Raw genomic sequence first — 1,153,433 nt, forward strand, 5'->3', positions numbered from 1 at the left:
TTCTTTCAAAACAAATCATAACATCTTCTTATACTCCAAATGGCTGACCTTGGTACCCTACCCCTTGGAAGCGAGTGCTTCTGAATATTTCTTTTACCTATAGCAATCCCATAGCATTTAGTGACTGCTTAGAATGGATCCAGAACTGAGCTAAGGCCTGCAAGTGGTATATTACATGCCTCATGATACATCTGAGCACTGCCATACCTGTTTTACCTGTGAGTTAACTGTGGTTTAGATGGATTAAGTGTCCACAGAAAACTTCCAGGGGCAAGCCTTCCAACTGGCCAGTCTGCATTCCAAAACTGTCCCTCTCTTCCATTGGCAACAAGACTGAAGGCTAGGTGACAGAGGCTCTCAGTCTCTGATTATCATCAATTCCCTAACAGAGCATTGGTTTCCTTGTCAGAAAACCTTAGGATTGGTCCCCTAGTTTTCACCACATAACCTGTAGTTCTGAGTAAAACCTGATTGATTTATATTTAATGAATTCTGTCTTGTTCCAAAATAATATTAGAAGAAGACATTTAAATATGGTCCTTGGGTTTCAAATATAGAGACCAAAATTATGTACATCATGGATTTTAGGCAGTGTGGGAAATGAAAGGAAACCCTGCTGTGTCACACTCAGGGACACATGCAGGCATGCATGATCAAACACACACATGTGTCAGATTAAACAATCTCACTGGTTCCACAGTTAAGATATGATACATTGTACCCCCTGATCAGAGACTTCAGCAAGTCAGAGGCATTGGATTCGAGCACTTGGGCACTGTCACACTTCATGCCTGCTAATCTTGAGAAAGATTGATTATCCTGGTACGGCTCTACAAAGACCACCACTGAGCTCAATCACTCTGTCCTGAGTTCTAAAATCAATGTTTCAATGTAACAGAACACAAGTCTGAAGTTTTAGAGGGGAAGTCATCTACACTTCTGGAAGGAGAAAGAATGCTGCTTGTGCATATGGGGAAAGGAGAGGGCAAGGGGAAGGCTGAGAGAAGCGGGTGGGGCGGGAATGAGCTTTCAGTGAAACAGGAATTGAAACAGATGTGAGAGTTTGTCAGACACCCTAGCCATGAAACTCTACTCAAGTGCCCTAGTCTGCCTTCTATGGTGAACTACTGGATGGAAGACTTTCCAAGAGACACTAAATATCTATTTTTCAGAGGCTGCAAAGGCATGTGGTAGGACAGTTCCTGAGGATAGAGGGGACATTTGGCGTGGGGGCAGACGAGTGAGGCAGGACAACAGGGTTGGGCAGCAGCAATAGAATTGCTAGAATGACGTTATTTGTGAGTTTTTCCTACATTTTCACATTGTTGACCTTTCATTCACTATCTCTACCACTCCTGAGGTTACTCTGGCTCATGATCTTTCCAAGATTCAGGACAGTGTTACGAAGGCAGAAAAAAGGGACACCTGTCTACCATCTCACAAGAGGCTGACTGCATATTTCTGAACCTTCTTGAAATTTCCTTATTCTTAGAATAAAGCCTTTTTAAATCCCATATTATATGTCCAAGCTATAAATTAGAAACAAGGACAACAAGATCATAAAATTGGCATCTAGCCCAACCCTTTCATTTTATAGAAGAAACATAGGCTCAGATATGAAGAGACTTATCTGAAGTCATGCAGCACACCAAAGTTTGGAGCCCAGGGTTCAATGATAAGCATTGACATTTAAAGTGCAAAGTTTCCTTATAAGATCAGAAATAAGTCTAAACATTTTCCTCCAAATGAGACTTCCCTTTGGCAGGAAGTAAATGCACAGTTGAAAATCTCTGGGTGCTAGAAAGGCAGAAGGAACAGAGAAGATTAGTGGGAATTTTAATTTTCCAGAAACATGTCACCCAAAATCAACTCCTCAAAACCCTACTATACATACATCACTCTCCTGCTCACACTTTATCATTGTCTGAATAATAAAAATCAAATTCCTTAATGGCACAAAACACAGCCCTAGTTTTCAAATATACTCTTCCCTGTGACAACTCTACCCTTAGTCAGTACCTACTTAGTGAAAACACAGGGGGAACAGAGTGGTAATGACCAAAGAAGATGACAAAGAGGAGCTGTCTCCCTAATAGAGAGCCAGGGTGGAGAGTGTGGCTGTCTACTTTCTCTGGAAGTGACATTTGAGCTGAGATCTGAAGTCATTGGTAGTCCAGTCCAAGGAAGAGCTAAAGAAAGAACTTCCTAGACAAAGGGAATTGCAATTCCCCAAGTGAGTGCCTGGTGCTCACTTGTTTGTGAATGCTGCTTACTGCTAGGGGTACCTTTCCCATTCATCTAAACTGGCTTGTCCTTTTGAAGCCATATGAACCGTGGTGGCAAGCCTGGACCCTGGGTGAGATGGGTGTGACTCTTTCTTTATCTAACAGCTGGGTGACCCTGGGCAAGTTATTTGACCTCTGTAAGGTTCAGTTTTCTCATCTTTAAAATGGAGATGATACTAAAACCTACTATAGGGGATCATTATGAAAATTAAGTAAAGTACTGAATATAAAATAAGTTAGTAAAAGGAAGGTGCAAAAAAATCAGTAAATATCAGTTATTACCTACTGTCCAAGACCCAGCTCAAATCACATCTTTTCTATGAATGTTTTGGACAAATACCGGTCCAAAAATGTATTGATTTCACTGGACTTCTGTTTCTGGACTGGAATCCACTTCCAACCCTGTACAACTTTGTGTGTCTTTTTTATTCATCTCCCTAATAGATTAAAACCCCTTCTCCCAATAATCCCTGTGGGGCTTACCCCATGCTGCCTTGCTCGTAATGTCACACTACATGTGTGTTCCAAGTGCCTGTGTATGGGTGGCAGAGAAGGAAGGAGAACGCAAGGAGAAGAGGTACATATCATAGGTATGTGATCACCCTTTGATGGAGGTGCCAGACTCCATGACTAGATTGTTTGAGTGTGACTTTCATCTTGCTACCTAACTATCCCCTCAACAAAGCCAGTGACCACAGTTTGGAGATGGCTGTACGGCAAGGACCTGAAGGTAACTTCTGGCCAGCAGCAAGCAAAGCAGTAAGTCATGCTAATAATCAAGCAAGAGAGCTCCAGTGAGGGTTCTTCCCCTCTCAGGTCTTCAAAGGAGATGCAGCCCTGCTTGGCACCATGTTTGCAGTCTTGTGAGGGTCCGTGAAGCAGAGGTCAGATAAATAATGCTTGTCTGCTCTCTGGTACTAGGGATCGAACCCACAGCTTTGACCATGATAATACATTGCTAAGCACATGTTCCACCACTGAGCCATGAAATTGCACTTGTATTTCTGACCCATGGAAACTGTGAGATAATAAATGTGTCACTCAAAGCCATTGGTGGGGATTTGTAATAAGGAAATGGTAATTTTTATGCAGCAAAAAATTATAAATATACTTGTTGAGTAAACTTGGGAAGACCACTTCATCTCTCCAAACTGTAGTCTTCTGGCTAAGGACCTTTTCCGTGCTGAGCACTGGAATTGGTATCAGGTCTATAGAAGTAAGAAAGACAGGCAGCATCCTGTCCCCATAGAGCCTCTAATCCAGCCTCAGGATATTGCTGTCACCTTGCTTGTTCACAGGGTACTTAAGCAGTTTTCTACCTTTCCTTTAGAAGGTCAACTGAAACACTAGGTAGAGAAACAAAAGCCAGATCCATTCTGGAAGTGGAAGCTTAGAAAATCAGATCAAACAGATGGGGGCTTTCAACATAAGCAGATGCATTTGAATTTTATTTTTATTTTTTTAAATTACTATGCTTTTAAAATCAAGAGAAATGTGGGGCTTATTCTAGGAAATGATTACATGACATGGAAATCATTCTGTAACCAATACACATTCAGACTGGAAGCCCTCCTGTTTTCTCAAGAGACAAATATATTATAGGTATTGATAATAGAACATTATCATACAGTGGAACTTGTTCTGGTCCATGGTAAGGTGTCCCTATTAAGGGTTCTGTTTCTTTCAACTAGCCCTGCGTCGACTGGGAGACCACTGTCGGGAAGGATGCCCCAGTACCCCAGCCTCTGGACCCCTGGGACCCTCTGTGTCTTTAACACATCTCCCCACTTCTTCCTCCAGGTGCCACTCCTCCCCATAAGCACTACTTTTAGTCTCACCCACAAAAGTGCTAACTCCACCTCTTGTCTTCTTCACCCATACTCAGCAGCCCACCTGAAAGGTGTCATAGTCCTTAAAAAACCACAACCCATTAATCTTCTTCTTTCAAGGCTCAGTAGAGGCCTATAAACCAGTGACCTGCTGCCCTTCCCTGGGAAGCAGCCACAGACTCCCCCTCTGTTCTGTGAGGTGCACACTCACATGTACTCCTAACACTTAGGAAGAATGAGCAGAAGCTTGTTTTCAGGAGTAGGACTTATAGTGTCCTTTGGCACTGCAGGATAACTGTGTTGAAAAGAGTTTATTGTAAAAAGAAATTCGAATATTCCCGACACAAAGGAGTGATAAATATCTGAGAAGGTGCCAGTGACCCTGACCTTTTCATTACTTATATACAGGTGTTGAAATGTCACACTGTATCACTGTATTCCACATATATGTACAATTACTATGTGTATATATATGTGGATATTTATGTTTCATATGTTTCAAATATATATATATACACATACATATATACATTTCATATATTTCAAATATATATATATATATATATGTTTGGAGAGAAAGAAATGCTCATTGGCTGGATTTATAATCCTAGCTCAGCCACTTATAGCTGTGTGACCTTTAATATGTTATTTATCCTCTCTGTTCTGTTTTTTAAATGGGGACAATAAGCACCATCTCACAAGACAGCATAAAGCCTTAGAATGGAACTTGGGATGTGGCAAGCACTTATAAATGTTAGCTACTACTATTAATATAGCAGAAGGAAAAACAACAAAAACAGGCTTTTTTATTTCCAATTATACTTAATTTATCAGGACTCAACTAGAAAAAATAAGGACAACTTAGCCTTTCCCTTTTGGGGCCAGCTGGGGAGTGGCTTGCCTTTGTCCTTGGAAATTTTGCTTTTGAGTCTGACCCTCCTGGACTCCTGTCCTTTCCCAGCTTCTCTATCTCCATTTCCCTCACCTGGGATCCCTCCTCCAAGCCTTAGATTCTCCTGTCCCACTTCCTTCTCTGTCACATCTCTCCTCTCCCATGTCCTTGTCCTTAGGGCTTTTGCTAGCATCTGATCAACTAATTTGTGCCAAAATGTTAATCACTCTTGGTTTAAATCAATCGTTCTCAGTTTTTTTAATGTATTTCCATACCATGCGTGTGAAATACATAATAATTCCCATTAGTAACACTGCCCTTCACTGCCTCTGTGATTCAGCTCAGTGTGGACAGGGGAAGCATCCTCTGGAGGAGTATCCCCACCCAACCTGCAGTGAGTGGGGTCTCACCCCACGCCTCATGCCACTGAGACTCACAATAAGTGCTGCCTCCCAGATGCAGTGACTTCACCCAAGCCACACCAAGTGTAAAGATGACAACTTCCACAGCAGAATCACATTTGAGTCCTGAAAGAGGTCATTGGGGGTGGGGGGATTTGAAGAACCTTTGATCACTTTTCAAATCATATATGTCACCTATTCTGTGTTTCCACCTCCAAGAAAGCAAGCAATTGTGGTCTTAGCTTCATTGCCTTCTGGCTTACAAGTAAAATACTTCAAGGCTGCCATGTGCTAGAACATTCAGAGCTGGACTTGGGAAGACTGATGCACCTGTGTGCCTGTAAGAATACAGAAATTCCACAGCCTAATTGTTCAAAGCACTGCATTGACAGTCTGGTAGGGGAAACCTTCTTGATATGGGGGCCTCTGACTCACTGACCTGGAGGGTAAAATTGGCAGAAAAGGTGACCCAGCTGTCTGCTCCTTTCCCTTAGCCAACAAAGGCAGAGTGACCACCATACCCTGTTGCTGGTGCCGTGTGCCAGGAAGTTCTTGATGCCTCCAAATCCCAATCTTCATTGTGTGTTTCTAAAATGCAAATTTGCTTGGGAAGAGATAGACTCCTTGGTGAAGCATAATAATTAAGTGGTACCTGGCTGTGGGAGATGAGTGAAAACCACCAGGTCAGATTCAATTTCAAGTGTTTTATTTCTACAAAAACATCTAAGATAGTTAACCTGTTAAGTCCCAGCATCCCCAGTGTGGGTCACCAATAAAAAATTAAATTGAAAAACAAATATACCACTTATGGTAACTTTTGTAATTTTGCTTTTGTCGTTTATTCTTTTGAAAAGTAATAGGTGACTGATTAGAGCATTTGAATATATGTGTATATATACTATATATATGAAAAAATATACAAAGGATATATGAGCTCTAGGTTTTCAACCTATTTTAATGTACCTGCATCATTTTGTTCAAACATTCACAGAATCGAAAACTTGAGATTTAATGGGTTAGTATTTCAGCATCAAAACACAATCTTTTAATTTGGTCTGGATGGTTACATGGGTGTTGCTTTAAGATACCCTGCTAATGGTATAATTTGTGTTGTGTGTGTGTGTGTGTGTGTGTGTGTGTGTGTGTGTGAGAATGGATGGACATGGTAAAAATCTATTAGATCAGTCTTTCTCAAACACTGTCATATATTCACATATTAGAGTCAAGTTACTTCCCAGACCAATTAAATGAGATTCCCTCAGCACTGGTATTTTTAAAGTTTCCCAGATAATTTCAATGTGCTTTCAGTTTGGAAACCAAGGACTAGAGGAAAAAGATCTGTTGAACAAAACAAAACACAAAAGATTTCAGTCCCATCGAAGGGGATCTTTTTTTCAGCTCTATGTTTCTATGATTAAATAAATATTTGTTGCTTTTCCAAAAAACGAACATCTTCCAGACTATCTCTTGCACCTGTCAATTGCAAAAAATATGAACAAACAAAAAATATATTTTGGTTCAGAAAACATAGCCCCTAGAAACCTGTGGCTTAGCCAAAGATGAGTTCAGGGAATTTCCCAATTTTCCTGGGGTCTGGTCCTGCCTTGTCTTATGCAGACATTCTTAGTGGTAAATTTGATTTCTCCAGGGAAGATATCCTAACATGGATAAGCAGAGATGCTAAAATCCAGAAACCAGGTAGAAACCAAATTCCCCAGCTACGCAGTCTGACCAGTTGCATTACTGTAGGTGGGAGGTCCGCGGACTCCATCTAGGCTGCCAGAGGCAACATTAATTTCAATTAGGTGGGAAGTCTTTGGAGTGAATTGCTCCAGTGACAGTCATTTCAGGGTGTTCTGCTTTGCAAGTGTGCAGGTAAGGTGTGTGTGTGTGTGTGTGTGTGTGTGTGTGTGTGTGTGGTTTGTTTTCCCAAGGATACCCTTGATGGAGTTTGAGGTCCTTTCATTTCAACAGAAGCTTTATTAAGTCTCCTCACGTCTCTGAGTACCTGTGGCTGCCCTGTTCCCTCTTAATTCATTTTCTGTGCCACATTCAAGAGTATTTGGAATCTCCACAAGAACAAATAAACCTCTGAACTCTGATACACGTGTAATCTGCCAAGGTCCACCCCACAATTCCAGACTGTCCCCAAACGCGGCTGAAACAACATCAGAAAGCATCAATGTTTCCTGTAATCCATTTGCCAAAGACAATGTACCAGACGAGTCACATTTCCTATTTCAGCAGTGACCAGCATTTCTTTCCCTCTGGTAACTGGGGCAAGAGGTCAAGGGAGACTCTCAAGGTGACAGATTTATTCAAGAAAAAATGCAGTCCCTTCAGCTCCCAGGACTCAGCACTCACTACGCAGTAATCTGCCTTCCCTTTTCTTCTGTGTTTTTACTCAGTAGCTGAATGAAGACCTTGTGGAGGATGGAGACTCAGTTGAAAATCTTTCCATTAATCAGCAATGAGAACTTAGGCCTCAGTTGCTGCCTCTGTAAAATAGTTGGTTCCTCAGAAAGTTCTAAATATCTCTTTTCTATTCTAATCAACGAAAGGGCTCTCTCTATCATTACAGGCACCCATCTGGCTAACTTTCTTGACAGTGAGCCTATGAACCTAAAATCACGCACATAGCTTTCTGAATACTGGACAGAGGATCCTGGCTTCATGGGGGCCCAGAGAGACCTAGAACCAGAGAGAGAAGTGCAACACACTCTTCCCACTTTCTTTGTAAACTCTCAGGAACCAGGAACACTGGGGACGCTTCTCCCTCTCATAATTACTTGGGAAGCAATGTCATAGCCTCCAGCATAATTAACAGCATTTTAATTCATTCTCTTTTTAGGCTGTTCGCATACTTGCTGTTGCAAGAATGAGCACAGCATTATGTGTGTTATCTTTGCAAAATGAGGCCAAAGACGTTGAACTATGGCCATCCCCACAAGGAACCTTGCTCTCAGCTCAAACCCAGGTTGGGGAAACCATTGTGAGGTCGCCTTGAAATGCAGTTGGCCTGCTATGATCTTGTGCTCCTCGAATGAGATACAAATAGCATTTAGTTATGCTTATCCTAGGAATCGCCTGCTCATTATCTAGCCAGCAGGGAAAGATTCCACAAATAAACCACCCACTGGCAAAGTTATACAGTAACTCCAGAGACTTTGTGAGGGCAGACCATGGGCTTGTGTTCCTTGCCCCTGTCCTCCTTACATCTAAGACCAGCCCACCTCCCTACCCACCATGGAGACCCATTGAACTTCTCCGGCCCAAATTTTAATGAAGAAAAAAAGTTCCTGTGTATTTGCTTTTGAAAGACACTGCATGTTATCTTCCAAAGTGGAATGTGATGATCTCTTTCCTTTAAATGTTTTTAGCCCCTCCTGGTAGTTTTCCTCCACTCACAACAAATGCACACTCACGCACACACGTGTGCACACATCAACTTCACAGAAGCAGCTCGTTCTGTCTTTTAATTTCATCCTCAATAGTACTGAGTTATTTCAAACAGAAGCAATAAAATGTGAAACTGACATTGGTTGAAATTTAGGGCATCCTGCTTTCCTATACATTATTCCTAGCTTCTAAAATATTCATAACCACTTAAGGATGATTTATAGATGTATATCTAGAATTGTAGCCTGATAATAAGTGCTTTACATATTTGTATTTCTCAGAATAGATATGTTTGGTAGCAATTGGAGACCAAAGTATAGTAAAATATTTGTATGTGTTAATTATGTAGTATAAATATACACACACACATATATACATATATATTGGCTAAAGCTCTACAATGAGAGATACCATGTCAAAAAGCAGTAAACTGTCAGGAATCTATGAATATAAATAGTTTTTAGCAATAGCATATTATCAAGGCCTTCTTAACTACATTTGGCATTTTTGGAGCAAGAAAAATGCTGGAGTTTCATTAAATTGCAACGCAAAGGAAATGGAGAATTTGGATCCTATATGGGGAATGTCCTTGAAATGCATAGAAATGCTGAAAGGTATGTTTATGCAAAATCAACCCCTTTTAAAAAAATTTCTCAATTTATTTTTATGTGCCCAGAAATTAGCAGGAAAAAATGTAGTAAATAATTAAGAGTATGTTTAAATGTCATATACAACATTATTCATGATGAAAGTGAAGTTCATAAAAGATTCATTTGTTTTCTTACTCATGTAAAATAACAAGATCAAATAGAGTGAAAAACTCTATTTTTGTGATCTATCTCGATCGTGCACATTCTTATTTGATTCTAAGACAGTTACAGATGATGGTTAGCTATTTACTTTAGAGAAAAATGTATTTTTTTCTATGAAAAAATAGCCAAAGATATATAGAAAATTGAAATTATAAATGATTCTTATTATGAAACACACAGGCAATATTTTTTCTGTCTATTGGGTGCCAGGATGTCACCCCAGGTACTTCATGTAAGCCAGCCAATCTTTGCTGTTCTCAGAAAAGAAGAATGCATTTCTGGGAAATTCGCCATTTGAAATTCCAATGGTTGCTTATCCCCTTCTGAGTCTAATGGTGCCAGTTGCTAAGAAAACAGGGCTTCTTGGCTGGCCTGAGGATGCAGTCTTTCTCTGTGTGGTACAGGATGGAGGATCAACTTTGAGACACTCATTGTCCCAGAAAATTAGTGCATTGTGAGTCTTCTCAAACTTGGCATCCAAGAAGTATAATCTGTGTTGCTTGTTTTTTGATCCCAGGGAAGGTGCTGATAACAGTTTGGATGGTTAGTGAGTGCTTGCTCCCAAGATGCTCATATTGTAAAGAATTTGAGGTTTGGCTGGCTTGTGGGAAGCCTTAAGGGAAGGATTTCTTAAGACAGAGCCAAAGAAGAGGGGCTGGCTATAGCTTCTGGTTGTTTTAATCATCCCCAGCCTTCTTTCTCTCCCAACCCAATGATAAGATACATCAATTTGGGGATACACCCTCTGTCTTGGGCTGAAACAAAATGGCTTGCTTGTCTCAAGACAAAACTCCAGGATGAGCTTCAGTGAGGCTACCAGGAGCCATTGTCAGATCTGTGGGCACCATTTTGAATCCACAGGATCTCATTTTCATTTATTAACTAAATGCTTTTTCCAAACCCTCCTGAATGGGAATTTCAAAGCCTTTCTTTCTAGAATTACTGACACAGAGAGTATGTACATGAAAAAGTTGAATTGAAACATTCTAGAACGAGACAATGATTTAAAAAGACCTGTGGGGTAAACAGTAAAGGAAAGCAGCGTGGACCAGGGTTCTGGACCTGAGACTTTGGCAACTAGATCGTAAACCCTAACCTGCTCTGCAGCTGCCATTGGCATTCTTCCTTCTCTGTGGCAGTGACTTTGTCTCCTATATCCCTCTTCCTCCTTTGCAAAATAGTAACATACATTTCCTCATTAATAATACTTATTAAGTATATATTATATGCCAGGCAGCATGTGTTTGCAATAATCCTCACATAGATTATTCGAGGGAGGTAAATTTTATCTTTTTTTTTTTTTTTTTTTTTTTTTTTACTAATAAGAAAACTAAGACTAAAAGAATTGAATATCTTACCCAAGACTACACAGCTAGTAGGTGGCACAGTTGGTTTCAAATCAAGTCTGTCTAGACTCAATCTGTACTCTTTCCATTTATTTGTACTCTAGCCTCATTAGTGACATGTGTAAAACCTTCGTCATTCTTGCATTCATTCTCCATTTCTCCTCAATAGTAGCAGCTAAGGATCCCCCCAGCCCGGGACCCCAAAATCCAGGTATGTCTGATGCCAGAGCCTCACCAGTTTTGACTAAATTTACTTCACTAGCCATGTGTGGTTTATAGAGCACTTCAATATGTGGCTACTCAAAACTGACACATGCTCTAACTATAAAGTATGAATTTCAAAGATTTAGTATAACATACAAAATGTAAAATATCTTAATTTCTGTATGGATTTGATGTTGAAATTAAAATGCTTTAATTATATTAGGTTAAACATAATTTAAATAAATATTACCTTTTTTAATATAACTCTTAAAAATTAGGTATCAGTTCATGCTGGATTTCTTTTGGGCTTAGATCATTCAGTGTTGGCAGGGGAGTGTTTAGGGAGAAGCTGCCAACCTGTTCCAGGAATGTTACTATTCCTGTTGCTCCAAGCCTTCCCCTACTTTAATATCCCAAAATATTGATCCCACAAAAAGATTGAGGGATCCTTGAGTATCCACAGAATCCCACAGTATGAAGGCTGAAAACAGATAATCTGGCATTTTTATCACCTCTTTTACATTATGGTCATTATGTTAGATGATGTCACTGTTCTAAAGTTCACTGACCCTTTAACCTCCCAATGATACAAACCCCAGGCAAAGGACTTGTGCCCCTCATTATGGGAAGATTATACACCCTCACCCTTATAAATGCAAGAATGGTCATGTGACTTGCTTTGGTCAGTTAATTATGTGAACCGACGTTATTCTGTACCATGGCTTGAAGACTTGGCTCTGGTTTGCAATAACTCTCTTTCTGCTCTGATGTGAGACTTGCAGTGCACTTGTAGTCTGAGGGCTTGCTTCTCTGTCTTCCTGGGCCTCCAAGAGAAGATGGTGAAGAAGAGAGTCATGACTGAACCATGATAGATGTATAAACTGAGTGACAGGAACCTCAGATATTGCAAGCCACTAAGGCTTTATTACTGTATCATAACTTAGGTACAGAACTATTTCCACCAAATCATCACACAATTATTTTTGAATCCCTCCAGTGACCAAAATTATTACTATTACTACAGGTAGAGCATCTCAACTTTGAACAGCCTATGATAAAGATCTTCACATTGCACCAAAATTTTCATCCTGAAACAAACTTCTCTCTGTGAAACAGAATAGACTTCCTTTCATCTGTCATTACAAGCAATGGCATAGTAAGCAGAGAACCATGTCTTGGCTAAGGTCAGATACCAGCAAAGGCATAAAAGGTCACTGAGATTCCCTCATAGAGTAGGAGTAAGCTACTTGGGAGTGAACCAAGGGACCACGTTCCCTTTAGGGGAGAAAATGGAAAACTGAGACCTTGAAACATGTTGAGCTCAGAGCCATGGGGGAAGAAGAGGCTAAAAAGTCAGAGAAAGGAGAAAATCCAGACACAGATGGCTTGCTAGAAATTGTCAGGATGACATGCTGGCATGACGGGGTCATTTATAGCTACTTCATTCCACAGTAAAGGCTCTGGCAACATGAAAGAACTTGTATTCTGAACCTTACATTGCCACCTTCAATCATTTGCCTGTTGGCTTCACCCCTGGAACCACAGTAAAAGGTTTTCTCCTCCTGCCACATGACCGTCCACCATAAATTTGTGCAGTGTTTCATTTGTCATCTGAGCAGACTGACATTGAGCCTAACTTTGTGATTCAGCTAGAAGGAGTATGGCAAAGTGCTTCAGAATCAGAATTTCAGAGTCAAGTTAGATCTGGGTTCAAATCCTGACCCCATTCATTGGTAGTTATATGACCTTCAGCAGTCTTGTAGTCTCTGTAAGCCTTGTTTATCTATAGAGTAAGAATACTCTAGACCTTACAGAGCTGGTGCTTTAAAGATTAAATGAAGCATCATGAAGTGCTTTCTATTGTATTTGCCTTTTGATAAACGGTAGTTTCATATTTTTCTCTGGCAAAACCAAAGAGAAAAAAAAAAAAAAAAACACAAGTCTCCATCGCAAGGTGGCAACGATGCTGAAGGCACATGGCATGCCTCTAAGGACTTCTTCAGGGTCTTGCAAAGGGTTCAGTAATGACATCAGCCCTTAAATCTTAGGACAGAAGCATCATCTGCAGGATCCCTTGAAGGTTCATTTGAGGTAATTCAGAAAAGGGATGCATTCCTTATTTCTATTTGTGTCCTATTTTCTGTTGTATTTCCTTATCTAATTTCTCCTTCCTTTCTATTGAAGTCAGTGCTGAGAATCAGCACCTTACAACAGCATTGCAACAAGGGAGTATAGGAATTCCACAGCCAATTTCATATAAATATTTGAAAGCACAAGAAGAAAAAGGTGAGGAGAACACTTATCATGCACCGTGCAGTCATAAACCATCAGAAACGCTGCAACAAGACTGGCCCAGCCATCCAGCCCACTCGGGATTCTGTCCCTGGCACACAAGACTGTCCTTCCCTGAGTCACCTTGGAAAGTTTGGGTCTGCCTCACACAATTTGCTTTCCCTAAATACTCTATGAAACCCATTAATGGGGCATAATTGTGGTTTTAAAAAAATTCTGATTCTGTGTGTGTGTGTGTGTGTGTGTGTGTGTGTGTGTAGAGAAAGAAAGTGCACGGAGTCTAGCACTGTGAGCAGGTAGCAGGGGCCTGGCTGTGACTGTCCATCCCTCAGTCCCTTCAGATGCCCTTTTCCAATTTTTATCAGAGTGGTTATGTTTTATGGAGGCCCCGTGATCTGAGTGGTGCCAGGTACTGGGGCACAGCGTGGTGCCTGAGTATGTCCTTTTTCTTTGGTTTCCAGGACCCACCTTTGCTGCTGCATTACCATCTTCATCTCGTAGCTTCAGTCTACAATGATTTGTACACAAATTATACACATACACAAATAAGGAAAACTTGGGTCCTCTAATTCTGTGAGTATACCAAGGATCATATATTTACATAATACATTTTGTAGTATATTTCCAAATTTCTAACCCACTTTCAAGTGTTTCAGAGATCACCATTTGTTAACGGAAGTTATTCCCCAATTACATTCTGCTTACCTTCAGGGGGTACAATAAAATAAAGTGCCTACATTTTTGTAAAATTAGGGTTTTTAATTCCCTTGTACCATCTTCAATTAGCCCATTTTCTGTCTTTATTCATTACAGACTTTTTAAACCCTGATGTATGTGTATCCTGAGTGGGAGATTTTGAGATGGTACTTTGCACTCTACTTCTGACTTGTAGTGATAAATTGGATGTGCCCAGTAAGCCCGCTCTCAATTTCCTATTAATTTTTAAAAAAATACATGTAAAGATAGAAACCAGTGACAGAATTATCAACTAAATTTGCCTTGGTTGGGGAATTTACATTAACTGAATCACAATGGAAATGAATCAAGAAACCCCTTGGAGGAGCACATAGGACAAACCACAAGTCCCACACTGTGCTCAGGTAATAAGTGATAGCAAGAAGGTAGGACTCACACCCACTATCTGGGCTTACCCAACATTGCTCCATCCTCCAAAATAGAAAGGCATGACCCCAAACACTGACTTCCACACCCAGAATCCACTTCTCCCTATCTCCATCAGTGGTGTTTTCAAACGCAATCAGTCACGATTAACTCAAAGCTTGCAATATGCCAGGAAGTAATAGCTCTTAGTGGTGTAAGGAAAAGTATCACAGATAAAAGTAAAGACACAAAGAGATTTATGAACAGTGGATGTCGTTTCAAACTGTGACTGATTCTCCATGTCATGTCAAAAAGCAAATATTAGATTAAGGCCCAACTGCACACACCCAGAATAGAGGATGGCTGTCTGCGGCCAATGGAGGGAGGGCAGTGGTAGCAAATGGAACTTCTGAGTGGGAGCTGCGGGCACCCAACTGGGCAGCAGGAAGTTCTGAGTGGGGCGGTCTAAGGACTCCACCTTCTCTGTCACTGAGACACTAGCCTTGGAGCATATTTTCTTTCTTTAAGAATGAATTAAAGAATAAAAAGAAGGAAGGAAAGGCAAGAGGAAGGAAGGGATTCTGGAGGAAATGTAGATATTATAGCATGAAGATATAAAGATATCTGGGTATAGACATAGATCTATACTTACAACAGATAGAACACAAAGGACACATTCTCTGACAACTCAGAGGAAGAGTTTACCTTTAAAGAGGAGATTACCTTTAAATGTTACCTTTCAAGACTACCTTTAAGTGTTTTTCTCTCTGAAAAGAAGTACAGAAGACACGACTTGTATGAAATAAGAGCAGATTGTCATAACAAATATGCCCACAGGATCTGGTCAAAACAAGAAAGACTATAAAGAAATCCAAATTTCAAACTCCTTTTTGTGAGCTGGGTTGGAGCTCAGTGGTAGAGTTTCTGCTGAGCATGTGTCAGGCTCTGGGTTCCATGCCTCATTGGAAGCTACCGAAACCCCAGCATCGATAACGTGGAAATAAATCGAATCATTGCTATGAAGACAAATGTAAATTTTAAAACATCCAGAATACCTATGGAAAGTCCAAGATAAAAATCAGTGAGTGAGAAGTTGTTCAATAGGCGGTCGGAAATTGGCATTGCAGTAAAAGAATTACAGGCAATTTTAAGGTTGAAATCAAAACAATGGAATCGGTAATAGTCATCAAAGATGTAACAGAGAGGAAATTTCCTGTGCCAAGCGATGAATTGAGAGGGTGTAGAAGCCTTTGAAAAATAAAACACAAATCACACTTTTGACTTATCCTAGCTATCTTTCTGCGTTTAAAAAAAAAAAAAACCCACAACACGTCAGAGAAGTACAAATGTTTCCTATAACTCAGGTTTATCTCAGGTTCCTCCTGCAAACAAAACAACCCCCCCCAAAAAAAAGCAGAAAGCAATTGAGAAATGCCCACAAAGTATTAAAAAGGAAGATTTGTGATGTATTTCCAAACCCAGAAATCTATTTATATGTGAAAGTAACAGAAAATTGTAGAGATACCTCTACAAATAAAAGTATACCACTTCTATCAAAACAAGAAACTCAAGAATTGGAAAGTTATAGAATAAGATGAATAATGCGAGACATGGAAACCACTTGGAGAGAGGGGGAATAAGTGCTCTCAATGTGAGTCCATAATTCTGAAATCATCAAACGAGTTCTTGCCCCCACTTCCGATCTCCTGAGTCAGACTTCTTGAGAGACAGAGCCCAGGCATTTGTGTTTTTTAAGAGCTCCTCAAAGGATTGAAGTGTACAGCCAAGTTTGAGAATCACTGTCATAAATGAACAATACCTTTTTAAAAATTTGCCTCCTTGATCAATGGTAAAGTTGAATCTCCATATTTTATTAGCTGTTTGTTTCATTTGTGAATTGTTTGTTGATGTTTTTATTTTGTTTCCATGAACAGGTCAATATTTAACTGGTCTGTACATCTTTTCTTACATGTAAGAACATTAAGCATTTACTATCAACGTTGCAAATATTTTCTCAGTTTGTCATTAGCCTTTGCACTTGAGTAAAAAGTCTTCACATTCATAATTATGGATTTTGACCATTTTAGACTCTCTGGATCCCTATGATACTTTTATTCTTGCATGTCTCTTTCCAGTGTCTGGTGCTTGTACATCAAGCAAGACAAATAAGAAAAACACAGACCATACAGAACAGCCATCAGCACTACGTAGGGAAATGTAGTATGTGTCATTGAGACAACAAGAAAATCAGTACATGCACATGGACTTTGAAGGCCATTCTGCATTGAGGAAACATCAAAACCCTGATCAAACACAGACAGAAAAGAAAGTAACCACCTTTAAGGTCATGATTCCATACAGCTCACCCAATTCTGACTGAGAACTTTTTTTTCCCCCCAAACCCTTGGAGGAGGATCCACTGATCTTTTCCTCTTGCTTTCTTCTCTGTTCAGAAAAGCTTTCTTCCACCAAAGATAATTTTTAAAATTGATCTGTATTGCTTCTAGCTTTCTGGATTGATTTTTCACCTTTAACTCATTAATTCATCTTTGCAATTGGTGCCTTAGTATCCTTTCCATTTTTCAGATGATAACATGAAAGCTCAGAAATGATTTTTAAAACTTGGCTCAAGGTCAGGTCTTCTGAGTCTAAATCAGCAGCCCATGTATGTGAACTCAATTTTCAACTGTGATAACCTGTCTACCTAGGACCTGGGCTATTGTCTGGCATGAGCCAAAAATACAAAGTGGTGAAATCCCTGACTTGTCTCTCCCACCTCAGTCCATATAACAACAGTGACTGAAGGGATTACTCTTCCCTGAGAAAGGGAAGCAAACTGTGATCTGACTTAAAGACCAAGTGGGACCTGCCATCACGTTCAAACTTCAGAAGGGATCCGTGGAATCTTCAAATATTTTACTTCTGATTGTTTATCTGTATACCTTAGCTTTTCAAGAAACAAATAAAACTAATGCACCTTTAAAAATATGAATTGTTTACACTAGGTACGAAAGAAACAAATCTATCTCCAAGGTGTGAATCCAATGTTTTCTTCTAGCGCTTGTTACGGTCTATTAAATAAAAAACAATTGGGTTTGGAAATGTGCTTATTTCAATGTTGGGAATTGTTGGGAAGCATTACACCATGAGAGAAAAATTGGTTAGCTGGTATCACAAGATTTCTGCCTTTTACAGCTTATCTTTAGTATCTCTGAAATGGGGATGCTCACAAGTGCCTCTGGCCTAAGGTGAACTTGATATTAAATGTGTCAATTTGTCATTATGAATGTTTACAAAAGGACTGAGGAAGGATTTTTGCATGTTGTCTGAAAAGTAGAATTTAAGATTCTAGTGAATAAATTCCTATTTGCTAGATTGAATTTTTATCAAGGAGAAAGAAAGTGATGCCAGTATTCAGCCTTAATTAAAACTCAGTTCTGGCTATTTTTTCTATCTTCCTATAAAATAGAAAAAGAGAAATCACTAAATGTATTAAAGACACCTTTATTTTTTTCCTGATAGCTCATTCATAAAAATACACTATTCTTTTTTTAGGGCATTGTAGTTTTACAAAATTTTGAGCTTCATTTTGACATATTCAAAAATGCATATAACAATTTCAATTCACAGTACTGCTGGCTTCCCTTCTCTCCTCCCTCCTTTGACCCCCATTGTCTACTCTGTTGATCTTTCTTCTATTAATTTCTCTTTTAACACTGGTGCATTATACTTATATAAAAGTGGAATTCATTGTGATATACTCGTAAATGCACATAGCATAGTTCAAATGCTCTATTCTTAAACAGCATGCTCATTTTACTGTGACTCCTTTTACTTTTCTATGGTAGAAGATAAACTGTAAATTACTTTGGACACTATTTCTTAACTACTCCCCTGTGAGCAAAGCATACTTCTGTGAGACAATTGAGCTAATTAAATTAGTAAGTTGTAATTTAACACAGCATGGGCAGTGTTGCATTTTTATATTCATGGTCTGCAAATCATTCATTCATTCGTCAAACACTTGGTGAGTATTTAGGTAAGTCAGGTATTCTACTAAACATTCAGAACACCAAAATGCTGATGACTACCCTCAAAGTACTCACAGGCTAATGAAGGACACTGATGAATGAAATGTGACATGACAAATGCTGTAACAGAAGCAAGTATAAAGAATAAGATGGAATAGAGGAGGGAGAGACCAATCTTCCTGGAGAAGATATTCAAGTTGTTTTAAAGAATGAAAGAGAATTTACCAGTTCTAGTAAAAGAATATGGGCTTTCAAGAAAGAGTAAACAATGCGTTCAGAAGCAAGCCATCTTAAAAGACCATGACATATTTGGAGAACAATCAGTCTGATTTTACAGCTTGGTGAACTTATACCTGGACAGACAGTACAGGACACAGAAAAATTGGATTAGTTCTAGATCAGGGTTGGTGAAGATTTTCTGTGGGGAGACCATGAGGCAGTCATAGACAACGTGTCAATGAATGGGTATGGCTGTGCTCCAATAAAATGTTATTTGGGAAAAGCATCGGTGGGCCAGATGTGTCCCACAGGGTATAGTTTGCCCACCTATAACCTAGAGTGTGAAGGATCTTTTAATGTCACATTTTAAGTTTAAGCCCTAACTCCCGGGATACCCAAGTATGGAATGAGCAACTTGTTTTCTAGGAGTTTCACTGTTGTGCTCTACTGGAGGCAAAATGGGTGTTAGGAACCCTTTACAATCCTCCCTTTGTGTATCTAGAGCTGAGAGAACACAGGAAATTGTGGGTTGGGCTAGTCAGTTTCCTTTTCTCCTCCTTTCTCTCTTATCTGGATCTAAGGACTGAGAGGGAGTCTGAGAAGGGGAAAGGATGGACTTTGAAGTAGTTTCAGGGTGAGAGGGACTGGTATTGAAGGCAGAGTTGGTGGAGGAAATCTAAGCTGACCCTACTCTGAAGTCCCACCCACCATGTGAAAGGATTGGTTCTTTCACTGCATTAGCCTAACTAACACTTTTTAAAAATATAAGATCAATGCACATAAATCTAAGGCATTTTTATACATAAGTGATGAATCTTCAGAAAGAGAAATCAGGAAAACTACCCCATTCACAATAGCATCGAAAAAAATAAAATACTTGGGAATCAATCTCAAAAAAGAGGTGAAAGACCTCTACAGTGAAAACTACAGAACACTAAAGAAAAAAATTAAAGAAAACCTCAAAAGATGGAAAGATCTCCCATGTTCTTGGATAGGAAGAATTAATATTGTCAAAATGGCCATACTACCAAAAGTGCTATACAGATTCAATGCAATTCCAATTAAAATCCCAATGATGTACCTTACAGAAATAGAGCAAGCAATTATGAAATTCATCTGGAAGAATAAAAAACCCAGAATAGCTAAAGCAATCCTTGGCAGAAAGAGTGAAGCAGGGGGTATCGCAATACCAGATCTTCAACTCTACTACAAAGCAATAGTAACAAAAACAGCATGGTATTGGTACCAAAATAGACAGGTAGATCAATGGTACAGAATAGAGGACATGGACACAAACCCAAATAAATACAATTTTCTCATACTAGACAAAGGGTCCAACAATATGCAATGGAGAAAAGATAGCCTCTTTAACAAATGGTGCTGGGAAAATTGGAAATCCATATGCAACAGAATGAAACTAAACCCATATCTCTCACCATGCACGAAACTAAACTCAAAATGGATTAAGGACCTCAAAATCAGACCAGAGATCTTGCATCTTATAGAAGAAAAAGTAGGTCCAGAGCTTCAACATGTTGGCTTAGGACCAGACTTCCTCAATAGGACTCCCATAGCACAAGAAATAAAAGCAAGAATCAATAACTGGGATAGATTCAAACTAAAAAGCTTTCTCTCAGCAAAGGAAACTATCAGCAATGCAAAGAAAGAGCCTACAGAGTGGGAGAAAATCTTTGCCAATCATACTTCAGATAGAGCACTAATCTCCAGAATCTATAAAGAACTCAAAAACTCTACACCAAGAATGCAAATAATCCAATCAACAAATGGACTAAGGAAATGAATAGACACTTCACAGAAGAAGATCTACAAGCAATCAACAAGCATATGGAAAAATGTTCAACATCTCTAGTAATAAGAGAAATGCAAATCAAAACCACCCTAAGATTCCATCTCACCCCAATTAGAATGGCGATTATCAAGAATACAAGCAACAACAGGTGTTGGCGGGGATGTGGGGAGAAAGGTACACTTATACATTGCTGGTGGGGCTGCAAATTAGTGCAGCCACTCTGGAAAGCAGTGTGGAGACTCCTTAGAAAACTTGGAATGGAAGCCACCATTTGACCCAGCTATCCCACTCCTTGGCCTATACCCAAAGGACTTAAAATCAGCATATTACAGAGATACAGCCACATCAATGTTCATAGCTGCTCAGTTCACAATAGCCAGATTGTGGAACCAACCTAGATGTCCTTCAATTGATGAATGGATAAAGAAACTGTGGTATATATATACAATGGAGTATTACTCAGTCATAAAGAATGATAAAATTATGGCATTTGCAGGCAAATGGATGAAATTGGAGAATATCATGCTAAGTGAGATAAGCCAATCTCAAAAAACCAAAGGATGAATGATATTGCTAATAAGTGGATGATGACACATAATGGGGGATGGGAGGGGTTAGTGTTAGGGTTAGAGTTAGGGTTAGGGAGGGGGGCAAGAACGGAGGAAGGAAGGACTGTATAGAGGGAAAAGAGGGGAGGGAGGGGTGGGGGGAAGGGAAAAAATAACAGAATGAATCAAACAACATTACCCTATGTAAATTTATGATTACACAAATGGTATGCCTTTACGCCATGTACAGAGAAACAACGTGTATCCCATTTGTTTACAATAAAAATATATATATATATTTTGAAGATGAAACTAGAAAATCAACCCCAAATATCTAAGTTATTGTCGCGCTCCCTGCCCACAGAGAGACGAGACACAAACCTGGTTCTTTTGAGCTCTTTATTTTGCGCGCTTACTTCCTCATAGCTCTTTCTTTGTTCTCCTTTTTTGAGGAACTTACACTCCAATATATACAGTACTGTAACCAATCAGCAACTCCAGCACGAGGGGAGAGCATCCACAGATACAGGCAGCAAAGGCAGGCATACAGTGGACCTGCACTGTCCATCAGGGAGCTCAGCCAATCCCTGGAACTTCCTCAAAATAATGTCAGTTGTTTATGCAAAAGCCAACCGCACTGGCAGCCTGCCAGGCGCCATCTTAGCCTTGCCACACCTAGGGCCAGGGGTCCGGCCGAAACCCCGACAAGTTATGAAGTTTTATTTGGGTTTAGGTCTCAGGTTTGAATGTAATAATCAAGCCCTAAGTTAGAATTCTTGACGTTGATGCTAGACATGGCCACTACCAAGACCTGAAAATCAGTACCCTTGCTAACTCCCTGACATAACACTGTTCTCTGAAAAGTCCTTGGAGATTTTGATATCTAAATATTTGGTATAAGAAAAAGATATTCATTTTTTTTCTCATTTACACTCTTGTTTCACATTCTTTTCATAGATGTTACATGTTGTAAATGGTTATATTTTGACTATGAGATGTCCAGAGTATACTGAAACTTAAAAATAAGTCACTACCATGACTCAGAATTGAAATTACCATATCATAAATTTCTTAGTAATCTGTCTGTCCCTGGGTACCTGGCCTTGTCACCTTCTGTTTAAATCCTGTGATTTACTGCTCACTCTCCTCTGCTCTCCACCCGGAACTTTCACGGTGAGAGACATGAGTTAACTCTTGTAGATGCAAAATTTTGGTTAAGCACAAAGGCTTTAGCTTAGTCTCAGAGACTCCACTCAGAGGTTTCCCAAAGAGGCAGCTTTTACAAATAGAGCTACTTAACTCTGGTCATTTTTTTCAAAACAAGACTTATCAGAGAAGCTCATTTGAAGATATTTCCTGTATCCTGGTCATGACCAATTGCTGGCTTTAGACCCTGCTGTCTTCTGTGTTCACTTCCATTGTGGGATCTTGTTTTGTGGGATTATTGAGAACCCAAGACTTCTCTGGCCTACCTGAAGGTACCTGATGATTCAGGTGACCCTGAGCTTTGTGGAGGTTCTGGTGAGGGTACTTGATTGGTGTGTCTTTTGTTCCTTAGAAAGTGCAGGTGACCTCACAGCTCCCACATACCTTAGGAACACTAAGTGATAAGTGAATCTAGATAGAATTAATATCCAGAAATCTGAACAGTGAAAAACGCAAGAAATTTTATTAGGCAGACAAGTAGTGTCTGCCCTGGAGAGAGAGAGAGAGAGAAAGAGAGGAGAGAGAGAGAGAGAAAGAGAGGAGAGAGAGAGAGAGAAAGAGAGAGAGAGGGGGAGGGGGAGAATATGGCGGTGGAGTCCTCTTAGGTAGTGGACTTTCGTGGGCTAATAACAACAGACCAATGACTGCTGAGAATGTTCCCAGGCTGCGGTGGGGGGGGCGGGGGGGGCAGAATACTGGCGGCAGCAAAATGGCAGATCTGATGCCAATAAAATCTTCCCTCTGAAAGTCATCTGCAAGCCAATAAGGCAATTGCAGCTCATGTGCTTACATATATGTGCTGTTTTCCTGATTGGATGTATTCAGTTTTCAAAATTAAGAAAAAAATATCAAACACATACTAGGCTGGATTTTTTTAATCGTTTAATTTGACTAAAATTTTCTATGTTAGAAAGACTTTTAGAACCATGCGCTAAAAATATTTCATAAGGAGTCATATATAATTAAAGCACAGACTTAGTAGTTAAGAGAAATAGGTTCTTGTTTTGATTACTACCCAAAATTGTGTGCTATGGTTAAGTAATTTCTTATTTGTAAAATAATGAGATTGAACTAGATAGTTAATGTCCCAACAAGCTTTGGAAACATTATATTTGTTTGGATATATAATTACAATAACTTTTAAAAACAGTAGTATTCTTAAGTAACTGTTTTTATTAAATGTGTGGCTAAGGTTTTCTAAAACTAAACCTGATTGAGGAATTCAACGTTAGGCTATAAAATTATTGTAAACTACTTGTCTTATGGATATAGGCATTCCCTAAAAGACTGTGCTATGTAAAAAACATGAGATGAGCCAGCAATTGTCCTCAGATTTTATGGCAGATTACATTCTTTCTTCTTTTCCTATTCCTAACATGGAGAAGCTATTTCAGCAATTGGACAACTAAGGTAAAGGAGAAGTATTCCTCACAGTATGACCCTAGGACCAAATACAAATCACCTATTTTTATTTTGTCTGTTGCGATTTGTGGATCCCATCTTAAATTGATAAAATCCCAATCTCTAAGAGAAGAGTTCAGAATTTTGCACATTTTAAACAAAAACTCCAGGATTTTTTTTTTTTTTTTTTTTTGACACTGGGGATTGATGCTTGGGGTGCTTTACCACTGAGCCACATCTCCAGCCCTTTTTACTTTTTATTGGGGTTTCACCAGTTGTTAAGGGTCTCTGCTAAGTTGCTGGGGCTGGCCTTGAACTTGCAAATCTCCTGCCTCAGCCTCCTGAATAACTGGGATTACAGCGTGCACCACTGTACCTGGCTCCAGATGATTTTTTTTTTTTTTTTGGTACAAATTTAATCTTTAAGAATCAGCAGCTCTATTGTGAAGGGGTGGAGTTATGTGATCAATAGGACTTTGGATTAATACAATGACAATAAAAATCAGCATCACATGTGTGGGAGGCATCATGTGACTGAGAGAGTAAGTACTGAGTATGTGATAGTTGTTAACGTCATCATCTTTTTTGTCTGAATTATTTAAATAGTTGATGCATTTCTCCATTTTTTAAATGAAGAAAGAACTTTGTTTTGTGTCTTGAATATTTATCATTCACAATGCTAATTTGGCACAGGTCTTATGACGATGCATCTTCTTTCAAGAGAAGTTACTGAACCTGGCTCTTTCATCATGTGGTCAGATGCGGAGGCAGGGATCCTGCTATCTACTGTCTGTGCAAAGGAGAGAGGGAGCCCCTCTCACTTCAGCCTACCTTCACTCCCCTCCCTTTGTGGATCAAGAGTTGAGAGAACACAGGAAATTCTGGGTTGGGTTAGTCTCTTCCCTTTTCTCCCTCCTTTCTCTCTCATCTGGAAATAAGGGGGATAGATTGCATGACCTCTTGTGCCTCTTCAAGTTTTGAAGCTCAAATTTATTATATAAACCAATATTATCGAAGCACAGTGTTGAAGAACTGGAGGAGAATTTAGAGATCAGATTCTCTGACTTTATGTGACATACTGTCTCTGTGAAGGTTGTTTAAACAGAGAGAAAATGAGGTTGACTTGGGAATATTGGAAAATATTGAATTTCTTACATCAGCAGCCCCTTCTTTCAGTCCATATATCCTACTGACCCACAGTGCTTTTACGATAATATAACTAGATATGGGTATATTCTCCTATCCTGTAGCAATGAAAAAGGATGTTTTCTCTTAGTAATAAGCTAGGTAGGGAACATGATGTTGACATTTGCTCAGTGTCTTGGTTGGGCTGTCAAGAGGCATATCTGAGCCATGTTCCTGGGGCAAGGGATTTATTGAGGGATTGCCCATAGTCAAATCTAAAGGAACTGAGATGATCTGGAGAAGGCAGGCAAAGCAGGGAGGAGAAGATTTGGGTTGAACTGAAGCCCAATTGCTGTTGACCCCACAGGGAGCTCTGCAATATGACTGGCACCCAGCGGCTCTCCTGCCCGAAAGTGGTGGAGCTGGCCTTCTTTACACCTGATTCTGTCATTGGCTGTGGCCACCTCCTCAGTCCCCTTGGTTTTCTTCTTGAACTTATCTCTCATCACCAACTATGTTTGACTTGGGTTTTAATACTGTTTCAAAGAACTCGTGGTATTTTCCTTTGGTTCCTAGTTTTCTAAGAATTTTACTTTATCATGGAAGTCTTTTGAATTTTATAAATGTATTTTCTATATCAAGATATTTATCTTTTCTCCTTTAAGTTGTTCATGGAGATTAATAGCTCTCCTTCTGTTAAACCATGCTTGCATTTCCAAGATAATGCTTTCTTAGGTATAATATTATTACTTTATACATTACATATATATATATATATATATATATATATACACATTTATATTTTGTTCTCAGGATATTTGCATTTTTGGATACTATGTATCTATTTTTATAAGTGAACTCAGCCTACTTGGTATCAAGATAGTACTGGAGTCATAACATGAGTTGCAAGCTTTGTCCTTTTTTCTATTATTTGTAAAGGTTTTTAAAACAACACTGGGATTTTCTATATATTTAGGCTGCTGTAACAAACTCCCACCACCTTGCTGGTCTAAGACAATAGGAATTAGAGTTCTGGAGGCCAGATACTTGAAATGCAGGTGTCAGCAGGGTCACGCTCTCTGCAGAGTTCTTTGCTTCCTCCAGTTTCTGGGGGCTATTGAGTATGTCACTCCAATCCACTATGACCTCCATAGCTAGGTCAGCTCCTCCTGGTCTCTGTGCCTTTCCTGTGTCTTTCGTAAAGACCAGGATGGTCTTCTCATTTTAAGATCCTTAAGGTAATTACATCTGCAAAGGTCCTTTCCTTCCTTCCTCCCTTCCCTCCCTCCCTCCCTCCTTCCTTCCTTCCTTCCTTCCTTCCTTCCTTCCTTCCTTCCTTTCTTTCTTTCTTCTTTCTTTCTTTCTTTCTTTCTTTCTTTCTTTCTTTCTTTCTTTTCTCTTCTTCTTCTTTTCTTTTCTTCTTTCTTTCTTTCTTTCTTTCTTTCTTCAGTATTAGGGATTGGACCAGGACTCAGCACTTTACCACTGAGCTACATGCTACATCCTCAGCTTTCTTATTTATTTATTTATTTTTAAATTTCGAGACAGAGTCTCACTGGGTTTCTGAGGTCAACCTCAAACTTGCAATCCTCCTGCTTCAGTCTCCCAAGTGACTGGGATTGCTGGTGTTGCTAATGCTCCCTGCCAGACTCAATTTTCTTCAATGATTTTAGGACTATTCATTATTTCTTCCTCAGTCTCTTTTGGTACATTTTTTTTTGTCTAAAAATGTTTTATTTTGTCCACATTTTTAAAAAATTGCTAACTTGAAGTTGTATTTTGAATTATCTTAAGGTGTTCTAAAGAAAACATGTAGTATTAAATACTTAAGTGATCCAGTGTATTCCTAATATTATCTGTGTATATATTTATATATATGAAATCTATTGTATTATTATAAAATACTTCTGACATCTATTTCAGTATTGATGTTGTTTTGGTGGCACTGTTGTTGAGTTTAATTCCTTTTTAAAAGCTATCTAATTGCATTTTTTTTCCCTTCAGTACTGAGGATTAAGTCTAGGGCTTTGTACAAACTAGGAAAGTGTTCTACCACTGACCTACAACTCCCCTTCTTAAATTTTTATTTTGGGGCAGGGTCTTGCTAAGTTGCTGAGTCTGGCCTCTAACTTGCAATTCTCCTGCCTCATTCTCCTAAGTAGCTGGGATTATAGCTGTGTGCCACCTGACAAATTTTATTCAGTTCTTAAAAGAACAAAAAAGTCACCCTTTGAGATGAACCCTAGCCATCCCCTCTGAGTTTTACCTCCTAGTCTCCATGCAATATTTATATTAAATTTCCTTAGCTTAGTTTTTGCCTATCTAGCATATCATACATTTTTATTTGTCCATCAGGATTATTATCTATCACCAAACTAGAATATAATTTCATAGGAGTAGAGGTTTTTATTCACTGGATTACTATAGACTCCTCAGTGCCTAGAACAATGTTTGTTGAATGAATGAACCAAAATCTATTTTAATGTGTCAGTCCCTATTATTACTGTTTTGTTTCATGAATTTCTGCTATTTTTTCTTGGTTGCCCTTCTTTTTCTTTACATCTCTGTGCTTTTTCTTACTTCCTAATTCCAGCATCTCGAGTTGAATACTGAGATCATTAAATCTTTGTAATCTTGTCTAATGGCAACCTTTTTTGGATACCTCTCTAGCATTATCCTGAAAGTTTGTATTTGGAGGATTTTCATTGCCTTCCAGTCCTGATGTTTTATAGTTTCTTTATTATTTCCTCTTTGGTCCATGAATAATTTAGCACTCTGTAGGTTATTTTTAAAGTTCTTAAAGAGAAACAACCATTATTTTGTTATTGATTTTAAATTTTTTTCATTCCAATGGAAAATGTGTTCCATGTATTAATTCACTGAAATGTGTTGAGAACTGCTTCATGGTACAGTAAGATGTAAATTTTTATAAATGTGCCATGTGTGTCTGTGGTATTTCTGATACAGTAGATTCTCTCTCACCTTATTCTCCCTGAACTGACTCATAATTCTCCTTAGTTACAATATTTGTATTTCAATTCTTATAAACATTCCCTCTTATCTTATGAACTTGTCTTCTAATTCCATAGTAATCACATTGCAATTTACCAAAATCTATGCACGTGAATAAAAAATAAAAGTTTTTTTTGCAACATACATGAAAGTTAAATTGTAATTGCATATTAGTCATCAGGCTATTGATGTCAATTGTATTAAATGTACTTAAACATGTCATACTTACATTTTAGAAAAAAAGTGCCTTGATCATTTTTATAACATATTCTGAAATATCCAAAAGTCTCTCCCTTACAGTGCCAATTGGAAAACATCTTGTAAATATTATTCCTTCTATTTGATACAACAGGAATTAAAAATGAAAAAGTTTGACTGTCTCTATAAGTACATACTGTTCCAACTTTTCAAAACTGTTTTGTACATTTAGGTTTCTAGGAGAAAGACATATGGTGAAATAAGAATTTTTAACCTCAAAGAACATTGCCTTCAATTTTAAAAATATTTATTATAATTCAGTGAGTCAAAATGAAATGTCCAAAACATTGAACATCAGTACTTGTCACAGTACCTAGTGAGCCAAAATGTGTTCACTTGAATATATGTTATATACTATGATATCCAAGACAGTACAAGCAAGCCTCAACACACACACATACAAAAATAAGTTCTGGTGTTCTCTTGCACAGTAAGGTGACTATACTTAACAGCAAAGTATTATGTATTTCAAATAGAGAGTATTTTGAATGTTCTCACCAATTAAAAATAAGATAAATGTTTAAGGTGTTGAATATACTAATACTATGATTTGATCATTATACAATGTATACATGTGTCAAAACATCACATTGTATCCCATAAGAAGTATAATTTGTCATCAAAAATAAGATATGACTAAAGAAAAAAAAATACAGATTACCAAAAAGAAAAAAAAATTAAAAGGCACCTTATTAAAAAGTTTCTTTATATATAGGTTTTTTAAACTTGAACCGCAGCAACCTTTAAGTAGTGTTAAAGGGTGAGATCTTAGGTGAGGCCCTGAGGAGCTATGGAATTCAAGTGCACCAGGACTACAGTACTATACTTAGCCACTGATAAAATAATGCTTCTAAATGATATTATGCCTGGAGTTTCACCCTGGGATGACAGGTGCCCACCTTCCTTTCAGCTGAGGCAGAGATTCCCCATCCTCTGCTGGCTCAGACTCAAGCTATTGGTGAGGGGCTGCTGAGCAAAATCACAAGAACCACAGGTTGCTGGTGGCTCCCTTCTGGGCCCCGCCATGATGCCCTTCCCTCTTCTTGTCTCTTCCCATTGCAAGTACTAATGCTGGCGGAAATAGCAATGCAGGCCAGGAAAAGGGAGCTTCATCTCCTAGTTGCACTCTTTCCTCTGCCCCTTGTCCATTGTCCTGTCTAGGTTTTTGATGCCCTCTTGGAACCAAAGGAGCCTTGTCATTGAATAGACTCTTGTACTATGCTTAGACCAGATACTTTTGATCCATCCTATTACTTTTTGAACTCTAATTCACTCCTTGTGAGTTTACTTTCTACCAGTTTATTTTGGTTAGCCCATGAATGCCAGATTTGTGAGAAGCAGATTTCATCAAATTCAGCCTGCTGCTCTTGCTTCTTGGACCTACCAAATGAGAGCAGCTCGTCCATGCTTCAATCAAACCCTGGAATATGTTTGTCGTCTTCAACTTTTGGAAGTAATGTTTTACCTCTTCAGACCAGTTCAAATTTGGAGAGTAAATCAGGGATACAATGTTTTTTATTTCTTTATCTCCCCAGTGCCAGTGTCTGACATAAAATAGTGATTATAGGTATCAGTTGACAATCATTTCTACTAGTAACAGAAAACCAGACTGCAGTTGCTGTCACAAATACTGGCTTGTTTTTCTCAGATAAGCAGTCCAGGGGTAGGCATCTGTCTGTGTTGGTTCAGCTGCTCAGCCATGCCACTGGGGATCAGGGCTTTTTCTCTCATTCCCCATAGCATATTGGATTTTTGTTCTCATACTTGTCAACCATGTCCACAAATGGACACCCTGAGGTCCTGGCATCCCATGGCAGCATGGTATTCCAAGCCCACCCTCATCTTCCTCCTGACATCCTGCAGAAAGCTCCAAGCCATCTCTTTCCTGTTTCTCTACCACCAATCCCCTGAATCCAATACTCAGGTAACAGCCAAGATGATTTTTTAAAAATATAAAGTCAGATATTATTTCTTCATTACTTAGAATACTCCAATGTCTTCTTAGTATATTAAGAAGCAAATCCAGATGTTTTCCCACAGGCTTCATGTTTCTAGAGATCCAGTCATGGTCCCTACTAGCATGCATCACCTGTCATTCACCCTTTCTCATTATTCTCTACTGCCCTGCTTTCTTGTTCACCCCAAACACCTTGCTCATTCTCACCCTAGAGCCATTGCACTTGTTAATTCCCTCTGCATTAAACCCTCCTGACCTTCTAAAACAAAAAGCAGTGCACCCTGCCCTCTACCTCCTTCCCACCATGTCATTCCCTTTTTCTGTGACTCCAGGGGTATTCAGTGATTTTTGCTTCATGATTCACATTTGAATCATCTGGGACACTTTTTAAAAATACCATATTCAGTCTTAGTTCATAGATTCTAGTTGGTCTATAATGGTCCTCAAACACTGATAGAATTATTCAAGTACCCCATGTGATTCTATTATGCGACTGGGACTGAGAACTATTGAGCCTGGTGGTTAAAGGTAAGAAACCATGAACGGTAATTTTGGATAATCCTATTTTTTTGTCTTGATAGGGCTTAACCTGATGAGGAGGAATTAGGATAATACTCATTTCTGGTATATATTCCCTGCAGGATGTGGTGGTATTTGTGTAGAATCAAAGCTTACAATAAAGAATTATTTTCTTACAAGAGAATGATCCAAATGAGAAAAATAGTGTCTGGTGTATGTGTATGTGTGTGTGTGTGTGTGTGTGTGTGTGTGTGTTCCCATAGGGAGCATGGTTTCTCAGCTTATCTCGCCCTCTGCACCCCTCTGCTAACTGCCTGTGAGCTGTCAGTCAGGTTTGGGGAGGTGGACTGTGGAGGCAGGGACCTCAGAGGCTCTCAGCGAGCATGGAGCTGGCCCAAGTGGTCTGTGAGATGAGAAGGCACGGGTCAGAGGCTGACAGATGGTCTTTCTGCCACACGAACTGCAGGCAGATGGCTCTGACAGTTTGGACAAGGCTGCAACTTTGGGCCGCCGAGGCGGAGCTCTGAAAAGATGCTCAGGAAGCTGCTGATGACATCCCTCTCTCTTGCAAAGAGCAGACAGTGAGCCTGAAGACTCACAGGAGGTGGGGAAGAGGAGGAGCAGTAGAATGAGGAAGGAGTATATTGATACTGGCTCCACAAAGCTTTGTACTCATTCTCGACTTTCTTGCTGCGGAGCCTGAAGGAGCGATAAGTCCACAGTTGGGGTAGTGGCTCAGTGCATGGGCTCTCATCATGCACAGCTGCCTCAAATTCCTGTTCTGCTGCTTACTACCTGCATAACTTTCAAAGGTTACCTAACATCTTTTAATTTTTTTTCTTCTTAATAGTTGAAGCATGACTTTGTGGGGCAACATTTGTAAAATACCCAGCATAGAGCCTGATCCTAGTACGTGAACCATGACTTGTGTGTGTGTATGCAGCCCGCAGCTAAAAAGGAAGTGAAGCCCAGTCATGCCTTCATTATTAAAACACATAACATTTTTGTTTCTGCTGTGTGGCACCAGTCTTCTCTTGTCTTACCATATGCTCTTATTTTAATTTACCAGTAGAGCTGGTTTCTACCCAAAACAGGAGGTGAGGTTCAGTGACAAAGAAGGAGTGTGGGGAGGTGGAAGGCTAATTCCATTTTACCTCCTTTTAGCAGGAGACCCTGGCTTGCTACTCAACCCCTATGCGGCAATTGCTTATATTGTGTAGGATTTCTTCACTTCCAATTATCTCTGTCAAGAGCCCAGATGAAGGTTTTTCTGCATCTCCCACTCTTGTCTGTAGGCACCTGGGAATGGTTGCTGCAGTAAGTACAATTGTCCTCTTGTCCCCACGTACCGGATGTTGCAAGGCCTCTTGGCACATGCCTACAGTAGACATTTAATTAACATAAAACACTATGTAACACTATTAAGACAGGAGTGAGATTGGGAAGCTGGCAATTCCCCAACCCCATGCAGCCAAATTCCCAGACACAGGTATGTCCTTCAACTTGCTCGCAGTGATTGGAGACGTGGAAGTTCTTTCCTGTTCCAGATCTGGCGCCTCTGAAGCTTCCCCCACCAGCACTTTCTGGCAGACACTTCTGCAGTAGAGGCTGAGCACTACTTTGCCCTCTCCTTCCACATACCATTTGGGACTCATTATCTCCTTTGCAGTCTCTGGGTCTCCATGGCTACATGCTGAACAACCTCTGAAGTCTGCAGGTCCAACCCAGAACACTGTGGATGTCAGTCTCATCATCTTTCCTTGCTTGTATCCATTTGTCCCCTTCCATCCCAAGTCCCCACTGTTAACTTTCACCTTCTGTTTCACCAGAGCCTGATGTCCCTTTGGAGGCCTTTATGTCACATCTAACTTGCATGTCCCACGTTATTCTCTAGTTTATTGGATCATCTGTATTTTAAGTCATGTTACTTGAAAAACAAGAACATGTTTGTCCATTTACTCAACAAGATGGAGTTGAGCTCTTGTTGTGTGTCAAGCAACTAAGAACACAGGGCTACAGAAGGAATGTGGCCCCGATGGGAGAACAGAGTTCAGGTCTGGTGAGAGATCGCACACGTTCACCTCTCTTCAGTGTGATGTAGGAACACCTATAAAATGCTCTGGAAGCAGAGACAAACAATTCTTCCAGATAGGAGTGACATGGAGCATCCAGAGAGAGCAAAAGATTCTGAAAGCAGCAGTGTCAGCAAAGGGCTCCACTCATCATACCCAGCCTCCTTTGTTCCAGCTGCTCGTCTCCGGCTTTGCAAACTTGTGGAGTGGAATGATTCAGGGTGTCAGGGAAGGACTTTCAGGAAATTGCCCTAAGTGGCCTGGCCTCAGACTGAGACATCAGCATGTGAGTTGTTCTATAATTGTCATCATTTAGGAACAAATCCTGCTTAAAGAAAAAAGTCCATTAACCTTACAAGATGCTATTGCTTTGGATTAATTTATCCTACTTTCCTTCTTTAGTTTTTCTTTGGTTGTTCCTTACCCCTAGAAGGCACTCTCACAAAAACTGTTTGGAATATAGATGTGTGCATAAAGGTTTGCTTACAGGTAAGCCTACATGACGGCAAATCTCCTTTTCTCTTTAATCAGTTGAGAAAGTTATGTAATTTTCCAAAAATCACTTTACTGGAAAGCCAGTGACTGTATTGGAGTGGTGGGTACGAGAGGAAACACAGCAAACAGAAGCACAAAATCAACACAACAAGTGGCTTTGACAGAGGCATGAGGTGGCAGGGACATGATGATGCTCAGCATTGGGAGGCTTGGGGTGAGTACTTGTCTAACTATTTACTGATTTGCTACTGTCACTGAGTTTTAATTTCCTCTTCTGCACTGTTTGCCTTTCAGGTTTTGCAGGTCAAATTCTCTACTGTTACATGAATGTCCACACTTTGAATGGACAAACATAACTTACATCATGGATCTTAATCAAAGTGTGGTCCATGGGTCAACAGCATGGGCCTTACGTGGAAGCTTGTAAGGATGCAGACTTGTAGGCCCCACACCCCAGAACTAATGAATCAGAATCTCTATTTTAACAAGATCCCAAGTGATTCATTTGCACATTTAAATTTGAAGAGCCCTGTTCTAGATCACTAGTTCTCTAACATGACTGAACATTAGAATCACTTAGGGAACTTTAAAAATCCTAAAGGCTGAAGTTCCTCTCACAGAGATTCTCATGTAGCTGGTATAGGTTTGGGCCAGGCATCCCAGTTTCTAAATGCTCCCCCACGGTTTTAAAGTGAAACAAATTCTGAGAACCATTGTCCTCTACTAATGCTTCTCAAAGTATCTGTGGGGAATGACTATTCTGTTTGAAAATTCCCCATCCATCTGGTTGTAAAATTTTAAAATATCACATGCCTTAGATTTAGCAACATTGTCAAATTTGTGTAAAGACTGATAAATACTCACTTTTAATTTGTTCTTTAGCTTGTCACAAATGCATAACAAAGGGTCCTAGGACCAACAATGATCCACAGGCCACACTCTGAGCTACATTGCTGAGTAGACCCCTCCACCCCTACCGAAATGCAGCCTTACCCCCTACGTCATACCCATTGGCCTCTCTCCATTAAGTGTTTGAGTAGATAGACCTTATTTTATTGAATACATACTTGTAGCACTTCTTTTAGGTCAGGTACCATTCTAAGTATATTAAAGAGTTCACTTTAGTCAATATTAAGCTAATTTTTCATTATCCCTTTTGCCTTTATGGGAGCAGAAGCAGATGCATGAAATGGTTAAGTAACTTGCCCAGAATCAGTGTTGATAAATGGCAGCAGCAGGATCTATAACCACGTCTTCAGACTCTTAACCACTATTATGCTGTTCCACCTGCAGGTACTTCTGGGAGAAAGAACTAGTCTCCCCCTCATACTATCTCCTTGCTCATCTGTCCTGTCCCTTGAATGCCTAAATCTATCTCCATTCCACTCCTCCCTCTCCATCCATTTACCTCCTCCCCACCCACCATCTCCCTGCTGGACCTCAGCATCTCTGTCTGCACTCTGTGATCATGTCACATTCCTGAGCCTCACACAACTGCCCTGCAACAGAGCTCCAGTCCCTCCTCCCACTCCAGCCATGCAGAACCACTCTGGTCATGAACTTTGCCTCAGCCTATCTTGGCTTAAGATATTTGTGCATATGGTTTCCTGGATGGACGGTCTCTGCCTAAAGCTTAACTCATACTCCAAGGTTTAACTGAAGTGTTGAATCCCTCAGGAATCCTTTCCTGAATCCTGCCTACCAGTCCTGTGGCTTCTCATTCCCAGTGAGGCTTCTCCCATGACATCCATGACACTGTTATCAGGGTTCCTAATTTCCGTACTAGCATCCTTCTTACCTCTGAGCATTTTACAGCAATGACTGGGAACTCTGTATCCCTAAAATAAGTACAGAGCCTGTGTAAATGAATGTGATAATCATTAGAGACATAGTAGATGCCCCCTTGGTCCTTCCCTCCCTTCCTTCCCCACTGCCTCATGTACTCCATCCCTTCTGCCTCTGACCAGGAAAGTTATAAGTCCTCCTCTGGCTTTGCTGGAGGCTGGCAGGCTTTGTCAGCATAAGGGATCTGCCACTTCTTCCTGAGAGTCTCTGCTGTTGGGCAGCCAGCACCAAATGGCGGTCTCTCTTCCTCTTATCGCTTCCTTGCTCTGTGTGCCCTGGAGAGAATATTAAATGTATACACAAAATACATGCTAAAATATTCATGAATACATTTGGAAAGTTTTTTGCTTAAGCCCCCTTTGTCTGAAAATAGAACAGAAGAGACAAATAGATAAATGCAAGACACAAAAGCATGGAGAGAAGTATACAATAAGCAATTAGTGGCAACTGATCGTCTTGCAAAAAGTTGTTTAAAGCCCAGTCTTACAGTATGCCACCTAAACTTCAGAGGAGACACGGCCATCCAGCACTGTGGGTCTAACTAGGATATTGGGAACTGTCACACTATTGCCCCACCTTTCTCCTCACTCTGCTAGTGTCTGTCCCACTGTTTCAGAAAGCCTTCGTGTGCATGAAAATTGAGTCAATATGTGGATGGCTTTGCCTCAGCTTGTCCGGTGTTTTGCATGAGAGGCCAAGGAGAGGCCGGGCAGGGAGCTAGGAGGCCACCAGGGCTGGTGCTATCAGGTGGCCTTAGACAGAAGCAGGGGTGGGCAGCCTCACTTAAATGGGGACAGAGGGTTCTCTGTCCTTATGAATATCCACTTGTATTTTCCACCTTGCTGCTTCCCACGGAGGGGTCCATTTCTTCACCAAAGCTTCTCAATAAGCTCGTCCCTGGGCCTTTCACACTCTAACCTCCTACAATGCTCATCGCTCTTACCATCTATTCCCTCTTCCCTTTCCCTCCCTCTTTTCCTTCCTTCCCTCTCTCTCCTAATACTTTCTCCCCTCCTTTTTCCCTTCCACCCTTCCCTAGCACAGAGTTTGACTTGGTGGAGATTCTAAGGCCCAGGGTAATTTCCATATTGGGGGATGACCTGCCCCAGGCAGGGAGAGACAATGCAGACCCCATGAAAGTTCTTAATAACTGTCATAATGGTCTGTTTAGCACATCTGTTTTCCTTATCTTTTGATGATTTCTCACTTAAAGTAGTCATTTGTCTCCATGACTAAGTGGGGAGCTACTAGGGAAAGGCCCCTGCCCCTTTGGGGGCCAGCAGAGTCCTCTCCCCTGACCAGGGGTGGGTGGAATGCACCTTGCCAAGCCAGGATCTGGTCTCAACAGAGTCAGTGGAAGCCAGTCGGTGGATGACAAGGATGCATGAGCAGTATTTAGGAATGAATGCAAGCATTCAGATCATGAGCTGTGAGAGGCAGGGTCTTAGGCAAACCCTCAGGTGTACTGATGCTCTTTAAGCAGGCTTATTTGCAGCACAAGGTCATCATGGACAGTCCTCCATCATTTGTGGTAAATATAGATTTGTCCCTGGATAACAGTAGCTCCAGCTTAAGGGAAGACAAAGCCTGATGCAGAGAAGGGTTTGAATTCCAGGCCTACCGCCTTAACTTCAAATACTAGGGTTTGAATTCCATTTCTACCACCTAACTTTATATGCTATACCTTAAAAATAATGATTTCAGTACATTACATAATGTTTCTGAGAATGAAAACATTATCAATAACATGGAGTAAGATGTTAAGTTAGTAGTAACAAAAGTAAAGATAGATGAAGCAAGTTAACCACAGTCCTGTATGTGTATTGTAGATGGTCCAGATGATCCTTGTCTATTAGATTTTTCCCCTTATATATGGCAGCTCCAGGACACCTGTCTCAAAGGCACACATCACTCTATTTTCACACCTGCACAAACTTCACAGTCTTTAATAGGGCAATACAGGTAGGTGCTGCTAACCCATGAAATTGGGATGAGAGAAGAATTTTGAATTTTGCTTATAAATCATACCATTTTAGCAAGTGCTTGGCTTCCATGCTAATTGCTGGACCTATTTCTAACCCTTTCAAGTATTATAGTCACTACAGTTTGAAGATCTCCTACTTTGGACACCTGGAGGCTGAGGAAAGCCCCTGAACTCTGTAGCCCAGCAGGAAAGAATTTCAGTGTTTGGTGTATGCAATGGCAGAAGTATGGCTAATGTCTTATGGAAGCATCAGCAGGGAGTAGAGGGAGACAGTCGGAATGTTTCCCAGAGAGGTAGCATCTGAGCTGAAACTTGAAGGAAAAATGAGAGTTGGCCAGGTAAAGGAGGGGTAGGGCATTAGAAAGTTAGGCATCTTACTGAGCAGAGAAACAGAAGGAAGGAACATAGTGTGTGCAGGTGTAGTAGGGACTACCAGAAGAATAATGTTGCTAGGGTATAAAATGCAAAGGAGAAAAGGAGGTTATAAAGGAGGTGAGTCATGGAAAGACTTACATTTTCTGTTAAGGAGCTAATAATTTCAGTCATAGACAGTGGGTAACCACAAAGGATGCTGACAGGGGCAAAGCATGATAACTTCTATCTTACATCTGGGGATGGTCATGTGGACTGGAAAGAGAAGACCTGGACAGGAAAATGAGTTAGAGAAGCTATTGCCATGGGGGTGGAGTAGGGAAGGGGGATCTGACAACTATTTAGGAGATAAAGCAAGGGGTGCCCAATTGACCAGCGGCACAGGAACATGTCTTGAAAGTAGAGAAACCATGAGAAGGCTCCAAGTTCCTGCCTCCTGAAGGTGATCAGTAAAAGGACATCGTCAGCAGAAACCAAGGCACCAAAGATGAACCTTCCTTTTCAATTTTGTTAACAGTGACCCTTGGGTTTAGGGCATCTGAAAGAAAGAGAATGGACAAACTTATCTGGAAACTCAGAAATCCGGAGAGAAATTTTTACTACATACAACAAGGGAAATTGAGAGTGGCATAGGATTATTATTTTGTGGCCAATAACCTGTCAGAATATGGTCTATATGATCACAGAGCACCAGATACATACTATTTACTTACATGGTAATTTTAGTGATAATTTTTTGTTATTGTTGTTGAGACTTAAGCTTTACCAAATCTGTCAGCATGATATTTTAGAACAACAGTCTGTTGTCGGATGAGGATACTCCTTCCAATCATCCCAGCAAGCTCAGTCTCTCCCTGATCAAGAAGAGAGGTGATACAGTCACTGTGTAGACCATTCGCCTGGCCACATTTTACCAGCACGCATGGCTACTGCCTCCTAAATGACAAAGGCAGGCCTCTCCTCTCCTCCTGCTCTTGCACTTACCTTTCTCCCTGTGGTTGAATTGTTAAGGCCCAGAACATCTTTTCTCCTTACTCTATCTCCATTAATAACCAGGAATGTGCTTTGCATATCACAAGGCATCATACTGATTCAAGCATTCCTGTTACATCAGAGAGAGAAAGCATAGGTTCTGGAAGGAAAGACTTAGGTGTAAATCTCTGCTCTGTTCCTATGAGTGACATGATCCTCAGTCACTCTCTCATTTTTCTGGATCTCTCCTCACTCACACATGAAAACTCAACTCGATAACTGTGTCTATCTTGCATGAGATAATATCTGCAAAAGAACTTTATAAAATAGAAACACCGGCATTTAAGACATGGGGCTCCTTAACTGAGGATCCTTTGTGCTTATGTTGTTGGGGGCTGGACTTTCCCTGTGAACTGGTGTCTGATGAGGGGGAATGCAGAGAAAGACCACTCAAATCCATGGTGTCCATGGGGTACTCAGATGATTCCAAAAGAGTGCCCTGGCCTTCTGAGCTCCCTCTGGATTTTGCTAAGTCATTTAGGAGTTACATGCCTGCCAAGGAGGTGCCAGAGGAGCGTAACTTGCTACACCGCTCTTGTGAGTGTGAACTACACTTCTCAGGTACGACAGGGCTGGCAGGACTATTATAATATTTGGTGTGATGTTGCCTTCTATTATCACCATCCTACCCTCTCCCCTCTCCCCAAGCTGTGAGAATGGGAGAGGTGCTATATGGTTCACATGACTGGGCTGTATTTGGGGGTTTGGAGAAAAGATATATGCAAGCATTGTATTTTAATAAATCATTTTTACTGTTCTTAGAGTCTTACACAGAGTTTGGTGGTACTGGGACCACTCACAATTTGCCAAAATACAGAATATATATTTGTTTGGGATTTTTTTTCCGTCTGAAGACAAATACTATTTGTGTCTCCAATAGGTATTCAATAAGTGCTGGACAAATTTTCCTTAGGTGGTCTTAGCCAGTTGACCATGCAAAGAGCAAGTCACATATCTGAAAATTGAGTCACTACTATAGAAAAATCACTGGTAGATGTTGATATTACTGAGTATAATGGTGGTTAACATTAATTAGAAGTCTTCAAACCAGTAATCCTCTACCCTGGCAGCACTGCACATCAACTGAAGACCTCTGAGAAGGTGACCATGCCCAGGTCCACTTCCAGAGATTCTGGTGTAATCTGTCTGGAGAAGGCTCTGAAACTTTTTCTAACTATCCACTGACGCTGAAGGCTTGGTTTTATCTAGAGCAGAGGTTCTCTGCATTGAATGTATCTTAGAAACCTGGGGAAACTTTAAAACCTACTGGGCCCTCTCCCCACCCCAAGGGTTCCATTTGATGATTCAGTGTGATCTGGGCTTCAGGAACTTTTAAATCTCCACACTTTTCCCCAAAGTCATCCAAGGTTTAGAACCAGTGACGTAGCAATACAAGCATCTGTGCATTTCCTAACCAAAGTATGGCTTGTAATTAAAATAGTCAAGTTTAATGCAAAGATATATAGCATTATGCTGTTCCTATGCTGTTCATGGTTCAATGTTCATTAAAGTATATTTATCAAAATGTCTAAAATAAATCAAATACCTTGACCTATGGCATAAATCCCAGCCCAGAATATAACCTTAATCTTTAATAAGTTGCTTCTTTCTTAACTTAAATCTTGGTTCAAACTCCAACTGTTATGACTCATGACTTCAGTCCAGTTTGTTGTCAAAAGTCTCTGGAAATTTATTCTCAATCTCCTGCTTCCACCACCTTCTCTTTTTGCCACAACCATAAAGAACCTACTGCCCCATCTCCCTATGGATTTATAGATACGTTCAAAGGCACCTTTTACCTTGCTCTCTGTCTGAACATCAGTTAGAAAAATCAATTATTCTGATTTCCTAGGGTACCCTCTCTCCATGCATCCAGGATACATAGTTCCCAATCATATGTATTTTGGTATCAACTTTTAAGTTCAACTCAAATTCCTGTCTGAATTGATTGGGATACATGGACAGTTTGGGAGAGAAGTGATATCTTTGCCATATGAAAAATTCTAATTGATAAAGTTCATATGTTTTTCCATTTATGTCTTTAATGTTATCCAATAAAGTTTTATATTTTTCTCTGAAAGATCTTGGACATCTTTCAGTATATACATTCCTAAGTACTCTATACTGCTGAGGCATAAATGTATCTTTTAAAAATTTATTTGCTGCTACTACATACACTGCTAGTAAATGATTTCTGTATACGCACACACACACACACACACACACACATTACCCAGTAAACTCACTATACTCTCTTATTAATTCAAATAATTTATCTGTAGGTTCTTTTGGAATTTTTAGAATATAAAATCATATAATCTGCAACAATGAAACAATTTTATTTCTTCTTCACCAATCATTATGCTTTTAGTTCTTTTTATTCTCTAGTTAAGCCCTCTGGTGTCCAATAAAAATGTCAAATAAAGTGGTAATGGAGACATTATGTGTTCCTTGTTCAAAGAGAAACTATGTAGAAGTCATGTCATAGTTACGTGTGTTGCTTGCTATAGATTATTGCTTATTTTATAAAATATCCTGTATCATTTAAAGGAAATTCCTTTCTATTTCTGAGTGATAAGTTGTATTACCATCCCTTTTTTTACTTTTCCTGTGTGACAAAATGTTACATTTTGTCATGTAACAATGCATCTCTTCCACTGGAGATGCATTATTTCCCTACCTTATTGACACTGAGCTTGGTTATGGACTACTTTGAACAATAGAACGTCCATGGAAATGACACTGTGCCAGTTCCAAGCTTAGACCTTGAGAGACCCCCTGTGTATCACTGACTCTTCGTACTTCTGCTATCACCTTGACAACATATCCCTTAAAACTAAATATGGACGTTCTTGACTCTAACCTGAAACTTAAAGCCAGACCTACCTGAATCCTGTGTAACTTAGCCAACCAGCATCTGAGCCAACATTTTGTTAAACTGTATTATTGTGTCAATAGCTTACAATGCATCTAAGGTCCTGATGGCATTTTAAACCATGAATAAATGTTGAATCATATCAAATATTGTCTCTTCTTTCTTTTTGGAGATGAGCATATGTTCCTCTCCCCTTTAATGTGTTAATATGCTGATTACATGAATTTAATTTTTCTCTAATATAAGTCAGTCTTGCATTATTGAAATAAATCCTACTTGGTCATGATGTATTCTCATTTCTATAAATTTCTTGATTTGGTTGGCTAATTTTGTTTAGAGCTTTTGCATCAATGTTTATGAATGAGATGCCCTGCAATTTTCTTTGCTTGAATTGCCATTGGCAAGCTTGGTAGCAAGGTTTTGGCAGTCTCATTCAATAAAAGATGGGACTATCCCCTCTTTTTTTTCTGTTCTTTAGAAGAGACAGTGTAACACTGAAATTATTTTTTCCTTGAATGTTTTTAAAACTTACCAGTGAAGAAACTGGGCCTGAAGTTCTTTTTGTGGGAAAAATTTGACTTTTGCTTTACCTTAAAAGAAAAGAAACTGTTGAATTTATTTGAGATTTACAATGAATCTGATGTTATAGGAAACTTATAAATGGTAGAATGATTATTATGGTGAAGCAGACTGATGTTATCTATTATCACACATACTTTTTTTAAAATAAAACAGCTAAAATCTACTTAACAGAAATCCCCAATGCAGTACAGAATTATTAGCTATAATCCTCAAGCTGTATATTAATCTCTAGACTTGTTCATCCTACATGTGTGTTACTATGTATCCCTTGACTCAGGTTTACATCTCTCCATTTCCTCCAACAACTCCTGCCCCAGTAACCACTGTTTCATTTTCTCTGGATTTGACCTTGTTTTTTATTTTTGTTTTAAATTCTACATTTAAGCAAAATCATGTAAAATTTTTGTCTGGTTTATTTCAGTTTACATGATGTCCTTCAAATCTATCCATGTTTAAGACTGAATAATATTTTAGTGTATACATAGATCACATTTCCTTTATCCATTCATCTTCAATGGACATGCAGGTTGTTTCCATATCTTAGCTATTGTAGTAGTGATTTCATCTCCTTTGGGTACATACCTAGAAGAGGAATCGCCAGGTCGTACAGTAGTTCTATTTTTGTTTTCTTTTGGAACCTCCATACTGTTTGTCCATAATGACTATGTCAAACTACATTCCCAGCAAGAGTGTATGAGGGCTTCCTTTTGTCCACGCCATCATCAATATATTTTATCTCTTGTCTTTTTGATAATAGCCATCCTAATGGATGTGAGATTATATATTATAATGTTTTAATTTATAGTTCCTTGGTGATCAGTGATGTTGAGCTCCTTTTCAGATATCTGTTCACCATTTTTATGTCTTTGGAAACATGTCTATTCAGGTCTTTTGGCAATTTTTAATTAAATTATTTGTCAGCTATTAAATATTGAATTATTTATAAATTTTGGGTATAACCTCTTATCAGATATGTGGTTTACAAATAATTTTTCCCCAGTGTGTATGTTGCCTTTTCATTTTGTTGACTGTGTCCTTTGCTATGCAGAACTTTTTAGTTTGATGCAGTTTCATTTACTTATATCTGCTTTTGTAGCCTGAGATTTTGGTGTACTGTCCAAAACATCATTGTCAAGGCCAATGTCAAGGAGCTTTTCTCCCTGTGTTCTATTCTGGAAGTTTCATGATTTTAGCTGTTACATTGAGGTCTTTTAGAAAATTTGAGTTGGTTTTTGTGTGTGGTGTATAATAAGGGTCCAGTTTCATCCTTTTTCACGTGAATATCCAGTTTTCTCATCACCATTTATTAAAGAGACTATCATTTCCTCATTGTATCCCTTTGGTGCCCCTGTATGTATGGATTTATTTCTGGGCTCTTAATTCCATTCCACTAATCTGTGTTTCTCTTTCTATGCCAATATGAAACTTTTTTGACTGATACAGCTTTGAAATATAATTTTGAACCAGGAAGTGGGATGCTTCCAATTTTGTTTTTCTTTCTCAGTATTGCTATGGCTCTTCAGTTGTGTGGTGTGTGTGTGTGTGTGTGTGTGTGTGTGTGTGTGTTTGACTCCATATAAATGATAGGGTTATATTTTCTATTTCTGTAAAGAACATCTTTGGAATTTTAAAAAAGTATTATATTGAATTTATATTGCTTTGGGTAGTGTGGACATTTTAACATATTAATTCTTCCAGTCTATTGATATGGGTTATCTTTTCACTTATTAATATCTTCAGTTTTTTCCATCAGTGTTGTGTAGTTTTAAGTATAGAAATATTTTACTTTCTTGGGTAAAAAATATATAATTTTTTTATGCTCTCACAAATGGTTTCTTTATTTCTTTCTAAATGAGGTCATTAATTGCATGTAGAAATGCATATGGATTTTATATCCTATAACTTTTCTGAATTTATTTCTTAGTTGTAACAGTCTGGTTTTTGTAGAATATTTTGAGTTCTCTACATATATAAGATCATGTCATCTGCAAATAGATATAATTTTACTTCTTCCTTTTTTTGATTTGTATGTCTTTTATTTCTTTTTCTTGTCTAATTCCTCTTGCTAGTACTTCTAGTAATATATTTAATAGGAGTGATGAGAGTGACTATTAGGCCTAATAGGAAGGACTATTTCATCTCTTTTACTTATGGATATGAAGTGTTATTAATCTTGAATCCATTTTATGTCATCTTTTTTATTCTTTTCATTTCAACCATCATACATTAATATGTTTTAGGTGTATATCTTGTAAATAGCATATAGTTTGTTTTTAAAAACTCATTCTTATTTTTTATCTTTTATTTGGAATATTTAGTTTATTTATATTTACTATAATTGCCAGTATTCTTACCATCTATTTATATGACTTTGCTTCCCATTAATTATTTTTTTCTTATTCAACTTTTCCTACCATTATTGACTGTTTTTGAATTTATGTTCTATGTTTATATTTTTAGTGGTGACTTGAGAGATTACATTAAGTATATAAAAGTATATAAAACATAACAAAGACTAAAATTTATACCTTTATCTTATCTCCAGATTAAAAAAAAAAAAAAAACAGTAGAGTTAAACCCTGTATCTACCCACATCTTTTCTCCAGTATTTATGCTATTGCTGTAATGGGTTCTAATTCAGTCTTCTCCCTTTAACATTTCAGTAAATTTACTAGTTTAATAATGCTAGGAGTCAGAACAAGTAAATTCTGAAATCTTGGTAGACTTGCTACAAATATTTATTCCTTACTCTTTTCCAGTTTAATGGGTAATATTTCTGGTTTGGTAACCTTGTATATGGTCATTTAGGGATTCAGGTTCTTTCCATTCTACCCTCCCTTTAGTTCCCGGAACACTCTCCACTAAGCCAGCAAATAGAGAAAGAGTATGGGAGAAGGTATACTTACGTCTTTATCTTTATTCCAGATGGGATCCATATTATTTTGCTCAAAACTTAATGACCAAAGGCAGTAACATGCACATACCTATTAGCAAGGCACCCTAAGAAAGGTAGCTTCCCTGCCTACTAGAATGGAAAGTAAACAAGCAAAGAGCAGTCTCTGCTGCATAAACATGTTTGGACATGGTACACACCCACCATGCACTTCATTCCCATGCCTTCTTACCACACAGAACTCTATCTGGAATCCTCTACCTCATCCTATAACATTTTCTCTTGTCTGCTGGTGGTAAAATATCTCAGTTTTTGAGTGTCTCAAATATCTTCATTTCATCCTAAATTGTGAGATATACTTTCATTGGGTATAAAGTTAAAGATCAAGGTTCTTTTTCTTAGCACAGTAAACATATTATTCCATGGTTTCCTACTTTCCATTGCTTATTGAAAAATTAGCTGTTAGTGTCACTCTTATTCTTTACTGGTAATCCATCTTTTCCTCTGGATAGCATTAAAATCTTATCTCTTTGTTTTTGTTGTTGTTGCTGCTGCTATTTGTTTTGTTTTGTTTTTACATTTCGTACTGCTGTGTCAAAGTATGGGGTTTTTTTTTATACTGCTTAGGATTGATTAGTTATTTTCAAACTATGGATTGATGTCTTTGAATCATTTCTGGAAATTTATCAGCTATTTCTTTTTCTATGATTTTCCTTTCTAATTTCCTGTTACCTTTATTTCTATAATTTATTTCATGGGGTGTTAAACATGATCCTTTGCTTTCCTTATGTTTAGTTTCATACTTTTGTTTGTCTCTCTGTGCTACATTCTGAATTATTTCTTTTAACATAAAGTTCACTTTGTTATTTTTAAGTTTTAATTTAACCATTAAATTAAATATTTATTTTTAATAATTATATTTTTATTTTAGAGGCATAATGTTGTGGTTTCAAACATCTACTTGAACATTCTTTAACATGTCTTTTTTAAGAAAATTAAGGGCTGGGAAGATAGCTCAGCTGGTAGAGTGCTTACCTCGCAAGCACAAGGCCCTGAGTTCGATCCCCAGTACCGTCAAAAAAAAAAAAAAAAGAAAATTAATATATGACATATATTATGTATTATAACATATATGTATTGTATTTATATACATAAACACACACATATATGCCACACAACACAACAAAATAACCACAGTTATATCAGTTTTCTGTGTAAGAATTCTAATTTTCAAATTCTCTGTGTCTGCTTCTATTGACTGTTGTTCCTGACTACTTTTGTTTATAGTGTTTTGTTTCCCTTTGATAATTTTTTGACTATTATATGATTATTTTTCTTGGAAAATTTTTTATGAGACACTTTTGAGGCTTAGGACAAATAGCAGTTGATCCATAATTTGCATTCATCTTGTTCAGGTACCTAGGGTACTTATTACCTATGTACCCTCTCAGTCCAATTCACAGTTTAATAATTTTGAACCATCTAGATGTGGTGGCACATGCTTGTAATCCCATCTACTCAAGGGACTAATGCAGGAGAATTTTAAGTTCAAGTCCAGCCTGGGCAACTTAGTGTCTCAAAATGAAAAATAAAAAGGACTGGGAATACATCTCAGGGGTAGAGGAATTGTCCATCATGCATGGAGCCCTGAGTTTGATCCCCAGTACCATACAAAAAAATTTTCTTTTCATCGCACTACCCATGTAATGTGAATCTTAGGGATGGCTCATAGTGACAGGATACTGGGATATTTGTTCATCTTTCACTGCTCAGTGTCAGTGCAACTTTTCTACAGTTGGTTAGGTTCAGAGGTGGGTTGGGTTTACCTTGAGATTTCCCTTTCATTAACTATGTAACTCTTGATGGTTTTGGCTTTATGGAGGGAAGCTTTCTGTGTGTCTCTTCACATGGAGGCTCAGGCTTTAAGAACTAAAACTCAAATTCTCCAGTATTTTTATTTTTTCTTTTGGTACTGGGGATTGGATCCATGGCACTTAATAATTAAGCCACATCCCCAAGTCCTTTTTATATTTTATTTAGAGACATGGTCTTGCTAAGCTGCTGAGGCTGGCTTTGAACTTACCATCCTCCTGCCTCAGCCTCTCCAGCCACTGGGATTACAGGTGTGCACCACTGTTCCTGGCTTGCTTTTGGTCTAAGTACTCCCAGGGCACAAGAACCTTAGAGCTATGATCATCTTTCTGAATTCTTATATTTACCTAAGACTAAGACCAAAAATATAAAAACAGAATCTAGATTTAGGGATTATTTTTGAAAATAGAACCCACAGGACTTACCAATAGGGTGAATCTTTATGTTGGGGGCCAGGATGTAAAAGAGAAGAGAGACATTAAGGATGTTTCTGAGGCTTTTGTTCTGAGTAACTGGGGGACTGGTGGTACCAATGACTGAGTTGGAAAAAACTAAGTGAGGAGGAGGCTTGAGTTCAGGAAAGCAGATCATATTAGATTCCATATGTTAAGTCTATAATGGCAACTAGATAATCAGCTGAAGGTGTTAGGTAGCGTTAGGTAGCCTGTTGTATATAGATGTCTGGAACTTGGGGTCTCTGAAGCCTGAATCTATGCAGTTGGTAGTCATTAGTGTATTTAAATGGTAGCACTGAAAAACTAAGTAACTAGATGAGAGCACCAAGGGATTGGGTGTAAAGGAAAGTGACCTACAGTCTCAGCTCTGGAACACACCAACATTTAGAAGTCAGGAAGAGAAGGGTAGTGTGACTCAAAAGGAGGGACAAGTAGCTAGTAAGGTGGGAGGAAAAGAGAGGATTGGATACACCAGAATGTTTCAACAAGGAAAATCCTTAAGAATCCTTCCAGAAAATGGTGAGAGCACTGAGAATTAATCATCCAACTTGAACATCAGGGCCTTGACAAGAGGTGTGCAGAGGCAGGTAGGGACAAGGGCCTGATGGAGTGGGAGATGATGGAGAAGAGATAGAGATCACAGATCACATTCCCAGAGGTTGACTATAAACAAATGCTAGAAATAGAGGGAATTTGGACTGAAAGGGGTTTTGTTGTGCTAAAGTTTGCAAATATGGAACAACATGTGTTTGCCTGTGAAAATCATCCAGGATAGAGGAAATTTTTTGGAGACAATGGGTAATTGCCAAAGCTGTACTTTTGAACTGACAAGTGAATGTGAGATCTGGGGCTGAGTGGAGTTTCAGGACTTAAAAATTTGGGAAGATAAAGAAAGTTCTTTTTGATTGAAAATCTCTGTCACTGGTATTAGAGGTAAGGTCATCAGTTAAGCCTAGGGATGGGGTGAGGAGATGGAGCTAAGGAAACTAAGAAAGGTCTAAAATGTTGTTTAGAAAAGAGAAAAAGTAAATGACTGAGGAAACATGTAAGATTTGTGGATTTACATTTAAAGTGCAACCAATCAGCCTGTTTCTTCTTCAGCCATGTTAAGTTTCTCAGGTGCAGATATGGAGTGGGAAAGCTGAATTTAACCAGAGTTGAAGACTTTTCAAGTAGCAAATAAAAGGAAAAAGGGGTAAAGGGTAGATGGGAGCATTGTGAGTGAGTGAGTGAGTTGGGCAAGGACACGAGAGGAATAATGAACAATGAAGAAGAGATTTAGATGATAGATTAGAGGCACAGGACAGTAAATGATGTTTAGAAGGGCCATACCAGAGGAACTGAGCTAGAAAGGCCATGGGGGTGGTATGATAGAGGGAGGTTTGAATTGAACCTTCTTAGGTAGTATGGTTATTGGTAATTATAAGGTCTAGGATTTGGTGACGTGAATAGGTTTGTGAGGTTAGAGGGAAGAACAGATAATAGATATTGAGGTCACCAGCATGTCAGGGTGATTCCAGAAGTGAAAAGGAAACCTGATACACCTGGGGTTCAGTCAGGAAGTCATTGTAATTAAAAGGGGTCATAGGTGGTGGCATCTGATGCCATATATTTAAGAGAACTAAATACATTTATAACACTGCTGGATCTCACTTACACATAGAATCTAAAAATGTTGACCTTTTAGAAGTAGAGAGTAGAAGGGGCTAGGAAATAGAGGGGCTTTGTGGAGATTTTGGTCCTAGGATATAAAATTTCAGTTAGACAGGAGGAATAAATTTAATAGATCTATTGTACAACTTGGAGAGTACAATTAATGATAAGGTATACTTGGAAATTATTGAGAGTAGATTTTAAGTTTTTCACCACAAAAAATTATGTGAGAGAATGTATGTTAATTAGCTTGATTTAGCCATCTCATAATGTATAGGTATTTCAAAACATATTGTACACCACAAATGTATGCAATTATTATTTGTTAATTTATAAATTAATTCATTTAAAGGTGAACGATGAGACAATAAATTTGTATAGTTTAAGCAAAAAACAAAAACAAACAAAGAACCAGTGCAGTGTATGGGGCAATAGAGGAAACACAGTTTCTAGCAGAGGCAGCTGACATGGGAGCTGGGTCTGGAGGGAGAAGCAGGCATCCGCAAGAAAGTGATGGAACATTCAGAGATGCATGTGGGAGATCTGTTTATTCTAGACTCTATTCCACAGATTGGACAATGGATAGAGCTGCATGGAATAAGAGTTCAAAAGGTCCAGTTGAAGAGGGCGTCTGAGAACTCTCACCTGGAAGGCAGTCTTCTGCTGAGTTGAAATTTCACAAGAATTAAATGTGTGGCAGGTCTCTTTGTCTCTTGTAGGAGGGGAAAAGTGGCCTTTTAGTCATAGCCTCTGTCTTGAGAATGATCCTTTAGGCGGGTTGCAGGGGTGCAGCGGCAGAGGGTGGTGGGTGAGGGGAAGGCCAGTGGAGCATAGCAGGGGCTCAGTGGTCACCACCCAGAGGCAGAGGAGCTCTTTTGGACCCTCTGACTCCAAGTAAAGAATATTTCCTATCTTTTTGCCTATAACAGATGCTCACTTAATATTAGTTGGGTGAGGAATTAATTTTAAAGTCAGATAAAGGAATTATATGGGATGGCAGCTAAGTGGCTTTGCTATATGGCTAATTATATGGCTACAGTGACTAAGAAATTGAAATCCCAGACACCTGACATCAAGTCCCTGTTGTACTCTGTTCTAACTGTGTAACAATGAGACATTTAACTCAGGTTCCTCACTATAGAATGGAGAGAAGAGTGGTAACTGCCTCACAGTAGATTTTTGAGCATAAAATTCAATATATTCATCTTTTAGCATGTTCAGGATTAACCTTTGTGCCAAGTACTGGGCTAACTGCATTATTTTTATCATATTGTGTAATCCTCACAACTTATGAAGTAGGAGCTAATTCATCTCCATCTTTCATATGAGGCAACCAAAGCTACAAGTAATGTGACCACCCAGCTGAGAAGTGACTGAAAGCTGCTGCTGTCCATCTGAATCTCTTGTTTCAGGACTAAGCACCTCCGGGAAGCCTTCACTCTCCCCTCCAGGACTTGTTTAGTTTCTTCTCCTATTTCCAGATCTAAACCATACTACTGCACTCCCATGAGCCACCTTGCATGATTTTCTATTTGTTCTATATGAATTAATGTTGTTTTCTCAACTAACTGGTAACTTCCCTAGATGGCAAGTACCACATCTATCTTACACTAATTTATTATCCCCAGGACAGAAAGCTCAGAACACCTCACATAGCAGGGTCCTAACGCCTGTTGCTGATAATGCCTGAGACTCTCTGTTCTTCTGTCTTTTCATCTTTCACAATTCTTAATACAGGCCCAGTGCCTACAGGATACTCCATAAATTGTGTTGATAGATGGATAAGTATATCTTTAAATGCAGGATTTACAAAATGTCAAGATGACTAAAGTAGAATGGACTAGAATGCCATTAATTAGTTTTATGATTGTGGATTTTAAATCCCTGGCTTCACTTTTCTCATCTGTAATACCAGGAATTGAACTCAGTACTGTCAATTCCTTTTGACTCTAAAATTCCAACATTTGTGAAATTTTGGGATAGTAAGCACACAAAGTTCTTATTATATGTGACCAGATACATTACATAATTAATTTATTTAATCCTCTCATCAAAACCTATGTGGTGAGTAATATCCTTGTCTTAGAGGTGACAAAATCAGAGCTCAGAGATACTAAATAACTTCCCTAAGGTCACACAGTTATTAAGTGGGAGAATTGGGAGTCATGTCAGGGTCCCACAGAAACCAAACCACATATTCTCCTTACTTTCCCACTCTGCCTCCTAAAACCTCTGCCTTAGCAGTAATGGAAGATTTTTATCAGATTTCCTTTAACGGCTTTTCCTCTAAATGGACTGTCTCAGGCTTAACCATATAAGAGAAAATCCTAAGGCTATTAGATCAGAAATCAGCCTCCAGTAGCCCCTCCTTGCTAGGTTCGTGTTTGGCTCACTTTAATTTGTCATTCATTAAGTCTGAAGGAGCAGAAGGAACAATATCTTTGACTTTGCCAGAGTCAGAAGAATAGTTATTACCTATTGTAAGCAGTCGGGGTTCATTTGGATTTGAGAGTATGGCAAAGGTTCAGAGCTCCTTCTTTTCTGTGAAGCCATTGCCCATTCCTGACAGGAGATGAGTAAATTTTGAAAGAGATTCCAGAGCTGATGGATGAGTCACAGACGCCCGGACTCCACTGAGCCTTGCTTGCACAAATGAAATGACCAGATAAGATCCTGTGGCTTCTTAGTGCTGTATGGACATTTGCCATCAAATGATATAGAACAGGGTTCCTAATGTTACTGGATGAGGGGACAGAAATTGTAAAAGGGACATTTAGAGACAAGTTTGGAGGATCTCCTGAGATTTCGCCCTGGCTGGGCGACACTTTAATATAGTGTCAAGAGCAGTTGAAAGGTTGAGGAGATGAATCCTTGCTCTACTGTGTAGTCACAAACTTGACCAGTGTGCCCAACTTCTCTGAGCTTCAGCTTTCTCAGATATAAAATAGTGATAATTTCACTAGGTTGGTCTGTCATGAAAGCAAAATGAGAGGAAATGCAGAGGAAGAGATTAATACTGTGTCTAGTACACAGTAAATACCCCAGAAACTGGAAGATTTATTTTAAATGTTAAAATATCAAGTCTGGAAAGCCTTTGAGAACACGCAGTTTCAATATCTTTTTAAGCGAGCCCAGGGGACTGGGAAAGAGGTGAAATTTGATCAGCAGAGCAGGTAACCACCTCTGTCCCTTGACACATGAAACATCTGTCCCTTCTGTCTTGATGGGCCTACTGGCAGAACCCCTCCAGCTTCTTTCCTTCCCTTGCTCTGGTCTGAGAGGGACAGAAGCAGGGAAGGGAGAAGAGCCACACAGCCTGGGTGTCCGGGCACCTGGACGACTCTGTCAGGCTGGGTGAGTCCGAACAACTGCCTGGTTACTTTATGAGACTTTGACTCATGGCTTCATACTGTTCATGGGTTGTTGTTTGAGTCCAGTAGAAAATGGGACTGTCACCATGCTCTGGGGGGACTTTGGGAGAGAGAGCCTCTTTGCAGTTGGTTGGCACCTGGTCTGCAGCACTCTACCTGAGTCTTGCAGGTGGCAGACCCTTTCAACCTGGAGCAGAGCAGAAAGGGAAGATGGGCTTATACTGGGAGAAACTGGCTTGAGTGGTCAGAACTCCACAGAAAACTGTCTTGACATTTCACTGAAGAATTGGAAGAAATACCATCAAATTCTTATTTTAGAAAATAAACAAAAAATAAAAAAGAAATTTCAAATGTTGGATTTGTTTTCAGACTTTCTATTCACAGTCTGGGTGCAAGCTGAGCCATCGCTTCAGGGCTGAGAAGACTGGCTCGTTATGTCAGGTTTGACTGCAACGAGGGGGCTCCACTGGCTGCCAGGAAGGCACCCTCCCCTCTCCACTCACAAAGGCCCTCTCAGGACATTGTCCCTTTTACTTTGCCTTCAGTGTCAAGGTAACCTCAAGAAAAGTACCAGGCACTTAATAAAAGGCTATCAATCAAAACATTGACCCCACCCATGAAGTACAAGAAATACAGGGATGATCTTCATTACAGTTGAGATCATGGCTTTATCAGTGGCCATCTCTCTGTGTGTCTATGCACTGAGACACACTGATGTGACATCAGTTCTGTATAGGTGTGTGTGTGTCTGTCCATCTTAAAGTTCACTCCAGGTCCATTTGTTATGCATTCCACTAGTATATATTGGAGTTACTATAATTAGGCACTGTTCTAGTCAGCCTGCTGCTGTCTGTTTTGCAGAAAATCAGGACCACAAAACTTCTTCCATGCCATCAGTTGGCAGAGAATTTTGAGAAAATATTAAATTCCTTTTAAATAAATTTAGTAGAAGGAGATTCTGTGCTGAAAGTGAGTATTTCCATTCATCAAGGAATGTTCCTTCTAGTGATAAGAACATTCTGTCCAAAGCAGTCTTCTTCATGAAAGGAACCTAAGGGGATGGTGTTTGTTCAGGTGGCAACAGCTAGATTGCTCATGATTGCCAATGTTCAGGTCATGGTATGGTAATTTTTCAAAAGGAATTCACTTCTCCAGATATCTACAGGCTCTTAAGAATTCTTTTAATGTTTGTAAGGGGACTTGATTAACTAAAGGAACTGATAAATTGTTGTTCCATAATGGAACTATAAATTTTGCACTGAAATATGTATTTGTTGGTTTTAAAAACAAAAAGGAATTTCTGAACTGTATATGTTAAAGCTTTTTAAAGAACAAAACTGTCAAATATTGCTAACCTTAAAAGAACTTTGTGGAATAAAAGAGGAATAAATGCTAGATAAATAAAAATGTTCATCACATTGCATGCTTTAACAAACTATTAACATAATTAATATAACTATTATTTATTGAACACTTATTATGTACCAGGTGCTGTGTGCTAAGTTCTTTGAATTCACTGATTAGCTTTAACTCTCACACTATCACAGTGAAATGGATATTGTTTCTGCTCCTGTGGAGCAGATGAGAAAAGTTAAGGATAGAGAAAGTAATTTGCCCATAGTCACATAGCTAATCAAGTGATAAAGCCAGGCAGTCTGTCTCTAGAGCCTGGTCTTTGTTAAACAGCAAGATGAAGCAGAGGAACACGGGCTATGGAGACACAGAGCACCTGGACTTAGAATTCTGACTCCACCACCTATTGGCTGTGTGACCTTGGGCCATACTATATATTCAGCACTGCTATGTTGCAGACTGCTTGGCGGGTGGACAACTCTATATTGATTAGGAATTATGCCAACTGAGTCACTGTGTGGTGCTGCATACAAGATACCTACATGAACTCACCAGTGAGGCCAAGGATGTGCTGAACGTCTAGTTATAAATGTTTGAACAAATGTTTATAAATGTTTGAACGTCTAGTTATAAAGAGATGCACGCAAATAACAGAAACTCACTCCAACACAACACCAAATTAGATTTCTTTGAATACTAAACACCATCTAAGTATCTTGGTGCATAGTTAAGATCTTAAGAGTGAGTGAGAACATCTACGTCAGACAAGTCATGTCAGGATCATGATACGATGTACTAACAAGCCCACAATGATGTTCATCACAGCATTACTCAAAACTTAGACACACGTTAGTAACATGAAGTAGGGGATTAATAGGCACTAAAATGCAATGCTGTAACACTCAAACATTAACCAGGATGTTTCCAATTTTGGATTAATGTGATCTATATGTAAAAATATTTTTATTACGATTACAGTCTACTGTCATAGATATATGTTCAAAAGATGGAATATTGTATTGAATAGACCTGTGAAATAGAAATACAAAGATGCAGCATAGGTAGGAGTAGCAAAACTGCCAAGCCAATGCCAAAGAACACTATAATATCTATGCTAAAAATGAAGAAAAAGTAGACCCAAATCTTGACCATGTCAGCCTAGGATCTGACTTCTTCAATAAGACTCCTAAAGCACAAGAAGTAAAATCGAGAATCAATAAATGGGATGGATTCAAACTAAAAAGCTTCTTCTCAGCAAAGGAAATAATCAATAATGTGAAGAGAGAGCCTACAGAATGGGAGGAAATCTTTACCACATACACCTCAGATACAGCACTAATCTCCAGAATATACAAAGAACTCAAAAAACTTAACACCAAAAAAAACAAAAAAAAAAAAACAATCAATAAGTAGACTAAGGAACTGAACAGACACTTCACAGAAGAAGAAATACAATTGACCAACAAATATATGAAAAAATGTTCAACAGCTCCAGTAATTAGAGAAATGCAAATCAAAACTATTTAGATATTATCTCACTCTAGTCAGAATGGCAATTATCAAGAATACAATCAACAATAAAAGTTGGTGAGGATATGGGGAAAAGGTGCACTCATACGTTGCTGGTGGGACTGCAAATTGGTGCAACCATTATGGAAAGTGGTATGGAGATTCTTCAGAAAACTTGGAATGGAACTACCATTTGACCCAGCTATCCCACTTCTCAGTTTATACCCAAAGGTCTTAAAATCAGCATATTATAGTGATGCAGTCACATGAATGTTTATAGCAGCTGAATTCACAGTAGCTAAACTATGATACCAATCTAGATGCCTTTCAACAGATGAATGGATAAAGAAAATGTGATATATATATATATATTTATATTTAAATACATCATGGAATATTACTCAGCCCTAAAGAAGAGTGAAATTATAGCATTTGTCAGTAAATGGTTGGAGCCGAAGAATATCATGCTAAGTGAAATAAACCAAATTCAAAAAACCAAAAGCTGAATGTTTTCTCTGATATGAGGATGCCAATTCACAATAAGGGGGTGGGGCTAGAGAAGAATAGAGTTACTTTAGATTAGGTAGAAAGAAGTGAAGGGAGGGCAGGGTCTATGGTGGTAGGAAGGATAGTAGAATGAATCAGATATTATCACCCTAAGTACATATATAACTTTATGACTAGTGGGATTCTCCATCAAGTATAACCAGAAGGACGAGAAATTATACTCCATTATATATGATGTATCAAAGAGCATTCTACTGTCATGTATAACTAATTAAAACAAATTTAAAAATTAGAATTTGGCCTATTGATAATATAAAAGATTTTTGTCATCACAACTAATGTTACTCAGATAATTACTGAGTAATACTGGTGAAGAATGACCAAATAAATAAAGAAAAAACTCTTAATACAATGTCTAGTCCTTAGTCAACGTTCAACACATGTTTTCTACAGTTATTATTGGGATAATTTATAGAATACCATAGGATAGACTATGGTAACTAGATAATTTTGCAGAAGTTACCTTGACATGAAAAGATATCTACAATGTATTTCAAAGTGGAAAAGTAGAGTCTGATCCCATTTTTGCAAAACATTAAGTGTTCAATTTTAGCCAGAAAGAAATGTCTGAAAAATGGTAATAGGTCTTCATAGATAGTATAATATTGGGGAATTTAAATTTCTTTATGCCTATAAAAATGCCCAAATTTTTCTAAAATGAACATCAATACATGTTTTGCTTAAATCTAAAAACAAAACATGCCTATGTAAGTGTCTTTTTCCTTGCTTCCCTAAGAGAAAAGTCCACACCTGTTCAGGTGACTCAGCAGCCAGCAGCCAGCGTGCCCTTTCCTCATTGGCTTTGTTGGGTGTTGGATGAGTGAGAACTAGACAGAGGACCTGGATGCTATGGTGAGTCCTTTACTACTCCCTTCAACTCCAAGACTGAAAAACAAAGCAGGCTCAGAGAATGGGAAAGAGCACTAGAAAAAGAAAGCATGAATGATTGTCTCAAATGCTTTTTGTCATTTTTTTACTTTTAAATTGTATCTTTATATAGATTCCTTTAGAGCACAAGTAGTTATTTTCCCTTTAATCCAGTCTCTCTTCTTTCAGTTGGAGTATTTAGAACACTTATATTTAATAAAGTTATTAGTATATTTATGTTTATATCTAACATTTTACTATTTGTTTATCCTTTCTTCCAGTTGATCTTTATTCCTTTTTTTGTTTTCCTATTTTGGGAACTAATTGAGATTTTTAATGATTTTATTTCACTATTGGCTAATCAATTGTAGTTCTTTGTTCTCTTTTTTATTTTAATGTTTGCTCTAAGATCTGCAAAATATATTTTAACTTATCATTATCTACTTTATACACCATTGAAGTTGAAAACAGAAATCTCCTACTCATCCTTTTAGGGGTATAGGTAGCATAAAGAAAAAGAATGGTGATTATCAAGAACACAAGCAACAATAGGTGTTGACGAGGATGTGGGGAAAAAGGAACACTCATACATTGCTGGTGGGGCTGCAAATTAGTGCAGCCACTCTGGAAAGCAGTGTGGAGATTCCTCAGAAAGCTTGGAATGGTACCACCATTTGACCCAGCTATCCCACTCCTTGGCCTATACCCAAAGGACTTAAAATCAGCATACTACAGAGATACAGCCACATCAATGTTCATTGCTGCTCAATTCACCATAGCCAGATTGTGGAACCAACCTAGATGCCCTTCAGTTGATGAATGGATAAAGAAACTGTGGCATATATATACAATGGAATATTATTCTGCAATGAAGAATGATAAAATATGGCATTTGCAGGCAAATGGATGAAATTGGAGAATATCATGCTAAGTAAGATAAGCCAATCTCAAAAAACTAAAGGACGAATGATCTCGCTGATAAGCGGATGAGGACATATAATGGGGGGTGGGAGGGGTTAGCATTAGGTTTAGGGTTAGGAATAAGGAGTGTGGTAAGAATGAAGGAAAGAAGGACTGTATAGAGAGAAAAGAGGGGTGGGAGGGGTGGGGGGGAAAGGAAAAAAATGAATCAAACATCATTGTCCTATGTAAACGTATGATTACACAAATGGTATGCCTTGACTCCATGTACAAATAGAGAAACAACATGTATTCCATTTGTATACAATAATAATAAAAAGAAAAAAAAAAGAAAACAGGTATATAAATCAATTAAAATTAAAGAGTAAGACATGACAAACAAAAATACTATCAATGGAGTCTGAGATAGACAATAGACTAACTTTTCATTGTGGGAATATCTGTACTGTCTCTGAATAAATACTCGGCACAATTTGTTATAAGACATTTTGTCCCTTTCCCTTTTGTTCCAATGGTTTCAATAAGCAGCACAATGTAATAGCAAGAACATGTGCTTTGGACTCAGGCTATCTAAGGTTACATATTCTAGGCAACTGCTTTTGGTTATGTGTCTTTGCACAGATTACTTAGAAGTTTTGAGCCTTCCTTTCCTGCTCCATAAAGAGTGGATAATAATATCCACTTTTCAGGAGCTTAAAAGGACTTAATGGTCTCATAGGTGTAAATACATTGGTAACAGAGAACACACATTTTGGGAATGATACTAGTTTTCAACTAGGAAGATATATACATCTTTATTTAGTAATTTTAAAAGAATTTCTTTTGGTCAAATTCATCTTGGAGTTAAAATGAATTTTGATTGTTCTTAACCCTTCTTCCCTCCTACCAGTTCACAAGGGGAAAAAAAAAAAGAGGCAGGCTTCAAATCCTGTCTCTGATGCTATATGAAATTGGGCAAATCAAATGTTTTTGAACCTTAGTCTCCTTTAAAAAATGGAGGTGAATTTGTCATAACTTTTTGAAAAAGTGACTGTGAGAATGAGTAAAACTCTCATTTTAAATGATTCTATACAACAGAATGTCATTACTTAAATCTAATGCATTAGCACTAAATGATGATGTTAATAATGATAAAGGCTGGAGTTTGTCACCATGTATTTAACCGAAATGTATGATGTGGATTTTTTCCTCAATGAATTTTCAGTGTAATTGGAGGGAAACGGTGCAAGTGTATCAGGTCACATGGAGCAATCACAGCATGCCATCGTGAGGTAAAGGACTCAAGCAGAAAGGACCCAAAGGTTTCAGAGGGAAGTGTGTAGACTTGAAGGACCAGAAAGGTTTCCATCTTCCACAGTAGGAAGATGAAGGTCTTTAAGGCCCATAAGACCCATTCAAGTAAAGGAGAGAGGAAGTGGCAAGGGTAGCAAAGAGGAAGTGAGGGATAGCAAAAGGGCAGCACCGAGGCAGGCAGAGGCTGCTCATTTCCAGATAACACACTGTGTGGTTGAGCAGGGTCCTGCTGCAGGAAGCAGGCCTGGGAAGGTACACCCAGGCTTTGAATTCCTCAATTAAAAGCCTAGATATCTTCCTGGATGCTAAATGGATTGGGATAGATATAGGGCAGAGAAGGAACTGGCCACAAGATGAGGAAAGAGGCGGTAAGTTTAGTTGGACATTATATTTGACCACATGGGAGAAAAAGACTGCCATTGCATTAAACTAAGATCTAGCAACCCAGAAACCCATTTTTAAAAATTTTTCAGTAATATTGCAAAGCAATGCTATAATATTATTTGGAATAGTCAACTAGTTTCATAGTAAATATACATAATTTACATAAGACAAAACAATATGTCTTTAAACGGTATTTGTTCTGCTTCATTGGAAATATCATGTAAGCACATGCTCTGTGGGGTTAGCATATGGGGACTGGGCACAAAGTTGCTGTTTTCACTGCCACTTTCTAATGAGCAACAGACCCTAGAAATGGATCACTCCAGAACAGGGTTTGGGCTTTGATTTAAAAGATGGCAGTGTTTCTCCATAGTTTTTGTTTGTTTGTTTGTTTGTTTCACTATTCTTTATTGACTAGTTTTCTCTTTATAAGGGAAAATGTGGTAGCAAAGTTTTGCAGGTGAAATAAAAGCTATTTTTAGCCTTTTTTTTTTATAAACTGCTGGGGAAAATTGCATTTCATTTACCATATGTCATGATGGCTTTTGGTAGAATGGAAAACTATTAGAACTGATTAACTTGAAGATCCAGGCCAGTAATATAAATTTTGTCAATTCAAATATATTCAAGGACAGCGCTCACTAGGATAACTATTTTACTTAAGTTATAACTAGTTTGGGTTACTTGACAGGCTTGGATTCAGCTGAAATTCAATTCAGTTTAAAAAACATGCATGCTGACAGGATTAACTAGTTATTTGACTAAATTGACTTGCAGTATGAAATCATGTGTCAGTCTAATCAGAATGTCCTAACTGGTCATGCATGCAGATGTAAGAGTAGACCAGAAAACACTCTTTCCTGGCTTATTCTTTGTTAAACAAATGATAAATGCAAAAACTTTCATAGGATGCAATATGAATAGCCAATTATATAATACGAGCCAGAAAGCAAGCAGTTTCTGTCCCAGGATTGGTACTCAGTAGTCTCACTCACAGAGTGTGGATCTTCTGCACACATTTGCTTAAATTCATATTCCATCCCAGGGCTTCCTGGTATCTTCTAAGCTGTTTCTCTTCACATCCCTGGACAGTCGAAAGGTTTTGAGGAGTTCCTCTGTTCTATTCATGCCCTTATACTTTACTGTTTGTGTGTATAAGACTACATTTTCCAATTAAGAGGGGGAAAGGAGAAGATCTATAATGTGACCTAACAAGGCACCAAATTATTTTTGCCTGAGATGCGTAACTGTGAAATTTTTGCATCAAAAAGAAAGGAAGGAAGGAAAAGGGAAGGAGGAAAGGAAGAAAAGAGACTGAGAGGAAAGGACAGAGAAAATAAATTCTTTGCAAATAAGACAAAAACATATGCAGTTTAATGGACACCAATGAAATGAGGAAGAAATTGAAGCAAATTAAGTTCAGCTCTTTTCTAACCCTAAGAATCTCTGGATCCCTACAACATAATCATTCCTTCGTATTCTCATTCTTCCCTCTTTTGCAACTTTTTATTTGGCTGCTATGGCGCGTCTTTTTTTAAGAAAAGGATGGATTTTTAAGAACGCAAGGTATATTCAACTGCACGCAGGACCCTCAAAAATATGAGTTCTGAATGTTGAGTTGTCTTTTGGGAAATGGGTTCAGAAGATGAGTTCTTATTGTGGAGAAAGAGAAAAGTTGAACAGTATGAAAACTTCTTAGCAGTGAAACTCCACTCTGAAGAGCCTTTGAGGTGAATGAAATGAATCAGAAACATATGGATTACATTTTGCTTTGAGTGCCTCAGGGCTCAGAGTGTTTGGCTAAGTACATTTTAGGATTTTCCCAATACAGAATTGAAAAAATACTATTGCCTGAAGCACTTTCCCAAGCCCAACTTGTACTAGGATTCAGCTCCTGGACCATCTTGCCCCTCTTCCATTAGAAATGCAAATGAGCCCTGAGCTTCACAATGCTCACTGGAATACTTGCCTGATTTGTAGACGGCAGCTGTATAGATGGCATCATTTATAAGAAGGAAGGAAGGAAGAAAGGAAAGAAAGAAAGAAGAAAGGGAGTGAGGGTGGGAGGGAGAAAAACACCCTCTCTTCAACTATCCAGATGATGAGTGATACAATTCAACTACTAGAAATTTCTTCGTTTGTGCTAAAGGATTATTTTTATCCTGCTTAAATGCCTCTTACAGTGAGGAAAGGCAGCTCCCAATGGTGCATTAATTCTCAAGTTTGAATGAGGGCATTAAATTCTCTCCAGTTCAGGTTACTGAAAAAAAAGATGGGTCTAGAGGATCACAACAGAAATCTCTGGGACCCTCCAAAAGAGAAAGGAAAAGAATTGTCCTGAAATGAATATGGGATATGTGTTCCCTCCCCATTTCAAGGGCATGGCGGTGTTGGGACTAGATTTCAGTTGATTAGTCTGGGATTCTATAGTAATAGTGATGTCAGAGACTTATCTTATATGGATAATCTACTTTCTATCAGTTGTGTGACCCCACTCCTAAATATTGTGATTTAATTTTCTGAGATATTACATGGATATTTAGTGTTCAAGGGGAGAACTCTCATCCCTTAGCACAAGGAAATATATTTGAAGTTTGTTAGGAGTTGCATTCTTTTGTAAATTAAAAAAAAAAAAAAAAAAAAAAACAACAACAACAACAACAATAAAACAAGCCTGAAGCAACCCAAGTGTTCCTAAGAAGCAAATTGGAAAAATTAAACTATACCATATTCATACAATAGAAATTTTCTACAATGTGAATTGGACTGTGGACGCAAGTTATGAACAAAAGCTTTGGAGTATCTCAGAAATATATTGAGTGTCTACTCCCATGGAAAAACCATCCCTTTCACCTGTGAAGGCCAGATATAGCTGTCATTGCTGTGACCTCCATCATCAAGACAGATTTTTGCCATCCTCCGGTGGGAGTGACTGACTGACAAACCTGATCTCTGGTGCAAGGCAGCCTGGGAAAGAGAATCTCTGTTACTTTCAAATGTTCTTGTGGTAGACAAGGTTTAGATGATAGGGTAGAAAGTTTTTCAGAATATAGGAAGGGAGATAAGATGCTGAGTAGTGGAAAAGAATAACAAATGTTACTTTACATACCTTATAGTCTCCAAGAGCAGGATCAGAGATACAAAAAACAGCAGTGGACCAGAAAACAAGTACTCTGTTAGATCTAAATAAGTTGTACAGACTCTCCCTGACTTCTAGTGGTTTGACTTATGATAGTTCATCTTAGGTTTTTTCATCTTTAAAATGGTGCAGAATCAATACTCTTTCAGCAGAAACTGGACTTCCATTTGAAATTTTGAACTATCCCCAGGCTTGAGATACGCTGTATAATACACTGTCAGGATGTCAGGAGCAGGTGCAGCTGCTCCCAGGCACCCACGCAGTTGTGCAGAGGAACAGTCAACCCTCTGGAGTACTGTGTTGCTAAGCTCTGAAGTTCGCCAGGGTAGGTGTACTAAATACATTTCCAAGTTGCAGTATTTTCTTTTCTTTCTAGCTCTCTAGTCTTTTTTTCTCTTCTTTTCTCATGGTGCTGGATAGAATCCAGGGCCTTGCAAATGCTAGGCAAGCACTCTGCCACTGAGCTAAACTCCCGACTGCTCAACTTTAAATACTTTCAGTTCATGGTGTTTTAATGGGACATAACCCCTTGTAAGTTGAGAAGCATCTATACTTGCTAATTTTAAAAACAGCAGTGACAATCTAGACTTTAATTCCCAGCTAGTAGCTCATGGGAGATAAGAGATAGGGAATCAAAAACATTCTAAATTTTTTTGTCCAGTTTAGAGAATAATACAGATCATAATTAACTCTAGGCATTGAAAGAAACATGTCTAAATATGCCATTAAGATCAAAGGACAGGCCAGGTGTGGTGGAACATGCCTGTAATCCCAGCATCTGAGGAGGCTAAGGCAGGAGGGTCTCAAGTTCAAAGTCAGCCTCAGCAAATTGAGGGGCTAAGCAAGTCAGTGAGACCCTGTCTCTAAATAAAATACAAAAAAGGGCTGGAGAATGTGGTTTAGTGGTTAAGCGACCCTGGGTTCAATCCCTGGTACCAAAAAAAAAAAAAAAAAAAAAATTCCAAGGACAGCTGGGCACGTTGGCACATGCCTGTAATTCCAGTGCCTTGGGAGGCTAAGGCAGGAGCATGGCAAGTTCAAAGCTAGCCTGAGCAATTTAGTGAGGTCCTAAGCAACTCAGCAAGAACCTGTCCCAAAACTTTAAAAACAAAAACAAAACAAAACAAAAAGGTGCTGGGGATGTGGCTCAGTGGTTAAGTACTGGGTTCAATTCCCAGTACCAAAAAAAAGATAACGAAAAGACACAAGAACAATTCCTTGGGTGGCACTACTTGGAAAGAGGTATAAGAAGGGCTTCAGTGATGCCAGTTTCTTATGCTAGCGACATCAATGTGCTCAGTATGTAAAGACTTGTCAAGCTGCACCCTTGTAATAAGTGAGACGCTCCCTTCTCACCTATATAGTACTGCTATAAAAGTTTTAAAATATTTATGAAAGAACAGTGCAGGTCCATGGTTAAAAAACATTTTCTTTAAGTGTAGAAAGATACAAGTAAGTCTCCTTCATATTTCAGACCCGTGACCTTCTCTGTCCCCCACTTAGAGGCGAGCCTGTACTAACTCCCCTCAAACCCTTCCAAAGATATTGTAGAATTATGTGTATTATGTTGGTGTGTGTATTTGTATTTATGAATAAATATGTATATTTTCTCTGTTTTGCATAGTCAGTATACTAGTTTGTGGTGTACCTTTTTTTATATTTTTAGCAGATTAGGTAGATTTGCCTCCTTCTAAGCATTATACAGAAATCATGAATTCTTCTACATGTTTATACCATAATTGATTTATCTATCCCATGGCTACTCAAAACAATATGGCAAGGAATATTTGTGTAAATATGTCATTTTATATATGTATGAATATATTGTATAGAAATATATGTGCAAGTGTATATATATATATGTATATGTGTATATATATATATCAACACATGAAATTGCTAGATCCAATTGTATGTTTCTTTCTAATTTTAAAAGATACTGATCTATGAAAACATTTTACCTTCTTGTATTCTACCAATAATAAATAAAGTATTGTTCTTCCATGATTTATCAGCACAATATATTATCAAACACTTTTGGTGTCCAATATGACAGGTGAAATTACCACTTTTAATTTTATAATTTAAGTCTATTTAAATTTTATATATTAGAATTTATTATTAAATGCAATCATATTATATGTAATTTATATAATTATAATACCTATTAAGTTTTATAATTTATAATTTTATAATTTGTAATTTTAATCTATATTTTTTAAATTTGTTTATTAGTTTAATTATTAGCCACTCATTTCATATGTTTAATAGCCATGTGTCTCTATTTTCCCGTATTTTCTTTTCTCCCATTTTTAAAGTGAGTTACCACTCGCTTATTTTTTAATTGTGGTATAGTGCACATAACATGGAGTCTACCATTTTAACCATTTTTAAGTTTACAATTTGCCAACATTAAGCAATTCACACTGATGTGCAACCATCAGCATTATCCATCTCCAGAACTTATTCATCATCCCAAACTGAAACTCTGTACCCATTAAACAATAACTCTCTATTTCCTTATTAATTTTATGAGCTTTTTATATATTAAGGTAATTTATGATTTGTCACATAAATCCTCACAATAATTCTGTGAGTAGGCAATTGCTTTTATGATTCACTGTGCTCAGGATTTTACCCCCAGCACTCTACTGAAACTGCTCTTCCCAAGGTCATCCTTGACCTCTACACTGCTAAATCCAATAATCAGGTTAGTTCTCATCTTACTTGCCCCATCAGCAGAACTTGACACAATTGATCACATCCTTCTTCTAGTGAGATTTTTTTTTTCCACTTGAAATCCAGGCTGTCACAATCTCAGGGTTTTTCTTTTACCACATTTACCATTCCAGGGAAGTCTCCTTGTCTACTCTTCCCCAGGTCTTCTCAACCTTCAAAATCCCAGTCCTTCAAAGCCTCAGTCCATGCGTTACTCCTCTTCTTTATCTGCGCTCACTCCTTTGGTGATCTCTTCCAGCCTGTAGCTTTGCATAGAATCTGAAAGCTGATGACTACCAAATTCACAGGCCTAGCTCAGATCTCTACTCCGAAAGCCACACTTGTATGTTAACTGCCTGTTCAATGTTTTCACATGAACGCTTAATAAACGTGTCAAACTTAACATGTTTAAAACTGAATTCCTGGTTCGGATCACAGTAGAACAACTTAGTTGGACTGTCTCCCTACAGATGGCAATTTTGACATCAGAACAAAATGTCTTTAAAACATGTGAAAGTGCAATGTAACCAAAGGTAGAAAGACACTTAGGGAAGGTGACCTTGAAATCCAGGAATTAGGCATGGTAATGTGTACATAATTTTGACTTTTTGCCTAAGGGCACCCAGCATTCCACATGGGGCAGGACCAAAGAAGTTACACACTTGCTGAATTTAGGTATCACAGGACAGACTTTTGGGTGGGCATAGTGGCTTGAAAATTGAAGAGAAGAGAAATACCAGAAATGAAGAAGTTGCAGAAATTTTGAACCCCCAAAATTGAAAGTAAGCTTTTTAATATTGAGTAGTCATTGAACGTGTTTATTCAAAGGTGGTTCCAGAGCCTCTGTCGAAATAGCACGTGGAAGCTCAGAGAACGGAGAGGGCATCCCAGCTTCTTCCCATTGCAGGGAAGACAGAGTTTGGTGTTGAAGTCAATACTGTTCGTCGAAAGATAATGAAATCCAGAATTTCTATGATATATTACCACATTGTCCAGGATTCAATGACATAATCACTGACAAATGAAACAGATATGAGACCCAATTCAAGAAATAAAGTGATCAACAGAATGACCCAGAGATGTTTTTAGATTTTGATATGAGCAAACTTTAAAATATATATGTATAAGCATATGTATGATATATACGTATGTGTTTGAATATACATGTACATGTCATATATGTATACATATATACATGCATTCATTTATGAGTTAAGAGAAGCTATGTTCATAATGAATAAATAGGTGAGAAATAGGTAGAGTGATTTCAACAATTAAAAAGAAATCAGAAGAAAATTTAAAATTTAAAAGAATGAAAATATTATTCTAAAACTAAAACATACAAAATAATAAAATTTTGTAAAATGGACTTAAAAGTATATTGCAGATGGCAGAAAGAATTAGTGAACATGATGATGGATCTGTGGAAGTTAGTTAATTTTAAAAACAGAGAGAAAAATCACTCAAACAAAATTAATAATATTTTATTAATCTACAAGATTATACCAGGCAATCTAATACACATGTAACTAGAGTTCCAAAAGAAAATAGAGAACAGTACAGAAGAAAAAACTTGAAGAAATATAAAATAAAATGTCTAAAAGTTCACAAAATAATACTAAACTTTTAGATCCAATAAGCTGCATAGACTTCAGGATACATAGAAAGAAATTGCACTGTAGCATGCCATAGTAAACCTTCTGAAAACCAAAGAAAAGAGAAAATCTTGAACAGAGCAAAAGAAGAATGACATTGAAAATAAAGAAACAATGTTACAAATGACAACTGATTTCTATTTAGAAAAAAGACAAGGCAGTTGACAATGAGATAATATCCTCAAAGTATTAAAAGCAAAAACCAGTGACCCAGATTTTTATATTCAATAAAGTTATCCCTTTAAAACAAAGCAAAATGAACACACCTTTACAGGAATAAAAACAGCAGAAATGCACTATAAGAAATGCTAAAGGAAGTTCTTCTAAATGAAGGAAAATGATAATAGATGGAAATTTAGGTGTGCAGGAAGGAAGGAAAAACATCAGCAGTGGTAAATATAAGGGAAATGTAAAAGTGTAAATATTTTCTTTTATTTACTTTAGAGACACATGATCATTTAAAAGATTAATTTATTTAAAGGTAAAATTATGGCATAATGTTATGAAATATAAGAGGAATGTAGATATTTATGTATTACAGCAATAGCACAAAGGACTGAGGATAAATGGAACCATGCTGCTATAAGATTTGTATATTTCATGTGAGATGGTATAGTGTAATCTCACCCACTAGCCTTATTTTTTCTTTGCAGTATTTATCACCTTCCAACATTCAATTAGTTATTTTTATATTTTCTCTCTTCCTACTAGATAGATCATCTTACAAGTCCAGGTATTTTTGATCACCGCTGCTCTTTCAGCACTTAGATTAGCATCTGATACACACTAAACACTTGGTATTTGTTGAGAAAATGATTGACTGGCCATATTGCAGATAAAGAAACAGAGATTCGAAATTCTTAAATGATTTGTCCATGATTGCATAGCTCATCAGCAACAGAGGTGCCATATGAACCCATTTTTACTGACTGCAGAATTCAAACTTTTAACCACTGAACAAAAATGTGAAAGACCTGACTCTATAACCTAAGCACTCCGTCTTCCATAGCACTGAAGATAAACTTTGCCTGCTTCCTGACTCAGCCCAGATTAAGGGTAGGTTAGTTTAGTGAGAAGATATACTCAAAGTCCGTTCATCCAGAGTCCTCATTTACATTAGGGGAAATAGATAAGGCCTTAGTGAGAGTTACGGTGTTGCCCACCAAACAAGCCCAATCTAGGAGCAATGGTTTTCTCAGTCATCAGAAGTTACTGGATTTTAGTTCAAATGCATCCTCTTTGTCATCAAAAACTCACCAATAACCTGGCAGGACTTGTTCACAATTCTAAGAAACTTCTTCATGAAGAGAAGAATGGAAGTCAGAGGTAGAAAGATGTCACATCTTGAAAAACAAAAATTAACATCAGAAGAAAGAACTACATGTTTGGCCGCCGATGACATTTTTTTAAGGCATTATTTTTAAAAAGTCATTTCTTTAATAATAGAAACTAGAGGGACTATTTGTGCCAAAGAAGAAGAAGAAATCAAAGCAAGATCCCTCCTTAGTAGAACCACAAAGCTAAAGACAACAGAAAGTAATAATACCAACAAAAGAGAAAAAAACTGGACATTTTGTTTAAAGCAATCAGGGGTTAGAGAAAGAAAAAGAAAAGAATATAAACAGTTTAGACATCATTCAAGTCCCTCGAGAATTAAATAAGGATCTAGAGATCCCTTAACCAGTTGAAGAACTGGTAGACATGTCATAGGTTATGACCCTGTGGAAGTGTGGGTTAGGGAAAACCTACTGGGGTTCCATGCAGTATCGAGGAGGGGGTTCCTGAGAGTTATGAGAAATTTTAGGCGCAGTCAGAGCTGGAGAAAAGAGTTGATCAAGCCAGCCAGAATTGTGGTCAAAGAGGATGTAAGATCTTAGTGAGGTGGAAAGTGCCCAAGATCAAGACTGAAAAGTCAAACCAGCCCAAAGGAGGAAGAATGAGCAGGGAACGTGGAAAGGCTTATCTTTCAAGGTATGTAGAAGTGACTGGGATGTGATCTTTAATGAGATGAGATACTAATGCAGAATTAAGGCTGCAAAACAGCAGTGAGGTAGTTTCCCCCATTGAGTGAGTGGGAAAGACATTTAACTGTAGAGATCCATGCAGTTATGAACAATTGATTGAGAAGTCACACACACACACACACACACACACACACACACACACACAGCCACGCACAAATAAACTGAACCTGGGGAACCTGCTGTAGTGACCATCTGTGTTTTGTCTGACTTACATCCCTTTCTTTGATGCCCATCCCCAAGTTCATTAGGACCTAAGAAGGTTGTTAATGATACCATCTATACCTTAGGACATAGAAAAAGACATGTGACACCTGTCTGCTTGGTCGTAGTATATATGACCCTTGACCATGGTGACTTCCTTAGGCATGCCACAGCAGAGAGTCCTGACTGGTAAATCCACCCTTCAAACATCCCTTTTGCCTATTTATCAAATGTGTTTGGACAGTGTGCTAAGCACTATAAAGAAGAAAAAAAAAGTGCAAAGAATCCACCTAGTCCTCGGGGAGTTTAAAATATTAAATATGAAATAATAAAGTTGTGATTCTAAGAATGTCCCACCATAGTTTGGTAAAGTTGAGGGTAGCTTTTTCATTGAGTCATTATTAGTAACTGGTTAATTCAAGTGGGCTCAAGAATAAGGCCTTTTCAAAGCTGAAGAGATAGCTCCTCTTGGAGCACACTCACCTAGCACACGCAAGGACCACGGTTCAAATTCCCGGACCCTCAGACGGGATGGGGACAAAAAGACTCTTTCGAATATGTCAAGAATAAGGCCTTTTCATTCCTAGCAGTGAAGTGGGACAAGGAATAAAGCTGATCAGATTAAGTCCAAGATAACTTGAGCTGACCTTCAGAGGGGCAATAAGCAGACCCTCTAAGGGGGCTGTATTTGGGACAGGTTCAATGTCAAGGAATTCCAATGTGAAAGTGAGGCAAAGAGACAGATATATGAATAGTGAATGAATCTGAGTCATAGGGGATAGGAGAGGGAGTGGTGTGGTTGATGGGAGGTGGTACCAAATCTCCATTGCCCAGGATTTGGTAGAGTCCTAGTCTAATAGTTGGTAGTTATGTATGGAGATCTGGTTTACCTTTTCTCTGTGGGCAACCATTCAAGGTTGGTGTAAGAGCCCAGAGCTCTGAATTCATGTCGACTCTGAGTTTTAACCCAAAGCCTGAAGAAAGTGAGCCTGACACTGAGTTTAAACTATAATCCAAGGAAGGATCAAGGGTCAAACCAGGAACCAAATTTCAGTATTCATATCTAAGAACTTGTGGGAAATCGAGAACTGGAAATGAAAAACGTGCAAAGAAGTCGAAGGCTGAAGAACCATGGGAACAAAGCAGGAACTGGGAGAAGAAATGAGGATGAAGTGAATGTTTCCAAAAAAAAATCTCCCAAAGTTTTGGGAATGCTCCCAATGTGTTTTTGGTAATGGAATGCCAGATGGATGTGTGTAGGTCAGCCTAATTTAAAGATGTGGGATCAGGTGCACATCAGAGAAAGAGAAGAGTCAGAGCCGAAACCAATGATGAGCACTGTGTAAACAGAAAGGCTCTAGGAAAGGGTATGTAAGTGAATGTGGAGATTCTCCACCTCATGCTGGATTTTAGGGTGAGGTACTGGCATGATTTACTCACTTATACTCAGGGTCCCAAGAATGACAGAATCCTGTTCTAATATCTGCCAACTATTTTGGTACTATCTCAGGATTATTATAATAACATGAATACACATTAAATACTGAAAACCATGCCTAGCAAGGATTAGCACTCAATGTTAGCAATTATTACTGCCTCTCAAGAGAGAAATATACAGGAACAGTAAGCAAATGCAAAATGAAGGACTGCTTTGTTTTCAGCTTGCAGAAGCACCTAAGAAGCCAAATGCAGCGCTCTCATGGGCTCCTAAGTGAAAATGGATTTAAAGTCTATGGGGTCTTCACCATTCCCTAAAGTATACATCCACATCTTAGATCTCACCAGTGTCTGGCCCAACTCATTTTTAAGAACTGAAGGGAATAGCAGTCATGCTTGGGAATGTATAAAGAGAGAAGAGAAAGACCTGAATCCACTTATTCACAACTGCACTGAAGAGAGGACAGCAAAATGGGTTGTGAGCCTGAGATCAGAGCATCAAGTGACAGTGCTCCCTAGTAAATATAGTCCAGTGAATGCCCCAGGGTGCTAGACAGTCATATTAATAGCATATTCCTACTTAGAGAGGTAGTACTTTGGAGCATGGGCTTGGAATGGACATAGGAAGTAGAGACAGGTCTCTGTAAAAAGAAAAGAGGAAGGTTGTAGATCACTGCTGCACATGGTTATATAGCCAACTATAGTAAAAGTGATTCCAGAATCCACAGCTGGTGGTTCTGAGCTTGTTTTAAAGACTAAACTCAAAAATAATTTTTAAAAAAAGTGTGAAGTCCCAGTATTCCAAACCTAGAAAGGTTTCACTGGAACTTTGATTTTAAAAAATAAAGTTTGAATAAATATAATTTATAAAATAAAATAAAAAATTAAACTCAGGATTTGTCCAGGAACTGGTTGGAATAAGAAGTCACTTGTCATAAGTGAAGCTTACTGGACAAAGACAATTGACTAGACCATCACCCCTAAACATGTTTGTGAAATGGTGCATAAACTTGATTTGGCATTTTACAAAATGATGAATTTATATTCGCTACATACTATTTTCATCTTTTAAAGAACTGGCTTTTATTACCAATAGGCTCAGTTGAAGTATTAAAAAGGGTGTAAGTAGTAGTTTCTTTCTTCGTAGTGTCCTGCAACAACTATTGAGTAACTCCTCCTGGGTCTTCGGAACTATTGCGAGCTGCTTTCAAACTTGTTATTTCTGCTGGCACTAAAGGCAGACACCAAGCAGAAATCATACAGAAATATGGCATTTCCTTGATCTGTATCCTAATTTGAAAGGATGAGAATGCACAGGAGAAAATGCATGAGGAAATCTTAAAAACTGTACACAAATAATATGCAAGTACATGATGAGATGGGGGCATCTACTAGAATTTAATGTTTGCAGCGGGGAGTGTTGTTACATGTGAATCCCAGTTTCCAGTCATTGTTGATAGATATGATTCTACAGAGAAGATTTGTGGCAGCTTTTATAGTGAAATGTTGCTGTTTAACCTGGGAAAGTAGAAGTTCTATTTTTTTCTATCTGATTTCTCTCTCACCCCAAAATAGTCTCTTTTGATTAGGTATGGACAAATTTCTCAGAATAATAACATTTCAACTCTGGAACCTATTTCTTTGCTCACTCAATTTTGTAGACATATTTTCTTTCCAGAATCATGTTTATTTTTCCCAGAGTTCATTCCTTTGATAATCCTTGAGTAAAGATCTATTATTGGTAAATCCAAATTTACCAGAACAGATTTTGCTTAATCTTAGGCACAGAAAGATAATTTTCTTGGGGATTAGACATGTAGAGAGAGATATAAATGGTTATTTTTTCTCATATTTAAAAAATATTAGCTGGGCATGGTGGCACACACCTGTAATTCCAGTGGCTCAGGAGGCTGAGGCAGAAGGATCAAAGCCAGCCTTAGCATAAACAAGGTGCTAAGCAACTCAGTGAGAGCCTGTCTCTAAATAAAATACAAAATAGGGCTGGGATGTGGCTCAGTTGTTGAGTGCCCTGAGTTCAATCCCAGTTACCCAAAAAAAGAAAAAAATTATTTCATGATACTATGATTTCATTGTCGGTATAAGGAATCTTATGTGAATTCAATTATTTATTTGAAGGTAATATTTTTTAAAGTTAATTTTATTGTTTTTTATTTACCTATTTTCTTCTGTAACTTTATTTCTAGATATAGATTTCTGTTTGGGCTCTGCTGTAGTTTCTGAATCTTAGAAATTGTGACTTTCATCAATTCTGAAAATTCTTATTATCATTCAAATAATACCTTCTTCTAATTTCTTTGATTAGGTGTTTGATATAACTTTGATAGATGTTTTCTAGATTTTTCTCTTTCAATCTTCCATGTTTCTTTATGCTATCATCTTTTCATTTTTCCTCTAAGCAGTAAGCAATTGCTTCAGTTATACGCTATACAATAAGTAATTTATTTAGAGAAGTCTTCCAATTTACTAATTCTCTCCTTAACTCGGCCTAGTCTATTCTTCAATTCATCCATTGAATTAATTATTTTAAAAGCAATGTGGCCTTTTTATTACTAGAGTTTTATTGTTTTAAGATGTCCTGGTATTTTTCATGATATATTATTCCTTGATCATATTTAATTTCCTTTTATCTTATTACACATTTTAAATGTCAACTGTGTAGTCTCTTTCTGGAAATTTCTGAGGAAGTACATGTGAGTTTAAATGTTTTCCTTGTGTTTTTGATGAACTCTAATGCATTTTAGTTTATTTTTTAGAATTTATAATTTTGGTTTCTCCACTCATTCATTTGAGTTATAACTGTGTGAATTCAGCAGAGGATAATTCTTTATAAGATTTGCTTTTGTTTCTGTCATGAACTTGTTCTGTGACCATTGTCAATTACTTGAGACTTCCTGGATATCCTAGGTAGTACAAAAATAAGCCTGAAATCCATGTGAGCACAGACCTGTGTTCACAAATTCTCAAGAGTTTTTTCTTCTCACAAGAATTTGCATCCCGATTAATAAGTCCCTTCTCTTGCCACAGGTTGTTTTAGAGATTGTCCTTTCATTGAAGTTAAATTCCTTTTAATACTGTTAACAGTGTATAGGAGTCTCAGTTTCTACTTGGTACCTTGCATAATCACAGGTTTTCTCTTGTCCTTATATGTAACCACTTAATCCCTAATTTCCAGGGACCAGAAAAAAGCCCTGAGACAGCCAGAGTCTCTGTATGAGTCTATCATTCTTGATTCCACTCTTTCATGGTTTTTAACCTCTAAAGATTTCCCTTTCCTTTTTGAAAATAGTCTATTGACATATTTTATCCTGTATTTCCAGGTTTTGGGGAGCAAGTGAGTTTTCAAACACTTTTAGTTTTTAATTATTCCCTAGTATGGATCTCAGGGCTACTTAGTTCAATCTGTTCTTTATAATAATGAAACTCTTGTTTCAAATGATTCAAAGAACCTCAGCATATAAGAATAAAATGAAATTAAAAATAGAACATCTTATTTGCTGGTAAATGGATGGAGTTGGAGAATATCATGTTAAGTGAAATAAGTCAAACCCCCCAAAAAAAGGCTGAATGTTTTCTCTGATATATAGATGTAAATTCACAATGGGGGGGGGGGGCGGCACTGGGGAAGAATGAAGTTACTTTAGATTAGGTAGAGAGGAGTGAAGGTAGAGAAAGAGGTAGGGAGTTAGGAAGGATAATAGAGTGAAACAGACATTACCTCATGTACATATACAACTACATGACTGATGTGATCCTACAATATGTACAATCAGAAAAATGAGAAATTATATTCCATTTATGTATGATATATTAAAGTGCATAAATGCATTCTACTGTCATGTATAACTGATTAGGACAAATGAAAAAAAAGTTAAAAGCAAAGGGAAAAAATTTTTAAAAAAGAACATCTCTGGATATAGTGAGAAAGTCCCAGAATTCTGTGTAGAGTTTTCCTCATTCCTTGTGGCAGCATCCAAGATACCTGCTGGGACCTATACAGGGCACACGTTGAAGAAAAGCCCAATTTAACCAAATATTTTATTTTAAAAAGAAAAAAAATCCTAAAATTCATAAAATTTGCCTTGGTCCGACTTCTTGCCTTGTTCCGACTTCTGTCCTTGGAGAGGTTCATGCCACTTACTGACATGAGGGACGATGATTAATTTGGGACAACTACTGAGGCATTCTCCCTGTTTATAAACAAAAAGGAACTTAAACCTAACCTCAAGGGTAATGTATTTATAACATTCTATTAAGTTTAAATGCAAGACCTTGACTTCTGGAATAGCTAGACCCATGAAATATTTGAAGTAAACCAAATCCTACATTCCCACTTATTGTAATATCAGAGCTGCATTGGCCCCAGGACCCAAAACTACCTTAAATAATGCAGAAAATCTATTATAAGGGCATATTAATTTAGGAGAAACAATCCCTTATGATAAAATGTTGTCTTTTCATAAAACATTAAGCAAAAAAATTGCAACAATGTAAATTAGATTATAAATGAGATAGAGAAGAAGTCTTGTTTCATTAATCAAGCACTCCAGGCTTTAAAAAATTATATTTATTATCTCCACAAACTCCATCCCATTGGAAGACAGTTGAACTGAGCATGCCCTGCCTGAAAGTCTGTGCTCAGTTTCTGGTTCATTTCTTTCTCAGATGTGTGAGGACAGATGAAAATAATGTGGAGTAAACAGAAACAGAACACCAACTCTCCAGTAGGATTGGGAAGTGCCAGATTTCTGTAACCAAGAGGCATTGTCAGTGGGAAGCCCCCACTCTCTCTGTCCTGGCCATGGTTGCAGGAGTCAGAGCCCCTCAAAATATTCATGGTTAGAAATGTTGGAAAAGTGAGATTGAGCGGAACAACCATAGGGCTTTGAGGTTTGTTTACTTCCTCGGCAGGACAGCAAGAGCAAAAGCAAAAGACATGAAAGTGAAGTAAGAAGGAGAGAAGCCAGACCAAAGCCAAACACGAAGCAAGATACAGGAAGCAAAGTGCCTTTCCTTGAGCAAACAGTAAAATGGAAGCAAGCGTTCTTCCAAACTCCCTCACCTAATGGCCATTATTTTCTGTCTTATCTTTCCTATTAAACTCTGGATTTCTTAAAAATAGGGCACCAATGATTATTGTCATATTTCTGTAGTACTTTAAAGTTTATAACATGATTCTTACATTACCTCATTTACTACTCAAATTAAAGGAGGCACTTATTAACATCATCTCCATTTTACAACTGAGGAAATTGAGTTTCAGAGAGAGGTTAAGAGATTCGCCCAGGATCATGTAGCTAGCAAATGAGAAAAGCAGGAGTTGGGTCAAAGTTTTCCGATCAGCATTCCTGTGTTCTTCCTACCAACCAACATCCATGTCTGGTTCATCCTGATTCATCTATCACATCTTCCATAGGACTTTAAATGTGAAGGATGTTTGTTTAATAAAGGCATGAGTGTTTCTAGAAGAACATTAACTTCATACTGAGAAGACTTGCAGAAGTCATTTCAAGTATTCATTTTAAATTATATCATGTCGAATTTGATTCTTCAGTTGTATTTCATCCAGTCTGTTATATGTGAATAATCTACACGCTTTGATATTTGGAATGTCTCCAGACCTTTCTCCCACAGAGGACAGCTGTAGGAATACAGTGTTGGGTTTTGTTTTGTTTTGTTTTGTTGGTACTGGGGATTGAATTCAGGGCACTTGACCACTGAGCCACATCTCCAGTGCTATTTTATATTTTATTTAGAGACAGGGTCTCACTGAGCTGCTTAGTGTCTTGTCGTTGCTGAGACTGCCATTGAAACCTCCATCCTCCTGCCTCAGCCTCTCAAGTCACTGGGATTAGAGGCATGCGCCACCATACCTGGCTACTGCCTCTTTTGGTAATAGCTTATACTTCAGGGTCTCTTCTGGAAGTCTAGATTTGGCTCACTCATACCATTGGGAGTCATGGTTAATCTGCTAGAACTAACATTTTAAGTCTTCTGGTAGGGGTCAAGTCACAAGCCGCAGACAGGAGAATAGCAACACACACTAAGGTTAGACTCACTCAGGAATTCAGCAAAAATCCTCTGGGAAGTCGCCCTATTCCAGTGGATTACAAGGTTAAAGGCTTCCACTGGGGAATTCCGTGAGCAACAAGATAGATGATTTCAGTGATTGTGGTAGGTGCTGTCTGAAAACCAAATCAAATATGCTATATTAGGGGGGTTCTGAGAAATGTCAAAATAAGACTTGGGATCCAGGAAGGCTTTGGGGAGAAAAGGATATTGAATCCAGTCTCTAAGGATGTTTGAAAGTTGCCTCTAAAAACACATTCATGGCAGGGGCTACAATATATGTAAGATTCACATAGCTCTTTGGACACGATGGATGTGCAACTGTAACTTCAAAAGGAATTAACAAATGAATAGATGGATGTTTGGCCAACTTGGCCAAATGCCAGGAGAGCTGAAACTTAAGGTGTGCTGTGCAGTATTTCTAAAGAAGTAACAAAGTTTGGGGGTGTCAAGCTGAGCAGCCTGGGGTAATAGGAAAGCATTGGAGGATTTTGACTAGGGTAGTTACATAAGATTTATGTGTTGTAAAGATCACTCCCATGGTAGCAATATGGAGCTTAAAGTAAGGAGGGCCCAGGCCTCAAGCAAGGAGAGGTTAAGAAGCTCTTGCAATAACATGGGAAGAGGTCATAAGAGGTTAAACATCTATGGCAAAAGAAAAGAAAAGAAACACAGACCCAAACAAACCAGTAACAGTGGAAATAGGAGGGGACCAAACAAAAAATTCTTTATACGAAAAATCTATAGGACTTGGGAATGATTGGATTTAAATCTGAAAGATCCCCAACCTGGGGTGGTGGGGATGGTGGTGGTATTTTCATTTACAGAAATTACCAACACGTGGAAGTGGCAGAAATAAGAAGGGGGGAGGATGGATTTAATGATGAACATATTGAATCTGAGACCTAGATGGAAAAATCAGAGAACACCTAGTTGAATAGGCAGGGCTGGAACTCAGGAGGAAAATCCCCCCAGAAATGTTTATTTGGAAGTAATCAATATATAGGTAGAATTTTAATCTGAACTGGGATGATATCCTCAAAAGATAGAAGTGGAAATCTACCATACAGCCCTAAGGGTACTGAATAAAGAGGTGAGAAGAAGAAAAACCCAAAGATCATGAAACATGAACCTCTACCTTACACTGTACAACTAATTCAAGATCTGTAGCTTTAGCTATAGTTTAGCTCTCTATAATTCATCTTGAATTAGATATACAGTGTAAGGTAGAGGTTCATGTTTCTTAAGGATACCCAGTGAGCCTAGCAAGTTTTTGAAAATTCATTTTTTTCCTCCTGGAATTGTTTTGGTCTCTTGTCAAAGAATATTTGACTGCATAAATGTGAATTTGTTTCTAGTCTCCATATTTCTTTTCTACCAATCAGTTTGCTGAGTAGAAGAATCCATTCATCAATATCCTTTTTTTCTTAAATATAACACATTATAGTTAGTCTTGAACTCTGGTTGTAAGTCTTTCAACTTGGTTCTAAATATTCACTTCTTTGTAAGTGGTTAGTTTGATTGTCTCTCCATAATTATGGGGACAGTTACCATTGTTTCATTATTTCATTCATTCATTTCTTCCAATAAATATTTATTGGATGCCAGACTTGTAACAGGTACTATGATTACAATAGAGAAACAACAATAAATTAAGCAAGCATGATTCCTGTCTTAAGCAACTACCATAGGGAAGGAGACACTTATAGAAACAAATAACTATTATACAGTGCACTAAAAGTAAACACGCTGTCAATAAATATTTATTGAGCACATACTACGGCTTGGCAATATGGAATGCTGAACTTATGTTGAATTTCATATTTGCCAACACAAGTGTGAACTCTTCTCAGCCTGATGTCGCCCACATAATATCTGTTCCAAGCTACACACTTATTGCTAATTAGTTGGATCCTTCTCTTTTGAACACTTTCCACCACAAAAGCATAATAACATGAATAGCAGTATCTTATGTTAGCATAGTGCTTTCAACTTTTCAATTAGTTTTACATCCATTATTTTGTTTTTTCTCATTTTTCTCTTGTGATTTAGGAAAAGTTAATATTATTTTTATTTAACAAAGAAATGTAGATGACAGAAATGTTAAGTGACTTGCTTGCCATCATTAAGGCAAGAACCCTCCCCCTTTCCCACCGTTCCCCCAATGCCCTTCCTCCTTCTTGTCCCATCTCTCTCTCTCTCTCTTTCCAGCACTTTATCAGTACCTACCACACTGGGAAGGCTTCCAATTTCAGGTACCATTTCTGGGTTCCAAGTTAAGCTGCCACAATGGCACCTGATGTTGAAAGACCACAATAGATTGTCAGTGTTATCTCCAAGTGCTGATGGAGATTTATGAATTGGGATGGAGAAAAGAATCATGATCATTTTCACTATTATAACTGCCTGCAGCAGATTCATAAAATTTCTGACACTTTTTTCATCCTTTTTACTAGGCATCAGCTGTCAGGGGAAGGTGGCCCCTTCCCACCCAGCCTGGGAATGAAGTGATAAATGTGTCAGAAAGCTCATGCAGAGTGCAGTCTTCTGCCTTGTAAACAGGGTTCATTGATACATACATTAAACTTTGCTTTCTTTTCTAAGCCCCCATAAAAGTGCTTGAAAAACAGCTCTGTCACTGATAAATGTCTCCTGCATCATGGGACTTTTAAGGATGGGGCCTGTTTAAACTATAAATAAAGATGTATAAGTGACTGAATATCTTGAGTCTTGTTGGGCACCAGTCTGACCAAGGTGTCAGGGCTGTTGTTTTTACATGAACAAATCTATACCTGAGTTCTGAATTTTCATGAGCTCATCCTCTTCTTCCAGTTCCTCTCTTTCCCCCCTCCCATATCTTCCTAAAACACTTATCAAAACTCTAAAGACATGGAAATATTGAATGCATTAACAAAATTTTTAGGTCAGTTTATTTTTTTCAGTGTTTAATGCAGAAAAGGGCCCTGTTTTGCATTCCCATCGGCAATGTAGACAGAGTGAGGAGTGTGTAATTGGGATCACGGCAGGAAGTATGCTAGGGACCAAGAAAAAGTTTTGCAAAATTAGACTATCAAGAGGGCAGGGGGGAAAACAAGGAATAATATTTCTTTGGGCAGAATGCAGTATACAAGTGTACATTTTTCAACAGAAGATGAAAGGGAGGCATTATCTCAACAAACTGAAAACAAAAAGCTAGCAAAAACATAACGCGACATGATAGTTACGTTTCAGGTATTCGGCTTTCATTATCATTATTGTTAATATTATTAAATTATGTATCATCCACCCATTAAATGCTGGTTGCCTATTCCCTTTTATCTATCCAGCCCCTATCCTGGTACTTGCTGTTTATTAACGGTTCATTGAAAGTTAAATGAAACAAATTCATCATTTGGTCATAATCCCCCTGAAATTTGGGTATTCCTTTTGATAAAAGGAATATTTCATCTCTCTATGCTCCAGTAAGAATAGAATATAATAGTTTCTTATTTAATACATGGTCCTGCTGAAATCAGGTCAGGATGAGGCCTTCTCTCTCTTGGAGCCTTCTTTCTATCAGGCATTATATTGAAAGACTTTAGTTTCCCTTCATATCCCCCTCCTTGTGCCTCTTATGGTTTCCCAAGTGAACTTGCTTCTTCTGGAAGCACAACTATGCTTTAGGAAATGTGCTTCAGTTTTTCTGTGAAAGCCCATTTTTAATCTGGACAGGCCGACTACTTTAAGAGTCTGGAAAGGTTGTTTTTCCTGGCCTCATCACCAGGCCTTATCTGATTACAAATAGGAGTCCCTAACCACTGTCCACTCCCCTGGCATGATTCCAAATCTAAGTTACTGCTTGTACTGGGTCAGGCAGACAAAAGTGAAGGTATACATTTAAATTGTCCTTGGAGAGGTGGTTGAAATCACAAGATGAACCTAGAACATCTGTGACACCACAAAAGAAGTGTTCACACACAAAAAATGGGAAAATCAGCATACTATAGTGACACTGCCACATCAACGTTTATAGCAGCTCAACTCACAATAGCTAAACTATGGAACCAACCTAGATGCCCTTCAACAGATGAATGGATAAAGAAAATGTGGTATATATACACAATGGAATATTGCTCAGTCTTATAAAAGAATGAAATTATGGCATTTGCTAATAAATGAGTGGAGCTGGAGAACATCATGCTAAGTGAAATAAGCCAAACCTACAACACCAAAAGCTGAATGTTTTCTCTGATATATGGATGCTAAACCACAATGGAGGGGCCACTAGGGAAGAATAAAGTTACTTTGGATTAGGCAGAAGGGAGTGAAGGGATTGGAGGGGGTATGGGATAGGAAGGACAGTAGAATGAATTGGACATTATTACCCTATGTGCATGTATGACTACAAGACTGGTGTGATTCTACATCATGTACAACCAGAAGAATGAGAAGTTATACTCCATTTCTGAATGATGTGTCAAAGTGCATTCTACTGTCATGTATAACTAATTATAACAAATTGTTTAAAAATTTTAAAAAAGGGAACATGTTAAAAGGCCAAAAGGGAATAGGTATTCTCAATGGCAAAAGCCAGAGAAAACTGAATGACCAAATACAAAATGATAATATTGGATGGCATTGCATAGGATAAAATAAATATTCATGAGACAGATAGACTAATTTATATTATACATAATTATATACAATTATGTATTTATTTACAATTATATTTATATAATTTTTGTATAATTATATTTATAAAAGTTATACAATTATATATATATTTATTCACAATTATATTTATAAAACACATAATTGAATAAATAAGTTCTTGGGATAAAAGGGGCATCTTTTCTTTTGTAGAAGAGTTCTAATTAATCACTATGCAAAGGATGTGGAAAATATAAAATCTCTAAGAGAACACCACAGTAGTATTCATTGCAGGCAGGATCCAACAACCAATGCTAAAGTTTAGTGGGCAAAAATTTGAGGAGAGACAGGGCATTTGTGAAGCCTAGAAGTAATTCTCCAAAGATATTTATTCATTTATTACAAAGGAAAAAAGAATAACTTTATAGTGGCAATCCCATTCCCAATCCCCAGGTGTTGTCTTCACCAAGTGACCAAGATCAAGCTGACATCACCAAGGTCAAGGTGACAACTCCTGATGTCACAGGCCATGATGCACTTGCCAAGATGGCAAGATGTGGCACATCTTGCCAACAGTGTGTGACCTCAATGGAATCATAATAGAACATCAACTAAGCCTAAACTGAGGGACAAAATGGTCGTCCAGTGCTCTGTAAAAGTGACAAGGTCATGGAAAACAAGAAACATTTGAAGTGCTGTCATAAGATCAAAGGAGGCTAGGGAGGCACAACAGCCCAATGCAGCATGGGATCCTGCATTAGACTGCGAAACAGATGGACGCAGATGGAAAGTCGGTGAAATTCAAATAAAATCTGGAGTTAGTTAATAGTATTCTACCCATATTCATTTCCTAGCTTCAGTCATTATATAACGCTTACTTAAGATGTTAACAGTAAGTTTGTATGGGAGCACCCTAACTATATTTGAAATTTTTATCTTAATATAAAATATTTCAAAATTTAAAAAAAATTAAATTTTAAGTAAACATGCAGCTACAACATTTTCTTTCACAGTAAAGTCTTAGGAATTGAAACTCGACTGATTGGAGCTCTAAAGTGATAGTGATTCTGTTCTCTTTAATTGTCTATTCATCAGAACACTTGACAAATAAGCTACTATCTAGGACTTAATCATAAAATTTACTTGGAAAATCCTGGGGTTAGTGCAGATCCAGGATAGCTACAGTCCTGGAGACTGAGGGTCCCCACCCATCCTCCTTTTCCAGCCTTGTCCTTGAGTAGCCCTATTTTGTAGCCTGTCTGAGTATCAGGTATTTGTACAACTACACCTTTTTCACATTCTTTCCTCAGCCAGAAATTGTCTTTCCCCTTCATCTATGCACAGCCTTTGGTAGTAATCATTATGTGAATATTTAGGTGTTTAGCACAGTAATTGAGTCATAGTGGATACTCTATAATGGTAGCTCTGTGTTTGCTTTATTTTTATCTATCTCTTTATTTTGAGACAGGATTGTGCTATGTTGCCCATGCTGGCCTTGAACTTCTGGGTTCAAAAGATCCTCCTGCCTCAGCCTCCCAAGTAGCTGGGATGACAGGCACTGCCACCACGTCCAGTCTTTGTGTTTAGTATTAATGATGGAAAGCTCAGTGATGTCACCTTGCCTGTGAAGTCTGATTCATGTTCATTAAGCAAAATTCTGCTGAAATGCACTTTGTGCCAGGTACCATGTATTTACTCATGCCTTAGAGATCTTGGAGATGCAGTAATCAACAATTCAGACTGCTCTCCCTGCCCTGCACAGCTTACAAAGTCTAATATAACAGGCAGGTATCAAACAAATCTTCCCAGGTGTGAGCAGTGCTAGAAGAGGGGAAATACTGATTTTGAACCTGCTCTGATGACATTGGTTTGAAACCTGTTGCTTCCTTCTCTGCCAAGGACAGATTCTTGATACTCTCTTATTTCCTGCATTTTAGACTGAGCAAGGGTAGATAAAATGGAGATAGATTATTTATAATTACATAAGAAATATTTCTCTGGAAATTTTCACCTAAATAGAAAGCACACCTCTCCTTCACTGAGTGATCTACTTGACTGAAAATTAACTTCAGTTCTTTATGGGTGCGGCTCCCTTCATCTGTGCATCTGACTGAAAACTCTTGGGACTTAGTTGGAGCCAGGTACTTTGTTGTTCACTATGGGGGTAGAAAAGCCATTGGCCGTGGTGAGTGCCTGGTAAAGTGGTTGACGTTGAGGTACATAAACACTACAATCCAATATAGTCAGTTAAAGCCCAGAGGAAGGGACATTAGTTTCTGCCTGTGGTGAGAGGGTCAGGGTAAGCCTGATCACAGGGGTGATATCAGTCTGGCTCTAAGGGGAAACAATAGGACTGCTGCCTCAGAAAGGAACAGGCTGTCCTCATGCAAAAGAGCAGAGAGGAGACCACAGAACCAAACAGTTCATTAAATGACCTGAAGTTTGTAGGTTGTGAGGCAAAGACCAGTTAGGGCCCTAAGGAGTACCCATGATGTTCTATGCTGGGGCCATATTGACTGCCAGATTTGGGCAAGGTATTATTATTTATTTTCATAATATTCACTGCAATTTGGAGCCATTCTATTCTTTGAGTTTTAAGCATCTTTTCAGTAATATCTGCATATAAGATATTCACCAACCTGCGTCTACTTGTTCATCAAATCTCTTTCAGTCATTTCCAAACACCTCTCCACGTCTCAGACATTTCCCTTCTGTGGGTGTCTGTACAGAAAACAGGTCCTCCCAGAAGCCTCAGCCTCCCATGTTTGCCTCCAAATGTATCCACAGCCTACCCTGTTAGGGCAGGAATCCCTGCCCTGGAAGATAAATCTCACCCACCGGGATGCTTGCCAGAGGTTCCGTAAATTTGGTTTCCCAGAAGAGTCAAACAATGCCAGCAAGGACACATATATTCTGCATCAGGAGTCTGGAGTCATTTTCAGTCTCTCTCTCTCTCTCTCTCTCTCTCTCTCAGCATACAATGGGGAAGCTACTGTTAAGGTTGTGGAGTTTTAACCTGAGAATCAGATGACTTGGATTAAGCCCCACTTCCATCTCCCACTAGGGAGTGTGAATAAGCTGCAACCTCTCCAAATGTCAATATCCTTCTCCACTGAATGGTGATAGCAATAATTGAATATGCCCATCTTCTTGTGAGAGTCAGGTGAGATAATGAATGTACTCTATAAACTGCAAAGAACTATACAAATTTAGCAAGGTATTATTAATTTCAATGATAACCTTAAATAATCCCAAATATAATAGAATGAGTCTTTGTTGATATTTTGAGACATTTACTATTAATCTGGACAGATTATTATGACAATCACTTATTTTTGGAAGAAGGATATTCTGATTTATCTGAGTTTTTATAGATAAATCAATATTTACTCTTCATATTGAGTTTGTAATATACTTCCAAAGTTCAACTCAACTGCAAAATTTTAGTAAGAGATGACATCAGTTGGATACTATTCCACCAGAGTTTGTCTCTGAAAGAAAAATGATGAGAAAGTAACATAACTAAGGCTGAGTTCAGGGCTGGGGAAATGGACAGACGAGGTTCAGATCCTGCCTGCAGATGGGTTACAGCAAGGTGACCCAGACACTATGTGACTTCTCTGGACTTCATGGAAGTACTAGAACTCCCTCACAGCTTAGTATGAATATAAAATACAAGAATGCATCTTTATAAACTGTTCAGTGCTTCAGATAAATTTTAGCTATTGTCAGTGGGTAAGAGACCTGGAATTCTTTTTTAGATTGACAGAAATCAATCATATCCATGAGCAATAAGGTATGGCTGACAGTCCCCTTTAGAGAAATGCATTAGAACATCACAGAAGAGCTGGGTGTGGTATTGCACTCCCGTAACCCCAGTGGCTCAGGGTGGTTTAGGCAGAAGGGATTGAGAGTTCAAAACCAGCCTGAGCAACAGGAAGGCACTAAACGACTTGGTGAGACCCTGTCTCTAAATAAAATACAAAAAAGGTTTGGGGATGTTGCTCAGTGGTAAGTGCCCCTGAGTTCAATCCCCAGTACCCGTCCCACTCCCCAAAAAAAAGAATACCACAGAAAAGCCCATGAAATATGATCACACTTTCTGAGTTAAAATCCTACATGGTTCTACTCTTACCAACTTGATGATTCCAGGCAAGTTATTCAACCTCTTTGTGCCACAGTCTTCTCGTTTTTAAATGGAAATGACAGTTATATCAACTTTATAGTGGTGTTACATGGGGAAAATGAGTAAGATATGAATGAAAGACTTGGCATGTAAAGGTTAATTCTTTACATTACTAAATATTGCCTGTGTCCAGTGTTTTTAAAGAGCTGCTCTGTTCATGGGTAGAATGGAGACGTCCTAAGGGAAGCCCTTCGCTGCTGTTAATGGGAGGCAATGCTACTGTCTAAGAAACTGCCTGATTTCTGTTGGCTGGTTTATTTTCACAGGCTTTCCATTTGAGAGGACTTGCTTTTCCTCAAGTCTCAGCCTCTGCCATCACAGACTGGAATAGCCAAAGGTGGCATTGAGATTTTCTTGGAAACCCACCATCATAGGATGCACAACTAAAAAGTTGGTTCATGTTTTGCTTAGACACTGTTGCTGTCGTGGATGGCAGAACCTTTCCTGGCAGTCACAGGGGTTCTGGTCCTGCTCTGCCACCAGCTTACAGGGGCCTTGAACAAGTCATGTCAGTTCCCTGGATGCCAGGGCTCTCCAGCACACAGAAAAGGAGACATCTGCTTTAAAGAGATTCTTCAATTACCAAAATACTTCCTTCCTACATGAATTTTTTTTTGTCTAAAATGTTATTTTTTTTTGTTTGGTGATTGTTTTTATGCCTATTTTGGAGCAGATTTCAAGCTGGGAATTCTTTATCATTATGAATATTTTCTTCAAATTCCAGTCTGAGAACCGCTGCACTAGGTCAGGGATCAGCCTGGCACCAGTTAGTTGTTCAGTGTTGGTTGCCTGAGAGTTCAGCCCCTGCCCTCTCTCTCCCACTGGAAGAAGGAAATTTTGGGGCTCCATTTTGTCATTATTCATCAGGAAAACCTAGGTTCCCCTGAGTCCTGCAGAGTTAATATTACCTGGGAACAGAGTGAACAAATATTAAATGTTTAACAAATATTACACACACACAAGGAATGGATTGCTGCTTTCCATTTTTCTTCCTTATCTCCTGATGCCAATCACACCTCACTGTCTATTGCATTTATTTGTCATCTCTTTGTCCACTTTAGACTGGAAGTACTTTTGAGGGGAGCAGGGATCAAGTCTGATTCCTCTCCAAGTCTCTAGTGACTAGTCCTCAATCTACCACATTGAAAGCGTTTAATAAATAGTTCAAACAAAGGAAAAATGGACATCCTTCCAAGATATTGCACCTTCTGACTCCTAAATCAAACTATTGGCTAATTTGTTTAAAGTAGTCTTTTTCATTACTCCTGGAATGGTTTCCTGCCTTTGGGGATACCATGAAAATATAATTTCTAAGCATGGGTCTCCTCCTCCCCCATATCCTATTTTTCAATGTGGTAACGGCCACTGGATTAAACAAATCAGAACAAGTCATGCATAGTTCCTGCCTTCATAGACCTTATAGTCTAAAGGAAAGATAATGAATGATAATTACCAAGTAGAAAATGTATTACATTATGGAAAAAGAGCTTGCATGAAGCAGAGGTGAAATGAGTGTTTCCTAAACTGGAAAAGTCTGAAAGTCCAGCTGAGATCTTTCAGGTGGGGTGGCATTCCAAGAGTTAAAGTCAGCTACGTTAAACACAGAGTAAAATGTTTCTCCTGGGACCATCCTTACTTACATTCATTTCTGCCAATCACAATGTCCTACTTACTCGAGTTTGCTTAGGCATTATCTCTGTCTCAGTAACGCAATCTCCTACCCTCTCCTACCTGTGCTGCCATCTTATTTTTATCCTAATGGATCACTTTCCTCCCTATCTGACTCATCATCTTGTTTAACTCCTTCACTCACCACCTCTCTGTCCTCCCTCCTCCTGTTTTCTAGTGTTGATAGTTCTGCTTTTGTATTGTGCCTCTCTCCCATGTGCTCTATTAGCTAATGAAAGGAAGCAGATTGGAGAGAAAAGACCCTGAGCTTTGAAGAAAGTCAGACTTGAGTTCAAAGTCTAGTTTTGCTAATCAATAATTATGTGACTCTGTGTGAGGAGTCAGTATTCCAAATGCCCAGAGAGGACAAATAAGAGGAGGAAACAGTTATAGAAACAATGTCTGCCCATAATTAGCATCTGATCTCGATGGGTTGAATGTTTTTTACAATGATATCCCTTGTGATGTATCAGGTGCTTTGAGTAATGCCTTACACACATTTTACTTATAAATTCTTTAAAATATTCCTATGAGATGGAACAGTAAAACAATAATAATCTTCATTCTCATCTCCATCCATGTTTTATATGGGAAAACCCAGAAGTACAGGGAGAAAAGTGCATGTCTCAGCATGTAACTGTCAGGAACAGACTTAAACCCTGGAGTGTCGCCCAGATCTGCACACTGGTGGTACCTCCCAGTTACCAATTATACTTTCAGTTTTCTCCCTTGTAAATAAGACTAATAATATATCCTTCTTGGAATTGTCACAAGAATTAAATAAGATAATGTATAGAAAACCCCTAATATTCTTTCAGTCATTCAGTAAGTAGTAAATGTTATTTGTGCCTCCTTCTGTGTTTATTATTTATTTTTGTGGTGTTGGGGATTGAGTCCAGGGCTTCTAACATGTCAGGCAAGTGTTCTGCCACTGAACTACATCCCTAGCCCTTAAGTGGCCATAATTTCTAGGATAGCCCCCCTTTTCCTTCAGAAATTTTAAGGTACTGTTCCATTATCTTCTAACTTCTACTATTCCTGATAAGCAGTTATCTGCCATTTTAATTCCTATCACTTAGTATACAACCCCGAACCCTCAAATCTTTTAGGACCCTCTATTCCTTCCAGCTGTCTGCAAATTCAGGTTGACGCATGCCTTGGTGGGTCTTAAAACTTCATTGCACTGGGTACCCAGGAGACGCTTTCAATATGGCTACTTAGGTCCTTCCACTTGGAGCTGGGCAGGATTGAACCATAGCCCAATCAAATCCAAGCCACAGCCAACTTGCAGACCACTGGGCAAAAAGAAATATTGCCATATGCCACTGAGTTTTGGAGTTTGTTTGTTGTCTTCTTGAAGTCTGGCAAATACTCTTTGGCTGTCATATGCATTTGAAAATGATGCATTCCAAGACTGGTTAGAAGCTGTGTGTGTGTGTGTGTGTGTGTGTGTGTGTGTGTGTGTGATTTGTGTGTGTTTCTCTGTGTGTGCAATGAATGTGATTGTGCAGGGGAGAAGGTTGGGCCTTATTGATTAGGGGTCCCCTACAGAGAGATTGGGCAAGTCCTGGCTGCGTCATGGGGTGCCTTCAAATATAAAACTTCTCTAGGGCAGACAACTTTTGCAGAGAAGCCTTGCCATTTCCTTCCTGAGTGGCAATCCACAGGCTGTCCGTGTTCTGGCAGCTGAGCTGAGGAGAAAGGTTGGGCTCTGGACGCAGATTTTAACTAACCCCTGGCTTTTAGGGCAGTGCCATACCCCTCCCTGCTCTGGGACTCCTGTTCCCAGATCTGGTGCTTCTTTGGTCCCATGCACTCATAGAATAAACCTCTGGCTCTTTATTGGAACGGAAAACAGAAGACACTTGGCTATGTTGACTCAGGAAGGGATGAGGGGTCATTGGGGGCATGGTTCTCAACTGGAGGAAATTTTGCTGCTGGAAAGATGTGATATCTGGAGACTTTTAGTATCTAGTGAGCTGAAGCCAGGAAGGCAGCTCGACCTCTTACGATGTGGATTGACACTGAAAAGAGGAGTGGGCTGTCCCAGATGTCAGTATGGCCCAGGTGGAGACCCTGCTTCAGACACAACTTCCAGCCCTTCTGCTGCCTTCCGAGAAACCTAGGGTCTCTAGTTGCCAAGATCTCCCAGGTCCCGAGTCAGTGGCTGCCCACTGGCATGTCTTTGTGAAGGTTGAGGATCTGGTCCTGATGGTCTGCAGGGTCCTCTGCAGCTCTGGAGCCCAAGCAGTTCCACTTCTGTGCCAACTGATCGTTATCCACTGGAGCCCCCACGCACCAGGTTTCCACCTTCCAGAACACTTGAAAGGACCCCTGCCCGCTGTCATCTCCTGTTCATTCTCCTAGTCTCTATAGGGTTAAACCTGTTTTATGGCTTTATGTCTTTTTAGTTGAGTTTTGAGAAAGAGTTAAAATTAATGGTTTTGTCCCGTTTGTCACATTGGCCTGGGAATCTGTAACCTTCTAAACTATTAAAGAATTGTTTCTGCGCTGTCTTTTATAACCTAGTGTCATGAACTATAGGCTGTTTTTGTGTTTATTATAAAGATTCTGGAGTCCACTGAGAAAGGTGAATTGTTATATAAGGAGGATGGATTCAGGGCCTTCCACTCATTTCTGAAAATGTGCTTGTGATATTAATAGAAATAGCAATCAACAGGCATAAGAGGTGAGAGTGCTTCGACTCCAGAGCTGCGGGGGCCTCAGTAGACCATCAAGACCAGTGTTCTCTACCTTCAGTCATGTCACTTAATGCTATGGTTTAGTCCTCAAATGTTCCCCAAAGTCTCATGTGTTAGTCTTGGCCCCCAGCGAGATGCTGGATGGTAGAACCTTTAAGAAGTGGAGCCCAGTGGGAGGTCTTCAAATCATTGCATCATGACCTTGAAGGGGATAGTGGGACCCTAGCTCCTTCCCCAGCTTCTTTATCCTTCTTTACTTCTCAGTTGTGAGGAGAGCAGGTTTGCTGTCCTAGGTGTTTCCCCCATGATGTACTGCCTTTCCAGAGACCCCCAAATTAAGAACTAAGCAATCATGAACTGGAATCTCTAAAACTGAGCCAAAACAACCCTTTTCTATTTATAAGTTTATTATTTCAGGTATTTTGTTATAGTAAGAGAAAGTTGACTAACATACTTGACTATTAATTATGTCTACTTGCCTTTATAAACAATAGTGCTCATGAAACATACTTTAAAATTTTAAATTCCATTTATTTTAAAAGAAAAGTTGCATTCATTCTATAAATGGACTAGCAGGACAATTTGCTGTAATTACGAGGTGACCTTAAAAATCAAATAGGCGATGGCCGTGGTGGGTGGGGGGTGAGTTTTCAATCCGATTAGACACTACTGCCCGCCAAAGGTTCTGAGTATGAGGTTTGTTCTATAAAGAAGGAAAATCAGTAAGGCATTAGAGAGGTGTTAAAAAAATCAGCACTAACTCACATTTTCTTGTGGTATAATGAAAGAAAAGCTCTGAAAGTAAGTTGGAAAAAGGACTGTTGTTACCAAATGATCACAAAGCTCAGATCAGCAATGTTAGGCTTCCTCTCTGAGAGGCTCTGACTTTGTCCAAACCTATGTATTCCTCAGATGGGGTCAAAGAATCAGGGGAAAATGCCCTTTGCAGTGCCCTCAGCTGGCCAGCTCTAGTGCTGGTACCTACCTCCAGATCTTAAGAACAAGTCTGTTTTCTCTCCCATAAGTCTTTAATTTCCTATAGAAACACAGATGTTAGGAGGCAGTACAGGAAGAACCAGTGGTGAAACTTTGTCAGAAAACATGAGGTTGTTCCCTTCCTCCTCCTCTGTTAACAAGCAATGACACCTAAGGATTGTTACCTTTACAGGAGTATGTCATGGTGGCCTTCTTTCCATCCCCACTCCTTTGGATCATTTTTCAGTTAAGGATTGTTTTTCCTTTAAAAATATGTTTTAGCTACTTTTTTTTTACAACATTATCCACACTTTACAGAAAGGAAGCTTATTAAAAGTTAAAAAGGAGCACAAAAAATAGCACCTATGTTGCCGGAGAACAAAAAAATACATATGGTGGAAAAACTGAGAATTCTGCCTTTATTAATTAAATGACAGTATAACAGGTTCCATTTTCATATACATTTTTAACCATACAGATTTAGAAATGGGTATTTGAACAGGCATGGTCCTGAAAATATAAATCATATTTTGACTTGAGGTTTTAAGAAAAAGAAAGAAAGAAAGACACATACCATACATAATTAATTCAACCCACCACATCTACAAGAGAGCTTTTTCACAAAGAAACAAAACCAAGGAAACGAAGTGATTCCCCTGAATTCCTGGGCTCTTTCATTTCTCTAGTCTTTATTTCTAGATGCATTTCAAAGCCTTCTTACAGTCCCATAATTAAGCTAATTTTTGCTAATTAGGATGCCCCACAATAGGGGAAGCTGAGGAGCATAACAATTATCGAACATGTTTTTGTGTAATGCTAGTAGGGTTTTAGTTTGTTTCTTAATGAAATAAGTTTCATCTAAATCTATAACCCAGTACATATTTTTTTCTATCTTGTTTTATTTGCTATTCACATGAACCCTAAGGTACCAGGCATGTTAGTTGGGTAATTAATGTCTCCAGAGTCACTTTGTATTCAACACCTGGAAACACCTCTGTCCAGGAAAGCAGGACTGTGTTGCTCTTTTCACAGAGGTGACCCCTGACTAAGTCATGGTGGTCATTTGACCTGAGAAAAGTCAAGAGTCAGTGACCTGCTGGGAAAAGCTTTTTCAATCTGGGCTGATAACCATGAGCTCATCCAATCAGACCATCTTCTTCTATAAGTTGGTACACAAAACAGAGCTGTAACAGACATCCAGAAATGGAAACAGTAAAAGAGAGAGAAACCATCCGGGCTAAAAAAGGTGTGGAGAAATTGGTGGACATGATTCTGAACAGTCTCTCACTTCTAGGCTACTCTTCATGTGTCCTTGTAGTAACTCACTTTTTCTCAGGGTGGAAGAACCTTCGAGAAAGTTGTTGCCAAATTAAAGAAAGTAAGTATTAGTAGGCCCATTTTATAGATGAAGATGCTGAGGCTAAGAGGTGGTCTATAAAAAAGTCACTCCTATAATTCAAATACCAAGCTGAGTGCTCTATCCTTCCATGCTACTTTCTGGATTCATGCTCTGAGACTCTCTTATCCCAGGATTTCATACAATTCCAGAGACACCCAAAAGAAGATAAAGGAGACCTCTGTGGTCCTGCCTGCAAAATACACCTTCTCACCTTCTACTTCTTTCTCATTTTTTAAAACCCTCAGTTTGAACCTGATACCAGCATCTTGCACTTCAAACAAGTGTACCTACCTGACTCTGATCTCTACCTTCTGCCCCTGTTTGAACTATTTTCCACACTGCAGAGAAGGCCTCAGGATGATGAATTGAGTCTATTCTCTCCTAATATACATTAGGCTTAGGAAGTATAGAATGAATATCTTTTTCTTTTTCAAGTTTAGATTACATAGAGGGAAATGAGAGGGAGGAGGGGGTGGGGGTATGAAAGATGGTGAAATGAGACAGACATCATCACCCTATGTACATGTATGATTACAGCAGTGGTATGAATCTACATCATGCACAACCATAGAAATGAAAAAATGTACCCCATTTGTGTACAATGAATCAAAATGCAGTCTGTAAAAATAAAAAAATAATTTAAAAAAAAGAATGTGAAATAGGAAGGTGTACCCTTAGCAGAGATTTTGATAAATTTCTAGAGGACTGTAAGGTGGATGGAACTGTGTTAACTGTTAAACCAGGGGGATGGAGACCCAAGTTGAAAAGGCTGAAGGGAAGGCAGAATCTGCTCTTTACATGGAGTCTCTGTGTGTATCTGGACAGAAGGCAACAGGTCCATCTTCATTCTGATGAAAGAAACCCAGAGAGGCAGTTGGAGTTCACAAGTCTGCAGAGATAGCTAAGATCAGATACTCAGTGTGGTTCTTCATTTATGAAACATAGTAAGGTGAGTATGGACTACCAGATAGCTGAGAAAATCCAGCAGCAGAAAGATTAGGACCACAACACACAACCCAAATGGTAAAGAGGGAATCTGAGGAAGAGAAGCAAACCTTTAAAAATCTTACTACTATTTTTATAGAAAGTTAATAACATATTTCAGCATAAAGATGAACAGGTCAAAGAACAAAAAAAATTTATGGAAAGGAAAAAATTGCCAACAAACTCATTTAAACAACTACTAGAAAACATTGAGGAGTTTCTCTAAAATAAAATATGCAAACAAACAAAAAAGACAAAAAGAGAACAGGGAAAATATGAGATACACAAATGTAAAATATAAGTCAACCAAAAAAAAAAAAAAAAAACAACATCCATTAAAAGAAAGAACAGAACTGGAGGAAGAATAATTTTAAAAATCATATGAAAATTTTTCCTAGTACTAGAGAGATACAAATACAGAATGAAAGCCTTCACTAAACCTCAGTAAGAAAGAATGGGAAAGAGGGAAAGACCCATAGGAAGATTCATCCTTGCACAGTTTCAGAATATTAAGAATGAAAAGAGATCCCAAGAAAAGGTAAAAACTTCCAAATAAAAATAAACAAGACATCACAAAGCAACTCAGCAAATACCAAAAAAATAGAGATACTACCCTGCATTCTATTAGATCATAATGGAATGAAATTAGAAATCAATGATAAAGTAAAAAATAGAAGTTACTCCAACACCTGGAGACTAAATAATACACTATTGAATGACAAATGGATAGCAGAAGAAGTCAGGGATGAAATAAAAAAGATACTGAGAGGTAAATGAGAACACTGATAGAACATATCAAAATCTCTGGAACACTATGAAGATGGTGCTAAAGGGAAAGTTCACTGCATTGAGCTCATTCATTAAAAGAATAGAAAGTCAACAAATAAATGACCTAACATTACATCTCAAAGCCCTTTAAAAAGAAGAACAAATCAACACCAAATACAGCAGAAGACAGAAATAATTAAATCAGAGCTGAAATCAATGAAATTGAGACAAAAGAAACAATTTTAAAAATTGACAAAACAAAACTTGGTTCTGTGAAAAAATAAATAAAATTTATAAATCCTTAGCCACACTCACAAAGACAGAGAAAACTCAAATTACGTTTGTGTGAAAAAGGAAATATCACAATAGATACTACTGCAATGCAGAAGATAATTAGGAACTGTTTTGAAAATTTATACTCCAATAAAAAAGAAAATCTCAAAGACATCAACAAATTTCTAGAGACATATGACCTACCCAAACTGAATCAGGAGGACATACAGAATTTGAACAGATCAATTTCAAGCAATGGAATAAAAGACGCCATCAAAAGCCTATCAAAAAAGAAAAGCCCAGGACCAGACAGATTCTCAACTGAGGTTTACAAGACTTTCAGAGAAGAATTTACACCAATACTCCTCAAGTTATTCAGAAATAGAAAAGAGGGAAACCTTTCCAAACTCATTCTATGAGACTAGTATCACCCTGATACCAAAACCAAACAAAGACACATCAAGGAAAGAAAACTTCAGACTAATATCCCTGATGAACATAGATGCAAAAATTCTCAAAAATTTCTGGTAAATTGCATACAAAAACATATTTAAAAGATAGTGCATCAAAATTGAATGGGATTGATCCCAGGGATGCAAGTTTGGTTCAACATATGAAAATAAATAACATAATTCATTGAATCAATAGACTTAAAAACAAGAATCATATGAACAACTCAATAGATGCAGAAAAAGCATTTGACAAAATACAGCACACCTTCATGTTTAAAACTCTAGAAAAAGGAGGGATAGTAGGATTAGATCTCAACATTATAAAATCTATCTATGCTAAACCCAAGGCCAACATCATTCTAAATGGAGAAAAATTGAAAATATTCCCTCTAAAAACTGGAACAAGACAAGGATGCCCTCTATCACCACTTCTATTCAAAATATCCTTGATACCCCAGCCAGAGTAATTAGAAGAAAGAAATTAAAGGGATATGAAAATGAAAAGAAGAACTCAAACTGACACTGTTTGCTACTGACATGGTTGTATATTTAGAAGATTCAAAAAGTTCCACCAGAATACTTCTAGAAACAATAAATGAATTCAGAAAAGTAACAATAAAATCAATACCCATAAGTCAAATGTATTTCTCTACATCAGTGATGAATCCACTGAAAGAGAAATTAGGAAACCTACCCCGTTCACAATAGCTAAAAAACAAACAAACAAACAAAAAAAACAAAACAAAACAAAACAAAAAAAAAACGCAATACAATAAAATCTTGGGAATCAATCTAATGAAAAAGGTGAAAGGCCTCTACAATAAAAACTACAGAACACTAAGAAATCAAAGAAGATGGTAGAAGATGGAAAGATCTCACATGCTCTTAGATAGGCAGAATTAATATTGTCAAAATGGCCATACTACCAAAAGCTTTATACAGATTTAAAGCAATTCCTATTAAAATCCCAATGACATTCTTCATTGAACTAGAAAAAGCCATCATGAAATTCATTTGGAAAAATAAGAGACCCAGAATAGCCAAAGCAATCCTTAGCAAGAAAAGTGAAGCAGGAGGCATCACAATACCAGACCTTAAACTATACTACAAAGCCATAGTAACAAAAATGGCATGGTATTAGCACCAAAACAGACACATAGACCAATGGTATAGAATAGAAGATACAGAGACAAACCCACATAAATATAGTTATCTCATACTAGACAAAGGCAACAAAAACCTACATTGGAGAAAAGATAACCTCTTCAACAAATGGTAATGGGAAAATTGGAAATCCACATGTAACGAAATGAAATTAAACCCCTATCTGTCACCCTGCACAAAACTCAACTCAAAGTGTATCAAAGACTTAAGCACTAGAACAGAGAGCCTGCACCTAATAGAAGAAAAGGGAGGCCAAATCTTCCTCATGTCAGCTTAGGAACTGACTTGTTTTTACAAGATTCCTAAAGCACAAGAAGTAAAACCAAGAATCAATAAATGGAATGGCTTTAAACTAAAGGTTTCTTTTCATCAAAGGAAACAATAGTGTGAAGAGAGAACCTGCAGGGTGGGAGAAAATCTTTACCACATGCACCTCAGATAGAGCACTAATCTCCAGGATATATAAAGAACTCAGTAAACTTAACACCAAAAAAACTAATAACCCAATCAATAAATGGGCTAAGGAACTGCACAGACACTTCACAGGAGAAATATGATTGATCAACAAATATATGAAAAAATGTACAATAGCCCCAACATTTAGAGAAATGCAAATCAAAAATATTCTAAGATTTCACCTCACTCCAGTCAGAATGCCAATTATCAAGAATACAGCAACAATAAGTTTTGTCAAGGATGCGGAGGGAAAGGTACATTCATACACTGCTGGTGGGACTACAAATTGGTGCAACCACCATGGAAAGCAGTGTGGAGATTCCTCAGAAAACATGGAGTGGAACCACCTTTGACCCAGTTATCCCATTCATTGGTTTATACCCAAAGGACTTAAAATCAGCTTACTATAGTGACACAGCCACATCAGTGTTTATAGCAGCTCAATTCACAATAGCTCAACTATGGGACCAACCCAAGTGTCCTTCAAGTGATGAATGAATAAAGAAACTATAGCACATATACATAATGGATTGTTACTCAGCCTTAAAGAAGAATGAAATTATGACATTTGTTGATAAATGGATGGAGCTGGAGAATATCATGCTTAGCAAAATAAGCCTAACTTGAAAAAATCAAAGGTCAAATATTTTCTCTGATATGCAGACACTAATTCACAATAAGGGTGGTGGTTAGGGAAAAACAGAGGTATTTTGGTTTAGGCAGAGTGGAGTGAAGGGAGGGGAGGGGTATAGGGGTAGGAAGGATAATAGAATGACTCAGACATTATTATCCTATGTACATATATGCTTACATGACTAATGTGATTCTATAACATGTACAACCAGAAGAAAAAGAAAGTGTACTTTGTTTATGTATGATGTGTCAGAATGCATTCTACTGTCATGTGTAACTAATTAGAAAAAATAAAAAAACACATAATATACAGATAGGGCACTAGATAGAGCAACATCCTAAATATTTTCAAATGGAAATATGAATATGTGCTTGCATGTATCTGTGTATGTGCATGTGTATGCATCTGCACCTTTGTTACTCACAAGAGAACAATTTGATCTGCATCATACTTAGCAAAATTCAGTGTTGAGTATGATGGAATCATGTCTTTAAAATGGTGGCTTCTTCAGTATTTTATGTATCTTGTCTTGTCAGATCCTCACAACTCCAGGAGAAGGTGCCCAGTTTATACACAGCACCCAGAACAAAGGTGCCCAAGTTTCTACTCCCAATGACTATGGAAAATAATACCCAAGGCATCCTTTCTGTTCTAGGCACATATCAATAAAAACAGCAATTAAAAATGAAGAAACTATAAAGTCAGAGCTGGATTTCTGTAAGCTAGAAAGAGAAAAGGAATTCAAACTGATAAACAGTGAGGTTGAAGCCAGGCCAGATGGGGCTGCAGGGTCTTTTTCCAATGTGGGAAAACTAAAACTTAAATTGCTCTTTGCAAAGAAAGGGGGTCCAAAGCCAAACTCCTTTCTTAAAGCCTGGAACTGGTGAAGGTCATCCTTCCTACGTATGGGAGGAACCTGAAAGAAAAAAATGCTATCGACCACCACCTGGAGCTATTCATCTTTAGCAAACTAAAGATGTATAGATACTTGTATAGATACTGTATAGAATACTTGAATAGATACTGTATAGATACTTGTATAGATATTGTATAGAATAATTGTATAGATACTGTTCACAAATAGGATATGACCTGAGACCCTCCCTGGTTCCATGTTTGGATCTGTAGTCATCTCAATATTGCCTTGGTAAAGGATCCCTAAAATGCACAATTAGAATTTGGCCCAAACTGATGTATTAGTCAGGGTTCTCTAAAGGAACAGAATCAACAGCAAGTATGATCATAAAAAGGGGATTTGTTAGATTGGCTTATAGGACCAGAAGCTGGATAGTCCACAATGGTCATCTGCAGCTAGAGAGCTGTAAGAACCCGCAGCTGCACAGTCCAAGACGCGAAAGCCCGAACAAGAAAGATAAACAGTGCTACCCTAGTACAAGACCAAGGCTTCTGGAAACTACCTGGAGAATCATACTGGCAGAGTATGCTTTGGAAGAGTGAAGAAGTGAGAGTCTGACATCCTCAGAGGATCGAAGCAGCAATCAACAACCTGTTCAAGAAGAGCCGAGCTTGCATCTGCATCTGCTTCCTTGTTCTTCCAGCTTTTATTCATGCTTGTGGAGGGTCTCCACTTCAGTTCACTATCCCACATTCCAATTATTCCTAGACACCCCCTCATTGACACACCCAGAAACCTCTTAATCATTGGCATCTCTTAATCCAATCAAGTTGACAATTCAAATTAACCACTACAACTGAGAATATAGGAATCTAAGAAAAAGTCACTGGCAAAGGCTAGAAAGAAAGGGATACACACAAAGAAAGAAAGAGAAATACAAAATATATAAACCAAAAATTTCCCATTCAAAATGAGTATACAAAAAAAAATCTAAGAAAGTTATCAGAATCAATAGCCAACCATCAAAATATGACATCACTCTGAATAAAATTAGTTGTATGTGCAGAAATAAGAATGTTTATAAGGCTTAAAGACAAAGCATAAATAAGAATATATAACCTTAAAAATAAAAGAGTATTAAAATTGAAACACTACAGATAAAATTTAAATTAAACACAATTAAGGAAGAATTAATGAAAGAGATAAATGAATAGTCCTCAAATGGTTGAGATCCTAAAACATCAATGCTCCTCAGGTGGTCCTCAAATGGTTGAGATGAAAAAAATGCTCAAACTCATTAATTATCAGGGATTTGCAAATTAAAAGAATGGGATGCTATTTCACATTAATTCACTTGGTAAAAAATTTAAAGTTTCAAAATAATGTATGAGGATGAGAATAGAAGTGGGAACCATCATGTATTGCAGGAAAGTATAAATTGGCACAACCTCATTATTAAATATTTAGCAAGATCTAGTAAAGTTGAACATGGTTGTACCTTACAGCCTAGCAATTCCACTGCTTAGTATCCCAGATGGACGGTCAAACATGTGAACAGGAGAAATATATAAGATCCATTGCAGCATTGCTTGTGGTCACTAAATGTTGAAAACAAACTTAGTGCACATCATCATAAGGAATTGATTGAGATATAGCCAAACTGTTGAATAATTTATATTAGATAAAATAATTAACTACATTCATCCATGTATCAACATGCATAAATCTCAAAACCCTATTAAAATGTGAGTATAATCTTATTTAAAATTTTTGAAAAAGTGTGCAAACCAGTTATATGTTGTTTAAGACATGTATGTGTAGTAATACCATAATTAATGGGTAAGAATACTAAATTATGGAAGGGAGTGAAAACATTAAATTCAGCATTGAAATTACCACTGGGAAGGAAGGGATGAGGTTGTAATATCTATGGTTTAAAAAAATGTTGAAAGTTTGAAATATCTATAAAATAGTAAAATATCCTAACACCCAGCTTTAATAACTATCATTTTGCCAATCTCTCCACAAATACCTACTTTCTTTTCTGGAATTTTTAAGCAAATATCAAACATCATAGTATTTTACCATAAATACTTCAGAAGCATTGGAGGTCGTTCTAAAAACATAATTGCCATACCATTATTAAATTTAGCAAAATTATTGATAATTTGTGTGGAAAACTAAGAGTCCCCTCAGTCCCTACAAAGATGGCCACATACTAAATCCTAGAACCTCTGAATGTATTACCTTATGTGGTGCAGGGGCTTCGCAGGTGTGATTAAGTTATATTCTTGGGTGGAGAATAGCCTTATTTATCCAGGAGTGATCACAAGGGCAATTATAAGAAGAAGGCAGAAGGAAAAGTGCAGGTCACCTCCAGCAGGCAGGAAAATTGAAAAACAGAAAAGAAAAAAAAATTATCTCTCGAAGCTCCTGAAGGAATTTTGAAAGCCATTTCAGACTTCTGACCTCCAAAATGGAAAGATAAGAACTTTGTATTCTTTTAATTTCTGATCATCCATTACAGTTGAAATAGGAATCTTACACAATTCCTTAGTATTATGTAATGTGTTTTCAATATTTTTCCCAACTGTCTCATTACAGTATCTATGCCTAGTACTTTGATAGAAAACCAAAATTAAGTATGGGAGACCAAGATTTCTTATTATAGGACTTTGGGAAATTCGTTTACCCTCAATGCTGTTTTTGGTTTTATTTTTTAAATCTGTGTAATGGGGAGATTTAAGTCAGCATCCCTATTACAGGAAATAAGCTACCAAAAGTAAACTTTTTAAAAAAAAAAGGTTTAAGTACTAGAGTTCTTCTTGTATATAACAATAAGCTAACTCATGTAATTCCCATTATCCAAATAATATTTTGTAACTATCATGTTCAGGCCACCTCCTAGCATAGGTGGGCACCCATATGCAAAGGCTCTATTCAATTGAAAAGCAAGCTGAGGCCAAAGGAGGCAGTTGAAATAGTGGTAGCACAGGGTCTGAGTCAAACAGGTTCTACCCAAGTCCCATTTCTGCCTTGGTCTCTTGAAAGCAGGTGTTCTGGGGAAAGCTGCTTAAGCTCCAGAGCCCTGCATCCTTGGCAGGTTGATAGATCACTGAAGGTGTTAAGGCCTATAAAGTGCAGAGCATGTAAAATGGGCTCCAGATGAGCCAGTTTCTCTCCTGGGAGGCTTAGCAGCAAAATGAGCACTCCTCAGCTACATCATGACTCAGCAGGGTGAAGCCATGTAAAGGCTGTAGAAGTGGAAGGGTTTGGCTGTGCAGAGCGGGCAAGACCACTGTCCAATGAAGGCCCCGGATATCAGCAATCTGAAGACAGTGGGATTTGATCCAGGGCTCAAGAAAGCAAGGAGGAAGCTCTTCCAGGTTGGGGAGCACTGACGGGAGGCAACAGTGAGGAGGAAGAGCTGGGTGGCAGGGAGGGGATACAAAGATCAACAGCAGAAGATGAGACAGAAGCACACAGCCAGGTCACAGGAAGCCCTTTATTACCATTCCTGCATTCATTACACAAGTTTTAGAGCCTGCAATGTGCCATTATGAATCCTTCCCTTTCCTGCTGCTACCACTTCTACAAAGACCTTGTAGGCCCAGGTTTGTCTTGTCTTTTAAAGAATTCTGTAGTTTAAAAAAAATAATAAATCTAGTACAGGCAAAATTTACAAGTCCCAGACACAATGGCATCATGACAGAGAGCAGAACATACCGAGACTGCTGCCAGGAGTCATTTCACAATTCTGCTCTGAACCTTTCATTAATCCCCACTGTTTCCATTTAATTTGGAGGCTTGCACACAGTGTCCCACATAGAATTGTTTGCTGTCTTATTCACCTTCATCTCCGAGTTCCTGTTTGACCCTTACATCAGCATACATTACCCATTCCCATACCCTTCAGGGTTTCTACGGGAGGAAACCAACTTGTGGTAAAGACACTCCTGGGTCATGTGCCCAAAAGGAGTTGAGAGGTGGATGGAGGAAGGGGGAATTGTTTCTCCATGTTAAATGCTTCTTTCCTTCTTCCTTGCTGGCTGAAGTTCAGGAAACCACAGGAAGTGGTGTTATCAGTTAGGGTTAAAACACTACAGGAAACCAATATCTTGTGTATTTCCAAAATGAAGATATTCAATACAGGGAATTGCCTTACTGATCACCAGAAGTGCTGGAGGAGTGGTCAAAGTACTGCAGAAGTGACCCACCAGGGAGCCACCTTTTCTATCCCAATCAAGAGATTTTCCCTGAAGCTGAGGAACATTCTGTAGTCAGAGACCAGCCACAGAACATCACTGGCCCACTCCTGCAATCTGAAGACCCCACACTGTAGGTGAACACTGGAGTGATGCTGAGAAAGCGTTGCATATCCCCGGGCCTTATTGGCCAATAGAAATCAGCTAATCTGCCTCCTTTCCACGTTCCAAATCTCTCAGAGGTGCCAACAATTGGTAGAGCCCATTCTCAGGCAGAACCCTCCTCTCCACAAGATCAGCTCTGCGGGGAGCCAGAGCTAGAGCTGTGCCTCTGGTACAGTGGTGCCTGCTCAAATGAGGGATGCCCCTCACAACCTTCCTGGGCATCTCTTGTAACTCTGCACGCTAGCTCTTCCATTAAGCTGGTGACGGATCTTTTTTTTTTTTTTTTTTTTTTTATTGTAAACAAATGGGATACATGTTGTTTCTCTGTCTGTACATGGCGTAAAGGCATACCATTTGTGTAATCATAAATTTACATAGGGTAATGTTGTTTGATTCATTTTGCCATTTTTTCCCTTCCCCCCCTCCCCTCCCACCCTTCCCCTCCATCTATACAGTCCTTCCTTCCTCCATTCCTGCTCCCCTCCCTAAACCCAACTCCAACCCCAACACTAACCCTTCCCACCCCCCATTATGTGTCATCATCCACTTATTAGCGATATCATTCTTCCTTTGGTTTTTTGAGATTGGCTTATCTCACTTAGCATGATATTCTCCAGTTTCATCCATTTGCCTGCAAATGCCATAATTTTATCGTTCTTTATGGCTGAGTAATATTCCATTGTATATATATACCACATTTTCTTTATCCATTCATCAATTGAAGGACATCTAGGTTGGTTCCACAATCTGGCTATTGTGAACTGAGCAGCTATGAACATTGATGTGGTTGTATCTCTGTAATATGCTGATTTTAAGTCCTTTGGGTATAGGCCAAGGAGTGGGATAGCTGGGTCAAATGGTGTTTCCATTCCAAGTTTTCTAAGGAATCTCCACACTGCTTTCCAGAGTGGCTGCACTAATTTGCAGCCCCACCAGCAATGTAAGAGTGTACCTTTCTCCCCACATCCTCGCCAACACCTGTTGTTGGTTGTATTCTTGATAATTGCCATTCTAATTGGGGTGAGATGAATCTTAGGGTGGTTTTGATTTGCATTTCTCTTATTACTAGAGATGTTGAACATTTTTCCATATGTTTGTTGATTGCTTGTATATCTTCTTCTGTGAAGTGTCTGTTCATTTCCTTAGCCCATTTGTCAATTGGATTATTACATTCTGGTGTAGAGTTTTTTGAGTTCTTATAGATTCTGGAGATTAGCGCTCTATCTGAAGTATGATTGGCAAAGATTTTCTCCCACTCTGTAGGCTCTTCTTTGCATTGCTGATAGTTTCCTTTGCTGAGAGAAAGTTTTTTAGTTTGAATCTATCCCAGTTATTAATTCTTGCTTTTATTTCTTGTGCTATGGGAGTCCTGTTGAGGAAATCTGGTCCTAAGCCGACATGTTGAAGCTCTGGACCTACTTTTTCTTCTATAGATTGCAAGGTCTCTGGTCTGATTCCGAGATCCTTAATCCATTTTGAGTTTAGTTTCGTGCATGGTGAGAGATATGGGTTTAGTTTTCTTTCTGTTGCATATGGATTTCCAATTCTCCCAGCACCATTTTGTTGAAGAGGCTATCTTTTTTCCATTGCATATTTTTGGCCCCTTTGTCTAGTATGAGAAAATTGTATTTATTTGGGTTTGTGTCCGTGTCCTCTATTCTGTACCATTGATCCACCTTTCTATTTTGGTACCAATACCATGCCCGTTTTTGTTACTATTGCTTTGTAGTAGAGTTGAAGATCTGGTATTGCGATACCCCTGCTTCACTCTTTCTGCAAGGATTGCTTAGCTATTCTGGGTTTTTTTTATTCTTCCAGATGAATTTCATAAGTTGCTTACTCTATTCTGTAAGGTACATCATTGGGATTTTATTGGAATTGCTTGATCTGTATAGCACTTTAGGTAGTATGGCCATTTTGACAATATAATTGTTCCTATCCAAGAACATGGGAGATCTTTCCATCTTCTAAGGTGTTCTTGAAGTTCTTTCTTTAGTGTTCTGTAGTTCTCATTGTAGAGGTCTTTCCCCTCTTTTGTGAGATTGATTCCCAAATACTTTATTTTTTTCGAAGCTATTGTGAATGGGGTAGTTTTCCTAATTTCTCTTTCTGAAGTTTCATCGCTTATATTAAAAATGCCTTAGATTTATGTGCATTGATCTTATATCCCGCTACTTTACTGAATTCACTTATGAGATCTAAAAGTTTTCTGGTGGAATTTCCTGGTTCCTCTAAGTATACCATCATATCATCAGCAAATAGGGATAGTTTGAGTTCTTCTTTTCCTATTCGTATCCCTTTAATTTCTTTGGTCTGTCTAATTGCTCTGGCTAGAGTTTCAAGGACGATATTGAATAGAAGTGGTGAAAGAGGGCATCCCTGCCTTGTTCCAGTTTTTAGAGGGAATGCTTTCAGTTTTTCACCATTTAGAATGATATTAGCAATGGGTTTAGCGTAGATGGCCTTTACAATGTTAAGGAATGTTCCCACTATCCCTATTTTTTCTAGTGTTTTGAGCATGAAGGGGTGCTGTATTTTATCAAATGCTTTTTCTGCATCTATCGAAATAATCATGTGATTCTTGACTTTAAGTCTATTGATATGGTGAATGACATTTATTGATTTTCTGATGTTGAACCAACCTTGCATCCCTGGGATGAAACCCACTTGATCATGGTGCACTATCTTTTTAATATGTTTTTGTATGCGATTTGCTAAAATTTTGTTGAGAATTTTTGCGTCGATGTTCATTAAGGATATTGGTCTGAAATTTTCTTTCCTCGATGTGTCTCTGTCTGGTTTAGGAATCAGGGTAATATTGGCTTCATAGAATGAGTTTGGGAGAGTTCCCTCCTCTTCTATTTTCTGGAATACTTTGAGAAGTATTGGAATGAGTTCTTCTTTAAAAGTTTTGTAGAACTCGGCTGAGAACCCATCTGGTCCTGGACTTTTCTTTGTTGGAAGGCTTTTGATGACTTCTTCTATTTCATTACTTGAAATTGGTCTATTTAAATTGTGTATGTCCTCCTCGTTCAGTTTAGGCAATTCATATGTCTCTAGAAACCTGTTGATGTCTTCGAAATTTTCTATTTTGTTGGAGTATAGATTTTCAAAATAGCTTCTAATTATGTTTTGTATTTCGGTCGTGTCTGTTGTGATATTTCCTTGTTCATTCCGAATTTTAGTGATTTGGGTTTTCTCTCGTCTTCTCTTTGTTAGTGTGGCTAAAGGTTTATCAATTTTGTTTATTTTTTCAAAGAACCAACTATTTATTTTGTCAATTTTTGTATTGTTTCTTTCGTTTCAATTTCGTTGATTTCAGCTCTCAGTTTAACTATTTCCTGTCTTCTACTACTTTTGGTGTTGGTCTGTTCTTCTTTTTCTAGGGCTTTGAGCTGTAGTGTTAGGTCATTTATTTTTTGAGTTTTACTTCTTTTATTAAATGCGCTCCATGAAATAAATCTTCCTCTAAGTACCGCTTTCATAGTGTCCCAGAGATTTTGATATGATGTTTCTTTGTTCTCGTTTACCTCTAAGAATTTTTTAATTTCCTTCCTAATATCTTCTGTTATCCATTCATCATATAGTAGCATATTGTTTAATCTCCAGGTGTTGGAGTAGTTTCTGTTTTTTACTCTTTCATTAATTTGTAACTTCAATCCATTATGATCTGATAGAATACAAGGTAGTGTCTCTATCTTCTTGTATTTGCTGACATTAGCTTTGTGGCATAATATATGGTCTATTTTAGAGAAGGATCCATGTGCTGCTGAGAAGAAAGTGTATTCGCTCTTGGTTAGATGGTATATTCTATAAATGTCTGTTAAGTCTAAATTATTGATTGTGTTATTGAGATCTATGGTTTCTTTGTTCAATTTTTGTTTGGAAGATCTGTCCAGTGGTGAAAGAGGTGTGTTAAAATCACCTAGTATTATTGTGTTATGGTCTATTTGGTTTCTAAAATTGAGAAGGATTTGTTTAACATACATGGATGAGCCACTGTTTGGGGCATAGATGTTTATGATTGTTATATCTTGCTGATTTATGCTTCCCTTAAGCAGTATGAAATGTCCTTCTTTATCCCTTCTAACTAACATTGGCTTGAAGTCCACATTATCTGAAATGAGGATGGATACTCCAGCTTTTTTGCTGTGCCCATGTGCATGGTATGTTTTTCCCCATCCTTTCACCTTTAGTCTATGGGTATCTCTTTCTATGAGGTGAGTCTCTTGCAGGCAACATATTGTTGGATCTTTCTTTTTAATCCAATCTGCCAGTCTATGTCTTTTGATTGATGAATTCAGGCCATTAACATTCAGGGTTATTATTGAGATATGATTTGTATTCCCAGTCATTTGGTTCATATTTAAAATTTTTGACACATCTTGGTTCCTCCTTTATTTGTTAGTTCCTTTAGGATAATTCCTCCCTTTGCTGATTTGCTTCTTTGTTTTTTATCTCTTCCTCATGAAATATTTTGCTGAGAATGTTCTGTAATGCTGGCTTTCTTTTTGTAAATTCTTTTAGCTTTTGTTTATCATGGAATGATCTTATTTCATCGTCAAATTTGAAGGTAAGTTTTGCTGGGTATAAGATTCTTGGTTGGCATCCATTTTCTTTCAGAGCTTGAAAAATGTTGTTCCAGGCCCTTCTAGCTTTTAGGGTCTGGATTGAAAAATCTGCTGATATCCGTATTGGCTTCCCCCTGAATGTAATTTGGTTCTTTTCTCTCACAGCCTTTAAAATTCTGTCTTTATTTTGTATGTTTGGTATTTTCATTATAATGTGCCTTGGTGTGGGTCTGTTGTAATTTTGTGTATTTGGAGTCCTATAAGCCTCTTGGACTTGATTTTCCATTTCATTCTTCAGATTTGGGAAATTTTCTGATATTATTTCTTCAAATAGATTGTTCATTCCTTTGGTTTGTTTCTCTAAGTCTTCCTCAATCCCAATAATTCTCAAATTTGGCCTTTTCATGATATCCCATAGTTCTTGGAGATTCTGTTCATGATTTCTCACCATCTTCTCTGTTTGTTCAACTTTGTTTTCGAGGTTAAATATTTTGTCTTCAATATCTGAAGTTCTGTCTTCCAGCTGTTCTATCCTATTGGTTATGCTTTCTATGGAGTTCTTAATTTGGTTTATTGTTTCCTTCATTTCAAGGATTTCTGTTTGGTTTTTTTTCAATATCTCTAACTCTTTATTGAAATGATCTTTTGCTTCCTGAATTTGCTCTGTTAACTGTCGATTGGTGCGATCGTTCAATGCCTGCATTTGCTCTTTCATCTCATCGTTTGCTTCCCTAATCATTTTAATTATGTACATTCTGAACTCCCTTTCTGTCATTTCTTCTGCCATGCTGTCGTTGGATTTTATTGATGTAACATCTCGATTTGTTTGGGGCATTTTCTTCCCTTGTTTTCTCATATTGTTCAGGAATCAGTGGGTCATTAAGATATTGCAGATTTCCTCTATCAACTTATAATGTCCCTGAAGATTGCTAGTATATCCCCTCTTATCCTTCAGTAGCCTGAAGTCTTGGAGGAGGTTGATAATGCGGAGCTCCACGAAGAAGCTGCCTCTCTAGGTGTGGTAACCCTCAGGTGGCGTATATTCCCTGCTAGTGGGCAGAGGTGCCTCCACTTGTTGACCAATGGTCATCCAATGGGGAAGTAGACTGTGGGCTGAGGCAAGGCCTGTTTGTGCCTATGTCTCTGGCTTTACCGTCCCTGTGGGAAAACCTCCCCCGGCCGGGAAGAGTCACTCGGTGGGGACGTCTCGCTAGTCAGTTGCCCTCCTAGAGGTTCCCCTCAATCTACACCTACCACCTGGGCTGGGCTCTCTTCCTCTGCAACGATCCCAGGGGCCCGGACCTACGTCCTGGGCCTGGGAGCCTCACCCTTCGCAGGCGAGTCTCCTTAGACTGCCTCTCCCAGAGAATCTGCCGGCCGCCCTGGAAACTTTGCTCCGCCCCTAGGCATGTCTCTGTGTGGCTCTTCCAGCAAGAAGCCACCTAGCTCCTGGGACCCTGCTCTGCACCAATCGCCTGGCTATGCAGCCCCTCCCCTGAGCCACCACCTGGAGCCCCGTACAATAGCTCCGAGACACAGAGACCCGCCACACACCTCCTCCTCCGGACAGCCGCCCGGTTTCCGATGCAGTCACTAGGAATCCAAACAACTCACTTCGCGTCTCCTCCTCCCGCCAACCACCCGTAGCCCTAGGCAGTCACTCCAAGTCCAAGTGACCCGCCCTGTTCCTCCTCCTCCTCCTTGGGGTAGCCCCCCGGGTGTTCAGGAGCGGTGACTCCGAGACCAAGGTGACTCACCACGCTCCTCCTCCAGGCAGGCCACCGGTGTTCAGGAGCGGTCGCTTTTAGTCCAATCAGCTCACCACTCGCCTCCTCCTCTGGCAACCACCTGTGGTTCTGATGCAGTCACTCCCAGACTAAGCGTCCCACCGCTCTCCTCTTCCAGGCAGGCCACCGGTGTTCTGGAGCAGCTGCTCCAAGTTCAAACAGCTCGTCACGCAGCTCCTCCTCCGGCAACCGCCCGCAGCTCTGATGCAGTCACTCCCAGGTCAAGCAACACGCCGCGCTCCTCCTCCTCCTCCGGGCAACCTCCCGGCACTCAGGAGCGCTCGCTCTGAGTTCAAACAGCTCGTCACGCAGCTCCTCCTCTGGCAACCGCCTGTGGCTCCGATGCAGTCACTCCCAGACCAAGCGTCCCGCCGCGCTCCTCCTCTTCCTCCGGGCAGTCCCCCAGCGCTCAGGAGCGCCCACTCTGAGTTCAAACAGCTCACCACGCAGCTCCTCCTCTGGCAACCGCCCGTGGCTCTGATGCAGTCACTCCTAGACCAAGCGTCCCGCTGTGCTCCTCCTCTTCCTCCGGGCAACCCCCCGGTGTTCAGAAGCGGTTGTTCTGGGTCCAAACAGCTCGCCACACAGCTCCTCCCCAGGCAGCCGCCTGGAGCCCCAGCGGCTGCTCGAGTCCAAGCGCTATGCTGAGCTGCCTCCTCTACGATGATCCCAGTTGTCCGTGTTTACCGCTCCAGCGGGGGGAGGGGCGTCTCGCCGAGCACTCCACTTCACCAAATTCCCTGCGTTCTGGGGCTACCGCCCCATCCGGGACGCCTCCCCAACAGGAGAGACTCACCCGGCGGCTTTGAGTTGATCCCAAGTCTCTCACTATCTCCTCTTTTGAATCTTGCGTCCTGGAGCAGCGTGAAATGCAGCCGCCCTCTAGTCCGCCATCTTGGCCCCTGGTGACGGATCTTTTTAACGCTCTTAACATTTACTGGGAACTTAGACCTGGCCAGATACCAGGCTGCCTCTAGAGGAAATGGCAAGGATGAACTGGGATCATTCTCAGATTAGACAGGGAGGCAGATGTGTTATCAAAGTATACTTCAGTGTGTGATGGTGTAGCAAGAGGGATCCAGGGCTGGGGAGGGATGAGGGAAAGAGGGGATCCGTGTCCTGCCTGCTGAAGGAAGTGGGCACACTTCCCAGAATGGCCTCACCTTGGCCACCCTCACAGCTGCAGCCCATGGTGCACTTCCTCCCCGCTCACTCCTCTTGGCTTGTGGCACACTGCTTCCCTGAGCCCCCTCACTTCTCCTGTCTCCTCAACTCGAGCTCCAACTGTGGAGGCTCCAAGGACTCTCTATGATCTTCATCCTTTGTCCCCTGTAACTATCCCCACATCACTGCATTCCTTCCCAGGGTATAAATGCCCACGCCTCTTCTCTGAACCCATACACCAGACAGCCAACTTAGCATCTCCCCTCGGAGATCTGAAGAACATGGAAAATGTAGCATGTCTAAAGCAGAACTGACCCAATTCCTACCCCAAACCTGTCCCAGCACCCTCCACCTCCATAGTGGTACAACCATCCACCCTGCCCTTTGTCCTCCTCAACCTCACCTATGGCTCCTCCCATACCCTACCTATCACCAACTCCTGCAAGTTCAAACTTCGACCTTGACCTTAATCTCTAGGACTACTAAGTTTAGGTCACCATCATAAATAGCCTGGCCCATGCAATAGCTCCCTCTCTAGTCACCCTGCCTCCACTCCTGTCCTTCCCAGTTCATTCTCACAGAGTAATAAATATGGCCTTTTGAATATGAGAACTGCATATCAATCATCTGCTTAAAACTTTGAGCAGCTTATGTTTTAGTCAGCTTTTTCCCTGCTGTGATCAACGGACTTGACAAGAACAATTAGAGGACGAAAAGTTTATTCTGGGACTCACAGTTCCAGAGGTTTCAGAGTTCTCAGTCCATGAACGGCCAACTCCATTGCTCTGGGACCTTGGTGAGGCAGAACATCATGGCAGAAGGGTGTGGCAGAGGAAAGCAGCTAGGAACATGGCACAAGGACAGAGAGAGGGTAGGAGAGAGGGAGAGGGAAAGACAGCTTCCCTCACTACAAACAAAATATAAACCCAAGGGCACGTCTCCATGACTCACCTACTCCAGTCACATCTATAAACCTGCAGTTACCACCAGTTAATCCCTATCAGAGGATTAATGTACTCATTAGGTTAAGGTTCTCGTAACCCAATCATTTTACCTCTAAACTTTTTGCATGAGCTTTTGGGGAAAACATAATATTTAAACCATCACATTGAAAGAAAAGTCCAAATTTCTTCCCTTCCATGTACGAAGGCCTATATGATAGGTCCTTCTTCCCACTCTTATCCATTACCATAAAACTAGTAGTAAGAGAGAAGGTGCCTCATACTTAGATTGGGGAACGTGGCAGTGCTGTTGGACCAGTGAGCCAGAATGAGGAGTGGGAGTGGCCAGCTGCACAAAGGTATGATATGCTTGGTGCTCCCGGGCAAGGATGCCATGAGCCCATCCAGACCAGCAAGACTTGGATGCATGTCAGTGGAAACCAGTGCAGGATCTCCAGTGACTGAGTTGACATGTGGCCTCTGAGAGGTCAGAGCAAGCCCTGGCTCCTTTGATGACAGGCAAGCTAATTCCTGCACCCTGGTGCCATGGAAGGCGTAGGTAGGGGAGCCTACTTGTAAGGTGAGAGAAGTACTGATGGGAGTTTGAACTTTGAATTGATTGAATTCTTAGTATAAAGGGAAACTATTTAAGACACAGTATTACTTTAGTGGAAATGCTAATTTTTTCTGTTCTTTCTCTCTCTCTCTCATATTTTTTTTCTTTTTAACTCCATATCTTGGAATAGGGGTTCCAGTGCAAGGTGAAGACAATCCTAGTAAGTTTTAACAGTTACATATTTTGAACACAACTTATTTGTGAGTATACATTTATACCCATTCCTGGTATAAATGTAGATGTAAATGGGAAAGATGCTTACCAAAATGTTAACCATAGTCATACCTTGTATATGAGAGTACATCTTTTTGTTTTCCTTATATTTTCACCTTTCCAATTTTTCTACAATGATCATATTTGAAGTAGAATCAGAATAAAACAGTTAACATTTTTTTTGAGAGTTCAAGCATCTCTTCATCTGTGAAGACTTCCCTGTTCCCTGATTCCAAAGGAAAGACCTGAGAGCTCCTTTCCTGTCCCCATCCCCGCACTACCTTAGAGCACTCTTCTCACTGTATTGTAATTAGTTGGCTTCCTCACCGGGCTGTGAGCTTTTCCCACCAAGGACAGCATCGTTTTATCCATGTGTTCTCCGTACCACACAAGACACACAACCTGGGGCTGGGGTTGTGGCTCAGTGGTAGAGCACTTGCCTAGCATGCGTGAGGCACTGGGCTCCATCTCATCACCACATAAAATAAATAATAAGATAAAGGTATGTGTCCATCTACAACTAAAAATATATATATATTTTTAAAAAGACACACAACCTAGATGTTTAATATGTATTTATTGAGTGAACAATTAACTTTCCACCAAGAGAAATTCACTCTTTTGGCTTCTGACATTATGTTTTTAGGGCTCTTTCCTCCAGCCCCAATTGTCAATTTCTGAGAGGAAAACAATAATTAGTATTCAATATGGATTAACAGAGCAGGGTGTAGAAAAACAGACCATACACAGTAAAATTTCAAGTATGAATGAGAAGTCAGACATGGACTTGGGTCAGTAGGCCCCTTGAAATGAAGTCTCTTGGTTGAGGACAGGACCAGGGCTGAGGTTACGCAAGTGAGGTGCTTGTCCTGGGGTCAAAATTTCAGATGGCTTCAACTCAGTGGTCAAGATAATTTATATTTTAATGCAATATTTTAAAAATCAAAACGATATAACACTTTATAATGAATAAGATATCAAACTTTTGAAACAGCTCACTACTACTATTTTTTTCTTTTGTCTCAGTCCCCCTAAGCTCTGTGACTGACTTTACCTTTATAATTTTAGTATTTTATTCATCCTGGACTTTTTTTGATTGTTGTTTAACATTGCGTTAAAACATTTATTTTGACCATTGAAATTTGGGCACCACCTCAAATTTTGCATGGAGGTAAGGACCTTACCTGCCTGCCCTGGTCCTGGCCCTGGGTAACTGACAGCTATGGAGAGCTTGTGATCAAGCCCCACTTCTAGGGAAGGAAAAAGGGATCTTTCTTGGGCCTAACACCAAGTTTGTCTGCTCAGGCTGTCACTGTAGACTGTGGCTTAAAGAATGGAAATTTCTTTCCTCACAGTTCTGGAGGTTGGAAATCTAAGACCAGGGGTGGCAGCATGTTCAGGTCCTGGTGAGGGCCCTCTTCCTGGCTTATAGATGACTGCCTTCTCCCTGTGTCCTCACAGAGAAATAAGAGAGCAACAACTCTCTGCTGCCTCTTCTCATGGGGGAACTAATCCCATCATGAGAACCCACCTTATGATTTCAACCAACCCTGATACCTCTCAAAGGCCCCTTCCTCCTAGTACTATCACATTGGAGGTATAAAATTGGAGGGGACACAAATATCCATTCTGTAACACATTGTGAGCATAACTTCTAACAATGGTACCCCTAACAGGGGTACTCATAGTACTGTAATATCTCACTTAAAGCACTTCCAGATTTTACTCCTATTACCTCACTTAACATTTGCAAAATTGGCTTTGTTAGCCCATTAAGAGAATGAGGAAACTGAGTCGAATGCAAGTTGTCAATAGCAGAGGTGTTATTTGAACCTAGGGTTTCTGGTGCCAAAGCAATCTTCTTTCTGCTTGACCTAGGAAGGACATTTTTAAAAAAAAATCATATGCTTTAACTTCTGTTACCTCCTCTACAGTTCTACCAACCCTGCAAAATAATCAGGACATGGATTCTTGTCCCCAGTTTACAGATAAGGACACTGAGTATAAAGGCCATTTTACTAACTCAAGTCACAGAGCACCTAAGTAGGGGAGTCAGGTTTTAACTCCAGGTCCTCTGACCATGACCCCTCCCTGGCAGAGAAGCAGACCTGTATGTGTCCTGGCCCATGGTGACAGGTGACAGGTTGAAGGGTACAGGAGATCCTGCCTGCTTCTGGGCCTGGGCCCCTACATGAAGAGGCCCACTTTTAAACCTACCAATTAGGGAGGTCTTCCTGCCAAAACTCTATGGTACAGTTTTTGGCTTCCTGGGATAGTGGAATGAGCCGGCATGTAGGCAAGCTGTTCACATCCTGCTCCAGCCTTCGTGGAAGGTCCTGCCAGTGCCTCTGATGTTCACAGTCATCCTGTGGGCAATGGCAGGTCCCAGGCTCACAAAATGCAGATGGTCCCCAGGGCAGACTGGAGGAGAGCCAGGCTCAGTTCCCTCCTTTCAGCAGCACTGATCATCTGGCAGCAGCACAAGAGGCTTTCAGAGTCTTCCAGAAACCATACTCCCCAAAACAGGAGGAAACACATGGGCCCAGAACCCCATTGGGGACTACGAAAGTGCCAGCATGTGGCTAATGGACCACACGTCTTGAAATTCTATTATGGTGACAGGAGCAAAATACTGGAAAGAGAGTTAATCCCAGCCAAGGACACGGCATCAAAAGAAGAACAAAACGGAATCCCTGGAGGAAGACTTCGAGAGGTATCTTGAACAGGACACTGTACTTCAAAACCCAGGGAATCAATTGAAGGTCTTCATCTATTGAGTTGAGTAATAATGAGTCTTTAGAAAGACGGATGTTAGGTAAATGTGTCCGATTCAGAATAAAGATTTAATAGATGCCTCAAAAGTCTAATGGCCATAACCTTAAATATGAAGGACTGAGAATAAAGATGTCAGAGGCTGTTGATATGTTGGAAGTAGCCAACAGGACAGGAGCTCAGAGTCATTGTCTTCTTAGAAAGCATCTACCATGTGGCAATCAAAGTGGACCACGTCTTATCAAAGACACAAGATATCTGCCTCATCAGTCTCCCACCTCCCTCTTTCCTCCTCATTTTCTTTCCTTCATTACATTTTCTACCTTCTTTCATCTTATTCTCCTTCTCTTTCTTCCTTTTCCTTGTATATTCTGTCTCTGTCCCTCTTTCCTCTCTCAGTTTTATTTCCTGTTTATTCCTTTTTCCTCTTCCTCCTTTCTTCACTTTTCCCAGGAAGATTGTATGTTCCCAAATGCCTTTGGTTGTACGATCTGGGGCTACCTGGAAAACTCAGATGCCTTTGTAGTAATGAAAAGCCTGTACAAGAGGCTTCCTGGCCCACAACAGGAAAGCACGCATGCCTGGGCACCGCCGGTACAATTTCCAAACAAGAACGTTATGCAGCCATTAAAAATGATGGTCCTGAAAACTACGAAGTGGCACAAAAACAGCTTATCTGCTACATTTAAATGAAAAATTCATGATGCAAAATTTTATGTGCAGCATAATTACAATTGTGTATAAAAACCTGCCAAAACCTACGCATTGGGAAAGCCTGGAAGGAAATATGCCAAAACGTTAACAGCCATTTCTTCAAGTGGGGAGACTTTGGGGGATTGTTTTCCATTTTTCATTCTTTTCCAAGTTTTATTTAGTAAGCACATATTGCCTTTGTGATGATAAAATAAGCAGTCAACTGGTCTTGCCAAGAACTTGCTATCAGGGCACAGCCCACTCTATCACCTGAGGCCATGCTCGGCAACGGGCAGTGTGTGGTGCCAGCTGAGAGAGAGGCAGCTATGACGGACTCCATACAGTCCTTCTCACGATGCACGCCTCACAGACCCCTACTTGGCTTTTCAACCTCAAGGCAGGGAACTCATGTTTATTAGGTTGCCCTGCAAAGGAGGAGATGTGCTGTTAGAATCTTTGCATACCTTGTCATTATAGCCCTGTGAGAGAGTTGTTACCATCATCCCCATTCTATAGGGGGAAGACTCAGAAATATGGTATTTGTAGCATCACCAAGAAGTTCAGTCAGAACAATTTTAACTCAGTTTGATCTGAATTATCCATTACCCCAAGTGATCTCCAAGAAGGACAATGGTTTGAAAGCCCCAGATGGGGATGAAATCTCCACAGAGGTAGTGAAAAATTATAGAAACCAGTGAAGTTCAGGTCGGGAAAGAACTACTTCATTCTAGGGAGCTCATGTCCCTGAATGTTGAATGATACAAGCGCTCACTCCTGGTTTCTGAGAACACCTTTTCCTTGGGGTCTTAGGTCATAACGCTTTCCCATGTAACCAAACCATTATTAATAAGGACACTAGGAGTTCTGCCTTTGGGGTACTTTAACTGATGGGCCAAAAAAATCTGTTCTTAAAGATTTTTTTAGTTTATGTCATAACTTTCATTTACCATTAAGACAACTTTACATTATTTAAAGAAGGAAAAAAAAGATATAATCTAACTGCCCAACCATATCACGATGCATTTTTCATTATGCTCTGCAACTTTTCATATATACATAATCTTATATAGTTACCATCAAACTTTTGTAGAATTTTTGTCTGCTTTGTTTCTAATATTTTGTATATTCTTTTATACTTTCCACATTTTGCATTCATCATTGTCAGTAAGTACCTGATATCCATGGAATGAATCTGCCACAGTTCTCTTAATTCTCCATCACTGGGCATTTGGATTTTTTTACCATTTTAAATAATACTGCTATAAATATGTTCCACGTATTATTTATTTTCTTCTGTCAGAATTATTACCTTAGGACAAATTCCCAAGAGTCAGATTACTGGTACAAAATATATGAAAATAGTAATGACTCTAGATGTGTGTTGCTGAATTATAATCCAAAAGGATAGGCCAAGGTAGAGTACCTAGGCCTTAGTAGATGCTTAATAAATGTTTAATGAATACATGAATAAATGCCACCAGCAACATATGTAAATCTTCTTTGAATTTATAAACTGTTAAAGAGAGTTGGTTTTATTTTATTAAATGCATGTATTCTGGTCACATGGACTGAAAACAGGATTTCTGAGAATCAAATATTCTTTTCCCACTTAATTTAGTTTACTAAGTACAGATATCTAAGAGGGGGATATTGTCCAGGAGAACATCTTAGAATTCTTTGTGAGGGTAAAGGTTGGAATGAGCACCATCATGGTGACTCCTGGGAGCCGGGTCTGGATTAGAAGCATGTGGAACTTCCAGGACTCTTCAGCTTTTCCATATCCCCTTAGGCATCCCAGGACTATGGGTATTCCCCACCCTCTGCATCTCTGGAGTTCTTTCTGGTCTCCTCTCCTGAATCCACACTTGCCCACCTACCACAAAGAACCAAGTGAAAGCACCCAAAATGAAGAAATAAACCAATCAGAAGTCAGAACCATAGTCCCCAAACCAGTGTGCTTATTTGGGGAAGACAGGAGGGAGGCCTTGGAACAAATCCATGTAACAACTTTAGAGAGGAATAGAGAGCCAACAGGAACATGAAGAAGACACCAACATCAGCACAATCTCCCTAAACCCACAGAATCATCAAATATTAGATCTTTGGTAAAAATTAGGAAAATAAAAACTATATATGGGAGCTTTCAGAAATAGCAAAAGACAACACTGAACTTGTAAATGTGGTAAGAGAAGCCAAGACATCAATAGAGGACTTTCCATCAGCACTTAGAATTAATCATAGGCACAGAAGCACACCCAACCAAAATCCATAGCGCTGTCCCAATATTGGATGCAATTTGAAAGAGATTGAAAGACCTGAGCAAAAGAATGAGAAAAGTTTACAGCAAGAAATCCCAGACCATCAGCTCCAACAATGAAGAATGTAGAAAAAGGGTCAAGGTGAAGGGAGAGGTACTGTGGAGCATTTATGCTAAGAGTGTTCTCAGTAGCACTCTTTACTGACACACCAGTAGAAAATGACCTGTCAGAATTGAAGCTGAAAGGACAAAGAGCTTTTCTAAGTGATCAGATGCAAAATTAAGAATTATGTCACACTTCACCCATCCAAAGTTGGCCCAGAGCAGGGGCCCTTGGAGGGACATCCACACAGAGCTAAGAGAAGTGAAGCTTATACCGGTGCAGTTTCCTGCCAAGACTATTATTCTCCCTGGAAGCACACAGAGAATGTTCCAAGATCGGCCCAGAGGGCATGAAATGATTTGTCAACAATGTCCCACAGACACAAAGATCACTTTACAAAGTAATGAAGATTTAGAGCTCAGCAAAGGAAAATAAGGAATAGTTTAACATGGTTTTCTTGAGGTTATCCCCTAGTAATGGTCATTTTACTGAAATTTGCTGTCTCATGAGCGATGTTCTCTACCCTAAGCGCTTCTTGAGTTTACAGCTCTGGTTAACACGTGACGAAGCGTTGACCCTTCTTTTTCAATTAATCTTGGAAGGTCAAAACTTCACACTTGCTAAGATGAATTTATTTAAATGATGCATTCTTGTAACTTTAGAAACGGTGCTTAATGCCCTGCTCTGCACATTTTATGCACTTTAGAAGTGTTGATAATATGAAGAAGGCCTCTGTCAAAAAGGGAAAATTTGTTTTCAAAGAAGCTATAGCATCATGCTTGCTGAACTTGGATTTTTAAAATTAATATTTATTTTATCCAAGTAATACATTCACATAGTTTAAAAGTCAAATAGTTCTAAAAGGCTCATAAAAATTTCTAAGTATTTCCCTGTTCCACAGTCTTCTCCATCTCCCTTTCGAGGCAATGGTTTTGTACTTTTAGTGTTTTCTTCTGGCATTTAAGCACACACATTTCTAAATAATGTGTATATATTGCTTTTTTTGGATTAATGAATTTTAAATATTATCTTCTGACTTTTTGTTATGACAGATGAGGTTTTATCTCCTTCCTCTCAACTTTAGTGCCTGGCTCCATTATATTTGGGTTAATCAATATTCAGTTATTACTATAGTATTCCTATGCAAATATTATTTCCAACTTTGTACTACTGAAAACTGCGTTTGCTTTCTTCCTTGCCTTTTTGTCTTTTCAGAAGTGAATTGTCCTGTGGGATTTTTTTTATTATTACTAGTCCGTATCTATTGATAATTCTCTCCCACAAAAAAAAAAAAAAATTAAGTAAAATTTTCCACGGCCAACCACATCACGAAATTTAAAAATGTTTTTCCTTGGATGTATATCCATCTTGAATATCTCCATCTTTCCATTCCTTCATCTGAGTGCTGTCCATAAAAATGCCATGCCAGGAATTTTATTAGTTTTCTCCTGGTCATATTCTTAGCCCTCTGGTTTATTGTGATGCTGTTCAGAAGTCATGATCTCACACATATGTGAGATCTGCAGAAGTTGCCCTCCTAGATGTTAGGGACTAGAATACTGGTTTGCCGGACAATGGGGAAGGGTGGGAGGGAGAAAAGGAGGATGGGAAGAAATTCATCAGTGTGAACAAAATTAGAAGTAAGTTCTGGTGTTCCATTCCACAGTCGTGTGACTATGGTCAACAATATTGTATTGAATATTTCAGAATAGTTAGAAAAGAGTATTTTTCCTCACTACAAAGAAATGATAAGTATGTGAGGTGATAAATGTGTTAAACATCCTGATTTGGTTATTATACAATATACACATGTATCATAAATACTACCATACTCAACAAACATGTACAGGTAATATGTGTCAATTAAAAGCAAAATAAAAATAAACTTATTCCAATTTCACTTTGCATGCATCTGTTCATTCTTTCCAGCATTTTGTAGTTTCTTTTCTTGGAGCCAAGCACTGTGAGTTTTCACAACAGCCTACGTGGATGGGAGTCCATTCTCCCACTGCACCCCAGTGAGCCCTTTTAATCTAGAAACTCAATTCTCTCCACTGTAGGAAATATTCCTGAGTCATTTTATTGATTATTTCTTCTTAGATTAATCCTCTTCTTTCGATAACTACTATTTTTTGGATTTTGAAACACATTATTTGATTCTCTGGCTTTGAAAATCTTTTTAAAATGTTTCTGTTGAGTTTTTTACTTCTAACATCTGGTTTATAATCTCTATAAATGCTGTGTGTGTGTGTGTGTGTGTGTGTGTGTGTGTGTGTGTACATACATGCATGCACTTATTATTTCTGTTCTTTTTTAACAGCACTCTGCTCTAGTTTCATGGAGTTTATCTTCTCTTTTTTTCTGTTGCTAATGATGGTTGATCGTATATTTGTTGTTATGTTTTCCATATAATTTGCATCTATCTTCTATGTTCGAGTCTGTCCTCAGATGTTAGACAACTTTTATTTTTTCACAGTTGTGGGGAAGGAGATCGTTCATGGAATATCAGGTGCACTGTAGCATTCTTCTGGGTGAGCTGTTTAGGGGAACCTCTTATGTGACTCTTTTTATGTCTTTCCCCTGGGGTTTCACATAATCCAAGAAGCAATCTCTCTGCATCTCACCTGGAGGGCAAGTCTGGGCACTGACATTCTGGGAGTGGAACCACCCAGTAGAGTAGGACTCTCTTGGCATTGGGTACATGATTAGCCACTCACTGCCTCCACTGTGCCTGCCCACTCCACATCCAAAGACCTGTTTCAGCCTCACCCAAGACAAGTTTTCAATCTTTTCATGATATGAGGAACAGATAGTCGGTCAGGAATGAGAAATGGGGAAGGAGAAATCCTTCAAAAAGGTGACTTTTCCTACCCATTGGACTTTAGTTTCCTATCTCTTCATCCCTTTTTTTAAATTTTTCATTTTATTTTTAAATGTGTTCCAATTAGTTATACATGACAGTAGAAGGCATGTTGACACTTTGTACACAAATGGAGCACAATTTCTCATTCCTCTGGCTGTACATGGTACAGAGTCACACAGGTAGAGTAGTCATACATGTATATAGGGTAATAATGTCCACTATCCTTCCCACCACCACCCCCATCTCCTCTTCTTACTCTCCTCTGTCCAATCCAAAGTTCCTCTATTCTGCCCTACCCCACCCCATAATGGATCATCATCCCCTTAACAGAGAAAACATTTGGCCTTTGGTTTTTTGGGTTTGGCTTATTTCACTTAGCATGATATTCTCCAGTTCCATCCATTTACCTTTAAAAGCCATAATTTCATTCTTCTTTAAGGCTAAGTAATATTCCATTGTGTATATATACACCACAGTTTCTTTATTCATTCATCAGTTGAAGGGTACCTCGGTTGGTTCCATAGTTTAGCTATTGTGAATTGAGCTGCTATAAACACTGATGTGGCTGTGTCACTGTAGTATACTGATTTTAAGTCCTTTGGGTATAAACCAAGGAGTGGGATAACTGGGTCAAATGGTGGTTCCATTCCTAGTTTTTTGAGGAAACTCCATACCATTTTCGATAGTGTTTGCACCAATTTAAGTCCCACCACCAATATATGGCACCTCCTTGGCAAAACTTATTATTGTTTGTATTCTTAATAATTGCCATTCTGACTGGAGTGAGGTGAAATCTTAGAGTAGTTTTGATTTGCATTTCTCTAATTGCAGGAGCGGTTGTACATTTTTTCAAATATTTGTTGATTGATCATATTTCTCCTGTGAAGTGTGCATGCAGTCCCTTAGCCCATTTACTGATCGGGTTATTTTTTCTTTTTGGTGTTAAGTTTTTGAGTTCTTTATATATCCTAGAGATTGGTTCTCTCTCCTAGGTGCATGTGGTAAAGATTTCCTCCCATCCTGTAGGCTCTCTGTTCATGTTATTGATTGTTTCCTTGCTGAGAAAAAGCTTTTTAGTTTGAATCTATATCATTAATTGATTCTTGATTTTACTTCTAGCTTTTTAGAAGTCTTGTTAAACAAGTCAGTTCCTAAGCTGACATGATGAAGATTTGGGCCTGCTTTTTCTTCTATTAAGCACAGGCCCTCTGTTCTATGCCTAAGTTTAGATCCACTTTGAGTTGATCCACTTTGAGTTTTGTGCAGGGTGAGAGATATGAATTTAACTTCATTTTACTACATATGGATTTCCAGTTTCCCAGCACCGTTTGTTGACAAGGCTATATTTTCTCCAATGTATGTTGTTGTTGCCTTTGTCTAGAATGAGATAACTGTATTTATGTGGGTTTGTCTCTGTATCTTTGATTCTGTACCAATGGTCCACATGTCTGTTTTGGTGCTAATACCATGCCATTTTTGTTACTGTGGCTCTGTAGTATAGTTTAAATTCTCATATTGTGATGCCCTCCTTTTCTTGCTAAGGATTGCTTTGGCTATTCTGGGTCTCTTATTTTTCCAAATGAATTTCATGATTGCTTTTTATAGTTCAATGAAGAATGTCATTGGGATTTTAATAGGAATTGCATTAAATCTTTATAATGCTTTTGGTAGTATGGTCACTTTGACAATATTAATTCTGCCTATCTAAGAGCATGTGAGATCTTTCCATCTTCTAACATCTTCTTTGATTTCTTAGTGTTCTGTAATTTTCATTGTAGAGGCCTTTCACCTTTTTCATTAGATGGAGTCCTAAGATTTTATTGTATTGCGTTTTTTTTTTTTTTTTTAAGCTATTGTGAATGGGTTAGGTTTCTTAATTTCTCTTTCAGTGGATTCATCACTGATGTAGAGAAATACATTTGCCTTATGGGTATTGATTTTATATCCTGCTACTTTTCTGAATTCATTTATTGTTTCTAGTAGTTTTCTGGTGGAATTTTTGAATCTTCTAATATAGAATCATGTCATCAGCAAAGAGTGATAGTTTCAGTTCTTCTTTTCATTTTCATATCCCTTTAGTTTCTTTTTTCTGTCTAATTGCTCTGGTAGAATTTCAAGGATATGTTAAATAGAAGTGGTGATAGAGGGCATCCTTGTCTTGTTCCAGTTTTTAGAGGGAATATTTTCAATTTTTCTCCATTTAGAATGATGTTGGCCTTGGGTTTAGCATAGATAGCTTTTACAATGTTGAGGTCTGTTCCTGCTACCCCTAGTTTTTCTAGTGTTTTGAACATGAAGAGGTGCTGTATTTTGTCAAATGCTTTTTCTACATCTACTGACCATCTCTTCACTCTTCATTCCAGAGCTTTAAGTGCTAACAGTTGTTGGACCTTTAGAAGACTTCACAGTGTAACTTGGGTTGGGCCTTAGATTTCCTCACTCCATCTTATATTCAACTTTATTGCATCTAATCAGTTATCACTCATCTGCCTGCTTTTCAGCTTTTAAAGTTTTATACTGGTTTTTGCCTGTCCTGTGTCCCCTTTCTTATTGGTTTGTTTCAGCTGAAACAATCTATTTATCTTATTTTAATGGAATCATAGCAGGGAGTAGAATTATTATAAGTGTTGCAAACCACCAGAACTACATTCACTTTTTTATATTTGAGTCATATATAATTGCCACTTTTGTAGGCTATGAATTGGTCAGAAATTGACAATTTCATGTGATTTGACTGATTTGTGTTTTGTTTTCAATGTTTAAAGATCTCTTTTCATGGGATGGGAGAAATCATGATATATTTATTCCTAAGTGATGTCCCACATGAGAGTAAAAAGATCACCCTGAAAAACTGACTCAAGTATTTTTGATTGTGTAATACCTGTCCACATACTTTACACCACATTAATTGCTCCAGCAAGTAAGTTTCAGTGTCCTTTGTGAGGGTATAATAAGTCAAGCTTCAGTATATTTAAATGAACAATGTGTTGACATTCAAAGGACTAATTCTCACCACCTAGACTTACTCTCTGTATAATATTAGAGATTTTTTGAACTTAATTGCTTTCTTTCATAAGCCATGTATCTCTGGAGTTAAAGAGAAATGGTTTCACAAATTTGTTGGCTAGATAACCTTGGAAAGTCTTCATCTCTGAGTGAAAATGATAACAAACTATATCACAGGAGAACTAAAAGAGATAATGAAAGTAAAGTTCTTATCGTAGGACCTGTCAGGCAGTAAAGTCTCAAGGCAAGTATTATAATTATTTATTGTTAATAGTATTAATGATAACTTATTACTTGTTGATACATATTTTTATCTGTTCATTTCTTTTTCATCTTTATTGCTCTGTAGATGTAAGAATCAAATGACCTAATATACCTAAAATCTTTGTGTATGGGCTATCCATAGTCTGTCCATGTATTGAAGACCACTAATCAATACCTTCCAGGATTGGTTAACCCAAGGAAGCTGCACAGTGTTAAAGGTAACAGTATAATGCTTCTGCAAATCAGACAGATGTATTTTCTGTTGCCTTAGTGCCTTTCAGCCGTAGCTTTCCAGACCACTGGGATCCAAACTGAAATGACAAAAGTCGGGCAAATCAAACCTGTTCTATATCTAAATGTATTGTATAACCATTTCCCTTAAAACTTGCAGGAAAATTAATAATTGGGGGAAAATTAAGATAAAGTTTCTTTTCGCCGAATGTGATCTTTCCTATTTATTTTTGAGAAGAGTCACAAGTAATAGCAAAGAATGACCAAAGAATTGTTGTTCAACATGGATTTTAGTTGCATTTTAGTGAAACCTACTATAATCTTGTGCAGTTTTATGAAAAAGAAAGAATATGAAGAACCTGTAGAGGGTTGAAAAGACTGAAATATTTCCAAAATTATTTTCCCTTTGGTTTGGAACTCTTCCTATGGGTAAATCTTTACCAAGAATGTCAGTAATTTGTCATATTGATTTAGTGGAGTATAGTGGGAAGGCTGTCTTTGTAAGAGCTGCATAGTGATGTGTTATTATGACTGACTTGGTAGAAGTACATGTTGCAGAGAAAAAAAAAGTTCAAATCACCAATAGCCTAGTTTTTGGATTCAGAACAGTGGTTAGAGAGCAATCTAAGTAGGGAGCAAATTAATAGTTCTTGAGCACCTGTTCTTCTCAGCCTTCTAAGGAAGGGAAAGTGGAGACCATTATCTCTAACAAATAGAAGAGAAAACTCAGGCTCAGAGACCTTGTTATATGCCCCAAAACTCCAAATCGTGGTGCTAATGTACAAAAGCAAAAATGAATTTGTTCTGGTCTCAGGCTTTAATACAAAGTTAATGTAGAGAAGAGAGATGAGACTTGGTGTAAATGATGGGTGGTTCTGAGTCTCACCTGGGGACAATTTGCAGACAAGCTAGGCACCTAGACAACAGAGATTCCCGGTCATTTCTTGACTTGATAAGATGGGGTTAGTATGTGTCATCTTGTTACTTTTCTGATGTCTCCTAATTCACTAACAACAAGCATAACCACTTTCCAACAATGATAATGGGGCGTGATCATGAAAACCTACACTGTTTGATTTTATAAAAGGAAGCTAATTTATCTATAGGAATAAACCCTTTGAGGCCCCAGCATGATGATTTGGGCCATCATTTCACTAAGTCCACTCTAATCATTACACAGTCCACAGGACTGACTGTGGCAGATGACTTTAAATGAACCCCCTGAAAATGTTTTAAAGGGACATCCTTTACTGGTAGCTAATTACTGTACTTAATGCTAGGGTTGTTGTAAATTTTTGTTTTAAGTAACAGAATGTTTTCATGCTGTGAAAGAATTGCCTTACTAATGAGCTCCATGTTATAGTGTATTGAATACCAACTCTCCCTGTGTATGTATAAATGACAGGAAAATTATCATCAATGCAGGATTTTGAACTTTCTAAAATATTATAAGGGCAAAGAATAAATGATAGAAAGCTGTTTAATAGACCCATGGAGATTGCCAGCAAATAGAAAGGACCTGCAATGAAACTAGGATGGTTTTAATTTTAATTTTATTTAGTAAATTGTTAAAGTGTTTTTTTCAAATATGACATATATTTATATATGTGCTTTATATAAAAATTAACTGAAATGAAACAGGGTAATTTGATTAATCCATAGTAAAAAGATTTCAAATTTAGAGATACCCAAACTTGAGCAGAAATATTTGCCACTTAATTGTTGTGTTACCCTAACGACTGATAGAAATATTTGAACTATCTATAGAGTGGGGGTAACAATGCCTCCTCATGATACACTTAAGCACAGAGCTCTCAGATGAGTGCCTAGTGCCTTCTACAGATTGAATGATAACCCTCAATTCCTTCCTTGCCTATACTCCAAATCTTTGCTATATATCTTTGCAGTGCTTTTTCACTGTGAATAAGAGGTACCTCCTTATTTTCTGAATTGGGTTTGATCATGAGATTTTCTTTGGCCAAGAAAGTCAAGCAGATTATGACATTGTGCTGGTCCCTGGAGTAGTCCTCAAGATACTATGTATGTTTCTACTGTGTTTTTGTTCTTCTGCCATTACTATAAGAACACACTGGGCCAGCTTTCAAGACTCAGAAGAGGGTAAAAGACATGTGAAGTGAACCTGCTCTAGCTAATCTACCTTGGCCTAGGGCAAGGTCCACCACTCCCCTGCCCAGTCAAAAACAGACCCACGAGTAAGTCCACCAAGATGAAGAGAGGCACCAAGACAAGCCCAGCCTACACTTGCCATTTCCTAGCAAACCCCAGAAACATGAGCTATAATTGTTGTTGCTTATAAATTTATACAGTTGTTTTAAACCATGGAGCATTGTTATGATTTAGATATTAGATGTTCCCCAAAAAGTTCATGTGTGTGACAATCCAAGAAGGTTTAGAGGTGAAATAATTGGATCATGAGAATTTTAATCTAATCAGTGCATTTATCTCTTGAAAGGGATTAACTGGGTGATAACTGTAGGCAGGTATGGTGTGACTAGAGGAGGTAGGTCATTAGGGGCACACCTTTGGGGTATGTATTTTGGCCTTGGTGAGTGAGAGTTCTCTCTACTTCCTGTTTATCATGTCCTGAGATGCCTTCCTCCACTACACCTTTTAGCCATGATGTTCTGCCTCACTTCAGGTACAGAGCAAAGGAGCCAGCTGTCAATGGACTGAGACCTCTAAAACTGTGAACCCAAAATTAAACTTTTCCTCCTCTTACCATTCTTGTCAGGATTTTTCTTCACAGAAATGAAACAGCTGACTAAAACAAACATTAAGCCAGTTTGTTACACAGCAATTGCTAACCAATATATTCATAACAAGTACTTAATATGATCTTTTTGAATAGGATCCAGAGTTGTAAAACTACAGCGAATGGATCTCTCAACTGCATATCTGTTCATATTATAGTGGCCTCTTCACTTAGCCCTCTGTACATCCATGACTGAGGCTAAAGGCACCTGTAAAGTGTGATTGGAGGTTTCTTCCAAGATTTCAAATTTAGTTTCCAAACTCTGCATTCTTTAATAAGTTATCTTCAGGTTCCATTGCTTAGACTTAACCATGCACACTTGTATCTTGGTTGTTTAGATAGCTTGGCTCTTTATTTTGATAGCTGTGAGACACTCTCTGTAACACAGTATTCAGCTTTATGCCAGCAGTTCAGGGGTCTAAACTTATATCCCCACACTCATCTCAAGTTCTGGGACATGGGTTATGAATTCTCATTTGTCCAGGTAGACAGGCTGATCAAAATTTACCCAGTATAACAATAGCTCAAACACCACTCTCATTGTAACTTGTGATGGTGTGACTTGGCTAAATAATTCTTATTGTGGTATAACAGAAAAATGAGGCATTTGGTAGGAATGTCAAAATTCTCCTCTCAGATCAGCAAAAACCCAGAAAACTTGAATTTCAGAAGCTTTCAATGGACAGAGGACATAGTGAGACTGATCTCTGGGTCTACCGGGAATAGAAATCAAGATGATTGAAGAGTGAAATTGAAATCAAAAGTCAAGAATGCAGTTCAACCAAAATGCTGATGCATAGGACTTTGGTCATGAAGTATAATCTAGGGTTGAGGCAACTGCTCAGAAACTAGGTATCCCAGTACAAGTAAGATGAAAAGTATTCACTGGAGAAGGGAGTGGGTCCCAGGGTACATCCCTAAATTATTTGTGGTGCTTCTGAGAGCTCAGCTATGGGTGGCGGTAAAACTCCTTATGTCACATGCCAACTCCAACTGCACCTCCAGTGAACTACAAATCAATTAATTATTACAGTCAGAAGACCTCTAATGATTATTGGGCTGTGTGGATAACACATTCAAAAAGTAAGTCCCATCCAACCAGCCTCTTCTCAATTATCCAAATTGTTCCCCAGTAGAAGAGAGAACTAAGCATCTTTCCTAATTCACCACACCCTGGGGACAGCTCAGCTTTCTCATTTCATAGATATCCCATGGATGCAGGGAGATGTAGTTGACATTGGAAAGAAGTACTGTCTATATATGAAGAAAAGTGTTCATATCCACCCATGGCCATGTACCATCATAGAGTTTTAACACAGAAGTCAGAAGTGTAGGGAGAAGAGGGGAGGAACCAGAGAAATCTGGAAGGAATCCATTTTCCAGGAGGTTAAATTGGTAGAAACCTAGGGGTGGATGCCATTTAAAATGGAAATCCAGAGACAGTCTTGGAGGTTTAGATTCTAAATCCCTAAACCTCCTCCAGACTTTATTCTTGAAAATCTTCCTGGCTACCAAATCTGCTGCTGAACTCCCATGTCCTCCCCACCCACTGTCTTACATTTGGAGATACCATTTGGTTTGAACCATTGTCCTTTCTTCTTGACTAATTTTTTTCATTTCCTTAGTTGATTACTTACATGGACCTAACACCTTGCCTAGAATAAACCACTCTCCAGAATCCCTTCCTATACTGTTTCCTTTCTGCACCTCTTTCCAGGTCTTTCTGGATTCACAGGAGCAACATTAATGGAAAGAGATCTGCACTCTTAGGAAACCAGAATGTAAGGCCTTTTGGTAGCCTTTTGATCATAAGAAACTCATTAATCATCTCTGGACCTCAATTTTCTCATCTATAAAACTGGGATTACCTTTACTACTCAGTCTATGCATTCATATTTATTTGTTCATATCCCATATTTATTAAACAGTGTTCAAGGTAATGAGGATAGTGTAGTGAGCAAAACATAGGCACGGGCCTTCTCTCCACAGAGCAGAGTTCAAGGGGCATTCAGATATCAAACAAATAATATAAATAAGCATAAAAGGCATTAAATGACTTACAGTGAAAATAAAGAATCAACTGTGGTGGGTATGATGAAGAAGAATCACAAGATGGAGTCAGAGAAGACCGATTTTTTTCTGAGAAAGTGGAGCTTGAACTAGGGTTTGAAGAAAAAAATATAAGCAAACTAGACAAAGAGAGAAGCGCATCCTGGGGAAGTGGATTAGTATATTTAAAGTTCTCATGGCCCTGAGGAATATGCTGACCCATACGATACCCTTTGTCAATTTAGAAGAAGTCCCTCTTTTTTTCTGGACACTTTATTGTTATTGCCAGAAGACTGTTGAATTGACACGCTTGCACATTGTGCTGTGCAAAGTCTGCAGAACTATATAGGCAAACCCCATTTCAGAAATAAAAGAAGGTCTCCGTGGCCCCAGCGAGCAGAGAGTGAGCATGAGACAGAGTAAGTCTGGAGAGAAAGTTGGGGGCCGTGTGGAAACCACATGATCAGATTCACATTTTGCCAAGAGGACCAAGAGTACTGCCAAGGCACAATGGACCAGAGTAGAATCAAAGGCACTGCAGGCAGATGCCTTAGGAGGTTAATGCTTTCATTCAGAATATGATGAGGGGAGCTTAAACTGGGGCGGTGGTATATTAGAGAGATAATTATACAAATCAAGGCCATGTTTGCATGGTAAATTAAGAAGGTTTGATGTTGGAATGCTAGAAACATGGGAGATGAAGATGTCGTGTGAACTCCATGCTCTCTAGTGAATGAATACCTGCTGTTCTAAGCACTGTGTGGCTGTCAAGAGTTTATAACGGTTCTGAGATGTTATTTTACTTGAAAGTTAACAAGATAGTCTGCCACCATTTTATAGATTCTGGCAAAAGACACAAGACTTCTGGTTTAGAGACAAAGGGTTGATTACTCATGGCAAAGCAGGCAATGTGACCTCCTGTTTGTATCCATTTCCAATGCTCTCAAATCCCATGGAGGTTCACAGATTAGCCCAGATGGATGTACACAGTGACTTTCTTTGAATCACAGTGGAGGAACTCCAAGCTCAGAAAACACAAATCTTTTATAATGGGCTGAATGTAAACCTGGTCTTTGCCTTAGAAGAAGATATAATCATTGTAATACCGAATAGTAAACAAAACTGCTCTTTGTTCCAGAGGTGGGTGTTCACTATAGAAACATCCTTATTAAGACAGTCCACAAAAAATGCTATTAGTGCATCTGCTTGCAAGATGTGCAGAACCATGAGATATCCGTGGGAAATTGTTTCACAACGATAGAAAAACCCTGGAAAAGTCAATGAGAACTTATAGCTGCCATGGTGAATTTTATAAGGATCAAACAACATAATGTATACTGTATTAACTGCAAAGTATATAGAAATAACCATTAGTAACCAATACCACCACCCTGTTCTTAGTGAAGTCATGCTATCTGCTTCACTTGGAGCTTTGCAATCTATAAGAAGGAGAAAACAAAAAAGAAGATAATTGACATTGATAGCAGACTTTTTTGGGTATTTCCCACATGCCAGGTAAAAGCAAAAATACAGTATTTAGGTTTCATAATTACATTTTAAAGTTTATTCCCATTTTATGGATAAGGAAAGTGAGCTTTGGAGAGGTTAATAAACTTTCTTAAGGCTACTCATTAGGATACAGGTGAAGTAGACACTCAATTGAAGGTCTTTCTGATCCCAAGGTTAATGTTCTTTACCCCACATAACACCATACATCAATTCCCCCACTGCAAAGTGTGTTGCATTTTGCGTATGTAATTTCGTTTGCTCGTCACATTAACTGTATATGAAGTTAGATAGGCTGTCATACTCATTTTTTATTTTGTAAACACTGAGGTTTAGAGAGGTTGAGTAATTTGCTTTTTTTATGCAGGTAATTTATAGATTGTAAATAGAGAAATAAATGTTATGTATTAGTAAATTATGCAATATACCTTATATTACACATTATTATATGTTTATTATAATAGAAAATAATAATGACAAAGATACCATGGTTGAGTTTGTGTGAATTCTAGGTACATGATTGTTCATTTGTCTTTTTTCTGATTTTCTGATTTGTGCACCTTTTATAAATGCCTTTATGACTGGGGTTGTGGCTCAGTGGTAGAGTGCTTGCTAGTACATGTGAGGCACTGGGTTTCATCCTCAGCATCACATGAAAATAAATAAATAAAATAAAGGTATCGTGTCCATCTACAACTAGAAAAATATATTTAAACAAAATGACTCTATGCCTTTATGTGAGTAATACATGTAATATATGGACATTATGGAAACATAAAATACAAATAGGCATAAATAATCTCATTGTAACTGACATCAAGAAATAGCTGATATTTGTATATTATGTTGGGTGTGTCTAAAAACTAAAAGATAAGGAGAGGGATTGTGACATCCCATAGAGAGCAGATGGCATTTGCTTCTGTGACATGCACAGATCTGATGGCCTTCCCTCCCTAAATCCCAGTGATTAAAATGCCAATAAGTCAAGAGGAGGGTCCTGGTAAGTGGCTACCTGGCCTTGGTCAATAGGGGCAGAATCAATATTAATTGGCTCATTTAGGCTGCCTTGCTAATCAGTTTCATGAGTTTTAAATAAAACTTCTAGGAATGATGTCTTCTCTGATAACTCCTGGAAAATGTTAAATGGGCCATCATTGGGACTTTTGTTATTGTAAGACATTACATATAAGCCAAGTATCATCAATTGGACATTGACTAAATTATGGAATATTCTTGATATGAGATATTGTGCCAGATATTTAACAAAAGGTAGACATATAAGCACTAAATTGAAAATAGCTCCAATATATGAGTATGTGAAGAAAATCAAATAATGAAGCAATATTTATATTGCCTACATTTCTATAAGAAATAAAACCAAAATTTATATATCTTTTTATACACACACATATATAGAGAGAGACATATATATATTGACCAAGGCCAAGTAGCCACTTGCCAGGACCCTCATCCTACATGTAGGGAGATGGATTAGAAAGAGGATCAGAAGCCTGCAGCTGCACTTGGCACCAGTTAACTTGGTGGGGAAAATGTTTATGGGAAAGGAGGGGCTGGGAGGAATTTGTGGCATCCAGGGGGATCTTCACATTTTGTTTAATGCACTTGGGTATTGTTTGAATCTGTTACAGTAACGCTTTTCTATATCACTTGTGTAATTAAATGTAAAAGATAAAAAGAAAAATAACATAACTAGCAGTTATATTTGTCACTTCCAAGTGTCTTCCATGTGCTCAGCTTATGCCACAAGGACACATTTATGTTTATATTGCATCATCTACATTTAAACTGAGTGCTTGAATTCTGCATGTGCCCAGATACCTTTTAACATTGCCCCTGGAAGGACTGTCATTTAAAATATGTTTTGTACTGCTTTTGAAACACATTTAATCTTTCTCCATTAATCTGCTTTCCCTAAACCTTTCCCTAATTCTTCTCAAGGATTTCCCACCTGCTGTGCAGGATATACAACAGAGTGACTCTAATCATGTTTGGAATTATTTTTATCAATTTAATCCATATTTGGCAGTTATTTCCATTCCAAAGTCTGAGATGTTTCAGGCTATGTGCTGATCAATTTCTCAGTATTATGTGACATTGGCAACAGATAATAAATGGATAATTATCTTCTGAAAAATAATAGCACTTCACATAGGCTAAACTAAGCTTAGATCTAGCTGAATCTCTTTTCAACCTTCCAATTGTGGAAATTTTCTCCCACCCAAAATAACACCCTTTATTGGGTTATATACAAGTGGCATGCTTTTTAAAGTCCTTCTCGTGCAAGCATGCTTATAGGTTCATTATGCTTTTCTAATTTATGGACGACATTTTGATGCAAAAATCCATTTGAGACTTCAAACAAAAGAAGAGGTTCATATGACTTAACATTTGAAACTACACCTCCCTAGTTTGGTCCAGGACTCACTTTCGTCCTTCAGCCACTAGAGTCTGTGTCTCCTGATAGATCCCTTAGCTGCAGGTGCTGGACTCTGCCTTCTTTGATTTGTGTCCATGGGAAGCTTCTCCCTATATTTTCACAAAACAGCAGTTATTGAGAAAGTGGGAGGAAAGAAATGAGATTGGCTTCAGAAAGCACTTGCCAGGCACTGTGAGGTGTGTTGTTTGATGGGGTGTGTGTGTGTGTGTGTGTGTGTGTGTGTGTGTGTGTGTATGTGTTTACTATTTATTCTTTTGCAGGAATAAGAGTCATGAAATGATACTTGGTAGTTCAGATAGGATGCTCTGCATTTGGAACCACAGAGTTCATTACCAATTTGACCTGCTGTGTGATTTAGACCCTATCTGCATTCTCTCTGTGGCTGGGAATTCTGACTTTAATAAAATGGAAGTTATACTCAATGACCTTGTGCCAATACTGTCATAGAACGTTAAAAATCTTTTATATACGGTAAACCTCACTACCATGAAGCCTTTAGTAACCTTCAGTACCCAAGGTTTTCTGGGTCCAATCCTGACTCTCTGTAACTTTGGACAAGTAATTTAACCTCCTAAACCTTTGACTTCTTCATGACTGTGAAATGGACTTTCCTCATGAAATTGTCATGAGAATTAAATTCAATAAAATCATCAAACCCTAATTCTATGCTACCTCTAGACTCAACATCATGAAAAATAATAAATGTCCTTGTTGTTTAAAAGACATTACCTGGGGATTCTTCTACTGCAATCAAAAGCATTCTGACCACTATGCACAGTAACACAAGCCTATAATCCCAGCAACGCAGGAGGCTGAGGCAGGAGGATCACAAGTCCAAGAACAACCTCAGTAACTTAGTGAGACCCTGTCTCAAAATCTCAAAATTAAAAAAATAAATGAATAAAAAGGGCTGGGGATGTAGTTCAGTGGAAAAGCACCTGTGGGTTCAATCCCAGTACCAAAACAAACAAAAAAAGTATTCTGCCCAATATGCTAAGCTTCCAGCCCTGAAGTGTGCACTTCGCCCAGCACAGCCTGCACTCTCAGGACTCCTCCCTGCGGCAGTGGCATCCACAGATCCCTGTCCTTCTTTCTCTACATCCTGACAACAAACATCTGGTAGAATATTCAACTTTTCTAAATCTTAGATACCAGGCTTCTGATTTCTTACTGCTATTCCCTTTAACTGCTTCAAAGAGACAAACCCTTGACTCTTTTCGTTCAGCTATTCCACTTGGAATCCAAATCCTGGGGTTTGCTGAGTGTCTACCATATGTTTGTGTCTCAGATATGACATTCGGCTTCAAGTTCCTGTCCCCTGGTTTCCTTCACAGCTGGAGCTGTGGCTGTCCTGGTGGGCATCCTCTGCTTGCTAGACTATATTTTTCTGCAAGAAAGACTATGTTTTTACTAAACCTCTTTCAGCCAAACTTCACAATTTCTCCATAGCTCTATATGAGGAAGATACTGCTAGTTAAAAATTAAATGATTACATTTCCTCTTTCAGTTTCTTTTTTCCTATTTTCCTTCCCCCCCCAGTTATATATTAATGCCCTGATACTGATGAATATGAAACATCTAGATCTCAACTTTCTCAGATTTTTTTTAACCATTTTGTCAAATTTTCTCAAAGCTCCCCACTTTCTCATGAATACTCATTTGATAGGAGATTGTTGGAAATAATTTACCTGACCCTGAAGTACCTGCTTTAAACCACTGTATTGGCTGATGTAGTATCAATTTTCTTGACTACTGAATAGATGAATAGCCTGTCATTGCTTAACATGGTAGCTTTTAGCCATATGTGACTTTTAAATTTAACTTTACTATACTTAGATAAAAATTCCTTTAGTTCTTCAGTCCCACCATATTGGACAGCATGGATTATGGAACATTTCTGTCATTGCAGAAGGTTCTATTGGATGCTGCTGCTCTGGAGGGCAAAGTGTCAAATTTCAAAAGCTGAGTAACAAAATTCCAATGATGAAAGGGCTATGGGCTTAAATATGGTGGTGATTATGGAGCCTCAGACTCACGCTCTGCTTCATGGCCTACCTAACCATACTTCATTGCACTTTAGTTACTCTGGTGATAAAGTGTAGGAACTACTTCCCTGAACTGTTATATATGAAAGTGCTTATAAAACTCACATTGAATTTTGTAAGGGATGGTGAATTAAACATGTAATAGAAGTGACCACCCTGCATCTACTTCCAGCTCTTAAAATGGGGTGAATTTTTTTTAGGTTGCTATTCATAACAGATGGGGGGAGATGTGTGGCAGTGGCCAAAGCTCCCCTACCTTCTGGGACTGACAGATGTGTCAGATCCTCAACTTTGCCCTTGTACCAAGCAGCACTTAGGAACATACACTGATCATTCGACTATGTAATAAACATTTGGTCTAGGGCCACAACCTTATCAGACAGTTCTTATGCACTGTCTCACCATTGAAGGTTTGAGTAACACAGAATGGGCTCTGGTTCCATTTGGTGACTGACAATGACCTTCTCAAGACCAAAGGCATAAATTTCCTTTTTATTTTTGATGCAAGTGCAAATTGTCCAACATTCACCCTGGGATAATGTCTTCCTCTAGCATCATTGCAATGATTCTTAAATAATCTCATCACAAACAACGTGTAAAACCACTTGCAAAGTCCCACAATTTATGCCATTTTCCCATAGAGGAGGACATTAGACACTCAGCCCCATTTCATTATCCATTTGAATAACTTTTTCAATTTCGAGCTTGCTGCCTAACCATGAGGGCTGAATTATGACTACATTCTCCCTCCCCACAGTCCCTCTTCCTTTCACTCCCTGCCTAGTGGGAGCACTAAATAGATAAATAAAAATCACTGCAGAATAATTGTAGGTGCTGTGGGCTGGAAGCCAAACTGGGCCGATCCACAACCTCTGAGCCTTGTCTGTCTGGGTCTTTTTTATTTTATTTTTTTCTTGGCCCATCATTATAGGGGATTCAATTATCTCCATGAGCACAGTGGAAGTTTGCATACAGCAGCCCCGGGGCATTATTCATCACAATGCATTTTGAGAGCAAAAGTAAAAGAGAGAGAGAGATGTCTCTGGTTTTCCCTAAAGCTGTTATTTTTCATTTGGAGACTTGGTCAAATTTTTGCATGTTTAACCCTCCCTAAGTCCCCTTCTCAAGCATACTCAAGCATAAGCTATTCTCAGAGTGTTCTGCAAATTCTAGCAAATGCTAAATATGAAAGTGAGGTTTGTTGGCATTTGCTTGGGAGGGTCCTTTTCCCAAGAGGTCAAGCAAGCAGAAAGAAATTTATCTCCAGGAACTTTTCCATTTCCATACCTTGGAATGACCTTGGGGAAGGTTCTTACTGAAGGATAGACAACGAAATCTGTAAGTCTGCTTTCTCTGGTGCCCACAGCCTCTCCTAATAATGACAGTTGCCACTGAATGCTTCCTGCCAGCCAGGCTCTATCCTGAGTGCTCTAAAGGTGTTAACCCATTTAAGATTCACAGAACTTCCTTGAGGGAGATAATATAATTGTTCTCATTTTGCAGAGACAAATCTAGAGAATTTTTTTTTTTAATTCAATCCAGTTCACAGAGCCAATAAATGGCAGAGATCAGACACAAAATTTAGACAGTCTTGCTCTGGAGTCTGCTTTAGTTGCTGAACTTGTCTGGCTCATACATATTGCTTATTGCCCTTTGCCTTTTGTTTTCGGTGGCCTCGCCAAACCCCAGCCTACAGCTCCTGAGTTCCTAGGAAAGGAGACAAGTGCAGTAGGAAGACATTCAGGCCCTGTGGGCCAGGGCAAAAATCCAAGTGGAAGCCACGTACTGAATGTCCAATTATTTAAAAGTAATAAATCATGACTAAAAACTGTTAATTAAGTTTTACTCTCCTACTTTGAAAAATGTTGTCATCTACAGACTAGGGGTGAATTTGGAATCCTCACATCCCCAGGAGTTCTGCTCCAGAACTTGGGAGCACAGGAAAAACCCATCTCTGGGACCAGATCAGCCCGGACCTTTGTTTCTCATTTCTGGATCTTCCACATTATTAGGGACTACACTCACAATCCTGCCCACATGTCCATGCTTCACCCTACTCTTCCCAAACATCTTCCCATGGGTGGCCATTTCTCAGAATTTGGGTGTGCATATTGTGCCTACTGGTACTATGTCCGTGCTCAAGTCAATAACCTAAAAGATCCCATTTGTTCAGGGAGTTCCAGGGTCCCTAGTACCCAGAGCACAGTCTCTCAGAGAGGAACAGGCTTGGGCATATTACCTCATGGAGAGGGGTCAGAGGAGGCTCAGAACAGGGTATAATATGGGCCCAAGCAAATTTCAAACATACATTTCTCCAAAGAAGTTATGTAAATGAGTACTGTGCCCAAGGAAACATGCTGGACATTGCTAGTCATCCAGGAAATGCAAATTGAAATACAATGAGATACCACTTCACACATACTAGGGAGGTTATCATCAAAAGGGCCAATAATAACAAGGTTTGACAATGACATGGAAAATATTAGAACTCTCCTTTGCTGCTGGAAATGTAAAATGATGTAGCTGTTGTGGAAAACAATTTGGCAGTTCTTCAAATTATTAAACATGGAATTACCATATGAACCAACCATTTCCACTCCTCAGTATGTACCCAAAAGAAATGAAGACATGCTTCACACTAAAACTTATACATAAATGTTCATAGGAACATTATTGATAGTAGCCCAAAAATGGAAACCATGCAAATGAATAAGATGTAGTAATTCATACAATATCTTATGTGTTGATATTGCAAATGGATATTGATGTGTATGATAGAGCATAATAAAAAAATTATTTTCCAGGAAAAAAGTGTTATTGGTATGTGTTCTAGTATAGATAAACTTTGAAAACATTAAGTTAAGAAACCAGATACAGAAGACCACATATTCTATTATTCCATCTATTTGAAATATCCAGAATGTAAAAATTTATAGGGTTAGAAAGTAGATTAGTGGTTATCTAGGATTTGGAGTTTAGGGAGTAACTACCAGTGGGTATAGGATCTCTTTGGGGGTCAAGATCAGTTCTAAAATTGATTGTATTATTGGCTGAACAACTCTGTGAATATACTTAAAGTCACTGAATTGTACATTGTAAATGGTGAATTTTATGGTATGTGAATTATAACTCAATGAGGCTGTTAAAAAGAGTCTGAGCTCCAAGACAGAGGCTTCGCAGCCAGTGTGGGGGCTGAGTAGGTTTCAGAGTACTCATGTAGATGGACTGGGAGAAACCATTTGAGGCTGTCCTTTAACCCTAAGGCAGGGTAAAGACTCCAGATATCAACTCCAAGAAATTGGTTTAGCTTGCACTTGATGTGACCAAGCTCAGAGATCTGAGCCAAAAGGGTAAGGGTGGCACAGGGACAGTAGTCACTCCTGTTGTCCAGTCAGTGCCAGCATCATGGATCACAATGGTTCAAACAAGTCAAGACAGGGTCCAGATTTTCTGCTTACTGGAATTGGAGATGATTGTAATGCATGCATCAGAGCCAAGCTGATCCAGAAAACTGAACAGGGCTTACAAGACAAACTCCAATTCATACAGGTACCTCGAGAGAAAATGTGAGTCAAAGCTTACTGGCCATTCACAGTGGTTTCAGACACCTGTGGTAGGCAGTTTCTAAGAAAGCCCCTAATGATCCTTGCTTTCTGGCATTTACAACCTCTGAATCCTCTTCTTGATTGTGGTTGGGAATTGTGATTAGCTTCTAACCAGTGAAATAGAGGAAAGGTGATAGATGTCACTTCTAAAGTTAGGTTGTATAAGATAGCACCTTTGTTCTGCTATCAGATAGTTGTTGTTGCCTCCTTGATTTGTATGGTTTGATAAAGCAAGCTGCCAGTTCCTTTCCACAAGGCCCCTGTGGTAAGGAACTGAGGCAAGCTTCTGGCTAACACTCAGCATGCAACTGCCATGCACTCAGTCTGATAGCCCCCAAGGAGTGTCAATAGTCACACAGATTTGGAAGCAGTCCTTCCTAGTGAAGCCTCCAGGTGAGACCTTGCTTTACAACATTGTGAGAGATACCAAGGTAGAACTAAATTCTGCTCAGACTCCTGACCCACAGAAACAATGAAGTAATAAATTTGTGACCATGTATTTTGCAGCAATTGAGAACTAACACAACATCTAAGTCATATTCACCCTGGACATGCAGCACTATTCCATCATCCTCTGCCCAGAGGGAACAAGAAAGAATATAATACTACATATAAGAAGAATATAATACTAGACTTGGCTTCCTTTAGTTCAGATCTTGGGAAAAGTTAAATTTGCAGTCAGAGGTTATCATCATTGACAGCTGGGTGAACTGTTGATGCCTAGATCACCCCAGTAGACTCTACTCCTAAGGGGAGGAAGCAGGCATGTCCTATTCATCTCTGTGTTCTCCTCCGCAAAGTGGTTTGCACAGAACAGATAACCAAGTAGTGTATTTTAAACCAACACTGAACTCCAACACATGGCAAGCTCCTTTAAGAAGGGAATGGCCTGTCATTCTTGTTATTTATTGAATGAGAAAGAGAATGGGTAGATGAATGATTGAGTCAGTAGATCACCAACACCCAAGAACTGCTGATACGGGCAATGAATCCACAAAATAAGAGAGAGGAGCTGGCCACTCCTAGGCACAGTCTTTCTCCCTGGGATTCTTTAAACCCAACAGGTCCATATTAGTAATTAGGCTGCCTGATGGAATTACATAGACTTACTGCATCTGTTTATTCAAATCCCATTTACTTCATGATTCCTTCCACTTGAACAGACCTCACTAGGCTCACCAATGTCCCATCACTGAAGCCAGTGGACCTGATTCTCTCCTCTCCTCTGTCCCCCAGGACATCAGCAACAGCCTCACCCTCTGTAGAATACTCAGCCCACTTGGCTTCCACACACCTCCCTCTCTGGATTGCCTTCCTATCTCTCTGGTCATTCAGTCTTAATTTCCTTTTGCTTACTTTTTGAATGTGGCAGTTCCCTCAGGTTTCTTCCTCCCTTCCCTCATTTTGTTCTCTCTAGGGAATCTCCCTTACCTTAGCTTCAATTTGCCAGGTAGACACAGTGCCTCCTAATACACATCTGTAACCCCAGTCTCTCCTCTAGGCTTCAGACCTATGTATCCAGCTGCTCCATCTCCATTTGGATGTCTCCAAAGCACCTCAGCCCAACTGTCTGAAAATACCTCCCACCAAACTTGATCTCCAGCAATTTTTATCATACTATAGATAACCTCTGTTAACTTGGGGATCTAAGTTCAAATAACAGTTCCAGGAAAACCTGCCCTCTCCCCTCCTTTTGGCTCTGTTCTTTTCTTTCTTAAAACTTGTCACAACTGGTAACTACATTTTGGTGTGATCATTGAATCAATGTCTTTCTTCTCTACTAGAATCCACAAGAGTAGGGACCATGGTTGCTTTACTCAAAGTTCGTTTCCTTATGATTAGCACAGTGGCTGAAACTATAAACCATGGTGAAATGTATAAGTGCTAGCCAAATTGCCCCCTCTTTCTCCTTCACTACTTTATTTCATTGATTGATATGTGACTGAATATAGCCAAATTTATCTTACCTTCTATATACCAGAGCCGCCATGATTCTATTTTATATTTTGTTCTTTGTTAATTCCTTTAGAGGAATTTCACAAATAGGTGGCCTAGAGCCATTTCTATCCCAGTAAGGAACTATAGTTGAATAGTCTTCTCATCCCTTCCCTAAATGTTTTCCCATTATTTAGATAATAGCAGATTATTGGTGCTTGAATGTGTTTTAAAGTATGAAGTCTAATTACTTCATTTTATAGGTGAGGAATTTGAGGCCCAAGAGAATAACATGGTTACCCCAAGGTAATGCAATGTGTTAGTAGTAATGATAAGACCATAATTCATGTTTTCTTGGACAATATGCTTCAGTATACCATATGTGGTAACATGTGCAACCTGTCTAAACTCTCCCAGACAAGTTTTTAGTGCATAATCAAAAAGGTAGGTAGAGATTCATATAGTAGTAGAGTCCAAGCAACCCTCATCTGGAGTCTCCTTTCATGTACCTGTGAGAGAGGCTAGAGACCCTGATAGAACTGAGCACACAGAGCATCAGAGGGCACTGGTAATTTTAGGTCTGCAGTCAGGAACTGTCTTGAGTACCATATGTTTGTCATTATATATGTAGAAATTCACTTTTTCTTCTGTCATCCTGACTTTGTCTTATAAATAAGTTATGTCTCAAGTAGCTATCAAGGGCCATATTTGTGACCAGTTTGTGTATGTACCTCAAGAACCTTTATTTGGAACTTAGATACCAAGGTTTTGGAGCTAGAATTATTGAACAGAGAATTATTGATTAGAAATTTCCCATTTTCCCACTCTCTGCTCATCTGGGGTAGAGAAGTGTAAGAAGACATGTGCCCTGAAGGGAGCTAAGGTTCAAGGCTAAGAGGAACTCCTGTTTTGAATGGGAAGGCTAGTCTTCAAAATCAGTAGAAAGGCAGTAGTGACAAAGGAATGAGGAGTAGGTTTTGGGACATAGGAGCTCAAACTGGCCTAGATCTAAGCCCACAAACGTCCTCCATCCTTCTATGGGGCATTAAGGTGATGCTGCAGCAGCGTAAGACTGAGGCACAGTTGAGTCCACTGAAGGAGAACTGAGACCTGCCATGGAGGAAAAAAAATAGAGACTGAGGAATGGTGACATCAGCGCAATAATAGAAGGAAGCTAGAGCCAATTTCTGCAATAGTTGTAAGCAGATTTTTCCTACATCTGACAGGATCTGAGAGAATATGAAGACACCAGTGAAGGTTCTACTCTCGTGGGCTTCTTCAATTTATGAATTACTTGATACTGAGTGGGACTAGTAAGTTCAAAGACAGATGAATCAGTGACCAAGTGGACTCTTCTCCACTAGATAAAAGGAATACACTGGGGGAAATGATGAACTTAACAATATAGAAACAGAGATTTGTCATCCACATGACCGAGTGAACTAACATAGAAGGATCTAATTTCTGCTCAATATACATGAAAATGCTGGAAAAAAATTAACAAAACAGTGATAAAAAGGAGCTTAAATGTATAACTACATCTGTTCAAGCAGAGGAAGAGAATCACTAGGAGTGGTAGATATAATAAGGGATTTGTTATAATAATCTGTTAACATTATGTAATTGTTAAACAGTCACTTGAGACTTTGTTTCCGGTGCTTGAACCTGAGGTAAGAAGGACACCAGACAGGAAGGTAAGATACAAACAAATGGGGGAGAATGAGAACACACTGGAATCCATGAGAATGACCTGAATCCACCATGCCTTTCATGATAGCCAACACTCTAACCTCAGTGATACAGGAGTTTTGTAGGAGAAGGTGGTACCCTTTGTCACAGATCTAAACACCTATCTGACCCAAGACTTGGAGAAGCTGAAGAAGGATCCAATGGCAGCTGGAGAAGCTGCCACACACCAGTCAAGAGGAGACAGTGAAGGATTAAGTACATTAGCTTCAACAGAACCAGGTTCCTCTACTGCAACCCAAAATGTATTAATGTGGTGGATCAGATTCCTATTGCTTCTGTAACAAATTATCACAAACTCCATTCCTTTAAACAACTAAAATTTATAATCTTATGACTCCTGGGATCATAAATCCAAAATGAGTCTTACCAGACTAAAATCAAGGTGTTGGCAGGAGTGTGTGCCTTCTGGAGCTCTAGTGGAGAATCTATGTCCTTGCCTTTCTCAGCTTCTGGAGGCTCCCACATTCCTTGTCTTACATACAACCTTCTTTCTGCGTGCTATAGACTTTCAAAATTTTATAGCACAGGGTGGCAAGTGCTTCTCACACTGCCATCTCTCTGATTCTAACTATTTTCCTCTACCACTTCCACTTATGAAGGCTGGGGATAGAGCTCAGTGGTAGAGCACTTGCCTACATGCTCAAGGCCCTGGGTTCAATCCCAAATCGCAGGGGGGAATAAAAGAATTCCTTGTGATTTCTTTGTTCTTATATTGGACCCACATGGATAATCCAGGATAATCTACCTATTTTAAGATCAGCTGATTAGTAACCTTAATCCCATCTGTAACTTTAATTCCCCATTGCCACATAACTTAATATATTCTTGAATTCAAGGATTAATATGTGCATATCCTTGGGGCCATTACTCTGCCTAGCACACCCCATTCACCAAAAGAGGATACAATAACCCTTATCCATCTGTGCTGATTTTATTCTTCTACATGCATCATATTCCCTGTTTAATATCCTATAATTTAAATACTGAGATGAAAGTTTAACACTAACACATCCTAATTAGATGGTAAGAGATTTGGAGAAGAGAAAAAAAAATGGTGTGTGTGTGTGTGTGTGTGTGTGTGTGTGTGTGAATACACACAGACACACACAAACAAATATTTTCATATCAAAATAAGAAAGAACTGCTCAACATTACTATCATCTTCATGCCTGCATCTGCCTCTGATCAGGTGATTGTAACCACTATTTGTAACTATTTTCTTTATTACCCACTCATTCTATATTGTTTCTGTGCTCAGTGGGTGTGTTGGCTGGTGTGACTCCTTGCCTGGTGGAGCAATGCAAACCTTCATTCCAGAAGGCTCCTGGCCACAAACAGTCTACCTATATTGACTTACAGTTTTTCGTTTAGTTTCATTGTAGGACAGGGGAGGATTAAGAAACTCCTGGTGGGATTTCTTACATTCTACACTTATCCTTCCTTTTACTCATTGTATAGTAGCCACCCAATTGCTCTGGTAGTCAGGTTCAATCACCCAGTCAATACAATATCCCCCTTCTCTGCTTGTTGCTTCAGTGACTCGATGATCTCCAAGTGACTGGGTGGCACTTTCAGCTTCTGCTCTCAGAAAACCATTGTTGTGCCCCATGGGGAAAGCATTGTTGTTTGGAATGTAAAATCTTCAGAGTAGCATACTGCATGGTCGTGGGAATGGGATGCAAAATGTTTCTAGTGAATCCCTAGGGATGATAGTCAGAGGAGTCTCTGCCATTTACACTCATCACAGAACCATAAATCTTGTCCATGGGAGAATCACCACCCTATGTTTGTTGCTGATTAAGAAAATATACTGTCTCCTACAGGATATAGTCCCCATTCTGCAAGATTTTGCTACCCAGCTGACACTGAATCTGGCTTTAAAAACCATTGCACCAATATATCAGGCCAGATACTCTAGGGGTATTTGGGGATCATGGTTATAGCATGGGCATGAATCCAATGCTGTGGGTTCTGTATTTGCTATATAATGTCATCCTTGAGCAGATGCTAGGCTTTGTTGAATAGTATGATGGTGAACAAGGTATTCACAAGTCAATGAATGGGCAGAAATACACATAGAGAAGCAAATCACATCTGTATTCAGTGTCTTTTTCCAGTGAGCATACAACTCTGCCTCTGCTCCTTCCAGGGTGGAAGTGCTCCAAGGTAAACAACCTGCAACCAGTGACTGGCTTATCTATGCAGGAAATGATGCCATATCAGACACATAGCAGACTGTTGGCAGACCTGGTTGGTATTCTATAATACTGAGAGCCAGGTTGTACTTCATGAGTTGAAGACCATGTGCTTGAGCCCATGCATAACCTGCATCCATGTCACCATGGCTACATTGCTTGTGAATTCATTGGGCAAGGATGGATGTGGTGGAGGAAAAAAGAGTAACCTGTGGTCAAAGAAAAACTCTTCTTGTCCACCTGATTAAGTGTATGATAATATACGGTCATTCTGCGGATCTACATGTCTTTCTTCTGCATTGTTAAAGGAGGGTATGGTGGGGATTATCATGCCTACATCTTTCTAGTCCCTTGAGGATATCACTGTTCTGTTATCCCTCCAGAAATGGGGTATTGTTTGGCTTACTATTTTGGTAGGTAGGGAGAGTTTCTGTGATTTTTTTTCTTGGCCATTGCCATCATAATGACTTGTATTCCATGAACCATGGACCCAAGGTGAAAATTCTCCCAGTTCCTTACTATTTCTCTGTCAATTATGAGTTCCATGACTGAATATATAACTAGACCCAGTATGAGATGGAACAAAATGCAATTAACCACCTGGTGTTCAGAAATCCCTACTCTGACCAGACATCTACAATGATAGGATCTCCAGACATTTGTATCAATTCAGAGAAGGTGTCTAGTATTTCCTAAAAGTCTAATTAGTCTCCCTTCTCTAATTCACAATAACCCTGAAAATTTCCTATAGGTCTCTTTATGGATAGCAAACAATATTTACAGTGTAGATTTTTGATTGTATAGTGGGGGCTTCCCCTCAAGATGATCTTCTCCTTATGTGGAGTCCCTTTATGGTAGGCTCTAAAACAAGTCTAAATATATTTTGAAAAATGTAATCCTACATCCTTTGGTTTTTTTAGATTGGCAAAAATGCCCTAATATTTGGAAATAAAGAAACACTCTTTTAAATGCCTCATAAATTAAAGAAAATAGTATAATGGAAACTGGAATGTCAAGGTGAAGTATAATGAAAATACAATACATAAAAATCTGCAGCACACTTAGAGGAAAACTGGATTTAAGAGGATGTATTAGAACTGAAGAAAGGTATACAATCAATGATTTAATTTTCCTCCTTAAGAACCTAGAAATTAAGAGCAAATTAAACCCAAAATAACTAGAAGAAAGTAAATGATAAAATTAGCTGCAGGAGTCAATGAAAGAGAAAACAAAACAGAGAAAATTGACAAAGTCAAAGGTATTCCTTAGGCTGATGAGTGACTGTTCATAATATCTTGATTCATAATAGCCCCAAACAAGAAATATCATGAATTTCCATCAACAGATGATGGATAAGCAAATTGTGTTATGTGAAAACATGGAATGAACTATCAATATATGCAATAATCTACATAAACCTAAAAATTATACTGAGTGTTAAAAGTAAAACACAAAGGAAAAATTACTATACAATTCCTTTTATATACAATTTAGGATAGGCAAAACTAATCTATCAGCCTTTGTGTAAATCAGGGAACAGGACAAATGGGGATCAACTGCTGAGGAAATTTGGGGAGTGATAGAAAAGGCTCTAAATAGCAGAGTGATGCACCAACTGTTTACTTACAATGGGCATGTTCATTTTTAAACAGTTTTATTGAAGTCAAAACACCACACAGTTCTCTCTTTGATGATTTTTAGTAAATTAAACAGCTGTGCAACCAGCATGATCCAGCTTTAGAGCAATTCCATCACCCCTACAAGTTCCCTCTTTCCCATTTGTAGTAAATCCTCAATTATGTCCCCAGTCCTAAGCAACCACTGATTAGATTTTTGTCTCTAGAATTCTTCCTTTTCTTGCAATTTTATAGAAATAAAATCATACAATAGTTTTTTGTATGTGACATCTTTTGCTCAGGGTGATGTTTTTGAGGCTCATCTGTATTGTTGCACAAATCAGTAGCTACTATCTTTTCTTGTTGGGGAGTGTTCCATCAAATGAATATACCACATTTTATTTATCCATTCATCTGATAATGAACAGTCAGATTGTTTTCAGGTTTGAGATTTTACAAATAAGCTGCTATTAACATTCGTATATGTCTTTGTGTTAGTGTTAGAACCTAACAAACCTGAACTGACATCCCAACTCTGGTAGTTAGCAGTTGAATGACCCTGGAAAAGTTTCAACCAGTTTTATTGTCTGTAAATAAGGGTAAATGATTATATATTTTATCAGAGTTCTGAGAATTAAAAAAATGTTCATAAAGTGCCTAGTAAAATATAGAGAGAATGCATTCAGTAAAAGGTAACTTTTATGATGATGATAGATGGATAGATGGATAGATAGCTAGAAAGATAGATAGAAAAGACCTCACACTTTTGTTTTGGAGAATAGAGTTAGTATAATTAAAGAGTCCACTGTTCATGCCCATCTACCAGCTAGATCAAACAACAGATGCATGTGCTAAGGTTTTGCTTCTTTTTTTCTGGAACCTCATCTAGAATATTTATCAGCATTTATAGACAAGAGATCATAAGGTAAGAGAATAAAAACTAGGAAAACAACTATAGTCTTGTACTGTGATTAGGAGCAACTTCTGAGTGGTTTAGGTTCTCAGAGGCTGTCATATGAGAGAAACAGGAATGAAAATAGCATGTCCCATTCCCAAGTACACTTAAGGTAAAAATTATGCCTGTGCTCCTAAGGTGTGCTTACAATTAACTTTGAAAGGGGTTCAAGGGACTTGAAAGGGTGATAAGTGTTCTCCAGCTTCAAGAAACTTCCATCTCAGTAAGAAAATAAGCCTAACATCTAGTAAAAAAGTCAGCCTTCTATCCACACAAAATAGTTCATGGTCAGTTGTTCAATTTACACAGTCCAGGTCCATTTACTGTGGGAGTCTGGGGGAGAAAGGACTTACATAGGAATGATGGAGACCTCAGAGAATGCAGGGTTTCAGGTGAATGCCAAACATCTCCTCTTTTAAGACAGAACACTTTAATGAGGACTAAGAGAAGGGACATAGAAAATAGCAAACGAATGAAAGGTGAAAGGGTAGAGGTGGATGCTCTATTAAATGATTATTCAAGTCTTCTAAGTGTGACACTAAGACATGGACTGATACTAATACAGTCACTTAAAATGACTTAATGTCATTATAATTTTAAAAAATGTTTACATGTGTGGGCAAAATGGTTGTATCAAAGTCTTGCTCTGCATATTAAAACTCCTTCTTCCACCCCAAGGATGAGAACTAGGTCTCTTCAAACAATAAGTCCTTTAGTCACTTTGGGTCATAAAGCAGTTTGGTTCAGTAATTAGTGTTTAGCCCACAGTAAAAATCTAAACTTGCATCTTTACTTAAAGATAAAGCCCCCCTTCCCACTACCCCCACCACTTCCCTGCTCTCCGGCTTGGCCCCACAGAGGGTAGCTGCCTGCAGTGGGAAAGGAGGGCTTCTTGCTTATTCCTTCACCAGCCCTTCCACTCCTCTGACTTTCCCTCTTGGTTTCTGACACTGTGGCACTGGAGCAAGGGAAAGGGGAAAAAAAGACACATTCATGAAATTCTAGAACTATCTGAGACTAGATAGTTGTTCATTCACAGACCATTCCCTCCTCTTCCTGGTCACACAACTGGACAGTATTTCCCAGCTGGCCTTGCACTGAAGGACTCCCATGTGACTGACTCAGGTCCAGCTGAAACAATGTAGTGGATATGGCATGTGACACTTTCAGGCCTTCCAGGCCCATGGAATTCTTTTAGGTGTGATCCTTCTAGATTTTTCCTCTCCCCTCAGCCCATGTGGTAGAATTAAGCAATTTTGGAAGTCACATGTTGACAATGGTAAAATCACAATCGGAAAAGTTAAGTCCCTAAATCTTTAGACCCTAAATCTTGGTCTACCACCAAGGAGGAGCACTTACATATTATCTTAGTACATTTGGGATACCATAACAAAATACCTTGGACTGGGTAATATATAAGCAACAGAAAGTTATTGCTTATAGTTTTGGAGGCTGGATAATCCAAGATTAAGTCACCAGGATAGTGGGATCTGGTAAGGTCCTTCCTTCATTGATACACCTCCTATGTGTCCTCTGATGGTAGAATGTCAAAGAGCAAACAAGCTCCCTCAGGTCTCTTATGAGGTAACTAATCTCATTCACAAAGAATCTGCCCTAATGGCCTATCACCTGCTGAAGGCTGCACCTCTGAATAGTAACACATTGGAGATTAGATTTCAAAAATATAAATTTTGGAGAGACACCAATATTCCAACCATAGCACTTATGTTAGACTATGAGAATGAGAAATAATATCCATTTTAATAAGTCACAGATTTTATTGTTCCAACTGTACATAGTACCCTAATTAATGTACCCTTTTTATTGGGAGTATTTATTTTTTCTTAATGATTTGTAGGTACTCAATTCTTCTTATTAAATAGACAATATACAATTTTTATCACAAATCTTGCAAATCCCTCCCCAGCTTGCTACTTGCATTTGAAATAATCTTTGTAATGTTGAGTGCCCAAAATTAACTTTTATACAATGGCTGGCAATCACTACTTTTATGGTCTAAACCTTTTGCCATTATGTTTAGAAAAATATTTTGGAATGTCAGTAATTATAAATTTAATTACCAACCTCTCTCTGATATGCTGGGATTCCTAAAGACACATAATTTCTAGTTTGGAGACTGCTTGATTGGGTAATCTTACTCTAAGATTTCAAAATGATCATTCAAAACTCATTTTGAGTAAAGGGTTATTCAGCCAATGGTGGAGGAAGGGAATGTGCAACTGGCACCTGGTGAACAAGATTAAGGTCATACCATGAAAGAAAAATATCTAGTCAAAATTCACATGAGTGAAGTTTGACTTCAGAGTTTTGATGGTCTGTATAATCAGCCCCATCTCCTGCCACATACCTAATGCTCCAAGATAATATCTGGCTGGCTGGGAATCTTCAAGAAACTCCTTGTTATTCCTGCCCTCTTGAGCCATGATTCACACAATCAAGTTTCATGATACTACCCTCAAATTTTTCTCCTCTAAAAAGTTATTTTGACTTATATTCTACTTCTTTACATAACTTCAATGAAAACATCATCTGAATTAATGAGTCAGTTTTTTATACTTATATTGCCTATATCACAACCAAAGCAGCAAAGAATAGAATTTCCCTAAAACCAAGTTAACTATGGCACTCCCACTTCATTTATGGGTGGGCTGATTCAAATGCTCATAAATGAAGCTATTTAGCTCTAATAAAATCACGCTGAAAAAAAATTCAGAATCCATCAACCTTTTCAATGACTAAATTTCCAATGCCAGTATACTCAGATTTTCTTAAAATACTAAGTATTATTTAGGGAACACATTGCTTGTGGAATGCAGCTGCCTTCCTAGTGCTTAGTGTCTGGTATATAAGAATAAATGTGTATTAAATGAGTGAAAATTTTTGCTATCATAGAACACAAAGTGATTTGGTGAGTGATGTACAGGTATACCTCAGAAATAAGAGAAAACTAGAGAAAAATATCTCATATCTGGAAGCATGAGAACCTGAAGAGAATACAAACTTAGGGCATCAAAGCAACAAGGAGGAGAAATGGAAACACTCAAGCCAAGGGGGTGATCAGAAATCACTGCAGGGCTTGAGACAAGGGCTGTCCAAATAAATGGGGCCAGCTTAATGAACTCCCACTGTGAGAAACTGAAGGGGAAAGACTCTAAGAGAGAAACATGTACCAGGACACCACTCTCAAAATCTCATAGGACAGAAACAGAGAGGCCCCCAGCCCGTCTCTGCGCCTCATGAGAGGAACTATTACCACCAAAGGGCTCCAAGTTAACCTACAGCAGGACTCAGTCACTGCGCACCATTAAGTCACCATGCACACAGGCTTCTTCGCCCTCAACTCCTTGCTCAGTCACAATCCTGAGCACTTCTGTGAACAAAGAAAGAACAGCAAGAAAGAGAATCTTGGACACGGGAAGGGAATCCCCAAGGGCCATTTAACACCCTTCTCCTAAAAATGGAAAAATATAACCAGGGCACCTCTGACATAATTACACCCTTCCCTGAGGTAAGTCTACCCCCTTAGTGGGCTGCAAATGAAAGAACATGCATTTTTTTAAAAATTGGTGCATCTCAATTATACAGAACAGTGGGTTTCATTGTGGATGATTTGTACATGCACAAAAATACAATTTGATCAACTTTGCTCCCCAATACACCCCCAACCTCCCTTCCTTCCTCTCCCTATCATAACTTCTTTCAACCTTAATGATCTTTCTTGTATTTCCATGGGATCCTTTTGTCCTCCTGCTCTGTCTCTTTTGCTTCTACATATGTGAGCAAAATGCATAGCACTTTTCATTCTGACTTATTTTACTCAAAATTATAGTCTCAAGTTCCAACTATTTTCCTGCATATGACATAATTTCTTCCTTCTTTATGGTTGAATAAAAACCACTATGTTATATACATGCATATATATATATATATATATATATATATATATGAAATATAAAAAATCTCACATTATTCATTCATCTGCTAACAGACACCTAGGCTGATTCTATAACTTGGCTTTTGTGAACTGTGTTGTGATAAACATGAATATGCATGTATCTCTAAAATATACTGACTTTAATTCTTTTGGATAAATGCCAAGGAATGGTAGAGCTGGATTATATGGTAATTCTATTTTTAGCTTTTTGAGGAACTTCTACACCAATTTGCATAGTGACCATACTAATTTACATTCCCACCAACAGTATATAAGAGTTCCTTTAGTCCCCACATCCTCACCAGCATTTATTGTTATTTGCATTCTTGATTTCCAGTCAAACTAGAGTGAGGTGGAATGTCAGTGTAGTTTGATTTGCATTTCTCTGGTAGCTAAAGATGATAAGAATTTTTTTCATATAGTTTTGACCATTTGTACTAATTCTTTTAAGAAGTGTCTATTCAGTTCATCTGCCCATTTAATTATTGAGTTGTTATTTTAATGTTGAGTTTTTTGAGTTCTTTATATAAAGAATAGATTTCTGGATATTAATTCTGTTGGAAATATAACTGGCAAAGATCTTCTCCCAATCTGTCAGTTGTCTCTTTACTCTCTTTTTTTCTTTTGATTTTTAATTTGGTGGCATCCCATTTAGTGACTCTTCCTCTGAGCTATAGGGGTCTTATTCAGGAAACTTTTTTTTGCCTGTGTCTATATGAAGTTGAAATATTTCCCCCATCTTTTCTTCTAACAGCTATGAAGTTTCTCGTTTTATACTTAGGCTTTAATCCATTTTGAATTGACTTTTGTACAGGGTGAGATATAGGGATCTAGTTTCTGTCTTCTACCTATGAATATCCACTTTCCCTAGCACTACTTGTTAAGGAGGTCATCTTATCTCCATTGTATGTTTTTAGCACCTTTGTCAAGAATCAGATGATTGTAGCTGTGTGGTTTTTCTGTGTCTTCTATTCTGTTCCATTGCTCTACATGTCTGTTTTTGTGCAAGTTCCATGATGTTTTTGTTACTATGGTTCTGTAGTGTAATTTGACATCAGGTATTGTGATGCCTCCAACATTGCTCTTTGTGCTCAGGATTGCTTTGGTTGATCATGGTAGGTATTTTCATTTTCTGGTGTCTTCTTCAATATATTTCTTCATTGTTCCATAATTTTCATCATAAAGGTCTTTTACCTCCTTGGTTAGGTTTATTCCTCGGTGTTTTATTATACTTATATGAAATTGTTTTCCTGATTTCTTTCCCAATTGATTAATTATGTAAAAGTGTGACAGATGTCCTTGACTATTTATTATTACTACTAACTAAATTTATTATGGTTGTTATTATTTATTATCATCCCAAGTATTTATTCAGTTAGAAGAGTTTCTCAGATTATCAGTGAGCAAGAGTAGGAGGGCCAGTGGTCCAGGGAGCTCAACTCCCAAAAAGGAGCTGGAAAATGGGGTGGTCAGGGTATAGAACAGTGGTTCCCCAGAATATGGTCACCTGACTCAGAAGCATCAGCACCATCCAGGATCTTGGTTGAAATGCACATTATTGGACCCAGCCCCAGAGTTAGGGAATTGGAAACTTCAGAGGGTAGGCTTAGTAATCTGTTTTTAACATGCCCTCCACAGGATTCTAGTGCATGCTAAAGATTGTAAACCTCTGAGAACCATTGGTCTAAGGCAGAGAAAGTCAGACTCAGTGAGGTTCTTTGGTGAAAGTCACTAGATACTGATGGTACTGATCTACTAGACAGATGCCAGGAGGCCAAGGGGAACCATGGACAAAGAATACCTACTGCCCTTTTGCTTGTCATAGCATTCAGACCCAAATGTAAGCCAGGATATCCAACAGAATGCTTTCATAGCTCTAGATTTTAAATTTTAACTGGAAAAAGAGAGTGATTCTTAGAAAGGCAGCATGACCCAATGGCATGAATCTGGGTTCTGAAACTGAAGCCCTGGTTTATGGAATAATCTTGGGTACCTTATGTGACTTTTTAAAGCTTCTATTTCTCTCTATGTAAAAATAAGAAACATAAAAATACATTTTTAAGGTTGTTTAGATATTAGTTTGAACCATTATATTTGCAATTTGCCCAACAGGAACCCTGACACATAGTAAGTGTTCAATAAAAGAGTAGTGAGGCTGTAATGTGAGAGCTCTTATTATTATTATTATTACCATTAGGTTAAACCACATGGAGCAGATGATATTAGTCATCTGTATTCATGGGTTACATATCCATAGATTCAACCATCCACAGATAAGAAATTTCTTGGGGGTAGAGGGGGTGGGTGATACATCTTTATCAAATATGTACAGACTTTTTTTCTTGTCATTATTTCTAAACAATATAGTATGACAACTCAATAGCATTTATATTGTGCTAGGTATTATATATAGTCTAGGGATGATTTAAAGTATATTAGAGGATTGCATAGGTCACACAAGGCCATTATATATTTTTACTTTTAATTTATTGCAGTGCTGGAGATTAAACCCAGGGTCTTGTGTATGCTAAGCATGCACTCTACCACTAAGTTATATTCCCAGTACAAGGTCATTTTATACAAGAGACTTGGGCAACTGTGGATTTTGGTATCCACGGGAAGTCATGGAATCAATTTATTGACCTATAAAAATGAGAGTGGCATGTGAATTAACTAATATGTCCCTCTTCACAATTTGGGTGCAAGTACAATAACTGCTAGTACATCTGTCCCAAAACATATTGGCCTCATGAACAGGATTGTGGTTTACATATTTGAAATCACTGGACACTGTAGGGTCTAGTTTGCTTCGGGGACCCAGTGCCAGGCAGGAGAGCCACTTGAAGAGAACATGAAAGTGTTGTTACATAGCTTAGTTCAAACCCTGACAGATGGAACAATGGGCCCTATATTTGGGACAGAAAGAAAAGCCATTATCACTATCATCTGTCAGTAGACCTTTCACCGACCTTAATGAAGGCAAAGAGAAGTGGCGGAGTCCTTCAGGAGGAGACCCTGTGATGACACTCTGACTTATTTTTCTAATCTAACTTCTTCAAAGGACCACCTGGTCTCATAGCTGTGTAGAGAGCTGTACGAAGAAAACCGCAGGCTTTCCTCTAGAGTAGGGCTTCTCATGTACATATGAACCACCTCCAGTCTTCCTGCAATGCAGGTTCTGGTCCAATGGGGACAGTTAGGGCTCAAAACTGTCATTTCTAACCAATTTCCAGGTGATGGCAGTACTGCAGGTCAACCAACTACACTTTGAAAAAGAAGGCTTCAGAAGTTGTGCTGAGGAAATGTCTACCTAAACTTCCGTTTAAGTTAAATATTTTGAAATCAGTAGTAATGGTGTACATACAGTTTGGCATTACAATCCATATCATGAACATGTCTCCATGTTGCTCTGTAGTTTTCATAATCTTGATTTTATTCTATCAAATATACCCTCTAGGTTTACTTAATATTTGATGTATCATTGCAAATCCATGTTTTCTCTAATAGTTTACACTTTTAAATATTTGACATGATCATTTTTTGATAGAGTATATAGTTTTATTTTTTCCCCTATTTTGGACTATTTCCTTAGAATAATTTCTCAGGACTACAGTTTTGGTGCCAAAAGATGTAAATACCTTTAAGGCATATATATATATATATATATATATATATATATATATATATATAAAATTATGTATATATATCATTATATATATATATACACACATACATATATATATATGTATATATATATATTTATAAAGTACTCTCCAGAAGGATTATATCAATTTACATTTCTATCAGCAAAGAATAGCATGCTAATTTTACTACACACTTACCAGGAAAAAAAAAATCATTATATTTTCCTGGTTTGGGGATAAGTCTAAAGGATAATTAGGGTACAAATATAGGGGAGATTTAATCCTCATCCATGAACAGGAGTTTCTATTCTCTTTTCTTTCTTTGTATTTGAAACTTGAATATGAATCGACGTTGCCAATTTCCTCCATTGGACTAGAATAGACTAGAATCTTCTTATGACATTATTTGCACAGGAATAAGAATAAGGCATGTCTGATTTTAATAACATTGAAGAGTTTAGTTAATTTGGTTCTAAAAAGAACTCTCAATAACAACACCACTTAGAAGGTGCTACCAAGGTATGATCTCTGAAGTGTTAAATGAAGGTTTCAATATGGAAAGAAGAAAAATAAGAATAAGTCACATTCAGTCCTTATAGTCCCTCAAATTATATAAAACCTTTTTACTCAGCACTTTTATATCTGCTACTTCTCTTGTGCAAATAAATATCTCTGTAGGCAGAATATGCACTGTTATTCTATCTAAATCCCAAGAGGCTAAATAAAACAAAATGTAGGGACTTGCATAAAGTTACAGATATATTTATAGTAGAGATTTATCAGAAATTTGAATTTCTATTCACCTATCCATCCCCTCATCCATCCAGAGATAAATATTAATTGAGCATGCCGTGTTTGAATACAAAGCCCAAAGTTTGCAGCCTAGAAGAATATAGAAAAGGTCCTTGTCCACATACGGCTTGTTGTTAGACAATAGGAAAAATCCTGGAAAGCATTCAATTATGTAATATATCTTTCCATAATTGCATAAATTAAATTGTGGTACATAGTCTGGACAAAGGAAATGGTAAGAGAATGATGGGAGCTGTTTTACTTAGATAAGATGATCAGACAAGGCCTCTCTGGAGAAGTGGTGTATAAGCAGTAATCTAAATGATGTGTGTGTGTGTGTGTGTGTGTGTGTGAGAGAGAGAGAGAGAGAGAGAGAGAGAGAGATGTGAAGGGTATATTTCAGAAAGATCCAGATGTCTAAAGCCCCTGAGATGGAAATGTTCTTGACAGCCTTCTGAAACCAAAGAAACACCAGTGTGGCTTGTGTAATCTGCAATAAAATATACCAGTTGACAACCCTTAGCAAGCTCACAGAGATTGCAATCAGCTTTCATTAACTCTCTTTTAATTACAAGTATATAAGCAAGAAGAGCAGACATTTTAGGAACATCTCCAATATGAAAGAGAAGACTAAAAGAAACAAATAAAAGGGAGAAGGGGAATCCTCAAAATCAAATGATAATTAATCTTCTTCAGGTTGTAATAGGTGATATGATATTCTTCAAACAAGGATAGGATGCTGAGAAAGGAACAAAGAATAACTAAGAATGTTTTTGTTATAACCTGCCAATAACATTTTAAAAATCAATAGAAAAGATGGGAGATGAAGTAGAGGCGACCTCACAGATCATAGAACAACAACAGCAAATAAAGAATAGATAATAAGCAAGAAAAGATATTCACACCATTAATGAAAGAAAACATTTAGCTCACTTGATTTTATAAAAATTCCCTAAATTAAAAGACACATTTGTTTAGCTAAAAAGAGACAATTGAGTACTCAGCATAGTGAATGAAGAAAAGCCTTAACACATGGCACATTCCTTCATGAAATTTTAGAACTCAGAGATAGAAGAACCTAAAAGTTCCCAGAATGGAAGAAAAAACCACATACAAAGTGGAAGGAGTCAGGATAGCATTGGACTTATCAACAGTAACTATGAAAATTAGAAAAAAATATATAACACTGCTTCAAAATTCTGGATGGTCATGATCTTTGATATAAAATTGTATTTCTAAATAAATTATAAATCAAAGAGATGAAGAAATATGTATTTTCATATTTAAAATAGTCAAATGAATATACTCTTCCTTAGAAAGCAACTACAGGATGTCCTTCAGCAAAATAAGGTAATAAATCAAGAAAGAGAAAAGGATGTAGGTAAGACTTTGTGTGACACAAGGGAGTAGTGAAGGGAAGTCAGAGGATGTCAGCTGTGCAGGAGAACCAGGCTGGAGAGAAGTCAGAGGTAGAAGGCTAAGGGTATAGACTCCAGGAAAAGAAAAGGAACTTAAGATCTTCCAGTGTGTTCGATGTTTGGATAATAATAGCAATTGACTTATTTTTTCTCTTCTAAAGAAGCCCTTTCTTAAATTTAGAGCATTATAATTATGTACTAGTTGGGTTCATTTTGAGAAAATCATACATGTAAGAAATTTTATTTCAATCCCCATTCCTTTTTCACTTTTCCTTCCCCTCCCCTATTCTTCCTCTACTCTATTGGTCTTCCTTTCTTTCCTTTATTTATAAATTTTTTATTGGTACCTCATACATATACATAAAGGCAAAATTACCTTTGGTACCTTTATATATGCATATAACATGATTTCATTAAATTCAATTTATATTTTCTCCCCTTTCCCATCCTTCCTCCCTCCCTCCCTCTCAGGCACTACCTTCTGTTCCAATGAAATTCCCTGTATATTTATGATATTCAATCTCTCTTCCTCACTGTCATCTTTCCCTGATTTTGCTCTAGCTTCCAACATAAAAACATTTGACCCTTGATTTTCTGAATCTGGCTAATTTCACTTAGAATTTGTTTTTCACTTCTATGCATTTACCAATAGGCAACATTATTTCATTCTTCTTTATGGTTGAATAAGACTCCATTGTGTATATATATCACATTTTCTTAATCTATTCATCTATTGAAGGGCATCTAGACTACTTCCATAATCTGGCTATTGTGAATTGTACAGCCATAAACATTGAAATGGCTGTATCAATATTGTATGCTGTTTTTAGTTCTTTTGGATAAATACCAAGTTAGCTAATATGGTGATTCTATTCCTAGATTTTTTTTGGTATTGGAGATTGAAATCAGGGGCACTCAACCACTGAGCCACATCTCTAGCCTTATTTTGTATTTTTGTATTTTATTTAGAGACAGAGAGTCTCACTGAGTCACTTAGCACCTTGGCGCTACAGAGGCTGGTTTTGAACTCACGATCCTCCTGCCTCAGTCTCCAGGGCTGTTGGAATTACAGGTGTGTGCCACCACACCCAGCCTATTCCTAGATTTTTGAGGAATCTCTACATGGTTGTTCAGAGCAGTTATACTAATAAGCAGTCCCACCAACAATGTGTCAGTGTACCTTTCCCACCTCCTCACCATCATTTATCATCATATGTGTTTGAAGTAAATGCCATTCTGCCTGGAGTGAGATGAAATCTTATTGTAGTTTCGATTTGCATTTCTCTGATTGCTAGAGATGCCGAACATTTTTTTCATGTTTCTGTTGGCCATTTGTGTTTCTTCTTTTGAGAAATGTCTGTTTAGTTCTTTGTTCTTTATTTATTGGGTTATTTTAATTTTACTTTATTGGTGTTGAGGTTTTTTATTTCTTTATATATTCTGGATATTGATTCCCTGTCAGAAGAGCAGTTGTAAAAGAATTTCTCCCATTCTCTAGATTTCTTCTTCTTCTTCTTCTTTTTTTCTTTTATAATTTCCTTTGCTGTGCAGAAGCTTTGAAATATGTTGACATCCCACTTACTGATTCTTTTTTATTTTCTTAATTTTTAAATTTGTTCTAATTAGTTATACATGACAGTAGAAAGCATTTATACATTTTGATAGATCATACATAAATGGAGTGTAATTACTCACTTTTCTGATTATACATATTGTAGGATCACATCAATTACTGATTCTTGGTTTTATTCCTTAAACTTTATGGGTCTTGTTGAAAAAGTCAGTGCCTGTGCCTTTATGATAGAGTGCAGACTCTGTTTTTTTCTAGAACTTGCAAGCTTTCTGGTCTAATTCCTAAATCTTTGGTCCGTTTTGATTTGACTACTATGCAGGGTGAGATAGGAATCTAGTTTTGTTTTTCTACATATGAATATCCAGTTTTCCAGGCATCATTTAAAAAAAAAAAAAGCTATCTTTTCTCCAACATACTTTTGGCACGTTTGTCTAGTGTCAGCTGGCTGTAAATATGTGGGTTTGTCTCTGTGTCTTTTATTTTACTTCATTTGTCTTCATGTCTATTTCAATGCTGATACCATGCTGCTTTTATTACTGTGACTTTGGAGTATAATTTGAGATCTGGTATTGTGATGTTTCCTGCATCACTCTTCTTGCTCAGAATTTCTTTGGCTATTCTAGGTCTGTAATTCTTCCAAATGAATTTAAGGACTGTTTTTTCTAGTTCTATGAGGAATGTCATTGGTATTTTTGTGGGAACTGCATATGACAAACCCAAAGCCAACATCATTCTGAATGGAGAAAAATTGAAAGCTTTTCCTCTAAAATCAGGAACGAGACAAGGCTGTTCATACTCATTGCTTCTTTTCAACATAGTTCTCAAAACTCTAGCTGGAGCAATCAGGTAAGAGAAGGGAATTAAAAGGATACAAATAGAAAAAGAGAAGTCAAACAATCAGTGTTGCTGATGACATCATCCTATATGTAGAAGACCCCAAAAATTGTACCAGAAAACTTCTAGAGTTGGTAAAGGAATTCAGCAAAGTATCAGGATACAAGATCAATATTCACAAATCAACAGCTTTTTTATACTCCAACAGCAATTCAGCTGAGAAAGAAATCAGGAAAATCATCCCTTTCACAGCAACTTCAAAACAAAAAACAAAAAACCTGGAAATTAATCTAGTCAAGGAAATGAAAGACCTCTACAATGAAAACTAAAGAACACTGAAAAAGTAATTGAGGAAGATCTTAGAAAATGAAAAGACCTCCCATGTTCTTGGATAGGCACAATTAATATGGTCAAAAAGGCCATACTACCAAAAACAATAGACTTTTAGCAATATTATTAGCCATTTTCACTCTGCACAGACTCCCTTGATAAAAATGGAAATCAATTAGAAAAACAGTCAATGGACTGGTTATGATTATTCAGGGAGAAAGGAAAGCAGGCAAGACTAAGTCCTGAGAACATTTGAAAATGGAAGTCAGGTAAAGGAGAACTGGTGTCACTGGAATCAGGAGAAAGAGTCTAAAAGAAGGGCAATCAACTCCTGCTGAGATATGAAACAACATATGAAAGTTGATCATTAGATCTGGCATCCAGAAAGTCTTTGGAACCTTTGGCCTGCACATTTCCAGGAAAATCTCTATGGGTATCAGGGCCAAAGCCAAATCGAAGTGGGATAAGTGTGATTGTGAAGCCAGTGCACAGACAACTCTTTTTTGAGAAAGTGGGATATGAACGCAAGAAAAAGAGAAGAACACAAAGAGATGTAGGGTCAGGAGAGTTTGTGGTTTTTTTTCCTCTTAATAAATGTGGGAGAAGATAGAGCACATGTGTTTATTGGTGGCACTGATCCAGGAAGAATGAGAAGGACTTATTTTGTGGAAAGAGGAGTAACTGAAGTAGAGCAGTATTTGAGTGGTGAAGCCCAGGGTGTGCATGAAGGGACTGGACAGACAGGCGAGAGAGCACTTTTTCCATTTTAACCAGAGCAAAGAAGGAGAAAATGGACTCTGATGAAGATTGCAGGTTTGGTGAAGGGAAGATGATTTTTCAATTTTATCCATGAAATGAGAAGTCATCATCTAAGAGTAGAGGAAGGAATATAGGAGGTTTCAGGAGAAAAGAGGAGATATAAAATAGTCCTCTCAGAGAATAGAAAAGTAAGGCAACAAGAGAAAAGTCAGAGACCTGCTGGGCAGTTTTGAGTGCCCATTTGAGGCTGGAGATCATGAATTTAAAGCGAAGCAGACAGCACTGTTGCATTTTCTCTATCTACATCAAGCAGCTCAGGCCCAAGTTCAGAGAAGGCAGACAGAACTCTCCCAGAGCTAGAGTCTTGTGTGATGAATAAGATGGAGCCAGTCAGGAGCAGAGGCTTTTGCAAGGGATCCATAGGTCTGCAATTTCCAGGGAAAGTGGGCATTTAGATAGTATATTATGGTGCAGAGTGACTACTTTTGCTTGGGTACCTTTTGGTAGAATAGGGTCAAATGTTTGTCAAAAGAACCTGTGAGGTATTCCTTAAGGCTGGTGTTCCACGGGAAGTACTAAAAGTCGCAATTCGATTTTCTATCTTTCTTCCCCTTCCAAGTCTCAAGGAAAATACTTAAATAAAGTTTGATCCAGAGTTGACCACAACATCTCATCCAGCTCTAATAACCCAAGTGGCCTAGATGTAAAGGCCAAGATTGTGTACAAACTGGTGTTTCAAATCCTGAAGCTACTACTTCATGGAAGATGAGGGTTCAGAAAAGCTGCATAAATCACTTGAACTTGAGGAACACCCTGTGTATTTAATATTTCTTAAAACTCTGGTGTTCATTTTGAAAGAGAAGGATACAAATGTCCTAAAGTCATGTATCTCTTACACATGAATATGGTTGATTACATAAAACAAGGAAGGTCCAACTGATCTTGCTGAATAATTATTGCAAAGAGGAAGAAAAATGGATCGACTATTATGAAATTGAATATTTTGGTAGACATTTTCACCTATAACTGCATCATAAATACCAATGCTTTAAGATAGAACTATTTAGTTGCTATCTTCTAACTTGCATGCTAGTTCCATCACCAGGGGTTTTGCATCCAAAATGCTTTCCCCTTAATGCACCCAGATTTAGAACTTATTGGACGAGTCTCAGTGGAACATGGCCTGCACGGGAACGCTGGCCCTAGCCACCCTCTTTAATACTGTCCCAGTCCACTGCCCTTAATTCTATCTCATAGACAGACTCAAGTTATTTTCCCTTCTCGCATTAGTGCCTCTCATAATGGATGTGTTTATTTGTATGTCATTATCATCATATCCCCATTTATGGTACCCAACAGATGAAAGACATTAATATTAAATAGTTGACAAAACTGGAGGATCTTAATACTCAGGCATGGAGATTTTTGTGTGTGTGTGATTAGGTGGTTATGTGATAATGGGGTCTCCCACACTGGGAGCATGATTCTGTGTTTTGTTCCCAAGCATATGCTTAGTACATGACAGCTGCCCCCAGATACATACTGGCTCAAAAAAATGAATGAACAGATGAATAGCACACATTTCACAAATAATTTTTTTCTAAAAAAACATTGCTCAAATGTAAGTATTTTATAGACATTTCATTAAGATTTTATTTTAACCATGGTAAAGATTGGTTACATGGTCTTAACTGTTCTTTTTTTTTCAGGCTGTACCTATTTCATCCTTACCATATGAAGTATAACTTAAGGCTTTAATCATTCAGTTACCTAGATTCAGAAGAGCATTTTTGGAGCAGAGACCAATTCCTTCCCAGAATATTCCCTGAAGCTCAGTCATCTGAGAGTAGAGCTGAGATGGCTTTTATTCAAGTTGTGTCCTTGTTAAGCAACTGTGCCCAGTTTTCAGTTAACTCATTTGGGTCTCCACTCAACCAAAACTCCCTGCTGTTGAACAATCTCTAACTCACTGCTACTTAGCATCTTCAAAAGCTGAGCTTAGGAAAATGGAACTGAGGGATGGCCAGGAGGGAGAGGTTTCTTAAAGGACACCCATCCTGTCCAATTCTCCAAGCTGTCCAACATGCAGTTCTGAATCAAACCTGAGCATCCAGATGCTGGATTTAGACTATCACGCTCACCCCAGAAGGACAGCATGCCTGAATTAGGCTTGCTTTTGATGCATCAGTGTCCACCGAGGACTACTATACACAGAATCCCTGAAAGCCATTTTAGTCAATTAAGGCTAACTGTTTAAAATGTCATTTGTCACAGCACATGATAGATTCTGTAGGGAAATCCATAGGAGATACCTCTGCATGATCTAGGGATCAAGAAAGGTGTGATTTTTTAAAAGTGTTTGGTTTGTTTTTATTACATGATTACTGTGAAATGTTCAACTGGCCCACCACCACCACCGCTTTTGCTGGAAGGTTGAGGACCACCCATGGCTTGCCCCCCACAGACGGGCAGTGCTGTGTTTACCCAGAGCCACATTCCTAGCTCTATGCTGTTGGCGCTCGGCTATTTCTTTTTGTGCACACATTTATGCTTGTGCCCTCTTGTGTTAGATATTCTTGGAGGTTGCTCTAATTTACCACTGAAAATAGACTATGAATAACTAAAAATTAATAATGTCTATGTTGCTGAACTGTTCTTAGAATTTACCTGTAAAATATATACACAACTTAAAATATAGAAGGCATACAGCTAATGATACTGGTGTTGCTATTATTGCTGTCACTACTGCCTACGCGACATGATTTCCACCTTAAATTTCCTTACCTTACTAATCAAGTGTTGCCTGCAGCTTTAAATAGACCTTGGCTAGATTATTGTTTTAGCTTTAACTCTCAGTTCTCCCACACAATTACCCTAATGGCACATACTGGATAACAGCTGGAGAGTATTAGGGATGTCAGTCTGGTTTTAATTTCATTAAGAGCTACTTGGGACTGCTTCATAGATCTGGTCACTAAGTACTTAGTGGGAGAAGAGAAGGTACTGAGGTTTGCAAGAAGGTTCTATTCATAATCCAGTGAGTTATTTGGCAGTGTTAGGTGTCAGCTAGCAGTTTGCTACTCGGAGTGTGGTCAGCAAACCAGCAGCAGCAGCAGCACCTGGGCACTTGCCTCTGAGGCCCCACTCCAGACCTACTGAATCAGTATCTGCAGTTTAATAAGAGCCCCAGGTGATTTGTATGCACTTTGATGTTTGGGAAGCACTGAACTAGGACAAAGTGTGAGAGAGGCTGTCCCGGCAACCTGCATTAGCTGCTGGAGAAGTGCCATGATGGCAATGCATGAGGCAGAGTTTTGATGAGAGTGTGGGAAGAGCATGCACACTGTTTTCTGATGAGTGGTTCAGGGCTTACCTATACCACTGGCATGCTGTGCCACCTTGGACAACTTACTTGACCTCTCAGAACCTTAGCTTCTTCATCTGTTCAGTAAAGGAAAAATAACCCTTGCAAGCTAGCCAGGAGGATGGAATGAAATATGGTTTATTAAAATGCCCCAGAAGGAAATGAAAAATCATAAGTACGGCCATTTCTAAACATTGCCTGATGAAGACTGTCTGGCTGCAGTGAACCTGAAGGGCCCTGGGCATTGTGGGACATAGCTAGACCACAGCAGCTAGAGTGTGGACATCCATGGTCTGGCAGCCACGGTCCCCATGGGCACCATCTCTGCAAGTCTAGGACTCTCTAGACCATGGTATTTGCCTTTTGTCTCTTCAATAAGAGTTAGCCAGGACTCTCTTGCTTGATCCTACCCCAAGGAGAAACTGCCTGGGACAGAGAGAAATTATGAGTTCCATTTAATGGATACAGAAAACGAATGGACTGACCCACAACCCACAGCTGACATTCACAGACTTGTGTCTGATCACAGCTCCTTCAACCTGGTGCTCTTTCTATGATGAGTTTATTGTTGGGATTACATGGATACATTTAGGACTCCATCATCAACACTGGGAATTTAATAACACCAATCCAACAATGCCAATCCTGGGATAGGGTATTCTCCTTTTGAACATCATCCAGGGCACATTACATAATCCACTGGTCAAAATAAAGACCCACTTGATTAGATACTTCTGTAACACAAATGTCTCCTTGATCAAAAGTCCCTTCTATTCCCCCTGGCCGGGGCCTCTATACTGGTTTAATGGCTTCTGGTCCTTGCAATCAGGATCTTGTCTCATATTGAATTGTCTTTTTCCTTAAGAACGGTGGCCAGTGGTTTCCTGGAGCCTACCCTACATGATTAACTTGGTAATATTTTACCCACATCTTCCTCAGCTAAAAAGCACCAATATTTCACATCAGGACCTTGATTTACTAACCATCTGCTCAGAAGTGTGTCATCCACGGGGATGATTTCTTGCTCTCTCCAGACTGCAAGACTTTGCCAAGGTTCTAGTGAGTCAAGCCCTGACCTTGAAGGCAAAAGGCATGCAGTCCCTCATTCCTTAATTGGCTTAATTGTCTGCCTGTAAAGGCGGGCCATGAGCCCTTGTGATTTTCCTTGCCAAACTTCCTACATGTTGAAGACATGACCTTAAGGCAACCTCACACAGGTCTCTCTGAGGAATGTGTTCCCTACTGAGATTTCATCCTTAGGATCCTTGATTCTGTGATCTTTTAGTTGGAAGGAATAGAGATTCACTCAGGTACCTCTTGGAGGGAAATATGAGAGATTTAATGAAAAGATACACGTGTATGCCGACCCAGGAAAGGTTGAAGTGAGCAATAGCAAAGGCATGAACCAGGGTGTCTTTGGAGAATTGCTTTTCCTCTCTGGTTTGTTCTTTAACAAGGATGCCTGCTCTGTTTTCATTTCACCAGAATTTACCTTCCTGCTAACTTCATCCCACCTTCTGCATCATGGCTGACAGATCCCTCCAGTCCATGGATATTCTTCTGTACTCAGTTCTCACTAACTGATGATGACCATCTCCAAACAGCGCAAATGCTTCAAGAGAAATTAGATGGGTGCATTATGTTTTAACAAGTCAGACATTAGGCTGCGTTTGAATCAGGTGCTCTCCCTGATTCAATCTAACTGTGGCTCCCTTGTCTTCCTGTTCAGCAGGGATCATGAATGGGGCAGATCCTCTTAGGAGACATCATGGGCAGGACATGATCTTGACATTCCAGGGAACATCCTGCTTTCTGAAAATATTCCAATTTTTTGACCCAGTCTTTAGTCAAGGCAGAGCAAACATACACAAAGTCATCTCAGCCACAAGTACTATCTGTTAACACCCCTCTTCCCTGCCTAGTGATCTCAGAGACATCCAAATGCAGCAAGAACAAGAGGGAGGACAGAAAGCACACACCCACCACAGAAGGCCTCATCCTCTACAATGTGCCTTGGAGAATCAGCTGTGTACTCCAGGCACCTGTTCTGACCCTCCCAGTCTATGAGTTACTGTGTTTCTGCCTCTCCACTTTTTCCTGCTTCTGGTTAATCTTAACCTCTGACCCCACAGACTCCAGTCCAGATTTCATAGTTTTTAAGTTCTGATCTATAACTACTGGCCTCTGATGCTTGCGTCTTATACAAATTGTCTTCATTTTCATTTTCTCATTTTGAAAATCCAACTGAGGAATAAGATGCTATAGCATCTACCTTAATTATGGGCACCTAGAATGAGGATGGTTAGTGGAATGATGCTCATAAAAATAAATGGACTCTTCTAGAAATAATGTGATTGTGATGTCAACTTCATGAAATATCAAGTAGCCAGAAGCATTAAGAAAAATTATATGTAAAGAAAAATTTTAAGAGCATTAAGTAATAATATAGAATTATTCTTACACAATGAATATTATTATATAAAATATAAAGTATATAGATTAAGAGAGATGGAACAATTTAAAGAGAGGTAAGTGTTGTTCTGAGGTATGAGATCAAGGGTTCACTTTGTAGTTTTAAAAAATTTCTTCAGTTGTTTGCTCTATTGCTTTTACCTTTTATTTTTTTTTAAAGGTAGGGGTGGTAATAAGAGCATAAACCTACAGAACAATCAGAGGGAGAAGGAAGTGCTTTCTAAATTAGCCAGGTACAAGTGATTGTGCAAAGTGACCCTGAAGCTTCCTCTCTCTCCCTGGAACAGCAGAAGAAATGTTTCAAGGCACATCGCCAAAAGTGATCAATAATTTTTCTTTCAAGTTTGCTTTGTCAATCTAATGATTGAAAGGGTGCAAGGGACTAACAGAAGCATGGATATATTGTGGGGAATGCTACTTTTAGGGTCAGAGCTGGAGTTGGAGCTTATATTTAAAAAACAGAAGTATTCTGGGCATTTCTGGACAGGAAGAGTCAGCAGAATGAAGCAGAATGACCTCTGAGGGTGATGTGTTAGGAGGCTGCTGTGATGCCCAGAGAACACTCATAGGTCTCAGCTGGTGTTGAGGAGTGTGAGGGGCCCAGATCTCAGAGGCCCATGTGTTAACCAAAGCCCAGGTGACTAAGGGATAGCAAGCAGGGCAGGAAGTTAGTCCTCTCCAGCTAATGACTGTTCAGCTACCAAAGATATTAAAGCAGATTCAGCCAGCTGTGTGTAATGCCAAGGACAATCGCCTCGGGCCTCATTACTGGAAGCATCCCTGCACATCAGCTTTCCAGTGGGGTGCTACAGCTTCTTGCAGTGTGTTTGCACCGCTCCAAACAGCAGTTAACACAGGGAGAATGTGTTTGTTTTTATGCCACATAATAAATTTGGTCTCTATCATATATGAGTGAGTTTAACATTGACCTTATGTTGATGAAGGTCCTATGTCAAAATCCAGGGAACATTTCTGCATCTCCATGGGTTTCTGGTAGAGGTGGAGGATTCTGGGTGTTGATTGCCAGCCCTTTTACATTGGCAGTTGTATAGGTAACTGTCAGTGGCTCTTAGGTTGAGGCTGTTAGTATAACTGAGTTCTACTGCCCCGTGGATGCCCAACAAGTAAGGGTGAAAGGAAGATGAGAGATTAGCAAGAATGTTGAACTAAGAATTCAGGAATGGCATTCTCTGGGCAGCTCTGCAGCTCACTTGTGAACCTTCTGCAAATCAGTCACTCTTTCAGGATCTTTGAGTTTCTCTTCTAGCATATGGGAATAGCACCTGCATCTGAAATAAGATTTGTTTTAAGTTATGTTAACTATTGCCTGATTCAATTACTTTTACTTAAACCAGTCAACCTATCCTAGGTTTCTTAGCCAGAGTCAAATAATATCAAGCCCCTGAGCCCTTTATTTGAATCACATCTGCATTCTGGACATTCTCATCCTGTGTAGACTCTTTCTAACTCCTCACAGCTCAGGTCTTCTTGGTTTCTAACATCTTGTCTTCTGGAAATGATTACATAAACCCCTTGGGGAAGAAGATTAAGACCCCAGTCTACCTTCTCCCCACACATTCAACTCTTGGACTTGGCCTTCTAGACCCTCCCATAATAGCCTGGCCCATTAAATGCTCCATGACACCAGTTCCCCTTGCATCTGCCTGGTCCAATCAGAACAGGACAAGTAGTACTTACTTCTCAGTGATTTTATTCAGAATTCTGTATCAGTCAAAAAACATGTTGGTATAAGACGGGAAGTGGGCCTTTCTTCTTCTTCTCTTGTTGATTAATAAATATTCCTAAAAAAAATTACTATTTCACAGTTGTCCTAACTTGAGGACTGACTAGATTTTTAAAATATATAAAACAACAACCAAAAAACCCAAAACCAAAATCAAAAATACTCCAAATAGACCTTAAAACACTCATTCCAAAATTCATTACATATAAGGTGAGTCATAAGAGACTTAAAGATGTGTTCCATGAACAAAAAGTATCCTATGGACAAAACAATTGGAAAATGCTATTCCATGCATGAAAACATGACAGGCTCTGAGAAGTTCTATGTTAAGGAGTCCTCTTCGAATTGCCTTACTTGGAATTTACCACATGAACTTGACCAAGAATCTACATTCATTTGACCAGAAATACCTAGTTATACACATCAAGGCATCAGAGTTACCTAGACTGTATTTAAGGTAACACCACTTTAATGTACTTTCTCCATCTCAACATCACCATCATTATTATTCAATAAATCTTCAGTTGACTGCAGGTGATAACACATTAGTAACTGGGAGAAAAAGGGCAAGGCTACACAAATATTGTGTTTACACAATGACATCAGTGTATGGTGATGCACTGCATGTGTCACGATTACTTAACCATTACCCATAGACATGATGTCCTAGAAATATAAAGTGTATTAGAAATATTCTGGGGAAGTGACCAAAGTAAAAATACTTATGGGGTATTTATGATCAGCCTGGAAGAAAAACTACCATAGCTCATACAAAATACTTTGAGAAAATGACTTTTAAGAACTCAGTACCTGAATAGAGTAAATTACAAGAGATATTCAAGAAGAAAATGGTTATAATAAAATGGAATTAGTATTAGAAATAACCTGGAGACAAATGCAGGGAGAACTGTGGAATTCTGGAAGCTGGAAAGCACTTGGACTAGGTATAAAGAACTTAGCACCTAGAAAATGGATCCAAAATTTGCAAAAGAAACTTCTGGGAACCCATCTGAGTTCACAGAATCATTAAAGTCCACACCAGCTACCTCAGAAGCTAGAGTAAAGAGACCTTAGGTTGAAAATCTCAGGAGCATTTACCTCTCCAGGGTCTTTCTCTATTCCTGAGAGCCCAGCAACTTCCTTCCTTCACCCCATTAAAATACTTGAGAGTATAAAACAGAAATCTGTGATTTGGAGGCAGTCAATAGAATGGAGGATGGGGGTACTAGACTGAAGCAAGAAATTAAGAAAACATGGATGTATTCAATGCTGAGAGGGTTAGGACCCCCCCAGCCTTGCCCCAGACTCTTTCTAAAACAATGGCAGGGCAGAATAATGTGCATGATATAAAAAGTTCTGTTCTTGAGACTCTGAACTGTTCAAGAGGAAAGATCTAAATATAAAAGCAAGGTGACAATGAAGACAGAAGGCATTGAGGGAAAGCCTTTAAAATGACTGTTAAAGGCCAAAATAAAGAGAAATAAGCAATTTGTGACACAGAGGTTAAGCAGGGAGGAGAAAAATTCAAAATACTGTCATCTGAGTTAAAAGAAAGATTAGAAGATACTCCAACCCTGAAACAAGAACAGTGAGCTATTAAAAGATTGAAAGCCACCATTATTACCTCTTGAGAATTAAAATTAAATAGAAGGAACAAAACAATTTACAGGGATTCTCTAAATAAGTAAAGTAAAGAAAGAAAAATAGAAAAATAAAATTAGCCTGTCCAGGATGTCAGATGTCTGAAAATTCCAGAATAAAAAAAAATAATAAAAATGCAACAAAAGAAGTCATCAATAAGCATAATTCAAAACATTTTTTCCAAAGATGAAAAATTTGTTTCCATTTTGAAAGTGCCTGCCAAGAACCCAGAAAATGGATAGAAATATGCTCATGCAAAACACATCATTATGAGATGCCAACTTATTCTGAAGAGAAAAACTTCTAGGTGGGAAGAAAGGTCACATATGAAGAATTAGGTGTCAGAACAGTCTCATACTTCTCAGAATCAACATTGTTAAGTGTAAGGCCATGGAACAGTAACTTCTTTAAAATGTCTGAAGGAATATTGTTTCCAACCTAGGATTTTTAAATAAGTCATATTAACACTCAGAAAAGTATAATAGACATCCTTAGTCATGTATTATCTCAAAGCATGAACCTACCTCAAGGAAGTGTAAAACATGGAATGGATAAAAATGCAACATGGGAAAGGAGCAGGGGGGGACCCCAAGATAATGGAGACAGAAAACCCAGAATGGCAGCCCCCCCACCAGGTGTAGAGAACAGCCAGTCTGCTTTGCAGCAGGTCAGAAGCCTCCTGTGGAGGTCTTTTCAGCACATGAAACTGAGAGAAAGACCAGAGCATTGCATCTGATTGTTTTGAAAGGGGAAGTTTTAGATAATTGAGGAGTTTAGTTTGGGATTGAACTTGTGATAAAACATGACACAAAATAAGTAGGAGCACCATCATTATTTAAGAAGAACAAAGTACAGGAAGGAAAAAGGTCTCAATTTTGAGTAGTACTCACATAGTCTTCATAATAGAACCCTGATGTGGTCAGAACTAAACAACATTATGAGGGTGGAGAGACAGGAAGGGAATATCTGTGTGTAGTGGCAAGGGAAGGAAAGAGAGATAAAGCCTTGTCTTTGTGGCGGGAAGTCGGCACATCTCTAGACCTGCAAAATCAAGGGCAATGCAAGTGCAACTTCCAGTTATCTTGAAGTAAATGTCAAAACAATCAACTAAATGTTTTTGCCGTTGGGGAAAGAAAAATGGTAGCAAAGTCAGCGTTGGGGATGAATGAAGTTCTGTTTTCGTTTGACTTTTGGTTTGTTTGTGTTTTGGTTTTGGTAGAAAACCTAAAAAGAAATATTTTATTCTTTAAAATGTGTGCATTTATAATAGTCATTTAAGACAAAAAATTAAATAATAGTAACAAAGAAAAAATGAAGGGAATTTTGCAACTTATTCTGCAATGGTATTATAGCCTTGATATGGATGAAAATTAATTTATAGATCCATCTCAGTTATGAATATAGACATAGAAATATTGTACAACATATTAGTACATCTAATTTAGTAGTATTTTTAAAAATATGCCATCTGAACATGCTGAATCCCTGAAACTGAAAATTAAGTAAACATAAAAAATTGATCCATGTGCATGCTGATTTGACAAATTAAAAGAAAAACATGTGCCCACCTTAACAGCTTTAGAAAAATCATTTCATAAAATTCAATATTTGTTCAGGAAATAGCCTGTTAGCATACTAAATTTTGGAGAAAACTTCCCTAATCTGATAATAACTATTCAAAATCTACATCATGCAATATATCTGAGAAGAAAATTTAGGAGCAATTTCATTAAATGGAAAAACAACAAGAATGCCCACTATTAACATTTCTAATATTCTAGCCATTGCATTGTTTAAAAAAAAAAGAAGCATAAGAATTGAAGAGAGAGGAGAAATCTCTTCAATTATAGTGTTTGTTTATATAGAAAGCATCAAAATTTACAAAAAGTTCCATGATTAATAAGAAAAATCTGCATGATAATCACTATACTATACCAAAATAAGTAATTTTATATATATCAAGAAGAAACCATTTCAAAATGAAATGGAAATAAATTTCATTTACAATATTAATAAACCTCTAAAGTAGTTATTATTAAAATCGCAATGTGTATGTTTGTTATGGAGACAAATGCAAAACTTTATTGAAGTACATAAAAGATGGCATGTTCATTTGTTAGGAAATCATATCATATTAAGTTGGTTGTTAACCAAGTTAACCTATAAATGCAAAAATAACCCATCAGAATCCCAGGAATATTTTTAGAACATTACAGCCAGATTAAAGTTCATGGGTAATAGCAAAAAGCCCAAAGTAGCCTATATAAGATTGGAAAAAAAGGAATAAGTGTGATTGAAGGTACTGATTGCCCTATCAGATACCAAGATGATTTATAAAGTTAAGTAAGACAAAGCATCTCCTGGCATAAATACAGGCAGTGGACCAATAGGACAAATAGACAGTACAGAAGTAGAGCTATCAAAAATGGAAAATTAACATACATCAGAGACAGCATTATAAATCATGGGGTACCAAAGGACTATAAAAATACAATGCGGCAGGCACAACTGGCCATCCCTATGGAAAAGGATGAAATTGGATCTCTTTTCTCACATCACATATAAAGGAGTTCCACATGGGTTGAAGACTTAAATGGGGGCAAACAAAACTTTGTCTTCCAGAAGAAGATATATAAGAACATCAGTATGATCTGGAATAAGGAAAGATTTATAAACAAGACACAGATACACTCTATTGATAAATGTGACTACACTGAAGTTTTTTTTTTTTTAACTCTGTTAAAAAATAGAGTCAATGAAGATGAAGAAAACAAACCCCAGACTGGGAGATACTGTTTACAATCTATGTACACATCAGTTACAGAGAATTGATATCCAGAATCTATAAATAACTCTAGAAACAGTAAGACTAAGGCAAGCTACCATCTTTGGGAAACCATTCTTAGTAATGCAATGCAATATCTTGCCAACAACTCCATCCTGCCAAGAACAAGAATCACACCCCTCTGTCCATCATATCCACATTGTATGTGCTGCCCTCTTATTGTCACTCAGTAGCTGTCTCAGTAATCAGATCAATTGTCTTAGTAATGTAATGCTTGTGTTCAAATATCTTGTGCAAGCTACCCAATGGAAAAATGGCCAAGTAAATAACAGACATCCAGAGATGAGAAACCTCAAATGAAAAACAAATATAGTAATGCTCAGGACTACTAGTAATCAGAGCAATGCAAAGCAAGACAATTAGATACCATATCATACCAACCAGTGTGGCAAATATTAAAGGAACTGACAAAACCAAATGTTAGCAAAGATGTAAGGAAATAATATAAATTGGTACTGTTTCTTTAGAGGAAATTTGAAAATGACTACTAAGGTTGGAAATGTGTGTGTGTGTGCTTTACAACCCAAATCTTCTTAGTGTCAACAAAACAACAAATGTACACAAAGAACCATACATAAATGTTCATTCCAAAATCATTTGTAATAGTAAAAGACTGAAATATGATTGTTGTTACCAAAATGGTAATCATTGCCATGAACTTTTGGACAGAAACATTCATGCCATGAAGTATCCTGTGTGGCTACATTAGATATCTCCAACATAGTGGCTCAAGAATTTTATGGTCAGTCATTTCATGTCCAACATCATGTAGGCTATGTACACACTAAAAAAAAATCATTCTATTCCATGTCACAGCTCTGTGCCTGTTATCAAAACAAAGTCATATCATCATTTACAGCAGAGCACAGACACCTTAGAAGTGACTGGTTCAAAGTTGAATTACAACCAATTTAAGAAAATACCAAGGTAACCTTTCTGGAAATGAAAAAGAAACGATTGATGACTATGTTAATAAAATACTTGTAAACTAAAAATGTCTTTTGATTTTGTGTGTTTGTAGTTAGGAAAGCTACAGGCTCTACAAGTGTGAACATGGTTGGAAAGAATCAATATATGCGGAGGCCCTGATGATCAGTGGGCTCCTCTGAGCATCCCTGGTGACACATTGCTTTTGAACACTTAGTACTTTTGGCGAGAGCCACCACTTGGACCAGGCAGCTGTGCTTTCCAGAGGCTCTGAACATCTGTCCAAATTGTGGCACAAAACCTTCCTGTCCCAAATTGACCTCATTACTCATTTACAAACATACAAATAGATGATGGGGGGAGGATTATCCTCCTGTTCCACAAGAGACTGCTCATTACACTCTCCATCGATTCCGTTGCTGGCTTGCATTTCTGAGGAGACCTGGAGAGCTTTTCAAAGGCAGACTTAACAAACACTACATTACCACTTTGGATGCAGTGTAGACATAACAGGCCTGAAAGTAAAGGATAGTCTTTGTCCCTTCTATTCAGAGATGATTCATATATGTAACATGAACACATCGTCCAAAGAGCCTGCTCTTTGATTCTTGCTTCCTGTTTCCTCTTTTAATGAGCAGCCCAGGTTTCCCTGTGTTCTCTGGGCTTTGTGAGCCCCTAAATGGTTTCTAGGGAGCTTCCAGTAGCATTGGCTGGTTTGGTAAAGTATTTGGACACTTGCCCAGTTTCCACTTCACCTTCAGATGAGGAGGAACCCAGTTGGAAGCACTGATCAGACTCTGTGCTTCCTGTTGTTTTTTATAAAAGCCCAAGGGCAGCCTGAGAAGGATAAAATTTTTCTATTCAATTTTCAGATCAAATCCAAGTAACAGGAAATTAGTAATACTCGCTACTAAGCATGAGCTCCCTTTTGGTACAAAGGATGCTTTATTTTAGAGTTAATTTTTTTTCTTTTAAGACAAAAATGAACCCATTAGCAAATATTAAAACTCTTAAAGGTTACCTAGCACTGACCATGACAATGAAAGTGGTCAGTGGTGTGAATAGCCTGCATTTGAATTCTACCTTTCTCACTTCCCAACCAGGTCATCTCAAGGGATTTACTGAAACTCTTGGTCTCAGTTTCCTCATTTGTAAAATGGGAAGGATACTAATGACTACTTCATAGGATTGTTGTGAGAAATGAGTTAATGCCTACAAAGCACTTAGGACAATGCTGAACACATGGCAAATGTTCAATAAACGTTGGCTACTATGATTACCTAGCACTTTGCTACATATTTTGGGATAAAATTAATTGTATTGCACTGCTACTTCCCTCAAAGGTATTTAATTGGAAGAGACAAGTAATATTCACATGAGATAATTAGTGCACAAAACATTTTCTTTGTCAGAAGCATATGGTGAGGTCAGCTCCTAAATGGAACAATATAAACTAGTAGAAAATGGGATTGTTCTGAACATGGTGGTGCGTGCTGGTAACCCCAGCTACATGGAGGCTGAAGCAAGAGGATCTCAAGTGTAAGGGCAGCTTCAGCAACTTGGTGAGACCCTAGGTAACTTAGTGAGATCCTGTCTCAAAATAAAAACTAAAGAGGGCTGGGGACGAGGCTCAGTAGTTGAATGCTTCTGGGTTCAGTCTCCAGCACCACACACACATACAAAAGAGAAAATAGAATTGCAACTCTCCTGCCATTTAAGATGCAGGGTTCTCAAAGAGTTAACAGGATGACTAGATAGGCCTGAGAGCAATGGAAATATAAATAAAGTCTTGCAGTGAAAGTAGACCTTGAACTAGTCATGTGGAAGAGACCTGGCAAGACCATTTTAGAAGGACAATGAGAGAGAAGAGACAGATGGAATAAACTTGGCTTGTGAGGAAGCAGGAAGGCAGCCATTGGAAGTGGGATTTGGGTACCTCTTGTTCTTTGCAGTGTCACTTCTGCACACCTACAATGACCTTCATCTCTGCGTTACTAACCAACTATCAGATGCCCCGGCTCCTGTCCAAGCTGCTACTTCTCCCCTTTTTGGCCTTTCCTTTACCTAACAGACCTGGCATTTCCCCTTCCTAAATACAATAGGAATCATCTCCCAGCTGAGCAGCCTCTAGTCATTCTTATAAAAATCCCTCCCACCTTAACGTAGTCCCTGGTATCCATCCATTCCTCAGCATGGTCCTCCTATTGGATTTGACCCAGACCAACATCCAGGAAATTCGTTAACCAAACACCACAAATCCACCATCAGTTGCTTAGTGAACACACATGTCGGTATTAAACCCTTCTAAAATCCTCATTGTCTTTTCTTTACTTGGCAATATGTTCAAGTTATTGCTTAGAATCATCCTTAAATGCTCTTACAGAATTCTTTTTAATATTGTTTTAAAATAGCATCCCCAAATCCCCAGGTAAAAGATGAGGAAATTATCTAGCGGAGAACCCAAAATGAAAATCTAAACAAACAGAAAAGAACCTGAGCTCTCTTCAAAGCGTTCCCCTGCTTTCCTTTAATTGAAGATTTCATGTTGGTAGGTATCTTGTGTAAAACAAAAATCACCTGGAAACATTCAAGTAGGGGAGATAGTACAATGAAGAAGGTTCCTTTCCTTGGCACCCTAAAAACAAGCAGGAGCCTGTGGCGAAGCTCTTCTCCCATTCTGCAGGCTCTCTCTTCTCTTCACATTCTTAATTGTTTCCATTGCTGTGCAGAAGCTTTTTAATTTGATGCCATCCACTTATTGATTTTTGGGTTTATATCTTACACTTTAGGAGTCTTCTTAAGGGAATTGTTTCCTGTGCCAACATGTTGGAATGTTGGGCCTACATTTTAGCACTTGTAGTTTCTGGTCTAATTCCTAGGTCTTTGATTTGCTTTCAGTGGACTCTTACGTAGGGTGAGAGATAGGGTCAAGTTTCATTTTTCCTTAGGACATTAATATCGAAAATATATAAGTAACTCAAAAAATGCCAAAATACAAATAACCCAGTTAATAAATGGGCAAAATAACTAAACAAATACTTCTCAAAAGAAGAAAAACAAAAGGCCCACAAATATATGAAAAAATGTTCAACATCTCTAGCAATCAAGCAAATGCAAATTAAAACTCTGCTGAGATGTCATCTCACTACAGTCAGAGTGGCAATTATCAAGAATAAAAATAATAATAAATGTTGGCAAGGATGTGGGGGAAAAAAGTACACTATACATTGTTGGTGGGACTGCAAATTAAAGCAATCACTCTGGAAGGAAGTAGAAGATTACTCAAAAACTCTAGGAATGGACCAGGTGAGGTGGCACATGCCTATAATCCCAGTTACTAGGAAGGCTAAGGCATGAGAACTGCAAAGTTCAAGGCCAGCCTCAGCCACTTAACAAGGCTCTAAGCAACCTAGTGGGACACTGTCTCAAAATAAAAAATAGAAGGGCTGGGGATGTTACACAATGGTTAAGAACCTCAGGTTCAATCCCTGGTACCAAAAAAAAAAAAAAAAAAATTGAAGGAAAAGAAAAGAAAAAAAAAAAAAAAAAGGACTGGAATAACCATATGACCCAGTGATCTCACTCTTCAGTATGTATCCAAAAGATCTAAAATCAGTATACTTTAGAGATGTGTCACAACAAGATTTATGGGAGCACAATTCTTAATAGCCAAACTAAGGAACCAACCTAGGTAGGTGCCCTTCAACAGATGAATGGACAAAGAAAATGTGATATATATACACTGCGGAGTATCACTCAGTCATAGAAATTATGGCATTTGCCAGTAAATGAATGGAACTGGAGACTGTCATGCTAAGTGAAATAAGCCAGGTTCAGAAAGTCAAAGGTCAAATGTTTTCTCTGATATGCAGAAGCTAGTTCAAAATAAGGGAGGGGGATGAAAAGGGAAAGGAGATTCCGTCAAATATAAGAAATATTAGTGGAGTAGAGGAAGGGGATTGAGGAGGAGAGAGGAGATACAGGATAAGGGAAAAATAGTGGAATGAATCTGATCTAACTTTCCTGTGTACATATATAAATATACCAAGTGAATCTCACTTATGCATATCCAGAAGACACTCTTTTTTTTTTTTTTTTTTTTTTTGCAGTACTGGGGAATGAACCCAGGGCCTTGTGCTTGCAAGGCAAGCACTCTACCAACTGAGCTATCTCCCCAGTCCTTAAGACACCACTTAAAAAAAAAAACTATAAATATATAGAAAGATCAATAGAGTAGAGGGAAGGGTACAGGGAGGGAGGTGGGGAAGGAAAGAGGAAGGACTGAAAACTGAATTAGAGCAAATTATATTCCATGCTTTTAAAATTATGTCAAAATGAATCATGTTGTATATAACTAAAAAGAACCAATAAACGAGAGGGGAAAAACTACAAAACAATAAGAGCTTCCCTTTGTGAGTAGTGCTTCTGCATACATTGTCAAAACTCATTTATTCCAAATTGAAATACATGCTAAGACAGGAGAAAAAGTGATATTCCTGGTTGTTGTATCTCTTGATTTTAGGACTTCTCCAAGAAAATAATGTTTTACCTGTGTTTGCTTATGTCATGTAGATTTATGAATTTTGGCAATAAGAATTTGCTTGAGGCCACTTTGGTAATTAAACAATTTGTGTTTGATGTCTTTCTATTAGAAGATATGCTGTGTATTTAGTAATAAAATGATCAATAAAAAGTTTTTGAGAAAAATTGTTTTCAGAGTATATTTATATGTGAAATATATTCATGTACAAGAAGCAAAATAAAATTCATTGGTTAGCAAGTAAACACTTAAAATAGCATTAAAATTATTCTTGATACATTTATGCAGCTTACTGCTCAAATTATAAGGGTTCAGTAGTATTTCCTGAGGATTTCTTCAATATTTTATTAATAGGTTTAATTTTTCAAAAATTAATAGCATTTTTAAAATTTCAAATTGTGAATAAAGTTAAAACTTGTTTTTTAAAAGAAGTAAGCAGGAGATTTGCTTGATGGTCAGAGAGTGAGGCCTCATCTCTCAAGGGGACTTATCAGCACCTGCCTAGCATCACTTCCAAAGTGGTTTCCAATCACAAATCACCCTCACTAACAATAAGGCCTCTGAGTAAACAGGACCATTGAAATTGCTCTCTAGCCAGATCAGATGGACTACAGCCCTGGAGCATGCTCCTACCAGGCTAGTCTGCACCTTCCAAGCTCCAGGATTATGCTAGGAAAACTAGAAATTGTCAGAAGGAGACACTTTCCATCTAAATGCAAAGTTCTTCTTAAACCTCAGCAAGAGTATCTTGCTGCAAATCATCCTGCAATTGCTGCCTCACTCCTTATGAACCTAGTGGCATAGGATACACTGGTAACTGATCCAGAAAGGCAACAATAAAAGTGAAGATGTTTTGCCTTTCTATCACGGACCATTAGATGTGACGTGAAGCAAAACACAAGCATGGTCTGAGGCCACACGTGCAGGTCAAGCAGCCAGAACACAAGAAAGAGCACTGCAGTGGTCAGAGCACCTCAAGAGTGCTAGACTGGAAACTCCTCCAGTCCACAGACCTTAAGTTAGTGTCTCAGTATCAGCCAGGCTTCCTGCAGTGCCTGGCGCAGGTGAGAATCTACTAAATGAAAAGAACTACACATTAACAGCTCAGAGCATCTGAACAGAATCAACCGGAAGAGTAACAAAGAGTCATGGAGAATCATGAGGTTTAATGGGGCTATGATTATGTTTGTTTGTCCATAAGAGAGAAGACCTGCAGAATTTGTGTATTTACTAGGTCAATTTCATCTACACAAGATAGAGCCCAGTGATCCATAATCAGAATTTTCTTTAAACTCTTGTATTAATTTAAGAGGTACGTGCTGAGGGGTTTTGTGTGTGAGTATGGGTGTGATTCTATCAAATGACTGCCAAGTACACCTAACAGGTCCCTGGAATCTATAGTTGTCATGACATCTGTTTCCCCTACTTATTTCTATGTATGTGTTCTATGGAAGAAATTCTGTGCACAAATTTGAAGTCTCAAATTTTCTGAGGGTCTTCTGTGATTAAAGACATGTGCAGACAAGGAAGGAGGCATGTTCAGTGCTTTTCTGTAAAAGATCCAATGAAGACTAAAGGTCAAAAGTCACAGGAAGGACATTTCAACAGCCAGAGCAGGTTCTCTTCCTGGATAGCTTGATGATATTCAAAGGGGACTCTAGGAAGCAATTTTTTTAGTTTATGGTCAAGTAAAATCTATGACACTTCTCTTCCCTCTAGTACTTTGCACAGAGGCTAGCACAAAAAGGTCCTGGTGAAACCATAAAGTATTGCACTAGTAACGCTCTCAGATATCACTTTACCCAACCAGACCAGTAATTTATGAAGAAAAGGAACCCAACAATGGTTTGCTCAATGTCTCCCACTAAAAATGATAGAATTAGTGCTACAGCCCAAGTCTTCATTATTATTGTTATTATTTGCACATATTAATTGTACAAATTAATGAACTCCAGGGTACTCAACCACTGAGTCACATCCCCAGCCTTTTTTTTTTTTTGTATTTAGACACAAGGTCTTGCTGAGTCTCTAGGTCCTCGCTAAGTTGCTGAGACTGGTTTGAACTCACAATTCTCCTGCTTCAGCCTCCCGACCACTGGGATGACAGACATGAGCCACCAAGCCAGACCCCTTCCCATTCTTTAATAGTCCCTCTTCTACTTCCAAGTCATATTTTTGGTCAATTTCATATTTTTGGCGTTTTTTTTCCACACATGAAAGGAAACATGCAAAACTTGTCTTTTGATACAAAAGAAATTTTTGGTAAAAATTCATTTAACATGATGTCTTCCAGTTCTATTTTTCTGAAAATAGCACAATTTCATTCTTAATGACTGAATACTACTCCATTGTGTACATGTACCATATTTTCTTTATTCTTCATCTGTGGACAGCACGTAGACTGATTTCATATCTTGACTATTGTGAATAGTGCTGCAATAAACACAGGGATGCAGGTATCTCTTTGGTATGCTGACTTCATTTCCTTCAGATAAATATCAAAGAGTGGGCCCAAAACTTTAAATGCTATTCCAGCACTATTTTCAGCAGGAATACACTTCATATTTATGGTCGTAAAAATACTCTTGAATGTTAGCTATTTCCTTTAATTCCTTGAAAGAAAAGGTTGCTTTAGGACATGGTAAGCTGGAGTCATCCTTTCCATTCCCAGCTTCACCACGGCCTCACCATCTCCTTCTCAGCAGGGATTGATATGGCAGGACCTGAAAAGAGTACAGAGGGGATTTATTGCTCCCCAGGCTTAGAAACCTCATCTAAAGAGCTGGATCAAGAGCTCAGTTGGGAGGAAGTGGTCCCCCTCTTTTGTTGGACCTGAGTACATAGAGGAAATTCCACCAGTCATCCAACAAGCATTGCCAGCATCATTTATGTCCCAAGCACCACGCACTGTGGTTGTGTTGGAAGGGTACAAAGACAAGTGAAATGTTGATGCTGACTGCTATTCGCAAGGAGAGAGAAAACCACCTCCCTCACAGGAAACACATGTGCAGAGGGATGGAGGAAGCACTGGGGAAGCTCCAAAGAAGGAAGGAGCTCATTTCATGGGAGGTAATCCGCAAAGTCTTCCTGGTCTTTGAGAGATGAGTAAACATTTTAGATGTGGATTCAAGGTCATTCTAGGCAGAGGGGACTGAGTGGACTAAGCACAGAGACTGCACAGCTCTCATCTCTATGCAACTAAAGCAATCTGCCAGAAACAAAGTTTGTGAAGAAAAAAGGGAAAGCATGGATAAATTATCGCTGCTAAATTATCAGGACTCTGATATAGCCATTTAGAGTATTTAGGGAGGGATTAATGGTTGCTAGGTAGAGCAATGGCTGAGCAGTAATATGGCAGTGTTGAGCTGACCACATTGTGAAGGTCAGTGTGAACACTGTCTCTATTCTGCCAAATGCCCAGGTCCCCCCAGATTCCTTTTGCTATTTCTCTGTGTAACTTCTACCTTCCCAGATCTTGTATGCTTTTCCAAGAGCCCACAACTGTGACTTCATTCAGATGCCTGCCTTTGGGCTATAGGAGGCACTTTGACAAAACAAGCAAAGTGCTGAAAATGTTGGGAATTGACATCCCTTGGGGCAGCCCTTAGCCAATGATTGACAGTGTGGAGATATTAAAGCCCAGCTCCCTTGCCTCCAGTTGGCACAAACTCTGAGGTGCAATTTATATTCCAGAGCTGCTGCAGGATCAGGCTGATGCTGGGACTTTGCACAAAAGCTCCTTTCTATGTAGTCAGTTTTTTCCTCACCTGTCCCTTTCCAGTTTCTCTCAGAAGCACTTCCTTAGTATGTCAGCCCCTCATTATCTGCAGGGGATATGTTCCAAAATCACCAGTGGATGCTGGAGACCTTAATAGGTAACCCTATATATCCTATGTATGTTTTTCCTATATGTACATACCTATGATAAAGTTCAATTTATAAATTAGGGATGGTAAGAGATAGACAACAATAACTAAAACAAAATACAACAATTATAACAATATGTTGTAATAAAAGTTATATGGATGTGGTCTCTATCTCTCCTCAAAATATCTTACTATACTTAGGCTTCTTGTGATGTGATGTAGGATGCTGTAGTGCCTATGTGATGAGATACAATGAGAATAATGATGCAGGCATTGCAATGTAGCATTAGACTACTACTGACTTTCTCTATCCATCTTTGGGAAATGATTCTGAGTAATGTAATGAAATCTCTTGTCAACCATTTCACTTTGCCTAGGATAAGAATCACCCCCTCTGTCCATCATATCCATGCTGTATACTACCCTCTCATTAGTCACTTAGTAGCTGTCTCAATTATCAGATTGATTATCTTGGTAAAATAATGCTTGTGTTCAAGTAACTCTCAGAACAATGCTAAATTTGAAATTTATGAATTGTTTATTTCTGACTTTTTTCCATTTAATATTTCCAGATTTGAGTTGACTACAGGTAACTGAAATTACAAAAAAGCTTCAGCTTAAGGGGGACTATTGTACATTACTTGATCATATTCCTATTGTACATTACTTGATCATGATCTTCATCACAAGGTCTGCTTCTGAAGGTTAATAGGTTGGAAAGAGAAGAGTGTTAAAGACTATTTACAAAACTCTGGGCAAAAGTTCAGAGATCTGTGCAAGGACAGTGACGTGCAAGAAAGGCAGAAACAAGAGGCAAAATTTTTAGAATATGGAGTAGGGTAGGGAAATGTAGAAATCAAAGAAAATTCTATAATTTCAAGCCCAGGTAACAGAATAACAGAATTCTATTAAGAGTTGGAAGGTGCCAGAAGGAAAAACCTATTTGGGAGAGGAGACAGATTTAGCTTGGAGATGTTGCTTTTGCAGAAAGGAATATAATGCAAAATATGAATGCTAAGAAGTTAGCAGGATAGGTCATAAGTACTGGAACCATGAATTAGGAGAAACTTCCAGAATTTTGAATTTCAGGCCCACAGGTAGAAATTCTCTCCCCATCCCAAAGAAATCACTCTACCAAGCCCCAGACAACCAATTCCAACATGACAGTGGTCAAGACAAGGTCTGGGACGTACCAATTTCTACCCTTTAAAATACTCTCAGAGAGCACTGTATTGGGAATCAACCTCTACCCTTGTAGCCCTTTCCCTCTGAGAGGTAGCCTCGTGCACACCACAGAATAAGCCAAGGTAGTAAGCCAATCAGAAGATGACTTTGTCTTTTAGGACTTCATTGGGGGATTTTTTTAAAAAAAATGTTGTCATTTTAATCTAAAGAATTTTCACAAGATTTTAAGGCTGGAAGAGATCTGAGAAGTCAGCTAGTTCACTTCACGGATCAAATTGAGGCTGAGGTTTGCATGGTTATCATGACTGGGTCATGACCAAAGAACACATGCATCCTAAGTCCAGTACTGGGCTCTCTTTACCCACTAAAAGCAGGACCCAGCCTACTCCTGTGCTCCCCATTCCTGTCCTGGATTGCCATTTCCATCCTAAGCATTGGCTGCGAGTCTCTCAGCATACAGATATTTTCCCAAGTACTGAGTTCTGTCTACTGAAGCATCACTGTACATCACAGGACTACTTATTAATATAAAGGATGTGAAAATATTTTAATGTGATAGAATTCATTCAAGTGTCAAATGTTTCTACTTTCTGGCTCAGGTCCTATGTGATGATTAGAGGTGTAAAAAGGGATTAAGTGAAGCCACCAGACTTCTGAAGTACTGAACATCCTTCCTCCAGCTTTGCTCACATAGGACCCCAGTCAACCAAACAAGCAACATGTGTCTCTTAAGGGAAAATCAAGTTCAAACCCAAGCTCCTAGTTAATTAAGTCAAGCGGATGCTCCTGCTATGAAGTTATCAAGCATGTGAGCATATGCTGATCAACAAACCTGGCCTAGGTATTATAAGAAGTTCTAGAGTTAGAGAAGTAAATTACTAACTCTGCTGTCAGGAAGAAAGTCTAACTGGGTCAAAAACTTAGAAGGAAACAATCTAAATTCAGTATCATAAGTGCTATGATGGAGAATTGTGTAAGGTACCGTGGGAATGGAGCATTGTGGGAATGCTCATCGGGGAAGGGCTTGGTTTAGAGAGAGGTCAGTGCTTCACAGAACTTGGATGAGTTGGGGGTGAGGCAAGGCAGAGGATGAAGCCTATCACTCAGGAAAGTCTATGACCATAGCAATAGCAAGGCAGTGAGTAGGTAGGGCTTTCCCATGTACAAGAACTGTGAGAGTTTGGGCACCACAGTCATATATTTGCTGAATGAATGAAAGATCGAATGGTTAGTTTGTGGTAGCAATGGAAGATAGGTTTGTATGAGGAGAAAGCAGCCAGGTGATGGAGGGCCTTGTGTGCCCCAGGGACCTGCTGGCTTGAAACCCTCCAAGCCAGTGTTTCTCAAAATGTGGTGTCTGGGTCCAACCACAAATGACCACTTCCCCCATGCAATACTTCAGGAAATGAATAAATCATGTTCATTTTATAAACCTAGCACAAAAAATAGTTGTTTGATAAATACTGTTTATATTGAAAAAGTCAACCTAATACAAGGAAGGTGTTTCATAGGTAGAACACTGAGTCACCTCCAAATTACTAAGTTCTAGAAATGTTTTGTTATTTATTGTCTGTCCTACAATGCTTTGACATAATATTACTGGTTTGGAGTACATCATTTGATTTAATCCTTCTAATGATTTGTATTTTCTAAATATCATTTGTAAATAAACAAATTTGGGGTGAGACCTAGGAATCTGTTTGACAAGACCTTCTGGTGATTCTGATAATGTTCAAGTTAGGCCATCACTGTTCTAGGCACTAGAAGGAAAGAGTAAGTAGAAAGAATATTTTGTAGGGCTACAGTTACATTAATTCATTGGGGCGAAAAGGAAAAAAGAAAGCATTGACCTTTCTCTACAGAAATGCTAACTCCATCCTGCAGGAGTGCTCCGCCAGAGCCCTCTGGGGTCCTGCCTGCATCTTTCCTATCCAGTCCTCCTGTCTCATCAGGTGAGTAATCTTGTAGAAACAGCAGCTCATTACCCTCCATCGAATGAGCAGTGAGGAAGCACTTTTCATTTAAGAACTAGATGACTGAGAAGATTCGTCTGGACAATCGTAGTAGATGGCAGTGATTTAGGCTAAATTCAGTTCTGAAAGATAGCTGAGCTATGGGCAACCTGCGTGAAGTGTAGGATGAGGTATCAGCAGGAATGTTGAACAGGACACTCGTGCGAAATGGCAGGAATTAAGTTCACTCGTGGATCTTTTTCAGACCAATTTATATATTGAAAAAAAAAAAAAATGGAAGCCACACCTGGCTCCTGAGCTGAGAGTGAAGTCTGATCCACTAACTACAACTTGGTTGACTGGAAAAGCAGAAGTTCAACAGCCACTATCGCCCTCCCCTAACTAATGAAAACACTAATGAAAGAAAATGGAAAATCAGTAGAGAAGCCAAATGATTCATAAAAATCAATTTAAAGCAGCATGAGATAAGCAGAAAGCTTAAATCTGAAAAAAATACAGTGAGGACATCTGACAATTCCAAATGAAAATAAAATATCTTTAAACAAGACTGGGTAATCTTGCATAATTGTATTGGGCAGAATTTGACCACAAAATCTATGGTCAAGATCTAGAAAGATCTCCTTGGTCAGGGACACACTGTAACAGAAAAAAAACCAAAAAGGTATAAGAAGCAATTTGAGAGTCAGCACACTGATGAAGGGCTTGAGGGTCATGGTGTGGACAGGCTCAGAAGTGGCTCTGCTTCAGTACTGGAAGCTTCCACTTTCACCACGACACAGACTGCCCACCCTGCCCGACCCTGACAGCTGGAGCTGGTGTGGAAGTTGGCAAAGCACATAGTCAATAGGCAATTATAGTAATCGAATTTTGGAGGAAGTGACACAAGTGTAAATAGCCTACTCCCAGTTGGCCTGTGATTAACGTGACAACAACTTGGACGCACTTCCCTCCATGGAAGCAGGGCAGCCTTGTCACTTGGAATAAAACTGATAAAAATGTGTCCTATTCTATCCATTGTGCCCAAACTCTCAATTAGTACTGGCTGCAGAAGAAACCTAGGGAGAAAGGAATAGGTGGGTTCCCCTAGAAATAAAAGAAACACATCAGAATTGCCGAATATTTACAAAAGGCCTCACGTTTTTTCCTTTTTTGAAGCGGATATTAGCATGGACCCCATTTTCTGGCCCATTTCTGTCAAGGACACAGACGCAGAGTGGTGACAGTCTTGCTGAACATGCGGATAAGCAGCATGTAACATTTGAACTCATGAGTGTTCTGAACTTAGATCATAAACTCTTCTATCCACAGCAAGAGTAAGATGATTAACAGTGACCACAGGGGGACAAAGGGTGTATAAGCAAAGGAGAGTAACAAAAAGCTTACTGGATGCAACCTTAGGCATCGCACATGGCCCCAAAGTCAAAACCACCTCACTCTCAGTGGCTCTGTGCTCATGTGGGTACTCGGTGACATCAAGACTTTCCCGACCTTGATTAACATCATGTCCTAGAGGGAAAATTCACCTTGGATTCATTTTAGAATTCAGGAGGCAGTGGCAACAAACTAAGAGACATGGAGGGTGTGGTGGGGGAGCCTTGGTCTGTGGATACTCTTGAGGGGGTCTGTAACACCACTGCTGGCCCTCAGTCATAGGGACACAGCTTGTATATTAATGCTCAGTGAAACTGCAGGTGTCAGTGAGTGAGTGTGCAGTGAGGACCACTCTTTACCCATGAGTAACTAGTACCAGGGGAAAACAGCCCCAGAGAGGTCAAAAGCAAGCGCTCTCAGACCCATTAGGAGGGGTGATGAGGCTGGCACTCCATCTGAAATGGCCTAAGTCCCTCCAGCTATTGTTCATTTTACCTCTTTTCTGACCATCACCCCCTTGAGAGAACAGCCTACAATAACTTGTAGAGATAGGGAAGGTATTTTATTCTCTTTATTGGGAGAAGATCGGTAGGAGAAGATGGGTGGGAGGTGCTCTAATAAGCTGCTCACTGGTGATGTGAGCTAAGAGGCCAAAGTCCAACTCAAGTCACAAAAGATGACCATGAGCTGTGCTGAGAGGGGTCATCCTCCTAAACTTGTTTGTAAACATCATGATGATGTAGGAGGGGTAGGCTGGCAGAGAGTTGCATTGCTCTGCTTCCTTGAAATATGAAAGAGATTCAAGTTGGGAACAACGAAGAGAAGGCATCCAATGACACTGGGGATCTCTGATATACCTGGTTTGGGGATAAAAGATGTAGTCAAGAGGCCAAAGAGTGGTGCTGGGAAAATAGTAATGTTGCAGGAGGGATTTTGAGTTTTGCGCTATTAGGTGCAATGTGAACTTTCTCTTCTGTGTCCACTGCAAAATCTTCTCCCAACTCTAGTTGCTTATTGAGACTTTTCCACAGGTGAATTATCAGGGTGGTGGCATCTAGGAAAGAAGCTGAGTTCTACTGTTTTCAAGGACACAGGATCCTGGTGACATGGGGAACACATGGGTTACACATGGACCATCTCATTTAACATTTTCATCAACTTAACTATTATCACCACTTTGAAAGAGAGGAAGCCAAATCTGCAGGAAGTCTGGTAAATTGCCTAAGAAGCCTAGTCCAGGTTGCAACAAAATCTTAGCACCGTTGAAGCCACTCACTCCATCTCTGCATTATTGATTTTCAAAGCATGGTTCCCCAGGTCAGAAACATCAGCATCCCCTAAGAACTTCTTAGAAATGCAAACTCCCAGGTCGGATGTGCTGGTGAACATCAGTAACTCCAGTGTCTGGGGAGGCTGAAGCTAGAGGATCCCAAGTTCAAAACCAGCCTCAGCAAATTAGCAAGGCCCTAAGCAACTTAGACCCTATCTTAGAATAAAAAATAAAAAAGATTGGGGATGTGGTTCAGTGGTTAAGCACCTCTGAATTCAATCCTTGGTACCAAAAGAAAAGAAAAAAAAAAAAAAAAGAAAGAAAGAAATGCAAATGCCAAGTCCCCTACACCACCTACGGAACCAGGCCCAGCTTCTGTGCCTTGAGAGGCCTTTCAGATGATCCTGACACACTAAAACTGAGAACCATTGATCTGCACTATGGAGTCTTTTGGAAAGCCTGCTAGGCACTTCAGTTTGATGGGTCTGTGACTCATTGCTGGAGAGATGACATATCACTTGACAACCTGAGGTGCCTGAGTGAGCAAAACCTGCAGAGACACAAAATTCACTCACTTGGCTGTAAAATGAGATACAACCAAAAACCTCAAAGGAACTGATGGGATCCCAAGGGTAGGGAGCCAGCAGATGTAATGATAGCTGGTTTGAAAGTCAAGGGCACAAATGTTGAAAGTTTAACCAGGTCTTCCAACAGCACCCTGCCTCCAGGCCCCCTCTGTGGTTTCTGTGTTTGGATGTGGTTGGCTACCCTGAACTTTTTGTATTGTCGTATCTCAAGACTGTCTTAGAGTAGGTCTGTTGGCTTTTCATTATGCTGTGTTTGGCTCAGGAAAACTGAAGTAGGGGTAGAACCATCAGAGAAACAGCTAGCACAGGGAGTAACACCTGGCTTTTGAGTTTTTAAATTCAGATCTTAACTCTGCAGACCATTATCTTTGGATAGCCATTTTGGAAAGTGAGGCTAATGTAACTGCTTCTCGGAGTTTGTCCTAGGAATCAAAGATAATACATGAGGTGATGCTTTGTACAATGTAATATTTTATGTAATCATTATTTTAATTCCATTTCCCTACCCTTGGCTTTCAAACTCCACAAATATGTGCCTTGTTCCTTCAATTTTCCCTTTCTCTAGAGTGAACAATGGACAACAGGTGTTCATCTGATTGATGTGTCCTTGCCCTCCCAGGTAATCCAGTGAATTTACACAGATTGTGGTAGAGAGTTATGGGACATGACAAAAGGTGGATGGGAGGTTTCTGTCTTGGAAGCCTTTCAGCCAGTTTTCCTGAGAAGTCACCTTGGTTTGGAGTATGAACAGCAGCATTTGGAAGTCAGGGGTCCATTCTCACACCACCCACCCCTTTTATTTATAAACGAGGAAACAGAACCTGGAAAGGGAAGTGACCTGCCTAAGTAGCCTGTTTCTGTATTTGTGGGTCCTAAACTAGAGTGTCTTCAAGTAAGTGGCAGGCCCCGGCAGGAGGCACTGGGAGCAGCAACTGTCAGAATGACAGAGGTCTCACCCTTGGAGGATGTGCTGGTGTGAGAAGAGAGCACCTGTTGTGGGCAGTAACTTCAGACTGACCCACTTCCCTCCCCCAGTGCTGACACAGGCCATTCCTTGGCAGTGTTTATCTGTGACTAAAACCCGCTCCTAGCCATCAGCTTTTTCTAATTATATTGTATAACTCAAGAGTCTGCTAGATTGCAAGTTGACATGGAGACTGAGGAGAAAAATATACATTCAGGAAAAAAAAAAAAAAGAGAAAATTTTGAATAAGATATGGTTACAATATATTTGTGATTTCTGATCGGTGGTATAGTGGTAGAAAGAATGCTAGCCTTCAGAAATATGAAGACAGTCTAAAATTAAATATTAATCATCATCATAATTAACTTTTATTGGGTTCCTACCAAGCATAAGGTATTACACTAAGCACTTTCATGGATTATCCCATTTGTACACTTCAAGGAGTCCCATGGAGTAGGTCAAATATTATCCCCACTTTACAGACAAGAACACTGATGCTTAGGTAGAGGAGCTTAGGTAGATGATTTGACCAAGGTCAAGTGAGCTTGAAATGAACCAAGATATAAAACACACTTTTCTCAGTTCGCTATGCTGTCTGTAGAGGCCACTCTTTGCAAGTTGAGTCAGTTGGTTCACATCTCTGAATGTCATTGGAAAGTATCAATATAGTAGTTGTCTAGCAGACCTCAAAAGGTTATTGCAAGGATCAAAAAAGCACTTTAACTTGCTAGACACAAGTCTAATTAAAAATATTGGTAGCTTGCTTATGAAAAAAGAATCAAGGACACAGTAATTATGTGACAATAAAATGAGAATAAAGGATAGTACCAGAAGGCCTAAGGTAAAGTGAGTTACTACAACTGTCCCATGGGCAAATTAATTTGGAACTTCCCATATTCAAGACAAAAGAGAAGATACCTTTCATTACTCTCGCTAGTTCATAGAAGGAGGAATGACAGGTGATCAGGTAAAACCAACTTTTTTTTTGCACTACATCCTAAGGATAATTTATCACAGCTTATTTCATAGAGGATATTAAACAGCATGATAGAGTCTGCCTATGGCAGTGGTTGTGTAGAAGTTTCCAAGAAGTTTTTGGGGTGACATTTCTTATAAAAATTGAAGGCTTCGCTGTCATTATGTGAAGGTGATAAGTTAAAATAATGAGTGCTTTTAGCTAATTTTCTCCAAAAAGGGAACCTAGTGGTTCATCAGGCAGAGTGTAATGCCCTGGAATTGCTCAGAGAGTGGGATACACAAAAAAGATTATTTACTTCCCTTGGGGTTAATACTGCCACTACTACCACCACAACTACTATTCTTGGTCATAATGATTTTTAATATTTATTGAATATAAACAAGGGTATGCATGTCTCACTGTAGTATGATGACTTCAGTCCTGTAGGATAAACACCAATAAGTGGTATAGTTGAGTCATACAGTAGTTCCATGCCTAGTCTTTTGATTTCCATAGTGGCTGTACTAATCTACTCTTAAAGAAGGCAAATATCTTAACTTATTTTCTTTCTGAATATATGGAGGCATTTAACTTGATTTGGAGAGACTTCCTGATCCTGAAATAAGAAGAAAGAGCAATTTAGAGTGGGCAATTTCTTCAGAGATCATTCACCCTGACATGGAGGCCATTAGTGGTGTGAGGCCCAACACGTGCTGAGACCACAGGATGGGAGAAGTTTTACTCAGGCATAAAGAAGAATGAAATTGTCATTTGCAGGAAAATGGATGGAACTTGAGAACATTGTATGAAGCAAAATAAGCTAAACTCAGAAAGTCAAGGGTCATATTTTTTCTCTCATGTGTAAGCTAGAGAGGAGAAAGGAAAAGAAAGGTACAGAGGGATCTCATGAAAATTGAAGGAAGATCAGTAGAGTACAGAAAAGGGACCACGGGGAGGGAAGAAAGAAGGAAAAGGAGAAATATTGGGGAATAATATTGACCAAATTATATTGTTATATCATGTGATGTCTGAATATGTAACAATGAATCTCACCATTATGTACAATTAAAATAGACCCATTAAAATGTGGGACACAAGAGAGGTGCACATCAAGTCATGTGCAGAGGAAAGAGGTTTGTTCAGGAAAGGTGACCCAAACATCAGCAGAGAGACAATGAAGGAAGTGAGGCTCAATGAGGCAGATGAGATTGCAAGCTGGCAGAGTGACTGCCCGCAGAAATTCAGGTAGAAGGCATCAGCTTGGTTTCTGAAGACCCAAGGAACAGATCTAAAATGAATTAAATGGGATCTACCTATAGATTAGCTGATTTTATTAAAACATAAGGCCATAGTTATTCTGCACAAGATGGAGCTCTTGGGTTACCTTCTGAAAAGTTAACTTGTGTTCTGATTTTAATGGTTATCACCATTGACATGAGGGGATGGAGGCGGGCAAGGGAAAAGCACTAATTTGGAGGAAAGAGAAACATCATTCTCATTATTTTCCTCCATTGTTAGTGTTTGGAAATTAATACAACCCAGTGCTGAGAGTGTGGGCTCTGCCTCTAGACTCCCTGGGTTCACATCCAACTGCTTTGCTTACTGTGATGATGGTAATACTTATTGCTTAGAGTTGCTGATTGCTCTCTATGTAGAAGTCCCCTCCATTTCCACCCTTTACACCCTCAGTACACAAGAGGATGAAGTTTATGGATTGTATCACCTACCTCTCCAGTCCTCCCAGTTCCACTGGAGCTCATGCAAAGAAATTGAGAAGAGAAGGATGCAGTTTTCTACAACCACAGCTCCTGCCAGGACACTGCTTCCCTTCCACAAACCCAGCACTGGAGTCTGGGATCACTGTTCCTTCCTCCTGCTCTTTCCCATTGTTATGATGAGTAGTTAGATGCCCATTGCTGGTAGTCTCTGGGTGCTGCACCTTCCCCAGCTGGTTCTTTTGATTCAAACTACACATTTACAGGAGTAAATTATTTCTTCATTAAACTATCTTCAATTACTTGAAGATTTTTTTTTTTAGATTCTTTTTTTTTCTTTTTTTTATTGTAAACAAATGGGATACATGTTGTTTCTCTATTTGTACATGGTGTAAAGGCATACCATTTGTGTAATCATAAATTTACATAGGGTAATGTACTTGAAGATTATTAAATAAGCCATCTGTTTTCTTAGCAAGGACCCTGATGGATACAAGACTATAAGGAAGTTTATATTCCTGGATAGCACCTGATACATAGTAAGTGCTCAATAAATGTTAAAAATTATGACCAGAAACAGTTGTGGTGGTAATAGTGGCAGTATTTGCCCCAAGGGAAATAAATAATCTTTTTTGTGTATCCCACTATCTAAGCAATCCCAGGGCATTACACTCTGCCTGATGAACCACTGGGTTCTCTTTTTTGGAAAAAATTAGCCAAAAAACTAAATTAACTTGATTTGGAGAGACTTCCTGATCCTGAAGGAAGAAGAAAGGACAACTCAGAGTGGGCAACTTACTCAGAGATCATTCACCCTGACATGGAGTCCATCAGTGGTATGAGGCCCAACAAATGCTGAGGCCAGAGGATGGGAAGGTTGCTGGGAGGGAGTCCCCAGGAGCAGCCAGGAAAGGTTTCTCTGAAGCTGGTCCTGCATTTTGGGATGGGGTTCACACATCGTTAGTTCAATGGCAGTATATACCCCCTGCAATGCCCAAGGTCACTTGTGAGAAAAAGATGAGTTTATGTACAAGAAGACTATACACTCCTGTTTCTTGTGGAAGAACTTCTTACAGAATGAGCTGGCCCAGCAAAAACTGTGCAGCTTTGGAGATGTTTCCCCACTACTACAAGTGGGTAAGTATATAAGGGCCACCATTTCAGAGGAAGGCTGTGTCAGTCAGGGTCCTGGGAGGAAACAAATGGTGCTGTCAGAATGGGTAATCAATACAAAACTTTCTCAACTACCAACCAGTGCAGTTGAATAAAGAGACTATTTACAATGGTGTAGATAGGCTATTTAGAAGCGGTGGTATGTCCCAGCCAGCTCCTTTGGCCCACCAGAGTTAACTGTCCATGATCCTTCTGCCTGGAGTGACATCATGTGGAATTAACCATTGCAATTAACCATGGTAGCAGCAACTTGAAAATTATCATGGAAATCAGTAAATACTATAAATCTAGCTTTTGGTTTTGGTTTTGGAGGTCTGGTTTGACAGAATATTCATTTAAGAAGCATCCCAGACCTACTGACCTACTGAGTGATCTGTTACCACTCCTAGGCTTAAAGGAATAAGAGGAGGAAGCAGTTACTAGAAGCACCAGGGAAAGAGCCATGTGGGCAGGGCCTTCCAACAGGAACTGAGGCCTTTGGTAGAGAGATGAACATAACCCATGGTAACCTTCCAAGGAAGAAGCGAGGAAACATTCACCCAACTTCAGGGTCTTCCCTCCTATAGGGCACCCCAGTGGTCAAACCCAATGAGAAACAGAAGTCATGACACAAGTGGATATATCCACCTAGGTCCACCTCCTGGGCCCAGAGGGGAAGTGGTAGGCAGCAGACATAAACAGCAGTCATGGACTCCCTTGCTAGAGGAAATTCAAGATGGGGATTGGTTCTGGCGATTTTGAGCTGCTTGCAACCTATGATTCTGTGGTCAGAGAGCAGATTTGTCTGAGGTCTAAAGGTCAGGAGAGTGTTTAGATATTAGAGGTGAAGGGCAGGAAGCCATTCAAGTATGGATAGGAACCTAGCTGTATGGAAACCTGCTTGCCTCCCTCAGTCTAGTCCATCCCAGTGGGAATTTCACTAAGGGTCCTATCCACTGAAATCTCTGGAAACACAACGCTTGAACCTTGGGAATTCATAATAAAACCCTATTCTTTGGCCTCTGTTATTTAGCACATTTCAGACTAGAAGAGAACTATAAACATTTCCACACCACATCTAATGCAATTATAAGGTCATTACACATTCTGTAGCACAAAACAGCTGTTCCAAAGATCCTTATTAGAATTTAACAGAGTTTTATTTGTTTGGGACCAAAAAAAAAGGCCATTTTTTAAATTATGATTTAATGAGACTGCTAAATGTTCATCACCAAGTGGTTACTTTGGTTACTTATTAAAGCTGCATTGAGCTTAGCTCTTTGGGTTCATAAGAGGTTAACTGAACTTTTCTCCCCAACCCTACACACACACACACACACACACACACACACACACTCACATACACACATATTCACACAGGAACAAATCACATTTTAATCCACACCCTCCTTTCTTCCAAATTATGGCCTACTCTTTTAAAGACACACTTCATAAATCTAAATAAGTTTAAACTACAAATTTCTGTGATTCATAAGTCTAATTCACAAGGTCTGTATAAAAATGACTTGGCTTCTAAAATCTTCTTTCTGGCATCTTTAAAGAAGGTCAGGTTAGTATTGCAATTTACCAAATGATAAAATGTCTGTGACTAGGCCCAATTTTTTGATTCTACAAATATATATATATATATATATATATATATATATATATATATATATATATGTTCCAGCGAGTTCTGCATTATTTCTTACTGGGTTGAGAAATATTCCATACAGCTCTATTTTCTAGGAGATAATGGGGGTGGAAGTAAGGGAAGGATTTTGCCTGATGACCTACCAGTGATCTAATACAGATGTGTCATTTTGTCAGACTGCAATACTGTAGCAGTTAATCCACCAGCATTTATAATAATTGCTGTATCCTGCAGAAGCCGTACTGTGACACAATGTATCCCTGGAATTCATAAGTAGGTTGTTTAAATGCAAAATAATTATTAAGCACTCATTCTTGGAATTCATCCTGAGATAAGTAGCCCTTAAGAAAATGTCTAATACAAAATGACATTTGGGTTTTAGAATATATAACCTTTTGTATGAATGGTATCCCAAGGTGTTTTACATAGTAATTGGCTGGTAGTGTGGTAAGTATTTCAGTAAGTGAAACAACTCTTGGGACTGAAGTAGAGGTTTAGCTATTCTTGGATTTCAAGTTGGATTTCATTGACTATGGGGAGGTGTGGTGAGATGCCAGCCTGTTAAAAGTAACTCAAGACCCTCTTGAAATGTCATTGAAAATTTTAGGAAGGGGAAGGCCCTGGTCCAGAGGCAAAGAGAACAACCCCACCACTACCACTACTGTCCATAATAGATAAGGAACCCAGATGCAAAGGTGATAGAGGACCTGATAGGGATGGGAACCAGGCCCCAAGGAGGACCTGATATATATACTCTATCAGCTGTAATATATCCTAACTGGGTGACTTAATATTTTTAGGCTTTCATTTTCTTGTCTGCAAAATGAGAAAAACATCTGCTAGGCTTTGGATCAAGGTAAAAATGAAGGGACAAGTACTGTTGCTGGAACATAGTAGGTGCTTCTTAAATGGCCATGGTTTTGACTCCATGTTGCCAGAAATATTCCCTGTCTAAACATTTTTCAGTATCTATTTGCATCACTTATCATATTAATGCTGTTATGTTTTACAATTACAAGTTATAATTAGGCAAATATGACTCATCCAGCTTTACATGTCCAATTCTCAGTACTCCAACAGCACATCAAGAAACAAATCAAAATGCAATTAGATGCTGACTTGATGCTAAATAGAAAGTTTATAATTTATTGTCTCATGGAAGATCATATTGCAAAAGTGAATTGATCTCATGTCAGTAATGGAAGGGTTGAGACTAGGTCTGTGTCAACTATGAAGAAGATTAATGTAGATGCTAATTTGACATGTTTGGTGGGAGAATGCCTTAAATTACAATGGATGAGTGTTGAAAGGCATAACCACCCAGCAATAGGCTGAGAGAGAGACATTGCCTGACATAATTGTACACATAATATTTTGCATTGTATATGTATTAAAATATATACAGTATATTTTTATGTAGACCACTACCACTTGATTTAGACATATAGAAGTTCATATTTAACCTTCTTCCCAAATTAAGGATAATTATTAATTTTATCAAAGAAATAACAACCAGGAGTTTCTTTGAAAAAATCTCCCTGGTGCGAGTAAAGTATGATTTAACTCATTTTAAAAATCAATTTACAAGTAAATTTTTCAGGAACACATCTGCTAGGTAAAGCCAATTTTGCCAGTATCCTACAATAAAAGTGACGATAGTATGTTCAGTTTTTATAATGGATACAATCACGTGAGTGGAGAACATAATTACATATTTTAGAAAGCATGAAAGTACTTAAGACCTGGGCTTTAAAAATCACATTTTAAATTTCTAAGTCAGTGTATAAAACTATTAGGTGTCTACATGTTTCTCCAGATTAGCCGTCTTTGAGATACCAGGTAGCTCAACCCACAAATATTATAGAAAGCCTACTAATGGCTGTGCCCCAGAGGTTGCTAGAGAAGTGACAAAACATTGGCACACTGGGGAACTAATTTAATCCTTCAACAATCCAATGGACTTGTAGATCATTCTCCCTATTCTACTGATAAGAAAATTAAGGCTTATAAAATGCAACAATTTATACAAGGTTGAAGTTAATACATGGTAAGGGGGCCGACCTGAGCATTCCTTAAAACAAACCATTCCCTCATTCTTCTCCCCCTGCCTTGGTCCAGCACAGTAGTATCTCTCAACAGCAAGTGACAATGTCCTCCTCTTTCTTTCTCTGCCTCCAGCCTTGTTCCGGTCTGTACTTCACAGATTCAACCACGCCACTCTCCTCTCAAAGCCATCATGGCTGCTCATTACCAATGGATAAAATGTAAACTCTGTAACATAAAATTGAGATCTTCGCAATCTATCTCTCCATGTAGCTATCCGCCCTTATCCTCACTCCTCCCTGCTTTGTGGATATTAATTCCAGGCACAGAGTCTGATTGTGTCTCTGCAAATGCTAATAAGAATCGCCATTCATTTGTCCCTGTTGCCTCTTCTCTCAAAGATGCCTTTCTGCTCCTCATTACCTGACTCACTCTTGCTTATACTTCAGACCCTGGTTGAATATTACCTCCCAGAACTCTCTCCTGCTCTCCCCCAGTTCCCTTTAGATAGATTTGTTTTACCTCTCCCAGGTTTTTGTAACCCTTTATCATTACTTTTATGCATTATTTTACAGGAATGTAATTGACTGGACATGTCACTAGTCAGTGGCTCCTCCATGTCAGAGCAGGATCTTCATCTCCCTAGGACCTAGCTGGTCCACATTAGGGTGCCGCATAATTATGTATAAAGTAGACAAATGCATACAAATTAAATAATAAAACCCAGTCCAGGGCTCTCACATTAAGTCCAGTTCTTTTTTCTGTACATGAAAGCTAACTAAGAAGAGAGAAACTCTCCAGTTCTACTCAAGCTGTGAACTTATGTTGCTCCTAGACACTGTGGGCACAGGATACACAGACCCAGAACTCACAAAGAATACAGCCAAATGGTGCTGTGTCTGGAGCTTCAAGATTCCCTCTTGGTTTCTGGTGGGTCCCAGCACCCATTGGTTTTCTTGGCTTGTAGCTGACTCATTCCAGTCTCTGCCTGTATTTTCAGATGGACTTCTTCCCTATGAGTCTTTGCATAGTATTTTTATAAGGACACCAGTTATTGACTTGAAGGCCTATCCTAATCTAGTATGATCTCATTTTAACTAATTACATCTGAAAAGATATTATTTCCAAATAAGGGTACATTCTGTGGTTGCAGCAGACATGAATTTGGAGGAACAATATTCAACTCAGTACATGTGGAATCACCCAATCCTTCTCTAGATGATTTAATTTACAAAGTGGCTGCCATGTCTGCAGAACTTAGCTGAACTGGATGTCTTCCCATTGAATCCCCAGTTTTCCCTTGACCAAGATACCAATAACCAATTCCAGGCCTTCTTGACATTGACTCCCCTTTTGTGGAACACAGTCAGCTTCCTTTTACTGTTTGGATGCTAGTCTGAACTAAATACGGCAGTTTCACTGTGGATGTTTGTCTGACAGTAATTTGCATCCTCCTACTGTTGCTCTCTGAGGCAGGCTCCCACACCCAGAGTAACCTTCAAACTCAGAGCTCCACATACGTGCTTCCCAAGGCCTGCCTTAGCTCTGTGCCCTGACACCCAGCCCTGCCCCATCCTGAAGCTCCAACTGAATTCCCAATCCTTGCACTCTCTGGGCTATCCCTTCTCTCTTCTCAAAGCCCTGATTCTACTAAAGAAATACCATTTTACTGAAGGAATTTTTTCCTTCCTGCAGCCCCCTGGGGATGTTGTAGCTCTCATTTATAAACTGAAACAGTCCAGATGACAAATTCCAAATGTACTAACACTTTAACGTCATAACTTGTTAGAAGGGAAAATATTCTTGGTCGTCGTCTTCTCTCTTAGATGTTTCTGTTGATCCGTCTGTATGCTTCCCTCTAGGGCACCTCTTTAAAATACCTATAAAGCAAAGGCAGAGTCCTCAGCTATATTTGTGCAAGCTTTGCTGGCATGCTGTATGGGAGACGGATGTAAATTTCATCTTTCATTAGCACAGTACCTAGAGTCTTTTAAAAATGGACCTGCTTATGAATGTGAGGTATGAAATCCATCTGAATATACTCTTCACCTTAAAAAAAAAAAAAAGCAGCAATTTTCACACCAGTAACCTCCTCCTGTATCAGGCAATGGGGTGAGATGAGGTTTTGACAAAAATGGTAGTTATTACATAACACTCCCATCTTCTTACAGATGCGTGCGCAGCTTTAAAATAGAAACGGGAAAGCAGTACATTGTCTGCTGAAGCAAACTATGTGAGGGAGGATAAAAACATTCCCACTGCCCGCAAATATGAAATTAACAAATTAGAAAGGGAGGACAAAAGAACCCCCTGTTGGGGGCCTCCCTAAGAAATCTCCAAGAAAGGATGGTGGATGGCCACCATTTAGGAGAATTTAAGAGGTTACAGAAAGGGTTTCCATCACCTTGCGGGCCAGCTGTCATGGAGTAAGGAGAATCTGTACTTGTGCCGAGGAGCAGGGACTCAGTCACCACTTTGTAAACTGTATTGTCTGAACGAAGTGAGGCCACTTGTGCTGGATTGAATGTTGTCTCTTAAAACTTCAAGTCCACTGGAACCTCATCAGATTCATCAGAATATGACCTTATTTGAAAACAAGGTCCTTGCAGGTGCAATTAGTTGCAAGTAATTGAGGTCCTGCCAGATGAAGGTAGACCCTGAATCCAGGCACTGGTGTCCCTATGAGAAGGCATGTGGAAACTCAGAGGGAAGGCCTGTGACCATGGAGGCAGATTGGAGTGAAATACTGAACACCAAGGACCACCCAGGGTTTCTGGAAGCCACCAGAAAGGATTCCTCCCCAGAGCTTTAAGAGGGAGCATGGCACTGCTTACACCTCAAGGAGCCCTATCCTAGCTGTCTCTTACCCAGTGCCCCAAGCCCCAGCTTCCCATCCTCTGCTGCTCCTGCTGGCCAAGAGGAAGGGATCGCCCAGAAACAGCAGCCAGAATCAGCCTAGGCCCTGCTGAGGCCACCACCTCTCCTGGGAGTACAGCACTCTCAGTATTGCTCCCAGACTTCAGCGAAGAACTCCCCGCAAAGAGTTCATTGTGCAGGCCAGATCCTACTGCTTTCTTTCAGATAGTTCATACAACTTCTTCGAGTCTATCAGGAGTTCTCTTTATTTTCCAGTGTTGCTGTGATTTCTTCCTTTGTTAAACACCAAGTGGTTTTTTCCTCCCCCCTCCCCCATTGTTCCTAAGGATTTAGGTCAGAAAGGAGAAGTCACAGTGTGTACTCAATCTACCTACCACCTTGAACAGGAAGTCCCAGGAAATGTATTTAGCTGGTCTCATTAACCCTTTTGTTCATCTCCCAAATTAAAATAATACCTAAAACTTGCTATATGAATTAAATGAGATGATGCACAGTGTTCAGCGCAGTGCCCACACACAGAAGAGGTGGAGATATTATGACTGCAGAAGCTTTGCTGATCTCCTGACTTCTTTGAGTCTCAGGTTTCTCCCCTGTAAAATGGGGAGTCATAATAATGACTTTATATGATGACACCAGTATTTTTTGTCTCCTTCCACTTTTCTCCTGAAAAGCCCATAGTCCAGGCTTATGGGATCATTTGAAGGTCCTCAAACAGTTGGCTCATTTCCACACTTTTGACCTTAACTGAATTATATTCTTTTTCTCTAATAGTCTCATGGGGCCTGTACCTTCCTGCCTAGGGGGGTACTACTCATCCTCCAGCTTCCTCAAATCTCACATGCTCTGATAAGGCTCCTCTTTCATTCAGGCAGAGGATTCTCTGCCATTCAATCAGGAAAAATGTATTGAGGCTCACACTTAGGTTTTGAGGGGGAAGAGGGAGTTGGTTTGTTTTACTTTTTAAAATCTGTTCTAATTAGTTACACATGACAGTGGAATGCATTTTGACACATCATACATAAATGGAGTATAATTTCTCATTCTGGTTGTACATGATGTACCTATATGATCACACCGATCATATAATCATACATGCACATAGGGTAATGATAATGTCAGATTCATTCTACTATCCTTCCTACCCCCATACTGCTCCTACTCACTTTACTCCCATTTACCTAATCCAAAGTAACTCTATTCTTCCCTAGTTCCTCCCCCCACCATTGTGAATTACCATCCCCATATCAGAGAAAACATTCAGTCTTTGTTTTTTGGGGATTGGCTTATTTCGCTTAGCATGATATTCTCCAGCTCCATCCATTTACTGGCAAATGCCATAATTTCATTCTTTTTTAAAGCTAATAATATTCCATTGGGTTTATATACCACATTTCCAGTATCAATTCATCTGTTGAAATATACAAATCAAAACTATTCTAAGATTTCCTCCTACTCCAGTCAGAATGGCAAGTCTCAAGATTACAAGGAACAATAAATGTTGGTGAGGATGTGGGGAAAGGTACACTCATACATTGCTGGTGGCACTGCAAATTGGTGCAACCATATGGAAAGCAGTATAGAGATTCTTCAGAAAATTTGGAATAGGACCACCTTTTGACCCAGCTATCCCACTCCTCAGTTTACACTCCAAGGACTTAAAATCAGCATACTACAGTGACACAGTCACATCATTGTTTACAGCTGCTCAACTCGCAATATCTAAAGTATGGAACCAACTATGTGTTCTTCAAAGGTGAATGGATAAAGGGAGAGCTTTAGGTTCATGGTTCATTGAGCAGAAGGTCCAGAGACATCCCATGGAATTCTGCTCCCACAAATGCAGAACCTTCCCATTACCAAGATCCTACCCCAAGTGGTACATTTGTTGCAATGGATGAATCTACACTGATAGATCATTACCTTCCAAGTCTGTAGTTAACACTAGGATTCACTCGTAAATATCATGCATTCTATGTGTTTTAACAAATGTATAATGACCACTATGGTGTTATACATTATAGTATCAAAAAGAGGAGTTTCACTGACATATGTATGTTCTTTCACTTAGCAATATGCATTTAAGATTTCTCCATGTCTTTCCATGGCTTGATACTCATTTCATTTTTTAGCACTGAATAATATTCCATTGTATGTGCCTCTCTATCCATTCACTTAACAAAAACACATTTTCTTTATCCATTCATCTGTTGAAGGGCGCTTAGGTTGTTTCATAGTCTGGCTATTATGAATTGTGCTCCTATAAACAGTGATATGACTGTATTCCTCTTGGAGGCTGACTTTAGCTTCTTTGGTTATATAGCAAGGAGTGAGATAGCTGGTTGCTTCCGAATTTGGGCAATTATGAATACAGCTGTTATGGAAATGTGAAGATTTTGTATGGACATGGTTTTCAACTCCTTTGGATAAATACCAAGGCATATGATTGCTGGAATGTAAGGCAAAGGTTTGTGTAACTTTGTAACAAAGAGCCAAATTCTCTTCCAAAATGGCTGTACCATTTTGCATTCCTATCAGCAATAAATGAGACTCCCTGTTTTTCCATATTCTTACCAGAATTTGGTGAAGTCAATGCTCTGGATTTTAGCCATCCCAATAGGTTTGCAGTGGTATCATGTTTTTGTTTGAATTTGGATTTGCCTGATGACATAGGATGTGGAGCATCTTTTCACTGAAGTTAATGTTTTAAACCTGGCAACTTAGTTTCTCCTCTCTGCAACCACAAACCTGAGCACACCCTCTCTGGAAGCCCCTATAAGTTGATATCACTGTTTCCTCCTGCAGGCTAGGAAGCTTTGAAGCATGTCCTTGGATTTTCATTTTCCTTTTCCCCAGAGCCCTTGGCACACAGTAGGTATTCAATAAACATTTGAGATGCCTGCATATTGGGAGCTGGTCAAAATTTTAAGCAGGGCATTCGTCTTGAAAAGTTATTGCTATGGGCAAGAGCAAAGAAACACATAGCAGGATTGGTGAAGTAATATGCAACAGTGTTATGTCAGTGTCCAGATCAAGTGCCACTCTCAAAATTGCAAATTGACTTCTGGCCAGACCCTCTTGGGAGTCTCTCATTCTGTAAGTGCAGCTCTTTCTCCTGTTTGACAGGAGAAGGTATTGAACACTCCCAGATGGACCTCTTCCCAAGAAGGGTCCACTGAGGCCTAAATGAATCAAGTTGAAGGGGAGTGAGCAGAGTCAGCAGCAAGATAAAGAGTCAATTGCAAGGTCAACGCCTAGATGAAAACAGGCACAAAGGATGACAGACAGTTCTTCCTGGATCCTGGTACGAGGAAAAGTGTTGATGCGCACCTGCAATTGTTGATGCACGCCTGCTCACCGTGGAACTAAATAAAGCCCTCAGGACCGAGTCTGTGCATGCCACCCAAGACAGTCCTCAGGGAATGCTGGTGAAAGGCTGGCACCCAGTGTTGGAAGGTTCACGTTCCAGTCCTGGCACCACCCCAGACCCTTCTTGTGACCCTGGCCTCCAGATCGCTCTGCCTCAGCTGCCAAATAAAATGAATGTGGAATCTTTCTTTTGGATCTGCTATGATAAAGTATGGCAGTTCATCTGAAGTGCCTTGAAAACCTTCTACAAAAGTACTAATACTTTACTCTTAGAAGTTATTCTTCAAGAGACCCCTTGCCTAATCAGCATCTTGTCCTTTTCTCTGTCTCTACTGCAGTGCCTAAAACAATGACAAATTAAAAAAAAAAAAAAAAAAGAATACAGAATTAAGGGAACAAATAAAAGGAATCAATGGTACAACACAAGGACACCAAACAGTAGGTGATACCTGGCTTGGTTAGGGTTTTTTGTATCATTCAAAGTACATTCACTCCTTTATTATAGTCTCACTTAAGCAGGTCTTGTCTATCAACCAGGATTGACATCTGCTCCCATTCTAATGACAAACAAACTGAGGCCAAAAGAGGGTCAGAGACTGTTTGAAATCAACATAGTAGAGTAGAACCAGAATTAGAATACAGGCCTCCCCCATCCTAGCGTGGAGCTTCCCCCAGCACAGCACGCCAAGCTCAGGATGGGACAAGCACACCTAGGTACAGAGCCCCTGGACCTTAAAGGATCTCAAGAGCAAGGCCTGAGCTGCTGAAGTCTTAGGAGGCCACCTTGAAAGTTCTCTAAGACCATCTTCCAGAAGAGTACATGCGCCTCACTCTCAATTTTGCATGCAAGTGCAAAGATAAGCTTGAAGTCGATTTAAGAGTGTTTCTTTTGGGATAACTTAAAAGTATGCTCTCAGCAAAGATGCAAAATATCACTGACTATATAGGGGATAGCTGACACGTAACAGTTATTTGGGGTTTTTTTCCCCCTACATGTTATACCTCAACTAAATCAGACATTCAAGGAGCTGAGTTCGTGAACAGAAAAATAAAAAGCAGACGAGTTCAAGCAGACCCTTCCAAAGACTGCTAAAACTTCAGAAATACAAAGCCATATTTATAAATGCTTCAACATTGACCAAAGATGCTGTTGATTTTAGGAATTGCTATTATGACCAGGAATTTTATTGTTACCATTTCTGCAATTTTAGTGACTCTGTTTCCCTGAACCTCAGATTTTTTTTTTTTACCTAAAGAATTACTAGGGAGGGAAACTGAATGCAAAACAGGGAAATTTTCAAAACTTCTTGCTTGAAAAATGATCAACTAGTAGTTTCCTTTTACTTTTTTATATTTTTATTTATTTGTAGTTACACATAACAGTAGAATGTTTTTGGCATAGAGTATCATTTATTCTACTTAGGTTCCCACTCTTGTGGCCATACACGATGTGGGGTTGCCCTGCTCGGTCGTGTATATAAATACAAGGCCAGGAAAGTTATGTCCAATTAATTCTACTGTCTTTCCTATTGCCCTCCTTCTCCCTCCCCTTCATTTCCTTTTGTCCAGTCCTATGAATTTCTTTTATTTCCCTACCCAACCTCCCATCAACAAGTGTTTGTAGAGGTCAATGTCTACTTTCAAGAATAGTTTAGTCTCCAGTTTGTAAATCAACACCATGGCAGCTACTACTGTCACAATTTTTCCTACGAGAAGTTTAAGGGGCCACAGCCATTCCTTTAGGCCTTCAGTCCAAACATTTCTGTACCACTTTTAATATGAATCCACAAAAAGTAAATAAAACGCTGAGGAAAATCTTGGTTCAATGGTATCTGAATTTCATATGCAAAGACATGTTCAGCTTATTCAGTGTGAGATCTTTTTACTGGTAGAAATCCCTTAAAACTGAGTATTTTTAAAATCTTGTCCACAGTCAGCTCGTCCCTCACAGGATCAGTGTGCAGCCCCTCCCTGTTTTTACCTGTAACCTGGAAGTGCCCCCTGGAATCCTTCATTCAGAATATCTCAAGTCGCAGTCTCTTTTCCCTTCGAGACTTAGTTGTCCTCCTCCGGCACCATCGTCCATCCAGGTATGAAGTCAGAAACCTCTAAGGCACTTTGGGTGCTCCCCTCACCCCAGCCCACCCCCATTCATTTCAGCCAGCTGCAAGATCCTAAACAGTTCACCTTGCGTCCCCCCTCAGCTGACCCTGTCATCTTCAGTCTTGAGTAACTCGCCGAGCTCTTGCCTCGTCTGATGTTACTGGTTTTCCTGTATCTAATATCTAGACACTCCTTCTTCACTCCAAGTTTTGGAGAAATACCAACAAACAAACAAACGAGCAGCTGTTTGTGAACAGCATCTGTCTTCAAAACCTTCAAAGACTTTCCAAAATACATTCAAATTAGCAAGGCCTTCAGAGCACTCCAGGACCTTTCTCTCCAGACTTCTCCTCCTGTTAATGACAAGACTCCAAAGACTCTCATGCTTTCCTCTGCTCCCACCCTTTACTCTGTTAGAGGGTTTCCAAACTCAGCCCATTACAAGTTGTTCACTGGGCAAGGCACATAACCGCTGTGCCTCATGTTGATAAAGGGGCATACTAACGTGGGTGCTGCGAGGAGGACACGATTTAAGTATGTGAAGCAGCTGGCAGAGTACCAGGCACACAGGAAAATATCAGCAGTTGTCAACTATTATATTGACAACCAGAATGTGGGGTTTTTTTTTTTCTTGAATTCTTAGTTAAATTCATAGTATGTTTGAAGGCCAAACACAGATGTCACATTTCTTTTGAAAAATCTTCTCTTGTCCTCACAAAGTATAACCTTTATGTTTCTCAAAATTCAAACTTAGAAATATAATATGAGCCAGTAATCACATTTCTGAATATTTATCCAGAAGAATTGAAATCAAGATCTTAAAGAGATATTTATATGGCCATTGTCATTGCAGAATTATTTGTAACAGCCAAGAGGTGGCAACAACCTAAATGTCTATGGACAGATTGATGGATAGGAAAATGTGGCATATACATTCAATGGAATACTATTCACCTTTGAAATGGAAATCCTGAAGCAGCAAAAAACATAGATGAAATAAGCCAATCACAGAAGGACAAATACTATATGATACCATTTATATGAAGTATGTAAAATAGTCAAACATAAGGAAGCAGAGAGTAAAACGGTGGTTGCCAGGGTTCCAGTGGAGAGGAAGTTGGGAGTTACTATGTAATAGGTATGAAGTTTTGACTTTGCTGATGATTAAATTCTAGGTATTTGCTATACAACATTGTGCCTACAGTTAACAATACTGTACCATACACTTTTAAAACTTTGTTAAGAGCTGGGGACTACAGCTCAGTGCCTAGCAGGCACTAGATCCTGGGTTTGATGCCTAGTAGCACACACACACATTTTCATTAAGAGATTAGATGTCATGTTGAAGATTCTTATCACACAAAAACGTAATCTTTCTCCTCTGGACTATCTCATTGCACTCAAATCCACCTTCTTTGATATTATTTAACGTGTGTGTGTGTATGTATATACATACATATATATATTTGTATGCATACATTTTCTATGCTACTAAATTATAACACAATTTATCAATTCAATTAATATAATTGAGAGCCTACTGTGCACCAGGAACTGTGCACAAGATCAATGTCCCTCTTTCAAGCTTTACCAACATCTAGCATAGAAACATTGGCATTTATGAATATTTCTGTCAGAAATGGATAATTGTGCCCATTTTATTTATGATTAGGTAAGGATAAAAAATAATCTCTTTTTCTCCAAATCAGAAGAATGTCTGAGCTTCAGGAAGATAGACTTAGCAAGCTCACACTATAAAAACATCCTGTAATCCTAAGACCTTCTGTCTTTTTATATTTAAAAAATAATATTTTATTGAACAAAATTTCTAGTGTCTACTAGAACTTAAAAACAGGTACAGGTTTATGGAATAATACTTGGTGATACAAAAAGAAAGAGCTAAAAATATGAGCAACCATTTGGGTGGCCCTCAATGGCATTTTACTGAGTGAGAAGAGCCAGACTCAAAAGGCTGCATTCTGTGTGAGCCTGTTCACATAACGTTCTCAAAATAACAAGTTTATAGAGATGGAGAACAGATTGGTGGTTGCCAGGGATTGGGATGGTGAGGGGAAAGGGAGGTTGGGACTCTGAAGGAACTACACAGGTGATGTTGGTGGTGATGTGACCATTCTCACTGTTGGTCATGTTAGGAGGTACAGGAATCCCCCAAGTAATTCAATGACAGAACTGCACACACACGTAGTAATGTCAATTTGCTGGTTTTGATGCTATGCTTTGGTTACCTAAGGTGTCACCACTGGAGGAAACCAGGTAAGGGAATATAAAACTCTCCAAACAATCTTTGCAATTTGCTGTGAGACTATTCCAAAATTAAAAGTTAAAAACTTTCTAGGTTTGATTGTGTAGAGGGAAATAAGGGGAGAGGAGGGAGCAGGGATTGGAAAAGATGGTGGAATGAGACAAAGATCGTTACCCTATATATGTGTATGATTACATGAATGGTGTGACTCTACATCATGAACAACCAGAGAAATGAAAAGTTGTACCCCATTTGTGTACAATGAATCAAAATGCATTTTTCTGTCACGTATAACTAAATAGAATAAACAATAAATTTCTAGGTTTAATTCAGAAAGTGGCCTGGACTCTTGAGAAATTAAAGGAAATCACCAAGTTCTCCAAAGACCCAAAAAGACTGGGATCTCCTGGATGCTTCATGGGAGAGACTCCTCCTGGGTCCTGATGTCACTCCTGACATTAGGTGGTCTGCCCTCTTTATCCCTCCTCTGCTTCCTTTTGTACACATCTGCCTACAAGAGGCGTTCTCTTGATCCCTTCATCTCCGCTTCCTTTTGTACGCATCTGCCTACAAGAGGTGTTCTCTTGATCCCTTCATCTTCAACCTTGTTTATGTTTTAGGTGTGTTTCTCATAAAGTGCATTTTTTATTTGTTCTTAAGACCATTTGAGAATCTGTGCCTGCGACAGCATGAGTTTAATCCATTTACATAGATCAGTCAGGGTTTAACCAGAGAAACAGAACCAATAGGAGATATATATATTAAGAGATTTATTGCAAGGAATTGGATCATGCAATTATAAGGCTGGCTGGGTGAGTCTGAAATTGTAGGGCAGACTGTCAGCAAGGCACGCCGGACTCTCAGGAATGAGCTGATGTTGCAGTCCAGAGACTAAATTTCCTCTTTTTGAGGGAAGCTGCGGCTCTGATCTTAAGGCCTTTCAACAATCTGTGCCAGACCTTCCCAGTTGGTTCAGGATAATCTCCTTTAGGTAAAGTCGACTGATGATGGACTTTAATCACATCTATAAAACATCTTCACAGCATTATCTAGCTTAGGCTTTGAATAATGGGAACCCCAGCCAATTCACAATCATAAATAGTATGTTGTCACTTTAACACATATGGATAGATTCCAGCATCTTATTTGGATTTTTCTATTTATTATGGTGGTGTTTTTTTTTTTTGTTTGTTTGTTTGTTTGTTTTTTTGTTTTTTTTTTGTTTTTTTTGTTTTGTTTTTTTTTTTTGCTGCTGTTCATTCCTTTTCCCCTGATCCTTCTCTTCTTCCAAAGCCCATTCTCAATTTCCTGTCTTCTTTTGAACTGAGAGTTTCTCATTGGCCCTTTAGCTGTTTGTTCACAAGTTATAAGTTTCTTTTTATATTTTATGTGATTACTTTTAACCTTTTAGCATCCATATCTAACTTTACATTTATCTAATGAAGTCTAAAGCTAATTAGCATCTTTGACTCAGACAAGGGAAATAGAACATCTTACTTCTCTCTGAAGTACTCCCCATCCTAACAAAATAGTTCAGGTTCCATCATGCCTTATCTTTGCACTCTTGCATTCCTATTTTACACCATTTTTCTCATCATCAACCCCCATTTTCACTAATGATCATTCTAACGTCTTTATTCACCCTTGCCTCTTGGGTTCTGCTCTTCCTTTGTAGATTCCATCTCACTCATTAAAAAGTCATTTCACTGACTAATGAACTCTCTTTGTATGTCTGTCTTAAAATATCTTTATTTTGGCCAGGCACAGAGGTGCACACCTGTATTCCTAGTAGCTCAGGAGGCTGAAGCAGGAGGATTGAGAGTTCTAAGCTAACCTCAGCAAGAGCAAGGCATTGAGCAACTCACTGAGACTCTGTCTCTAAATAAAATACAAAAAAGGGGTGGGGATGTGGCTCAGTGGTTGAGTGTCCCTGAGTTCAATCCCTAGAACCAAAAGTAAATAAATAAATAAATAAATGTGTGTGTGTGTGTGTTTGTGTGTGTGTGTGTGTGTGTATCTTTATTTTACCCTCATTCTTGTAATAATTTAGGTAAGTTAGTGTTCTGGGCTTGTCGTTATGATTTTCTCCTGACACTTTAAAGACATTTTTCCTTTTTTTTTTTTTTGTTTGTTTGTTTGTTTTTGTTTTTGTTTTTGTTTTCCAATTTCCTCCTGTGGCTGATGAGAAATCTATTGTCAATTTGCATTTTACTCCTCATTGGTTCTCTGTCGTCTCTCTTGTGGTGGTTTTAAAGACTTCTCTGACATGTTCTGTGGAGCTGTACAATTATAAGAGCAGAGCTTTCCACTTCTGGAATACATGTTGACTCCGAAATCTGCTTACTCTGCTTACATAATGACTTCTAACATGGTGAGATCAGTGGATTCCTTTCTCTCTTTGAACATTTTTTTTAAGTATTTATTTTGAAGTCCTTTGGAAACTGCTCTATTTTCCTTCAGTTCCTCAACTGTGAGTTCTTTCATTTGTTCTCTCTTATGGGGTGGATTTCCTGACGAGCTCTATATCCCTTTGCTGTTAACTTCTTTTCAATAGTTGTCTTCCACCCTGATTTCTCAGTAATGCCCTGGTTTATGGAGGTGACCTCATCTGGCAGGGAAGCATTCTACAGGGGTCCTCCAGATTTACCAATTCTGGACATTTAAAATTGTTCTGTAATAAAATAGTTCAGACATATAAAAAAGGCACAAAGGATGGTATAATGGATGGCTGGGTAGCCAACACCCAGGTTAACAGATAAAATATTATAAATATGCCTGAGGCTTCCATGCATCTCTTTGCAGTTGCAGCCACCCTTCCTCTCCCACCTCCAGAGATAAAGGGGGCTGTATCTGGGGATTTTCAGTCCCCACATACATGTGCTTGTGTTCCTCCAAATAACATGCAATGTTGTTCGGTAAAATGGCATCCGGTGGTGTCCTTGTGCTACTTTCACTTTTCAATTAAAATTTTATTTAACTGTGTTGACACATAGATTCACTGACTTTCAGTTCTGTATTACATTCCATGGCATGAATGTTACGTAATTTAGTTATTTGTTCTTTTGTTTATATGTATTTAGGCTTTTCCTACTTTTTTATAATTATCATAAATACTAACTGATGCTTTCTTGTACACACCAACTTGTGTGCTTGTATAAGAATTTTTTCAAGGCAGGGGCTGTAGCTCAGTGGGAGAACACTTGCCTAGCACGTGTGAGGCAGTGGGTTTGATCCTTAGCATCACATAAAAATAAGCAAAATAAAGGCATTCTGTTCACTACAACTATAAAACTTTTTTTTAAAGAAAATAATTTTTTTTCAGAGAAAATATCTGAAAAAGGAATTGTTGGAAAATAGGAAAACTGTATTGTTGACTTAATTTTGTCAAACTGCTCACTAAATTTACATATAATTTACCCTTCCACCAGTTTAAAAATGTCATTTCATGCTGCCCTTCCTGTTTATCAGTTGCTGAGGTTATCTGCAGTTTAAATCATATTTCACGGTTTTCACTTGTGTTTTATTTCTCTAGTCCCATGTAAGATGTACCATCTTTTCAGGGTTTGTGGTTTTTTGTTTGTTTGTTTTGTTTTTTGACTTTTTTTTTTTCCATTTGAGTTTCTCTCTCATTCTGGTTATTTTCAAATTCTGTTTCTTCTTGATTTATAGGATGCTTTAGAATGAGCAGAATGCTAATTAATTCCCATAAAAATGCACTGTAAAACACTTTCTACCAGTCTGAGCCTTATCTTTCCCTTTTTTATAATTGGTAAATTTAGGTTTATAGAAGTTTTCATCTTAATATAGCCAAAGCTCTTAACATATTGGTTTAATATTTGTGTTTATTTTCCTTGTTAAGAAATCCTTCCATACTTTACCTGGAAAGCAGTGTGGGGAATCCTCAGAAAACTTGGAATGGACCCACCATTTGACCCAGCTATCCCACTCCTCGGTTTATACCCAAAGGACTTAAAATCAGCATGCTACAGTGATACACCACATCAATGTTTATAGCATCTCAATTCACAATAGCTAGATTGTGGAACCAACCTAGGTGCCCTTCAATAGATGAATGGATAAAGCAACTGTGGTGTATATACCTAACTTCTTTTAATTCAGACGTTTTGCTATTTGGTTTTAGTGCTTAACCTACCTACAATTTATTGTGTGTATGGTGTGAGATAGGCATTCATCTTCACTTTATCTTTTGTAGAGGAACAATTTATTGTATCTGTAATTTTATTAAATTTTCCTTTTTGCCTAACAATTCTTCATTTCCACCTCTTCATGTGTCCTGTTTGCATTTATGTACAGGACTGAATCTTGTCTTTCTGTTTCATTCATTTATCTGTCATCTCTCTGCTGATTCCACCTCACTTCACTTACCCCAGCTTCTTCAGAGGATTTAATACCTGATGGGATAAACTCCACTCAGTATTATTTTCTTCGAAGTTTTCTTGCTATGCATGGCACATTGCTACAAACTTTAGGACCAGCTGATCCAGCTCTATCAAAGAATTTGTCAATTTTTATTGATATTGCATTGAAATATGGGTATAAATTACACACCTTCGTGATCCTGAGACTTATAAGGTCTTGATACTCAGAGCTGGTTTGTAGACCAGAAGCAGGGACATGCAAAAACTCAAATCTCACCCCAGACCTGTTGAATCAAAACTGACCTTTGAACAAGATCTTGGGTGTTTCATATATACATTTACGTTTAGGAAGCCCTGTCTAATTCACAAACATGGTCATCCTCCCAATTACTGAGATCTTCACAAATTTTTCCATAAGGGCCATGTACCCATATTTTAGATTTCTTGCTAGAGGCATGTTTCCTTTCTTTCCTTTTTTCCCCCATTGTCAAAGACATACTTTATACTCCAGATATCACAGATGTATTTTATTTTTATGTATTTGAGCTTCTATGAAATGTGTTTTACTGACAAATTACTTATAATTCACTACTTTGTTCTTCTAACCCACTATTAAACTAATCTATTAAATTTAATATGAATCATTTCATTTTTCATATGAATCAACTTTCATTTTTAAAATTTCTGGTTCCTTTCTTTGTAAATTCTGTGATGCATCTTCTGATGAAGGGCTCACGTTTTCCTCTTATTTTTTTGGAATCATAGTGGGATCACCTATGGGAATATTTCTATTGTCCATTTGATTTTTAATTTTGTTTTGAGCCATTTGATTGTTTCTAGACTTCTGTGGTGATCTTTTATTAAATGTTTTATTAAATGTTTATTAAATGTTTAATAAAATGAACTTTTATTAAATGTTGGACATTATGTATAACAAAAGAGTAGGAAGTTGTTGGATGATTTTATCTTCCAACACAGAAGACCTATTTTTTTTCTGGAAAGTGAGTAGAATACAAGCAGATCCTCTTGATCCACTTGGGTTTGGGCTCCAGGTTTTACTGAGGGATGGGGTCTGTATTCACCAGAGCTTCTCTTTCTACATGGTGGTTGCCCACTTTCCATCTCTTTCTCTCCAACCAAAGCCTCCAGTCAAGCTTTGGTAGCCTGACAGATACTGTTTTCTGCTTCATTTCTTGGCACTTTACCCCATGCACATGCAATTCAGGAGCTGGGGGTTAGCTCTAAGGAAAACTGCAGGTGGATTTCAGACTCACTTCTCTGCAGTTCTTACCTCTCTGGGGTCTGAGCTCTTCAGGTCCTGCCCATCTTCCATCTCTCCAGCTCTGCCTTTTAACTTCAGGGTATAGCTTTGCCCAGCTCAAACTTTGCCTTTCCAGTTCAGTGGCAATCACAGGACTTACCTTCTCTTTGAGAACAGACCCTCAAATCCTGTCTACATTGATTGATCTTCAATGTCCTCAACAGTTCTGTTTTGGATTTTGCCAGTTTGTTTACCTATTCTTAGTTGGAGGAGTGATGTTACATAATCTTTTCCATCATAGAAAAGAATGGAAATCACCTTACTTCTTATTTTATTTCATTGTATTTTCTAATTTTGTTGAGGGGCATGCTTGGCTTATTGATATTTTAATTTTTTTCAAATAGAAGGATTTAAGGTACAAAGTTTGGTATATACACCCCTGGAGCTGCATCCTATATGTGTTTATGTATTATAGTTTCATTTGTATTTGTTTCTAAATATTTTAAACTGCCCAATATGATTTGTTCCTTGACCTGTGAGTTATTTAGGTAAAGAGTGTTTTATTTCTCAGTATTTGAGATTGATTTGTCTCTTTCATGGCGACTTCCACATTATTTGTAATTTATTTAGAAATACAATCTGTGTGATATCTTTTCTTCGGAATTTTTTGGCTTTGATTTATAAGACATACTTCATGATGAGTTTTTATAAATGACCTTTACATGCTTGACAAGAAATTATATTCCCCAATTGTTGGGTATTTCTATTCTTTCTACTAAACCTATTTTTCATATTGTTCAAATATTCTGTAGTCTTACTAAAGTCTATCTTCAGGAGGTATTATAGTAAGTTACAAATCAAAATCTCCTATAAAGACTGTGGATATTTCAATTTCTTCATGTAGTTTTCTTAATTTTGGTGTTAGAACTTAGAACTGTAGCTTTCTAATGAATTAGTGAGATTTTATCATTATGTATACAATACTTTTATCTCTAATAATGTTTTTGGTCTTAAAAATTTCTCCTGTCAGTTTTTAATAGGTTACTCAGCTTTTATGTGGTTAGTGTTTTCATGATAAAAACGTGTATATGTTTATTTATATCTGTATATATAAAGCATATATGTCACACATACTAATGTATACACATTTGTGTATTCTTTTGTTTTCTTATTTTCAATCCTTTTGTGTCCTTAAGCTTTAGGTGAATATAATTCTTACTTTTTAACCAATCCAAAACACTTAATTTAGATAATTTACACTTATAACTTGTATATTTGTGCTCATTTACACTCCATATTGTGTTTTTTATTGGTATATTATAAATACACATTATAGGGGGATTTGTTGTTACATATTCATACATGCACAAAATATAACAATATAATTTCATTACCTATTACCTCCCCTTTCACTCCGTCTTCCTTCCTCATGGCTCCCTTCTTCTATTTGTAGTCCTTCTATTTTCATGAGATTCCCATCCCTAACATTTTTTTTTCCTTTTTTCTTTCTAACTTCCTTATATGAGGGAAAATATATGACCCTTGACTCTCTGAGTTTGACTTATTTCATTTAGCCTAATGCTCTCCAGTTCCATTCATTTCCTGCAAATAATTTTATTCTTCTTTATGGCTTAATATAACTCCATTTTGTATATATGTCACATTTTTTTATCTATTCATCCATCGACAGCTAAACCAATTCTATAACAGCTGTTGTGAATTGTGCTGCTGTAAACATGGATATGCCTGTATCACTTTAGTATATTGACTTTAACTCATTTGAATGAATATCAAGAAGTGGTACAGCTGGATCATCTGATGTTTCTATGCCTAGTCTTTTGAGGGTCCTCCATAGTGATTTCCATAGTGGTTGTACTAAGTTAAAATGTAACCAATGGTGTATAAGTCTCGTGTTTTTAATTTACCTTTTAAAAATTTTTTTCATCTCATTCCAATTTGTTTGTAAATTTATCAAGGTTTTGGAGGGAATCCCCCACTCCGCATTTTCCCCTCTACTGGATGGAAAATTATGTGCTCTTTATTCTTCTAGGGATTCACTTAAAATTGTAGCAAAGTAATATTCTAATGATTATTTCTAGAAACAAATTTCCTCTACCAATTTTGAAGGTATTCCCTGTGCCTCTCAGGAAACATCAATTTGACCCCTGCCAGCATAGCAGCATAGAGTATACAAATCTATTTTCTTTCTCTCTGGGGCAAACGCTTTGTCATTCACAGCCCAAGGTGACTTGTGTGCCCCTGTGCCACTGCTCAGGCTACTGACCTGAGTTTTTTAGGGCAGTGGCCAGATGCTCAATGCTATCTGCCTGTGTCCAAGGCTTCTCTATCATCAGGCATGACATTCCTTATGCCATAGCTCCTGGTAGGTTTGATGGCCTACGCATCCCTAACTTATCTTTTCATAACTTTATTTTTTCTTCATTCTTGGCATTGCACTTTTTTACTTCTTGCTTTTATACTTAGTTACATATATTTTAAAATCTTAAATATCCTATTCATAATTAATCTTGTGTGGAATAGGAAGGTGATATCTAGGGCTAGCTCAATACACCCATCTGAATTTGTGCGGTGTATGGGAGGTAGTCATATGCTGAAACTAAAAATGTGGTCAATAAAGAGAGTAGTGTATAATATGTCTGGAAGTTAATGTCTTATTTCTACATCCATCACTAACTTTGCGACTTTGAATAAGTCATTTAATCTCTCTGGTATAAATGTTTTTTTTTCCTTCATTTAGTATATCTATTTCAAATAATTCCCTTGACTATTAAATGAAAGGTTAAAAGATCAAATTACATAAGTAAAAGTTCTTAAATTTTTTAAAATATCTATGGACAAGTAATTACTACTTTTATTGTCATTATTAATGACTATATATAGCATCAATAAGAGTTGAAATTGCTAGAAGGTAAAAACTGTATTTCAATTGCTCTACAGCTTCAAGCACAGTGCCATGAACAGAAAAGATACTTAAAAATTATGAATGGATCGATATGCAGCAAAGAATCCATGGCAAAATTTATAAACCAGTTTTATATTTATGTTGGAAAGTTAATGTGTTTAGCTTTAGACCCCATTGCATAATTTGAGGTGTTCGGTCAGGAAACATTGTCAGGGTATTGCTCCCTGGAGTAGAATTCAAGCAAATCTAAACATATTTTCAGTTATGGGTAGATACTTATGCTTTTAATAATGGGTAAAAAAAAAAAATCTCACTTAGAATGAATGATTGCCTCTGATAGCCAAAGTATAGTAAAGCCTTAAATAATACATTAACTAATTGCTTCTTCTCTCTGATGTTTGCTCCTAATGTTTTTTTAATTGTAACATATGAATTTCAATTCATTTGCCCCCAGAAACCAAAGAACAGTGAAGGTAAACATGGTGACTGCTACCAACCCCAGGAGCTAGTGAGGTACACTTTGCATTTCACCTGTTTAGATGATATAAATTGAATTCTCTGCATGAGACCCTCAGACAAGTTCTTTACAGCTGAAACCCAAAGTGAGAAAGTTGATTGCAGTAGCTATCCTGGGCAGTCTTTCAAACAAGCTACTGCCCAGTATTGTCAAAAATGCACTTGAGGAAACTCAATGTGGTTTTGGTCCCAGTGGGATAGTACAGACACAAGCTTTGTCTGCAGGAAAGGGGAGCAGTATTAAGATCTCCATTATATTTATGATTCTAACCAAAATGTGGAAAGTCATCAGGCAAGTCAAGCTCCAGCCATCACAAGTTCACCAGTGTCCACAAGTTACATTTTGGAGAGAATGTCAGAATCCCTTTTACCTGGGAAGTGAAGGAGGCTGTCACTCACCACCTGCTTTACTTGACTTGTTTTTACTCCATTCTGGTGAACCCAAGAAATGCTGTTTTCAGTTCACCAAGGTTTCCCTTCTTCTAGTTGTTCTCTGCGTTGGCATTATAACACCATTCCATACCAATCTCCTACTCAAAAATATTCAGGGCCTCCCCATTGCATAGCACCCAAACTCCTCATCCATACACAGAGTGATCCACTACGTGATTCTGATCTTGGTTCATCTCTCCCACATTAGCTCCCACTGTGGGCCCTTGTCCTGTCAATCTGGTTTTCATAGGGGCCCCCATGTACTCTTTTATTCCCTCTGTTGTGCCTGGCATTATTCTAGCAAAGGATTATTTCTCCCTCGCCTCTATTTATCTGAACCTCATTTTATGACTGAAGACAAGTCCTCCTCTGTCTGAAAAGTTTCCCATTTTTGACCAAACTCTAGCTTTTGAAGAGCTTAACCAGGAACCATGCAGAAGGGAGGACACCTTTCTAGCCATCTGGGCAAGACAAATCAATGTAAAACTCACAAAATGAAGGAGAGAAATCATATAAACATTTAAACAGTTGCAAAAAAAATAAAAAATAAAGCATTTGATAAAATTTAATTTCCTTTCATGATCAAGAAAACTGTCAAAAAATATAAAAGGAGTGAAATTAAACATAATAGAGGACATGTATACATGAATGGCAGACCTATCACTAATGTCGTTCTGAACTAAGAAAAGTTTAAAGCTTTTCTCTACAATCTGGAATGTGACAAGAATGCCCACTTTCATCACATCTATTCAACATAGTGCTGCAAGTCCTTGCCAGGGCACTTAGGCAAGAGAAAAAAAAAATCCAAATTGGAAGTTAAATTGTCCCTGTTTTCAGACTACATAATCTTTAAAACCCTAAATATTCTACCAAAAAATGTTAGATATAATAAATGAATTCAGCAAAGCTATGAGAGACAAAACTAGAAGCAAAAATCAATATCACTTCTATATGCTGATATAGAATTGAAAAAGAATACAATAAAAAAATCTCAATAGCTACAAAAATAAAATATTTAGAATAAATTTAACTAGGGAGGTGAAAGATCTTTATACTGAAAATGATAAAAAAAATTGGTGAAAGAAATTTAAGAAGACACAAATAAATTAAAAGATATCCCATGTTCATGGGTTGAGAGAATAAATATGGTTAAAAAAAAGCCCATACTACATAGAGTGATCTACGGATTTAATACAACCCCTCAAAATTACATTCTTCAAAGAACTAGAAAAGTCATAAAATTTGTATAGAACATTGACCTCAAATAGCCAAAGCACCCTTGAGCAAAACAAACTGAACTCATCATAATCCCTGAATATAAAATATCCTACAAAGCTGTAGTTACCAAGACAGAATGGTACTGGCATAAAAACTGACAAAAATCCACTCATTTGCAGCAACTCATTTTCAACAAGATGCTAAAAATACACAGTAGGGTAAAGAACAATCTCTTCAAATAAATGATGTTGAGAAAACTGATCATCTATATGCAGAAGAATGAAATAGACACTTATCTCTCACCATATGCAAAGATCAACACAAAATGAATTAAAGCCTTAAATGTAAGACCCCAAACTGTGAATCCACTAGAGAAAACATAAAGAAAAGGCTATATAGCAATGGTCTAGACATAGGTTTTTTGGATATGACCTTAGAAGCCAAAGGCAACAAAAACAGAAGTAGACAAATGGGATTATACCAAACTAAAGAGATTATGCACAGCAAAGGAAACAAAACAGAATGAAGATACAAGATATAGAAAAGGGGAAATTATTTGCAAACTCTATATCTGATAAGGGATGGATTTCCAAAGTGTATAAGGAATCTAAACAACTCAGTAGCAAGAAAACCCATAACCCTATTTTAAAATGAGCAAGAAACCTAAATGAACATTTTTCTAAAGACATACAAATGGCCAATAGGTATATGAAACAAAGTTCAACATCACTAATCATCAGGGAAATGCAAATCTAAACCACATTGCAATATTATCTCATACCTGTTAAAATGACTATTTTCAAAAAGATAAGTCATTTTAATGTTGATAGACTTGTATCAAAAAGAGACAAGTAATGAGTTCTGGCAGTGATGTGGTGAAAAAGGAATGAACCCTTGCACACTGTTGATGAGAATGGATGTGAATAGAATAGATATGAATGGAAAACAGTATGGAGACTCCTTGAAAGAATAAAAGGAGAACCACTGTATAGTACAACAAGCCTACTACTGGGTGAATATTTGAAGTTATAAAATCAGTACATCTAAGAGAAGCCTGCTCTTTCATGTTTATTGCGACACTATTCACAACAGTTTAGATTCATGAAATCAACCCAACCATCCATCAGCTGATAATTGAATAAAGATGGTGCAATTCAGACACTGAGAAAAAAAGGATAAAATCTTATCATTTGCAACGACATGGATGAACATAGAGGACAGAATGTTAAGTGACATAGGCCTAGAAAGACAAATACCACATAATCACACATAGCTGTGGAATCTCACAACAATTAATCTCACACAAGGGAAGAGTAGCATGGTGGTTACCAGAGGCTAGGGAGGTTAGGGAAGAGTGTGGGATGGGGGGATGTTGATCAAAGAATATGTATGACATCAAAGGGATATAAGAAAAAATGTCCAGAATAGGCCTATATATAGAGAGAGAGAGTAGGAAGTGATCTCCAGGGCCTGGAATGGAGGGAAGGGAGAAGATAGGTGACAGTGGAGCAAGAGAAGGATGACTAGAAATGGTTATGGAGTTTCTTTTTTGGGTGATGACGATGTTCTGAAATTGATTAAGTAATGGTTGCACAACTCTGTACACAAACGAAAAACCATTGGGTTATACACTTTAAATGGGTGATTTGTAGGATATGTGAGTTATATCTTAGTTTTAATAAGGAAGAAGGTGTATCTAGAAGTTGATATTCACATTATATTTTTGCCTTCAATTCAGGGGAAATGTATGGTGGATTTTAAGAAAAGGAGAACCATCATGGATGTTAGTGTTTATAAACAAAATGAACATTACTAGAAATCTCTCATGGTGACTCGGACAGCAAAAGAAGGAATGTAGTAATTTTTAGTAAGGTTAGAAATACTGTGAACAATACATCAAGGAGTCTTCAGTGGTTGTATATTTTTTACTCAGACACTTTGCAGCTGTGTTGGATGATCAAAGACATAAAGGTAATATCATGACAAAAAATTTAATTTAAAAAAGTAAAATTACCTTGGTGGTGGGTGTTGGAACCACATGCCATTCACATTCTGAAGTCTTCACCTCTTTGAATGCTAATTCAAATCCCACCTTTGCCAGCCCATTCAGTGGGCTCTCTCCTTCCTTTCAGTGGTTATGACTCTTCTAGATTTGAAGGTGTGGCAGTAGCTCAGTGGCAGAGCACTTTCATAGCATGAGTGAGACCCTGGGTCCAATCCCCAGTGTTGTAAATAACAATAATATTGATAATAATAATGATGATAATGATAGATCTTACAGATTTGAGATAAAACTGATAAAAGATAAAAACTTGTCTGTATCAGTATTTCCCAGACCTGAGAAAAATATCAAAATCTCTAGTGGGGAAAAGTTATCTTTTATTCTTAATATTAAATTGTTCTTACAATGATACTTAAAACATGCAAACATTAAATAAGGTAAAAATTCCTTATTTTTATGTTATAGAAAAAAAACTAAACAAAATATGGTGTAACCAAAATCAAGTTACCGCATGTCACACGTTTTACCAAAGTTTGAGTGTGTCTCTAAGCTCCCTAGTGGAGGTTTTCTGGTTTGGCCAGTCTGTCACCTGTTAATTGTGTAAGCGTGGGCAGATAACTTCTCTGAGCCTCAGTTTCCTCATCTGTAAAGTAGATCAGTGGTTGCATCATTAGGTTATTCTGGGACTTAAGTATGTTCAGAAAGCATTTGGTTGTATGCAGGATGATTATGAGAGATTAAATATGTTGTAAAGTACTCTGTAGAAGTCTGGCACATGGTAGATGTTGAAAACTAATATTATTATTGTTATTATTACAGTAAGATCATTATTCTAAATTCATATTTTAAAATCCTGAGTTTTAGTCAATTAAGCTACTGTCCTGGGGTAACACTAGTTTCTTTGTGTCCAAATTCCATGGTAAGGGCCTAAAGTATAGAGAGCAGACATTATGAATTTAAGTTTCTTTTCATTTGGATTGACTCAACTTGAATAATAATGCAAACACCACAGAGCATAATATTGATGTCACAACATATTTCATTTCATTTTTATAACTCCCAAACTTGTTTGTGAAAGCATTCAAGGCTTTCGTATGTACAATGCAAAGACATGATAAAATGAACTGAGAAGAAAAACAAAGAGAAGATAGTAAGAAAATAAGAGTTAATGCCAGAAGTGCTATCCATTTCAGTAGCATTGCTGAAAACAATGCCAATTTCCTGATTTCGATATTCTGATAGTTACCTAAGGTGTGGCTACTGGGGAAATTTGGGTGATGGCTAATGGGACCCCTTGTACAATCTCTGCATGTTTCTATGAAACTATGATTATTTCAAAATTAGAAGTTTAAAAATTCGCAGATTTCACTAAGGAAGTAGTCTGTGACTTTCAAAGAACTGAAGTATAAGGGGCGCTTCCTTCCAAGCATTCTCAAACAGCAATATGATTAGAGCAGTGTTGATTTGCACAGTGTTCCTGCAATGCTCCTGCATGAACAGTGTTCATGCAGATGCTAAGCCGTGTGTGTTCCCCGATGCAAGCCATTGGCATAGCGCCAGAGACCGAGTTAGCATACGTCTACTTCTGCATGAAGGTGGCCCAGCTTGTCCCTTGGCTGGTGTTGAGGGTCTGCTACCCTTCATGACATCCTCGGAATTATCTTTCAACTGAGTCTTTGATAAATATGAAATCATAGATTTTTTTAGGCTGATAAAGATTAAAAAAGTAACTGCACTTACAGTTGATTCCTATGGTCAGATCATCAGATGCTCCATATTCATTATCTCTAAGAGTAATGACTAATAGGTATTCAGTGGTTTCTTTGTGGCAAGTTCCGTGTGACTGTATAAATAGTAACTGTGATCCATCCTATGCTATCCTATTATACCATGAAGAAGCCAAGGCTGATAGAGGTCATTGCGCTTGTCTAGGGTCACAGAGCTAACAAGGAACAAAGCTGGGATTCTAATCCAGGCATGTCTAACCACAAGGCCGGTATTCCTAATCACCATTTCATATGGCTAGGGAGCAACAGCTCTTCTCTGTACTGCTGGGAGAGGACACGAGGGCAGGAGCAGGCTTTCCCCTGTAGGAGTGCAGTTGTGTTCTGTATATGTGCCTGGTGACCTGTATTACAGTAATGACTACAAACACTTGTTGAGCTTATTGTGTACCAAATACTGAGCACTTTAGTTTCAATTTCTCATGGAATTGATTACTCTGAAATTAGCAATATACTATTCTCTGCATTTTATAGATGAAGAAACTATGCAGTAATATTCCCTAATTTGTTCAGGATCACAGAGGCAATGTGCCAGAATTTAAAGTCAAGTCTGTTTTCAGAACTGATCCTATTGTGATGCATTATAGCACGGAAGTGAACTGAAGGCAGGGAGGTGATATTGTCATTGTACATCTTTATATTGCCTATGTCACATGGCTATGCACCTGTGGGTCATTGATTGAACCACCAGGGACATCATCATCAAGGGTTATGTGCTGACAGCTATATGCTAATGATGCATGTTATAGAAGGAGGTAAAAGATTATGGATGCAATGATAATTGATTGATAGGCAGGTTGAGCATATCTAATCCAGAAATTCCAAATGCTCCAAAGTACAAAACGTTTAGAGCAGTTACATAATGTCATAAGTAGAAAATTCCATACCTGGTCTCATGTATGGACTGTAGTCAAACTGTGGACGCACTAAAAACATTGTATAAAATTACCTTCAGTCTAAATATAAGGCGTATATGAAATGTAAATGAATTTCATGTTCAGACTTGGGTTTTATCCCCAAGATATGTCATTATATATATGCAAATAAACACTCCTGGTCCCAAGCATTTTGGATAAGGAGTACTCAACCTCCAGGGTGATTTTCAAGTGCAGTCTCTACTCAGCTGTTCTGTTATCAGGTACACCATATTCAGAATATCTAACCATCATGATTACTGACCACTTTGCCAAAACAGCATGCTCTTATGATTCAGCTAAAGAATATAGGTTTTTGTGTCAGTAATTTTGAGGAGAAAATTTTTTCATTTGCCTGAACAATTCAGGTTTTCATATATACATACATACATATATATATATATATATATATATATATATACTTTTTTTTTAATGAGGTCAAATGGAGGAAAATTACTTTTGGTGCTCGATTGATCAGGAAATTAGTCCCAGTTCCCCACGTCCCTTAGTAAGTATAGACCTGGCCAAGTTGTCCTCAAACATCCTCTCCCACCCCTGAATGCCAGCCAAGCTCCAGGGCAGAAGGTAACAGATTTCTGGAATGAAACTTTTCGGCACCAGCAGCCAATCACGTGGGAATGAAAGAGACGGCTCCCTCCTACAACTGAAACCACAGAGGATTTAGAACAGGAGGCAAGATAATTACCTACCTGGAGAACAGCCAGGGAAGCAGCCCGGGCTCTAGTGAAAACTGCCATGGGAAATGTAATGACCACATGTGGTAAGGAGGACCTCGGTTTCCTACCTGATCCAATAAGCAAGGTCAAGGCAGGACACAGCTCCCAGAGACAGAAGGGACTGGTATCTATTATTTATCTAACGCTTGCAGCCAGGTAGGCTCTGCATGATGCTGGGACCAAGCTGAGCTCCTAACCTAGGGCTCACATTTTTCCTCTGAGGACCTTCATTTCCTGTTCCCTGTTTTCTTATGCTAAACCATTGAAGGCCAGGGGTCTTCAGTGATCTTCAGTGGATGGGGCAAAGGCTTCACCACTGGAAGTTCATCCTGTATTCTCACATATTTATTTCCTTAGACTTCTCTTTCTCTCTCCTATGCATTGACGTGTTGCTCATCCTTTAGGACATAGCTGCAAGGTCTCTTCCCTGATCTCCCAAAAGTGGGTGAAAGAACTACCTCTGAGGATACTCTTGCACTTGGTAACATATTCTGCCATAGTACTCAATTCACTGGAGACTAAACTCCTATTTCTTTCTCTTATCTGCAAGTTTCTTTCAGTGGGAGACTACAATACTTGATTCACAGGTGGGATGCCTAATCTGTTCTTCTGTAGCACGTGCTGTCTGTAACACCAATTACTCTCATATCCAGTTCATAAACTGGGATATGATGCCAGCACAATGTGGAAGTCACATTGGTTCACAGGCGATTTGTAAGTATCTAACACCCTACTGTTTTGTTCTACTGAACAGCAACTGATGCAAATGAGCACAACTGACTCTGGCCAGCCACAAAGGAATCCAGTATTGAACACAATGCCCATTTGCCCCACTGTATACAGTCCCCATTTACCCACCAATAGACCATGTGGGTTTCCTGCCTGCATACTCTCAGCTTACCTACTTCTCCTGAGGTCACTTACAGAAGATTCCAGAACATTTCAGTCACTCTCTACATTTCTCCAACTGAGGGTATTCTTTGGCCTATAGGAGATAGTGTTTACCCTGTACATAGGACAAGAAGTGCTAAGGAATAAACACCCCAAGAGTGACCTGCACCACAACAGGTTCCTCTGGGGCTTAGTCCCCTTTGCCCACAGTGGTAATCTATTCATTGATTCTACTTAATAAAGTAAAGAGACTTTCCTTGGTGTTAAGTTTTTTGAGTTCTTTAAATACCCTGGATATTAACACCCTATCTGAGGAGCAGGAGATAAAGATCTTCTCCCATTCTGTAGACTGTCTTCATGTTCTTGTTTCCTTTTCTGTGCAGAAGTTTTTTAGTGTGATGCCATCCCATCTCTTGATTTTTAGTTTTATTTCTTGTGCTTTAGGGGTCTTAAGGAAATTGGAAATTGGACATATCCATATCCAGTTTCCCATTTGTTAAAAAGATTATCCTTTCTCTAACATATATTTTTGGCACCTTTGTCTAGTATCATGTAACTGCATTTATATGAGTATGTCTCTGTATCTTCTATTCCACTGGCCTTCATGTCTATTTTGGTGCTCTTTTTGTGACATTTACTGTATTTAGTAAACATTTACTATGGTATCCTTCTCTTAGAAATTTAACATGTCTTTAACTATTTTAGTGTCTTTTCTAAAAACTGTTATTTTATTTGGTGCTTGTATTTATGATCTAATTCTAAAATTGCATATTTTTCTCCAAGTTTTGTTATTTTTAAGTGCATGCTTTTTCAGAATGTGAGGTTTGGTGGGAATGTGTTATGTAATTCATAATGTAATACATTGTGTGTTAATGAATAATGCCAGTATTTAGCAGGGTGCCTGACATTTATAAGTTGATCAATAAGTATTTGGTGAATGAATGAATAGATGAATGAGTGAATGAATATCTAGTTGTCCCACTTTGACATTGAAGAAGTCACAATTTTCTGTGTGACAGAGCCTTCTATTTGCAAGTAGGACACCAGTCCATATGTCCATCAGAATTTTCAGCAATATTTTCATTACAATGATTACTTGGCTTATTGGATTTAATTATGTATCCTTCCAGTATTAGAAGACATTGTTAAATGCTTCAGGAAGGAGAATATCCAAACAAAAATTCCCTCCTAGAATTCAAATATATATAATACATTATCTGGAGTCTCATATTTATTTCCACAAAAGCAGCACAACCTGTAAATCTGGTGACAGCTATTTTGCTATCTACATGTAGGTAATGCTTATTCCTGCTATTTCTAAATTTTAAAAACATTATTCAGACAACATGCTATTATAAAGAGGACAATCAATTTATGCAATTTTAATAAATATATTTCAGCCAACAAGATTAAAATGATCCACTTAACTCTGTATAGCAGTCAATTAATCAGCACATGTGGAATTGATTAGGCATATTTTATGTGAAAGGCACTGTTCTATGATTCATAGGAAGGTACACAATAGTGTAAAATGACTAGGATTCTAGAATTCTAGGTTCTTCAGGGTTAGACTTCTACTTCTGGTACCCAGAAATACATGAGCCCCATCTTGGGATTTGGATGTGGTAAGGAAGTCATAATAAACCATATTCTCCACCTTTAATTTGAGCTCTTACTGGGAAAGATAGATAGACACATGTGGGAAGAACAATGAATTGAGATAACAATGCAAGTGGGCCAGATCAGTACCCCCCAAAACTATATTCCCCATGTGTCCTAAGGGACCTTTGGGAGATGAGAGCAGAGCTTTTGTGGGGATCTAGGACATCCCAGAGTTCTACTTCTCTTTTCTTTTTTTGGTGGGGAGTCAAGATACAGGGGATTGAACTTAGGGGGACTCAACCACTGAGCCACATCCCCAGCCTTATTTTGTATTTTTGTATTTAGAGAGAGGATCTCACTGAGTTGCTTATTAGAGACTGGGTCTCGCTGTTGCTGAGGCTGGCTTTGAACTCTCAATCCTTCTGCCTCAGCCTCCTGAGCTGCTGAGATTATAGGAGTGCCCCATTGTGCCCAGCTCTACTTTCTTTTTAAACTCAGCTTTCTGCAAAAATTTTAGGGCTTCTCTGGGTTTTGGGGTTTTTTTATTTTTAAATATTCCACTGCTCCGGGGAAAGTAGAGAATTACAAAACAAGCAATAAGACCAAAGATACAGGAGAAGGGGCTGGGGTTTCACTTTGTTAATAGACAACACTCACTTGAAGGGAACAGTCAAAATGGGTAGGATTCAGTCAGACATTCATGGGATGGAATCCTGTCTTTTGGCTAGGGTGGTGTGAGAAAGACTCTTGGGGGAGAATGAGAAGAGGGTCTTAAGTTGGCCTTGAAGGAATACTGAAACTGATATAAGTAAGAGAAGGAAAATATTAGGCCAACAATGAACCCCTTTTTTAAATGCCCACAAAAATGTAGAATAGAGGCACTAAGCAAGTTAGTGCTGCATGGCGCCTCAAACTAAACCGGTGAGCACACACACCTGTTACCTAAAATATATAGGTATCTGAAGCAAAACTTACTTAATCTGACCTTTCCAAAAGTTTTTACAAATTAAAAGCATTTCACTTTGTTAATAGACATCACATAGTCGAAAGGAACAGTCAAAAAGTGTAGACTTTGGGTCTGACATTCATGGGATGGAATCCTGTCTTTGAAACTTACCAGCCTCTCAACCTCTAGGACATTAGTTTTCTCATTTGTAAAATTCAGAAGTAGCACCTGATGCGTGGAAGAATTATGCACACCAACACTAAGTTCCATATTGGACAATAACAAAACTAACTCAGTATGTTGTAACTAAACTCTATGTCTTTAAATTTCTGACAACTCAACAGAATATAAGTCCTGCTAATTAAGAGTGATGTGGGTCTTCTTGCTTCCTGTTATGGGAAGAAGAATATCAATGCAAAAACAGTAACAAAGTGCAGGTAGTACTAAGGTTCTGTGTAATAGAAGACCAGTGATAAGTTTTTCACACAGAGATCACCACATTGTTTTGGTTACCTATACATTTCTTGTTTAAAATTCAGTATCATTATGTGTTTTTAAATTATGCAACATGATGTTATGGGTTGTTATGGCATTATAAATATATATATATATATATTATACATACATACACACATACATAAACACACATAGATACATATATGTATATGTATATATGCATACATATATATAATATACATAAATATTAAAAGATAATTAAAAAGATATCTGTAGTGAAGCAGATTAGCATACTTACTCCCTGCTCTAAAGTAAGGTCCCTCCTAGTCTGTTCTTGGTCTCTCCTAGACCTGGGCTTCTCAAACATTAGTGTACTTTTGAATCACCTGAAAATCTTATTAAAAAATGTAAAATCTGAGTCCCAAGGTCTGGAGTGCAACCTGAAACTGCATTTCCAGCAAACTCCCAGCTAATGCTGCTCTACAGATCACACTAGAAATAACAAGGCCCCATTTTCAGTCTTCAAAACCCAGGATCTTCCATCCAAAAAGCCTTTCCTGCCATTTCAATCTTTGGTAAAATGCTAAGCAATTAAAGCTTCAAGGCAAGTCCCTTACCACTGAATCCATAAATAAAATGCAGAATTCCCAGATAAATACAAATGTCCAATAAAGAACACTTGCTATATTGATGGAACATACTTAGGCTAAAAAAAAAAAAAAAAAAAAAAAAAAAAAAAAAAAAAAAAACTATTTGTCATTTATCTAAAATTCAAATTTACTTTGGTGCCCTGTAGTTTTATTTGCTAAATCTGGCAACCCTACCTATACCTACCACCTACTCATCTTGCTTCACTCCAGCATATGCAATTAGATTGCTACCCCTAAACTACCTCTTTTGTTTTTTGTTTGTTTGTTTGTTTGTTTGTTTTCATTGAGGGTTGAACTCCCAGCCCTCTTTTATATTTTATTTAGAGAGTCTCACTGAGTTGCTTGGGGCCTCTCTAAGGTACTGAGAGTGACTCTGAACTCATAATCCTCCTGCCTCAGCCTCCTAAACTGATGGGATTACAGACCTGCACCACCACACCAGACCCTAAACTTCTTTAAACAGAAATTCCAGAGCAGGCACTGTTTTAATGATCCCTTATTCATACCACCATGAGAACTTGAGACTACTTCTTATTTTCCACTAAGCTCACAGAAATGAGCTCATTTTGTTTACAGTTCTGTTTTCAGACTGTGAGCTCCTTGAGAGTAAGAGTTTCTTACTAGAAGATTTAAAGATACAGAATAAATAGAAGATTTAAAGATACAAAATAAATATTTGCCAAATTGAACTGAGCTGAATTAGCTCAGTTCCTGATTCAGCTGCTTTTGTTGATGGTAGAAAATGCCTTTGGCAGAGGTTGGAAGATCTTGAGGCTTTCGGACCAGGGGAAGGACTGGGGTCAAAAAGGAACATATTATTCTTTTTAGAAAAAAAAAAAAAAAAAAAGTTGATAAATCCAATCAAGGAATATCCATCTGCATATTATCACCAAGTTCTCTCTTAATTTCAGCTAGATTAAGTATATACTCTACCATGCCCAAAATAAATTGTCTACCTCCCCTCTGCTTATTATCTCCTTTCTCTTTATTTGCCTGAGGACTTACATTGCATTTACCTGGATTAATACTGTGTGATACTTATTTTTCTCTCATAGTGATTTGCATTGGAGATTGGATCAGACTTGATAGAATAAAACCAATTCAAGGATATAGGGACTTTAGATGCCCTCTGAGTGATGTTGACTGAAGTGGCTTTTACAAATTCCTTTCCAAATGCATATTTGAAAACTTCTCTGATAAATACTAAAAAAAAACCCATGAGCATGCTGTGAGAGAAGTAACCATTTCCAATCTGTGCTATCAAGATTCAGCAGCCATTCATCATACATCTGAGAGCCATTCCGAGGACCCTGTTCACATAAGAGTCACAAGTATCCAAGTGAAAATTCAGGTAGCCTGCAGGAAGGGGACATTCATGAAGGAATAGCCCCTACTTATCTCTGGCACTGCCTCACCTTTCAGTCAAATGGAATTGTGATGAGGTCATTGCTATGTGGCAACTCTGACATTCTCCTTCATGGAAGTTGACATAGGGGTTGCTGCCTCCAAAGCCACACTAAATCATAGAAGACCCGTCGCAAGCAGCAATTTCATTTTAATTCATTATTCAACATTTACACAAGCTTAGGCTTCATTTGGTATATGTAATAGCTAGCAAGCCAAGTTTCTTTTATGAAAACCGAGAATCCAAACACAGAGTAATTACTCTGAGGAGGGAAAAACCACCCTCGGTCAAATAGTGCCACTCTAAATATTGACACTGTATACTTTCCACTCCAGGTTAACCATTTGGATCCCACTGGACTCCAAGTGTAATGCTGCCTTTGGAACAACAACAACAAAAAAAAAACTGCATACAGAGAGGAAGGTATTAGATACAGAAAAAGAAGGGGGATTGAAAGTCTGCACAACAGCACAGGAAGGAGGAATGAAGCAGTAAATGTTATAAGAGGGGGGAAAGAAGAGTAGAGAGCACATTTATAAACTTCAATAATCCTAGCCATCAATTGCTGGAGCCTTCTAGCTGTCAGTCCCTGTGCTAAGTGGTTTATGTGTGTTAGATTATTTACTGCTCAGAAAAAAACTCTTTGGGAGGTTGCATGATGCCCATTTTACCCCATCATCCCTGAGATCTGCTTGAGCAGTGGTTAAAGTACAGCAATGTAGATCCTAGGAAATCAACTTCCAAATTTCCCTTGGTATGGATATCTCTATTATTCCACCTCCCAAAGTGGATCTCTGTTAACATTTGCTTTGCATTTTCTTTTCGCTTGTAACAATTTACATTGAGCATCTTTTCATGTCAAGAATTTCCATGTGAGAACAGTGAGTCTCTGGCTGAACCCAGGATGGAAGTACAGAATGCTTGTCCCCAAGGTCTTTCTGATCCTAGGTATGACTTTGGGTGAAAATAGTCACATGACTTCAAAATAATCAGTTCTGATTTTCTTGTTTTAAATCAGACCTCCTCCAACATGTTTATTCCAAGAAAAAACTTGGAAATCCTATACTCTGATCTCTACGTTGCACAGTAAAGAAACGGTGAAAAGGATGAGCAAGTCCATGTCACCAGTTGGCCTTGAACCTTGGCTGTGTCTTATTCATCATGCCAGTTTGCTAACTGGCTTCTCTTGTGAGGGCAATGGTAACTGGAGAGCCAGACCAGTATGAGCCTGCAAACCCAGGTACTATTTATTGACACCTTACCCTAAGCAAAAACGTGGACTTAGGAGTGCCCAGCTCTCACTCTCCTGCAGATGTAAAAATCCAAGTCACAAGGTCAAGGTCAAGTACCTTCTGCTCACTACTGAACAGACTTCCTTCTCCACTCACTACTGAGTTCTGGGAAGATCAACAGCAACACTTCACCTATTCATAATTATGTGCATCCTTCCATTGCCGGCATACAGGACACTTGAAACGTGGCCTTGTTAAAGGAAAGAAAGGTTTTTATTCTCTTCTAGCAACATAAATCTTATTAGAAATCATATGTGCTTTCTAAAATAAGAGGATAAGGATAATGAAATAAAATTTAAAATATCTAAAATCTCACCTCCCACAGATAGTCACCGTCAATATGTTTGTTCTCTTCCTTGGTATTTTTCTATGAACATATGTGCATGTGTGTATTTCTCTGTGTTTAAATATATTTCTCTTTTTGTTTTGGTTTTGGTACTAGGGATTGAACCCAGGGGCTCTTAATCACTGAGCCACCTCCCCAGTCCTTTGTTTTTTGTTTTTTGTTTTTTTAATTTTGAGACAGAGTCTCACTAAGTTGCTAGGCCTTGCTAGGTTGCTAACGCTGGCCTCAAATTTGCAATCTTCCTGCCTTAACCTCCCAAGTCACTGTGATTACAGGTGTGTACCACCATGCCCAGCTCAAATACATTTCTCTTACCAAAAAAAAGTAGGATTACATTTTCTATCTAATAATTTTTAGTGACAATAATAGAAAATTTATCCTCATATCAATAAATACACTTCAATACTTATTTTGGCAGATGCAGAGCATTTTATCATCATGCATTCACTTAATTTAACAAACATTTACTGAGGGCCTCCTTTGTCTAGAGTACTATATTATGTTCCAGGGTTACAGAGGTTCATAAAGCAGTCAGCCCACTAGTGACATACCCTCATGGAGTTAACATCACAACAGCCTAGTCTGCCTCCCAGGACCAGTCAAGGTTGAAGATTGAACTCTGAGGCCTGTGGAGCAGGGGTGATATCTGGTTTCTAAGATGTGGTGATGGTAGCCCAAGCAGAACAGTTACCCAAAGCAAAGAAACCTTTAGAATTGGTTTCCAGAGAATATAAGACTTCATCTTATCTCTCTTTCTCTTACCTTCTGATCCTGTTCTTACTGTACAGCCTGAGGCATATTAAGAATACAAAAAGGTTTTTATAGGGCAAATGAGTGACAGTTAGAATCCAATGGGCAAATCTTTTTTTAAAAAATAGATGTGTTTAAGACAATTTACTCCCAAGCAATTTAACATGAGGAGGCAGAGAACGTTTCACAGTTTACCTTGTTCTCTTTATATTATACTAACCTATTCAGTACTAAACAATGTTAATTTATACTATCTTATTCTATATTATGCTATATTATAGTTAGCATGCTTGTGAATAATTTGCCATATAGTTGCTTAACCTTTGTCCTAGCAATGATTCTACCAAAAAAACAATAAAATAAAATAAAATGCTTTTTCATTCACTAGACTTAGCAGGTAGGGTGGCATTAATCCCTTTTGGGTATGGAGAAAGTTAAGTTCAGAAACATTAGATTACCTGCTGAATATCCCTCACTAGCAGCTATTGGAGCCTGGGCTACAATATAGGACATTGCTTTGCTTCTTGCTCTAACTACCCAGCATTAGTAACAAAGCAAACTCAAAATCATAACAGCATGTGACAGTGGAGAAATGGATGACAGTACTCTCCAGAGTAGCAGAAAGAGATTTAGGATATAGGAAGGAGGTTCAGGTCCCACCTACACCATTTATAAGCTTTGTCCCTTAACAAGTTCTCAGCCTTTGAGACTTGTGTCCTGGCCTTCAAGCAAGGATTTGCACAGTTGTGAGGACTGAAGACGATGCATAATGTCATCACCATATCAGTACTGTGAGAAGGAGGATATTCCCTTCCCCAATCCTTTGTTAGAATTTCAGAAGATGAAGGAGTTTTGTACTGCTCATCTGCCATGGGGCTATGTTTACTCAAATGAAATGTAAAAACAGCTTCACTGCATCTTAAAGTGCTCATTACTTTAATTCAAACAGGACAGAGTTCCCCTCAAAATAAATGACTCTGTCCATCTGTTTACTTCCCTCTGCTAAACTAATTTCATGCTTTTTGGGGGCTGGTAAGGAACACTTTAAAGACTGCTGATATGGACTAAGTAAGGAAGTCTACAGGCCATATCACTGGACTCTCAGGGCCTCAGATGGCCTGGGAGGAGCAGGCACCAGCCATACTAACCCGGGTATGCAGGTCAGATGTCTACAGTCCTTAGGCACCACTATCTGAAGCCCACCTCGGGGAGGATTAATTTGATGCCACAATTTTCCCTTTTTACATCAATTTTATTTTTGATAAAATATGTTTAATTTGTATATGCCTGAATATAAATTTATTTTATATTTTAACCCTCCAGATAGTTACTGTCATAGAACACAATCTAAATTCATGTATCGATTATATGTTGAACCAAATGTATAATATGCATGTATATTATGCATAATGGTTTTATACAAAGGCCAAGAAAATGGATGTTATGGAATTGATCTATAATCATTTATAAAATATACGTTTCAGTATGTTTTCCTCTTCCAAGCATAGAAGGCCCCCAGAAGACTACCAGGAGGTTCAATAAATTTAAGTATCTTTGATAATTTTCCTATTTTCATATAAAAACCATAAATTTTTTACCTATTTTATGTTCTGCCATTCTTTAACAAAACATATTATTTGTGATTTCTTTACATATATAAAATCTATATATCTATATCTAGATATAGCTTATGTAGATACATACACAACATACCCATTCCTCCATTTATATTTTTGCCCAGGCCTGGCAAACTTTAAGGGCACACCTATTCTTGGTGTTTGGTAATTAGTGAAGGTGTGAATTTGGGTGCCTGAGGGGGCAAAATGTCAAACTGACCAAAAAGACTAGTAATCTCTTTCTTATATAGAGCTACTCCTTCTATTCTTCATAATGAATCTCAAAGAGAATGCACGGGTTTTTCAGACTGCTAAATTCTTAAGCACTATCAGTGTGAATTCAGCATTATACTGACTAATTCCTGTAGAGTTATATAACATATTTTCCTATATAAAGCAGAAAAAAATTACATAAAATCTTACTATTTTCACAAGTCACTTATTTTTCATATTGACTATCTTAGTACATTATCATTTTCATTCCTAAAATTAACAAATTTTTAATTCTAACATAATTAGAACCTTTATATTCTATTTTTTTTCTGTTTAATGTTATGGTATAAGTAATTATTTCCATGTTGCTGTAGAGTCATCATGAATTGCAACAAATTTCATCTATTTGACATAAACTATTTCATAAACCACTGTACACAATAAAACAGGCTATAAAAACATACATATTGTTGCAAGCACAAAACTCCCAATTTTGTAGTTGTGCTTATCTGAAATACCATGAGAGCAATCAAAGATAGATCTTTAGATGAATTTATCAGAAACCACGATGGGTCTCTCATAGGCAGTGACCCAGGGAGCTGAGATCTTGAGAAAGTTTATCTTTCACAAATGCACATGTACAAAAAGACATCTCTTCATTTAATGAAGATGTTTCAATTTTGTTATATATATGTGTAAAAATATGTATATGTACACATACACAGACTTGCACACAAGTCAATGTGATAATGTACCTTCACAAAGCTAAATTTGAAAAAATAATGATAAAGCAAATTATAACTCTCTAAATACAATTATACAAATTATAACTCTCTTTATACAATTTATATCTCCATTTAGAAATAATGCTAATATGAAACACAAAGCATACCAAATGTAAAAATAATGCCAACAATTTAAAGTAGTGGGGGAATAAACATTTAAAGGGGAAAGACAAAATCCTAAAGTATATTATGGAGTCAATTATGGACAGTTGTGCATAGGAGATCCACAAGCGCTCTCCCAAATTCATGATCATTAATTATATTTTGAAGTCTTGCATCATAATGAATAGCTGCTTTTTTTTCTTTCAGATTATGACTCTCCTCAGAGAATTCATTCATATGAATTCTCTATGTGGTGCCACTTTTTTTGAAATTCTTCTATGATCCAATGCATACCAGCATGCTCATTCCCTATTAAATTTTCCGCATCTTCTGGGTCGTGCTCTATGTTACTTTTGATACTCGGAAATCCATTCCACATGCACTCATATGCAGACCACAAAATTGGCAGGAACAATACTGGTGATCAAACAGCAACCCTGTTGCATAAGTGTCTTTTATCCTACCATGCACATAACTATTTTTGAGCTAGTCAGTAACTTTGCTGGCTTATTCAAGCAAATGTGGTTTTAATTCACTAAAAGCTCCTGGAATTTCATCAGCTGGAAGGAATGCCAATGCAGACAAATGATGCATTTTTAACCTGAAGTTTTTGTGGTTGCTATGTGACATGGCCAAATTCATCCCCAGAATTTGACTTTCCACTCCTCTCATCTTTTACTTGCACCCCTCCCATGGAAATTGAGATTTTTTTTTTTTTTTTTTTTTTTTTTTTTTTAGGACTTTTGCTTTTGGGATTTCAACATGCAGGATTTTAATATTTGGGATAGTAACTTTTGGGATTTTAAACTTTAGGAATTTTGATCTTTTGTGGCTTTAATATTCAGGATGTGGCATTCAGGACTGTGTCTTTTCAAATTATGATCAGCACCAATTTCATAAGAATTTCCATATGTTAAGGAACTATCCACTCTTTCATATTTTTCAAGAGTTGGCATTAAGAAAAGATGTTGAATTATATCAATTTTTTTCAAAATCTATGTATAAAATTTTATGGCTTTTATCCTTAAAAGCTATTAATATGGTATATTAATTTTGAAACAATCATATGGTTTTTATTTTTAGAGCTATTAATATGATGAATTATATTAATAGATTTTCTAATATTGAGCCATCCTTGCATTCTTGACATAATCTCTAATCAATTATAGTGAATCATTTTTGTAATGCTAGGTAGGCATCTGTTTGTAAATAATTTATTTAAGATTTTTAAATTAATATTTAAATATCATTTATAAATGTCATTATGTTATCTTTATTACTTTTAGATTATTGATGCTGTACTTCATAAAAACTTGAAAATGTTCATCATATTTTATAATCTAAAATAATCTATGAAATTTTGCAATTATACAGTTTCTAAAGTTTAGTCAATTTTTTTGTAAAATTATCTGAGCTTCATACTTTTAGGGGATGAGCAGTTCCTTGATGATCTTTTTTCTTACTTCTATGGGAACTTGTCTTTTGAAGTTTGCCATGACCACTAACATAAGTTTGTTAAACTACATTTGCCTAATGTATTATACATTTTCTCTTGTTTTTCACATTTCCTTGCATATAGGAATGCAAAGTATCTTTGGTTTAAAATTTTTTTCTCTATGTCAATAGTTATCTTGTAATTTTTTATTTCTGTTTTGCATTTCCTCTCTTTTTCCTTGATATGATTATCTGGCATTTTTCATTTTGTGAATTTTTTTCTGAAAAAGCATAATTTTTAATTATTAATAAAACATACTAATTTTCTGTTCTGCTTCAGTAATTACTGCTTTTAGTATTGTGATTTTGTTACATGTACCTTCTACATTTAGTTTATTTTCTTATTATTCTAGGTTTTACATTTTAGAATTTAGTACACTTATTTTCATTCTTTTAGTTTTTTATTGATATACATGTTTAGGGCTATGGATTTTCTTCTGATCACTGCTTTAAATGTAGTATGTATCCTCATATTTAGTGTTTTCAAAGTTATTATTTTTCAGGATTTCTGCACTTTGTATTTTCCCTTTAATCAATTGATTGTATAATTTATAGTTAAGGGGAATTTGGGGTTTTATTTAATTTTTCATTTCAAGCTTGAACATTTTCTGTCTTACTTGTAACTTACCTACTTTACCCATCTCATACTGAAGCTGCTGTTCTATTATTAGAATACATAGTGTTTCTGTTTCTCCTTGCATTCCTGTACTTTTTGTTATAAAAAAAGTAGATAGTCAAGTCTTTTATATCATCACTATGGAATGCAGCTTTAACATTATAAAATGTCCGTCTTCCACTTATTTAATGACTTTTGCCTTGAAATTCACAAACCCTGGTTTCTTATTTTTTCCATTTATTTAGTGAGTCATTGTCTTTTCCTTTTTTTAAAAAAAATACTTTGTTGAATATCTTCATTTTAAGAGTGTATTTTTTTTGAACAGCATAGAATTGATTTTACTTTATATGAAAGTTTGAAACACTTTTAATTGGCAAGATTAGTTCATTAATATTTATTTATGTGAATGTAATCTTTGATTTGCATTCCATCATGTAATTTTATTCATAATTATTGGATTATTATGTCATATTTACTGAGTTTCTCTATTTAAGGTAGTTCAAAGGTCCATATTTTTATTAGGGTTGATAAAACTTAGATTCCTTCTGAACTCACTTAAAATTTAAATGATGTCATTTGATTCTCATCTAAACCTATATAGCATTTATTTTATTCAATATTGTCCTTTTCCCTCCCTTCTATCACTTTTTTTGCAGTATTCTTTATTTATTTATTTTTTTTTTTAGAATATTTTTTTTTCTTTATTTTTTTTACGTTTACATAGGGTAATGATGTTTATTTTATTTTTCCCCTCCCCCCACCCCTCCCACCCCTCTTTTCCCTCTACACAGTCCTTCTTTCCTTCATTCTTACCGCTCTCCTTAGCCTAACTCTAAACCTAACCCTAAACCTAATATTAGCCCCTCCCACCCCCCATTATATGTCCTCATCTGCTTATCAGCGAGATCATTCGTCCTTTAGTTTTTTGAGATTGGCTTATCTCACTTAGCATGATATTTTCCAATTTCGACCATTTGCCTACAAATGCCATAATTTTATCATTCTTCATTGCGGAGTAATATTCCATTGTATAAATATGCCACAGTTTCTTTATCCATTCATCAACTGAAGGGCATCTAGGTTGGTTCCACAATCTGGCTATGGTGAATTGAGCAGCAATGAACATTGATGTGGCTGTATCTCTGTAGTATGCTGATTTTAAGTCCTTTGGGTATAGGCCAAGGAGTGGGATAGCTGGGTCAAATGGTGTTTCCATTCCAAGCTTTCTGAGGAATCTCCACACTGCTTTCCAGAGTGGTTGCACTAATTTGCAACCCCACCAGCAATGTATGAGTGTTCCTTTTTCACCACATCCTCGCCAACACCTATTGTTGCTTGTATTCTTGATAATCGCCATTCTAATTGGGGTGAGATGAAATCTTAGGGTAGTTTTGATTTGCATTTCCCTTATTACTAGGGATGTTGAACATTTTTTCATATATCTGTTGATTACTTGTACATCTTCTTCTGTGAAGTGTCTGTTCATTTCCTTAGCCCATTTGTTGATTGGATTATTTGTATTCTTCGTGTAGAGTTTTTTGAGTTCTTTATAGATTCTGGAAATTAGTGCTCTATCTGAGGTATGGTTGGCAAAGATATTCTCCCACTCTGTAGGCTCTCTCTTCACATTTCTGATAGTTTCCTTTGCTGAGAGAAAGCTTTTAAGTTTGAAGCTATCCCAGTTGTTGATTCTTGCTTTTATTTCTTGTGCTATGGGAGTCCTGTTAAGGAAGTCTGATCCTAAGCCAACAAGTTGAAGATTTGGACCTACTTTTTCTTCTATAAGATGCAGGGTCTCTGGTCTGATTCCGAGGTCCTTGATCCATTTTGAGTTGAGTTTTGTGTAGGGTGAGAGATAGGGGTTTAATTTCATTCTATTGCATATGGTTTTCCAGTTTTCCCAGCACCATTTGTTGAAGAGGCTATCTTTTCTCCATTGCATATTGTTGGAACCTTTGTCTAGTATGAGAAAATTGTATTTATTTGGGTTTGTGTCCATGTCCTCTATTCTGTACCATTGATCTACCTGTCTATTTTGGTACCAATACCATGCCGTTTTTGTTACTATTGCTTTGTAGTAGAGTTGAAGATCTGGTATTGCAATACCCCCTGCTTCGCTCTTGCTACTGAGGATTGCTTTAGCTATTCTAGGTTTTTTATTCTTCCAGATGAATTTCATAATTGCTTGCTCTATTTCTGCAAGGTACATCATTGGGATTTTAATTGGAATTGCATTGAATCTGTATAGCACTTTAGGTAGTATAGCCATTTTGACGATATTAATTCTGCCTATCCAGGAACATGGGAGATCTTTCCATCTTCTAAGGTTTTCTTGAATTTCTTTCTTTAGTGTTCTGTAGTTCTCATTGTAGAGGTCTTTCACCTCTTTTGTGAGATTGATTCCCAAATATTTTATTTTTTTCGAAGCTATTGTGAATGGGGTAGTTTTCCTAATTTCTCTTTCTGAAAATTCATCGCTTATGTATAAAAATGCCTTAGATTTATGTGCATTGATCTTATATCCCACTACTTTAGTGAATTCACTTATGAGATCTAAAAGTTTTCTGGTGGAATTTCCTGGTTCCTCTAAATATATAATCATGTCATCAGCGAACAGGGATAGTTTGAGTTCTTCATTTCCTATTCGTATCCCTTTAATTTCTTTGGTTTGTCTGATTGCTCTGGCTAGAGTCTCAAGGACGATGTTGAATAGAAGCCGGTGAAAGAGGGCATCCCTGCCTTGTTCCAGTTTTTAGGGGGAACGCTTTCAGTTTTTCACCATTTAGAATGATATTAGGCATGGGCTTAGCGTAGATTGCCTTTATAATGTTTAGGAATGTTCCCACTACTCCAATTTTTTCTAGTGTTTTGAGCATGAAGGGATGCTGTATTTTATCAAATGCTTTTTCTGCATCTATTGAAATAATCATGTGATTCTTAACTTTAAGTCTATTGATATGGTGAATGACATTTATTGATTTCCGAATGTTGAACCAACCTTGCATTCCTGGGATAAAACCCACTTGATCGTGGTGCACTATCTTTTTAATATATATTTGTATGCGATTTGCTAAAATTTTGTTGAGAATTTTTGCATCGATGTTCATTAAGGATATTGGTCTGAAATTTTCTTTCCTCAATGTGTCTCTGTCTGGTTTAGGTATCAGGGTGATATTGGCTTCATAGAACGAGTTTGGTAGGGTTCCCTCATCTTCTATTTCATGGAATAGTTTGAGGAGTATTGGAATGAGCTCTTCTTTAAAGGTTTTGTAGAACTCGGCTGAGAACCCATCTGGTCCTGGACTTTTCTTTGTTGGTAGGCTTTTGATGACCTCTTCTATTTCATTGCTTGAAATTGGTTTATTTAAGTTGTGTATGTCCTCCTCGTTCAGTTTAGGTAGTTCATATGTCTCTAGAAATTTGTTGATGTCTTCGAGGTTTTCTGTTTTGTTGTAGTATAGATTTTCGAAATAGCTTCTAATTATGTTTTGTATTTCACTCGTGTCTGTTGTGATGTTTCCCTGTTCATTCCGAATTTTAGTAATTTGAGTTTTCTCCCTCTTTGTTAGTGTGGCTAAGGGTTTATCAATTTTATTTATTTTTTCAAAGAACCAACTATTTATTTTGTTAATTTTCCCGATTGTTTCTTTTGTTTCGATTTCGTTGATTTCGGCTCTGATTTTAACTATTTCCTGTCTTCTACTACTTTTGGTATTGGTCTGCTCTTTTTTTTCTAGTGCTTTCAGCTGTAGTGTTAAGTCGTTTATTTGTTGATTTCTACTTCTTTTTTTGAATGCACCCCATGAAATAAATCTTCCTCTAAGTACTGCTTTCATAGTGTCCCAGAGATTTTGATATGATGTGTCTTTGTTCTCGTTTACTTCTAAGAATTTTTTTATTTCCCTCCTGATGTCTTCTGTTATCCATTCATCATATAATAGTGTATTATTTAGTCTCCAGGTATTGGAGAAGTTTCTGTTTTTTATTCTGTCATTTATTTCTAATTTCAATCCATTATGATCTGATAGAGTACAAGGTAGTATCTCTATCTTCTTGTATTTGCTAACTGTAGCTTTGTGGCATAAAATATGGTCTATTTTAGAGAAGGATCCATGTGCTGCTGAGAAGAAAGTGTATTCGTTCTTTGTTGGATGGTATATTCTATATATGTCCGTTAAGTCTAAATTGCTGATTGTGTTGTTGAGATCTATAGTTTCTTTATTCAATTTTTGTTTGGACGATCTATCCAGTGGTGAGAGAGGTGTGTTAAAATCGCCTAGTATTATTGTGTTGTGGTCTATTTGATTTCTGTAATTGAGAAGGATTTGTTTGATGTACGTGGATGAGCCAATGTTCGGGGCATAGATATTTATGATTGCTATGTCTTGCTGATTTATGCTTCCCTTAAGCAGCATGTAATGTCCTTCTTTATCCCTTCTGACTAGTTTTGGTTTGAAGTCCACATTATCTGAGATGAGGATGGATACTCCAGTTTTTTTGCTGTGTCCGTGTGCATGGTATGTTTTTCCCCATCCTTTCACCTTTAGTCTATGGGTGTCTCTTTCTATGAGATGAGTCTCTTGCAGGCAGCATATTGTTGGATTTTTCTTTTTAATCCAATCTGCCAGTCTGTGTCTTTTGATTGATGAATTCAGGCCATTAACATTCAGGGTTATTATTGTGATATGATTTGTATTCCCAGTCAATTGACTCATATTTGTTTTTGACATGATTTGGTTTCTCCTTTATTTGGCTATTCCTTTAGGCTAGCGCCTCCTGTTGCTGATTTGCATCATTGTTTTTCATCTCTTCCTCATGGAATATTTTGCTGAGAATGTTCTGTAATGCTGGCTTTCTTTTTGTAAATTCCTTTAGCTTTTGTTTATCATGGAAGGATCTTATTTCATCGTCAAATTTGAAGGTAAGTTTTGCTGGGTATAAGATTCTTGGTTGGCATCCGTTTTCTTTCAGGGCTTGGTATATGTTGTTCCAGGCCCTTCTAGCTTTTAGGGTCTGGATTGAAAAATCTGCTGATATTCTTATTGGTTTCCCTCTGAATGTAATTTGATTCTTTTCTCTCGTGGCCTTTAAAATTCTGTCTTTATTTTGTATGTTAGGTATTTTCATTATAATGTGCCTTGGTGTGGGTCTGTTGTAATTTTGTATGTTTGGAGTTCTATAAGCCTCTTGTACTTGGTTTTCCATTTCATTCTTCAGATTTGGGAAATTTTCTGTTATTATTTCATTGAATAGATTGTTCATTCCTTTGGTTTGTTTCTCTAAGCCTTCCTCAATCCCAATAATTCTTAAATTTGGCCTTTTCATGATATCCCATAATTCTTGTAGATTCTGTTCATGATTTCTTACCATCTTTTTTGTTTGGCCAACTTTGCTTTCAAGATTAAATAATTTGTCTTCAATGTCTGAGGTTCTGTCTTCCAGGTGTTCTATCCTATTGGTTATGCTTTCTATGGAGTTTTTAACTTGGTTTATTGTTTCCTTCATTTCAAGGATTTCAGTTTGGTTTTTTTTCAGTATCTCTAACTCTTTATTGAAATGATCTCTTGCTTCCCGTATTTGGTCTTTTAACTGTTGATTGGTGCGATCATTTAATGCCTGCATTTGCTCTTTCATCCCCTCCTTCAATGCCTGCATTTGCTCTTTCATCTCCTCATTAGCTTCCCTGATCATTTTAATTACGTACATTCTGAACTCCCTTTCTGACATTTCTTCTGCTGTGCTGTCATTGGGTTTTATTGATGTAGTATCTAGGTTTGTTTGGGACATTTTCTTCCCTTGTTTTCTCATATTGGTCAGTTGTCAGTGGGACCCTGAGATATTGCAGTTTTCCGCTATTGGCTTATAGTGTCCCGGTAGATTTCCAGTGTATCACCTCCCAGCCTTCAGTAGCCTGGTGTCTTGGAGGAATCTGATAAAGCAGCTCATCAGAAGAAAACTGCCCCTAGCCCCCTACTGGTTCCACGGTTTGGAACTGGCTCTGTGCGGAAATGCTCTCACTGTGGGCCTGCACCGTGCAGCTGGCCGTGTGGGAGGAGCCCACTGCCGGAGTGTGGAAGGCTACCTTGGGAAGACTCTAGCTGCCCTGCCCGGCTCCAATAAGCCACCTCTATCTGGGCCTGCCACCCGGGCCGAGCTTTACCCAGTGGGCAGACTCACCCATGGCTCTATTTCAGTCCGAGTCTCTCAATGCCTCCCCTTCTTAACTCCTGGGTTCTGGAGCGACTGGGGGTGCAATCCCCCTCTAGGCCGCCATCTTGGATCACCCCGTGAAGAGAGCCTGCAGCCGGAGTGGGCAGAGCCGCCTGAAGAGGTCTCTGGCTGCCCTGCCCTGGTCCCAGAGGCTGCTTACGGATGGAGGCTCTCCGCTGGTTCGTTGCCGGAGTACGCTGTGCTGCAGTGGCTCCGGGACTCGGAGCTTGTTCTGGTCAGAAAGGCTCTCACTAGCGGGCCAGTTCCTTTCCGAGAACCTGGAGAAGCTGGCTGTGTGGGCGGGGCCCACTGCTGGAGTGCGCAGGGCTGCCTGTGGATGACTCTAGCTGCCCTGCCCGGCTCCGATAAGCCACCTCTATCTGGGCCTGCCACCCAGGCCGAGCTTTACCCAGTTGGCAGACTCACCCGTGGCTCTATTTCAGTCCGAGTCTCTCAATGCCTCCCCTTCTTAACTCCTGGGTTCTGGAGCGACTGGGGGTGCAGTCTCCCTCTAGGCCGCCATCTCGTATCGCCCCGTGAAGAGAGCCTGCAGCCGGAGTGGGCAGAGCCGCCTGAAGAGGTCTCTGGCTGCCCTGCCCTAATCCCAGAGGCTGCTTGCAGATCGAGGCTCTCCGCTGGTTCGTTGCCGGAGTACGCTGCGCTGCAGTGGCTCCGGGACTTGGAGCTTGTTCTGGTCAGAAAGGCTCTCACTAGCGGGCCAGTTCCGTTCCGAGAACCGTATTCTTTCTATTCTATCAGAACATACAATGTTTATATATCAACCTTCAACCCATGATACACTCTTCTTCTAGTCTTAGATCTATAGTTAAACACATGAAAAATTCACTATCAGCTCTTTTCTAAAGTTGGCACATTTATCTTTTCATTGGATGATACATGTGCAGATTCAAGGGGGATAAATGATCTCATTTAATCCCTCTAGTAATCTTGTGGGGAACTTACTATGGTTATTCCATTGAACAGAAAAGGAAATGGAAACTTATAGAATAAGATGTCTAACAAGAAATTTTCAGTTAGAAACAAAATCAAAAACATCCAGGTAAGTTAAAAAAAGAAAAAGTTTCAAATTGCTTATATTCCCACCATTGTGAGTTTACTATCAACAAATTACTCTATTCCCTTTTTGTAAACGTACCAATATAAATATACAATCATACAGAATGGATGTTTTTAAGCTCTTTTTCCATTTAACATTTAGTAAAAATATTTTCTTTTCAAAATACGTGTCTATACTCATATATAAAACTGTGAAAATTCCCCATATGCATGGTGCATAATTTATTTAATTGCCCCTCTATTTTTCATCACTTAAGTTTTTGTTTGTTTGTCTATAAGTAATATTGTGATGAATTTTCCAAAAGGAATATATTTTTTTGAAACATGCCTTAATGAACTCCTTTGGATTTAATAATAAAGTTAAATTCTTTGAAGTAGTATGACTCTTTGAAAATATTTATTAAAAATTATATTTTCAATAATCCAACATGTTTCAGATCAGAATAATACTACTTCAAATTATAGTTTCATACTTCATCAATATGTTGAAATGTGAGGTCATAGAATACTACATCTATGTACATATTCACACTTCAAATGCAAAACAATTAACCACACATTTCTATTCAAAGAAACACTCCTGTAGACCAGCAATACCCAAAGTCAAATGGGAGCTGAAAACTTGGTCCTCCCAGAATCTTCAGAATAGAAGCCAACAAAAGCATGCCAGGGCCAGTCATGGTGGCACACACCTGTAATCCTGGTGGTTTGGGAGACTGAGGAAGGAAGGTCTCAAGTTCAAAGCCAACTTCAGCAATTTACCAAGCCCTAAGCAATTTACCAAGACCCTGTCTCAAAAATATTAAAAAATTTTTAAAATTTTAAAAATGGGTGTGGATGTGGCTTAGTGGTTAAGCATCCCTGGATTTAATCCCTGATACCAAAACAAAACAAAACAAAACAAAACAAGAAAAATGCATCTCAGGGTTCACTCCCAGGAGAAAGGGATCATCCATATCCACACCCATTCTCAGTGAGAGACCATACTGAGACTCACACTATGAAAGAGTTTCTAGGGTAAGGTTCTCCAGTGAATGGAGGCTGAAAAGAGTTCAAACTACTGCCTCAGTCCATGAGTGGTGTGGAGCTGAGTGGTTGGGTGATTAGAGGTAATAATTTCATGGAAGAAGAACTCAGGGGCTCCCGTTATAAGATTACTTTCTGAACTGAGATGCTACCTTGGGAGCCCTGAAGCCAACCAAAAAAACACCTAGATTTTCTCTTCCTCTTGAAACAATTATAAAATATGCATGGCTAAAATATGGAAAAATGTGACAAAAGAATTTTTCCATGTGAAACTCTAAGGATTTCAGTACATAGGTCAATTTCTCCAATTTTGGGACAACCTAGTACCACTTAAAGGCTATTTATCATACATTAAGACACTCGATTTAGGTTTAAATTTGTAAAGACTTATTTTTTAAAAAATGTGATAAAAGTTTGAACTAAAACATCAATGATAATTTTATGTGTCAATTCTATGTCAAGTTTGCATTGTTTGCAACCAATCACCAATTTATCTAAACCAAACCCACCATGATCTGCTCCAGATCTGTTTAGTCCTACTTACTTTGGTCCCTGGCCTAACCTCCTGGTCAAAGCTGTTGTCCTCACAGATCCCTCTATTCCCAAGATTCTAAAGCCCAGTTGTTGCAGGTCCTCTGTAAGGAGACTCTCTGTATGGGGTCAGCTGACAAGAAGGGAACTGTGCACCTATGATCTGGTTGCAGTGGATCCTTGGAGGCTTGGCGTCTCCACTGCTGCCTAGAGGATCTGGGTGATGCAACATAAAAGAGGGTGGCCAGCCTCTAGGTGGACTGCAAATGCTGGAAGGAGAAAGGCAAAAGGAATCCAGAAGATATATTGGTCAGCTTTTCTCCACTTCCATCCCCTATTCCTGCCCATCTCCCTTGCAGGGTTATTTTGAAACCGTCATGTGGTTTCAATGGTGATACCTCTCTAACAATGAACAAGTAAGCTGTGTTTGGTATGGAATCTGGTCATCTCAGTAATGCACTCCCTAGAATTTGATCTCTCTTCTTCCAGTAATCAATTCCCCCTTTCCCTTATCTTAATTCCCTTGGATTAAACCTCCCAATAAAGTGTTAACAGATAATCCGTTGCCTTAGGCTCTGTTTTCTAGGGAACCTAGGCTAAGAATGTTTTAATATCTGACAGATAACTTGAGCCACAGGTCATGCTTTGTATCCAATTTCTCTCATTACTCTTTATGTTCGCTATATTAGAAAATCCAAATTTATAGTCACAGGTTGTCAGGAGTGAAAACAAGTTTCTGGTGGTTCTGACAAGTGGCTCTGGGTTGAATATGGACATAGGAATTATGAAGGTATTTTCCACTGAGGACCATGTTCTTCATTCGGTCAGATGCTAAGTCAATGAACATATCATACTCAAAAGCCAGAAGGTTGAATATTTCAACATGAGAGATGGGAGAAATGGATTCCCAATTTTGCTCAATTGCATTTGATTTTGGAAAGTATTTCTGCATGTCCTTATGGTTCTCATTCTCTGATGAGTGCAGAAAATCAAGTGATGGAAAGCGTCAAATATATGATATATGTTATTTGCACCATACTTTAATCTTTGTAAGATAACCTAACATTTTATCTCTGACATTAAAGGGCATTTTAAAACACTGAAGTAAAATATACATCTTATTCAAAAGACTTAAACTATTACTAAGAAAAACCACATGATTAAACACCTAAGATCATGGAAGTCGTTCTTTGTGAGAATTAAGAAAGTCATAATTTTATTTCTTTTTATCAAAGCTTTTCTTTTTGGAACATGTGTTATGGTTTGGCTATGAGATGTCCCCCGAAAGCTCACATGTGAGACAATGCAGGAAGGTTCAGAGGAGAAATGACTGGGTAAGAGTCTTAACCCAATCAGTGAGTTAATCCCTGATGGGATTAATTGAAGTGGTGGTGTGTGGCTGGAGGAGGTGGGAATTGGGCTGTGGCTCTGGGGTGTATATTTTGTATCTGGAGAGTGGAGTCTCTCTCTCTCTCTCTGCTTCTTGATGATGTGAGCTGCTTTCCCTTGCCATGCTCTTCTGCCATGATGTTCAGCTTCACCTCAAGCCCCAAGAATGGAGCTGGCCTTCTATGAACTACGACCTCTGAAACTGTGAGCCCTCAAATAAACTTTTCCTCTTCTGTAATCATGCTGGTCAGATCATTTAGTCACAGCAGCAAAAAAGTTGACTAAAACACATGCTATGAACATTTTTAAACATACAGAAAAGTTGAAAGGATCGTACTGTAAATGAATTGTACTCACATGCTACCTAGGTCCTATAGTTAACATTTTATTATATTTCTTTATCATATATTTTTCCATCTAACTATCCATCCAGTCATCTTACTGTTAGGAATTTCAAAAACAACTGTAGCATGCGTATTATTAGGGTCCAAAACTTTCTATGGCTTTTCATTAAAAGTAAAATTCACTTACAGTATATGCACAGATTTTAAGAATACTTTTCCAAATCTTGACAAATCTAAACAATGCATAGAAAAGTCCTATCACCTAGCAAGTTTTCTTATATCTCTTCCCAGAAAATCCTTACCCCTAGCTTTCAGGAACTATCACATTCTGATTTTTATTCTCTATAGATAAATAAGGTCTGCTCTAGAGCTTCACAGAAGTGGAATCAAAGAGTATCCCTTATGCACTATTTTTTCTAAGACCTTTGTCTACATGGCATTATGCTTTCAAGAGTCATCCAAGCCATTGGATGCATCAGTCATCCATTCTTTCCTGTTGCAGTGCTTCATTACATTGTACAAATATATCACAGTTTATTTTAGCCATTCTCCTGTTTTTGGCTAAATCTGCTATCAACCTTCTTGTGCAAGTCATTTTGTGGAAATATGTTTTCATGTTTCTTGGGTAAATATCCATGAGTGGAATTTCTGGGTCCTAAGGTCAGTGTATATTTACTTTTATAAGAAACTGCTAGATCTTTTCCCAAAGTGATTGAAACAATTTATAGGTCATCAGCAATATTAGAGAGTTTCAATTGTTTCACATTCCTGCCAACATCTCTGGTTGTTAATTTCTTTTTAAATTTTAGACACTTCAGTGGTATGCAGTACTATGTTGTCATGGTTTTGATTTGCATTTACCTGATGATGGGTACATTTTCATATGCTCATTTTAATTTTCTATGTAAAATATTTCAGCAAATATTACAATCACTCATTTTACATGGAGTAATTTGTCCTTTTATTGTTGGAAATACAACAGTTCATTGTATATCCTGAATATCAGGTTTATACCAGATACATATTTTATGAATATTTTCTCCTAGTCCATGTTTTGTCTATTCATTTTCTTAACAGTGTCTATTGATAAGCAGAAAAATTTATTGTGATGATTTCTAATATCAGCATATCATTTTTCCTTTTATTGTTATTGCAAACTATGTCTTATCTAAGACAATTGTGTCTAATCCTAATTCACAAAAAAAATTATAGTACATTTTCTGTTATAAGTTTAAAGGTTCGTGCTTTTACATGAGTTTGTTACACTCCGCCTTGAATGACATTTTGTGTATTGTTTTAGGAAATGGTAGAAGTTCATTTCTTTTCTGTATGGATTTATAATTGTTTCATCACCATTTGCTCAAGACTTTGTTTAAAAGTCTTCCAATTTGAAAATTGGACTGTTTTATTGCCTTTGTCAAAAATCAATTGAACATCTATGAAATGCACCATGTAATAGCAGAATATACATTTTTCTCTATTGCATAAAGAGCATTTTCCAGATAGACCATTTGTTAGATCATAAAGCTATTCTCAATAGATTTAAATCATTGACATCATGAGAAGTATGTTCTCTAACAACAATGGAATGAATTTTAGACAAGAAAATTTAGAGAACTCACAAGTATATGAAAGTTACACAACACAATCCTAAGTAACCAATTGGTTATAAGAAAAAATGAGAACACTTTGAGATTCATGAACATAGCATATCAAAACTCGTGGGTCACAGAGAAAGCCATGCTCAGAGGGAAATTTGTATGGGAAAATTATACAGTTATATAAACTAACATTTAGAAAAATCTCATATTGATCTAACCTTTTACCTTAAAGAAGTAGAAAAAGGGGAAGAAACTAAACTGAAGGAAAGAGAAAGGCATAAAATAATATTACAAGTAAACAAAATAGAAAGTAGAAAAACAATAGAGTAAATCAACAAAGTCAAAAGCTGGTTCTTTGAAAAGTTCCACACAATCGGTCAATAAGCCTGTACATGAAGAGATGCTCCAGGTCATTAGCTTCTAAGCAACTGTATATTGAAACCATAATAGGTACTACTTCACATGCACCAAAATGGTTATAATCATATTTTAAGAGGAAAATAACAATTATTGACAAATATTTGGATAAATCGGAATCCTTTTATGTCGTTGCTGGAAATGTAAAATATGTAGATGCTATGGAAGAGTTTGGCAATTCCTCAAAAAGTTAAAGTTCCTGTATTACCCGGGAATTCCGCTTCTATATCCCAAAGAACTGAAAGACATGCTCACATGGAAACTTGCACACAAATGCTCATGGCACCATTATTCATAATAGTCAGACAATATAGAAATCATCCAAATGTCTACCACCAGATGAATGAATTAACAAAATGTAGAAATTCCAGATAGAGAAATGTCAGTCAGTCACGAAAAAGGAATAAAGAAGTAACAGTACACATGCAACATGGATGAACCTTGAAAACATTATGCTAGCTGAGGAAGCCAGATACCAAATCCACATATTATATGATTTCATGGATATGAAATATGTAGAGCAGCCAAAACTGTAGAGATTAGAAACTACATCGACGCAAAAATTCTCAACAAAATTTTAGCAAATCGCATACAAAAACATATTAAAAAGATAGTGCACCATGATCAAGTGGGTTTCATCCCAGGGATGCAAGGTTGGTTCAACATCAGGAAATCAATAAATGTCATTCACCATATCAATAGACTTAAAGTCAAGAATCACATGATTATTTCAATAGATGCAGAAAAAGCATTTGATAAAATACAGCACCCCTTCATGCTCAAAACACTAGAAAAAATAGGGATAGTGGGAACATTCCTTAACATTGTAAAGGCCATCTACGCTAAGCCCATGGCTAATATCATTCTAAATGGTGAAAAACTGAAAGCATTCCCTCTAAAAACTGGAACAAGGCAGGGATGCCCTCTTTCACCACTTCTATTCAATATTGTCCTTGAAACTCTAGCCAGAGCAATTAGACAGACCAAAGAAATTAAAGGGATACGAATAGGAAAAGAAGAACTCAAACTATCCCTATTTGCTGATGATATGATTGTATACTTAGAGGAACCAGGAAATTCCACCAGAAAACTTTTAGATCTCATAAGTGAATTCACTAAAGTAGCGGGATATAAGATCAATGCACATAAATCTAAGGCATTTTTATACATAAGCGATGAATTTTCAGAAAGAGAAATTAGGAAAACTACCCCATTCACAATAGCTTCGAAAAAAATAAAATATTGGGAATCAATCTCACAAAAGAGGTGAAAGACCTCTACAATGAGAACTACTGAACACTAAAGAAAGAAATTAAAGAAAATCTTAGAAGATGGAAAGATCTCCCATGTTCTTGGAGAGGAAGAATTAATATTGTCAAAATGGCCATACTACCAAAAGTGCTATACAGATTCAATGCAATTCCAATTAAAATCCCAATGATGTACCTTACAGAAATAGAGCAAGCAATTATGAAATTCATCTGGAAGAATAAAAAACCCAGAATCACTAAAGCAATCCTTGGCAGAAAGAGTGAAGCAGGGAGTATCGCAATACCAGATCTTCAACTCTACTACAAAGCAATAGTAACAAAAACGGCATGGTATTGGTACCAAAATAGAAAGGTGGATCAATGGTACAGAATAGAGGACACGGACACAAACCCAAATAAATACAATTTTCTCATACTAGACAAAGGGGCCAAAAATATGCAATGGAGAAAAGATAGACTCTTCAACAAATGGTGCTGGGAGAATTGGAAATCCATATGTAGCAGAATGAAACTAAACCCCTATCTCTCACCATGCACGAAACTAAACTCAAAATGGATTAAGGATCTTGGAATCAGACCAGAGACCTTGCACCTTATAGAAGAAAAAGTAGGTCCAGAGCTTCAACATGTCGGCTTAGGACCAGACTTCCTCAACAGGACTCCCATAGCACAAGAAATAAAAACAAGAATTAATAACTGGGATAGATTCAAACTAAAAAGCTTTCTCTCAGCAAAGGAAACTATCAGAAATGTGAAGAGAGAGCCTACAGAGTGGGAGAATATCTTTGCCAACCATACCTCAGATAGAGCACTAATCTCCAGAATCTATAAAGAACTCAAAAAACTCTACACCAAGAATGCAAATAATCCAATTGACAAATGGGCTAAGGAAATGAATAGACACTTCACAGAAGAAGATCTACAAGCAATCAACAAACATATGGAAAAATGTTCAACATCTCTAGTAATAAGAGAAATGCAAATCAAAACCACCCTAAGATTCCATCTCACCCCAATTAGAATGGCGATTATCAAGAATACAAGCAACAACAGGTGTTGGCGAGGATGTGGGGAGAAAGGTACACTCATACATTGCTGGTGGGGCTGCAAATTAGTGCAACCACTCTGGAAAGCAGTATGGAGACTCCTTAGAAAACTTGGAATGGAACCACCATTTGACCCAGCTATCCCACTCCTTGGCCTATACCCAAAGGACTTAAAATCAGCATACTACAGAGATACAGCCACATCAATGTTCATAGCTGCTCAGTTCACAATAGCCAGATTGTGGAACCAACCTAGATGTCCTTCAATTGATGAATGGATAAAGAAAATGTGGTATATATATATACAATGGAATATTACTCAGCCATAAAGAATGATAAAATTATGGTATTTGCAGGCAAATGGATGAAACTGGAGAATATCATGCTAAGTGAGATAAGCCAATCTCAAAAAACCAAAGGAAGAATGATATCGCTAATAAGTGGATGATGACACATAATGGGGGGTGGGAGGGGTTAGTGTTGGGGTTGGAGTTGGGTTTAGGGAGGGGGGCAGGAATGGAGGAAGGAAGGACTGTATAGAGGGAGGGGAGGGGTGGGAAGGGTGGGGGGGAAGGGAAAAAATGGCAGAATGAATCAAACAACATTACCCTATGTAAATTTATGATTACACAAATGGTATGCCTTTACGCCATGTACAGACAGAGAAACAACATGTATTTCATTTGTTTACAATAATAAAAAAAAAAAAAAAAAAAGAAACTAGATTGATCGTTGCCCAGGGATGGAGGAGGAGGGAGTGGGGACTTGAAAGCTAATAGTTAGAGGTTCTGTTCTGGAGTCTTGGAAATGTTCTAGAGTTAGGTAATGTGAGGGTTGCACAACATTGCCAGTGTACTAAAAATATATATTTTACAAAATTATATACTTTATAATCATGAATGTTATGCTATGTTAAAAATTAATTGATGATGTAAGTATGGGTCTATTTGTGGGCTTTCTAGTCTGTTCCATGATCTATTTTTACTTTTTATCAGTACCACACTGTCTTAATTACTGAAGATTTATTGTAAACTTTGAAGTCAGAGTACGTCTTCTCACTTGATTCTTCTTTTTTGATATTGCTTTGGATATTTTAACCTATATATCCTGCTTTTAAAAACTTTGGTGCATACCTATTTGTTCTGCAGTAAGCCTATGTCAGCATAGAAGAACATTCTTGTAGCTGCTGCCTTCGACACATTGCAAATTGAAAAAAAAAAAAAAAAAAAAAAAGTACACACCGTGCCTGTAATTTTCTTGGATTTAGAGGGCACTATTTCCTTTAACATTAAATCAAGATCAAAAGGAACCTTGCATACTCCCAATTGCCCATTTTGAGTGAATCAGCCTATAGATTGGTGTTCAGCTAAAACATCATTGTGTGTGCGGCAATGCCTTTCCTTCTTGTATACATGCTTGCTCTTCATCAGTGTTTATCACAAAGTACCTTTTTTAGTTTTAACTTAGGTAACAACACATCATTCCCTTAATTCCTAAGCATAGATGTTTCAGTGATCAACAAACAAAAGCCCATCAGCATATCCCCTCATGCATGCACCATAATATGCCAGCACCTGATTTGTGTGTTGCATAGCTTTGGTTTTTCTCCACTGCAAGCCTGAGACTGAGAGAGAAACTGCTCTTTCACATGGTGTGCCACTGTTGTGCTATGCCCATCTGTCAGATTCGATAAAGGAATTTCACCAATAGCTTGTCTTCTTTTTCTCCAAGCACACTATTTGTTATATTGGGGATCATTTCATAAGCTTCTTGGGAGTGACAGTTATTCCTTTTTTTGGCTGTAAGGAGAGTGACTTTGAAAGATGCTTCTGTAGTTTTGGTCTTTCCTTTGCCTTTAGCAATAGTGTTCATCAATTTCATGCAGGAAAACATTATTTTGTGCTTATTTTGGAAAATATAAATTTGTTGAGTGGAGATGTCACTGTGTTTAAAGAGGATTTTTTTTAATGTGGTGGTTTCACACCACTACTTGGCAGCTTCATATCAGACAAAACACTTAGAATTGAGAGTGAATAGCTGACTGGCTCAACAAAATCTAATTTTCAGATTCATTATATTTCTTCCTACTCCCTTTTTTCTTTTTCAACTGTGTAGGAAAGACATCACACTTGTAAATACACATGTCCCAGCACAGATATTCACATTTTTGCACTGAACCAGCTCACTAGTCATGTTCTACATGTTATTTTGAATTGTGTTACTTTATCACAATTCACATACTTCAGTCAGTGACTTCTGAATTACTGATATTTCATTTTATTGAAAACTTGACAGTGTATTAAGAGACATAAAAATGTTTTTACTAATATTAACTAAACTGATTATCTGAAATTAGCCAAGACAGAGTAACTAACATAATTCTAGTACTGCATAACCAACATTTAAGAATATACTGATTGCCAGGTGCCATGACTCATGCCTGTAATCCCAGTAGCTCTGGAGGCTGAGGCAGGAAGATTTTGAGTTCAAAGCCAGCCTCAGCAATTTATTGAGGCTCTAAGCAACTTAGTGAAACCCTGCCTTAAAATATAATAAGGCTATAATAAGGAATGTTACTCTATGGTTAAAACTCCCTGGGTTTAATCCCCAACACACACACACACACACACACACACACACACACAAATATATATACATATATATATATAAAAACCACTATAATTAGATTTCTAGAAAATCATAATCATAATTAAGTTCACCTGTCATATATAATATATACATTATTATTTGTAATATAATACATCATACATTATTATATATTATTATATACATATATATTAACAGAATTGCTTTAAATCTTTTCCCTCTGGAGCTATGAAAAGACTTGAAGAAGAACTGGCAGGATAGTAGGGGACACCAAGATGCTAAAACCCCTAGAGACATACTGGTTTATACACTCTCATCACTACTGTGACAGGCAACAAGAAAAGTTTAACTGTGACCAACTACCATGTCTATCTACTCGAAATACTTCATTAAATTGTTACCTAACTTTACCAACAATCTGTCCTCAACAGAGCTGCAATTTTCTTTATTTTGTGGCGATAAGGCGAGGGGTATTGGGGATTGAACTCAGGGGTACTAGACCACTGAGTCACATTCCCAGCCCTTTTTTGGATTTTATTTAGAGACAGGGTCTCACTGAGTTGCTTAGCACCTCATTTTTGCTGAGACTGGCTTTGAACTTGCAATCCTCTTGCCTCAACCTCCAAAGTCACTGGGATTACAGGCATGCGCCACTGCGCCCAGTTTCAGATGCAGTTTTCAAACACCTCCCACCCATTGGCTATCAAGAAAGTTCCTATCAACTTATATTTCCCATCAGCTGTGAGTGAGAAATTCTGTCTCCCCAATTCATCACTGACTCTGAATAAAGAGATGCTGTACTGCACGATATGCTTTAGATTTTTTAAGTGGGCACTTAAAGCAAAAACTCAGATATAGTCAAAATGACTCTTAAAGATCCTCAAATCTTCCTTCAAGTACAGAGACAGGAGATAGATCCCCTTTTTTGTTTCAAGTGCAATCTAGAGTATAGATTCATTGGGTAGAAGAGGGAGCAGAATATTCCCAATTATTTTCATTGTGATTTTTCTCTCCCTTTTCCATTTGTTATTTTTGACTGAATTATGTTTAAATTTGTATAAATTAAGTAACATTGTTTTGCAAATTGCTTTTTTCATTTTTCAATTAGGAGTGATCATCTTTTTCTTATTTTTAAGGTATTACTACTCTTTTATTATATACATGCACATACATACATATGCACATGAGTGTATTGTGTGTATATATATTTCCTAGTATGCTGTCTCTGCATAGTGTCATGTATATGTATATGCATATAATCTTTTTATGGTCCCCAACACCACTAGATTAAATACATAAAATTCTAAATTCAATTTCAGAATACATTGTTTTTTTTATATTTGAATTTTTAATCTTTATGGAATTCATTTTTATATACAGCATTAGGTAAAAATTTATTTTCCCCCAAAGAGTTTAAACAATTATCTCCTAGAAGAACATCTTTAAAATTCCTCTGATTTTTAAAAATATTTTATGTCCTGGTTTTCATACAAGATTTTCAGCAGTTATTAATCTGAATGGAAAAAACAATTAAAAGAAAATTTTCCTATCATACACTAGTGCCCAGTACATTTTCTTCCTCTTGGTGGAAAATGGTACTACTTCAGTGATTTGGTTATAAATATGACAATAGAAAAGAGGAGGAACATGAGCTATTCAATCCTGTGGCAAAGCCATTAATTACCCTCAGTACAAATTCTTACCTTCCTCCTTAGTAACAGAACTCCCAATTCTTTGCTGAGTACATGACCACTCACTATAAAGGCTACATAATTATTAAGCTTCCTGGGAGCTGGTAAGTATCTGGATTTTGTGAAATATCCTTAAAGAGAAAAAGCGTGTTCTTTCTTGCCCCTACTTCTTCAGTGGTAACAAGGATGTCTACATGATGACTGGGGTTAAAATCACCATGTTGGACTGTACAGCATCATGTAAAACAGATCAGAGCAATGGGACAGTAGTAGCCTGTGTCCCTGATTGCATGGAGTTGACAACCCCCCAAACAGAATTAACTTCCAACTAATGTAAAATATTGTTGTTTTGTATTGACTTTCTGTTATTTAGAGCTGAACCTGATCCTTAGTCATACAGAGCTGCAGGGAGAGCTTATGTTTTATTCAGAAAAATATTCACAGGACTTGATGCTGAACCTAGAACATAGTTAATAATGTTTGCACAAGGCCTATATTTCCATTTATAGGCATGATAGTGCCAATACTGAATTTTTCAGGCACTTAGATATTCAGATTTGGTCCTATGACTTTGAAACCTTAAAGGAAACATTGTAACTTCTCATCAATGTTTTCCATAATGATTTTTTTGTTCCTAGGCACCTCTTTAGAAGTACATCTTTTATTCGACTTTTAAGAATGGATAAATCTGGAAATGCCGGTCACCATTTTGATGCACTTTTTCTTGGAGCATACCATGAATGGGGAACGCTGAGTGCTCTAGAATAAATCCTAGCCAAGCTCTGGCACAGCCCTGACAGTTCTCTGCAAGGTTTATGCTCCTATTTAATTGCACTTACATCCTTTTCCATTCCCTAGGGGCCCATCTTTATGGAGAAATAGGCAGTTGGCCGAGGATGTTGGAATTGAACATTCCTTGCTAATTATTTAATTTTCATCTGGCACAATCTAAAGCCTCTTAAGTTTAGTGAGAACTATAAGTCAATTACCTTCCTTTGCTACCAAGGAGCCTACCCCTTATAACTAAAAACAAACACACAGCTTGATTTCTTACCCTTGTCCCCAACCCTGGCTGATGAATCTGTTTTTCTCATATACTTACTATGTATGGAATAATGGTGGTGAGCATCTCCAGCCTGTGATAAAACTGAGACTTTGGTAATAATGTAGTATAGACAAAAAGCACTGGCATCTCACACCTCCATTCCTTGTATGAGTTCAGACTTTCATTTATTGACTATGCAATAGACCATGACTTGGGATGAAATAGTCACAAGTTAGTGAGGAAGATGTCAGGAACTGAGGCTTTGAAAGGTGAATTACTCACCCAAGTCACCCAGCTAATAAGCAGCAAAGTGGGAATCTTGACCAAATTATGTTCTGATTCTGACTCAAATCCTGGACCATGGATTTATTACCTCAACTGATGAAAGGCCCTTAACTACTTATTTTCTTAAACTAAATCCTATCACCTTTCAAAACAGAATGTAGGATCTACTGTCTTCAGACTGAGCTCCCTTCTGTGTTCCTGTAGAAAGAAAAGAATTTTTGAGCATTGCATTTACTATGTGCTATGAATGTTTTACAGGGATTATCTACTTTAATTCTCATAAGCATTGTGATGGAAGCCACTATACTTATGGAAAATCCACGAGGAGGACACTTGAGTAGTTAGGACCAGGGTTGCAAATTCAGGTCTTTATTTATTCCAGAGACACTGCACTTAACCATCAGGGTAAAATGTTTGGTAGCAAATCTATTTATTAATTTGACTATCTACCTCATGGACTCTAAGATTGTTAATCTTAAGACCAGGGACAGTTTCTTTGTCATTTTGTACTCTCGGAATGCAAGATAGGATCTGACACATAACAAAAACTAGCTCATGTCAATGGGAATCTCCCTTTGCCTCTTGAATGGTTACTTCCACATGAGATGGGATTATTAAATTTTTGGAATAAACAGAACTCAAAATTGCACATATTATCAAAAAGAAAGAACTGTGGATTCACTTTCCTGTTGGGTCACACATTCATACCTACACTGGACATTCTTCCAAGGTCTCCCAGGTACATGATAGAAAACGCCTTTCCAAAGAAGTTCCCACACAAGAATGCTTCTTGTGTTCATCATTAGTGTTGATTTACCAAGTATTGCCATGTACCCTTCTGAAGACATGTTAGAATTTCCTTCCCTGCCCCTTTGAGGTAGGTGAGTCCATGGAAATTACTTTTGTCCATGCAATGTGGGCAGAAGTGACAAGTGTCACCTCCAAGCAGAAGCTATAAGAGCACACATGTGATTTCCCCCTGGTTCATTGACAAGCAGTGTTCAAATGTGACTGTGAAGAGCAGAGCCCCATTGCTGTCCTGCAGTGGAAATACTGTGAGTAAGACACAAGCCTTTGCTGTTGTGAGCTATTAATACTTGACAGTTGATTGCCACCACAGTGTCTGGAATGTAGTCTATCCTGATGGAGACACTACTGGAAGTATCCAGTAGAGTGATTCCTGGTGTTTTCATTTTACATAGAGGAATTAAGAGGAAAGTCATTAAGCTGGGACTTAGCTCCAAAAGCTTTAGACCCCACTAGAAGCTTAAGGACTCTTATTAAGCTTAAGAAATTTGTGAGTCAGAGGATAATTTAGGTCAACTATCCTCCATCTCCACTGGGATCTGAGAAGGTTAAAATAAGCCCAAATTATTGCCAAAGGAATTGAAGTGAGAAGAGCAGAAATATTCCAAAAGTCAAAGGGCGGATGGCATATGGAACCTCCTTCCTGATTCTCTGTTGAAATCAGCAGAACTGTCCACCTACCTGAGACTGAATGGTGTGCACCTGCCGGAAGAGGGGTCAGACCTGTTGCTCTCAGGGAGAGCTTCTGGCTTTATGATTTTATTATATCTTCAATCTTGGCTGGTTAGAAGATTCATTTATACATTTAACCAGATTTTCCCAGGGTATAAATTCCCCCTAGAGATAAATTAAACACTTTCAGGGATACAATCCGTCTGTGAGGCCACCAGGGTACCATTCAGTGCTTTGCAGCAGCAATTTACCAAATGGTACCCTGGTGACTGAGAAAGGGAGTGCACATCTGTAAGGAGCCTTTCTTCACATCCAGGGATGCATGCTCAGAACTCTCCCTGTAATGCATGGACAATTGAGGGGGCAGAATGGGGACAGCAAGATCTCCTCATTGCACTTATGTTCCCAGCACATCTATGCTGGTCTCATGTGTCAGTGAAAGAGAAGCCAAGGTCAATTAGTGAGGGAGGTGAATGAACAAAGTCCCTGGGTGGAAGCCTTTTCTCCTCTGTTTGAATTACTTCTCTTGAGGATCTTCACTCCCTAGGAGGCTTGCTCTATGGCCCGTTACTTTTCTGCTCAGGATCCCAATTGTCAAGGACTTTTCCTAGATCAAATTCCCATGAAATTTGCTCATGATATAGCCCTGCCTTTTCTCTCTCACTTCATCAACATATACTCATTATTTTTTCCTTCTGTTAATATCTTACATTTATTAACTAATTAATGCATTCAACAATTAGCAGCAACACATCCAAAATACAGTTTTAGTTGATTGTAAAGTTCTCTGGTTTAGATGGACCTGAGTTTAAATCTTGTCTCTGTTATTTATGGATCTTCCACCTTATACCTCACTTTGCCATTCTGTAAAATAGAGGTCCTAATATTATCTTCTTTATTATGTTACAGTAAAGATTAAATGAAACAATCCATGTAAAAAGTTCAATAAGTTGCTGAGCATAGCATAAATATTAGCTATTCTTCTTATTTACCATCTACTATATGTGTCTGTGTTATCCAGCTTTGCATCACTGTGACCAAAATACCTGACAAGAGCAACTTAGAGACGAAAAAGTTTATATGGGGATCAGTTTCCGAGGTTCAGTCCATGGTCCTCTGACTTATTGCTCTGGGCCTGAGGTGAAGTGGCACATCATGAGGGAAGTTGTGGTGAAAGAAATTTTCTTAGCTCATGGCAGCCAGGAAACAGAGAAAGGGAGGAATCAGAGACAAGATAAATTTCCCAAGGGTACACCCCCAAGGACCTATTTCCTCCAGCCATCTCCCCACTGCCTATAGTCACTACCTGTTAACCCATTCAAATTATCAACCCATCAAATAGATTAATCTGTTGACGAGGTTACAGCTCTCATAATCCAATCTTTTCACCTCTGCACACCTAACATTGCCTAATACATGAGATTTTTGAGAGTCACTCATATTCAAACCATAACTGCCAGACACAGAGGTAAGAAGCTCATGGTCTGCAGCAGGGATTCTCGAGGTGTGGTCTTGGTCCACCTGCAGAAGCAGCACCTGGGAACTCATTAGATGAGGAAATTCTCAGACCCCACTCAGACCCATTGAATGAGAAACTTTGAGGTTCAGCAATCTAACAAGTTCTCCAAAGTAACTTGGACTCTCATTGAATTTGAGATATTCTGCTTAATAGGATATTAGTACTTTACATCTATAAATATTTATCCCCTAAAGTATTTTCTTCCCATATTTTTCATTGGTGCATTATAGTTGTACATAATGGTGGCATTCATTGTTACATATTCATACATGCATACACTGTAACAATATAATTTGGCCAATATCATTCCCCAGTATTTCTCCTTTCCCTCCCCCCTCCCTTCCCCTGGTCCCTTTCCTCTTCTTGACTGATCTCCCTTCGATTTTCATGAGATCCCTTCACACCTTTCTTTTCCTTTTTCCTCTCCAGCTTCCATATATGAAAGAAAACATATGACTCTTGACTTTCTAAGGTTGTCTTACTTAGCTTAACATAATGTTATCAAGTTCACTCCATTTTTCCTGCAAATGACACAATTTCATTCTTCCTTATGGAAGAATAAAACTCCATTGTGTGTATATATACTGCGTTTTCTTTATCCATTTATCCATTGATGGACACCTAGGCTGGTTCCATATTTTGGCTACTGAATTGTGCTGCTAGAAACATAGGTATGACTGTATCACTGTAGGATGATGACTTTAATTTTTTTAGGATAAATACGGAGAAGGGGTATAGCTGAATCACATAGTGGTTCCTTGCATAGTCTTTGTAGAAACCCCCATACTGATTTCCACAGTAGTTGTACTAATTTACAATCCCACCAACAGTGTAAAAGTGTTCCTCTTTCTCCACATCCTGTCCAGCATTTGTTATTGTTAGCTTTCTTCATGGCTGCCATTCTAACTGGAATGAGATGAAATCTCAGTGTAGTTTTGATTTGTATTGCCCTAATTACTAATGATGTTGAGCATTTTTTCATGTATTTGTTAGCTGTTTGTATTTCTTCTTGTGAGAAGTATTTGCCCATTTGTTCATTGGGTTATTTGGATTCTTTGTAAATTTTTTTATAAGTTTACAAAATAATGCTACATGCTTATTAATGCTACCTCAAAAAAATAAAATACTTGAGAATTAATCTAACAAAAGAGGTGAAAGACCTCTACAATGAAAACTATGGAAAACTAAAGAAAGAAATTAAAAATTAGCTTAGAAGATAGAAAGATCTCCCATGTTCATGGATAGGCAGAATTAATATTGTCAAAATGGCCATACTACCAAAAGTGTTATACAGATTTGATGAAATTCCAATTAAAATCCCAATGACATTCCTCATAGAAATAAAGAAATCATGAAATTCATCTGGAAGAATAAGAGACTCCAAACAGTCAAAGCAATCCTGAGCAGAAAGAGTGAAGCAGGAGGTATCACAATATCAGACCTTAAACTACACTACAGAGCAATAGTAACAAAACAGCATGGTATCGGCACCAAAATAGACAGGTAGACCAATGGTACAGAATAGAAAACACAGAAATGAACCCACATAAATACAGTTACCTCATTCTAGACAAAGGTGCCAAAAAATACAATGGAGAAAAGATAGCTTCTTCAACAAATGGTGCTGGCAAAACTGGAAATCTATATGCAATAAAATGAAATTAAACCTCTACCTCTCTGCACAAAATTCAACTCAAAATGGATCAAGGACCTAGGAATTAGACCAGAGACCCTGCAACAAATAGAAGAAAATGTAGGCCCAAATCTTCATTATGTTGGCTTAGGACCAGACTTCCTTAACATGACTCCTAAAGTGCAAGAAATGAAAGAAAGGATCAATAAATGGGATGGATTCAAACTAAAAAGCTTTTTCTCAGCAAAGGATAAAATCAATAATGTGAAAAGAGAGCCTACAGGGTGGGAGAAAATCTTTTCCACATGCACTTCAGACAGAGCACTAATCTCCAAAATTTATAAAGAACTTACAAAACTTTACTCCAAAATTACAAAGAACCCAATCAATAAATGAGCTAAGGAACTGGGCAGACACTTTACAGAAGATATACAGGTGATTAGCGAATATATGAAAAAGAGTTCAACATCTTTAGTAATTAGAGAAATGCAAATTAAAACCACCCTAAGATTTTATCTACTCCAATTAGAATGGCTACTATCAAGAACACAAGCAATAGTAGGTGTTGGCATGGATGCGGGGAAAAGGGCACACTTGTTCATTGCTGGTAGAGTTGCAAATTGGTGCAGTCACTCTGGAGAGCAGTGTGGAGATTCGTCAGAAAACTTGGAATGGACCCATCTTTTGACCCAGTTATCCCACTCCTTGGTTTATATCCAAAGGATGTAAAATCAGCATACTAGAGTAATGCAGCACATCAATGGTTATAGCAGCTCAATTCACAATAGCTCAATTGTGGAACCACCCTAGATGTCCTTCAATAGATGAATGGGTAAAGAAACTGTGGTATATATATACAATGGAATATTATTCAGCCATAAAGAAAAATAAAATTATAGCATTTGTAGGTAAATGGATGGAATTGGAGAATATCTTGCTAAGTGAAATAAGCCAATCTCCAAAAACCAAAGGCTGAATGTTTTCTCTGATAAGTGAATGATGCTACATAACAGGGATGAGGGATAAGAGAAAAATGGAGGAACTTTGGATTACATAGATGAAAATGAGAGCGGGGAGGAGGCTGGGGTATGAAAGGTGTAGACTGAGACCGACATCATTACCCTATGCACATGTATGATTACATGAATGGTGTGAATTTATATCATGTACAACCATAGAAACAAAAAATTGTACCCCATTTGTGTACAATGAATTAAAAATGCAGTCTGTAAAAAAAAATATATATATATATACAGCGATTACAATTCACCAAAAAAAAAGAAAATATCATGTAAGACAAGGACCTTTTTTCCCTGCTTTGTCATATCTGAATTGCTGACCTACAGAACAATAGAATGACTATTGTTTTAAGCTATTTTTTAAAAATTCCCTATTTGCAACTGAGCAATTGAAGGTCTTGGCTTAGTAATTGATGCCTTTGTGCTTAGACACTCAGTCCATCAAAGAAAGTGACCTTCTAACTTTCAGGAATAATTTGCGGTGTGCCTAAACCAATGCTGATATTCTCAACCTCTTTTTAAGTGGTTAAGAGTGGATTTACAACTGGGTTCTGACCAACAGACATACATGAAAACCCACTAATGGTTTCTGAGAATTGTTCTCTTTCTTTAAAAAATAGTCAAGGACCAGATAGCCCTTTTCTGCTGTGCATGATACGAAGAGCAGTCGTAACCATATTGCATCCTGAGGGAGGTAGCATGAAACCCAGCGGACATTCAGAGACTGAGGAGTAGAAATGGGAAAGGCCCTTGTTAGTAACTTTGAGCTGCAAGATCAGCAAGCCCCAGGTCCATCTTACTTTATATAGTACCTCTTGTAGTGTGACAAACTTTCCATCTCCCTTTAGGTCATTTTGAGTTTTGTTTCCTGTTCAGGATTGTGTAATCCTGAACAGGATTACAATTTGACAGTCCTGTGCAGAGAAAAACTTGGCAGAAGTAACAGAATTGGCCATCTGAACTCATGTCCTGAGATTCAAAACCCTTGTCTTGTCTATAACACAGCTTTCTGATAGATGAAACATGTCGAGTGATGGGTCTGATGGATGGGGTCACATCAATACGTGAATTCTTGTATATAACTCCTATCACATCCCCATACCACCCTTCCACCCACACCAGCTGCCAATTTAAGCTAGGACTCTAGGTTGCCACATCCTTATCCTTAGAACCTAGTGAAATCCCTGGCATTTACTTGACACACAATAAATGGTAAATAATATGACTTGTATAAAGCTCTAAAAAAATCTGTAGATGCAGGAGTGTCCATATAATTGCATGAATAGACAAATGAGTGTCTATCGAAAGGTGGATAGTATATGCACTTAATATACTCCCTCTCTTAAAGAAGATATAGTTTAATAGTGGTTATATTCTGTGCCTTAACCCAGAAGAGTCCTTACTGTAAAAGCTTCACAGTTCAGTGGGGAAGGCACTATAAGGACAGAGAAAAACTTTTTTTTAGGGACTTACTCACCTGGGGGTCACAGAGGTGGCTGGATCAAAACTGGAATTTCGGTCTAGTTTGTTGTGCCCCACCCCCAGAACCCAAAGCTTGAACTTCCAGCTTTTCAGATCTCTCGGACCCCTGGAAGGTCAGGACCTTTGCTTTGAGAGATTCCTGCCCAAAGAAGACTCCTCCTGGACAGGAGCAGAGTTGGTCAGGAGCAGCACTAGGTCGGACCACATGGGGAAGGAGGTATGCTCCCCCCGCCATTGCTCTCTCTTCTTCTTCCTTCCCTTTCCCATGCTGGTCTTTCTAGTATTATTCTCGTGCATAGATTCAGCAAATGTTAGGCTTGGAAAAGACTCCACATATCCTCCATTCTGGCCTTCTTTTTTGATTGATGAAGCAGCTGATCTGCAGTGAGGGAAAGTGATTTACCCAGGAGCACCAAACAGTTATAGCAGATGCACAGAGTGGTCAAGCACCAACTGGGTGTCAGTCTGAAATTGGAGGAGGGGGTGTTGTCACATAGCTCTGCCCCTGTGAGTTGTAAGATCTTGGACACATTCCTCATCTTCTCTGTTTCTCAGTTTCCACAACCATAACATGGGAGTGATAACAGAAACTCCCTCAGTGCACTGGCCTGTGAGCCTGTATGTAACTTGCAGAAAATAAGTTTAAAGCACTTGAACAGTGAGCACTCAGTAGCTATCAGTTATGTAATAATATCTAATGTGAGAATGGAATGATGATCAAGAAGAAAGACTGGAATTTGTACCCAAGTTTTTAAATTATTGTTTATTTCTGTGAACCCATCTTTGTTACCATTTTCTTCTTTCTTTTCCCTAGTCTGAGATTTCACCCTCATTTTTGTTTTCATTTTATTACTGTTTGCATTTGATAGAAAATGTGTTGCATGAAGAACATGGGTGCAAGAATTAGACCTGTGTTGAGTGTCTACCTCAGTTGAATATTAACCATGAAGTTTTGGTCAGACTACTTAATACACCTGGGCTAAGTTTCTTTGTTAAAAAAACAAAACAGTAAAACAGTTCCCAGAAATGAGGATTACCTCTGATAATGTAAGTAACAGCCCTAGCATTATACTTCCTCCAAGGCTATAGTCCAGGAAACATAAAGATGAAGACTCCAAGTCCTAACCTCATCTCCTCTGGAAGCTTTGCTGGGGCATCCCTCAGGTTGAATAGTGGCACCACTTACCCAAATGGACCAAGTCAGTACAACCAGATTAACTTCAGTCCAGCCAGATGGTTAGGTCTGAGGCTGACTGCTCAACTTGTGCAATCACAAGGTTATGGTGTAGATGACAATGAACTTAAGAGTGGCCATACCAGGTTCACAGTCATCAGGATGATTCTGTCTCCCAACCTACAACTTCTGTCTGTCCTCAAAGATCTTTTTGCTAAGGCTAAAAGAAATGGTCATTTAAAATGATCTCTCTGTAGTCAAATGGTAAGAGCTGCTTATAAAGCTCAGCATGGCTAAACTTGAGCAGTGAAGCAGCTTCAGGAGAGAAAATGGTGCTAATGGAGATTTGGGAGTTTGAGCTCCTTATTTCATTTGGCCACCATGTAAGTGACCAAGTCCTCAACTGTTCTTATTTGGTTTCCTCCTGGTCCTTTGTGAAGGACCCTGCCTATTCTAAGTCCACAGTGTTCTTTCTTTCTTTCTTTTTTTTTTTTTTTTTTTTTTTTTTTTGCGGTGCTGGGGATTGAACTCAGGTTCTTGTGCTTGCAAGGCGAGCACTCTACCAACTGAGCTATCTCCCCAGCCCCACAGTGTTATTTCTTTCTAATAAATTTCCTCACCTCCAGATTATTCCACTATTATATCTTCCATAGTGAGCATCTCCTTTTGTCTATCTCTTCTATCATAGCTCCCTTTTGACACTATGTGTTTTGCAGTACCAAGTATTCTTTAGGCAATTAAATGGAATGGCAGAGGCGCCTTGGAAATCATCTAATCCATCCAATACATGCAAAAAGTTATCCCCAGAGATGTTCAGTAACTTCTCCAAAAGTCACACAACTTCTTGGAGGCAGTTCTAGGACTTCTGCCTTTGGCACCCTGTAATGAAAAGGTGGTTGCTGAGTGATGATACATGACTGCATCCTTTTTGATCATGTCATCATGGCATAAGTGTTAAGGGTAACAGCTGCGTGACCCAAGGCTTTATTTTCTTTATTATGACAACATGTAGCTGGGAGGAAAATTTTTGTGGATCTAACTTTTAGATATGAAGTAAGTGTCAAACTGAAATATTATTGACTCTATAGTGCTTCCTACCCTGATAAATGTATCCAATATGTTTCCAGTGACTCATGTACAGGGCGAATGTATCTTTTTTATCATCTTAAAACAGTGACAATTTTGTTGCTGTACCCAAAGCTCCCCCTAGATCTGCATATGCATTGATAATTAGCCACAGCATTATGGAATTTCATCCAAAAATTAATAATTTGATTGGTTATTCAAAACCTCAAGCATCCTGACAGCCAGCAATCAATTGATGGGGGAAATAATGTGCAAACTGATGATTTATCTTCTTTTTCCAACAAATGAGCTTGTCTATGAGCCAGACAACATATCGGGAAATTGTGGGAGGATGTTTTGCTTGAACACTGTATCTGGAAGATCCCTGAAGGATACAAAGGATTTTCTAAAACTTAGGTTGATCCTTAAATATTATATTTCTTAACACAGAAAAAAAATTAAAACAGAGATAGAAGACAATATTTTTGATTTCACATTGCCATAAAAAGATTTTAAAAGAGCCCAAACTGAAAACTATGAGAAAAAACTGGTGATGGAATACAGGACATGAGAACTTTAAGATCAAAAATATGGTGATCCTTAAGTGGCAAAAACTCTGCTGGGTACAAAGCACCGATTTTAATCAGTCCCAGGTATCTCTTTTCCAAAATACATGGCAAAACCCCCACCATCTTATAAGGGTTCTTCATATGGTCCTCAAAAACAATTATACAGTTATATGGTCATTTATTACATAAATGTATTTGTGGAACTTTGAATACCAACACACACACACACACACACACACACAGGAAATCATTCTCAAGATACATACATACAAAACATGTAAAAATAAGCAAAATTCAAAATAATAAATAAAATATGTGATTATATAGTACCCCGTGCCTTCAGAGGACAGATTCTATCTTCCAACAATACAGCAGTGTTCTCTACTCCTACCCAGCTTCTCTAATGTAGACAGCACCCACACCAGTATTTTCACTTAGCAAAAAATCATCAATTCATTAGAATTCAATACTAAGAAATTTTCTCACAACAACTTTTTATGACTCTGACCTGAGATTGCTCACTAGAGGGAACTGAAATTGCATCTGACACAGTAATGTGTTTCAATTGTAAAAGGTCTTAAAGGATGAGAAGATCCAAAATGATGGGGAAAGGGTCTTCCCCAAAGCAGTGGTCAAAAATATCTTTGTTTAATCAACAGCAGTTTGCTGAACAACAGTGATTCTCAGACTTGGTTGCTCATTAGAATCACCTGGGGAGCTTTTACTACAGCCAGCCTGGGCTGCACCCCAATCCAATTAAACCAGAATCTCTGGGGGTGGAACCCAGGCATCAGCACTTTGTAAAGCTCCCCAGGTGATTCCAGTGCGCAGTCAAGCTTGAGAACCTCTGACCTGGAGATGAGCCATCCTAGGTGACTGAGTGATTGGCCTCAATTGTTCAATCTCCTGTCTAATGTTGTGCATTCCCACCCTTGCAGTGGTCTATTGCTAGGAAGAAGATATTTGCCCACCCCTTTGACTTTGGATTTGTCCATGGTGACTTATTTTGATCACTGAGATGTTAGTAATGAGATGTGTGCACAGGTTTGATCTATGCTTGGAGGATGGCTGGCTTTCTTGTGCACCTGCTTTTTTGCTGTGAAAAGACTATGTTCCAGTCAACCATAGTCCCAAGAAGAATGGGAGACATGTAGAGCACAACCAAGCCAAATCAATGCCTGCAGCCAAGTCCAGTAAACTCTAGTCTGCTCATAGACATGAGAATGAGAAGGAAAAGATTATGACTATAAGCAAGTGAGTTTGAGGGTGGTTTGTTAGGCAGTATATTTTGTTGTTGTGTTTAAAAGGTAACTAACATACCTAAAAAAGAAAGAAATTATTTAATGAGATGTTCATCCACATTTTAAATAAATAAACATTTTTTGAGGCATGAGAGAGCTACAAGTTTTGACTTTGTCGAGAGGAAATCTTGACCCATAATATCTACCAAGATGTAGCTTTTGGGAACAGTGCTACCGTCTTTGTCACCCTTCCGATCTGTTAAGTAGAAAATATTTCCTGCTGATTTCTTACTCAGTTTCACACAGGGCCACCATCTAAATATCTGTCTTCACCAGGGCAGAACTGACATTCTGACTCATCAGTGCCCTAGGCTAGTTTGACAGCACTTTTTTTCTTTTCCTTCTTTTCTTCAATTTTCAAATTTAATCTCTCCCCAAGTTTTTCTAGAAGAACTGGGGGGGCGGTGAAAGACCCCTCTATGTAACTAATGTAACTACCACCAAAATGGTGAGGCATAGATAGATAGAATTAGTTCTAGTAGGTTCTTTACATGGTGCTGGGGATTCTGTGGTGCGCTTCAGTCATATGTCAAAACATTGTTAATTCATGAATATGAATCTTTTTCTCTCATAAGAAGAGCCCTCTTTCAGAGATTTTACGCTTTCACAAATCAGGTGATCTTGAATCTAGGACCTTGATTCTCAAATAGGAGCATGCATCAGAATCACCAGGATGGCTTGTTATAACACAGATTGCTAGAGTTTCTGACTAAGTCTGGTTGAGACCTGAGAATCTGCTTATCTAATAAGTCCCCAGGTGATGCTGATGCTGCTGGTCAGGGGACTGAACTTTGAGAACCATCATTGGGTGGGGCTGGGGGGTGGGATTCTCATGTATTTCCTAGATGGGAAAATGTTCCTGTACAACACCAAGAAAAGGTCTACCTGGAGAATATAGATAGCTTGCAACCTCAGCTCTCTTTATAAACAGCTCCTGTATTCCCATAACCACTTCTAAAATTTATATCTTTAGTCCAAACTCCAATGAAAACAACTGGAGAAATGCTTCCTTTTCAAAGAAGCTTCCTTGATTTCTCCAATAAGGATAATAGGTTTTCTCTGAGGTCCTTTACGAGAGCTCATTCTATGGCATTTGATGTTCCATAACTTAAACATGCTGACGGACATGTCTTAGGTCCTCATAAAGGATGAATGATCTACCTGATTTATCTTAGAATCCACAACAGTGTCTTTCATGTGACAGGAACAAAATAAATATTTATAGAATCTAAAATCTATGAATTAATATCTATGGGTGATTCAGAAGATCAAAAGAATAAAGTTTAAAATGAATGATCTGCTTTGTCAAATATAGTGACCATTAGCCACACCTGGCTATGTAACATTAAGTTAATTGAAGTTAAAATTTAAAATCCAGTTCCATGTTATAGTAATCAAGACAGTACAGTGTTTGTAAAAGAATAGACAAATAGATCAATGAAACAGAACAGACAGCGTGGAAATAGATATACAAAAATACAATCAACTAATCGTTGACAAAAGAGAAAAGGTAATATGTCATTAAATGCCTTTCTCTTCTTAAAGGCCACAGCTCTAGTTCCAGAAGCTTTCAAAGGGAATAGGACAGGGTCCTTCCTGGTACTTTCCCTGAGGAAGACTATTTGTTGATTTATGGAGGTCTTAAGGGAAGTTTAAGCCACATCCCTGAATGATTCTAAGACAAGCATGTAAAGCTGCCGAGTTTTAGTGTGCACATCTTACCTTCCCTATAAGAATCAATACTTTGTCTATTTTCCGTGGCACCTAACATATAGCAGAAGCACGATTAAGATTTTGTGAAATGACAAGATGGATGTTTAACTCTTGACTCAGGAGTGTCTCCAACTGAGCCTCAACAGTTACTCCTATTAAATTGTTAGACTACTTACCATGTGCCAGAGAGTTTCCACACTAACATGGTCCAATAGATACACAAAGTAAATGATGTAGTTATTTTAAATTTTCTAGCAAGATTTTTAAAAAGTTAAAAGAGATGAAATTAAATCAAATAATGTATCTTATTTAACTCCACATATCCAAACCATTGTTATTTTAACATGTACTCAATATAAAATTAACACCTCTGATTAATTGAGTGGCCATGAGCAAGTCACTTCTCTGCATTTTAGTGTCCTCATCTGTGTAATGGGCAGGCGTGGAGTGGATCATCCAGGATGGACACTGCTTGCTTTCAAATTCCTCTTTCCTTCTTAGTGCCTGGCAAGCCTGGTTCTCCTATTACCATCAGGACTTCTGATGTACACCATTCCTCTGATTTTGATGAAGCATTCTTCTGACCCTGGGCTTTCCTGTTTGGGGCAAGATGCAGCAAGAGATGTGCTGCATTTTCATTGGAGTTTCTTCTATTTTCAGCTTGTGGCCCAGTGTCAGCTTCTTGTTGCTTTTTTGAAAGAAAGGAAACTTGTTGTCTGGGTACCCAGTTTTAATTTTCTGTCTTCTTTGTTCTCATGCATGTTGTAGAAAGCTCCATGCTCCCAAGGAAATTCAACTATATATTTCCATCATTTCCTTTCTCTCTCTCCAAGAAATGCAAGAAAATAACTGTCAACTTTTTTGCATATATAAATTTTAACAGCCCATACATGTCAACTAATCTTTTATCCAGGAAGGAGAAGCTTATTTCAAGTGATTGAAAGTTGAAAAGCTTAGGTTTTCATTCTTGTTGTGTAATGGAATCACTGTGTGGACATGCTATTTTATGATTAGTTTATCAATCCCCCTCCCCTAACGCTAATGAGTGCCTACTATGTGCAAGGCCATAGTGTCTAGGGAGGATAAGGCAAATGTTCAGACAACCATAGCAAAAGTTATATGGGGCATATCCATTGTTTTGAGAGGAGTGTAAAGCACTAAATTCAAATATTTGGATTGGGGGGAACAAGAAAGGCTCCATAGAGGAGTCATCATAGAGAATGGATCTTGAAGAAAAAGTATCAGTAAACAGAGAAGACAGGGAGGTCACTGAGGTCTGAGAAAAGGCACTGACAACTATCCACATCATAGGGATGATACAGAGGAGGTGGGGGAGGAGGAAGAGAAGAGACCAGCATAGCATGTGGCACGACCAGAGAACAACACGTGAATTGCAGGGATTATGTAATTATCAACGGCAGTTTGGCAAACTCAGACTAATGGCAGTAGTGTCGCACTTCTTCCATCCATGGGAGACAGCTTAATGAGTCACAGCCCACACCTTTCCAACTAACCTTAGGAGCTCCTCCCCAAGATTAGACTGACTTGCCATTCTTGGTGTAGGAGTACAGCGTTAAGTGAGGTAGAGCCTTCAATACCGTGTTGACTAGTTAGTAGTTAATTGGATAGGCAATGGGGAGCCATTAAAGTCTTGTAAGCAGGGGAATGACATGGTAGGAAACGAGAGCTGTAGTTCAGGGTAATTAACTTGGCAGTGCTATCTCGAATGGATTAGAATAGACTGAAGGCCAGTTATTTGGAAGGTCACTGCAATGGTTTAGTGGCTGGAATTGAATGAACATAGGAGGGGGCAGGTATACAGAAGAAGAATTTATAGAACATGGCAAGTATGTTAGGACAGGGAGAACTGGGAGCAGGTCGAGAGAGAGGGACAGAGTCCCAGTAATTACTTTTAGAGTAGGAGAAATGTAGGGCTACCATCAGGAAAGGAGTCTGGGATTGACAAGGAGGCAGGGAGGGTCCTTGTGGGGGTGGGGAGAAAAACAAAACAAAACCCTGATTTGAGCTTATCTCTTCTACAAAGCAGTTTTTCTAAGCCATTGCCTGTCTGAAAACTCACTGCAAAGTAAAATAACCATTTTTGAGCAAACATTGTTACCCTTCCTCAATAAACAGATTCTAAGGAAGGTTCCCATCTCTCCAAATATTTGGAAAATTGGAAAGCCCTAATTAGTAATCAGGGAAGGGCCAGGAGGGAAGGAAAGAAATATAAGCCTAATCACTGTGCTTTTCAGGTTTGAAATGCTTTCCCAATTCAGGAAATTTACAGTTAGTAACAATGATTGACAGTCAAGGAATGTATCTAACTCACTTTTATTTTTCCCTTGGGGAAAGTACTTGAGTTCCCAATTGTTTTAAATTGCAGAAGCAGTAATTGTCTTAGAGAGTGAGGAGAAATGTTTTTTTTTGAGCTGGGATCTCTCTCTGAAGGGAACATAAAGCCTATCTTAACTGGTTAAGGTCAGTAGGGCTGCTTTTCTGGGAGATCTATCCAGAGTAACTAAATCCCACCTTAGTTAAATTAGAACAGTAAAGGAACCAGTTGAATACTCAGGGGAGCAGACTTAACCAAAAAATATTAACAAGTTGCTACTGATACCTAAAAGGAAGCCAGGGATACTTTTTGAACTACTTGCACTCTACATAGAATTATTGGTAAAATTTAATATAAAAATATACTTCTAAATATTCTTTAAAAATACAGTGCAGTTGGTATAGTTTGAGGTGCTCACTGTCCCAGAGGAAACTGTTGATTAAACTGTTCACTTTGATATATTTGTTTACTTAACAAAGTCAAGTGTGATCAGCTAGATCAATTGCAACAAGAACCTTATTAACAGGTTAACCAATGGTAAATGATGTGAAGGCTACTCTGGAAATCTGTGCTTTGATGTATGGTGAAACTCACACATCTGATTTGGGATAGAGGAGACAATCATGGCATTGTGTGTAGGCGCCAACAGACAGGCTAAAGCCAGGGATCCTTGCAGAGACTGGATTAAGGTATCAGAACTGTTCACATCTCATTTACATCACCCCAAAGAGTAGATCACAGGTTTGCTGATTAATACACAGGCCATGGCAAAGAGCATTGTGTATTTGAAATCAGATCAAGATCAGTAAGAGTAAATTAACCATGTGTGAAATTCGGCATATGGAAGTTCCTCTTAAGCTATTATCTAACAAGATTTTAACCCCCCTATTTTTTTAAAAAAGCATTTTTTCCAAACTAGGAAGTTAGCAAAAGCACAATGTTCCCCAATTCTCTCCCCCACCCCACCCCCTTAAACACATATTTATGCCACCTTCTGGTATATAATAATATTTTTATTGTCAAAATTTTTGAGCCTTGTGAAAGGAAGGTGGGGGTGTATGTTAAAAATGGACTGATTTCATCAGTGTATTTGCAGGCAAAAGGAAATGGTGGATTGATATTGAGGTAGAGAAATCAAGTTACTACCATTTGAATATTTCCATCCATCCAATTTGTATTGTTCCTTCATACTTAGTTTGAGGTGAAGGTTACATTGAGGTAATTTTAAGCATCCACTAGAGATGGGTGTGTTTCGAATGGAGGAGAATGGAGAATAATGCCTACAATGATGTGACTTATTGCGTGTCATTAATTATCTTAATTTTATCATCTAGACATTATTAATACCTCACCAGTATGTACCAGTATATCTGTCTTTTATGGACAAGACTACACTTAACAGTAAAAGTACCAGTGGGAATCGACAATGAGCGGTCACGCAGGAGTTAGATGCAGTGTGGCATATTTCCTCCAGTTTAGACAGTCATCCACCAAAAAGGCCAAAGTTTTCCTCAGTAAAAGTGCCCTGCCAAACGGTTTCTGGATTCTTCGCGGAGGAAAACAGCAAAGGAGCTGAAAGCGACCTCTTTCAACCACACCAGAAATTGGCTGTCCATGGCGATTCTAGACTCACAAAATCTGTTTCAGGCACACATACGTATCTAACCAAGATTGGAAACCCACTGGCTGTCCCGTTCCAAAGTAAAAAGTGCCACGTCCTCCATTCTCCTTCTTTGGGGTGTCAGCTCAGTTCTAATTCCTTCTTAGTTTCCACTCAGCCCTGGGTAGGGCTGGAAAGGGAGCTACCTGCGATTTCCCAATGTGGATAACCGGATTTTTCTTCTCCCAGGCTGACTGTGGATGGGGATGAGTTCTGTTCCCGAGAGAGTCTCAAAAGTAGACACAGAATCATCTCGCCGATTTTAATTTCTGTCCCTTGGCTGAGGAGAGGGGAGGATTGGGGCGCAGGAGGCACTCCCCTCCTCCTCCCCGCTTTTCCCCACCTCCCAAAATTGGCAGCCAGTCTGTGGCTCTCGGTCTGGGGTCTGGAGGGTGGGGAATGTGGGTGTGGGGGCCGGCTGGAGAAGCTCTCGCTAGCGCTGCCTGTGGCCAGACCCGCCTCCCATCCCCTCTCGGGCGCACACACACGTCCACCCAGACACTCCGCGCGCTCCCTCGCGCTCTCGCTCGCCGCCCGCCGCCGCCTGCTCTCTCCCTCTTGCTCTCGCCGGTCTCCTTCTCCTTTTTTTTTTTTTTTTTTTTTTTTTTTTTTTTTTTTTTTTTTTTTGGTACCATAGAGTTGCTCTGAAAACAGAAGATAGAGGGAGTCTCGGAGCTCGCCATCTCCAGCGATCTCTACATTGGGAAAAAACATGGAGTCAGCTCCGGCAGCCCCCGACCCCGCCGCCAGCGAGCCGGGCAGCAGCGGCGCGGACGCGGCCGCCGGCTCCAGGGAGACCCCGCTGAACCAGGAATCCGCCCACAAGAGTGAGCCGCCCGCCGCGGTGCGCAGACAGAGCTATTCCAGCACCAGCAGAGGTAGGAGGCTGGAGAGGGGCTGGGGAGGGGGCGGCGGAACCCGGGAGCGGAGCGGGGGGCGGCCCGGAGCGGGCGCCCGGGGCGCGGGGTCCCGCGGCCGAGCGCGAGCCTGCAGCTGCGCCCGAAGCCCGGAGCACCCCCCGCCCCTCCCCCCTCCGCCCCCCAGAAATGTTGCAAACTTTTGCAGCCCGTTCTCGGCTTGCGGGAGGAGAGGGGGGCGGGGGAGGCGGCGGGAGGGTTGACAGCCGGCGGACCCAACCCCTGGCTTTAATTTTTCTGCAAAGACAGGAGGAAAGCCGCGTTGCCGAAATGAAATACGCTCCCCAAAATACGGAGAACCCGGGAGTGGGGGCCCGGGAAAGAAACTTTTAAAGCGGCAGTGTCCTTTTAAGAAGGAAAAAAAAAAAAAATTCTGCTTATGGCCACCCTCCTCCTCCTTTACCTTTTCCCCTCTTGACAGTTTTGGCCCCAGCTGCTGGAGTCGGGGGTGTGTTTTCGGTCCCCCGCAGAGCTTGGGGGACGGAAGGAGTGAGGGACCGGGGAAGCCCTAGGGGTTAAGGAGAGGGGGCGCTCCTAGGTCTGGGGGCGATGCGGACACCCCTTCTGGAGCACGGCGATGGGTTTTTGCTTTGGAGGAAAGGCCAGAGGAAACAGGGTGCGGGCGCGCGAGGTGCTAGCCAAGTTGTGTGGCGCGAGCGGCGAGGGGAGATGCGCAAGTTTGCAGACCCGGGTTCGGAGCTCGGCGCCCAGGCTGGCGGGGGGCGTGTGCGCGCCAGCGCACCCAGGGCGGCGGTCCTGTGGGGCGCTCCACGCGCAGTCGGAGTCAGCCGCTACAAAGAAAACAAGCCGAACAAGAAAGCTCCATAGGCACCCAAACTTATTTCTGCCCTGGGAATCATTCCCTTTCTGAGGTTTCTAGTGTTTCTGCAATAACCTGGGGCTGGTCAGTGCAAGTTGAATGCTGGTTGGCTAGTGAGTGCTATTTTTCCCCTCCCTGGGCGATTCGTACACTTCATTTTGGTGTTTGGAGTGTGTGTGGGGGCCGATGAGGCGGGCTCCGATGCCCCTCCTGGCGTTTTCCTAGTTAAAGTAGGTTGTTGAGGAAAGCTTACTCTCTCTTAAAGGTGTCTGAACCTGATGTGTTTTTTTTTTCTTTTTCTTTTTCCCCTCGGGTGTGGGGGATTATTTATTTGAATGCGCATGGAGTTTTCAAAGAGCAGGAGGAAGCTACAGCTTTAATTACTGTTGTAAATAATGTATAAATCACGCCTGTCACTCCGGAGGAAGCGGGCTAGCTTGAGATGCCCGGGGTTGGGGACAGAGAGGATCTCTCCAACCCCTCCTTGGGCAGGGACCCAGCGCGCCCCCTCCTTTTGCCACTAGGCTTGAGGCGGCGAATGGGGAGGGCTGGGGAAAGGCGAACCCGGCCGGCCCTGGGAGCCGCTCCCTTCCTCTTCGATGTTATAGTTGGAGGTAGGAATATGGCTGATCATGTGCTGGCTGTTTTACAGTTACCCCCCCTTCGCCCCACCTTAGCCACACCCCCTGTCCGGGCGCTTTCCCATTCACGGAATTCGAGTACAGTAAAAGCCATCAGGATGACACACGCGAAAAACATTTAATTAAAGGCGATTTCTGAAGAGTGACCAAGCCGAACCGCGGTTTGAGCTAGAGGGGGCAGTGAGGACTGGGGCGAAAGGGAAGGGGATAAGGGCTGGGGGCCGGACCTGCAGCTAGATCGGTGAGTTTGTGTGCGGAAAGCATTTGGCTGCAAAGAGTATATTTAGACCCTGAGACGGTGGATTTGGAATGCGAGCGGGTTATGTAACAGGGTTAATCAGAAACACTGGAGAAAATCCCCTTCATGTGTTTCTGAGGCTGTTTTTTTTTTTTTTTTTCTTTCTTTCTTTTTTTTCCTTCTTCTTCTTCTTTTTAAGAAGGGGGAGTATAGTATATAGAAAGCGGCACTAATTTCTGGTTTGTGTTTTCACCCCCCCTTTTCACCCCTCCCCCCTGCGGTATGTTATTAGCATCTTCAGGTGTCATTCTTGCCAGAAGGTGTTCTTGCAAAAGATAGGGGTGGCAAGCTGCAGAACTGACTAGCAAATTCGTAACTTGCTGTTCTTGCAAATTATATAACGCTTGGGCATTCAGTACCACCAGCCCCCTAGGCTCAGCAAAAAGGGGAGAGGGACAGATTAGGAGTAGGATGCATCTTATGCAGCTGACCTGCTGACCTATATCCCTTTCCTCCTAGAGCCCCCCCCCCCCATTCTGTCCATCCCTGTCGATGGCTCTTAGGAGATTTAGTGGGAGGGGGGAGGTAAGGCCCAAACACTCAACTCACATCCTGCACGCAGGCACTAGGTTATATAACAGTCTGAATGGAAAAAGGAAGGTCAGAGATGGAGGCATCCTTTAGCTAACACAGCAGTAGTAATAGCTTCCAGAAATTATGTGCATTTGCAGACTTTAACCTCAGATGTATCGTCTGCTCCTCAGGGGTACCAATCTTTGTGTGTGAGCTGGGAGAAAAGGAGAGAATGTGTAAGTATGCCTGGTAGTTGAGAGTGATTTGAAAATGGGAAATGTTTGGGTTTTCAGATGATGTAATGGAGTTGGCAGAATATGCAAGTCGGTTCCCAGAGTGTAAGCAGTAAGAAAATTGGAGCTGGCATCCAGTATTAATGTTGCATAAATTACAATATCGGAAAGAAATTAACCTACACACTAGGTGATTACGCCTCTTAAATACTTAAAACATAAAGGCACACAACTGGAAAGGAAAAGCAAACATCATCACCTTGTAATTAGCATTTTCAACCTCAAGGAGGGTTGAGTGGAGTTCTTTGCATTGGGGGAAATGGGAAGCTTTCTGATTTGGGAAATGCTGTCCAAAGAGATAGCAGGTTAGTTTCCAGTCAGTGAGTGTTTGAAGTCCACAGAGAATGTGGTTTGGATTCTCATGACATTGAGGTGACCTCATGAGACATTACCTAGATAGACTTGAGGCTATTGCTGAATTCCTACCTCCTGGGAATTCAAGTGTGAATGGACTGTGTACCTTTAGCGCCTGAGCTTCCAAAATCAGATGTGTGACTTTGTAATCTGAAAGATGACCTCCCCCCATCTTTACAACTGCAGGGAACCTTAGCAGTTTTAATGAAACTCTTCCGTTTTCTAGGTGGTATTAATGATGACTGGTGTCATTCAGTCCCATCTTTACAGCACAATGAAAACTGGAAAAAAGACAGGCAAGAGGCAACATGGGAAGTAAGAATGAAGCAGAAAAAAACCACAGCGAATCTTTAATTTAACAAGGCTTTCAGAGACTTCAGGGAGCCATGAGCGTTGTGACATAACTGTTGTTAAAAACCCTTTTCTAGAATCTCGTTATTATATGCATGCCGGAAGCTTACATATTTTACTTCACTAAAGTTATCCTCACAGGGCTGTATTCCACGCACTGGGTTTGCAATATCAGTGCTGAAGGTTGAAGGTTTTTAGGGCAGGCCGACCTAAGGGAAAAATTGAAACCAAAGATGGGATTAACATTGAAAAAAAAAAAAAAAAACTCAGTTTGGTTGAGATCGAACCCCCTGGAAGCTCAGCTTAGATTGACTTAAAATCAGTTAACAGGGCCTACAGTTTATTTGTAGCCCTGAGGACTTCTAGAACCACAAAACTCATTGACTTTGAAAGTGTGTCCTCTCCACTCTTGCTTTTAGTCTCTGGTGAGTCACTTTCTAGTAGGTTCTCTCCCTTACCATGTATGTTAGCACCCTTTCTAGAGATGGATTCTCAGATCAACTTTTCTGGCATGAATCTGACTTCTCTACAGTGAATATACTTTGAAAGTGCTACTGGCCGGGAGAAATTCCTTTGCCAGAGGGATGAAGTGATTATTTCTTAAACCAAGGGACTTTAATTTTCCAGTAAATTGCTCATAAAAACATTTATAATTATACCCTTTAAAAATGTAATAGAATAATTTTAGAAAATGCATTTCATGATAGTTATGATAACCTTTTCTGTTACTTCCCCCTTCTTTCTTAAAAAGAATTGAATTATTAATCTAGAATTCAAGTCTTGAGTGGCTAAAACATTTATAGCAGACTCTTTTTATGTTAGTCACCTGCTGGAATTTTCCAAAACCTACAGGCGTGATAAGGCGCCCTTGGCTTTAGAAAATGTCTCGTTTCTGAAACTGAAGCTCTGATGAAGCCTGCACTGATGCCCCCTCAGGATGAGACCCTTCTGCTTGTGTGTTTGAGGCAGCAGAGGCGGGCGCACAGCATAAGCCTCTGGTTCCACCCAGACTCTTGGAGTGGGACTCAGGGAAGCATGAGAGTGTGAACTGTGACAGTCAGACCTCCCCACAAAAGTGGTCTGAGGAATCTGATGATAGCCTGATCTCTTCGGAAGCAAACTGAACACCCTCTGGAGCTGACCTGTGGAATGCGGTTGAGACCAACCCGTGGACAATCTTCTTGTCACTTCTGAGTTAAGATGTACATTTTTCTCCAAATTCTTTTTTTTTTTTTTTTTAATCTCCTATAGGAACTTGAAGTGTGATGTTAGAAGGACAGATTGAATTAGTTGTTATTGAAAATTCTGTTGGTGTGGTGTGGACTTTCTGGGCCACTTTTTTTTTTGTTTTTGTTTTTTTAGAGTACTTTAATTTTTCCCTCCATCTTCCTAGTCCACTTGAGGAATTGTGACTTTTTTTTAGCTTATGTATGTACTTCTGCATCTGAGGAAGCAAAATACCTAACTACACTTCAGACATCTGGGGAAAGAGATGTAATGTAACTGCCCTGTGTGTGCAGTGTGTGTGTGTGTTGGTGGGGGGGGATATAAATATATATCCTAATAGGACATCTTCTGCTCCCCTTCTTTGTCTTCCATGAGCCATGTGGAGGGACTTTGAGGTAGGCATCATCCACTCCCTCATGGAGACTCATAACCCATTGATCCCAGATTAGTGATAAATTCTTCCAGAGCAAAGAGTCTTTTTGAAAGGCCTTCAGCTGTTGGAGCAAACTCTTAGAATGTACAATCCTTTCTGAACAAGGAAATTGTCTTCCTTGCTTAGAATTTAGGAATAGTCTGCTTCTCTCTCTTTCCCCACTCCCCACATCACTTTTTTACATTTACCTTTTGTATCTAAATCACAATAGGGAGGGTTGCTTTGGAATTAAGCTGTTAAATTTTTCACCCATCTCTGTAGGCTGCAAAAAATAAAATTGTATCATTTTTGAATGAATGCTTAAAAACCCCAAATAATCAACATTCAGGTGTTGATTAATATTCAGTAAACCATGATTTTTCTGTGAGGGTACCAAGGCATTACTGATGAATTGATTTTTTTCTGACTAACAGTAGATTAACCTGAAATGTTTTTTGTCTTTTCCTTATTGAATGGTTTTCTTAAATGTGCTGGTCCCCTTTCCTACTCCAGAAAGAACATTGAGAATGTAATTGAATCTTTTCTTGAAGCTTGAGAATCTTAAGGTACCACAGGGTCACTGTTCTGAGTATGAATTCTGATTGTACATTACAGAACTGTAAATAGAGACAATGTCAGAGACTAGACTAATCTGTCTTGATCCCAGCGTGAAAATTGTTTTCTTTTTTCTTTCCTTTTTGTTAAATCCTCAGCAGGAGTATGTTTTGTTATTTGCTTCCCTTGTTTTCTAAGTTGCAAGCAGCAAATTAGAAATTTGATTAGTTGATTCCGGTTAATTGAGGTTGTTAATGTATAGGAAAATTTCATCTAGCATCTAGTCTCCTTAATTTTTTCTCTAGAATTATAGGAGATGCAAAACAGTTCTTAAATATTCAGGAAAGGCTCTTATATTTACAATAAGTTATATATTTACTATATTACCATAACATCTTGTAATTTTCCCCCTATGTAATGGCCCACTAATTTTGCCTCTTCTGTAGGAAAGTTAAAGGGGTATCTTAAGCAAAGGGAATCATGAGTCCTGAGTGTTAGAAAGTTCTAGGGTTCGAAGGAAGAATTGCAGGAATGTTGATAAAGAACATTTAGATTGTGTGGAAGGAAACTCTCCTTCTAAGCTCAGACCTGGGCTTTGGTTGGCACCACCAACGTGGAAAGCATCTTTGGAGCCACCCCACAGTCAGAGCCTCGCTTCCTTGGGCTTGTCTTACTTGACCTAAGGATAGTCTGTGACTATATCTTGGATGTCATAGCGTTGGGGAATTCAGCTGGGAATCTTGGTGTTCTTTTGTAACAACTGATTATTATTTGTTGTTGTTGTCATTGTTGTTGGAACAAAGGCATCAAGGAGATTGTGTCCAGAAATCCTTAGAGTGAAATGGGGTGTGGTGAGGAATGAATGTAGCACAGCTTATGGTTTAGGCAGAGTCGGCTTTTGCTTCAGCTTTTACATGCTAATGTTAAAAGGAATTACAGGTAACAATTCCCTTGTGTTCATGGAAGAACAGTTTTTTTCCCCCTAACAGATTTTTATGGCTTTAACTGACATGTCATCATTGTGAACTGTCTTCCTACATTACATGCTATGGCACATTAACAGTGGCATGGCACTGTGGGTTCCTAGTGATTGGCTTATCCACTGAACTGGGGCCCTGATGGCTGGCTGGGGAGCCTTGTGCAGTGCCCATTGATGCTGAGGCTACAGGTTTCATGCACCCCTGAACGTGGCGGAGGACTCCAGGCTGTTCCAGGGAGAGTTTCTATACCAGCAGTGTTTTCCCTGAAACTCCATCAGAGGTTGGGAAAGAGTAGGAAACATTAAGGTGTTAGGGGACTGATAATCCCCAGCCTTGAATCATCTTCATGTTAGCGGGTGTTGGCATTTTGATCATGAACTATCTTCAAGTTTTCTGAAACAATTAGGGAGTGTCTGCATGCATGCACAGACCACAATGGGTGAACTCATTTCGGGTGCGGGGAAATGAGCCACTTGGCATTGGATCCTCAAGCCAGCGCAAGAGGCAGTGCACTGTTAAAAATACCTAGCTTACTTCCGGGGAGGATTTGGCTGAATACTGATGAAGTTTATGAAATATGAATGTAGTGAAGTTGCTGTACGTAAGTGGTAGGCGTGTGTGAAAGGAGTAAGAAGAAATAAAATTGTGTATAAATGACACTCTGAAACTTGATGGAATTGTACACGTGACAAGAATGGTGACGTTTGGGTCTGTGCTTAACAGGGGGAAAGAAATAGGCTCAAAATCTATATGTCAGTCTACAAGTGGACTAAAAATTAGAGAATATAAAATCATCCAACTTGTTTTATAGGCAGAGAATGCTACCAAGGATAAACAGGCAGGTTGCAAAGACTAGAGATGAAATTTCCAGAGAAGGGGAAAAATGATAGCCAACATTTGAATCTATAATGAGGTATGGTAATCACTGTATTCCAGGCTATTAACCCTGGTGCTGTTAGACGGGGAATCAGTTAGAGCCAAACAAAAGGCATAACTAAGAATTTGAGGTTGTGTGGGAGAAATCCTTGTGATCCCCCAATGTGAATGTAGGTGCTGAGACGCCAGGCTGCACGTGATGTAATTTTTCCTGTCTCATCCTGATTAATTGACAGCCCACTGTATGCTTCTTTCCTGAAGGTGACTTTACAATCTCTAGACACAGACATTTCCCTCCGAAGTGGAGTGAAGGAAGGAGAACCACAAGCTAAAGTGTGTCTCACTGGGTGAAGTATTTGGGCGAAAGATAAGAGTGGTGTCAGGGGAAGGGAATAGTGCACACAGAGATTAAGAAGGCCTGTTTGGGGCTGGGGAGCGGGGGCTGTGGATGAAGGCAGGGGATCTCTAGAGGGTAAAGAGACTTCTGTGCAAAAGAAAATGAAATTAGCATTGACTCTGAAATGGCTGGGAATGTGACTTTCTAATTTTAAATTATCTTTAACAAGGGCAATGAAAAGAGGAAAGTTGACACTTTTGAGAAGTTATGACGAACTTGTCGAGAATGCCAATTGACAAAGGCAGGTAAGGGAATACTTGGAAAAACAGCAAGAACAGGTTGAAGGGCACGGTGATCTGCTTCCCGGTATGGTAAGGGAATTGGTGGGCATGTTTATTGACTCTTCCAATTAGTTTTAAAGAGACCTGAAGAAATGGACAGAGATGGAGAAAAGGCAACCAGATGTGATTCTGCCCTTCCAGAAGCAAAGAGGCTTATGTCAACCCATGTGATCGATGCCAGTCATGGCGAGGAGTGACTGTGGAAATTAATGGATTTTCAACATCCAATCACAGAGGAAATGTGTATATTTAGCAAGCCTAAAACCTCTTCAATAAACTGCATTGCTTTTCATTTTCACTTTCCAGTTATAAAACCAGTGGAAGATGAAAAGCCCACGTGACAATACAGCGTTCACTCCCGGGGACATTTGTGCGACAGGGGTATTATATCTGAAAGGACAGGGCAACTGGGAGGGCGAACTGCCCATAACTCTCAATTGTCCAGGTGATGAAGCATTGGAAAAGCGAAGGCAAATGAAATAATTTGATCATAAAAAGTGCTTTCTCTGTTAGTGACCTGATTAGCTAGCTGACTGATGCTGACAGGTGTGAAACTGCTGGAGTTGTACGTACATCTCTGGCACTCCTCACCTACCTCGGATGAGCGTGTGTACGTGGAAAGTAGGAACCAGCCAGGGCAGTTTCTATCGACCAGATTGTTGACCCAGAAGTTGTGAAGTTCCTCAGTGGAAGGGATGACAGTCAAAGATTAGTGAGGTTCCACAACTTTCTTGGGGCCCCACAGAGAGTCACTAGGAGAATTGATGCTATACTGAAGGGTTCTAGAATATTCTAGAGCTTGCCCCCCCCCCATCTTGGTACCAGGAATTGAACCCAGGGGTGCTTAACCACTTAGCCACATCCCCGACCCTTTTTTTTTTTTTTTTTAAGTTTTGAGACAGTGTCTTGCTAAATTCGTTAGGGCTATGCTAAGTTGCTGAGACTTGCTCTGAACTCGCAATGCACCTACATCAACCTTCTGAGCCACTGGGATTATAGATATGCACCTGGGTAAAACCTGCTTTTTAATCTGAGCTTGAGGGTATATGTTAGATATATGAGGTTCACTCATGGTGCTGCCACTGGTTCTGTTTTATTGGACTACAGTGTGTTAGAGCCAGAAAGGGACCTAAGAATCCTCTAGCCCAGCTCTCCATTTAAACCCTATCTCCCTGATGTCTAGTGGTGTATCTAAAACCATACCCCTTTAAGTAGCAAGGGTATGACAGGAATCCAGGTCAACTTTCTCAACTAATCTTCCTCCCACTTGTGTGCTATGCCAGGGTCCCTCAGAAGTTCCTTTCCTCCAGGAAACCCCTTGAGGGTGTTAAGATGGATGTAGAAATTAATCTAGCATTAGATAGTAGATGTATATATGAAAATAAGTGAGAGGCATTTTGGCTATGCTTCGGTAATAGATCATTGTCAGTAATTGTGATTTTCAAATCCCATTGGGCATTTCTATCATTAATTAAAAATTAACCAGTGAGCTTATAGCTACGTCAGTAAAGTCATTCTAAAGCATAGTGAAGATAGTGCTTGAGTCTCATGTCCTGATTTAGTAGAGAGGAAGAGACAGGATGTGGAGTTAAGCATCTTGCCCTTTGTGCTTGATGAGGTGACACAGCTGGAGACACAGTGAGCAAGTGTCTCTCTGGCCAGCTTCTTTCTTCAAAGTGAAGGCTGCAGTGAAAGCCGGTCTGTGGATGGAATATTACAAAGCCATTAACAGTCATGTTGCAGTGGGAAAGTACCTCTTACTGGGGAAAAAAGTTTCTGACCTGTTGCTAAATGAAAAGTAACAACTTTCATTGCAGTGTGCAGAGAATCACATCATATTTGTAAAAATATTCCAGTGTGTGTGCATGTATAGGTAAGAAATATTTTATAATTCTATCAATAAATTAACTTTGACTCATGCACCCAAAATGATGAAATAATAAAGTGGTTATCTACATATGGTGGGATTATGTGAGTTTTTTTTTTCTTTATACTTTTCTGTATTTTCTGAGTTTCCTGCATTATGTATGTATTACTTTCGTTTTAGAAAAATAAATCTTTTTTTCCCAAAAAATCATTGTTTGTGTGTTGTGAAGCTGGGGATGCTTTAAAGGAACTAATTCCAAACTTGGTGCTTTACTAGAATTTCTTGATGTTTCAGAATGGTCCAAGTTTACCAGCCCAAAGAGCAAAGAACAATACTGTTTTGTTTTTTTTTTTTTTTCTTTCTTTCTTTTTTGATACCAGATATTGAATCCAGGGTTGCTTAAAAACTGAGCCACATCCTAAGCCCTTTTATTTTTCATTTTGAGACAGGGTCTTGCTAAGTTGCTGAGACTGGCTTTGAACTTGTGATCTTCCTGCCTCAGAACTCCTAAGCCACTGGGATTACAGGTGTGCACCGCTGCCCAGCTAAGAGCAGTAACTTTCAACAGTCACGTTCAGCCAGGAAAACAAGAGTTATTCAGCTTGAATATTAAAAGAAGTGTCCTAATTTTGGAACTTCTTGACCTTCTAGAGTAATATCTTTGAAACATTCATACCCATTACAATTCACAATGAGAAAAATAGATACTGTGAGCCAATATACACATGTGCACATGCATCTGCACATACAGACAGGCACTCAAGAGTTAAGTAAACTTTTCACATGAAATATTTACCCTTTAGCTGTGCTGCGCTGTTATTTTTGCTCTATTATATAAATACAGATCATGAGCCATCAAATTGGTTTCTTGATCTATTTATGAGCTGCTCCTTGCAAATTTGAAAAACCCTATCCTGGGCATGGGGTAGAAGCAGCCCTTCAGGGGCCGGGGGCCTGGCAGTGGGAGGGAGGAAGGAAGCGTTTCCACAGTAACTGATGTTGAGCTCCAGGTGTTACTCATTATGATTCCAAGGAGGAGGTAGGGGAGGACAAATAATGTAAATACTTATTATTATAATCATACAGTATCTTTATACCACTTTTAGTGCTTGCTCATTAATATCCTATTTCATTTAGATATGCATCTGCCTTGAGTGGCTTAGAATATAAATACTAGGATCCCCCACCCCTTGCTTACAATATAAGTGTGCAAGAACCCAAGGATGGCATTTTTTCATTCAATCAATATTTACTGTATGCCAGGCACTGTCCTAGACTCTGGGGATAAGGAAGCACACACAAGAGGCCAGGTTCCTGCCTTCTTGAATCTTATGTTCTAGTGGTAGCTTTTTGCAGGGTAACCCACTGGGTCCAGACACTTCAGATGGTTCTCCTCTTAATGTGTCTTGAATTTGACCTTTTTCACCTCTATACCTTTCATGTGCCTTCAGCCTTCCTCCTCCAGCCCCCCAACCAATCTGTCCTCATCTCTCTTGGCTTATGTGAAATCCTACCATCAATTTAACTCCAGATAAGATCTACCCTGTTTTCTGAAGTTCCTAAATTCCCTTTTACAGTGGAAAGACACATAGGCCTTGCTCATGCAACAAACATGTAACTCTTCCTCTGCCAGTTCCTTTTACACTGCCTTATAGTGCTTTTTTCTGGGTGTCAGTCTGGTCTCCCTAAGACCAGGATCACAGATAAATGTTTTAATCACCACTCAGTTTTTGATTAAAGAAGGTGCTCATTAACTGTGCAGATAATCTTTCCCATGTTGCTGTGCAGAACTCTTTGCTTTCTAAAGAGACCCGCATGGCACTGCAACTTATGAACTCTGCAAACTTATCTCCAACTTGATTGTACTTCCACCTGGGCTTTGGGTTTGGACCCAGCTGCCCTTTTTTGTCCCATTTCTGCCTCTCCTGGATCCACCAGTCCCTCAATTGCACGCTCAGGCCTGCTCCGGTTTTGAGCAACTCAGACCAAGGCTGGACATGTTGGGAGAACAGTACATATATCTGGCTGTTAGAAGCCTCCTGGGAGTGGGAGAGAGACATGTGGCCCAGGTGTGCAGTTTGACCTTAGGTAAGTTCACTAACTTCTCAGTCTCTTTCCTCACCTGAAAGTTGGGGATGATGCAGATGAACTTTGGGAGGATCAGGTGTGCTAATGAATGCCAAGTGCTTGGCAAGTGGCCTGGCGAACATTCAGAGTAGCTCCAGCGATGGTGGTGTTGATGGAGCAGGTGGGGGGGGTGGAGCCCCCTTGCCGTCCTCCCCTTCTCCTCGTCACGTCTTCAGCTGCCTCTGCTTGGAGTATTCCTCCTTGATTCTGGTTGGTTGCTCTGTGAAATAAGCAGGAGTTTCAGGGCATTAGTGGAGGTTCTGACACTTTTCCTTTTACTGCCAGTTCCATTTCTGGGACCAGATCCAGCCCCCATCTCGCAGTTCAGTTACCCTGGGCTGGATCCTGCCAAGTGAGGACAGATCACTTAAGTTCCACCCATCCACCCCTTGTTGGGCTTCGCTGATGTTACCTGTCATGCCTTCAGCTGAACCAGAGGTGGCTGCTTGTGTCCTCCCTCCCTGCAACACCTACCATTCCTGTGCCCCGCCCCATGGCTCACTCCCCCAATTCAAGGCTGGGGTAGATCCCTCTTTCCCACCATGCTCCTGTGCTCTAAATTCTAGCATCTTATCATTCCTAGCCCTTCCTTCCCCTTCACTCACTTTCTCCTCCCTGCCAAAAAATCACATCAGAGAAACCTGTCTGCAAGGGTTCCATTCAACTTGTTCTACATTAATGCTCCACTATGGTGACCCACTGCTGAGTCTTTCACTTGTAATGTAATCTAATAATTTACATGCACTTTGCAACCAATACTCTCAGAGACTCACAACCTGTTCAAAATTACTCTGCTGTTACAGTATTTGAGCTGATGAGAGAGCAGCGTGAGAAAGAGTGGTTATTGGTACCACAATGGTTTGGGGTAAACCTGGGAAAATAATGTTAGCACAAGGATAGGGAGTGCTGATGGATTGGAATATCCTTTCTTAGAGAATCGATTAAACTTTTATGGACTTTTCTTGTAATTGGACTAGGATAGGTCAAAGTATAGAGAGGTAGAGGCTGAGCAAGCTGGAGGAAACGAACCAAGAGTAGAATCCTGTCTTTCTGGGATGCTCTGAAAATATTTTAGTTTTGATATACTGCATGACTTTTACAGAATTAATTGGCACTGTGATTAGGTGGTTTTATTTCTTCACTCAAACATGTTGGAAGCTGATTCTAATATGCAGCAATAATGAAAATAGAGTAATGCTGTAATAATAGTGCCATTGTAAAGCGAATTACACCATTAAGCATCTATTTTGTCTAATTTGTATTGTGATAATGTGGGTGATACACAGAGAGGCTTGAGTAACTGGTCTTTAAGAAATAGACTCTAGCTAAGAGGAGGGGGGTCCCAATCTTATAATATTGAACAGTCAGGAATGAAAATAAAGTGAATGTCATATATGAAAATATAGATACAGCATATGCACGTGTACAAAAGTGTGAGGCAGACCAAGAAAAAGATACATGGTGCTGGCATGAAACTGCTTGGCTCATGTTACCTTTTCATGAATAAGCTGAATGGGGGTGGGTGATCAGTTATGGTGGGTCAAGTCCATAATGTTATCAAGCCAGGCTTGAAAGCAAGGCTTCTTTGTTTCAGACTCTTCACGCTTATCATCATGCCTGAGAACCTCCATTCATTGCAGTTCTCAAGTTAGCAAAGAAGTGTTAAGGGTCCAGGAACACTGGTCATTTTCCTTGGTCATTTGTCTCCCAAGGAAAGATATTAGTAAAATAAGTTCTCTTATAGCAGAAAGATAGAGGCATATTTTTATGCCTTAAGTCATAACCCAACTCTAAGTGGCAGAAAAAAATGGGTTCTGCAAATGTCGCATCTAGCATGGTTGCTCCCAGTAGGACATGTAAATTTAAAAGCCCAAGAACATACTACACATTGACTAGGTTCCAATGACTGTATTACTTTTCCCTCCTGGAGACAGGCTTCTTTGGCCAGTGACTGAGGATATAGTTATTGTCCATGGGTTTCCAGTCAGTAGAAAGGTATCTCTAGGAGATTCTGAAAACTTCCCCAGTCCATGTTCCACTCTGGATTGCTGCTTCAGAGCCCCTCTCTCTGAGTTCTGTTCTGTTGGCATCTCAAAAGGACTTATTGGTGGCCTTCCATCTTTTCGCTGCTCTCACTCCAGGATTTTACTTCTGCAACCTTGTTGACAGCATCACTTGATAATCTGAAACCTCAGAAAGACTTTGTCCAAAGAATTGAGATTTTTATGCAGTTAAGAATATATTTAACATATATATATATATATATATGTAATATATATGTTACTTTGCTCTGATAGTCAAAATATTGAAAGTAAATTTGCTTCATAAACAACTGTGAACTTCCCTGTACCTGAAATCAACAATGTTGATTTTTTTTAAATGCCACAAAGATTTAAGGGGAGCAAAGACAGCACCAATGCCTGGCATCTGAATTAAGAATATATTTGGTGGAGAAATTTATTGCAATCCTGAAAGAAAAAAATATCAATATGATGTTGTGCTTAATAAAATGCTATAATGATAATTATCATGGCATTTGACAACATCCCTTTATTAATCGGTCTTTTCCATTATTATTTTTTTAGTCACAAACATACTCTGGTTTCCTCTCTCATTAGTTAGAGTCTTTATTGAATTCACATTCTGCTGCCTCAGCTGTGTTTATCTTCCCATTGGTCTCAGTTCCTCGAGGGCAGGGTTGTAGATTGTCTTCAGTGTTCTGTCTCATATCTCTCTGCCTTTTACTGAGACATTCAGTGAATGCCCTCCGGATGATAGTGACGGTGCAGCTTAGAATCAATATGTGAAAGTCGAGCCAGCTGAGGGAGAGTGGAATGAGGCAAGAAAACCTAATATTCTTCGAAAGCTTTAGCTGCTTGAAGGTGGTGTGATATGCTGTCTCCTTGCATTCACTCATCAAGTATTTATTGAGCACTTACTTTGTGCTGGGCCCCAAGTTGGTCAAGGGAGGGACAAAGTTGAATTAAGGGACTCAAAGGGAAGAAAAGGTAGATTAATTTGAAAATTGCATAGAGTGGTATAATAGACATACTAACAAAATATAGAGCGCACAGGAGATGGGGAGAACACTTTGAGAGGAGTCTGGGAAAGCTCATTGAGGCAATTATATCTGCCTGGGTTTTGGAAAAATGGGGAGATTCTTTAGGTAAAAGTGAGAGGGCATTCCAAGTTGAGGTACGAGTTGAAAGTTGATGGCATATTCAGGTCATGTGACTTGGCCTTAGCAAGGAGGGTGCTGGTGAGGACCAGGAGATGAGGTAGGCAGGGGTCAAGCTAAGTGTTTGGGGCCTTTTCCCCAAAGCCCCAAATTTTGAGCAAGTAAAAAAAAATTACCCGATTTCTTTTTGGTAAGGTACTGAAGTAAAAATACATGAGGTAAGGGGTGGAGAATTGACAGTGCAGACAATGAGCCCAGGAAAGAGACCTCCATGATGATTTTGGAGGGGAATACTGCAGGCCAGGACTTGACTGGAGTTGGGGGGTAGGTGGCGGGTGGGAGTGAACTCTGGGGTAGAATTTCTCAGGAGATGGAATCAGAAGTGCATGATGGAGGGACTAATAGGAGTCAACCCCAGAGCTGGGGCAGAATTATTGGCCGAGACAGTTTGCTGGGGTGGGAAGAAGGTGTGGGTTTAGATCTGGATGGGCTGAGTTGGAGGTGCCAGCTGGAAATGTGATCTGGCAGGCAGCATGTGACAGTATATTACATGAAGTATTAGGAAGGAAGAAAAAACGTTTAGCCAGGACCTGGGGCTGGACCTGGGTGGCTCGGCTGGAGACAGGGAGCCCCAACTCTGAGCGACACTTTTTTTGGTGGGGATACTGAGGATTCGACTCAGGGGCACTTGACCACTGAGTCACATCCCCGGCCCAATTTTGTATTTTATTTAGAGACAGGGTCTCACTGAGTTGCTGAATGCCTTGCTTTTGCTGAGGCTGGCTTTGAACTCTCTATCCTCCTGTCTCAGCCTCCTGAGCCACTGGGATTACAGACATGTGCCTCTGGGCCCGGCTCTGAGCAGCACATTTGACAGGGGATTGGAAGATTGAATTTGTATAATCATGAAGTTCTGTTCATGGATTTTGAAGTGATATCAGTGCAGGTGGGTGTGGTTGGGAAATTGAAGGGGATGAATGATGATGTGAGAGGAAAAAGAGTGCGTTCTGGAGATCCTACCTCTACTTAAGAAAACAAGGATGTGCATCCGTTGGTTCAGGTTATGGTATCCTGTGCTGCTTCAGGTTGCATTTGTGTTTTTTCCACTGTGGTGGGGATCCTTCCTTCCCAACATACCTAATGGATGAGTGAAGAGTTGCTGCCTTTTTTTTTTTTTTTTTTTTTAACTTTCTACACAGCCTACCATTGATTTATCCTGTCTCTGAAGGGAATCTGCCTCACAGTTGGCAGAACCTCAAGGCTGGAGAAATGGAATGAATAGTAGCTTTGGAGAGGTCTCTGCATTGCCCTGGGAGAAAGGCTGTGGGAGAGAAAGTTGAAAGAGGGTCTTGAGAAAGGGTGTGAGGCCTTCAAAGGATGGTCCAGGCATGGGAAACTAAATAGAGGGTTTTTTGTTTTTTAAGTTTACCAGGAAGACAAAAGGAATGCACAAGTGTTTGTTGGTGGAGCGGACAATGACATTGGTTATGATTATAGCAAGATGGCCACTGCTGTGTGTGTTGGGCTCTTACTGTTTTCAGGGGACTTTCATAGATGCAGCAGTCTCTGGAAGTCCTGGCAGGAAGCCGATAGTGTTGCAGCCCAGGAATGGACTGGGGAAGTGTTGTGTAATTAGGGGGACCTGTGGACTTAAAACAACATGGACACTAATAGTCGACCTTATCTTTAACTCCAGACTTGCCAGGAGGGGGCCTGCCCTGTTGGAAGAGCCATCTGTTAGCCCACCTTCTGAGGCCAGAGCTGGTTCTCCGCTCTCTTACGGGAGCTCAATGTTCACCCTGTCCGTAGCCCACTAATGTGTCATGTGAATTATTTGTGTTATCTCTGTGCTGTGAAATTAGAGGCCTGCACCCACCGTGTGGTAAGTGGATTAAAGTAAAAGCCTGTTTTTTATGGTGTGGGGGAAACCTGGCAAATATGAGGGAACTATTTTGTGTGTGTTTGATCTGACAGTGGGGAGGCCTTGGGATGCCAGTGTCTTCTAATACCTGAAAGCTGAGCTCCGGCTGGAGTTTTCTTCAAAGAGGTTTCTATTTTATCTGTTGGCACTTCTGCGGGAAGGAAGGTCTGGGGTGGGTGAATTTGTGATGATTCTTCTCTTGCTGTTGTTTTCTTCTCTCTTTCTAACTTTGCAGAAAGCCCTTCCGGTTATCCACTCAGACCCTGCTCAGGACATCGGTGGCCAAACAGTCTTCTTTTGTTAAGTGAGCGTCCTATTTTTGTTTCTCTTGAAAGGTGCCCTTCAGGACAGCACAGCCTTTATTTGAGCTGTTTATAATTGAGGACTGAAGAAACTTAAACAGAAATCATTCTAAACCCAGGCCAAGCACCTCCTTTGCCTAGCTAGGCAAAGCTAAACCCATGTGAGATGAAATCTAACCACTGGTTACCTGAGAACCACTTTGGGGAGCTCTGTGACTTGACTGCCCTCTCTTGGCCACCATCCCAAGAGCTGCAGAGGCCAAGGGCCAGGCCTGTCCGTACAGAGATGCTGGAAGAGTTGAGGCTCTTGGTGAAGGAGTTCAGGCTGGGTTATAATTTCAGAGGGTCCCACCTCTGTTTGAGAAATGTTGAAGATCTACAGGTATCCCGCAGAAAATGGTTTGGAGGCACATTTATGGCTCTCAGTATAGTTGTCTTAGAGTGCAGTAATTTAGAGGGAATTTTTCCTCTCTATGGCTCCAGGTTTCAATAAGTTACTTTACGTATTCTTTTTTAACTTCTGTGTACTTTGAAAAGAAAATGCTGTTCATAGCTATAGTTTTGAAATACTTCTATCATTCCTGTTCCTATTATCTTTGACAAATTAGGTAAACTGAGTCATTTGAGAAAATCCAGGCATATATAAGGATTTGATAATTTAGAGGTTGTGATTTGGGGATTACTTCACTTTATTCTGTTACAAATGGGTATGAAGTTAAACTTTGTGACTTTAAACAGAATCCTCATCCCCCAAGTCATCTGGTTTAGGGCTCAGATCAAACCTCATTGCCCACAAATACTGCAGTTCCTTTGGGAATTTTTTCTTTCCACTTTCAATACCAGCAGAAGGGTCATTTCGGGTTATTTAGGTGGAATGGAGAGAGAATGCTGGGCTTTGTCAGAGAAAGAAAGACCAACTAGAGAAGTTCTAATCCCTCAGGGCTGTTTGGAGCCTTCTTGAGCGTGAGGTCATCGGTATATTTAAATTCAGAACTTCCACAGTGCTGGTCAGCAAAGCTCTCCCAGCCTGCCTTGCGAACTGCAGATTTCTCCTGTATTTCTAGAGAAGGAGACACCTGCCTCTTGGGGGAACCTCTGACTTCACAGGAGTGTCTGCCCAACAGGCCCCTGTATACCTCAACAACTGAAAAGTGAAGCAATCTGTAGACAGGCATCATTGTGAGACTGAAGGACATTTTAGGAAGTTAGGGACTGGTTCTGTGACAGGGAAGTTGAGCTAAATATGCAGTTCTATTTTAATTTTCACTTTATGCCAAGGCAAAAGCACTGGGAGATAGGCTGTAAATGTGTAAGTAAGTCACTACAAGAATAGCCCCTTGCAAAATGCATATCAAGGGAGGCTAAATATTTTCTCACATAATTGAATGCATATGAAAAATAATGGCTGATCAGGTTCCTGAGAGAGGGATGCTGTAGAGTCACTTAGCCTTAGATCACTGTCATGAATTGCACCAAGGGCTACTTGACAATAAAGGAAGTCTCTGGTTGTCTGTCAGCTCTGACTGTTAAAACAAAATATCATGAACTGGGTGACCTAAACAACAGTTATTTATCTTCTCAGTTTGGAGCTTGAAAGTCAAGCTTTGGGGTCTGGCAGGCTTGGGCTTGGTAAGGGTCCTTTCCTGGCCTGCAGCCACCTTCTTACTGTACCCTCACAAGGTGGACAAAGAGAGACTCTGGTGTCTCTTGCTCTTCTTATCAGGGCTCAAATCATATCACAGGGCTCCACCTTCATGACCTTACCTAAACCTAATCACCTCCCAAAGTACCTACCTTCTAATACCATCACATTTGGGGTGAGAGCTTGAACATATAAATTTTAAGGAAACATAGACCTTCAGGCCACATTTTTGGTCAGTGCTGAAAGCATACTAATAATTTTCAGGATGGTCAATTGGTTTTTAAACAGTTGTTAAAAATTTACTTGTTTGAACAGTATCATGTTTTTCTATGTATATTTCATCACCATATTCCTGTACTGTGTGAAATCTATGGTAGTCAAATCCAAGGCAACTAAGGTTATGGTACCATTGTTTAAAATTAGAGAGCGTGGCTTATTTTTATTTGTTTTTTTTTTTGGCAATTAAAGAACAAATTCCTTCATATTTCTGCATAATTGGATCTCATTTTAATTTTGTGTCAAGTAAAGATCTATTTTACATTTCTATTAGAAAGACAAGCAGACCTCTGTGGCTGGGTCTGAATTAGGATTTTGCTGTTGGATGTACTAAAGCAGTGAGTCTGCAGAGTAGATTCAGTTTCTGTCAAACTCATCTGTGAATCTTTAGGGTAAGAAAGAAACTTCAATCTAGAGCTGATAAACAGTCATGGATTTTTGCCTAAAAACAAGTATCGAGTAGATAATAGAATGAAATATACAACCACCAAGACAATCAGAGAATAACTAAATCATGGGTTATTCACTATGGTTCATACACAAAGAACATATTGATCTTTCAGGCACGTCTGTTTGTGTATATATTCTATTATCTACATGGCTAATGCCCAGGATATTCACATAGAGCAAAATAATGAAGATGAACTATAAAGGGTAACCAGGGGACCAGGGTTCTGATCCCAGCTTGACTATTAATATTCAAAGCAGGTTGAGCAAGTGGCTATTACCCCAGAAGACTTACCTTCTCCATAGTGTAGGCAGGCACTGAGCCACGACTTCCTGACCGCTCTGACATTCTATAGCCCCATGGTTAAGGCCCACCTTTTTCTGTCTTAGTATTTTTAGTTGCAGGTAGTCACTTTAACTTTAGTTTCTTTCTTTCGTTTTTTTTTTAATGTGGTGCTGAGGACCGAACCCAGTGCCTCAGACATGCTAGGCAAGTGCTCTACCACTAATCCACAACCCCAGCCCAAGATTCAACTTTTTGAAGAACCTCCAAAGTATATGTTTTCTTTATTCTTTCTAGCTTAAAATTATTGAGGCATAATTTACATATCATTTATATTCACCTGTTTTAAGATTATAATTCAATAATTTAGTGAATTGATGGAGTTGTACCACTACCACCACAACCTAGGGTACATATCTATCACCCCCAAAAGTTCCCTCATGCCCATTTGCTGTTACATCTCCCCTCTACCCCCAGTTTAAAGCAACCATTGATCTACATTTGCCTTTACTAGATATTTCATTTAAATCGGATTATATGATATGTGGTCTTTTGTGTCTGGCTCCTTTCACTTAGCATGATATTGTAGCATATATCAATACAGGTTGAGAGTATCTCTTATCTAAAATGCTTAGAACCAGAAGTGTTGCAGATTTCAGAAGTTTTTGGATTTTGGAATGTTTCATAGACTTTTCTGGTTGGGCCTCCCTAATCTAAAAATGTCAGATATTTAGATTAGAGATGCTGAACCTGCATCTTTTTATTATTTAATAATATCCTACTATATGGATATGCCAGATTTGTGTATCCATTCACCAGCTGATGGACTCTGTTTTCTTCCTTCTTATTCTGTAGTGCAATTACTCTCACTGTAGTCTCCTCCATACCTAAAAAGAACAGATCTCTCTTAGAGCAATGCAAGATATTTATCTTAGGCCTTCTCCCACAGAAGAGGCTAGAGTTTTATGGACCAATCTGACTAGGTCATTGAAGATGTGATTAAGAAGTTCAGCAGCAACTCTCAGTAAATATAAAAGCATAAGTTGTGGATGCTTCCCTGTGACATATGCTGAATTTGAATGTGAAGCTTCCCCAGTAAGGTACTTGACCGTGGAGTTCTTCCAGCACAGGCTGCCTGTTGTTGTACACTGGTTTTACACATTGGGAGATGAAATACTTGGAAGCAAGAGTTAAGAACACTGGCTGTTAATCTGATTTAGTAATGTCACTTCCAACATTTTTCTCTTGAAGTCATCAGAATTGTCATCGATAACAACAAATCCACAGAGAGAAATAGTTGCATGCTTTGCTTTGCAGCTGTGAATCAAAAAGACTGCTAAAAGTAATGGTGAATAAAAGGTAGATAGACTGAGAAGAGAGATGAGTTCAATCTTTGGGCTGTTCATTTCTTTAAAGAGAAGTCATGAACTTGACAGCTCAAATGTGGTAATATTTGGTGTTCTCTTTGGGTTGTGAGTGAAGAGGGGCTGTGTATTTCCAATCGGTAACCTCCTGACTGATGAAGGGTAATAATTCAGTATTCTGGATGCTTCTCAAATGATTCTTCAGTTTAAAGTCTAGCTCTGGAAATGTGGTTTATCTGCAATAATGTTCCATATTTAGCTGCCCCAGGGCCGTCACATTTCCAGGACTCTATCCTTGGCGAGTGGATCATGTAGGTTGAAGGAGAAAGGCAACTGCTTTTGCCCTTGTCATCTTCCTAGAGTGGGTGTATTTTGCAATGATGCTGTCTTTGACATTTCAGGAAGGTGGACCCCAACAGTTAGTGTATGTGTGTATACATGTGTGTGTTTATATTTATACATGCACACATACAACTACACACTCTTCCAATTGCATAGCAAGGCTAAGCCTACGAAAGCCAGCAGCTTCTTTCAGTTTTATTTAGCATGCTAATTATAAACAGTATCAGTAATATCTTTGGGAATTTAGAAATTAGACTGTTCCCTATTCCCAGTGGTGGAAGTGGCGTTTAGCATATCACGCCCTGCCTCCTGGGTCCTGGGAAAGCTCAGCCTTGGTTGTGTCCATGTGGTAGGGTCGTTGCAGAGAAAGATAAGCCAGGACATTGTTTAGTAAACATCAGACCCTCTGTGGTCCCAACCCTGAGATCCAGTGGCTGCGGGCAGAGAGAGCTGTGTGCTGCTGGACCTTCCTGAGGCCCCATGGAGGCATGATCACATTTTTATTCCCTGCACAGCTTTAAACAGGGGTGTTTTTTCTTCTCCCTTCCAGAAAGGAACTAGTTAAAGGGGAAAAATGGCAGGTCTCTTTAGTGGTGGCAGCAGGGGAGAGAAGGTCAGGGTCCTGTCTTACTTGGACTCGCATTACCGTGTGGTCACATGGATCCTTCTGAGGATTGTTCCTCTCTAAGCTGTGAGAGCCTCGAGGACAAGAATGCTGTGGGGTGACCTTGTGTTTCCCTAACTTAGTGCTTTGCATACAGTGGGTACTCAACTATTATTTTTAAGTAAGTAGCTGATGAATAAAATTTTTCTATACAACAGACACTATCCGTGAAGATCTGGTGTTTGCAGTAGTGTCTGACACGCCCGAGCTACAGCAGGCAGAGCCCATCTCTTTGCCTCCCTGCTCCCTTGCTGCCCCTGTCCCCCTCGCTTCCTTCCCTGTACTCTGTACATGAGTGACTGAGGTTATGGAGGCAAAATAAAATATTATCTATGTTCTCAATGAGTTTGCAAGAACAATTATCCCAGTATTCGAGATGTGATCTGACAGTTTATAACAGTTAAGAGTGCTCACCTATTGCTCACACTGTTCTCAGTCTTTCTAATTCTCTCTGCAGTCTCAGGAGACAAGAATTATGATCCTCGCATTGCAGCTGAACGGCTGGGGCCTCGAGGAGCTGGGTAGTCCGAGTTTAGAATGTCACTCTAAGTCATGGCTCAAAGGTCCTGCCATGCCATCTTCCACTACTCCCTCTCCCCTTCCCCTAACTTTGTTAAATGTATCTACATATTAAACCAGTGCCCTGGGTTTCTTTCCATCTCTGATTATGCCCTTCTCCTCTGCAGAGATGGGAGGTTTCAGGGTAGGTGAGTGGAGCTCCTTGGAGTTGTACAGTGTTCGGTTCAGTCAGCTGATCATGGCTGCCCCTAGAGATTGTTTTTCTACTTACTCTTGCCCTCTGGCTGTTCCTGTAGCAGCTTCCTCACCCTTCTGGTTCTCAGTTTTCCTTTCATTCCTTAGGTGTTCTGTTGCCCTCCCTAGTCTGAGATGGCCTTGCCAGAGAACTCCTTGAGATTTAACTCTCTTCCTCACTGTCTTGGCTGACTTCCGACTGACTAGACAAAGCAAAAACTCCCATCTTGTGGGAGGAATTCCTGCATGCAATTCTGACAAGTAACTTGAACCAATTGTTGAGAACAACCTGCGATTGTGGCTTGGCAGACTTGTGAGCTGTGGACTATGAATATTAAAGACGCAGGGCTTCAGAGACGGCAGGGCCTGTGAACACAAGGACGGTGCATCCTCAGAAGCGCCCAGCTCCTCAGTGCTTTGCAGCCCTAACAGGAGCTGCTAACAGAGAAGCTGCTGAACTTGGCATTGACTGAGGAGAGGCTTTATTCAGCCAGACTCTTGTGGGCTTGCTGCCCCTTTCTGGAAGCTGTCCACACTAGGAGGGCCAGAATTATTACCATGGACCTGTCTCTGGTTCACTGCTTGTGCAAGAAGGGGGAAAAACTTAAACTTGATAAAAGTTCCTAAGGCTTGTTTGGGCCCACGTGTGACACGTTGATGTTTTGAAGCAGGATTTGGCCAAACAACATGAGAACAGCGGCAGTGCCGCCCGGCACATTGAAGCTTTTAGATTGAAAAGCCTGAACAGAATGTTCAGCTGGAGCTGGAGACGGATTCCCTTCCTATTCCAGCTCTGCCATAAGCCTTGGGCCTGATTGGAAAGCACACACTGCAGGAATTGGGCAGGCAGCATTTTAGGGTTTTTTTTCTTAGACCTGCGTATGCCCAGTCCCTCTGTCTCTGTCCCACCTTTGTCTCTCCCTATAGCTCTTTTTGCGTGGAAGTCTGAAAGCTGTGCATTGTATTACCAGTGAAGAAGAATTCTTTCCCCTTATAGAACAGTGCTAACTTCTCTGACATTGACACTAGGACCCAAGTGATATTTGAAAATGCAAATCTCACGTATCACTTCCTTGCTTAAAATCCTGCATGCGATTCCTATTGCTCTTAGAACATAATCCAAGTCCTTTAACAGGTCTAAAGCAGTCCCTGGGGCTTCCAGCTCATCTTTCACCTGGCCTCCTGTGCTCACACACATGCTCTCTCCTCTCAGGACTGAACTCTGGTCCTCAAACATGCCCCGCCTTCTCACTTCCACATCTTCCCCCCACACCTCAGCTCTTATCCCCTTGGTGCCTTATCCCATCATTCGTTTGAAAAGCATTTATGCAGAACCTCCTGAGTGCCAGGTACTGTTCCAAATCCTAGGGATACAATAGAAGGCAGATACACAAGGCCTTTGCTCTCCTGAGGTTGACAGTCTGCACTTGCTAACACCCATCCATGTGATGAGCCTCTACTCAGATTTGCTTCTTCCAGGGAGCTTTTCCTGACCTCTCCTCTGAATCAAATGTCATTCCTTTGCCCTCTAGAGCATCGTCACAGCACTTATTAAGGGAATCCAAAGTGTTGAGCTCCTTGAAAGCAGAGAAATTCCTTGCCCAGGCTGATGCTTAGTAGGTGCTCAATAAAAACCTGTTGCAGAACAAAGTGGTGAAGCATGCATTTAACACGAAAGATAACAGTGAAAAAATATGTTCTCTCCGCACTCATTTTGAACAAAACCATTCTCCACAGTCAACAGCTTGGCAATGGCCTTTGACCAGTAGGCGGCATCTGATGTTGCAGATGATAAGTTTGCTGTCAGTCAAACCATTGCTCCTTTATAGGTGATTTGTCTTTCTGCTTGCTTTTAAGATTTTCTCTTTCTTTGATATTCTGCTGGGTCGCTATGATATGCTTAGGTATAAGCGTAGATTTATTTATTTATTCTAGTCAAGAATTGATGTGCTTATTCATTTTGATAACTCATGTTTTCCTTTTATTCTGGAACATTCTTAGACATTTCTCTTTTCTCAATCTCTTTTTCTGAAACTCTGGTTGGACATGTAAGACATCTTATTTTATACTCTATTTCATTCCTCCTTCATATCTTTTATCTCCGTTTCTCTATGTCTATTGTGTTCTGGGCAATTTCCTTGGTTCTTTTCTTTGAGCCCACTTATCCTCTCTGTCTAATCTAGTGTTTAAGCTGCCTGTTGAATTTTTAAAATGATGGTTTAGTATACATGTAGCGAAGCGATGGTGCCTTTACTTGTGAGTACACTTGTGTAACTGTTATGCAAAAGAGAAAACATTTCTAGCTCCCCTGAACGGCCCCTCCATGCTTCATACTAAATTTCATATAAATGGAAACCTGTCATATATATTCTTTTATGTCACATTCTTTTAGTTTTTAATTTCTAAATGACTATATTTGTTCTTCCTTTTTTTTCCACCAAATTTGTGTGGTTTCTGGTCATAGTATTGTTATTTCATTCTATTTTCTGAGTCTTCTTTTCTTAAAACTTCTTAAATAATTTTAGACTTGCTTATTTTATAAAAACCTTCCATGAAGTCTTATATCAAGTTCGGTGGAACTAATTTTGTTACTTATAACTTGTATCCAGTGGATCTTTTTATGTGATTGTAATTTTTTATTGCAAATTCATCTTGATCAGGAATTTTTCCCTGCTGTATCTTGTGTATCTTGGATTGTGAAAGTGTCTCGTCCTGTGACACAAGGGTAATATAAATCCAAATCCTAGATATATTTGCATGTTCCATAGATTTAGGATTTTGTCTTCTCAGAAAAGCCTGTTTTTGTTTTTCTTTTTTGTTTGTCTTTTTCCTATGTAGAATATCAAGTAGATGACAAGTTTACTTTTTACTTCCCTTGGCAAAGAGTAGAGTTTTTCTAGTCCTTCTTTCACGAAGGGGGCAGTTTTCCATTGCCCTGAATACATATTTCAGTTCTAGCTTCTGGCCTAACAGTGATGCAAGGTTACCTCTCCCATTCCTGGGAGGGTGTGAACACCCCAGGCCACTCCCAATCTGGGGTGCATACGGATAGGGGTGTGTTTTCGTTTTCTTCCCCTCAGGATATCATTGCAGCATCTGTTGAATTTTTTTTTCTGATTCTTTTTTTGCATTGCTTCTAGACTCTCTTTTGACTTTTTTTTTTCTTTTTCTTTTTCTGCTTGGCCTCTCGTTAACTTGTGTAAAAGAACAGATTATAGAGTCCAGTACATTTAAACCTTTAGAAGAAGGAATCAAAAACTGCAATTTTTTATTAAATGCTCTAGGTGACAGTTAAGATCAGGCACGGTTGAGAAATACTAGAAACTAGAGAAGTAGAAATACTATATTGCATATATAAATATTACATAAGCTCTACTAGTAGGATCTCTTTAGCCTGCCGTATTATGAGGACCCACTTGTTCTTTCTCGCTTTCTGTCCATCTTTATCTTATCTCTAATATCACATCCCTACGAAAGCAGGCATTGAAATATTCAATCTATATATTCAGGCTAAAGTGAGTTGCTTTCATTCTGTTTTGAGTTTCATTGATCTTTGCTGCCCCTGATTGGAGAAGGCCCTGTGTTTCACTGGGTTCTGGCTTTGTGTCTCATCAGAAAGACAGTGATAATTAGGTGGTGTGCAAACCCAAAGAACAACAGAAAAAAGATTAACAAATACTCTTATTTATTCAGAAATATTTTCTGGAAATTTTTGAGTTAATGTGAAATATTTGAGAAACCTTTTGCAGGTAAGTGCCCATGAGACTCGGTCTATCTCAAGGCAAACCACCCAGTTTCTGGCAAGGAATGAAACCATGTTTACAGAGAAATTCTCAAAATTTCCTCCCCTGTCATTTCTTCTCCCCCTTTGCTTACAGCACAGTTGCATCACCTTGAGACCCTTGTTCCAGATTTCTCTCTTTGTGGATTTTTGGACCTGTCTTCCCCAGTCTTTCCAACCAACATGGCTACCATAGGATACAAGAAACAGGCTGAAATTCTTTCTCTTTATTTTTGAATAAGCAGCAGCTTTCCAGATGTGCCCACAAATGCACAGAGACTTTGACATTCACAATACTTGATAAGATTGGTCTCTGGTCTGACCCTGCTTGGGCTCCCAGGTCTATAAACAATAGCTACCCTTCCTTTGATTTGTGTGTGGTGCTTCCAAGAAATGCTTGAACATTCTGAACAAAAATCCAAATATAAATTAGGAGGTTGGCATGGAAGATAATAATTGTTGTGAAGCCTAATTTAGAAAAATCATTTTTCGTGCTACTCTAATCGCTGTGAAAAAATATGTAGTCTCTTGCATTTGTTAAAACAAGTCAGCTTCTGCTTTCTGGTCTCAAAACACACTTTGCATTTTTTTTTTTCCCTGGGAACGTCAATTTAATTCAGGAATGATCTAATTATGAGGAAGTGAATCCAGTTCTCTGGATGATAAGTGTTGACTACCCTGGGAGAAGCCCTGGCAGATGGTTAGTTCAGAGTGAATTTACCTTGGGATTGGGGCTTTAGACTGACAGCTTTTTTCACTCAATTAAGTGCAACAACTGCCAAAAGGACAGCATTGAACTTGATGCAAATCATCCCTGTCGCAGGCCTTGATAAAGTTTAAGCCCATGCCCCCAGTCAGCTGAATTTGTTAGGATGTTTCCAGGCACCACATTGTGAATCAAAACCAAAACCTAGTGATGCACAGAGAGGACCAGGAAGCCCCTCCTTTAAAATGCAGGTATTTATTTCCTTTTTCCAGGTCACTTGCTTTATTTAGGGCCTCTATTTTGGTGTCCTGTCAGTGATTCATTAGGTAACTCTCGCAGTTTGCTTTTGCTTTGGGCCCCGCCAATCCTGCAGTGACTATATGGTCCAGAAATGTAATTTATTGCTCTTCTATTTGGGGTACAACATGACCCCACTCTGCATGATTTTACCTCCCCTGGATGGCCTTTGGAAGCACTGAGTGACAGGGTCCAAAAAGTAGCCAGACGCTCTCAGCATTGTGCCGTTCCATACTCTTCCTCAGAAAGCCAGTTTAGGCCAGTAACTGCAGAGCCACTCTTCCCTGACACTTTTGTCCCGGAGGAGCTCTGATAGTCAGCAGTCCTCACCACAAAGTGCAAATTTGACTTCTGTGTCTGTTTCTACTTCCAAAGACTCTCCTCATCTCACTCTTTACTTTCTGCTCCCATTCTGTGGCGTGCAAGGTCAGAGCCCATTAAGATGTTTCTGAGCAGCCTGAGGAGACCCAGCGTCCTGCACCTTGTGGTCTCTGGGAAGTGCTCCCTCTGTCCCAGGCCTTCCTCAGCCTCCGCCTGGTGTGGGCAGCACCCGGTGTGGGCAGCGCCGCTCAGCTTCATCTGTGTGGTGATTTCCGTTTTACAAGCTTGGGGAGCATGAGCCTGAAATTCCCCCGTCAGGTAGATGCTGTTGTCAGCCTGTTATCAGTTTCTCGATTTACTGTGTAAGCAGTTTTGATAATCCCTGTCATATGTGATTACATTTCCCCCCCTTCCCATAACATCTCAGTGTAATTGGTTTGATAAACTCGACCTCAGTCCAGTAGTTTGCTTGGAATACACTTTCACCTTCTATCTGTGTGACTAAGATGGTTTTGAATTGCTCTGCTCCGGGAAATGAGGCTTTGAGCAGTGGGCCCTCAGCTGTGGAGACCAATCACCAGGAGGCAGCGTGGACCTGGGAGGCTGGGCACTATGGTTAAGCCTCAGACATCAAAATGGGATTTTTCTTTCCATTCCAGCTTGGGCGGAGAGCAGTGTGTGTTTCTGCATGTGGGTTTTTCAGGATATAGAGAACATTTATCTTGTGTATCTGTAGTTGATTCCTGGAATCACTGGACTGACTTCATGTCCATCTGAAGTTGAAAGTGTTATTTATTGCTTCATTGAATACCTGCTTCATTTTAGGGGGAGTAATTAAGGAAAAAGAACTTCCTGTCTTTCCACTTTTTCCTTTTCTTTCCTTCCCCTGTGGCTCTGCTTCTGGAGGCAGAGAAGGAGTCATCGATACATTTTGATAACAGGATGTATTTTTGACAAATTAAGCATTTTGGTTAATTTAGGGTTAAACTAAAATACCAAGCCTGCTTTAATTTGTCTGATAATTTAGCATCTACCAGAGCTCCGAGGCTTCACAGAGGAGGCAGTTTCAGAATCGAGACTGGAACTATGCATAATATTTAGGAAAGGAGAGATGGGTTGGGGGAGATGAGAGAGAACTTTTCTGCTACTGGGAGGGAACAAGCCTCAGCAGTGGCAGGAGGGCTTCAGGGAACATATCTGCTGGCTTAGGGATAGAAGAAAGGGGAATGGGTGGAGTCACAGGGATTAGTATAGAGAGTAAAGCTCTTCATTGCTGGGCTTTGGGATTTGAATTGAAGTCTATAGGTAGTTGGGAGCCTTGGAAGGTTTTTGAACTAGGATGGCATCATTAGAATTGCTCCTCCAGAGCAGCGTGTGTGTGTGTGTGTGTGTGTGTGTGTGTATATATATATATATATATATATATTTATATAAATATAAATATAACTATGTATATATAACTATGTATAAATAACTATACACACACACGCACGCATATATGCAGTACCAACATACAGAAAATCTTTTCTATTTAGAGGATAATATAATGCAGGCCAAAGCTTTGTCACTATTTACATACCAATTATTTTACAGAAATAGCATTTTAGAATAAACCTTTATTTTGGAGAATCTTTTCTTCCTGTGTGCACATTTTTTCTGTGGTCATCCTTAAGTATTTCTGTTCAGACTTGCCTGGGAAGAGGGGATACCTTCTTATTGGCACATGCCAACCATAGGATTCTGCAGTTAAGTGCTACGCATTTCTGGCCATCCATGATCAGAATGTTTAGCAAATGCAGATGTGGATATTTCAAAGATGACAATATGGATAACTCATCCACACTCATTTCCCCCAGTTAGTTTCTTAGCTCTATATTTAAAAGTGGCATCGGAAGATGTTACAATTGGCTCATTTTACACAAACCAGAGCAATTCATTTAAAAGAACCTGGCTGTCTGGTGCTTCCTAGGCTGCTGCTCTCTGTTTAAAATGTAGATAGTTTGCTCATCATGGGTTGTTTTTTTTTTTCACATTCATATTAATTTTAAACATATTGCACTAGAATATTATTTATCTTGACTGCTGAGTTCTTTGGCATTCCTTTAAATTCCGTGCCTAAGGCGAGCACCTCACCTAGTCTGGCCCTGTTGCATTTACAAAACAGAGTAGAAAATCTTTCAAATGCTGGGAGTCAGTTGAGCATCTTTTTGAATCTACTCTCATTTTTGCAAAATGTCCCTCACACTACACAGAACAGACAGCAACCAAACCAACCCAACTGTGAAGCCTGCCTTCAACTCCCTGGGGTGTCATCCCTCCAGTGTGTGGTTGTGGGCTCTTCCTCTGCTCTCCCCTCAACATAAGGATTTGAGATGTGCATGGGGTGACATCTTCTAGGTGGGAATCCCCTTGCATTGACTGACTTTGCCACTCCTTTTTGGATGGGGGCCAGGACCAACCTGCTTTGTAATGAATTCTGCTGGGTAGTGAAAAGGATTGGAGACGTGGTCCACTGGACTTATATATTTTGACATCTTGACAGTTTCTAGTGGATGTCCTCCTCTCAGCCTCCCCTGCCTGAGCCCAGCTGAGAATGAGAGGTTACCTACAGAGTTGTTTCTTGTAGGTAATGAATATAGATCTGCCAATGGAAGCAGAGGGAGAGATAGAAGATTTGGAAGGAAGTTCCAGGGAGTTAGCCCGCCTTCCTTATTTTGCAGTTGGCATGCCCGAGGAGCAGTGAGGACAATTTGACTCCTTTTGAGCTCGCAGTGCCTAGAACTCAGGCAGCGGGCAGGCTCCTGGCAGGCTTCTCTGCACCACGGAGCGCTGGAGCCTATCGCTGGAGACAGGGATCCACAGTGTTCCCCCTACCAGGCAACCCATTATTAAAGCCTCCTTGATCCTTGTTTTCAGCGCCTTCTCTTCCCAACTACATTAGGCCCCCTAAGTGCCTTTATCGCCGTGTAGAGAGAGGGAAAATGCAGACAGTTTTGTAATTGAACAACCATGCTCTTGTCAGTATTCATTGTTTTCAAACTGGCTATTACGGGGGCTAATGCCCTGGTGTGGCGCAGACAAGCCGCACCGGCCTTATGTGCCTTACTGCTCCCGGCTCCCCAACCAGCTCTCCCCTGCGGTCCACGGGGCAATGTGTCTTTAAATTTTAGTTGTTTTCTAAGTTCTGCTCTGGCAAGCAAGCTCTGCCTTCAACCTGCAGAGTTAAATTTACCCAGACTGACAACTGTATATGCAGGGTTTAGTTACATAACAGCAGTTGCTGCTTTTCACACCGTGCTAATCCAAACACGGTGCTCAAAGAGACCATGAAAAAGCAACCTTCCATTTGGGGCACTACACGGGTGACTGAATCATGTGTCTTTAAATTTTTTTTAAAAACAACACTGTAACAATTATCCCATTACCCTGACTTTGGTGCCATTAGGTGACTTTTTAAATATCTTAATTATTAAGTTAACAGATGCTGGGTGCACATGTGCAATTTGTTAATTTATGCTGTTTGAAATGAAATCCAGTTGTTCGTGGCCTATTTCATAACATTATGGTCAACTGAATTGTAGTGCTCCTGGAATTACAGAGCTGTTGGCAGGGAAAATGCATGTGTTAGCCTCCCATACTCTTTGACCATCAACTTGAGTGCTGCCTGTCCCTCCCCTGTGACTCCCACTCCCCTGTTTCCATCTGAGAAGCCAGTAGATCCTGGCATCCTGGAATGGGCAGGATCCCTCCAGAGCTGCAGGGATGCTAAAGAGGAAGGCTTTCCCGTCCCCACATGACCTGGTTTCTCAGCTGAACTGCTAATATGCTGTGAGGTCACACAGAAACTCAGGGGGTCTGAGGTCTGGAGATACATACTCCTGATTGGTTTACAGTTTCAGATTGCATATATTCAGCATGCTGCTCCTTGGCAATTTAAGTAACCCTTAAATATTTTTTGTGTAGTTATTGCACACAACATTGAATAGATGTGATACAATCTGGTGAAAATACATGACCCTTGGAGTCAGATCTGGATTTGAATTTTGGTTCAATGGCAATGAGGCCTTGGCGGGTCATTTTATTTCTTTAAGGCTCAGTTTCTACAAAGGAAATAGACATTTCTATCAACTAGACCTATTGGTCAAGATTATGCAGTGGCCAGCCTTGTGCTTGGCACATGTCAGGTAATAAATGGTGAAACCTTCCTTTTCCTGCTTTTGGACACTCATGTGGGATAACATGACACATGTGACCTAAGTAAATTGCATTCTAGTGGGAGAGGAAAAGAATTAATATGTGATAAGTTAAAGAAGGTTCCAAAGTAATAATATTAGAAATGTCACAAATGACTGTGACTCTTGGCTAGGCACAAGCATAGAGCTCAAATACAGTGAGTTCAAAGGAGGAGATAGAGCTTTAGTAAACTCCTTGAAGAGGTAAATTTTGACCAATCTTGAAGGAGGCAAAGAATTTACTTAGGTGCAAAGACCATTGGGATTCTGTGTGTGTATGTGTGTGGGGGTGTGTTGAGACCATTGGGATTCTGTGTGTGTATGTGTGTGGGGGTGTGTTGGTGGGGGACATTTTCTTATCAGTAGAGCGAATAGTGTGTGTAAAGGAACAGAGATGCAGAGGCCCAAGGCCCATTTGGGAAACAGTGAAATTATGCATTTGAGAGTGGTGATTTGTGTATGATAAATAGTAGGATAGGAGGTTAGAAATGTAGATCAGTACCCTGCTGTGGATTGCTCTGAGTACCAGGATTGCATTATCTGGTGTGATTTGGTTCATTAAAACATGGAGCTCTTGGGCAGACCTGCCGACCTCTGGGAAGCCCCCAACCCTTGCGTAAGGAAGCAGACCTCTAGTGGCCAAGAGAGTTACTGCATACTAATGGTAAGAATCTTGTTCAATGCACAACTCCCACAAGCTTAGCTATATTATAAATTGGAAGCAGAATGTAAATAACATCCAGGCTGACAGCAGTGTGGTTGACAACTTGAAATCTCACAGTTCAAAGAATTACAGAAAGCATTAAAAAAAGAGTAAAACAGCTGGGGTCTTTAAATGATAGATGTAAACCTGTTTATATAACTCTGTAGGTCCTAAAGAATCACTGTCTTACAAAAATCATAACTGGTGACATTAAAATGACATTAGCAACATTATTATTAGTATTAGTATTATCATTATCAACAGCAGCAAAAAGTTAAGGCTGAGATATAGCTCAGTGCTATGGCGCTTGCCTAATATGTGCCAGGCCCTGGGTTCAATCCCTAAAACTTCTGAAAAAAAAGAGAAAGCCTAATATTTTTTTCCTGGGAACTGTGCTAATCATTTTGCTTACATTGTCTTATTTAATTCTCACAGCATTTTCATAAAAATGTTATTGCATTTATTCCAGTATTACAGAAGTAAAAACTGTAGACACGAGAGGTTAATTAACTTGCCCAAGGTCACACAGTTGGAAATTGTGTAACTGGAATACAAACCTAGGCAGTATGGTTCTACCTGTTTAAGAAAATACTTTTCTGAGCTAATAACCTCCCTGCTCTAGGTCATGATGAAATAATATTTAAAAAACCCTTTCAACAACACACTAAAACGTACTATGTTGCATTTTAAAATACTACCCATAAGCAAGTAATTGTCTATGTAGGGAAACACTTCCTTTTCCACGTCTAAGTGAGACATTATTACACATTTTAAGTCAGTATAAGAAATTCATGAAGGCTGGCTCCTGTTTTCCACCCCACCCCTACTCCTAGCCACGTGTGTTTCTCTTTTTTTCTCTGGGAACTTGGAAGGTAGCACATCTCACATGGTGTCCAGTTTCCCTTCTGCTCTAGAACTTGAAGCAATTTCATTAGTGCTCTCAATGATTCACATTGGACCTATTGCACTTCCCACTGGCCATTCATTATCACAGCCTCGGCCTTGCTGCAGGGCAAGTGAAGGGCAGCTAGAGGTGCCACCTGTGAAAGCACACTCCGCAGGCCTGGAGGAAGTTGCTACAGAGCTACTCCAGCTAAGTCCATTTTGGGAAAAGGCCACGGTATGACCAACCACCCTTGCACACGTCCCTAGAGCCACCCACCCAGGCCAGCATCAGGGGTGGCATATGGAGGAAATGGAGCATTAAGTTGATGCCACCCCTCTTTACATGACCTCAGAGAAATTACTGACCCTCTCTTGAGTCTCAGCTTCCACAATTGTAAACATGGAGGATTTAAAAATGCTGTCTACGTAAAGCAGTTACCATAATGTTGCTTCACATTCAAATGGAACTGCTATTGCTAGTAGTGTTGGTCACAGTTCTTTTGAGTTTAGATGAGGAAAGTCAAACTCAAGCTATCTTGATCAAAAAATGGCAGATAGCTCTGTGTAACTTTGAAGTTTAAAAGGAAGATCAAAAACTTCCAGAAGGACTGGATCCAGGGAGTCAGGGGTTTCTGAGTTGGCCTTTTTCTGTTCACAAGCAGTTCCTCTCCAACAAGAGATCAAGGGGAAAGTACCTATTCTATATGAATCCTTAAACAGAGACTCATTGGCTCAGCCAGGTCACATGACCCCCATCTTCACCTTGCACTGGCAACTGTCTGGAGTAGAGGGAAGGCTGGAGTAGTCTACCCAGTCGCCAGTCTGGGTCTTGAACCTGTTCTTGTGAAACATGTACTAGGTTCTAATTATTGGGATATGAATGGACAAAATTTCAATAGGCTGAGATGAGATGAAGACAGCCTTTCCGAATAATAGGAATGAAAGTATAATGGGTAGAATTGGCATGTGTTCAAGAACTAATACAATAACATATGGTGGGAGTAGATGGTTCATGTTGAGAGGTTAGGAAGATGTCAGGTAAGAAGGAGAGTGTGGCCTGGGGAGGCATTGACTGTTCTTCTGGGGCTTCTGTTACTTACCTGACACAGAGTTGTTGAAGGATTCATGCAAAGGTGTTATGAGATAATAATAATAGCAAAATCTAGTATTTGCAGACACGGTTCCACTTGCTAGACACAGCCCTAGATACCTTGGCTGTTTGACCTCACAAGAGCCCCATGAGACTGGTGTTATCTTTTCTACAGATATGAAAATGCAGACTCTGAGAGGTGAAGAGGTTGCTCGAGCTCTGTGATAACCAGTTACAGAGCAGAGGTTGTCTTGAGTCTCTGCTCACCAGATCACATACTCTAAGGGAGGAATGTGGTGAGATGAGAGGTGAACTGGCAGCAGGCTGCACCATCATTCATTCATTCTTTCCATAAATCATGATTCAGTGCTAACCAAGGAAGCACAATAGACTGACTCACTGCCTGTCTGGCTTGGGTCTCAGGGAAGGGAAGACCCCAGTGGATCATGGCAGGCACCTATGTGTAGGGTACTTCCAGGTTGATTCAGCTGGGCCCAGTGCTGGGCTGCAGAGAAGTCTCCAGTTACTGAGCACTGTAGCCTTTATTTTTATGGTAGGTGTGCCCTTGTGGGTGAATGGGGTACTTGTGGGTCTTGGGGCGGTGAATATTGTCATCTTTTGCTGATCATTTTGAGTTCTTTCTCATTCCTGGGTAGGACATGCAGGATCCCTTGTAGCCTGGATAGAAAACTGGCAATCTGGAGTAATTTGCCTTTAAGCAGAAGCCAGTATAACATGTCACTTTTAAAATAAAACACATTAATTCACAGAATGACTGTTTTATGGTGAAGAGCAGCCTGTCTAAATGAGAGGAATTAAAGGCCAGTGGTCAAGTCCTCCACATTATTCACACTGCCCTCTTCGATAAATCACAATTGCTGAAACTGCAGGTTAACGCTTACTTAAATAGCAACGTGTTGGTTAAGGGTGACACATGCTGACATGACCTCTGTTTGCACACCCCCCAGAGCTGCACATATCCCTTGGCTATCAACCTAAGTACCTCGTGCACCACTGAACAAGGCTTAGATTGTGCCTGGACTGCAGTGGTAATCTTCATTCTCAGCATCCTTTTCCGAGATGTGAAGCTGGAGTGGCAGTAGCATTGGCATTCAGATCTGTAGTACTCTGCAGGCCTGATTTTTAAATACTCCTATTACCACCAGCTTTCAGAACAGATGAAGATTCTAGGATGTAGCAGAATCATCATGAGCCCGCTGGCACCTTGGGTCTTCCTGCAGCTGCCTTGATGAACAGGGTTGGACTTGGGGTTCCAAGGGTGTGTCCTGGGATCACTGGTGTGTGGCATCTTCAGGGGACCACTTCATTCTTTTATTGTTTGGAGACGGAGACCATTTGAGCAGTCACTGCCTTGGTTCCATTGGAAGGTGGAGGGGGAGATGAATATTTTAACAGTTGACATTGTGTTCATCTGCAAAGCACTGGCTTGACTAAAATGCTCTGGACACAGCCTAAAAAATATAGTGGCCAGCCTTGTGGTATCCTGGGACTCATCTAAATGATCAAGAAGGGGGCTGACTGGTGATATGTCATTTTCCCATTTCACTTTCACTCTCAACCATGAGATGTGCCCTTGACCAGAACCTATTTCTATTTTTTTTTTTTTTTTTTCTGCAAGAAAGATGACAGCCTAGATATGCTTTCTTTAAAAAAAAAAATCAGTGTGCAAAATACATGTAACAATTTCTGAACAGGTACTCTACCAAGAGTTACACGAGAGGCTTCATGTATAGTGTTTCCATCCTGCATGCTGATTGTGCAAGGAAGGTGCCACTATTCCTATTTTTAGATTAGGAAACAGGTTCAGAGCTTTTCCTAAAGCCACAGAGATGGACCTGTCATTTCAACAAAGGTCCCTTCTATTCTAAAGATTATGTTCTTTCCACCCCACAACACTGCTTCCCACATGAAAACCCAGAGATATGAAATATCTCCCTGATGCATTTAGCCTTTGTTTATAGATCATTACTTTCTCAGCTGAAAGGCTAAGAATCTTAGCTTATGAGCTATTGAAAATCAATCAGGTTTTTTTTAATAGAAGCCAATGGGGAAAAAAGGATTCATATAGCCAAAGTATTTAGACTTTATATAAGTTACACGTAAAATTACACACACATGTACACACATGCAAGCATTCGGTACTCTCCCCACTGGGTGATATGTATGCTTCCCCTTGAGTTCTTTCCGTAGCCAGTGGTTCATGACTTTATGTTTTAGTAAAGCATCTTCTGGGGTTTATCCATAGGCTTCACCTTATGTAGGAGGTGTTTCTGTAAAGCCCACCTCAGTTCAGTGTCTGTGTAGCATCACGTAATACCTATCTTGTAAAACACTCAATTTTAGTCCATCAGTGCCCTTGGATTAATGGGAAAATACCCTTTAAAGTGAGGTGTTACACCTATTTTTTTCTGTGTGTTTCCTAATTTGAGGTCTGAGCACACCAATGTTCTTAAAGAAAGATACACTGATTTTTTTTTTTTTTCTGGGTCAAATACTAATTGATAAAGAAAAACATTTCCATTGATATATATGAGAATAAGCTTTAACAGCCTTTTGGGGTTTGAGGAACAAGCTTAAATGTGTATCATGAACTTTACTTCAAGCTAATGGATTATAAATCTCATTTATTCTTTTTGTTAAAAATTGCATTTTCCATAGTTTAAACATACTTTGATGTATTCATTCCCCATTGATAACTGTGTAGTTTGTTTTCAGTTTGTGCTTTTTTATCATTAAAAATAATGTGGAGATAATAATGTGGGGATAATGATCTGTCTTTAGCGTCTGGGGCCCTCCTAGGCTCCTTCTTCTGCCGTCCTTTGATGGCCTACTGCAGAACTGCTAGGAGCTAGAAAACCAGAAGTGCAGGCTTGAGAAGATCCTCTGTAACACAGAAGTCCATAGAGGCAGTGCAGGAACCTGCAGATCAAGTGCCTGTGTATGGACACCGTGTATTATTTATGTCTTTCTCTCTTTATGTTCTCCTTTATGATACCATTAACCCTAGGAAGGTAAAGTTCATCTCATGTTCATTTTTAAATCTTTTATAACATCTAACCTGATTGTAAAAATGCATTCATTCAAGAAACATCTAAGGCTTATGCTAAACACTTAAGAATCACGGATTAAAAGATGTGGGTTTTGGACTCAGTGAGTTACTGCTTATCACTCATCGAGTTAGCAAGAGAAGCAGGATTTCCTTGCTCTTGTTTTCTTTCCCCATTGCTGTGCATCGTGTTCTAGAAAACGTGGGACTGGATTGGCAGTGCCTTTTGTACTAATGGGCTTATAAAATTTTTCTTTTCTCTGGGAATACTCACAATATTAACTGCTAATGTGGAGAAGGGGGGGAAGGCATTTTCACGGTGACCTGGTCACTCACATGTTAGGAGATGATCTACTTCATTGTGTTTTTAGCTACTTGAGAGAATCTCTGAGTCTTGTAGATGCATTTGCAACCCCTTGTTCACAGTCAGAAGAAACAGAAGCAGTGAGCAGTGAGCTGCTTTTATTACCTGGTTTCTCCCAGGCATGGACCTCATGTTTTGAAAGACTTTGCTCATCCAACTGTGTTTGTTAATGATTATTGTCCAATTTTTGTTACTCAGACAATGTGAGATAGGGACAGTGAAAGCAGGTCCTGGCGTGGTTTCTGCCAAGAGACTGGTCAGCCTGTGCTGCTGTGGAGAAGGCATCTATACCTTTTCTGTCAGAATTTTGAAATGCACCATCCAGTTTTTTATAGCTCATTAGTACATGGGTTCCTGAGTGGGCACTGCACCTGTGGAATAGGGCTCAGCCAACCCCAGCCCTCTGGCCAAGCCCAGCTTATCCACGGCCTATTTTTGTAAATAAAGTCTTATTGGAACATGGTCTGGGTCTGCTTTCAAATTACAAGGGCAGAGTGAAGTCGCTCTGACAGAGACCATATGGCCTGCAGAGGCTTAACTATCTACTATCTGGTATTTTATAGAAAAAGTGTCCTTTCCCCATCCCTGCTGGAGTTCAGAGGAAGGTGACCCTGGGGGATGTGGGGAGGAAAAACTCTTCAAAGCCTGGGCACTGAGGGTGGGGCTCTAGAGTATTCGAGGGAACCACAGGCAATATGCAAGCTGCTGAAAGAAAGTGGAAAGAAAGACATCACTCAGAGCCTGTCAGGGTCTTCTGGAGGGGAGAGGAGGAAGGCCCTGCAGGCTGGTAGGCTGGAGGCAAGGAGTTCCAAAGTATGTTGTGGGGCACAGTGTTGGGGAGGATTTCTTTTATTTCTGCCTTAGGCCAGGCACAGAAAGAAGTAGAAACTTGAACAGAGGAGTAGGACAGGACGGGGCCATTCCGTCCTCTCCAGCCCCCCAGGGTGCTTCTGGGGAAGCTACCAGATAAGCCACAGCTCCTGCCAGCAGTGCAGGCTTGTAAACTTTTTTCCCTTCCTTTTTATGCCTGTGGTGATAAACATATGCTTTGAAGCATGAGATTTGATTATCCTGTCTTAGTGCTTATAAATACAAATGTGATTAATGGTCATAAAAAACAGGTTGACAGTGTAAGACTAATTCTCAGCAAAGCAGCCCGGCATGCTTCTCTGTGGAATCGCCTGCTCCTGGCAAAGGCCTGGGGGTCCCGGGGACCTTGGGCCCTTCCCTCTCCCCTGCCACCCCTCCTCCACTCTTGGTTTTTCCCTCAGGCCTCCCCATTCTCCCTGTGGAGACTCTTCCTCCTTGATAATTAAAATTGGTGGATTTTCCCCTCAAGAGCTACCTGAGGTAAGTACCCGAGTCTCTTTGTCAGGCCATTAATAGTCCGGAACTCTGCAGAAAGGCATTTGGCCGCCTGTTCAGTTCCCGACTTGGGCCTGGCGGGCCGCCTGTACATGTTGGGGAACAACACAACCTAAATCTGGACAATTTGTATTTTAGTAGTGATGGGGATATTCTCTCTCTGCCTCTGTCATTTTGCATTAAGGACCTGCCACTAATAAAACTAATTAATAACTGCTGGCTCGATGTGGAATAGTTGGACTTCTTAAACCTGGCAGACTGCCACCGCTGCTTTTGAAAGAAGCACTTCATCTTTGTCATGGACAGGATGAATATTTCTCCACACTTCTAATTGGACAAAGTGCCTTTCAAACTCGCTGGCATTTCAGAGAGAGCAGATAAGTAGTCTGTGTGCTCTCCAGATGCAATCGCCTCTCAGCTGCCTCCCAGCCCAGGAGCTTGTCCCGGTCCCTGAGAGAAGCCAGCTCTGAGGGTTCTGAACTTTTACTTTAGTGACTCCTGAGCTCACCTTCGACCTCTGACTCCAGGGTAAGAGAGCTTCAGGGACAAGCAGGGCACAGGAACTCAGCAGACTCACAGCATAAAGGAGTGGTTCCTGTGTTTGGAGAGCCACCAGGCCAGCTGGCAGGAGCAGTCTGTTAGTGGAAAACGCAGATTTTTCTGGGACCCTCTGCAGGCCTTGTGAGTCAGAATCCACAGGGGGAAGTCCAGACATCTGGATTTTTAACAAGCTTCCTAGTCACTTGCAATGCACACCAGGGTTGGAGGACCACTGAGAATCCTGATGCCTTCATTTTCTGGTATAGGTTGACATTTATTCATTAGTCACTCAACTGGTACTTCTTTTTAAATGACCTGAGCATGCAGAGTGCTGGGCTAGGTGATGTGATCCAGGAGGACCCTGCAGTCTACTCGAAGACCCAACTCATGTGTACATGAAAACTTAATGAGTTGAATAATTACATTCAACAAATTGTGCTCTGCAGACAATTCATGAAATGGGCAATTCTCCACCTTCGAGGAGGGGCCAGCCACAGAACACACTTTCATATTAAACACTAAGGGTTGTAATGCATTCTCCTCAGGCCTGAGGGTTGGGGGGCAACCAGTGTGGCAGTAGAGCTGGGCAGCGAAGGATGTGTAACAGTTTGTAGGGGAAAGAGGATGCAGCATTCCAGGGAAGAGAAGCAGTAGGAATGCAGATCTGGGTCTGGCATTTCCAGGTACTTGTGTAGGAAGAGCCCAGCCCGCCTCCTCCTGGTGAAGGAGGGCTCTGGTGAAGAGCTGAGATTATGCTAAACTGGAGAGGTAGGTAGGAGTGGCCTGGAGTCAGGGTCACTGGCGAGGGCTTGTCCTCCTGCAGGTGGGTGATGATGAAGATTGCACTTGAGTCCTATCTACTGGAGTGAGGAGAAGAGTGGTGTTTCAGGTTACTTCCATTACTGATCAATAGTATGATCAATAGTTGATTAATAGCAATAGGTTTTACTTAGATGTGAATCCAAGGCAATTAGATATCAATGAATGACAAATCTCAGGTTTCTAGTTTGGAGGACCAGTAGGTTAGTGATTCAGCTCACCAAAAATTTAGAAGCCATCCTGTCTTTCCAACATCAAGGGCAATCAAGGACAGTCACTCCAATCAGAGTTGGCAGTGGTGAAATTTCTGATGAGAACATTCTGGGAAGATTTCAATTCTTTGTACTAGAGTAACTCAGTGTCAGTAGAGATCCTGCAGGTCTGGTTGCTTAAATTCATTTCCCATCCCTCTTATTGAGCATTAATGCTCACAGGGGAGGAAAAAAAAGATTGGATCAACAGGTCTGGAGGCTAAATATCATTTAGTTTGCTGCAGAAGCTCAGCGAAATCAGAGTGTCAGCAGATAATCACTTCATGCTTCATCAGTATGCCAGGGCTTCGTTCACAGAAGGACAGGAGTAAACCTACAAGCTCCCTGCCACAAGGCAGAGGACCTGTGAATGACTTTGTGGCCTTTGTTCATTTGTCCCAGGTAATACCTGTACATTCCACATTTCTACTACCTTGGAATCCTGGGTAGTAGGAGTCAGAGAATGGGAATAATAGTCTTCTTTGATGCAGCCAAATTTTATTGTATGGCTAACTGCAAGACACACTCAGGGGCTAAGTGTGTATGTCACTAAGGACATAACAATAAATAAAACAAAGCTGCTACTCTCAAGAAGCTCCTGTTGTAGTCAGGGAGATGGATGTGTACGTAGATAACTAAAATTGAGTGTTATAAGTGCTGGAACAGAATTACATATCAGATACCTAGGTCCTACAAGGCAGGAAGTGATTACTTCTGAGGAGGAGACTCGTGTAAGGTGAGGTTGAGGGGCTTCCAGAGAGGCTTCCTGGAGGAGGTGATGTGATGCGTGAAAACTGGGAAGATGACTGGACATTGTTCCAGCCCGAGAAGGAAAGGAAGTCTGAGGGAAGAGTATGGGGAAGTTCGAACAGCTTTTGTGTCTTCGTGTTCAGTCTGTAAGGGCAGCGTGCTGTGTTGGATGCCACAAAGAGATGGCGACGGGGTTGCAAACACTACGCCTGTGCTTTGACTTAGGGAGCAGGAAGATGAAATGCAGCAGAATGCATATAGCTCATCCTTGGTGCGTTGCTAACATGGGCTGTTAGAGCGGGTGGTGGAGGTGGGAACTGGGCTTCAGTGAGAGGGGTCTGTGTCAGTTCCACCCTAGATGAAGAGGGGCTCACTGTCTTGGGACACTGGGGTGTGAGCCAAGCACTGAGAGGCCTACACTTCTCTGTGAATTCCTAGGTTGGACAGGACTGGCCAGCCATGTGTGCCTGACATGGTTGCAGGGATGAGAGGCGTGAAGAGGGTGGGGACGTGGGTCTATGGATTATAACTCATTCATTCATTTGGCAGAGGTTTTTACTGAGCACTCACTTTGTGAAGAAACAGGCCTAGGTGTTCTTCACAGTGATAATGATTCCTCTGACTTTCTGCCATTAAAAGTTACCCTTTTTAAAAACATAGATACACCAATAATTCAAATAAAGAGAAAACAGAGCTCATGCAAACTGTTTTGAAAGAAAGCAGGATAAGGGGTTGAGAGAAGGGCAAGGCCTTCGGCTCTGTTTCCTGCCCATCCACGAGCCACTTATTTTCTCTGTAAATTTTGAAATGATTTTAGACTTGTAATGAAGTGCTGTAGCTGTACAAAGAGTGCTGCATATTCCTTACCCAACTTCCCCCAAAGTCAGCATCCCCCATAACCATGGGTACAGACATCAAAGCTCAGTATTGCCACCGTGCCACTACTGAAACTGTAGACCTCACTTAATCTCACCCATCTTTTCACCAACATCTGTTTTCTGCTCCAGACTCCAATCCGAGATTCCACATTGCATTTAGTTGTCTTATCTATCTAAGTCTCCTCCAACCTATGACAGTTCCTCGACTTTCCTTGTTTGTCATAACCCAGACCCTCGTGAAGAGCACTAGCCAGGTGCCTCATAGAAGTACCCCCACCTCATTATCTGGTGTTTTCTTCTTGTTAAACAGAGGCCATGGATTTTTGAAAGAATACCACAGAAACGAAGTACCCTTTGTAAACCATCATATCATTTGTACTTCATGTCACATCAGTCTGTCCCACATCTGGTAACATGGACCTCAATCCCCCACTTAAGGTAGTGTTTGTTGGACTTCTCTATTAAAAAGTCACTGTCCTTTTGTAATCAAGAGATACACTGGGGAGACATAGCAAGGCTAGGAAATGTCCCTCTTCTCCTTAAACTCACGCATGGGCCACTTTGCAAGTGCCTGGGCTCAGGCTCACCCTGACCCACCCCCCGAGCCCTCCCAGGAGCAGCATTCTTGCTTCATTGCCATGCTGTCTTCCGTCTTCCCGAAGATGGCTCCAGGGAATACTCACATACACCATGGATGCTCCCGGGGTGACGGTGGCAGGTGTAAAGCATTACTTTTATTTATATAGAGAGGAAATGGTGCTCAGGGCTAACAATTTGTCCAAACACATGTTTCCAAATGAGTATCTATACTGCTCTGCTTTGGAAACAGCACTGAGCCAGGGGAGGGAAGACCTGAGAACTGGTTGGTTCCTGACAAGGCTGAGCTGTGAATTTGAGTTCACATAAAAGGGATTTGAGTTCTCTGGACTTCAGTTTTCCTAAAGTGACAGGGTTAGATTAGTCAATTCCTGGGATGATTTTTAGCTTTCTGGTTCCATCGTGAGATTCCCCCCTGGGCTAAGACTCTACCTTTAATGAGGAAAACTGTTATAATAGGGTAAAGAAACGAGATTGGAAGAGTTATCTGGGTGTTATATGACCTTGGAGTCTTTCATAATTGAGACATCTGATAAGGGCGGTTTGAAATCAGTGTAATGAATGAGAAATAAATTGCTATTTTCAAAGTCTGACAAAAGGGTACACATCCAATTATGCTGGATGGTTGTAAGGATGGACAAGCTCTTTATGCCTCAAGACCTTTCCTTTCCATAGCTTTTCATGAGATTAGATTGCCTTTAGTTACCCGATCTCACATCTTCACTTGAGTGCCACTAATATTTCCTCCTTCTGCTGGAGTATACAGACATCTCTCTCATGTTAGATTCAGGGCAACATCTGAATCCTTACCATATGACCATATTTTTCAAGCTGAACATGGAAGTGACTTACTTTACCTATTTCTTTGAGAGAGCTAATACTTGGCATGCAAATTCTTCCTCTGCTCTGCTAATGAAAATGCTTATTCTTTGCTGATGGGCATGTCACTTTAAAGGTGGCAACAAAGTCTGATTGATTCTGGAACGTGAATTTCCAACCTTCTCTGATATTGCATAAGCATTCCAGATTGTCGCATTGTACCCCTCTTCCAGTCCTTTTCTGCTAATAGACTTATTCACTTTAGTATACTTTTTGTGCCATGTGAGTTTTTACCTATATCTAATTTATCATTTGAAATCCTTGCCTGTGCCATTTGCAATTTGTAGTCTTTCAAAAGGATGAAAGGAGACAAATGTTTTTCTAGGAGATAGGTTTTTTGGGGGGCCCTGAGTGAACTGCCCTTCATTCTCAGACATGGCAGGACTAACCAATGCTAGGACACTAATGCTGGGTGTTCAGTGGGGCAGTAAACAAATGGAATGCCATGGCCCCCTTAGTATACCATTGCCTTGGACTTAATTCTGGTGATGGTCTTATGCATGTTTCTATAAGGCGATTGACTAGAGTTGGTGTAGCTATTCATAATATTCCCCATGTTTTGTCACTGTGCTAGGTACTAAGCCACGAAGGGGACAAGGTATGACCCTGCCTTCAAGACCCTCATGGTTTACACAAATAATTTCAACAGAATTTGTTGCAGGTTGTCAGATCTGGGTGCAGTGTGTGCAGGTAAGACAGAGGAAGGAGTTTTTAATATCTGGAAAAGAAGAATTCAGAGAGATCTTTTGGAGCCAGTGTCTAGAGTACACTTTGCAAGATGAATGAAACATTACAAGGAAGAAAATCAGAAGAAAAGATGTGAGCACTATGGCCATGGGATACAGGTGAGATGATTGTGGGGTTATAGACTGAGCCGTGTAGGATGGTGCAGAGTTTAATTAGCTTGTGTTAAATCTCAACCCATATTTTAGAAGGATATGCCCTCTGAATTCATACAAGGTATTATTTCTCTGGAAAGGGAAAGAAGTGGTGATAGAATGGATAGGAAACCATTGATAATCAGAACCTATCACACCAATACTAGTGTCACTGATTGTCACACTTTTTCGTGTCAGGACTCCTTTATGTGCTTAAAAATTGTTGAGGACCTTACAGAGCTTTTGTTTATGTGAATTATGTTTATTGATATTTTCCATCTTAAAACTGAAAAAGGAGGAAATTTTTTAAATATATGTATTTAAAAATCAGAAACCCACTGCATTCTTACATAAATAACATATTGCAAAAAAAGTAACTATTTTCCAAAGCAAATACAGAAGAGTGGCATTCTTTTTTATTTTTGCAAACCTCCTTTATGTCTGACTTAATAGAAGACAGCTGGATCCTTGACTCTGCTTCTATGTTCAATCTGTTGTGATATCACACATCATGCAGCCTCTGGAAAACTTTACTTCTTGTGATAAGTATTTTTATAAAAATAGTTTTGACCTCACGGGTTCTCTTGCAAGAGTCTTGGAGACCCCCAAGGGACTATGAGCCACCCTTGTGGGAACTGCTGTGCAAAAGGCTACGTACCCTTGCTCTCCATGGAGCAGAGGTATTGAAACCTGGAGATGGCTTGAAAAGAACCCAGGGAGTCAGGTGCATGGCCTGATGACCTCTTGTGTATATTATACTCCTAGAAATAAGTCCACAATAGTTCATGTGACTATTTAGGTTTGAATTCATTTAAGGAAAAAAAAAACTGCACATGTTAAGATTTTTTTTGTACCAAAGGAAAACTATGTAAATGATAAGGGTGAGGCAAAAATATTAAGCAATGGGTTAGCTGAACCAAAACGCCTTCATCCCATTAGAAGATGTCTTGAAGGTTGCACAGAGCATACATGCTTCCCTATTCAAGGACTGTGTCATTAGATAGTTCTGTTTGTTGAACAGGTGTGTCTTGGTAGGTTATTGTTTCTCAGTTACGTGAAGGTTTGTTTTCCATCTTGACTAATTTTAATTAATTTACCAACTGTTTTTTTCCTAGCTAGATTTGTTCATGTATATTGGAAAAATGGCATCTTTTATAGTTTATTTATTTTTTTATATAGAAGCATTTTGAAATGATGAATGTATTTTAGAATTACATTTATCAAAATATCAAAAAGCTTTTTCTCTGATACTTTAGAAGCATTTTAATAGGCCCAGTACTACCAATATTTCCCAATATCCATAAAACAAATGGGTATGAGTATTCTGGATAAAATTGATATATTTATCCAGTCTCTTCAGCTCATAAAATGAAATTTGATCACTTTCAGATTGTATTTTGAAATATTTAGGGCAACCGTATTCAAAATGTTTTAAAAGTTAACTGGGGGAAAAAGATGAAAGATTTTTAATTTCCTTAGACTCAAATAATTCATGTTGAAAGCTTCTGTGTTCAGTTTTCCCAGCCTTCTGTTGGTTGGTGTGGGATTTTTCTTGGCTTTGGATTGAATATTTTGTGTCACTTTAGGAAACTCAGGATGTATCTAATGTTTAAAGTAATAACCCAGATTTATAGTTGCATGGATTTAGAATCAAAGGATTTTGAAAAACACACATTAGTTCATTGCTCTTTTATTTTTTCATGCCATTAACAGAGAATCGGAGTGTTTTGACACACTCTCCAGTAGAGCACTTGAAGTCTGTCTTAAGGCTAAGAATAAGAAAATGCAAGAAAGAGTGTTTCCCTCCCTTCTTCATTGTTCCTTTCTCCTTTCCCTCAGGTTTGCCTTTCTTTCTTGTTTTCATTTTTTAAAAAGTATCTTTATGCTGCACGCCCCTGCCCTGCCCGTATTTGCAATACTTAAATGCCTACTAAAGTGTAAAAGCAGTTGAGTGATGGGATGGGCCTTGGTGTTGACAACATATTTTTCACATCGTTGTGAACATGTGTACAACCACACATTAGTCTCGGGTTCACTTATTTGTAATACTAATTCAGTGATTTATGAGTTCCCCTTTCAAAACAAAATCTGGAGTGTGTAGCCCACACAAATTACAAACACATTTGAAGATGTAAAACATCTAGGGTTAAAAGCCCATGCTCCTCAGTATTTTTCAAAACAGATTTCTGGGAACATAAGTCCCCACTTATCCACTTTTCTGATTGTGTTTTCCTCCAGTTCCCCTTGGTTTCACTTGGGTTCTCTAACTTAGTTCTCTTCTCTGCTGGAAGCAGACTTACTTGTGCATGCTGGAGAGTTCTAGATCTAAACATCAGAACTCCTGTAATTTCACAGAAGGCCTATTATAAACACTGAAGGGCCCTTCCTGTTCTTTAAATCTTCAACTGCTGATGTCCATCTAAAGCTGACCAACACTGCTCCCTTCTTTACCTATGGGAGCAGGCGTTCAATAATGTGGGGTGAGGAATATTCCAGAGGCTGGTAACATGCTAATGAGAGGTCAAGATATAAAGCATGTACATTCACATGAAAACCTTTGTACCTCCTGATAGTGTATGAATGCCAGCCATTACTTCAGTAATGGTAATAATAGCCATTTTTATAAATGTTTACCGTTTGTCAGACATCATATGAGGTACTTTATATGTATCATCTCATTTAATTCTGAATCACACAACTAGTAAGGTAAATACTGGGTTTTTTTTTCCATTTCACAGATGAGAAAAACTGAAGCTTGCCCACATTCCCAGGGCTTAGTGAATAGGCATTTAAGTAGTTGACAGAAATATTTTATTTGTGCAGATTGGCTCACTGAAAAGGCTGATTGATACACAGGAGACTGAACCTACTGTCTGAAAATGAAGTGATTCCCCCTGCTGCTTTCATTTGGGAGACCAGGTTCTGATTTTTATCCATGCAAAACTGAATAAGATAGAAACCATACCTGTATTGGCAGAGTTCATAACTTTAATGGTAGTAGGATACATGCAGAAGGAACACCTAACAACAGTCTGACTATCTACCAAGAAGAGAAGGTTTAAACAGGTTGTATAACACACTGGTACTGTGGTGTGTTGGGCAGCATTTACTAAAGAAGAACTAGGTTTGTTTACCTGGAAATATATTCAACACAGGTTAAGTGATAAAATTTTTTAAGTAAGTAAATGTACATTCCATTTTTATAAAAGGAAGACTATCTTCATATGTTTGTAGGCATGTGTATGAATTTAGGAAATACATGATGATATTCATACCAAACAATGGATTTGGTGATCTTTGGGGGCAGATGCCTGGAGTTAGAGATAGAAGGAGACTTGCTTTTCACTATATATGCACTGTATGTCCATTAATGTTTCACTACTACAATGATCTTATTATGTTATTCAATATAAAAATTAAAAAAAAAAAAGATGAGCCTTACTCAGAGCAAGAAACATGAGTCAGAGTCTTAGCTTAGTGCTCATTACCTGCATGACCTGGGCAAGCAGCTTCTCTATGCCTCAATTTCCCCACCTTTAAAATGAAAGAATGAAAAGATGGGGTGGATATCTCTCAGTATCCTGGGCCCTTCAGTTTTGTGAAAATTTGTGAGTTGCTCTGCTTATGAGGCAGCTTGGGCCCTGTGCTCACTGGGGCTGAGGCTGGGCAGATGTCATTCTATTTCCTAAATTTGAGCCCAGGGTTTTCAGTACCACGGACACAGCCCTATGGGCTCTTCTGTTAGAAGTACTATCTGTGCCCTGAGGGACTTTTGCCTTGTGAGCTTGGGTGATGCAAAGATAGGTCTTCTGAAATAGAATTTTCCAGCAGTCAGAGCAGACTCAGAGCCTCCCTTTCCACTTATATTCTGATGTCATTGCTTTTACCCTGTAAAAACTATCTTCTTGCTGAAAAGTTAACAGGGTAGTTAAAACATAGGTTTTACAGTCAGGCAGATTTGGGTTCAAAACCCAACTTTGTTAGCTGTACAGCTGTGGGCAAGGTATTTAACCTCTCTGAGCTCAGTTTTCTCATCTAGAAAATGATGCAAATACCACCTCAGAGGGCTGTTGTGAGGAATAGATATTAGGCAGATAATTGAGACTCCAGTGCCTAGAGCTTAGTAAGTGCTCAAGGAACACTAGCTGGTAACTGTGGAACACATCCCGAGGAAAAGATGCACCACGGGAACATGCAGTAGAATGCCGAGTCTCACTGAGACCTGGGAAGGTGGAATCAGGCACAGGAGGCACCGAATGCATTTCAGATGTGAGTGCCTAATAATGACAAGTGCACTTATTAAAACATTTTGTTAGAGTTTGTCATGGGAAGTTTTCATCACAGTGATAGGCTGCTTCCCAAGAACCACGTGTGCATCATTAAGCCTGGATCACATTTTTTTTTTTGTTTAATATGCATATGTGCCCCCCCCTTCCTTTGCTTCCTCCCCTGCTTCTTGCCAGAGGCATTAACTGCCAGAGAGGGAAGAAACTTGTTTCCAGGACAGTGCTGACTCCCTGTTGCCAATAACAAGTTAAACCTGCTAATCCTTATTAAGAACCTTCCATGACCAGTGCCTTTGCTAAGAGCTGGAGGAGCAGACGTTAGTAAGAACCAGTCCTGTTATTAAAGAGCTTACTGTCTGCTGGGTGAGACTGGAGAACGCCCCCCCATGATAGAAGGCAGAATGTGAGTTGATTGCTTGGGGGCCGTGGGGAGTGACAAATTCTAACAGAAGACAGCAGGGCAGGCTGCCCAGAGGAGGCCTTTGGGCCAGGTCTGAGAGGAAAATATGGGACCTGCATTTCATGCTAGGAATGAGCACAAACCACAGCACAAAGCTGAGAGAGCAAGTAGATGCCTAGTAAATGGTGAGTCACCCTAGGAGATTAGAGTTGTCAAGTCTGTGAACAGCCATGAACAGAACGGAAGTGTTTCTCAAACCTCCTGCCGATAAAGGTCTCCCAGGGAGCTTGCTAAAAGCACAGTCTCAGCACTTCACCTATGGATTCAGACTCAGTGTGCATAACCCAGTTCTAGAAAATGGACCTGAAAAGAGAGTTAGGATTGGTATAAGAAAAGCCTTGAATGTCATTCAGTGTTTTGCCTTCATTTCACATCAAATCCCAGAGCATCAGACAATATTTTTAACGAGCTATTTTTGTGTGGACCTGAAAGATTCACATTGCAAATGATGTTCAGGTGGTTCCAGGTCAGTGATTCCTTAGGAGAGGTGCAGGGCAGCTAGTGGTCCATGAAGGCTTGGATGGGATTCCTGAAACTATTTTAGGCATTTTGGAAATACTTATGCAAGTTGTGCATTTATCTTTCATAAGTTTTTAACTACTTGAATGAGTTTGTTCTTTAATTTGGAACTGCATGAACATTGTAGGGTGACATGGATAAGCTCAGAGGGCACCATGCACGGACTTTGGGAGGCAGACCTGATTTTTAGACTCCTTCCACCTGCTTCCAGCTCCAAAATATGGAACAAATTCTTTCTCCCGTGTGACCTTACTTCCCTGTAGATAAAATGTGGGTACTGGTAGTGCACCCAGCTCATAGTCTGACGTGAGAATTACTTGAGAGAATCTAGGCACAGTGCTGGGTAGGAAGAAGATGTTCAGAAATGCTGTTAAGCTGCCTCATTATAAAATGATATATGACTGCATGTAATTTTGTTTGGTAGTGATACTTAGGAAAAATAATAACAAAGGAAGTTTGAAGGTGAAAACTTGGAAAGGTTTTTCAAAGGACTTGCTTGGACCCAGCATATAAAGCAGAGAGCAAAGACTTTCCTTTACTTAGTCTCCCTGGTCTGGGATATGTGCGCCTTAGAGGACCCTCTGACTTAAGCTCTGCCTCTGGAGCATGATTTATCCTGGAAATGGTTCTAACAGAAAATAATAGAAAATTACTTGCCAGGAGAAGAATCAAATGAGAGTGTGTATTTACTTTGGGCGCTTTTCCCATTGCACTGGGTTATATTGCCAAGAAGTTAAAAATAGTGGTGATAAGCAGTGTGTGAATTGGTCCCTCTTGGGGTGGTAGGGGTCAACCCAAAGAAGAATTGCTCCTCGGGGCCCCTGAGCAATCCACTGCATCTGCCTTGAACCCTGTGTGGAGAGCCCCTCTCGCAGCTTCTGTTGGCCGACTCCTGCCATCTGCATACATTGCCTGAGCGTCCCTCCTGTCTTATTAGTTCCTCAGACTTGTCTCAGAAGCCTATGTTAAACCAACCAGTTTTAGATGGGCTCATGGTTTAAATATGCTATTTTTAACCACTAATTTATGTTTTCATGATACTCATGTAGCAGCTGGTCTTTGTGCCACCCTAAGAAGGGAATAATGAAATACATGGTATTTATATGGGTGGCTGTAGTATTTGTCATTTTGTATATGGATTGCTATTGTAGGAGGCATGTAAAATTGCAAAGGGTATTTTTTTCTCTTAACGATAAGCCCCCAGTGTATTAAATATTCATCTGCTGTGGAAGAACACTATACCATCTTTTTGTCTCCTTCCTCCTTATTTTCTCATGGAAATATATTCAGATGTCTACAATATGTATTGTTCTCATAAAATGCTCCTCACCGCAACTGGTCCCCTGAGCAAAACTTAAAATCTTCATCAACAGCTGTTGCAAAATATGCTAATGTGCATGCCCTTCAGCCTATAGGGTCACATCTAAATAACACCAGCAGAGCACACTTGAGAGCTTGAACCCTGGCAAGCTGTGACTTGGAGCTGTGGGTGAGGAGTTGAGGATTGGTGGCCTGGGAAACCTCTACCCTTTTGAAGGAATCACCCTTGGCCCTGCCTCATTTCCAAAGGTGCTGTTCTGTGTCTCCTGTTGTGCCGCTTGGCTGACTTAAAGAGACTGAGAGGAGAGAAGCCTCTCTTCTAAATCTGTGACCAGTAAAGCTGAGGTCCCCACTGGGGCCACCTGGAGCAGCAGTGGAGTAAAGCAAGTCTGTACTGGGCAACTCTGTGGGAATCAAAAAGTGGGGAGAGTAGGTGGGAACTGGGAACAGTAATACTACACATCCGAGCAATTTTCTCTAGTGAATTTACTTCCACATGACCCTAGAACTGTGCTTGTCAAAGCATGGGCCTGGGCCAGCAGCATGGGCATCACCTGGGTACTTCTTGAAATGCACATGCGGACCTCCTGAGCTCTATGGGGGTGGGGGTTGAGCCAACTGATGTATCAGGTCCTCCAGGTGACTCTGGGGCATACTCAGGAGTGAGAGCCACTGCCCTGGGAGTGCTTACCCTGCTCACTGGGCTCTCCTGTTCCTAGCACAATCACAAGGACATGATCACTCATCTCCTGTGTGCCTATGGATGGGTACAGGATTTTAGAGGACACTAGGAAAGCATAAACCTGCTTTTGGCTCTGATATAGCAGGGCAGGCCTGGGATAACCCTGATGATCTGTATGTATGTAAGCTGGCCTATCACCAAGCCCTGGTCCCTGGAAAGAGGACAATCATTTGAGTCAGACAAAAAAGATCTGCTGGTCACTAGCCAAATAACCTAAACATATTGTGTAATCCAAGGCTCACCGTCTTCACCTATAAATAGGACTGTCATTCCACCACATAGGACTATTATCAGGGATCAAAGAACTGGTACCTTGTGGGCACCCAATGAATGTTTGGAAAATGAAGGGGGAAGATCTGAAACTATTACAGGATGTCTCTACCCATCATCCGGCTCCTATGTTGCTGCCTTTCACTTCCATTAAAATTTGAACCCAATGGCCCTGTTTTACCTCAGAAAGCATTAACCACTTCTCTTGATGCCACTTAATGCTAGTGTAAGGACCTAACCATAGAGATTAACGTATTTGGGGCACTTAGCACACTCAGGACTACATATACATTCTGTGTGATAGGCAAAAGAGTGGCCCCCAAAAGATGTCCACATCCTAATCCCCAGGACACAAGGAGATGCTCCCTTGTGTGGAAAGAGACTGCCCATGTGATTAAGTGAGGATCTGAGATGGGGAGATGATCTCGCCTCAGCTGGGTGATCCCAGTGTCCTCACAAGGCTTCTAAGTGGGAGGCAGGACAGTTCAAATAAAAGAAGGGGATTTGATGGCAAAGGCCGAGGAGATAAGGAGAGAAATAGGCAGATGCCGTGCTGTTGACTTTGAAGATGGAAGAAAGACCTCTAGAAAATGCAAGAGGCAAGAAAACAGATTTTCCCCTAGAACCCCCAGAAGGAATGCTAAGCTGCCAGCGTCCTGACGGGAAGACCACTGACCTGGAGAATGGTAAAATGATAAGTTCGTTGTCAATTCAAGCCACCAAGATTGTGTTAATTTGTTACAGCAGCAGCAAGGAACTCAAATACAAAGTCATACTGCTATACCCATTTGACAGATGAGAAAAGGGAAAGAGAAAGGCAGAGCAAGTCACCTTGGGGTCACACAGCTTGGAAGTTGTGCTGCAGGGAATCACACCCACATGGGATTTCGCTGCTCACACTTAGAATCATCACTTTAAGCACTGCCCCACCAGGGGAAGGTGTCCTGAATCCTAGAGCTGTTTTCTGTGCTGTCTTTTCAATTTTACCAGCCTGGCAGAGTTGGCCAAAAAGTCCACCCGGGAATTCTGCTCAGCCAATATCGGAACTCGGTGATGAAGTCGGATCGATTTTCCTCCTAGGTGTTGTGTACCATCAGCGTGTGCTGTTTTTCTTTTCTGAAGCAGTTTGTAAGGAAGACAGGTGCCAAGGGTGTTGTTGAAGGAAAAACAGAAGGTGGTTTCAGCATGCAGTACACAGCAGGCAGGCTCAAGTGGCCCTGTCCCCCTGAAGCTGCAGTGTTCATTCTCGCGGGAGGAAAGGGTGAGGGACTAGCACAGAAGACTGAGAGCAGACGCTGCTCTTCCCTTCTCTAGCAAGGCTGTCATCAGCCATCTGAGCTGAGGAGCCTGGAGAAGGAGAGCCAGAACTGGCCGCCAGGAGAGGAGCTACAGGGGAGGATGCCAGGCATAGAGGCATCGTCAGGACCCCAAAGAGCCAAGCTGCAGATTGAATGTTTTTGAACATCAAAGTCAAGCCAGTGCCCCAAAGAAGCCAGACTTTCTTTGAAGCTGTATATAGTGGGGATGGTGCTGGTTAAGTCTCAGGGAAGCCTGATGCTGAGTTCAGTTCAACAGATGCCTAGGGTGCCAACACCTGCAGGGTTACTGGGGAGCGTGTGCTAGGGGCTGGGGGTGGGCATGGGATAAGCCAGGCTCAGCCCTGCCTTCAAGGGCCTTCTCATGCCCAGCCAGGAAGAATACAGCAGTTTTGTGAATTCCTATAATATGAGATCCAGCAGGGTAAAGCCACAAGGAGGCACAGAATCCTGGGGGTTAGGAGAAGAAAGAAATCACATGGGCTATGGGGGTAGCTTAGCTCAGTGGTAGAAAGATGTATAGGATACTTGCCTAGCATGCCCAAGGTCCTGGATTCAAACTGCTGCACCACCAAAAAAAAGGAAAAAAGAAATCACGTGGATTCACTGGCAACAAAATGAATAGTTATTGAGAGGTCACTCTCTGCAGACTCCAAACTAGACACAGTCACATAAATTATCTCTTTAGGCTGTCAGAGGTTTTGGGAGATCAATATTACACTCTTCTATAGATTGAGGCTCTGAGAGGTTAAATAACTTGCCCAAACACAGCTAGTTCCTCCCAGAACTAGGACTGAGTCTCTGTGTTTTGATTTCAAGCCCAGTGTACTTTCCACCACACTGAGCGGATTCCTGGGGGAAATCATAAAACGCCTCATGTGTTATTTAATGGCATGGAAAGACGTTCAAGAGATACAGCTAAGTGGATAAGGAAGGTTATGTGATCCAACTCTTATTACATATACACACTTATTTATCCTAGAAATATTAAGATCAATGTATTTTCTCCCTTTGTGCTATCAGGTAACTACCTCTGAGTGTTAAAGCTGGGGGTGTTTTAAAATTCTTTTAACAAATCTATATTTTACAAGTTTTCTACAGGAAACAACACTTAACATATTCATGAATACTAATAGAATTCTGCACTTTTAAAACTCCTTTGGTGGAGTTTTGTCTGAACAACCATTTCAGAGTATTTTAGAGGTGCCTGAAAGGGGTGGGGGGCATAAGGGGATGTCTAGAAATCTCAGATGAACAAAAGCAAATGTATAGAAGCAGAAAGTGTTATAATTAGTTTTGTATCTGTATATGCAGGGGACACAATTTTAAGTGCCACTGTAACAGGAGGACCATGTAGGAGAGGAAGGCATTGGGGGTGAGTGTCGATAGCTGGGTTGGTGTTATCTTGGAGGGCCCTGATGCTAGGTTAAAGATTTTATGCCGAGTTCCATAGATTATGAAGGACCTAAACCAGAGGGGGTGGCCCTGGAGATGCTGTATTAAAGGTAATCTCTTCAGTACCCTCAGTAATTAAGTGAGGTCTGTGTTTAATTGGTTGCTTTTTCAGTATGGAAGCATAAGGGCAGTGCCCTTTTCCCTGCCTAGAAGGGCCTGGATTGTGGCACACTATCACCACCTAGTGGTCCCATGGCCAAATTGTAGGGCTAAAAAGTTCAGTCAAGGCCCTGGTTGTAGGATAATCACTCCAACACAGCCAAAAATCCTAGTTAGTTGTCAAATTATCTGCATAACCCTAAAGCTGTACAAGTTTATTAGTATCTGGATAAAGAGTCTGAATGACTCTAAAGTTGGGGACATAGCTTGTTTGAGTAACCCAAAATTGTTCAATCCCAGCAGATAGAGAAAAACCATTTTTATTTCCAGGCATATACAAATCTCCAGGTCCAGCAGGAGGTTGAGAAGACTCACTAGGTTTAAGACAAATTGAAGGGAAAAAGTCTTTCTTATTAATTCCTAGCAGGTTGACATTTAGAAGACTTAACTGTTGAGTATCAGGCAAGTAGTGATTTTTACAGAAGCTCTTATTTCAACTGATTCCCTGGCCTGATGAGATGTCATTACAAGAACTGGATTTTGGACGGAAGTGTTGGCGTGCTGCTGATTCTGTGATTTTTGTCACCTCATCTGATTCGAGACACCTTTTGGCAACTATACTCTCTTCTTTATCATCCTCTGTTGTAATTCCAGGGATGCCTGGTCTTGTGGTGAGCAGAGCTGGGCTCAGAGATCTTCATGTCAGTGAGGAGGTTGTGGAGACAAGGACAGAGATGGTCATGGAGATGTAAATGAGAGAAAGAGTCCACTACCGTGTTGGCCACAGGCAGGCCAAGTAGCCATGGGCAGCACAGGAAACATCTGTTCTGCCTCACTCGCTGTCATCTGTGGTGGGATGAGCACAGCTAGCAGTCCTGAGGGCAGGGTCCTACCCATGACTCTGCCTCTAACTAACTCTGTGACTTTGGGTAAAATGATCTCTCTAAGGTTACATGATCCTTTGCTGTAAAGCTTGGTTTTACATTTGCCCTCTCTTTGCTATCATGTTGCTGTGATATTAAAACAAAAAGCACTAAGTGAATATAAGACAGTGTAGTAGTTATCAGAGGATGTGCAACTTCTTTGGAAAAGTCCAAATGCTACATTAGGCATTCTTCTTATTCTCCTTCTTCTTTTCTTCTGCTCTCCCTCCCATTCCTGTTCCTGTTCTGTGTCTCCTATTCTTATTCCTGTTCCTGTCCCTGAGCTCCTCTCTGCTCAGATTTAGAGACTGACCTGGGGGATTATTCTGGCATCCCAAGTGTCTTTCCAGTTCTTGGGCATGGAGTAGGTATTCTGCAGAAACTTGGTTTAATAGGTCCTGAAATCTGTTGGTGTGATTCATGTCTCCTCACCAAGGTTCTCAGTAACCTCTTAAGGAAACAGTTCTCTGAAAGCTTCAGGCTTAAGCAGCAGTCTTTATGTTTGTGATGTTTCTCCTCAGTGTATCAGGATATCCTCCCTTGGTTCCACTCTTTAGTGATCCCTACACAGAGGAGTATGAGAACTTGCATCTGATGGCAGCCCAGCATGCCCCCTGGGTGAAGGTTTCAGAGTCCAACCTTCAGCTGGCATCAGGCTTTTGCCTCTTAGGATTGTGTGACCTTGGACAAGTTCCTTAACCTTCCCAACTTCACATTATTCATCTGTGACCCGAAAAATCTGTAAACCACAGAGTAGTTGTGGGGATTCAATAAGATGACTAAAAATGCCTGTTTTAAAGGGTAGATATTAACTTTCATAGCTTAACAAAGTGTTTAAGTTTAATATTTCCACCTGTCCTAGACTATTAAGAATGGTTTGGAGATTTTCAGCTTCAGGTTGAAGATGGGATGCTGTGTTCCTTCTTTCATTACAGAGTTCCTTTCCTCCAGTTTCATTCTTGCTTCCTCTCTAACATGATCTGCAGAACCCCAGGGTTCTCCAGGGTGGGGGGATGGTGGGACCTCTGCCTCTGATCTATTTTACACATTGGCATTTGGAATGGGACTTATTTTCCATAGAAAATAAATTTTGAAAACTACTGGCTTTGGTCTAGGATAAAGACACTGGATCAAAAATGGTAATTAGATAAAGAAGTAGACTTTGGTGGGGTGTAGTAGCTATAATATCACAGAAATTCTGTGGGAATACAGAGGGGAGTTGGATACACACAACCACTCTTGGACTGTGAACTCGATGGGTCTGTCATTCCCACAAGAAGGAAACTCCATGGATGACAGTGTGCATTGCATCCCTAATCAATTTTTCAATCGATGGCACGTTCCTAGTTAAAAACTGGTAGCAAGTTGACTGTAACACCCGGCACCTGGTGTGGTGTTGACGCAGAAGCTACTCCCTAGTCTGAAGCAGCAGGAAGGTGGAGAGAATGAAACTGTCTAGAGCACACAAATGCTATGTCTCAGTTACAACAGTTTCTTCTTTGGGGTTTGAGAGGAAGGTCTGGGGAGAGGAGCAGGATGCCCACTCCTTATAGGAGCTGCAGCAGGTGCAAAGGACATCAAGAGTGGGGTTGGAGGTGCAGTGCAGGGGGACTGGGGAAAAAGCTTTGAAAAGCTGGGGCAGGTGCAGTGGCACACAACTGTAATCCCAGTGACTTGGGAGGCTGAGGAAGGAGAAAGGCTCAAGTTTGAGGGCAGCTTCAGCAACTTAGCAAGAGCCTGTCTGAAAATAAAAATAACAGTGAAAAAAGACTGGGGATGTAGCTTAGTAGTAGAGCACCCCCGAGTTGGATCCCTGTAAAAAAAAAATATATATATATATATGTATATATATATAATTTTTTTTCCTCAGCTGTACATAAACAACATGGCATTCTCTGTGTTAATTGACATAAAACCATTGCACATATTCATAGGGTACAATGTAAAATTTCAACACATGTATGTAAGGAACAGTCTGGTATTCTTTGGTATTCAGGGGCATTTAGAATTTTGTGGTATTCTTGGAAAGTGCTCTATAATTACTTGGAACAGTTGTATGTCATTGTGATACTTCTGTATCTCTTAATTTTCCAAACATCAGCCTTTCAGCTTCCAGATTTCATTAGCCTTTAACAGGAACCCTCTATATAATCTGCAGATCTGGTACAGAAAGAAGTGTTAATTTAGGCCTTACTGATTCAGAATGTGTGATAACTATGTAAGAGATGGAGGGAAATGTAACTAGTACTGCTGAAGAGGAAAAGGCTTGCCAGAGCAGGTTCACACATGCTCACAGGATCTACCTAACAATGACAAAAGTGAGTAGGTATTTCAGAGCACACAAAGTGATATTCTAATTGCAACCCCTTCTTGCCTTTTCGTTGAAGCAGGACCTCCATTAAGTACTGGTTGAATTATTTAGGTTTGTATGACTCTGCTTGTTCTGGAATAATGATATGACACCTGATTGTTCTAGAAAAGCAAGCTTTTTCATTTTTAAAATTATTCTGCCCCTCCACTCCCAGTCTCCTCACTTGGTTTCAAGTCCTGGGTTCACCACACAGGAATGTGATCAGCTGCACAGCACTTGCTGTTGCTGTTGACTTTTGGGTTTGCAGATGGCAGGACGACAATAGAAGAGGGAAGGAGCTCTAAGGTTCTAATGAAACCTTTCCCGCAAAGTCAGGAAAGCTGCTTGTTGCTACATAATTATGAATATGACCTCCACATATTTTGATGTGAGAAAGGTCATGGCACCACCTGGGCTGGCAGACTGGCTGTTCCATGGATGCAGACACCTACACTAACTAGAGGATGAACTCTCCTCTAGTATGTGCTTTGGGTTTGGGTTGGTTTGGGGTTGCATACATATTTAAGCTGCCAAGCAATTTATTGAGCCAGCCTCAGTAATTTGATTGATTTAGATCAGATACCTCTGTTACTTACATGCTATATGGCCTTGGGCAAGTTATTTCATCTCAGCCAAGCCTCAATCCTTCTTGTGACTTATGGGGATAATAGCCTCTTTGGGGAGAAAGAAATGACAGGCAAAGAGTTTGGTGTGGTCCTTTATGTGTAAGTTCTCAGCGAATGTTAACTCTGATTGTTGGAGAGCTGGAGGGTAGTTTTGAGATGAGAGGATGGCACCAGATCTCTTATGACATACTCTATGGACATCTTTGTCCCAGAGCAAACCAGGAGCCATGATTTCTCCTTGTCCAGCTACCATGATTTTTATATCACCTGCGGGTTCAGCTTTCCACACGTCTGGTCTCCATTCTAGCTTCTCTCAGCAATTCTCCCTCCCCCTATAGGAAGTATGCATCTGGAATTGTTTTTATTTGAAGATTAGGCTCCTGGGTATGTGTAGTTTACTGTTGCTGTTTTCATGCCTTGTCTAATGTTTCAGATTCCAGAACCTTGTATGTGTCCTGCTGTCCAAGGCCTTTACCTTTCCAGGAGGAATTTTTGTGTTCTGGAATGCCAACTTGCCTCTGAATAGTCATGCATAGGTTCTCTGTCCTATCATGATGGTCTCTAGATGTCCTTGCCTGGAGGTCCTGGTGTCCACTGGAGCACTGATCTGCTTGGTTTCCCCTCTGGGCCCAGGCCCTTTGCCTGTCTAGTTCCTGTGCAGCCTTCCATGCTTTGGTGTCCCGATACTAAAGCATGTGAGATATACAGGCATATATACACACAAACAAATGGAGAAATAGATAATTTGAAAATAATAAGTAGAGTTTTGATAAAACTCCTCGGAAATAGGTGGAAAGAAGCCATGTTGTGTAACTGCTGATTGTGTGTCCATTGCTACTTGAAGTTGTTGGCATCAACTCTTACTAGTGGCCTTATCGCCCAACATTCATCAGGTCCCTGTGCCTTGTGAGCTGCTCTGCTGAGTGCAGAGAGACACATGGATGGGAAGACCTGCTCTGATCCTATTAAATGGAGCATACATCAATTCTATGTTTGGCCAAATTCCCTACTAATAGTGGCGTGTTTCTGGTTTTATCTTCAAGATTATAAGTAGCTGAAAACTGTATTAGAGAGTGCAGTTATCAGGCTGGCTAATGTAGCTTATAGATAAGTGAAGGAGGCCTGGATTCTGTATCTGCAGAATTAATTTATGGTCCAAGCTCTTTCACTAACAGTGGGGCTATCAGTAAAATCTGAGAAGGGTTCTTCTTCCTTCATTTTTTGTTTTGTTTTGTTTTTTTAGTGAAAGGTGGCAGCTGCTCTAGGTGAGCCATAGCTAGAATTCTGTTAAATCATAAAAATCATTTTTAAATGTCTGAATTAGCAGAGAAGCACATGCATTGCAGTCACCTTTCCTCTTGATGTTACAGTTGGTGGATCCCATGACAGAGACCACTCCACGTGAGGATTGGGACTGTTAGCAACAGAAATGCCCCCACTGGCAGCATCTCTCCTTCAGGAACATTCCAGCTATGAGGCTGGTTTTATGTGACAAGCTTTTGCCAGAATCGGCTTCTTTAAAAATACAGATTGACTTAGCTGTTTCTTCTGCTGCTACTTTTAAAATTTTTCAGTCCTTGCTAAATGAAAATCAGACATTTGGAACCATTACCACTCTAATGACCTAGGACCAAGGACTGTACCAAGTGATCATGAAGCACATTTTTCTGTGGGACTGAAGATGATCCAGGACACTTTTACATGTGTACATATGACAGGGGGAAAACTACACATTACCCAGCAAAGCAAATTCCCTAAAGCTGATGGAAGGTATGCCATTCCTACACCATGAGATATTTTTCAAGAGTACCTTTAATGTCCTTCTGATTACAAAAAATAAATAAATAAATAAATATATATATATATATATACATATTGTATATATATATACATATATATATGCTCATTTTGGAATAGAAAACAGCAATAAAATATCCTAGAAATGGCTACCTTCAATGTCTATGTACATATGCATACATTTCTATTTTTGAATATCTGCATTATGCCTTTGGCATCAAACATTATATTTTATGCATTTCTCATGTGATTTGAAATAGTTCAAATCATTATTTTCCATGGCCATATATACAGTCCATACTGGTTGTATCATATTTATTTAACTGTTGACACAAAATATCAGTGTATTTTTATTTAGACATCATGAGTTGGATTGTTTTAAATGACTTTGTGATAGAAGGACAAATATGTCTTTGGTCTAACAGGTTTGAAGTTCATATTGACTATGAGAAGAAATTGCCTGTAATTAGCATCTTCAAATTTTCTATTCTACTCACAATCTAAGTTGATGAATGTTTAAAGATTCAAATAATACATAGGACTTATTTTGGAGATTCAATTTTTGTAGTTATGTGTACCCAAACCAATAGTAGAGCTAAGAATAGTCGAAGCAATGCAACATTAAGAAATGGTAGGAAGGGAAGAATGCTGACATTTATGGAACACATGCTCTGTGGATGCTCATACATTATCTCATTAAGTTCTCACAACTAGTCCCCCAGATAAATGTTGTTTGTCCTGGTTTCACAGAAGACAATGCTGAACTCAGGGAGGTTCTGCACTTGCCTAGGTTTATACAGCTAGAAAGTGGCAGAACCAGCATTTGAATCCAGGTCTGTCAAATCTAAAATTCACATTTCTCCTGTATTAACCCATGCTGCCTAAATACAATTAACCTCCAGACTGAGGTTATTGCTGCCAACTTCCCTGCCCCTTATCACTATAAGGCTCTCAAAGAAATTCAGAAAGATAATCTTCGAGGTCAGTGTCTTCTGTTTTTTGGAACCACTTAGGGGCAGATACGGAATCCACCGTCCTTCCAACCCCAGCATCATCTCCCCTCCTACTCCCTCGACCACAGCAATTCAGCATTTTCCTGTTTTGTGTATTGGGCTTCTGAGTGCTTCACTGGAATGCAATTGACTTCCTGTAGAAACTTGACTCAAAGCAGATCTATTCTAACCCCACTGCAAAGTGGGCTTGTTAAATTGGTACTTTCCTCCAAACATCCTTCCCAGATTTCCAGTGGAAATCTTGATCCATTGAGCCAATTTTGTTGTTTGAGAGTTCAAGAAGAAATAAGAAGAATTTTCTTTCTGTTAACTCTGCATTGTACTTTTTATATCTCCCCTTAGAAAGATCATTTTCTTCATAACCCCTACTAATCCCCACTTGGAGGATTCCCTGTCTTTCCTATGATAGCTTTAAAATGGCATGTAGTCCTGGCACTGTCCATGTGGCACATCGTGGTTCTCATCACCTGTGCACCTTGGTCCCTGGGCCACGTATTTGTCAAGCAATTCCTGAGCTCAGGCCCTTATGAAAGTCTCAGCAATGTCTCTTTATCCGCCTTCATTTCATGCTTCACATTTACAGAATGCTGTTTTACAAGGATTTTTCGACATTTATTTAAAACACTAATAAGAATACACTTACTGAATATTAAAGCTCAATAATAAGACTCTACCTTGTGAAACGTGGCTCAACACTAAACAACAATGCTGTGTGAAAATGTGTAATGTAATGTGAACTTGCAAATTATAAAAAAGTTGTTTTATCACTTCATGGTTGCTTTACATATATACCTTAGGCTAAAGACTCAATGAGCTAGTGTCTATGAACAGGAAATACCTCTCCTGGCATCAGTAATTGGAGGTGCATTTATTGTACTGTGCCATTACTGTTCCAGCTAGGTCTTGTCCATTCTTAGTTAGCAATGCCTGTCAGTAACTTGAGGGCTCATGTGGTTTACTGATGTAAGTTTGCATGACACTTTCACATCCTTTCATTTATTCTTCCCAATAGCCTTTCACTGTAGGTATGGATTGCTGCTCCTACTTTATAGAGGCAACTGAGGTCACACCCTCCATGAGCATAAAGAAGAAACTGGATTGAATTGTCTTCAACCTCAGAGTCTGCTGCATAGTATTTGATTTTCAGAATTGAGTAGCAATTATGTCTTTTATATTATCTGGGTGTCCTTGTCTTCGTATCCTCACAAAATGAAAATTCTCAGTAAACATACATATTTACTTAAACAAGCATTTTGCATTCACAACCAAAAGCTAAACTTTGCAGTTTTGCAAAAACTAAAGCTAATCCCTCTTCATGGACAGCTGCCTATGCTGTAGAACATAGGTCCTACACCCACTGCCATACACGTGCCAACACAGTGTGGTCACCCCAAACACGGTTATCACTCTCTGTCAGTACCCTGCCTGAATGTATGAATGCAAGACAGTGTGGTATTTTGGAACATGATGTTAAGTTTCCTGATTGGAAATGTTCTCGAACTAAAATATCCTCCATGACAAGCTTTTTTTGTGGTTAAAAATAAAGATCAGCATCTCACAGGTTACCCACTCTGCTAATTACTTAGACTTCAGATCAGGTATTTGTGGTGAAATTAGCATGCAATAACCATCGGGTTTTGACCAGGGCTTCTGATAGAAGAAAGGGATAGCTGTAGGTGATAAACTGGTAAGAAAAAAAGCAGCACAGTTTTCAAGGTTAAATTTGATCTCCTAGGTTAAATGACGGCTTAAAGTCTTAATGATGTTCAGCCAGGGAGCTGGGTGAACAGGGGAGGCAAATCTGCTTCCTTCTCAGGGGAGGGCTATGTTGAAGGGTGTGACTTTTCATTCAAAGAGGCTGATGACTGGAACTACTGATGTAGGTTAAGTCCCCCCTTGCATCTCCTATAGGAGGCTCTGCAGGAACTGGTTATTTTCCAATTAACAAAGGGGAAGAGGTTGTTCTCGCATCAGAGGCTCTGACTTACCTTTTTGTATCTATCTAGCTCTGTAAATCTATGTCTCTCTCCATATGTTTATTTATGTTACTCTATGCTTATAGTTTCTGAGATCTAGTCCTAAAATAACTGAGGTTGAATCTGAGGAAAGACCCTCCTGTGTCTGAACACCTCTCCCTTTGGTGTCCTCTGTCTTTGGCTAAAGGTGTTATCTAAATGTGAACACAGTGTGGACACTACTTTTTCCTCTCCATCCTCCCCACTCCATCCCTGCTTCGATTCTTTAAATGGCATAGAATATGCTTCAGAATGACTCACCCTCCAAAAGGAATGGGGCCTTTTTATTCTCCAAAGTGCACTATCACAAAATATTGTTTCAACTGACATGGCAACACCCCCAACAATTCAACCAATTCAAGCCTCTTTGGGTCTCAGTGACCACATCTGCAAATTGGGGAAAGTAATAGTACCTTGTCAGAAGATTGGTTGAGGAGTGCATGTGTGGATATTTGTGAAGAGCTTAGAGGAGTAGCTGGTTCCCAGTAAGCTGTCAAAATTGTTCATTCAATAAAGTCAGAGGTTAACACCCAGGAGATAGTGAACTATGTAGCCATTAGTCATAAAGTAGATAAAAAACAATGTGCTTTTGGCCAATATTAGCTACCTTAGAGGAGGAATAGAAGGTTAGTGTCTACTGAATGCTGCAGCTTACCCAACCCCCGCTGACTCTAGGAAGTTGAGAACCCAGGACTTGCAAAAGCACCCTGGCTGGTCTCCAGTGGAGATGACACTTCAGGGAGGAGGAGACTGTCAGGCCTTCTTAAAGCCAAGTCAGATCATCACGTATTTGCCCACTGTCTGGAGGAGTGGAAAACTCCATGCTGTCACTTCAAGCACTCTGGGGATCACATCTGTCAAGGGTGGAATTGCTCATCCCATACTCTGGGGACAAGGACTTGGAATCCAAGTCTGACATGTGATCAACACTCTGTTTGGGACAGCAAACTCTTCTGGAAGGGAATTTGGTAAGATTTTCTGCAAGTCAGTGTGCAGCTGGGCCGGACTTTGGCACATCTCCTTTTGAATCGAACTGTGGCTTTCCATGCTCTCTAGGGTTTGGGACTTGGCTCCAGCCAAGGAACATACACATACCTCAAAGGCCTGATGCTGTTGCTCTTCATTTCTACATATTATGGAATTTTACTGATCTGGGTCTGAAGCATGGGCGATTATCCCAAAGTGCCTGCGTTCTCATCCATTCATTCCACAGGGTGTGCATTTGTTTATCCTTTTATTGAACTGTCTAATAATAGCCAACTGTGTGACAGTCAGTGAGGTAGGGCTAGTCACTAGATTAGATTGTAAAGAGAACCAAAAGCTTTTAAAACATATGCACATGTGGGAGAGATTTGTATAAAATTGATCACGAGAAATTTTTTATTTATCTCTTCTGTGAATACCCAGTGCCTTTTATAGCACCTAGCACATGGGTGTTGGGGTATCCCTTAAATCTTAGCTAATGGAGGACAGTGGGATAAGTGGCACAGCAAAGCTGAGGACAAAGCCCTGTGAGAACCAAATACATCATGCTTGTGTAGCACAAACACCTAATTGTGTTCAGTGATTTTAATTTTGCAGTTTGGTTTTATATTCACTGTGTTACTCATAAATAACATAAATAACTCATTAAATTTAATTTCTTATTTCCTTTATAGATGAAACAGAGGAGCTAACCACCTCCCCAGTATCACACACATCAAACTGTCTCTGGACTGAAACTCATCAAACTGTCTCTGGACTGAAACTCATGTGTACATTCATGGCATTCCTCTGTTTATGCCAAAGGGGCTATTGTTATTTCTGTAGGAGATGTCAAAACCTAATGTTTTGGATGTTATAATCTTCTCCCATTTGGCTAGAATGCCTGGATTTGGTCATTTATTTATCTACACACACATACTGAGTTCTACATGCCAGGTGCTAAGTTAATTAATTATCCTGCTTAAGATTTACTACATGTACTATGTGGGGTTTTCCAGTGTTCTAAAGTTTGGAAAAGGATAAATTGTCCTCTACCTTGACACCGTATTGATCACGCTATTGTTGGGCTGATTTAGAAGGAACAGGAGGCTCAGACAATACCCAGGCTCCTCAGCAGGAACATTCCTCTCACCAGTCCCTACACAAGATGAATGGTGTTGAGCTGAAGCTGCACCGTCCATCTTTACATCCTGGAAAATCCATCTAAAAAGTAAATCCTCCATAGGGCTAGCACTAAGCCATGGAAGCCTGATTTTGATAAGTTTATTCACCATTTCACCTCGGATTTAAGGTCATCTGTAGAATGGGGGACTGCATAAGAAGCCAATTCCTGAGGGTCTTTATCTTTCCAAGCCTTGGCTCTAGTCCATCTCCCTAACCTAAATGATGGCTTTTATAATGCCATAGCTACCAAAATTTCCCTTCTTCCTAGACCGCCTCTGCCTCCTAGGGTCTCAGGCTTCCTGTTTGCTTTTCACTCCCACAGATTCCTGCTGGGCTGTTTTTTGGCGCCATCTCTCTGGTCCCTGGGGAGGATAATGGAGAGGAGCTGAGAAGATTCTGTGGAGCTGGCTCTTCCTGGGCTATTTTATGACTCATGGACTGTAGGGGGTGCTGGCCTCAGGGCGGGAGAAGGGAAACTTGTCTTTGTTGCTTCCTTTCTGCTTCAAAGAAACAACTCAAGGACCTCCTGTCTCAGGCAGCCAGCTGCCTTTCCACAGAAGGTGGACCATTTGCAAAAGTGACAAAACAAATAGACAAACAAAAACCTCTAGAATTATCCTAAAAATGGTACCTGGGCAGATTTCTGAATATGTAATAAGTTACATCTCTTCTGACTCCGCACCCCTTTGTTTTTCCCTCTTTTCCTCTGCTTTACACCCTTTAAAAAAGAAAAAAAGTGACAAGGAACTGGCTTCTTCCCCAATCAAGAGTAGGAACAGTCCTTTGGCTTTTGAGCAGCTCATGAGATTTTTCTTCTGCATAAGTTTCAGGGAATGTCTTCCAGAAAAGTCATGAGCACGGAGGGTAAATGGTTGCAGCTGGATTAACACCCTGCCTTCTGGGTTCCAAGACAGTGGTGGCATCTTTCTCTGCACAGTTAGCCCTATTTTCTAGAACATAGTCTGGAATGCTCACTTGCCCTTTCCTGCTCCTGCTAAGTTAAAACATCAGGGTCTCCCTCTACCTTGAGTGTGGGGAGGAAAGTGATGCTGTTGCGAGGTGTCTGAATCCTTGGATCTGGGCCCAGTGATTCACCACATTTGCTGTTTCTAAACACATCATCTGCCTTTGTCAAGTTTCTGCTGTGGTTGGATAATTAATGTTATTGGAGGAAACGAGGAATATTTTTCCCCTCACAGCTGAAGATGAGACAATTTGTCAAGCATCACACAAGTGTATTTTGCTTAATCTTTCCCATTTGAACAGTCTCTGTTACTCAATAGGCCACAGATTCTTCCCAAGATCTTCCCATGCCTGAGGCCACAGCTCCCCAAGAGCCAGGATTCACTAGAAGAGGGCAAACAAGCAACTCTTCTAGCTTTACTCTGTAGCTTCCTCTTTTTCTCACTTTTTTTTCCTTCTCAATTTTGAAACGCTTTTCATCCCTTCTTGAGTTGGATTTGACTGCTTTTAAAGTTTGAGGATTGCATGTCTGAAGAGGATCCATTTCCTCCAACTTCTAAAGCCAGAGGAATGATAGTCTTCCACGTAGATCTCTGAGGTACCCAAAGACTCCTTGCCAGGGCTCACCTCCCATTTCTAGTGCCTGAAGCGGAGCAAGCATTGTTCCCATTTCTCAACAAGTGTTTTCTGCCATGACCAGCAGAACCAGTGACATTTCCACTCAGGACACACACCCTCACCGAGGCACAAACACAACAGTTGCCCCAGTTTCAGTACCATTTTCTTTTCCACTCAAAAAAATATACAGGGCTGTGAGGGGGGATTTGTTATGTGGTAACCTCGAATCTCTAATTTATGAAGTAAAAGCTTAATTGTTTGGAAACTTTAGAACTTGTACTATTCTTAGCCACAAATGGCGCATGACACATCTGGAATGATAGTTCACCTAGAGTCACTGAGAATGACTGCTTTTCACAACAGAGATTTTTCCATAGCCCTCTGACCCAGAAGCTGGGTTGATAATGGAGTCTGTGGCTCATGGTTTCTTAGTGAATTGTAAGACTTATGGATCTGAGAGACTTATAGACCAGTAATCGTTTGACGATCTTAGGAAGACTTAGGATATTTATTGCGTCAGTTTACCTGTGGATCTTTCTTTTTTAGCCCTTTTCTTCAGTATGCATTTCCATTTCATAAATAGGATATGTTAAGAGTAAAAATGACATTCAAAGATCCAAAGAGGAATTTTGTTGGTGGAAAACAATGCCTTCAAAATTAGCTGTGATCTTTCAGAAGGGTGACTTGGGCGTTGGAGAAGAAGTAGGTTCACACCTTGGAACTGGGAGATGGAGATGTGAAGAAAGGATTTGGTTAGGAGTGTGGGACATACATGCTTGAGACCCACGAATCAAGCAGAGCCACCAGCTTCCTGTCAACAAGCTCTGTGTGCTCACTACAGACAAGGTGTCTAAGTGACTAGAAGTGGGTTAGCTTTACAAAGTCTGTGCTTGATGAAAGATCGATAGATGCCATTGAACATGAGCGATAATGACTGTGTTCCGCTCTAGCCTGGGCCTCTATGTCATTGTGTGCCCTTGCATAACACTTTGCTCCTGAGGGTTCTTAGTGATTGAAGAGAGAGCCCATGCATGAAACCTATGATCCAGAATAACAAGGTCGTTACTGATGCATGTAGCTGTGGAGAAGAGTCATGGAGTTTTAGAGCCAGAAGAAAATTTAGAGTGTGTCATGCCCAAATCCCCTCATGCAAATCAATTAACAAAAATTATATAGCCAAACATTCAAGTTGATGCCCTGTAATTAGTAACTGAGTTTGAGGTACTCAACAAGGTAATAAAGCCCATTAACAGCCGTCAGACCCACTGAGTCTCTCTGGCACTGCTAGTGGGTTAACAGCTGCTCACTGGATGGAGTGGCTGAAAGGAAGAAAATGTTCTCTCTCTGGGTGTGTTGGGCTTCATCCAGCCTATGCCAGTCACACCCATATCTCCTTTTCTGTAATAATTAGCAAACTTTCAGCTACTTGTCTAGGATCTGGAAAAAGACCAGAGCATTGGGGGATAAACTTTAGTGCAAACCTATGTAAACAGGAAATGGATCTCTCATGCCCTTCTCCCAGGGTAATGGGCAAGCTCCAGGACACAGCATTCTGACCCAGCCTCTTAGAGTCCTGAGGTCCAAGCTCCTGGTGCTTGTGGATCTTTTGGTCCTGTCTGCACTCTCATGACACTTTTTTCTGATGTTGTACTCTGCTAGAACACCTTTCCTCCCTTAGTTTAGCTGGTATACCCTTATGCTCCAAAGGTTGCTTCAGCTGTGATTCCCATCTTCCACTTGAACCTGTGGCACATCAGTCACTCCTCTATCCACAACCATGCTTCGTCCTTGCCTCCATTAGTCTGTGAGTTGTTTGTTTATCTGTAAGTGCTTGGATCTAATGCTCTTAACTTTTTCTCAGTATAACCTAGAGCCTGGCTTTATATTTACCTAATAAATACCTTTGCATTTGAGTGGATGAAAGCATAAATAGATGTCCTAAAAACAAACAAACAAACAAACAAACAAGAAAACAGCTCTTTTGGTTTTATTTCTCCATAAAAAGTAAGCTCTGTGAGGGCAGCAATGCCTATTTTGTTCACTGAATGCCCCAGCAGCTAGAAAATTACATAGGAGATTTCAATAAGTATTTGTTTAATGAATGAATGGATGAACTTTTTAAAATTTTTAACTTAACAGATGTTAGACTTTTGTTCACAGACTTGATAGACTTAGAAGACAGTGTTAGACCCGTGATGATGCCTTTTCCAGTGTGGATTTGGGTGTTTCTCATCTTGCTTACTGCCGCTTCCTTCTGCAGCTTCTTATCATGGAGAGTTGGGCAGCAACTCAGCCATTCCCCCACTTTAGGAATTGGGGAAGCTCTAAGAGAATGTGTCTTAAGCATTGATTTCAGAAAAATGTTCACTTAACATGTGTGCTTATAATTTTACTTTGGTGCCACTGTCTTTCCTGGTTTATCATTCTCCACCAGGATATCTGGAAAAGGAGGCTGCAGGAGGTGCAGAGTTTGTTATTTTTAGTTTTGCTTATAGAGGAGAGGAGCTATGGAGTTGCAGAGAGTGAAATAGCATTGGAATTTTTCCCAAGTTACTCTTGCTGACCATTCGATGGAGAGAGATGAACAGCTCTGGTCCCTGATTCTGAAGCAGGGTGGGCCCTTTTAAGGTGAGACAGACCAGTTGCTGGGCAAGTGCACAGACTGGGTGGCATAATTCAGAACTCATGTTTTGTTTACTGGTTTCACCTTGCCCTATCATAGAATCCTGCTAATAGTAAGCATGTAATAAATAACTGAAGTTGAAAGTAAATGTTTGATAAACTTCATTGTCAGAAAGACCATCAGTGGTCAGATCTTTGAAACTTCCTGTTTACAAGATGAAGATGATGGTGCCAGAGAGGGGTTATGCAGCTTGAAGTGTCACAGTTCTCTAGTAGTGCTAAGCGCCAGTGTGCAGTGCTCATCCTGTGGGACATACCCTGTGGGCACTTGTGTTGTAAACATGAGATGCACGACTATGAGATGCTCCACTATTTAGAATCTGGGGGTGGGTTTCAGTCCTTTTATTTGCCTATTCAGCTCCACTTGGTACTCAAATGTTAGGACTTGATAATGATTATGAGCTTTGTTCCAGATATGTCGTCCACAAAATAAAGAATACAGGAGGAAGGTCCATTTATTCACGTAACGCATTTAATGGTCGCTTATTAAGCATATGACACTGCGCTTGGTGCCTGGTAAAAGAACACCAGATGAGGAGCTTCTAGTTCAGGGTGTAGTCCTGGCTCTGTTGCTTAACGACTGTGTTTCTTATCCAACGTGAAGTTTGGTGTCCTCTCCACATCAGGCTCAGCTGACATCACAGAATGCCAAAAACTCAGTTCATGTTCTATCAGCTGGTATCATCTGCCTGTGCTGCTGGGTTGTAAGTAAATCTAAGGGTACATTGAGTTTAAAGTAAAAGAATGCCGCCCATGGTTTGTGGGTGGGGTCTGCTGGGAGATGGGTAGTGAGTAGCATGTATTCAACTTCATTGCCTTCCTGGGTGAGATTATCCCTGAGGTTCCCACTCTTGTGTTCCATATTGCTCAAGATTCTTGAGTCTTTTGCTCTTAAGAATGTAAAACTTCCACAGATAAGGCATGGTTCTGTTTAATTTAATGTAAAAAAAAATGAAAGCAACAAAGCACAGCCAAAGCAATGGGATGATTACAAATGTCTATTTATAAGTAGAGAAATGGCAATTTTACTACAAACACCTTTTTTCTTTTCAGACCATTGGCCTTAAACAGAACAAAAGAAAGGTATGGTTTCCCTTGGTCAAATTAGGCTCCCTATACTGCAGTATGGAGTATTGAAAGGAATCCAAATCCACTGGTGGAATTCTGCCTGAGTTACTATTTAGCCTAAATGAAAGTTTAGTCATCTATGCCTCATTTCAGTGAAAACCTTGAATCTTTAAATAAGTCACATGAAGTTTAAAAATATAAGCAAGAGCCTTTTTGTATATTTTGGTCTAGGAGACAGATTTAACTCTAATTCGAAATTGTGTTTCATTAGGGATGTTTTCTTTTGAGTATGAGTTTAAATTAAGGTTGTTATACATAATCATGTTAGCATAGGGAGGGCCGAGCAAGGTCATAAAATGTGGACCAAATTTATGAGATGGTTTTGTTTATATGTACACATCATCTGTGTGTGCTCATATATGTGTAAATGATGGCTGTACAATAATTTTTAAAAAACTGTTTGCCCCATTTTAGAGAATGGCAATCACTGTAGAACTTTACAAGGTCAAAGAGGATCAAAAACAATAGGACCAGTAAATGCTTTGCCTGTGATTTTCCAATAGTACATTTCTTCTGCTTCTAAGAAATATGGTAGAATAGCCTTACCATATCATCCTTGTGGTTTATCACTACATAGAACCATAGATTGTTGAGTTTATGAAATATTTAACTTCCTAGTGTCAAACTTACAAGTTAATTTTTAGGAGTGTATTAGTATTAGTCCTGGATTGTCACATAAAGAAGAGTTTTGCCATGTATGATATTTCTGAACTCTTGGTTCTTTCCTTCCATCTCTCTGGAAAGCTGGGGCTATTTGCCTGCAGCCCCCTGGATAGTCACAACAGAGCTCAGAGCTTGGAATCACACCAGAATTCTTGATTCCTAGTCCAGTATTGTTCTGTCCTCAAATAATTAAGAGAATAAAGACAGAATTAACATAGTGTACAGACCAGTGGATATGAAAGAGAAGAAATGGGAGTTCTTATCCAATGATTTGGCCTTCCTGAATCATGCTTGGCAGGCTGCTCAAGATTTTCTCCTGGGGGTATTGGTATGTTTTGTCATCTCTGACAACAAGAAACAGGTAGCTTATCTTTAATAGTGCTTTCCCTTTGGTTGTGGCTGCCTGGAAGCTCCTGGCTAGTGTTCACATGGAATCTTGACAGTTGTATTAATCATTTTGAGGTTAGTATATTTGCTTCCTCTTTTCCTCAGCACTGATTTATAGCATATCTGTGCTTTGTTGTAATCTGCAAATCCTCTCTGGAGGGTGGTGGAAAGGCAATGAATAAATAAAAAGGAAGTGATTTACAGAGAATGGCATCTTCTTAGCAGCTGGACTAAGCTCTTTTTCTAGTAGTGATGGTAGGTTCCCTTGATGAGGAAGAAACTTGTCTGCTACTCTCTCCATAGGAAAGAAGGGATCCCTTGGGTGTTCAGGTTTCAAGGAACACTGGTGGGTTGTGAGGCACAGAGGGATGTGGGAGGAGACAGTCTGATGGGGACCACTTCCATGAACCCTCCGGGTCTTTGGTAAGGTGAAAAATCGTGATAGATGAGGGTTCCTTGACTTTCTAATGGAAACTGGTGATGAGGCTGCCTCTTCTGGAGAAGGTGGCACAGGAAGAGTCAGGGGACTGGGCAAAGTCCCTGATGCCTGGCTTACATTTGCTTGTGAAAGTCACACTTCAGCATTTGGAATCCCCAGATGTAACTTCTGTTCACTTGTTGGGAGCATCCTCAAGGGGAGCAAAGCAAGCTGTCTGATGTGAAGCTCAACAGAGCCAGAAAGGGAGCTCCCTTCTCAGAGATGTGCCTGCATGTAGTTCCTCTCCTCTCAGTGCTTCCTGTGTGGGGCTTGTGAGCTCCCTTCATTTAATCAGCTTTCAGAATCAGTGACTGGGTAGATTTTGCCCACATAGCAGATCATTTGAGCCTCCTTTCCTCCTGCACTAGTCCACGTGTTCCCATGATTATTTTGGATTAACTTCTGAGTAGGTTTCTAAGAACCTTGTAATAATATTGAGCATTTGGTCAGACTATCTGCATCACTTTTTGACCAGAACAAATTGGCCATGAAACAACAGCAGTGCTATTCCCATTGTTAGCAATCCCTCCCCACCCTCTTTATGTTATTCTTTGTTTTGGGGGAAAGTGTGATTTAAATGTATTTATTAGGCCCTTTGTTAGTACTTGATGGAAAGGGATCCATGGTGCTTCCTGCCTTGGTTGTGCTTCCAGAGACTAGCAAGAGATAATCTGAGAGTGAAGAAGGTGCTGTCATGACCCAGGTAAGAGATCACCTTTGACTGCCTTTGTCGTCTAGTAGACCCCTTAGTGTATGGGAAAGTGAGACCATAAGCCAAGAGACCAGTGCGGCCTTCTGAGCACCTCCATGTGGGTGTACTTTAGAAACCTGAAGTTCACTATCCAACATGTACAAAACTGACCTAGGGAGCACATTGCATCCTACCACTCTGTCTAAAGTTCCCTGGAATCTCTACATAGCCTTCCTGGTTAAGTGATTATTTCCTAAGGTGACTCCCATTAACTTGTCCTGACATGTTGCTGCCATTTCCTCCACATGATACGTAAGCCTTAAGCAGGTTGAGTTTACACAGGGAAGCAAAGAGATGAAACAACCTGAAGATCTTACATACACACACACACACACACACACACACACACACACAAAGAAAAAAAAAAAAAAAAAACACATGCACTTACAGACCTGTAATTCCTGAGATTGAAATCATGGGTAATCTCTACCTGGTACACTTGAACTTAGAAAGCAAAAGGGAGACCCACTTCCTTCTCAAACAATTCCATCTTTTTTCTTCTGCATCCAACCTGTTTTCTGAGAGGGGTAGAATTGGAACTGCCCAAGCCATTATTGGCTAGCTCTGAGCAAGGTGTGGAAACTTCCACTGCTCTTCAGTGCCCGTCCCACCTGTTGAGCTGCCCTCCACTCTCTTCCTGAAGTAAGCGTAGGGAGGGTGGCTGGGACTCTCTGTACCCAAGCAACTTGGCTGCCAGCAGGTGCTGGAAAAGCCAAGCTCAAGTGAGACCAGCCAGGGACCACAGAGGGCCAAAGTCACAGTTGCCCAACACAGGAGATCCTTTGGTGCCCCTCCTCATTCCCACAGTTCCCTCAGATGGTGAAAATGTCCACAGTTCTGTGTGATTCAAACTCTGGAGAATAAAATAAGACAGCCCGGAAATGGCCAGAAAGCATGAAGCATCTGCCAGAATTGGACTATTGTGATGTTGGCCTGCATGGTGCGTTCTAAGCGCTCAGGGGTGGCAGAGGAAATGGAATCCATTTAGTTCCCCCGTGACTGCCCCCCACCATGAATAGCCTGAAGAGGGTTTTCTTGTGAAAGCGTCTGCTTCAACCTTCTGTTTCTGTCCTGTGTTTTATTGTCTCCCCCTCCCTGGCTGCTGCTATTTTACTGCCTCTACCCTGACAAAGCACCAGGTTTATTCTCTCGCTCTGTGTGTTTGCCCGCTTGGGTGTCTAACCAATGTCTCAGCCTTAGCTAATACATTAGAATTTGAATAAATGTATAACAGCAGGTAGCAAGTGACTGGTGACAGGGTGACATATTGACTTAATATCTTGTGTAATGTGATATGAAGGATGTGCCTTTTGGTGTGTATTTTCATTTTAATTATTTTTTGTTGCTTTTCTTAGGCAGACACTTGTAGGCAGTTTTGAGTAATTGTCTGAAATCATTAACATGTTTATTAAATAAGGAAGCAGAGTGCATTATCTAGCGAATCAATTATGTAAATGCACAGAAAAGCATAAGAAATTGGTCTTTAACTGTTGCTGAACTGTATCCATTTTCTAAAGTATAGATGAAAGTTGCCATGTGTATGTATGTCCCTGATTGGGGGGATGGAGGCATTTGTAGATTGATTTCCCCTTCTCAGAGTTTTAAAGCAACAGCAATTAATTAGTGGCTTGCATTGGGAGGGGCCGTTTCTGAGGTGCAGCAACTAGTAGGGATTTATGTAGATCCTTCATGTCTATGACAACAGATGGTCGGCAGAGAAGCAGAGCCGTCGCTATTGAAGGGTCTGGGCAGGATGATGAACAGTGTCAGCGGAGCAGAAGCAATAGTTTCCCTCCTCTGGGTAACAGCAGTGCTGTCTAGGTGAAAACTCCTCAACAGATATTTGTATAAAACCAATCCATCATCCATTCTGATTTCTTATAATTAAAATTTTTTAGAAGATTTCTGCCATCCACTCAAGTCTAATTTTTGGCAGCATTGCCTGTTTTTATTTGGGAAGCAGTTACATGGGATATTTGGAAACTCACTCAAAGTCCTCCCTATCTTATAACACAATAATTAAATAAATAAATTTTTCTGACATTTGAGAGTTGAGAAAAATATTCTTTACTTATCTCCCCACTGTTTTTTTTTTTTTTTTTTTTTTAATCTCCAACTTTTGTGGGTCTTATTTCTCTTCACAGGTTCAACTCATTGATCCCAAAATAAGATTCCATTATGTGACATTGAGTCTAATGATTGAAAGGAAAGCAGTGGCCATGTCCTCTACTTCTTCTAGTTCCCCTGATCCTTCTGATGGCAGTCCAAAGAAGACTGGGATGGAGATGCCACCTACGTGGAATTGTGTTTTAGTGCAAGGTTTATAAGCAGATTAAAGGATACTCAAATGGAGATGAGAAAATGAAGACTAGCATTCTCGCATGCAAAATTTAGCTTTCTGGGCTAGGGAAAGACATTTTGTCTATTATCATTTCTTAGTCTGTGTTTCTTTAAAATGAACATTTTACCACTTACTTAAATTTACCAGTGGCTGCTTATAATCTCTTTTGGAAGTCAGTATAGTCGGGGAGGCAGGAGGATAGTGTAGAAAGTGGTATATATTTGCACAGGAACTGGACTCAGCCAAGTTGAGTTACATCACAGAGAACCTGTCTTCTAATCTCTTTGCACTCCATTTCCATATTATAAATTGGAATAAAACATAGCTCATAGGGTTGTTAGGATTAAATTAAATATTGTTTTAGAATGCCTGTTAGCATAATGAACACACAGGAGCCGTCAGTATCTATTCCAAAAGTTTTTAGAACTGCTAGGCTTTGAGTTAAATTGGAGTGCTTTGCTATGCAGAAGGTAAGTACATCTACAGGTCTTACACAAATTCCCTGTGCATAGGAATAAGTTTATAAAATTGAGTGTGAAAGAATTTAGGAGTCACTCTATGTAGCATGGAAATAAAGAGGGTTCTTAGAAACAGGTACAGGCATTGACCATAAAGATACCTTTATAGACAGATATTTCATGTTTGGATTTTCTTTTTGACTAATGTTTGAAAAAAATAACATATACAGGATAACAAAAATCCGAATAGTATAAAAAAGGCATGCAATGAAACTTAATCTCCTTTCACTTTCAGATGTATTACTGTGCCCCCAAAAGTAACCAGTGTCAAAAACTTTGGTGCATATTTTGGGTATAGGAATCTATCTGTAGGAATAATTCCTAGAAGTAGAGATTCTGGGTCAAAGGATATGTGCATTTTCAATTTAGGAAGATATGCCAAGTCGTCCTCCCAAAGGTCTTGGAGCTTCACATTCCTCGGCAATGTATTTGCCAATAGCAGTGTTAACAGCTCTGTGTTGGCAGCCCTTTTATCTTTGCTTATCTATAATAGGACAAATGACATTTTTTGTTTACATTTTGGTTTTCTTGAGTGAAACCGAGCATTGATTTCTTTGTCTACTAGCCATTTGCTTTTCTTCTGCGATTTTCCTCTTAACTCACAATGGGGGAAACTGTGCTTAGCTGCCTAGACCTTTCCTCAGGCTGCAGCTAATTCCCTCACCTGCTGTGCATGGGGACAGCACAAGGAATCCGAGATTCAGTGCCCTTCTGGGATTGTTTCAGCTGAGGTCAGCCCTCTAGCTGAAATTTTAACCTCTTCCTTAGAATATCCCACATCCAGGGATGAGTCAAGGTGAGACTAGAAAAGTTCAGCTCCCTTTCCACCAGTTTGAGACAAAAGCAAATGGCCACCCCAGTTCCAGAGTTGCAGATGGAGTCCGTCGCAGTCTTAGCTGTGATTTCACAACGTATAACTTCTGACTAGTCTTACTTCCTTCCTCCTCTAGGAACTCATCCTGAGAACTCTTCCAATAAACCTGTACACTGTTCTCCATCACTAAATCTGCTTCTCAGAGAGCCTAATGTAGGACACTCACCTTCCACATTTTTATACAGGATCTGTGTCCTGTTCACAATGATTTGAAGGCATTCTACTTAGGAGAAATTAGCCTTTTATGTAACATGTGAGTTGCAAAACATTTTTGCCTCTTTGTCTTTTGCTTTTCCCTTTGTTGTCGATATTCTTCGCCTTTCAAAAGTTTCAAATGCTAATGCAAATTTATAAGTTTTTCCCCTTTTATTCTGTCTTTTGATTTGTGGCATTTGGTTTTTGTCTCTTACCTAGTACAGCCTTCCTGTGCTTAGATTATTATTTTTTAAATATTCCCTTTTTTCTTCTAAGATCTTTATTTTTTGCATTTAAATTTTGGAGCCATCTGGGATTTATTTTGATGTAAGATATGAGAATGGAATCAGCATTATATACCCCCCAGTAACTGGCCAAATGTACCAACATATTTATTAGATAATTCATCTTTTTCCCACCTCTGAAATGCCAACTTTATTATGTAATAAATTTCTGTGTGTATTATGTGTTTCTGAACTATTTTTTGCACCAAACTATTCTAATTACCTTAGCTTTATAGTATGTTTTACTATCCAGTGGAATTAATAACCCCATATTTCAGAATTTTCCTGGCAGTTCTCACAGGTTAATTTTTCATGTACATTTTAGAATTGACTTTCCAAATTTCAAAGTATTCTTGTTGGCATTTTTATTGGGATCACATTAAATTTATAAAGCAATGTAGTAGAAAATAGCTTCCTTACAGTGAGTCTTTCTATCTCAGAACAAAGTATATCTTTCCATTAATTTGTCATCTTTTATGTGTCTCTGTAGGATTTTAAATGTTTTTCTTGTGAGTTCTATCTTTTTTAAATTTCTCTTGAAATATATGCCCTTTTTGCTCTTGTAAATAGTCTCTTTGTCTCTTTCTCCAGTATGTTTGTCTTTTGTTTATATAAAAAAGCATTTTTGTGTACTAGTTTTAAAATCATCAAGTGTACTTTTAATATTTCCATTCTTTTTCAGTTGTTTCTCTTTGGTTTTCTAGGTACATACACATATCATCTGCAAAAATAATAATTTTGCCTCCTCATTTTGACTCTGTGTGAGTAGTACTGATAGTGTGAAATTATAGTGTTGGTAATGACCATTCTTGTCTTAATGTTTCTTACACATTCAACATTAAATGTGATCTGGGTTTTTGAGTTATGATGTTTATATTTATATTTATATTTTCCATTTTAAAAAGTATTTGCAGATTGCTATTTTATTAAGAACTTATTATTAATAGAATGGATTTTGGTTCTTATAAAGTACATTTTTAGCACTGTAGATATCATTATACTTTTTACTTTAACTTATCATACTATAAATTGTAGAAGTAGAATTTCTGTTCTTGATCCTGGTATCCCTATCAGTAGCCCATTATTCTGTTATTATACTGGTAGATTCTGTTTGCTAATGTTTGAGTTAATATTTTATACCATTTATACCATTATTTATAAGTTAGATTGATCTGAATTTTCTTTCATGGGTTATTTTTGTTGGGTTTGAAATCAGTTTTATAATTGTTTGAGAAAAATAACCTGGGAGCTTTCTTTCCTAAACACACATTTAAACACTTTAATGTGAATCAGCACAAAGCTTCTTGTTGGCATCTCTGCAGTGCTTCTCTGAATGTTCTGAGATGAAAATATTTGATGAGTGATAGGTGATCATTGTCAAGGTTGGATCTGTCCTCAGCCAGCTGAAAAGGGAGGAGCAAGGCGCCAGCAGATATATTCCTGAGAAATTGAGAGATGCCAGAGAATCTAAGAAATGAGCCTGCAAGTGTTATGAGGAGGCAGGAGGCTGTGAGACTCAGCTGAAGCATGCTGGGAACGCATAGAAAAAATTGGGGAGCTATTGAAGGTAGCAATGATAACAAAAACTGATAAAGTTGTCCATATTCTGTGTATTATGAAATTATGAATTTTTAAATATTCACACGGTTATCCTGTGGCAAAATGTAAAAAGGGCAATTGCTGTCGTCATTTCCTTCTGCTTTCTTCTTTGTACTTTATTTGGAGACTTTACCCATTTCATCTTCTTGTCCCTCCTTGTTCCCACTCAGCCTAGGACCCACCCTGCACTGCTCACCTGTGCAGGCACCAGGATGCTTCTTCCCTGCCAAAGTCTCCCATTTGTGTGCAACTCCTTGCTAAGGGACCCTTGGTCCAACCCACGCTCAGGTGAAGGTTTGTAGGGCAATTTGACAATGCTTACACCCGAATCAGGTGGTCGTGACCTATCCGGCTAGCTCTCAGAACTTCTGTGTGCCTGATGGAGCCTCATTTCCAGCTCTGGCTGAGATGGGGTGAGTCTTGTCCTTGAAATCAAGCCATGATACCAGTTGATTCAACCTCCGCAGTCTTGCATCCCTGGAGGTGTTGGCTCCTTCCCCAAAGTCTTTCTGTGGAGTTTGCTCCAATACATTTCTAAAATTAAAAAAATAAAATAAAATAAATTGCATTTTTTTTCTAGTTTCTTTTTCTCATCTGGACAGTGAGACTAAATTGGATCATTTCATTGCTCTTTTAGATTTTCTTTTGCTCTCTCTGTTAACCCTGAACAACTGTGTTAGACTTTGAAACAGGGTAGATGATTACATAATAACGTGTATTGGCTTAAAATTGTTCCAGCCACAAATTGTCCTGATACATTCTTCCTTCCAAATTCTATACTGATTCCACACTTACCTGGTCATAAAAAATTTACTCCAAATAACAGGTTCAAAATTTTAATGCATAAGATAAACTTATGGATGTTGCATTAACTCCAGAAATTGAAATTGCACTTTTGTAAAGTCTATAACTATATCTCTGAACTATGAATCCAAATGTTTTTAAATATAGACAGAACTCCTTGATCAGGTTTTGACTGTAAAAATAAAGGGGATTTTTTTGGAGCCCAATTTACACTTTTCCATTCTGATACTAACAGATAAGGGTACTGCAAATAGAATGGAAGTCGGCAGAATTTAGGGTTCTGAAAGGAGGTTTCTTGCGTGAAAAACAGCTTTTCTTGACAAGCTGCTTGTCAAGGTTTTCAGCAGCCTCTCTTTTCATTTATTTATTTGGTTTGAGGGAGTTAGGAAGGTGTTTGGTGTATTTTGTGCTGGCAGCTTACACGTCAAAAACAGACTAAAAATATTCCCCAAATATGAATATACAGTAGTTTCTCCTTCTTCCTCTTCTCCAACCCACAGTACCCATGTTGAAACCCACACTAATGGCTGCCCCTGGTAACACAGCTGAGGGTGAGCCTTCTGCTCTGAGTTTTCTTTGTTCCTACACTTAACCTCCCACTGGCTATTCCATGCTAAGGTTTTGGGGTCCCCAGCATTTCTTTCTCTCATTAGCATCTCTTCCATGTGTTAGGACCTTTCTCATCATTTCTGGCCACCATTGGAACCTCTTTCCTGGTTCCATTGCTTTGGATCAAGGCATCATTTGGGAGTTGAAGTAGAGAACCATGAAAGGGTTCTATCCACGTGGGAATGTCATCAATCCTTTGTTGAAGGAGGTGACACACACATGGATCTTTAAAGATAAGTAGAATTTCCATAGGGCTAATTAATTAGGCACACCTGTGTTAGATGCTGACACACTAGGCTTCTACCAGGTGATATAATTCCTTAACCTACTTTAGAAGAACCTATATCCAAAGGTATTAAGGGAATTTTGGCATTGTTCAAAATTCTGGGTACTCTGTGTGGCCTTCTGTCTAAACATAAAACAAGTAAAACCAGAACAAACTTTTCTTCCTCTATCTTTGCATTTTTGGAAGTGGGTAGATATTGGTAAAATGAGGCAATTGACATGTTGAAGAAAAATTTTTTCTCTCTTGAAAAATAAATTCAACATTGTACATTCAGTGTACTGTGAATGTATGTGCATACCGGTGGTTACATTTATAGCAATACAACTGAGAATGTGCAAATGAAGTCTGAGAAGTGCTAAATGGTGTCCTCCAGCATTGAGCAGAACTTTTCTGGTGTGAAAGAAGCCTCCCATTAGGTAGAAGTTCCTCTCAGTTCAATTTCTTTAACTATATTTTTAAAGAAAAACCTAGGAAAAGGGACTAAATGGGGCTAGAGTTTTTGAAGGCACGAATTAAATGCTTCGAGAGAATGCATTTAAAATATTTTTTTTCTTGGTCCTTTTCCCCTATCAGATCTTAGATTTGCTCTGTCCTACCTGCTCTGGTGCCACCACTGAGGCAGGAAGGCAGGTGAATGTTATTTGGTGGTCTAATCTTTGGGTCCATTAAGAGCAGAAAACAAGGAGTTGACCTGAAAGAAAATAAATAAAACTTTGGATCATTCCTGGAAAAATGTGCTGATTCTTCTAATCTATTATGCTGTGTGTTTCCCAAACTCTGTTCTGTGGAACTCTGGTGATGGGTGAGGTAGTTACAGTTCTTGTGTGGAAAATATTTCTGTGATCAATTTAGTTTGGGTAAATACCACCTGCTGTTTATCTCCCTGTGTTGCATCTCAGTGCATATTAATATATTAAAGATGGAAAAATGTGTAGTTTTTTAAAAAAAATCAAAAGTTGTCAACTTTATTTAACCTCACATTTGCAGAACATCCCTACCCCAGCCCTGCAGAAACTTATAACTTCCTGAGGGGACAAGTGCTCCCTAGAATGTAGTCTAGACCACGTAGCATCAGACTCTCTACGCACTTGGTGTGAGTTTTGCTGTCTGTGGTTCACAAGCTTTTTACTAGTGGTAGCAGATTGTTCTGGAGGTAGGAAGGGACTTGGATTCCTTGTAATATAAAAGTTCGAACATTCTATCAAAGGACTCCCAAAGATCCGTGTTTAAAACAGGTAAGCATTGCATCTACAGCATTTCTAGAGTGGTCTTCTTCACCACAGGGGAGTAATGACAGCCAGCCTGGAGCAGTTTTCATATTATATGAAATCTGCTTTCTGAAAATTTTTATTCATGTATCATTCAGCATACACGAAATCATCTAGCTCCTTCCCACGTCTATGTGAGTCACTTTTTTTAAGTACTTCTTTTTAAAAAAATCTGCCTCATGCACATAGATAATTAGAGAGGAAAAAAAAAAAACCAAGTAAAAATAAATCATGTTGTTTAATTTAAAACCCAAATGAATCTTAAGTACCAAATACATATGTTTCTCACTTTCTTGGATTACCAAGAACTTACCACCTTTGTTCTGATCCTATTCCAAGCATGTGAGTTAGCATTTTTTACCATAAAATGAATGATATGGAAACAGCATGTCAAAATAGAGGTGATACTGTATTAAATTCTCCCAACTGGCTCAATATAAACAAAACTAGGAAAAGTATGCTGTAACCATATGCTTCAGGTTAACAGCCCCTTGTATGTCTCTTTCCAGGGTAATTATGTTGTCCTGATGGACAATAACTTTCTAATTTATATGCTCCTCTTTCAAGATTGTTGCCCAGGAAATGGGACGCTTAAAGTTATTCATTATTGTAGAGTGGATTTACTGATTGTATGATATTTATGTCAGAATTGGTAACCTGTTATTACCTATTATTTCGTCATTAAATTTAATGCATGAAATGTGTAATTTTATAGCTGTCCATTGCTATGTTAATTTAATGTAATGCAAATTGATTGTTCAGCAAGAGTGGCACGCATCTAAGCACACATTTTAAATTTAAAAATGTTAAATGCAGTTTAGCTCTGCTCTGAGTGCTGAGAGGAGGTATGTTTTGTGGCTCCAGAGAACATCTGCATTCGGAAAGCCATCAGGATGGCAGAAGCACTGTGATTTGCTGCCGCAGGCTAATGCCACTTTTAACTGCAAGCTGTATCAAGCTGTTGGGCAAACACTGCCAGAATAGGGCATTTTACAAATGAGGACATGCGTGTGCAATATGTTAATTTTGCAGGAAAGAACTTGAGGTCTGTTGCTTTAAGAAAGTCAGTGTTCAAAAACACAAAAGGAAATTCAGCTACCATCTCCAGGTTTGGGCTGATTTGGGTGCCAGAGAGAAAACATCTTTAAAAGTTGGAATTGCTCTTGCTGATATTTCCTGTATTGTGTGTGCTGCGGGCTTAATGATGAGGAGTCTGCAAAGAAATAAAACAAGTTGAAGTTTGTGATATTCAGAAGACAACTTTAGAGTAAACAGAGCTTGATTTTGTTGGGATCTTACTTTTTGTTTATGTTGGGAAAAGTTGGTCATGTTTATTTTGGTCTGGAGGGATAACTCCATCACCCCTCCCCACCTTCTGTTTTTGAATCTTCTCAGCTTTGGTCTCCACTCATTGGTTATTAGACCATCCCTTCTTGGAGTGGGTGGCATGAACATCCCAAATCCCGGGAAATATACAAAGCTGAGGTCATCTGGACCTTGGACTCAAGTGTGATATTCATAAGCCTAATTTTACCACAATAAACGTGAAGAAGAGATGGTATCCTGTGCATGAAAGCATTGTGAATAAAGTTTCGAATACTTTAGGATGGCAACCTGTTACCCTTGCTAGTGTTAAGATCAGCAAGTTCACTGCTGTGTTGATTGGTCAGTCCTCAGGTCAAAATTGCACTGATTGAAACCCTTTTCTTTGAAGAACTGCTTTTGACTTTGTGTCTGTTTATCTGTTTATTGTTTGTTTACAAGAAATAAAACCCCTTTTCTTCCTTAATTCTATCTTGTGGCAACAATATGCTTATGTGTTTTATCTCATTATAGCCTATTGTGTTTTTCTTTTTTGCTTTAATGAAAAAAATAATCACTACACTTTGAAAGGAAAAAGAAAACAGATGATTTTGAGTTGTTGATATTAACTGTAGATGGAATTCCAGACATTTCATACCAACCACAAATGTCTTCAACCCTGAACTTTACCACCAGTAAAATGGATCCATCTCTACTGTCAAGTGTAACAGCTGGTTAGCAGTGTTCATCAGTATCACATGACAGATTAGGAGAGAAAATGGAATATAAGAAGATAGTTTAGGTAATGAAAGTATACATTCTTAAAATGGTTTTGTGGACAACTCTCTGGTGGGGAGTAAGGCTTGTTGGGCAATAATGAGATTAACAACCTCTGTTTGCATGACAAGGAAATATTCCACTTTCAAGAATAGTGAGAAATAAATTCTGTAAGTGGCACATTAAATTTAAATCAGGATCAAGCTGGACATGATGGTACACACCTATAGACCCAGAGACTAGGGAGGCTGAGATAGGAGGAGAAAAATTCAAGGACAGCCTCAGCAAGTTCGTGAGACCCTGTCTCAGAATAAAAAATAAAAAGGGCTGGGATGTGGCTCAGTGGTAGAGTCCCCATGGGTTCAATCTCCAGTACCCCCCTCCCCAAAAATCAAGACAAGATCAATCCCTAAAAAGATGATAAAGATGATAAATGTAATGATGATCAAAGCAAATTCCATTTGGACCTTTGGGAACTGTTTCTCTTGAATTTTTTAGTAAACCATATCCAGGGGTCCATTTTGCTAGTATTTCAAAGGGGCAGAGAAATGGCCAGTTGGTAAGGATCTTAGTGTTCCTTACTTGACTGTCTATCTAGTTTAATCTGAGATGATGGGTCCTGTCTGACTCCCAGTGCAGCTTGGTATCTGTTAGCTATTCAAGTAATCACTGTGACCTCTCTTAGTATATCATTCCTGATTCTAATAGTTTTTCTCTCTGCTTTTCTGGTACCAAATAAAAGCATCGGTGCATAGGGCTAGGATTACTGGAATTGGAATTTTGTAGTCAAGTGTGTTAACCAACTTTTCATTACTGTCACAAAACACCTGAGTAAAACAACCTAGAGGAGGAAAGATTTATTTTGCCTAATAGTTTCAGAGGTTTCAGTCCATGATCAGTTGACTCCATTGCTACCACCTGTAGTGAGGCAGAGCATCATGGTAGAACAAAGCTGCTCACCTCATGGTAGCCAGGAACTGGGAAAGAGGGGAGGGCCCACAGACAAGATATCCCCTTCAAGGGCATGGCCCCAAGGACCTACTTCCTCCAACTGGACCTTACCTCTTATAGTTTCTACCACCTCCCAGTAATGCTATCAAATCATGAATCCATAAGTGGATTAATCCACTGATGAGATCAGAGCCCTCATGACCCAATCACTTCCTAAAAGCCTCATCTCTGAATATTGCTGCATTGGGGATCAACCTTCAACACTTGACAATTCAGAGGCCTTTCTAGATCCAAACCATAACAACATGGCTCTAGGATTTGGTGATAGGTAGGGGTGTGTGTGTGTGTGTGTGTGTATGTATGTGTGTGTGTGTGTGTGTATTAGCGTTTAATGTGAAAATACATGTCTCTGACGTTACAAATGTGAGAATAATATCGAAGTGTGAGAAAAACTCTCACACTTAGATATTCTTCTTCCACTTTGAGGAACAAAATAGACTTCATTGGTAGTTTGCATTTCTACTTGTTGCAAGTGGAATATATCATATTCCTCCAGAGTTATGATGTAAATAGATAGCAACATGAAAGTTTTGTTAAAGACAACAAATAGCTAAACATTTGCCAGAGACAAAACAATATACAGAATTTGAAAATGCAGTCATTGCTGTTGGAATAAAACAGGAGCAGAAGGTGCTCTTTGTATTTCACATAGATTCTTGACCTAGTCCTTCTGAACAGCTTGCCCCCAAGAAATGCATGGCAATACAGAGTTCTTCTGCAGAAGTGATGTAAATCCCTGTCGCAGGTGGCTTCTGACTGGATGGAGGAACTGGTGGCTTTGATCCAGGTACTATTGGTGTCATTCACTCCAAATTGAGTGAACAAGGGAATTTTTAAAATTATTTTAAAACTAGTAGATATTAAGGTTGAACAAAATGATTTTTGGTTCAGCCCAGAAATACAGGCATCCTGTCTAGACTTGAACTAATGTAAGTAAGCTAAGCATCTCCTCATCAATTCACAGTTTCTGGCAGCATACCAGCTCTGGTGTCCTTTAGTTTGCTTTCTGTTCCTCTGAAGTGTTCCCATCTTTAAAAGGAAGCTAATTATTAACCAAGAGTGTTGACTTTCATGTGCACTCTCCAAAGCCAAGGAGAGAAATCAGTAATTATATATGGATACCTAAAAATAAAAACACATTCCCTTTGATTAAACAGGTAGTTAAGACCAAAGGAAAAAGAATTATTTTATGTGTATTTCCTGAAAGACCAAATAATTGCTATGTGTCTGGTTCCTGGTACTCTCCTAAGTGGCTTGCTTGACTTTTTTTGCCCTACCTTGTAGAATTTGTGAGTTACTGTTTCATCTTCTGGTCTTGTCATAAGGGACTGAGGCACAGAAAGTGACCTAGAGCGGGCCATCAAACTCCAGTGCTATAGAGTCCATGTGCTTTGCTAGCACTAGACTAGATGTTCTTACGTAAGAAGGGAAATTTTGTTTATTTAAATCAAACCCAGTGAGAAACTCTACATTATGTGTTAACACTATGGGTCATCAGTATGCCCTAAAATTCTGCAAGTCATTTTCTACTTTCCAAGCTAATTTGAGAGTTTTTGGGGAGGACGGTGAAGTTTCAATGAGCCAAATGGCTAAATCAGGGTGCCCATTGTGGGTGCCAAAGAAGAGATCTGATACTGAAGGAAAGAAACCCAGGGATGCTCACTTAGTAAGTTGTGGTTCCAGACATCAATGACCTCCCTGCCTGAGTCAGCAAAACATCAGCCATATGGTAAAAGGAACCAGACAATGGTTGTAACAAAGAAACTTTGCCTTTCCTTTCAGTTGCATTCTGGCAAGATGTTCACAAGACTTTGTTTTCCTATGGAGGAATATAAATGTATTTTTTCACAGTTGGAGATTTGTTTCCATAGCACCTGATGAGGCAGTAGGAAGAAGGGTAGAGGTTAGGGAAGGTAAAAAAGGTGGTATCAAAGATTCCTGGAACTAAAAAGGAACCTTAAATGTGATGTTAGAGCAACCAGTCAATTTCAACAACTGACTGGCTTATTTCAGGAGAGTGGAAAAGATAAGTTTCTGGAATGAACATATCTGTGTGTGTACTCATGGCTAAGGGGACCACCACTGGAGCCAATGAATCTTCTGTCTGTCTGGACTCTCCTGGGCTACCCTAATTGGTGGTTTGCTCTCTCCCCTGGTCTTGCCCAGCATTACTGTGCCTGTTCACTGTCCCTAATCAATCAGATCTTTGATCATTCTCTGAATTTCTTCATCCTATTAGATGCTTCTCTAGATTCTTTTTGGTTTGGATCATTTTTGGTGTACATTGTTTGGTTTTTGTAATAAGATGGTTGTATAAACCTGCTGAAAGGGTAAATTTGTTTTGCTATTAACTACAATCATTGCTTTATGTCTTATGAGAGTTACACAATGCTAATTTGTAGAACTAACCTTATAGAGGGTTCAGGATGGTGTTAAGCACTGCTGTCTCTTTATACCCAGAGGACATTAGTAGGTACCATGTATAACCTTATATGTTATCGGATTAATTTACTTTATATACAAATTCATAATTGGGAAGATAATTCTATTTTTTCTTGAAGAAAACTTTTGTTTGAGGATAATGAACAAAGCATTTGTTTCCTTTATGCATTCTCTAGTATTTACAATTTTACTTTTAGAGAGTTTGCCTTTTGAAGCATACTTAGTTATTATTAAACTATTGTGTTCCCATAGTTGGGTGAATCTAATAAAAAGCAGGCTATTTTTATTAACTGCCAGATTTCACAACTGTGGAGTGTTCCATTTTGATACAAAGAGATATATAGCAGGATTTATTCAGCAAGTTCTTTGTGTTTATAAAAGTGTCAACAGTGAAAACAGCACACATTTATACAGGTCAATCATATAAACGTACCAAACAAATGGTGCTACCAAACTCCTGGGCTGCTTTTCCCTGCCAGCAGTACAGTTTGACCTTATTTATAGAACTGTAGGTAAAGTGGTGTTTGTTCTTCCAGCTGTTTGCATTTCTGACAGCAATACTGTTACAACAGACTTAGAATGTATCTAAAAGCCAAAGGAAATCCTATTTATGTTGATAATTGTTAAAGAACAAGCCCTGAATTATTGCACTTCATTTTTTTTTAGAATTGTAATTATAGTACATTGAAATTTATATTTTCATTATTCATCTTTTGACGTTATTTATTAGAGTATCATGAGATTGCTAATTAAAAATAAAATTGGAAAGAAGGAAAAAAGTCAGAACTGAGGTAGTCAATGCCTGTAAAATAGGGGCAAGAATAATTATACTTTCTTTACTATGAAAAAAATTTTAAACAGCAATGGCAATGTAGTAAATAAAGCACTTTGCTGAATGGCCATTGTTTTGCCATGATGGAGGTCATAGTTTATTGATCAAACCTCTGCAAAAATATAAAACATTAATAATTTTCTTGTTGACATGTATATGTGCTAGCATTTAGTGTGGTTATACTTTGGGGAAATTAAAATGAATTGAATTTATTTTTCTGAAATGGTATGGTTTCTGTAAACCACTCTGACTTATGCATTTCAATGAATTTCTACTTCCATTTTATACCAAGAATAGATAGATTAGTGAGTAAATTCTCTCTTTTTTAAAGACTTGAATGCAAATCTGATTTCTGTTTTAGAAACAGAGAAAGAGGAATGGAGGAGACTGAGGGAACCAGTGGTGAATTCCCAGAGGGGCATGAGTTCCTCCCGGCTATCCTACCTCCCCTGGTAATCCACCCCAGTTCCAGTTCCACACTAATTTTCCAAATGAAATGTTTCCTATTCACCAATGATGAAATTTTACAGATAAGGGGAACTGATTTGCCTGGAGTTATACATCCATGTGGTAGCAGAATAAGGAGCCACATTTCCTTTCTTTCAGTTGTGTCCCCAAAGCCATCTACCTGGGGATTTCTGCTCAGTGTGTTTCCACTGTACCAGGTCAAGCTCAGGTTTTGGCATATTGTCTTTCATTTCATAGTAAATGAGCAAGTACATAAGAAGAGCTCAGAACATGGTCTAACCAATGTTCAGTAATTTAGCACTTTGCAGTTAGTAATGTTCACTTTATAGCACGAGTAATTAGATCTGAGTTTCTCAAGCTTTCCAGTGAACTGCCAAAGCCCCACAGTCCTTCCCCAGTAAGCCTTCAGCTCCCACCCTACCTGGCACACAAGCAGCTTCCCAGGAGACTGAAGTGTGTCCCCTGGGAGAAAGCTAGTCACCTTACCCCAGCAAATACTGCTTCAATCCTCTCTTTGCCCAAAGAGTTTACACTTATTTTGTATAGATGATTCAAACACTCTTAAGATATTTACATGTTATTTTTAATGAATAAATATACAGATAAAGCATTTTGCAGTGTTATAAGTGGAATCAGGGTATTTGGAGAGTTATTTAAATAGCACTGATAAAAGCAAAGAGTCAGGAATGTTCGTGGCAAGGCACACCTGATGTTAGGAAGAGGGACATGGTAGCCACATGTAGAACCCTTTGTGAGGGGGAAGGCTCACAGAGTTTTGACACACTGGATATTACAGAGGGCTGATTAGTGGGTACACACTGAACAAGACATGTGCCTAGATTATTTATATGCATGGAGTATTGGGAAGACTTGCATTAGGAGTCCAGAGGTCTGGGCCTCAATGTTACTGGTGAGCTGTTTTGAAAACCAATAACTGGGTCTTAGCAATAATAAGACTAATTATGAGACTAGATGCTAGTCTTCTTTTCCTCATGTTTTGTTTTTGGAAATCCTAATTTTTAAAATTTTTGGGGGGTAGAACAACATTTTATCATGAACACTTACAAAATACAGAAATGTTGAAAGAAATATACTGGAAAAACCCACTCCAGAATGGATTTTAATAGTCATCAGCCACCATCATATCCTGCGTGCTCATGTTCCAAGTGCCATGTTAAGCCTTTTACCTCTACTTTACCTCTTAATAACTTTATGGCTAGGTATGTCTCTCTTCACTTTATGGATACGAAAATCAAGGCTGAAAAAGATTCAGTTGCAAATTTTGGCAAAACACAGTTTAAAACCAAGTCTGTGAGAGTTAACTCCTCAGCATCTAACCATGTACCCTATTGCCAAGACTTCTCACACCACTAACAAAGCACTCAGTGAATTCTTCCATTTTCATAGGATCAAAATCTTTAAAGCCCATCATAAAATATTGTTTTTCTCAGTTCTGTTTTTCACCTCTCCTTTTCTTCCACCTGTGAAATGAGTATATTATAGATTTTGAAGCGTCTTCTGACACTGAGATCATATAGAACCAAATACCACCATCAGTAATCAGATATGGATATGTCTCTTATCCCTTCCAAAACAAATGGGAGTTACCTCCATTTTGTGGAGCAGCAATCAGTCAATTAATATGCCAATATTATTATAACTGATACTATCATTGCTTCTTCAGAGCAATAAAAAGAAATTCCTCAGGTACTGAAGGTCCAAAATGAATCTTGTCATCTCTGTCTCCATTCCTTTTCCACTTCCTTTCCTCTCTTCCTGTCCAATGTGTTCAGTAGGAAACGAGACCTATCAGGGTGTAATTGTGCAGAGCCTGTTGTAGTGTTGCAGTACATCTCCAGTTTCCTATTGTTGCTGAACACCTTCAGGAAATGGAATACACAGGAAACTGTGCTAGCTGACTGGGTTGCTAATCCTTGCTTAGCTGGATTCTCCTTGAGGACTTTCCAGGCCAGATGGAAGGGAAAGGTGATAATCTGCCTCCTCCCTATTCTCTTCTCAGTCTTATGCCTTTTTCAATTGCAGACGGATCTCAGGAGTAGAAGGTTCATGTGGGAAACTATGTAGATGGAGGCATTGTCTTGTCTTCAGTCTCTCATGAATTCCTGGAAAGGTAACTGAGTACCCAGAGTATCTTAATTACCCTTTGATTTATCTCTCATATGCTCGGACCCAAAGTTTGAATTTCATCATTGAAAACACTCACTTTTTTTTAAATTGTAAAAGATATATAACATGAAATTCATTGTTTTAAAATGTTCAACACAGTGGCATTAAGCACATACTCAATATTGTGTAACTGTAAACTAGCTACCTTGTTCCTGGAACTTTTCACCCCCAAACAGAAAACCCTGTACCCAGCAGGAAGTCACTCCCTAACCTCCTCTCCCCAGTCCCTTGCAACCACTAATCTACTTTTTCTCTATGTATTTGCTTTTTCTATATATTTCCTATAAATGAAATTAGACAATACATGGCCTTTTGTATCTGGCTTCTTTCACTTAGCATAATGTTTTCCAGAGAATATTGCCAGTTCAAGCCCTCAGGTATTTTACTACTTTTTTTCTTTTGTTACCCTCAAATCAGCAATGGCACTTAGTTTATTAGCCTCTTGAAATACCTCATGTACCAAACTGAGAAGGACACTATCAAGATGTGAGGAAGGCATCTAGAAATAGGGAGGTGAATAAAGAGTAGCAGTATTTCTATCATCACTTATAAAATTGCCAAATGCAGATTTTGATTTTCTGCCCAGCTGGAAAGTCACTTAGTGTTAACAAGACATGTGAATTCTTAAATTATTCATTTAAAAAATTATTTTCAGCTATTTTAATTTATGACATGAAATTATCACTTTGTGAAGGGTTAGGGGTGTCTATGAAAGGGAATGGGACCAAAGCAGGCATGGACTGCAGTGGCCAGGGTTTCTTTTTGAGTGCCAGGTAAATTAATGTGCAGGTGGGTGGTTCTCATTCCCAGGCCACAGTGTGCTTGTGCTGACTGACTTTGGGTATCACTTGCCTTCCCATCTCTGTACGCATTGCCAGTGGTGGATTGTGCCCTGAGAGAAGGGATCCCTTGCGATCAGCCTTTACTCCCCTGAAGGAATTTCAGAAGTAGTTCTCTCCCCAACCCTGACAGGTATCACAGCATTCATGTGTCTCTGGCAGTTGAGAACTGGAGAAAGAACATTTCAACCCTTCTATAAAGCTGGAGAGATCAGCAGAGTGTATGTGACAAAATCGATTGCACACCCCAGGATTTCTCTCTCCCTGCATCCCTGAGTTATCTACCATAATCAGCAACCTCCTAGGTCTGTGCTCATGGTATCTGTAATTATATTCATTTGTATGGATGCCCAGGGAATTCCAGTAACTGGCCCTGTAAGTGGTTAGCAGCAAATCGGATCCTGCTGGAATTACAGCATCATTTGGGGTCTTGCACATTTCATGTGCATGATCTTAAGTTTACATGCCATTTGGATTTTTTCTTGCTTTATTTGCAGTTTAGAAAAATAAAGGTGAGCTAATAATTCTCATGTCAGTTTATCATTTTTTAGCACTTTTCAAATATGCCCCGGAGGGAAACAAACACACAGACACACACACATAGCAATTGTGATGTAGGAGAAACACACAAATCAATCCAACTTAAGTAGAAATGACAAGTAAGCTGACTCCTGAAATTATGTTTCAGTGTGAAACCAAAAGCGTTTTCCTTCCCCTTCCCATTTTTTCTTTCCTCCAGATTTAGAATCCTATGGGTAAGACTCTTCCACTGGCTGCATAATTAGGTAGATTAATTAGCACCTGTCCTATAGCTGTAAGAAGTTGGTGCATACAGCGTGGACTCAGAGTCTTTGCCAGACCACTTAAAAAGGAACAGTGGGGGTCCAATGACTGGCCCTTAGACATTTCCATAAATTAAAAATACCAAGAGCTGCCCCAGTCCTGCATCCTCACTGGAGAGTTGGGCAGTGAGTGGGTTGGGTCAGCTGGAGATCTGTCTGGATGGCCCATATTAATGATGACAGATGAGTTTAAGGACAACTGTTGAAAATATCGGAAGCCTGAGTTCTGTAGTTGAAATGTTCTATCAAATTAAAAGAAACTCTACTTAAATGCCAGCAGTGCAAATCTCCTAGAAGGCCACTGGAAGGAAATTCCTGGATCATCAGGAATGGGTTGAGCTTGAGATTACCATTCATTTGGTTTGTAAATCATGTAAGAAAAGAAAACCTCAGGTGTGGGAAATGGATTGCCCATTTCTTTGGATAAGTATTTGCTAGATGTTTCAAGTCAGAGAAATAACAAGATGTTTGAACAAAGGGCCAAAAATGTGTGAAGGCCACACCTGGATCTTTTCTGTGACCCTTTGTTTCCTGACCTCACATCTCTGTGTTTACTTTGTTTAATAATCTGCAAGAGGAAGATTTAATATTCCTTAGATATCATCCTCCAAAGTAAACTAGTAATAGTACTATTAAAGTTACTCCATCGTGAGACATAAATTGAGACCTTTCCCTCTCTGACAAAGGCTGCCAAGTATTGTTTAACACACACTCAAGGTCAGGGGGCACAGCCAGAAATACACATGGAAGCAGTTTGAAGATGGTGACATGCTGCCTTTCAGAGAAGGTCCCCTGCTGGATTCTTCCTGGGTAGATGTCTAATATAGTAATATATTTATAATTGGATTTTAATTGCAATCTGATTTTAGTGTGTGTATGTTTCAGTTTGCCTCTACTAGAAGGACAATGCTCCAAATGAAATTATACAATACCTCTCCCAGGGCAGTTTATTCTCTGCCAAAAATATATTGGAAGAATAAAATGCATGCAGTGTTGTTTGCCTTAGTTTATTGACTTAACAACCTAAGTCATTTGACTCTGGTGTTCTCTCTAGCTTTGTGGTTCACCCCAGCAGCACAGGATGGTGGAGAGAGCATAGACTCAGCATAATCTCTTTCTTATAGTGGCCAGAGTCCTTGGGCGAGAGCCTTAATGGCTGTAAGTCTCAGTTCTCTCATCTGTAGAATGGGGATAATCATATTTATCATGTTTATGTGGGAGGGTATGGAGATGTTCACCTGGGATATGACTTGAAAAGTGTCTGGCATCTAGAAAAGAAGGTAAAATTTGGTAATTTATTTTTTTTAATCACGACTGATTGTTGATCAATTTCTCATTTAATTCTCTTCACTGCCACCATACATTAGCTGTTTAAGGAGTCAGGGGAATAGGGAGGTTTTCAAAGGTGCCAGTTTCACTAGGATGCAGGAGTTCTGGGTATCTATCATACAGCATGGTGACTGTAGTTGATAATAATATATTGTAAATGTGAAATTGCTAACAGTAGGCTTTAATGATCTTGTCACACACACAAAAAAACTATGTGTGAGGCAGGCGATGTATGTATATGCAATTAGCTTGATTTAATCATTTTGTGATGTATCCATATATCAAAACATCATGATGTATGTTATGAATATGCACACTTTGTAATATGTCAATGATACCTGATAAAGCTGGTAGGAGACATTTGAGAACTTCAGTTGGTTAGAGGTTACAGAGATTCCAGGTCTGATTGTTGGCTGGTGGGGCTAATGTTTGCACAGGTTAATTCCTCCTGGTCTCAGAAAAGGTGATTTCTAAAGAAAAGTGACCAAAAGACTTCCCGGTGCTCATTACATAGCTGCACAACTATAATTCAAAGTAATATGAGATATCAAAGAGATCACAACATTAATATTGTGTCCATGGACAGTACAGCTTGCCAATGTGAAATTTTGTTTGTCTGGATTCTGTGCCCCAGTTCTTGTGGCTATTCCAATATTGCTCATAGTAATGGTGACAATTTTCCACTACTTTCAGCTCATTAATTTTTCTAAATGTATTCATGGAACTGATTGTTTTTCAAATCAAAAACATTTGGTATTAGGGCTTTGATGAAATATGGGAATTTTAGGTTCCTTCCTGTTGGCAGTTCTGAGTCAAAAGTGGGAGGACAAGGAAAAAAAATTATAACATATTTGCTAAACAAAAGAATAAGAAGCATTATCAATTTTAAAAGAATGAATCCATTCATAGAAAAATAATTGGAATAGTATAATAGAGTTGCTTTTGTTTTCTAATTTTTACAAAAGGGAACATTTGGGATCAAATACTATCGTAGAACACTTGCTGTGATCTTAGAGTGGTTTGATATGTCATTGAAATAAGCATGAATTCATGAATTCAACAAAATTAGTAGATTGTACCCATTTATTGGAATGCTATTGTGCTCTGTGGTAGAATAATAGAGTAGACGTATTTTATAATCTAATAATACCAAGAAGGAACCTAACAGCTTAGTAGGTAAACAATAGCAACAACCCTTGATTCTGTAATTTGATTCTGCTTCTTTACCTGAAATGCCAAGGATGCTATCAAGACTCCCCATGTGCATAAATATGGATCAGGCCTCTCATATCAGGTATTGTGTGTTCTCAGCCCTTTGCCCTCACAAGATGTGCTTTTGGCAACGATGTGATAATTAGCTTTTGATATGAACATTAATGTTAATGGATGTAAAATATGACATTTAATGGAAGAAAAGAGGCAGTTTTACATTTTATAGCCAGTTTATTTTCATCACCACAATAACAGGAGGATTGCTGATGAGAAATTTTAAACATTTTAAAAGTTCTATTGATTTCACCCCACCCCTAAAATGCACACTTTTTCTTTTTCTTGCAGGATGGACGGGGGGAGGGGGGTTGTATAAGAAAAGATAATGTCAATGCCTACCATGGGTTAGATTCTGGAGAGAAGGCCCAAAGAGTGTAATGGAATAAAAAAGAATGACAGTCGTAATCATGCAAGGGGAATGGAAGATTAGCAAAGTCTAATCTCCTTACCAAACAGAAACTGAGGCCCAGAGAGCCTCAGAGTCTTCCTCAGAGTTACAAGGCTCCTGGGCAGCAGAACCTGAGTAGGATCAGGGCTTTATCTCTTCCAGGAAGGATGTGAAGATTAAAGGAATTAGTGAAAAGTTATACTGAGGGGGGAAAAAAAAAAGGACGTTTTTAAAAAATGTTTGAATAAATACAGAAAAGAGGTTGCTTTTAAAGAATTACCTATGTCAGAAACCATGAGGTAATAAATAAGGTTGTTCTTCTCTGGAGATTCTCTACCTAAAGAGCTGTGCTCAAGTTCAGCCTTCTTCTACTCTGGATCTTTCTGAGCTTCCTTATAAGAAGTAAGACTGGTGGGGCCCGCTCTACTCTGCTCTTAAACGGGCAGAGAGGGTGCTGAATTGGCATCAAACGCAGGTCAGCAGCCTCCCCCACTGCCTCCAACTGCATCCGTTTTGTTCCTGCCTGGAGGTAGACTGCAGTCAGGATCCAAATATATAGGAAACAAAACCTACCAGCATGAATTATTATAAGCTGTACCCACTGGAATATAAAAATAGTATTTTCCTAGTGTTTGCATTATCTCTGAGCCCTGATAAGGAAATGGCTTAAAGGAAAAGGTGGTGATATCTAAATGGTGGGGGTGCTGGGCTGCATAATGAACTGAGAGGTAGAGGGCTGGCCTCGGGGAGCAGCTAGGGGAATATGTTTTGAAGGGAATCAGCAGAGAAGGTGTGGTGCTGAGTGCTTGGGGATAAGGACCCCTCCCACAGGCCTCTAATGTCTTCTGCCCTGGACTTATGGAAGGCTGAGGCTTGATAAGCATTTTGTACAGTAGGACAAGCAGAGACCTGGAGGACTTTGAAGCACTGGAAGTGAATGGTTCCTGCTTCTTACCACCTTTTAACCAGGAGGGGTCAAGTGGCTGGAGGGGTTTTCCCTGGGCTTGCAGCATAGTCACACTCTTCTTCTTCCTCCACAGTTAGGGACTTGGAGTGGGGAGACATTTTAGGCCAAGCTGTGTTGAGAAATCTGTCGTGGGCATATGCTATAGAAATGTCTCACAAAGTGGCCTGCATATTAGAATTCGTAGAAGGAGCAGTTAAAAGATCCCAGTGCCCAACCTGCTCCCCAGACCAATTACATGCAATTTCTGGAGGGACAGAGGAGCGTAAGCATCAATACTTTTTTAAAGACAACCTAGGTGCTCTCAATATGGAACACCAACCACTGGTCTAGAACATTCTCAATCTGCAGATAGTTTTATTTGAAGAATTTTGCAAGGAGTCATTGTCTTGAGTCACATGGAACTCTTGGGGGCTCTTCATAGCACCCTAAAGTGGTCGAAATGCTAGGGCTAGCTCAGGAGAATAAAGAGGGGATAGGACAAAATGGCGCCTGCTCTTTCATTATTTTGGGTAGTGTGCTCACAGGCTTTAGCTGCTCTGTTTTGACATATGTTGACTGGTGAGTCAATGAAAGCTCTGTTTCTCTCCCCTCCCAACCCTTACACTGACAGTTAACTCAGTTCTTGGTGCATTAAGGAAAATTCTTACTGCCCATGTAGGGCATTCCATCTCCCCCGAGAATAGGGCAGAGCTGAGACAGAAGAGTGAAGCCCCAGGAAAGAAGTTTCATCATGAGTCGATTAAAAATCCAGCCTCCTGACCTCCAATCATAAGTTCCTGGCCCTGGGAAATAGCTCTTTAATGGGCTTTAGGCGATAAAGCAACAAGGTTGAAATTGAGGTTACATTAAAGCCTAATTTTCTTATGAGGAAAAATGTGCAAATGAATATGAAAGTGATATACCTTTGTAATATAGCTTCTTGCCTGTGCCCAAACATCCTTAGCCTTTTGTCTCAATTTTCTCAGTACAGCATGTGCCTGAAGCTGCCCGAATATATTTTATTCAGTGATGCACAGGCAAGAAGCCTTATCTGGGATGTGGGCAGAGAGGAATGGTGAGCTACAGAGAGCTACATTTGGGACAAATGAGGACTAATGAAGCCTGGTAAAGGTATGGCCATCTTTGCTCACTTGCCATACACCTGGCATGTGGGTAATTTTCTGGGTTTCCAGAGAAGGATTGTGGACACCTGGCTTCAGGATCTGTCCCTTTCTATCTGCATACACTTAAAGAAAATGTCAGACTCTTTTAGCTTCAGTTATTTCATCTGAGAAAAGGAATACTTTTGATAGGGTATTTATGAGCTCATGTGTTGGAAAGGATTTTAAATGTTGTAAAACCATATATAAATGTAAGTATGTCTTTATCCATTCTTCCATAAGTTCAGTGGAACCTCTGGCAAATCACTAACCACCCTGAGTTCTGGTTTCCTCAGTTTTCACCTGGTAGGGGGGATTGGAGGGGACACTTCAGAATATATCCTCATTCTAGGGTCTTGTGTCTAGATTCTAAGGAAAGATGGTAAGTGTGCATTTTTCCAAACTGCCCTTTTTTGAATGCTCTTGTTACTTCCTAATGTCTTACACAGAGAAGGAGAGCCCTCCCCATTATCCACCTTGAGACTTCATAAATAGAATTGGAAAAGGAGGAATAACACAGAATAATGTGCTCCCTAACTTTTTAGCTCAACCGCAGAGCCTGGCTTAAGAAGTTTCCCAAGCACAGAGAACTGCTGAGATGCCATCCGGAAACACTGTTTACTTTCTTGCAAACAGCAAGAGAGGTGATCCAGAAATACCAAGTGGATATTTTTCCTCTTATATGCACTTCTTATTTCCCTAGTGTTTCTAGGCAGTATTAGCCTTATGCTTAAGCAACCTATCTTATATTGTCCAGGATTTCATACACACTGGACGACATTATGCTATTAGCCCTTTTAATGCTGCAATAATTTTTATAACCTGCAGTATGTATATGGATCCTTATTATAACTTCTACTTGGGCCTTTTTATAAGAAGGCATTTTTTTCTTTTGGCAGCTACATTGCTAAGGGCTTTGAGGATTTCCTTAATGCCGTCACTCAATGGTTGTGTGTTCTGAATTGTCATTTTCTGCTTTTGTGCAGTTTCTCCTGTTCCTATGAGCTTCGTTACCTGTTCATGAAGAATATAGTTCTTTGGAAGTCTGGGTTGCAGGCAGCCCCAGCGATGCCCAGAGTCTTGTTAGGAGGGTATTTCTTCTTGCCCTTGGCATGACAGATTTGAGATTCTGGTGCAGACAGAAGCTGAAACGAATTGCTGAGATGAGACCCTGAAGAAAAAGAGACATGCAAGTGCCCAAGTGTTTCAAGGGGCAATTTAATTATTGCTGACTTCAGACTTTTTGGTTTGCAGAATTGTTCCTGTAGTAGCAAAAGCTTCCTTTTTGAGAAGTTGTTAGAACCTGAGTCATAGCAGGTAGTGGAGCCCAAAGTCATTGGATGGTCTTTAGTAATTACCTTCAGAATCTATGTTTGGATCTCTCAGGAGAAATATACATCCCTGCATTGCTCACGCCTGCCCCCTAGTTCTGTTTCCTATGAGATGGGTGCCCCTGGGCAAGAGAGGAACATCTTTAAGCCTGAGTTTCCTCATTTGTAGAACAGGAACATGATGACTTAGTTTATTTTATAGGGTGGCATTAAAGATTAGAGATAATGCTTTTTAAATAAATTTTAGCTATTTTTATTAATTTCTCCATCACAAGTAGTGAAATATAAGACTTTGATTCTGGTTAAAGAGATATGCAGCCTTTAAATGATGATTAAAAGAAATTCTTCTTCTCCCGGATGATGGTCTAGCCTGCATGCTTATTAGATTCTGATTTAGTTAGCAGAGCATGGACTCTGGGGATTAGTATTTCAATTTTATTGAGGTATGACTCAAGATAGTAAAGTACACAAATCTTAAGTATATAGTTTAATGAATTTTGACATAGGAATACATCTACATATCCACTATCCATATCAAAATATAGGACATTTGGCATCTGTATTTTTTGTTCTCTAGATGATTCTAATGGACAGCTAGGACTGAGAATTATAGCCAAGCAGATGACTGTTCACACTGGATCTGACACTGTCTCTCCCCACCCTCCCCACCCTCCCCAGAATGCACCATGTGAGCTTACACCCATGTGCACATCAACTCTGTTTCACCAGACTCCTGTCCCTCCCCATCTGGTATCTGATGCCCCCTGCAGTTGCATGTGTGTCTTGTTGACCTCAGCATCTCTTACTAAATAGCAAGTGGGCAGACATGTGTCTCCTCCACTGAGCCACCAGCTTCTTCAGTGAAAAGCCTGGATTTCACTGACTTGTCACATCCCCAGGGCTTGTACACTGAGCATGCAGGGGACCAACCAGTCACCTCTGGTGTGCCCTGCCATGCTGCTGCCCTTTGCTTCACCCATGAGAATGACAGGTGATGGGTATTCTTGTCCTTGTCCCCTTGCTCACATCAACTACTCCACAGTGGCCACCCTCCTCCTCCTCTGTTCACTGAATCTTCCCAGACTCTGGAGTGCATCTGCAACCATCCCCTCTTCATAATGCCTTCCAAGGACCCCATGCGTTATGGACTCCTTTTGCATTTTCTTTATGTTTCCTCTTGCACTTGAATCTTGGTCGCTTGGCACAATCTGGTCAGTGTCACCTTCATTTGTATGTAGAGATGAACCAAGACTTGATTCCAGATCTGTCTGCCTGGGAAAACCATGGAGAAAACAGTTGTTCAAAAAAAAAAAAAAAAAAAAAGATTGGGGGGAGTTTGAAATGCAGGTTTGTTTCTCCCTGATTTGTTTATATGAAAGAAGAACATATAGAGGAAGCTTACTCCTTCCCCTTTTGGCCAGGGTGCTGTCGCCTTTGCAGAGAGTGAATGGAATGAAGATATTGCCTCCACATCAACATTACCCCCTGGTCCCTGAGCTGTCCCGCTAACCTCTGGCTGAGGCTTTTCCCCCTAGCAGTGTCTTCCCCAGCTCTCTGGGCTCTGCGTCTAAATTTCCCATCTATAGGATGGAGATATCTAATATAGCCCTTTCACTTTAAGTCCTTGATAAATACAAATAAGTTTGAGAAAATCAGCTAAGACTGGGTGTTTTTAAAACCCTCCTCCAAATCATGTTTGAATGTTTTTCTTAACAGCTAGAAATGCAAAAGAACTCATTTATTATGCTGTAGTTTTCCAGTTCTCACAGTGGAAAATAATCCTAGTACCATTCCTTTGTGCTTTAGTTCATAGGGGACTCTCCCAGGATTTTTATTAGGAGACCTCACAACTACCAGGTGAAGCCCAGACATGGCAGGTCTCAAGGCTCAGCTGAAGCATCATCTTCTTTACGAAAAGTTGAATCCCCTAGTCCCCAACCTTTTTCCTTCCTGGTACTCTGCATATCTTTATCAAGGGCAGCCACCACACTCCAGGATGAACTGTCTGTATGTCTTTCTCTCCCCTAGACTATAGGCTCTTTGAGGGTACAGATCATATGCTAAGCATTTCTCTATAGCCTATGCCCAGCACAGTACCTTATTGTCAAATTCAATATGTCTTTGTAGAATAAAGAAATGATAGAAAGAATAAATGAATAGATTGTAGAGTTATCAAGTAGGGAAGACAGCCTAGAACCCAGGAATCTTGAGACCAATTTGAAGTTATTTTATCCAACTCTTTATATGTTTTTTCTGGCTATTTTGTTGTGGTCTTCTGAAATCTTATCTTTTTATGTTAAAATGTGTTTATTGTTACTGCATTTTTACAGTATGAAATTTTTAGAATACTTAACATTCTTACTTTGATGAATATGATGCGTCAACATAGAAAATTTGGAATTTCAGAAGCCCCCTATCGTAACTAAACTGAAACTATTGATTCATTTTCTTTTGTCAGGCAATGACTTTGAAAGAGTCAAATGATTTCAAAACCTAACTTCCCGACGTCTGAGAGAGGATTCCTCAAACACACTTAGCCGTCAAAACAATTCTATGGAGGGTAAAAGATGAAGCGATGGCATTTCTATTTCAAATTAAAGTTGGCAATTTCTATAAACGAGAAAAGGTTGACTATTTGATGGCAAAACGTTTTTAACAGGAAAGAATTTACTTTGGGAGGTACTTAGGCATATTGTCTCATATTAATACTAATGTACAACAAATCTAGCAAGTTAATAAGCATAGAAGGAACCAGGATTGAAGTAAGGAACTATTTATACCTACATGTTAAAATGGAGACATGCCTGTGAATGCAAACTTAACCAAATCATGGTAGGGGAATTGCTATGTGAGTAGAATCTTTGGTTTTATTTTGGATTTACTTACTGCCACTAACGGAATTGTTGTGCCTGCAATCCAGTGGAGTTTTGTTTTTTTTTTAATCAGATTTGTTGGCGGAAGCAGTTTATATTGTTAAAAAAAAAATGTAACTTTTAACATCCAGCTGCTTTTCTGAGAATTACCCAACTATGAGAGGAAAAAAAAATAAGTGGCACCATTAACATTTATGAGAAACAGCCTTAACATTATCATAAATTATACAGTAAACTATCTTGGCCTCAGATTGAAAGGTGTGTGTTTGTCTTTGAAGCTGATGTATTTTGACAGCACACCAGGAGACAGCTCGCTTTGAATAACGGGCAAGATGAGAGCCTCTGAGGAAAGAAATCACTCCCGCAAGTGAGCGCAAACCAGACAGGGGGTAAATGAACTTCCCACCTGGACACATCGCAATTTTAGAAGCATTGATCACACAAGAAGTTAGTGCTAGCGGGGCCCTACCAGCCACTTAGTAATATCTTTTCTATTTACAAATGCAGAATCTGAAGCTCAGGAAAATTTTTATTTATTTATTTATTTTTTCTGGGCTTCATCCAGTGTTTCAGGGATGGAGCAAGAAGCAGAACTCACTCTGCACCATGGAATGCAGCTCTTGGAGCCCAGGGGAACCAGACGGACTCCTTCAGCCTTTGCTTCCTTCTCCATAAAAGGAGCACATTCTTTGAGCTGTACATCCTCTCTGCTTTGAAAACCACACATTTCAATGAAATTGGTAATTAGCTGAGTAATTATTTTATTACCTTCACCTCAAAAGGAATGACTCTTTGTCCAGAAATTGGGTGTCCTGGGGTCAGGTAACTACATATGAGGTCCCTAGGAGAAGGGGAAGATGGGGCTCCTTCAACTGCTGTTCTTCTGTTCTAGGGTACCAGTAGGTACTACTTTGGGTGGCAGAGTACATAGCCAACCTCTGTTGTATTTTCACTGCAACTAAAACCCTGAAATTGAGTCCATGGTTGGACAGTGGTTCTGATGAGTTGCTCAGAACTGCTGTCCCACCTGTGCCTATTAATTTACATTGTCTATTCACCAGCTTCACTCTGTCACTACCAAATCACACCTGAAGGTGTGATTACCCTCCTTGTCTTCCCAAATCATCTTGCCTATCATTGCTAAAATAGTCACCCTCCATTTTCTTTTTGAAAACGTGTTGAAGGACCAACAGTGAGTACCTGCAGGTCACCTCTATGTAACCTAGTCTACAAAGGCTGTTGTGCTAATGGTGGGTCTTAGATGCCGAACAACCCATTCAGTTTGTCTTGCCCTGTATATGGCATACTCTCTCCCCTGAGCCCCCAATCACTGGGCTCCGCTAGCCCAAAACCCAGCCCTTCACTCACCTCATCAAGGTGACCCCTGGGGCTCAGCCCCCCCACACTGATTACTTCATAGCTTTTTGTCTCTTGAGTCCTCCTTGTAGAATAATTACTGGATTGTTTGGTTCCGATGCCCACATTGTTGAGGGCCTCTTGGCTTCAGAAAAGTTGTGGTGCTGAAATTGCTTCTTCCTTCCCAAGACTCTGGGTGCCAGCTCGAGTGCCTCAAACCCTGCAGCGCCCTAACAGAGGCCTTTCCCTTCCTGCAGCACTCCTGTGCAAGGCAGCCGCCGAGACTGGGACCGCAGGATGGAAAAGGAGCCCATTTAGCCCCACCATGTCTCTCTAATAAAGAGAAACCTCACTTCACTCTGGAGCCACAGAAATGTGCTCTTGGCTCTCTTTGAGGGCGTGTGTTTTGGAAATTCCATGGTCAGAAGCAGCAGAGCTGCGGCAGGCAGGCCGTGTGGTGCAGCATGTCCAGGATCGAGTGTCCTGTCTTTCAAGTCAGCCAGGCTCCCTTTCAAACCGGTGGTTTGCCCAGAGATCTCATGTGGGTTTTCATTTTAAATGGTGCCCTTGAATGTGGCTCATATTTGCATTTTGTTGGGCTATCCATTACAAAGCCTTCATAGTTGAGCACCTCCCAGTAAAAGGAGCCAAATTAAAGGACATGGAAGCCAGTTCCCTCATACACTCCGGAGATGTGAAAGAGAGCAGTGTCCTCATTGGGCCAGACCCCAAATTCCAAACCCATGGGTGCTGAATCCTGCAACTTCTGGGTCTTCACTAAGGGATGGGAATCCCTCAACCTTCTACTACCAAACTATGCCCACCAACTGAACATATATCATTTTCTGTACTTTTATTTTTCTAATAAATACAGACATTCTTTGGATTTGTAAATGCTTACTTTAAATAGTTTGTCAGAGTTTTTAGTTAATGAGCTAAAATCATAACTTGAATGATGTGGGAGTATACATAATATTTTGATGTCAGAAAGGAATTCTCAGATCACATGAACAAAGAGCCAACATACAAAGCCCTGAGATTGTCCTATCCTGTGTCTATGTGGGCAAACATTGGCCATGACTCTAAATTAGAAGGGGTGAACTTGGCTGGACTGATGGACATGACAAGAACAAGGTATAGGGATGACTATTAATACTAAAAAGCCAGTTAAATAACCAATTTCATCCTGGAGAGTTGGTTCCCAGCATTTTGATAAACTACTTTGCAGGTGTAGCATTCATCTGTGAGAACTTATGCTTGAGGAATCTCTGCATATTTGCATTTGACTGCAAATCCTTTTGTATAACCAAAGTAATTGTTAATGCCTACTTTATTTTAGTCACAACAAATATTTTAATAAATATGGATTGAGTTAAAAAAATTGTGTGAAAAACCAGGCCTATCAACCATACATTTCTCTTCTAGAGATCATGCAATACAGGATTTTCCCCATTTCACGGAACAGATGCTGATGGGTTACATTATCTGGTCTTTTCCTCATCAAACTTTTTAAAGTGGAAACTTACCTGAGTACTAAATGTGTTTGGAAATCTATGCCAGCCATGGGATAAAGCTGAATTTTCAGCTTTTTGTCACTTTCTCCAGTGTTCACTTGGGTTTGGGGGAGAGGGAAGAGATGACATTGGATAGGCCAGGCAGTGACATCAGTCTCCTGGTGTTTAAAAGAAAAAAAATGTTTCTACAGTCGCCTCTGTGGTGAGCCAAATTTTCAGTTTCACAGTTAAGTCTAAACTTAAAGCCTCGTTGGCTGAAATAAGAACTCTGCGGAGTGACATTTCTGTTTTAAGGGCTTCTGTGGAGACCATATTGCTGGCGTAGGAATTTAGTTTCATGGAGCAGGAAATGGTTTGGGGCTGTAATGAATAATGTTCCCCTATTTCAGATGGAAAAACATTGAAAATCATGATTCTGGCCCTTACGGAACAGCTATTCGTGGCTGCCACGGTGAAGGCTGCCTCTAGTTTTACTTTGGCAACGAAGGCCAATTGACCACAATAACGGGGACTTTGATTTTATGGCACTTGACATCTTGAAAGTTGCTGAAGTGCTTCAGAAATTGGTAGGCAGGCCAGACCAAACATACCTTCTTATGTGAGAATCTCAAGAAAAGGTGGGAGTATGCGTGTGTGAATGTGTGCGTGTGTGTGATTTTTTTATTTTAATTTTTTGAACAGGCTCAGGAACTTTCTAGCCAAACATTTTAAGACCATGTCTGCAAAATGTGACTGCAGGCGTGAGAGGCACCTGGTTTAGGAAGAGCTGACTGTTATTTCAGCATTGTTTTTTTCTTTTATCCTCAAGAGGACCGTGACCTACGGCCACATGAGTAACTTTGTCATTTCCTACAATATTGTCCTGCTGAGCCAAAGAATGTTCATTGTGGAGGCAAAGAATGTCCCATATGATTTTTATGCTCCATCCATCTGCATTAGCTCCCCACTGTCCTCAGAATCAAAGTCCACATCCCAAGCCTGGAAGTCAGGACCTCCATCTATGTCCTGGTCCCTGCCTACTGTTCTGGCCTCGCTTCCTGCATCTCCGGAGGCGGTTAGGTCTGAGTTCCAGCCGTCTATACCAATCACGTCACACTTTCATAAAAGCAAGTGCAGCATTTCTGTAATAACTGGTAGGAGCAGAACACACATCTTGTAAGGTTAGATTAGGTCTATCTTTAATTCGTCAGAGGCATAGAATCTTACTTATTCAAGGGTGCTACTCATAGCAGGTGCCAGATGCAGCACAGCTCAGTGGAATTGTCCCCAGGTTTGCCAAGAAGGGGTCAGCAGTAATGTGGAGTCTCACCTGACCTGGGAAGCCCATGCTTGCTGTCTACCTGCTTATTCTCCTTGGGCTCACAGCACCATTCCGGAAGTATTTGCAGAATAAGATTATGCCTATTCTTTAGAGATAACATATACAAAGCCAACTCAGGCCTGGAAAGGCCACATCCTCATTAGAAGGGACAGATATTAGAGTAGTCCCTCAGGGACCTCAGTCTTCCATCTTCCTGTGCACCCAGAGCCCAATCCCCTGAGGTCCCTCTATCTCTGACTTAATATCTTTCATTTGTCTGGGATCCATTTTCACAAGGCTTACAGGTAGGTGCCAGGAACAAATGTGGTACCTCCCACCATGCTCTTTGCACAGGACTCAGCTTGCACTGTGTTCAATAAAGGTTAGCTACTATCATTATCATCATTATTCACCTGCCTTTTGCTATATTGTGTCTCAGATACACATTGAACCCTGTATAAACCCTTTATTCCTGCCCTCCACCTTTCTCTTTGCCACGGAAGGCTCTCTCCTGTCATTGCCTCCAAACCCTTTCTATCCTCTGAGACTTTGCTCAGATGCCACTCCCTCTGGGGATGCCTTTTCAGGTTGTTCCTTCCACAGCTTGGAAATGCCATGCTGTCTGATTAGCTAACTCTCCTGGCGCTAGACTGCTTCACCTTTCCTGGAGCAAGGCTTCTCAGACTCTCCATGGTCCAAGAACCAGTTTCCTCCTCCTCAGTCTACTGTGGGTCAATAATTGTCTAAATTTTTAAAAAGAAAGCAATTAAAAATACAAGCTGCATTTTTTTTATTACTAGAAACAGCAGATATAAAGTTACATTGTCAAATGTGTGTGAAAGATTTGAAAGGTTTACTCCTCTCAGTTCCGGTACTTCTTTTGCCCCAGTATGGCAATGTCCAGTTTGAGGACCAGTGCTGGGGCATGGAGCAGTCTGAATAGTGCAGGGTCACATCACCCTGCAACACTGGCATAGTTATGCAGGTACACATCTAATTAAGTCAATCCAACCTCTCACACCTGGCGGGAGCATTACAAAGAGGGTGTTTGATAGATTAGTTGAATTGACTGACTGACTGAATGCACAGTAAATATTAGTTGAATTGAATGAATGAATGAATAAATGATTGCCTGTACAGAGCATATTTAAAACCCATAATCCTGAGGATGAATTTTCTTAATGAACACTATGCCATAGGGATTATAATTTTTTATCTTTGCCTTTTATGAAATTCACTCATTTGCATTGCATATTAAGACCAATTCTTTTCCCTTATTTTTAAAAATTTTCCATCTCTGATAGTTAAATGGAAATATGATTTATGCTTTCACCAGTCTGTGGGCATACTTGATAATATTCTGAGCAACAAGACATAAATGAGAACCTTTAAAGAACACATACCTTATGCTATAGTAAGCATCAGAATTTCTGAATTTAATAATTACTAATTACAGAGGAGATTATATTCTTAAAAATATAAGAACTTCACAAGAATAGTTACATGTCAAGATCCATATCTGAATGAACCGAGGTGACAGGTTACTTTGTAGTGTTGTTTTCAATGATCCATCAATGTTGGGTATGAACCACCCAGGTGAGGTTCCCTTCCTCCTGAGGAGTGTACTCTGGTCACTGTCACCCCCAGGGAATGGAACCAGGAGACCAGCAAACATGGCACTTTTCCCTCATCTCTACTTGATCCCAACAGGAGAGAAAGCCCCGCTCCGCCTCCTTCGTAACCACTTACAGGAGGCTTGGAGGTTTGAGGATAAGCTGTATTCTTTGTTTTCCAGAACTCTCGTGCCCCTGTTGTTTCTTCACCTTAAAAAAAGAAAAATCAAGACCTGCAACCTCTCAGCCTTCTTCCTTTTCCTCTCTTGCTGTCTCTGGCAGTGCAACCAGTTCAAACCCACAGAACTCACTCCTTCCCGGGGGGGGGGGGGGGGGGGTTCCACACTGTGCTGTCGTTCGGTCCAGAAGCATTTCTGAAGGTCTCCTGTGTGTGAAGCAGGAATACCATTGTGAACGAGACACACATGTAAGCGCACGCAGGAGGGAAACACCTAACCAAGGAACTGCAGGTGTTGGGAGTGTGTGGATGTTGGAGGAGACAGATCTCAAGGGAGGATGGGGAGGTCAGAAAGGCAGCTCCAGGAAAGTGACATTTAAGCTCAGACATGAAGGGTGGGTAAAAATTTACCAAGGGAAGTACAGGGGAAGGAGCATTCTAGGATTCATTGATGACTCTTCCTAACCATCAGCCCTCCAACGCATGGGATTAAAATATGATGCTATTACTCATGAAGGTCTCAGGTGAGAGTTTCTTATTTTTCCAATAATAGAATTAAATGAATATAAGAATAAGTCACTCATAGGTAAATATTAATACTTGTTATGTGACAGCCACTGTTATGTGTAATAGCCCTCTATCTATTATAGTTAATACTATAATTTCCTCCCATTTACTGATGGGAGACTGAGGCACTGGGAGGTTAAATAACTGACCTAAGGTCATGTAGCAAGGACATGACAGAGTGGGGATGTGAACATGGGGTGGTCTTTTGGAGTTCACACTTTTAACAAGTACACTATTGTGTATGCCCTACAGGCAAAAAGCATGGGATTCTTCTTTTTAGGTTTGCAATTTCTAAAGCAGTGCTCAGTGAATCAACCCTCAATAAATGCTTAGACTAGATTTAGTTAGCCTACTGCCAAAGGTTCTTTATTTGATTGAAAACAAGATGGATGGAAAAGACTTTGCTTGCTCAACCATGTATTAATAGAGGGAGCAAGGTATGGAGAGAGTGAAGCCACCTGGTTTCAGCATCTGCTTGCAACTTTGCCTAATGCTACACAAACTCTGGTGGTGATTTGTTTTTGTTTGTTTTTGGTTCTGGGGATTGAACCTGGGCCTGCAGCATGCCAAACACTACCACTAGGCTGCCCCCAGCCTCCCCACCCGCCACCATGAGGTTTTTGTGAGAACTTTCATTCATTCATCAAACATTTATTGGGGAACTACTGTATTAGGCACTATTCTAAACTCCAAATGAGCCAAACAGACAAAATCCTGCCCTCACATAGCTTCATCATCACATAATCCTACATAACCAATTGGCATAGCGCCTATGGTATCTGTTGATTTTTATTACATGGTGCTGTTGTTTAGTGACTTTCACAAGCAGGTCTGACACAGTCCTTATTTTTTTGGTGGGTGTGTTATATGAGATGGCAAAACAGAATTTGTAGATGTTGTTGGCAAATTTAAGCCATACAACGCAGTGACCGTGGCTCTTTGGGGGTGTTCACAGTGGCCACCATTGAATTAATCACATCACTGTTGACTTCAGTTTTTAAGATAGCCATATGTTTCCTTTGGGCCTTACATTAGTAGTTTTGGAACTGTGCATTTTAGTGGTAATGTTCTGGTGTTAACACAAAGGTCTACAAACTTTTTCTGGATTTTTTGCTATAAAATGGCCAGAAAGTAAATGTTTTAGGGTTTGTGGGTACACAGTCTTTGTTGCAACTGCTCCACTCTGCCTACTGCTGTAGCAAGAAAGCAGCCAAGAGCAATGTGTCAGCCGTGGGCACATCTCTGTTCCAATAAAGCTTTATTTATACAAACAGGCATTCAGCCCACAGGTCAGTATGCCAACCTCTGTTCCAGAAGAAAAAAATTCTGTGAGTGATAACACCAGCTTTTTAAGAGAAAAGAAAACATGAATTAATATCACAAAATAATATTAACTCTGTTCAAACTCACAGACATTTGGATTCAAATCTCTGTGGTGCAAAAGTCCCTTTTTGTGACCTTTTTTCCTGGTTGGTTGAAGACCAAGGCCAGTGCAAGGGATCACTCAAGAAAGACATTTCCAGATCCCGGAAAGGACATCTTTCCTTGAATAGAAGTGGAGGAGATAAACTGTCCCAGGGGAGTTTGTGTCGGGTACAGGAAGAATTTTCAGCAGCGAAGTCTTTGCAGTATTGAAATAGATTACAAGGAGGTTTGTTACTGAGAAGGATTTTCTTTCTCTAGACATTTTAAATTCCAGAGAGGTTCCCACACAATTAATCATTCACTGATTAAAAATCTGACTTTCTCTTTATCTTGTATGGGGTAGTGAGGTCCTGATGCGGCCAGAAGCCTGATGGCAGATGGATTAAATGGATTGTATATTCTCTCTGGAATTTGGTGACCAGCCTTAGGATATTACCAAACCAGAGTGAGGTCTCACAAAATTACAGTCAGGGAGAGGAAGCCAATCTGAAACAGAGGAAAGGAAGCATTTTCTAATGCCCTTTTAAGAAATGAAATTTTATTCAAGAGGCCTAAAGTGCCACAGGGCAAGTGGGACCATGACCAGCAAACACCTAGCCTAGATAAAAGTAAATGTTAATTAACATATCAATGGTTTGCAGATCTTAGGTGCTTCTAAAGTGCTGGAGGGTGTTTGACAACTTTTTCTTCCCTTAAGCTCTTTTGCTTTCCCTTTGAAGAACTATTTTAAGCAAAGAGAACCCCTGTTCCAATCTATTTTGATCTCAAGGATGTCTGATTTAATATAATTTTCTCACGTTCCTACCAACTTGCCCAAGGTGAGGAATAATTTACATTGTTAGAGCAAAAGAACAAAGACATTTTTGGGAAATGGAAAATAGTGGACTTCGTTTAAAAATTAAAAAAAAAAAAAGACTGTAGTTCTGTACATATTGGCAAAACTGCTGTTCATCGTTCAAAAACTTTTGCATGTGGTAGTGGCATTTGAGGCCTTTCTGAATTTGTTCATATAGGCAGTCATGCAAAAGGAGACCATCTCTCAGTGGTCTCCTGTGTGTTTCGATTTTAGTTGATGGGTGTATGAGGAACAGGTGGAGCAGGGGTGATTCCAGCCCATTGGATACAGCAAGGAATTACTTCCCTGATTTTGGAAAAGCTAAATATACGCCCACTCAAGCAATGATTTTAGCTCGGGCCAGAGCAGGCAGATACTGGCTGTTCAGTGACCATGCTCAGGAAGATTTGGTAGGAGCGGAGGAAGAGTTCCAAGAAGACTCAGTACCTTCTTGAAAGGTTTCTTAGGACTCAAGTGGGCCCGAGGAGAGGACCCACACATAGCAGGTGTTCCATAATGGTCACCTCCCATCCTCACCCCCTCTCTCTGCTGAAGATGCTCGCAGGAAAACCTACTTTAATTCAAACAAAAACACATTTGTTTAAAACCCACTGCAGAAGATTCAAGGGCCCTGGGTCTCATAGCATTTATAAATAGATGGAGAGACATATGTCTCTGTGAAAAAAATGAAATGAGGGCTATGCAATGGGAGGACAGGCCAGTTTGACAGTATAGGCCAGGCAAATATGAGTGAGTGGCAAAATTCCATGACAAATAGGAAATTTTTGTAGGGTGGAGCTAGGGGAAGGTGGCAGTGGTCTGAGCTAAGGAAGCCTTCTGCGGAGGAGTAACTTGAACAAGGCCTTCATGGGCGAGTGGGATTGGTTGGATGTTGAGAAAGAGATGCTGGGAGGGAGAGTTACATGCTCCTGAAAAGCAACTGCTTGTGGTCTATTAACTCATTGTCCCATGCCTGCTAGTTGCTTAATAGATGCTACTGAATAAGCGACTGATTCTTCTGATTTTTTTCCTCCTCTGAATTTGGTGTATAGTACCACTGGAGAACTGCATTTGGAGCTGGGTCACTTTATGAGGCAGTTCTCTCTGACTGCACGCGGTGCTTTGTGGGAAAGGCCTGCATTTGGTATTTTTGCATCATAAAGCAGTAACCAAATGCCGAGTGAGTATGTAGCAGATGTGCCTAAACACGCTTCCTCATGGAATGAGATGACCAAAGACACCGGACGCCTTGATAAAAACTAGTGTCTTGTTGGGCACTTTGACAAAGAAATTCTTTGTCACTGAGGATTGCTTTGCTACCATGACAGCCCATCTCCTCTGGGGTCTGTGTGCCCCCAGTGGGAATGAACCCATGTACTTATTATGGGGCTGTCCTTGCCAGCTAGAGAAAATCATTGATGGTTCTGGCAGTTAATTCTGTGTATGAACTTGGGCCACTTCTACAGTATGTCAGCTTTTAGGCAAGTAGACTGGTTTGATCCAAGTTTAAGAATGGAAATGAACCTACGAGTTACCCAGTTTCTACCAGGCAATAAGCTTAGTGCTTTTAAAATGTCATCATACTTGACTTTCATGATAGCCTTGTAGATATGACTTTGTTTGAAAAGGTAAACATTCAGAGCATTAAATTGGGCAACATCACACAAAACATGGGTAGTGGAGGTAGAATCAAACCCAGGACTCGGATCCAGAGCTGTGCTTCTTCTGTCTGATTTGCTGCCTCATAGGACGCCGCTCCTTCATGGCTGACTAGACCTGTCCCAGAAGAGGGGAGAGGAGAGGCGGTTTCAGGACAGGGGCAGTGAGCTTGGCAGAAGAGGAAAGCACCTTTGAATTTTGGTGGTTGGGTGGGAAGGCTTCTCACTTAATGAAATGCCACAGGAGCTATTGGAAAAATTTTAACTAGAGGAATGAGATGATCCAGTTATTAATTATTGGGCAATTAAATACACTTATCAGGCTTAAATCATGTTCCATGTTCTGTGTTGGAGCAAGATACACATTGTTCCTGTTCTTTATTCTAGTGGGCAAGGTAAACCTTAGTGAAATAATCTTGTAAGTACTATATATAGTTACAACAGTGGAACATGCTTCAGAATGATTGCATAGGAAAAGGGTAAAGGTGAGACCCTCTCAAGTTTGAGGAAATAAATTTTAAGATCCAAAGAGACAAGTAAGGATTAACTAGGTGAAAAGAAAACTCCAAGCAGAGAAACAGTACATGCAAAGGCCCTGTGACAGAAGGAATTTGACCTATTCCAGGAATTGGAGGAGGCAAACTTTAGTGAAACTGAGCAGAGTGAAAGGGAGGTTAGGGAATGAAGATGGGGGAGAAGTAGGAAAAGTTAAAACTTGCAGGACCGTAGGATATCACCAATGTTGGTCTTTACCCAGTAGGTGCTCCTGAGGTGGCAGCGGGTAACGAAGGTAAGTGTAAGAGCTGGCATGACCCAACCCTCATACCTCTTCTATTTCAGGACCACAGGCAGGACTCAGCAGTGCCACCCTCCTGTTGTGTTTGCAAGCTGTTGACAGGACCTGGGCAGGTTAAGAGTTTTCAATGGACTTGTCAGGGGTTTGTGTTCTATGCAAACTGACAGAGCCTGTCAGCTGAGGGTCTAATTTTAATAGAAATAACCTAGGTGGGTTTGTTAATTTTCTTCACTCCCCCGATGACCTGTCTGCGTAGCGTGAAGGTGCTTTGATGTGACTGGGAGAACAGAAGGATATTTTGTGCATAGCCAACCATGAGAGGAATGCTGGTTTTGCACGGAGGAAGCATGGGTAGGTGACAGGTGAGTTGTGGGGAAGGGGGAGATGAGAACGCGCCCCGTGTGGCTTTCCCACCTCCCCACATGCAGCCTTGTTTATCTAAGATCCGTCTTTCTTCTACCAGAGAATCAACTTCTGTGAGCCCAGGATGTCTGCAGTTCTAGGAAATTAAACACATTGGCGGATTGTTTTGTGGTTGGCTTACATGTGAACCTCAGGGTAAGGGAAGAAACCCCCTCGCTTCCTTGGATTTAGTGAGAGCGTTATTTTCCCCCTTCGGTTTCATAACACTTGAGGTGCTTTCAGAGAGCCTTCTGAGTCCAAGCCGCAGGGCTCAATCTGCCTGTGTAAATGGACAGCATGGGGCAGGGCCTGTCCCGTGCATGCAAATAATCCTGGCATGGCTGTTTGTGGGGCTCTTTGTCTGCCGCTGCCATGTCTGGGATCCGTTCTGAGGGATGAGTTGCCAGGACAGTGTGAATGCCCTGGGAATGAGAATGGAGCCCGCAGGCATCTGCACACACTGCCTTTGGGGCTTTGAGATCTCCCCACGGTGGCGGGCGGTTTCCAGTGTCCTCGAGGCCAGACATTCAGGAGGGATGGGTGCTGACATGCTGTCTGTGATGTCCCAGTTGCAAAGTCAGCTCCACACGGAGAGAGCTGTGCTCCAGGGAGCTCCCGGTCCCTGTGAGGCCCTGGAGAAAGCCCTCAGCCCTGTGGTTTACCTCTGGAATGTGGAGGTCACTCCACCCTCAGCCCGTAACTGGGGAGGAGCAAAGAGGTTCTGGACACCCCAAATCTTCTCCAGTTAACTCTTTAACTCTCCAGGGGCGGATGGTCATCTACTTCATCCTGGTTCCAGCTCCTCACTGCCCACCTGGAAGCCAGCCCTTGTCTGCCAGATTCCTCAGCCCTGCCCAGGAGGGGAGGGGAGGGAAGGGAGGGAAGCGAGGGCCCAGCATGTTCTCCCCTGGGCTCTCAGCTCCTTGTGGGCCCCCCACCTCCCCAGAGCTTAAGTGCCAGCATACCCACCTACGATCAGTGGAAGGACCTAGGGAGCAGGGAGGGATGAGGATGTTTGCATAAAGACGTCTATGACACAGATATGTCTCTGCCAAGCTCATGTAGGCACTCAATATTTTTGTCTAGCTTTAACCCCACTGAGCATTCAAAATTAAGAGACATTCATATTCAAAGTATGGAATGGCTTCTAAATAAGGTCTCATGCTGGGGCTTTGAAAAGCCTCTGGTGGTCCCCCTTAGAAAAGCATCCAGTCCAATATCTGGGAGGAATATGATTTTGAAAAATACTGTCATGTGGAGAAGAGAGTGGCCAAGCAAGAAAAGGTAGAGGGGGATGTTGTGTAATTAAAGAAGAACAAGCAGGTGCCATCTTGCCATCGGGGGTGGGGTGGCCCTGGAGAAGAGCAGGGGATGAGGAGCATTCAATGCAGCAGTGGCCCTGAGACTTGTGAGCACAGCTGGGAGGTTGCGGGTACACAGAGGAAGAATTTGGTTTAGTTCTTCAGCAAGAAAACACAACTGTGCTTTTGACAGTAGGGGCCATATAAAAAGGAAATGGGATATCAAAGGATGTTTTAAGAAGAGCTCTGGATGTCCGGGACTGGAGCAGAGGGAATACGAGCAAAAACTAAAAGCTTGGGAGGCCAGAGGTCCTCAGCTGTGGCTCTGACGATTGGGGCAGCCAAGGCCAGAACTCACAGTGGGAAGCAGGCTTTTATTTTGTTATTTTTAAAGGAAGGCTGTTTACAGGCCACTCAAGGCAGAGAGGAGAGATTGGATTTCACTGTCTGTGTGGCAGGTCACAGTCCAGTCCTCAGAACCCTGAGAGGGGGAGGTCAGCAGGGTTGGGGAAGGGCTTCTTCTGGGAGGACCCCTTAGTGGGCGACCTGTGCTGCTCCAGGAGGCGGGCATGGACCCTCTCAGACACCCACTTTCTTCAGTGGAGCCGGGATGCGGACCAGGTTGCAGGTTCCAGGCTAAGTGCTGGGCGGAATGGGTGTGCAGCGTGGGCCGGCCCTAGGAACCAGAGGGCCAGCCTGGGGCTTGGTGTGGTGCATTCGCAACCAAAGCTGCTGCCCAGGTGCTTGCTTGGAAGATGGTGTGGGAGTCGGGCCTCCGCTGCTCCTCCTGGCAATCCAGGTTAGTTTCAAGCATGTGCAGCTCATGCACCTCCAACTCACCCCTGAGTGGAATCCAGCACTGCTTCCAGCACTCAGCTCAAACCCAGCCTCTGTCCCCACCGTGGTCCAGGCCCTGGTGCATTGATCCCCACTGGCCCTCTGCATGGTCCCCACCTGCACTCTCCCTCTCCACCTGCTTCTCCAGCACCACTCAGCAGCAAGAACGCTCTTGGGAAATGCAAAACTGGTTCTATCACTCTTACGCTCTGAAGGCTTTCTGTTATCCTGAGGACAAAATCAAAAACTCATCACCAGATTTACAAAGCTTTTCAAGACTTTTTTTTTTTTTTTAATTTTAAAGGGAATATGTTTACCAGAGACTCAAGGGAAGAAGAGAAATTAAATTTCAGAGAGATTAGATTCCCACAATCACTACCATTTTACCTTCCTGTTGCTGAATTCTAGACATACTGATCTACTTGTTTCTTTGAAGTATTGTGTTCTTTCCTACCCCAGGGCCTTTGCACAGCTGTTCCTAATACTTAGAAAATATGATCTTTTCATTTTTCTCTCCAGCTAATCTGTACTGACCTTTTTAATCTTGAACTAAATAATGCCTTCTTCAGTTTCTCATTATCTCTCATTACCCTTACTTTTCTTCCATTCACTTTGTTATCATTTGCAACTGGATATTCCCTTGTGTGTTTACTTGTTCAGGTTTTGTGTATAAACATCTTAAGAGCTGGAGCCATGTCTGTTTAGTTCATCTTGATGTCCACAGTGGACTCTAAATAAATATTGGTTGATTGAATGAATGAATGAATGAATGAATGAATGAATGAATAAATGAATGAATTTTGCATGTTTCTTGTTTGTATTTCTATGTAGGTGAATTTAAGCAGTTACTCCTCATTCCTTACTTTGTTCTACAAACATTTACTGAGAGGTTGGTGTGGGCAAGTCAAGGGTAAGACACATTTTCTGTTCTCAGGGTGATTGTGCTGAGACAAAGTAGGTATGCCAGGTGCAATGAGCGTACAGTCCCTCATGATGGTGTTCCAGGTAGATCATTTAGTATGATTCCCTGACATTAAAGCTGGTAAGAATCAACATAGCTGGATGTGATTAGCCATTCCCAAATCTCCTCCAAAAGACATTAACCTAAACTGTAAGGAGTGTAAGATAAGCTGTGATCTAGTTAATTATAACATGAGGGCATGTGTTGGTGATAGATAATGTGGAGGATGATAAGAAATATTGAAATTCAGAGCCACAGATAGCAGGTGTGTGCTATTGGTCCTCACCCTCCAGGAGACTGGAGACTTCCTGTAAATAAAAGACCCCTCTAACTATGGGTAGCCTTATACTAGAGAAGGCAGAGGGTTCTGCTTCTTTCATGAGAACCTATTCTTCTAACCTTTCAAAATGCTGTGATAAATTGAGAGAATATTTTTTTAAATTTGTCATTTTTCAGTTGGCATGGGTGGGTAGAGGACAGGAGGTAATGCTGGGTCTTTTGAATTCTGCTCCTAAAACTTAGGATGATTGATAATTTCCTTGAATTTATTCTCAAACTTATTTCCTTTTAAGACTATGTATGACAAAAAAAAAATAGTACGGAACCCAAGTTTACTATTTCAAGAACTATCTTTAATAACTAGAAAGAGGACCTTTAGATAGTTACTCTGAGAGAGTCTGGCCATTGAATTTCATTCACCTAAGGGTAGAAGGGTTTGAACTTTATTTCCTGAGTTGATGAGTATTTCATGATAAACCAGTTCTGGCCCATTAACTTCATTTCTCAAAACACAGGTTTTAAAAGAGTGTTTCCTGAAGGAGTTGCCACTAAAAAATGAAATGAATCCAACTTGCTAGAAATAAAAATGGTCAGAGTTGAACATGGTACAGTGTTCTTGAATATATTTTGTTCTTTTTTTCTCTGTAGAGAGAGAAAGAGAGTGTGTGTGTGTGTGTGTGTGTGTGTGTGTGTGTTTTGAAGTAATAAGAAATGTTTTAAAAATAACAACCACCATGTGTCTGATCAGCAGTGTGACATCCTATAGCTGTTAAGACTGAGTGAAGTATGAACCCACCTTTTCATTCTCCCTGTATTTTTCCTAATTTATCTAGAATATTAAACTGGGGTGGGGGGAGTTAATACTTCAAGGAAGCTGTCCTTCTCCCCTGCTGAGGATTTAGTGGGGAACAATACAGACTGACTCTCAGAAGATAATTAGAAGCTATATCTACAGGGACATCAAAGTCTATAGGTAGATTTATACAAAGCAAATTTGTTCAAACCTAGCACTGGAAGTAACAAATAAGGATCACATCACCCAATTCCATATTGTGGGTGTGGTCTCATCCAAGGAATGTCTGCAATTCCCATTTCAATTTTTTTTGTAATTCAACAAATATTTACCGAGGTCTGTTATGTGTTAGATACTGTTCCAGGCACCTGGGATACCTCAGAGAACAAAATAACGACCCTGCAGTGGTGGAGACCATAGTCCATAGTTTATTACCACTTCCCCTACATACTGCCTGTGACCTTGGCAAGTCACCACCCGTCTGTACCTCTGTCATCAGCTGCCCCACAAGGGAATAAGCAGGCCTCTGCTAAGATGTGGATAATGTACCTGGTATTCTGTAGATGCTGAACAGGACACCCACACCAGCCTATCACCCAAATAGCAGAGAAGATCAGAATTTGCTTTGGTTTTTCTTCCTTTTTATTTTATTTTATTTTATTTTTTTTATTTTCAAAGCTGGAGATTGAACTCAAGCCTCACATATGCTAGGCAAGCACTGAGGTACATCCCCAGCCCTTTCTAAAAAAAATTATTTTGAGACAGGCTATGGCTAAGTGGTTCAGGCTGACCTTGAACTTGTGATCCTCCTGCCTCAGCCTCCCGAGTAGCTGAGATTACAGACATGCTCCTCTGCACCCAGCTGGAAGTTGATTTTTAATAAAGAACATCTGGGAGAGCACAGAGGCTGCTGAGCACAGCCTCTGCTGTGCTGTGGTGGTGGCGAGGGTGCAGGCCTCTACCTGCATGTCACTGCTGCTGCTGTGTGCTGGTGGCGGTCTGCCAGTGGGGTTGCCCTTCCTAGTAGCTGCCCACGTCCTCTGTGCTGCCTTCTCCTTGGCTGCCTCAGTAAGTGTTTCCGAAGGGCCCTCACCTTGCAACCTGGCCACGATGTATTTGAAACCCCCGGTGGTCTTGGGCACGTTTTGCTTTTGAACCTGGTGAGGCCCAGTTCCTGAACAGCTCTGGAGAAGCTGGAGGAGCTGGGGGGATCCCAGGCGATCCCGTGAGCCCGGGTCAGGATCAGACGTCCGAACTCACACAGTACATGCCCGGTTCCTCTGCCACCATCAGCCGGGCGCAGTTGATGATCTAGGTGAAGGGGTCCGTGGTCCATGACGGGGCTACACGGGACAGCAGGTGTGTTCCTGCGTGACAACAGTGGCAGAACCCGCTCTGCCCAGCGGGGCTCCAGGTGTCTTGGTCCAGAGTCCCTCCCCGTGTACTATGCGTCCTGCCAAGATTGCTTTGCTACAGGGACTCAGGCACCGCTGGCGAACTTTTGGTCCCAGGAACTTGGGAGCGTACTCTGGCCCAGGAAACGCCTCGCCATGGCTCAGCTCGCAGCTGTCACCACCGCGCCGCGCCCAAGGTGCCACCGCCGGCTTCAGGACTTGTACCTCCTGTGACAGTGTGAGTAAACAGCCAGATAGGAGCATTCACTCGGGTAAACCATAATTAGGTATGTTCTTGAGGTTTTCAGAGGGATTCTTTCATACCTTTGTAAAATCGACAATACATGAATGATAAAATTTCCCCATAGATAGTTCAGCTAATTGCTCCTTCTAGGTAAAGAATGGCCCCGTTTCTTCGTCTGTCTGATGATGACTTTTCATTTTCCGCCGTAAATGAACCTAATTTGCAAATGAAAAATTCTACTGAAGCATTGGTTGCCTGCAAGGGAATTAGGGCCCTGAACCTTGGAAGTGTTCAGTAGCACACACACAATTGCATTTTAAACAAAAGCCTTATGATCTTAATTCACAGTTAAAGTAACAATTGCTCCTAAGTAGTACTTATTGTTTTAAAAAGTTTAAGCGTTACAATAACAGTAATCAGGAGGAGTTAAGTTCTCTTCAAAGCAAAGCAGATGAGGAGTAATTGTCAAAATTGCTTAGTATTTCCTGTTTGTAGGGTGTAGTTTTCCTCAGATCACCCCCCATTCCCGGGTGAATACATAGAAGGCATACATAGCTTCGTATCTAGAATAGGAACAGCAGTTCTTTGGTAGGCCCAGCATAACAGGCAGAAGACCTGGGTTCCAGTCTCAGTTCAACAGCTGTTGATTCTGTGATTCCCTTGAAGGTTCTTTGCCCCCAGTATCAGTTTTCTCAATTGCAAAGTAGAATTGAGATGACAAGGTGTTTTTGTGCAGACTGAAATGATCCTGTATTTTTAAGTGTAACAGTAGCTTGCGAATGAAAGCCAATGGTGTATCAGGCAATGCCAGTTATAATCCTTGTAGTTTAGGGCAGGTAAAGTCAGATATAACCCAGATATGTGTACCTTAAAAATGTAAAACATGCAGATACTATATTCAAGGAGAGATTCTGCAATTTTTCAGATTTTTTCTACTCTAGTTAGGGACTCTTATTTTATCTATTTATTTATTCCAAAGATACTAATGTGCTAGATATTGGGGATGAAACTATAAACAAGAATGGAGTTCATTCAGGTAAAGGGAACGTGACAAATGGAAGGCCCTGGAGCTTGGATAGCCTGGAGGGCAGGTGGCTGCAGGGAGGGGAGGGAGATGGATGGCTGGAGCTGAGATTGGAGAGAGCAGAAAGGCTGGAAATGGGGGGGGACTTGGCTTATCTTTGTGAAGGGGCTTGGGTTTTATTCCAGGTATGAGATAATCTATTTTAGTTACTTTGCATGCAGAAAGTCTATTAAATTGTAGATATTTAACCACTACTCCAGTGTATCAGAAAAGCAGACACAAAAGAGACTCCTCTCTCCTTTCACCCCCATGCTGCTAGTCAGAGTAACCCATCTTTCTGGACCTTGATCTGATCTCATTTCTACAAGCTCCTCCAGTCTTTCCATCTGGATCCCTTCCCTCCTCCTCCTCTGTGTTTTCCTTTCCATAGTACTACTCACATTCTGTCTTGCTTTAAAATTCTGTTGATCTTCTCGTAGTACAGGAGCCTCTGAGATGCCAAGACCTTATGTTACCCCCGACTTTTTTTTGTATCCACTGCCCTGCACATGTGCCTTCTATGTGGGAGATGCCTAATAAATATTTATTGAGTTGAAATAACTCAGATTCAGAGAGCAGGCTAGCAGAGAAGAGTTTTCCCAAGCATTGCCCCAGAGAAAAGCTGATCTGAGAGCACAATGGGAAATGTATCATGAGGACTCATAAAATGGTTTTATTATTTTGTCTTTACTTTTCAAGGAACCACGTGGGTCCATTATAGGTTATTTCATTTAGTAGATAGACTAGATAGCAAGGATTGTTAACCTGGCAACTTTCCAATCAAGTTCTGTATATATATGGCCTTTTAATCTATTTTTAAAATTAATAAACCTACTGTCAAAAATGCAAACATTTAACAAAATACACAAAAGGTAAAATTATGCATCATATCCACAGTGTTACTCTCTCTTTAGAGGTAATGATTCCTAAATAGTCCTTGTTCATTATTGTTTCAGAATTTTTTCACCTGATATTCCACTCATCTTTGTCTATGTTGGTTGTGCAGATCAATCTCTGATGAGTACATATTACTTACACATACTTCTTTTCAGGGCTATTTTGATTATTTCCAGTTCTTTCTTGCTATGTGCTTACATGCTTTGTACATATCACCATATTACTCTTAGTGGTAGATTTTACTGGATCAAAATATGAGTGCATTTTCCATTTTTTTAAACATACATTTTTGATTACTATGTGTCTGGCCCTTGACTTCCATAGTTTGATAGACCTCAGATCCATTAGGAGCATCTGAAGAAAGGTATTCTAGGACAAAGCACTAGCAATGGTTTGGCAGAAACATAGGATATTGGGAGAGGGGGAAAGAATAGAGATTGAATGAGTAGGCCAGAAGCAAATCATAGAAGACCTTATATGCTGTATTAAGGTATTTGTGAGAAAGAGCTTGCATTTTTCATGAGCTTCTTATACCACTGCATTTAGGGCAAATATGTAAGAGATTGCTGTATATTCAAATCCACATCATAAAGAGCTGTTTTGTTTTGGAAAATAGTTTCCTACTATTTCAAAGAAATCTTGCTAATAGGCCAGTTTCAGATCAGAAGTGGTAGGACTTATTCCTAAGATGTACCCTGGGTTCTGATCATCACATGGCTGGTCTGACGGTGTTCTTGCTTCCTCTCTGTACCCACCCTTCCCTCTTTCTCTGTGGCTGAGCATCTTTTTTGAATTCTGCACATAAACAGGACGGGTCCCCAAGGTTGTTGGCCTGGCCACCTTTAGAGTATAAAATCCATTTTAAAAGACACCAGGAATCAAAAAGAAAAAAAAGTTGGAAATAGTGCTTAGATGGAGTGGTTTATACAGTTATGGACTTTAATTTTTATTTCAAGAATACATGTAAGGTAAATTCTCCTGTGAAGTGCTTATAGAATTGCCATCCCATCAGCAAGAAAACCGCAGACCAGGGTGTAAGTACTGTGAATTTAAAGCAACCTTGGATTAAATTCCTCAGGTAAGCCTGCTAGTCATGTGTCCCCAGTGCATATTTATCCAGATGTCCTTTTGGGATGGGACAGGGCTGATTTTTAATAACTCTGAACCACCTTCCCTTGGCACACAGAAGGCTGTGTTTTGCTGAGTGTGGAAGCTCTTTGTGCAAGCCCCACACAGGACTGTGTGTAAGGAGAATCAGGCTCTCCCTTCAACCCTGGGAGACTGCACAAGTCAGTTTCCCCATCTCTGAAATGGGGATTATAACCTCTCTCACAAGGAATTTGTTGTGACTCAATTTTGTAGGACTATGTTTTTAAGAAAAAATATAGATTTATGGTATTAAAATATGTGTGTCTAAAATAGCTTTCAGTGCTGTTTGGCTGTCTTTGCCTGAATTTCACTATGCCTGTAAGTGAGATTCAGCATTTTCTTGTAGACTGTGAATTGTTGCTACTAAATGAGCTTGTCAGTCTCTGGTAAAGAACAAAATGTCCTTGGATTTACCCCATGCTGCACTGCTTTGCGTACATATACCAAAGCACTGGATGTGAAATGGACCCAAATCCAAATTTTCTCAAGAAGGTTGCAGCTCTGTGAAAGACAGTAGTACACACAGTTACTGCCCACAGCCACAGAGAGGCTCCAGGAACCTCCAATGGGCAAGGTACTGCCGGGACAGGGCCTTGATATCCTTATTTGCAGAATCTCAGCTTTGAAATCCACTAATAGGAGTTAGTCTCCTGCTAGTCTTCTTTCTCCCATTTATGGACTAAGTTTTTGGAGGGTTCCCTTTTGGCCCATGATTCATAATTTGGAAGCTCCTGGTGATTATGAAATTAACAGCATGGAGTAACAAAACAAGTCCTTTGAGGCATGTTCATCTTTCTGAGACCTAGGTCTTTGGTGTGAAAGATAGACCAGTGTAGAAGTTTTCCTGACTAGTCAGGAAAGTAGTTAGTGCCTCTGAGGCCTTGGGGTATTCGTTCAGGTTCCATATGAGCTGCCTCCCATGGCAAGGAAGGGACAGAAAATAATGAACCCAGGGGTCCCCAAGCATCCTTATTTGTTAACTGATTTGCCTATAGGATTTGTTAGATGATTTTGCTTAAGGAAAGGGTTCTGTTGCTACAAAAGCTTTTGAAACTCTAGCTTGTGTATTCTCAGATTCTATATCCTTGCACAACCTTGGCACTCTCTTATCTCATTCTTTGTGAAATTGGAAAACGTATTTGTCACCAGAGGCCCAGCCCCCAGACTGAGTTGATATTTACAAAGTAGCCAGGATTCCTCACATGGGCAACCGCTGACCTTGTTTAGTTGTATGCAGTCTTTTTATTATTAGTTTTATATGTGGCTTTCTTTAAAATTATTAGCGCACATTACTGAAAACTCTTTCTTTCCAGGAAAGCAAAGCTCTTTAAAGCATTATCCTTTTTTAAAAATAAATTATCTTAAAAATATCTCTTTGGTAAATGAATTTCTATTATAAGTATGTAAAATACTTCTGCATCTCCTTGCTCCTAATAACCTCTGAGTACCAAGATAAAAAACTCAGTAACTCCTAGTAATTACATTGCTGGCCTGCATCTGTAGGCATAGGAGATAATGCCCAGATAATCTGCCTTGTGGCCTTGGGCCTGTACCACTTGATTGGGCTGGTGCCCTTCAGAGATCCACACCTGAAGGCCACTTAGTGCCAGCCCTTGAGCTCTGTCTTAGGGAAGCTTGGAGTCTAGGATGGTCTCTTAAGGCACCAAGTGCATTCATAATGAAAGGAACAAATCATAGACAAGGAAACTTTCCTTTCTACTTGGGATTTAAGAAAACTATTAATGATGGAAGAATATTGCCCTTTTTTATTGTTCTTTTATTACTTGTGGGATAACTGAGTATTGTGACCTTAGTCCCATGAGAGACATATTTGCCATCATTCAAACCAGAGAATTGAAGTAAACATTAAAAGAGAAGTCTAGGGAAGGAGGTAGTTGTATTGATAGCAGGAAAAAAAAAAAAAGTGGCAGGAGAGAGTGGATTCTGGAGGAGGGGAGTGTGTCATCATTCCCTGACACTGTCACCTAAGTTGCTCTGGAGTTTTATCAGGAGAGGGGAACCGTGGAGAGCCCCGGGATCTCCAGAATGAATTCCCTTAACATATGGCTTCAAAGCCTCAGATGGTATCTGTTGACATGAGGGGAATGAAGTTTGACTGTGGTTAGTACTCACCATTCTTTGTCTAATGCCAACACCACCCAGGGCAGTTCCTAACATTTTAATTTCCTCATAAAATGTACTTTTATTTCATTTTACAATATGTAAGCCCATCAGATTGTAGCGATTTAAGTGAGTGGGGAGTGTTATTTAAATGGAATCTCATAGAAGACCCACCCAGTGATCATTTTCATTCATATTTTCCCATTTTCTTGGCAGCAATAATGTAGTATTTCTATTTTTCATTTTTATGTAGTGTTATGGGGCATATTCTTTGTGGGTTTAGATTCCAGAGTAGCATATCTGATTTATACTTGATAAAGCAGTGTTTGCCAAGTAATTTTGCTGAAAAGCAGCCACTTCGGCAGAAAGGGAAGAACCTACTATAAAAAGAACAGAGCATATTATGAAGCTGCGGTGGAGTTCATTGGGACTGAGAAATGTTGGCTACAAGAGGTCTAGAGACTAAAAGTTTTCTTGATTTGACTCAAGTTTAAATTTTATTTCACATTTTTTGACAGTCTGCCAGCCTTTAAGTTAAATGAGTTTCATATTTGCTTATCACCAAGATCCTTGGTTATTTTTTTCCCTATAGGAACAGTCACACAAAGCTAAACACTATAGATGATTATACATTTATTGTAACCATGGAAACCACTGTTGATGATTTATTAAGCATTCTTTTTCCTGATTCCAAACAATACATTGTGTTGGTCCAAGTTCCCTGGGGGATTGGGTTTGTCCTTATCTATAGACCAATGTTAGCTTTATTTATATTTTGGTTTGTTCAATTGTTTGACAATGGGGTTGGCTTTTTAAAACATGAAAGTCAGACTTATGACCACTAGCAGTTGTTTAAAAATGTTTTTTAAAAGTTTTTCAAAGTGTTTAGAAGGCACAATTTATACCATTGCAGAATAAATCAGGAAAAATTGAACCTAACTTTATCTTTTCTATTGGATATGGCTGTACAGAAACAGTACTTGCTTTCCATTAATGGATGGATATAGGATTACTTAGCAGTCTTCCGCACCTCTTGACACAGCACTGGTGTGGTTATTCTGCTTTTCCTGAGGTAATTCTTGTTATGTGGAGTTGCTTGTGGATTTGCTGGGAAATTGTGCAAATGCTTCCTTAGTTAATTTATTACAGTGTCAGACTGAAGAAGCTGGTGGGATAAATTATTCTGGCCCAGGACCCTCCTGTCAGGGGGTCTTGTAGTATCTTTTGCTAGAGCCCCATAGCTGAGTGCTGCTTCTGGAAAGTGGAAGTTTTTGTGTGCCAAGCCCCAGAGCGCACTGGGTTTCCTGCATTAGACAAGCACTTGAATCAGGCTCCGGCGGTGGCAGTATAGCAGCGCTGATGGACGCCCATTTTGATGGCAATTTGGCAGGGAGTCAAACTTTGGCCCTAAAGCAGAGGTGGTGCAATTAGACAGCTGAGATGCATTCTCTAAACACACACTTTTAATTGATTTCAGCTTGTTCAGTTCACAAAGATAGAGCTCTGACACACAGCAGCCTTCTTAGAGGGGCTTATTTTTACTTTTCCTTTATTCAGCAGCGTAATTCAACAGCAACAGAAGCAACAATAATGCAGAGCTCTAAAGAGCGTGTATTTGGCATGGCTTGGATACAAAAAGTATTATTAAGAACTAATGAGTGAGATAGTTAGATGTTAACCGGAAAAGCATTAATGAGCAGAAGAGAATTCTGGCATAAACATCTGTTTCTGAAGCAGATGTTACCTTGTAAATTTGCTGAAGAAAAGCCTGTGTAAATAGAACAGTGGACTTTTTTAGGTAGTAGGAGGAACAGAAAGAGATTACGAGGCTTTTGGATCCTCTTCCGCTTTTATGAGATTCACAAATGACTGTCTAGGCAGTGAATTTTGGGGGGTCTTTGGGGTGGCCAGGTATCAGGCAGGGGCGAGTGACAGTGGCAGATCACACAGCTTAACTGGATGACATGGTAGCTGGAGGCTTCTGGTTCCTGCTTCACAGGAAGTGATTTGGGATTCTCATTAACTAAATGGTTTTTCTCTTATCTTGTCTAGAGCTCCATAATCATTTCAGTATATATGGACTATGACTGCCATAATCTTCCTGGGCTAGAGATTAAGATCTGTTCTGCCCCTACACCAATTACCTACCCTTTGGTTGACTTATTGCATAGCTTACTTTATGTAGGTAACTGGAGGTCCGAAAATAAGTTAATAACCATGCCTTCCCAGATTAACACAATGAGCACATTTTAGTAGCTTTCAATCTTCTATTCGAAGGTGACAAAATTTGGGGGAATCTACAATTTTTTTGATATTCCTCAAATGACACAGTGTTGGTGACTGCCTTGTTCATCATTGCAGAGGGACAACTCCATTTGGGCTATTTTCACCTAGTATCATAGAACAAGCTTGGAGTGAGGAGGAAGAGTTAGGTCCATCTAGTTGATCCAAACACCTTAGTAAACATATGAAATTCTGAAGGTGCTTTGCCCAGCATGACCCGTGACGTACGTGTAAGGTCAGTCCCCAGGACCCAGATCAGAGCTCCTGGATGGATGCTGTCCCCACTTCTAGGATAGAAGTCTTACATCCTTCTGTTGCAAGCTCAAGAACGCAGAGTCCTCCTTCTCTTGGAGAAGAGTCTGCACCTGTCCTACTGGGTGCTTTGAAAATTAGAAGTGGGGTCTAGATATAGAGTGAATTCTGGCTCCCAGGTCATATAGCTATGTGTTGCCCTTGCATGGCTCATTTGTTTCGTTCTGTCTACCTTCAGAGTGTCCACTGGCATGGTTACAAGGAATGTTTGACCATCCATCCTTGGAATGCTGTGTTTATCAACATCTTGATAAGACAGTGATTCCCCAAGGGTATACGTGGAGCCCAGTACTTATCATCACTGGGTTGGGCAGCAGAGGAGCCTAGTAAACCAATCCCAGGACCTATGACCTCGACCACATACAAAAAAGGGTGACTCTGAAACCTTTAAAAGAGGATTTCTTTAAAAGGGAGATTGACACCATTTGGGACTGTATCAGAACTATCTTCATTGACCCCAGGGGCTTGTATCTGGAAACCAGGCCATCTAGTAGAGATAACCAATGATGGCCTGTGTTTTCAGACTACAAAAAGGTATTCTTTCCATCTTGCATCAAGGTGCACAAAGGTGTAGGTCCTGACCACATAGAAGAGATGATTTCTTTTCCTTTGTGTGTGTGTGTGCATGCACACAAGTGCACGTACATGTGCCTCTGTGCTTTGTTCATACATGCAAAAGCAAGGGACAAAACCACAGGATGATTTCCCATGTTAGCAAGGTCTGTGTGCTTCTATCAAGGTCTCTGTCCCAAGGAACTAAGGAAGGTCTTAGAGCAGGGTGGCCACTAATCTTTGACTTCCTCTAGATGGTGGGGATTTTCACATAATCACTAGGGACTTTTTAGTCCCTCAAAGAAAAACTGGAAAAGCTCCTGCTAACAGAAAAATCTAAATTAATTCCTTTCGTTAAGCTTGTGGTGCTGACTCATGTCTCTTGAAGGAATTTTTGCATCTGTTGTATAGCTCCTGGCATGTCAGAAGTAGATTTTGTGTCCTTTCCAGGGTGGGGGGTGTCTGTCCCACATCCCCAGTGGTATTGGGGACACATGCAGTGAAGAGAGCTTGTGTTGGGTTTAGACCTTGAAGAAGGTGTGAATTATATTTGTGATTCATCATTTCCATGGTTGCATCTCTTCATTTCTTTCACCTGCATGATGAGGACACACAGAAATGGGAGAGTAGAGGCTTCGTTGTGCCTTTAGGGATCTCCAGTAAATGACTTCTTCCTCCCTCATTATTCAGTGCTGATGGAAGAAGTCGTAGATAGAATTCTTAAAAAAAATAAATAAATAAATAAAAAACTTTTTAAATTTTTCTGAATAGAATGACTGTTTTTCCTCCCTGGTAGCTTTGTTGTTAGTTTACCAATTTACTAGCCCATTTTGCTCTTAGGACTTAGCTATTACCTGCCTTTATCCTCATATCAGTCCTGAGAGCTACTTGTTACTAAGGAGGCCTCTAGCATTTGTGGGGATTGAGCGAGTTACTCAAGGTCACACTACCAGTAGGCGACCAGAATTTAAGCTAGTATCTACCTCCTCCCAAGCCCACAGGCTTGCCACACTGTAGGGTTATGTCACCCGCCCTGCCACCATGTGCTTCATCAATACCAATTTAGACCTTCTAGAACAGATCCTCCTGTTTCTTGTTACTGTGCCTTTGCCCATGCATTTCCCTACATAAACAGCAGATGCACACATACACAGGCAAATAGGCAGAGACAGACATACAGACACATACATCTTTCTTTGCTTGTGTACCTTGTACTATTCTTTCACGATGTGGTTCAGACATGAGCTCCTGCGAGCACACTTCTATGGGCTCTTTGTCCTTGCCCCTGCCTGATAGGACTGGTGATCAGCTCTGTTATAGCACTTACCACATCACAGTATGTGGCCTGTCACTCTGGCCAACTTGCGAGTATCTTGAGGTCAAGGGCCTTGTCTCAGTGCCAGCCTAGCACCTGGCATATTGAGACCTTCGTACTCTCTGCAGATCTGAACTGAACCAAGTCCCTAGTGTGATTTCAAACCTGTGTGACTTTGATAATACAGATGACTGGAACTTTAGGAGTGGGCACAGGCTGTATCCCTGAGCAGGTCTAGAAATGACTTGCTAACAGAAGACATCTGTGTGTCTCTACTTTTCAAGCACTGTGACAATCTCCACAAGCAAAAGGTTTGAAGAACTATAACATTTATAGCTCCCTGGCCATAAATTCACTGCAGAGCACATAAAAAATGCCATTCCCACAGGGTTATGGCAGAGATTCAGTATTGCAAACATCTGCATATGAGCAGTAAAGCTAACCTCTGGTGTGCCACGCTCAACTGTTCCCGACATATATTAACATTAGTGACAATTGAATGTGATTATCTGAGATGGCATTTTATCTGCCAACGGCAGACTTATGGCTTCTAAAGACCCCATTTGCCCCCTTTCTTATGTGTTGTTTGTATATGACTCAAGTCACATGAAGGGATTCATGATTAGTGTGGCCCTGCTTTTATTTATTTATTTATTTTTGGTGGAAATGGAGTATATATAAATTTTCAGTACTTAAATTGATTTTAGCACTTTGGATAAAATGGGCTCTCAAAAGTTTGTTAAATTCAGCTGAGTGAATTGCAAAGCATTATTATTTTACATTTGAAGATCCTACTGAGAGTCAGGAGAAAGGAATAGATTTTGACATTGGCTGATAGGGTTTTGATCTAATAGGTATGTAATTAATTTATATGGTATTTATTTGGAATATGCATGTTAAGTATCACATATCAAGTTTTAAATTGCTGTCATTATTTTCTTTCTACTACTTAAACCAGGACTTGGCAAGGTTTTCTGGGAGGGTTAGATAATAAATATTTTAGGTTTTGCTTTCTATAGCAACTATTCAACTCTGCCATTATAAAGTAGAAGTACCATAGACAGTATGTAAGCAAATGACCATGGATGGTTCCAATAAAACTTTACTTACAAAAATAATCATCAGGCTCTACTTTGCTAACCCCCAGCTCAAACAAATGCAGATGTTTCAAACTATGGGGGAAATTTAGGAAGAAAACAGATTTTGAAGAACTTTTGGCTCCCCTTTCATTTGGTAATTTCAAAACTGGCTATATCAAATTTTAAGTTAAAGTGTAAAATTTTAAATCAGCATGTTGTTCTTTATCTTAGCACAATGGTTCTTACTATTGTTGATTTTCATTCATCAAATAACAATAAGGCATTCCTAACGATGGTGGCTCACTATGGCATACATTTTCAAAGAGGAAATGGGACTGAGAAACACTGGTCAAATAACATTATTGTTGGTTATTTTCTTTAAATTGATTTTAACACTTATGTCTTTAACTTACGTTTTAGCATGAGTTTTTACACTCACCTAAGTAAAATTTCAGATGGGCAAAAATACTTAGGCTTCTGAAACCAGGAGCTTAGAATCATAATTCCTTCTCAGACGTAATCCTGCATCCCCAGACCAGCACTTTCTCTCACACCAGACTCTATAGCTCTGTGAGAGTGGACCTGTGCAGGAATAGGCAAATATTTGATTGATAATATTCAGATTGCCCAACAGCAGAAAAGTTTTCTGGTTTTGCAGTCCAAAAAAGATTATAGAGCTAGGAACAAGGTAAATATCTAAGGGTATTCATGATAATACTTCTTTTACCCTTGCTTTGGAGTTATGTTGTGTGCTCTTTAAACAGTACACAAGATTAGAAATTCACATCCCACCATTCTAGGTTATTATGCAATTGGTAAAGTAGGACCAGAATAGCATGTAGGCAAATGAAACTGGTGGAATTTATTCTTATTCCTACTTTGCTGTGCTGTGTTGTTTCTGTCATATAACTTCAAATGCCCTTACAGGTCTAGCAACTGCTGGTAAATTAGATTTAAGCCAGTAGCTCTCCCCACCCGTATTTTTGCTGCTTATCTTTGCAATAAGTAAGCAGAAGATAGGGGCAAGAGGAAAACTGTGTAAATCTGAAAAAGCCCTATGACTTTGTGGAGTGTTTCAAATGATCAGGGCCAGATCATTCTGAGTACTATGTGTCAGGCTGGGGGTAGAGCAATGGACTGTTAGAGGTGAAAGTTACCTTGGACAGCCATGCACTGTGGCACAGGCCTATAATCCCAGTGACTTGGGAGACTGAGGCAGGAGAATCTCAAGTTCAAAGTCAGCCTTAGCAATTTAGGAAGACCCTGTCTCAAAATAAAAAATAAAAATGACTTGGAATGAGGCTCAGTGGTTATGTGCCCCTAGGTTCAATCCCCAGTACTAAATATATATATATATATATATATATATATATATATATATATATATATATATATATATATATAAAACCATTTCAATCCCACGTACTAAAGATATATATTTATCTTGGACCAGTGCTTCTCAAAGTGTGGTCTTACAGCATCATCAGTGCCAAGGGAGATATAAATTCCCAGGCTCTCCAATCAAGCTACTGAGCTAGAATCTTTCCTAGTGGGTTCAGGAATCTGTCTGAACAAAATCTCCAGATGATCACTATGCATAGTAAAGTTTGAGAAGCAATGCTTGACTCATTATCCAGTTAGACCCATCTAGTTCATTTCTTTTTATGATTGTGGAGATCAAGGACAAAAGAGGGCAGGTGACTTGCCCACCATGAAATAGCTATCTGGGGGCAGGGACCTGGATCTCTGATTCCCAAAAACGGAACTCTGCTAGTCACATTGCCAATGTGGGTGGACTCTGGGAAAGTCAAGAGTCTTGTCTTGGAAAACAGGACGAATTGGGGCCAGTGTCTGCATATTCTCAGGTGAGAGGAGAGATGGAACTCTGAGCTCTCCTTCTTCCCTGGGCAGCCTCTCCCCATTTATAAGTCCTATGACCCTGCTGTCAAAATTCCTCTTGAAGAATCTCCCTAGAGCATTCTTGGCTGAGCTTTGCAAAATGAGGGGAGGGAGGGAGCAGAGACAGGAGGAGAATGGTCTCCCCCTTATCATGCCAGTGCAATCATGGGGATTACATTTGAGGATTAAGAGTCACTTGGGGATAATTTAGCTAGGCTGGAGAGCGAAAAACACAAACACACAGGCACGTGCACACGCAGGCACACACAACATAAACAGATTGCTTAAACGCATGGCAGAAAACAAACAGCACTGGGGGAAGACAGGGGGATGGGTGGAACCAAAAGGGCCTGAATTTTGAATAGGTACATAGGTTCCAGAATGATCTGTTTCCCAAACACTTTTGGTGAAGTTGTATACACAGTGACTGGAGCGGAGCAGCTGCTTCCCCAACTCTGTGCATTGCTCTGTTTCAGAACTCCTAGCATCCCTCTCCTCCAGGCATCTGTTCCTGAGAACACTTGAAGGTTCTGCCAAGAGAACTCAGACTGGCAATAGAATGCTTGAAATTGAGAGAGAGACAGAAAGAGAGAGAGAGAGAGAGAGAGAGAGAGAGACAGAGACAGAGACAGAGAGAGAGAGATATTCCTTAGCATCTAAGAAGATTCAGAAAGTTCCAGGGGAAAGTGTTAGCTATTTTCCTGAGCTTAGACACCTTGAAAAAGGTCAAATATTAAATGACCCATCTCTTAGGGTCATGCTTGAGTTTAAACAGGAATCCTCAGCAAGTTAGTTAGTAAGTGGCTTTTCCAGGAGAGGAAGCAAGCTGCTCCCTCTTCTTGACTGAGTGTGTGGGTCAGGACCTAGGTTTTTTCCCCTGGCATTCCAATGAATGTCTCACAAGCATAGCTAATAGAGTCTAGAAGAATCTTGTGCTTTTCCAATGCACCCAGAAAGGGCTAAATAGACCAGAGTACTTTAAAGTAGAGAAAGAAAATAATTTGTCTGCCATCACCGAGAAGCTTGACAAGAAACTCAAGTGAGAGGAGTGGCAGAGAGGCCCCGTCTGTGGTGAGAAAGCTCCCTTCAGGCCTCACTTGTCTCACCCTTAGCTGCAAAGCAGTGACCTCTGTGAAAGGGAGCCCCTTGCCCACTTCCACTCAGCCAAGTCCTGGGTGGCAAATGTTGGTCCAACCTGAAAGGGGTAGAAACAGAGAGGCCTGGGCCTTCCAGCAAGGAGCTTCAGGGTCTGCAGGTGCTGAAGCCAACAGAAGTAACTCTCGAGTTACCCCTTATTCTTGTGTACTCCCTCCATTTCCCCTATGCATGTAGCCTTGATCATCAACAGAGGTCTATGTATTCCTGTCTTCTATTTGTCTCCTATGCATAATGAGGCCGCCTGTTTTCCTTTCCTGGGAAAGAGCCATCCCCATCAGGGAGAGGGTGCCTGGAGAGGTGGGTGGAAGTGTGAGCTGAGGGGGCTATTTTCCCTCTTCTAATTTTCCCCGTTAGTGCTAGAGAACTACAGGATCCTTTTCCAGATGAATAAACACTGCAACAGATGTGGTGTCGGCAACAGTGTGTTCTGGGGTTATTTGGGTCTGTTTAAATTGGGCTTTTCCTGCACCAAAGGATTTTGCAAAATATGTTAGGCTTTTGAACACAGAGAGATTTCCAGCCTCAGGTTTGTAGGGACTAAAAATTAATTACCCCATTCCAGTAAGTCAGTGGGTGTGGAGGTTTTGTGTTAGGAACTACCACCCTCATGCCCAAATGACCTAAAGGAACAAGTCTCCTCTTTTCTCTGATACCTTCCAGAATAAGGAACTGGATATTTTACAACCTTGATCTTCTGCTTTGGATTCTATCTGGCATTTTAAGAACATGATCACTATGAGTGAAGCCATAGGACCCATTCAGAGGCTCCCAGGGTGGGAAGGGAAGCCATGTCGCCCTCAGGGATGGAACATCCGTCCTGCCTGCCTATTGTGAAGGTTGAGAGGAAAATCCTGCAGCGAACAGTCAGGTGCAACCCTCTTCTGCCAGAAACAGCTCTCACAACAATTCCACACTTTTTGAGAGGGATGCTTTTGTGGTCTCAGAGTCTGGCTCATGTGGAAAGCTGAAAAGGAAGGTTTTGTTTAGCATGGAACACTGAGTGAGGAATCGGGAGCCCTTCTGTCTCAGCCTGGTTCTGTCACCCTCTCTGTCATCTGTGGGGGCTCACCTAGCCTGCCTCTCTCTCTACCTCCCCTTCCTCATCAAATGAGTGAGTTGGACTAAAATCAGATTCTTTCTAAGCTTCTCCTGTTGACAACACTTACCAATTCTTTGATTCAGTACTCAACTAACAAAATTAATGGTCTTTTACCTGTTATTTTGGGATCTTAGAATGGCCAAAGGAAACCTAAAGAAATAATTAATAGAGATTTATTTATAAATATTTCTTAACATTTAAAAAATATGTCGATAATAGCGCTTTTACCTGAAAGATCAACCCCATTGCCCTCCTATCCTCATGAGGAAATCAGCAGCAATCCTGTGACATGATTGGCATTATCCCTCTGTGTGGACAGTGATTAGGAAATGGTAAAACTGAAACCCTAAATATGGGTTTGCTGTCTCCCAATTTTCTAGAATTCCTGTTATTATGCCTAGGGCCAGTTCTAACTAATTAATGATTATATATCCTGGTTATTCTAATCATCAAGTAAGTTTTCAGTGCCAGCTATGGTTTTCTTTGAAAAGTAAAAGATAATGAAGCACAGGTATAATATACATTGAGAAATGATTACTCCAATCTGAATAAATATATTCTTACTACACACATATGTATATAATATACACACACACACATATGTGTGTGTATATGTGTGTGTGTGTGTGTGTGTGTGTGTGTGTGTGTGTGTCTCCCAGGCTTATAGACAATTTTTTAAATGACTCACTCACCCTCCTTCCTTTTTCTAAGCAGTATCTAGTTCATTTCCCTCTTCCAAATATAAATCCCTAAAGGTTAGGAGTACTCTTATTTTAAGGCAATAAGGAACAGACGAAGGTAGCCTTTTCAGGTATTCTCATGTCATCAGGTATTCAGTTCTCCAAGGGAGTGAGGATAAAGTGGCCCAGTGCCCTTGGGCCTTTAGAAAACATCTCATGGGGTCACTGCTTTGATTCCCAACCATGCCGGAGGTAACAGATATGAGGCTCTCCATGGTGCTTACCAGAAATATGTATGGACTGTGGGACAGAACAAGGGGCTTTGAAGATTGGAGAATTTGCCGGCCCTGTGACTGTTCACTTTATTGCTTTCTTCCTGTGCAAAATGTCTGCAGACCCAGAGGGAGAGGCACTGGCCAGACAGTGAGTCAAATGACAAGTTGACAAAATGGTTGTAATTCTAGAAGCTGCCGTTCCATCCCTGTCTCTTTATGTAGAGGTGGGGATGAAACCCAAATCTGAAACTGCTCCCAGGAGAGCAGGAAGATATTGTTACTAATGGTTGGACTGACCTGAATTCTTTCCACACTTATTTATGCCAGACGTTGGTGTAAGCATCTGAGTTGTGTCCACATTCACACCCACCTCTAGCAAAGGCACAGCCACACCACACCACTCAAAGCACTGTGTACCACAGTGTGCGGGACAGGCAACTGATGTTGTGGTAGAAAGACCTCAGCATGACACTGCAGCCATCTCTGCTTCTTACCCAGAGATTTTGTGACAGCAGGCACAAGATGGGCCAGCAGAATTTGATGCTGCGTTTGAGCCATGCCGTTTTTCACTGAGGGCAGATTTATGCCGTTTTAGACACAGTGTCTATTTGCATTCATCCATTCATCTTCTGAACAAATGGTTGTGGAACACCTGCTGCTGTCCACTATTTTACTCAGAGTTGGGGACATACTATGAACACAAAGCCCTGCCTTGGAGATTCTCACACTCTGGTAGGGAATGTAGGCAAGAAACTAGGGACTCTTAAAGGTGTTTGACAGGTGCTGAGATGCAAGCTAGCCTGGGTTGTGGGTGATCAGGTAGGAGTTGCAGGAAGAAGTGCAAATGGAGGTTTAGGCCAGGTTGAAGGAGGAGTAAAGGTTAACCAGGAGAGGCTTGCAGTAGTAGGGAAGGGACAGTTACAACTAAGGGAAGAGAGTTCAAGGTCCTGAACAAGAGAGAAGTGGTGCCAGCCAGCCAACTACCTTGGGTCCCATACCATACTAGGTCCTTGACACTAATGATCTATGCTACATGCTGTCCACATGTTGGCTTCTTTCTATCCATGATGTGCTCACTCCTCCTGCCTGCTAAATATTGTCTCTACATGTAGATTTGAAAACGGAGCCCTCAAGGATTTAAATGACTTGTTCATGGTTATACAGTAAATAAAGCAAGGGAGCCAGGTTTCAAGCCAGTTCTGACTCAAAACATGAGCTTTTCAGCACCACCATCCAGAAGTGCCCGGGCCAGCAGGAGTAAAGCTCATGGGACCTGAGTACTGTGAATGTCATCCTTCCCCAACTCCCTAGACATCTCCTTGAGGATAAGGACCAGGGTGAGTCTGTGGGTACTCAGTGCCTAAGAGAGATCAGGATACGTTATACCTTCTTAGTAAGTATTTGCTAACTGAAGCTGTACTTGGCCTCTGTTCCCTCTCTTTTATTTTAAAAAAAAATTTTTTAAATTTTTGATTCATTGTGCAGAAATGGGGTACAACTTTCATTTCTCTGGTTGTGCACGAAGTAGAGTCACACCGTTTGTATAATCATACATGTATGTGCTTGTCTCAATCCACTAGTATCTCATTTCCTTCCCCCTGCCCCCTCCCCACCCTTAATTTTCCTCCACACAATCCATCCTTTCTCCATTCTTGTCTTCTCCCCCACCCCCATTATGTATCATCATCCACTTATCAGAGAAATCATTCGGCCTTTTGTTTTTTGGGATTGACTTATTTCACTTAGCATGATATCCTCCAGCTCCATCTATTGACCTGCAAATGCCATAATTTTGTTCTTCTTTATGGCTGAATAATATTCCATTGTTTTCTATCCTTCTAATAAGAGTCTAGAAGAAATTTTTAAATGACATTGAAATTCTGTACATTTTTATATAATTTGGAAACTGACTCAGTAAATCAGTAGGAGATGAACTTGTTGATGTAACTACTGTTAAGAGACCCTTGAAATCCTTGTCTGATGCTTGATTATACAGTTGGGGTTTTAATTGTTCAAGGAAAGATCATATCCTGCCATCCAAGAAATAAAGTTAGGCTTTTGTCATGGAAAAAGGTTTATGAACTTGATGAAGTACATAGAACTGTATCTAAGATCTAGCAATGAAATAAACCACTTAAGTCTCCTTAATTGATCTATCAATAATATCACCATTATGAATTTATATTGATTTTTATGGTGATTTCCTTTAATATGAGAATTTTACAACAATGACAAATGAATTGGTGGCATCATTTATGATGCTCAGAACATATAAAATCTTTAGTGGTATGGTCCTGGATTAGAATTAGGTTTTTTTTTTTTTTTTTTTAACTCATTAGGAGAAGGATGGTATTCCACCTGTAATTGGTTTATTAACCAATGGAGGATCTTGGCCAAGTGGAGTCAGGAAGGCAAAGTTGGAACCATGTGGACTTTCTAGTTTAATCATTTTCACCTACCAATTGTGGTAACTTAGGCAACTTATTCACTCTTATTAACTCTGAGTTCCCTTGTCTATTAAAGAAGAATATAAAAAGCTCACCTTGTAGAGTTGTTACAAAGTTTTCAAATAGTTCAGGAAGAACAATTGGCTCATTGCCAAGCATATGTGGCCATTCAGACCCCTTTGTAACCTTCACTTTGACTTGTGCAATCCATTTATCCTTGTGGTGCATCACTTCTCTCTCTGTAAAATGGGGATTGTGATAGTGTCTACCCTGTAGTTATTATTGCATGAGAATATCTGTTTAAAGCCCTTAATATGGATTTATAAGTATTCAGGAGATACAAATTATAAGTTCCTTTTATCTTATCATTGGGTCATTGCTTCCCTAGAAAGTAGTATCAGCTTTTCCTAGTGCAAGAGCATTATTCTTGTCACTGGGACTTCCCCTGAAAGCATGGTTGCCATTCAGTGCTGTTGAGGACATGACCGAGTCACTCTGTGGAGAACTGAAGACAGAAGTGGAGCCCTCACTGTCCCCTGCCCTGGTGCAAGGATGTAGACAGTCTGTAAGGGTGGGTCTGCCGGGAGAGAATGAGGAACTCCCTGCCCAGGATAGTGCCGACATCTAAGGGAGGAAGGGTCCTCTGGGTGGAGTGGGATGGGGGGCTTAGAGAAGTGCCAGGCATTGATTTTTATTTCAGAAACCCAACAGCACAGAGAAGTAAAAAGGTACTTTTCTCAAAAGGAGAATTTTCTTGGAAGGCCCACATCTTTCTTAGGTAAACAGGGAGAGACATATTTACAAAAGGTTTGTAATTGGCAATAGGCTTCCAGCTCTGGGACTCTCTTTTCCAGTCCCTGAAGTCAGTGCTGGAGATGGCCATGGCTATGGGTAGAATGACCAGTGGACTGGAAAGTGGCAAAGCTGTTTCTGCCTCTTCATGTCCATAACAATTTCTAAGTACACACAATCTAAATGGAAGAAAATGGTTCCGAGTTCTTGAAGCATAGTGGTCTGTCTGCATGCATCTTTTTACATGGTTGTAGAAGAATGGTAAATGGCATAAGAATGAGTCTACAATGCTTGAGTTTCCTTAAACAGGGTCTTCATTAGGAACTTGAATCTGCTAGAGCATCCAAAATGTGGTATCCTAAATGGATTTTTATTCCTTCTCCCATTCAGTTCATTCCTCCTCTTACCACCCTCTGCCTTCCCCATGTCCCTAATAATATATTCCCCTAAATCACACCTGGTATCATCTCCAATTAAAGATTGCTTCCATTGCTGACAATACCTCCAGCTGTGCTTTAAGCAGACCTCACTCCACTTAAGAGTGTCCTGTGCCTGCTGATCCCACTGCAGTGTTCTCTCTGTTTAAGACATTGCCTCAACAAAATCTGTTTTAGTGTTTTCCTTGCTTCTCCATGCTGAATTACAGTCACAGTCAACGGCCCACTTGTGTGCAGTTCAAGAAGCAATTAAGGGCTTTTTGCCTTGAACAAGCAAGGGAGGGGGTAGAGTGAAAAATGATCATGATCCTGATGATTCCTCTGCTTAGCTGAACAGTTCAGGGATCTTTGATACCATGAGTCACCCACATTTAAACAGGTTTCTATAGCTGCCTTCTGCAGCCATGCCCGCCTGCCAGAGCCACTGGATGGCAGTTCAAGGACTCACTTGTGCCATTAGGTCGGAGCAATCCAATCTGACTTTAGATTTGTGATTAAATACAGTTGTAACATCTGCACAGTGATCCATGGCAGAATGATGGTATCTCTGAAAATTAAAAAGTGGAAACTTTGGAGACCTCCCAAGGAAACTTGCAGTCTGTATTGTAAGCCTTTTGTCTTATGCTGTGGGATTTATCCTAATCTGATGATGGTGGCCTTATCTTCCTATGCATGGCCACATGAATCGTGTCTGCCTTCAACTTCTCTGTTCCTAGAGGGCAGGCACTTTTATCTCACTTATACCACTGGGTCTAAGACAGAGCTAATGATAGAAGCTGCTTAAATATTTTTGTTGAGATGATCAAGGGGCACCCTCCTCAGTGTTTGCTCAATAAATACATCTGCTCCGTGTAGAGCAGTGAGGAAGTCTCTGGAAACGAATATGATTCGTTCTCCAAGTGTGGGCATTGAACCGGCAGCAACATCATCTCCTGGGAATATGTGAGAAATGCACATTCTCTGGCCCTGCCCTGCAGCTGGGGATCAGGCAGGCCCTTCCAGGTGTTTCTGAGGCATGCTCATGTTAGAGAATCACTGCATCCCTGCTGGACCATTAGCATCTTCTCAGACTTCCTTCTGTGAAGAGGAGAGAGACCTCCAGCAGTAACAAATCTACAGAGGTGGGAACTGGGAGCTTTATGGAGGTGACAGCAAGCTTTGACATAGCCTTCCTACTGCCTCAGCAGTGTAACTGCATGGTGACCTCCCTCCTTTCAATGTTTTAGGGCTGGCTGGCAGCTCCAGAATTCAAGTGATTCCACAAGACAACCTAGGGTTGGCGTGAAACAGGGGACAGTTCTTGCCTTGATGGGAATGTCCCCTTGTTCCTCCACTGAGTATGTCTGTTGAAGCAGAGAAGGGCACTAATTCTTACTCATAATCTAAGAGACTATGGAATAATGAGAGGAGGTTTAGACATGGAAGACTCAGGTCAGGGCAGGTCTCCTCGGGTAGCTTTGGGACTCCGGGAAAAAACATTAACCTCATTAAACTCAGCTGGACCTGAATTTTCCCACCTCAAAAACTGAGATAATTATATCTTCCCTGTTTCACATTCTGCTCAGTTGAGATAGGAGTGGGGATAGAGTTTTGAATTCCAAATCCAAACCCTCATTTCCCCACCCAGATTTCTTGCTGAAGGCGCCCCACCAACAAGCCCAGTGAGAGCAAGGTACTTGGTTGATTTAAGCTGATGTGCTTACAGACATGCATGTGTGCACACATGCACATGTGCCCTGCAGGGCTTCTCTAGGGAGGGCTGCTAGAACACAGGGTTGAGTCACACCAGCCCAAATGAGTCCTCCCCTCTCCTGCCAGGGCAGAGTCCACATCCAGTCTGAGCATGAGTGACTGGAACCCCAAGTGAGACCAAGGCCAGGGCAGGAGGACCCCATAAAGGCAAGAACCTGAAGAGCACCTGCCAAGTATAGATGCCAGAATAAGAAAGAGGTGAACCTAGAAGGCTGCACAGGACAGCAATTTTGCTACTATGATCATGGCCCAGTGATAGACAGGTCCCAGCCTGGTACACTGGGCTTGGCCTTTCCCTGGCAAGGAGCCATCAAGTCATAGAGGTGGATGTGCAAGTCTGAATCAATCCCTTCAAATGGGAAAGTGAATAGAAAGCCCCCTTCCCTATAGTACACACATTGGAAGAAGATGGGAGAAGTTCCTTCCATCCTTGGTCACTGGGAAGTCACACTGAAAATGCTAATGAGTTGTATGTGTGAGAATCTGTATTACTTCAGGACTCTTTCTCCAGTCCCTGAGTGCCAAGACCAGTAGCAAGCCCAGAGGACCCTTGGTGACCACCATGGCTCCTCCCTAACTACCTGGTAGGGATCAGGCTCATGGTAGGTGTGGATAGTTGGCCAGTTCGGCTTGGTGGGCTGGTGGTGCTGAGGCCAGTCCAAAGGGAGTGGGCAGAACAGAAGATAGTGTGGGAAGGCTGAGGACGAGAGGAAATACGCATGAGTCACCAAATAGGAAACAGCCTGCCTGGAAAGGAGGTGAGGTGGGGGCTCACGGAGAGATACTCAAAGGGGGTGGTTGTTTCAACTTACTTTTATGAGTCATCTATGGGTCTGTGGAACAGGTGGGTTTAAAGTGCCAGGGATATAACATATGTTGGCCTAAACTGGCAGCACCTCAGAAGCCCTAATCCCAGCACCAGGTGGACCTGAAGTGTGTCATGGGGCTAGTTCACCCCCAGTCCACAAACCATAGCCACTAAAACCTCTGTGTGTGTGTGTATATGTCTGGTTCCCCACCGCTGCCCTTCTACCTAAACTGTGATTACCTGTCCTCCACCCCAGCTTATCTAAGCAAGACCTGAGTGACCTCTCTGGTCCTTGCTAGTCTGACCCCATTCTCTCTTTGCTCCCTTGACCCCCATTTCTAATTTCTGGAAACCCAATGCTAACATCCAGTCAGTAATGAATATGACCATTGACTGGAGATATCCACACACACTATTGTGTTCCATCCATCACATGGGACTTTGGGTACTGAGCGGGGTGGCTGAATAAGACTGTGCAGGTTGCATACTAGACAACTTGAGAAGGTGCCTTTTATCCACTGGTCTCTTTATGTAGTGTATAAACATACCTTGCACCCTTGAGTGCCCTGGGTGAGCCCTAAGTTTGTCAAGGCTCTTTGCATATTATAATTTAAACAGACAAACTTAATTTGTTGAGATGGGGGTGGAGGCAGGACACCAAAAGTGTAATCAGAAACAACAATCAAGTCTCTAGACAGATTCTCTAATTCTTTCTTCTATTTTTTCACCCTGGAGGATATTTATAATTATTGTTTTTTAAATGCTCATGATGTCACAGATAAAGAACACCAATTGCTCCCAACAGAACTCTAACTACAGTATGTGTTTAGAAGAGCAAATTACTGTTTATACATGGACAGGATTGTAAATGAGGGGAAGAACATTACAAATTATATGTTACTGAAAGAAAGCCAAGGCATTTCCATTTCTTTCTTTTCATGAAAAGATATCATTACCTGTATCGTGCCCCCTTCTCTCTGTCCTCTCAATGGACTTTGGCATTGGTAAGCCTATAAGGAGTACCAAGTTTATGTTTTATGTTGTGACTTTAGAACATGGGATAATGCCAAAGGTGGTGGAGGCAAAACAAATTTCCATATTCCAGGCTACTCCAAGAGAGTTGGGGTATAAAGGTCGTAAGTATGTGTTGACATCATCTCTCTCAGGAACTGTGACTTTCAAATGAATCTATCCTACAAGGTCTACATTCAACCAAAAAAAAAAAAAAAAAAAAAAAAAAAGGAACCTTAAAAAGAACCTAAATGAAATTCTTCTAAGTTGGAATCTTTGTACATTTTGATTAGCAAAAGTTATTGTACATTACATTGTCTTTTATGAATGATAAATAATTCTTATTTTTCTTAAGTGTAGCCCTATTCTCTTGTGAATTAACTATTCTATCTGTGAACTATATTATTTGTGAACTAAAGGCAGTCAAGATATATGTACCCACATGCTCACATACACCATAGGCCCCTGGGAAGGACCATAGGAACATGCTATTTTGTTCATATCATCGGTTGTAATATTGTTTTGAAGAGTGAGTAGAGCCCATTTAAAAACTCAGAACAGGATATGGTCTACAAGGAAGGTGTTGAAATAATGTTAAGTGTTCAGAGTCAGTGTTTCCATGCTACTCGAGTTCTCAGAAAAACAGGTTCTAGGAATTTAGGTCTGGGCAGACTCAAGGTAATTTTATAGTAAAAGAAGATTTTGGAAAGATTGTTTCCTATTAACTACTCAGTGTCATCAAATGCATCCTTCTTTGATTCATTGCACAGAGGAAGTGGAACAAGAACAGGCTGTGCAGGTCTGCGCTGAAGTGCTGGCTGCAGGCTGGCCAAGGCCTCTTCCTTCTTCCGTGCTCCAGGTGGCTCCTCTGAGCAGGGTCTTGAGATTCATATACTGAAGGCTTGCATTGGATCATGAGGCAGAGGAGGCAGAGAGTAGGTGTACTGTGTAAGCAACAAGCTTCCTTATTGCTCCTGCTTTATTTAAAATCAAGACACTCAATGTGGGATCATTATCAGCACACATCTCAAAACCATGGACCCTCTCAGTTGGAGATGGCATTGGAGGTGGCCTAGGCCCATCTTCTTCACAGCACTGTCATTGGTGTTTCAAAGTCTCAGATGAGATGAATTGCCTAGGAATAGTGTCTCTGCTTATGTTGCAAAGTGTGACTTGCCTCAACCCCAGGGAGGTTCATGGACTTGGGCTTAGGAAATAAAGGGAAATGGACTTGGGCAAAGTTGAGAAAAACCCCAAAATGAAATTCTCATCTCAATCCTCAGTATCTGGTAAAAGTCAAGTAGGAACACACGAGTTTCCTTCTCAAGCTAATTCCTACATCATTGTGATTATGCGTTAGTCATTCTCAGATAAGGGACAGACTATACTAGGTAGACCCACTTTAAAAGGAAAAAAAATTCAGGTTTTCTGGAGTTAACACAATTTTCTCACCACAAATGCCAACAGTACTAAATGTTAAAAGTCATTCCCAGGTGTCAGACATTTGTTTTCCAGACTATCAAGAAGTTCACTTCAATGCACCTAAGATACATTTCCTGGTTTCTTACCACCAAACCTTTGCCTTACCATTCAATTGAGTTAAACCATAAAATGTGAGTGGCATGAAGTTCCAGTAGTTTTCTACTCAAGAACAATGCCAATTATCAAATGGAACTGTCAGGCAAATCCATAAGGGGGTACTTTGTTATCATTAGTGAAAAAGTTCACAGCATTCTTTTCCCCTCAAGACATGCCAACACACTATGATCTCATTTCACCTAAAAGGTCCTGGGACACTAAGCCTGTGACTTTATTTGCAGCCTTAACTGCAGTGCTGGATATATTTGTGCTACTTTGCAAACCTAAAAAATGAGACTAAAGAATGATAGGAGCAGTATCCATTAGAGAAATTACTTGAAGGTAAAAACTATCCACATGTCATCCATAAAGGAGTTATTAATTCAAACACATAGTTTGCACCTCCTCTATTCAAGATCTAGCCCTGAAGTAGCCAAAGTTTCACTAAGTACTACAACACAGATATAGGATATGAATAATCATTCTATATACATTATTTAAGAAGGAAACCATTGCTTCTTAACTAAACTACAGGCACACATCTGCAAATGGGTTCAAAGAGATTCTCACTATAAGCTTTATTATTATGCTCTAAAACTGATCTGAATGTTAATATCCTGGTAAGGAAATATACCATATCTGCCAATTACTTATAATTTATCAAAATTGCCTCTCTTCCTATAGGAATGAGTAAAAATTCTCATTATTTTACTGAACAGTTCCAGGGGAAAGTATCATGAAGATGATAGACCCTGAAAATGTTTCTCAGTGTTCTGGTTTCATCTCCTTTGAAAAATTAAGGCCATAATTCCCAAACTCTGAGCTGCAACAAATGCACACAAAAGCATTTGTTTAAAATTTCCAAGGCAACACAGCAACATCTGTCAGATTTAGCAGATATTACTGTTAAGTTCTTTCAGACTAACTACTGATATATGTAACTGGTGAGTATCTCTCTTCATCTAAGGGGACTGCGGAAAAAGTTACTTAAACATAAAGGCACCATGAACTAAGGAAGTTTGAGAACCATAGGAAGTTGGAAAGGAGACTTTCCATCAGACCTCAGAGTCCTCCTGCAACGGACTACCCTACCCACCCTGTTCACCTTAGTTGCTGAGGGTCTTGCTAGATTTTGTCACTGTATAACATGTCTCTACAAGTTTAGGAAGAGGAAATGGTCCTGCTGAATTAGAAGTCTTGGAGTGCTGTTCAATCATGTATGTACATATCATAGACAGTGACTGGCATGTAATAAAAGTGGTAGTATGTGTGCATTGGGGGTGATGATGGATTTCATTAATAATATCTCCTTTCACAGTTGTTGGCTTAAAATATGCAGTCTAAACCTATTCTTGTCTCATTTTTACCCAAGAGCAAATCTTTGCAATAAGCCACAAAGCTCAACAAAAGTGTATCTAATTTGTAATATGCAAAGAAATGACAAGCTCAGGTATTATCCATTTTCAAACCCCCCTCCTCCATCACGTACACACAAAAACACACATCTTTGAGAACTCAGTAGGGATGTTACTACTATTTGAAGAACTTTGTCTTTATTTCTGAAATAATTTCTTGCCATGATTAACTTTGATCTTCCAATTCTGAAATCTAAAGAATAAACCTATATTCCTTTGCATGGCACAGGGAATTGTGGGTTGTTTTTTGTTTGTTTCTTTCTTTTTTTTTTTTTTTTTCAAATCCAAGGATGTGCCAATAAAATCAAGGTTAGGATTTCTGTGAATGGTTTGAGTTGGAGAGAAGTAATCTCATACTGGTAATGTAGGTTTGTGTCATGAGACATATGAAAAAGTATGTGGAAGAAAAAAATATCAGTGCATGAAGGACATATTTCAGTTTGTAAAATTTGCAGTTCCAGAGTGGCTTTCCACTGAGGAGACCATTAGATTACTTATGGGATATTTACAGAGGAGGGAGCAAAAGTAGAATGGAATCTGAATATATAAACCGCTTATGTTCTTGAAGTCCAATTTTACTCAGTTTTTTTGTAACAGAATGCATTTCCCAGTAGGAACTATATTTTGCATGCTTTTGGGCTCTCTAGCTAGCTTATGAAAGCCTATGGCAAGTATACTGTACCAGTACATTTTTTTAAAAGAGCACAGAATTAGGTATGAGATAGTTTTGGTTGTGAGTACAAACCACAAGAACTATTTATATGACCCTGTGCAGGTCACTAAACTATTCTGAGTTTTGGTTGACTTGTGTGTAGTATTCAACATGTGAAAATTTTTTGTAAACTATACATTCCAGTGCTTTTCTTGGGTGCAACCTTCAATAAATGTTTGCTGAATGAATGAGCAAACAAATGCATTTTATTTCTGTGGGGAAAACTAGGGACTCCTACAACTTGTATAGCCTCAGATGGTGATTTCAGTCCAGGGACTACAGAAATGGAGACTTCTTGGGGAGTCTCCCATGGCCACTTGTATGGTGTTGGAGTCTCCTCTACAGTATCTGGTGGTTGAGTTTTTAATTGCCACAGCTTCAGAGGCAAGGTCAAGACTTTGACATGAGCCCTGTTGTCTTTGGATCAGAGGTTTCGCTGAACCACATGGGTATACGGGAACTCGTGGGGTCACACAAGTGTGCATGAACACCTTGTGGGAACCTCCTAAACCAACATACCAACAGTCTCACACATCAATGAAGTGTGGTCACCATTTGCATGTTTGACTCAGTCACAAGTGAGATATTTGCAAATGAAGGGCATTGTGAGTACTTCCACATCTGTGAAATAGAAAAAAAAAAAGTATTTTTAATATATATATATATATGTGTAAAATATATAAGTACATTTTATTGGCCCAAAAGGACTAGATTAATACATTGAAAACACATAAAAAAAATAAACATACTTGAAAGAAAATAAAATCTCAGTATAATTCCCAGAAGGGAGCAAAAAGACACAAGGTATTACAGTCTTGGAGGCAGTTATTGTGTTCTGAGTTTGGGAATGGACTGTGAGTTCATTTGATCGTGACCCTTCTTTTCTAATTATAGTGCGTTAGGCTCAAACAGACACGGGGTGGAGTCATTTTCAATCAATCTTCTGTTTCAGTAGGCATACCTTCTAAAAAAATCCCTAAAATTTCAAGAGGGGGTTTTCTTCTTCTTCTTCTTTTTTTTTTTTTTTCCCCCTTAAGCAATTGCTGTTTTTTGAGCTCCAAGGGCTGACAGCTGTTCTAGTTTTGCTTGGGGACTTTTTCACAATGTGGATTAATCAATGTTATGAACTGGGTCCGTGGGGTTTTGGGAATGTAATTGGTTTCAGATGACACTTTGCTAGTCAATCTGTGAAACAGCCGAATGTTGACACAGCTGAGCAATTCCAGCTGTTTCCACTCGCCCCTTCCTCTTCCCTGGACGCTACATCCTTTGCCTTTATTTTTGTCTGCCCTCTCTCATTGTGACTTTGCTAAACTAATTTGCTATCCTTTCTGAAATTTCTTTTCTGCTTCTCTCTCCTTTGGGATGCCATGACTCCCTGCTCGTTATATCCTCCACCCAAGTTTATTTTGCAAAACTTTTTTTTCTTGGCTAGTATAGTTTTTAAAAAAATGATAGTTTTACCATTCGAGTTCTTTTTATTTGTGGTGATCATCTAGTTTTAGGGCACGCAGCTACAAATTTAGGTTTTATATAAGTGCTTGGATTCTGTGAATATTTATTTGGTTTCACAACTGGCTGGTTAATCTTTTTACTTTTTAAAATTACTAGCAGCATACCACTGAATAAACAGTACAAGCTATTAGCTTTATTCAGCACTTAGCTGCTTTTGCTATTGTGCATTCCTCTGAAACAGTGAGAAAAAGAGATTCAGGTATCAGTAATGCTGCTACAAAAGTGTATGATTAGAAGGAAGAAATAAAAAAGAGACTGATCCTGAATTATGTACAGCATATTAAGAGTTTATATACTGTCAGGGGAATGGTTCATAAATTGCTTTCAGTGGTTTTTCATTATCAGACTAATTTCTCTTTGTTTTTCAAGAGTACTTGTTTCTGTATCTTACCCAGTGGAGGAATGGCTTTAACTGCTTGTGTGCCCAGTACAATTCTCGCTAATTTATTAAGTGATGTGTCACAGATCTTGAGCTAAATGAGCTAAGCAAGAACAGAGCTGTATATACACCAGTGGATGTGGTCATTCCCATATCTGAGGCTCCAAGTGGGAAAGGTACTCCCATCCTGCCCTGAGTGTCTTCGTTTACTAAATGGGTGACTTAAAATTATAGGACAACTGCACAGCCACCAACTGTGCCTAGCTTATATAGACTTAGATGCACAGAGCAATTAAATATTCTGAAGTCCGGTCTAAGATTGTCAAACAACATGAAAAACATGAAGAGTTAGCACAAGAATTTAAGAAATAAATGCAATGGACAGAGTGGATTTTTCCAGATATCTCCTCCCACTAAAATTGTTAATGAACCTAGTATAGAGGAAGCACGCTTATGGGTGGAGACTATCTTAGAGGCAGGAGACCATTGTTAGATATACAAAGTTATTTCTCTAAAAGAGAACTGTAAACAGTACAGACCTTTAGGCTTGGTTAGGACTGATTGAGTTTAACACTTCTGCATAATTAGAAATGTAGTGAAACCTCTTAATTTTTTTAAGGAGTGAAATACTAAACTGTCATGGGCCAAGGATGCTAAAAATTTAAAAAATAATAATAATAAAGGACAGAAGAGCATGTGTATGAACAAAGCCTGTGTCAAAAATAACTCCAATTGCAGTTGGTGATGAGCAACCGGAATTATTGGTGATAACCTAGTAAACGGGTTTATAAAGCATTGCAGACATTTCTCTAAAGACATTGACTAAAATGTGGTTTTGGTCTTGAAGGAAGACAATGCTGAGTGTAATGGGGAGTATTAGCCTCTAAACCAAAAGCAAGTCTCTGGCCATTCATCAGATATTCTACAGCTGAACCTATATGCCTTACCAGCAACCTGAAGAAGGAGGGGGCTGGAGGGGTAGAATAGCCAAGGGATTTGAGATATGACCATGAAGGCGAACCAACATATTTAGTACCCTTTATTTGGGAAGTTGAGAATAGGTGGAATGAAGGTATAAGAACACAGAGAATGGAATGGTATGAAGCTCAGCTTACCCCCCAAGTACAACAGCAGCATCCTTGTGAATGATTTGAGGGTGAACTCACAGTGCACTGAACAAGAACACTGATGTTCAAATCCTTATTCCACCATTTGTTTTTCTGACCATAGGTATTTTGCTTATCATTCTAATTCCTATTTTCTTATTGAAAATAACAACCTTAAAACAATTTTAAAACCAGTAAGTGAGATGTGAATGTGGAGCACTTATCTTAATCCTTAAAATTTAGAAAAGTGCTTTTAACATATGCCTACTATTACCCTCATTTTCATCAATGACATTGTCAGTAGTTTCTTGTTATAATAAAGCTTGACAAGGGCACTTTTAAATCAATTTGTTTAGGTTAAGAATTAAAGGAAGTTTATAAGTTTACTCTAATGCAAAGATGTCAAAAAAAAAAAAAACAAGTTTCTTCTGGTAAAATTTCAATTTTATGGCAAGTACTTACCATTCTCAGCCTTTTTCTAAAGTGTTACTAGGGCAAAGGAACATGTTGCCCTGTCCTGTCGGTTTCTGGTTCCACAGTACCTGTCTGCCACTATGGAGTCATTAACGTCTGTTTGTTTAAAGTAGATGGGCAGTAGGTGGAATTGGGAAGCTTGTGCTGGACTTGGAATGTGAGGAATACAGATGAATTTCTTCACAATGGGTCTTTACAACCAAAAATACACTAGACCTTAGTAAATTTCAAACAAGTAGACGTAAGTCAAAGGCCCAAATGCTTCTTTGTTAGAGGAGATTTGAGCAGGGAGTTTGGTCACTGCCTTTCCACTGGGATACTTCAGTCAAGCTGCAGTCATCCCTGAAGGGAATATCTACCATGGTACAGCAAGAACCTTCCTGCTTCCAGGGTAGAATAGAGGAGTCACTGGATAAGAGGAAATGGAGCCAGGCTGAAGAACAAGACCAGAGTCTTTCATGAAAGAAATGGCAATGGAAACAGTCTTAATAGATCATGGTTGTGCTCTGAGGTCCTTTCCCTCCTAATTTCACAGTCATATTTATAACACCAGGAGCTTTATGCTAAATTCCTTGAGATTAAGCATCTCCTTAGAGGTGGAACTCTCCAGATATCCTGCTGTGCCATAAATTCTCTCTCCAGCCTCTCCCAGAGGGACACCATTGTCTTCTGAGACCATTCACTCATTCAAGAGACATGGAGTAGTTTCCTTATATTAATCCCCTTGGCTGCTCTCACGAAGCCAGTAGGGGTCAGAGACATTGATCTCACAGTCACTGAAATACTTGGAAAATGGCAACATCATTAAGTGTAGCAAAAGAGAAGAAGGTGCCATGAATATCTACAGGAAGGAGGTTTGAGTAGGGGAAACCTCTCTTGGGGAAATGGTAGTTCAGATCAGATCAATAAGAATTAACCAGGTTGGGCAGAGGGGGTCTGAGGATTTGAAGTTGATATAGAAATGGCACCTAACTGCTAGGAGCACAGTCTAAATGAGACGGTTACAGTGCATTGCAGTGCTTGCTATTTTTGTTGAAAATTTTCATGACCATGTTATTGCCTAGGAGGGAAATCTAAAGCAGATTCTATGGAGAGCTTTTGTCCTCAAAGAAGGATTCCTGGAAGAAGTGACACTTGAGTTGATTTTTGAATGATAGCTTTACTGTTAGCTTGTGAAACTTCCCAGAGTCTTTAATGTAGGGATTTTGCTTTGTTTTGTTTTCCCTCTCAGATTCTCCACATTTGATGTACTGGCAACACAGTGTTTCTTGCTAGACTCCGGGTAGAGAGAGAAAAAATTGGGGGGCAAGCAGTGAAGCAGTTGGGTTTGAGGAGATAAGGCTGAGGGGAACTTGGGCAATGCATTGCTTTCCAGTCAGTCAGCTTACATGGTAAAATTCTAGAATTCTATTTCTACTCAGGGAAGGGGGAGGAAAAATTGGGTAGTACCTTTTCTTCCTACTTCATGACCGGAGAAGTAAAGAATCCTCAATTCAGGTCATGGTGGTGTCTCAGCCGCCTGCGTGGTTTCTACTAAAGCACTCCATGAGAGGATTTTTTTGTTGTTGTTATTGTTCTCCCATAGTGAGGACCATTAACTTGGATGTTGTTAACACAAATCCCAGCTGAGCACTGTGGTGCATGCCTATAATCTCAGCAATTTAGGAGGCATATGCAGGAGGATCGTAAGTTCAAAGCCAGCCTCAGCAACTTAAGTGAGATCCTGTCTCTAAATAAAGAATTAAAAGGGCTGGGGATGTGGCTCAGTGGTAAGTACCTCTGGGTTCAATCCCCAGTACCAAACAAACAAAAAACCAGCACATCCCTGGGCTCCACAACAGACCTGCAGAATCATATGGAGTGGGGAATGTCTGCATTTTTAATAAGCTTCTTAAGTATACTCCCAGCTTACTTGAATTACATACCACGTATAATGAGACACTAATATCATAAAGTCAATAAAAATGGGTCATGGAAGTGTGCCTTTGTATTGCAAAGTATTGCAAAAATAAAGTTATTCAAATATTTGGCACTCAGAAGGTATAAACTAAAGTTACCTAGACAAACTTTTTTTTTTTTTTTTTTTTTTTTTTTTAGTGCTAGGGATTGACCCCAGGGCCTCATGCTTGCAAGGCAAGCACTCTACCAACTGAGCTATATCTCCAGCCCCTTGGGCAAACTTTTTCGGTAGGAGCTTTGATTCAAGCAAATCATAGCTGTTTTTAATGGTGTGATGTGAGTTGGTGTCTTTCCCTTCAAAATGGGATTACGTAAACACACACAGGCACTCCCTGCCCAAATGCCAAGGGCTAATTACATAATGTGGCCAGTGGGCGCCATTGCCCTGACCTCTACTTATGGTGTATAAAATTTTCTGTGTTGACTTTTGCCTTCACAGCTGTCCTAGAGGTTGGCTCCAGAATGTCATGGCTGGAAGGGGCTTATGACATTACCCAGTACACACAGTGTTCACACTTTATTCTGAAATGAGAGAGAGGTCCAGCAGGCACAGTGACATGCCCCATGCACACAATCAGGTAGTTCAGGAACAGGGTTAGAACTGGCTTTCTAAGCACTTTTCTATTTTCAGTACCTAGGCCAAATATTCTCTACAATATCCTGCAATGCTGGCTCATTTTTCATGGGAAAGCTGGTCTTGGATTTTTTTTTTTTTTTTTTTTGGTTGAAAATCTGTCTTCAGTGTCCTTCTTCTTTTAGTTTCTTGAGCTCATATTATGTGCCAGGCAGTAAATACTTTATATACATTAGCCATGTAATTCTTAGCAGTTCCCATTAAAAATCTCCATTTTACAGTGGAAAAGACTGAGGTTTTAGAAACTTTCAAGAAATTGCCAAGGATTTTACTCTTTTATATTTTGCACATTATTGCACCGCTAGTTATTCATGCTAAGGTACAAAGACCCCTTTTGTATAGTTACAGGGTCAGGCAACCTTGAACTGCTCTATATTTAGAAAATACAGATAAAGTGTATTAAACATTAACTTTACACCAGGTTCTGGGGAAATTTTGCTTTATAAAGTTACACTTTTACATTCCAGTATGTTCTTACTGGGCAGTGACTGTCTTCTGTCTGCTTTTTCCCCCCTCTTTTTTTTTTTTTTTTTTTTTATAAACTGCCTTTTTATAGAATAAGATAAACCTCATTGAAGAGAATTCTTGTTTTCTGTGGAGCATAAAGTTTTAGTTGGGGACATCAGCAGCTCCATGATGGGAAGAGATCAATGCTGTTTATTCTCCAAGGGCAGAGGCCACACTGTTGGTGCCATGCGGAGGTGTGTGTGGACTCCGGGCCTCCCGGAGCCAGTCTGCTGCTGCAGGATGGTGGGCACACTGGGGAGCACATCTGGTCCGTCAGTCCTCACTCTCCACACTTTATAGTACCATCTTTTCTGGGTGCATGCTATGGATTTCAGTCTCGGGTAATGTATTCAAGCTGTAGAAATTCTGCCATTTCAGATTAACATAACAAACTAGAAAAAACAAGTAGGAAAGAGCTCACATAAAGTGGAATGCCTCATTTGACCATGCAGTTCACCTGAGAGCCTCTGTGGGGGTGTCTCCCTGAACCTCAATAGTGAGCATGTAACCACTCCCACTCCAAGATGCAGATCACTTGTCTGCTTGGATGCGGAGCCCCTGTTGTGCCCCTAAGCAGTTGGGAGAGGAGAGGGTGTAACCTCTGTCAGTTACTGTGGCTGTGAGTGCCATGTCCACACTGAATACATAAATTACTATACACATGGCATGCAAGCACTCTCCGGGGACTTCTCGCGGCCGCTTGCCTGAGAAGTGGTGGTCACAGACAGGCTAAGCCTTTTTCCAAGCGGTTCTCTCTGCCTGATACACTCTCCCTGCTCCTCTCTGCTGGGCTTGCTTCTTGTCATTCAGCACTCCTCTCCTCTGGAACCTGTTCCCTGGCTCCCCACTTCTACACCTTGACCGAGGGGCAGCCATGCCCCATGTGTGGGCACTGACCCTTGACCCCATGGAAGCACTTTCTGGCTTTCAGGGCAAAGATAACTGGGCAAGGAGGTGACAGTGCCCCTGTGGTGGAGCTGCTCGCTCTACCTGTAGCATTTCTTTTGCTCACTGGCATTTATTGAGCACCTACTGTATGCCAGGTTGTTAGCAGTAATACACTGTCCCCTTCCCTTTGCAGAACTTGTGTGCCTAACAGTTAGTACAGTTGTCTGAAATTCCTTTTTAGCTCTTGCAATTCGAGGGAGACTTGTAGATCTAAATTACTTTTAATAAACTTAGAGGTAAGTATGCCTTGAGATGAACCAGCAAGGACTTTGGGCTGCTACCTAAGAGTACTCGAAGTCTGGGGAGCATACTGTGCAAAGAGGGCTGAGACCTGAAGCTTGCCTGCTCTCGCACTAACCCTTTCCTGTGCCATCCATGCCTCACGCCAGCACACAGACAGGCCTGCCACCTGCACCAGCGCTACCTGCATGTCAGCACTGCCCACCTGCTCTGTGATGCCAGATTTCAAGGGGCAGGAACATCAAGTGGCTTCTCCATCCTAAAGACTTCGGGGATGCCTGCCTCCAGACTCGGGCATGACATTTTTACCTTGTCTTTGGTGCAGGATTCCAGCCATTTTGCTCCTCTCAATAAAAAGAACAAAGTGGTCCGACTACTGAAGCGTCCCAAGCTGCTTTCCCCACATGCTCCTTGGCGTGAGAAAGTACAAACTGCAGTGTGTAGTCTCCAGTTCCCCCGAGCAGCCAATGGTGGTCCAGGGCTCAAGAGCTATTCTCAGGTTGGCTGGGATCTCCTCCCTTCATCCCCTGCTGGGGACTGCAGGATCACCTGCACTCCCTCCTGCCCGGAGTTGTACTGGGGAAGGCCTACGTCAAGTGCCTGCTCCAAAGGGGTGTTGTCATGACAACCACTGGGGACCAGGCCAGGAAGAAGCCAGCTCCTGTAGTGCATTGACTTTAGATGGAGCAGAATGAGGAGGGGAAGGAAGGTGAGCCAAAGGGACATGTGAAATAGGAGTCTGGATGCCAAGGTACCATGGACATGTTTATCAGGTGTTCACTTTTGCATGGAGTAATGCCAAGTGTGGTGGGGATCCTGCAAGATGTGAAATCTGTCACTCCCCAGTTTACAATCTACTCACAAAGTGCTTACTGAACCACACCCTCCCTAGGTGATGAGGTTAAATCTTATAACAGACACCCTTCCACCTCTACACAACTAATAATTGGGTGACTCTTGTCATAAAGGCTTCCCCTGACCCCCTTCAAATGTGAAGCTGTGGTGTTTTGATCCATTTTTTACATTTTCTGAGTTATTTTATTATCAAAAATAACCAAATCCCTTTTTCTTGATTAGAGTTGTTGGCTGCCAAAACTAGAGCTTTGAATCCACTTTAATTTTTCTACTTGATACCATCTGTCCTTGTCCCAGCATTCAGGCTGATCCCTATTTAGGGACAAAACAGGTAAAGAAAATTGAGAAGAAGAATCATTTATTGTATCCCATAAGTAGCAGGAAATCCTGGGCTCTAATTTCCCAGTGGGAGAAAAGCTTCTGTTGATCTAAGTCACAATAGCATATCTCAAAGCAGATTGTATACGGAATAAGGAAGATTTCTACAAATCCCCGTTCCTCCAGAAATGTTTGCAATTGCTTAGACAATGGTCTTATAACAAATATGTCCATCCCAATAATTCTTTGGTTGACAGGGAGCATAGAGAGGACCGTCTTTCCAAGAGTGACAATTAAATATCATTACCTTCATCTGAGTAAACCTCACTGCATGCTATGCAGTGAACATCTTCTAAGGTTGTCTGCAGATGGTTCAGAGGGTCTACATTTTTTTTTTTATGTGTTCCATTCAGTAGGTAAAATTCTGACTCTACTGACTGTTAAAGCAACTGGGAATTATACTCCTCTTTCTCCTGTGGCTGCCTGGATGGTGGTCACTGGCTTCCAATTGTCTCTCCACTCTCTCTTGGAGACTATTCTGTCTTCAGAGCTGTAATACTCCAATGTACCCATTGGAAAGAAAAGGCTATCATTGAGAGACATCAGGAAAGAAGATGAGGCAGTGATGTAGATCATCAGGGGGTCTGTGGTGGTGGTCTGCAGTAAAGAAGTTGCAGACTTTGTCCTCATGTATTTTACAGTCAAATGGGCAGTATCAATAACTTGTAATATAATATGTTTTATCTGGTTAAAACCAAAGTAATTGGTCCTATAAAAAGGGACAAAGCACCCCTGCCCACATGAATTCCTTCACTAGGAATACTGTCCTCATTCTTCTGGTCCTCTCAGCATAAAAGACCTGATAACTGGGCAATTGTGTCCATTATTCCCTGGCCCACCGTATGATATCCAGTTAGTCTATAACTTTCCTGACATTCTTCCAGCTACTTTCCCTTCCTTCCTTCTGCCACCATCTACCTTGGTCCTTCTACCTCTTCCCTATATTATTTTCCTTGCTTCTTAAGCTGATTTCTTTGTTGCCTCTGAACTGACTTCCTTCAACTCCGTTCCAAGCACTTTAGCCAGATGAGAGTTCCCTGATGCATGTCTCCTGAGCTTGCCTCTCACCACATTCACTCACCAGCCAATGGTGAAGGGATGCTCAGTCACTCAGAAGATCCCACAATGTTGGGAATGAATCTCAAACCTCTAATCTTCTCCGGGCTGCCAGTGCACTCTCTTTCTGAACTGCATCTTTTCTCTTTGAATGTGACCTAGCAGTGCACTTTCCTTGCAGTCTCAAACAGGCCTTGCGTGTTCTTATTTTCTCCTTTGCCCCTGCTCTTCTCCCTACAGCACATCTAAATGCCCCACAGCAGTCTCATTGGAGTCTTCCTCTTTGTGAGGAAGACTGACCACTCCAGCGTGGAGAGGGCTGCTGCTGGGCAACAGAAAATACTCGTCCAGTCAAGAACAAGCCATGCTCATACAGCATGACCCAGGAGACCCCGAAATCCCTGGACCTATTGCCACATCACCAAAAAATAAATAAATAAATAAATAAGTTTCAGACCCAGACACCTGTCCTTCAAGCTTTTCCATCCATAGTGATTTATTACATAAAGTGTTTTTCCTAGAAGGATGGACCAGAATGAAGAGAGTTCCAAGTTGTCTTTTAGCTTGACCACGGTTCTTTAGTAAATCAGGGTGAAGTGTCCAAGGATAAGCAATGACTTTGACAGTGACCGCCAACAAAGGCCCATATTTTTGTGTGGTTTCTCCTTCTCCCAGTTCCCTAATTTAGGGAGAGGTGTAAGAGGCAAAAACACAAGAAGTTTCTAAAGGTGACTGTGCCCAAAGGTGAGTGTGGGGGTGCAGAAGGAGGGCACTTTGTGAGAAAGCATTCGTTGTTGTTCTCATTGTTATATGACAGCATTACCAACTGACACCAAATTTCATTGTGCTTTCAGTTTAAAAATGCTTCCTGACATCTAAAGAAATGCTGAAGGCACTTGCCTTCCCAACAGAAAATCCTAAACATGATTATTCTGAGAAACACTGGCAGGAAGATCACGTGCGAGTAGAGGGGCTAGAAGTCAAATGCTCATGTGTTTCTGCAGTTGGAGTCTTGACAGTCAGAAATAATATCCTCTGTCTTTTATCCTGTGTTTTTCTTTTATACCTGAATATTAAAAAGCCAGGCGTAATGAAGTGCATAAGATCGAATTAGAAGCGGGTTGGAATACCTTCATTTTATGCAGAATATCCAGCGAGCTTGCTCTTGCTTCTCTCCTCCCCCTTCCTCTGCCTGTCGTGTCTAAGGAGACCTGGCAGCCTGAGATACCCTTGGGTGTTCAGGGAGATGGTTGAAGGCAGGCGCCTTTGATGTGCTCACCCACCAAAAATGTCACATCACCACCGGTTCCGTTGTTTCACGTGGAACAGGAAAGATTCACTAAAAGGTTAATTCCAGGTCTTGTCAAGTATAGATCATTAAAGGCATCACCTTTCTGTGGCATGCCTCAAAGATCACCAGGGACCAAGAGCAAAAGTGGACGCAAAGGTTGAGTAGGCCAAACACTGTCTACCAAATGGACAACCACATCAGGGCATTTCATCTCTACCAGGCAGAAGTCGTGATTGGTGGCTATTTGTAGAAGTAACTGGATGGGCGTCTGCTTTTTATCACTAAAACAGGCCCTGTCTACTCTGGAACTGGTCTTGGTAACTATTTTTCATTCTTTGCTTTTATTCTAGAGTAGAGATAGCCCATATTTTTAAAAAGTGGTTTTTGTGTTTCTGTTTGTTTTGATTCCTGGGACTGTGTTTAGATGACAGAAACACCAGATTGAAAGATGGTCCATCTGGTATCTTTGGCTTTCATAAAAGCCAGTTTGAATCACATCATGGTTGATCCAGTGACTGGAAAACACATATTTACCCAAAATATGGTTAATTCCATGCCTCTGAACAAGCCTGGGTCTCATCTTCTTGGATGGGTCAGCTGTCTTCAATTATTCCTTTTTTTAAATTTTCTTCAGTTTGGGAGACACTGTGAATAATGGAAGGAACCTGGATTCTGGAGAGCCTCAGATAGGCCATTCTTGTTTTTCTGCTTGAGGGTGCTTCCCTTTGGACAAGTTACTTTGCCTTTCTGAACCTCGGTCTCTTCATGTGATGTAAGAATGTTAATGCCTACCTCCTAGGATGTAGGGGAGGGCTAAATGTGAAAGCCCACATGACAGTGCCCAGTGTAGGAGCTGAAAAATTAATCCCATGCACTCCAGGACTGGTGTCTACTTGGATATTGTCGTTTCTCTGTTTCTTCTTTTTTACATTAAAAAAAAGTTTTGTCCTAATCAGTTATACATGACAGTAGAATGCATTTATACATTTTGATAGATCATACATAAATGACGTGTAATCTCTCATTTCCCTGTTTCTTATTTCCTTCATTAGTTCTTTTTAACTTCATATTCACCTTTCAAAACATAGAAACACATGTATTTTTATGCATTGAACTGATGAATGATGAATTGGATAACAGTTATTTCATACTTATAAATAGCACGATTTTCCAAGACAATGTTTAAAGTCTGCTTTTCAAATAACAACACAGTTACCTTGAACAAACTATAGCTGCAAGCTCACAGGAAGGAATATTACCTGTCAGAAGACATTTACTTTGCCGAGTGAAGAATGGAGGAAGAGTGCCTGTTGTTAATTATTTAAAGCCACTTTTCTGAAAACATTTCTCAAATCTTAATGATTCCTTCTGTTGCCTTATAGACCTTAGCAGTGTTATTGTATGTTTTCATTGAGATAGTGCTAAAAATATAGGAAGGGAATGTTGGTGTGTGATAACAGGCCAGGGTAACCCTATTTTTCTGCCTTTGTACATTTTCTAAATATTACTTTACAAAAACAGCTGAAATCTTTGAAGCAGACTCTTTCTTTCTGAGATCATTTTGAATGGTGGGCCTAATGATGGGCTTGCTGGTGGCTCAGCCACCTAACCACCTTAAAAAGCTGAAGCACCTCCGAGGTGTCTTCAGCGAAGTGGTTCAGGCCGTAAGGCAGCCATGCTTTCTGTGGGAAAGCAAGTGATTTTCCCCAAATAGCTTAAGGTGCTGTGTAAACATTAGCCACAGAATAAATACCAGTCTCATCTGGTCACTTGGTGGAGGCGTGCTCACCTCGTGAATTGCTTGATGAGGGGTGAGGAAGAATCTGAACAAAAACCCACCTGTAAAGCCTATCAGTACCACACTTTGCTACAGAAAGTGCACATTCAGTTTGAAGAAGAGAAAAAACTGGGGAAGAGAAGAGGAGGGGCAGGCTGGTCTCGGTGGCATCCTTCGCCACCCTGTGGGTGCACTCAGATGAGTTCAGGACTATTTTATGTGCATGAAAGTTAAAGGGAGAAACAACCGTTACTTCACTGACGCCGCCCAGGGAAGTTGGCCCTTTTCCATAAACAGTGTCTTGTTTGATGATATCACTTAACCTGTATGGCTCATGCCCTTCTGGCTTCTGAAAAGTAGTTAGAGTGTTTAAAATTAAGAAACCTGACAAGAAATAAAGCAAAACATATAAGTTGAAGGGATTTGATTGGATGCTGATTATTGCTTGGAGCCCCGATGAGAAGGTGTTTCTTATATATCCAGATGCGAAACAGGGCTGTGGGTTCTAATCCTGACCCTTTTGCCTCCCTTACCCCTGCTCTCCTCAGGTTTCCTCTTCCCTGAGGGAAAACATCAGATATCATCTGGCACTTCCAAAGCAGAGTTTGACTGTGTCTGTTCTGTTGCAGCTACAGGAGAACATTTCTTTGGAAAATAAAAGTTTTTGTCGTATCTTTAGCTTCCTGCCTTATTCCGTAATTTTTTTTTTCTTTACTGGTACATAATAACTGAAGAACATGAAGAAAGAACCTGCAGGATGGGAGAAAAACCTTTTCCAGCTACTCCTCTGACAGAGGATTAATATCCAGATTATACAAATAACTCCTGCCTTAAGTATATATCCTTGTCTTCAGGAGAAACTGCGTACATGTAAGAGCAAAAATTCAGTGTGACATTGCTGAGTGAGTCCACCCACAAGCCATCCCATGTATCCGTCACCGTTCTTTTCACTTCATTCTCTCTTCATGATCAGTTCAAATGGGTTTGCTTGAGATAAAACTACAGCTCTCTAACTCGCACCTACCACCCAGCAGCTTTGGGATAAAAATATAATGTAGTTTTATTTTGAAAGGATTTCTTTTAGAGAAAAGGAAATATTCAGCTTCACAGAAAATAACCGAAATAAATGATCTGGACTCCCCCTTTTCCTGAAGTATTGAATTTTTTGAAGGAAAGCTTTCCTAAGGTAGGTGTGTGTGTGTGTGTGTGTGTGTGTGTGTGTGTGTGTATACACATGTATGAAACGTGTGTGTGTACAATGCCCTAGGAGTGCTACAGGAACAAATGAAGTCTAAGCACTCTTCATGCTGTTCTCTAGATACAAAAATAACTATCAGCTGTGTTGTCTCCCTGTCGCTCCTTGAACAGGGAGAAGCAAGAATTTTGTTTTCTCAAGGCATTCTCGAAGACTGTGCATCCCTGGCTTTGTTGCCAGACTTTGTCTCTCTCTCTCTGGGTCTCTGCTCTTTCCTGGACACCAGATTTAGAGCCAGTAGTGACCAAGGAATGAGGAAAGGCATCCTGACACCCACTCATGTGTGAACAATCAGAGCTGCATGGTGGCTTTCCCCGGGCTGTGGTCACAATGCAGTGGCCTCTCACTGAGCCTTTTCTGCTGCCCGAGGTGTTACCTGGGTAAGACCAAATTATGTCTGGACAGGGAGGGAACAAAGGGAACCCAGGGCCTCTGTCCTGTTCGTCAGTGTGAGTCAGTAGGCCACCATCCAGCCTCAGGGGAAGCGGGGGGAAAGCCAGATTTTTGTGTTAAAAAAAAATGTTTTCACAGCTGACAGCTGTATGCAAGCAGTAACAGTACTTCACCATGAGCATCTTAGAATATGAGGAATCAAGACTATTGGCTTTGGGTGAAAACCAAGTGATTCAGGGCCAAGTGATTGGTCATTACAGGGACAAAGGCAGGAGTGAGGTATTTTGCTAAAACTTTAAGCATTAAAATAAAGATTTTTGAATATAGAAACTCTTTTTCCCTTGTGTTCTGTTACATTGTAGCCCAAAAGGTACTTTTAGTGAATTAGAAAAAGGTGTTGCTCCTTCCATGACTGGAAGGCAGGATGACAAGTGTCCTTTCCAAAATTTTGTACCGTGTTCACAGCTGAGTAAGTCGGGTACAAGCTGGACACTTGCACAGGGCACAACCAAACCAACTGTCCATGGAGTGCTGCCCGAAGTCCTTCTCTTGGCCTTTCTCTTCCCTTTCCCCTTTTGTCTTATTGATGAACTATACAAAGACTACTGAGAACTCATGGTAATACACTATGATCCAGAATGGAAATAATCAGTAAGGGAACCAAGAACCCAGTCTCAAAATACACACTCAGAATATCTGGAATATTTCCCACAGAATGGGTGATGATGTGTAGAAACAGACTGTCTCTGATCTAATGAAGCAAATCCATTTTCAGAAACTACAATCTGATCAATGTCATTCCCCCTCCATTTCTGTCCTGGACCGAAGCCCGCCTGCCATAGGAAAGCAGATCTCATGGCTCAGGATATGAGCAAGGTCCCATTCTAGAACCACAGTTGAAAGCAGCGTTTGTGGAACTGCTGCTGTTTGCAGTCATCAGAAGGATGGAAAGTGTTACATGTGCCACTTTGCCATCCAGACTCCTGAATGTGAGCTACTCAGCAGACCAAGGGCTCTGAAGTGTAGAATGATGACAACAAAAATCAAACCATTTAGTCTAATTTGATCTGTCTCCCCTCAACATTGATAAGGCATGAAAGGCTCTTCCCTTCCCCACTGGTCCCTCCTAATGAAACACTCATCATTCTCTGTGTGCATACACTACACCTACATGGCACTCGTGATTGGCACCTCCAACTCTTGCCACTCTGGGATGGTGGACAGAGCCTCATCAAGCACCCCATGTCCCCTGTTTCTCATGGTTGGTCATAGCACCTCTGTTTATTTCAGGAAGCAGCAGTTTCTGTGTGCATAAAACTCCCAGGCTGCTCAATAATAATAATAACAACAACAACAACAGTTGATTGCATTCAGAAGAAGATATGGGCAACTCCACTGGAAGGCAGAGCGAGGGGTACCTGCTGTATACTCTTTGGTAATGCTTGTTTCAGAGTTGGACTGCTTCCTCTTAATGTGAGGTCACTCATGCCTCCCCAAGGCTCATGGGGGATGGTCAGTGCAGCCACAAGAAATGTTTTGCAGCCAAGACTGAGACTTCAGACTCTTCTGCTCATGGAAGTGTGGGCCAGAAATAGCCAACTCCAGGCTTCCCTGAAGCCTCTCCACAGGCTTTGGGATAAGAACAGTACATCTGAGCATCACTAGGTGGCATAGCTGCCCTGGTGTATTATTCTCATGAAGCATGTTTGTGACTGCTGTGGGCTGCTTTGATGTAACTGATAGGATCCCCACCCAGAAGGTGCCAGTACAGGCCATTCTGGTCAGGGAAGGACTGCAGGAGCGAGTGACTGGACTGACCCCAGGAGACAGAGGAGCTGGGCACCAGGGTCTGTCACCACGCGCGTCATTTGTCCTGCCAGCTTGCCGCAGAGGAGCTCAGCTTTCCCATTGTGATCAGTATGCCCCCGAAGGCTCGCCTGTCTCCCTCCCGCCTCCAGCCCCTACCTCCCACTCTCCAAAATATGTAGGTAATAAATATTTTCAAAATTCTTTCTAATTCTTTCCAAGTCGAGGATGTGGCAATATCACTTTTTATTTACCCCAGTGCCATGGGCTTTGTTCCCTTCTGACCTGCTGCCAGCCCCAGCTCCGAGGCAGCCTTCTGAAGGAGCACACCAGCTCACAGTAGCCTTCCCGCTCCCAGAAATATCTGCCATGGTATTCTCTGAGTGGTTCCTCAGTCAGCAGACAGGGCTGAGCGCCAGTGCTTAGGAATACTGCCTTCTCCTCTGCTTCTGCGAGATGGTTATGCCATGACACCCTGCCACCTCTGGGGAAGTGCAGAGGTTAAGTGGTCTCCCTTACAGGGAGCCACTACCACACAGTGCTCACCTGTCCAACATGCTTGTTTGGGTCCTTGTTCTCCTCTTTCTTGATACATGTTTTATTTTGGTGAGCTAATCAACCAAGTACTCAGTTTCCTGGGATGATAGTAGCACCTACCTCATTGTGATGAACATTCAAAGAAATTCTTCACGTAAAGCAATTGGGATGGTGCTTGGCACATAGCAAGTGCTCATAAAAACACTGTTACCACAGGAGAAAGTGTCACAGCCAAGACTGAACCCAACTCTTTTGGCCTAAACCCCATATGCGTTTGCATCCTCTGCATTCTTGTGTGCTTTCCACTGTGCTGCTGTGCTACCTGCCCTTTTAGCTTACAGTGCCTGTTGGCCATCACCTGTGCCTTGGGTTTTCTTTGTCACATATGTGCCTTCCACCTAGCTCATAAGTTCCCTGAAGACAGAGACCACATGAAATAGCACTGTCTTTTTACTTTATTGTCTAGATATTTTAAAAGAATTATTTGTTGTAGTTATTTTAAAACATTCTAACTATGGAAAGTTTTTCAATATTAAGAAACTTGTTAGAGAATTTATATTTCATTATTATTGGCAATCAAACCCGGGGACTTGTGCATGCTAAGCACGTGTCTTGTCACTGGGCTATACACCTAGCCCTCTATTAGAAATATTGACACCAGGGATGGAGTCGGTTTCCCAAAGTGTACCCCAAAGGCAGGGGCTGGCACAGTTCTTCTGCAGAAGGCCAGAGAGTGAACCGTCACAGGCTGTGTGAGCCCTGCAGCACCTGCCTCACTTCTCTCAGCTCTGCGGTTGTACCATGCAAACGCAATGGACAGTAGGTGGATGAGTGAGCTTAGCTGTGTGCCAGGGAAACTTAATTGACAGAGCAAGCAGTGACCTGGCTAAACCCCGTGGACAGTGGTTTTCCAAACCTAGCTATAAACAATGATAAAAAGCGTGGTTCTGGAAAACAGGTTTTGTTAGCAGATCCAGTGAGTTTTCTGGATACAGAGTTGACTAATTTAACTCCACAACACTGGTTACTGTATTAAAAACTCTGAGAAGTCCTGCAGTTAAGAAACACTTTAACTTTGTTTCAATACAATTGCTGCCTGTGGAACGAGTTCTTCATAGCACATCCTGCAGACCCATATTCTTCCCATCACCACTCAGAAATGCTGGCTTTTTTTTTTTAGTGTGGATTCACTAAAATCAAACCAACTGTATTTTTAAATGGTAGGGATTGCAACTTATGAAGTAGTCATTCGAGGACATGGACTTGTATGATAACTGACTTGTGCAATTTTGTGTTTGTCCACTGGAAGAATTTAGCAGCTCATCAGAACCAGGCTTGTGCATGAAGTGTGAACGGGAGGATGTTGGAGAAAGGTCTATCACAATGCCCATCTCTGTCGAGCCCCAAAGTGAGTGGGAGTTCTTAGGAGTCCTGTGGTTTAATACATCTGTCTCCTTGGCTGCTGTGCCAGTTTTCATGACAGTGCTTTCCATCATCTGAAACATGTAATTGCTTTTGACGACAACAGGAGAATTGTGGCAAGAGAACTCTCCGCCGTTTCTGAAAACACCCAGCCACCAGCATTGCAGGTCCAGTCAACTTCAGGAGATGTGGTTCTGGAACATGACGGTTTTCAGACCCTGAGGGGCACCCAGTGGGGGAACTACTTGGATGGGTTGCTTCATGGAATTATTTTGAATGTAAGGATTTGTGGGTGGAGGTTTGTCCACTTGGTGGAACTCTGATATGGAATTTGCTGTGGAGGAAGAGTCAGGTGGATCTGTGCTTGACAGCAGGATGGCTCATGGTTATATCTGGGGCCAGAAGCAGGTCTTGCCTCTCATGAAGTCCAAGGAATACCAGTGCCTGAAGAGTAGAGTCTTAAGTCAAAAAAACTGTAAGTAAGGAGCCCAGCTCCTATGTTCCTGCCAGTACCTCTTGAAAACTTCCTCCTGAGCTTCCCATCCAGACCAGAATTGTTCAGGAGCAATTCTAGATGGGCTGTGCTGGAACTGATGTCTAAGTCTTCATTCCCAAGCTTATGAAATTTCTAAAACTGCATGTGCCAGCAGAGCTTCCCTATCAAACAGAATAATCAGGAAGAGCCTGGCTGTTGGAGCCATGTTGCTCACGGGCTTTCAGGCAATGACCACCTGGAGGAGATTTGGGGCATGGACAGGAGGAGATCTGGGGACAAGGATCTGTTCTTCTTTCTGCGTGGCTCTTCACAGAGAATGGAGACCCTGCTTCTGGAGTATATGTGCCTCCCTCTCCTCTGCTACCTGGCCAAGTCACTGATGTCTCAGGTCCTGGCTCACCAGAAAGAGGAAACCAGGGTACCACGTTCAGCTTTCCTGGGATACAGTAGTTGCTGGGTGAGTGAAATTGAATGACCTGGGAACAAGTTATCAGGCTTGTAGAGAACACACCAAGTGGACCTGGACCAGAAACATGGCATAATCTTACTTTAAATTATTGTTGGTGTTTAGTTTTAAATAGAGTTTAAAGGGAAGAAGTCACGACGCTACAAGTGAGGAGATGGCTCTTTGTGCAATTTTGAGCACTGAGGTTGCACACTTGTTAGGGTGCCACCAGCAGCCCCTCTCAGTTGTGCTTTTTCCCAAAGCCACATCTAAATACCTGGTTAAATAAACCCATGAATCACTTCTGCCTCCTGGGGAGTTTTAAAGTTGCCCATTTCATCTCTCTTGGAACATATCTTGGCTCGGATTGTTCTGTCCTAGAAAAAGAGACAGAGGCCTCAGATTTTCATTGATTTTTTTTTTTTAACCATTCTCAACATCCTCATTCTGATTTATTTCTTGAGAACAAGGTGAGAGATACTCCAAGGAGATGTTCCATTTGCCGTTTGGAAGAAGTAGAGAACACATCAAGGCTGCTGTTTCCAAGCCCTCCAGAGGCACGTCTGTGGTCTTAATGTGTGTTATTCCTTTCTACTTGTAAAAACGTAAGCCCTGTTTTTACTCTTCTGGAAAAATGTGAGTATAAAATGAGAAAAGTTGTCTTCCTTTAAAAATCCTTTTAAAGTCAAGACACATTTCCATCCCCTGGTAAACCTGCCTTACTGCCTAGTCCTATATGAAAAAGTTTCCTGCTGGGGACCCAGGCCATGTACCTGTGTCTGGAAGAGAGAATGCTCAAGTCCTTGTGCTGGTCACCAGGATAGCCAGAGCCCATACACTAGTGGCATCAAAGAAGACCCTCTGTGCTGCCAGGGTAAGGTACGTGGTGCCACTTCTCAGCAGGCTGGAGAACTCCACACCTTCTGGAATGAAAAGAACATCCTCATGGGTGCCACACCAGAGGTGCCTAGAGTGGAACTGGCTGCCCCCTGGAAAGCATGTCACACTACCCCAGCAGTTGGGAACACGAGGGCTACCGTTCTGAGCTGCTCTCAGAGAAGGGTCTTGAGCTTGCAAATATCAATTGCACTTTGACAGAGTGTGCTTTTGGCAGGGGAGTGACTCTGAATTCCTCTGAGAGTCTTCATGTTTCATCCAGGCAGCCTCAAAGTCAGAATCACCTGAACTGGAGGTCACGCCGGAAGAGTTCACACCAACTTCCCTCTGTTGAAGGCCTGTTGGGGTCCCTTGGGCAGCAAGTCTGGCTTCCTTTCTTTGGTTCAGCACTGGGTCCTGCAGGGTAGTACCTCTCCCAGTCCAGCTGGGGTTTGTTGACTTGCTCATTGAGCAACAGCTGGCACAGGACCCCTGCTGGCATGGGGGGTTGGGGGCATCTTCCACGCAGCATGGATACCTTTGTTGGCTAACCTGGGCTCACACAGGTTAAACTGCAGGCTGCTCCACCATGGGAGCAAGCAGGATGACTGTGACATTGAGTTCCATATGCCCGAAGCCCACCTTCCTTTTCGTGAGACGCTTCCCAACTCACAGAAGACTGCTGGCTCTACCCCTGACCTCTCCTCGAGTCCTAGCCCCTGGGACAGTTGTCAGAGCTAAGAGCTGACAGTGTTTTGCCAGAATGGAGTAGAGGAAGTTGAGCTCACCTAAGGGCCATCCTGGTTTTCAATGCCCTCTGGCCAGACATAGACTCCTCTCCTTCCCTGTGCTAATTAAAAAGGGAATTTATTTAAGACACACCTTCATATTCTCCCCTTCTCCTCCCTCCCTCTCACATGCATGCAGTGTCTGATGGACCCTCCAGGACCTGGCTCTCTAGATATCTCCTGGACTATCCATGACTTCCATCTCCACAGTCCCTTCTGCCCTGGTGCCCCAGCCCTTTCTCTTTCTAGTCTGATGGCTTTGTGGGGGTTGTGGGTGCCTGGGGTTGAGTGTCAGGAGACAGAGACAATGCTGGGTCTGTTGTTCTCTGCATGCTGCGACATGCCATCTGCTTCCTTGAGTATTTGTTCCTGGACTAATAAATCAAAATTGGCTTATAAATGATTTTTTTTTCTGGGGGGAGGGTACCAGGGTTGAACCTAGTGTTGCTTAACCACTGAGTTACATCCCTGGCCCACTTTATTATTTTTTTTTTTCATTTTTTAAAAATTTTGAGATGGATATCACAGAGTTGCTTAGGATCTCACTAAGTTGCTGAGGTTGACTGTGAACTTGTGATCCTCCTACTCAGCCTTCTGAGCCACTGGCATTACAGGCTTGTACCACATGCCTGGCAACTTTATATGTATTTATAGCTGAAGTGATCAGACTTTCCATTTATGTTGAGGATTTTAGATTGATAAATGAATAAAATAGAGTGTTGGGTTCACACTCTCTCATGTCAGATCTTTGACTTGCCAGACCCTGCAATGTGTCTCAGGCCTGCCTTTCTCTAGCCCTGGCCTGTCCTGGCCTTATTCTCTGCTGTGCCTGTCCCGCTCTGACACCCATCTATACCTTCTGCTTTTCCTTGGACATGCAGAGTTCTTGTAATCCCAGCAGAAGCAGTTCTATCCAGAGTACCCTCCTTCTCCCCTTCTGTCCTGTTCTCAGCTTTTTTGCTCCCATATTGACTAAGGGACCTATCCCATACACCCTGATCTCTCAGTCACTGGTCTGCTTATGGGTCACCTGAAAGTCTATTTATAACTCAGTTGTGAATTAGTAGATCCTGAGGAGAGACCCAGGATTCAGGACTCTGAATTTCTAATCTGTTCCTTTGTGTTTTCAAGGACCACATTCTCCCAAGGTCTGATGCTATGGGTTTGCTAAGATGAAAGATGATTAATATGATAAGCACATCAGTATTAATGAGCTAAAGAAAAAGTTGGGGACAGGCCTTACCTTTCCCCAAGTGTCCCATGTGTGGTACCTTCCTAGACATAACTCATTTATTCATTTGCCAAATATTTCTCAAGTGCCTCCTTTGTGCCTAGCAAGGTTTTAAGCCTTAGGGCAGGGCTTCTGGAATGTCAGTGTGCAAAGCACCTGGGTGTCTTGTTAAAATGCAGATTCTGAGTCAGCAGGTGTGGGGGGAGTCTGAGATGCTGCTCGTGGTGTGAACTCCCTATTGATATGGACGCTCCTGGTCCATGGAGCACATCATAGCTGGCAAGGGTCAAGACCAGCGCTGTCCAGTGGAAATATGGCACGTGTTGAATACAAAAATTATTGAGCTGTTTGTGTGGTCTCCAGGTAGTGCTATTTTGCACTGACAGCACCTTTCAGGTGAACTTAGCCACCCTCCAAGTGCTCAGTGGCCACACGTGGCTGGGACTACTGCATTAAAAAATGGGGTCCAGGTGATGCCTCATGACTGTGTGACTCAGGGAAGTGACTCTTAGAGGAGCAGAAGGTGCCACTAAGGGACCTGGCACACCGGTGATGGGGCTGTGTGGTCTCCTTGCATGAGGAGCAACCTCAAAGACATGAATCTGAAACCAGCTAACTGCCCACTCTCTTGTGAAAAAATGGTATAAAAATCTCAGGACTTGAGCACAGGTTCTTTTATTATTATTATTATTATTTGTTCTTTTTAAATATACAGGACAATAGAGTGTATTTTGACATATCATACATACATGGAGTATAACTTCCCATTCTTCTGGTTGTACATCATCGATGTGGAGTTACATTGGTGTTGTATTCATATATGAACAGAGGAAAGTTATGTCCAATTCATTCTACTATCTTTCCCATTCCCACCCCTCTCCCTTTCCTTTATCCCCCACCCTGTTCAATCTGGTCAACCTCCACCCCTCCCTCAACCCTACTTGTTGTGAGTCAGCATCTGCATATCAGAAAGAACATTCAGCCTTTGGTTTTTTGGGATTGGCTTATTTCACTTAGCAATGATAACCTCCGGTTCCATCCATGTACTGGCAAGTTTCATTCTTATTTGTGGCTCAGTAATATTCCATTGTGTATATATACCACATTTTCTTTATCCATTCTTCTGTTGAAAGGCATCTAGGTTGGTCCCATGGCTTAGCTATTGTGAATTGATCAAGCACAGGTTCTTCCTATCTGAGGAAGCCATTTACTTTTGGGACACTCAGATTTCCTTTCTATCCCATCCTCCTTCATTAAAATGGAACCAATTTAGGCCCTGCGGGTGAGTTAGGAGGGCATGCTGAAGGAACCTCAACCCATTTTTGTGACTCCTTTCAGGTTTCTGATGTCAAACCCTTTGAACACAGCTTAGTTCTGGGAACCAATTCTTACTTGTGTGTTGTAGCATGTTCTCTTGATGCTCCAGGCTGTTACTGTACCAGGGACATGAGAACAAGAGACTAGAGCAGGGTGCAGGGTGCTCAAGTCACTGTGTCCACCCATGGTGCCAGCCAGTCAGAGAAAAGGGACCAGGTTATAGGACTTGGAGACACTCGAAACAATAACATTCCTTTGCTTCCTGGCTTCCTGTCCTCTTCCCTAGACCCCATCCCCTGTCTTTAGTGCTTCTATGAGTGTTTTAGGAGATACTCTGTCCTCATCCACAGGGCATTGGAGAGTGACAAATACAGCTGCTCCGCGAGGTTTATGATGTGCGCAACCTCAGCCACCGCACATTTCCGTGGTGAGCTGGAATTTGCCTGTATGCTGTGCCTGATGTCCAAGTATTAAATTGCTCTATTAGAGTAAAATGTGTTCTGGAATAGAGTTTAAGGACTCTTGTAGTGATGGCAGTTAATGCCTATATAGCATGACTTAGTTTACATAGTTTTTTGACCTTCTCTTATTCCATTTTTACAAAGTTCTTTACGGGTAAGTATTATCTGGAGAAGGAACATGGACTGAAAAGGAGTCTTCACCTGTGAGGTAAGCAGGGAGGTGTGGACCACTCCTGTCCCCTTTGTCTCACGTGCTGCCCTCTGGGTTTGGTGTGTGCCTTTGCATGTTCAGGTACCCTGGATGAAGTGCTGGCCCTGGGGTCAAATTACCTACTTTAGACTTTAGGCAGATTTTTTTGCAGTTTGTAAGTCTTAGTTTCTCTGTCTCTAAAATGGGAATTATAATTACACCAGCCACTTAAACCTGAGAAAATTGGGATTGCCTATTTAAAACCCCTATGGATTTCTTGGAAGTGTTACCATCACCATTACTAGGCCATGCAGCCCAACACCCTGTTTTCTGCATTGCTTTAAAGCAGAGAGTCAGAGCCTCTTTTCTAGTGTTTCTATTTCCAAAAAAAATGGTCCAGGAGGAAACCTGAAAACTGCAAGTTCACATTCCTTCAGGCAGGCAAAAACGAGGTGCAGACAGGCAGAGGTTGACCAGAAGCTCCCAAAGAAGCTGGCTGGGGAGGGCCAGTGTCAAGCGAGGGGAGGTGGGAAGCCTCCACTGAGAAGCTGCTGGTCCGTGCGCCGCTATTGAGCTATCACACGTCTGCCCAGCCGGCTACGTACAAATTAATCTCTTGTGGCTGACCAATTATGTACAGTCTTTGGGGAAAAAACAAGTTAAGAGAAATGTGTTAGGGAGAACAGCTCTTGGGGCGGGAAGAGAGATGGGCTCAGCCAGGGTCCAGGATTTAGTTTCACATCGGCAGCACAGCTGATCTTATCAGAACATGTCCGCAGCAACGGTGGCTAATCATGTGTATGCACAGCCATTAGGACCAGGGTGGCTGGGCATCCCTGCTTTGCTGGAATAGCTCCAGGTTGTGGCTGTTGACCTTGGGTCATCACAAAGAGTGCCCTCTTTCATTCCCAGATGAGGCTTGTTTTCCACAGTGAATCATATGGTCACCTTAATTGTGAACACATGGTGTCTGTGTTCATGACAATGGCACAGAAATTATAGTGCCAGAAAAAGAATCTAACAGGCTGTCGCTGGGGTTACCTTTTTTGTTTTCTTTAGAGAATAAAATCAAAATTGTACCCTGGAAAGGACATGACCTTTAGAGAAAGCCAACGTAGACCCTATTACAGGATGGTTGGATGTGGTAGTTAAGAGATTAGGGTGCAAAACTCTTCATCCAGCCTCCCACCCTAGCTCTTCCATTTACATGCTGTCACTCCTCAGATAAGTTACTTAGCCTCTCTGTGCTTGTACTGTGGGTTCAAAACAGGGAAGAGAGGCACCTACCTCATAAGGTTGAAATGAGAGTTCTGATCTGTTAATAGTTAACTCACATGTAACAGTGGCTGCCATTAAGCCCTTGGTCAATATTTGCTGTTACTTTAGTCCCAGCCTTATTGTTCTTTAGCTGTTTGGTCACTGGCATGGACCTTTCTGAGCCTTAATTCCCTCATCTATAAAATCAGCACACTAATTCCTGCCTCCTGGAAATGCAGTAAGCAGCAAATGGGGTACTGTGTGTGGAGAGTTCAGTGCAGCGCCAGGTTTTCATGGAACGCTCAACAAATGCTCTTCTCTTCTCCCTCCCTGCCTGCCTCCCCTTCTCCCTGCCTCCTTTCCTCTGACGAGATAGGAAACAGCTCTGCCGCTCACTGAGCTCTTCCCTTCTTAGTTGGCTTGTTTCATGGGAATTTTAAAGTTGCTTTCTTTGATATCATTGCCATGCGACCATGCAGCCCACCCGTGAGATAAGCAAACTTCCCAAGGATGCTGTGGCATCTGAATGACACACGGAAGCCCAGAGCCTGCCATGATGGTCATGATGACAGCAAGAGAGCGAGAGCTTTTCATAAGTGTCTGGAGGATCTGTCCCAGAATACCCTTGGCCAGGTGGTTTGGTTTTGTTTCATATGTGTGTGTGTGTGTGTGTGTGTGTGTGTGTGTGTGCGCACGCGCATGCATGTGTTTTACATTTCTATCCTTCTTCCTGATACCTCCTGGCCCTCCAATGTCTATCAGTTATTCTGGCTTCCAGGTATATTTCCATTTAAGTCATAACAAAAATGAAATGAGCTGCAGACTGCAAAGGAAAAACTGTCTGATAACTGGTGCTACAAAGCACGTTTAAAATACCGTATTTGCTTTTGGTTTCTGTGGAGTAAACAGCACCTAGCCAAGAGTTCTATCAATAAGAACAACCATGGACAAAAATGAGTGGTTGTGAGTTAACCCTCTACACGGTGGATCTTTTGAACTAACTTTATTCAGACAGCATCCAGGCAGCTGAGATTTTGTCTATCATCCAGTTGTCCTTTCATTCATTTTATTTATTGCACAAATATTTGTTGCATACTTACTAAGTCCCAGGCACCGCACCATGTTTGAGGGACACCATGGCAAAAAAAAAAGTAAAACGCTGCATCTGTCCTTTGTGTATGGTCCACCCCAAGTGCACCCAATATCCTTATTATCATTTACACATATTCCAAGGTCCATCGCATGTCCAGAAGCATGTAAGTCAAAGACGGAAATCAAGGCAAGAAGGAAAGGCAGGGAAAGGATCAGTTTTACTGACAAAAGGAACAGAAAGCCTTAGATGAGTCTTCTGCAAGAAGGTAACATAGACAGTTAGAGCAGAGGTCATGTGAGATGGAGCAATGGTTTCATGTTCAAGCTGCCAGAAGGCCTTGGGGCAATTTCTTGTCTCATCTCAAGCTTGAACCCATATCCTTGTTTTGCTTTTCTACCTCATTTGCCTTTGACCAACTTCAATGGGATAGATGAGGGTGCCCCACCTGCCACCTACTTTTAATACATAAAGCCTACTCACAGCTCATAGAAAATGGTCCTAAATGAATAAAAGCTTGTGATCATGGCCATTCCAATTATGTTCTTATGATACCGGTGCCACACACAAATTACGAAGTTGAAAGTGGTTGGGGAGGAATGTAATTGCAAAACCACCTTCCAAAAATGACCCAAGTCCTGTGCCAAATAGTGTTAGTTACCAAGGTTTTCCAAAGGTGGTTTGCAGAGAAAGTGCATTTGAATTCCTGGGCTCCTGGCTACCAAGGCAGATTCCTCCTCACCAACCCCAACTGCAGAGCGAGGACTCCAGAGATGGTGTCTGGGGATCCGAACTGTTAAGCACTCTCTGACATTTAGGAACCACCATATTTTACCAAGAAAGAATATAAATGTCTTCCTCAGAAAACTGTCTCTCTTAGAAATGGGTCAAACAATAGTACAGTACACAAGAAAAATGAAAGAACACTAACAAAGTTGCCCTTAAAGAAAATACAGAGGAATCTGGAGAGTACTTGGGACGTCCAGAACTAAACCTGTGTCTACATAGGATCATTAAACCAAATAACCTTCAGTCTCTTCAGAATTCTAAAATGCCCTCTCTGATAATTTAGAGTTGACAAGAGCCAAAATGTAGTTTTGAAAATTTTCCCTTTCAAATTCCACCTCTTCCTCCTGTGCATTTTTAGGGAAATTCAACCCATGTGTGTTTGATAATACTGCCCTAAACTCACTCATCAAAAATGTTACTTCAAGGGCTGGGGATATAGCTCGGCTGGTAGAGTGCTTGCCTTGAAAGCACAAGGCCCTGGGTTCAATCCCCAGCACCGCAAAAAAAAAAAAAAAAAAAAAAGTTACTTCATCATAATGATTTGGTAGCCTGGTAATATTTGAAAGACTCTTGTCCCCCCCTTAGAAACCAGAAGTTGTGTTCGACCAAGGAAAGACTAAACCCAAACTGCAAGAGGCTCAAGTTGACCCCAAAGCAAAGGTCCTAGCATCTCCTGTGAGTCTCCTACAGACTCTGAGCTCTCTGGTCAGAATTGGAACCTAACTTTCAAGGATTGCTATCCTCTTACCTCAAAAAAGAAGGCCTTGAATGACAACAGAATGACATCCTGGACGAGCTATGGACTGGAAGAAAACTCATGTGTTAGTCTGGGGTTTTCCACGAATTTGCTGTGCGGCTTTGGGCATCTTTTTACCCCTCTGGTGCTCTCTTTCTTTCTGATGGAGTGGATTAAACTATATGACCTGTGGGTCCAAAGTACTTCTCTGTCATCAGTACCATAACAATTATTGAAATTGTGGCCTAGAATATTCCGACTACCAACATATTTGGGTTGGCCTGTTTATTGCCTTTGCAAATACAATGTGTTGGGTGTCTTTGGCATTGTGCCGGGAAACACAAGCCAATTTGATCGTGTTGCTTCTGGATGTCAAAACATTCTCATCTGACCATGCCGCAGAAGAAGTTTGTTGAGAGTGTGACTGACTGACATAATGACTGATTGGCTGGTAACAGTGGTTGACAGTGATTGATTGAGTGTAAAATTATCTGCTCTCATTACTTCTGAAATTGAATTCAGATTGGTTCTATTGGAGGGTTTCCATGGAGACCAGAACTTGCTGTAGCAGGTGTTTGTGGATTCATTGGTTTATTGTGATCAATACCTGTTTCCTGTGCTGGTCTGAAGAAATTATTAGTAGTCAGGTAGAAAGAGGCCCACAGACTTCAGGGAGAAAATACTCTGCAGATTATCTTACTGCTACATAAAACAAATTACCACAGGACTTTTCAGGGTTCTGGTTTGGCCAACCACTCTGTGATACATCCGGGAATTTGCCATTCTGATTTTTTTCACTAACTTGGAAGGTTTGCTTTGGAAAAAAAATGTTCTAGGATTCTTTTTTCTCTGTGAAGAATATTGGAGTAGTAGATAAATGTTCATACTTATTTTTAAAAATGTGATATATTCCAGTTATATTCCAGTATTAAACCACAAGCATTTAATCAGATCTTAAGCACACTCATGTTAATGCAGAGGCAGGGATGGTCCCTCAGGCTTCTTCTGGGTTGTTTCCATGAATGAAAAAGTCATTAAACCATTTCATAGACCTGCCTTATTGATCTCTCGTGATGGCATGCTCTGTCCGCTCTTCAGGGAAGCCCTTCCTCCTGCCCCCTTCAGAGTTAATTACTGCCACCTCTGCTTTCACATGGTGCTCTTCTGTCTTCTATTACAGCATTCATCTCTGGCAACCTGGCCTTAAAATTGCTTGTGTCTCTTTCGCCCTCTAGATCGTGACCTCCTCGAGGACAGGGTCATTTTCTTGTTTCTCTTGGTATCTTCCTCAGCATCTGTTGGAGCTCCTGATGCATCACAGGGGTTCAATAAATGCTTGTTGAGTTGAATTAACTGGATCTGCATTGCAAGGTCATCTCTTCTTTGTGGGATTCCCACAAAGTGAGACCGTGGAGCTCAGTCACTTTGACTCTTGCCCTGAGCTGTGTCTGTGCCCGAGAGGGTTGTTAGGAAATACTGTGCTACAGGAGGTTCATATTGCATTGCGTGTCTATATGGCTTCTAGACATGCTGACCATGCTGAAATGATGGTGGGAGGAAACCTAATAAGAATTCAACTTTATGCATAGTGGCATTCATTCATTCATTTGTTTAGTTGGGATCTTCTTACCCCTCCTTCCAATTTTGGCTTAGTTTGAAGGCACTTCTGGATGAATCCAATTATTCTGGATGAATAATAGTTTTTGAGCCCTTACCACATGCCTGGTGCTGCAGTAAATACTTTACATATTTTCCAACTCTCACACATTGCTACCATTATCCAACTTTGAAGATAGGGAAACTGAACACAGAGAAGCTAAGTAATTTTTCTATGGTCGCACATCCAGGAAGTGGTAGGGCTGAAATTTGAACCCCTGTAGTCTGACTCCAAATCTCACTCTTAAACCATTTATCTTGTTGCCCCTTAACAAGTGGTTTTTCAAAGTTTAGTTCCTGAACCACCTATATCAAAATCACCTACAATGGGTTTTAAAAATGCAGACACCCCAAGATTGCTGATCACATTCTTTTGACTAAGGCCAACAAATCTGCACCAACATGGTCTTTTCTGCTCTGTAATTCAAGGGGCTTTGATGTTGGTTTCTTTTCTTGTTTTGAGAGTAGGAAGGACAAGTGATTTTAATGCCACAATTTTATAAATCTTTGCCCTAGGGAGACATTCCTTGAGTCAACTACCTCTAAGTCAAGGCTTTGGGATTTTTGTTTTATTTGTGCTTCTTAAGTTTAGATGGAACAGTTCAGGAAACTCATCTAAGATGTTCACTAAAAGGCACAGACCTGTTCCAGTTAAGGCCCAGGCAACGGTGTCAACCTAGAAGGGGCTGTTCAGAGGCATGCTCCATAGGACTCCCCTCCCCACCGAGTACAAGAGGCTTGCCTGTGGCTCCCAAAAGAACCCCATGACCTTGCACATGAGCTTCCTGAAGTGCTCATATTGCTTTGTCCTTCCCTCCATAGTAAATGCAAGTCAAGCTCTGAAGCAGCCTAATGGCCACAGACCGGTCATTGCTTCTTCTTCCTTCCTCTTTGCTGATATCTCCTACAGACCCTCCTCTTCTTGTCTTTCTAGCAGGATTCTGGCTGCTCCAAGTGCCTTCTTGCAGAAATTTTCCCCAACTGGTGCAGCCTCCATGGAGAGGAGCCACCTGAAAGTTTTAAGAGGCTTACCCTGCTGGGCTGATCCAGTCCTTGCTCTCACCTTGCTTTCTGTTCCCAGTCATCTTTCTATAACTTGTTTTCCAAACCACTCTGAAAGTCAGCAGCTGTCTCTGTTAAGCACTTGCATTCTCAACTCCTCTCCCTCATTCCAGCAGCCTGCCAGTGCTGCCTCTGCCTCTTGGTGTGCATTTCTATTCCATGCTTTTGTTGGTTTATCTTCTGCCTCCTACCATTACATTACTTGTGGAATTAATGAATGCTTGTTTATGAATGAGTTTTCTCCTCCCCCACCCCCATCCCACTTTCCCTTTCTCTCCCTAGTCCCTTAGAAATGCTGTTCTTATATGTTCTCCCACCTTCTATGGGGGAGTCATGGTCCTGGTCTTCATGCCATCAGTGGGGTCACAACTGTACGTATAGCATGACCATTGTGAAAAATGACATTGTATAGTGATTCAGATGCCTCTCATTCAGCGTATCTGCCTCAGCCTTTCAAGGTGAGCAGAAGGCCTCCGTATTGTTCTAGAAGCTTGTCATAGTGGAAGTCTCCAGGTGGTTGTTCCTGGGTCCCCAGACCACCAATCCAGGAATGCATCCTGCAACCCCAGCAGTGTGGATCAAGTAGAATTCTTAGGACTCTGAAGTGAAATGGGACAGAAAATCACATGATGCGTTTGCCACAAGGTACATTTAACTACTGCTCGGTTCCACATTACTCTTTCGATTAAGAACTCCCCTAACATTGTGTGGGTAAGTAAAAATTCTTTTTATTGTTGTTCCGTTGAAAAAAGAAAGAAAAAAACATCTAAGCATTGTCAAAATATTTGCTTAATCTTGCAGATTTGGGAAGTTGTATAGCCGCTCGCTCTGACAGACCAGAACAATGGTCATTAAATGAGAAGCAGATGCAATAAAGTATGCAGTAAAAGCCTTCTATTACGGGCTGTGAGGGGGAAAAAATTAGTTGTTAACAGAACACAGTAAGCGTTATGGAATAAATCAGAACAAAACCATTCCCAATTACTGTACAAAGATAATTAAAGTCTACAACGCTAATTAAGGTCTGTTTATATCTATTTCTGTTTGTGTACAAACATATGCACATAGTTAAATATTTTCTATTGTGTTTTAGGCAATGCTAGCTTCAGAGTTGAATTTTTCTGAATTTAACTTTTATTTTTATAACACCAGGAAGTACAATCTCCAGAAACTGAAACTCCAGCCTTCCTCCATGGTTTTGTTTTATTTTTCTTGACTGATTTCAGATACATTTTTTAAGGATGTAATACTGCTTCCTGGAGGGGACTTTTTTGGTCTATGTCTTTAGTGGAATCAACCAGGGGTCCCTCCCCCTAGCTTTTAAAATTAAAAGGCTCTTTTTCTTGAATTTGACCAATCTGCCAAATTATGTTCACACATTAGTGTTCTAAATGATTGCAAAGTATCCTTTAGATATGGATCTCAAGTAAATTTAAGCTTGAAAAATGAGAAATTGATAAATAACCCTCTCTACTGGCAGTTCCCCAGGGTTTTCTTCATAGACAATAAATATCACATAAATATTCCCTGACTGGTAAGCTATGATTTTTGGACAGATGTCAATGGTTTTAAGCCGGAGCGGCAGTGAGCTGTAGTTATCATTCACAAGTGATCAGCTGAGCGATTGGCGATGCAGGTTACTGCCAAGGTCCAAAGGAGCCTCTGCATATACTATACTTGGCAGCCTAGTGAATTAAGAAGAAACTGAATTTTAGCCTGCAACTGACATTCTTTTGAAACAATTTATGCCACCAAACACATCAAGAATCACATTTTAAAAAAATGCTTGATACTCCTTTTTTTTTTTTTTTTAACTTTACTCTTTCTTTCAATCCCACCTACTCTCTCGTTCTTCCCCCTAAATTTCAGTCTACCAAGGATTTAACACAGTTGCAATTTTAATACATTTCTTTCTAGGATTAAAAATACTGCCTATATGTGACTTCTAGAATTAAAACAAAAGCAATCTGTATATGATTTAGAATGTTAGCAGTCTTTAAGTAGTTTTGGCAAGGCTTCATTCCAGAATAGGCCTGTCCTATGGAACTGTACTGAAAAATTTTCTAATGACCACTTTAAAAAAAAAAAAAAAGTAAAAAGAAATAGGTGGAATTCTGATAATGCCTTTTTTAACCTACTATATCCAAAATATTTTTATTTCAATATATAGCCAATAGAATAATTATTAAGATATTTTACACTGTTATTACACTAAGTGTTTAAAATCTTGTATCTTACCGCACATTTGAATTCAGACTCACTACATCTCACATGGACTATAGCCATGTGGGTTGGTAGTGACCCAACTGGACAGCAGAACAAGTAAATAACACTTGGAGAAGACCTAGTATAAAATTAATAAACTCTGAAGGCTGAATATCTTGTTTATATGGAGCTATTATCTAGGTCACTTTGGAGTTAAAGAAAGAATCATCCTGTTTCTCACTTGGTTGGTGATGGATATAGAGAAAGAAAATGGCAGGGGGTCTTATAAATTTGAAGGGTCCAACCGAGAATATAACTTTGTTTTCTCAGCATTGAGCTATAAATTTTGGACTCTTAAGTTTAATTTGCAAGCGAGGACTGAGCTGGAAGCATCGTTGGGGAGAATCTGTCCTCTCTGAACCCTCTCAGGACACAAGGAACGCTGTGGACAAAGGAAGACTCAGCACTCCTAGGTGCACTTGCCTATTGTAGCTCCTGCTTCAGAGAAGGCTCTCATCCCTCCTCTGTCCTGTGTTGCACCCATAGACTGGAGTCCAAATCCATTCCAAGCTTAGTGATTGTCATGTGCATATTCCCTGGGATGGAACCAGAAGAGTAGGGACTTTTAGAATCTGATAGCCCTTGGTTTGAACAGCTGGGTGATAAGAAACAAACTGCAGATCTGAATGTGTTTCCTCCTTTATAACAGCAAAGCTCATTCTACCTTTTGGGTTGTTTGAGGAATTAGAACCATGGAATGTATAGAGTACCTGGCATCGTGCCTGACACGTAGTAGGCAGTTAGTAAATGATGACAGTTATCATAATATAAAGATGGTATAAATATGCCGCATTTTTATAGATATAAATGTAAGAAATGATTCTTTAATTATTATCCTAAGCTGGTGCTATGCCCTTTTGTGGAAGGATCCCTTGTATTGCTTTATGGTTCGTTAATGGAAATTGTTCCCTAGCATATGATCTTATGTGAAGACAATTCTTGGGGAAGCTGGGGGTAGGAATGCATAGATGTATGGACTACATAATAAAATTTCTGTGTTTGTTAAACTTAACTTCTGCCTCTTTTCATTTTTTGGAGTGACTTTAGCTGTACATGAAACATGTTTTTTAACATCCACTCTTGGTCTAACCTGGGTTATTATCATGTCCTTCTGGTTATCAACAGAAAGGATGAAACAGGCATATATTTTGGTCTACTGTGTTTACTAAATACAGGTGGAAGTCTTGATTTGTTTTTAGAGGTTTGTGGTTTTCTTGAAAACCAACTTTTTATTGTTCTACCCCAAATCAACTTCAAGGTTGCAAGGTTAGCCAAATCTCATATTGATGTATTCTCATGCCCAGAAAGGCACTGAGACATTATTTGCAGGATTCTGTTTTATGTGTGTGTGTCAGGGATGGCTTTGTTCTTCAGTTCAACACTATTTACTCTAGATTATGTTTGGGCCACAGTTTATAGCTTATTTTATGATCCATAAAAGTACTAACCACAATTGGTTAAAAGCGATAGGAGCTACTTGGAAGGGCTTTCTTTGTTATTCTGTATAGTTTCGGGCACTGTGCTTGTAATTTTGCCAACCACTCAGTTAACTGAAGTGTTCCTTATGGGCAGATCTTGTGTTGGATTTGATGTGTGCAGCTGATGTGGAATATGTCTGTGCTTTCCTGTGACACAGACTGACACTGCTTTAGAGACAGACCTTGCCAGGTAATCAGTGATAACACTACCCTTCCTGGCAGAATGAGGAGGAGGGAAAAACATCTTCCAGCCCTTCAAAAGGGAGGTAAGAACTGTCAAGAGCAAAATTATGAGCATCTTTATAGATTGCGCATGCACATCTGTATGGAATCTTTTACATGGAAAGGTCTCTAGCCATTCCTTTTGTTCTGCCTTCATCTTCTTGCTCCCTTCATCATGACAGAGCAGGGAATAACACACCTGTCTTCTTACACCTTTCCTTGCTGGTAGAGATGTGCAGATACATATATATAGGGTCTCACTCTCAGGAGGGAACTAGAATCATAGTATATGAATTTATATTTGTTTTCACTTAACAGTACATCATACACATACCTAAAAGTCAGTGGATATAGTCCTTACCCTGTCTCTCCCCTACACAGAATTTGCTAAGAAGTCTTTCACTGCCTCATACATACAAATCTAGAATATATACACGACCACACTTTATTTTATGACAGCTGGAAGCCTGCTGAACTAGTTCCATTCAAACATGCATCTGAGTTAAAACCATACCAAAAAAAGTGTTCACATTTGATATAGACAAGAAAATAAGTAATTTTTAAAAATTCACAAATTATCTCTTGTGAGCCTTATCTGTCCTCGATGAAGATGCATAAAATAAAGGCATCTCTCCCCTGGAGATCTAAGTAAGAAAGAATATAAATTACACTGTGAGAAATATCTTGTTTTGCTGAGTTTTGATATTTAGAAAGAATTTCTCTTTATATCATAATTGAGTGTTAGTTAATGACATTTTGGGTTTAATATTTTTATGTAATTGTTTTTCTTACCTTTTTCCATGCTCAAATACTATCAAGAGTCCAATAATTCATAAATAACCTCAGTTTAGTTCAGAAACTATGTATTAAATAGATACTAATGCTTATGGTGTTGGTCTTGAAGTAAGTGTTCTGAGGATGATATTTTAAATGAACTGTTTTTAAAAAATTATAATGAAATATATATTCATATACATATGTATATATAGGTTGAATATACCTTATCTAAAATGCTTGGGACCATACATGTTTCAGATTGGAGACTCTTTTTGGATTTTGGAATTTCTTCATATATATATATATATACATTTATATACACACACATATATATATTTCTTCATATTTATATATATATGATCTATATATATCTATAGATATCTTTATCTCTATCTGTAGATATAGATATATAGATATTGAAAGATAGAGGTATCTTGGGGATAGGATCCACGTCTAAACACAAAATTTGTTTATGTTTTATATACATCATATACACATAGTCTGAAGTCAGTTTTATACATTTTCAGTGTGCCTGCATTTTGGTGGTGACCCATCACCTATCACATGAGAGCAGTTGTGGAATTTCCACTTGTGACTGACATCATAATGTTGCTCAAAAAATTACAGTTTGGAGGATTTCAGATTTTTGGAAAAAACCTGAATATACCCACATACATTGTGTTGAACATTTTTTTTTTTTTTTAGTTTCAAACTGTCTTTCTAATACTTCTATAATTGCTGAGTTTTTTTTCCCCCGAAAACTTTAATGAGGACAAGACACTATGAAATATAGATTATCTATTGTTACAAGTAAACTTGTTTATTGAGTTGGAGATACATAAACTTCATCTGTTTAAAATGCTCCCTGTTTCAAGTCTTTGAATGTGGTTAGAAGTCACGATATTGTTTTACCTTTAATCACCATCCTGAGATGATTCCTACACCTGCCTGCCAATCTTCTCTGATTGAGTCATTCTCCCACACAACACAAGGACTATTTTAAGTCACTTGTCAAACTTCCTCCGCCATAGCTCTTCCTTTTTCAGGATCTGCACATTATGAACTTATGATTCATTTTCTATAATCTGTTCTTCCTCTCCAATGGGTCATGCCCTTTAGTTTACAGAAAAGTAGCAAGACTGGTACCAAAACCTTGGTTTTCTTCTGAATCATCTGAGAGTAAGTTGCCATCCTCATGCTTCATCACCTGAAATACTTCAATAGGTCATCCCTGTGAGCAAGGGGACTAGGGACTCATCAGCATACATACAATACAAGCCTCTAAACCAGGAACCTTCAATTATAACCTCAAATCCTTTGATCCAATTCAAGTTTGATCACTTATTCATATTACATCCTTACTCCTTCAGAGTCACATATTTTATTGTCATATCTCTTTACTTTCCTTTCATATGGAACAGTGTCTCTGTCTTTGATGACTTTGACACAGATGACAACTATAGGCCAATTTTTTCATAGAATAACCCCCCAGTTTGGGTTTGTCTTATGATTAGGTTCCAGTGATATAATATCAGGCTACAAAATGTCAAGGTTCCTGAAAGCTCAGCTTTGGGCCTCTGTCTTCTCATTGAGGCAAGCTTATGCACACGCTTGCTTCCATTATCTGTCTTGAGATGAGTAACCGTGTCCCATCTTAAACCCAGGCCTCTCCAGTGGGTTCTGGAGCCATGGAACCAAATGTCTCTCTGGTCCCTCCTCTTGCATACCAAAGACTCTGAACTCTTTCCAAAACTAGTCATCATCTTCCCCTGACACCTTGGTCATCTTACAGTGTTCTCTATCCTGTGAAGCCAGCATCAGCCCTCTTATTACAAAACCACAAAGCCAAGAATTCAACTCATCTTTACCTTCTGCTCCAATCTGTCCCCTTGTCTTTTTGTTTTAATATCTTAAGCATCTTTCTAATCTGTCCTTTTCTGTCCATCAGTACCACCTCCACCCTTGCCTTGGATTCTCAGCACCCATTAACTGTCTACACATCTGTTTTATGCCCCCTTCTCACCTGTCCTCATTACTTTAGCCTGAAAGATCTTTACACAGTGCACATTTGGTGTCATTTCCTTCTCCTTCTCCTCTTCCACCACTGTCTTGCTTAAAACCCTCCAGCGGCATCCCTTGGTGCTTAGGACAGACAAATCATTAACATGAAAACAGGACCCTGTGCTCCTGGTTCAAACTCCCTCCTCGGTTTGAGCAGATGCCTGACTCTGCCTGACCTTTATTTTATCTTTCCAACTGTGTTTACCATGGGTCCTCCAATTCTAGGACCTTTGCTTCTCAGCTTATAATCTTCCCAGACTTCTAGAATTTTTAAATTCCTCTGTTGACATAGAGTTTATATACTATGCAATTTGTTCATTTAAAGTATACAACTGAGTGATGTTTAGTATAGTCATAGAGGTGTATGACCATCACCACTATCTCACTTCAGAATATTTTCATCACCCCCAACAGTAACTGGACCCATTAGCAGTCTTTCCTCACTCCTACCCACAATAGTAACTCTTCAGCCCCCACTTTCACCACTACTATCCCACCTGCCCAATCCTAGGCAACCAGTAATCTACTTAGTGTCTATAGATTTTCCTGTTCTAGACATTTCCATAAATGGAACCATACATTATGTGGCCTTTCATGTGTGTTTTTTTTCATATAGTATATAGTTTGTGAGGTTTATCCAAGTTGAAGCACGAATTAATATTTCATTCCTATTTAAGGTTGAATAATATTTCATTGCATGGATGTACCACATTTTATTTACCCATTAATCAGTTAGTGGGCATGTGGGCCCTACTTTAGACCTCGAATCAAGCATCCCTTCCTGCCTGACCAGGCCAGATGCTCCCAAATGGGGTTTCACTGTACCAGGTCCCTTTGCTTGGTAGGATTTCTCACAGCTTTGGTTTTACCTTTGTTTTCATGATTCTTGGCCTGGTTTAATGCTGGTCTTTTCCACCAGACTGACTATACAATTCAGAAAGCAAGGACCATATCTATTCTGATTTACCAGCACATATTAACACCTAATATCAGGCCCTGCACACACTAGGGCTCTTTAGATACTTGCTGAATGAACTAATTCTAATTCAGCTCATTAAAACAAGATTGCCTCTGGCAGGTCAGATATCTGAATCATTTGGCTGACTTTCCTTGGCATGACATCCATTGGGCCATAGATTGAAAGGGCCCTCCATAAGCCAGTTATTTATTCCTCTTGCCTCCAACATGCCTTTACTCAATTGTATTCCTTAATAGAGTTTAGCATTTATTGTACCCTGTTAGTTGAACTGAGTTAAACCACTGGAATAGTAACCAGAAGAGGCAAAAACACAGAACATATTGAAGCTAATACACTGCAAACCAGTTGCAAAGCTATAAAGTTCTGAGTTATTGTCAGGTGAAGAGAAATGAGATTCCTCTGGTAAGTATCCATTAATATTTGGGGGAAAAGTTTAAACAAGGATCCTCTATGTCATTAAAGTGTAGGGGATGATTTACATTTTTTTTTGGACAAGTAGTTTGCTGTAATGACAGTTACCACCCTCCCTGTGGCTGGGTGATAGTCTCGAGATTTGTATGTCATTTAATTCTCCCACCCATTGTGAGACAAGCACCATTCCTTACCATTTTGCAGAATAGTACACTGAGGTGTTGAGATAAAAAGTAACTTGGCCTTCATCCCATAGTTTTGCTTTTTTGTTTTTGGGGGAGTTTTTTGTTTGTTTGTTTTTGGTACCAGGGAGTGAACCCAGGGGCACTTAACCATTGAGCCACATCCCCAGCCCTTTTTTATATTTTATTAGAGTCAGGGTCTTGCTGAGTTGCTTAGGCCTCACTAAGTTGCTGAGGCTGGGTTTGAGCTCACGATCCTTCTGAGCTCAGGAATTCAGCCTCCTGAGTCACTGGGATCACAGGCATGTGCCACTGTGCTAGGCTCCTTAGTTACTTCTAACTCCCAATTTTAGGGACTACTTGTCTGTTTGGGCAGATCTGGAGTCTCCTTTTAACTGGAAAGTTTGAAGAAAAGAGTTAATACAGAAAATTAAAAGTTATTAGAGATGATGCCTTAATTAAATAAAGGAAAACAAAACAAAAACACCCTTGTAACAGCAAAGAGGAAATACAATAGCTCAGGCTCAAGAGTTAGATGGACCTGGATTCTCCCATTTATTAATTGAGCATGTTGCTTACTTCTCCTGAGCTCTGATTTTCTAAGTTTAAAAATGGGAATAATCATATCCATCTCAGTGGTGCAGTTATGGATCAAATGAAACAAAGAAAATCTCAAACCAACACCTGGAAGTGTAGGTGCAAAAATATTTTTTTAAAGCCTTAACCTTTAATTTCTTCTACTTCTTCTGTATTAGCATGCAAAAGAATAGCTTGAGTATACAGTTTTGGCTGGCTCTCCTTGTTAGTACTTTATTCAGGTCAAAACTAGAAAGATATTGAGTACTCAAAAGTTTAAAGGTTTAATAGAAATAGAAACTCACATTCTTACCTTTAGATTCTTTTCTTCATTTGAAGCGACTATCAAATCAATTAATGCTATTGGGGCATAGAAATGAATATTAATGAATAGTAAATGGACCCTTGCCCACATTGGGCTCATATTCCAGTAGAAGAGACAAACAGGCTTTTACAATTCAACCAAATACAGCTCACTTACTATAATAAATGCCATTGGCACTGCATGGGGAAATTTAACAATGTTTTTTGCAGGCCAGAGGCTTTCTAAGCTTGCTTCTGATGCAGCTAAAATTCAAAGGCCTCTGGGAACCAATGAAAAACCTCACTTCTAACTGCAATATAATTTCAAGGGGGAGAAATTCAGTGCATTTTACAAGGATAGGTCTCCCATTAGGTGTTCAAGATGTTGTTCTGATGTGCCACTGACACCTTCTCCCAGTACAAAAGAATATCTGCTGTGGGTGCTTCCTATGTCTGGATTTTAAGAACTTATAGTGAGTCTGACATAACTTGCCTATTTACATATATGAATATGCCCCAGTGACTCTCACCATAGTGTACATCCACAAGAAGTTAAGTTAAAAGAAAAAAAAAAAAAAACTCTAGGTAAATAGCAGAAAGATCAGTAGAGGGAGGGGAACAGGGAAGGGGAAGGGGAAGGGAAGGATAGGTACTGAGGATTGAATTAGAGCAAGATACATTTCCTGCATTTATAATTATGTCAAAATGGATTCTACTGTCATATATAACTTAAAAGAACCAATAAAAACATTTTTAAAAAGCTTACAACAGGAATAGACTAAAGACACATTTGATGTCCCATGAAAAAAGTGTTGTTCTGTTGATAAACATTTCTCAGTACTTGATGGTGAAATAGAATTCATGAGACCAGCAAGTGACTTCTTTCACTATTTATGAAGCGAGCATATTAAATATGACACAGACCAACTGGAATTGTGGATGGTATTTTGTGGAGTAGTGTCAAGTATTGGGAGAGAGAGAAGCAAAATGTACTTGGGAGCCTCTTAGCTCTTAAATACCCTAATACCAAAAGTTTAAACACACTTTCATGATTCCTTTGTATAGAAAGCAAATAGAGGGGCTACTGTTGTAATTCTGCTGCTTCTAGCAATTCACCAGCAGACTACATCCTCAAACAGCAGATCCACAATGCAGCATATGCTTTGGTGAATCTAATAATCCTGCGAACTCCTTTGCTGCTGGGTTAGTAATCTACGTTGCTTGAACGATGAACTTTATAAAATTTGGAGCCTCATGAATCAGAAGGGAAAAAACAAAAGTGGACAGTTTTAACAATGATGGATGAGTTGCTAGGGAGTAAAATTAAATGGTTGATAATAATTGTGGTAGCTCACAAAGACTGATGTTATTTACAAAAGCTCCATTTTGCATGTAATCAGATGTCTATTCCCATGAGCTGGGTCATAATTCATATTCCACTTTAATGTTCGTGGAAAATGTGCTTCTCTCTGTGTATGTATTATTTTTAGGATGTTATGTTTCCTTGGTGCATACACAATGAGCCTGAAATCCTTTAGGAATGTGTTTAATTTGAAAGTTTTATCCTCTGGGTCTGGTTAATTCAAATACACTGCTAGGAACATTACTGTGGGCCCTGAAAGAATGTAGGCATGGCGAATTATGTGCACAAAGGCAGCCCCAACCAGTGTCACCCACCGACACTCACTGGGTAGAAGGCAGGGAGGGATTTTTCTTTCCAACTTTTTTCTGCACTTATTCATTTAATTTTCTACACTAATTCTTGATCTTAATAAGTTTGATTTAGAATGGATCCGCTTTCTCCTATTTTTAAACTCATAACAATTTCCGGTGGTTCTTCTGAATTAAAATAGTCTGCTCAGGGGCATTTACAGACTTGCATCTTCAACTCTGTAGCTCCAGGGTGTCCTGTGTTCTCCCCTATATTCTTTCCTATTCTTGGTCACAAAGACAGTCTGAAACTCATTTTCATTTGTAGACACAGGGAAAGATCCCAAGAGTGCGAGGTAAGGACTCAAGGTCAACAGTTCTCAGAAATGAGCAGGGTCTGCCCCACTGCCTCTCATGGTTGAAGCACAGCGGGCCTGGGAGTTAGGCCTAGCAGCCCTTCAAGGGTCAAGAGGCTCTAAGTCCTGGAGGTCTTTTAGGAGGACATTTTCACAGTTTTGTGATAAGCAGCCTTATACATGAGCACAGGCGTGTTTTATGATTTGAGAAGTTTGGGGAGTAATGACGTCTTGTCCTGGTGTACCTTGTTATACCAAGGGGATGGCTGGGACATTCCAGAACATCCTGGAAGCTGACGCGGGCTGGTCATTCTATGTATGATGGGGCTTTGGAGTCATAGAGCATAGAAGCATGGGTCCAAATCCTAGTTGCTTGATTTATTAGAGTTGAGATCTGAACCTGGACTGACTTTGGAGGTCTTAAACATCACAAAGGTAGTTTAAGAACTACCTTTCCTTTCCCAACTATGTAATGCAAAAACAAAACAAAACAAAAAGAAAACAAAACTGCAAGTGAGTTAAAAGGTGCAACAAACTTCTGGTTTTTCCCTGGGTGAATGCTACTTGTATAATTTTTTTTTTTTTGATATTAGTTTGTTTGCCCCTTCTGTACTAGTATCTTTAGCTTAGGTTTTAGGTAGAAACCCAACACATAAGGTTAAATTTTTCTCTCCTAGGGTCCGTGCATATTAAATAAGCACACGTGTGTCATGAACCCATTCAGTGCCCGGCGTGTAACCAACTCCCAACATGGGTCAATTTTTTTTTTCATGACTCATCTTTTTTTGGCAATGTTCCTTTAAGAACTCTTTAGAGACTAGTTTAATGGTTCCCCAGTTCAGTATGACTGGGCATTCTGAATTGAGGTTGATCCAAGAAAGTAGGAGAGGAACCTGGTTGTACATATCTGCACACAAATGGATCCTTTTGTTTTTTCTTTTGTCTCTGGGAGTTATTTACCATCTTTGTTGTTTTTTACCAACAAAGATGGTAAATAACTCGTCCCATGTCAAATCATAAAGAGGAAGGAGTCAGGTTTGGGATCACAAGGAATAAAAGTACATCATTCGTAGAACTGGTTATGTTAAGCCCAAAATTTGCTTAGACAAAAAGAGCCAAAGCTCTTATCTGAACCACGTAGGCAACGAGCAGTAGGTGTGCCATCTCAGAGTTTCATAACCCATCCAGGGCAGCCCTACCTGTTCATGCCCTGCAAGTGTTGAGCATCTAGCCTTGTCCTTTCTTAGACATTGCTTACTGCTAGGAGGACTGCTTCCTCTCTGCTTCTCTTTTCTGAGAAGCCAAAGTCAAGGATGCAAACTTGGGCTTATGTTCAAAACGCCTTAATCTTCTACCCTTGTCTGGACAGAAGAAGCTCAGATGTGATAGAGAAAAGAATCAACCAGTTAACTACCCAATAGCCTTTTCACTTAAAATTATGTATTCTTTGTCATAACATGTCTCAGTGGTTGTAATTGTACCCTGTTTTGAAATAGGAAAACACAAAAGTACAGAGAAGTGTCTTATCTACCACAGCAAGCTCTGAAGATGACTCCAACTCCTAGGTGCTCAGTGCTGAACTCCATACTTCTAATTTTGTCTTTTGGTTGCTATTAAGGCTTTGTGAAGTGGAATGCCAGGATTGTGCTCTGTGTTTGTGCCTTGAAGCAAATTTCCCTTCAGCACAGCGTGTGTCTGAACGGTAACTGGCATGAGTGCATGCAAACAAAAATGGCACTCTGAATTTCTGTTTCTGTTTTTTGTCTTTGTTGTGCTGGGGATTGAAATCAGAGCTTCTCACGTGCTGGGCAAGTGCTCTGCTACTGAGCTACATCCCCAGTCCAGCACCCTGAAATTTGACCTCTTTTTGTAAAAGCATTGGGTGAAGTGGTGTGCCTATCAAGTCAAGTTCAGTGGGGCTCAACATGATCAAAATGTAGCATCCTTCGTCATCTTAGCAAATAACACAATTGCCATGCACATTTTCACTCATACGTGTTAGTCAACACACATTAATGAACATATATGTATTATTATTATTATTATTATTATTATTTTTGCGGTGCTGGGGATTGAACCCAGGGCCTTGTGCTTGCAAGGCAAGCACTCTATCGACTGAGCTATCTCCCCAGCCCTATATGTGTATTATTAATGACTACCAAATTGAGTCATTTTTTTGTCAGGCATTTTGCATCACTCACTAATTCCAATCACCATGTAGGATAATTTCATTTGTTATCTTGATTTTATAGATAGAGAAACTGAGGCCACACAATGGTGAGCCAAGATGAGGCAAGGAATAGGGATGTTGCCTTTCTTCCCTCCAAATCCTCATGTTCACCCCCTGAACAATGATACAAGGTTCCAATCTGATTTCATTGGTACTTTGGAAAGGGACATTCTATAATAATGTCCAGCAGACACTTGGAAATGTGAATCTGGAGCTTTTGAGAGAAATTACCAATTCCTTTGACTGTTAATACCACATGAGTGGTGGTAAAGGACATGGAGAGAAAAGAAAAGACAGAAGACAGTTAGTTAGACATGGTATATTCTGGGAGCCAGTGCAGGAATCAGAGAGGCTATTTGAGGAGAGGAAAAACAACCAGGAACAAGCTATGCTGTGGAGGGGAAGGGAAGAGAAGCAGGTTCGGAGTGATTGATAGGTCACCCCTGGGAAGCTCAATGGGAGGGCAGTCATCATCAGTGAAGTGAGGAAGAGAAGAAGCAAGGGGCATGATGTCACAGAGTGGATCATGAAGGACTCAAGTCACTGAATAGTTTACTCTTTTGAGAGGAGGACTGGGGAAGTTTTCGGGACAGGAGGATTGCTCCGTTTGCACCTCTTCCTTAGCCATTCTCACCTGGAACAACTTCTCCCTCTTCCCTGGAACAACTTCTCCCTCTTCCGAGCATCAGTAGCTGCCGTCATATGAACCAAACTATTTAGCACTAAGACTGAATCTTCCATTGTCCTCTAATTAGAGTGTAAGTCTTTTTTTCTTAAGTTAGCTAACAGTAGTGTTTACTACATATTTGGTAATTGACTGACACGTACCTCCAGGAATTACTGCACAAAATGGAGGAGGAACCCAGGGGAAGACATTTCTGTTTAAAGAAAGGGCACGATGAAGGACAGACATGGGGAAAATTCTGTCACTTTAAAATCTGGGAAGCAGAGCCTGAGAACAAATGGGGTTATCATGACAATGTTAGAAATTTGGGGCGAGTGATGCCGGCAATATCAATTTCAGAGGAGCAGCGCTGGCGCGGTGTGTAATATATTCCGCTGGGCATGTTCTGTGGAGCTGTGAAGCCAGTGCAATTCCTGTGCCTTGCAGCAACTGGGTCCTTTTGTATTAGAGAGCTTTGGAGATGTTAAGAGCATTTGGGGATCTTAGCAGAACTAAAAAAGATCCTTCCTTTCAGAGGGTGTATTAGATAAGATGGAAGAAAACTCAGAGGGGAATAGAATGGATAAGCTCTGTTTGCTTTAAGCCCGTCAGCCTGGACTCATAGGTCTAGATTTTGTCTTGGGCCATTTCAAGTACTTTTTCTTGCAAAAAGCACAGGGATTAAGTGGTTCAGACATATGCACAATTAATATTTGTATTGGCATGTATAGATATACACCGGTAGGTCTGTGTGTTTGTATATAAACCCACATTAAGTGTGCATACATACATATATATATATATATGAGTCCATCACCACATCCACATATACTCATGTATATACACATGTACTTATACACACATGCAAATATATGTGTATATATGTGTTATATATTTACAACAATATACATATTCTCACAACTTAGAGACAAGTGATAACTACATTTATGAAGAATTTTCTATACTTTTGAGATTCTTTGGACACTCTTTGTTTCCTCTTTTGATTCCCATAACAGTCCTGAATGTTAACAGGGGAAGAAAAGCTCCGTAAATGGAGAAAATAAACTCACTGAAGCTCCACCTGTCCGAGTACATGGGGCAGGTCACAGCTAGAGCCAAACAGAGGCCCCAGGTTCTTCTGACTTTAAGCCTTCTATATTTTGCTGAGGATTCTGAGGGCAAGGTCCCTTTGAGTTTGTGAAAATGCTGAATTATGGAGAATTATGGAGACATTCAACTTGATCACTTTTCTACTAAACACAGTGGAATATAATGGTCTAACAAAGTATCATATAGAAGACTTCTTTCCCGGGATCTGTTGCAATAAATAGAAAACACAGTCAAATTGTTTTACCAGTTTTCTGTATTAACAATCCTTCTACGGACTTATAAAGGGCTCCTTCCATTCTGTGGGTTGAGTTTGCATGCTGTAGTACTTTTAACGTTATTTAATTGCTTCAAAATTCCCTTTGCCCCTTGAATAAAGGTAAACTACTCTTCTGCCCCTGTCTGAATGATCAACACGGAGAATTAGTGAAACTGGGATTCATAAGGTTTTATTGTAACACCAGTTAGGAAGTAATGCACATGTGTTTGTCTCCACAAAGGTTAGAAATGAAAATAAACGCAAAAGTATGCTTTCTGGCAAGTCATCATTTTTAATACGAAGACAGAAAGCATAAGACAGCTTTGTTTTGCCTTTTCGGGGGCTTGTGGCTGATTTTTCTTTTCTTGCTTCCTGGTTTTTGCTAGAAAGAAACTTGTTCATTTCCCACCCACTCCACACCCCCTCCCCAGAGCTGAAATATCTGTCCAAGATCATCCTTTTAAGTGTTCAGTCTTAGAGAAGGGAGAAGAAAGGAACTGTGATTTAAAATATATATGTACATCCTTTTTTTAAGCTTGCAAACTGGGATTTCTAGACTCAATTTGTGTTCTTGAGACATTGGAGTCAAGTTTATATATAGTTTTTGATGTAGGACCTAATTAGGCTCTCAGCATATCTTAATACTTTCTGCTACATCTGCATTAAAGATAACATTGCATACATTTGCATTTCATTTACATAAAAAAGTTAGCCATGCTGTATGTAACAATCACTTTAACCAAGTATCGTTGACAGCAAATATTTTGAATAAGCATGTGAAAATCCATGTCTATACAAAGCCTGTCCTGGATTCTGTTGTCTCTTCCACATTTGAAACTTATTTGTGTGTAACACACTTCTTCCAATGGCTCCTTACTATTAAACCAACAAATAAGGATATAGGAACCCAAGAGTCTGATGGAGTTGATAGATTCAGACTGGAAAAGAATGACTTAACTAGTATTCTCCGATGGTGTTTACAATTTTAACAATGATAATAATCAGTGGTGATAATGGTGTGATTTTTCCTGATGTGTTATAGAAGAGGGGTAACCTTGGGATAAAAGTGTTCATTCATTTCTTTGTTCATTCATATGTAGTTAGATGAGTCTATATGGGGCAACCTTATTTCCAGGTCTCATTTAATGAATCTCGGGTTTATCTGGGCCATTTTACTTTAAAAATGAGCTTTTACCAGGGGACTCTTCCACCAGTGTCCTCAGAATGAACTGCTGCTTGCCTCATGCCCTGTGTCCATCAGGCATATTCCCATGTTTCAACCTGCTTGGTGGCCCACTTCCCCATTTTAGGACTGTTCTTTATCCCTGATGGCTCTCAAAACCTCTGGACAGGACAGATTCTCTCCCCCATCAACATCAGAAGATGACTGGCATAGCTTAAGATGTAGGCTCTTCTGTGGTTGCGGGACCCAGAGCTCGTTTTGCAGAACATACTCCTTCCAAGGAATGTTCTTTAAAAACAGTGCTAACAGAACACATCTGGGAATTGTTACATACTTGAACCTCTCCTTGAAGTATGCAAATAGTAAAAATGGTGCTTAACTTTCTTTAACGTGGCATTTCCCAAACCTTTGGGAACACGGAAGCCTTGGTTGGATGCCCCCTGCTTACCTGGGGAGACTGTTTTCCTGCAGTGATTTTGAGGACTGGGAAAATGACCATTCTATGTTGAAGAACAACAATGACAGCAACTGTGACACTGGTGGCTGGCATATGCTGAGCACTTCTTGAATGCCTGGTACGATGGTCAGTGTTTTATTTATGTTAAATGTGTGAAGTAAAGTGCCCTATTGGCTCCATCTGTGAACACTGAGACCTGGAAAGGGTAAACAACTCACCCTACATTGTGATGCTCATAAGCAAAAATGGTGACACTTGAACCCAGGTCAGTTCCTTGTTTATTGGACCATAAAGTCTGATGTCCATGTTTCCAGGTTCTTCCTGCTAACTCCTACAGTCATTTCTCAGATGTCATGGCTCAAGCCCTTTCACCCTCTTGGCCAGTTTGCCCCTGGATTATCCATAATCCACATAAACTGTATTTATGGTATGAAAACAGACCCTCGGGTGGATTCTGAGAAGCAAGGAGAAGAGCAAGGCCCCTGCCTCCTTTGTTTTGCATCCTATGCTTCAATTCATGCAGCCTAACACCGCACTGGTTCTGCATGGGTACAGGCTCATTTTGTGCCATTTGGTACATACTCTTAGAATTGTTCAGTGTTCTCTTCTCATGTATGCAGCTGATTTTCAAAAACTGGCCTTAGTAACCAGGCACCCTGACTCAAGCCTGTAATCCCAGTGGCTTAGGAGGCTGAGGCAGGAGGATCATGAGTTCAAATCCAGCCTCGGTAACTCAGCGAGGCACTTAGCAACTCAGTGAGACCCTGTCTTTAAATAAAATATAAAAAAAGGACTGGGGTGGGGCTCAGTGGTTGAGCACCCTGAGTTCAATCTTCAGTACAAAAAAAAAAAGAAAAGAAAAAACTGAACTTTGTGGTCTGTAGTGAGTTACCCAGCCTCAGTTTTCTGGAGTATAAAATGGAGATAACAGCACTGTCCTTATAGAGCTGTGGTGGGCAAAAGATGAGCCCCTACAGTCCTCACTACAGTGTCTGCTACGTACTTGCTTCAATCAGTACAGACCAGTATCATCATCAGTGTACTGCTGGGAAATTCGAAATTGCAGTTGAGCAAAAAGTCTTTCTGCCAAACATTTTTCTGTGCATTTCAATGTAACTAATATTTCTTTACTTAAAAAATTTTTGAATTAATATCTCAACTTATAAGAGCAGCTTTGTCAGTACATTTTAAATGATTCTTACAATGCTGATTTAGGCATTTTACATTTTGATATGCATTTTTAGCTGGTTTTCAAAGTTGCAAGACTCTGAGGGAGAAAAGCTAATCCTTAGTTGGCAGGAAAGTCCCTCCCCAAATCTTTGGATTAAAATAGAACCTGCCGCCAGGGCTTTCCTTGTCTTCTGTGATTGTGATCTGTCTCAGGCGGGAAGGCATCCAATACCTGTGCACGGCAAGTCCATTCTTTAGAGATAGAATTTGCAACTTTAATATTTATCGATAGGCACGCTAATTCTCTTGATGATGGTAATTAATGAGGTGCTTATAACTTATTTTGCGGTAGTTTAACAAGCTTCAGGCTAGGGGGAGATCGGTGGTTGCTGTAAGTGCTGAGAATCAAAGATGCTAGAGGAAAATGCAGAAAATGGAGCAGAAAAAATAAGGTTTCGGCAGATAAAATGTCTCTGATTAAAAACAATCTCAAAACAAACCTCTGTAAAGCAGAAACCTTTAAAAGTCAATGAGAGTTTTCTGAGGAGAAATCTCACCTGTTTTCCCATTCCTTCTCCCCTAACCATGCTGTTAATTTTGACCACCCATTTGTCTTTCTACCCCCTTGGCCTAGTCTATGCAAGCTGTATGAAGTGAAAAATTGATAGAAAAATGTAATTTGCTTCTTAAGTCTTAGATAGTTAACAGCTAAAACATTTTGTCACATTGGGTTTTGAATAATTGTGCCAAACCTACACTTAATTTTGCCTTAGACAGCTGGCCTTATGACCCTAGTTAACCTGTGTTTTCTCCTGTTCTTTCATCCTTTGGAAATGCGGTTCACAGAATACAAATTCGGAAAGGCATAAATTCTAACTCCTCAGAAGACAGGAATAGAAGTCAAAGTGACCTCAATAAATCAAAAGCAAGTTGAAGTTCAATAGGGACAAATGTAAGGTAGGATACTTATGTCCAATGAGTGGATGCCCACATTTTGAATTGGACACTATTGTGGTAGAAAGAAAAAGGTCTCAGTCAGGGACATGAGGACACTACACCTGTGGCCTTGTCTAAGGACCTACTGTGTGCCAGGCATCTTGCATAAGTTCACTTACCTACAGATAGACTGTTGTGATCTGCAGGCACTCTCTAAGCTCCACGTAATTTTCTCTTTCATTTTATAGATGTGGAAGCCAAGGTCGAGAGAGGTTAAATAATGTGCTCAAGTGTTCCGTTAGTCAATGATTTAACTGGTTTTGGACTGTGCTCTTTCCACTTGACCAAGAGCACTTCATTACAGAGCTGTTATTTAAAAAGCCAACCCAGTTCTTGGCTGTATTAACTTAGATTTCACTTGAGAACTAGATAATAACCTTTCCAGTATACTATACATTAATTAAAATTTAAAAGAAAAATGAATAGGAGAAACTGGAGCAAGTCCAAAAATATCCCACCCAGGAAGAGAAATTGAAGATTGGCCTAATAGAAAAAACTCAAGGTATTTGGGATTGCTTAGCTAGGAAGAGTGTGGCTATGGGGTGAGGGACACACTAATGGCCTATAAACATCTAAAAGGCAATAATAAAGATTTACATTTTACATAAATATTTGCAGTTATTGAGCACTTCCAGGTCAGTAATCTTATTGATTTCTCACAATAGTCTTTTAGTACAGGAGTCAGCACACTTTCCATAGATAGTTAAGTATGTTTGACTTGGCAGTATGCTCTCTGTCACTCAGCTCTGATGTTGTAGTGTACAAAAGCACATGGGCAATTCACAGACAAATGGACACAACTGTGATCCAATAAAACTTTATTTACAAGACGAGATGACAAACTGGATTTAGCTCACAGACTCTAATAATGTTTATATGTGTTATTTTTGCCATGATACAGATGAAGACATTGAGGCTTAGAAGGTTAAAGTGATTTGTCCAGAGCAGCTCAGTGAATGGCTCTGGAACTGGAATTTCATTTTTCTGCATCATAGTTGGATGTTCAATGCACTAGATAGAAGGCATGTCACCAGAAAGATGTCAGGGCATTTTGTCATCCCAAGATGCTATTTGCCTATGATGAAAATTAAATCTGGAGCATGCAAATCAAAAAACTGGATGACCACCTGGTGTAGTGGAGATGCTTGTCAAACACTTGAGAAGGGATACCTGGTCAGAAAACTTTTCTCTGCTCACCTGAAATTTTCCATTATTGAAGAGATTACTTAAGAGTCTTTCTGAGATATGTGCATTTCCTTTGAATGATCGCACTCCTGGACCTAGGAGAACGAATACATAAGGCAACTCACAAATTCATTTTTCTAGGTATCTTGTTGGAACTGATTTTTAGCTAACCAATAGGACTGAAGGGTGAAAAAGCAGTGTTTGGGGAGCTTGGGGTGGGGCAGAAGTTTGTCAGCAAAGCTTATTGTACAACTTGGGTTTCCTATAGGAACAAATGAGGAAAGGCTAATAGTATCAGCTAAATTTACTCCATCCATTAAACCTCCTTCTAGCACATGTTCTACTTCCTGTGTTTGCATTATTTCTTTCAATCTTCCCAACAGTCCTGCAAGTGAGGTGCTATTCTTGTCACATTTTGGAGGTAGGAAGACTGAGACACAAAGGCTCACAGTGAAAACAATGGAAGTGACATCAAAATCATGCTGTCCCTGCTCTGCACCATTTCTTTTTTTAAAATATCTTTTATGTATTGATAGACCTTTATTTTGTTCATTTATTTATATGTGGTGCTGAGAATCGAACCCAGTGCATCATGCATGCTAGGCAGGTGCTCTATCACTGAGCCACAAGCCCAGCCTGAAGGGCACCCTTTCTACTCAGCTCTGGGGAAGGGAAGCTCTATGCCACTGGGATGTCCCAACTGATCCGTGCATTCCATGCTGTGGGCAGCAGGAGGTGTCTTCCCAGTCCTTTATGTCTCTGACAGAGATGGAAATTCCGGGAAGCTTTGGAGAAAACAAAGGGCAGGCTCTCTGGAACTGAAAGCATCGTTCCTGGGGTGGTTCTGTGACATGAACTCCAGCTGAAGAATGTTTGCTCTTGTGTGCTAAAAGAATCCTTAAGTGGGTACTTGTAGCAAGCTTGGTTAAACCTACCCTGCTTGGGGTTAAACCCTCATAAATCAAAATAGCTCAAGTGACCCTAGTAAATGCCAGGTATCCAGAAATGGCTGGAGTAATTCAATCTGCTGTGTAAGTGTCAAGTAGCTAAGACTCTTTAAAAAAAAAAATCATTCTTAGTCTCTCTCTCTCTCTCTCTCTCTCTCTCTCTCTCTCTCTCTCTCTCTCAGTGTGTGTGTGTGTGTGTGTGTGTGTGTGTGTGTGTGTGAATGTGTGGGGGTGGGTGTGTGTGTATAAAGCTTTTGGAAATGTACTTTCAATGTTTTCCCAGTATCTCCCTTGGGAAAATAAAAGGAAATGCCACTTTTGTTTCCTGTTTAGATTATGGCTTTATTCCAAACCACTATTCTAACACATACTTAAAGTAGAGAAGATTTATGCATTTAAAAACAAACAACAAATGTGAAACTTTTGCTACTCAATTAGTCTTAATCAGTATTAGTTTTAGGTTATCATAATTAGAATTTCCTTCCTAGATGTCCACCTTCTCTTAGAATTCAGTAACTTTAATGTGTGTTGGAAGGGAAAGAAGGAGATTGAGTAATGAAAAAAATGGATCATTATAAACGAAGAGAATGTTAATGATACAGATCCTGGGAGGAGAAGGAAGAGATGGAGATATGGGAAAGATATGGGAAGGATATGAAGCCAGAAGTGTGTGCACAGGGATGCAGAGGCAGAGATGAAAGTTGGATTTGGAGTCAGAAGATCTGGTCTAGTTCCTGGCTTTGTCCTTGCCTGCAGAACCCTTGACTTCTCACTTGACCTTCAACAGATTCCTTTCACATCATGTTGGAATAGTAGCATAAACCTTAACAAAATGTATAAGTGATGTGAAGTGGGTAAAGGTGCTTAGCTTAGACAATAAATATGCATAGACTGTGAGTGTCTTGAAGTTAACAGCAGAACAGAACCAAGGAACCAGACTCAGGGATATAAGTGGGAAGAGGAAGAAGATGCTCAGAGTGTAAATCCATGTGGGTGCTCCCAGCCAGCAGTCCTCACCTCCAGGTTCTGAAGGCAGAACCCTCTTGCTGTCCACCACACATAACATAGCACCTCTAATTTTCACCAGAACCTTATAAACCAAGAATAGGGACAAGCAAGGATGTGTACAATCTTAGAGATGGATGCTGAGAGGAATAATTCTGCTTCTTCAGGGGCTACAACTCTGCTTGAAGTGTAGATATAAGATTTTCCTCCCCAAAACTAGGGATTTTCATAAGCTAAATTTACATCTAATTCTTCTCTTCCAGTGTCTCTTCTTTTTAATTCACCATCTGACAGAGAACAGTTAGTATATAACCCAAAGCATATGTGGGAGGCTTGTTCCTCTCTGCCTAAATATGAGTTTAATAAAAAGTAGCAGTTAAACATATGTTAAAAATGAAGCAGTACAGTTGGGGGCAAAGACTAAAAGGCAACACAACTGTTTATTAGTTGTGTTTTTCATTTTCATGTTCAGAGAATTTTAAGACCTGGACCTGATTTCTTTTTTTTTAAGTTACAGCCAAGTCTGCGCAGTTATACATCCTGTTTTGGTTTTTATCTTCTACAGATAAACACTGGATTGGCAGTGTTGAAGCCCATGCCCAAAACTATGATCATCAATTAGCAAATTAATGAATTAAGATCCTTTATAAGTATCAATTGTCCAGGTTAATAATGTCAGGGCTAACAGCATGCTACCTCAAGAGAGAGCTTTGGCATTACCTGTAGAAGTCAGCTGAAGACAGTGTTAAGTGATTTTGGCACCTGGATTGTGGTTCAAGATCTGGATTGAGGTCTCAACATAGTCAGAACCAATCAGATGCTTTCATTTGTTGCAGCTTTATTAAAACTGTCCATCCAACTTAAAGTCAGTGATTAGTCTGGCACCTATTCATGTGAATAAACAGTCCCTTAATTTGCCAATTGTTCTTGCTGCGTCACAAGTATAAATCAAGGTAGAGACATCTTTCAACTTTGTGTAGCTGTTTAAGAACAGGATTGTAGCCAGGCATGGTGGCACATGCCTATAATCCCAGTGGCTCAGGAGGTTGATGTAGTAGGATTGAGGGTTCAAAAGCCAGCCTCAGCAACTTAGCGAGGTCCTAAGCAACTCAGTGAGACCCTGTTTCTAAATAAGATACAAAAAAGGACTGGGGATGTGTTTCAGTGGTTAAGGAGTTCTGGGTTTAATCCCCAGCACCAAAACAACAACAACAACAACAAAAAAAAAAAAAACAGGACTGTGCCCAAAATTGTGGCTTATGCTGGTCAGCCTGGCATTATGACAGAATCTCAGAGGCGGGCTAACTTTATAAAGCAAAGGTCTTACGGTTTTGAAGGTTCAAGGGCATGGAGCTGGCATTGGCTCAGGTATTGTGATGGCCTGGTTGCTGGCAGGGTCTCCAGGTGGCACACAGCAACACATGACAAGAGACAAAGAGTGTGTATGTCAATGTCTATGTGTCTGACCTCTGCCCTTCTTAGAAAGCCACCAGGATTCAATCATGGGGCACCACCCTAAGGACTTACCTAAGCCATTTAATCACTTCCCAAAGTCCTCACCTTCAAACACCATAATTTGATTATGTTTTCACATAACTTTGGTATTAAAGTCCTGTGTGAGGTTGGGCACAGGGACGGGGACGCCAAGGGACAAATCATAACATATCTGTTCCTTTCATTGTGGTGAAACCAGGAGGGCAAACCCTAAATTCTATTAGTATATGAATTCTTTTCTCTGTATTAATGCCATCAGTGAATACTCTCCTTACCCATTCTTCCAAATGGGCAAGAGAGACAGCTTTAAGACAGAGAATAGGCTGAAGAACACGAAATTAATGGTCTTTCAAAGCTTTAAATACTCAAAGGGATGAGTCATTAATAGCATATTACCTTCTTTCAGACTCATATTCTAATTTGCCACTCACAGCAGCCTTGTGCAGTAGAAGGCAAGGTGTCTGTTTTGAACTCCACTTTAAAGACAGAAACCTGGTCTCATCCAAAGGAATTGCTTCAAGTGGCAAGCTGCAGGACCCAGTTCTGTCTACCCTCATTTTTCTTATTTCAATGAGTGAGTACTTCCTGTTCCTGGAGTTTCTCTGGACTGGGTCAGCAGAGAAAGGAAAGGCAGTATGTGTATTCCTATAATTTTTCTCTATCATTTATTTCTGAATCTCTTTCATTGAGTATGGGCATGCAAGTTTCTAAATTATACAGTGTACTTAGTTGTGGCATCTTTGCCTAATTAGATCAAGTAGAAGGCATCCAAAGGTGGTAAGTCACCAAAGGGGAAGTCCACCTGCATGACCTTCTGTTCCACAGAATTTCTTCCATTCTTATAAATAGTAGTAGAAAATTACCTTGGTTGGCTTCATAGCTTAGCTATTATGAACTGAACTGCTGTAAACATTGATGTGGCTGTGTCACTGTAGTATGCTGTTTTTAAATCTTTTGGATATATACTGAGGAGTGGGATAGCTGGGTCAAATAGTGGTTCCATTCCTAGTTTTTTGAGGAACCTCCATACTGCTTTCCAGAGCAGTTGCACCAATTTGCAGTCCCACCAGCAATGTATAAATGTACCCTTTTCCCCACAGCCTCACCAACATTTATTGTTGCTTGTATTCTTGATAATTGCCATTCTGACTAGAGTGAGATGAAATCTCAGTGTAGTTTGATTTTCATTTCTCTAATTGCTCAAGATGAACATTTTTTCCATACATTTGTTGGCCTTTATATTTCTTCTGAGAAGTGCCTGTTCAATTCCTTTTCCCATTTATTGATGGACTTAATTCACAATAGCTCAGTTATGGAGCCAACCTAGGTGCCCTTCAACAGATGAATGAATAAAGAAAATGTGGTGTATATATACACAATGGAGTATTACTCAGCCATTAAGAAACTGATTTTACGACATTTGCAAGTAAATGGATGGACCTGGAGGCTATCATGCTAAATGAAAAAAGCCAGTCCTAAAAAAGACGAAGCTCTAGTTGAGTTCTTGTCCTGGCTTGAAATGAACATGCGTTCTGTGTCACCCCTTCCTGTAGTCTTCGGTTTCCACCTTGTTTTCACCCGCTGCTCTCTGGCAGTAAGGTCCATAAGCAGATGTATTGCTCAGACAAGTACTTTGATGAGCACTATGAGTACTGGCATGTCATGTTACCCAGAGAACTTTCCAAACAAGTACCCAAAATTCATCTAATGTCTGAAGAGGAGTGGAGGAGACTTGGTGTCCAAGAGTCTAGGCTGGGTTCATTACATGATTCATGAGCCAGAACCCCATATTCTTCTCTTTAGACAACCTCTTCCAAAAGAGCAACAAAAATGAAGTATATCTGGAATCATCAATTACATCTTTCATGAATTTAATGTACATATGTATATAAGGTAGTATTCAGTGAATGCTTGAAAAGTGTACAAATCATTCATCCAGACCTGTGCATGAGTTGTATTCTTCACAGCAACAGAGCTCCATTAAATGCAAGTGCAAATAGGTTATTATAATGTGTTTACGGTAAAATTTCTTCTAGTTTTCCTCTTAATGTAAGTGCCTGTTTGACATTACCTGTTACTTTTGTTAAATAAAGTTTGTTGCATTTAAAACAAAAAGACAAAGTTTCAATGTTTCCCCTGATATGTGGAAGCTAACCCACAATAAGGGGGGAGAAGGGAAGAATGAATATTCAGTGGATTAGACAAAGGGGAATGAAGGGAAGGGAGGGAAAGTAGGAAAAGGAAAGACAATGCAGGAATCTCACAATCGTGCACATCCGCAAGAATGGGATCCTAATTAGTATAAGATATATTCCATGCTTATGTAATTATGTCAAAATGAATTCTACTGTCATGTATAACTGAAAAAATGAAAATAAAAAATTTTTAAAACAACAACAAAAAATTACTTGACTGTCACTGTAAGTCACAGACTAGGGGCAGGAAATGGTTCTTCCTTTCCTTCTGTGAGTCAGACCCATTCCACCTATCAGGAATCAATCCAATGGCAGACGAGGCCCTGCTATTCAGAGCTGTCCTTACTCACTGCTGTCCCTGTGCTCTTGAGCACCCAGTTTCCTAGAAAGCCTGATGACATCTGCACAGTGGGTACAGAAAGAGTGTGGTTGGGTCTTTTGAGAGGACTAAAGAAAATATATTCTTTAGCCCCCTTAAGTCCAATAAAATAAATGTTAGGTTTTCATGGAGGAAAAATATCCTTGGGATATAGCTGTCATGGGATATAAATTGCAAAAAAAAAAAAAAAAATCTTTTCGTTAACTTATCTTGTTTTTTTTTTTTTGTTTTTGTTTTTTGGTTTTTTTTGTGGTGCTGGGGATTGAACCCACGGCCTTGTGCTTGCAAGGCAAGTATTCTACCAACTGAGCTATCTCCCCAGCCCACTTATCTTGTTCTTGAAAAAAATTATGGAATTCTATATGCTGTCTTGCATATGTATCTCTACAATTTGATATTTAAAGTTTTTATTATAAGCTCTTTGTTCAATAATATATGTAAATAAGCTACTTGTTTAATAGTAAAGGATATAATTTTAATCATCTTACAGATATTGTAATTTAAAATTAAAACTCTTCTATCACTTTTGAGATGCATTCAGTGACATCCAAGTACTATCTGGAGTGAATATTTGCCATCTTTTATTTAAAAATAAAAATGCATGAGCCAGCTCTTCAACTTTAAAATAATTCACATCTTTTTTTCCCTTTGAACTTGTATTTCTATTGTTTTTCCTGTGGAATTTTATACTAAAGTTATATATTGTTATGCTCAAAAGCTTTTATCTTTCTATCGCAATCCTTTGCAATAAAAATGTGTATAAAAATTTAAATTCTAAAAGTCCTCTGACCATAAACTCTAGGTAGTAAAAAAGTGGATTGATGTATCATTACAATGATTTTTAGTGCAAAGCTAATCAGAACAATGCAAATGTATTCACTATATTAACATAATTATTAAATAAAAAACTGAAAACTTCTTGGTAATGCATTGTTTAATGAGATGGATGGGGCTTTTTTCTCCCAGAAGTTAACTTCCCCATGGATGAATACTACTTATTGCTAGGGGTTCCACCAATTCTATCTCTAGTTTTAGTTTACATGATGTAAATGGTGAGAAGCATTGTCTACCTTTAACAAGATGGAAAATTTTGTTTAGAGCACTGTAATTTTTGTCTTTGAACTTATGAATAATATGCCCCAAACAACCAAACACTAGCCCCAATATTTAGTAATCTCTCAATTGGAAAAATTGTGAGGTCCTCTTCTGATTTTTTGGAAAGCAAAGAGCTGGAAGACACCTGGCTTCCAAAATTACTTGTTAATCATTCATTGAAGTCATCTGCTTTCTCAATGTGGGTCCAAAGAAGTGTATCTCAAGGACTTCAAAATATGAAGAGACTAAATATTAAGTGTATTCTTCCACTTAGTGAGATGCTACATCTACTTAAGAGTGTTGGTAATTTGAGAATATTGGTAATTCCGGTATCCCTTTGCTTGCCACACAGAATGTTTTATGTAATTATGGTAAAAATACTTTTATCATGTCATTTAAATACATATTCATCAAACCTTAGATTTGCAGATTTAGCTCATTTAAGGCATAGAAAATATAACCTAATTGTCTTCATTATTTAATCAACCAGCCAAGTCAAATTTATTTTGTGTCAGAAAGTCTGATTTCATTTTTCAGTGAATACATTTTTCACTATGATAATATGCATTCCTGTGACAACCATATCACTTTTGAATTTGAATTTTAACTTCTAATTTGACTAAGATGTAGCAAAATAAGGGTAAATATAAAAAATATATTTGGGGGAGTAGAGAGATTGTTCAATAAATTTTTGTAAAGCAAGTGGTTGGAACTTAATTTTAACCCACATATCAAATTGGCCTTTTCTGTGGCACTCCAGTGTCATTGGTAACCCTGGGACTTGCCAGGGGTGTGAGTTCTGTCCTTCTGCTACAAAGTGGAAAGATAGTTGCAAGGTGAATATACATGACACCTTGACTTAGGGAAGCTGAAATTCTGGAAACGAATTCCATTAAAACTATCTGTGTTTATGTACTTCAAGAAAATATGTTTGTTGACACTTCTAGAGTACGCATTTTCATTGAAAACCACTGTAACAAAGAAAGAACTCCCCAAACCAAACTCAAACAGGGCTCAACTTGGAAACAGGAGAAATAGTCAGTTGTAGCCAGTGGGCATTGATAAGGCATCCTTCAGGCTGAATGTATTTCCCTTTCCCATTGTGTTAATGGTCTTCCCTAAGACAATGAAAATCATATAGAATGCATAGTCCAGAGAATGCCATTCCTGAAATTCAAGAATTCCAGAAGACTGGCCAAAAAAAAAAAAAAAAAAAAAAAAAAAAAAAAAAAAAAAAAAGGAGAAATAGCATCTTAGCATCTACTGAGCACTGAGCACATATTCTGTGGAGGTGGTTTTCCATGTCTGGTCACATTTATTTTTCCCTGTACTATACAGAGTCAAGTGACCTTTCCCAGGGTACATAGTCAATAACCAGCTATAACTGACTCCAGAGTCCATCCAAGATAAATTGCCCATTAGATACTTTCTCCTCCTTTTTGACATTTCATAATTCCCCATGACTTAGAAAATAATCAGAGTCAAAATAACATCTCAAGAGCTCATTCCTTTTTTTCTTTTCTTTTTGGAATTGTAAAACAAATACATGGTCTTGGAAATCATGAAAGATACAAAAAAATCACAAAGCAACAAACATCGTCTCTAAGCTGGTCACTGAGAGATGACTGTGAACATTTTAGAGGATATATATTCATCTGGAAGGACATATGTACACAGCTACACATATGTGCATAATGCATGCTCATGGCAGAGAGGGTAACTGGTTTAGACCAATCCATACCTGGGTTTAGATCTCCATTTTCTAGTTTTCCTGTTTCTTTATCTGCAAAAAGACCATAATAATAGTACATACTTCACGGGGTTGTTATGAGTGTTAGATGATGCAAGCACCCTTAGATAAGTGCTTAGGACACAGTCAGCATTAAGTGGATAGATGGATGCATAATGGCTAGAGATAGATAGATAGATAGATAGATAGATAGATAGATAGATAGATAGAAAGATAGATGGAGACAGATACAGATATGTCAGATTTTATTTTATTTTTTGGTCAATAACATTTCCTAAACAGGTACCAACTTCATTAATCACGTACTGCTGCAAGCATGGCTAATAATCTCCATTGTCTGAATGCAACACAATTAACTTACCCAATTGTCCCACTGTTGGACAATTTGCAATTCTAAACAATGCTTCGAGGAACATCTCACTGCATATGCCTGATACAGTAAAATGCCACAGGTAGAATTGCTGCACTAGACGCTACACATTCAAGGCACCTCCAACATGTTGCCTACTTTGACTCCACAAAGACTCTACCAATTTACATTCCAACTCTGAAGAGACAAGAGCATGCCCGTTTGCATAAACCCTCTCGTCAACACTGGTATGTCTTTCTTTTTCATCTTTGCTAATTGGATAAGTTTGTAAAACTGCTACACATTTTAGTTTACATTTTTTTGATTACAAGTGAGGTTTGACATTCTTTCTAATTTCTTTAGAGTAAAAAAATTCTAGCAGTGAGAATGTGTGCAGGTGTTTTTTCTGCTCATATTGCCTAGTGTTATTTATTCTCAGTCCCATGTCTGTATCCACTTCTTTTCTGTAGGAGGCATACAATTAAAGTTCAGTTTTCTTACAATGAGTGTGTATGCAGAAGAGGTTTAATCAATAACTGACAGAGGAAGTGGGGTTCAGAGTGCCCTCCCAGGTCTCTGTGGATTCCTCCTCTTTGAATCTGGCCGTTGCTTCTCTGACAGGTCTACTTCTTAGCTCCAGGGACCTGGACCAGACAGGCCTCAGCCCTCACTTTGCCCAATGTGTCTTGGGACTCTGGACACTGCAGAAATACATATGGCCTAGAGAATGCAAAGGTCACAAGATTATTTTTAGATGGGAAAAATAAGACTCTGTTTTAAGCTTAAGGAATTCTGTAATAAGATGGTCCTTCTTGCTGTGTTATTTGTATTCCAGGTTTCATCTTTCTCTTCTCTTCTCTTCTCTTCTCTCTCTCTCTCTCTCTCTCTCTCTCTCTCTCTCTCTCTCTCTCTGGTAAATTATACTTTTCTATGACAAGAAGTAAGTTCTGTCAATAAAGAAAGCAAATGCATAACAAGGAATTTAAATAATAGAAGAAAATGTCCCAGACCTAGAAAATCTTCTTGTTCACAAATTGACAGAGTGAGAAGGATTTTTCTCACTTTGCAAAGACTTGAAACCTCAACTTGTCTGAAGTCCCTTCACTCTGGCATCTGAAATGTGTGACACAAGCTCCCTGCTGCTTGTCTTCATCCTCAAACTTTTATTTTTTGACCATGAGAATAGATTTCTCACTGAGAAAGTGACAGAGACAGAGTGAGGCAGGCAGCAGCAGCGCCACAGGCCTGTGCCTTCCCCCACCAGTCCTCTGGGTCCCACGACCCTCCCTTTGGGAAAAGTGCAGGGCCTCCTTGACTTTAGCCTCTGCTGGAGTGAAGCAAAATTATTAACTGCACCTTTTTGCAGATTTCAGCCATTTCTTTCTTCTTCTAGAAGTAGTGTGGCGTAAAGATAATTTTTTTCTTAAAGTGGTTTCTGCTCTCCTATGCCCTCACGCACCCACTCACCTACACAGGCCTGGCCTTGTTTTGCATTTTGTAGTTGAACTAAACTTTAAAACTCACTTGTTTAAATAAGTACTCAGGCCTCACAGGGGCACAAGCCCACATGGTCTGTAGGACTGCAATAAGCATTTGAAGGCGCCAAAGATAAATCTAGTTTGTCTTTGAATTTCAAAAGTTTGCATCTCCCAGCTGGAATCCTCGAGTGGGCCTGCATTCATATACATTCAATACAAGCATCAACAGGATCCTAATTAATGAGTTTGTTCATTCTTCTTGCCAGCTGGGGACAAAAAGCATTGTTTGGTCTCTAGCCATTATGTGTGTGAATTTGGAATCCCCAGATTTCAAATCACTAGATCAGCAGATTATATAGGCTCTTCTGTCTCACAAGATGTCTAAAAGTTGTAGACATTTTCTTATAATGAAATGATCAGGGATGACTTTTTTCCCCCCTTTTCAGGCTACATATTATACAACCTATCTTAATGGATGCACAGATTGATAGATGGTTAGACGGTTGTGTCCTTGTGTTTTCAAGCGCCTTCCGGAAAGTTAGTTTTGTGACATTGGTAAGCTCAAGTTATTTATATTCCCTGGCTGGGTGCATCTAATAACTCCTCTTCAAATCGGAGCATCAGCTCCATGGATGAAAGGATCCCTTTGCACAGTTTACACCCTAAAGCAGCATCATTCATGAGAATGATTTGCCTGCAGAAATTAGTTCTCTGACTGGCTGATGCTTTGGATAAACTAAGAAGAGGGCTGGCTAGTTCCTCATTTAGAGGTAGGCAGCCTTCACAAACGCCAAGGTATTTTTCAATGTGCTACAAGCCCTTTAATCTCTGTATGGCATTGTTTTAGCACTGAGTAAGTCTCCTCAAAGCCCAAGATTAAATTAGGAGAAATCCCCCTGCTGCTTCTATTGAATTGAGTTAATATAATGAGTTTATTGTTAAATTAAACAAAATGAAACTTGCCATGTGGAAGAAATATGGCTGATATCACAGTGGGATGTTTTTTCCTTCCTACCTTCTTTCTGTGCTGCTCGGAGGTGGTTTATTGAATCCACAGCTACAACTCCAGCACACTGACTCCACGTCCCTGGGGAGATGAAAGCTGACAGTTAAGGCTGGCATGTGAAGCAGAAAGGAACTTAAACCTCTTGGGTGGTAAGAGGCAGTGAGCCCTCCTGTGACCAGCCCCTGCTTCACAGATGCAGGTGCTACTGCAATAAGGACAGGGTCTGTTTCCTTCTCACGGCTCCTATTAAAAGACAGGGGTGGTGGGCTGGGGGTGTGACTCAGTAGCAGAGCTTTAGCCTAGCATGTGAGACCCGGGGTTCAGGCCCCAGGACCACACAAGCAAACAAACACAAGATAAGGATACAGCCAGCTGAGTCACCTGAAGAGTCTCAGAGAAAGGTGCTTAGGCAGCTGCCAACTGCCCTCCTGTCCATCAGTGCCTGAGCAGATTACATCTGCTTGATGTTTGCCATCTTCACTAGATGCTACCCCATGCTCTGTCCTCTTGACCACGTGACCAATTCGGCCCAGATCTTTGCAGGGTCTTTCTTGTCATTGTCTCGTTGGTTTAAAAGTCACTGCCTCAGAGAGCTCTCTTTTTTCCTGTGCCACATAGAAGTAGCCTCTCCGTCACTCCCTGTCGTATTCCCTGAGTTTATTTTTGTCATATTTCATACTACCAAATGCTGCTTCATCATCGGCGTGGGTTTTTACAGCTGCTCACTCCTCTTTCTAGAAAATAAACTCTGTCAGAGCAAGTCTCATGTTGGCTTCTCCCCCCGGATCCCACGATATCCAGAGCAGAGCAAGAACTCAGTAGATGCCTGTGAAGGAGCTACTGCTCTGTCCTTCTGTGGGAACCTGGGCAGGCTTCTTGACTTCTTTGAATATTGGACTGTTTGCCTGTGACAGTGGAGATAGTAAATACCGTCTCAGGGTGGCACTGTGAGAGTTAAACCTTCTGTAAGTAAACTAGTCCACCACAAGGCTGGTTTCCTTCTTTTGACTCTGAATTTGCAACCTCAAATGCTTTGTCTTCCTCTTGGAAGTCATGCCCTGCACAGCCAGGAAGAATATTGTTATGGAGTTAATGGTTCCAAATGGGAAGCCGAGCTCCAAGTTGAGTTATTAATGACTTTTCTGTAGCACACTCTTTCCCTCCCACAGGGTTTTATAATTCGTTTTTAAAGGCATGATTTCCTCCAGCAGACCATGGATAGGTAAGTGTCACCTTTAGCCCAGCAGTGGACAGAGGGATGGGATTGCAGCTGTTGGTAAGGCAGGCCAGTGGCAGAGTGTCTGAAGACCATTGAGAAACCACTGGGTGAGGGGCTAGGTTTGTAGCTCAGTGGTAGAGCACTTGCCTAGCACATGCGAGGTACTGGGTTCAATTCTCAGCACCACATAAAGATAAATATATAAAACAAAGGTATTGTGTCCATCTACAACTAAAAAAATTAAAATAAAATTAAAAAACACCTTAGACCTTTGTAAGGAAAGTTAAGGAACAGCACACTTGATACTTTCATTAACTTTCTCAGTTGAGAAAGTTTTTATTTTTATTTTACTTCAGTTTTTGATTAAAAGATCATCTTGAACAAAAACCATTTGCTGCAACCTTTAAACTTTACAGATGAGGAAACTGAGGACAACTGAGGATAAGACGCTTATTACAGTTCTGGCTCCATCTGGGCTTCATTCCCTGGCTGATCACTTCCTACCTGGCTGGTCTCCCTACCAAACTGCCCATCTGATGTCTTCTGCTTTTGTATAATATCCCCAAAACCTCATATACAAGTCAACTGCATCCTTGACAATGGTATATGAGTTGCCCTTTTTAAAATTATTTTTGATTGTTAATGGACCTTTATTTTATTTATTTATATGAGGTGCTGAGAATCAAACCCAGTGCCTCACACATGCTAGGCAAGTGTTCTACCACTGAGCTACAGGCCCAATCCCCTTTTTCTTTTTTTTATGAAGTCAAATCCACCCTAATCTTTCTTCTAATATTTCCTCACCAGGTCTGTCTTCCATGTAGTTAGAAGCTTCTGTTCCTCCTTATCTCTTTTGCACTGTCTGTGCTCCTGAAGGGCAGTGCTGGCCATTGCCTCTGCCTGCTGTCTCAAGCATTCTCCCTAGACAGGGGACTCCTTGCTTCTGAGTCGTGATCCTGGGTGCTCTGACTTCACATTTCTCCCACCAGAGGGGTTCATTATCAGTGTTGATTGTGGAATGTCCACTTTGGATTTGATACCTTTCCCAGTCTTGCTGCCTCTCTTCTATTACATTAGTCAACTGGTCAGTAGGACAGTCTGTTCCCAGGCTTTAAACTGTGTATATTTAGTGCCTTAAAATATCCACTTGATCCTAGGGAAACCTGTGAAGCAACAGGTTAAGTGAATAAAGTGTGATTTAGTATAGTGAACATTCATCATCATAAACATTTTTTAAATTCATATCATCATCAAGAAGATCTAACCATCGAATATATATTCCAGAAAGATCTTTAGCTAATAATTTTTTGTAGAGACCTAAATGCTATGTACATCCTGTAATTTTGTATCTGTTAAGTGATTTGAACTGTGAAATGTTAACACTGAAAAAGGTTTGCCTTTCCAGCTGTTGAAATGTGGTACCCTGGTGCACAGGAAGTCCTCCTTGGAGTCTTGAAGAAGTTCTGTTTGGATGCCTTTTCTTAGGGGGAAATGCATATTAAGTTTTTGCCTGTGATTCAGCTGCTTTCATTTTCTTTTAGCAAAGTCTATTTAGAATTTGCCTCCAGAATCTGACCCTCTTCTAAATGGCTCTGAGCCAGTTTTCATGGCCTTAACTCAGAAAGAGTAGGGACTATTTTGAAGTAGGCAGAAAAATATAAGAACCCAGCAGCAAAACCCTTCCCTTCCCTTCTTGTCCACAGGCACAGCCAGATGAGCCCCCAATACAGAGACAGGTGTATGGGAAGTCTAGGTAAGACTGTGTTGGGGGTGGAGGTGGCTTAGACTTGAACATGTGGGTGGCAGGACGTGTCTCATATACAACATACCTGCAACCTTTCAACATTGGAATATATGACTCTTTCCCCTTGTAAAATGAGATTGTAAATTATTTGTTGGGGGGAGGGTCTCAAAAGTAAGCTAACATCATGAACACAAGCTAACAAGTGTCAGAGTTCAGGTCTAGTTAGAGCAGAAGTCCTCCAAGAGTCTCAGCTACCTCTGGTAGAATGGGCTTCGGTGATAGTGAGCTCCCCTTCCTTGTCCCTTTAGAACCCCATCTTTAATGTGTTATGGGAAACCTTGCATAGTAGTGTTTGAGGGCCCTGCATGCAATGAGATGAATCTCTCCATCAAACAGTGAGGTTTTTAATTGCTCAGCAACCAGTTCCTCAGTTTTAATTATTTTCAATGCCAGGGGTCCCTAGAAGATTTAATTTCAAAAGGAATTCTACTATGATTTTTTTAAGCTACTTGATAACCACCTCATTTGATGGTTTTTAAGCTCTTTTAACCGAAATGCTGTGACTACAGCAAACATCATATTCTAGGTCCCCAAAACCCTAAAGAACCTCCTGGTTTTATTGTCCATGCCCTTTCCCAAAAAGGTTTGCCTCCCTGTAGATGGGGGTTGGTGGTCTGGCCATCCTTTTTCTGCGTTGCATTTAATAGTTCTTCGTCAGTTGGTTTTGCTCTGCAAGATGAGTATCGCCATGCCTACCTCTAGGTAGCAGAGGTGTCCTTTCTGGTGTTTGTAGGAGGGTCTGCACAAGTGCAGGTGGGTAGACCTAGACCATATTCAAGAGAGATGCAGAGACTCTGACAAGACTATCACAACAACAGTGGCCTTCCAAGGAGGCTGGCACAATGTACATGGTGAATGGAGTCTGGGTTAAAAGGAACTGGCAAAGCAAAGCAAACCCACATGGGGTTTCCAAACTTTCCTCTGGGCTTCTGAAGTCACACCTAGGTCATTCCCCTTTGATCTCATTAACTCTGGTTCTGGGCAGCACATCACCCATATTCAGTGTGGGGATGGGATCCAAACCATGCCACAGTGCCTGTGCACTGTGACTCTCTCGCCATGAAGACTATGGTGAAGACATAACCAGAATGTTATCTTGGATTAGTAACAGTAAGTGACATCCATGAGATCAAGAAGGATGACTTGCCCTATCACCGAAGCCAAGCTGAGGAAACTTGGAGATCCAAATAGGAGAAAAATCTGGGTTTGGGTGACAAAAATACCTTTGCAAATCTCCTGTCCCTGTGATGGGAAGATGGGAAGATGGGACAGCAGGAAATAGAATTTTGTTTTTTCATGCTGTTAACTATTATGCAGAATTTATCCATGAGTACTTTCTAAGGACATAAACATGAGTGCTTGAGTATAACACTAGAGTTCTTAATTTTTTTTAAACATGCTTTGAGAAGCAATCATTTTCGGAGGGAAACATTTTTCTTAAAATGTTTTTAATTTTATTGAATAAAAATATTACTTTCTAGAAAGTTGTTGATAGCTATAAATATCATATTTGCTTTAAAACAAGAATAATGAAAAACTGGAAGAAGAATAGAATCCAGCACCAGAAGACACATATCTGGAAGGGGAAAAAAAAAATCCTGGGTACCTCTGGATGAACTGTTTTTCTTCTCTAAGCCTCAATTTTTATATTGATTTAGTAAGGGGATTAGAGCATATAATCCAATGTTTTTTCACCTTCACATTTCTGTTATTCTCTTTTTTGATTCAAGCATGTGTTCTTATTTCATCTGCAAATCAGTATAATTCAGACAAACCAAACACCTAGCCAGTACTCTCCATGTCAAGAATTTTGAGAGCAACTAGTTCAAGTGCCGAACATATTTGACTTTCAGATTATGAAAACTCACACACACAACATTCTTCCCACACACATACAATTATTTTGACCCCTCTGGATTTTATTGACTCCTTATGAACACAGGAAGGTGGTATAGGAATAACTTCAGGTTCCTTCAAAGGCTCTGTATGTAAGGGGCAGAGGATGAGGTGGCACAGTGTCTCTGTCCTCTTCCCTGTGCATGGTCACAATAGTTGCCATTGAGTAGATGCTGGTGTAGACCTCAGTGTTATTGGAACACAAGCCCTTAAATTCTTAAATTTTTATTAGGATATAATTACCTTCCAACCACATGCACAGATCAGATCTTAAATGTTCAGTAGAATGAGTTTTGACACTTGTATACACCCATATAACCTCCAATTGAAACAAGATACATAACATTCCATTTCTGTAGAAATTTCCCATATAGAAGCACTTGTTTTACTATCTTAGTATCTCATTTTGCTCTTAATTCTACTAAATGAAAATCATACAAAAAGGGGACAATTTGGCAAGTAGGGAACTTGCTCTTTGCCTTGAACTTGGCTTTAAGTACTATTTGCTTTTCTTGAACTGAGTGGTCAGATGTGTACTCTTTTTCATGTTCCCACTTGTGCATACAATGGTGTGTAAATAAATATGTGTGGCATATTGTTTGCTGTTAGTGAAAATTTACAAGGAAGCATCATTATCTTATGGGGACACTCCAGGATGTTCCACCAAGTTGTTGACAGACTCTGGTTCACTGCAGTGATTTGAAAAGTAATACACATCCAGATTTTCTAGGGGTCTTGAGTTGAACTGTCCAATCTGTGATGAGTTGAGGGACAGGAGTCCCTGAGCTGCAGGCTTTTCACTGAGTGAGCCAGAGGAAGCCCCGTCTGTTTGAAGAACAGAGAGCTTCTCAGTGGGAGGATGGGAAGGGAGAAGGAACCCGTGGAGAAAGGTTCCCATTCCAAAGTCACCTCTATTGGAATGTAGAACCAGGAAGTAGAATGGAGTGTTGATGAGATCCTGAAGGCCAGGAGTCTGTGCCCAGGCCAAGAATCTCTCAGGAACCCTCGGGAAGATCAGTTGGCACACCTGAAGCAGCCCCTCATTGATCTGCTCCTCTGTACCCGGACTGCTAACAACCAACTCAAATTAGCTGATTTTTCCACATTTGTCAGGGAGCCAGCTGCACTGGCTCAGCTGAGCATCTGCAGAAAGGAAAGCAGAGAACCAGAAAAAAAAGCTTTCAAGTCATTATTCTTATTCATTTCCCTATTCTCTGCCCCACCCCTCCCAGTCTCCACTGCCATGCCTCTTTCTTCTTCTTTTTTTAAAAGTCTTTTTATAACAATCTTTTTCTTTATGTGGCGAGAGCCCTTGGCATCCTTCCCATGACCTGTCTGTAGAGAGATACTCCTCCCTTATAATTAGGCCTTTGTTATACCACTTCCTGGTTTTCTTCTCTCTCTTCCCCTTTTTTTTAAAGTTCTGCCCCTTGACACCCCAATACCCCAATAACTGCACTTGTTAAAATAAACAGTCTTCAAAAGGAAGATAAAGTTGTCTTCCTCATGTAAGCCTGTGAGTTCATTCAGGTCTGTGGTTATAGTGCACTAGGGCAGGGAAGGACCCAAAATAAGATGTGTTGAGATGTCTTTATTCTGGGCATAACCTCACCTACTGTACTTTCCCAGCATCCTGTTCCTGGTTCTTGGGTCACTTCCTTTGTGGATCACAGTGTCTGTATTCCATCAAGGCCAGAGGCTAGGGTTCCTTGTCAAATACTCATGATAGAACAGAAAAAGCTAGAACCCAAGGAGGCAAGGACAGTCAGAGAAGAGACAGGAAGACAGTCTGATGGACCAAGACACCATTCTGAGCCTCATTAATTTGAAAAAGGAGAAGGAATGAACTGATTAGTCTTGAGAAAGATGTAGATTGGATTATTTGCCCAAATAATTAGATTCCATTCAGTCTGCTGTACTTTGAATGTCTTCCCAAAAGTATGTGATAGAAACTTAATCCCCAATAAAGCAGTGTGACAAGTGGGACCTTTAAGGGTGATAGACGGATTCATGCCATTATCTCAGGAGTGGGTTTCTGATGAAAGTATGTATTTGGTCCTCTTCTTGCTCTCTCTCTCACCCGTGTGATCTTTCTGCCATGTTATGATGCAGCAAGGAAGTCCTTACCAGATGAAGCCCCTTAGTCCTGGATTCCCAGCCTCCAAACAAACTTATATTGTTTACAAATTACTTAGTCTATGATATTCTATTATAGCTGCACAGAACAGACTAAGTCACTGTCCTTTAAAAAAAATAGGTACCAGAATATCTCAGTCAGAAGCCACATTTGAGGAGATTCACAGTATGAGCTGGCAAGTATTGTGATTTCTGAAGCCTCTGGAACATAAAGAAGTCACAAAGGGCTTTCAGCCTTCCCCATCAGGACTTGGGACATTCATTTGTGTTCTCTTTGTTTTGAAATCAGTAAATGCCATACAAGTTAGATAACCCTTCTTAGTGACCTCTCTTCCTGTAAGGAGGATCTAGAAATAAATGAACCTGTTTGTCCAGTCCAAATTCGGACAACACATTGAACTTCCATTGGCCCTCAGACTGATTTTTTGGTTGATTCAGTGTCACTAAGGGGCTCTAAATGGCTTCTTTCACATAAAAGCAATGTATGTTTCTCCCCCGTTTCATGGGTTTTAGGATTTTTAGATATATATTTTATTTCCTTTTCCAAATTATGTCTACTGGGGCATTTTAAGGACAAAAGCTTTATCAATTTTTATTTGGTGTATAGGAACCCACCCATGTTGTCTTTATATAAAACTAGCAGTAGCACTAGGTGTAGGTGTCTATTTTAAAATACTGAATGTTCTTCCTGGTGTTTAAGGGATTGAAGTTTGGTCCCTTAGAAAAGAGGGTTGTACTAGATTGAATGAGAATCAAGTGAGGTACTGATTGTAACAGCAAGTCTACAACACTGAAGCTGGTTGCCAGGTCTGTCATTTGCTTTGTAAGTCACTTAGCCAATCTGCTCAAGGGGCACATTAATACCTTCCTCACAATAATGTGAAGACTAATAAGCTCTGTATATGAAGTGTGTGGTGTAATCCTTTGCATGTGGTCTGTACTAAAAGAATGCACAGACTTGGACATTTTTCAAGAAATTACACTGTGTTTTTTCAACTTGGAAAAATTACTACTAAGAACCGAGCTTCACATAATGAGAATATTGCAGGTAGCCAATTGCTAACAACGTTGTTAAACAACCAATGTAGAATAAGTATTGCAAAAGCTTGACCAGAAACTCATTCATTTCAAAATAGTTTAGTAACTTGGAGGGAGGTAAGGATGCTAGGATATCTCTGTTTCAGGTACCAATAGTTTTTGGCTGAAGCACTTCAGAGTTTTGTTGTTGTTGCTTATTTGAATTCAAGAAAGTCTTTTCCTATATACACAGCATTTTATGTATGATTTAAGTACCCAAACCACCAAAAGTGTACTCTTTTTTTCAGCATAGACTTCCTTTTGACTTGCTTGGTGTCTATAGTATTTTTTTTAGATGTTGATGGACCTTTATTTTATTCATTAATTTATATTTTATTCATTTATTTATATGTGGTGCTGAGAATCGAACCCAGTGCCTCACACATGCTAGGCAAGCGCTCTACCACTGAGCCACAACCTCAGCCCCTTCATAATATTTTTTTTTCCTATGAAACTATACATTCTGATTTCAGATACTTTCCTTCTCCTACATCTAATACAGTGTGGAAGTGACTCACTGACAAATTCTGTGGTGTCACACACTGGCTCTAACTAGGACATGGGAAGACCACAGATGGAAATATGTTTGTGGAGATAAACTTGGACACTCATTGACTGTAGTTTCAGAGAGAAGGAAGTGACCCTATCTAGACCAAGGCCTAATTCTCTTCTCTGAGGGCAAGACATTTCCACCCATGAGGAACAGGAGCACTGGTCTTGACTATTCTCTGTTCACATTCTCATACACAAGTCATCCATACACTGGAAATGCGTTGTCTGTTAGGCCCACCCTCCATGAGTTGTAATGAAAAATTTGTAATACAAAAGTTGGGCAGAACTTTTATCTTCTGGCAAGTTTTAGGAATTACAAATGTTCACATTTCCCTCCATGAAAACCAGTGCTTCTTAAAATGTGGTCACAGAAAAGCATCTTCGGGGAACCAGCTAGAAAGGCAAATTCTAGAGCTTCATCCCAGATCTCCTGAGTTAGAAACTGGTGGTAGGACCCAGCCCTCCAAGGGATTCCAGTGGATGCTAGAGTTTAAGGATACTGGCTTATGCATTGAGAGAATCCTGGTGTCTACCATAGCCTTTGTGGGAAGGAAAGCCTGTGGAAAGTAGGGTAAAGGGAGTTTTACAGACAGTATGAGGGCCTCACTCAACATTTGTGACTTTCACTGGGAATTTGCTTCTGGATATAGGGTTGCCAGGTAAAATACAAGACACCCAGTTAAATTTGAGTTTTAGATAAACAAGGAATATTTTTTTAGTGTAAGTAGGAACTTGACAGCCTGGATTTTTTATTTACTATGTCTGGCAACACTATCTGAAAGCCAAGCTAGATTAGGTAGAAAGTTGGCAGACACCATCTAAAACAAATGCTCAAGTTTCACAGCACCAGTTATAAGCTCTCATAATATTATATATCCCCTGATGTAGCACTTTACCTATGAGTTGTTTTTTCTTCAAAATCTATAACCTTAGCAAATGTCAAACAAACCCAAACTGAGAGACTTTTGATAAGTGTCCAAGTTTTGAAAGATAAGTAAAGACTGAGAAACTCACTAGTTAGAAGAAAGAAAAAAAGATGAGCAATAAGAATGATTAAATGCAATGATGTGAGATTCTGGATAGAAAGAAAAAAGTCATTAGTGAGAATTAGTATGAAAATATAAATAAAGTCTGTAATTAATAGTAATGTACTGATATCAGTTTCTTAATTGTAACAAATGTATTATGACTTTATGTGATGCTAACATCAGAGCAAGCTGGGTGAATGGTTTATGAGAATACTGTGCTATCTTTACAATTTTCTGCTCCTCTAATATTATTTCAAACTAAAAAGTTTTTTTTTAAATAGGGTTGGATATACCATAGCAGTTCTGTATTACCTTCCTTTGTTCTCTATGGAAACAAAGAAATATTTTATTTAAATGCTGAACTGTCTGAGAACATTTAGATGAATTAGGAACACATGGCACTTATGTCTTCCAGCACTGCGGGGGCCAAAAACATTGCAGTGGTTTTAAATCTGTCATGGACAAATGTAGTCTTTTTCCATGAGCATGTAATGTGTTTTGCCTGGACATTCATGGGAATCTGTATATACTGTTATGGCCCTTCACCCTAGAGCTGATTGAGATGAATTGTTGAAAGGAGGAGAGATCAAGGGTAGGGTGAAGGTGTAAGAAAAGGTTGCTAAAGGAAGACTAGTTGAGATGTCTGGATTGTTCTGGGAAAATTATGTCAGCCAGTTTATGGTTTTGTCTGTGGAGTCGGATCTGTGTGAGTCCATGACCCAGGGGTGTCACAGTATCTATGCAACCAAAAAGGTTTTTCCATAGCACTTACTTGCAGATGGTTGACCAATTTGTTCTGGAATTAGTGGTTTTGGATAAAACCTTCTGGTAGGGCCTCTATTTTCAGGCACTGGAATCAGGCTCTTAGTATAGTTAATCCCCTAGACCCCCCTCATTGGCCCCTGCTTCTCCTGGTATGAAATGTGTATCCAATTAAAATTCATCAAACCATAAGGACTATAGTGTCTTCTTCCTTGAAGCTGAGATGCTCAGAGACCCTCCCACAAGAAAAGTCCTTAGGATTGTAATTAGCTCCTCTGGAGATTTAGGTTAATTCCATCATAGCTCAGTTCTTAATCAGAAGTGTGTGTACAACTAATCAGAACTCTGTTTCTGTCAAGTCTTCATTGTTCCCTCTTCTCCCCAAACTTATGGATCATCTCTGTCCCATTTCCTCCAGCAGGAATCCATTTTTCTTTCTTGTTTAAAACTGTTCTTTATTAATATGGTAGTTTTTAAAAGTATACACTATAGTGCTTATAACATTTTTATACTGATCTTTTTCCCTTAACACTACTTCACATCTGTTTCTCCTTAAGTCCAAAAACTCTTGGTTTTATTTATTCACTCACCATGGTTTGCCTACTTCTTATTGTTAGACATTTAGGTGTTAGACATTTAACTTTGTTTTACCATTTAAAATGGCATTTTATATTTTTGCAAGTTTACTACTTTTCACTGTTTTTCATCTTTTGAGCCATTTTTCTTAAGAAAAACTCTTTGGCATAGTATCATTGGGACACAAAAAGTTTTAATGCCTTTAGGACTTTTGATATGGATTGCCAATTTAATTTTTGCATTAAACAATTCTAAAATGGCCCAGAGATGTCCATTGTTATCATGGATAACCTCTCTTTGCAAACCCACAGTGAAACTTTCCTCACATGGTTTGTGGTTTTCAAGTAAGTCCTGCCTCCTTTATTCTATCGGTGTTATTTACCTCTCATTTGTCCATTCAATACTGGCTTTTTCCTTGTGACTGTCACTGGAAGTTAATCTTACACATGAGGTTCTATGCATGAATTCCTGAGTGGAATTCATGTCTTCTCAATAGAGACTGGGTTTTCCATTCACTTAAAAAATTTTACTTTCACAGTGAGCAATCAATAGTTACCTAGTAAATGAGAATGAGAATGGCTCTTACTAATTTGAAGAACAATTGTTTGCTATTTTAACAAATACAACATTTAGATGTAAATTATCTGGGATTTGATGATACAGAGAACAATTTTACTTGGTGGTAGGTAACTCACTTTAGCTAAGTAGATCTGCAGTTTATAATTTGATTTCTATGTGCATCCTATCTTGAAATTCCATTTAACTCCTTTATAATAGTCAATGCTTAGTAACCTCAAGTCTTGAATAGTGTATATTTAAAAAATGGTCCAAGTAGCTCTGCCTTTTTGTGAGCGTGGAAAACTCCCTCATGCTACAGGTGTAGGTGTTTGGGTGCAGGAAGATGTGAGTGCGTGCATGGATGTATGAGGAAATCACTTTGTGCATGTGTAGATTAGACATATTTTAAATTATCTGATGCCTCATTCAGAGGAAACCCAGGTTCTTCCAAATTCCACTGTTTTACCAGTTTCATTCCTGACAAATGTTTAGGATAAAAGTATTGGCTGTTTGACGAGCCATTTCTTATTCAGGAGTAACAGGTATGGAAGGAATTTTACCATTTCTTATTGTGCAGATCTCCCAATTATACTTTACTTTCCATTTTGTTTTCACAACCTGCTTAAAGAGCACAGGAGCAGAAACTTTCCCATTTTAAATTTCTTAATGAGTCAGTTACTGCCCAATCAGAGTGTGCGACAACTATAATTATATCTTAAAACAATGACTAATAAAAAAGGAAATATCACACAAGCCTCTTTAATTGCAAAGTATCCTAACACTTTTATACTATTAATTGTCAAATTAAAATTTCATTTATTATCTCATTAAGCCCTCTGAGTGCATAAACTCTGCATTAGGGCATAATTGGAGCTTTTTAAAATAAAAGTTATATTTGATCTAACAAGATAAAGTCTGTTGCTATTGATTTGCCTAGGAAACAAAAAGCTTAGATCTCAGCATGAGCCAAATGAAACTCCTAGATCCATGAGTTCAAATTAGTGCTATTAATCTTATGACCTCAGGGTGTTTGAGTTGAGTTTCGAAGTTAGTAATCTTTTACAAAAAATAATTATTCGGTGAATTTTTAACCAAAGAAGCTCTTAGGTACAGTGGATGCAGCACAGGGTTAGGGGGCATGTGGATTGAGTTCTCATCCTGGCTCTGCCACTGGCTAAACTAATAATCTTGGACAGGGTCTCCCTCTCAGCCTTAGCTTTCACATGCAAATGCAGGTTCACAGCAATAATTATATTTCTAGATATATATATACAAGAGAAAAGAAAACAAGTTCACACAGAAACACACACATGAATGTTCAGGGCAACATTTGCAATAGCCAAACAGTAGAAATACTTTAAATGTCCATCAGCTGGTAAATGGACATGTAACTTGTGATTTATACATATAATGAAATATTTTTCAGTCATCAAAAAAAAATACAGTACTGATACATGATATAATTTGAATGAACTTCAAAATATTACATTAAATGAAATAAACCATACACAAAGTTAATATATTGTGATTATTTTTATATGATCTATCCAGGACAGGTAAGTTAATCAATCAGTTTAGGTATGTATATTAAATCTACCTTTCTGTCATTCACGTATATGTATGTTTGTGGGTTTGTTTTTGTTTTTGTTTTTTTGCTGTGTGTGGGGTACCGGAGATTGCGCCCAAGCCCAGTGCATGCCAAATGCCAGAATAGGTAAATCAATACAGACAAGAAGCAGATTACTGGTTATGAGGAAGTGAGGGGAGAAGGGAATAGGAAATGGGGTGTTTTCTGGGGTGATAAAAATAGTTTGAAGCTAAAAAGAGGTGGTAATTGTACAATGTCTTAAAAACACTCACTGCCACTAAATTATGTACTTTAAAGCAGTCAGTTGGGTGCTTACTGAATTTTACCTCAATAAAAAGCAAAATAAAATAAAAGAAGAATACCTTGTCTGTTCCTGATTTGCCACCCCAAAGGGAAGCAATTAAAGGGGGTGCAAATGCCGGTCTTGTGCCCCTAGAGTGGATGAATCTAGGCCAGCCTTGTACCTTGTTGAGAGTGTTTTAGATCACCTTTAAACATCCTAGGGTCTTTGGAGGGGTGGGGATGGACAGAGACAGCTGCATCATCTGGAGCACTTCATCTAGGGTAGGCATCTGCCCAGGAAGCAGCATGTCGTAATTCTAATAGTTTAGCAACAGAGGATTTGCCATGGTCGATGGGCTGTTTGTCAGCGAGGCAAGTGTTCTGCCTTTGGCTATGACTTTTATGTATTCTTTCCAATGGAAGCTGAACAACAGAACAACAAAAATCCCCAAACAGTACACTCACTGGTTGAAAAATGGGCATTTCCTGAGCTGAATGAAGGTAATTGCCTTCTGACCTATGAGGTGATCCATTCATTTCCAGAAGCATCAAATGTGTCTCCCCTGCTATTAGCATGCTATGACTGATTGCAGCTATGTTTGCTCCTGATTTGCCACCCCAAGGGGAATTAATATTTCTAGAAATAGGTAATCTATCACTTTCCCCCAGTATCTTTCCTCTCCCAACCCTCCCTCTGACCCCTCCAGACCTGCTTAGAGGTTGTTAGCTCTCTTGTTCTCAGTCTTCCTGCTTTGTTGCCCTGTGAAATGAGGTCTGCAAACATGTACAGCATTGTGCTGATGTGCAACACAATGGCAAGAGGGAAAGCCGAGTCAGTAGGGGTGAGCATGTCTTAGGAGTGAGGGATACTGGTTAAAAAGAGCATGAAGAGAAGCTGTCAGTCAAATCTGACTAGTCAATCAATCCACGTTTGCACTTGCTGTGTAGAGAGGACCTGGGTTCATGGCCAGATTACAGGTCACCAGCTATGTGGCCTGGGACAAGAAACCTATTATTCTGGACCTCAGTTTCCTATGGGATAACAATCTCCCTTTCTCAGGGCACTTTGGAGATAAAGTGGAAGCATCCCAGTACCTATCACAAAGCAAATGTTACTTAAGTGGACATTCGGTATAACTGAATCTCTGCTTCAAAGATGTAGGGGGACTTCACTGCCCTTAAAGTTTCTGGAGGAAACAAGTGTGAAACATCTGAAATATTGTGCAGCTCATACGTTCTGAGTCTCATGTTTTTGGTACTCATGGGAAGAAGGCATCAGTAGATGACTGGAATAATACAAGTTGTAACATCCACTAATTCTGAGCACCCCTAATCCTCATGATGATCCCACATTTTATATGGAAGAATCCGTGACTCAGAGAGGTTAAGTAATTTGCCCATGTATTCTGTGGTCAACTTCAAAGCCCATGGTTTTCCCGCCACCTGATGATAGTGTTTTGGTAGGGTTTGGATAGATCATGGGTTATCTTGGACAGCTATGTTTGGATAAATCATCCTCCAGACAAAGAGTAACAGTGGGACAGAAGCAAGTAGGTGAGAATGCTACTGCCGGACAGTCAGGAGCTACCATCCATGCAGAGTAGGAAGAAATAATGGGACAACATAACCCCATGTCTTTGGTCTTAACACCTAAGCATCAATTTCTCCAGCTGACTACAGCATGCTGCAGGATCATTCTATTCCTTTTTATGTGATTTTAGTCTCCATGGAGAGGCTAGTTTAGCCTTCACCAAAGGAATATTTGGAATCTCTGGACATCAGAAGTAGCTGAATCCAAAGTACTTTAATCACCCAGTCTGTGGATTGTGCTAAATCAAAGTCTCAATGATTTTAGGCTGTTCTGTGTCTCCCTAAACTGAGACAGAGCAGATATTTCAGAGAAAACTGGAAATTGGTTTGTATTTATACAGTCCTGCTGGCTCAACCAGACCTCCATGTGACCAACTTTGAGAGAGTTGTCCTGCAGTTACAGACAGCACAGGTCAATAACAACAACCACAGTGTGTGATGTGCTTTATCATCTAAGCATTTCCAGAGCCTTTCAAAGACGCCGGGTTTGTGTCCAGAGAGTGTGCACTTGAATGGACACCGTCATCCTACCTCTAACAGGCTCCACCACCATGTGTGCCCACATCTGAATCTCCAGTGGCTGGTGATGATCACCAGCTTCTCACCCAGCCAGCCTCTTTCTCTGCTCTGATTTGCTGTGGTCACTTAAGACTTTGGCCAGTGATGAAGAGATTACCTCACATTGTGCAAGAACTTGAAAAGAAGGTCTCTGAAGACTGATTATAGTTCACATCTAACACTAGTAATAGAAAATTACAAAAGGAAGGGTGCTGGATGAGAAACCAGATGACCACCCAGCCTTCGCTCTCAATCCAGGCTCCTGTGTTCTATTTGCACCTCCTTATGTCTTGCTGAGGAGCCACCAGGAAATCTTAGCTTCTTCAGGCCTGAGACTCTGCATCTCTGCATTTAAATGACTTGACTAGGATTAATCATGGTGCTTTCCAATTCCCACAGTGTCAACAATGAAGAGGTTTTAACAGAAGGCTTTATTTAAATGCTTGATTTTGGAGAACTTTGGTTTAAATACAACATATCAGGAGAGCTCCTTGCCTAGCCTTAACACAAGATTAATTTTTCATATATGAGAAAAGCAAGCCTTTACCCATTTCCAAACAGAATTATGGGCTTTTTGAAAATACAGGTACTAAAGCTTAAGAAGGATTTCATTTTTCTCAATTTGGATCAGATATTTTGATAACTCTCAGTGCCAAACATTTTAATTTAGTTCTTCTTTCTCTTGGGTGGGAATAAGCTTTTCCACCTAGTTTTTAAAATGAAAAGACAATATACATTTTCTCCTTCTTTCAAACATACCACTGATCACACTCTTTCAATTCAGAATTCCTTCCTCAAGGAACTTCAGAGCTGAGAAGGAAATTAAAAGATTTTAATCCATTTCCTGATCTCACTCATCATAATAGAAAGAGATTTCTCTATTCAGACAAGAGAGATGGAAACCTTAGGAGAACGTACATTGCATTTTAGTTGCAGGAAACCTGATCTTGGAATTCTCCTTTCTTCACCTATGATTTGTAACAATGTCAACTTCCTTAAATCCTGTTTGAACCATTATACCTCAAAGTGATCTCTCTGTACCCCAAATCCAAATAGTAAATTTCACCCAACGTTTTCATTTCCCAAACCAAACAACATAGATGGTCTAAACTAGCACTTTTAAAAAAAAATTTCTAGTGGACTACTTCCTCCCCCCACCCCACTTCCAGTTTATTATATTTTTAATTGTTAATAAATATAAATCAAAATGAATTATCAGAAAGAAATAAAATAAGGAAAAAGAAGGTATACACAATAGAGACCCAGATTTATTATTATTAAACTCAGTAGGGAAACTTTATTGTAAAGAGTATGCACCCCATTATCATAGAACGATGTTTCTGAACACTAGTCTCAATTTCTGTACTTGTCTTATTTCAAACTAGTAACAACAAGCTTGCAGAGCAGTCCTGTACTCTGAGTTGCACTGATCATTATATGTGGTGTCTCATTATTTTTGCATGCATTACCTCCTGTATTGTGGAAATTGCTCTGGATAAACATTAGTACATATTTCTGTGTCCACATCTCTACAGTAAGACCCCTAGATAAGTAACTGTCAGTAGTAATTAAAATAATGATGATGATGATAATGATGATGATACTAATTTTTTTAAATAATTAAAATAATTAGTACTATTATTGGTAATAGCAATGAACTGCTATGCTATTATTATTTACTATTTTTTAAAGAATAAAAATATATCTAAAACTCACCTTTCCTCAACCTCTTTTTTACTGTTATATTCAGTTGTATAACTATAGGTTTTAGGGAAACTGCAAATTTTTTTAAATCTAAAGAAACACAAGCATGTTGTTCACTATTATTACTCTATCAGAGTGCTATATTTTCTTGTACAGTGAATCAGAAAAGAATTGCATATAAGAAACTCCATACTTGAGCATGCTCTCCACATTTTGGTTCTTGTCCTGCCAAAAAATGCCCCCAAGTAGTATTTAGTAATATGCACAGTATGTTCTAGGAGTACTTAGGAATAAAAAATAGCACAGTTACAATTTTCCCAGGAAATATGCAGGTGGAAAATTATGAATTATACTTCTTCCCCAAAGATCCTCATCTCTTACTCCCTTCCCTCCTATCTTCCTCAAGAACTATAAAGGTAGCTGCCTTCACATGAGATCTGAGAGAAGTAGGCAGTGTCTCACCTTTATGTCAGGAGAAAAATACAAAATAAAACAACAGGTGATGTCAGGGAGAATGGTGAAATAAGGAGTCCCAGAAGTTGCCCTTCCATTAAAACAAGAAAAAAAAAAATCTGGTGATGATTATCAGGATCAACTTTTGAGAACTCTGGAATCTAATCAAAGGCCTGATATAATCTGGGTAGCATTATTTTAAAAGCCAAATAACCAATTCTTATTAAGAGCAAAGTTTGTGGTGACTTAACTTACCCTAATGCCATCCTCTAGAACCCAACTCAGCAGCAGCCTTGAAAATAGCAGCCAACATTCTCAGTGCAGTTATCTGAGGAAGCATAATGGACTTTTTTTTTTTTTTTTTTTTTTAAGAACTTTTTTAGTCTGTCTGGTCATTCTCTTGAAGATCCATTCAAAGGCATGTCTTTATCTCTCCTAACTAGGAACTTGTTTAGTATTAAGGGGCTCCCCAGGGAGGCCTGGAATAGGCAAATATTTTCATATCTGCTCCCTGCCACAATTATTAAGAGTTGGGGCAAACTGTAGACTTATCAAAACTGTAGGAGGAAATGCCTGTGGGGAATAAGTGCTTTCAGAATTTCCTACATATTCTTGGTTATTTACAATAATATTCATATGGCCAGGGCTGTGCATATGCTCAGGAAAGACTCAAGAAGGCCACAGTCTCTTACTGCTGGATGCCCACCTGTGCACAATCGGGAAGTAAAGACAAAGGCAGAGTAGTAAACTGCTTAGCTGAAGGTTAAAGCTATACTTCACCATGCACACAGAGATCCTTACTTATGAGTGGTCGATTTATTAGTTCTAGGGGTTGAAGAAGGTATCTAACCAAATGTTAGCAGGCCACTAAGCTAATCAAGCAATGGTTTCAGTAGCTGTACATAGCAAAGAATAAAGATTTTGTGGAGGTTGTTCAGAAGTCATTAAATGAACCAACACTACCACAAACAGCAAACTATGGAGTTTGATTTCCAGAGTTGCCACATTATGGTATTTAAAATGTCCAGTTTTCAACAAAATATTACATATCATGTAAACATTTCTGTGGCCCATGCCAGAAAAAAAGCAACTATCTCAAGGAAGCCAAGATGTTTGACTTATTTGACAAAGACTTTAACTCCACTATCTTAAATATATTCAGGAACTGAAGGAAATATAGAGTTAAAGTGATATAGGAGAGAATTATCTCACCAAATAGTGAATATCAGTAAAGAGTTAGAAAGTAGGAAAAGGAACCAAGTAGAAAATATGGAGTTGAAAAATATAGTAACTAAAAGAAAAATTCACTAAGTGGACTCAACAGCAGATTTTATGCAGACCAAAAAGAGAAAGGGCAGAGAGGTTGGGAAAAGAATTAGCAAATTTGAAATAATTAGAGGTTATCCAGTCAGTGAAACGAGAAAAATAAGAAAAATTAACAGAGTGTAGACAACCAGAGACCATTAAGCATAGTAACATACTCATAGGCTCCCAGAAGAAGAGAAGAAGAGGAGCAGTAAGAAAGATTGTTCAAAGAAATAATGGCAAAACTTTTCAAATTTGATGGAAAACATCAACCTTCACCTACAAGAATCCCAGTGAACTCCAAGTTGGATAAACTCAAAGAAACGTGCACTGAGACACATTATAAGCAAGCTGTTGAAAACCAAAGAATCTTGAAAGCAGCAAAAATAAATAAATAAAGAAAGAAGCAAACAAGACATAAGAAATCCCCAGTGAAATAAACAGCTGACTTTTCATGACAAGCCATGGAGACCTAAGGCAGTGCGATGTTATTCAAAGTACTGAAAAAAAAAATTCTGTCAACCAGCGCTTTTCTATCAAAACTATCCCTCAAATAAGAAATCAAGAAATTTCCAGGAAAGTCAAAATGAGACAGATTTTTACTAGGATACTTGACCTACATTAAAAAACAAACAAAAAGAACACCCCAATCAGTAACCTAACAAACTAAATAACTGACATGAAATGAATAGACATCTAGGAACACAATTACCAAAAATGACTCAAAAAGAAATAGAATATATGAATAGACTTCTAACAAGTAAATACACTGATTTACCAGTCAACAAACTTCCAGCAGAGAAAGACCAGCACAAGATGACTTCACCAGTGAATTACACCATTTAGCGAAGAATTATCACCAATCCTTCTTGAAAAAATCGAAAAGAGAGAAACGCGTTTCAATTAATTCTGTAATATTAGTATTACTCCATTACCTAAATCAGAGATGTCACACAAAAAAAGTTATAGACCCACATCTTATGAACACAGAAACAAAAATTCTCAACAAATGCTAACAAACACAATCTGTCAGGACATTCCAAGGGTTGGACAGCATGATTAAGTACAATTTTATTCCAGGAATGCAAAGTTAATTCAACACATTAAGATCAATTTAATGTAATAAACTATGTTAGTAGAATAAAGGGGAAACCCTCACATTATCATCTCAATACATACAGAAAAAGCATTTAACCAAATCCAACATCTTTTCATCGATTAAAATATCCAACAAACTAGAAATAAAAAAGCACTTCCTCAACATGATAAAGACCATCTGAAAACCCATAGATCACCTGAAACTTCATTGTTAAAGACGAGAAGCTTTTCTTGTAATATCAGGAGCAAGGAATGGGTTTCTCCTCTTGCCACTTCTATTCAACAGTGTACTAGAAATGTTAGCCAGGACAATTAGGTGAGAAAAAGGGAAGAGAGCATGAAGGGAGGGAGAGGGAGAGTTGGAGGTGGTTTAGAATATGAATACAGGTTAGAAAAAGGAAGGTAAACCACTCTCCTTTAGCAGTTGACGACATGTGCAGAAAACCCTAAGGAATACACACACACAGTTAAATGGGTTCAACAAAGTTGCTGGATTTAAGATTAATATCCAAAAATCAGTTCTATTTTTATGTTTATAATCCCAAACAGTCCCACTAACAGAAGTGTAAAAATAGCAAAATAGTAATAATTTAACCAAGGAAGTAGAAGTTCCATACATTGAAAACTACAAAAGTATCCTGAAAGGAATTTTATTCCGAGTTCATGGGTTAGAAGACTTAATATTGTTAAGATATTAATATTCCCCAAATTGATATACAGATTCAATGCAACCCTTATCAAATTCCAACTGCTGTTTTATAGAAATAAACATCCTAAAGTCCATATGGAAATGAAACAGACACTGAATAACCAATGTGTTCTTGTGGGGGAGGACGGGTGAGGAACAAAGTTGGAAGATGTACACTTCCTGTTTCCTAAATGGATTACAGAGCTGTACAGTGATACAGGGTGGTGCCGGCATAAGGATGGGCATATAGACCAGTGGAGTAGAGTTCAGAGTCCAGAAGTAAGCCATACATGAATGATCAATTGATTTTCTACACAACTGTGGGAGAGGAAAGAATGATCCCAGTGGTGTTTCTGGGACAAGAGGATGCAGGAGAATGAGGTCAGACCCTAACCTCACAATATAGGAAAAATTAGCTCAAGATGGATGAAAGATTTAAATTTAAGAATTAAAAATACAGAAGTTTTAGGAAGCAGTATAGGTATAAATCTTCAGAATTTTGGATTAGGCAGTGGTTTCTTAAATATGACCCCAAAAGCAATGAAAAAAAAAAAAAAAGGTGATCAGTTGGACTTCATCAAAATTAAAAACTTTTGTGTGAAACAATGCTATTAAGAAAGTGAAAACCAGCTCATATAATAGGATATTTGCAAATCATATATCTCCAGAATATATAAGATCTCTTTCAACTCATCAACAAAACAATAGAATTAAAAAATAAATTAAACACCAAATGTAAATAGATGTTTCTTCAAAAAAGATATACAAAAGGTTGCTATGAAAAGATGATCAGGAAAGAGCACATGAATAGATTCCCAGTGTAATTTTTATTAGGGGTATGCAAATCAAAACCTCAATAAGATATTAATTTATACCTACAAAGTTGGCAGTAATGAAAAAGAAAAAGAGGAGGAAAAGAAGAAAGTAACAGTTGGTATAGAGTAATAGGAACTCTCATATATTGCTGATGAAATGTAATATGATCTAGGATTTGGATCATACCAATAATTTGTCAGTACCTCAAAAAAATTGAAGAGTTACCATTTGACCCAGAAAGTCTACTCCTAGGTATATATCCAGAGAATTAAAAAATATACATTCACAAAAAATTCATATATGAATATTCATAGCAGTATTCATAGTAACAAAAAAGTAGAAACAAGCAAAATGTCTATCAACATGAATGGATATGCAAAAGTCAACATATACATGCAATGGAATATTACTCAGTTATAAAGAGGAATGATGTACTGGCACATGATACAATATATATGAACTTTCAAAACAAGATGCTAAGCCAGACACAAATGGTACATAATGTATATTTCCATTACATGAAACGTCCAAAAAAAAAAAAAAAAAGGAAAAACCATAGAGACAAAAAATATATTAGTGGTTTCTAGGAGATAGAAGGAGAGGGAAATTGGGACTGTTTGCTGACAGGTATGGGCTTTTACTTTGGGGTCATGTTATGGAATTGGTCTTTATGGTCATACAAAACTGTGAATATACTAAAAACTACTGAATTATACACTTTAAAGGGTTTGAAATGATGAATAGTAAACAGTAAAATCTTTTTTTAAGTGGAAAATATTTCAAAATGAATATGAATTCACATAATTAATTGGGTTTTAACATAATTTCTTATTGTTAATAGAGGATGCTTTTTAAGGACTACGGAATATCAGTTCTTGCTGGTAGAATAGGTTGCATTACTACCCCCTCCCCATCTGGACCTCAATCCAAATATAGGACCTCTTTGGGCAAATATGTCTGTCATTGGCATTGAGCCTAGTTAACCACCTGATTTTTTGCCCAAATGGGATGCTTCTAAGAAGGAAAGTGGCTGTTAACCATAGGCTGTGCTGGTTCAACAGGCACAAACCGACTGTCCTGGGCCACCCAAGGAGAGGGGACTTTCCCATCCATACACGGGCTCACAGGCTCACAGGCTCACAGCAAGGTTCTCAATAGAAAGCACTTGGGGTGTGAGGTAGTCACTGTGACGGTGATAGCTGCCACCCTGCACAGGTGGAGCTGGGCAGCTGGGCACTGTCCTTCCCCCTGAACAGGAAGGCTGGCTCCAAGGGAGGGCCACGTTTCAGTGGAAGTGGGGGAAAGTGGGAATTCCCTTGGCCTGAGAAGCCTGTCAGGTCTTCTCCTGAGGCTGTTGCCACCTTTCCTGTTCTATGTCTAAATAAAGGCTGAGGCTGCTTTGCCACATTTGTCCCTTTGTTATCAACTGCTATATGTGAGAGAGAAAATACTGTCAGATCAAACTGAGAGGCTTCAAGTATGGCTGCTGATATTGATGGACCTGGGCTTTCCAGAAACAAGCAGAATTAGTATGAACCAATCTCCCATGTGCCCTACTCTGATCTGCACTTGCCTGAAGACATTTTGGAATCATTTAATCTGATTCCTTCATTTCATGGAAGAGAAACTGAGACTCAGAAAGAGTCAAGGCTATTCCATTTAATGCCTGCTGAACTGAATCGTTGATGTTTCTTTGTGGACTAAGCACTTAGCTCCAATTTTACTCAGGGTGGGGAGGGAGGAGAACTCTTTCATGGAAAAAAAAATTATGGCAGTGCTAGATGAAGATCTAGAGGGTTAAGCATTGAGTCCTGTGAGGCTGTCTGCTATACGAGAGACTCAGGGAACTCAAGGTTCTGCTACCCCTCCTGCCAGCATCCAGTTCCCACCTGGCCAGGATCATGCACCTGGAACCTGGCTCAGCAATCTCATTAGTGAGATGACCATGCACTGTTAGCCTCCCTGGGCTGACTGAGCTTAATTTCTCATTATCAAGAAAGTACCTTAAAGGAGGAGCAGTTTTATTTGTTCTTCCAGCTGATAATATCACCCAGACCAGCCCCTTTCCCTCATCTTCAGGAAAGATTTGGGATGCTCCCTGCATGAACCAAACACTCTCTGCAGTCTGACCTGGCACACCTTCCTGGGTCTATGCCTTCCAGGCCCACCCTTGTTCAGTAAGCCCAACCAGACTGTAAAGCTTGCCCTTCCTGGAAGTGACAGCCTTCCCCCATCTTCTTTCTAACACCTAGGACAATGCCTCTCCTTCTCTGGTTGAATCACAACCAATCAGAGACTAGCTACTAGAGTTCCTCCTACAGGAAAATGTTCCTCATACCTTAGTCCCCTAGACCTTGGCCTCCAGGTTGGTGGTGGATACTGTTCTGGTCTGAGTCCACAGACTGGCCTTAAGTCCCATGATTCAGTCACTAATTGGAGGTCTCCTGGGAACCTTGCTTTGGTTTCCTCTCTCTCTGCCCCTCATGAAGGGCCTGGCACAGAGAGCAGACTCAGTGCATGTGGAATGAATGAGACCTTTAGAGAGCTGAAGTCCCTGAACACAGTACTCATATATTTTGGTTCTCCATAAGGTAATATGCTCAGTGAGTGACTCTCTTTTGCAAGCCTGGGAACAATCATAAGGGGTTGTCATGCTGTGAACAAGAAGTATCCAGTTCACTGTGCAAAGGATACATCTGGTTGAGCAGGAATTTTTGCAGATGTGGAGATAGCAAAACTGAGAGGCAAAATGACTCAACTAAAGGGTTGCTGGTGGAGAGAGATGCTTCGAGTTCAGATTCAGACCCAGCCTCCATAATTCCTATCATGCCTCCCCTAACAGACTAGAAATATGTGAAACAACCCAAGCTCATTAGAGGACTCAAGGATGACTAATGGAGAATTTGATGCTCCTTTGTTTGGGCTCTGTGGGGGCCAGGGTGGGGGCTGGAGCATCCATCCTCTTAAGTGGACTGCAGACTTTCTCCAAATTAGCCTTCTTCATCTGGTAACTTACCCCCAGGACTCAAGGAGCAGCATGTTAACTAATGAAGTCAATTAAAAGAGACTTGAAATGCAATGTCCTGCAACTCAGGTATGCATTAGGTACAAAAGGTTTGGCCCAAGTGAAAAGGTGACAGTGTGCTAAAAATAAGCCCCCATATAAAGTTATCCTCCATCGACTAATTGCTACTAGGGATTCCATGTGTGAGGCGCTGTAGCCCCATGGCAGGGTCTAATTGGCCAGTCCAGGGGCAGCATCTCTTGTCTGCAGCCCACAGTTACAGAAGGGAGTGATTGCAGGAGGCCCGATTGAGCCACCGGCGGTTCCCAGACCCTCAGTGCCAAGGTGACTTTGCTCTTTGTTCTTCTTGAGGCCCGGCCCTGACAGCATCACCTCCTCCCTGGGCCTGGCTACAAGGGTCTTGAGGGCAACTTCTGTTGTAAGCCGAATAATGTTAACAGCTGGGACGTGCCGTCTGTCAGGGGTCACCGCTGTTACATGTTTCAGAGTGAACATTTTTAGTAGAAGGTGAGACAGGAGAACTACTGCAGGCTACGCTTTGAGGCTGCAGACTTGAAAAATCAGAGCATTTTCACAGCGGTGGGCTAAGGCTGCCTGGCCACCCTGCTTGACCCTCACAAACCCTTTCAGCTCAGAGACAGCCCACTGGGTGGCAGGGAAATTGGGCAGGTGGCAGGAAAAAGCCAGTGGCCCCTGGATCAGGAGAAAAGAGCTTGAATCCACCAAGAAGCTGTCACCAGTGGCAAGTAAGTCTGCTTGCCTGGGTCTCACTGTGTGTGAACTGGGGTGAGGCCTCCAACAGACTCCTCTCTGATGGTCAGTGAACCTGATTCTAAGTCTGTCGCATCTTCCACATTCTAGGACCCTCCCACCTTTTTTCCAATGCCCCCACCCACCAAGATATGCAGGACTTTAATTCGATCCTCCTCAGATACAGCTGCCCAGCCTGCCTTCACCTCTTGTTCTAATCCCAGATTTCTTGTGAGCCTCTGGATGATTTTTCAAAGCTACTATTTTTTTGTTGTTTTTCAATCAGTTAAAATTGGACCTCATCTATTTACTGAAAAAAGAAGGGGATTCTTGAATGAATAGCAGTGAGACCTACTGGACAGTCCTTACCTCAGAGGGCAGCAATCATAACAGTCATAATAAAACCAACAAATATTAGGAGAATGTATTCTGTGCCAGACCCAATGCTGAGGGATTCACATGCTTTACCACATTTAGATCTTAAACAAACAAACGAACAAAAAACAACAAAAAACACCCTATAAAGTAAGTAATATTATTACTCTTCCCATTTTACCAATGACAGAACTGTTTGGAAAGGTTCACTGATTTTCCTGGAATCCAATAGCAGTAAGTTTTGAAGAGCAATTGACTAAACACTATGAGGTATTTTATCCTCCAAAGACAAGCTAGAGAAGTTCTGGATTTTGATTTTAAAGCAATCTCTCTCTCTGTCTTTCTCTCTGTCTCTTCCTCACTCACAAACACACACACACACACACACACGCACACGCACACACACTCGCATGCATACTCAGCCATACTCCAAATGAAGAGGAGAATTTATGCATATGAGTGAATTCCAAGATTCTATGTCATCACATTTTAAGGTCAGTTTATGTACTTTGTGCCAACAGTGTCTCAGTTGCTTGGTTGGGGAGAATCTCCTGGGAGTACTTTATGGGCTACACACACACAGACACACACACACACACAGACACACACACACAGACACACACACATGCGCGCAGGCGGACAGTATTTTTAATCAGCCACAGTCTGCTTTTTGTTCTCTTATTGTCACTGTTGTTTTACCCTCTTGAGGTGCTATTATTCCTGTGCTCACATTATCTTTTTACTAGGCTTGGCTCTAAATGGCTTTTGGCTCTTTCCAATAAGCAAATCTAATTTACCCTTAAAGGGAAAATTTGCCACCATTTGAGTGGTCTGACTCTATTTTTTCCCACTATTCCACTTGCTAGCAAAATATTTTAGAAGTGGAACCCTTTTATTTCCTGTTGGAATCTTTCAGAGAAGACTAATTTGTAAGTCAGATGCAAGCAGAACTTCTGATTTTGAAGTGTGAATGGAAGGTGTGACCCTGTCCATTCTTCTTTCATGCCCTTCTTCTCCTTGGCCTAGAGGACTTGAGGGCCAAGGAAGCTTGAGGTTCCAGAGGACACAGTTTGGAAATCACTGCCCTGATCCAGGCTGCCCCATGGGAGGACTGGTGTCAAGAGCTTTGTGCCCTCTCTGCAGCTCTGCATGAGCAAGGTCTGCTGTGAACTGAAAGAACATTCTCATCTCTCCTAAATGTTCTTACTGGCCACAGGAAGGAGAATGTGACTCCTTAGCAAATGCCTCCTCAGGGTCTTTAATCTGCCATTCGTGTTTGTAGAAGAGCTTTAAGAGGTTTGCAGAAATGCTTTAGGAAGGAAGAAGAGGGAGCTTGGTGACTATAAATAGAAAGGCTACTTCTGAGGTCAAGAATGATAAAGGGGAAGAGAAAACATTTAAGGATTGCAAAGAAATGAGGAGAAGACTCAAAAGGATATTAAGAAAAAATCAGAGTGGGAATTTCCAGCAGAAAGGGAAAAGCACATGTGTGTGGATCCCAGGCTGAATGTCAGGTGTCTGCTGTGGCTTCTACATCCCCAGCCTCTTCTTTCAGTCCAGGAGCTGCAGCTCTGGGAGGGTTAAGTGTGGACCCTGGGGGACACCAGCAAGGATCTGTGAGATGGGGAACTCACCGTCTAGTGGGGAATATGCTTAAAAATGCTAAATCAGAAAGGAAATCTGGAAAGACTATAATGGAGATTCAAATGGCATGTTTGGGGAGCTCAGAGGAGGGCCACAGCTGTGAAAAGATCCAAGCCAAAGCTAGGTTTTCCCTAATGCATGACATGTTGTCCCTTTCAATGCTTAAATATGGACTCTGGATGAAATGTGGGACCCTTCAGATTTTATCTTCACCAACTTGTTTTTACTTCCTGCTCCTAGTTTAGTTGTTCTCGGAGAAATTACTTCTCTCTTTGTACCCCCAAAGGAACTATAAAATTATGACTGTACTGTTTTCCAACATGAGTCAGTTGAACCCTTGCTTTAAGTCATGACTACATGTGGCTCAGGAATTTTTCTATCCCTTCCCTGCATAGCAAGACTCTTCCATTTTTGCTTAAATTGCTTTAAAGTTCCTTTCACTTTTGAGTATCATTATCTCCTACCTGAAACCAACATGGAGAGGAAAAAAAAAAAAAAAAAAAAAAAAAAATATATATATATATATATATATCTGACAGTCAAAGGAGAAAAAAAGACCCATATTAGTTTGGAGGACCTCAGCTAATTACTGGTAAGCTGGGGAGAAGACTGGATTACCATATGAATATTATAAAACCAAGGGAGAGCATGGAGGATTATTGGATCTAATCCTATGATTTACTCATTTTCTCAGCATCCTGATGCTGTGAAACAGGTTCCAAACCAAGTTCCTGTTTCGGCTTGTGAATCAGCGTCTTTATTACAGATGGAATCTGCAACAGCCTCACCCAGGCCAGCAGTGGGCAGCATCTTCCCTCTTGCCTTTGCAATTGAAGCAGAGTTTGTTGCAGTCTCTAGCCTCAGGGCCTTGCCAGTACCCAGCACGTAACAGGGACCTGCTCAAATAATGTTTATGGAACCAAACTGGTTATGAACACAGGCAGAGGAGTGAGAATGTGCAGGGCATATGTGAGGATGAATTAAGGAGTAGAAATGGCTGACACTGATTAAGCATTGACTAAGAACCAGGTATCTTGCTATGGACCTTGATTCCTTCTTTTAGATCTCACCAGGCTTCGGTGAGGACAGGCTACTGGTATCCATTTCACAGGTCAGACACAGATTGAGATCAGGCAAGTCATATTTTAGTCTACACGGGCTGCCATGACAAAGTACCACAGACTAGGTGTCTTAAATGACAAGTTTTTTTTTCTCTCACTTCTGAGGACTGAGAAGTTCAAGGTGCTACCTATGTAGGTTTCACTCTGAGGCCTCTCTCTGGACTTTTAGCCAGTTGCCATCCAGCTGTGGGCTCACATGATCTTTGTGCACTGGTAGAGAGTGAGAGAAAGTGGTGTATTGTCTCTTTGAAGGACACTAATCCTACTAGCTCAGGGCCCCACCTTTAGCACCTCCTTTAATTATGATTACTTCCTTAGAGGTCCTGTGACCAAGTACACCCACTGCAGGGGTTAGGGTCCCAGAATGTGAAAGGGGTAGGGACACAATCATTCATCCGTAAGAGGAAACTAGCATAGGTTGTGGAGTTGGGAAGTGGCAGAGCAATAACTCAAACCACCTTACCCCAAAGACCACATACCTACCTGCAAGGCAGGACCATCATGACATGTGCAATTATAGCTTACTGTACGGGGAGGAGCTGTCATTGGAAATAATGATGACAAAGAAGTCTGGGTCTAAACTAGCCCGAAAGTCTGAGTCTCCCGTTTCCACCCAGTCCACCAGCCACACTGAAAACTTGCAGTTCCCTGAGGCTCCCTTGTGTTGCCCTCAGTCCTTTGAGTATGGTGCTGTGTTCTCTCTAGAGAAGCACTTCACAGCCTTGACTAAACAACAGAACCACCTGGAAAACTTAAAAAACAAAGACCCTAGGAGTCACAGTGAGACCGAAGGACAGGACTCCCACTGGTCTCCAACAAAAAATGGTAGTAACAGGTTATAACTTCTAAGCAAAAAAAAAAAAAAAAAAAAAAGAAGAAAGAAAGAAAGGAAAAACTATGAGTTCATCTAATATATTCCCTAATGAATGAATTGAAAGTTTGATGACAAACAGGGTATTTATGTAATTTCAAAGCAGCCCTGACAAAGGACTTCTTAATTACAGAAAGAAAATGGAGAAGCATGGTAAACAAAAACCATGAAGCTCCTTCATAGCATATGGTAAGAAGGCACCATGTCACTACTGTCATGGTCCTGTCCAAGATGCATACCTGAATCTAATCTTCAGACAAATCAAACCTGAGCGACACATTTTAAAATAACATGCCTATAATCTTCAAAAGTGTTAAGATTCTGAAAATCAAAGGAGGCTTGAGGATCTACTTCAGATTGAAGACAATGTAAGAGACAGGACAAACTAAGGGGAGCTTGTAATTCTGAACTAGCTCTGTTGCTATAAAAAAATATGGGTACATTTAATAAAACCTGAATGGTCATCAGGCACTAATGTGAATTTCCTGATTCTGATGGTTATATTGTGGTTATAGGAAAATATTCTTTTTTGTAAGAAAATAGTATGAAGAAAGGAGTGGTAGGCCACCAAGTCAACAGATCACTCTTAAATTGTTCTGTTTTTTTTTTAAAGAAGTTTTTCTGTGCATGCAACTTTTTTGTAAGTTTGAAATTCTTAAAATACAAAGCATACAAACAAAATACCTGATATCCAGTCTCTATACAAAACTCAATAAATCATTATTTCCAGAGAGGAGACCCAGGCTTCCCTAGCTGTTGCAACACCTAGGTGATTCAAGTGTGAGCCTGGGTTGGCACCACTGGCCCATTTTCAAAATAGGTCCTGAATCAGCAGAATTAGAATCAGTGGGAAACTTATTAGAAATGCAAAATTTTGGGCTCCATGTCAGACCTCCAAATGATAGATTTTAATGATGGAACCCCATAATCTCCAGTAGGTTTTGGTGCATGCTTAAATTTAAGAACTGTTGTCCTAGAACCTTTCTCATTCCTCTTCTGTCTATACTTGCTCCCAATTATCCTTCCAGACTCAGGTTAGACCCTTTTCTGGGCCCATCCCTGGGCCTACCTCAGTATTTTAGCATACATCTCAGGGATTAGAAATTGTCTTGTTTACATGCTCGTCTTCCTACCAGGATTGGTCCAAGTTCCATTTACATAATCCCTGGCATAGAGTAGGCACCAATGCATACTTGGTTAATTGATGCTTATCAAATGATTTGAGGGGCCAGCTATGATGTTTGGTGGTGTTCTCCCTAAGCCACATTTGCTTTTATTTGAAAGCCCTTAAGAGGCATTCACTGATGTGTCTCAAGTTTGTTCTCTGACGGGAGTTCGATAAGCAGTTCAGTGGAGGCAGGGGAGATGACAAGCATTTGAAACCACATGCAGAAGCACCCTGCCTTTGTGGGAGCCAGTTCTGAAGCCTTTTCCTAAAAGGTGCCTGTGAGCTGCTGGGCTCTCTAATTAAACCAGATGGACTGGATGATAGCTGATTAGATTCCTGACTTACCGATCCTCCTTCTATTTACTCACATAAATATGTTGATGAGCCAGAAGCCATTTCATTCAGGAAAAGCACCTCACTGAATATTTTTAGAAAATTAAACTTTTATGGATGACCCAGTCTGCGAGCAGCTAAAATGCCAAAGTCTGTTTTCTATGGCACTTGGATGGCTGAGCTTTCAGCAGAGGGACCATGAACGAGTGTGTTTCTGCAAATGTGTGCCAAAACAACAGCAACAACAAATTACAGGCCATCAGTCATTTGGATGGAGAGAGGAGCACGTCATAATGATAGACATAACCAGGGACTTGAGCACTTCTCTAACTGCCTGCGTTTCTCCTGGCTTCATTTGCTAGGGTCACAACTCATTTTGCTCCCTTGATTGGTAATATTTGGGGGTAGGGGTGATAAAGAAGATGCATGAAAGAACACATAATATATTAAAACATATATCTCCAAACAAATGCATATAAATAAAGCTACATCTGTCCATGCATAAATATATGTGTATATTTATATCAATAATTGTGTGTCATACTCTTATTTTAAAAAACCTCCCCTACTCAGTATATACTCAAATAGCAAGGACCATAAGTAATGAGTGTCTCAAGAGATTCTTAATTTCAGATTCTGCTATTAATTAGAATCCATATCAAGTTCCTGTTGAAGATGTGCAGTTAGCCTGAATTGGATACATGGATAATCATTTTATATAATGTATTGCTTTAGGGTATCTCCAGGACAATTCTGCTGAGATGACATAAGAGTAGAATATCCTAAAGGTACAACATGGGGATTTATGGCCCTGCCAATGCATCATGTGAGTCGAGAGTTCAAACCTCAGTTCCAAGTTTCTCAGATTGGCTTTGACTGTGAAAATTGATGCTGAGCTGGATTGACTTCCTTGGCTAAAGTATATAATCAGAATTCTATTCAATCACATTCAAAGAGTATTTTTGACTGCTTGTTGGGTTGCTATCTTGTGTTTACTCCTGTGACTGATGCAACATATTTAGAACATATCAGGTTTACCAGAAATATGGATACATTCCCTCTTACAGTGAATGCCAAGATCAGGTTGTTCTTTAAAAGCAAAGCAGGGCTAGGGGTGTAGTTCAGTCATAGTGTACTTGCCTAGCACAGGCAAGTACTGTCCTGGGTACTGGGTTTGATCTCCAGTACTATAAAAAAATTTTTTTTTTTTAAATTTTAAGAGCTTTAAAATGAAAATAATTTTTTTTAATTAAAAAAAAGGCATTTAATTTAATAAAAAAAAAAGGCAAGGCAGGTCTTTGGAAGGGGAGAGAGATCAATGTGTAATTTCCTGTTCATTTGTTCATTGGTCTAGTCTTTAATATATTCCTGTCATGTGCCAGGTGTGGTTCTAGGTTTAGGCAGTGGTTTGTAACAGAGTATGATCCCTTCTTGGCACTCACAACTTGTAAGTGTTATTAAGTAAAATAACCATTAAGCTTTGTGCAATTAGAGTGACTATCATTGGTGGAACTTGCAGAATGACTGAAGAGATAAGACTGATCTTCCAGAAGTGAATCATAAAGCTATCTCTGCAGAATATTGCTATGGGCTGAATTATGTCCTTCTCAAAAAATTCACGTGTAGAAGTTCTAATCCCATCACCTCAGAATGTGACCATATTTGTAGGTAGGAAACATTACAAAAATGAAGTGATTAGGGTGTGCCCTAGTCCAACATGACCAGTATTCTTATAAGAAGAGGGAAATGTGGGCACAGATGAGTAAAGAGGGAAGGCCATTAGAAGAGAGGGGAGAAGATGGTCACCTGCAAGCCAAGGACAGAGGCTTGGACGGGACCTTCCTTACAGCCCTCAGAAGAAACCAGTTCTGCTAAAGCCTTCATCTTGGACTTCCAGGCTCCTGTGAGGCCATATGTTTCTGTTGCTTAAACCACCCAGTCTGGGTACTTTCACATGGCAGCCCTAGCAAACTAATACCTGTGTATTGAAAGGGAACTCACGGATAGGGACTGGACTGGCCTGTGGAGGGTGAGCAGCAGGGACAAAGGGTCCCTGCTGGGGTAGGGTGGTTGGTCAAGTTTCAAATAGGGAGGAAGGGTGGCATAATTGGTATATAGGAGAAAGAAAGAAAGAAAGAAGGAAAGGGAGGGGAAAAGGGAAAGAGGAAGGAAGGATGGAAAGAAGGAAGGAATGAAGAATGGAAGGAAGGAAGGGCAGGAGGGAAGAGGGAGGGAGGGAGGAAATGAAAAAGAAACCAGTGCTTGGGAGAGAATAAAAACTAACTCTTACAAACAGAGAAATCAAGACACAGTTTCCTTAGCATCTTAATAGCTTCATCAATGCAAAAGAGGCTTCTGCCCTCTCCAGAGGACTCATTCCCCTTGATGTCGTGTTTATTGAATTGTCTTGTTTTACAAAGAAGCAAAATGGCTTTGTGTTGGGCTAGTTCCTTCTTTTGCTCAGATGTATTAAGTACTTCCAGTGTAAGGCTCTCTTTGTCCCTTGTAATTATATACTCTGGCATTTCCTTAATGCTGGGATTTAGCATTTTAAACCCAGTGGGCAGAGACCATTACTAATTCTATGTTTGGATATCTGCCCTGGCCGTTGATGGACCTTAGGACGACATCAAACTAGGGGTGAGAGAGCCGGGAACTGAGAAGGTGCTGCGTTGCCATTCCTGTTCTATCACGGGATACTCCATGACAGGGTGTTGAAAAATTAAGCCAGAAAAAAAAGGGTGGTGCTTGAGACATCAAGTCAAACACTTGCAGTGTGACCTGGTACTTCTCTGGTGCTCAAAAGGCATGAAAATTGCTGTAGGGCTCAAGGCCTGTGGTATGCTAGTCCTGCTGGCCTGGAACATTGTCCTCATCAAGGGTCTGACATACTTGTAAAAGAGTCTTGTGACTTTCATTAGTTTAGAAGACCACTGTTCCCAAACCCTAATAATACCATAGCTCCTAGCCCTGCCTTGAGTCCTGGTCTTGGACCATAGGCCTGGTCCTTTCCACTGGTGGTCAGCAGGACCTGCCCTGAAGTGAGGGGGTTACTCAAGTATTCAGAAAGGGATGAATGACAAGAGGAGCTGAGGGCCCCTTCACCACTTTCTCTGGAAAATACTCACTGACGGTGAAATCCTGTCTGCTCCAGGGAGAGAGCCAGAGAGGTCTTTCTCTGTGGTTCAAGGAACATGCCTGTGGCATCATTAATGTGGCATAATTCAGTGTAATGTTCATAATTTAGGATTCCTGAGAATCTCAGACAGAACCTCTCCCCACCCACCGCCCCTTCAGGACTGCTTCAAACACACCAGAGTGCTCTGCTGCTGAGGCGGCAGGGCCTGGCCATAATGGACAGTGTTCCCCATAGTGCTCGTTGCTCCCTCATGAGCTGGCCTGGCCCACTGCCCACATGCTGTGTGCTGGGCCAGCCAGAGGCCGCCTCCCAGATCCCACTGGCTGTCTTCACTTACATTTGCCAACGGTAGCCCTGCCTGCCTTACACTCCCAGACTCCAAAATTTCTCCTAGCCCTTTCTTGTTTCCCTCCTTATGACTCAGATATGAAGACCTAGGGAATAGAAAGGAATGAAATCTCAGAAGGACCCTCTCCCCTGGACCCCGATCCTTATCTTCCCACAGTGACTCTCCAGGTTTCTTCCCTTGGGATGAGGCTTTCTCAAGAAGCTCCCTGCAAATAGTCACCCCCCTTTCCACCAGCCATACCTGCATTCTAGAGTAAGGACCACTTAGACTCAAGCCAAGGTCCCTGCTTTGTAAAGAAGTAGGCTAACCTATAGGGGTACTCTTTGGAGATTGACCCCCAACTCTTCCAAGTGGGCATAGGAATGCCTAGATTACTCAAAACTACATAGCCATAGGAAGGCTTTTCAGCAGAGTAAGAAGACCATGCAAGAATGGGAGTTAGGTGGACTCTCCGTGAGACCAAACTGTACCACTTACTAGCTGTGTGACCATGAGTAAATTTCTAAGACTTTCTGGGCTATGGTTTTCCAGTCTCATAAATGAGGTAATTTCATCACACAAGTCTACAGCAGGTGTATGTGACTGAAAATATGAAACGAGGGTAGACTGCTGCCTGCAAATAGGAGGTGCTAACTCCATCTTGCTTTTCTTTTCTCTGTGTTCCCTCAAGCAGGGAATAAGGAATAATTTGACATAAATCTTTGACCTTCAACCACCCACTGATGAACCTCCCCCTGAATATCCCGGTCAGAAAGCCCCATCAAGGGTTCTTGTTTTCAACTGAGATGTGTAAGTCCCTGAGCCTCGTTCCTGCTAACCAGGACTGAAATCCACACCTGTCTGCCAGAGGCTCTCAGAATTTGCTAGCATAATGGTCTAACTGGGCCATTCCTGCTGTGTTCTGTAGCATTCAGTAGAGCACTTTCATCAACATGTAGACAGTGCTCAGAAAAGGTTTTGGAGGAAGCTGAGGGAGGTGCCATAAGCAGTCAGCTGAGCAGAGAGCGGAGGAATGGGAGGGAAACTTCACAGATCACTGCCCCCTCCTTGCCTGTCGACCACCCCCATGCAGCCAGGTACCCAAACCTAGGTGATACCAGCTTCCTTCCCATCACTAGTCAGAAATGGCTAATTGGTCTGGGTGCAAGGAAAATCAACATAAACCTCTTCAACTCCCCTCCAAACCTGGCTATTTTCAATCACCTGCTTACGCCACTCACCAGCCACCTCCATCATTCACCATGACTCCTGATGAGGTATAAGAGCACTATTTAGTAGATGACGCCTTACAATCCATGCCTACTCCCCTGGCTCCAAAATGAACTCTTATGCACCCTGAGCACCTAAACCAGAGAAGCCATGGTCTAGATTCTGACTTCCAGGTCTTAAAGCAGTTTAAAAGCACAAACGTTAAAATCAGGGCTGGTCTGACCCATTGATTAACCAACATGGGGGTAAGTCATTTACCCTGTGAAAACTTTCATTTCTTGTGTGAATGGAGAGAATCAAATCTGCCTCATAGCTGGAGAATTAAATGAGTGCATGCAGCCCAATCTGAGTATCTGGCATGTGATGCAATTGCTATTTACAGGTGTCAGGAAGTGGGAACATGGTGGAGGTAAGATCCGTTTACTCAACTGTTTCCCTTGAAGGAATACTGTCTTCCCTTTTAAAACCTTGCCTAGTCCTCATGACCACAAATGATGCCTCCTCTGTATTGTCTTCCCAATTTTCTGTAACCATTTAATTTCCTTTGAACGCATGTCTCACCTGCCTTCTACCATTCCCTTGGCCCTTGTCTCTTCCTATGAATACTTCTGGGTAAGTCTTATATTTTCCTGATGTGACTGTAACCCTTTGAGAGAGGACCATGCCACCCCTTTCACACTTCTAATGAGAGTTAAGATCCATGGTTCCCAAGGGTTATGATTATCAGCAAATATGAACATTCATGTTTGGGCAGGTGGGCATGCTAAGGCTGCCAAGTGTTCATTTCATGGTGTTTAATATGGTGCACTAATGTGTCAAAGACAGCTCAGAAACAGCTAACAGAAAGTGCAGAGGTTGGGGGAGCAACCCAGCCTTAACTGGGCCTCTAAGTGCCATGTTCAAGGGCTGCTCTCAGAAACGAACAGCTGCTTTGGTCTGTGCCTTTCCTTTGGGACCAGGTGAAGGTAGTTTAAGATGTGCCTGGGAAATTCCATGCTGCTCAAGAACCATCTGAGAACCTTCCCAGTTCTTGGTTGTGACAGCAAATGCTGAGGCGGAAAAAAATACTTCCATCTGTCTACACTAATCTCTTGTTTCTCCTGCAGTTAGAAAGGGAGGAGGGGACTGAAGTAAAGGCTGCAGTAAGGGGAATAAAGGGCAGAAGAGCCAGGCTTATGCTGGTTCTGCCAGGTCATTTTCTAGTCAGGGCAGGAAATGCCAAACCTCTGTGGCTATTGGGTGTAGGGCTGGGAGTATAATCATTTGAACTGTAATAATTGAAGGCATTAAAGAAGAAAGCCCACCTGAAAAACTTCCAGAAGAGCAAAGGTACTTGGAAGGCAAGGCAGCCCCCTGTCCATCTTCAGTCACAGGAAAAAGAAAGCCACACTTGGTCAGGACCAGGGTGCCTTTCCCTTCCCCATAGAGTCTACCCATCCATAGCAGGCACCCTATGCCAAACAAACCCAAGCCCCAGCACCTTCCACATATTTATTTGCAGACGTGCTATGTTTGTGTGCATAAGAGTGTCCACGTGATGCCTGTATCGGTTACTGCTTTCAGGCAGGGACCCCAGGAAGCATAGATCCAATGAGAGCTTAGCACTCACCTTCAGTTATACAACCTGAGTCTTGTTTCGCTGCCCATCAAGTTAGCATGTGCTTGTGTTGGCTCGAGCTGGCGGTTCTCAGTGCTCCTGGAGGCTGGCCAGGTTGACAACATATATCCGCAGATTAAACCATTAAAGCCATAATGGCTTCTTCCCCCTCCTCCCTCCTCCTTTCCTTTGGCCCATTCATAGCCAGAAAAACCTCTCAAAGGAAAAAAAGCCCAGTCCATGCCACCCTGGGCCAGCATAGCAGCTGAGACGCCCTATGACAGCACCAACCTGCTTGCTTCTGACGATCAGCCTGTGACTTTTAAGTCTGTCAGTAAATCATTGGGCGATAACCATTTTCTTTGACTTAGTTTTCTTTCCTTGTGGATCTTGGCTTCAAGGACCAGGTGTGACTGTGTCTCCTGTGTGGGAGGATTGAACCTGTCCCCATGCTTTCATTGGCCATCAGAGAACTCATCTGTGAACAGGTTTCTATTGAGCATGATGAATCTTGTCCCTAATGTTATGCAGGGAGATATAATAGTTTACCTGATCCCTGACTTCAGGTGGCTTACGGATCAGTCAGAACCAGCACACACAACATCAGTATGATACAGTATGGGAAATGAAATGGAGTGTGGCAAACTGGGGACAAAGATAGAGAAGGGGTGCTAACTGCTCTAAGAATGTGCTTCCTGAGGGAGGTGGAGTTGCACTCAACCAAGATGAAGAATAAACCCTCTATAAACTGGTACTTAAGACTGAAGACTCTAGAGGGATTCCCTTAGCTTAAATTCCAGCTTTGCTACTTCCTAATTGTGTGACCTTGGACAAATTACTTAACCTCTTTGTCCCTCAGTTTCCCCAGTTGTAAAATGGGGATGATAATGATAGTATCTGTCTCACCTGCAGCTTTGAGCTTACTTGAAATAATCCTGTATGGTCCACAGGTAAGTGGCAATAATGATGGTGGAGGTGCAGGAGAACAAGCAGGACCATCTAGCATGAGGAGGGTACATCAAAATCCAGAGGGAGTCAAGTATGGCTGACCTTCAGAGGGCCAGAGAAGTCATCCTGTGGAGTGTGGACTCAGTGCAATGGGAAATAGGGAACTATTTTTAGAAATTGAAAAGAAAATATGTGCTGGACTGCAATGTGGTAAAAGTGGATTTTTAAGGGAAAACTGGTGTTTCCACAACTCATTCTTCCCAGTCATTTAAATCTCTAGCCTCTGCTTCCTCAGCAGCTCAACTTAAAAGTGTCATGGCAACTCCGACACCTTCTTCCTAAGAAGGTTACCCAACTCTAAGGTTTGTGTCAGGAGGACAGGTAAAAATGACTGGTTCATTTGTTCCTGGCATGTGTCTTTGCCAGAGGAATTTCATAAGAGCAACATGCTTGTTAAATGCCTCAGCTCTAAGTTAATGATTTTATGATAAAGTCAAAGACTTTTCCTTAACATGTCCCTATGGAATCATGTAATTTGAAGTGGGAAGGAACTGCAGAGCTGATCTAGTCTTTGTAGCAATGAGAGAGAGAGGGAACCAGGTGACTCCACAAATTGGGAAGAATTGTCCAGAATCTCAAATCCTAGTTTCAGGCAGTTTTTCCCTCCTTCCACAGAAAGACCTGTTTCCATTGACTTTGGGGGCTTTGGGGGAAGGTTTTACAATTCCTACTGGTTGCTGGGAAGTATGGAGGGAACCGCCACTTAGATAGTAAATCCCTGAACTCATGCCAAGTCCAGCAAAGGGAGATGAGGAGCTCATCAAGGTTGGTTGGGAAAGGGATTAAAGAGATTTGCACAGATGGACTACTTCTACACATCTGTGAGGCAGAAAGAACCTCCTCTGGAGGATCATGGGTCCAGCTGCTGAAGAAGACTTCAGGCCCATCTTATCCAGTGTTCTTAAAGTATGTTGAACCAGCTTCCTGAAACATTTAAAGGTCTTACCTTCCATGGTTCACTAAATGTGGAAATGATGGCTTGAAAGACACTAGCAGGTTCATAATGAATATCTTAAGGGCTACCATTAGCATTGCGATGACTTCAAGAAAGGAATGAAAACATGAGTCATATTTATGGGTTTTTCTGCACTTGTTTTTCAGTTTTACAAAGAACCCTTGTATATTAAGGCTCTTGGCAATTTTTGTGTTTGGTGGAGTTTTAGGACACACCAATTTTGTCTAGTACCTTAATTTACAGATAAGGAAGTTAGGACAGTCACTGTCAAGTTCATGGTTGAACTAGGACTTCAGTCTGGGTCTCCTGAGCCTTTCCTTCAGAGTTCCAGAATTCAAAGTAGGCAGACTACAGTGCCACTTAATTGCAATTGTCAGAATGTTTGAGGGAAGTGAGGTTTGGGGAAAAACATATATAGATATATATATTTTTTTTCCTCTTTGGATTGGTATTTCTATTGTCTCTCCATTGTTTACACCAAGGTCTGCAGCCATTGACTATCCAATATATCTAATATATGTCCTCTGTTCAGTAGGCATAAAGAAAAAGAAAAGGAACATGTAATTTATTTTCCTCCTCTCCTAAAGTGGGCAATAGGGATGGCTATACTAAGCAAACTGGTAACCCCAGGTTTTGAAATTTCCAAGATCCTTCATATAATCAACCTTGCAACTTATCCACAGGATCTAACAGCAGGTGTGACTTTAAGAGGTATGCCAATTTAGAGACTCATGTGGTGTGTGAAGAGCTTTGATGTGCTCCTTTGTTGGGAGAGAGTGAGGAGACCAGGGTCCAAATGGGCCAGGGTTCCTGTGTCTCTGAAATCAGTGACCAGGCAACCACCTAAGGATGGGCCTGAGGAAAGATGCTGTGCAAATCCAATGAGTGGACAGCTCAGGTTGTGTCATCACCGGACCAACAATCAGGAGCCTTCTTCTCACAGTATGTTTTCTAAATAATATATTTTGTGGACAATAAATTTTCCTTAGAACAGCTGCCATAATTACTTAGCTATCAGTCACCATGCTAGGCATTTTACCTATAACATTTTATCTCATTTACTACTTATAACTATTGCAAAGCATTAATTATGTGGCCTTCAGTAAGATGGTTAATTCCTCTGTGCCTCAGTTTCTTCATCTGTAAAACAGACACGAGACTATACTTCCAGAGTAGTTGGGAAAATTGGGTGTCATTGAATGAGCATCTATCTTCATGACTGGCATCTACTAGGCAATTAAAATGCAGTCATTCACTTTTGGAGCAAAATTTTTATTATGGGGGATATTATAAAACCTCACTTTTCCCTCCATCTCTATTCAAGGCAATTAGTCCATAAGTAATAAAAGTATTTTATACAGTTATATGGTTTGGTAAGGAGGTAGTAGACCCCATTAGCCTTCTAAATCCAGAATGCAGAATCTCCAGGGCAACTTCTTTCGAAGATTAAATGGAATCTGATTTTTTGTGCACATGAAGGCTTAGCCAATTTGAGTCTGGTGTTTAATCCACTGTGAACATCCTTTGTATGAAACCTCTGCCATCACCATTTAGGAAAATTAATATTTATATCAAACATCTTCTGTAATGAGATATGAACCTTTGCCCACCAAAATTCTAGCTCAGATTTTAGATTTGCATGTTCTCATAGTCAGGTTGCTGAATAATTTATTTATCCAATTGGAAAAATAAAGCAGATGCATGATTTCAAAAGAGACATTGAATCAAAGCAGATTACTAATTCTTCCCTTTTTAAGGTATTCTGGGTTAGGAGGAGAAAAAATTATTCTAAAATCAAAATATGTTTTGTAGATAATTTCAAATATTTATGTTTACAAAATTCCTTACAGGATAAAGCATGAAAAATAGGGGATATATATGATTTATATTTGGGGTCCAAATACTTGCATTTGAGATGGAAATGTAGCAATTCACTAGGATAATTGATTAGCTCTTTTGGAGTAATTTCTCCTTCTTTGTGTTCTTGCCTCTTCTGTTTTACCCACCATCTTTCTTTTCCCATCTAACTAGCTCTTACCCTTTAAGAGTAAGATCAGGTATCATCTCCTCCAGAAAATCTTCCCTGGAGTTCAGGTGGTCTAGGAGTTCTTTCTCCGTTTTAACATGGAACCCTTTGTTTATGTGCAGCTCAACCCTGAGCACCTTATTCTGGAATGATTAATATATGAATCCATCTGCCTCACTGAACTGCAGCCCCCTCAGCACCTGAGCAAAGTGTCCTTTCCCTCTTTGTTTACCAGGCACAAAGACTGTCCCATCGTGGATCTTCAATAAGTGTCTACTTAAAGGAATGAAAATAAATCCTGGACATTGAGCCCCACCATTATGTTGTGTAACCAGAGAGATACATGGAGTGACAGAATGGGTGGAAACATTTAAAAGGCCTTGCATTTGCGAGTTCTTCAATGCAGAAGATGGCAGGCACAATGGAGTCCTCACCTGCCTTTCCTGGCAAAGTTCCTTCTGTGGATGTTGAGAGGACATTAGTCTTCTCGGCGGTGGAAATGTGGGCCACATTCACATTTCTAAAGCGCTCTCGTAGCCCCACAGTGTCAATTTCAGAAATAGCACATTGTAATATTGCCTTACTTGAGCTCATATCCTAGCACAGCCATTTCTCATTCTGTACTTCTGTCCCCCTCGACCCAGGTGCAGGTTTGAATCACCACTGTTCAGCACAGTGCCCAGCGCTTAGGAGTCACACTGCCAACAGGCTGTGAATGGATGCATGGATAGACAACATACTGCTTTTCCTTCAGATCTCACTTGATTTGCCTTAGACAGCCGCACTGTGAGGCTGATCAGACTAGTTATTATTGCAGATGACAAAACTGGTCATCACAAAGATTGCTTATGATTTCATAGCTGATAAAGGGCAGAACCAGTACTCATCCCCAGGACTTCCCAAGCTTGATCCATGCCCTTAACTCACAGTTTCCTCTAATGTCTACAGTAGTCTAGTACGTATATGGTAGTCACAGGGATGGTGGGACCTATTAAAATACTTTTCCTAAGTCAGAAACAGAGGTCATCATAACAATAGCATCTCATTTATTGAGTCCTTAAGATGCCAAACACTTTAAACAAGTTAACCCAACTAATACACATTCATCTCGCTCATAAGGAAACTGAGGCATGGATTTTTACATAATTTGTACATGGTCATGGAGCTGGTTCATGATAGGAGCAGATTTTGAACACAGGCAATTTGATTTCAAAGTTCCCTACTCTTACCTGCTCAGCTACACTGTCTCAGTGAAAGATCAGTTTTGTTTTTTTGTTTGTTTCTAAATTGCCATTGTTTCCTAACAGATCAATGCTTTCTGAGCAATTTTGACCTTGGGCAAATTACCTAACATACCCGGGCCTCTGCTTCCTGATTTGTAAAATGAAGAACTTAATATCTACCTTTTGGTATTGTGATGAGAATTAAATGGTAATACATGAAGAATATGCTTTGTAAGCTATAAGGCATTATACAAATGAAAGTTATTATTGTTCATTGGGAGAAAACACAAAACTATTCTAATAATAATTCAATTGAACAAGTATTTGTGGCGTTTATACTGTGGGCAAGGCATGATCAAAATAAAAGAACTCATCCTATTCACCACTGAACATAATGTGATTAAATTTCCATCAATAGAATCTGCTTTCCTTTCTTCTTCTTGTTATAAACCTGCAGGTGACATTGTCTAACAATTTCTAACCAGGTAAAGCAATCTTGTTTAAAATGTGCCAGTGATTACAGTGCTGTTTATTATTTTTCTGTTTTCAATAATACACCATCCTGCTTAAGAGTTTTGTGGACCATTATTGTAATTTCAGATGTCATCTGGCATCTTTGGAGAGTCTATGGCTCTAAACTGCTTTTCTCAGTGGAGTAAACAAAATGAATAAAGAGAACACATGCTAGAAAGCTGCGAAGAAGAGTTAGAGGGGCCATGGAACTGGAGGGACTACAAGTCTGCATTCTTGCTTGGGTCTGATTCCTCACAGTGTTGCATCCTGTCTCAAGTAAGGCGCACATCCGGTTCTTTGTGAAAAAAAGGAGCAACTTTGTGAAAAAACAGCCTATAAAGTCTTCTGCAAGGTATAAATGAGAGGTCTTGTTTTTATGTTGAATTCCCAAGAACATTGAGCATCTTTTTTGAAAATTTTTGTACTTGAGTTAGGACCAGGAATTTTCAAGTCATGAAGGCAATGTCTGGGTAAACAGGTGTACGACAACAGGCATTTATTGGGCACCTACTGTCTAACTAACAAGTGAGAGTTAACTAGAGAAAAATGCCCAGTTGTGTCAACAATTAAACTCTGAATTCAAACCTGTCATTACTAGATGGCTACTAAGAGGAAGGAAGCAAGTGCCTTTCCTCAAGCAGCTCATCATCTAACTCCAGAAGTGCTGACACTGAGTGAGACCCATGACTGGTTTGTGTGGGTCAGGAGAAAGACCCTGTCTGGGACTCAGGAGTGCATGAAGAGACGGCATTTCACCAGCAACCTGAATGCTCAACAAGATTTCCCTTGAAGTTTTCAGCAGTAAGCTTTTCTCACTTTAGTTAAACCCCACACAAGTCAATGGGTGATAGATAACAGGTCTGTTGGGAATGGAACTAGGATCCTCCTCCCAAAACTTCCCACCATCAAATGAAAGCTTTAACCACTCACTTTTAGGAAAGACTTGAGTGTCACCCTTACATTTAGGGGACTTCCTCTTTGAATGTGTCCTGACACTCTTTTAATTAAGATTCAGCTGCTGGCCTACAGAGCTTGAAATGTTTCTGAAAGTTTCGATAGTCTTAAAAGATCCTTTTCATTCCTTTTGCAAAACTGGTGTGTGTGTGACACAGAACAGATGGTATGAAATGAAGCTTTATCAGTTGATTTCACTTATAAACCAAATGCAGATAAAGATGTAAGGAGAAGCAGAGTGGGAACATAAAGCTAAAGATGTGTAGGAGTGTGTCAGCGCCATTTCCAACATTCCACCGTGGGGTCTGTGGCAAGCGGAACAAGACCCCAGTTGACAAGTAAATGTTAAGAAGCATCCCCTCAATCCAGGCTCCGGGTACCACATGGAGCTTCCAGCTCCAGAGTTCAGAGGAGGTTACGACAAGCAGATCAGGGTGGTGGTCATGGGGTTGCTGGCTGGGTCCACACTCCTAGTGGGTGTACTGGTGATGGCATCCAGAGCTGCTGGGATTCTCGTGCACGCAGTAACACTGGGTGCTGCATGGAAGAGGGAGGTCACCCTCTTTGGCCAGTTTACTTTCAGCTGCTGAGTTCAACCTCCCCCCACATACACACACACTTTAGCTCTATACTGAGAGAATTCATTCTGGAAAGCAATACTGATAAACAGTGTGACCTAAGAAGCCATGCAAGGGTTGGGATGGCAACTTCCTGTGTTTTTGTTATGAACAGGAGATGATGTGGCTGGCCGGGGAGTCATATGGGGTTCAGCTGCCTCATCACATCAGGCTGGGAGCCTCACAGGGGAGGGACCATGTCTTGAGTGTGTTGTGATCTTTCATGCAGCTGAGTTCCCAACATATGCAAGGGACTTTGGAGATGCTGGTGAAAGAGAGAATGAATGACAGAACACCACCATTATGCTGTGTTCCTTCACTCCAGTTCCACTAGGAAAGACAACTCTCTTTTTTTTTTCTCCTCATTCACTGCTTAGACTGTGCTTCAACTCAACCCCTTCCTCCTTCCTTCTGTCTTTTCAAGTCCTCCACTCTCCCCTTCTCTAGAACAACCCTCTGACTGCTCCGGCCTTTAACTGGCATCTCTCTTCTGCATCCATTCTTTGAAACCACAGAGAGAATATAAACAGGTTCTAGTATCCAGTCATTTAATGGGTTTGGGTGTTGTGGTTCCAGAGAGTAGGGACTATACCTTTGTACTCTACCCCTTGTGGGGGATAGGAAGAATCTGGAACTAGAATTGGAATCCAAGTGTGTGTCCTGGTTCTGTCCCTTAATATTTGTATTGTCTTAGCCTTATCACAGAACTTGTCTAAGCCTCATTTGTCTCATCTTTAAAATAGGACTGAATGATGATTGGCAAGATGAGAGTATAAGGATTAAATGAGGTTGCTTATGTAAAAGTGTCTGGCATAAATTATATATTGTTTGCTGTTGTCGTTTTTACTTGTCCTTGACAGATGTAAGCACTAGTTGAGAACCTCTCTGTTGTTACTGTTTGTTGAGTGACTGAGGAAGTGAACCAGGAAGAGTATTTTGCTTTCCCTACGTGACTCCTATAACTCATTTGTACTGTTGGCCTTTTTGGAGTGGAAAGAAGAAATGGATTTGATTCTTTTAAATGCATGGTGCCTTGTATTTGAATCACAAGAAAAAGCAGAGACTTTTTTCTTTCAGTTTTATTTTTCATCTTTAACACCTGTGACTTGTGTTTCCTGAGTCATATTTGCTTGGGAATAAAAAATAAGGTTTCTATCTCTAGGTAGTTTTGTCTCCATCCATTCTGTAAAAACCTTTAAACACCGGCTTTCCCAAATACCTATTTAGCAACCTGGGCATCTGGGGCACATCTTATCTGACCTGATCGGCTTGGCTGCTTTCACTTTCTCCGTGATTTTTAGTGGTAACATCTTCAGGAGCTGCAGATGCTGAAAACAGAAGGGCAGCCATGCTCTGCAAGGAGAAGCCCATCCCTCGTCAGAGGCGCCTGGGGCGGTCATGTGGATAGCACTTGTGCCACTTGTGATGCCCATGGAGAGCTGCCCCTGAAGCCCCATGCTGCCTGGGAAAGTGACCATCACTGCCACATCCCCTAAGGATTCCCCGCTTAGGTACCAGCTCCCAGTGCTGCAGCTGTGGGCAGCAGAGCAGTCAAGATCTCTCCTTCTGCTCACCAGGTGCTGCCCACCTTTGGGGGAAAATGACTCTTTTTAGTTTCATTTTGGTTTTACCCTCCCATACAATTTTATCCATCCATTGCAAGGGACACAGGACAGTTGGGATGACTTGCCTCTGGCTCTTCTGGTCAATTGTATGACTTCAAGTGATCCTGGTTTTCTCACAAAAGGGGGAATCCACATGACTTAGGGTCTTCTCACACCCCTGTAATACATAAGTGTACATGGCAGTGTGAGCTGCCTTGGATTTGCCAAGGAAATGCTCCACCTGAACTGATTAATTCTCTTTCTCCAAAATATGGGTTTTTTTTTGTGTGGGTGTGGTGGTTATTGTTGTTGTTCCTTTGTTTCTAATACCACTTCTTGATGGAGCATAGTTTTGTTCATGTGGGGGGGAGGAGATTAAAAGGAAGAGATCTGGGGAAAGAGCTGTTTTTCTCCTAGCAGTGAGAAGGCTTATTTCTTCTAACAAGAACCATTCTTGGTAGCTGTAGCCAAGAGAGCTTTATTCTTTCCCTCACCTTCCAATCTGCAGCGGCCACCTTCCAATCTGCAGCGGCCACCATATAACAATGTTTCCCTGACAGGAGCTCTGGCGAGCCACTGTCTTTTGGCTAAGAGCCAGCCCAATGTGCTGGCCAGTTGGCACCACCCGCCTATATGCAAGAAGCCAGCATTTTGCACTGTCCTCAGAGTTATCAGCCTTGCAATGCCTCACTCCTTCCAATAGGAACCTTGAAATACATATTTCCTTTAAAAAAGAGAAATGAGAGTTCCTATTGTTCCCCATGGCACATGTAGTTCACAGGCTCATGTGTTTGGATTTTCAGAGAGGGGGCGGGGAGGGAAATATGTTTTCTGAGTTGTCTCTCCACTCCAGCCCCAAACTGCTGGACTTGCAGGACGTATTCAGCTCTAGCTGTCCTCACTGTGCTCTTAAGCCAATCAGCTGCTGGCCCTTTCGGCTTTAAAACCAGAGTAGACTGTTTGTTTTCTTTACTGTTGTTTTGTTCTTTTGCTCCTAGAGGCGTGTGTTCCCTCTCCCAACTGTGGGCCCATTGGAAACTCTGTCACATCTGTGTACTCTGCCTGTTGCTAAACTAAGGTCTCTATCAGAAGGAATTCAGACCATGCTGGGACTACCTATAGTCTGCTCCTCCATGGGGGATGGCGTGCAGTTTTGAGTGTTGCTGTCGTTACTCACATATTTCTAGGCTTCTGCAGGGACAGACATTGGAAGTGGTTTCCTGGCCCCTGGGAATACAGGAAGCATCAGTCAGGAATTCTAGGCCATGCCGTTTACTATGCATAGATTTGTGTCTCCCCGCCACCACTTCACCCACTAAATCAGTTTATGTGGAGTCCTGGTCCCTAGTACTGTGTTTGATGAAGATGGCTAGTTCTAGACCTACGGGTTCCAGTGCTGGTTGCAGACAAGGATCTCCTGGGGACTTTTAAGCAATTCTGGTGCCCCTGCTCTATTTCAAACCAGTTAAATCAGACTTGCAGAGCTGGATTAAGGTGGGTTGGGTCAGAAATTTTTAAATCTCCCCAGGTATATCTCATGTTCAGTGTATGTTGCAGTTACTTGGTTTTTAGGATTTCTCTAGCAGCCCAAATGCCCTGTGCGTGTGTAGTGTTTTCCTTCATATGAATTGGTGACTGACTGCTGAGGGCAAAGTCCCTGGTTTTAGAGTTTGTTGAGCTAGCAGGAGTGATATATTTATATACACATTACAGAGCCCCTTTTCTGTTCCTCTTTGAACCCGCTGCTCCCTTTTGTGAGATGACTACCTGAGATTAGCAATGCCGTATTTGGAGGACAGATTTTATGAGGACCATATTGAGCTGAGACCTTCAGTCTCATTAATACCATCCTCTAAACCAGAAATGGAACCCTTGATGGGAAACATAATTCTCTTGGAACTCTGATCAAGAAACAACATCCCTTTTTAAGTGTAACTTTGATTACACCAACAAAAAAAACACCTCAGAATAGTGACTATAAGAGCCAGAATGAAATAGAATAGAATCAGTATTGACATTCCTAAGCTAACTTAAATGTGAAGGAAAAAAGAAAAGAAAGAAAGAAAGAGAGAGAGAGAGAGAGAAAGAAAGAAAGAAAGAAAGAAAGAAAGAAAGAAAGAAAGAAAGAAAGAAAGAAAGAAAGAAAGAAATGTAAGAGGTTAAATGCTAAACTTGGCAGTGCACTTCTAAAATATCCTGCAGAACCCGGCAGTCTTCCTCTGCACCCTGGCTTCCCCCAACATCATAGCAAAGTCTCCTTTATTTCTAAACCACTAGTCAAAGGGCCAAGTCTCAAAATCAGAAGATGCTGCTGTGCATAGCTACTTGGACTTGATTTAGAACATGATGCCAGTGAAGATGCCCTCTTTCCAGCTTCCTTGATTTGGGTGAAGCAATTTCAAAGGAGAACACATTCTTAAAATAGGAAGTTGTTATTCAACCATTCAACAAAGGTGGAAAAGAAAATCTAATAATTTTGACCTTCCGTGAGCTGCCATTTCAACTCTAATGGGGCTTCACAGGCTCGATAATATTATTAACCTTGTTTGTTCCAGAATGTGTGAAGGCACCGAGGGCCAGCACGGAGTTGCGTCTTATTCTCTCTCATTGTGTGCAGCTTCCTATACCTTTCCACCCCAACCCCAGGGTGTATTCTGTTATCACTTTTGCACATAAGCCAAAAATGAAACACAGTGTATGTTTTGAAGGAGGATAGGGAGATCCAGGACAAAGAGATTACATGTTTGTATGTATATGTACATAATATGTACACAGTGTTCTAATAGCCAAGCCCTAAGTTTCACTGGTAACAGGAAAATTCAGTTAAGTGATAATTTTACAGACTTATTACAGGTCATTGCTCATATGAATGTGTGCTTGGGTCTACATCCTTAATGTGAAGAAGCATTAGTTACGAGAATGTAAACATAAACCTTTCTATGATGGCAGAACATTCTGCTTAGCACACACAATGAACCCTGAGAATAGAAAAGTAAGCAGAAGCCTGGTTCTTGAGTTTGATAATAAGCAGAAGGAAGCACATCGACTTGAGATTTGGTCTGCCATAGGTGTATATCCCAGCTGCTTCCAATCCAGGTGGGGTGACCTTGACCTTGAGATATGAACTCATTGACACTCAGTTTCCACATCTAGGTATAAGGTTTGAAAGCTATCCTGTGTCCTGAGTACCTAATCATTATTTAGGAGTCCCATAAATAGTTATTTGTATGATGATAATTTAGTTTTTTATGATAATTTAGCTTTCAGCAAGGTTCATCACAGGAAAAAAATATACTGCATGCTTTCAAAACTGAGAGGAATCTTCCAAGATGTTATGGATTAAGTTTTCATTCAGTCTTTTAGGAATGGAGGGTTTGAAGACTTAGCTGGTTTTATGCACAGTAGATTTGCCTGTTCTCTATATCGGTGAATGATGTAAAGATCAATAATTACCTTTATAAAAGTTCTGCTTTTAAAAAGCATTTCTTGGTCTTGACAGTGTGCTAGTCACCAGTATCCGGTCCTCAAGTCTTTTCTTTTCAAGGGCAAACATTTCAAATCCTTGGTTGGTTACCTCCAGAATCTTTGAAGAGATGAAAAAGCTAGATCAGTGATGAGAGGGAGCCTTGGGTTGTAGACGCCAGCACGTAGAATGACTCATAACTGCATAAAAAAGCAAGCTAAAGAATTCCTCATCTTGAGATCTCAAAGTTTTTTTAAACAAAAAAGTGAGCTTTCAACCAAGCAACCAAAAATAAAGCAGATAATTCACTGGAAATGTTCTGGGAACACCTCTGGATCAGAACATACGAGAACCTGGCTACTGTGTCTGGGCAGGGAAATCAGCCTGGAGGATGACTCATAGAGAGTATCAGAAATGGCATTGGTCATCTTTCTTTCACATATCTTAGGTTCCTTCACCCCAAGCTACAGATGATGACTTTGGACCAGTCATATTTGGCCTGAGGGTCCCAGTCACTAAAGGGAATCATAAGATGCCATCACATTAAAGAACTTAGAGCAAAGAAGAGCACAACTGTGTCGTTCAAAAACTTTTGCACCATTTTGTCCAACCCATCCATTTTAAGGACAAGGAATTTGAGGTTTATGGAAGGGTAAACACTTACCTGTGATCACACCATCATTTCAGTGCCTTTCACATCCAGTGTGAATTAACCAGAAGTTGAACAGCTCTCAGGACTTCTCAGTCACGGTGTGGTACATGGAATAGTTTATCACCTTACCACAGAGACTATGAACTGTGTGGTCTCTCCAAGTTCAGAATCACAGGTTGGCTCATTCATTTTTATTTGTCTAAAAATTATTTTCCTATACAATGCCAGTTCTCTCCTGTAGGACTTCTGTCCCATGGAGAAAAAGTCAGGGCCATCTCTCTTAGTCAAGTTTTCTTTTCTTTTTATCTGTTTCCATTTATTAAAATATTATTTATATGCAATATGGTCCACCAATTGTGAGCATACAGTTGGATGAATTTTGGCAAATGTGTACAATCATGTAACCACCTCCAAAGTCAATAGATAGAACAAGTTTCCTCACCTTATAAAGCTCCCTTGGGTGTCTTTGCTCTCAATTCCTTCCCTTAACCCTTGACCTCTGGCAACCACTGATCCACTTACTATATTTTGCCTTTGCTAGAATCTTATATCAATGAAATCACACAATACGTAGACTTTTGTGTTCTGTTTCTTTTACCTGCATAATGATGTTAAGGTTCATCCTTGTCATTGCATGTATTAATATTTCATTTCTTTTCATTGCTGGAATAGCATTTCATATTCCATGAATATGAGTACAATTTTTTAATCCCTTTGCCAGTTGATGGTCATTTGGGTTGCTTCCCATCTGGACAATCAAGAATCATCTTAACCAACAGTTTATCCATGATTTCTCTTAGTCCCCTGATTTCTTGACCAATCTATAATTATTTTATCTTAAGTAACTTAACATCACTAATATATAGTGAAGCCTTTTCAAAAAGTGCTGGTGGGGTGGTGCTGCTGCCCCAACCCTCCCATCCGTGACTTCAGAAGTGATTTTTCTCTTCATCCTGAAGTAGCAGTGCCAAGGCCCAAAGCTGACATGATGACCTATTTAGCGTGCTATAAAGTAATTTGCCTTAGCGACAGACTTCAGGGACGTGACAGAGTGCAACAAAATGCAGTATCCAATATTTATAGTACGTGGAGTGGAGTGTTTTTCTTTTTTTTTTTTTTTTTTTTTTTCCTGCCTTGAAGAAGTGTGCACACACTGTGGTTTTCAGCCATTGGAAGTGCTGGGAGAAGGGAAGCAAGGAAGTCCAGCGGGCGACACTATCCCTTGCTTAAATGCTGTGCACCTGGGTGGCTGGTGCAGCTGACTTGGAACAACCTGGGAAGAGTTAGCACTTAGACCTAACAGGAGAGACTCTCCTGAAAAATGTGCTGTCCCCTGTTATAATTCACCGTAATGAGCAGGGAACAAAAGGTTGTGTAGGAGAGTGGTGACGGATGGCCGACACGGCCGCCCCGTGCTGCAGCTGGCACGGCTCCCGCTGGCGGAAGGCATAATATATTATTGCTCCAGGTCGCATAGTGGTAAATGAACACTTACGGCCGCTATGGCAACTGGATTGATTATCACAGCTACCTCAGGACCAGCCTGGCCTGGCGTTAAAAGTGAGCACGTGCGTCCCTGTCGAGCTTCAGTCAGAACACCTCAAAGGCAATATGTACAAAATGAAGTCTCCCATGACTGCATGAGACTGCATGACTCCTCTCCAGCACCCTTTGTCCAGTAGGAAATTGGGACAACAGTGGCCCAGACAGTTGGGCCTCTCCAACCAGGGAGGAAGGGCCATTGTTTTAAAAGAATGTCTGGATCTTTGTAGGAACAGGATAACTATTGACTGACTACAATAAAATGAATGAGTGAATGAATGAATGAATGAATGAATGAATGAATTCATGAGTGGAACACCAAGAAGTCTCTGAGAGAAAAAGAAGAGACCACCAAAGTGGGAAATGAGAACAAAGAGGTCATGGTGGGCATCATGAGCTAGAGTGCCTAGGCAAGAGGTCCAAGAAAGCAAGAAGACGAAAATAGGTCACAGCAAGTTGAAATGGACTGACAATCAGTGGCCAATAACTTTGATCAACTATTGCCAGTGACTGGACTTTAAATGTTTCTGGAAGCATGCTGCATGAATAAGCTTGGTTATTTAAGAAACAGGACATGGGCCAGTATCTTTAATCTACCGCTCTAAGTTAGAATTTACCCACAAACCTCCACTTTGTTCAGTTGGTAAAAGAATAGAAGGAATCCACTGGCAGAGCTACACAGATTTGTATCAATGTTCTTAATGTACCAATTATGGTTTTTATTTTTCCCAATAATTTATCAATAATTTTAAATGAGTTTTTCCCACCTCAAATTTGTGTAAATTAATCCAACTATCTACTAGATCCAGAGTGGAAAGTGGGTAGCATGCATGACAAGTTACCTCTCTATTTTGATTGACAGAAGATATAACTTTAGAATTTAAATGTGAAGGTTTTTGAATTCCGTGCACATGACCACTAAGTTGGACAATCCACAATACAACAAGTGGCTCCCACCTTCTCTGGGACTGCATTTGAACACAGCTTGCAAATTTCCATTGTAGGAGCTTAGGGGCGTGGGAGTAATGGTCATCTTTGTTAATTGTAAGAATGGAATGATGTACTGAAGTTAGACCAGTATTTCTCAAAATTTTTTTCATTATCATCTCCTAGGACCCTTTTAGATATTGTTTCTCCTAATTGCCTTCCACAAGAAATTTTAATACACACTGCATATCTGTTATATAGTCTGTATACATCTGCGCTATATATGATAATATTTTTGCCCCCAAGAACCCATTTCATCCCCTTTGGGAACACTGTCAGCTGTGCTGAGAATGGGTGAGCTAGAAAAACCTGGGTTCACATTCCACTTCTGCCAGTTCATGTTTTCTTTCTCTCTCTCTCTCTCTCTCAAAGCCTCACCTTCCTGTTCCTCACCAGCAAATAGAAATAACATTATCCGTCCCAGGGGTTTTCTGGCACATAATAAGCAATCAAGAAATGCTAGCTATACTCAATGGTGATTATTAGTTATATTCCTATATGCTTTCACATATGGCATCTTCAGTGGTTCATTTATGTAGTATTATTTCAAACATCATTGTCCTCATTTGACTGGTAGTGTTGCAGATGGTCAGAGTGTTTAGGTGCTTTGCGTGAGGTCATGCAAAAAGTAACATTGGTTAGAGCTGAGGCTTGAACCCAGGTGCCCTGGTTCTGGACTCTCAGATGCACCTTGCTGCCTGTGGTGGTATCAGGCACTGCCAGGTTAAAAGACCCAAGTAGGAGTTTGGGAAATTGGAGGATTCCTCTACAAGAATAGACTGTGTCAATCGCCCATTTTCTGTTTCTGATACACAGAAAACAGAATTATCAAGGCTTTGAACCAAGTGGTTACACCCAGTTTCAGGAAATTTGTGATAATCTTTTCCTGTGCTGCTTGGTAACTCATGGATTTAATGAGGCAAGATTTCCCCAAGCCTGGAAGACCTTAGCCTTCCAACTGGACAAGGGTGAGGGCTTTCTCACAAAGATAAGAGCCTCAGGAGATGAACAATAATAATCACTTGGGGAGTAATTACTTTTGAGCAACAACCAGATTCAGGGGCTGTGCTAACTCTCCAAAAGAATTCCCAGTGCCTACACTGGTCCAGTGCTCCCCGTGGGTTCAGCAAAAGGCTATGTGGCAAAGAGGGGTAGTCTGAGTTCTGGTGTCACACTTTGTGGGTTCTAATTCCCACATTGCCACCTACCAGTTGTGTACTTCAGTTGCCTCATCCATTGAATGGGTTTATAATAATGGTATATTCCTCATAAAATTATTAGGATGAAATGAAACAATTTAACACACCATTCCTGAAGTGCCTGGCACACAATCAGTAAATGTGTGCAATTGTTATCATTAGATTAAAAAATAGACTTGTACCCTTTCTTCCACAGAGCATAAGATCTAAAACTACTTTCATCTAATAATCATACCTTACATCAGCAGCACTTTTGATTTGCTGAAGGGACTTTGAGTGGTTTCAAAAATGTAGTCCTTGGCATCTGGAGATTCAGTTGTCTTCCCCTGCCCCATTACAATGTCTGTCTTGTGCATTTCATGAGTATTAACTGCCCATTTTTTCCCAACTAATCAGACAGCATTTAATCATTTGCATGAGAAAAAGATGAAATGTTGAGGTCAAGGGTTTGTTTCTTGGCCACTGCCACCCTTTGGGCAGTGCCTGTCACTAAGGCAGTGATCCTTCTTGGTTACTTCCCACAGTTACCTCCAGGTAGACAGCTGCTGTGGCCTACACTTGAGGTACTGGTGATGATGATGATAACAATGTAAGTGCTGAAACAAATTTCTCCCTCCACAGCTGCTGTGGGCAGAGGTTGGAGTCCTGACAGGTGTCTTAGGTGCCCTCTGCTTCTCCATTTGGGTGGTTTCTGGAAATGTACCCCTATGCTGCTAATAACACCCGATCTCTCCATCAGAGGCACTCTACAGGTTGCCTAGCACCAGGCTGAGAACTGGGCAAGAATAACCTACTTTGTTCCAGCTGAGAGAGGGCTTTTTGTGGGCAGACAGCAGGAAAACCGTAAGGAGCAAGGGAAGTAAGATTTCTCCAGAGATGGGTCTTCACTTTACCCAGAAGGGCTACCCAGGGCCATAGATAGCACAGAGAGATCAAGCAGGCTTGGGTCCTACATAGTTGTTTTTCTGTATTCAGGGACTCTGACAATTTCTAGCATGCACAGACTTCCCCATGACTAGCATTTCCATTGCAAACTTGAAGCTGGTTAACTGCAGGGCATAAAGGGCATATTACATGAGGAAACTTTGGAAAGTGATCCAGAAACTTTAGCTGGTGATGACTTCAACATGTCAACCTCACTTTGCCCAACTTCAAAAAATTGGAACTCAAGGTTACAATGTGATCATTGTCTCTCATCCATGGCAAACGAGTACTCTCTAGAAAGGGCAAAGCTGAGTAAGTTCTGGGAAAGACACACATCTTAGAAATGACCTGCCTGCTCCAGTCTCCAAGGGTTCCATTTTGCTGATGTTTTGTGCAGCATCAAGCTGGTGAAGCCCACCTGCTCCAACAGAGTGAAAGGTGAAGCGACCAGTTTGAGTCTGATGTTTTATTTATCTGTACTGGTAACTTTATGTATGGTGTGTTTCTCTGTTTGGGCCTCAAGGCTCGTTGAGCAAAAGGCGGGAAACATAAATAAGTAATAGACAGAGAGGGCTGTCCATTTATAGACTCAGAGATGACCTGGTTTCTGTTCCAGAGTAAGCATTAGCGTTGCATTAGAGTAATATGCATCTGTAGGTGTTTGTGCTGGTGCATTTGGTGGTGATAATCAGGAGAGACATATTCATGTTCTATTTTTATAATAAAAATTAAGAAACTTCAGGCTACATCAGGGGCCCTTGTTGGCAGTGTGAACACCATGAGTTTTAGCAGTCCATTTTCCTGGGGTTGTGTGGGATCGTTATGTTCCTTTCTGCTCTCCTCCAGTATCTGGTTATTATTAAACCACCCTTTGTGAGGGATTAACTCTGGCTTTCCTCCCAGCGAGGAGATGTCTACACAAAGCCAGAATATCCAGCCAATGGCAGGCAAATGAGTTATTTGGTGTAGTACAGGAACAAACAACTGGTTGGCAAGCCAATTCTTCACTTTTTGATGGCTTCCCTTGGCATGGAAAAAGCCCTCTGTAGTACATGGTGTAAATGCTTATGAGCCTCCCTTTATTCATTCATTCAGAAAATATTTCCTGAGGGCCCCCTGTGGGGTTCATTATTTCTAAAATGGGGCTAATAGTAGTATCTACTGCATAGAATTATGTGGATTAGATGAGCTAATAATGTGTAAAAGATTTAGAACAGTGCCTGGCACACAGTTAGGGCTTGATCAATATAAGCTTGGCTGTAGAGTTTGAATTTTATTTTATAGGCAAGGAACAGGCAACAGAGCCAATGGCATAGACAGAAAAATAGTTTTGGTGACAAAGTAGGGAACTTATTTTGATGGGGGCAGAGCCCAGAGACAGAGAAACAGTCACATTTCTCTTGTCCAGCTTCTGATGACTTGCCCTTGCCTTTCTCGGGATAGCCTGGTGCTGTGGTTCTCAGTGTGGTCTCTGGTCCAGCAACATCAGCAGCACTTGGGAATGTGCTGGAGATGTGAATTCTTGTTCCCTGTCCCAGAGCTCCTAATCAGATACTCCGGAGTTCAGGCCCATCAATCTATGTTTTACCAAGCCCTCTAAAGAAAGGATGCTGCTCCTTGCTAAAGTTTGACAAACCTTTCTAGTCTCTCGAAGTAAGTGGGAGGGAAAGTTTTAGCAAGGTCTTCTTGCTGAGCTCCACCACATGTGGACTCTATTGGGCCAGTGGGGAGCAGGTGCACAGGCTTTGGGGAGGGTCCCCCTGCCCAAGTCAGGCAGCAGTTTCTTGTTAGTCACACGGAAGCAGGAGCCTTGTTAACACAGATCAAGGCTGCCTATTGAGCACAGCAAATCCGAACCTCAAATCTCCTCCTGGCTTACTGCCAAGAGGGCACCGTGACCCACCCCTGTTGATGCATATGGTGTGAAGCTGGAGCTGGTGCTGTGCTAAAGAGGTGTTTCTCTACCAGAGCAACTGTCAGCTGCAAGACTCCAGTGCACCTCTCATCACATTGAGAAATGAGAGAGCCCAGCCTCTCTGGGCTCTTTCAAAGCAGATGTTGCATCTGGTTTGTGGGAGTCTGCCTGCACACACCCAAAAACATTCCATGGCCAACAGAATGGTTCACACCAATTCCTCTGTCCTTTCCCATATGAAAAGCTTGTGGCTGGGCTGGTTTTTATTACTGATTTGCAGCCACCTCTGGAATGAAATTCCACAGCTGTAGATAATTTTAGAACATCCATCTAGATTTTCTAAATTCATTCACTTGTTCATCAGTACAAATTTATATATCCTGGCATGATGGAAAATAAATTAAGACAACTCTCCAGCCCCCAGCCCTGGGCCTTCTTCTAAGGAGGATGGAGAAGTCATTCACGCAAATGCCTGCAATCCAGAACAGAGTGTGTGATATGTCAGTAGGAAGGTATCGACAGAGTGTGCCATGAAAGATCAAAGGTGTTTTGCAAGAGATGAGCTGGGGAAGCTGTGTGGAGTAGGAGGTAGCATTTGATCTGGGTCTGAAAGGGTGGACAGAATTTCAAGAGTCAGAAAGAGGGCATTTCAAGTAAAGGGAGCTGGAAAAGCCCAGAGGAGGGGAAATTTGCCATGCATTGATGAAGGAATAAATGATCAACCTTATTGGCCCATAACATAGACCACAAGAAGAATACTAGAGGAAACTGTGGCTTCAAAGATAGATTGGGACTATAATACCAGGCTAAGGATGAAGTTTATTCTCTGGGGGCCAGTGGAGAATTTAGGACAGGAGATTGCTGTGGACATCATGGTGGAGTTGGAATGGGTGGCACTTAATGTCCATGACATGAAATTTGCTCAGGATCATGACCCCATAAAGCCACAAAATCAAAGCTAGAACTAGGCACTATGTGTCTACAAGTTCATGACGATGGGAGGCCACTTGGAAATTCCCAGGTAAGGAGGAGGAGTAAGCTTTCAAATGAAAGGTTGCCTGATGTAGAAAGCCATCAAAACTCTCCAAGGACTTAGAGACGAGAGGTCACAGTGAATTCAGCTACCTTTCTGGTCCACACTCCTTGATCACTTATCGGAAAGAACATTCATCTCTTTACAGGTGAACACCAGAGGTCCTCAGTATCACATGATCCTGGGAGGCACAGCAAGCCCAGAGCATCTTGACAATGCGAGGGAGCCTGGGCATGGGCCTGGGCCATGGGCTGGGTTCTGACTCAGAGAAGTCAGAACCACCTACTGAGTCATTTGCAGGAGCTGTGGTTTCCTGGGAGGTTTCCCAAGCAGTTACCCACCCTGACAAATGGCTGGTAGCCTGCAAGATCTGAAGGGAGCCGAATGTTTCACTGAGCTGTGCCATAGCTTCAGGCAAATTTGAGTTGCATATCTCAAGCGTTGCATGGAAATTGTTTCCTTGCTCTACATGACGAAACTTGGCACTAGGCAGTTAACACAGAAGCAGAAGTTAGCTATTTGATCTTAGGAGAGCCTCAGTTTCCCTACCTATAAATGCACAACTATGAATGAGTAGTTGTAATGTCTGAAAGAATTGATGGTTTCTAATGGTTTTTCTGTGGGAAGCCCCAAACTGACCGAGCCCTAATCTCAGCTGAGAGTTTACAGGATCCTGCCTTCCCATACCTACCACTTGTTTGAGGGTCCTTCTGGGAATGGAATTTGGGTCCAACTCTGCTGTGGCACCTCCATTTCTTACCTCTCAAGCACCTTTGCCTTCTCAGGACTCTCATGGTTTCCCATCACTAGTAATATTGTAATTTCAAACACCATAAAATCTTTTCAATGAGGAATACTATAATTTTCAGGGTGAATTCAAATACATTGGTACTGCTATATGTTTCCAAATAGAAGTTGCCCCTCTACCCCCATAGTTGGATCTTCATTTTTTGGAACATATCTTTTGATTCAGTATTTTTCTAGAGATTGCTTTGAGAATTCCAGATTAGAACAAGTGTCTTGTTAAGTTCTAGACCCTAATTCCTAATTTAGTTCATCATAAACTAGAGTACCAAGCCAAAGTTCTGGCTTCACATTGGCTCCCTGACATTGAGTTAATTTTGAGCAAATGACTATTTAGCTGAAGAATTGGGCCAACTGCTTTGAGTTTGAGCTATTACTCTCATAAGGCAGAACTTGGAGAGAAAATTGAGAATTTTTCCAGACCACATCTCTTCTTCTGTTTGGTTATGAGGTCCTTATAGTGTTGGAGACCTGTAAAGCATTCTCTTGTAGAGCTCTCTGTGTGCAGGGAGAGGCACTTCGGATCCTGTACAAGATACTCTGGAACAGCAAGAATTGCCATCAGGGACACAAATTTTGACACCAGTGTCCATTTTCTGGAGGCAAAATAAGTCTGCTTAATGAGCAGAAAGGAGGAATCAAATGTCAGAGACTTGAAATATTTCAGGAGTCTGGGAGATTAGAAGAACTATTACTTAGAAATTGGGCTGGGGTTTCTGCTCACCTCCCCTCTTCCCTTTACAGCCATGAGCTGAGGGTCTGCTTCCCTGAAGAGCCAGAGTAAGGAAAAGTGTTTGGACAAGGAGTCCAGTGGAGTCCTATAGAAGCCCCTTTCTGGAACAGGTTCTCAGTGCCTCTGGCCAGTGGTTAACCCACCTTCTTAGGCAACAAATGCCTCATACTTGCTCTGACTTTTCTGACCTCCCTTGTAGGCCCAGAACCTTCTGCTACTGCAGTTAGACACACCTAGGTGGAATTTGCTCATAGATAGGAAGTTCCTTCTTAGACCCTTGACCAGTCACTCTTCCATGTGGCATTTTCCCACTACTCTTGAAAATTCATTTGCATAAATTACATTTGTATGGGGGGAAGCCTCCTACAGTACTAAAAGAGAGAGCACCCATGCCCCTTTCCCTCACAGAACAGCTTTTATGCTTTTCTGGGGCCACTGCCCCATCTGACTAGTAGCCTTAAACAAGATGTTTGGGGTCTCATGTAGGCAAATGTGGAATCATTTTATTTTCATACATACTGATTGTCCTCTACCAGGATCAGCCACTCAGCAAGACACTGGGCTCAGAGATGACTGAGTGGGAATATGCTGATGGACTGTCTCCATAAGTTAGCGTGGGAGCGTGTAGGGGTGACTAAGGACTTGTAATGTCTTGTGTCCCTAGGTGTTTTCTTTTTTAATTTCATAGAGGGCCAGCTGGTGTTGGGTCACTTGCCTATGTTGGGAGGAAAGGGACTGGGTCATAAGGGACCAGGATCTTATCTTATTCTCAAAGACATCCCCCACAGCCCCACCTATGGGATATGATCCTCCTGATTAGAAGTGACTAAATAAGGCACAACCTCAGGAGCTTATGGCACTTATTAACTGCCAAATTAGGGGGAGTGGAAAGAGACTAATATTTCAGGTCTCCTGTATGTGTTAAGATTTTTACTTTGTCCATGACTTCCAGAAATCAGTTATACAGAAAAATGGGCTAGAGTTGTGCCATATGGTAGTCACTAGCTAAATGGCTATGTCAACTTGAATTAATTAAAATTAAATAAAATTAAGAAGTCTAGTTCCTCTCTCATAGTAGCCACACTTCAAGTGGCCAGTAGCCACACATGACTAGCAGCTACAGTATTGGACAGAATATGTACAGAACATTTCCAGCACTGCAGAAAGTTCACATGAATGGACTGGGGACCTAAACAGCATGTCTTGAGGCAGAGTGTGGTCCACAAACTATGAGCATCTGCAGGCAACTGGAGAATGTGTGAAAATATAATTTCCTGGGCTCCCTGCTTCCCCACCTTCTGGATCAGATTTTCCGGGGATGGCTATTGGAGGTGGAGAGCCAGAGAATCTGTCTTGATGAGAACCCCCAGACAGCACTTATGCAGCCGCATGTCTCAGGACCAGTCCTCAAAGGGAAGCTGTAATTTGGACTGTGAAGCTAGAAAACCTCCTGGTACAGTGATGCTGAGGATCTCAGATGTCTTGTAGCCCTTTCTACTCCAGTAAGATTTTTCCAGACCAGCATTTCCAAGAGGATGTGACTGGAGCTTCCACACTGGCACCTAAGGGCATCCTCTTAGGAAGTCCTGCTGCTCTTCCACCAACTAGTAAATAATGGAGAAACAGGCCGTCCTACAGTGGCTCCTTCTCTCCTTTTGCAGAACCAGGAGGATGGAAATAACCTCATTGCTCCCCTTGAGCGTGTTTGAATCACAAGTACCTTCCCTCTAAAATAAATTTATTTCTTGCTGCCTTCATCCCAGCAAAGACCAGCCAGTGATGAATACCGGACTTCATAGCTTATTTGTCAAAGCAGCACACCTGTGAGGATTCCCGTGGAAGATGAATTTTTGCTTGGGGGAGGGGGACCTGGAGGAGGAGCGACCTGGCCAGGAATAAATCTTAACATGTTGCACCAGACTGTGAATGAGCGTTTGCCTCGCAAAGCTCGCCCTCCTGACAGTGTATGATAAATTACTCTCTTTGTTGACACCTTCATTGGGTTATTTATGGCTCATTAATTGAACCGAAAAGGGGCCTTGTAGACCCAGCAGGGGCACCGTACAATGCTCCTCCAGTGGACCCAGCTCCAAGAGAAGAACAAAGGAGGGGGGAGAGGCGCACAAGGGTGTCCACTCCTTGACTTGAGACGCTGTTCACCAAACAATTCAAGATTTTAAAAGAAAAAAAGAGAAAATAACCTCAGAAGCATAAGTAAAACTCTCTAGGGATGATTAACTCTGGACCTCATGTCCCAGCCTCTCTGCTGTCTGGCACCTTCTAGAGGAGTCTGTACCTAGAGTTCTGTGCATTACTGCCCACATTTCCACTTGCCTACAAAGTCAGCATGGTCTGGTGGCAAACACCAGAAGCTTCAGGCACAATTCTTAACTCTTCCATGAACTTGCTGTGTGACTTTGGAGAAATCATTCAATCTCTGAGCTTCAGCTTCTTCCCTTATGAAATGAAGAAGTTGGATTAGATGATCTCAGAGTTGTAGGGTCAAAGAAAACAAAGCAGTTTTGTTTTGTTTTGTTTTTTTCTTTTTTCTTCACTGCCCATTGCCTTGGTTTAATGGCTGCTTTTCTGGTTGTTAATTGGTTATTTGGCAAAGACCTACTCTCTGAGCTCCTCCCATGTATGAGGTTCCAGGGGTGCCCTGGGAGGTCTGGCTTTGTTGTTGGCTTCCAGGAGCTTCCAGTCTAGAATTTACATTGTGGTTTTAGAAGCTGATTAATTTCAGTAACTTTGGGATTAAGTTAATCCTCAAAGCACTTACAGGGTAGTCCCTTGGAATAAATTCTTTACAATAAGGGAATAAGCAGTATTTCCATCTGTCCTGTGGGAAAGGAAATTTCTTCAGAGTGCAAATGTGGTCCCAGTGTGTAGCAGAAGACTCTCTTTTAAAGAGCCAGGTGTTCCCCTGTGCTCTAACCTTCCAGAAGGGTCCATCCTGTGGACAGAACTCATGTATAAAAGGAATAGCAATATGTTTTATTCATTTATCTATCTATGGATCCATTTAGTCATTCTTTTACTTCCACAGAGTTTTATTGAATATTTACGTTCATTGTTGTGTGAAGATTCGTGTTTATAAGATGAAGGAGAGAAAACTCAAGAATTCAAGGAAATTACGTTCTGGGGTTTCCCTTATTGCAAAGCAAAGAATTTTAATCTTTTTATTCACCGTTTATTCATTCAACTAAGAACATGTTTTATTGCAGTCATGGTGCTGGCACCAATCAGAACACAAAGATGAATAAGAACGTACAAGGTCATGGCATTTTGAGCAAAGCGGAATTCTGATAGTCATTGAGTCCAACCCACTCATATTCCTAATGGGGAAATTGAGGCCCAGAGAGGCAAAGAGCTCTGCATCAGATGGCCAGGCTGCTGATCATTTCCATTGTCAGGTGTGAAGTACTTTTCCTGAGCTGTGGAACTACAGGACCAAAGTTCCATGAGGGCCTCTCTCAGGATGTCCCTGACTCCTCTGGGGACAGCCAGCCTAGCAGAAACCAGAGTCTGAAGGACAGGGCCATGCAATGTGTTGTTAGTACTGTGGCATCAGGGTGTGTGGGGAAAACAGAGCCATGCTTTGTGACCTAACAATATATGTAACTTGATGTCTCCTGGCTGGACTTGCTGGGCCAGGCTGTCTCCTTTGGATTTAAATGTGGGAACATTTGATCCTGTTTAGAGAAGGTAGATAATCTGCAGGTGACAAACTCTGAACTGGGAGGTGTTCCCATATTGAGAAATTGACAACTTTATAAACATGCCATCGAGAGAGAATTCTATCATCATGGACCAGTTGGGATCCATATGAGAAGCTTTCTCAGTTGTTAGCTTGCTTTTGAATCCTTGAAGATGGTAACACGTCTTAGCAGCCATCACTCCTCACATCTCTACAATCACTAGAGTTGACAAGACATTTTCCCCACTTTGCCTGGTAGATTCTTTGTGCCACCCTGTATATTAGGTCCTCAATTATTCATTTTAACATGGAGTTGTGCTTTACCAATTACTGAGAAATCCGAAGCTAGAAAGACTGCGCGACTTGTCCAAGGTCTCTGAACCAGCAAGCAAGAGTTGGGTTTTGAAATCAGGCTTTCTGACTTCCATCCTGTTCTTTTCCCAGGCCTGCCTTTGCAGATGCCTGTATTTGGCCATACGTGGCCAGCTGAAAGGAGCAAGAGAGAAATAGGTCCCCCTTCCTGACATTCAGAGGTGGACCAGGAAAGGCCCTTTGCCCCAACAATTTGTTCTATCTACAAAACATTCTTTCCTTTGTATCTTAGGCTTTCCATTGCTAAGAAACTCCTCAGCCCTATGAATTAAGAGTGTAGTCATATAAATAAAATTGTAGCATTCAGGGTGGGAGGGGTGGGGGGAAGGAAAAAATAACAGAATGAATCAAACATCAATACTCTATGTAAATGTATGATTACACAAATGGTATGCCTCTACTTCAAGTACAGAGAAACAAGATGTACCCCATTTGTTTACAATAAAATAAATAAAAAATAAATAAAGGGGAGTAGGCGAATGGGGTATTAAAAAATTGTATCATTCTATCACTAGAATAGAATAGAATGGAAGAGAATTTCTATACCACTGGAAGTAGGATTGTATTCAATCTAGTGGGTAGAAGTATGATTATGGGTGTTTAAGACATACTCACTAATCCAGATATGAAAAACTCTAGAAGGCTGTAGTATGTAAAAACACTATTGTATATGGTGACTTTAGTCTTTTTTCTTTGTTGTTACCTGTTTCTCTATGTTTGTAATGTGAACATGTATCAGTGACAGTGGTACAATAAGAAAGTTTTTAAAAAGTAAAAGAATTCTCATGCAGTTGTGTACTTGCTTTCCAAGGAGGGACTGAATAAATACAACAGCCCTTCCCTTCCTTCTGCCTGCACTCATGTTGGTCACACCTTTTGCCTCAGAAAAGTCGTCAGCTAACACCTTCAGGACATGAGCTGTCAACAGGCTTTTCTGGAACAAGATACCACAAGGGGGTATTGGATGGATACCAAGAGACAGGGGAGCAAGCACCAAGGCGTTTCATGCACTGGCAAGTTTTCAGTGGGTTGAGCCTACCCATGCTCACCTCTCCAGACACAGCAGCCTGTGCCCATGTGTACTCATGGTTGGTCATCCACGCTCTGGGTCAGACATGACAGGGAGGCAAAGAGAAGCTTCTGAGCCCCAGTTCACTCCTGCTTCCAGTGTGACTTAGTAGAACCACATCTAGTATGGCATGCGGTTTAGGTGAGTTAAATGGGAGGATTCAATCTGGCCATTCTGGAGGGGGTGTTGCCACTGTGATCTGTGATGGGGACACATTGTCATGGAAGGCATAGGACAACTGGCAAAATAAAGTTTCATTGCTGTGGAATATCTGAGAGGCATCAGTACTTTGCTTAGCAATTCATCTTTAGATCCAAATTAGTAGATGGATCAACACAGCAGAGTAGAATGTTTAAAAAAAAAAAAAAAAAAAAAACCTTCTACAATTGTGGACTCTTTTTTTGTAAGTGTTGGGAAAGACCCTAGACAGCCCACAGAAGTCAGTGACTTCCCTCAAGTCACCCAAGCATCAGGGGCTAAGATGAGGACAATACAGGCCTCCATCCCCTGGTCCAGCGCTTCTCCCCCACACCCAGCCTCTGTTCACTCTCATTCATTGATTTATCCTACACAGACTTGGTTGCGAGACCTGTGAGGTGCAAACGCTGTGCTGAGATGGGCGCTCCTTGGACGGAGGCAATGGCAGCCCTTTCCTCAGGAGGCAGCACTGGCTGGTTACTTGATGAAGGCAGTCAGTACCTCCTCCAAAGAGAGCCCCCTCAGATGCACGCAGGCTCCGAGACAGTCTGGTTTGTATTAGTGCATTATAGTTATATATAATATTGAAGGAATCCGTACGAGGGAAAATTCTGCCTGGGTGTGTGATCCCACCTTCATTCAGACTTCAGAGGAGAGCATCCAGTGGGACAGGTAAAATGACACCAGCTTTTGGCAGTGCTGAAAGAGCAGAAGGAAAAGGCACTATGCAAAACCTGGGTCCTGTCTGTTGTGCCTGCACTTTAATTTAGGTAGTGTGTTTTTCTGAAGACTTTAAAACACTTATTTCATTTAAAAAGTTGAGATCAGCTACTGTGCCAGGTCTGTCTGCCTGGAAACGCCCTTTACGGAATTTCCTCTGTATCTCATGTGACGATGATAGCTGCTGTCCCATTTGCATTCACAGTCTTATGTTAAAGAGTTTGTCATTTGCGAGGATAGATCTAGTTTTAAAGGTGACAGCAGCCATCCATGGTTCTAAGGAATCAAAAGAATGCTGGAAATGAAAACTCTGGATGTTTTCAGGGACCTTCAGGACAGTAATTTCCTTCCCCATCATGAGATTGAGATTGGTGGCCAGAGGTCAAAGACAGCCTCCCTGTCCATCACCCTTGTGATTTGTTAAGAGATCCAGTGAATTAAGAATGAAGAAATACACACCATGACACCTTGTTCATGTCCTGGAATGAGTAAACATGTTGTTAATAGACATTTCTGAGCTCAGTGGGGAAACATGATCAGCAGTGATAGTAGTAGTATTCAAAAATGGGATTATGATTATGCTTTTTAGTAGACTTTTTTTAGATCAGTTTTAGGTTCACAGTAAAACTGAACAGAAGGTACAGAGATTCTTGAATGCTGCTGACCTCTGACCCCTGAACCTTCCTCTCACGGCTTTCCCCACTGTCAACAGCAGCTGCCAGAGTAGCACATTTGTTATGACCAATGAATCTTCACTGACACATCGCAACCCCTAGAGTCCACAGTCTACATTAAGGTTTCCTCTCAGTGTTGTATGTTCTATGAGTTTGGATAAATTTATACTGCATGTGTTTACCTTTATAATATCCTGCAGAATGATTTGCTGCCCTAAACTTCCTCTATGCCTTACCTATCTATCCCTCCCTACCAGCTCCCCACACTCATCTTTTTAATTTTTTTTACAAATTATTTCTTAGAGATGCAAACTGATGTACATATGTATAATATATATATATACTTTTTTTTTTTAATGACTGGGGAAGCTATATCATTCAAACAAAACTGGCCATAGTTTAACAACTATTAAAGCCAAGTTATGGGTTCAGGGGTTTGTTTTACTCTCATCCTTACTCTTGTGTATAGTTAACAATTCCCAATAAATTTTTAATGTTTTAAATCATGGAAGATTACATTAACTGAGCTCTTACCATATGCCAGGGACTGGTTTTTTTTGGGGGGGGGGGGGGGGTTGGCAGTTAAATGCTTTTATGTACCTAATATTAATTCTTTTAATTATGTACTTTTTATTTTTACTTTTCTTAAATTTTTCTTTTCATTATTATAATTATTGACATGTTTTAATTGTACAGATTAATGGGTTTCACTGTGACAGTTTCATAGATGAATATATTGTGCCTTGATCCTGTCCAGTCTCCATTCTAAGGCTGAATTCATTACATGCAAAATATTTTGAGATGCTTACAACTTTCACTATTAATAAGTGATACTATACGGATTGCTCAGTTAAGGAAGACACACCATAAATATAAACTGAATTCCAAAAGTCACACTGTAAGTGACAGAGATGGGGATTAAACTCTGGTTTTTAAAAAAGTTTTATAGGTGCATACTTATACATAATAGGGAGATTCCTTGTTACATATGCAGGCACGCCCACAATATAATAATATAGTTTGGTTAACTTCATTTCCAAGTACCTCCCCTTTCTCTTCTCCTGGTCCCTTTCCTCTACTGATCTACCTTTGATTTTCATGACACCCCCGCATCGTTCTTTTCCTTTTTCCTCTCTAGCTTCCACATATGAAAGAAAATATATGACCTTTGACCTTATAAGTTGGCTTATTTTGCCTAGCATAACACTTTCAAGTTTTTCATTCTTTTTCCTGCAAATGACACAATTTCTTTCTTTTTTTTGACTGAATGAATCTCCATTATGTATATATACCACATTTTCTTTATTCATTCATCCATTGATGAACACCTAGGCTGGCTCCTTAATTTGGTTATTGTGAGTTATGCTGCTATAAACATGGACATACACATATTGCTATAGTATGCTGACTTTAATTCTTTAGGATAAATAATGAGGAGTGGTATAACTGGGTCATTAATGCTGGTTCCATGACTAGTCTTTTGAAGAATTTCCATACTGATTTCCATAGTGGTTGTGCTAATTAACAATCCTACTAACAGTGTAAAAGTGTCCCTTTTTCTCCACATGCTCCTCAGTCTTTATTGTTGTTTATACTCTTGATGATTGCCATTCTGATTGGAATGAGATAAAATCTCAGAATAGTTTTGAGTGGAATTTCCCTAATTTCTAAAGATGGTGAACATTTTTCTTTTCATGTAGTTTTTAGCCATTTGTATTTCTTCTTTTGAGAAGTATCTGTTCAGTGTGTTTGCCCATTAATCGATCAGGCTATTGGTTTTTGAGTGGTACGTTTTTTAATGTTTTATTAAAGTATCACAAAAAAATTGATATTTATGCAACTTAATGAGTTTTTCTGAGACCCCATCAGAAAACCCACACCAACATCAAGAAATGGAATAGTATCAGCCCAAAGCCACATCATGACTTGCCTGTCACTGTCCTTTACCTAAGCTAATCACTATCGTGAATTCCAGCACTGCAGATGGGTTTTGCATATATTTTGAACTTTATTTAAATGGAATCATGTGGTATATACTCTTTTATGTATGATTTCTTTTGCCTAACATTCTGTGTGTGAAATTCATACAGAGTAATGCCTCTAACAGGTCTTTCCTTCTCTTTGCTATAGAGTATCCCATGATAGAAATGTGCTACAAATTATCCATTCTGTTGTGGTGGAACTGGAGGTGTTTCTACTTAAAGGTTATCAGGAGTGGTAGCTCTGTGAACATGTTTATGCATGTCCTTGAGTGAAAATAAGCATGGATTCCTGATGCATGCATTTCTGAGAGTGGAATTAGAGGCTCATGGTTAGGCATATGTGAACCAGAAGCTTGGGTTTTCTTCTTTCTGTGATATCACCCATTAATTGTTAAAAAGAGATTAAGAAATTAATTACTTCACATTATTGGTTCCATAAGATTCAGGAATAATAGGGTCTCTGAGGTAGAACCAACATCGGGATTTTGGCCTATGCATATATTCTTATTTGAGGTTGGTGAACACAGAGACCCAGTTCAGTCCCCAGGGTTTCTTGAATCTTCATTGAAATAATGCAAGAAAAGCACTACTTTGAAGAGTCCTGCCTCTGTGGCCTTACACAGCAACATTTCATTCCAAGATATCAAAAAAAAAATCATATAACAGAAAGAAGTATGAATTCTGTTATCTAAACCATCAACAAAAAGAAAACAAAATCATACGATCTCAATAAAACCCATCTTGGCGTTTGACCTGCTTGGCAGTGTTAAAACAATTATGTCATTGTAGTTTCCTCTTAAAGGATGGAAAGTTCCTGTTGTAATAGCCCCCTGTTAACTAGGAACCCCAGGGAACTAGGCTTCCCCTGAGGTCAAGTGTGTCACCATCTTCATACCTGCAGCCCTCAACCTGGTTTGGGGAGCCCAAGTTGGTGCCAGTAAATCTTGGGAACCTTAAGCCTCAGAAAGATCTACATGGGATAGGTTACTAATGACAGTTCCAAAATGTGGACTTCAGAGACAAGTTAGCCTGGGTTCAAATTCCATGTCTACTAAATTATTCATCTTTGAAAATATTAACTCTGGTTCTCCAATTCCTTCTCTGCAAGAATCTGAATGATGGAACCAACTTTAGAGAAACAGTAGAGAAAAAGGTAACTACAAAGGTCATAAAAGTGGATAATAAAATGGGAGAGAAAAAGAGAAACAGAGTTCAAGAGCGCCAGGCACACTGCAGCCATTCAGGAATGTCAGCTGCTTTCCTTTGCTGTTTATCAAACGTGTTCCAAGTTACTGTAGTTCTCTTCCAAGTTGCACAACTCTGAGGTCTCCAGAAGTCCAGGAGTCCTTCTCTTGCCTCTGGGCCCCCTGGATGTTATGGTTAGTGGTGAAGAAGGTGCTGTTGAGGCAGGGAAGAGGGAGCATGTATAAAACTGACCTCTTCTGCCTACTCTTCCTCTTCATTTAAACCCAAGTCTTTCTCTTCAAATGTGGATAGCACAGGAGGATGTATGATCCCTCCCAGTTCTTCTGTGACTTAAGATTTTCTTTTCCATGTGACTGAATCCCAAAAGTTCATACTATTATTTGTGAATTTTTTTTGTTAATTGATTGCTTGATAACCCTATCTTCATTCAGAAATTTTATACCAAAACCACAGGTACAAAAGATCAAATGATTTACATAAAACAAAAGCGGTCACCAAGAAAAAGAGAGGAAAAGAAAGCTACAGTGGAAACCGGTGCCTGAGGAAGCTGAGACTCAGCTCCCTCATAGTCAAGGGAAGGGGGACACTGTGCACCTCACTCCTCATCCTCTCCTAGTAGGGCTCTGTGAATCAGGAGGACCGTGTGCTGCTCTTGGACCTCTGAGAAAACTTTGATACAGAAAGCTTTGTGTATGGGCATTAAATAGGTAAAATATTTTAAAAATTTGTAAAATACCATATGTATGTCCCTGAGTAGCTTTCATAATGGATGCATAGGCACTTCCTGTATAGCTATTATTTATATGAGCCAAGTGTTAATTTTGTCACATCAACAACTCCTCCCTAGTGAAGGGATTGCATTGTGGAAAATCACAGAGGTAGCCTGTGCCATCAATTTGCTGCTGGGTGACTTGGGACCCATCATGTACCCCCCTGGGCCCAGAGCTTCTCCTCTGTTAAGTGAGGGGCTGCTTGCTGTTCTGGAAGCCAATGATTCTCATATTCTCCACACTTCAAGCACCCTGTGGTGTGGATTTCTTTGCATCATGCCCTGTGATGTCCAGTGAGAATAAACAAGAACAACCTCAGAGGAAGCCTGTCCACTGGAGGAGGGGATGTGGAAGGGACAGGAATGATACTGTTGCCTAGAATACAAGTCTTGGCAGTTTTATGGGGCAGGGGCATACACCCCACACACACACACACAAAATTAGATTCTGTGCTCATAGCCCAACCACTGTCTCTCTGAGCTTCCTTACTATCTGCTCAACAGGATTATAATTCCTACCTGTGCCTGGGCTCAACAGATGTGGATACCAACCTTCTGTACCTCAGGGCCTGTGCCCTTTGCTGAAGCTCACACATCTCCTTATGTCCCCTCCCTGTCACTGGGACACCCAGACATGCCCAGAAACAGGACAAACCTGCACAACTACTTCTTCATCTGCCAGAAGAAAAATATATTCCTGGTATCTCCAAGTTTCCTGCTTTTCTGTCAATTGGGAATGAAAACTAAAGTCTCTTACATAACAACTTTTTCTTAAAAGGCCACAGCTAATTATGTCATTAATGGATAATTCCAAGGTAGCCAGTTCTTGGTAATCATACAACTCCAAAATGCCAAGTCTGCACATGGCAATTCTGATCATAATTACCATGAAATTATATAACTGCCAATTATCCATGTGAGACATGTAAATAAATATGTACCTGCTCTGTGATAATGAATTTGAATGACATGACTAGATAATTAGTAGCCACTGGAAATTCACCAATAGGCTACCAAACTGATAACCTCCTCTTAAAGAGGGAAGAAGATAGTTGGTGTGGTTTAGTCAAGACCTTAGTGAAGGTATTGATATTGCCTGTTTTTGATTGATATTATCTGTTTTTGCTTTTCTCTTGTTCTCTACTATTTGAATCTGGAAAGTGTGACTGTATTCAGTTAGCAACCAGGGCTCCCTAGAGAGAAAAGAGAACTCAGAGTCAAAATATTATGAGTCCCACATATTAGTTGTGAGACTTTGGGACAGTACATAATCTCTGAGCCTCAGTTTTCTCCTCTGTAAAATGGGAGTGATGCCAAGTGAGGGCAGTGATACCTGCTGGGATTGTTCTAGGGATTAGATGAGGCTACCTACATGGAAGCATGCTGCAAACTCTTCAAGGTAAGTTGGAAGCCCAACTGCAGAGGTCATACAACTTCCTTACTCTGAGGGTTGGGTCAGATTCAGCTAGGTGTGAAACACTGTCAAAGCAGAGACATTGCCACGCTTTGTCACTCAAGGGTGGCAGATTGAATCCAATACTGAACTTCTGCCACTTTCTGAAGGGAGATTATAACTCCATTTCCATCAGGCAATAAGGGGTGATGCTTCAGCTGCCTGAGAGGAAGGGATTACACCTGAAGAACTTAACTCCTCTGAGATCATGTCTTCAGACCTTTGGCTGGTAAATAAATCAGCCAAGAGTCAACTGACCAGTCAAAACTGCAGGTATGCAAGGTGAGAGCTCTCACCCAACAACCACAGCTGCCCTGCAGCCGTCTTTTCCTGCTTTCTCCCAGGAAGAGCTTCTTGTGGGTACCTTACTCAGGTGGGAAAATTACAGGGGGAGAAAGTGAATCAGACCCAGCAGTTCCTCAGCAGTGTCCAGGCCAGACCAGGGGAATCTTCCACTGAGATTAGGCCAAGAAAGGCTACTTTCCTTGTTACAGAAAACTAAGGCTGCTCCTCACCTTGCTTTCTGATGTCCACATGGACTGTACCTTGACAAACACAAAGCTACTTTTCGCGATGATAGATTTATATTCCAAAGTGCTACTAAACTTGTAACCATAGTAACAAAACAAAGCTATTACATAAAACGGCTTTGCCATCTGAAAGCAATAATTATATTAACCAGATGGTAGGTAAAAGGAGAAGGAAGTCTGATCAATGTGGAAGGCACCAGTAAATTGGATTGAAAATGCATGACATTTTCCTAAATTACATCTATTTGGGGGGAGGGGCAGGAGCCCAAGGATGAGGACCTGGGATGAAGTTGGGACCAAGCCCCACCAGGTGGCAGTATGCAGAAGTTGTGGAAGCAGCTCCTCTGCAGGCATTTTGGGCTCCGGGTGCCGGTTTAATACTTCTTGGAGACTTGATTTTAAAGCACCACCCCCTCCTGTCGCCAATTGGATGGGGGATTTCCCTGTCAACACTAACAATGTCAAACTGGCCCAAATTGGATTTTATTAAAAAGGATGTTGGTTGAGAAATTTTAGTCGTAATAAACAATGTGTGCTAAGCGAAACATCAGCGTGATCTGATTAGGCCCTGAGTGTGGGGCACAGATCAGGGCTCACCTGCAGCAAGCGCCTGAGCGTCTCCCCACATCTCTCCCTCAAAGCACATGGTTCTGAACTTGGCTGCACATCCGCATTACCTTGGAGGGTTTTAAAAAATACTGCCTGGGTGCCACCCGCACCATCTCTGATTTAATAGCATGTGGCACAAAGCCTGTGCACTGGGATTTTTAAGAATTCTCTAGGTGATTCTAATGATGTGGGGAGGGGCGGATGGGGAGAAGCTATTTATTAAGAGGCAGCTGATGTGAATTACTCAGAGTTGGCATATTTAGGGGCAAAGGGAATTGGGGACTGACTTTCCCATCAGTGGCGTTCTCTTTTAGTCTAGTGGGCAGATCTCCATTTAATTATTCTACCTCAAAAATACAGGCTAAGCGGCGCAGACAGTGTCATCCCAATGTCTCAGGCTGTCGGCACATTTGTCATAGGATATCACGAACCCTTCCCTTGTCTCTAGTGGACGGGAATCTCAGTGGCGGAGCCTCCTGTACACTCCCTGTCCAGGTAGCTCTTTACAAGGCTGGGAGAATTACACAACTTGGTAGCATCTGCGGGAGTCTGAATATCTAGCTAGATCTTGTGTAATTTGACCCCATCAGTCAAACACACACAGGGACAGCCCTGGGAAAAATGTAAAGTACGCAAAACTGACTTTTCTCCCTCACTCCTTGCCTCCCCCTCTAGGGTAAACTGTAAAGCTCTCTTTGCTTCCACTCAAATTTAGATGTAACATGTTGGTGAATGAAAAAATGGATCCATCAGAGAAAGGAACTCCCCCAGCCCAGCACCGTTTCATGGACTTCTGATAATAGCCTCTATGTCCAGAGCCCTCAGTGTGTGATAGATGGTGCACCCACTACTTTATCTCATGTAAGTTTAACATGGATTTTGTGTGGAAGCCACTATTTCCTCCATTCTTCAAAAGAAGAAACTGAGACTTGAGGTTAACTATCTTGGACTTGGTCCCAGGGCTAGTAAGTAGCAGAAAGGAGTTGAGCCCACGTATGTCTGAGCTGGGCTCAACCCTGTGCTGCCTCTTTCTCCACTTCTTAGAGCCGAAGCTTCCTTATTCCACTGTCCAAAAATAGGAGCCACTGGCACATGTGGCTATTTAAGTTTAAATCTAAATTAATTAAAGTTGTGTAAAATTAAAAATTCAGTTTTTCAGTCACTCCAACCTCATTTCAAGTATTCAGTAAGCTTATGTGGCTAGTGTTTGTACCACCAAAGAAAGTTCTACCACACTTAGAATCAGTCTGCCACATCTTTGCACTTTACCATGAGAAACTGAGGTCCAGACACAACACCTGATTTGCCTAAGAAGCCCCTCCCATACAGCAGCATCGCCTCCCCGATGTAACACAGGAGCTAGCATCCAGTCTCCTGATGCGGACCTCTTGCACTTTCATACTGGACCATCTCTGCCACTCAGAGTCACTCTCAGATATTGAGTAAAGAAAGGCTGAGAAAAATCATGGAGGCTGTAATGTCTGTGCACTGAAGCCTGGCCAGACCTAGGGACGAGATTTTGAATATTGCCCGGTCTGCATGGCCCCCTCAAGCCTCTGGCTTATTTCTGCTCAGGCTGAATTGCAAGCATTTGTACAACAGCAATACATTCCTGCACTGCAACTGTGCCCCCCACTCCCTGAGTACTTCCTCCAGAGACTGCACTGTGCAGGTGCCCTCCAAGGTAACTGCACTGCCATCAGACCACTCATTGGTTGAAAATAGTCCCAATGCTTGTGATCCAAAATACAGTTCAGGAAATGTATTGGTGCTTCTTCAGGCCTACACTGGGAAAAGCAGGCTAGAAAAAAGATTGCCCTGAGACTTGTCTCTGCCCTGCTGGGATTCAACAGCCAGAGGAACACTAGGGGTCACATGCATGGTGGACAGAGAGAGCTTCTCCTCTAGAGTCAGCTAGATCTGATTCAACTTCTGCCATGGCTGTTTCCTAGCTGAACCACAGTGGTTATGATGTGTAGTCTCTCTGATCCTCCATCCTCATTTGTAAAGTCATGATCACCGTAAGCATCTGTTAGGGTTTGTTGTGGGGACTGAAGTGGGAGATGGGAGCACTTGACCCAATACCTGTCACAGAGCAAATGCCAAAGAAATGCTAGTTCTCTTTCCTCCCCTTCACTCAGCTTCTTCCTTGATGGCTCCTCCATCCCCAGGATCCTAGGACATCCTCAGATCACTCAGAAGGTGCATAATCACTTTAGGATGCCTGAGACTTTGAATCTTCACTGCTTTTATTTCCTAAAAGTAGACCTTGCAGACCTTAGTTCCCAGTGATTTACTGTCCATTTATTCATCATGTTCATAGATGAAGTGTTCAATGGAAAATGGATTCCAGGAACTTTGTGTTTTTAGGGGGAAAAAAAGTACACTTTTATGGGAAGGAAGCCAGCCAGACTATTAAATATTCATTCCCATCACAACTATTCACCAAGTGAGTTCTATGCCATGCACTGTGTAAGATATTGAGGACACAATAGTGGACAAGTGAGACCAAACTAAAATCATGAAGGTGATTCCATAAGCCACAGATTGAAAGCACATCTTTGTATTTCTTGTCATGGATCTAGAACTGACTAGAGCAGTCTGCAGGGAGGAGCAGGTACCGTATTCCCACACTGCATGACTGTGGAGTGAGTAAACCTCTTAATTTTTGGTAGGAACCTGCATTTATCCAGGCTTCTAAGTGGACAAGAACTTGGAGAAAGCCCCTTCCCTTTAGCTCCCCACCCTTGCTCTCTAATCTGACATTGCAGTTTACATTTGGTGCTTCCTGAGTCCAAAACAATTTCTTAATTAAACAAGTTGTCACAGACCATTCCCTGGCCACGTAAGCTCTCAGCACAGCTGAAGAAGGAGCCGTGTGCTCTGAATGTCTATATGTCAACTCCTTTTTGTTTCCACAGTCCTTTCCAGTGAGTTAAGTGCAGATCGTATACTTAGAATCTTTTATGTACCAGACATAGTATTGGGCAGGAGGTTCACAAAGGTGAGCAGATGGGGTCCCTGACCTACAAACTCACAGTATGAAAGGGAGATAGACCTAAAACAAAATCACCTAATCCAATGGGTGTGGTGGCGCATACCTGTAATCCCAGCGCTTAGGAGGCTGAGGCAGGAGGATTGCAAGTTCAAAGCCAGCCTCAGCAACTTAATGAGGCCCTAAGCAACTTAGCGAAATCTTGTCCCAAAATAAAAAAATAAACAAAGGACTGGTGATGTGGCTTAGTGATTAAGTGCCCTTGGGATCTAAAAAAAACCTCCTAATTCGCCATTCTATACTGCATAGATGAGACATGGGAAAAGGTGCTCAGTTGTTTAGGCTCATGAAACTTGGGGTAGAAAGACAGAAGGGGAAAGAGAATTCTCGAAAGATTTTGAGACAGCACAATGTAAAAGAATGATTTTTTTTGTTGTTGTTGTTTCGACCTCTTTTAATTGACTGTATTCTCCAACTGTCACTTTAAGCCTCAACAGTAAATACAGAGTGTTGAAACAGGTTTTACACTCAACCAAATATCTACTTACAGCCACTCTTTACCCATGTCCACTACTAACAAATGTCAGCAGAGCACAGCAATATCTTTGTTTAGTGTTTGCTTTAAAATAGGGCCACCTTTCTGTTTTCCATTTGACTCATGGTGTGAACAGAAAGACCTAGAATGAGGTACCTGGGCACCCCGAGGTGAAGGACAGCATAACCGTTCACATGGCCGCCAGGGGAAGTTGTGCTGAGAATCTCTAAGAAGTGCAACAACAATAAGGAGACTTAGCAACCAGAAGGGAATGCCCAGATATTGACCAATTTCCTTCAGGCTTTCCAAGGAAAGGTGGGTGTCAGAGGCTGGGGTGGAGGAGCTGATCACATGCTTGCTCTACGAGCTCCGGAAACTGGAGGCGTGACCAGGAGCTCTCTGTAACTTTCCAAGGAGTGGGCATGGAGGTTGTGGGAGTGGCAGTAGACTTCCATGTCAGTAGAAAGGGCCCATCCTCAGGGTTGGGTACAGGGCAGCTGGGCTGAGCTCACCTTCAAATCCCAGCACCTGATTGCTTGGAAGCCAGGATAAGGAGAGTCTACAAAGCATGGCTGCCCTATCCAGAGTTCCACATGTGTTAGCGCATATCAATGAGAATAAATCCTATAGAGTATTGCACTGGGAAAGTGTTACCTTTTCGAAGTATTATTTCTTCATATTGAACTTATTTCTAAAACTAGATTATAGTAATTGGTTATACCACTCAATCAATTTATCAAAGATCATTAAATTACAAACTGATAATAGGTAGACAATGTGGTATGTAAATTATGCCTCGATAAAGCCACACTAGAATTTTTAAAATCATACCTGCTAATGGATCTTCAGACCATTTCTCTGGAGCCTAGAGGCTTTCACAGGCATCGTTTTAAGCAAAATAATGGTTCCAGGGTTCCTAGTATGCTTGCTCTGCCCCTTCCCCTCCTGTCATCTACCCCCAGTTACCTGACATCCTCCTCTTCTTTCCTAGCCCCTCTTGCCTCCTAAAAGTATATTACTTATTCATTAGTAAATGAATCCATTGCCCCAAGTCCATTCTTTAATATATTTGTACTTTAAGTCTGTTTCTCCTTGTAGAATGACTTTTTAAATCCCCATTCAAGGGATTCAACCTTAAGGGAAGGTCCAGAATGGAATTGCAGAAGAGGAGTTTCCCCCTAGGAACCTAGAAATCACAACAGGAAGGCAACCAGCTATTGTCTGCCAATAAAATCAGCTGACTGAGTATGAGGAAAGATTGGGTTGAGCCGATGTTCTCAGATATGGTCGTGAAAATGGCCTTGGGAGCAGAGGGCGTGCTGCAAGACTGGTCCGGCCATTTCATCCGTCCATCAGTGAGCGAGACACAGCCAGGAGCTTCTGCCAGAGAGAAGCTTGCTATAGTCATAAAGACAGCTGGAGACTCATAAAGATGGTTTATATCCATGGAGAGGAGCATGGGCTCCTAAACATTGACATGACTGACAGGATGGAGATGAATTTAATAAGTTATTACAGAGTCACTCTTGTAACCTTTAAAAGCATTCTGCATATACCCAGATAGAGGCAATGTGATTCTGTGGAGAGAAAACTGGATGTAGAACTGGCCAATCTAGTTTAGTTCTTTCTGGGTTGCTGTCTAGCTTAACCTCTGAACTTAAGCTAAACCCTCTGGGTCTCAGTCCTGGAATCTCTAAAATGGGACTGTTACCCACAACTTGACAGAGGTGTTTTGAAGTAAATGGTACTCACCTGTTCACAGATATTGCAGAGAGTAATTGAGATTGAGGATGGAAGGTGTATTTTACAAATTAAAGTTTCTGCAAATAGAAGTATTGCTACTTACTCCATTTTTCTAATACTCCTCTGAAAACGATACCAGGAATGGTTGTTACCTACCTACCTGATGGCAAAGGAGGGCACCAGTAGCTAAGTGACTTGCCGAGGACTAATATTCACATCTCTTAATAAAACATGGGACTTTCTGAAAGCCAGCACTTTTGAGATTCAGGGTTAGTTTCCACTGTGGTTCAGGGAATCCAGACAGGGAATGTCAACATTGACATTTCAGAACTCTTCCAATTAGTCTCAAGAGTTCAAATATCTCACTCCGTTCAATACAGCCCGGAGTGTAAATCGTTTGTTGGTAATAACCTAGCCCTTGTTTAGCCTCATGGATCTGACTCTGAGCCTGGACATCCTATGGACAAAACACCACTTGCTTTTTATTGGCATGTCTGGTGGAATGGCTCCACACAGCTAGGAAACCATTTTATTTTCCCCCTTTGCAACTCAATTATGAGGCTGAAGGGCACATATAGATTTTTCCACAGGAAGCACAGGGCTTTCAGGCTTACTTGATCGGTAGATTTCTGCAATCACCTCCATGGCAAAGGGTTGGCTGCTTTTAAGAAACAAAGATGCCTGGACTGAAACAAAAAAGGGGGAAAAAATAACACATTCCAGATCACCTTATGTTTAAAAAATGGAGATATTCTAAATCTTGACTTTTCACTCCTGCCCCACGTGAGACCACTGTCTTTTCAGAGACTCCATTAAACACAACAGGGCCCCATGTGCTGGTAAGAGCTCCACATTAGGAGCCAGAAGTTCAAGCCAGCATTCTTTCCCAAGCCTGACACACACTGAGGGGGACCCTGCTCAGAACCTTCTGCCTTCTGTTCCTCCATTTCCCTGTCTATGAAATAAGGAAAGTGGACTGACTACTTTAAAAATGCCTCTTTCATAAATATTCCATGACTCTATTTTCTATAGAGTTTCTCAAAGCACATCTGTTTGTGTATTTATGTGCATGAAGATTAAATATTTCAGTAAAGGCTAAGTTTGGAAAAGATGGAAAGGCAGGAATAAGTTTTAGTCCGGGGCTTACTGATTCTTTGAGTTTTCCTGCTAGCACACCTGGCTTTTAAGGAACTACCCAAAGCACTAACACCTGGAGTTTGGGACTTAGCAGGATACCCCTTTTCTGTTAAAATCCTAGAAATTCCCCAAATCCTCAGAAAAGGTCAGCTGGGAGTTCAGCTGGCTAAGGCTGGTGAAAATGGACAGCACAACATCTGGAATGGAAGGCGAAGCAGGTTGGATTTTGGGAGCCAGTGTCCTTGCATACCTGAATATTTGGGGTGGGAAAGGGGTGACTCTGTTGCCCCCACCCTGCCCCACTGGTGCCACATGTAGAATGCACTTGTAGTCATTTCTCTGGTCAAGTAGAAGGGTTCAAGACTCTCTCGGCTTCTTTGGACATCTTTCAAACTGCCTTGAGATAGGCAGTGTGGGAAGACCCCTCAGCTCTGCCTCCCCAGAGGCAAGGAAGTTCATCTGGAGAGGAAAACAGACCGACAGGCACACCAGGGGGCATGGATGGCAGAATCCTTGAGTCTGAGGGGATATCCTTTCTCTTCAGTATTGGGTTGTTTGTCTACAGTACTCTTAGAACTCTCTGTAACACACACACACACACACACACACACACACACACACACACAGTAATCCCCATCTTCCATACACCCAGCAGCAAGCAGAGCATAATCACTCCAGGTCCTGGCATCCAGCACAATATTCAGTTGGCAGCACCATGCTTTCTGATGGGTAATAAGCTCAATATTCAGTCTGCATTACTGGGGTGCATTACAGTGGTGGGGGTTGTTGGATGGGGGGAAGGAAATAGGAAAGAGACCAGTATAGAAATGAATATTGAGTCCTAAGTATTATTGTTGGAATCTCTGGAGAAAATGGCTCCAAAACATACAAGATTTTCAGTTTTAAAAAGGGGTGACTCTTCGGGTTTTTCCATTTATCGTAGCTTCCCAAAGATTATTTTTAGTAGCACTAATAGTGCCGCCTACCCCTGTACTCATTTTCTACAGATTTTAAAATTTGGCATTATCCTGTCTCTCCAGAGGTGCCTTCTATTTCTAAAACATTAGTGCCATGGAGGGGGGAGAAATAGGGCATTTCTCAGAGAAAGAAGCCTTGAATATTTGCATTCCATTATGATTAGTATTTTTTATTTGTTTCTCTGAGTTCATTCTGAATCAAGGGAAAACATGTTTAAATGGAAATAATATGATGTCAAGACTTCAGGATAGCAAAGGGACTTGCCCACTCACTTGCCCATCCCATACCCCAGAATTGGTTCAGACATGAAAGTGAATGTCCACTTAGGACTGTGTCGATAGTGGTCCTGAGTCAGGGAGAGGTCTCACCAAGGCAGGCCAACTAGAAACTCAATTGCAAAAGACACCTTGTGCCCAGAGCAAACGGGAAGGAAATTGCATGAACCTTGAATGCATGTGGCATTGGGTTTCTGGATGGAGGTGGGGCAGTCCGAGTATTTGGGCAGACCCCAGGCATGATGGGCATGAATCCCAAACCGAGCATCTCTGAATGGAAGGAATCAAGGGACTTCCATTCTAGAAGAACCCTCTGTGGCAACTCTGCAGCAGAGAACAAGGTTTCCAAACACAGTCTGTTGCAGAAGGAGCAGAGTTTGAGTTCTAATTGGAGTTGCAGACCTTGGTGACTTGGCATAGACCTCTGCACAAAGTAGGTGGCTCTGCTGAATGACACACTGGATGCGAGTAAAATGCAGCACACACCATTCACGCTCAATGGCACTGGAGTGGCTTCATATTCCTGAAAGGAAACTCAACCTGGGCATCTTCACCCCTACCTTCCTTCTTTTATCAAAAGAAGTGTTCGTGGCAACACTGTTACCTGGGTTCTTATAGGAATAGTACAGGTCAAATCTTAAGAAAAGAATGCTATGTTAGATTTTTCACAAATGACCTTTTCTAGTTCAAATGATAGCTCTGGAAGGGAATTAAGAAATTTTCTAATCCATGTCATTTTTACATAGTTGAGGGCATTGAGCCAGAGAGGGGATGCCATTGTCTCACATTCACTAGCTAGTATGTGTTCTAGGTTGAAAGCCCTGGGCTCTTGACTCCTCTGCCCTTGCTTTTGCCACAGATCCTTTAATATGAAGGAGGGAACAGCTTCTAGGACATGAGGGACTAATCTCCTCATGACTCTCTTTTCCCTCTCTCTTGCTCCAAGTCTTTCCCCAACTCTTCCATGCTGTGTAACCCTGAGCAAGTTGTCTTACCTCTCTGCAGATTGTTTTCTTTGTGTATAACATGCAGATGACCTTGATGGTGATGGCCATGGTGCTGAAGATGAAGATACTGGTGATGATGCTAATACCTCCTCCCCAAAGTGAGTAAATGGCCCAGATGAGCTTTAGAGTCACCAAGTTGGGTTCAAATTCTGGTGTTGCCTCTTTCTAGGTGCTTGGCACCCTTAGAGTCACTTGCTGTCTCTAAGCTTCAGTGTCCTTGGTTTTACAATAGGGAGGGCAATTTCTAACTTCTGAACCTCTTGTGGAAATTAAATGATAAATCTATCAAAAACTCTTAGCCCAAGTGTTCAATGAGTGGCTACTGCTGTTACTGTAATAGCCAACAATAGCAATGGATTAGAAAAATATAGGTTGAGGTTCTTAAAAATCCTAACATGCAATAAAAATAATAGCTATTAACCAAAGTGGTCATAATATCCATCCTGAGCTGATGGTGAGATTCCTGCATATCCAGCAGCTGGTCAGCCAGAGCTGGGTACTGGATTTGCTTGCTAAAATGACTTAAATCATTTGTTTGCTTCTGATACAGTCTGGCTCCTTCTGACATGGCCAAAGAGACCACAGAGGGCATTAAGCTGCAGAAAAGAAACTACAAACAAGATTTCAGACAGGGAGAGATTTCCTATAATGGTCGGGACCACCTCCCTGCCAGTTTGATTTCCTGTGCAGACGTGTGTGTTGAAAAGATTGATGTGGGCATGACCTTCAGACCCCTTTGAAAATTACACATACAAATGGTACTTTAATGGTACATGTGGTAGTCGGGGGGTTGTGTTAATTACATTTGAATAGGGAGATGGTGATAATTCACTCGCTCAGCCCCTGGTAGTTAATTTTGTTAGATCCAGGGGAAAATTCTGTTGGGGTCTATGAGTAGCTGTGGTGCAATTAGGCAGCAAGAAGGTTTTTGTCGGTACAGTTGCTATTGATTAGTATTTACTTTAAAAAGAGTAAAAGCTATTCCCTCGTGCCAGAACTGCCTAATCTGTCAGAGACAAGGCTACGTACGCATTTTGGAGATGCATAGCAGGGTTGTTCATATATTATGAAACCCCCCAAAAGAGAGTCCAGTATAAAAATCTTCCCAACTGGTTTTAATGATGCTCAAATAAAAGGCATATACCACAGCTAAGATCTCATTAAAAGAGAGAAGTCTTTCTGTAGATTTGCTTATTTATTTATGAAATGCCTCTGAAATATTTATAAATGCTTCCTTGATATTTGTCTGAAAGTACATGTTAGGGCTTCTTTGGTGGAAGAGAGGGGGAGAATAGAAGGAAGGATGTGGTGGGAGAAGGAGAGGTGAATCCTGCAGTTTCTTTCTGTAGCACTGAAATGCAAATGGCAGGGTATGCGAATGTGTCACTAGGGGGTGCCCCAAGAACCAGGCAGACTCTAACCTGCTCTGAACAGGTGACCCAACTTGCTTGGATCTCTTAAACAGAAGCAATGGCAATCACAGGGCTCTGTTTAATTTTCCTGACAGAACCGGGGCAGATACAGGCGCTCTTGAGGCCTTTATCACTTCCTTCACTTTTCCAGCTATTTATTAATTGAAATAATAGTTATGCTACCCCTTGCCTCAGACCCACTTTCATCTGTTTAGCAACTGCTTTCTATGAAACACAAAAGAGCTCCGCTATGACACTGGTGTCTTAATTAACCATTGAATACCTCATAGAGCAGCTGTCACAACTCTTGTCACTTGAAAGAAAGCACAGTGGTCCTTGTTTCAAAAAAATAAAACAACACATACACAGGGAAAAAAAAAAAGTTGATCTAATGAGCTGTCTTTGACGTGTCTTAAGAATTGCATTTTTTTTATCATCTTACTTTGCACTCACATAGAAATGCAAATTAGGGACTGGGCTGCTCAGGAGAAAACCAGTAAATTTACATTTCTCCCCACCTTTCAAAAACAGACGTTGGTTGCCCAGTGGCGCAGGGAAATGGTCCAAGATCAGAGATGATAACAGAGATAAGACTGCATGTCAATTATAGCAAGAGGAGGGACCCGTGTTGGTTTATGTAACCAAACTGTTTCCAAGCCTTTCCAGCCCACGGGTATGAATGAGTCTCATTAAGACTGGAGCCTCTGGATCCTCCCCTCTCCTCCTAGGGCAGGTGAAGCAGTTCCTTATTGAGCTCATTCCCATCTCAACATCCCTTTGAGTTCCCAAAGAGGGAGAGTTGTTTCACACAGATTTAGGAATTAGTGTGAGCTTCCGCACATTGCTGGACTCTGCTCACTCTTCTGAGCTCTACTAATGCCATCCACATTGGCCATGGCCACACCAAACCACACTGCCCCTGTTTTTCTTGACTGTTCCTCTTGACTGTCTCCTACTCATGGTTGATGAGAAGGCTCCAGCCACCAACCCTCACCAACCTTCTGTTGCCATGACAGGACAGCAGCCTGTGTTGACGTGAGGAAAAGGCTTCTGCCTCCATGCTTGTTTCCAAACATGCTTTGCCCAAAGCAGTTTGAACACCAAAGAATCCCAGAATTTGGTGAGAGGGTTCTTCCAGTTTATACATAGAGCCCTTTTCTCCCCAAGGTATACAAAACCCCTGGAGGAGAGAGACTGGATGGGGTCACACCAGTCCATCATACCAAAGGAGAATATCCAGCTTAGCAGGACATCTCTGTGCCTGAGTGGCATGCTGGTGACTGATTCTAATTGGCCCTACCAGATTCTCTCATAGTGACACTTGTTTCCATCCCTGTCTCCTGGTTTGGCCCTACTCTCCCCTTCTTGAGCTATGATACTTGTCTATACCAGCCTCAATCCCCATTGTTGCTACAGTTCTGTCTACCTCCTCAACTAGGAGGCTCCTTTCCCCCGACAACACCATGCAAAGAAATATTTACAGGAAACTCTCCTCTTACTCCACAAACAATGTGTCTGAAGCTTATCTCTATCGCAGTGAGGACTCCAAGATCACAAAGTTAAACTTTGTAAGGCAAAAAGCCTTTAGTAAAACCCAGGATGGATCTTGGGTAGGATAAATGTACAAATGATAAAATAATTGGCCTGTTTCAAATATATTACAATAGTTTTGTGGAAATACTCTAAAGGACATTGATGCCTACTAACTGGTCTGTAAAATCTTAACACAAATGCTCTTGCCTACTCCATACTTACGGTTCACAATTAGTAAGCACTCTATGTGAATGAGAGGGGAATCATAGGGATTGCTTTTATTGATCTTTCATTTCTCTAAGCAAAAAAGGTACTTGATATATCACTAGATAGAAATGCAAACTAGACCCCCACAGCTTATCAAATCAATGGAACAACAAAGCATTTTATAACAGGGGCTTACCATGGAAATTTTAACATGGTAGGAGACACTGTATTCATTGCCACCTCATTTAAGTCTCTGTTATGTGAACTTCTAGAGGCCAACCTCTTCTATTTTGCACAATTCTAAGTTCATGGTGCCTAGGAAGGTAATCACCCCTGTAATGACTATTGTGTTTCTGTTTATTTCAAATGAGGCACTCATTCATCCATGGATTTGCACCAGGATAGCATTCTCAACTCGAGTCTCCGAATTTGCCACTTTGCATTATAGAATTTGGAGGAATAGTTGAGGGAATATTATCATATTTGCCAGTTGAATTTCAAAATAAAACTGAGCCTTGAAAACTATTATCTTATCATGTGCCTGGAGCCTAGAGAGACTAAGTAGGCTGGATGCAAAGTGGACAGATTTAGGACTCTAAGACTGACTGACTTGTGAGGGGTGAAAGGGTTCCCGGAGACATTCCATATAAAGCTTCTTGCCAAATCGGCCATTGAGGCCCATAAACATGTCCAACAATAGAAGCAAGCCTTCCTGCTCGGCTCTGCCAGTGCTACCCCTGGGAATACAGGCACCATTACTTGATCTGCAATGATAAGAGTCTAGGGTCTGAGTTTGCTTGCCTCGTGTGAAATAGTTTCTTTTCCCTGACTGTTGTCCCCTCCTCAGGACAGGGTCACCTCATCTTCACTTAGAAGTCTCCAAAATGACTAATAGAAGTATGGGCCTGTGGTTGGTGCTTGCCGAATACCTGTTGACTTGCCTCCAGTGGTGTGCCACCTCTGTGCCACCTCCAAGCTGGCAGACTTATCCAGAAAGGTCAGGAAGGCTCATGCCCTGCATAAAATGCTTTAGATTAGTCTACTGTATCTCCAAGGCACTCTTTTCTTTTTAACATTATTTTTTGTGTCTGAGAGAAATCCTTAAGGGGAGTTAGTAAAATTGAGCATTAGTAAATCTTCCTGTCAGCAAGGGATATATCCCCTGATTGAGAGCATTCTGTAGGTAGCTATGGAAGAGGAGGAGATCCTCTGCTGCTTGAAGCCAGCTCAAGGCACCTTTGCCAAGCCTGAACTCGGGGACCTCACCCAACCATGGTAAAGGTACTTGTAATGCAGAAAAGGCAAAATCTACAAATCAGGTCTTTTCCAGGAAAGAATAGTTCTAAATGTTGCCCAGAATATCTTCTGACCTTCTTCCCTCTCCTTGCCACTTTTCTTGAGAAATATTTAAACTGCCTTTCAACTCCGTAGACTTGCTTATAAAATAATACAGGATAGAGTCTGAGAAGGAACAAGGCAAGTTGCTTCCGGAGGCCTGCATCTAAATTCAAACCAGACAACACGCAAGCAGAATTCTTAGGTGTTGAGCTGTTATCACATGTAAAAGGAGATTCCCTTTCTTTTTCTCATCTAAAATAACAGGAAGCAGATTCACAACTCACGAATCCCAATTCATGAGATTGACCACCTGGTAAATTTTGGGTTGTGTGTGTGTGTGTGTGTGTGTGTGTGTGTGTGTGTGTTAAAATCAGTCAGTATCTATCAGAAGCACTGGTTCCTTCACTGCAGAATTTATGTGGTGACCATATGCCACTACTAGGACAATTTTTAAAAAATGAAATAGCAAAAGCTGAAAAGTGAAGTAGAAATAGAAAAGTGAGTTAGAACTCCATTAATATAAGTTCTATTATTCAGTTATCTGTAGTGTTGTCCAGTTCATATTTCTGTGATACAATAGCATAGAAGAATCTCACTCAGTATGGTCGATTAGCCTTCTGGATCCCATAGTTAGAGAGAGCACTGTATATACTGCAGCAAACCAACAGGGGTGCCAGGAAATATTTTAAATAGTTGAGAAAAATTCAGCAGTTCTTGACACCTATCAGACCTGTGTGAACTACTAGCTCAAGGTGGTTCATGGTTTCACTATTGGAGTGTATGAAATGCTTTCAAGGATGTCACAATGCTGCAAAGCTAGGTTTTTGGCAATTACTGTAAAATCAAGTGGTACCTCATGAAAATCAGTGTGGAACAGGAAATGAGGGTGGGGGTTTCCAGTCTGATGCCAGGATTTTAGAAGGTGTATGATGCTCAACAGGCATGTCAGTCTCATTAGTGAGTACTTGTGAGTATTTAACAATAAAATGATTACTTTTAATTTGTGTGTGATTTTTTTCAAAAAACTATTACGTTATCAGGACATAAATACTTATTAATTTATTTGGGTCTAATTAATAACTAAAGAGAACTGTTTTTTCTTTTAGCCTAGTTACCCTGTAAAAAAAATTCTGAGGCCTTAAGGACATCATAAGTAAAATATGTTTGGAAATTTCTGGGTTAAGCATTACAAAAGGTAAATAACCAGGGTTCACTTTGGAATAAAAAACAAGAAGTATTTATTGTGGTCTATTACATACAAGTGTAATTTTAATACTAAAGAAACACCGTACACAAGTTTCTCTCTGATCCAAGGGGAGGAAAACAGGAACGATGTGGTTTGTGTGAGGGCCACACACTTTACATGAAATTTTATTATTTCTATGCAAAGACCTATGTGGAAGGTCTTTTGGCCCCCACTTTATAGACTATAAAATCGATTCAGAAATAAAATGCTTGCTGCAAATCACACATTGGTAGTAAGTAAATGGGCTAGACTTTGACCCAGCTCTGTCGAACTTGGGTACACACAGCCTCATGCTACCAGTGTTCTGGACTATGATGACAGCACCATTAAAATAGCAGTCCATGTGTTTCAGTGTTAATTTAGAAGATGTCATTTTAGGATGTCTATGACAATCCAAGTAACTCTTGGGCTCTCAGGCTGCTGTGATGCGTATTTTCCTATGTTAACCATTTTTTAGTACATTTGATTCTATATTATGAGCAAACACATTAATACTTTCTTTTTTCCATAAGTATGTGATGACATTGTTTCACTATCAAACATTCTATCTGGCCAATGACAAATGACCCTTGGACGTTGTAGCTTATCCCCAACAAAGTTAAAAAGTGCCAAATACTGCCAGTAGTCTTGTCATGAAGATGTGCCACGTTCAAATTTAATGCGCAGGAATCAAAGCAACTCAGAGAAAGAGGTTTCTATTTAGACTGATGAGAAAAGGCTATCTTCTTCAGAGCAAACATAAAATAATGTTGCCAAAAATTTGCTCTTCAGGTCTTTGCATAAGGAAAAACAGGCTGCGGGGTGGGAGCCGGCATGACTGAACCTCCTTCAGTCGACTATATTGGCTGGATTAGAGAGTCCTTAACAGAATCTCAAAAAAGAGCTTGATTTTGTGGTCTGACATTTGTATAATAGATATTCTGTACACACATTTCCCAGATTTTGTTGATTTAGAGATTACTCAAACTCCATCCTGATAAAGTTTCTATGTAATCTGGGTTTACCTAGTCGTTTGTTTAGCTTCAAGTGTGGGGAGTTGTTTTGGAAAGTAGGTTGCTACTTGTGCTGAAAAAGGCTTTTGCTGACGTTCCTACCTGGTGAGATTGTAAGAGGTGGTTTCAGTAGATGGTCAAACACAGGGTCAGATATCTGTCACCCTAACTTTGAAGAGAACACCCTAGGAGAATGTGGCTGAAGAGTGCCCGGTTATGCCTGCTCGGGAAACTCCCTGTCTGGGTTACTTACCTTTTATTACTAACTTTTCACCCAGTTACTATACTGGATTTCCCCTTTTTCCTCTCAGAAAATTAGTAATCATGTCATTTCCAATCCACATTCATTCACTGATCAGATAAAAGTAGTGACGGTCCCATGTCCATATTGGGTCATACATTTTGGCTTATTGCATGATAACGTGCTTTTGATGTGTCCAAGTAACTGAATGCTGAGGTGTGCATTCTCCTTGTTGAGGGTTCATTCACTTCTTTGAAATCTTACCTTGGAGATACTAAGGAAGGGTGGAAGAAGATGAGGTCGGAAGATGTCTTGTGTAAAACATCCTTAAATGTTGGCTAAGTCATGGTTTCTGTTGCATTGTGGATGACTCTTGGTGCCCTAGAGATGAAATACAGCTCCTCACTCCCCAAAGAGGGTATGGACCACCCCAACCCCAACACTGGTTTGCATTGGTGTGAAGGTCAATTATTATCCTTGTGATACTTGCATGATACTTCTGGAAGCTCCAGGGAATATCTGCCAGGGTTTCATCTATGAGTAAGCCTGAGAATATGTCTTATCCCCAACCCAAATCCATCTACCTTCATATCAGCTCCCTGAAAACTAGATGCTAGATAGAACTTCTCCATAGTCACCTAGAATGTTCGTCCATAGAGCACTTTACCATCTATGTGATATTTCCCCAGTCAACCCAGTATTGGGTTATTTTCTGTAGAATTTTTCTGCCCGGCCTCCATGTCAACCCTGGGAGAACTGAGGTATACAGAAAGAGTCACCAGTTCTGTTTATTCCTGTCCCTGGATACTTGAACTAAGCCTGTGCCTTTGGTGAACAGATAGTCCCAAAGCCTAAAACCTCCCTAACTACACCTAACTTGTTTCTCAGAGTCATTGGAAGTCACTTGAACCTTAGCACTGTCACTTGCTAATATGCAACTGGACAAACTGATCCTTTACTTCTTTGGCCTATAAAGTAGATAAAATAATCCAATTTTATTGTGCTTTTATGTCGTATATTAGGTTAATTATTGTATACAAAATACCCAGTGCAAAGTAAGTTCTAAAGAATAGATCTTTTTTTTCACCATAATCTTGCAGTTTTTTGACTACTACTTCAGATCCCATTTTTTTCCATTTGACTTACTCGAATGTAAGGATGGATGGAGGAGGTAAGGGTAAAGAGAAACCTACAATTCTTTTTCTATCTCAATATTGGCCCTCCTGCCTTATCACATGGACTTCTCTTTATTGTGAGTAGTTTTGCTTTGTCCTGTTGCATGTCTTAGGTGCTCAATGGGAAGCTCAAGAAGATTGAAATGGGTAAATTAAGATGTGAGACTCACCGTTGTTAGCCCTTAATGGAATGAAGGCATCCTGGAAGGACTTAGCTCCTCCACTGTGAGCACTATGGGCAGACCTTGTAAATGTTCCAAGTTCATTCCTTTCCTGGAAACTTCATTTTTTCCATGAGAATACCATTTCATAAGAATTTCATAGAAGTAAATAACACAAATAATTTGGAAATTTAAATGCCTCCATTTGGGAATCAAAAATGTGTGGTTAGCCACAGTGCATCTATCCAATGGCCATGGATACAGAAACATGGGCTCTTTCCTGAGGGATGGTTAATCAGACTGAAGGAAACTTTGATTCTCACCCCCAAAATAGGCATTCCTTGGTCTCTGGACCTGTCACCAAGAAAATTGGTTCACACTTTCCTTTACAAAATCAACTAGAATTCACATGCCCTCCCTCTGCAAGAAAAGGATTTGAGGCAACTGGTTAGCTTGCTCTTTAGTGAAGTGGAGATTTATGTGGTACGTCCTGATTACTCACTAATCCCACAGGCAAAGATCTTGAGATGTCATTTTTGAGATAATGAGTGCGAGTCCCTGATATGTAATCAAGTTAGGGCAGAACTGGAGTGAAACTTATGAAACTGTGGGTAGACCTGGTTATCAGCAGATGAGTGGGTAGGCAAAGGATTGCTCTTACTAGTTCCTCTGGTGCTCTCTCTCCTTTAAGTGGTGTTTGCTCCACTCTGTCATTCCCCTGCTGCCCATTAAATCGCGCACACACACACACACACAGGGGACCCACTCTTGAAGCTGCCCTGGGTTTCTCTTATCTCTTTGGGACTTTAGCAGGATTATCTGTCCTGACCTCACTCTCTGACCAGCAGCCCATGAGAAAGGTAATTTACATTATCAAGCTCTACCCAATGGCAGACCCAACACAGTGGGCCCAATCTGCTCCTTGTTTGCTCCTCACAGGTAGTAGGAATGTTGTCATTTTATAAATGAAAAACTAGATCAATCAGAGGCAATAATTTACTTAGTGGAGATACACTTTTAGTCAAGTAAGAGTCATTGAATATTTGAATTAATTTTGTCCTAAAATTAAAAGCAGACATTCTTAAACTCAAGCATACATACATACATACATACACATAATAAAGCTGAGCCCCTTAGAGGTTAAGTTACTTGCTCAAGTTCACAGTGCTAGGAAATGACAGGGCTCAGATTCTATCTCAGGTCTATATAATCCCAAACCTAAATTCTCTTGGCTATGCAACCAAAATAAAAGGCTTGCTAAATTCTCTAGAGTCTTGCTAATTAAATAGACTTAATGGGTTGCCTCTCAGAATAGTTTAATATTAAAAGAGTATTCCTGGATTTCAAGTGTCTTAAGGATTTTCAGTGGTAAAATTTTAGGCATGAGGTAGACTGGAAAATAAAATACTTGGGGGATGAGATTTTTGGTCACCCCTTCATATCACACAAGCTAAGAAATAGCCTTAGCCTAATATATAGCTAGATATATTAGGCCTAGCTGCCAGGTCTGTAAGGAAGACTTGCCTGTATGGATAGTAAGAGAAACATGTTTCTGGCAACTGACTGTTTTTAAAGGGTCTCTTGGAAGAAATGGAAGCTTAGAAATGAAATATGCAGATAAGGCCAGTCCTTATTCACAGGTGGGCATTTTGTAAGTGTGTTGTTTTCCATTGAGTCATACTGGTGATGTCCAAGCTGTATTCACACTGAGCACAGATAAAAGAAAGGTTTGGGCATAAAAAAGGGAAGTGAGACCATCTGGGAGTAAACATGAAGATGGGCTTGCCAGGTCCCCCTGTCATGGGGTTCAAAGCCAGAGTATCTCTAAGGGCTTAATGAAGGAATGGGTCTTTTGTACACACTAGTTTAGTGAACGGAGACAGACCTTCACAGTCCAGTGCTAGAAACATCAGAGACTGCTCAGAAATATAAGACAGTTCTCAAAGATGATTTTAAAAGAGAAAGTAAGATGACCCTTCACGGGTCGAATTAAAATGTGTGCTTTAGAAGGCTGCCATGGACCATAATTGATATCATGTGTTTGCTTTTTTCTAATTAAAAAAAAATTAATCACCCAAACATTTTTCAGGATGAAGTGTAAGCTCTCACCAAATGAACAATTTGAGCAATTAAATCTTAAGGAAAGAGACCACAACGGAAAGAAGTAAAAAGCTGAAGTAAGAGCACTAGTTGATAACAGCTTTATATTATGGCATCAGGGAAACAGCTGGGAGAGAGAAGGGCTTACTTGACCATGTGTGCTGCACAGACAAGCCCCCAAAACATGTGTGAGGTGCCTGTAACAGTTTATTTCCAGCCTCTGACTCTGCTGTGAATGATAGAACTTATTTTATTTTTTCAAGAAAAAGTCTCAGCCTAAGGAAATACTGTGCTCCCACAAGATGCCGAGCTATTGAAAGAGCCATTCTGAGAGGGGGTGGAAGCGGGAGAAGTATATTTTCTAAGATTTTCCGATACTAAAACCCATTTACGACTGTTGAGAAAAATCTCTCTGACGGAGGATTTAGCTCTCACTAATCCTTAAGTGACTTGTTTTGACAGAGCCTTTATAGGAGATTTTCTCAGTAACTTTGGTTTGCTCTAAAGGAGCAATTACTGATTTGTCCTCCAGCACCTTCTTCTTCGTCTTTTTTTATAAATGTGTGCCAGTTAATGAACTTCATGTATGTTCCAAAATAGCAAGCGAATCCGATCAGAACTGTTTACTGTAGAAATTCGGGAACATTTGGATTTTCTTGGATCTTCCCTTCTCTTTCTTGCCTCCGGGTATCAAGGACCTGGATTTCATCCGTGTGTCATGTGGGCCTTCTCAGCAGATTCTTTGACTTGAGCCTGTGGAAATGGAGCCCTACTTTCTATTTACACTGCACTTTCTCTACATAAAAACCTTTTCTCCTGCTTGAGGAAGGAGCATAGGGACCCAGGTTTTTAAGCCTCCTGGTGTTTGCTTTTGCTCAGACAGACATGATCTCTTTAGAGGTGACCATGGCAGCTAGAGAATGCTGCTCACCTCTCTGTTAAAGGGACAGCCGTGATGCTGGGCCTCTGTATGTGTGGCTTTATTTCCCTCCCTACTTGCTGTGCTTATGAAAGGCGGAGGGGTTAAAATTCCGCCTCACATCCTATTCTCCACTTTTTAATTAAGTACCACACCAGCAGAGGCTTGAAGGTCTCTTTCCAGCCCAGTGCTTCTGAGTGTGTCCCCAGACTGGCAGCATCTGTACCACCTGCAGACTCTTTAGAAATGCTGATTCTCAGGTTCCACTCCAGTCCTGCCGAGCCAGAAAGTCTAAGAAGGGGACCCAGTGACTCACATCTTCACAACCTTCCAGGAACCTCTGGTGCATGCTCACATTGCAGGAACATCCTTTCTGGTCCCTTGCCAATCCTCCAAGAAGACCCCAAAAGATCCATCCTCCAAAATAACCACCATCTACTCCCTCAAAAGTCTCCAGATTTGTGACTCCATACCCAATTTTGGTTTGAGACTTCAAAAGCCTTATCTACACAATTAGATTTGTGGTCCTAATTTGTGACTATGTTCATTTTCTTTTTCTTAATTTTAGTAAACCAGGCCAGTTACAGGATTGTGGTTAGGGAGTGATGGGAGAGATTGATGACTTTTCACAGAAGTGTACAAGACTGTAGATGATCATTAACATATTACAATTAAAATTATTCTTGAGATTTTTTTGAAAGCTGCCTGCTTTAATCCTCTTGTCAGGAAGCTGCTGCATTAAAAAAATGATCGTCGAAGTGACTTTGCCAGCTTCACATAAAACGTCAGCTATGAGAGCTTGTCCCGGGAAGAACTCTGCCTCTATGCTCACATGACCAGTGGAGGTTGCTGTGAGAAAGTGAATTGTGTGCAGGGAAGCCACTTGGAGTGATGCGAGGTCCTATAGGCAACTTCCTGTCCAAAATGCTGCTTGGTGGTGGGAGCAACAGCCATCGTGAACTGCAGGAAAGTACAACTACCCAGACACGGGACCTGAGAGAGCTGGGATTTGGGGCCCAGTTGTTTATATCAGATGACCTCTAAGGATCCTTTCTGCTTTAAAATTCTGATGATTCTGCTCCTTAGGAGGCTGGGATAAGAGGATGGCAAGTTTGAGATAAGTGTGGGTAACTTAGCAAGAACCTGTATCAAAATAAAAAGATCTGGGAATGCAGGTCAGTGTTAGAGCACCCCTGGATTCAATCCCCAGTACCAATAATAGTGGTGGTGATGATGATGATGATGATGGTGATGATGATGATTCTGGGGTTCCTTTTCCCATTTGACTCCCTTATCATCCTCTCGCTTGTACATAGGAACAGTGGGATTGATCCCTTAAAGACTTTGTTACCCACTTCCATCTTCCATCATGTCCCCTCTTTGATTAGCAGCCTCTTTCTTACAGGGCTTGAAACACACACACACACACACACACACACACACACACACACACAGATACAAAGGGACCTCCCCCTTTTAGCCACTTGGATATTCAACTAAAAATTAACTGCTGTGCTTCCTTATGGAGGGATAAGGTGGGCACCCAATGATGATAGGGTTGAGAAGGGGGGGACTGGTTGTTCAGAAACCCTTCAGAGAAACTAGAAATGCAAATGTTTAATACCTACTTCTCTCAGAAAACCAGGGCTCCCAGCCTAATCCCAGTCCCTCTTGCCTTGTTCTCTGAAGAAACTGAGCTGCTAAAAACATAGTGGAGGTTAGGCAAAGGACATGGCTGCTAATTGCGGTTGTGCATCTTGGGATAGGGGTATAGGGAAGGTCCTATCATCAACTCGCATTTGCTTCCAGTTCTGGGAATTCTCATACCTTTGGTTAGAGCTGTGTCCTTGGGTTACCTGGTGAAGCAGGTCATTTGACATTGCAGCACATAACACAAGACACCTGGTGCTTCTTTTCAGTCCTGTTTGCCGAACTGAACTTTAAGGGTTAGATGGTCCTTTGCAAGTTCAGGCTACACTGGGAGAATTTGCCTTCAATCACATCCTCTCACAGAAGCAGGGACAATATGGGAAGGAGTAGGCAGACAAATGTTTTGTTTTTCTCACTACTTACTGGTTCAGGAAGGTGCATTATAGAATCCTATAAGCTGTCCTAGCTAAATGTATACAGTGGTAACATGACAACTTCTTGCCAGATTGGGAACACGCCAGCTTTCCTTCCCTCAGACCTTGTAACCTCCTGAAACTGGAACCCACTGGAAAATTCTTTTCCCAGTAAGAGAGGGGGAAAGTTTATCTAATGAAACCATTCTAGGTGTCGTTCTTTTTCAGGAAAGTTTCAGCTTCTAGTGTGCGGAGTGTAAGCCGAGATTCCGAACAGTGGCTTCGGCTTCCTTTCCCCTGCCCTTCCCTGGCGCAGAGGAGAACCCATCCACTTCAATCACATGATTGTAATATTGAGAGAGTCAGCTCAGAACTCTTCATTTGAACTTGAATAACAGGCACTGGCAGTGCCAACAGTGCTGACTTGGAAGAAAGCCTAAAGATGGGACTTTTGGAGGCTTAGGCAGGAGGAAATGTTGTAGGACACAGGGGCTCAGGTGACTGGGTGTCCAGGCAAAATGACTTCATCACTGCATAATTACCCTCTGTCCTGGAAAAACCAAGAAAATCTTATGAGCTTGCATATTCTAGACTTGGCGTCCTTGTGAGTTTTATTTATAAGGAGTATTTGGTTAGGAATCACAGGTCTGAAAGGTCCTATTCTGATTTTGTTATTAACCATCCTTGTAACACCATGGAAGATATTTTCATCATTTAGCTCCAGGCTTCTCATCTGTCTTGTGAGGGTGTTGGCCTAAATCTAAATGTCGAAATTAAGACCATTACCCTTAAATGGCAGGGACCCTTAACTAATGGCAGCACTCTTTCCAACTGATTCTACAGGAAGCCTCAGAATCACTCGTAGCACAGCGCCCCAGGCAGCCATGACCCTTTCAGAGTTCAAAGCTGGCTCTTGCTATGAAACTTCATTGCCATTTCCCTTAGGAGGAGGATGGTGAATTAGCGAGATATCCTCAGAGGAGCTGGAAGTGGCACTGAAACCAGCCTGAAGGTTGGTTGAGCAAATAAGGTTTCCAGGAGGAGGTGACCATAAAAGCTAAATCCTGGGAAATGAGAGATATTTGTAGAAGAATTATTTTTGAGGAACAGAAAATAGGAAGAACAAAGGCAAGAAACTAGAAAACAGCATCCAGAGTGTGCTACATTTTTAATTTGAAGGATTTGTAAGGTGTCATGCTGGAATAACAACAACAACAAAAAAAAAAACTGAGGTTGGAAAGAAAGGCAGAGACCAGATCATAGAGGGCCTCCATGCCTCAGAGGTGTGGCTTCATTGCCCTGTTCCTCTAGTCCTCCATGACCCCGCCCTGCCACCCACCTGCTGGCTGATGGTTTCTGAGACTATACCTCTCTGCCTCAGCCTCATTAACCATTTGATTCCCCCCTCATCCCTGGCTCTGACTCTTCTCTGACTGACATGTTCCTGTCCTTACCTCTGTCTGTGTGACCTCCCGGGTGCTGGCTCTTGACCTGAGCTCTTGCTCAGTGCTGTCTGTTCCACACATCGGGAGGAGCTCCCCCTCCTCTGCTTGTGCATACACCACCCTCCTCTACTGAATGCAAGCTCACATGCACGTATACACGCACGTACATACCTGTGTGTGCACACACATACCCCAGATCTGAGAGTTATATCAAAGGTGCTTGGGAAATATTACATAATGACAGTTTTCTTCAGATAATGTTTGGGCTGGATAGAAGAAGAAAAATGGGCTCATTTGCAGGATCCTATTGGCTCACACAAGGTGGAGGGTCTTTTTGAGGCCCTAATGGGCAGGCAGCTGGTTCTAACAGCAGAATTCAGGGTCCTTGATCTTCCCGAGACATCTCCCCCCTGTTTTGAACATTAGCTGTGTTGTGGGTCCTTCCCATGGAGAGCTGTGAATCCTATTCATCTGCCTCCTTGTGATTTGGACATGAACAGGGAGCTTTCTCTGTCTACTTAATTCCCTTTGAAAGCTTTCTCGTCCCACTATTGGGCACTTCAGAGAGAGCACTGCATTAATATCTCCTGCTCTGGTTTCAACTTGGTATGGTTTTGTGATCTTAAAATAGATGGAATTACCACGGCAAGCATTGTTCTGCCTTGAACTTAAAGTCTCAAGAGCCAGTACTTCTAAAAACTTAATCCTTTTCTTATTTGCAAGGATTCTGGACTGTAGTTTACAAAGAAATATGCTAAATTATTTATAATCCAGGATTACTGCAATACCAAAGATTTCCTTGCCTAACATCCCAGCATCACTAAAATGGCACAAACAGAACAGCCCTCGGCCACACCTTATCACTGCTGCTCTCTGCAGTCCCTGTGAAGAAGCCCCAGAGCATGACCAGAGTCACTGATGTCCCGACCACAGGCACACAGGTATCCGCCTCCACCACTGTTGCCCTTCCTAGGTCACATGCTTACAATTCTGCTGCCGGGGCGTCTGACCTACGAGAAAACCTGAGATGCGGTAGACCAGCAGTATCACCTCTGTGTGATTTCTTTCTTATGTAAGGCTTGTACCCTGCATTCTTCTGAGAGAGGTTGGCATGGGTTATAGTTAGAGAGTGGCATTAAATAAGACATTTTAGAAATATGCATGCAGTGTTCTACTATTAACTTTGAGAAAAGGCACCAAACTTTCAATTTCCCCAAATGTAAAATAAGGGGGTTGGAATAAATGATCATAAAAATACCTATGACTCTCACATCAGAGAACTTTAAACAAGTGCTGATATGATGCAGGAGTAGAAATGCATGTAGCACAGACAATTGGAAAATAAGATGGTGACCTCCAAGGTACTTATTATGGAAAGGCAGAGCCTGAGAATTCTAATAGGGCCTGTCTTGAGTACAGAAACTTCCAGAGCATATGTATATATGTATAAGACATTTTCCTCTATTTTTAAAATTAGGAAATAACTTGATGTGGTTTTATAATCTCTTACTCTTTATAAGTCATTCCCAGGTTTCAGAAGTAATCTTCTTATATTTGTAAGGTATTTTGCATCTGTTGCCATCCAAAAAGGTTGTTACGATTTACATCTCCAGCAGCAGCATCCATTGGTTCCTGTGTGTGACTTCATACATAGAAAGTTAACTCTGGTATAAATTTAACTCTGCTAATGAGCAAAGGTGAAGGGGAGCAGATAGAAATTTCAAGCTTGTCCAGTTTCGGTCTGTTGCCCTTCAGCATTTTCACTTTGGGGATTCTATGCCTTTGCCTACAAGCCAGGCCCAATCCAAATTCCAATGGGAACTGGTGCCTCCCAGGCCTCCTGGCCATGCCATTCAGCTCACTGAGGCTGTGGACACCCTCCTGTCCTGCTGTCATTCACCCCAACTGCTCAACATTTGCCTTCAGACAGCTTTGCATTTTGTTGCTTCCAAAATCAGTGGGTGTCCCAGCCCTCCCTGAGGCCTGCAGGTGTCATTGAACAGACTTTTAGTGAACCCCCTTTCTGCACCAGAACTGTGCCAGGTACTGGAAGGACCATGCTGGGATTCTCTTTCCTGCCTGGAGCAGTTCATAGTTGAGTAGGAAAGAGCATCAGGTCATGGCAGTGCAAAAGGAGACTGATGAGGATACTTGCAGACCCTGAACATGGGGGCAGGAGGAGGCAGGAAGGGCCAGAAAAGTTACCTCTGAGGTGCGTCTTTCCCTTAGGCCATCTCTTACAGTAGAAACATCCGTCAGGGGCCAGTGGCCATCTGTACATCGAAGATGTGTTGTTTTCTGTGCTGGAAGCTCATCCTTGCTCCCCACCTTCACATCCTTTGAGCCCTCTTCCCTCAGGGCAAAGGCCTAAGGCTCTGAAAGGGCTTGTAAATGGGCAGGGTCACTTCACACAGGGGCCTGCAGCTTTTCTCTCTGTGGTTCCCTTTATCTGAAAAGCTCCCATCTGAACCCATAAGGGAAAGAGGATGTCATATTGGCCATGCTGCACCCATGTATGTAAGGCAAGCCAGATAGTTGCTTATGGCTTTGATTTGATTTGATTCAGTTAGGGGAAAAATGACAATGAGCTGCTGACACTGAGAAGATTGTGTGTGTGTGTGTGTGTGCGTGTGTGTGTGCATGCGTGTGTGCACATGTATGTGTATATGTGAGACTGTGAGTGTGCATGTGCATGCATGGTCTTCCTCTCCCTGCCTGTCTTTACTGCCACCCTGTAACTCTTCCATGACACTTACCGTGTCCTTTTCTCTGTGCCAAAAGCACTTGGTGGAAAAACCTTGTATAGGGACTGGTAATACTCAGGACCAGGTTCACCAACCTGCAGTCCTTGTTTCAGTTTGGGTCAGTATCACCTGGAGGTGGGTCATCAGATCAGACAGGCATGGGGCCACACCCAGCTGGCCCCCTGAAACACTCAACGAGAGTTCATGGAGCAAGAGGGCCAGTACCCCTCCCCCCACCAGAAAACCTTGTGCAGAGGAGGTGCCACTCCACGGAGCCAGCACAACAGCGTGTATGACAGGCCCGGCAGGAGACAAGCACAGACAGGAGCCAGAGCTCTGAAGCCTGGCAGCAGAGGGAGGTTGAGGAGCGGCAGGATGGAGAGAGACCTTCCTGGATTTTGTCCCATAAGCAGGCCTGGGTTATCTAGGGCTGCCTCTTTGGGGCTAAGTGGGGCTGATTTTTTGGTTTTTCTGAATTTTGAGTTCTCATGCGTCATCTTTTTAGATGACGTGATTAGACTACTTGAAGCATTCAATGATGTGAGGTAAGAAGCGAGGGATGTGACTGAAAGTAACACTGCAGGAACCTCACCATCACCTGCTTATCCCAGCAGCCAGGCACTGGCGAGGTCACGGTGCCACATCTGCACAAGGACAGTTCCACCTCTGGGATTAGTACTTTGGAACAATCCGCCGTTTGTGCTAGCACTGTCCTGTAGTCTATTTTTATTATCTCCTTCCCTACACTGTGTCCATCCAAAGGCCAAATAACCACAAATGTGTAACCACAAAGAAAGAACTAGTTGTCCTTAGAGTTACGTTCAACATACCTGAAAAGTTCCTTTTTACTACCTATTTTGTACTCCTGCTTTTCTGCTTCCTTCTCTTTCTTCTGCTCCTCTGCTCTTGTCTCTAATATGTAGAACATTTTGGCTTGAGGAACTTGGGTTTAGTCCTAGCATGGGTCTTCAGTAGTTCTGAGACTTCTGAAATTGCTGCAAAAACCCAGTTTGGCTTCCTTTTATCATGAACCAGGTATGCACCCTGGAGACAGCATGACAGGAAAGGAGCGAGAGCACGTCTTCCCAGCTGGCCAAATAACTGGATCCCTTCAGGCCATGAAAGGTTGCAAACCTCATATGCTATCCACCTCTGTTAAAAGATCACACATGCCAGAAAGTCACTTGAAACCTTTTTTCCTAATTCCCACTCTCTCACTCGCTCTCTCTCAGCTCTGGTAAAGTATCTTGCTGACAGAGAAGCCAGCTTTCTTCTGACCTGTCTTGGTTTTCATTTGTGATAACCTGATGCAGGACAAATCACTTCCAGAAGCAGTAAAAACTATCCAAGAAGAAAATCTTGTAGCTCAGGAGCACAAGAGAGAGTCAGAGATGATGATGTTCTAGCAGGCTGTTAGGTTTCAATGTAGTAACCATGAGTCTTGTCTGGTCTTTGCAGAGTGGGAGGGATTTTAAAGTCCCCATTCGTCTTCCAAGTCTGCACCACAGACACTTAGCAGGTGTGCCAAACCATTCCAGAAAGAGACCTGGTTGTCTAGGAAGAGGTTGTAACTGTAAAATATACTCACTGCAAAACATAGAAGAGAATGTAGTAATTTTAGTAACGAATTAAGTTGTTCTTTAAGTTTTAATCCTTTCATCATCTTTACAATTGTTTATGCAAGAAAAATTGCTTTCTTCATTACTGTGAGAGCCACCGCAGATGGAGATCAAAGCTGTCTATATTGACTAAGCAAATGGATTATAATATTTTGCAGGAGGAGTTGAAATCCAGGGTTGTAACTGGGAGGCCCTTGGCAGGCTGTCTGTATAAGGAGTTTAACATAAATAAGCAAGTACAAGGAAAAGTTTCACAGGAACTCCCAGGCACAGAAGGTGGGCCTTTCAAGTGGGGTGTTTCTGTTGATGGTTATAAGCAAAAGATGTTGCAGCATGTGGCCTCTGAAACCTAGTTACTTCCTCAGCCCTCCCTGGCTATAGGATAGGAAGATGCCAGAACATACCCAGAGGGGCCCCCCCTGCTCATCTTTGTCCAACTACTTAACTGAAGCTTCCAAATTAGAACACTTATTCTTTTTCTCAATGCTCAGAGCCTCTCTCCATTATTATTATTATTTTTTTATTTTGGTATTGTGGCTGTTTCAGAGGTTGATCTTATGGCAGTCCATGTTGTCCAATTCTAGGGCAGAATGATCTCCACTTATCATAAGGTCCTGTCTCTCGCATTAAGGACCATTTGAATACCAGATTTTTTTTTTTTTTTCAGTTGCTCCCTGTTTGCCAGAGGTCTAATAGTGAAGGGAGTCAGGTTGAAAAAAAGACAACCAACATGGAGGCAGTGATTCCCAGGAAAAGTCAGAGTGAACAGGAAACCAGACAGCAGAGAAACCAGCTGAGAGGTGGGAGCTGGAGCCAAGGAAGGCAGGCCAGACTGATGAAGCTCTTCCTGTTAGCCAGGTGTTGTGCTCCATGCTTTATGTTGGCTTTCACATATAACAATCACAACCACACCATCAGGTAGGTGTTGTTATGCCTGATTTTCAGTCAAGGAAGTTGAGGCTCAAAGAGGTTAATGCTTGGCCCAAGTGATACCACTGGGTCAATGGCAAAGCCAAGATTTGAACCAAAACAGGCAGCATTTGCATTGCTGTGCATTCCCTAGAGAGTAAAGACTGTGCTTTATCTCTTATGCCATGTATATTCATCCATATAGGTTGCTGAGGCAAATCCAGTACTGAAAGCAGACAGACACGTCACCCTCTTTCCTGGAATGGACTACCTATCTCTGTGTAACATGCTACTCCAAATTTTGTAGCTTAAAAAAGAAATGTTTTATCATATTTTACAGTTTTTTGTGGATCAGGAATGCTGGCAGGGCCACGCCCGGCAATCCTATTCCATATGACACCAATTGTGGGTCACTTGCTGCTGTTCACCTGCATCCAGGTTCTGTCTTCAGGATCTGAAGATGGCTTTCCTCCCGTGTTTGGTGACTTGACAGGAACTGCTGAAAGTTCCTCCCTCTTAAAGCATCCATGTGGTTCTACTGCAGAGTTCTTGGACTTCTTACATGACAGTTCTGGGCTCCATGATAGTGTGGTGGGAGCTACCAGTGCTCCAAAGGCAGAGCCCCAAAGAATCAGAGTGTCCCTTGTGCTATGGGTTAAAGCATCATAGACCAGCTCAGAGTCAAAAACAGGGGAAATCAACCCCACTTGTCAGTGAAGGGTGTGTCAGAAAATGAACAGCCATCCTTCATCTGCTACAGTTATGTGCTCTTCCCATGGAATCAAATGAAAAGTCTGATTTTTAAGACAGGGCTTGTCATGCACCACAGTATGACGAAAACAGCATTTGTTTTACTGGTCTCTCCCTTCCATGACTCCACCTTGCCCTCATGCTCAGACATCCAATCACCCTTTACCTATGTCCCTAAAACCTGTGCTCAAAAAAGATGAGATACCCACGACTCCCCTGACCTTTAGGGATCCTTTCATCTTGATCTGTATCTTTAATTGAAGGAAGGATTTTTCTCTTCTTAAAAAATGTGTTGCTCCTCAAAGTTTTGGGAGAGAAAGCAGGAAGGAGTTTGGGCAGAAAGCCCTTGACAGAGCCAGTAAACGCCAGACCACTCCCAACCCTACCCCCACGACAGTTATTGCTGGGTCCACCCTGTTTTATGGGCTATTCACATTCTCCCTGCTGCTTGCTCGCTCTCTCTATCCCTCTTTCTTTTCTTCACTCTGGGTGTTTTACTCTTGGTCCATACACACATGTGGATTTATATTTTTAGATTTGTTTATTTCTTCAATTGCTTGCCCGGGTGACCACAAGTCGTCAAATACATAAAATCACAGGTTTTTTTTTTTTTTTTTTACTTAGGTGACATAAGAATCCAACCATTCCAGGAAAGGGGCAGATGACATTTTTCAGGGCTGTAGTCCCAAAGAGGCATTTATGAAAAGGGGGGGAAAAAAAGTCTACAAAGGATGTGAGAATCGTATTCATGGGTCTAGGTTAACATGGGTCTTTTTAGGTTGTTCCAGAAGCTTGCCTCTCATGTCTGTGTCATTTTCTTCCTCCCTCTCTCCCTCTCTCTTTGGGATACTTTTTTTCTGTTCTATTTTGAGCACCACAGCATAGCTCTTTTATTCCATGTGTCAGCCGCAGACGCACATCCAGTTGAAAAGCACCCCCAGCCACCACTGCCACCACAATGCCTCTGATACTCTGGTGGCCACTGGAGCCTCTGGCCACACGAATCTGTTGATTTGTGGCTTCTCTGTTGTTTTAGCTCTTAGTGTTACCACTGGGAGGAAAGCTCAGATGAGGGAAGAACGCTGGAAGAGTAAGCCAGTTATGACAAAGAATTGCTGCTGGTCCAGTAGGCTATACATAATCCCCATATTTCGACTCCATGGTGGCCATGTCATCTCATCCCCCAGTCGTGTCATGGAATGGGCTTCCCAAGTATTGAATGCCCTTTCAAAAGTCATTTTATACTGTATTCTTCTTTTTCTTTTCTTACTTAAAATTCTACTGTGTTCTTTTACTTTTTGCACTAACAATCTATACATTTTCTATTTATAAAATGTAGCACAGGTCCAGTGAAGAATCTTGGAAATAGAAACATGGAAAAATATCTGAAAGGCAGCCACTCCCTGATAACCACATTCATTCACTCATTTTACTTGCTCAACAGTAGTTGTTACATATGTACTATGTGAAGTACTTTGGGTATCCGAGATGCAAAAGGAATTAAAAAGGGAAAGCTGATGGCCTCTTGGACTTTAGTTTAATGGGGAGAACAACATTGAACAATGACATGATTATGAACATAATTTTAATAGCTGCATACTACTCCATCATTTGCATATACTTTGGGTTAGATTGACCCTTTTGTTTGGTTTTGGTTTTGTAGTAGGATCAAACACAGGGCCTTGCACATATGAGGCAAGTATGCTACCACTGAGCTATACCCTAACCCCTTTTTAATATAATACATATATTTTATTTAAGCTAAACTATAATTTATTACACTAATCATATTATTAGATATTTTGATTTTCCAGCATTTTGTTATTATAAAATATATTTCATATACTTGTATATAAATCTTTGACATAAACTCATTATAGGATAAACTCAATATAGGATTATTAGTAAGTCAACAATGGGGCATTTTTAAAGATTAAGTATAGTTGCTGTTGATTTGTTTTCTAGAAGAATCTTTCCTTATACACTTACCAACCCCAGCCTATAAGTAATGCAAGTATTGTCATACTCTTGCCCACAATAAATATTAGTCAAGCTATGTTTTACTGTGTTTTATGTGGTTTTTCAAAATGAAAATTTTTTTTGTTCTTATAAAAGCAATAAATGCTTATTGTAAAATAAAAATTAAATAAATACAGATGGGACATATCAGAACCAAGAAGAGAAATCAGCACCATCCTGTCTTATTCAGCAGTAATAACAGGTTATACTTAGCTGTATATCCTTCCAGACTGTCTTCTTTCCACCATTCAGCCCCATCCAAAGAACATGTCCCTTAAGAATACCTTTTAGTCTGGGTGTGATGGTGCACATCTGTAATCCCAGAGGCTCAGGAGGCTAAACCAGGAGGATAGTGAGTTCCAAGTCAGCTTCAGCAACTTAGTGAGGCCCTAAGCAACTCAGTGAGACCCTGTCTCTAAATAAAATATTTAAAAAGGGCTGGGATGTGGCTCAGTGGTTAAACACCCTGGGTTCAATCCTTGGTACCAAAAAAAGCTCTTTTAGAACTAGTTAACATGGTTGCCACACTTGGCTCTGCAACTAACTGTCCTGAGTACTTCTAAGCAAGTGTTATGGTTACTTCCATCCCTAGACTTTGGCCTAACAGTTTTATTTCTGTATTCCCTTTAGACCAGAGTTTCTCTGTCTTAGCACTACCAAGAGCTTAGCCCAGAAAATTCCTTTTTGTAGGAATTGTCTTGTGCATTGTAGGACTTTTAGCAGCACCCCTGACCTCTACACATTAAAGGTAAGTGGCATACCCAACTCTGAGTTGTAATAATAAAAAAATGTCTTCAAGTACTGCCACATATACTCTAGGGGACCAGGGGCAAAACTGCCCCTGACTGGGAGGCACTGTATTAGACTAAAAAATACTGTGATCCCATTTCTCATGCATTTTAGTGGTTGCAACAAATCAGAACTTGGGGTGTTTGCCAGCATGCTTTGTCCTGGGAGGCACAGGAGATGGTAGATATGGGAACAGCAGGCTAACCAAGGAGGAAGCACTGCCTGAGATCACTAGTCCAGACAGCATGCCAGGGACAGTTCTGGAACACGTGCACAGGAAGACCATATTCTGAACCATGGTTAAGCCTCAGGTGTCTGGGCACTGCTGGTGTGTTGTAAAACACTTTTCTTTTGGAATAGTTACATTGTAAGCCAACAGGGTGATGAATTATTGAAGGGTTCTTTTTGTATAAACATATTTATCATCTTTCTTTTTCATCAGTCCTGTGGTGAACAAGGGGAGGCAGAAACAGGGAAACATTTTGCAAAGAGTCTCAAATGTTAACTCCCTTTGGTGAATGGCCCCCTGGTTTGAGGTGTTATTTCTTTCCTTAGTCATCTCTCTGCCTCAAGGATGCTTTTTAATGCAACTATTGTTCAGAAAAAGAATCAACCTGTTTTCTAACACTTCCCTCCTTGTTTATTTATTTATTTATTGGTGGTAAAAGAAAGCATGGCAGTTTATTAAAAATGAGACGGAATGGCAGAGAGACCTTTAAAAAAAATGTGTTTGGAGCCTCTGTTGTAATGGCCAACCTAGTAGTTTAAGCCCTATTCTGATTCTCTAAGTGATGGTATTGAGCTTTAGTGAGTATTAAAATGATATTTCACCCAATGTGTGGGGTTGGGGACTTCCAGAGAGTTAAACATATTGAGAAAACCTCTCAGGAGCAAGGCTGGGGCAGCACTGGGTCCCAGCGGCTGTTGGGCACATCTCTTGGCCTGGTGAGCCACACAGGTGTGCCTGCTCTCAGGACTGACAGGAGGGATGCAGCTCAGTAGGCCACAGTAGTGTGGGGTCTCAGCAGGGAGAGAGACAAGGACAGGTGAAGAGAAGGGACCAGGCTAACAGTAATGAAGCTGCGCTGAGGGTCTGGGGGTCATGGCAAGGCAGAGCAGGTAGGGATGGAGTTGTTCCTAACTCTACCCTCTCTGAGGAATTGTTTGTTTCTTTAGATCACTACTTCTCAAATGATTAAAGAGCTCTTGGTTGGGGAAGCTTCTAGAAGAGGCCTCCTGGATGTTCCAATAAGGGTGGGAGATGGAGGCTGTGTTGTTGAATAAGCAGGTGAATGGCAAACTTTGTTTTGTAGAATAGTACCTATCTTGCAGTTGAAGAAAGGCACACTCTGAGAAAAAGAAAAGAGGTGAACCCATTGGCAGATTTTTATATTTCTGGTTTTCTATTTAATCTTTTTGAACCCTAATTTCAATATCTGCAGAAATCAGGACATGGTTTGTTTTTATTTAACTCATACTTTATCTACTTTTCCAGAGGTGTTGAGCTGGCCTACAATGAACCCACAAACTAACAATGGTAAAAACAGATTAAATCAAATGCAGTTGTTGAAAAGCAATGATTTTTGACCGACAAAAATGAAATAGGTCTATCCTACTAGAAATCATCATTTAGAAATTAGAACCGAGATAAATGAGGTTGAAGAGAAGGATGACCAACCAATGCCAGGCAGAGGCAGGGAGCGGGTAGATATGGACACATGGACTGGCACACATGGTGGTAGTTGGTGGAGCCTTAAATGTTTCTGGAAACAGAAACATGAAGTGGGATGGCACTGGTCAGAAGAAAGAATATCACCACTCAGGGGCCTGAATTTACTCTTTATATTTTCATCTGAAAGTAATTCTGTGTGCAGGGCCTATGGATGATGGAGTAGATTATTTCTTCAAAACGTGCTTACAGGAAACACAGTCGTAGATTTCATAGGTCGCCTTCTCGAGATGACGATCCCACATTCACAGCAATGTAGGCCTCTACAGTTGTTTTTAAAAGAAACAGTATTCTAAAATGGCACATACTTTATGTTTGTGTATTATTTTACAAGCAGTGAAAAGGAAATTTTTTGCTTCCGCTACATAACATTTAAAAGTACTTCCTTTTAGTATAGAGGAATTTCCAGAACCCTTACTCTAAACCTCAATTCTGTTAAGTCTGTTAGAGATAGATTTTATTGATTGATATCTTTGTATGTCTGATTACCACTGATGGCACTTTGTGTCTTCTTAAAATAAGTTCCCACAATTTATTTATGTAATCTAAATAATTAATCACAGAAACTTTTTTGTCTTGTTTTACAAAAAAAAAAAAATATATATCAAATTAGTTAACAAGTCATTAATCTGATGAGAGGTTGCCTCTAACATCACTGTGTCATTTTCTTGACTTTGGATGGTTGTTTGCTTTTCCTTGTACAAACAGCACCAACAGTTAATATTTCTGAGCCTTCACTGTGTACCTTGCTGTGTTTTAAGAGCTTTAGATTCATAATCTCATATACTCTACACAACAGTCCCATGACGTACGTACTACAGTTACTCCTGTTCTGTTGATAAACAAACTGAGGTTCAGAAACATTTTTTAAAAAAAGAAAAACAAACTTCCCAAGGCCACCTGGCTAAGCAACTAGTAAGCCAGGAGACAAACTGAGCAGTGTGGGTCACATGACCCTCATTCTTTTTCACAGTACGCTCCTCTGCCTCTCTATAGAGACATAGATGATTGTTCTTGGCTGCTATTTAGTGGAAATGAAGTGTGTGCTTCTAACCCATAGAAAAGAAATGGTTTGAATTTGTCACATGGGAACATGGGCAGTAGAGGGACTGGGCAGCCAAGAAGACCAGAGCCACCTGGATCTCAAAAACCTTGAATCCAAGAACTAGAAGGATCACTGGAGGTCTTCATGTCCTACCCTCAAAGCCTGCACAAGCTAACAGGTGAAGGGCTGAGCTATGCTGAAAACAGGTGCACCCTGAGTCTTACAAAGCAGAGACACCATAGATCTGGAGGTCTGGATTCCAAGGAGCTCGAGTTAACAAAATGAAAGCTGGAGGCTATAGACAAGACACCAATTCTGGGTACCCTAAGAAGAGGCTAGGAAATGGGAACTTTCCTTCAACTAAACTGTTGCAGTAACTTGGGCAAAAGAATGTTACCTCTGGACACAATTTACTTCATCTGGAAAAATAAGCACAGTAGGTCACTATAGTAATGTGGCTTCTGATAGCTGCTGTTTCTGTGGGGCTCAGGTTTTCAGACAGAGGTCTGAGCAATAATAGGAAGTTGAGATTTACCAGAAAAGGTGAAACAGTGCTAGCAGGGGAACATGAGGCTTTCTTCCAAGCAAAGGCTTTCAGGGACAGGGTTGGCCTCAGAGAATGGCCAGGGCCTGACCACTGTAAAGTGAACAGAGAGACCAGCAAAAGATCAAGGCACTTGGAACAGGTCTTCCGTTACTGAGCTCCAGTTTCCTTCCTTCTGAGTCACAATACTGGCCAACGGGGTGATGCGGAATCCACAGCTCTCACTGCATCCCAGGAGGGTGAGCACTGGTGAGCAGAAAGTCACTCTGTCCTCCTTAACACTGGAAAATTCTATTAACTTAATTTAGACTCCCCACTCGATGCTCCACCAGCCCAAACTCATTTCAGCCGAAGCTGTTTTTAAAGCTTGTGTACTATGGTGAGACATCTGAAGTAGGGTGTTTTACACGTTTAGTTTGCCTTGAATAGAAATGCATCCAAATCGGGTCTCATTAGAGCACTGCTGGTGTATGATTTAGGCAATTTTACCATTATCTGCAAAGAGAAGAAATCATGGATACATTCAGACATAATTCCGTAGCATAAAAGTGAAATCTCCTCTTCATTGCTCTGACTGCTGGATTTTTATTTATTTTACTTAAGCTTCTGAAGTAGTGAGCATTGGGAACTCGGTGAATGTGATCTCAAAATTTTAATGAATTTTTAGAACTTGGACTGCATTAATGGTTTTTAGGGTGACCTTTGGTGTTCTCATTTAAAATACTTAGTTATTCCTTGAATTGAGAAAAGTATAGTTTTAATAATAGTTTTAAAATATTTATTGAATTCTACTCTGGGTCAAGCAGGGTACTGTGGAGAAATTCCAAAGAGACAAAAGACAGACGCTACTCTAAAGAAAAGTCCCTTTGGGCTAATTTTATGACTGAGACCCAATCCCCCAGGTATTTGGTGAAGTATTCAGCATTGGCATGAAGTGTCTGCTCAGTGGTATTCAGGATAATGATTGTAAAGTGATCATAACAAGGCAGATGATCACGTCTACCTGAGTTTTGAAAAATAGCAGCTTTATTGAGAAATAATTCACATATCAAAAATCATCCTTTAGTATTTTAGATTCAGTGGAATATTTGCAGAGTGTGCAGCCATAATTCCAGAACATTTCTATCACCCCCCCAAAAATTCCATATCCATTAGCAGTCACTTCCCAACCCCTCAGCTTCTAGCAAACACTCATCTTTCTAAGAATTTTGCCTATTTTGGACATTTCCTACAAACAGAATCATACAATCAGTGGACTTGTGTGACCGATTCCTGGCTCAGCATGTTTTTGAGGTTCATGGGTATTGTAGCATGTACCAGTACTTCACTTACTTTGATTGCCCAGGAGGATTCTGTTGCATGGTGTTTACCTTCCTTGGTGAACTATTTCTCTTCCATTGATTGAAGTGTCCTTTCTCCTAAAAGATCTTTACCTCTGAAATAGCACTTAGCATACTGAATTGTAGCTGGATGTATGTCCCACTAATCCTCGAAGAAAGAACCATGCTGTCATAACCTCGTGTTCCTGATAACTCTCAGGCAGAGAAGGCATCCTTCCTTGTGCATTACAAAGGCGAGGAGTTGAATCACCAGAGCTAGATAGAGTTTCTCTTTGAACACTTCCTGGAAGTGGTCATTTCCAAATGACTTCAGAAAATAAAATCAAGAAAAAAATCTCAATAAGCAGAATATATCATGTTATAAGTAGACTGGGGTCCTAGGACTCTATCTCATTGCCTCAATCTGATAACAGTTGTTTAAAAGTGAGTGAGAGGATGATGTGTATGGGCACTAGTGCAGTGCTATGCAGGACTTCCAAAGAGAACATTGTCTTTGGCCTGTGAAGAAAGATCTTAAAATCAGATTTAAGCCCAGTGTGACACAAATGTCTCAAGTCAGCAAAACCATTTATCAAAAGAATTCTACTAACTCCAACGGTATGGTGGTCTTCTAGCCCTCTTACTTCCTGTTAGAACCCACAAATGATAGAGCCCAGAAAGCACCAGCCTCAGGAAACCTACATTTTAGAGGGGAGAATAACCTCAGAAAATTAATTCTCTAAACTCTAGCTGTCACTTTCACAATTAATTAGCTGAGAGTTCCTTGAGAGAACATTTATGCTGTCGTGGCTTGATTTACTTGAAATAGTAGAAATATGTGGGCTTTCCAAAGGGCGTGGTAGCATAAAACCCTTGGCTTTCACAGCTATGGGTTTCTTTTTTTTTCCTTTTTTTCTTTCCCTGAAGATAACTTACATTATCTTCAAAGGAGTTTTAGGAGAACTTGATCCTGAGGTGAAACAAGTGAAAGTTTGAAAATAATTACCAATGAAAATAACATTCTGGAGAGCTCCTTGGGTGGTCTGCTGGAGCATGCCATCAGGTGGAAGAAGCCAAAACATTTATCCTCATCCAGAATTTCTGATTCACAGTGGATCTGCTTAAGGTCAAGCTCCATTCATACAAAGAGGGATTGGGTTTTCCAATCCACCATGGTCCTCTATTGTGTAATTTAGTTTCTGAATGGCCATATTGATATTACTGTCATGAGTAATTTCCTCTGGCAGTTCCACCACTGAACACATTGATGGGACAGTAGCAGACATATTCTGATGGACAGGTTGGGATGGGACTGTTTCTCTAAATTGTCTCCATACATCACACACAGATACTAAAATTTCCTGGATAACAGAACTGAGTCATATTATCATTTGTAGACTTGCCCAATTTTTATGCTCACAGATCTTGTGATTTATTCAGGTTTGGAAGAAACTAGACCTAGAGTATATTAGATAAGACTCTGTCTTTGGAGCACAATGCCTGGGTTTCTATCCCAACTCAGATATTCAAGCTGTGAGACCCTCAACAAGTGATGTCAGCATATGAACCTCAGCATTTTTGTTGTTTCCATTGTTATTGTTATTTTTGTGCTGATGAACAAGTAGAATTTGTTAAGAGTTTCCTATGAGCTATCTACCTGATAAATGTGTACTTAGATCACTTTACGAGGTACAGGTATGATTACTCTCATCCTTTTGCCAGTAAGAAAAATTAAACCTAAAGACATCAAATAACTTGCCCTGAATCACTTATGACAAATGGAAAATGCAGGTTTTGAACTCTGGCAGTCTGATCCCAAAGGCCATGCACTTAACCATAATGCTACTTCATAAGGAGAAAATAAGATTGAGATAAGTGGATATCATTTATCACCTCTCAATTTTCACAATTCTATGAGTAATTTCATAAATTTGATACCACTAATTTGCTTTAGTGGTTTATAAGCAATTTCATGAACTAGAACAGGAGTTTGCAAACTCTGGCCTGTGAGTCAAATCAGGTCCTTGCCTATCTGTACCAATAAAGTTTTATTGGAACACAGTCATACTCATTCCTTTATATGTTGTCTGTGACTGAGTATTCCACAACACAATCTAGGCACAAAGCCAAAATAATTACTTTTCTGATACTGACCCCTAAGCTAGAATGTAAGACTAGAAAGTTGGCAACTTTATTCTGTTTATTGCTATATGCCTGACATCTAGAATAGTGATTGTTACATAGTAGGTGCTTTATACATTTTTAATGAATAAAACAAAATCTTGTTGTTGATAACTTCATCTACACTCTCATGGACATAGCTTCAGTATAGAAAAAATCTTTGATGTTCAAGTATATCAGTTTTTGGAGAAGTAAATGCATAGCATATTTTTATCTATTTTCTTGAGCATTTGCAAAAGAGGGGACATACTAGATATAAGATAAACAATTGTTTCAGATTTTTCTTTTTTCCCCTGGGACTTGATGCCTTGGATTGGTAAAATTAATATTGACATTTAAAACTAGGTTACCCGTTTTAGGTGGGTATCTTGTAAATGTGACCAGAAAGATAGAGAGGATGCTTTGTATTCTTTTATTTTTCCCTTGTTTTGTGAATTACTAGGTGAAAGATAAAATTCCATAGTATTTTATACCTATTACCTACAAAATTTGCTTTTTGTTCTAGAATGTATTATTTGGGGATACTTAGAACAGCAGCTGGATATCTCTAGTTATCTCAATTTAATAGAGCTAATACAGCTAATTGGAGGTGGGAGTTGTTCAGTGGAAGGTACTTCATATTCCAGAACAAACTTAGAAACATAATAGCTGTGGCAGCTTTTTTTTCCCCCAAATTCTTATAGTCATTTATCTTAGCAGTGAATTAATTAATTTTCTTTCATTATCTGGTACTTAGTCATAAATGTTGTCATTCTCATTATGTCATTCTGCAAAACACTCTCTACATATTGTTAATGCTGCTAAACTGTGTGAGTTCACTGCTAGTCATATAAATGTGTTTGGAAATTATTTTGGTAGAAATAATATTTATCTTTAATAGTATTTATCCTTGCCAGGTCTTTTAGAAGCATATGTAAACTTCTGGAATAGATCTAAGGGTCATGGCCATTTATTTGCTCATTTTCTTATTCAAAAAACCTTTGCGCTAAATTCTTGGCTCAGTGTTCAGAATACTAGAAAACACACATACTTTTTACCCATAGGAGATCACAACCTGATGTGGAGGATGTTAGGGAGACAGTCACATGTGAGAGGAACAATTTAATCATGGATGAGGTGAGGCTCCAGGACACAGAAGAAGGTTCCAGCTGGAGTTGGGAGACATGAGAAATCAAGGAAGTATCTTTAAAGACTTAGCACTTGATATAAAACCTGAAAACCAAGAAGAAGGAAAATAGGAAAGAGAGGGAACCCTTAAATACAGAATAGAAAAGTGGAAAAAGAAAGAATGAGTCCTGATTATCTTGGAGAGGAGATCCTGAAGGGCACAGGGCACACAGCAGTAAATGCATGCTCTCACGAAGCAGCAAACTGGTGAGCAGGGCTGGGGGTAAGGAGGAGACTGCAGGAGATAAGCAACAATGCCAGACACGGAGGAAGTTGTGTGCCATGCCAAGGAGTTGGATTAGATAGTTTTGGTGCTGGGCAACCATGAAAGAATGGCCACTTGTTCTGTGATTGGAATGAACTAATTAATTGGAATGGTAAATAAGAGTAGTGACGCTAGTATTTGAAGCAACATCTTTGATCTCTAGATAGGGAGATGATCCCACTGTGAAGCTCCAGAGGTCCCAGAAGATGCCACACAAAACCTTTGCTCCTGTCACTGCCCTGCTTTGCACTTGGTCTGACTCCACGCTGTGTGCCTTGATACTGCCTTAATGTGACCTCTCATGAAGCATCTGAATTTCTTTTCTTGGTACCAGCCTCCAGAGTTAAGACCGAAAAATATCTGCCTGTGTCTGTCCCAGTGTATTCTCCAAAGTGTCTTTGCATGTGATCTTCCTAACGCTCCCATGAGAGGTGTGGAGCCTCTCACAGATGCAGATGACCATTCTACAGAGAGTCAAAGAACTGGAACAAAATCAGTAGCTTTACCACTGCTACATCCCCAGATTCAGGACACTTGCTTTCTAATAGAGTTCCCCAAATGAGCTGCAGTGAATTACCCTCCAAAACATAAGTCCATCCATGAAGTTTTTAAATAAACATTTATTTTGGAATAATTTTAGATGTGCATAGAGTTATGAAGGTAGTACAGAGAGTTCTCATATACTCGTCAACTCATTTCCCCTAGTTTTAATATCTTACTCAACAATGGTTCATTCATAAAACCCAGAAATAAGCATTAGCACATTACTATTAGTTGACATCTAGACTTTATTTGTATTTCACCAGTTTTTGACCCTATGTCCTTTTTCTGTTATGGCATCCACTCCAGGATACCCCATTGCATTTAGCATCCTTAATTATACATGACTGTGGCACATGGAAGCTAACTACTCCACCTAAGAGGCATCGAGTCTGGTGAGACAGGAAGAGAGAGAGCCATTTCTATAAAAGGGAAGGATCTTCCTTTTTCAGTAGAAAAAAACACCTAGCTCTAGGAATGTAGGAACAATTCCCTCATCAACTATCTGAAGCTGAGTGGTTTCAACAAGGAAGAACAGAGTCAAAATCTGAGCTGGTGATACTCATTTGATGAGCGGCATTACAGGTAGTCTGGCTGGCCATGGCGCTTGAGACAAGAGTTGCACATAAAATACTTCAAACCTCAAGTAAATGCAGTCCTCTGGTCCCATCAGCAATGCTTTGTTTGCTAGGGCAGTGGTTCAGTGAAGTCATTATTTGGTGCACCTTAAGCTTGTAAGCTGAACTCTAAATTTAACAGGAAAGTTACCAAATACTTTTAAAGTGCCCTTGAAGATTTTGGCCTACAAATGTGTGCTTTGGTGTGGTTTGAGAAAAAAACAAAACAAAACTTTGATCTGCGGCAGGAATGTAATTTGGGAAAGTGTGCAAAACTTTTGTTGCCTGGATCTCTCCACCCCATCTCCCTTTGTAGACTTGACCTGTGGTGCACTGAAGTCCATTCTAATTACTGCTCCCCTTACTTGTTCTGATGTGCTCAGAAACCATTTCCAAAAGTTCTTGTTTTGGAGAAAAGAGGATCTGGCTGGCTTTGCACTGAGTAGCAGAGTCTTTACAGCTTGAATTTCTCAGCAAACCAGTCAGCTGTGCTATATCCTCATAATGAGACGAGTAGAACAACCAAGAGTTAAGAAGTTGTTTTAAAAACACTTCTTGGCAGGAGCTCACACTGATTGTCTTGGAAAAGGACAACATGATTAGAACTTGTCTTACTCTATGACCAGAGGCAGGCATGCTTTCATGTCACAAGGACAGTTAATCCACTTTTTACAAGGACTAGTGAGTGTGAGGACTGGGGTAACATAAAATGCCTGTGACCACTGAGGACCAGAATGCCTGACAAGGGGGTAGAAAACTCAGGCCATTGTTCAAGAAGCCTTATGCTTCTTTGACATCAGGCACTGTTATGGTTTGGACCTACAATATCCCCCAAAGGTCATGTGCATGCTTGGTTTCAGCCTGTGGCACTATTGGAAGGGAGTGGAAATTTTAGGAGATGGGGCCTAGTTGAAAGAGGTGGGTCACAAGAGGTGTGCCTTTGAAGGGTATATTTTGTACCTCCACCCTCCCCCCCCTCTCTCTCTGCCCTCCTTCCCTCCCTTCCCCTTCTCCTCCCATCCCCCCTCCCTCTGCTTCCTATCTACTGTAAGGTGAGGAACTTTGCTCAGTCACACCCCTCCACCATAATATATTGCCGCATCATGGGCCCAGAAACAATGGAACCAGCTGACCATAGACTGAGACCTCTGAAACCATGAGTGAAAATAAAACTTTTCTCAGGTAGTTTGTCATAGGAATGTAAAGCTAGCTAACACTATGTTCCTGTGCAAAAGTATTTGAGCATCATTACACACATACAGTTATGATGACTGTCTGATGTTAAGGCAGAACCTGTCTGATCTTTGGTACATGGACATTTGCGCTAAAGACTCCATGCTGCTCTATCATTGCTGTTGCCACTATTTACCTGCATCTTCTTTTCAGATTCAGGTTCTTGTTGCCCATCAAAGACCAGCATATGAACCACTTCTTTCATGCCACCAGATATTCATAGAGAGAGCTTTTCATTGCCTCTCCATAATTCCCACTTGTCACTGTCTGGTTGTATAAGTAGGTGTCTAATTCTCACTCATATAGTACAATTAATCTGTGCACAGGATTTATGTTTAATTTACCTCTATGTAGCTCCACAGTGCTTAGCATGCTGCTTGTCATATCACAGCAGTTCAGTAAATATCTCAATTAATAACACCTGCTATCTATAGCCAATTATAGCCAATGACAGAATAATCCTAACCTTGCTCACCACCTTATGAATGAAATCACACACGCACACACACACAAATAGGAAGACCTGGTAAGATGTCTGATTGAATTCTAATACCATTGTTACAAAGGCCACTTCATAGAGATCTTTTCTTTGGCCTCACCAACCATGATTAGCTTTCAGCATGAGAAAAGATAAGCAGGCAACCAAAGAAGATCCAGAATCCCAAAGTCACTTTTCCTGAACATCACTGTGAATTTGTTGTCATGCACTGTATCCTAGTCAAGTTGCCTCCTATCTCGGGGATGTACATGTGGAGGGAGGAGGAAAGGTAGCACAGGGGACAGGAGGAAGAGCACCTGGGTGTCAGGGCCAGAATTCTCCATAGGGCCAGCACCACTTACATAATTTCTTGTCTGTTTATGGTTTTCCAATGAGAAAAGGAGGTATGGTTGCACACTTGACACCTTTTTTTTTTTCCTGGAAGTCTGAGGAGCCTCCTATTTAGGAGCTTTAAGAAAGCCATGACCTGGGAACAGCTGAGGCAACTTGAAACTTTAAACACATATTTATAGTACCTAATATGTGGCCAACCACATGCGGGACACTGTGTGCCACCAAATCTGCCTATTTACCTTTGGAGCTTTTGCCAGTCATGTTTCTGTCTGACAAAGTACTGATTGATCTCAGAATGATAAGTTGAGACACATCCTTTATTTTTTGAGACTACTGTTTCTTCTCTGATTATATGCACCTGGACAGCCTGCATTGTCAATAATCTGGGGTGACCTCTGCAGCCAAACCTCCATAGTAGATGCCCCTCCAGGGATTTTATGGAAATGAAAAATCCATCTTTAAAATCATGAAATCAACCTACAGCCTCTATATCTCTGGGAAAGTTCCTACCTATTAAATCAGCCCTGTCTGTTGCCTGATAACTCCTTAGGCAAAGGTCAGCAATAAAAAAACGGTTACCCTGGCTGTGACCGGGACCTGCAATTTTATGGTCATTCCAGCTAAAATATAGGGAACTGGTATATTCTTTGCTTTCTAAATGTGGCACATTTTCTGGTGGGCACCACCAGAAAATACAGTAAAATAATGATGATAAACAATGTAGCAATTCTGTCCAAGTCTATAGTAAAGAAACTGGAATATCCATCCTGTTTGGTGTGTATTCTGGATGGCTTTCTTGTTTGAAGTCAGCTGTCTGTGCCTTAGTGGAAATAATCAGCATGCCAACCTGTGTTTGGCAAGCCATGGAGAGGGCAGCTCTTTACTTGCAGATAGGAAGGCATGAAGTGTACTTAGACATTTTCTCTATTCTCCTCTTCCTGGGCGTTTTCTCCCTGGAAAATGCTTTAATATCCAATTGATAGGGTCCCAAGTGAAATTTACACATGAAAGAAGAAAGAACTTGTAATAAAATGGTATCAGAATCCTTTTTTAATCCTCCCCCCATACCCTTTTAGTATCTCTAATTGAATGGATTTTGCCTTAGTCTGTTTTGTGTTACTGTTAACAGAACACCTGAGACAGAAATTCATTTCTCATGGTCTTGGAGGCTGGGAAGCCCAAGATGGCAAGGATCTCCTTGCTGTATCATCCAGGGGTAGAATATGTAAGGGTAGGGCAGCAAGAATGCAGGAGAGAGGAAGGTGACTGAACTCATCCTACTCTAGGAACCCACTCCCAGTATAACTAAGCCACACAGGTAATAACAGCTTTGATTCATGCTTGGGGACTGAGCCCTCGGGACTTAATCCCCTCTGAAAGATACCACCTCTCAGCACTACTGCCTTGAGGATTAAGTTACATGCTTTAAGGGGACACATTTATACCGTCACAGATTTTATACCAAAATATCATAATTGGGGGAATTGGAAGGCAGCCTAAGGGTAACCTCATCCAGCCCCTTGTCTGGAGTTTAAGTTCCCCTCTCAGTAGCCACACAAGCAGGGTTGGGTTATGACTCCAAGTCACACGTGCTTCTGATGAGTGTTTGCTAACCAAGAGAACGGTCAGGTTTGACGTGAACTTAAGCTAATAAAACAGCTTTCAATGCCTGAGTTCTCTTAAATAATAATAGCTGCTTTTTTCAGATGCTCACTAAATATATTACTGTGCTAAAAGCTTAAGTGCATGACATGTACCAACTTATACTATTCACAATAACTTTAAAGGGAGATTCTATTACTCCCATTTTACAGTTAAAGAAACTAGGGCTTAAGTAAATGAACCTAAGTGCTCATCTAGTTTATCCACAGACCCTTTCCAATGACAGGGACCACACAGTTCTGCTACAACCAGCTCTGGCTCTCAGAAACTGCTTTTTTTTTTATAAGATAAAATGTGTCTCCCTATAAATCAAGCAATATGTATTACCTGCTAAATTTCTAGCACTGTGCTATCCATTTCAGATTCAAAGAAATGATGAGTTTTATGGTTTAATTATTTATATTTCACCTTGTTTTAAGAAATATTTGGGGTCAGAGACAAGGAAACTTATATACAAAAATGGCAAAATATAATGAAAGACCACAGAATCAGAATCAGAGAAAGTATAGATAAAATTGAAAATTATCATGGCCAAATTAAAAATAAACAATACAGATCCTATGGAGAAAGAAAAATTTTATCAATTAATTTCATATTTGACCTGGGCTTCCTATCCACCAAAACAATTTTTTTAAAAAGTGGGAGGAGACAGTGGTAGTTCATGATTCTTATTAATGGAACAATCATTAAAATGGGGTAGCTCTTCTCCTGAAATGAAATTGTGAAAGAAATCTCTCATGAGACTTCATACAGTGAAAACTGAGAGATCAAGTTAGCTGTAGCCTCATAATACCTATAGGATATGCATTAATAGATTTAGCATGTTGATATACTTACGTTCTTGCAACATTTTTGTTGTATTTGCTGTTCTTGCTGGAATTCAAGATGAGAGTATTAAAATAAACTTGGCAAACAGGACAACACAGGTCAAATTTATGTCTGTGGCCTTCCATCTTGTGTCCCCAGGAGGAAAACCTTTTCCACTATTTTTCTTGATACTTCACTTCTCATACCAGATAGTGGGGTTTTTTTCTCCCACAACAATTCAATTCCATTCCACACTCTGGCATATTGCAACTGGGTGTCCTACAATTTAACTCAGTTCAGACACTCTACCTCAAGATAGACACCTTGGGTTCCATAGGTGAAGGGCTCAGTCTCTCAAGACTGCCCCACGTCAGGCACCAATCCAATCCCAGGTTGTCACATGTGATCAACCATCTCTAAATCAATCCAGGGTTTGTATAACTCCCTCCTCAAGTTTGATCATTTGCTCGAATGGCTCAAAGAACTCAGGAAAACGGTAACTTTATTACTAGTTTACTATAAAAGGGCACAACTCAGAAACAGCCGGAAGGAAGAGAAGCCTGGCATGAGATATGGGGGAAGCTGCTGGGAGTTCCCATGCCCCTCTCCTCATGTCACCTCCCTGCATCTGCCTGTATTCAGCAACCTGGAAGCTCTGCAGACTCTGTCCTTTCATGGAGGCTCCAGTGCAATTGATTAAGTCCTTGGCTGGTGGTGACTCCTTCAATCTCTAGGCCCCTCCCTTCCCTGGAAGCCAGGGGTTGGGGTTCAGTGTTCTAACCCCTCTATTCACTTAATAGTCTCCCCTAACAACCAGCCCCCGAATTCTTTTTTTCCAGCCCCCCAATTCTTAAGGCTTTCCTAAATTTACCTCATTAACCATTAATGTCAACTCTGTCGTGTGGAAGAGATTTTATGAATAACAAAATATGCTCCTTTCACATTTATTGCTCTTTTCACTTAGGAAATTCTGAGAGGTCCAGGAACTCAATGCCTACAATGAATGAAAGTCAGGTGTATGTGTTTTTTTATAAATCACAGTATCAATACCCTCAAGAAACATAAGATGTTATCTCTAGCAGAAAGCGTTTTCCTTATAGATCTCTGATATTGAGACATATTAATGTGCCTGAGCACCAGAGTATAAATGATAAGAGAGCAGGGATTAGGGGCTCTTCTGTGCTTCCAAGACCCCCCTCACTTGGGTTGAAACCTGAAGAGGTCCTTTCCAGGAAGGGTTGACCATTGAACTGAACAGGCTGAACAAGTGTTAAAAAAGGATGGATGAAAGAAGTCAGGCTGAATGTGACTGATGTGATTTATTCCTTTCACTGAAACTGTGTCATGTGTCAGTTTCACGTGTCTGTGGAGGATGCTCACCCTTGGCACTAACTGGAAAGTGTAACTTATGTGGGTTCTGGCCAAGGAGTCAATGCTTAGAGTCTCAGAAGACAGATTTGGCTCTAAGCAAAAACCACAACTCTATTTTCCTAAACTAATTTCACTTGTTTGCCCCAGTTAATATTAATAAGCCGAGGGTATATGCTTCTACTTATCAGAGCACAAAGATAGTAGAACAATGGAATTTTTCAAGCTGAAGTGGACTTCAGAGATCTTCTAATAGAGTCTCCCTATTGCAGAGGTGAGGAAGCAGGGCTCAAAAGAAGGAAAGAACCAGGTTCAGATATATTTACAGACAGGACTGGAACCCAGGTTCTTTTCAGCCAATCCTATGCAGGGTCCATGATATCTGATTGACATTATCTTTGTATCTCATTCCTAAGAAGTGGATTGTGGTAGAAAGAACATTGAACCAGGCAATGGAAGAACCAGGATTAAAACATATCTTCATAGTTTAAGCTTGAGTTTCTCTATTCTCTTATTTCCTCTTGATGGCACCAACTTCATTGTGAAAGTGGGTGCCTGATGTTGTCCCCCAAAGCAAGAGGCAAGATAACAAAGTTTCCACAACACTAGCAACACCATGGTCCTTTCGAATCAGCTCAGACTTGTACCAAACCCCAGCAGTGATATCACTTGGTGCTCAGTGACTTTGAACAAATTTTCAGACCTCATCAAACCTTAGCCTTACTGGTCTGCTGCATTTATTGAGTAAATAGATAAGAAGTACAGCTGTCCCTTGGTATTTGTGGAAGATTATTTTCTGGGACCCCAGTGGATATCAAAATCCTCAGATGTACACAAGTCCCTTATATAAAATAATGTAGTATTTGTATATAACCTACATACACACTCTCTTATACTTTAAGTCATCTCTGGATTACTTAATTCCTGATACAAAGTAAATGCTATGTAAATACTGATTATACTGTATTATGTAGGGAATTATGGCATGGAGAAAGTCTGTACAAATTCAGACAGATGAATGTTTTTCAAATATTTTCAAGCTGTGTTTGGCCGAGCCCATGATGCAGAGCCCTGGTACATGGACCAGTGACTGTGGAGGATCTACTACACATAGTGGCTGTGCAATCACTGAGATGATCAAATTGGGCTCATCCCCACGATAGTGCTCCTGTCGTTTTCCATACTGATAAACCACATGTAGGTCTTTAAAGGATGAAAATGCAGAATTGCATGCATCAGAATATAGAGTGTTATAATGTCCCTATGCTACTTACCTGTTTCTACTGATTAAGTAACTCAACCTGCAGAACTCATTTCCATTTCTCTTCAACTAGCCAAACATCCATTTCCACCTACATGGAACCTTCTACTGGCCCGAGGACAAATAAATCACATTTTCAGTGGTCCCAGGACAATTCAGCTTTAGGGGGGGAAAAAAAAGGGATGGCAACATGAAGGACATTTGCTGTGTTGGGCTGTCACCAGGTCCCCACTGGAACCATGAAAAATTATAGCCAATAAAATAACATTTTTCAAAATGTGACACTACCCTTAAATTTATCTTGGGCAATAAATGGATTTTGAAAAGAATATTTGAGGGCAATCCATTCTTCAAGCACTCAATAACATATCATAAATGAATTGTATTATTAATTTATAATAGAATAATTGTTTTGTCTCAACAGTCATTTTCACAAGCTCTGACATTAATTTTCTCCTTCTTTTTAATCATCTCAAAATATTAGCACTTAGGCCACCCCCAGCATGCCACCCAATCCTCTTCACTCCTCCTATAAAATATGGAAATGATTCTGCTTGGCATACAGGATCTTCTGGGCATCCTTTTGTGATAATGAAAAGAGTAAGAACAAAAACAGCTAGTATTGATTGAGGTTGACTCTCTGCCAGAAATCTGCTGAAGACTTTAACTGTATTATTCCATTTAATCTTCCTGGCAATCCCATAAAGTTCATGCCACTGTGATGTCTATAGTACATGGGAAACTGAGGCACAGAGTCATTTTTTCTAAAGCAAAGAAAAAAGAAAGTCACCATTTATTAGGTTTCATGAGTACAGTTTTTCACTCACCAAGTTTACTTAAATTAAAACATGCTTTATTACTATCCCTTTAGCACAAAATATAAATATTGTCTTTAACTGTACACAAGACTAAGTAATGAAGGGTAGAGAGAAATTAAGTAAAATACCTGTTCAGCTAGCACTAAAGCTATGTCTTTAAGAAACTGTTCTTTTTCTCTCCGCTTGCTTCCCCTTTACTTTCTCCCTCTCTCCCTCCCTCCTTCCTTCCTTCCTTCCTTCCTTCCTTCCTTCCTTCCTTCCTTCCTTCCTTCCTTCCTTCCTTCCTTCTTCTTCCTTTCTTGTTCACAATCCAATCTGCCTACTGGTGCGCACTGCTGTATTAGGATGACCTCATCATGACATGTACAGGTGTCTTGAGTGTTTGCTTGTGCAGGATCAAAATACCTGGGTGCCACCCCCAGCTCTGTCACTATAAGTGGCATGTCTAGTAGGTCACTTCATCTCTCTGAAAATCAGTTCTCTAAATTATAAAAGATTGGTCCTAAGATTCCAACATCCCCAGAGGTTATATGGACCACAGGGCAGACACCAGCAACTGTTTATAAATTAATCATGAAAATGATAAGGGAAAAAGAGTCCTAGGAACACACAGTATTTGACATACAAAGACCCAGTCTTGAGTCACAACCCCTCTCAAGGGGACAACAGAAAGAAGAAGCCTGTATGAAAGTTTAATAATAATAATAATAATAATAACCAAAAAAAAAAGCAGTTTTGAAGCATCTTGACACTAAAAGCTCATTAAGATCTCTGTCCCAGCTCTTCCACTCCTAATTGAACAGTTACACAAATAGACATACAGTACAATTGTAACTATAACTAAGGCTCCAACCTCAGAATCTAGTAAATGCTGGTGCACTTCTTGCCACCCCTTTAGAGAGCTGTTCTGGGCAAGCTCTAGGAAGTGAGCCTTCCTATTGTGACTCCACTGAAATCAAACTCAGCACAGACTTTTGCTTTGTTTCCAAGATACAACTCCTGCTTTCCACATCTCTCCCTTAACTGCTGGGATTGTGATCCCTTGGCAAGAGAGGGTGCACCTGCTTAATTCCAGTGGTGTCTGCCAAACTTCTATTAACCTTTTGCTCCAATGGCCTCTGTCAGTGCCTTTTTCCATAGTACTATGGGTCTAAGATGATTTTGTCTGGTCCTCTCAACCTAAGTTCTCTTCCCACTGGGTAATTGACTTATTGCCAATTAATTAAAATAAATATTGAAATAAATATTAGTTTTAATTCTCTGGCCCACTTTTCCCTATCTATGTATGCATGTGTGTGTATGTGTGTGTGTATGTTTGTGCATATGTATCTATACAGATACTTATGTGTGTTACGTATATATATACATATATGTATATGTATATATATACATATATATATCCAAGCTAAGAATTTTAGCAGATAAACAGTTCTGAGTTTCCCTTCTCTTTCTTTTGTTTGACCTTCGCAGAGAAGAGGGATGCCATTACCCACAGGAGGTAACCTTGGGAGGAGGACTGAAAATCAAGGGCTGCCTTTGAATAATGGAAAGTCCACTGAATTCAAAAATATCTAAAGATGGGGGTGAAAGTGTTTAAAGATTTGTGTACAGCAGATATTCACAAAGTGCCCACTTCCTGTTACTCTGAGCTTGTTGCTTTAGATATTAATGGAAGTGGTGATATTCATCAGCAGGAGCCCCAAACCTAGAGTGAATATAATTTGAACTTAAAAGTGAACACCTCCATGAATTATTTTCCTTGCATCCTAAAAACTAAGGATCTATTTTGAGGGCAGTTGGGTATATCTATTGTGGAGAGCCCAATGACCTGGAATTCCTTTAGATCCTCTGTCCCCTTAAAGCTGACTGGGGTAGCCTTCCATGGAGGCACTTAAATGGAAGAGAGTCTAACACACTGGGGTACTGAAAGTCACATTACATAAAGAGGAAGTCAGTTTTGAAAGGTGCCTCATCTCTTGGAATTTCAAAAAAGTATTTTTAACACTTTTAAAGTGAAGAATGGCTGCCTTTTGTTTGAGAACATGGTACAGGAGAGTCCTCATCTCAACCCTGTGCATATTGGTCATATCACACTGTAGCAAACCACCAACAACACCCAGTGTTCCCTCAGTTAAAGAGCTTTGGACACCAGAAGGTGCCTTACCAATGTAGACAGGTGGGTCTACAAACATACCCAGCTTCTTCTAGTTTGATGCAATTTTACAAAAATCTGCAAGTAGGCACATTTTTTCCTGAAATGTGTGATTGACATTAATCCACCTCTACTATCTTGCTTACTTAATAGATGGGTACACTTTATCATCTGTGATCTACATGTGATTGCCTTGTGCATTTTCTAATCCAATAAGGATATAGTATCATGAATGCTGTCTTTAAGATCTAGTTTTATTGTTGACATCCACAGTAACGGCCAAAAGGTCTTTTGGGGAGATTTAGTTGGGGCATGATCAATGAAGATAACCCTACAAACTGTGTGCTCATCATGTCATTGGTTGATGTATCTGTCACTTTCAATTGGAAATCAAGGGGCTTGAGGAAAAAGACTGTCCTGCCTCGGGCCTAACACAGTTTCTGGGACATAGTAGATGTTCACTAAATACCTGAAAAGAGAAAGGCAGTGAGGGAAAATAAAGGGGAATTCCTAATTGAATCCTTAAGACCCAACACTTCTCCTAGCACATAGATGCCCCCTAAACTTGCACATCAAGTTGTTTTGATGTGTATAGCAGACGTTTTAGGATTTTATACTTAGATAACACTAAAACTAATGACCAATACTTGGCATATCACAATTTTAGGGAATTTAGCAGACATAGCTGAAGATTTTGGTTTTACTCCCTTGGATTTTACTGGGTTCTGGCTGTGGGTTGCTATTTGCTGTACCTGTAGTTGAGTTATAGTCCTCTGGAGCAAAGTATTGCTCAGATTATTGTTTTCCTTAACACTTTTGCAAAGAATTCAACCATTTTAAAGAGACAGTGTATTGCAGTTCTGTTTATGCTGGACATGGGATTAAATACCCTTTATTTTCCTAAGTAACTTGACTGAGAGCCTTTATTATTGGAAGCTTGAGTTTGGCATGACCTCAAAGGTGTCAAGTTTCTCGTAACTTTTAGCCATATCATGTACACTTAGATTTTCCACTGATGAGCAAATGATGCATCTGCTATTAGAGAAATGACTATACTCTCTTGGATTGGGTTATACAACAAACTAAAACTAGCGATCAACACATTTGGAATGGTTTGAGAATGCAGATTTGGTTTCATTACCCATCTAAAGGTTTGGATGGTTATCTAAACTTGACTCATCCGATCTCAATGCGTACTATTGAATTTGCAACACAAAGCTCGAAACCTCAAGAGGGAAGACTCCTGACATTTCTGTTCCTGCCAGGTTCCCATCAGGCCAGCCACATTTCAATGAAATGTCCTAGGGCATTTTGGTCTGTCCATTTCTGTTCCAGGTCCAGGCTGTGGTTTCTTTGAAAGCTATAGGTATAGGTGGTAAGCACATGGAAACAGGTCCCTGAGCTCTGAGGAGTCATGTAGGGACCCACTGCAGAGCTGAGGAGAGAGGGTTGGAGTTTTTGCATTTTCTCAACCCATTTGCTTGGTCCTCCTGGAGAAGTAAATTTAGCAGGAATAACTGGATTCATCAGGTAAATTCCACAAACATTGGTTCAGTTTTCCTAATGCACCCTGTTCCAGTGAATCTTAAACTTCAGTGTGGCAACAATTCACCTGGGAATCTCATCAAAAGGAAATTTTAGATTCAGTAGGTCTGGGGTGCTGCCTGAGATTCTGCTGTTCTCACAAGGTCTCAGGTGGTGCTGACACGGCTGGGCCATAAAGAACATCTGAGTTAGCAAAGCGTCGTGTCCAGGAGGGAGCACCATGGGTGAACGGCTGAAGAAGACAGCCTACTACTCTTGGGTACGTCTTGGTGGGGAGACAGACAGTAACCACTCCACAGTTACTCCAAGATAAGGACTCGGGCGAGTGGCACCTGGGGGAGGCCTGAACCAGGACTTAGAGATAAGGAGGAGGCGAACAAGAAAGGAAGTCAGAAAAGAGTATTTCCTGCAGAGGCCAGAGCCGTGGCTGAAAGAGAAACCAAGCAGAAACTCGACACCTTTCTGTTGGGCAGACACCTAAGAAATCGCCCAGTTCATTCCCAATCCCCTAGAAGAAAAATAATGGGACGTATGAAAGCACCGAGCATTCTTGCAGCAAGTCAGCAGCCGCTTACATCCACAGGCACCAGGCCTTCTTCCTGCTGCACAATGTAATTAGAGCATTTGTGTCATGGAGTCAGGAGAAGCAGCGAGCCGAGGGCATGAAGGGCTGGCCTGAGCTGTGCAGAGCCAGCACAGCCGTGCTCCCAGCTTCTTGCAACTCTTTTATTTCTTGTATATTGTCCAAATTGGGGCCTGTACATTTGCTTTTTTTCTTTTCTTTTTTTTTTTTATTTTTTGGTATACTTTCTCCCTTCCTTATGATCAAATCTAAAACTCAAAATGAAAAACTCAGGCCAAGGCTCTATTTTCCCAGGTTTTTTTTCCTCTCCTTCTGCTGTGCACCCTGCATCACCCCATCCCCACTGTCCCTTTTGCCCACAAATGAGACCCTTCACCTTTAAATGGATTATAGATCCTCCCTCACATCAAACTTTCTCATCTGAACTGAGAGCGTCCAAACACCACAGTCCGATGATTGCCTGCAAGATGATTTACCTTGTCTTTGTCTTTCACTGTGTGTCCTGTCTCAACCCTGCCACTAACTGGCAGGGAGGCCCAGAGCGTGTCTTGCCATAATAGGAATAACAAAAACTTGCTCAGAAATTTGCACCACTCTCACTTTCAAGTCCTTCACCAGTCCTAGTAAGTAATCAGGGCAAGTGCAGTAGCATTTTGCCACTGGAAAATCTGAGACCTAGAGAACTAGAGCTCCTAAGTGGTGGAACAAGGATAAGAACCCAATATTCTGACTCTACACAGTAAAATTGAGCAGTGACCATCAGCAGGCCAAGAAATGATCTTCAAATAAACCTCACAGCAACCCAGTCTTCAAAGAGGACACTGAGGCTCAGAGAAGCTCAGCACTTTCTTGAGGTCACTGAATTCCAGACTTGGTATGCAAACCCCTCTGTGTCTGATCTGAGTCATCCCCGACAAGGACCCAGTGCTGTGCAGCTGTCTGTCCCTCAGTCCTTTCTGCCTTCTCATCACTTCTCTTGGCCATATTTTCTCATCTCTGAAATGGAGGTAACTGTCTGTGATCTCTAAAACCCCCTCCCAGCTCTTATATCCTGTGATCCTGTAATTTTGTCTCTAAAACCAGGATTCTTTGCTTCCAGTTCCTATTCAGTGTTAATCATTTTGCTTAATCATGTTGAACTCTGAGTGGTGTGCCACAGTTGTCAACACATTTGTTTGTCACACTACTGTGATTGGTAGAGGAATGATGGCACCTGTATGCCATTACATATGCAGGGTGTGTGTGGCAGCCAGGCAGGCCTTCTAAATTGGCCACATGCTCCCATGGTGGGTATTGATGCCAGCTTAGTTTCTCTGTTTGTATGGGAAAGGGATGGGCATACCTTTGGTGAGAAATACCCGGAAAGTGGCAGCAGTGAGTTTTAGCTAATGTGAATTTCTGGTTGTGTTCCAAAGCCTGAGACTTTGTGTTGTGTAGATGACTGTTCAAAGTGAAAAGTGTGAAGACTCACTTGTGATACCTTTACACGAGGCCCTTGGTGTTCTAGTTGTCCATGGGGTGTCGTTTCAGAATCCCCTGGAGATACCAAATTCTGTGGATGCTCAATCTCCACTATGAAATGGCAAAGTATTTGCATATAAGCTATGCATATACTCTCTTATACTTTAAATCATCTCTAGATTACTTATAATACCTAATACAATGGAAATTATATGTAAATAGTTATTATACTGGGTTATTTGGAGAATTATAAGAAACAAGTATATATGTTCAACACAGACACACTGCTCTAAAAACATTATTGATACTCAGTTGGTTGACTCTGTGAATGCTGAACTCACAGATGCAGAGTGTCAACTGGACTTCCATTTTGGGTACATGAGCAACAATTTCCTTCTCCATGGTAACGTCCCATCCTGAATAGCTCCCCTGTGGTTTAGATCTCTGATCACTGTCTCTGTGCAAGCCTCAAAGATGCCACACTTCCTAGAAAGCTTTCTCTGACCTGTTCTAGCTGCACTTGTGCTTTTATCATTTGTTCCTGAATTTCTATACACCATACCCCTTGTCCCATCATACTGAAAATGTCTCTGATTATTTTTCTAGCTGGCCCACCAACCTGCAAATGCCCTAGCAGCACTGAGAACATATCATTCATCCCCCTAATGTTTACTGAATGAAGAATGAGTGAGTGGATGGAGCTATAATAGCTTTATCTGCATTCATCCTTTCAGTATTCTTTATATAATTTAGGAACAAGATTTTCTTTATGTTTCAGGTGCTCTCCCATTATTCCTCTTCCTTCCTCTTTTGATAGACTTGCTCTGCATTATCTCTCCTCTGAGCAAGTCTGGAGCCACAACAACATCCCTTGCTCCTCTCTTCCCTTATTCTCACACTCCTCTGATGGGACAAGTTCCACCTCTGAAATGACATTGAAATCTCCACTTGCAAAGAAAGAGTTCTCTGACTGACTAGAAAAGAGGCAGCACTTCCTCTCTTTCTCTGTTTGAAGTTAACTTGCAGTTTCTAGGACTTGTCCCTCTTCACACTCTATGCCTTACTCTTCCCCTGACCCTTGTCTCCCCCACACAATGTAAAATTTTGTGTTTTTTTTTTCCAAGTTGTAAAAGTATTGATTCATTTGCATTAGTGACTTCTCCAACATCTGGTACATCCTGCTAAATTTTGATAATTTCTAAATATCCTTCCAGTTCTACAAAAGTCATCAATTCTGTGATCAGTGATGGCTCTCACCCCAAGAGATTCTATTTAGGGGATCTGCTACCAGACCTCAAATCATAACAGGTGACTGGCTGGTGAAAGGAAAGTCTGGCAAAGGGTGTGCCATTGGGTGTTATTGCAGTGGGGGTGGGGAGGAAGGAAATTAAAGTACTGAGTAGTGGGAAGCATTTGGAAAGCTTTGTCCTTGACAAACAAAGCACTCTTAATAGTGACCTCAAATAAGGAAGGTTAATTTTTCTGGGGCTTTTCTCCCTCATTTCTCAGGTTTGTTTCCTCTTTCTCCACCCAGCTGGTGGTGATGCTCTTCAGGCCTGTTCAGAACTGCTGTTGGTGAGGAAGAATCACCATGACTATGGGAAATTAAATTCCTTACTATTGAGGAATCTTTGATTTTGCTGAAAGCTTAGATTCTCAGACCTTTCATCATAATTCCTTATGCAGTGTCTATGACTTTAGTTCAGAAATCTGCATTTTACTTAGTGTTCAATTTAGTCATGAACAAATTATTTATAAGATAATTGCAAAAAGTCATTGCAAAAGAGTGAGCAAAAAAGGGTAGGACACCACACACTTCTCCTCGAGGACCAGAGTTGAATTCTACCTGCACAATGGGAGACCCATGGCCAAATACACTCAGACATAACTGCTTCTGTGTCTGCCCTTGTCCTCCTTCCTTTGGAGAAGACCCATTACAAAATTTAATGAAAACACCAAGACCTTAAGTCTAGAGGAGATAGAGGATCCATATATTTCAAAGGAAAATCTTGCCCATGACAAGGATCACTTATCTCCTCAACATGGCTCCTTGTAGCCAGAGGAGCAGCACCTGGGGAATGAGTCAGAAGTTATGCAGGCGCCTGTACCAATCTGTCTTGTGGTTTCCATATTACCGTAAAAGGCAATTCTATGCTTTAGCTGCCCTGCTACACTGAGTCTCTCTCTCTCTCTGGTTTACAACTTGAAAGGCCAGGAGATGTCTCATTCCTTTGATACCCAGTGCTCCAGGAAACTTAAAAGTATAGATTTCGCCCACATCTTACCAAATAGCCATGCTTATGAAGGAGTTACACGCAGATTCATAAAGCAAACAGTGCCAGAGCACTGTCCATGGGGTCAGCCACACCAACAAACATGATCACACGCTTGGCCCAGCCTCTGAGCCTGAGTCAACAACTTTGAATTGCTGTGTAATGCTCAAAACTACTACCAGCATCTTCTCTAGATGTACTTACCAGGGGCAAACCCAGAAGTTAAGCGCTTTGTGCTAATTTGAAGGATTCTCAACTTTGGGCTATCATTGATGCTATAATTGATTTCCTTCTGGAAAGGAAGGGATGAATATTTTGAACTAAGAAACTATCATTTCTGCTTCATCCCCTCTACTTGGCAGGTTTAAGCATCAAATTCTCCATGACTGAAGTAATTGAAAAATGCAAAATGCCTTTCTAGTGAAGGGACTGATATCACATCCTAATATTAAATGTTTTTAGGGATAATTATCATAAGTATTTGTTATTTATGTGTTTTTGTTTCTAGAAAGTTTAGTCAAAGTGCTGCAAGTTGCTAATTATGTTTTTGATACCCACTATAAAGACGTATTCAGCCATATGTTCATATACTACTGTGTGCCTTAGTTTATTTTCTTCTAGTGTTTTTGTATCATCCCACTTAGAAAGTTCTGTGTTTAGCATTCTGCAGATTCTATTCATCAACAACAGAAAAAAAAACAAAAACTACCTACCTGGTATAAGGGCACATGCCTCTAATCCCAGTGACTGGGAAAACTGCGGCAGGAGAATTTCAAGTTTGAGGTCAGCCTCAGCAACTCAGTGAGGCCTGGTCTCAAAATAAAATAAAAAGGACTGTGGATGTAACTCAGTGGTAGAGTACCTCTGGATTCAATCCCTAGTAACAAACCCACCCCACACCCCTCCAAAAAGACTTCCTCCTTAGAAGTTTTGATACAAGAAAACATTCCCTCAGAGTGAGTAGAAATAGAGGTTACATCAGAGTAGATATTATGAATAATATTATATTATAATATTATAATATAATATTATAATGTTTATTATAATAGTAATATTATAATGTTTGTGTTTGTATTTATATTGCACCTGATCATTTGTAAAGAACATTTTTTCATCTTTTGTCACATTGAATCTTATATAGTAGATATTAAAATCATTCCACTTCCAGAGGAGGAAAAATATGGAACCATAGTACAAAGATGAAAAATGATTACATAATATCCTCATCCAACATGGACAGTTGAGATTTGATTGCAGGTCTATCTGACTCCAAGTCCAGTGTCCTCCCAGTTCTATATTGAAATCATTCTAAAATTCAACAAATTTGATAGTGGAACAGTGGCCATGCTGGACCCCAGTGCCTGGCATTTTCGTGTAATCACATGGCTAACTCTCTTCATTCTTGTTTCAAGGCTGGTCCAGGTATATTGTGAGCCAGTTTCCAAATCCAAGGCCATGTCATGAGATGTTTTAATCGCTGCTTTCTCCTTCCTCTTTGATGTCTTCTTGTTGGCAATAGTATAGCCATTTGTTACGCACCCAATTAAGCCAGCAGTCTTGTAGTCTTTTGTAGAATGTGGAAACTTCTCGTTTTCTGCCTTGTGACTCTGCTCCATGGAGCCGACAAGAGAGATGGCGGAAAAGGTTACAGTCACTCCATTTCTCTATTATCATCTTCCACTGAGAGCTTATTGCTGATTTTGGTGTCAGAGCAACAGTCATTCTGAGGCCTTATGAAAGCCTGCATACTCCCCAGCAAATGCAGACAGCCCCCCTGACCTTTGCGGCTGGAGATAATGACCAAGGCTGTGGCACAGTGACCTTTAGGCCAAGAGTGGGTGGCAGCACTTTCATTTCTGTGACATTCATTTTGCTTTGCCTCTGTCTGTATTTTTAATTGGAAGCATGTACCGGTGTGAATCTGCCTGGTTCTCCCCCACCCTGAACTCTGAGTAGAAAGATTGTGTCTGGCTGACTCTCATCATAAAGGAATGCTCTCAGCACCAAACTGGGGGTCATTAGTAATTGTCACAGTTACAGACCCAAGGGATATTACAAGAGACCTTTCAGGGGAAGATGCCCTTAGCAGAAGAGGGCCTTTGTCCCACCTGGCCCAGCCCATACTTCTTTCTCATTTTCATTTTACCGCCATGATCCCCTGAGATGAATCTGGCACTTGGACTTTTTTTCAAATGGCATGTTTCATTGTTGACCATATGGAACTACAGCCCTGTAAGCCATTTCTTCAAGTTCCATCTCAGACGTGTGTTCTCTGAGCTACTGTTTGCTAAGGACTCACTCAGCAGCCTTCGTTCCCTTCTGTGCTGCGGATAACCCTGGCCTGTTCATTCCAAAGATCCTGTTCTTTGTTCTGTTTAGTTCTCTATCATTCGCCACTTCTATAATGTCCAAGTTTTTTCTGCATTTTCATCTTGTTTCCTCAAGCCTTTTTTCCCCCCCCACTACTTATCAAAGACAAACTGGCCACGAAAATTTATAAGCACCTCCTATGTGCCAGGCCCTGTGGTAGCTGCTTTACATATAGTTTCACTTAATCCTCAAGACAAATCCGCAAGTTAGGAGTCATTCTAGATAGAGGACTGGAGTGTTATATGGGTCAAGGGTCACACACAGTCATTGAACAGGGGAGACACACTACCGTGCCACTGCCATATGTTAAGACAAGATGCCATCCACTGAATACCTGTTGGGGAGGGGACAGTAGAGGCTCAGGGCATGTATAACAGTAGGTTCCTGGAGACCTCACACATGGACTACCTTTCCCCTGCATCACCCTGCATCAGAAACATTTTGGATATTTAAGATCACCCATGATAGTGCTCCTAAACATGACATTTCTTCTGGCTGAGTCATGTAGGGACATTACACTGAGGTTCAAGCAATGGCATCTAGCCAGAGCAAGTGTCCCCTGACAGGACCCAAAGAGAGTGTGATTGGGAAAATGCCACAGTATAGTGTCACTTGTTCCTCAGATCACTCAGAAACACTCCCTGGTGTGGTCACAGATGGGCCCTGGGGAGGCTCTCTGGGAAACATGACAGCCAGGTCCTGGCCCTGAGGGAGCTGAGACCTCATCAGGAGATGCTTCCTCCTTCCTCAGAACTGCCCAGTGATACATAAGAAGGAAGTTCTCAGAACTTAGATGGAGTTGGCAGAGTGACCTCGTGACAAAAGATGGAGGGGATAAAACAAGTTTTGGGGGAAAAAAATCACCCACACACACACAAACACTGAATTATCCTTACTAATAGATAATTTAGTGGCAAGGTTTACTGCCTTCCCTCATTCAAATTTACATTTTTTATTTTCAGAAAACTCAGGATAGAAGATAATGGTTTCCTCTTCCTTTGCATTCTGTGATTTGGACAGTCTGCATCCTAGAACACCCAGAACCTCAAACTCGCTTCCCTCTTCAGCCACACAGCTGCCCAGCTGAGCTTTTCACTCATGTCCTGGTGTGTCACAGGAATAGAGCAATCATGCCCTCCTCCTAGGGCGGGGGGGCAAGTGGCACAGCATTTCCAAGGCAGCGGGATTGACGTCTAAGATTGTGGAAGGGGACAACAAGGTGCCAGCGTCCTAGAAGAACAGCTGTGCTTTTTTGTTCCATTGACTTTTGAAATTGCGCTTCTGCTCGTAAATCACCATGTAACCATGTCAAAGATTATGTAGGGTTTTTATGTCTATCTAGCCAGGTACATTGTTGTTCCTGATGATTCAAGCAGTAGTGCTGGTGGGGAAGCTTGGTCCACCTCACGAAGTGCTTAACAAGAGACCTGGCAACAGCAATGCGTTACCTCTTTTGTCTGTTGGGCATCTTCCCACCCACTCACTCAGCAACAGACTGAATGAAATGCTCTCTGGTGCTTTGTGTAGGGGAAAAAGAATGAAAATAATGGCCATTCAGGCAAAATAAAGCTTTATGGTGCTTTTCAGAAAGCAGTCTTGTTTTCATTGTTGTCACTGTGTTCACATAATGGCCTCATCTTTGTCCCTCATTGAAACACGCCCAAAGCAGGGAAAACGTCTCACCCTGAACCCCCACAAACATATGCCCTTAAAATGATCAACAAGGAGGTGTGGGCCTGGGAGGCTGCTGAAGCAGGTGTCTCCTTAGACGGTTCCCTGCTCAGCACAAGATAACAGACAGGTGGCTATGGATGGCAAGAAGAGGCATGCTGGAAAATTAGCTTTGCTGCTGTCTGTCAAGACCTGAGGAGGGAAAAGCAGGATTATCACCGTCCTTGTACGCATGGATTGAGCACTTACTTTGCAGCAGGCATGGATGGTGCTGGCATCTTTTGTGTATCATGTAATTTTCCCAAACCATTCTGAGGAGGAAATCATTATTATTCCCATTTTAGAGAAGAGGAACCCAAAGTCTAGAGAGGTCAGGTGACCTCTCCTGTGTCACTCAACTAGGAAATAGTGGAGTCAGGATTCAAATCCAGAAGCCATCTGACTCTTCCTCCCTCCTACACACCAGGCCAGTATCTTCCCTACCACTCTGTGATCCTCAGGATTCATCTCCCAGGCTTACTAATTATTGGGGTGACTCATGGATGAGGATAGGAATGTCAGGGAGGGATATTTTAAGAATTCTCCCAAAGAGGGTTGTTTCACCTTTGCCTCTGGCTCATCTTTATGATGAGCTTGTTGGGGAACTGCATGTTGTATAGATTCTAAATGTTTGAGAAGCAGAATGAGTGGGGGCATCAGCCTGGGTTCAGGCTGGGGTCTCCTGTGACAGCTTAGTGAAGGCAGACTGATTACACTGCTCCTCTCTGAGCTTTGGTAGCCTCCATTTTAGCCATAACTCCAGCTAGTTACAATGAGAGCTAGGACAGAAAATCATCAGGATCTTCATGGCAAGTTCTCAAGTTTTCATCCTCAAACTCTCTGCTTCTGCATCTCTCCAGGCAGCCCGCCTCATGTTGACTTCCGGTTATTTGCTTATTTCTGTGTCAAGGACAAGAAACCCACTGGGGTTAAGGATCATTGAGACCTCACTTACCAGCCCTGAAGAGATTCTTGCCTTTGTGTGTAGCATGCTTCTTCCATCTCCATAGGCTGTCTATACCCGACTATTCTCCTAGCTCCAGCCAAAACTCCCACTTTCTCAATAAGAACCCTCTTGTGTGTATCTTTTTCCAACTCCACATTCAGAAACATCACAATGGTATCTTGAAATCAACCATGGTAGGAGTATTTATGTCACAGAAATTTTCAAACACTACAAATAAGGCCTTTGCTTTTGCTATTTTGAGAGCTGATTTACCAGCACATTACTGCCCACAGCTAATGCCCCAACAATTTAACACCCCACTTTGGCCATCATTTTATCATGTATTTATGCTTTCCTCTTTACAGTGACTCCAGGAGGATCATTAAATTTGTTTTATCTCAGCAGCAGCATTGCGGTGTATAGTAAGTACACTCCAGTGTCTGCCAATGGGGTATACTTTTTCTCTAAAAGTTTGCAACTGATATTCAATTGCTTGAAAGTAAATCTTTCAAATAACCAAATTTCATCCATCCATCCACTCATTCAATTATTTATTCATACTAATAAGCATTTATGATGTGTCAGGTTCAAAAGCAGAGTACCTACAGATGCACATGACACAGGAGGTCTCTGCCCTCAGGAAGCTCACATCCTGATTAGAAGAGACAGAAAACCAGCAAACAAACATCTAATTAGATGCTGCGTGATAGGAGTAAAAGACTCAGAAAGATTAACCTAGAAGGCTGGAATAGTAGAACTGGGAATTGAGTGGTATAGTCTCAGATGAGGAGATGTATTATTTTCTTATTGCTGATATAACAAATTGCCTCAGATGTTTCGGATTAGAACATACCAAATTTATTTTCTTATAGTTCTGGAAGTCAGAAGTCTCAAATGACCCAGTAGACTTTTGTTCCTTGAAGTCCCGGAGGCTTTAGGGAGGAATTCCTCTCTTTGCATTTTGTAACTTCTGGAGGCCAGTTGCCTTCCTTGGTTTATAGCCCTATATCTCTCCAGCCTTTGCTTCTGTCACCACATTTTCTCTGGCTCTGGTTTTCCTATCTCCCTCTTTTTTTCCTCATAAGGACTCTTGTGATCACAGTAGATATGATAGCCTACTTGGATAATCCAGGATAATTTACTCATCTCAAACTACTTAGTTGTATTTGGAAAGTCTCTTTTGCCACATAAGGCAGCATATCCACAGGTCCCAGGGGATGGCAGGTGTATGGGAGGTAGACATCTTTAGCGGGGCAATATTCTGCCTACCTACAGGCGCTGCCTCTCAGAGAAGTTGATGTCTGTGAGACCCGAATGAGGGGAATAACCTGCTGAGATCCTGGGTCTGACACAAGCCTAGAACTTCTGAGCAAGATGGCAGCATGTCTGAAGTGAGCAGAGGGGTTAGGGAGATAGAAGGGCCCAGAAATCTCAGCACTAGGGGTCAGAGGAGCAGCACTGATTTCATTCTGATGGCGATGGGGAGAGAGCAGAGGACCCCAGAGTTGTGTTTCCACTGGGCTAATCTACACCTAAGTGGAAACTATTTCTCTTGTAATTGTCTAAAGCAGTCCTGTCTTTTAGAAATATGTAAGCTACATTTGTCATTTTAAATGTTCCAGTAGCCACATTTTAAAAGTGAAAAGAAACAGGAGAAATTAATCTTAATGAAATATTACACTTACCCCATTATGTCTGAAGTATTTTCATTTCAGCATATATTCAATATAAAAGCCCTTTTATGACTTATTTTTACCTTCTTTTTGTTTAGTGCCACATCACCTACACCTAGTGTATGTCTGTCTCATGCCTCAAGCACATTACAATTAGGACTAAATAGATTTCATCATTTGCTCAATTGCCACATGTGGTGGATAGCTGCCATTTTGGAGAGTACATGACTAGACACTGTTCTCAGCATACTGTAAAGAGTCTACTCAGGAAGTACTTGAGAAAATAGTCAACAGAAGGGTGTCACAAAGAATATGGGCCAACTGTCACTCCCATTAGCTACCTCCATCTTTGGAGGCTCTGAGTTAAGTCACAGGAAGTAGAAGGTGAACCAAGAGATTCTAGAAAGGAGTATCTCCTGGTGGGGCTAACAAGGCTCAATTCCAGACCCTATTGGACCTTTTCTTGGCTGGAACACCCAAGAAGCATCCTATCTCTGTCCACTTGATTGATGTTTAAGATCACCTCTGTGTTTACCCTTCACATCTTTATTCTCCTACAGGAAATTTAGCCAAAGCCAGATTTTTTCCATATCTTTATAGGCAGAGCCATTTATTCAACTCATTATACCAGTATAACTGAAATCAAGGGTAGAGGTCAAGAATTACAAAAATTCCACAAAACAATGAGAGGGACTCTGTTGCTAAGGTAAGAAGTAGATCCCAGGCACTTCCAAGTTCTGTACATGCTTTCGTCAGCTCGTGCTGTGACCCTGATATTAACCACAAAAGTCCAGTCCCAAAAGCTCAGTACCAAGAGAACATCATGTACATCCTTTTAGATTTCTACAGTGATATTAAAAGGACTTATGAAACAGAAAATAAAGATCTGAATTAAACATTTAGGTCATGGAGGGTTGCATAAAGGCTAGCTTATGAGAAGCTATTTAATACTGCACAAGGCAATAAAAATAACACATTGTTTATTAGAATATCCTGTTTAGAACCAGCAATGTACAGCACACTCTAGACCCACAGCTTCTAGGAGAAAGACTGGCACAGAGTTTCCTTTGGTTGTTGGATTCTGTGGGCAGGCATCTCAACCCTGGTGTCAAGGCTACGCGTATAAGCCTCCCCATCAAAGGGCAACTTGACCATTTTGATATATAGTAACAAAAGCTTCCATGTGCAAGGACAAAGGTGCCTTCTGTGAGGGCCTTGGGCATTAGAGCATCAGTCAAATTACCAGTGACTCTAGTTAGTGTTCCCATAAGCTGGAGCAATCTAGATCTGCATTCTATGAAGGAATGGAATGTTTCCCTCAGATAACACATTAGCACAAGTCCTTTCTGGATGCATTGTCCAAAATTATAGAGTCGTGAAGGTGTGGGGGAGAAGCAGCCATGGTTCAGAAATCTGCTTCTTTGAAAATTAGCAATGATCTTTGAAATCAACTGATTAACAGATATTTATCCAGTTTCTATGAAGTGCTGTACTCTTTAGGGAGACTTAGGAAGCACCAAGTTTCTACTTTCCAGGGACTTAAGAACTGATTGTTTAAAAAAACAAACAAAACTATGCAGTGATAAGTAACAGTACATAGCACCAATGTGGCATACTGTGTCAAGGTCTGTCCTGGGAACAGGGAGACCTCAGCTCTCCCATGAACTCAGCCACTTACCGAGGACTGCCACCTCTGGTTTAGTCATTCTCTGGCAGAGACAATAGCTACCAGATCACCAAAGACTCACTTGCTGAGGACAACTCACTTTACCTCTCTGGACCTCAGGATCCACTTCACAAAATTGTGATAGTGGAAACAGACAATGCCTGTGGTGATAACAGTTCCCTGCAGTGATGTCTGACTTTATGCTGATTGCATTAAGTGCTTTATGTGAATTAGCTCTTATTTCTAAAGCAGACTTAACTAAGAGATGGCTTCTGTTAATCCCAATGTACATAAGCTAAGGTTTAGGGTCAGCGATGTAACCGTAATCAAAGAGCCTTGACTGATGCCAGAGCTGAGATTCAGCAGCGTGTCTTTGAGCCTGTAATGTCTGGAATCTACACCTGCTGAGGACAACCCAGATATCACTCTAGTTCTGAGGACCTTAAGAATCACCTGAAGATAGTGAGGGGAATAAAAATGGTGAAGATTGATAGAGAAATCACGCTGCACGAAAACATGGATGAGACATGAGCAAAGCATCAGATAGAAAATTCCATCATATGTGGCTCAGAGAAATGACAGTCTAACCATACCAGAATAGCAGGGTGCTGATACTCAGTCTCTTCCTGGGATAGGCTGATCAAGTCAGTGAGGTCTCAATGTGTGCCGTGCAGTCATGGCCCCTCAGCCAGTCAGCCTTCACACAGCAGGTGGAGCCAGTGGGCAGGGACTCCAAGCTGCTGCTTGACAACTAGTCTCACCTTTTCAACCTTTTCATTTTATACCAGTGTCAGCCACAGCTGGGGGAGCTGTGAATTTCACTTTAGCCATAATGTTTAGTGAACACACCACTCTCTCTCTCTCTCTCTCTCTCTCTCTCTCTCTCTCTCTCTCACACACACACACACACACACACACACACAGAGGCACCCACAAAGTCTTCACTTTAAGAAAAGGTCGGTTTGGTTTCCTTCGCTTATACAACTGATGCCACTCAGGGACTCTTTTGCTTAGATGGCTCATTGGCCACAAACCGTTTCGTTATGTGTTGCCCACTTACCTTGACTTCCTGCCCAGTCTCTTGAATAGATAGTTCATCTCCTTATCTCAGAGAATTGCTTCCCGAGTGTAGTGCTGGAGTCAGAAGCTTTGATACCATCAAGACAAGAAGGCATTAAACCACCCTTTTTGTAATTGTTTTACTTGTACTTTTTCATGTCTGTTTCATGAAAAGATGATGTGGTTAGATTGAAGCTGGGCCTTGCCGAGGGTGTCATTTATGCTGGGGTTACCCACATCATCACGTGGCTTACCTTCTTTTGCAGCATGGTGATCTTATCTTCTTTGCTGCACCTTGCCTTAGAGCACAGTTCCTTTCCAGCGTGTGTGTGTCTGTGTGTGTGGACGCGCGTGCACGTGTGCATGCATTCAACATGTGTGGAGCTTTGCTTCTTGGCAGCAGCTTGTCAAATGATCCTCTATCATTTATCTATAATGGAAACTGGTTGGGGGCCTTCACTAGACGCTTAGATAAAAAAGCAAGCCTTCACTGACCGTTCCACTTGGGAATTTGGAGCAAAGTTTTCCTTAAGCGGATGCATTTCTTTTTAGTTTAAGCTGGTTATTCTTTTGTTCCCTCTATGTTCCAGGAACTGAGCTGGCTACTCAGGGTACATAGATGAATATGACTGAGCTACCGTCCTTGAGAGAGTCTCAATATAGCCATAGAGAGAAAACATATTAACAAATAGCTAGAATTGAACTCAGGAAGGGCCAAGGAGGTGCCATGCACAGAGTTCTGTGGAAGACAGATGAGGGAGAGCAGGAAAGGGCCAGGGGAGACTATGAAAAGGAACAGGCATTTAAACTTCCTCTTCAAAGTCAAGTACAAGTTTGCCAGTTAAAGAGGAAGAAAATGTTCCCAGCAGAGGGACTAGCAAAAGAAGCATGTGAAGATATGGAAGGGTGAGCTATCTTTGGCATGTCCTGAGCAGAGCAGGTACTTCAGGACGCGGCAGTGGAAAGATGACTGGCCCCTAGAGGAAGGAATTTGTGCATTTTCCTAACATGTAGCCCTTGGTGTATGTTTTAAAATTTAATCCGATGAGTGCATCAGAGACCCCAGGAAATCAAGACTCTCAGGGACCTTGCCAAAATGAAGAGCATTGTTTCCCCAGCCAGAAGGGTTGTGCCTGCCAGTTGTGCCTATTCTGGCTCAGCCCAGGCTTTCCCTCTGCATGTCGTTTAGCTCTCCTAGTACTGGCTTGGCTGGCCAGGTGTTCCTCACCCCTACTGATGACTAAAAATAGATGTGGAAAGAATCGCTCTTGTGTCTCATCTGACCCTTGAGAAACCAGTGAACACTGAACCATGACACATGACAGTTGGTGTGTTTGGTTCTCTGCAATACTGCTGAGAGAGGGAAAGAGCCCCGTGCTTGAGACACGGGACTTGTGGTCTTGCCTGGGCTCTACCACTTTTACTGGATGACCTTGGACAAGTATTTCTCTCCAGGCTCCAATTTCCTCATCTGTAGAGTGAGAGAGCTGGACATGCTGGTGTCTTAAGGTGCCTTTCCTACCTTTACCTCTTTAATTTGTAGAAGTCAGAGTGGAAGAGACTGACCGTGAAGTGTTTCATCTGAATATGGGGCCTCTGAGATCTTTATGTCTTCAGCAAGGGAAAGAAAGATCGTGAAGTGGCCCTGTGAGTTTGCTCCCTCCTCCATCTTTCTATAGCAAAACAGCAGGGAGATGGAAGGAATCAGAATCCAGTGTCTGGTCTGAGTACTCTTGGGTTTGGACATTTGGAGAACTCAGCCCAGGAATGGAGCTTCATGAGAGATGCAGGGGTGAATAAGGAGGATGGACAGAGAAAGGGGCTGCTGTAGGAGGGAGTCGACTGGCATAGGCCTCCAATGAATGCAGCCAGCTCAAAGCCCTCTGCCCTCTCTCACCCTGCAAATACAGCAGGCCTGGGTTCATTGCCAACCTGCCCATCCACAAGAAGCTCCCCATCTGTGTGTCTTCTCTATTCACCCTGTTTTCTACCTGGACTGAGAATTTTCAACTAATGTGCTTTGAGGGTTTCCCAGGGTCCATTCTCCACAGCAGTCTGGGTTTGGGAGGAGGTGATCTATGGCTGCCCAGTTGGCTATAGTGTGGGATGCCTGTTCAGACAGAAGGAGCCAGGAGAGGGATGTCCTAGAGCATAGCTTTTGAAACCATGAGACCTGAGCCCGCCACTTACCACTGACTGGCCGTGCAGTCTTCTTCACAGTGACATCATCTCTGAGGGCCTCATTCTCATCTGTGAGGTGCAAACGTGGGACTTCATAGGACTCTTGTAAGAACCAGCTCTGATAAAATGCTTAACACAGGGCCCATGTGCAGTAAGTGGCCCATAAACAGTAGCTTTAAAAGTATCTATTATTGTTAATGTCTAGGAAAGTAAGTTTAGAGCCAGAATGTAGAAGCTCCTATCTGTCAAGACGGAATCTGGACTTGATCCTGGAGCCTATTGAAGCCAGTGGAGGTGTTCTGGCAGGGATGACATTAAAGAAATTGGTGTTTGGGGAAATCTTCACCTGTCATCAATCTGGGGAACATCGGAAGAAAGAAGGAATGTTGGCAAGGAGGCTGGGTCAGCAGTGCCCAAGGAACGTGGATGAGGGCCCAGGGAGGTGGTGCGGGGAATGGAATGGAAAAAACAGATTCCTGAACTTTAGAAGGGAAGATGGCTGGGGAGGAGTGAATGGACGCCCAGTTTGGAGACCTTAGGGTAGAAAGAGGGAGTGACCAAAGATGTTTTGAAAATGCATCAGTGACGACTGACCCAAGCTGCAGTGTGAGGGCCGTAGACAATGTCACTGCCCTCCTGGGGAAGGGCCACCATCCACTGGATTCAGGTCCCACTACCCTGAGAGGACCTCTTGGCATGTTAATTTGTTTTTACATTTGAATCCCGCTTTCTCCAAAAAAGATTTGAAATGGTTTTACAACTGACACCATAGATGGTTTATACTTTCCTCATAAGTAGAAATGAGCTGAGACAGTGATGAACGGAGAAAGGAGGAGAGAATAAAGTAAGACAAAGCAGAGGAGCAGGGAATGAGGGATAAAACAGCCTGACACAGGAGAATGTTGGTCTCAGAATACCCACTCATGGCCTTAGGACTGAGTGTATTCTTTCTAACCCTCTCCCATTCCGAGGGAAGCATCTTTCCCAGAAGGGACAGAAAAAACAGGTTATTTTGCCTCTTCTAAGCTCCAGAATCACCATAGGGTATTTCTCGGTGGTATTTTTAATCTTCTTTTCCTTTGTAATGTTAGAAGCAAGATCAGGTGCCTTCCTCTTCAGAACCAAAACAATCCCCAAGAAAGAAGAAGAAGGAGGGAGAAAGGAAGCAAGAAAGAGCAACAGAAATGGGGAGAGACAGAAGCCACTGCCAGCAGGCACTGCCAGGTGACCCGGGTCGGGTCGGGTCGGGTGGCGGCAGCTGTGGTGGCCACAGAGCGATCCAGCTTGTGGCTTAGCTTCCTCTCCTTTCTCTTTAGTAGCAGAAGCATCACTCAGCCCTAGATCTCTCAGGGTTTCAGAGCCGAGAGGTGGACAAGGGCACCTTGTGGCTCCCAGGGCTGCCGAGGGGTTCACAGACACCTCCAAATGCTGGGGTCTCTTTCTCCACCTGGGTCAGCTGTTGGGTGGAACAGGGAGAACAAGAAAAGAGCTTTCCCTCGGCTCTCTGCAGTATGCTGCCGAATGCTAACCGAGAGTCCCTAGGCATTTGGTAAGTGTGTTGAATGTTTTTACTTTCGATGCCTAAGTTTCTCTGACTTCCGTAAGATATTGTTGTCGAGGAAGGAGGTGGTATTCTGGTCCCCTCCCTCTCCTGCGGTGTGACAGAGCAGAGATAGTTATCTCTACACCCAACTCAGTGTTGTTGTCTTTTTTGAGGTGGGCAGTGGGTGACAGCTTTGAAACACCATCCACTGGCCTTCTGCTAGTCAGTGGCAGTCCATGGCAGTGACCACAGGGCCAGGCATGGTCAAGCAGGAAGCCTTGTCAAGCAGGAAGAGATGGAGATAACGTATTCTCCCATGGTGGCAAGCCAGACTCTGAACCCACCACTCCTGGGATGTGGAGAGGCTGGGTAAGAAGTTGTGTTTTCTGACCCAGAGTTCACTCTGTTCTCTGTATGGCCTGCCCAGCAGCAGCTGCACCCAGGCAGGACTCCTTTCTGGAGGGGAAAGACAGATGAGCACACATCTCCCCTCTTGGTCCATGTCCACATGGGAACCCTGAAGTTCAGAGTAGAGAACCAGTGTTCCCAGGCCCAAGTCACGGCTTGTGAGAGCTGGGACAGGATTCAAGGTGTTCTGGCTCCAAACCCAGGGTCAAGTGTAAAGAGTTTGGTGCTGCAACTAGACAGAGCTAAACCAAATCCTGCCTAAGAACCAAAGAGCTTTCGCCTTCACCCAAACCCCTGTCAAGTGCTCAGTTCCACCAGGAATATTGCAGAGCCCTGTGGGTCAGAAGTTGAGGATGTCAGGATGAGAGGATGAAGCACCTGTGGGAAGACATGCCCCCACCCCCATGAGCAGACTCTCTAGGCTCCAGAGCTGGTTTGTCAAAGGAAACCAAGGCCCCCAAATTCAGGCAGTGAGTAGGGTTCACCCCAGAATCAGTTCTAGCTGCTGCTACAGACCCTGGCCTGTGTCTACCTTTCAGAGTGAGCTCAGGACCAATGCACTAAGCCCCTTCCTGTGGGCACAGACTGCCTCTTGTGCTTGGCCCCTGATGGGGAAGACCCCTCTGCCCAGCCCCAGCCCCAGGCACAGCCTGCTAACCAGAGCAGGGCCTGAGTCGCAGCTTATCTTCTTCCAGTCTGGGCCTCCATCCTCTCATTTATCTTTTAAAATGTATTCATTAAATAAGGCAAGCAGTAGAAATTTCAGAGAACCTAGTGGATACAAGCCTCCATATTAGACACTGATGGTGATACTGGGGCATCTGTGGCTAGCACTCTGTGGGATATTTTTTTTCTTCCCATACTCCTTGTACCTTGGGACAGGACCACTGTGTCTCACAACTCCAGGTTTAGTCACTTACCTTATATCCTATAAGCTGAGCACTCACAGTTGCCAATCTCATAGACTACAACGAATGAGGCTCTCTGGAGTCACAATCTCACTTTGCAGAACCACCCCCTGCTGCCACATGTACTGTGCAGATGTGTAATGATGCGATGCAGCGGGTAAGTGTGGTCTGTGAACTCAGGTAGACCTGTATTCAAGTTTGGACTCCAGTATCTATGAGCTGTGTGGCTTTGGGCAAGTTACTTAATGTCTCTTAGTTAATACGGATTGAATGCCCCAGTCCAAAAATCCAAAATCCAAAATGTTCCAAAATCTAAAACTTTTTGAGCATTGGCATGAGGCCACAAGTGGAAAATTCCACACCATGAAATTTTGTTTCATAGACAAAATTATTTAAAATATGGTATAAAATTAACTTCAGGTTATGTATATAAGCTGTATGTGAAACATACATGAATTTTGTTTAGACTTGGGTACCAACCCTAAGAGATCTCATTATGTATATACAAATATTCCAGAATTTGAAAAAAAAATCCAAAATTCAAAACACTTTTGGTCCCAAGCATTTCAGATACAGGATACTTTCCCTGTATTTATATTTATTTTTAGAGTGATTAGATAAACTAAATGAAAAATACAAGCAAAGACACTTTTTCAGTGAGGCACATGAAGAGTCAATACAGATGTGCAATTATCACTATCATGATCATTAATTTAATTGTCATCTAGGCTTGGTCCATATGTTTCTTAAGGGTAGGCTGTACTATGCCCATGATGCCTGACACATGGCACCTAGTAAATACGTGTTGAATGAATGTTTTGAAAGATGGAGGTGGCAAATGCTCCCTTGCAAGAAAAAGAAGAGAATTCTCTAGGGAACTGAGTTAGATTCAGAAGACACTAAGTAATTGTGGTTTAATCATGTTCCCCCAGAAGTGAAAGCAGAGGCAAACAATGACTGGCCATGCTTTAACAACCAGGAGTGTGAGGCCTTATACCTAGAGTAGGGTCAGCGTAATCCCACTTCCAGAGAGGGAACGCTTTAGGTCTGAGGTTTCAATTCAACTTCTGCCCTACATGGAGATACCTGTGGGCTGGGATCAGGAACCTGCTGCCTTTTTGGTTGGACAGCATACTCTGACCAATGGGCAAGGATCAGACATAGGGATGTCCAGAAATAGCTGGAGAGCTTCTTCCCATTATGTTCCAGATGTTTGGTTCTGTGTTGTCACAGGTAGAGTAAAATCACAACTAAGCCCAGTACAGGTCTGGGTCAACCCATGTGCAATGATAAAAGCAGGAGGAGAGGTCAGAATTAAACCAGCAAGTGAGGGTCAGGCCTGGGCAGGTGGTGATTAAAACAACACTTGTTTTCTAAGGCTGCTGGGAGATTAAGTGGACTGAGGCATTAGGGAGCGGGGGTGGGGGGGGGGGGAGAAGAAGACTGTAGCTACAGTAGCTAGAGTATAAATAGGTTAGGGAACCCAGGTTATTCCACTGCATGCACTGTTCTCAGAGATCAACATAGGCAGTAAGAGCAGGGTATCTAGGCAGAGAAGAGCTTGGGATCCCTGCTGAAAGATTTGGAGGGCTGCTTTGCTTCACCTCACAGTATGTGACACAGGTTATTTGTCCCTAAGGCCCCTTCTCTAGCATCATGGACATTTTCTCTGCTAGTCCCTGTGCTGGCAGCAAGGACACAAAGATGAAGAAGACGGCTCCTATCCTTCAGGCTATACTTTCACAATGTGAAATTCCTTTATAAAAAGCAAACAACTTGGCTGCTTCGAGAGGTTTCTAAATATCCAGTTTTTTTGGCATCATGAGAAGAAATGATCAGATGCTAACTCATTTGGTGGGGCCCTTGATGATTTCAGAGCAGAAGGAGACAATGAAGACTGTGTCTCCCCAACTAATTCTTTAAAGGGGTAACTGGTGCCCTGGCATTGTGGCCACTGGGGAAATCCAGACCAAGGCTGCAGGCCAACATGAGACTTGACATGGAGTGGGTGTGTCTACACACTCCCAACAGGCTCCCCGTGGAAGGCAGGGAAGGAGGCGGCTATTGTCTTGCTTTTTGCTTTTCACATGTTAAACTTGTAGTACCTGCTACTGAGCCTGTATTGACGTGTGGAAGGAGGGGTGGGGTTGGCAGCGCGTAGCATGCATTGATTGATATACGTGCATCCTAAACACTCCATAATTATTAGAGCCCCACCTGTGCTGAGCTTGTGTTCACCAAGCTCCAGCCCACATCTGGAATCACCTCAGTCAAATAGACCTGGTTCTTTTCCCTGCTTAGTTTATTTTCCTCCTGGGATGTATTGACAAACCCATAGGGAATACAGGAAGGGAACAAGAAAGAGTGAGTTTTCGTAATAGCAACTCCAGACCGCAAAGCAGGAACACTGTGCACTGGCCCAGGATCTGTCTCTATCTTGCTACATCCCTTTTTTTTTTTTTTTTTTTTTTTTTTGCCCTGATCTCCATCCAGAGAGAACCCTGGAGAAGAGCAAAAGACAAGATCAGAGAGGGCCTCAGAAGTCAAGGTGGGGATTTTTTACATGGTTATGAGCACAGGGAGGCACTGAAGGGTTTTTTTTTTTTTAATAGGCAAGACCCTGGTCTGTTTTTACCTTTTAGAACCATCACTTGCTACTGTGTGCACAGGGTTTGTCAGTTGTCTTAGACTAGACAGGGCCTGATCCAGGACAGCAGGGGTGGGAAGGCAGAGAGAGGGGGTATGATGGGGAAATATTGTAGGAGATATTTGAGGACTCAGTGACTAATGAACATGAGCAATGACAGGGCAGACTGCAGAGAAATTTCCATCTTTCCTGCTGGGATTGGCTGGGGGTATCTCCAGCTGAGATGGAGAACCCCAGGAGGCAGTAGGCTGGACACGAAAGCTATGAGTTTGATTCTGAAAATGGCATGTCTGGAGACCAGACTGGACAAGTAGGTAGAAATATTCAGGGAGACCAAGGAGAGTGGGTCTAACACTGAGGGAGAGCTCTGCTCTAGAGATTGATGTTGGGAATTTACACTTCCAGGGCAAGTGTGGAATGTGAGGTTCTCAGCCTGCTGATCAAGGCCATCTGTGGAACTGGCATTTTGTAGGAGGTGGAGGTGGGGGAGCCTGTGGCACAGGTGAAGAAAGAATGGCTAGGGGTTCTGAGGACAACCAATTAATGTTCCAAATCTCTTCTCATTCTGCCATTTTGAATGTTTTAAAAATCAGGGGCAAGAATGAAGTTCCTCTGCTTTGGTTCCTCTCTCAGTCCACACATAAAGCAGTGTGGGCCAGTGCAAATCCTTATGGATGTTTCGGGCCAAGCTGCCGTTCTGTGCAGCTCGCAGCAGCTGCCTTGACACTAGCATGTGCTGGCTAAACAAGTATATGCCATGTAGACTATTTTCAGTTGAGTGACCTCTATTTGAAAAGAAATGTAAACCAATTTTGTCCATCAAATGTCGTGATCAAAGCTTAATCATTAAAAATATACCCATTACTGGACATTTTAAAAGAGAGTAAGCAACCAAGCAATACTCATTGGTATTGGTCTCTACCACGGGTATCACAGAACTTGAGTCTTTCACATAAATATCAGGGAAGTTCTTTGCCTTTCGGTTGATGGTGAGTTTCCATCAATGCCAATCACTGGAAGTAAGAAAGGATTCATAATTTTTCCTACCTTTAAAGGTGAATCAAATGACCCTGATTAGGCTAAGTTGTACCTGAGGATAATAATCTGAAGCAGAGCATCCTAGTGTCTCAATAGATCATTTGAGTGGGAAATGTATAAATAAGCTACTGAGGAGTTTGGAGAAGGCAGGAGTCAGAAGACCTGGAGTGGCCCCACCCCATGCTCCTCATGCTCCTCACCTGTAGGATAGTGAGGGTCTTAAATGGAAATCACTGGTTGTCATGACAGTTAATGTGTATGGAAACTGCTCGGTGAGGTGAGGTGGGTGGGCACGTGCTGTTCACGCTGGTATCTTGTCTTTGGGAGAGACTCCTTTCAGAGCTATCTCTGGAAGTCTACTTAGAGAGCTGATGGTATTGCTGCAGTTTCTGTTTTTGAAACCTTTGGCCCCCGCAATTTTCCCTTACCCTCTCCACTTGCCTAACGTCAGAAAGATTATATGATTGACTGATAGAACACCAGCAACCCGGAGAGATAGTGTACCATGGCCCAGGGCTATACTTTCCATTTTTATTAAAATTCTTATTAACTCATAGCCCAAGAGCTTTTAAGCCAAGCCTGATCTCCTTTAGGGCCCCTCGATTTGATCAGAGCAATTTGTGTGCAGTGTTCTGGCCCCACTTTGTGCAGATGCAGTGAAGAGAGCAGCCCAGTGATCTTACTCCATAGTTACGAGGGCCCTCTCTCCCTCCATGGTCCCACTCCCACCCAGCTGTGCAGACACTGGAGCTCCACAATAAGTCCACTCCCTGGATTGAAGACTTCCAGTTCCTTTGAAGCTCTAAATGTTTCTAGGAAAAGTAACTACTGGTTATTTATAGCTCAGTGATGCTGAGCATGTTGGCACCTATTCTGAGGACAGGGAATTCTTTTGGTGGAAAAGAATCCTGTAAGGATGAGGGTCCTGAGGGAATATAGGCCATCTCCAGGGGGATGGAAGAAGAGAACTGGAGGCTCCGGGTGTGCATAGCTCATAGCACTGCCCGGGGTGCCTGTGTCCGAGAAGCTCTGCCACTCTGTGTTGTGAACAAAATGCGGTCCCCTCAACAAATGAGCAGGTGGTCTCAGGAGGTCTTCGTCTGTGAGTAGGGCAGGGTCTGTTGCCTGGCCTGCATGCACCTCTCCCCCTTGGGCTTCATGGTAATTTTTATCATTCAATTGGTGTTTGCTTCAGGGCCTCCGTGAATTACATTTACCATTCCCCTAATAGCAAGTCTTAAGCTTAATGCCGTCACCTGGGTAGTCTGCTGAACTGTGGAGCACCTGAAATAGCAACTCCTTGGCAGCTTGCTGAGTCAGAGCCATTTCTTTCCTGGCATTAAATGTATCTGGAGCCATTGTGATTTGTGTCCACGTTCATGTTTAGGCACAGCACGTGCAGAGCTGAGACTGAGAGGGTGGTGGCACTGTTCATAGGTATAAACCTTGGATTTCCAGCATTGTTGACAGATTCGATGGCCATAAGTCATTTAGTAGGTTAACTCTTTTTTAATTTTTTAATTTTATTTGTTCTAACTAGTTGTACTTGACAGAAGAATGCATTTCTACATTTTGGTAGATCATACAAAAATGGACTATAATCTCTCATTTTTTGATTATACATAGTGCAGGATCACATCGGTCATGCAGTCATACATGTACAGGAGGTAATAATGTCTGTTTCACTCTACTATCATTCCTTCCCCCACACCCCTTCCCCTCCTTTCACTCCCCTCTACCTAATATAAAGTAACTTTATTCTTCACTATTCCCCCTCTTATTGTGAATTAGCTTCTGTGTATCAGAGAAAACATTTGGTCTTTGGTTTTGGGGTTTGGCTTATTTCACTTAGCATGATATGCTCTAACTCCATCCATTTACCAGAAAAATGCCAGAATTTCATTCTTTAAAGCTGAGTAATGTTCCATCATATATATATATATATATATGTATATATATATATATATATATATATTCCCGAAGGACTTAAAATCAGCATAATACTACAGTGACACAGCCACATCAATGATAATAGCAACTCAATTCACAGTAGCTAAACTATGGAGCCAAGCTAGATGCCCTTCAACAGATGAATAGATAAAGTAATTTAGCTCTTGAAACTACTCACAAATGAAAACTTGGGCCTCAGATCTTCTTGATAGATACCCAATCTTTTGTGCCTTCTTGCATTGAAGGCTGTCCAGGAAGAGCCTTATTCATTGCAATCATAATATCTGATGAACTGTTGATTTTACCTTTTTTTCCCTCTCATTTATTAATTCTACAAAGACTCATGAAGCTGTCTTTCACTGTGTCCCTGAAACTAGGGTGAGTACGTTGGAGCTATCTGGTGGAAGGTTAGAGAAAGGGCAGATTCCCTTTCAAGGTTCTGGCTCTTGATGGTTGGGGTGTACTCTGGTGGGATCTAATTCTCACAGCAGTGCATGGAGATGTTAGAATCACTGTCACTTTGTAAACAAGGAAACCGATGCTCAAGACCACCTAAGCAGCCAGTGTTGGAACTCAGACTTGAACCTTCTAAATACTATGCCATGTTTTCTCAACCACTCTGCTTCTTGGCTCTTAGATTCTTCCCAGAGATACAAGATTTATACACAAGTCAAAGACAGTACAGAGATGTCTATGATTAAATGTCAAATTTATACAGATGTTGCCAGATTCAAGAAAAGGGCAAATCACACTAATCAAAAATGGTGACGGAGGCAGCTTGATGGGTTTGGATAGCTGAAGAGAAAGCAGAAGGAACCTATAACTGCAGAGCAAAGGGACACAGAAAGGAAAGACCTAGCAGACTTCAGCAGGAGTTAGCAAGAAGATGAAGATGGGAACAGAAGGCTGAATGGCAGGAGAAGGGACAGGCTAAAGAAGGAAGGGAGGAGAAATGCCATTTGAGGACTTTAATCCAACATTTTGTTCCTCAGTAAAATGAGATAGATGTTGTACTGAGGAATAACACACCCCTGTGGTGTTTAAATTATAATGAATTAACTTCTGTGTATTACCATCCCCAATATTTTTTTCTCATCAGAGAGGTTAATCAAGAAAATTAGATACATTAGTTAGGGTACAGGTATTTCAGAGTGCACTGGAAACCTCAAAAGTAGTACCTTCAACAAGAAAGAAGTTGACTTAGGTTCCACATGGTATGTGAGCTGGTGTGCACTCATGCGACAAGAGGCTGGCATGGTGGGTCTCTTCTGCCACTCCTGGGGTTTGCCCTCATCTGTATGTCCAACATGTCTCACCACCTTGTCCACATTCCAGAAGATAGGCCAAGGGAGAAAGGGAAGTAGCTGAAAACCATCCTATTATTGTGGGGGTCTATGGAATTTCCAGGACACTGGACTTTCAGCGCTAACACCAGAAGAATCCCTGATAAACTGAAGGGGATGAGAGTAAATGGTCACCCTAGTCCTAGGGTTCCATCTGAAAGTTGCATGCTTCACTTATCATTACCTCCCATTCACTAGAGCTCAGTCACATTGTCACACCTTGCTGCAAGGGAGGCTAGGAAATACAGTCTTTCTTCTGGGTATGCAGCTAATGTTTTTATTCCTCGGAAGAAGGGGGCACTAGATATTGGACCATAACAAGCTGTGTCTGCAATAACACAGTTGTTTTTATTGGTGGAAGAGAAAAGTGTTCACAAAAATTGACAGGATGTGTGAGTTATTGGTGCTGAATCAATCATAATAGCTCTATAAATAGTGTTTCAGAAAATCTGTCTGTGGGGTTTGTGTATTTCCTAGTATACTACCTGCAACTTCATTCTTTTCCCAATTCAGGAGATATATCTGAGAGTGTCATTTTTATAGAGACAAACTTGAGCCCTGCTAGCTTATTTTTAAAAGTATTAATCATAAATATTTTTATGACACCCCACAATTGATTGCAACATACCCTTAGGCCAAGCATGGAAACTCAGGTGCTTCTGAATAGATTGCCAGAATGGTTTTGAGTTTGAGGGTTATAAAGTGATATGTTGAAAAATTTCTTGAGAAAGATTCATCTGGAGGACTGGGGTATCTCTATCCTTCCTTCATAAATACCCAAATGAGGTGGGGATAAATGTATTTAACATTATCAGAGGTATATATGTCTCTGTGGACTCCTAGAAGACTCCTCTATGGCAGACTGGAGGACCTGCCTCAGCTCTGCTAGTTAGCAGTCCAGAGAAGCAGTCCTCTGTGTGCCCTGTGCTGTTAGGAGGCAACATCAACTCTCAAGCAACACGTCAGGAGAGAATGAACCAGTGGACACGGGTGTGACCACTGAGGCATGGGGGAGCCAGCTATGCCCTGTCAGATGGGCTGCTGGGCCTTTATGTTGGCTGTGCTGCAGTGGGCTCCCCATGCAGGGGAGAAAAACACTAGAGATTCAAATGCACTTTGTCAACAGCTGGAGCTTCAAGGAAAAGATTGGATTGGGGTAGAATGAGACCAGGGCAGGGAGTGAAAGAGGACGTGGCAGTGTTCTGAGACCAGTCATTCATTAGCCAACAGCCAAGATGCAGCTTATGGAATACTTCCCATCCTTGACAGAGGCCCTGCAGCAGGTCCCCTTTCATGGTCACTGACTTTACAAATGCATGACCCTGTGTCTACTTTACATGATAGTTTCTCTTCCTGCTGGGGACACCCACACATGCATTTTTAGCAAAATCACATTGCTGCAGAGAACTGCCATATTCCTGTTCTATTAAACCGAGGTGTGGTCTCTCATGCCCAAGTAAATCTGGAGTATTTCGTGAATCCACTAGACACTTGCCATGTGTTTCTCATCACATTCTGAGCCTGTTTTCTTGTGTACCCTGGAGCTTCCAACTTGAAGAGAATAAACATTCCAAAGGCATTAGTGTGCCCAATGAATTAGGAACTCTGAGGAGGGAAAAGCTGAAGATGAGACACAGCCACCCTGGCCTCAGCCTTACTGGCCTTGAAGTCTTCATCTTTTCAGAAAGGTTTTAGTCTGCAGCAGCCACTCAGACAGTCACAGAAGCCTGGGAATAATTCTGATTGTGCAGTGATTCAGGGGGTTATTAAGGACAATAAATCTGCATTAGTTAAGAACTGAAGAGCTATAATAAAACATTATACAGCCATTAAGTATAACATTTTCGAAGTATTTAATGATATGGTAAAATACTCATGATACAATGTTAAATGGAAAACTCAAGATCTCAAACTGCATATACAGCATGATTCCAATTTTGTAAATTTCTAGTTAAGGAAAGAAAGACTGGAAAGAAATCCTCTAAAATGTAACGATTAGTGGGATTATGGACAAGTATTGGTTTTGCCCTTAAAAATGGCCTATATTTCCATGTTTTCTAAACAAACAGCTTCTCCTATTTTAATTCAAAAAATACTGCCTTGATAATTATAATAATGTATTTCCTTTTTTAAAGAATAAAGCCAGAAATATTACTTTACAAATGTAGGATGGTATTTATGGAAATACATATTTTTCTGTAAAAGTCTAAGACAAATGGTGTGACCTCTCACCTTGCAGTGAGTTCTAACACAAAGTCATGTGCCCAGTGAAAGATCTTTAAATTTATTTGCTCACTCATGTATTTAATAACTACTTGTTGTGCTCCTACTGTGTGCCAGGCCCAGTGCCTATCCATGTAAGGCCTAGGTCCCAACTTTGAGAAGCCTGTATAGAATAAGGAGACCTTAATGAGTATGAAGCATTATGTTAATTATCTCATATTGCCGTGAATTGTGTGTCTACTGAATGAATTAATAGATAAACGCAAGCAAGGGTTCATCACCTGGACTCCCCTTTCTTCAGGAAGCCTTTGGTCGTCTGTATGGTTTCTCTCATCTCCTGGTAGGAGCCTCAGGAGGCCAGGCCCTAACCTTTGAGTTGATCGCTCTATAAAATGACAGTGGTTCATGGAAGAACTGACCAGCTCTTTCCATGTGCTGTCCTGGCAAGCTTGTGCCATTTAAGGAATGGATGACTCTGGAAGGAGTCACACTTGGAGGCCTCCAGATGTGTGAGGTTTCTCCCTCATTATTGTAGGGTTCCTATGAGCCTTAGCTGAAGACGTGGCCAGACTACTATTTGCTGTCAGAATTTGGGCCCATGCGGAGGTGGAAGTTAGTAAGGTCATTCCTCTGTGTCCATGGAGGAGAAATTCCAGGAGTCCCTTCAGGGAGCAGTGACCCACTGAATTCCACCCACCCTAAGTTATAGATACATGCCAGGAGACACAAAGCCTTCCTACAATAAGACCCAGCTGTGGCATCTTCTGTTTCCAGACTAGCAATAATCCAGGTGAGCAAAGGTGAGGCTGAACCTAATTGCCACAGAGGAATGAAATCTCCCTCCTGGCGTGTTCTTCCCAAATGCTCTGCCTGACTCCAGTGTAAGACATACAATTCTTCTAGAAGTCTTTGGAGTGCCTAATGAGTCTTTGTAGGACTCTGGAAATCCTGAAGTGATCTAAGTAAATGAGTAACCCTTTGGATATTGCAAGATGAAAGTAAATGAGTTGCCTTGAGACCATAATAGATGCAAATGAAGTCTGCACCTTTCTACAGGTGAAAGAGAGACTAGAGGAACTACTGATGGCAAATAGTCTGAACATGAGAAAGAATCAAAATCAATGGGAATCAGGAAGAAGAGAGGGAAGGAGAATGTGCAGTGGTGGTCCTCAGAGAAGTTATTAGCCAAGACCTTTGGTCACTTTTATCGTTTTATTCCTAAGGTTAAGTATGATAGACTTTCCTGGATGCTTTCTGCCCCAGTGCCTCCTGGGAACCTTCTCTTTGAGGCTAACACGGCCCCTGGGTCTGGGCCAGGAGAACTGATGCACACATTTGCTCTGCAGGCCTTCCAGAGGGTGTGGCCTCTGCATACCAAGTGTGCCTCTGTCACCAGCTGCCTGGGGATGCTAGAAGGTAATAGACCACCCCACTGTGGCTGAGCTCAGATTTGCAAGCACTTGAGAGTGTCTCATGTCCCCTTCCCTTCCTCTGTCCTCCTCTTAGATGTGCCTTCCTTCTGGGAGTTTCTTACTGCCCTCTGGGCCCTGAGTCAAAAACTTCTTCTACCTGGAACTGACCATTAGATTGACAGGACCACCCTCCTGACCTTCCACCTCCCTTTACCTGCCTGTTCCGGACAGAGGTCTGAAGTAATGTCCTAAGCTCTGCCTCTCCTCACTCTAAATCTCCCTCTAGCAATGCTCCCTGCCTCCCACACATCACACTCCTCCATGGCCGTCATCACCTGTCGACCCCTCCCCTGCTTCATACCTTCTCCAGGGAACTTGTCCTCTCCACTTCTTTTACCCCAAAACCCCTGGCACTGTGTTCGTCACCTCTACCACATAATTGGCACTAGTTTTTCTCTGAAATGTACACGAACTTTTCTTACTTCATCCAGTACTAATTGAGCACCATAATATATGCCAGCCACTATACCAGGGGTTGCTTTATGATTTGGGTGTGAGGTATCCCCTAAAAACACTTATGTTAGCCAATGCAGGAGTGCTCAGTGTTGAAATGGTTAGATGATGAAAGCAGTAACCTAATCAGTGAGTCAATCCATTTGATGGGTTAATAATTTGAATGGATTACCATGTGATAAGTGTAGGCATGTGGGGTACAGCTAGAGGAAGTGGGTCACTGAAGGCATGTCCTTGGGGATTATTTATCTTGTCCCTGACTCCTTACATGTGTGCATGCGCTCTCTCTCTGCTTCCCATCTGCCATGAGCCAAGTGACTTTACTTCATGCCCTTCTGCCATGATGTTCTGCCTCACTGGGGGCCCAGAGAAGTGGAGTCAGCTGACCACAGACTAAATCATGAACCCCATGAACCCCAAAAACACTTTTCTTCCTCTAATTTGTTCTTATCGGGTATTTTGGTCACAGTGATGAAAAACTGACTAACTTAGGTTGCAAACATGAATGAAAGACCATTATTTGGCGGTTTATAAAACATATAAAGCAGTAGCCATGTTAGCTTTCTGACTATAAAGGAATCTTCAAGAATGCTGCCTAGAAGCAGCAATGATAGGCAGTCATGAGGAGAAAGCATCCAGAGTTGAAACTGGCCTGCTCTCAGGGACCAGCAAGGCAGCTGCGTCCCAGACCCAGATTCCTCAGAAGGCCCCTCTGGAGGCAGCTCCACAAACCCCCACATCACTGAAACTGTGAGCTGGAGTGTTGGCCTCCCACCGTGGTCCTCTGAACAGTTTCGCCTGGCAGCACGGCCATGAGGGTGCTTCAGGGATGCCCTTGAGGGTTATACTTCAGGTACATCATGCTTAAAGCATATTGTTCAGACTTTCCTCTAGGAACATAGCCACCCTTCATAACTTTGCATTTCTGGACGCAAATTTCCAAGTAGCAAATGAACAAATACATTCATTTTGGACTTCATATAGACCAGACATTTTCTTACCAGCCCTGAACCCTTCAAACTCCCATTCTCTCAACACTCCATTTCTACAGGCTAATTCATCATTTGAGTCAGGAGGATCACAAGTTCAAGTCCAGCCTCAGCAATTTAGCAAGACCCTGTCTCAACATTTGAAAAGGACTGGGGATGTAGCTCAATGGTAGCAAGTTTGCCTAGCACATGCAAGACCCTGGGTTCAATCCCCAGACTGCCCAAAAAAAAAAAAAAAAATTTTTAAAGTGATCAAGAATGTGTCATTTTTGAAGTCATTTCTGTCACAGGTGGTATTGGATTAGCATGTTCCTTTCATAGATTTTAGCAGAGTCTTCTGATAGACTAATGCCTTCACCCCTAACAAAAGCAAAAAGCTACCAAAGTGGGGGGTGGGTCTCAGATATTAAGGCAAGTCAGTAATAGAGACATTGGGAAGATGGCTTGGGACACACTAAAATCAAATCATTAGCTTTGAATACTGTACCCAGAACATGTAGATGCAGCATTAATATAGTTTTCCAGTTGGACTTAATGTCATACTCCAACTGCATTGAACTTGCATCACAGGGGGGTTTTGGCCTCCCCAGTTAAACGAGATGCCTTTAATTACAAAATGTAATTGAAGGTTGTGGAGTTTATGACCAAAATCGCATGCCTTTTCCTTTTCTGTGGTTGCATTAGGGCTTGAAGACTAAAGCTAAGGACAATAAATACCTCAAGTTTGAAATTTGATGCAGGAAAAAAAAGAGTATGTCTTTAAAAAGAGAAAGAGAGAGAGAGAGAAAGAGAGAGAGAGAGAGCAGGTAGAATAATGTCCCCAGGCCAGGAAAGTACCAGTCATTTTCAGATAAATTATACCCTCCTCCTCCTCCATGGGAAAAAAAAAAAATCATACTCAGACTTAACTGTCCCTTTGGCACTTTTGTCAAATGAGTTTTAGTAGCAGGAGCTGCTAAAAATATAAGCCAATTTCTTTCTTCATTTAAATCAAGTGCTTAAAAAAAGCGTAAGGCCTAGAACTGGTGCAGGGCTCAGCATCGTGGCAGCCGGGCAGCCTTAGCCTTGGAATGGCCCTCGGTGAGAGCCCAGTGCCTCTCTGAGCTGAGGAAGTTGGAGCAAGGCTGGATATCGCCACTGGGAAATGGGTTGTTTTCAGCACCTGGGACCCAAGTTCCAAAGATGCCCTAGTGTACATAGTGACCAGTTCAGATGTGGGAAGTGCTCTCAAGGGTCATTTCTTATTTATTCCTCCATTCATGCTGATGTTCTTCTTTCTTTCTTTCTTTCCTTCTAAAAACAGTATTTAGGCCAGGCATGGTGACACACTCCTGTAATTCCAGGTATTCTGGAGGCTGAGGCAGGAGGATCACAAGTTCAAGGCCAGCCTCAGCAATTTAGCAAGACCCTGTGTAAACATTTGAAAAGGGCTGGGGATGTAGCTCAATGGTAGAGGCACATGCAAGGCCCTGGGTTCAATCCCCAGAACTGACAAAAAAAAAAAAAGAAAAAAAAATTGAAAGTACTAAGCAATACCTGGGTTAGGATGGGATTTATAGGTGCAAATGGTCCTTACTCTTGGGTACAGTGGGAGTCACTCCATCCCATCCAGTGTTCCATTCCTCTAGGTTCACCTTGTTGTATTTGGAAAATGATCTGAGCAACTGGTCCTGCCTGTAAGGTAAGAACTAGCGAGGATTGACATTGTTCTCAGAATTGCCTGCCTTTTAATAGAAGACTCTTGAGAATTTCAAAGCCTTAGAAGCCCAAAGGGATGTTATTTATAATGGTCACATTTCAGGAGTGTGATAGAGTAAGGAGAGCCCTTGTGGAATCCTGTGTGGCAGCTGTTTGTTCTGCTCAAGAATCAGACAAGTAACATCTAAATTATACCTTTCAAAGATGATCCTCAGTTCAAATTCTAGAAATGGAAAAGGTCTTAAGAAATTAGTTAATCCAATTTCCGTATTTCTACAGATGAGGGAAGTCTGGAAGCACCCCAGTCCTGGGTGCTGTTGCCTCTTTCTCCTTCCTTGCCACACTCTGTGCTGGAAGCAGCCCACATCACTGCCAGGATGGAGACGGGGGAAGGGGAAGCAGCCTACTAGGTGCTGCCTGTGGATTAGGCAAGGATTTCACCACCTACGCTTTTTGGCCTTGAGACTTATAAATGAGGCCACCTTGAATCAAACCCCCCATGGAACCTCAGTGATTCAAACCAACCTCCTGAATGAGATTCTGAGATAGCTCTGCCATAGTTCAACTCTGGTCTCTAATGAATAGCCAACATAGTTATTAATGTCACAGTGACTTCCACAAGAGTGCTACATCATTTTTACTGCTTTTCCTATCAAACCTGGCTTTCCTATATGATGATTGTGTTAATGCCTTCTGTAAGTATGTGGTGTGGGTACAGAGGTTCTTAACATGTGCTTCAAGTTGTGGTTCTAGAAGCAGAGATGGGTTGTGATAAGCCATCCCCACTACACTTTTTTCCAGTTCTGCATGGTACAAGTGGTGCAGAAGTTTAAAGGAATATTTCTGTTGGCCACAAATATCACTGTTGCCATGACACAGGAGGACAACAGCTGATTCAAAGTGGGATGAACTCTGTAACTTTTTCCTCCTAAATACAATGCTCTGATCACCTGAACTAATTCCCAAGTAGCAGCACCAGGAAACTCCATAAGTTCCTGGTTACACAGTCCTATTTCAGCTCATTTGGACTGTCTTTATTTGGGATATTTTATATTCTGCCACTGAGTCACTTCATGACCTTGCCCACAGGCATAAGGTTATTTTGTCCTTGGGGAGCTGCTACCCTGTCCTGAGCAGACAGGTTATTTTAGGTGGTCTTTGACTAAGGAAACATGGTCACAGCAGATCTCATGGGCCTGAAATATGGTCAAGGTTTCTAGATAATGACTGATAACCCTTTTGTAGTATTTCTTATGAAACTACATAAAATCACATCCTTTATCTTCACAGCAATAAGAGTACAAGGGAGGTGTTATTATTGCGAACACTATTTTTCAGAGGGTTATATAAGTTAGCTTAGGTCGCACAGCTATTAAATGGCAAAAGCTGAGATTTGAATCCAGCTAGTCTAGTTTAATGACTACAGCATATGGCCACTAGCACACTAAGTTTTGGAACATGGATTTTTTTATTGAATGTAACACCCCAGTTGCTGGCACCTTAGGATTCCTTTTACAAGGGAAGATGTCTATGAAAAGAGCCAGTTGGCCTCTGTCAGCAAAGCTGTATTTATAGCTCACAGAGACAATTGTGTCTCCTCATTTGAACCCCCAAATCCCATCCAAGAACAAAGTTTGTCTTGACTTCATAGATTAGGGCTGTTCTCCACACCAGGGCTAGGGAAAAACTGTTGACCGCATCAACTTCCAAAATCCTAGTTGAGTCAAAAATATTTCTAAGTCCCAGACCTCAGCCATTTCAACAAAGACCCCCTTGATTATGCCAACTCATCATGCACTCTTCCTCCCCAATCTCTTCCTTGCATCTCCCTGAACCTAAATTAGGACAGCCAGTCTGACCAGAACTCATCTATGTAAGCATCCAACAGACCTACCTGTTAGCAATAACACCTCACAGCCAACTTACGGTGTCCTTCTTAGAATTCCGTGTCCATGAGCTGTTTCCTAATAAACTTAAGGCCATGAACCTTGTCCTAAACTTCATTATTTCTCACAAAGTGCCTATTAATATTCTGGGCTTCCCCAATCTTCATTCAATAAATATTTAAGGATTTGACCTAAAGAGTCAGTAGTAGTTAGGCAAAGTCACTCTTTTGGCTGAAGTTGTTTCATTGGATTTTTCTCTTGTTCTTATCTGGTTGTTACTATTTTTTCTTTTCCTTATTCGGGTGATTGTACAAAAAAAAAAATTAGTTATCTACTACATTGAGTTAAACTTTCTTATTTGGGGGGAAGATAAAGCATGTATTATATATATGTATGTTCTCTCTTTATAAGGCCACAGCAATGAATGAATTCTGAAAAATGGAACGTTTGGTAATACATCTGCCTTACCGATAGATACCTAGTATGCATGCATTCACTCACTGAATATATTCATTGAGTGTCTGCTTTGTGCCAGGCAGGGCGCTCTGAGTAACACAACAGCCATAGTCTCCATTTATGAAGCCTACCATCTGAGGACAGGGCAGGCAAAGGACATCAAGTGAATAAATAAATAATTTTATGTCTTGCTGGGTGTTATGAAAACTAGCAATAGAGTACCATGAGAGAAAATAACAGAGATTACCAAATGGAGAATTTGGATTTCCAGCAAATTCCCAGGTGATGCTGCCAGTTTGGGTGGAAGATGTTTATTTCTTCTCATAGCACTTTAGATTCACTTAGGGGCCTTTAAACAAAATACTGTTTCCTGGCCCCACCTCTAAAGATTTCGTTAGAGTTTATCTGGGCGGGGGTATTTCTAGAAGTGCCTAATGCTCAGAGGGAATAAAAAAAACAGCACCACACGGATGTGCCAGGGAGATCTGATGTTGACTGCAACGGGCTGGCTGGTGTAGACCTTGGGTGGTGTGCCACCCAAATGCTGATTTATGTGCTTACCAAACAGCCTCGTGGGGGGAGTTCTGCCATCTTCCAGGGTGGATCTCACAGATCCCTGGTTGCAATGCGACTCTGTAATTCTACCCACCTGTCATATGAAAGAACTGGATCTTGATGGGCCTGCTTGCCTTGAATTTGAGCTCCAGCATGGAATGTTTCTACTGAATTTAAATCACAGACATTGGACTCTCTGTTCCTAACTGGGAGGCTAGGACAAGAGGGTGGTGTGGAGCAGGCTGACTAATGGGTCTGTGGTAGTGTAGCTGAAGTCAGGAGACCCAAGTCCACTTCCAGCTCTGCTCTGAGGTGGCAGAGATCTTGGCAAGTCATCTAATCCCTTGGGCTACAGCTTCCTCGCTTGCTAAGTGGAGGCATTGAATGAGGAGGTCACCATGTTTCTTTTAAAATGATCAAATTCCAGTAATTCCAGTCCTGGAAATACATATGAAACTAAACTTCAGTTTCCTCCTTGCTAAAGACTCTTGTCAGCCCCAAGTGCTACGATTCTATCAACAACAATAGGTAGCATTTAAAGAGCATTGTTACATGTGAGGCACTTTCTAAGAGATTTAGATTATCTTATTTAATCCTAACAATAAAACAGTGAAAAGAATTCTATTATCATCCCCATTTAAGAGATGAAGAAACTGAGGGAGAAGGAGGCTAAGTGACTTGCCCAAGCTGGCAGTAGGTGACAGAGCCATCCATATTCTGACCCAGGCCATCTCTTCCACACCAGGGCTCCCACCTGCCGTATTGTTTATCACCACTCATTTTGCTGCTTAGACCCTCAGTTTCCCCAGCAGCAAAATCAAGGTTTGAAATAAATGAGCTCTATGTTTCCTTTTGCGTTAAAATGCAGTGTTTCTATGGCTACTGCCACACATTCTTTAGTTTATATTTCCCTTATTTATTCAGCAAACCTTGATTGAACTCATCATATAATGCTGTGGAGCCCAACTGCCTAATTCCAATCCTAAACTGACCACTTACTAGTTGTGCGACAAATCAAGTTACCTAAATGCTTTGGCCTCACTGGCCTCATCTATTCAAATGGAACTGGTAAAAGCACGTCTCTTGTAGGGTTGCTGGGAGGATAAAGTGGTACGGTACATATTACATAAAGTGGCATATTGCCCCAAGCCCTGTGCCTGCCAAGTAGTAAGCACTCTGTGAATGTTTGTACCAGTATCATCAGGCCCCACACGGGTTGCTAGGGATGCAAAGATGAGTAAGACTTAGTTCTTGGCGTCATAGACTTGCAACCTAGGCCGGGAGGTGAGATGGATGCAGATCATTAGAATATGATGTGAAGCGATATGTGTTCCAAGCCTTTGGGGAATGCACAGGAGGGAGCCATTATTTTAGGGGCAGGAGGTAAACATGGTGCATGGTGAGTTACCAGTCCCAGGCATGTGGAAGTCTTTGTACCACTTTGGGTGGTCAGAGAAAGAAGTAGAATGTTAAAGGGGAGCCCCACCTCCTGGAGTGTTGAAGACTTTGAGGTCCACAGGTACCAGGATATGGGAAGTACATGGGGTGAACCCAGCATGGAGCACAGGAGCCAAGAACCCCTGTGTATAACTACAGAGGCTAGAGTCTGGCCTGAAAGGGATTGTCAGGCAGCCAGGAGACAGAAAGAGGCTGCCACCAATGGTAGCTGGCTAGAACAATACACCACAGTCAGCATTCAGAAAGCCCAGAGGTACTAATGGTGTCCTCAAAGGAAGACAGAGCCCTACACAACTAACTGGACCTGTCAACAAGTGGGAGGAGCCAATCTTGGCAGATGTCCTAGTAATTGGTGACACCCGGCAGAGGTGATGTGTATTCTGGCAGTGGGAGAGTCCCAGTTCCTGATGGGGCTCTTTTCCAGAGAATCTAGAATCGTAGAACAGTGGAGCTGTGGTGGGGTGGAGTGGGGTGGGGTTTGGTGATCAGAGATCAACCACCTCCTATACAGATCTCTGCATGACACCCAGAATCCTTCAGGGCAGGACTTGGGAATCTGCATTTTAAACAGCTTCCCTGGTAGTTCTAAGATCTGTAATGTGTAGCTGTGCTTAGAGAGACACTGTGGCAGAGAGAAGTTCAGTAATGAAAAACCGAGACTAGGTTGATTGATAAGTTGGAACCCCCAGATTTGCTGTTTGCACAGTTTAGGGGAAATCTGTGTTGTTATCCTCAAAGTTTCCTGTAAGACCATACACCTGGTACCTCCACCCCCACCTCTGTCTTCATTCTCAATGTGAAAGCTACAGGCCAAGAGGGCAACATTTCACTTAAAAATAATTGTTAAAAATTTACAGGAAAGCAAATACACCCATTTTGACTTCAAATTTGGAACCCCTTTCACATGATGCAGCCTCTTTCTCACCAATATTTCCCCAGCGTGAGATGATTCATCAAGGGTGGTCTGCTTTAAGGCCTGGCACACTGAGAGCCGGGGGGTGCAGTCCTATCTCTTCCCTCCTCCTTTCAGCCCCTGGAAAGGTAGATCCTGATCCTATCCAGCCTTTTAAAATTTAAGGGAACTTGCATGTAGCTTTGATGAGCAGTGTTAATGTATCTCTAGATTTAAAAAAAGCAACTTTCAAAACATGCTAGAACCTGCACTGAGCAAAAGAAACCCCATAAATTCCCTGAACCACCCTCAGGTTGCTGGAAGGTGGAGCCAAGCGTCCTGACTTGCAGTATCACTTGTCAGCTCATCCCAAACTACTGGTTTCCCAATCACAAGATACGAGGGTAGGCTTCAGGTTTCTGCAGCCCAAGGGAGGACCCAAGTGTGTGTACGCACATACACACATATACACACATACACACACTTCTAGTTGGACTGTGGGAGGGAAGGGTCATGGGAGGGAGATTTCCCTGGGGTTCTTGCAGGGGTAGAATCACTGGTCCCAGAAGTTGGCAGGATGCTTCCAGGATCCCTTCTCCATGAGAATTTGCCTAAGTGATGTCCCTCCTACCTGCTTTGGAGTCAGGGTCCTTACTCAGGGCAGAGAGGCAGGCCACCAGGTCCACCCACATAAGGGCAACCCTTTTGTGTGTGTGTCTGGGTTTGACTTCAGTTTCTTGGAGATAGTCACTAGGGAGCCCCTGAATGGAATTCAACAGCCCATCCAGCTGGAGGTCTGAGGAACTAAGAAGGGGACTTGCACTGTGTTCCTCCCACTCCACAGATAAACCCTAGCCTCAGAAGGGTACCAGCAGCGGCCGAGACGCTGGGGAAATTTCTCTAGGGAAATCTCACAAGCCTGTAAGAAACTTGACCTCATTTGCATTTTCTGATTGAATCACAGATAGGTTTTAGTTCTCTCCCTTCCCTGTACAAAGACAGGCCCAGGAATGAAGAAAGGCCAAGTTACCTGGTATTTGCAGGAGAAATGTGTTATTACTGATTGTCAACTGGGCTGTCTTACACATGATGTTCCTAGGCCTTGACTAATTCCATCGTGGATGTGTGTCTGCATCATGTTATTTTAAAATCTTTCTTCCTTCTTGTACATCATGCTTTAATGAAAAGTTCAACAGCATCGGAACACATTCCTGAAGGATTTATTAGTTAACAGAAGCTCCGTCCTCATTATGGTAGTGACGGAATTGCTTTCAAGGACTACGGTTCTAGTAACAGCATAAATCAAAGACAAGACTGTTGCTTGCTCTGCTCAAGAGCCTTGTTTTAAATCTCATGCCCCAGAGGGAGGAGGAATTTAGATACAGAAAACCAGAGAGTGAGACCAAGTTATTTAGATGTCAGAAATGCCCAGGACTGCAAGAATCTACTCATTGGTGTCATTGAACCCGTAGGAGAGGACTCAGTGGTGGAGTTAGGCAGTTCTTCAGCATGCCCATCTGCCTTCCTTGTGCTAATTTTGCTGAAGTCCATAAGCATAGTTCTTTCTGCCTGGCCCAAAGAGTGATGGAAAATATTGCCTCGACAAGGACTTAGCAACTTTCTTGCTGGGCCTATGTACACAGAAGGACTCTGGGACATGTGCCAATCATAGGAAAGACAAACCAACAGCCAAGGAAATTCACTTCAACTCACTTTCCTTCTGATGAAAGGAAGTAGGAATTTTCTTTCATACAAAAGAAAGAAACCAGTCTTTAAGTTGCAGCATTTAACAACCAACTGGGTGCTAAGTTATTTTTTTTTTCTTAGTTATTAGATAACACCTTTCTCTCCTGCATCCCAAAGAGATAGGATCTTTGAGGGTTCCAGAATCCCAAAGGAAGGACATTCCACCAGTAGAGCAGTCTCCTATACTTCTAATTAAGCAAGGTGGGATCTGAGCACATTCTGTACCCTATGGGGCTTTGCATTTAGCTGTGTGAACTTGAGCAAGGTGCTCTACCTCTCTGAGCTTCCATGTCTTCTATTAAATATGGCTTAAATTCCTGTCACCCTATTTAGGATGAGTATAAGGAGTAAAGGATAATAATGTACATAAATAATACTACCAGTTTTCTCCTTCCTACCCCACTTCTTTTATATGGAAGATTCCTAAAAAATAAAACTTAAGGATGATTCTATTTTCAGAATTTTAACATATTAAAATCCTTGTACTCTTCCCTGCCTTTATTTCAGATCTTCCCTTTCAGATATTCTTCCTCCTTTCTCACTTTGCCTTGTTCCTAATCCCTGGTGCCTGCATTATTTCTCTCCCTTCAGGAATCTACTTCTCTCTTTCTTCCCTTCCTCATCCAATTCACTGGCCTGTGGTTGGTGTAGGGGGCACCATGCTCTGGCTGTGGCGATTAAGATGCTTATGTTTCCTCTGTGCCTATCTTAGGTTTATAGGTCAAATCCTTAGAATTGTCAACTGCTAGGCTTTGAAAACAAGCTGCTTTGCTAAAGCTAAGGGTAAGGAAGGATTAGTATTAGGATAGGGGCAAAGAATATTACAGAACCAGATATAAGCAAGAAGAGAAGGAAATGATATTCTTCTGTTCAACAAATATTGAGCAAGCACCTACTATGTGCAGACCCAGTGCACAGGACTAGCATGGATTATGCCCCATGGGTAAAGTGCAAAGGCAAGTCTGAAAGGAAACAGCAAGCTGATTGTCTCTGCCATGTGCTTTGATGCAGAGGACAATCACAGGGTGCTGTGGATGTACCTATGAGGGGCTCAGCTCAGACTTTGGAAGGAGACAAGTTCTCCTCTACTTGAGAACTGAAGATAAAGACAAGGAAGAAGACAATGAGGAGAGTGTGGACCTGGTATATTTGAAGAAATAACAGATCAAGATGGAGACAGGAGCAATGAGCCCTGGTGACCTGTTGCACAGCATGGTGACATTTGTGGATAGTATGCAATAGTCCCACCCTTATCCAGAGTTTGCTTTCCATGCACTCAATTACTCATGGTCAACAGAGATCCCAAAATTCCAGGAATAAACCATTCATAAGTTTTAAATTGCTAGCTATTCTGAGTAGTATGATGAACTCTTGTGCCATCTTGGTCCACCCTACCAGGACGTGAATTGTCCCTCTGGCCAGCATAGCCACACTATGTATTACCCACCCATGAGCCACTTAGTATCATCTTGGTTATCAGGTCAGTTGTTGGACTTTCACAGTGCTTGTGTTCAAGTGACTCTTACTTTACTTAATTTTGACTCCAAAGCACAAGAGTAGTGGTGCTAGCAATTCAGATATGCCAAAGGGAACCCATGAAGACTTTCCTTTGAGTGAAAGTGTAAAAGTGGTCAATAAAGCCAGGAAAAAATCACATGCCAATATTGCTAAGATCTGTAGTAAGAAAGCTTTTGTGTGTGTGCGTGTTGCTAGGATTCAAACCCAGGGCATTGGACATGCTAGTGTTGAACCATATCCCCAGCCCAGAACAAATCTATTCATGAGACTGTGATAAAGGAAAAATAAAGTTTTACCCCTCAGACCAAGAGTTACAGCCACAGTACATGATAAAAACTTAATTAAGATGGAAAAGGAGTTATAAGTATTTATATTTATGCAGGAAAAAACACAGTATATATAAGAACCAGTTCTGCTCAAGATTTTAGACACTCAGATGGGTTTTGGAATGTGTTCTCTGCAGTTCAGGAGAAGGACTGTAATTAAAAAAAAATTTTTTTTGAAAGACTAGATTTTTACATGTTCCCACACAAAGAAATGAACATGTGAGATGATGAATGTGTTCATTTCACAATGTAAACATGTACCATAATATCACATCATACCCATAAATATCTACAGTTATTCTTTGTCAATTAAAAACAAAAAAATTTAGATCAGAATGGAGGATGAGAGGACAAAGGGTACCTGCTGATGAGCTGGAGGGTTCTTCCCGCCCTGGGAGGAGTTTGAACTTGAATCTAAGAGCCAGAGGATGCGGGTGGAAGTAAGTCACCAGTGATGGCATCTGTGACCCCAGCACTTGCTCTGTCTGTGGGGTGCGGAGGGTTGCTTATCTTTCCTCTGCGCCTATCTGTTCACATTCTTAGGTTGTGACTTTAGAGTTGCCAACTCCAAGGCTTTTGAACACAAGCTGCTTTGCTGCAGTTAAGTGCTTTCGGTGGTCCAGCGATTGAGATCAAAAGAGGTCCCCCTTGGCCAGGCGCTGTTTTAAGGACTCTGCTGAGGGTTTAAACGGACTAGTTTTGAAATGTAAGACAAACCATAATCACCAGGCAATACTCCCTTGCTTTGCCAGGGAGAGACATTTATAGGTATTAAACTAGTTCCAGAAGGCCTCTAATACAGTTTCTTAAATGCAATAATAACACAGAATTATTAGGGGAAACTATTATTATTATTCCAAGTAATAACATAATTTTGTGCCCATGGAGGACATCCAAAGTGCTGAGAGAAATGAGCATTGGTTAATTAAGCCTCGCCACTCCTCCACGAGTTAGGCGAAGCGTCATTAGACTCGTTTTTATAGAGGAGTAAACTGAAACACTGTTGGGCCAGCTCAATGTCCTGAGGTCAAACCGTGGGAAAAGAAACTGGGGATTTTTACATCTTATCAACCCTTGTGCCTCACACCTCCTGCATACGAACATAGATTCAGATTAGCCCAGTGTCTAAGCAAAGAATCAACCTCCAGGGTGGGAGACCTCGGAGACCTGGGTCTATCCTTCAGCATGCCAGGGTCAAGGCCCTGGAGGAGAGGAGAAGCACCCAGAAAAGTCCTAATAAATGCAGCTTCTACTCCTCTGCACTCTCATCAGCCTTTATGCACAGAGAGAAGCTGATTCGTAGTGATGCCAAAGGCAGCCCTTGGGAAGAAAAATCACAGCACAAGTGGAAAATGGCAAACAAAGCCAAGTAGGTGGGGAGGGGATGGAAGGACAGAGGGGCCACTGTTGTCAGGGGCTTCTGGTTCTGATGCAGGAGTGTAAAGTCAGCAATCCTTAGGCATCAGCTGGTGCAGCCCCCCATGCCAAAGCCCCTTTCTTCACACCTGGTGTCCTCCCTCCAAAATTCCAAGGTTCAAGCTTGGAAAAGACACTTGTGAGATAACAATGGGCATCTTAGGAAACTCCCTTCCAGAACATTCATTTATTTTTTCATTGCATGAATCTTTAACATATGTCAGTACCAGCACTGGATGCTGGAGATATGAAGGTAGAAAGTTGCAGCCTGGAGAGGAGAAAGAACCATACATCTACTTCACCCTGCCCACCTCCACCCCAAACCAGCACCCTTAACTTACAATGTACTCCAAGACAGGAGAGCACATGCAGGATGCCTTGGAGAACATAGGCTAATTCTATCTAGGAGGTTAGGGAAGGATTTGGGGAGGAGGGAACATTTGTGTCAGAATTGGAAAGATAAAATTATTGGACTGAGAACTTGGAGAAAGTTCTTCTGAGCAAGAGAAACAATCTGGACCCAGAGACATGACACTGTACAAAATTTGGGGACCACTTAAAAGCAGGTCTTCATTGCACTAAAGTGTTCCTTTGGACTAGAAAAGCTACATTATAGTCCCTAATTATGAACTCTCTTATAATTTTCCTAGATGGTTTTATAAAATGCAGTATGCCTCTTGTCCACATAGATTATATGTTACTTAAATTCTAAGAACCTAGATTTCCCCCACAGCATGAAACTGGGTGGTACTAATTATTGAATATTTGCCTAAGAATGTAAGGGAAAATCAAAGTTAAGAGCAATTTTGAAGACCTATGCTCAAGTGACACTTCTGCCACCGCCTTGCTAAGTGATCTTGAATATGATTCTTCAGTCCTCTGAGCTTTGACTTTCTCATACATGAAGTTATGGTACTTATGCTGTTTTTCAGGATTATTTCAATGGTAAAACAAGATAACAAGGGTAAAAAGTACTTTATAAAGATAATGTATTATATAAAATATTATTATAGCTGGCTTGATAAATAAATATAATAAAGTTAAAATATTCTAGAGTAGTTTCTAGTCCCTCAACTGTAGCCAGTTAGTCTCTAAGCTGAGCCACAAGGCATGCTGGGATTTGGATGGCAGAATGAGGGAAAGATGAGCTAAGGTTACAACAGAGTGTGACTCATGTTGAAACATATTTCAGTCAATAGATTCCACTCACCACTGGGGATGGAGCTCCTAATACATTGCTTGCCTAGATACTCACTGCCTTAAAGACGAGAATGCATGAAGATTTTGTCTTTGCCATCTAGAGGTTCCATAGGGCTTGAGTAGACAAAGCTCACCTTGCACATCCTTGGTACACAGTGGAGAATAGAAAGGTATTCACGGGAAATTTACCATTTCGATGTTAAGATAATGGACATGCAAATGATTCAACTTCCATGAATAACCTGAGATGGAAAGTAGTCAATTACTCAAGAGACAGTAAATAAAATTAAGATACTTTGGTTCTGGACTGACTTAGTATATTGCTCATTGTGGATTACCAGTCAAACAGATACTTCAAAGGGACAGATTACAAATTCACTGGTCACAGCCAGGCCTACAGATATGTACTAGGTAGCAATGAGAATTGAGATGTGGACAATCATAAATGATACAAAGAAACTGTCAGTTTTCCCATGGATTAAGATTTCTTTCCAGATAGTATTTTTATATTGTTAGTCCAAATTTTATTTGACTATTTGAGCTTCGACAGAATGGTTAGAGATAACAGATTAAACATACACATGTAATCCTATTCTCTCCTTGAAATACACTACAATAATTTGTGGGAGTCTTTTTAATGGATAAACCACTAGGCCAAAAAGAACAGGAGAGAATATTTAAGCAACAATATTTTGGAGGTTGGAAAGCAGATGGAATAGAGGGTGCTGAGTTATCAGACATGAGAAGGCTGAATCTCAAGCCAGCAGTAGGGAGAACCCATAATGTGACAGAACACTCTGCCACAAAGGTTCATGAATTGATGCCACCAGTTACCTCTCTGAAAATGGAGCAGGTAGGCTAAAATTAGGCTGTTGATTAAAAGTCTGTTTCCAGAATCAGTTTGATTCTTAGATCCATTCTGGAATACTGCCCCACTCCTCCCCTGATTGGAGAACTGTTCTTTGGATAATGTGAAGTGGTGTCTCTGGACTTGGAACACCATGTACCAACAGTGGAGTTAATAGTATATCCATGTATTTAATTGCTTTCTTTCTTGGACTTGTCTCCAACACAATAGCAGCTAGATGTATACCTCCAGGCAGGAAGTGGAGTGGTCCCTGTGATATGTGATCAGTTCAAACAGAATACAAGACCCTGAGTTCAATCCCCAGCACCAAAAAAAGAAAAGAAAAGAAAAGGAATAAATAAAAACTGGCATTGGGGCTCCCCAAGGAAATGTCCCAATCAATTATTCCAACAGTGAATTAACCCCTCTTATGTACCAGAAATCATACTGAGTATTTTAGTGCCCTACTCTTCAATATTTCTACATATCCAAGAATCACCAGGTACTTGAATAAAGTATCTAATATGAAATATACACTTTTTTTAAAAAGTAGTGCATTTAAGAAAATAAAAACTAATGAGAGAGGAAAATATTAGGGGAGAGGGGGAGGAAATACCCCTGTCTTTAACAAACACAGAGAGATAAGTAATGTTACATTCATGAAGAAAGAATAATTTTCTTAAAAAGGAATATTCAAAAAGAATAATGAGTTGTAATGAATTAAAAATGCATAAGTAGAAGTGAAAACCAGAAAGAAAGTGTGGGTGATGGAAAGGATAAAATAATTCAAGAGATATTTCAGGAAAATTTCCCCAAACTGAAATTTCCCATTGGATCTCTCAAATGCCCCATGTAAGGTGTAAAACAAGATCCAAGGCAAGGCAGGCTCATTATGACATTGCAGAACACCAAAGACAAGAAAGGAGATCCTTGGTTTCCAAACAAAAAGAACATGTTTTATATAAAGGATCCCAAATAAGATTGGTATTAGATTTCTTCAAAGCAAATTTGGAAACCAGGAGGCCATGGAGCAAGGTTTTCAATGACCCAAAGGAATATGATTTGCAGTGTAGAATCCTCTATCTAACCAAACTGTCAAGTATAAGTGAGATTAGAATAAAACATTTGCAGATACATGAAGTCTCCAACGTTTTACCTCAGACACATTCTCAGGAAAGTACTGAAAGGATACAACATCCAAAATGAAGGCATAAACCAAAAAAAGAAAAAGAGAAAACCTTCAGAAACAAATAGGCCAACAAAATAGTCCAGAGAGTCCCCAAGATCATGGGACAGAGAAATCACAAGACAACAGCCATGCAACAATTCAGAAAAAACCAGCCCAGATGGGAGCAGGTCAGAAGGATCCTGAGGAAATGACCTCAAGAAGGTGAAACTGATAAAATTCCCGTGTGTTTGAATGTGTTAGGATTGAATAAGTAATAAGAAGGTAGAAAATTAAACAAATGAAAAAGTGAATTATTAACACCAGGAAAAATACAAGATTATACAGAAATTTATATGACTCTTCATATGTTAATGACCCAGCAGGGAATAAATAGCATTTACTTTGTCATAAATTAGATGCACAGACTATGGATCCAACCCAAATTGTGACAGAACTGCATTGGAGGACAGGGGACAGGAAATGTGCATGTGTGTGGTGGGGGTCCTTAAAAGAAAGCTAAAACCTCATTTTCTATCTGTTGTGGAAGGTCAACAGACAAAGCCTAACACAAAAAAAGTTGAGAAGTAGTTACATAAACTTGTTATTTAGAGACATGGAGGTAAATATCAAAAGAGTGAGCTGAAGGAGTTGAGAGTGGTTGCCCTGGGGACTGTGAGTTTTTCTACAAAGCTTTGTAGAATTGTGTCTTCAAATAATGTGCAAGTGTAACTTCTAAAAAAATGATTATTAAAAAAGAATCAGGGTTAACTACATACATTTCCTCCATTTATTACAATCCAGGCCACTATGACATGTAATTTACCTATCTAAATCTGATGTCAGTCTGGTCATCCCAAGAAGGCATGGAATTATTTACAGAAATTAGAGCTGCAAGACAATTTATAGAAAGGAAACTCACTACAAAGAAGTGACGTGTCCATGGTCACCCAACTCAGAGAGAACAGAATCAATATTGAAAACCAGAGACCTTCACTCTTGGCCCAATATTCTTCCCTTAACACCCTCAAGTCTGTGGTTCCTTTTTTTTTTTTTTTTTTTGCTTGCAAGACACATTCCACATAATGGAGACGGAACATGGTGCACAGCAAGGAAGCCCTGACTCTAGTCTTAGCTCTGCTCCCGACCTGCTGGTCCTTAACCTCACAAAGCATGTTGGTTGTATTCCCATCTGTAAAATGGGAATAATAATACCGTGTTGCCTACTCTGTAGCATTGTTCTGGAGATCAAAGGAGAGTAGATAGATGAAAGCACTCTATGAAACCCTGAAGGTTTACAGATACCTGGAGTGGCTATTGTTCTCATCACACTGCAACTCCCTGGGAGAGACAATAGTAAAGACTATCTAAAAGTTCCCCTTAGTAACACTGAGGAGAGTTCTTGTGTCATATTGAAAGAGTGGCCCTCCAGAAGACCTAGCAAAAGAAGTTTTAACCATTCACTGCTGGTCTGGCCTAGATTTATAGTCTGTGCTGCCGCTCTTGATGGGGGAAGGTGTGGACGCTTGCACAGAGACAAGCTTCTAGTCAGAACGCGTCAGTTGTGGGTGATTTTTCGCTCAGGCTCAGTGACCGGCCAGCAGTCAAGTATGTACTTTCCTTGCCCCTGCAGATTTTTTAAAAACCCCTTGCATTTTTTCCCTCTTGGGCTCTTATCAAAAAATCAAAAGCAGAAGAGTTAGACTTCTTCTGACAGTTCTGACTTCCCTACTGAAAGGAAAATTTCAAAGCAGCACGTCACTGCCTCAAATGCTTATTAAAGATGCAGTGAGATTGGCTGGAGCACTCACGAGGGAGGTTTCACCAGGGAGTCCCAGTGCCCCCAACCCAGCCCACCCTCCATGCTGGGGGAGGAGTCAGCTTGGGAGCCAGGAGTCAGCCCTCAGAAGGGAAGGGTTTGGAAGCTCCTGAAATGTAAACCTCTGCTAAGCAGCACTAGTGCCCCAGGGTTGAACAGTGGGAAGAGAAAAAGATAGCATGTTGTAGAAGTATAAAGGGGACCCTGAGGCCTCCATCCACACTCCCTTTGGCAGAATTAGAGACTGACACCAAGTAATGTGATTTGCCCCACCTGACCAGTTACACAATCAAGATAAGAACCCCAACCTCTTTCACATCCTTGATGGTATGCTGCTCGGTTTGCCAGAGTGAGAGGAGCCTGTTGGGTTCTAGAATGTTCACTAATGTACAAGGAAGGCAGACCTACCTACAGTCCTATATTAACAAATAATATACTATCAGCCTACCTGAGTCGAGTGCTACCTAGGGGCTATTTTAAATAAGTACTCAGCATCTTAAACCAATCCAATGAATTGGATCCTATTATTACTCTATCCTACAATAGAAAACAGGATCAGAGAGGGTAAGTAACTTTCCAAACTTGCATACCCTGTAAGTGCTGGGCTCTAAAGCAGTCCTTCTGACTCCTGACTGATTCCTCTTGCTTCCCTAAGTACCCCTCTTGCATTTTCTAAGTCAAAGTATTGGAACATGGGTTTTCACTGTAGCAACAGTCCTCTTCCCTCTTTCTCGCTGCCCTTTATGACTCTGTCTGAACTCCCCAGCCTGGTTGGATGTTGTTTATGGTTTAAATGACAGGGTTTTATTTGGGTTGTTGTCAGAGTGACTGGGGATGGTGAAGTCACCCTCTGGCAGGTGTTCCCTGGCCTGTCAGAAGAGAGTGGCGTCATGGTGAGAGGGGATGGCTGCTGGTGGTGGAGTGGGGGGGGACACAGAGAGGAGTTTGGGATGACTTGGGCTGCATTTTGGGGAAGTGACTGGTGGAAGCTGTGATTCATCAGCCTGGAACCAAGGGATCTCACAATTTTCACGCCCTAAACAAAACTGGTGCATTTAAAAGCTATGGCTGGGAAGTCCTTTCCTTTAATTTACATGGGTAATGTAGAAATCATTTTCAAAGCTACACCTATCAAGAGGCCAAGGACTATATTTTAAAAAGAACAATGTAGAAATCTGAATTTTAGGTTTTGGTTTCTTCTGTTGAAAGATACTATTTTAATTTAAGAGCCATGATCCCAGGCTTACAAAGAGACATTAACTGAGAAAGGATCTCGAAATTTACAATTCAAATATGTAAACCCTGCCTAAAATGCAAGAAGACTAATTTTTGTGTGTGTGGCTCTTGAAATCAGTTGTTTAATCTCATACATATGGATTTTATAGTCACACCCCTTGTTTGTGGAAATTCAAAAATATTTGTAGTTCCTCTTGGCTACCACAGTCTTAATCACCAAAGGAGCTTAAGTAGTCAGACTTACTTAGCCACATCTTAAGTGACCGTGGCCCACAAACTGGGCGACTCCAGCACCATGGACACAATACTCCTTGGAGTCAGAGGACCGTGGACTCAGATTCAGATTCTGCCATCTTTGTGTGATCTTGGGGCAAGTTACCTCTCTGAGCCTCAGTTCCTCATTTTCCAAGTGGAAATGATTATTGTGGGCCTCCTGAGGTTGTTTGAAGTCTTAAATGACATCGTTTTATTCAATTAATTATAGCATAATAGCTAATGTCGAGAAAAACACATGTTGATTGCTTCTGCTAACACTGGAGAGTGTTTTGGCTGATTCTCACACCACACCATCCAGGGGCATAGATGCCAGTTCTCCATGTTAGGGATCAGACACATATAGTTGTCCCTGACCCTGATATTTGGGGGTAACTGGAAAAAAACAGTTACAGTCATGGGGGTTATAAGTAGTAATACCAATTGGCTCTACTAAAAACTGGCCATGCTTCCTCTTGAATCAGAGTCTAGAATGTGCGGAAGGAAGATCTTGGACATTTTTGTTTGCCTGTTAAGGAAACTGAGACCCAGGAAGATGACATGACATGACCAAGGTGACATGCAGTGAGCAGAAATAGGACTTCAACTCGGCACAGCCACACTGGCATCCCTTCCACTCAAATGCAGCCTCGAGGACACTGTACCCTCCTTCTCCATGCTGCTCAGCTCTACATCTTTCCTCGGAGTGAAAAAACCTGACACACAGGTTGCACCCATGTGCCTCCGCTTCTCCCTGGGCTTGGCGAACATTTCATAATAGGTCACATCCTTGGACAGTGAACATTAAGAGGCCCCTGCTTTCTTCCCACCACCTTCTTCCACCTCCCCTGAGAGGAAGGGATTTGCGCAGGCTGGTCTGTGCCCTCGGTGTGCCTAGTTGGTCACTTGGTCCTCAGGGGCTGCTGCTGGGGATGTGCAGATGAGAGGAAAGATTCCAGCCAACTGGAGTACTAATGTGAGGCATAAATTAATGCACACCTGACCAGGTGACATTATCCAAATGATAAATTGCTATAGGCACAGGCCATTGTGTTCATAAGGGTGATTTATGGCCCAGGTTTGGAAATGAACAGAGAACGAAATATTTAAATGTAGCCATTTAAAAGCCAAGCTGTTAGGTTTAGTTAGGGTTGTCTTCAAAAATTCGAGGAGTCTTTCTTTTGTTGGAATTGTTCATTGTTCATACTAATCAAAATAGAGTGTCATGGCTTTAATTTTTTTTTTTAAGAAAAACAGGGGAAAGCATTTAGGTTTTAAGTAGGATATGTAAAGTTTTTCCTTTCCATTTTAGTTTCCCCAAAACATAGAACCCAAAAGGGAAACCTCCAGGAATCTGTATACACTTTTCTTTACTTAGGCCTTTTATCAGCATCATGTCTTTTGGGGCTAAACAGAAGATGAAAACCTTAATTGATTTCCTGCCTTATTGAATCTGGGCAAAGATTTTCATCTCTGTAGACAGAGCATTATCTGAAAAAGACAAAGATGGTTTGTCAACAACAGGTGAATATCCTTTCAAAATAAAGAGGAGTGGGAGAAATAGACCACCAGACTCATGACATACACACACACACCACATATATACGCATACGCACCCCATGCATACACACATGTACTCGCATATGAGCACATACACACATCACACACTCTCTCTCACACACACGCACACATACACACACACATGCCTTTTGCCTTGACAGAAATGACTTTTTTTTCTGAACATGGAAACCAGATGCTTGAGCTATTTTTCATTTGCTAACCCCGTACAGGGGGAAAAGAAAGAAGGACCTATGAAATAAATAAGAGAATTCCCACCCAGGCAGAATCACGAAGAACAACAACAATAAAAAAAAATGAACCCCTTTTTAGGATCATCAGTCACTCTAAAGCTAAGAATGGTAAAATCCCAATGGTTACCATTCTTTGTGTCCTTACCACGTACTGTGTTTGCCCATCACTTCAATGTTACTCACATACTCAGATGAGGAAATTGACTAAAAGGGCAATAGTTGGCCCATGATCATGTGACCTTTCCTTGGCAGGGCCTAGGTACAGAACTGATCTGTGGCACTCCCATGCTTGGGCTCTTTCACATGCTCGTCCCTTAGAGTGGTGTCCCTTTTTATCCCACATCCCCTCCAGCACCACTCCCACCGGGCATGTAAAGCAACTCTGGTGCCAGATTGTCCTTTGCCTATGATGAGACCTGTGGCCAGTCCAGCACCTCTGAGCCTTCATTTTCCACATCTGTAGCTTCAGCTCTTCCCTCCCTACTTAGCTACAGTGGCTGCTACGTTGGATGGAGCACAATGAAGTGTAAAGCTTGTCAAAGCACCTTCAGGGTCATCACTTTACGTTGTGAGCTTTAACACTGTGCCATTAAGGAATTAGCCCATGGCGGGCTGCGTGTGTTCTGCTGGAGACTCCTGGACACTCAACAGCCCACAAACAGCTTTGAAACCTATCTGCAATGGGGAGCTTTCTTCATGGGGTCTGCTCACAGATTCCACACTGTGGCGTGCCTCTCAGGGACTGTCGGGCAGCCGCATCAGGGGCATTTAAGGCCAGAGAGCTTCATGTCTTTATAACATTATGCATTAAAGTCATCTGTAAAATGAAGAGGCATTCCAAATAGCCCTTATGTTTTTCATTTTTTCATTTTGGCACGAGGACACAGAGCAATTTTCCAGAATGTTTTAAATAGGAAAAAACGGTCATTCTCAAGACAGCCGTTCTGTATTCCTGAACCTCTGGGTCATATTCACATTCAGAAATACCAAGCCACTAAAATCTGTGTTTCTTTAAATGGGCTGTTTCTTTTATTAAAACAAATGAAGGCAGCATTCATTCCTTATATAATATTCTTACCTCTGAGCCCTGTGGGCAGGGAGGATTTGGAATCCTGGAATAAAGCTGCTGGAACACACTGGAAGGAGGGGGAGGAGGCCACTGTAGAGAAGAATGCTTTCTGTAGTTCCTAATTGATCCCCTCCTGAGTCCTTCAGGTGGCTCACTAATTTTATCTAGTGGTGACGTGATTAAGTGCCTTAATAGGACCTGTGCCTGGTCAGGGCTGTTCCTCAGGGTAAGCAACCCTGTTTGGGGGTCTGTGCTTGGTAAAGACTCTTCACTCTTTAATATGATGCTCACTGTTTAAAAACCCTTTCACATACAACTTTTCAGTGGGTGACTTTAATAAGCATTGAACCATCAACTACTATGTGCCAGGCACCATGGAAAGTACTGAGAAGGTAGGTTCCACGGGGCATCTACCCATGGTCACAGAGCAATGGGGAGTGACCAAACTGATAGTAAGGGCTGGGTGGCGACAGCAATGAGGGGCTGACGGACCACATAGGGAAGAAACCAGCCATCTCCTGAAAGAGGCAGGTGGCTGTGGAAAAGGGGCAGAGGGAGCATGTGACCTGGGTGCTGGAGATTGAATAGGAGTTTGAGGGGTATGTGGAGAAGTCACCCCATGGGGTAACAAAAGAGGGGTTATTTACTAGTCTAGAGCAAGGAAACTGAGACTCAGAGAAAGTCACTTGCTCCCTGAGGTCACAAAGAGGAGCTGTACGTGACAGCTCACTGCAAGCCTGGCATCCGTCCTCTCACAGCCCTGTGCAGGCATTTCAGACAGTTCTCTTTTTAACATCAAAAGAAATAAATGATGGGAAATCTTCACCTCTTCCTTGTGGGTTTATAAGGTTGATACTTTCCACCAGAGCTGAGTCAGAGACACTATTACCAAAGAGAAATTTTGTTTTAAATTAGTCTTCTTGACATTTCCTTGTCTGCCTCATCACCAAATCCCGAGACTTGTCATTCTGTTGTTGAGAAGAACTTGCAGAGGGTTTGCAATGCCTGGGACTAGAGAGGTGTCGGAACTGGTTGAATTAAATGAGACAACTCGTCATTCTTCCTTTGTTTATTTAACAGATATTTGTGGTATACCTATTATTAGCGGTGTGCTGGTCATTGCTTACAACAGGCTCAACAGAAGAAGAAAGGGAGAAAAAAAGAGTCTTGCTTGTAGTGTTTGCCATGTCTGTGGTGTAAATATTCCCACTGCAGCCAATTTCAGGCAACCCGCATGAATGTCTCTGAAGGCAAGGTTGGGAGGAGATGCACAGAATGGGTGGTGGCCATGCCACAGCTGGAGATAGACCAGTGGACAAAGTAGACAAATGGTCCCAGTCCTCAGCACGACAGCAGAATCCACAGTCACTGATCAGGCAAAATATAATTGGCATTTTCCATTTGATGCTAGCAATATTCCTTTTATACCTTTGGAGAGAATACCAGAGATAGAAGCACTGAGAGACAGAGATGAAGGCTAGAGAATGAGACTAAAAGACATTTCAATATGCATATCTTGTTGAGTTCTAAAATGAGCCATTTGTCCCTTCCTATGCCCCTCCCTCCTTATCTACCTCTCGGCTGTTGCAATCTCTAGCACATGGGTGTTTAAAAGAACATCAGATTGCAGTGGGAAATGATGAAAAAAAAAAAAAAAAGAAATGGAGGCTTCTTCTCAGTTTGAGCAGGACTCATAAAGAATACTTTTTGTAAGATCCTTCGTGGCAGGATCTTACTGGCATCTGAACTTGCTTAGCTGAGTGGCTTACCCATCTCCCCAATATTTGTAGACCAAGCAGAATATAAATAAAAATAAATAAATAGGAATCCATCAGAAGGGGAGTTAAAATATTTTGAATGGATATGTACCAACATTTAACTCTTCAAGGAGGAGATGCCAGAATTTGGGGACCTATTAGTACCCCAGACTCCTTAAGATAGTGTTTCAGGCTAACCATAAAGAAGAAATCGCTTTCAAGCTATGATGGAGTTGACACCAAGAAGGCCTCCTTCCCCCAGGTTAATTCTTCACTGGCCTGTCACCTTTGCTGATATATTCCTGCTGGTTTACATTATTATATTACTAGGTTGTTAACAAGCATTGATGCCTTACTCTAAGTTAGTTTATCAGATGACTTACAGAAGAAGAGTGAGCTGAAAGTAGATTTCAAAGAGAGAGGGACTTTAGCTACAGCGTCCAGCATAGGGCAGGGGACCAGGCCAGGGGTAGGAAGGCAATGCAGAGTCTTAAGGGCAGGTCCCTGCCTTCTCCCTGAGGACATATGGTTATACGTAACCCCTCAATGTGATTCTGTATAATCAGACCACACTGTAGTACCCTGATGTCCTAAGGCCTTTAAAAAGAAGTCCTTTATTGAGCAATAACTACATACCTTTGTTTGTTCAGGGCATAAATTGTCTCATTTTCACAATAACCTTATGAGGTAAGTATGTTCCACTTTAGAGTGCTGATATATCATTCCTTTTTAGAAGAAAACCAGGGGTCAGAGAGAAGGAATAACTTATCCAGTGTTGCACACCTAATAAGTAACAAAGTCTTGTTTTCAAATTTGGGTCTATCTGGATCCTGAGTCCCCCACTCCACCATGCAGCCTGTTAGGGAGGGTACAGTGGGCTCTTGCTTCCTGGGCTCTGGGCTATTACCTTTTGATACTTTCTGCTAGCTTTCAGTTCTTTTGAATCTCCCTGCTCTGGTGGGCAGTAATCACTTTTGCTGCAGTCAGGACCCCCCTGCCTGTGGGGCTCCCTTCCCTGTAAGGAGCTCATGTTGCAGTTTAGAAACAGGTAAACAGATAACCCTGCTGAGGGTGTTTTCTAAGCAGGTTGTCTCCATTTATAAAATGAGACCTCATGGACTGGGCTTCTCCAAGTTTAGAAGCTGATTCTTGAGACATATCTTGAGTAGGCTTTTTAAGCTTATTTTCTAATTATTTGCTATCTTCTAAATAAAATAAATCATAGATTATATTTTGTTATTAAAATATTCTGAATGTACTTAGGTCTATTTTGGGGGGGGCATGCTAAATATGAAACACACACACAGAAGTGTGTGTGTGTGTGTGTGTGTGTGTGTGTGTGTGTGTCTGGGGAAGAGACTGAAGGGGTGGGGGAGAGCTCATGAACTCAGTTAATTATTTGGGGCTCACATATTAAATAAGGTTTTTTCCCATGTTCAATCGTTGGCTTAGTAATTGTTGTCAAGTGAAAACTTTTGAAATCTGTTGTCTCCTTAAAGCCAGAGTTGGAGCTCAGTCGATCAGAGGAGAGGAGTCACCCTTTCAGGTGGACTGGGGCTCATCTAGCCGCACAGCTATAAATCAGGGGTGGCTGTCTTAATGTTTTAGATGTCTGAGTGATTTTAAAATCTCCAATACACCACATCAAGGGGTCAGCCTAGTTCCTGCAAAAAGACTGGAACTTTCCATTAAACCAATCTGTAGGCAAGTCCCTCTACCTGTGAGGGGACCTCAGCAGCTTCACCCATAGCGATGAGACTGGACCTGGCAACTGCTTCACGTGCCTGTCATTTCCCATCACCCGGTGCTGGACATAGTGGAAACCAGAACATGCTCATCCCTTGATAAAGGGTGCTGGCGTCCTTGGTGGTGCCAGCGAGGAGTTAACAACTCGTATGCAGAGTGTGAGAAGTCTTACATAACTCATTCAGTCTCATCTCATGGGTGTTTTTCTGTAAACTCTGCCAGAACTAATTTCACGGTTTTAAAACAACTCATGGTACCAAAAGAATGTGTAATGAGCTGCCATGAGATATGATTGTTTCCCATTTGTAAGAAAAAGACCTGTAGCTCCTTGGGACTTATTAGGAATAATTTCTCAATTAAGCCAACAGCTCAGGCCCCTCAAAGGGCACGCACAGGGCAGTAGAGACGGCCTTGGAGGGACTTCTTTCACTACCGCTCTAGAATGCTCCCTCCCCCCTCCACCGCCTTTGTCTGGATTTTTTTTTCATGCTATTATAATATATCATAAAATTTAGCATTCAGTAATTTTAGTACATTCATATTTTGAGTTGTGCCCCCATGACCACTCTCTAGTTTCAGAACATATTCGTCCCCCTGAAAGGAAATCTGATACCCATTAAGCAGTCATTTCCATTTTCCACTCCCATCTGGCCTTCACAACCTCTGATCTGCCCTCTGCTGTGTTATTTCCCTCTTCTGGGTATTTATTTTGTGACTGACTTGTTTCTCTTATCATAATGTTTTTAAGGTTCATTCGCGTTGTAGTGTGTATCAGCCCTTTATTCCTTTTGTGGGGAGGAATGATATTCTATTATATATGAATGTGCCACATTTTGTTTATCCATTCATCAACTGATGGGCAATTGAGGTTGCTGACACCCTTTGCTGATCATGAATAGTACTGCTATCAAGTTTGTATAAAGGCCGGTGTAGTGGCGCTCGCCTGTAATCCCAGTGACTCAGGAGGCTGAGACAGGAGAATCGAAAGTTCAAAGCCAGCCTCAGCAATTTAACCAGACCCTGAGCAACCTTAGTGATATCCTGTCTTAAATTAAAAAAATAAAAGGGCTGGAGATGTGGCTCAGTGTTTGAGCACCCCAGGGTTTCATCCCTGGTACCAAAAAAAAAAAAAAAAAAAAAAAGGTTTGTGTACAAGTTTTGTTTGAATACTTGCTTTCACTTCTTTGGGGTATTTTCCTGGAGAAGAATCGCTGAATTACATGGTAATTCTGCCAAATTGTTTTCCATAGTCTCTGCACTGCTTTCCATGCACACCAACAATGGATGAAAGTTCCGATTTCTGCCTCCTTCACAACACTTGTGTTTTCCTTCTCTCTTTCTGTTTTTTTTTTTTCTTTTTCTTTTTACTGGCCAGTCTACTGGGCATGAAGTGGCATCTGTCTAGCTTTCTTGCAGAGTATATTTTTCCAAGCAGCTGAAAGATTTCCTGAGGTGGCACACTCGGGTAGCCCTGGTCACTGCCACTGACCTCACTTACCTGCCTGCAGTCTCGTCACAGCTCCAAGTTTGGAACTAGGCTTATCCATTTAGAGAAGTCAACAGGCTTTCCTCTAGGCTAGCAGTGTGCACCTGGATGGTCAAGAGTCCTCCTGGATTCTGGAGCCCGTGCCATTTCATCAAGTCCCTTCCAACTTCAACTGTCTCTGCCTCCCCCCAGAGCTGGAGCACCACCCTTGCTGCAATAGAGCCAGAAAGCTTGTTCCAGCAGGAGAGCCAGAGCACAGCAGAACCAAAGCTCCGCCTGACTCACTCCCAGCTTCTTTCGATTCTGTCAAGAGCCACAAATTCCCTTCACACTCTCCTTGTTGTAATGATGATGATCAAAATAATAGGTGTTACTTTTTTTTTGGTACTGGAGATTGAATCTAGGGTCACTCAACCACAGAGACACATTCCTGGTCCTTTTTATATTTTATTTAGGGACAGGGTCTCACTGAGTTGCTTAGGCCCTCACTGAGTTACTGAGGCTGGCTTTGAACCCGAGATTCTCCTGCCTCAGCCTGCTGAGTAACTGGGATTACAGGCATGTGGCACCTCACCCGGCCAGGTTTTACTTATTTTGATGCCCCAAATAACCCAGACATCAGGAAGGACTGTCCCCATTGGGAAGCTGAAGAAAGTTGGAGGCACAAGCCATTGAGATTAGTTTCCAGAGCTATTACCACACATCACCTGGTCCTGTATGATGTGTCCTGGTTGTGCAGTGCCTTACTGTCTACAGGGCCCCTTCACAGCTAGTAAGGCTGGAGCAGAGGAGGGACAGGGCTCTCACAGAGGGGAGATGGCAGACAGAAGGCAAGGCCAGAGGAAATGCTCCCTTGACAATCTGAGGTTAACAAATACACCTATCGTTTCTGTCTTCTCATGCAGGCAGGGCAGAGAGGAAGCTATTTGAAGTTGCTGTCATAAGAGTTTAGTGGCTTCTCAGAGTCTTCCTTCATCATCACACCATAGGATCAGCTGCCCATGCACCACCATATTGTATCTCACAGAAACCAGGTCAGAGAACCGAGCCTTCCTTTGGGGAACTTCCAGTCAAACAAATGTCAAGTTCTTATCTCAGAAATGTTCTCCTTTGATTTGGTCACCTTTTCTGAGACAGATCATAGGAAAAGAGAGTGAAAGCAAATTATATATCTCAAGCAACCCATCTAGGGGGTATGTTTATGACTACAGCTGATTTTGCTGTTGTTTTGTGAGGAGCATAAGAATAAGGTGGAAGTTCCTGCCAACCTGGTGAAGGTGAAGAGCCATCTTTAACATTGGCCTGGGGGTGTCATTTTGAATTTCCTACAGCGTTCTTCACCACCAGCCACATACTCTAGGTTGGCTCTGGAGAGGTAAGGACTCTGTCCTGATACATCTAGTGGATGGGGAGTTTGGATAGCTGATATCACCGCAGGACATGCATACCAGAATGGTGACAGATTATAAATGCCAATGCTCATGGCAGTGTTTTATGTGGTTGGCAAGCCATGGGTAGGAAGGTCACAACTTAGAAACTAAGGTCCAGGATTTGTTTTTAGACAAATTCCTCTGAGAGAAGAGACTACCACCTCCCTTCTCCTACACTTACTGGTTGAAGGACTGAAGGTGGAAAGACAGAGCTCCAGGGCTAAGCTGCTCTTGAACAGTGAACTCCAGCACTTGGGTAGATGGGCAGAAGCACCCTTCCAAACAGAAAATAGGAAGAAAGCCAGGTGCTTTTTGCTCTGGCTGCAATTAAATGACACCTCTGCACTGTCAGAATAGAAATACTGTTATCCAACAACCAATGGACAATAGCTTAGAGGTTTCTACTTGTCATTTTTTAATATATGGATTTTGCTGTCAGAAACTTGCAGACAGCTCACATTGTGGTGAGTCAGTTGCCTCTGACGTCAGTGGAGGTTCGGATTTCTGAAGCAGGCTTTTACTCACTGATTATGTACCCAGAATTTTTCCCTTGGGCTTCACAGTTGTTGTTCTTCCCTAAAGAATAGCATAAAACAGGTGTAATGGTCCTGAGGTGGTAATGTTTAAATCTATCTAAAAGCTACTCAGAAACATGAGCCATGTATATACCACATTATGTGGTGATATTGGGAGACTGGAGCAAGTTAAAAAAGGAAGATTTAACCTGAGATTGTGTGCGTAGGAGGGACGAAAGGCTTGTTAAGAATGCTGTGAAATAAGCAGAAAATTATTCAGCATTTCTTTGCTCTATTCATTAAAGCAATGGTGTTAGCCTTTGAAATTTTCTGTTGTAGTCAGACCTTTATTTCATTTATGCCAGTATTTGTAAATAATTATATTAATGTGACATTTGAAGTAGTCCTGTTTCCAAACAGCACGTTATTCACAGTGACTCTTTTGTGGTAGAGGAAAGGCACAATTGAACACTCTGCACTCAGCAGAATCGTAAAGCATCTGCCAGGGGAAGGACCACATTTCTCTACCTTCCCCTGACACCTCACAGAAGCAGCTGGGACCCAGGTCCTCAGAGAGCCCGTTCTAGAGTGCACCAAGTCAAGGACTTCCACTGCTTGCTTAATGCAGCAGAGTCACAGAGGCACTGAGGCGGGAGGGGAAGGCTGCCCAGCTCAAATGTCACAGAGCATCGGAAACTGAGGAAGGCTACCCTGGGGCAACTTCTCAGAACTTGGTGGCCAGTTAGCCTTGGAGTCTAGCCTGGCTTAAGTCCATCTCTGTGGCAAATCATCAGAAGACTCTTTGAAGGTTCCACCAATTCTCCCCGCAGTGAAACATGGACACACTGAATGTTTAATTAACTGTCCCCAGTCCGGGGGGCTCACAGCTTGCTTACTCCCCACTTCCCACACAGGCAGGACGTGTGCAGTGAACTTTCACACTTGGCTGAGCACATTCTGATGTGGCTTCATGCAGTTCCTCAGTGTTGAAGATGACTAAGAGGCTGGCATCCAGCATCAATGCATTGCAATTGCGAAAGGAAATCTGACAATTGGGAGAATAAAACCCCCTCACCTCTCTGTATGAGGCTCTGCTGTTTGAAAGCACATGGATGTCAGCTTACCTCATTTGATTACTTTAGCTGTGGGAGTGTATTTTGGGTTTTTTTTTTTTTTTTTTCTTTTAAGTGGTGAGGCACAAAAGGATATTGGTGGGACTAAGACACTTCTGAAGCTCATTAGTTCTTGGCTGAATTTTGTAATTTTGTCTGATCATTAAGAATAAGGCTCAGTTACCTCGATCGCAATAGCAAAACTTTAAAAATTAATAATAGTAAAAAAATTAAGTGGAGATGGTTACTAACAAATTACTCCAGGTTAGTCTTAGAATCGCAGAATCCCCAATAGGGATTTTTGAGATCTTTTAGTCCACCACCTTTTCATTTTATAAATGGAGAAACCGAAGCACAGATAAGTTAACTTTTTGCCCAAGGTCACACAGCTAGGGGTGTGTGTGTGTGTCTGTGTGTGTCTGTATATGTGTGTGTGTGTGTCTTTCCTTTGTTGTTGTTGTTGTTTCGTTTTGTTTACATTTGGGTGCCCTGTAACAGAGGCCAAATGTGCTTTAGTTAAGGTAAAGTATGATCATGTTATATAAATGTGCTACCCACTGAAAAATTAGTATCTGCTAAATTTTTAAAATAAACATTTCTAGGGATCCTCATTCAACCTGCAGAACTTCCTTAACCAATTCTTTTAGTGTAGGTCTCTTGGTAATGAATCCCTCAGTTGGGGTCTTCCTGAAAATGACTTTACCTTCACTTTTGAAGGTAGAATTCTAGGATGACCATTTTTTTCTTTTTGTGCTTTAAAGGTGGCCTCCTCCTGGCCTTTGTCATTTACTGAGAGATAGCAGCTATTGTTTCTCAGGTGTAAAACATGTTGGTTTTCCTCTGGCTGCTTTTAAGATTTTCTCTTAGATTTCAGAACATTGATAGAGGTAAGTCTTGCTATGGTTTTGTTTGTATTTATCCTGCTCAGGATCTGTTAGATTCTTGAACTTGAAGTTGACATCTTTTACCACACTTGGACAATTTTCAGCCAATCCTTCAACTATTTTCCTTCCCCATTCTCTCTCTCTTGTTCATCAGGAATTTCTATTTCAGGTATGTCAGACTGTTTGATGGCCTGTGATGCTCAGGTTGCTGAGACTCTGTTCACTTTACTTCAATTATTTTTCTCTGTTCTCAACATTAGACACTATCTCTTGGTCCATCTTCAAGTCTGTGACTCTCCTACCATCTCCAATGTGCTATTAATAAACCCAATCAGTAATTTATATTGTATTCATTTTACTATTAAACTAAAGAATTTCTGAATGGTCCATTTTTATAGTGTATATTTCTCACTGAGGTCTCCCATCTGTTCATTTATTATGTATATGTTTTCTTCAATTTCTTAAACATATCCATAATAATTTTTAAAAATTCCTTATCTGATGAACACTTCTGTATCTAAGTATAAAGAGGATGTGGGTTTTTTTCCTTCTTTTCATGAGTATGAGTTACATACTGCTCCTTCTTTGCATATCTAGTGACAGGTGATACAAATGATTTGGTAAAAGGACTCTAGATTCTGTTAAGTTCCTCTGAAGAGAATTTTTGTCTTACCAACTGACTAACTTGGCTGAATTCCGACTCCAGCTGTCTTCCCTGTGGTAAGCAGCAGATAGTCTTTTTTTCTGTTCTTTTAACTTCCTTACTTTCTTGTTCCTCTACCAAGCCTTAATTTTTCCTCTGACAGCTCAAGTTATCCAGAGCCAAAAGCCAATGGGGGAGTGCTTCAAGGGAAAAAAAAATCCACAAATTCAAAAATGTACAGGGGGATTTCTATCTTTCATGGTATCATGCTTCTGGTTCCTATTTGCTTTTGATTCCATTCCAATGCCTTCAGATAGTTTTTTTTTTTTTTTTTTTTTTTTTTTTTTTTTTTTTTTAATCTTTGGGGTTGATATCTTAATTGTTATCTTCAGGAGGTAAGTAGAACATCACCATACTCCTTAGATTTACATTTAGATTTTTTTTGTGTGTGTGTGATGCTGGAACTCAAAACCAGGGCCTCACACATGCTAGGCAAGTGCTCTACTACTGAGCTACATCCCAACCCCTACATATAGATTTTCAAGGCATTTTGGCTCCATATCCCAGCTCCAGGAGGCAGTACTAACATTATAGATCCATATTACAGTTGAGGAAAAGCACTCAGGGATGTGAAATGACTTACCCAAATTCATGCAGCTTTGTAGTAGCCAAACCAAACCTGGACTCAGAGTCTGTGACTTCAGCCTGGACTTAATTCCAGAATTAGTTTTATGCACATTTGATTCTAAATGAGCCAGAGTTTTTCAATATCAAAGTATTCTCTTCCCACTAAGCACCACTAAACAAGCAAAAAAGAAACAAGACTGGCTTTTGAAGTTTTTTTTGTTTTGTTTTGTTTTTGGTAGGGTAGGGTCTGGGATCTTCTGGGGTCAAAGATGTCTCTGAGAAGAAAGAATATGCTCTGCTGGTGTTGAAAGCAGAATACCTATAGTAACTTTGGAACAAACCAACTGATACCTACAAGTCCCAACATGCATGGTTGTGAAATTGAAGTCAGCCCTGGAGTTTCTTTCATGGGGAGCCATACACAAGGTCAAGACTATTGTGCTTTACATATTCAGGGGCTACCTACTGAATTTCTTAGGAAGGCAGAAAACTGAACCTGCCTGGTTCCTGTGATTAGGGACAATCTTTTTTTTTTTTTGCCCTCTTGAGGGACTCAGTACAAAGTGTTTACAGGATGAAATTCACAAGTCAAGGATTATTCTCAAACTGGGAGCTTATATAGAATGTTTCAAGTGTACCTATAGTCTTCTTACTCCCTGGGTTCTGGATGTGTGTGTCCTATGGAACTGGGTCTTCCTTAGGCCACATTGACACATTGAATTAAAGTCATATTCTAGATTCTTACAGGAAATAAAGCTTCCCATTAGCCTCTCCAACCAGCTTCCACTTAATTCCCCAACCCACTCCCTTTTAACATCAACATTTGTATTTGAGTCAAAATCTCTCAAAGTGTGATGTTAGGAAATCCATAGCAAGATCATGAGTGGGTGCTCGTGTTTAAAATGCAGGCGTTCAAACTCCACTCCAATTACACAATTATAAGAAATCACAATCTCTGGTTTTCAGGCCAGGGAATCTTCCAGGGAGCAAATGATGCAGTGATGCAGGTGCTTGCTAAAGTGGAAGAGCCCTGGTCAAGGTCAAATGATGGCTACTAAGATCTCCAAAGTCTGAAGACTAACCTCTGTGAACCATGTGTCTTTTTGCCTAGGAGCATCTCTTCTTTTTTCCTTGGGTCATTGGTTTTCAGATGGATAAGCACCGTTCTTGGAAATCAGTTCTGGCTCCAGTTGTATCCCCTGGGCTGCTGTGAACCCTATAAGACCCTATCCTGGCCAAAGTCCCTGTTGCTGCCTATCACAGACTGTGGACCCCAGAGTAGTTCCTGTTCCTTGTTCATTCAATCCATGCTGCCTACATTTATCAAATGCTTGTTATAATCAAGCAACTGTGCCCAAGGGACAAGAAGTAGACCCATCTCAAAGCTGATAAAACTGAAACTTTGGGCTTCCTCATTTGCACTGAGCCCTTCTGAGGCCCTGAGTATGATCCTAGTAATATGTTTTCCTGGTTAGAAGCTTTAGTAATATTTACAACAGTTAGATATGTTTAAATTCTTTAAATTCTTTTTTTTTCCGAAATAAATTTCCTCCATTTGTTTAAGCTTCAGCTGCCGAAACCTAGATTTCCTCTGCAAAGAGCTCTCAACCAGTGGGAGAAAGAGGTTTGCATGTGAATTAAGATACAGTGTGAGTGGTAGGTGCAATGCAGACCTTGCACTGGGCGTTCTGGGTACACACTTTTAGGAAGGAGGATAATCAGGGAAGGCTTCCTGGAGGTGGTGATACCTGAGGTAAGCCATGACATAGGAAAGGAAAGCTCTTCCAGAAAAATAGCTTCAGTAAAGTTAGAGAAGCAAGACAGATCATGGTGAGAGAGAGAGAGAGAGAGAGATTAAAGCACTTTGCTGTTGAGGGCATTTTCCTTCAGACCAGAGCCACTTCCAATGGCAGGATGAAGAGATTCCATTTCAGGGGAGTTATATGGACTGAGGAACAGCTGATCCCCTCTACTTGAACTTTGGGAGACCTAATTGGTGACTACATCAATAATTGTTCTTCAAGGAAAATATAACCCTTTTACTCCTTGCTTCTTCTCCCACATCCCTCCAGCCCGCCTTTGCTGTCAGCCTCGCAAATCAATATTTCATTTTGAGGAGCCTTGTTTGATGCCAGTTCTGCTTATTTGCTCCACAGCCACTCTGGGTAACGCTTTGTAGGTCTGTCAGTATGTAAATTAAACCAAGCATAGATAGCTTTGTGTTGCTTAATGTTCAGCTGATAAAAATTAATGTGGTGTGAAATGAGCATTTTATCTGACTGCAGATACAGTGACGGAGTTAATTAGACAGGCAGAGGGAAAATGTTGTTAGGCTGGGCGGGGGGCTTTCTCATGGAAGGGACTGCGACCCTCAGGTTTGCGTGGGCTGAGGATGTGGCCAGGGAACCTGGGCTGTGGCAGGCCGGGAGCAATGAGGCAGGGAGGGAGTCCTCCTTAAGCAACCAGCCCCATGGTGCTGATGACTGCGTGGATCCCGCCTGGGGAGGGTGAGAGGGAGGCGCAGGCCAAGCCAGGCTGGGCACTTCCAATTCACTGCAAAATGCACGCATCAGCATTTGCTGAGCCGGCTTCTTCTCAGCACAACATCCCTGCTATTGGTAGAGACGGGAGTTTCATTCTTAAGCAAGGAAGAACAAGAGGAGCGGCCACCCCACACGGCAGTCAGTCCAGAGGAGGGCAGAACCCCTGACCTCTGCCTGAATCGTCTTGCGGGTGCTCTCACACGCCTTTCCCGTGGATGGGAAGGTGTCTCCCTGCCCGGGGAAGAACAGAGCCCTTCCTATTACAGTTTCCTGCTCCCCTCTAATCGGCACGCTCTTGAGGTCACGAGGGGGTCTTACGCTTTACAGGTGGCCACAGTGCCGAGCACTGTGCCCACACTTGTAGTACCTCCTAAGTGTCAGTGGAATGAAGAGCACTCCCTCGACCTGGAAAGCCCACTGCCTTCCCTTTCTGCCCCTGGGCCTGGTCCACTACTGAGCATCCTTCCCACCTTAGCTCAAAGGTCACCTTCTCACCAAGGCTTCTCCTGCCTCCCAGAAAGGATCAGTCCCCAGATAGACACCCTGGAGACACCTTGTGCTTTTCCTTTAGAGCACATTCCTAATTTATGATGAACTCTGTGTGCCTCCCGCTCCCGTGAGACTGTGAGCTCCATGAGGGTAGGAGCTGGCTGTTCTGCCCATCACTGTGTCCCTGGCATGGTGCCCAGACATTTGCTTCTTCATATTACTTGCTGGATGTTAATGAACATAAGGAGGGTCTCTCTGATGCTTGGTGAACCCTTCATCTTTGATCATTCCCTTATGGGAAGGTTCCTGAGCTCTCCTGACAGTCTCTCTTTCCTTTGAGTTCCCATAGTACCTCGCATGTTGCAGAGATAGCCATGCCACAGGGAAGGTGTACCTGTGGTTCATGTGCCTTCTAGCCCATCAGGAGATGGCCCTTGAAAGCAGTCAAGGTGTCTTATTCAGTTTAGCTTTCTCTGCACTTCACCGGGGTCTTGGCCTTGACTAGTGCTCCATACAGATTGCAGAACCAGTAAAAACAATTGTCTTTATCCATGGATTCTTTAAGCAGAATTGCCCTTAAATACATAATTTCTTAGCCCACTAACGAAAGCTGTCCCCATTCCACTCGTTGCAAAGGAATGCTCAGAAGAAATGACCAGTTGTGACCATCCCTCCTCAGTCTTGACCACAGTTGAAGGGTAAATGTTGTGAGCAAGTGCCACCTGTAGTGGCTCCTTCATGATCTCCATTAGCCTTTGATGAGGCTACGACCTTTTCAAACAAACAAGGGACTTACACATTAATCCCAAGACTGTCACATCTGTCTCTCAGCTGGGCAGCCAGGCCGGGATCCCTGAGTTCCCAAACTCTCAGCAGCTGCTTGAGCAGTAATAGGCCCTTCCATTTAGACAGCCCCACGTGGTTTCCCGACACCTCTCCTGAGTTTTCCTGTTGGAGCTCATTTGGTGAACCTCCACCTTCACAGCATTAGATGACTTGCTAAAGATTTGATTATTAACCTCTCTGCTCCTCATTTGTAAAATGAGATGACATTGCGTTTTTAGAGGTGTAGACTGAAAGGCTTGGGTCTCTTCACAAAGGACTGATAAGGTTCCACTCACCCCCACCCCCTGGTCCCTGAGTCACTGATCACATCCTGAGAAAGGCATGGTTTTCACTCTGGATCATTAAGTACTCTCCACGCCTCGGCTTGGCTCGGGTGGTTGCTAAATGGTTATCATGTACTGAGACTCCGAGAAAGCTTTCCCTGTACTTGCACAGCAGCTGCTGAGTGAGGGCTGGATCCAGCCAGGTGAGCAGCAAGTAGGGAGGAGGCTTCCTATTTGTCCGCCCATCCCAGGTGAGTGAGACAGAGCTGAAGAAACATAGAAACCATAGAACTCAGGGCACCTGGTTTGATTTACAGTAGCATCCGCCCCTCCTTTTCTCTGGCCCTCTGCCCATCACGGAGCTGCTCAATGTCCCTGTTTCAGAGAAGCCATTCAATCCACTGTCTTCACAAGATGACCTGGTGGCAAGAGGTTGGTCTTCTCTAGACCTCTAAGGTAGGCTGAGCTCAGTCTGCCACCCTACCCCTGGACTGTGCCCCCAGCTTGGTCCAACCCACTCCCACTGTGCAAGCTGCATCTCACAAAGAGTCACTTCCCACATCTCCCTAGCAAAGCTCAGGACACTCTACATAGTTGGCTAAAAAGGTAGGGACTGGTAGGCAGGAAGTATTAATATTAAATCTTATCAGGGCATTTTGCTTCTGTTATCTGGTTTTATCCTCTGATCATTCAGCAAGGAGCATCCTGATATTGTCATCATCTAACACATGGGGAGGTGGAAGAACAGAAAAATGTGGTATAGTGCCTTGCCTGAGATAGCGTGAACCATCTGGAACACACCCAGACTCACTGATGCCATGTGCAACCATATCTCAACCTAGTGATGTTGTGTACGTAGGAAAATGATGTTTCCAGCTGATGTCACCCCACAGGCCTGGAACCATGTCTTTTAACATATTCCACAGTTTGCCTTTCAAAGGTGAGTCATTAAAAAAAGATTTCGATGAAGTTATTTGTCAGGGATTCATTCACTCTGTTCTTTTAGTGCTTAACAAATAATTACACAGCCCCTGCCAAGTGAGGTGCTTGGAAGAAGATGCAGAGCAGGGACACCACCCATGTTCTGCAGAGTTTACAGGCTTCTAGGGGAGACAGAGTTCATCAAATTGTCACCAAATAAAAATAAAACATCAACAGTGACAAGTGTGATGAATGATAAGCCCCTTGCAGATACATCATCCTCAAGGTGGAGGGGAGGAATGTAGCCCTGAGAAGACATGAACAGGACTGCACCAGGCAGAGGGAGGGTCATGTGCAAAGGCCCCATGGAAAGAGGAAGAGGTTCACGTTTGGAGAATAAGGCGAAAGCTACAGTGGCGGGAGCCCAGAAACACCGGAAAGAGTCAAGTGCAGGGAAAGATGGACAGGAGCCTAACTTGAACTTCAGAGGCTAAAACACACAGTCGATGTTTCTCTGTGATTTACTTGGCAAATGAATCTGTTGAACAGAGTACATGGGATTGTCCCGGCAGTTACAACTCTCTTCACCTCTTTATGCCTCACTTACCAGCAATTAAATTCAAATCTCTTCTCTATTTACCTATTCACTTATTTAAAATATTTATCACTGGGAAGGGGAGGCTGGCAGTTCCTCCTTCTTTGTTTGCAGCGGTGACCTCAGGAAGAAAGCTCAGAGGTTCCGACACACACAGCCTCCCCGCTGGATCCCGTGGTAGACCATGGAGGGTGTGGGTTGGGCCTGCTAGAAAGATGCTTACTGCTGTTTACTTTTCAAGCACATGAAACCAGACACTGAAACTGTTCATTAAAAATTCCTATGTTCAAGCAGACAAAGAAAAATCATTTCAGAAGCTCTGTAATGAATGTACAAGTGGGTACAGGTTTTCTTGTCAAACACAATAATCATGAGTAAATGCAAACAGATGCTGCTTATATTTGGATTTTGTCTTAATTGAAGCATGCTGACAGCTGCCTCTGGCCTGCCACCTCTTTGGATTGGGGGATCTAGCCTTTACTCAGTGGACTTCTCTGGGAAGGGTGAAATATGTAGATAGACGAAGCATCCACTCCAGGAATAAGGTAGAGAAATTTGGAAGTGATGAACACACACATGGATTCTTCCACATGATCTGTCACACAACGATACAGCCAAGATCTAGTGGAGGGCACAGGAAATTAGGACAGGTTTGTATTTTATACATAGGAAATTAGAATGGGCGAGGATAACTGTTCATGTCACAGTGCTCTTAGGTGACAGAACAGGGATGCTAATCAGGTCTTCAGAACCTATGTGGGAAGCGTCTCCTTGATTCCACAGCTGTTCCTCAATTTCGCCTGCATTGTATATCCAACCAGAGGACATAGTATAGCAACAGCACACTCAATGCTGTGTTGGCCATCAGTGCCAGAAGGAGAGCATGGCAGGAGTTCCTGGGTAAAGATGCTTCCGACCAGGAAGGTGGATAGGTACAGTGATGGAAGGGAAGATCTGTTGTGATCATACATCTTTTGAAGTTCCAAAGGGAGCAGAACATTTTGCCAAACTGGTGTGGCCTGGTAGGAATGTGTGGTCTCCATCACCCTATTGAACTCTGACCCATGGCTAATGCGTTCAACAAAGGAGTGTCATTTAAGTAACACTGGAGGCGGGAGGGACATAGGGTTTCTTCATTTTACTGCAAAGGAAAGAACAAACAAATAATAGTCTATTTTTACCATCTTTTCTCAAAATAATGGAACTTTAACCAAAATGGTGGAAAGGATATTATCTGTTTTTTAAACTTTTTTAAAAACTATTTTTAGGGGCTGGGGATATAGCTCGGTTGGTAGAGTGCTTGCCTTGCAAGCAGAAGGCCCTGGGTTCAATCTCCAGTACCGCAAAAAAAAAAAAAAAAAAAAAAAAAAAAAAAAAAGTCGTAGATGGACACAATACCTTTACATTATTATTATTATTTTTAAGTGGTGTTGAGGATTGAACCCAGTGCCTCATACGTGCTAGGCAAATGCTCTACCACACCAAGCTACAACCCTAGCCCACAAATATATTATCTCAAAGTAAGAAACATTTCTTTACTTTGAACACAGTTAGCTGCATGAAAACACATTTTCCTTGTTTTCTCCAATTGGATGCAAACCAATGAAAACCAAGGCATGGACCTACCCCCAGGGTTTACGCACCACTGTGTAGAAGCTGCTATGTATAAAAAGAGATGGCTCCACTTAGCTGGACCACATCATAGAGTTAAGCCAGTCAATGGGTCTGTTTTCAAGTTGTCAAGATCCTCTTCTTTGCTAGTCTTTTCAAGGTAACTGGACACACAACTTTAGATTTCCTTAATTTCCAGATGGGTAATGGGTACATCATCACTCCACTTGAACCCTGACCTTGAGAATGGTGTCAAGACACTCCTGGAGGTGCTTCCAGGACCTCAGTGACATGAGCTAATGGGGCTGTTTGAGGGGAGCAGGCCCAGTGGCAGCACCTTTCAGTACTCCCACTTGGGAAGCTGGAAGCAATTCTCCATAAAGGGAGACTCAGAGGCGGAGGACCCGACTTTGACTTTTAGACTAGAGGTAAGGAACCAGTGGTTGAATTTCACCCACCCCAGTATCCAGCCTGATCTTGATGACCCTGTGAATTTCATTCTTTGCATTTTCAAATTTTTCCTAAAAATCCCCTTTGTGTTTTAAGCATTCTCACCACAAAAATAAATATATGAATATGTTAATAAGTATATACATATGTTAATGTGCAATAGTTACTTAGCTCAATTTAGAAATTCCACAATATATACATATTTCAAAACATCATGTAGTACAAAATAAATGTTCTACAATTTTGGTCAATTAAAAAATAAACTGATTTTTAAAAATAATAAATAATAGCCCTTTTACACAGATAGCATAGACAGGAAAATATTCATCCCATAGGTCTCCCGGTACATTCTCTATCTTTTTATTTAATTTTTAAAAATCAAAAAAATCATTCAAGGAAATCTTTTAATTGTAGTGATATTAGATATTAAATTTTCCCAGTGTCTTTTGGAGTTTAATGGCTGTGTAATATTCCATCATCAGTACAATATAACCTAAGTCATCCCAAATTATTGAACATTAGGCTACTTCTGGTCGTGTGTGCGCGCGCGTGCGCATGTGTGTGTGTGATTAGATTTGATCATTAGAGACAGTGCTACAGTTTGTGTAGCATTTTGCTTCTGTCAGATAATTTCTTTAGTATAAATTCCCAGAGGAAGAATTCCTGGGTCATAGTAAGTACATCTTTATGATTCTTGTTACAAATTGCCATGTTAGAGATGTGCTGATTTTACCCAAAGCCTATAGCATTTGAGTCTATCAGCTACAGTGCCATCTGACCAGCATTAGGGTATATTTTCTAAGACAAAAATGTTACCTTTCCAAAGTTGCTTTAATTTTCATTTTTATTACTAGTAGCAATGAACATTTTCCCATGTATTCATTTATCTAGGGCTATTTATTAAAAGGACCACATTTGGGTGAGAAACATCATAGGCAGGGGCAGAGGGCAGCTGTGGAATCTGTGAATACAGCCTGAATTCCTGTGACAAGGAGGGGCTGCATGTCACATGACTGCCTTCAAGTTAAAAATAAATAGATGGTTGTAACTCTTGTGGCCAAAAGAAACAGACCTCCAAATTAATAGGGCCCCTTTGCTCACTCTGTCCTCCTTATTGAAAGGCTTCAAGGAGCTCCTGGGAGGCTCAATTCCAGGTCTTTCCAGCTGTTCACATTAAGACTTGGAAGGCAAAAAAATAGTTGCAGAATGTATAAGGTACACTTCTTCAGTCGTACTTGGACGTTAATTTCCACGTTCTCTTAATCGCTGAAAACAGTCGTGCAAGATACTAAATAAACTCGGCCTGAAAGTCTGAGCCCTTCACTCTGCCGTCTGCCCCAGCCACAGCTGACCAGAATCTCCGGCGAGGATGTGAAGCCTGTAGAACTAAATGGGAAACACAGGACTCCAAACTCTCAGGACGGGAAGATTTCGACGTCTGGTTTCTTATCAGCATGCTAATAATGCCTTTCCTGCTCCCTCCTCCCCTCCCCTCCAGGGAGGCGCGCAGCCAGGGGTTATATAACTGTGACTTGACACCTTGGCCAAGTTACGCTGGGCTCAGTGAACTGTGGCAGCGCGTTCTCCTTCCCTGCAGGCGCTTGCCAGGGAGGAGCGCGGTTAGAGGATAACTAGATGACTTCGCGCTTAGCTCTGTGGGGCCCTCCGTGCTCCGGAAACGCTGGGCAGCCGGCCAGGAACTGAAGCAAGCGGCTCTCAGGTACCAACTTCAGCCCTAGCACAGCACGCAGTCTCTGGACTCCCGGAGAAGGATATGGCCTCAAACGCGCGCGGCTGACCATCAAGCTGCCCAGGCTGCTGGGGTGTCTGCAGGTTCACGGGGAAGGGGCACCGAACACCCTGGGTTCCCTCTCGTGTGGAGCAGCGCTGACAAAACAAGAGGAAAGGATGTCCTCAAATCCCCCGCCCCACCCCAACACAATCACCCAATGGAACCGGCATGCTCAAGCCCCCAAGTTACTTCTATGCACTTAAAAGCAGCAGAATAGCATGGGGGTGGGTATACACTTGGCCCGCTGAGAGCAAGTGACTCGCCTTTCCTCCCTCCGGATTTTGTGACCTTTGAGACGTCACTTAAGGCCTCTAAGTCTCAGGAACCCCATCTGTGAAACGGGGATAATAACAGAACCCATGCTTGGGGCACGCCTGTAATCCCAGCAGCTCCAGAGGCTGAACAGGAAGTCGTAAGTTCAAAGCCAGCCTCAGCAATTTAGCCACTCCTTGAACAACTTAGCGAGAAGGGGGTCTCTGAATAAAAAATAAAACAGGCTGGGGATGTGGCTTAGTGGTTAACTAAACCCCAAGTTCAAGCCCCAGTATCAAATACAAAAACAAAAGCCTAGTAAGGATTTTTGTGAGAATACAGTGAAGGAATGGAACACAAAGCGCTTGAAAGACTGCATGACCCATGGTTAAAGACAAATTAAAACCTGGTTTTGTCACAGCACTTTTTCTTGATTCTTATCCCCTTTCTAGGCTGTACAGCACTGGCTAGTCGGGACCATGTGCACTTCATTGCGGTACCATCAATGATCTTGCACAGTTCCCCAAACAAACCCTCAGTAAATTTGGTGACTGCAATAAGTTTGGTGAATGTGGATCGCAGATGGAGGAGTGTGGGTTTTATTGTTGTATTTTAAGATTTTTTTCAATTTCAGTTTTGGGGGGTAGTGACATAACACCTCACTCCATTCACCCATCAAGCAAATAGTCTTGAGTCCATTAAATGAAAATGAGAATCGAGAGAGTTCTTGTTTTAAAATAGTTTCTCACATGCAACATCAAATAAAAACCAAATTACTAATTGAACAAGGATGCTGCCTGGAAGTAATTACCTGAAGCGAACCATGCTTCAGAAGTTCTGCAGATGGTTCTGATAAGGAGCCAAGCTTGAGATCTTTCCCACTACCAGCATGGCAATACAATGATTTTATTTTCTCCCTTTATGTATCTTTAAACTCTCATATTCATTTTGGCTCAACTAAAACCCCTCTCACCTAACACCTTTTCAAAGGTATTCTGTAAAGTATTTCTCCTCCATTTGTGAGATGCGTAACTGCTGGAACCCCTGGTGAGTCTGGGAAAACACATTCCAAATGTTTTCAGTGAGGGAAGGCTGAATCCAGCTGAAATCCAAGTGTCACCACCCTTCAAACTGAGACTATCCTCTTTGGCACTTACTAATGGCAAAGATAATTCCTTCTTCCCAGGTCTCAGTTGATGGTGCAGTTGACGTTTTAGTCAATGAAAAAGACCTATCATCAGTGCGTATTAGTTTAAGGCCATTTCTGGGGCAAAAGTAAAACCTTTTAGAGGTCATTGGACACTCCATTGCTAGGACTGTCTTGAGGAAAATTGCATATAGTTTGCTATAAAGGAACCACGTTGACTTTTGTAAAGGAAACGTGGAATCCTAACATCAATCAATAGGGTTATCTACTGAAAGGTTACAAAATGTGTTGTCCTGTTATTTATTTTCCTGGGTCAAACAGCATTCCCCCACTCTACTACTCAGGTGTGGTCAGCAACCTGGATTGCCAATGAGGTCCATGGCAGAGCTAGGCTAGTAAACCCATTCCTGTTAGAAGGAGGTGTGTTGAACCTGCTTGGGTATTTCGATGGCTCATCAGTGAGTCTGATCTATACTCCTCTGGGCTCTGCTGAAGGAAAGCAATCCCTTGAGACCCAAAACCCAGGACTCAAAGAGGTATTTGAGGGGTTAAAGTGGAAGAGGAGATGATGACAACTCCAGGGAGACAATTAGGCTCAGCCCCTGTCTCTGTGATAGGGTCTCATCATTTTTTGTGAACAAGGAAAGTCAGATGACTTTCTCCTCTCTGTGCACAGGAATTCAAATTGCTCATCTCTTCACTGACTACAATCCATCTAGGCTTGAAATGAGTCATTCATGCTCCCCACCTGAATGTTCTCATCTATAAAATGGGATTAATTTCATACCTCACACAGTGTTGGAAGGGAGAATTGATTAATTAATGTTTACAATCTGCTTTGAACTTGAAAAGGATTCCCTAGAAGTTGTTATTAAGTCTATATCATTTTTACTTTGAGTTCTGGGGTGTGTCTAAACCTGAAACTCAAAGGAAACCTCACAGTTTGTCACAGCCCCAGAGGGAGGTAAAATGTAATAAGATTAATGCAAATGCACTGAAAATGCCCACCCTTTGACCAGCAGGAATCCGTAAGTTGGAGGAAGTAAGGAGTAGCCATCTTCCTCAGGAAGAAGCGGGATACAGATCTTCCAGCTGAGGAAGGTTGGGGCAGGAAACCACTCTTTACTAAAGAGAGCCATCAGGTCTCATGCAATTCAGTGCTTGACCCCTCTGTCTTCATTAAGTCCCCAAAGAAGCCAGTCTTTCAGGCAGAGGGGTTTGCAAGTAAGGTGTTAAAGCATACTCAATACGATTTAACTTGTAGCTCTGTTCATTTCTCCTGCTGTTTCTTGGAAATAAAACGGTCAAATACGGTTGTCTGCAGCCAAGTAACTAACTGGGCCATGCCATGAGTTAGGTTTGACATATAATCTAAGGTAAAGTGTGGCAGAGATACCTCAAGAGCCAGTGACTTTTTGGAGCTGGGAATATTTAACCCTTTTGTTTGCACAGGGAAAGAAAGGCAGGTCCTTTTGCTTGAAAGAAAAAAAAAATCATAATAACCTAATTTCATTAGGGAGTGATTGTAACTGGTAAAGATAACAAACCTGGGTTCAGCTCTTCACAAATCCAGATCAAAAATTATTAACCACATTGATCTGTGAACGCTGACCATTCCCACCAAATGTGGTTTGGGATAATTGCTTCTTACTGAAGAAACAACTACCTGTGATACATATCGATAGCAGGCCTGCACGGTTGCATTAGATTTTTCTTGCCGGAGGCTATGGCTGGAGTTTTAAGTCAATTGAGTCTATACAACAGAAGCTCGTATTGACTATTGGATTAAACAGCAAGTCAATTTATTTCTCTGGGTTCAATATTCAAGGATGCAAGAGAGCAAAGAGATCCTCCAGATGTGCTTTTGTGAGGCAGTGGTAACCCACTTCCATTGTGATGCTTTTTAAGCCATTTGAAATTGCCTTTTCACACCCCTTGCTCAGCAGTTCAATATGCGCCCTGACTATGGGTATTTGGCTCATCCCCTGTGCTGTTTGATTCTGGGTTCTCCAAAGTCCTTATTAGAGGTGAGCACCTGGACTCTGCTGCATGAGGGGCTCTCACTACCTCGCCTCTTAGAGTAAATTCCTGCTCTGCTGAGTAAGGATGTTTAAGTCAAGGTGTAATCCACCGGGGGACTGCAGTGCACAGTGATAGGGAGCAGGAAATGCAATTTTAATTTCTCTCCCACAAATGATCAAATTTAGGTAGTAGCTATTTTAGCATCTTAATATCAAGTGGGACTAAGTAGGGTTATGCTGTTTGAGAACTAGAAGTGATGAAGTGGGTACTCATTAAATATTTAAATTGAATCAAGCTTAACTTAGATGGAAATACTAAGGTACAGAGAGGTAAGATGATTTGCCAAAGGTCACACAGTGGGTTTGTGCCAAGCTGAGACTTCAACCAGGGTCTCCTTATATGTAGGCCAGTGAATTTTCCATGCTATCACAAAGCATCTCCTGTGATTTCTATGTATCTGTGTTTTCTCCTGAGCTAATGTCATGGGTTTTGTATTCAGCTTTTCACTTAACTAATTAAATAATCATTTGTGAAAACTGAACTACACAAATTCTTTTCCTCTGTTTTTATGCTGTTATTTGTTTTTGCTATGACACAAAGAATCCTCCTCAGTGTTTTAGAATATGAAGATGTAAGAACTAAAACATGCACTCATTTAGTAAATGTTTATTCAGCACCTATTATTAACTGGGCTCTGCCATAGGTATTAGGGATATATCAGCAAAGACAGACAAATGTCTATGCCTTGGAGAAGTTTATATTCCTGCAGGGAGAAGACAGACAATTGGCAATAAATGTAAGAAATAAGTTAATTATATAGTACGTTAGAAGGCGATAAGTGCTGAGGGGAAATGGGAAAGTGGGCCAGGAGAAGAGGCAGTCTGCAGGTTTAAATAGAGTGGTCAGAGCAGAACTGCATACATCCAGCGACAGTAATTGCACTGTTATTGATGCAGTGTCTAGACAGTGGTAGCTACAGATAAAGATTCATGGATTCTTTATAATCACTCCACTCCCCCAAGCAGATCTGGACCCTGACTTAGGGAACCAACGTCATTGCAAGCACCTTACTCTTTTGACTGGGGATCTGCACTCCACTGTGCTTCTTTCTCACTTTGGTTCATGCAATCTAAAAGGGGCAGAGAAGCAAGTGTATTTCAATAGATCCTGGTGGTGAAGTCTTGGCTCCTTCCTTACATTCTCCCCAGCACCCACCTCTCTGTTAGTGCTCTCTGGCTGGCAGCCAGTGGCGTGTCCAAATACCCCACAAAGTTGCCCTTTTCTATTTCCCTACTCTCCTGAAGACCCTCTAGGAGACTGCCTAACAGACTAATCCAAGGTGAAAAGGAAGTGACCATACACCGTAACACATTCTTCCTAGCTGACATTTACATGTGAACAAAAATCAAAATAGCAAATGCATGTCATTTTTGATGTGTCACATACCTTCCTCTGCAATTTTTATAATATAACTCATTTAACACTCAAACACAAGAGAAATAGACTTGGGGGGTGGGTACCAGGATTGAACTCAAGGACATTCAACCACTGAGCCACATTCCCAGCCCTTTTTTTTTTTTTTTGTATTTTATTTAGAGACAGGGTCTCACCAAGTTCCTTAGGGCCTTACTAAGTTTCTGAGGCTAACTTTGAACTTATGATCCTCCTGCCTCAGCCTCCCAAGCTCCTGGGATTACAGGCATGCCCCACCTCGCCCGGCTGAAATAGATTGTTTTTATCTTCAATTTATAGGTAGTGCAATCGAAATACAAAACAACTTAGTCAAAATCACGCTGTTTTTAAGGGGCAGAGCTGGAATGCAAACCCAGGCAGTCCAAGTTTATTCAATGCCTTAACCCAGGAATGTGAATAGGATTCAACTCTGTTGGATAGGTAATGACTGCTTGAGGCTGTGGTTGGTAAAGGGAAATAATTCTATGATTGATTAGCTATGTCTGCCATGAGTTCAGGGCAGGATGGGGAAGTGTCAACCTGGGGTGTGGCCAGTGAGAGAGATACCTTGGGGCTGGTCTCTATTAATTCATACTGCAAAGTGAACCATATAATTTTCCAACTGAGTCCAATTCTTTTGCATTAATTGTGGGCTTTCTTTTTCCCACAAGAGTAGGAAAAGTGAGCTGGGAACACACAGGTTTTGATCTGAAATGTGTCCAATGAGAATGGTGTTGGGGGAGGAGAGAGTGGAGTAGGGAAGAGGCTTGCGCCTGCAAACAGGTCATGAGTCCCTTCACCTCAAACTGGTGGGTTATCACGGTATCCTGGGTGCTATCTAAACTCAATTCTAAATGAGTCAGCAAAATACCTTCCCCTTCAACAAAGTTTCAGGTTCCCATCGAATTACCGATAAGGACTAAGCCACAGAATTTGAAGTTGAACTAGTTCACACACAGGCATTGCTGATGTCTGCAGATCTAACGCCTCCTTGAGCACTTGGGGATAGAGGAGATGGAGTCAAAGGGTAGAAATAGTTGAAGCCTAATGTACCCCCCCACCTCATTGTATTCTATAATGACCCAGCTGTGAACGGATGGGGTGCTTCACAAGACAATTCTTCTATGTCAGTAATTTTAAACCTAAAGAGGTTTGATGTCCCATAAGCATATTCATCTTTCCATGTTTATTAAATTAAGCCCTCCATGAATCTGCAACAACATACTGTTCATTAATAGGAAAAGAGACCATTGTTTCCCCCCAGGGAATATGTTGGCTCAGATGCATTCCAAGGTAGGCATAAATGAAGTGTGTGTGTGTGTGTGTGTTTGTGTGTGTGTGTGTACCTTGAGTAGTGGGTAATAAGGGGGCAGCAACTAGCAAAGGAGAAAGAAGGAACAAAGGTCTTAAAGCTTAGACTAGAAATATCAAGAAGGATTTTTATCAGAACTAAACTTAAGTACTCCTGGCAGAGTGCCTAGCAAGATATTAGTTTTTAATAAGAAAAAAAAAAAAAAAAAAAAGGGAACATGCAATTGTCGTGTCTCCATAGGAAGAAAACTGCAGATCCGTTCAGGAGAACCCCCATGCAAATTTTAAAATGGCTTACATACAGGAAAATCCGTTTTTTCCTTCCAGCAACATTAACATAGTCAAACAACTGAAGAGAGAATTCTATTAACGAAGTGAGTCCCATCAAGTTAAAGCCTAGCAATACTGCCATGGGGGCTCGGTAGGGAAGCTAATCATTTGCAGCTTGGACCAGAATAATGTAGAAATCCCATCCGTTTGGAGTGATGTCTCTGCTAATGCTGAAGGCAAATCCAGAAAGCCCAATGCAAGTGTAGGGAACTTAGAGGGGAGGATTGAATGAAGAAAGAAGAGAGTAAAAGATATTTGGGCAGCCGTGTGATTCATCCGTGGAAACCTTAGAGGTGTGCAGTGTCTTGGGGCCCACTGATAGCCTGTTTCAGGACAACACACTTTCTTCAGAGTTACAGTAACAGATTCAAAATATCAGTCACAAAGGAAGTAGGGGAAATGTGTTGAGTAATCATGAATTGATACTATAATTACCCTAAATTTTCAAGTTTCCAGTTAAGGCCAATGGTTGTTTTGTAATAGAATCTAAGGAACATGGTTATAATGTGGGTTCAACAAAGAGAAAGCTTTCGTCCTCAATTCTTATGCTCTGCTTTAGGATGAAAACAAGACTACCGTGGGAGGAGGCAGACAGGAACACTTAGAAAGAGACTAGCAAATGACTTCTGTCCATTCAAAAGTGACAACTGTGGTCTATTTCAGATCTTTAGCGTAAAGAAAGATGCAGAATGTGAGAAGTTTGAGGGACCTAGATGTGAACTCTCCGTTGAAACTCCCATATGCTACTAAGGCTGGTGGCTTAGTAAGGCAGGACAGTCAGCATGGTAGGGAGATGAGAGTGAGGCTTTCTCTATGCTAGAGGAGGCAGAAATACCCACAGTCAGGTGAAGAAGACATCTTAGAAGGTCTACTGGGGTATCCAAAAAGAACATGAAGTCTGAGATCCCTCTGAGGCCTTTGTTGAAGGACTCTCAGCATGAAGCCATTGCCGATGATGACTACTAGGTAGGACAGATTCTCAGATGGAGATGTCACCGTGTGTACAGGGCATTTGATGATGACTGTGAAGATTGATGAGTACTCTATAGATCATCTGACCCATATACTCTAACAAAAGCCAATCAATCCAGAGCAATAGCATGGTTAGGTTCTTTGGATGTAAAGCAGGGAAATGCCCTATTAGAAGTCTGCAGAAGCTGTGACTGTAGGTGTCAGCCAGCCCCTGGACTCTGGGCCCTCGGCTGTGTCCCACCTTGATGGGCTTCATGTTGTTGCCAAATGCTCCTGTTTTATGCCATCCCACATGGCCACATGATATTTCATAAGTGATGAGAATGTTTGGTTTGGCAGAAAAGAGATATTTCAATGAAGTAGGTGCTGCTGTCCTTGAGTCTTCATTATGCATCACAAAAAAACACCAAGCACACACCCCTAAAAATTCAAAGCTCTTGACCTCTGCACTTGGGAAACCTCCATGCCTGGGAAGCGTACTGTTGAGTCTGACTGGGCAGATGACTTTGGATGTCTCCAGAGCCGATGCCAGCCTGACTGTCTTTCAGTTTTCATGTACTTATCAATGCAACAGCCAGAAGGTGGGCCTGAGTTCCTGAGTGTGGACTCTGTTGCCACTGTGATCTTCATCAAGTTGTTTCTCCTTTCTGGGCCTGCTCTGAGATGGGGAGTTCTCTTGTTCTCCATTCCCACTCCTTTTGTAAGCATAGCTTAATAGGTATCTAGGGTATTAATCAGAGAAATAGATTCCAAAGTTAATCACTATTGGTAAAGGTATTACACCAATACGAATTAATGAAATTGACAACTGTGGTTATGTAAGAGAAAGTTCCACACACTGAAGTATTTAGAGCTAAAGGATTAAATGGTTCAGAAAACAAATTATGGATATCCATGTAAAGGGAAGAAGGGAGAGAGGAAAAATGATATAAGTAAGTCACTATGAATAATCGAGCCAGTACTGTGTGTATCAAGAATATCATTCTTCAGGTCAAAGTTCACCATAGATATTTAAAACCAAAAGCATGCGGGAAAGCCTGTGTTCCAGCTTCTGCAGACTTGTCAAGATGGATCAAGGCTTCATCCATCTCACCCCCAACCTTCAGGTGCAAATGAGCTGTCAAGGGAAGTTGTCGGAGAGCAAGAAAGAGCCCCTTCCTTAGAGGCCAGAGAGTCTGGGTCTTCCATTTTAGTCAAAGGAAGCTAAATGGAACTTGCAACCCAAAATACATAATGATTCACCCCATGGTAATAAAGCAGCCCTGGAAAAACTCCCTAGAGGGATTAATCTTAATCGGCAATTAAGATAAAGTCCAGGCACATGCTAATCCAGGGCTTAATCGGGGACATTTTAATGTGCTGCAGTAGTGTGGATGTAAGACTGGGATTCCACTAATTGAGCCTGGAATGTGGGTGTAAGGAGGAGGAATCTCAGAGCATGGACGGCCTGCAAATTCAGCAGTGAAATGGGGTTTGGCAGGAATATTGGGCAGTGTTGGCTAGACTGGACCCCAGGTGTTGCTTACCCCATTGTTAAGGCACACAGGTAAACGACCCCCCACCAGCACACACACACTGTATCTCTATGGCAATGCACCAAGAGCAAAGAGGAAAAACGGGTTCCTGAGTAATGTACAGTAGACTCTGTGCCTGGCTAGCCTGCTCTGAAAGCCCTGCTTCCTGAGATGAGCGTCCACACCGGTGGAGGACCACTGGATGTGGGAAAATGAAATATAAAAAAATGAAAAACATTTAAAACTGTTTTCAAAGAAAGGTAAAGCCTTCCTTCAGGTTAAGTGAGAAACTTCTACCTGGCAGATTTCAGTGAAATAGGTGTTGCTAAAATGGGGCACCCAAAATATGCTCCCATGGTGATAAACCAGCCCTGGAAAACTTGCTATGGGGATTAATTTGCATCATTACTCTGTTGTTTTCTTCCTAGAAAGTTCTTTTCTGCATATTTCTAAAATTCAGGCCATCATGCAATATAGTCTTTAAGTGTAAATTCCCAGTGGCCAGGAAGACATAGTAACCTGGGTTAGCAAGTGCCACCTGCTTACCAGCTGGTTTTGTCTTCAGCGATGTCATTGTTAAGTCCCACCTTGTTAACCATGATTGTAAGAGTTGATGCTGGCTTTGGCCTTGAAATTCTCACTAGAAATCCAAGCATCTGGCTAAAGCAGCATACGCTTCGGACAAGCTTATTCATATTTTTGTCCTCATCACTTGTGCACTTCAGCTATGTGCTGCCTACATTTTTCTAAGATCGTCTGGGTCCTCAGGACCCTTAGAGGCAGGTGGTACTAGGCCGTTTTTCAGGGTGGGGCAACTGCTCCTTAGATCAAATGCTTGTCCACAAATGATCAGACTTTGCATTATTCACAAATCTATGAGAAATGAATCTGGTTCCCAAACTTCTAATCAGATGTGTGACTGTGTGAGTATGTGTAGACCTCCCTGTGTTCACATGGTGGAGGAGGCATCAAGCTTTCGCTCAGAGGAAGAAAGAAAGTATGAAAAAGTGGCTGCTGCAGAAAGGAGCAACTCGTGATAATCCATAGTCCCCTTTAATTTAGTAGGAATCTTGGGAACATCAACTGTGAAAGGCCTCACACTGAAATCTGTGTGTCACAGGAAGTGGCCTAAGGGAAGGTGTGAGGCTTGTGTGCTCTTAGAAAGTTGCAGTATTCAGGGAAAATAATTGGGCTCCCAGGAAGAATGAGAGGTGCCAATGAGTGCACCAGACAGAAGGAATTCCCTGATGTTGAAGGAGTAAGACATTACTTTCAGCTGGGTGTTTGGGGAAGGCTTCCCTGAAGAGGCAGTCTTGAATGATCCAGGGAGAAAGAAGGCAAACTGGCTTTCCAGAGAGGAGAATAGCCGACACTCGGTGCGTGGGGGGTTAGTGGGGGTAGGCACATGAGTGGGAAACAAGGCTTAGAGCAAAGGTTAGAGCCAGGCACAGTGGCACATAACTACAGTTTCATCAACTCGGGAGGCTGAGGCAAGAGGATACAAGTATAAAGCCAGCCTCAGCAACTTAATGATACCTTGTTTAAAAAAAAAAAAAAAAAAGTGGGTGAGGATGCAGTTCAGTGATAGAGTGTCCCTGGGTTCAATTCCTAATACCACAAGAAAAAAAAAAGGTGGTTGGATGGTTAGAGTCAGTGTATAGAAGACCCAGAAGTCCTGCCTCTCATCAAAACCTGCCTGTTTCCACTGTGCATAGGCAGGTAGATTTTGAAAATAGAAATAAACCGAATACACAGATTTGAATTCAGAATAAAGAGTAATCTTTGATATAAGTATGTACCAAACAATACGTGGGACATACACAAATATTATTTATCTGAAATTCAAAGGTAGCTAGGCTTCTTGTATTTATATGGCAACCCTAACTGTGGTACTCTTAAAGGTTTTGGAGTAAAGGAGTCCACTAAAGATAAATCTCTTCCAAAAAGGAGCCTAAGAATCGTACATCAAGAACTGTGAGGCCTCACTCGCCCGATGCTTTCCTTTATGGGAAAGCACAGTAAAAATTTCATGCCCCATCTCAGGGATTCCCTGTAACTGAAATGCACAAATTACCTGGTTACAGGATATGAGCTTAACCTGAACTAGGAATTCAACAATGTCACAAATGAAGCAGTTGTCCCTGGGAAGGCTGGTTAGTGCAGAGCTGAATTGGGCTTTGAAAGCATTTCTTACAATCCCCTAACTTCCAGGCTTTTGACATCTGCCTGTGTGTGCTGGTCAGTCAAGAGACACAAAGGGGGATCAGACATCATAGGCATGACATAAAAAGGCTAATAGGACACTTATATTAGACCGCCACAATTTTCATTACAATCTTTTTTTCTCCAAGGAAAAAAGTAAAGTGTTTGAACCCTCTAGTTTTTAGAATTTAAATGGGCAGCATTCAGAAACAAAAAGCCCTTTAACGAAGGTGTAAATTGTGCCTTTTTAAAATGACTTTTCTTCCCTAGCCTGGTACCCACAGTAATGAACACTCCTACCCAATCAAAATATGAAAACAAAATTGGAGCTGTGTCAGCAACTTGGCTGCAAATAAAACTCAAAACAGGTTATAGCACATGCTAGGAATACAAAATCAGGTTAGAAATAATGCTTCAGCTGTGAGTTCTTCAGGCTGCGGAAATAATAGAGCATAATTTAGTAGAAGAGGAACGAGGGAGTCAGCATACACAGGAAAAATGAAAGAAGCAAGAAAAATGCAAGGGGTAGGAAACAGGGGTGAGGGAAATTGGAGGAGGACAATGGGTGACAATCATTAGAGGAAAAGCAGACCCCACCTGGTCTGGGACGGTCCTGGAGCACAGAGGGCAGACTGGCGGGGTTTGATTTAAACTGCTTCTCATACTGGATTTTCAAGGTGATTCCAAATGGACATCAGAGACACAAGCCCAGAGCACGAGTGTTCATAGCATCAACGTCTGACTTTCTAGACTCTTCTGTCAGGACTGGAGCGAATAATGCACTGAGACCTCAGCAATCTTTGGTTACCTGGTGACTAGAACATTCAATAGTGTGTTTTATTGGTTTAAGAGTATCCCTTAAACCCTACCCAAATTTATAGAGCAGCTCTGTGATTACATTGGCTTATGGGTCCAGATGTCAGCTCAGAAGTTTCAACCAAATGTGTCTGTGTGTGCATGTGTGTTTCCCCCCAATTTCATCAATATATTTCTGGTCCACACTCCCCCCACCCCATGAGACTGCCTAAGCCTGCTGAATACTGATGAGACAAAAATAGCGAGCAGGCTTTCTGCTTCACATTATGTTTGCAAGAGACTTATCCAGACAGTTATCTCAAATAGTAGTTGGCACATTAGCTTTCATTCTAACTCAATTAAAGAGTATTTTTCTTAAATATTTATCATGAAAGCTAATTTCCCTTGTATTTTTCTTCCTGGAGATAGCAGTCAAGAACCTGTGATTATAGGGAAGGTGTAGCCTTTCTCTAGTCTCTGTTCACACCAGGAAAAATAATACAAAAATGTGATCTCTACCAGACACCCATCTTAAATAGGGCACTGTTGCCCGACTATGGTGACTGAAGTTTCGCAGGCTGTCTTCACATCCGCAGAACCACACAGACAGCGCACATTCCGTGAAGATGTGTTAGAAATGAGAAATGAAAATGTGCCGATGGAAACTGCCCTAAACATAGGACAGCCTCCACTCAGGTCCTCTTTTGAAGTAATCGCTTTGTGAGAAGATACCTTTCTCACCTTTATTAATTCGTTGCCAAAGTCAGCTCCTCCCTCCCACCTGGTCAGTACTTTCTCCTTGTGTCCACGGGATGAGTTCACTAAAGAATAAAGATCCATTTTATCAGGCCAGCCGTCACCTGTCAGTGCCTTTGCTCTTAGTTTTACCATTTAAGATTCAGTTGTGAGACAGATTCCAAGCTTTGGTCTCTGGTTTGTCTTTTTCCACACAGATGTTGTTCCATATTAATTCTTTTTTAAATGAGGCCTTTAGTGGTTAGCTATAGAGGCAATTATTTTACACTTTCAAAAATAGTATGGGGGTGGAGAATACAAATTGAAAGTGCAGATTGGGCTGAGACAATGGTTTGGAGGACTATCCATTTCCCTCACCCCACAGCTCACCCCTGGTCAACCCTGCCCTTCCTTTAGGCAGGTTCAAGTGCTCTTGGTGGAATTATTCATTTCCTGTTTAACTTCACATCCCCATCATGATCTTGCAGTGTACATAACGCCTATTTCCCAGTACCTGTTCCATGCCCAGCAAGTTGCCGAGATGTTTCAAATTTGAAGTCACCTGATGCTCTTATCTGGGGGTTCAAAGTAGTGACTGTGTTGTCATCTGGCAACAGAGAAGAGAGTGGTGAAGTCTTGTTAAGCAGAGTTTTAGGGTAGGTGAGGGTATAGTGTAGCGTCTGAGAAACCAAATGAAAGCATAATGGATTTTACTGGTGACCCTTCATTTCAATTTCACATACCCCCAAGTAGACTGTTTAGAGTGAGATTTGGGTTCCCTACCTACAGACCACCCTGCACTGAGTACTTCCTGCATGTCAGGCACCTGAGCCGGGCCTAAAGGACACAGCGATGAGTGACACATGGCCCTGCTCTTAGGGATCTGACAATGGGGTGCGAGGATACCTGGATATGGACCTTTCATCAAGGATGCAGCACTTGAATAAGAACAGAGGCTCTAGGAGCTCTGGGGTCAGAATAACTGACTCAGGGGTCATAAGCGTCTGTGCAAAGTAACTGACAATTAAGCTGGGTCTTCCAAGTCGAGAAGGAGTTTCCAGGTACTGAAGAGAAGGTGAGGAGAGGGCACTCAAGGCAGGAGAACAGAAAATGTCAACACAGGAAGTGATGGAAAGACCCAAAATGTCTGGGGAACAGGGTACATTGTAGCTAGACTAGAACAGAGGTGAGTGAGGGTAGAAGAGGAGAGAGTGGGTTCCAGGGTGTCTGCCCTTAGGCTTCCTTGTGTTGCTGGTAGAAAATAGGGAACCTCAAAGCCAGTGACTCTAGTCCAAAACCCAGATCTTCCCACCTATCACAGGAGTGAAATACAAGGTACTTAAAAACAGACACTCAATTTCTTCATGTGCAAAATGGATAATAGAATCCCAGCCTTGTAGTTGTTAGGAAAATCAAATGAGACAGCATAGTTGAAGTACCTGCTGGCATCCCTCAAATTTACCAGTTATTATTATTATTTTGCCTTTGTGTGTGTCCTTATCATAGATCACAAACTTGAAAGTCCAGTGGCCCAGCAGGCCCCATAGAGCTGTATCAAGAGAGTCAAGTCCAAAGAGCTTAATGGTAGCTGTCATGCAGCCTTAGTTGAGAAAGAACATATACCCATTTTAAATAGACCTGAGCAGGCAGGAAGCCCTGCACAACCATACCTTCTGATTTTTCAGGAGAAGCTCAAGTATAGATTTCTAAGTGAGATTCCTCATCTTTCCTGCATTGGTCACTAATCTCAATTTAAAACACAGTGCAGGCCAAACAGTCTATATCTGTGGGCCATACAAGACCTGTGGGCTGCCAGTTGACAGCCTTTGATGTACCTCTCCTCTCCCACCACGTTTCAGGCTCTCACAGGGCAAGGGCTGTGCCTGCTAATGATGCATATCAGGGCTGGCTCCTGGCAGAGGCCTCATGGTTGGAGGGCACTGACTTTAGCCACATACGGACATCGTCACCAGGGGCGAGGAAAAGAGAGCCAACAAGTGAGGTGTTTAAAAGTGCAGAATTCAAAGAGTGACCCAGTGCCTTAGCACAAGCCCAGGAATGAAAACTTTTCAAACTGGGCCCCAGCAAGAACCTCCTGGGAGAGAAGCAGATCCTTGGGGAAAAGAAAATGTGCAGTCTGTGAAGGGCAAAGTTTGGCAATCTATTAAACAGCAAGTTACAATAGGCGAGTGCAGAGATCACAGAGGCAGGGATTAATGTACACACATCTATACAGGGAACTTTGATGCTTTCAAATGCCTCCTCGCCATCTGAAAATCAGGCAGCAGGCATCGCCTACATATTTCACAGCAGTCTACCTGTCTGGGTGTTTGGGCCTGACAGCAGGAAGCTCTTTGAAATGAGGCTGAGGCATTTCAAACACTTCTGCTTGAATTTCCAGTTTGTATATTCTGCTGATGCCTTTTTAAATTTCCTTTATTTTATTTTTTTAACTAATTTTGGAACCTCTTATTAAGCTCAAAGTCTGCAAAAGAGCAAATTACAAAGCCAAGATGCCTTTGACCATCTCAAGAGAATAACACATACAGAGGCGTGGAGCTCATACACAATCCTCTAACGAGGAAGGAGAGAAGTTACAGTCACAGATCAGAACTATCTCCAACAACAGTCCAGTAAAAAGTGCCAAATGTTTGAACCATTTGACTCCTGCCCAGATTATTTCATAATGGTTTAGGGAGGGATGTTTACAGCTTTCTATGAGTAATAAATAATTTAGAAGCCATTCATTAAAACCTCCTAAATTACAGACACTGCAGGCAAATTCCTTCTTTTAAAAAGAAAAGGGTGACCTGAAAACTGGTCCCCAGTTTCTGGCTTTCTTCTCTTTGAGTCAGTCTCCCCCCCCCCCTCCCTTTCTCTCTTATCCTACTGCTACTGCTTCTTACTTGTTAAGTGAAACATATCAGTATTAGGGGGTTTACAGAACTGTAAATGTTTGGGGACACCACGCAAGTGAGCATGGAATGGGGTTATACTGGCCTGGTGCAGTCATGGGGTAGAAATCTGAAGATCTTAAGTCATTCTCAGGACCTCAGAGGTCTTTGGCATCCATCTCCACTTGTTTTAAAAGGAGGTGCCAGTGTAGTTAGTGATGGTAAGAAGGAGAAGGGAAGGATTTACAGCAGGGAGGTTCTGCAACTCGAGGTTTCAAAGCTGCTGCACATAAGGCAGAAAAGACTGGTCTTCTGAAACGTGATGGAGCTGTGGTCGCTTGGCTATCTCTCCTAACACCCCATTGATTGTGGGGTGTGGGAATCTTACACAAGACCTTACCAAACCAGGGAGGATTAGCTTTAATTTCATTCAAAAACTGTGAGGAGGAGAAAAGGCTGTCAGTGCCCTAAGGCGATACTTAGGAACAGGTAGAAGAAGGTATGATAGGTTTTTTTGGCGAATGACAGTGAGAATAGGATTCTGAGTTGATCTCAAGGACTCCCAGGTCAGACTCGGTGGCATACATGAACCTATTTCCACTGGTTTTGTGGGGGATCTTGGAAGCAAGGAGTGCTAATTTAGCTCATAAATACAAAAGGTGAGAAACCAAACTGTTGACCTGGGCCAAAGTCCTTTCCTTTCACAAATAGCCTGTATGTATTAGAGAGAGAATTAGAAATGAACTGTGGAGTCTAGGATCCCCCCAATATAAAGTCCTCCTCACCCCTGATATAGGCATTTCTGATTCCCTCTGCTTTGCCACCTGTATGTAAACTTGTCAACCACATTCTAATTCAGCTGCTATCAAGGCAACACATGATGTTATCTTCTGTGGTGACAGTCCCTAGGCTGGCCACTTTTCTTTGAGACCTTGCCACTGAGAGGCACACTTCTGGTTCCAGGCACAGGAGCCATCTCCAGTTAAATGACGAACACATTTTTTAAGATGTCCTTTTTTATGGCTTCTTAAATGACAAGGCATTTTAAGCACAATGTGATAAAGGGGCACAATCATAAAGTAATGTGGATGGAAAGGAAGGTATTTTATGTGAGCAGGAGTGTCAAAGCAGAGCTTTATCAATGGGTGGAATTTCCTGTAAGTAGAAAGATAAATGAATTAGTAACTCAGAGTAATTTTTTAAAAATACATATCCAGATGAAAGCTTGGATAAGTTTGATCCCTTTTAGCCAATGAAGGATGATCTCTAATTAGGTTTCCACGCAGACGGTGCAGGCTTGGAGTACATTTCTGAATCTAGTTGACCTTTTCAGCTGGAGAAGCCAAATGATTTCCATTCCATGCTCTTTAATTCTGGAGGAATTTCTAATTTGTTGCCAGAGATAAAAACTCACTCCAAACAGGAAAAAAAAAAAATTTAAATGGTCTAGAGTCCCATTTATAAAATATTAAAATTTTTGGGCTGCGAGAACCCTAAGAGGCCATTTTATTCAATCCTCTTATTTTACTGATAATAAAAGTGAGGATCAGATCAAACCAAAGACTTGTCCAAGGTCACTTGGGGACTTGGGACCCAGGACTAGAGCCTGAGGCTCCTACTTGCCATCCCAGACTGCTTGGATGGTTTCTTACTTGCCTGCCAGGCTTTATGCTGTCCGTATGTTGCTGAATCAAAGGTCCCTTGCTGAACTCTACCATCAGACCTGCTTCAGAGAAACTTCCACAGGCCAACACCTACCCTCTTGCCTCTCTTAATTTCTTTTGGAAATTCTCTATTCTCTCACCTTATTAATGTTAAAACAAAACGGGTTCTTTTATTGCCACAGGCAGCAGGAAAGTTAAATTCTTGATGGAGACAAGTGTCTTCCCTAGTGAGAGCAAGTAAATTAGTTCTGAGGTCCTCTCACTCACCGCAACTGTAATGAGAGAGACACCAGCCCTTCTTCATTAATGAGATGCCAATCACAAAGGGAGCAGCCTCAGAGAGCCTTTGGGGAGGGGGTGGCAGGGGGAAAGCTGTGATTGGCACTGCAGTGAGGAGAGAGGAAGCAGAAAATAAACGCCTCCAGAGGGTGGAGAACACATGTGGCTGGTCTCCAAACGGAAGGGCAGGCCCGGCTGGAGCTTGCAGAGCTCGAGAATGGGCAAGTTGGGGTAGTTTATGGAAAACATCTTTGAAAGTAAGCAGGAGAATTGGGAGCTACCCTCTGGCATATTTTCACATACATGCTTCTGGAGGCAAGGCTGTATTCACACTGGGTCCCACATGGGGACTCATATGACTGGTGACAGTTGGGGTTGACTAATGACTGGGTTCTCTTGGAGGGTTGGCAGTAGTGTATCTTGCCTCTCTTCTCTGCCTTAGATCTTGTCAAGAGTTTAACATGCTGTGTAGCCCCCTAAACTGAGTAGGAAACTTTCTAAAAGAAGTTACAGGGCATGAGTTTCATGCTAAGGGAGTCATGTCCCTGCAAGAAATAATTTCCCTAGTAAGAGACCCTGAATTTGCCCAAGGATGGTTAACCCAAGGAACATGCTTCCAGGACAGTGGAAACATCTAAGTCATATTGTTCAGCTCTTCCTATTGAAAATGACTTGACAGGAAGTCCTGCCCCTGGCAAGACAGCACTTGCTGTCTTTCCCTCTCAGCTACCCAGAAAAGCATTTACAGCATTGTCAAGAAAGTTTGGGAATATATCTATGCAATTTTCCTAATTCAATTTTCAACACCTGCAGCCTGCCTTTGCATTGGTGGGTTGGTAAAATCTGCATTCTGGACATGAACAAGACTTCCAATTTGGAATTAAATGCCTCCCTCCCCTTTCTTTTATTTTTTTTCCTGCAAACTTTTTTTTTTTTTTAATGAAAATGGGTCTCTATGAAGGTTAAGAGATTTTCAGCACTCAAAACAACTTAATAAAATGTCTGAGCATACAATTAGGCATGCTTATGTCCTTCAAGAATCAGGTAGCGGAAGTTCTAATTGGCAAAGCAGCATCTTGAATGTCATTTTCTAAACCCATTAGACCATGTCTAACAGAGAAAGAGGAGAAGCAGCCGCAGTTTGCAAAATACCCATAGTGTCCCTCCTGGAGACATAATTCAGGTTAGCAGTTAGATGCTATTAAACTTGTAGATGTAACAAAATGTAGCTACATAGTCACAGTCGCGCCAAATAACCTGACATTCTTAAGACCATGTATAGGTTCACCTAATAATAATAGGAGTCAATAAGTGTGCAAGCAACACTGAAGTAGCTCCTTTCACTGCATGCGCTGTGTTTCTTTAAACACACACAATCAGCCTTGGGAACAGTAATACATCCCACTTGCTTTAAATTTGTGGTGACCTTTCTTGGATTGGGCAAAGCCCAAAACTGCGGGCACCTCTTTGTTCAGTTGCTCAAATTTGATACCATAACCCCCCTGTCTGGATAATTTGGGTTTACCACCATTAAAATTAAAATTAAGAAGAACTGGAAGTTTTTAATAAATCCAGGACAGAGTCCAGCCTCCCAGGGACTGAAGCTTGTCGGGATACCCTACTTGGGTATCACTCTGCTTTTGGAAAATCTGACAAGGTTCACCTCAGAATTGCATTCTGTGTTGAAAGCCAACAGGAAGCATCACCATGGAAAATAAAGATGCATAAAGCCAACTGCATTTTTTAAATGTTTTGTTTCTGTTAGAATTTTACTTTTTCATAAACTTGGTTGACAAAACCTCATTTGTACATTTTGTCCCTCCATATGCTATTATCACCTGGTTTTTTTTTTTTTTAAGATACAGTTCTTACAAATGTTTTTTTGTTGTTGTTGTTTATTTTTTACTTTAAGTTATCTTTATTAATCTAGAAAAGAATTGGAAATTGAATCTGATGAACATTTTGATAACACCCCCTCAGACCTCTGTCAGCAGTCATGTGCTTATGAGAAGATTCAACAATGTTTTATGATAATTTCTTTCAAAATTGCTCTATGGGCTGGGAGATAGCTCAGTTGGTAGAGTGCTCGCCTTGCAAGCACAAGGCCCCGGGTTCGATCCCCAGCACCACATTAAAAAAAAAAAAAAAAATTGCTCTAGAACTTGATTTTCAAGGACTGGATTTTTTTTTTTTTCTTTACTGCCACCCACAGTGGTCTGCAAGGAAGAAGAAGTTGCACCTGCAGTTGGCTAGAGTGCCATCAACATAGCCTCCTGGTTCTCAGGAGGAACCGAACAGAGCATAGGTGTGCAGATTTTTAAAAAATAATTTTGTCAGCTTTATCAGACCATCCTTCTCACACAGTGATTTGAATTTAACTAAAAATGTATCTAAATGGTTAGGGAAAAGGACAAGTCCACCCTCAAAAATAGATCGTAGAAAAAAGAGAACCTCAGTTTTGCGTACTCAGTCATACTATAGAATAGTTGCTTCCCAAGCTGATCAATGTACCATTTCTATGAAGAATAGAAGCAACACTTCAGGCAAGAGTTTGACAGCAGAAAAGACCCTGTATAGAAGTTGTTTTTTTGTTTGTTTGTTTTTTAAATAATACGAAAGGGGGTGTATAGCACGTTCTCAATTAGTACTTCTAGTGAACTAGCTCTTCCACCCTCTCTCCATTAAGTAATTGATGTTTGCAATGCTGACCCTAAGGCACTACAGGATCCTAAAGGGCCTTCTGAATCATCAAAGAATGACTCATTGCATTCTGGGTGGTTTTCTTGTTGCGTGTGTTTTATTGTATACTAATCCCTTTGAAAATCAGTAATACATCTATGATTGGAACCAGAGGCTTGCGATCAAGAGCACATGGCCACAACTAGCTAGTGGGAAGTTTCTTTGGTGTACAGGCTGTTTCTACCTCCACATCCTCCATCTTGCTGCCCAAGGAGAGTCAGAGGAGTCCAGGGAGTCTGCAGAAGCTGGTCTTTGAAAGTTTCATCCAAATCCTCCCACTCCTCCCTCTCCTGCTCAGCTAGCTAATTGAAGTCCATGTGCAAACAGCCCTTCCATATTCCCAGCCTCTCCCTGTGCCCAAAAGGAGAAGGGCCAGAAACTCGGGGCAGAACTAATTAGGTTGAACCATATAAAAATTCTGGTATTTGATTGCTTTTTAATCTACAAGAGCAGCAACTTTATCTGACCTGTATGAATGATTATGAGTACCAGGCACTTGTGTGTACAAACATGTATCTATCATCCCATTACCCAGAAGACTTGGTTCATAAGAACACCAAAGCCCTACCAGCCCATACACTCTCCTGTCCTGGAACCCCAGCATTTTCACAGCACCACTATGTATTAGGTGAAAATGGCCCTCCTATTTCTTGGTATGCTCTGTTTATATTTTAATGCTGTTTACAGATGGAATATTCCATAAATATTCATGCAGTGCCTGTACAAAGGAAAGGGTCCGAAGAGCTCTTTACTAACAAGCTCCCTTAGGTAAGGGTAACTGTGGGAGAGAGGGCTTTAATTCATCCTACTGAAGTTCTCACACAGGAACCCAAACACGCTCTTCAGTTGGGGTGACCTGAGATTTACCAGCTAAATTCACAGCCAAAAGTGTCAGCTAATGAATCATTCCAAGTACATGAACAGACCAAGGGAATCCTTTTGCAGCTCCATACCAATGCTTCTTTCATTACCAAATAATCTTAATGTAGGTGACAAAGCAGTTGGGCACCAAAGAATGTTCAGCCCACATGCAGTCACTCCATGTTATAAATTTTTTAAAAATTAAAATCTCAGAGAGCTTATAATGAAGCAAATGAAAACCATTTAGGAAAAAACACACACACACAAAGTAAACTCTCAAATTTGGATTTCAAATTTGGAACTATAACACACACTCCAAGGTGATAGATTTCAAATTTTTAAAATGCTGAGTTACTGAATAACTGACAAATCCAAAATATTATCAGACTGATCTTTCTACTAAAGATATTAAATATAGCAAATTATTTTGTTATCTCCTTGAGGGGGTGTGGTAATAAGATAGCAAAGGGTATTTATTCCCCCCTCTTTGTATCAAAGATGGTGGAATACTCCTGTCTGTTCAGACAGATCATCTTAACTGGCAAAATAATATTTGGGAAAAGAGTAGGTAAAAGGAAGAATGAAATTGGCAGGCGCTGAAATCCACAGGGTACCATTTGGCACACACTTCTTTGAGGCCTACCCAGAAGTGGTTAATCAGAGAGCAGAGACGATGTCAGATTACATTAGAGGCAGATTTCTTTATGTTTTTGGGCAAATCTGAGACGGCCAGTCTTTCAGGTCTGGAGCTGCGGTTGCACACAAAATGTGATCCTAAAAATGAAATGCCAATATTTCATCCTTGCAACTACTCAGCTTCCTCATCATTCCTGTGGGAATTGTGGTTGCTACTGACTCAAAGTTGTCCTACCCGCCTCCCTGTATGTATTCATTGCTAGAGGTGGTCCCATTTTCACTTCAATCTGGATTCCATCTGAGGGTCCATAGTGAGAACCGGATTAGTCTCAGGATAAAATCCAACAAGGACTTTTAAACTTGAAGTCACAATGCTATGTATGTATCTACGTGTGACATGATGTTCACGCTCCAGCATAACCCATGCTGGCCTCTGTGGGGCGGGACTCTCAGTGCATTCCCTAAGGCTTTCCTTGGAGAATATTTCTTAGCAGAGTGCATTTTTATTACATGAGGCCATAACTGCATGTGGCCACCGAATCAACCATTTTGACGTCAGTTAGTTCTTTCCAGTTGTCCTAATGACTGTTCATTGAGCGTATGATTGGTCAGGATAGTTTGGTGTAGTTCAACTGAATCAAGGTGTTGCAAGGAGAAAAACCACTGGATTGTAAATCGAATGGCTAATTCCACTCTCAGCTCAGTCAGTCACTAACTTGTTAAGTGAAATTCAAATCTCTTGACTGCTGTGAACCTCAGTTTCTTTGTCTGTAAAATGATATCTGTCTAGCCTCTCTTATCAATCTTTCAGAGTTTTTAATGAAGAATAAATGAGTTGGTGGGTGTGAAAGCTCTAATCCATTTGGGTTATCAGCTGGAACTTTATTACAGTTAGTTGGCATAGTGCTGCAGGAGATAATTTGAGAATGACTTTGTAGGGACTTTCTGTGCCAATCAGAAAGCATTCTTTTATTATGTACCAATGGCAGGAAGAAAAGGAGACAGACAATTAGATCAGTGGGACTCACTCATGACCACTTTAAAGATGAGCAAAAAATTGTTGAGAGAATCATGGCAAAATCTTGCAGTAGCTGTTACCATAGAGATGAAAAGGAAAATTCCCACTCCCCAATTGTATTTGAAAACAGAAAAGTCTAAAGCTTTGGAACAAGTTGTGGTGAATGGACAGGATGTCCTGGAATGACACTCGAGGTGTAAATAAATCACTGGAACTGATGGCATCCACCCAAGAGTTCTGAAGGAACTCAAGGGTGAAATTGTGGAACTGTTGGCCAAAATGTGTAACTTGTTACAAACGGGTACTGTGCTCAAGACTTGGCAAATTGCCACAACAACTCTGAAAGAAGAGAAGTACAAATAGGTGAGTCTCACTTTTCTACCTGGCAAGCTGGTAGAGCCTGTGAGTAGGTAGTGTTGCTGAATGCATGCTTATCATTGCACAGAGCATCTATTGAGTTTTCAGCCTATCCTTGCACTATGCTAGATGGTAGAGGTGAACAAATGGAAGTGTCTAGCGGGCAGTTGGAAAAGGGATCAGAAAACACCTGTGCTGCCAACAGAGAGTTAGGGAGTCATGGCACATCAGACACTGAAACCAAATAGCTTCTTGTAGAGTGCCCGTGTCTGTCAATATGCAGACCCTGCCTGGAGTACATGTATGCCACAACTAGACTGCAAGAGAGCTGGGATCTGCCTTGATCTGCACTACATGCTCCATGGCCAACATCTACATGCGTATGAATGTTGGAATTCCAAGAGTAGCTGTAATAATCCAGGGGAATGTGAAAAGGGTATAGAGAAGAGGTTGAGAGGCAGAAAGTAAGCATTTAAGGAGTGAGTTGGGGTCGGGGGAGAAACCAGCAAATGAGGCTGAAAAGTTTCATCATTTATTCATCTGTTCACTTATTCAACACATGAGTATAGAGCACTTTCTGTCTGCCAGGCACTATTTTATACCTTGAGGTCACATCCAGGAAGCAGTCAGTGCTCTCTTTTGGAACACCAAGAAAAAAGTCAGATAATAACGAACACTCATAGCAGAAGGGGAATGGTAGAAAGAGACTGGATGGGTACTTAAGGGTGGTTGTTTGGCTCTGGGAAGAACAAAGACCTGCGTGGAAAGAGTTGGCCAGCTATGCAAAGAACTGAGAGAACATTCCAGGCAGAATAGATGGCTAGTGAAAAGGTTCTGAGGCACAGAAAATGACAGAAAACCCTCCCAAAGATGGAACTGAGGAGGAGAACTTCTGTTAATGCTTGTGGTTGACTGGCTGGCTGTATGGAATAGGGAGACCTGACAGTGTTTGCAGATGGAGCAAAAGGAGAAGTGGAAAGGGAAAGATAGGCAATACAGGAGAGAGAAAGGATGATCAGTGGTGCTGAGAGGGACACTTGTCTTGGAGAAGGAGCATTGATGGAGCAGATACAGAGAGTTTGAAGCAGCATTCCCTGGCCATTTTTAAATTTATTAACTCATAGTAACATGTATTATTTGGAAAAATTTTTAATCATCTGATCATTTTATATTATATGCAAATTGAAGCAATTTAGTGTTTTAAAATATATTTCATTTTAGATAAGTCTATATTAGGAGTTTCATTACAAAATTAATTGCATATAATGTTTACTAATATTTGTGAATTATAATAATAAATTCTGAAGGCGTTCCATCTATCAAGTGATGCACATGGTTTAATTTACTTTAATTATGTAAGAAATGATCATTTATAAAGTGTACATTACAACAGCATGTAATAGCATGCTTAACTTGGAAATCAAATAAATATTAAACTGTGGGTAGAAATTTAACTGTGTAGCATTATGTCAAAAATAGACAAAACCAGATGAAATCTGCTTTCAAAACTATTGGTAGGAAACCTTGCATTTGGGGTCAAATTTTTTTTTTTTTTGTTTCTTTTGTTTCAAAATAGAGAAAAATTTTGTTTATTTTACTTCTAAATAGAATTTTTTTTTAAAAAAAAGAGGATTTCTGGCCACTATTAGTAAATACTTCTGTGCAAATAATTAAAGACTAACCTGGATATAAGCAACACCAAGTTTTCTTTTACTAACATTGATTTTTGAAAGTGTAGAGAAATCTCAGTGGTTATGCAAGAGAGATACAACTCTGAATTCTGGTGAAGAAAATCTTGAAGTCCAGTCAGCCCTCCATGTCTGAAGTTTTTGCATCCACAATTTGAACCAACCACAGGTTTAAAATATTGAGGGAAAGAAAATTGCATCTGTACTGGACAAATACAGACTTCTGTTTCTTGTCATTATTCCCGAAACACTGTGTATCAGCTATTTACACAGCATTTACACGTTGTAGGCACCTCCAGTAATCTAGAGATGATTTACTTTATGTAAGGGACTTGTGTGTCCATGGAGTATCCTCAGGGGGTCCTGGAACCAGTACCTTGCTGATGCCTAGGTACTACTCTGTACGTGCAATATTACTGTCATATGTATGACCTCTATAACCTTTTCCAAATTTTATTTCACAATTCTCCTTACATTGACCATAACCAAAAACCCTGTGTGGGTAAAAAATTAGACAACAGAATCAATTAAACAATTAACAAAATATAAATATTTTCAATTGTATGCCAGTCCAGTAACCAACCACAGAGGCTGATACCCTTCAGTTCATCACCCAATCTTGGAGTATGAATGCAAGAATCCTGGGCATGGGAGCCCAATTTCTACCTCTGCTCTTTCAAATGGAAACCATGTCTGGATAACCATTACATAGATTTGGTTATTTCAGTAAAAACCAAAACATATACAATCATCACCTTTAATGATGTGGACACTTGGGAAAATGTTTTGTGAATCTCTGGGTTTCCCTGGCATTGGGAACTGTCGTTGAAGAAAAGGATGATGGACTGCAGGAGAACAGGGATTTCGTTTTACTCCCTGCTGTGTCCCCAACACCTAAGTAGTGCCTGACACAGAGTAGCCCCTTAGCAAATGTTTGCTGGATAAGTGAATGCATGGATAAGAGAATGCAGGATAAATAGGAGGCCAAGTCCTCCACAGAGGTGTGGAAAGGAGTGGAAGAGGGATTTGAGGTGAAAGAAGAAACAGCTATAGAAACAAGAGAGAGAAGCACCAGGGGTGAGTTAACAAACCACTGCACAGAGGAAAAGATGGAAAGGCAAATCATTTCCAAAAAGGATAGTCATCTATCTCCAAACTATTTTTGAGCACCTATTGTGTGTCAGTCTTGTGGAAGGTGCAATGGGATTCAGTGATAAAAATATCTAAGCTCTGCCTTTCAGGAAACTGAGTTATGAGAGTAACTAATAAGTCAAATATCTGCTCTAGGCTGTGTACATGCTGTCCACATTCTGCAGACAGAAGCAGGGCTGTCCTCCAGAACCAAGGGAGTAGGAAACGAGTTCCAGCATCAGCCAACAGAAAGTCACTTGACCTTTCTGGGTTCCGGTGACCTCACATGGAAAGGATAGAGGACTGGTGCTCTCGCAGATGTTGGTGCAACAAATCTCCGACAATCCACAGGCTTCAGAAAGCCAGAGAAGGGGTGGTCAGTGTTGGCAGAGGTGTTGAGGAAATGTATCCTTAGGGACAAGGAAGTTGAATGACCTTAAGCAATGGGGAAAAGCTGTGGAAGTTGAAGTTGGGAATTGGGGGCAGAAGGACTAGCACTAAACTGAGTCATGAGGGTCAAGTGGGAGGAAAAATTTTTAATGTCCATTTTGTGAATTTATTAAAAAAATATGAAAATGAGGAGTTAGGTGACATGATGAGTTCCATGCTAAAGTGGGAATGAGTGTCTGCTTTTGGTAATATACATGCATTATTGCTTCTGCACAGGAACAAAAGGTCAAAAGTCTCATTGGACTAATCCTAACTTTGGAAACCCCATGTATTGATATTAGGAAGAGTTCTGTAACAGCTAAGTGAGGGAATGCACAATGAAATTTCCACATTAGTGAATCATGATGATGCTAATGAAAGATGATGGGGAAATGGAACAAATTCTCAAAAGGTGGAAAAGCAGCAGATAATTTCCAAAGCAGACAAATGAGAAAGTAGCCCACACTATGTTTTGAATGTGGATTTCTATTCGAATGGGATGCCATTGGGTTCCAAAAGACCAACCCAACACAGGCACCATCTGAAAATCTATGAAGCCAAAATTGCAAACATAACCTCTCTTTCCTTGTCCAGACCCATTGAGGGGGTTGAGGGTGAGGAGCAAGTGTGTAGCCACTGACCAGTGCTCTAGTTCTAGGTCAGGGCCTCAGCCATTTGCTTAGTGTTGGACCCCTTATCTGTCCAGGAGGAGTAACAACACCTGTTCCACGTGTATCACAACACTGTTATAAGGGCCAAATGAAATACTGGGAATGAATTTTCTTTCAAAAGAATCAAATGCAGTAGTTGCTGGAATAAAGCAATAAAAATTGTGCATTTATGATATCTATCTAGCATATGAACAGCTTGTGCAAGCACATTTAAAATAAGTCCTTGTATTTGCAGAGTGCTTTAGAGTTTATCAGGTTCCAAAAATATAAAGGGAACTCATATGTTGAAATTCAGACAACCTGGATGTGAATTTCGGTCTTGTCATTTGCTAACGTGATTTGTCATAGTTATTTAATGAATCCGAGCTCAGTTTCCTCATCTGTAAAATAGGGATAGTGGTACTTATGCTTGCAGGGTGGTTGTGAGATTTAAATATAATCATGAACAACGGGTGATGAGGTCAGTGCCTGCCCACACAAGCCCTTGGTGCATGGTGGCTGTTTTTATTTCCACCTTCCAGTAGAACATGAGCTCAAAGGACTGAGACCATGTCAGCTGGCATTCCCAGTGGCCAGTGTATCTCTGAGGCAGAATTGGTATTCAATAGCATTTGTTGAGTGGATGGATGAGCAAAGGGAATGGACAGGTGAACACCAACCTACTAATACAGTCAATAGGTGGTCTCTTTTAATTCCTGCCTTCCTTGGGTAAGATAAGGCTTGGTGAGTTTAAGTGACTGTCTGAGGTCAGCATCAGACTGAGAACCTCGAGTAGGACTTAAATGGATCCCTTTCCCTGACATCCACTTGCCACCTTCTCTTATAAACCATTGACCTTTGGCAGGATCCTGGTCTCCGTTTTTCTGAACAGTTGTCAAATCTTTTTGTAAAGTGAAAGCAATATTTGCCTCTACTTTTTGGTCAGGGCAGGTAAAGGAAAAATATCAAGTCAACTTTTAAATGTTTAATTTTGAAAAGGGGCCGAAAAGAAAAGAAAAAAATCATAAGCAAAATCTCAAATATCTTTGGTTTAGACAGTCCTTGATTGGCTCAAAGTAGCACCAGAAAACAGATCTGGTCTTCACTGAAAGGTACAGTCTGTTTCTTTCTGCCACGGCTGGGAAATGCGTTTAGGAGGCTGATTCACCGGCGGCCCCTGCACCGGGCCTGGGACCGACACTTTCCATTATTTGCTCTGTTCCTCGTTGGTTTACAAGGTCAGACTGGATGTTTTGGTTGTTTTCCCAGCAGTGCTCCACTGACCGACTTCGCTCTAATCCCTTGATGTCACTTAAATAAACTGGAGGCGGGTGGGGGTGGGGGCGATCGGAGGACTCAGTGATTGCCTACCGCTGTTGTTCTCGGCGGCAAATTAATTTGATGCTGTTATGTAAGTGTAATCATCCTCTCTAATCACATCACAGGATTGGGAACTGCCAGAAATAACAGAAGGGAACATTCGAGATATCAAAGGGGAGCCACTAAAATAGATTGTTTATTTAGGTACCAAATTGAAATGCTATTATTGGGAGATGGAAAACAACGCCCGCCACACTTTGCTTTCACACGTCCCTGCGTTTTCCATACTGTATTTGTCAGCGTGCATCATCCAGAAGCAAAAGGAGATAAGAAATCAGTGCTTCTGATGGTGAAGGAGATGGGGGGTGGGGGCGGGGTGTCACAGGTGTCTGAGTGGTCAGCCAGTTTTTGTGACTGCCTGAAATTTTCCTGGTGTTTATGCTATTCTAAGAGGTTTCTCTGCCCTGATGTTTTTTCTTCACTTAGCTCTCTGTTCTTTACAGCCCCCTGTGATGTTATCACACTGCCTTCTCCTTCCTCCTTATTCGTTTATTTATTCATTCATTTATTTGTTTATTTATTTATTTTAGCAAGTCAAAGAAAGCTCAACCTAGCTCAGATGCTGCCCCTCCCAAGGATTGGGTCCCAAGAGATGAGTTCAAGGCTTGCAACTTCTCTGAGTTCTAACACATACTGTCATTGTCTCCTCCCTCCAAACTCTTCTCCTGCTCCCACCTGGTCATAGAGTCACAGTAACAGGAAAGTTGTGTCCTCATCTTGGAGTATTCACAGCTGTCCCCAGCATGGTACTAAAGGGGCTCACAGTCCTGTTTTTGAATCTCACTTCTGCTCCTTCCCCTTGGCAGATGATCATTTCTGAACCTCAGTTTCCTCATCTGTAAGGGGAGGTCGCATACCCAACTCTGCCCACTGCTCTGAAGATGAGGAAGGTAACATGCTATGAAGCCTGGCATGTGGTGGTCAAGAAGGTGGATTCTGAAGAGGGACTCTGCACTCAGACTTTCAGGACCCAAGCCAAGCACTCCCACTACCTGCCCAGTGACCTTGATCAGAGTGCTCACCTCTGCTCTCAGTGTCCTCATCTGTCAAGTAGGGTAATGATGATGCTGATCAGAGTATCACAAGGATTCAATAAGATGCCACATTGTAATTGCTTTTTTGCCTGGTCTACTAAATATTAGCTGTCATCATTATCATTATTTATTGTTCTATTAGAAAAATTTGTTAATGATGATGATGATGATAGTGGAGTTGGTGGTCGTGGTGGTGGTCCATTTCCTTCCACCACTGATCTTCTCACAACTGCCAATTTCTCCTGATGGTTATTTGCCATATGCAATCAATACATAACAACAAAACTAAAACCACCATGGACAGACTCTGGGAGGCTCGCCCCACAGTGGACATGGGATGGATCTCAGCTAAGGATCTTAGGAGATCTTCTCCTTGGATCCTTTGACCATGCTGTCTCTCTGCTCTTCCAGTCTCCAGAATCCTCTGTCTTGCCCTGTAAAAAGCCCTTCCCTGAAGCTCTTCTCTGCACTGATCACTGCCACTTTCAAATGCCTTCCACAAACCATGTCTGCTCATGAGATTGAAGTAACCCATCTATCACAGGTCATGAGAGACACACCCATCTGGGAGTAGGTTGTTTGAATCCTTCATGGCCCTCTGGCCTCTGGGATACTTGGTTTATAGATCTAGGGGGCTACATCTGTCAAACAGATGGCAGGGGCATGGTCCATGTAACCTGGAGTTCCAGCCAGTTCCCTCTTTCTGAAGCAATGACTAGGGCACCGTATACTCTTTTTCTTGAACTTCCTCGAAGGGGATATAAAATCTTTAAAGTAAAAACTGAAAATTCATTTCTAAAAATCTTTTCTATAGGCCAATCACAAAAGGAATAGATTTTTATCCCTGGCTCAGCCTCCACTCATTCTTGACTCTAATCTCAGGATGATGTCCTCCTCCTCTGAAGATTGTATATACGGCTAACAGTTAGGCTGCCCAAAGCAGCTGCTGAACCTGAACAGAAGGCTAACTGACATTCAGCCTCCAGATTCCAACAAGGCTGAGCTTGGTAGCCATCAGGTCAAAAATATGTTTGCAAAAATACATTGAAACTAAAACTAAAAAGAGATTCTTTTTTCCTTTATTCTGAAGAAAATTATCTGGATTATTATTCTGTGTGCACTACTTCATTCAACATGAATTATTCAAACTGCAAGTTTTAACTAGTTAGTTTATGCCTAATAAAAAGGAACCTCTGGTGGAGGAGATCAGTGGCATAGTAAAGAGTGAGTCCTCTTGTAGACACAGACTAGGTCTCCTGGGATTGAGAGTCAGACTTAGCTCTGCCACTTTCTACCAGGTGATTTTGGGCACATTACTTAACCATCCTGAACCTCAGTTTCCTTATATGTAAGTGGGGTTGGTGGTAGTGTCTATCCACAGGCATGTTGTAAAGATAATTGGAAGTAACAAATATAAAATACTTGGCACATAGGAAGGACTTGATTAATATTAGCTATTGTTGTCACTGCTTGGATTTAGATCTTTTTTTAAATTCATTTTTATTGTAAACAAATGGGATACATCTTGTTTCTCTGTTGTACATAAGTAGAGGCATACCGTTTTAGTAATCATACATTTACCTAGGGTAATAGTTTTTGATTCATTCTGGTTTTTTTTTTTTTTTTTTGGATTTAGATCTTTAGGACTAAAATCATAGAACACATTTTCTCCATTACATCCCTGGTAAAAGGAGATACTGTCTAAAGGTGCTAACAGACACTCTGAAACACTTTTCTGGACAATTCTGGTTTATATTCACTTTGTGCTACAAAACAGTCCATTCAAGGCAAGGGTTATTTAAATTGACCAACTTTTCTCTCCTTCTCTTAGCTAGTACAAAATATCTAATCTTCAAAATATCTAAAACAGTTCAGTATTTGAGGATATAGCATAACACCACAGAATATTAGTTAGGAAAAAAAACAAGCATTTACAGAAATCTCATTAATTTGTATTTCATCCCTGCTTAAAGCAATTTGTGGTAATTCAATCTCAATCAGGTTATGTTAACTTTTACACTTATGTTTTATAGAAATAATTTACTAGAAGAATTAATGGTGCAAATGAGATTGTATGAGATATGCTAAACTTTAAAGACAGCAAATATTTTCATAATGATAGTGATCTGTGTGAAAATAAAACTTGTAATTCACATCTGGATGTTGTTCAGTGATGTTGAGCAAGGTTCTCAGAATTCCATCTGAGAGAGTGAATCCCAAGGGGTGGAGAGTCTTGGAGTCCTGAACTCCACCCTACAGCTTCTAAATCAGGTTTCCTGAGGGTGGGCTCTAAGAACATGTGTTCTAACAAGTTCTCTGAGTGATTTTTATGTTTACTAAAAGTTTAAAAATATCAATTATACAGAATATTGACAACTACTTACACCTTGATTGAAGTCACCCAGGTAACTCTTCTTAGCAGTTAGAGTTTCTTTGTGTACTGGAAAACATCGAAGCCCCTTCTTTCTAAAATATTCTAGAAGTCCAACATCCACTAATATACAGTGATCATCTGATCCTCCTCCATAACAGGGATGTCACTGAAACATGCCCCACCTTCCCTTTGTCAGTGTCGTGCCGTGACCCGTCACACTCAGAAATCCTGTGACCTAAAAATGCTGATGGTAAGACTGGGAGCCAAGAGAATTATGAGGAAAGGAAAGGAACCAGGCTGAGACCCTGGGAGGCCTGAAAAGAGATCCAGGATAGAACCTGACAGGACTTGGTTACTGGACCAGGAACAGGCCTGGTCTAAAGGACAAGGTCAGGAGCCCAATTCTAGGAATGAGACTTGGGACAAGTTGACCATGAGATTCCCTCAAGTCAGAGCCACTGCACTATCCACTCATGAATTGACTTTTAAGTCAAAGAATTTTAAAACCACATGAAGAAGAACCTCTTTATTTATATATGACTTATGAAGGCAGATGACTCTACTCTTTGGATTCATCCCCTTGTTAATAAAATAATCTCTGTGTGAAGATGCTAGTTTCCATTTCCTGGTGTCTTTTTAGGTTGGGTACTCCTTACTTGAAATGCTTGAGACCAGAATATTTCAGATTTCAGAGTTTTTTGGATTTTGGAATGTTTGCATAGACTTTACCAGTTGAACATCCCTCATTTGAAAACCCCAAATCTTCAATGCTCCAAATCCAAATTTTTTGAGTATTACATCAGCGCTCAAAAAGTTTCAGATTTCAGGACATTTCAGATTTTGGATTTTCCAATTAGGGTCATTCAAATTCTCTGTTAATTGAACTGTTATTGGGTAAAGACCACTTTTTTCATCCATTTCCATATGAATTGTATCATAAAGATGTACACACACATTTCAGTTTACAAAATGTACATTAAAAATATTTTAAGTTAGACTTTGACTTAAAACCAGATTATTTTATCTTACTTTATAATAGCAAAGAATGTGCAGCAAATACAAAGTTGACCCAAAAGTTCATTTATGCTGCTGTTTTCCAGAGATTAAGACCACAGGGTGAACAAGTTTGCTTGTAACGAAAGCACAGACTCTTGGCTATTTGCAACATTTTAAACTTTAACAAGTGGGCAATGCAATATAAATGATGCTTTAAACATTTATGCATTGGGTGGGAATCTATATTAATTATAAAACAAAAGGCCAAGTCCTGGAAACAAAGGAGCATTATTTTTTTTTTTCTTCCTGCGTTGCTTTACCGAGAATTAGATTCCTAAAGGAGAGGTATAGAAACAAGAAGGTTCTACCTACTTGATTTGTGGCTTCACCGAGAGCCTGGGCAAGTCACCCAAAAGCTCACTGTGGCCTGTTTGCATATTCTACTCTGTGCCTTAATTGCGTCCTCCAGGTTCATGTGCTTTGTGTCTAACCCGCTTCTCTTCATGGACATAGTAATTCTTGTGACTCAAATGGTAGAGGTAGCCTCTCACCTGTTCTGAAGTCCTAGATGGAGATGGCATTCCTAATTAGAAGGTTTTTACAAAATATCTCTGGCAGCCGAATGGAGCCTGCTTACATTTTTCTTTCTATACAAAAATAGTTGTAAGGGCTAGGCATATAGCTCAGTGACAGGGTACTTGCTTCACATGTGCAAGGACCTGAGTGAGATCCCTAACACAAGAAAAACAAAACTAAACAAAAACCTATGAATCTCTTTATTTAATAGGTCAAGGTTAAATAAAGAGATTGCATTTTTTAAAAAATGCATTTATTTTGTTCTACTGCCATTTACTGGAACCTGCACCACTGAGAAAAGCAGTCTCATCCTTCTGCTTCCATCTCTCAGGGAATGTTCTAACACTCCTTTGAAGCTGGCGGATAAGAAGGGTTGAACACGCTCATCTTCTAATTAAAAATATCTCCCTCACAACTTGCTTTGATTCCAACCTTTATTTCATTTTATTTTACTCCCCCTTGGGGACCAAACATTGCTGGTATCTGGGAGGTGAACCATATTCAGCTCCTCTCTTCTTAACAGAAATTACTTGAGCAGCTTCTTAGGGAAGAGAGCACATAGGTAAGTTTTAGCTTGAGCAGGAAAATTCCCCAGCTTTGGGTGCTGTCAAGCTTAAAGGAGGATCCCTCCTGGTGTGGGTAGGGGAAACCAAAAGCAGAAGGCAGTAGTCTGTGAAGATAAATGACAGCCAGTTCACTGTGTCTTCGGCTGGCACTAGCTCATGTCGATCTGTGAATTGGTGCTCACTGTTTTATTCAGAGTAACTGGAGATAGAATCTACCTCTTTCTCCCTGGAAATCAAGTCCCTAGATCCTTGGGTTCAACTAAAGTGGGAAATCTACAGTATGAAATTAAAATAAATAAGTCTGATTTACTTTTCAAAACCACCAAGAGAAAGGTATTTTTATGACCACATACTTGGGACAGTCTACTCAGGGTTCAAGTATCCAGTTAATTGTATCCATTTCATCTTTTCTGTCCACACGTGGCCTTAGCAAGAAAGAGTCATACACGGTGAAGCCAGACCTGGAACCTTTACCTCTCCTGGAAAGTGAGTGGAGGCTTCTGTCTCCTTGAATTTCTCTTCCAAAAGGTTTCAGTTTTCTCTTGGGACAGGCCAGCAGGCGTCTGCATCACTGATCATGGGTAGTTTCAGGTCAGAAAATTTTCTCTCTCTCCTTTTCCACTTTTTAACTATGTTTACACAGAGAGTTCTAAAGACAGAATTTATGAATCTCAAGGCTCATAAACCACTCTCCACCCACCATATAGTCAGAAACTGCAACTATATGTATCCACAGGCATACTGAGCATGTTCAACACCTGAAACCAACAACTGGGCAGCAAGCTGGAATTCAAACCTCCATTCATTAAAAAAAAAAAAAAAATTTACATGGCCCACCACCCTGACAGCTGGCAGCCTATATTTTTCCAGCTGGGTTTTAACTTAACACCTTTTGGGATGCTGTCTTCCAAGAGAATGTATTTGTGCTTTTCAAATCTTGCTTTTAGATTTAAAAAATGGAGCCCAGAGACTGTGTTGGACACATACTTATAAATCCATGAAGGCTTAGCTTACAGAAGCCACAGGAAATACTATGATATTTTGGAAAAGGTCGAGTTTCATAGATTCTGTAAGGCACTCAGCAGGTTGTAATTATTTCTTTTATTTAAAAGCCCTCCAGATATTTTCTTCCAGAGGGTCTGAAATTGAGGGTAGTAGACATTTTTTTCATACTGTACATTCTTTTTGGCCAAGCACTGGAAATACACAGGAAATAGAGTGGCTTTGGAAGACCCACTGGAGGCCAGGCCAAGGCATGAAGTCACCGCAACAGAAGGGGAAATGTCCCAACCGGCAGCACCAGCGGTTGGCTGCCTCTGTCCCCCTCCTGGTTCAGGAGGGAAAATGAAGCAGGTGGACACACTGACCTGTTGTGTTTTAACAGAAACCAAATGTCCCTGTGTCCTCGGGCAGGCGCGGCAGCTGGGATTGCTCAAGAGGTTTAGACACTGGCCGACAAGACAGATGTGTCGAGACGGCCCGGAAAGTGGAAAGAGTTGCCTGCGTCTTAATTCAGGGTCCTGATGCTGCTTTGGGCCCTGGCTTCTTCTGGGCTGGCTGAGGGTGAGGGCAGAACCGGCCATGCTGCAGCCAAAGAAAGCAGGCCAGTTCCTTGTTGACCAGCCTCTGGGCTGCCTCTTAGGAAAATCAGTGGCAAGTACTCTTGACTCAGACCAGAGAGAGAGAGCTGGCCAAGCTTTTGGTCTCAGCAACTAAAAACAAAAGGAAAATATCTGATTCTGAGGTGGAGGTAGAAAAGCGTCTGACTTCCTTCTCTCTAGGGCAGCACAGATCCTGGAAGGGACAGGAGCCCGAGGGGACAGACCTTCGTGGACCTCCGCAGGCTCTTGGCCCCAGCCTCACAGTTCCCTCTGCGGTTAAGTGAAATTCTGGTGGAATCCTGGAAAGCAGAGAAAACTCGCCTGGAAAGAAATCTGGAGCGAGCAAGGTCTTTTTTGGGGCTGCTTTGGGGCTAAGCAGGGTTAATTTTGAGCAAAGGGGGTAGGAACTCCAGCCAGAATGAATGAAGCACTCCTAAGACCAGTCACAAAATGGCTTTTCAGAAAGAGCAGTCCATTGAGGTGGGAGCCAGCGGGTGAAATCACCATGGGCACAGAGCACGGTGGCCAGGCATTGGCTGCAGTCAGCAGAACCCTGGCCTGAGCCCATCACGCCCTCCAGCATTTCCATTTAATCAGCAGTAGAGGCCCCGGGTGAAATGAGGTGGGGAGGTTGTCCAGTTCCCAGTAGGCTTCCTAGGACTGAATTGATTCCTCGCTGGCTCCCAACTCAGAGAACATACCAGGAAAGGGTAGAGAAGAATCATGATTAGCCCTGGGCAGAAACAGTCCTGGAGGCATCCCATATGCCACTGTTTGTCATCAGTGAAGATGCGGAAGAGGCCATGCTGAGTGATGGTTTGGGGACTTCTGTACCATTCACAAAGCACTTACCTTATGCTATCAGAACAGAAGTTCAAGGTGCAGGCAGATTATCACCATTGCTGTCCCTGGTTTACCTGTGAGGACACTGGGCTCAGAGAGGTTAAGGACATACTCTGGGATACACAACCAATAACAGGGAGAACCATGACTCAAATTCAGATCTTTAGGTTCCTGTTTCAGAGTTTTCGTAACCATGACAAGATGCCTACCTGGATATAACCAAGTCACTCCATAGATATAAATCCCTAATCACTAGAAACTGGGAGCACACATCAAACAACACAAGTGTTTACATGTAACCTGAATAAAATAGGTGCTTCATGTCTCCAGTGTCTACACAGTGTCATTTTCAAACAAGCACACATTGATTTCCAAGAAGAATTCAAAAGCAATTTGTATAATTATTACAACCCTTCAGAAATGGTAAAGGAAGGTTTTCATTCATAGTTTACAGCAGATTTTCTTTAAGATCTTCTTATCCATCTACCTCCTGGAAACCACCCATCACACTATGACAATGGCCTTAATCACTCCCTCTCCTCAAAAAGAGAATTTCCTTCCAACTTACTCTACAACCTAGCATCCTATGATTCTTGCCTACTCCTTACTGTTCAGATTTAGTATTTCCTCTTCCATGAATCTGGTTTCTCCAATGGAAGCCAAACAAATCGTCTTGACTTTTTTTCCTTCACTCCCTAATCCAGTACTCTGAATGGAACCATAAGGGCAGCAGTCAACTGGGACCCAGGCTGCCTTCACCCTAGCTGGTGGAACAGAGAGAAGCAGTGAATGTACTTTTCCTTGTCACATGTGCATCCAGCATAGAGACATTGGCCTCAAACCTTCAAACCAAGGCGGCAGTGCCTCCTGTGCCTGGCAGGGCCTCACACTGCATGAGGGCTTAGCATCAGCTTCATGCCACCTGGAAAGGGGCAGAGAGAGTGGCAGATTCCCTTGCTGTTCCTTCCTTTTTCCACTTCTTTTGTCATCCAGAGTCAGTCTCAAGCTAATGTCCCCTGCCTTTTTGGACTCATCAGTATCTATAGTGGATTGACGATGGGACCGAACTTCACTCATCTTCTCTTTCAAACAGAAACGCTGCTTCCGTTCTGTTTTCTTGTGGTGGACACGAGAAGGTTTCCACCTGGGTGTTGAAATGGTCCTTCTAGGTGGCCATGTAAACAGGACCAATCAGTGAGCAGTCACTTACTTTTTGCTATGGAAATGTGCCTCTTTTTAATGTTTGCCTGTGACATAGAGCCAATACCAGTCAAGAGGAACTGCATGTACATAATGAGGTACAGAAGTTGTTTCCATGTGTCCACAAACCCATATCCATTGCAGCTTTTGCCACTATAGCCAAGATATGAAATTGACCTAAGTGTCCGTCAGTGGCAGATCTATAAAGAAATTGTGATATACACACACTATTCAGCCTTCAAAGGGTGGATGGGAATCCTTCCATTTGCAACAACATGAATGAACCTCGGGGCATTGTGTTAAGTGAGGTGAGGAGGCACAGAAAGTCAAATACTGCAGGATCTCACTTATATGTGGAATTTACAATAATAGAACGCACAGAAGCAGAGCCCGATGTGGTGGCCTACACCTGTAATCCCAGTGACTTAGGAGGCTGAGGCAGGAGGATCACAAGTTCAAAGCTAGACTCAGTAATTTAGAGAGACCCTGTCTCAAAATAAAAAGTAAAAAGGGCTGGGAAGTAGCTCTGTGGTAAAGTGCCCTTGGGTTCAATCCACCACCCCAGTCCAAAAAAAAAGGAACTCACAGAAGCAGAGGAGATGTCTGGGGATTGGAGAGATTTTGGTCTAAGGAACAAAATTTCAATTAGGAGGAATAAGTTCATGAAATCTATTGTACATCATGATGACTACAGTTAATATATTACATATTTTAAAATTGCTCATGGAATAGATTAAAAGTATTCTTACCACAAAAAGAAATTATTTTTATGCAAGGTAATCTATACACTAAAAAGTTTTATTTAGCCATTCTATTATGTATACATATATCAAAACATGTTGTACACCAAAAATATGTGCAATTTTTTGCTTGTCAATTAGGAAATAAATTTTTTAAACATCTCCCCCACACACAAAAGAAGATATCTCTGAGTATCTCTGAGTAGAAGGTATCTCTGAGTTTGTGTGATTTTCACATTCTCCTATACAATCTTTTGGATAGATGTATACATTTACTTATCTGACTATTTACTGCAAGCATATGTCATTTTTTATTAGCAATAAAAAAAATTAGAGTCATCAGCACTATTTAAAAGAGTCACAGCATTCACTATGGGTAGAGAGAGGAGACACCAAGAAACTCGGTAGGTGTTAGAGACAGTAACACTTAGAATTGTACACATATATGTTCAGGGATATACGAATCATTTGCATTTCTCTAATCAATCTAGAATGGCTTCCTGGAGGAGGTTGGATTTCAGAAATTACATAAATACTGTGAGAGAAACTTTGGTTTGACTGGAAGAGCTGCAGCTCCCAGGTGCCATCTGAGAAAGCTTGTGGGGAGGGGCTATTGCACAGGCTGAGGCAGGTGTAGGGGAGGGATCGTGTGTCTGTTCAGAAAGTGGGGAATGAAGTAAAGAGGGTTGCTAAGGCCTCCCTTGTGAACAAGGAAAAGGCCAAGACAGAAAGAAAGGCCCTGAGACTGTCAAGATGAATTGGAAGGAGAAGGCTAGACTCCTGCAGCCAATCCCTGGAGTCATTAGCCCAGTGCAGCCATGGCTCCAGGTCTCTACAGCAAAGCTGGGCCACCAGACTTGCCATAATGAATTATGGGGCATTTGCTCCATGCCCTGGATGTAAACCTCCCTACTGTCCCCTGTCTGGCTGGAATTTAAATCTGAGCCATTGGTTCACTGAACTTTCTCTTTCTGTCCCACATTTCTTGCTAATGGTTGGTGTTGCGTCTGGTTAGTCAGTTGAGGCATTTGGAGAGGATTTGGGGATACCTCAAGCTGTTAATCATACACTGACCCGGAGGAAGGCATGTCCACTCACTCTAAACCACACCATTTCTACTACCGAAGCAAAAGGCCTCAGACTTACATTTTGCAGTTGCTAAACACCATACAGGAAATTCAGGTAAACTGCGTGTGCAGCCTCAAAAATACCACAGCTGCTTTCTCATGTGGAGTTTGCTCACACTTTCAGGCCAGTCTGATAGTTGAACCAATTCCCCTTCACTGGAAATAGCGTCTGACCAACAGGATGGGTTCTGTTAGCTCCTTCCACCTGGTCATAAAGCCACCAGAGCTATGATATAGAGGTGCTATTAAGAGTAGAACAGTTAAAAAAAAATACATCATTTGGTCCTGCATGTACACTTAGCTGTGTCACTTTTTGTTAGTTTTTTGAGATAACAAGAACAAACAAACAAACAAACAAAAAATAGAGTTAATGGCTCCAAGTACCACGCTATTATTTCATTAAAATTTGTGCTGAGAGAAGCAGGCTTCCTGGGGTGGTTCTCACTGCTGCTCCACGTAAGCGTCCAACTCTTGGTTTTTTGGCATGCGCACCTCCGAAGCAATTACTGTTATTTACCCCTGCCTGCTCAAAGAGAACCGTTTCACCGAGACAGTTCGGCTCTCGACACAGCCTGACTGTCATTGTCATTGGTGCCTTTAATGATGTCTCAGGCTCCAGTTCACATCCAGGACTGTGAATGGTTTTGCCAGACCCAATTGTGTGTCTGCGAATGAGCTGGAGCTTTTGCAATTTAAATGGACAGGCAAAGTTCATGTACTGTTTCACTTCTCACTCTGTGGGCCCCCTCAGGCTATGCTGCTTTATTTGTCTGTTTTTGTGCGAGGTGATTTTTCTTCTGAATTGGGGTGGGGAGGACAATGTGGAGGGGAGCCCACACATTGTTTGGGTTTATAGAATCCTTTGGGAATTCAACCACTGAGCCCCGGACTGAGAAAGAATCCAAAGGCCTTTGTTGTAATGGATTGATAGTAACTTAAAAATTGAAACAAAAAAAAAAAGGGAGTGATCATCTTCAGATATCTCTTCCAGATTCCCTCACTCCCTTTCTCTTTCCCAGTGGAAGAGAGGAGTCAGGTGAGAGAAGATAGCTAGGTGTCCAGGAGAAATGGACAAATCTCTTTGCTACCCCTCAGTTTGCAAGTTGAATGTTTCTTGCAGGAGAAAAAATGTTGAAATGGGGAACAGGGCCTGAGAAGTACATTGTCTCAGTGAAACCCAGATATTAAAAGAAGAGGAAACTGTTTCCTTCCTCAGTTCCTGGGAGGGCTCAGCAAGGAGAGAGGATAGTAAATGTGGGGGAAGAAAAGCTCAGGGTGAAGGCAAGTTTACTCCCCAGCAGGGGCCTGTGAGGCCCCCAAGGAGGGTTGAAGCTCACCCTGGGCGTGTGTGAAACAGGCATTGAGAGGGGTTAACTTCCCCCCACAGACTGAGTTGCTTCACACAAAACCTTCCTTGAAGTGTATTTGAATCCTGCAGTATTTTCTCCAAGAAAAAAAATAACTAATTACAGAGAAGAAATTCATTCCTCTTCCCCTAACACTCCTCCAGGGCCTGTTTCTGTCTTCTGAGAAGACCCCCAGATTTTCATCTCACTTTCCGAATCCTAGAGAAGACCTTGAACAGGTGACTTTCCATCAGACACAGGACATAGGACTCTGCTATGGGTTGAATTGTGTGAATTGTGTCCCCGTCCCCAAAATTCATATGCTGGCATCCTAATCCCCAGTACCTTCAAATGTGACCTTATTTGAAAATGAGGCCATCCAGCACTTCTGGAGTGGCCCTCACCGACATGACTGGTGTCCTTATGCAAAGGGACACCAGGCAGGACACTGTGTGAAGACTGGAGTCATGCTGCCCTGAGACAAAGCGCGACAAGAAGCTAGGACAGAGGCCTAGAACAGATCCTTCCAGCACCATCCCAGGAAGCATAGCCCAGACAAGAACTTGAGCTTGGGTTTGCAGCCTCCAGATCTGTTAAGACAAGAGGTTCCTGTTGTTTAAGCCGCCTTGCCTGTGGTATTTTGTACCAACATCCCAAGGAAACTGCTATAGGCCCATGATACTTTTAGAGACCCACTAAACTATATTAATTTCTTTTCAAATCAGAGGGGAAAGTGACTATAATAATAATGAATATGTAATAATGAAATTCAGCATATATTATATTTGTCTTTATACCAGTGCAGTGATAAAATATCTTTTTTCTATTTTTTAATGGAGGAAAGGACTTGGAAGGCAAAAGTGCCCTAAGCCCACAAAACACATGCTGCAGCCCAGAGGCCCCGAACTGATTTGGAACAGGTGAGAGGCCCCTCAACTGATGGCTAGAGCAAAGGGAAGTACTGTTGGGGTGGGGATTAGTCCAGGTACCTAAGAGGTTTGTGTAACAATATTGCAAGACAGTCCTTCCCTACCGCAGAGTTGCTTATGCTTTTGATTTCTGTAAGAGGACACAGTCTCCAAATCATCTCCATCTGGTAGGTAGTCCATGTTCAGTTATTGCTGAAGTGCCAAGTGAAATAGAATCCATCATGGCCACGCCACATCCCTTGAGGAACTGCTTCATCGTGAAGGTGGAGCTTAAAATGAAGTTTACACTCCCCCACTCAGCTCCCAATAGGTCTTTCTTCTCAACTGTTCCTCCCATTCCCTTTCAAAGGCTGTATTACTTATTTATGACCCAATCCAGTAGAAATAATATGCACTTAACTTGCACTTGTAACTGTTATCCTATTAATTACTCAGTTAAAACCCATAAATGTGGACTGCTGTCACTGAAGTGTGTGCTAGAATCCTTACAAAAGGAAGAAGTGCTTGGCAAATTCATTGCTTAGGATAGAGTGTGTGGTTCTTAGAAGTCACATAACCTGAGCTTCCAGGAGCCGAGTGGCCTGAGAAGAGTGTCACAATCTATGGGATTCAAGTGAATCTCTTTTCCTGACAAGGAATAATCAGAGGAAACCTAACTCAAGCACACAGGTGTTTCTTAGTCCAGATCTGATGTGTTCACGTGACCCCCAGTCCTGGTTCTATAAACTCGTGGTTCTTAGGTTGTAGTGAGCATCAAAATCCCCTAGAGGGCTGGCTAAACGCAGGTTGCTGGCCCACCCAGAGTTCCTGATAGGTAGGCCGGTAGTGAACGTAAGGATTTGCATTTCTACCTAGTTCTAAGGTACCACAGATACTACTTTCAAAGAACCATTGCTCTAGACATTAACCTTCAATTGGTGGTAATTACTAATTGGAGGAAGAGAACACCATCTTTCAATTGCTGTGGCACATTACAGACTTTATACATAGGAATGAGCTGCCTGAAGTTATAGAACCTCCTTTCCTGGAAGTAGGTAGGAGCAGACATTGTAACCTTTCCAGTAGGGATGGAATGTATAGAGTTGGGCTGCTTGAGCATGCAGGAGTAATGAAAGTGTGGTCAGCATGATGGTATCCTGCTCTGGTTCCACATGAATGACATCCATCTCAAGTGATGTGTAGATGCATAACAGTAGTAACACACTGGCCCAGGATAAAGGCCCTGCAGGGCTTCAGGTTTAAAAGTATACTTGAATATTGAGACACTTAGGAACATATATAGAGATGGGGTCCCAGTGAGGAGGAGCATAGGTTGTTGTAAAGGTCTTACAAGTCCTCAGTCTTCTGCCTTCTGAGCAGTGGGAAGCTGGGAAGAGCTGGAATTCTCAGTGCTGGGCTGTCTTAGCCAAGGTGTATTTATTGAACGACTTTCCCCTGCAAGTGTTTGTGCTGGGCAAGGTGGAGAATGCTGAGGTGATTCATTCAGGGAAGCTGACATTCAAGTCGGAGAGTGTGAGGTCGGTCCATAAATCATTATGATATATGGTAGGTGGGACCACAAAACAGACTCACAATCTTTAAAGATGCTCCAGAAATCACCATACCTCCAATGCAATTATTAGGAGGGGGGAAAAAAGGAGTATCAGATCAGAGTTTGTTCAAATCAGAGAATATCAAATCAGATTTCATGAACTGAACCAGAAGTTTAACCTGAATGCTGGTCTATGCAAAGGTTCTCCTCTGGGAGCAGGAAACCACCTCTTCATATTACTGAATGCTGAAGGACCCCTCTGGTCATGCAGGCTGGAAAGGGGGTCCAGAAGGGGTCATATTCTGACCTGTTTTCTTTAATAACCCAGCCCTCCTGTCATGCAGCTAAAGTCTCCACACTCTCTACCTTAGGTCCCTGCACTAGCTGAGATGATCATTCCGAACGCTGGTAGGTCAACCAGAAAGCACTATTTTAGGATAAGCAGAAGATGGAATCTGGGCCCTATTCTCAGCCAGCAGTGAATTGGCATCCCTATTTACAGTCCCGACCCTGCAACCTGTACAATACCTTCCCCAAGCTCCTTGCTTCTGATCCCTAGGTGACTCCTGAGAGGTGAAAGGTAAGCAAGATAATCAGGAGAGGTAACAGCTGAGCTATAGTTGCAAAGAGCATGGATACACTTAATCTACTATGTGTTGAGAATTGGGGTGGAGGACTAACTTGGACTTGGATGGTCAAGTCACTGAGTCTCTCTCTAAGGGTGACTCAACCTTTCTGGAGCGATTCTTTACTGCTTCCCAGTATTTCAACCAAATGGAAGTGAGGGATTCAATTTTATCTTCGAAAGCACTGAGTCTTGAGTCCATTGTATTGCCAGACTATCTTGTGAAATGTGGACCACTGAGTGAAGCTCATCTCCTCTATGAAGGCTTTTCCAGCCATGTTCAATTCACATGCACTGCTCTGAACACAAATATTTTGTCACTGAATTTCTGTTTACCTTGTCTCTGCTGGAGGTGAAAGATGTACTGGTTTAGTTTGTTTATTTTGTGTTTTTTGTTTTTTGTTTTTTTTTTTTTTTAGGATGTTTACCACAATGCTAAAGGTTGGAGGTTCTCACAAGTACAACTGGTTTTACTTTAATTAAATAGCGTTAGTTTCTATTCCTATGTAGCTAATTTGGCAAGTAGGGTGTAGGTGTCACACACTTTCCCAGGCACAGATTAGAATGATGCCTGCCACAGATTTAATAACACTTGCTGGTCCTCTCTTCTTAAAAGGGCTACAGAAATAGTGTTTGACAATATTATATAAAATCAACCTTTTATAAAGCAAGCTATGTTTAGTTAGGGGTCAGATGATGCTTTGTTCAGTTTGTCTTGTCACAGATGTCTTTTATCATAAGCAACAAATCTTTCTGTGTTGGTGAATATCTCTGAGGCAGATGTCCTGTGACCCAGGGTGGAGGTTTATTCTTTGTTCTGTGATATATTTGCCTTCTCTTCAATTGCAGGCTCAGTGACTCAGCTTCTTTCTTGCCTCTGAAGAGATGTCGGTGACTGTTGTTTTGCTCTCTGATGCTTTGTACCTCAGAGATTTGCTTTTGTAAACTGCATGGCTAAGGTGCACACCTTAAATAACACCATTAAATAACTCTCTTTTATACCCAACTGTGCTGCCCACAGTTGTCTGCAAGTCAAGTCTGAGTGTGCATAGAGGAGAAAACGAAACAATAAAAGCAGGGTAGAAACAAACACCAGATTGATGTGTTGGAAATGCAGGGACACAGTTTAGTTTTCCACTGTCAAAAGTGTCACAGAGATGTCTAGTCCCATCTGTCATTTCAAAGAGGCTACATGATTACCATGAGATTAAAGACAGAATAGAATGGTCTTTAGGAAGAGTACTGGACCTTTCTGCAACATGTTACTAATATGTATGAATCTCTCTCAAACCAGGAAACCTACTTTTCTGTAAGTGAAAATGAAAAAGAATACACCCAGCACATGGAGAAGTCAGAGGTCCCAAGAAGCCTAACAGTAGGCGGTTACCTTACTGACTCTCTTTTTAGTGGAGAGCAGCTTTCAACACCCACAGACTCAAAATGAGTCTTTGCAATGTTTGGAGATGTGAGGATAGACTCAAATCTCCCACACTGCCAAAACTGAATGTTCCTGCGTTTGTTTAAAAAAAAAAAAATTTTTTTCCAACTGTTTCTTCAGGGAAATAGATGGTAAATTTGAGTAGTTAGTTTGTGTTTAGGGCAGTGGTTCTCAAACTTCATCGTGCATCAGAATCACATGTTTAAACACAAATTGCTGGGCCCCACTCCCAGAATCTCTGATTCTATAAGACTGGACCAGGACTCGAGTTGTCTTTTCCAACAAATTCCCAGGTAATGCTAATGCTGCTGGCCCAAGGACCACTCTTGGGGAACTCTGATTTAGGGGCCATGTTGTGTGGACAATAGCTGTAATTAAACACTAAAAACCATGCTAAGCACAGACATCTCTTCTACTGAAAGGTTCAAGAACTGAAGCAGATTGAAGGATCAGCAAAGTTGCTTCTCCATCTCATGTTCTCTTTTTCCAATTCTGCATTTACTTTTTCCTTTCCTCTCTTCCTTTTCTCCTCCTCATCTCAATTCTTCCCCATATACATCTACCTCACCCCCCTTACCTCTGTGTAGGTGAGGTGTCTAACACAAAATAGATAAACCAGCTTCTCAGCCACTGTGGACAACTGATTGGGTCCTCAGGCCTGAAAAATCCCAAAAGGGACTTTGCTCATTTTTGTCTCCATGACCCTCATTTCTGCTTCCATGTCCAGACTTGACAATTACCCCTTCTTTTGACACATCTGTAAGTTCAGGCAGGTTCTGGTCAAATTTTGCCTTCTAGAAGACTGTAAGGTACCTTTGCATATCTGCCATCATTCTTTTTTTAAAAAAAAATTTTAGTTGGTAATGAACCTTTTTTTATTTTTATGTGCTCCTGAGAATTGAACCCAGTGCCTTGCACATGCTAGGCAAGCGCTCTGCCACTGAGCCACAACCCCAACCCTCTGCCATCATTCTTTATGTAGGATCACGCAGTTTAACTTTCACACTATATTCTCTCTTTCCTATTACCCATTCTTGGGGAATACTATTTGTAATCCCCAAATATTGAGAAGATGAATATTTGCATTTAAAGCCTAAGGCTCTCCTGTATCAAAATTTGCTCTGTCCTTGGAATCTCACACTTACATTGCTCATTCAGCATTGAGTGAGTTGGCTTGACCACACACCGGCACTTACTTGCCTGTGGGGCCTTAACCATATATTGCTGGCACCCAGAGTTTATAAGTTGAGCATTCATTTCCTCACTTTGCCTCTTTCCCATCTCATTATGGTACCCTGTTCATGGTTGCTACAGTTGGTAGTTTTACTAATTCAAAGAAATCACCCAAAGAAAGCAAGGGGGGGAAAGATTGAGAAATGAGTAGGGGAGGAGGTTGAAAAGGACATTGACTAATGTATTTCCATATTTAGCTCCATTTCCAAATTTAGGGAACTCATAAGAAGCATAATTGAGTCTCCTACTTATAAAAGTTCTGAGCCAGAATTCCTCCAGAGGAACAGGCTAATGCCATCCCAGCAATAAAGGGGCCAGAAGCAGAGCAGGTGCACATTTATTTTCCACACGGTCCCCAGGGCCTGGTGTTTATGAGGAGAGTCCCTTTAGAAGAAATTTCTATAAAAAGATGGTGGGTTTTGTTTGGAATGAGAATAGTATGATGGAAAAGGAGAAATGTATTTGCGTCTGCCTCTTTGGGGGCTGATAACAGGACAATATGTGTGTGTGTGAGTAAATGTGAAAGGAGGTGCAGGCACAGTGCCTGGGGGTGGGAGTAGGTGTGTCAGTGATCATGTGTAAGTGTATGTAGGAGCAGTGTCCACATGTGTGTCAGGATGCATGAGTGGGTGTGTGCACGTGTGAGTAAGAGAGAATGAGAATGATTGTCACATCTCTGACAAGCTGGAAGGGCTTGTTCAACCTCCCTCTGACATAGTGGCTCTAAGCTGGCCAAATCAGGTTAAAGTCTTTTATTTTTAATTTACTTAATTTTTATGATGAGGACCGCTTGTGTAATGCTAAGTAATCTTCCTAAAACGTGGTGGTAGACTCTTCAAGGGACCCAGCCAGGAGGCCTGTGTTTGCTGAGGTTTGCCACAAGGGAGAGAGGTTTTGGCCTGACTTCCCTGTAGGCACCCTGCCCCACCATGTCTCAGGAATCTGGAAGGTACTGGCTCACCCTCACCTACCTTTCCATCTTGCACAACCCAGCATCTTGACACACATCCTCCTGTTGGGTTCAATCTGTTTTCCTGACTGATTACTGCATTTTAAAACATTATATTATTTGATAAGAAGCCCCTTTTTAAAATATATCTAATTTGAAGGTGTATATGCAAAGACTGAACTAACCAAACAAGTTTTAGGATGACATCTTTATTATAAAGTGCTTGAGAACTCTGTATGCAGAATGTCTGCTAGAGGTGCATCCTCAATTCAGATGATCATTCAACTTTGCATCAACTATCAATTGAATAATTGCTCAGACTCTGGGGGAACGAGTCTTTGCCTACACAGAGCTTCTAATCTGGTATTAAAGGATCCTAATGTCCTAAGGGAGACCTCCCATTTACCATGGGAATTGTCCTCCTCTGCAGATACTTGGCTAAAAAAGAACCCTGACAGCAACTTTAAGCTTATGCAATTCATGTCTCCTTGTGAAATTCAAACCTGTGGTTGGTAATAATGGAGAAGACCACTCCTGTGACTGAATGACAAGCTGCATTTCATTTGGGGCACTAACTACAGTCCATTGCTAGTGGCTGCCTGAAGTGCTGAGTGCAGAAGAAATCTGAGGCCGAATCCTGGTTCAATGGGAAAGAATACCACAATAGATTAGTGATGTCTGCCATAAACAAGGAGTCGGGTGTTCGTGGGCTTGCCCTTGCTCCAGTTTACAAATTTTTTTTTTAAATCGACTTTTTATAAGAAATCTATTTTTATTCACCTTTTATTTGCTCTTAGCAGTTGGGATTATCCCCAGGCTGGTGACTGATTCTTCAGTGAATTTGAATTCTTTTTGTATTGTTTTTCTGATTTCTTCTCAGAATGCATCTCTTCTATCTTGTATCTCCCCCTCCCCAGTTTGAGAATCCTCCCCCACCAGAAACAATGTTCTCAGATGGAATCATGTGTCTAGGGGGGAAAAATTACCCAACAAATTAAGCTGTTGCTTATTCCATATACATTTTTAAAGAGAATGCTGTTAAGGCCACCCTGAGACCAAAGGAATGAAATTCCATTGGTGGAATTCTGGAGTACTGATTGAAGTTTGAAGTATGGTCCTTTTCTTGACACCTGCTCAAGTGCCCAGGAGTTGTTTACCCCATGTGGCTTGGAATTCTCAAGCTTCTTGAGTTAAAACTGCTGTGCTGCATCCCCACTTACTGGGTAGCCTCAGTGTATGCTGGATTATTATCAAGATGCAATGAAAATGCTGTTCTTTCTGTTTAAAAAAAGTATTCCTTTTCCTATATGAGAGTATCTCACTGAGATTTTATTGAATCATAAACATTCAGATTGTAACACACCTTTCTGTTTATTCTACATTACACCTTACAGCAGTTAGAAAGTCATACAAACACTGTGTAGATATATTGACTCAGAAACCAATCCACGATATATTATTAAGTAAAATGAAACAAATCACAGGAAGGCATACAAAAAAAATGCAAGTGAATATGCACTCACATATATACATATTTAAGCATATTCTTAAAGCACATAAAATATGCAAGAAGTTCAATTGAAGGTTTTTACCTTGGAAGAGAGGAAAGGGATTGGGGAGTGTGGGCGAAGTTAAAGAGGTCTTTGATTTTTATTCTATGTATTACTGTATTTTTTTAGCTTTTTATGGCCAGCATGTGTTATTTCTGTAAATTAAAGAGTAGTTTAAATTAACTTTGACAGCAAAACAAATCAAACAATAAAAGGTTAAGACCATTGGACCAAAATCAGTTATTCAGAATGAGAAGAATAACAAGGAATGATCCTCAATCACCCCAAGGTTTCCAGGGGCTAGCAGTCACCTACAGGGGTCCTATGGGCACTAATGAAATGCAGGAGGAGAGCCAGCTTCCCTTATGGAGGAAGACCTCCTGCATCATCTGCTCAGTACCCTCCTGCAGTCAAATGAAGGGAGAAAGATGCTCAGAGCCTCATGTGGATCTGATGGCTACTTAAACATGATGTCAAGGACCACTTCTTAAAAATCGCCTCCCAAATGTTAGCTGTTTACTCATCTTTGTGGTTTTATTTATTCTAGTATGACAAGAGACTTAAAAGAGGGATGGGTCACAGCAAGGACCACTTTGATTCAGTGCTGCTAGTGTTGCTATTTCTAGAAATGGAACTAGAAAAGAAGGAACCTAGCCAATTTTTAATGTTGCAACTAAATCTCTTGTCAGCAACTAGTCTTAAATCAGAGAGGTAAGATTTTAGATAGAAAATACTTTCTGTACCCCTGACTATGTAAAATGTAAATTGGATTAAACTTTACATATTGGGTTTAATGCACAGTTAGGGGGACAAATGAATTGGTGACTGCATAAATAATTACAATCCAGTTGGAATGGATTAGATGCTGTTAGGTGATACAGTTCTTGTGTCAGGATAAACCTACCCTGCCCTAAGTACTATAAGCAAGATTCTTGTCGAAAGATTCCCTGAGCCTACTAAAATTCCTAACCATACTTGTATTGCAATTGTAGCTGTGTAACTGATCAAGGCTGTGTATTGCATCTCACATGCTCACAGCTTTGGGAGAATGTTGATGTTGAATTTTCACAATAAAGAACACAGGGGCTCAGATACATAAGTGAGTCATCCAGGGTTACTATAGAGACACACTAATCTGGGACTCAAACTCAGTACTCCCTACTCCAGAGTTTGTTTTGGCTGGGGATTCATCTCCAGAAGGCCCTGTTGAAATATAATTGGTGGAGATTGGGATAAAGAAAGTGATCAATAGATTGAATCCTTTCAGTTAATGTTTTGTCCTCTTCAGTGGCATCCATGGGACTCCAGCAATGGGATCTTGATGGAGCAGCATATAAGTGGAGGCATACAGAGTATCGGGTGGGTAATCTGAGAGGGAGCCCCATGTGGGAGGCTGCATCTCCCAATGAGGGACCCCACAGATGGGAGGTAGAGTCAGGAATAGCCTCACCTCTTCATACTGGCTTCCAACTCCTATCTTATTAATAATAATTAAACCATAGTTAAAACCCCCACCAAAGGGAGTTGTAAACATCCCACCTATGGAGATAACAAAGTGCTAGCTCTCTGTTCAAATGGGATAACATGAGGGGAGACCTCTGCCAGATGAGATGAATAAGACCTTATAGTTATGTAATAACTTTATATTTGTGAATTTTTCATCTATACTACTTTTCACATTGAGACTTGCAGTTCAATTATGCACAGATGTGAGACGGTTCCCCTACTCCTGTCTAAGTGTCTTGAGGGCAGGATCTGTGCCTGCCTCATCTTTGAGGGTTGAGAATTGAACAGCAGCCCCCAGCTTGTACTTCTTGCAGTAATAAGTGGATTACCGCAAGTTAACACAGACTTAAAATTCTCTTTAGTGTATTATATGTGTAAGTGCATTGCACTTGTAAAAATTTAGAAAGCAGTAGACTCGTAATCTTTCCTTTATTTTTAATCTACTTATCCAACTTTATGAGTGAATTGTGTGTCTAAAGATGTTTTGAATGAGGAGAATGATGGTTTATTTAAGAGTGATCCTTTAAAATGGAAATGAATTAATGTCCTATGTTCTCTCTGTTAATGAGCTATGACTTTCTCTTTAACCAAATAGGTCATTGAATAGGAGCAACATAGCCCTTCCATAAGCAGGGACAATATAATTTCTACTCTATATTGCCTAGGTCTAAGGTCGATGGGTATATTGCAGATCCTACATTAATATTGTTGAATGGTAAGAACATATTTGTGTCTCGGTAACTGATTCTGGTTTTTAAATTTTTTTTTAATTTAAAAGGAAGCCTCTTCTTATCTTGTTAAATTCTCCATAAAAAATAATCACCCAGATGGGAAGTAGAAATGAGTTTTTACTTCCAATAGCGTGCAAGAGCAAATGGAAAAATTCCTTTGGCATTCGTTCCTTTGATACAGAGCAAAAACACAGGGCTCAGTGTTTCCCTAACCTTGGTTTCCCAGTCTCTGAGTTAAAATGGGGATTTGGCCCATTGTGAGCGGGCAGACCTTTCAAAGAGGTTGGCTGTGCATTTGAGGGGAGGAGGTGAAGTCAGGTGCAGGAGTGCATTCAGAGGGGACAGATACCTTCAGAGTGCTGTGAATGTCACAAGTGCCCTGCAGCTCTCCTAGGGTTTCACTTGGCAGGCAGACGCCCCATTGAAACTATCTCCCCAGGGATCTCATGGGATCGGAGATCCTGCTCCTTGTCTTACTGGGTGGGATAAGAGTGACGCTGGTTCACATAAGGACAGGGGCAGATTCTTTTCACTTGTGAGCCATTGGGGAAAAAAATGTCCCAAACAGTCTGTCCCAGGCCCTTTCCCTTTCTTGCATGGGTCCCAGTCGCTTCTCCTTTGCATCTTTCTTCCCAGCAAGAAAGAACTGGGCACCTGAAATACATAGCTGTCTGCATCCTCTCCCTGGTCTGTTTTGTGCCTGAAGTTTCCTAGTTGACAGTGCTGAGCTTGGGTTTGTAAGGAATCAGCTGTCAGAGAGAGGAATGTAAGGCTCTTGTTTTGGATGGGATTTGAGCAGTCTGTCTGAATCCTAGCTTTTGTCTGGAAACCTTAAGAACTATTACAGCAATGTGTGCCTGGTGGACTGGGAGTGTAGGTAAATCTAAGCAGGGGTCTGTTTGCTAAGGAAGCTATGTTGGGAATCCAGTGGGTTTTGCAACCATCGCATATTCCAAGTCATATTAAAAACTAAAAATGAGCATAGAGAAGCAATTACAAAGAGGGGAAAGGAGGCGCAAGTATGGTTGAGTTTCAGGCTGTTCTTGCCAAAAAGAAAAAAGCAAGCGGCGGGCTGAGTTCAGCGGAGCAGCGGAGTTAGCTGAGGGCAGAAATATTTGTCTTTCTGGTGGTGAACGTCAGTATAATCTCGGGGCTCGCTGGGGAAGGAACCCGGCCAACCTGTGAGAGCCGCTGTTTGTGAGGTGTTCATGGGAGTTTGCGATCAAAACGATTGTGAATGTGAAAGTTATTACTGCTCAAAAAACACTTTATATCAGGGTTAATTATAAGGCGATTCTGTAGTATAATTAGTGTTCTTTCTATGGAGGATTAAGGGGCTCTCCTAAATGGCCTTTTTGATTGCCTTCTTCCCTTTTTTAATTTCCTCCTTGTCCTTTTTGATTATCTACCCCACGACCCTCAGGGCTCCTCAATGTAATACAATTAAAATAACATTTTTGTGTTAGAGGGTTTTATTTTATGAGCTATTAACCCCCTGCTTGCCTGAAGTCTGCTTCCGTCTCCCCGCGCACCCGCCAGCCCCCAGACACAGTGGCGCGTCTGCAGCCCCATGGGAGACACGTGCAGATGAGGCTCCAGGCAGGGCCCATGCAGAGCAGGGCTGAGGGACTACCTGGGCTTGGTCTTAAAAGAGATGATTGGATGCTGACTTTCCAGCAGGAATGAAAGGGAAAAGAGTGCTCTCCTGGCTCAGCTGACTTTCGCACACCTTAGAGGCTGAGTAATGTGACCTTGTTCCCATTCTTTTCATGTTCAGTGCCATGGCATACGGCCTTGCACACAGTAGGTGCACCAAACTGGCCATGAATGACCCTGCTTAGAGCCATTTGCCTTCTTTATTTTTGAAATCCCAAGACAACAGGAATTTAGATATTTCAACTTGCTTCTCCCACAGGCCCTGCACCCGTTCACTTATTAGACTTGCCAGCTCAGCCTATCACTCACCTTTACTGCAGCATAGAGGAATGAGTATAATTTGGGAGTCAGATAAGCCTGGAGTCACTTCCCAAAGTGGTCACTTGGTTGAATTACATAAATTCTCTGAGCCTCATTTTAATCACTGGAAGAAGACAAGTATGATTAAGTCAATATTTGAAGGTTATTGTGATGATTAAATAAAATCAAATGCAAAAAAAAAAAAAAAAAACATTTAAACCAGATTTAACTTAGGTGGCCATTCAAGGACTGTTATGTGTACCCCTTCACCACCATCACCATTCATTCCCACCCATCATTACCCTCATCCTCCTCCTTTCTTGCCATTCCCATTTGACCAGAACATCTACAATTCTGCCTGAAAACTGCTCTATACACTCCCCCTCCATTTCACTTCTGAGTGACCCAGTAAAAGACATTGATATTAGGTTTAGTTCAGGGACATGATCTTTGGGTGAGATTTCATGGCCTTTCCCTACCCACCATGGAACCATTCCTTGAATAACTGCACTTTGTAAAGAAACTCAAGTGACTCAAGTCACAATAGTCTCTTGTCAGTAAGTTTCCACAGAAGACAGACAGAAATATGGGGACCATAAATTAGCAAAAGTTAAATAACAGTTGGGCACAGTAACACGACTAAGTTACACATGTTGAATTATCAAATAAAAGCCCAGGTAATAAGAAGATAGACCACAAAAGAGGAGAAAGACCACGTCAGAGCAGGAGAAAGAGAGACTTTGGTTCTGGCTGAAGGGTTTCTAACTGAATCAGGGGGAAAAAAGAAGATATTGACATGCCTGAACTCATAAGATAATTATAAGTGCCCATTCCAGTTTGGAATGTGGGACTTCCAAGTATAGTAAGTTAGACTGAAATCAAGTCAGTTTTTTTGTCACTTATCAGGAAGACCTTTTTTTTCCTTGGAAAAGCATGCTTGCTTTCTATTTGATGAAACTTGGACACATATGCCTTACAACACACAGATTGGTAGTTGTTTATTTTTGGAAGCATCTCCTAGACAGAGAGAATTATCCAAACATGGGCAGGTGAAGTTGCAGAGTCATCTTGAAGGAAGATCTCCACATCTCCAGTGTGGAGAGTGTGGAGCCAGGATTTGGATGTGCCTCTCTGGGAGGATGGCCAGTGGATCCCAGAAACAGTACACACAGAAGTGATGGGGCCTTCATTCAGCCAAACACACACGTTTATTAAATATCTGCTATGGCTCCCATGGGCTTCTGGGCACTGATAACTTGAGAGTGAGTAGGACACAGTTTGTTCTTGTGGAGTCGACTATCCAGGGGTGCTCAGGCTTGGAAGCTCCCATGAACCCACCTATAGAGTCAGGGAGGGATTGCAGAGAAGTTGGCACCAGTATTCTAAAAGGTCCCCAGAACTATGTAGGACACACCATGAAAGTCCTAAGGCCAAACAATAGGGAAAGCCTAGTAAGTCAGACTGGACAGCAAAGCTGCCAACCTATCAGGAGCCCAGCAGAGTCCAAGCACCTGGGTAAACTACAAGAAGCCCGTTCGTGAGCAAAGTATGAGAGTTCAAATTTGGGCCCCACCAGTCACCAGCAGGTTATATAAATTCTCAGGTCTTCATTTTCTTCATCTATGAAAGGGGTACTAATCATAGCACTCTCGAAGATCATTGTGAAGAATTAATAAGAAAGTACTTAGGAAATGCTTGGAATGCTGCTTGACACCTGAGCCCTCAGTGGAAGTTACCTGTGATAATGAAAATCACTGCCTTTACTATATGATCTAGTAGAGTAATTGCATGTGTATTCTTTAGGAATTTAGACATGTTTGTTTCCTGAGAAGATTTGACGTGGCTTATAATACATAGAATACACAAGATGAAAATTCAGTGAATAAATTAGGGTACAAAGAAAACAAGTGTGGAAATAGCAAAATAAAGCCAGAAGCAAAGTAAGTCTACAAATTAGATTTGGTACATTCCTAAGCCTTAAGAAAAATACCTTTACCTGAAGTACATTGTCTCTTCAAGACAAGGTCAAAGACTCTGGAGTTACTTTTGCAGAAATAGACCCCAACCTTGTCATGGCTGAGGTGCCTGCCCTGCACACCTGCACATGATCAATGCTTTTCCCTTCTTCTCACCCTCCTAGTGGACTGAGAGCTAGACTCCGTTCCTCTTGTAGCCTCTAAATCCCAATAGCAGGATACTGCCTACTGTAAACACTCCATAAGTATTTCTTTTTTTAAAATTTTTTTTAGTTGTAGATGGACACAATACCTTTGTTTTATTTATTTATTTTTATGTGGTGCTGAGGACCAAACCCAGTGTCTCACAGTGCTAAGCAAGGGTTCTACCACTGAGCTACAATCCAGCTCATTTCTTAATATGTTATTTGAATGAATGAATGGATGGATGGATGGTATTTTAAATAGTCCTATCTGGAGCCATAACTTGGATCCCAATCAACCTTTTGTAAATTTATCCCATAGTTGTTTTGGTATGAAAACTTCCAGCAAGAATTCTTTGCTGAGGTTATTTCATTTATTTTATTTAGGGAGACTCAGTTTTTCAAATCATTTCACTGAAAAAGTGTTTGACCAATATAACCTTCTTTTTGCTTCCCACACCCCTTCCTGAGCTGAACTGAGGGTGAGAAATTTCAAAGAAAATAGAATTTCCCACAAATTTTGTGTGGATGTGTGTGGGAATGGTATGATAGAATCATATTTGTCAGTCTCAACCAGTTTTATGTTAACAAATGGTCTTTTCTTTGCTCTTTTTAGCAAACCTTTGAACCTTTATTATGCTTATCTAAACTAAAGGTAGCTACAATTGCTAAAATAAAAGTTCACATATTAAGCCACTTAGTTATTTGTAATTATTAAGCTTTTTATAAAATCTAGTCTTGGCATCATCTTCCGTGGCTTCCTTCCTTGGCTAAAAAGGTCTGTGTCTTGAGAAAACTCCTATGTGTTATTAGGATATTATTATTTTTTTAAAAAGTGAGGTTCAATTATCTGCACACCCTTTAAGATCTAAGTAGCCTAGGGACAGATGATCCAGAGTGCTTAGGGCTTCCTGGAAGCTAGTTTTGTGCCATCTTTGCAGACAACTAGTGAGAAATTAAGATTAATGGTAGTATGCATCTATGGTAGCATTTTGGTGTGCAGAATTCCTTTGGCTGCCCATCTCACTGTACTCTAGCCACTTTTTTGGGAAATACTCTCATTGTTTGTGAGATATGGAGAGGGAAGGATGAGAATAGGAAGGAGGGCCCTCCTGTCTGATGTTGAAAGCGTTCATTGGACTGAGAAGGTCTATTCAGCCAAGGGTGTGGTCCTTCTCTCCAGCATTCTTTTTAGATGACCACAGGACATGACTGGCCAGGAATGACCAGAATCCAGCCTTGCTGTAGGGATCTGGCATGCAGCACAGGGCTAGGCCATCAAGGAAGCTCACAAGTCTGGGGTAGTCAGCTGAACCAGGGAGGAGCAAGTGGAGATGAAGTCCCTAGGTGGGCAGGGCCTAGAGTCCAGGAGGTCAGGAGGTGACAAGAGCGGCAAGAGGAGCCAAGAGCTCTGATTCTCAGAAAGACAGCTTTCTGCTGATGTCACCAGCCAATTGCACATGGGTGATCTATGTCCCTTGGGGGTTAATCAGAGCTGAAGAAGGTCAGAGAGCTGCAGGTAAGTCCTCTACACAAACAATATTGCACAGGACATACTCTGTTTATTTGTACAAATGTAAAGAAAAAGTTCTAAGAAGTAATTCATTTGAGTGATGGGAGGAGGCTACTCTTAGCTGCACTGCAGTGTGCTAGGTTATCTTTGTGATTTTATTTCTTAGTTTCACTCACTGGAATACAAAAGCAGCTCTTTAATGATATGTAGCTAATTCCATGCACTTCAGTTAATGATGTACCATATGTTGACAGCACATAGAAGTTTTCTTGAAACTCAGAACTTAAGAAAATAAATAGTACATAGCAAACTAAAAGGAAAGAGAACAAAGTCAAGGGAGAAAATGTCAAGAATAAATAATGATAACATGAGTTAATGCTATTTCTTTGGTAGGTTTTCAGTAGGAAAAGATTGGCATAATGTCATTAATTGTGATCATTTAGACTCTAGCTAGGCAAAATGATTTGCTAAGCAAATGTATATAGGCATCCTTTGCTTAAACAATCAATGTGTTTAGAAAGAGCCAGTTATACACTTTCTATGATGCATCTTTCATTAAAATGAATCAGCAGCCTATAAGGAGTAGCTCCCAGAGAGAGATCCTCTGGCCAAGGGCAGGTACTCCTCACCCGAGAGGGCCCTTAACAGAAATTACCTGTGTTCAAACTGCAAACGGTTTTCTTTCATTTTAATGAAAAAAAGACTGATCCCTGATTTGTCTGTTTTAGAAAAACTTCATTTGTAAATGTTTCCTATATCTGCTTTATTTAAAATAATCTTTTGTATTGAGGATATAAATAAGATTTCCAGCATTTCGTTTTCTACTAGAAGAGCAATTTGTTCAGTAGCACTTAACAAATAGCTATTTACCAAGGTCTTTGAGAACACCCATGTCTGCCTTCCCCACAGCCCTTCTTACTATGAATTCCACATGGTGATACTCAATAAATCTGGTATGTGTAAGTAAATAAGTTATACTGAAATAACGTGCATAAGAATACATAAATTAGAACGTGTCTGCGACAGACTCATTCTTCACAGAGGTGCTTGGCTATTGTGGTTTCAATTTCGTCTTATCTGTATATGTCTCAGAACTTATACAAGCAAATTATTTGTCTAGTTCTCAAGACCATATATAAACTAGTAAAACTGTATTTTGATTATTCAAAAGTTTTCTTAATGTGGTTTGTCCTACCCCTGGCAATTAGTCCAGCCATCTTAATGAGGTCATTTTTCTGGATAGACCAATTTCCCTCTGAAACACCAAAGAACCAGTGGCCTCTGTTTCTCATCTGCCCTGACTCATTCTGTGACCTTCAAAATGATGGCAATGCTACCTCAGGAAAGGTGGTTGTATTGATACCGAGGTTTCTGGGCTTCTGCTTGATTGATGGATAGTGCAAGCTGTAGGAAAAGCAGGGTGCAGCTAGACCCCCAGGTGTGGGAGCAGGAGGTAGCAATTTCAAGAGGACTACAAAGTTCTTCTGGGCTGAACTAACAACTGGCCAGGGGTTTTGATTAAATTGTGTTTTGAAATCCCTAGCAAGCCCCCAGACAAAATATGGTCAATTCAAACACAAGGAAAGCTGTAGAAGTCATACCCACAAACTCTGGGAAATTACAGCTGACAGTTATTAGTCATTCTTACGGGCAATAGAGAGTGGTGTTGAAAAAAATTCAAATCAGATGCTATGAGTAAAAGACCTGCTCTTTCCTGGCCCAGATGATAATATTGCCAGGATCAATTCAAGAAATTAATAGGAGACCTTGTTCCTTACCACCAGCAAGCTTCATTTTTTTGTCACGTTCAGCCTGCGTACAGGTGTCCTCTAGTTCATGGGAACCATCAATACATAGAAACCCAAGAACTCACCATTTTAGGATTAAATATGGAGTTCCTGAGGAAAGAGGGAGCAAAGAGGGGAAGGGAGGCAGACATCAATGGGAATTGTCAAATTGATACAAAGTGATTGGACCCAGAAAGCTTTATATTGGGGAGTCTGGATTTTTAACTTGTTAACTTAGAACGTGTTGGTTATCTCCTGCCCCTTTTTGTTCACCTTAAACTCAGCAACCCAGATAAGATTGTTGTATGCCTTCTAGCATACAGAAGAAAAATACAGGGAAGAGAAATACAGGTAGTGGTGGGAGACCCCAGATCAGTTATCATACCGATCACAGCCCATGTGCTCAGGTGTCCTTGGCCAGAAGAATTGAAAAGACCTCCAAGAGTGTGGATGCTGTTCCTGTGTCATAGGAGAAGCACCAAGGCAAAGGCTTTGCCTAGGGTTTACACTAATATGCAGCAGTAAGAAAGATTAAATGCCAGGCTCCTTTGCTTCCTGCTTCTTCCCTCTTCTGCCTCATTTTTTTCTTCTCTCTCTCTCTCTCTCTCTCTCTCTCTCTCTCTCTCTCTCTCTCTCTCTCTCTGTGTGTGTGTTCTTCTTCTTCTTTTGACAAATTCTATAATAGAAACAATAAAGGGGTGGGGGCTGTTGGATCTAAATGCCTCTCTAGCAAGCTGGTATATTTTGCAACACTAAAAGATATATCCAGTAACGTGGCCATGCCCCATGTATTCAGAGCCAGCCTGACTTCTGTCTTTCTTCTGAAGCATACAACACATTCATTTTACCTGTGAGCCCTCACCCCCACCCTCAAATCAATTTTGCCAGTACCCAAGCACCTCAGCCAATCCTTGAAGTAGGAGTCTGCAAGGTGAATTTCCTAACAAGCTGACTTTTCAAAGGCTTTTCAGCTCTCAAAAACATGAAAGCTGTGTTTAAAAATTTAAGGGTCTGATATGTACCAGTTCTGTGGAGCAGCAGCAGGACGTAGCTTTTTGCAGTGCCATGATTCCCTAAACCCCAACTCTTTAAATTAAGATGTTTGTGACAGCTGCTTGTGCTTAATGGAATGCACATAAGATTGGCCATTAATTATTACTCTAGGTTTTTGCACCTATTCCCTGCATTTCACTACAAGTCAGTATTGTTGTTTAAACTATGTTTAGTGCCACTTATTAGGGGTTAGACTTTTTAACTTTTGTTGTGGGAATTTCCAAAAATACTCACGAGTTGAGGGAAAACGCAGACCTTCAGTGGACCCGTAGTTCAGCTTCAGCAGACGTCAGCCTTTTACCAGTTGCTTTATCTACCCTCATCCCAAAATATTGCTTTTAATTTTAGCAATATTTCAACAAAAATCTCAGATATCATGTCATCTAAGCAATAAATGCTTTAATGCCCATATTTTTAAATGCTCTTTCCTAACCTTAATGTCATTATCAAACTAAAATAAATTAATAATTTTTTAATATTGTAGAACATTGAGCCCATTTTCAAATTCACCGTTGATTTTTTTCAAATAAAGGCCCAAGTAAGGAATAAAAGCCCTGCATCATAACTGAACAGTTTTCTTGAGTGTTTTGAAACTTTAGCTGAGTTGTTGAGTGTGGTTTGGAAATGCTGCACATACACACACACATGCACGTGCACAGACACAGCTGATCAGCTGATTCTTCTCATAAAAAACTCAGGTCAGTCCTTGAACTTGGACCTCAGCACTTTGAGAATGGATCCAGAGCTGTGCTAAACAGAAACTTTGCCTAAGTAATGATACAGTGCCCTGTATCTATTGTGGAAATTCTTCAGCTTTGAGACAGAACGTATTATTTCCTTGTGGTAAATATTTGTACAATTCCTTTTGATTTTCGTCAGTGGAAAGCACACAGTCTTGGTGTGCTTTAGAGATCCCTTTTCCACATATTAATGACTTCCTCATCTGCTTTCTGCCAAGTTCTGTACTTTGGGTTAGAAGGAGGTCAAGACGTGGATGGGTAGATGAATTCCCCACTACCGAACTTTGTGTATTAACTTCTCAATATTCCACCCTGGCTCAATGTTTATTTGCAACATGGCAACAATTTTGACAGGAAAATCAAACTTAGCAAGCGACCATTACTCATTCCAATGTGATTAAACCAGCCATATGTCTTTCATTCATGTTTAACCAGAAAACCTTCATCTAGAGTGGATTTTCCTATTCAGTTTGTAAATCTAACCTTTTTTGTTTACTGGACTCATTTTTAAAAGTGGGTAATCACCTTTTTCTAGATAAATTTTTTTTTTACTTCTCTGCTATCATACTCACTCTGAATTCTACAACAAGAAAGAAACAAAAATTTTTAGGGAATTTGCAGGTATAATTGAATCTGAATATAGAATCAAGGATAGGATAAGAAACTTGAGTATTCTAGAAAGATCCTTTCATCCACGACCAATGAATGACAGAAGAATAAGAACTCTGCCTACTGATATCCATGTCATTTATCGGCATGTCAAAGTAGTTTTCCTTAAACCAACTCTATCACGTTGACATAATTTTGCTGATATAAAGTTCCTAGCTAGAGAACATCAAATATTAGAATGGAAATACAACATTTTGAGCAATTATCCAGAGTTTTTCTTACCTAAAATCCAGCTAATTTGGAAACTGGTTGTATTCAAAGCCTTCATCTAGATATTTGGTGCGGTGTCCAGCTCAAAACAGGGTTTCAGTCAAAATATGTGAATTAATTAATTGACCAGATCAAAAGATTCCAATTTAGGGGCAATGACAGAAGACAAGAGAACAAGATTGAGGAAGGAAGACTGTATCTTTCTTTCCTACTTCTAATATCATAGGTACTTTTGTTAATGTGCTTTAGGTATTAGAAACCTGTACCTTCCTCAGATGTGTATGGCTGAGGCCTTGCAATGAAGCACTGATTTGGAGGAGGAGGAAACAAGGCTGATGTTTATTGAACTACTGTATGCAAGTCACTGTACTGGGTTACTGTACATTCTCTCATTTACCTACAATAGCAAGCTCATGGGTGGTTATCTTAGCCCCATAGTGTGTGACTCAGAGTTGAGAGTTACCTGGCTAGGAAGTGATACTGCTGAAATTCAAACCCAAGTCTGCCAACTGTACCAGTGCAACAGGCTGCCCCCTTTAGGTTAGGAACTGCAAGTGTATTTAGAAAAGAGGGAAGCAAGATGATTCAGAAGGAGGAAACCAATTAGCAAAAATTGACAGGGAACACAAAGCTCATAGAAGACTGCTATCCCAACCACTTCTTGTAATGCTGAGAGAACAGTTTTCAGTGGGATTGTCTAGAATCTTGCTATTCAAAGTTTAGTCCACAGACTAGAATTTTTGGTACTACATGGATCTTGTAAGAAGTGCAGAATTTCAGAGCCCACCCCAGACCTACTGAATCAGAATTAGCATTTTTAACAAGATCCCCAGGCGATTCGCCTGTGCATTAAACTTTGAGAAGCACTGACCTAGAGGCTGGCGGGAAATGATAATTAAAGATGCTGACTGAGTAGTTCTAGTGTAGCGTAAGATCATTTCTGGATAAAGGCAGTTCTCCTACATTAGCTTGAGAGGAAGAATCATAATTTTTTTATTTAAAAAAAAGTGTAACACACTTTTTTCCATCTGTGAATTTTATGATTGGCAACTTAAAGTAGGAAATGGGGATTTTTCCTTCCCCAAGCATTTTAGGTTGCTTTTAGACTACTAAACCATGAGTATGTCTATGCACATGCACTCAATGGTGTACATAATTAGAAACAAGTTAGCCTACAACTTCATTAGAAACCACTGTTAGGCACTGTTTGGAAGGTTAAAGGAACCCTGACTGTGTTTTCATCATATTTTTTCCTAAAAATACACATTTGGTTTTGTTTTTCAACATGCAGGACAATTTGCACAATTTATTTGAAAATAAACCTTAAGGAATGAATGAAGTTGTGGTTTACAGAGCATTGTTTGCCCAGGCTTCGTCTACTCTCCTTAGACAGCCAGGGAAGCTCTTTTCCAGCTTACATGAGGCCTCACAGGAAGGTGGTTAGAGGAGACCTCTGTGATGCTATAAGAATTTCCCACCCACCTGTTGCCGGGAGGCTTTACAAGAAAGAAGAGGAGGAAGATGTTTTATGACTGACTGTTCTGCATCACATTACTGAAACAAAATTTCTCAGTATTCAGTGTTTTCAGACTTCCACCACTGAAATTATTTTCCCCTTTCTTATTTCTTGCTTCCTCACTATGTCCTTGTGAGTTGGATTCCTATTCTTGATAGGTCTTCCTTGGGAAGGATTCCACACTGGGAGACATGGCCAAGGCCCAGCAGCACAATGCCTGCTCTATGCCTGCATAGAGCTTTTGTAGAGTTGTCAGAGTTGTTACTGTCTCCCAGAAAGAGGTAGAATCAGAAAGTCTTACAAGGCCTAATACTTTCCAAGAGCATAGCCAATCAACTAGCTCCAAGAGGAAGCTTTTAAAATGCAAAACTCCTCAGACAAAACATCAGAAGACTTGAGTTCTAGTCCAACCTAAAGATTAAGGTCACATCACTTCAAGTCTCAAGGGCTGGATGGCACTTCCGTGAAAAGGGCCTCATATGGTCACTTATGGCCTTCCAATTTGGTCTTTTAAATAGTAAGACCACATTTCCAGTGCAGTGATGCAGATAGTCTCATTAGATGCTCTCCTTTTCTATCTGGTCACATGTTACATTATCAGACAGAAGCTCATACTGACATCCCAGGATCCACTATAAACACAAACTTTCCATGTGGGAAGAAAAGTGTTCTTTCAAAAGACAGGGAGTTAAGGAAGCACTAATTCAGTTGCTCTTGGATTTCTGCAGGGCCCAGTTTTGCCAAGTGAGAACACCACACTCATTGGAGATGTTTGTAGGACTTCCTTTTATGACCCTATGAAATCTTAGCTTGAAAGGCTAGGGGCAGACATCCTGCCAACTGGCAACTGTTACTCTACTGTAAATTCTGCTCCAAGGCTTGTGTCTTAGAAATCAGGTGCTTTCCTTAAAAAATTAAAATAATGCCCTGATTGGGTAGCAGGTAGGGGAACCAAGAATTATTCTCAATCTCACTTTACTGTGGTGGGGGCTGACTTGGAGAGGGTCTGTTACTTACCCAAGTCCTCACAGCTAGTTAGGATGAACTGGGATTTGAACACAGACATTCTGAGGACATGACATCACCTCCCTCCTATGGGAATAGTCCTCAGGGCTGGTTGGGGAGGACAGAAAAGCAAGGGGAGTGGAATGTACCGGAGTGTATTTTAAAATGTTCTTTTCATTTTGGATCTCTTCCTCCTCGTTGCCGCTGTTCAGTCTCAGTTTCACAAAACTCTTCAAATATCCATTCAGTGTTCTCTGAGAACTGGGAATGCTGACAGTAGGAACCAAGAATTTTAAGTACAGAATTAAACATTCCCTTTGTCTTTTTGCCAAACTGATAAAAGGCGCCATTGGTTTTCTTAGTGGGTGAAGGGGGATAGGAGGAGCCAAGAAGCCATTTCCTCTAAGGGAAGGACCACGACAGCCCGACAGCCCGCTGTGAGGGAGGAAGAACCCGCTCCTGTTTGGCCACACACCCTAATAAGGGGCAAAGCTCCTGGGCTCCTCTGGCATGGATTTCTGTTTTTATCACGCTAGTTCTCTTATGGAAGATGATTATATTAATAACTATCATTTTCCTACATAATTTAGAACATTTTTGTGTGGTCTTTTATTGCCAGGGAGGTCCTGGCCACATTCTAAAAAAAAGCAAAGGAAATGAAAAATCTGTTTGTCTTGCTGATTAATGTAACCCAAACTGTTGGTTTTCCCCCTCTTAATCCAGGTTCCAAATATCTACTGTGACTCTTTAATAGGGTGTACATCTAATAGCCATGAACAGAGAGACCTCAGAGTTTCCTGGCCAAGAGATAGGATTCTCATCCTCAAGCTCTCTCCCCCAAGGCAGAGAGAGGTCTGTCCTAAGGAGAGGTGCTTCAGGACCCTGTGAACTCTAACCCCAAGTGGTGTGTCATGAACTCTGGCTGCTGGGAGATACGAGTCAAGGAAAGAAGCCTGGCACCAGAGGTCATGAAAGATTTCCTGGAAGTCGTGAGACCTGAGCTGGGCCTTGCATACTTCAGGAGGAAGGCTAGCCTCCTAGTTTCTGGAAGAATGGCCAGAGCCTAAATTGGGCTCTGGCCATCATATGCAGTATGCTGGGGTTCTTAAATGCAGACCCTAGAGATTAGGTGACTCCCTTTAACCAACTGGGTGCATATTAAAAAGACAAACCAAAATAGATTTAAAGCATCATGCAAACCTGGTGCTAAATGGCAAGTGATATCTGACCTCAGTTCCACTATGCAACTAGAGAGTGCACCTTGCCTAAAGACGGCAGCCGTTCGTTCAGACGCAATTGAACTGTTTGAAGCAGGAATGTTGCCTTGGGTTACCATATTTACTATATTCAAGAAAAGACCAATAAATACTTTTAAAGGAAACACCTGGATGTTTAAATGTTGGAATAAACCTCAATTTTTCAAAAGTGCTAGATACCTATTGCAATCCAAACGGAACATTAAGGGAGCCACCGGGGAGTCACCTCTGGAATAAGTCTTCATCCTCAATCAAAGCAATGATATTTTCAACCTGTCCTATTTAGGGTATGAGCTCCTTTCAAATATATCAGCCACTCTTTCTAAGATAACATACAACACTGCCCATATTCAAAGAAGCAAAAATACTGTCATTGACATTTCAGATTACATTTAAAAAAAAAAATCAATGTATTATTAGACTACACATCACAAAATAGTTTTGTTGTATTGTTGCAGAAAAAAGAGAATTCAACTCACTGCTATTATAATTTATTGCATTTTGAGAGTAAGTGTGGGAATGCTAGGAAATTTGCTGTTTTATTCTCATAAAATCTGTCTCAGGAAAGGTGTTTTAAATATGGAATCTTTCTAGTAAGTCACGAATGCAGGTGTGTTGCTACAAGCTTTTGAAAAATCTGGAAGGTCAAACAGTGGTGAAACCATCTGCCCCGAAGAAAGAGTCCTCTTCCTCCAGCCCTTGAGCGATGGGGTATCAGGACCAAAGGAGAAAGCAGAGCAAGATAACACAGGGAAAGAATGAGGGATGGAGGGGGTAGAATTAATTAGCCACCATTAGGGGGTTCTCACGAGAATAGGTGACCCTCAACCTAGCCTCCTTTTCAACTATAGAAGAGCTCTCTGAAGAGAAATGCTTCTGGTTCCTGGCGTGTGTGCATGGAAGGTAGGACACAGCAACAGGGAGGAAGAGTCACCTTACCTCACCCCTCCCTGCAGTTCTCTTCTAATGAATTACTGCCTGCAGCTGTCCATCTTCTTAGTACTGTAGGAGACTTTTTGACATGTATTCATTATATATATATCTACTTATTTAATAAATATGTATTGATTACCTGCTCTATGTTGGTAGCTACTTGGGCAAAAAGAAGCCAGCAGTTAAGGAAGACAGGTGCATCGTCCCCGGCCGGCAGAAGGATGCACTTTAGAAGTAGGGCTAAAGAATGTACATCAGTGACTTTCCAGGTGAAAGAGAGATACTCATGGCCTTGAGGGTACCTAGGCTGTGTTGGGAGCTGCACAAAGGAAAGATAGCAATGACGCACCCTTAAGAGGCCTCATAGAGGCAAAACCTCCTCTGGGATAAGTTTGTCCAGATTGGGCTGCAAGGACAGAGACTGGAGAAGCCTGACAATGTGAAGTTATGGGAGCCCTGCAATTCTGGCTTGGCATACTTCTTTCTAGCAGTGCGACATGCTAAGTAAGGAGCTTCCCTGTGCATTGTCTTGGCTTCCCCACCACCGAGTGAGAAGTCGGAGGGATTGTCACAGAGACCCCTTTCTGTTAAAAAAAAAAAAAAAAAAATCTACAGGCCCTGCATGTATGTGTGTTCTGGAGCCTAGACCAGGAGGGGCTTGGTCAGACCCTCCCTCCATATCCTGTGCTGGGACCATTGCAGCAGGAAGGGCCCTGCCTTTCAGAGGCACCAAAGCAGCTACCCAGAAGGCCCACCACACGCTTCCCATTGCTGCGGGGTGGGGAGTCAGACTTTGATAGTGAGTCGGTGAGTGAACACGTGATGAGATGACCACCAGCATTTAACAGTCATCCCCCCTCAGTTAGGACCTGGAGCTTTGTCCAGAGTGGTAGAACCTAGATAAGAATACAATCTCCAATCCTACAAAGGCTCCAGCCTTGAAACATTCCCAAGACACTGAAATCAAGGTGAAAACACCCATCTAACCAGACACTTGGTGTTTTCGGTACTTCAACCCACTCCACCCAAGCCCTCAGCCTCTGCCTCCTGTGTGGTCCCTGCCTCGTGTGCAGTATGCAGAGGAGGGGTGATCTAAAAGCAAGCTAGAGGATTCAGCATCAAGTGAGCCTGCTGTTCAACCCCCAGTCTGTTACTTAATATCTATGAGATTTTACCTCATAGCTTAAGCTTCTTAATCAGTGAAATGAGAGTAATACTAACCATTTCTCAGTGCCGTAGAATTAAATGAGATCTATATGTAAAATACCTGGTGCATAGTAGAAACTCAATGAGTGATAGTAAGTATTAATTACTGCTGGGGAAAAAAAAAACCTTAAATGTAGTTAGTTCAAAGATGAATTTATATGGAACTCACCAAGAAAAGGAAATCTGAGGGGCTGTTACATAGTGGACTCCTACAACTGATCTTTCTGATATAACTTTCCAGGTGGGAAGGTCACAAGGAAAGGCCTGGAGCTCAAGGGCTTCTTGGAGGCTTCTGTGATTCTCCCTGTGTCTGTGGGCTCTCAGGAGCTGGCTGGGACAGTCTGTCCACCTGCTCGCATACTGTTTGCTGGCCACACTAGCTACAGCGAGGCCCTGTCCCTGGAAGGCCTGTGGTGTGTGAGGTTTGGAGGAAAGCTTTGTGTGGAGTGTGGGGCTTTACCTTGTTATCAATGCTTGTTTTCAGCCTGACCCCTGGATGCCCTGTCAGGAGAGAGAGCTCCTGATTCACTTCCTTCTCAGAATTCTACTGCATAAACAAGTCTGGCTCTAAGATATAAATAATTCTAACTCAGATACCAAACAGAGAGCCACACTTCAGCTGCTGGGAGCAGGGAGGGTGAAAGTATAGGGAATTGAAAGGGCCTGGGAGGGAGGGAAAGATGTCAGAATTTCTATGGAGAGTCTGGGGACTTAAGCAAAAGTATTTTTGTGTAAATATTATGGAAAATTCCTTCATAGCTATAGAAACTATTTCCAAGTATTTCTCAAACCCACCTTGGGACACATACAGGCATAAAGTGACAAAGAAGCGTAACTTTGAATGCTAAGCCACAGTTGAATGCCACTTGGATGGGAAGTTGGTGACATTTGTTTAAAAAAAAAGAAAGAAAAAGAAAGCAAAGAAAAGAAAGAGGGTGCCTAGGAAAGTCCCAGCTGAGCAGTCAACACAAATAGCACAGAGGGCTCCTCTTGACCAAAGTATGAGGGGAAGTCCACAGGATCCCGTAGATGAGCTCTTTACCCTCACAAAACCTGAACTGAAGTCAAGGAGTCAAAAGATTGGCAGGAGTGGCTGAAAATATGCCCACAAAAATTGTGTGCAAATGGATGATAACCATGAGATAAGTATATATGGATTTCATGCTGTATAGATGCTATAGGGATGAGGGCATGATCAGGATGAGGGGAAGATCTAGGAGAAATTAGTGTGAGCCTCAGTGGTTAGGACGGGGAGAGGCTGGACTTAGATGGAGGGTTGAAATTCCAGGCTAGGGATGAGCTAAGAACTGGGCACAACCAGACACTGGATAGCAGAGAAGAGTTGTGAGTGAAGAAGATATCAAAGGGAATACTAAAAGAGGATTTATATAAGTATGAGAATAGGAGTGGCCTTAGGGACAATTGAGTGGCTTCAAGAAAAAGAGGCACGTGGATGGTTACAGGTAATTATTCTTGCTTGTGCCTGGGACTGGATGAAGGGTCTGGCCATGGGAGCAGCCAGGATACACCATTCTGAGGGCTTTGGTAGATGCTCACCTTTCTAGTGGTATGTCAAGACCCACAGACTCCAGCAACTGACTGAGGGCCATCCAGTTGGCTTGCTGAGCTCCAGTGTTGGACAAAATGGCATACCTCCACTCCCTAACAAGTGACACTATTAGTGTCTTAAAAAAAAAAAAATGACAACTTCTTCTGAGCTAGGTAAGTAAGGATCAAAAATTATTTATTGTCACCATGTGTCAAAAAATGTAGTTCACATCAGGGGCAGTTAGTTTATTAATTTGACTGAATTTTCTCTTGGGATTTTTTCCTTTTTGGGAATTGATTTTAGCAGAGTCCCAATGCCCCAGAGAGTTTGGCACTAAAAGAACGAGAGGTTTAGGAAGTGCTATTTTGGCTTTTATTTTAAGGTTTGCTCACGCTTTGCTGGTGTACCCTCTTCCTGTCCAACAGTTATTGATCAAGACCCTGGTAGAGGCTTGTCTCTAGGGAGGATATGCAACCTTGGGGAGTTGGATTCTGCTTATGGAATGTTTAGAAATCAAGTGAAGTAGCCCTTGAAGCAGAGGGACAAACACTGCTAGGTTTAGATTTCTCTTGACACAAGAGATGTGGATTTGTAGTATGTTTCCTATCACTTTGAAAGATAGTAGCTTCCACACAGACTGTTTAGGCCCCCTGAGCCTTTATTACCACACCCACTCCCTCACCACCAACAAAATACCATGCACAAACCCACACTGCAGAGGGCAGTGAACATCCTCAGTCATCCAAACCTGGGACAAAACCATAGCCACATGGCTGATGTGCTATTTGAGGGTCCTGTGTCAAGCAGCAAATGGAAAATTTGACTTGTCCATGCCATCAGTGCTGAAGAGGCCACTAGGCTGACAGTCAGGAGCCATGGGTTCTTTCACTAGCGCTCCCAAGAGCCCACCTGAGGAAAAGGCACAGCATTTCGTCAGAGGATCCTCTCCTTTTGTTCATTTGGCAACCAGTATTAAGCTCGATTGATTATTTTTCTCAATGAGTTGGTTAAGTGCTTCGAGGTCAGGCAGACCTAAATAACTAGGCGTTACCACACTTTATATAGCTCCATTTCCTCACCCGAGACTTGTCAGTGGTGCTGATGAGCTTCCATCATACCTGCCACCTCCCTTCCACCTGGGGACCCTAGGAAAATTAATTAGATAGATCCATAAAATACTGTGCACTCCTTGGAGAAAGATTCTACATAAAAGTAAAGTATTATTATTTCTAAGAGGGATGATACTTATTAGCTCCTTGTAGGATCATTAAGCAAATAGATTATGCTTCCCTTTAGAGAAATTATCTCCCAGTTTTCCTAATTCTTACAGTCTACAGAACATAATATACCCTTAAATTTTTTTCCTAAATTGTAAAGAGGTGGAGATGGTTAGTTGGTGAAAGAGAATGAAGGGGATTTATTATTCTAAGCCTTTCTTCAGCAGCTTGCTTTTAAGGACTTAGTCACCAAAGAAAATAGACATTACTATCACCTTTTCTCTGATGTTATAAAATGTCCTTGTATCCCTTATAATAATTACATGCACTACATTTCTAAGTTTGTTCATTTCGTGGACTTTGCCCCTACAATTGTTGAATCTGTTGATTAAGTCACACTTTAGTTAAGTAACTGTTCAGAAATCACTGGGTCATCATTACACACATATTTGTGGTGATGTTTTACAAGTTAATAATGTAAGTTATGAGTGGAAATTTTTAAATCCAAACTCCAATCCAAAAGAATTTTAAGGAAATCTCAAACCAGTTTCATTGTAGATTTGCCTAACTTTCCAGATTGTGTCAAAATTCCTTATTTGGCATCTCATATAAGCTCAATCTTCAGATAAAACCAGTTGGCATGCCCCATGTTTTGGATAATTTGATACAAGGAAGTGCAAACTTCCTGGGTTTCCTCACTGTGTAGGTAGGGAACTATTCACACTTTCTTTTTTTCTGGCACAAAAGTACTAGAATGAGGATGAGAATTTTGCTAGGAGGAAAGCAAAACAAGACACAAAGCAAAAAACAAAAACTTCAAATTTAAAGTGAGTCGTCGAGCAAATTTGAGAGAAGAAAACTCAGAGCAAATGTCTGTAATGCCTCTGTGGGCTCAGGCAGAGCATTGCCAGCCCCTGGCAGTCACATGTGGAAGCTCATACAAATCAGATCTTAATCCATTAGACTCATTCACAGTAAAACATAATGTAGGTCAGCGAGGAGAGCCATGTGGTGCTGTGTACACACTCATTCACCATTCAGAGGAAAGTGAGTCAGGGTTGCTAACATGGAGGACTTTGAGCCAAGGTTGCACAACACGAAAAGGTAACCCTGGTGTGGAACTCCATCAACAACTAACAAGACCTGGTGTCAGCATCTGCAACAGAGTATTCTGCGAATTAGGGCTCACTTGTCCTAGATGGTGCATTCGAGAGACCCCCAGCTTAAGTCCTGTCTCATTGTTTCCACGGCATTCTCAGCCATCTTTTGCAAGTTTTTAGCTTTTATGAGAAGTTATGCTTCCTTCTGAGAGATTGAAGGAAAAACCCAACTTCTGTGGACATTGGGACAGGGAGAAAGGAGATAACAACAACAACAACAAAACTTTACCCAAGAGAGCCCTGGTAATTGTTTTTGTTTTTTCAAATTGCAGCCTCCTCAGCCCCACCCTCTAAGAGTGTGTCTCCAGCATCTTCAGGGAGCCACCCAGGCTGTGTGACAGCCCAGTTTGTGGGTTGCATGTGCTCTTAGGCTGGGTGTGATGAAAAGGGGGAGGCGGCACCCTCCTTTCCTGCAACCGCATGCTCCTAGGGCTCCTCCCACAACTCGCCTCCAACCTGAAACCTTGAAAATGCACCAGAAAAAAACCAACACGTAAACAGCTTTGAAAAAGCCCAAGTTTTATACATCATCCATTGAAGATTGAAGTTATCATTTTTTGTCACAGTTGTGTTGCCTTACATTGGAGGTAAAAGTCCTTGGGGGCAGGAAGGGATTTTAAAGCACATTTCATTGGAATTGATGTCTTTAAAATGAGGTTTAAGTAAATTACCAAAATAAAGTTCATTTTGTTGTGCCTACTCTAAAAGTAAAACAATACTCATTATAAAAGAAATTGAGAAAGAAATAAAAGGAGAAAGACAGAAAAACACTTGACACATTCTCAGTTAAATTTGGGTATGCTTTCTTCTGCAACTTCTCCCTTTTTTTTTTTTTTTGTTTCTTTCTTTCTTGAAGTGGTCATATTTTTCTTAAATCGTAGGTAGTATCTTTTCCAGTTGCAAATATGTAATAATCGTCAAAATATTGCATTAATTAGAGCACAGGGATGTGTAAGGATGCACCTTAAATCACCCCACAGACTTCTCCAGCATCTTTTCCATGCATATCAGAAAGTATGTGTGATATGACCTGGCAGTCCCTTGGTCCCTGGAAAAAAATGTTAGGGTAGCATCAGTCTAATCGTTGTTAAGCAGATTAAGCCTCGGAGCTCTCATGGTAAAACCTGCTTGTGAACGTCCCCATGTAAGCTGCACTCCCCCACCCCATACCCACTGCTGATTAATTGTGAATTTTTGTGCTTTAAGACAGAGGCATGGACACTTGTGGCCCTCTGGTGCTTTCTGTCTATTCTGTGTTCGTGGAGAAAAGTGGAGCCCTATGGGAACGTGGCCAGCAAGACAGCCTGTGCATGTTTCTGTAACACCTCTTAGTGTTCTATTTGTCAATGGACTTAGGGCCTCAGAGAACTTTCCAAGGTGAAAACCTAACATCACTTCCATGGACATTAAGGGTAAAGCCCTTAACCCTGCGACTTAATGAGAACAAAATTAAGTGCTTCTTTAAGCAGCTTAGATTTATCTTGTCAATATAAGTGATGGGAGGTTTCTTTGTGTGCTTTAGAAGAGATTGAGTGTGTGTGTGTGTGTGTGTGTGTGTGTGTGTGTGTGTGTTAATCTGAAGCATCGTCTCCTTGCTTCATTATGTCACCATCCACACTGTCCCTTTATGATAGACAGGGTTCATCTATTCCCCTGCTCTAAACTTAATTACTTTGCAATTAATTCTTTGTTGAAAATAGCAAGGCTCCTAAACTCAGAACATCTCATTGTGAGAAAGGCTGTTTATGGATAGAGGTCAAGAGGACGTATTGGAATATTCCGTAGCACTGCCACAGATATTCTGAATGAAATGGTAAGAGAGGAAAGGCCTGTGCCAGACAAGATGTCTGTGGAAGGAGAGGGCTTCCTCTCAAGCAGATGGAGTCAGGGTCAGCTTAATGAGGTTTTCATAGGACTCGGATTTTTTAGGACATACTATATGAAAGTCACCTGCACATGCGATATTCAAGTCACTCATAAAATCTTCCATACTGGGTGATATTATCTTAAGATGATATGACTTAAGGTCACATGCATACCCTAAAGGAGACCATCCACACTGTAATTGCTAAATGGCACACATATACCACTGAATCTGAATACAGCCCTGTGAGAAGGTTCCCCTCTCTATCCCAGCTTCACAGGAGGGGAAGCAGACTGAAAGGGGAAGTGACTGGCCCAGTGCTCCACAGCCCCAAACTCAATCGCATGCCTGTGCCCTCAGCCAGAATCCTGACTCACCATCCTCACAAAGACCTCATCCTCACCCTCCAGCTGCCTGTGAACATGGCTTTCAGAGGCTCATCTGCACTACACTTGGTCAGTCAAGTGCTCCCCAGAAGGGACAGAGGGATGTACACAGCTGTGACCTTTATGAGCAGTTGCCGTTGTCTCACAGTATCCTGGGGCCTTTGAAGAATCAGAGGCTAATGAAGTCACCCTCATGGCTTCAGGGTTCTTTCCTAATGCCATCATCTTGGTCTTCCTTCCAGATTTCTCAGGTCAGTGGTGAGCATGCTCACCATATGGAAAAATGAGAGACTGTCTTCTTTCCTGTACAAAAACAGATTGTGGTTTGAATACATGAGGACCAGATCAGGAGAAAGCAGAGTTCTCTGAGTGAAGGGCAGGACACTCCAGCTCATGTGCTGTGGAGGGCCCAGGCACTGCCAGGGTTCTGCAGGTAGCAGGTCTTGACAAGTGAGAGTAAGTGAGTCAGTGATGGAGCTGAGGACGTAGGCTGGTGAGTTCTAAATACTTTGCCCACCATACCCAAAATTTAGAGAAACCGAGTCTCCAGTTAGAAGTTTCTCTATGAGAACTGTGAGGAACTGTCTCACTTCCTCCATGAAACTTCTAAGCTCAGCCCCCTCTGCTGCAGGACCATTCTTGCTATGGCCCCTCTTCAGACTGACCTTATGAAGTCTTTGCTATGGTGCACAGTATAGTGCACACTTCTTAAAGATACGTTTAATTCATTCATCAAATTTTCAAGAAATATTTTCCAATGAGCCCTGTGTGCCAGGTACTATGACAGGGACTAGGATTCAGAGAGAAGATATCATTCCTGTATTTAATTGAAAGGAGTGATGTTTGATGTTTTATATATTCTGGGTAGGATGTGCATGGAGTTGGGGGTAGTGTATACAGATGAGCAAATAATAAGGCAGCATGATAGCTATAAGAATGGTACACATGGAAAAGAGAAGGCTGCATTTGAGGGATTTAGAACAGTTGCTCCCCTCCTAGGGGCAGATGCAGACCTGCACCTAGGCACATTGACTGGTGAATGAAACATGTACCCACCCTACCCTTTACTGATGTCTTTGGACCATGACCAAGCTGCACAATAGACCACAGCAGGCTAGCCAGAGGATGCACTAATCAGCCTAAGTGTCATGGCAGAGGGTAGCTCTGTACTGAATCTTGAAGGATGAATGGGAATCAGCCAGGTAAAGAAAAAGAGGAAGAGCATCCCTGGCAGAAGGAACTAAAAACCCAAATGCTCAGAGGTCTTTAAAAACTTGGAACATTTGGGGAGCTGTAAAGGCTGAAAAACCAGGTGCCTTTCTTCATTAAGCAACTTCCTTGATGCTTGAATATAGTGTTGTGCTGGGAAAACATTTATTACTGATGAAATACACCAGTGAAAAGATTCCTGACTTTTTTCCTTGTTTTGTCTATTGGGCTGTACCTTTATCAAAGTAGAGATGAATGTTAAATTATACTAGGTCCCCGTATTCTGGAGGAGTGAGAGTATTCCTGTCCCCTAAAAGTGTGATGAAAGAGTTCCTTTAAGCATCATCACATGGGCATTGCTCCAAAGATTGCAAGGATTTGGGGAGTGGTCAGCTAGGACCTTGGGATGGCTACTCTGCTCTCGGAGTGGCTCACCTCTTCTTTAAGGAATGCAGCACTGCTGAAAAGCATGTGCTGCAATACTTCTTGGACTGATGATTACCCTGGCAAGAAGAGTAATAAAAATAGGTTGTTATATGTTAGACACATTTGAATTGATTGGTAATTATTATTTAATTTTCATATGCATATTATTCTTCCCATGTTTCAGTTTTTCCATCTCCCTTCTTTTCACAATGAGCACAATTCCTGTATCTGGATAGGGAGGCCCTCTCTGCAAGGCCCTTCCTGTCTCTCCAGTCTCCCTGGTTTTCCTCCTGGACAAGAAGCAGATCAGCTGGAGGAGCGGCATCGGCCCCGCCGGGTGGTGTTGTATGTGTTTACTTTGTGTGAAATCAGTGAGTGAGCACTCGGAACTTTGAGGATATAATTCTAACCTAAATAAGTATGGGTGAACAACATATGTGGCCTTTGAAAAATAAATAGATTTAGCCCTTTTTGGAAAACTTTCAGTAGGTATTAAAATATCACTAGTAATTTTCATTGAAGGCAAATATCAAATATACCAAAGATAAAAGGGAAGCTTTCTGTTACACCAGTGACCTGCTGTAGAAGGTGTTAAACGCTTGGCCCACACAACCGCGCTTCTCTTGTTAGTCCTCATTCTACAAGGAAGTCAGGAAACATGGCCAGGTTTACTCAGTGAAAACAAATTTAAGAAACGGATGCTCCACATATCAGTGTTTGGCCTCATTTTCTAAAGAAGAGGTGTGTTGACTCAAATTCTACATGTAAAGTTTGGGGGCTAGAATTTTGTTTTAAGCCTTTTTGATATTCCTATTATTATTATTTTTTTTCCTGATGTGACAGACACAGTGACATCTCTCTCTTGGGAAGAGAACAAAGAAATACATGAGACAGTGGTGTATTGTTTAGACTCAAATCTCAAGAAGTGGAGTGGAATAATTTATCTACAAGCTAAGCTAAAGGAAGAAAAAGATAAAAGTGCATCTAGACAAATTCCATTTGAATTTTTAAGCTAAATATGAAAAATAAAATCATAAAACTATTTTTAAGATATAGGTGATTATGTTTTTGAAAGACAAAAGTCTATATCATAAATAAAGGACAACTAGCCTGAATTCCACCCTTCTAGATATTTTAAATTTGCCTACACACAAAATAACCTAAACTAAATTCAATCAGGAAGAATCTGAAAGAGGAAAGGGTAGCATATGATTAACTATTTAGGATTCTTATAAATTGGGAAGTAGAAGATTCATAACCTTAATACAAGATTCTGAAGAGGGAGTTAACAAGAATAAATGCAGAAGTCAAAAACTTAAGACAAAAACGACCTCTTAAATTTTAAAAGGATACCTTTTAAGCCAACTAAATAAACAGGATTTACTTTTCAAGATAATGTTCAGTGTTGGTGATAATGTTTGCTACTCCTAGAATTATAAATTGATGGACACAGGACAATTTGAGGATATATATGCAATTCCTTTTTAAAAGTTAAACTTTCAAAAATGAACTTAAAAAAACATACATGGCACAAAGGTCTAAATAGTAGAGATTTTTGTGTGTTGGGGGGGGCTGTTTTCAGGGCAGTGGGTACAATAGCACCTCGTTGTAGAAGTCAAGTGAGAGGCTCCCTGTGATCTCTGTGGGCACCCAGTCCCTGCGGCCACATGGTTTCATCCTCTCTGGAGGGTCAGGCAGCGTGGTCATGCAGTACCCAGCCCTTCGCAGGCCCCTTTCACTTGCAGCGTGGATTTCAGTCCCTCTGGGTTTTCACAACTAGATGACTTTTCTTTCTTAGGACTTGGCAATTGTTAACTTTTGGTCACTCTCATAAAACACCTGAGCCATCAACTTAAAGAAGGAAAGGTTCATTGTTGGCTCTTGGGTTTAGAGGTCTCATTCTGTGGCTACTTGGTCCTGTCGCCTTGGGCCTGGAACGGGAGTTTATCATGGGGGAACATGTCGCTGCAGCCGCAGAGGACCACACACCTCATGGTGGCCAGGAAGCTTAGAGATATTTATGGTAGGATTATCAAGAAAGTAGAAATGACATGAAGGGTTCTGATTATAAATAAATAGAAGAGTTCATGTGAATTTTTAATTCTCTCCTAAACAAAATGTTTGGTAATTTTTCTAGATGTTCCACAGTGAAGATAGACTCCTTACATTTTTCAGAATGATGACGTGCCCATCCTAAGAATGATTTTGGAATGTTTTCCCAGTGGCACATCCAACAGAGGACTGGCAATGGGAGGGGTCAGCCCCAGGGAAGGAATATTTTATCACTGATACTGCTCCAAATTGTCAGCACAGAGTAATAACCAAAAGCAACCCAGCTTTTAGTTGGGCTTTTTATTGCTTTTAAAGTATCGCCAGCATGCTGGGCAACTGCTCCCACAGTAAATCCCCCTCTGAAACAAGCAGTGGCTGCTGATGGTCCTGGGAAGAGAAAGGAAGGCATGACACTCACTTTATGCATCAAATATGTAAAAATCACTTGAAACCAATGCTTTATGCCAATTTCTACAATAAAATGCATAATCGCTCCATGACTAAAAGCACGGAAACATCTTACCAGCTTGCCTAGGTGCTCCCACTTCAGTGGAGTGTCACTGTTTTCACTTTGTAGGCGTTTCTCCCGGATGTGTGTGGAGTCCCCATGGAGCCTCGTTTGTCATTACTGCACAGGAACTTCACAAGTGCAGAGTTGCTGGCTGACTGAGAGGTGCAACTCTGCGTTTCTATCCCGGAGGAATGGTGAATGAGATACCATCGAATATGAATGGAGATTCCCCCCAAGCATCCTATAAATTTATTATAAAGTGCTAGATTTTGAAATAATAAAAATAACTTGTGAAATTTGAGGAAAGCATAAAAAATTAGAAGTTTATGACTCTTCATGGTCACACCAGCCCACAGAATCTATTGAGTAACAGGTTCTGATTTCATTAACCCAAGTGCCACCCTATTTTATCCAGAGCAGGTGGGATCATTGCATGGGTGGGTAGGTGGGTCTGAAGTTTGCAGCAGTAGACATGCATGGACCAACTCTTCTGGAAGGGAATAGCTAATACAGACAGCTCTGCAGGGAAAGGCGATAAGAACAACCAGGTGGATGGTACTGTGTTCACTTTCAACGTCTGCTTTGTAAAGGATCCTTAGAAAGGTCATACATAGGTATTTTTGGCTGTACTTGGAAGATGCTGAGAGGGGAGTCTTCATTTGGACAGCTGTGCCGAATGCAACACATCTAACCAGTCCTGTGGGATTTGAAACAACAGTAGGTTGAGGTGTATATAGCTATTTACTCTACATGTTTATTTTCCAACTGTCTTTAAAGGAAGTCATAACTAAAGATAAAACTTGTGAAACAAAATAACTCAGAATTCTACAAAAAGCTATCCATAGCAGTTGGCATTGTTTTAGTTCACTGTAGCTGAACAATCTCCCCCTATTTATCATGACAGCCACTCCAAATTGAACACAGAACATACTGCCTCCTTCAGAAACTGAGCCCCCATTTTTAATCACTTTACAAATCCTTTAGAGTCCCAGGAACCAGTTCTTCTGTGTCAGTCCCCCACCCTAGAAGCAGGTAATATTTACCTAGTATACCAATTTAATGAGAAAGCCATCTCAACTTGCATGGATTTGAAACCTGATCAGAAGAATCAGGACTGAGTCTCTGGAGAAGAAAACTGCCCATAAGTCTACATCCATTTTAGGAAAACCATGTCTTTACTTTTCCTCTTGCTTCACCTCAGCATTTTCTTTGTCAGCAGAAATAATGCATTTAGTCATTTTAGAACAATAGTTTAATACAATAATCTTAGCAGGTTCTATCCCTAGATTTTGGGCTCTGCAAGTGTTCCATGGTGAGTGGGTCAAAAGCAGCAAACAAGGGGAGTGTAAAATGATTCTTATGAAGCCAAAAAACAACGCAGTGTAAGCAGAAGTACCCACATAATTAAGAGAGATGAGGAATGGGAGCTGGTTAGTCTGTCAGAGGCATATGAGGCTGGGCGGTTGGCTGGTAAAAGGGGAGGGGAGTGTGGAAGGGCATTAAAAGCAAAAATCAGAGAAAATGCTGGCTTCCTGTTCCGCTGGAATTAGGGAGTTGTTATATAATCCAAGCCAGCAGCTTGAGGGGATTTGGCTACAAGTTACCTTAATTTTTCTGGAATGTCCTTTTTTTTTTTTCCTGTAAGTGGAAAGAAAGTGGAACTCTCGTCAATGAATCAAATGGCAGGAGGGGCCGGCTGGGAGGACCGATTCCCCCTGGACCCTATACATATTACTCTGCTCCTTGGCTGTACTTGGAGTGCAGGTTAAATGAATTGTTCCCATTAGCGGGCTGATAGGACAGCTCCTTCAGATGAAGGAGACTCTGTACTTTGAATGTCACCGCGAGGAAAAGGTAGTGCTCATAGAAAAGTTGACAGTGCCACTTGTGGCAGTATTTTACTGTCATCGTTAAAACTATATAAAATGATGACTTACAGTAAGGCTCGGAGTTTCAGCATAATATGTAATAATAATAAGACTTCTGTCAGCGCGTAAGCGATGAAGGGATTCTTTGCAGCTTCGCGGTTCCTCTGCACCCGGCGGTGGTGGAAGGGACGCTTTGTGCCGCACTTGCTGTCAGAGGCTGATTCACTCTGCGATTGATGCTCCTGACTCAGTCTCGCTCACTCTGATTAGTCACTTTTGCCTTCATTTGCTAAAAGTAAAGCCCTGAAAGTTTGCTTGCTTCATCCGAGTATGTTTTATCGCCATATTTAAAGTACACTTCTGAAAGTGATGTGAACAATGTGTGTTGTGGGAAAACATTAAAAATTAGTAGGGAGCTGAGTTAGCTGGAAGGTTCCTCACGCCTGAGCTTAAAGTCATCGACTTTACCAGTGGTGGCAGCTGGGATGTCTTGCCTTGTTGTTGTTGTTGTTGTTTGTTGGTTGGTTCTATTGCCCTGGAAACAGAGGCACAGGTTTCTCTTGTGTAAATAAAGAGGGAGGGAATCAGTTATCTTCATCAAGTAGCAGTTATAAGGTTTATTTGGAATATTAAATCATGTATCCACAACTTTCAAAATACAAGTGCATAAACAAGATGTTTATGGGGGAAATACAGTCATGCATCACTTAAAGACAAGGATACATTCTGAGAATTGCATCCTTAGGTGGTTTCATGCTTCTTTCACTGGGACATAACAAATTCCAATACTCCCTCACCAACAAATGAAGTTATGTTCCTAAAATGTAGCATGGTTGACAAAATTGTGATTGGAAAGATTAAGACTTCATTGAGAATAAGAATTGAAGGGGATGGGGAGGAAGAGATTCAACATTTTTTCATAAAATAAAATAAAATAAATGTACATATGGAATATAACTGTATTTGCTTTCCAAACCATTAAAACCCACTCTAGTAACAGCTTCCTCAGCTGCTGAGGAAACACCTCTGATGCATATTCATGAGCACTGGCAGACTCTCTTGCACACTTCATGGAAGGGAGACAGAACCTCTTTTTAAACTTTTCCAGTCAGTCCTTCCTGGAGTGAATTTTCGTTATGAAAATTTCAAACATTGACAAAAGAAGGCAACAGGGCCATGAACTGCCATTCGCGAAGACCTAGATTCAAGATGTAGCAAGATTTCGCCACACTTGTTTATCTGACCCCTTTTTCCTTTGCTAAATTAGCATTCTAAAACCTAACCCCAGACATTGTATCATTTTATCCTTACATTCTTTAGTATGCATCCTGCTTGAAATCAAACCTACCCTCACATTCTCCCTTGTTTCTTTTTCAAGGCCGCTCAGAAAGATTTTGTGATTGTTATTTTGTTTGTTTTCTGGACCCACTGTGTTGCATAAATTCATTTTCCCTTTCTGTACTACCCCCAGAGACCTGCCTGTGTGGTCCAGCAGAGTATCAGTCAAGAACTCATGCTGAATTCTATATTTAAGAATGACCCAAAACTCACATATCAAGTAATAATAATAACCAACCAAGGATTTAAAATTCAGAATACAGATACACAAAACAGAGCTGTCTTTAAAATACAGTTTAGAACAAATTAATTTGACAGAGAAGGTTTTTGCCAAACTGCTGTTTGCTTTCGGTTTCAGCTTAACTTGATGGCAGTGGCATCCTGACATTTATTTTAAAATCGCTTTGAATAGGAGGGAAATTGTTAAACCCAAGTTAGCCTCTGAGCTGTTATGTCTAAGAACCCTGAGTATGGAAATCATTGTTTCCAAAATTGCTTTCTCCATCTCTGCAATGGGAGAGTGCAGCTATTCTGAAGTGTTGTAGTACATGAGAAGTCCTTGAGCCCTGCGTCTTGCAATAGCACATAGTTAAGTAGAAATTTTTCTGTAAGTTCTTTATTATCCCAGAGCCAATATGAGATTAGCTTTACAAGTTGGGTTATAACCTTTACAGCTGCAGTGTTGGGGATCCGTTAACAAGATCATAAAGATCTTTCTAACAGATGAACCATGCATGCCCTGTGTTCAGCTCTGGTAACGACAAAATCGATTTTATCAGAAGTGTTTAAAAGTGCCATTTTAACTTTTCTATTGATTGCTTGACCTCTGCTTTGGGTCCTGGGGTTCCTGTGTGTTCTCTCATAGCTCACTCTTAATACATAGCCTTCCAATTTCCCTTCACCTGTGCAAGTCTCTCCTTCCCTGTCCCCAGGCCACCTTCTTTAAATGCTTGTCTTACCATTTAACTCCTCTCATGTTTCCTGCACATTTCCAGAGTCTTTGAGGTCACAACGGGTAAGCCAGATGCATGGCTTTGGGAAACCATCTTCATTCATTCATTTATTCAATAACTTTTTGGTACTTCATTCACTCATTCAACATTTTTTTTCCTTTTTTTTTTTTTTCTTTTTCTTCTTCTTTTTTTTTCCCCCTTAGCTACTCTATGCCAGGCACCTATCATTCTAAGCACCACAAGTACAGTGCCTAACCAAGGACACAAAGTTCCTACCTGAAGAGGTGACATTGCTGGGAAGACATATAACACCTATAAGTAGAATGTCAGAAAGAAAAAAAAAATGCTGTAAAGAAAAGCAAAGCAACCGAGGTGGATGGGATGGGAAGCATCCTGGGGGGTCACTGTTGAGCAGAGATCTGAATGGGTGAGAGGGAGGCCTGGGGAGATCTAGAGGAAAATCAAAGCAGGTAGAGGGAATTAGAAGCAGAGAGACTGGAGGAAAAGCAAACTGAAAGCTTGAGAGCAGAAGTCTGGTGTGGAAGAATGAGACAGGGATGCAGAGAAGAGGAAGTGAGGCTGGAGAACCTGGCAGCCTGGATGGCATAGCACCTTCTGAGCTGGGAAGGAGTTTGAGTGGACAACCAACGTGATCTGATTTACAGTTCACAAAGTCACTCTGGCTCCCATGTAGCTTCTGAATGATGCTCGTGAAATTGTTCCTGGATGCTGTCGCTGTGTCCTGCGGGGTCATAAGGAGATTTGCACATGTCCAGTCCCAGATCTTCCTTAGGACATGGGAAATTGAGGCTATCCAGGGAAATCAGTTTCTTTTTAAGTGACATGGAAGTTACATACCCCCTTCTGCTTAGATTTCTTTGTAAGAATTTCATTTTGGGGCCATACCTAGCTTCTAAAATACTCTGGGAAATTGAGTTTCTAACTGGGAAGCTGTGTGTTCCCTTGAAACTTGAATGTCATCAAAGAATGGGGAAATGGATGGAAAGGGCAATAAGAAAGTTTCACCACCTGCTTTTGAAAGACCCAGGGATATTGGCAGAGACTTCAATAAAATTTCCTGGACTTTTGATTAATTTAATGGGGCAGCTATAATAACCTGCTTGATTTAAAACAACAAGAGTTTATTCTGAATGCTAGAAGACCAAAGTCAGAGCTGGGCATGGTGGCACACACCAGCAACTTGGGAGATTGAAGCAGGTAGATCGCAAGTTCAAAGCCAGTCTTAACAACTTTGCAAGACCCTAAGCAACTTATTGAGACCTGTCTTAAAAATGAATAACTAAATAAAGGGCTGGGATGTGGCTCAGTGGTTAAGTGCCCCTGGGTACAATCCCTAGTACAAAAGATACATATATATATAAAATAAAAATCATCCAGCAGGATCATACTTCCTCTGATGACCCTAGGGAAGAATTTTTAGAACCCTCTCTCCTAGCTTCTAGTAGTTGCTGCCAATCTCTGCCTCCAACTTCACATGGTCTTCTTCTTTGAGTGTCTTCTGTGTCTCTAGACTCCAATCTCCAATCCCTCTCCCTTCTCCCTCCTCTTAGAAAGATACCTGTGTAAGCCCTTCCTGGATTTAGGGCCCACCCTGGTCCAGTATGAACTTGCCATCTTGATTACATCTATAAAGACAGGATTTCCAAATAAGGACACATTCAAGGTATTGAGGTTAAAATTCAAACATGTCTTTTGGGGAAATGAAACACATCCCATTATAACCTCCTTATGACTAAAAAGTAAAAAAAAAAAGAAGAAAAAGAATAATTTAGATGAGAAAAGCTATTCTAGCTGAAACCAAACAAATTATGACAATGTATGTCAATCTCAAAAACAGCCCATATTTATTTTGAAGTTCAGTGCTATCTTAATGCTGCAATTCCAGGACACATGGGCCTTTCCCCTTACCAATACTTTGCTGTAAGATGTGTTACTTAGATAATAGAATTCAGTGAGAGTGAACAACTTTTAGCTTTGTACTGTCTGTATCATTTGATGGTCACCACAATCTCATGAAAGAGGTATTCTTACTTCCATTCTACAAAAATTGAAACTGAGGCTCAAAGTCACTTGTCTAGAGTGAAATGACTAGTGGGTGGTAATGCTGGGCTTGCAACTTGGGTGCTCTGTTTCCAAAAATCCTACTCTCTTATTTAATTTTTTTTTTCTTTTTGATTGACACATAATAATTGTACTGATTTATGGGGTCGATCTGTTAAATTCAATACATGTATACAATGTGCAATGATGAAAATTAGCATTTCCATCTTCCATTTCTTTGAGTTTGAAGCCTTTGAACTACTCTTTTCTAGTTCTTCATAAAATATATAATAGGCTTTTGTAAACTATGCTCACCCTGCTGTGCTATAGAACACTAGAACCTCATCACAGAGCAGGCAGTCCTGGGGATTTCTCAGGGGATACTGACAAAAGGGTCTGCTCTTACCTTGAAGGATTGTGATCAGTCTCTGCAGTTGTACCTGCTTTGCAGGGATGTCCACAGACCTTGGTCAGCTTTATGCTATTTGTGGTGATAGCATAGTTATATGCCTTATGGTCATCAGCTTTAGCAAACCTCATTTGGTGACTAAAGGTTGCTTTCTTTCCCAGGAGTCAAAAGTTGTCTAATATCAGTGTTAGGTCTCTCACTGCATTTAGAGCTTTATACAAAACATAGTATGCAGCTGGACTTGGTGGTGCATGCCTGTAATCCCAGCAGCTCAGAAGGCTGAGGCAGAAGAATCATGAGTTCAAAACCAGCCTCAGTAACTTAGTGAGGCCCTAAGCAATTTAGTGAGACCCTGTCTCTAAATAATACTAAAAAACGGGTTGGAGATATGGCTCAGTGGTAAAGCACCCCTGGATTCAATCCCAGGTACAAAAAAAAAAAAGGCAACCACCATAAACCCTGTGAGGCTTATTTTCAGACCACCTCAGCGCATTGATAATCATTACTATTAACCATACTATACATCCCATGAGGTCCTCTGAAGGTAGGGCTGCAATGCCACCACCCTTTAACTTCAGACTTCACATAGAGTTCCCTGGAAAGTATAGTGCGATTAGTAGTTGCCACAGGAAACTGGGTTTCCTAATGGTCACAAAGAGATGTTTGCAGTAATAAAAACTAATATTAAGTCACCATTGCTCTTCGTTATTTCATTTTTATCCTCACAGTAACCCTGTGAGGTAGGTATTTCATTAGTAACTTTTCTTTTTTATTATTAATTTTTTTTATTTTTACAGTTTTACTATAGAAATTTTAGAAGCTATAGACAGAGCAATGAAAAAAATTACTCATAATTCCTTCACCTAAAGATAGCCACCCTCATTAATTCAGTACATATATTTTTATTCTTTTTTTCCTGTATGTATTTGTTCTTTTTGACAGAATGATATTATTCTCTGTGGATTTGAATGTTTTTGTTTCTCTTAATGCAACTAGAACATTTTTCTCTGAGATTCATTTCTCATTATTTTAATGATAGACTATTTCATTGCATAGATATACCATGGTTTGCAAAAGTCATCCTCTCTTTTGACATTTGTGTGGATCTCTCCTAATGTTTTGTTGAAATAAACAATGCTATGATGAAAACCCTTATGTATATCAATGATTAGTTCCTAAGGCTACATTTCTAGTAGTGGGATTTTAGAACCAAAAAGAAATCTTTTTCCTCTCCTTTTAGAGATGAGGAAACTGCTTGGAGTCATTAAATGGCATCCCCAAAATAACACATCCAGTGGTAGAGTGAGGCATAAAATCCAGGATTCCTGATTCTAAATTCCTTAGGGGAAAATGGTTTATGTATCCAGTCTAACAATAACCAACTTTTATAGAAACAAAATAAATACCTTGATGACTTCCTTCTTTTCTTGAATTGTTACCCAGCAATGGCCAATCCAGATAAATTGTCAGAAATTCTGTAATCAGAAGAGGGAAGAGGTTATAAACAGTAATGATTTATGATTTAATATTGATGCATTCATCTGTTTTTTATCTTTCTTCAAAATGGTAATAATGTTAACATTTTACAAAATAACTTATGTACCCATAGTATCCAATATATTCTGGAATAATTGAAGTTGCCTCTCTCCGTCTAAATCTTTGTTTACTATCTCCTTGTATCTTGGGACTTTTACTCTTTATCTGTTCTGACAGTAGAACTCATTTCCTCCAAATTTAGAACTAATTTCCATCTTTTCCAGTTCGGCAGATTCCTTCTCTTTCCTAGGTGATTCAGACATGAGTGAACTTATGAAATTGTTTCTTCCTGTGTCCTGACTAGTGATACCCTTGGTCTGTCCATGCTTCTGCCATAAATAGCAGGTTTTTATTTGGAGGTGCAAACCAGGAAGAATTTCTTCCATCTTTACCTGTCCTGACTTGGCATGCTGACCAGGATTCTTGCCTTATGAGATATGATTTAGGTTTTCTATAATAGCATAATATGTGTAAAATATCCAGAGAGTCTGACTTGCTTTGGGGTCAGAAACTCCATAACCTTTGGGTCATCCTTATCCAATCAGTCCTGCTAACTTTGACTTTGGGCATTGCAGCAATAACCATATGTTTATAGAACGTAGATGAGTCTCCTATAGACAGTTCAAGTCAGTACCTACCTCTATTAGTGCAAAGGTAAACAGTTTCAGTGGATTTCAGAGGGACATAAAATAAAGCATTTTCTGGAAAAGCATGGTAAAAGTTGCTGATTTGCCCTGAATCTAATCATTCACTTAGAAGATAAAACTACTCAGTTCCAAAAGGTGAAGCTGAATGTGTTGATAGTTATCAGTTCACATCTCTACCTCGAGCTCCAAGATCAAATCAACCAAGTAATAGCTAATGGGTAGTTCCATTTTCAGTATACAGACTCAATAAAAGGAAATCAATTTGAAAGAATAAGGATTTTTAGGATCCTTACTGTGTGTTAGTACTAATCATGCATTTGGCACCAGTAGGAGAAATTACCCTCCTTAGGTATGAACTTTTCATAATGCATTGCATAGTTATCTCTAAGAGGAAAGATGAATGTTTTCCAAATAAGTTTAGTCTCAAGATTTCCTCTGCAGATAGACTGATGATCTCTTTTTGTTGCCTTTTCTGGAAGACCTGAAATGAGGTTTTGTCCTTGGAACTGTTTTGTCAAGGATAAAGGACCTAAAAGAAGACAAACCTCTGGTCTCCCTGTCCAAAATTAAAAGATATTTCTAGGTACAAATGTCAGGAAATATGATCTAAAGATGGAGATCAATCACACACAATTTTTTTTAATTAAAAGAACAAAAAATTCTTATTCCATTCTCATAACCATTTTTCAAACTAAAAGGGAATTTTTTCATGGAGTCAAAAGCACCTTGGTTGGTAAAAGAACTGAAATATTATTACTGAAACAGCCCAAACTAGGCTCAACTGTAACATAAAAGAAACTTCACAGTAAAGTATTATTAATGTTCATAATTAGTATTTCTAAATGATTTTTAAAGGCTTTTTATGTAATTACAAAATGTTTGATTGTCGTAACATTGCTAATGCTTTTGATGCCTTCTGCATGTTGTCCTTGGTCCCTGCAACCCTGGCACATAATTTATTTCTCTTTTGAGTGAACTCTAAGCATTAGTGTCCATTAAGAATTTTTGAAACAAAGTCCAGAGATTACTTGGAGCACTTTCAGTAATATGTACTGATTATCATTAATGGTTCTTTTGTCCTAGACAAGGACATTGTTTTGTAACATCATTTTGTTTGGCAAGGCCCTATGGGCTGTATTCCTCGCTCGCCTCCTGCATGGACTTTCTCCTTGACTATGTGTGGAATGGAGCAAGCTCATCGGACAACTCAGGATTGAGGAGGAGGGAACATAGGGCCAGCACAAAGTGTGAGCATTTTCCTTATGAAGCAATTGTTGGCCATTCAAGAAAAAAAAAAAAAAAAAAGAAACCTAAATGCTCAGCCTTGCTTCTTAGCTAGTGTTCATCCGCTGCGCATAAACTGCTGTTTTGACAGGGAGCTCCTTACAACGATGAAATCAAGAAGTAAGGAGAAGCACAGGGGGCCCAGGAGACCGTGACATTTGCCCTGTGCCTGCTGATATGGCAGGGAGGAGGTTAAGTGTTCCAAGTTTTATTTTAAATTTTTTCCCTGAGCCCTCAAACCTAATTTCCCAGATTATCCACCTATTTAACAACAGTGCCCTAATGGTTATGTCTGTGTTTGCCCAAGGGATATATCTGTTTATCTAACAGGGATTATATTCACAAAGCATATGCAGTTAGAAATGTCTTAGAAGGAAAGAAGCACTATACCCTGGGCCCCACATGAATCATCTAAAGTCTTACCATAAACCTAGCACTTAGAATGGGATCCCTACACCCCGCCAGCTCCTTATTTTTCAGTTGTAGGGATCCATCCCAGGATCTCATGCATGCTAGGCAAGTGCTATATCACTGCATTTCATCCCCAGCCCTCTTCTCCTTTTGTGAATAAAGACACATTAAGCCATTTGCCCAAGATCTCACAGCTTCAGTAATGGGCATGTTTTGTAACTCAGGCATATTGTGAGAAATGAAAATAATTCTTGTGAAGATCTTCAGATTTAGAGTTGTCCTTTTCTAGAAATTAAGCAATCAATGTGCAAGGTAAGTGTAGCATCATGAGTTGGGTCAACTGAGACTGAATTATCCCCAAGTATCTCTCTTTCTTCCTTCCATATTCATCTGAAAGATAGCAATATTGACATATTTGAAAAAGATAAAGAAAAAAAGAACCTCTTTGCTACATTTTAGGTATGCTTGTTTGTTTTGCTACAAGCACAGAACTTATCCATGTTTGTTTTATCTCTACCTCAACAGTCATTATCTCATTGCAAAAGAGGACAAGAGAAGGCACAAGGCTGTATGTGGACAAGGTGGCAGAGGAGCATCTTTGTAGCTAGTGACTTGTCCAGAATGCAAGGTCTCCGGAAATGCTAGCTCAGGAATTGGGGAGGAGGAAAGATGCCTTCTCTTACCAAGAAAAAAAAAGAAAAAGGTTAAAATTAACTTGGGATCTAGACAATTGCTAGAAACCAAGAGAAAATAAGAAGTCCATCAAGGAAGTTAATTGGTCCAAGATTTGGCACTGATTGGAAATATGAGATTACATTCCTAAAGTGCTCTTTCTTGGGATGACTATAACTCTGAAACTTTTCCCTACTGATAAGCGTGACAGTGACAAATCTGTGGTATTTTCATGACATTTCCTTTACTTTGCTTTGAAGCATGGTTGGTGCAATGGAGTCAGGCAATCTTGCTATATTAGAAGTCCTGCTTTACTTTGGGTGGAGTATTTGTGGAGTTTTTTTTTTTTTTTTTTTTTTTCCTCCCTCTCTCTTTCTTATTTTTAGTGATTTTAATTGGCAATCTAAAATTATTGTCATATTGTAAAGTGCTTTAAAACATACCTGGAAATGCCTCTGGTATGGTGTGTGGGATGTGTGTGTGTGTGTGTGTGTGTGTGTGTGTGTGTGAGAGAGAGAGAGAGAGAGAGAGAGAGAGAGAGAGAGAGAAAGAGAGAGAGAGAGAGAGATAATAAGGCATCTGGCAACTTCATCAAAACATACCATTTTTCTCCAGTCCAGATCATTTTAAGAGATTCCCCCAGAGAAGTGTATCTCTTACTTACATAATCTATTGTGAGCACTGCCTTCTTTGGTTTTTTAAGGCAAGAAGAAAAATTTTCAGGGGGTTACCTTTGATTATGATCTACCTCAGATTTTTTTTTTTTTTATAGTGAGAGAGAGAGAGAGATCTGGCAGCCTGTTGGTTTAGAAAGAAGTAGTTGGTTTGATAGTTTAAAAGGAAAGCAAGAGCTATTGATCAATGAACTAGAAGGGAAATTTAAAAACCTTCAACTTTCAATTCAACTACCTCATTCTACAGATGAGAAGACGAAGGCCCAGAGAAGTTAAATGATTTTCCCAATTCATTCATTGGGTTCATTTGGGGCTGGGGAAGGGGGTGTTTTGTGTTTAGAAACTTGGGTCCTCCCCATCACTCACCACAACTCTATGAAGTTGCTTTCTCTGTAGAGAGCATTACTCTGCTCTGGCCTGTTTGTGAATCTCTGAGGAAGGATCTTGGTGTTCTTCCCAGTCATTTGGAAGTGAATCAAAACCTTCACAACAGCCAGGCTTGGTTCTACACCCTTTGATGGTGGTGATCAATGTCCTTTGTCCTCACTGATCAGCAACCCCCCTGGACTGTGCAGAGCACAGAATCAAAATGGAGCTCAGGGTCTAGAATAGAATACACTTACCTTTTGGAACTTGGTTCTCTATCTCAGCTCTTTTCCATCAAAAGTGAAGGCATTTTCTAGTCACTAGGTCTGATAACCACATACTTGGGCATGAATCAGTGTGAAACCCAGGGACACTATGAGACGTGAAGGCATGGCTCTTAGGAGCATGTGATAATTCAATTTTGTTAAAATAATACTGTGCAAATTGCTCACCCTTTACCAAAGTCAATAATTAACATTTTTATTCACATTTCCCGGGTTGTAAAGCTCTTATTTCACTTTTTCACAATAGTATTTTAAGTATTATGATGATTATATCTAATTTTAAAGACCAAGAGATTCAGGTGCAGAAAAGTTAAGCACCTTGTCCAAGGTGGGCTATGTGTGCAAACTCAGGTCAGCTTGCCTTCAAATCCAGTTCTCTTATAAGCTGCCTTTAAAGAATGTATGCTTTTCTTTTCCTGAGTAGAATATTAGAGGTATTTGCCTCCTTAATAGTCATTGTGATTTGTCCTTAGGAAACTTAATTCTCCAAGAATCTCTTGGTTCAGAGCTCCTGCTCCTGCTGCTGCTGGTTGTATTAGGCTTAGATAAGGTATTTTTCTGAAGGTCTTTCCTCCTCCACTTAAGGGAAAAAATTCACAATGTATGACTTCTGTGATCTGGCTGAGGATAAACTCTCTTCCTGGTGAGAAAGACAGGAATTTTGAAACCTCCAGAAAATAGGAAGAGAAAGAAAAGAGAACTCATTCCCTCTCTCCCACCACAAAAGAGTGAGAAAACGGCTGCCGATAGCAAAGCAAGGTACACAAGTCAGCTGTGAATGAGACCAGGGAGACAGGGGTAGGTAATTCAGGTAGCTGGATTTCTAGTAGAATGTTCTCTTTCTTCTAGAATATTCTGGAATCTTCTCAAATCAACTCAGCCTCTCTTCTAGTTGGAGGGACTGTGGTTTCTACAAGTTTGTATCAGTATCTGTTTGAGTACATCTTTCACCCAAGCCCATGATGAGGCTTCCTGGTTTAGATAAGGCTGAGGACAGGCCCCTGTAGTTTTTAAAGTATTTATAGAACTGGCAACAGAGAGGTATGCTCCAGGGAGTAATTCTCATAAGTATGTACTTTTTTGAAAGATAATATCTACAAATACATTATACAAAATACAGTATATTTTAAAGACTTGCAAAGACTGGCTTCCCATCCAGTATTTACTTCTACAGAGAAACTTTTTATTACACTAATTAAACTTCCCTGAACGTCAGTTTCCCCATCCGTGAAATAAAAAGGATATTTTCATTTATTTTTTCTTTCTTTTTTTTCTGAACTTCTATGGAGTCATTTAATATAAAGTACAAGAACTTCAATGGAAAAAAGAGGGAAAAAAATTCAAGGCATTAGAACAATCATGATTATTTTTCAAGGGAGAACAAAGGGAGGACCAATGTATTTTCTGATTATTAAATTTATCTTTTGTGTGTTTACACTGTTTTAGTTTGTTCACTTACTCTAGGGAAATAGAACTCTGTCTTCAAAATGGCTACTAAGTAAAATATTTATATAATACAGTCCCATCTCCATAATTAGGAGTTGAAATGTAACTTTTAAAAAATAGTGGTTTCACAAGAGGGGTGTGTCTTTAAGCTTTTCTTCATGAAAAATGTTCATATTAATTGTTTAGTGTATCTTTATTTTATACAATAAATATAACTTACATTATATTTGTACAGGTTAGGACTGTCACATAATATATAGGTTGCCTAGGAAATTTCGAATTTAAGATAAACAACTTAATATCTGAAATTTAAGTTTAACTGAAATCCGTATTTTATCTGCTAAGTCAGGCAACCCCATAAATACAAACCTCACATTACTTATATCGGTCATTAACTGAGAGTTCAACAAAACTAAGGAGCCCAGGGCTGGCACTGTTGCTGAAGTTACACTTTCTCCTGGAGATATGGGAAGTTTTAGTTCTATGCCTGCTACCATGCCCTCCAGGATAAGGCAGCTTTCCTGGAAAGAATCTCAAAATCTATTATCAGTGTAATCATCATGAAAATATTTGATGAGAACACTGTCTCACGCTGTATAATAAATTTAAGTAGAAAAGTCAAAGCAGTGGTATTTTCATCAGGCCTTTGGATGTCAGGAGAAAATAGTTCCACACTCAGCGAATATAGATAGGTCTGTTTTGGGCTGTGTTAAATCCAATTGTGTGGAGGTTTTGAATAATCAGGAGTGACAGCCTAAGCACTTTCTCTTCAAAGTGATTTTACAGAAAGCTCCATTTCCTAAGGAAAGTACACACAGGGTTCTCATAGTGCTGAAATGCACTAATGTATCAATTTATTGGTGCTGGTATCATAAGCTAGAGTTGCAAACTGTATTCAGATTTTTAACTTTACTCACTGTTGTTCTTGGGGGAGGTGGCCTTCCCATGATAAATGTTACTTCAAAAAATTCTAGAACACTTTCATGGTTCCCATCTGAGAGAGCCTCCAAAGATCTTCGCAGAAGGTTCTAACTTCACTTTACAAAGCCAACTCAAACATGATGAAAAACAATATAGTTTTCCTCAATAAAAAGGGGGGAAAAGAATTTGAGTTGGGCTATGTAATTTCAGCTTCCCTAAATAAGGTCTTTGGAAAATTGTGGGGGGAGCAAGTGTGTGATTTTGGTCTTGGCGCACAACTTTGGAATTAACTTTTTTTCTTAATGTCTACCGAGGATTTTTCATAACAGATTTCTTCCCTGTACGACATGTTCCATAGTTAAGTAATAGGTCTGATGTGGATGCCAAATTTTTCAACAACTTTTACTTTCCAAAGGAGGGTTAAATAGTTCTCCTAATAACTTGAAAGAAAAAAAAATTCAAGGTTTACCACAGTTCTTAGTCACAGGCTCAATGTTTTCAACAGTTTTATTACTTTGAGCCTATTTAGTCTTGAGAATATCTCCCAAGAAGAATGGAGCATAAGATGAGTTCAAGATGTAGTATTTCTGAACTGGAAATAGGATTGTTTGTATTGAAGCATACATCCCTGCTATCTTTATCAGCTCTTACGTGCCAACTATTGCTTAGTTCCACTCCTCGCCCGCCATCTGCCAATCATCTTGGAAACATCAAAGGTGCTGATTCATGAATCCTTCATATTTCCATGTAGTTATGTTCCATACATTTTGCTGCCATTTGCAGAGAGGAAGCACTCATTCCCCACATGACCTTAATGAGTATGGACACATAGGTACATTTTGTGGAAGAATTTTTCCCTCACCATTAAAAGTTATGCTTCATGTGAGCAAGAAGAGTCATTTTCATTAAAAAGTAAACACAAAATCAATGGCCATACCAAATTAATGGCTCCATTGCTCAGCTTGCTCTTGTCTGAGTAGGTTGGTGTTATTCTCTTGCATCTTAAATGTCTCCCTTAAATCTCTGCCTCTAAATGTGATCATCTCCCCGATGTATAAAAAAGAAACAAGAACTTTCTCTCATCCTGTTTCACCCTGTTCCATTACTGTCTGTCCATGCTGCTTCTTAAACACTTAGGCCAATGGGTGATACTCACAGTCTGTCATTTTCATTTGCATGGTTTTGGATAGGTCTGGTGACAGTGCCATGCATTGCCATCTGACCAAAATGGTGTTCCTGAGCACACCCTGGAATGATGTACAATCAGTGGAGCTCAGAGAGGACATTTTCTTACCTTTGTCATTGTTTCTTCTCTTCCAGGTATCTCAGTAACAAAGAAGACACATACATGTAAGTAATGCATTTATTTTTTTGTCCAAAGTTTTCTGAAGAGTTGGAATTCGCATATGTCTGGCTGCTGTGACCCTTCGATAAACTAATGTTCCAGCTGTGATCCATGGTCAACAGAGGTCATATTTTCAACCTGTAGTGGTCGGAAGTGGTACATCTCCACCTGTTTGTACTGAGTGTGTGTTGAAGAGAGAGGCTAGACATATTCTGCTGAATACTAGTGTTTCAAGCCATGAATCATTAGAAAAATCATGAAATCTAGCCAGGAGGATCAATCACTTACTGATCACCCTCCCTCTGGATCCTTCTTAGAAGAGTTGGTATGTTTCTAGGAAACATCACCTTGATTTCTTTTAAACTTTGGTCTCCTTTTCCTCTCCACTAGTTCACAAACTAGGCTGTTTTGTTCTTATGTGTGTGGAGCAGAGATATTGACTGGGAATAGAGGTGCTGTGGCTCGACCATGGGCATGACCTACGAGGGCCCTGGTAAATGGCATCGGTAGTTTGATGTGGAAATGTGTGCTGGATTTATGCTCTGTATTCATCCCACTTCTCAGGTTCAACTGCTTTCATCAGTTGCCTTCATTCAAACTACACCCTAAGTTTACAAATTCACGTCAATGTAAGGTGTTGTGATTTGCAATCTGAGCAATAATGTTTGTGCCTTGAACCTCAGGAGGAAATCATATGTCATTGACACAGCCAGTCAACTTTCACTGCACTGGACCAGCATATCATTCAGGCTTTGAATTAATGGTGTCATTAGAATTTGATGACTATTTTAGACCACAGATCCGTGCTACCTATGAGATGTGTTTGGGCATCTTTTTAAGGCAAGCAGTGGAGCTATTTTGGCACAATATAGGAATGACAAGGATATATCCCCAAATTTTTCTTAATTATACTTCTTAAATTTTTTTATTTCATGTGCTCATATTTGGGGAAAAAAAATCTGTATAACATCAAAGTAGTTCAGCTTGTGCCTCAGTTCATTCTTGAAATCTGCTCTTGGGTTTGTCTGTCTGTCTATCTGTATTTGTAGAGAACAAAAATGCAAAAAAAAAAGAAAAAAAGAAAAAAAAAGAAAAAAGCATCAAATTCAATGAGAAGTTGCCTGCCTCCTAGGTCCCAGTCCTGCAGTCCCTCCACGTGGCTCTCTCATGGGCTCCCACGGAATGCTTGTTTGAGGAACAATGAAAGGTCCGCCCCATACTGGACACGTGATCAGGATGGCACCTTCATCTCTCAAAGCACGTTTCAGTTGGCTGTCCCTCCATCAGGATAGTCTGTGACCCTTAGCTTTTTGGGGGTTGTTTTGTCGTTGTTCTTGTTGTTCTTGCTGTTGTCGGTGCATAATTGAGCTCATGATGACTGAGAGATTGACAGTGCAGGAGACTGAAGTCCTCTGTATATCCGCAGGGCAGGCATGGTACAGAGCGCTTCCTTGCACAGCCTTGCCCATGAGCTCGTCCCTGGCCTGGAGGGACCCACTCTAGAGGTGGTAAGTAATTCAGTCTTTCTGCTAGCTCAGTCCTGGGCCTCTCCCAAATAGGGGCTGCTGATTGTGCCTACTGTTTATGGTGGTTTGGGGTATGGACTCCTAGCCACCTAGCAATCAATATCCAGAAAGCTACTGACTATTTGCAATATCGTTTGGCTTTTAGAGAAGTGGACAAAAACACTAGTTTAACTCCACTGAACATGAAGCATATACTGTAACTCATAAGATAACATGAGTAAGAGACCATAGGAATTACTAATGTACGGACGATCCATCTGTAAAGACATTCAAGGAATTGTCATCCTGAAAATAATTTCATTGACCTGCTGTAGATAGAATAACAACCTGTGGTTAAGTAGAACTCATGGAAGATTTAGGTGACAGCATGAGAACGGCAGCTAGTGAGGAAAAATTGATATTCCAATAATAGGCAATGTAACCAAGTGGGCCTTTTGACAAAGGCTTAAAGAACTTCCATCAGCTAAATCTGCTTTAACATAAAATCAAGATATAGCCAGAGTGGGTGGACTTTAAGTGTTTTTCTAACATCAAAAATCAGTAGGAAAATGTTTAGTCATTAAACAGAAAGTTAATCTAGAAAGACTTAAAGCTCCTTTATATGGTTGAGAGAGAGGTTTAGTTCAGAAATTTTTTTGTTTAAATATATTTACCTTTGTGATTTGGGGGAGAAGGCCCAGAATAAAACCACCCAATGGCGAGTTGCAAAGGATAGCACCTGCATAGACATTGACCCAGAACCTTGCACACGTCAAGGAGAAATTGAATTGTCCTAGTGCAGCACTGTGAAAGTCCCCCGTGCCTCTGAAACGTGGAGATTGTTTTTGTCACCCAACTCAGCAGACATCCCATCATATTTCTGATCTTAGCATCTCTACAGGGTCCCAACCTTATGAGGAGGAATAAAATCAATCAGTTCTTTCTCTAATAACAGTCACCCAAATGATTTCTTCTTTAGCATCTGTCGGATTTTTCTTGAAAACTGAACTGCCCTAACTTGCCTATAAGTTTTTTTAAGATATGAAATTCCAGCTCCTCTTAAATCATCTTGACATCTGTTCTTCAAGAAGTTTCACTATCACTGAAGTGTATGAATTCATTTTTGTACTGTCTCAAAATTTCCATTTTTAGCCAAGGTTCTGGAAACCTTGGTCAAGACTTGACTACATAATCATTGACAGCTGAAGTCTCCCCACATTAGTGAGTTCAATTTGAGTTTCCTAAGTGCCCTCACAGAAAGATTGTTCAACTTACAAATTAATGTGTACAATTGCAGAATATATTATCAGACCAGCATGTCAGCTCACAGGCCCCCCAGTGAGAGATGCAAGAACTACGAAATGAACCTGAATAGTTGTAACACGTGGTAATATTTTAGGCCACACTGCTATCTGGAAATACAGATATTGCTTATTAAAAAAAAATTTTGGGGGGGTGAGTTGAGCCATAAACTCCCATGAGAGGACATTTGATTGTTAGCTTCAGAAATATCCATGAACATAGTCCTGGGAGTACTCAGGTTCACCTGAGTTCCTAAGAAGGCTGCCTTAAGTGTTTGAACTTCAGTTGGCTGGTGAGAGAAGACAGGCTTTAGAGCTTTCAGGACAAGATCATCATGCCCAAATTGGTCAAGGAATTCTTATATTTGTGATGTTTTTCAATTGTTGATAGCAAATGTTGCTATTGGTTTTTGGTGTGCGAACATGAAAGAGAGTTTGTACTTGTGGGACAGGGACATATTAGATCAATTTTACACTGTGGTGTGGAATTTCAATTTAATTTTCATGGTGATTATATAGCACATGGATTTGGTTGGACACTTGCAAGATTGCTTTTGCTTTGGTGTTTCACAAGTTTGTTCTGGTCTCCTTCCTGATGAAATAGTACTGTGTGGATAAATATCTTTTTCTTGGAATCAACTGATGTTTTGGTTTGTATTATTTGCCAAGGACAACTGGCCATTCACTCCTGACTTCTTAATCTAATTCTACTTGGATAGTTTCACATTTACTAAAATGTTTCAAGAGGACAAATATGAAGATGAAAAAATACAACAGAACATCTTAGCTATTTCCTGCTACTGGGAAGTTCAGCATCATAGTCATAACCTTAAGGAATATATAAGACAGCCACCACAAAACAGGCCAGAGGACACCTGGGAGGCCCCCAGATTATCCCAAGGACATCTGATCACTGCCACTTCCTCCCGTTGTTTTTTTTTTTCTTTATTTTATTTATTTATTTATATGTGGTGCTGAGAATCGAACCCAGTGCCTCACACATGCTAGGCGAGTGCTCTACCACTGAGCCACAACCCCAGCCCCCTTCCTCCTGTTTTGAGCCTTGTTTATATTTCTTATTGCTCTGGTCCAACCCTGCATCGCCTCCTGCATTCACACTTCAGGATGGTCAAATGATTAAAAAAAAAAAAAAAAAAAAGTTCAGGTTACTCAGTGGTAAGCAATCAAGAAAATGTGTTAGTTTGAATTTTCCTCCCAGAATACAAAAATTGCTTCCGAACCTTCTAAACTGTTTTAATTTTAACATAAATAACCATTAAAAGGTAACAGTACATTCTCAAATGTTTGGTTGCAGCAAGCTAACACCTCAAATATATAAAATTACAGTACTATTATTTATAATGGTTTTAGTTCCCAATAGTAAATATATTGTAGCACAAACCTGAATATTTCTTTCAGAGTAATCTTTTGCCTCCATAAAAACGTGTTTATTGCAATCATTTAAAGTGGAATAGGTTAATGTATTCACTTTTCACCCCCAGAGACTTGGCTTTGAATTTGACTTAGAGAAAATTAGTTTTGAGGCCTCAACCTCCTCTCCTTAGGCATTTGTTGATACCACAAAATGAACCCAACAATTTGTCACAATTGTTGCCATTTACTCAGGAGAACCAGGAACTAGAATAACCTTATTTTATCGTTTTCTTTTCCTTTCCTTGAGGCCATTCTTTTTGATTGTAGACTCTTAGCAACCTCAAACTTGAGGCTTACCCACATAATTTTCACAGTCCAGGAAAGTGCAGAAACCTTCCTTGGCATAGCTAACTGAGGTGCTTTGGTGATATAGTTAATAGGTTGCCGTGACAACCCATGTGACTCACAGTGTGACTCACAGCAATTATAATTTCAGTTGCTGGCACAGTGTTTCCTTAGGATAGACATGAGAAGAAGTCATACCAAAGTTCTTTTAGTAGGCCTTTATCCAGATCCTGTCTATCCATTGACAAGTAGTCAGGAAAAGGGATAATCTAGTGCTCACGAAATGTCTGGAAGACTATTGCTAAGTTCACTAAGCCTACTGGCCATCCCAGACGTCAAGCTGGCTGACAGTGGGGCATAACCAGAATATAGGTGATGGATCTTACAGAGCTCCTTAATGGACAGTCATTTACTGAGGACCTGCTATGTGCTGGCAGATGCTTTACCCATAAGGACTTTACAAACTAGTTGAGGGAAGGGACTGGGGGTGGGAGAGACAGGGAGGGTATGGACACATAATCACAGAAAACAGCTGAAAGCACCAATGGCAAGTGTACCAGTTCCCAAAGATTCAGCTGATAATTGGAACGTATGCTAAACTGGAAGTATGGGAGGGAAAAGAATTAAGGAGAAAATCCAGGATACTGATGCTGTGATCCAAGCAACCGTAGCAGTGACGTGAAAGATAAAGACTCAGCCCTAGGTCCTAAAAGAAAAAAATCCCTGCTGCTTATTCCCACTCATGCCAACCCAGATTAACACCTGATCAGTTCCTTCAAGGTCAGCTGATCTGAAGAAGTAAAAACCCCTTTGGAGTATCTAGAACTGATTGCCTTTAGAGTCAGCCTATGCACTACAGTCAAGCTCTCCTAAGCTTAACAGGAGTTCTCTGTCTCATCAGATTAGAGTAAATGGACTGCGCTTGGCCCTGCCAGTTGTTCCAAGGTAGAAGATTTTCATAGTCTTAAAAATAGTTTAGGTAAGGATCTGTGAACTCCACTGAAAAGCTGAATATTTAACTCAGTGCTTCCATCAAAGCATCCAGCCAATTCAAGTGTGCTTGGTTAATAGACTCCACATTCATGACCTGAGTCTGGACCCAAAGTATTTGTGTTCCTGTTTCATTACATAGGCTCAAAAGAGTGTGTTGAGATAGGATTGATTAAAATCCATGGCGACCACTAGGGAGGAAACAAAAATGTCTAGTCTACCAGGTACTGATGTGTAGAGGTATGACATATTTAATAAACCCTTAGACATTGTGGAGTTGTATTTTAAAGAAGGGCCACACGTCTATTACAGAAATTTACATTACTTCTAGTTCAATAATGACAATTCTAATGCAGAATTACCTGTAGTTGTAGCAGCAGCAGCAGAAAATGACACCTGCTAAGCAATTCTAAAGGCATGTGTTTCGTGCTTTACATCATTATCTCACTTAATCTCCTCATAAGTTCCATGAGCTTTGTACTACTTGCACCACATTTTAGATAAGAAAACTAATCTGAGGAATGAGTAACTTAGCTCAAAGAAGTGAAAAAACCTGTCAGCTCACCCAGGCGGTCATGGGTAGAGCTTAGACTCAAAACAGAATAGATTGCCTCCTCGTGTGTAAGAGTCACACTGTTATCTCCAGTATCAACATTAGCTAATACTTTGGGACACTTAATGCTAGGCACTTTTCTGAAGCACTCTGTAAGTGTTCATCTATTTATTTACCACAACTTTGGGAGGTAGATATTGTTACTGTACCCACTCTTCAGGAGGAGACTGAGGCTCAGGGTCCTACAACTAGCTAGCATGTGATGAAGCCAGGATTTAAAGGCCATTCACAGAGCTGAATTGCTTCTAAAATGAAGACCTTCATTCTAAAGTATAGAAAAAAATTGCAACATAGTCATTCCTACCACTGATTGAGGTTTTCTTTTACATTACAACTATTTTACCTGTATGGGCTCCTAAGTGTGAAGAATCAACTGATTATACAAAAGAGGAAAATGTTAGTTATTCCCACTACACGAAAAAATTTCATCTAGCCATGCTGGTGTGAGAGAAATTACACAGCCTTCCCTCTTTAAAATGATCATTACTTATCCTCTTAACACTCTAAGCCATCAGAGAATTGGCATCTACTTAATGACACTGTTCCTACAACACAACTGATTCCACAATGAAAACAACTATTTCAAGTAGTTACTCAGGCTTCTACAAGAATTGTCCCCCCACCCCTTACTAGAAAAAATGTGTATTTCTTATGGCATGGACTTATCTCCATTGAAACAAATCCTTTAAATGCCATCAATGACATTTACAATAAATTTGTGTGATATTCTTTTGTCAAACCAACTTGATAATTCAAGTACAACTTTCAGTGCCACATAGATAGTATGACTCAGGACACTAAGTTTTCCTTGAAGCCAAACCTAAAATAAACAAAACCCTGAAAGCTAGAAAAATGGCTAGGGACCTGGAATATATCTATATCAAAGGGATATATGAGAAGCAAAGAACTAAGTTTTGAGGATGCTGAACCCACCTGAATTTAGGATTGGATTTAGAGTGGGTTTAGATCCACATGCAAAGGACTAAACCTGTAGGACAAGCAGAAATACAGATACATTCAAAATGCAAACAAAGCTATCACTCTACGTTAACTTCATCAACTACACAATTTTTTCCATTATATTTCTTATCAGTTATGCAGCCCTGAAATTAGCACATTTGTGGTCACATGACCCTTTAGATTATAATTAATGTCCATACCTAACAAGTTAGAGTGACTAACATTTTCATTTCCAAGCTATGCAGTTCAACTTTTGCCTTCGACTGCCCATGATTCCTTCCAGTGGAATGTTGTCCACCCACTCCACTTCTACCTCTGGACAAACATTTATTCCTACGTAGGAATGATAGCTCTTTCCCTATTTGACTGTTTTTATCACCTGAGCATCGACTTTAGCTCCAAACATCAACAGCCAAGCACAATGATTAAGAAGCAAACTGAAGGGCTGGAGAGATAAGAGTGCTTGCCTTGCAAGCATGAGGTCCTGAGTTCGATCCCCAGTACCGCAAAAAAAAAAAAAAAGCAAACTGAGGAGCAGAATATACTAGAATGTGCTAGATTCAGAATTGGATTCAGTGATAGGGAAGTAATCCATAAATATTTTATTTTCTAAATGGCCTCCTATTTGGTAAACCCTTCTGTGATCTGCCCCCTATTTTCCTCCTCACTCTACTCTTTCTTTTTAAATAATTTATTTTAAATGTTCATTTTGGAGAGAAGAGAAGATTATATGATGGATAATCTAGAAACCTGTAATACTGGGATCTAAGGCAGGAAGGCTGGAAAGCAGATTGCTACCAATCCCTCTGCAAGGATAGGGCTGGGAGCCAGGCAGATTTATTAACTTGGTATTACTTAACCCATACTTTATCACTACCACTGCATGAAGCACAATATGGTATAGAAATTTTAACTCAGGACTGGGGGCACAGCTCAGTGATGGACTGCTTGCCCAGTGCATATGAGGCCCTGGGTTCAATCCCCAGTATCACAAAGAGTAAAAAAGAAAGAATGAAAGTTTGGCTGATTTTTCCTTACCTCTAATAATTGAGTCGGAAGGAGAAAGGACAGGTCTATTTGAGGAACTTTTAGTAATGAAAGCCTTGCAGGAAAACGCAGGGTTGAGGTTCCAGTTGGATTATGTGTTTAAATGTCATGTGGGCTGGAAGCACAGTGGTGTCCTGAGCTGGGTCTTGAGGAGGAGATATGATCAGCAGGTCAAGGGAGGCTCCAGGGATGGTGGTGTGGACCTGCCAGACTGGAGTAGAGTGTTAGCAAGGAAAAGAGATGGCATCGGGAGGAGATGGCATAACCAATGGGGAGCCGCAGAATGTGTGTGAAAAACGCAGTGACCTATAAACAATGTTTTTTCTGCCATTGTCTCTTAGCATTATATGAATCAGATGTTCCCGGCCTCCGTGCCATCTCTGAACCCAGATAAAATTCTTATCCTTAGATAGAGGTTCTTTTCTGGCTGTTCCTGTGATCGACTGTGTAGAAAGAATGCTTACTGAGCAGGAAAGATCTAGCTCAAAAAGGGAAGGCTATTCTGACAGTGAAGAAAAAGTGTTTCCCTTTTTCTCTGTCTCCTCAGTTTTAAAGTCTAATTGTAAGACCAGTTCTTGCCATTCCATTAAAATCAGAGGCAGGGAATGAGCAGGGAAACTTGAAAAATACATATGCACTTTGAATTTCGTGGCTAATGGTTCTCCTTGCTTGCTTTCATTCTGCTGCTAATTGGCTGGAGGCTACTGGGATGCTCTGAGACCCTGAGTCTCTCCAACCCTCTTAACTCGGCTACAAATAGCTTCATAAAAATTTGAACCCCGAATCTTGCTCACCCCTTAGGCAGGTAAAGTAAACTGCACAGATTATTATTTTTTCACCACAAAGAATGATTTCCCTCATACTGCTGGACAATACAATAAGAAGACAACTACACCCCTTTCTTCACATTTGGCATTCCTCAATTTCCAGAGAATGGGTTTCTATTGTTTCTCTTAAAGAACACAGAGGTCCAGATGGGGCATTTTGTCAGCTGCACAATCTTAAAAGTCTCCAGAATAATGAAGCATATTGAGTTAATTTATCTGTCTCTCTTGCACCATGTCATTCTGTGTCGACAAAACTGAAAATTTGCTTTTCCTCACCAAGTTGGGGTGTCAGGATAATTGATTGTTACCAGTCTTTGCGGTTGGTAGACAGGATAACACCAGTGCCTCTAGAGAACAGGTGAAAACTAAACTCTGTCCCCCGAGGCCAATGAAATAGCTGTTTGGTCCCTTGTGTGAAACTTCCTAATAACTTAACTGGGCAGCCTCTGGGTCCCTGGAGGGTTTCTCCACAAGAGTATTCCCTCTCTTTGTTAAGATTGCTTATTAAAAATGATTTTATAATGAAGTTGCCTCAAATAGCAGCTCTTTTCCTGGTTGTCCTTGAAGCTGTGGTGAAGAATCTTAGAGACAACTGTCTAGGGTTTTCCTCCTTGTTAAAAACTTCTCTCTTACCACTGTTACTCTTGATTTTTAAGGAGACAAAGTCTAACTGACGCAAGTCCCTCTCCAGTTGATTATGTCGCTTAAAACACTGTGCAAGGCGTCATTGGTAGTTTAGCTTGCCGTTTGGGCTCAGGAATCGAATTGATCTCCATGGATTGAGGACATTTAAGTCTGCAGTGGAAAGGAGTCTGGCAGGCTTCCCCAAGAGAGTGCCGCGACCAAGCGATGCTGCTGCTAACTCAGCCTCTGACTCCATCAAAACACTGATTTCCAATAATGTCTACTCTTTGGTCCTAGATTTCTCCAATCTGTAAACTAACTACTTTCCTGGCGTCAGAGACTGCCACAAAAAGGAATCAAATCATTAAAAACAGGAGCACCCTCCCTCTTTACTCTCCATGTACTATATAAATTCAGAGGCTCCTTAGTCCATGTAGACAATGAGGAGGAAATTCAGGTTTCTGTGGTCCGCATCCTCACTTTGGCCTTTTGTTTGAAGGAGCTTACATGTGTTGATATATTTAACATGAAGGAGGATAAAGCAGATGCTAGTAAGGGTCACCATCAGAAATATTTGCCTCCAACTTGCCTTCCTGGTAGCCAGGCCATCTCAATGAGCAACACAGGAACAAGAAGCCATATAAAGTTGCTAGTGACAGATTCAGCTTGAAGTATTTTTCTTACTTTAAGATTTGTCAGGAGGTGAGTCTTCAGAGTGCTCAAGTTGTGGGTTGGCACAAGCAAGTTGTTTGCTTTGCAGTGTGAATATAGTAGGACACCTACAGTAAGGGTCACCACTGTGAATCTTCCAGTGGGAGATCAGAGTCTTGGTGGGTTGCACTAAGAACATGCCTGGAGTAACTATGTGAGATCTAGATAAGTCAATCTGCTTCACTACAGTACCCATTTTATTGTATCCCATAATATGTTATAAACCTCAACTATACACAGCAAAGTATATTTAAAAATGAAAACAAAATCCCTTAGCTAAATTCTTTTCTCTGAGACCAGGTGTGTTAGAAAATACCACCCTTACGTTTTGCAATTCCTGCTAGCCTCCTCCCCAGTGTTAGGGGAGGGAGTGGGGGAACTATGACCTTCCACTGTTCGAAGGATCTTCTTATTCCATTCCTTTAGAACCGTCTAGGGCTTTCCTTTGCCTGAACAAACTAAACTTCTTAGTATGGCATTCAAGGCTCTTCTCAACCTGACCCTAATCTTTCTGCTGCTCTTTTCGTAACTTTTACCAGGCAGGCAGTTGTTGCCATCTTTGGTGTTCAGTTCTTGGGAGACTCCATGCATGGGCATACTGACTTTCTGTCTCCTGGGTTTTGTTTGTCCTGGAATGTTCTTCACCAACTTCTGCACCTATGCAAGTCTTTCTGCTCCACTATAAACCAATACAAATAGGTCTGCCATGCAAAGCCCTTTCCAACCTCACCTTGTTTATCGCTGCAGCTCTTCTACCCCCAAAGCACACTGTAAAGACAACAGCAGAAAACAGTTTTGTGTAACAGTGGTTTGTGTAGCTTCATCCCATTAGATATATCTCTCATCTTTGATATAACTAGGCAGGATGGTTGATATCTACTATGTGCTCAATTAACATCTGTAGATTTTAAGTGTGTGTGTGTGTGTGTGTGTGTGTGTGTGTGTGTATACAGACACATACACACTTTTAAGACCAGACACTATTCCTACACAATTGAGCTTGGGGGAAAAAATGATAATCTTTTAATAGTTAACTGTCATTCAAAATTATACTGAGATATGTTATTCAATATTATATTGTGAGATTTATATTATGTTATTTTAGAAATCAACAGTACAACTCAGAGGGCTTCTTTATGTCTGACAATTTACCATATGTTTTTAAGTTTCAGTTTTAGGACTCATTGTTTTAAAGTTCCCTCCAGCAGTTTGAATCAGAGTCAGAATCTCATCCAGAGTTTGAAAAATACTTGAAAACCTTGCTAAAAATGAAGCACGTGTTTATTTTCTGGAGTTTCCTCTCACACACCATTTATTTACATTATCGATACGAGTTTTCTATAAAACAGATGGTCAAATCTATACAGTAAAAGGTAAAGGAACGTCTTTAGTTAACGTTGTCACTTATGTCAATCCAAAATAGAAAACTACCTATTAGAGAAGAGAATTGGCTGACCTTTCCAAGAACGGAGGATATAGTATCCAGGGAGATATCCTATATTTTTTCCAGTCTATAGAGGGAAAAGCAATCCTAAAATGTTTAACGGTTTCTAAAGTAGATGTTCTGATCATCACAGATGATTTGCTGAATTTTAAGGTAAATCCTCCAAAGAAATGACATTTGCTTCAAGGTCAGAACATGTGACACTCCTCTGTTTGTCTGATCTGGTGTGTACATTTCCCTCCTTTACCAGGACCCGGTGATTCCGAGACTATTGTACTTTTCCTTGGAATCCTTTAAAAATGTCCTTTAAGCCTCCTGAGCAGCCTCCTCTGTACTTTTGTTTGTAACTTTTTCTTGAGTCAAAACAGGAGGACCAAAATTATCCCCTGCAGTATCAATTCCTTGAGTAGAAACCTCGCTTATAAATGAGAGGATGAGATGTGACCCAATAAAAGAATCTATTTTAATTTTAATTTATTTCCTGGTGGCCTTTTATGCCTCCTTAGGCGATGACCTAACCAATTCTGTCTTAACACTGATTTTTTTTTCTTCCAAGGTCAAAAAGCACTTTGAAATTATTGTACAAGGAGAATAAATGTTTTTGTGCCTGACACACAAAGTCCCTCTCTTCACGTGAAATTTAAATCCTAGTTTTCAAGCTTCACAGTGATTCTTCCTTCCTTAGGTATCTCTTGGCAAGCTCCTTGAGAGCAAATGGAAGTGAGCAGGACGGAGTTGAGTGCTTTGGGCCTTCTGGAGTTGATTTTCTGGATAGAGATGTCGTCTCTTGTACCCTCTTTTGCCCTTCCCCTCCTTTCTCAGATGGGAGTCTTTAATACATAGTGAGAGGAACCTTCTTCACTTTGTGCTGCTGTCTCACATAGCAAAATATGAGCAAAGTAGATACTTTCTTGGAGGCAGCTCAGCTGATGGTTTTCAAGGTTGGAAAGGAAAGTGATTATGGGATGAGATAGGTCCACGCCATCAACCCTCCCCGCTCTCCTCCCTTCCGCTCCCTCCAAAAACCAGTTCTGTCTGATACTTTTCCAATCAAAAACTTTCCCTGGCCTGATTTGTGGAAGTTACCTAATCCTTGTATAATTGGGGTGATTTGAAAGACGGGAAGATGTTCTCATTTTCATTATGGGAGCCACTCGGGGACAGTATCATTTAGAAGAATATGTTTTTATTGCCCTAAATTACTTTACCTGAGATTCTTTTGATGTGTTTCTCTTCGGTTGGATTTCTAGTGGACAAAATGACCGATGTGGGTCCCATTCTCAATAGGGTTAAAGCTACTCTTTAATGGTTAGTGAGTTCTCCCTCATTCTGCCCCAGAGTCTCACTTAGAAGGAAGAATTCTGGAAGGTTGGTTAAATGTGCCCTGAAACAGAAGAGCCAACTGCTCACACTCTGCATCTACACATGGCCAAAACCTCACATCAAGTTTCTCATATTGTACCATCAACCTTAATTCAGCTCACCTTGCACTGCTAGACTTAGAAAATTCTAGAAATAACCCTCTTGGCATAAAAACTAGTTGAGTCTACCACACTGACTAAAGTGAGGATCTATCATATTCTCATTCTCATCTAAAATGCATCATTATTCCCAACTAGTTACTTCACTCAAGTATCTTTGAATAAATGGATGTTATCTTTGATTGAGTTTTCTAGAGAATAGACACTGGACTCTGCAATTTGCATACAGAAAGTTTCTTGGGGAGGTCCTCTTAGGCATAACACCTGTATGGTGTGGGGGTATCTGCACTGGGCAGGAAAAATTGAACTGTCAAGCAGCTGGAACCTAGATGCCAAAGGAAGATCAGAAGTGGAATAGCCTTTCAGTAATGTCCCTCATTGAGGCAAGAGGGCTGAATCTCTTACTCTGTATCAACCAGCCGTTGGAGGCCAGCTGCACCCAGGGACAGGCAAAACTGTGGGCAGGGCAGCTCCCTTTAGCTAATGGCGAAGCTCAGGGAACAATTCAACTGAGAGTCATTGGCAGTCAACACCCTGGGTTCCAGCAGAGGGTTAGGACCTCAGACCTAAAGGGTAGGATCTGGCGGTAGCACCACAGGGCAGGGGCATAAATAGACATCAAATTTAAGATTTATGAAAGACATTTTCTTTCTTGAAAATGACACAGATTTTATTGCTTAGCTAGGACTTAAATTAATAAAATATATGCTTGGCCTCAGCATTATGGTATACCAGAATTGCAAATGCTGAAGAAAAAAATGTTTTTCTGTTGAATAAGGTTCTTCGTTAGGATTCCTGGTCCTGGATATGTGTATTATAAATCATATGTGTATGCAATTCCATATAATGTTTTATTTTTCCACACATGGACATTCCAGAGTGCTAACACATTTTTCTCAATTATAAAAATAAATAACACATTTCCAGTTATTTGGGCTCATGTAAAATGTATTCATATAGAAACAAAGAGAATGACTGCAAAGATCTACTTAAATGTATTACATGTTACTTCTCAGATTTTGACAATCTGCTACTGTCTTATAATTGAGATGCACATGGAAAATATTTTTGCAGTTCCTAGTTATGTGCATAGTTGTCTCCCTTTTTAGTGGTAAGAATCCACCTTCATTTTGTCAATTAGCAACTACTTGAAAATAAGCCAGAATTAAGGAGATTAGTGGTGACTGTCAGAGAAGAGAATCATTATGAGCTAATAATCCCATCCCCCAACTGTTGTATAGGAAGCTTTTCAATTATTGGTAATAATAAAGCACACAGTGAATTTTAGTTTCATTCCTCACAATCTTGATATAGCCTCCAATTTAGTGAAATTTGACTTCAATTTTACTTCTAAGAATTCCATTATTAGGAAATCAATCTGAACCATCTTCCTGGAGTGTTGTCAATTGAGGGAAAGAGCTGTTTCCTCTTTCCATACTACATCTCCTCAACAACACCCCAACATTCTAAAGCCAAGTTTGTTTGCTTGTCTTTTCAGATATTCCTGGGATTTTCACAGTTCAAAATATCCCTGTTCTCCCAGGGACCAGAAGCAGGTCTGGACAAGGGCTTCAAGTTTCACAGGTGCTGGAGTTTCAGATAAATCTCTGAACCTCTAGGGTTCAGGTGGAATCAGAGTTTATCTAAATGGAATTAAATATGTAGATTTCCAGTGTTTATTTTCCATGTCTGTGCTTTGGAAAAAAGGGGGCCCTTCCAGGTTGATAGTGAAGTTAATTCAGATGATTCTCTCTCTCATTCAAAAAGAATTAATAGATTGGGAAAATGCTTTACCAGGTCTAAAAGCTTATACGTTTTTAACAGGTTTTATCTGGGGAAATTTCCCCAGTCCTTCTTTTGGAGATCTCTGCCTGTGTCTGGGTTCCAGTGAAAGGAATTCTGAGGCTACTCCTGGACATTGAGGCAGTTTGATCCATTTGCCCTGAGTATTACCATAATAATTACAAGGCCCCCCCGGAAGACAGCAGTTTTTCAAGGGACAAAAATCACTGGTTGAACCGTCTCCTGGATTTCACTCTTGGGAGAGGAATTCCGTGTATGATATATCAAGTGACCCATCTAAATCTGCCATTTCACAGATTACGTCTGACCCAACCCATCCAATTGCATGCATTGTGCAACTGCGCCTTTACAACACATTGTGATAGTGCAAATCACAGGAATTTTTTTATATAAAGGTAGCTAGGTAGCTAATGAACTAAAATGTAAAGTAATTGCTGTTTTCAATGGACAAGATGAATCCGATCCTTAATTTTTTCCTGAAAAAAAAAACTCTTTTTTTTTTTTTTTTTTTTTTTTGGTGCCAGAATTTCAGTGAGTGATTCACATTACTGTCAATTACACGCCCTTATGGATTACAGCCACTAGGCAACTATCCAGGAAAACACAAGTCTGAAAATGCTTCTGTTTTAAGAAAATTAAATTCATGGTTGCTCCTCCTGTGGGCATGTGTGCAGCAGGCAGGAAGCCTCCACTTTCCTGCCAAGGAAGGGATAAGGCCTTGCCCACTTTATCTGGATTAAGTAGCCACTCTGACATCTTGAGATCTTGATACCAGTGCCAGGTGCAGGCCTTGGTTTTGGTTTCTAAATAGTCTTTATTTATTTATTTTATTTTGTTATGTTGGTGTGTGTTACAAAACACAGACTGGTGTTATAAAACAGGATTTCTAGTCATGAGTCACAGCAGTTGCCTGTGTGTTACCAGAGAAGCCTCGTGGAGCTGAATGGAGAAACTGTTCACCTTCCTCTTCCCAAAAGTCAACGTCAAAGACAGTTTAGCGATCTTAGCAATATTTCCAAAGACGACCTCGTCCCACATTCAGTTAAATTTTTTCTTATTTATTTATTTTTTTCCATAAGTGGAGCTGCCACTGAAAATGCTACATTTGCTCGCGGGCTGCGGGCTGCTTGACGGTCTAGAAAATCCAGCTTGTATATGGGTAAAATAAAGGCCATTAGTCAGATGTATTTTCCCCCAGAATGTTGTAAAGTTTAACAAAATCTCTTTAGAGCGCTCAGTTAAAGTTGCCTAAATCATTTACGCATTTGGGAAAACCATGAGAACTGCGGGATATTTTTCCGGTTCTGAGCCTTTAACTACATTTATATCTGATTCATAGAATCAGACATTTCAGATAATGAAATATTTAGTAGCAAGGAAGCTGGCCTTATCTGAAACATTATCTGCGTTCCAGATATTTTGTGTCTAAGTAATGTTAGCATCTGGAAGAAATATTTACAAGACAAAGGATTGTGAGTTAGGTGAAATCAGTTGCACCTTGTTGAGGTGCTGATTCAAGGCAAAAGCTGAAAGGAAAAAATATATTATAAATGATTAATGAACTTTGAATATGGACTGATATTTTACGTGATAAGAAAGGATTTTTTAAACATTATCAGTTATAATGGCATGAGTTTTTTCTTAAGAAAATATCTGTATCAGAGATGAAGACTGCAGACGTTATGGATGAAATGACAAGTTAGCTGAGATTTACTTTAAAATACTCCAGAAAAAAAGTATGTTGGGGAGGGGTGGGGGAATGGGCGGAGACAGAGTGGCAGGGGCAGAGGGCTGGGGTAGAAATATGGGGATCGATTATACTACTGGGGTTTTGTCTAAACTTGAAAAATTTTGAATACACTTACCTTTTTCCACCTCCTTGTTGTCTGTGATTTATATGATGATAATTTTTTGCATTTGAGGCTTGAACTCTTTGAGTAATTAGCATTTATTTCATGAAAAAGAAGTGACAAGGATGAGCACATCAAATTCAGGAAGTAGACAGTAGTCACTTCAGTTACATACAATCCTTGTATTTCTATATAAATTATGTCCTGATTGTTAGCATATAAGTAAGAAAAATTACTTTTTATAATAAGGATGCTTGACCTTCATTCCTGGTAGCAAAAAGGTAAAAGCATTAATTGCTCTTGTTCTTGAATCTTTTCCATGTTACTGTGGTCATAAAAACCTAGATCTGAGTGTAGAATGGACCAGCGAGTTCATCTGGTGATCCTTGCCTCCCATCTCATAGAAAAGGACACATTCTCAGGGAGGTGTAAAGTGTCTTGTTCAGAGTGAGTTCCAGTTGCTTACAGATGTGGAAGCAAGACTGGAGCCCTTCAAAACCAGGACCCTTTCACACTCTATCAGGCTGCCTCAATCTTGTCCTTTAAAATACTCATTAACAATCTACCCTCTGGGGATCAAAGCAGTTTTCTAAATCCAGACCAGTGACTGCAGGTCATATGTTCACTCCAGGTTGTGTGGCCCCAAATTATCTTTTCTTTTATTGAACACCATTTCCAAGTTGTGTGATATGTCCCAGAAGTGATCGTTTTGCCTTCTGTTCTTGTTCATGCTGGGCAGCAGGCTTGCAGTCGCTTTCTCCTCCTCTGGCTTTCATGGACTTCCTGTCAGGGACAGGTCAATATGCTCAAATGACAATCTAGGCTGAAAGAAGGAAACTCTTGACCGAGGGATTCCACAAGGACCATCAGCCACTTCTCCAGTGCCTTTCTGAAAGTCTGTTGTACTTTAAGCTGAAATTCCAAGCATTACCATTGAAAGAGAGACTTTTTTTTTCAAGTAGAAAAATGTATCCTGTTTAGTATTGTTAAACAAAACCCTTTAAACACAGACTTACCCTCCAAAATGTTATCTTCTTCTCATTTAATAGCAGTTCACTGAAATCAAATGGATCAGGCTGGCATTTATAAATAATTTTTACAATTGGAAAAAATTGTGTTTCATGAGTTTTACAAAGAACAGCCCTCTGAGTTCTAAAAACATAGTTGTACAATTAGATAGGTGAATAGAAATACATCCAGAAGGGCTTTGCCCTGCTGATGTGACCTGTAGGGAGACCAGCCCAGAGTTGGGTCTTCTTTCTCCTACCCATTGTTCAGAATCCTGGCTTCTCTGATCTGCTGGATGCTCGGGAAATGCAAATTCAAATTTTGCTTATTCATTAAGGAATCCCCCTGATATTTCTGATCTCCCAACATGTGTGGAAAGCACCAAGAACAAGAAAGAAAAGATGGAATCTCCCTATATACACCCTGTTTTTCTCTCTCTCCTCTTTCCTCCCTCTCTCCTCCTCCTCCTTCTCTTCTTCTTCCTACTCCTCTTCCCCCTCCTTCTCCTCCCCTCTTTCTCCTCCTCTTTCTTCTTTTTGGAGGAGGTAGGGGTAGAAAGAAAAGTACATAAATATATAATACAAATGCTTTGGATATAGGGACTAAGGAAAAGTGACATGGGACCTACCCCTGCAGCTCCTGGAACCACTGTGGATGAGAGAGGGCTAAGCAATATTTCAGAGCATGGAGAGAAATGAAGGGTGATTGGAAAGAACATTCCAGACAGTGTACGTGGAAGTGTAGTGTGCCGAGGTAGCTTATTTGTATCCAAGCTCTACTTTATCCTGAAGATTTAAAAACTCATTTCATTTTTCCTTTTTTCTCTTCAATTATACCTTTTAAAAGACTTTGCTTAATTTACTTACAACTTAAGATAATAATCCTGTACATGAGTCAGAGGCTGCCCAAATGAAAACATGGAAGGACCTGGTTTCCATTTCCAGTTCCCACAAAAAATGTTTTTAAGGGGACCCAACTTGGGCTCAGCTTCTCTAGAATTGGCTCTCTTGTCTGTACAGGGAGGTTCACTCCTTTTTCTGGCCCTCAAAGGCAGCATAATCCAACTGGGGAGTAGCTCTTCTTGTCCCCCAGGAGCAAAAGAATAAGCTTCCCATGGTTTTGTTCATGGAAATATGGTTTTTTCCATTGTCTAGAACTGTTTTTTGTGGATTCCTGGTTGGCAGTTGTCATGGAGAGGGCTCGATTCCTGGGGGTTTGGTAGGAGCATTATAAGCTACAGTTGGACCCACTAAGGTACCCAGATCCCAAGTGAGAGGAGAGGGAGGGGGTGGTGGGGAGAAGAAGGGAGTGCATAGGTAGGTCTGGAACTTACCCAGGCCCTTCTTTGGATGTTGGAGCCAACATTCAACCTGGCAATCTGAAGACAAGGTCTTTTACTTTGTTCAGGAAACCCTGGAGATTTGTGGTTTCTAATATTCACAATGCTGTGTGCCAACCCACATAGCCAATTCTGCAAGCAACTAGGGCTGCAGACACATGACCCATATGTCTTATAAATCCTACTCTTCAATGGTCTTTTTCTTCTTCTGTTATACTAAGAAGACAGTCTCTAGTGGGCAATAATCTCTTTTTGCTAATACTTTGTAGCTGGGTCCCAAACCAAGGGCTTTCCTCTATCCCAGCTTGAGTGGTATTTTTATTTTAGAGCAATCCACCAGTAATGAGAGGTGGGGAGATGATCTCTTGGCCTCCTGGGGTGGTAGTCATTGGATTTATGCTTTATTTCCCCTACGTTTTTGACTCATTCTCTCATTCGGTTTGGCTTACATGGGCAGACCAGGGATACCTGCCCAGTGGATGCCATCCAATTTGCACCGTGTGGTCAGCTGCATTGTTTATATCAGACACCCAAATCGCGTGTGTTGCACAATCCTTAACTAAGTTATATTCCAAGTACTTGGTTTCGAGGAATCTTGCAAATGGGAGGAAGTTCACTATTTCACAAGTTTGATTACTATTGTAAAAAAAAAAAAAATTGCTACCTCTTTAAATGATTTAAAGATTCCTTTTTAATCTCTACCTCTTTTGTAGAGTATATCTGTTTGTCTCTTAATTTTACATACATATGTTATCTCCCTTGCTAGATTATAAATGCCTCGAAGGCAAGATGTCTACTTATTTTTGTGTGCCTCCAAATCCCTGGGACCATCATCTAAAGAAACAAGGTAGATGGGTATGTACACTGGATTGGGGCTCAGAGGCCTGAGCTAGAGTCCTGAGTCTACTGTCTCCTGGCTGGGTGAGATGGCAAGGCTCCAGCTGGGTCTGTTTTCCCCATATGTGAAGTGATGATTCCCAAGACTTCTTCCCTTCTAATTTCTGCTTCTCAGAGCTACCTAGATCTTGACTTAGGAAAACTAGAGTTATTTCAGTTTTTATCATTGATTTTTTTTCTCTGTTTCTATATTTCAAAAACCAATCATCTAAATTTCTCCAATTTGGTAGAAGTTATTGATTTTACCTCTATAACACATCTAAAAGAATCCTGAATGAGAAGTTACTGTAAATCACTAATATAACCATTAAGCGTTAAGTTTCTTAAGGGAATTGTTCTCCAATCAGATTAAGAATAACTTAATCTATTTTTCTTTAAATTGAATCTATTCTTCTTTAAATTCAAACAAGTTCAAAACAAATTAAACAAGTGAAAGAGTCCCAAAAGAGGTGAGGTATGTTGTTGTGGATTCTAGCACCAATGCCAAAAATGCATGTGGCAGGTTGACAGATCTACGGATCTGTGTCTGAAGTTGGAGGTGCTCTCCTTTTCTCTTCTTCAGCTTATATGAATAAAATCTGATCAAAATTAGCATCTAGAGAGGCAGAGAGAGTAGAGATGGTGGGAGACTGACCTACTATAGAAAGTTTTACATGTTGACTCTGAATGTCATTCATTCTATCATTAACAAGCCAAGGGCCCAGGCATTCTGCAAGAGGCTGCTACTTGCTAGTTGTGTTGACAGTATTGACATGGCCTCTTCTTCTTCCTTGTCTGCCTGGAGCTTTTAGTCCCTGGAAGCACCAAGTAAGTATTCTTAAAGCAGTTGGCCTCTAAATGTTGTATATCATGCCCTGTGATCTCCATCTGCTCCCAGGAAAGAACCTGCTAGGCCTGAAGGGTTAATACAAAACTGCCTAAATGCTAGGGCCTTGCCATGAGTAACCAGGTTAACTGTTCACCTTCTGAGCCTCACAGAAACATTCTTCATGTCTTCAGAGGCAGGGAATTTGTAATCAGGAAATGTTGCCATGAATTTGGTACAGTCCATTTTCAAGACTTCCTTCCTTTACAGTTTCAATGCATTCAATAAATATCTACTTATGAGTCTATATTATATGTCAAGCACTGTGCAGAGGCAAGATATGCAATAAATGGCAAACAAGTGTATTAGTTCCCTATTTCTTCTTGAATAAATCATCATAAACTGCACTTAAGAACAATACAAAATTATTAAAGTCAAAAATCAAATTTACTGGGCTAATACTGGGGTATTGGCAGGGCCAGTTCCGTCTGGAACCTCTAGTAGAAAATCTGCCTCCTAACTCTTCCAGCTTTAGAGACCAACCACCTGTGATCCCTGCCTAGTGGCTCTTTTGTCCATAAGCCAGTAACACAGCATCATTAAACTTGCTCCACAGTCACATCACCTTCTGTCCTGCCTCTCTCTTCTAAGGACCCTGTGATTATACTGAGCCCCGCCAGATCATCCAGAATAGTCTCCCCATCTCGAGATTCTTAATTATGTCTATAAAATCCCTTTTGCCTAAAATAACATATTCATAGGTTTTAGGAATTGGGATGTAGACATCTTTTTGTGTTGGGGTGTGGAGGTGGTGCATGGTGACGTTATTCAGCCTGCTGTGACAAGGTACACAGCATTTCAAATCTTAAAGAGCCTAGGTTCCAGTTGCACAGCAAAGAACAAATGGGGTATGATTTTATTGCTCCTTTGTTTATGTGCCTGCTTGTTTTTGATGTTTTATTCTAGCTATGTAGTTTCACTGGAAATAAATTTGTAAAATAAAATATGGGAAAAGAATCTGTTATATTCAAATTGTGTCAAGACTAAAAATAAATCTTCCTCTTATAAAAGTCTACCTCTAAAACAGATAGTTAACTGTACCATCAAACATTTTAGGGTATAAATTCAAACAGTTGCATTATCCCTATTTCAAGATGAAAAGATTGAAACCTTTATTTACAATGGGAAGAATAAGATTTCTTCGTCCTTAGCTTGTAAGAAATTTTGGCCAAAAAGTCTTTATTCTGCAGTTCCTGGGATTAAAATGATAGACATTCTAAATGCCAACCACTCAAAAAAGGCAGCTTTCACAGGAGAAAAGAGAAGCCATATCTTCATCTGAAGTTTGGCTATAGAGGTGGGGTCTCTTGGTGGGATTTGTGGTCTTGTTGAGATTTTGACTTCCCTGAAGTTCTTGGTAGTTTCAAACATTCAAAAGTGAAAAATGATATCCTAGGATATCAGAAACATAAAACATAACTTTAGGTAAAGAAGAGAACCAACTTGAAGAAATAGCTGGAAATACCATGTCAGAGGCAAAAAAGAGAAAATGGGGGTGGTGGCTATAGTAGGGTCTGAAAGGCAGGTGCCATCAGGCTCAGACTGTGAAGGCCATTGAAAGGGGACAGTGCCATGAAAAGTCAAGGTGCTTCAGAAGGATCACCACGGGCTCCACTCTGCCTCGGCTACCTACAAGTAATATAGTGACAGGTATGTTATTTAACCTTTTTGTGCCTCATCTGTAAGATGGGGATAAATGAGATCAGGTTGGAACAAGTACTTTCTTCCTCGGTGCCTGGATAATCAATGTTCAGTCGATGATGATAGTCACTTTGCAATGAGGGTGAGGTTGGCAGTCCGGTCTTAGCCTTCCCTGCATGATGCCCCTTCATCTTCCATGGCCCTCCTCCCACAGAAAGCTGCCCTTGACATTTACTTTGGCCACGAGAAGACTCTGCTTTGTAAATGTATGATTTGCTTCATGCCCTGTGCATGTTTGAACATATACACACACACACAAGGCACACACATACCCATGTACACACATACCCATGCACACACACGCACTCTCCCAGAGGATAACTCTGTGTCTCATACATGGCAGCCAATTTTCCAAGCAAACTCAGGCACTAGAAAAGGGTTTGGGTTTTGTCCAGTCAGCTGAGATTTGTCTGCAGGCTCATAGGTCATTTCCCCTAGCAAGCTAAAATATTCACTTTCAAAGTGCTTCATAACCTGTAGAAACGAAAGCCCACAGTGTAACATCTCAGGTGAAAAATCCAGTGTCACTCAGATCAGGTTTACTAGCTGAACTGTGGTGATTATGAAGTGAACTCTGTTGTTGGAAACCTGTGTGAGCATCAAAGTCTGTCATCACTTTTATTGGCAGGTGCCAGGAACTCAGGCAGCAGAGGGCAGGATGGGAATGTACCACCGAGCTAGTCAAACAGAGACAATGGAGACAGGAGAATAAGAGGCAGCATAAAGCATTTTGGTTTTTCTAAAAATGGACCTATTTGTGGAGTGGGAAGTAATTAAAACTTATGGCCATGTGGTTTGTGTTAAATGTTAAGTGTTTCACAATGGTTAAATGTGTTCTGTGCACTTGATGGAAATGTAATTCTCTACCAACTAATTAAGGGGAAGAGAAAAAACATGGAAGGGATTAGTTTTCTAGAAAGAAAATGAAAACAAGAAAATATGTCATTTTACTCTTCTTCTCCATAGAGGACTTTGAGAAGATTTATTCTGGCTTTTCTGAAAGGACACATTCAAGTCACAGAACCATGGAATTTCAAAATTAGCAGAGATCGTGCATATCCATTCTGAACCCCCCTCTAGGGGTTTAAGGGTGTATCACAGGGGTAGAAAACTTGCCTAGAATATGTGATGCCCCCAGTGACACAATAAATAGTAAACTTACATAAGCTTCCAGGACCCACAACCCTACATCAATTTATACACAAAACCTGCAGTAAAAGGTATTCACTCCTTCACTTCTTTTTAAGACAGACCATTCTATTTTTAAGACAATCTGACTTTTAGCAAGTTCTCCTTCCATTCTCTATCCACTGGTCCTCGTTCTACCATTCTTGATTATCTATTAATTATCTTTATTAACTTTACAATTGGAAAAACTGAAGCTAAAATGGGTTAAGAAATGTATGCATTATTTCATAGCCATTTGACGGCAGAGCAGGGACTTAAATCCAGGTCTGCCTCGCTGTGAATCTCCCTTTCTTTCCATATGTCACCAACTTTTCACGCTAGGGAAGAAAAAGGCTGCCTGCTCTTTAGCACAGGGGACAAGCCGTGAAAAATCAAGGAGAGTGGTGCGTTCAGAGGAGGGAGAGGAGACCAGTGAGTGGAGTGATGGAGCGAGTGGAAAGGACAGCCCTTTCTGATCAGGGTACATGCTCCTAAGCCAGGCTGACTGCGGTTATCTCAGTGTAACTCACATCCCGCTATTGACAGCTTTCCACCTGGTGACATGCTTAATGGCCCATGAAATTCTAGCCCTCAGGGCTCAAGCCTGATATTTATGGTTCCCCACATAAACCTAAAGTGGATTGTAAATTTATCTCTCTCAGATTTAGGTGACTAAAATGGCTGTTCCCAACTCTGAAAGGGATAGTTGACTTTATGGACATGTTGTACCGACTTTAACAAAGATTAGGGTGGTAGGAGGGGGCAGAGAGCTGCTACTATTTATGGGAATGATTCCAGAAGCCTCCTGGAGTGGAAGCCTTCTCCTGTACTAGAGGGTATTGAGGTTGGGGGAGGTGGAAGGGGGGTAGGTAGCAGGAAGCAGATGGATTTTGTACCATAGAAAATAGTTGGATATTTTAGGTAACCCCAAACGATTACATCATAACAGAAAAAGCATGAAGATTTGCAAACCAGCTATAAAGGGAAGTTGTTCAGCATAGGCAGGAAATTCTCTTTAAGCTCCTGGGTATGCCAAGCAGGTACTGACTGAGCTAGACCAGTGTGCAGTGGGAGATGTCTGAATAGGAGCACGTATGGAAGAAGTGTTCCTGCTCAGTCTAGGTCACACTTCCTGAGCCCTTCTCCAGAGGTCAGCGACATGCGGTTTCTATGTGGATTTAGGTGCACATACTTTGGATGTGACCTATCTGGAAACAGCAGCCTTCTCATCTCTTGCTTCTCTGAGGTGAACTGGCACTAGATGCTGGGTGTGACTTACATTTCACTAACAGGCCTCAACATGTGAGTTTACGTGAAAACCTCTGTATGTTTCCATGAAAAGATGGGGACCTAGTAACAACAACCCAAGTGATAATATTTCTTGTTCTATTTCTACTCCCCAATCCAAAATCTTCAGTCTTCTCCAAAATTTCTCTCTCTTCCCACTGATGATCGCATGTGTTGTAAGGAAGAGTATATTCGGGATACAGTGGAGCATGCTGGAAAGAACTGAAGGGTGAGAGGCAAAAAGACTCAGGTTAATCTTAGCTTTTCTATGCATGTATTTGTGACTTTGGGCTTGTTACAGAATCACAGAACCTCAGTTTTCTCATCCATCAAATAGGGATGAATATATCTACCAAAATATTATGAGCATGAATGACACCAAAAATCGGAAAAGTAGGTTGATTTTAAAACTAGAATATTGTTTGCAAGGGGTTGGCCTTAGTTCTGCCTTTGTATTTGGAAGATAGTTTGTTTGAAAATCCAGTCATGCACCACATCGTTCCCAAGGATCCAACAGAAAATAGCAACCTCCTTCAGAGGGGAGACCTTCACTGGGGCTCCACAAGTCTCTCTCTCCAGCTTTCATCCCACAGGAAGAGATGGTCTCCTCAGAGGGGTGCTGACAGCCCCAGGAAGCTTTCTTACCCTTGTTTGTGGAATTTCTCTCCCCAGTTTCTGAGCTATCCCCCCCTCAAGGGCAAAGCAGTGGTTTGAACCGTGTTTGGAAACAAATTCAAATGCGAATGCTTCGTATGTGAAAATGTGAGTGCTGAGTCGGGGGTGGGATTTTCAGGCCTCAGCTCCATGAGTAACCTGAAGCTGGAATGCCCTCCTGAGGTCGCTGTATAAAAGCCAGCAGCGTAAATAGGAACTGAGGCCCGAGAAAGCATGAATGTTCTCCCAAGAGTTCAATAGAGAAAGGCTTGTTTGATCCTCTCTAAGCTTCCTGAAACCGAGCTGAATATTTGTTTGTTTTGTGGTAGCTCAACTTTTTTTTTTTCTTCTGGTCTTTCAGTGCATGGCTGTTGGTTTCTCTGTTTAAAAGAAAAACGCATTTTCTCAGTAATGATGTTCGCATTCTGCTTTCCGCGATACCCACTTCTAAAGGCCATTTCATCATCAAGATAAAGTTTTGCTAACTCTTGGGACCCAAGAAATAAAGGATGTGGCTGGTTACCATGACTTGTGCTTACCTCCCAGGGTGTGTCATTTGGTGCATGCACCTAAAAATGTGTGAACAAAATGTGTGTCTAGATTTATTTTTACATTGGAGATTTGATCCCATGAGGGGAGAAATGTCAACGTAAATGACTATGCAGAAATAACAAAATAGCATTTGAGCTCTCAGTTGGCAAAGATACAGAGGCCACATCAAGGTGAGTTTGCTACTCCATTGCTTTTTGAGGGGTCTACTGGTTATTAACACTATTTATTATTTTAATATTCATGACACCTCAGTGTTTACCTGGCTCCACAGATGCCTGATCCAAATTAGACAGCCAGCCCCAACACAGTGGGGAAAATGTCCAGGGGTAAGTCAGGGGGCTGGAATCTGGAGTGATCTGAGGTTTTGCTGAAGGTAGCTATGGTGGCAGAGTCTTTCTTTGGCTTCCTTTCTGGCCGATGAGTATCAACATGGTAAAACTAGCATATGTTGATTGACAACTCCTAAAACAGAATGTTCTGAAGTTGGAAGAGTCAGAAGTGGCATGTCAGGGCTGAGATGCCTGGCAGAGTTTTCAGATACATGTAGGTTTTTTTTTTTTCTATACTTTGTCTCTAAAGCACTAGTGCCCCTAGGTTTCTGTTTGTCTCTGAGCCCCACAAAGTGTGAGAGACGGCACTTAACAACCAAGACAGCAGTGGTTGGATCTCCTCTCTGGGGCTTGTGAACACAGGGAGAGAGTGCCATGGGTCAGGAGCAAGAATCTTATAGGCCATGGATTTTTTTTTTTTTTTTTCCTGGAAGCAACTGGAAACCAACTTAGTGACACTTAAGTCCTTCACCTGCTCCATGACCGTGGCCAGTGTGTGTGAGTCAGAATGGTACCAAGAAGGGCCCTCAGCTGAACAGCCGCAAGAGTTACAGGCCTTGGCTTGGAGTGGGAATGTTATACTATGTTCAGAGTCATGGCAACTTGGACTTGGCAGTCAGATCTGCTTCTGAGATTACGGGTGCCTCATGGCCAAGTGCACCTGTGATGCCAGTTGACCTCAGAGTAGGATGTAGGTTGAGAAACCTTTCATAGTTAGCAATTCATTTGCACTTCTTTACCAGCTGGGTGGTTAAGCTACAGAGTGTACAGGTTAGAATTAACTTGCTCTGCGTCTCCCTCTTCCATCTATTCAATATAAAATACACAAGGAACAGCTGAAAGCTTTTTCCCTCTACTGCCCAGAAAAAGTGGCGGGATGGGGGGAGGCGGTGGAATTGCCTAGAATTAAAAGAATGTTTCCATAGTGCCTTTTGTTTCCACCATCACAGCAGGTCAAATTAACCCTTGAAAACTGAGAACCCTCTATGAGATATAATAATGACAACTTTTCCTTGCTGAAAGGCTATTGTCCAGAGGATGATTAAGTCAGATTTCATGACAGACATGTGCCCCTATATGCCCCTCTCAGAACATGCTATATTTGCCTCCATGTGTTGTAAGTAGCTGGCTTCTGTGTTCAATCTGTAGTATGTGACAATTTTCTATAGTAATGCTGAAACAGAAAATTTATCCCAGGAGACCAGTTATAATGCATTGGTTTGAAAAAAATTATTCATCCAACATTTCCTTAGCCACAGGTTCCTAAGAAAATCATCTGTAGACACCAAGGTTGAAGTTCCAAAATTCTTTTTGCACTTTCCTAAAGTGATTCTTAAAATTCAGAAATGGTACAGGTGGAACATCCCTAACCTAAAAAAAACCCTGAAATCTGAAATGCAAAACTTTCAAACATATGAGCACCAACATGATGCCACAAACGGGAAATTCCACACCTGGTCTCATGTGAAAGGTCACAGTCAAAATGCAGGTACACTAAAAATATTGTAGAAAATCACCTTCTACATAAATGAATTTTTGTGTCTCAACTTGGGTCCCATTCCAATATAGCTCATTTATGTGTATGCAAATATTCCAAAATCTGAAGAAAAAAAATCTGAAATTCAAAACTTTTCTGGTACCAAGTACTTCAGATAAAGAGCACTCAGTGTCTACTAACAATGCATCCAATATTAATGTAATCAGGATATTCATCTTATTCTACCAACGCCAAATATCTTTATAATGTTGATACATGTTTAAAGTAGAATGTGGTTTATTTCATATCAAATTTTCAATTTATCTGCACCTTCTTTGGGATCCTACCTGGAAGGCACCTGCATGTTCATGTGCACCCAAATGAGACTCTGTTGTGCTTTCTAAAACACGTTCTCTCCCGATCTCTTCCTCTTCCCTCCATCTACCTCCTACTAAGCTGGCCAGTTAAGGTCAGCATCAAGTTCTCCCCTTTGATCCATGTTCTCCATCCTCCTCTATAAGCTTTGATGACCCCACACCTCTCTACAGCCACCTGGCCTGGCAACCTGCAATAGTTGCCTCGATCTCCCTCCTCCTCACCTAATCCCTGAGGCTCACCCAGCTGCCTCCTCAGAGTAAGCCCGAGGTTCTGAACACCACTGTACCAGGTCAAGGGAATTTCTTGGTCACATCTGTAGAGGGTACAGAAGAGGCTCTATTTAAGTAATGGGTATCCTCTGGCATCTATTCCTCTCTCAACAATAAACATTTCACAGGATGGTTTTGAGTATCTCTTGGGGATAAGGCATTGGGTTCTTTTCCCTTTCTGAACAGTTTTGGTCCTTGACTCTCTCCAGTACAAGGACGGCCTCTATAATTAAAAAAACTAAGAAATGTAATAGGAAAATAAAGTTTTCAAGGCAGTAACTCAACCCACCCTTTCGGCTAGTTTCCCCCATGCTCTCAGCTTCTCTCTCTTTGCTTCAGGACCAGTTGTCCTTTTGCTCATTTATTCAGTAAACAAATAGCAATTGAGGCACTGACTGATTCTGCTATGGCCTTCTGATCACACAGTAGAGAGATGGGGACCCATGATGCCTGACAGAGTTGGGGAATTCAAAAGTCTCTGCCTTTTCTGACTCAGAGGGGCACCCTATTGGTTCGTTCACAAGCTAAATGCCACCCATCAATGTTGAATCTGAGTATGGTTCAGGGATAGAGGGACCAACCGAGCAAAAACTTAGTCTATCCCAGCATATCTGAGCATGAAGGAAACATAGAGGAAGTCCTGGTGGTCAAGGAAACTGAGACCTAGAGTTAGCAAGTCATACACAGCAAGGGCCACAGAACGTACTAGAACAAAAGGAACAACAACATGGTTCAATTCCTAGTCAATATCAAGTGAATCATTTTAGAACAAGAGTAGCTAGACTTATCTTCCGGGTCATAAATACTTCCTATTGCAGATTATTGAGCTCAAAAATAAATACGGATGAAAATCTTTTTGTATATGCAGCACTTTGTATTTTCTGCCTCCTTCTCAGTCCTTAATTAAGCTCTATAGTCACCCTGTGAAGCTGATCATTACCATTGGGTGAGGAAACAGTCCCCGAGGAGCTATGTGGCTTGCCCAAGCATACGAGCCTGACAGGCCAGGCAGGGTGAGGCTTTCCAGTTTCTGATGCCCACGCCCCCATGTGCAATCCACCCGTCACCCTGGGTCTTCCAGCAGGGAGTAAATAAACAAATGATTATTATATCATTTTTACTTCTGGGGAGCAATGGGTTCTTATTCAAAATGGGAACGAGGGACAAAACAAATAGCAACTAGTTAGAAAATTACTGGGGAAGAGTGCTGCCATCACCAGGGGCTCAGAAGTCGCTCTTTCTGAACACATGCATCCACTCATGAGTGTCCCTTCATTGCTCATGTGCCTAGGTTTTGTTCCCAAGGGCGGCCTATGTCTGAATGAGCACTGGGAAATCAAAGGGTCACCATGATGTTCTCAGTGTAAAACTGTGAAACAGTAAGTTCATCTTCTTGGTGTTAAATAAGTTCTCTGTGTCTTTGAGATGTCCCTCAGGGAACATCCCAGTTGAAAAGCCAAGGTTTCACCAGGGATTTGGAGAGTTCCTAGGTCTGAGAGTATAAGGGGCAGGCACCCAAGGCTGTGTTCTCATGGTCACCTCTCATGCTGAACTTCTGCTTTCATTGATCTGTTTTGGTTTGTTGGAAGTCTGTTATATACAGGTACGTGTATGTGTGATATATATGTGTGTGTATATATATATATATATATATATATATATATTTTTTTTTTTTTTTTTTTTTTTTTTGCGGTGCTGGGGATTGAACCCAGGGTCTTGTACTTGATAGGCAAGCACTCTACCAACTGAGCTATATCCCCAGTCCTTGCGTATTCTTTATACATATATATACATATATATATATATATACATACATACATATAAATATATGTATGTATGTGTGTGTCTATACATACATGTACACACACATACTTATGAAATCAGACCCTTGCTTAAAAAAAAAAAATTAAAAAAAAAACAACTATTTCCTGGGATGTTGTACTGGGTGGGAAGAAGAGGATGGTAGGAAGCAATGGATGTCTTTCACAGAAGTACAAACTACTTGAAGTTGATCTGTAGGGGCCATGCTGTCAAAATGTTCCAGAGGTTGAGCCATCATTGATTTCTTTTTCCCCTATAGTCACTTCTATTGTCCTCCTTTGTCCTTTTTTTCCATTCCCCTCTCTCTTCTCTCCTTCCCTGAGATTCCTAGTTAATTAACTACACTCCTTTCTCTGCTCTTACCCCACTATCTTGCTCAGCTCAGTTGTCTTGATTTCTACCACCACTATCCTCAAAGTTAGCTTCTCACAGAATTTTCCTAGGCAAAGGAAGTTCCTTCCTAGAAACAAATTTGGTATTACAGTGGTTTCAATTGCCATTTGTCTATGTGAGACTCAGTGTGTCTCATTGTATATCATAAGCCCTGGCATCCAGTGGGAAATCAATATTATGTGTTCTGTGGATTAATCAATTAAATAATGCTGTGAAAGGGTTCTGCTGTTTTATTATACTATAATTCTGGCCTTGAGTGCTGGATAAAAAGAGGCTTAGTCCCCAGAATAAGAAAGGCCCACGGTTCACCCACTGCATGGTGAGGCCCACCAGTCACTGCAGCCAAGGTGCATGCTCCCAAAGCCATATTCATTAAGCAAAGTGGCTCTATGGTCAGGCCTCCATGAAGGCCCAGGGTGGAAGGACATGCACCAGCTGCCGAATAAGGCTTGCCTCTTCAAAAAGAAGAAACTTGGGAGCCAGAAGAACAGAACCACAGCATTCTTCTTAAAAAGTCCTTCTTAAAAAGAACTCAAGTAGATTGGTCTAAATGGAAACAATTGTGAAATCTTCATATTAAGGATGTGCATTTTCTAAGTCTGTACATATTTTAATATTCTGTGGTTTTTAAAAGTCTATAATTATAAAAAAAATCCATATCAAAAATTCCAGTTGAAAGTGAAAAGACATTTCAAAATATGATGCTTTTCCAAGAAGTATCTGGGACCCTCAGCCCTCCCAGAACAGCTCCCAGGAAGGTCATCAGCATGAGGTGACAACCTCAGATTTCACAAAAAGTCTTTGTCTCTTACCACTGATCAGTGTTTAGATCATTAAAGACCTGCTTGAAGACTTATACTGCCCCAGAAGCATTCCCTTCTTCAGAGTTTGATGAAATAGTCCTTCATCTCTCCCTCAACCTCCCTGTATGGAAATGTTACTAAGGCTTCAAGGATTTCTCAAACTAGTCCCTTCCCCAAGTCTTTTTTAAGGCAACATGGAAATAGTATTGCAAAATGAATCATTAAAAAAAAAAAAAAAAAAGTCCCAGTGCTCTTTGTGCTATTCTAGTAACTTCCGGGGAAGGTGAGAAAAATGCAGACATTCCCGAAGCCACTTTGGTTACTAATAAGTCTCAGAGAAGCCCCTGTCACGAGGTTGCATCCAAGTTGCCACACACCGTCCTGAACCTTCCTTCTCAGTTTTTTATTTATTTTTTCTCATTCTAGAACAGCCAGCAAATGATTTCACACCTTTTTGTTTAGCTGCTAAAAGCAACACAATAACTCCCCTCAAGGCTGCCTCTGTGGGTTCCAAAAATAAAATGGGCTCATTTTCATGCTAAGCATTCGAAGGCTCCTAGGAATTCTAATGAAAGGCAGAGGAAGGAGAGAGGGAGAAAAGAGGGGTCAGGCTGAGGAGGGTCAGCGTCTGCCTAGAGTTACCAGTCACCCCTGCTAGAAAGGATAGGTAGAAAATGCACAGATAGGAAAGGGTCTAATATACCACTAGCTCTTCAGCCTTCTGTCCCTGACCCTACTATTACTGTAGCCTTCCAGATAAGAAATATTTTGAGTGGAAAAGAGACTAACTGGTTTCCTTCCAGGTTGGAATATAAAACCATGTGTCTTTGAGATTCTAGGTTAACTTTTGAAATTTAAAGTTTCCTGGGCCTAATTCATTAGCAATAGCAGATTCATCATATTTCACACATTACATATTAGAAAGAATGCTGTGTGACACAAATCACTTAATTTTGGGTCCTGATAGCCAACCTAGAATGCACAAAAAGATTTCAGTGAGAACTTGCTAGAATTGTACATGCTGCCCACCTACAATAAGAGGAATCCTTATAGGAAGGACACTGCTGATTAATGGTTTGCCTGCCTGAAACATCAACATCCAGAGATGGCACCTGCTCACCAAACTATCCCCAAGCACAGCGTAACTTAGGTAAGAAACCACACTGTTGGAAATTCCCCTCATTTACTGAGCCCAAATCTGCCTTTCAGAAGTTTGGATTCATTGGTTCTGGATCTGTCCCAGAGACCAGCACAGAATCTGTCTTTTCATGCATTGATCTGCTCTGGATATGTTCTGGAGCTGGAACCAATAGGACTTACTAAGAGAACAGCAAACACTTGACAATCAGGTCTTCAGTCTCCTCCCCTAGAAGAGAGTTTCTTCTATTCTTTCCTCACATGGTTTCCGCTTCCTTTCCTGGGATGTGATCCAGTTTGCACAGTGTCCCTCTTAGAGCACAGCACCAGAAGTGCTCCCACATGCACACGGCACTGCGCAATGGAGAATTTCCGGAGCTGAGGAACACACACCCACAGCCAGACCTTACCTGAGCCTATTCTGTTTGTTGATGTGTTACATGTAGATCACTCTCCTTACCAAGACCTGTGATGAGTGAACTGTAAATGTGATTGCTGGGAGAAACTAGCAGCCACTTATAGGAACAAAAATCTAAATGATTTGAAAGGATCCCTTTATTTATAAAACCTCTACATGCAAATGTTCTAATTACTTACCTTTTGATGAAAGCAGCTATCTGAAGTATTACTACTTGGTACATTTAGTACAAAGTGCTCTGTGGTGAGTATTTGAAAATTTTCTGACTGCATTTCTTTAAAATTGATCTGAGATGCAGTCTTTCTATTCCAAGAATCATAGGATCCCTAGATATGGAAAGGACAGAGAAAGATTTTCAAATCCAGTCATCAGCTCTCAGGAAAATATTATTACCCCACAGTATATATGTATTCAGAATTCATTCACCAAATACTTTCTGGGTGCCGACTTTGCAGTAGGCATCTGTCCAAGCTTATTCAGGGATGAAAAACAGAGTCCCCTTCTTTCTTGGAGCTTACATTCCTAAAGGGAACCAAAAATAAATAGATAAGCAAGACTGAAGATAATTTCATATAGTGACGAGTGCTATGAAGAAAATAAACCAGGACTGTGACAGAGAGTAACTAGGTCAGGGAAGACAAAATTTAGGAGGAAAATGTTTGACCTATCTGTTAAGAAGTTTTCAACTCCAGGAGAATCTAGAAAAAGCTTCTTCCAAGTCATGGAAACTGTCAGTGAAAAGGCCCTCAGGTAGAGAAAAAAATTGGTCCTACCCTGGGAATGACCGAAGATCAGTGCATCTGGAAAAGAAATTCAACTAGAAGAGCAAAACAATAGCAGAGGCAGACAGGGGCTGGGTCACATGGAACTTTGGAGGCTGTGGTAAGGATTTAGGATTTTATTCCAAGTCCAGTAAGAAACCATTGGAGGATTTTAGGCAGGGAGGTGGCATGATGTGGTTTCCTTTTTAAAAGTCCTCCCTCTTGCTGAACAGAGATGGGTTATAGATGGCTTCAAAACAGAAAAAGGGAAACTAATTTGGAGTCATGGCAATGACCTAGGCAAGAGATGCAGTGGCTGGTACTGGTGTGGTAGCGATGGAAATAGAGAAATGTTTGTAAATAATGTTTGTAAAAACATTTCCAGATAAGTTCTGGAGGTAGAACCATTAGGACTTGCTGAGAGAGAAGCAATTGGAGTCCAAGGAGCTTTACCTGAATTCTCTAAACAGAGGGGAAGAGTGCTTAGCAGTGCCATGTGCTTTAACCCTAGTATGAGTCCTAATATGGCTGGGAAGGAACTCTAGTTTTGCCTACATTCTATATCTATAAGGATCCTCAGGCTCAGCAAAATTAAGTAACTACCCTCAAAATCAAACATGGGTGGTAAAGTAGGGATGCAGACCCTGAACTACATGACCCCATATCTTGCAATCTCTTTCCACTGGTCCATGTTCTTTCCCAAAGTGGTGGGAGAGGAGGTGCCCTGAGCAACCTCCTGGGGTACGGCTCCTTCTCTGGGTCTTTTCCTCCTACCTATCAGTGTTTAATGAGCTCATCAGCAAATACCATCCCCTGCAAACCCCATATCATTTTTAACCAAAATCAAGACTCCTTTCTCTCCTTACCCCTTTGCCTGGCTCCTCCCAACTCCTGAGTGAGGGTCAGCTTAACCCTAAGTACTTCAACCATCAGAGACGTGAGGCTGGTGCCACCTCCCCTCCTGTGGAGCTATAGCTGCAAATTGTGCAACCCTGATGACAACTCTTCTATATTTAGCAGAAAAAGCAGTGGTGAGGATCTGTCCAGCTCAATTTTTTTTAGTTTCAATGTTCAAAATCTCAGACAATCTCCTGAAAGGGACATTGGCCTTGACAGTCTCTGAGCATCAGGAAGTTTCCCCATCTCACAGGGGTGTCCTTTGGAAGCCTTGTTCCAAAATTACATGACCACCTGCTGTAGAGCAGACTTAATGTGCAGAATGCCCCCCTTGCCCCGCTAGTTTGCACCCTTGAAATGAAGAGATGCCAGTCCTGTGGGTGCTTTGATGGCTTTTGAGTGTTATTCTAAGAAAGGAAAACAAGCATGAAAGATTTAAAGGGGAAATGGACTATTACTTAATTGTTTATGCATTTAATTGACATGCACGGCACTTGGGTTTTATTTCTTTTCAATGTGGCATGGAAAGGAAATACAAAGGGCTGCTTATGGTTTAAGAGCAAAGATAAACTTGCTTGCTGGGGTGAGGGGCAGATAAAAGGCAGCAGGTATTTTCAAATGCTTACGATGACAAAATCATTGCCACGGAGGCTGCCCGTCACTTAAAGTGACTAATTTTGAGGATGAGGCACAGTTCAGCTTTTCTTGAGGCAGACCAAACCAGACACAGTAAATCGCCCATGACTCTGACCCTCATCACCGTTGGTCAGCCAGAGAGAATGATGTACTAATGAAGAGCTGAACGATTAACAAGAGGAAGGTAGAGACCATTAAAGAAAAATGGGAATCTTCAAGACAGTAAAATGTGCCCATTGTATCATAAAAAAGGAATTTACAGGAAAAAATAATTATTTCCATTGAGCACGTACTTAGAACCCGTTTCTTTTTAACATGCAAGGTGTATCAATCTTTGGTTGTCACAGGCAGGGGAAAAGCCATTGCAGAGGAATTCCTATTAGTTTTCGAAATAGCAATTTTAAGAGGTAGTTTTTTTCATATCTTCTTCCAGTCCCCAACCTCGTTTTGGGTTAAATCTTATTCAGAGGAAAGCACTTGGTTTAGAAATGTCCTGTCTCATTTTCACAAAATCTTTCCTAATGAGATGAGTTTTAGTGTTGCTGTGTCTATTAAGGTAAGAGGTAAAGAAATAGAAAATCCACTTTCTATTGTAACACTGCACTTCTTGGAAACTGAAGCTTCAGAGACTGTATTCCAGAGGTTAGTTAATAGACCATTATTAAGAAAACAAAACTTGTATGCAACTTAGGGGAGGGAATGGAAATATAGTTAAAAACAAGGAAAAAAAAAAACTCATCTATAAACCCATCACCCTAAAATATCTACCGTTCACACGCTTTAAAAACAAAACAAGGTTATTCAGTCATGCTTCGTAGGATTCTAACAGGACCATTGTAATTCAGACTTTCTCTCATTTTTCTATTTTGTGACAGTTTCTGGCAATTTTCTACAGATTCATGGGTTGAGATCTTTACTGGTGCCCTAGAAGCCCAACCAGTGGTGATCTTTTAACATTAAATGTCTCAATCTCCTCCCTGGAAAATTTCTTTTCTGAAGATGAACCAAAAGATACCGAATTCTTCTTTTTATTGCTGTTCCTACAAATATCAAGAAACCAAGTCCTTTCTGATTTTCTGTGTCATAGCAGGAACCCCACCCTTCATGGACAGAAGAGCTTACACTGTACCATTTTCACCTAAGACCTAAAACTTTAAAGACTCTCTTTCTCCAGTAATTTTAGACAACCTTCTGATATGTCATCTTGGCCACCTTTTAAGTTGAAAGAAACCAGTATAAGAATAGCTTTGAAAAAAAAAAAAAAAAACTTATCCAAAAAGGGGAAAAAAAAAAATAAAAGAATTTGGGTTGGAGAAGCTACTGGTAAAAAAAAAAAAAAAAATCAGCAAAGAGATCAGTAAAAATGTTGAAAGAAAACCCCAAACATAATCTTACAAGGTATAAACAGAATACATATATAAGCTGTGGGGGCTAAGTGGTCAGCAAATGATGCCATGATTATTTTTAGCTTATCGAACAAAGAAAATTTTGTATCATATAACAAATTAAGTTCTAGATGAACTAAAGAAATAATATTTTAAAAATAAACAAATAGAAAAATATAATTCTGCATATTTATCTAGACGGTGGCAGATTTCCTTTATTTTAGGTCGATGAAAGAAATCACATACTAAAAGATCAATATATAAAAATATAGAGAAATGTGAATTTTCTATATTCAAAGAATGATTGTAAGATCAGAAGCAAGGGCTGCAGATAAAACTCAGAGGTACAGTGCTTGCCTAGGTGGTCGCTGGTTTCAATCCCCAGTACGAAAAAAAAAAACGAAGACAAAAAGCAAATTGGTAAAATGTTGTATTTTTTCAAAAATTAAAAAACAAGTTATTGTTACTATAAATCAATGAAAAAATAGACAAAAGTCATGAACTGACAATTCATTGAAGAGACAGCATAGAGATAGCTTATTGGTCTGTGAACAATATTCAGCCCCAGCCTCACCAGTGAATGTAAAGCTAAATATCAGGGACCTAACAAAACAGAAATGATTTTTAAAATGACTTTAATCAATGCAGTCAGAGCTTCAGGATGATATTTGTATACCGTGTAAAGATAAATTGATATAACTTTCCTGGTGATATCTATTAAAGTCCTGAAAAATGATGATTTTCTTTGATTCCAAAACACTACTTCTGGTAGATTATTCTAAGGAAACAACTTGAAATGCTAAGATTATGCACGCAAAAATCACGTTTGTTTAAGTACTATTTATACTGGCTAAAATTATAAACACCATTAATGTTCTACACCAGGAAAATTGTTAAATTATAATAGTCACATGAAGGGAAATTATGCTGCTATTAAAAATACTGTTTAAGGAATTAAATACTTTTTGATTGAAAAAATATGTGAAAGTCTGTGTACAGAATCACAGTTATGTGAATATTCAGAAAAATAGGAAAAAATACAAACATTCTGGAAAGAACAATCCCAGAATTTAATAATATTTCCATTTGGCTAAGATAATATGATTTGGTGATATTTTGCATGTTTCTTTTAACTTCTCTCTGAATTCCAAATTCAACCATATATCTTTATATACATATGCATATTAACTATATATAAAAAAATTTAATACTTTAATAATTTAATAATTGTCCTAGTGTTGAACATTTATGGTATTTATAATCTTAGCCTTTATATATATATATAATGTTTTTGATAGGTATCCTTTTCCTCAGCCATCTTTGATTATGCTCTATTTTTAGTGAGGATTATTGGATTATTAAACCCAGAGAAGTTCCACTACCTACTTTTGGTCAATTTATTCCAAAAGGCAGGTCGCTGGGTAATTTGAGGACTAACTACTCTCTCTTCTCTTCCTTCCTGGGGGTTAAGTTTCTCCTTCTCTTTCCTTCCTTTTCCCAATATTAACCACTTTATACCAGGGGAATATGGAGCACCACTCTTCCAAGAGTGATGGGGTAGGATTGTTTCACTCTGTCACTCCAAGCCTGAGAAGACAAATTGAAAAAGAACACAGATCTCCTATACAGGAAAGCGGGAGAGAGTCTCTGCAAGGGCTGGGTCAGCGGCTCAAGCTTCCATTCTTCTAGAAGATAGGATGCTGTTGCATAAGTACAGGATGGACTTCCTCAAGGGTCCATCAGAGAGATGGACAGAGGGAATATTTAACCTAAAGACAGGATTTGGTGTTTGAAAATGACAACCCTTACCAGCAACAGATTCCATAACCACAAACACAGAGAGCGAGCCAGATTTGCAAATAAAGGATCTGAAATTCAGTCATTCTGGGAGTTGACTTGGGCTGAGCATAGCAGATAAACATGCTGAGGATATTTCTTGGCCAAGATCAAAGTGCAGTATTTTGTTTGATTGAAATAAAAACAAAATTCAGAATGTACTTTGTTCAATTCATTTACCTGATGATTTTAAGTATATTTCTGTTTCTAAGGTAATGGAAGGTCCACATCTCTGATCCATTTCCATCAAGCTGCCTTGGATGATAGCTCCTCTATCCAAGAAAACCTGAATGCTCTTGCCTTTAAAAGTATTCTTTCCCCTTTAAATACCATAGTTTCTTTCTGGTTGTAGAAAGCATATTTTCACTCAATAGAGGCAAATGGAATTAAAAACCAAGTACACAGATTTTGATTATGCCTGGGAAGAAATACCTTGTTAAAAATGGTAACATCTTACAGTTTAATTATTATATTACTAATTGTGCCTATCTTTTATACCTAAAACCCAAATCTAGCTATTTAAATATAATTTTTCTTGGATTCAATGTTCCTCTTTCTCCTTTCTCCCCACCAAAAAGTAACTTATTCTAATCAGACTAAAACACATAATTCAGCAATTCGCTATCATCACCCTAAGGTTTAATGTTCTTCCCAATAAAAATAAGTGAAAATGGCACATTATTCTGAAATTTGGTGGTGAGGGAAAGAAATTTCTGGGAAGAGCATAACCTAACAGCTGTCCTTAAACTGCAGTTCGAGGGCCACAGTCATTTACATTCTTCTACTTGCCCTGAGGCCAGCACACGGATGTGCAGAGTCATGGTGGCAGCAGCTTGGTCTGGGTGTCAGAGTCATTAAAAGGAGAGGAGGGCCAGGCTGTGCTCCATGGGTTTCACGAGCTTACTTGTGTGGAAGGCAAATGGCGTCTGAAGGGCTCTGGACTTGCTAACCAAAATGTTAATCGCTTAGAAAAGAGCAAGAAATTAGGGAGATGTTTATCAAGTACCTGGAACAAGAGTTGACTTTCTGTGAAACATCATTCTGGAATAAAAGCCAAAAATCTCTCTCCTATTCACTTGAGCTTAGGGGGAAAAAAATCATGTCAGAATTAGTAAAGCAAACAAAACAAAGGGAGAGAAATGAAAACAAGCTGATATTAAATAGGGCTGGAGGGGAGGGGAAATACCCAAGCTTCAGTAATTATAAAAGAGCAGGGGCATTGAGAGATTTAAAAAAAAAAAAAAAATGGTAGCACAGTTTGTCTCAGAAGACAGTGTCTGGATTAGCCAAGTGTGGTACAGCATTCCCCAGGTCATGGAGGGTGGGTGGGGTAGAGGACTCCTACCAAGTGACTAAATGGCCTCCTTAGAATCCAAGTGGAAGTGATATTTTAATGGGCATTTACTGTTTTGGATCTTTTTTTTGTATTTATTCTCAAAGTAATGAACTATTACTTAAATTATTATTATTTTATTATAATTATTATTTTAAAACTCCATTGTTACAAAAAAATCATTCTATGGAAAAGGCTCTCCCACACATGCTCTGACCCAGAGATTATCTTCATGGAAAGTTAAAACTATTTTTCACATTGTAAATGTATGTACTAACAAGCATTTAGTATGTATACATACTATTAAGCCAATTTTTTTGCTTCAAAGAGCCCTCAAAAGGATATCCAGTTTCCAACTTTACAGACATGGGGAGAAGGAAAGAATATTTAGGAAACATTAGCAAATACTACTTTGAATCTCTCTGTAGCATATGAAATTGAATTTCAATATTATTTAAAGAAGAGTTTCCCTGGTAAATTTGACTTTCTGTACATTTCTTAGATTGGAAAGGGATAAAAGAAACTATGTTTAGGGCTTGGGTCAGGCAATTGATTTTAATTGTGGCTTTTATTAATTACTCAGCAATTTCAGGCATTTCTCCACTTTGCCACCATACCTTTCGCTTGGGAGGAATGGATAGGAAGGGTAGAAGATATGAACTTGGGGACTTGGTCTCCTAGCACTGCTACCAACTACACCTCCCTTTTGGCAAATACCCAACACTTCTCAGCTGGGGTCACACATTCTGCCAGCTCACAGGTGCCAGGAGACTTAATTACCAGTACTTTCAAAGACCTCTGAACTCTCTTAGGAATGCAGCTATTTAAGTTCAGTGTCATATTATCCAGTTCTTGAAGCATTCATTTTCTAGAGGTAGAAATGAAGAATTCAAAGATTGGGCTGTGCTCCAAACAGAATATAGGAAAGATTTTCTATATAATATAAGTGGAGGAAAAGCTTCATGAGTTGTGAAAAATCCCATTGTATTTCTCCACAAATAATATGCATCTCACATATAATATAGTTTAGATATTAATTGAAGGTCATCAAAATACAAACTGGCTTGTGTTCACCTTCTTTTTCCTTTAAAAGGTGCTCTGTGATTTTCTCCTACCAGCACACACCTGTATAATGCACAGTCTCACTATTGTCATTTTATAGGTACTACCATGGTGCATGCTGGCTTGGGTGGTCTCCACTCCTGGGGCCAGACCAGAATGCCATGAAGTTTTCAAGAAAACAAGGGCAACACATTATAAGGCTGCAGACTTTATTTGAGAAGTATTGTTCTTTAGTTTGTGTACTCCCTAGTTTTGGAGTACTGAAATGTTTCTTTTATGAACTAATGGTAATTGAAGATGGTAGCTGTGGGTTTTTTTTTTTTTTTTTTTTAAAACATCCTATTTTCAGAAAATTTAAACTTGGCAACAGAATGTTGATCTTCCCACAATTTCAATTTTTTTCTTTCTTTTTACATTTTACTGGTCTATAAAACCAAACCTTAGGAAAACATCAGTCTACAGCTAAATCTATCTATATGGCAATAGGGAGAATGAAGATAATAACCTTTTTTAGCCCAAAGTATCAAATTCCTCCCTTACCAAAACTTGTGCCTAAGCTAATGATAAGTAGGACATCCAATGCTCTTGAGTTGTATTTCTCTCTCTACCCTCTAATAGGGTTCCTAAAATTAAGCCACTGAAAGATCAGAAAAGAAGAAAGCAAGGGAAAAAATAATCTGAATAATAAATAAACTGCTGGTTAAATGAATTGAGGGTTGATTAACAATGAATAACAGTATGTCCTATGCAATATTTGGAACATGCTTATACTAAAAAGTTATTTGTTGTTTATCGGAAATTCAAACTTAACTGGAAATTTTGTATTTTACCCCAAATAGTCCAAAAACCATTTAACTCCTTGGAAAATACATGAGTAGTAAAATATGAATTAAAGTACCCCCTACATATAAATGGCTAGGAATGAAATAGTCTTGATCATCTTTGCATTGTCTAGTTTTCTTGCCTAAATGTGAAATACTTAGATTATTAGGTTCTTATAAAAGAAATTAAATCCAGAGAAGACTAAAACCAGTTAACTTGGCCCCAGCTGGCTGGGGGCTGATAACCTGTGTTCACAGCCAGCCCTGCTAAGTCACCTAAATTGCCCACCTCTGAGCTGGCTCTTCAGGTGCCACAGAGTAACTCACTTCAACCCACACTGAATTTCAGGATCTGGAAGTTTGTGGGTGGGGAGTGGGGAGGAAAGCCAGGATCCTGTAAGTTGCCCTTGGTCACACTCAGCATGCCGCCAACACACTTTGCTCTTTGTTTTTGTTGTTGTTGTTGTTTATTTTTTAGATATTAAAACTAAAATGAAGTTAAAAGCCCCCCCACGCCTTTTTTTTTTTTTTTTAAACCATTCCACCTGGTAAACATGGAATTCCCCACCTTAGCTAAAACCAAAGTAATAATAAAATTGTCAAGTAGGGCTAGCAACATCTCTGGTAATATTTGCAGGGAAATTACTTTCCATCCACAAAGTTGACACCTATTTTGTGTTAGGGAAACGAATTGATATGAGCTGGAGATTGGCAGGGAAACAGGAGTGTGGGTCAGTTGCCTGGGGTGCATTTTATTAACATGTGTAGGAAAGCGATTGGTCGGTTGATTGTATTTGTATTGTATTGTATTGTCATCCACCCCCACCCCCGCCCCAGGCCTCCTCAAGGTTGCTATGAAAGGAATGTGTGTTGCGGTGGGAGGGCCGGTAGGGAGGTGAACAGTGCTTATACATTCAAACAAATGGGAGTGAAAATCAAAATGTGCACTAGGATCAATTTTACTGGTTAGTCATTCACAATTATCCTCAGATGCTTAGAACTAAGAAGAGAGCTGGGTTGGAAAGTCTTTTCTGGTTCAAAAGCCATCCACCAGGTGACATTGAACAGGTTGTGCTACCTCCGGACATCGGTTTCTCCCTTTGCCAGGAAAGGACTGGACAGGCTAATAACCAGTGAACCCTTTTTGCTCTGAGTCTCTAAGGAGGTAGAGAGAAGAACACGCATCCCCCAGTTACCTGCAGGGTGTTGAAAGGCTGTAGATTTGAAATAACGCAGGAATGCTCCTTCATCTCTTGTTCTGACCTCCAGAAACACAAGTACCTCCATTCTTTATGCTTTCCACTGCCCATCTCCTACCTTGTCAGAGGAAGGTCAGCTGGCCCTGCACTTGGTCCTCCCAGGAGTCCAGTGAGCTCTGTTGCTGACAGTCCCACTGGATGCCCATACACACAGGTCATTGCTAGCTTTCCTTTTCAAAGTGTTACTTAGGTTGGATGAAAAATAAGCAGTGTTCAACCATCATAATTATTTATATGGGCCTAGAAAGACAAGACGTGCTGCTTTTTTTTCTTACTAAATTACACTCTGGACTCTGATTTTTTTTTTGCCATATGCTTTCCAAGGCTTTTCCCACTGGGCTAGTTCCAGTCAAAATCTGTAGAAAACACTGCCCTTTTGGTCAGCCTTTTGAAATTGAACTCGGATGGAAAATGTATACTTTCCAAGGTAGGCTGTGTATATCCTGACTTTGCCCTTTGTGACCATGTAGCAAGTTGTAGAAAAGATTAGAGATTTCTATGGGGTCCTTTTCATTCAGAGTCCTGAGGTTCATGATTATATTGATCTAGGTTCCTCCTGAAATGGCTGTTCTTTTCTTGTTCTAAGTCCTATAGCAAAATCATAGGTTTTCCATTTTATTATTCATATGCAGAAGTATTCACTAAAATGATCTTTATCTTCTGGGATTGTGGCAACACAAGAGATGTTAAACTGGGTATCACCCTTCCCGTCTAGGAACTTTGTGTTATTGTTATTTAGGGGACACATTCTCAGTGTTAATTTATGCAGCCATTCCTGTGGCTCCTGCCCCTCCACGGACCCCCATTATTCTTCACCCTCATTCTTTTTTTTTTTAATTAAAAAAATTTATTTCCATACATATATATAGAGTGATTCTACTGTCCTTCCCATCCCCACCGCCCCACCCCTCCCCTCACTCCTCTCTGCATACTCCAAAGTTCCTCGATTCTTCTCTACCCACCCCCCACTATGGATCAGCATCCCCTTATCAGAGAAAACATTCAGCCTTTGGTTTTTTGGGATTGGCTTATTTCACTTAACAAGATATTCTCTAGTTCCATCCATTTACCTGCAAATGCCATAATTTCATTCTTCTTTAAGGCTGAGTAATATTCCATTGAATATATGTACCACCTTTTCTTTATCCATTTATCTGTTGAGGGTATAAAGTCCTTTGGGTATAAACCGAGGAGTAGGATAACTGGGTCAAATGGTGGTTCCATTCAAAGTTTTCTTAGAAATCTCCATACTGCTTTCCAAAGTGGTTACACCAATCTGCAGTCCCACCAGCAAGGTATGAGTGTAACTTTTCCCCCCACATCCTCACTAACACTTATTATTGCTTGTATTCTTGATAATTGCCATTCTGACTGGTGTGAGAAGAAATCTTAGAACAGTTTTGATTTGCATTTCTCTAATTGCTAGAGATCATGAAGATAGGGTGCTGGGAACAAATGGTGCTGGGAAAACTCAAAATCCATATATAACAAAATGAAATTAAACCTCTATCTCTTACCCTGTACAAAAATCAACTCAAAGTGAATCAAAGACTTAGGCACTGGAACAGAGACCCTGTGCCTAATAGAAGTAGGCCCAAATCTCCATCATGTCAGCTTAGGACCTGACTTCCTCAACAAGACTCCTGAAGTGCAAGAGGTAAAAATCAAAAACCAATAAATGGGATGGATTCAAACTACAAAGCTTCTTCTCAACAAAGGAAATGATCAATAATGTGAAGAGAGAGAGTCTACAGAATGGGAGAAAATCTTTACCACACACACCTCAGATAGAGCACTGATCTCCAGGGTATATAAAGAACTCAAAAAACTTAACAACCAAAAAAACAAATAACCCAATCAATAAATGGGCTAAGAAACTAACAGACACTTCACAGAAGAAGAAATACAATCGATCAACAAACATATGGAAAGATGTTCACTCTCAGTCTTCCTTCTATGAACCCTACTGACTGTCCCAAGATGGAAAATTACTGGATGATCTATACCTCTGGGCAGGCTATACCTAATACACTCCTGGCCTTTGCCCACATTATGCCATCCCATTTGGGATGACCTGACACCATTGTGATCCATCAGATGACCTGGCAGCATCCCATCTGCCTACCCAGTTCACTCTTGCTCCATTTTAGTGCCTCTCACAGAAGCTGATCCTGTCTCTTCTCAGTCTCATTCAACATCAACTCATCCATTGGTTCAACAAGATAATGTTAGTACCATTGCGTGCTGCCAGGGTGAATAAAATAATGATACTTACCCTCGAGGAGTTTAGAAAGCTTCCACCCTCCCTGCTTCCAAACTTTTCTCTCGTGTAGATATTGCTGACTCACCTTGATAAATCCCTCTCCTGAGCTGCTGTCGGTCACTCTCTCAGCTCCCCTCATTTGAAAAGTAGTTGTGTACTGTTTTTTCTCATTTAGCCGTGTGGAAGATCTTCATACAGCTTGAGTTTCATAGGTCACCTCTCCGAGGGCATCCGTTCAGGTTCTCTTTTTGTAGAAGGGGTTGAAGAAATGCTACTCTTCTATTCAGTTCATGAATCAAATGCCTCATCTATGCTAGATGGTGCTTGCTAGGTATTGAGCCCGGTGTGGCTGTTTCAAAATCAAAAACAAAGCCCAGTCTCACCCTAGGGGCACATTTCAGACAAACTAAATTGAGGAATATTCTACAACATTCCTGACCAGTGTGCCTTAGAGCTATTGAGGTCATCAAACCAAGGAAAGTCTGAGAAACGGTCATTGACCAGAGAAGGCTAAGGACACATGAGGGCTCTCATATGGGGGCCTGGATGGCATCCTGGAACAGGAAAAGGGCATGAGGTTACAATCTAGTGAAATCCAAATACAATGTGAAATTTAGTTAATAATAACTCATCAGTGTTGATGTCTCAGCTGTAACAAATGCAGTATAGAGCAAATGTTAACAATAAAGTAAATGGGAATAATCTGTACTGGTTTTGCAACTGTTCCATAAATCTAAAATAGTTTATTTAAATTAAAAATAAGTCAATAAATTCTTAAGACATAGTCCCTACCTTCTAAGTTTACACTCCAGTGGAAGAAACACACATCTAAATAAAGGTTTGCAATACAGAATGATAAAGGCATCAATAAGAATGTGCAAGTCCAAAAGTAGCCCACAGGAGAAGAGGGCATGTCTACCCCTCCCTTAGAGTGGGATTCACTGAGGGCAATGCCTGGTGCTGGGTTCTGAAGGACTAATAGGAGTCTGAAGACAAGCCCGTAAAGGTTAATTTGGGATTAGGGAGTAGTATTTGACAAGGTATGGGATCCATTCAAAGAAGAAAAGAAGGCACAGAAAAGCCAGGAGCCCATCTTGGATACTTACTGAACAATTATGATGAACTAATTAGTAATGTCATTACAGTCCTCCTTTAGTATCTGCCAGGGAATTGGTTCCAGGACTGCCCCACCCCCACTCCAGGATACCAAAATGCATAAGTGCACAAGTCTCTTATATAAAATGACATAGTATTTGCATATAGCCTAAGCAAATCCTCCTATATACTTTAGAACATCTCTAGACTACTTATAATACCTAACACGATGTAAATGCTATGTAAATATTTGTTAAACTGTTGTTTAGAGAATAATGATGAGAAAAAACATCTGTACATGTTCATACAATGCAACTTTTTTTTTTTCAAATAGTTTTGATTCACCTTTGGTTGAATTCACAGATACAGAACTTGTAAATACTGTGGTCTGACTGCACTGGTGGCTGAGATTCCACTGCCAAGCAGCTTATGCACAGGACTTCTGAACAGTATTCACCCAGATTCTCTCCATCATTCTTCACTCAGTTGTAGGGGCTGTTTGATCATCTGGGACACCATAGCACACTGGGCAGGGCTCAGCCCCATTTTCTGGAGGTGGTTGGATATTTAGGAAAAGGCAAGGATGCAGGGATGCACAGAGGGCAGTGATTGAAGGGCTCAGGCAAGACCTCAGTGGTCCATCATGGGTCACTATCTCTGCACTGAACAAAACAGTCTGCTACGCTCCCAGTTGCAAGTGAAGGAGCTCAAAGAAAACTGTCAATGAGAGCCAGTGCAGTACCCTGCTGACCATTGTATCCCCCATTACTCAATGCCTGACTTAACTTTAGCTTTTAAAAAGTACTAGATAAGTAAAGAAAAAGACTCAGCTGAGTAATATTCCATGATGTATGTGTGTGTGTGTGTGTGTGTGTGTGTGTGTATACATATATATCACATTTTCTTTATCCATTCATCTGTTGAAGGAAACCTAGTTTGGTTCCATAGTTTAGCTATTGTGAGTTGACCTATAAACATTGATGTGGCTGCATCACTGTAGTATGCTGATTTTAAGTCCTTTGAGTATAAACCAAGGAGTGGGATTATGGCATTTGCCGGTGAATGGATGGAGTTGGAGAATATTATGCTAAGCGAAATAAGCCAAACCCAAAAAAACAAAGGCCAAAAGTTTTCTCTGATATGCTGACGCTAATTCACAATGGGGGGGGGCACTAGAAGAGAATAATTACTCTAGATTAGGTAGAGGGGAGTGAAGGGAGGGGAAGGAATATGGGGGTAGGAAGGATAGTAGAGTGAAACAGACATTATTACCTCATGTACATATGTGACTGCATGACCAGTGTGATCCTACAGTATGTACAATCAGAAAAATGAGAAATTATACTCCATTTATGTATGATTTATCAAAATTCATAAATGCATTCTGTCATGTATAACTAATTAGAACAAATTAATTTTTTTAAAAAGACTCAGCTCATGAGGACTGTTCGCCTTCAGCCACTTAGGTAAAACAGTGTAAGTGCCTAATGTGGAGTGGTCAACCCCATCCACAGGTCAGGAGGAGACTGGAGACTGATCTCTGACAAGGATGATCTCTCCAGTTCTCTCTCAGGGGAATTTGAACAGGAGGTCTGAAGAGGAAGAGGGAGTTGGGAGGCAGCTGAAACACAGAGGAGACCTTGAGGTGGAGGAGGGTCGTGAATTACCTCATGGAAACTGGTGTTATTGGGAAGCAAAATCAGTGAACCCAGTAGTGAGTAGCCAGTCAATGTCAGGACCAAGAAGCAAATGTGTAGGGAAAGGAGCAACCTGAAGATGAGATCAAGAGAGCAACAGGTTTCCTGGGTACCTGGGCCCTGTGGGGTCCACCAACTCTATGGTGTTTACGACTTTCACAAGCCTAAATATCTGTAAAAAAGGGGGAAATAACAGTGATAGCCTCATGTGTTAGTGATAGGGTTGAAATGAGGTAATCTGCACTGAATCACTTGGTAGAATCCTGGGAACCAAGGTGCTCCATTATATTTTTGAGATTGTTGTTTTATTATTCTTATTAAATTCCTTTGAGAGCTTGGCTATGCATATTGCCTGACATGTATCCTTGCAATAACTGGGTATTTATTCCTTGCAACCAAAGAAAGGAAAAAAGATTCCAAATTATCCCTAATCAGAATTGCAGCAAGTGTTTGGCATAGTACAGAAAGGGCCACAGTCCGTAGGGGACATTTCTCTGAGTTTCCTCATCAGTCCAACATGGAAACTCAGGCAGATTTGACAGTACCTGATACAACCCAGGGGATCCTAGTTTGGGGAGGATTACCTTAAACAGGCACAAGCTGTCCCACCTTAATTGAGGTGCTGGGAACTAGAATAGTGAGTGACAGGGAGTAGTGATGAGGTTGATGGAGGCCAGGCATTCCTGGTATCACCGTGGGCTCCCTGAAGCAGCGTGGGCACTGGGAAGCCTGAATTTGGTGAGGAAAGAGGAACATGGGAGAGTTCTGAAGACACCACTCATCCATCCTCACCCCAGAAGCTGATACAAAATATTTTTTTCATTGGTTTCACACACATTAGCATTATTTACTTTTTAATAGGACACATAGGTCTGTGTTGTGATATTCAGAAGGTACAAAAGGGTATATAGCCTTAGATGCCACTTTTCTCCTGTTGCTTTCCAGAAATTCATTCTTCGAATATACGAGCATGATGAATTCAAACATACGTATTCAAATATGCATATTTGTTTGTACACACTGTTTTGCATCTTGATTTTTTCAATGAACACTGTGAGATCAGTTGTAGTAGTTCATAAAGAATTGCCTGACTCTTTTCAACAACTGCGTGATGTTCCATTTTATGGATACATTAGAAGTTTTTTAAACCTCCACTAATCAACTTTTAAGTAGTTTCAGTCTTTGTTAATACAGAGCTGCAATGAATATCCTCAAATATACACCATTTTGTTCATATGCAAATAAACGTACAGAATAAATTCCTAGATGAGGAACGATGATGACAATGCATAAATAAATGCATTTGTAAAAACACTGGATACTGCAAAATCTGTGGCCTTCTCTCTTCTTGCACATATCATGTACACTTACATACCTACACACAATTACCTGCCCTCTCTCCATTGGAGCTTGGTTTTAAAGCTTTAATTTATTTCTTTTCCATACTACAACAGGTTTTAGTCTTTGGTGATTTTAATTTGCAAAAGAAGAAGAGTTGTTCTTGGGCAAGGGTTTCACTAAGCCCTACATTTCCCAGTGTAGAGGGTCTCTTAATCTTTCCAGAAGCAATTGCTGCTGTCAGTATGCCAGGACCCATTTCTTGGTTAATTTTTCCAAAGCCCTGATAATACTGAGGGGAATGATAGTGGGACCAATAATACTCAGTAATTCTCAGTATTTACAGTGGTTCTTTGTGAGATCTCAAAGCACTTGACAGCATTAAATCATTGTTCCCTTGGCTCTCTCAAAAGCATCTTTGAACATACACAGATGATGCACAGAAATGAAAACTCTGCTTTCCATCCAGATTGTCTGAAAGGTGACTAGGAAGAAGATAATAACTAACCAGCACAATTTCTAGAAATAGTAGTATGTCCATTTGGTAACTCCAAACTTTTTGCCTTTTGTGGATACATTTCCAGTGAATAAGCATGTACGTATAGATAAGAGCAAGCAGAAAAGGCACTCTTGTATGTAGTAAGGAGGTCAAATTGTATGAGGGGATTGCATCCCTGGGAGCCAAAGACGTGTGCTCAGACCTGTGGGAAGCTTTTCTCTCTGGTCTATAAGTCTCTTCTAGTCTTTCCTATAAGAGAAAATGTATAAATATGACAAAACATTATTTCCAGTGGTTCAGAAAGAAAAAGAGAAGGAAGGAAGGAAGAGGGGTAAAAAGCATAATAGAGAAAGAAAGAGAGAGAGAGAGAGAGAGAGAGAGAGAGAGAGAGACAGAGAGAGGGGAAGGAAGGAAGGAAGGAAGGAAGGAGAGAGAGAGAGAGAAAGAAAGAAAAGGAAAAGTTTAAAACCTAATTCAGACCTGATGTTTCCTTCCAAGTCGAACAAGACCTTACGGATAGAAAGCCTGGCCTCATGCATAATGTTTGATTCCACCAGTTGGTAACTGTCCTGATAGTGTTTTTATCTTTATCTTGTTCTGTTCCCCCGCTACACCCTTTCCAGCATCCCAATCTCCATGCCTTGCGTGGAGGTGTGCGTATCTTACACACATTATACATTGATAGAATTTCAACCTTAGAATAAGGATTTCGGTGGGAAAATGTTAGTAAATATTATCTCATATTTCAGATACAGAATCAAGGCCCAGAAAAACTATAAATTATTTAGTGAAAAAGATTTTATGTGAGGCACTCATATCTCCAACTGTATCTTCTAGGTCAGGAATAATTGACCAATAAGTTGAATATTTGCAAAAAAAATTATTATACAAATAACACTGGACATCAAAATGGAAGTAACTATTACTGTAATTCTACCACTCCAACTAACTGTACTGCTTTCATCTCCCTTCTATTTCCTTTGAAATTCTTTGTTCAGTTGTATATAAAGTACATCTACAGTAGTACAATTTTGAGACGAAGCACTGCAGCCAGGTTACTTGGGCTTCTGTCTGTTTCCACCATTGACGAGTTGGGCCTTAGTTCCCTCATCTGCAAAATGGGAATATTAATAGTACCTACCTCATGATGCTGTTGGGGGAACTCAGTGGGATGTATTTATTAAATAGCAATATATAGAATATAGTAAGCACTTGGTAAATATCAGCTGTTTCTGTTATATTTTAAAATTTTGCTTTCTGATTTTTAAAATGTCACAACCAAGTACAACAGAATTGTTGATAACTTCCCAAATCCTTGCTAAGATGGCCTCCCACTCCTGGGTAGAACTACTTCCTCTAGATTCCTGGGAGTGCCTCCTGGAGAGGTAAGCAGCACCTGTAGGCTCCTCCTCTTTCAGGGTTGGTGCAGACCAACCTAGTATGGGCTTTATTGCTATCCTTACCCTCTCACTGTACATTTCAAGGTTTTGGGGGGTAGGGAGGGAGAAGGAGTAGGGAAATGAGGAGGGGTGAATAAAAGACATGCTCTCCCTCAGGGTTCCCAAGGCCTAGGTAGATAGCTGCATCCTTTAGATGAAATTATTTTAAATGTTGCTGATGCTTTTCAGAACAAAGATAAGAAAAGGTATGGGCATTCAGATATTTTAAAAACTGATACAGTACTTTTTGCAAATTTGCAAACACGTTTTTTGTTTTATTTTTTACAGTATTATTCTCTAGTACAGTGAATTTTTGCATTCGTATCATTTCAAACTTAATGAAAAAAAATGCAAGTATAGCACAAGTAACTACCATAAATCTTTTATCCACATTCACCAATTGTTAACATTTTGTCTTACTTGCTTTATCATTCTTATTTCTCCCCATGTATATATACTATAATATTAGTATTATATAGATATCCTATTCTCTCTCTTTCTCTCTCTCCTGTATGAAGGGGATCATTCCCCTTTACTTTTTTCAGTGCAGATTTCCTAAGAACATGGTCTTTCTCTTCCATACCACAGTAAAATAATGATCACAGTCAGGGAATGTGGAGTTGATACAATACTATTCTCTAGCCCACAATCTGTTTTTGTATTTTTAAAGCCTCCCTTGAAAAAGCAGGTGTGGGACAAAGATAATAAATGTACATCACAGCCTAATTAGGCCAGTTGTTCACCTGGTGACCTCCTTGCTGGAGTCATTCTTCAAAGCCCAGCTCTAACAAGACCCCCCTGCAAGCCTGTGCAGGCTGCTGTCCCCACCTGGCAGGATAATTCTTTGCCCAGCAGCTCTCTGTGTGTGCCACCGTTATAGCCCTTCATGTCACGTAGCAACAATTCACTCTGTCTCCAGGCTGGACTCAGCCTCTCTGGGTTTCCGGGCCTAGTTGGGTAACTGACAGATAATTGGTGCTTAGGAGATGTTTGTTAAAAAAAATTTTTTTTTTTTAATTAATGTGCAAATAGACAAATAGAAATCTCTGGTGAGTTGAATTTTAAAAAGGGTTTTTTAAAAACCCATTAGATGAAAGTTCAGAGACACAGTATCGGGTGGGGTGCGGGGGGGGCGGGCAGTGTGAAATTATGCATTCATTTTAGGAACATCTCAGGGCAAGGATGAAATCGTGCATGTGATCTTGGCTCCTGCCTCTCTGCCACTCCTTCGAACTTTTTTCTCCTCCCTCCACCCCAAAATATAGTTAACTGCTGAAAGAATACAGTTATGTGCAGGGGACGTGTAGGGACTGGACTCTCCAAAGAGCCGTGCCTGTGTGCGTAAGAAGCGCAGCCCAGGATTTCAGCACTTGGCAGCCCTGGTCTTTCCGTCGTTCCTGCCACGTTAGCACGCAGTAACTTTCCGTGCCGGCTCTGGGCCGCCAGGCAGGGGGCGGAGCTCCAGGCTGTCCCCCTGCAGCAGCCACCACCGGCCCGGCGCCAGGGTGCCCAGCAACCGCTCCTCCTTGGGCTAGCCCAAAAAGCCACACGCCCCAGCTCTGGGAGTTCTCCAGCTGAATCGAGTTTGTGGCAGGACCTGGTAACTAACTTCCAAGGCCTTTGAACTGGAACGCAGTGTCTGCTGTGTTCCCAAGCGATTTCCCGCTAGCAACTGCCACCACTCAGCCCCTATCCTCAGGGCTGCTCCATCTCGGGTCCCTGCTGGTGCAAATCTGACTGAAAAAGAGACAGTAGTTGGTTTCTACCTTTATTAGATAGCTACCCTGTGGGCACTAACATGTTGATTTTTGTTTTCATTTAAAACTGCTTATGTAGCATTTGTTGCTCACCTGGTACTATGCTAACTACTTTACAGATGTGAACTCATTTAATCCTCCTAACAACCTATGAAGGAGGTTCCATTCTTATTTCAATTTTTTGGATGAGGAAACTGAAGCACAGAATTATAAGTCACATAAGAGGGTGAGATATGGCTCCTGTCCTTATTTGAGCTAACTCCATGATGTCTTTTTTTTCTCTTTCACACTTTCTGCCTATTTTCTCTTACTTTTCCATTTGACAGTAATCTCATCGACAATATTATTTGCATCCATCCTTAAGTGTGTATTAATACTTCCATGCACTAGATATCCTGGCACTCCAAAGAAATCTAAAGTGGAATACCTGCTCTATAAAGAATAGAGTTTGGGTGGAGAGTGTAGCACTTCTTCTCTAGCAACCAATGGAAATTGTGAGAGATGCTGATTCTGGGACCCTTGGAACTTAAAGGGAAGGAGTGAGTCTTGCAGACAGGAGTGACTAGGCCTCAATGGAGCTTGTAGAAAATGAGATAAGCTTTGGATAAATGAAGGGAAAGGGTCAACCTTGTGGTAGACCACCTTCCTCCCTGTAGACCTGCAAATTCAGGCAAGTATGCCTCACAGAGCCTGCAGAAAGTGCCTCAAGCAATACCTCTGGTTCTAGATCTTAGAGTCATAAGGTATTAAAATCTGGGGTAGTTGGGTGGTTCTGCCAGTTTCTGAGCCACAGTGAAGTGGTCAAAATGGATGATTCTACAATCTGTCATGATTCACTAGGATGAAATAAGGACACAGAAAAGCACAGGGACCAACTTTTATGCAAAACTCCATCGTTTATGCAGACAGATTTCAATGTTGTGAGACCCAGGAAGAAAGTGGCTAAGATGTTTAAAGTTCCAGGATTACCAGTGAGTCTCTCACTTGCCTTAGATATTATGCCTTATGATATTCTTAAGAAATATGATTATGAATGGACCCAAAATAATCATGATTGTTTATCTGTGAATATGGATGGCCATATTTGTGGCCCCAAGATTTACCCAAAAATTAATCAAATGAAGCTGTGATGGTTACTGACAGTGCATGAAACTAAACTCAACCCTCAATACTAAGAGAAGTCAGAACTTGTCTTTGTCTTCAAAGAAAGATCATCTATTGAAGATCATGTGTCAATTTTTGTAGTTGTTTTATTGTCATAATCATGTTTTAAATCAAAGAAACAATTCTGGAGTACACTTTTCATTATGAAACATTACGGTAAGCAGCTTATGTCCAACATGATTGCAATTAGAGTTTAGTGAACCACAAGAAGAGACAATCCATGTAGAATGCATTAGTATAACCATGTTTGCCAGGAACAAGTTTTAACCTTTTGTACAGCTTTTGAGGGAAAGGTTCTAGTAGTCCCTTTGAGAAGGCCTGTCAAGTTTTCATTTGATCAGGGAACACCTAGTTTATGCTTTTGAAGACCACTCCCTTTTTAAGCTGAGCACCTTTGGGCGTGTGTCAACAGGAGGTGTTGGGACAGATGGGGAAAAAAATTGCATGAGCTTCCAACCCAGCGGATTAGCAAGGTTTGTGGAAATGGCAAGACAGGAAAATTGCAAATCGTCCATTCCCATAACACATAGACTTTGGGAAGTAACATTTGGAAAGCTATTTGGAAGAGGGAGGAGAGGATTATCTTTAAAAAGGTAAAGCTCATAGGAAAGATGACTTCCTGCTGTCTTGAAATGAGAAAATAAATTATTTTTCTTTTTGTTCCCAAAGTATGGAAAGCATATTACTTAATGTATACTGATGTTCTTACAGCTCTTAGAAAATAAATGTATGAAAGTTATAGCCACATATTTACAGTGAATTGAAGTTTCATAGAAGCCAAGATAGCATGGAATACATACCCTGCCTCCTAGTATTTTAATCTAGCCATGCAACATTTGATGTATTTATTGGGCACTGCTGTGAGCCAGATGCCTGCGTTCAACACTGAACATAAGGGATAGGCTTTATGGTGTGTGTGTGTGTGTGTGTGTGTGTGACTTTATGTCATTGTATACTACATGTTATCTGGGGTGGGGGGTGCGTGGAACCAGAGAAGGAAGGAATGCAGCAGAGGTTGGCTCCTGGCATTGGTCAAAGTTGATAGGGATCGAGTGCTGGTGCTCAACCATTGCTCTGTTGCCATTTCTGAGTATGATGCTGCCGTTAGATTCTTGGAGTCCCCAGGTACCTCTGCCTAATGTCTAAGGTCAGAAATGGGGGGAAACCAGTCACCCTAAGTGCTAGTGATATGTAGTCACAGAAGAATGTCTAACAGCTTCTGTGGCCTCTAATAGTCCTTTTCCTATCTGATAAATAAAAATTGCCCTCAGATACAAGCCTCATTCATTTCTCCATGACTTAATAGTTTTAAGAACCAGAGTTAGGCTTACCAACAAACTTCTCAAGGATCACTTTTCCCCAGCTACCTCCCTGACTTTTCCCCATAAACAAAGCAACATCTTAGTCCTCAACACAGCTGGGCCCAGCCTCTGGAACAGCCCTGTCCAAACCTGGGCTTAGCAATTGTTGTCAAGGACCCCATGAGAAGGGGCTTCCTGCCCACCCTAGGGCAAATCTGCCCATCACCAGATGTGAGGGTCTTAATGAACACCAGATTGTGAAGCCCAGCCCAGGGTTTTAGATTTTTCTACATGCATATGGGTTTGTGTTAATTTTATTCTTTCTTCCTTCCTGATTGATATAGCTCATCATATACCATGCTATGAAAACTCTAACAGCATTGGAATTGGCCCATGATAGACCTGTAGGCAGTCTGTCTGGGGGAGTCTGTGGATAGGATGTTCTCTGGGAGGGCTTTCCACTGACACCACTATCAACCTCTTGCTAAGTTCCTTCCTCAGACTTTGCTACCCTTCGAGACTCAGTATGGGGTTACTTTTTCTCCTTTATTTCTGAGGTAAAAATAGAGACCCCAAATTTCACTGGCACCAGGCATAATTTCTGTGCCTCAATTATTGGACAATTACTTATTGAGGATTAGCTGAATTTCCTATCCAGCATAATTGATTAATTCAACAAAACATGAACAACAGAAAAGGCACCTGCTCTGTGCCAGGCACTGTAGTGAGTTCTGCGACTGTAACACTGGGACTTCAATGCTGTCCTTATTGGATTCACAAACAAAAAATATATAAAACCTCTGCTGTGAAAAAGTGATGCTAGGATGAAAAGGAGAAAAAGCATATTTTATGGGCTTTTCTGCTTAACATTATGGAAGTCTCCCTCTAAATGCATTGTCTTGGGATTATAGTTAAAAATAGTGTTGTGTATTTTGGATTTTTGCAAATGAGTAGATTATAGCTACTCTTGCCAGTGGGGTTGCAGGGCAGGGATGGGGGTGCAGAATAGGTAACTATGTGAGATGATGGAGATTTTAATTTGTCCCACTATAATAATCATTTTACTAAATGTGAGCTATATTTATATATAGCATCATGTATACTTTAAGTAAACAAAATAAAATTAATTTTATTAACTTAAACACAATGGTTTTTATATGAAACTTGCCTGTCATATGGGCATGTCATAGAGAAAGCATGCCCATCAAGTCTTGTTTGAATTCTCTTTACTTAAAGAGGTATGCATACTGCTGAACTGAGAACAGGGTTTGTCAGTCTTATCAGGGACCCGGTGCATCTTTGAGTTATTTGGCTAAACCTGGATGTGTTCAGCCATAGGGTAGAGACCTGGTCATTCTTATTTGTGAAAAGTGCAAGATTATTCAGGGAAAATCAGTTTATTCTGGCCAGACAAACTTTATTTTCCAAGCTCTTTTCCTGAAATATAGTTTTGACATATTTGGGGTCCATTTCCATTCCAAGATCAGAATCTCTTAAATGCTGTCCCACCCCCAGAACTCCTCACCATTCCCCCCCAAACATTCCTTTGCTTCTCTTCCTGATTCTTATTTTCTTTATGAACTTTGTAAGGACTTCAAGCAATATTTTCTAACTCTTAGTTAACAAGAGATACCAGTAAAGCAACAAGTCAAAATTTCTCAATCCTTGCCAACCATCAGTGGCCCTCACGCAACTAGAAGAGTGCTTGGCAAGCGTGGGAGATGAGATTTTAATAACAACAAGGTGAGAGAGAGAGACCAGAGAGCAGGTGCAGGCCCTAGCATTGGCCTCACATACACTGAGGATATGTCACAGCCCCACCCTGGAGGAATGAACGCCCTTATAGGATTTGATCGACACTTTTATGAAATTGTTTAACATGGTCTCCAATTTGCTTTGCTCTTTCTGATACCTTGACAAGTACATATGCATGCATGTGCGTATGCATACGTTAAACAGTATATAAAGTGTTTTAAATGTATGAGGGTATATATATATACATATATATAGTTATATCTATAAAACATTATGTACTTCTAATCCTCTTCATATCGAGTTTTATAAGTCATATGGAGGTGTCTTGGCGTCCTCCAGAGTAAGAGAACTTTTTGGAGGAAATATACACAAATGAAACATGGCCATAATAATAATGCTTAAAGTCTGCCCCCGTGTGAAGGAGCATATGGGCAGGTGAAGAGAGAGGGAGCAGCCGTCTTCACCCCCAACCACAGATTCCAAGCAACTCCAGATTTCTAGGCGGCAGGGCCCCAGCCCAGTCACCTCTCACTGGTTAACAGAAGGACTTGTCATCTGGAGAACTGGTTGCCATGTGCTGATTGTCAGGAGTTCAGGACAAACAGGTTTCAGCAATGCACACGGTTTTTTTGGCAAACAGAAAACATAAACAGTTTCCTTATGAGCTGGTTGGCAGGGAGCAGCTTCCCTGGACCTCGGCTTTCACGTGTTCACATTCTTCCTCCGCCTACCAGAGATTGCTAGTCAGAGGTTTTGCTGGGTAAACGCAAATCCCATTATTAGCCTTCTCCTCCCTGGCTGCTGCTAGAGCCCCGAGGACAGTGTTACCTGCCTTGTGAGCTCCCGATAAGCCCTCAGAGCCTCATCCCCAGAGACTTGGGGGAGAATCTTCCCTCCCTTTCCCATTTTACACATGTTGCAAGGTGAGGGTTAGAGATATGGGCTGCTGTGTTATTCTTTCCTATTACCAGCTTCCCAGATGAGATAGGCAAACCTTCAGGACTTAGAAACAGTCAGCCAGTCCCAGGGATCAGCAGAGAATAGAAGCCACCCTGTGCCCCTTTATCTATATCCCCTGACCCCAAGCATGGTAAGCATGGAGTATTACCGGACTCAAAATACGGGAATCAGAGCCATCAGCTCAGCCAAGGGCTCCAGCCCTAAGATGAGGAAACACGAGAGAGCATTAGGACTTGTGACGGTGGATAATGAATGGCAGCTAATCCCCTGTCACGTTCTAAGAAGCAGAATGGGCCTGTGGGGCAGTGCTGCTCCGTTTCCACTGGCAGCTCCTAAACCCGTAGCTCTCAGGGAAGGCTGTTATTGTCCCTCCTTGAGCACATAAACCTGTATGTAATCACAACCTATAACTTTAGTAATTTCTTCCCATCTTAGGATGGGAGGTCTTCCCTTACTTTTCCCTATGGAGAAGGGGTATATTATTTGAGAGCTTGCTATATTCCAGGCATTTTATATGCATATGTGTGTGTGTGTGTGCATGATCTCACCTAAACCTTATGATAACTGTGAATATCAAGTATCTTGTTTCTTTTTTTTTTCGGTGCTGGGGATTGAACCCAGGGTCTTGTGCTTGTGAGGCAAGCACTCTACCAACTGGGCTATATCCCCAGCCCAATATCTTGTTTCTTTAATGGAGAAAACTGAGTTCCAGCTGTTAAGCAGTTTGCCCAGTACATTTGGCTAGGCAGTAGCAGAGATGGGCTTGAACCTTATTCTGGCAAGCCCTGGAGACTTTGTTCTTTCTATTGTGCCAGGCTGCCCCTTCCCCACAAAGGTTCATAGATCCAAAAGCAGAAGCCAGATTGTGTGTGAGCTGTATTCCAAACTCTCTAATGTTCTTTTTGAGACCTTCTCATGACTGCATTCTGTGATGCCTCTTTTCTTCAAAAACACACCAGCTCCTGGCTCTTCCTCCCCAAAAGAAACAAAAAATAATGAGTAGTCTTCCCTACACAACCAGAGCTTCCTGGAGGTAGCGTTTCCATTTACCTTGCCTTGCTTCTGCAGCTTTCCCATTTTCGTTTATTCCACCATCTCCCCATCCCCCAGCTGTCTACAGTCCACTTGCCCCAGGTCTGCTCCTGTCAGCTGGCGACCCATCCTCCAGAACTCTCCTTCCTTCCTTTTGCCCACCCTCCACCCCAGCATTCCTTCTGCACTGCTGGGAGGAAGATATCCATGTAACTTCATCCTTTCTATCCAAGCAGCCCACAACATGAAAGGATGACTCTCTAATCACAGAACTCCCTACTTTGCACCTAAATGTCCAAACCTCATTTTGAGCATGACAGTAGAGGAAATTATAAAGGAGAAAACAATGAACCAATTTTTCCTCACTCATCTACCAAAAGTATTTCCTATTTTCCATCCTGTATGTATGTCACTTTTATGGTTTAGGTTATGTTGCAGTTGTAATACAGATCAATGTCAAATTCTTTTTTCAGTGGAACTCCCCTGTGTCAGATGTCACCCATTTGTCTGAAGGAAAGGCTCCCGAGTTTGCAGCAGCAACTTATTGTCCCACAATGCCTTCCCACTCGTGATTCTGCCTGTGATTTTACAAGCACTCCTTCACTAAACAGAAAGATGAAGGGAGAAAGACTTTCTCTTTAACATCCCTTTGTCAGGTGTCCTTGCAACCTTAATCTTAACAGGAAAATGAGACATCAAATTTGAAATTTCATGATTATTATACTCGCTCACATTTTAACAACTTTTAGGGGTTTTCAAAGAGAACAGAAAGAGACACTCATTCATCACCACGTGCCCCGGTGCTGAGGTGGGTGTCTTAGAGAGATTTGCAACAAAATTGTCTAACAAGCCTGTGGGGAGGGTACGTTTAGCCCCGTTTATGGATAATAAATGCCCGTCTGACAAGCAAAAGGAGAGGATTTGAAGTTGGATCCGACTCCAAAGCTCTTTTCAATTTGCCTCCTTTCTCTCTTTGAAAATTCTTCACTAAATAAGGTTTAGACTGCATGTCATTTCCAAGGCACACCAGAGAAAAATGTAATAAAGGAAAGGAGAACAAGACAATTTAATGGTCAGTGACACAGAGATATGAAACAAATGTAAATTTATTCAAATATTATGAGAGAGGCAGTTGTAGTGATACATGTTAACAGGAGACCTATTACTCATAATTGATTTTACTAGTATTTTAGCATCTGACCTGTTTCTCTTAATTGAATTGAAATGACTTATGCAACACATTTGTTTTACTGACTTTGGAAAGATATAATCACCTTCACCTACACTTTTATTTTTAAAATAGAATTTAAACAATAATTTCTGAACAGTGGCCTTAAAGATAAGTAAAATACAATTAGAGTTTTCGTCCCTAGAAAATGCCTACAACATTGCAGTTGTTTTCTTTTAAGGAAAGAAAATAAAGGGCATTTTGCACATTGAATAGTGGGGTCACCCTGAACGAAAATAAAATATGTCTATTAGACCCTTCTCAAGAAGCACAGATTAAGTCCCTAGGGAGAATGCTAGAGGATTACTCTGCCCTTTGGGTTAACTTAGTTGAAATTAGTAATTCCAAAGCCCTTAAAATGTAAACTAATTTTGTGTTTGCAGAAATTACTGTACCACTAGAGACAGGGTAAAAACACGAAGAGAGCAAGAGAGCAGAGAGACACAGAAATTCTTCTAGATACAGAGGTGTCTCAAATCTCACCAGCCAGATGATTTGTTCTACGGAACTTCAGAGAGTAGCAGTCTGCTGGGTTTGCTAATACTTGGCCCAGCAATATACCAAGGATGACGATTCAGGAACATACCAGGGCATTTTTCACCAAAGGAGGAAGAAATGATGACTCTAACTTCAGGCTTCAACTGGGCGCACCTCCACCAGTCTCTGCCCGGGGTTAGTTGAGGCTTGGAGGAGCATGCCAAAATTAGGGGAGATTCACTTTTGTTTTTCAAGTTGTCAGGTCTTGTCTTGGAAAAGAAACAGAATTGGGATACCAGCTTTGATGGATTATAGAATGATTGGGCGTTGGGTGAGAGCAGGGGTGAGGGAGGAAGGCAAGCAAGAAGAAAAATTTAATTTTGAGAACTTGCAAGAAATCGGTCTTCCTGGCCAATAGTGACCCGAGGTTGACATCTGTTGTATGTTAGTTTCGAATGCGTCTGTTTCTTAATAAATGATCTCAGAACTTCAGTGATAGCATCCAAGGGAAAATTAGAAAATGGGTTTGAGGAAACATTTTTCTGGGTTCCTTCTCCCTGTGCCCAACAGGGAAAGAGCTCACAGAAGCCCTGCCTAGTCTAACTTGAGGCCACCCATTGGCTGGTAGGACTAGGATGAAACATCAGCACCTTTAATGTGGGGTTGAAAAACGGAATGCCAGGAAGTTAAAAGGACTTAGGGGAAAATGTCCTTTGGCCTTCCGCTGCGTGACAGGATTCTGAAGTGGCAGCTAGTGAGCAGAGTAGACTCAGTTAGTCCAGTCAGAGGAAAAAAGCAGCAAAACCAGAGGACCAACATCAGTAATATCTTTGAGTGCAGTGATGAAAGAGCGAGGATGGCTCTGCCAGAAAGGCGGGTCTCTTCATCAGGTTTCCCAAAGCAGTTTTCGTCTCTGGCCAGCTGTCAGAGGAAGCCAGCTCTGACCTGTTGGGCGGTGTTTATTGAGCACCTACTAGGTGCTCAGAGTTCTCCAGACCTTCATGCTAAGAAGACTCCATCCTTCATTTTTCCCCCCTGAACTTAAGATTCTCTGAGGTGGAGACAGGTGATGATTTTGTTTCCTACCAGGATGAAGAAAAAGAAAATGCAGAAGGTTAGGGTGAAAAAATGCATTTTCATATTGATAGGAGTCCAGTAGTCTACAAACCCAGAAGACTCTGAGGAGACTTAAAACTAGGAGGAACTAAATCTCCTTTTCCTTCCCCCAGTGCCCTATTCTGATGCTGATTCCATGCTGTAAACATGGTAGGATATGCAATGACCAATCAACATTTAGGGACAGAAGAAATCAAAACAAAACTCCAGTCACTCTTGCCATGGAGACTCCCTTGGAAAGCTTTTGAGGTCTGACAGACTGAACCTATTCAAGAGGAAGAAATTTTCCATTCCCACTCTCTATAATAATCCCCAGCCCTGCAGTGTCAAGATAATCATGTGGGAAGAGAAATTTTATTTACTTCTGAATGTAAATTCTCTTTACTTGTCTCTACTTAGAAATACCTCCTTCCTCCCTTGTGTCTGAAACTCAGTGAGGGTTACCCCAGAAAAGACCACTGGCCCATAAACTTTAGGTGTCATGACTTCTTATCTTGATCTACTACAACTTTGGATCATCTTCTGATTTTTCCATCTTGCTTGAACCAAAATACTCCCAATCCTGAGGGGCTATCAACAATTACTTGCATGAAAACAGTGATTTTTAAAACTCTCTGTATTTTATCTCTGCCATTGCAGTTTCTCCCATTGTACTTGAAAGAGATTCAAAGTTTTTCTTCGGATGGTTGCCCTGGATTGGACCCAGTTCTAAAAGGCCTCCCTGATTCTTTAATTTTTTTTCCCTCTCTCTCTCTCTTTCTGTCTGGATGCTATTGCTCAATTGTGCTGTTTCTATCATCGCCTACTTAGTAACAGCAATGGGAAATGAGCCTTAAAACTGATAACCCATCATTTTTTTTATTCTGCTGGTCTCATAAAAACCTACCAGTCATTTATTTCATCTCACTTATTGTCGATCAGTCCCACATTTTTCACCTCCTTACCGTGATTTTCTTTGTGCTGTGGTTCCCAGCCATGGCCCGCTTCCTGCTGAATTAAACTGCAACCCAGACAAAACCAAAGAGCACATCTCTCCCAAAGTTCACTCAGAAGGTCACCCCTGGTGAGATGGACATTGCAGATGTGCTAGAAAGATTAGAGGCTGCTTTGATGAAACCTGCGTCTGTTCTTTGCTCCTGGTCCTCAGAGTGGAAGATCGGATGGATTGCCATTGCCTTGCATTATTTAAGACTTTTGACGAGCACCTCCCTTCAAAATGCCCCGCGGATCCTGGTCCATGTGTGTGTGTATGTGCGTGCGCACGGACGTGTGTGTTTTACACAGCACTTTAGAATGATTGAGATGTTCAAAAGGACATTGCCAAGTGAGCTCTTTGCAGGGCTCACGTTCCCTTAGGTTGCCCTTCCTTAAGGTCTCTTGGTGGCCCTTCTGTTCTGTTTGATGGCAATTTCTGTTCATTCCAGATTGTATTACATCTCTTTAGCAGCTTCAAACAGCTCTCTCGAGCTGCAATTTTAGCATTTGGGTGCTGATCACATCAGTCCGTGGACTTTTGTTATTTTTTACCCCTTTGATGGTTTTCCTCCGTTCTTCTGTTTTCGTTGGCTTCCACTTTCATCTCCACTGTCTGTTCTCCAATGGTGTTATCTATTCATTCGAGAGAGTCCAGCCATTCAGCCCTCTGAAGAAGAGGCCATTCCCTCACTTCTCTTCCCTGCCTGGCCCAGTGGGTAGTCCATGATTTGTGCCTTTCATCAGGCAACTGTGGAGACCCTTCTTTGGGCAGCCAGTTTGGTGCGAGGATAAGGATTAGTGTATCACGATTTCATTTTTATCAACCTCTTCTGTGTCTTCTCATTTTTGGTTGAGATGCAGCGGTTTCTGCGATGGCAGGTATTTTTATAAGTGGCTTCGTCTTTGATCATTGCAAATGATGAAAGGTAGGCCACCTCATTTCCATCTCATGGACTTTTCACAGATAGATATTTATTCTTTCTTCCTAGAGTGTGACCAAATGATCAGAACATTGAGCAGGAACCAGACTTGAGGATTTTATTCCTGGAACTGCCTGTATCTCTACCTGAGACTTTATATAAGTCATTTAGCTCTGAGGTTACTCCATTTTGGTTCCCCCAAAGTCCCTGTTATAAATGTTGCATGTTATTTTGCCTAATTAAACACTCACGTGTTTTATTACAAAAACCTTAGTGCCAAATAATATAATTTTTGAAAGGTAATATAACCTACTGTGATTCTTTTCTAAATTAATTCTGTATTTCATACCAAGCAGGAGGTGCTAAAAACAAAGGTCTGTGGAACAGATCTGCCAAATGAGCACTGCTTAAATGTGGAAGTTTAGTTTTAGACTTAGTCATAGGAAGCCCTCCTTTATGCTGTTAACAATACATGTGATACAGTCTGCCTGGACCTCCCTCATCTGAATGGATAAGATATTAAAAGGCATAAGAAAGTTTAAAATAGATTAATGAAAAAAAAATAGCTGTGTAAAGAAGAAACTTAACTTTGAAATATGTTCTCAAAGTCTGAGGCAGATATTATAATGGATACCACCCCACAACCCCTTCTGCAAATACTCCATGTCTGTCTGTCACACTGAAAGGACTAGATACTATAAAACAACCATCATCTGACCAGCTTGTGCTATATGTCATATGAACTGGTTTCTGTAGATTATTAGGAGGCCCAACTAATTAAAACATAATTGATGATTTATTGGTGCTATGTTGTTGAAGAGCCATGTAAATTACCTCTTGCAGCTGGAATGAATAGATAATATAAAAATGTATGAATGGAGGGAAAGATATAATTAGTGACAAAAAACAGTCTTCCAAAGAAATAGAAGATAGCCTTATGTTTCTCTTGCAAAATCCCTCCTATGGAAAACTCTCATGTGTTTGCCAACTGGAATTCCTCAGAATATAACTTCTTAAAGAACAAGGAATTGGTTTTCAATATCTTGCATGTATCAATACGTAATGACTGGGAATCAGAAGCCTGTGTTAGAGTCCCAGCTCTACATTAGTGGTATGACCCAGAAGGCTTCTCTGAGCTTCACTTACCCCTTTGTGAGTGGGGATACTCAGGATATCCTGTCTGTCCTCTTTCTGAAGATTGGTGTCACATCTTAGCCTTTAAGTGCATTCTCACTAACGACAACATAATGTTAATAATAAAATTCAATAGAAATTTGGAGGTGGCCAGGGTAACTTCACTATAAAAAGCATTATTCTGGAGTCTGGGCAATATGTGAAGTAAAAGAGACAGAAATCCAAAACTCCTGGGAATGTCCAGGACATTCCCAGCAACGACTGCTCCTTCCTCCTTCTAGGCAGGAGCTAAGGAATTTTTCTCCAAACTTTGGCTCCTGTCACTGTGGTGTGTGCACACTGTGGATCTAGCCTGGCAGGTGGGAAGGTGGCAGCTTCCATGCCTCCAACAAATTGACTAGTGTTCACGGATGTTTTGCAGCTGCCCTGGAAACAGGCTAGCAGTTATTAAAAAGAATTGCTACAGCCATGAAGAAGGTATTGGTATCATGTGTGTGCGTGTATGAAGGGTCCTTTTAGAAACCATCACTTCACCTCCACTGGGTAGAAACAATGCCAAGAGTCCTGCCTATGTTTTTCTTCTTCCTCTTTTTATTTCCCATCGAACTTACTTTAACTGCTAGCCTTTCCTTCACTAGAGTCCCAGCAGGTTAAAATCATTTTGTAAGGAGCAATTATAAAAAAAAACCTTAATATAACGATATATATTTAAACCTTAGCCCCAAACACACATAATTTAAGTAAACATTCACAAAAGCATTCTCGCTTTAAATAGAGGTGTGGGAGAGTGTTTGAATGGTTTTGGTTTGAATGATATTTGGCTAATATTAGAATTGAATAAAATATCTGTGCATAGCACAGACATTCTGCTATGGAAAACTCTGTTTTTCTACTAGGCTTCAGAGCATTGCTGACTGCAACTAGAAAATCTAAGTCCCTGATTGTAAGGTCTTAAATAATGAGGGTTATTATCTGAGGTATTGATACCAATGCTACATTCATAGGCACTATCAGAAAATGAGATATCCATATAACTTAATATTCTGGAACATATCTAAATGCCTAAACTACTTCACTTTTGGGGGTGGCTTTCAAAATATATTATGTAAGTCCCTTGTTGTCTTAGAATTCATGGGTTAATCCATTCTTAATGATTCAAAGTCATTATAAACATTAATTATTATGGTGTTTGTAGTATGCTGTAATACAGGATGTCCTCAGAAGCTCTTCAGGTGTGACCAGTTGTTTGCCCCTATGCTAAATGACTCCATACCACCATACTTTCTGAGTTCATTGTATAATTTTTATCTTTTCTTTTTATATTTATTGTTTCTCCTTGATCACATGAGCAGAACTCTCTACACCTTTCTGCTGTGCTTTTTCCCCCCATATCTTCTGTGATGTCTCACATACCGTATATTAGCCTTCAGGCGACTGACAGAAGGATGTTTTTAAGTACGTATATTGAACTTTGGTTCTTAGAATTTTAGTGGTATGTTTGTTAATCGTTCTTTCTTTCTTTTCTTCTTCTTTGCTTTCTTTTATGTTTCATTTCGCAAGACTTTCAAGTGCAAGATCTCTAATCATGAAAAAACATTTAGCAATTATTCATACTCCTCTGATGGCAGTTCTAGGTTAGTATCACTTTCAATAGCCACTTGCCTCACCTGTGAATATACTGAAAACTGTACAACTTCTATTAGTCTTAATGACAATTTGTGGTGCCTAAGCATGGGTAGGAATCCTATCTTTTAACTTCCTTTTTCAAACATCTCACATAGTGCCTCACCCAAAGTCTATTTCTAGAAAATACCTGATGATTAACAGATTTTAAAATAATTATCACATACAAGCTACATATAAATGAAACTTGCTAAGATCTGCACTTGTCTTTCATATTCTGAAAAATGCTTCTGTGTTTTTCACACATTGTTTAAAAAAAATCGAGAAAGACCAAGTTAGGCACAAATGATTTAAAAAATTGTAAAGGAGCTGAAAACAGAACACTTCATAGATAAGAATTCCAAGTACACTGCAGCTTTCCTATGGGATTATTTTGTTGATGGAAGTTTTGTAGCTCATAATTAGAAACCCTTTAATTCATTCATTCGTTCCAACAATAGCATTTATTTAATGCCTGCTGGGCCCCACCAGGGATGCACAGGCAGATCAGACACAATCTCAGGAAACAGACATTTTGGCCAGAATTTGAAGGTTGCTGTGAGTCAGAGCCCAGGTGCCATATGTTAGAAGCATTCCCTCGGTTAAAACCGAAAGCTTTAGAGTGAAGCTTAACTTGTTTTTATAAACTAACCTTGATTCTATTAGAACAATTGCAAATATTTCATGTTCTGGGAAGAAATCTGGAGAAGTGGTGTCATAATGTTTTCCTGTTCGCTGACAAGTCATTCAGTAGCCCTGTCCAAGATCATTTAAAATAGCCTGGAAATAATCAGAAGCGATGTACCTCTGCGGAGCACACTTGGAGGGTGCCTGTCGGCAAGTGATGTTTTAAACCCTGGGTTTGATTTAGACCTGTTGTTAGGTTCTTTATGAGAATTTATGTGTTTAAAAAATGTTGTCTGCAGAAGAGTTAACATAAATGGAATTTAGGAAATAGTGGAAGTTTCACATACAATAATCAATATTAATTCTATAGTTTCACTGATCTGTTCTGCTTGGTAATCAGAATATACAAACTTGACATCTCTCCCTCCCTGCCATTAGCTTGCTTTGTCAGTGATTCATCATATTTCGCATCTATGAAAGACCAATAATCTTAAATAGTGTCACTTAATCATATCTAATCATTGTAATTTTGTAAGAAAATCATTGGTGTAAATTTTGAGTGTGAAGTAACCATTGCATTGTTTATGAAGCTTTTTTCCCACTGCATTTCAGCATTTAGATTATTTTGTTAACCTTGGTCATACATGACATAAACTTGTAGAAATTATTAATTTTTTATTGCCTTGAAATCATAAGGAATACAATTGATCTTTGCAAGAAAACATTTCAGGCAGAATCCTAATATGATTATTAATTAAATTTATTTGTTTTTAGGAGTGTTTGAAAAAGTAAAAAATCTTGTTTTCAGAGAGTATAAACTCTATTAATGAAGAATCACTTTTAAACATTCAGCAAATGTCTTTGAAATAGAATAGATAAACTCTTGGTTTTTAAGATGACACATTCTGATCCTGAAGAGTGTAGCTAAGTTGACCAAGTAACAAAAACATTCACATCACAAGTGAAAAATTCTCTTAATTATTTGGTTGCTCTGAATATATACCATCAAATACATGGAAAGTTGGTATTATTTGATGACTAAATTGATTCACTGTTCACACTGTTTAATGTATTTTATGTTGCTCATATAGTTACAAAATCTAGCTCTAGTTCATAAACCATTCCAATGCAATGATTATTAATAGTCAACAGTGCCCCAGATACTAACGGTTTCCATGTTTATTGCCTGTTTTTTTTTTTTTTTTTTGTTTTTTGTTTTTTCCTTTGTACTGGGGATTGAACTCAGGGGCTCTTTACCACTGAGCTATATACCCAGACCTTTTTATTTTTTTCATTTTGAGACAGGGTCTTGTTAAGTTGTTGAGGCTGGCTTTGAACTTGCCATCCTCCTGTCTCAGCCTCCTGAGTCACTGGGAATACAGGGGTGCACCACTCACCCAGCATATTGCCTGATTTTTAAGGTCTTAAAACATATTTAGATGCTATTTTTGAAAATTTATAAGTTAACAAACTGAAATTTATGGAATATATCACCAATCACACACAGTCCATAAGTGTGAGAATTGGGATGGGAAACCAGATTTTTCAATTCTACCACACATTCTGCTTTCAATTAAGTATTCATGTGTGCAAAAAATATTTACCTAATATCTGTGTGTTCTGGGCACTATGATAAGCTTTAGCATAAAACATAGATGAATAAAATAGATACGGTGTTTCCTGACCCTAGAGTTAAGAATCTAGTGAAGAAGACAGAAAAGATAACAAATGATTGCCAAAAACAAGGTGAAGAATCAGGTTTTCAAAAGGAAGGAATGAGACGCTAACAGGAGCTCAAAGTTCCTCTGATGGAGGTTTGGGGTTTGGCATTTAAACTGAGGTTATAGGACTGTGAAAATAAATGGACAGGTATCGTCTAACTATCATTATTGGCGAATTCTGCATTTATGAATTTTCATACTCGCTAAAATTTATTTCACCCCAAACTCAGTACAGACTGTGCAGTTGAGGCAGGCAGGTGCAGGTGCAGAACATCATGGCCCAAGTCTTCAAAACAACGTTCTGTTTCCTCATTCACCTGCCTTATTGTAAACAGATGTCCTTTTCAAAGTCTATTTAATGCCACATTTTTCTAATTTTTGTGCTTTTTGCTGATGATCTCACTGTTTAAAATGACTCCCAAGCACAGCGCTGGCTGAAGAGCTGTGTAGCATTTCTAAGCCCAGAAGGCTGTGATGCGCCTCCTGGAGAAAACAGTGGGATAGCTAAGCATCCTCCAGCCATGAGTTCAGGAAGCATAATGCTGTTGGCTGTGAGTGCAGTGTTCACAAAATATGTTAAATAAGGTGTCTTTGACCAGAACCACACGTAAAACAAGGTTATGTATCAGTCAGTTGACAAAATCGCTCTGAGCACAGACTAGCAGAGACCTGCATCTCCTCGGGAGCAATGATTCCACATTCACTAACTCAGTGTTCCTGACTTTATTGAACTAAGCAATAGCAGGTATCCAGAACCAACAATGGATAAATAAATACCTGACAGCTGAAGTGCTGGGGAGGTTGTAGAGCAACTGGAACTCCCATATATTGCTGATAGAAATGCAAAATAGCACAGTCACTCTAGAAAGCATTTGCCATTTCTTATTAAATTTACACATCCATCCCATTTGATCTAATAATCCCACTCCTAGGCTTTTACTCATGTAAAATAAAACCATATTCACATAGCAATGTGTACATGAATGTTCATAGAAGCTTTATTTGTAACTTTCAAAAAAGTGAAAACAACTCAACTGTTCTTCAGTTGGGGTATGAACAAGCAAACTGAGAAACAGAAGTATATCAATATTGACATATTTATCAATGTGGGATGAATCCCAAATGCATTGTGCTAAGAACTAAAAAGCAAATAAACAAACAAAAAGTCAAAGACTCCATAATGTGGTATTCTATGGAAATACTATTCTTTAAAGGTACTATTATAGGGATAGAAAAGAGATTTCTGGTTGCCAAGGTTTGGAATAGAGGGATAAGTTGACTACAGAGGAATACTGGGGAAGAGGTGTCTTGTGTTAATAGTTATACAATTAAATGCTTTTTTCAAAACAAATAACTTTACACTAAAAATAGTTTTACCACATGTAAATTATATTTTAATAAGGTGAAAAATGGAGACCTGAAGGATAAATCAAATACAATTTTTCTGGAATTGGGGTTGTAGCTCAATGGTAGAGCACTTGCCTAGCATGTGTGAGGCACTGGGTTCGATTCTCAGCACCACATATAAATAAGTAAATAAAATAAAGGTCTATCAACAACTAACAAATATATTTTTAAAAAATACAATTTCTCTAGTTTACCACAGTAATATCAGAAACAGACATTAAAACAGTACCTGATGTGCTTTACTGTAGTTCTAGTTGAAAAGCTACTACTGTTAGAGTAAAATAAACACTATCTAGTCATTTATATTACATGATGAATTGAGCAATGTTAACTCTGAACATATAAAGCATGTTTTCTTTCCTCTTAAATTTAACATGGTGACAGGAAATAGTTTCTTACTGGTTTTTTGACAAGTGCTGAAATCTGGGAACTATAATTTTAATACATGCATTATTCATAAGAGGACAAAATTTTATTTGATTTGAATTATCCAGTTAAATGGCAGCTTGACCTTGGGATAATAGAGAAAACAAGACAACAGAGCAAATATGATAATATCACTTATCTTGCTCTTATATGATTATTTAATGATAGGCAATAGTCAGACATGGATGGTTTAGCTACTCATGCCCTTGGTAGTGGGGAGACCTGCCACATGACATTTTTGGGTATCTTCCAACTCTTGTAGTTACCTTTTTTATTCTTCCTTATTTATAATGGCTTTGCCACATTACTATATTTTAAGGAGTAAAGATGTTATAAATCAAATCATTGTTACATTTAGTTTATGAAAGTCAGTTTCATCATAGAACATGTACCTAATCTTTGGATTAATGGGTGAGTTGAGCTTTCTAAGACTTTTATTATACATATGCCTTTACAATAAATTCAATAATGCATATGAATAGTTTCTCAATAATGAGCATCTTACTTGTATCATGACATTCTGAAAATTATTTTAGCCAGCCTCAGCAACTTAGCAAGGCCCTAAGCAACTTAGTGATACTCTGTCTTGAAACTGGAAATAAAATAGCTCAGTGGTAGAGTACTCCTGGGTTCAATCCTCAGTACCAAAAAAGTAAAAAATAAAAAAGTAAAAATTATATTTTAGTTAAGCATGTTGCCCAAACATCTTAAGGGTATGTATGTACTGTGTTTTTTTTTTTTTGTTTTTTTTGTTTTTTTTTTTTATTATAAAATTGTAGACAAATGGGATACATGTTGTTTCTCTGTCTGTACTGTGTTTTTGTACAAATAAAAAAACTGTGTATACATCACTACAGTCACTTAATAAATGTATACAGCAAGCTAAAGTGCATTAAAAATTAAATGGCTCTATCTAAGATTATTGTGCTATCATAGCCATTTGTTAGGTGATTAAAGAAGGTAAATGAGATGCTATCTTATGTGGCATATGTTACAAAAATGATTTATGAAAAGAGCAGCAAGATACAATTGCCAATCATGAAAACCAGTGAAGATCTTTATCTTGTGCTTTTTCTGTAGAATAATGTGAATTATGAAATTCTGTGTTTTATTTTTTCAACATATTTGATCTTTTACTTGGAACCTTTTAGAAATGCCAGTATTAGCTTTCATATATTTTAGTTTCCTTGCAATCCTATCTAACATTCCATTATCAATATTTAGAGTAGTTTAATTATTCCAACATACAAAAATACTCCTCTCAAGAGTTAATTTAATATGTAGCAAGTGTTTCTTAAATGTACAAATGGCAACATTGTTTTCAAACAGGATAATTACAACCATGTACAGTATGTTTCTTCATTAGTAGTAATTAAATAATTTACTAAATTGTGCAATAATTCATAATGACACATGCTAACCCTGCTCAATTATAGAAGCTAGTGATAAAAGAATTTCTTGCACAGATGCCTAGATGTTATTAGAGTGGTATTTTTTTATTCCTGAAGAAGTTAACTTGCCATTTAAAAAATACTGGTTAGTGCTGAATTCAAAGAAAAATTATAAAAATTTTTGAAAGCCATAGCATAATGGTGGAATGTGTATCAGGTTTTTCTTAGGATCCCACCAGTTGCTAACCTTATGATCTTAGACAAGTCCCTTAATTTCTCTGTGCCCTCTTTACCTCATCTATAACATAGGAGAATATTGTTGGATGAATGAAATCTTTAAAAGAACATGAAATAAATGTGTGCCACAAAGCGAGTCCCAAGAGATGGTTAACCAGTAGGAGAGGGAGTAGCAACAGTATTGAATAATGATTGGAAACCTATTTTGATTTCAGAAAATTACCTGTGGGGACATAAGGTTTAACTAGATACTACAAATCAAATGTGAATTATGGAGTTTCTGAATAGAGTGCTTAATTTACCTTCATCCCACAGAATGTAGGAATAGTTTTTCATTTAAAAGAGTGGCGATTATTTTTTAATGTGAATCTAACATATTTAGAGGACTTTAACATTTTTATTAAAGGGAAAATACATAGTCAAGTCTATTCTTGTTTCAGTGCTCAAAACACACTGGCACTATGCAGGACTGGACATAAATAATAGATGGACTTCTGAGAGAAGAGAAAAGACTTCTGATCAGATGCTGTCAGCCTAGATGAATCCCATCCTATAAGCTGCAGCTTGAATGTGAGCATCAAAACCACTATTGACATGTGGCACAACTGTCTGAAATGTCAATAGTTATAAAATGAGTATTTCATAATGCAGAATAATTGATTACTCTGCTTGACTGAACAGGAACATATTTTCTCTGTGAAAGCGAAATAATGCCAGCGTTTGCTCCTGGAATGCTCCTAGCTGCGAGACTTGGATTTCCCAGCGAAGCCCACATTACTCTGCAGTCTTGATCATGCATGACAAAAATAGGGAAAACCATCTGTAACTGCTTATCTTTTCTCCATTATTTGAAAATATATTTTAAGATAGTTCTTTAAAAAATAAAATATGGCCTATATACGAAGCATCTATATTAATAGAACTGTCTCAGATAATTTTCAGAACTGAAATGGATGAGATACAAAATCAAATAACATTCAATTTATCTTGTTCATCCTAAAATGCTCTGCTTAGCTTTTCGCTCTGATGAAATAACACCCGTTTCCAGTTTTATTCTTCCTCAGTGTGCTGTGATGTGGAACTCTTTTGCTCTATGTGTTTTATTAAGTGTAATTTAACTTTATGACTATCAAACCAACTATTAATCCTTACAATAGACTATGAAATAGGCAAGCTGCAAAAAGATTTATTTTCTCGAGCACAATTCCCTTTTTCTGCTCTCAGTTATATTTTTTTTCAAAAGTCCTTCTCTGAATATGTATAGTTTGAGGTTCTCTGTACTGGGCACTATGAGGGAAGGCAGGAGAAAAGACTACAATCTACATTTAAGGCTTTCTCCCCTTTTGGTGTTATATTTTATGATACTGTGAACCTCCTCACTACTAGTTCTCCGTAAATGAAGAATGACATTTTTGTCTCTTTCTTTTACCTGTGTTCTGTGCTCCTTCCAAAAATCACTTCACTCCTGTTTTTACTCTCCTAGATTTGATTTGGCCTTTAAGATCTATCCCAGGTGCTACCTCCTCCATGAAATCCTTCTCATAAAGCTTGAGATTAACCCTGCACAGAGTAACCTAACTTATTCTTATTATGTAGCACTTTATTTCTGGAACACTTAGAATTTATGCCTCACATTCTGTCTTATGTTATAAGCACTGCATTCGTTTTCCTGCTAGATTGTAAGCTCCTTGAAGGACAGACAAATGTCTTGCTTTTTTTCTTCCTTCTTTCTGTCCTAGCACAGTGTCATGCACACAGAAGATGTTTAGTCATTGCTTATTGGATAAGAGCTTGCTCTCTTATAGGAAGAGAGGTAAAAAGAACCTGCCAGGTCACAAGTCCTCTTGGGCCTACAGGTAACTTAATCCTTTTTCCTCTTTGGATCTCCAATACTTAGCAGGTGTTTAATAAATATTTGTTTTACACACACACTACAGTTTGCAAATCATAGAAAGCTTAGCAAAATTACATACTGATAGTCATTCCAACAAATCTTTATTAAGGGTCAGTATTTCATGCCTGGCACAGACTCTGTGTGTATAACAATGTAGAGGTGGTTTGGGGTTGGTAGAAGCAGTTCCTGTTGTAAGTCCTACTAAGAGAAATGGCTCTGGGCTTTCTGTATATTGTCTAATTTAATCCACCTAGTGGCCCTCCAACACTCTCCTCTCCTTATTTCACATGTGATGAAACAAAGGTTTGCTCAAGTTCGCTCAGCCAGTGAGTAGGATGAAGGCTGGTCTTGAGCCCGACTTTGTCCAACCAAAACTCATTCTGCTATAGCATAAAGTTCAATAAAATAAAGAAGACTCCTTGGAGAAGTGAATAGAGATGGCATAGCAGAGAGAAAGGAATGACAGTGTTCTTGAAAGCAGATGTGGGATGTCTGGGTACAAGAGCCCTTTGAAGCCTGTTCTCATGCCCTCATTCTACAGGTGAGGGGCCTGGTCTCCTGAGATGTGAAATGACTGCTCAAGGCAAAATAGAAAGCTAAGGATGAGAATGAAGCTAGATCCAGGATTCCAGATTCTGAGTGCATATGTATTTCCTGTATTCCCTTAATTTAAAAATATCTGTTGCTTCCTGTTCCACTGCCATCTCTCATATACTCCACGGGAACTTGACAGAATGGAGGGTGCTCTTGCCTCTGGTTCATATCTCTTTGTTTGCTGCTTTGGCAGGTGTGTGTGTAGTGAGGCACCTGCTACCTACCTGTTCTTTGGAGCTTGCTTAGCTCTGTATGCCTTGTGAACTCTACCCTTTTCCTCATTGAGATGGTTACAAAACATGCACCACTTCTCTGAATTTCCTAATAGGTGAATGAAATACTTGGTTTCAGACATCCCAGAATCCCTGCACCACAGTCTCCCTCCTGCCAAATCTTTCACCTCCAACATTCCATTACATTAATAGTCACACTAATTATTTGCAGCAATCTATCAATTGAATGGCAATATGCTTGTGCAAACATTTTTCCAATGGGCAACACAACACTGTGCTCCTTTAGGAGTGTTCACTTACTCTGGGAATTGACTTCTATTGGGTTTTGAGAGCAAAGATCAATTGGATAGTGAGCGTCTCAAGAAAACTACCGTCTAGTTCTTGCTTGACTCTCCAACACAGTGCAGATACATAATAGGCACTCTTATAGTGTGGTTGCTGGTTGCTTATGAGAAATGTGTGCATGTGAGTAAGCATGTATAAATCAAAGATGTCTGGCTACCAAAATAGTTTATTTCAACATATTTCATGGACTATGCATATGCATACATGCATACAAATTTAAATCTACATCTATATCTATTTTAAAATCATGAAAAAGACAATCTATATTCATAGGATTATCCCTCCCCCTTAACACTCATAAATAAGAAGTTTCCCTTTCTTACTGGACACTGGCTGCTTTTGGACTCAAAACTAAGCAAAACTATGATCAATGTAGTTATGTTTGTGCTTTCTTTGTAGTCTCCTGAATAATTTTGCTAGAATGCTTGCATATGACCCCATTTGGTCTATAAGAAACCTCATCCCCTGCCTCTATTTTGGACAGAATGGTTCAACTCCTAAAGATCACAGTGTGGGATGGCCAAGGATTCAGCTGAATCAAGTTGCCTAGGACCACATTAACCTTCCACTGATCCCTTTCTTGTTCAGTTAGAAAGAAATTAATTGAATTAGCAAGCTGCCACACACTGGAGAGAGAGACACAGGGCTTGGATGAGACAGAACCAAAATGCTTTCTTTCACATGCATTTAAAACTTTAAAACCATCTTCATCCTAGGAGCTACTTGTAGACTTGGGATAAAGACGTTTTTCCCCAGTAGCATTGTATGTGTAATTCAGAGTGGTATATTATGAGATCAGACCCTTTTTGGTGAAAAACCAAATATATTACCATAAAGTCAAGTATTATTTCTTCTGAAAGTGGGAAGATTAGCACCAATTTACTAATGATACTTGATACTACAGTCTAGACACCTGCAAAAGTGCACCAGATTTCTGCCCCACCCCAGTAGGCATTTTGGAACAGGCTGGCTTCAGAAGTATCTCTCTATGTCCTTGCTAAGTGCCAGATCTAGTATGAAATCCAGCACACAGGGACACCATGTGGGGCTGCCACCATCTCTGGGGGACTTATGAAAATTACATGTGTTTATAAGTATCCTGTGTGCCTTCTCTTCCTGAGAAAAAGCCAACCAAAACATTTGAGTTGGGAATTAATATATAACACACCCCCATTCATGGTAAAGAATTCCCATCCTGTTTCGTTATCATGTGAGCAATACTATTTGTTTTCCTTTTTCAGTACACTTGGTAAAAAGAAAAAGATGGAAAGAATATACTGCTTAGCATTGTTTTCCCCCATAGTAGTACTTGAAGCCTTTACTAAAATCCAGTCGTTATTCCTACATACTTGTCTTACTTAATATTCTATCATATTTCATATTATTGTATGAGTACGGGTTTACTGAAATGTATCATTTATGGCTCTAATTCAGTGTTATTGAAAGTAGATATGGATCCTTTCATTCCTAGCTGATTTGTTTGGCTGGAAACTTATAATTTCAAAGAAAATTTATATTTCAAGTGTTTTTTTTTTTTTAAACAGCCTCTTATTTTTACTTTAAAAGTTTCATGAAAGTATGTGTTAATATAAAGAACAGTAATATACCCTGGGTTAAAAGCTGAAGACATTTAATAGAGGCATGAATTACAAATAGCATCTAGTCACACAGGAAGGTTAGGACTTAATATCTGAAATTCTGTTACTCATTAGTTGTAGGATGAGAATGAAATATATTTCTAAAAGGGCAAGGTCAGTATTACATTATCCTGGAAATGTCTTTGTTGAATAAATGTGTAAATATTTCAAATAAGTATTATGAGATTACATTTCTATTGGGGACATTTCTATAGGAAAAATAATTCTACTACTTGTAATTGCAGGAGCATATGTCACATTACATGTCACTCCCCATTACCGATTTCATTTGAAATGGTCTGGAAATAAATACTGATTACTAGTGATGTAAGACTATTTACCTTGGAGTCAGATGTCTGACAGCCAGGCTAGAGCTAATGGATTTGGTTATTTTCAAAGCATTATTTTCTAAAGCAGGATACTATTTTAAAGAAACAATGTAAATTCTCAGAGTTGTATATCCAAATTCATTTACATCAAGTATGGAAGAACATAACTAGGAACATGCAATCTCCGATGTTTTTTCATCCTTTAACAATATAAGAGAAAGGAAATTGTATCCAGGACCTACCAACGGGATAGCTTGTTCTTATTCTTCTTTTAGTTGTTAGTGCAAAGAAAATCAAGAACCAAATTTGAATGATGGTGTCCATGTAACAGGGGTGTTGCCTCACTGGGAGACATAGTTGCATCATGGGAACATGGTGTGATTCAATTTCATAATTGTAAACATTACAGTGGGTATGGTTAATTCATTTGAAACTCTTGTCCACTTCGCTATGGCTGGACAGCTGAGTTGACATGGGTAGGTCTTGGCTTCACACTTTTCATAATTTCATATTTTTGTGGTTTTATTTGGAAAGTATTCTGAAGGGGAAAATGTACTGAGATGGATTTATCTGAGATGAAACTTTTATTTTATTTTTTATAAAGCCACAGTCGGATTGAAAGACAATGGACTTTTCTGGCTTTCTAAATCAGAGCACTATGTAAATGCTTGGAAAACTTAATTTTGCTTATTTTGTCTTGAAAAGGGGTTGAGGGTGGGAAGTGTGTGAATATTTGTTTTCTACAGTGCTGATTATCTGCATGTGTTTTAAATTGTGGCCCACTCTGGCAAGGGCAATTCAGTTATACTGAAAAAAATATGGCCATCTAATATTTAAAAATAGCAATAGTCATCTAATATTTCAAGTTGTAAATGGACAAACCAACAAAAAAGAAAGCAGAAATGAAATTTTTTTGAAGGAACAGAAGTACAGTAAACTCTACTGTTGAGACTTTTTTTCTGTTATGTTCAATACTATAGACACACTTGCCAAAGTTTTAAATAATGCAGATTCTAGGTTAAATAGCATCTGAAATTCATGGTAAAGAGATTCATCTGTATAATAATAATGTCATAATTTATGTTTCCATAAGCCTAGCAAAAAAGGACTAAGCTTCATTCAAAGTTTGGAGGAAATTAAGTCTTACAAGTTAAAATTCACAAAGTTGACCTTTAGAAACTTTTTTTTTTCCCTGTCCAAAATACAATGTCTCATCTTTAGGGACGAAAACTAGAGCCCTTTCCACTTGTAGATGGCTTCCCTGGAGAGAGTGCTGGATATGACAAGCCTGAGAATTTAGTGGCTCAAATCAACCGGCAACTGGAGCTCATTTAGGTCATTCACATACAATTTTCTGCTCTTCTTCCAGGTATTGGTGGTCCTGAACGCGGGACTGAGGGCGGGGGAAAACCAGGACCCTAGATGTTGGTGTAACGAGGTTTACCAAGGGTTGGGAGGGTGGAGGTCCCCCGTCCAGGCAAGGCTTTTCCTGAAAGACTTACGAAGAGCTCACTCTCCTCTCCTCTAATAGGTCCCCAGTGGCTGCGTTTTCCACCTGCGTAGTGGAGGGGTACCTTTCGAACAGAACTGGGGCACTTTGCAAAAATAAGGGGAACTGCAGCCCCCCAGACCATACCCCTCTTTTCTTCCCCAAGTCTGGAATATTTATCACCGGCTAGGGCTCAGGGAAGGGAAGAAGAGAGTGGCGTCGGGTTGTGCGTCTCTAGCCCCACGGAGTTGGTGGAGAAAGTGGCCAGACGCGCGTTCCTCTAGGCGCTAAGCACAGAAAGCGCCCGGGCGGCCGCAGGTTACCTAGCAGGCAAAGATTAGGCTGGGGGCTTGAGCACCCGAAGGCCGCGCAGAGCCGGGGTGGGCCAGCCAAGCCGCCGCAGCTCACCTGCCCGCGGGGGCGGGGCGGGGCGCGGCGCTGGGGCGCGCCTGCCTCCCGCCTCCCGCCTCCCGCCCCGGGAGGAAGCGGAGGGGCGCGGTGTAAACAGAGCGGCGGCCGTGATGTCAGCCGGTCACATGGAGCCTCTTATGGCTCGGGATGGCTCTCGGCGGGCGGGCAGCTGCGGCAGCTGCTGCTGTGGCTCGGGCGGCTGCGGCGCGGCGGCGGCAGAGGGGGCTCCGGGGTCGGACAATCCGCTCTCCCTGCGCTCTCCGCACCGCGGCTTAAATGATGTATTTTGTGATCGCAGCGATGAAAGGTGAGCCCGGGCGCCCCGCCGGGGCCGGGTGGGCTGGCTGCTCGGGGGGGCGGGGAGGAGGGCGCGCAGGGGGAGGGGTGGGCGCGCCTGCCCGAGCGCACGTACTGCCCGGGGCTGGGCGCGGGAGCCCCGCCAGGGCCTTCTGGGCCAACGCAGCGGCGCCACCTGAGCCCGGCAGCGGGATCGGCCTGCCTCCAGTTAGGGGCAAAGGCGCACGGGCTGGACCCCCCCTTTTCCGTTTTCGCCTGCTTTTGTCAGTCGCCTGGGTCCGCCTGGCACCCGGCGGGGCTCCCAAAAGAAAGTTTGCCGGGAGTCGTCGCGCTTCGCGAAGGGAGGAAAGGGTCTAGGCAGCTGAGGCGACCGCGGCCGATTCCCAGAGCCCGCACCCCGGACAGCTCCGGCCTATGTGGGGGAAGCGCCGTGGCCAGGCCGGGCAGTGCGTGCGAATGGTCGCGGTGTCACCCTCGGGTCTGTTTAGCGACCCAGGCCTTGGGCCCTTGCTCCTTGGCGGTCCAGCGGCTCCGAGCGCCAGAGCTGCCGCTCGCCGGGGAAGTGCGGCGGGTCAGTGCTGCGTCCCGCCGCGGCCACTTCCCAAAGCGCGCGGCCCAAGCTAGACCCGCGCCTTGAGCTAGCCAAGACGCTCTCGGCGGTCGCCCCAGCCGCAGCGCATCCCCGCTTGATACTTAGGTTTGTAAATGGATGTGGGAAGGCAACTTACCAGCCCACAGGATTTACGAGCAGAGACGGAGATTAGACCACGGTGAGGGCAGACGTGCGCGGGTTAATCGCGGCCAATCCTGCGCGCCCGGCCTTACGCCCTGACCAGGACTCCTTAGCCCGGCTGGTAGCCGGATGGCAGGGGGAAATGGTTGGAGGGAAGACTGGTTCCAGGTGTTCTCAGGTGAAGAGGAAAGGAGCCATGACAAGCAAGTCAGGGAAGTTTCTGATAGGAAAGACAAAGTTTGGAGGTGTGCAGGAAGTCGTCTGTGCTGCCCTGAGAAACCGAGACACCCTCTTAGACTGTTGCAAACAGCCCCGGAAAAATTCAGCCCGCTCCTGCGTCTGCTGGTTCCGGGCTGTGGATAATCTGCCAGAGCAGCTTCTAGGCCCAACCGCCGGGCTTGGGGATTTAAGCCCCATCTGTTGACGGTAGAGAGGGCTCCCGAACGCCCAGCAATGGTGCAGACCCAGTCTGTGTTGTGGGTTCTGCCCAGCTGTGCCGGCGCCCAAAGCGCGTTAAATGTTTGCTAGGTTGGGATTTTGTTGCAATCCAGGACGAAGGACACAAGTTCGGTATCTAAACTGGGTTTACTTTCGGATCACCGAGCTTTGCCTTTCTTCACTAGAGATTGGGTGGCATCTCTTTTATTAATTATTAACAGGTCGAAACGTACTGGGCGCTAAGATGAGCTGCTTGAGATGAAATCTTTCTGTACGATGTGCCCCAAAGCAAATTTTCTGTCTATTCCCCTGCGGCTTGCGGGGGGAATGGAATTTAATCATTCTCAGAATATGCAACTGATACAGTGAAAGAGAGGAAACCTTCCCGTGATACACGCTCTTAAACATGTAAAATCATTTGGGAAGAAAAAATATTAAGAGTTCTTATCGAGTTCTTATGTAAAAGACATCTATTGTCTCTGTCCCCCTCCCCCGTAAAAAAACTTTCATGATGTTCCTGCATTTCATTAATCCTGTAATTGTAAAATTACTCAAATAGCCTTTGTGAAAACATTTTCTCCTATTTCCCCTTAACTTATAAAAGAAATTTTGTTAATTGTGAGGTGTCAATGCCATTCCTTATTTTATTTAGTATAATTTATGTTGATTGCAGAAACAATGAGAGGCTGAGACATTTTTAATTGATTTTCCCCCAATGAACAGTAACCCCCAAACAATAAGGAAAGTATGTTCTCATAATTTAATGTAGCTGTTACGTTGTACATGGGCTTTTGTTTTCATAGTTCTAGTACAAAATGAAGTTCTACAAAATATCCCTTACTAGTCGAATCACAAGAATCTTAAACATTCCCCCTCCCCAAAAGCTCTCATTCACACTTTTGTCTTGGGGTGACCTCTGGCTGCCATAAAATAACAGATTCATAGCATTGTGCTTTGAGAAAAGTAGCTTCAAAGTACTGGCAATGAAATTTTTCTATAAGCTCAGCTGCCAGATACAGCATGCAGTATCTGAACAATTAGAATATTTCATTCCCAATATCATAACATCCTGTGTTTTAGTGGAATTATCTTGCTTTGGTGCAAATTGTAACTGAAGAGAAAGAGTCTGTGGGAAAATGAGGGATGCTGTAAATGTTTCCATATCAGATTTAAAGGAAAAAAAAAAAAAAACCTGGCCCAGAATCATATTAAATACTTCCCTGCTGCCTCTCAGTTTTAATAGTTAAATTGGTTCCATATGTAAGAGTTTATGTAATTAGATTTTTCATGCAAAACAGAAACACTTTCTTGACAATATAGCTTTTGGGTATGAGGATGCATGTGGACAAGGGAGGAGAGAACAAGCAACCATAAAAGAGAAGGATTCTCTTTGTTGGCTGATTTACTGATGTTTTTAAATCAGGCCTTTTGAACTCACTAAAGAAGAAAATCCTTCCTCTGCGTTAGTTGTCAAATAAGTTTAGGCTTAAAGTGGTTTCATGCTTAGAAGTAATAAATCTTCATTTGAGCAACTCTCATCTCATCCTTCAGTTTTGTTTTTGTTTAATTAACAACAAAATTCCACTACCATTTGGATTGCATCCTGGGCAAACGGAAAGAGGCAGTGATAACATTTATAATCAGGGGAGCACTTGTTCTGCTCATCATAAAAGTGCATTGACCAAATGTCACCCAGCGGCCGAGCGCTGAAAAGAAATGTGGAGCTCCATCTGTCTCAGTGGAGTATATGTCCCTTTGCTTCGTATGAGCGCTCAGCCTGTGTTCATGCAAATGGAGTTATAAAAGTGAAGGGAGGCCGAAGGGGAATTTCTGTCCCATAATAGGTTCTTCCTCCAGCCTGATTCATGTTTGAATGCAAGACACCTTACCACTTTGAAAATACTCTACATTTTGGTGATTAGTTTTATGTCTAATTTTAGTACATATGATTTTACGGTTTTGAAGAATTTGCCTTTCTTTTTACTGTGCAAAATTTAGAGTCAATTCCTAGTCTCATTTTAAGCACCCTTTCTATAGTATCCTTTGAGATTTATGTCCCATTTATGGAACCTGCAACGGGTGGAATTGGGAGAAGGTGATGGCTGGATCTGAAAAAGAGAAAACCCAAATGGCCGCCAGTACTGAGCTAAGTGCTTATTTGGCAAGAAAGGGTCAGTTCTTTTAAATAGGAAAAAGTATGAATGCATTTGTGCATGAGTAGAGGGGAAACCTGGTTAGCCCATGAGGCAGAGAGTACCATATTCGTAGCCCCTTGGCTTTATGTATTTCAACCATATCACTTGAAATGCACAGCAACAGCATGCTCAAGTAAATCACTTTGCTGTCAACCTGTAATGAGAACCATATAATTTCTTAATGCTGCCCAGGTTTATAATAATTTATAAATAAAATCATTCTTTTGAAAATAAATACATACTATGTGATTCAAGTCTTGATTTTTAATACCTAGTAGACATAGTTCTCTAAACTGCGTATTCTCCCATCTTTCCCTCCTAGTCAAGTGAATCACAGTAAAAATGGGTGAGATCAGCAAATAAATAATTGCAAAGCACCTACAATAGCACCCAACCACTCTGTAATTTGCTCTGGAGAATCTAAGAAGATAATATTTATAACTAGCATTTTACTACAAGAAAAAGTTAGTGGATGGATAGATAGATCTGCAAAAGTAAATATGGAGTTCAGTTTTCTTCAAATTTTCTTAAATAATTTCAATGATCTGTAAAACCCCATGTTTGAAAGAAATCTTCTAAAAATATCTTGAAATAGAAATACATTCATGCATTTAAAATATTCACACCTTATTAGTTGAAATCAAGGCTACCTTATATAATTTATATTTGGTAATTTAAAAAATTAGACACATGGAGTCAGCAGCTTTGCCAATTTTGTTTCTCTACTTTAAAAAAAATTTTTGGAGACATCCATCAGATGAATCAGGTCTGAATTAATATTGGATATCATAGTCCACACATTGACTCTATAAAATGATTTATAACATCTTTGTCCCTAAGCTAGCCACTCCTCTGAGGACACCTCTCTTCCACCCTGGCCTTTCCACTCGTGGACTGAGAGATTCATTGTCAGGTTTTTGTATCTGTCAGTATTGTGTGTGGCAAAATAAAAAGTGCTTTTTCTGTAAATTGTCAAAGTGGTAGGTCCAGAGATGAGATCTGAATAATAGCATATGTTAGCCAATGGGCGAAATGCAAGAAAGTACCTGATATCTTTTGTTTCTGGATTTTCTTTTTTAAGTAAAACCTGTTAGCCCTCATCATCTTAATAGGAGATAATAAAACTTGAAACTTTGCTCCTGTGGCAATAAAGCAATGTTAAATTTATTCCCAAGGATTGCCAGTGATTTCATTTTTTGCTTTTGATTTTCTTGCCTCTGAAGTTTACTAGGCATTTCACAAATAGGATGATGATGTTAATCTGTATTTAGCTTGTGCTTTATGATTTACACACTTGTATCTCATTTAGTCCTCCCTGGAAAGTCACTAGTAATTTCATGTTCTTGAGTTGAAGAAACTGAGGCTCATGTGGGTTATATCCTATAGCCACGGTCTTCCATTTGATGCCTGGTGAAGCAAGGACCAGAACTCTCATTTCCACTATCTTCATGCCTCCCCCAGAGGAAGCTGTGAAAATGTCCTGGATATAACTTTGTCTCTAGTTAGTGGAAATTATAACTCTGGCATTTATATGGAAAAAATAGATTCAATTATGTAATACTTTGCTGAGCCTAATATCTTTAAATTACTCTTTAATAAAATCAATTTGGTACAAATGGGGTTATTCTTATTTGCTTATCATTAGCTCTCTTCATCCATGATTTTTACTAAGTCTGATTGTTATAAAAGGATCTGGCTGTAATGTAAGCATTACTTTCCTAAAGAATACAGAATACCGTGAAGTGCAGTTAACCTGTATAACCCATTACCATTATGATGCAATTGAACTAAAGATTTATCTATATGTTCCATTTATCTTTAGGCAAAGGAAACACTCACAAATACATCTTCTGATTTTAATATGCCTTTATGTAATAGAAAGCTCATGAATCCTTTGCTTATGAGTGCTATCATGTTTGTATCCATGACAGCCAAGGGGTATGATTATAGACATATTTTTGAGAAATTTGTTGTCTTTTATAAAATCACCTGAAGTGTAAAAGTTTCCAAGTAGATCTGCAAAAGCTCATTTCCCACTTGATAGGCACTTACATTTCTGATGTTGGATTGAAGTGTATTCGTCTAAAAGCAAATAAGCATTATTTCATGGAGACTCAGGGTTAAACCTTAAAAGTCACCAAGATAAATGTCCCATTGGCATTCGGGCCCTCTCCACAACATTCCTGGGAAATGATTGGTTATGCTTGAAGGCCTCTGATGATGGGAAGCTCACTATCTTTAGAGATAGCTTATTCCTTGTTGAATTTAAAATAAAAAGTCGTCTTATATCAAACATAAATCTCTTCTTTGTTCTTTTAATCCCTTGATTCTGATCCTTTCTTTTGGGGCTGTACAGCACACATTTAATCCATCTTTCAAATGAAAGACTATTTGAAGGCTAGTAGCATATAGTGCCTGTATGTGTGCGCATACCATAATATCTGTTGTCCTTGTCCAGTTTCTCTCAAAGTTCATGGTTCAGCTTTCCCACAATCTTAGTTTCTTCCTCAAACACACTTGAGTTTGTCCAGCACCATTTGAGATTTTGAGGTCGGAAATGGAACACAACTACCAGATTTGGTGTGATTCACTTGGAACTTAACTCATCGCATATTAAAGAGGAAGAAATTACTTATAGATAAAAAAAAACCTACTTTTTTTTTGTCTCATGACCTACCTGCCTTTGTGCTATCATTGTAATTTGTGAAAGTGGAATTTTGAACTGTTTAAGAATACTTCTAGTTCAACTGATGTTTATTATTAAATATCCAGGGAATCAAAAATATTGCAAAAGTAATTTAGGAACATTAAAAGCATTTGTGTGTTTTTGTTTTTTGCTTTTTGTTTTTTTTTTAAATTTTGGGCAAGGTATTGTTAGAGCTGAGATAAGGCTGCCCTCTAGTGGTTACTTGCTTACTGAAAACTAAAAGCCATGATGGTGCCAGTGAATTTCCCATCAGGCTAGTGGAGAAGGTCGAAGGTTGAAATTATTTTCTCAGTTGCTTCAGGGCATTCTTCATCACATTCAAAAGTTTAATTTGTTGTTTTACAGTTATTAGAAATGTCACCATGAAGAGATAAAAAGTTAAAAAACCCTTTTAAAGTTTGGAAGAAATAAGGAAAGTTATTTTAAAAACTTAAGCTAGGTTAAAACTGATTTATGAAATTGTTTGTTGCTATATTAAATTTAAGTGAGCTTGTTTTGTGAGTAAACACTGTCATGACCTGTGTAGTAACCCTTGTACTGTTTTGAAAGTTGCAACCTAATTCTCTTCCCCTAACTTGAATATTTTAAAATATATTCAAAATGAGGTCATAAATAATTTCATCAGAGAATTCCAGCATTTTTCCTTCTTAAATCTAGAACTTTTTTTTAAGGTAAACAATTGGACATAAGTAAACTACTATACCTCTTTTGGGCAGTGAAACTGTTTTAAATACAGATGCAGAAACAACCCCTTAGTTTCTGAAGACTTAGATTATTCAGTACACTTTCGTATATACCATTTTTCTACAAAATCAAAGAGTAAATGCCATGTTGGCCTTTTGAGCATAATAGGGTTTATGCTTTAAAATGCTGTAGAAACATTAAATTTATTGGCATAATTTTGAGGATAAATAGGAGTGAGTTGTGAGTTTGGATTTCAGTCCTGTGTCAAATGTGAAACAATCATAAAACAGTTTGATTTTTATATAGGACTCAGAGGAATAAGTATTGCTCTTCCTATTTCCTTAAATCTCATTTATCTCTGGTGCTCCACAGAGGTGTAAGAAGGCAGGTTTGCATAAATTTTGCATTGCTCATGATGGCAAATCCTCTGATCCAAGCTAGATTAACTAAGTTCATGGCAATGAACAGTGATCGCCAGGATGTTGAAGGATGACATGCTCACTTACTGCTACTAGAAAGATGAAGTTGAATCTTTTCATGAAAAACAAGAGGGGGGGAAAAAAAGCAAGGAAACCCTGCTATTTTGCCTTTTCATTATAGAAATGAAGTAGTGGTTCAGAAGTGAAGACTTGTGGTTTAGTTTAGATCAGTTATTGAAGGGAACCGTTTTTTCAAACTGCACCACCCAGAAGTGTGATTCTTGCACCACATGAGAAGTATTCTTTTTCACAGAATGTTGTTTTCATTTTTCGCTTGTTGTATTTTTCCTCCTTCTTTTTATTTATCTCACTTCAGATCTTCACAACCCTGGGTAAGCATTTATAAACTTGTCTCAGCAAATACTTATGGGCCTATTCTCTGCTAGGTAATTCCGGTGTCACCTGTGTACTTTTAAAATAGAGCTAAGACACCTTTCTCCTGATCAAGTGTCTTCAACGATGAATCAGCATTTTAAAAAATGCATTGAGAAATTGGTATCCATACTTAACTAGAGAAGGCTGCATGATGACCAGGGGCTTATGGATTTGCAGTTCCTATGAGCTGAATGCCATTTAAAACAATCAAGATTTTGTAGCATGCAAAAGAATCCAATGAAATGGTAATATAATTTAATAAAGTCAACCCTTATACTTTCATGTGAACATGATTTCTTCCAAATAAGCCATGAGTTTGCTCTAAATGCCTGCCTAAAACCGTGTTTTTTGAAATTGTGGAGTATAACCCACAATTTCAGAGAGTGTGTTAGGAAGACAGATGCCTACCAGGCATGGTAGTGTATGCCTATAATCTTATATAGGAAACTGAGGCAGAGAATTACAAGTTCAAGGGCAGCCTTGGTGACTTAGCAAGACCCTGCCTCAAAATTAAATTTTTAAAAAAAGACTGGGGTTGTAGCTCAGTGGTAGAGCACCTATGGGTTCAATCCCAGTTCATTCCTTTCTTTCTCTCTCTCTCTCTTTCTCACACACACATTCCTAGGTTCCACTTGGAGGGAGTCTGATTCTGTCAGCGTAGGGCAAGGTGAAGGAAGGCACAGATTTAAACAGGATCCCAGGTGTCTTTTGTAGATAGTCCTAAATGCCTCGCTTTGTGAAACCCAGTCCCAGGCTGGTAGAGTTGGAACTGGCAGTGGAGTCCTCTGGTCCTTCAGTGGCTCCCAAATATCTCTGCTCTCCAGGGTAGATGGGGAAGTGTTCAGTCTACACAGGTGCTGCTTTCAGTTGGTCTGGGACACGGCAAGGATCTGCATTTAAAAAAGCTCCTCTTTTGATTGTGAGGAAACCACTTCTCTGGTCTAACCCTCTCCCCTTAAGAAGGAAGAAAGTGAAACTCAGAAAGGTAAATGGTTTTAGGGGAAACACATACTTCCCTTTAATCTGCTGAAATCTCTTTTCAGAGTGGAAGAGATGTCCAATGTGAGTGATTTCTGCCTTTATTTGGATATTGTTCACACTTGAAATGTTTTTCTGATTACTTTGGCCTTGTTATCAGAGTGTAGGAGGAAGTAAACTGTTACCCCAAATCTCTTACCCCAAATGGCCCAAACAGGGGAGGATCCTAAAGCTGTTTTGGTGCTGTTAAGTGCCTGTGATTTCTTCCAGGCCCCATATTCCTCTCAGGATAAAGCCTTGTTGACCAGGAGCTCTGGCTACCATGTGACATAGCACAATGCATTCTAGCCCTCACTGCCTCCAGGGCTGGGTCTTGCCAATATTGTGACCACTAAATGGGGGCAGGCCATGGATTCTACCGCAGGATTCAAGGCCAACTCCAGAGGAAACAGTGATGTCTTTTCTGTTACTTTTTTAAGCAACAAAGTACAGGTTTCATTGCCCTCCGGGCTCCTTGGTGCTTCCTACTGACAAGATGACCCTTCTCAGGCATGAGTGCCTGGCTTGTATCTGCCCATGTCCAGGCTCTGGAGGTGGGGGCATCCAAACAAAGCAGATAGGCCTGCCATCATGCAGCTTGGATTCTAGTGTGGTAAAACAGATAGAAGCAGAACTGCTCTGGGCCGTGTGTAGGACCACATGCTACGTTCAACCCTGCATGCCAGCCGCTCCTGCCGTGGACTTTGGTGGCACTGTTCCATTATTGTGATAGCTTCAATGCTGGTGGCTATGAGGACAGCAGCAATCATGGCAGCCTTCATCTCTGGCCTTGCGAGTGTACATTGTGGTGGAAAGAGGTAGGCAATATTTAAGGAAATATATAAATGAACAAGATCCAGTGACAACAGTGAGGGCAAGATAAAAACAGTGTTGATGACTTAGAAATCATTATGGCTTCATGGATGAACATCACAGAACTAAATCAAAGAATTCTTTTCCAGTCAATGGTGAATACCCTGTAGTAGACCTAGAAGGGAGTTTAGAGGTCGTCTGATCTCTTAGGTCCCAATCTTGTCAATAGAGAGCTTTAAAACAAATACCGAAGCCCAGACCCCATTAGTGGATGTCTTGATGGATTGGTCCACAGTAGAGCTCGAGTATTGGTAATGTCTAAAGCTACACAGATGATTCTGGTTGAGAAACCTCTCAGGTCCAACATGCCTATTTTGTACATGAGTCACCTGGCCCCCAGTGTAGCAAAATGGTGTCGAGTAGTAGAAATCTCCTTGTGTGGGGTGGGAGAAGATGAAGACATGGGTTCTCATCCTGATCTGTTGTTCCATAATTGTTGGGTTACCTTAATTGCTTAGTAGGTTCCCCTTTGTAAAACTGTAGTATTCGATGTGATAGTCATGGAGATCTCTTACAGCTCCACCATTCTGTTAAAATGTTAGCAAGAAAATGGGCTGGTTCCTTGGTCAAGATGTAAAAGAAGCAAACAAATGCCTCTTGGCTTCCTTACTCCTTGTCTCAACCCCTAATTGCTATAGGTACTTCAATCAGCTAATCAGTTCCTTTTGCAAGTGAAAATTTAAGGTAGAAAGAGGTAATTACTGTATGCTGACTATTTAAATAAAATTTAAAACACGAAAGCTTTCATAAATATTAATAAAATATGCCCAGACTTAGTTCTGGTAAATTATAGTCATAGTTTATTTATCAAATTCTAGCCTAAAGCTTTTTCCATTTTTGATGGTTGAGTTAAAACCAAGGAGATGGGGAATGGCTTACAAATGGAGAGCCTGTAATAGCCTTAACCATTGCACACCACAGTAATTTTATTCCTTACCAAATATTAAAGGCCCAAAACCTAAAGAAATTGAGTGTCTCCTAATCTATTGTTTGCAATTTATTAGCAAATAGGAATAGTGTATCCCCTGTGTTGCAAGCTTATCGTAAGAAAAGAACAGAACTAAGCTCTAGCATGAAAAAATAGCATTTTACTTCCTCACTGGAGGCCTGGTATCTCTTAAAACTTGAGTTTCATTGAAACATTTATTCAAAAAGATAGCAGTTCATTATAAACCAGCATGGTGTGATGTAAGCACCTTATTTCTTTTTGTGTGGAATTTCCCAGTGGGGTTTGATGATATTCAGCAGTTCCAGAAGTGATAAAATAATTTGGAAAGAAAATCTGATGGGAGCTGGCAAATGAAATTAGAGCTGTATCTTTTCCAATAGAGATCTTTATAGATTAACATATTGCCTATTTTTCTGTGTGTATTTAAGAAATCTATACACTGTATACACATCCACATGATTGCCTTAGACAGAAGATTATGAAAAATGTCAGCCTCTAACTTAAGTTGCATCCATGATAGCAAGCGACTTTTGAAAATAATACTGTTTAACAAAACAATTGGTCGGGCTGGTAGAAATCTATTTCAAAAGCAATGTTTCTGACCCAAGCAAAATCATGTAACAGAAGTGTTTTGTTTCTACCACTGCAGAGAAACAAAGTTGTTTAAGATGACTTAAGATGTCTCAAAGTTTTGGCAGCCTTTCTAAGTCCCCTGCTGCTCTTGCATTCTGAATCCCTTTTGAAGTGGCTTGGAAGTTTCTATGTGATTTCAATGGCTGCTTAGGAGAAATATTGGCTAAACTACTCATTTTGACTGTTAAGATGGCTCAAGTGTTTTCAGAATGTTTTCATTTGCTAGAAATATGTTTTGCACTCAAACTTCTCTTGTTGAAGAAGGTTGGTTACCAGCCATCTGATGATGCCTCAGGGTGTTTACAGAAAATGTGGGTGCTGTAGTTATATTTGAGCACAGCCCTTCCCCACCAAAGATAGTGTGGTAATCAGCAGGAATGTGAAAACATGTATTTAAGGATTGATGCTTGTAAAAGTGATGCTGTAAAGAAACATGGTTGTTCAGATGTAAGATGTGACTGACAGCTCTCCTTGTAGGCATGCTAGTAACAATAAAGTCTCCAAGTTCAACATCAAAGCGATCACAGCTTACTCCACCAGTGACTTGCACATCAAAGGGGGAGCACAAGACAAAGGAAGTGCACTGAGGTATGTTTCTGCCTCATAGCCAGATCCTCAGGGGGAGCTCCCAGAGCTCTTTTCATGAATGCAAAGTGATTTTTGCAGATCAGTGTCTTCATTTCATAAATGACCAGGAATATAAAAGAGGGCAAATGAGCACTATAATTGCTCCCCATCACTTTGAGTTTGGTTAGGAGAGATTCATCATAGGAAAGCTTGGTCTCTCTGGCTTCCTTCAGTAGTGAATTCTGTACCAGCCTGGGCAGTTCCGACTTCATCTAATGTAGAACATGGAATTATTTACAAAATAAGAATGTATGAATTGAGGGTATTTCACATTGGTTGTTGGGAGTTATGTTTGACATATAAAGTTGGAGGAGTTTGTGGAATTATGCCTGTATTTTGTTTTGTTTTGTTTTTCCCTCTCTTGTTTGCTTGCTTTTTAATTTTTTCAAATTAACCTTGTGAGTAGATTTTTGCTGAATCAGGTGTGCATTACTTAGCAGGTGTGTGTGATAATGAAATTTAACCTGTTAAACCGGCTTTTCATGAATCACCATATCTGTGCCTCAGTTCTCTACCTCAAATCATGTGTACGCCAAAATGCCCAAAGTAGAACAAGAGTCTAGAATTGACCTACTCCTTAATATTAAATTGAAAATAAAACTCACCATGCTCATATTATGAGGTGTTTTTTTTTTTACGCTTGCCTTTGAAATTTAAAGTTCTTTTATATTTCATCTTCAGTAATTTACTCATTTTTAAATGCTATTGAAAAATAGTAGTGCTCTACATAGTCATTAATAAATACAAAGCAGCTTTCTCAAGGCTCTGGAGAGACCTAATAAACACAACTGTGTTACTAATTGATGCTATACTGAGCTGACAAAAGTAGTGCATTGGTAAACAGAAGTTAGAAAGCAAGAAGTTAAAGAACTATAGGGGATTATGTAGACATCAAGGGTTGGAAATTATAATAAGGCCTCTTTAGGGGAGCATTAATTTGCATGTGGCTGAATTAGGACACCCAATTATTTCTGAGGACACTACTAAGAACTCATCCAAAATACCCCCAAAATGAAAGGTTTGGGAGGGTGGAGAGTTAGGTGGAATGAAGGGTGTCCAAGCACATCATATTTCCTGTAACTCAAGGGAGTCTGTTAGTTGTCTCAATAGCACGTTAGAAGAGCTTTCTTTGTTCAAGAGAAAAATGCTAAAGAAATCAGGGGTACCCTAATTTCTTTGTTCTACACAGACAATTTACGTTGAATTATCACAATGGAATTTTTTTATTAAGGCAAGGAGAGCAGGAGGTTGGAGACAGAAATAAACCTTTTAAACCTTCTTTACCTGAACCCCATAAGGACACAGCATTGAGAAGATTAGAGTGTATTTAGAAGTCCTCTGTGTGTGATCCAGGGATGCCAAGGGGTTCCCAAGTCCCTCTCAGGAGTTCCAAGAGATGAAAACTACTTGCATAAGTATACTAAAACATTATTTGCCCCTTTTACTATGTTGACTATTAGCATTAATGGTGAAAAGCACTGGTGGGTGAAACTGCTGGCCCCTTAGCAGGAATCAGGCAGTGACATGAACCTGTGCTAGCAGTTAAGTTGTCCTTCATCACTGTGCACTTGCTGATTAAAATAAAAAAAAGAAAAGAAAAGAAAAAGAAAGTGCCAGTTCCATTGAAGAATAACCTTGATGAAGCGGAAAAACTAAGTTTATTGAATTTTGACCTTTGAGTACAGTCTTTTTAATAAGCTTTGTAACAAAATGGAAGTATGCAGAAAGCACATCTGCTCCATACCATGTTTGTCTCCAGGGAAAAGGCCTCGTGCCACTGTTTGAGAGCTGAATGAGCTGCTTTTTTAATGCAATGCCATTTTTGTTACTAGAATGACTGACTGTAGTTACTCAGACTTGGGTATGTATCTTTATTTTCTCTAAAATGAAATAAATGAGCCTGCTGTTTCAAGAAAAACAGTTGGCAGTATTTATTGCCAATAAATTCAGTATTTCAGGCAAAAATTAGAATTTTAGAAGACTTGTATCCAACCCCAAGAACTTGAAGCTTCCAGATACTTAAAAACTTTTCTGATGATGTGGGTGGTGATATTAATCAGTATGATTCCTTGATATAATCACATCTGATGATGGAATGTGTCAACATTCAAAAATGTTACCAAACTGAATGAACTAGTAGTTTCCATGTGACCAGAGGAGGATATTATAAAAATGTGCATGGGTAAAAGATTTATACCAAGTGTATTTGAATTTAATAGAGTACAAATGTCACTGGTAAGTTTTTAGGTTCCTTGTTCTAACTAACCTTTAAGAAATTATCACTTGTTAGCTTGAGTATAGTGTTAAAGAATTTCCAACATTCTTGAAATAATCTTCCTTTTCCAGCTCTATGTATGGATAGGTTTTTTTTCACATATTGTCAACTGAAAGATACTAACATAACAGATTGAATATAGAAGCAGACAAGGTAACCCACTTGTCTTCTGTTGAGCCAGAAGTGAAAAAGATTTGTAACTATGTCAAACAGTGGCATTCTTTTTGCTACCTTTTTATTGAAAATGTTTATTTTTTATGTTAATGTGTAATGAGATTATTAGTGCTACTTTAAAATAAATTAAGTAAATATTTTTAAACATTCCCCATTTTAACTTCTAACACGGTAAATATACATATGTATATTTCACATAAACAAAATCTCATTTCAGCTTTTAAGAGCATGAAAGGAAACAGAGACCAGAAAGTTTGAAAACTGATGCTCTACAGTTTATTCCAGGAGACATAGTTAGAAGATTCTATGACAAAGCATGAGGTAACAATCAGAGAGGCTTTAAATTTAGACAGACTTGTCAGCTTAGCCATAAATTATTTATTAAACAGAGCACTTTCAAACATGAATTCAAGAGTAAATCTAATCCTCATTTTCTTCATCTTTACCATCAATAGACCAGAATCTTACTATTTTCAGCTTTTGTTGTTCTATTTATTAATATATCAGAGATCTAGTGTAAAATTTTGGTTTCCTGAGGATTTATAGTTTATCCATAATCGTCTATGACCTATGTTAGCAAAAACAGTACTAGTAAATTACTGCTATTTTACTTTTTGGTTTGGACTTACACAGAGGAAAAAATATTTTACACAATTAGTACCATTTGCAGAACTATTCCAACTGGTAGCTGTGAGACATTTGCCACTAACATAGGCACTTAAGGGAGTTTTATGATTATGCAGTGATGGGAAGACCTGGCAGGCCCTGTCACCATGCATGTGGTGGTCACCTTCATACAAGGTATACCATTCACTTTCCCTCCAAACTACCTTATGGGGGAAGTGTGCCCAGATATCTGTTGGCATATGAACTGTAACAAGAAGGCTGAGTCCTCAACTAACTCCTGATACACTTGGCAGAACCAGTTCCATTATATTAATTAAATGCATAAAGACTTAACTTTCCCTGAAATTTTTTATGAAAAATAGCATGCAGTTAGGAAGCAATGCCCAGATGCTTGTTTTTAATTTTATAATCACTTTGTTGGCATCTGATATATAGAAGCTTACATTGCCCTTTGTAGCAGGGCATCACCTCCTTGTTGTTATCAAATAGGGGGCACACAGGTCTTGTGTTCCATTTGGCTTCCTATCAAAAGACTGTCAGTGGAGTGGGAGTAAATGCCCGTTGGCACATGCTGCATTTCCAGGGTGTTGCTCCTGCTGCTGCTAACTAAGAGAGGAGTCGGTGCCCCTGAAGCCTGATCAATCTCAAAGAAGTGAGATCTCTCACTTCTTGCATGTTTTTATTAGTCAGTTAAAGGAAGAGGCCGAACGAAGCACATGCGATGTAACAGGCTGTGCAATGGTCCGTAGCCAACCTGGCCGGGAGAAAAGCCCTTCATCTGTGAATCTGTGCAAAATCAGAAGGGCTGAGGAGAATGAGCTCACCTAATTTCAGGACAGCTCACAGGGTAATGTGGAAGAAGGATGGGTGCAGAGAGGAAGGAAAGTAAAGCCAGTCGTCCTCTGTCCTTGGGAGGACTGTTAGGAAGGCAAAGCTGAGGAAACCCTGGCTTTTTCAAGGGTTAGAGAAATAGCTACGTGCCTGCTCATGACTAAAAAGAAAACAAAACTTCAAACTTTCCAACTTGGAAAATAAAATTCCAAATAATTATCCTCTTTGAAGTAAAGTGGATTTTTTTTTCTTTTTAAGCATTATATTTTATTAAATTTCCAGCATTTTTCTGACTTAAAATAATAAATTTCATATACTCAGTTTTGTATTATTCAGTGGTTTTGACGAAGGCATTGAAAAGTATTCAAAAAACAAAGGGATCTGGGAATGCTCACTCTGAAAATTTATCAGCTTTATGCCTGGTTCTGTATGCATGTTGTACTTTGCTGTAAAACTTACTCAAAGGTAGGGGGTGTTCCTAAGTAAGATATTCTCAGTACTGAGAATAGATTCAGCTTTGAAATTTAATAAACTTTTTTTTAAATTCTCAATTCCTTTGTACTACCACTTCACAATGGTAAAATCAAATCCTCTACCTTACTACAGAGAAACTAAAGGCATTCGTGTACTTTAAGTTGTGTGTGCAAAGCTACATCTCTTTATCATGAAGACCCAACTACCCACCTTTATTTTTTCCTGTTTATAGTCATTGACTTTGAATGAGCTGCCAGGTAGGTGGGAAGGAAAAAAGTGAATCAGAAGGTATGGGACGTCATCACAGGAACTGAAAAGTCTTCTGAGATGCTCTGTGTGCACGTTCTAGCTCAAGGACAAGTTCTGCCAGTAAAGCTGGCCTCAGCTAACTGGGCTGTTGTCAAAGATGTTTCCTCCTCACAGCTTGCAGGGGTCCTCAGCTGAGGACAGAGTTGCACCATCACCCCATGAATGGCAGGGTATATCTCTCCAGCCCTCCTCTTGTCCCCAAGCCCAGGGTTATGGTCTGTGTCCCATTATGTCTGGTTCTTCCAGATTACATGAGGTAAATGAATAACAAAGACTGTAAGAAACTTGGCATAGATATAAGAGCAAGTATGAATTTGGAAATTTTTCCAAATATAAGGTGTAATTCCCAGAAATGCTACATATAAGCCAAAGGAACTTGGGTAAGGTATATAACCTCTCTAAACCTGTTTTATCATCTGTAAAATAAAGATAATATCTCTACCTCAAAGGAAAGAAGTAAGTGACTCATGGATGGCACTTAATACATCTCACAGGGAATGAGAATTTAGAATACAGTAGATATTGAACAGGTGTTATGAATATCGTCATGCTCTGGTACGCATGGGGAATGGTACCCATCACATACCCAAGTTTGAAGTGCAGTGATGACTCCATCCAAGCTCATCTTAGCTGGCACTCATTGTGCCAGTGCCCAAACCTATGTGTCCTGTGACCTGGTCAGATGGGGGCTGATGGGAGGAGAACTTGGCTATTTCTCATCATATAACATAAGAGGCCTCTAATCCTACATCATCCAAGCCCTGCTATTGTAACCAGTATTACGTGTTCCAAGCCTATCATTTGTAAAGCGCTTTCTCTGTGCCAAGCACTGTGAAATGGATTACCACGTTTAATACTTACATTAGCCTTTCATCCCCCTTTTTACAGAGGAGGAAGCTGAGACTCAGAGAGGCCGAGCAACCAGGGCTAGTGTGTAGCTGCAATTTGAGGCAGAGTCTGACTGACTCCAGGGCTGGGCTCACTCCTCTGCTGTTCTGACCCAGTGGCCCCAGCACCACAGGAATGTCACAGAATACATTGTTTCTGGTTCTGAGGTTAGGCTGGGGACTCCTTCTGAACACTTCAGTGGAGACAACATACAAATAGAAGTTTATTAAGCATCTGATGTATACGAGGCACCGTACAAAGTGCTAGGACTCTGGGATAAAGTGAAATCATGATATAGGGTGAATGCCAGATTAGAGCAACACAGGATATGACAGAAGCATTTTACTGAGGAAAAGCCCTCATCAGACTGAGGGTTTAGGAGTAGCTTTTTGGAAGAGGTGAAGGGTTAACTGAGCTTTGAAGAGAAGGAAGGTTATTCCCAACAAAGGGTAGAGCCTGTGAAAATTCTCAAAGGCTAGAGAATGAGAAAGGTAAGTTTGGGGAGAGCAAGAAGTTCAGTGTGACCGATAGGAACTGCTGGAAATGAGGCATCCAAAGGAGGCCAGCGGGGTTCAGACCATGAAAGGCCTCACTGTCATTCCAAGGGAGTTGTTCGTTACACCAAAAGTGATTGGAGGCTACAGAGGAAGGTTGCCAAATATTTTTAAGGCACAAGAACTCATTAGGGACCATCAGATGTTCTCAGTATCTCTTAATCATTTCAGGGATGGGGGGAGGAGATTTTTGGATGCAGCAAAGGACCCTTCTCTGACATGACTGGGTGTCGGTGTCGATGCTTTGCCTCTTGTATGCCGTTGAGAGATGTATGAAAGACATCCGCCACAAGCCTCCTTCAATGGATTTTGCACTTTGCTTGTTATAAATTGATTCAGGGACTTCATTATGATGTGGCAAAGATGAATGGGGCAGTAGTGTTTTGGCTTACGCTGCCAGGAGGAGGGAAAACAAGTTTCTGTGGTACCGCAGTTCAATCACGCTGCTTACAGAAGCAGGACCATGAAAGGATGGAGGAGTGTGTCTTTGATACTAGAAACCCTGTAGCCCTGTTGGTGCTACAAGCGAATGCTTAAATTAAAGGTTGGAGCCGGCTTTCAAGTATTGACTATCGAGCAAAAAGCTCAGCCCACACTCATGTACTTACTCAGGCTTGTTAAAATAAAAATACACTCTGGGCTGAGCTCGTGTCACAGCCGGCGTAATTATTACATTGAAGATTGGTGTTTGAATTGGAGCTGCTGTAGCACACGTTTATTTAAAGATATGCTTGGTAATTTAATACATGTTAGTCAGGACTTATGCCCAAACCATGAAGAAGTATCATTGCCAGCTGCCTCTCAGGTTGTTTTTCCTCCAGGTATTCAAGATAAACACTTGGAACTTGGCAAATTTATCCAGAACAGAGGTGGTTTGACTTCCTCCCCACAGGGCTTAACTCCTTCTGCTCTTGTCTACTCCCAAAGATGATGATGGCATTGACCTCATTGGATTATTTTCAAGATGAAATGAGATAATGAATTTAAGGTAGTTGGTCCATTAGTAAGTGCTTCAAAAATACAGTGCTATCATAGGTATTATTTATAAATTTTTATAATGGCAGAAGGGAGTATGACTAAAAAGCCACTTTTTTTTTTTTTCTTGCTAACAGTGGTTAAAGTAGGAGGATTCATCTGTGTAGCATCACCATGAATTTGCTAACCCCTTTGGGTTATACTTGTTGAGCATCCCTAATCTAAAAGTAGAAATGCTCTAAAATCTGAAATGTTTTGAGAGGGGTATAATTTGGATTTTGGAGAATTTCAGATTTTCAGATTAGGGATGCTCAACCAGTAAGGTTTATGAAAATATTCCAAAATTTGAAGAAATCCAAAACTTCTCTGGTCCCCAGCATTTCAGAGAAGAGATACCCATCTGTACTCCCCATCCTTCTTATGGTTAGATATGGTCCACGTATTCACGTGTTTAGGAAAACTGTGAAAAGCTATGCATAGATAAGGTATCATGCTTATTCTGTGATTGATTTCTTCTGAATTTTCTTCCCCTGACATGAGTTTCTAAGTGGGTCTCAGGTCCTTGCCTCTTACAAGCCATGTGAAATCCAGGATAGCATCTCCTTTAACAAACGAACCCACTTATACCCACTTACAGAACTGCTTTATATTTAAGGCTGCTCAACTTTGATATGTAATTTAAGCCCTCCAAATTCAAATCCATGCATTTTATAGAATGTATGTGATTATACCTGGTATTTTGCCCATAGACCTGTAGAATCTGTGCACAGAATTTAGCTATCAAGCCTTCTCACATCTTGGAGTGCTGGGGCATTTGAACTTCTCCTATGGGCCCTATAGTATGTTCTGGTATGGTTAATTTTTATTTATATAAATCACTCTCACATCCCATCCTTTTGTAAAAATTGTTACTTTCTTAATGAGATAACAGAAAGGTGGTAAGATCAACTGATGTGTTGGCCTAATGTTCTAGTAGTGAATTTTGAAAATTTCCTAATCAACAGTGTGATTTTCATCATAGAATGTGACATAGTGAAATCAACAGTCCCCTAACTAGTTGGGCATTTTGTACATATTAGAACTGTAGAGAACAGAGAAGTTATCTAGTCCAGTCTGTTCACAATAAAGTAGTTTGGAGATTAAAAGGCAGGCCTTAGATGACTAGGACTGAAATCAGAGTCTCTTCATTCCTCTACCATGATTTTTCCATAGCTGATACTTCTTCTAAGTGCTACCAAGAGTTTAGATGTAATATTACTGTATTAAAAAGCACCTTACGTGCCAGGTGCTATGGCACACACTTATAATCCCAGCAGCTCAGGAAGCTGAGGCAGGAGGATCCAAGTTCAAAGCCAGCCTCAGCAACTTAGCAAGGCCCTAAGTAACTTATAAGACCTCTCTAAATAAAAAATAAAAAGGACTGGGAATGTGGCTCAGTGGTTAAGCACCCCAGGGTTAAATTCCTGGTACAAAAAAAAGAAAAGCACTGTATTAGGCCTCTTTACCTCTTCAGGAAGTAGGCTTTACATTTTTATCAAAAGTTGTGATTGGTCTACACTATTATTTTTATTTTCCTAGGGAGGGGGTATAATTCCAGCTGAGTGTTACCAGCAAAAGGAAGACCCAAACACACTGGGGCTTTAATATAGTCTTGATCGGCACAGGGAAACAGAGGAAACCATTTGAATGCCATTACAATGAACTCATACTGTGTCAGGGAAGCCAACAAAACAGTGCCTGTTCGTGCTGAGTATTGTGAAAATGTATCCTTGCTGTTTGCCTTGGTCTTCCTGTGGGAGACAAGGTGAAATTCCTCCCCATGCCCCCACGGCCAAGGGGAAAAAAAAATACCAAGAACAGTAAATAACAACCTTCAGATAATACGGATGGGTAAACACTTCCAGCATTGATTATATAAGGTACTGTTGACAAGCCACTAGCAGGCAAAATGAGAGAAAGAGAAAAAAAAAATGGGAACTTTTATCTGCCATGCAACACCGGGCCATACAAGGCAGCATGGAGACGGTGAAATACGTGATTAATATGGTAATGTGCTTCCCTGCCAGCACAGGAGCAGAAGATGATCCTGACAGTTATCTAGTCCAAGCCACTCTTGTTACTCCAGAGGAAACAGGAACTCGGAAAGGTTAAGTGGCTGGCTCAGCATCACCCACTTAGCAGCAGAGCCAATTTTGGAACCTTGGTCTCTTGACTCTTAGTCCAGTGCTCCAACTACTGTATCATGACCCTCTAATTGAATCTGTGATGGCACCTGTGTCAGGGGTACAAGAAGAAGTTCATGGAAATTTCTCTAAATGAACAGCTGTTTTAGAATCATCATTAAAACTGCCCATAGTTTCAACATCTCCAAAGGACAAGAACGTATTAAAAACGGCACTGTGGAAAACCTCAATTTGACTTTGGATCCAGAAAGGAAAGAATTTTTCACATACAATGAGTTATTCAACAAATATTCATTAAGTACCCATGCCGTATTTGTGTTACCTACAGTTCACAGTCACCTTCTCTCTTTTCTCTGAGTCAAATAAGCAAGGGGATTGTTGGCTCTGTCCCCTTCACATCCCTCTGTCTAAGGAGTTCACGCTCACCTCATCTCTGGTTTTTCCTATCCTTTTAATCTGGTCTTTAAATGTCAGTCTCTGTTCTCTTCTCCTTTTTTTAGCTAGTGTGGGTTTCTCCGTGTTTATCTTGCTCTCCTTTCGCTGACGTATTTGCATTACTTTAGCTGTAGTTAATATCTGTTAAATCAAACCATATTGGCCTGAATAACTTCCATTGATTTGTGAATAAAAGGATGCTTCAGCTGCCTGGCCTCACTCTGTGTGTCCTTTGTTGCCAGGAGGTTTAACTTGCTCAAACCCTTTCTTGCCTGCATCCCTTTTTTACCCTTCATTGTTCACCCTCCCTCTATTCCAGCCAGTTCATCCTCTGAGCTGTGTTGCTGTAAACATGATCCCTGTTTTGGGGGATGACTGTGGTTTCATGTACTCATTATTTAGTGAATGAGGAGACCAATTGTCAATTTTCTTTCCTGTTGTCTTATTTTCACTTTTAACTACCATCCCGCCCTTGAATTATTGTGAGGACCAGAATCACTGCTGTCATTAGCTCATCCGTATTGAACATCGACTCCATATTTTCTAAGGCTCATTCTGAAGGCTCGAACCTTGTGAAAGGTGAACATTGGGTTTCTTTTTAGAAGAGGTGCAAGATGAACAAACCACTTTCGTTGGTTAATTTAATTCAACCAATTTTCTATGTATAATACCTGTTACCACAGAGAAATGATTAGACTCTAAATGCCAGGAGAAAGAGGTGTGAAAAGATGCTAACCACAGAAAGGTCTCTTGTAAATTATATCATCAACCTATCTATTTTACACTCCAGGAAATGCCATTATCTTGAGATTTTTTTGGGGGGAGGAGGGAGTGTGCCTGGTGCAAAACCATACAAACCATCCACATGAAATACATCAAAACTATTCATTTAACTTTTACGCATTTATTCTTTTTATCACTCAGAAGCTACCTGCACTTCCCTCTCAGGGAAGTTCATCTTTTTTATTTAAAATAGAAAAGCATATAACACCACACTGGCAGTTTGACAATATAAGGATGCTTAGATTCAGGATAATCTTCCATTCCAGGCAAGTGAGAGGTGGAGAGCAGGAAGCCCTGGAACCTGACATATTCCTAGATCTGTGCCTGGTGCCTCCTGCCTCGTACCTCCAGGTGTTAACAGCAAGCCCTGTTCTCCCTACCAAGACCCAGACCAGCCCTTGCCACTGCCTTGCTGGAGAGAGGGCTTCTTCCTTCCTCAGAGGCATTCCCACACCACACTGGACTCAGGTGTGCAATGGCAAATGGTGGGGGAAGAGGTGGAGGGATGAGTCTTTAGGGAAGATCCGGTAAGTTCCTATCTCCTTTCTTCAACTGCATCAGCAAAAGGAGGCTTCACTGCCATGATGCCTGTGGAGGTGTTAAAGGTTCTCATAGGTAAAAGACAATTTTGCAGCCTGTGTTGGTGGCAATAGCTGAAGCTGGCTGGGTATCCCACCTGCTGTGGGATACCAGGAGAACAGGAGGGTACGCAGGGCAGAAACAAGAGTTGGCAGTGTGGGCACCATCCTACCCGTTTTCCAACAGAGCTCCACTCTCCGACCCAGAGCCTGTTTTTCTGAAACTGTCCTCTCACAGAACAGTGTTCTCAACCAGAGGTGGTAGTGACTACCAGGGATAGTCGTTAATACACGGAGATCATTTTAATCACCACAACTGGGGAATGCTCCTGGCATCTAATGAGTGGAGTCCAGGGATGCTGCTAAACACCCTATAGTGCACAGGACAGCCTCTTCCCACCACAACCCCCTACCCCCAAATGTCATGGTGATGAGCTCAGTTACTCCTGCTATAGAACATGCTTTGCCTTTTGTTCATCATGGGCCCCTTATGCATGATATGTGCATTTTTAATAAAAGTGAATTCTATTAAAAAGCATCTTCCCTTTTAAGTAAAGGAACACATGGGAGAATTTATCAGTATGAGAGACAAAAAAATGAAAGTAATACATTAGCAAAAGAAGTGAGATATATGTTGTATGCAATGTTAGAATTATTCTTTTAGAAAGGACATCTGTCTAAAAGAGAAGATACAAACCCAAATGTTGAGTGTCCCTAGGAGGTGAAGTGAGTGTGGCAGAGAGAGGACACACCTGTGTGTGCTACGGAGAGGGGGGGCCTCTGCCCTTGGCTCTGATCAGCTGTTACCGTTTGGAATTTTAGGGTTTTTTTTGGTTGTTGTTGTTGTTGTTGTTTAAGAGAATCTTGAAATCTGAACTTCAATGTGAAATTCCCTGGTTATTAATTGTTAGATACAAATTTTTAAAATTTAAGCACTTGTTAGAGAACCTGATTAGCGTGTGTGACTGGTTCACATTATTTGTTAGTACCCGTGTCATTATTGAGATTCTGTGGTTAAACAATGAGCAGATAGGGCAAAATCTCAACTCTAACATGAATCTGAAAGGCTGTTCCCTGTTTCCAAAACTTTAAGTGACTTAGAAAGTAAGTTCAAACTTCTTTCAGAGTATTCAAGGTATTTAGGATCCAGTCTCACCAACGTAGCTACCTACTTTCCATCCCTGAGCCATCTGCTCCTCTGGCCACTCCTTTGAGACATAGTGAGTCTCTCTTTGAACACACCATGCATGTAACTAAAACTTGAGCAATGAGTAATACTTAAACATTTGGAATAGCACTAAAATAAGTAAGTATTTTTACACAGTTAAATATTTGCGTCTATACTTAGATGTATAAATTACTATTCTTTGAACTTGAAGTGGATTTTGAACTGTGCTCTCCATAATTATAATAATCATACATTTTATTTATATATACTTGAGCTATATAGACATTAACCAATTAATTCTTGATCACATCATCTAATAGGAAGACTTTCCTCAGTACCCTATTTTTAGAGCTTGCATATGAATGTGTGTTAATTATAGATCACAGTTATTAACTTTGCATCATATTACCCAGATGCTTGCTTAACAGTTTACCAACATCAAGGGGGTAGGTGGGCAAGAAACCTGTATCTTCACTTCTGTTTTTAAGCCAGGAGGTAAGTGACACTTATGAATCCATCAAATACTTGGCCTGAGTCTATGGACAATTCCTCTTCCTTAAGATAGTTGTTTGAGGAAGTATGTTGAATTTTTCAATTCAGGTCACATCATAATTTTTACAAAAACAGGGATGATATTTATGTACGTGAGCCATCTTGGGTTTTACTATATTCTGTTCTATGTGGGTGATAAAACTAATAATGAGAAGTCATCCCCATTAAATTATGCTTTCTAAAGTACTATTTGCCTGCTATCTAGTCCATTAAGAAAAACTACCTTCATCACTAATTTTAACATGAAACAGATCCATTTGGAGAAAATACATTATAAATGAGACAGAGTTGGCAGTTGAATAACAGCAGTTGAGGCTCAAAGCCGAATATAAATGTATGATAGATGGGAACGTATTGGACAAATGGAATTTATCCCATTGTTCAGCAAAAAAGATAGTCCAAATGTCTCTGCTAATGAATACATAAAATAGATTACATATAGTGTGCACACTGTGAGTTACATTTTCCGAATGATTTTTGTACCTTTAGCACTATCTGAAACCAATACTGAACAACAGTACTTGTGCTTCTTGTTTTTGGTTGCCTTTAATTTTTTTTTAACTTTAAAAAAGAAGAAAGGCAAGTGTCTTGTCTGTGGAATTTACCTTTATAGAAGAATTCTTAGGAATACACCAGTTTTATTGACATCCAATTATGTCGTCCTCTGTTAAATTTCTGTTTTCCCTTGAAATAAGACCACATGAAAATAAGTCAATATTCTTACAAGTTCTAACTGACAGACACAGAGTGAGGTTTCCAGGGCTCTATCTTTTTCCTGAGATACTAGTAGAACACAATAGATAGTGTGTGGTGAGAGGTTGCTGCTTGCCCTTAGCAGTTTGTAGGTAGTTAACTATAACATTAAATTTAAAACCCTAAAGAGTAAAGCAAAAATGTATAATGTTGCTGTCATTGCCCTGGTGCAGGGTTTTAACTCAGGTGTTATGAGGGTAGTGAATTAAATATCAATACTTTTATTCATATAATTTTTTAGAAATAATTACTATTGTACATTGAGAGAATATTTTTGATCTCAGCTTCTCCTTCCCCCAGATACAGTTGAACAGCAGACTTATTGAAAATTCGGCAAGTCAAGGGAGACTTGCTCTAGTGAGCTGTATTGTACCCAGACCCCTGTCTTCTCTGGTTAGAAAATTGTCCTAACGAGACCAAGAGATCAGATTTAATACAGCCCAGCAGGCTTTGCACACAGGAAAACAGTATTTTGTGGCTTTCAATTGTACCCCTAGCCCAGCCAGCTCTCTCATAAGTGAAGTAACTAGATGAGAGTGTGTGGATGACTCTCCCCAAATTGTCATCACTGCCAGTAAAAACAACTCCAAAGGAAAATCTTATTTAGTAGGCCAAATGTGAAGAGCATCACATTAAGATGAAGTCAGTAGCAGTAACAACACAAACTGATGTTTATTGCATCTCTAAACAATTGACATGTGTGATCATGATTAATTTTCAACAACTCTATAAGGCCAGATTGTAATCACCCTCATTTAGATGAGGGGAACTGAGTATCAGAGAAGTCAGTTTTACCCAAGATCACAAAGCAGCGTGAACGGAGGTTCCAACTGACACCCACAGCCTCTCACACATGTGTGTCTCCACAACTATGCTGTATCCCAATTAACTGTAAGATGGCTGTTTCTCAGTTGTTAGATTTCTTCTCTGGATATAAAACTCACAAGCTAAAGGGAAGAAGTGTGTCGTGACAAGCATGACGATGTCAGGGGGCCTACAGAAGGTTGCATGTGACAGGACAAAAGGAAATTAAACACTATGGGGATGTTTCATTTAATACAGGGCCATTTCATTTGGAAAATATTGCTTGAAAACAAATATATAGGCCATCACTACCTGTGTATATTTGCCTCATTGGAACAATCTTTCCAATGACCACGAAGAGTGAACCTCAGTGAACTAGAACAAGTCCTCTGATAAACAATGTCTGTGATGTGACCACACAGGAAAAGCTATGGTTTGAACTTATGGGGAGATGGTTATATATATTCCTTGGGGCATGACAATATGAGCTACAGTTTGCCAAGAGTCTTGTATCCCCCAAGACTGTACTGTCTCACTTTGTTTTTAGGACATCAGAAGGTGAGGTGAGTGGTAAAGATCCTCATGCTTCAAATGAAAATTTTGAGGCTCAAAGAAATTTCCCTAAGAACAACTACACAAGCCATGCAACTGCAACTGGGGTACTAAATGTGATTGACAGTAGTTAAAAATGTATGTAAGGGCTAAAATTTCATGGCACTTCCCTAACTGAACTCACAAGGTATATTCGTTTTGAAGTTAAGTGAGAAACCTTCTATTTCAAAAGTCTGCTTAGTCTAGTTAGGCAAAGACACATAGAAATCTGGACAGTATCTGGCACACCTAGTATTTGCATCGTCAGAATCTTGGACTTAGTGGGTGCTAAGCAAATATTTGTGGTTTGTTTCAGTAACGGGATTTTTGCCTCAGTATGTAAATATTCACCTCATTTTGGTTTTGCTTTGGTAGGCTGGCTCATTGTTCACTTTGGGAGAATTTCAACTTATATGGATATAGTTTGGGATTGACATTTATTTTCCTTCTGTATTAATGACCCTTTAAAAAACGTATTGCTATTTTGCAATTCAGAATCTTTCATTATGGAAGGGAGTCCAGAAACCTTGGGAGCCATCTTGTGGTTAAAACATCTTCCTCAAGTTTTTTAACCTATAACACTTAATACAATTCTTGCATTGATTTCAAAGTTAAAGTTTTTTTTATCACTTTGTTTCAAAATTTTAATTATGCCTCATTTATTATAAATTTGCATTGTCCAACACTTTAAAATACATGTTAAAATTTCCCATGGGCAGAAATATTTTTATTTTAAAGTATCATCATCAATGTGTGTGTGCTTATGCGTGTACAGGTGTGCATATGCAGATATATACATTTTTAAACCTTGATTATCTCTAGGAGTGAAGATAACATGGTTTGTCTCTTTATAATTTTCTATATTTTCTAAATTTGCTTCAAGAAGCCTGTATAATTTTTAAATAGGAAAAACATTCAACCTAAAATTATAGCTAAATTTCATTAGCAGCTGCTGCAGAGTGAAGATGGACAGATTGCCCAAGCAGCCTCATTAGAAGACAGCCATTTGAATATATTTATTCAGCATAAGCATAGCAAAAATGCAATGGTGGCTTAGTTCTTGTGTTAATGAAATACCCACTGAGTGACTGGGACATGCTGCCCTTGGTTAAATCACATGGATTTGACAATTTCAGAAAGCATTCTTGAGAACAAAAATAAATAAAAAGAAGTAAACAAAGGAAAACTGCACTCTTATTACTCAGTGTTTTTAAAGTCATACAGTTCAGTGTATGACTGGACTACATTTTGTGGATGTATGATAATTTTCAACCTAAATCTCCTTAAGAGGCCAAATTCTCTCAAGATCTGTCTCTAGTCACATAGAGAACACAATGAATAGTTGTACTGATCAACTTTTCATTTTGCCAGGAGTGGGCCACACCCACCAGATTGGTATGGACCAAAAAGGAACTGAAATTACAAATTCAGATCATTCACAGACTTCTTTTTATATGTTGTTTCCTTAAGAAAATGCAACTACAGATAAGTCTTTACTACGTATAGTCAAGAAAAAAGTCAAGACTGAGATCCTAATTAGAATAAGATATACTCCATGTTTGTATAAATATGTCAAAATAGACTATACTACCATGTATAACAAATTTTTAAAAAATACAGTAAACCCAGCCTAGAATCCTAGAGGGTAGGGAGAAGAAAAAGATAAAATATCAAAATGAAAAAACAAATAAAAATAGTAGCCATATTTATGAAGTTTGGCTTTGGAATATTTTTTAGAACATGAAATTTGCCTCGATTGAAAAAAAACAAACAAACTGTAAATCAACTTGTTGTTCCTTCAAACATATCTGAAATTGAATGTGCTTGTGGTAATTGTGAGGCCATGATGCAAACAAGTGCCTGCTGCTCTGGGTACCACACTTTCTCTTGGTAATTTAAAGGACATGGTCTTTTGATTACTTTTTTTTTTTCTTTTTGCCTTCCTACTACAGCAGTGCCTCACCTAGGATGAATCTGTCCTCTTGCAACCTCTTCTATCAGGAACCATCTGAGAACTTAGGAAGTAAGCAAAGAGGCCTGTGGGCTGCCAAAACAGAGTTCCAAAAGTTCAGGCGCTGCCACACATGCCCTTGACTCAGGAAATCCCTTCAGACCCAATGCATCCTATTTATAATTGGTTTGGACACAAGTCTCCTGACAAGCCTGGTAATCTGGTTGAGTTCCAAGTATAAAGCTAAATCTAAAACAAAATGTTCATCTCAAGTAGAGGGAGGGCCTCATGAGATCTAGGACTTGTGAAGGAAGGAAAACAACTGCTAAGGGGGTAAACATACAATAAAAAGGATAATAGACTAGGGTCATTTAGTTTGGGGGCTAAATGCCATGTAAGTCTTAGAAGGCCTCATGTGCATGTGCAATAAATAATTTTGCACTTTTAATATTTTTAATAAGTTTCTAATAAGACTATTATCAAGAAAGGGTAAATTATGCTCAGAATCCCCTAAGAAGAAAGATGTCCTAATTTTAGTCATATTGCATAAAAAATATTTATAACAACCCCCTTTGTTTTCAGGTGCTTACTTGTATACAACTCCTGCTAATTGAAAATTCACCTAAAGCTCTAAGCAGCTGAGATGTGCTGCTGTTAAAACACATATTTGCTGAGGTTAATTTAGGAAGATTTACTTCATTCTATTCTTTGAGAGAACTATCCAAAAAGTAACGTATATTTGTTTCTAGTTCACAGGATGTTTCTCTTGTAGCCCAAGGGATTATGTTCCTTACCAATGTGAACTTGACTACCTGGAGGATCTAGTTCAGAATTCCCTGTTTGGCTTCTATCCCAGTTTGTAAAAGTTGATTTGGTATGTTTAACTTCAAGCGGGGTTAACGTTAATATTTCATTATATAATAGTACAGAGTAACTTAGCCAAAGCCAGGTGTCCATCCCTGGATTTCCTCTAATTTAACTGCCATTTCTGTGATTTTTGATGCTTCCAGATAAAGGCCAAACCACATATGTTACCTAAAACATCCTGTTATTGTGTCCAAAAGCCCCTGTCTCAGTTCCCAGATAACCATAATAATTATATGCATTTTAGATCTTACTTTAAGAAAGTGGGTCACTTTTAGGTATGACTGTAGAGGGTAATGCAGACTTTTCCATGGCAACCTAAAGTTTAACCTTCACAGAATCAGTAAGTACTAACTAAACAGAAAGAATAGAGGTAGCAGAAAATTATTCCTACTAGTGAGTATTAGGAGGAGGAGTTTATTAAAAAAAAAAAATTTTTTTAAAGCAGAAAAGGGCATATCCAGTGACTGGGATTAAAGAAGACAGGAGGAGTTGGCTCTTTCAACATTATTTAGTGAATATTGCTGTTCAAGCATTTGGAGTGTGCTATGCAGAAATACATGCTCTGGTAATATGTTCCTTGTCATTTATCATTGAATTGGAGTGGGCAAACAAATATTCCTGGAGGGAAAATGGTAGGGCAACATATCTCCAGAGGAAGGTGATCTGTGAGGAGTGAGGGGAATCATCTATCATCATTTGCAAGGTGTCTCCATTTTCCAAGACTTTAGGAGGAGGTGAGCTTTCAAAGACAGAGCCTTCTGAAGTAATGAAGAGAGAGCGGAAGCAGGCAAGGGGTATCATGTTTGTGGCCAGTGGATTAATGGGACGGGCCTCGTGCCTCTTGCATCTCAAGAGATGTTGACGTGGGGTTATGGTCCACAGGCATGCCCATGCATCACACATCCGTAGAAACGCAGGGAGCAGTGAACGGCAATGTCTCCAATGGCAAAGTGAGCACAAGAACAGAGAAAAGCCTGTTCACTCAGAATAGGAAAACATTTCCCTAAAGTGCTTAGGCAGGTAATACAAAGCTTATTTTTACTATCTTAGTTCTCTGTTTTTATACAATATGTTCCTAAAAGAGAAGGGGTAAGGTAGAAATGGGAGAGGGGAGCACAAAAGGTTTAAATGACTTATTTCTTGGGGTCAGACCCTTCTCCCTGTTTCTGTTTGTGAAACTATCCACAATACCTTCAGTTTTGAGGGTAAATTTAAACTATGTGCCTTCTTGGGGATGGATGGGGAACCCAGAGCTCCTTGTCCATTGGGTGGGCTTATAAGGAGAGCTTTCATGACATAAAGAGGAGGGAGAGTCCTGTTTTCTCCTGAACTCTCACCTAAAATGCCAAGCACTCCAAAAGCTTTGGCTTTGGTGGAAAGCAGAGGCACCACCACTGGTTCAAATGGGAACACATCTGGTTTAACAGAAAGAAGCAGCAAAAAAGAGGTCAGCAAAGTCAAGTGACCTGCACAGACGGGTGTGGTAAACCACCCAGATCCACTTATGAATATCATGAGAAAAGGCAGGAAGTGGAAAAATATTTTCTAGGCAGGCGAGAGTAAAGAAGAAGGAGAAGTAGGTTATTCTTCTTTCAAATAACTACCACTTGGAACATTTTTAAAATTTCCTTAAAGTCATTTTCTCAAGCAACATGAGTATCTTTCCAGCCATCACCTTCTCTTCCCAACCGTGAACACGAGACCATGACATTTTATCTACGTAGTTGGCCCCGTTCGCTTGAATGTCACGGCATCATGCAATCACTTCTGCTTTCAAACAGTAACCTAGCACCAAACAGAATCTTAACATAGCCACTAATTCTTTTGAACAAGGCTGTGTTGGCAATTATGAAACAGGGTAGACGTTGGCAAGCGCTTTCAGAATAATTATAGGGTTCCTCGAGTAGTACAGTATAAATAATTGCTGGTTTAAAAGCGTTATTGTGAACAGCAATTTATACTAAAATTTATATTTGCTCCTTGAAACCAATATACGTCAGGAGTGCCTCACTCCCACCCCCACCTCCACCTCCCACCTTGAGATCTCAAGAGCTTTGGAACCTTTTGATTCCATTTACACTTTTAACTTAGCAAGGCAACTACAAGGCACGTCTGGGCTGTAGTAAATAAGGGTAAGAGTAATGCATTTAATTAATGGGCATGAATGAAGAAATGAAACTGTTCCAGCTCTGGCCACCTGGTGTGCTCCCAAGATACTGACGTGCAGAAAGGCCATTTTGGTACAGAGAGAAATTAAGAAGTGCAGTGGTATCACTTTTGCCTGGCAAGTAGGGCATGCTGAAGATTATCGCCTCCTCTCTGGCTTATGATGGTATGGAGGCAAGGCACAGAGGACCAAGGCACAGGAAACTCTTGGAGATAATGCAGCTCTAAAAGAGCCACAGAGACTTATTAAAATATATATATTTTCCTCTCTGTGGAAATTATAATTTTATGCTATGGCACATTAAAAATGGGTAGGCACATCAGAAAAGCAGGGGTGAGAATGGCATAGAGGAGGACTTGGTGATGGAGGAGCTATTTGTGAAGGGCTCCCCTCTTTGGGTGAATGCTGAATAGAGGCTGCTCTTTTCCAAGCAGGTGACCCGTGTGTCATCTTCTTGTCTTTGTGTTCATCCCAGTGGCTTCTCTTACCCAGTGTGAGAACTCCCCTGAGACTTCCACATCCTGAATGTCTCTCACCAGAGTAGCTAGTGTTCTAAGATAATGTTTTTTTTTTTTATTTCAATTGATGTTCTTGGTTTCTGCATTCTAAAGCCCTTTTGAGCCATATTTTCCATGATGGTTCAGCACTGGCTTTGGTATTTAAATAAGCTTTTCAATGGGTCATTAGTCCTGTAATTAATTCCAGCTATTTTTAAATGGCGCCTGGTTATTAAAGGGTTGCCATGTTCATAACAGCCTTGTCTTTCTTGGAGAATCACTCTAACCATTGGCTGATTTTACTTTTAATGCCAAAAATATTGTAATTTTATATTTGTTTCGAATATGTTCCTTATGGATAGGAAAAGTCAGAAAGTCACATTTTTTTAACAAATGTAGAAAATATTAATTGTTACACTTATGTATTATAGCCTTTGTGTTTTTATTTTTCTTTCAAATAATATCAACAAAATTCCATTCTGCATCCCAGGCCCTGTCCTATATGTTTTTTTCAACTTCATTTTAAAAATCAATATAGGCAAATCATAGGATCTGAATAAAAAGCGGCATTATGGAGTAGAAGTATCTGGATCAATCACGTACCCAGTGTTAGAGAAAAACAAATTTTTTTTCCTGTACCCTCTCTTATGTTCTGTGTCTGAGATCCTCTAAAATAAGCTGAAAAGAAAGTTAGAAACTCCAAAGAGACTGTCAGACCTGGGGACTGATAAACCATTTTAATTAAGGGTAATAAACTTGCATAGAAATAATAAGGTAAAGGAAAATAGTTTGAAATTTCTAAGGCCAGTGAATTGTGGGAAAATAATATAAGGGAGAACTAAGGAGGTTATAAGGGCCTTTTCAGTGAGGTTTGCTTTTGCAGATTTAAGTCAGTGCCTTTCTCCAGCAGTGAGTTGTCCCCTCTCCCTAATATGGGATTGGGGAGAAAGTATACCTTCACCAAGAGAAATTTATGCCCTGCCTTTAGGCAGAGAGGGAGAGAGCAGGGAGCATTTTCTGTATCTGCTGTTTCCAGGTTGCCTTCAACTCAAAATAATCCTTATGCCAAAACGGCATATTTGGGGGTGGCATATCCTGATCCCCTTCAGGCCTTACAGAGCTAGAATTAGAACCCAGACAACAAGACCTTTAGCACATTCTTTCCATTTCTCTTTGTTTTATAATATTAAAATAGCTGTTCATCTCTGTGATGTTATGAAAGGCTTACCAATTCTAATATTAGAACCAGTGAGCCTGGTCCCACACTCTAGTCAACCATCATAATCGATTGCTGCACAGGGTGCTTCAACCAGTATCTCAGCATCCTCTGGAAATCCATCTGACTTGAAATGTGTACTGAAACCTGCTTGCCATCTTGACCTTACAGTAATCCCTGGATAAAGCAGTAATTCCTGATTTAAAAAAGCAGATGGAGATTAACTTTGATTATTGTTATCTGAGTCAGATAAAAATATCAATTGCTCACAGAGCAGTAGTAATAGTGGGTACCACTGTATACCAGTCATTGAACTAGTTACTTATATATATATGTATCTTTCCATTCCATCCTTATAACCCTGTGAAACAATTAATCTCCTATGCAGATTAGGAAATAGAAAACTGGAGAGGTTAAATAACTTGCCCATGATCACAAAGCTAATAAGTGGCAGATTTAGCATTTGGGTCTATCTCTAAAGCCACCTCTTGAAAACTAGCAGCACGCACAGGAGCCTCCATATGCTGACCACCGGAAGTCAAGCCCTCCATGTCAGAAGAGAAATTATGATCTTTCTTATCATGAGAACCATCCCCCTTCCCATACCTTCTAGCCTTTTCTTGAAGTTTTTCAATCCTTGAGCATCTCTAATAAATGTAGTTCAGAAGAGGATATCAGTTGATTTTTTGGATTTATTTTAGGGCATATTAAGAACACTTAATATTTTTTATTTTGCCAGAGTTTCCATGCTAGAAGGAAATGTCTGGAGCTGTCTTTGGATATCTTTAATAACCCTTTCATTCCACTATGAGTAACAGATAGTAATTATATGCTGGTGATCGAAGACCCTAATTTCTTCATTCTTTTGGAACTCCTGCTGTGTCCAGGCATGGAACTGGTTACTGGGGACACAGAATGAGGAAGACAGGTCCCTACTCCAACCATCTTTACATTCTAAACATGTGGAGATAGTTAATAGATATGTAGCATTCCATGGAGTGATATATACTCCAGAGAATGAAACCTGATGTTCAAAGCAGGTGACTCAGGAGGGGAGAGGGCTGGGGATGCCTCTGGTTTTCTATTTCCTGCCAGCCCAAGGACATATATTATGGGAACTGTAAAAGGCAAGTTAAGTTTCTGAATCTCTAGGTGCATCTGCAGTGTGGTTGTGCGTAGGCCTACTACTGGGCATGGTGGGAGTATAATGTGGACATAGTTGAACTTCAACGTAGTCTTCCTCATTGGCACCACCATCATTTTCCCAGTCTTTTGAAGCTCTGTTCTCCCTGCTAACTCCTTCTACCCCTAGCTGCCTGGCATTCTGCCTGCAGAGCCAAAGCCACCGCCTCTTTGTAACCCCAGCACGGTGAACCATGAACATCCTGTGTTTCCTCTCCTCACAGTCAGGCCCCCCACAGCTGCCACAACTATATACCCTGATAAATCACCCTCTGCTCACTCTTTCCAAGCGAGTTGTTTCTATGGACATGGATTCTGGTTCTCCACCTGTAAGATGGGAGGTTGGATAAACCTAGTTGAAAAGATGGCGGAAGAGGGAGCAGATGTGAGTGGTGCTTTCTCTCTGAGCTTATCCTGGCGTGGTAAACCTGGGTCAGTCCCTTGACTTCTCAGCCTCAATAACCTTGACTGAAAAGTAAGGGGTTTGACTGGATAATCTCAGAGGTTCTTGTAGGTCTAAAAAATGAATAATTCATAAAGTTCAGCTCAGCTCTTTAGAACATGCTAAACAAAATAAAAATCATGATTCACTGTAGGCAGTGCCCCTGCCTTGATTGTCTAACCCAGGAGAGTTTCAGGAGGATGATGTGAGATGTCATTGTGGGCAGCAGGAGAAATCACTCACCAGCTTTTACCTTCCCTGGCTGTGGACAATTAGTGCTGGGGGTCAAATCCAGAGCCTCTCACATGCTAGGCAAGCACTCTACCACTGTGTTATACCCCCAGCCCTAATTTCTTAAACCTTAGAAATAGCATATATTAACTAAGCCACATCTGCTAATCAGGATGTGGGACTGAGCAGGAACCAGAATGAGCCAAAGCATCAAAATCACTTACTCATGTAAGTGACCTGCTCCTTATCTGTCATTTTTTTCCATATTGAGGTCAGAGTGGTAAAGCTATTAAGAAGTATACATTTCCTTTTGCTTAAGAGAGAGATTATCAGGACAAGAAGCAAGGGCATGGAGTTACCCTCACCAGTAATTTCCAAAGACTGAAAATAAATGTGCAGAAATATATTAATTCTACATGGATATATTATGTTGCATATTCCCCATAGGGCTAGCAGTATGACTTAACAATTTAACTTATGGAATCCTCTGACATCTTGTAGAAACCTGAAAAATAAGAAGATACCACTTAATGCATAGCCCTCTTGTAGTCTTCTAAAGGTGTCAGTTTAGTGCAGTGAAGAACAAGAGGTCCACATAAATAATCTTCTGCCCTAACTAAATTAGCAGAAAAAGCATGCTTCTACAAAATGCTGCTTCTGTTTTCTCTAAGTGTGGTAATGATTTCACACAGTTGAAAACTTAGTGTTGTCTTCCTGTATTTGGTATAATTTTGAGGTGTGAATCCAGTCAGTCATTACTTTAAGCTTTTTTAATATCAGAATTAAGGTAGCATTACTGACATTCCCTTATCATCTGCTTTGGGAGTCACCATCTGCATGATGATATAGACTTCTATTCACATCTTAGTGTGCTTATGGAAAACAAGCAACATTTAATAAATTAGTTCTTTCCCAGTGAAAGTTGGCCCATGTGTATGCTGACAATAATTGTGTTCCTTTGATTTAAAACTATTAATATTTCTGTTAATGTTTTTCAGATATGATGTTATAACAAATATTTTTGAAAAATACATTTTTGGTGAGTTCTAACAAGGGAAACATTGATATGTGCTTTAAGTTATATGACTTTAAACATTATTTTTCCCATTTTTTATTGGTGTATTATAATTATACATAATGGTGGGATTCATTGTTTTGTATTTGTACATGAACACTGTATAACAATATATTGGCCAAATTAAATATTATTTTTTGAGGTGAATGGGTCTGGGGTTGGATAGGAATAGCTTCAGATATTAAAATTTCCATCTAAACATCAAGTCTTAGATGTTCCCTTTCTATAGTTCTTACAAGGTCAAAAACAGCTCAGATATAAACAATTACATCTTTGGCCACTTAGTTTTCAAATATCACTAATCTTGGTTTAATAAAAGGAACTACATTATCCTTATGATTTAATTAATGGACAGAAGAAAATCAGATACAACATAAAACGGGACTTATGAACCGTCAAGTTCTGCGTAGTAGCTGCTGCATAATACAAATAGTAAATATAGACTTTGTGGTTTTGTTTTATAGGTTGGGAAGGAGATGGGAGAGGGTGAAGAGTGATATTGTCACTTGAATTTATAATTTGAAAACATAAAAAACGAGTGAAATAAAAAGATTACCATATGAATCTCACCAGATGCCACCCCCTACCTACCCCTAGACAATCTATCTGTAAGACTTCACCTGGGTGTTTAAAAGCCATTGCAATGAAAAAGCTATATTAAAAATGGAATATTATCACAGTAGGAAGTATGACAAATATGTGGTATCTTGGGAAGTTGTGAAATATTTTCTCATCCATTTTGGTGCCTTGTTCTTACAATGTATGAAACAAACAAAATATATATATATATATATAAACAAACTCTGCTTTAAAAATAGCCTATTCTCTGATGCCTTGTTTGTTTCTTAAATTAATTTATGAGCAACAAATGGGGGGCAGTAAGAACAAAAAATACAGCCTGGTGATAATAGTGAATACCACTTCCTAACTAAGAAAATAGCTTTATTCTCTCTTCTGCACACTTGATTGCACGGAGCAAGAAAGTAGATAGCAGCTCTGTCTTTTAAGGTGATGATAATTCCACCCAACACAGCATGCTTCATACCTCACGACTTGGGTGTTTTGTGGTTGTTTACGAGGTAGGCAGGCAATAGACTCAGACCATGAAAGGGCTACGTGTTATCAAATAGATCAAAAGTGCCAGAGATTCTTGTACTTTTGTCAACAAGACCTTGTTAAACTGCGTATCTAAGAAGTTCAATGGGAGCAATGTAAAGTTACTCTGATATTACTATATTTTTATCCACAACATTATTTTGAATCAATACTATGTACCTTTCAGGGTAATATCTATCTAAACTCCTTGCTTCCCAAAGCTTGAGCATTTCGTCATTATCATATAGTGTTTCTCAGAAAGGAACACCTTCTCTGGGGGAAGTATTAGCTGACTCCAGCACATTCAGGCCACCTGTTCATTTAAGACTGTTGTGGGACCAGGGATATGTCTCAACTATAGAGTGCTTGCCTATTACACCCCCAGGCCTTAGGTTAGATCCCCAGTACTGCTAAACAAACAAACCAAAAAAAAAGAAAAAAAAAAAAAAAAAAAACAGGATGGTTTTGGTGTGTGATTACCTAGACTGGATTGACCCCAGAGATTCCTTCATGGAAACGTACTCGCATGATGCGTGCATGCCAGAAAGTGTGTGCCAGAGAGTGGAAAGTCATGGTCTCGGCAGGGAAATGACTGTCGCACTCATGGAGACAGCGTCTTCGCATGGCTGACATTAATGACAACCCAATGCTGTGCACTCATGGAGGGTTTTCATTTCAGAAGAACATCAAAACCACTGACTCCTTTCAAGTCGTCTTCTTTTACTGCGAAACCAGAAACCATGCAGACAGCTTCTTTCGGTAATAACCTGTGTCCAGGCTGCAGGCCATATAAACTTCTTGTCATATAATTTTCTAATTTGTGTGTAGGTAGTTGTAGCAAACAACTTAGTTTATTTCAGATCGTTACATCAGAGAGCATATGTGAACCAGTGGTGAGGGGTAATGAAGTCAGAAGTTCCACCAAATCTACCCTAATTGAACAATATTGTTGAGAGAAAACTCAGAGTTTCCTCCCAAAGTCATTTACGTTATTAGGTTATGAGGCCGATTTTATTTTAACAAATGTACTAAGAGGTATACTTCATGTGAACATTGCCCCTTCAAAGCAGTCAAGTGGGGAGGCTGAACATCTGTGCTAGTAACTCTGTTCCTGCCAAAAGCTGATGTGTAATCCCTCTCTGGATTCACCTTCCCTCTGTTAGCAATGTTTGGATATTCTCCAGAGCAACCCTGGTTCTTCTGGAAAAGTGAACTTGATATCTGAGACAACCAAGAGTTAATGTGCTGAAAAAAAGGTAAAGAAAATGGCCCAGACTCTTTTCCTTAAGTACAAAGTAGTTTGTGGCAGTGACAGCATTAGTACTTTTGAAGATCAGTCCTCATTTTGGTGTGGAGGTTGTTACCAGTGATCTTGTTGGAAGAAGATGTTGGCCACTAGTTTTATTCTTCCAGAAATTTAATAGAGTAGATCACAACAGCCAAGGGCATTCGAAGGTTACCACTGATGCCACAGAGAGCTTCTTCACACACCACATGTGCCATATATCCAGGTCACCCCCCTCTTGAGCAGACATGTTTTGGAGTGTGTCAGAGCTACTACTCCCCTGACAAAATTCTCCAGGAAGCAGTGAGTGTGCAAAACTGAATGGAGGGAGAACAAAAGGGAAACTCCTGCCCAAGAAGACCCAGAATGGTGACTTCCACTGTCATGATCTGATGGTAATCACAGGATTCTGACTTCAGCCACCAGTTCAGAAATCACTAAGATGCAGCAGAGGTTGGCCACGGGGCAGCTCAGTGCTTTCACTGTAGTCACAGGGAGCTCCCTGATTCCAACTCAGTAAACCTGTTAGGTAGCTGCAGACATGAGGTCAAGACGAGCATGCACTGGGGAATCAGTGGACATTTTAGTTGTGACATTGACATTTTCCCCAGGAGAAGTCCTTTGGAACTATCTATCACTATTTTCTTTGATTTCACAGGTGGGTATGTTTGGGGATATAGAAATGGGCTTTCTTAAAGTTTTACGTTTTTAGGTTTATAAGATGCTACTGAACAGTGTTCAGAACTGCCACATACATTCCTGTCTCTATGCCTTTCTCCTGGGGATTGCCTCAGTCTGCTGCAGATGGGGGGAAAATGGCCACACTAGAGTGAGATGAATGGCAGTGTTCCTGGACAAGTCACACTTGGGTCTGCCACTCAGAATCTCAACTTCTCCCACTGGCCATTTATAGCTATTGCTAAAGTATTTGTGACGAATTCCCCCTGCTTAGCAATTACTTTCTCAATAGACAAACCACACATTCATTCAAATAGCAGTTGGTACTGAATCAGATTCTTGGAATATTAAAAGACATCATTACTTTAGGAAATGTATTTGTGACTGTCCGAGCTGTTCATTTTCTCCTAGTTAATCCCCGTCTGCTCCCCACCTTTTGTTTGTAGTTGCATGTCAACAGTGATGGAGAGGCTGCTCAGCCAACTGTCTAGTTGGGACAGGAGTGAGTAGCTATGGTCTCCGGTGGGACTGACGCGATTCCATTCTCCTCTTCTCCCTCACACATGTCAGAGCAAAGGCCTGATCACTGCTTTCCAATTTCAGATTTCTCCACTTCAAGCTCATCCTTAAAGCCCCTTTACAGAAAGGCTCTGGAATGGTACAGCATAAAAATCATATTGACCTTTTAAAATCATTGCTATCACTATGCTTGAACCTCCCTGCCTTACTGAGGACCTCGTGTTTTCTGCATGAAGTTTGACATAGGTCTCCAAAGCAATTTATAAAATTACTCCCAAAGAAAATAGTCTTAGAAATTAACAATGTCCAAAAGTAAAGAAAGGAAAGGAATGGATTCACTTTTAAATGACTGTACTATCTCATTGACCGTAAAATGTACCTTCTTAGCTCCACTAACCTCAGTGGACCAGAAGAGGAAAAAGGCTTCATCTTTCTCTCATGGGTACAATATTTTACTCCCAAGGTGCATGTTTGAAATGTCCTGCTATTTTTCTGGTAGAGCTACTTACTTTTCTATTGATGGTGGTAAATTCCATGGCAAAGTTATCAGTTCATCTCTTCTAACTGACAGCTTAAAAAGTCCATTTTAAGAACAGAAAAGTGACTTCAATAGAAATATTGTTTATTTTAGAGGCAGCAAATGGGTAAGGACCAGTCAAATTTATCCTCGTGACAAAATTTAAAGGAATTTTAAATTAATATTAATTCCTCATAGGTGCTAGCCATCCTTCTGATTATTGGTCAGTGGGTTTGTGGCATGACTCATTTTTTTAAAAAAGCAAACAAAAAACAAATCTTGTCTCAGTCAGAATTTGAATTTGGAAGGGTATACACTTATTTAAGTGTGTTTTTTTCCTAGTCCTTAATTCTCTTTTTGAATTCCATTTCTTACACTTGCTTTCAGTAACCGACTGCCTCAGGTCCCTTGAATAACAGTGAAGGCAAAGTGAGGGTGAGAAGTTAGGTTGGTCTCCTGGAAGACAGAACTGCCCCTAGCACCACAGTGGCCATCTCACAGGGAAGTCTCCGTCTGAAGAGTACATGTCTGTGATATCGCCAGAGCCTGCCTGTGAAGTTTTTTCTGTGTCCCACTAGGCCCTGACTTGGCCTTGGTCTTGATCCTTAATATCTAGTACCCAAGACAGCTGTAGATGGAAATGATGTAGCATAAGGTCCTTTGCAGACAGCAAAGATGTTTTGAAAAATGTATAACAATGGGAAATAGATTTGTGTCACTGATGCTACCCACTATGGGCTTTGCCTCTGTTGGTTTGAAGCAGAAATGTACCATTAGTGGCTTTCAAAGAGAGAGAAAAAATAAAAATGAAACCCTGTCCCAGCACATTCAATTGAAATTATTTACATTGAAGGGGACAGAAATCTTTCCTCTCCTATCAACACCATGTTAGCTGTGTCTTGCCCAACATCTTCTCTCATGGCAGGGTATGTTATTAAGAGGAATTCTCTATAATTGATAGTAGTAAATATTACTTTTTAAATAAGGCAAAAAGTGGGGGGATTTGTTGATTAGAAACTGAATATTCTAACCCCAGGGGGCACTCTGTAAGAACTTTAACTTTGGCTTTTAAAGGGAATATTTGGGTATAGTCCTTTTCCTAAGCCAAAATGCAATGAAAATGGACAAATTGGCTGCCAGGTAGGCCTCTCTTCCACTTTCTATCCACTTTTTGTGACTGAATGGCACTTGCTGAGCTTTGCCATAAAAAGATGCCCTAATTGTAGTGAGGTGATGGTTCAGTTTGCTCCTGGTCATAACATCACTGGACTGGATCTGGATGTTTATCTAGCACAACGCTACGCACCTAAGAACGGATGAGGGATGCTAAGCCCCAGAAAAAAGGTGGTCACAGAGCTCCTCCACATATGTCTGGTAACTTTGCTCATTATGCAGGCTCTTGTGGAAGCTTCCTCACCATGTCTTTCCCCCACCTGACCACAGTGTGTGAGGCCTCATTCCCACTTCCTCAACTTACCACCTCTCCAAGATGCCAACCCCACTGTGGGCTTTCCTTAGAAAGAAACATTGGTTTCTTTCAATCATGCTTTGTACCTGTTTAGGATTGCTTCCCACAGTAAATCTCTGCATTCGAAATAGAACTGCTAAATAACATGCCTTTATTCAAAAGGAACATGATGACTTTTCCCTCTCCATTCTTCTGAGGGGTCCTTCAACCCTTTTCACTGCCCCACACACTCCTGTCCTTAAAAGATCAGTAGTAGCAATGATAACAGCTAATATTTGTAGAGTACTTACTATGCGCTAGACACTGACTTTATAGGCACTTTATTTGTATACCCTGTAATAATGAGGTGTTGATCATTTTTAAGACCAACAAGCAGGCACAGAGAGTTTAAGAAAGCTCCCAAGTTCACATAGCTAGGAAGAAACAGGGCAGGGTTTTGAGCCCAGGCTCTAGAGTTTGCCAATTGAATGTACTTTACTTCAAGGTTGTACTCTACTCTCTTCCTTTTTCTCCTTTTAAAAGTTTTTGCTTGCATCTGAAATTGATATGTAGTGAGGCTGGTGTAACAAGATGAGGTGTGTTAGTGGGTTCAGTGCACCCTCTTCATGTCTCTGGTACCCAGTCATTGCAGCTTCCTAGCACGTGGTGATAAGACCTGCAGCTGGATGAGTCTGTGTGTGAGTGAGGTGTGTATCTGTGTGAGTGTGTGGTGCATATATGTTTTGTATGAGCATGGGATGTGTGTGTGTGTGTTTGTGTGTGTTCTTGCATGGGATGTAAGTATAGTAAATGTTTGTGGTGTCCATCTGGTATATGGGTGGTATGCCTACATGGTATGTGAGCCTGTAGTGTGATAGATGGCAGCAACCATTGGCATTAAAAAGAACCTGCTATTCTGAGCTCTGGCTGTGACAGTAAGATGCGCCTGTAGCAGCTGTTAGCAATCAGAGTGTGTTTCCATCTGATGTGAAATGTGCTGCCATCACTTGTGAAATGGATTTCAAAACCTTGCCATCCTAAAGTACCAAAGTGTGTGAATGGTACACTTATACTGCAAATTAGAAGAATCCACTTATTCCAGTGAAAACTCGTTCACTCAGGCTATCCTAAATGACAAAGACCCACACAGTTCAACACAGGATAGCTGGTAGGGATATATGTAGCACAGTCATACAATGTCATTGGAAATGTTTCTCTGCAGGCAAAAGAAGCATTTTGGACTGTAGGTATAGAAAGAGAAAATGGAGACTAGGAAGAACAGGGCAGTGTGCCTCATTTTGCTATCTCTACAGACAACTTTGTTCTTGCTTCACCTCTGTGCATGACTTACATAAAAATAAGTAGCTTCAAGATAAACACCAAGGATATACATTTCCTTTTACTGAGAAAAAAATGACATTTATTAGATGGTATAGTATGTGAATTGATGCTCAGATGTCAGATCTTCTTAAAATAAATCTGACAGTCTTTTAGCTTGGTGCAGAGCATTCCTTCTCCTCATGTCTCACAACTACTTAATGTCCCCAAGGCTCTGCTGCCTTCTTCTATATTTCCCTTTCCCACTAAGAAATGGTCACCAGCTTCTGCTTTTCCCCTCAGGAATGGATATAGAAACAAATGTTTGCTATCAGCAAATATTGTTATTCTTTCTCTGGTCAAACTTATGTGTTATAACTAAAAATGGAAATGTTCCTTTGATCAGCAAGTTTAAACAACATACAGTCAGAGAAGGAGTTGGAAAATACTCCTTGTGTCATTGGTCTGGTTATTCCTATGCCTAATTGAACTGGTTGTCTTAGAAATGCACTATAAAAGGGAAATTTTTTGAAAAATGCCATTGAACTGAAATCTAGAAATACATCTATAATGTATTTAAAGACTCAGAACTTGCCATATCTATTGTTGGGATGTTGCTGGTTATGTCCTTGAAGGTAGAGGTAGAGAAGGAAGTTGTCATCTAGGATTTGATCACTAGTCCATAAAGATCTTACAGTCTTAAAATGATTAATATGCCAACATCCATGGTTCTGCTCCTGGCAAGCCTAAATAATCTGTTTATGATTTTTAATAAACTCCAGATCCTTTTCTGATCTTTTATGCATAGATCCATTCCCCTGTTAATTCTAGGGAGACCTCTTAGAAATGGAAAACAGCCCAGAGGTGGAGTGGGAGGTGGAATGTGGGAAAATCCTCATAGTCATCCTCACCCACCAAGATGGTCTGTGGACTAACGAGGTTTAGGTTTCATGAATGTTCTCGTGACTGCGGATATCCTTTTTAGTCTTCTATTGCTCCACATAGAGGGACATAAATGCATTTTCAAGGCTTAAAGTTACAAGTTTTTTCCAGTCTTTCATCATGAATCCAAAGTTTATTTGGTTGAGGAATATTTCTTAAATGACACAATCTACTATTTGATGAGCAGAAACTGGTTTTCAAAAAACCACCCAAGCTACTATGGAAAGAAACAATGGGTTCCTTCGCCTGGTAAACTTTTATGACTTAACCTGGATTCTTGTGACTTTGACCCACTTCTACGTATCTTCATCCAGCTGGTTTTTGTGAATGGCAATGGCTAGGAGATCACAGACTCATACAATTGGAATTAACAATCAATGGCTGACTTTTTAGGCAGAAGACTTTGACATTTTAAGAATGAATACTCTTGAGGCAAATAGGATGGTTTGAATTATTTGCTCAGGGAATTATCTTACTATATGCCAACTATATGAGGGGTCAAACTCCTCATATAAAGGCATAGGATAGATAGATTTAAACAAATATCCTAAAACCCATTTCCATGTCAACAGATTTTTTCCATGTTTGGACTTGGAATCGAATCACAGGTGTGTTCAGTTTTGTATCATTATATGTATTCGTTATTTTTTTAAAAGCTTCTAAATTGAAATACCAAGATTGTAAAATGCATATAACTTGCCATATGCATAGGCAGGTGTAAACTTAAGAGAGCTGTAAAATGGAGTGGTTATCTCTGGGGTTTAGGTGTGAGAATTTTGGTATAATTGTGTAAAGTAAGATTGTGTCATGAAATGCAGTAATTCTGATGCTTTTGGTTGAGGAGAAACTAGATAAGATCTCCAGATTTGGTTTGGCTTTAAAGATACCCTTTTCTGTTGTGAAAAACAGACTTTGAATGATGACAGCAAAGAGCTGACCCCGTTGCTCTCAACTGTGAGGCAAGGAAGACTTAACCTAAATGTGGCATAATTGTTCTTGCTAAGGAGAAAAAAGGAATTGGTATCTCAAGTGAGGTTGATTGCTAGAAAAGATTAGATGCAGTTCTGTGAGTCAGATGACATTTTACATCTAGTACTATCCAGAATTATATAAGGGACACCTATTGTTGGAAAAGAAGTTATTAGGAATTTCCCTTGAGCATCGTCTAACCAATTAGTAAAGTAAAATGGATTCTTTTTCCTGCTGATATGAAATGACACTTAACCTACACTGAGAGATTCAAGAGAAGAATTTTTGTTGTTGTTATTGTTAGATGTCCTGATGCCACAGTCCTCAAAACTCTTCAAGAACTATTATATTGAAAAAAAAAATAGTTGTTTCTAGAATCTTAGAAGGACCTTATGCCAACTGGGAGTAATTGGCTAAATGGTCAGTTACTTTTGTCTTGGCCCTTGGTTTCACATAACCACAATAATTCTTAATGACGAATATGTTCTGTTATTAAGAGAAAGGGGTTTGATTTGGAGAAATAAAAGAGAAAAATAATTGTATTGGTCATCTTAGTAGCATCATCTTTTTTGGGGTGAGAATTTATTCAGTTTATCAACTCACCAGATATGTAGAATGAAGTATTTATTATCAGAAGTGTCTACTCTTGCTGGCGATTTTGAGTTTTTGTTTCTGTTGCTTTTGTTTGTGATACTTGGAATTCTACCCAATCCCTCACATGTACTCTGGCAAGGTCTACCAGAGACCTTTTTATTTTTATTTTAAGACAGGATCTCAGTAAATTGCCCAGGCCAACCTCAAACTTTCAATCCCCCTGTCTCAACCTCCTGAGTCACTGGGATTATAGGTGTGCCAGACTGGATCAAATTATTTTACTCAAGTTTAGTTGGTAATAGATAGTTACCAAAAAAAAAAGATAGTCAGTTGCCTTAAACTAGACATTTTGTGCATTACTATGGAGTAGGAAATTTTAGAGAGAACTGGATCTAAAAATCAAAGCCATTCACTCTTCCTCTATGTGAAAAATTCTTCTCTCTGATGTGACAGAATTTCCCTGTCTAGGAACAAATGTGCTCATTTGGATTTGGCTTTTAGCAAATATGCGTATGCATCATGGAATATGAGTCAGTTTCTCAGGAAATTTTAATCTAGTAGGTATGGAAACATATTTCAATGAATTTGTATTCACCTCCCACTGTCATTACCTGCATATTCACAGAAAGTCTCATGAGAAGATATGCCTGGCTTCCTTATTCTTTGGAGATTTTCTGCATACACAGCTCAGCTTTCTCCAAATTCATTTGGGACATTCTGGCCTAGTATTTTAACTCTCATGTACCTAAGTCTTACATGTAAGAGTGAAGGAAAACTGTCCAACTTCCAGACCTTCAATTTTGCCTATACTTAGTTTGCAAATAACTGTTAAGTTACAGTGGAAGTCAGTCAAGTTAAGCTTTTGAGAAGTGGCTTAACAATGGATAAAGGGCAGGACTTTAGGGAGTAGGGACACAGTAAGGAGCAGGATTTTTTTAAAGTCTATAATTTAACAGGATCATTGAAATCATTATCAACTGAGACTTGGGATGTCAGAAGGTAACATGTATGTTTACTGTGTTTAGCAAGTGGAAATCATGCCATTTGCTGATTCAAAAGCTCAGTTCAGTGACTTTGCATGTGACACTTATCATAGGAGGTGACTTTACATCTAAGTGCTCTTTTTTTTTTCAGATTGAGACTAATGCTGGACCCATCAGTCCTCAGAAAGGCCTTTTAGAAATGAACAATTTTTTAAAAATTTAAATACATCTAGCTCAAATGAAAATGACAGTCCTGTGTGGTTTTTATTCTTTGTGGCTGAGCTTGTTGTGGGTAGTGAGGGCCCAGCGTCCTGGTTCTTGCCAAGAATGATATACCAAGCCTCCTAAAGCTTCCTGTTTATATAGGTTTTTCATCTTCAAAGAGATTTGAAAGCATTCATTTGCCACCACCTGCCTGGGAGGTAAGAATTATTCCCATTTTATAGGTGGAGGAAGTGGAGGTGCAAGTGACTTGCCTGGGGCCACCCAGGAGTCAGGTGTCAGAGGGAGACTTGGTAGGGCCCATCCTTAGCTGAATTGATCCCCAACCCTTTCTCTCTGGTATCATTTCTCCCTTGAGAGCTCCAGATTGCTGATGAGGCATCGAATAATCCGGAACAAAAAACACCAAGTCTGTCTTTTTTTGTGACTGTTTCTACAATTAAACCCTGGGAAATTGAGACCTAAAGTAGAAGCCATTGAAACCCCCTGAGGCTTAATTTTTACATCTGTAAAATGGGAATTAAAATACCCATTTGCTCCTTCAGGGATGTATGAGCATGCAAATCTAAACAGGTTAATGAGGTAAAAATCTTCTAAAACCATAGAACTCTGCAAATATCAGGTATTACTGTTGCCAGAAATGGCTAGGAGACTGCACACAGAAGGATAGGACTTTTCTTAGTTAGATGTCTAATTGTTTTGTGATGTGCAATAAGGATTAAATATTGTCATGAAAGAATCCAAATACCAAGGGAAGAAAAGATCATACTAGGGGGAAAATTAACATTATATGTACTATATATTTAGTAGACAAAATGGCAAAACAAGTTGATTATTAGTTTGCATCTTGTGCAGCAGGATTATTGAGCATGTGCGGGCTACGGAATGTAGCCACAGTGTACTCCAAGCCTCTGCCCAGGATGACAGTCTATTCCCCACCCACCATGGAGATGAAGCGAGAGCCCTCTGCAAACCCACATGGTGAGTTGGAGTCTTCCATGGCAGCAGTGACAAAGTGAAAGAAGACATTTTGCTCCCTACAAGTTCCTGCTCCAGCACACACAGCACCTTTGCACCACCTCTGGAGCGGTGGCTTAAAAAAAAGGGGAGCCCATCTGAATAGACAAGTCAGAGAAAAGCTGCCTCATGCCAGCGGTTGCAGCCACTCCCAGGGCAGCTCAGAGCCAGGTGCACTTCAGCACCCACCTTTGCCCTCTCAGCTGCGCTCCACTGGGCAGATCACAACCTGCACAACCATCTTTGGAGGCCCTCAAACTAGAGGAGCACGAAACTGTAGAAGCCAGGCATTCCCAAAGGCACTCCAGGGAGGAAGGTAAAGACTCCACAGCTGTCTGCCAGCCAGCCTTGACACGCAGGCCCGGCTGCCATTTGGGCAGCTGCAGAAGCCTTTAATACTGCAGCAGTTCTAAACGGGGATAAAATAAAGTGACTAATCCATAAAGGACTCAAGCCCATTTTACTGAAAATAAAATCAAATGCCTTAGGGTTTTTCTTTTTAATCTTTATTGGTTTTTCTGCTTACAAAAGTAATGCATGCTGGTTGTAAAAAATTCAAACATTAGAGAAATATATAACATAGCAAGTGGAAAGTCCTCCATATTCTCAGCCTTCCAGGAAAAAGCTACAGATTTGTGTAAAAGATAATTGATTTTTTTTCCCAAGCTGTAGTTCTTTAACCTTTTTGCAACACACAAAATTGATTGACATTCATACATGTGACAGGCATACTCCTGGGTATACCCAAGGTTTGGCCACTGGCCATTTCCTGGCAAGCAAGCAATAACCCCACCCCATTCAGTCCTTTTCAAGAATGTCTATGGTATGCAAATAAGCTAGGGTAAAAGATATTACTGGGGTAGGTTTGGGTCCATACAGTGTGGTTGTTTATTTTTATATGAACCTGTTAAAAAAAAGAAAAAAAACACCTTTTTTTTTTAACTATTATTAGTGACAAATTCCTTGTGACACTTCCCACAACTGATTTCAACATGCACTATGCTGTAGCAAACAGTTAAGTGCCAGTGTTGTGAAGGATTGCTGTGGTAGCTGGTACAGACTGCCTGTCACAGTATTTGGAGGATAAGCAGCTTTTCTCTATCCCCACTTCGGAAAGAGCTTAAAGTGTGGAGAAAAGAATTTCATTTTGCTATAAGGCAGGATTCCTTATCAACAACAACAATAATAATAACTACTATTTATTGAATGCCAACTATTTCTAAGAACTGTGTGATGCATACATATAGAGAATACATATATAAAATGAACATATATAAACATTCTTGAGATGCTATATCACTTGTACATTGTATCAATGAATCTTCACATATGAATCTGAGGCTTAAAGAGTTTAAGTAATTTGCCCAGCTGTAAGAATTGTTAACCATGTCATTGGTCACTTTAAGGTTAGATATTCTGGGTTGGGAATGTGGTTCACCATTGGAACATTTGCTTAGCACATGTGAGGCTCTGGGTTTGATCCCAAGACTACAAAAAAATAAAAATAAAATATTCTGCCTGGAACTTTGAAAAATCGAAAGACCAAAAATATTAATGGTTACTTTCAGTTATAAACAAGCAGATAAAACCCAGAAAAGGGCTGGGCACAGTGGCTCACACCTATAATCTCATCAACTTCGGAGGCTGAGGCAGGAGGATTGCAAGTTTAATGCCACCTCGGTAATTTCGTGAGATTCTAAGCAACTTAGGGAGACCCTGTCTCAAAATTAAAAATAAATAAATTTAAAAAAAGAGCTGAGAATGTGGCTCAGTGGTAAGTGCATCTGGGTTCAATCAGTAGCACAAAAGCAAACCAAAAAAAAAAAAAAAAAAATCAAAACTACCCTAAGATTCCATCTCACCCCAATTAGAATCAATTGTGATTATCAAGAATACAAGCAACAACAGGTGTTGGCGAGGATGTGGGGGGGGGAGGTACACTCATACATTGCTGGTGGGACTGCAAATTAGTGCAACCACTCTGGAAAGCAGTGTGGTGATTCCTTAGAAAACTTGGAATGGAACGACCCAGCTATCCCACTCCTTGGCCTATACCCAAAGGACTTAAAATCAGCATACTACAGAGATACAGCCACATCAATGTTCATAGCTGCTCAATTCACAATAGCCAGATTGTGGAACCAACCTAGATGCCCCTTAATTGATGAATGGATAAAGAAACTGTGATACACACACACACACACACAATGGAATATTACTCAGCCATAAAGAATAATAAAATTATGGCATTTGCAGGTAAATGAATGAAATTGGAGAATATCATGCTAAGTGAGATAAGCCAATTTCAAAAACCGAAGGATGAATGATCTTGCCGATAAGCAGATGATGACACATAATGGGGGGTGGGAGGGGGGCAAGAATGGGGAAGGAGGGACTGTATAGAGGGAAAAGAGGGGTGGGAGGAGTGGGAGGAAGGGAAAAAATAACAGAATGAATCAAACACCATTACCCTAGGTAAATGTATGATTACACAAATGGCATGCCTCTACTTCATGTACAAACAGAGAAATAAGATGTATCCCATTTGTTTACAATAAAAATAAAAAATAAAAACCTTTGCATCAGTTCCTGAGCAGTGTGTAAATTTAACCAAAATGACTTAGATGGTGCCTTTTGATCTTTAGTTTTCTAAATGATACAGATAATAGCAATGATGATGACAGTAACAATTATAATACCTACTTCACAGGGCTATTAGAGAACTGAGATAATGCCTGACACATTATAGTACAAATATATGTTAGATATCATTGGTGATCCTAATCCCATTAGTCTATTATCAAGAGAACCCTGCTCCCCCACAGAATGAAGTGGCGGGAGCCTCTTTTGGACAACTTTAATTCGTGGGCTGATTAGGCACTGCACTCTGGACCAGTATGCCCCCCAAGATAGGTCTGAGGAGTAAATGAGATGTTAAGAATGTCAGTACCCGCATTCCTGCCCTTCTACAGTTAAAAATCTAACTTTTGGTGTTGATGCAATGTTTAATGACTGCCCAGCCCCAGGACCACTTGGTTAATTAGGATGCTTGCATCCCAGGGTTTTCTGCTGCCACTTGTTGTCAGCTCCAGAAATTTGCCTCTGCAGGTATACAGAGTCTTTTTGAATTACTTAGGGTATGTGAAAGCAAATTATTTAGGCAATAGAGCTGAAAACATGGGCAAATTAGAATTTTTCGTAGCAAGATTGTTCATTGGAAAGCCAATTCTCAATGATGTGGATACATCTTGCTTCAAATATTCCACTACACAATACACACACTAGGATAGTTATGGGCACCTGTGAGGGTTGACAGCAGTAGTATCTGACATAACTGATATTTATAAATGATGGCTAAGTTCATGTGTGCAGTAATGTCTGAGCCAAGGTTCTTAATTTGTATTGAAAGAATATTATTTTGAGAAAACACAACACTGATTGGCAGAAAGTAGAAAACATGAAGAGATTCAAGGCAAAGAGATTTTTATCTTTTTCCTTCTTCTTGGATGGAAAACTCAAATTTAAGCCAGGCATTGTGGTGCATGCCTGTAATCCCAGTAGCTCAGGAGGCTGAGGCAGGAGGATCACAAATTTGAGGCCAGCCTCCGCAACTTAGCAGGGCCCTAAGCAACTTTGTGAGACCCTGTCTCAAAATTTTAAAAAAATTTTAAAAGGAGAGGTTCAGGATGTGACTCAGTGGTTAAACACCTCTAGGTTTAATCCCTGGTGGGGAAAAAAAAAAAAAAGACCTTAAATTTACAGAACTGTACTATCTTCCTTTTGAAAAATTTGCAAGGCCTTGATTACATTTTTTTCTCATTGATTAATTTGATTCTGTAAATTGAGTAAAAATGGGGAAGACTTTAGTGCATCATGGAATTAAGTGGAGAGATGAATAAGTGCCCTGCTCCATTCTGCAAATGTTTACTTTCTAGAAATATCAATATGTGTGGTCAGATTGCATTCAGAGGGTTGCTTTTAAAGCAGGTAGATTTTAACCATTTTCTAAAGAGTACTGACAACTGAAATTGTTTTCTGAGATAATTGAGCCACACAGGGGTCAGCTAGTAAAACAGTTTAATCTGACCAATCAAAATAGCTGAAAGTTGCTTTGGAGAAATCTTTGCATTCCCTTACCAATAGATTCCTAGTGAGGCTTATTCTAACTGATCTGATCCTTTAGCCAACGTTGCCCACTGGAGTTAAGCACACACATAGTGGGGACAAACATGTAGGTGAATGGTCTCCCCCTTAGACATACAAGTCAGTCTCCAGTGACTTCATTCATTCTAAGCTTCATGGCCTGCCTATCTCTTATGAAACTGGTCTCAGCCTGAGTATCCTTGAGATATGAAAGACACTGGGAACCTAAGCAAGGTGGAAGACCAACGGCATAAGAGCCTGACTCAGGCCAGCAGTCCTGCTGCAGTGGTACCAGATTCTGGGTCTATGCTGCAACCAGTCTCCACCCTCCCCACATGAGACCAAGAGCCATTCAGGTGGCAGTGCTGGGTCCACAAGAACACTCCCAGGGCCACCTCTATCATGAGTAGACTTCCCTATCTAGAATTTATAGGATTGCCAGAGCCATTAGCAGGCATTTTGGTCACTGCCTTAAACATCATTTCAAATCCAAATGACCATCCACTAAGAGTCCCAGCCCAGCAGAGTGAGCAGCAATACGTCATGTTCAATACGACCCAGATACAGCTTTACTCAGCCTTGCCCATATGGCCTGCCCAGGACCCTCATATATTCTTATCGGGGACTAAACAGATATGCCTGATCTCCCCATTATTAAGGTGGAATGAAGATAATTCTTGAAAAGCCCAAGTTTGAGGTTAGTGTTGCTTTAGTTGCCTTGGGTAGTCTTAATGCTGACTTAAACTGCAGGGCCTAAGCAGGTTGAATATCTCTGATATCTGTGATTGTAGCTCGAGGTGAATCATAAGCAGAAGGAACTCCACTTTGGTCCTCTTTATTTCACATATAAATTCTGTTTAATAAGTGGTCCAAGTACTTTATGTTTCCTAATTATTCTACTCCGTACAGGTCAGGGTGGAGGAGGCTAGTTCTCATTATAGAATAGTTAATTCACGTGGGAAAATCCAGACAACTCTCAGCTGATATCAGCTTTCAGAGTTTCTTACTATCACTTGGCTGTTTTGAGTCTGAAAATTGTTGAGCCTGTCTCTCTCTTCCTCCCCCACTACCCCTACCTCCATCCTGTGACACAAACCTTTCCATTGTCTATTTTTAAAATATTGGAAGAGCCATTAAATATGAGGCATTGTTACATTTCATATTTCCTACAGAATTTTTCTTGAAATCAATACGGCACTAACAGGGAGGCAGACTTGTGAATGACCGTTTTTGCTAAATTCAATTTTAAACATATTAAATTGCAAAACTCAGAATATAAACATTGGTACCATTACTGGGGTATTAGAAAGCCTTCAGGTTATGGAAAATACATTGGATGTGAAGATTTGAACAATCAATCTGGACAAGCACAGAAACTCAGTATGTCAGCACTAAAATAACTGATAGGAAACAAACCCTCTAGATAGCTCGCACTCCATGAAAGTCACCAGAGTTCCTAAGGAAGGGAGTTAGCAGGATACATGGCTTATAATGAGGTTAATCCAGTGGCTTCGTGTGTGCTCTATATTTCGACTACTAAAATTGCATCAAGTCCAAAGTAAGTCATTGTGTAAGCCATCCCAGGATCCAAGATGACTTTAGAAGAAAGAGTGGGCTGTGTGTGTGTGTGTGTGTGTGTGTGTGTGTGTGTGTGTGCGACTTAAATCATGCAGCATATTCCCCGGACCAAGTCCTTGATCTGTGGAAGGTATGGTACTGTGTAGAAGATGTACAAAAATGAAATAGACTTTGGCTATTTGGGCATTTGGTGATTGTACGTGTGTTTACTTCAGTGAGTACTTGGATGTAACTAACATGCAGTAGTGAAAACTATGGGAAGCAAATTTAGCCTAATGGAACATGCCGGGTAAACTGGGGACCACTGCCATCCTGTCTGTGTGGCTCCCCTTTGGTCTTCTTTATTTCACATATAAATTCTATTTAATAGATGGTCTAAGCACTTTCTTTTGCTTAATTATTCTGTTCCTTAAGTCACTTTTTAAATTCTTAATTGTGTTCTTTCTAACTCTACTCAAAATATAATGTGTTTGCTCAGAAATGTGCTTTGTCATATTTGAGAACATTGGTGTAATATGTTAATTATCTGGGTGGTCTTCCAGCATGAGGCATCTTTAAATAATCAATTGGCTAGAAACACTTTCACACTGAACCCAGAAATCAGTTTCCAATGTAAAATACTTGGAAGCAACATATCCTATTTGTCAAGATCCATCATTGTTAAATTCAGATAGGATATTAACTTTATGGTTGAAAGGTTTTGATTGTACACAAATGGACTAATTTTTAACACATGGCAACTACATTAATTTAAAAAAGATGAGTAAGGAATTCTTACCATCATATGTAACTTATTAATATTTTGAATTGAATTATTTTCCTAAGTAGACCTGACTTTTTGGAGTCTATTTTTCTCCATCAGTTGAGCTACAGTGCTCAGCCAAGACAGATTTATGACCTTTTAAAAATAATGATGGAAAATGAGATCGGAGGAAACATTTTAGTATCTGCTTTGCTCTGAGGCCTAAACTGCGAACTCTCCAGTTCTTGAAGGCTTTGAAATGCTGATTCCAGTCTTCTTGTGGGTTCTTAAACACCTTCTCAAATGACCCATTTTAATAACCCGAAAGCTATTATATAACGAGCAGCCATAATTTAGTCCAGGACTCTAGGGGGACCCTCACAGTTCAGCAATGAATAGTTAATGCAGTATAATGTTTAGCAGGTTATTAGTTTTCACTATACAAATGCTGATCAGGGAACGCTTTTATAAGGTGTTTAAAAGAAAATGTAATTAACTGGTTGCGTGCTTCTGTTGCAGCTCAAATTGAAATTATTCCATGCAAGATCTGTGGAGACAAATCATCAGGAATCCATTATGGTGTCATTACGTGTGAAGGCTGCAAGGTAAGCCTTATAAATTGTTGTTTCTATTAATGTTAGAATGTATCTTTGTGATTTCTGTTTTTTATTTATCCTGTGTCTAAAAATTCAATACCTTGGAATTTTGAGAGATGATAAATGACAGGAAAGAATAAATATTTTGGTGTTAAATTAGAATCCAGAAAGTTATATATAGTTTGGCTGCTCCCTTCAAAATATCAAGAGACTGGGGAAAGGTATTTGAGCATTGTTTATGTTTTTCACTTCCAGTTCCAGAATTGATTGAACTGATGAGCTCTCTCTTTGGTTATTGTCTTTTAAAAAGAGATACCTCCAGTCTTCTGTGCTGTTCCTGTTATAAGGTTTATAAAAAGATGTTTCCAGTAAGTTTGATTGGAATGTGGTTGAGTTGTATAGTCAGCACACAGATGTGAACACATCTGGCTAAATTATGGGAAGGCTGTCAGGAAGCACTGAATTCTCATCTTGGACTCTCCACTTTTCCATGTTGTTTTGGGCGTTTCTCAGTCTTTCAGTGGCTCAGTTTCTTCATCTATAAACTAGATATAATCTGATCTTCCTACCTTTTAGGATTATTCAAGAATAGACTGAGAAACTGCATACAAAAGTCCGATAATTGTAAAAATGCGATTTAAATCTAAATATTGTCATTATTATTGCTATTATCACTATTTTTATTATTACTTACTTTAATCTTGGAGTAATGGATACAGCACATGCATAATGTGAGAATGGAATATAAAGATGTTTATCCTAAAAATTTAAGACCACCCCCATAAACCCAGATTACCTCTGTTATTCAGATTTCAATTTATTAAGGTTTAAATCCTCCTGGATATATTGGAAGGGCCTTGAGACTTCTTATAGGATAAAACAGCACAAAATAAATAGGAGAGGAGCTATTTAAGCATGCAGGAGGCCTCTGAGACAGCTGATTGCTACAACCAGACCTGAATTAGCCCTAAGGCTTTTTGAGATCGAGGCAAAAAATAAAATCGACAAATTTGGTTTGCTTTCCTTTAGTGAAATCAGAAAGTACAATGTCATAAAATACAAAATCACCTACAGACACAAATGAGTGCTAAAAGACTTCAGGGAAATTAGTCTCATCGTTTCTTTAATTCTTTGTTTTACTATTAATCATCCTAACCTCATAGTTTAATTCTTCATTTCTCTGTTAATCATCATAACATTTGCCAATCTGTATATGTATAAATGCTTCATGTTGCTGTCATCTAAGCGAAGCTTAGGATTTCTGCTTGCTACCAAACGTACTTAATACATTTCTAAAAAAAAATTAACTGCCTTTCAGGAGTGGGGAGCTTCTACTTAGAGGAGATTTGAATTGTTCATCTCTGTGGTAACCTTCAAGGCCTTAGGGTTCTGGATTACCAGAAAAGAAAGAGAAAGGAAAACATTATACCCTTTTCTCCCTCACTTTGCTCTTCCTCAAAGTAATTAACTAATTTTCTTTTTTAATGAAATGATATCAACTGCCTGGGCTGTGTCATCCTAGGATGCAGGAGAATGGTCTGTGTATGGCAGCTGTCACCCCAGTGATCTTCAGAGTTGACCTGGCTGGTGGGCTGGGCAGCTGTTGTCCTTCACCCTCATCCTCACTCTGTGTTCATCCCCCAAAGCCATGTCCCTGGTAGAAAAGGCATGGCCTTTCTGAAAGAAGGGCATTTAGACAGCAGTGGTGCCTAGTCGGGGTCCCAAGCACATGAGCTTTCTGTGTGTGGCATATGACTTCAGTGTTATCTTAAAGGGCAGGGCCCCAAGCAGCATCCTAGACAACAGTTTGCCACTTGTCCCTTCATTTTATCCAAGAAACTGATCACTCCATCTGAGTCTATCAGTAATATCACATGTAGTTTATGTGGCAAAGTGAAGTATCTGGGAATTAAGTCTAGAGGAGTGGCAGGCTGGGGTCAAGGTGGTTGATTTTATATGGAATACCCCAATAATTTGGAAGGTTAATTAGTAACATACTATTCAATAGAACATGAATTGGCTGTCTGAGTACCATTTGTGTTTACATAGGTACAAAAAATGGTCACCTTTTTACTCTAAACAATTACCTATAAATAAAAATTAAAAATAATAAGAACACACAGGATAGCTATTATTTCACAGTTATCATTTTTGTAGATTCCCTTCCAGATTTTGTACACATAAAGCCTCAGTGCCAGAGTGATTTTCAGTTCTCTGTGGTTCTGTACCTCTGCTCTGTTGACTTTACACAGGGAAAGCCACTGAACAATTAACATGTGATTTTATTAACAGACTGGAACTATGCCCAGCCTGGGATTTGTACAATGTTCTGTGGGAGTTGTCTTGTTTTGTTTTGTTTTGTTTTGACACATATAGTATTTGTTCTGCCATATAGTTTCTCTCTGCTCTAACTAACAATTTTATTCCTAGTTATAGTGAAGTCAAGGGACCTCTACTCTTCATGTTAATTATTTATCATATTGTAACCAGGTTAAGGTGGTTAGATCATGACCAATTGTAAGTAATTTGTCTCAATGGTAATATAATTAGACATAAGGAATATTTATTTTTAGATATATCAAATGATATCTAGTGAGAAAAGCAAAGTGACACCATCATTTTCTGAGCTAATCATTTTGAGTGTATTTTAAATTGCATTTTCAAATCAACAACCTGAAACCATAAAGAAACTAGAGAACCTGTTTACTGAAATAATTATCTGTTTTCCCACATATTTGCTCAGGTGAGCATTACATATGAGCAGCAAAGAAAATGATAGACATTTTGGCAGCTCTTTCTTTTGTTCCTGGCTCTTCCCAGCTCACCCTCTTCTTGTCCCCTTTGCTACCTGTGGAGAGACAGTTCAGTCCTATGCTTACGTTATGCTCTGACTCTGCCACTGGACTGCCTGGGTTGGAATCCCAGCTCTGCCACTGGCCAACTGAAGCACCTACTCAACAGCTCTGGGGGTCCGTCAGTTCCTCCATCTGTGAAATGAGGATGGCAATTGTCGTTGCTTCATGGAGTTATCACAGGCTTTCAGGTAAAGCACTTGGGAGAGTGCCATGCACGGAACAAGCACTTTCAAAGTGCTGGCTGTTGTTATCATCATCCCAGGCCAAACTCTTTAGTGCCTTGGTAATGCTGTTTCATATAGTCAGCTGTTATTTCTAGGATATCTGTGGGTCCAGTCTTGATTTTTGTGGGCATTAGCAATTTGTTATGTACAATCTGCCAAGATAAACAATCATCTGAGCACTCCCTTGGGGTTTCACACTATGAGCACTCTAAAGGACCCAAAGACAGAGAAGATCTAATCCTTCCCTCAAGCAGTTTATGGTCGGGATGTAGAGAAGAGGCCAACACAGGGAAAGGTAAATAGCAATGTTAAGATCTAACTGTTAGGGTAAAGTCACAGTCCATGATATGGCACAGAAGCACACACCCACAAGGTGTCATGGCTGGGGAGATTAGAAGAGTGTGGCCAGCCATGTTTCACTGAGGATGAACCAACCGTGGGCCAGCGGTGGAGAAGGATTTGCCCAGTACAGCAGGATTGGGAGGACATTCTGGGCAGGGGAGGAGGGAAAGTGAGGAACGACAGAGGCAAAAATCCAGAAATAGGGAAGTCTTGAGTGTATTTGGTGTATTTAAGGAACAGTACATAACCCAGTTTGACTGAAGCAAGGTCACCTTCTTTGGATAGTGGAAGCCATCGCCAAGTTTTTAAGGATGCTATTATGCCACAGTTTTTATTATGAACATATTTTACTTGGTCCTCTGGAAGAATAAGGGAATGGCATTCTGGTAATACCCAGGAAAGTATGTACTAGAAAACAGGCCTATAGGGGTTTCCTTCTGTTAGATGTTCCTGAGCCCTTGAAACATAATGTATTCCCTGCTGAGCACATGGGTGGGGGGGTCAGGAAGCAAGCCTGCCAAGGAGGCACCAGGTCAAGGGACAGGAGGACAAAGGAAAGGCCGAGATTAACCTAAGGCAGTAGATGGCAGGATTAAGATTCAACCTCCAAAGCAAGTAAAAATGTGAAGCGTTCAGAGAAGCATGATCATTGCTAAAGGTTTTCTTTGGAGAAATGATCCGAGTTGTCATTCAATTTCAGATCCTACATTCATAAGATACAGTGGCTGCTCAAATGATTATAGAAAATTTATCTCAAATACATACACACATTTTAATCCATATCATTTTAGACATTTTTACTATACACTTTTAACTGCATTTTTAAATGATAATACAATCCAGTATTGGGATTCGTGAATTGACTTCTCATTACATTTAAAATCCTTTGTTCTTGTTAAATTACAGTAGCATTCTTTGTCAAGGATTTAGTCATTAATCAATACATTTAATACCATGTCCTATACAAAACTTCCTTTCCTATGCAGTAAAGGGAGTATTTGGAATCTTTCCACGAACATTCTCTAAAATAACAAGAGAATGCCTTTCAAAGTTAGAGTATATAATTAATACTTTAATTTTTTTCCTGTAAGAAAATGATGAAAGCAACATCTGGGGCTTTTGTGTGTTAGTTTTTAGGAGAAACTAACATGAATGTTCCTTTTAGGCCCAAATTGGCTTTTATTTAGAATATTTTAATATTCTTACTTCCGTTATAAAGTCACTCACTAGTCCTGAATCAATTCTATTTTTCAGTAGTGTTGTATTCATGCCTAATATTTTTATTTTAATGCTTTATAATGCCCAGTTCTAATATGAGAGTTATCCTTTAAGATACAAATTAGACTTGAGGAGGGAAAGCTATTACTACATCTTTAGGACATCAAAGTTTCAGTTCTGTTATATGTAGGTGATAAACTGGGGTTGTAACTCAATGGTAGAGCACTTAAATGGCAGGCACAAAGCCTTAGGTTCACTCTCCAGCACTAGTGGGAGGATAGGCAGGAAAGAACTGTTATATACAGGTGATAAGCAAAAAAATTTTCTTTAGTTAAACTTTCTAGTCCTGCAATGGAATACACACAAGACAGGTATGTGTTAAACAACCCCGATTTACATCAATTTGTGTAACTCAGGTTGTGTTTTTTTCCTGATATTTTTCATTCGTTTGTTTTGGTCTTAATGGTGTCTCAGTAACTGCTGTCCTTCCTCAGCTTACAGAAAACACTGGGCTGGAGGCCCAGTGGATGATAGGGCTCTGACATAGTGCCTGGCTCAGGAAAGGGCCCTCCGTGTTTGCCTGGGAATGCTGGGTGCTGAGTGTGTACGCTTGGATTGATCTGAGTACGGCAAAGCTCAGGCAAAAGCAGACATCTAGACTTACCAAATACGACACTGAGGTCAGCTTTAATCAGAGATCATTTGCACAACAATTCTACAGGGAGGCCATTCGTTATTGAATAAGTAGGGAGTTCAGGAGATCTGAATTTCTGTGATTTATTGCTGCCAGGTGCATGAGTTTGGGGCTGTACCAGCTAACTTTTACAAGAGAGGTTGCCTATTCTTTTCTAAAGATCAAATTTCCTTCCTCATTTGCTTCTTTGGAGTCTGTTGTTCCTGTCTACTCCTCCCACTACACACACACTCTTAAATTTTATCATTTCCTTGGTCTCCTTCTCTCCCTGATGTTAATCTATGCACGCCCTCTCTTTACCCCTCAGTAAAACTAAGTTGACAGTTATCCTCTTTTACCCCTTGTCCAGATACTTAACTGCCCATATTCGTCCAGTGATATTTATTCCTTACCCTCATGCTTCCAAACATTTTCAAAAGAAAGTTCCCAAGATAAATAAAATTAGGACACAATACATCCTTTCACATGTAGGATCCTATACTCACTCTTTGAGCCTCAGAAAGAAAAGGTGAACATATAGCCACTTTAACAGTCCCCCAAATTTCAAATTTTTAGTTGTGTTGAAAAATACAATTGTCAGGGCAGGCATATGAGCATTCACAATAAATCACAGAGTTATGAATAAATCTTGGTTGTCAAAAGCAAATGTGTAGCCGCTCCAAAGCGTCTGCCATTAGAATTCAGCAAGGCAGCTGTCAGCTGTTTTCTTGTAATTAAACAGCCAATGAGCAGCTAATTAAGACATATGTGTATACAGAAGTGGAAGTGGGTATGTTAATGAACTGTAGGAATCAATTCATTAAGTGAAAATTGTCAAAAGACCAAACATAAGATCAGCATTTCAGCCTGTGCTTCTCTGAGAAGGCGCCCCAGGCAGGAGAGGACACCCTCAGAGCAAGACCCCCCAGCTCTTCCTAGCCACACCCACAGTTCAGCCTCCAGCCAACTCACACCTTTTGGCCAAGCTATTAATAACTCCAATAGGAAATGTCATGTGTATTTCAAAACTTTTTATGAAGCAGATTTGGCAAATGAGTGTTTCCCTACTTATTTAAAAACTTGGTATTTAGTACCCCATCATATGTTTTCTCCCTCACCTACACCATTATAGGGCACATCGACTACAGAACTGAAAAGTGGCTTTTTTACTTGCTTGTTTTGTTATTTGTTCACCTGCATTGTTGTTGTTTAGTCTGCACTTCTGAAAGGTGTGTTAAAAAAAATATGTGGTGTTTGGATGCACCTAGGATTCATGGATCAAACCCGGGCTTCTCCCCTTACCTATTTGACTTTGAACACATAACCTCTCTGCACTTTAATTTTCTTATTTGTAAAACAGATATAAAAATATTTAGTTTGCAATTGTGAAGTTGTTGTGAACTACAAGTAAGGTTTACACTGTATCTAGCATAGAAAGGGACCCGGAATCTGATGGTCACCACTGCTTTGATCACAGTCACTGTTTTTCTCTCTGGTCTTTCATCCAGAATGTATGTGTTGACTTCTCTAAGTACTGGGTTAGCTACTCAAACAAACATGGCAGTTGGTGAGAAAAAGATGAATAATGTAGCAAAGTAAGGGTTATGAGGGGGTAAATGCAGGACTCTAGGGATACACGTGGGAGGGGTCCTTCAACCAGCTTTGGGAAGGACCAAGTCAAACAAGGTTCAAGAGGACGTGAATACCTCAGTGAATTCCAAAGAAAAGGGGTTTCCAGCAAGGGGCAGGGATAGGATTCCTTTGGGAAACTTGGAACACAGCAGTGGCAATGCTTGAGGTTGAAAAGAGGATCAAGTATGGGAGAGAGGTGCCTCAACAGGTGGTCATCACTTGCTCATCAGTAGGGCGATGTTGAGTGCTTGTAAGCAGGGAAGTGACTTGAGTAGTTCTGTGTTTTAGATCTTTACTGACTGTGTGAAATGGACTGAAGGGATGAGAAATGAAGCAGGGCTACTGGCAGTATAATAGTCAATTCGGGAAATGATACATGTGGAAACTCCAGGAGATTGCAGCAAAGATAGAAGCAGATGGATCAGAGAAATATGAAGGTGGTGAGAAGCTACCTAAATTGTCAACTGTTTGGGTGTGGATGGACAGGAGGCAGAGATGAAATGAAGCTATCTTTCTACCTTGAGTGACGTGGGAACTGAGGGAGATGGTACCTGTCAGTGAGCAAGAAAACACTGGAAGAGACCAGGCTTGGAAATGGACAGTGGGTTTAGAAATGTTCTGTTCCGGAAAGAAGAGAAAATCATCTGGCTTAAGTTTTTGGAACTTGCGTGGATGGAGGGAAGGGTGATGGGACCTTAGCAGGCCAAACCACAATTTGGGTAAATGCTTATAGGAAGGAAGTAGGGAGAACTCTTTCCAACAACCTAATTGTGAGCCAGTGACCCCATGGGAACTGGGCCCAGCCCAGTCACATGCTAATTAGTTTTTAACAACTTGCACCCTGGAAAAAAAAGTGTGTATATGTATGTAGCTAACTAGTGTATATTTCATTGAAATAACTTCACATAATTTACAAATAATAATAAAATGTATGATATTCTTTACATAAATTTCATGCAGACACACGATTCTCACCGAATACTCTCAATGGTTTTTGCTGAACTGTTCCATCTCTACCTGTGGTTGCAACTGATGAAAGTCTATAGTTCCAACTTGAATCTTGGTTGATATTTCATTTCCCCTAATGAACAAGAAGAAAGTGAAACATTTTGGAACTTCACTCATTCATCAGTGATGATGTATATAACTTTGCTAAATCAGATCACAGTTTTCAAATACCAGAAGAACATTTCCTCCATTTTTCTACTATTCACAATGAGATGGCTATACACAAGACATACTTTTAAGTTCCGTCTGCATTACACTCATTTTCTCCATCACTTTTTAAATTCAGACAACAAGCAAAGCAGTAAATCAAGCTCTGATTGGCAGCCAATTTCTGTGGTGTAAATACTCACCATATGGCCCTTTCAAGCTACCCAGTGTGCCCTCTCATTGAACACAGAGAGAAGAAAAGATGGACCATAGCACACTATTATACAGTATTTCCACCATTTAGCTATAATTGTTATAAATAATTTCAAGAACACATGCTGGAAAAATGAAAAAATAGTTAATTTTTAATAATGCTTAGGTTTAGTAACTGGATTTAGAAACAAACTTCCTGGAATTTTAGCAGTCAATTTTTACACTGTGGTATGAACCTTCTCCTGAACACCAGGGCCTTAGTCCTGATCCTGGGGAGCTCTCATCTAGTGGGGACGGTAAATAAATTTGTAGTGAACAGCCATATTTAAAAATATTGGGGAATAGACTTCCCTGGAGAATGGGAGAGAGACAGAAATAAAACTCAAAGGCACTTTGAAGGCAAAGTGAAGTAAAAGGGGAAATGCTGGAGAGAAGTCTTCGGGAGTACCAGACATGGGACCTTAAGCTCTAAAGGCCTGTATATTATGCTATTTGCGATGACTGCATGCTAGCATGCTGCCACTAGGTGGTGGCAATGTGCCACAGTCCCATTAAGTACTACCTGAAGTTCACCAAGGTGGCTCCTTGCTCAAGGCCACCATGTTTGTAAATGCACATCTTCATGTATTTTGACATCCATTAAAAAAAAAAAAAAAAAAAAAGATGAAAGCCAATGAAGTAATTCTTAGTTTATCCTTAAGAAATAATGAAATTGCAAAACTATGTACTTAATGTCTTTCCCAGCTTCTCACAGTTCTTTTTCGTACACAGTGCCTCCATTCCTCCCCAGATTCCATGCACTGACTTGTGCTGCCCCTGCTCTCTGTATGATGACCTCAGACTGCCCAGCCCTGGAACTCATGACCCAGGTCTATTTCCACCTCCTCTATTATTGCTCCCCAGACAAGCTCCTACTTGTACTCTTAGGAGCATACTGCTTCTTTTAGGTAGGAAGGCTCCTATTATACTTTCCACCTTCTCTTCTAATCATTCTCTCTCTTATGTGTTCTTTAGCTTTTAACATTTTATCAGGTTAACTTCCCAAACACTTAAAACTCTGAGAAATCCCCCAAGGACTGCTGAAAAGAAGTTTAAAGTAGAAGAAAGCCAAACCCTCATTCTTTCTGAAATGCAAAGTTCAGTGTTCTTTTGAGTCACAGAGTCACAGAGGCTTACCCACTCTCTCCCATCTCAGGTCTCACTTTATAACCCTACTTGTACCCTCCTATTTGGTATTCTCTACTTCTTTTTTGGGTGTGACTCTATTGACTTAGTACAAAAGATAGCTCTCTTCTCTGGTTCTTAGCTATGCCATCTCCAGAACTTCTTAGCAAGACTTTGCTCAGTGGGCTCATTAGAGGACCAAATGATGATACCAAGAGGAAGGTGTGTGTACTTGCTTGCTTTCCCCAAACTCTTCCAAACTGACACATCTCAGTAAGTATGGCCCTCTTCTGAGTGGACAACTGGAGAGCCAGGTGTTAGTTCCAGCCATGGGGTCACTCCTCCAAGCATTTGTGGAGTGCCTTGTGGATGCACCTCAAGTTTAAGGCATAAAAACTCAGCTTTCATGATAGTGACTCTTACTTACAGCCCTGGCTGTAAGTTTTGTTGTTGTTTTGTTTGTCAGTGGGCCAACGTGATTGAGACATAGGTGTGATGAATCAAAGGGGGCAAATATTTCTGGTCATAAATGAGGAAAAATGATAGAATAATAAGACTGATTTTTTTCATGTGACTCCTAACCCAAATCAGTTGCAGCTGTAGATAAGGATCTTGTGAACTGTCTTGGGGCGTATTTCTTTAAGGTATATTTCTTAAAGGGTAATTACTGCTGCAGGGGTGCAGTGGTGAACCTAGCAACCTAGGTTGACTAAAGAGCCTGTCTGCAGGAAAACACCAAATCAAACTCGATCAGTCTTGATATTTGATTATGCCTATCTTGATTTTTTTTCTTTACACTAATTTAATGACTGCCTTCTATGAAAACAATGAAGGAGGAATTCCTTTGGCACACACAGGAAGCCTAAGAACAGGACAACAATATAAGTTCTGGAAAGAAACTATGAAAATTCATACCCTGACTTTACCTCATGCTAGAGGGGATATTATGAGCAAGTCTCTGCACCCCCATAAAGCTTTCTTTAGCCCTGAAACAAAGGAAAGGAAAGTATTTGCCTTATCTTTGTCATAATTAAATGTCACAATCCACATAAAGCACAGAGTGCCTAGCACATCTTAAGAATTGTCTAATGGCACCGAGGTTTTGTTCTAAACAGATGTCAAAAGATACATAGACATGGAAATGACTGTCATGAGGAATGAAGTCTGTTACACTCACAAACCCCTAGGAACAGGATCCATGGCATGCCATGCAGGAGCCACATAGGGAAGCACCAGAGTCAATCAGGAGGTAAAGGGAGTTACAGGAACACGCAGGCCAGAGCCTGTATTGTGGTTTCCATGGGAAGGAAGTACACCACAGGGTGAGCAGGATGGTGACTGGCTAGTTTGTTCTACTTAATAGTTATGGGATGCTGGACCTAGGGTTGTTTCTGGTGGTCTTCTCGCTGGCCCTGGGGTGGTAAGGGCTAGGGAATAGTGTCTTGGAGTCTGAAATCTAATCAAGGTGGTATGGTGTTTAGACTCTGACCTGGTTGGTGTGTATACAAAAGGCATGCTACAGGCAAGTTGCTTGCTTTTTGTAGGGATTAGCTGGCCCTGAGAAGGGAAGGACATTACCTCAGGGACCAGCAAGGCCCCAAGATGTCAAAGCATCTAAAGTACAGAATTAAAAGATATGATTAATACAATCACTCATTAAGATTGATCTATCTATCTGTCATCATGCCCTCTAATTCCCTTGTGGTAGTGAAGACTGATGGCTATATATGGCTTCTGTGCTAACATTCAGGAACTTTATTTGTGGTAGTGTGATGTTGAATTAATATGTGGAAACTGAAAGCCAGCATCCTTTTCATTCATGACTCCCAAGAGCTGTGTGTAATCTGGATTTCAGACTTTTGAAAGAAGTGAAGCAACTAGAGAGAATCCCAAGAAGAAACAGGAAAGGTAGAGAAGATCCTAGAAAGGAAGGTGACAAATGTGGCAGTTGGGGCTGTAGAAGACACTTCCCTGAGATAGACTGACAGCTCTCAGCACTGGTTCCATTTAAAGAAAACAAGAGTGTGTGGACATTATCCATATTCAAGAATCACAAAACCAACACCATAGGCTTAATATGAAGCCAACAAAATTCAACCCCAACTAAAGGCAAAGTAAATAAGCTCCTGAGCTGAGACACCTGCAGTGGTAACAAACATGCAGGGTATGAGTGGGAGTTGAGTTTCAGGAAAGAGATAAACACCTTTCAGCTTTGACAGAGATTAACACACTCAGACTGAAACGAACACCCAGACCGGTGACCTCTTGATATCTCTTTCTAAGGATTATCCGCCCCTGTTACCACTTATATTTTCTTGACTTCTCTCCACTAAGCCCAAAGAAAGCTTTACTTCTCACTTTCCTTTCACAGGAGACAACACACACACACACCCCTCAGCTTTAGATATCTTGAGAACAGACTACAGAAGAGACCAGATTTGATACAAGGTAGATTTAAAGTACAATGCTGATGCTGGGTCCACTGGATTGCCCCTGTTTAGTTTAGCAGTTTAGTGAGATGCAAGAAGGAGTGAGAGATCAAGATCCTACCTTGTACCCCCTTTCCAGGTTTTCAAAAATAAACAAGAGGGAACTGAAGTCACATGGTTGCATACACTGACTTGGTCCTCAGAGACCCCAATCATCACATAAGGAAGCAGATAAACTAAATTGTTCTTCCCAGGTAGTTCACATATCTTTCTTTATCTTTCCATTTGCATAGTGTAGAAAAATCAGAAAGCACAGATGAAAATAAAGTTAAAATCACCTGTGGTTCCACCAGTCAAAACTAATGATTTTTTTCATTTTAGGGTATAATTTTCCAAAGTTTCTTCTAAATATACAGATTTCTTTTTTTTTTTCTTTCTCTCTTTTTTCTTTTTTTTTTTTTTTTTTTTTTTTTTTTGTGGTGCTGGGGATGAAACATGTGAGACAAGCACTCTACCAACTGAGCTAGATCCCCAGCCCAGGTTTTAATTTTTTAAATCAAAAATTGGATTATCCTGGGTTTATCTCTTTAACTGATTTTTTAAAATTCAGCATTATATTTTTATCATCTTTTTATAATAATTGTATTTCTGAAATACCATTAATAGTTGCTAAATTCCATTATATGTATGTATAATATGATTTTCACTAATGGTGACATTTAGGATCTTTCTAAATTTCTTCATATTGTAAATAGTGCAGTGAAAAACATCCTTGTAGGTGAATCTTTGTGCCATTCTTAATATTTCTTTAAGGCATATTTCATAAAGTGTAATTACTAGCTGCACAGATGCAGTGGTGAACACCTGTGATCTCAGCTACTCAGGAGGCTGCTATAGGAGAATCACAAATTTATGTCAGTCTGGGCAACTTAACAAGACCTTGTCTCAAAATAAAAACTAAAAAGGGCTAGGGTATAGCTCAGTGGTAGAGCATCCCTGATTTTAATCCCCAGTACTGGAAGGAAAAAAAAAAATGAAGAAGAAAGAAAGAAAAGAAAAAATAATTACTGGCTCAGTGGGCAGACATGCTTCTAACAATTTTGATACAACTACCAAGTTGGCCTTTAGAAAATTCCTTCAGTGGGAGAACACCCTAACCCCCACCACTTGTCAAGTTCTTGCGGACTTCACTCTCCGCCTTCATCAGTGTCCCCTTTGCAGGGGTCACCTATCTTCACCATTAAAGCTTTGAAGATGCTAATTCTCTTTTGTGCCCTTCATGACTCTGCTTCATAGAAATTGCTCTAGTTATCCTATTTTTCTTTTGTGTACCTGTCTAACTTGCAAACCACTGAAAGGTAAGTCACAAATTAAGAGATAACCAAAATCCCGTGTACATTTGAAAACTGATAAATACACTTCTAAATAACATTTGGGTTAAAGAAGAAATTGATGGAAAATCTGGAACATGTTCAAATGGATAATAATGAAAATACTACATAGTAAAACTTCTAGGTTGCTGCTGAAACATAACTAAAAGGAACATTTGCAGCTATGAGAATAAACACTAAAAATTAATGAGCCAAGAATCCTGCTCAGGAAGTTAATAAACAAACAAAAATTAAATTCTTGAGGCCAGTAGCTCCTTGTGCTCTTTCTCATTTTCAAAACAGTTCTCAACATTTAAGAGGAACTTGAGGGACATCAGACTGGATTTGTTAAATCTTGAAAGGCCACTACTCTGAACACTGGTATTACAAACTGTTGAGGGTTGAGGAAGATTCCCAATCTGGCTGATCTGCCACAATAATCCATCCAAGTGTCATCTGATCACTTGCACCCGTGGAGAGGGACCCAGGGAGTGAGAGATGCCTAAGGGACCACCAGGATCGCAGTGCTCCGGATCATGACATGACTGCATTTTCCTTAATTCTGGGCATCCAGTTTGTGATTATTTTGCTAAAAATATTTTTGGAGCTTGACTTGGTGGCTCATGCCTGTAATTCCAGAAACTAGAGAGGTTAAAGCAGATTTGAGGCCAGCCTCAGCAATTTAGTGAGACCCTGTCTCAAAATAAAACTAAAAAGGGCTAGGAATGTATCTCAGTGGTAAAGCACCCCCAGGTTCAATCCCCAGTACCAAGAAAGAAAAAATAAAATAAAAATAAAAATATTTTGGAAATAAAGGTTAAAGATAAACTCCTTTGTATCATTCCATTGAACACATTGCTTCTGATCCTCAGAGGGCAAGAGCAGGAGCCTGATCTTGTGCCTTTTACATAGATGACTGTCGGTTGAAGTTAAAGAAAGTTTTGCATGTGTAAGGGATGGAGGATTAGGCTCTTGGGATCAATTTTACCCAAGGAAAAAGAAGTGACTTTAATTTCATTAATGGTCTCCTGGATGATTCTGCTACAAGTTTAATTCTCCATTAAATATTAATGCTGCTCAGTGCTTAGTATACTGCCTTGAGTATCATACCACTCAAACTGACACTAACCTGTTTTATATTTTATAACCGAATCACAGGGCTTTTTCAGGAGAAGTCAGCAAAGCAATGCCACCTACTCCTGTCCTCGTCAGAAGAACTGTTTGATTGATCGAACCAGTAGAAACCGCTGCCAACACTGTCGATTGCAGAAATGTCTTGCCGTAGGGATGTCTCGAGACGGTGAGCTCCCACAGATTGAGTGGTACAGTAGCATGGGGTTGTGAAACAGGGATCCAGATCTGCCAGGAGATGCCCCCTCCCCCACCCAGGCCCACCCCAAGCTCCCTGACAGCGTGGCAACATCACAGAATCCACAGCAGTTGTTTCTCCCCATAATCTACCAGAATCAGCTGCCTGGCTCATGGGGAGTAGCGGGTAGGATAGAGGAGAATTGTCCTGTAAGGTTTTCTAACATTTCAAAAGTTACAGGTAGATGAATTTATTAGTGTCATCTAAAGGGCTTTAATAGATATAATTCCTCTGAGCATTTTCCCCCATAGGAAACACATGCCAGAACTAATTGTTACCTGCCTTACCCTAGTAAGTGTACTGGCAGTTGGGATAAAGGAGTATTTATGCTAACTGGATCTTTTGAATCACATGCCCAGGTCAAATATTTGTACATGCCGAATGTTTGAAAATAGTATAAAGTGAGGCTAAATGACAAATGCTCTTTTCATTAAAAGAAGTTATTTTAAGGAAAAGAGACCATCTACCATTCAATTATAGAACATTTCAAGATCTTCCTGGAAAACTATCTTAAGTGCACTGAATAATCAACACCAGATTTCAAGGCAGTTATTCTTATACATGGAAACTGGGCAGAAAGTACAGCAGGTCCATTTTAGGGACTTTCTGAACATACTGGCTATCTTAAGAGATCCCATCGAAGGAAACAGTTTCCTCCAGTGGAATGGCAGCCTGTAGCACAGCCTACCTTCTCCATAGTCACATGCTCTTAGGGCCCATGGACCCACCCACGTACAAATTCACTTTTGTTCCTTTGTGTCCTAGAAGGTGCCCCATATGCCCCTACAAAATTAAAGTTGTTGTCATTAGAAGATATAAATCACAGAACTTATGCCATTTTCTCAGAAATTCCTGAGACATGCAACTCTGTGGGGTTCCTATTCTGAGGGCATTAAACTGACAAAGTAAGGTACATGTCTTAGGAACCTGTAAGTTAAAATCACAACTTATGTGTGCATTTTTCCAAGAGCTGGTCATTCTATTTCACTTATTGGAAGATAACTATTGTTGATGTTAAGTCAAAAGTTAAAGCACGATCGCAGAGTACATTTCACCTATGTGTATGGATCCTGTTGGAGGTCCTAGAGTATCCTCCTGCAAAAAATTAAGTAGCCTCAGTATGCCTTTTGGAAATGATACATATGAAGAAATAGCATGGAGGGGATTAGGGGATTATAAAACTATGGGCCTGAAATTCAGAGCCCATATCAACCTGTTTACTGTCTAACTGGCCCCACCTAAGTTTGTTATCTGAGTTGTGGAAACTGAAAACTGACCACTCTAGTTCACTTGTTTCCTCTGCAGAAAAACAGTATATCCTCCTTGGTAGAAGAGTCCAGCTGCTGGCCAGTTTGGTGGCTATGGTTCCAACTCCATTTCTATCTCTCTAGCTTCCTGCCCCAGATTTGTGTGACTTTACTCCCCCAACCAGGAGTAAATTAATGGAAAATCAGGAGAACTAAGTCCCTCCAACAGAGGTTTTATCCACATAGAATTTAAATAAATTAGTGGGGAAATTCAGACCAGGATATCATAGGGTTTTTTGGTTTTTTTCTTTCAATTATCTGGGTGTTTCAAAAGAAATCATTTGAGATTCTGAAATGAACTAAAAAATTGCTTCAGTCATTGTTCCACTTAAAATATGGGGACACATCCCAAGGAGAAGCATTGCAAATACTAGTCCACCCAACAGGAATCTTATACAGTACTTGCCCTTTCAAAATCTTGATGTCCATTTTACTCAAGACTAAAAGAAATCCACAGAAAGCATCACTTAAAGCTGGTTCCAAGGATTTCAGAGGGGCTTCCAGGACTCACAAGTAGAGGAGGGGGCTTCTTAGGTCAGGTCTTTTCCATAAAGCTTCAAAGCCAGCTGTTTAACCGGGAAGAACCTCATTCAAGTATGCAAAACAGAGAATTGAGTGGAAGTTGAGGTCTGCCTCTCCCTTAGTGTGCCCTGTGAGTCTCTGCATCCCTGCCCCTTGGTCTGAATGCTGGGAAAGGAGAAGGCTGAGGTCAGTTTCATAGAAGGTAAGTGAACAAGTCCATTAAGCGACATCTCAGTGGTGCCCAGTGAGCCCAAGGATATTGATGGTAGGAAAACAGGGAGGATTATCCAAGCACTCCCATACCATTCTGAGTCTGTTTCTGAAACATCTATTTCTCTGGGATATGTATTTGCCAGGGAAAGATGGAGCCAGTCTGTGTGGGGTGGTGCTGTTTCCACCTCTGGATGATGTTCTTATTTTATGATCATTGGCTATTGATTGAGATTAAGACTTCAAAGGAAACCCTAAAGCCCTCAGGAGACGATAATGAAGAAAAGCACATTTTACATGGTACTATATGGCTTTTTCCTTCCAGCTGTAAAATTTGGTCGAATGTCGAAAAAACAGAGAGACAGCTTGTATGCAGAAGTGCAGAAGCACCGGATGCAGCAGCAGCAGCGCGACCACCAGCAGCAGCCTGGAGAGGCTGAGCCGCTGACACCCACCTACAACATCTCGGCCAATGGGCTGACGGAGCTTCACGAGGACCTCAGTACCTACATTGATGGGCACACCCCTGAGGGCAGCAAGGCCGACTCCGCCGTCAGCAGCTTCTACCTGGACATACAGCCCTCCCCAGACCAGTCAGGGCTTGATATCAATGGAATCAAACCAGAACCCATATGTGACTACACACCAGCATCTGGCTTCTTTCCCTACTGTTCGTTCACCAATGGAGAGACTTCCCCAACGGTGTCCATGGCAGAACTAGGTAATGGCATGCATGCTTCTGCTGGGATGCTCTGCTCATGTCTTTGGTAGTAAAGGGGCATGTTTGACTTTCCTCTGATGAGTTATGTTGTTAAAATGATGCAGTTCACCTTTACCATCTAGGCCACTTCAGATTCCAGCCCACCCCCTTGCTTTTGACTATCCATCATTTCCCATAAATGCTTAGCCTCTTGGCATCAGAAATGAGACAAAATGAAGGAAAATTTTGCAGAAAACATTAAGCTTAGGGAATGGTCACTTTAACGTCAACAGTTTTTTACTTTAGTTATATTCCGAATATTGCTTTGTACCTAAGGTCACCAAAAAATGGCAGTTCACAAACTGAACCTGGCCCATGGACATGTTATTTAGCCAGCACAGAATTTTAAAGTGTTTGGTTACTAAAATTTAAAACCTGCTTTTTTGTGTTTTTGATGGACACATAATAATTGTGCATTATGGAGGACAATGTGATGTTTTGATACATTGTATAATAGTAAAATAAGAGTGTTTACCATATCTATCACCTCATACATTCATAATTTCTTTGTAGTGAAAATTTTTTAAATTCTCTCTTCTAGTCATTTTGAAGTATTTGATACAACATGATTAACCAGTGCCATAAAACACTAGAACTTATTTTTCCTATATAACTGTAAGTTTGTACTTGGTCAGTTTCCCCTTTCCATGCCCCACTAAACTTGGACAGTTATGAAAAAATTAAATTTTCAGCTTTTTGTAGGAGGGGAAGAAAACTAATTATGCTGAGCCCGGCTTTGTGAATGTTAGAACCAACTGGTACCTGGCAGGGGGGTGACATCTCCTGATAGGCCCACCCCCACTTCTTTCATTTGTATCATTTGCCCAGCCCCTATATGCCTTTATTTATGATATAAATATTAAAAGGAAATTAGCTTCTTCACTTGAGGATGGATATTGTTGACCAAATTTATATATTTTATATAAGGCTTACCATACCTTCCCCCAGTCTTATTTCCTTATTGCTGGCATATGACTGCTTTTTGGGAGATGTGACCTAGAAATGTTGATAACACAGACAATGGCAAACTTTCCATTTCAAGGAAGTTATATTAACATCCTCTGCTATATTTAATCGATTTTTAAATACAGCACTATTATTAGAAAAACTTTGACAAGAACCTTTGCAGTTTTCGAATTTGATCTTCTCCTCCTAGTGATTCCTCGAACAAGGTTATAATCCTTTGGGACATTTCAATTAGTTGCTGCGGAGATAACTAAGTTAATAGGAGAAGAGAATGAAGACCTCGAATGGAAAAGAACCAGCAGGTTCTGACTTGAGCACAGAAATCCTCAGTTCACAGAAATAATGGCTGTGTTCTTTAGAGGGTTGCTCCACCTCTGTACCCCATAAAACATCTTTTAAGTGAAATTTATATTTCCAGTAAAATCTTTCTCCAAATAGAACAAATTGAATGTTCTTTACGGTTTTTACAACAAGCATCTCTTTATGGGTCTAAATTTAAATCCTCAAGAGCAGGGACATGTTAAGCCTGGTCTTTAACCACTGAACAGCATTAAAGGTGTATCACAGCTCTTTTGATTAACAGAGAAACCTCTGAACTAGAAGCCAAGCTGAGCAGAGGTAGGTTTGATTTTTTTTTTTTTTTTCTTGAACTAGAACAAAACCTTCCGTTTTTGTCATGAAATCTTGGTTGCCTGAGCCTTAAGCAGAACTATAATGAAAGTAAAATTTTCAGAAATGAATAGGGATTTGATTGAAAGCTGACATGATCCCATGAAAAATGACCTGACTCACTTTAGGTTTGCTTCCATCTTCCCATAAATACTAGTGAATCTATCCTGTTTGCTTGTCAAATCTTCAATCCTGAAATAAATCCATAGAGCTTAGCCAAAGTGTCACCCTTGAACATGGCACTTTGGCTAAAAGTGCAGTAATACCTGACTGGGGCCCGAAATGGCTGAGCTGATTGTCCCAAGTCACTGAACAAACCAGCCTCCACTTCCACAGTGGTTAGCTCCCAGGGCAGCTAGGGAGCCTTGTGCCCTTGTACTTGATGTTCTTTTAAAATGGGAATTTTTTTTACCTGCGTGTTGTAGCATATTCTAGGATGAATTAAGTCATAACTAGGAGTAGACCCAAACTTGAAACTAAACTAGAATTTTTCTGAAAAGGCCAAAATTGGGTTCTAATTTTATATCCCATTTATACGTGCAGAGTAGTTCATTAAACTAAAAGTAGCATGAAAATGGTTGTAAAGCTATGTAAAATTGCTTGAGAGTTCCTTTGTGGCTTAAGTCCTGTTGTTCTTTTTAACTAAGACTCTTGATTTCACAATAAGCTAAACTTTGTCATCATTTTCTCAACAAGTAAAACAACTGCACAACAGGAAAATTATAAATTAACATATCCTAAGTACAGTTCTCTTTCAATAAGAGTACCTATTGCTCGTTACTTTCAGTAGAATAGAATTCATCCTTGGCTAGGATATTTTGTCCTTGATGTGTAATTGGTACCTGAATTATACATTCCAGGTAAACAACCATAGTTCATTTTTTTAAAGCACTAATTGTGTTTGTTGACTCTAATTGTTAGCTAATGCCTTGTGCAGGAGAGATGAGTGACATTATATTGGGCATAGAATGAGACAAGAAGTCAGCTTGTGTGGGCTGTGGTCATAGACTTGCTCTATAAGTTGTACCACCTGGTGTAAGTCATGTGACCTGCAGTTTCTCTACCCATAGAATATAGAGGTTGACCGCAGACTCTGAAACCAGGTTTTCTGTGTTCAGTACATAGCTCTGCCATTTGCTATCTGTGACACCTTGAAGATGTCACTTAACCTCACTGTGGCTCAGTTTCCTCATCTAATAATGGAGACAGTGCTAGTACTTTTTTCCTGGGATTATGAGGATTGAGTGAGAAAATACATATATTCAGAACAGATGTAAATTAAATGGGTCTGACACATGGCAAATGCTATATAAGAGTTATTTATTATCACATCATTAATGTCATTATCTGTAATATGAGCAGAGTTTGGACCAGGTGGTATCTGTATTTCCTTCCCACTATGAAAGTCTGAGTTACTCAGAAACCAGGATCTTCCATCTGCAGTGTCTAGACACTGGCTGTACTGATGAAGCAGTCATGGCTAAGGAGGGGAAGGGACTTGCCCTTGTCACAAAGTGAGATAGATATCTGCTGAGCTCAGACCTGAAACCAGGCCTCCTACCTCCTATTTCTGAGGTATTTCACTATTCCACACAGTTTCTCTGAGAAGCCAACACTAACTTCTTAACTTTTATTCAGTATGAACATATTCTCCTTTGCTGAAATGGAGATTTAAAAATAGCAAAGTATCTAAAATCTTAGACTTGGCCAAATCTATTATAAATTGGAATCAAAGACTGCAGTTAGCAGTTGGTGAGAATGCAGCTACTGCCCTCTAATGGTATGTCATCTGCATTACACTGTTCACTGTCTTAAAAATCTGACTCAGGTGGGGGAAAGGGGCAACTTTGGAAATAGGAGTGTTGGGGATCAACCCCAGGGCCTTGTGAGTGCCAGGAAAGCACCCTACCATAGACCTTCATCCCCAGCCCTGGCAACATATTTCAAGATGAAGTGAAAACACAAGATGCTAACTGACCATATTAACTGGAAAAGACATATAACCTGGAAGAGAACACTATGAGCTACTTACTTCCTGCTATTCAGCTGCAGGAGCCCCTAGCTTCCCTGTGAACACTTTTCACTTCAGTGTTTCCATATTTGCAAAAATCCACTTAGATTCTAGAAACTACCTCATACAGGGAGAACTCTTTCTATGGGAGACAGTTGACTACCTTATTTCTGCATTAATTTTCTGGTTTCCAGTTCTCATTATTTTTGTCTGTACTCTCCTCTTCACAAGCATCATTGATTCTAAGACGCACAATTTTCTGGCTTCTCCCTCTTTCTCTCAATTTCTGTCTCTTTCTTTTCCTTTAAATGTTTTCTTTTGTTTCTGTTTTATTTTGGTATGCTATTTATTCGTGCTGTTTTAGTGTCTGTGTGTTGCCAAATAGGGCCATTAAGATTTATTATGTTTCTGTGTCTCCAAGGAGATTCTAGTTTCAAACTCCATTTAGGTGAACCTGCTCTATTTTCACACAAACAAGTCTCGTTCTGTTTGAGGAAGGAAATAACAAATTTACAGACACTCCTACGAGCATTACCAAGTCTGCATCCAGCACCATTCTTTTAAATGACTTGCCTGTTATATATCCAGGACCCTGGGAGGAGAGTAAATTTTTGGTACGGTTCCATATTCGTGGAATCTTGTCAATTCTTCTTTTAAAATATTTTTAATCGTCCTCCTCTTCCAACCTGCTTCATGCTCTTAATCTCTCACACCTAGACTCCAGCAGCCTACTAATTGACCCTCCTGTCCCAGCCTCTTTGTCAAGTCCACCTGCTTGTCCTCTGTCTCCAGAGACAATTTTCAATATGTCAGCACCCCCTGGAGAATCCAACTACTTCCTCTTTCATTAGGAACAGATTGAATCCTCACATTCAAGATTTTCCAGGAGTTGTACCCTTACCTACCTATATTTCTGTCTTGACATGATTACTTTATCACATCTGCCTGTTTCTATAGATGCATATTCAGTTCCTTCATCCACCATCCTTCCTATGTGGAGCTGGTGCACCTTCCCACACCACTGATCTCCTCCTGCCAACACTACCCATCTTCAGTTTTCAGTGCCAAGAAGCACCCTTCAGTTCCACTGAGTCAGCATTGATCTCTCCCTTTCTTAGTGGTGACTGTTACCTTTTCCTTTATCTTCGATGAAATTCACTTTCACACTTTATTGTTCAGTGTCTTGAATTATCTTTTCAGTATATCCATGCATGACCACACATTGTAAATGGTTAGGGAAAACTTCTTTGGCATCCTTTTCCTCAATATCTCAAACCCCTTATTCTCAATCATAATAACTATGCAGCACATGTTAAGCAGTCCTCCCTCTTCTACGTGTTCACCTTATTTAGTTCTCACAGTGGCCCTGTGAAATAGTACTATTCTCCTTATTTTACAAGTGAGGAAACCAAAGTACAGAGAGGTGAAGTAACACTCAAGATGGCACAGCAAATAAGTAGTGGAGCTAAGATACAGACCTGGACAGTCTAAGTGCACAGTCTGTCTCTTAACAACTACACTCTACACAGGACATTCTAGGCTTTCAGCAATGCTTGACCTGCTATTTACAGGAAAAACAAAAGAACTGCATAGTTGTCATCATAAAAGAATATAATTTCCTGGTTTTTAAAGAGTAATCCTTCTTAGGATATTTTAAAAAATGCCATGGAGCCATGTCAGTCATTTTGCATACCTATCTAGGTCAATACCTGTTCATTACCAGACATTGATATAAAACACAGAACAAGGTCAAGGTTAGCAAGGACTCTAATCGCTGTCTTATATTGAAATATAGGCTTTGCAAAGTTCCTGTCTTCCATCCTCATGTTCCCAAATACAGAAAAGTTTCAAACTGCCTATTTAAATATGTAAAGATAATCAGAACTCAACACCTGGCATTACACTTATTCCTTTTTAAAGCAAATATTAGGTGGAAAAATTATGGATTATCCAAAGAAAAAAGAATGTGACTTTTCATGTTTGTGATCTTCTGTTTTCTCCTTAGAACACCTTGCACAGAATATATCTAAATCACATCTGGAAACCTGCCAATACTTGAGAGAAGAACTTCAGCAGATAACGTGGCAGACCTTTCTGCAGGAAGAGATTGAGAACTATCAAAACAAGGTAGAATCCGAAGACTTTTTCTTAGGATTGAAGCAATTGTGGGAATGGTGTTGGTGCAGGAGGTTTATTTAGAACCAAAGAATGAGTTAATCAGATAGCAGATTTCTGCTTAAAAATTTATTCTTCCTGAGTGATCATGTCCTTGAGACTTTGTCATCTTACTGAGATGCCAGCATGTAAAATTTCAGCAAGAACAAATAAATTCTATTGTGTTTTATAAATATACACATATCTCCTTCCATTAGCCACCAGGGGTCTAGATCAAGCAGCTTCCAAAAACCTAAACGGATAGGGATATATCCCAGTATCACAGCAGAAGATTCTAAAGTCCAGAATTTGTTGTAAAAAAAAAAAAATCTTAGCCTCATTTCTGGTGGCTATTAAGAAGAACTTTAGACAATATGTACAAACATGAGGTTGGAAACTATGATCATGTAACTCTGGTCTGAACCTAACAGTATGAGTCTGACAGTGCAGCTACTTGCTTTTTTCTATACAACACTCTGATCAACAAGTCACTAAAATGAGAGGGCAATCTGGAGATGGGGAACTTCTAAATATCCATTTCACCTTCTGTAGAAGAAAATGTTTTGGGTTTTCCTGATAATCATAGAAATTGGAGTTTGGAAAAGACCATGGGGATTCTCTGCATTAGTTCCCTTCACGTAACTAACACCCCTCCATCCAGCCAGCTTATAGCTGGAGAGGGAAACATCAGGCCCAGACTATGAATCATGACTCTTAATCCAGGGTTTCTTAGACCCCGTCATACCAAAAGAAATAGTCTTAAACTGAGATTAGGGGAAAGTGAGCAATGCAACAGATTCGGGTTCTCCTGTAACAGCACTGGAGAGTGAGGATATGAAAGGAAACTGAGAGGACAAGTTGAGGAGTAGCGCTGAATTGCTTTGTTTGCCTCTGAGGTAACAGGTAACCACAGTAGCCAAAGCTGCAGAGGAGAGGCTAGAAATAAGTAAGAAACAGCAAGGCATACGAAACAGGATTTCAGAGTCAGAGATGCTTGGATTTGGGTCCAGTTCTCACACCTACTAGCTGTGAAACCTCTATGAACTTTCATGTGATTTCTGGACAATAGAAAAAAAAATTCTTATGAAAATGCTGAGACATGGATATCATAAAGCATCTAGCTGATAGTGGGTATATAATAAATTTACTTTACTCCCCTTTTCATCCTTCCCCCCAATAAAGTGTAGTTAAATTTCCCAAGGCAAAATAATTGCTTAAAAAAGATCCTATTTTGCTATTCTGTGGCCCAAGGCTAAAGCAGTGGCGTGTGTTGTTTCCCTGACTTTTTAGCTTTTCTGCTCTAAACTTTCAAAACATCCTGTCCCTGTCCCATTGCCACCAAAAAGGTAAGAGGAATCAGAAGAGCAGAAGGGACATGGCAGCAATCCTTATAACCTGGATTACTAGGCAACTGTTTATTGTTCAGGCCTCTAACCTTTCTGACTCCATTTCCACAGAAGGATTTTATAAAATAGGAGCAAACTACTTGTGCCAAGGATGCCAGGTAACCTGTGTGTTAATGTTTTCTTCTTGAACAGCAGCGGGAGGTGATGTGGCAATTGTGTGCCATCAAAATTACAGAAGCTATACAGTATGTGGTGGAGTTTGCCAAACGCATTGATGGATTTATGGAGCTGTGTCAAAACGATCAAATTGTGCTTCTAAAAGCAGGTATGTGCCTTGCAAGTGAATTTTGATGTCTCTCCCTAACCCGCTTTCACCCGCTTGTTAAAGAAATGCTTGGTAAGGAAGGTGTCGAGAGCACTTTTTCTCCAGTGGTAATAGCTCAGGTTTTTCTTAGCAGAAACTGAGTTCTTTTTAAAGGTTTTTAAGCTATGTTCAGGAAACATTCCTTCTATTTTGCTTTTCCTCTGGGTGAGAAGATTAAATTAAAGGAAGACCACATTCCCACATTTTCCATCACCTTTGTTTTGTGTGCCCACCAGGTCCCAAGGCTGTGTTTTTAGGAAGTGTTGTGGAATTCAGGGAATCTCCCCGATTTTGATGGTTTGTTTTTATACATATGAATAAGTGCTTTCCTAGCAACTATAAGACTCTACTTTGCAAGGTAGAAGTGCGCCAAGGAAGTCATTTGTAAATTAGTTCTCATTTCAGTTAAGTGGCTTAGCTTCTGCAAAAGTCTTTGCTTGTAGGAGTAAGCTGTACCCTCTCAGAGGGACAGAGAGCTGATGTAGCTGAGCCAACATTACACACAGCACCCTCTGTACTATCTCAGAAAGCATCTCTACATTAGCACCTTATAAACAGACTCCCCTAGATCAGATGGCCTGAACCCATCCTGCCTCTGCTTAGGTTCTCTAGAAGTGGTGTTCATCAGGATGTGCCGTGCCTTTGACTCTCAGAACAACACCGTGTACTTTGATGGGAAGTATGCCAGCCCTGATGTCTTCAAATCCTTAGGTAAGAAATCACAGGGTGCCCTGTGTCTAAATTAGGGCTACAGGATATGTGGGTTGGGTGGAAGCTCTGAAGGAAAAAAAGAATGGAAAATGGATTGCCTGGAAACCAAAATTGGAGGATGTTTGTCACTATAGAAAAGTTACACACTTCATGTGCTTTTTGTCTCTACTACATATAAAGATCTAGAGTTTTATTTTATCTAGTTGGTAATTGAAGTGATTTATAGTATATGTCTATCCTTCTAGTTCCCCTTCCAGGTGGTAAGGAACCACATTTGCGGGGAATATAGCATTCAAATTACTTAGACAATATGATTCAATACATGAAATCAAGCAGAGAATACAAAGGTATGCCCTCCCAGTCCTCAGAACAACAACCATCAATGGAAGGAAACGCCTATATCAAAGAAATAAATTAGAGTTAATGAAACTGTGGTGTATAGTTTACAAATAAATTATTTTGGATTTCTACAACTTAGGTGGAATTTAGTCATTAAGAATGAAAAGGTATCTAAAATCTATTAAATGTTAAATGATTTTTTTAAAGTTGTATGATAGAAGTTGTGTTTAGTTAAGTGTGGTAGAGCCTGTTGCCATTTAACTATATATGCAAAATAGGCAAATCTGAAAAGCATAGGCACAAAAGGTAACCAGTCTCTTGGGGAATGGATTATATAATTTTAAAAAACTCTCACATTCTGTTTTCAGCTTGGTAAACAGCTGTAATAGTTTTACCACCAGAATGTGTCATTAGTTAACATTTTATAGGAGTTCTAGATGATACAGAGTTGAAAACAAAAATGATTCAATATAACATTTTAGTTACAGCGTAGCCATAAAAATGTGGGCTCTGAGGTCAGGTAGCCTAGCTTTGAATTTCAGGCTGTCCTCCCTATCTGCATGACCTCAGGTATATTACTTATCTCAGCAAGTTTCAGTTTCCTCACCTCTAAAACAGGGATCTAGGGCTGTTTTGAAATATGAGGAAACCCAAAGAAATCTCTTAGAGCAGTACATGACATATTAATCACAGATGAAAAGTTGACTCTCATTATTTTGAATGATGAGGTTGATGGCAGTACTAATAATGGTGGTGGTTGATGATGATGGTAACTGAGGTTATGATTATTATTATTATTATTATTATTATTATTATTATTACTACCAAGTAATAGCACTGTAGATGGTAGTAGTGACAGTGGTAAAGTTAGCTAATATTTTTCTTTTAAGATTTCAAACTATTAAACTGGAAATAGTATCACTATTCTCTCTGATCTTCAACTACTAGATCTCTCTTAACCTTCTTCCATATTTTTCCCTAGGAGATAACCAAAATTCTACACTGTCTTTATTTTAATTCTCACAGGCTGTGAAGACTTTATTAGCTTTGTGTTTGAATTTGGAAAGAGTTTATGTTCTATGCACCTGACTGAAGATGAAATTGCATTATTTTCTGCATTTGTACTGATGTCAGCAGGTAAGATAGTCTAATAAAAATAAAATAGTTTTTAAGTGGTCTAGGTAAAGAATTTTTACAAGGTGCATAACTTTTATTGGCTAGTGAATATTTGAGAGGCTCCCAAGAGCACCTCCATATACTTTCTTTAAAAGATAAAATAATTTATTTTATAATTTTTAGATAAAAATATTAAAAAGTAAAAATTGAATAAAACACAGTCCAGAATTAACCTCCAGATACCAAGAGAAGTGCTATCATAGGACAGGGTAGCCTTTAACACTGGTTTCCAAAATGACATGTCTGTTTTAAGACTCCCTACCTTTTATTAAATCCATGTGTTTGTCCTCCACAAGTTTATCTGATTTTAATCTATGTTTTCAACCAGTACTGACCTTTTGGGGATAATCACTTTTGCATATTTACTACCTTGTATTTGGTATTCCTACACACAATGACTTTATCCTAAATATAATTCATGTGGAATTCTGTTGACACTCATAGTTGTCTTTGATTATAAGACAATTTTCATATTTTATGAAAAAGCTAGCAAGATTGATATGACTCTTTCATCCATAAGTATAATTATTACAAAGGGGCCATGGTGGTTTCATTTGCAGCCACATAAGTATGACCTTAAATTTTAAAGGCTATCTTTTAGAAGGTGAAGATCCTTCCTTCCTTTAAATATCAGTAAAAATGGAAAGATTTAACACTCTGTTTTATAACTGTCATAGATCACTCTTCACTCCTATAGATCTCTGAGTCTCTAAATATGTATTGTAGAATAATCACCTGTATCTAGAGTCAGGAGGAATGTGCTGTCTGATACCTCATTGGAGGAATGATACTTAAAGTATCATTTTTCATGTTTAGATCGTTCATGGCTACAGGAAAAGGTCAAAATTGAAAAACTGCAACAGAAAATTCAGCTAGCTCTTCAACATGTTCTACAGAAGAATCACCGAGAAGATGGAATACTAACAAAGGTGAGAACTGAAAGGTTCCACTGGGCATGGCCTGAATTATCCTTTGGCACAGATCGTGCTGCCAACTGTTCTTATAAGTCATATGAACAGACCCCAGAAGCATCAGCATGCCAGAGGCTACTAAAAAGAAAACAATCCTCCATCAAAAATTTTGTTGAGCCGGGTGTGGTGCACATATAGCAGCTCTGGAGGCTGAGGGAGGAGGATTGTGAGTTCAAAGACAGCCTGAGCAATTTAGTCCCTAAGCAACTTAGGGATACCCTGTCTCTTAATAATAAATTTTAAAAAGGGCCATGGATGTGACTCAGGGGTTAAGTGCCCATGGGTTCCAACACTGGTACCAAAAAAAAAAAAAAAAAAAGACAAAAAAAAAATTCTGTTGAGCCAAAAGTCATTTATTATATTGATCACAAAGTGTCCTGCAACAATAGGGCAATTATAGGAAAATCTATGTTTTAAGAATCAATACATTTAGAATATCCTTCTATTCCATTAAGTTGGACACAAAGCAGAATTAACATTCTGCATTGATATAAATTAGAAAAAGAATCTTCGAATTTAGAAGAAGGAAGAAGTTATAAAGGACCAAAAGAGTCAGGATAACTATATATTCTAATATAATCAAAAGTAAATGATTTTTATGTTGTTTTCTTTATCAATTTCCTATCACTACCTTGTATTCAAAGCATAAGATTTCTTTTTTTGATGTTTTGGTTTTTATTGTTTCTTCATGGTACTAGAGATCAACTCAGGGCCTCATGTACCCAGGCAGGTACTCTACCACTGAGCCACATCCCCAGCTGAGGTTTCATTTTTAGTAATTATCTTTCACAATAAAAATATAGTTAGGATGCCAGTTTTAAATGCTAGTAGCCTTCAGTGTTAGCGCTAGTTGTATGTATTTGGTCTTAGAAAAAGCAGCCCTATTCTTTCTTAGATTATGTGTTTTATTATGAAATGATGATTTGAAAGGTTTTGTTTTTCTCTTTGTCTTATTTTCTTTTCTCCTGATAGCTAATTTAGGTGAAAGAGAAAATTGTGGGTGAATTGCTGTTTGTTTTTTTTTATCTTCATGCCTGTTAAATGAGTGACTGGGGCAGGACTGGGAATTGGAAGGGTGAGGAGCTCCATCTTCTTACCCAGATCAAGGGCACCTAACACAGAAAACATCTGCTGACATTTATCCTAGAGAGAATGATTCTGGGATGAAATCATGAGCATTTTGCCTTCCTATAGTGCCTTTAAGTTTAAGAGTAATTGTGCAGGTCATGTTATCCTCAACTAGTAAGTGGTCAATCAGGGTACTTCTCACTATTCTGACTCTTCTTTTGCTCAGACCCAGAATGGCTCTTGTTGTAAGTAAAGCTGTTTATTCAGAAGAAACTTGTCCCTGAAACTGACTGGTGCTAGTTCTACATACAATATGTAAGGGATGTCCTCACCTCTAGCTGCAGTGCCCTGACTAGCCAGGATTGCCTGCTCACTCACTTGTCCCATACTGGACCTCTTCTTTTTCTGCAGTTGTAGAGGGCAGAGTTTGGGTTGGTAGAACAGAAAGCACCCTGATCCTAGGTAGAAGGAGGAGGCAAGATTCTCACCTGGACTCTGCCATTGATGAGTAGAGTCAACTTCTGCTTATGAATAACTTCTCAGGTTAAATTATTCATTTTCAAAAAGGCATTTGGTGTATTCCTAGCCTACTAGGACATGACTCTATCATCACTTATTTTTATCAATCCTCTATTCCTGGATGTTTAAGTTGCTTCAAGTGTGTATTTCCTTTATAAATACTGTTGTAAAGACGGTTCAGATTCCTGATTCTCATGCCTGTCCTTTCTTGACATCATGTCCTTTCTTCACTTACAGTTAATATGCAAGGTGTCTACGTTAAGAGCCTTATGTGGACGACATACAGAAAAGCTAATGGCATTTAAAGCAATATACCCAGACATTGTGCGACTTCATTTTCCTCCATTATACAAGGAGTTGTTCACTTCAGAATTTGAGCCAGCAATGCAGATTGATGGGTAAATGTATCACCTAAGCACTTCTAGAATGTCTGAAGTACAAACATGAAAAAGAAAACAAAACAAAACAAAAAAATTAACCAAGACACTTTCTATGGCCCTGCACAGCCCTGGAGCGCCAACACACTGCACATCTTTTGGTGATCGGGGTCAGGCAAAGGAGGGGAGACAATGAAAACAAATAAAAGTTGAACTTGTTTTTCTCATGCATATGATTTCCATTATGCCTACAGATATGGACCCTTTTTCTGTCTCGACTTCTTGAGCGTTGACCTCTGTTTACAGCAGAAGGAGGGTACTAAAGTCGGAAGATGTCCTTTTCTTGTAGCTCACTGCCCACAGACTTTCAACAGAGTCGCCAATCTGTCAGTTACAGCAGAGAGTCCAGCAATAATCGGTGACTGGTGTGCATAGCGGAGGTTGCGGCATTACTTTGCACAACTTGCTCTTTGTTTCATGAAGGAAGTTTTTATTTTCTCACCGATTATTGCCAGTCAGCAGGATGGCATGAAAAGGGTCCATAGCACTAGCAACAATAGCATTATAATATATTACAGGGTAAATGGGCATGAAGACTATATATAGCTAAAAGAGATATTGTTTATATATTGTTTTAATTAATATAAAATGTAGTTACTGGTGTAGCTTTTCCTGTTGAATTGATAAGGCACTTTCATTTTGCACCTTTTTCTTTAAATTAAATGCTAGCGTGTTCACTGTCGTGTCGCATGTGCACCAGAAACACAAGTTTAACTGAGAAGGCTTGGAAGGTACGTCGGGAGGTATTTATGCTGCTGTTTACAAAATTACTTTTAAAAGACTGGCTGGTCATATCTAGAAATCAACATGTTGGCTTTTTTTTTCCCACATGTGATTTTGGCATTAGAAACAGAACTCTCCCTAAATTATACTTTACTTTTTGGTAAGCTCAAGGACAGATGTGTTTATGCTTCATACAAAGTTGAATGATTGATTGGTGCTGTGAACTTAAACCATCAAATTTTTAAAATAAGGAAAGCTTTTCAAAATGCCACCTTTGGGTGCGGGTGTTGGGGAGGCTCATTTTACATAATTCAGTCAAACTATGGACTCAGACTCAACTTTGGAATTCTAACTTTTTTAGAACAAATCAATAACCAGAATATTTTGTTGGAATTTACATTTTTATGTGAAGAAGGACCCAAAGATTATATCTGGAGCAGATGCGCATTCCCCATGCAAGGACAGGAAACCTTTGAATGTTTATGTTCTTGGGATAATCCAGGAATCCTAAGAGTTCATCTCAGAATGAGTTCATTCTAGACTAGTTGTCCCCAGATGCCACTATTCTAGAATATTGCTCTCCACATTTGGTAAGCAATACATAGGAGGGTGAGAGAGGCCTACCATGTTCCTCTTATTTAAATAGTAAATATTTTAAGCCTTTAAAGTAAAGTTGAGGCTAGCTGCAAACATTTACTCTTTTATTTATCTTCACTAGAAAACTGTGGACTGTAATTTATTTTACTAGATTGTTTGGCTTTTGTGTTCAGGTGAGAAATATTGAATTATTTTTGTTAAATTTTGTAGGTTTCTTTCTTTTTTTTTTTTTTCTTTAGTAAGCCCCAGTGAGGGGAAGGAGAAAGGAACAGTTTGATGCACAAGTGTGCATATTTTAAAAACAAGTGACCTTTTGGTAATGTGGGCATTTGGAAGATGATTTTGGTCATATTAGGGATGGGATTCAAAGACCATGTTGGTAAGGAAAAGGGAACATCTTCCAGGGTGTAAAGGTGGGAGTCCAAGAAGCCCTCTACACCCAAGAGCCTCCTCTGCCATAGGATCCCTCCAGAATTTTCTGCAGGAATTGCAGCCCCTGATATAGAGCTGGATCACCAGGGCTGGCTTCCCAGAGCATTTCACTGTTTTTAACTCCAATTTTCTGACTTGTTTCTTGAGGCACTTGGAAAAGGGGAAGCAGTTCATGCAGAAGTATGTATGAAGCCTAAATAACATCCATTTGTTTTTCAAAAATAGTAAGGGTTTAACCATAAATAGAAGATGAGAGTAATATTTACTTAAATTTCTTACAGGAATATAAAATTTTATGTGAGTGTTTATATAAAGAGGTTAACTGTTGGCATATAGTATTTATATTTGGGCAAGAAGGGTTAAATCAAACTTTTATTTAAGTAAGCATAGTTCCTTTAAAGATTAATAGTATTTATACTCTGAAAAGAGTACGAAGCTTAGTTCAGTTATTTATTTGTCCATTATCTTTTCTATTGCTTCTCCTCAGAGGGGAAAATGGTGATGTAGTTTGGTGGGGCGGGATTTTTTTTTTTTTTTTGGTCATTCGTAGTCACTAAATTTGGGGATGGTTTTATTAAAGTATATTAACTTCTTTTTAACCAAAGCTTTCTGAATATGACCAGCCTCAGGTGCTAGCGCATTAAAGAGCAACTAAACCTAATTCCAGTGTCCATTTGTGAATAAGAAGAGCTAATTGAACTTCTCTAAGGGTGAGAGAGAAAGTAATGATGAACTTCAAAGAAATTCCTTTTCTCAGAAAGGATTTTGCATGTACCTAATGCCAAAAGAAAAAAAAGAAGAAGAAAGAAAGAAAATGATGCTCTAATCTTAGTAATAGTTATGCCATGGTGACATTGCTTTTATAGTAAACCAAGACAGAGTAACATGATGCTGCTTCTAGGTGTTTCTGAAAGAAAAGCAGGAGGTGGGCTTTCAGAACAAAGCCCACAGACCACGTAGGAACAGAATACTAGACACAGAGACGTGCCCAGAGAAATCGAGGGAACAACTGACTATAATTTAGATCTAAGTTGGGATCTGAAGTTAAACAATAAATGTAGTTGAAAGAAATAGAGCCCAGAAAGGGATGTGAAAACCTTTGCATTTTAATTTTCTTCTTTATCATAAAAACACCTGTGTGGTGACACAAAATACTGGGTGATACCTGAATAATTATTCTTAATAGTTTATATAAATAAATTTTCCTAAACTTAAATGTCCAATAGCCTTTTAAAGATTAGAACCACATCATCATCAACTTGGCTGCTGTAATGCCTTTATCTAATCTTTTGACATAAGATAAATGAGGCTTTTGTACAAAGCCTGAGTACTTTTTGTTACAATGGTGTCAAGATGATCGTATTATATTGCGAAAAACACTGGTCTTGGTCACAATGAGATCGAAAGTGCAGATGAAAGTGCTTTTTGGACAGTTTGCAAATTGTGTTAAAGCTATGGATGTTTTTTAAGTGTTCAACATCCTAATTTGTGTTAAAGTTTTTGTTTTTTTTTTTTAAGTCTTCAGCATCCTAATTCACCCTTCCTAACGTTAGGAAAACATGACCTAAGACACTGCTTCTAAGTTTGGTTGTTCTTTATAGTGTGGATACCCAGATCTCTGTGAGCGTATGGGGGTGGGCTGAGGGTCAGGGGAGGAAGGAGTGTGTGTATGTGTGATGTGTGTGTGTGTGTGTGTGTGTGTGTGCGTGTGCGCATGTGTGTATGTGTGATTGGCGTGCATATGATGTGCATGTGTCGGACAGCTTCTAGGCTACTAAGTGTCAATGGAAAAAGAAAATGTATTCAAAATACTTAAATCAAAACTAGAGGATGAAAAAAAAAAGATTTATTCTATACAAAGCCTTGTCTGGACCACTTTAGAGAGACTTCTATTTTTTTAACCCTTCTATAAATATTTGATGGCACTTGAAATATTCCTGCAATAAAATGTGATTTGTGTAAAGAAAAAAAAAGATTTTGTAATGTGAAACAAAGAAAGAAAGTAATGTAATTTTCTAAAAAAAAAAATACAAACAAACAAACTTTGTATTATTTTCTTGATGGAATTTGTCTATCTGTCTTTGGAAAACTTTTTATTTCATTGAATGTGCCATAGTAGAAATAATGTGTTTTTAGTTTTAGAACTAAGGAATAGCTAGCTGTTTGTGTTCCGACATTCCAAAATGCAAAACAACTTAGCAGAACCCTTAGTGGGAAAGTCGAAGTTGTCTGTGAGCTTCTTTTGTTGTTGCTTTTTTGCACATGTTCTTCATCCCTCTCTAGTGCAATATGTACATAGAGCACTTGCGGGTGTACCTTGATCCCTCAGGGAAAAATACATATTTGTACAGTTTTTTGGTTTTTGTTTTGTTTTGTTTTGTTTCTCTTTTGTTTTGGGCTAAGGAATGTCGATCGAATCACTTGTTATTGTTGAGGGGCAGCCAGATAATTATCCTAAAGCCACTGTTTCAAACATTGATTGTTTAAATCATATGTCCTTCCAGCGCTATTATTTTAAGATAATAATAATAATAATGATAATAATAAAGTTATTTTCTGACAGTTCTTTGTGCTGATTGGTGAAAAACAAAAGGGTAAATAAGCACCTTATGATTGACTTACTGTGAATGACAATCCATCTTGATATCAAGGATAGAAGCCCTTTCATTTTGGAGTTGGGGTTAAGAGTCAGAAACAATGTGCTCAGGGATCTTCTAAAACTCTTAAAACAGGGTGGCCAGTACTACTGGGACAAATTGTGTTTTTTATTATTAATAATAACGATAATAATACTATCCCTCCAAGGCACAAGTGAACTGTATAGAATTGCATGTATGTGTACACTCTTCACTACCATCTCATTTTGTTGAATTCAAAACTTATGTGTTCTTTGGTTTTGTGTGCTTAAAAACACTGAATAACTTCCAAAGCAGTACAAAGTTATGCCAGTGTGTATAAAAGAAAAAAATAATAATACACCAATACAGAACATCATTCAAAGTGAAGTCCTTATATATTCTATGTACCATTTCCCTAATAATTAAAATATGCATGATATGTATATGTATATACATATATATACATATATAGCATTACATGTTTTAAACTATTTCAAATTCTATATGTTATGGATAAAAAATGTTAAAACCAGTGTTAAGACCTGCCTATCAGTACAATGAGATGGGTAAAGATACAACATGTTTGTTTGTTTGTTTGTTTGTTTTAATGCCAGCAAATAACTGTTGTTTTCATGTGTTCTCCTCTAGAAGCAAACCAAAAATTCCTTTATGTAAAATGTTCTTACTTTCATATTTGTAGTTTACATTTGATGAATCAATACAGAAGCCAATGTTTAAAGACAAATCAAACCCTGTCTGTAGGACAGCAACCTGATCTAGATCTTAGGGTTATATGCTACATTTGTTAAATAACAAATAACAGTTTTGTTCTCATATTCCCTTATATTAGTCTCCATAAAGTCAGAGAGGCTCAGTGTAATTGTTGGCTCTGACTCTTCTACCCATGGAATACACATTCAGCAGATTTACAGATTTTCTTACTACCACAGAGAAGCATAATTTAGAGAAACATATCTGTCAGATGACAGATACCTTTACCTAGTTGTTTTTGATAATAAAGAATATGGAAAATGGCAGTAATTTCCTTCCTCTCATCTTTGAATACACATACACACAACACTCTCACACTCACAGGTTCCTGACTTTTTGACATACCGTGACTACACCTTCTTACCTCTAAAGTTATGATGCAGAACCCCATGAAGGCAACTTTGTATTATGGATCACATTATGTGCTCCAAATGCAATTGCAACAGTCAATCTTGATCTATTGTGAGAAGTCTATAATACAGGTCTTCATTGTGTCCCTGAACACTAGTCTATGAAGAGGCTCTGCCAGATTGATTATAGATGTTTATTTTTAAGAGAGGAGAAGGCTTACTACCAGTGTCTCCAAAAGCAACTCGTTTTACTTTTTGGTCTATTTGCTTATTTGTGTGTATAAGTGGGATCAGTTAAGGTTAGGCTTTCAGAATAATTTAAAAAATAATCCAGAAGCCTGGCTTCATAATATGGAGCCATTGTAGAAGGTGGGGAGCTCCACGTTCAACCACACCCTCAGATCTTAGAGCAATAAGTACATTCCGTCATTTATTTGCTTACAAATGAATGACAGAATATTCAGTCCAAATAGCAGCAACCTTTTTTCAGTCATGCAACATAACATGGAGTCTTGGATGGAGAAAGTGAATATGAATGTTTTAAATAGATGCCTAGAGAATCTATGTTTGCTGTTTACATTTGATGTGCTTTGCCACATTAGCAGTACCACACTTTTTTCTTTGATCCTTCTAGGAACTAATGAAAGATAGCCTGCTGCATATGCCATGAGGTTGTTCTCTAAGAACAACAGAATCCTCTCCGGTGTTCATGTATCATTCCTTTCTCACTCATTTTTCTTTATTGTGGATGAATAGTATTTCTAGGAAGCTGATTATCATTGAACAGATTGCATATGTAAATGCAGATAATTCTTGAGCAATATAGTGAAAATGATTTCACAAAAAGAAATCCATATGTACTGTATACATCTTCCTGAATCCAAAATTTTCTTATCCACAATGGTTTGAAATCTCATATAAAACAGTGGTAAATGTTTAAACATTAGGACATTAGCTGGCTGCTTCTTTAAATGTACCTGTATCGTCTGCCTGCTCCTTTTCTGGAGATGTGTTTTTGTATTGGATGTTTGGGCCAATGGGAGGCTTCAAGCTACAACATATTTTCCCAGTTTAAATATATTTAACATATGACAAACCCCAGACAAGGCTTTTAATATGTATAAAGAACTGCAGTGTTAGGTGGTTTATTTGCAAACCGTTTTCAATGTTGTCCATTTTTATGGCACCTTTAACAATATTCTTATTTCCAAAGTACAAAAAAATAGGTTAAATAATCTAGCCATAACTGAATGTCAAGCAATAAAACAAATGACTTTTTGTGCATAGACTTAAAAAATACAAATTTTAGACATCTGCATGTAAATGCAATCTCTTGTTTACTGCTTTCTTCAACTTGAGCAATTGATTCCTTATTTACTATTAACTTAAGAACTTGTAATGGCCTGTAAACATTTTCTCTCTTACTCTTCTTTCAAATTTACCTTCGTCCCTGCTTTTGAGTCATAATATTTAATGTTGTTCTGCACATCTCTATACAGTTAACTTTTTGGCTTTCATTCTGTATAGATAAGAAAATGTTATATTATAAACAGCCTACTCAGTGCAAATATTTATCTGTTTATCAAATCCACAATATGCTGTATAATACCGGTTTTACTATATAATCTATTTTAGACATAGCTGTTTAGAACTAGAGTGTGCTATTTTTGTGTTTTTCTGATGTGTGGTGCTAGATAAGTTACTTTTGTGAACAAAAAAAAAATCCCTTTTATTCCTAGACAATACCACCTTTGGGTCTTGTTAATTTCACTGAGTATAACTATATATTTGTATATATATACATATATATATATATATCTACCTGTGCCCAACTGGCAGCTGTATCAGAGTGCTGGATTTGGGACATGCTTTTCTCTTTAAATACATAATATCATATTATAAATTATTCTAGAGTGTATTTAATTAGGATAAAATTACTTCCTTAGTATGGATATTTGACATCTATAGGTGAATTTGTTTACAAATATGAAATTATGAAAATTATTAGCATTGCCTTTATGTTTGCTACTTGGCTTTACACCATATCTCCTGAACTGAAAATTATTTGCCAGGCCTTCAAGATCCCAAAGAAACACTCTAATTTAATGGAGTAAGTCATTTTTTTTCTTACTAAGGAATTATATTATTGGCATCTGACAGAGTTGTATACTTAACTCCTATTATAGATAATAAGCACTTACATAAAATATTCATGGCAGACTAAACCTTTCCCCTCCTGAGTCATGAGAAGTATGGACACTTTCCCCTGTAAAAAACGAGTCATACAGCAAATTTGACAAGAGATATTCTGCTTTAATATGACCTCGACCAGTTCCATGAACTGAGTAAAGGACCTTAATTTTCAAAGTCATTTAATAATGAGCTTAATTAAACTCTTTCACCTATGCTCCGAAGATCTATTGGCATTGTTGAAAATCAGAGTATATCAAATATCTAACTAAGGATGTAGTTAGCCTTATTAAATATTGATTAGAATTGTTCTGTAATATTACTGAATTTGTAAGATCTTTAGCAAAGATTTTTGAGCAATTTATAAATATAGAGCAAATGTTTCTGTTTACTGCACTTTTTGTAACTGAAGGTGATAAATTCTCAAGCCATGATTAAGTGGCTCCCATGCACTGCATATTTACCCACCATTCTAGACATTTTCCATTTTATGGAAGAGTTGCTATTACCTTAATTATAAATGCAAATTGTGTGGTTAATGAAAGCTAATGCTAATAGTTAACCTTTAAAAATGAATTGGCTACAGTTTAGGAAGAAATATCTTTTAATACAAATCATGGCATTCCTCAACTGTCTCACTAGAAAAGAGATTGAAACTTTTTTTTTTAAAGCACCATTTAGCATCCCAAGCTTCCCTAGGGTAGCAATTGTATCTCTTCATGCCTACACAATGGCCAGCCCATGTCAGCATTTGATATTTGTTAAATGACAAGTGTATCTCAAATAAAACTTTTTTCCTGGGTTGTTCTGGCAAATTTATAAAGTATCCCAAGCCTTATGGTTAACATTTTTTTCCACAACTAAGTATGAAAAGCCACATTTAAAAAGACCACATGAAATGCTGATTCTAATTGTGTGTAGGTCTTGAGGGTTAAGCACACAAATTTCACAAAACTCTGTGAGTAATCAACTCAGCCTTCTGTACATATACATACAAGTTTGGAAACGGTAATACTGTACCTATAAATATATGCTGTCTGTTTTGTGTACAGTATGTAAAAACTCCTTTTCTGCCACACTAAAAATGCAAGCCATTTATGGGAATCCTAAAAAGTAGTATTGAACTAAAACTTTGCTAATGATCTTTATTAGAGATCATTCAACTTTTCACTTATATTGGGTTTTCTTTTCAATTCACTCTTTACAGTAGTCTGCTTATTTCCAGCTGTTTATTTTGAGTCCTGAATTTAAAAAAAATATTTTGATTCATTTTGTAAATATGAGCTGTAAAAAAAGAGAGATTTAATGTTGTCTTTTAAATACTCCAATTTTCATTCTAATATGAATGTTGTTATATTGTACTTAGAAACTGTACCTTTAATATTACATTACCTTTATTAAAAGTGCATTGAACACATCAATTTTAGATGTGCTTTATGTACTGTTATCCTATAATAAAACTTCAGCTTCTAATGGAACATGTGCCTTGTTTTTCTTATTTTTCTGTAATCACTGAGTGGTATTATACATAATTTTCTAGCTTATATCTTGTCTCTAGTGAATGATCTAATACTTTGATAGTCAGTGTGGACCACAGACCAGCAGCAATGGCATCATATGTAATGTTGTTAGAAGTGCAGGATCCCAAGCACCAACTTAGACCTAGCAAATCAGAATCTGCATTTTTGTTTTAAAAATCTAGATTTTATGTATATGTTGTGTGTGTGTGTGTGTGTGTGTGTGTGTGTACACACATATAGACAGAGACTGAGGAGCCCTGGAGTAGTGTAGACTAAGTGTGTGTACTGGGACTTGAACCCAGAGATTTTCTACATCTCTACCACTAAGCTACATCCCCAGCCCTTTTTGTTTTTATTTGGAGACAGGGTCTTGTTAAGTTGCGGAGGGTCCCGCCAAGTTTCTGAGGCTTAGGCATTTCCTGCCTCAGTCACCTGAGTCACTGGGATTCCAGGTGTGTATCACTATGTCCAGCTCATTTTGTAACTTTAAAAAAAAAATAATTCATTTTCATCTTGCAGGGGGAAAATGGATAGTGTGAGAAGAAAGCAAAGAAAGAAGTTTTAACTTCTGAGATAATGTCTAATGATACTGTTGAAAAACAAAATGCAGAGTTGAGGTTTCTAAGGCTACTTTCTTTCTCAAAGGAGAAGGGTGCACGACTAAAAAGTGACACTTTCCTGAGTGTGAGAGAAGTTCTGAATGCATACTGTACTGTCACCTTTGCTTTAGAAATGGTTGAAATGGAATGGCACAAATGATGCCATGAACTGACCTGCACTGTGATTGCTCCACCCCTACCCTCCTCTTGAGGTCACCTAGGAGTGAACTGTAAACCTAACATCAGTTAAATATCACACCACTTCAATGGCACAGCAACCTTAGCATGAATTATTTTTAAGGTAATATCAAGGTTATTCGAGTTATGAAATATTCTGAAGTCAGAACAAAGGCAACTGAGTTGGCATTTTTCTTCTCACACACTATAGAGCTTAAGAATCCCTTAAGATCAGGAGGCATTCAATAAATATTGTAATATCCCAAAATTTACAGTACGTAGAAAATTGTCCCCAAACCTGCTTTTATTTACAACTAAGAAAAGGAAGAGTGAGATATTATTCTGCACATGAAATCTTTGTAGACCATCAAGTTCTGCATAATTATAACTTTTTAATCACTGTTTAGTGTCTGAGGAAATTGTTAGTTAAAATAATGAAGTTCAAAATGTGGTGTCTGTCACCTTGAGGCCTTTGCCCAAATCCATACCTAACCATCTACTAAAAATAATGAGTACACTCTTCTGTATCTCAGATGAGCTTGCTCAGTGTCCAGGAGGACACTTTGATGGGAGAATAAAAGGAACTACCTAGAATTCCCGTTTACAGGTGTGATAGCACACACCTGTAATCCTATTGGCTCAGGAGGCTGAGGTAGAGGAGTGCACATTCAAAGCCAGCCTCAGCAACTTGGCAAGGTCCTAAGCAAATAAACAAGAACTTTTCTCAAAATTTAAAAAAAATAAAAAGAGCTGAGGATGTGGCTCAGTGGTTAAGTGCCCTTGGGTTCAATCCCTGGTACAAAAAAAAAAAAGCAACAGCAGCAGCTGCTTATAAAAATCTCACATGATCTCACAGGAAAATCAGAAAGGAGAACAAATGCAAGGCTATTAATAAACTCTAGGAAAGATAGCAAAAGTAATAACCACAGACTAGCAGGTAAGACCTGACCACAAGAATGTCTTGGTTGCTACTGTTACTACTACACTTTTTCATGAGGGAAGATCAAACAACTAGTCCAGCCTATCAAAAGTGGACATCTGATGTGCATATGGATCAAATGGAAAGGTGCCAAAGCTCAGATTCTCATAACTAGTCTGGGAGAACACAGGCCATGCTCCTGGTGCAAAGGAAGGTAACTGCTGTGAGGAGAGGCAGCTCAGCACCTTGGTTCCTTCCTCTTTTGAACAAGAAACTGAAGATGGGCTCAGTAGTGTTCAAAGTTATAATCCAAAGTCCAGTAGAGGTTATTCATGTCATACAAGTCACCAGAGAAAGGAAGAAAAGAAGATGCTTTCATACTTCAGGGATTTAAGAAACTTGGGAGCACAGAGGGAATTTTTCTGTCATTTACAGCAACTTGGATGAGCCCAGAGGACATTATGTTAAGTGAAATAAGCCAGGTACAGAGAGAAAAGTACTGCATGTTCTTTCTTATATGTGGAAGCTTTAAAAAAATATGATCTCATACTAGCAGAGAGTGAAATACTGCTTACCAAGGGCTGGGGACAGGGAAGGGTGGCAGGAATAGAAAGGGTAGATAATGGGTACCAAAATAGAGGTTAAGTTCCAGTGTTCTTCAGCACAATAAAGTGACTATAGTTAACAGCAACTTACTATAAATTTAAAAATAGCTAGAAGAGAGGATTTTGAACATGCCCAACACAAAGAATAATCAGTGTTTGAGGTGATAGAAATGCCAACTACTTTGAATGAATCATTAGACACTGTATACCTGTATTCAAATGTCACACTGTACAGCATAAATCTGTACAATTATGGGACAGTTAAAATGTTTAAAAGAGGGACTTTTTGATAAGAGAACCCTCCTGGATCCCATAAGAATCACATTAATGGCACCTATGGCCACTGTCCTTGCGCCAACTCTAAAGGCAAGCCTAGACTCCCAATGGTAGCAAAAACCTCAGACTAACAAGAATGGCATCCTTTCACTGAACCACCAGGTGTAAGATAAGAAAAATCCTGATTGTCCCTAATGTCATTTACTTCTGATATTGGAAAGAGTTAACAAACTAGTGTTTTTGCAGTATTCTGGAACTTTTTATCCTTAGGAGGGAAAATATAAAAGAAAAACAGAGTAATCTCTCAGCAATCATCAAACATTTTTTTCATTTTTGTTGGTGGACTTCTCAAACATTTTTAATTCCAGGATAACTTCCCTTTGTGGAGAAGAAGTTACTTCATCTATCAATTGTTCTATGTTTCTTGCACAATTAATTTTAATATTAGTCTCATCCCAATTAACAAAGTGATCTGCTACCAAGTCCCATGGTCACCACTTCTAGCATTAGCTCTTTATCCAAGTAAAATGCACACCACATTCTAAAGACAAATATACATAACTTTTAAATTAGTTGGAATTATTTCTGCTATCATCACCTTCTCTCTTTGGGATACTAATTATGCCTTATAAAAACCCAGTTTTCAGATGAAAAGTTATACCTGGATCTTTTCTTTTTCAACCCAAGAACCACATAATACAAAACACACCAAAATATATTTTAGAAAATATTATCTTCTGCCAAAAATCTGTGGTGCATGCCTGTTGTCCCAGCCTCTCGAGAGGCTGAGGCTGGAGGATTACAAGTTCAAAGCCAGTCTTAGCAACTTATCTAAGTCCTAAGCAACTTAGTGAGACCCTGCCTCAAAAAAAATTAAGAGCTGGGAATATTGCTCAGTGGTTAAGTGCCCCTGGGTTTAATCCCTGGTAACCACACCCCACAACAAAAAATCTAAGTATAACAATCTGAACACTTTAGCTATTCTATTCTAACACAGCATATTCTGAGCCAGAGTGTTTTTTCCGGGTTTTAGGATTGACAATGATTCCTTACCTATCTGAACTATCTTACCCAACTGAAAATCTTGATTTGACAAACTGGTATTAGCAACAATATTTCCTCAAATATTTTAATCAATTACTAGACTGAAATCTTTTTGCCAAAGGGCCATTTCTGGATTTTCATTCTGCAAGTACCTTATGTATGGTTTATGAAGCAATTCAGTGAATGAAGTAGTTATCAAGCTATAAACTCTCTAAGGTCATGTTCACTCCAAATCAAGCAAAGGAAGCTTGTTATCGGAGGGTAGGAAAATGACTCAGTACTGACAAAGTAATTAAAAAAAAAAAAAAAAAGACAATCTTCCACATTTCTTTGTCTTTATATAGACTACAAGAAGAAATACACACCTGGTAACAACTGTGATCATTTCACTTAGATAGTGCTTGCAGTTTTAAGAATTTTTGTAATTTTGGTTCCATGAAACATTATAAACTCCAAGTACAAATTATTATAAATTCTTTCAAAGTTAAATTGGTTTCTCGTTCAACTTCTGGGTTTATCTGCTTCTTAGTTTAGCAGAAATGGAAAATCAGATCTTTCCTCTGCTTAAAAATACACACACACACACACACAAATACGCCACTCACTTTGGAAAGAAATGTGTGGCAATTTCTTAAAAACTTAACAAAAAATTTACCACACAACTCAGCAATTCCACTCCTAGACTACTCCAGAGAAATAAAAACACAATGTTTACATAAATATTTTTATGTCAATGTTAACATCAATATTATTCATAATAGCCCAAAAGTGGAAACCATCTGAATATTTATCAAATGTTGAACGGGTAAATAGAATGAGAGAAATTCATAAATGAGATCTTAGCAGCAACAAAAAGGAATGACCTATTATTACTACATACAGAGACATGGATGATCCTAAAAACACTATGCTAAGCATCCAGATGCAATAGAATACATACTGTACCCTTTCATTTACATGAAATATCTAAAAAGGACAAATATACAGAGATAGAAGATTTGTAGTTGTCTGGGGATAAGGGAAGAAAGGACTGACTGCTTTGGACACAAATAATTTTTCAGGGTAATGGAAATGTTCTAACACAGCGTAGTGCTAATGGTTGCAAAACTCTATACATTTCTAAAAGTTATTTTATAGTACAACTAAAATGAGTGAATTATGGTGTATAGAATACAATTCAATAAAGCTGTATAACACACACACATACACAGTGGTTCTTATAACCCAAAGAATAAAGTCCAAAATTTTTAGAATGGCATGAAGACCAGTCTGCCTCACTTCCCCTTTCTAGTTCAATGATCTTATTTTCCCCTCACACAATGCTGATATCAGCAAACAAGAGATACCTGCATACCCATGTTTACTGTGGTACTATTCATGATAGATTAGATATGGAATCAGTCTAAGTCCCCATCATCAGATAAATGCACTAAGTAAATACAGTATATATACATAGTAAAGTATTATTCAGCCATAAAAAGGAATGAAATCCTGTTATTTGCAGAAAAATGAATGAAATTGGAGGATGCCATGTTAGTAAAATAAGCCAGACACAGAAAGGCAAGCATTCCATGTTCTCTTTCACATGTGGAAACTAAAACAAGTCAGTCTGAAAATAGAATAGTAAGTACTAGGGACTGGGAATGGGTGGGTGGATGGAATGATCCATGCAAGATATATACATGTATGAAAATATAACAGTAAATCCAATTAATATGTATAATTAATGTTAGTAAAATATAGACATTAAACAATTTTAAAAGATCCCATGTAAATTAAAAGTCTCTAAAGCAGTCTATAAATTGTCTTCCTCAGTATAAGCTCCTTTCCCTTTGGTATTCACATAGAATATTCTATATCTCAGAATGCCATTTCCTCTTGTACTGTAATGTTTGTTTACAATGCAACTCCACTATTTTATTCATTTCTTATGTTTTGGGATATAATGAACTTTTACAAAAATCATCACTGTTTTTCTTGAGATTTGCAGAACTGAAAAACATCTTGTGACCAGGCAATTAAAAGCAGATGTGTGCTATAAGCCTCCACCTGTGAGCATGCACCCACCAGTCTACAAACATCCAATCTCCTATGTAAACCATTCATAAATCAACTTTCCTTCAAGATGGTCCTTTAGAGTGATACTTCTCTTTCAGTCAGGTAGCTTATCACTTAATTAAGCTCTTTCTCTACTACTTCTTGCCTCTGGAATGTCTGGCTTTTGTCTTGCAAAGTTGACCAAGTCTGCACATCAAAGCTGCTATTCAAAGCTGCTTTTCACATCTCACAGTAATGTCTCTCCCTCTCTGAAGTCACAGAATGTTTTCTATTTACCTCTTGTGTCAGATTTCTATTGCTGTGATAAAATATCTAAGATAAACAATCTGAAAGAGAAATGATTTATTTTGGTTCAGGGTTTCAGAGATTTCAGTCCACGGTGACTTGTTACTCTGACAGGCCCTCAATGACCTAACCTCAACGAGGTCCCTCCTCTTAAAAGATACACCATCTCCCAAGAGTGCCACAGGCTGGCCACCAAACCATTACCATATGGGTCTTTAAGATCCAAACAATACAACTCTCATGTCGTTTATTATTTTCTATTTTGTTTCATTTAACGTAAATATCTTTGAGTCCCAGAGATCAAAAGCTCTATAAAAAAATGACATTGAGGCTTAGTCTTATGTGCACCCAGCACCAAGCACGAAGTATAAGTGTTCAATGAGTCTTTCAGAACGCATGAGAACAAAGGTAGCGTGGGAACCACATGTGACCATTAGAGGAAACTTACATCAAAATGGGACAGGGAATGGAATGGAGGAAATTGCTTGTAACCAGGCCCTGCTTTGTGCCAAGTACTGTGCTGAGCACAACTTCATACCTCGTTTCCTTTAGGTATTCCAAAACCCTAGGAAGTGCGTAATATCCTCTTCATTTTACAGATGGGCAATCAGGGTTAGGGAAATTAAGAACTTGCCTAAGGTCACAATCAAGTCTTTGTGGGTCTTCCCAGTACTGTACTTGTTGCCTGTCCTCTTTCCAATTTATCAGGACATCTTCCCCCGCGCCCAACCCAAACGAAACAGGTCAGGGCTCTAAAATAATGCACGGTCCCTGGCCTCTCTGCCCTTCTGGAACCAAAGGTTTTGCTGCCAGGACCACCAGCCACACGCCTGGAGGTGAGCCGCGCCCCTTAGACACGCAGGCCCCACCCACTGCGTCGGGTGTCGTCATCACGCAGGACCGACTCTGCGCGGCCACGTCCTTTAAATTAGCCTTCTCAGGACGCGCGTGAGTGTGCGGAGTGGGGCGGAGCGTGTGTGGCGTGGGGGCCGCGCCGGCCCGAGCAGCCGCGGACCGTGAGGTGGGCGGAAAGTCTGCTTTGCAGCCCAGGAGCCGCAGGGAGGGCGCCAGGAGCGCTCCCGGGGGTCGGGAGGAGGGAACATGGCGGCCCTGGGCTCTCAGCTTCCCGTTCTGGCGCGGCTTCTTCCCCGGCTCTGCCCACCCCATTATCTGCTTTCCTAAAACTTGCTTTTCTTTCTGCGCGCTCCTTTCTCTCAGGCATACCTCCCCATCGGCACATCCTCCCCAGCCCTACTCTGGTCTAAGTATGAAGGGTGGATTAAATGGGAGCTGGTCAGGCCCATCAGGTGCCAAGATACAGATTACTAAATTTGACTTTTACTTCCTGTGCCACTTTATCAGGCTACCTGTGGTAACATGGAGAGGTCAAGCCAGATATTTCGTCCTGATAATACCTGTGAGTGATCCTCTGAATTGTCACTTAAGTTGCCTGAACCTGAATTTCATCGAATGTAAGGTTTTCTTTGAAAGATCCAAATTTCTTGATAACTAGGCAGCTTTTGCCATGCATTTGCCAGAATATGCCCCATAACAGTATGTGATTGGGGAAATGGAAGCAAGACTTATTTTGGCAGTAAGGGAATTAGGCAGAGCTAAGACCTACACCTCCCTTCCATGAAATGATCTAGAATGTAAGCAGTGAGAACACCATTCTGTTTTGGCTCTTATTTCCTCAGTGAGTACCCTAAGACTGACCCTCCTGGCGTTAAGTTAAATGGAAAAGGACTTGTACAACATCATTGATGCTCTGATGCAAAGTTCACTTGTCTGTTCTAGGTGCCTCAGTCAATTGAGGGTAGATGTTAAGCAGAGGTTCTTTCCAACCCGAGTAAACAGCAGCTGGGCTTTAGCCAATCCCTTGCTTTTGATTTTGACCTTTTGTTTTTCCTTCGCTGAGTGTAGAATCTGGAGGGATACTACCGATTTAAAATCTCACAGCCCACCTGCCAAATTGTGGGCTAGAGTGAAGCAGAAATCTAGGAAGATGAGCTCCAGCATGACCATGAGTGAACCAAGATTAAACTGGTGAGTTCTCACTCTACCTAATCAACTGAATAGTAGTGAAGTGCTGCTGGTGGTTGACATGGGAAAGGAGGGTTTTTAACCTGAAGAGATTTGGAAGAAATAGAAGATAAAAGATCAGAATCTCAGATTTATTCTGTTCTCATCTTCATGTACTAAACACTTTTGAGATCCAGTAACTGCACTTCCACTCCTAGTGACAATTGAGCACCCAAATTTTTATTAGATAAAATTCCATCTTGTCTTTATTGTGGTGTCTCGTGAAGGAGAGATCCTGGAATTTCTTATTTCTAAAAACTTTGTCCATTTACATACAAATAATAAAAAAAAACCCTCTTTAAGAATAGACACTTCCTTTTGTTATAGTAGATTTTATCTCAAAAGATATAAATGCAGACTGTATTCTGTATTTTAGAAATGTGTGAGAACTTTGCTAATAGAGAACCCAGTTAAGTAATATGGTTTGTAGGTGTCTTACGTATATAGTGGTTTTATATAACTATTATATTGCAATACTACATTACTGCCTTAGTTCATTTTAACACACATTTACTAAGCCAGCAAAGTAGGATACAAAAGTCACAAAGAGATTACAAACATTTTTAAAGAACTTTAAGTTGATATGTTCAGTAATTAACAATGTTCACATCCCCAAAGGAGCCTGTAATTCCTGAGGGTCCTTGACTTTGTTATAGAATGATATGAGGAAACCTTAGAATTTAATGAGATGTTATGGAAATATTATCATACCAAAGTAATAAACTTTACCATGGTCCAGACCAAATAAGAAATTCTAATTTTACTATTAATATCTTTATCATAGTTTTTGTTTTTCTTTCTTTTGATAAATACCTTTAAAAACAGTAAAAGATGAACATGAACTATATATGCTAGGATTTCCCATTTGAAAATGAGACTAGAAGTTGCATTTGATTGGAGTGTTTTGTTGTAGGTTTTAAGTGGCATGCATATTTGTGTTCCTTGATGTTACTATAAAGTAAGCATTTAGATGATGTGCAGTTATTCGTATATACATTTGATATTGTGAAACCAGTTGTGGTTCAGAGCCTTTGCACAGTATTATAGCCTTTGGAACTGTCCTTTCTCACAGAATCCTAGTAATCGTTGTACTACCTACATTGATTCTTGGCATTTTCAGTTTTTTAATTTCTTCACTCAGCCATCATTTTGGGGAATGCTTACTATCTGGAAAGCATTGGTTTTTTTAGCTTCAGTTAATTATGATGTTATGAAAAACCATATATCACCATATATGATTTTAGCAAAGGTACACCATTTATCCCATTTGCCCGTTTAAGAGAAATAGGTAGAATATTTGGTTTTTTGGCCTATTACAGTAGTGTATGAAACAAAGAGAAGCATTTTCTTTTCAGTAACTGAGCATCTTAATGTTATACCTCACAGCCAGATATGAGTCCTGCCCATGACAGACTCTTTATTGTACTTCATTCTGTTCTATCTTTAATTCTCAAACCTCTGACATTTATTTAATTGGGTACTACAGAAAAAGAAAGGTTGATGGTTGGAGCTATAGAATTTCATAATCAACCTGAGTTTAAGGTGTCTGAAAAGCAAAACAGCTAAGCTCACAGATCTGGTATATGAAATTAAAAATTAAGAAGTGATTGTCAAAAAAAAAAAAAAAAGTGATTGGGAAAGGTTTTGGATAGAGGGCATATAGTCAGAAATTAGAATTATATTATTATGTTTCTTTATCTAACATGAGATTTTGAATTGTCAAATGAAAGTAAATTACTTTGTTTCCAGGGATGTTTCCCCCAAAAACGGGCATAAGACATTTTTCTCTCGAGAAAATTATAAAGACCATTCCTTGGCTCCAAGTTTAAAAGAACTGTGTATTTTATCTAACAGGTAATATTTGATTATTTTCATATTTAATTGTTTTTCTGATATTTGAAGGTTTATAACTATCTCTATTATTCAAATTATAGAATGTAAAATATAGAAAATAGAAGAAAACTACTGTTAATGCTTTAGTATTAACCTGTCTTCATACATTAACATATTTTTATACACACACAAAAAATGTGATCATACTATAATTACTGTAAAATTCTGTTTTAAAACTTAAAATTATTTTACAGTTTGCTTTTCTCATTGAAATGAGTATTTCATCATAGAACAGAAAAAGTCAGTATGATATCACTATTTTATATTTCTTTTCATGTTTCTGTATATAGAGAGAGCAACTTAATCTTTTTTTCCTAGTCTTAATGGTTGCGTATTGCTTTGTTATATAGATGTACTTTTAATTCATTTAGCTAGTCCTATGTTGTAAAATGTTGTATTCCTCTTTTTTTCTAATTACAGACAATATATTGGTGACTTTTTTTTGCAATTATTTCTGTAAGATAAATTCACAGAATTGTTTAGTCAAACAGTAAATACATTTTAGAGTTTAACAGATAAGTGCCAAATTGTCAAAGATTTTTTTTTTCTTCTATAGTATGAAAATCACTACTCAGTAGTAATTTTCACTTCTTACTGTTCACTTGCCTTCTTTTCTTTTTGATTGACTGTTTCTACCCTGTTGTGGATTAATCTGAAAACCAGCAGAAGCAGAATTAGGGAGCTCCCCTACGGGGAGTTCAGCATTTATTTTTATCCTTTTTCCTTTCATAATGGTCTAAGCATATCTCCCCATATTTTCCTGGCTTCTCAGTATTCTTTCTGTCAATTATCCCTTCTTTTTCCTATATCTTTGTTCTCTCTCGTTTTCATTTATCTCAATCAGTATATGAGTGTGCTCAAGTTTTTCCTGTTTAAAATAATCTCTGAACTCCACATGCCCTCCTAGTTACTTTCTTACTCTTCCCTCATTTGTTCTTAGGCTTACTGGAAAGAAATGAGGAACAAAAAAGCTTTAAGACAGAGAAAATGATTAGCAAAATAGTAAGTTCTTCCCTGTCAACAACTACTTTAATGTGACTGAATTAAGCTTCCCACTCAAAAGGCAGATTGACAGAATGCATTAAAAACCATGGTTTTTTGTTTTTTTTTTTTTTAAAGCTCTTTCATTCACTGCAAATTCCACTCACTTGTTTTCTACTGAATGTTGCATTCTAATCTGGCGTCCACTCTTAACTACTCTACTAAACTGCTCCTCTCACAGGCATCAGTGAACTCTTTACTCTAGAGCTATTTCACTCTCCTAACTTTTTCCTAATATTTTGGTTACTGTGGCATTTTTCAGAATATTTTACTATTCTCATCTCCAGACTTCTCGTAGTGCCTGATCATAAGACACTTAAATTTTTAAGAAAGACTGATTTTGTACTCTCAACTCAGCCTTTTGAATCTGAACCTCTTAAGATCAATGATGTATCTGTGGGATTGACTTAGCTTATAATAGGTATGTGCATATTATAATACATACAAAAATTAATATATCTGTCCTTTTTGTACATAAGGGGAACATACTTTGTGTAGTAGAAAGTAGAGGGTATGTATACATTTATTTTAATGTATATTGCCAAATTACTATTTAAAACATTCATAGCCAGGTGTAGTGGCACATGCCTGACTTCTCAGGAGGCTGAGGCAGAAGGATTGCAACTCAAGGCCAGCCTCCACAGTTCAGCAAAACTCTATCTCAAAAAAGAATTTTCCTATAATCCCAGCAACTTAGGAGGCTAAGGCAAGAGGATCGTGAGTTCAAAGCCTCAACAAAAGTGAGGTGATAAGCAACTCAGTGAGACCTGTCTCTAAATAAAATACAAAATAGGGCTGGGGATGTGGTTTAGTGGTTGTATGTCCCTGAGTTCAAACCCTGGTACCCACCCCGCAAAAAAAAAAAAAAAAAAAGAAAGGACTGCAGCTGCAGATGAAGCTCAGTAGCGCACCTCTGGATTCAATCTCTAGTAGCACTGAAAAAAAAAAAAGAAGACTTTTTAAATGTCTTTCCTAATTTAAGCTTTAGTAAGTTAAGAAAATAGACCCCCTTATGCATGTGTATCTATGAACGTTTTTAAAAATTATGATTCAACTTGCATCATTTCTTAGAAATAACTGATTTCATAAACATCAATTAAATGAAGAATTGCCATTGTTTATTTGAATCAAAGAATGCCTGTCAAATTCTAGTGTCTTAGATTTAGAAAACATGTATCTTTACCTTTCATTAAAAATCTTCAGCTGGGCATGGTGACACATTCCTGTAATCCCAGTAGCTCAAGAGGCTGAGACAGAAAGATCTTCAAAGCCAGCCTCAGCAACTTAGAGCGGTCCTAAGCAACCTAGTGAGAACCTATCTCAAAATAAAAAGGACCGGGGATATGGATTAGTGGCTAAGGACCCCTGGGTTCAATCCCTGGTACCAAAAAAAAAAAAAAAAAAAAAAAAATTAATAACCATACCATTTTTACCATTTTTTAAACTTTTATCGCAGCCTTCATCGTTTTAGACTAAACTCTTCTATTATTAATCTTCATCATCCTGCTCCTGCTTCTTAATTTAACAGTTCTTTTCACATCCAGTTTTGTTCACCATATCTTAGGTGTAGGTTATGTAGCCCAACTCTGTATAAAGGAAAGGACATTTTGCTGGCAATTGAATATTCCAAACTCCTAACAATCTTTTTTTTTTTCTCCTTAGAATATACTTGCTTTTCTTTAGATTTTTGTACAGTACAAAATTATTCATTAGAATAATTTACTTTTTAGTATTAAAAAAAGACACAAGGCATAGATACGTATTTCTAGACTTTTTTCCTAGTCTTAAGTTTTATCAAATATTACTACAGTAAAGAATGGATTTTGAGCTTTTGCTCAACTGTTTTCTTGGTGGAAATACGAGAAAGAAATAAAATTTTTATTGTCCCTAATTTTGTATTTTTTGTGCTAACAGTTGGAAAAATATTGATACCCTTATTATTACTACTTTCAAAAATAGGAAATTTTTATTCGACCCTTACCTTCTACAAAAGGCTTTTTACTCTAAATTTTAACATAAAAGCTTTTTTTTCATTTTTGCACCATACTTGTTTATAAATAAAAAGACTACTGAAATAGTGTTTTACATGTGAATAATATTAAAAAGTTAAGTGTTATTTTTATATGAAACATCACAAATTTTGTTCATTATAGAATATTTGGAGAGTTTATCTAAGAATAAACCAGAAAATTGAAATATTCTGTGAGCCATTCATGTAGAAATAATAATTAAAAACATTGAACTTTATGTAAAAAATTAAATATTCTGTTTATAGATATTTATAACTTTTTGAACCAAATAGGAGGAAAATAACTTTAAATAGAAAAAAAAATGGAAGTTAACTCTTTCAATGTAAAAAGTAAATCAAACACAGAAGATACAGGTGGACATGTGGTGGAGACTAAAAGCACCATTTCAAAATGCTACTTTTAAAGAAGCTGCCAAATCAATAGATAAAAGTACAGGAAACTAATAGTTTGGAGTTTTCCCTTTTTTTCCCATTGACATGTTAAGTAAAAAGGAGAATAGGTAGTTGACAAAACAAAGGGAGGAGGCTTCAAACTATCAAGTGAAATAAAATATAATGTTGTAAATGTGGATAGAGAAACCCTATCAGATGTTTTTGGTTTGCACTCTGATGAAGATTTTGACAGCACTGCACTTGGAGATGATCTTGATGTGCTGCCATTTCATTCTTTGCTGAATGTAGCCAATTTAAACTGCTAGAATTTCTTGACATTCCTACTCTGGCATATCTGAGTCAGCATCTTGTTGCTGCAGCAGCTTAATTAAATTTGCCAGTTTGTGCCACAAGGACAGACATGTTCTCATATTTAGAGAGACAGCTGTGAAGCAGTATTGTTAAGAGTTGCGGACACAATACTGTTAAGTTTGAATAGCTCTCAAGACATTTTCTAGTGAGAAATCAATTTGCTGTAATACATTTCTCCCAAGATCAGCAGTTAATATTCATTTTGTTAACCAAAAATGTGCTTATTTTTGTACAGTTATTGGAGAAACTTTAGTAACTAAGTATGTCTTCTTTCACCTGTATTGTTTTCAGAGCCAACCTGAGCCATCCTAATTTTATTTTCCGAAATTTTTTCCCCATTAACAAATCAATGCCTTTGATTAATTTTTTATTCATAGTTTGCTCTAAGAGAGTGCTTTTGAATTTTTGCTTTATTTTCAGGGGCCTAAATCTTTTTTGCAACTATTATTTTCAAGTTTTGGAATTTTTACCATATTTATTCTAGTATTATAAAGTTGTTCTAAACAAATCAGTGCTGCTTTTGGATGGGGGTTAACTGATTCTATCTAGACACAGATCTAAATTAACGATTCTCAACCTAATCAGGTCAAAGCCCTCCCACTTTTTTTTATTGGTGCATTATAATTGTGCATAATAACTCTCACATTTTATAACAAATATATATAAGAAATAAGATACCTCTGTTACCAGCCTGAAGAGAAATGAATAGCTAATAATTACCAGACATAATTTTTAAAAACAGTATATCCAAAGAGCATAAATGTAAAATGAAAGGAACATTATTTACATTGTAATGTGTATTTTAATAGGTATATTGTATTGAAATCACTATGCCAGAAGATATAATGATATAATGAGATGCAACAATTAAAAATGAATAAGGTTGGGAGGGCTGGGGTAGTTCAGTGATGGACAATATGTTTAACATGTGTGACCCTTGGGTTCAAAGCAAAAACAAAGAATCAGGTATTTAAGAGAAGTTAGGTTAATTATATCACAAAAGAACGGTAAGAGAAAATAGAATGTAGTGTTAGGATAACACTTTAAAAGCTGTGCAGGACAGTTTCACACATCGTAGGCATCTAATATTCTACATGCCTTCACCTCTACATGCCTTTAAACCTCCCCTCTCTTTTATGGTAACTCATCTGTACCCTTGAAAACCCCTGTTCTGTATATTTCTTTTCCCTTCCCTTTCTCCCTTTTAATCCCTGATTATTACATCTTTAGAATTCTTCTCAGGCCCCTATTTGGGATTTTCAGCTTGGAAACCTAGGATCCAAGTCAGTTTGTATTGGTGTACATATTTGCCTTTCTTCTGCATTCATTTGCCTAATCCACTCGATTTTTATGCTCTAAAAAGATTGGACTGTATTTGGTGTTCATTGTATTTCCAGTATCTAGCATAGGCTTGCACATGTGACTATTAATAAATAATAAGTGGAAAGAAGAATGAATCAGTAGACATCCATATTTCTCATTAGTTTTACTTCCTCTGTGGATTATTGTTTAATTGAGAGCTAAGTCATAAAAACAGTGGAAATTAGAGTTACAGAGACCAAGAAATGAAAGGTTTTGGTGGAGTTGTAAATTCTCTTCTTGAAAATGTTGATTGCAATAACTGAGTAGCAAGAATAAAGGCAAGTTATGAACAAGATAAGAAATTCGTAGCCATATACCTTAATTGAGGTGGTATAGTGACTTCTTTAATAAATCTGGTCACAGGTTCTCTAGCTATTCACTACTTTTTCTTCTAGTATTTTTCATTACATTATGCTAGGATTTTTCTTTTTCATCATAAAAAGCATAGAGACAGTTCCATGGACTTAGACTTGTACAAGACTGATAAATGATTATACAACTTCTCTAAAACCACTACTGCTTCCTTAGAGTATGACTTACAGTTGTGGAATTTTCCTAATTAATTAATTAATTAATTTTTTGGAGTGAACTAAGGAGTGCTTTATCATAGTCTTGCTAAATTGCTCAGCATTTCCCTAAGTCACTGGGTCTAGACTCAAAACTTTCTGTCCTCCTGCCTCAGCCTCCCAAGTTGCTGGGATAACAGGTGTGTGCCACTACACCTGGCTCTTTTTAAATTTCGAGATAAGCAGAGGAAATCAGAGAATTTAAAACTTCAAAAATTCACTAATTTCAAGTTTGTGACCCTATTTTTTTTACTGCTCTTAGTAGTTTTTGATCATCATATTAACTTATATATATATATACACATATAAACATATACATATACATATATTACTGGAGAATTTAAGCATTAAAAAAGAACTAGCATTGTACTAAAATATAAACACAAATGTAATGGGCAAAAATGATTTTTCCCTCTTCAATAAAAGGGATAAAACTTCCAAATTGAATAGTGTAATAAGTATGTCTCTTCCTCTTCATCAGGTAGTTGAAGGTAAGTGTGCAGTGTCATTCCTGCAAAATACTTAATCTGTACTAAATGACTAAACATCAAAATGCAGGTGTCAGAGTTAGATAATAATCCAGAATTTACTCTGTTAATCATGCTATATTCTCCCTTGTGATTGAGAATCATGAAATTCCATGATAGTAATCTTCACTTGAAAAGCACATATTTGTAAATTGTATTTTTTTTTCCAGACGTATAGGGGAAAATTTGAATGCCTCAGCAAGTTCTGTAGAAAATGAGCCGGCAGTTAGTTCAGCAACTCAAGCAGAGGAAAAAGTTAAAACCACAGTTGGAATGGTTCTTCTCCCAAAACCAAGAGTTCCTTATCCTCGTTTCTCTCGTTTCTCACAGAGAGAGCAAAGAAGTTATGTGGACTTGTTGGTTAAATATGCAAAGATTCCTGCAAATTCCAAAGCTATTGGAATAAATAAAAATGAATACTTGCAGTATTTGGTATGTATTCTATTCTTCAGCTTCAGCAAAAAAAAAAAAATACAAATCAGGAAATATTTTTATTTTAATTTTCTATTATTTTAGGTACAGTCATATTTACAAAAGTGGAAAAGTAAGATGTTTACTTGACAGCATTGGTGCCTTAAATCTTTTGTTGGTCCTATTATATAGTTCAGGCATTTTACTATAGTTCTGAGCACGTCTCTCTCTTAAGTTCCAACAATAGAACTTTATACACTTTATTGTTAGTTTTAAATATTGCTCAATTATTATTTTAAATAGTTTCCAGATTCTCAATTATATATGTCATGCTGTGTTGAACATCTTTTTAGCAAACTCTCTGTTCTTATCTGTGATTGCTTCCTTAAGATGAAATTTTACAATAAAATTGTCAGATCAAAGATTATGCATGTTATCAAAGTTTTGATCTGCATTTGCACCTGGGTAAATTTTTCTGCAAAAAGTTTAAGCCAGTTTATTTGTACAAGTATTATATGAAAAAAATTTTTAAAAACTACCTTCATTATTACTGTACATTGCCTTCTTTTGCCTCTAATTGGATGTGGATAAAATGGTGATTTCTTGTTTTACCTTAATTTAATTTACATTGATTACTAATGAAAATAAGTTTTTTCTATGTGTCTTTAAACCATTTTTATTTCTTCTTTTGCATCTTGCATATTCATATTGTTTGCTCATTTTTCTATAGGGATATTTATCTTTTTTAATTTTTAGTATATAAAATAAGTTAATTCCTAAGCATGTATCATAGTACCAGTTATTGGCTTTTCTGTTTTTTGGAGTTTAAATTTTGGGGATTTCTTGGTTTGTTTTTTTTTTTTTTGAGGGGGGGGTTGTTTTTTGTTGGTTTTGTTGTTCTTTGGGGTTGGTTGGTTGGTTTTTGCTGGGGATTGAACCCAGAGCTTCACATGTTCTAATGAGTCCATGCTCTACCACTGAGCTGCAACCCATCCCTAAAGCTTATATTAACTTTTATTTGTGGTTTCTACTTTGGATTTGATAACTTTAGTTGTTCCTTAAGTTCAAATTATTAGAGCAGTGATTGAGAAGGAACTGCTTTTTAATGAAACTTTTTATTCCAAAACATGTTTGCTTTTTTTTAAATATCAGGATATGAAGAAACATGTGAATGAAGAAGTTGCTGAATTCCTAAAGTTTTTACAGAATTCTGCAAAGAAATGTGCACAGGATTATAATATGCTTTCTGATGATGCCCGTCTCTTCACAGAGGTAAAAAAAAAAAAAAAAAATCACATTTATGTAAACTGCCAAGTGGATAGGCAGTAGCAACATTCTAAAATGTGTTATTTCTAGCAAAAGGCTTAGAGAACTGTATTTTCAATTTAGAGAATCAAATATATAAAGTTGTATATAGGCCTTTTATTCTTTATGTGCTACATACTAGAAATATTTACATATTAAAATTGTGTACTATAGTATATTCACGTATGTGTGTGTGTTTCTTTTAATGACCTAATCTACATATGGTAGTACCCCTTGATCCATGGAGAATATGTTCCAAGAACCCCAGTGGGTGCCTGAAGCTGAATATAATATCAAACTCTACATATACTACATTTTTCCTATATGTACATACTTATGATAAAGCTTAATATATAAATCAGGAACACTAAGAGATTAACAACAGTAAACAGTAATAGAACAAAACTATTATAACAATATACTGTAATAAAAGTTATATGAATGTGGTCCGTCTCAAACTCAAAATATGTGGAAAACTTTGGATTCTCCATCATTTAAATGATTTATATAATTGTTCACTTTATTTTGTGGATTGTAGATTAGAATGACCCATAATAACTTTTCCATTAATTTATTCTGCTTGGGAATCTGTTTTGGAATATTAAACTTTATTTCTAATCTTCACGTAACAGCTTTTATTGAAATACATTGTTGAAATTTTCATGTGGTTTTATTTGATGGTTTCTTAAATAGCATAGAAAATGTGGGTCTTTAAGTTTAAATTTTAATAAGATTGCTAATTTTAGTTTTATTAAATCAGTATTTTAGGAAATTAGGTTAAAAATTTGTTATGAAAAATGAAATTAATCAAGGAATATACAATGTGCAGATTTGTTAGAAGTCCAATTAATGAAATGAAGCTAACTTTTATAATAAATAATTATATAATCACATGTAAATAAACATTTTTGTTGCATTGTTAGAGAAGTGTCATACTTTCTTAAGTGTGAATTTTTCTTAATTTTTATTTCCTAGCAAGTTTTAAGAGCTTCCATTGAACAAGTAAAAAAGTATCCAGAATTTTATACCCTCCACGAAGTTACTAGCTTACTGGGATTCTTCCCGTTCAGAATAGAGATGGGATTAAAGTTAGAAAAAACTCTTCTTGTATTGGTAAGGTTTATCATATGAAAGTATAAGCTTTTTTGGTCTGAGACATCACCTGTATTTCCCATATTTATTGTATTATTTCAATTTTGAATGATAAAGAGATGACTTTTTGAATATGTAAAACTACCTGTGTCACATTCTTCTTAGTTTATGAATACAAATACTTGATGTTTTAAAAAATATTGCTACTAACTTTATTTCTTGATTTTCTTTTCTTACTTTCCATCTTCCTTAATGTTCCTGAATATAAGCAGAAAGCCCTTATTTCTAACATATTAGAAATATATGTGAAGAAATATATGTGGGTTCCACTATTCCTTATTACGATTTGTGCTTCATAAAGAGAGAGAATGGGATTTAAAGAGTGAGGGAAATTTCATGAAGCCCTTCTTTTGAACCTTTAAGAATTAAAATTGGTGATGGTTGTTAAGAAAAACCGTTAGTGAACATCTTGTCTTAAAGAGTTTCTACATTTGCATTTAGTAGAATGATGAATTTCAGTTAAGAGTTTTCATGATGAAAGAAGATACTTAGGGGAAAAATACATCAGGATTTTTGCAATAATATTTTCATTTTTGATTTATTTAGGGCAACGTAAAATTTGTGAAAACAGTATTTCCCTCAATGCCTGCAAAGTTGCAGCTCTCAAAGGATAACATGTCTTCCATTGAAACACCAGAACAAAGAGCTGAAGCTATGCACTATGTAAGTAGCAAGGTGGCTTTGAATCTCACTAATCTGTATCTTACAAAATACGTATAACTTGGTTGACCTAAGGTCCCCTTTGTTGCTTCCTCCCTTCTTTTTGTTACTTTGTCAAATTGTCAATGAATATAACCAATTAACAAGTTGTATGTTTTTTTCAGGATATTAGTAAAGATCCAAATGCAGAGAAGCTTGTTTCAAGATATCATCCTCAGATAGCTCTAACTAGTCAATCATTATTCACTTTATTAAATAATCATGGACCGAGCTATAAGGAACAGTGGGAAATTCCAGTGTGTATTCAAGTTATACCTGTTGCAGGTTTGTTATTTGCTATGTCAGATAATACTTTCAGGGGTGTTGGAACCATTCCATTTCAACCGTTTAAACGCAGATGGTCATTTGTCAAACACAAAAGTGGTTTAGGGAAAATGTAAATTTGACACTGAAGCTCAGTAGAACTTTTTCAAATATGAAGCTACTAAAGAAATGACTTAGTATTAGGTCTACAATACCTATAGTCATGCTCAGGGGTGAAGAAAAGTAATTATAACTTAGGGTGGACAGAAATAAATGAAATGGTAAAGTGCTTCTATCTTTCATTTAGATGAGATGAAGGAATGCTGTACTTCATTACCCAACTTCAAATGATTGAATTTCCAGGACTTATTTACTTGTCTATTATTAAAAATCAGAATTAAAATAGGTATACTAGTTTCTTTCTTTTTTTTTTTTTTTTTCAGTTGTAGATGAACACAGTACCTTCATTTTATTTACTTATTATTTTATATGGCGCTGAGGATCGAACCCAGTGACTTACACATGCTAGGCATGCACTCTACCGCTGAGCCACAACCCTAGCCCTACTATCTTCTGTTTTAACAATAAAATTAATATTTGCATATCAGTTCCTTGTTACAAAGGGTTATCCCCCACCTACTGTTCTGGTTCATATTTTAGTTTTTATGTCTTTCAAAATTAATATTAAATAACAAATGAAAGACTTTAAATGAAACAAAACTACAAATTAGAATCAAATGTAAGGTAGGTCTCCGTGGTAAAAATCTTATTACTTTTTCCAAGTTCCTTTAAGAACTGAGTAATAACAGTAAGAGTACAACACAAAAACCAGGAAATTATTTTTAAACATTGTTAGAAAAAGAGCATATTTGTCTTTAAGGATTTTTAAAATATTGTCATCCAAGATTGGCAAATATATGAGACTTGTGAGTCCTCTCCCCTGTGTCTCTTTGTTTAGTGATCTACCATATATTCTGGTTTGTTTTGTTTTAAATAAAACTACAAGATACTCTTCACTTCTTTTCTTTTGTTTCTGTCTTAAGGTTCCAAACCAGTTAAAGTCATTTATATTAACTCACCACTTCCCCAGAAGAAAATGACAATGAGAGAAAGAAATCAAATCTTCCATGAAGTTCCGTTAAAATTTATGATGTCCAAAAACACTTCTGTTCCAGTCTCTGCAGTATTTATGGACAAACCTGAAGAGTGTATATCTGAAATGGATGTATGTAATACTTTTTTTTTTTCCCCCTTAGGAGAATGTGCGTGTTTGTCCTGTTGATGTATAAGTTTCATGTCTCTAATAGTAAATTAGTCTTTAGTATACATATATCAAAACATTACATAATATACCATTAATGTGTGTAATTCTGTTTTTGGTTTGTTTGTTAATTCCGCAATCTAACAGTCTGGGGACTTGAACCTGGGCCTCGAGCATGCGAGGCAGGTACTCTACATGATGGGCTATATAACCAGCACTATAATTCTGTTTTTGTGTATCATTTAAATTTAAGAAAACAGAAAAATGATCTGAATAGACATTTCTCAAAAGAAGATATGCAAATGATTGACAAGTGTATGAAAAAATGCTCAATATTACTCATCCTCAGGAAAATGTAAATCAAAACCCCAGTGAGAGATTATCTCCTCATAGAATGGATATAATCAAAAAGATTAAAACGTGATAAATAGTGTCAGGATGTAGAGAAAGGGGACCTTACATACTATTGGTAGGAATGTAAATGAGTACAGCCACTACAGAAAAGAGTTTGAATGTTCTTCAAAAAATTTGGAACTGCCATATGATCCAACAATCCTACTTCTGGATATATATTTAAAAGGAAACAGTGTATCAAAGAGATCCCTACACTAACATGTTTATTGCAGCATTATTCATAGTAGCCAAGGTATGGAATCAACCTAAGGGTCCATTAATGGATTAATGATGAATAAAATGTGTTATATAAATACATTAGAATATTATCAGCTCTTAAAAAAGAAAAAAAAAAAAAAAGGAAATTCTGTCATTTGTATCAAGATGGATGAACCTGACCTGGAGATCGTAGTGTTAAGTTAAATGAACCAGGCACAGAAAGACAAATAATGTACAGAAAGACAAAAATTTGATTAGTATTAAAAATAGCTAGAAGAGGGGAGTTTTAATGTTATAAAGACATAGTGAATTTTTGAGATGACGAATAACAAATACTTAGTTGATCAGTACACAACATATAAATGTACAAAAGCATTACACTGTCCTCCATAAAGATGAACAGTTACTAACTGTCCATACTTCATGGAGTTTACACGTCATATACTAATTATATATTGCAGAGCTATAAAATACTTCGTTGTATACCAGACTCAATCCAAATAGATTTCAAATCTCCTAGTCAAATCCTTCATCTAAATAGTTTATTGATATACAAAGGTGTTGCAAATGAGACAAAATAGATTTTTTTTTAAAGAGAATCGGGGATCTCATTGTGTTGTCCAGGTTGGTGATCTCAAACTCCTGGGCTCAAGTAATCCTCCCACATCAGTTCCCAAATGCTGGGGACTACAAGACCCCAGTATGCCATCAAATCTGGCTTCAATAAATTGTCTTAGAAGCCTGTATGTAGAGCTTACATTTCTTAATGTAAAAACATAGTAAATTTTTTATTCAACTGTTGGTTGTATAAATCCCCATTGTGTTTGTGTATTACTAAGTAAATCTGTACAGTTTTATGTCTGCAGATTAGAGCCCTCAATCCTGAGGTCCACGTGAATGTGAATGGGCTTTGATACAAATTCCACCAATGTGGAGTACCCCCCAATAAAGTTTGTGTGTGTGTGTGTGTGTGTGTGTGTGTGTATAATAAAACGTATGTATATTCGTAAGTGTTTAAAATAGTCTTTAAATTCAAACTTAGATTTGAATTCTCAGTCTAGCTAGGCTTTAGGTAATTTAACCTCTGTAAGCCTCAGTTTTTTTCTTTACGTAAGAGAGAAGTAATAGAACCTACTTCACAACCCTGTTGTGAGGGTTAAGTTTGGTATTATATATAAGATGCTGGGCACAGTTTGTAGTGTAGTGTGCATGTATTAAAAACTCAATGATGTGGTCATTTTGGTAGGGGTCAATATGAGGTTTTAATTAGTCTCATATTCAAGAATTTTTAAGTTTGAAAGGGAACAGATGAGTTTAGTTTGATTGGTATAGAAAGTATTTGGTCAGATTGTTAATCCTTTTCAGCATACTTAGTAGCTATGTAACCTTGGGCAAATTACATAATCTGTTTAGTTTCCTCATCTGTAAGATGGGTATGATATTACCTAACTCACCAGGTAGTTTGGGTTTAAAGCAGTTAATTCATGTAAAGTATTAGATTGACAGTTGGCACTGTGTAAATTTTAGCTTTTAGTCTGTATATTTTAAAGTATTTTCTCTATGATTATTCTGTTTCTAGAAAACTTCATTTGTTCATTCTGCAGGTATTTATTGAATAGATACTGTTCTATGCACTGAGGATACAGCAGTGAATGAGAACAAAGTCTTCTCAGAACTTACGTTAGTAGCAGAGATTCTTAATGAAACAGCAACAAAGCAGATAGTGATATACTATAAAGAAGAATAGAATAAGTTAAAGGAGATAGATGGATGGGAATGAGACTATTTTACATTCATGACCATGAAGGCCTGAGGACAGGCTGTATGAATAAAGACTTGAATAAAGTGAAGAAACAAACAAAATTTTAAAGTAAAATATGAAAATGTTTTTCTTACATTTAAGAACTCACACAGGGGTGGAGGGCTTGTGGCTCAGTGGTGGAGTGCTTGCCTAGCATGTGTAGGGCACTGGGTTTGATTCTCAGCACCACATATAAATAAATTTTAAAAAATGAAGGTCCATCAACCACCAAAAAAACATTAAAAAAAAAAAAAAAAACTCACACAATTTTAAGTATATTGGCCTTTTGCTTCTTATACTTTTGTTTTTTTCTGTTTGCTGTTTGCCTAATATTTTTTTATGATGTATAGTGTGTCACAAAGCACTTCCAAGTTTTCTTATGTTTTATTCTTCTACATTTTACTTTTAAATGTCTACCTAAAACTTATATTGGTATGAGGTGAATGTCAGGAGGTAGCAAGTGCTATAAAGAAATATGAAGTAGGTTAAGAGGGATAAAAAGTGACAGAGTGCCTTCTTTAAGTAATGATAGACCAGGTAAATTGTACCTTCCCATTACTCATGACAACTGTAAGAGCCAGACTGAATATAAAACTTCCTCTCTTAGAAACATGAAAAAACTAATAAGATGGTGAGGAATTACAGACAGACCTGAAATAATGGAGAAGAAAGGAACATAGGAGGTATAAGCCTGTCACTTAAGGTCATTTTTGCCCTGGATTGTATTTGCCAGTTCCGAAGAGGCAACTGAGAAATGAGCTGTGTGCTATTGGCAGCATCACAGAACTAGGGGAACAGAAGTCAGAATTCAGTTTTCCACCAAAGACTTAGACACTACAGGGCTATGCCATAGGAGTAAAGGTAAACCAGAAGTAAAGGAGCTTTCTCAGAGATTTGTAGCCTAAGTTTTTAGGCCACATATTTGGAGGTAGATACTTCTGTATTGCTAATGTCTCTACTAGACTTCTAGCAAAAGTAAATGAAATAATTCTTAGAGGAAAGTACTGTTATATGAATTCTCAAATTATGATACTTCTGATTTTTAATGTCTGCTATTGTAATTTTTGTTGCTAAGTATTCTGTAATTCTTTTTATTTTTCCTTTTACCCAATAGTTTTTGATTTGCAAGTGCTTGGGTTTATTGTTTAAAATTTTCTTAATGATTTCTAATTTTATTTTCTTCTGAACAGAGAGTAAGACCTTAGCAGATTCTGCTTTGCATTATATTGAGATTTTCTTTATATGTTAACCTATAGTCCATTTTTGGAAATGCCCTTTGGATTCTTGGGAGGGAAAAGGTATATTTTTGTAGTCTCTACATATATTTGTTTTCAGTCATTCTTATATATTTGTTTCAATCATTTAATAATTTTCATACTTTCTATAGAGACAGTGTATCATTGACCAGGTACACTTGTTTCTGTCAAATTTTTCTTCTATTTTTCATTTTGACTATATATTTTGATCTCATATTTAGTATGCAATAAATTCATGACCATTATCTGTTGTCACATGGGTATCATCTTTCAACACAGCATTCTTCTTTTTGTAATGCTTTTTCCATTGAATTCTGCTTTTTGCTTTATCTAACACTAACATTGTCATTCTTCTTTTTTTTTTTTTTCTTAATGTCATGTCCCTTTGTTTTGTTTCTAAACTTTTTGTGTTGGAATACCTAATGTAAGCAGCATATAGTTTAATTTTACTCTTTACTAAATTTGGCATTTTTTTGTTTTACTAAGAGCTACCATTTATTGGAAGGCTACCTACTCTGTGCCAGGCACTATGCAAATAAACTTTTTTGTACATAGTTTCGCATTTAATCCATGGAATAAATCTGAGAAGTAACCCTCTTATTCCTATTTTAGAAGTGAGGAATTTGAGGTTAAAGAGGTTAAGTAACTTATATAGGTTGAACTTCCTTACCATCTGATTGCTGTTAGAGTCTTTCTCTCAAATCTTAAAGGTTAGTGGTATTCATATCTGATAACCTAATTTCCATGATATTTATCTAAAGTGCTCTGCCACATTGCGGAGAACTCTTCCAGGGTTTTTTGTCTACTTGGGGAGGGAATAATTTATTTCCGAATAAATTAAAGCCATGTGTAGTTCTTCTGTGACCAGAACAGTACATGAAGAACCATAATCTCAATGAGTTCATGTCCTAGGATACAGTATAACCCTGTCCATCTTTGCCCCATCTTGCATCTTACATTACTCAAAATTGTTTTCCTTGAGTAGATGAGGAAAAAAACTACTAATTGATGTTAGGAATGCACTAGAGGTAGCAACATTTCTCTGGCTATGTTAGAAAATAACTTTCTCACAGCAGCAAATAGGCTTTCCTATAGTTCAGCTAAGTCCAAGTGTCTGCAAGAGTGCATAAAGTGGTATAAATGAAAACCTGTCTTCCTGTGATCCTCTCTTTTTCTTTTTGATTAGTGGAAAATTCTCTTGAGATGCAGTAGTTCACAATTCCATGTTTTCTGTGCTATTACAATTTAGCAAATTATTTTCCTGAACATTTCAGTGGGAAAGTCAGGCTAATCGTGATTATAGTTTGTTGTCATCTTAAGCAAGAATCTTTTATTGACATTAGACTTTTCTTTCTACTTTAAAAAATACAACTATATATGTGAGGAATAGGAACATTAAGAAATAGGTGAAACGTGCCCTAAAATTTTTACTAATAAGTTACCAATATATTTTTTTCCAAGACATCTAATGAAGTTAATGAGTGCCGAAAAATTGAGACTCTTGAAAATTTGGATCTGGATTTTGATGATGATGTCACAGAACTTGAAACTTTTGGAGTAACTACTACCAAACCATCAAAGTCACCAAGTCCAGCAAGTACTTCCACACTACCCATCATGACAGATACTTCCACTGCTCCCAAAGCAGCAGCTACACTTGTGGCACCATCTGCACCAGACATTTCTGCTAATTCTAGAAGTTTAACTCAGATTCTGATGGAACAATTGCAAAAGGAGAAACAACTGGTCACTGGTATGGAAAGTGGTCCTGAAGAATGCAAAAGTAAAGATGATCAGGGACGTGTATCATGTGGTGAAAAAGTAGCCAGTTCTGACAAGTCTTTGATGCAAGATAATGAGTTGAAAACATCTGATGCCTCACAGTTAGAAAGTTCCAAGGAAGTTGAAAACTCTAATGAAAAGGACATGAGTACAGATATGGTATATACCAAAGATGAAAGGCTAAATGTTGTAGATAACATAGAAAATTCAAAAGAAAAGGCTTCTACATCAGAAACAGCTAAAACTGAAAAAGTGATTCCTTGCAATAGTGATACAGATGAAGACTGTTTAATCATTGATACACAGTGTGAAAATAATAGTGATGGAAAATCAGCTGTTGTGAGTTCTAATTTAAGTTCTAGACCAGCAAGTCCAAATTCTTCCACAGAGCAGGCTTCTATAGGTAACCAGACCTCTACTACTTATAATTCTGAAGAGTCATGTGTTTTAAAAAAACCTATCAAACGAGTATATAAGAAATTTGATCCCGTTGGAGAAATTTTAAAAATGCAGGATGAGCTCTTAAAGCCCATTTCCAGAAAATTACCTGAATTTCCCTTAATGAACTTAGAAAATTCTAAACAACCACCTATTTCTGAGCAACCCTCTGCTCCATCAGATGCCTCCAGTTGGCCAAAATCTGGATGGTCTTCTGCATTTCAGAAGCCAAAAGGACGTAAGTAAATATTTACAAAGAAGTTATATTGTTTTATCTATTCCTTTTCTTAGCTTTTTCTCCCTCATTCTTTTGCAATCTCTGTTATAACCTGTGTTGTAATCTTTACCTAGTCATTGGTACTAAATCTTTCAGTCTCCTGATCATTATTTCAGCTTTATGAATATTGTATCTAGATATGTACCAGAAGTTTATAGGTTTTATAACTTATGTTTATCCAACGTGTAAGGTGGTTACTAAGCTATAGGTAATGTGTTTTAGCAAACTAATGGAGTGGAAATATACCAAATATGAACTTTGATCTGTACAGTATTTATACTTGTGTTAGACTATAGTTTGTTACTTTTGAATTTTGTGAAATAAATGTAAATCTCCTCCTCAGCTCTGCATAGAATAGGAGTAACATTAATTTTTAAACTTTTTTTTTCCTTCTAATATGATGTACTGTCTCAATAATTTATACTTTGCCTAGAGTTAATGAAGGTAATACTTAGAAGGAAGAGAACTGGATTGGGGGGTGTAACTCAGTGGTAGAGCATTTATCTAGCCTGTGTAAGGCCCTAGGTTCTATCCCCAGCACTGGAAAAAAAAAAAAAAAAATAGAACTTTAAAACTTCAATTTCAGCTAGATTTGTAACAGTTCCAATAAACAGAAATGGTAAGTGTGAGCATCAGTTAGGTAGAGGAAGTTGACAGTAATATTGGTAGAAGCTTAAAAAATAGTGAACTGAATTGTTGTATACTGAATTATAATGAATAAAGGGCTGACATATTTTAAAATAAAAATGAGAAATATTATTTTTAAAGGATTGCCATATGAACTTCAGGACTATGTTGAAGATACATCGGAATATCTAGCTCCTCAAGAAGGAAATTTTGTTTATAAGTTGTTTAGCCTGCAAGATCTGTTGTTACTTGTGCGTTGCAGTGTCCAGAGAATAGAGACAAGACCACGTTCTAAAAAACGGAAGAAAATCAGAAGAGTAAGTTGTTATTTGGGGAGTTAAAATGGGGTAGCATAGGGAAATCATCAAAAAATATTTAATATGCCATTAATATGAAATTTAATTTTAAATTGTTGATCACTGTTATAGTGTTTTTTAGTAAATACTAAGATCAGTTTTAGTGTTTAATTATGCATAATAGTCATAAATGCCAGTAACATCCTTGCATGGACCATACCAACTTAAGAAAAGCTTTGCCATCAGAGATTTGACCTAGACTGGCATGTGTATTCCTGTTTACTTTGTGAATTTAGATTTCCATGATGACATACAAACCCGTTTCTTTCTTTCTTTGCAACTTTTCTTGACTTGTTTTAAAAGTACAAGTTTTGATAGATAGGCTATCACACACATTTGAAGTGCTTCCAGGATTGTTAGAAGACCAAGTCTCTTTTCTCTTGTTGTTTGAGGATTTGGTATAAACATTTTCTTCAGTTTAAAAAAACTTTGAGTTTTTCTATTTGGTATTTTTCTCTATTTGATAGTTGTTTTCTCTATTTGATATTGGAAGTTCTCTCTAAGACTAGTGAACATTTTTTTAGAAGCTTCTATGTTATAATTGATTATGTAAGAAGTATTAAAGTTTTTCGCCTTTTTTCTTAAGAATTGTTTTCTGTTGTGTGTATTTGTCACGTTATACCTTTTTTTTTTAATTTGCTGTCTTGCTGTCTAAACCAGCACACAATAAAAATCATTGCTGTCCACTTTAGGTTTTCAATGTGTTTTGCAGTAGGGATCAGATGAATAAAGAATATTACTGTTTTCTACCACTGACCTTGAAGAATAACTAAAGAAAAAGAAAAGTGTTAATCTTTCCATACTACTAACAGCAGTGTGAGATACTGACTACCATGATACACTCCAAGGCTATCCCATCAGATATAGTATGTATGCTTTGTCCACCAGAATCCAGTGGACTTTGTAGAACTTCTACTTGATAATATTCTTATCCTTTGTTAAGTACACAGAAGATTGTAAAATATTAAATTTTTACATTATCAAATTCTTAATTCTCATAATTTAGTTTTCATTATTGGTTCAAACTTGAAATTTTACAAACTAGATGATTTTGAATTACATGTGTCAGGGAATGCTTTTTTTCTTTCTTGGAGAGGGGTGCTAGGGATTAAACCCAGGGCCTCACCTGTGTTAATCAAGCGCTCTACCTCTGAGCTACATCCCTAACCCCTGGCAAGTGCCTCTTATAAAAGAAAAATTAAGGAATGACAAATTCTATGACTTCTCTGTTAGTCTTCTCCCAGATAAATGCCCAAAATCTCTGAATTCAGAAATTTTACTTTGTTAATTTTCCTATCTCATCTGTATTTACTTGTGATGAATTTAATAACCATAAACTTGAAAACTTGTAATGTCAATTCTATAGATTGTATTTTCAAGGTTTTATTTCTATAATTCTTACTTTCTATCTCTTTTATTTATTTTGGGATTAACCTCACTTCTTTTACTTCCTACCCTTTTAACATATACCACTTTTTTTGTTTTGTTTTGTTTTGTTTTGGTAATAGGGATTATTACCAAATGTTTGAACCCAGGGACAGTTTACCACTGAGCCACATCCTCAGCCCTTTTTTATATTTTATTTTAGAGGCAGCATCTTGCTGAGTTGCTTAGGTCCTTGCTCAGTTGCTGAGGCTGGCTTTGAACTCTCCATAATCCTGCCTCAGCCTCCCAAGCTGCTGGAATTGCAGGCGTGCACCACCCTGCCTGGCTATAACTTTGTATTTCTCTTTTAGCCTATAGCACTTAGAAATTGTGGATGGCTAGTATCTTAAATAAGAATAGCTTAGGGAAATTTTGGATACTAATTTAGTTCTTAAACAATATAACTTGGTAAGAACCTTATCATTCACTGGACTCAAGTGAAATTGATAAATGTCAAGACATAACCTTATAGTAGATTCATTCTTCATCAAGGTATGTCAAAACAATTGAGCTCCAAAGAATATCTGGATAGAAATCTCATATTTCTGATTGTGTCACACCCAGAGAAAATTTTTAAAAATTTCAATTAATGCTTATTTTATATGTAATGTTTAGTACACATGGTTTAAATCCCATAGTAGAATGTATGCTCCTTAGAATCATGTCCCATTCATCTTTGTTTTTTTTTTTTCAAATGTTTTATGCCATAGGAACTCAATAAATATATTCTGAATAAATAAGAAAAATTGAGGAGTTGGGAGACCAGGAACATAGTTAGGGAAGAGAACTTCAAGAGGGTTGAAGCATTAGTGTGATTTTTTTTTTTTTTTTTTTTTTTTGATATTGGGGATTCACTGAGTCATATCCCCAGCCCTTTTAATTTTTTTCTTTTGAGACAGGGTCTCACTAAATTGCTGAGACTGGCTTGGAACTTGTAATCCTCCTGACTCAGCCTCCTGAGTCACTGGGATTATAGGCCTGCACAGCTGTTCCCAGCAAAAAAATACTTTCAGTGCTACTATTTAAGTAGGTAAGGATACATCCTCATTAATATTCCTATCTAAAAACCAGCTTCAAGCTTTAAAATACTTAGAAGTCTCTTTAACCTTTGCTGTTCAAGAACCTTATCTTGCCAGGTGTAGTGGGGCGCACCTGTAATCCCAGCTACTCAGGGGGCTGGGGCAGGAGGATCACAAATTCAAGGCCCCCGTGAACAATTTAGCAAAACCCTATTTCAGAAAAGCTAGGTATGTAGCTCATGCTTATTAGCATGTTCACTGCCCTGAGTTCCATCCCTATTACCACCTAAAAAATAAAAAGAAACTAACTCACCCCTCTTTTGTTTTCCCCTGACACTTTAGTTCTGTTAACATGGTTGAGATTTTAATTCCCAGTATCATTTACACTTTCTCATCAAAACTCTGCTTAATAAGAGCCGCATTTTAGAGAACCTAAAACAGCAGCCAGTTTCAAGTGATGAAATGAAGTGGCTAATTTGGATCGTAAGATAAAACTGAAATTCTGAGTTCTATTCATAATTATGAAATCCAGACTGAGTAACTTTAGATAATTTGATATTATCTGTTATTGACTGTTACAGTTAACCGCATATCCTAAGTGCTATATTCAAAAATCATTAAAAGTTTTAGATTCAGTAATTTAAAATATGTAGGCATTGTAGAGCCAGAATAAGGATTTTTATTTGTTTATTTATTTGTTTATTTTGGCACTGGGGACTGAACCCAGGGGTACTTAACCACTGAGCTACATCCCCTGCCCTTTTTATTTTTTATTTGAGACATTGTCTCGCTAAGTTGCTTAGGGCTTCACTAAGTTGCTAATGCTAGTCTGGATTTGTAATCCTCCTGCCTTAGTCTCCTGAGTCACTGGATTATAGGCTTGTCCCATCATGCCCAGCAGAATCTGGGGTCTTGAAGGTGCTAAATGATGTTGGGGAAAATAGAAGGCAATTAATAGTATTGATGAAAAACTACTAGCTATGAAATATCTATTTAAAAATATATGTAAAGATTTAGGAGGTTTATATGAAAAACAGGAAGACAGAACCAAGAAAAGCTTTCACCTGGGGAGAATAGACTAGGAGTCACCTATCACATGGAAAGGGAAGTAGTGAATTTAGTTTTTATAGTATAGGAATCTTGATTTTAAATTTTCATTTAGGAAAGATACAGCTATTCAGGCCTTCCTTTCCCATGGCTTCCTGGAGATGGCAGTAGAATACATATAGAAATTAGAATTGCATTTAGGATATAGTTAATGTGAAACTTAAGTGCCACCCCAGATTCTACATTTTTAAATGATCACCAAGTTATTTGTGTGCATATTGACATTTAGGAATCACTACTTTAAAGTTTTACAAAATTCAGAGGTGATCATATAAACCATTCTGTTTTACATGTTGATAAAAAAACATTTTTAACTCTATTTAAATTGTTCTTATTACCACCATTATGCTAAATCCATCAAGTTAGTCACCTCATGAAAACCTAGAATTCAGCAACATTGATGAAATATTTTCAATCTGTCTGTAAGTGCAGTATCTTAGGATAATTTCAAAAGTGCAATTTAGCCATATCACTCTGAGTAAGTTCCTTAAATCATGTGTTTCTTTTTCTGCAGCTGGCAGTAGAGTTCTGCTAAGAGGAGAGTTGGGGACTGGGGTTGTAGCTCAGTGGTAAAGTGCTTGCTTAGCACGCTGGAAGGTCTGGGTTCAATCCCCGGCAACACAAAAGAAAAAAAGAAGTAGAATTTTATTTGACAAATGTGAGGACAGTGAATAAGACTAATGTTTTATTATTTCACAAATATATATTTTTTACATATTCTTTAGTGTTTATAGCCATTTTTTTGTGCATTGTTATAGTCATTTTACTTTATTTGTTTAGAGTACTGACCAGTAAACTCTATATGGATAATCTATCAGATAGTGTCTAGAATAAAGTCTTTTGTATTAATGAAGATAAATGACATCCACAGTTGTTAATGTGGTGATTAATGCTCATGCATTTATAGGATAAAAAAAAGCTGCTCAGAGTAATTTAGCCTGAGACTATGTAACTAATGCTTAAAAGGGCAAAAAACAAACAAACAAAAAAACTTATAATTTTTATCCTCTTGAGAATTATTAGTAAATAGTACAGTCATTGCTTCCCAGTATCTAGCTTTGAACCTTTGGACAATTATGTATGATAGGCTCTGTTACAAGGATTCTGTCAATCACATTCCCTAATCGAAATAAAATATATATGTATGCAGAGAGGTATACTGATTTATATTGGGGATGGGGTGGTGGTGAATAATCTCCCCTACTCATCCATCATTTCTTGCCTGAATCAATCAAGGGTTCTTCTGTCCATCAGGTGCAAATAAGTTCATCTTTCTGTCTGAATCCTATCCTGTATGAAAGGATAAATAAGATTACCTGAAAGCCTTTGAAAGCTGCAAAGCTATGTAGGCAAATATATTTGTTATTAACAGAAAATTAATGGAGCTTTGAAAAATTGTATTGCAGCAATTTCCAGTTTACATACTCCCAAAAGTAGAATATCAAGCTTGTTATGGAGTTGAAGCTCTAACAGAAAGTGAACTTTGTCGCTTATGGACTGAAAGTTTATTGCATTCCAACTGTTCATTTTATGTTGGTAAGTTATACAAGAGTCTTCTTTTTAATTCTCTTATAGATACATATATTTAAATTCAATTGTAAAACTTCCATCCTGTACTTTTTTGTTTTTATTTTTCTAATTGTGTTAACATTCCTCTTAAACCCCCATTCCTACTCTAGATTTAACCTGCAAAGTGAAATTAGTGATATTAAATGTTTCATTTTTCCCTCTTATTCCATATCAGTCTAGCTATACATGAGTGTCAAAATAGTCTTTTGTTTTTAAATTCTTATTTAATAGATAATTGACTAAAAATATAGATGTGTTTTCTGACAAGTTTTTTTTTAAAGTACTATTTAATTGGTTTACTATTTAATTGATTTATACATATGTTTTGAAATTTTCTTATAATGACATTGTCTTAAAAATCTCACGTTAATGAAATGACTTTTTACTTTTTGGTTTTAGTGTTTTACGGGGGAAGAAGTTAGGCAGGGGTTTGATTGACTGTGTTCATGTACAGTTAACGTACCTCATGTGATAGATTATTTGCTGACCATTATTCATATTATTCTCTTCCGTTGGAATGCCTAATCCCATACATCTCTGTTCATTCCATATATCTCAGTCTCTCCTAATCATCCCAGGTTGCCCCTCCATGTAGTCTTTTCCTTTTTCCCATCACTCATTGTACTCATTGCATTTCACCTCTCTGTCTTGTTACTTTCTACTTTTTGTTCTGTCTTACACTTGTCTCTTTTTCTTTTACTTATCTCTTTTACTTTATAATAAGTAGTTTGAGGTTAGTATGATGAAACTTTGTGTTTACATAGTGGGTAGCATAATGCCTTGTATGTAATAAGTGCTGAGTATTTTTCTTGCCTAGTCCAGGAAAAGTTATTAACTTGGGATTTTCCCCATATTTTGGTTAATCAATATTTTGTTTTCATATTTTATCAAAGTACTAATGAGATAATTGGTGCACTCCGCACAACCCAAAAAGGAAGTAGCTAAATGCACTTCTTGGTGTTTACTACCCCTCCACCTCCTCTTTTATACACACTGCTGGAAGTTTGTTACAGTACTTTTTATCAGTAACCGGAATCTTTAATGTTTCTCCAGAGACTTCACATTAATAGGCTTTTTGTCAGCTACTTGATAGCAATTGCAGCCACATCAACTTTAGGAAAGGACCCAGCAAAAATTTATCAGTGAACTGAACTTTTTAAACTATTGACAGATGATAGAGATTCATATTTTTTAGTTGTAGGTAGACATAACTATTTTTTTTTTTTAATGTGGTCCTGAGAATTGAACCCAGTGCCTCACATGTGTTAGGAAAGCACTCTACCACTGAGCCACAACCTCAGCCCCAAGAGATGCATTTTTTAATGTGGAGTTTAACAGCTAAAACTACCATCATCGTGTGGATTACTTCACCTGAAGTATTCTTAAAAAGTTCTAGGTAATCATTGCCACATGTTCTGGTTTTCCTCAGTGAATCTCATCCAGATAGAGCCATTCATTTTAATGTGATGGGGTAATGTGTTTGGTTTCTGTGACAACTATTTGATTAAAAAAAAGAAAGAGTTGTATACGGTTGTGGGTTTTTGGCTTGTTTTGCATTTTGATATGAATACATTTGTTTATTGTTTTGGTACTGAGGATCAAACCCAGGACCTTCTATATTCTTGTGGTAGGCACATGCTCTACCACTGAGCTATACCTCATGTGGAAGTATATTTTAAAGCACTTGAGATTTGAGGATTTGTTTTATTTTGTTTTGTTTGATGTTATAGAACTTTTTAGGAAACATTTCAAGCAAAACACTTGAAGGGCTTGTCAAAATGGAACTTTCTGATACCAACCATAAGTGCCTGACTTAATAGGTCTGAATTAGGACAGAGGGCTTTTCATTTCTAACATGTTCTCAGATAAGCTGATGCTACTAGTCTAGGGATCACACTTTGAGAACCACTTCTATAGCTCATAGATTCTTTTTTAGGAAGCCTAAGTACACTTGTTTTTGTTTGTTTGTTTGCTTTACTATAAACATGTTCCCTTCTTTCCCTAGATTATACTACTTTTTTTTTCCCTACTTGCCCCTTAAAAACATTGATTTACTTTTTTTTAATGTGTATGGTAACTGAAAGGTACTTTACCACTCAGCTATAACCCCAGCCCTTTTTATTTTTTGAGACAAGAGTCTCACTAAATTGCAGAATCTGGTCTCAAACTTGGAATCCTTCTGCCTTAGCCTCCTTGGATTATGAACATGAACCACCATGCCTAGCTAAGATTTATTCTTTTAAGAAAATATCCAAAGTAGTCTTGCCACAACTTCTGTATCCACCCTCCAATCCTATAATATTTTTCGATTCTGTATAATTGGCAGATAAGCAGTCCTCACAGGGCACAATTCTTCGAAGTATAAATATCAGTTATTACAATATATTAACAGTGAGTAATTGCATATAATCTTCATTGCTGGCTCTAATTACTACATAGATAATAGATGCATATCATAATCACTGGCCTTTTATGCCACTTTCATGATCTGTCTGTGATTGATCACTATGCACCTATTATTGAGTTCATGTTCAGAAAATGAAGTGTACAGTTGTCTTCAGTGATAAATCCATGTAATATTTTGTAAAAATGGAAAATCAAAAGAGGAAATTGGCCAATAAAGATTAAAATAAAGAAACAAAAATTAATATTGTTGGAAATGAAATTTGAATCATACTTACCTGGAGTTACAGAAAAAAGAACTGACAGTACAAGTGTTGACATTCCCTCTCCTCAGGAAACTCTAGATTTTCTGCCAGAGGAACTTAGTATAAGGCTACTCTGTTGACATAAATGAGGAAAATTGTTGTGACATAAAAGATGAAGAAGTGACAACAGCATAAGATTCTATATTAAAGGAACTCCTGGAGATACTTCATGACATTGAAAACTCAAAGGATATAGTGTTGAAAGCTGATCCTAACTTAGAAAAGATAATGACATTTCACCGAGGCAAAGAAAAATTCTTTTTTTCTATCATGGGTTATATAAGAAGGCAAAAAAATTATTCAAAATATTCTTGATAAGGTCTTTATTAATAAATAATTTTATTCTCTGAGTTTTTTATGAGACAGGAGGTACTAGGGATTTGGCCGAGAGATACTTTACCACTGAGCCATATCCCCAGCCCTTTTTTTTGAGACAGGGTCTCACTTATGGTTGGTGCATAGGGTCTCGCTAAGTTGCTCAGGCTAGCTTTGAGCTTACAATCCTCCCGTTTTAGTCTCCCCTCACTGGGATTACAAGCATGTTACACCATGCCAGTCTGGTTTTTTAAATAAACTAGATACATATTTTGCTATTTTTTCATTTCCCTATGTACTTACAATTCATGGAGAATTTGTTTTGACAAAACATTCAAAGGTGGTAGAATAATCATAGTTTTTCATATTGATTATTAAACTTGCTTGCATGGTTTTAGCCAGTATGATCATTTTTATGGTCGTGCCCTGCAAGCAAAGCAAGGACTACTTACGTGTATGTAGGTATACATGTGTGAATGCATGTATGTAAAGCCTTTGTACTATATAAAGCAGTGCCTTCCAACTTGGCACATCTGAAAAACATTTGTACAATATACTGTGATTTACAGAGGAGATGGCTTGTGACTGGAGAGCATTGGCTAGAAAGCTTTTACCCTCCCAGTCCCTGCTTAACTGCCCCAAGGACTAAGGAAATAAGTATCTCAGGCATACATTTAATTCATTTGAAGCTCACAGGTTAGGAAACTCCAAGGTTGATAATTGTAATCTTTTTCTTTTTTTTTTTTTTAACATCTATTCAAACAATCTTTTGGAAGATTTAATGGAAGAAAAGATTTCATATATAACATTAACAAAAATATATTAATATGTTTGTCCATAAAAATGTGAGATGTATTAAAAATAAAAATTAAAATACCATGGAAGCCAAAAAAATAACCTTTCTACAAATAGAAGGACCATATTATTTTGTAAATTAATTTGTAAATTTAACAAAAATCTCAAAACATAAGTTTTAAAGCTATATCACCTGATGCTAAATTTAGTGAAAAAAATAAACATATAAGTGGGACCAGCACTAAAACACATTAAGACTTTTTTAAAAGCCTAAATAATTTAAGAGTATCATACTGGTCTATTAGCAAAACAGAATGCCCAGATGTAAGTACACTCAGATACATATAAAAATTGAATGTATAAAGAGAACATTATCCCATATCACTGTGAAAAAGAAGTAGTCAATAAATATTATAGGAATAAGTAAAGTAATACCCTGCCTTACCTCATATACCATGATAAATTCCATAAGTACCAAAGATATTTTTTAAATAACACAACTATTAAATAATAAGAAGAAAACTTGAAAATTTTTTCCTTACAAATCTGGAGTTAGCAAGAACTATCTAACCTTTCATGACTCAAAATCCCCAAGTCATACATTATTTCACTGGTACTTTTTGTTACATAAAAATCATGTTTTTATGGAAAGAAGCATCAAAAACAAACTTAAAAAAGACAACTAAGGGAGATATTTACAGCTCATATTACAAAGAGTTATTCTTCCTAACATGCAAAATCATAACCCTTTCAAAACAAAAAGGAAATAAAATTTGCTATCAATAAACAACAAGATAGTTAACTTCACTCATTAAAAAAGAAATGTAAATTAAAACTGTGGTTGAAAGACCGTTTTCTTTCTCTCCATTGGCAAAAATCCAAAGTTAGCTGACGTACTCTATTGATAGGACTCTGGAAGGGAATGCATTTTCTCACGCATTCTGACAGCGGTGTGTTAAAGTCACCCAGAATTATTGTGTTGTGGTCTATATGATTCCTGGAATTGAGAAGGATTTGTTTGATATACATGGATGCACCATTGTTTGGTGCATAAATATTTATGATCGTTATATCTTCCTGATTTATGGTTTCCTTAAGCAGTATGAAATGTCCTTCTTTATCCCTTCTGACTAACTTTGGCTTGAAGTCCACTTTATGTGATATAAGGATGGAAAACTGCCGCTTTTTTACTGAGTCCGTGTTTGTGGTATGTTTTTTCTCATCCTTTCACCTTCAGTCTGTGGATGTCATTTTCTATGAGATGAGTCTCTTGAAGGCAGCATATTGTTGGGTCTTGCTTTTTAATCCAATCTGCCAGTCTGTCTTTTGATTGAGGAGTTTAGGCTGTTAACATTCAGGATTATTATTGAGATAATGATTTGTATTCCCAGTCATTTTGGTTTATTTTTGGTTTTTAACTTGACTTGGTTTCTCCATTGATTGGCTTTACCTTTAGGGTAGTTCCTCCCTTTGCTGACCTTCATTGTTGTTTTTTATTTCCTCCTCATTGAATATTTTGCTGAGAATGTCCTGTAGTGCAGGCTTCCTATTTGTAAATTCTTTTAACTTTTGTTTCTCATGGAAGGATTTTATTTTGTCTTCAAACCTGAAGGTTAGTTTTGTTGGGTATAAAATTCTTGGTTGGCAACCATTTCTTTCAGAACTTGAAATATGTTGTTCCAGGCTCTTCTAGCTTTTTGGTTTTGGACTGAGAAATCTGGTGATATTTGTATTGGTTTCCCCCATATGTAATCTGATGCTTTTCTCTCACGGCCTTCACAATCCTATCTTTATTTTGTATGTTAGTCATTTTCATTATAATGTGCCTTGGTGTGGATCTGTTGTAATTTTGTGCATTGGTGTTCTGTAATTCTCTTGTAGTTGATTTTTCATTACATTCTTCAGGTTTAGGAAATTTCCTGATATTATTTCATTGAATAGGTTGTTCATTCCCTTGGTTTGTATCTCTGTGCCTTCCTCAATCCCAATAATTCTTTTTTTTTTGGGTGCTGGGGATCGAACCCAGGGTCTTGTGCTTACAAGGCAAGCACTCTACCAACTGAGCTATCTCCCCAGCCCCTCCAATAATTCTTAAATTTGGTCTTTTCATGATATCCCATAGTTCTTGCAGGTTTTGTTCATGGTTTTTTACCATCTTCTCTGGTCAACTTTATTTTCAAAATTAAATATTTTATCTTCATTGTTGGAAGTTCTGTCTTTCAAGTGATCTAGTCTGTTGGTGATGCTTTCCATTGAGTTTTTTATTTGGTTTATTGTTTCCTTCATTTCATCTGCTTCCTGCAGTTGCTCTTTTAACTGTTTATTGGAGTGATCATTCATTGCCTGCATTTACTATCTTATTTCATTCTTTGCTTCATGAATCATTTTAATTAAGTATATTAATTAAGTATATTCTGAACTCCTTTTCTGACATTTCTTCTACCATGCTGTCATTGGATTCTATTAATATAAAATCTTGGTTTGTTTGGAATACTTTCTTCCATTGTTTTTTTTCATGTTGTTCACGTTATCTTCCCTTCCAGCTATGCAGATCCTGGAGTATTGCAATTTCCCCCTAATAGGCTTATAGTGACCCTGCAGGTTTCCAAAACCTGTTCTGACAATGAGCTTCCAGTCTCCAGGAGGTGTCTTAGAATGGGATTGGCCCCACCTAAAGATGGCAACTTCCACTTCCAGGATAATACAAGATGGTTGCATTGGCTTCCAAATGTGTTGGCAAATGGGAAGTTGCTGCATGGGGCATTGGTGGCGAGTCCTTGTGGGGTGCGGTCATTCAGGCTGGGGGCGTCCTGGAGGTGGAGCATGGTCAGTCAGGCTGGGGGTCCTGCAGGTCCTGGCTTTTGTCCCAAAATGGTGGCAACCACATTTAACCAAACCTGCGGGTACTGGACTTGCAGGCAGTAGCAGGCAGCTGGTGATCAGCTGGAGGTCTGTGGTCTGTGGGTGGTCTGCAGGCTCCTGGCTGATGATTGGCAGGTGGACCTCAGGCGGTGGGGTGATTGGTAGGTGAAAGGAAGGTGATGGGCAGGCAAGAGGCAGGCAGACAGGCAAATGGCAAATGATAGATGGCAGGCAGTGAGAGATCTGCACTCAAAAAGTAGATTGATATACTGGCAGACTGCAGGTGATTGAGGTGGACAAATGGGGTAAACAGCAGGGGATTGATGAGCAGCAAAGACTGCCTCACAGAGAAAGATTTTCCTCTGCTTGAAACCTGAATTACCAAGCGACAAGGAAGGCATCCTCCCTCTTGAAGGCAGTCCAACATCTTGGCTCTCTCAGTAGTTGTAATCTCAAGGAGGTAAGCCCTCTTAGCACTTAGGATGATTGTCTGAATTGATAGACCATATTTGATGTATACTATAATATGTACTTTTTCATTGAGTTTCTTTAAAAGGGTAAGAACTGTTAGTCTCTTCAAAGGCTTATTTTGTAAGCATCTAAAAATATAATGTTACCAGGTGTGGTGGCACACATCTGTAATCCCAACAATTCAGGAGTCTGAGGCAGGAGGATTGTAAATTTGAGGCCAGCCTTAGCAACTTAGGCTCTAAGCAACTTAGCAAGACCTTATCTCAAAAAAAATGTAAAGGGCTAGGATTGTAGCTCACTGGTTTAGTGCCCTTGGGTTCAATCCCCAGTACCAAAAAATAAAATAGCACATAACATCCTTTTTCTATGGTTTTTAAACCATTAAATGCACAACTTTGTTATTAGAAATGTCACTGTATAATTTTTTGCAAATATATACATATACTTATGAAAATAGACCTAAAGGATTGAGATCACAGTATGTTCTTGGGCCACAATGCAATTAAGCCATCAACAGCAGTGAAACAATTTTTAAATTCTCAAATATTTGGAAATTAAATAGGTATATTGATAACTGTGTCATAGAAAAATATTTGCAAAAAAATGTATATTCTGCAACTGTTGGGCCTAGTATTCTCTGTATATTCACTTGGTTAATTCTGTTTTTCTCAAGTCTTCTATATACCCTCTTTTTTTTTTTAATCAATATATTTTATTAGTCACTTAAGGTATGTTGAAATCTCCCTAAATTGTGAATATTTATTTTTCATGTTATCTTAGCATTTTTTTTTTTTTTTTTTTTTTTTTTTTTGCAGTGCTAGGAAATTGAACCCAGGGCCTTCTACAAACTAAGCTGTATTCTAATTAAATTCTTTGAGTATAAAGCAAATGAAATTAAAGTGGGATAGATATGAAAATTATATGTATTTTATTGTTCCTATGATTGATATCAACATGCCTGGTAATTTGTTTTGACAATCCAATATTATGAGTTAATAAAAGTAAATCAAAAAACAGTATTATTTTAAAACAGTATCATTTTTAGTCATGGTGAGTGTTACTTTTATGCTCCCTGATTTTTTAATCATGACAGATGGTTAAATCATGACTTGATTGATATTCATGACTTGATTTGACTCAGGGCTGTTTTGTATCACTCTTGGTATATCATAAAGCTTCAATGTTGTGTCTCAACCTGTTTGTTAAAACATACACATGACTTTTTAAAATAGAAGTGTTATTTTGAACATGTACTGTTTTGGTTTTTGGAATTTTAGATTCATATCATGCTTGTAAGTAAGTAAGACTTTTGAGTTGGCATGATGGTGTTTGTTTGTAATCCTAGGTGCTCAGTAGACTAAAGCAGGAGGATCGTAAGTTAGCAATCAGCCTCAGCAAATTAGTTAGACCCTATCTCAAAATAAAATTAAAGGGATTGGGGATATATGGTGGTAGCATATATAGACCCTGGGTTTAATCCCCAGGAAAAAAGAAAAAGAAAAAAGATTGAGCAGACTGTTTAAACCACAAAAAATCTCATGGTGTGCTTTAGTTAAATAATAAGCCATATTGTTTATGATCTAATTGTCATCATAAGAACCACATGTATAAAGATATATAGAGCATAACCAATCAGCAAATTTTTAAGTGCTTATTTTAATAATAGGTATATATTTCCCTGAAACACTCAATAAAAATGAAACTTTAATGGAAATTAGAAAAACTAATATTTGAAGTTATTCTTTTAAAAAAATTTTTTTTGTTATAGATGGGCACAATACCTTTATATTATTTATTTGTTTATGTGGTGCTAAGGATTGAACCCAGGGCCTCACACATGCTAGGCAAGCACTTTACCACTGAGCCACAACCCCAACCCTGAGCAGTTATTCTTAAATTGTAGGCTTAGGAATTAGTTTGTGTTTGTGGACATTTGTGAACTTTTCTACACTCAGCAAATATTTTAAAATGAATATGAACTTTTTTTATAATTTGAATTTTTGTCATTTTAAAATATAACTTTGCTTGATAGACCTACTAAAACATGTATTTCTCCTTTTAGAATGTAAAATTTTTTATAATTATCAAAATTTTGTAAAATACATCTTGAAGGAGAGTAGGTAACTTGTTGGTTTTTTTTGTTTTTTAAATACCTCATTTCCTTTTTTTAAGTTTGATATTTTATTTTAGGGCATATTGATGCATTTACCTCAAGGCTTTTCCTGCTAGAAGAAATTACCTCAGAAGAATTAAAAGAAAAACTTTCAGCACTCAAGTAAGAAAGTTTACTTTGTGATATAATTGAAGAAACTTGTTAATATGATAACAAATTTTATTTTACCTTTAGATATTGGTTAAGCTTAAATATTTTATTTTCAAGATTTCTAATCATTTTATACACTGAGGTTTTCCTAACCCAACTTGTGAACCATCCATAGTAGGCATCTCCATCTCCATCTCCAAATTAAATCTAATGTCAATAGAACCAGTCTTTCCACTTAAAGCAAAGGAGGCTGGAGCTATAGAGTGGCCACCATCTTAAAGTACATGGGAAACAAACATGTTCACAGGAAAGGGAGTTATAGATTCTCAACTCTCAGGTTTATGGACACTTATTTGGACATCACAGTTTCTAAAAGTTTGCCCATCCTACCAAACTTTTTGTATACCAAAACTAAATGAATTTATTGTACTCAGAACTCTTAAGTGCTTAAATACAAAGGAAAATAACTTATGAATATTATCTCATTTGTATCTCACAACTTCCTATGAAAGGCTGGTTGTAGTATCTTTGCCATTTTATATATGAGAACTGAGACTTATAGGTCCTTGCCCCCAGAGCCCATTACTAAGCTGATGTCAAACATTCTTGGTCTTAACTGATATGTTTAATTCACCATTTAGAATGGGAAATTGTCTTAACTTACATTAACTGCATAGTTCCAACTCTGAGACTTGATGTTTTTTAAAGGTCCCAGATTCAAACTTGAATTCTATGCCTACACTTAACTATATCCACTTTTGTTCATATGAATTGCTTCTCTTGGGTGGTAATTTTTCTTTACATATGTGAATAGAAAAACTGTTCTATACCCTATTCTCTGCCTTCCTCACTTCTCTCGGTGAAAATCATTTTTTAAAAAGAGAAATAATATAGGAATAAGGATCTAGAGAAGATACTAAAGAAGAACTTAGAATAACGTATTTCATTTCCCTTTAGTTATCCCATCCACAATCAGTAGCTTCTCTGTAATTGCATACTTAAAGTACCCATCAAATATTTGGAAACTAATTTACCACCATGTCTAAAAGACATACAGAAGTGACAAAAATAAAAGTTTATCATTTTTCCCTCTAAAAGTTAAACAGTTTGGTATTATTTTATATTGTCTCATCTGCTGTTTTCCTATGTTATTGAGGGTATTTCTTTTCCTGAGAAGCTGTAATTATTAAGAATTAAGTGTTTTTGGTTTAATTTTATATACATTTCTTCTGTTTAATAGGGTTTCAAGTTTATTTAACATTCTCCAACACATTCTAAAGAAATTAAGTAGGTAAGTATTTTTTGGACATTTTGCACTGATATGTCTGATTTTCTTATGCAACTATTCTTAGAAACTTTGAAAATATGTTATTAGCAATCAGTGGGAAAAAACTAGAAATGCAAGAATTATTTTGTTTAAGTCGAAATTGTAAAAATATAAATGAAAAGATAATATGATAGTATCTGGTTATAATGAACTTGCAAATATATTTTCTACAAGGCTATGTTATTAGTTTCCTATTGCCCTTATAACAAGTTGCCACTACTAAAAGTGACTTAAAGTAATATGAAATGAGAATTCTGTTTATGGTTCTGAAGGCCCAAAATCCAGAATCAATTTCACTAGCTAAAGTCAAGGCATCAGCAGGGCTGATTTCTTCTGGAGCTGTAAGGCAAGAACTAGAACTGTAGAACTGTTCCTTTTTTTTTTTTTTTTGGAGACAGTGTCTCGCCAGACTGCCCAGGCTAGCCTTGAACTTGGGATCCTCCTGTCTCAACCTCCCAAGTTGCTGAAATAACAGGTGTACACCACCATGCCTTCCTTGTCCTTTATAGTTTCTAGTACCCACTGTATTCCTTGACTTGCAGCCCCTTCCTCCATCTTCAGAGTTCATCACTCAGATGTCTGCATCCAGGTGACACTGCATTCTCCCTAATAATAGTATTTTCCTCTGCTTACTTCCCACAAGGGCCCTGTAATTACATTGGCCCTACCCAATGAATCTAGTATAATCTCCTCATCTCAGAATCCTTATCATATTTGCAGAGCCATTAAAGTGAATGTATTTATAGGTCTGGAGTTCAGGATGTGAATATCATGGGTGACCATTATTTAGACAACCAAAGTTTTCATTAAGGATAAAGAAGCCACAGAGAGGTAGTAACCAACAGTTATTTATTAAGTGTATGGCAAATTAAGAATATGAATTTCCATATCATTTATCCAGCTATTATATGAATTTTTACATACCTTCTGTTATACCCTTATGAAAAGATAAACTAGACAACAATTCAGAAGTCTGAACTCAAAGTCAAAATTTCCAAGTTCAAGTTCTAATTCTCCACTTAAACTATACAACCAGATGTGAGTTTCCTTATTTGTAAAATGATAGTGTCAGGTACAGAAAGTACCTAAGTACTTCTTAGTTCTGAGATTCTTTGACAACATTTGTATTTGTAAGCAGGCACAGTATTTATACATGAAACTTGCCAGATGCTTTTGAATTTTTATTATAAATATCTTATTTCATTTGTTACTAATTTTCTTATTTATTTGAGTATGGTGCTGGGAAATGAAAACCAGAACCTCACACATGCTACACACATGCTACCATTAAGCTACATCCCCAGACTTATATTAGTTTTCTGTTTTAGCTGTACAAAATCAGTCTTGTAAAACAACACAAATTTAATATTTTGCAGTTTTGTAGATCTTAAGAACTAATGGGTCTCACTGGGTTCAAATCATAGTATCCACTTGGCTGCATTTGTTTCTAGGTAGGATCTCCCTATGACTCTTCAGCTTCCTTCCACATTTAAAAACTGATTACATTGGGCCCACTTGGATAATGCAGGAAAAACATTGCTCTAGAGCAGGGCAGGATGGCACAAATTGGGAGGTTGAGGCAGGAGGATCACTTGAACCTAGGAGTTCAAGATCAACTTGGGCAACATAGCAAGACCCATGTCACAAAATATGTATACATTTTTCAGTAAACTAAAATATTCTTCATTATTTGTGATTTTAGTGATTTCCATTGGTAAAAACTTAGTCTTTGAAATGTTATTTATTCCTGCTTCCATATCAATTATTATTCATTTCCTTATGTGAAAGTGATAAAAGAAAAAAGATTCTAAAGGATAAGAATAATTCTTGGTACTGCCTTCATCAACATCTATTACTTTTTAGTTTAAAAAGTGAATGAGAATGCATGACTGTAACCCCCCTGTCTCAAAATAAAAAAGGACTGTGGATGGAACTCAGGGGTTAAGTACCCCTGGATTAAATCCCCTGTACAAAAAAAAAAAAAAAAAAACAGTCAATGAAAATGTAACTTACAGGTTTGTAGGCAGATCTATATAACTAAAGTATGATTAATCTCTCTTTTTAATAATGTGAGAAAGAACTGTTCTCCTTTGATCCAGAGGAGTGTAATCCCAAGAAAGCACAGTATATTAATCATATCCTGTTAGCTCTTTATGATGGCACATTGAATCGCTTAAAGCTTTCTAAGAAGGAAAGAAAAATGTTAAGGGTATGGCCTGTGGAATTTGACTGCCTGGGTTTATATATAAACCCTACTCTACTCACAACTTTGGGCAAATTGCTTAACATCTCTAATTTGTTTATTTATCACCAAAATGAAGTTAATAATTAATATTATGCCTTGAAGATTTGTTGCAGAGGATTTAATTAGAAAATGGATATGAAGCAGTATATTAGTTAGTTGGCTTATGATAAAAATTCAGTACCTATTAGCTGCTATTTGTATTATTATCCTCATAATAATACTTCATATTATATCTTGGTTGTTCCACCAATTGTTTATGCTACTTCATTTTAAAGTACCAGCTGTCATAAACATGTAACATTAACTTTCTTTCATGTTTTTTTGTCATTTTTATAATTTAAAATAATTTTAATTTTATTGTGATAAGATCATTTAACATGAGGTCTACCCTCTTAAAATTTGGGTGCAGTTCAGTATTAACATTAACTCGTATCTCTGCTTCTATTACTATTTATTACTCTATACCTCTACCTGTTAACTTCTATTTTATTACTAGAAACAAAGTAGATGGGATGTTGAATGAATGAAAATGTTGAAAGACAGATGTTTTTTAGTAAGCATCTGTTCTCCATAGATTAGAAAAATAGGCAGACTTTTTCTATTAGACAATTGAAATTTTACAAATTGCCTGATACTTAGTGAAAAGAAAATAATCAGATAGTCTGAACTTTAGAATAAAAATTAAAATTAGTTGCCTAAAAGGCATGAAAATAGTTTAAAAGACTTTTAAAATTTGAAGTCTATTTTTATTGGTCATAAAAGCATTTTCAGAGGTGGTGTATTCCTATAATTGTGTTCAGTTTTATTAATAGATCATGGTTAATAAAGTGCTGTTGAAATTGACCCAGTGAGCTAGTAAATTGAACTTCAGTCATATATTTAGTTTGCAGGAGGGTTCCTACTTGTTGTCTCATGCAGCAGAAGATTCTTCGCTCCTGATCTACAAGACCTCTGATGGAAAAGTTACTAGGACAGCATATAATTTACATAAAACACATTGTGACCTTCCTGGTATACCTTCCAGTCTCTCCGTTCCTTGGGTCCCGTTAGATCCCAGTCTCCTGTTACCATATCATATTCATCACGGACGGATACCTTGTACTTTTCCACCCAAATCACTGGGTCCTACAACACAGCAAAAGGTAAGATCTTTTTGAAATTAAATGTTCTATTAGGTTGCTTATTATTAATGTTTCACTGACTGTACTTCAACGTGAGCTCTGCATTTCCATTTTAATCACAGTGCCATTCTACAACCAATATCCATCAAAAAGGTAAAGTTGTATGCTGTACCATTTCCAGTCTTTTTGTCAGTGGAACTTTCTATTTTTATAAGGTTTTTAAATCAACTAAAGAAAATTCTACTAGCTTGCTCTGTGGGTGCATGGGCAAGGCATCTGCATAGTTAAGTCCCAATGTTCCTATAAAATCAAAGTTGTATTTGCAGTTTTTAGTTATGTATACTCCATTCAATTTTATTAAGTATTTGAGGCAATTTGCAAAAGAATACATACAATAAAATTATGATATAATTAAAATTGATTACTAGGATATGGGAAATTAAAAATTAGTAGTTAATGGAGTGCCTTGTTATAAATGCAGGTACAGTATTAATGGCTAAATTGTATTTTGCTATGTATAACACAGTATTTATTAAATTACATTTAATGTTACTCTTTATAAAATCCCTACTAGAAATGACACTTGAATAATTATTTATCTAAACCCCACAAAGCTATAGCTAGAAATACTCTTCACCATGTCAGTCACTCTATATAATGTAAGAAATTCCAATTTAAGTTTAGTTGTAGGAAAAATTTTGCTATCTCAATGGTCAGGAGACAAAACCCAGTGTATTTTCCTTCCTGATAGCAAAAAAATAATTTGAGTCAAAATTACTGAGTTTTATAACCTTTTCAATATGTTTACCCAGAGAATTTATCACTTGTATATCCTTTGAATGTTCTGTTCTTTTTTCTTCTTTTTTTTTTTTTTTTGGTGCTGAGGATCGAACCCAGGACCTTGTGCTTACAAGGCAAGCACTCTACCGACTGAGCTATCTCCCCAGCCCCTGTTCTTTTTTTCTTTCTATATTGTAGTAAAATAATCTGTAAATGTCTTCAAATCCTTTTGAGAAATAACTAGAATGCAAATAATGATGACTTTTCAAAAACAATTTACAGTGAATAGGATTGTTTATGTTTTTCAGTTCTTTACCCTAATGTTACTTTTTGGAAGCATATGTTTGTTTGTTTGTTTCTTTGTGCTGGGGATTGAACCCAGGGCCTTCTACATGCTAAGCAGGCACTCAACACTGAGCTCCTTGTACATTCCTAGTTAACATTGACCAAGAAAATATAAATATAGTTAACCAGTTGAGATCAGTGAAAGAATGGAGAAAGTTAATTGTTAGCATCTTAAGTTATTTTATCTACAGTTTTGGTTGTCTATTCCTAGTTTATATACAATATAAGTAGTGGTTTTTATAACCTCCTAAGGAAATAATAATTGAAAACCATTTTTGAAATATCTACACTTTTTTCTAGAAGGCTGGTTTTCTTTTAATTTAGAAATACTGATTATAGTCTCTGAACTATAATATATAATTCTGTGTAGGGGGTTGCTTATTCCTGTTAAGTGAAAATGAATGGTTTAATACCTTGATACCAAACAACTAACTGTAAAGGGAAGGATAAATTTATTTGTGCAAGGTGTTTTTAAAAACGAACTGAGTAATATTCTTATTCTTTCCTTATTGATACAGATTAACACTAAAATAATGTTGAGTACTTATGTTTTTAAAATACTTTTATGATTTAATTTTTTTAATAATGTGGTCCAAAATGTGCTTTTGTTTTTTTATTATTTGTTCTTTTTAGTTATATGTGGCAGTAGTATATATATATATATATATTTATATATATATTTTTTTTATTGTAAACAAATGGGATACATGTTGTTTCTCTGTACATGGAGTAAAGGCATACCATTTGTGTAATCATAAATTTACATAGGGTAATGTTCTTTGATTCATTCTGTTATTTTTTCCCTCCCCCCCCACCCCTCCTACCCCTCTTTTCCCTCTATACAGTCCTTCCTTTCTCCATTCTTGTCCCCCTCCCTAACCCTACCTCTAATCCTAACACTAACCCCTCCCACCCCCCATTATGTGTCATCATCCACTTATCAGATCATTCGTCCTTTTGTTTTTTGAGATTGGCTTATCTCATTTAGCATGATATTCTCCAATTTCGCCCATTTGCCTGCAAATTCCATAATTTTATCATTCTTTATGGCTGAGTAATATTCCATTTTAATATATATACCACAGTTTTTTTATCCATTCATCAAAAGGGCATCTAGGTTGGTTCCACAATCTGGCTATGGTGAATTGAGCAGCTATGAATATTGATGTGGCTGTATCTCTGTAGTATGCTGATTTTAAGTCCTTTGGGTATAGCCTGAGGAGTGGGATAGCTGGGTCAAATGGTAGTTCCATTCCAAGTTTTCTAAGAAGCTCCACACTGCTTTCCAGAGTGGCTGCACTAATTTGCAGCCCCACCAGCAATGTATGAGTGTACCTTTTTCCCCCCATCCTCGCCAACACCTGTTGTTGCTTGTATTCTTGATAATCGCCATTCTAATTGGGATGAGATGGAATCTTAGGGTGGTTTTGATTTGCATTTCTCTTATTACTAGAGATGTTGAACATTTTTCCATATGTTTGTTGATTGCTTGTAGATCTTCTGTGAAGTGTCTGTTCATTTCCTTAGCCCATTTGTCCATTGGGTTATTTGCATTCTTGGTTTTTGAGTTCTTTGTAGATTCTGGAGATTAGTGCTCTATCTGAAATATGATTGGCAAAGATTTTCTCCCACTCTGTAGGCTCTTTCTTCGCATTGCTGATAGTTTCCTTTGCTGAGAGAAAGCTTTTTAGTTTGAATCTATCCCAGTTATTGATTCTTGCTTTTATTTCTTGTGCTATGGGAGTCCTGTTGAGGAAGTCTGGTCATAAGCCAACATGTTGAAGATCTGGACCTACTTTTTCTTCTATAAGATGCAGGGTCTCTGGTCTGATTCCGAGGTCCATAATCCATTTTGAGTTTAGTTTCGTGCATGGTGAGAGATAGGGGTTTAGTTTCATTCTGTTGCATATGGATTTCCAGTTCTCCCAGCACCATTTGTTGAAGAGGCTGTCTTTTCTCCATTGCATATTTTTGGCCCCTTTGTCTCGTATGAGAAAATTGTATTTATTTGGGTTTGTGTCTGTGTCCTCTATTCTGTACCACTGATTTACCTTTCTATTTTGGTACCAATACCATGCCGTTTTTGTTACTGTTCCTTTGTAGTATAGTTGAAGTTCTGGTATTGGGATACCCCCAGCTTCATTTTTCCTTCGAAGGATTGCTTTAGCTATTCTGGGTTTCTTATTCTTCCAGATGAATTTCATGATTGCTTGCTCTATTTATGTAAGGTACGTCACTGGGATTTTATTTGGAATTGCATTGAATCTGTATAGCACTTTTGGTAGTACGGCCATTTTGACAATATTAATTCTGCCTATCCAGAACATGGGAGATCTTTCCATCTTCTAAGGTGTTCTTTAATTTCTTTCTTTAATGTACTGTAGTTCTCATTGTAGAGGTCTTTCACCTCTTTTGTGAGATTGATTCCCAAGTATTTTATTTTATTTTTTTTGAAGCTATTGTGAATGGGGTAGTTTTCCTAATTATTCTTTCCAAAGATTCATCACTTATGTATAAAAATGCATTAGATTTATGTGCATTTGATCTTATATCCCTCTACTTTACTGAATTCACTTATGAGTTCTAAAAGTTTTCTGGTGGAATTTCCTGGTTCCTCTAAGTATATAATCATATCATCAGCAAATAGGGATAGTTTGAGTTCTTCTTTTCCTATTCGTATCCCTTTAATTTCTTTGGTCTGTCTAATTGCTCTGGCTAGAATTTTAAGGACGATATTGAATAGAAGTGGTGAAAGAGGGCATCCCTGCCTTGTTCCAGTTTTTTGGGGGAATGCTTTCAGTTTTTCACCATTTAGAATGATATGAGCCATGGGCTTAGCATAGACGGCCTTTACAATGTTAATTAATGTTCCTACTATCCCTATTTTTTCTAGTGTTTTGAGCATGAAGGGGTGCTGTATTTTATCAAATGCTTTTTCTGCATCTATTGAAATAATCATGTTATTCTTGACTTTAAGTCTATTGATATGGTGAGTTACATTTATTGATTTCCTGATGTTGAACCAACCTTGCATCCCTGGGATGAAACCCACTTGATCGTGGTGCACTGTCTTTTTAATATGTTTTTGTATGCGATTTGCTAAAATTTTGTTGAGAATTTTTGCGTTGATGTTCATTAAGGATATTGGTCTGAAATTTTCTTTCCTCGATGTGTCTCTGTCTGGTTTAGGTATCAGGTTAATATTGGTTTCATAGAATGAGTTTGGGAGGGTTCCCTCCTCTTCTATTTCATGGAATAGTTTGAGAAGTATTGGAATGAGCTCTTCTTTAAAGGTTTTGTAGAACTCGACTGAGAACCCATCTGGTCCTGGACTTTTCTTTGTTGGTAGGCTTTTGATGACTTCTTCTATTTCATTACTTGAAATTGGTCTATTTAAATTGAGTGTGTCCTCCTTGTTCAGTTTAGGCAATTCATATGTCTCTAGAAACCTGTTGATGTCTTCGAAATTTTCTATTTTGTTGGAGTATAGATTTTCAAAATATCTTCTAATTATGTTTTGTATTTCAATCGTGTCTGTTGTGATATTTCCTTGTTCGTTTGGAATTTTAGTGATTTGTGTTTTCTCTCATCTTGTCTTTGTTAGTGTGGCTAAAGGTTTATCAATTTTGTTTATTTTTTCGAAGAACCAACTATTGATTTTGTCAATTTTTTGTATTGTTTCTTTTGTTTCAGTTTCGTTGATTTCAGCTCTGAGTTTAACTATTTCCTGTCTTCTACTACTTTTGGTGTTGGTCTGTTCTTCTTTTTCTAGGGCTTTGAGCTGTAGTGTTAGGTCGTTTATTTGTTGAGTTTTTACTTCTTTTATTGAATGTGCTCCATGAAATAAATTTCCCTCTAAGTACTGCTTTCATAGTATCCCAGAGATTTTGATATGATGTTTCTTTGTTCTCATTTACCTCTAAGAATTTTTTAATTTCCTTCCTAATATCTTCTGTTATCCATTCATCATATAATAGCATATTGTTTAATTTCCAGGTGTTGGAGTAGTTTCTGTTTTTTACTCCTTCATTTATTTCTAATTTCAATCCATCATGATCTGATAGAATATAAGGTAGTGTCTCTATCTTCTTGTATTTGCTAACATTAGCTTTGTGGCATAATATATGGTCTATTTTAGAGAAGGATCCATGTGCTGCTGAGAAGAAAGTGTATTCGTTCTTGGTTGGATGGTATGTTCTATAAATGTCCGTTAAGTCTAAGTTATTGATTGTGTTATTGAGATCTATGGTTTCTTTGTTCAATTTTTGTTTGGAAGATCTGTCCAGTGGTGAGAGAGGCATGTTAAAGTCACCTAGTATTATTGTGTTATGGTCTATTTGGTTTCTAAAATTGAGAAGGATTTGTTTGACGTACATGGATGTTTGGGGCATAGATGTTTATGATTGTTATGTCTTGCTGATTTATGCTTCCCTTAAGCAGTATGAAATGTCCTTCTTTATCCCTTCTGACTAACATTGGCTTGAAGTCCACATTATCTGAAATGAGGATGGATACTCCAGCTTTTTTGCTGAGTCCATGTGCATGGTATGATTTTCCCCATCCTTTCACCTTTAGTCTATGGGTATCTCTATGAGGTGAGTCTCTTGCAGGCAACATATTGTTGGATCTTTCTTTTTAATCCAATCTGCCAGTCTATGTCTTTTGATTGGTGAGTTCAGGCCATTAATATTGGGGTTATTATTGAGATATGATTTGTATTCCCGGTCATTTGGCTCATTTTTTAAATTTTATGTATTTATTTTTGACATGACTTGGTTCCTCCTTTATTTGACAGTTCCTTTAGGATAATTTCTCCCTTTGCTGATTTGCTTCTTTGTTTTTCATCTCTTCCTCATGGAATATTTTGCTGAGAATGTTCTGTAATGTTGGCTTTCTTTTTGTAAATTCTTTTAGCTTTTGTTTATCATGGAATGATTTTATTTCATCGTCAAATTTGAAGGTAAGTTTTGCTGGGTATAAGATTCTTGGTTGGCATCCATTTTCTTTCAGGGCTTGAAAAATGTTGTTTCAGGCCCTTCTAGCTTTTAGGTTCTGGATTGAAAAATCTGCTGATATCCGTATTGGTTTCCCCCTGAATGTAATTTGGTTCTTTTCTCTCACAGCCTTTAAAATTCTGTCTTTATTTTGTATGTTAGGTATTTTCATTATAATGTGCCTTGGTGTGGGTCTGTTGTAATTTTGTATATTTGGAGTCCTATAAGCCTCTTGAACTTGATTTTCCATTTCATTCTTCAGATTTGCGAAATTTTCTGATATTATTTTATTGAATAGATTGTTCATTCCTTTGGTTTGTTTCTCTAAGCCTTCCTCAATCCCAGTAATTCTCAAATTTGGCCTTTTCATGATATCCCATAGTTCTTGGAGGTTCTATTCATGATTTCTTACCATCTTCTCTGTTTGTTCAACTTTGTTTTCATGGTTAAATATTTTGTCTTCTATATCTGAGGTTCTGTCTTCCAGGTGTTCTATCCTATTGGTTATGCTTTCTATGGAGTTCTTAATTTGGTTTATTGTTTCCTTCATTTCAAGGATTTCTGTTTGGTTTTTTTTCAATATCTCTAACTCTTTATTGAAATGATCTTTTGCTTCCTGTATTTGCTCTTTTAACTGTCGATTGGTGCTATCATTCAATGCCTGCATTTGCTCTTTCATCTCATCATTCAATGCCTGCATTTGCTCTTTCATCTCATCGTTTGCTTCCCTGATCATTTTAATTATGTACATTCTGAACTCCCTTTCTGTCATTTCTTCTGCCATGCTGTCATTGGATTTTATTGATGTAACATCTAGATTTGTTTGGGGCATTTTCTTCCCTTGTTTTCTCATATTGTTCAGGTTTCAGTGGACTGCTGAGATATTGCAGATTTCCTCTATTGACTTACAATGTCCCTGAAGATTTCTAATATATCCCCTCTTAGCCTTCATTAGCCTGAAATCTTGGAGGAAGTTGATAATGTGGTGCTCCACAAGGAAGCTGCCTCTCTAGGGGTGGTGGCCTTCAGGTGGGGTATATTCCCTTCTAGTGGGCAGAGGTGCCTTCACTTGTTGACCAGTGGTCATCCAAAGGGGAACTAGGCTGCGGGCTGAGGCAAGGCCTGTTTGAGCCTGTGTCTCTGGTTTTACTGTCCTTGTGGGAAAACCTCACCCGGCAGGGAAGACTCACCCAGTGGGGAGGTCTCGCTGGTCAGTTCTCCTCCTAGAGGTTCCCCTCAATCCACAACTACCGCTTGGGCTGGGCTGCCTTCCTCTGCAACGTTCCCAGGGGCCTGGACCTACCTCCTGGACCTGGGGGCCTTACCCTTCGCAGACTAATCTCATTAGGCTGCCTCTCCTCAGAGAAGCTGCCCGCAGTCCTGGATCCTTCGCTCCGCCCCTCAGTTTGTCTGTGTGGGCCTCTTCTACCAAGAAGCCTCCTAGGTCCTGGAACCCTGCTCTGCACCTAATCACCTGGCTATGCGGCCTCTCCTCTGAGCAGCCACCTGGAGCCCCGTACAGTTGCTCCGAGTCCCAGCGACCCACTGCATACCTCTTCCTCCAGGCAGCCACCCGGTGTTCCAGTGCGGTCGCTAGGAGTCCAAGCAACTCACTGCATACCTCCTCTTCCCGCCAACCGCCCGTAGTCCTAGTGCAGTCACTCGGGGTCCAAGTGACCTGCCCAGTTCCTCCTCCTCCTCCTCCTCCGGGCAGCCCCCCGGGTGTTCAGGAGCAGTCGCTCTGAGTCCAAGAGACCCGCCGCACACCTCCTCCAGCGACGCACCGCGCTCCTCCTCCGGGCACCCCCCCTCCCCCGTTCATAAGTGGCGTTCATAAGTGGTCGCTGTGAGTCCAAACAGCTCGCCGCGCAGCCCCTCCTCTGGGCAGCCACCCGCAGCCCCAGTGTGTTGCTCCGAGTCCAAGCGCTGTGCTGAGCCGCCTCCTCTACGATGATCCCAGTTGTCCGAGTTCACTGCTCAAGTGGGGGGAGGGGCATCTCGTTGGGCAACTACTTCACAAAGTTCCCTGCCTTCCGGGGCTACCGCCCTATCCCGGATGCCTCCCCACCGGGAGAGACTCACCCGGCTACTTTGAGTTGGTCCCGAGTCTCTCAATATCTCCTCTTGTTGAATTCTGAGTCCTAGAGCAACATGGAATACAGCCACCCTCTAGTCCGCCATCTTGAAGAGTCCAAAACGTGCTTTTGTATAACAAAAAATAATTTATTTGGAAAAGGAGAAATTTTATGGTCAGAGTTTGGTCACATAAATACATATTTTAACTATTATATGTAAATCACTGAGCCCAGTGATATATTTGTTTGTATTTTTAAGATACTTCATGTATTCAATTCAGGGACAAATATTTAGTGAGTTTATCCAGGATCAGGCTCTTATACAGCCCAGCACTACGTGCTATAGACAATGAGATAACCAAGTTTAGTTTGAGATAGGTAGGTAGGTAGGCAGATAGATAGATAGATAATAGATAGATCTATGCTTATTTATAAATCAGTAGGAAACTTTTAGATAAAATTATGATATAACAATTTAACTCTACATTTAGTGGGGATTACCCCACCTTTCTGCCTTGCTTCTAAGCAGACCATGGAAATAAGACTTTCTACTTTTTTCCTTTCCCTTCAGCTAAGCACCAATGGGGATTTTAGCCTTAGCAGCAATGGGGTAAGAGCAGAACTTTAAGGAAACTGGGAAGAAAAAATTTGTATGAAACATAAATCACCTGCATATTCTCTCCATGTAAAGACTCACATAGGAAATGTTTTTACCATTGTGATGTCCTAGACCCTAATCTACTTGAACACAGAGCTCACACCTGTGTAGTGCCTTAAGGCACTCACCCTGAAGAGACCCCAGTAGACCCTATATCTGCCTCCCTGCTACATCAAATCATAGGATATACTGAGGAGTACCTTTTGCTTCCTGTTCTACTTCCGACTTGCAGTCTTTTTGCAGCAGGTTCATATTTCATACCTTTTTCTTCTGCAACTTCTTTAACAAACATGTATTCTACACACAGGTGTGATCTTGCATTGGAAGTCCTCAAAATTCCGACTTTCCTCAAAGATGTAATAAATACAATTAGTATGGTCAGTATATCTTTGTAAGAAATACCAGTTGAGTAGAGTGTGAAATAGATATTTAAAAATCATAGCACTTTCTAGTAGGAATGTTATAAATGTTCATCAACCTCAGACATTCTGGCAGATTCAAATCCTGACTTAAGTTTGTCCTTTCTAATCTTGTCATTTTCATCCAAAAATTATGCCCCTTTAAGAGGCAGTAGATAATAGGTGAGGGAGTTGGAGTCTGATTTCTCAGTGAACCAGTAACCTGTTGAAGCAATGCCAGCACTGCTTCTGTTGGACTTGGAATATGAGAGAGGGCTTGGAGTTACAGTATCACCCTTACTGTGCCAAGTATGGAATTCATTAGATAGGATATGAGGAAACAAAGTGTGCAGGGTGGCTAGGGAAGATACAAGCAGATGTGGGCAGATTCTGTGGAAATGATTTCAGGCTACACAGCTTTCATCCTTCTCTGTGAGGCCTGGCCTTCTCCTTTACATATTTAAAAAACTTCTTGCCCTCCCTCCTAGTAGCCAAGGAGGTGACAGTGTTTTCAGATCTCATCTTTAAACAGAACTATGATTAGCAAGGGTTTGGGTCCAAAGAATAACCTCCTTCCTCCCGTACATAGTGAGCTAGAAAGGGAGAGTGAGGAATAGTACACTTGAAGATGCAAGCAGCACCATGATGTTCCCCAAGCTTCCTTCTTTCCCTGTGCCTAGCCTCTGTATTCCTTTTTTGTTTTGTTTTGTTTTGTTTTGTTTATGTTTATTATTTTTTCTTCCCTCTTGGGCTTTTTTTTTTTTTTTTTTTTTAAATACCAGAGATTGAACCCAGGGGTACTTAACCACTAAGCCACATCCCCAGCCCTATCTTATATTTTATTTTGAGACAGGGTCTCCCTAAGTTGCTGAGGCTGTATTTGAACTCATGATCTTTCCGCCTCAACCTCTGAACCACTGGGATTACAGGCATGTGCTACTATGCCCAGCTGGGCTCTTCTTTTTTTCCTTGTCTCTCCTTTTCTTTCTTATCCCCCTTATCTTACTGTCTGTCCTTGTTTTTCTGTATAATTTCTTCTTCTTCACCACCTCTGACCTGCTTATATCTCCTTTCTCTTACCTTCATATTTCTTATTTTTCTTTCCCTTCAGCATAATTATTGCAAACATGTTATTCAAAAGCCCTGTCATTCTCTTTTATTCTAATTTAACATTTCAACCTCTTCCAAATTTAACATAGTAGCTTCCCCATTCACTTATCTACCCTGTTCTGAAAGAAACTGTACTACTTTAAACTATGTCACATTAAAACTTGTTTAGATACAGCCAGCCAGGTGACGGGTAACTACAAATTCGCAAGATTATACCCAAGGTGATTAGCACATATGTAAATAATACAGTTTACTGTATGTAGATATATTGTAAATATATTAAACCATTCTGCTCTTTGCTTCATCTCTTAGGTTGGTGGAACCAGAATGCCTACACGCAGCCGCAGGACTCCAGTTTCCATGGAAACCAAAAGCAGTTGCTTGCCTGCTCAGCAAGTTGAAAACGAAGGAGTAGCTCCAAATAAAAGAAAAATAACTTAAGAACTGTACCATGGAAAACAAAAAATTCAGAAGAACCAGTTATAATAATGTTTAATTTTCAAAAGTTTGGGAGTAACATGCTCCAAAGATCAGTAGGCAAAGGAATGTTTTTCCTTTAGCATCCTCAAGAATTTTAGAGTGCCTCGAAGAAATGTTAGCCGTGAGAAAGGAGTGTTTCTACTAAAATGGAGTGTTTCATTCTTTACCCTTGAAGTTTGAGGAGAATTTAGGTATGGATTAAGATTCATGGCAGGGAAATGAAGAAGAAATATTTTTATATTATACATTTTTCTAAAAATTGTAAACAGGAAAATAACTTTTTTTTTAAGGAACAACATTTATCATTATATATTGTTAACAATTTAAGTTATATTGCCAGTCTTTTGAGACTGGATCAAAAGGTTAAATATTACCACTGTCAGAAATAATTATGAATATTGTAAACCTTGTTTCTGACCCATTATGAAACTTTTTGTACTACTATAAAATGATAATTATTGCAGGTTAATAAAGGTAATGTCTTTAAATACTTAGTAAAATTCCATTGCAGACACCAAAAGTAAAGATAAAAACTTCCTGCCTCTGCAACATTTTCACGTTGGGCAGCCATAAGTTTGTTAAAAGAAAACTTTTGTGATGTAACAGGTTTGGTGATGAATGCCTCTGTTTCTTGGCACAAATTCCAGATGATTGTTGAAATGCGCTATTGAAGTAGAAATGGAAAAAAATTTCTATTCTAACTGACAGGGTTAATGTGGTATTAAAGCATAAGCTATTTTTTCCTCATTTATTCTAAGTAATTTAAGGTTTTTTTTTTTTTTTTTTTTTTTTTTGTAATTTAAGTTTTATAGGACCACACATTAATTTTTAAAATGGCATAATAAGTTGATGTTATTATTAACCACTTTGGATTTAAGAAGGGGCAGACCTATTTAATTTTGTAACCCTGTTCTTAACCCTGTTCTTTAATGTACACTTAAAGTATCAGAAATATCTGTGTCATTTATAAAATACAGATTTTTATAATCCAAGATAATATTTGCCTTGTTTTTAGAGTATTTTTGTGAGTTCTATATTAATATTAGAAGTTTGACCTAAAAATCTTCTCACATATTATAAATAACAGTTTAAATTTTCTTCTTCAATTATGAAGTTTTGTTTTGAATTGATTTTTTATTGGTTATAAGGCGTTTTTATTAGTACAAATTGTTTTGTATACATTAATATATCATTTTTTCATCCTGCCATTATCTTTTTTAAAACACTTAACCCCTAGCCGCCCCTCCCCATTTTAACTTTATCACATATTCCAGAAATGTTTTAGTTGTGCATCATTTGTCAGCAAGCCAAGGGAGAGGAAGGGATTCCCTTGGAATTAGCTCTTTTGAAAAAGCTGGACAATGATTGCTTCAGACCTCTGAATGCCAGAAAGTTTTGGCTTTTGCTATTTTTAACTTGACCTTTCCCACCCCCTCTGTCTTTGGTACCGAGGATTGAATTTAGGGATACTTTACCACTTAGCTATAACCCCAGTTCTTTTTTTATTTTTATTTTGAGACAGGGTCTTGCTGAGTTGCTGAGACTGACCTCAAATTTGCAATCCTCAGCCTCAGCCTTCTAAATCGCTGAGATTACAGGCTGCCTCGCTCAATTGTTCAACATTACTTTTATTTAGTAGAATTGTGTCTTGCAAGTGATTACTTTTAAATTATCTAAGCCATACATTTGGATAACCCTAATATATAAAGCTAGTTTTTCATTTTGCTTAATGTAACTTCTTTTTTAAACATGTATTTGGGGCTGGGGCTGTAGCTCAGTTGGTAGAGTGCTTGCCTTGCATGCACAAGGCCCTGGGTTCAATCCCCAGCACCGCAAAAGAAAAAAACAAAAAAAACAAAACATGTATTCGATCATGCCTTATATCCTTTTTCTTACATTTTAACATGGAGACTTTATAAACAAAAGAACATTGACAATATAAGCAAAGATGTTAAAAAAAAACCAGCCATTCTCATTGGTGTACACCTGTAATTCCAGTAGCTTAGGAAGCTGAGGCAGGAAGATGGCAAGTTCAAAGCAAGCCTCAGCAATTTACTGAGGTCCTGTCTCAAAGAATAAAAAAGGCTTGGGTGTGGCTCAGTGGTTAAGCGCCCCTGGGTTCAGTGTCCTGTACAAAAAAATAAAATAAAATAGACATAAGACGTGATGAGCCTCGACCACTTATACTGTGGTACTAAAAGTTTAATTAATACAAATTTCTTAGAAAACAATTTAATTCAATGAGCATTTGAATGCAGCTGTGTGCCATGCCATGACAACTCTGTTATTGTTGTTGTTATTTTGGTGCTACTGGAGATTGAACTACACCCACAGCCCTTTTTATGTTTATTGTGAGACAGGGTCTCACTAAGGTGCCAAGGCTGACCTTGAACTTGTGCTCTTCCTGCTTTAGCCTCCTGAGTCACTTCAGATTACAGGTGGGTACCACTGGACCTGATCCTTCTTCAAAAGACAGTAATTTCTGAAAGAATGGAGCACATTTGTTTTGTTCACTGTTAAGTAACAGACACCTAATAATAGTCCCTGTCATATAGTTACTCAGTAGTTAATAAGTTGGAATCTTGAATGAATGAATGAATAGATATGAAGGATAGGTTTTTTCCTTTGGAACTCATATTCTAGTGGAGAGCACATTCTGATCTGTGTGATTAAGGGCTCTGATGAAGTAATATAAGAAAGTCATCTAACCAGTTTCTGATAAATAAGAAACATTTTCTGACATGAAACTTGAGCTGAGTTTTAAAAAAAAAGAGTAGGACTTATAAAGGAAGAGTGAAGAAAGAATGAAGGATATGATAAGTTGGCCAGATTATAGGCTATAGATATGGGAGGTGAAAGAAAAAATGATAGGAGAGGGACAGATTTGCATGCAAGACATTTGTATTTTTTCCTGTGCAATGTGTGAAGTTTAATAAATAACATTATGTATTGAAAATGAAGCTGAGAAACACTAGAATAGGAGAAAAGTTCAAATGCTATGTTGTAGTCATTGAAAACAGAAAGCAGTAGAAGTGGGAATGGGCTTGAATAATATATAAGATAAAAAATGACAACTTAGTTATACGGTTGGTAGGATAAGTTGAATATGGCTTATAGGTTTCTCTTGGGAAGCTAGGTAAATAATGATGTTATTCATTGTGAAAATAGGAGAAGTATAGTCAGAATGGGAAAAAAAGTTCAGTTAAAAGGTTCATTTTCTTTAACCATTTAGTCCCCTTGGATTCTTGGTTTGGATGTTATCTTGGTCATCTGTAACAAATTTTCTGAATAATAAGTTAACCAAAACTTAGCTACTTGATACAACAAGAACTGATTATCTGTTTCCCAAGTCAGGAGTCCAGGTGCAACTTAACTGGATGCCTCTAGCGCAAGTCCTCTTATGAGTTGCAGTCAAGCTGTTGACTGGGGTTGCAGTCAGGTGAAGACTCAAGTGGACTTGGAGCATGCGTGTACTTCCAAGAAAGTTCATGCATATGAGGTAGGTGGAAGGCCTTGGTTTCTCATTGGTGGATGACTGCAGTGTACCCCTTCAGAGGTCTGCTTGAGTGGCAGCTGGCTTTTCCCAGAGTGAGCTATCCCATGAAAGGAGTAAAGAGGAAGCCACAGGGTCTTTCATCATCTTTTCTTGGAGGTCAAACACTGTCCCTTCTGCCATATTTTCCTTTTTACAAATAAGTCACTAAGTCCAGTTTTGAACTTCATCTCTTGAAGGGAGGACTCTGAAAAGAATTCCTGAACATAGTTTTAAACCACCACATGTGCCATGAACATTTTAGTGATATGGAAGAAGAATTAGGCTTAGGGTGGAAAGAAAAGAAAGAGCACTTTTTAAAGGTGAGTTCACTACCAACATGATAAATCTGAGGTAGAAACAAGTGATATGTTAAAGAGAGTTCATAATCTGAGTCTTGAACTCAAGCTAGAAGGCTTATCAGTACAGATTCAGGAGTTATTGGTACACCTGTGGTGACTGAAGTCATAAGCAAAGGGTAAGATGACCCAGTAGAAACAGGTAATGTGAAGAAAGGGCTGTGAGTGGAACCACAGGGAACACCATACAAGTTCATTGAAAGGAGAAGTTTCATTGAAGTGTCTAATGTGAAAGGCAGATTTATAAACATGAAGGAATAAGAATGTGAGATTAAAACAAATAAATCCTTCATTGCCAACTTACTAGCAAACTTGGAAATAGTTTTTGTGATTTAATTTTTGGCAACTGCAGGGAAGTTCACCAGTTCATTTTTAAGTCTACTGGATTCTGGGTTTGGACACCATGAACATTTTGAAAATATAAGAAAGAGTTGGCTTGAGTAAAGATGTGAGACAGCAATTTTTTTTTTTTTATATTTTGTTGTCGACATGCTAAATCAACAATTCCTAACAGATGTGATGTAAAGATATTAAAATGTTTGCTATGCATGGTTTTCGGGTTTTTTAGTTTGTTTGTTTCATTTTATTTTTCTTTTTGGTGGTGCTGGGGATTGAACCCAGGGCCTTGTGCATTGGAGGCAAGCACTCTACCAACTGAGCTATATCCCCAGGCCCTACATGGTCTTTTTTAATCGAAACTAAAGTATTTGATATGAAGCTTTAGTGAGTTTGTCTTTGAGATGAGATGTAGAAATAAAGGGATGCATTTCAATGATCTTTCCACTTGCTCAGTTCCCTTATCTAATGTCCAGACTATTTACCAAGGCAAACAATGGCAGACACACTTTGAAGGCATGTCTGTGGGGTTTGGATCTGACCTACCATGAAAAGCTTATTCAAAATCAAGGCCCAGACCTGTGTTTCTTGGATGGGTCCCCAGATGGCCATATTAGAGAAAGATGAAATTATTCTGTGAAGGAAGAAGCATGAAATTTACTCGGGGTATCAGAGTTGCATTCCTGATTGAAACAACTGAAGCTTTCCCTACCCCTAATCTTGGATTCCTAGACTCTTTCTGTTAGCCAGTTTGAGTAGGCTTTTTTTGGTTATTTATGACTAGAAACTTCCTAACTGATAAAGTATGAGATGGTTGTCTTCTAACAGATGGTTCAGAGAGGCATAAAGAAAAAAGTATTGAAATGTAATAGGGGGAAGTCAGGGATTCCTGTTGGTACAGGACATGAAACTTCCCTTACAATGCAATGCAGTCTTTTCTCCTCAAAATCCCTATTGTACTTATTATAATATCACAAAGTCTAACTATCGGATGTTATCTCACATTATTCTCTTTCAAATATGTATTGTTTATATGGGTTTCTAAGTAGTTGATAAGCTCCTTACAGGCAATGATGGTTTCTTTGTACAAATGTGTACCTAACCTAAGACTGGGCACAGGGCTAGGCAAACTCTAAATGCACAATCAACATGTATTAAATTGTGCCAATACCTAAGAGCTCCCTTAAACCAGCATGTGGTTAGGTTCTCTCCTCCTCAATTTTAGATTTCCCTACTCATGAGGACAACTCCATAGGCAACAATGCAAAGAAAGAAATTAAAAGCAAACAAACCCCTGCATTTAATAAAGACCACAGTAACATCCTCCAAAAAGAAAAAAAAGTTTCTTATTTTGGACACTTTTACAATACTGTCTAACTCATTTAATGTTACTCAAGTTCATTTAAGAGCAATGAAAACATACAATTTCAGATTAAATTGTTTGGAAGATACCAAGTTTCAAAAACTCTTAAAAACATCCTATCTGGCAGTAAAACTTGTCTGGACCTGAATATGTCATTTCTAGTTCTTCCCAGAGAGGCAACATCAGTTACAGCAAAAAGCTTATCTCCAGTCGTTGGTGTGCTGAAAAGAAGAACCTGTTCTTTTATTCAATTCTTGAAGCCTTGTGTTCTGCAGATAATATTTTCCATTGCCAATTACACATCAGTCATCCACAGTTTTACAAAAGACCTCTATCCAGCTTAAACTGCTGAAACCGAACCGAAAGGTTTTTTTGTTTAACCTGTTAGATGGGATTCCAAATAAACAAAGAGAATATTGTGTCTAGTAACAGTCCACTGACTACATAAGATTTACATTTGCTCCTAAAGTTTTCAAATGGAAGTGAAAAATGGTTGGTCAATGGGTACTAAATTACAGGTAGAAGAACTAAATTCTGGTGTTTTATTGTACAATAGAGCTATGATAGAAAACAATAATGTACATATGCTTCAGAGAAACTAGAGGAAAGTTTTGGTTTTGTTTTTTTCAGTAATGGGAATTGAACCCAGGGTTGTTCTGCCACTGAGCCACATCCCTAGCCAAATTTATTTTTTATTTTGCAACAGGGTCTCACTAAGTTGCCCAGGTTGACCGCCATCCTTCTGCCTCAGCCTTCTAAGTAGCTGGGATCACAGGCATGTACTGCCACATCTAGCTAGAAGAAATAATTCTGAATGTTCTTACCATAAAGAAATTGTAAATGCTAAAGATGATAGATATGCTTCCTTGATTTGAACCTTACCAATGTATACAGGTATATCAATATATTATATGGTATTCCACAAATATGCATAATTTTAATGTGTCAGTTTAAACAATAGGTGATTGAGGGGGAAAATGGCATGAGGCCTTAGGGGACACCAAAGTTATATTTCCTGATCAGAAAAATCTTTAGTAACAAAGTATCTAGAAATGTTTTTAAAAAGAAAGAAATGGATCCAGAATCAAGTGATTGAGGTTTGTTTCATTGAATGAGAAAGTTAATATTTCTATGTAACTAAGAAGTAGTATGTATTTTATGTCCAGTTTGTATCTCATGGAATTCATATTTATCTTGAGCTATTTAGTCTTGGTCCCCACAATATATAAACATCACTTTTACTGTTGTGAAATAAATAATTGAACACATTTTGCAAGTATAATGTTTGCCCTCTACCCCACTGAAAGTGATGTGAGTTTTAATTCCCAAGTGCCACATTAGGCAGCTAGAAATAGTTTCTGTCCTGCTTCAATCTTCAGTCTCATGAAATTGCACAATGCATTAGTTTCTTTTGAGTTCAGAAAGGGTAGTGAGATAAATTGTGAAATCATTGTACATTAGGCTTGAAGGTCTCTATATGTGCATGTTAGGTGCCTAATAAAGTAGTAGGTCAGTCCCTAATTCAGTTTGGCTGTTTTTAATGCTACATTCTAGTGCCCGAAAACTTTTACTCTTAAGGAGCAAGGACTGTGTAACTTAGTAAGTGCCTAAGGCCAAAATGTCATTTTGCATACAGAGGAGTGCTAGGTTTGCTGTCAGCCAAGTCTTCTGCCTCCCAGGGGCCCCCTGCTAAAGTTAATTCACATCTGGCAGTGGGGACATCTTCAGAATGTTAGGACTGTCAGCTGTAACTTCCAGACAAAAAGAAGTGTGAAAGGTGGAGTCTTAGAAGTAACCAGCCCAGAGCTGGAATTTGTTGTAAGAGGAAGTGTGTGGGGTGAGAGGAAAGAGCACTGAGGTAGGCTGCCAACTCCACCATTTCCATTCTCTCTTCAAGCCTTGTTCTTCTCATCTGTAAAATTGGAATATTAATGCCTTCCTGGCCTATTCTACAGGCTATAGTAGACACCCAATAAATAATGGATACAAAAGTTCCTTTTAGGTTACAAGTCACTGTGTAAATGTGAAGAATTATCAGATCAAATTAATGAGAAATGCCATTTGGCTAAAAGTTAAAAGGCATTCGCCAGACTGGAATGGAAATTTCAAGCTGAGAGACAAAGTATGATCAACACTGAAGTGATGGAAACACACACAGCATATTGGATGGAGAGTCTTCCAATGAGGCTAAGGCCCAGCCAGGTGCTTGTGGCGGGGAGAATGAAAGGAACTGACATGGTGCTAGGGCGAATTTGTGAATGAGAGGTCTCGGGGCTTGATAAAGACCATGACATTATCTTGAGATGGAGACTGATCAAAAGCTGTTTAGGAAGAGGTGGGAGTAGGATTGGGCAACATGGCTAAACTACAGTAGGGAGTAGGGCTGTAATAGGGCGAAGGGGTAGGGGACAGGGTGTAAACTGGCAAAGTCTGAGGGCATAGAGGTCAGGGGAGGCTATTTTTCCATTTAAAGCTAAAGATACAGTGACCACTCTTAACTGGCAAGCTGCTCACCCTTGTCTCTCGTGCCCAAGGCCTGACATATTTGAGAGAACACAGCCAGAACATGAGATGCATGGCGCTGATGGCAAACATGGAGTGGGTTGCGTAACAGGGTGGTGAGTCCTGCAGATCCTCACGTGGGCGGGTCAGATGTCTCTCCTTGAGCCCCAGACCTAAATGGATTTGGGTTCCTTTCAGAAAATTTACTTTTGGAGAACAAAATTCCAATTTAGAAGGAAATTCTGAATCTTGAAAAGGATCAGTTACCACACAAGAAAGTTGCTTAAAAAATAGTAGTTGACTCTTTTAATACACTATTTTATCTAGTTGGTCTTTATCCCAATCTTTTAAAACTTGGACTCTGGGGTAGGGGAAAAAAAACATGAAGCAAGTCAAGCAGCTGAGCCCAGATGCCCAAATTTAAAACCCAAACTACCCTCCCTGAGGGACTTAAGATCAGAGTGAGTCCTGACCTGAGCTTCTCCTCAAGGGGCTTCAGTGTTTTTTTATGTTATTGGTTAAATGTTTGTAGTGCATGCTCCAGGCTTCAAAAAAAAACGTGGGAAAGAGAAGTTTTCTTAGAGTTTTTTAAAAGTATATGGTATGTTATTGTTTTCTCTTATAAGCAATTTATTTCTCTTACTATGCAATTTATTTCTTCTATCTACCCATAACTTAGTACCTGTTAACCAATCATTTCTCACTTTCAGTTGAAAGAAACTTGCAGCTGTGAAAGAGAAACTTCCCTAACTCCTTTCCTTAAAGAGACAGTCTCCCTGTGTTGCCCAGACTGCCCTCCAACACCTGAACTCAAGCCATTCTCCCACCTCAACTGTACCAGTGCCTGAGACTATAGGCACACTATGTCTGGCTTTTGTTTTGTTTTGCTTTTGCTTTTTTTGTGGTGCTGAGGATGGAACCCAGCGCCCATGTGTTTGTGCTAGGTAAGTACTCTATCTCTGAGCCACGCCCCAGCCCCTGTATTAACCCCTTTCTAAAGGACACCTACCTGGGGTTGATGTCTTCATTAGAAACTACAATACACTTGACTGTTCCCTTGCTTAGAGGAGTGCTGGTGTGAGACTCTCTTGTTGGTATATGTGTTCATTTTCCATAAACATGTCTTCATCAAAGATTCCATTTCTCCACTACATTTTTGAACATTTCCTCCCTTCCCAAATATATTTACTTTTAGGTAGTGTTTCAAATATTTAATATCTCAAAAATTCTAAAAGTTTGATTGGACTGTTAAGATTTCTACTTCAAACCTCATACCAGAATAATCAAATTTTCTTGAAATTAGAAAATTCCCCTGAGTTTATGGAATAATGTTATCAACTAAGGGCCTGATGGTGTCTTCATGTTTCTTTAACCCTGGTTAGGCAGTATTCTGTCTTCCTACTAACCTTTGCCCTATTAGTCACCAGCCTTAGCTCAGAATGACCGTTAGCTTTTCCTTTTCCTTTCTTTTTTTTTTTTTTTTTTTTTTTTTTTTTTTGCAGTGCTGAGGATTAAACCTAGGGCATTGCCCGTGTCCATGCTAGGCAAGTGCTGTACTACTGAGCTACAGCCCAAGCCCTTTTTATTTTATTTTAAGATAAGATTGCACTAAGTTGCCCAGGCTGTCCTCCCTACAGCCACTGTCCCCATACTCAGCCACTAGTAACTTTTCCTCAAAACTGCTATTCAGTCACTAGGATTTGCCTTTGAGTTTGAGGGAAGTACTTAAGTAGAGGAGTTCCAAAAATGTTCTCAGTGGTGGCATAAGTCATATCCCTAGTTACCAATCCTCTTGACAAGTTCTATACTGAAAGTTTTGTTTAAAAAGCAACGGTTATACCTCTCTACATTGACGCTCCTTGCCCATACATAATAAATTGGTATATGTTACATTTCCTCTTTTATGGTTGCACAATGACTTCAAATAGTTCTGAGTAACCAGGTCATTGGCCAAGATTGAGTGGTGTACTTCCTCTCTCTAATGATTAACTACCCTAACAGAATTAGTCTCTCTCTGATTGTGCTCCCCTGGCACTCTGACTTCATTTCCAATACATTTGTCAAATTATACTTACCTGTTTAATTCCATGAGACATTAAGGAAGGTGGGCTGCTGTGATTTTTCCTATTATGTACCTGCTGTACGGTCCTGGTGACATTCCGGCATTGAGTGGATACCCAATATTTGCTAAATTGAATGAATTTGTCTTTCAACTTCCTTGGTTGTTATACTCGGGTAGATCCTAGCAGCTTTTTGAGATACGTGGATGATCGAAACCAACTAGGCTTCCATCTGTACCAGAATAAGCATTTCCCTCCATATTTCATTAAAAATGTCATAAAACAATTGATAAACAGGGAAGTTTGTGTAATTGATAATTAAAGAGGAAAATAGGGGATACCAGATGGAAGGAATCCTCCTAAGAAATATTTCTTGAATTAGTATTATGAGTTAGCTTTTCTCATCCTTTGTTTATTGCAGTGCCCCGGATGGAACCCAGAGCCTCGGGCATGCTAGGCTGATACTCCACCCCAAGCTACCTCCCCCAGGCCCTTTTTCTCATTCTTCTACAGTTCTAATAGTTTTTTTTTTTTTTTTTTTTTTTTTTTGATTGCTTCCTTTTGGGCTGAGACAGAACCTGAATGTTGGAGTTGTGTTTTTTAACTCCACCCTAGTTGCTATAGTGGATGAATCATAGAAACCAGAGAAGGGAAAGACCAGTGAAATCATCTGGTTCATCTCCAATTAGAAGCCCTGGGATTTGGGGAAGACTAAATTCATTTGAAGAGAGAATAGAAAATACTGCAGCTAGAGCAACCCCATCTGTTTGCCTTTTGCTTCTAGCACAACCCCAAGACCCACCCTATTAGAAAGCGGTCAGGGACCTGGATAACCAGATGCCAATGTGATAAGAAGTTAAACAGATATGTCGCCTGATTATGAATCTTTCAGTGTTTGTTTAATCAAGTCCTATAACATTTGAGACTCTGTTTTAGCAGGGTCTTCCAAACTTAAGAGCTAATAAGAAATTTACAGGATTTGGGCCAAAATGTTCAGTTGTAAAAAATTACAGAAGGACTGAGTTGGGAATGCAGACTTTCTCTGTCCTTTTCCCTCTGAATCATAATCTGACAGTATCAGTCCTCCTGACCCTCTCTGCCACTGTCATCTTCCTCTCCCCTTCCTCCTCCTCCTGTTCTTCTCTTTTGGCATTGTTGTGTGAAGAAATGACAGAGGCGATTTAGTGTCTAAACCAGCTATTTATTCTAACCATGCCTGCCTTCCACCCAGGATCAGCATTGTGGAGGCAGTGGATGCCGAATTAGCCCCACCTGCAGCCCATTCACCACCCTCCTCTTGTTTTCTGTGTTCTTCCAGTCATGGTGCCTTGGTTTCATTGCCAGCTTAGAATCTGCCCTTATGCTTTAGACTTTTTGACAGGTCATATTGCCCTTTACTTTTCCTTTGGTATGAAGCTTAGCTCTACTCCAATTTCTCATGTCCTCCTATAACATCCCTATGTCAGCTCTGGCCTCCTGGGTTGCAAAACTGTGCTCCATTCTTTCCCAACACTCCCAGGGGATAGGGATATCTGTACACAATGGATAGTGGCAGCATATGTCTTTAGTGTATCTCCTTATATCTAATTACCTACATGTGTTAACATGGGTTCAAACTATTAGAAATCAACATTTCTTTGCAACATTAAGGATATTTAACAGTTATGATTTTGATTGTACAACTTCACTTTATATTGAAGTGATATTTCTTCATAACAGCTATACATTTGAGTAATCTAGGGATCAAAAACATGCTAGGGTCCTATAATCCAAAAAGTCTGAATTAAAGCAACAACTTTATATGGATATAGGACTCCTCAGCATCTAGGGGGAATTGGTTCCAGGGATTTCCTCCCAGCAATAATACTGAGGATACTCAAGTCTCTTACATAAAATGACAGTGTGTGCAGGTTACTGTACACATATTCCTGTGTACTTTGGATCATTGTTAGGTTGTTTATAACATATAATACAATGTAAATTCTATGTAAATAGAATAATATTGTTTAGGGAATAGTGACAAGAAAAAAGTCTGTACATGCTAAGTACAATTTTTTCAAATCTTTTCAATCTGCAGTTGGTAGAAACTGTGGGTATGGAACCCAACAATGGAGGGCTGTCTATGTCAATTACACAAGGGATACCCTTCCTGATTTGGATAAAAAAATAATATAGAGATAGAGAAAGGTCAGTTGTATGTGATAAAAATGATCTACTGATTTACTTGTAAAGAGACAGAGTTTGTTTATATTCAGAGTACTTCCATTTAGAAACACTGGGCCTTTTCAGTGAATAGATAAAAGAAAAAATGAAAAGGATTGGAGAGGTAGCTCAGTAGTGGAGCACCCCTGGGTTCAATCACCAGTACAAAACAAAAAGCAAACAAACAAACAAAAAAAAAAAAAAAAAAACCAGAAAGCAACAGGCTGATAGAGTTTGAAACACTCATCCTCTGACTTGTCAACCTATAAAAATGCAGTGGAATGTACTGAGGTAAAGACTAAGATGCTTCTAGCTCAGGAAGCATGCAGATATCCTAGTGAGCTGACCTAAGAATGGTCTAGATGGATGGACATTTGGAGTCAAATCAGTTTTATAGGTTGATGATATAATTTAGTATGCCACCAAGACACAGTTTTGTACTGACATTCAACTCATTCCTTCATTTAACACTACGTTTTAAAAATCTGTCAATGTCAGAACATACTGGTCTACTCCATGTTTTTCGGCATCATAGTAGAGATATTCCATAAGCAATTTAGCTTCCCTGGTGGTCACTTAAGATGTTTCAAACTTAAAATGCTGCCACTGACATCCTTATGTACATATTATGGTCAGGAGAGTTTTCTAGAAATGACATCACTGAATCAAAGGTCATGAGAATTTTAAATACTGACAGACACTACCAAATTGTCTTCCCACCAGTAATATGTGAGAATTCCCATTTTGTCCATTTCTCTACTCTATACTTTCAGCCTTCTGATTTTGACCAGGTAAGTTTGAGCAGGAATAAAGGCCAGGTAATGCATTTATGGAGATAAATCTGGTTGTAGCAGGTACAGGATTAGACGTTAACCCAAAGAGGAAACAACCAAATGCCTGTCCTCAAGTAGCTCCTACCTAGCTGCAGAGACCAAAACAAACAAACAAACAACAACAAAACAAAACAAAAACCAACCATTAAATAAAGCAAAGCTGAGATGACAAGAGGGGAAGAGAGGTATATAAAAATGCCAAGAGAAGTAGATTAGAGCCAAAATGCCTGAAGCATTTGGGAAGGGCTTTGCTTCAGAGAAAATAATATTTGCCCTGAGAATGGAAGAATGAGGAAAGTTCACCATTGGGGAAAGTAAGCAAGGGCCTCCAGCCAGGAAACAGGGAGGAAACAGGGAGGAGGACAGCAAGGAGGCAGTAATGTGCTTGGCCAGTTTGAGCCATGACGTGCTGCACAGAAGCATGAAGAGAAAGACGTGGGAAATAAGGCTGGTCAGGCAGGTCAGAACTCTACTGTGAAGAGGTTCTGGAGAAGGGGTCATGTAATCAGAAGAAGATTATTCTGAGCCGGGTGCAGTGGCACATGCCTGTAATCCCAGCAGCTAGGGAGGCTGAGACAGGAGGATCTTGAGTTCAAAGCCAGCCTCAGCAACTCAGTGAGACCCTGTCTCTAAATAAAATACAAATTAGGGCTGGGGATGTCGCTCAGTGGCGAGTGCCCCTGAGTTCAATCCCTGGTACAATTATTCTGTAGAGGATGAATGAAGGCCAAAAGTGTCTGGTACAGCAGAGAAGGACATTGGTTTTACTACAGATGTTTCTCTGAAAATATCTCAAAACAAAATACAAACTGTGGTTTGTTCATATCAAGAGCACTCTGTGTGGTTTGGGTCATGACACGTGACTTTAACCAGGATTTATTGAGGTCTTCCTAAGAGTTCAGTAAGGCAAAATGCTTAAAAGACTTAAAAAGCACCTCTGATATGCTAGGCATTCTTCATACATTTTCTAATCATCATAGTAGTCCTGCAGATGAGAAAACTGCGATGAGAAAAACAAGGTTTCAGGGGTTTCATCTGGCCATGTACCTTTCCTGATACTCTCATATGTGGTCATTTTTCTGTGAATGAGAGCTTTCTCTAGCCAACTTTTTTGTAGATTTTTTAAAATTATCAGTTTAGATTATTCAATGTGATATAACCATTTTTTATCCCCAGATTTTACCAGAGTCTTCAAATTGACTTTTATGTCTTTTTGGTGTCCCCATCAGTTTAATTCAAAGCTCACCTTGTGTTTTCTCTGCCACAACCCTGGAAACAACCATTTCTCTAAGGAGTCCTGGCTCCTTTTATTGGGATTAGTATTTAAAAACTCAGATCTGGGTATTGAGCATCATGCATTCTTTTAAAAATTTTTTTAAATAGTTTAAGTTATAGATGGACACAATACCTTTATTTTATTAATTTATTTTTATGTGGTGCTGAGGATTGAACCCAGTACCTCACACATGCTAGGCTCTACCACTAAGCGCTCTACCACTGAGCCACAAGCCCAGATCAGTATAATGTATTCTTGTTTCTAATCCCTCATATATGACCTGGTTTATCTCTTTAGAATCTTTTAGTGTTCTAAAATTTCACAGTGGTGGACTTTGAATTTGTTTTTTCATTCATTATGTCTTTTTCAATCAAAGGCTTTACATATTTTTTTTTCTTTCTTTTTTCTTTTCTTTTCTTTTTTTTTTTTTTTTTTGTTTTTTTTTTGTGCCAGGGATTGAACTCACAGGCACTTGACCACTGACCCATATCCCCAGCCCTATTTTGTATTTTATTGGGAGACAGGGTCTCATTGAGTTGCTTAGTGCCTTGCTTTTGCTAAGGCTGGCTTTGAACTCCTCCTGCCTCAGCCTCCTGAGCCTGCTGGGATTACCAGCCTGTACCACCACACCTGGCCCTAAAAACTCATAGACTTTAGTTCTAGAAAATTGCCTTCAGTAATTTATTTGATTACTTTTCCCCCTTTTTTCCATCTATTATTTGCATGTTGGACTTCCCAGATTAATTTCTCTCTCTTCTGGCCATGTCTTCAAATAGAAGACAATATCATATACTGACTGCATATAAGAGACTCAAGGAAACATCAACTTTATGGCTAGCGAGCAACTAAACTATACAATGCAGAGAGTCTGGGTTCAGCCTGTATCTCAACAAAATAGGGTATCTGAGAAATACGGTATAATGGAAAAAATATTGGATTGAAAAATATACTTTGGCTTCTACAGTGCTACTTACTAGTTTAAGGATAGTGGTAGAATATTGGCAAAGATGGCCTCCAACAATTCCTTCAACCCTTGTAAATACATAACACTCCTTTTTGGATGTGTGTGTATGGTACTGGGGATTGAACCTAGGATTTTTTTTTTTTTAATACATTGAGCTATATTCCCAGGCTTTTCTATTTTTTATTTTTAAGACAGGATCTTGCTAAATTGCTTAGGGTCTCACTATGTTGTTGAGTCTGGCCTCAAGCTTGCAATTCTCCTGCCTTAGGCTCCTGGGTTGCTGGGTTTACAGGTGTGCATCACTATACCTGGCCATCCCTTTATGAAGAGATTGATCTATTTCCCTTTCCTTTGAATCTGGATAATGTGACTTTCTTGGCAAGTGCAATGCAGTGGAAGTGTCACTGTACCAGTTCTAGGCCTGGAGGCTTCCACTTCTACTCTTGATGAACCTTATTTTATTTATTTATATGTAGTGCTGAGAATCAAACCCAGTGCCTCACATATGCTAGGCAAGTGTTCTGTCACTGAGCCACAACCCCAGCCCACCTCTACCTCTTGAAAACTGGCAACTATCCTGTTTTGGAGGGACGCTTTTTGAATCTTCCGGCCTCAGTTATTTGTCCCTACCCAAGGCTAGACCAGAAATAAGCAAGTCAAATGAACTCTATGACTTTTGCAAAATTATGAACAAATAAATGATGGTGGTTAGTTTAAGACTCTAAGATTTGAAATGGCTTAACTTCATTATAGGTGGACAAAACAGAACTTGGCAAGTAGATAGTGTTGCTGTAATGAAAACCTAAAATGTTTGACATTGACTTTACTGTTAGGTGGTAACCAGAGAGGATACTGTTAATGGAGATTGGAAGAACCTTTGCAGAAATTGTTGTAGGCAAAAGCAGGAAAGGCAATGTATATATCATGTTGTGGCAGGATGTTAAAATTACTGTTGTCTACGGTAACATGGATGGTAGTATATGTACCTAAAGAACTTGTAAATCTAATCAAGAAATTTCCAGGCAGAATGTTGGAAGTACCAATGCGCTTCTCTTAGCTGCTTAGGAAAAAGAACAGGAACAAAGATAAGCACTAAGGAAAGATCTGTTTGGTTTTCAAGGAGAATTCTAGCCAGTGATTTTCAAAGTAAGAAACAGCCCCAGGATAAAGATCAGATCATGAATGTGGCTATAAAAACTTCTTTTAAAGACTCCAGGAAGATTTGATATGGTGCTTTGAATACCATCTCAGAACTTCTAAGAATCTTTTAAAAAATTATTGTTATTTTTAAGGTTTATTTAACATCTGTGTGTTTTAAAATTTCCTAAATGGTCATTTTGTAACTGGTTAATCTGGTTTACAACTGCTTGAATGAACAACTATTATTTTACAATGATATGTGATATATGATATTAATATGAATATTATAAAGACTTTATAAAGTTTGCTGGGCATGGTAGTAGATGCCTGGAATCCCAGTGACTTGGGAAGCTGAGGCAGGAGGCAAGGGCTTCTAAGAATCTTAAGTGCATTGTCCCACTGCAACCTGACGTGTGGAAAATAGAGATGTTTTAGAAAGAATAATGAATGTGAATCTTAGGGCATGAATTTAAAACTCAACAAGATTTATAAAACACCCGTGAAGTTTTAAAGTTAATTATTTTGGGCATGGATACTGGAGTAGAGTGAAACTCAGTAAGATTTATAGAAAATCCACATGTTTTTAAAGATATTTGTATTGATGAAAGAACTGTTAGCTTGGACAGAGAAACAGTTCAAAATGAGGAGTTTTCTAAACGTTTGAGTTTCTAATGGCATGAAACTAATGAATGAGAAAACTTCTCAGTTACAGGTCATCCCGCCCTCTGTCTTTCTAGCAACTCCAGGTGAAGCACCAGACAAATGAGTGAAGCTACTTTCAATTCTCCAACCCCAACTGAACTACCCAAACCAGCATCATGTGCAGCAAATTCCCAGAGCATCATGTGCAGCTGTTCCCAGAGTCCTGCCCAAATTGCAATATCATGAACAAATATCAGTAAGGTTGTTTATGTTTTAACCACTAAGTTTCAGGGAGTAATTTTGTTATGTTGTAACTGAGATAAGAACCAAGGGTGCATTATTCAATCCCTGAATTGGAGAAGAAACTATTTGGGATTGACTTTCTTCAAAGATAGGAATAAAGAATAGGGAATGGTGATATAGCTCAGTGATAGAACACCTGCCTAGCATGTGGGAAGCCCTGGGTTTAGTCCCCAATAATAAATAAATAAATAAAGAGCTTTATCCCTAAGGTCCCTCCCCGTTCTCACATTCTTTTATTCTGTGAATAATTCTGTTCTATCATTCTATAACATTTAGTGAGTGTTCATCAGTGCCAGCTAGATACCATCAGTGAATCAAAGTCAGTTGTTCAGAGGACAAAATGTACAACAGCAGACATCTTCTGCAGTTTTTCATGTAGAAAGCATTTTCTCCAACCATGGAGAGACACAAAGAAGGAAGAGAATCCTTGGATAAAGATTCAAAAGTTATTTTGTACAGGCAGGACTGGTTTCCCATTCCTTAGAAATAGTGAACCATGACTTCTAACCACTTTATTTTTATGATAACATCACTGCCAAGTTCTTTAGCATAAATTGAAGTCTGCTGTTGCACAGATCTGCAAGTTTGGATTTGTCAAATTCCCAGGATAAGCAATAATAATAATAATAATAATAATAATTTGGTATATTTGATAACTTTTATATACTCCACATGATTGAATTTAGTCTTATCTCTGTAGAGGGTCTCTTGCAGCACAAGTGGGAGTAAGAGACTATGGAAACTTACCAGCACTCAGCACCCTGTCTCAAAAGAAAAAAAAATGCTGGGGGTGGGGGGTGCAGGGTGAGGAATGTAGCTCAATGATAAGGCCTCAAGACCATGGGACCTGCCCCTGAGAAATAAGAGAAGGGAGGTTGACTCCAGCCTGCCTGTGTCCTCTCATAGTCCAAAATGTTCACACCAAATAGATAAACATGCTTTTTGTCTTTAAAGCTGTCAAAGTTGAAGAGCTCTAAATGTAAATGAGAAATTGTATCAAAAGTGTTTATATCTGTCCTTCTGTTAGGGCTTATGTATATGTATTCCTAGTGAAAGTGCTGGGTAACAGGGAGCTCTGGACTGGGTGTTGAGCCCCCAGATGTGGTGGACTTTGCAGCTATTTGGTTAAGTTTAATGAGCACAGCACCAATGTTGGCCTTGCTATCACCTTGCTGTCATTCTCCCATTCCCAGGTGTGCAATGATGGCCCAAGTGGAAAGTAAAAGTAGGCGTTAAAATATGTGGAGATAAAACACAGAAGCATCAAAGACTAGGAGAAAGAGATTCCAGAAGTTAGTGTGGAAAGGTGAATTACAAGACGTAGGTGAAAGGTCTTGAGGATGCTTAGCATAGCATCTTTTCTAATTTGAGGTTTGAATACAGTATTTGCTCAGTCACACATAGAGTATGTTTGCCCACATGTTGTCAATGTGACTAGGCAGCAAAGCAGTTAGTAAAGCTAGAAACAGCAAAACCCACAGAGAGCAATTTAAGAAGTTGCGAAAAAACCCCAGCAGTCATGAAAGGATGGGAGAAATGTTCTTTCCTGAAACAAAGCTATGAGCCCCACCCAGCCCAGGACTGCCTGCCACGAGGCCGCGCAGAGCTGCCCAATGCGTGGGGCACGCAGCCTGGTACCAAGAGGAGCAAAGAGAACACAGCACAGCTCTCTACGGGGAAAGGGCGCCTCCCGAGGCGGGAGTGGGACGTGATCTTGGCTCCTGGCTTCTGCCTACCCCGGACCCCGAACTTCTGCCGCGTCGTACTGGGTTCAGGGCCTCCCGGCGCGCTGGTGTTTCAGGCAGATAGGTTTTGCTGAGCAGCACGGGTGAATCGCCCTTCCCGAGCTCCTCCAACTAGCTAATGTTTGCTGACGGTAATAGGGAGCTGACGCCAACATCCCCAGTCCAGGGGAATCCAAATTCATGTTTCTTGGAACAATTCTTTCCTCCATTGCATTGACGACCAGAAGCATTTTTTTTTTAAGTGAATAAAGCAAGCTAGAGTCTAAGTCTTGCTCATGTATTAAGCCAATCCCAGGCTGAGAACTCGACATGGAACTCAAGAAGTAAAATGAGAAGGACAGGAAGGCACTGAGCCCTTCAGGGGCCTCGGGAGAGCCTCGGCGGGGCTTTCACCCAGGGCAGGGAGGTGGGCGTGGGGCCGCTCTGCGCGGCGGGATCCCGGGCCGTTTCTGGGCGCGGCTGCCCGGCGGGCCCGCTGATCGGGTAGGGTGACTCACCCTGACTCGGGATGGGAGCGGGCAGGGGAGGGGGTGATGGGGTGGGGCGGGGCGGGCCTCGCCTAGCACAGAGAGGATGTGGCGGGTATAAAAGCCCCACCCAGGCCAGCCGGCTCCGCTCGGCATCTGGGGACGCTCGCAGCTCTCGGCGCCCGGCCCAGGTAAGCAGGGCGCACCCCGCCCGCCCGCTATGGCCTCGGGCCCGCCGCGCTAGCGGGGCGCGGGGAGGCAGGAAAGGAGGAAACGGCCTTGCACAGAAGCTTGGGGAACCGGGACCCTGAGGCTCCGTGGGGCAGGGGATTGGAGGGACGGTCCACACCCGGTTCTAGAAGTGGGGAACAGAGGCGCAGCACCCCCGGCACGGGAGAGGGGCCCGTTTGCGTCCAGGCCTGGGAGTGCAGGACAGAGATCAGGGGTCGGGAGTCCTCTTGGAGTCCTTGCGGAAGCCGCGAAAGGCAGTGCAGGGAGAAAGCCGAGGGGCCCCGCATTCCTGAGGTGCCAGGCGCCTGTGGGGGTCAGGGCGTGGCCGCCTGGGAGTCTCCCGCCGCAGGCGCTGCAGGGGTGCTGGGCATTTCCCTCCACGCTTAACAAAAGCTTTACGGCCCTCCGCAAAGTAAACCTCTGAATGTTTCCAGTTACTTTCCTTTCAACTGACGCGCATTTATGGAGCTTGAGCCGACAAGGAGTTTTGGAGTTTTGAGTTGCCAGCTCCCATCGCCAATAAAACAAAACCAAATCCTCGGTTCCTTCTTTGTGTAGATTATCTTGTAGGTTAGCGACTCCGGATTTCACTCCATCTGGACAGTTTCCTACTTGCTCGAACATATTGGCAATGGGAAGGACGTGTCCCCCGGGGTCCTCTGGGGAGGGTTGCCTAGACTGTTACTCGAGATGAGTAACTGTGAATCAGGGACTGAGGGCAGAGCAAAGGGCGTGGCTCCAGAGCGGCAGGCCCCAGTGCTGGCGTGGAGGGGTTGGATTCCAAGCTTTCTTATCTGTGAAAGCGATTTCAGGACGCCTCCACCCAAACAGGGTTATTGTTGAAGATTTCAAAAAGCATGTTCTTTCAAAAGTAAAAATGTAAAGAACACGGAAAACACTAAGTGCCATACTAACATTAAAAAAGAAAAGTGTCATTTTTGTAGTAAGACTTGCCGTGTTGAAGCTGTGGGTGTCTGAATCTGGTAAAAGCAGTGACCACAGAGGTGCACACGGGCCTTTACACGCAACTTTGCAGGAACTCTTGGAATCCAAGGGCTTGGGTCTCAGACACTTTACTGATGGCTTCCCCACAATTGTGCTGTTCCGACTGTCCTTAAAGAATGTTATAGCAGTTGCTTAGGTTCCAAGGCTAGCCCAGAGAAACTTTTTCAAACTTGTACTGTATTTCAGAGCTACCTAATTTCCGTTGGAGAAGAGGAAGTGGGCGGGTGAGGGTCCATACTCGAAGAGGGAGAATAAACCACTGAAATATTTTTCAGGGTTTTTTGTTGTTGTTGTTGTTGTTGTTTGTTTGTTTGTTTTAAAAATCATCTTGATTAAATTATTTTAATTGGAAAATTGTGTGTCTTTGCTGCCTCTCCGTTCTCCCTCCCCCTGCTTCTTTCCCCTGGGGGCTGCGGAGTGAATCCATGGGTGCTCTGCCACTGAGCTACATCCACAGTGGTTTTTATTTTCTATTTTAAGAAAAGAGCTCTCTAGGTTGCAATCTGACCTTGAACTTGTGGTTTTCTTGCCTCAGCCTCAAGTAGCTGGGATTACAGGTGTGCACCACTGCATCACCTCTACATTTTCCTTTCTCCACTGATCCTCTTCTTGACATGTTAGAATCACCATCCAGGGAATCACCATTCAGCCTTGTACAGTTTGGCGGCATTATTTCCTCTTCCCCATTTCAGTGTATGTACTCAGACCAGATTAGAAACTAGCACATTGGATCAGTACTAGGTTAAAATTGGTTGGTGGTCCTAAAATTCTCAACAATTCAGAGGAGTTTTGTTTTTGTGAGAACAAGAACAAAACCTTGTTAACCTAAATGGATCTGCTGTTTTTGGAATTGGAGGCTATGGAATTAAAGAACCATAAGGTGAAGGAAGATTTTAGGTGAAACCAGGACCCCACAGGTGCCCTGCCCTGGGACATTCCTGCTTAGGGGTTTTTTGCCTTCTTCTAAATACATCTATTATCATTTCAAGAGTTTCTCTAAAGCATCATTACCTCTGCAGTAGAAGGGTGTGACCATGTATGCATATTTTTAAATTTTTCAACTGGAGTTTTATAATTTAGTGACTTGCCTGTAGTCGATGCCCAGCAAATATTGCTAACTCACTATCTCTATCAGGAATTTAGTCTTGGCCTGGAGTCGCAATATTTAGCATTTGCCTGTTGGAGCTATCCAAGTACCCCATTGATTGACATTAGGCTTGCAGTCATGTCCATTCATTTCCTGACTAATTTCTGATGTAAGTAGTTTTCCTGGTAAGGTAGATACTCTTCTGTAATTGCTATTGATTTTGGGGCTGTGAGTTCTAGGCGCCTATAGGCCTAGAGTCTGGTACTAATGCACTGTCAGTGGCCTTTGTTCTCACTTTTTGCTTGTGTAGGGCAGAGGACCTGCTGAGGCCTTTTTTTTACTCTGCTGAGGGTAAGTGTGTCACAAAAGGAGTCTCAGGCTCTAGCAGGCAGCTTTAAAGATCATTTTGTCCCACAAAACATCTACAAAGCACCTACTGTGTTCCACTCAATTATAGGCACTAGGAGTATAACAGGGGACAAAACACACACACGCAAACAGTCCATGCTCAAAAAACTTTATTGGGGAGAAAAAGGAAAGTGAAAAGATAGATGGGTAGTATAAACAGTAATTGTATTTTTTAAATGTCATCTTTCTCCAAATTAATGTTCATTTGCAAATGGCTGGGGCTCTTCTCTCCTTCAGTGCATCTTTTTCATAGACTGAACTTCAGATTCAGCTCCCCTAGAAGTTGTATTATTTAAAGTGATGGCAACTTAACCTGCCTTCCTGATCTGATTGTGAGAGTTAATTAGAAATTGGATATTTCTCTATTTTTGCACATGGGAATCATCTTCCTTCATTTTTCCCTGGTGCCGCACCCTGTTCTAGTTGTAGGCCACTCAGAGGAAATTCCAGTTCTTAAAAAAAAAAAAAAAAAAATTATTTCCGCCCATTCACCCGTCTGGTAGGTTTTTCCTTCTTCTATTGCCAGAGGCAGTCCTCATCTACTTTGTTTAGGGTCTGATCATCAGGAGGGGTTGGGAGATGCCCACACTTGTGATTCTGGGTGGTTCTACTGGAGATTACCTCCAAATCTCCCTTTTAGGGTACACCCCTGAAACTTTTAAGCCATCTGAGCTCTACCTTGTTAGAGCAGAAACCCATAGCCCCCTGAGCAGTCTTAAGTTCTGATCCCAGATCTGGTGTGGAACACTCTGAACCTAGGGAGTGGCTGTGACAGAACCCTTTGTCTCCTTGCCACACCCAGACTATACACTCACAGCTCAAAGGAAAGTCCCAAGGCCACTTGCGTGTTCTGCTTCCTTGCTGCTATCTCACTTGCTTCATTTCCAAAGAAGGTGAAGGTTACATTCTCAAGCTGTCCTGTGCTAGGACTCAAGTAGCCGCTGTACCATCAGTGATCTACTAGGCTTTACAAGACTCAGAGGCTGGCAACTGGAACCCTGAACTAGGAATATATAAAACTGGACCTGCATTTGAACGTTCAGTCTGAAGGAGAGAAAGGTAATTGAGGAAAGCAAGTATGTTAGAAAAGAAGAAAAAAATAAACCTTCTGAATTGGAAAGACCCACTATGTGTAAACCATTCCAAGATGTAGTTAATTACCTACTGTGCATCAGGGACCCGTTCACAGACCTTGGAGATTAAGTCAGAAGGCCCGGTTGCCAACACTGTTGAAGACGACCTTCACACTCAACTCTGATGTTTCATAGATCCATAAGGAGCCGCAGGAGCAAAAAGCAAATCTGGTGTGTGAAAAAGTTGACACTCATTATGATTTTCTCCTAAATCTCATTTGAATGTCATCCCATCCACATACAGCCCTGGTGGAAGGAACTTGGAGAAGTGGTGGGACAGTGGTGAGCAAGTTTGGAGGAGAATTAACAGTCCAGTTTGATTTCTGTGTAAGGAGTATATGTGTAGAAGGTGTTTAAAGAAAGGTGGGTAAATTCCAGAGTGTGGAAGATCTTGAATGCTGAAGTTGAGGTTTTTTCTGGAAGCAACTGGGCCCTGTTGAAAGCACAACATACAGGCCATAAGACACCGCAATTGAATTGTAAATGTGAAGGACTATATTTCCCAACTCTTGATAGTGCTCCATGCCAAGTGACATTATTCTTCCTGCTGATCTCTTCCCACCCCCTCCATCCTCATGAGACTGGCAGTGAGAAGCTCTGAGAGCAAGAAGCTGCAATGGGTCTGTGGGTCACAAACAAATATTGATTCAGCTCAGGCAGCAAAAGAGACAAGCTTGAGCAAGTGCTGCAGGGGCTTCCTGCTCAGTTGATCAAGGCCACTGGGCAGAATTCCAGGAATTCTGGGGAATGACTTGGCCCTATGACTCAAGCATTAATCAAGACCATAAGAGCAAGGAGAAAAGTATGTGCTTCCAAGAAGCTTCTATTAAATAAAGATGAGTTAGGGGGCTGGAGGGTGGAGTACGGTGGGGACTCCCCTCCCCCCTCATTCATGCTTTTTTTTTTTTTTTGGTTTTAAAAGTCTGGTGTTTCCAGTCAACTGTAGTGTCCAGGACAGACTGTAATGTCCAGGACCACGTAGTAAGGGCTTTGGTGGGGAAACCCCACCCTCCACATTCCCACCCGCACTCATTTTTGTTTTAAAATCCTCATTTGTGTCATCCTGTTCCTGATTGATTCATCTTGGTTGCTAGGGATCTGTTTTGTGGTAACCCAATAACACTCTACGTTTCGGCTACAAGTGGGTGTGTTTCCGAAACTGCTGGGTTAGACTCAGATTCGACTCTGCAGACTAGTCCTGTAGAAACACGTTTTTGTTTGTGTGTTTTTTTAAATTAGTATTTGTGCTTTCTGGACCTGGTTCTTCTTAGTTCCAGTTCAGTGAAACTTGTACTTAATTTGAAGTGTTGACTTTTTAGTTTTACTTTGTTTCAACATTTTGCAACCTCATTTTGCTTTCATTTTGGGGGGAGAAATTAAAATGACTTCATTTGAAAAAAAAGAAAAAAACTACTCCCTTTGTACTTTTTTTGTTGTTGTAACTCTGATCTTGGAGGGAAATAGTAAAATCCAATAAAATCTGTGGTTTTCTTTTTTAAAGGACAACCTCTAAGTTATCTTTAATGTAGTCTTATGTTAAATTTAAACGATTCCCTTTTCAATAGCTGCACAAATTTCATTACTGGCAAGTTTTAAGCCCTAAGAACTTGTCTCATCAGGCAATTAACAGTCTCATTTATTAATCTTTTCAAGGCCAGAGGAAACTGTATGTTCCCTTCATTAGGGTGGAGCCCAGTGAGTCAGTTTTCCCACTCCAGTGCTGAATTATTTCAGACCTGCATGAGGTGGGCATGGCTCTTTCAGTAAAGTCTCCTTGTGCCTCTTTGGTTTATTTTCCTAAATAGAAACACTTTCCCTGATAAAGGGCCATTTTAAAAATGGTAGTCTAAGTACCCAGCCCTCCCTTGGGAACTGAGGGCCCTGGTATGCAGAGGTACGCATCAGCAGATCCACTTGCCTGATATTTCTTTCTTGTTTGCAAGTTGAAACCAGTTGGTCAACTGGGTGAGGTTGAAGCTTAAGAAGAGTGATGCAGACTGAAGTTTTCATTTTCTGGAGAGAAGTGTACCGGATAGGAGGACTGGTTCTGCTTTTAAAGCATTCATGAATTTTACACAGTGAGAAGGAGTTAGTAGAAGTGGAATTATCTCATGGCACACAGATTTCATTTTAATCCCATTCCCAACAATAGGTACACGAAAGGCAGAGGAATTGCTTTGGTTAAGAAAATCCAGGCTCCAGAGCAAGTGTTTGGGTGAACAGGTAAATGAAGTATTTGGTCCCAATGACTTTGACCTTTCGACCCTCTGGGACGTTTCCATATCCTATGGTAGCTTTGCCCCATTCAGGCACTTACACAGGGCACCACATTGGACATGACTTCTTTGCAAACCTGCCCTCTGGTTCTCCCGCCACCCTGGGCTATTCTTCCCCTTCCCATCTCCCTAGGCCTTCCCCATATTTCTTTGGCTCAATCCTCCCATGGTGAGTCACCCCTCAGGAGCCTAGACCTCCCTGCCTCACCTATGGAGCCCCGAGCTGATCTCATTCTATTCCTTTCATCTTTGTCTCTATATCTTACTCTCCAGGAATGAAAAGCCATTGTGGTGAGGTCTGAAGGACAAAGGCCCAGGACTCTGGGTTCTGGCTCTCCCTCTGCTGTTCTCTCACCAGGGACCCTAGGCTAGTCTCTCAGGTGTCCACCAGAAGGGCAGGAGACTGCATCTCATAATTTTGTATGTATCTCTCACTGCTTTTAAGGTAGTACAGGTCCAGAGTGTGCTTATGGGTTTGTGGATTGATTCCTTGAATATCACCAGTGTTTGTAACCTAGGATGGCACTGCAGAGACTTTTTTTCCAAGAGTGGCAGCACACAGACACATTCTCCCTAGTCAAAGGTACTATATTAAACTAATGTTTTAACATACAGTGTGAGTGGCAAAGCCAGCCAACTGTTGCTTCTAGCAAGGCAGCGGTGGTACTCAGAGTGATTTTGCATTGCCAGGGGCGTTGATGAAGTGAAGAAGCAAAGATGAAAATGTGTTTGCCATTAAATTTGCATGAAATTGGCAATATTTATACAGATGGGCACTTGCCTGGAGTATTAGCAAACTTCCTGGATATTGCTTTGCGGTCAGTGTGACTTGTGATTATTGTCACACTTTCATTTTTTTATGCAGAATGATTATAAATAATGTCAATTTTACTTATACAAAACAGCAACTCATTGTTTTTAGACTCTTATTTAGTACCCAGAGATATTCTTAAATTTGGGTGGGGAATGGGACTCTGAAGGGGAGATGAGATATAACATGCCCTTTACTGCTTTGAATCATACTTGGGTATCTGCCATTTGATATTGCCACATGGAGGCTGGAGGCAGGGGGACCCAAGATGCCCTGGATGGATGAAGTAGTATCAAAAATTGTTTCTGGCATTGAAGTCAGGAGAGAGCTATGTGATGTCATTGGAGCAGATGCCAAGGTAGTAGTGACTCAGGGATGGACAGAGTTGCTGTCAGGAGGGTGGGGGTAAGGTGACCTGAGAGGAAGCAGGAACCAACTCACTGTAGAGGAGAGTAGTCCTGTGTTTGGGGAGAGGTGAGGAGTAATTTGGCTTCATTTTCCTTTAGCTAAGTGGAGGAAGGTGAGGTTGGCTTCTGATATAATCTCTAAAGGTTGGGTTCTGCTGGAGTAAGGGGAAGACACAGGACTGATTTTGAACTATTTGATAAATGTCACACAGGATAGGGTTGAGAAAAGAACAGCCCAATTACAAATGGCGAAACAAAGCAGAATTCATGGGACTTTAAAAAAATCCCTGTTATTTGTCTTTTCAAGGTGTGACTGTGGGAGAAAAGTTAGCATGAATGAAGCATGTGTTTGATTTATACAGTGGGGGAGAGGGGTGGGGATGTGGGACATGGTTAGTCATCTGTCTACAAATGCAGTGCTCAGAGCTAGAAAGACATCTTGAAAGAACAATTCAGTAAAAGCTTATTGTGGCTCTATCATTGAGATTTCCCAAACGTCAGAACCAATGTGAGGGTTCACTTTCCTTTTGCTGAGGAGTAGAGGATTTAATAAAGAAGTGGAATTTAATCTACACTTTGTACGTGGAAACCACTCTGCAGCTCTAACTTACTGATCCCCTGTTTTGTTTTTGTTCTTGTTTGGCCCTTTTTTTTGCGGGGTGGTGGTGGGGGCAGGTACCCGGGATTGAACTCAGGGGCACTCAACCACTGGCCACATCCCCAGCCTATTTTTATTTTATTTAGAGACAGGGTGTTACTTGAGTTGCTTAGTGCCTCCGTTGCTGAGGCTGCCTTTGAACCCAAGATCCTCCTGCCTCAGCCTTCCGAGCCTATGGGATCATAGGTGTGCGCCACCATGCCTGGCTTGTTTGGCACTTTTATTCCTTTGTTACTTACAGTAGTGCTTGGAATTCTGCCAAGCAGATGACAGCAGTCATCTCTACCTTAGTTATTCTTAGACTGAAGGATACTGTTGAGACCCTCTTCTTGGTCCAAGTTGAAGTTGGAGTTTTCTTGTTCTATCAAGGAAGATTCTAACTTAATGTCTTTGCAAGAAATTTCAAAACTAGGCTTGAACTGACCTGACTTCTGCAATGATTTTTGGATTAAGACTGAGCTATGGCTCTTTGGGATCCCCTAAATCAGTACTTCCCAATAGAAATTGTACAAATTGCTTATGCAATTGCAAATTTTCTAGTATCCACATTTTAAAAAAGTGAAAGAAACAGGTAAAATTAACATTTTATTTAATGCAGAATATGCAACATGTAATTATAATATATAATCAGTATAAAATTATTAATAAGAAATTTTGCATTCTTTTTTTTCCATGCTAAGTCTTAAAAATCCAGCATATCCTTTATACTTAGGGTATATGTTAGTTTGAACTGGTCATGTTTCAAATGCTTTGGAGCCACACGAAGCTGGTGGCTAGTATACTGGGCAGTTGAGCTATTGAACAAGACTTTTTAAAAATGTTCTTTATTTTTTTAGGGCACTTTTAGGTTCACAGCAAAGCTGAGCAGAAAGTGCAGGGAATTCCCATATCCACAGTACCCCCCACTCACCCCCACACAGGCACAACCTGCCCACTTTTGTCATCTTACACCACAGTGGTAGATTTGCTAGAATCAGTGAACCTATACCGACATGTTATCACCTAAGTCCACAGTTTATGCTAGAGTCCACCCTTTGTCTTGTATGTTCTGTGGACTGTGACAAATATAGAGTGGCATGTGTCCCCCATTATAGTGCCTAACAGAATAATTCCACTGCCTTCACCGTTTCTGCACTTCACCTCTTCATCCTTTCCTCCCCACAACACCTGGCGACCACTGATCTTTTTACTGCCTCCACAGTTTTAACCTTTTCCAGAACATCATGAAGATGGAATCGTAACAGTCGTAGCCTTTTCAGATTGGCTTCTTCCACTTAAAAATAGGCATTTAAAGTTCCTTCTTATGTTCATGGGTCAGCAGCTCATTTCTCTATGGCACTGAATCCTATTCCATTTTCAGGATAGCACAGTGTGTTTATAGAGCTGGACTTTTTACATACCAGAATTGTACCCCAGTGCGGGGATACACTGGGGAGAGGAGGCAGTTGGAAAGGCTGTGATTGCCTTCTTTGCCTGACTTCAAAAGCTTGTGTGGATATCAGGAAAAGAGGAGTGGTCTACAAATGCTCAGGATGAAAATCTTGCAGAAATACCTGGATAACCACACATACAGATGAATCCTCTCCTCCCGTACCCCTCCACTCCGCCCCAATGTAGGGGTTGGATTCTACTTGGTCCAAAACACTCCTGTAAGTTGGTCAATGTCAAGTATTGTCTCCAAACTGGTTTTCTGAAAATATTTAGACTGAGCAAGGCATTTGAAGAGAATAGAAAGCTGAATTTCTGTGCGTATCCTTCCCTTGATCAAAGAATATTAAATAAAAAGAAAACCAAAGAGGTAATTGCTACAATTTAAATGTCACTCCTGCCTATTCCAGGATGTAGCTCTGCTCTGCTCTGTTTTTATTTTGGAGTGATTATGCAGAATGACCTGTCTTGTCTGAGTTAAAATAAATTCACTGCCAGTGGAGCACTCCTCGTGGTAGGGGGTGGGTGTATCAATTCCAGAACTGTCTGACTGCCAAGCTGGGTGTCACTGCCTGATAAGTGTATTAACTAGAAGAGGAGGACTTCGTTGCCACCATTTTGAATCTTAGATACAGATTTCAATCCTCTATGGCATGAATTCATGTTAGAAAATCTGTCTTGTCTTTTTTTTATAAACAGTGTAATATCTTCTAAGCACCACTGAACTAAGGAAAGAATTGTGAACCTAGTGATTATGGGGTCCATTAGGAACAGGCCAACATGGAAATACTAGTGGTTTCAGTTCATATGCATAGTTTCTCGTCCTTTCTCAAAATGTTAAATTACTTGTGAGAAACAGAGAAGTAGCAATGGCTGATGGCTTGTCACTTTGGATGAGAAGTGGAAGACTTTGCTCTATCCTGTTTGAACTAGTCGCACTAGCTTATGAGCAGATGGTTTCGTGTTCACGGGTCACTCTCCCCAGGTCCTGTTTAACTAGAACAAGAAATGTCTAGATTAGTCCTCCATTCCAAACCTAAGGCAAGCCACCTCTAGTTTCACTTTTCCCAGTCATAAGATGGGAATTGTATCTCTGAAAAAATTGTTCTAATATCTTCAGATGAAATGGTTCAAGAAGTAGAAATTAGTATAATGAATCACTGTGCTTCAGGGGAAAGGAAAGCCTCTTTGTAAAGACTTCTGTTGTACCTTTTTTTTTCCAGTTTCTTTCAAAATGTCTACTGTTCATGAAATCCTGTGCAAGCTCAGCTTGGAGGGTGATGTAAGTATATAATTTTTCACTTTGTGTAATTTCTCAAATTGTGTATCTCTGCATAATGGTGCTATTTCCCCCCAATATCTAAGGAAAATGGGGATAAAATTTAATCATTATTTTGTTTCCCATTCTTCCTCATTACTTTTGCTATTTATTACTAGTAGTTCAACTTGAAAGATATTTTATGACACTAAAACCTTTCTTGGTATCAACACTAAAGTTGGACAGAGGGAGATGGGGATGACTGGCATTATATTCTGCCATTCTTATCACTTCAATGGTAATCATGGTTATGATGGTACAGAATTTTTTAATATTATGCCCCAGGGTTTTAATCATGCTCAGCATAAGTTTCAGCCACATCAAAAAATGATTCTGCCACTTTTGGGCTTCTTAAAGTGTCTAGGAAGTTATTTCAGACAAGGACCTATACTGTTCTTTTTTAAAATTTAGCACCTAGGAAAAATTTTCTCCAAAAAAAAAGTCTGGATGTTTCTTTTCTTTTTCTTTATGAAATAATGAAATTATAATACACCATATTTCATTTTTTGCTTTGGCTATCAGGGAGCTCAGAATGAAATTTGTCTTTCATAGCAAATGTGTGACTGGACTTTTGTTACATTTGCTTCTTCCTTTTGTAATTAACATCTTAAAAACTATCCATAAAGTGAATAAAAGCACAAATGTTTAGAATCTAGTGGAGTATACATTATGAAAATGTGGGACATCTCATAAGGCAGACGTCTTTCAGGCCATCTTGGCAGAAAGAAGATGAAGACTCAGCTCTGATCCTAGTTTTTAGCTATATCCTGAAGACATTTCACATGTTCTCTCATTCAACTTAAAGTTCAAAGAAACATTTAAGAGGGTCAGCAACAACTTGGGTCACGTGATACAAATCCTCCAGATTGTGGTGATTGCCATTAACACGTTCCAATGAACACGGGACAAGCCCAGTTTATATGGAGGTATAGCCTGTACAGGGTTGTTTGTTTTGTTGTTTAAAATCTTTCCTCTTCTTGGAACTGGTGCCCGCTGTTGTTGGCCACAACATCTTCAGCATGTTAAGGCTTGTACAAGTCCAGGTATTATGTAATTTGTTTCTCTAATGGATTTGCTCATTAGATGGTTTTCAGCATCAAGTTTCTCCAGAAGGCTTTTCACGTAGCCTTTGAAATCACTCCAGTATGATAAACTTCTCTGGGTGCAGAGATGGGTCTGAAATAGAAAACATCACTTATTACCCAGTACTTTGAGGGAAGAAAAGATCACTTTTGCCCCAATAATTTAATTTGCAGACAAGTGGATTTTATAGGTAATAGGTTCAATTAGCCATATAATTTTGTTTCTAGAGATACTTTAAAACTACATAAAACTTTTCCCCATGCACTGTTCTTTTGGAATAAGATGACATACCTCCTGACAAATGAAGCTGTGGATGAGGTGGCTCAATGGCCAGGCTATCTGCCTTTCAAATAAGTACCTGATGGCACTCTTAATAAATGTGAAAATAACTTTCCTTACTTTTCCACCTGCATTCTGTAGCTATCATAGCAAAACCATATGTATTTCAAACAACACATACAGCCTTCACATTTTCCTGGCTATGTGCTCCATTTTTATTAAGTTAATCTTACAGGAAAGTTTAAGTCATGTAATTAGACGAAACATGCTTTACTAATCTGTTTCAGAATTTTAAATATTAACTGGATTCACTGTCCAAGATGTTCCTCTCAAATGTGTTTTGGAACACATGTCTAATCCTGAATTTAGATTCCTAATGTGTCCTGGGAGACATTTAAGAGGGTGGCATCTCAATTGCTCTCCTGAGTAACCTCACTACTGATAAAGTTCACTGGTGCCCGTGCTGGCCTGGTTCGTGATGCGATGCCCGTGGGTGGAGAGGTAGGCGAGGACACCTCTGTGTGTTGACCCTTCACGGAAACTGCACCAAGGCCCTGTCATCCCATTATGTGGGCAGTGGGGAGGGGGCGGGGAGGAGGTTGTAAGATAGAGAGCCTTGGCCTGGAGGATGGGGCCATTGGTGGAGGGCTCTGTGGCCATTAGCTGACCAAAGCCACAACGTCCATCTTCTCTGTCTGTGCTTTGCTTTGGGACTAGATAGCATTTCAAAGAAGGAAGGAAGTTAAGGCCATGGTCCTTCTCTCAGTCTGGAGTAGGGTGGGGGTGGTAGGGAGAGACCTGCCATCCATCAGTTCAGGGAGAGTCATGGGCTCTGAAAAGTGTTGGAAAAGGAAGAGGGATGGTGGCTTAAAAGGTAGTAAGAAAAAAAAATTGCTAGGCAGAGTGGTAGGCAGAGGAGGAACACTGAGAGGCAGGAGAGAGAGGAGAACAGGAAGTTGGCAAACCTAAGAGGATGTGGGCCGGCTTGCCAGACCACCTTTGTGCCACAGTGGTGTTCAAAGCATGGGGTGGCAGAGGAAGGTGCTTCTCTTGCTTACCTGATAGAGACTTGTGGGTAGGCATTTGACATTTGCTTTTTAAAGAATTGGGAGCTCAGCAATACAGGCCCCGCAGACATTCATGTGTCTGCACCAAAAACTTGCATAACACACTAGTTGTTTGGGCTTATTCATTTTCAGCTTATCTTGAATTGTTGCTAGTTTAGTTTAATGGTCTTCAGAGCCTTCCTGAATAAATGCTGGTCTCAGTCCCCAGGCTGGCCTTGCCTCCTTTGAGATCTTCCTAAAAGGAAGATGGCAAGTGAAAATACAGACAGCATATTCTAAACTGGCTCATCCTCTGAGGAGGGAATTCTTATTAGAAAAAATGCACTTTCTTATCCAGTATGTGATGGCATGGTACAACTTACCTCATTACCTAATAAAATAATGATTTGAATCATTAAAAGAAGCAGTAGTAAAAAAAAAAAAATCTGTTTTAGGAATTGTTACTTGGGAAGGATTTTAATGTGTTATTTGAGTGTGTGTGTTTTCATCGTAGCACTCTACACCCCCAAGCGCCTATGGGTCGGTCAAAGCCTACACCAATTTCGATGCTGAGCGGGATGCTCTGAACATCGAGACGGCCATCAAGACCAAAGGTAGGCCCTGTGTTTATCTTCTTGTCAGGGTCTCACCAAGACATTCTGAGTCGCCTCTTGATTCTCTGCAAACCTCCATCCATTGGTCAGTTGAGTTGTCTTCAAACTTTAAGGAAGTGGACCCAGACCTGCCCAGCCCACATCCCCTACCCTGCTCAGACTTTCCTTCCCTCCCCTCCTTTCCTCCCATCCCCTGATTGGAGAGAAATGCTACAATATGAGGTAATGTTTAACCAAATATTGTGGAAAAAGGGAAACACGTTAAGAACCAAGGCTGATCCGGTGTGTGTGCTTTGGTCTGGGTGCTTCCGTTTGAGTCCCTCTTTCATAAGGAAGGAGCCCATGGGTCCCTAAGGGCCTTTCTTGTCTGATTTCCCATGCATTTCTTTATATTTGTTGGAAAAATGCTGTGAAGACTTCACTGCTTGACCTAATGAGTGAAAAATCCAGGCTTCTTTCTCTCCCTGTAAGGGATGCTCATCCTCAGACTTGGAGCTCAGGTGAGAAGGGCTGTCTGACTAAGAGCGTGCCCTTGAGTTCCAGGGTGAGTAGGAGGGGACCAGGCCACGTAAAAGCCTCCTTTTTGAAACAAAGCAAATAAAACACTTAATTAGTTAGAGTTGAGCAAGAACTCTGGTCATCCTGTTGTTTCCCCGACCTCCAAAAGTGCATGTTCAGACCTTTCTGCTCATGCTAATGAATGAACCATTCGGGATTGGCCCATCCTGTGAACCCTTGGAAGCAGTAGCTATTGTGGGAATTCTTAGGATGTGGGAAGTTTTAAGGTTTCCCTCCCTGCTTTGGACAAAGCACGTCCTTCCACCACGAGGCTACAATGAAGTGCAGATGAGACCTAGCAGTTAGAGCAGCTGCTGGTCCTTGGCTCTGCTGAAGAGCCATGTCACATCTCCCTCTAAGTAGAGGATTTTTGGTTGTGACCCACTTATACAATTCACAGCAGTTCATGGAAGGACCAAGAAACGGCAACCAGGAGGATCTGGGTACCTTGAACTAGGGTAACATAGGTGTCAGTTAATGTGTATACTTGCCACCAGTACCCCTTCACTCTAGAACTGCCTCATGTCAGAGGGTAAATTGCATGCTGCTATTTTCCTAAAAGCCTTGGAGAACCTGGTGACTTCGTTTTGAGAGACAGAAGAGTAGAAAGATCCAGTGATGTCCTGCAGTTCTAACAAGACATGGGGGGGCGGGTATATCATCTGCTTCTTCAACATCCTTTCATTCCGTGGGAACACTATGGGCCACCCTTAGAAAGGCTTCCAGGACAGGTGAAAAGAAAGTAGTAGGATCCTAATTAGACCTTTAAAAGGTTATTTTCTTTAATGCTTTAAAATAACTATTCTCGTCAAAAGTCACTAATCAGAAACTTTAAATCTGCAGGGCTACCTCACTACAGTCAGTTCTAGTCACAGTGGCACATAGTGAATGAGAGCGTGTGTGGTCCCGGGTTCCAGTCCTGCCTCTGCTGCTCACTAGTGATCCGAGTGAGCAAACACTGGACTTGTTAAGACTCGTTGTCCTTACTGTAGAGAACAGCTGCAGCTCCCACCCCACAGGGCACTAAGCATGGTGCCTGGCATAGAGCGGGCTCAAGAGACATTACCTTAAACCCACAGACAGACACAGGCACATGGCCTGCTTTCCTAACATTCACCTCTTTCACTATTGGGTGTGCCTAGATTCTTGTGGTTTCCCAACAAGCTGTTGCAGAAACACTTGAAGTTTAACAGTTAACTCATTTGACAAAGATGGTGGTGCCTTTAACGAGCTTGGGATAAAGGGAGCTTTTATCCCCGCATGAGAAAGCCTTCAGCCCACTGGAATGTAAGGATTGCGCAAATGAACTCTGGTCACAGCTGAAACACTCATGTTAATAAAAATACCTTCAGGCTCTTTCTGGGTTAGTAGGAAAATACTGTAGTCCCCAGCAGAAATGTCTGGAGGGCTGAGAGTGGATTCCTGCATTCCAGTTTGGTCTGAAGCAGCTGATCATCATTATGGTCATGGCTATTTATTGAATGCTCCTGATGGGCACTTGAGGCGCAGTCAGCTTAGGTGAGCTTCGGAATCATTTGGATGGAATGTTCTATCAGTCCCAGTTTATGGGTGACATAGTTCAGGATGGACATGCTCCACGTCCCTTGGCCTTGGTTTATACAGGGATTACAACACTGCTCTGCCCAGCCCCAGGCATGTGTTCTTAGGCACTACCATGATTTGGCACCCAGCTGTTGGGATTGGACTTTTTTTTTCTTTGCCTTCCTTTATTTTCAGGCATGAAAAACATGATCCTGAGGTCATCTGATATGTTTTACATTTGTGGTCCAGTTTTGGTTTAGGTCCCCTCTTTTTTGTTTTTCCAGATTTAATGTTTAGTGACTTTCACTTTGGACCACTTTTTATCATTTATTTACTTATTTTTGGAGCATAGTGGTTTTAGAGAGTAACTATTCCCTTAAGTCCATTGGTCCTTTAGAATAACTCTTATACTGGCAGTATTTTTTTTAAAAATATTTTTACTAGTTGTTGATGAACCTTTCTTTATTTGTATGCAGTGCTGAGACTCGAACCCAGTGCCTCACACGTGCTAGGCAAGTGCTCTACCACTAAGCCACAATCCCAGCCCCAGTAGTATTTTTTTTTTTTTTTTTAAACCTGAAATCTTTTGAGCTACTTGAGAGTCTGAGGAAGGAGGATCACAAGTTTGAAGTCAGCCTGGGTAACTTTGTGAGGCACTGTCTCAAAAAGGGCGGGGGATGTAGCTCAGTGGTAAAGCACTCGCCTAATCCCCAGAACGCCCCCACCAACCGCCGCCACACACACACATAAGCTTTAGTAACCAATATAGAATTAATTCATTTCCTTTCTTGCATTTTCAGTATATTCTGTATTTTCCAGATTTTCTCTGACATGTATCACCTTCAAGTGGAAGGCAGCAAACTTTACTGAAAACAAAAATGCAGTATTAATCAGGAAGGGTGACAACCATTTGGTTCCTTTCTCCTCCCCCTGATTTTTTAAATAACTAACACCCCTTAGAAAATGAACTAATTGTGATCTTACTGTAATTAAGAAGTTCCGGCCACACCTTGACCCACCTCAAACTCTGTGGGGAGTCAGCCTTTCCTTAACATCAAAGGCGACACAATGTAAACCTTAAACGCTGAGACAAACACAAGCCAAATGACCAAAAGATAAGTCTCTGCACCTCCTCCTCTCCTCCATAAGGCAGCCTGCGTGCCTGCCACCTGCAGAGCAGGCAGGGACATCCCAGCTCCATCTGATGTACACTAACTGTGTGCTCTGGGAAGGAGAGCTGGGAGCAGGTCACCCGTGGCAGATTAGTTAATGTGTTGCCATTAAACACAAGGCCTGTGAGCAGGCGCAATGCTAGGAGGAGCAGAGTCGCAGAGATCTGTGGCCTAAAGGTCCCGAGGAAGTTCTTACCCTCCCTCCCCCCAGCCCCACCTGTAGGCTGTGTTGGCAGCTGTCTTTAATGGGTCCCTCTGCCACACCCAATGCACATTCTCTTTCTGGCTTCACCTCCAGCTCTATCTGGTGCTCCCAACAGATGGGCCTCTGCCTTGGATCCTGCAGGACTGCGATGCCCCCTTCCTCCTGCTCCTAACGCCCACACAGCTGCTGCTCACCTCTCTGGCCTGAGTGCTGCTAGCTCTTCTTCAGGCCTTCTCTGAGGAGGCGGCAGAGTCGGTGATTCCTTGGCCTGCTTCCTCTTTCTACTTTACATCCTCGTTTATGTCTCTTGGCACATTGTGTTGTGATATTTACCTCTGCATTTGTCTCTTCTTAAGGACAAGGATTTTATTTCATAAAACTTTTCAATGTCCAGGCTCTTAGACTATGTGAGGTGGTAAAACTTTAACCTCAATCGTAGTCAAAAAGTGCTATTTACCCTACAGGTGAATGTGGGTGAGCAGGGACACCTGAGGCAGCATAGGTAGTTTCAGAATCTAGATGATATCCAGAAAGGATTATAGTCCCCAGCGAGCTCTGATCTGTGTGTAGGGTCTGAATTCAGTTCCCTCTCCTAAGTCGGCTTTGTTTCTGGTTTGAAAGGATTTGAGTGCGTTACCTAAGCCAAAGCATGGTTGCTCTGTGTGCGCTCTGGCTTGAGGTAGGCTATGCAATTACTTATGTTAATTCACGTCTAGTTAGAAACTGAGTTAAGCCATGCAAAAGTGGTAATATTGCTTAATTAACAAGAGGTTTCTGAGATTTAATCTGTAGGAGTCTCTTGGTCTACATTGGCCTTGGGTTAAATATATACTGTGGATTGTACAACACAGCTGTGAATGGTTTACCATATGGGTCCAAATAACTAGAAAGGAAAGTCAGCTAAATTAGAAAAGGATGAATCTAGACTACATAAAATAGGTTGTAATTAGCAGCAGCACAACCCCCAAGTTAGTGTAAGTGCCAATAAACTGGCACAGCTTTGGTCTCTCTGGAAGGGGAGGGTGATGAATTGCTCTATTATTATTGCCACTCTTGAATTTAGCAGTATTTGTGTTCTCCGGAAGGGGTGCAAAAGCGGGTGATTTCCCCCCACCCTTCTCATAAGCACAAATATAGAAGCATAACTGTGGCAAGTTTTTGCACTTATTTTCTTCTTATACTTTCAAAATAGAACTGCTTAAGATTTCCAGCATGGCCAAAAGATTAACATCCCATGCACTGGCAAGTGAGCCAGCACCTGTATTTTGGGTTTCACCTGCACACCTGGAGCGATTCCTTCCTTCATCTGAGCACAGCAGTGAGGCATATATTCTCTTGAGGGCACCAGGAGGCAGGTTGGCTGGGAAAAGGGCCTCCCACCTGTAAGATTGGGGTGATGAGGAGCCAGACCTAGGAGAGCCAGCCATGGAGTGAGAGCACACCTGTGAGAAAGGTTTTCAGGACCCGTGTGGCCCAGTGCGTTCTCTCCTCGTGGAAGGAGCGCCTGAGTCCACCCTTCCCCATTACTAAGGCCTTGTTTTTTTGTCTCTGCATTCAAATTTACTTGAGACCCAGCTCTCATCTCACAGCAGTGCTGGGAGCCGGAGGCCAGTGTTGAGTCGTGGCCATCCTTACTCTGAGCCCAGATTTCCTTTTTAATGATATTTGTCTGCGTAGCCGTGTAGGTGCCAGACCCCAACCAGGTGGTTATAACACACAGGGGAGAGTCCCCTGTCCTTCTCATTATTGGCATCAGCTTTCATTGCTGCTCCTCCTGGCTGCTTTCTTTTTTGTGAAAGCTGTTACTTCTTTTCCCTGCAGAAATTCCAATACTGGCTTCACCCAAGGACCGTGAAAGTAACCAGACCTTTGCTGGAGTCAGCAATGCTAAGTAACTGAGTTCAGGGCACACCTGCTAATTTCCCTGGCTTCTGTTTGTCTTTCCTTTTCCCTTTCATGAGGTGACAGAGTAGCAAGGCAGATAGTGCTTGCATTTTATGCATGTTCCTTCATTTACAGTTTGAATCTCCTGCTTTTGTTTTCAGGCTGGTCTTGGGAAGCAGACAGAGATCTAGATCATTCAAGTATCCAGTGGAATTACCAAGTAGATGATGCCTTAGCACTTTTCTAAGGAGCTCAGCTGAGGTGGGATCAGAGCAAAATGGGAATAGAACACATTTCTGCACCAATATTTCTTGGCACTTAACTCAATTGGACTTTTCCTGAGTTGGGACTGTGTCCCCAGCTATGCCAGACGTGGCAGAGGCCCAGGGCTCTCCAATTCTTGTCCTGTCTGGTGTTTGTTTTCTCTCCCATTTCTCAGGCAGCTGTCAGAGTTTATCCTCTAACTGGACCATTGATCTATGTGTGCTAAAGGCAAAATTGTTCCCCATCTCCTCTGTACCCTGTGTTTTCATAGACACCCCTTTCCCCAGATCGAATGCAGGCAGGCGCCAGAGAACACAGTAGGTGTGTATCTAGTCTTTTCTGCATCCTGGAAAAAAGAAATATATTTGTGGTCTCTGTCCTCCAGGGTGAGAAAGCTGGGAATAGGGAGAGACACTGTGCCCCAGGATCTTGCAGGTCTTTGTCCTATGTATTTCCCAGAGTACTACATCTGTCACTGCTGTTTATTCAGAAGACTCTCCTTTCATCTGTTGCCCATCCTGGTTGGATCCTCGGGGTTCTGTTTTGCTGCATGATTGAGAGAGGTGACTCTGGGAGCAGGAATTCCAGTCTTGCCAGCACTGTGGCTTATTGTGGGAAGGTTCTTTTGGGCAGTGATGTGTGTGTGTTGGACAGGGGGCTTCTCTATCCTAAAACCGCACCAGTAGATGGGTGACTCGCCAGCATAGCAAGCTTATTGGAAAAGACTGCTTCTCTCCACCAAGTTTTTAATGACTATATCTGGAAGAGTGTTCTAGCTCCTTCTGTTGAAAAAAGTGCAGTTGGGTTATTTCTTCAGTAGCCATATATCGTTACTGGGTGTCAAATTATTACCTAGAGGTTGCTAAACCCAAGTGCATTTGTATGACTAAATAGTAAGCCTAGTTCTATACACTTATAGACATAACCATCCCTGATCCTGTCTTAGGACCTAGCTGGAGGAGTGTGATACAAAGAAGTATCAGAAGTATAATTTCAAAAAGGTACAAACATGACTCATATGTAGATAAGCATGTCAAACATTAGCAAAGGGGATAATAATTACACCCACTTAATGTGGACAAGAGAAAAATGGCAGGATATATGCAAAGCATCTAATAAAATACCTGGCACCTGGTAGGTGCTCAGTGGAAGGTTGCTGTTCTAATCAGTAAAATATGTCCACATGAATGCACCCAGGGTTCTGTGGTCCTGTCCTTTCGTTGGCATGCCTCTGACCTTATATAAAGATGAGGTCTTCCAAACTTTGATACCACTGTGTCCAAAATCTGAGCTGAGTCATGGCTTCTCCCATGATCTAGATAAGGAGAGAATCTGGGCAATTTTCCTTTACTTTCCAACCAGTCATCCCCACCCTAGGGCCTCCTGAGCCTTTCATCAAACACAAATGAAATCCATTTTCTTTGTGCAGTCAGTGTGTCTCCACAGCTGTGAGTCAGCATCCTGTTCCAAATGGCTGTTGGTTCATTGCCATGAACAATAGAGACACACATTTTCCATGGAATGCCAGACTGCGGAGCTGACTTGGGGTTTCTACCCACAGAGAGGAGGAGGAAACTCCAGGAGGCAGATTTTGTGGTTTTGGACTCAGCCATCATTTTAGACTGCAAATCTTCTTTTTACTTGAAAAATATGGCAGATGGCTGAAGTCACCCAGGACCCCAAAGTTTGCTGCTTGAGTCCCGCTGACAGTGGCTCCTTCAAATAGCATTCACTTTGCAGAGCGATTGCTTCAGGTTCACCAGCATTTAGAACAGTGACTGACCTTTGGATTCACCCAACTGGAGTGTCGAAAATGCTGTAGTTAACTGATTAGAGTAGCAGACTATTTTCATTCAAGGAGTAGATGCTTAAAAACCTCATTGTTCTATTTCCCATCAGGAGCTAAATGAGTATATTTGTGTTTGGGCTCCTCTCCAGTGTTGCAAAATCTTCTATTTAGTTTTTTTTTTTTTTTTAATTTGTTCTTTTTAGATATACATGACAATAGAGTATTTTGACATATTATACATACATGGAGTATGACTTCCCATTCTTGTGGTTGTGCATGATGTGGAGTTACACTGGTCATGTATCCATATATGAACACAGGAAAGTTATGTCTGATTCATTCTACTGTCTTTCCCATTCCCATCCCCTTCCCTTCCCTTCATTCCCCTTTGTTTAATCCAATGAACTTCTCTTCTTCCTTCCTTAATTTCTATGAGTTTTTAAAAGACATTTTAAAAAGTCTGCCTGGATCTCAGAATTTAGCACGTTCTCTTCTGCCTTCCGTGGGATCCCCACCCACGTGGCTGTGTCCACAGTGTGAGCCTTTGCTTAGAGGACTTTGTGACTGCCCATATCAAACACAGGGGGATGGGATGGAAAAGAAAGCATTGTTCAGATTGTTTCTTCTTCAAGCTTTTGCCCCACTCGCTCAGTTTCTTTTAGCTCCTAAATCCTCTGTCCAGCAAACCCTTTCCTAAACACTGAAAATGAGAAGTCAGAAGGTACAAGTTCAGAGAGGCAGAGCCTCCTCTCACAGGTATCTGCAGCTGTGTGCATTGCAGAGTTTTTCCCAGCGTCCAGACACTGGCTGAGTGCTGTTGGTGGTTGTGCTGGCAAAGATAGCTGAGTGTTCTGGCAACCTCCTTCCTGCATCCTGAGCAGCAGTGGAGAGGAATGATTGACCCTTGGAGCTTTAACCTGTACCCATCTATTTTCCACAGGAATAAACTGCCTCATCCATTAGGATAGCAGGCCGAAGGAAGCAGTGGTGTCCTCAAGATAAGACATTTCAGTCCCGCTGGCAGATACATGTCTTCTGGTGTTTCAACATAGGTCCTACCTTCAGTGGCATGGACCAGGCAGATGATCCTGGGCTCCATGAACTTTTCCTCTTTCAGTTCAATTGGAAACATGTGGACAATGGTGTGGGAGAAATAGCTGATGTGGATGGAGTTTTGGGCATCCAGGGGAGGAGTCTTCCCTCCTGAAACTCCATTTAGTTTCTTTGTAGTTACTGGCATTAGCATGTGTGTAGTGCACCTGATGGTCCCAGCACATTGGATATAGCATCTCAGTGACTGTTTGCTTGGTAAATAATTTAGGTGAATGCACTGAGATGCCTTCAGACTACAGTTGGTGCTGTCTCCTAGGTGAGGCTCAGGTTAATCACCAGAGCTCTTTACGGAGATTTCCAATAATTGGATTGAATTCCAACTCTGCTGGCTGGACACTTGGCTGTTATATACAAAGGCAAAAAGCTGTTTCACTAAGAGCAGAGGACTACACAGCAGTTTGTGAGCTGAACTCTTCTTAGGTGTTATTTCTTACCTGAGTTGTTCAGACAAGAGTAAGCAATAAGGGAATGCCCTAAAATTGCTGTCAGCCCCATACCTCATAGAGATAACTGGTGGATGTGACACAAGTCTTGTACACAGGCAGCTTTCCAACAGCTTCTCACTCCCCTCCTGTGGTTGGTTATCCGTTTCTGTCAGTGAGTCTCACACAAGGGGTTACTCAGGTGTTGTTGAAATGCTGCTACTGGGGTCCTAAGTTCTAGATAGTCTTAATCAGTAGAGCTCAGATAGGATCCCAGGGGATTGTGTTTTTAATAAGTACTCCTGGGGATTTCAGTGGTGGCCAGCTGGGGACCACATTCTGATACAAACTTACACTTTGCTTTTATTTCTGAGAATATCATGTATTATGGGTCAGTATTCTATGTTTAGGTCAGTGACTGGTAAGTTGATTTCAGGAAATGTTGAGGTTAGAGAATAGAATTGTATTTCATTGTGATTCTTCAGCATTTTTCAGATATGGGTAATAAAGTATAAGGCAAAAATACATTAATGGGGGAGTTAGATTGCACATGTATATGGGTAGGTGTACACACCACTAATGCAGACATAAGTGTATTAAAGTAGCCTCAGTGCCAGGTTTGTGGGCACATGTCTGTAATCCCAGCAACTTGGGAGGCTGAGGCAGGAGGATGGCAAGTTTGAGGCCAAACTTGGCAACTTATCAGTAATTGAGTGAGAACTTGCCTTAAAAGAAAAAATAAAAAGAATTGGGGATGTAGCTCAGTGATAGTGCCCCTGGGTTCAATCCATGGTACCAAAGGAGTGAGTGAGTGAGTAAATAAATAAATAAATATAGTAGCCTTGTAACTTTAATGAGTTTCTGATTAAAACTTCCCAGTCCATACCTAATCAAAACTAAATGTAAATTTAGGCTTGATTCTGTTTTGTAGTGTGGAGATGGGGGTAATTGTTAATGCCCCTTCCCTTGTGTGGGTGTCGACATTGAGACCCAGGGGACAGGTGTTTATACTGGTAACAGATGCAGAGCTGGGTCCTAGTCTCTGAGCACTGAATTCTTCATCTATAAATAGGAAGAGAAATAGCTGTGCCCACTTGGTTGTTGTGAGGATTAAGTAAGGTAGCATGTGTTAGGATGTTTGGAGACAGAGGGGAATTATATAGATATAATTCCTTGTTATTATGCATACTGTTTTATTCCAACTGAAGTATTTAGAACCACATTAGGAATCTCTTGAATTAATTTGTTGATTCTAGATCAATAAATTGCATGTCATTCACTGTGTACTTAAAAAATGCTTTTTGTGGTCATAGACATCCCACCCTTCAGATGATCACTATTCAAACTTTGGTATAAAGGCTTCTAGATATTTTCTTACCCATACATTAAATTTTGCAAAAATCATATTAAACTGCTTTGCAACCTGTTTGTTTTTTGTCTATTTAATTGTATATTGTGTATATTTTCAATATCAGTTAATATTTCTATGCTATCATCTTAAATGACTGCATAGTATTCTATTATATGGACAAGAGAACATTTAACCCACCTCTTATTGGACATAAGATTTTTTTTCCCTTTATTTTTTGATATTACTTACAAGTCTGAAATAAGCATCTTTGAAGCTCACTCTCATATAGTGATTGGGTTTCTATGTTTACTATGATACTCTAAAAATCAGAACTAAAGTTATAGATGCTTCAGTTAAGAAAGCAACATATTGGGATGAACTCACTTTGAAATGAGTATATATACTTTTAAAAAAGTATTATTTTTATACCCAGAAATTCTAACTTTATGCTTTTTAGACTATACATTTGAGAGGTAAAGATACTACCTCTGTGGGTCTGCTCATTGCTTTTGCCTCAAAATGTTGTATTTCTGGCCTCCATTTCTTTCGAATTCCTCTGGGCCAAGCTGTTTGCAGTTTGCCAGTGACCTTGTGGGCTTAGCAACTATGCTTTGTCGTCCAGAATTGCCTATCCAGTATGACAGAGACTTTCCTTTTATTAAACAAAGTTCATAATCAGTCGGGAGAGAGACCTTCCACATTCTGAATCCTTAAAATCATGCTTTCTTAAGTTAAATGGCATGTTTGGAGTATTTCTGATATAAAATTGGAAACTTTTGGATACCAGAAGGCATTGCTTATCTTTGTAAATACACATGTTCCAATTAAAATAGGTACTAAAATATTTTGGTGGCACTTCAAAACTCCCAATTTAGATTTAATTTAGATTAAAACACTTACTCTTTTTAATAAAGTTATAAAATTGATTATTAAAATTGCCTATTGTAGATTAAAAGCAGTGGAACGTTTATTTTTCCTTACAAAACAATTTAGTCTTCAATAAGTATGATTATATTAATCAATTATGCTATTAAAATACAACTGCCATATTAAATCTGACTCATTTGTCATGACAGTTTTTATAATTATAGAAATTATACCTAGCTGCTTATGTAGTCATAATCCTGCAATAAATATAAATAATTGTCTCTATTAATTCATTTTTGCAGTTACTGTCTATTAAATTCCCAGTTATATAGCAATTTGGCGACCTTCATTTAAAATCCTCCTAAATCTTTGTTGTTCCATTTGACTGCCAAAGCTACACAAACGCACTTCCTACTGTTGATTCCAGAAACCAATTTAGGAATAAAATCGTTTTTCAATACAAACATTTAAAAGGTAAATTTAGGCTTGAGGTTTGAAGCTTGCAGGGAAAAAAGGAAAGAGGGTGTACATGTTGGGTACAGTGTGCTGACAAAAGAGAGAAAACTAATCTTGATGTCCCGGTATTTCAGTTTGCAAAACTCTGCGTAAGACCTTCTATCTTAGCCCAGAGTACTAGAATGTATAGCTGAGTAACTGTTCACAATTTGTATTTCCATAGGTGTGGATGAGGTCACCATCGTCAACATTTTGACTAACCGTAGCAATGCACAGAGGCAGGATATCGCCTTCGCCTACCAGAGAAGGACCAAAAAGGTACGGGTATTTCAGGGATGGAGGGCATACCATGTTGAATTTGATTTCTTTGCCATTGTGTTTTCTTTTTGTGGATTGTGGCTTTCACCAACTAAGACCTTTGGGAACGCTTGCATATCCAAGGTTTCCCTCTTACGTCCTTGTAAGGGTCACTCCTCTTGCACACGTGGGAGCTCAGACATAAAGACACCTTCTATTCCAACACTCTCTTATTCCATCCCAGCATACATGGAGGGGGAAATTCTGGGAATGAAAGTTAGGAAGGAATAGAGAATAACAGAGTGCTTACTGTGTGCCTGGGGTTGGGATCAGTTCTCTACAGCAACTTGTTTCATCTTTATGACTTCTCAAGACTCTTGATATGATGTTTCTAATTTAATTTCAGGACAATGGCCTCCACTGAGTATTGACGGTAGCACATTCCTCTCATTCTTTAAAAAACAAAAACAGACAAAACCACCCAAATTCTTAAGAGTTTGGCAACGAATGGGCTTATGGGTAGTGCATTGGGTCTACCAGGCTATCTTCAGCATGCTATGCTCTACTATTTAAAGAGTCTTTGTGTGCTTTTTCCCTTCACTTGTCCACTGGTGGTTAAAGAGCAACCAGCACTTGTTCATCCTTTATTTTGTTGCAGTGTTAGGAAATTTTATTTTTAAGGATGTGCTGCTTTATTTTTAACTTCTTGCTATTAAAAGCTTTTGATTTATTCTTGGACAGTGAAGTAAGAGTGGCTTCCTGCAGCTCCTGTTTGACTTAGGGCTTTCACTTATAGCTACAGTAGAGGTGAGCTGGAAGGATTCTGGAAGAGAATTTCTGTTCTTGGGATTGACATGACCACCAGGGTCCTGGGAGTTGTAGGTCAAGCCTTTCTATAGCTCTTTCCTTCACCCTCTGAAACAGTTGGAAAGGACAGAAATAGGAAAGCAGCTGGCTTCTTTCATCTCATATGCATTACAATTCTTCTTCCACTAGATTTATATTAATCTTCTGTGGTGAGGCATGGAGGGGAGTGTTTTATTTCTGCAGTTTCCCCAAAGGATTTATAAGCTAGCAGAGCCAAGTTTCTGTTGGAACAGAAGGTCCACCACTTTGGACAGTAGACAAATAATTGCTCATTCAGCTGTCACTGACAGAGTGGGGTCTTGGAACACACTTGTGTATACACAAACATAGAGGCCTCAGTCTCGATTTCAAATTAGGTAGGTGGAGAATAAAACTCACATACCCTGTTGGAAGGAAGGCATTACCAGAATTGAGGTGGGGTTCAGCAACTGCTCAGGCTTTGCTATGTGATGGGGGCAGCTCACTGTCCTGCTGATACTTGAGGAATCTTTGCATTGGGCCAGGGAGAATCGCCTTTTACAGAACGAGCGAGCTTCTGAAGGAAATCCCAGAGCAGAGCCATTTGAGTTGTTTGCAGAGTATGGTGGGGATATGAATCCAGACTGCCCAGGTGGTTAACTTGAAGACTTGGGCACAACCAGCAGATATGGAGAGGAGCTGGAGTGGAGAGAGGACTGATTTTATTCTGATTCTTTTACATTTAAGCAGATGCCAGGTGTGAGTTTTTCCAATATCAAGAATGGTTGTGTTTTATTTATCATTTTTGGAATTTTTGCTAAGTGCAAAGCTGTGTGCTAAACATTCTAAGAAACAGGAAGTTGAACACCCATAAGGAGTTCAGAATAGACGTGGAAGAAGTCAGTAGGTGCCCAAATGCTATTTGAGGTCTGAGTAGAGAATGGGTAGTGGGGAGTGTTAAGGGTAGGCTAAGTTTGGAATCACCTAACCTCAAAGTTCCAAATTGGAAAACTGGTGTTATAATTAGGAGGTGCAGCTTTGTGTTCTTAGCACATTGGGAAGCAGGAGAAAGTAGGTGGCCAAAGGTTCTGAGGATTTCTCAGATCCATGTCAATTCTAACATTCTTGGCATCTGTGAATGGTTTGAGAAGATAATCTGAAGCAGGCTGCACATCACCTTGTAGAGCTTGCAGGTACCTCCAGGGGCTGAACATCAATCGATTCTGTGGGTGCCACTGGAAAGCAGGAGGGAAAGAAAGTAGGGAGAGAAAAAGGAAAATAATGAAAAGAAAGAGAATTAAAATGGTAGAGATAACCATGGCCCACTGCCCAGGATTTGTAGAATGTTTAATCCCCTGAGAACGCATCTTTAAAAACCATATTGAATTAGGTGCTGCCTCAGATCTCTGACTTAAAATCACATGTTCTTGGTGACACACGATCAAGAAACAATACACAGCAGGCATGTCAAGGGAAGTCTGGGGGTTTAGTTCCCACCATCTCAGTCAACACCATCCTGATTCAGTATGGACAAGTTGGTGTTTCCTCAGTATCAGATGAAATGTTTTGCACAGGGAAATTTCATAAACCCACTGCTGCCACGTTGGGGCCTGTGGTTCTTCTGGAGGTTTTGAGGCACCACCCCTGGAACAGCTGTGGAAAAACCGTCTGCTGCAGGATCTTGGCAGGTCACAAGAACTCCCTCCCCAGCAGGCTCTCCACTCTGCCCAGCTCCTTCCTGTCAGGGGCCTCACACCAGAACCTGCCTTGTCTTCCACAGGGTGTTGACATGCTTGAGTATATTATGGTGCCTTCATGCTCAGAGCTCTTTTCTTTTTGTTTAATTTTTGTGTGTTGTGGGTTTTTTTTTTTATCCTAATCATGAACTCATTAAATGTATAGATAAATGGGCTCCTCTGTGACATTTATAAACATGCATATATCCCTAATGTCCCTCTCCTGCCCTCTGCTCTTACTCCTGAAGCTTTAGGAGGAATAGCATGCCATTCCAGTTCCCTTTTCATGATTAGAGGAGAAGGCTTGGGTCTTAATGGATTTCATTACAGTAAAACCTGATAACTAGGGTTCTGGCATCTGGGTCTGATGGGTAGAGGGAGTTTGACCTAAGACCCCAGAGTGCTCAGAGGCTTATAACCTGCTCTACAAACTTTAGTCCTCTTACTTTCATTTTTACTCTCCAGTTCTAAAGTGAATATTGGTTACCAACCACATTTACTATGTGATTGCTGTTTTTCTAAAGGAACTTGCATCAGCACTGAAATCAGCCTTATCTGGCCACCTGGAGACGGTGATTTTGGGCCTATTGAAGACACCTGCTCAGTATGATGCTTCCGAGCTGAAAGCATCCATGAAGGTAAACACGTGTGAGATGTTAGCTCTGTCAAATCTGCCATTAATATTTGTGAATTACAGCTATTTGAGTGTAATTAGGTGATTTTCAGTTTTGTTGAATTCTCATTTGGGATTTTTTTTTTTTTAATGAACTGAAGCTATAAGTTTCAGGATTTGTACCAAAAATATTTCACTTACTTTTTTTAAGACTGCAAAGAAATTTCATGATGCTGAGAAGTCAGTTACCAGCTGCTACGACTCGGCACCTGGGCGATTGGAATACCATTTGGGAAAACTACTTCCTTGATTACACTTCCTCAAGAAAGATATGTTGTGATATTAAGGAGAAAAAAGAACTTGTAGCTTTTGTTAAGCAGAGCTTGCAAATTCTGCCCATGCACTTGTGGGTGTCTCTTCCTCTGCCCTTCTCCCTGTCATGTCCCATTGTTTGTTCCAAGTTCTGACAAAATCAGAACAGCATAGTGCACGTGAGGGGTGGTTTCAGGTTGCGAATGGTATTTGTGTTTAGTTCAAAGTCTTTTAGTGATGTTTTCTCTTATGTTTTTCAAAGTTGTTTTGAACTTGGAAATTTAGGTAAATTCTCAAAAATTCAAGGTTTTAACCCCCCTGAATTTTGTGTATCCCTAAGGTACCAAATATTTAAGTGTAATGCACCAATGTATGCTACAGCAAAGCACATGGACCCTTTTCAGTGTGTTTGCAACACTTTGAGTAATCTGATACTGCCCCCTGCTGATACAACTGGGAAAATCCTCTGCAGCTGGGGAATGCCTTAGTTCTGATTTTTTATTCTAAGTCTGAGTGTATTTTCTGTGATGCCACTGTTTCTGAATTATGAACAGACCGAGCTGGAAGCCTGTCACCCTGGCTAATGTCACAGTTCAGTTGCCATCCTTTCCCAGAGAGCCCCTCAAGGCTGAGGCTGTTTTGCACGCGGAGCATTTCCAGGGCCCCCAGACTTCATAGCTCAGACTTCATAGATACTTTTACTAGTATCTATGCTTCGAGATCTATTGTTAAATCCTTTTCTTCTTTCAGTTCTTCGTGAAGCTTAGCTCAAGCTATGCTTAGTTTATTTAAGTGGACTTGCTCTGAGTTTTCTTAGCCCTTTACACTGCAGGGAAGGTATAATCAAGAATGATGACATGTCAACACCACTTAGTGATAGGGCTTGATAAGACAGCTCTCCTGCACACTGAGGCTTAGGACCTTTGGAGCTTTGGATGGCCTCTCCAAGGTTTCTTCTGACCATCAACAGATCAGGTCATTGTATTTTCATCAAGAATCCATTTAGTTGTGATTCCTGTGATTTTACTAGTATCTATTACTAGGTTTTTGTGACTTGAAACAGACCTGTTCAAGCTGTCTGTCACTGTTGTAATCTATGTAATTGGACCCAATGAAAGGTGCTTTAATTGCTAAATCTTTGACCTTGGGCCAGTTCTTCCATTAGCTATCATAGTTGAGTACCTCTGTGAAATCCATAAAGTTTGAAGTGACATTAACTGAACTATGCTTAAAAAAAAAAAAAGTCTGTTTTGACTTCTGGCAAAACCAGTGGCAGTATCTGCCATATGTTACAGTTGCCTTTGTGACAGAAATTGTAGGCAATCTGGGGAAAACTTGGGCTAAGTTCTGGAAATTACCAAGGTCACCTTCAAATGTAGAGATCAAAACACTTTGAAATTTCTCAGATATTAACACTGACATATCATTGTGAAAGGAAACAAACCTTTCATTACTCGCCTATCTTTCCTTTCACAGTGTTGGGGTACAGCATTTCTTTCAGCACATGACTTACTTTTAGATTATATTTCAGTCATCCTTGAGACTGAAAATTGCCCCTCCCCGTAATATTCAAAGACACCCAGTAGTCATTTCACAGCATCTACGCAGAATGTGGCGTGGACCTTTTGCTAACAAGGGAAGGATTCTTGGCTTTGCCGGAACCTCTACAAATCATGATAAGAGCTCTGGAAGAAGAGCCATTGGCCCAAAGATTAGATTAAGAATAAAATTCAAAATTAACCATTCACCTGAGGCTTAGCTTAGATTATACATACTACTTTTTCAAGGGCATATAAACCCTAATAAGTTTAATTAATAGCTGACACATTTTTCGTGTGGATAAGTAAGTTTCTTATTGTATTAACACCTTATAATTGATTTACATTTTAAACAGTTGTAATTCTACTTAGTTCAAAGTGATATTTCCATATTCGGAAAGACAAGTATTAGAGAATCCTGATTATTAAATCTTGACTTTGATCATGAAGCCAGCTTTGAAATACATGTTTCATTGAGTCCTTTCAAGCTATCTGGCACACTCAAAAGTGTATATATTAAATTTGAATACATCACTCATAAAATTCTTATTCCTTAATAAAGTGTTGGTGTCTAGGTTTATTTGGCACTTCATTATTTTCTTTTGCTTCTCTAAAATGCCCGAAGAGTGCATAATAATCAAGCAAAAATGGAAGTACAAGAATGAAATTTTTAATATTAACCCAATTTTACATTTCAAAGAAGAGAAGTTAAAAATTTTATCTTCTCTATACCTTTTTCTGGCAGGAAGACTCATTCTAATCTACCAATGGTGTCCACAAACGACAACATAAAACTTCTATATTCCTTTATTTTAGATTAGTGAGAAGCATTGTTTAATGAAGATAGTTTTTTTCCCATTTATTAAAGTAGTGAGTGGTTATTATAGAAATTAAAAAGTAAAGAAAACTAGGAAGAAGAAAGAGTTATTTTTTCAACCCGTCATCAAAAGGACACCACTTTTAATGTTTTGGTGTATTCCATTACTATCTATTCCCACACACTTTTTAAAATTTTTAGCCTAGTTAAACATGCCACTCATGCCATCTTGTGCTCTGGAGAAGCATTTTTTAAAAGAATAGAAAAATGCCATTTTTTGTTGAAGAATATAGTACAGGTTGCTCTGTAGGCATGTGGAAAGGAGAATGCTGACAGATCCATCCATGTTTGAAGTTTACCTGATGGAGATCAGAGAAGCAGGCCAGTGAGGAGGAAGACTGCTGACGTCTGCGCTTCTTGGTTCACAGGGGCTGGGAACTGACGAGGACTCCCTCATCGAGATCATCTGCTCAAGGACCAACCAGGAGCTCCAGGAAATCAACAGAGTCTACAAGGAAAGTGAGTGGCCTTATTTCTGTGATCTAGCCTCTCAGCCCAGTTCCTATGACTCCCTCATGGCCACCTGGGTCAGTGTTTGGGAGGGGGTTGCCAAGATTGTGAGCTGCCATGTTGGCCTTCCTGGTGAGGCTGGATGTGGTCCTGGCCCCTCTCCTCCATCTCCTTGCTGCCTGTTTTGATTATTTCATTTTAATAGAACTTTTGCAAAAGAATAGATAGCAGGAAAAGGGGAGAAAAAATTATTTCTAAAAAAGATTTGATAGGGAGAAGAAGAAAGTACTATGTACATATGCTGTGTATTGGGCTCTATCTATTCTCTCTGTTCAAGAGGTTCCCAACTCTGGACTATGGGTAACTGAAGACTTATTGCAAGAGACCCCTGATCCAGTGTGCACCTAGCAACCTAGGAGGCAGTGGGTAGAATAAATAACATACTTTATATTGATACTATATTTCAGTATAAAAGATTCCCTGATCAAAGTGAGCCCTGAGGAACCCTGACTTGATTTAGACCTGTTTGTCCCTTGTCACTGACAACTCTAGCCCTGATGTCATGGGGGCCAGCATCATTCTCAAGAGTCCACCCCTGGTTTAGGGTTCGGGAGCACAGGTGCCTCCATGCTGACACAGCTGTTCCTGCTTTTTGAGGCTTAGTCGCTGTGGGGGTTAATTGGAGTGGGAGACTGGTTGGCTGCACAGGCAGAAAGCATCAAACTAGATGTGTTGTTTTCAAAGTGTACAAGACCGATCTGGAGAAGGACATTGTTTCCGACACATCTGGTGACTTCCGCAAGCTGATGGTTGCCCTCGCAAAGGTGGGTTTCTGGGTTTATTTCACTGGCCTTGCTTCCTCCCTAGGCAAGTCACATACCTCATTTTATACTTGAGAGCAAATTAACTAAATCCTCTGTGCCTGCATCAGAAATTCTGCTGCATTTCCGACAGTGGGTTTGCACTGTCGCTGCAGAGTTGTCATTTTTGGATAATAGGATTTCTTATCCTGAGAAACCGCATGGACAACTGGACTTCGGGGGCCAGGGAGGAATAGGCAGTTCTCAAGTTCTGGCCTGGATTTATGTGCCAAGCTTCTCTGTGTGACTTAGGGAAGGTCACTTTGCCTCTATCTGTGGTCACACAGGCTCATTGGAAGTGACCCTCTGTATCTCTCACTTCCCACTTCTTAATGAGAACGCTTACCCATGTGGTCCTTTGTCTGGGATGGGGCTGTCTTTGTGGAACTGGTGGCTAACGGCCACACATTAACGTGAATGAAAGGTGCTTCCCCTGTGAATCTTAAGTTCTGACTGTGTGCCACTTAATGCCCGCGTCAGGGGAAAGAGGGAAATTCTTTTCTCTAGGAACCCCGATGGCAAATGACTGATTCGTGTGCTGCACCCTGGCCCACTCTCATCTCCATTATTATAACAGCTCCCTGGCTCTCCTCTTCGTCCACCACCACACTGTGTACCACCATCCTCGGAGCTTTGTGTAACTCACCTTCTCCATCTTACTCTGCTGATCAAAACCTGTTTCTGTTGCATCAAATCCAGACTCCCAGCTGCCCTCACCCTGGCCCTCTCCACCTTCATCCTCACCACTGGGCTTCTCCCTAACTCTGCTCTGCCCTTACTGATGCTGTCCCTTTTGTGGAGAATGGCTTCCCATCTCCTCTTACTCATCATTCAGGGTTCAGCTCCAGCCCCACCCCATTATTCCCAGACCTACTGACACAGGTCTCTGGAAGGATTCTTCTTTCTTTTGCATTTTATGTCATCTGAGTGCTCGAGGGTGTCATCTTACCATTTGTTCCATACTTATTTCTCCATTCAGATTGCAAGGTCTCTGAAGGAAAGGATTAAATGTCTTCAGCTCTTCTCAGGGAGTGGGGATGGGGATCCCATAAGGTGCACAGCCAGGTCTGGGTACTGAGGGGGCCAAGGAAGGTGAGGTGTAGCAGCTATTTCACCACCTGGACCACCTCACTCTCCTTGGTCTTGTCTAGACTCAAAGTGAAAAGAAAAATGATAAGTGGGTGCTAGTCTAGGAAATTAAATAGTGACTTGCACAGGTTGGGGGGCAAACATTTTCAGTTTTAAAATACACAAAGGAATAGATTTGATGTTCTTATTTCCCCCCCACCCCAGGGTAGAAGAGCAGAGGATGGCTCTGTCATCGATTATGAACTGATCGACCAAGATGCCCGGGTAAATACAAAACTCTGTGGTTTGAATTCCTATTTTCTTATAAATCTCTGGAGAATCTGTATAGTCATCTGTTTTCTGTGTTGCAAATGGTCTCCAAACTTAGTGATGAAAAACAACAACAGTTATTATCTCTCAGTTTCTGTGGGTCGGGAATTAGGGAGTGGCTCGGCCACATGATTCAGGCTCAGGGTCTCTTGTGAAGTTGCAGATGAAATGTTGGCCAGGGCCATGGTCACCTGAGGGCTTAACTGGCTCAGGGGGATCTCTTTCCCAAATGACTAGCCCATGTGACTATTGGCAAGAGGCCTTAGCATCTCTCCCCCTGGGCCTCTCCTGAGGGTAGCTTGAGTGGCTTCACAACATGCAGCTGGCTTTCTCCAGAATGAGTGATCAAGAGTGAGAGCAAGGAGGAAGCCCCAGTACCTTTCGTAACCCAGTGTCAGGAGTCACAAACTGCCCCTTCTGTCGTACTTTATTCATTAGAAGTGAGTTCCTGAGGGGCTAGGGTTGCGGCTCAGTGCTTTTAAGATAGCATGGGTGAGGCACTGAGATTGATTCTCAGCACCACATTAACAATAAAAAATCAATCAATAAATAAAATAAAGGTATTTACCTTTATTTTATTGCCTTTTTTATTACAATACCTTTTATTTATACAACTAAAAGTATTTTTTTTTAAAAAGTGAGTTCCTGAGTCTAGCTTACAGTCACTAGCTAGAGAATTTACTTCCACCTGTGGAAGGGAGGAATTTGAAAGAATTTGTGGTCATGTTTTAAACCCACAGCAGTCTGAGAGTATGTTTCTTCTTTGCTTTCTGGGAACAGTATTTATTAGGAGGTATTTCCTTTAATGCTGGTGTTAATTACCAGATTGGTGGTTGATTCACTCACCCTCATTCAGGCTTCGCTTGTCTAGAAGCATCAGATTTTGTGGGGTGGGATTTGGCCATGCACACCAACAGAGTGTGTGGGGAAGCAGAGAGAGGCGAAAGCAAGACCCGGGATGGGGAGGCTTTCTGCTGTGCTGTGATCAGGAGCAGAGAAGAACAGCAGTCCTGTCTTCCTTTTCTGGCTGAAAAGAACTTGGCCATAATCTCTGAGAACTAAAAGTGAAGCCATGTATGTTCCTCTAAACTATTTGCTTTATCCAGAAGGTCAACTGTTATCTCAAAGTGTGCCATGAAAGTTGCAGAAAAAATTTTAATTTAAATTTTATTTTAGTTTTACAATTTAAAACATTCTGGGCAGCATGTTTAGCAAGAGTTAGAGAAGAGTTTTAAATCAATAATAGAAACTGGGTTTCGTAGATGATGGGAGAATCAATGAATGAATATCTCTCCTTGTAGAAGCCTTTCTTCCTCACTTTCTGGTCATTCTTAGCTTTACTTACAACCCTTAAATTTTCCCCAAAATTGAAAAATCAGATTGGACTGACTCCTTTTCTGCTCCATCACTTCCTGAGGTTCTGAGAAGCTTGGATGGGGCTGCCTTCTTTGTACGAGTCTAATGTCTCAGTCCCTCTTTATATAAAAAGCTCTCAGCCTTTCCCTTCGTGTTCTTGGAAGGAGATGTGCACAGCACTGACCTTGTCACGAGCTCGAGTCTTATTTTGTATCTGTCTGTGCCTAATGAAGATGGCTTGTGATTAAGACCTAAATGGTACATTTTTGGCCAAGTGTGCAGGGCAGTCACCCTTTCTCATTTGGCACTGAATTAACATGACATTTCTTTTGACCTTTTTTGGGATCATGTAGTTAACTTTTCCTTGTTGGCTATGCTCGTAGGATCTCTATGATGCTGGAGTGAAGAGGAAAGGAACCGATGTTCCCAAGTGGATCAGCATCATGACTGAGCGGAGTGTGTGCCACCTCCAGAAAGGTGGGTGCTGTGCCGAGGAGGTCTTGACACCTTGGGGCTCTGGGTTGGGCTGGGTGGTATCCATGCTGGGGCTCAGGTCTGCAAGAATAAGGCTCACTCGCTACTTGGCACTCCCATAGGCTCTCCAGTTTTCTTTCACCAAGTCCATTTGCCTTTCTGTCATTCTGGAGTCTTCTCTCTTCCAAATGGTTTCCATGTTTGGCACTTGGTTTGCTTCCCTTTTTTGTTTGAGGACCATTTTATCTTGACATATTTGTTGAAATAGAGTGCTTGGCTGGATGCTTTGTAATGCTTCTCAAGGCTTCCAGATGGAAAGGGTTCCACTCAGGGAAGATGGACCTGGTACAATCTGTGACCTGGGAAGTGCCATATGGGACAGGTGCATGACCTGCTGCTCTACAGTAGACTGGTGCAAGGTTGGCTCTGGTCCATGAGGGCAACCTCTAGCTGCCCAAGACACCACCTGTGATCATCACATTCTTTTTTATCATGGTGCATAGCTATGTGGGTGACGTTGTAGCCTTGACGAGTGACTCTGACAGGATGACAATTTGCTGCTTTTCCTTAGTATTTGATAGGTATAAGAGCTACAGCCCTTATGACATGTTGGAGAGCATCAAGAAGGAGGTCAAAGGAGACCTGGAAAATGCTTTCCTGAACCTGGGTAAGCAAGTTTAGCCCACCCATCCCTAGTGGACATCAGCTTTCAGTGGACAGTATGGAATTGGGGGGAATGAACGGCCATCCTCTTAAGTGAATTTAGAAATTCATTAAAAAAAAAAGAAATTCATGAATTTCTATACATGATTTGAATAGTTTTGAAATCTTAATTCTATTCATAGAAGGATACAAAACTGAAGAAGGGCTTAAATTGGTAGAACAGAGAGTTGCCAGGGGGACTCGGGCAAGAGAAGAGGGGGTTGTGGTGGAGAAACTCACATGTGTGCTTGGGTTTCTGCAGCACTCAGGGTGCCCTGGTTGAAAACCAGAGTGGAACTTAGTATATCAGAGGATTCCAGTGTCCCTTAACCTTTTGCATCCTGCAGCCCCTGCCTGCTGCCTCAGGTCATTTCTGGTGGGTTCCCCGGGTCAGGTCATCATTTCCTCCTGGCGCAGGTGAGATGAGCTCTGCACCTCTGACACCTGTCTTCTCTCCACAGTTCAGTGCATTCAGAACAAGCCCCTGTACTTTGCTGATCGGCTGTACGACTCCATGAAGGTAAGGGCAACTGGCCAGCAAGCCCATGTTCCCACACTAGACTCTCATTTTGTGCCCTAAACTGTCTCCTTGACTGGTGGATGGATGGAGGGAGGGATCCCAGTGTCTGGATCTAATCAGCTGTGGTTACATTTGACAGGTGAGAAAAGCACAAATCCATGTTCTTGGAACTGCCTGAACATGTGATTGGGTTCAGGGAGAAAATAAGTGCCCCTGGAGGGAGGAAGTGCTAGGTGGTGGTGCTCTGATTCCTGCCAGTGTGGTTCAGTGATTTTCTTCTGTTACCTCCAGAGGAAAGACAGGCGAGGATGGGAGTAGTAGTGAGCACCCCCTATGCCATAGCCTTTGTGCCCCTTACTTCCCCTTAAATCCCGACCACAAACCCTGCAAGGCTTATGTTTTTTAAAGATGAGGGTACTGGAGCCCACAGAACCTCAGTCTGCTTGAAGTTACGCAGCAGATCTGCACCTCTAACTCCAAAGCCAGCCCTGAAACTCTCCCTCAGCTAACCATCTCTTCCCACAAACCCAACACATTTTTCATGCCTGGGACATGCCGTGTAGCCATGCCTCCAGGCCTTTGCTGCTTCTTCCTGGAGCACCTTGTCCATGCTGCTTCTCTGCCATTTCTACTTGAGTACCAGGTCAGATGTGACCCCTTCCTTGATGCTCTTAGCCTGAGGCTCTGGAAGTACACTTAGGTCCGTATTGCTTGTACCATTCACACCGACACACAACCATAAAAAGATGTGTTGTCAAGTCCTCTCTAAGCCCCCAAGAGCAACCTTTTGTTAGGTACATAAAGGTGCAGGCTTCTTGAGCTGAGCTTTGCAAGAATAGGTGCTCCATAGACATTTATTTATTAAATGGACAGTGTAAGTTTTGTGGTGATTAAATCTTGGTGTTTGGAATTCCAAGATGGTCATTTTTCTGGAGGGAAGAGTTTCATGATTGTGTTTTTAGTCTTATAGGGCAACCTCAAGAAGCAGGAGCATGCCAGAAAACATATTAGGTATTTTTAATTGATAACATTGTTGGGGGATTTAACTTGGAATATCAACTTCACTTTCAGGGCAAAGGGACTCGTGATAAGGTCCTGATTAGAATCATGGTATCCCGCAGTGAAGTGGACATGTTGAAAATTAGGTCTGAATTCAAGAGGAAGTATGGCAAGTCCCTGTACTACTACATCCAGGTAAGGCCCATGGTGTTAGGTTGGCCCTGCCTGGTCATCAAGAGGGTCTGTGATCCCTAGGCAGCTAGCCACCCAGAACAGTGGAAGAATATGATTTTTCTTTTTTTCTAAGTCCCTGGGGAGATGTTTGTCTCCAAATATCAGGAATTCACTTTGTACCCTTTATGATTTGTCCTGGATTCTGTAGAAACAGGCCAGTATTTTATGTTTCCCATATGTTACTCTACAACGATAATTGGTGTTCATGAGGATGATCCTACAAGGGTTGGTGACATCCTAAAGAAACTTCGATGACCAATTAAATTTTATATTTTGTTGTATTTCTATTTCTTGAAAAATTCTCAGAAAACCTGGACAGCATTTAGTCACTCGGCACTTCCATCTCTTTAATCAGTTTAGTCTGTGTCCATCCTGGAGTGATGGAACATTGGCATAAAGAAGTGATCTCATTCACATGGTGCCATGGTGCCTCATCGAGATAAGCTTTGCCATTCCCCTTTCTAAAAGATTCTGAAATTTCCAAAGGCGTGTGTGTGATCACTAAGGATATATTTTGAGGTGGGTTTGGTTGACCCAGGCTTCTTAGGGCATATGTTTAAAGTTGAGGGACCAGTTAGACTCTTAGTAATTGTTTCATCACCTCACCAGCACACTTCCTTGTGACTTAAGAGTCCATGACACAGCAGAGGGGTGGAATGGTCCCCGGTCCTCTGTGGGAGGGTCAGGGCACAGGAGGCACAGGGGGACTATTTGCAGGACTTCACTGCAGGAGGAGCAACTAGCTCTTCTCTCTGCCCTAGGGCTTAGAAGTCTCCCACGTACCTTTTCCAGCCACGCTCCCAGAGGGCCTGACAGAGCTGTGACCCTCTAGTGTCTCATGCAGGAAGGACCTGCAGAAACCTCCCTGTGTCTTGGGAGAGGCTCTGCTGCGCTCCAGGGCTGCTTGCAGGTTACTGGGGACTTGGGTCTTTTTCCTGATACAGTATTTCTCTTTTCTCCATGGCCACTTGTAGCAAGACACCAAGGGCGACTACCAGAAGGCACTGCTGTACCTGTGTGGTGGAGATGACTGAAGCGCAGCAGGGTGGGAACGCCCAGAAACGGCGCCCCCTGTGCTCCCACCTAACGTTTTAGAGGATCAGCTTGCGACTAACAGACCCCTGTCTCCTCGTGTGAAGATAATGGTAGCCTTGGCCCCCACCTTCCTTTAGTTGCCTAAGCATTGCCTGGCTTTCCCATCCATTCTCTCCTTTAAGCCAAAGAAAAGAACATTCCAAGGATTTGGAAGTGAAGTCTATGATGTGAAACACTTTGCCTCTTGTGTATTATGTCGTGAATAAACCGAGTTTTTACTTTAGAAACAAATACTTTGTTGGCTTTGCTTTCCATTTAATGGTTTAAAAATCAAACCTGCTTAGGATTATATTGTTCAGTGGGTAAGCCTGTCCCTAAAGGAAGAAGGTTCTAGAACTGAGCCATCTGATTCAGTAGACGTGATCCAGAGGTGACTCTTTAAGTCTAAGTGAATTTAAATCATACAAAGTTAAAAATTCAGTTCTTCCTTTATGCTATCCTCATTTCAAATTCTTCGTATCCACCTATGGTGAACAGCTAGTATATTGGATATCACTTGGGGAGAGCATTTCTATTATAATAGAATGTTCTGTAGGCAGCACTACCTGCTCAGGGGATGGGAGGACCTGTGGAGGGAATACCCCCGAGTGACTCCTCACCTGCCCATCTTTCTAAAGGTAAATTAGGTGAAAAGTATTTTGTGGTCTCAAACTTGGGAATGGGTGGGGAGGTGGATTCTGTTTAGCAAAATATTGTTAATATCAGCCGGGCACCATGGTGCCGCCTATAATCCCAGCAGCTTGGGAGGCTGAGGCAGGAGAATTGAGAATTCAAAGCCAGCCTCAGCAAAAGCGAGGCACCAAGCAACTCAGTGAGACTGTGTCTCTAAATAAAATACAAAATAGGGCTGGGGATGTGGCTCAATGGTTGAATGTCCCTGAGTTCAATCCCCAGTAGCCACCCCCAATATTGTTACTATCTCTACACATCTAAATAAGTAGCATCCTGCCCCCCACTTCAAGAACTCGGTGCCAGTGAGCTGGGCAGCAGCATTCCTGTAAAGGGCTAACGAGTGGATCGAGAGCACAGAGAGGAAGCTAATGTCTTTGAGTGGGTGGGCTGGGAAAGATGAAGTGAGAAGGAAGCATTTCAGCTGTGCCCTAAAATCTCAGATGAAGTTTTAGAGCTGGGAGGAAGCTCTCCATGTGGGCTCTTAAGGTTCAGATAATGGATAGTTATCATTTGTGTGACACCTGCCAAAAGGTACAGCAACCACCTAGAGGGAAGACCATGGTTACTTCTCACTGTTCTCCCTTCCCAGCCAGTTGTCTGTGTCAGTGATTCTGGTGTGTTCTTGTACAAATAGACTCTGCATACTAAAGGTGTGTGTGTGTTTATATGTCTACCTGTGCTCATAAATGTGAAGGTGCTGTTTATAAGCTGCTGTCCCAGGTCCCCAAAGACTTCTTACCTGAGTACTTTCCCGAGCAGAGTAAGGCTGACAGAAGTGGTAACACCTCCCAAACCCTTCTACGTCAGAGGGTGCTGTATCAACTGCTAAATCTTGGCACCTAAGTGAGGTAGAGCAGACTCAGTAGTTTGCAGGGACCGGGCAGGTAATGGAAATAAACGTGTGAAATGGGCTGGCTGACTGGGAGTGGGGAGTCTAGAGAAGTGGAGGGTGCCTATCCCACTTAAGTCATCCAAATTCATTGTCAACAGCAGCAGCAGCAGCAGCAGCAGCAGCAGCACTGGGGACCAAAACAAATACATCTATGAGCTGATAGGTTGGTTATTGTGATCCCTTTGTCAAACTGGATGGAAATTTGGCTGGAGTGTATCTCTTTAAGATTTTACTGAGATTTTCTTCTAAAACCAGGTTATGCAAACATAGGGTGTTTTATCAAATGTGATCTCCAGTGCCCATTAGAATTGATGCCCCAAATCCCAAGAGGTACTCTTCCTTGTGCTTGAGGCAGAGTTCAAGGAACTGCATAGGAAGAGGACCTTTCTGTTTAACCCTAAATGATCATGTAGAACTCAGAATGGATAGGGCTGGGAGAGGCTGTTAGGAGCAATGATGCAGATTAGGAAGCAAGTAGGCATTCTTTCACCCAAACAACAAGTTTCAGGATGCAAAGAAAATAGTCGAAAGAAGAGACAAGATGGTGTGGGTAGGGGTTGCTGGGGAGGCTGATCTGGCTGGCCCAGACCCTCCAGCAGGTGTGAGGGAAAATCCAAAAGGCAGGCTGGCACAGGGAAGGCTCCTGGAGACCTGCTCCAGACATGCCTGCTGTCTCTCCTCTGTGTGGAGCCATGGATGTCTTGTGTTTTCCAAAAGTGTTAGTGAGGGCACATGGAAATTTGGTCTCATTTTCTTCTGGATTCCAGCCTGTCCTCTGTCAAGTTCTCCAAACCATTTCTTGAAGTAAAGACAACCATCTGGAGATTTGAATATTCTCCCAAACAATTTTACTTTGCAAAGAGCAGGGAAAGGGCACCAGGCAAGCTTTCACATTTTGGGAGCTGATAATAATAAAAGTTTGATTTTATTCTTTGAGGAATAAAAGGCAGTGGATGTGTTGCATAGCCAAGCAAATTTATTATACTATGACACTGTGAACAGGAAAATGTCATTTCCCCCCTGACCCGGGTAGGAGCTGAGCAGGGCTGTCGTGTTGCGCAATTTGATACATCCTTCACTCCGTAGTCTATGTGTACATTCTCTCCCCTGAGGCTGTAAAGTGTACAACCTGAGCAACCATATATGGTCCTTTGTTGGGACCCCCAACCACCCAGCATGCATCAAACAGTTTGTTAGGTATTTTTCCAGAGTTGGCTTTCAAATTAAAAAGTAAGAAGACAAATCTTACTTGGAAACTCAGATGAACAACTCAAGGTCCCCACCCATTTTACCAGGCTATGGGCAAATGACTATGTATATGAATCTTCCCCTGTAGGTGAAGTTCCCTTGGTGTAAATTATTAGTAAAGATAGATAAGGCAGGGAAAACCAGGCTCACAAAGTAGCTACATTTAGCAAGAAAAATGATTTGAGGACAGAAATCTTTTAAATCAATTTTTAGTCTCTAAATGACTCCAATCTCCAGGCTTCTCCCTGCGTTTTGACAAATGGCTTTGGCTTCTTATCCACATCAGTTTATTTGACCTCCTTTTTCCATCAACTACCAAAATGAAAACTCCACTGCAAGAGAGAGAGAGAGGGAGCAATTCTGAACGTCCCTTAGCAATGAGGCAGAACATGCTATAGCCATCAAGTTCTAGTTGTTCATTCTATTTATTGAAAAAAGCCTGTAGCCTGATTTCTTTTATGCGAGTACATTTGAGCAAGCAAAGTTTATAGAGATGACTTATCTCATTACATTAGAAGAGTGATTTGCTATCTCAGCATCTATAAGCAATTTTAACAGACATTTCTGGATGAAGAAAAGCTTTTGTAAATATATGCGAAAGACACGATTTCATCAAGCATTAAATTGGAGGTGCCCTGGAAAAATATTACATTTGTGCATTCAATTAGCTTGATTGTGGCTGAATTTTGTCCACTGAAGGCAGCATTTCTGCAGAAAAACAGAAACATTCCCTATGTCAGCAGGTTTCCTGAAACAGAAAAGCACACTTTCTCCACTGCACAACCTCTTTTGCATTTGTGCTGTTCCTAGCTCGGTGCTCCTAATCAGGCCACTCAGTCCAGTTCATGATGGAGAGTGAGGAGAGAGAGCACCAGAAATCTCTTTTTTTAGCCTTGTAGAAATGGCAACCCAACGATCCCAGTTTACACAGCCTGCTTCCAGTCTGAAAGCTAGACAAGCTCTGGGCAAAACTGGTTTGTGGTCAAGAATGGACCTAAGTCCTCCAAACTTGCCTCCTGGTATCTTCAGGGCCTCTCTCTTCTTTAGGGTTCTGTAGGATGCTGTTTAAAATTGAGCGCAGCCGCTGGCCCATATCCCTTTCCCAGAGGTAAGTGTACAGGATCCACCTTAACTTCCATCCTCGAATAAAAGCTTTGTTGTTCAGTTACTGGGAAGAGAGGAGTTAGTAAGTAGACTGGTGGGGTGCAAGAGGAGCTGGACCCCTAAAAACACAGTGAAAAGATGAGCCAGGTACAGTTGTACACCACTTGATGACAGATGTACATTCCAAGAACTGCATTGCCTGGTGAGTTTGTATTGTATCAACATCATAGAGCACACTTACACAAACTAAGGTGGCTATGATATCACTACGTAATATAATCTATGGGACCATCCTATACGTGGCCCATCACTGAACAAACTATTGTTATAGGGTATGTGACTGTTCAGGATGATCAAATTGGAATGTTTCTAGCTATAATTCACTGTAGCCCAAGGATATTATATATTTGCTTTCAGGTAAATTTCTAAAATCAAATTGTCAATTTCAAGAGATAATAAGATTCTGGAACAGAATAAACAAATGTTTGAAACAAGTTTTATGTCACTGTATCAGTCAGGTTGCCAGATTTCAATTTTTACCATAGATTCTTGAGCTTTAGAGAATCATTTTGTCTCAAAGGGCAAAATTTGTCCTAATAGGTATGAATTCATACATGACTAGGAAGATTTGGGTGGGAAATATTAAGTGCTATTTTACTTTTTGGTATGGGGGACTGAACCCAAGGGAACTTAACCCCAGCCCTTTAAGGTTTTTGGTTTGGTTTGGTTTTTTTTTTTTTTTTTTTTTTTTTGAGACAAGGTTTTGCTGAGTTGCTGAGACTGGTCTTGAACTTGAGATCCTCCTGCCTCAGGCTCCCAAGTTGCTGGAATTATAGGCATGTGCCACCATACTGAGATCAGGAAGATTATTTATTTTTTCTTTTCCTTTTTTTGTTTTTTCAGTAAAAGGGATTGAACACAGGGGTACTTAACCACTGACCCACATCTCCTGTCCTTTATTTATGTATTATTTATGTTGAGACAGAATCTCACCAAGCTGTGTAGGGCCTTGCCATTGCTAAGACTGGCTTTGAACTGCAATACTCCTGCCTCAGCCTACTCAGCTGCTGGAATTAGAGGTGTGCACCACCATGAACAGCTTAGGAAGATTTTTGAAGTCTGGAGTTAATGCAGGTAATGTCTTGTCTTAGTTGTTCACTTATTCATTTGTTGACTTATTCATCAACTCAGTAGGCATGCCTGCTGTGTGCTGGTCACTGAACTGAACACAGGAGGTGAGGGGGATAAGAACAAGGCAGCACTGACCATGTGCAGCAAGAAGGGCGGCAATGTAAACCACAGTACTTGGGGGTGCAGAGTGACTGATCCTCATCTAGGAGACACCTGCAAGGTTTCTGGGGAAGGCAATTCTTAAAGCAGGATATTTTTCGATATCTTTTTAATTAAGAGGAATACATAATCATTGAGGAAAGTTGGAAAATATAGAGAAATATGAAGGAAAATACTTAACATCATTGGGAGCCCCAACTGGAACAGATTACCGATCATGTATTTGGCAGGATGACCTGTTTGAGAAGCAGCCCTGTTTCCTTGACAGTGAGCTCATCAGGAAAAAATCAGAGGCAGTTTTCCCTCCTCTCCTTTCCCAAGAGGGTGGCTTGGACTGTAGCCAGTGAAAGTTAGTCTTCCCTGGCCCCATGGAGGAGCCAAGGTGATTTTTGGTTTGTCAAAGTCTAGGTCAAGAGGAGGTAGCGCTGGACTGTCTCAAAGGGAGAAGGCTCTGGGGTGAAAGGGAGAAGCAGGTAGCCTATTCCTGGTGCAGCTGAATTTCCAGAGACTAAGAGGGGAGCTGTCCAGGTGATGGGGAATAAAGCCTGACCCCATGATGTACCTGAGTGTCTTGACCTCCAATAGGGAAACTGGGTGTTTTTAGGGAACCAAATAACACATTAATGTTGAGCCCCTCTGGAAAAGCCTTAGTGACTGGGTGCGGAGAGCAGATGAAGGGGCCCTGCCCTGGGTTCAAACCTACTTTCCAATCTCAATCTGATTCCACATCACTTCTTTCTCTGACGACCAGAACAGCCCACATTCCATGACAGAGAGTTCTTTGTGTGTGTACGTTCTGATTTTTCTTTTTGACATTTTATGATCCATAACATTTATTCCAGATATAGTCACTATTCCAGATATCTCAGGGCCTCAAAATTTAGATCTAGCCCTGTACTTTGAAGAGCTTAAGTTAACTGAAGGTTGCGCATAAGGAGGAAACAAGTTTTTACAAGAGTCATAAAGCAAGGGAAAGAAAATGAAGAACATTCTGGATATTGTACTCCAAGTTGCTGGGAAAACAAAGAAGTCACAGAAAATGATTTCTGAGCATAGTAAAAACAAATGAAAAGATAGAATAAAGACTTGCCAGCTTTTCAGGGGGGCAGTTGCCAGTTCTGTTTCACCAGCAGGTTTCCATGTAGCTATCATCTGGCTTCTAATAGTAACACATACAGGTAAAATAAAGAAGGTTATCCTTGTTCCTGGCCTCTGAATTGTTTGTTTCTCCCACTGGTTGAGGCATTGCTATTGTTTGGATTTGAGTTCATGTGTTGGGGAGGCTTGTCTTGATTGAGAGATGGTGGAGCCCATGGGAGGTTTCAAGTCTGGACTAGATTCTTGAGAGATCACATTGCGATCTCTCTCCCATGCACTCTTGCCATCACTATACCATCCACCATGAGGTGATGCAGCCAAGGGGAACCTCACCAGGACCAGTGCTATACTATTTGAACTTTTAGTCTCCAATATTTGTGATCTAAATAAACCTCTTTTGTTTATAAGTACCCACCTCAGGTGTTTAGTGATGAAAAATGGACTAATACAACCTTCAAATCCATACATAGGAATTCCAGCCTGGCCGGTCTTGAGTTGGAGATCTACCTTGGGCTAGGATGGGACATGTAAGCAACTGTGCATCCTGCTGCTTCTGGCACTCTGTGGCTTCCTTACCACTCTGGGAAGGGGAGAGCTGTGTCTGGGGCTTGCATTTTGTTCCCAGCACTGTGCCCCACTCATATCACCTTGGCCCTTGTGGGGGCTTAGCTTGAGATAACTTGCCTTCTGTCCTGGTCAATGACCTCATCTCCCAGCTACCCTGAAGCCCTTTTCCATTACCATCCTCTCTCCATGTCCTGGAGCTCTGTCTGCAAATTCCTGAAATACTCTGCTTAATTCATCTTGAATGAGGAACTTTTGAGATATTATACAGTGATATTCCAGTTTAGCTTCTAGAAGTTTCTGAGGGTACCCCTCAGAGATGAACTACATTAATTCCACTACATTAATCATTCCACTTTCTTACCAAATAAAAAAAACACAAGGTTGAAGGTGCCCTTTGGTTAGGCTGCTGAGCTGCATGAGTCTGGATCCAGCTCTGGGACTGTAAGTCCCTGGTTAAAGGACCATAGGACAGTCAGGTGACTATCTCTGGATTGGATTTGCCCCCAATAGAGGCCTGTCTTCCTTGAACTAATGGTGAGTTTGGGAATTTTCTGTACCTGAATCCTTCCTCTAGAGTCTCCCCAGTATATGCAGCCTAAGGGTCTACTTCCCTGGGAATAATAGTATCTACCTTCTAGGGTTGTTGTGGGGATTAAATGAGCAATACAGGTAATGTCCCTGACACAGTTCTTGGTAGACAGAAAGCACTTAATAAATCCAATAAATTAGCATATAGTCCTATAATTAGATAGATATTATACAAATAAGTAATATATGATCTTATTAGAGAATTGGATCTCTTGGGTCTAGGGGAGATTCTTCCTGCCATGTGGCATTTGCCCTTGGAAGTGTCCACAGGGCATTGGAAAATCATGTCAGGGTTCCCAGGAGGCTTGTCCTCCTTCTCTGGCCTATTTCCTCTGGGGATTTGGCCTCCTTGGTTCTCTTGGATGTGCCACCTGCCTCCTTGTCTGTCAATGAATCACCAGGCCCAATTTGAAAGCCATCAGGGAGACATGCAGAATATTTGGATCTTAGGTAGCATGTGTGTGTCCTTGAGCTTCCTATATAGCAACATCGTTTGTCTTTTTGGCAGGAAGGTTTTTTTTTTTTTTTTTTTTTTTTTTTAAGTTTCCAACAACTTTAGACCTTATCAAGTTGATAAATATATGCAGACTGATGATGGATAGGAAATAATGTTCCATAATGGCAAATCCTTCCTGTTCTTGAAAATTGTTTAATTTCATTACCTCACACAGTCCTGCTCCTTGAGGGAAAGGATTTAAGGGTTCACTTCTTGGAACCATGTGGCTATGACTTTGCCATTAAATGAGGGTAGTAAAAACTGTAGGAAATATTGAGTCAACTAGACGCAAGGGAGTTTTGGTCCAATAAGTCAGGACACACTGGAAAGGTTAGGATCCCAGTATGGCTCCTATTGCATATGGACCTCTTAGCCAGCACCATTAGTCGACTTCCAGGTGCTGCTTCTCACTCTTATTCTTTGGGTATGACTCTTCTGTGGACATCCCAGAATAATGATCCATTTTACATTTATTCTATAAATCAGGAGCAATTTTGATAATGAAAAATTTATAATCATACATGCTTCCAAAACATGTGTGTACAATATTTTAAGGAAGCATCCATACAGTAATGGACTTTTCTCACTCCTCACACTGGTCCTCCCCTCCTTTCCTGGAATCTGGCCTTGCTGAGGTCGGGAAGTGGGACAAAGCTTTTTACCATGAGACTCAGGGTACAGGTGGGCACAGACCCCCTTAATACACAAGGAGTTTGCTGGTGGGAGTTGTCCTTCTCAGGGCCTTGGGTTTGATTGTCTTTCTTCTCCATTTTCTCCTCTGCTCCCAGAACTTGAACCCAGAACAAAGATGGAGCAGAGATTGCTTGCTCCATCTGTGTTAGAGGAGAGGTGGGCAAGCCATTAGGAAAAATAAGGAGGAAGGAGGAAGGGAGCAGAAGAAACGGTGGGGTGAAGGAAGGAGGATGGCAAGGGTGCAGAGAATGGGGGGAGTTCACCCTCTCCAGGGATGGCCCAGGATGTACACAGAGCCAAGTCCAAAGACCCCTCTATGGGATGCATTGCATGAGTGGAGCCCAGGGCCAGATGGAGAGGATTAGAGAAGAAACTCCCAAATTCTTCTTACCAGAATGACTTCCTATAGGTAGGAATGTATTTCTTGGACCAAAAGCAAATGATAGTTTTGATATTTTTCTGGAGCTGATTTTTGGAGTTAAGGATAAGAATTTAGCACTCTCTCTTCTACCATAAAAGATTCAGTAGGGGTTTTACACAGTCTGGTTTTTTTTTTCTATTTAAATCTATTTATTCCCCACACATTTGTTTTGTCATCCTGACCACACTATGACACTATGCTAGACATAGATTATGACTATGAATTACGCTAGACATGGATTATGACAGTGAATTCCTATGGCAAGCTGGTCAAGGAAGTAGATAGCATGAGCCCCTTTGATGTGAGACCTGAGGCTCAGTGGGGTTAAGTGACTTTCCAAAGTCACACAGCTCATAAGATGTGGAACCCAAATCTCTTACTCCAACTCCTCTGCCAGAGTAGATACATTGGAATTGTTGCAAAAATGGAAGATAAATTTACCCATTAATTTTGTTTGCACAAGTAGGAAAAAGGCTATCAACATTTTTAAAACTAAACTTTTAATTTTAGAATAGTTCTAGATTTACAAAATTACTTTAAAGATAGTATAGAGTACAAATATTTCCCACTCCTAGTTTCTCCTATTATTAACATCTTATATGAACATGACATACTTGTAGCAGTTAACAAATCAATTTATCCATGACTGTTAACTAAAATCCATCATTATTCAGATTTCCTCAGGGTTTGCCTTATGTTCTTCTTCTGTCCTGGGGTCTTGTCTGAGATAGCATACTACATGTAGTTGTCATGGCCTCCTGGGGTTCCTCTTGGCAATGACAGTTTCTCAGGCTTTCCTTGTTTTTAATGACCTTGACATTTTAAGGATTACTGGTCAGATATTTTGATTTCCTCAGTTGGGATTTGTCTGACATTTTCTTCATGATTTGACTGGGATAATGTATTTTTAGAGGGAGACAACCCAGGTGAAATACCATTTTCACCATCTCACCTCCAAGGTCACCCTATCAACGTGACTTCCAGTGTTGAAGTTAATGCTGGTGGCCTGGCTGAGGTGGTGTGTGTCCAGTTTCTCAGCTTTCCCTTCCGCCCCTTTCCACGCTGTCTCCTTTGGACAGATGTCACTATGCACAGCCCACACGCACTGAGGGGAGTTGCTCTCTACTTCCCTGAGGGTGGAATATTCACACACATTATTTAGAATTTCAGAGGACTTATTTTTTCTTATTTATTTATTTAGTCATTTTATTGATGTCAATATGAACTCATGGATATTTATTTATTTTATGCTCTGGGTTATGATCCAACACTGCTCAAATTATTTCAGTTTTGGACATTGGAAGCTCTTTCCAACTGTTCCTGTGTCTCTTTGACACATCAACTCCAGATGATTTTTTGAACCCTTCTTTCTTTCTGGTACTACAAGATGCTCCAGGCTCATCTGGCATATTTCTTGCCTCAGTTCTTGAGTCTATTATTTCCCCAAGCAGCCCTGGTTCCTTTCATTGGAGAGTGGTGTCAGAAACAGATCTGGGCAGAAGGGGTGCTTCTTGCCACTGGGATGCCATTGCTTCCAGACACTCTCAGCTAAAAGAGCCAGGAAATTTATGTGTGCACTATGCTGTGTATGAACTATGTCTACAAATATTTCTGTAGAATCTGTATCTACATGGAGTGAAACAGTTCATGCTGATCTCTCCAATTCCAATCCATTAGTACATGAATCATTCCTAGCCTCCTTGCTTTGTCTCTCTGCACATTCCAGCTCCACTAGTGAGAAACCTTGTTCCTACCATCTGCCATCTATTTACTTAGTTGTTCACTTCCAGTGTGCATGTGCAGCACTATCAGAATTGTTTGCCTGGCCTTACGGGAAACTTTATCAACCAGAATAGAGTGCTGCACGCAATTCCCTTTTCTGGAGTGTTGCATATTCCAGTCATTTCCAAAGTCCCTTAGTTCAGCACCATTTTCCCTCACTGAGGTTGTTTCATATATTGGTAACACAAATAGTTTTTCTTCATCACATGTTGCATTCTATTCTGAGGTCCTCTGACTTCCTAAATATTTTTGTTTTAATTTATAGTATCATATGCAAGTTTCACCATCCCCCCATATCTGCAGTGCTTTACCTACTCAATTTTGCCCTTCTAGTTCCTGGAAACTGCTGATCTGTTTACCATCTTTACTTTTTCTAAAATGTCATATAATTGCAATATGTATACAGTATGTAGGTTTTTCAAACTGGTTTCTTTCATTTAGCGGTAGGCACTCAAGATTTGTCCGTGTTGTTTAGCAGCTTGATAGCTAATTTTAAAAAAACTGCTGGATAATGTTCCATTGTATGATGTACCAGTGCTATGGTTTGGATAAGTGCCCCACAAAGGCCCATGTGCTAAAGGCTTGATCCCTAGCCCTGTGGTGCTTTTGGGAGGTGGTGGAAACTTTAAGAGGTAGGGCCTAGTTGGAAGTCTTCTGGTCATATGAGCTTGTCCTTGAAGGGGATCCTGGGGTGCTGGCCTCTCTCTTTTCCTTCTTTTGCTTCCCAGCTGCCATAAGGCAGGCAGTTTGCTTTGCTATGAGCTTCTGTCATGATGTGCTGCCTCACCATAGGCCCTAAAGGGTGGACCCACCAATGGTGAACTGAGTTCTGGCTAAAACTGCACGAGAAGAAAGCCTTCCTCTTTCTAAATTGATTATCTCAGGAAAACAGATGAATACACACAGTTTTTCATCCACTTACCTATTAAAAGACATATTGTTTCTAGTTTGCAGATGATTATGAATAAAATTATTATAAACATTCTTGTGCAAAAAAAAAATTTTTTTGTTCAGGCTGCTCTCAAATGTACAATCCTTCGGCCTCAACCTCCCTAGTGTCTATTCTGATCTTTTCCATCTTTTAAATTAATTTTGTTGTTGTTTTTAATTGTTGAGTTTCAAGAGTTCTTTCATATTTTGGATTTAAGTCCTTTAGCAGGTATGTTCTACAAATATTTTCTTCCATCCTGTGGCTTATCTTTTCATTCTCTTAACACTGTTTAGCAAGGAGCAGATATTTTTAATTTTAGGGATATCCAACTTAATGATTTTTTTTCTTTTTTGGACTGTGCTATTGGTGTATATAAAAGGTCTTCACTAAACCTAAGGTCATGTAGATTTTTTTTGTTTTGTTTTCTTCATGAAGATTTATAGTTTTTCATTTTACATCTAGGCTTATGATTCATTCTGAATTGATTTTTTGTTTGAGGTATGAGGCCTTAGTCTAGCTTCCTCTTTTGGGGTATGACCATTGAATTATTCTAGCACTACTTGTTGAAAGTCAACATTAATTTTTTTTATTAGCAAAGTATTTCTGTCCAATTTGTAGAGTTTGAGTGCTGTGGAATCAAGTTTGAGAACTCCAACTCCAATGAGTGAGACTTTTTTGTTTTGTTTTGTTTTGTTTGATTCAATTTATTCAGTAGATTTTTAAGCACCAATGTAGCTGATTCAAGAATAAGAACAGTTTTTTTTAGTTTCTATAACATTGTAATTATTTTTAGTTGTCAAATAATAAGACATAATATTCCCACAAATCTGGTATAGACTTTTATATATTGCTGAAGACAGTCCTTGATTTTAAAACATGGTGAATATCTATCAAAGTCTTTTAATAGAGGGGGGAAACATCTAAATTGAAAATATAAGTTTGTGTTTCAAAATCCAAAACATAACTTATGTAATTATGCCTATTTTTAGTGAACTAGGTGAGTGAGACTTTTTGATAAATCTCCAAGTACTATTCTCTTTTTAGCCATTTCTCACTGAATCAGCTGTTGTCTTCTGCCTACTAAGGAGAAGTGAGCAAAAATGTCACTTCAGTGGTACAGGAGACCAGCTGCTGTGGTAGGCAGGGGACATAGTAAAGCCCTTCAGGTGGGCAATTTGTGTAGGCAGAGGCTAAAGTTGGAGAGCCTCTGCTTCAGCCCTAATGATAAAAAACTCTGAATGTGGCAGTTTGATTGACATACTTTTGAATCTAGATTTGCCTTCTAGGAAAAACATAGACTCTAGTCACACACACACACACACACACACACACACACACACACACACACACTGCCTTTCTTCCAAGGAAAGAGTACCATCAAGTTCCCTCAACAGAACTTTGGGGTAGCTGGGCAGGACCCTTCCTTTATCACACAGCTTGTCCTTGGGGAGGCAGGGGTGGGTTTTTATAACTGTGATACCAGTTACATTACACACGATGGTATATTAAGTCATCTACATATTTCATGATTCCTTTAATTCTGAGACAACATCACTTTTAAAAATGATTTTAAAAAAAGGAAGAGTGCCATCTTGTGGGGATATTGACAACTACCGTAGCTACGTCAGACCTGCTCAGAGGTCCATTAACCTGAGACCCCTGCTAGGTACATGCACACATTTGTATGTATCTTGTCAGCTGAAGACTTTGGGGGCAACTGATAAAGGGTTTTCCTATTTTTTTTTAACCTAAAATGAACAACTCTATGGGCTTTTATTTTCATAAATGACTAAAAGTTACTTACAATAACCATAAAATCAGTCATTGTAGGGTACTAAAACTGGCAGTTACAACTTAAAAATCACATTAACAGTTCCCCTACATACTCTAATTCCACTTGTATAAAAATTTTGGCTGGCAAGTCTACAATGCAAGAGCACATATGGGATGGGAATTCTAGAAATTTCCAGGGAGGATGCTAGTGTGATATTGAGGTTGGTTGTGGTTTTTGAATGTGACAGTCTTGTTTTAAAGAGTATGGCTATCATTTATTTATCATTATAAACAAAGAACTAGGACAGACTGATCAGCAGCAGGACAGAAGTTGTTGTGGCATTGTGTGGTGTTGTAGACGATGGGCCAGTGTGGGGAACTGGGTGCCAGAAAGCTCTTGGGCCACATGGAGCCAAGGTGGATGGATGAGCTAACTGCAGCTGAAACTCCCTCTTAACCCCAGGTTTGCCGATTTTTCTCATAAGGCCTTGGATAAACCCCTGCATATATAATTGCACCTTGGGTTTATTAAATCTGTAGAATGACAAGTTTGAAAGCTCTAATCTCCAGAGTCTCTTCAAAACCTAATATTCAATGTGTCAAAGAGAAGTCTTCATTGACCACTCCCTCTTAACCCAGACTTTTGAGACAGAGGCAGGAATTTCCACAAAAATTCTTATTTTTAGTGAATGTCCTAGGTAGTCTTCTGAGGTGTAAAATTTTGTGACTTCAGAAGACTACCTCATATTGTCTTCCACAGCAACAACTTACAGAAACACTTGAACATGATGACTCCCTCTGATATTTTTTCCTCACTTTTAATTCTTACACCCCTTTGGGAAAGGGTACCAGAGAAAAGTCATACTTCCTTCCACTCAGGGACTAAGGTTGTTGGGCCCCTTCTTCCCTGGGGACATATTTTCTCTTTGCAGATGGGTGCACACAACATCATAGCATTGGGTGACAGTATCCAGCCCACCTGCAACCACACATCAGGGCCATGCTGTTACTATCTGACAGTGGTGCTGGTGCTAACCAAAGAAACCACCCCACCCTGACCAGAAGAAGGACGTTCTGGGAGCTGTGTCACTCCACAAGGAAAACTTTCTCCTTCTGCCAATCATTAAGGAACATTGCCTTGCATGTGTGTGTAATTTTCGCATGTGTATTTTATGTATATTTAAGAACTGTCATATATTTTTGTTTGCTTGAGTGAATGCATTTTAAAGTGTTTTGGAGAAGAGGGAAGGATCCAAAAAGCCAATAAGAAACTAGGAATTTCAGCCCTGAATTGCAACTCCTCTGTCAAAATTGCGCCACTGTGCGTTAGTGAAATGTGCCTTCAAAAAATTGTGGAAAGGAAGTTGTGTTGGTGACATTTGATCACAAGAGGGCGCTCCAACAAAACACCTCACAGCTCAAAAATCTGTGTCTCCCTTCTCAAACATTTACATGCTGCAATTTCTGACTGGTTTTGTAATATAAAGCTTAACGTCACAAATATCGTCTCAAATTTTATGAAAATTTTTTAGAATGATTAGGAGCCCAGACAGTAAGTCCTGACACCAACTTAAACTACTTTGACTAGCTGGAAATACTTTATAATTCCTCTATTAGTTTCCCCCCAAATGGGTAAAGACTTTTAAAACCTTTTCCTACTTTACGACAGAACAAAACAACACAAACTCAAAGTGAATTAAGAATAATTCCATTGTCAAATTAGAGTGTTTATGAATTGCCTTCATAAGAATTCTAAGTCTAGAAATATGATTAAAAGCCCTATTCTCCAATCCAGACACGACTATTGGAGAAGATCCTATGTTACCTCTTCCCGGATATAGATAATTGAAAAAGAAATTGGGTGAAAAGCTGAAATAAATGAAAACACCGGAACCAAATTTCCCTAGCAGTCAGATAATACTTGCGGGTATAATTGGCGACAATGAAGGCTCTTCACATTTAAACGATTTTTACCGATAATAAAATAATTAGAATAATTTATGTGCATCTGTGCTATTATCAACATGGCTTTGCTTAAAGGAGATTCAGCTGGTTATTCACGGGTATTAAGAGGGTCTCCCCTCCCACCTTCTCCGATGACATGTTTCTTCCCAGGCAGCTCTTCTAAATTTTTAATAGAGAGGAAGAGCTTCCATTTAATTAGGTAGAGTGACTTGTTTATGTGCAGGTTATACATTTACGAGTTCTAATGAAGAACGGAAAATACCCATTGAGCAGCCTTTGAAGTTTTGCTTGTTTAGGGATAATTGTAAACCCAGCTCAATGGAAAGGCATCCCGGTCCCTCAAGTGATTTGAGAGCATAGAGTTAAATCCAGGTAAAATAATTGCACAAATCACATGTCGATCAATGTTCAAAGGATTTTTTTTTCCTTCCCAAATCAAAGGTCTTCCACCTTACTTTTGATTGGAATACAGAAATTGGGTTATAGGAAAAATGTTAAGTATGTAGCAAGTTTTTCTTTTCTTAAAAAAAAATCATTTATATAAAAAGCTTTCTCTTTTTTCCTTTCGATTTAAACTTCATAGATTCTGTGTAGCCTATTTTATTTGTGAATCAGGTAACCTACACATAGGACTGTCACAAAAGCATTTTCTCTATGTTCATAAATCCTTTCTGAAAATGAGAAATTAATTTTTTCTTAAACTCTGACCTAAGGTAAAAATTCCAAATATTTGCGTGCCTCAGATGTACGGCAGAAAGGCCACCTAAATTAATGAGGGTTCCTGAATGGGTGTACAGAAATGAATTACGAAGCTTAAGAAGTCGGAGAGATTTCTCGTGATTTCCAAAGCAATATTAATGATCATATGGAATGAGAAATCGAGCTTTGTGTTATTACTATAGGATTAGTTTTTAGTTCCCGAAAGCTGGTCTATTTATGGATATCGAAGATGGAATTAAAGTCTGAAAAGGTTAATTTTTAAAAAAACCTGTTCTGTTGAAGGTCTATTTCCTATCACCTTTTATAAGTTTCCCTTTGAATTGTAGTTGCAATCTGCATTTGGAGCGAGTCCAGGAAGCTTGAATAATAATGTAATCCCCGGCGGAGCCTCTCTTAGCGGAGGGAGTAGGATAAATGAAATGCTACATACAGATTCCTGACAATATATTCATCTTGATATTATCACAGCTGATGGATTGCAGAAAGGCTATTCCTAGGTCTTCCTTTTACCCTCCTTAGTGTACGTTTCATTTCAGTAAGGAAACAAAACCCCAGCATACAAAAGAAATAAAGCCATCCCTAATTGAAAAGTAATACTGTCAAAATATTCATTGAAAGGAAAATATTTGTTTTGCTGCAGGGAGAATGGAGAGGACAGAATGAGACCAAAGGCAGGAGCAGAAACCATCGCCCTTTGCTTAGCTCCTTGGCCACATTGAAGGCTCTCACACATTTTAGCAGGTGCCCATTCATTTTCTTTGCCTTCTGTGGGCTTGTCTAATTTATTTTCATAAGGAAACTCTGCTCTTCTTGTCTGGAGACAGCATTCCGGAGCTGAAATCTTGGATGATGTAGTTTTAAGATCAAACGAGACCTAATAAGGTGGGATTTGTTTTCTCATTGGTCCCACCGACAAGCTTCCAAGAGATGGCAAGAATGAGGGTACCTGCTCTTCAGGGGAAAGAGTCATGACTGGGGCTCCACCTTCAAAGTGGAGAGCAAGAGACTGCAGCAGCTCCTATGGAGCTCACAGGTGGCAGCATGGACGTGGGGCTGGGGAGTACCTGGCAGAATGAACACTGCAAGTGGTTCATTTTGTTTATTTCATTTTAGGATCCGGCTGGTTGGCTGATGTCCTTGATTAGAGTTGATCAGTGTGCCTCCTTCTTGCCTAATTTAAGAAACAAAGGCATCATTGGCACAAGAGAAAAAGCAAGGAGTGTGGTACTTTTGTAAAAAGTTTACTTAGGGGTCGAAACATATTGTGTTGTTTAAAAGACGCTAAAAGAAATGAAAGTGGAAAGAAGAGTTTTGTGAATAAATTACATTCTCTGCCAGCAAATGGAAAAAAGCAGGAGAAAAAAGTTGGGTGGGGCTGGGTGGGGAATACACTGTTACAAAAAACACATCGTTCTGGCCTAGTCTTTGAAAAATAAAGGACTGAACTAAATGACCATTCAAGGTCTTACTCGATCTCTTAATTGAGATAGGAAGGGTCGTAATTTGTTTCCTGTTAGGGTGGAAGATATGCATATAAGCTTCTGACGGGCCAGAATGCCAGCATTTTCCTACTATGGATAAGCGAGAAAACATGTCTATAGAAGCGACTTTATTTTAGACAATGACTCCAGTCAGCTCGGGCATTAAGGATGATGTCCTGCTTCTGTTCATCTTTTAGTGTCGCAGAAAAGCAAGAGGGAAATAGAACAGGAGGGAGTAGCCATGACAAGTGAGATACTACCGAGGACACTGCAACTCCCCATTCCCAGAGCAGGCTCCCCGAGGCTCTCTGTTAAGGCGTTTACAGATGCAGTATTTCTGTCAATCTCCTCCCCTTTCCATTCTTTGTTCCTTTAATGGGGGAATTAGCCTGAGGTTCTAGTTGAAGCTCTCCTTTTTGGAAGAGAAAAGGATGTACATCATTATAACCAGTCAGGCCCAGGCAAAGAATCTGTTGGAATGGAGTGTTCCCTTTGAGGGGTGCTTTTTCCAAGGGATGCAACCTTCATCCACTACTACAGTGGCAGCTCCTTGGTCGGCCTCATACTTTGTTTCTTTATTGTGCACCTGAGTGTGATCCTGCTGGATGAAGGGGAGAAGGTATTCAAAATTGTCCTAGTGAGAAAGAATTTAGGATGTGCCTACTTCTACTTGGGTAGGGAAGATCTTGCTTTGCTGTTGGAGATCGGAAGGGACTAAAAACCAGCTACTTTACAATGTTGATTTCACAGATGAGTAAACAGAGGCCCTGTGCAACTCAGTGAACTGCGCTAGAGGATGCAACAAGTTATGATAGAATACCTTGACTACCAAGGGCACTCTGGAGGAAGAAGCTGCTGGGGAAGTGAAGGCATCTCTCAGGAATTGAGAGGGACTTGAGATAAGAAAATGAAGATCCTTGTTCCTCAAAGTGGTGTTCTTGGATCAACAGCATTGACCTCACCCTGATCTTGTTGGAAATGCAGCACTTCAGTCTACCCCAGACCTACTGAATCAGGATCTGCATTTCAACAAGATCTTCTGGTGATTTCTGAGCATAGTAGAGTGTGAGAAGCCCTGAAGCCTCAAAGTTAAGCTAGAATTATGGGATAGCTTAAAACTGTCCATTTTCAGTAAGTGTCATTACTACTTCTAAAATAGATGCTCCTGAAAGCATTGTTTTCAGCTAAGGTGGGTACATCAAAATTCAAAATGGTAAATGCAAAGAGTGAAAAATGATACGAAGCAGCAGGGGTGAAGGTGAGTTGAAATAGTGACATTTAATGGTGCAACCATCCTGGAAGGTGATTTGGTAATAGGTATCAAGTCTGAAAATTGTGCAGATCCTTTGATCTAACCGTTCCAATTCTAGGAAGCTATTCTAGAGGACTAATTGGATTAGGTTGAAAGGACGTGTCAATAAAAATGTTATAATGTTAACAATAGTCAAAATAATCAAAGTGGCCTAATTCTGGTACCCATATTGGAGTACTATGTGGTCATTTATAATGATAAATTGAAGAAGCATTTAATACTCTAGAAAAGGTCACCAAACCACGTGTAGAATGATCTATTTTTTTAAACATTTTTTAGATGTCAATGGACCTTTATTTTATTTATATGTGGTGCTGAGAACCAAACCCAGTGCAACACAACCCCAGCCCTGATCTCCTATTTTGTTTAGAAATAGATACATATTTGAAAGTCCAGAGGCTGTGCAGGAAAAGTAGAGGTAGTACTTTTCTCTTTTGCTTATCTTCCTCTTATGGTTCTTTTACAATTGATACACTCACAAACTAATCAAATGAGCTAATACTATTACTGTAGAAGAATATTTTTTCTTTAAGTTCTGGATATTTTACTTTCCAGGCCAAATTCCCAAAGGAAAAACATTTTAACATTTTATGTATGACTTTATCATTATATGACCTATAATGCATTATAATTATCTATTAACTATCTTCTTCCTCTGAGACTGTAAACACCTTCCTCCGAGACTGTGAACTCGGACATAGACCAAGTCATACATCTTTATATCCAGGGCATAGCGCAGGGGTTGGCACACAGCATGGACAAGTGTTTTGAATGAATAAATGAAAGAGTCTTGGATGATGGTGTCAAATTTTTTTCTTCATGAGTGGCCTATGGTGATCAAGTTCTAAGCACCCAGAAATTGACTGCTATTGCATGTAAATCACAGTCTTGATGAGCTAACAAAGGAGGGTGAAGTTTGACTGAAAACAGTCAGTTTAGATGCAGTTTCCAGTTGGGTAATAAATTACTCCATGAGGTGTGGGCCTGGACAGAGTGAGTCAGGAGGTCAGGTCACAGAAGCCTCTAAAGACTTGGAGGAAGTGTGCCTCTCATAGCCCCCCCTTGTCCCCATGGGGCCAGCATCTCCCCAACCCCCACAGGTGGCCCAGGGGAATCGAGGAGAGAATGGTCATTCTGCCAGGGGAAGTTCATGGGCAGTGGGAACTGGGTTTGCTGGTTAGCAGCTGGGATTTTGGAGTTCCTCTCACTAGGAAATGGACCATGGGATGAAGGAGCTCTTCCTAGCTAGCGTGCATTCCTTTTGTTTTAGGGTTGTGTGGGAAGTGTGGAAGCATCAGCTGGTAATCATTGTCACTGCTCCCTAGGAGGTAGGAACCCATTTTACAGAGCAAGAGGTTGAATCTGAAAAAGGTAGTTACTTGCTTTTTATTCTTGTTAAGACAAGAGTAGAAAGAGTGATACCAGCAGTGGGGCTGGGATTCATGCGTAGGCCCCTGACCCCAGAGCCAGGTCCTCCTGCCATACTCTAAAGCAGTGGGCAAGGGTCTGAGGGCCCCCACTGCAGCCCTCTGTGGTGTGACTGTGCCAGTCAACACACCCCTGAGCCCTGACGAATTTCCTCAGTTCTCCTCGTAAAATAGTTTCTATTAAAAATAGACTTTTGCATCCTGGGATCATTTATTTTCTTTTTTGGCCTTGGCTTAAAGTCGCCAGCAAACCTATTTTATAGCTTATAAAAAATAAGCTAAGGGAATAAGAAATATTTCTACTAAAGCAATTTATATTATTTAGGAATAGTCATAAAGTTCATTAAAGTGGATTGTACATGAGATTTAGAGGTAAGTCCTAGTTTTCATTTGGCAGTTATTCATCAAGTGCTGAGAAAATTCATGAAGATTCATTGACTGTTTTTGACTATAGGCTATGTCTTCGAACATCCTAGTTTCTGTATTTGGAAATGTTAATAGTATTTAAAAAAACAAGTTCCAACCTGCAAAATTGGTGCTAGTGTTTAAACATGTCCCCTAAAATTTCATGTGTTGGATACTTACTCCCCAAATTCATAAGTTAATGGTGTTTGGATGTGGAGCCTTTGGGAGGTAATTAAGGTTAGGTGAGGTCATGAGAGTTGAGCACTGTGATGGCATTAGTGGCTTTGTAAGAAAAGGAGGAGAGACCAAGGCTAGTGTGCTGACCCTGTCTTACAAGGTGACATCCTTCACCATGTAATAATGCCACGGGAAGGCTCTCAGCAGGTGCTGACACCACACTCTTGGGCTTTGCAGACTCCAGAACTGTGAGCCAAACTTTTATTCTTTATAAATTAACTGGTCTAGGATGTTTTGTTTTAACAACAGAACAAGAAGTATAAACAAACAATGGGGAAAATGTTTCTGACACTGAGTGATATGATCATGAAATACGAATACCTGCTTACAGATCTTTTTGACTATTTTCCATTTGGAATTTGCATAGTAATACAGAAGGATCTTGGAAAATGTTGGTGGAAGAGTCAAATCCTATATCTAAGAGGTTCCCAAATTATAAAATGACATGTTACTACTCTGGGTTTTTCTTAGGTCCCCTTTCCCATAAACGTCTTGTGTCTTAATTGGAACAGTTTAACGTGTGATTGATTGAGGTCTGTCTCTCCTACCTCTAGCCTATGAACTTTATAAAAGCAGGAGAACCACATCTGTTTTGCTTGCAGTTGTGTGTCTAATACTTAGCACATAATAGTATTTAACAGGAATAATAGCAGCCACAGCCATACCAGTGAATAAGAATGGTAACAAGTAATCAGGGAGCCCTTGGTCTCTGCCAAGGCTGTATTATTCTGTATTATTCTGATTGCTTTATGCTTACTAACTCTTAATGTAACCTTTTAACAGATATTGGTTGAATGACTTTTATATAAAGCAAAAATAAATTTGGATTTTATGAGTCTGATAACTCTTTAGTGTTGAGGATGTCTGGGAGTCTTTATGACAATGAAAACTCAGAGATCAGACTTGAAGTGATTCAGCAAAGTGTGACTTTTCTTTTTTGTGCCTAACAAATATTTAAGTTTTCATTTTTCTAATATTCTGTTTTTATCTGTTGACTGCTTTTAGAACAGATTTGAAGCTTCAAGGGAAAAGGACAGAAACTCTCTAACTACATTAAAAAATAGACCATCCTGAGATCGAGCTTTAATTTGAATTGAGAGGTCTCTGCAGCTCGCAACTCCAATAGTGGGAGGTTGTCTTTCAAGAAAGTTTTAAGCTGACATCCGTGTTGCCGCTGCAGTAACTTCCACTTAATTTATTGTCATTTAGTGCAAAAAATTGATGAGAACATAACCTTTGTAAGGTTTTTTTATGTTTTATTGGCTATAAAAGATAAAATATGGAGTAAAAGGAAGTAAAATAGTATTTTGTTAGGTCGAGGGATGGATTTATGCTTTAACTAACTGATAGAATAATCAAAGGGTCGTAAAGATCAGAGTGGCTGCCTCCTATCTCCTCTCTTTATGTGTGCATTCAACAAGCTTCCCTTTGTGGCTGTCAGACCCAAGGGAGCTCACCCAAACACCAGGCCCCCTTTGTCCAAGGGTATTAACTCAGCTGTTTGGATCAGGAATATCACAAGCCCTCTGTTGCAGACATTAAGCAATTGGGGTAAGTCTAAATGAATCAGATACTTGACATGTGCAAATGGGATGTTTGTTCACAAGGGACTCCGGGGCTACATTGTGTCTTGAATGAACGGGCAAAAACAAAGTGTGTGAGTTAAATTGAATTTTGCAGGAAACACACAAAGAGATCCTGATCTTTGGGAATTGCTATTGATTGTGGTGTGGGGGAAGATGCTGGGAAGGCCCAACCCTGCCAACATCTCCACATCACACCCTCTCTGCAAAAAAAAAAAAAAAGAAAAAAAGAAAAAGAAAAGAAAAAAAGAATTTAAACATATTTCAAAGTGATTAAGTTTGATAATCTAGACCAGTGGTTCTTAAACTTTAGCACATGCATTATTTGGAATCCCCAAGAGGGCTCCTTAAAACACTGATTGCTGTGCCCCACCCCTAGCTTTTCTGATGGGGGTGGGCTGGAGAATTTGCATTTCTAACAAGCTCCCAGGTGATGCCCACGCTGCTGGTCTGGGACCTCATGGAGATCCCGTGCTCTGGTCTTCATTTTTGGCTAGGCAGGCATGCCTGACGGTGCTGTAGTAGTCCAGGAAGACGCCTCGCCTCACACGTGTGGCTGGTGAGTGTGTACTGTGTGTTCCATGGGCAAGCAAACAAGGGCCCGTCCCTGGGATGAACAACCCCAGGATGAACAACCACCTTAACCTTTGGAGCTTTCAATCTAAGATTGAACCAAGGAGGAAAATATGCAAGTCCCTTTCCTTTCTATATGTGTCCTATTTGTTTTGTAGGCTTTGCTTCCAAAGTAATTTTCTTACTTGGGGTCAACTGAAGGTCTGGCTGGTTTTCTTGGTATGTTCTGGATGCTAAGTACTGTGGGGTACGCCAGGCTCTATTACTGGGCCTGCAAGACTCAGCACAAAACAGAAATGCCAGGTCCCTTGTTCAAAGATTATTTGGTTTGCAGACAGTGACAGCAGTAGCATCAGGTCCTGGGGAGTCCTTCACAACACAGCTTGGGTGACAGGACAGTATACACACGAAGCTACTCTGCTTGTTACCCAGCAGATTCTTAACAGCAACAACCAGTTAATTAGTTCCTCACTCAAGGATCACTGTCTGATTACAGATGGACTGAGGAATTTTGAAGAACTTCCTGGCTTGATTCCCTCTTTTTAGGGTGGAGACAAGAACTGTCACTTAATATAGTCTTTGTAGTTGATGTGGCACCTTTGCGCATAATATCCCATTCACACCACCTCTGTGGGGTGGCATTATGATCCCCCTTTGACACAAAGCTCAGCTGTGTCTTGACTGTGGTGAGGTGGACTAGATTTTTGAAGTCTGATATTTTCTTTTCAATTTTTATATTGCCACATTTGCCTCTCAGGGAGGTTTAGTTATATGCTTAAAAACACCCAGCCCGCAGACAGTCAACCGGGAATTTGAACCCCATCTTCTAAATTCTAGTGCTTTCAATCTACTCCTGATTACTCAAGAAAACATATTTGATGAAGGTGATTGATTCTATTGATCTGTATTTTTGAGCTCTGAAGCTTAGTATTGATCCTAGTAAACCTAAGTGACTTAGTCTATTTCTGTTCCTGTATGGTCTTTAGTTCTAAGAACAAATGGTTCCTCAAGTACGTCTTATTCCCAGGAGAGTGACTCCTGCAGTTTTAGTACTGATGGCTTAGAAGGCTTTTTCTCTGAGTTAATCCCCACTCCCAGGAATCTTCTGAATTGCTACCCAGTGTTTAGAATAGATGGAAATATTTAATTGTTAGTGCCCTGGTGTTCTCCTCTACTGTCTCCATCTGTCTACAAGTACTGTCTACAAGTACCTGATGTTCTCTCCCCAGTTCTCTGGGTGTGAAGGTCATCAGCCCCCAGGTGTGAAGCCAGGTGATGAAGCATGATAATTATGGCCGGATGCCCTGTGACCAGGCAGGCGGGCTGGCTGGCTGGGAGGGTTGGAGTCCTGCTTCTGTTTCCCAATTGCTGATCTTGGTAATGTTTTTTTTTTTTTTTTTTTTTTTTTTGCGGTACTGGGGATCGAACTCAGGGCCTTGTGCTTGCGAGGCAAGCACTCTACCAGCTGAGCTATCTCCCCAGCCCCTTGGTAATGTTTTGTACTGAGCTACACTGGAGTTTGTTTCCTGGTCTAGAGAGAGGTAACAAAGTTTTACTGTGATCATGAAAGAACACATAGACCTTGCAGAGGGCTTTACTGTGTTCAGGGCTAGATCCAGACACCACTAGGCAGCGGGTGAAAGTTCGGCTTCCTCTGCCTGCTCAGAAGTGCTGGACTGTGGCACTCTCCTGGGAATAAGAGTTCATTTGCACTGTAGTGCATCTAAGGTTTCAAACAAATGAACGAACGACAATGGAGGGGTGGTGTTGCCCCAGCTGACACAGTGGTGGAAGTACGGAAGTAGATCTTTTTAAGGGTGTGAGGTAACAACTACAACTTGTAGGTGGCTGTGTGTCCTCACGTGTGCACAAATGTGTATGAGCAAGTGTGTAAGAACTCATGAACCGCATCATTTGGATCATCATTCCTCCCAAGTCCCCAGTCTTCTCCACTCCCCAGTTTTTTCAGTACTTTCACATGAAAAGAACTTATGCTGTACGAGGCTCGGGGAAAATCATTTTATTTGGATGTGTTCACTACAGCTTCTTCCCAGTTTCTTCCATCAGTGCTCAGCATTGGGATATAATACAAATGTTTTATTTGCCAAGATCTTGATGTCTGTTTCTATACTCAAAACTGTTTTTATTCAGCTAAAATGGAAGGCAGACACTTCAAATCCCAGCTGCTATGTCTGATGATCCTGGAGGAAATGCAGGTGTGCTGTCTTCCGGTCTGAGGTACCGCTGGGCTCCTGCTGGCTTCTCCCCTGACCTTCCCGTCATGGTGCAGCAGCCAGTCCTGCAGCCCTGCCTCCTCCCTGCCCATCTTCTTGAAATAAGACAGCCCATGGAACTGGGAAGCTGTTCAGAAGCTTTAAAATGGGGATGAAATGCTTTCTTTCGGGGGCTGGGTTTGGGTGAATTCATAATAGCAAATACTAAGTTGAGATTGCTCATAAAAGATTAAATGAGAATTTATCCAAAAGCCTGTAGAATTTTTTTTTCTTTTTTTTGGTAAAGACACATGAAATCCAGACTGTAACTTTGTCTCTAACACCTTCATGGGGGAAAAAAAATCACATTGCTGATACCCCACAAAAGGTTGCATAAAATGCACATGGGCAGTTTAAAATAGCCACTACAAAATCAAGCACTCTGTGTCTCTTCCCAGGCCTTACCTAGTCCTTGCCAACCTCTGCCCCAAGCCTGCTGTGTGTCCCTCTCTGATCTCATCTGCCCCTCTCTCCCTATGAGGTAACTGTGATCCTGATTTCACGTTAATTATTAACTTGCTTTTCCTTATAATTCTTAGAAATGCTACCTAAGTATGTATCCCTAGGTGATATATTGTTCCATTTGGTCTGGTTTTGAACTTTATATAAATGGGGTGTTCTATTTGCATTCATTTATGACTGGCTTCTTTTACCATTATGTTCATGAGCTTTATTCTGTTGATATGTGTTGCTATGGTTCATTCACTTTCTTCACGGTTGTATAAATCCCACTTTATGAATACCTCATCTTTTATTTACTGAACCTATCATTGATGACTTGTTTCTAGGTTTTGCAATTATACACAAGGCTCCTTTGAATATTCTTACCCTTGTCTTCTGGCACACATACAAGACTGGCATTAAGATGTAGCTGCCAGCAGGACATCTGGGTAGCATGTATACACAGACTCCATTTGACCAGACATTTCTAAATTTGCTGGAAGAGTTGTACCAGGACTGTACCTTTTAAATCTTGGAATCCCTAGCACCTAGGATGCTGAATGTTCAATATGTACCCAATGTGTGAAAGCAGCATCATAGAGAGTGTTGTGGCAGCCTTTGTCTATTAAGAGTAAAAACTCTTCTCACTCCAAGTTTAGAGTGAGCCTGTTGGCTTCATTCTTCTTCTTCTTCTTCTTTTTTTTTTTTTCTTCTTTTTTGGTACCAGGGATTGAACTGGAGGGCACTTGACCACTGAGTCACATCCTCGGCCCTATTTTGCATTTTATTTAGAGTCAGGTTCTCACTGAGTTGCTTAGCACCTTGCTGTTGCTGAGGCTGGCTTTGAACCCATGATGCTCCTGCCTCAGCCTCCTGAGCCGCTGGGATTAGGCTTCATTATTCTTTAATATGTTTTGAAAATACTCAGGATAGGAGTAATACAATTGTAATGTCTTCTATCACTTTAAAAAGTGTTCCTAGAAGTCCTGGTAGAAATTATGGCTTTAGCAGGCAGAACCTTGAGAGTGAAATGTGTCCCAACTACTCTTTGGCAATTAACAATCTTATCCCAGTTGAGCTATTGAATTATAATAATAATAATAATAATAATAATAATAATAATAATAATAATAGTTGCTGAGGGGCTAGATCTTGGGAGCCTTGGACTGTGCATCTGTCTTCAATGCTTGGGGTATATGGGTCTTTAACAGAAGAGAATCTGATATTGCTACAATGACTTTAAAGATCAAAAATTCACAACACTACAAAGAGAAAGACATAAATGAGCTTTCTGTGTTGCAAAACATTAAACCCTGTTCAAATGCAGGTAATTGATCTAGATGAAGTATGAATTTCATCATGTTCCTTGAAATATCTTTTCACAGAGTAGTATCTCAGGGATCCCTTCTCTATTGAACCTTCTTTAATAAATTATTTTCTTTTAAAAAACTAATTATATATTTGCAGAAAAGTTGGAAAGACATGCACCAAACTGTCACAGTTAACAGCATCTTATGTAACCATGGTACACTTACCAAAACTGAGAAATTAACCTCTGTGAAATACCACTAATTATGCTTCAGACTTTTGTTGATTTCACCAACTTTTCTACACATATCCTTTGTCTGTCCAGGATCCAATTTGGGATACTTCATTGCCTGTAGTTGTCATGTTTCCATATTCTCCTTCAATTGATGACAGTTTCTCAGTCTTGCCTTGTTTTTCATGACCTTGAACCTTCTGAAGGGCCCATTCAGGTGTTGTGTAGAATCTCTTTCAATGTGGGTTTGTCTTACGCTTTCACTCCACAGAGGTGAAATGCCCTTATCACATCATGTGAGGAGTACATGGTGCCAACACGATTTAGCACCAGTGATATTAACCTCCATCACTTGGTTAAGATGGTGTCTTTCACATTGTCCACTATAAAATTACAGCTTCTCCCTTCCTGTATTCTAGTCACTAGACTTGAGACACCAAGTCCAGCCTACCTCAAGGAGATGGGAATGAAGCTCTGCTTCTTGGAGTGAGGAATATCGGAGACTACATTAAAATCAACATAGTAAATACTAAATACTTGGGGACAGACACTTGGACCCTTTTTGGAGGGAGATAAAAGTATCCTTTTTACTCTCCATATTGGTTCCTTTATATAAGGCAGAAGAGAAAACACGCAGAACACTCAAATCAGAAATTGGTCAAGAGAAAATTTTGGCAACAATAGTTCTTAGTCAAACTAAGTAGCAATTGGTGGACACACTTTTGTTCCAGGCCTATCCTGAAAAGATTTCTCTTGGCTCAAGAGTTGAGCAGTTGAAACCCACAACACAGGAGGAGTGGACTAGAGTAAGCTTCCTCCATAACCCGTGAGCAATCCTGAATAGCTGTTTCCTTCTCTTATTTGATAAGCATTGATGGTGTCTGCTCACAATTTTTTTTCTAGTTTGGAACATTGAGATTTGGCTCTCTTTTTAAATAGGAATAGTATTAAGTAGAAAGCATGCATAATTTCTCTAGGCAGAAAGCATTGAGGGTTTTTTGTTTCTTTTGTGTGTGTGTGTGTTTTCCCCTTCCTCTGTATTTGTCTCTTGTCACAACTTATTTTAAATTCTTATCTGGGATACAATTCTCCAGACCTTTTGGTGCCAAGCTGTAGGGACACTGGTGAAAATTTATCAAGCTCATATTCTTCTAAGTGAAGAAAATGGCCTCACAAACCCAAGTCTACAATGCCACTTCTTCTAAGGGTTTCCTGGCACAAAGAGAAGCTTCACATTATTAACTTGTGAGCCCATACCAACTTCTAGCATTAGTGTTGAAGAAAAGTTCCACTAAAATGTATTTTAGTACCACTAAAATAGATTTTTTTTGCCAATATTTCCCCCCCCAAATTATGTGACCTTCAGAATTTACATGATTACTTAAAAAAATGGGTTATAACCTATTTCTTATATAACTTAGAGATTCCTAACAAGAAGTGCCTGAATTTGTTATCAGTCTGAGCTCTTACTTAGTAGTCACAGAAGTTAATTCTGCTTAATTGAACCACAACAGGAACTACTAAAAGGCTACTGGGTAGCATCAGAGAATAGGTCTGAAGCTAGCTATGCACTAGAAACTGTTCCTCCATTAGGCTACAGAACTGATCAGTGGGAATACAGCCAGATAGATCCTGGTCCATCCTAGTTCTTTGGGTCACTAACTAATACCAGGTCTAGGTCAGGTATATCTTATTAACAAAACTTGACCTGTTCTTGTATACTAGTTGCAAGGGAAGTGGGGAAAGTGGATATCTCTTTCCCTGAAGGAGAAAGCCCTGAGTCAGTTGAAGTAGAACTCCCCATGGAAAAGAGTCTTCAGATACCAGCAGCCAAAATGAGGGACAAGCACCAGAGACTCTCATGGATGATCCCTTAAGCTGTAAATTTCATCTGATTCTCCAGTAAACTGTGATTTTGTTTTAAAGAACCACTGCTTAAGGTGGCCTATAATGAACATATTAATACCAGAGTAATGCAAGGAAACCATAAAAAACTTATTTCCTTAACTGCATGCTGACTTTCTTCGCATGACTACTGTTAATACCATCTCAATCTTTTGAATAGAGTCTAAATATGTTTTTGGTGGATTTTGTATTGTTTTAGAAAAACTAGATAACCTTTTCCTTTAAAAAAATTGCTTTTGTAAATTAACTTCTGTTTTTCATTTAGAAATACAATTCTGGTTAAAAATGGTGACTGGACTTTTATCTTTGCTCCCTCCTAAAACTCTCTCTGTAGTGGCAGCAAGACAGACTCACAATAACAAAGTGGGTGAGGAGGTGATAACATTTAGAATATGGAAAGCAGGAGGATGAGAAGATAATTGATTTAGCACATCTGAGAACTCTGAATCCCAAGTTGACAAAGGGGGAGAGAGTTATTCAATATTCTGTGAACTTTTATGGAGTACCTAGAGCTGGGGTTTGGTCTGGGTTTCAGTGTGTTCCCGAAGTTTCATATGCTAGGAATTTAGTCTTCAGTGTGCTGACATTGAGAGGTGGTGGGGCCTAGTGGAAGGTGGTTAGGTCATGGTCCACGGCCTTAGAAGAGACTAATATGGGTCTTGTGTAATGAGTTCTTGACAGAGTGGGTTGTTATAGAGTGGGTTGTTATAAATCAAGCCTACTGCACATGTTTAACCCCATCTGCATGCAGCCCTTTCCCTTTTTGCTTTTGTACCATGGAAGTATGGTCCACTACATTGTGACATATCCAGGGGTTGCTCTCACCAGAGGCAGAACAGATGGGATCATTCAATTCTAGAGTTCTAGTCTCTAAAATTGAACTAAATAGACCAGATATCTTCATAAGTGACCTGGGCTCAGGTATTTTGTTATAGTAACAGAAAACTGATGAAGGTGTTGCCATGTACCAGACTTTCTTCTAGGTCTTTGGGTTTCATTAATAAACAAAATCAAAATCACTGTTTTAATGGAGTTACCATGAGGCAGGAAAAATCAAATTTGCACCCTAACCTCCAATAAGCTAAGGAAAGGTGATACCACTAGAAGTGGCAATGAATATAGGGCTGAAACATGAGAACTGGTTGAAAGTCCATTTAAGAAGCAATTAGACCAGTATTGTCTGGTGGAACTTATTGCAGTAATGGGATAGTCTGTATTTGTACTCTCTAATACAATAGCCAATAGCCATATGTGTTACTAGTGTTGGAATTGTGGCTGACCTCAGAGCAGTGAAATTGCTCTGAGAAATTGAAGGTGAAAGTTTATTTAATTTAAATTTACATGGCTACAGTACATCATGGCTACTGTATTGAACAACACAGTTAAGTTCTCTGTTCCTACCCCCCTTTATGAGAACTAGATGATTGTTCCCTCCCTCAGTGCCACAGAGACTTTTAAATCTTATTTTATAGACCTCAAATAAAAGGTCACCATGTACTTAATGGATGGGAGAACCATAATTTTTAAAGAATTTAAGAAACTCAGTCGTCTCCCACACAATTTCCCAAATGCTGGCGCCATTTGGATTTAGGACACCAGATCAGGAACTTAGTATCTGATTAACCTAAGAGGCTAGACTTAATTATGTTTGTATTGGAGGTTGTTCAATAAAAGAACCTAGCCAGATTTTCTAGGACAAGACCCAGAATTGACAACTCAATTCATATTAGAGTTTCTAATCAGCTTTTAGTGATATAATCTTAAATGTGAGCTATTAAGGATGTCTTTCCCTAAAATGAAAAACAAAAACTTAAGGAAAGAACAAAAAATTTTGAGTAAACAGTCACAACGCAGGAGGAGAAAAAAAGTTTTCAAAGTTAGGTAAGAGATGTTGGGCATTCACAGAACAACAGAATGCTATAATAAAGGAATAGTCAGAAGAAAAGACAAACCAAAAAGATCTTGGATATAATGACACAAACCACAAACTCCACATACAGTTTGGAAAACAAAATTGAAGAAATCATCTGTACACTAGGTGGAATAAGAAGGAAAATGTAGAATAGGAGAAAGAAAATTGGCTCATACTAGGAAATCTAACATCTGAATAATAGAAATTCCTGACTTAGAGAATTAAGTAAATGAAGATGAAGAAATTATCAGATAAATAATTCAAGAACATTTACTAGAACCCCAAAGGACATGAGTTTATAGAATGAAAAGAACCAAGAGCTCAGAAAAATGGATAAAAATTGTTTCATACCAATGCACATCATAATATTTCTGATAACTAGAAATAGAAGATTCTAAAACCTTCCAGAGAGCAGAAGAAAAGTTTATAAACAAAGAATGAGGAATCTAAGTCATTTAGGAGTTTGTTCTAGAACCTAGAATTACATACCCATCCAAAATATCAATTATGTGTAATATTATTTCAGACATGTATGGCCTCAAACATTTTACATCTTTGGCTTTTTTTTTTTGTAAAGAAGTATTATATCAAAAAGAAGTCAAAGATGATGAAGACATGGAATTTAAGAAAAAAAAATATGAATGTGATAGATAAAACTTACGGATGATGGTAAAGGAAAATTCCCAGATGAATCTCTGTAGTAAAAAAAGGGAGCAATAAGAAGATTGGAGCAGGTCAGAAGTTTCAGGAAGAGAAAATTCCGAACGATAAAATTGGTAGTGTATGAATGTATTAAAGAAAAATCACATTTTGGGGAGAGTTTAAAGATGAAGTAGAGAGAGTTCATTTAAAAAAAAAAAAAAAACAACAAAGCAAAACATTTAAAAAAAACAGGTTAAGTATTATCTTTAGGGATAAAAGCTTGAGAAAGAAAACAACTACTACATGTCTAGGCAGTGAGTAGTATTTATGGTAATCATAATCTAAACATTGAATAATGTTTGGGTTTAGATCTTAAATGTCCCCCAGAGTCTCATGTGTTGAAGGCCTGGTCCCTAGCTGATGGTGCTCTTGGGAGTTGGTAGAACTTTTAGGAGAGGAGACCCAATGGAAGGAAGTTAGGTTATTGGAGGCATGCCCTTAGAGGAAGTACTGGGACCCCAGACCCTCCTCTCTTTCTCTTAGCTTCCTGGCGGCTATAAGGTGAGCAGCCTTCTCAGCCATGTACTTCTGCCCCACCACAGGCCAAGAAGTGACTGGGCCAATCATGTACTGAAACTGGGACCCAAAATTATCTTTGCTCCTTTTAAGTTGATTATCTCAGGTATTTTTCATGGCAACAGGAAGTTAACATAAATAATGATCAAACTAAAAATCTGGTTAAAATGTTTGCTATTAGTCATGGAGGTAAATATTAAAATAGCCCAAAGTGCTTCAATGGAGTGGTAGGAAGGTTGTGGAAGAACCACTTTTTCCATGGTATATAGTCCTTGTAGAATTAGTTGTCTTTTAAAACAGTTTGCGCATATGATTTCAACTGAAATAAAAACAACCATCAAAAACCATTAGGAATGATGTGCGATTAACTGGAATGCCAAACTTCCTCAACTTCTGAAAAGTTGGGGAAAAATTAAAAACATTTCTGAAGAAAAATTTTTGTCTTCACTTTTCCTAGATAGGTATGAATTTATTGCTGAAAATATCTGAAATTACAAAAAAAATGATTTTACATACTTTTCCTCTTCCCCCAAGGCAATTTAGAAGATATGTATTTAGTTTGACCAGTACATTTTCCAGATAAAAGCAAAGCTTATCTTTGGGAACAGCTCTATTTGGACTTAGGTAATACTGATAAGATACCTCATGGTTCTCTTTTCTGGGCCATAGAGATAGACACATGACTAAGTCTAACCAATCAGCATTACCTCTGCCTTTGATCATATGACTGGTCTAGGACTAGACACATGGCTGACATTAGGCCAGTCAGAATCCTTTTTCTGCACACTCATACATTGTTGGTGTAACTTCAAATTGGTGCAACCACTCTGGAGAGCGGTATGGAGATTCCTAAGAAAACTTGTAATGGACCCACCATTTGATCCAGCTATCCCACTCCTCGGTTTATACCCAAAGGACTTAAATTAGCATACTATAGTGACGTGACCACATCAATGTTTATAGCAGTTCAATTCACAATAATTAAACTATGGAACCAATCCAGGTGCCCTTCAATAGATAAATGGATAAAGAAAATATGGCATATTATTCAATAGAATATTACTTAGCTTTAAAGAAGAATGAAATTATGGTATTTGCCAGTAAATGGAGTTGGAAAATCTCATGCTAAGTGAAATAAGCCAAAAAATCAAAGGCTGAATGTTTTCTCTGATATGTGGATGATAATTCACAATAAGGCGGGGGGGGGGTGCTAGGGAAGAATAGAGTTACTTTAGGTAGAAGGGAGTGAAGAGAGGGGAGGGGATATGGTGATAGAAAGGATAGTAGAATGAAACACATTATTACCTTATGTACACATATGACTGTAAGACTGATGTGATTCTACAACATGTACAACTGGAAAAAATGAGAAATTGTACCCCATTTATGTATGATATATCAAAGTGCAGAAATGCATCCTACAGTTATGTATATTTAATTAGAACAAGTAAGTTAAAAAAAGAATACTTTTTCCAATTGAAATGATGAAGAACAATTTTTTTCCTACCCTTTTCCATGTGGCTATAGGGATGTAAGCCTGGACAACCTGTAGTAATATTTCCAATGTGTGGAGAAACTGAAGCAAGTATGCAGATAGATGTGATAAAGGGTGGGACTGAGGAGGAATGGGAAATGAGGCAGAGAATGATCCCAGTCCCTGGATCAAGCTAACTCTGAAATTGCCTGGCTTCCACTCCTTTGTTGGCTGAATTCAGAAGCCAACAAATCTCTTCCCTTCCCCCTTTTTGCTAAAACTAGTTAGAGTTGGGTTTTATAATTTGCAGTCAAAGGTTCAAACTAATACTAGTAGTCACCAGGTATTATATCTTTAGGCAAGAAAAAGTTTTCTATATTGCAGAAAGAGCAGATACATATATGTCCATTATCTCTTCAAATTTTTAACAACTGGGGTCATATTATTAGAAAAAAATCCTTTTAGATGGATCTCAAGAGGAATCTGCTAGTTTGACAAGTAATTCACAAAGCTTCTCTATGTTAGCCCATTAATAACAATGTCTGGTTTCTGCTGTTCATGCAGAGACACATTTGGTTCATGAAAATTGCCAAAGTTATACATTTTATTTCCCATAAAAATTGTACTTAAAGAGTTAAAAGTGCGTATGGTTTAGTGATGATCTTCTGGACACCTACTCCAAATTTCTATGTGATTATCACTTAGGAGAAATTTTGAATAAATGTCAAGTATGGTCTATGCCCTCATATGACCTAAAACCAATTAGTGAAAGATGATGTCTACTTGTATCACAGCATCAAACTTACAGGTAGTTAGACAAAATAAATAATTTGTTCTGTGCATGCAATCTCTGGCTAAGTTAGCCTGGAACTTTCTCCCATATATAGACTGATCGTTTTCCCTCTGTCCTCCTCATCTTTTCCCTCAACCGCACCTGAACCCAGATGGGGTTAAGGACCTCCGACCTCAGCTATGAATGAGAATGTGGCAGCAAGCCTGCTTTTTGGGGTTGTAAATAAACACCCTTGGTACAAACGTGGAAGCCGGAGAATGCTAGTGCTTTGTTAGGAAGGAAGTGAAAAGCTCAGCGCTTCTGTGGACCAGGGATGCTGAGCCTGCAGGCTCCTCAGCAGAATGCGAGAAACTGCTCTGCAATGGCCTGGCGGCTCCAGGATGGCCCTGCTCCCATCAGATGCTCTCCCTGTCCCTACACGCAGGCATCACTCAGAGGAGGAGGGGATGGCTAGGTGCCAGCTGTGAATAATGAATAGCACCCTCATTTACATTCGTTTTTAGTGGCGCCTGTTTGCACACAGCATTGCAGGAACCTGGAGCCCGAGGAAATATGACTTGGAGCCGGCTCAGGCTCCCTCCCTCCAGTGTGCCTAGCCCAGGAAAAGGCAGAGCTCTTCCTGGCAGACCATCTGGCTCTCTCCAATGTGCTTATTAGTAACAGTGGAGGTGGGTCTGTTAGCCTGGGACTGCATCTCAGAGACAGATGCTGGGTTTATGTGTAAAAGATGGCTTCCAGCCAAAGCACTAATCATGATCGCCTCTGAAGTGGTTCCAATCGTCTGGATGAGGCGGCTCCGGCTCTTATGTTGTTTGTACAAGCTGGTAGTTAGAGGTGTTGTGTACAAGATATTTGTAGTCATAATTTCTCCAAACAGGTTAAGGCAAACATTATGAGAATCAGCATATTAATGTGCTGTGTTTCAAATTAGAATTATAAACATACTTTCCTCATTGGAGGCCTAATCTGCTAAGAAGAAGCCAGATGTTTAATGATGAAACCATTATTCAGGAGGACCTATCAAAGTAAAACAAATTGTTGTTGTTTAAGTGGAGGGGAAAACCTGCTTTGTGCAAGGGAACTTGGAAAACTGCTTTGAGAGGCTTCCCGCTTGCATTGGATTTCCATGCACCTTTGGCTGCTGCTCAACAGCAAGGATTTCTTCTAGAAAGATCATTCAGCAGATGGAGTCCTGCCCTCCTAGAGACAAGAGTACAGGCCAGGACAGTGCATTTCCCCATGCAGAGGTGGTAACTGATATGATGGAGTGATATTTGGGAAAAAACATTGGTCCAGGAGGCTTTTTGATGTTAACCCTCATTTCCTCCCTCCCTCTTTCTCCCTCTCCTTCCCCCTCCCCCCACAGTGGTGTTTCTAAGCAAAAACCAGGAAGCAGTGTTTGGGGATGGTTTGCTTTTGTGTGGTCCACTTGTCTTTGAGCTTCCTCAAGAAGATCTGGCTCCCACGTTCTTCTCTTCTCGTCCAGGTAAAATCATTCCATCAGCCCCTTATCTTTAAGGGAGTCCAACCACACGCCCTTTGCCTCTGTCTGTGGATGTATTTCTTTTCTCTGTCCTTGCCCTCCATTGTCCACCCCACTTTCTCCATCTTCCCCTTCCTTTGCCTTCCCTCTTACTCCCTCATTCCCTCCTTTCCCCCTTCCCAACTACATCTTAGGGAACATATTCAATTGCTCCCTTATACTGAAAATTACACAAAAAAGCAGGAAGAAGCACAGAGATGGGCATTGCATATGGCTTTTAAAAACCTCACACGATCACACGTCTTGTCCTAAATATCCCAAATGCTCCCACTACAGTTTTTAAGCGTTCCAATTTAGTTTGCAAAAGGTTTCTTTGTTGCTGGTACTTTTTTTTTGGACTAACTTCTTTTAGAGTACACAAGGCTGTGTAACAGCAAATTAACTGAAGCTGTTTGACATACTTATCATTTTAGTAGTTACAATGAGAGAGACAGAAGCAACTGGTAGTGGTTAGAACCCTTGGGGGTCTGGAGGGCCCTCCTTCTGCTGGATTCTAGAGCCTGGGACTTACCGAGTTCTGAAAGGAACCAGAAAAGTCAGCACCTCTCCTGAAGTTTTCCACAAAACTGGGAAACACATGTGGCCTCAAGGGCTCATTTGCCCGCCACTTTTGCCATTGCAAGGAACCAGGAAGAAATCATCCTGCAGGATTTGTTCTGTGGAGGATGTCTTGATTTCTGTTAATGACAGCTCCTTCTCCTTGAAATAATTCTTGATTTCTCCTCTGAATCTGTTCCTCATGTTTAATGTTTTTTTTTCCAGTGTTATACATCAATGGCATCTATTAGCTGTTCCTTGCTTCTAGCTTTCTTTTTAGTTGTAGCAAGTCACAGAAGGCACTTGAGTATGTTCTAAAACTCAGCTATCTGCCAGATACTTGGATTCTCTAGGCAACTTTCTCTTATTTAAGACTTGCCAGCACATAACTGATCATATTCAGTGACAGGACACTTGTCATCTTTCAGTACAGCCTGTTTCACCTCTAGGTAACTCTGGTTATTAGAGTATTCTTCTGCATGATGCCTTTAAATCTGTTTCTTGCTGATCAACACTATTAGGGTTGTTGTGGCAATTAATTGGGATAATGAATATTGTGTACTTAGTATAGTGTCTGACACAGAGAAACAACACAGTGTAGGGTAACTACTTTTATTGTCATTATTGGTTTATGTTTTATTCCCTGGAATTATGTAGCACAAACCAATCCTTCCACATGGAAGCTTTTTGCATAATGGAAAACAACTATTGTCTTTCCTTAACCCACCAGACCCCTACCAATGTTTGAAGCTAAATAGTCCCACTAACTTGAATCATTCTTCTCATTATGGGGCTTGTATTTCTTAACAATTACTGCCAAAAGTTATAGCTTATCCTTCTAGGCACATCTCCTAGAAGTGAACACAGTATCCACACTGGGTGAGTTCTGATTTGGGTACAGTCAGTAGTTGTTAATGAGGCCTAAGTCATGGTATCTTTTCTGGCAGCTACATTACAGTGGTGATTTATATTGGATTTGATTTATTGTTGAACAAATCTCAGGTCTCTTTTTATTGAGATAAACTTCTATAATTTTTAAAATGAAAAACATGTTTATCATAACTAAATAACCTCTTATCAAATAATTACAGTTGATTTTTCTAGCTTTCAAAGATACCTTTTTGGCTCCATCCACATTTCCTATTTTGTTGGGTCCACAGAAATAGCTTGTTTTATTTTATGGTTTGAGTCTTTTTTGAGAAACTCTAGATTTCTGCAAGATGAGAAGGTTTATTAGAAATGAGAAGAGAGAGTCTGGGTGAGCACAATTGCTCAGAGTGACAGAGTTATTCCCAATTTAACTAGAGAGCCAAATGGGAACAGAGAAAGAGCTGAACACAGACTGTGACCCTGAATTTAAAGACATCATGAAAACTTTGAAACAACCTAGTTATTCCTGTTGAATGCATCACAAGCACAGATTTTCAATGACCAAGCATGAGAGCAGTTATGTAAAGACTTAATACTCTCCCTGGAGTGCTGTTGTAGGACCAAATGATATCATATATAGGAAAGAGAATAGTGTGAAGCTAGAACTAGTAGGGTATCAATAAAAATGTGGCCTGTCTATAAATGTAGACTTGATCCTTCATCTTTATTTTCCTGTTCTTGTAGGTAATTGTATTCTTCTGCTTTTCTCACTTCATGTTCTCCATATTCAGTTTATCACTTTTTGAAAGAATCCATATCAAATCCATTTATATTCTCCCTACTTGATCATTCTGCCTTTGTTCTCCATTTCCCTAGGCTAAAGATCCCTACAATTTAGCCCACAAAACACTTTTTCCAATCACATTTCTCAGAATTTTCCTAGCACTCTGCCCTCCCCGCCCCCCCCCCCCCCCCCCCCCCCCCCCCCCCGCCCAGTACAAGGGATTGAACCCAAGGGCACTTAACTACTGATTCACATCCCTAGTCCTTTTTTTTTTTAGTTTGAGACAGTGTCTTGCTAAGTTGTTTAGAGCCTCACTAAGTTGCTGCAATTGGTTTTGAACTTGGGATCCTCCTGTCTTACTCTCCTGAGTTGCTGAGTGCCTTATTTTAAAGAAGAACTTGTCAGACTTGGCAAATGTCACCCTAGGCTCCCTGAATTCTCCAGCTTCTTGAATGTCTGAGACTTAGTTTCATCATCTATAAAGTGGGACATTAAGTCAATTAAACCACAAGAAGATGTGATCTTGATGAGAGTTGATGAGCATTCGTTGTCTAAACAGTTCTTCCTACACGGAAGAACCACTCAAAGACATCACAATGCTTTAGTTTGGATCTGAAATGTCTCCCAAAGGGCCATGTGTTGAAGGCTTAGGTCCTGGCCTGTGGTTCTACTGGGAAGTTGGTAGAGTCTTTAAGAGGTGGGGCCTAGTTGGAGGAAGTGAGGTCACTGGGGGAATGTCTTGAAAGAACTCAGCCCCTTCTCTTTCTCCTTCTTCCTTTCCCTCTCCCTATCCCTCTCTTTTCCTCCCTCCCTTCTGGTGGCCATGATGTGAAGAGATCTTCTCTAACATGTGCTCCCACCATGATGTACTGTGCTGCCACAGACCCAAAACAAGGGAACCAAGTGACAATGGACTGTAACCTCTGTGGGCCAAAATAAACCATTCCTCCTTTTATGTTGATTTTTCTCAGGTAATTTGTTAAATTGACATAGAGCTTACTATCACACTTGGTTTAAACAATTGCATTCTTAATGACATCTCCTTTTGTATTATAATTAGAATTAGTGTTAAATATGTAAGAATCCTTTGAAAACTCACACTGTAGATTTTTGATGATGATGAACACAAAAGTGATTTTTCTAACTGCTAATAGGTTGACTCATTCTAGCTTCATGGACACATGCTTCGTTACTTACAGAAAGAATTGTAAGAGAGGAAGCTGTGATGAAGTATTCACTCTGTCTTACTTTCCTGCAAACCATCCCTTTGCTGGTTGACAGCTGCTAGGAGTGTTATAAGGACAAACCTCTGAAAAATGTTGATCTTTATATCACCTGTGATTCTGTATATGGATAACAAGAGCATGCTGTTGATGATGATAACTTCCATTTTTGAGCCACCTTCTATGAATGAGGTCCTGGGATCAAAAGAATGAACAAGACAGTCACAAATTAGAGATAGTCAACATAAAACTCTAATCTCAGTGCCTGGAACATAGTAGTGTCCAATAAATATTTGAAAGAACAAATAATTCCCAGAGAGTGTAAACGACCTTCAAGATCTTTGGGTTCTTGAAAAACAAAAAAATGATACCTTTGTATGGACTCTGCAATCCACTTGCTTCATCTCAAATCCAGCTCCCTGGTGAGTGACATGGCTTTGCGAGTCTATTGCACTGGGGCCCTGTCCAGTCCTAGAAGAGCCTTTGGCTTCATTCTCCATCAATCTCTTCCTACTTCATGCTTATCTTACTACTTCATACTTCTCCTTCGTGTGCCACACAGTTCCACGGAGCATGTCTCCACATCAAAGCGAGAAAAATGTGCTAGGAGAAAAGAGCCAGCTAAGGCAGCAGGCTCTCAGTTCCACTGGCTAGTGTTTCTAGGAGCAAGTGCCTGCAGGTTTCAAGAAGGCGGTGCTTCTCTCCTTCAGTTTCCTTTTGTCCCCCATTGCTGACTTTTAACAAATGGATCTTAATTGTTAAACAGATTAGCTGTCTTTAAGTCGCTTTGAAGATCGGGATGTCAGCTGACAACCCAGTCTCAGAGTGGGCCCTTGGTTGTGTGCCTGTGTGGTTTGTGAAGTATGGCATATTTGGTAAGCATTCTTGATTAAGTTAATTCATGCTCACACAGTTCTCTGTGGCTTTCACTTGAAAGTTGGGAATGAGTTCGGTGGCCAATAAGTTAAGTACATTAACTCTTTCTGCCTCTTAGGATCCATGTGTTAAATTACCTATCTCACTCAACCTGATGGCCTCTGGGATAATGCCCCTGTTGAAAGTGAGCAACTTTATTCCTGAGCCTTCCACATTAGAAGGATCATCCCCAATTTTTTTTGAATTACTTAAGGATGTGAAAAATATCTTTATTTTCTGTTTGATGACACTTCTAGGTAATGTGAGGAATTATAGAATAATACCTTAGCTTGGAAAGGATTTTACTCCAAAATAAAATCAAGTCAGATTCTCAGCTATTGCCTGTTAAGTGCCAGTTTGACATTCGAAATAGTCTGAACTTAGTGATTTAGAGAACCCCACAACCAGCAGCTGTAACTTTCATCCACTCCAAACCCATTTGGCCATCACTGATGAAGATGTGCATTCTGTTTGGGAGGATTGAGTCTGAGCCATTGGGGATGAAAAGATAAGTCCTAATGACGGAGCATCTGCTATACAACTTCAAGGCTCAGATCTGTGTTCATTGGAAGACAAACACTCTTACCTCTCTGCCTCTTTTTCTTAGAAAATTTAGGATGGAAGTAAAAATAAACTAATGTTGAGAAATGGTAGAAATAAGATTTATAAAGGTTCTTTTGGTCTTGGGAGGCAGCACTGTGTGTTGACCAACCATCGATTCTGGGGTTGAGCATGGGCTGTACGCATCATGGCAGTGTGACCTTGGGCAAGTCACTCACTTTCTTGGCCTCAGTCTCTTCAATTATAAAATGAAGCTGGAAACAGTGCCATTTTCAGAAGGCAAGTGTGATGATTAGGTGGATTGTCCCATATGCTGGGTTTAGCAAGTAGAAAGGAACTCTTTGGAAAAGCTTCAAGGTGGATGGTAAATTATTCACTGTGCAAGTTGTAGAACTTGAGCTTTGGGGCTCTTCACTTGATTATACCTCTTTTTAATAAACATTCCCTTGCATACCTTACTTTGTGTCATTATTGTTGTATTTTCTCAAATGGGACTTCCCACATTGTTAGGTTCCACAAAGCCTGGATTCTCCCTTGTCAGGTCCTCTTTGAAAGATTGTTCCATGATTCCTCCTATTTTGGTGCAGACTTCAGAATTCATCAAACAATGCTTCTAATAACTGCTAAAAGTAAGACACTATTTTTAAAGCTTCCGTATGATATATGTTGTGATAGAGCTCTCCTAGGCAGGAATTATCTAGAGGGAAGAATTAATTTGTCTCCACACATATATTAAACAGTGGATTTATTTCTGCCGAGGAAAGCAAGAATGTAGAAGCTCCCTTGATGAGCTGTAATAATTTGTAGACTGATCCACTGATGAATATCACCTAGTGTTAGAACAATAAACCCACTGAGATAAGATACATAGTCCTCGTTAAATGCTTCTGTTCTGAATGCAGTTATATGAGCAGTTTATTGTGTTTGGTTAAGTTGTTGAGCTTTTTTTTATTTTTTCAGTCTTAGGGGTCTACCTATCTGCCTCTAGGAAAATTAAATATCTTTAAGAAACAGAGACCTGGCCCAATCTAACTGGGACCAGAAGGGGAAAGGCTTTTGGATAGAGGTGTCTGGAGGTTGTGGGTAGAACTAGCAGAGACATGGCATGCAATGACTTTCTTCCCAGAGTATGGAGAATTTTTAGAAGAAAGTGTTTAGTTAATGAGGCATTAACTGAAAGAAACTTGTTAGTACAGTTCATAGCAAAGAAGGACTTCTTATTAAAGAAACACATGCTCCCCCTAAAAACTGGAACAAGGCAGGGATGCCCTCTTTCACCACTTCTATTCAATATCGTCCTTGAAACTCTAGCCAGAGCAATTAGACAGACCAAAGAAATTAAAGGGATACAAATAGGAAAGGAAGAACTCAAACTATCCCTATTTGCTGATGATATGATTATATACTTAGAGTAACCAGGAAATTCCACCAGAAAACTTTTAGAACTCATAAGTGAATTCAGTAAAATAGTGGGATATAAGATCAATGCACATAAATCTAATGCATTTTTATACATAAGTGATGAATCTTTGGAAAGAATAATTAGGAAAACTACCCCATTCACAATAGCCTCGAAAAAAATAAAATACTTGGGAATCAATCTCACAAAAGAGGTGAAAGACCTCTACAATGAGAACTACAGAACACTAAAGAAAGAAATTAAAGAACACCTTAGAAGATGGAAAGATATCCCATGTTCTTGGATAGGAAGAATTAATATTGTTAAAATGGCCATACTACCTAAAGTGCTATACAGATTCAATGAATTCCAATTAAAATCCCAATGACGTACCTTACAGAAATAGAGCAAGAAATTATGAAATTCATCTGGAAGAATAAGAAACCCAGAATAGCTAAAGCAATCCTTAGCAGAAAGAGCGAAGCAGGGAGTATCGCAACTACAAAGCAACTCTACTACAAAGCAATAGTAACAAAAACGGCATGGTATTGGTACCAAAATAGAAAGGTAGATCAATGGTACAGAATAGAGGACACGGACACAAACCCAAATAAATACAATTTTCTCATACTAGACAAAGGGTCCAAAAATATGCAATGGAGAAAAGATAGCCTCTTCAACAAATGGTGCTGGGAAAATTGGAAATCCATATGCAACAGAATGAAACTAAATCCATATCTCTCACCGGGCACGAAACCCAACTCAAAATTAAGGACCTCGGAATCAGACCAGAGACCCTGCATCTTATAGAAGAAAAAGTAGGTCCAGATCTTCAACATGTCGACTTAGGACCAGACTTCCTCAACAGGACTCCCATAGCACAAGAAATAAAAGCAAGAATCAATAACTGGGATAGATTCAAACTAAAAAGCTTTCTCTCAGCAAAGGAAACTATCAGCAATGTGAAGAAAGAGCCTACAGAATGGGAGAAAATCTTTGCCATACTTCAGATAGAGCACTAATCTCCAGAATCTACAAAGAACTCAAAAAACTCTACACCAAGAATGCAAATAACCCAATCGACAAATGGGCTAAGGAAATGAACAGACACTTCACAGAAGAAGATCTACAAGCAATCAACAAACATATGGAAAAATGTTCAACATCTCTAGTAATAAGAGAAATGCAAATCAAAACCACCCTAAGATTCCATCTCTCCCCAATTAGAATGGCGATTATCAAGAATACAAGCAACAACAGGTGTTGGCGAGGATGTGGGGAGAAAGGTACACTCATACATTGCTGGTGGGGTTGCAAATTAGTGCAGCCACTCTGGAAAGCAGTGTGGAGATTCCTTAGAAAACTTGGAATGGAACCACCATTTGACCCAGCTATCCCACTCCTTGGCCTATACCCAAAGGGCTTAAAATCAGCATACTAGAGAGATACAGCCATATCAATGTTCATTGCTGCTCAATTCACCATAGCCAGATTGTGGAACCAACCTAGATGTCCTTCAATTGATGAATGGATAAAGAAAATGTGGTATATATATACAATGGAATATTACTCAGCCATAAAGAATGATAAAAATATGGCATTTGCAGGCAAATGAATGAAATTGGAGAATATCATGCTAAGAGAGATAAGCCAATCTCAAAAAACCAAAGGGCGAATGATCTCGCTAATAAGTGGATGATGACACACAATGGGGGGTGGGAGGGATTAGAGTTAGGATTAGAGTTAGGGTTAGGGAGGGGGGCAAGAATGGAGGAAAGAAGGACTGTATAGAGGGAAAAGAGGGGTGGGAGGAGTGGGGGGAAGGGAAAAATAACAGAATGAATCAAACAACTTTACCCTATGTAAATTTATGATTACACAAATGATATGCCTTTACTCCATGTTCAAACAGAGAAACAACATGTATCCCATTTGTTTACAATAAAAAAAAAGAGACACATGCACTTTCATACATTGATTCAAGAAACTTTGAATGATTGAAGGCCGAGGGGGATGCGTAATGAAAGAATACAAAATTTGAAGTATGGATGAGAAAAAAATAACCTAATGCTTCCTCTCAGATGAAGGCATCCAAAGCTGAGGCTGATGTTTGAGATAGAAAATAAAGATTTTAGTCTGTTCAGAGATGAATTTTGCTAAGCTAAATAGTGGTTAGAAGTGTAGTTTTGCTTTTGAATACCTTCAGAAAGGGACAGGAAGAGCCCAATGAGATCAAATCAGGAGAGGGAACCACAGGGGCAACCTGTTTGCTTGGGTGGCTGAAGTGACTGAGGGCCGCTTGCCTTGGAAGGAACCCAAGGCAGGACTCGACTAGGACAGGGAATCCATGCTAGCCCTGTCATGGCTGACAAGACAGGAGCTTGTGCAGAGAAAGGCATCTTCAAGGTAATGGGTTACATTAACCAAGAATTCAGTTAAATGTCCAAATGCTTTGTGACTTCTTGAGGGATTTGTATTTATTTCACTTATTAGTTACTGGATGCCAATAAACCAATAACACTATATAGATATTTTTTATTGGCAATGGTAAATGCTATAAGGCTTATTTTTTTTAAATTAGCACATATGGTTCACACGTACCCTAAATTGACAAGGTTTTCTGCTTAGACTTCTTTGGTGAGAGTGAAATCCAGGAGAAGATGAGAGAAAATTCCTGACTGGGAGGAAAAACCTGGTTATTTTACTGTCAGGACAGGTGAGGCTGCACGGATGTAGTAGACATGTATCTGGCTCTTTGCTGGCCATGGCATAAAAACCACACAAGGTTTAGCCCTATTTCTAATTCCATATTGTTTACTGAGATTTTCCAGCTGTGGGTTGGAGCAGCCTTTAAAATCCCTAAGAAGTGCATGGTGAGCATCTATTCTAAATGCTGCTTTCAATGCTTGGAATGGGCAATGAGGGGAGTATTACATCATGAAAACTGGAGTCCCTATGAATCAGGACTGTCCCCATCCCCAGAAAGCTGGAGTTTGTCAGCATATACCTATCTCACGAGCAGGGCCCTGTGCAAGGTGCTGCAGGGAAATTGAAATGTGAGACACACACTGGTCCTTAAGGCTCTTAGAGTTGGTAGAGAAATTAATGGCGATGATGAAGAGTCTGAGGATGATAAGCATGTATCAGTCACTTACCATACACTGTTGGGCTTTCAGATATTAGTTCAAATAATCCTCACAAAAATCCTCCTAGGTTTGAAAATGTATTCATGAAGATGTCTTCTCATTTTTTACATGAGAAAACTGAGTCTGAGGAAGGTTATGGAACTTGCCCATCATTCATCTGGAGAATGGACCAGTTCAGAGGTCATGCCCAGGCATTAAGTACACCAAGGACATTGAGATAGAACAAAGTATTTTAAAACAAAAAGAAAGAGCTATTTCAGGGAAGTCAAGGTAAAAGAAACTCCAACTGTGGTACTCGGGAAAATCTTTCTAGGCTGGGCAGAACTTTGGGTGGGCTTGGATTTCGGCCAGAATGGCCATGACTGGAAAGGCTGTGTTGGAAAACAGGCACGAGGTGGGAGTGTTCAGGTTAACCAGTGCGGCTGTCTGACCCGGGTCAGGGCTTACGAGCTGAAAAGGGGAAACAAAGCTACAAAGGTAAGCTGGCCACGTCATGGGGAGGTGCGAAACATTTATTTGGTGTCTTGGCAATGGGTCAGTGAAGCTGAGTTAAACCAGTCCAAACTGTATCCCTGATGATAGAAAATTCAGATTTATTATAATCCAGTATCAATGAGATAACAGCATTCAATTTTATGAAATCCAGTTGACCTTTTTTTACCTCTCAAGTACTTGAAAGACATTCCTTCAAACTACAGATAGATTATCTTACTGTCCTTATGATATATTCTAAGAACTTTATTACACCTCAGTGTCAATGAGTCTCCTGCTGTGCAACTGGATTTATGAATTCTTTCAGGTACAAGGAATTCTGTGGAGCCAAGGTACCCTAATCATTGGCAATCTGCAGCCAGACATTGTCTGATGCAGCCTGGTAGCCTCCATTGGCTAAGTAGCTGCTATCACTGCAAATTGCTGCAAATTGTTAGGCTTCAAATTCACTGGAGGCAGGCTGGGGATGTAGCTCAGCACTGGTCAATCCTCAGAAGACCCTGTTCTCCCCACAAATTCCCTGGAGGCAAGAAACATGTTTGTCTTTAAAAAATTTTTTTTAAATTATCATTCTACTCCCTGGAGGTTTCTGATGAATAGTGGATGTTCCAAAAAGTATTTGATTACAAGAAGATTCAAGTTATTTCATGTTTCATGCATTGGTTTCTTTAAAATGTCAGTGTCCACAGTATTGGTTTTACATAGTTCAATATTTGCTTAAGAATTTGAAAATTAGCTGGTTGTGGTGGCACATGTCTGTGATCCCAGTGATGTGGGAGGCTGAGGCAGGAGGACTTCAAGTTTGAGGCCAACTGCAGCAACTTAGGGAGGTCCTAAGCAACTTAGTGAAACCCTGTCTTAAAATAAAAAGTAAAAAGGCATGGATATGTGACTCACCAGGGTTCAATCCCCGGTACCAAAAACAAAAACAAAAAGAATTTAAAGAAAAAGTAAGATTTCTCATTTGTTTGTATTTGTGGGGTTTCTCCCTAGAGATAGAAGGCAGGGTGAACTGAAGTGGGTAATCAGTTTGTTCTCTAGCTATGCCACATAGACTCAAATTGAAAAGTCTTGAAAACCGTTTTGTTCACACATGAATGCCTCTTGACCCCTCTGCCTGATCAGTTTTGAGAAATGAGTCCAGATGAGCCTGCTTGCCTGCTTCCGCCTTCCTTGGCACTGGCTTTCCTGATGCCCAGGTATTCCCTTGGTTCTGTCCATGCGCTGATTGATGCTGGTATCCCTGCTGGCCCCTTTCTTAGATTTGACTTTGGCACCCCCTTGAGGTCACATTGTCCCCAACTCTCAGATCTTGGGTAAGAAATACTGATCCACCTTCTAAGGTGGTTGAACTAATTTGTCTAAAGTCAAATAAACGTCTGGATCAAAGAACACAAGGCTTTTCTGTGACTAAATTTTCCAACATCCTTGTTTTCTACTATTCTGATCATGAACAATAGACTAACATGCAGTGGGCACTCTCCTACTTTCTATAAATCTCTCTTGATTAAAAGGACATGGTATTTGGACTTCTTCAGTCACTCTGATTACTCTGGGTGACCTAAATCTCCATTTGGCAGCAAGCATGAGTTGCCCAATTTACAATTGCTTGTAATCCACACCAAATCATGAAAACTGCTGGAGAAGTTGCCTTACCCTTTCCTCATCCTGAATTCCTTGCCAATTGCCACAGAGAACTTTGGTGCACATTCTCTTGATACCTGGGTTGCTTCATGCTAAGAGAGTGGGCAGTACATTTCTGTGGTATTCAAGGACTTGGCACCATCCTAAAACCATCACCCCCAATCTTGTCTGCTATTTCTTACAACTTTTCCCAAATTTTGGGAGGAGACTTCTAATATCTGCTCTTCTTTCTCAATATGTTTTATAAGAATATTTCTGCAGTCATCAAACATTTCAACTTGAACAGACTCTTTGTAGGACTTCTGCCCCTTCAGTGTTTTCTTCCTCAGGAAAGATATTAACTAGGAAGGGATAAAGGGCACATCGTGCTTTAGGTGGGAGAATTAGCGTGTGTGTGTGTGTGTGTGTGTGTGTGTGTGTGTGTGTGTGTATTTCGGGAGACATTCTAGTCAAATAATGTCATGGTTTGGATGTGAAGTGTCCCCAAAGGCTCACGTGCAAGACAATGCAAGAAAGTTCAGAGAGGCAATGGGTTACAAGTGCCTTAATCCAGTCAGTGAATTAATCACTGATGGGTTTAACTGAGTGGTAACTGAACGCGGTGGGGTGTGGCTGGAGGAGGTGGGTCCCTGGGGGCGTGGCTTTGGGCTATATATATTTTGTATCTGGACAGTGGAGTTTCTCTCTCCGCTTTCTCAGCACCATGTGAGCTGCTTCCCTCTGCTACACTCTTCTGCCATGATGTCCTACCTGCTCCGAGGAATGGAGCCAGTCTTCTATAGACTAAGATAAGACCTCTGAAACCATGAGCCCTCAAATAAACTCTTCTTCCCCTAAAATTGTTCTGATCAGATCTTTTAGTCACAGCAGCAAAAAAAGCTGACTAAAACAAATAACAATGGAAAAATAACAATCTTTGATATGGTTTTATTTCCTGTGATACTGTTTATAACTTTAGTTAAATTCGAAGGGAAGGATGGAGTGCTCAATTTGAGTTTATAAGGGCATGAAGGAGGGTTGTTGAGGAAATCAGTTAGGTGTATCCATTTGTATTGGAAAACAGTGTTTTATCCTAAATACGTGTTTACTATGTCAAAATTCCCCTCCTTTAATTTGCCCCCATGTTTCCCAGTTCTAGTCTAGCATTTTGTGAACAAATTCATGTTTATACGATCTCCGCTCTTTATGATTTAAAGCCTTTGGTCCCCCTTTCACGCTCCTTCTCAGACTCAAGGTTCCAGGATTTTCAGGTTTCTAGGCATCCCATCCTTTCCCTCACTCCGATCACCCTTCTCAGGAACTTCTAGTTCTCCACCTTTCTTGAAGGACTTCTTGTTGGGATTTGCAGGTGACATCAAAGTTCCCTGCTGGTCTTGAGGTTGTCATTTGAGGTATAAGTACAAGACTCCAATCTAAGCACCTTTAATGAGTACCTCAAGGGGGAAGGACAGGAACTATAAATGATCATCACATCTTTTTCTTTTTTTGCGGTACTGGGGATTGAACTCGGGGCCTTGTGCTTGCGAGGCAAGAGCTCTACCAACTGAGCTATATCCCCAACCCCATCATCACATCTTTGGAGCAAAGGTTTTCAGGAAGAGCCTTCATAAATCCTTCAGGTTCTTAGAGCATCACGGTCGGACATTGAAACAAAAGGCTTTGGGGAAACGATATTTACCCGAGTTATCTGATGGAGAAAGGCTGATAATGTCTGTGCTTTTCTGGGCTTGTACCTTGAACCATGCCTGAGCAGCCAACAGAGGAGGCTCAGAGTATATCGTTCTACATCCTTTGGTTATTCGGTGTAAGTTCAGACAGAACCAGGGTTGGAGTTGGATTGTTGCTTTAACCCTTACAATTCAATAGTCCAAGACATTTACAAGTAGGATATTATATTCATCTGAGGCAGAAAAAATATATTTCTTCTGGGAATGGATCATGATTCTAGCTAAGAAAACTTATTTTAAAACCTCAACTTGATCCACAAAGTTTCTTGGTCAAAGGGGCCAAGTTTAGTGGGAGGTGCTTGGTTTAAATTGGGAGAGGAAGAACCCAGTCTTTGCTTTGGAGTGTTTAGTGATAGCTAATCCTTTTCTTTCCTCCAAGCTTCCTTCCTCAATTAATGTCAATGTGTTAATGGATGTGATTCCCATAATAGACAACACTGATAGTAACAGGGCTGGGACTGAACCTAATGGTTTCTGTAACATGTTTAATTTCTGATGTTGCTGTTAAATGTTGAGGAAAATTAGTCACATTTAGAACCATCTGTTTCCAAAAGTGTGCATTGCCTCTTGACTAGCCATTATGTCCCTTATGAAAATAGTTGTGGCGTGAAATGATTCTTTTTATTCCCTTTCTTTGTTTTCTCTTATGAGTACACATTTGCTCCCAGGGAACAGGGATTAAGGACATCAGAGGAAGCCCTGCACAGTGCTGCATGCCTGTAATCCCAGTAGCTTGGGAGGCCAAGACTGGAGGATCATGAGTTCAAAGCCAGCCTCAGCAATGGCGAGACATTAAGCAACTCGGTGAAACCCTGCCTCTAAACAAAATACAAAATAGGGCTGGGGATGTGGCTCAGTGGTTGAGTGCCCCTGAGTTCAATCTCTGGTCCCCCCACCCACCACACACAGAAAGGAACATCAAAGAATGTTTGTTCTTCAGGTGTCTGGGTCATCATGCATGTAAAAAGAATCTAAATTCTTAGCTTCCTGTTCAGTTTTAATACACCTATCTTCCCTTTAGATGCAGTTACAGGTTAGAAACCACAGTGATGACGAAGATGTATAAAATCCTCAATGGTAATAAGTGCTGGATGCTCAAGAAAAGGTGCAGAGTGAATTGCAAGGACTCTGATTAGACATTTTATTTCCTGCATTGCTGGTGTTGAGGGAATGCAAAGAGGAGCAGGGGGACAGTGGAGATGGTCCCTTAAAATATGCATGCCTTCACAAGAAGGAAAAATAGCTTTAAAGCTAGCAACCAACTAATTGGGTCAGTATTTCCATTTTTATCTTCAGAATAAGCATGTATAACAAGTGGGCATAAAACCTAACTATGATTATCTAAAATTCTTAGTCAACAGATCAAATCCTGGAAAGCTCACCAAGAATATTTGTTAGGGTCTTTAAAAATGTTCACATTTCTTTAAAAACAACAAAACAGAAAGTCTCCCATTCTGAGTTGACTATTGTGTTTTATTTTTGAATGGTCACTAGGATCTTTGCAGTTTCCTAATTTTGCATGACTATCTGGATTGTTTTTGTAGAAAAATCAGACTCAAGTTCTTTCTCGTTAGGGTCTTTAAAAATGTTCACATTTCTTTAAAAACAACAAAACAGAAAGTCTCCCATTCTGGGTTGACTATTGTGTTTTATTTTTGAATGGTCACTAGGATCTTTGCAGTTTCCTAATTTTGCATGACTATCTGGATTGTTTTTGTAGAAAAATCAGACTCAAGTTCTTTCTCTTTCTTTTTTTTTTTTTTTTGAATTTTTTTTATTGTAAACAAATGGGGTACAACTTGTTTCTCTGTACATGAAGTAGAGGCATACCATTTGTGTAATCATACATTTACATAGGGTGATGGTGTTTGATTCATTCTGTTATTTTTTTTTCTTTTTCTTTCTTGAGTAGCACTGGATATGAACCCCCCAGCCCTTAGAGAGCAGCAGTTGGAAACCCTGCCCTACAGCCCTCACACAGTGGGAAGATCTATCCACTTACTGCCTGTTTACTCAGTAATACTGTTTTTACTTGATAATTCGAGTTAAAAAAAAACAATGAAACAAAACAAAAAGCAAAACCTGTTTTAAACAGAAGTTTTTAAAAGGGAGAGAAATTTTTGAAACCCCAAATCAACAGTTTATTGTAGCTATACCGAAAGTTTTGCTTTCTCCTAAGTTAAAAATTAAAATAACACAGATGTGAGATGAGATGTTTAAAAAACCTGTGTTATCGGACAATTTCGTCTTCCAACTTTGCAAAGCAATGGAATATGAGAAGGAGGCTTAATTCACTGTTGTGAAGTCAAAGTGCCTCCCATGTCATCAAGAGTGGCGGCTGGTGGGATTGCTTGAGTCTAGGTGTCACGAAGCCGTGGATGCCCAATGAGTAGGTTAGTTCTTCTGTTGGTAGGTGATTCCTCTTCCACTGCTTTTATCTACTAGGAGGACAATTGGTTATCTTCTGAAACTATCCTTTGATCTGTTGAACAGGGGTGGGAGAGAGCTAAAGTTTTGGCATTTTGGCAAAAAGAAATTTAGTTAATTCATGAAGTTCTCCTTTCTAAAAAATTCTCCAAAAAGGAGAAGTTTCTTTTTTTCCCATAGGCAGGCAAGTGTCTGGATTGATCTCCACTCAATGAATTTTGAAGTGGGTTGCTGACAGCTAGTTCAATAATCCTGCATGACAGTTATTGCTAAATGATGTTTTTCTCCTATTAGGGCAATAGAATTGATTGCTTGCAAAATTTCAAAATGGCAGCTTTTTATGGTACAGTTTATAGTACAAATGTGAACTGAAACACCTTACTTAGGCATTGTAGAAATGAAATGATCTGTGCTTATGTGATACGGAAAGTTCAGCAAAGGGAACTTTTGATTTGCTGTGGTAGGGTATAACAGGTGCAAACCACTAGCTGCTTCTAGAATCTGTAGGAAGGTAGGCAGGAGTTGCTTTTGAGGGGATTAATTAGCCTCACTCATAGTCTATTGCATTCTTCAAATTACCTCCTAACCTTTTCTCTTTCTACCTTTCTCCTATTCACAGCCAAATCAGTCCTTACATGGCAGCTATTTTTTCATGACCTGAGTATAGAGACTTTTGTTTGGAATTTTAACACTAAATGTGTTTTTCTAAAAATTTAATATTAACATTTAAAAAAGGGAGAGAAAAGATGTAAATGTTTATCTCCTCTGGAATATTTCCTTTCATAAGGAAAATTCACAGTGCAAGAGAACTGTAACGATATTATTTTCTGTTACTTAGGCAGAACCCTTGCTGCAGGTGACCAGAGTTTTCTGTTATTTGACTTGAAACAACTGACAAGATGGGCGCTAGGAATTTTGATAATTAACTAGTAAAGAAATGGTCAAAAGAATTACTTGCTCATCTTGTAATATTTGTACAAGAAAGATCTTTAAAATTATCCAATATTACTAAAATAGGTTATTGCTTTTTGAGGGGGTGTCTATTGTTTATTTTTCATTCATTTATTCACTCCTGTAAATATTCTGTTCCCACCAAGGGTTAACTCTGTGTGAGGCACTGGAGACACAGTGGTGGACCTTTCAGACATGGAGATGGTAAACACTAAAAATTATTGAAATAATGAATTTCAACAGTGAAGAAAGTGCAAGGGAGAAGCACAGTGTGCTGTGTGCACATTTCTCAGGAAGACCTATTAAAATTATTGGATTATTGGCTGGAACTTGTAGTCAGTCTTGTTGAGCAGCTATTAAAACACATAGATTAACATGTATTATGAAATATCATCCCCAGAAAAATATTTGTACAGGGAAGCATAGTTGTGTGTCTAGAGAACACAGGATGGAAATTGTGGAGGAGGTTCTCATACAGTGGAATAGTAACTTAGGAGGATTATGCCACCCATTTTATTTAAAGGGGTAGCCACCCCTCTGGAAAATGAATTGTGATCACAGTGATCGTTCTAATAATCCAATTTTTGCTCCTTCCTCATTCAAAATTTGTTAACGCTTCCCTCACTATACGCAGGATAAATTCTGAACTCCTCTGCATGAATGAGAGTCCCCACCAACTGACCTCCTGCTACCCTTCCCAGCTTTATCTGTGGCTCACCACCTTGTTAATTTATGTCCACACTGAACTGAGTTTTTGTGGACATGTGTTTCATTCTCTCATATTTTCATACTTTATTCCCAGAATCCCATCCATCTCCCTGACAGTTCTCAGTTCCACTGCCTCTCAGTTCCAGGACCACCTTTCTGTGAAGCATGGAAAGCTGTTGCAGAAGAGTCTTCACAGATGCCCTGGCTGGCTTCTGGGTTCCTCCCAATGCTTAGATTACACCCTGCAAACTACCATTTTAGTGGGTATCCTAATCGTGCTTTTTCCTTGATGCTTGCCTCCATTCTGTCTTCAGCCCTGGCATCTCGCAGAGTGTGTGGCTCAGGGAAGGTGCTTGTGGAGTGAAGGACATCTGAGTAAGACTAGAGCTAAGGAAGCTTTACGTGAGGGGGACTCTGTGAGGTGGGCTGCTGAGATTAAGACAGAAGGACAAGTTCCTTACTTATAAATGTTTATAAATGCACTTTTGTGGTAACTGTCTTATCTGTCTTGTGGCAGAAGCAGGTAGTGTCCAGCTATATCCATTCTCTTCTTCCTTTACTAATTAAACTACAAAGACCAGCTTGGGCACATGATATCCTAGCCAGAGATTACATTTCTCACATTCTCTTATAATAAGATGTGGTTAAGTGGCACAGTTCTATCCAGTGGGATGTGAGAGGAAGAAGCATGTGGTAATTTCCTGTGTCCTCTTTGCCCTGTCCTATAGATGTGATGCAGAGTATAGATGTGATGTGGGAGTATCCATTTTGCACCCAGTGGTGGAAAGCCTGGTTGAGGGCAGCAGAACTGTTCTACTAAGCCCTGGGTTACCAGTGCTCAGAGTGTGAACACAGAGGAGCTTCATCATGTCTGATCCATAGTAGTTTTGGAGGTCTATAGAGAGGGTACTGAAATAACAGATATTTTCTTAAGTTGTGTTCTTAAACTGATTTTTGGTATTTAGCAGAAATATGCCCTGGTATATGCATTCATGTGTGAATTAGATCATGTTTTTTAAAAACTAGAAGAAATTTCAAACACAATTCTAATATTCTTTTTGTGGTATGTACCTCACAGTTTTTCATTTTTCTCAGTAATAAGATATTTGGAGTTAAAACTCATATCTGATCTCAATTCTTTTTCCCTCAGAAGCAATCTCTGTTCTGATTGTGTGTTTATCAATCTCATGCATATTTTTATACTTTTAACTACATATTTATGTGTCTCCAGGCATATGCAACATTTTTGTGTGTTTTAAACATTTATTTTAAAAAGCATACTTTTCCAATCAATATTTGGTTTTCAAGATTTGTCTCTGTTGATTTAAAAATAGCTGGTTTGATATTTCAGCTACCATGTAAAAATTCACTGAATGACTTGACTTCAATTTAATAATGGTCCTCTGATTCTTGAGGTTTTTTCTAGTTTTTAACTACTGGAACAATTGCTGCAAGGAAACCCTTGTATATGTCTCCTGATCACATGTAAGATTTTCATAGAGCAGATACCTAGAAACTATTGGATTGTATAACAGACACAGTTCCAACTTATAAGCATTATAATTGCTCTCCAAAGACTGTTTTTATAAAAACAACTCATATTAACATGGCATCAGGGTTTCTATTGTTTTACATCCCTGCCAATATGTTATATAGTTAGGCTTCATTTTTTTTTTGTCAATTTGATGGGTTTTAAAATAACTTGCATTTCTTGATTGCTACTGAAATTAAGCATCATCTCATTTGTTTTTTTATCTTTCTCTTTTCATCTGTGAATTAAATTTTGTTATTGACTTGTGAAAGTTTTAAAGAAAAATATTATGTTTATTAATCTCTTATCTGTTATATATTTGAAAATGTTTTCTTCTGAGTTGTCCCTTATATTTTTACCTTAACAAATTAAAAATCTTAGTATAGTGAAATTTATTCATTGTTTTCCATTAATGATTTCTTGTTTGTTGGATCTTGTATAAGAAATGCTTCTGTATCCCAAGGCCATGTTAGATGTTAATAATAGTGAAAGGGGACATGGGAATTCTATACTCTCTTTGTAATTTTTTCTGTAAATCTAAATTTTTTTTTCAGTGTTGGGGATTGGACCTAGAGACTCTTGCATACTGAAAGTCATCCCCAACCCCTAAAACATTTTTAAAGGAAAATGTTCATTAAAAAGTAACTAACTCTAAGTAATTTTTTTGTTTGTTTGTTTTGGTACTGAGAATTGAACCCAGAGATGCTTTACCATTGAGCCATATCTCCATTCCTTTACATTTCTTTCTTTCTTTTTTTTTTTTTTTTTTTTTTTTTTTTTTTAATTTGAGACAGGCCCTGAGTAAGTTGCTTAGGGCCTCACTATTTTGCTGAGGCTGGCCTTGAACTTGTGATCCGCCTACCTCAGCCTCCCGAGTTACTGGGATTACAGTCATGGTTCACTGTACCCAGCTTTGTGACTGGTAAATTTATAAAACTTAAGTGGAAGATATTAAAATAAAAATATAATAACTGAAATTAAGAGCTTGATTTATAGAATATTAGACTGCATAAGAGATGAGCAGCAAACTTGAAAATGGGTCAATTGAAAATATTCAGATAAAAAATGGAGGAAAAAAAGCACCAAATGTCAGAGATGTGTGGACAAAAGTAAAATAAGTCCTATTAAAGTTTGAGAAGGAGAGGACAGAGTTAATGAGACAAAGTCAATATTTGGAGAGCTACTAAACAAGAATTTGCAAAAATGAGAAAAGATAGGAAATGAGCTAAAATTCAAGATACTTATAAACCCCAGACAGGATAAACCTTTTAAAGTCAAATCTAGGCTCCCTCAAAATAAAACCACAAAGAAAAAGTCTTAAAAGCAACCAGAGAAAGAAAAAAATATTACTGAACAATAAGATACACAGTTGACTTTTCAGCATGAATAATAGAGATCGAGAGTTAATAAAATAATGCTTTTAAAGAAAGAAGTGATTATAGTCTAGCACCCTGCTCTAGCAGCCTTCCTAGTTCCTAGTTATCCCTCTTCTACTTTTGGGTTGATTTTTTTAACTTTCTGTATATGAGAGAGAACATATGGTACTTCTCTTTCTGTGTCTGGCTTATTTTACTTACTATAATGTCCTCCAGTTCCATATATTTTGCTGCAAATGATAAGATCTCATTCTTCTTTATGGTTGAACAATACTTTATTATGTATATATGCCATGTTAACTTTATTCATTTATCTGTTGATGGGCGCCTCAGGTGATTCTATATTTTAGTTATTTTGAATAGTGCCTCAATAAATATGGGCACTCAGATATCTCTTTTGTATGTTGACTTATTTTCCTTTGGCTGTATACTCAGGAGTGGGATACCTAGATCATAGATTAGTTCTATTTTTAACTTTGTGAGCAACCTCCATATTCTCCATAGTGGCTATAGTAATTTACACTCTCACAAGCAGCGTAGAAGAGTTCCTTTCTCTCCATACCCTCACCAGCATCTGTTATGTTTGATTGTTTTGATAACAGTTCTTCTAACTGTGGTGATATAGTTTCTCATTATAGTTTTGATTCACATTTCTTTGATGAATGAAGATGTTGACCATATTTTCATATATTTATTGGTCATTTGTATTTCTTCTTTTGAGAAGTCTCTATTCAGATCATGTGCCCATTTTTAAATTGAATTACTTGTTTTTAAATAGTGTTTTCAATTTTTTGTATATTTTGGATATTAACCCTTTGTCATATTAATAGCTGAAAAACAGTTACTCCCATTCAACAGGTTGTCTCTTCACTCTGTGAATTGTTACCTTCATTGCATAGAAGATTTTTCAGTTTGATATAATCCCATTTGTCAGTTTTGGTTTTTGTTTCCTGTGTTTTGGCCAGAAAATCATCATCCGTACCAGTATCTTGAAGTGTTTACCCTGGTTTTCTTTCGTGGTTTTAGGATTTTAGCTCTTACATAAAGATCTTTTATTCATTTTGAATTGATTTTGTACAGAGTGAGACAAAGGAGTCAAATTTCAGTCTTCGGCAAAGACATCCAATTTTCTCAGCAGCATTTGTTGAAGAGGCTGTCCTTTCTCCAAGGTATGTTTCTGGCACCTTTGTAGAGATTCAGTTGGCATATAGATTTATGTGCTTATTTCTGGATCCTCTATTCGGTTCCATTGCTGTGTGTTTATATGCTTATACTATGCTGTTTTGGTTACTATGGCTCTATAGTATGTCTTAAAATCGGATATTGTGATATCTCCAGCTTTGCTCCTTTTTTAGATCAAGATTTCTTTGTCTATTCTGGGTCTTCTATGCTTCCAAACATTTTTACATTTTGTGTCTTACTCCTGAGAGGAAATGCTTTCGGTTTCCCTACCATTCAGTGTGATATTGGCTCTGGGTTTACACATATAACATTTATGATGTTGAGGTTTGATCCTTTTATATCTAAACTATTCTGTTAATATGATTATGTGATTTTATGTCATATTTATATATTTGCATATGTTGAACCATTCTTCCTTGCATCTGTGGAATGAAATCAACTTGGTGATGATGGTCACATCTTTTTGATGTACTATTCAATTTCCAAGTATTTTTGTTGAGGATTTTTGCATCTATATTCAACAGGGATATTGTTCTATAGTTTTCTTTTCTTTCCTTATCTCCTTGTCAGCTTTTGGTAATAGCATAATCCTGGTCTCGTAGAATGAGTTTGGAAGAGTTCCCTCCATTTCAATTCTTTGTAATAGTTTAAGAAGCATTGCTGTTTATTCTTTCAGTTTTGTAAAATCCAGCAGTGAAGTTAACCACTCCTGGGCTTTTCTTTATTCAGAGACTTTTTATTGCTGATTCAACCTCATTACTTGTTATTTGTCTATTCAGGTTCTTTATATACTCTTGGTCCAATTTTGGTAGGTCCTATATGTCTAGAATTTTGCACATTTTTTCTAGACTTTTCAATTTGTTAGCATATGATTTTTCAAAACAATCCCTAATGACCCTTAGAATTTCTGTGGTATCAGTTATAATGTCTCTTTTTCACTTCTAGTTTTATCATTTTATTTATTTGGGTCTTCTCACATTCTCTTTTGTTTAGTTAAGTTTGCCAATTTACTTATCAATTCTTTGTTTCATTGACTCTTTTAGACTAGTTCATTGATTTCTGCTCTGGTCTTTATTGTTTCTTCTACCAATTTGATTTTTCTCTTGCTTTTTAAAAGATCTTAGGTGTATCATTAGGTTATCTTAAATCAATCTTCCTTTCATTTCCTCTTTCTTTCTTTTTTGGTGAAGGCATTCATTGCTGTAAACTTCCCCTTTAGTACTACTTTTGTCATATTCCACAGGTTTAGGTATGTTGTGTTTGCATTTTTCTTTATTCAAGGAATTTTTAAATTGCCCTCCAATTTGCTCAATGACTCATTGTTTGTTCAAAATTGTGTTGTTCAGTCTCCATGTATTTGTATAATTTTTTTTCAGTACTGGGGATCAAAACCACACCTGCAATTCAAGCACTTTTCCATCGAGTTGCATCCCCAGTCCAATTTTTAAAGTTTCTCTTGATGATTTCTAGTTTATTTCCATTATCAGAAAAGATACAGGGTATGATTTTATTTTTTTTTTGAAAAAATTTGTTAGAAAATGAACTGATTTGTTTTGTAGCTTAATACATGGTCTATTCTAAAGCTCTGTGTGCTAATGCAAAGAATATGTATTATGAAGCTATTGGATGGAATTTTCTGTAAATATCTATTAAACCCATTTAATCTCTAGAATAGTTTAACTGTTTCTTGATTTTTTTTTTTTGGATGATCTATTCATTGATTAGAATATGTTATTTAAATCCCCCACTATTATTATATGAGATCTATTTCTTCCTTTTGGTCTAATAGTGTTTGCTTTATAAAATTAAATGGTATAAATTTAGATGCATATAGATTTAAAATCATTACATCTTGTGAATTGATTACTTGGTCATTGTCTGGTGACCTTTGTATCTTTCTGTTCTTGTCTTAATGTCTATTTTGGTAGCTATAAGAATAGTTACTCCTGCTTGCTTTCAGCTTCTATTTGCTTGGAATATCATTTTCCATTCTTCACTTTCAGTCTGAGTGTGTCTTTTCTAGGGAAGTGAATCTCTTATAGGCAGCATATTGTTGGGTCTTGTTTTATTTTTTTTAAATCATTTAGTCAGTCTGTATCTTTTTTAAAAATTATTTTTTATTTGTCCTTTTTAGTTATACATGACAGTAGAGTGTATTTTGCCATATCATAGATATCATACATATGTGGAGTGTAACTTCCCATTCTTGTGCTTGTACATGATGTGGAATTACACTGGTTCTGTATTCATATATGAACATAAGAAAACTATGTCCAGTTCTTTCTACTGTCTTTCCCATTCCCATCCCTCCACACTTCCCCTGACTCCCCCCGTCCAATTCAGGTAACCTTCCCCACCCACCTATTGTGAGTTAGCATCCACATATCAGAGAGAACATTTGGCCTTTGATATTTTACGATTGGCTTATGTCACTCAGCATGATATTTTCCAGTTCCATCCATTTACTGGCAAATTCAATAATTTCATTCTTCTTTATGGCTCAATTAAATTTCACTATGTATAGGTACCACATATTCTTTATCCATTCATCTATTGAAGGGCACCTAGGTTGGTTCCATCATTTAGCTATTGTGAATTGAGCTGCTATGAACATTGATGTGACTGTGACACTATAGTATGCTGATTTTAAGTCCTCTGGGAGTATGCCAAGGAGTGGGATAACTGGGTCAAATGGTGGTTCCATTCCAAGTTTTTGTAGGAATCTCCATATTGCTTTCCATAGTGTTTGCATCAATTGCAGTCCTACCAACAATGTATGAGTGTATGTTTTTTTCTCACATCCTCACCAACATTTATTGTTACTTGTATTCTTGATCATTGCCATTCTGACTGGAGAGAGATGACATCTCAGTGTAGTTTTAATTTGCATTTCTCTAATTGCTAGTTATGTTGAATGGTTTTTCATATATTTGTTGACCATTAGTATTTCTTCTTCTGTGAAATGTCTGTGAAGTTTCCTTGCACATTTATTGATTGGGTTATTTGATTTTTTAAAATTTTTGGTGTTAAGTTTTTTGAGTTCCTTATATATCTTGGAGATTAGTGCTCTACCTGAGATGCAGGTGGCAAAGATTTTCTCCCATTCTACAAGCTCTTTTCGTGTTCTTGATTGTTTCCTTTGCTGTAAAGAAGCCTTTTGTTTGATACAACAATCCATTTATTGAGCTTTTTAAAAATTTAATTATGTATTTTTAAATTTTTAACAGACTGCATTTTGATTCATTGTACACAAATGGGGTACATCATTTCATTTCTATGGTTGTACACCTAGAATGTAGAGTCATACCATTCATGTAATCATACATGTACATGGGGTAATGATGTCTATCTCATTCCACCATTTTTCGTACCCCCTCCCTCTCATTTCCTTCTACATAATCTAAAGTTCCTCCATTCTTCTCTCACTCCCCACACCCCCACCCCCATTATATATCATTCTCCACTTATCAGGGAAATACATCTTGTGCTTTAGGACTCTTGTTGAAGAATTCAGTTCCTAAGCTGACATGAAGGAGATTTGGGCCTACTTTTTCTTCTAGAAGGTGCAGGGTCTCTGGTCTAATGCCTAGACTATGAGGGGCACTCAGTCATTGATCCACTTAGGGTTGAGTTTTGTGCAGGGTGAGAGATAGGAGTCTAATTTCATTTTATTACATCTGGATTTCCAGTTTTCCCAGCACCATTTTTAAAGGAGGCTATCTTTTCTCCAATGTATGTTTATGGCATCTTTGTCTAGTATGAGATAACCATATTTATGTGGGTTTGTCTCTGTGTCTTCTATTCTGTCCCATTGGTCTACATGTCTATTTTGGTGCCAATACCATGCCATTTTTGTTACTATGGCTCCATAGTATAATTTAAGGTCTAGTATTATGATGCCTCCTGCTTCACTTTTCTTGCTGAAGTGAAAAAAGGATTTTTGACTTTTATGGGCTTCTTATTTTTCCATATGAATTTCATGATTGCTTTTTCTATTTCTATGAAGAATCATTGGAACATTAATAGGAATTGCATTAAATCTGTATAGCACCTTTGGTAGATGGCCATTTTGACAATATTAATTCTGCCTATCCAAGAACATGGGAGATCTTTCAATCTTCTAAGGTCTTCTTCAATTTCTTTCTTTAGTGTTCTGTAGTTCTCATTGAAGAGGTCTTTCACCTCTTTTGTTAGATTGATTCCCTAATAATTTATTTTCTTTGAGGCTATAGTGAATGAGATAGTTTTCTTCATTTCTCTTTCAGTTGATTCATTACTGATGTATAGGAATGTGGTTGATTTATGGGTATTAATTTTATATCCTGCTACTTTGCTGAATTCATAAATGAATTCTAGAAACTTTCTGGGTCTTCTAAATATAGAATCATGTCAGCAAATAGTAATAGTTTGAGGTTTTTTTTTTTTTCATATTTGTATCCCTTTAATTTCTTCCTTCTAATTGCTCTGGCTAGAGTTTCCAGGACTATGTTGAATAGACGTGGCGAAAGAGGGCATCCCTGTCTTGTTCCAGTTTTAGAGGGAATACATTCAATTTTTCTCCCTTTAGAATGATGTTGGCCCTGTATTTAGCATACAAAACTTTTACAATGTTGAGATATGTTTCTACTATCCCTGGTTTTTCTAATGTTTTAAACATGAAGGTATGCTGTATTTTGTCAAATGCTTTTTCTATGTCTATTGAGATGATCATGTGAATCTTGTCTTTAGGTCTGTTGGTGTAACAAATTATGTTTACTGATTTCTTTATGTTGAACCAACCTTGCATCCTTGGGATGGACCCTACTTGATCAATGCACTGCCTTTTTAATATGTTTTTATATGCTATTTGCCAGTATAAGGAAATTTTGCATCTATATTCATCAAGGATATTGGTCTGAAATTTTCTTTCCTCTATGTGTCTTTGTCTGGTTTTGGTATCAGAGTGAAATTAGCTTCATAGAATGAGTTCTCTATTTCATGGAATAATTTGAGGAAGATTAGTATTAGTTCTTCTTTAAAGATTGGGTAGAACTCATCTAAGAATCCAGCTGGTCCTGGATTTTTCTTATTTGGTAGGCTTTTGATGGCATCTTCAGTTTCATTGCTTGAAATTGATCTATTTAAATTTTCTATGTCCTCCTGATTCAATTTGGGTAGGTCATATGCCTCTAGAAATTTGTCAATGTCTCCAAGATTTTCTATTTTATTAAAGTATAAATTTTTAAAATAGTTTCCAACTATCATCTGTATTTCCGTTGTGTCCATTGTGGTAGTTCCCTTTTCATCATGAATTTTAGTAATTCGAGTTTTTCCTCTCTCTTTGCTAGCTTGGCTAAGGGTTAATTAAATTTATTGATTTTTTTCTAAGAACCATCTTTCTGTTTTGCGGATGTTTTAAATTGTTTCTTTTGTTTCAGTTTCATTGATTTCAACTTTGATTTTAATTATTTCCTGTCTTCTACTACTTTTGTATTGATCTGTTCTTCTTTTTCTAGGGCTTTGAGATGTAATGTTAGGTTATTTATTTGTTGACTTTCTTTTTTTTGTTGGGAGGTACCAGGGATTCAACTCAGGGGCACTCAGTCATTGAGCCACATCCCAACCCTATTTTGTATTTTATTTAGAGACAGGCTCTCACAGAGTAGCTTAGTGCCTTGCTTTTGCTGAGGCTGTGTTTGCTGAGGCTTCTACCTCAGCCTCCCAAGCCACTGGGATTACAGGTGTGTACCAGTGACATTTTTTTCTTTTAATGAATAAACTCAGTGCAATGAACTTTCCTACTAGTACTGCCTTCGTTGGGTCCCAGATATTTTAATATATTGTATAGCTATTCTCATTTACCTCTAAGTATTTTTAATTTCATCCCTAATTTCTTCTGCTATCCATTCATCATTCAATAGTGTATTATCTCCCTGTGTTATTTTCTATTTTATCATTGGTTTCTAATTTCATTCCATTCTGATCTGAGGATGCAAAGTATTATTTCAATTTTTTTGTATTTACTAAAAGTTGCTTTGTGGCCTAATATATGGTCTATTTTAGAGAAGGATCCATGTGCTGCTGAGAAGAGAATGTATTCAGTCATTAATGAATGAAATATTCTATATATGTCTACTAAGCCTAAATTATTAATTGTATTTTTTTAGTTCTAGAGTTTCCTTATTTAGTTTTTGTTTGGAAGATCTATCTAGTAGTGAGAGAGGCATGTTAAAGTCACCCAGTATTAGTTTGTTGTGGTCTGTTTGCTTCTTGAAATTGAGAAGGATTTGTCTGATGTACATAGATGATCCATTATTTGGGGCATAAATATTTACAATTGTTATGTCTTGTTGATGTCTAGTTCCCTTAAGGAGTATGAAATATCCTTCTTTGTCCCTTCTGGTTATGTTTGGTTTGAAATCCACTTTATCTGATATTGGGATAGAAACCTCTACTTGTTTATGAGATCCATGTGAATGATGTTTGTTCCTATCCTTTTACCTTAAGTCTGTGGATGACTTTGCCTGTGAGGTGAATCTTTTGGAGACAGCATATTGTTGAGTCTTGTTTTTAAATTCAGTCTGCCAGTCTTTCCTTTGATTGATGAGTATAGGCCATTTATATTCAATGCATTGTGATATGATTTTTATTTCCTGTCATTTTGATTTATTTATGGTTACTAATTTCCCATTGATTCACCATTCTTTTAGTGTATTTCCTCCATGACTTGTTTTCACTTTTTTTCATTTCTTCTTCATGAAATATCTAGTATGTTTTGTGGTGCAGGCTTCCTAGTTGTGAATTCTTTTAACTTTTGGTTACCACAGAAGGTTTTTATTTCATCATCAATTATGAAGCTTAATTATGCTTGGTTAGTATTCTTGGTATACTATTCTATAGTATTCAGTTTCTTTCAGAGATTGGTATATAGATCTCCTAGCTCTGAGGGTTGAGAGATCAGCTGAGATCCAGATCAGTTTCCCTCTAAATGTTATCTGTTGTTTTTCTTTGGCAGTTTTTTAAAAAAAGTCTATCCTTATTCTTTATGTTGGACAGTTTCATAATAATATGTCTTGGTATGGGTCTGTTGTATTTTTGTATATTTGGGGTCATGTATGCCTCCTGTATTTGATTTTCCATTTTATTCTTTAGGTTTGGGAAAGTTTTCTGATATTATTTTATTTTATTTTTTTATTTTTTTATTTATTTATTTTTTTTGGTGGCAATGTGCTTTATTTATTTTTTTTTATTTATTTTTTTACGTTTACATAGGGTAATGATGTTTCTTTTTTTTCCCTTCCCCCCCACCCCTCCCACCCTTTTCCCTTTATACAGTCCTTCTTTCCTTCATTCTTACCACTCTCCTTAGCCTAACTCTAAACCTAACCCTAAACCTAATGCTAACCCCTCCCACCCCCATTATATGTCCTCATCCGCTTATCAGCGAGATCATTCGTCCTTTAGTTTTTTGAGATTGGCTTATCTCACTTAGCATGATATTCTCCAATTTCGACCATTTGCCTGCAAATGCCATAATTTTATCATTCTTCATTGCGGAGTAATATTCCATTGTATAAATATGCCACAGTTTCTTTATCCATTAATCAACTGAAGGGCATCTAGGTTGGTTCCACAATCTGGCTATGGTGAATTGAGCAGCAATGAACATTGATGTGGCTGTATCTCTGTAGTATGCTGATTTTAAGTCCTTTGGGTATAGGCCAAGGAGTAGGATAGCTGGGTCAAATGGTGTTTCCATTCCAAGCTTTCTGAGGAATCTCCACACTGCTTTCCAGAGTGGCTGCACTAATTTGCAACCCCACCAGCAATGTATGAGTGTTCCTTTTTCACCACATCCTCGCCAACACTTATTGTTGCTTGTGTTCTTGATAATCGCCATTCTAATTGGGGTGAGATGAAATCTTAGGGTAGTTTTGATTTGCATTTCCCTTATTACTAGGGATGTTGAACATTTTTTCATATATCTGTTGATTACTTGTAGATCTTCTTCTGTGAAGTGTCTGTTCATTTCCTTAGCCCATTTGTTGATTGGATTATTTGTATTCTTCGTGTAGAGTTTTTTGAGTTCTTTATAGATTCTGGAAATTAGCGCTCTATCTGAGGTATGGTTGGCAAAAATATTCTCCCACTCTGTAGGCTCTCTCTTCACATTTCTGATAGTTTCCTTTGCTGAGAGAAAGCTTTTTAGTTTGAATCTATCCCAGTTGTTGATTCTTGCTTTTATTTCTTGTGCTATGGGAGTCCTGTTAAGGAAGTCTGATCCTAAGCCAACAAGTTGAAGATTTGTACCTACTTTTTCTTCTATAAGATGCAGGGTCTCTGGTCTGATTCCAAGGTCCTTGATCCATTTTGAGTTGAGTTTTGTGTAGGGTGAGAGATAGGGGTTTAATTTCATTCTATTGCATATGGTTTTCCAGTTTTCCCAGCACCATTTGTTGAAGAGGCTATCTTTTCTCCATTGCATATTTTTGGCCCCTTTGTCTAGTATGAGAAAATTGTATTTATTTGGATTTGTGTCCATGTCCTCTGTTCTGTACCATTGATCTACCTGTCTATTTTGGTACCAATACCATGCTGTTTTTGTTACTATTGCTTTGTAGTAGAGTTGAAGATCTGGTATTGCAATACCCCCTGCTTCGCTCTTGCTACTGAGGATTGCTTTAGCTATTCTAGGTTTTTTATTCTTCCAGATGAATTTCATAATTGCTTGCTCTATTTCTGCAAGGTACATCATTGGAATTTTAATTGGAATTGCATTGAATCTGTATAGCACTTTAGGTAGTATAGCCATTTTGACGATATTAATTCTGCCTATCCAGGAACATGGGAGATCTTTCCATCTTCTAAGGTTTCCTTGAATTTCTTTCTTTAGTGTTCTGTAGTTCTCATTGTAGAGGTCTTTCACCTCTTTTGTGAGATTGATTCCCAAGTATTTTATTTTTTTCAATGCTATTGTGATTCGGAATGAACAAGGAAACATCACAACAGACACGAGTGAAATACAAAACATAATTAGAAACTATTTCGAAAATCTATACTCCAACAAAACAGAAAACCTCGAAGACATCAACAAATTTCTAGAGACATATGAATTACCTAAACTGAACGAGGAGGACATACACAACCTAAATAAACCAATTTCAAGCAATGAAATAGAAGAGGTCATCAAAAGCCTACCAACAAAGAAAAGTCCAGGACCAGATGGGTTCTCAGCCGAGTTCTACAAAACCTTTAAAGAAGAGCTCATTCCAATACTCCTCAAACTATTCCATGAAATAGAAGAGGAGGGAACCCTCCCAAACTCGTTCTATGAAGCCAATATCACCCTGATACCTAAACCAGACAGAGACACATCCAGGAAGGAAAATTTCAGACCAATATCCTTAATGAACATTGATGCAAAAATTCTCAACAAAATTTTAGCAAATCGCATACAAATATATATTAAAAAGATAGTGCACCACGATCAAGTGGGTTTTATCCCAGGGATGCAAGGTTGGTTCAACATTCGGAAATCAATAAATGTCATTCACCATATCAACAGACTTAAAGTTAAGAATCACATGATTATTTCAATAGATACAGAAAAAGCATTCGATAAAATACAGCATCCCTTCATGCTCAAAACACTAGAAAAAATTGGGGTAGTGTGAACATTCCTAAACATTATAAAGGCAATCTACGCTAAGCCCATGGCTAATATCATTCTAAATGGTGAAAAACTGAAAGCGTTCCCCCTAAAAACTGGAACAAGGCAGGGATGCCCTCTTTCACCACTTCTATTCAACATCGTCCTTGAGACTCTAGCCAGAGCAATCAGACAAACCAAAGAAATTAAAGGGATACGAATAGGAAAAGAAGAACTCAAACTATCCCTGTTCGCTGATGACATGATTATATATTTAGAGGAACCTGGAAATTCCACCAGAAAACTTTTAGAACTCATAAGTGAATTCAGTAAAGTAGCAGGTTACAAGATCAATGCTCATAAATCCAATGCATTTTTATACATAAGTGATATTATTTTATTTGAGAAGATTGTGAGTTCCTTTTGTTTGCATCACCGAACCTTCATCTATTCCAATAAATCTTAAATTTGATCTTTTCAGGTTATCCCATATTTCTTGGAAGTTCTGTCCATGGTCTCTTGACATCTTTTCTCCATGCTCAACTTTGTTTCCAAGATTATATATTTTGTTTTCATTGTCTGAAACTGTCTTCAAAGTGATCTAGTCTGTTGGTGATGCTATCAATTGAATTTTTAATTTGGTTTATTCCTTCCTTCATTTAGAGGATTTCTGCTTGTTTTTGTCCCCCAGAATATATCTTTTTATTGAAGTGGTCTTTCACTTTCTGTATTTTCTCTGTAATTTTACTCCTTATATTGTCCTTTACTTCACAGATCAGTTTAACCATACATTCTAACATTTCTGACATTTCCTCCACTATGGTGTTGATTAATTCTGTTATTGGAGTATTTTGGTTTGTTTGGGAGGATTTTTTTCTCTTGATTTTTTCATGTTGTTTTTGTGTCTACTCATCTAACAGTATGAATTTGAAGCATAGAATTTCTACCCTGTGAACTTATAGCGTCCCTGAGGATTTCAATGTTTAGGGGGAGACAAATAACAACAACCAATGCCAACAATATACAGCATTAAACCAAATCATTCCTCCTACTAGGATGTCTACAATGTTAATTATCACAATAAACAGAAATGATATGATCAATTGTTTCTTAAAATAAAAACAGCAATTTTGCAAAAGTGTTTACAATTTCAAACAGGAGACAGGGAGACAACAGATGTGATATAGGATGTAATGATTAAGAGGGAGGAGGAGAGAAGATAGGAGCAAAAAATTAAAGGAAGAGTGAAAGAGAGAAAAATATAGATTGTTAACAGAAGACAAGAGAGAAAGAGAATCAAGGGAAACAGGTAAGAAAAAATGTATATAAAATAAAACTTTTAAAATTGAAAGTTAAAAATAAAGCAATACAAAACAAAACTAAAATATATTAATCAAACATCTTAGTCCTCAAACTGATCCATGAAAAACAACTGGCTTCAAAAATGCTAGAAATGAGGAAAAAAACTGAATATGAGTATGTGTAATTGTCCATGTATCATTAAGGTCACAATTAAACAGAGGAAAGAAAAATTAATGTAAAAAGAAAAGAGAAAAAATATGTCAATGAAAAGTTAAAGAATTCTCTCTGCTAGAGTTTAAAAGGATTCTCAGATTCTCTTCTCAGTATTTTTAGATGGGGTCATCTGGAACTTGATGTTCCACCATCCAGATTGCTAGAGTGAGAGAGGTAATCCTCCAGGTGGAATTCCTGGAGGTAGGGTTTAGGCTTAGGTGGGATCCAGGGTCTTCACTGAATGCCAGTTGGTCCACAGATTTTAAATCAGTGTACCTCCATGGCCCAGAAATTGCTGGTCCATGCTAGAAGACTTTACCCCAGGGATTTCCTCTGGGTTCCACTCATGTGTCAGAGGAGCTGATTCTTAGTCCACTATGTCACCTGTGGCCCCCAAGTTTCCTGGTCTTGGGTTCAGTTTTTAAACTCAATCTCTTCTACCCCTGCCCTTCTGAATTCCCAGGCAGACATTTCTCTCCCAGTCAGTCCTGTAAGCAGCCAAATTAGAAGGGGAGGGGTAGAGCCAGGTAGGTTTCCATAATCAGTTTTCCCCTGTGTAAATCTCTCTCCACACTTGATTTTTTCCTGGTCATTTAAGAACATTCTATGTTGTGCAATGTGTGTTTACTGGGCTTATATTTCAGGTCAAACTAGGGTTTGTCAGGAATTGGCTCCCTCAGCTGCCAGCCCTGTGTCAGGGCTACAAAAGGGTTCATATCTTTGTCCTCTGTACACCACCTAGAGAGATGCAGCTTCTTGCCCACACAAGAATATTGTGCAGTTCACTTTTCAGTGTAGTTGGGCAATGTCCTTGATCTTTAAACCTTCATACCCAGACAGGTTCCAGGCCTCCTAAAAGTATGGGTTTCATTAATTCCCTTATCCCTCCACTTTGCTCACAGAGGGATAGCTCTGGCTGGTGCTTCTGGCCCAGCAGTGTCTGTGCCACTGGGAATTCTTCCTTATTTTAGTATATCCAACCTCCTGAGTCCCCAGTCTGCTTTGAATGTCCAGTTTTAAATTCCAGTTAAGCACCCCCACCACCTTCTTTTGTTCACCCACCTAGCTGAGAAGCTGCCTGTCTGCTTTCTTGGTTTCATGCCACAGAGCTGCAAGGAAAGCTACCTCCTGTATTCTGCCATCTTGAAGCTCCCTGCCCCCCACCAGTCTGTATCTTTTAATGGGATAAATAAGATTCTTGATATTGAGCGTTATTATTGAGAGGTATGCATTTGTGTGTCATTTTGTTCATTATGTTCTTGTTATTTTGGATCTTCCTTGTTTTGATCTTTTCTTATTAACTTTTGTGTTGTGGTTTACTATATTGATAGTGCTTGAATTATTTTTTCCACTTCTCATTTCCCTATCTATTCTTTTACTGGGATTTATGCTTTTACATGCTCACATATTGGTAGTTATCTTTCTTACATTTCTGAGTGTAGGATTTCCTTAAGAATCTTTTGTAAGACTGGTCTGCTGGTCATGAATTCCCTTACTTTTAGCTTTTCTTGGATACTCTTTCTGATTCTGAAGGATTGCCTTGCTGATCTAGTATTATTGGTTGGTAGTTATTTGCTAAATGCTTCATTCCATACCCTCCTGCTCTGTAGGGTTTCTTCTGGGAAATTGGTCAGTCTTATGGGGTTTCCCTTTTCTGTGACTTTTCCTTTGCAGATTTTAAGATTATGTGTTGGTGAGGATTCATTCTGGTCATGTCTTCTTGAGGTTCTATAGGCCTCCCACACCTGTTGTCAATGTCTTTCCAAGACAAGGAATTTTTTCTGCCATTATTTCTTGGAGTAGGTTCTCTGTGGTCTTAACCCTTATTGCTTCCTCTTAAGTTATGCTTATGATGTGGACATTTGATCTTATAATGGTATCCCAAATATCTTGAATGGCTTATTCTTCTTTTAAAAATTATTTTCTGTCAGAATAATATTTTGAAAAATATGTCTTTCTTCCTATTGACCTAGTCTCTTGTTGAGCATTTCAACAATTTTAAAAATTATTTTTAATTTCAAAATTTGTTCTGTCTCTCTCCTAGGTACACATAAATACATCTCCTAGTTAGACTGGCTTCATGGAACAATAAAAGTCAACTAAAGCAAAAAAAAAATGTTCTAATTAGTTTTACATGGCAGCAGACACATTGTACACAAATGGAGCACAATTTCTCATTCCTCTGACTGTACATGGTGCAGTAACACAAGTAGTGAAATCATACGTTTATAGAGTAATAACGTCTGTCTCATTCTACTGTCCTTCTCATCCCCACAGCCTCAACCCTCCCCTCTCTCCCCTCTGCACAATCCAAAGTTCCTTCATTCTTCCCTACCCCCACCCCCCACTATGGATCAGCATCAGAAAAAACATTTGGCCTCTGGTTTTTGGGGATTGACTTATCTCACTTAGCATGATATTCTCTATTTCCATCCATTTACCTGTAAATACCATAATTTCATTCTTTAAGGTTGAGTAATATTCCATTGTGTATGTGCACCACATTTTCTTTATCTATTCATCTGCTGAAGGCCACCAAATTTGGTTCCATAGTTTAGCTATTGTGACTTGAGCTGCTATAAACATTGATGTGGCTGCATCATTGTAGGATACTGATTTAAAGTCCTTTGGGTATAAATTGAGGAGTGGGATAGCTGGATCAAGTGGTGGTTCCATTCCAAGTTTTCTGAGGAATCTCCATATTGCTTTCCAGCGTGGTTGCACCAATATGCAGTCCCACTAGCAATGTATGTGTGTACCTTTTTCCCCACATCCTCATTAACACTTATTATTGCTTGTATTCTTTTTTTCTTTCTTCAAACAAAACACCTTGCACTTTCTCCCACAGAGCATCGAGTCTCTCTTTCTATTTAGATCATGTCTCTTTTTTTCTTTTTTCTTATTTCTTATTTATTTTTTATTTTTTACAGACTGCATTTTGATTCACTGTACACAAATGGGGCACATCATTTCATTTCCATGGTTGTACACGATGTAGATTCATACCATTCGTGTAATCATACATGTACATAGGGTAATGATGTCTGTCTCATTCCACCATTTTTCATACCCTGCCTCCCTCTCATTTCCTTCTACATAATCCAAAGTTCCTCCATTTTTCTCTCACTCCCCCCACCCCCCACCCCCATTATATATCATTCTCCACTTCTCAGGGAAAACATTTGGCCTTTGGTTTTTTGGGATTGTCTTATTTCACTGAGCATGATATTCTCCAATTCCATCCATTTATTTGCAAATGTCATAATATTATTCTTTATCACTGAATAATATTCCATTGTGTATATATACGACAGTTTCTTTATCCATTCATCTGTTGAAGGGCATCTAGGTTGGTTCCGCATTCTAGCTATTGTGAACTGAATTGCTATAAACATTGATGTGGCTTTGTTACTGTAGTATGCTGATCTTAAGTCCTTTGGGTATAAAACGATGAGTGGGATAACTGGGTCAAAAGGTGGGTCCATTCTAAGTTTTCTGAGGATTCTCCACCCTGCTTTCCAGAGTGGCAGCACCAATTTACAATTCCCCAGCAATGTAAAAGTGTGCCTTTTCCCCCACATCCACACCAACATCTATTATTGTTTGTGTTCTTGATAATAGCCATTCTAATTGGAGTAAGACGAAATCTTAGAGTTGTTTTAATTTGCATTTCTCTAATTACTAGAGATGTTGAACACTTTTTCATATGTTTATTAATCACCTGTATGTCTTTTGTAAAGTGTCTGTCCAGTTCCTTGGCCCATTTATTGGTTGGGTTCTTTGTATTTTGGGTGAAAAGTTTTGTAAGTTATTTATAAATTTTGGTGATAAGTGCTCTATCTGAAGTGTGTGTGGAAAAGATTTTCTCCCACTCTGTAGGCTCTCTCTTCACATTCTTGATTGTATCCTTTGCTGAGAAAAAGTTTTTTAGTTTAAGTCCACCCCTTTTATTGACTCTTGCTTTGATTTCTTGTGCTTTGGGAATCATGTTGAGGAAATCTGATCCTAAGCCAACATGATGAAGATTCGGGCCTACTTTGTCTTCTATTTGGTGCAGGGTCTCTGGTCTACTACCTAAGTCCTTGATCCATTTTGAATTGAGTTTTGCGCAGGGTGAGAGATAGAGGTTTAATTTCATTTTGCTACATATGGATTTCCAGTTTTGCCAGCACCATTTGTTGAGGAGGCTATCTTTTCTCCATTGTATGTTTTTGACTCCTTTGTCTAGTATAAGGTGACTGTATTTATGTGGTTTTGTCTCTGTGTCTTCTATTCTGTACCACTGGTCTGCCTGTCTATTTTGGTGCCAATACCATGCCATTTTTGTTACTATTGTTCTGTAGTATAGTTGAAGGTCTGGAATTATGATATCTCCTGCTTGATTCTTTCTGTTTAGGATTGTTTTGGCTATTCGAGATCTCTTGCTCTTCCAGATAAAGTTCATGATTGCTTTCTCTATTTCTATGAGGAATGTCATTGGGATTTTAATAGGAATTGCATTGAATCTGTATAGCACCTTTGGTAGAATGGCCATTTTGACAATGTTAATTCTGCCTATCCAAGAACATGGGAGATCTTTCCATCTTCTAAGGTTTTCTTTATTTCCTTCTTTAGTGTTCTGTAGTTTTCATTGTAGGGGTCTTTCACCTCTTTTGTTAGATTAATTCCCACATTTTTTTTTTTTTTTGAGGCTATTGTGAATGAAGTGGTTTTCCTAATTTCTCTTTCAGAGGATTCATCACTTACGAATAGAAATGTATTATACTTACATGTATTGATTTTATATCCTGCTACTTTGCTGAAATCATTTATTAGTTCTAGAAGTTTTCTAGCGGAGCTTTTTAGATCTTCTAAATATAGGATCATGTCATCAGCAAATAGTGATAGCTTAAGTTCTTTATTTCTATTTGTATCCCTTTAAATTTTTTGGTCTGTCTGATTGCTCTGGTAAGTGTTTCAAGGATGATGTTGAATAAAAGTGGTGAAAGAGGGCATCCTGTCTTGTTCCAGTTTTTAGAGGGAATGCTTTCAGTTTTTCTCCATTAAGAATGATGTTGGCCGTGGGCTTAGCATAGATAGCCTTTACATTGTTGAGGTGTGTTCCTACTATTCCTATTCTTTCTAGTGTTTTAAGCATGAGGTGGTGCTGTATTTTATCAAATGCTATCTCAGCATCTATTGAAATAATCATATGAGTCTTAACTTTAAGTCTATTGATATAATAAATTATATTTATTGATTTCCGGATGCTGAACCAACCTTGCATCCCTGGGATAAACCCCACTTGATCATGGTGCACTATCTTTTTAATATATTTTTGTATGCAATTTGCCAGAATTTTGTTAAGGATTTTTGCATCTGTGTTCATCAGGGATATTGGTCTAAAGTTTTCTTTCCTTAATGAGTCTTCATCTGGTTTTGATATCAGAGTGATACTAGTCTCATAGAATGAATTTGGAAGGGTTCCCTCTTTTTCTATTTTATGGAATACCTTGAGAAGTATTGGTATTAGTTCTTCTTTAAAGTTCTTGTAGAATTTGACAGAGAATCTATCTGGTTCTGGGCTTTTCTTTGTTGGTAGTCTTTTGATGGCTTCTTCTATTTCAGTGCTTGAAATTGATCTGTTTAAATTGTGTATGTCTTCCTGATCCAGTTTGGGAGCATCAAATGTCTCTAAAAATTTGTCAATGTCTTCAATATTTTCTATTTTGTTGTATAGATTTTCAAAGTAGCTTCTAATTATGTTATGTATTTCAACGGTGTCTGTCGTGATCTTTCCTTTTCCATCATGAATTCTAGTAATTTGAGTTTACTCTCCTCCTCTTCATTAGTGTGGCTAGGGGTTTATCAATTTTGTTTACTTTTTCAAAGAACCAACTTTTTGTTTTGTTAATTTTTTGAATTGTTTCTCTTGTTTCAATTTCATTGATTTCAGCTCTGATTTTAATTATTTCCTGTCTTCTACTATTTTTGGTGTTGATTTGTTCTTCTTTTTCTAGGGCTTTGAGATGTAAAGTTAGGTCATTTAGTCATTGATTTTTTTATTTTTTAATATATGAGCTCAATGCAATGAACTTTCCTCTTAGTACTGCTTTCAGAGTGTTCCAGAGACTTTGATATGTTGTGTCGTTATTCTCATTTACTTCTAAGAATTTTTAAAATTTCTTCCCTGATGTCTTCTGTTATCATTGCATCATTCAATAGGATATTATTTAGTCTCCAGGTGTATGAGTAGTTTTTGTTTGTTATGTTATTGGTGATTTCTCATTGCATTCCATTATAGTCTAATGGGATACACGGTAGTATCTCTATTCTTTTTGTATTTACTAATGGCTTCTTTGTGGCATAGCATATGGTCTGCTTTGGAGAAGGAGCCATGAACTGCTGAGAAGAAAGTATGTTCACTCAATGATGGATGAAATATTCTGTAAATGTCCATTTAGTTTATATTATTGATCGTATTGTTTAGTTCTATAGTTTCTTTATTCAGTTTTTGTTTGGAGAATCTATCCAGTGGTGAAAGCAGTGTGTTGAAGTCCCCCACTATTATTGTGTTTTGGTTTACTTGATTCTTAAAATTGAGAAAGGTTGGTTTGATGTACATAGATGCTCCATTGTTTGGGGCATAAATATTTAAAATCATTATGTCTTGCTGTTTTATGCTTCCCTTCCTCAGTATGAAATGTCCTTCTTTATCCCTTCTAACTTAGGTTTGAAGTCCACTTTATCTGATATGAGGATGGAGACTCCTGCTTTTCTACTGGGTCCATGGGCATGGTATGTTTTTCCCCATCCTTTCACCTTTAGTCTGTGGTTGTCTTTTTCTATGAGTCTCTTGAAGGTAGCATATTGTTGGGTCTTTCTTTTTAATCCAATCTGCCAGTCTTATGTCTTTTGAATATTGAGTTTAGGCCATTAACATTCAGGGTTATTATTGTGATGTGATTTGTATTCCTGGTCATTTTGGCTTATTTTTGGTCTTTAACTTGACATGGTATCTCCTTTTATGGTTTTTCCTTTAGGGTAGTTCCTCCTTTACTGATTTGTATTGTTGTTTTTCACTTCTTCCTCATGAAATATTTTGCTGAGAATGTTCTGTAGTGCAGGTTTTCTATTTGTAAATTCTTTTAACTTTTGTTTATCATGGAAAGATTTTATTTCATTGTTCAATCTGAAGGTTAGTTTTGCTGGGTATAGGCTTCTTGGTTGGCTTCCATGTTCTTTCAGAGCTTGAAATATATTGTTCCAGGCCCTTCTAGCTTTTAGAGTCTGGGCCGAGAAATCTGCTGATATCCATATTGGTTTCCCTTTATATGTAATCTGACGCTTTTCTCTTGCAGCCTTTAAAATCCTATCTTTATCTTGTATGTGAGGCATTTTCATTATAATGTGTCTTGGTGTGGATCTGTTGTAATTTTGTGCACCTGGTGTTCTGTAAGCCTCTTGTATTTGATTTTCCATTTCATTCTTCAGGTTTGGGAAATTTTCTGATATTATTTTGTTGAACAGGTTGTTCATTCCTTTGGTTTGTATCTCTGTGCCTTTCTCAATCCCAATAATTCTTAAATTTGGTCTTTTCATGATATCCCATAATTCTTGGAAGTTCTGTTCATGACTTCTTAATATCTTCTCAGTTTGTTCAACTTTATTTTCAAGATTAAATGTTTTGTCTTCATTGTCTGACATTCTGTCTTCCAGGAGGTCTATTCTATTGGTGATGTTTTCTATTGAGTTTTAATTTTGTTTATTGTTTGTTTCATTACAAGTATTTCTGTTTTTTTTTTTTCAGAATCTCTATCTCTTTATTGAAGTGTTCTTTTGCTTCCTGCATTTGCTCTTTTAACTGTTTACTGGAATGATTGTGCATCGCCTGCATTTGCTCTCTTATCTCATCTTTTGCTTCATGGATCATTTTAATTATGCAGATTCTAAATTCTTTTTCTGCCATTTCTACTGCCATGCTGTCATTAGATTCTATCAAAATAGCATCTCGGTTTGTTAGGAACACTTTCTTCCCCTGGGTTTTTTCATATTGTTTCTATATATTCCCCTCTAACAGTGAAGATCAGAGGTACTGAAGTTTCCTCCCTGCAGGCTTATTATGACCCTGCAGTTTTCCAGTACCTCTCCTTTGAAAGGGAGATCAACAATAGCAGCACCCAGTAGAGAAAATGCAGTTCTGAATCAGACAGCCCTTATAAAGACTTTAACATTATTGTAATAAACAGGATGAACTCAATTACTATTTACAGCATTTCTAGTTGTGAACAAGAGGATGGGGAAGGGTGTAGGATATGAGTAAATAGAGGTACCTGACAAAGGGCCTCCAATCTCCTGTAGGTGTCTCAGAAAGGGGGCTGCCTTTTCAGTGATGATGGTCACGGCCTCAGGAATAATTAAAAATGCCTGTATATCCTCCAAGAAGCTGGGAAGCCCCAGTGAGGGTGTGCTGAGTCAGCACAGGGGGTAGGCACAGTGTCCTTCTGTGGTGGTGGTGCTGGGAGTGCTCAGCAACTGACGTCTGTCCCTGGTGAGGGGTGCGGGCAGGCTGCTTGTGTTCTTGATAATTGCCATTCTGACTGGAACAAGATGAAACCTTAGAGTAGTTTTGATTTGCATTTCTTAATTGCTAGGGATGATGAACATTTTTTCATATGTTTATTGATCAATTGTATTTCTTCTTCTGTTAAGTGTCTGTTCAGTTCCTTAGTCCATTTACTGACTGGGTTATTTGTTTTTTTGATGTTAGGTTTTTTGAGTTCTTTATATATCCTGGAGAGTAGTACTGTATCTGAGGTGCTTGTGGTACAAGTTTTCTCCCATTCTGTAGGCTCTTGCTTCACGTTATTGTTTCCTTTGAGAAGAATCTTTTTAGCTAGGGATAGTTGGAACATACCTCAGCATTGTAAAAGTTATGTATGCTAAGCCTAAGTCAACATCATTCTAAATGGAGAAAATGAAAGCAGTCCCTCTAAAAAGTGGAATAAGACAGGGATGCCCTCTTGTGCCACTTCTACTCAACATAGTCCTTGAAACTATAGCCAGAGCAATCAGATAGATGAAAGAAATTACATGGATATTAGTAAGAAAAGGAGAATTCAATCAGTTACTATTTGCCAATGATATGATTTTATATTTAGAAGATCCAAAAAATTCCACCAAAAAACTTCTAGAACTAATAAGTGAATTCAGCAAAGTAGCAGGATATAAAATCAGTACCCATAAATCAAATGCATTTCTATACATAAGCAATGAATCCTCTGCAAGAGAAATTAGGAAAACTACCCCATTCACAGTAGCCTCAAGAAAAATAACATACTTGGGAATCAATCTAACAAAAGAGGTGAAAGACCCCTACAATGAAAACTACAGAACACTAAAGAAAGAAATTGAAGAAGACCTTAGAAGATGGAAAGATCTCCCATGCCCTTGAATAGGCAGAATTAATATTATCAAAATGACAATACTATCAAAAGTGTTATACAGATTCAACGCAATTCCTATTAAAATCCCAATGACATTCTTCATAGAAATAGAAAAAGCAATCATAAAATTCATTTGGAAAAATAAGAGACCCAGAATATTCAAAGCAATCCTTAGCAGGAAGAGTGAAGCAGAAGGCATCACAATACCAGACCTTAAGTTATACTACAGAGCAATAGTAACAAAACTGGCATGGTATTGGCACCAAAATAGACATGTAGACTAATAGTACAAAAAGAATACACAGAGACAAATGCTCATAAATACAGTTACCTCATACTAAACAAAGGAGCCAAAAACATATGATGGAGAAAAGATAGCCTGTTCAAAAAATAGTGCTGGGAAAACTGGAAATCCATATGTAGCAAAATGAAATTAAACCTCTCTCTCACCGTGCACAAAAATCAACTCAAGGTGGAGCAAAGACTTAGGCACTAGAACAAAGACCCTGTACCTAAGAGAAGAAAAACGTAGGTCTAAATCTTCACCATGTCAGCTTAGGACTTGACTTCCTTAACATGATCCTAAAGTATAAGAAGTAAAATTAAGAATCAATAAATGGGATGGATTCAAACAAATTTTTTTAATCTTACTGTTTGAGCTCTTCATTTCCAAGATTTCTGATGGTTCCTTTTCAAAATCTCTTTGCTGAAATTTTCATCGATATTCTGTATTTTTTTACTAATTTCATTTAAATGTTCATCATTATTCTCTTGGATCTCATTGAGTTTTAAAATCAGTCTTATGAATTCTTTATCAGATATTTCATTCACCTTGATATACTTGGAATTTGTTAATAGAGATTGTCTTTAGAAGGTGTCTACTACCTTATTTTACAGTAATTCTTGTGTTCCTATTTTGAGGTTTGTGCACATGGTGGAATAGATATTTTTGAAGAAAAACCCTTATTATACAGGAAAGCATGAAATGATGCATTTCAATTCCTGAAAGAAAATAACTACCAACCAACATATTTAGTTATGGGAGGGCCTTCTTAGTAAATGATTTTAACATGAAAATGTGTCTTGGGATATTGGATTGTTATGCAATGCTGTGCAATGCAGAGTTTATTTCCAGATGGGTACTGTAGTATAATGACCCTGCAGCTTTTTGGGTCGTGGTTAGCGAGTTTGGGCCAGCATGTCCTGTATCCAGAGTTGGAGAGATCCACTGTCTCTATGGACCATATAAGGGTGGGGACACTATAAAAGTTCATGCAGGTTTGGTTTGGACAGCAGAGTATGTATGGTATACCTTGTGTGTCTATTCCTCTAATGAGAACGGTGGTCCAGCCAGCACTGGTAATGGTGGCCCTGTTACACGAAAGGGTCTTGCACTGGCTGCTCCAGTAGTGATGAGGGGCCTAAACCATTAGTGTCTGATCAGATATTGGTACAAGTCCAGGTACTTCCCTGGGAGGGGTGAGGGCAGAAATCACAATACTCCTTCTGTGGCATTCACACCCAGTCTTGTCACCAGTGCATGATCAGACTAGGTGCAGGGCAAGCAATGCAGATGGTCCACAGATGGGCTGTGGAAGCAAAAGTTGTTTTATTCTTCCCTGCTAACATAGTAGGTATGCCCACCTAGGTGCAGGACCTCAGAGCCCTGCCCCAGCTGTGCACTCCTGGGGGCAGTGAGACAGACCAGGGGCTTTTCTCCCCATGATTCAGTTTTAGTGCCCACCAGGGATGAAGTGGGAGAGGGTCACAGATGGCACTAAGCAAAATCTCCTCTCAGGTGAGGTCAAATGTGGCCAATGCTGGACAAACAAATGTAACTTTTAATACCAAGGTAATATTCTAGCATATTGATGTGTAATATTTTAACTAAATTTTATCTATCGGATATTTTTAAATCATCTTTACCTTCATTTCTTTTCTATTTTGTACAAAATAACCAACACTCACTTTGTGAGTTTGCAGGTCTTCCTCTCATAGGACTCGGCTCACCTTAATGACATGTGGAATGTGGACCACCAGTAGGAGCATCATGATTTCATTTTGAATGTTAAATGGGTTCAGTGAAAGTGAGAGGCCAGAGTAGCATATGAGAGGTGACAAAGTTCACATGGAAGTTTTAAGTTGGAGTCTGCTTTGAAGGTTGGAAAAATACTTTTTGTAGCCTGTAGTCTGAAAAAGAAAATAATGTCAGCAAGTTAATGTTCTTTCCTTTCATGGGTGGGAGTAAAGTACACTTAATGATTCAGAGCCTGAGCTCTGGGGTTAGAATGCTCAAGTTCAGCTTCTTCTTTCCCCTACTACTTATGAGCTATATGACCTTGACCAAGGTGCCTCAGGTTTGTACTCATTAAAAAGAGAATAACAATATTGTTTTTCACAATGCTATTGTTAGGATTGTTTGAGCTTGTGGGATCTTTACCATACAGTGCTCTATAAACATTTGTCATTATTATTGTTCCTTGAGAGCAACTGGTTAATAAACAGATGCATATGAAGCATTGTTGAAGGGATAGATAGATAATTTTTAAGACATTAACCATGGCAATTGAGTAGCAACCTAATGAGGAAACTTGAATTGAATTTGTTTGCTTCTAAGTGAGTGACATGTTATGTTGGAAAAACAGATTGATAAACTGAAATTTTGTGTTTTCACAGTTATGTGAGCTTACTGATGTTTGGATGTTTAAAGAATAAGAGTTTGGTACAAAATGCAATGTGATGGTCAACACTAACCAGGATCCCTTAACCAAACTCTTTGAAACTCATAATTTATTTTCCTCAATAAGTTTAGGTAGTGCATGTGTCCAATTAATGCTTTCCATATTTGATTGTTTATATATTTTCAGAATATTTAAATACTTATGAAGAATCAGCTATACTGAGTGAACGTCTGAAAGTCAGTGAGCCAGTAATGGATGTAGCTGTGGTTAAGTTTTGATCAGCAAAGCACTTAGGGTACTGCAGTCTCTGAGGTCCTCCCTTTGATTCACTCTCCATTACAACTTTCTGGGGCTCTAAATATCAAAGCCATTTAGCTTAACACAAGTCAGTGTGATCCCAAAGCAACAGCCCTCAAGAATTAAACTTCTTCAATGCCTGCCTTTGGTAACAACCCACAAGGGATTAAAATCATTAGCTCAGTCTTTGTTGAGTACCTCATCTGTGCTTGGACCTATGCAGGATTTTTTAGCAATAAAGAAAAAGTTTAAGTCCCTATCTTCCAAGAGTCTGCAATCTTGTTAGAGAGATGACTAAAAATATAATAGTGAAATATATAGGACGATACCAACCACATTCTAGTGTCTGGCACAGACCTGAGGAATTTGAGGAGAGGCAGTGGGGTGTTCCATAAAAGGTTTCATGGAAGACTGAGTTCATTTAGGTCTCATGAGAGTAAGAGTTCTTTGGGAGAGGGGGACTGAGAGATGAGGTAGTATGGGGCAGTGAAAATACCTAGAGCTTTTGTTTTGCCACTTACTGCATGGAAGATTTTGTGCGAGCTGTTCAAACTTACGAGCTACAGTTTCTTCACCTCAAAAATGAAGATCCCAGCTGGGCTCAGTGGCGTATGCCTGTAATCCCAGCAACTCAGGAGGCTGGGGCAGGAGGATTACAAATTCAAAGTCAGCCTCAGCAATTTAGTGAGGCTCTAAGCAGCTCAGTGAGACCCCGTTTCTAAATAAAATACAAAAACGGGCTGGGGATGTGGCTTGGTGGTAAAGCACCCCTGGATTCAATCTCTGGTATCAAAAAAAAAAAAAAAAAAATCCCATTGAATTAAGTGCTGTGTACCCTAGAAAGCACTGCCTAGGCACTGTGGGGTTCTGAGCAAGGAGAGCACACTCGGGGTGTGGAGGACTGCAGTCCTGCCTGCCCAGGGGTGAGGTGTCTGCTAGTTCATGGAGGGAATTCCTTCTGGCACATTATCCAGTTTTTCTACTTCAATTTCCTTATGCAAGTCTGTGCTTTCTGGTCTTGATGTCATAGAGTCATACAAAAGAACAGTCCAGGGGCCAAAAGTAACTAAAAGGGATTCCAATCGTCACTTGCATGGCTCGAAGAATGTGAAAAAGGATGCAGTTGGAGGTCTGACTCCAACCCCTCCCCTCTGCTATTCCTCACATTGAAGCTGCTCAGACTTTCAGCCCTCCCTGGGGCCCCTCCCTCCTTCTGCAGCCAGTTCCCTCTCCCCTCCCACTTCTCCACACACATTGCATTCTGTAGACGGATCTGGCTTCCACTCCATTCTTCCACATTTATTTTGCCCTGGGCTATCGTCTTCTCCACTCATTTCTTTTTTTCTCCTAATATTTTACAATGAATATTTTCAAAAAGACAACAAAACTATATAGTGAACAATCAAAAATTCACTATCTAGTTTCTACAGTGAACATTTTGCTCTATTTTCTTTCTTTCTTTTTAGGGAGGAATAGCATCAGTTTAATTTATTACTACTTTTTGTTTTGCTATGTATTCTTAGATTTATTCATCTGGTCACCTCCGTCTACCCACTTAGCTTTTATTTTTTATTGTGGTAAAATATACAAAACTTTAAACTCTTCGTTTCAACCCTTTTGAGTATGCATCTTAGCAGTACTAAGTGCATTAAATGTATTATTAAATATATTGTTGTGTAAAAATATCTCCACCCATTCTTAAACACCATTTGTGTGTGCATGTGATTGGAGAATGAACTGGCTAAACTAGAACACTAAGTGTAAGAAAAAGAGATTGAAATGAGGGAGGCAGAAGAACCCTTATTCATCAACAATTTTGTTTCCTTCATATGTATCTAAACAATGGAGATTTTTTTCCCTTTTGGAGCCTTAAAAAATGTTCATATAAATGGAAGAAGATAATGCATCTGCAAACATGTAGCACAGAGCTTAGTTTATGGTTCATGCTTTCCAAAATTTGTGGAATTCTAAAGCAACAAAATTTATGTCTGCTTCAGTCAATATGGGGTAGTCTGTGTTCCAAGGACAAAAAAAAAAAAAAAAATCTCCATGTTATATCTCTGTGGCTTAAAAGGACAATGGTTAATTTTTTTCCCCCTGTTCCTTAAGTTCATTGTGGGTTGGAAGGAGAAGCTTTGTTCTCTCTTTCTTAACCCCAGAGCGCATATTGATGGGAAACTCGTCATTTTGAACATCCGTTTGTGTTGTAGCAATGGGAAGAGAGTTCTGGAGACGTCTGTGCAGACAACTGAATGCCTTGGCCTGACATGGCACTTCCTCTCACAACTGTTGGTCAGAACTAGTCATGTGACCTCCCACATAATTGTAAGGGGAGTATGTAGTTTAGCATGTGCCAGGTCAGAGAGAAGAGCTGGGATGTTTGGCAAACTGCAAGAGTCATCACACCATCATCTTAAACCATTTTTCTCTTTTGGAGACACCAAAATTAAAAACCAAACAGTTTAATTTCTACTTGACAAATCTTATCAGGATTGATAATGAGAGTAAATAAGTGGCATTTATCAAGTGCTTGCTATAAATCCAGGTCCTGGCCTTTATTTTATTTATTTAATTGAATCTCAGCAAGCTGAAGGAAGGTAGTGTTATTGTTCCCATCCTTCAAGTGAGGACTTGGAGGAGGAGCAATGTTCAAATGAGTAGCTTGGTCAAGGAGCCAGCGGGCCACAGAGCCTGGGTTTAGACCCC

At 40.0% G+C, this 1,153,433-nt stretch overlaps 3 protein-coding genes and 1 non-coding gene across 12 annotated transcripts; 3 read left to right on the forward strand and 1 right to left on the reverse strand.

Annotated features, from left to right (window-relative positions):
- Window positions 1-273,879: 273,879 nt before the first annotated feature.
- On the forward strand, window positions 273,880-946,535 carry Rora (RAR related orphan receptor A). 4 transcript variants are annotated; one of them, XM_047541652.1, is made up of 11 exons: window positions 273,880-274,068; window positions 776,874-776,903; window positions 911,968-912,053; window positions 926,478-926,619; window positions 929,053-929,448; window positions 935,139-935,260; window positions 936,826-936,958; window positions 937,601-937,708; window positions 939,074-939,184; window positions 940,040-940,152; window positions 942,019-946,535. In XM_047541652.1, exons 1-11 carry the CDS (start codon window positions 273,903-273,905, stop codon window positions 942,181-942,183), a joined length of 1,572 nt encoding a protein of 523 aa, XP_047397608.1. In that variant the 5' UTR covers window positions 273,880-273,902; the 3' UTR covers window positions 942,184-946,535. The 4 variants fall into 4 exon arrangements, with proteins under 4 accessions (XP_047397608.1, XP_047397611.1, XP_047397609.1 ...); XM_047541653.1 differs by lacking the exons at window positions 273,880-274,068; window positions 776,874-776,903 and adding exons at window positions 856,967-857,118; window positions 904,827-904,949; XM_047541655.1 differs by lacking the exons at window positions 273,880-274,068; window positions 776,874-776,903 and adding an exon at window positions 855,345-855,387.
- Window positions 946,536-958,286: 11,751 nt separating this feature from the next.
- Window positions 958,287-1,010,941, forward strand: Ice2 (interactor of little elongation complex ELL subunit 2). 6 transcript variants are annotated; one of them, XM_047542378.1, is made up of 17 exons: window positions 958,299-958,403; window positions 958,745-958,799; window positions 959,306-959,428; window positions 961,214-961,318; window positions 967,797-968,058; window positions 969,190-969,309; window positions 970,318-970,455; window positions 971,041-971,157; window positions 971,319-971,478; window positions 972,501-972,682; window positions 977,849-978,845; window positions 979,653-979,828; window positions 984,825-984,954; window positions 994,329-994,413; window positions 995,642-995,692; window positions 998,857-999,115; window positions 1,009,767-1,010,941. In XM_047542378.1, the coding sequence occupies exons 3-17, from the start codon at window positions 959,388-959,390 to the stop codon at window positions 1,009,893-1,009,895; spliced, it is 2,952 nt and encodes a 983-aa protein (XP_047398334.1). In that variant the 5' UTR covers window positions 958,299-958,403; window positions 958,745-958,799; window positions 959,306-959,387; the 3' UTR covers window positions 1,009,896-1,010,941. The 6 variants fall into 6 exon arrangements, with proteins under 6 accessions (XP_047398335.1, XP_047398334.1, XP_047398336.1 ...); XM_047542379.1 differs by lacking the exon at window positions 958,745-958,799 and having other exon boundaries at window positions 958,287-958,403; XM_047542380.1 differs by lacking the exon at window positions 970,318-970,455 and having other exon boundaries at window positions 1,009,767-1,010,940.
- A 3,480-nt stretch (window positions 1,010,942-1,014,421) lies between these two features.
- Trnaw-cca (transfer RNA tryptophan (anticodon CCA)) lies at window positions 1,014,422-1,014,494 on the reverse strand. The gene has a single exon. It is a non-coding gene; the product is annotated as a tRNA-Trp (tRNA).
- Window positions 1,014,495-1,029,752: 15,258 nt separating this feature from the next.
- Anxa2 (annexin A2) lies at window positions 1,029,753-1,069,582 on the forward strand. The gene is made up of 13 exons (XM_047538535.1): window positions 1,029,753-1,029,849; window positions 1,040,326-1,040,384; window positions 1,043,343-1,043,442; window positions 1,055,289-1,055,383; window positions 1,058,448-1,058,561; window positions 1,061,632-1,061,722; window positions 1,062,458-1,062,537; window positions 1,063,867-1,063,926; window positions 1,065,711-1,065,804; window positions 1,066,373-1,066,468; window positions 1,066,965-1,067,023; window positions 1,068,095-1,068,217; window positions 1,069,231-1,069,582. The coding sequence occupies exons 2-13, from the start codon at window positions 1,040,337-1,040,339 to the stop codon at window positions 1,069,288-1,069,290; spliced, it is 1,020 nt and encodes a 339-aa protein (XP_047394491.1). The 5' UTR covers window positions 1,029,753-1,029,849; window positions 1,040,326-1,040,336; the 3' UTR covers window positions 1,069,291-1,069,582.
- The last annotated feature ends 83,851 nt before the right edge of the window (window positions 1,069,583-1,153,433 follow it).

This window comes from Sciurus carolinensis, chromosome 2, assembly GCF_902686445.1.
Source record: "Sciurus carolinensis chromosome 2, mSciCar1.2, whole genome shotgun sequence".
Classification (NCBI taxonomy): Eukaryota; Metazoa; Chordata; class Mammalia; order Rodentia; family Sciuridae; genus Sciurus; species Sciurus carolinensis.

Excerpts from the sequence above, each read along its gene's own strand:
- Ice2 (XM_047542379.1), top strand. The coding sequence starts at position 959,388 with ATGAGCTCCAGCATGACCATGAGTGAACCAAGATTAAACTG. Across the intron at positions 968,059-969,189 it reads ATGAATACTTGCAGTATTTG|GATATGAAGAAACATGTGAA; the intron begins GTATGTATTCTA and ends TTTAAATATCAG. Across the intron at positions 984,955-994,328 it reads CAACTGTTCATTTTATGTTG|GGCATATTGATGCATTTACC; the intron begins GTAAGTTATACA and ends ATTTTATTTTAG.
- Rora (XM_047541652.1), top strand. The coding sequence starts at position 273,903 with ATGGAGTCAGCTCCGGCAGCCCCCGACCCCGCCGCCAGCGAGCCGGGC. Across the intron at positions 935,261-936,825 it reads TTGAGAACTATCAAAACAAG|CAGCGGGAGGTGATGTGGCA; the intron begins GTAGAATCCGAA and ends CTTCTTGAACAG. Across the intron at positions 940,153-942,018 it reads AAGATGGAATACTAACAAAG|TTAATATGCAAGGTGTCTAC; the intron begins GTGAGAACTGAA and ends CTTCACTTACAG.
- Anxa2 (XM_047538535.1), top strand. The coding sequence starts at position 1,040,337 with ATGTCTACTGTTCATGAAATCCTGTGCAAGCTCAGCTTGGAGGGTGAT. Across the intron at positions 1,043,443-1,055,288 it reads GACGGCCATCAAGACCAAAG|GTGTGGATGAGGTCACCATC; the intron begins GTAGGCCCTGTG and ends GTATTTCCATAG. Across the intron at positions 1,063,927-1,065,710 it reads TGATCGACCAAGATGCCCGG|GATCTCTATGATGCTGGAGT; the intron begins GTAAATACAAAA and ends CTATGCTCGTAG.